Genomic DNA, 959,797 nt, shown 5'->3' with positions numbered 1-959,797 from the left:
ACACCACAGCCACAGCAACACCAGATCCGAGCAGTGTCTGCAAACTACACCACAGCTCATGACAATGTCAGATCCTTAACCCACTGAGGGAAGTTAGGGATCGAACCTGTGTCCTCATGAATGCTAGTCAGATTCATTTCTGCTGAGCTACAACAGGAACTCCTTGTTTTTAAACATAAATTTTATTGGAGTATAGTTGACTTATAAAGTTGTGGCTCAGCAGGTTAAGAACCCGACTGGTATCCATGCTGGCACCCTGATCTCAGATGCCCAGCCTCCAGAACTGTGAGAAATAAATTTCTGTTATTTACAAGCCACTCAAACTGTGGCTTATAAGCGATTTTTCGCTTATAACAACCTCATTGGAATAAGAGAGACACCAGGTTCAAGAGTTAGAACACTCAGTATTGCTAACGTGTCAGTTTCCCCCACGGATCTACGGCTTTGATGCAACCCCAGCAGGACATTTTTTTTTTTTTAACCCCAGCAGGACTTTTAAAAAGGAACTCACAAGCTATGTAAAAAAAAAAAAAAAATGTGTGCGGAAAAATAAGGGGACCTGGTAGCATCAAAATGTCATTCTGGCTACTGCACTTGGGGGCCGGGGAGGGGGAGCAAGAGAAATAGGCCAATTAGGAGGCTATTGCTAACAACTCAGAATAGAGCCTATGGGAACTGCGGCAATGACGACAGAGGAAAAGGGACAGTTTTTTTTGGTTTCTGTTTTTGTTTTTTTTTTGTCTTTTTGCCTTTTCTAGGGTCGATCCCACGGCATATGGAGGTTCCCAGGCTAGGGGTCCAATCGGAGCTGTAGCCGCCTGCCTACGCCAGAGCCACAGCAACGCGGGATCCGAGCCGCATCTGCGACCTACACCACAGCTCATGGCAACGCCGGATCCTTAACCCACTGAGCAAGGCCAGGGATCGAACCCGCAACCTCATGGTTCCTCGTCGGATTCGTTAACCACTGCGCCACCACAGGAACTCCAAGGGACAGTTTTGAGAGAGGTCTAGGAGATGCAAACTGAGAGAGTTTGGAGATTTAGCATGGAGGTGGGGGAGGGTGATCAAGAATGGCTCCCAGTTTTCTGAGCTGGAAAAAGGAGTGGATGGTGGGGGTATTTACCGTGATGAAGGACTCGAGAAAAGTAGTTCTGAGAAGGGAAATGATGACGTCCGTCGAGGGCATGATCAGTGAAAGGGTCCTTTGACATACTCCAAAGGACACATCCAGCAGGAAGCTGGAATAGGGGTGCACATTGAGGAGTTATCAGCCAAGAGATGGCAACTGAAGACAGAAGTGGATGGAAGAGCCCAGGAGGTGAGCAGCACAGGCACAGGGCATCCAAGGTCAACTGACTGCAGTGATCTAAGCATGAGGAGAATGAGCTTCATGGGGATAAAGTACTCGGAGAACCTAGCTGGGAAGTTACTGCTTGGGTCTTGCTGCTCTAGGGGGTTAAGACTAAAGCAGAAGGAGTGAAGATAGAGACGCCTGGAGCCATTCCAGTGATATTCAGGACTCCTACTCAGGTGCGGACATGGAGCAACCCTTCTTCAGATCATTACTGCAAATTCTGGACCAAACATTTCAAAAAAGCAACTACCTAAAGGCCCTGGAGAGAAACCAAAAGCAATATTGGAGGGGCATTGACACGCGAAAGAATGGAACTGCATTTGCTATTTCACATTTTTTATGGTTTCTAGCCTGAGGGAAGGTTGCAGTAACCACCATTCCAGATGGCTAAAATTCCAATAGAAAACTCATAGCTTTATTGGCTTCAAGAATCAGAGGGTGATTTGTTGACAAGCATAGCTGCTGGAAAGAAAGGAGAGAAAACCTGGAAAGGACAGAAATAGAGCTGGAGGGCTCCAAATTTTGTGTGTAAGCTGCCCAAATCTCTGGCTGACTCATAAACAATGTATGCATCGGCACCAAGCTCAGGCTAAGAGCACTGACCTGAGGTTTCAGCTGCTGCCCACTATGGGGAAGACAGAATTTGCAGACAAAACCAGCCAAGTTAAATGCTGGCTGAAAAAATCAACACTGCTCAGAGGAAGATAACAGATTCAGAGTCTCTGCAATGTATCACTCACAACTCAGTATTACCAGACATGCAAAGACCTAGGAAAATGTGACCCACTCTGAAGAGAAAAGGTAATCAATTGAGGCTGACACCAAGAAAAAAAGAGACATTAGAATTAACAGACAAGGATGCTACCACAATTATTATAACTTGTATTGGCCATCTAAAGTTGCTGTAACAAAATAGCACTGACTGAGTGGTTTAACTACTGAAATTTATTTTCTCACAATTCTATAGGCTAGAAATCCAAGATCAAGGTGCCAGTGGGGTGGATTTCTCATGAAGCTTCTCCCTTCGGCTTAGACATGGCCACTTTATCTTTGCTGTGTCCTCACAAGTCCTTTTCACAGTTCATGCACATGCCTGATGTCTCTTTCTCTTCAATTTTTTTTTTCTTTTTTCTTTTTGTCTTTTAGGGCCGCACCAGCAGCATATGCAGGTTCCCAGGCTAGGGGTCCATTTGGAGTTGGAGCCACTGGCCTTCCCCAGAGCCACAGCCATATGGGATCTGAGCTGCGTCTGCAACCCACACCACAGATCACGGCAACACCAGATCCTTAACCCACTGAGCAAGGCCAGGGATCGAACCCACGTCCTCATGGATACTAGTCAGGTTCGTTAACCGCTGAGCCACAGCGGGAACTCCCTCTTTCTCTTCTTACGAGCTCTCCAGACGTATGAGATTAGCGTCCCACCTATGCCCTCATTTAACCTTAATTACCTCTTTAAAGGTCCTATCTCTAAACACAGTCACACTGGGAGTTAGAGCTTTAACATATGAATTAGGGTGCAGTTCAGTCCCTAAAATCCTTGTTCTCGAGGATGTGTATATATCTTTACATAAAGATATACAGATAGATATAAATATATAAATACAAACACATTTAGGATATAGGATTTCTCAGGACAGAAGACACATACAGAAACAAATAAAAACAGCCAAATGGAAATTCTAGAAAAATATATTGTAATAACAAATTCATTGAATGGGCTTAGGAACAGATCTGATATTTTAGAAGAAAAAGACCCATGAACTAGAAGACAAGACAATAAAACTAACCAAAACTGAAGCTTAAAGAGAAAGCATGAAAGAAAGAGCTATGATGACTTATGGGACAAGATCCAATGATCTAACATATGGGTAATTGGAGTTCTAAAAGGAGAGGAAAGAGAATGGACAGAAATAATTTTTGAAGAAATAATGAATGAAATTTTCCTATATTTGGTGACATACTCTTACAGATTCAAGAAACTCAGAAAAACCCAAGCTAGACAAACACAGAGAAAACTATATCCAGTGGACTAAAGATTCTCATACCAAGTGAAGTAAGTCAGAAAGAGAAAGACAAATATCATATAATAGCACTTCTATGTGGAATCTCAAATATGATATAAATGAACATATCTACGAAACAGAAACAAACTCACAGACATAGAAAACAGACTTATGATTGCGAAGGGAGGAAGAGATGGGTGAGGAAAGGTTTGGGAGTTTGGGATTGGCAGGTACAGACTATTATATGTAGGATGGATAAACAAGAAGGTCCTACTGTATAGCACAGGGGACTGTATTCGGTATGCTGTGATAGGGAGTTGCCACGCTGCTGCAGTGGGTTAAGTATCTGGCATTGCCACAGCTACAGTTTGAATTCAGTCCCTGGCCCTGGAACTTCTTTTGTTTGTTTTTTAGGGTCGCATCTGTGGCATATGGAGGTTCCCAGGCTAGCGATTGAAGTGGAGCTGTGGTCACTGGTCTACACCACAGCCACAGCAACATGGGGTCTGACCTGCATCTGTGATCTACACCACAGCTCATGGCAATGCTGGATCCTTAATGCATTGAGCAAGGCCAGGGATAGAACCCACAACCTCACAGATACTAGTCAGATTCATTTCCGCTGTGCCACAATGGGTACTCTGCCCTGGAACTTCTATATGCCATGGGTGCAGTCGAAAAAAAAAAAAAAATCCTGTGATAAATCTTAATGGAAAAGAATATGAGAAAGAATGTGTATATATTTTATGTAATCATAGTGTATATATAGTATATATGTATAATGTATAAGTGTATATATTTAATTTATATATAATTATATTCTATTTAATTATAGTATATATGTTTAATGTATGAACATATGTATAACTAAATCACCTGCTGTAGAGTAGAAATTAATACTGTAAATCAACCATACTTCAATGAAGTAATTTAAAAAAATATGATCATGGAGTTCCCGTCATGGCTCAATGGTTAACAAACCCGACTGGGAACCATGAGGTTGTGGGTTCGATCCCTGGCCTTGCTCAGTGGGTTAAGGATCCAGCGTTGCCATGAGCTGTGGTGTAGGTCGAAGATGTGGCTTGGATCCCATTTTGCTGTGGCTCTGGTGTAGGCTGGCGGCTACAGCTCTGATTGGACCCCCAGCCTGGGAACCTCCATATGCTGCGGGTGTGACCCTAGAAAAGACAAAAAGACAAAAAAAAAAAATATGATCATAAAGAAAGAAAACTACATCCAGGCACTTCATAGTCAAACTGCTGCAAACCAAAGATGAAGAGACAGTCTGGAAAGCAGACAAAGAAAAGCAGCACAGTAGATGCAAGGCCACAAGGATCTGGGTGAGACTGACTTCTCATCAGAAACAATGGAGGCCAGAGCACGATGGAACAAAGCTTCACAGTTTTAAGAGGGAAAATAATCTATCAATTCCAAATCTGTATGCAGTAAAAATCTCCTTCAACATTTAAAGTGAAATAAAGACATTTTCTGATAAAACTAAGAGAATAACACACACTGGAGAGGGTGTAGAGAAAAGGGAACCCTTCTACACTGTTGGTGGGAATGTCAATTTTTGCAACCACTGAGGATGAGTATGGAGGTTCCTTAATAAACTAAATATAGGTTCCTGTCGTGGCTCAGTGGTAATGAACCTGACTAGTATCCATGAGGATGCAGGTTCGATCCCTGGCTTCGCTCTGTGGGTTAAAGATCTGGCATTTGCAGTGAGCTGTGGTGTAGGCAACAGACATGGCTTGGATCCTTTGTTGCTGTGGCTGTGGTGTAGGCCAGCAGCTATAGCTCCAATTTGACGCCTAGCCTGGGAACTTCCATATGCCGTAGGTATGGCCCTAAAAAGACAAAAAAAAAAAAAAAAAAAGAAAGAAAGAAAGAAAGAAAAAAGAAAAAACTAAATATAGAACTAAATATAGATCCAACAATCAATTCCACACCTGGGCATCTATCCAAAAGATACACGCACCCCAATATTCATTGTAGCCCTATTTACAATAGCCAAGACATAGACCTAAATGTCCACTGATAGAGGAATGAATAAAGAAGAGGCAGTACACTTATACAATGGAATATGACTCAGCCATAAAAAAGTGTGAGGTAATACCATTTATAGCAACATGGATGGACCTAGAGATTATCACACAAAATGAAGTTAGTCAGATGGAGAAAGACAAATATGATATCACTTCTAAGTAGAATCTAATAAAATGGCACAAAAGCACTTATTTATAAAACAGAAACAAACTCACAGATTTCAAAACCAAAATTACGGTTACCACAGGGGAAACTGGGGGCAGGGGAGGAATTGGGAATAATATAAACAGACTACCGTATAGAATGGATAATTAACAAGAATCTACTATAGAGCCCAGAGAAATCTACTCAATAGTTTGTAATAACCTGCATGGGAAAAAGTGAATGGACACACGTATATGCATAACGGGTTCACTTTGCTGTTCACCTGAAATGCATAGGACATTTTAAGTCAACTATTCTCCAATAAAATTTCAAATTTTTAAGCGGTCATATTTTACCCAATAAAGGAATTTGTAAAAAATAAAAAATGCATGAATTCAATACAAATTTTTACAAAAAAAATAGGACAAAATCTTATGATCTTGGATTCGTCAGAGTTCTTTTAAATGACAAAATACATAACAGAAAAAATGATCAATTGGACCTCATTAAAATGCAAAGGTTTGTTCTTCAAGAGACACTGTGAAGAAAGTAGAAAGGCAAGTGAGACATGGGGACAGAGTATTTCCAGACTACATCTCTGTTAAAGAACGCGAGTCCAGAATATGGAGGATTCTTACAACTAAATAAGAAGACAGACGGTCCCTTTAAAAACAGGAAAAAGTGGAGTTCCCTTGTGGCGTAGCAGGTGAAGGATCCATCACTGTCATTGCAGCAGCCCAGGTCACCGCTATGGCGCAAGTTCAATCCCTGGCCCAGGGACTGCCCCATGCCTCAGGTGCAGGCAAAAAAAAGAATGAGAAAAAGATTTAGTTAAATATGTCACCAAAGAAAAGCTATAACTTAAAAATGAGGACAAGAAAAAAAATGCTCAAAATAATGAATCATTAGGGAAATGCAAATTAAAGCCACAATGAGATAAAAATTCATACTCACTAGGATATCTATGGTAGAAAATAAACAAGCCCCAGACAATAACAAATGTTGACAAGGATGTAGAGAAATAGGACTCACGCGTTGCTGGTGTGAATATAAAAAGATGTAGCCACACTGGAAAAACTGTTTGGCAGTTTCCTATAAAATTAAACACATTCTTAGATATGGCAACAGAAGGATATGCAATGAGAGAGAAAAATAGATGAAATGGACTTCACCAAAATGGAAAAATTTTACGTATAAAGAACATTATCAACAGAGTGAAAGGTGGGAATTCCCGTTATAGTACAGTGGGTTAAGAACCCACCTAGTATCCTTGAGGATTCAGGTTCGATCCCTGGCCTTGCTCAGTGGGTTAAGGATCCAGTGTTGCTGTGAGCTGTGGTATAGGTCACACATGTGGCTCGGATCCCGCGTTACTGTGGCTGTGGTGTAGGCCAGCAGTCACACCTCTGATTGGGCCACTAGCCTGGGAACCTCCATATGCCTGGGTGTGCCGTAAAAGACAAAAAAAAAAAAAAAAAAGAGAGAGAGAGAGAGAAAAGAAAGAAAATCACAGGGAAAGGTGACCCAAAGACTGGGAGAAAATATGTACAAACGGTTTATCTGCTAAGTGTTTAATGTCCAGAATATATAAAGAATCCTGAAACTCAACAGCAACAAAACAAATAACCCCATAAAGAAATGAGCAAAGGATTGGAAAAGACATTTCTCAAAAGATGCTATACAAATAGCTGATAAACACATAAAAAGATGCTCGATGCTCAGTAGCACTAGAAATTGGGGACATGCAAATCGAAACCACAATGAGATACAGAATACTGCTGTGTGAAATACATGTATATATTTCACCCTAAGGGTTGTGACATGGTGTCTCATTGTGGTTACCTATCTACCTATATTTATTTATTTATATTAATTATGTTTATATACATACATACAGTCATATATATGTAGTCACATATGTGCATATACATAGTCACATACAGTCATATCTGTGCATATATAGCCATATAGATATGTTATGTACATACATACGTTTGTCTTTATATTATGTGTATTTATGTAAATATCTATATTTAGCAAGTATTGGTGAGGATTTGGAGAAGCTGAAACTCTTGGGCAGCCTTGCACGGAGGTGTGGAAAATGTGCCATCAGTGTGGAAAACGGTACAGCGTTTCCTTAAAACACTCAGCACAGAATTATCGCGTAATCCAGATTCCACTTCCGTATCCATCATACCCCAAAGAAGTCAAAGTAGAGATCAAACAGGTATTGGAACACCCACGTTCATGCCGGCTTTATTCACAGCAGCCAAAAGGTGGAGGCAACCGAAGGGTCCATCAGCAAACAGATCAGTGGATAAATCATCGAATGAGGTTGACAATTCAATGCAATATTATTCAGTCTTAAGAGGGGAGGAAATGCTGACCCGCGCTACCCACGGCTGAACCTCAATGACATTACACGAAATGCAATGAGCCAGAAGCGAAAGGACAAATACTGTAAGATTCCATTCATGTGAGTTATAGGAACATCAAATTCATAGAGAAAAGAGTCTAGTGGTTACCAGGGGCTGGGAGGAAGGGACAATGAGAGGTTAGTGTTTAATAGAGAAAGAATTTCAGTTTGGGACGATTAAAAAGTTCAGGAATGATGACGATGAAATGAAAACACTTATCGGCACACAGACTTGCATGCAAACGCTCGGCAGCCGCAAGTTGGAAACAGTTTAAAGGTCCATCAACTGGATAAAATGGGGCATATCCATCCAGTAGAATATAACTCGGCAATAAAAGGAAATGAACTGGAATTCCTGTTGTGGCTCAACGGCTTAAGAACCCGACATTGTCTCTCTGAGGAGGTGGGTTCGATCCCCGGCCCTACTCGGGGGCTAAGGATCCTATGTTGCTGCAAGCTGCAGTGTAGGTCACAGATGCAGCTCCCATCCTGCGTTGCTGTGGTTGTGGTGTATGTAGGCCAGCAGCAGTAGCAGCTCTAATTCGACCTCTAGCCTGGGAACTTCCCTATCTTGCAAGTGTGGCCTTAAAAAGAAAAAAAATGAAACAAAAAGTGGATGAGCTACAGATACATGCTATGACACCACTGAAACAAAAACACTGTGCTAAGTTAAAGAAGACAGATGCGATGTAGGGTCCAAGGGAGGGTCTCTGGACTGGGAAACACCAAACAGTAGGGCCAAGCTCTCACACTGAAAAAAGAAGGATTAAATAAAAGGTCATAACATGAATGCAGAGGTGCCTTGCAGCCTTTCCCCTCCTTGGACCCCATGACCGTGGCAGTGAGGATTAGCCACTCCAGGCAGGAACGTGGGAAAGTCTTCTCCGGGAATCCAACCAGCCCAAGGTACAGACCAAAAGATGTTCACAGCTGGGATCCTGCTTGCAATATTTCCAGCCAGATCGACAACAGCGAATGCGGCAAGGCTTAGCCCTCACCACAGCGCTGCTGCCACCTGAGAGTGGTTCGCCAAGGACAATCAGACCTTCCGGAACAAGCATCTTAGAAGTGTATCACCCCCAAAGGAAAATCAAGCAAATAAACCAATGAAAAGGAGTAAACTGGAGGGAAAATGGACCACACCAGGAGAAGGTAACATAGACTGAATAAAAAGAATGGACTGCATTTTAAAAAGATACATTCGAGGCACACAAAAAGCACCCTGGGAAACTAAAAATGTGATATCATAAAGGAATAATTTTAAATGGAAAGTGTGGGGGAGGAAAAAAGAGTGAAAAAAGAAAGGGAAGGAAGGAGAGAAGAGAAGAAATAAGGAAGGGAGGGGGAGAGAGAGAGGGAGGAAGGAAGGTAGGAAAGAAAAGAGAAAATTCAGGAAAATGAGAGGACTTGCATAGAAGGTCCAACACACAACTAATCAGAGCCCCAGAAGAGAGAAAGTGGCAGAGGGGAGATCATCTAAGAAATAATTCAAGAAACTTTCCCAGACTAGACAGATGAATTTCCAGATGAGAGGTGCCCCACCAGTGCCAAGCCCACTCCCAACACTTGAAGGGTCTGGACAGGAGGATAAATGGACATATGTCATATATCTAAATTTTTTAAAGTTCTAAATGAAGCTAACAAACAAAGTAATAAGTGAAATATGCTCTCTCCTACCTTGACAGATACACCTGCAGAACTACCTGGAAGGCCAGGTTCTGATAGAGAATCCTCGGGCTCTCTGATGCTCTGCTTCAGAATGCGGAGGCATGGGGAGTTCTGGCCCTGGTGACATCCTTTCTCTTCTTCTCCCAGCTCCTGGATCCATCCCACATCACGAGGGGCCTCACGTGCATGCCCATGGGCAGGCCAAGTTCCATCCTCACCTCCCACAAAAAGCTGCATCTTGGCAGCTCCATAAACACGGGAAAAGCAAAACAGATTCGCAGGCACCCAGTCTGGCTGGAGAAGACAGAGGCCCCTAGGGGAGACCTCTTGAAGATGAAAGTGGCTTAAAATTCTGTTTGAACATCTTGGGCGAGAGTTTACGGTTGCCTGATTGATAAGACCAAAGAAAACAAAGCCCAAACCAAACCAAACCATAAACAACTAGACAATGAATAATTTCCTGGCAAACAAAATGTTGACTCGGGGGAAAAAAAAGTAATCACAGCATCTATGTAGTTCAGAGGTTCGGACAGCGTGCTGCAAAGTCATGACAACATAAAACCCAAACAGAAAGAACGAAGGCAGGACGGGAGGGAAGGAGGAAGCAAAACCCCATAAATCTCCTTTGGGAGGATAAAGGCAGAGAAGAGATGCGTGAGTGAGCGTTGGTGTTGGAGAAGGTGGTTACTGAAATGCTTGTCTTTCACAAGAGGAAACATCTCGAAAAGCAAAGAGCAGGAGCACAAGCGTGCAGTTGAGAGATGGAGGTGAACGGTGGGGGGCCATCAGCTAAAAGCGAGGTGCGTGGGCAGGGATTGATCTTATTGATAACGAGACTTACAGAATTCCCTTGTCTTTACATTTAGGTATTCCTCGACAAAAATAAACATTTATGACCCCTAGCCTGGGAACCTCCATATGCCGTGGGTGCTGCCCTAAAAAACACACAGAAAAAAATTTTTTAACTTTAATTTCAAGAGGAAAATGTTTAGAAAATGGACACCTTTTCTCCTCCCTCCCCTCACCCTGCACGGACGGAATCAATTTCATCTCCAGCCCTACAGCGTCCTTCAGGGACTCCATCTCCAATCTGACACTTGGAGTAGCCTCTGGAGTCTGTCTCACTGTATTCACTCCAGGTCATCCTGTGCAGTGCTTCCAGAAAGATCCTTCAAACAAAAAAGAAATGAATTAAAATTAAGGGTTTAACTATATGGAAAAAGAATCTGAAAAAGAATGGAGGTATTTACATGTATATGTGATCTACTTCGCTCTACGCCTGAAAAGAACACGCTATTGTAAATCAACCGACTCCGATCGAAAATAAATATTTTGGAGCTCCTGTTGTGGCTCAGCGGGTTAAGAACCCGACTAGTATCCATGAGGACGAGGCTTTGATCCCTGGCCTTGCTCAGTGGGTTGAGGATCTGGCATCACCGCAAGCCGCAGCATAGGTCACAAATGCAGCTCAGATCCGGTGTTGCTATGACTGGTATAGGCCTGCAGCTGCAGATCTGATGTGACCCCTAGTCTGGGAACTTCCATATGTTGCAGATGTGGCCCTAAAAAGAAAAAGAAATAAAAAACAATAAAAAACAGAGTTTCCATTGTGGCTCAGCAGGTTAAGAACCTGACAAGTATCCATGAGGATTCAGGTTTGATCCCTGGCCTCACTCAGTGGGTTAAGGATCCAGCAGTGCCGTGAGCTGCGGTAAAGGCTGCAGACATGTCTTGCATCCTGAGTTGCTGTGGCTGTGGCTGTGGCCGTGGAGGGCAGCTGCAGCTCCCATTCCACCTCCAGCCTGGGAAATTCCATGTGCTGCAAGTGTGGCCCTTAAAAAAAAAAAAAAAAAAAAAAAAGCAAAAAAATGCCCCAATAAAAATAAGTAAGGGTTTAAACATCCTTCAGGTTCTTCTAGTTGCCCACCGGACAAGATCTAAAATCGGAAGCACGTGGAGTTCCCTGGTGGCTCAGTGGGATAAGAATCCGGTGTTGTAACTTCTGTTGTGGATATCTGCCTGCTGTGGGCCAAAATACAACAATAATAAAATCAAATCGGAAGCACAGAACATGAGGCCTGTCTGTCTTCCTGCATCCCTGAAACCATTCCCGGGTCTAAAAGCATCGGTCACATCAACCCGCCTGCAACCCCATCTGGCATCTCCCCAGACCTCACGCTCCTTCCCCCAATTCCTTCTGCTGCAGTGCCATTCCCCTCCCTGCCTGCCCACCTCCTCTTTGCTCTCCCTCGAAAGTCTAAGGTGGAAGCCCCAGAAAAAGCCTTCTTGAGTTTCCAGGGGGCTTGTACCCTCCTTGAACCCATCCCTGCTGTCAGGGGATGAGCTTCATCTGATGCACTTACTCAGCCTCTTCTGAGCTGAGATGGGGTGTGTGGGGGGGAACCTGCAAAGGAAAGTCGGGGAACGGTGAGCAGAGAAGAGCAAAGGAACCCACGTTCAGCCACAAAGTTCCCATCGACCCCTTCCTGGATGCCCAGCAGCCACCCATGCCCTATCTCCTTACCCACCCTCTTGCCTTGCTGACAGCTCCAAAGATGCACTCGCCAGTACAGAACCCCCTCATCCATGGTTTTATTCTTCTTGGTTCTAGTTACTCTTGGTCAACCGTGGCCTAAAAACGTGAAATGGAAAATTTCAGGAATATAGACTTCAAACGTGTTTAGAGTTCCCACTGTGGCTCAGTGGGTTATGAATCTGAGCAGTATCCATGAGGATGTGGGTTTGATCCCTGGCCTCGCTCAGTGGCTTAAGGATCCAGCGTTGCCGTGAGCTGCGGCGTAGGTCAGCAGCTGTGGCTCCATTTGACCCCTAGTCTGGGAACTTCCGTGTACCACGGGTGTGGCCCTAAAAAGCAAGAAATAAAAAACAAAAAAAAAGTAAATTGCATGTGTGCTGTCCTGTATAGCAAGATGAAATCTCGTGCTGCCCCCTCCATCCGGTCTGGGACCCAGACCATCCCTTCGTCCAGAGGGTCCTGCCCACCGTCACTCAGCAGCAGTCCTGATGGTCAGATCCGCTATTGCCGTATCCCAGTGCCTGTGTTTAAGGGACCCTTATTTTCCTCACTCAAGGCCCCAAAGTGTGAGAAGAATGATGCTGGCCATTCAGACTGACAAAGAGAGGCCAGTAAGTGCTTCCTTTAAGGGAAAAGGTGAACGATCTTGACTTAATAAGAGACCAACAACAACAAAAAAAATCATGAGCTGAGATTGCTAGGATCCATGGTAAGAACGAATCTTCTGTCCATGAAACTGTGAAGAAGGAAAAGGGACACTTGTGGCAGTTACAGCAGCAGTTATAGCCACAGTGCGCGCTAAGTGCTGAGTTAAGGGGGGAGACGCAGGCGTTCCCATCGTGGCTCGGCGATTAGCGAGCCTGACTGGCATCCACGAGGACACAGGTTCGACCTCCGGCCTCGCTCAGTGGGTTAAGGGTCCGGCATTGCCCTGACCTGTGGTGTAGGTCGCAGATGCGGCTTAGATCCCGAGTTGCTGTGGCTATGGTATAGGCTGGCGGCTACAGCTCCAATTGGACCCTACCCTGGGAACCTCCATATCAGGGCTGTAGGTGCAGCCCTAAAAAACAAAACAAAACAAAAGACAGAAGAGGCATAGATTTGTATAATAAGATGTTTTGAGAGAGAGAGAGACCACATGCACATAACTCTTATTAGAGTATATTGGGGTGTGTTTTTTTTTTCTTTTTATTTAGGGCTGTACCCATGGCATATGGAGGTTCCCTGGCTAGGGGTAGAGTCGGAGCAATAGCCCCTACCCTACGCCACAGCCACAGCAATGCCAGATTCGAGCTGCACCTTGACCTACACCACGGCTCATGGCCACGCCGGATCCTTAACCCAATGAGTGAGGCCAGGGAGCGAACCCTTGTCTTCATGGATACTAATTAATACTAATTAATGGTACTTAATCTGCTGAGCCACAACAGGAACCCTGACAGTGTCTTGTTTTAATGGTCCTCTTTTGTTATTAGTTATTGTTCATCTCTTACTGAGCCCAATTCGTAAATCAAACTTTACCGTGGGCGTGTATGTATGGGAATAACGGTGCTTACAGGGTCCAGAACTATCTGTGGTTTCAGGCGTCCACGGGGGTTTTGAATAAGGGAGGGGGCTGCTGGGTACATGAGACGCCTTTTTTCTCTCCCAACAGGGAAACGATGCAGAGTGGCGGCCTTGGCAGTTTTCTGTCCAAGACACTAGTCTCTGGGTGGCGTGCTGTCCTCTCTGCTGGGCCTGCCACACGGGTCCTTGTGGTCTGGTCGCTGCGACTGACCACATGCACAGGGTCTTTTAGAAAGAGCTCTGTAAGACCCCCCCCTCCCAAATAACTCACTTGGAGAGGGGAGACTGGGAGAGCCCAGTCCCTGGCACTGGCGCACACATGCTGATGTCCAGAACGGCAGCAAGTCCTGGCCCTGACGGCACCACAAGCCCCTGGTCGGTCGTCTGGTCTCCCCAACCCCCACTCTGGCCTGTGTTCTGTCACCCTGGTTGTGTGTCCTCCGTGGAAACGTCGGAGCTGGGTATGGGGAGAATACACCCTCACAGGCCACTTGGTACTGGCATGGAGAGGGCACAGAATACGAGGCATCACTCTCTTTTGCCAGATGTAGGGTTTTTTGGGCAACACAGACGCTGAAGGCTGAGCTCAGCCTTCTGTCTCCTTGCTTCCCGCCACTTCCACAGGCTGGGGCGACGGAGCCAGGGACCCGGTCACGTCGGGGTCCCTGGATATGAGAGGGGGCCTGAGAATTTCACTTTCCCAGCAACAGGCCTCCCAGCCAGGCCTCGGCCCCAGAAGCTGGGACATGCTGCCATCTCAGCCACCGTGCACAGCGGCCACTGCTCCACCGCTCGCAGCTGGGTTTCTGTGCTGGGAACATGAACACACTTTCAGAGGTGGTGGCACTACCTGTGCCCGCAGGCTGCACACCAGCCCCTCTTTACACAAGGAAAGAGAGGCCTTACGCAGTCCCAGGCCGAGATGGAACCATGAACCAGAGCCTGAGCTTCCTCGTCCTGTGCCTGCATCAAACACTAACGTGAAACAAGGACTAAACATGAACAAGTTCATGCATCATTTGCATAGTTTTAGAAAAGTGAATTTTTTAAAAATCATGACCACAAACAACTCATACAGCTCAAAAACAAAATAACAAATAACCCGACTGAAAAATGGGCAGAAGACCTAAACAGATATCTCTCCCAAGCAGATGCCAGTAGGCACATGAAAAAATGCTCAGCAAATGCAAATCAAAAGTACGATGAGGTACCACCTCACACCAGTCAGAAGGGCCATCAGTGATAGGTCTACAAATAACAAATGCTGGAAGGGGTGTGGAGAAAAGGGAACCCTCCTGCATTGTTGGTGGGAATGTAAGCTGGTACAACCACTATGGAAAACAGTATGGAGGTTCCTCAGAAAACTGGATATAGAACCACCATATGATCCAACAATCCCGCTCCGGAGCATATACACAGACAAAACTCTAATTCAAAAAGATCCACGCACCCCTATGTTCATTGCAGCATGACTCACAATAGCCAAGACATGGAAGCAACCTAAATGTCCATCATCAGATGAATGGATTAAGATGTGGTAAGGAGTTCCTGTCATGGCTCAGTGGTTAAGGATATACATTCTTTTTTTTTTTTTTTTTTTTTTTTTGCTATTTCTTTGGGCCGCTTCCGCGGCATATGGAGGTTCCCAGGCTAGGGGTCGAATCGGAGCTGCAGCCACCGCCTACACCAGAGCCACAGCAACGCAGGATCCGAGCCGCCTCCGAAACCTACACCACAGCTCACGGCAACGCCAGATCGTTAACCCACTGAGCAAGGGCAGGGACCGAACCCGCAACCTCATGGTTCCTAGTCGGATTCGTTAACCACTGCACCACAACGGGAACTCTGGATATACATTCTTTTTCTTAGATTAACTTAACTTCCTGGCCTCGCCCAGTGGGCTAAGAATCCGGCATTGCTGTGAGCTGCAGTGTAGGTCGCAGACGTGGCTCGGATCTGGCGTTGCTGTGGCTCTGGTGTAGGCCGGCAGCAACAGCTCCGATTAGACCCCTAGCCTGGGAACTTCCATATGCCATGGGTGTGGCCCTAAAAAGACAAAAAAAAAAAATGTGGTACATATATACAATGGAATACCACTTAGCCATAAAAAGAACAATAATGCCATTTGCAGCAGCATGGATTCAACTAGAGATTCTCATACTAAGTGAAGTAAGCCAGAAAGAGAAAGACAAATACATATGATATCACTTGTATCCGCAATCTAAAATAGGGCACAAATGAACCTACCTACAAAACAGAAACAGACTCACAGACATGGGGAGCAGATTTGTAGTTGCCAAGGGGGAGGGGGAGGGAGTGGGATGGACCGGGAGTTTGGGGTTGGTAGATGCAAACTATTCCATTTAGAATGGATAAGCAATGGGGTTCTACTGTACAGCATAGGGGACTATACCCCATCTTGAAGGAAAATAATATAAAAAAAGAATGTATATATATATATATATATCTATTATGAATGGGTCACTTGGCTGTACAGCAGAGATTGGCACATCATTGTAAATCAACTATACACTAATTAAAAAAATGATGTAAAAAAATCATTAAAAAGACTCAGTGACCAAAGGAACAATTGTTTCTTTATTTTTCTCTCTCTCTCTCTCTCTCTCTTTTTTTTTTTTTGCTTTTTTTAGGGCCACACCTGTGGCATATGGAGGTTCCCAGGCTAGGGATCTAATTGGAGCTACAGCTTGCAGCCTACACCACAGCCACAGAAACACCGGATCGGAGCCATGTCTGTGACCTACACCATAGCTCACGGCAACAAAAAAACAAAACAAAACAAAAAACCAAAACAGATAAGCAGTGAGGTCCTGCTGTATAGCCCAGGGAACTATACCCAATCACTTGCAATGGAACATGATAGAAGATAATGTGAGAAAAAGAACGTATATCTATGTATAACTGGGTCAATTTGCTGTACAGCGGGAATTGACAGAACACTGTAAATCAACTATAATAGAAAAAAATTTTTTTAATAAAAAGATAAAACCTACTGAACATCATCAGCTTTAACGAAGGCCCCGGGAGTCGCCCGGGCGTCCCGGGAGATGAGACGCCAGGGTAGGGTGGGCCCTGTGGAGCCACCACTGGGACTCTGGCAGGTCCCGTGGAACCACGGGTGGGAGCCCAGGGGACAGGGCTTTCTCCCATCCGATGCCGAGAGCAGATGGCCAGATGAGACAACACACAATGGAGACCACAGGCACAGGGATGCTGAGCTGTGAACTAACACACTGGCAACACAATCCTGCTGACATGTACTTGGTGCCATGCGTCACCCTGGTTGGGTAACACGCCGTATGGCATTCCTGGCAAGCGTGTGTAATTGGCAATATTGCATGGCCAACTGGGGGGTGGGGGGGCAGGAATCTGAGAGGAGTCTCCGAAGTCCCATGGCTACAAGCCAGCGTGCCTCAGGCCTCAGCATGCCCACGCCCTGCAGGGAATGCCCACAAACCAGGGGATCCCGAAGCCACGTGCTGACAGTTGGGCCTGGCTCCCTGGGCTGGGATGGGCACCGGGTGGCAGCTGAGGTCCAGGCTGCATTAGGGTCGGGGCGAGGCAGCAACCCCCAACGTAGGGGAGCCCTCTGCCCATTGCTGACTTACATGTGATCAGGGTGGCAGGGGTACTTCAACGACATCCCCCCACACCCCCTTCCCCATGGGGCCGAAGGATCTAATCCCCTCACTGCTGGAAACGCTCTGGGAATGCCCTTGACTGAGGAGACTTGTCTCATCCAAGATCCCGTGTCCCTGCTGGGGGTCCGCATCCCAGCTGATGGACGCAAGGGCCGAAGGCTCGGTGCTCACCCCAACCCCACCTGCAGGGCCACCCGCCTCCCCCACTGACCCCTCCTGCACCCTCGCTCCCCCAACAGGAGCAGCCCTGAGAAACCGCCCATGTGCTCACCTCCCTCTCAGAGCCGGCTGCCCAGGAAGGCAGCCTCCAACAGCAGCCCTGGGATTAGTATCCTGGGATTAGTATCCCGGGGCTGCTGTGACAAATTTCCCCAGACTGAGTGGCTTAAAACAACAGAAATTGACTCTCATAATCTGGAGGCCAGAAGTCTAAAATCTCAGTGCTGCAGGGCTGTGCTCCCTCCAGAGGCTAATGGGGAGGGTCCTTCCTGCCTCTCAGCTTCTGGTGGCTCCAGGTGTCCCTTGGCTTGAGGCCACATCACCCCACCTCCACCTGCAGCATCACGACTTCACCCAGCCATCCCCTTGTGTGTCTCAAATCTCCTTTCCTTTCTTGTTGGTTGGGTTCACAGCCAATCATCCAGCACAATAGCACCTCAAGATATTTGCCTCCGGGACACTTGCGGGGATCCTTACGCTCTGAGATGCTGGGTGGGCATATCTTTGGGGGGGCCCCAGGGGAGCCCACTGTGAGCAGCCAGGCTTCCATTCTATGACAACAGTAAGAGCAAACTCCCGGGAAGGCAGTGGTCTCTGCTGTTTGTCTCTGGGGCTCTAGGGGCCCTTCAGAAGGGGGACACCATGATCTGATCTGTCACTGCTCTGTAAAGGTGGCCGTGGGGGACACAGACCCACCCCCCTGCCAGCACCCCGGCAGCTGCAGCCACTGGGAGAGTGGCCCTCACCTGCCGCTAGCACTTCCCCGAGGTGACCCTGGGGATGCCAGCCGCAGTCAGAGAAGAAGAAGCCATAGGACAGTCTGGGGCATCTTTCAAAACCTCCCACTGAGGATACGGAATAATCATCTTCCTGGCACCCTTTCCTGGTGGAAGCTCAAAATGCTTCCAGGACCAAGTGGTCCTCAGGGACCCTCCCAGGGAACGTGGCCCTGAGGTTTCCAGCTGAGACCCGGTGCCAGGCCACCCTGGGCTCTGTGCCAATCCCACCACCTCTCACAAAGCAGGGAACATGATTTTAAAGGAATGGTCAGGCTCATCCGTCGCAGTCTTCTTCCTTGTCAACCTGCGTCCTGACATCCCAGAACTGGGCCTCCTCTGGGCCAGTATTTGGGTTCTGGTTATTCAGCTCTGCTCCAGGGACCCCAAGATGCTCTGAGGGCCAAGAGCCACAGTGGGAATCAACCCAGGGACCTCTGACCCTGCTCCCTCCAGGGAAGCCAGACAATCTACACAGAAAAAGACACTGCAATTCTATTAAAAAAAAAAATCTTAGTATGTTACACAATCCAATATCAGACAGGCTGCTTTAAGAGACCGCACTACCAGAAATAAGAAAATCATAGGTCAGAAGGCTACTGGACAGGAGCTGTGGAGGAATTTAAGCACTGAATGGATAAACAGAGTCAGATCTTATGTTACGCATCCAGCCACACTGAACACAGTCTGAGGTCACACATTTGAAAATATCAGCTTCCAGAATCTCACACGTTCAAATTCTGGTATTTTGAAAAGTCTCGTGTGGCCCAGGACTCTGGCCACTGGAAGTGAGACACTAGGATCTCAAAAGGTGGTAACTGAGGGGGAGAAGCCCTCATCGAGGACGCAGGGTGACTGCCGAGCCCGAGGTGTGATCTGGCCCGTGGGGCACAGGGACACTAACAGTGGCTCCTCAGGGAACCTTCGTCCTTGGAGGTGCGGGGACGTGAGGTCGGCTGCATGCTGCTCTCCCCTCCCCCATGATGCTGCGGGAACAGGGTGGGGGGCGGGAGACTCATGGGCTGAGTCTGAGCCCCAGTCTGGGACTTGCGACGCCTCTCCTGTGGGGCGAGGCCACTCTTGCCACGACCTCCCAGGGTGGGTCTCGAGTCCAGGTGAGGAGATGCAGATGGGTGGGGGGAACCCAGGCAGGGCTGGGTGGCTCATTCTGGGGCTTTGCGGCCCACCAGCAGGTGACTTGGGGTCAGGTGGGTTCCCTGTGCATTAGAGGAGCTTCTTAGACAGCGGCGGCGGCGGCGGGACCTTGACCGTGACTGTGGACAGCAGGTAGCCCAGTGCTGGCTCCCAGTGTAGCCACATGCAAATCCCCCTCCCTGAGGCGCTGGCACCGAGGGAAAAGACGTGAACTGCCTTCATGTCCTGGTGTGGGTGGCCAAGGGTGGCTGCAAGGTGCCCGGTGGAGGGGGGGGCTTCACCATCACCTCACTGCATTTATGTTTTACTCACTTTGAGGCACACGGGGGTTAGTAAGTTGCTTAAGACCAGTCCCAGCTAAAGCCACCAGTCCTGTCTGCTCAAGGTTCTAAATAAGGGCTCAGTCACATCTGCTGCACGTGACTCATGCCACAGAGAAGCTCTTAAAACGCTATTTACCTGGTCTGGGGCTTCCACCCAGCCCTGCACAGATGCGCGGGCTGATCCATCTTGGAGACGAATGGTGAGCGCTTGGTGGCACATGGCAGCCGACCCGGGGTTCCGACGTCTCCCTCCTTTACGGCGGCACAAGCCTCAGCACCCCACGGCCGGGCTGGAGCACGGCTTTGCAGGGTTAGGGTGGGAGCTGAGCTGCACTCTTTCTTATTGCAGGGGGGCAGGGTGGAGGCGGCGTTGTAGACAGGGGTTAGTCACCCCGAGACTTGACCTCTCTGTAGGAGGTGGAGCTGGGACCAGGGTCGGGAACTTGTGTGTCCCCAGGCGCCCTCTCCAGCTCCCTGGAGGCCTCCACTTTCCCTCACGTCCTTCTGTGCCTTTTGCCACTTTTCGCCAGCGTCCCCACCCCCACATCCAGCCATGAACTTCGAAGGGTGACTTTGTCCCCTCAGGACGGTGCCAACGAGCGCGCAGGTAAACCATGACACAATGCTCTCCCACAGGTGGCAGCAGGCTCTGCCCACTTGGCTGGTGACAGGATCCCTAGAAGGTAGATGTTTCCGAGCAAATACACACGCCCGGCCATCGGCCATTGGGAGGGAGGTGAGGTCTGACATGGGCCGACCCCGATTTCTCCCGACCCGCAGAAGTTCTTGCTTTGCCCCCAGACAGGGCCCCAGCTGCTTCCCTCAGGGTCCGGACTCTGCAGGAGTCGGACCTCAGAGGCAAACTGAAGGCCAAGCGGATGGGCCCCCAGGAGCCCGTGATAGACAGCAGGCCAGCCCCATAAATGAGACACCCCCGCGGCCAGGAGCACGTCGCCAAATGCGCGCAGTGGGGCCACAGCCCTGCGTGGGGATGATGAACTCCGACAGCTGTTGCCTCCGAGGGCTGACCATATGCAGAGGCTGGGCCCAGCACTTGTTACATCATCCGCCTTAAGCGGGCCTGGGAAGTCAAGGCTGGTCCATAGTTCCCATGTCACAAACAGTCACAAAAGCTTGGAGACAACCTCAAGGGCAGGCCAAGCCGTCACAGAAGTCAGAGCATCGGGTCCGCTCACGACAGAGGCAGGTCCCTGGGACATGGATTCCTTGTAATGTCAACCAGCCCTTAATTGAAGAGCCGGGAGTGACCGAACAAGTTCTATCACATACCATCCCGCAGCGCCCCGGGCTCTGGGAGACAAGCATCTCCTGCTGCCAATGGGGGCAGGAAGAGGAAGAGAGAGCCTCTGAACCTATGTCCTAGCCCGCCGTGCCGAACACCGAGGTCCCCAGGGTGGCCCCTCCAGGCCTTAAGTCAGCTCTGACTCAGCTGGCACACTGCTGGGCAGCCTCTGTACCTGTGTCTGTGCCTGAGTCTGGGTGGGCTCCCTGGACACAAACTCCCTGCCCCAGTGGGTCAATCTTAGCCTCGGACCTAGGCTGGGCCCACGGCTGGACTCAGGCATTTTTTGGAAATGGAAGTTTGAGCTGATGGGTCTGATCCCCCCAGAAGCTAGCTGCAAAGGCCAAGAAATTCCCTTGGCAGCATGGCACCAGAGGAAAGACTCAGGCTTTGGAGAGCTGGGTTCTAACCCCATTCTTGCCACTTCCTAGAGTGGGACATGGGGAAAGTTCATGAAAGACTCTGAACGTGGAAGGGGAGCCATGATGCCATGGGGGTGGTTTTAATATATCTGCTGGAGTTCCCTAGTGGCTCAGTGGGTTGAGGATGTGGCATTATCATTGCAGTGGCTTGGGTCACTGCTGTGGCACGGGTTCAATATCTGGCCCTGGGAAATTTCACATGTCATGGGTGCAGCCAAAAAAAAAAAAAAAAAAAGGTCTGCAAATACCTTGCTATTCTTCCCTTTAGGATGTGGGGTCTAGTTCCCTCCCCTCGAGTGTGGGCTGGACTAAGTGACTGGCTTCTCATGAATAAAATGAAGCAGGAGTGCCGGGGTGGGACCTCAGAGACCAGGTCATGAAAGGCACTGTGGCTTCCTGTCCCCTCTCGCTCTAGGGGAAGCCAGCTGTCATGTCATGAAGAAAGGTCAAGGTGAAGGACTGGGGTGTCCGTGCGACAGCTGTGTGAGGGCGCCATCTGTGAAGAGGACCTTCCAGACCCCGTCCAGCCTTCCGATGGTCCTGGCCGACAGCTCGACCCCAGCCTCACGAGACACCCTGAGCCAGAACCACCTAGTGCCGCTGCTCCTGAATCCCTGACTCAAGCAAGTGGTGAGATAATCCCCATTTGATGCCTTCAGTCGGTACATTGGGGATATTTTGTTACACAGCAAGAGATAACAGATATATTCACTCATCTGCAGTATCTGTCAGCATTCACTGGGATAACACACGCAAAGAGCAGAGGCTCAGTCTGTTTAGATCCTTTCCACTTGGACATCTCAGCAGCCCCCTCCCCTTGGGGCTAAGGTTTGGACCATGGGTTATGCCCACTCAGGGGCCAGCCCTCCAGCAGCTTCCTAGCTTCCTCTCTGTTCTCCCTGGCATGCCTCCTAACCATGCCCACCAGGGACACTGTCACTCTGGGGAGAGGAAGCAGCTCTCTCTTTTCTACCAAGGATTAAAGAAATTGGTTGGCATCCAGTTTAATCCAAACCCTGTGTCCATACTATGTACCAGCTTCACTTCTCAGATTCGCCTTCTGCAAGCAGCACAGCTGGCTATTCAAACTGCACATCAGCTCACACCACTTCTTGCTTAAAACCTCTGGTGGCTTCCCTTTACACTGAGAGTAAAAAAATCCCAACCCATTACCATGGCTACAAGACTCCTGGGATAGGCCCCACCCACACTGTAGGATCTATGACTGTGCTCCAGGCACCCGTCTGCCAAAAGACCCTCAGACATGCCAAACCTCCGCTTGCAGAACAGCCTTCTGCCAGACCTTCACAAGGCTGCCCTCTCCCTATTATTTTGAGCCGCACCTCACCCCAGGCCATCTCCACCATGTTATCTTATTTCATCCTTTTTATCACCAGCTAAAGTAGCCAGTTGCCTTGTCTATTGCCTGAAGCCCATGTGCTTCCGGAGAGCAGAGCTGTGCTCTGATTATTCCAGGGGCTGAAATGATCCAAGAGACACTCAGTGGATGTTTGTGGGCCAAGTGGCGGCTTGAACATCAATCAACTTCCCTTTTGAAAGTTTCAGAGCCATCTTTCTTCAGGAGGAACCCTCTGAGAAATCCTTCCACAAAGGGACTGAATCACCTACAGACTTTCTAACAGTAGGTCAAACCTGCAGCAGCAGCAACGTCCTAATCTGGGAAGGTTCTTGTTAGGGATTTTGAAATGCCAGTGTTCTGTCGGAGAGGAGGAAATCCTCTGATTTGGAGGAAGATTTGTTTCCCCCTTTTCTGGGTTTTCATGTGGGTCTGCCCAGCCAGCTGTCCCTTCCCAACAAGCAGAGGTCCAAGGACCACGTAGCTCTGGGACACACACCACTTCCCTGTTCCCCTGGAGGACAGGGACCACGCGAGGGGCCACCTGAAGAAGCCAGAATATTCTGAGGTTCTGGTCGAAGGGAGGAACCAGCGAGGGGCTGAGTGGGGCCAGGCTCAGGGAGAAGGGCCAATACAGGGCCATCCTCAGCAGGTGAGATGGCGATGGCCTCCAGAGCCAACCCACAGAGGACTCCACTTGATCTTGCTTTGGGGACAGGGGAGGGGTGAGTCACAGAAGGTCTTGACACCAACTGGTCTCCTTGCTCCTCTCTCTCTCTCTTTTTTAGGGCCACACCTGTGGCATATGGAGGTTCCCAGGCCAGGGGTGGAATCGGAACTGTGGCCGCCAGTCTACGCCACAGCCACAGCAACACCAGATCTGAGCCGCGTCTGCCACCTACACCACAGCTCATGGCCACACTGGATCCTTAACCCACTGGGCGAGGCCAGGGATCAAACCCTTGCCCTCATGGATGATAGTTGGGTTCATTAACCACTGAGCCACGACGGGAACTACTCCTTGCTTCTCTTGGCACCAACCATGAACAGAATCATCTTTCCAAATCAGATCACATCACTCACCTGCTTGAAGCTCTCACCTTGTTCCCAAGACATAGACACACCTCCACGCTGCGTCTCCATTCACCACCTCCAGCCTCTACCTCCACCACCCTTGTTCTGTTCCCAACATCGCCATCTCTGTTCCCTGAGCCGCAAGGCTGTTCCCACCATGGCATGTCCCATCATGTCCCGAAAGAGACAATGCAGGCCCTCTGCCCAGTCCAATCCCTGCCCGCTTCACCATCTCCCCCTCCTGTCCATTGGGGGGCACAGCCCTGCCAGGCCCTCAGCTCTGATGTGTGGCTTGATTACTGCAGCGAGGGTGCTGCCTATTCTCCTTGGCCCTGCACTTGAGGGAAGGTCGCCCAGGCTGTGCACTGCTGCACTGACGGGACCTTTTCCACATGGACACATCCTTCTGTGGCTCACCTTTGAGCACTTATCTTAAAGTGCATGGACGAGATCCGTGTCTCTGTAACACTGCTGGCATCACCATGAACCAACATAGCAGATGCTCGGACCACACTAAGTGAAAGAAAAAAACAGGAAGCTCTAAGAGCCAGGCCACCATCATCTCAGAAATGTGATGAAAATGACAGTTGGGGCTAGAGAGCTGTTCAGGCTGTGTCTCTTGGCAGGTGGATGAGCACAGAGAGATGCAGATGGAATGGGGTGTGGTCAGGTGTGTCCTGCTGGCCAACGTCTGAGGAAGCCACATCCTCATCCTCCCTTCACCCAGACAGCATGCAGTGGGGGCCAGGGGAAGGACACTCTAGGCCTGGAAGGAGAGAAGGTCCCCATGTGGTCTGGGGATCATGGCACTCTGGTGTCCCCAGCTTAGCCCATGGGAGAAGACGAGCTGGGGAGAATGGAGGGGACGAAGGGGTCAGTAGGAAACGCTGTGAGCCATCATGCACCGAACACAGCCAGACGCACGGCTAAGCACAGGGTACCCTGTGTGTCTCTGCTTCTGGGTGTGGAGCCAGGTGGGGCCACAGCTTCAGCTAAGAGGCACGAGGTCACCACTGCTGCAGGGGGAGCTCTGGGGTCAGTCCAAGGAATCAGGACACTTGGGGCTAGCACATGGGTACCCAAGGGGACAGGTGGGCAGGACCACCCTCAGAAGGGACCTGGTTGCTGCAGGGGAACAGGGTTCTGAAGACTCCTTGGCCAGGTGTCCCCTTTACTGGCTGTTTGTAGGGAGGTCCAGGAGCCCCCAGGAGGGGATGGGGTGGCCAGGAGGCCATGGAAACATCCCAATTTTAATGCCTGGACTGGCTTTGCTAGAACATGCCAGCTGCAGCCAGACCCCACCCCTGCAGGTCAGGCCTGGCTCTTAACTGGCCACACATCTTCTCCATGTCCAGCCATGTGGGCACTCCATCAATCCATGGAAGACACTACGTTCCAGGGCCTTTGGCTCCCGGTCCCTGCTCTCCCTAGAAGTTCCATGATCCTGAGAAGCCCTCCTTATCCTTCCAAGGTCAGCTCAGCCATCCCATCCTCAGGCCTTCGCCAACCCTGAGGCTGGCCCAGGTCCCTTGGTCTCCACTGGACACTCATCCTTTCTGGACCCTGACTGTGCCGACACAGACCTTGGTTCTAAATTCCACAGGGATGAGCTTCCCACTGAACTTGGCCCAGAGGCTCAAGACCAGTACTGCTACTCACTATTCTCTCATCAATGCTGCACTCAATATGCACTGAATGGGAGTTCCTGCTGTGCCACAGTGGATTAAGGATCTAGCATTGCTGCAGTTGTGGCACAGGTTGCAGCTTCAGCTTAGATTCAATCCCTGGCCCGGGAACTTCCGTATGCTGTGGGTGAGGCCAAAAAACAAATTCGTTGACTAGATGAGCAAATGATTGAGTGAACTAAAAATGACCCCCCTCTTGTGGATCCCATCACCTCCTTCCTTGGCTATGTATTTAGGTAGTGGGTACCACTTGTGTGTTCAGGAAAACATGGCTTCTTTGAGGATGCTGGGATATTAGGGGTCCCCTCCCACTGGAGCAAAGATAGCCCATGTGGGCTGGCTGTGAGGTACACAAGATCCTGGCAGAGAATATGGGAGGCAAATTTGCAACTCTTAGGAGCCAGACCTTTGAAGTCCTGACAGAGTACAGTGGAAGGTTGTCCAGGCTGTGCACTGCTGCACTGGTGGGACCTTTTCTACACGGACACCTCCTCCCACAGCTCACGTTTGAGCACCTGTACGTGGATGAGACCCGCGTCTCTGTAATGCTACTGGCATTGCCATGGACCAAACAACCCACTATGTGGTTTCCTTCTCCATTCTGTTTGACGGTTCTACCAGGAATTTTCCCCCTCTAGAAATATTTAATCTTTCCCAACTGGCTGGAAAGGTGGTAAACAAACAAAAAGACTGATAAACAGGGATTTAATTAAAGGCACGGGCTAAATCAAAAAGCAGTGATGTTTCATCTTTCCCTGGCACCACACTGAGCAAGAGGGTGAGAGACAAGAGGGCTTCTCGTATTCGGCTCTTCTAGGAAAGTTGAGGGGAGCTATTTCCCAGGATGTACGCTCCCACTCCCGGGACCCGGCAGCACCTCTGCTTGGGGCAGAAGCACACGGGCTGCTGTTCCCTCCCCTGGACAGTCGCAATGGGTGATCCTCACCTGCCACAAACAGCCCTGGCCAGAGCCACCAGGTCCGCCTGCTGCCATCATCACACAGGAAGTCAGCCTGCTGGCTGACCCCTGCATATATATGCCTGGGGAGCAGCGCCAGAGCCCAGAGTGGAGAGGGCTGGGAGGAAGCTGGCTCCAAGAACTAGGAGAACCTGTTCTGCGGTGGGAGCAGCCATGTGGGGCAGGGAACCCTGCTCAGAGGAGAGAGTGGAGGAGGAGCCTCTGGCGGAGGATACAGATGGTCTTGGCTCCCCTGGTCCCATGACTCTCTGGCAGGGAGAATGATAAATCCATTTTATGTTAATTGGGAAACGGAGTGAGAGATGAGGTCAGTGACTCTAAGTGTTAAAGCACCACCTGTGAAAACTGCCCCTTAGTGGACAAGCTGAGAGACGATTCCAACAAGGATGGAATTCAGTGTTTGCCACTCGGAAACCTCTTTCCTTCTGCAGGATGAGCTCAGTGGGTACCCCTCCATCTGGGTGGACAAGGGTGACACAGGGAAGCTGAAAGAAGCAGAAACGGAAGGAAAGACAAAAGGGAGCTCTTCCAGAGGTCACCTGTCATCAGGGAAGGCAACTCAAAGCCACAGAGAGATCTCACGTCACACCCATGAGGGCGATCACAATAAAAGACACGGGTAATAAATGCTGGGGAGTATGTGGAGATACTGGAATCCTCATGTACTCCTGGCGGGAACGTAAAATGGTGCAGCTGTCTTGGGAAACAGTCTGGCAGTTTCTCAAAAGATGGAACATCAAGTCACCCTATGCCCCAGCAATTCCCTTCCTAGGATACACTCAAGAGAAACGAACACTTGCAGCTACACAAAAGCTTGTACAGAAATGGGCACAGCAGCCCTGGTCATAACAGTCTGTTGCAGAAACAACTCAGATGTCCACAGGCTGGAGAATGGATAAAGCCAAGGTGGTCTAACTACACAGTGGAATATTATTCAGCCATAAAAAGGAATGAAGCATGGACACAGGCTGCAACATGAAAGAATCTTGAAAACATGATGCTCAGTGAAAGATGCCAGATGTAAAGGACCACATATCGTAGGGCTCCATTCATTGCGAAACGTCCAGAACGTGCAAACCTTGGAAACAGAAAGTAGATTAGCAGCTGCCTAGAGCTGGGATTGGGGAGAGGGAGGATTAGGGAAATGGTGTTTTAAGAGGTGTGGAGTTCCTGTCGTGGCGCAGTGGTTAACAAATCCGACTAGGAACCATGAGGTTGTGGGTTCGATCCCTGCCCTTGCTCAGTGGGTTAAGGATCCGGTGTTGCCATGAGCTGTGGTGTAGGTTGCAGACGCCACTCGGATCCTGTGTTGCTGTGTCTCTGGCATAGGCTGGCAGCTACAGCTCCGACTAGACCCCTAGCCTGGGAACCTCCATATGCCGTGGGAGTGGCCCAAGAAATGGCAAAACGACAAAAAAAAAAAAAAAAAAAAAGCACTAATTATCTTTCAGAGTTCCCGTCGTGGTGCAGTGGTTAACGAATCTGACTAGGAACCATGAGGTTGCGGGTTCAGTCCCTGCGCTTGCTCAGTGGGTTAACGATCCGGCGTTGCCGTGAGCTGTGGTGTAGGCTGCAGACATGGCTCGGATCCCGCGTTGCTGTGGCTCTGGCGTAGGCTGGTGGCTACAGCTCTGATTGGACCCCTAGCCTGGGAACCTCCATATGCCGCGGGAGCGGCCCAAGAAATAGCAAAAAGACAAAAAAAAAAAAAAAAAAAGAGGTGTGGAGTTTCTTTGGGGGCTGGCGAAAGTGTCCTAAAGATGACTGCCCAACTCTGAATACACCAAAAGCCACTGAGCTGCACACATAAATGGGTGAATAGGACAGAATGGGAATATGTTGATAAGGCCGTTTAAAGGGAAAGGATTTGAGTGGCCGAGGGAGTTTCCTGACAGCCTGTGCTCGGGGGATCTCCTGTAATTCTCACCATCACCACTGGGTATGTGAAATGATGGACCTAGCGTGAACAATGAAAAACTTTCCTACTGTGATAAATGCATGAGACAAGGCTACTGATTCCACCCGGAGTTCCCCATAGAACGGGAGGATTAGAAAAGAAAATCACACCTGCAAGTTCAGAAAGAGCAAGAATCAACACACAGCGAGTGGGCAATGACCTGCAGTAACGTGAGAGAGCACTGGTTTTCCCACAAGGCTCTGTCCAGAAGGCTGCATCTTCCCTGCAGCCCCTCCAGCTTCCCTGTGTGCCCAGTAGAGCATCTCTGCACGTCCTACTTTCTGGCTCATGAGTAAAGCTAAGCCAAGCTCCTTGAGGACAGAAGTCTCTTATTTTTCTCTGAAGACTTGATGTCTCTAAAACAGTAACTTACCTAAGAAGGCACACAATAAATATTTGCTTTAAAAAACAAAAGTGAGGTGGGAACTTCTACTTCCAATAATGACGCTGTAGGTAACTGGTACCAATCTGCCCAATGGAAACAACTTGGAAGGCTGGACAGAATGTGGAAAACGGTGAAGAGCAAGCAAGGTTGTGAGAACCACTGGGCCAACATCCAGGAAGGCCAGCGATCTAGAGAGGCAAGCCCGGCATCGTGGCTGCTTTCATCCAGGGGCTGCTTGCTGATCTGAAGAGACGGCCGAAAAGTTCAGCTGTTGAGTTTTACAAGTTCATGGGGCTGTGGAGACAAAGCCAGAAACCAGGGCCTGTCACCAGTGGAGGCCGTGGGAAAACAGCCCCTGGTTCGGGTTGGTTTCAAAGAGCAACGTGTTAGGAGAGAGGGTAGCTTAGAGGTAGCACAGGTGCTGCAACCTGTAGCTCAATGGCAAGTCACAAGGAAGTGCAGACACGGAGGTCCCACAGGATGATGTCCCTGGGCACCCAGAAAAAAAAGAAAGACAGTCTCTCTGGAGTAAGACAGCATCATCCCAGGCCCCAGATTATCCAACACATAATTTTTCAAATACAAAATCCAGCACAAAGATAATCAGACTCACAAGGTGACTTCACAGTAGGAGCAAGAAATAGTGGGAACCACAGACCACAGACACAGCCTCATAGGGCTCCCAAGTATTAAAATCAGATACAGACTCTGAATACAACTCTGGAAGTTCTTATGGTGGCTCAGTGGTAACAAATCCAACCAGTATCCATGAGGACATGGGTTCGATCCCTGACCTTGCTCAGTGGGTTAAGGATCTGGCATTGCCGTGAGCTGTGGAGTAGGCTGCAGACACAGCTCACATCTGCTGTTGCTGCGGCTGTGGTGGAGGCCGGCAGCTGTAGCTCCGATTCAACCCCTAGCCTGGGAACTTCCATATGTCATGGGTGCAGCCCTAAAAAGACCACTACCACCGCCACCAAAAAAAAAAAAACCCCTCTGCTTGCTGTATTCAAGAAGATATAAAAAGACAGCTTGAAAATGTTGGCAGGAAGGTGGAAATTATATTTTAAAATCTATGAGAATTTCTGAAAAAGAATCAAATAGAAGTCTCAGGAGTTCCCATCTTGGTGCATCAGAAACAAATCTAACTAGGAACCATGAGGTTGTGGGTTTGATCCCTGGCCTTGCTCAGTGCGTTAAGGATCCAGCATTGCCGTGAGCTGTGGTGTAGGTCACAGATGCGGCTTGGATCTGGTGTTGCTGTGGCTCTGGCGTAGGCCAGCAGCACCAACTCCAGTTAGACCCCTAGCCTGGGAACCTCCATATGCTGTGAGTGCAGCCCTAAAAAGACAAAAAAAAAAATAGTTTTATAACTAAAAGAATATATCATGGTCAGAATTAAAAATTCAGTTGACAGATTTAACAAAAAATTAGACACAGCTAAAGAGAGAATTAACAGAATGAAAGTTCTGTGTGCTGTGTGTGATTAATATAAGAATTTATGAAGGATGTCTCATTTTCTCCCCAAAGTGAACCTCTTTTATAGTGTATTCGCCTGAGTCTGTTATAGTGTAAACATTTTGTTATTTAAAAAAACATAAATATGTTTATGTGAAATGTGTTTTTGAATATGATGCTCTTGAGACAACTTTTTTAAAAAGAAAAATATGTTGGAGTTCCCGTTGTGGCTCAGTGGTTAACAGACCCGACTAGGAACCATGAGGTTGTGGGTTCAATCCCTGGCCTTGCTCAGTGGGTTAAGGATCCGGTGTTGCCGTGAGCTGAGGTGTAGGTCGCAGATGTGGCTCGGATCTGGTGTGGCTGTGCCTGTGGTGTAGGCCAGGGGCTGCAGCTCTGATTTGACCCCTAGCCTGGGAACCTCCATATGCCATGGGAGCAGCCCTAGAAAAGGCAAAAAGACAAAAAGAAAAAAGAAAAATATGTTTACATGAAGAGAAATTAATGTTAAAAATGGTTGGCACTGGCAAAAGCCTAAGGAGGCAAAAAAAAAAAAAAAATCTATGCTAGTAATCCTAGTTAATACAACCTCTAACGTCCCATTAGAAATTTTAAAATAAAACCTCAGTTCAGGAGTTCCTGTCATGGTTCAGCAGTAACAAACCCAACTAGTATCCATGAAGATGCAGGTTTGATCCCTGGCCTGGCTCAGTAGGTTAAAGGATCTGGTGTTGCCATGAGCTGCAGTGTAGGTCGCAGACATGGCTCAGTTCCCAGGTTGCTGTGACTGTGGTGTAGGCTGGCAGCTACAGCTCCAATTCAACCCCTAGTATGTGAACTTCCATATGCTGCAGGTGTGGCCCAGAAACAAACAAACAAACAAACAAACAAAAAACCTCATTTCAGTCTAATGCTGCTGGGAACTGAACAATGATTTCCTTGCATCTCTCTGAGGATGAACTGGTTTGGTTTTTTTTTTTTTTTTTGCAGGTCATAACATGCAGACCATGTGGAGACCCAAACTCATGGCTGCAGGAAGGCAGTATTACTAGCAGAGGTCACTGATGCACCAGTTAAGAGTCAGTACTGGCTGAAGGAGGAAACTGAGTGATTCAGATACGGTTGTGTATTCCTGCCTGTTACCATCTCCCTCCCCACTGACTTACTTCCTGCTTAGGCGAAGGGGTGTGTGTGATCAGCGACTCCTCTCGGTACAGAGTGAGTTTGAGTTCTTATGATAAACCTTGAGTTAATACTTAGACTAAAACAATCGAGAGTACAACATAAAGAGACAAAAGAAAATACAAGAGAATAGCAAAGACATCCATTATATGGAAAGACTATCTAATGCAAATAAGTTTTATTGGCGTTTTAGGAAGAGAGGGGAGGAAGAATGAAGCAATAGTTGAGTAAAAGAAGCTAATAATTTTCCAAAATTGATGAAATATATCAATCTACAAATTCGAGGATCCAAATAAACGTTAAGCAAGATAAATAAAAAGAAATTCACACCTAGTACAGAAACCCCCGAACAAGGAATTTTTAAAATTAATTAAATAATTATTTTTCCTTTTTTGGCTACACCAACAGCATATGGAAGTTCTTGGGCCAGGGATCAAATGCAAGTCACTTTTGCGGTCTACACCACAGTACAGTAATGCTGGATCATTAACTCACTGCACCAGGAGGGGGATCAAACTGGCAACACCACAGAGACAATTCAGATCATTAACCCACTGTGCCACAGGGGGAACTCCCAAAGAATTTAAAAGTAACAACAACAACAAAAAGATGACTTTTGCAACTTTTGCTGACTTTACAGCAACAGGAGAAGCCAGAAATACTTGAATTATATTGTTGATGTGTTGGAATGTTGGAAGGAAAATTAACAACATGATAATAGCACACTGGCCAACCCAGATTTCTACCTGTGAAAAAAATCTTTCAGTAAAGGAAATTCTAGGGTATTCTCCAGGTAGAAGAAAAAATTGTCTCAGAGGGGAGGTTGGGGATAGAAGAAGGAATAAAAAGTCAAATGTGAGGGGTAAGTCCTAATGAACATTGACTTTATATGACAATATCTTGTTGGGCTGAGGACATAGAATGAAAATTCAAAATGATAAAAGCATCTAGCTTAATATAAAAAAAGACACCAGTAAAAAAATGAGTAGAATCTCAATAGACATTTCTCCAAAGAAGACATACAAATGGCCAAGAGGCACATGAAAAAATGCTCGACACTGCTAATTATTAGAGAAATGGAAATCAAACCCATAAAGTATCACTGCACATCTGTCAGAATGGCCATCATCAAAAAGCCTGCAAATAACAAATGCTAGAGAGGGTACGGAGAAAAGGGAACCCTCCTACACTGTTGGTGGGAATGCCAATTGGTACAACCACTATGGAGAACAGTGTGGAGGTTCCTTAAAAAACTAAAACTAGAGTTACCGTGTGAACCAGCAATCCCACTCCTGGACAGATATCTAGAAAAGAGGAACACTCTAACTCAAAAGGATACATGCACCCCGATGTTCATCGTGGCCTGTTTATAATGGCCAAGACATGGAAGCCACCTAAATGTCCAACAACACACGAATGGATAAAGAAGATGTGGTGTATGCATATACACGCATATACACACATAATGGAATATTACGCAGCCATAAAAACAAAATAATGCCATTTGCATCAACATAGAGGGACCTAGAGATCATCGTACGAGCGAAGTCAAAGACAAGTATCCTATGATGCTACTCATATATGGAATCTAAAAAAATGATACAAATGAGTTTATTTACAAAACAGAAATAGACTCGTAGACATATAAAACAAACTTACTAAAGGGGAAAGGGGGCAGGGAAAAACTAGAAGCTTGAGATGAACAGATGTAACTACATGTATAAAATAAGTAAACAACAAGGAGCTACAGTATGGCACAGGGAATTATATTCAAGAATTACAATAATTTTTAATGGAAAAGAATCTGAAATATAATTTGAATATATATATCTGAATCACTTTGCTGTACACCTGAAACCATCACAACACTGTAAATCAACTATACAGCTATAATTCCAATAAAAAGCTGTTTGTTTTGAAAAAATAAAAATAAAGCATCTAACATGGGAGAAGGGTATGTGTTCTACATGCTTTGAATTTTCTAGGAGGGAGGTAAAAGCAGTGATTCCTACCAGGTGATAAGTCAGGGTTGCATATTATAATTTCTAAAATAATCACTAAGAAGAATGGTAAAGGCCTGAGTAAATATTAAACCAACAATGGAACAAAATGAAATTTTAAAAAGTCAACCAGATTAAACCAAGGTGAGAAAAGATCAGGGAACAAAGAGCAGAAAGCCCATCCACAGTAAGACAGTAACGACATTACATTAAGAGTAAGAGGCTCAGGAGTCCCCGTCGTGGTGCAGTGGTTGATGAATCCGACTAGGAACCATGAGCTTGTGGGTTCGATCCCTGGCCTTGTTCAGTGGGTTAAGGATCCAGCGTTGCCATGAGCTGTGGTGTAGGTTGCAGATGCGGCTCCGATCCTGCGTTGCTGTGGCTCTGGTGTAGGCCGGCAGCTATAGCTCCGATTAGACCCCTAGCCTGGGAACCTCCATATGCCGAGGAAGCGGCCCTAGAAAAGGCAAAAAGACCAAAAAAAAAAAAAAAAAAAAAAAAAAAAGTAAGAGGCTCAACTACTCCAGCTAAAAGACAAAGATTATCACATTGGATACAAACAAAATCCTATATAAATAAGTACAAGAGACACATCTAGGAGTTCCCGTCATGGCTCAGGGGTTAACAAACCCAACTAGTATCCAGGAGAATGAGGGTTTGATCCCTCGCCTCACTCAGGGGGTTAAGGATCTGGCATTGCTGTGAGCTGTGGTGTAGGTGTGCTCTAATTCGACCCCTAGCCTGGGATCTTCCACGTGCTGCCGGCACAGCCCTAGAAAGACAGAAAAAAAAAGAGAGAGAGAGAGAGAGAGAGACACACACACACACACACACATCTAAAACAGAGGGGTCATGAAAAACTGCAAAGAAATGATAAAAAAAATCAACCATCACTGAAACACTTTGAGGATGGCTGGTGTCACAATCCTGATATCAAACAAATACACTTTATGGTAAAAAGCATCACAGGAATTAAAGAGGGTCACGCCACATTAAATTATTCTAAAATTGTATGAACTTCATAAAATGATGTATAGAGTAAATGGAGACAGAATTATTTGGAGAACCAGACAAGTCAATATTCACGGTGAAAAGTCATGAAAAACTTCTTTCAGCAAGTAGTGGAATAAGCAGTCAAGAAGTCAGTAACATTGCAGAAGATGCGTAAAAACATGATTAATAAACTTGACTTTGCAAACATATGTACCCCCAACAGCGACACATCCTTTTTAAGAAGATATCCATTTTAAAGTTTAACTATATGCTGAGCCAAAATGCACATTTCAGCAAATTTCAAAGGATTGAAATAAAACAGATAGTGTTCCCTAACCACACTGTAAATAGGTTTAAGGATCAGTATCGGAAATGTAATTGGAAAATCCCTGTGTCTTTGAAAACTATGCTTTTGAGTAATACTTTCCAAAATACACTTTCAAATAATGCATGATCTCTGAAAAAATAAAAATGGAAATAAGAAATTATTTTGAACTTGCATGCAATTAAAAAAAAAACACAACAAAATTTGTGAATAAAGATAAAGCAGGGCTTGGAGGGAAATTTATAGCCTTATTTGCATATTTTAGGGAAGAAAAAAGGCTAAAGTATAATAAGTGCTCATTTCAAGAGATTAGAAAAAGAAACCCAAAATAAATCCAGCAAAAGTAGATTAGAGGCCAATTTAAAAGTAGAAATAAATGCAAAAGAAAACACACAACAAAGAGAAGCAAAACAAAGCCAAAACTGAAAAGACTAATGAAATTGAAAACCTCACACTGAGAATGATGGAGAAGAGAGGGCACACAGAGCAAGGTAAGAAATGAAAAAAGAGGCGTTCCCTTCGTGGTGCGAATGGTCAACGAATCCGACTAGGAACCATGAGGTTGAGGGTTCGACCCCTGGCCATGCTCAGTGGGTTAAGGATCTGGCATTACCATGAACTGTGGTGTAGGCTGCAGATGTGGCTCAGATCCTGCGTTGCTGTGGCTCTGGCGTAGGCTACAGCTCTGATTTGACCCCTAACCTGGGAACCTCCATATGCCACAGGAGCGGCCCTAGAAAAGGCAAAGACAAAAAAAAAAAAAAAAAAAAAAAAAAAAAAGAAAGAAAGAAAGAAAGAAATTGAAAGAGAGACTTCACTGAAAAAAAACAACAACAGGATATGGGAGTACCCGTAGTGGTGCAGCAGAAACAAATCCAGCTAGGAACCATGAGGTTGCGGGTCCGATCCCTGGCCTTGCTCAGTCGGTTAACGATCCGGCGTTGCCGTGAGCTGTGGTGGAGGTTGCAGACTCGGCTCAGATCCCGCATTACTGTGGCTCTGGTGTAGGCCAGTGGCTACAGCTCCAATTTGACCTCTAGCCTGGGAACTTCCATATGCCGTGGGAGCGGCCCAAGAAATGGCAAAAAGACAATAAAACAAAAAAACAAAAAAACAAAAAACAAAAACAAAAAAACCCAGGATATTATAAACAAGCCTCTGCCAAAGACTTGAACATTTAGGTGAAATGCACAGGTTCACAGAAAAATACAACCTTATGCACACAAAAAGAAATGGAAACTCTTAGTCTTAAAATGATTAAAGGAATTAAATCTGTAATTTTAAAACACCTGATGATGAAAATTTAACACCCAAATGTCTTCACTGGGGAATCCTACCAAACACTGAAGAAAGAAAAAAAAAATGCTTACTTATGTACCTCTTTCAGAAAGTAGAAAAACGATTCAGCAACTAATTTTGGGGGCTAGTATAAATTCCATACTAACACCCAACAGGAACAATACAGTACCCCCCCTTATCTGCCGGGTAGATATTTCTAGACCCTCCGTGGATGCCTTAAACCAAACTACATATACACCATGTTTTTTCTAGACATACACACCTATGATCAAGTTTGATTTATAAATTAGACATAGTAAGAGACCAACAATAACTAATAACACAGTAGGACAATGAAAACAACATACTGTAATACAGTGAGGTGCATATGCTCGCTCTCTCAAAACGTCTTATTGTGCAAATGTCATGCCTCTTCCACCTCAACTCAGCACTTACAGGCACAGCGGCTGTAGCTTCTGCCGTTTGAGGAGCAACAGCAAAACTAGCACAAATTTTCTTTTCCTTCTTCATAATTTCACGGACTGACGATTCATTGTTACCATAGATCTGAGCAAACTCAGTATATGACTTTTTCCCCCTCTCTTATTAAATCATGAACTGTCACCTTTTTCCTTTAAGGAAGCAGTTTCCTGGCTTCTCTTTGGGGTATCTGAATGGGCAGCGCCATTCCTCTTATGCTTTGGGGCCATCGTGAGTAAGATAAGGGTCACTTGAACACAAGTGCCATAGAGTGGCGGTAGTGGATCTGACAATCAAGACGGTTGCTAAGCGACCAGTGGGCGGGATCCCCTGGACAAAGGGATGACTCACCGCCCAGGTGGTACCAAACCCGACTGCCCGAGATTTCCTCACGCTACGCCGAATGGCGTGTAATTTAAAACTTATGAATTGGGTTTTTTTTTTGGAGTTTCCCACTTAATATTTTCAGACTGTGGTTGACCATGGTTAACTGAAGCACTGGAGAGTGAAACTGCAGATAAGGGCAGACTGCTGCACCAGGCAGAGAAGATACGGGTCAATCTCACTCAGGAGTACAGGTGCTCAAATCCTAAACAAAGTAGAACAAATCGAATCAAGCAATGCAGAAAAAAGATAATCCATCCTGAGCAAACTGGATTTATCCTAGGAATGCATATTGATTTAACATTAGGAAATCAATTACTAGAATGCACCACATCAACCGATTAAAAGAGAAAATGCATCATTTTAAATCTTGCAGGAAAAGTGATAAAACTTGACACCCATATACGATAACAACTCATAGGAAAGAATAAAACTTCCTGAATCTGAGGAAGGACACCAGTTAAAAAAACCTGTCAAACTTGGTAAAAAGTTGAAAACTTCCTGCTTGGGGTTGTGTGAAAACTCATACCATCATTTCTTTGTCTCTTTTCTCTTTTCTTTTCTTTTTTTTTTTTTTTTTTTTTTGGCTGCCCTGCAGCATATGGAGTTCCCTGATCAGGGATCAGATACCAGGTATAGTTGCAACCTACGCTGCAGCTGTGGCAGCACCAGATCCTTTTAACCTACTATTAAGCCAGAGATTGAACCTGTGTCCTGGAGCTGCAAAGATGCCCCCTGATCCCACTGGGCTATGGCAGGAACGCCCATCAATTCTTTTTTATCTATCTATCTATCTATCTATCTATCTATTTTTTATGGTTGCACCTGTGGCATATGGAAGTTTCTGGGCCAGGGATGGAATCCCAGCCACAGCTGCAACCTACACCATAGCTGTGGTGACACCGGATCCTTAACCCACTCCACCACAGCAGGAAATCCATCACTACCACCACTACTATTCAGCATCTGCTGGAGGCCGTAGCCAGTGCATCAGGCAAAAAAATATATATATATACAAGTTTTACGGGTTAGAAAGAGAAAAACACCTAAGACAATCATTCGCAGCTAAGGGGTCTATATGAAGAAAATCCAAAAGAATCTACTGATAAATATTAGAATCAGTAAGAGTTTAGTAGGGTTACTGGATATAGAGTCAGTACGTAAAAACTAAGAATCGCTCCATAGGAAACAAAAATAACTTAAAAAAACCATCTATAGGGAGCTCCCTGGTGGGATCTGGTGTTATCACTGCAGTGGCTCAGGTCACTGCTGTGGCAAGGGTTTGATCCCTGGGCTGGAAACGTCCACAAAAAAAAGACACCATCTGCAATAGCTTACAAACATACACGGCTAAAAATAAAACTAAAAAAAGATATGCAGGGAGTTTTTGTTGTGGCTCGGTGGTAACACACCGTACTAGCTAGTATCCATGAGGACATGGGTTCAGTCCCAGGCCTTTCTCATTGGGTTAAGGATCCAGCATTGCCATGAGCTGTGATGGAGGTCACAGATGTGGCTCAGATCCTGGGTTGCCAAGAGCTGTGGTGTAGGCCCGCTGCTGCAGCTCCAATTCAGCCCCTAGCCTGGGAACTCCCATATGCATGGGTGTGGCCCAAAATAGCAAAAAAAAAAAAAGAAAGAAAGAAAAAGAAAGAAAGAAAAAAAGATACACAAAGAACTCTAAATATAAAACTAAATTTTTATATTTATATATATAAATAAATAAATATAAAAAATAAATTTACTGCAAGAAATTTTTTAAGGAGTTCCCGTCATGGCGCAGTGGTTAACGAATCCGACTAGGAACCATGAGGTTGCGGGTTCGATCCCTGCCCTTGCTCAGTGGGTTAAGGATCCGGCGTTGCCGTGAGCTGTGGTGTAGGCTGCAGACACGGCTCGGATCCTGCGTTGCTCTGGCTCTGGCGTAGGCTGGCAGCTACAGCTCCGATTGGACCCCTAGCCTGGGAACCTCCATATGTCGAGGGAGCAGCCCAAGAAAAGGCAAAAAGGCAAAAAAAAAAAAAAAAAAAAAAAAAATTTAAAACCGAAATAAATACATTCATGGATTAGAAGCCTGTTGAGAATGTTGAGTACATCAATGCTCTCTAGCTGCAAGGCAATCTTAATCAAAATCTCACAGGTTTTTAAAAAACAGAACTTGAAAAAGTGAAAACGATTAAAAGTCTGCCAACCGTAGAATGGACACATAAGTTGTGAAATAGCCAAAGGATGGAAGTGAAAAAGAAGTAATAACGTGCAACAACAGGAATGACTCTCGAGAAGAAGTGCGTGCACATGCGCGTACACACACACGCGTGCATCCCCCCACCCCCCAGCGACAGGATTTAAGACTGCATGTTTTGGTGGGAAATCATGCGTAAACACAAAGACGTGATTACATAAAAGTTAGTGTTGGGGGCTGGGGGAGAAGATGTGCCACAGAAAGGGTGCTCAGGGGGTGCCGGAGCGCTGCCGGGTTCGGGATCCCAATTCGGACGGTGGTTGCAGGACATCCTCTCTGCGATTAACTGTCGGTGCACTGCTGGGCTCTGTGCACTTTTCTGCGTGGGTGTCATTTTCCCCAGTGGTTTCGGAAAGATACAGGAAATCTGTTTTCCACACGTCAAGGTGTCTTCTGTCTCCATCCGGGAGACGCAATGAAAGCAAATGTAAAAGCACCGGTTGTTTATGGAACTGGACCGTGACCGAGGCTCTAGGGCATCGGCCTGGACCAAGCCTAGGATTGCCGAGGGCTAAGAATTTGCTGTTGCTTCTTGGGCACCGGCAATGGCAGAGGGACACGGTGACGCGCACAGGATCACCGGCCAGTACCTTAACCTTCCACCCAGGCCCGGACAAAAGCAACGCGGCGCCCGCCCCCCCCCCCCCCCCCCCCCCCCGCACCCGCTCTGCCTCCGAGCATGCTCAGAAGCCCTCCCACAACTGATGCGGTTTCTTGAGTATTCAGAGACCGAAACAGAGATCGGGTTCCTTGAATAAGAGGCGTGAATATGTAGATTTCAGGAAAGGCAGACTTCCATTACAAAGTAATAAGATGAAACCCCAATTTATTTTTTCCTTTCTTTTTTTTTTTTTTTTTTGTGGCATATGGAAGTTCCTGGGGTCAAATTGGAACTGCAGCAACCGGCCTACACCACAGCCACAGCAAGGTGGGATCCAAGCCTCCTCTGTGACCTATGCCGCAGTTTGCAACAACACCAGATCCTTAACCCACTGAGCAAGGCCAAGGATGGAACCCCCACCCTCACAGACACTGTATCATGTTCTTAACCAGCTGAGCCACAGTGGGAACTCCTGAGATGACACCCCCCCCAATTAATTGTTTCATCTCTATGGGCTTGTATAGTGCGATACAATTTCCTAGGAATTTAACACCATTGGGTGGTCTAATAAAACTGAGTTCTTCAGTCTGCCTAGCAGAAGCTCAGATCTTGGGCCCAGCTTTATCCATCAGATGTACACACTAAGTGACCCGACTGAACACTTAGCCAGGGTATTTTATCTCATCTCATCAACACTGGCTGGTTATCACACAAGGCACACCTGGGACTAGAGCTCCACTGGGGAGAACCTCAGAAATCACCTCCGTGGGCAGGACTTGCCCAGCACTCACATTTACTCAAGGAGGCAGCAGGCTCTGCAATAAATGCATTATTAAAAAAATAAACTACATGCAAGTTCCCTGTGACACAGTAGGTTAAGAACCTGACTGGTATCCATGAGGATGTGGGTTTGATCCCTGGACTTGATCAGTGGGTTAAGGATCCAGTGTTGCCATGAGTTCTGGTGTAGGTCGCAGACACGGCTTGGATCTGGTGTTGGCTGTGGCTGTGGTGTAGGCTGGCAGCTGCAGGTCTCATTAGACCCCCTGGCCTGGAAACCTCCATATGGCGCGGGAATGGCTCTAAAAAAAGACAAAAAAAATGACAGCAAATAGTATCTAGCAATAGAGTCAAAGGATCATGACTGCGTAGGGTTTATCCTAGGAATATAACGGTAAGTCAACATTTGAAAATCAGTCAATGTAATCCACTGCAAAAGAATAAAAGATAAAAATCGTAAGACCATCTCAATAAAGGCAGAGAAAGCATTTGATAAAATCCTTCAATCATTCATGAGAAAAACTCAGCAAACTAATAGAAGAGTTATCTGTGAACCACCTACAATGAACATCAAACTCAGTAGTGAAAAGCTGAGTCCTTTCCTTCCTATCACAGGGACAAGGACAAGGATGTTTGCTTTCACTATTTCTTCTTCTTCTTTTTTTTCTAGGGCCGCACCCGCAGCATATGGAGGTTCCCAGGCTAGGGGTCCAATCGGAACTACAGCTGCCAGCCTACACCACAGCCACAGCAACGCCAGATCCAAGCCGCATCTGTGACCTACACCACAGCTCATGACAACACCAGATCCTTAACCCCCTTAGCGAGGCCAGAGATCGAACCTGAAATCTCATTCCTAGTTGGGTTGTTTCCACTGCACCACGACAGGAACTCCACTTTCACTACTTCTAATCAGCACTGTACGAGAGGCTCTGGACACTACAATAAGGTATGAAAAAGCAATAAAAGGATTCAGGTTGGAAAGGAAGAAAGTTGCCAAGCGAATACAGGGTGGTCCCGGCTACCCTTTAACCAGTCCCCTCCCCCAATGGTTATATCTTTAAATGATTTTTGCTTTTCCCATTATTGCTGGTTCACAGGGTTTTGTCAGTTTTCTCCCAAACAGCAAGGTGACCAAATCACACATACATATATACATACATTCTTTTTCTCACATGATCAGGCTCCATCATAAGTGACTAGATCTCATTGCTCGTCCATTCCAAAGGCAAGAGTCTGCATCTATTAACCCCAGATTCCCAGTCCATCCCCCTCCCTCCCCTCCCCCATGGTTACATCTTACATAACATATCAAAACCAGGAAATTGACGCTAGTAAATTGAACAAAGGTACAAGGTATGCTAGACAGAGGTACCGTGACAATTCAAGGAGGACATAATCTTTTTAACAAATGGTGCTGGGTCAACTGGTTATCAGTACGGGAAGAAGGAACTTGACACAACGATTAATTCAAAATGGATCAGGGACCTAAACATAAAAGCGAAATCAGTAAAACTTCTAGGAGAAGATCCTTCATACTGTCAGGGTTAACAAAGATTTCTTAGGACCCAAAAAGCACTCAACATAAAAGAAAAAAAATAAAAGAGACCTAAAATTTAAATTTTCTGCTCTTCAAAAGATATCATTAAGAAAATGAAAATGATTAATTAAGAAGATGGTGGAATTCTTTCAGGATATGTATGTTTATCAAATCACCATGACATATACTTCAAACATCTTACTAGTCTATGTCGGTTATACCTAAAGAAGCCTGGGAAAAAAGAAAATGAAAATAAAAAAACAAGCGATCAACTAGGAGAAAATATTCCCAATATATATATCTGACAGAGGAACAGTATCTAGAATAAAAACTCCTCATATTCCCAATAAGAGAAGATAAACAGTCCAATCAGTAAATGAACCAAAGTTACTAGGTTTGGGTTTCTTTGGGAGTGATGGAATTATTGTTTGGGAATGTTTTGGAATTAGTGGTAATCATTATATGTGACAGTGAATAGACTAAAAACCACTGAAGGATACACTTTGTCTTTTTTTTTTTTTTTTTTTTTTTTTTGCTATTTCTTGGGCCGCTCCTGCGGCACATGGAGGTTCCCAGGCCAGGGGTCTAATCGGAGCTGTGGCCGCCGGCCTACGCCAGAGCCACAGCAACGCAGGACCCGAGCCGCGTCTGCAACCTACACCACAGCTCACAGCAACGCCGGATCGTCAACCCACTGAGCAAGGGCAGGGACCGAACCCGCAACCTCACGGTTCCTAGTCGGATTCGCCAACCACTGCGCCACGATGGGAACTCCAGGATACACTTTAAAATGGTGAATTTTGTTACGTGAGGTCAACCTTTTCTTCTTTCTTTTTTATGGCTACACCTGAGGCTTATGGAAGTGCCCAGGCTAGGGGTTCGAATCAGAGCAGCTCGAATAAGAGCAGCTGCCAGCCTACACCACAGCAACACGGGATCCGAGCCGTGTCTGCGACCTGCACCATAGCTCACGGTGATACCAGATCCTTAACCCACCGCATGAGGCCAGGGTCTGAACCCACGTTGTCATGGACACTATGTCAGATTCTTAACCTGCTGAGCCACAAAGGGAACTCCAAAAAAGCCTTCTATTGCTTCAATATATGTGTAAATTATACCTCAGAGCACTTGATTTAACAAGTGAAAAAGGGCATGAAATCTGGAAACAAAGGACCTGGGCTTGCGTCTTTCGTTCTGCCTCCACAGTTAAAAAGCCGTGTGACCTTAGACAGGTTACACAGCCTTTCTAAGCCTCAGTCTCATCTGGAGAATGGGATACTCCTTGAGGCAGGTGAGGGAGTGTGGTAGGCAGGTGTCATGTGTTATTAAGAATGGCTCTAGGCTGAGCTGTCTGCACAAGAGGGCAACAGACTGGACAGGAAGAAACGTGCACTTTTTTTCCCTTTTTTTGTCTTTTTGCCATTTCTTGGGCCGCTCCCTCGACATATGGAGGTTCCCAGGCTGGGGGTCGAATCAGAGCTGTAGCCGCCAGCCTACACCAGAGCCACAGCAACGCGGGATCTGAGCCGTGTTTGTGACCCACACCACAGCTCGCGGCAACGCCGGATCCTTAACCCACTGAGCGAGGCCAGGAATCAAACCTGCAACCTCACGGTTCCTAGTCAGATTCGTTAACCACTGCGCCACGACGTGAACTCCGCACATTTCTTTCTGAGAACTTCCACTTGCCATGGTCACAGCCAAAAAGAAAAAACATTTTTCATTTCAAGAAATAAATAAATAGGAGTTATGTTGTGACTCAGTGGGTTAACAACCCAATGCTGTGTCCATGAAGATGCAGGTTCAAGCCCTGGCCTCTCTCAGTGGGTTAAGGATCCAGTGTTGCAACAAGCTGCATCATAGGTCTTGGATGTGGCTCAGATCCAGTGCGGCTCTGGCCGTGGTGTAGGCCGGCAGCTGCAGCTCCAATGTGACCCCAAGCCTGGGAACTTCCCTATGCCACAGGGGTGGCCATAAAATGAATGACTGAATAAATAAATAAGTAAATAAAAAAGTCTCTGAACTAGACCACACTGCCCCCTCACCTAGGAACAGTCTTACCCCACAGGGTTGTTGGGAAGAGGGCATGGGCCACCACTATTAAAATGGGATTTACTAGATTAGGCCACGCCTGTGCCACAGAACAAACAACAGCTGTTGAAATGATAGGGTACTTATCTCCAAATAAGTACCCTTCTTTTTTTTCTTTTCACTGAAGCACCTGCAGCATATGGAGGTTCTTAAGCTAGGGGCTGAATCAGAGCTACAACTGCTGGCCTACACCACAGCCACAGCCACAGCCACGTGGGATCTGAGCTGCATCTGCGACCTACACCACAGCTTGCGGCAACACCGGATCCTTAACCCACCCAGTGAGGCCAGGGATTGAACCTGCATCCTCACGGACATTGTATTGGGTTCTTAACCTGCTGAGCCACAACAGGAACTCCCTCCAAATAGGTTTTGAAAGATGATAGAGCAGATGTGCCTGCCTTCATAGAAAGAAGCAGCTCCGTGGTACTCAACTGAATGAACAGAGCAAATTCCAATGTGTTATCATCGAGCCTCAAACTCTCCCAAGCCAGAATCACAGTGGATTCTCACTGAATTGTTCTGGAGCAAGGCCCAGGCACTGGTATTTAAAAACAAACTGAAAGCAAACAAAGAAATAAAGGGTTTTTTTCTCATATGCAGCGCAAGGCAGAGAACTGCTGATAATTACGAGGGCTGTTTTGCCCCGACTCTAGCAGGCACTGATCTAAGCCCTGTGTGTGTATTAACTCACCGAATCCTCACAGCCACCCCATTTTAAAGGCGAGAAAAGTGAGGCACAGAGAGGTTAAGAAGCTTGCTCATGATCACACAGCTAGTGGATGGGGGATGTAGGATGTGAACCCAAGCAGAGTGGTTCCAAAAATCGAGCAGAACTCCACACAGTGGGGCAGGAAGGAGAACAGAACTGAGGAATTTTCACTTTGAGTCTGCAAGGGAGGGACCCAGGAATTATCAGCCAGGTTTTGGGAACCTAGAGTAGCGGGTTCCCACCTCCCAGATAAAAATGCCCAGGGGATGCTTTAACGCAGAGATTCCTGAACTATCTTCCCTGGAGATTCTGATTCCTGGGTCTGGGCGGGGCCAAGAATCCATATGTGTCACCACAGGGCGTGGCCCTGTGCAGCCACAGGGGACCAAGGTGGCCCACAGCTCTGCTGTCCACAGCCTGAGATTCTGCCGAACGTTCCGGGGACTCCGGGTTTTTTTTTTGTTTGTTTGTTTGTTTTGTCTTTTTGCCATTTCTAGGGCCGCTCCCACGGGTATGGAGGTTCCCAGGCTAGGGGTCGAATCAGAGCTGTAGCCACCAGCCTACACCACAGCCACCCAGCAACGCTGGATCCGAGCCTCGTCTGGGACCAACACCGAAGCTCACGGCAACACTGGATCCTTAACCCACTGAGCAAGGCCAGGGATCGAACGCACCACCTCATGGTTCATAGTCGGATTCGTTAACCACTGAGCCACGACCGGAACTCCTGTATTTTGAAAGGTGGACACTGCAAAGGGTTCTGGGAGCTCAGAGCCCCGCAGACCTGTGATTTCACCTCCCCCACCCGCTCCTCACTGCGCAGCCATCTCTCCCACCAGCCCCCCAGGCCCTAGGGCCCCTCCCAGGACGCTGCCGCGCTGTGCCCTCACCCTCCAGCCCTGATTCTGCTCCTGGCTCCGACGGTACAAAGGCAGGTTGGTGCTTCCCAGTCTGTACCCTCCCCGCCAACGTCCAGGGTGACGGGAAGGCCCCGGAAGGGAGGCCACCAGATACCAAGTGTAGGCCTTCTAGGGGAAGTTAGCTCAAAGAGGGGACATCGTGGAGGAGGGCAGTAAATGGGGGTGGGCACAAGAAGCAGTTGAGGGGGAGGGGGGTGACCACGGGAGCTGAGGCCATGATCTTAGTTACACAACAGAATCAGCCCCAGAAAAACCGTAAAACACTGATGCCCCCCCCCCTCGTTCGGTTGGCCTGGGATGGGGCCCAGATACTTGTCCTGTAAGACGTTCCCCAGTGAGTCCAACCACCTACCAAGGTCAAGGCCTGCAGGAGCTGCAAGAGCGTTTCCGTGGATGGTTTAGGGCCTGAGGGTACTCTGTGCACTTGGACTGGGACATTCGGAGCTGGAAGCCCCCTGGCTGTTCTCAGGGCCACTCCCTCCTGTCTTCTGCACAGGAAGAAACAGGTGCCGGAGGACGGAGGCAGGACGAGGACCTTGCCCGGTCTCTGCCCCAGGCGCTGCGCTCCAAAAATCCCGAAATCCCTGCCGGACGCCGTAGAGGCGGGGCGAGCGCAGGGCCGACTCGAAACCCCAGGCGTTCCGGCTGTTTTACTTTGTCAGGGATCTGGGGCGCAGGTGCTCCGGGTTGTGGACCGTGGGGCTGAGCCCCGCCGGGAGCGGCCGGCGCCGAGCGCGGCCAACGCTAGGTGGCGCCGGAGGGCCGGACCCGCCACGCTCCCGGGAGTCCTGGGGACCCTTGGGGATTTCGGGCCGGGGTCCCACGGCGCGGTGGGGTCCCACTGCGCATCGGCCCTTGTGTGGTCCAGCCCCTCGCCTCTTTGGCAGGATGTCGGGAGGATTACGCGTAAGAACTTCTCAGAACCTAGCACTTGCCCGGCCCCTGGAGAAAAGGTGTGACACGCTACCCCACTTCCGTCTTGCCTTCCCTCCCCGGGGGGCCCTGCTGTTTCTTGGATGAGCTGCTCATCTCTGCTGGCAATCTGGAAGATTCTTCAAAGTCTTCCTGCGCAATGCGTGCCACGGAGGATTGTCGATTAGCCATCCGTCAATCAAATATCACCTTTTCAAAGAAAGGAAGATTTAGCTGAACAAAGTCAAACGCTTTTGTGCGCTGAAGCGGTGGGAGAGGACCATCACAACGAGGACCCTGAGACACTGTAAAATCCCGACTCCAAAAGGATTCTGGGAGTCCCCGCCGTGGCTCAGTGGTTGACGAATCCCTCTAGGAACCATGAAGTTGCGTGTTCGATGCCTGGCCTCACTCAGTGGGTTAAGGATCCGGTGTTGCCGTGAGCTGTGGTGTAGGTTGCAGACGCGGCTCGGATCCTGCATTGCTGTGGCTCTGGCGTAAGCTGGGGGCTACAGCTCCGATTCGACGCCTAGCCTGGGAACCTCCATATGCTACAGGAGCAGCCCTAGAAATGGCAAAAAAGCAGAGAGAGAGAGAAAAAAAAAAAGGATTCCGTTTTGTTCAGAGTTGTTTTCATGTCGAGTGCTTTATACATTGTATAGCAATTTTAGAACCAGGGACCCACTGCTGAGGTTGCTCTTAACAGTCACCCTCCCCAACGTAGAACATCCCAGAAAACTCAACAGCCAAACACATTTGAAAAAAGCTGCTGTCCTGCAGTTCTGAATACTTAAAACATTTCTTTTTGAGAAACTCGAGTTAGCTTTTGAAAAACTGTCTTTCCCATGGTACCAGTTGTTTCTTTGTCTCCCTCCCCATTTCATTTTAGAAATTTCTTCAGCTAACACTTATTTGCCAGTCTGAGTTCCCTTTGTGGCGCAGCGGTTAACCAACCGGACTAGGATCCATGAGGATGAGGGTTGGATCCTTGGCCTCACTCAGTGGGTTAAGGATCTGGCATTGCTGTGGCTGAGGTGTAGGCCGGCAGCTGTAGCTCCGATTTGACCCCTAGCCTGGGAACCTCCATATGCCTCAGGTGTGGCCCTAAAAAGCAAAATAAACAAACAAACAAAAAATACTTGTTTGCCAGTCTGTCAGACCATGAAACATGCAAACAAAAAATAATAAACAGTAGGGAAACGCCCCCACTCCTAGCCATCCTCCAAACTCACCACTCACCATCTAATGGGGAGAAAAACGTTTTGTAAATAACATCAGCGCCATATGCTCAGGGATTTTATGGATGTGTGTGTGTTTAGGGACAGGATAACGGGGCAGTTCATTCATGTTTAAACTTTGTATTATGAAAAACTTCAGAAACACAGTAGAAGGAATATTATAATGAAGCTTCTCTATCTGCCACCCAATTTACAGAATTATCAACATAGCACCAATCGTGTTTTGTCTGTGCCTCACCAACCTGATTTTTTTTACTGTGTATTATGTATAATTATATACCATGAAATCCACCCACTCTGAACCAATCTCACCGATGTTTAGTAAATTAATAATTGGGCGCCCATCACCACAATGAAATTTTAGAGCATCTCCCCTGTCCCCCAGATTTGCTTGGGATTGTTTGCAGTGAACACTTGTTCTCCTCCCTGGTCCTCACCAACCACTCACCTTTCTATTTGCCTTTGGTGGACATTTCATATTAGAGGCAGTCTGTGTGGTCTTTTGTGTCTGGCTTCTATCACTGAGCATGGTGTCTTCAAGGTTCCCCTATGTTGTAACAGTGTCAGCACTCCATTCCTCTTCCTGGCTGAATAATATTCCATCACATGGATGGGCCACATTTTACTTACCCATTATTAGCTGATGACACAAATGGGTTAGTTTCAGTTTTTAGCTTTTTTGAATAATGCAGCTATGAAGAGTCACATTCGAATCACTGTGTGGACAGATGTTTTCCTGTCTCTTTGCTAAGTATCTAGGGGTAGAATTACTGAATATTATGGTATGTTTATGCTTACTATTTTTAAAAACTCCCAAACTTCTTTTCCCAAAATGGCTGTACCATTTAATTTAATTTAATCAATTCATTTTATGACATATGGAAGCTCCTCCGCCAGGGATGGAATCCGAGCTGCAGCTGTGACAACGCTGGATCCTTAACCCACTGCTTGGGGCTGGGGGATTGAACCTGCACTGCCATAGAGACAACTCCAGATCCATTACTTGCTGCATCGTATTGGGAACTCTGGCTCTACCATTTTAAATTTCTATTAGCAATGTATAACAATTCCAGTTTCTCCACACCCTTGCCAACACTTGTAATTTCTTTTGATTATAGCCATTTTAGAGGATGTGAAGTGCTAGTTGTAGTTTTAATTTACATTTCCCTAATGAATGATAATGTTGAGCATCTTTTTATGTGCTTATTGGCCATTCGCAAATTTTTTTTTTTTAACAAAACATCTTTATTTATTTATTTATTTTTTTGTCTTTTGTTGTTGTTGTTGCTATTTCTTGGGCCGCTCCCGTGGCATATGGAGGTTCCCAGGCTAAGGGTTGAATCGGAGCTGTAGCCACCGGCCTACGCCAGAGCCACAGCAACGCGGGATCCAAGCCGCGTCTGCAACCTACACCACAGCTCACGGCAACGCCGGATCGTTAACCCACTGAGCAAGGGCAGGGACCGAACCCGCAACCTCATGGTTCCTAGTCGGATTCGTTAACCACTGCGCCACGACGGGAACTCCATTCGCAAATTTTTATTAAAATGGACATTCGGAGTTACTGCCCATTTTATTTTATTTTTTTTTCTTGTCTTTTTAGGGCTGCACCTGCAGCATATGGAGGTTCCCAGGCTAGGGGTCCAATTGGAGCTGCAGCCGCCAGCCAACACCACAGCCACAGCAACGTGGGATTGGAGCCATGTCTGCAACCTATACCACAGCTCATGGCAAGGCTGGATCCTTAACCCGCTGAGTGAGGTCAGAGATTGAACCCGAATCCTCGTGGATGCCAGTTGGGTTCGTTAACTGCTGAGCCACGATGGGAACTCCCCGTCCATTTAAAAAAAAATAAACCTTTGGAGTTCCCATGTGGCTCAGTGGGTTAAGAACCTAACATAGCGTCCATGAGGATTTGGGTTCTATCCCTGGCCTTGCTCAGTGGGTGAAGGATCTGGCCTTGCCATCAGCGGTGGCAGAGGTTGCTGCTGCGGTTCTGATTTGACCCCTAGCTTGGGAACGTCCATATGCTACAGGTATGGCCCTAAACAATAAAGTAAACTTTTAAATTTATTATAGTTTCAGACGTACAGAAAAAATGTGAAGAGAGTGCAGACTGTCCACATCCTTCACTAAGTTTCCCATTACTAACATCTGGTGTCGGTGTGGCACTCTCTCAATCAACTAACGTCCACACTTTGTACATCCTTAGTTTTTGCCCAAGGCCCTTTTTCTGTCCCAGGGTCCCATCAGATCACCACATGACCTTTAGCCGTCGTGTCTCTGCAGGCTCCCCTTGGCCGAGACAGTGTCTTAAGCTTTTCTTTTTTGTCTTTTTGCCATTTCTTGGGCCGCACCCGCAGCATATGGAGGTTCCCAGGCTAGGAGTCTAATCGGAGCTATAGCTGCTGGCCTACACCACAGCCACAGCAAGGCGGGATCCGAGCCGAGTCTGCAATCCACAGCACAGCTCATGGCAACACCGGATCCTTAACCCACTGAGAAAGGACAGGGATGGAACCCGCAACCTCATGGTTCCTAGTCGGATTCGTTAACCACTGAGCCACGACAGGAACGCCTCAGGCTTTTTTTTAACCCTGGCTTTGATAACCTTAGCAGGTTTGAGGCAGACTGGTATTTCTCAGCATGTCCCTGAACTGGGATTTGTCCAGTGTGTTTCTCATTCGATGGGGGTTATGGGTTTCTGAGTGGAAGGCCTCCAGGGTAGCGTGCCTGCTTAGTCTGTTCTGGCTGCCGTCACAAACACCAAGGCGGCCTCAACAACAGAAATGTCTGTTCTGGAGGCTGAAAGTTCAAGCTTAAGGGTCAGCAGGTGTGGTTTCTCCTGAGGTGTGCAGGGGGCCGTCCTCTCCCCATGTCCTCACACCGGTGTCTTGTGTGCCTCTCTCTATTCCCGTCTCCTCCAGTAAGGACACCCATCATACGGAGTGAGGGTCCATCACAATGACCTCATTTGACCTTTGTCCCCTCCTTCAAAGCCTGTCTCCAAATACCGTCCCATCCTGAGGTGCCGGGAGTAGGATGTCAACATCTGCGTTTGGAGGGCGGGGGACACAACTCAGCTCGTAAGGGAGCCCTTCTCATCCTATGGAGTGTCTGTGCCATTAACACAACTTACCACTGGGGACCGTCCCCTCCGCTGCCTGGCCAAGGCATGGGGTCAGGTTTCTCCTCTGTGAGTTCATTCCGTTCTTTCCTTTTCCCAAACTCGTGCTCTCTGAAGAGAAGTCACACCCACATTTAAGGAGTAGGGATTATGTTCTATAAAACTCTCAGAAGAGATACGGGGTACATCTTCATGACGTCAATTTTGTTTTTTTGTTTGTTTTCTGATTTTTTTTTCAGGGCTGTACCCACGGTACATGGAGGTTCCCAGGCTAGGGGTCCAATCGGAGCTACAGCTGCCGGCTACACCACAGCCACAGCAACCTGGGATCTGAGCCACATCTGCGACCTACACCACAGCTCTCAGTAACCCCAGATCCTGAACCACTGAGCGAGGCCAGGGATCGAACCCACAACCTCATGATTCCTAGTCAGATTCGTTTCCTCTATGCCACACTGGGAACTCTATGACTTCTTGGCAAGAGAATCTTAGCTAGGACAATAGAAGCACAAGCGACAGAAGAAAAACGCAGATATACTGGACTTCATCAAAATGAAAATCTTCTGTCTAGCAGTGGATATTATCAAGGTGAAAGGGCGACCTGTAGCGTGGGAGAAAATGTTTGCAAATTAACTATCTGGTAGGGGTCTAGTATCCAGAACATATAAGAACAGAAGATGGGCTTAAGATGGTGGAATAGAAGGACTGGAGCTCAACTTCTCTCATTAAAAACAGCAAAATTACAACCAAATGCTGAACAACCTTCAACCAAATGGACCGAAAACTTTCAAAAAGATATCCTATTCCAGAAGACAAAGAGGAGGCCATATCAAGAGGTAGGAGGGGCGATTATGTGATATAAGCAACCCTACACCTCCCGGGTGGGAAGCCCACAGACTGGAAAGTAACTGCATCACAGAGACTCACCTGCAGGAGTGAGAGTTGTGAGCCCCACATCAAATCCCCACGCCTGGGGATCCGGCACTGGGAGCAAGAGTCCCCGGAGCATCTGGCAATGAAGGCCAGTGGGGCTTGTGCACAGGAGCGCCACAGGATTGGGGGAAACGGAGACCCCATTCTTAAAAGGCACGCACAGACTTTCATGTGCACTGGGTCCCAGGCAAAGCAAAGGCTCCATGGGAATCTGGGTGGGAACTGACTTGGAGGATCTCCTGGGAAAACAGGGGGTGACTGTGGCGTCTTGTGGGGGAAGGACATTGGAGGCAAAGCTCTCAGGAATATTCAGCAGCTTCCTTTTTCTGGAGGTGGTCATTTTGGGAAAATCTGGCCCAACCCATCAGCACTGAGAAGCCCCAGGGCAAACAACAAGCCAGGTGGGATCACAGCCCCTGCCTAAAGACCCCCCCCAGGCACACAGCTTCCTCTAATCTACCCAGAGACAAAGCCCCATCCACCAGAGAGATAGGCATCAGCCCCACCCACCAGTGGGCAGGCACCAGCCCCTCCCATCAGGAAGCCTACACCAAGCCCCGAACCACCTTCAGTCACAAGGGGGGCAGACACCAGAAGCAAGAGAGGCTACAACCCTATTGTCTACAAAGAGGTCACCACACCAAAAACCTATAAAAATGAAAAGGCAGAGAACTCTAACTCTGATAAGGGAGAAAGAAAAAAAGCCAAAAAAACAGCTAAGTGATCTGGAGATTCTCAGCCTCCAGGAAAAAGACTTTAGACTGTTGATGCTGAAGATGATGCAAGTCATTGGAAATAAACTGGGGGAAAAGATGAATAACTTACAGGAAACACTGAGCAAAGAGATACAAGATATAAAACAAACAAGAAGAGATGCAAAATACAATAACTGAAATAAAACATTCACTAGAAGTGGCTAACAGCGGAATGCAGGAGGCAGAAGAAGGAGTAAGCAAGGTGGAGGACAGACTAGTGGAAATCACGGATGCAGAACAGAAAAGAGAAAAAAGATTGAAAAGAAATGAAGAGAGTCTCAGAGAACTCTGGGACAACGTGAAACGCACCAACATCCATATTATAGGGGTGCCAGAAGGAGAAGGGAGAGAGAAAGGGACAAAAAAAAAATATTCAAAGAGATAACAGCCAAAAACTTCCCTGACATGGGAGAGGAACCACTCACTCAAATCCAGGAAGCTCAATGAGTACCATATAAAATAAACCCAAGGAAGAATACACCGAGACACCTATTAATCAACTGACCAAAATTAAAGTCAAAGAGAAAACATTGAAAGCAGCTAGGGAAAGGAAGCAAATAACATACAAGGGAAACTTGATAAGGTTATCAGCAGATTTTTCCATAGAAACTGCAGGTCAGAAGGGAGTGGCATGATATACTTAATTCGATGAAAGGAAAAAACCTCCAACCAAGATTACCCAGCAAGACTCTCATTCAGATTTGAAGGAGAAATGAAAAGCTGTACAGAGAAGCAATAGTTAAGAGAATTCAGCACCACTAAACTAGCTTTACAGCAAATACTCAAGGAACTTTTCTAGGCAGAATATATAAGAACATAAGCACAAAAAGACAGGACTCTAGCTTTTACAAAGAAATACTGCAAAGAAGAACCCTGGCACAAGACATTTTATGTGTTTGAGCAGGTCTGAAGAATAAATTCCCCAAAGGGTGTGTGCTTTTCTAGTTTTGACTGCAATTGCCAAATTGCCATCCACTGAGGGTGAACCAGCTTAGATGCCCACTGGGATTTATTTCCAAACCTACCCTGAGATATGCCAGCACTGGCAAGAATGCTCAGTGCAGGGTTATTCATCAGCGCTCCAAACTGGAAACAGCCTGGACACTCTTAGCGGGAGGGTGGAAGAATAAACCCTAGTTTCCTCACACACCGGAATATTACAAAGCCATGAAAAAGGACAGAGTTCCTCTGCTATGCACGAGGTAGAGGATTCTCACAGGTGCGTCAGTACCTGGAAAAAAAAAAAAAAAACAGACACAAAGCAGTGTTTCCTGAGGGAGTCCAGCGAGATTAATCCACTGGGACACTGAAAGGAAGAAGCAATCTTCAATGACCGGTCAAAACAGTGGTTGGCTTTGGATGGTGGAGGTTTTGCACAGGCACAAGATTGTCCTTCAGCTGCTCAACATGCCCTCTCCCTTGAATAACTATGTAAAACTCACTGAGTCATGTGTGTTTCACTGAGGTTAAGGCTCGATAACAAGAAAAAAGCTTAAAAAAAAAAAAAGCTGGAGTTTCTATTGTGGCTCAGCAGGTTAAGAACCCAACTAGTATCCATAAGGATGCTTCCTTCCCTGGCCTCACTCAGTGGGTTAAGGATCCGGTGTTGAGGTGAACTGTTGCATAGGTCGCAGATGCTGCTCAGTGATCCGGTGTGGCTGTGGCGTAGGCCGGCAGCTACAGCTCCGATTCCACTCCTAGCCTGGGAACCTCCATATGCTGCAGGTGCGGCCCTAAAGAGACAAAATAGATTAAAAAAAAAAAAAAGCCAACACCAATGTGCCAACAGCATGGCCACACTGCAGGGAATCTCCTTGGAAAGAGGGGTCCAGCGGCAGACCCCGTCTCTGCATCCCATCCTGACTGGCTGTCGGTTCCAGGTGTCGGGAGGGGAGGCTGCTGTCCAGGGTCCTCTGGCAGCTCAGGGGTGCTGGGGTGGGGGTGGGGCTGCTGTCTCACCCACAGGCCCTTCCCCACCCTCCCCTGCCCAACCTTCTCTGCTCCAGCTGTGGAACAGCTGCCTGGTTATTTATAGCCTTGGGCTCCTTCCTCCTGCCTTCAGTTCTGCTCCTGAGCGGCTCTCCCCCCTCCCACCACAAGCTTTAACGTTTCTAGAACATTCCAGGTCCCACTGCTGGGTTAGGTGTTGCTCTCCCCTGCAGAGCTGATTCCTGCCTCACCTCTCCTAAGTGGCCTCAGCTCCAAGGGCTTTGGGACGCGGTGGGAGAGCTTATTTCTCACCAGACGCAGACCAGGCCTGGGTCTCAGGCACTCAGCTGCCAGGCCGTCTCTGGGTAAAGGAACATCCATGGGAGGCCAAGGGGGGTCTGGCCTGTTCCAGGGAAGCCCCACCATGGCCCCGGCCTCTCCTCGTCAGGATTTCCTGGGCCTCCAGACCAAAGAGGCTGCTGGCCTGTCCACCGCGCTGCTCCTGAGCCTGGGGCTCCCTTCCCCACATAGAGGGAGTTCCCGGCTGGCTCCAGGGCGGCCTAGGTAGGGGCTAGACCCTCACCACCCGCTCAGTCCTCTCCCCATGGGTGGTGGTGTCCTTCAGGGACCTCGATCTGTTCTCCAAGCCGTGTTAGGCCCAAGGGAGACTTGTTTCTTTTCTCAGAACACGTGGATGCCCCCACCCCACCCCAAAGCCCAAGGATGCTCAGTGGGCGCCTGCCAGCTGCGGGGGTGGGGCGGGGGACAAACCAACCACCCCTGCTGCCCTCCCCTCCCCCGAGGGAACCACTCCCCCTACAAAAGGGGTGACACTCCAGCTGTTCTGTGTCACCAGAGGCAGGACAGTTACTGCAGGAGACATGATCTAGAAATGGAATTTTAAAATCAAGCCCGCTTGAAAAGCTGCAGAAGCGGCGGCCAGCCTTCTGCTCTCTCCCCCTTTTCTCTTTTCTTTCTCCACCCCACCCCGTCTCTCTCTCCTTCCTTCCTTTTCTCCTTCCTCCCTCTTCCTCTCTTAGGAAAGCCAGGGGTCCCCTCTAGCTGGGGAGCAGGTGGGGAGGCCCCTGGGCTCTGGGTGGGGGGAGCTGAGTTGCCCCCCACCCCAGGCGGTGGGATCGCCGTAAGCTGAGCCGTGGGCCCAGGAGAGGAGAGTGTGCTCGGAGCAGAGGCAGCTCACCTTCTCTGCGGAGGGTTTTCGGCGGCCCACGAGCCGCTGATGACGGGATCCCCCCTCCACCGGCCTGTGCAGGGTGGGTGAAAGCCAAGGAACTGTTGGCAGAAACTCAAGAGCAAAATTAGCTTTCGTCCTTCCAGCCTGTGGCTGCCTGCCAACGTCTCCTTTCATTCTGGACGTTTGTGTCCAGTTTATTGCAAACCAAAGGGTGAGTAGACAGAAACAAAATGAGCGGGGAGCGGGGAGGCGTGTGTGGGAATCTGCTGTCAAGAGCACATAGGTGTGTGTGTGCCTTTCTCAGGGGTTCGAACCCAAGCTGGAGGCGGCCTTATTTTACCACCAGCCTTGGGTCCCCCGGTGGGCACGTGTCCTTGGGGGCGTGATGCGTGGGCATATGGCCACTCTGTGGCGAGGACCATCTTAAGCCACCACTGGGAACATGTGCAAGACAGGTGGGCACTAGATCCACAAGATAAGGGAGGACCCTAGTGAATTTCATGGGCATCACATTTTCATGTTTCTGTAAACTTACAAAGCCGTGAAATGAAATGGACTGCCTGACAACAGACCAGAGTGCGTAATTGAAAGGAAAAAAAAAAAAAAGTCCTCCAGAAAAAGGAATTGATGAATCGAAACTGTATCCTTTTAAAAATTGAGACCGACATCCTTCCTTGTTAACCTTTTGCTCCCAGATCCCCTGCGGTGTGAGAGTTCCTAATACAAGATACCTGTTTTCCAGAACATGACTTTTGGGGCCTTGGCCTCAGCAGTGCCAGCTGGGTTATCTGAAGCATCTCTGCAGGAGGTGATGGAGGAGGAAAGCCCACCTCTGACCCCAGGGGAAGGTTGAGAGGCCACCTGGGTGACACGCAGTGTCCGGAAGGTGGCAGATTCCAGGGCATGTAAAGAGATGCTACTTGGAGGGACGAGTTCTTATTTTCACACCAGCTGGATAAATGGAAAAAAGACATGAAGGATGCTTCTTCCATGGACCAAACAATGTAGCCACCTTGGCACTTGTTACTCTGCCCATCTGAACGCCTTTCTCCTGCCTCCCCTGCACACGGCTATGCCCCTGGGAAAGTATGACTCTTCTCTTTCGAAACAGGTCACCTGAATTTCAGAACGAAAAGAGCCTGGTCCCCTCCCAGGAGGAGCGCGGCTTCTCTTCGTACTGTGCTTGTGAACCAGCTCCGCACACCTGTTCATCCAGCTAAAAAAGTCCAGCTCAGAGTGAAGAGCTGCAGAGGTAACCCTCTGTGAAGGAAACTGACTCAAGTGGGAGGGAGATGATTGTTCCATGATCCCCCCCCCCATCACCCCCTCCACTGCCAGGCACCTCGGCTTGTGGGCTCCTTGTCTGGATATTCTTCCAACCCAGGGAACTGGCCGTCATGCTACCAAGTGCAAAGACGGGAAACTGGGCCAGCGAATAAACGCTTATTTTGGATCTGTACTATTGATCAAAGAAAAACCAACTCCAAAACACTGGAAAAAGTGAGCCCTTGTCTTCTCTTTTGGCTCAAAACAGTCCAAAGAAAACAAGGTTGGATTCCCTGCTGTCCGTGAGCTCAGCTCAGCGTTGAACAAACTCCATCGAAATCACAGAGAAAGCTCAGCCCGGCTGTGCCTCCCACCCGTGTTTCTCACCCTGAGGCCTCACTGTCCCTCTGGGCATCAGGAGGGACCCCGGGGCGAGGGCGCTTCCTTGCCCTCTTCCTCTACTGGCCTGACTGCACACATTCGCTGGAGGAGGGAGGCTACGGAACGTCCCTCCCAAGAGCGGCGTCCGAGGTCCGGAAGGCAGGTGGCCCTCTGTGTTCTGGACACTTTCACTCCAGCTAAGGGGAGCTGACAGTGGCCTGGTGGGAGGCAGGCTGGACACAGGCTGGAGCATCTTCCCCCCAGATGCCTGCATCTGGATTAAAATGTATCGACCGGCCTGGACGGCACGGTGAGCCCACACACCGTGAGCTCTGTGAATTGGCACTGCCTTCCAAAGAGGCTTCAGGGGTCTTGCAGATAAATGCACTTGCTGGGGGGTAACTTAGAGTAAGGACATTTTATAAATGAAATTGTGTCACGCCCACAAAAAATAAACAACAACATTTGAGTTAATGATACTGTATTTCGAATGATTTTCCCAGCTTTTCTCAATCTATAGGGTGACGTTTTCTCTGATACAGTAAAACAGCTTAATGTCCAATAGGTTACAAGGTCTGCAGTGATGGATGAAAGATGATGTGTTTTTATCTACATACAGATACAGCTTAACAGTTCACAGATACAATTCTTCCTGCTTTTTGGTTGTTGGCAGAACATACGCAGTTTCTTATATAATGTAATAAATTGACAATTAGGCTCCTTCCTTTCATCTGGAAGGAAAACGAGTTCCCCTCTCAGCACTGCTTTTACCTTCTGGAAAAGAGAGGACTGGAAAGTGTAGATGAGGAGATGGGTGGAAGGCAGAAAAGGGAGACCCACAAGCAGTTTCTAGAAAACAGGAGGATTAAAGAGAAAACTAGGAGTTCCCACTGTGGGGCAACAGGATCGCCAGTGTCTCTGGAGTGTTGGGATATAGGTTTGATTCCGGGCCCAGGAAAATGGGTTAAGGATCTGATCCCTGGCCCGGGAACTCCATTTGCCACAGGTGGCCAAAAAAATAAAATAAAATAAAATAAAGAAAGAAAAAGAAAAAGACGGAAAACTATCCATGCTTCTGGAACAGAAAAAGGATTTACACTCCTCTGTGCCTTCCTTCTTCCTGACACCACAAGCAAAGTGCAACGTGAAAGAATTGTGGTTCTAGGATGGTGCATGCACACCCCACAGCTTGGCCCAACAAAACGCGGCAGGAGCACATCACTGTTGCCCCTTCGGGGTGACTCAACAGTGTCAGCAAGGAAAATGCACTCTGGGGACCTGTTGGGACCAAGCTGTTGGGATGGATGGGGCGCTGCTGCTGGGTTCAGCTACAGCGCAGCTCAGGAGCCTCGCAGAACTGGGTTTGGTGTGGGAAGTGCATGGCGGAGACGGTGCACGCGAACTGGATCATCTCGGGGACGGCCGCATCCTACAGGGCTAGCTGTACTAAGTCTTGACATCAACACAGGGTTTCCTCGAGGATGTTAAGGCTTTGGGTTTTTCACTGGTGCTCATCGGGGTGTTGTTGGTGCTTAGGTTGAATGCAGGAGCATGAAGAGGGTGTGCCTGGAGGCCCCGCCTGGCACACCCCGCCCAATGGCTTATGGCACGGTGGCACCGGAGGGGCTGGGCCCTGCTGCATTGGGTCACTGAACGCTGGAGACCCCACTTGACCAACACCCACTTTTCGGGGGGGGGGGGCTTCCAGCTAGTCCTCTGCTCTCCTGACCTCCCCCAAGTCCAAGGACAGCGTTGGGGACCCCAGGACAGTTGGGACTGGCGGGGTCTTGGGTTGAGTTCCATGCTGGTCTGTGCGTCTGGCTCGCTGCGGCCTGGACCAGCCAGATGAGGATGCTCTTTGTCAGCCTGCATCAGGCCCGACGTCCCAGCTTGTCACTCTGGCAGCTTCTTGGGGGGTAACACCGGAAAGGACTTGCAGATGATTTTCTAAAGTGTGGTGGGTGCCACAGGCTTGCCCAGAACCTGGTGGTAGGTTATGGTGAGAGGTTTGGGGCACCTCAAGCTGGGCCAGTGCATGAGGCACAGGCCAGAAAAAGGGTCACGAGCTGAACATGAAAGGCATCGCAGCTCACCAAGAAGCCCAAGAGGCAGTGGGAGAGCTGGCGTCCACGTCCAGCTGGGAGGCCACCTTGCCTTCCTGCATTTTAGTGAGAAGAGGAAGGCGCGTCTCCCCCGGGTCCAGACAGCTCACCTGCCAGAGGGCATCCACTGGGCTGTTGCTGTGGAAACAGATGAACACTCTTTTGGAGTCCCGGTAACACCCAGCGGCCAGTTCACAAGAACACAACGGGTTTTCTCTCAAAGCGTGCCAGTCTGAGCCTATTGTAATTCCGCCAACAAAACGGACAGTGGCAGAAGACGAGGAAATTTAGAAATGAGAGGCTGAAGGGCCTGAAAGCAGCCACTGTACTGGCTACAAAGGAAACGTGACTGAAGAATTTGGATCACTGTCCATGTGATTCATGCAATTCATTTTTTTCTCATTTGAGATGTTTTAGGCAAAAGGATGCTTTTATCCTAAATTATCTGGATAACCGCTTCGCATCTCTTCCCCCCCGCCCCCCGAATAATTTTACCATATCTATCCTCTTAGATTTGGATTTTAATTAAGTTCCTGAAAGTTCATATAAATCACCTTCTTCCATATTAAAACAATAACCCACCAACCCGATCCAAAAGCCCTCTGGGTATCACAGTGGATTTAGGAACTTCAGCCGTCTCTGCAAGTCCTTGACTGAAGTTTTTAGAAAGCACAACTTGTCATGCAATAGAACTAGGAGACCAAGACATTTAGCCATGTTCTTTGGTGCTCAATGAACACTCTAGACCCATCTGCGATGCCGTCTGAGGTCTTTACGCTCGAGGAAGAGGTGCCATCATTGGGAGACATCGAAATCACCAAAGAGAAGGTCCATGGATCCCCCCCACCCGTATTACAAGACTTGCATCTCAAAAGCGAACTACTGGCTACCTCTGTCCCTTGGAAATGTCGACAGTCGGGTTTTTGCCCAAGATCTCCAGGTTGGGGTGGAAACTGCCAATTACGTTCTATGATATTTCAAGTTAAGTGGCCAAGTAACGTTATGGGTTTTTTTTCCCCTCAAATGCGTCCCTGAAATACTGGAGATGGACAGCTACGGAAGAGCATCTTAAAAACGACCTAACATTAAACATAATAAAAAAATTGACTGTATAAGTTGGGGGAAAAGCCCCAGATCTTGGGTTAAAGGTACATGATCTAGTTCTGTTCCATGAGCAGGACGCACAGGACACCAACGTGATCTGTGTTTTATGTGGCTCTTTCTGAAGGCACCGACGCGTCCACATGTTGCCTCGATTCCCTTATGGTCTTGGTTGGCAGGTGGACACAAGTCCATATGGACACTGGAATACGTTTTAAAATGTCTCCATTCTAAGCAGACACTAGACAAGAACTTAAACATTCCACACACAATTCAAGCAGCCCGTCTTACAAAAAGGAGGGGCGGGGGAGGGGGGAAGAAGGTCACTTGCTGACCTACTAATCTCGCCACTTAAATGCACAGTGTCCCCCCCACCACCTGGATTCTTATCTTGCCAACACTTTTCCTTGTCTTTGCAACACTTTTCTTGCAAAGGAAGCGGGAGGCGGACACGAGCTGGTCTGGATGGGCAGCACGCGCCGGCTTCCGGCTGCATGGCTGGGACTCCCCGGACATGACCAGCTGAAGGGGGTTGAGCTGCTCAGCCTCCCTGAACAGGAGCTTTCAAATCTGTTGTACAGAAGAAACACCTCTGCCTCCAGAGAGGCAGCGTGAGGACAGGAGGGGCGGGGGTGTTTTGAATTCCCTGGCAGAGAAAGATCCTGTAACAAGGGGCTGCTTTACGTGTAGAGCATGTGTGCACATCCATCGGTGTCTGCTCACCTTGTTGCTGAGGGTTTCTCTGTACTCCTGGAGTGTGGGAGTGAGTTGGGAGGTCAGAGGTCACAGGGAGGTGGGGGTGGGGGCCGCAGGTAGAGGGAGGGAGGTATGAGGGTCCCTGGAGAGGATCCCAGGGCTGGAGACATCAGGCCCAGGAGAATTGGAGGCAGTGGCCCTCGGGAGGGAGGGCCAGGAGAGCCGCTGACCTTGGCCTTGGGCACGAGGGGTTGATGCCCTGGGCCTCCTGCCGCTCCCACTCCGCTCCTCTCCCCAGAAGCACAAGAACAAGTCCGAATGACTCCTTTCTGGTGCCATTCCTCGCCTTCGCAACCTAGAACGGAAGGACGTTGTTTGCAGAGATCAAGAAGGTCGGAGGGAGACAGAGGAAGAGCAGCTCCAAGGAGGCCACGCGGAGGGAGGTGGGCTCGGCGGCGGCTCCAGCCTCCGAGCAGCAGCAAGTCTCCGGGGCTGTCACTCTTGAACGGCTCCCCGTGGCCAGACCAGACCAAGCCAGGGCCTCATTCTGCTTGTTCACAGCAGAGACCCTCGTGCTGGGACCCCAGTCACCATCAGAAGAGGGTTACTGTAAGAATAAAATGTCTGACCACGAGCAGTGGCCCCTCTGTCACTGCAGGACCCACACGGCATTGGTGCAGCTGTTCTTTGGAAGGTCCTCGTCTGCTGCTCTTTCTTGAGACACTGAATGCTCCATAAAACCATGAAGACAAACATAATCTCTAATGGGTGAGAGAGGACACCAAGGAGCTCCTGCTTCCTGCCAATAAGGAGAGGGATGCCTGGAAACTCTCGCTTTCCGGGCGGGATTCTTAACAGTAGAGCCCTCGTGGAACACGGTGTCTCATCACAGCTGCTGCTCAGATATCCCCAAGTGTCACGGCACTGTGACCACTAGGGGCAGGGGCTTTGGCATATAGTAGGTTCTCAGTAAATACTGTCAGAATGCCTTGTCCGTTGGAGAGAATCTAACTTTGTCTTTACACTGAAAGGTTCTTTGGCTCTTCAGGTGTACATGGGTAACTGAGACACTCAACTTTGACATACAGCTGGGTTGGAAATGCATATATCAACCAGCAGCAGTAACCTGTTTCATCAGCTTTCCAAAGCAGAGTCCAGAAATGCTTGGAAACCGCCTTTGCAGAGCGTTAAAGTGAAAAAAATCACTATTCCTCTCACGGCAGACTACCGTAGGTATGCGATTTGGATCCAGAAAACACTGGGTTTATTTTTCTGTGCATTTTTTTTTTTTCTGGAGAAAGGAGCCACAGTTTTTGTCAAATTATCAAAGGCTTGGTGAGCCCCCAAAAGGTTAAGAATCTGCTGTTGATGACTGAGCTTTCAGGAGGCACTCGGATTGCTCAACACATGATTGCATAATTCCTTTCTGCTTCCGACTTTCAGGCCCAGCAGGAAGAGGAGAATTCCCCAGGCTTACGTTATTCTAACCTACTCTAACAACTCTTCGGAGTCCTGTTATTTAAAAACAATGTTTACAAGGGAACAGTGTAACAATGGAAGCTGTGAGTTTGTACACATGGTGTATAAGCAGGTGCTCTTCCTTCTTCACCCCTCCCTCATCTCCTGGCCCATTCTCTTCCTCGTCCTGGCTCTTGGGATATGTCCCTGGTGGCCACCACGACAGAGCTTGTTCCACAGCAGAGAAAAGCAACCACGGGTGAGAGACTTTACGTGAAAGAGAAACCATGACTGCTAAGTCCTGAGGCTTATTGCAGAACTTTCTGGACCGTCTGAGAAATGCTCTGAAATCCCTGAGGTGTCCTTCCTATTAGAGAGCCTTCATCGCAATGAAATTGGCCGTGCCCTAACTTCCCCAAGGTTGCTAAGGATGCCCGCAGTGCAGACTCAAGCAAAGAGCGCCTCCCTCACCCACGGGCAGTGTCCTCACTGGCAGGTCTCAGCGGAGGGTCGCCTAGAGGCTGGATCCTACCAAGCTGAGAAGCAAGGCCCGGGGCCCTAGCTGTAGCCCCCTTTTTCGGAGTCTGCGAGGGTCCTATGCTCTGAAGGTACTGAACTTGCCGGGAAAACCCTGGTGGGAAGGTTCCCACCTCCAGCAGAGCCAGAGTGTGGCTCCAGATGTGGAAGCGCTGTGTGCCCCTAGGACTTGTCCAAGTGGACTCTGTCTGGGGAGACGCCCTGGGACTTTAAGCGGATTCTGAAATGGGGACATGACTTCCCTGGGCATCCCAGGAGCTCTGTAAGGGACAGGCTCTGTGGGCTCATCTTTTTGGAAGTCCTACTTCATTTTCTCAGGCAATTCCATCTTTTCAGATATTGCGGGCAGAACTATTAGGAAGATCGAATCAAATGGGGATACGGTCAGAAGCAAAATTTCCCCTGTGACTTGCTTTTATTAAAGGTTCCATGTAAAAATAAATACTTCTCAACTAAAGCTAACTGTGAGCAAACATGTCCATTAAAACACACACACACACACAGGGACACACAAGAGGCTTTTTAGTTGCCTTGATGTCACGATGTAAAGGACATACAATCTCCCTGTTCCAGCCACAAATGGCGAGAACAAGGAGCGCCCTGATCTTGTCAGTGAGGAAATACCAGGCATCAAATACTTAGATTTTGGATTATTTTAATGTCCATTTCTTCAGTGGATGCATTTTGAAATTATTAGGATGAACAACTTAAGGAATAAAGATGGAGAACGCAGACAACTGGTTCTTGCTCATTTAAGCTCAGATTCTAGGCATGATGTGATTTTCTGAAACCACCACCAAAAAGAGCTTACCTCAAAAATCCAGAAATGCAAACGCAGACAGATCTTTGGAAATTACAAATCACTACAGCCCAGGTAATGGGAAGCATGCGGTCCTTTGGCTCTCGACTGTCAAGTGCAAATGTGCAGGTGTCTCCAGGGTGAAGTCAGGGTGATGGAGCCGCACCATCTGTGTGGCCCCCAAAGCTCCTTAAGGGCTTCATAACTGATGCTCTGCATTTGTCTGTATTGGATACAATTTTGTGTGCTTGTTTATATATATATATATAATCTGATCTGACCTGAGGCCAAGAAGAAAGGAGCAATTGCAACTCAAAGCAACTATTTACACACATTCAATTCTGAAGTATTGCTTCCTGCCCTAAGTTCACAGGAGGTATTGCCTCTCTGAAGACTGTCTCCTCTGAGTCGGGAGCGCCTGAACCCGCCGCTCAGAAGCCCGACTGTCTTCAGCAACCACCTGCTCGACGCCGACAGAGTTGGGGGGCCCGGCCGCCGCCCGCTGCAGAGCCCCCAGTGGCGCTGTGCTGAGGTATGCTTCTGCGCAGAAACTGGGAAGGGCCAGGCCCCTGGTGGCCCAGAGGGAACCTCGGTACTGGCTGCTTAGGAAGGCTTGGGGTGTTCTGAGAAGACCACGCACGCCATCTCTCAGAGGCTCCGGTTTGTCCAGTGCCGACCCGGACCAGCAGATGCCACCTCCCTCGCCCCACGCCTGCAGCTCCCGGGCCGCGGGTGGGCAACCCCACGCCTTCGGAGGAGGGGAAGGAAAGACGAGCTGGACGGGGAAGAAGCGTGTGCAGAGATGAACTTCCCGGAGCCCGTGCTGAGCGGCACAGCAGACACCCGGGGATTAGGGAGCAACCTCCCAGCCCCTGAGCTGCCGCCAAAGCCTGGAGCTGGACGGCGGGGGGCAGGGGCCACGCCCCAACACCCCCCCAAATACTGAAGTGCCCACAACCACTCCGGACAAGCAGAGCTACAATCAGGTAGTGTTTCTAGGAAAAAAATAAACATAAAAATTCTGCGGTATTTTATAAGAATACATTCTTTAGAAGCAAGAGGTATTGCCACGATCATCCTCTCGCGGGCACTGGAAGACCCACAATCTGACAGTGAAACCTGAAGGCGAATCTCCCGGGACTGGACGGGGGCATCCCGGCCAGGGCTGCCCTGCAGGCTGGCCACTCACGCACATCCCCAGGGAGCTGGCTGGTCAGAATCAATACTTCATGGTGCCTGAAAGGGCGGATTCTGTACATATTTGGCAAGAAGTGATAACGGGCCTTGATGTAGAGGTGAGCGTTCTCTGGGGATTCACCCGTGAGAAGACAATGCTCGGGGCGCGGCGGTGAAGCCCTCACACCCAAGAGCGGATCCTCAAGTCAGCCCATGAGCTGCAGCCACCATGAGAACGAGGCATCACACGACTACGACAGGGCCCCTCTGGCCTGAGTTCAGTACCACGTGAACCTCAGACTCAACACTGCAAAACGTCACTGCACGAGGCGCAACAAAGGGCACAGAAGTGATGTCCTCAGGTTTTCCGTCCTTCCCCAGGTTCCGCACCTCGCCTGCCTCCGGATGCTTCCGTCCCGTCCCACAGTGTAAGAACTCCATCTAAATAAAGAGGGCTGGGATCCACTCGCCGGGATCAACCCTGCCACAGGCAGGCTGAGAACAGGAGATGCTTCCTGCACGTGTGCCCGCCGGGCCCACCCCTGCAGCAGGCAGACCCCGAGGGCACAGGACCGGAGCAGAGCAGGCCAGGCCCACTCGGGTCTGGCTCAGCCCTTTTGCGGGGCAGGGGGAGGCGGCTGAGGCACATCTGTCTGCCCTTCCCTTCGCCAGAACCACCCTCAACCCTCCCGAAACACATTTATTTCCTGGCAAATAAATAAATAAATAAGCGCACCCCTGGCATGTTTGCTTTGCGTCTCTCTCTCTCGAGTCAGCTGCAAGGTCGGCCCCTCCACCCCAGCTGGAAGACCCCCCGGCCCGGGGCAGGAGCAGAATGAAAGGGGCTTCTAGAAACCTGAGACCTGGAGTCCACAAGCTGTGCTGCCGGCCAGCAGAGGAGGAAGCCCTAAAGCCGCTGGGTGGGAGGCCCGGCTGCCCTGGATGGCACGGGTGGGGAGGGGCCGAGCGTCCTGGGGCCCCACTGCCTGCATCCCCGCTCAGGGAGCTACTGGCACTTGATCTCAGAGTCATGGACGCTAGTATGTGTGCGTGTCTGTGTTTACGGAGAAAGGTCAGGTCACTGGAAAAACACTAGTATGTATACAGAAAAGAAACCTCAAAACAATGTATTAGCAAAAAAAAAAAAAAAAAAAAAAAAAAAAAGTGTCTCGTGAGAAAAAGCAATGAAAGTAATATTTTAACCACAGCTTTTGTTTTCACGTCCAACCCCAACCAGCGCCACGCCCTCGCCGCGCCTCCCCGGACTCCCGAGGCCTTGCCAGCCCCTGAAGGCACTTGTTCTCCACGCTGCCGATGGCCACACCACGGGGGAGAAAGAGGAAAGAAACGCACGAACACGAACCCTGAAGACCTGTGGTCCACACAGAGGTTAGGGCTGCAATGACCACGTGACACCACAGCCCGGGCCGGGGCTGGGGCGCCCGGGGTGCACGACAGCCACGCGCGGAGATTGCTGCTGGCGAGCAGAGCACCGCGGGCGCGGGCGGCGCTGGGGCTGCGTCACGCCCTCCTGCAGACGCTGAGCTTGGTGAGTTCATCGGTGTCCTCCGCCCCCGATTCTTCACAGTCGCTTTTCTCTATGGCTTTGCCGAACCGACACCGCTCCTCGGCTTTGCCGGGCTCCCTCCAGGGTCTCTTGGCCGACGGGGGGGCATCCCTGGCTGGCGTGTTATCGGAGGCCGGCGAGGCCTGGTCCGAGGTCTGTACAGAAGGCACCAGGTTGGCGATCTCGTCCGTGGGGGAGCGCCCGATGCTGCCGTCCACCTGGACTCGGATGTCGGGGGAGATGGACAGCTGGTGCTGCGGCACGAGGCCGTGGTCCGAGCACCTGGGGTACAGGTAGGTCTTCATCTGGCCCTTGCCCTTGACGTTCACCGTGCCCCTGTAGTCGAAGTCGTAGCCCATCTTGCTCAGGACGCGGTAGCTCTCCTCGCTCACCTGGATGCGGCACTCCACCCCCGTGGTGTCCATGCGGCTGGCGATGTTGACCGTGTCCCCCCAGATGTCGTACAGCAGCTTGGTGGTGCCGATGACGCCGGCCGTCAGGGGCCCATGGTTGAAGCCCACCCTGAGCTTGAAGTTGAACCAGAGCATGTTGTTGTTGAAGTCGTCCACCACGCGCATCATCTCCCTGGCGAACTCGAAGAGCACCTGCAGGTGCTCCTGCGGGTGGCTGCTGTCGCGGCCCTGCGTGGCGTTCAGCCCCGACGCGGCCATGTACGTGGCGCCAATGGTCTTGATCTTCTCGATGCTGCTGTAGTCCGGCTTGCTCAGCAGCTCGTCGAAGTCCCCGATGAGCTCGTTGAGGACGCGGTAGCACTCCTTGCCGCCCTCATAGTTCTCCTCGTAGAACTCGCCGAAGTTGACGATGCTGGCGAAGATGACGCCCCCGCTGTCGTGGTTCTTGGAGTAGGTCTGGGAGACCTTCAGCTGCTCGGCCACATGGTAGGGGATGATGTTTCTCAGCAGCCAGTCGGCCTGGTCCCTCATGCTCTGGATCTTGGTGCGGTGCAGGTCCGCCTCCACGTCCCCGTGGTAGTGCAGGCGGTAGCTGACCTCGAACTCTCGGTTCAGGAACCAGACCAGCAGGAGCAGGAGAAAGAAGACCAGAACCACCTCCTGGCCGATCAGGCGGGCCGGGCTCCTGCTGTCTGGCGGCAGCGAGGCGTTGCAGGGCTTCCCCGCGGAGCTGGAGAGGAAGAGAGGAGAAAGGGCGTCCTTACTCACCCTGGAGGGAAAGGGGACCGCCCACGGCTTCCAGGTTCTGAAACAGCCCAGCCACAGGCATCCTGCACAAGGGTTTGTGCAGCTCAAACCTTCAACCACCTGCAGTGGCAGAGTGACCCATTTCTGTTCAGAAACGTGAGGCAAGATAAAGTCACTCTGAACGATTTCTTTACTAAGTGTTTTGTAATTGCTTTGGTTGCCAGGAGTCTTTAGCTCCTTGATTTTTTGCCTTTGTAGGGTCACACCAGTGGCACATGGAGGTTCCCAGGCCAGGGGTCCAAATGGAGCTGTAGCCGCCGGCCTACGCCACAGCCACAGCAACGTGGGATCTGAGCCTCGTCTGCGGTCTACACCACAGCTCACAGCAATGCTGGATCCTTAACCCACTGAGCAAGGCCAGGGATCGAACCCAAGTCCTCGCGGAAGCTAGTCAGGTTCATTAACCATTGAGCCACGACAGGAACTCTGCTCCTTGATTTTTAAAAGCTTTTCTTTTCCCCCAACTTTTCATTTGGAAAAAATCTCTACCTTACAAAAAAGGTAAGAGATTAACAAAACAAATATTTGTACACCCTTCTCCTGGATGCGACAATTGTTAACGCTGTGCTGCTGGGCTTTTTCCTTCTGTCAACACACACCGCGCACACACACACTCACACACGCACACTTTGCTGACCATTGGGAAAGTAAGCTGCAGACAATCCTGCAGAGCTCAGGCCGTGTCTCCTGGGAATAAGGATGTCTCCCTGTGGAATCACACCGCCCCTCTCAGAGCCCAGAACATAACACTCTCTGACAGAATCCCCTGCACCAGCCTTCCCACTCCCCGGGGTTAGTTCTGTTTTGTCGAAGTCATTTAAGACAAGTTTCACATTTTTTAAAAGAATGTAAAATGTATACTTTTTTTTGGGCGGGGGGCACACCTGTGGCATATAGCAGTTCCTAGGCTGGGGATCAAACCTGTGCCACAGCAGGGGCCCTAGCACCAGACCTTAACCCAGTAGGCCACCAGGGAACTCCAAAATGTATACATCATCTTAGAACCAGGCACTGCCGAGCGTGGAGCCACAGTGGTGGTGTGTCTCTGGTTTCCCAGTTGTGCTGGGACCAGAGCCAGTGGCATGGCCTGGCCTGACGGGCGTAGGCTGGCCCCCTCCGGACGGAGCAGGGGACCACGAAGTGGGGGGGGGGGGGAAGGGAAGCAACTGCACTGTTAGCTTTTACCTTTGCTTAAAAGGAAGGGTCCCGGTGCACAAACCGGCAGGCGGTGCCCAAGAAGAGCTCTGCGACAAGCAGGTGAGAGAACCATCTCCAGCCTATAACCCGATTTCTTATTCTACTGCAGGAGGAACGAGGGAGGCAATGGTTCAACGCCTTTGCTCCAACAGTAAGGCTCAGTCCAAAAGGACGGATTTTATGTGACTAACGCACCATGTGACCTCACAGGTGGACCAGTGGGAGGGAGCATAAAATAAAGCGGAATTCATTCTCGTGGAAAAGAGGACTCAGAGACAGAGAAAAACAGTGAAGAAAGACTTCTTGAGGTCCTAACCCGCTACATAGACATGGCATCTGATCATGGTTTGCTGTATCTCAATGCCCAGATCTCTGCCTAAGATAGGGGCAGGCGCACCAGTTAGGGGCATGAGGGAAAGGCCGGCTGCAGGTAAACGTACTATTTCCTGGTCTGGATGGCGGCTAAACGGGCGTGTGCACGTGTGAACGTTCACTGACCTGTTCTTATCATCTGCGGACTCTTCTGTACATATGCTATAGGTCGATAAAAAGCTAACTTAAAAAAAGATGCGAGGTGTTTTGGTTTGCAGTCCTGAAACAGTCCATCACACACAGAGACATCTGTGACCTGCACTTGTTCCCCTGTCACTTCCCTCCTTCCTTTCTCCCACCCTCCCTCCCTCCTTCCCTTCCTTCCTTTCAACTTTTAAGGCCGCATCTGAGGCAACTGGAAGTTCCTAGGCCAGGGACAGAATCTGAGTCACAGCTGTGACCTATGGCAGCTCAGGATCCTTGAACCCACAGTGCAGGTTGGGAATCCAAGCACTGCAGTCGGATTCTTGACCCACTGTGCCACGGTGGGAACGCCTCCACAGTCACTTTAATTCTATGTCTCAACAGCTAACGTGTCAACAGATATTTCATTTTTTAATTGTAGAAATGGAGAAAATACCTCATTAGATCCTAAGTATGACATCTTACTTTTTTTCACATGTAATGAAATGCCCAGCTGGAGAGACAAGACATGTGCAGTACCACATACGAAATGAAAAATGAAAACCATAAATGCTTTCCATTTCAACAGTTGCAATATTTGGGTACATACGTCAGAATTAATTTCTTTTTTTATTAACAACTGAAGTTGCTGATGAACTTTCAATATTATCAATCACTGTGATCAATAGTTGGTGCACCCGCATGTTCACTGCAGCTCTGTTCACAATAGCCAAGAGCTGGAAACAACCCAAATGTCCATCGACAGATGATTGGATTAGGAAGATGTGGTATATATCCACAATGGAATACTACTCAGCCATAAAAAAGAACCACATAATGCTATTTGCAGCAACACGGAACTAGAGACTCTCATACTGGGTGAAGTAAATCAGAAAGAGGAAGACAAATACCATATGATATCACTTATAACTGGAATCTAATATACAGCATAAGTGAACGTTTCCACAGAAAAGAAAATCATAGACTTGTGGCTGCCCAAGGGAGAAGGAGGGAGTGGGAGGGAGCGGGAGCTTGGGGTTATCAGATGCAAACTATTGCTCTTGGAATGGATTTACAGTGAGATCCTGCTGTGTAGCATTGAGAACTATGTCTAGATACTTACATCGCAACACAAACAATGGGAGGAAAAAGTATGTATACATGTATGTGTAACTTGGTCCCCATGCTGTACAGTGGAAAATAAATAAATTAAAAAAAAATAGCTGGGGCATGCAGCCTTTATCAAATGCTAAATTACTTCCTCAGCAGATAGGCAAAAACAGAACTATTAGGTTACAGGTGATAAACATTTTTATGATTATTTCCTAAGATGGTTCAATTACATTTCAAAACTATTGTAACCTTCTAAAAAGTGATGAGGCGTGGCAGAAAAAGCATGGCCTGGTAGTGAGGGAGGCCAGGGTTTAAACACTGCCAGTGACTAGCTGTGTGTCTATGGGCAGGTTCCTTAACTTCTCTGAGCTTCAGTTTCCTCACCTGGAAAATGAGGACAAAGTCACCTAATGTGTCAGGTTACTATGTGGATTAAATAAACCCATGTTACACATCATCCATTTTTAAATGTGCTTGCACCCTGGCCTGCACTGGTTATTCACATGATGACATTTTGAAGGTATAGTTTAGGAGAGCAAAGGGATTTTGCGGTTATTTAATTGTGCACTGCCCTGAGGAGTAACCTGTGTATCTTCTGCTACATTCCCTCTCGTGTGAAGGTTTTGTCTTTTACCTACGCAGGTCTTAATGACCTCTTTATATAACAGTCTCACAAATATCTCAGTCTGCTTTTACCACCCCCTCAGTCCGTCTTAATTTTTTGTGCACATGGGTTCTATTTATTTCCAGTAAGAACGGAAAGTTATCTCTGCCGCAGAGGCTTGAGAGCTACTTAATTTTATTTTTTTCTACATGTTGATATAGTTTGATATAATTTGAAAAATGTTTAGAAGTTCCCACTGTGATGCAATGGGATGTGCGACATCATGGGAGCTCTGGGACGCAGGTTCGATCCCCAGCCTGGTACAGTGGGTTAAGGGTCCGGGGTTGCCCCAGCTGTGGCTTAGGTTGCAACTGTGGCTTGGCTATGATCCTTGGCCCTGGAGCGCCACATACCATGGGGCGGCCAAAAGAGAAAAAAAAAACAATTTTTAAGGCTTTTAGAATCTATTCTTTGTTCACACATTTCTGTCGGCAAACCAGCAGATAAGGTTGGTGTAAGTAAAATCCAAGGACATAAACAAGCAGGGACAGCAAAGGGCATGCAGTGTAATTAAAGGGTTTTTGACTTTGATTTATTTAGAATTAATTTTGTGTTTATAGTAGAGCAAGGGTCCAATATTTAATTTTTCAAATTTCTCATCAGTTATTTCAAAAGATTTTAGGGAATAAAAGCAGTACTTTTCTTCGATTTGTGAGACTTCCTTTGGAACATGTTCATCGTTAAAACAAAATTAAACCAAATCTAATACAGGAACCTCTCCCTGGCTGAAAGTTCACGTTTTACTGCTTTGCTGTGACCAAAGACCTACCTACATTATACATTAGTACCTGCCGTTGCGAATGCAAGAAATCTGCAGAGGATGTTTGCTTTTAGACAGAAAGGCGCAAAGCCAAAAGGCCGTCCAGCCGCGAGTGTCGCAGAGGCAGCTCGCACCCTGAGCAGCGGAGCGGCCCTGCCACGTTCCTCTGGGAACCGTGCAGCGCCCGGTCCAGGTGCCACTGCTCTGATCTGGGTCTGTGAGCACCTGCGCTTGACCTTGACATCGTCCGTCAGTGAGCGGCGTCCCAAGGTAACTGCTTCTCCGCTTTCTGGCTTGGGAAAGGTTTCCAGGGATGCTCCACCTTTAGGGAGCAGGAGAAACTGGCAGACGTGCTAACGATCATTTCCAGGAGGACAGGACAAGGAGGACCTCATACGTCAGCAAATAGCCATTTCCCGCTTACGCGTAAGAACCCACATGATCTTTTCATGCACAGACACAACCACGTTCAGGAAGCGCAGAGATGAAGGGCAGTCCTAGAGTCACTCTCACTTATCCAGATACAGGAACAATGTTAAAAGCTTACCTGAAATTCTGTACTGCATCAAGGTGTGAAATAACTATGGAACTGAAATTAAAACACAGAAAACTATTATTATAACAAGCAAAAAAGGCATTATCCAAAGCAATCTGAGTAGAGTTTAAACAAACAGCATTCCTTTTTCTGTTCTTTTCTTTTTTTTTTTTTTTTTTTTTTCTGTATCTTTAGGGCTGCACCCGCAGCATATGGAGGTTCCCAAGCTAGGGGTTAAATCGGAGCTGTAGCTGCTGGCCTATACCACAGCCATAGCAATGCAAGATCTGAGCCACGTCTGCAACCTACACCACAGCTCACAGCAATGCCAGATCCTTAACCCACTGGGCAAGGTCAGGGATCGAACCTGGGTCCTCATGGATGCTATTCAGATTTGTTTCTGCTGAGCCAGGACAGAAACTCCACAACTTTCTTTTTTTAAGTGGAGATCAAGGTAGACAGTTAAGTATAGCAAATTTTAATTACAATCTGACACCATGGCTTATGACAAATAACAAAATGATAAAGACAGTGATGGAAGAGCCTGTGTTTCAGTTTTAGAAAACAGGCACACCCACCAAAGAGCAAAACCAACAAAGCATATCCAGGGCATTCATTTCGCTGTTAAGGATTTACTCATGGTGTCTGAACAGGCTAGAAACTAGTCATGTTCCAACAGTGAGGTCTACTGGCAAAGGATCAATTTCAACAGGCCCTACTGGGCGCGCTGGCAGCTTACACAGCGGAGAAGCCGGACTTTGCTCCTGGTGGTGCCCGAAGCAATCCAATCCCAATTCTAGAGCATGGAGACCAGGCGTGACTGAAGAACTCTCTGGGTGCTGGGGAGGGACCCAGGACACACAGCCCCCCACCCTCTTCACAGCCTGCACGGTGTCCTCTGGGGTCACGATACAGCCAGCGTCACTCAGGCCCACTAGGCCCTGACGCTTCGTCCTCCAGCCCCCCAGCCTCGCTCCTGGCAAAGGGGACACAGCAGGGCACCTGAGAGCAGCTCTCCCGGGTGGCAGTGGCTTGTGAAGACAGGAGGTGTTAGGTGACTTCACAGAAAAGGAAAGAAAAGCAAGAGCTACAGGCAGAATGCACATTCAAAGGCTTTATGTCCTCTGCCCACCCTGTCCAGGTGTGACGGGGACACTGCCGTAACCTCTGTGTCCGTGTCCCTCCAAAGCCAGAGGGGCCTACCCTCCCCTTCCTGGGAGTTGAGTTTGCATTTTGTCCCCCCTCCCCGTCAGGCTTAGCAGGGATGGTGGGTGCCAGGAAGGGTGCTCAGGAGCAGGGGACTGGGTCGAGCAGAGATTTGACCGCCAGCCCCGCCTCAAGATCTCCCATTTGAATTCTGGGCGAAAAGGCACTGGATGGGTGTCCCATGGCTGTGGCTCTCAGGATGTGGGTGGGAAAGGGCCTGCCCCGAGAGAGGCAAAGGGCACCGAGAATGGCTGACAAGGTATTTGTGGTGGTTCTAGGCTAAAAGGCAGACTGCTGAATTTCGTGCTCTTGGGAAAACAGATTTATTTATTTGTTTATTTTTATTTTTATTTTTTTTTTATCTTTTTAGGGTGGTACCCACCACCTATGGAGGTTCCCAGGCTAGGGGTGGAATTGGAGCTACAGCAGCCGGCCTACACCACAGCCACAGCCCCGTGGGATCCGAGCTGTGTCTGTGACCTACACCATAGCTCACGGCAACGCCAGATCCTTAACCCACTGAGTGAGGCCAGGGATGGAACACATATCCTCATGGATACTAGTCGGGTTTGCCACCGCTCAGCCACAATAGGAACTCCAGGAAAAGAGCTTTATAATGACAATAATCCCAGATGGCCACACCTCAGAAAGGAAAAGAGATGCTCTGTTTTGCTTAACGTAATTTAACCATTCATTAAAGTCTCCTTTCAAATGCCAAATGAGTTCCACTTCAAACTCCTCTTTGATCTCAATTCACAGAGAACTGGAGTATCTTTCATGTTATTACTTTGTTAAGTAAATGGAGAAGGATACGGACTCTGTCCGCTCCTGGCTACTGCTTTGGTGATGCCCAAAGTGCACCGTGCAATTGCATCTGATGTTGAGACAAACTGGACCATTTTCTACTGTTGAATTTACCAAGGCAATGCTTCCTGGCAACAGTAAGATGATGCCTGGGGGCATTTTGGAAACTCTGGGGGTCTCTCTGGTTGTCATATTAATTGGGGGAGCCAGGAATGTTAGATTGTCCTGCAAAGCACAACGAAGAAATGTCCCGTGGAACTCTGAAACAGCCTGTGACCTTAAACCCGCTGTAATTATAAATAAGTGCTTCTTTAATGTGTGCTCACAGGAAACGTTTTTACAGGCAGTTACACAAAGAAGTCCAATATTTAAGAGAAATCTGTTACAGAAACAGAAGCTTAACGGCTTTAAGACACTACAGTGAGATTTCTGAGTAAATTACTGTGAGCATTTTGCTATCCAAGGTATTACTGTGCTTCTAACTACTTATTTCATTGAAAAGGTTAAATAAAAGCCACAAAACCAGTTACAAATGTGCAACAGGTCATTTCAAACTCATCTTAACAACTAAGAACCAAACTCGATTTCACTAGGAGAACCCATGCAGGACACAGGTCTTACTGGATTTCATTAACAAAGGATGTCTTAAATACATACACATCATTGCCATCCTATATAGTTTCATTTTTAATTTTTTTGTAGCACAGCAGTAAGAACGGATTCCGTCCCAGGGGTCTTTACGATGCTCTTGCTTTTGTCCCCACCATCAGGGGTCCGGCTTTGAAGGCCATTGGAGTACCGGGGACGGAATGTGTTCTTTGAGATGTGGCAGGATTCCAAGATAGAAGGTGTGTTTCCAGTGATTCGTCACTGCCCTCACAGCCCATGTCAAAACGGTATTTAGGAATGAGGCTCAGGTCACTGGCAGGACCATCAGACTTGTTCATTTCCCCACGTCAACAGCCTGCGGTCTGTCTCAGCACACGAGCCCAACTTCAAAAAGGCTAGACTCAGCTTCCTCTTTTCATTTTTGTGTCACCGCCACCTCCATTATTTCATTTCAGTCTTGTATGAAATGGCTTTTGGTCCTACCTTCTTTCTTTTTTCCTTGAGGGTCACACCTGCAGCACGTGGAAGTCCCTGGTCCAAGGGTGGAATCGGAGCTGCAGCTGCCGGCCCCAGCCACGGCCACAGCCACCCCAGATCCAAGCCACGTCTGCAACCTGCACCACGGCTTGCAGTGATGCTGGATCCTTCACCTACTGAGCAAGGCCAGGTACTGAACCTGCGTCCTCATGGACATTACGTCAGGTTCTCAGCCCGTTGAGCCACAACAGGCACTCTGGTTCTACTTTCTGAAATTCAAATTTCTTCATTATATATAGCCACAGGTTCTGCATCTGTGAATTCAATCCATCTCAGATTGAAAATACTAAAGAAAAAATGTCCAGAAAGTTTCAAGAAAGTAAGCTTAAATTTGTCACATGCTGACAACTATTTACAAAGCATTCGCACGGTATCAGGTATTATAAGTAATCCAGAGACGATTTAAAGAATACAGGAGGGGGTGTGTAGGTTATATACCAATACTATGCCATTTATGTAACCTGACCATCTTCAGATTTTGGTACCCAGTGGTAGGGGGGAGCGGGGGTTGTCCTAGAACCAAATCCCCGTGGACAGTGAGGGTGACTGGGAGTTCGAAGCAGGTGATTCCCGCAGGCTGTCTTCTGGGATGGGCACCCCAGCATGTCTCCAGGCAAATACATATCACACCGTTAAAAATTATTTTCTTTTTCTTTCCTTTCCTTTCCTTTCTGTGTTACTCTTTGGGCACTGACTTAACATGTGCCGACAGGTATTTCGTGCTGTGACCGTAACTATCTGTTAGGACGGAGGGCATCGGTGCCGAAGGAAAGCGCAGGGACAGACGCACCTCGAAGGCAAAAAAACGGTAATCCGACGAAAAACTGGGCAGAGGATCCACACAGACATTTTCCCAAAGTAGACAAAGAGATGGCCGACAGGTACGTGGGAAGATGCTCAAGGCCCCTATAACCATTAGGGACATTCAAATCAAAACCACGATAAAACGCCACCTCCCACCTGTGAAGACAGGTGTTATAAAAAAGACAAGAAAAATCCAGGACCATTAAAGGCGTGGAGAAAAGAAAACCCTTGTGCACTGTTGGTGGAGCTGTCAACTGACTCAGCCGCTGGAGGAAACAGTCTGAACGCGCCTCAAAAAACGCAAAGGAGACCTGTCACAGGACCCAGCAATTCTGCTCCTGGGGATCCATCCCAAGGAAATAAAACAGTAACTTTTCAGACATCCACACCCCCATGCTCACTATTTCCACCTGCCAAGACACGCAAGCATCCAGGTGTCCATCCATGGATGAATGCAGAAAGAGACATGACGTATCTACAACAGAGTATTATTCAGCCAGAAAAAGGAAATCCTGCCATTTGTGACGACACGGACAGACCCTGGAGGCATTCTGTTTAGTGAAATAAGCCAGACAAAGACAAATGCCCTGTGATCTCATTTATATGCAGAATCTAAAAACAAATAAGCAAAACCCCCACAAAGTCGCAGGTACAGAGAACAGACCCGTGGTTGCCAGAGGCGGGGTGGGGGCGGTGGGAGAAACGGGTGCAGGTGGTAAAAGCTACAGGTTTCCATTTATAAAGTAAGTCACAGTGACTCCAGTTAATAATACCATAATACCGTATTTGTGGAGTTCCCGTTGTGGCGCAGCAGAAACAAATCCGACTGGCATCCATGAGGAGGTGGGTCTGATCCCTGGCCTCACTCGGTGGGTTAAGGATCTGGCCTTGCCGTGAGTTGTGGTGTAGGTAGAAGATGCGGCTCAGATCTGGCAATGCTGCGCTGTGGCTGTGGCGTAGGCTGGCGGCTTTAGCTCCGATTTGACCCCAAGCCTGGGAACCTCCATATGCTGTGAGTGTGGCCCTAAAAAGCAGAAAGAAATAAATAAGTAATAAAATAATAACACCGTATATTTGAAAGTTGCTGCAAGAGTAACTCTTAAGAGTTCTCGTCACAAGAAAGCAAACATTTCTGCGGTGACAGGGGTTAACTGGACTTAGTGTGGTCATCACTTCAGAACGTACACAGTATTAACCCAGTAGGTAGTGCGACCGAAACGAGCGTGTTCTCTGCCCACTACGCCTCAATGAAAACGAAAAGAAACGGTGTGGAGGGAGGAGACGCAACAGCATGGGCAAGGTGGTCCTGTGTGGAGGGTGCGGCCGCGTGCACGTACCTGTCGGGGCAGAGGGAGGCGTAGAGCAGGAGCAGGGGCCCGGCCCCAACGACCGTGGCCAGGGAGGACCTCATCCAGGAGCTGAGCTGGCAGAAGTTGCAGTAGTGCACCACGGCGATCAGGACGGCCGAGCCCGTGAACACGGTGGACTGCAACAGGGGCGGCCCGGGTCAGCAGCCCAGCCCCTTCCTCGCCACGCCGACCCACCTGCCCCCCCGCCCCCCGGGGCCCCGAAAGCAGACGCAAGGCCCAATGACCTGTCCTCCTGTTCAACAAAACACACAGCAATTTCCAGGACAGACGGTCAGTTGTGAGACCAATGACCCAGGGCTCTCGGCGACAAGCCTCACTGGTACTAAAATGCCTCTCTCAACGTGTGCAAGTTGCACACGTCACCTTGGGGGCGGGGGGGGGGAGGCAGACGGCCCTGGGTGAGAACGGCCACCGTGTCATCAGTTACCTCCCCAAGGTCTGTCCTTCAGGCACCCTGCTGCGTGTCAGGTGCGTGTAAGTTAAAGCGTCAAATGCGGTCAGCCTACCCAGTAACTCATGCTTCACTCTTTGGTACCAAACGTGCCATCTTTCCCATCAGCCTGAAATCACTCTTTATGAGGTTTAACTTGGCAGCTCCTTTCCTAATCAACAGCAGCCGATCCAGGAGCAAGTCGACTGGGCCAGTTCTGCAGACGAACTTATCATCATTTTTTTTTCCTCTTTAAAAAAAAATTATGTACAGCTGCAGACGAACTTATCATCATTTTTTTTCCTCTTTAAAAAAAAATTATGTACAGCTGATGCACAGCAGCTACCGCCCTGAAGCATCTGGAGATGCGGGACACGCCGCCTCGTCGAACGTGGAAGGAAGGAACGGACGTGGGACTTCGGGAACACGGGGGGAGGCTGGAGGGACACAGGCTCTGGGGACTCTCCCCAGGGCGTCGCAGGGGGTCCCTGGGCTGCCCCTCTCCCCCACCTGTCTGTTCCTCTGTCCTGTGAGCTCAGAGAACCGACAAAGAGCACGCACCTCTGTAAGGGCTGTGTTTAAACAGCTGACCTGAGCCGAAAGGCTTCTTTAAAAAAGACAGTGATGAGGGACCCAGAGGGGCGCAGACAGCAAGTCCCCAGGCCTTTACTTACGTGTATGTCCGTCTCAAATTTGGAGGTGACGTGTGAGTAGACGGCGAGGGCGGGGAGGGACACCAGGATGGCCCCGATGCAGTGGCGCGGGAGCCAGCCAGCGATCCACTCCAGCAGGCGCTTGGTACAAGCCATCACGTCCTCCAGGAAGAACGCCATCCTGTGTGCGTGGGGGAAGCGGGGCGCCTGTGAGGGCTGAGCCCACCGGGGAGACATGGGCGCCAGCCCGGGGGGCAGGCAGAGCCCCCGCTTCGGTCACTGCTGGGGGGGCAAGGACAGTGGACTCTCTCAGCCCATCACCCCTTAGTTTAAGGTCACCTGCTGGGTCCTGATAAGACGTGCTCTAGCAGAGGCCTCTGTGGGCCTGAAAGGCATGTAAGAGCCAGGCCGGCAACACTCTCAGGCCCTGGAAATGTCGGTCCCCTGCTGCCTGCCTCCGGGGCAGGAGGTCTCGAGTGGGTGGCTCAGGAGGTGTGTGGAATTTGGGGGGCTTTTTGTTGCCTTGGTGGTCGAGGGTGCCATGGCCTCCAGCAGGCAGGACTAGGGGTGGGCACTGTCCTGTGATGGACCATGAGCCTCTGCCCTGCGCCCCACACGTCACCGCCCTCCAGACACAGAAAACCTGCTGAACTGACCTCTACCTAGAGCCTAATTGCCTTTCGTTTGCAAACAAAACAGGAACATACAGAATTTTCCAGGAGCGCAGCGAATGGCTAAACCAGACAAGCTTTATCTGGGACATCACCAAGGGTTGCTCAGCCTCTCAGAAGTCCTGTCACAGGCTCCTGGGGCTCGTACCACCAGACACACTGTACCAGGAGCTGTCACCTTCTCTGCGCATGAGGGCAAACAGCTGACGCCTGTGGTGTGGCCCCCAGGTGGCGGAGGCCAGCGCACTGGAGGGGAAGCGTTACCTACATGATTCTAAGCGGCTTTCTTGCCGTTTTGCCTTCACGTGGAGAGGTGGCCTTCCACTGACTGCCTTTGAAATTGTGGGTCCAGGTGGGCTACACCTGCAGGCAGTGAGGCGGCACTGCAGACTGTTTCTCCCAAGAAGGGGGAGCTGAGCGCGTGGGACTGAGAAACCCTGCTCTGCAGGAGGAATTCCTGGGTCGGAAGCAGCGGGAGGTGGAGGGGAGGGCGCTGGGGGTCCGCCCTGGGAGGGAGACCCACCACAGGCCCTCCCCAGAGCTGGCCCTCGGTGGAGAATGGAGCTGAGAGAGGTCCGCCATGCTCATCTCAAAGGCACAAAGCCCGCCAAGGCCTCTCGCACGCACCCAGGGTCCAAGCCTTTGGTTCCACAGGTAGGTCCTGGGATCCCCGACCCGCCCTCTGCAGAGCAAGAGGAACCTGCAGGCACAGCTGGGCCCGGGGTCCTCATGGCCCACGGGCCTCTGCGGACTCCAAGCTGACTTGGCCCAGATTCTTTCCAACTGGGTCTGAAGAACAGGGGACAACCTTGAAAACAATTCTCAGAACAGGTATGGAGACACCCTTGCCTCAGAGGAATGGAGCTCCCCACCCAGTTGGGACAGAGACCCAGGGCAGGGAGGGCAGTGACTGCACGTGGGTCCCGGGTACCTTGGCAGGGGCACGGAGCCAAGGCCCAGAGGGCAGGCAGGCCCAGGGCAGGGCTGTGCTGTGGGGTCACCTGCCCTGGGCAGTGCAGCTCCAAGCCAGTGGAGAGTCCGGGGAGATGGGGGGATGTGCTTTAGAGGTCTCTCCGCCTGGGGGAGGTGGGGGGGGGCGTGGGGCCTCTGGCCGTCAGGGACAGCCCTGGGCAAAGAGCTGAAGGGGATTGGGGGGGCAGTCGGGAAAGGAGGGGGCACGTGTCCAGCTTGACCACTTCAAAGGGAGGGATCTTGCATCAGGAAGCCTCAGGGGCAGACCCAGAGCTGTGGTTCCCTGTCCTGGGATGTCGGGAAGGGGCAGAAGCTCAAGGCCAGGGCCGGTCTCCCCACTTCTCTCTGCTCCCTCGTGTGGGCTGTCCTGCTGAGAGCCGCAGGGCTGGAGGGGTGGGCCCAGTGCAAGGACCCAGGCCGTGGCACGAGAGGCGCTGTGATGTCTGTGTTCACGTGAGCGGGGGCCTGGGTATCTGTATCCAGCAGCAACGCTGTGAGCTTCCTGGGGGGCCACACTGAACCCTGAAGGCAGGCTGGGCAGGTCCTGAGGGCCCAGCTTCCCAGAGGGGCCCAGCTGTCTATTCTGACCCACAATCCACTTTCAAACGGGTGCTTCCCTTGTTATCACTGAGCCAATGCTCTAGATATCAGCTCAGAGACCACTGCCTGAGAGAGCAGACGAAGACCCAGGCCTGTGCTTTCCTCTCCAGTCTGGTCTCACCGCTGGGCCCAGGAGGGCTGTCTACACACCCACCCCTTCTCTGCCCTGCTTCCTGTCCCCTATCTTCCCACCTTCTCTTTTTAAGTGTCTGATTTGGGAGCTCCAGGGACTAGCTGGTGGTATTGAGGCCACAGAGGACAAAGAGGCGCTGTGCTGAGGGCCAGGGCCTGGGGGAGGGAAGGGGACAGGCTCCTGGGACCGGCTGGCCGTCCTGCCAGCAGGGGGAGCTAGAGGCTAAGGGCTGGGCGGCCGCCCTGCGGTTGGGCCCTTACCTGACGGAGACCCCGAGGGACAGCACCTCCAGCAGCAGCGCTGCCGCAAAGACGGCCAGGGCTGCCGGCTGGGGTGGCGTGGCATTGGCCCCATACTTCAGGAAGCAGGTGATGGAGAGAATCAGAAACACTGTCGTGGACAGAAACACATCCAGGAGGGAGCTGAAGGTGGCACTGGCGAAGGTCTTCACTGGGGAGCTCTTTACGACCTGCGCAGAGGGGCGGGTGGGCGGCGTAAGCAGAGCAGGTCCTGGCCCAGGGGAGCGAGAGCGGACGCTTCGGAGCGCTTGCCTCCCCGAGACCAGGTACCGGGTGAGAGCTGCTTCGGGGGGTGCCTCCCTCCTGTTACCCCACCCAACACTGAAGAAACTAAGGCCCAGAGAAGCAAAGACACTTGTCCAAGGTCACACAGCGACTGATTGCAAATGAGCTCTCACAGGCAGAGGACACACCGCGCCTGAGGTACGCACAGGCAGGGACGCTGCATCGGCAGAGGCGGTCGCACGAAAGCACGTGCTAGAAGCTTCCACTGCACGCTGGGTCCAGGCTCAGGGTGTGTGAAAGCTAGCTTCAGGACAGAAGGAGCGGGCGGGGCTGCGGGGGGGTTGGAGCAGCAGCGGGTCATTGGTACCAGCGGCAGCAGCAGGCGCCTGCTCTGGGCCTGGCTCGGCGTGGGCCGCGGGGGCAGGCAACGCCCCTGGGGGGCCCACGGCCTAACGGCGGGGACAGACAGCAGTCGTGTGGAGAGTGTAACAAGGTGACCGGGGGTCGGGTTAGGGCATCAGGGGACGGAGGGAGAAAAGGGTCCCAGACAGGCTGGTTCCAGGCACCACACGGATGCTTTAGGGCACGACCTCGGTCAAGGTCCCCTCAGCCCTGGGGGAGCAAATGCTCCAAATCTCGGGGCACAGAGTGGGAGGCTGAAGCGAGGTGGCCACCAAGGGTCACACAGCCAATGAGGAGCTGGCCAGGGCTGTGGCATCCTGATCTCATCACCTAACGTCGCTGTGCCTCTGTCTCCCTACTTGGAACGGGGACAATATGGGTACCTGCACCTTGCGGGTGGTGGTGATGCTCAGACAGGAACCCACTGCGCCTGGCGGGCCAAAGGTGGGGCTGGCTTAGAGCCCCCTGCCCTCCCTGGTCCTCTCCCCGCCTCTGAGCTGGGCCAGGCCTCACAGCATCACGCCTGCTTCCCTGCTCTACACCTCAGCCAGGGGACCTTCACACGGCACAGTCTGACGTGCCACGTCCTGTTCCAGATCCTTCACGGCTACACCGGCCTCGGGAAGCTGTAACCCGGCTCTTGCCCACTGGCACCACCACCCACCTGCCAGACGAAGTGCCTGCAGCTCCCTGGATGCTCCAGGCTGTCTTGGCTCTGGGATGTTCCTTCCCTGGGTAACGGCTAGACCTCCCACGAATACGAGCTCAGGAGCTACCTCCCCCAGCCTCGACCCAGGGTCACTCAGCCTTCCCTGGCCTTGGCTTTCTTTTGATAAAATGGGGACAATTGTAAGTTTCTTTTAAGGGTCGCTGCCAGGACTAAATGAGAGGATGTTTTGCTTCACAGGCACCCACCCACCACCTCCTGAGTGCCCTGTAGGAGCTGTGCCAGGGATGCTGGCAGGTATGGTGCCCTAGGAGGCCGAGGGAACACGGCCCCACAGGCATGGACTGGTCTGTCTGGTTCACCAGGTCTCCTGGGCCGAGGTCGGAGCCTGCACCCAAGAGACTGAGGGAGGATCTGCTGCATGAACGAATGCAGTTGAAGGAGAGAACCCCTTGGCTCCGGGGTTGGAAGCATGTATGATTCTGACACTGGAACACTAAACAGGTCAGATGTGGGCCCCGTGGGAAGAATACAGGAACCGGGGCTGCTTAGAACTCAAACCAGGCTCTAGATTCTCATATTTATTCCTCATGTCCACCATGTCCTGCTGAGCATGTCCACGTGTGGGCCCCGAAGCCGGGCAGAGCAGGGAGAAAGAGACTGGCCCCTGCCTTCCAGAGCCGGGTACCCAGGGAGGGGGGCTTAGGGCTCAATAATTCCACAAGGAGAGATTACAACACAGCACGCGCACTGTGAAGGCAAAGCATAACGGGGAGCTAAGGTCCGGTCTGGGGCCAGGGAAAGCTTCCTGCAGGAAGCGAGGTTTGGGCTGAGTCTAGGAAGAGGAGGAGTTGTCACGGAGGGGAGGGCGGTGCAAGAGGGCAGGGAGGCGGAGAAGGGGGAAGGCCCCCCGAGTACGTGTCCCAAGGGAAGAAAGCCCACGCAGAAAGGGGAGCAGTCCTGCTGGAGAAGAGGGGACAGCTGGGGGCCCAGGTCGCGCCTGCTGCAGCGGACAGGGACAGGAAGAGACAAGCTCGGGCGGTTGCAGAAAGCCCTGGGGTTTTCTCCCCTTGTGGAGATAAATTCACAGGCAGATGCAGTTCAGGGCTTAGAGATTGTGGGGAATCAGTACAGCCTTCAATTTCCTGTCACTTAGGGAAACAAAAAGAGCTGCCAAAGCACAAGACCGATCGTGAGCCACCCGGCGAAAACGACACACAAACGAGCAACATGACAAGGAGACACGCACCTCCTCTTGATAGCTGGTCCTGTAGGCTCGCTCGAGCTCCTGATCCAGGAAGTTCAGGCTGAACTGATTAATGGGTGGCTTAAAAAAATAATCTTTCATCAGGCTAGAAGAGACAATCAATGCAACCCATCAGTGTGCAGCAAATCACTGTATGTATCAGAGGATCGCAATTAGCTACCGAAACGTCACTAGCGACGCGTATGACAAAAGCTGCATCTAAAAGTCACTCTAGAAGAGATACTGCTCAACCGTCCCCTTTAGAACACGTCTCTGGGAGTTCCCGTCGTGGCGCAGTGGTTAACGAATCCGACGAGGAACCATGAGGTTGCGGGTTCGATTCCCCGGCCTTGCTCAGTGTGTTAAGGATCCGGCGTTGCCGTGAGCTGTGGTGTAGGCTGCAGACGCGGCTCGGATCCTGCGTTGCTATGGCTCTGATTCGACCCCTGGCCTGGGAACCTCCACATGCCGCGGGAGCGGCCCAAGAAATGGCAAAAAGACAAAAAAAAAAAAAAAAAAAAAAGAACTTGTCTCTGAAAAGTCCTTTATGCTTCTAAACATAATCCCACTTTAGGTTTCACCTCCACTAAAGAATGCCCATTCACCAAAAATATAACACCCGTTGTTAGAATCATGCTTTTGAAAACACTTTCCTAGCATCCAGAGTGAGAAGAAGGTGGCGGATTTTTTGTTCTGTGAAACACTCCCTTCTGAAGGGCCAGCACTAAGAGTCCTTGTGCTGATCTGGAAGCTTCCTCGCAAACATAATTCAGAACCGGCTGTCCTGTCACTCAGAGTACTGACAGTAATTACCACTGTCAATGCTAACAGGTTGTTATCACAAAATTGTGTTTATAGTTAGTCTAATTTTGGTGCTATTGTCACACAGGCAGATTGTGTGTGAAACCTGAAAAATGATAATGCTCAATGATTTTAATAGCAGGGAAATCAAACCTGCTTTGCATGACTTTCATTCGTGTACGGACTATTAGCAAATAGTCGTATCCCTCTTATCCTGCAGAAAATTACTGATAAATTTAAGGGAATGTTAACAATTTTGGAAATCAAATACAGCTGTGGGACGTTCTCTCTCCCCCTCCCACAGTAAGTGCTAGAATTAAACCAGATGAGCTATGTAAAGTGCCTACCATGTGCCGGGCACACAGTAGGGTTCACTATGTGTGCTTCCCGCTTCCCCAGCAGCAGATGGACTCTCTTTTCCTAGTGATCGTGCAACACCTCACTGGGCTCTCACACTCAGAAAAGAGAAAATTCTATCCCCTAAAGGTGACCCCTAGCCTCCCTTCTACTTGGAAATGTGGACAGAGGGGAAAACAACAAAACAGCTGTAAGGAGGAAACGTGAGGGCTTCATTTCTGCAATCAAGTGGCAGGATCTACACGATAAACCGTACTGCTCAAGTGACATTAATTGGGGGAGGTTCCACTTGTGGGAAGGGAGATGAGCTCCTGCTGGAGCAACCCTCAGCTAACAGGTATCAACTCTGGACAACACATAAAAACAACTCTTGGAGTTTCCAGTGTAGCTTGGTGGTAAGGAACCTGAATAGCATCCATGAGGATGTGGGTTCCATCCCTGGCCTCACTCAGTGGGTTAAAGAATCTGGCGTTGCGGTGAGCTGTGGTGTAGGTTGCAGACACGGCTCGGATCTGGCACTGCTGTGGCTGTGGTGTAGGCTGGCAGCTGCAGTTCTGGTTCAATCCTTAGCCTGGGAGACTCCATATGCCATAGGTGTGCCCCCCAAAAAAACCAATCAAAAAACCCAACAAAAATAAACCACTCCTGAAAGGCACCAGCCATTGGCCAAGGCAGTAAGAAAATGAAGTGCTATACTTGCAAAAAGTTGAATTTCTCATGTTTCTTTCTTTCTCTTTTGCTTGAAGAGAGCCATTAGTCAGTACCAGGTGTAGGATGGCTAAAGCTCAGATTGAAAAGCTATCGTCCTAATGGCTTGGAAAACCAGAAAATAGAGTTTAGCAGGCCCACAGATGGCAAACGACACTAGATGTCCCAGAGGGAGAGGACCAGGGAAGGTGGAGCCCCAAATTCTGCAGAGAGGCTCTGCTGGAATCTCTGGCTGGCCCCAGAAATTGCATGTGTGTGGCAGACTCCAAGCAGCCTAATTAAGGCTGAAAGAATGGCTCCCCTCGGGGGAGACAGAGTTTGGTGTTTAGGTTCAGATCAGCTAACTATCTTCTCAAAAAAACAAAACATTGATACTCTCCAAAGGAATATAACAGCATCGAGAATTTCTAAGCCTTGTACACAGTGTGCACAAGACAATCCAAAATTACCACACATACTAGGAAACAGGAAAACACCATCCACCCTCAACAAAAAAGCAATCAACAGACACCAAGCTGAGATTCCTGAGCGTCTGGAATTAGGGGTTTATAATGTACACAGATGTCACGCATGTGATAGCAGAAGGACTGAGAAGAGAGTCATGGACTACACAGCTCCAGGGTTTCTCCACTTAAAGTGAGATGATGCAACATTAACCCTAAGGACGCTGCAAAAACACAGGGATGCCGAGGGCAACCACTAAAAGAAAAAGAATGCAAAGAGGTATGGCTGAAAAGCCAATAAACAGATTAAAATATAACAAAAGCCCGAGATTACTGGAGTAATTTTAAATGTTAAGATTCACAAGAGATGTACTGCGCTATGCAGACTCGGGCTGGAATTTCTGAAATGGAAGATGACCGAGCACGCCAACAGTCAGACTGCAAGCATCAGAGTGACTATGTTACTATCAGACAAAGCAGTTTTCAGGACTGAGTCTGACTAGGAACAAAGAGGGACCCTTCAAAACAATAAAAGGATGAATTCCCAGGAATACATAGCATCCATCAATGCGTGTGTTCCTAAAAGAGAGCTTTGAAAGGCCGGACACCAAAACTGTCAGGACTGGAGTTCCCCTTGTGGTTCAGCAGTAATGAACCCAATCAGTATCCACGAGGTTGTGGGTTCAACCCCTGGCCTCACTCAGTGGGTTAAGGATCCGGCGTTGCTGTGAGCCGCAGTGTAGGTCACTGACACGGCTTGGATCTGGCATTGCTGTGGCTGTGGTGTAGGCCGGCAGCTGTACCTCCAATTTGACCCCTAGCCTGTGGGGTCAAATGTGCTGCATGTGTGGCTCCAAAGGGTTAAAAAAAAAGGTCAGGCCTGTAGAGAGAGAGATGCAGATAATCCCACAATCCCAGCTGGAGATTTTAACAGGTCCATCTCAGTAATCAACAGAATAATAAGCAAAAATGTGAAGAGACACAGTCTACACACTACTGGCGGCCACCTGGACCTAGCGGAGGTCTGGGGACCACAGCATCCTGAGAAGGCAGCACGTTCTTCTCAAGTGCACGTGGCATGTCCACCAAAACAGACCACTCGTGAGGCCACAAAGTAAGTTTCAACAGGGATGAAAAGACTGAAATGACGCAGTGACGTTTGTGATGAAAATGACGTGAACTCAGACGTTAATAGTGAACATATCTAAATACCGTTCTTCCCTAAAGGAGCGAGAGCTCTTTGAGGAAACGGCTGATTGCTGAGCTGGGGCAGGGAAGATGCAAGCGGAGCCTGCAACATCCCACTGTGCCGGAAAGTGAGAAATCACTCAAAACAGGGGAAGGAGTCGCATCAAGAGGACACAGGAGCCAGCCTGAGCCAGCGGGGCTCGGGTGTCGCAGTGGCCAGATTCGGGACAACCAGAGCATCTGACTCACGAGGAAGTGACAGGTTAGACCCTGTGCGGTGAGACAGGAGTCCCTGCGGGTGGGAGCAGATGTGTTGGTGCCCGCCAATGGGCAGACCAAGTAACAACGGGAGGCTCGTGCTCAGGGCAGAGTGCCAGGCACCAAAGGACAGATGCACCATCCGGACCCAAGCGGGAGGCCGCCACGCTGACCAACACAGGAGAGACCGTTTCAGGCAGGACGCGTCCCGAGAGGGTGAGTCTAGGAAGGGCAGTGGGAATGGGGTATCTACACCACCTCAGAGGAGCCCCCTGCAGACCGTTTCTCAGTCACAGCGAGAGCGCAGTGAGCGCTGGGGGAGGAGCCAGCGACACCCCAGCGTGACCGAAGTCACGGCCCACGACGAAGGTCACACGGGCACCATGTGTCTCTGGACCTAGTGCCTGGAAAGACACGTCACTTCCGCGGGGTCTGGACACACGCGGCCTGTACGGACTCGGGAGGAAACATCCCGCACATCCAGCTCCAGGGAAGAAGTGCTGCCAGGCTCAGGGGGACCAACAGTCAAAACAGGAATGGACTGCAGACGGGCTCAAACAGCCCATCCCCGTCCGAGTTCCGGAACCTGGGAACCATGACTGTATGAGCACACCCTGGTTTCCAGGAAATAGTTTTTTTGGGGGGGAGCATGACATACCCAACTTACCATCAAATGCTTTAGAAAAAACACATTTCACAGGGAGAGAGGGGAAAATAAACCGCCAGAGGTGAGTACACTTGGCAAAGGGGATACAGGGACTCCTTTGTGTTATTCATGCACCTTTGCCCTAAGCTCAAATTACCTCAAAATAAAGTGAGGCACTGATGGGGGGGGGACACGTGGGAGAGGTGGGGTGACTCAGAAGAGGGGAGGTCTCTACCCGCGAATCTCTGCTTCAATGCAAGCAGCTGGAGCTCACCTGTCTTCCTTGATGACATCCACAAAGTGGGCGTCTGTTTTCTCGCGGATGTTCTTGAACCGCAGCGGAAGGAGAGCCGACTGGTCCAAGCTCACACCTGCCCAGCGCCCTTTCTCCTGTAAGATCTCGCACAGCGAGGTGTGACTGTTGCTGAGCTTCTCCTCAGGTGGGGGGCTCAGCAGTCCGTTTTGGGCTTTGGAACCGGCTCCTCCAGACGCCTGCGTCAAGGTGGGGGAGCAGATGGAGGCTGATGTGGGGGCTGCAGCAGCACCCGGCCACCTGCCCCATCACATGGCTGGCCCCCGGGCTTTGCGGTGCACACCTGCGCCTTCGAGACTGTTCGAATCCGGGGCTCAGCCTCTCTGCCCGCCTGCTTCTCCCCACTCCCCAGCTCCTCAAAACGCACCTCCGGGCACCCAGGTGACCAGGCCACTGGCGTCGTGGGAAGAGCCAGTAAGGAGGTGGGGAGAAAGCACGGGGGCGGGGCTCAAGGGACGGGCAAGGGTGGGTCCAGGGAGAGGGGCCCAGAGCCCAAGGGCCACGGCTTTAAGCAGAGCACTGGCCTTGAGCAGGCAGAGGACCGGAGCCAGGCGGGGAGGGGGTGTTGACAGATCTGGGCCCCCCCGGAGACTCGGCCTTCAGAAGCTTGCCTGAAGGCTCCTGGGACTGGTCTTTATCCGGGTGTCCATGTACCGCCCTTGCTGTCGGCCCCAATCCTGGCCCCCCCTCCTCGTCGCTCCCCTCCACGTCCACATTCCACCCCCGCCCCCGCCGAGTCCAGCCTCCAGCCCCACAGCCCCTTCGTCCCCGCTCGGCCCCACGGCTCTGAGCCTCCCTGCCCCTTAGGGCGTCAGCATCCATCCTGCTCTTTGTCGGTCTGCTGGAAGCTCGGAGGACTGCGGCAGGGAGGGGTGTCACCTTCAGAACCGCGATGCCGACCACACAGGAGGCCGGCTTCGGTGGGTGCGCGAGGAGAGGCGCCGACGGGGACCCAGCGGGGGCTGGTACCTTGGTGCCGTTCTTGGGCTCCTCCTGACAGCCGTTCTGCACCGCTCCGCCTTCTGCGCCCGCTTCCCACTTGGGAGCAAAGGTGATTCCGCAGGACGGGCAGGTCTGCAAGAAACATCCAGACCATCACATCTGGCTCGAGAAACACCACCTCACCGTGTGAGTCACACGGCTCCACCGTTGTGGCCGTTCATTGCCCCAGGGAGCAGCGCAGCCAATGGAAGGCTTCCTGAGCCTTTGGGGACGAGCTAGAAATGAGGGAGCAGCGTGAAAGTGGAAACCCTTCCCGACGCGGGGAAGGTGAATGCGCCCTGACAGCCCATCAGCAGAAGCGGCTCGGTGTCCATCCGCGGACGGACGGGTCAACACACGGCGGTCCATCCAGAGAAAGAAATGTTACTCGGTCCCCCAAGGAACCAAGCGCTGACGCAACCCCAACACGGGTGAACCCCGCCCGCGCGCTCAGTGGCAGAGGCCAGACACGAAAGGCTGCGCGCTGCAGGGTGCCGTCTGCAAAAAATGCCAGAACAGGCAAATCCCCAGAGATGGGAAGAAGGCCAGTGGTTGCCAGGCGTGAGGGAGAAGCGGGTGGGAGTGCCTCAGGGATGTGGGGGCTTCTGGTGGGGCAATGACCATGTCCTGAGATGGACCACGGTGACGGCCACACCACCTTCTGAACACATAAAAAACCCATGGAATCACCCAATCTAAAAGGGGAGCATTTTAAGATATGTGACCTAATCTCGGAGTTCCCGTCATGGCGCAGTGGTTAACGAATCCGACTAGGAACCATGAGGTTGTGGGTTCAGTCCCTGCCCTTGCTCAGTGGGTTAACGATCCGGCGTTGCCGTGAGCTGTGGTGTAGGTTGCAGACACTGCTCGGATCCCGTGTGGCTGTGGCTCTGGCGTAGGCCAGTGGCTACAGCTCCAATTCAACCCCTAGCCTGGGAACCTCCATATGCTGCGGGAGCAGCCCAAGAAATAGCAAAAAGACAAAAAAAAAAAAAAAGAAAGAAAAAAAAAAGATATGTGATCTAATCTCAATAAAGCTGTTGTTGAACAAACTAGCTGCTAACCCTCCGGCAAACACTGAGCCAAGGTCCTTGGGGAAGGGGATGGGGAAGGCAGCCTTACAAGCTGCCCCCCAAAAGCAGGCAGGACAAGCAGACGGACGTGCTTACAGCCCCAGCCATGCTTAGGCGTTTGCAGGGACGAGCTGACCTGGAAAAGACGAGGCGACTCTACGGATGGGACAGTTCATGTGGGGACAGAGCCAGGAGTTCACGGTAACTATTAACGGACTAGCCTCTCAGGTCGCCCACCTCGGTCGTGTGCCTGTAACTTACAGTGCAGCCACTGCACGTCCACAGAAAAAGAACTGGCAGGTAGAGGAGAGAGGGCGAGGCTTTCGTGTCTCTCAAACCAGGGTTCAAAGCCCTTCTGGATCCGACTCATTTGGAGACCCCTATTCAAGACCCTCCCCTCAGCTCTCTCCTGTGTGCAACGAGAGTGGGGACACTTTTCCTGAGGACGTGTCGTAAGGAGGTCAGGAACACACATGTAGGTGGCGTGGCGTCGTTCCTGGCACTCAGTGCCTCCTTCATAAATGTACTCTGATGACTCACGTGACCCAGCCAACCGGGAACTGTCACTGAGATAGCGACTGACAGCATCGGGGGAGAAGATGGTGCAGCAGGGGCACTCACGAGGCCTCACCGCCAATCTCCGAGCAGAAACAACTGCAAAGCACTGCAGTAGCTGTGGGAGGCTGGGTGTTGGCACAGAAATTTTAAATAAACGTCACTTAGCACCTTAGGGCAAGGATATAACTCAGGTCGCATCCCAGGTTCGATTTCAGGCCCACACTGTATTAAATAAAAGAAACAAAGATTCTAAAAAGTTGTGTAATTTGGGAATCTGATGCAACACACACGTTAAATCTGAAGGTTCATACGCATTCAAAAGGTGAAAATATACATACCAAAGAGCTGGCCAAATCAGGCAATAGCCTCTAAAGTTGCCCACCACTTTAGAGGCGTCCGATCAGATTTTACCTACGTAAAATCTTATCATCTTTTACCTATGTAAAAGAAAAAGCTTATGGTTCTTAAAAAATGGGCATTATTAACAAGGGCAAGATGGTCTAATTGTCAGTAAAAATTATTATAAAGCACCCCTTGGCACTGACTCAGTTGAACTTCAAAACATGTTGCCAGTGGGGCTAATGATCTTCTCAAATGGGAAAAAAAACAAACAAACAAACCAATGCCATGTACATGGAGTGACCCCTGCTCCCGCCTCCAGAGAAGAGTGTGTGTGGCCACGTGTCAGGCCAGTAAGATTTCCAGGGTCCTCCCTAGCTGTAGGGGGCTTGGGGTGGGGGTGGGGGGGCGTAAATGGCTTTGGTGGTGGCAGTGGTGGGAACTTGCTCCTCTAGGGAAACACAGCCTGTAGCCTTTTTAGAGGCCAACTGGTGGCCCAGGAATGGAATGGATACAGTGTGGGGTGTTGGGCTGGTTTGAGAGGCTCTGAGTCAAACCCTTAGGGTTCAGGGCCTCTCTGATACCAGTCTTGTAAAGACCAGATGGAATCCTGAACAGAATCGCTCACTACTTTTTAAACATTAACTCTAGAGAAGTGTAACAGTGACTAAAGGTGATTGCTTTGAGAAGATACATAGACGGTCAACAGGCACATGAAAAGATGCTCAACATAACCAATTATTAGAGAAATGCAATATGACACATATATTACATTATATGTTACATATTACATTACATATATATATAATGAAATACTATTTGGCCAGAAGGAGAAAGATAAATACCATATAATATCACTTCGCTGTAGAATCTAACCTATGACACAAATGAGCTTCTCCATGAAACAGAAACAGGCTCACAGACCTAGAGAACAGACCTGTGGGTCTCCCCAGGGGGGAGACAGGGTGGGAAAGGGATGGACCGGGAGTCCAGGGTGAGCAGGATGGGTAAACAAAGTCCGACTGCAGAGCTCAGGGAACTGTATTCGATGTTCCGTGTTAAACCATAAGGGAAAGGAGTCTGAGAAAGAATATGCATATGTGTATATGTGTAACTCACTCATTTTGCTGCACGGTGGAAATTAACACAACATTGTAAATCGACTACCATGAATACATATATATTTTTAAATAAAGGCACTGGCTTTGAAATCAGACTGTCCTGGACTGAATCCTGGTTCCGCCACTTAGTATGCGAATCACTCTGAGCCTCAGTTTCCTCCTTTGTAAAACAGGATTACAGCTCCCTGGAAAAATCATCCTAAGCGCAGAAAGAGGACATGCACGCAAAGCCTGCCAGAGGCATTTCAGGTCAGCTCTAACCCCCTGGCACTGGCCTCCTCAAAGGTGGAATTGAGAAGGGTGATGAGGCCACGTTCTGGCCTGGGGGAGGGGAGCGTGGGGACTGGTGACATCCACCTCGGGAGAGGGCTGGCACGAGTGAGTGTGCACGGACCAAGCTTGGCTCCGCACACGCCTGATGTGTTGGCAAGTGCTCCGTAAACGCTGGTCCTGAAACTTCCGGTCACTGTTCTCTCTGGTTCTGAAACTGCTGCCTCTGGTCATTCGAAGTCCTTGGTCACAGCCACTGCAAGTCCACTCTTGCCCAGCCGCTTATTTTTAGGTATCTCTCTCTCTTTTTTTTCTTTTTAAGCGCTGCACCTGTGGCATATGGAAGTTCCCAGGCTAGGGGTCAAATCCCAGGGTAGGGGCCAGCCTACGCCACAGCCACAGCCACAGCAACCCTGGATCCTTTCACTACTGAGCGAGGCCAGGGATCGAACCCACATTCTCATGGATACTAGTCAGGTTCTTAACCCTCTGAGACATGACTCCCAAAGTCACTGTTCTAATGACAGCAGCTGCTGTGGCTTGGAAGCGCCTTGGAGCTGAGGACATGTCAACAAAGAACATCAGGTCCTTACTCACGCGATGTCCGCAGCCTCGCAGGCCTGCTCTCCATAAATCCCCGAATGGAAACTGCGAGGCAGGAGTGACCATCGATGGCAGGGGTCGACTTCTGGCCTGGCCACCAGGCAGCCTCTCTGGCCTCGTTTCTGGGCACGGTAGGGCCTGGGAATAAGCCTGGCGCTTTGGTCTCCTCTGCCTTGTTCCCGTGAAGGGACCCCGGCAGTGATGACCCCTCCAGCTTCCTTTAAGTGGCACCAGTGGATCCTGGAACCAAGGGAAGCTTCACCAACACCAGCTCTGGCTCCTAAGACAGAGGACTCTTGGAGCCAAGGCGTGTGCTGGCCGCTGCCTGGGAGCCCAGCATCCCCCGGAGCAGCCCCAGAGCCGGTGCCGTGTCCTCCAGGAACGGCACGGGCTCTGCCGAAGATCACGGCTGTTTCTCCAACACACTTGGGAGCGCCTGCATTTGCTTTTAACACCTTCCAACACACGTACCCTACATTCTGTTTGGCATACATGGCACAGAGCTCTCAAACAGTTCTTTCTTCCAGGCTATTTCTCTTGACAAGAGAAATCATTTCTAAGCCAACAGCTGTCCTTTCTCATAACTGTCAAGGGAGGGAGCAGGGAAATCTCTTTTCCGAGAAAAGAGGCGGAAACAACATCAGAAAAGTTCTGCTTTGCCTGTTCGATCTGCGGAACAAGACTGCTTAGCGAGCTGTCCCAGGACCAGGGGAGGCAGACCCTGCTTCCCAAACTCAGAACCCAGGTTGAAACCCGCGGATGGGGCAACAGTGGCAAATACGACTTCCTGAGGTCCCTTCTGGCTTCCAAGCTCTTTCCTGCTTTACTCTGTGTGCTCCTCAAAAGCACCTGGGAAGCAGCGTGATCAGCCCACTTAACACAAGAGGGAACGGAGGCCGAGAGAGAAGGCGCTAGCGAATGGCAGAGGGATGCTGGAGCCCGAGCAGCACCCCTGCCCTGGACCCCACCTTCACACGTGACTCTCCAAGGAACAGGAGCCACCCAGGCCGCGACCTGCCCCGGGTGAGCCAGGCATGCCCCCTGGGCTAGTGGATCAGGCACAGGCATGCATACTCCTAAACAGATGATTTCTGCTAACAAAAGCCTACAAAAAGTAGAAGCCAAGTATTAGAGGAAAAGAGAGGCAGTAATTATTACAGAGCAAGAAAGGCATCCAGAAGCTGTAAGAACAGAAGGCAGACAGCCCGAGAATGCTAGAGACAGAACAACAAACAAAGCACACGTCTGCAAGACGCCGGCACAAAGTCACCAGGTCACGGAGTGCAGAGCAGGGGACCACGGCTCCGGCTCCTGAGCCCTCAACGACAGCCGAGGTTAATGACCGAGGCTGATGGGCAAGGACAGTGTCCCCACGCTGCCGTGCCGTCTCATCAGAAAGTCAAAGTCAGGAAATATTTGGTACTGGGGGAAATTTCTTTTTTCTTTTTTCCTTTTTGTCTTTTTAAGGTCGCACCTGTGGCCCATGGCGGTTCCCAGGCTGGGGGTTGAATTGGAGCTGCAGCTGCCAGCCTCCACCACAGCCACAGCAATTCAGGATCCCAGCCGAGTCTGTGATCCACACCACAGCTTGTGGCAATGCTGGATCCTTAACCAAGTGAGCAAGGCCAGGGATCCAACCATCATCCTCATGGATCCTCATCGCGTTCTTAACCTGCTGAGCCACAGTGGAAACTTCTGGGAAGATGTTTTTTATGTGCAACACTGCACTACCTGATGCCAATCACCTGAGCTGTCCCTCCCTTTCCAAGTCACGTGTCACACAGAATGTAACCATAACAAGTATATTTATATCACATCACAAATGTATAGAAACAAACCAAAATTTTTATACACACATATTAAAAGGTTTTATTTTGAAACAATTTTGGACTTAGAGTGGGAAAGACAGTTCAGAGAGTACCCCGCACAGCCACCTCCAGCCTCCCCACCCCTGACACGGCCACCCCCGGCCTCCCTCTCCAACACGCCCCCCCACGGCCCCCACCAGTCTCGCCTCATGTTAGCCTCTTATACTAACTGTGGTCAGTTATGAAAACGAAGGAGCGAACCTGGACTCCGTGCTACGAACCACACCGGGCCCCTCCCAGACGTCCCCTTTCTGTCCTGGGAGCTCACGTGCTTGGAGCGCTGTGTCCCCTTCGTCTCCTCCTGTCTGGGACAAGGCCTGAGCCTTCCCTTGTCTTTGGCGGCCCTGTCACTTTTGAAGTGTCCTGGTCAGGCATTCTGTAAACTGTCCTTGAATTTGGATATGTCTCTTTTCTCACGAGTGGACTGTGCTTTAGGATGAGGGAAGGACCCCACAGAGGTGACAGGCCCTTCTCTGCATATCACATGGGGTGTGGGGGCAGGAGGCCAGTCTTATTACTCCTGCTGCTAACCGCAGTCATCGGGTGACAGGAGGCCCTGCTGGATCTTCCACTGTCCAGCAACGGTTCTCCCTTTACAGTGAATGAATCTGGGGGGCGGGGGGGTTACTTGGAGGCTGTGCAAGTGCCCTGTTTGTCCTTAAACTTTCACCCACTGATTTCATTTTTTTTTTTGCTTTTTAGAGCCATACCTGAGGCATATGGAGGTTCCCAGGCTCGGTGTTGAATCGGAGCTACAGCTGCCTGCCTACACCACACCAAAGCAATGCAGGATCCGACCACAGCTCACGGCAGCGCTGCATCCTTAACCCACTGAGCGAGGCCAGGGATGGAACCCGCCACCTCATGGTTACTAGTCGGATTTGTTTCTGCTGCACCACAACAGGAACTCCAACCCATTAATTTTAGAATTCACCCATGGATCCTGCCTATAGCAGTTACCACGGCGACGCTCTAATGGTGATTTTCGCTCCCTACTGCTTCCTGCACCTCTAAGCTGGAACTCCTCTCTAAAGAAGAGTTGTCGGGAGTTCCCGTCGTGGCACAGTGGTTAATGAATCCGACTAGGGACCATGAGGTTGCGGGTTCAGTCCCTGCCCTTGCTCAGTGGGTTAAGGATCCGGTGTTGCCGTGAGCTGTGGTGTAGGTTGCAGACACAGCTCGGATCCCGCGTTGCTGTGGTTCTGGTGTAGGCCGGTGGCTACAGCTCTGATTCAACCCCTAACCTGGGAACCTCCATATGCCACAGGAGCGGCCCAAGAAATGGAAAAAAAAAAAAAAAAAGAAGAGTTGTCAATTTATAGGTTGTGTGCTTTCTCCTAATTGAAGGAAACACATACATGACTAAAAATACAGATGGAACTTGAAAAGTCCTTTTTCTCTCTTTCTCCCTCCCTTGCTCTCTCTCTCTTTCTTTCGTCTTTTAGGGGCCACATGGTTGGCATATGGAGGTTCCCAGGCTAGGGGTTGAAATGGAGCTGTAGCCACCAGCCTACACCACAGCCACAGCGACGCCAGATCTGAACCGCATCTGCGACCTACACCACAGCCCACGGCAATGCCATCTTAACCCACTGAGCGAGGCCAGGGACTGAACCCGCATCCTCATGGATGCCAGTCAGATGCGTTCCTGCTGACCCATGAATGGGAACTCCAAAGAGTCCTTTTTTAAAAAACTTACTTTACATTCACATTTCAGAGCCAGCATTCAGATTACCTTTTACTTTTTTTTTGTCTTTTGTCTTTCTGGGGCCGCACCTGCCTCAGCATATGGAGGTTCCCAGGGGTCGAATTGGAGCTGTAGCCAATAGCCTACACCACAGCCACAGCAATGCCAGATCCGAACCACATCTGCGACCCACACCACAGCTCACAGCAATGCTGGATCCTTAATCCACTGAGCTGAGAGAGGCCAGGGATCGAACCCGCGCCCTCATGGGTACTAGTCGGGTTTGTTAACCACTGAGCCACGACGGGAACTCCATTACTCTTCACTTAACTGGAGAGCAACTCTATGTAACTACACTTCACATACCATATAATTCACCATCTAAAGGGTACAATGTAATAATTTTTAACATAGTCACAGAATTGTACAACTATCAGCACTACCAATTCAGACCACTATGTAGCATAAACGTTTAATGTCTAAACTACACACACACACACAATTACCCTTCCCACCTATAATGATCTAAAAGGGCCTCACTTCTCCATACTGAGCTGATTGAGCCTACGCATGATGATTTTACATACAAATAACAAGGAGCTAAAAGAAGTGCTCCTTTTCTCAGAGTCCCTTAACAAGCCACAGTGACTGTCAGAGAAGGGTGGTCCTGAAGCTAGTGACCTCAAAGGGAAAGGGTAATAACCCCTGTGATGCAAGCCAGGTCCTCTGAATCTCCTGCCCGCGGGCAAATCCCATCATTAGCCTCATTACCAACTGCAGGCTGGGGGAGCACTCCGCAAGCACACCGTCTGGGTTGTGGATAAGAGTCTGGGCAAACTCATGGGGCAGGTGCACCCGGGGAGGGCTTTCAGAGACCACAGGAGAGAGGAGCGCTCATGGCCCACCGACCAGGACGAGTGTGATAAAGCACCATCCACACCCCCGTTCTTGGCGAAGATGTCAGCCTGGCTATGCCATTGTTTTTTCTCTCTCTCTTTTTTTTTTTTTTATAAAAGTAATGATGCTTTTTATTTTTCCAGAAATAACACAGAAAGGTCAAATTGGTTAAAAAAAAAAGAGCCAGGTGGGTCATGAGGACACTCCCCAAATTACTTTTGCTATTGTCGTCCACTCTTGAGTGTTTCCACCTTGCAGGGTTCACATCGCCCCCCGAGCAGCAAGCCTGCGGACCCGCGGCTGAGTCTAGAGGAAGCAGCCTTCTGCTGTGCCCTTCGGCATCAGAGAACGGCTTGGCCACCGCTAAGGGCAGGGCTAGCTTTGGGGTGACCCCTCACGGCACAAGAGGACTCTGCCAAGGGGGCCAAAGCTTGGCTATTCTGACGGGCACGTGCGGTCTCCATCTCCATCCTTCGGTCACGATAACTGGGCAGCAGACACCAGGCAGGGCTGAGGCTGCACGTGTGCCGAGGTTACAGCCCCTGCAGCTGAGGACACCCCCTCAGCTCAGAACAAGCAGAGACCTTCTCAAGAGGGTCAGGGACTCCCTGTGGGCAAATGGAAGCAGGGCCTCTGCCTCTCCAGCTGTCCCTCCTCCTACCGCGGGTGGCATCCATCGCTCCACGCAGAGGGCACAACTGCGTGTTCCAGGGTCAGCTGAGCTTCCACCAACCCAGGGCTCGTGGGCACAGCTTCAGTCAATCCTCACGACTGCCCTGGAGAGTGCCCTGTCATCGCCTCTCCCAGAGGCTGAGACGGATCCAGCCCTTTCCAAAGCCACCCTCCTCGACTCCTGTCTCTCTTCCCTGGATCCCTTCTTGATGCCTCACCCCAAACCCTGGGGTCCCTTGGCCAGCTCAGCCCAGAGAGCTGTGAGCCACCATCCTGCTGGGACCCCCTCCTCCCCGCATCATCCAGCCCCAGGGCCTTCCTGAGGAGCAACGTGCAGACCCGTCACTCAAGAAGCCAGGGCTTGGGTGGGATGGGCTCCCTCGGACCCTTGGCCTCAGGCCAGAGCCCTTGTCCTCTGACGTCACTACCATTTCCTGGTGGGTCCTCACAGCTCTCTGAGTATCCTGTGAAATATCAGGTGGCACGTCTCCAGCTGGGAGCTGGGAGAGAATGCGCAGATACACGGGTAGGCCGGGAGTGAAACGAGTGCCTGGCGGCTGTCACCCTGGTTCTGTTTCGTTCCACCCAGGCTTCCGGCTCAGCTCTCCGTCCAGCTCTGCAGAGCCACACGTCTCTGGGCATCATTAAAAAATTAAAGACCTAAGCCAAAAAAAAGCTGTAATTCTCTACCACACGCCAGGCACCTGCTGGACTCTTGGGGAAGACTGAAATTATGTAACACACGGGCCCTGCACTGAGGAAGGTGCCTGAGAACGAAAGCAAAATTTAAGTCTGCGTGTGTCACGACCAAGGGGTACAGACTGAATGAACTAAGACCTGAGGGATGGGGAGACGGCATTACCCGAGGAGTCTCGGAAACGGTAAGGAAGCCGTGCACTTTAAGGAGGAGGGGAGCCCACAGGGACGCTCAGGGCACCGCAGGTGAGAAGAGCAAAGGACCAAGAGGCCGTGGATTCACTGGATGAGAGTTTACAGAACACCTTGGCTCTAATTCTCTAGCCTCCACCTTGTGCGAACTGGACACTCATGATCCAGTCGGAAGACTGAGAGTGCTGCTGTGGACGCCGCCGATGATGTGGGAAAACCGCAGGTGTGGACGCCACGGTCACAACACAGACGCAGCTGTTTCTCTGAGGCAAGATGAGCGACAGACCCTGAGCCAGGGACCACCTGGCCAGAGAACCATAAACCAGAGTCATCCAGACTCCAGAAACTACAATTTTCTTTTTTTTTTTTGGTCTTTTTGTCTTTTCTAGAGCCACACCCATGGCATATGGAGGTTCCCAGGCCAGGGGTTGAATCGGAGCTGTAGCCTTCAGCCTACGCCACAGCCACAGCAACGCGGGATCCGAGCCACGTCTACAACCTACACCAGAGCTCACAGCAACGCTGGATCCTTAACCCGCTGAGCAAGGCCAGGGATCGATCCCGCAACCTCAAGGTTCCTAGTCGGATTCCTTAACCACTGAGCCATGATGGGAACTCCCAGAAACTACAATTTTAGAAAAGTCATGGAAATGTCACAACACGATTAATCTCAGCTTCCCTGTTCCTTCCCTTTTACCTCCAAGACCAAGCCAGAGTGGGGCCGAGGCCTGTCTCCCACTCCCGTGCCTGGCACCTTGCTCTGCTGCTCACGGGCGCCCCGGTCAGAGTCTGGCTTTCTGCAACGCGGGCACAGAGCCCTCTTGCGCATTTACAAAAGCCCTTCCACGAGCCAAGCACATCCCCCAAAAGTGCAGCCTGAAAAAGGAAATCTGTGGTCCAAGAGGCCAGAGAGTGCTGCATACCACTGCCCTCCGGAGACCTAGCCCTGTGTGTCAGCACGCTAAAAGCTCTGAGAAGGCCTGCAAGAAAGAAACCCTTTCAGTGGGGTTCACCCCATACTGACTTGACCACCGAACCCTTTTTCCGTACCTGACGCCTATTTCTATCCTGAGGAACTGCTGCTCGAGAGAACCTACTTGGAGAACCACTTTGGCTGGGCAGTTTCCAGTCTGGGTGGGGTGGGGTGGGGGAGTCGTGGGGACAGAGGTCCCATGGGAGCTGGCTCTCACCGGATGGGGCAGCAGCAGCAACAGAGGGAGAGATGTCTGTTGACATCAAGAGTCAGCAGATCCTGGGAAAGCATGAGGGGGAACCAACCGGTCTGTGACTCCAGTGAGGGAGAAATGCACATCGGGATGCAGACAATGCACAGCAACAAACCCACAGCACACGTGAGGCACCGACTCGGCCATGGGATGGATCCACCCCAAGAGCCTGGGCAGGGCCTGGCACTTCACTTTTGCACCGTCCAGAAGCGCGTCCTTGAGGGAAGGCCTGATCCTGGCAGGTCACTATCTGTATCACCTTTGAGGCAGGCAGACCTCGGTTTTCTGCCTTTCTGGTTGAGAGCGAGAGTTTGCAGCAGGGCACTCAGGCACCCATGCTTCTGCCTCAGATGCCTGCCCTGCTAATCCTCACCCAGGACCCAGGGCTGAGGGCAGGGCTGTGAGGAGGGTCCCCCCCAGGGGTAGAGCCTGGCGTGGGGGCCTGCCATCCCCTCACGCTGCTTCCACCCCAAACACAAACCACTGTGACTCTACCCTTCTGGGGCAGCGGCACGGGGGCTCGTTTCAGATGTCTCAGTACCCCCCCGAAACACCACCCAAACACCCCGGAAGTCATACTTCAAGGTCCAACTCACCTTTCCCTCTGAGAAGGGGCACAGGGAGCCTTTTTTTCTCAAATTCCTTTTGGTAAATAAACATGGTCAATTAAGATATCCAAAGATTATTTAGAAAATTTATTCATGCCAACAGAATATGCTACCTAGTTTTTGCCCAACTGGATCAAAAGTAAATAACCATACAGACAGACTTCTAACTGGAACAAGAAATGTTCTTCTGGGGGGAGGGAAACCCTTCTTAAGGAAGATTAGCACAGAACCGCGGTCACTAACACTGCAGGTGCATGAGACGGGGGTCGGCAAGGGCACACGCCCTGAGGGACAGAAACCCCCACACATCCTCTCAAGCGGCAGACAAACGCCGCTTTTGGCGTTGAGCTCTATTTCTCTACTTAAATACAGCTCAGGTGGAAGCCCGAGGAAACCGTTTCTCCCTAAGCAATAATAAGGCCACATTTGGAAGCCACATCTCTCTTCCCCTCCCCACCCAGCTCTTCCCGGCCACGCTCGGTGGCAGCCTGCGAGCTGGGGGCTCCTCTTTCAACTCCGTAGGTCCAGTGACGAGGCTTCCTGCTAAGGTCAGACATCCAGGAAAGCTCAGCGGCATCCGCTGCTACAGCCTCAACGGGGGTGACCTTGCCCTCCCCACCAGGGGGGCCCTGGGCTGTGTCTGGAGACCTTGGCTGTCACCGGGGGAGGAGGGGGCACTGTGGCACACGGTGGGTGGAGGCCAAGGATGCTGCTCAACACCCACAGCGCACAGGATGCCCCGCCACAAAGCGTCACCGGCCCCTGCGAGAGCCTACACGAAACAAACCGCTCGCGGCACCTGGACAAGAGGTCCCTCGGCGCCTGACACACTGCAGGCACCTGGACGCTCCAGCCCAGCGCCACATCGTGACACCTTAGGCTGAAGCACCAGGAGCGCTAGCTTTTAGGTCTGCTAATGAACGTGGATAGTCAGGAACATGCTGGATCACAGCCACGCCAACAGGCCATCGTCCTGACCAAATAAATACCATCATATTATCTGAGAGCACAAAGGAGTGAAGTGCAACTGTTTTAACTGTTCTCTCTTAAAATAAAAACAAAAAAAGAAATGACAACTATTTCAACTGTAAAAACAAACAAGAAGTACCCAGTAGGGGAGCAAAGGAGCTAAATCAGATGTGAAAACTTAGGAAATACTCATAAACTGGAGTGAGGTCCATCATGCTGGACCTTGGCAGTTTGTTAGGTCAGAAACGGGTACCGCTCGACAGCCACCAGGAGCTGTCTGGTCCCACAGTGAAATATTACAACGTGCTTGGCAAGCCCGCACTTTCCCAATGAGCTACACCACAAGATTCAGCCACACCAACATTTAAAATAATCATACAACACTGGATTTCAAGAGAAGCAGGAGTACTTGAGAATGTGGTCTCTGAAATAAGATACAAACTAACCCTCCAAACAAGATGTTGGGAGAATCACCTTTGCTGTTACCATTTATCATTAGCTGTCAGAGATCCCCAAAGGCATGACCACAGGTGGCAGAAAAAGAAAACAATAACTCAAGTGAGAAGCAACTTTATGCAGTGTAAAAAGAAAACGGAGGTGCATGCTATGTCCAAAAAAGCGAAGATATTAAAAATGCAAAATGCTGCTAACTTTATACTAGACTTAAAAATCGTAAAAACCAAATGGAAGGGCATTCCGAGTCCTCTGCCGAGACTCGAAGGCCATTTCTTACTTTACATGTTCTACTGCAGAATTAATATCAAGCTTTAGAAGTAGGAAAAAAAAAAAAAAAACTAACCTTAAGGTTATCAAAGGTTTTGACAGTCTGCGCCAAGTCACTGACACTCCCTGGCGACGCTGTCCCCTGTCCCCTAGGGCCTGAGGACACCCGTGAGCCGTCAATGACCTCAAAGCCAGAAAGCAAGGCCTCTGAACAGCTGCAATGAGACTCCTTCGCTCTCTGACCCGCTATCAGGTATGTCTTCAAACCTATGGATAAAAATTACAGTCAGCACAGGTGGACACCAGCGGTGGGCGAAACGCAGCTCGGTCTTGCTCTCTCTACGCAGGACGCGCTCCTGGAAAGTTGAGAGTAAAGTGAAAATGTGAACAGGCCATCTCTGACCTCTGACCCGCGACCTTTCCAGAGACATGCGCACCGCCTTGGGGAGAACTCTGTCTCCACCACACACCACGCGTGCACCTTATGCTTCCTCTGAGTGGCGGGTGCCCGGTTTCATCTCCTGAGGCTGAAATGAGTGTTAAAACGTTCCTCCTTGGAAGGAAGGGTCTCCTGGCCTCTTTCTGAGGGAGCAGAGCTGACAGGCCGTGGACCCCACTCATTTCCTGGGCTTGTTGCTATGTGTAAACACCAGACCACCTCACCCATGTCCGGGATCGCTGACTGCCATGTAAAGCGAGACTGCAGTGTGTACCCACAGGGGTGACTGAGCCCTCCCTCGAGTCAGAGTTTTCAAGTATCTTTTTTTTTTTTCTTTTTAGGGTTGTACCTGCAAGCATACGGAAGTTCCCAGGCTAGGGGCTGAATCGGAGCTGCAGCTGCCAGCCTACACCACAGCCACAGCAACGCCAGATCCGAGCTGTGTCTGCAACCTACACCACAGCTCACGGCAACGCCGGATCCTTAACCCACGGAGCGAGGCCAGGGGTCGAACCCGCAACCTCATGGATACTAGTTGGGTTCTTAACCTACTGAGCCATAAAAGGAACTCCAAGTATCTATTTTCTGTTGGATCCAGACAGTGACAGTGGAACACTCAACTTGTGTCGAGCTGTAGTCTACGTGAATTTTACACTCATAAACTCCCCATTGAAAAAAAAAAAGCTGAATGTATATATACGCATGACTGGGTCACTTTGCTGTACGGCAGAAATTGACACACCACTGGAAATCAACTCTAATAAAAATTTTAAAAAAATAAAGTTGGTTAAACAGACATTTATCCGCAACTCTACAGTCCCCCCTAAAGGCTGAAATGACCGTGTGTGCTACACTGGTCAGCAGCTACACCCGGCGGCTCGGGCCCTGCTCCAGGAGTGCACGGGAACGGTCTGCTGGGAAAGTAACTGGAGGACTTGCTGAAAGAGAAGCAAACCTTATTTATAGAAGTCCAAAGTTAGTCCTCACTGGAATTTAACCGAACTGCAAATTTATGAAATGGAGTGACAGTGTGATGTGCTCAATAAACCTTTGTTTCAGGCCTGCTGCGTGCTGTACACAGAGAATAAAATCAGAACAAAGCAGGGTTCCTGCTTTAAAGAGTTTAAGCTGCAGTAGAAGGTGGTAAAGAAAAGCCGTCATGAAGAGAATCGAGGGGTGATGTGTCCCTGCGCTGCTGAACCCACGTAGTTTCCTGCCCTCGGTGGATATTTAATAAATGCTCTACAATGAATTAATCAAATAACCTTGGGGCTGCTTAATCAGTGACCGTTAATCATTTTATAATTAAACCACCATTATATCACTTTAGCTCTCTTCCTCTCCCTCCTTCCTCATAAAAATACTCTGTGCTGATGTTTGTAAGTCAATCCTTCTCTGAATTTTCTGAGAGCTCGAGGACACCTGGAGACCCGCCAGGGCAGTCCGATGTCGCCGCGGGGACCGGTAGAGCGGGGGGAGACTTAGATGAGTAATTTCAGATGCTAACCGGCCCCACAGGACGCTGTTAAATGTTCCCTCTTGACAAAGGTCCTAACAGAAATATACATCCCGATGTATACACAGGCTCAGTCCGAGTTGTGACTAACTACACGAATAAACCTGAAAGGGAAACAGGAACTAGAACACAACCTTTGCATGAATTTCTCAGACTCTGCTGCAGATAATGCTGATTCTGTCGTTTCGCTTTGAGGGGCCAGGACACCGCGGGCCAAGGCTAAGGGGAGAAGAGCCCTATTTCTGACCTGTCCCGGCATCTTGGCGCCGTGCGGGCTCATTCCCAGAAAGGCCTGGTCCCTGGGGCTGCTGTACCAGCCTCTCGCCAGCTGCGAGCGTGGTGGGTAAGTCACCTGGCAGCAGGTGAGGAGGGGCCCCGTGAGGAGTGGCTGCCTGGGACCGAAAGGAAGAAGCACTTTTTTTCTGATCGCACAGTGAGGAGCTGCATCCAAAGGGGAGGCTCTCCGCGTGTCTGTAGCTGGCCCTGACCCAGAAGCTCCTGGCCCAAGGCTCTGCGCCTCTGGGCCCTGATCCCACGCCAGAGTGGTCCTTGGTCAGGGAACTGCCTGTCCCCTCTGTGTCTAGCTCCACGGGCAAGAGCAGGTGAGGCTAAAGCAGAGACAAGGCTGAGCCTGCAGGCCTGCGAGGCAGCAGCTGGTCCTGGCAGGAGGGCATCCTCTGCCCTGCACGAGCGCTGACACCTGCCTCGGCCGGCACATCCCTGTGATCTGTCACTGCTGCTTTGAACTGTGACTTCTGAGTTGCCACTCACTGGTCAGACATGTATGAAGTGCCTCTTGTTTACCAAGCACTGTGCTGGGTGCAAGGGACAAGTGTGAACAAGCCAGCTCCAGAAGAGCATCTGGGCAGCGGGTGGTGTGCCAACACAGCGCCAGGACCAGGACGCACAGGAGGCGCATTATGCAAGGCCTCTGGGGTGAGGGACCCTCCGTGCTGAGATGAAGAGGCCAGCCCAGAGAAAGCCAACAGGACCAGGGGCTGCAGTGGCTGTCATCAGGCCCTGGGTGTTGCAGAACAATCCGTGGGGAGACCTCTGGAGGCAGAGCTGAGATGGAAGCGAGTTTCCTGTGGCTGGAATGGAGAATGTTGGCGGGGGGGGGCGGACAGAGAGGAGCTGGGGTGCACACAGGACACCGGACAGACCAGCCTGCACGTGGGGGCAGTCGGGGTGGGGAGAGGAGGGGGCAGGCAGGAGGCTGAGGAAAGGCCAGGGAGCCCTGGAAATGCCAGCCACTGGTGGGAGCTGAGGGAGTCAAGGGACGTGGGAGCTAGTGGTGGGGACAGAAACCTACTCCCCCCTAAGTGTAAGGCAACCAGCAACGCTCCCTCAGCAAGCACAGGTGTGATGGGTAAGGAGCCCGCAGTTTCAGGCTCTGGCCCCGCAAGTGTGACCGAGGGAGATCTTCATTGCTCTGCATCTCCAAGAACAGGACCTGCCCGCAGGGTTGATGTGACGATTAAATGATGACTACGCATGAAACCTTCACAGGACCGCCTGGCACTCAGTAAAAACTGGGGATTATTAGCTGTTATCAACATGGGAGTTTGACCTGCTTCTTGCTGGGAGTCTTTTTCATACTCCTTCTATGTACAAAAGCATTCGCAGAACTGTGAAAGCACCAGCTGCTCCGAATTTGTTCCCAACGTGAATTGTTCTTTGGGGAGCCCTACTGACCACAGCAATGCCAGTGTGCCAAAGGGCAAACACACGGATGTGTCCACGGCAAGCAAACCCGGGGAACACATTAAGCAACTCATAAGTTATACTTCAACGTGGCACGTTAAGTTTAAAGTGAAACCTTTCACCAAAACGGGAGTGATACGGGTGTGATAAAGTCAGGCGGCACTTCACTGTGGGACGTGAAACACCCCGGGGAATGCACCAGGCCCAGGGAACTGGGGTCCAGCCCCTTTCAAGTCTTCAGTCAATGAGTAACCACACACGTGGAGCCCGGGGTCCAAGTTCATTACAACAGCTCTTCAGAGCACAAGGTCAAAATAAGAGAGCCAAACTATTTTGTTAAGTGTAGTGCCAACAAGAGAACAATTAATAAGACTTCTTATACTCTTTCCTGGTCACTGACTTCAAAGCTCACTGGCAGGAATGCCTTATATCGGCTTAATTTTATAGTGTCTGGAGACGTGGAGGAGACGGTTCCCACCAGCTCCTGCCTGTGGCTGCGGGTGCCGGGGAGGCTGACATGGTTAGAAAGTCTTTTTATTTTGGTGGTGCCTGCGACATGTAGAAGCTCCCGGGCCAGGGATGGAACCCACACCACAGCAGCAACGACCAGAGCCACAGCAGAAGCCGTGCTGGCCCCTTAACCCGCTAAGGGACAAGAGAACTCCAAAAAATGTGAAGTATTCTTAGGCACATCCTCGTCGGTCTTTGAGGACAAAAACTGAGCCTCACACACAACTCGGGTTTCGTTTTCGTGAATGGAGCATGATGAGGTGAGTGCCAAGGTCCAGGCTGGCCTCCTTCTCAGGCTTGTTCTGCAGGCCCCTTGCTTTGGAGGTTAATAGCCTCAATCCACTGTACAACACAGGAGAAAGGGACAGAACACTGTAAACCAACCATAATGGAAAAAATCAAAACCATTAGAAAAAAAAATCCTCAATCAGAGAACCAAGGACCTGACTGTCAGGACAACAGAAAGAGGAGGATACTCAGGAAGGAAGGAATGTTCGGAGGCGCGACCTTGGGAGTTGGCAGCATGACACAGCAAACGCCACCCCCGGGGAAGCTTGCCTCACAAACAAGAGTTCAAACAATAAACATAAGGGAGGCAGTGGGTTTGGGCTGCGTCACAAATGCCCCAAAAGTTTCCTTCACTTTGTAATGGATTCTGCCCCATCACTCGGTCTGTGATGTCTGAGCAGCCTGAGGATTCTTTAAACTGAAATGCAGTCAGTCAACACAGAAAATGACAAGTAAAAGAACTCGGTGTTGGAGTTCCCGTCGTGGCGCAGTGGTTAACGAATCTGACTAGGAACCATGAGGTTGTGTGTTCAATCCCTGACCTCGCTCAGTGGGTTAAGGATCCAGCATTGCCGTGAGCTGTGGTGTAGGTTGCAGACGCGGCTTGGATCCTGTGTTGCTGTGGCTCTGGCATAGATCAGCAGCTGCAGCTCCGATTCGACCCCTGGCCTGGGAACCTCCATATGCTGTGGGAGTGGCCCAAGAAATGGCCAAAAGACAAAAAAAAAAAAAAAAAAAGAGCTTGGTTTTAATCCACCAAATAGCCAGGGCCTATAAAACTAGACATATGATATTTCATAACTGTCTATAGCTTCTGCTTAAGAAGACAAAATGTTTGGTGAACAAAAAAAAATATTTTCCAACTTCTTCATATCAAAACACTCTGGATGGGCCTAAGTCCTTTCTACTCCCACATGAAGCAATCGTCAGGAGGTGATTCGTCCGCTTGTCACAACACTTGACAATAACTCACAAGTTCTGAGAGCAAAAGGCTCTTGGTGAAACTTAAAACACTCTTTTTAAAAAGTGAAATCTGGAGTTCCCGTCGTGGCGCAATGGTTAACGAATCCGGCTAGGAACCATGAGGTTGCGGGTTCGGTCCCTGCCCTTGCTCAGTGGGCTAACGATCCGGAGTGAGCTGTGGTGTAGGTTGCAGACGCAGCTCGGATCCCGCGTTGCTGTGGCTCTGGCGTAGGCCGGTGGCTACAGCTCCGATTCAACCCCTAGCCTGGGAACCTCCATATGCAGAGGGAGCGGCCCAAGAAATAGCAACAACAACAACAACAAAAAAGACAAAAGACAAAAAAAAAAAAAAAAAAAAAAGTGAAACCTCAGGAGTTCTCACTGTGGCACAGTGGGTTAAGAATCCAACTGCAGCAGCTCTGGTTGCTGCAGAGGTACGGGTTCGATCCCAGGCCTTGCTCAGTGGGTTAAGGATCTGGCATTGCTACAGCTGCAGCTCAAATTCAACCCCTGGCCGGGGAACTTCCATCTGCAGTGGGTGCGGCACAAAATAAAATACAAGTGAAGTCCCAAACAGTACAATACGAGATGGATTTACCCAAGCAGGTGAAAGAAATGAAGGGTGGGCATGATGTCCGCCTAGCGTGACCTTGACCCAAACTGTAGCCTAATCCGTGAACTCTCACAAGAACACGCACACGTGCACGCCTGCCCCACGCCCTGCGCCCTGCACACCAGCTCCCGTCTCTGCAGGGCTGGGTGAACGTGCTGCCATCATGAGGGACCGGACAGCCACGGGTAACCACCTTCTCGTGAGCTGTCTTCTTCGGAACGTTCCTCCTTGGCTTAATAAATACCACCCTGATGGAGCTGGAGATTCCTACCGAGCGAAGTAAGTCAGAAAGGCAGATACCGTAGGATATCGCCTATATGTGGCATCTCAAATATGACACAAATGAACTTATCTACAAAACAGAAACTCACAAGCCCAGAGAACAGGCTCGTGGTTGCCCAGGATAGGGGTAGTGGGGGAAAGAAGGTTTTGGAGTCTGAGATCAGCAGATGCAGACTTTATACATAGGATGGATAAACAAGGTCCTGCAGCGCACAGGCAATGATATCCAAGATGCGGTGATAAAACCTAATGGAAAGGAACATGGAAAAGAATGCACATACGTGTATTACTGAATCACTTTGCTCTACAGCAGAAAGGAACACAACTTTGTAAATCAACTAGACTTCAAAAAAAAAATTTTTTTTAAGTGCTACCCTATTCAACGTTGTGTTGCTGAGAACTAGTATTGGGAGAGTCCAGTGTAAGCACCTTCAAAGATCCCCTCCTCCCATCTCTAAAAAACTCCCAAATCAGCGTTAATACCATGGGCCTTCAAAACCCCACAAAATGAATTCTTTGAAAGGCAGCATCCGGCTGCTTATAGAAACAGCCCGCCAGGTACAAACTAACTCATTCACTCATTGGCTCATTCACACACACACTTACTCGGCAAATGGAACATGTACTGAGTACTTACCAAAGGTCAGGACCTGGGCTGAGTGATGAAAGGCAGGGAGAGGAAACAGAAACGCTACTGAGCACAGACGAAAACTGTGACCTAAAGTGGAAACACCAGGAGTTCCCATTATGGCTCCGTGGTTAACGAACCCGACGAGTATCCACGAGGATGAGGGTTTAATCCCTGGCCTTGCTCATCGGGTTAAGGATCCAACGCTGCTGTGGCTGTGGCACAGGCGGGTAGGTGCAGCTGTGATCTGACCCCAAGCTGGCGAACTTCCATATGCCGCAGGCGCAGCCCTAAAAAATAAATAAATTGATTAAATAAATGGAAAGAGCAGTCATGGAACAATGATGCCACTCCACAGGCTGCTGTGAGGATGAAGTGCGTTGTGCTCTTCACTCGTGAAGCTTCAGGAGCACTCGGTGGCTCCGAGGAAACTGAGGAAGGACGTCAAGTGATGCTCAGACAAACTGAAGTCCGATGGGGAGGACGGTGGGAGGTGAGGACACTGAGTGAGTGGTGGCACTTTCTCAAGAAGAAAGAACTACATCAAGTCAAGTCTGCGTGCTGACGCAACGCTCAGAAGCCACAAAAGGCATTTTTACAGTGAGTTTTAGAAAAAAAGGAAAACAAAGGTCTGTGACAACGCTCTCGGAAAACCGCATACGACAGAGTTTAAACAAGCGGAGGAGAGCCAGCAGGAAAGATGCTGGGAACGGAGACAGACTAACAAGGAACAAACAGTTATGTACCAAATGGAACCAGAGTGACACAGGAGAGGAGGTGGAATTACACCTGGGGCAGCTACGGAGGCGCCACTATTCTTTTTACAGGCAAACTGAGAAACAGTAGCTAATTTTAAGGTTTTTAACTTAAACAGTTTAAAGTTAATAATTAATTTTAAAAGCTGAAGATGTACATACAGGGACACAGGCAATGGAAAACAGATTCCAGAAAGAAGACAAATGGAGGATGCAATTTAAAACCTGGGAATATGGGAGTTCCCGTTGTGCTCAGTGGTAACAAACCAACTAGTATCTATGAGCATGGGGGTTCGATCCCTGGCCTTGCTCAGTGGGTTAAAGGATCCAGGGTTGCCGTGGTGTAGGCTGGCAGCTGCAGCTCCAATTCAACCTCTACCCTGAGACCTTCCATATGCCCTAAAAAGCAAAAAATAAAATAAAATCTAGGAACAGGTAGCAGCTAGATAATTGAAAAATAAAACAAAAAATAAATAAATAAAAAGGGAGTGAGGGGAAGGGGAATACATTGAAAACAGAAATAAAGCTACAGGATGCTGAGTGAAAGAAGCCAGTCACAGAAGGTCATTTACTATATAATTCCACTGATGTGAAATGTTCAGAAGAGGCGCATCCACAGAGACAGAAAGAAGACCAGCAGCTGGCAGCGGTTTGGGGGCTGAGGGATGGAGAGCAACTGTTAATGGCACCGGGTTCCTTTGGGGGTGATGAAAATGTTCTAAACTTAGACTGGTGTGATGGTCGCACAACTGTGACTAATCTAAACCACTGACTTGTATACTTTTACCCTCCAGGGTAAACGGTACAGTATGTTAATTACGCCTCAATATGGCTGTTTGTAAGAAGTAAAACAAAATACAACTATGCAAATGTCAAGATGCAACAGTTCTGAGATTCCGAGGAGAAATGAAGCCAGTTAGAAATACACATTCCCTGGGAATCCAAGGGAAAGCGTGGGCAGTGGCAGCATAGAGAAAACTATTGGAAACAAAGGCTGGACACAGATAACGCGGCAGAGCCAGGACAGAAAAACATATACACAAGAAAGAGGGCTAACTAACCTTGAAGAACTAAAAATTCAACATGGCCAGGGTTCAGAAGTCTGGGAGAGATTAAACAAAACAAAACAAGAGTGTGACCTTCACGAACTATCTCCAAGAATCATCAGATTTGCAAACCTCACTGCTGCAGGCTGGTCCAGCAGAGCTGGGCTGACACCCAGGCTGTCCTCCTAGATGGCCAACTCCGTTCCTGCGTCAACAGGTGACAATCACTGCACGGCACCGGCACTGGCAGGGCTGCCCGAGCCCGCCCCCAGAGCCGACAGCGGGGCTCCCCCCTGCTGCTCCCCTCTCACCTCCCAGGACCTCCCTGCGCAAAGGCAGAGAGGCACTGCCACCTGCGTGGCACTTCCTGGGAGCCTTTTCAGCCGGGAGGAAAGGCAACCTGACAGCCTCACCTTGCCTCACCTGGAAACTGCGTATTTTGCAAACACACACACGTACACAGTTCTCACCACTCCTGATGGGCCGTTCCCAGGAGGAACCGCGCGGGGCCCTCGCCACCTGCTCCCTCGTGGGAACGTCCGTCCAGGCTCTGGCGCGCTCCCAAAGCACATCTCCAGCAGAGTCGCATGCTTGCTGCAAGTTTCCTCTCTTTCCTAGTCGACCAGTTTTCAGGTCACAGGACCGTCTTCTCTCTCGCTGAGTATTCTGCATACTGGCTGGAACACTGACAGAAACCGTTTCCCAAACTGCACTTTCTTGTTCCCACACACAGACTTGCTCGGGCCAGATAACCAGAAACTCCTTTCTGATCAAGAAGCAGCGCCTCCCTAGCGACCTCCAGTTTCTCTACTTTCACTTCAGCACTAGAGGTGGTCTTTCCTCTCTGGACCTTTTTCAGGAGAATCAAAGCTGCGTCTGTGAGGTAAGTTTTTCGTGACCTTAAAAGCGCGGCGGCCCATCCTGCCACGGCTGGGCCATGAGCTCTCCCAGGCCTCATGCTGTGCATAATTCCTGCCTCCGGAAAATCACAACTACTACAATGATGGTGTCGACAACGCGTTGCATAAGCCACACTGCAAGTGAAAGCAAGGCAGCGAGGAGTGAGCGCCCACATGCGGGAGTGGGTGGAGGGATGGCGCCAGGGGCACGGCAGCATGCAGGCTGCACCCCGGAGCTGCAGTCCACGTTCAACCGGGGGGGGGGGGTGCAAGAGTCTTGAGAAGTCCCCTTGTCTTAGGGTGGCAGGTAGGGCTCCACTGCAGATCCCAAAGGAGAGGGAGACTCCGGCAGAGGGCCAGGGACTCAGATGCCTGGAGAAGGGCCGGTCCAGACAATCCAGCAAGCAGGTCTCTGCCCTGTGGAGGTGCTGGCCCCAAACCACATGGCTGAGAACTTGGAGAAGAGGACTCATGAAGAGCAGCTAGTAGAGCAGGAAAGAAACAAAGTCCTATCTGATTAACAACAGACTACATTAAAGTACAGAGGAGTTCCCTGGTGGGCTGGTGGATTAAGGACCTGGCATTGTCACTGCTGTGGTGTGAGGTTGATCCCTGGCCCGGGGATTTTCATATGCCACAGTTGTGCCAAAATAAATAAACTAATTAATTAATTAAAAACGCAGTAATACAGTCTGAGGATCTAATGTAAAATGGGACAAAAGTGGGTAACACTAATATATGAAATTTGCTAAGAGAATGGACCTTAAATGTTCTTGTATGCACAAAAAAAGATAAATATTTGAGGTGATGAATGTGGTAACTAGATGGGGGAATCCTTTCACAATGTATACATATATAGAATCTCAATATACCCTTTAAATATCTACAATTTTATTTATCAATTATATCTCAATTAAACTAAAAGGAAATTAAGGAAAAAACCCATAGAAATACACCAAAATAATATCAGGACAATGGGATTATGGAAAACATTTTCTATATTGGATTTTTTTTTCTTATTTACTTTATGTTTAAAACAAGCATGATTTTTTGGATGTATTACAAAATATCTTAGACATAGAAACACATAAGGAAAAATATGCTAGGAGTTCCTGTTGTGGTGCAGTGGAAACAAATCCGACTAGGAACCTTGCGGTTTCGGCTTCGATCCCTGGCCTTGCTCAGTGGATTAAGGACCTGGCATTGCCTTGAGCTGTAGTGTAGGTCACAGACACATCTCGGATCCTGCGTTGCTGTGGCTGTGATGTAGGCCGGCAGCTGCAGCTCCGATTGGACCCCTAGCCTGGGAACTTCCACACGCCGCAGGTTTGGCCATCCCCCCAAAAAAATATGCTAAAGACTCAGAATCTGCCCAGTCAAAGAAACCAAAGGTCACCAGCACCACCCAGGTTCCCTGTGCCCTTCCCCAGCACACACCTCCCCCAACACACAACCGCCCTGATCGCCAGGGCCTCGCCGCTCCCTCCCACACGATTCTTTAGTTTTTACTGCATAGACACGTTAATGCAAACAATATACAGCAGTAATGAGTTTTTTTACATTTACACAAATGACATTATTTTACAAGTATTCTTCTGAAAGTTGATTTTTTTTGGTCCAGCAATATGTCTGAGACTCGTCCATACAGATACCTGTGATCCACATTCATTCATTTTCAATACTGTGAAACGTCCCACTGAATAAATACACTGTGATTCAAAAAAGAAAACCTCAAAGTATTACATTCACACCAAAGATAAACTCTGTGTTCCGTTAAAAATAAGAAAGAAACAGGAGTTCCCGTTGTGGCTTAGCAGTAACGAACCTGACTCGTGTCTGTGAGGAGGTGGGTTTGATCCCTGGTCTTTCTCAGTGAGTTGGGCATCCAGAGTTGCCGTGAGCTGTGGCGTAGGTCACAGATGCGGCTCAGATCCCACGTTGCTGTGGCTGTGGTGGAGGCTGGCAGCTGCAGCTCCGATTGGACCCCTAGCCTGGGAACCTCCATATGCCACAGGTGTGGCCCTACAAAGAAAGGCGAAAAGAAAAAAGCATAACAAAGAATCATGATACATAAATAGGGTAAAGACATACTGAATGCAAAAATGCCACTGATTCAAAAGACATCATAAACACACATTTAAGAAAGAAATGGAACTTGTGGAAACTAGTGAAAAAAATCAGGAAAGGCACTCAAGGAGGGAAGACAAGCTGCTGCAGAAAAGGTTAGGAAATCAAACTCAGGGAAAACGGCCGGCCAGGCACCACAGGATCACAGCGACGTGGAAGAAACCAAGTTGGAAAAAGCAAGGAACACACAGCTCCCCAGACTGTAAGTTAACGAGGCTCCCCTCCACTGCCTGAGAAAACCCTCAGGACTGCTGTGGAGGCAGCGCCCATGCCTGCCACGTTTTGAAATGAAGAAATGGACAGAGGCCCTAGAAGGTAAGCACGGACCAAGCTGTCCTGTTGCCATCGTGTCAGGGGCTCAGCAACATGGCTCCACCCCGACGTTTCATCAATACATGGCTGGGCTGGGAGAAACCAGAGGAGAAGTTTCCAGACGGTTCCACAAAACTGAAGAGGCTTTCAGGGGATGGATGAGATAACACAGGAAGTGGGCTACTGGGGCATGTAAAGCATCTGGACCTGGGCTGTCCCGAGAAGTGTCCTTGATGACGGAAATGGCGTGCGGCTGTCAGGTCGGCGGCCCTCGAAAGGCAGCTCATACAAGTGGAAAACCAAACCAAGGCCTCAGTATAACTTAAATTTACTCAGCTACGCGTGGCTCACTGCTACCACAGTGAACAGTAAAGATCTATATTCTTGCTTTTTTTTTTTTTTTTAAGAGCCGTATATGCAGCATAGGGAAGATCCTGGGCCAGGGGAGGGATCGGAGCTGCAGGCCTACACCACATCCACAGGAACATGGGATCCCAGCCTCATCTGTGACCTATACTGCGCCTTGCAGCAACGCCAGCTCCTTAACCCACTGAGCAAGGCCAGGATTGAACCGCATCCTCATGAATACTGGTCAGATTCTTAACCCACTCAGCCACAACAGGAACTCCTGGTTCCTTCCTTACTGGAGAAGAGGAATGAACTGGTAAGAGAGCTCCTTCTTATCTTTATTAACTCGAGAAGAGATATAAGAACTGATTAAAAAAAAAAAAAAGAATGGGTGGAACAAAGAGGAAAACTAAATGTGAAACCAAGAGCTATTAACTCTTGCTTCTCACAGATGACATCTAGCAGCAAGTACGAGAAGCAAAGGGAAAGGGCCCTGAGCACTCAGAGCAGGAGCGGCCGCTCGGGAAATGGGGCAGAAAGAGATACTTCAGCAAACAAGACGGTAAACCATCGCCAAGAACAAGAAAACGGGGGGTGGGGGGGTGGGAAAGAATGAGCATTTAAAAAAAAAAAACCACTTTAAAATGCTTTGGTTTGAAAATTCGGTTCAAAGATCTAATTCAGAGCTCATCCATATATAGCTCAACCTTGCATGACCTGTATTATTTCTAAAAATATGTTTAATACGAGTATTTATAAGATAGCTGTATTTCCCACTTTGCATACACTTTAAATTTTACTGCCTGATTTCTAAAAGCAGTTTGTAAAACGAACACTAGGCTCCTTGATCTTTCACATCCATCACAAGCAACACATGTAGTAAACCACACCACTGAACAAACCACCATTTTCGTGGGGGGTGCTCCGACTCCACCAGGCCTGAATGTTGAACTAGGCACGCGGCCACAATGCTAATGAATTTGGCACCAAGGCCAATGCCGGGCGGGAGGAGGTGGTTCACGTGGGATCACTGGACCGTCCCTCCTGTTGAGGCCTCGGCCCAGGCAGATGCGTGAGGCAGGTGACCTGACTCTGGTCCTCTCTCTCTGCCCCTCCCGGGTCTCCTGTCCCGCCACCTGGACGCGCACCCACAGTCCTTGCGATCAGGGTCCTGGGGCGCTATGGGATGAGAAGGAGCACCCAGGGACCACGCTCCTGCCACTGCTTCCACAAGCACCCGCCGTGGTCAAGGACCTCACCCCAGCAGCTGACGCAGATGCAGTGATGACATCGGGTCCCCGGGAACAGCCCAGAAATTCCTGACACCCATGTCCAGTGGTGGTTTCTGCTGGGCACTGCACGAGGCGGCCTCCATGCCGAGGGCAGGTCCCAGTGTAAAGCCAGGCCTCATCAGGGATCACTACGAACCGCGGCATTGCTGTCGGATTCTACGAAATACTTTAAATTCTTTGGGGACCCATAACAACACCGTCTGGAAACCAGATGGTGAACCACAGGTTCTCAACCAGATCAGAGCCCCTCGTGACCCCACTTTTACTACATGTTTCATTTGCAGCGTCCTCTTTATTACCTTCCTGAATAAAATTAAATTCACGGACAACATATAACCCTTTATCACTGAGGCTGCCAAAAACACCTGTACCCACCTCCCATGGCGCAGCCTTCTGTCAAGCCACCTCAGGACACAGCGGGGGTGCTCGAGAAAGCGAGGGCTGGGCAGTAGCAGAGCCCCTTGCCCTGCAAGGCCGGAAGTGCCCTAGTTCTAGTCCCACCCTCCCCACCACCACCAAAAGAGAACCAGCTTAGAAGGATATTTGGGAGTTCCTGTCGTGGCGCAGTGGTTAACGAATCCGACTAGGAACCATGAGGTTGCGGGTTCCATCCCTGCCCTTGCTCAGGGGGTTAAGGACCCGGCGTTGCCGTGAGCTGTGGTGTAGGTCACAGACGCGGCTCAGATCCCACGTTGCTGTGGTTCTGGCGTTGGCTGGCGGCTACAGCTCCAATTAGATCCCTAGCCTGGGAACCTCCATATACCGCGGGATTGGCCCTAGAAAAGGCAAAAAGACAAAAAAAAAAAAAAAAAAAAAGAAGAAGGATATTTGAAAGACTGAAAATTCAGCCAACAACCCAATAGAAAAATGGGCAAAAGACCTGAATAGACATTTCAACAAAGAAGATATACAGATGGCCAACAAGCACATGAAAAAATGCTCAACATTAATGATTATTAGAGAAATGCAAATCAAAACTACCATGAGGTACCACCTCACACCAGTCAGAATGGCCATCATGAATAAGTCCACAAATAACAAATGCTGGAAGGGGTGTGGAGAAAAGGGAACCCTCCTGCACTGTTGATGGGAATGTAAGCTGGTACAGCCACGCTGGAGAACAGTATGGAGGAACCTTAGAAAAACTATGTATACCATTATCATATAACCCAGCAATCCCACTCTTGGGCATTTAAGAAAACTTTCCTTGAAAAAGACACATGCGCCCATATGGTCACTGCAGCACTATTCACAATAGCCAAGACACGGAAACAACCTAAATGTCCATCAACAGATGAATGGATTAAGAAGATGTGGTACATATACACGACGGAACACTACTCAGCCATAAAAAAGAACAAAATAATGCCATCTGCAGCAACAGGGATGGAATTAGAGACTCTCATACTAAGTGAAGTTAGTCAGAAAGAGAAAGACAGGAGTTCCTGTCGTGGCGCAGTGGTTAACGAATCTGACTAGGAACCATGAGGTTGCGGGTTCGGTCCCTGCCCTTGCTCAGTGGGTTAACGATCCGGCGTTGCCGTGAGCTGTGGTGTAGGTTGCAGACGTGGCTTGGATCCCACGTTGCTGTGGCTCTGGCATAGGCCGGTGGCTACAGCTCCGAGTCGACCCCTAGCCTGGGAACTTCCATATGCCGCGGGAGCGGCCCAAAGAAATAGCAAAAAGACAAAAAAAAAAAAAGAAAGAGAAAGACAAGGAGTTCCCGTTGTGGCTCAGTGGTTAATGAGTCCAACTAGGAACCATGAGGTTGCAGGTTCAATCCCTGGCCTCGCTCAGTGGGTTAAGGATCCGGCATTGCTGTGAGCTGTGGTGTAGCTTGCAGATGTGGCTTGGATCCCAAGTTATTGTGGCTCTGGCGTAGGCCGGCAGCTACAGCTCTGATTAGACCCCTAGGCTGGGCTGGGAACCTCCATATGCCGTGGGATCGGCCCTAGGAAAGGCAAAAAGACCAAAAAAATAAAAGAAAGAGAAAGACAAATACCATATGATATCACTTCTATTTGGAATCTAATATATAGCACAAATGAACCTTTCCACAGAAAAGAAAATCATGGACTTGGAGAACAGACTTGTGGTTGCCAAGGGGGAGGAGGAGGGAGTGGGAGGGACTGGGAATTTGGGATTAATAGATGCAAACTATTGCCTTTGGAATGGATAAGCAACGAGATCCTGCTGAGTAGCACTGGGAACTATATCTAGTCACTTATGATGGAGCCTGATCATGTGAGAAAAAGAATGTATATATGTATGTGTGACTGGGTCATCTTGCTGTACAGTAGAAAATTGACAGAACACTGGAAACCAGCTATGATGGAAAAAATAAAAATCATTTAAAAAAAGAAAGACTAAAAATTCTACAACACTGTATGTGTATCTATTATATAACTGTACATATAATATGTGAGTGTGAGTGTGTGTCTGCAGCAATTTAAAAAGGAAAGATTTCAGAACTTGGCCCATTCATTCTTTCAGCAAATAATGAGCTTCTGAAATCTGCCAGCAATGAGGCCAGGCTCATTATAAATGCTGATAAAACGTGTGTTGCCTCCGTCTCACTAATCTGAGTACCCACAGTACAGGGCTGAAAGCCAGCACACGGGGCTCTGGAACGCGTAAGGAACTGATCACGTCTCTGTAGCAGCCATCCACCTGCACAGCATGACCCCCGAGCAAGGGCAGAACAAAGACCTGCACGTACTGTACCCTCTCTGGAGACTGAACCTACAGTAAGCTCTCCCTGCACAGTAAGGAACGAGGAGTGACTCGTCTATTGATGCTATCTGAGCGGTCCCTATACAAAAGGCAAAGACTAATAACCAACCTGGGAGCATGACAGACAATTGTCCCTGACTCCTGGAACCAGAGTAGGGAGAATAAACAGCAGTCCTCCCTGCACTGAAGCAAAGGGAAGAGGCAGTGAGGCATCGCTGAGGCTGGAGCGTCTGCCGGGCAGGGCTGGAGTTTTCAGGAGCGGCCTGAGTGGGCACTGGGCCCAAGGAAGGCCTCGGCGGAGTTTTAAGGATGAGTGCAAGCAATCCAATTTTCTACCTCTTTTTAACTTTTAAAAAAGCTTTTTAGTTGGAAGTAATTTTAGACAGACGGAAGAGTTACAAATCAGAGGAGTCCCTATGTTCCTCACCCACTTCTCCTAGGGCACTTTCTCACTGTGCTCTGTCAAACACAACAATCAGGAACAGGAAATTAACACGGTACCATATTATTAACTAGACCACAGACTTTATTCAAACGTCACCAATTTTTGGTCTTATTTCTGTTCCCAGATCCTGCTTAGATGGCGGCTGGCTTTTTTAAGAACCATGCGGCTGGAGGCGGCCCACGGCTGGACACGTCCTGAGGCTGCTGCTGTAATCCAGCCAGAGGGGATGTGTGATCGGGCCTGGGGGGCTGTGGGCAGATTCACCATGTGATGTCCAGGCAGAACTGACAGGATGTGCCTACAGACTGGACGTGGGGGGTGATGAAGGGGAACAGGGCTGACTCCCCGGGTTCTGCTTTACCTATTGCTGAGTAAGACCAGGGCAGGTAAAGGTTTCGGGGGCAAGGTCAGAAGCTCAGGTTTGGACTGTTTAATAATAAGATGCCTATAGATACCCATGAAGATGTCAAGAAGGCAGTCACATTGTCCCACTCAGAGGGGACATCCAGGCGAAAGATAGATGTCACTACCACCACCCATGGAGAGGCTGGCAGGCGAGGAAGGGACCAGAAAGCACGCCCAAGGACGGCCTCCGAGGCCAAGACACGTGGGGGAGGCAGATCCAGCCAAGAGGTCCAAGGAGGACAGTCCAACCAACGGGGTTCTGAGGAGCCAGGGGAGGAGAGCATCTCAAGAAGAAGGAGTGGGCCATGACGCCGAATGCGGCTGCGAGCTGAGTGCCCTGCGGTCAGAAGTGGTCCTGGTTTGGCAGGATGAAGACTGCCCATGCCTAGTAGAGATGATCCTGAGTGGCCAGTCTGGGTGGCCGAGTGGAGAGGGAAGAGCACGGGCATCAATCCTCGGGAGAATTCTGGTCATGAAGTGGGGCAGGAAAATGGGGTGCTGTGCATCCTGGGGCGGGGATGCTAGAGAATGCTGTGGACTGACGGAATGGCCCAGGAGAGGTGAGAAGCAAAGATGCAGGAAAAGAGTGGCAGCTAAAGGAGCACAGGTGCTGAAAAGTGGGGAGAAGAGAGAACCTGTAACTCAAGGGAAGGGACTGGGCATCATGAGAAGGAGGCAAACTTCCTCTGTAAAAGAAAGAAGGAAAACAGACACAACCATTGGGAGACTTTTGGGGAAGGGAGTGTATCTGGTTTGGTGGGAGCTGTGGCAGCAAGGCGGGGCTCCTGAGGCTTGACACTGGCAAGGGCACAAGTGAGGCATTTACACATCTGCTGAATAGATTCCAGGTGAATGAGTGAACGGATGAGCTGATGTTCTAATCAATCAACTCACAAACGAAAGCCGACTAGGCAGGAGGGGGAAAGAAGAGAGTGCAGTAACATGACACCTGCTGGAGAGGGGGACACCTGGAGACAGAGGATGCAGAGAACGCTCACAGTGAACCAGGAAACCACAAGTAACCCTATATATATATATATATATATATATATATATTTTTTTTTTTTTTTTTGTCTTTTTAGGGCTGCACCCATGGCATGTGGAGGTTCCCAGGCTAGGGGTCTAATTGGAGCTGTAGCCGCCGGCCTACGCTGCAGCCACACCACCAGATCCGAGCCGCGTCTGTGACCTACACCACAGCTCATGGCAACGCCGGATCCTTAACCCCCTGAGCAAGGCCAGGGATCTAACCTGAAACCTCATGGTTCCTAGTCAGATTTCGTTTCCACTGAGCCACAATGGGAGCTCCAACCCTATTTTTTTTTTTTTTTTAAGGCAAAGGGTCTGAATAGACATTTCTCCAAAAAAGACATACAGATGACCAACAAAACACATGAAAATATACTCAACCTCACGAGCCATCAGGGAAATGCAAATCCAAACCACCATGAAATATCACTCCACACCCATCAGGAGGCTATAATTAAAAAGACAGACAATCGCAAGTGGTGGCAGGGATGAAGAGAAACTGCAGTCTCTAGATGCTGCTGGTGGGAAAGTAAGGTAGGACAGCTGTTGTAGAAAACACTCTGGAGGTTCTTCAAAATGCCAAACACACAGCAACTACCATATGAGTTCCCCGTGAATATGCCCCTAGGAACATGCCCAAGAGAAATGAAAGCACATATCCATATAAGAACCTGCATACTGGTATCACAGCAGCATTATTTATAATAGCCACAAAGCAGAAATAACCCAAAGGTCCATCAAGTGATGATCAATACATACAATAAAATATTATTCAGCCGTAAAAAGGAATGGCGTTTTGATCCATGCTATGCCATGGATGAACCTTGAATCTTATGCTAAGCAAAAGAAGACAGTCATAAAAGATCACATATTATCCAATTCCATTTCTATGAAATGTCCTAAAGAAAACAAGGGGGAAGGCTTGTTTTACAGGCACCAAACAGGTCTTCCAAAGCTATAGCGGTAGAGTAGCAACACAAGGGCAGACAAACAGATGAAACAGTACCATGTTCAGAAACAGACTGTCACACACATGGGCACAATTCATTACAAATGTGACACTACAGAGCATGGGAAAAGGATGGCCTTTTCAAAAATAACGCTCAGCTCAGAGTGGATATCGGTTGCTTCCTTTACAGCCACCCCCAACGTTCTGGGCTGGTAAATATGCACTAAAAAAGATACTCAACATCATTAGCCACGTAGGAAATGCACAGTAAAACCATGAGATACGATGAGAGAGTCATACGCCTATTAACATGACTGAAATGAAATATACTGACAGGAGTTCCCCTTGTGGCTCAGTAGGTTAAGGACTCAACGTTGTCTCTGTGAAGATGGGGGTTCGATCCCTGGCCTCACTCAGTGGGTTAAGGTCTGATGCTGCCACAAGCTGCAGCGTAGGTTGCAGCTGGGGCTCGGATCTAGTGTTGCCATAGCTGTGGCATAAGCCCCAACTGCAGCTCCCCTTCAACTCCTTGCCTGGGACCTTCCACATGCCGAAGGTACAGTCATAAAAAGAAAAAAAGAAGGAAAGGAGATAAAGGGAGGGAAGGAAGAAGGAAGGAAGATACTGACAATATCAAGGGCTGATAAGGATGAGGAGCAACAGGAATGCTCACACATTGCTGGTGGCAATCCAAAATGTGTGACTGCTCTGAGAAAACCTTCGGGTGTTACTTAGAAAGCCAAATATACACTGACCAGATGCCTCAGCAGTTCCAATCCTGAATTTTTACCCTAGAGAAATTAAACCTATATTCACAGGAAATGCTACATAAAATGGTTATAGCAACCCTACTCATAACTGCTAAAACCTGGAAACAACCTAAGCGTCCTTCAGTGGGTGAATGGACAGACACACAGTAGTACATCCACAGGATGGAAGACTGTTTCGTATTATAAGGAATGAACCACACATACATGCAACAACTGGTACTAAGTGAAGGAAGTCAGTTTTAAAAGTGTATATACTGTACGGTTCCATTTTAATGACAAGCTCCCAAAGGCAAACGACAGGGATGGATAAGAGATTAGCTGCCTCCAGGGGCAAGTGGAAGGTGAAGGAGGGAGGTGGGTCTATCAAGGCTCAACTCAAGGAAAAGGTTGGCGGGGGGGGGGGGGGGGGGGCAGGTAGGTGAGTCTCTCTTGTATCCTGGTTGCATCGGTGGTGATAAAATCCATACATGTGTTAAAATTCACAGAATTCACTGTTCACCAAAACTAAAAATTTACAAATGACAGTTTGAAAAATAAAATTATACAAGAAGAAATCACCACACGACATTGCAATCCAAGCCTCTAGTCACGAGAAATGAAAACATCGATCCACACGCAGACCTGTACACAAACGTCCAGGGCAGCTCAGTCCTCGGTGGCCACGGTGTGGAAACAAGCCACATGTGCACCAGCAGGGGCAGAGACACCCCGTGGCCCAGCCTCCAACGGAGCTTGACGCAGCAGGAAGGGGCTGCGCGCTGACCTTCCTGCAGCATGGCTGACCCTCAAAGACAGCAGACGAAAGACCAGAGAGACAAGCCAGATGCAAAAGACCACAAATTGTAAGGCTGTGGTTATAGCCAAGGTCTCGAGGGGGCAAATCTCCAGAGACAGAAAGCAAATTCCCAGGTGTTGGGCTGGGAGCAGGTCTACCAGCAAATAAGTTGAGGGGTGACAGAAATGTTCTCAAGCCAGATTTTGGTGATACTTAGACAATGCTGTAAATTTTCTAAAAATGAGTAAACTGTATCCTGCTAAGAGGTGATTCTGTAATATGTAAATTATGCCTTAATGAAACTGTGCTCAATTACATATCCACAACACTTTTTTTTTTAAATCTTTTTGCCTTTCCTAGGGCCGCTCTTGCGGCATATGGACGTTCCCAGGCCAGGGGTCTAATCAGAGCTGTAGCTGCCGGCCTACGCCAGAACCACAGCAACTCGGGATCCAAGCCACGTCTGCGACCTACACCACAGCTCACGTCAACACCAGATCCTTAACCCGCTGAGCAAAGCCAGGGATCAAACCCACAACCTCATGGTTCCCAGTCGGATTCGTTACCACTGAGCCACAACGGGAACTCCTTTTTGTCTTTTTTGGGGGCTGCATCCACAGCATATGCAAGTTCCCCGGCTAGGGATCAAATCAGAGCTACTAGCTGCCGGCCTACACCACAGCCACGGCAATGTGGGATCTGAGCCACATCTGCAACCTACACCGCAGCTCACAGCAACACGGATCCTTAACCCACTGAGCAAGGTCAGGGATAGAACTCGCATGCTCATGGATACTAGTCGTGTTTACCACTGAACCATGACAGGAACTCCAGATAACCCATGTTTTTTAATGAACATGTGACCCCTACCTCACAGAATCCACAAAAAAATTATCTCCATGTGGATTTTAAACATAAATCTAAAAGTCAAAACAACAGCGTATCTGGGAAACAACACAGACGCATAACTTCATGCCCTCAGAGGTAGAAGGTTTCCCCAATAGAACACCAAAAGCGTTCACCTGACAAAGAAAAACACCAAGAAAACTCATACCAGGTTGAACCACAAGAAATTGCCAATATTTGATCATTCTGATCTCCAAAAATGGTAATTTCATAGCAAAAAGGCAAGACTGTGATGAGAGAAGGCATCTGTTTTACATCAAACTGACAAAGGGCCAGCAGCCTGAATATAAAGAGCTCCTAAGAATCAATAAGAAAACCAAACCAACCCAGACCAGACCAGACCACTCTGTGGAAAACGTGCAAGATACTCAGACAGACACTTCACAACAGAACAAAACCAGATGGCTAGCCGACGTAAGAAAAGGCACCCGAGCCAGGAAGCACAAACCAAATCAGGGAATCACAAATGAGAAGTTCCCAACAGAAACTCACCCACCAGAGCAGCTAAAATCAGACGGACTGAGAGTGCCTGGGAGGACGTGGAGCAGCAAAGAGCTGCAGGAGGGAGGAAAAGTCAGTAAATGTGGCAACAGTTTGGTATTCATGTGCGTATTCCAGGTGAAGAAACTCATACGCTAGGACCCAAGATTCCCAGTCCGGGACACCTGTTTACCCATCGGAAGTGCATGCAAGTGTCACCGGGATACGGTACAGACACGTTCACACGGAGTCCGCAGGAGCCACGATGGGGACCAGACACACGTCCATCAACAGGGGGACAGAGACAGCTGGCAATACAGACAGAGCACCCACCTTAAGCAGTGAAAACGAGCAAACGGCAACTTCCAGGGATCAACACCACAAGCACAATACTGAGTGACGGGAGCAGGCCCAAACGAGTGCACACTGCAGATCCCACTCATATGACACCCAAACAGGCGAAACAAATGCATGGGCCCCAAGTCCGGAGGTGGTTACCTGCAGGAGGGGGAGCAGGTAATACTGAGGGGTGCACCAGGGGGGCTTCCGGGTTCCTGGCAACTTTCCACTCCGGGTGCTGGATGTGTGGATGCGTCTGTCCATTTTGTGATAATTCTTCAAATATACACTTAGCGCGCATGCACGTCCACTTATGCATATCATACGTGAACGCAGGAGTCTAATTTAAAAAACGGGCATCCAAACGCTTCCAAAACGCCAATATCTTTAGAGACAGAGAAGGATAGGGAACAGCTCTAGATCAAAGGAGATACGGAGATGCAGCAAGTACCTGACAAACAACCAGATCCCTGACTGGAGTCTGGACGGAAGTAAGAAAAGCTCTAAAAGGCCCTGGACAAAAAGCTGGGGACGTGTGAGTATGAACCGTGCACCTGCTGAGCACTGTGCTAACGTGACATTTCCTGATGGGATAACCGTGTCTCTGCAGGAGAATGTCCTCGTCCTTGGGAGAGACACGCTCCAGAAGTGAAGGGGGCAGGGCCATTCCACTGCCACTTACCTCCTAGTGGTTCCCTGGCTCAGGCAAGAAGACAGGGGAGACACACACACTCACACAGACACACAGACATGCATATAAGGGCATGTATGTGGACACACATATAAAGGACACACACACATGCATAGATACATACATACATTTACAGAGAGAGAAAGAAAACACATTCGGTACAATGGCCACAATTGGTGCATCCCAGGGAAGGGCATATCGGTGTCCATCACACTACACTTTCGACTTTCCTGTAGGTCTGAAAGTTTTCAAAATAAAAAACTGGGACAGAAGCAAGAGTGAGCCCCAAATCTGGCAAAACCAAACAAGGCGTTCAAGGAGGCACGCCTGGGTAATAAAACCACAAGGTAGAGAAGCGATCCCAGGCAAGGGCAGGACCGTGGTCACCTCTGGCAGGGAGGGCACAGGACTTGGCAGTGTTCTCTTTTTCAACCTGGCTGGTAGGGGATTTACTTTAATCAAGCCGTAGTTTTACTCTATGTAGTCTTCTGTATCTGTACTGTTTCACGATATTTTTAAAAGTGTGGTTTTGGAGTTCCCTGGTAGCTCGGTGGGTTAAGGATCTGGCATCGTCACTGCTACAGCTCTGGTTACTGCTGTGGCATGGGTTCAATCTCTGGCCTGGGAACTTCTGCATGCTGTAAGTGTTGCAAAACAAAACAAAACAAAACAAAAACATTGTGGTTTTAAAGAGAACATAGACTGAGCAGAGTAGAGCTGTAATGTAAACGAGGCAGTTAAAACGGAGCTGGAGCAAGAGAGAGCAGCTCAGCCACTCAGCTCCTGCTGCCATGGGTCCTGCCACCACACTGCGCAGGCCTCACTGTGTACCTTCAGGAGTGGCAGCTTCTGGCCTGGTGATGCGATCGTAACAGCATTACTGCCTCTGAGCTGTCAAATGTTCTCAGAATTTGGTTGCTATGAAAACACGCCTCACTCATACTGAAGAGTGACTTATTAAAGGTGTTGCAAGACAGTTTTTTAATTTTTATCATTTGTTTGGCTCTGCCCACAGGATGTGGAAGTTCCTGGACCAGGGGTCGAAAGCATACCTCAGCAGTGACAACGTCAGACCTCCAACCCACTAAGCCACCAGGGAACTCCTGCAAGACGGCTTTTTTTTTTTTTTTTTTAACAAAACTGTTTCTCAGGAAGTCATTTTCCCATAAATCACAAAAAAAAATAGCAAAAAAAAAAAATTAAACTCCCATAGGATTGGTCCTTAATTCTCTTCTCCCGATACTGCAGCAAGATAACGGAAACAAAATATTTATAGTTTCCAGCTGCTTGGAGGTTGATTCCAAATGAGCGGTCAGGGGACTCCTCTGCTGCAGCGCCCAACCTTCCAGAGTCCACGTTGTGGACACGTCCTCTCCGCGCACAACACGGAGGAGCCCACAGTGGTTTCTCACTGAAGTCACTCTTGACAGGTGACAATAAGATCTGCGCTCCATTTCAGCTCCCAAACTCCAGCCCCGAGCTCCTTGGGTTCAGACCCCAATTCCTCTACATACAGCCTGCGGAGTCTTAATAAGCAAACGATTTAACCTCTTTGTGCCTCAGCGACTTCGTCTGAGAGGACATGATAACATCACCTACTGGACAGGCTTGTTCTGAGTAAATACACACAATGTGCCCTGAGGTCTGCAGGGCATAGTCAAGAGTTAGTTGAAAGTCCATCTCCGTATCAATGAGGGGAGTGGCGGGGCAGGGACCTAAGCGGGCCAAACAACTCCACCCAGAGAACTGGGGCGAGAGGATCAAAGTCGAGAAGGAACGGGGCTCTGGAATTTACGAACAAGGGTTCTAGCGTCAGGCTGTCTGGCTTTAGGGATGAATTGTGCCACCTTAAAGCTACCTGGGATGTAAGCATCTCTGTACTGCAGTTTTCTCCTCTGTAAAACTGGAGCAATACAAGCTCCTAGCCCACAGGACTGCTGTGAGGATGAAACGGCGTGTGGGAAATGCCTGGCGCCCAGGAAGCACACAGCACGGTGGCCACCATCGCAGCATGTCTGTGCCTGGCCTCCCTGCACAGGAAACGGTGCCGTGGGCCGGATCCCGGCCTCTTCAGAGGTTACAGTGACACTTGGTCTAGCTTGGCTGAAGACACACAAAAGCCATTTATCACAAACACGGACAAGAGGAGCAACCCAAAATGCATGGTGTTGGAGGAGCTGCCCGGACCTGCCAACCAGGGAGGCCAGTGGGTCAGGACCACCGGCTCGGGCGGTGGTCACCCCATGCCCTGCACTGACATTCCCAATGGGAAAAGCACGGCTGCTGCTTCGCTTCTGCCTTCCAGACTTTGTGCAAATTGTCTCCTGTGGCCCAAGCTGCACAGAGAGATCCAGTGTAGCCAAGCTGAATCCACAACCCGCCCCACCCCCATTCCCGGTCAACGTGGCCCCCATACACCATCATTTTCTTTCTCTTTTTCACCAGATGAAGTCAACGGTAAAACCAGGCTTCCACCTGATACAAAGCAGCCATCCCTCTTACGGCCAATGCCGTGCTCACCCTCTCTCCAAAAGGGGATCCGAGGCCCTTCACGCTCATTTCTCCTCTGGCCGAGTCCTTTTCCCCCTGACCCCCTGAGGAAGAGAGAGGAAGGTCACTGTCCTGACACTGGCTGCAGAGCGGACAGAGCCCTGCGGACCAGCCTGAAGGTACACAGCTGACCCTGCCAGGTACAGAGGAGAAAAGCACTCCCCAGCACGGCGGAGGCAGGAAACACGCGGAGCTGTTCTGGAAACAAAAGCACATCTGGCCCCACAGCTAGTGCTGCAGCCACTGCCTAGTTATGGGAGCCGCCGTGGCTCTCCAAGACCCACACATCTTCCATCTTCCGCGTCCTTGACCGTGACACTAACCTCTGCCTTCCTTCCAGGAACATGACCCTGCTCTTGGTTTACTTCTGTGACAGGTGGCGACAGTTCTCGTGGCTTCCACGTGGCCTTTCCTGCCACTGGAGCCCTCCCTCCAGGGAACCGGCATCGGAACTCTGCCAGCGGCCGAGCGTGTCTGTTTCAGTTACTGTTTCAGAGCAGGACAAAGAGCCACAGGATAGGTTATCACATCCTAACAATGACTTAGGACATAACGTCAGGAACACGTGGGGATGAAGTATTCCGTATCAGTAATCACTCAGAAATTGGTGAGGTGGGTTGAGACGCGGGTCGCTGACACGCTGGGTGACTGAGCTCAGGGGGGTCATCATGCACCCGTTACCTGGAAAGCCGGCCACACGCACGAGAGAGGACAAGAAGGGGGGCAGCTCCTCCCTTCTTCGCTCCACCCCAGGAGACCCCCCCGCTTCGCCGGGCTTTCTTCTGACTGCCCTTTGCGACTGCGCTGCCAAACCTCCCACTTCCCAGGTCTTGGGCCTTAGAGGTTCCCAGGGGCCCCGGCCCCTTCTTCGTCACTGAATGTCAGCCAGCCGCTCACAGCCCTGCTGGCAGGATTAGAGCCCCGACCTTCTCCTGATGCAGGATGAGCACCGTGTTTCCTCCCTGTCTCCCAGGGGGTGGGTTTTCCACTCAGACGGACAGAGACCCTGGGACACACCCAGGAGATAGCACTTCTCATGCCGCCCCAGTAAACTCTGGGCCTCTCAGTGTCTGGACGGACTCACATACACGCCTCACGTCCAGATGGGCTGTGTGCAGGGTGCTCCTGGCTGACCCAGCCGCATCTCTGGGCGTCCTTGGGCAGAAAGCCGCCCTCCAGAGGATCAGACAGCATGGCAGGGAAGGATGAACTGCAACGCGCTCAGGATGGCACACGAGGCTACCCGGTGGCACTAGAAAGGCTCTAGGGCTCTTCCTCACTCCTGAAACCTGCACTGCACCACCTCTGCAGTGTGACGTCTCCACGGAATCATCGGGAAAGGGGGAACAGGAGAGTTAGGTCTTATTCCCACAAGGCTGCTTTTCTCCTCTGGCCTCTGGGCATCACCATTCCCTGCACCACGTGAACGACAGGTTTCTGAGGAGCTCAGGTCTCTGCTCTCCCTCAACCACCAAGCCCTGCCCAGTGCCCTGCCGAGGCTGCCAGCTCGCTCCTCTCCCACTGCTCTTGCGCACTGGCGGCCGCCTTCCTGACCGGTCTCCTGTCTTCCAGGCTCTCCTCTTCTGATTAATTCCCTACACAATCGCCCCACACAGCTTGCTCTCAAACTCCACCTCGGTGTCCTCTTATAAAAGTAGTAACAGTAATAACTAACACTCCGAGAACACTGCCTTTCAAACACTGGGCGTTAATACATGCATTACTGTCCCACTTAACCCATACCAGCCCTAGGAACTAGGCTCTATTACAAATTACGAGCAGCAGGATGGAGCATTCACTCCCACGTGGCAGACAAAGCTGGTCACTATATGTCCCCCAGCCCCGCCTCCCCGGTCCACTGTCTCCACCTCTTCCCCTTCCTCACACACTTGCTGTGCAATTTCCCAAACACCCCACACCCTGTCACATTTACACACCCTCAGGCTGTCTCCTGGCCTTGCTGGTATTCCACTAATGTTTCAATTTCTCTGTTTTTTTAAGTGTTCCAATTAGGCTTAAAAATTGCTTTGAGCACATGATTTCATACTGGAAACTTAAAATTTCACTGTTATTAGAAGGAATAATTGAGCGTAGCATGCCCTTTTATACAAATAACTCCAATGATGGCTTTAATCCAGTCTAAAAATTTACTAATACTGGTCTTTTATGTTGCAAGATAAATCATCAAAACTCCTCAATCTGAAAGTGTTTGCAGAATATAGGTTTAGGACATCAGGCTGTGCGATTAGCCCAAACTATGGCGGTGTGTTGTCCTGCAGTTGAGGTTTTCCTTCTTTTCTCATTCTTTCTTAACCAAGACACCCTCTGAAGGCGCAGTGAAGTTGCCAAGTGATAGTCTCCCAACTCCTCTGCACCCTGGGTACCAGTGCTTTTCAGACAAGCACTGGGTGGAGCTGCTCGGCACTATCACATTCCTAGTTTCTTCCTTCCTCAAAAAGGAATTGCTCATTAAAATGACAAGCCATTAAGCAAACACTGAAGGCGTGTCTAATGAGGGCACGATATTGATTCCAGGTTAAATAAAGTATTAAAACAAGCCTTTTACCTGCTGATTATTAACTATCTTTAATAACTCTCCTTGTGTAGTGCCTGTTATTTCCATGACCTCATTTGATTTTCCCATGAGACAGGTGAAATAATCCTGCCTCCGGCGGGACGGGCACAGGGAAGTGGGGGGGGGGCAGCACTTCCCCACAGGGGTCCAGTTTAAGCTGGAGGTAAATAGCCATCCAAAATGTCAGGATGGAAAGGATCACGTGAGGCAGAAAATAAAAGCTCAGAGAGAAAAATCATACATGGAGCATGAAAGACCAGCAGTGTCCTAACACTTAGAGGAACAATGCCGGGCAGTGGTTCACCCTCAGTAAGACGGGAGCTGACCCCACTCGTTATGCTCTGTGTTTCTATCCTGACTTTCTCCTTCTAAAAAGCCAGACTCAGAGTTCCCGTTGTGGCTCAGTGGTTAACAGACCCGACTAGGAACCATGAGGTTGCGGGTTCGGTCCCTGCCCTTGATCAGTGGGTTAAGGATCCGGTGTTGCTGTGAGCTATGGTGTAGGTTGCAGACTCGGCTTGGATCTGGCGTTGCTGTGGCTCTGGCGTAGGCCGGCAGCTACAGCTCCAATTCGACCCCTAGCCTGGGAACCTTCATATGCCGAGGGAGCAGCCCAAGAAGTGGCAAAAAGACAAAAAATAAATAAATAAATAAATAAATAAAAAGCCAGACTCTTCTAAATTTTTAAATTTATTGCTAAACTCAAGGAACACTTTAACTGCAACAGCATATCACTAAAATGCAAATTAAGGACTAGCAAATTCCATCTTTGTAGTCTAACATTTTACTGCCATGCTAATACCAATACAATGAAATAAAATAAAATGATGTGTAAAGAAAAAGTTGATAATTCATGAGTTTAAAGTTGCTTTTTGTTTTTATACGTCTGAATTCACTTTTTAAAAAAATAGAAAAAAGAAAAAATATAGGCCCCTCATTATTTTTTATTCCCTTTTTTTTCTTTTTACACATGTACCTACAGAATGTGGAAGTTTCTGGGCCAGGGGGTGAATCGGAGCTGCAGCTGCCAGCCGGTGCCACAGCCACAGCAACCCTGAATCCGAGCCGCATCTGTGACCTAGGCTGCAGTTTGTGTCAACACTGAACCCTTAACCCACTGAGCGAGGCTAGAGATTGAACCCGCATGTGAACTATGTCAGGTTCCTAACCCACTGAGCCACAACAGGAATTCCAGGACCCTCATTATTATTTGATTATTTTATAATCTTATACACAGACATAAAGCATCATTATAAGAAAAGGAATGTACCAACAGAACAAAATCAGAATCTGATTCCCTTACTTTCTAATAACTTGGGGTCTTTGATTCTTTTTTTTTTTTTGGTCTTTTGTCTTTTCTAGGGCCTCTCCCGTCGCATATGGAGGTTCCTAGGCCAGGGGTCGAATCGGAGCTGTAGCTGCGGGCCTACGCCAGAGCCACAGCAACGTGGGATCCGAGCCGCATCTTCAACCTACACCTCAGCTCACAGCAACACCAGATTCTTAACCCACTGAGCAAGGCCAGGGATCAAACCTGCAACCTCACGGTTCCTAGTCGGATTTGTTAGCCACTGAGCCACGACAGGAACTCCAGGGGTCTTTGATTCCTTGCCTAGAAGCTCTGTTCACTGCAAGGAGCATATTAACAGTGTTGCTAAAACCCTTTGTGACCTTGGTCAGGGCACAGCACCCCCATGGCACGTGGTTTCTCCCATTTAAAAAATAAGACAGTTTAACTAGAATTATCTAAACTCCAAAGTGCCTTCTATTGATTATAAAATACAGGATTTAGAAAAATAAATAAAATTCTATAGCTTGATGGGGCCACTTTTGTCCAAGTTTTTGTCTATAATTTGATGGAGCCACTTTTGCAACATCTGGCAAAGGAAATCTTAAAAAGGGCCCCTGGGAGTTCTTGTCCTGGCACAGCAGAAACAGATCCGACTAGGAGCCACGAGGTCACAGGTTGGATCCCTGGCCTCGCTCAGTGGGTTAAGGATCTGGCGTCGCCATGAACTGTGGTGTAGGTCACAGATGTAGCTCGGATCCTGCATTGCTGTGCCTGTGGTATATAGCCTGGCAGCTGTAGCTTCGATTTGACCCCTAGCCTGGGAACTTCCCTATGTCACAAGTGTGGACCTAAAAAGCAAAAAAATAAAATAACTAAATAAAAAGGGCCCCTGAAGAGTAAGATGTATGTTAGAGACTTGGACTGCTCTGTCACAAACCTACGGAATCAGACTGTTGACAATCTAGCCACCAGCGACAGCACAGCTCAATATCAACAAACATATTGCATTTAACCCTGAAAACACAGGTATACAGCTATTTTCCATGCAAATCAGCTTTGTCTCTGGCTATTCATAAACCCACACATTGGGAAGCCTGAAACACAGCACCAGAGTGTTACTTTCAAACCTCAATGCATTTCAATAAGGTCTAGATTGGGAGCGTGCATCTAAATCTTCCAGCTTTCCAGGACCTGGCTTGCAGGCTGCTCCAGCACTCTGCACAGGCGTGTGAGCACCACGCCTTGCGTCTGTCACTTAGAAAAATCCATCTCTCAGGCACCACAGTGACCGGCTGCTGGCTCTCCTAACCGAGTCTGAATCCTATGACACTGTGCGGGCTCTGCATTGCTCAGGAAGCAGGCACGCAATAGACATTTGCTAAACTCCTACAATATAGTCTTCTTAATTTATGAGCATAAATACAAATTACAAAATCACCAGAAGTGACTCCAGACAAAGCCCTGAATTGAAAGGCTCAGTTCCATTGTTTAAACCCTTTGGCGATATTGGAGGGGACGCTGAGGACAAAAAAAAAAAAAAAAGACTAAAATAGAATGACTAAGAAGAAACCAAAGCCTATGTGAAAATGACCAGTTTGAGCTCTTTTAATTAAGAAGGAGCCACGTAATTTTGCTTCCCAATTTTCTTGATGCATGGGGGAGAGGAAAAAGACCTCAGATAACAACCAGCTTTGAAAATTCTTACGAATTTGCAGTTCGTGTTAATGGTAACACGGGGCTAAGCTTTTAAGGAATTGTCCGAGGTCACCTAGGTAGCAAGAGGCAGGGCTCAGCCTGAACCATGCCCGCCTTTTCTTAGTTTCCCACGTTTAGAGTAATCCACACACTCCGCACAGATTCATGGGGAAGCACACCTACATTTCTAATAGTAGCTTTGTAAATAAGGAGGAAACTCTTATCAGCCAGGAAACTTTGTTGCTTGTGTGTGTGTGTGTGTGTGCACACAGGCATGTGTATTTCAAGCACCAATCTCATAAAGGAAGAGACCACAATGCTGCCGCTCATCCAGAAGGAACTGCTTCTCAACGGTCAGGCAGTGGTCATTCCCAAGGCCGCCGTACAGCTATACTTCACGGAAGAGGACTGGGGTCAACGGTTCTAGCGCCCTTCCATTGAAAGCTGGGATGCATGTCTCTCTAGTAGACCTCCAAAAAAAATAAGGTTATCTAAAAATGCTGGGCGAGTCATTAATACAGATAATATTTTTGTTGTTGTTGTCTTTTTTGCCTTTTCTAGGGCTGCACCCATGGCATGTGGAGGTTCCCAGGCTAGGGGTCGAATTGGAGCTGTAGCTGCCGGCCTACGCCGCAGCCACAGCAACGTGGGATCCAAGCTGTATCTGCGACCTACACCACAGCTCACGGCAACACCGGATCCTTAACCCACGGAGCAAGGCCAGGGATCAAACCCGCAACCTCATGGTTCCTAGCTGGATTCGTTAACCACTGAGCCATGACGGGAACCCCAATACAGATAATCTTAAACCAAGACTCTTTACTAGTCTCCCTTATTAAGGTAATATCTCTCTCCAGTTAATGACTTGGGGGTGTACAGATCTGCTACAAAGTCATTGTGTAAAAAAGTCTTAAGTTCTTTAAAGGGGGAGCAATTGGATTGACAAAAAGGCTTCCTTTGCAACCAATGTACGTCAGTGTGGACCCTGAGACTCATACTGATGTTCACTCAGGATGGAAAGTGGTGGATGTGACGTGTGTGACACAGGGGGCCTATAATGACAGTCCTTAAAGCACTGCCTGCAGGTATAACCAAGAAGGTGCTTTGGACTGATGCATTTCCCTGCAAAAGCAGCTAGATGATCAGAGTTCTACGCCCTCCAACACACACTTCTTCACAAATAAATAGCATTTGGGCATCTTTCATTCCTTGCTTCCAATACTGCACACACCAAGGTTCAAGGACAGGCAGACAGCCTCTCTTCCTGAACAGTAGAGTGGAAGATGCGTCCAAGGCTACGCACAGACTTTGCCCCACAGTGTCTCAAAACCTCAACGTGTACTTCGAGAAGACAGGAGAAACAGAGCGTGGTTTGGGGATGAGCTCGCGTCCCCCTGAAGGTTCACCTTTGTTGAAACTGCAGGTGTCCCCTAACTTCCCCTGAACCTCTTACTCGGGCAGAGACGAGGCCTCTTGGTGGCAGTGGCTCCCAAGCCGCACTTGTCCTCCCCAGGGACCCACCCTGACCCACTTGGACTGGTGATGCCATCCTCCGTGCAGCCCCACGAGAGGAACCAGCTCTCCGCCGCACTTACCCTGGATGGAAAGAGGTTTGAGGCTGGGCAGGGTGCCAAGCAGAGAACTTGTCATTGGTTGCTGTCCCCTGTCATTTAGCAGGGAAAAGGAAACACCCAATAATCAGAAACTGTCAGGCCAAGGTAAAAGAGATTTAATTAATCATAAATACTGCTTTAAAGATGTATTTGCACTGCCATTTTAAAAGCAGAAAACGCTATTAACATTAGAATGACATCTCTGTTAAAAGAAAGTGACTACACATTGTTCAAATGTCAATTACTTCTTTGTTCTACACGGAGAAACCATCCTCAATGAGTCACACACACTTACTGAGAACACACTGCTTCATCCCTCGGTCACGTTCTCGCCCTTCTGTAACCACAAAACTTCTTGTGGTTCAACAAATGGCACTTGTCACAATGGAGTTTATTACAAAAATGGATCATTAAGACCTACCTAAGAGGAACACAGGCTACAGCTCTGTGATGGGAAATGGAGCATGGGAGACAGAACTGCTGGCACCACCTGTGAGAGCCATTCAGGCTGGCACCTCATGGCTCCTCCAGAGGAAGACCAAGCCAGCAACGACGGAGCACAGCCATGGGCCACACATCTCCACCCTTTCTAGAAGATGGGGACCCTAGATTCCCCACTCAGGATCCATCACTCTTCTTCCTCAGGGCGCAACTAGGGTCCTTCACGGACAAGAGGTCAGTGACACTGGTCTCCCAATGTGACGGTTTCCACTGACAGCCGGGCCCTCCAGTCTCCAGGTCACTCGTGACCCTGGGGCTCTCAAGGAGCCACCTGGGCACGGCCTCTGGGCACTCACTGGAGAAAACCTAATCATGTCTCCACCAAAAGAAACCCCTGGTCTCCAGCTCAAGACTCGAAACCTGAGCGAGTGACGAGAAGCTCCCTGGGGCCATCAGGACTTGAAATGACCCAGGGTCCCACATCAGTTATGACTCCAATAAGACAACAGTAAGCCCAGATCCAAAAGGTTTTACGTACACGGAAGCAGGGGCCAGGGAAGCAGAGGTCAGGAATCTCAGTACTCAGCAGAAGGGTTTACAAGCGGGAGCTCCCAGGAGAGCCTCCCAAGCTCATGGGAAAGCTGCGGGGGACTTCCGGTGCGCCACCTGCCGCATGTCTGCTTCAACCACCGTGGATGACTCAGCAACTTCCCGCCTCCACAGCCCAGCACGACCTAACCTGGGGCCGGGAAAGGGCCAGGGAAGCATGGCTGCAGGCTTTCCTGCCACAAGCATACACCATGGGAGGGCAAGCCCCCAGCTGGCCACCCAGGTAGGCACAAACCCCCGCAGGCGCGGAGCATCACCCACAGCACTCTTGACCCCACCAGACCCAAGCTCAGTCCAAAGACATGGGCTAACAAGACACTGAGCACTCTCTGCCAGATTATCTGCCAAACAGACACTGGAATCTCTGCAGCGACTCTCAAGTCACTTCTGAGCTGAAACTGAGTACAGACAGAATTTTCTGGTGAGGCTCCAGTAAACCCAGCACACTTCACTCCCACTCTGCCAGGGCCCTGCCGCCTCAATGGGCCCCTCACCCACAGCACCAGCTGATTCTTCCACGTGTCCTATCTTTTAGCTCGACTGCGACACAGATACCGATCATGACGACTTTCTTGAGACTAACTGGCTATGTCCTTCTGTTAAGGCCACCACTATAAAGAACTATCCCAAGATTGACGGGACACCGTTTTGAGGCAACAGCATAGACTTGAAAGTACCCATATTGCTCGTTGGCACCGGCTCGTGGAGTCTACCCAGCACGGGGGGGCGCAGGCAGGGACGGGGACCCTCCTGGGGCTGGGGAGTAAGTGCCAAGGCTGAGACAACCCTGAGAAGATGGGTTATAGACAAGGGGATTGATGCAATAAATGTACTAGAGGTGACAGGAGAGGAGCGGTACGACCGGGGAGGGAAGCACAGGTAAACCACGGGATCATGGCCTTACAGCTACAGGCAGAGCGAGAACTCTAAAGGTAGGTGTGCGCTCACGCAGCCATGTACGTGCCGGTGTGCTAGTGTGGAGGGAGCACAGACACATGAGCATCCTATCCATGTCCACTGAAAAGGCTCAGGAGCCATCATGTCCTGGCAGCAATGGACACACAGCACTCAGAACGTGGCTTCTAAAAACTATTCTCCACTCAAAGGAACCAGATTTTATTGGAGAAATGACCAATTCCAGGGCTGGGGAGAGAAGGATCGAGGTAAGCCTGAATGTATTGTGCCTAAAAAGGAAGTGGAGTTCCCATTGTAGCTCAGTGGGTTAAGAACCCAACATAGTATCCATGAGGATGTGAGTTCGATCTCTGTCCTCACTCAGTGGATTGGGGATCCGGCGTTGCCGTGAGCTGTGGTGCAGGTTGCAGACGCAGCTCGGATCTGGCATTGTTGTGGCTCTTGGTGTAGGCCAGCAGCTGCAGCTCCAATTCAACCCCTTGCCTGGGAACTTCCATATGTTGTGGATGCAGACCTAAGAAAGAAAGAAAGAAAAGAAAAAACAAACTTTTGTAAGGAAGTGCTCAAAGAATGAGGCAGACATGTCAAAAGTTCATAATGGCTCCCCCTGGCCAAATCCGGGACAATCTGAGCATCGAAGTGGATGAGAATAAATAACTCAAGGAATAAAGTAAGATCCCTGAGTCTACTGCTAGGAAGGGAGGGAGCAAAGACGGAAGAAAGCTCTACCTTCTAGGGGGACACCAACTAGTAAGTGCGAAATACATGATGTGACTACAAAACTACCATTGGGCAGCTATCATGCTAACTGCTTGAGTGTGTGAATCACCCAAGGATGCTAAAACTAGTGTGGAGAAGTTTAGGGAGAAACAGGATGGGCGCATGGCCTCAAAACTCGTCCCTCAAAATAGTTATCCGATAATCACAAAATGCTAATTAACTAACTTTACAGTGAAGAAACCTAGTAGACCCCTTGTCAACCAATGAAAAGTCTTAACTGACATCTCGGGAAACGGGACAAAGCAAAACTGTGCACCTTCCTTCTGTGACACACCTGGAAGGACGCAGCCCCATTCCTGCAGTCCTGCCAAAAACACATAACCCAAGTCTAATCATGAGGGAGCAGCAGACAAACCCAAACGGAGGGACATTCTACAAAGCAACTGGCCTGCTCTCTTCGAAAATGTCAAGGTCATGGAACACCAAGATGAGCCAACTGTTCCAGAGCAAAGCATCTAAAAAGCCATGACAAGCAATGCAACGTGTGAGCCTGCGTTAGCTCCAGGGCCTAGAAAGGACATTTTTAGGGCAAGTGGCAGAACGTGAAGGGGGTCTATGGATTAGGAGGCGTCTGGTGACAGGGTTAATCTCCTAATTTGGATGGGTATATGGTTATGGTGACTACACAGCAGAGTATCCTTGCCTTTTTTTTTTTGCCTTTTCTAGGGCCACTCCTGCGGAATATGGAGGTTCACAGGCTAGGGGTTCAACCGGAGCTGCAGCCGCCAGCCTCTACCAGAGCCACAGCAACGCAGGATCTGAGCTGCATCTGCAACTTACACCTCAGTTCCCGGCAATGCCAGATCCTTAACCCACTGAGGAAGGCCAGGGATCAAACCCGCAACCTCGTGGTTCCTAGTCAGATTCGTTAACCACTGAGCCACGTCAGGAACTCCCCAAAGTGGCCTTGCTTTTAGGAAACATAAAGGGAAGTATTTAGAGACACTGTCTGCAATCTGTTCTCAAATGCGTCAGAAAAAAGAGAGGGGGTAGAGAGAGATAAATGTGGTAGAACACCTAGGAAATCTGGGTGAAGGGCTGGCACAGGACTGGTGGGAACCCCTGACAGTTCTGGTCACAGCCATGGGTGCAGCTCTTTAGACGATCCACTTGGGCCGGACACCTAGACAGAAAGGAGTGTCAGTGATGCCTCTCTTCCTGTAGATGCCAAGTGACGTGTGACCATCCGTGCCAAGAGTGGCGACCAGGACACCACCAATTCCTGAGGGAAAGGCTATGTCATTTACCTCTGAACCCTGCACCCATGCCACACTGGGGCCTTGCAAGTGCTCAGACTGTGAGCACTCAACCAACATGTGTTGAATGCCAGCTACTTGTACTGGGCTGAACGGTGCCCCCAAAGTTCACGTTCCCTAGACTCTCAGAATGTGCCCTTATGTGGAAACAGGGTATTTGCAGATGTGACTGGTTAAGGTTCAAGACAAAATCGCACTGGACTAGGGTGAGCCCTAACTCTGGAGCATCCTTGTAAGAGATAGAACAAGACTCAGGGAGGCACAGAGAAAGCTACATGAGGGTGGAGGCACCGACCGGAATGCTGCGGCTCTATCTACAAGCCAGGGGACAGCCAGATTACCAGCAGCCCCTTGACACTGTGAGAGCCTGAGGTGGGTCCTTCCTGATCTTCCAGAAGGCAGCAGTCCAGCCATACTTTGGGTTTGGACTTCTGGCCTCCAGAACTTTGAGAGAAGAGGTTCTTGTTGTTTGAAATCACCCAGTGTGTGGTACTTTACTACGGCAGTCCTAGAAGATGGGCACACTCTTAAAAGAAGACTTACAATGGCTTTTACAGGAGTTTCCATTGCGGTTCAGTGGTAACGAATCTGACTAGCATCCATGAGGATGCGGGTTCGATCCCTGGGCCCGCTCAGTGGGTTAAGGATTCGGCATTGCCATGACCTGTGGTGTAGGCTGCAGAGACAGCTTAGACCCTACCTTGCTGTGGCTGTGGTGGGGGCTGGCAGCTACAGCTCGGATTCGACCCCTAGCTGAGGGTGTGGCTCTAAAAAGACAAAAAAAAATAAAAATAAATAAAAGGAGGCCAGGTGAAATTTTAAAATGCTGACAAGTGGGCCATCAGGTCGTCATTACTAAAGAAGCGTAAGATCTGTCTACAGGTAAGGGTAAAGTGAGAAAACACATCAGGATGAGAGAACTGGAAATGGTTAAATTACTCAGAGCTTCTACCGAAAACACAGTTGCAGTTTTTTCAGTTTAGTCGGTGAAACACAAAATAACTTCGATGTCTGAGAAGGGCTTTCAATGGGCACAGCAGCTCACCCTGCAAGCTCATCCTACAGCGGCTGGCGCACGGCCTGTAATGGCCCATTGTCCTGGGCAGCTGTGTGCGGAGTGAGCAGGAGCCACGGGCAGCCCGCACGTCGACGGTTCCCTTTTCTAGATTTAAAATAACATGTGAAAAACTGCCCACCGGCAAGGTCACACAGTATTTCTGGATGGCCTGGGAATGACTGTGAAGTCGGGGCCCCTAGAGATGGGGGGCCTAGGATGCGGCCAGCAAGCCCAAGTGCACAACATGCCGCCAAAGCCAAGTTCACCAGCCATTGGCCTGCAGAGCCCCCAGCCTGCTCCCTCCGGGTCCTGAAGCTGCCTTTCCACGTGTGCGGAGGTCTCCTGGACAGGGAACCCCGAGGGAACGAGGGTTTCCGTGCCGGCCCTGTTTCCCCTTATGACCAACCACCTCCAGGCCTCACCCTGCCCTCACCCCCGGGTCCCCAAAGCCCGGCCCTTCCCAGCTGAATCTTCTCAAAGCGCTGCCACTGACACAGTACATATTGTTCTAAGATATGTGTTCGTGTTGCAACGCCCCCCTTCTGCACGTAGGGTCCACAAAAGCAGGGATGGAAGAGCGTGTCTGTTTTCTCCACCGATGTGGGTACAGGGCCGAGGCTTGGCCGGGGCCGCAATGCTCAGCGAGTGTGCACTTGCAGAGCTTCCCAGCTTAGGCAGCAGAGACACCGGCTTCAGCAAGCACATGGGAATCCTGATGAGCAGGGTTACGTTCCATACTTCTCCCCACCACGAAGACTCGGGTCTTGTTCACACGTTCTCAGCATGCAAAAACAGAACCGGACCTTCTAAAATCCTGAGTTCCTGACACGGTGGGGCAAGGCCAGGACTAATTCCTCACGGGGCTCAATTCTGAAGTAAAATTCATTCAAATCATCTCTGAAACTCTTTTTTTTTTTTCTTTTTGGCCTCATGGGTAGCACACTGAAGTTCCCAGGCCAGGGATCGAACCCACACGGCAGCAGTGACAATACCGAAGCCTTAATCTGCGGTGCCACCAGGGAGCTCTGTATCTCTGCAACTCCTAAGATCACGGCTCGTCCACCTGGCAAAGCTTCTTGCTAGAGATGGTGGGCACAGGAAGCACCTGTGCTAATGAAAAGTGCAGCCCTAGTGCAATGAGTGTTAAAATCCACCGTGTTAGGCAACAGGATACTGTCTTGTATGCAACAAACAACTCTTAAGATTTTAGTCTTTTTCAAGGTTTTACCTCGGTATGTCATGAAAATCTTATCATTTAGGTAAATAAAATTCAACTGACCACTCAGAAATTCTGCAAGGTGAGAAAGAGGCAGAGACCAGGGCCCTGGTGGAAGGGGTGGGGCCCGGGGCAGACGGAGGTGGCAGAGCAAGTGGGGACAAGGTGGGGGTGTCCTGGGGAGCCTGCCGAGCCTTTCTTCCACACTGTGAAGGGACAGCCACGCTCAGAAAGCTAGTTCTTCCCAGCAAGTCACAGGTCAGCAGGCATTTAGAACTGCTCTTTGAGGAAACTGCACTAGAATAGAGCTGCGGCTTCCTAAATGTGAGTGACTCCTTATCAAAGATGCCTGCGGAGCAACAAAGCCCCTGCAGGAGCAGCAAGAGGAGCGGCTTACTGAGGACCTCTGGCAAATGGCTTTGAAGCCACTTCTGAACCCTCCCTGGGGAGAAGGGTTTGAAACACCTAGGCAGGGAGCTCTCGGCCAGGGCTGGGGAATATGAAAGTCAGCGACAAAGAGGAAGCAGGTCAAGGGCCCCCACAGACCCTTCCCTTCTCCCCCGAGGTGTCTTCAGAAAAATGAGTAACATCCTGAGTTTTCAAATAATCTCCTCAACATCAGAGCTCCAAACTCTTACAGAACATCTGCCTCATGCACAGCTGTCTTCCTACCTGCACAAAAATTCTGTGGCTCCAAAGCAAATTTAAAAGGGGCTTAGTCCTCCCAGGAGTCAGAACCAGCCCCCACCGTAAAACCACAATTCTGACCTCAAAACTGGTCTCTCGGGAACACCAGGAGGCAGCGTCTGATCTGTGAGGCCCGACAGACAGACACCTCCTTCATCTCCGGATCGGCGGTACTTAGCGCCTCCCCTGCACGTGGTGGGTCCTCTGGGAACACGGTCCATCATTATATTCCAACGCAATGGAGGCCCGAGATGTGCAGAGCTTTGCAAACTGGGCCCTTTTATTATCAGCCCCCAATGACAAGCACACACCCACCCTGCCCCGTCCCCACCCCTGTGATTTCTGAAGGTGCCTCCCCCCTTGACCACCCTGCACTTCAGGTCCTGAGCTGAAGTGGGCACCTGCAGCTGAAGAGCCCCTGCAGGGGCCGCACCCAGGGCTGGGGCAGGGCCAGCTGCTGCAGAGCTCTGCCTAAGACCTCGGTTCTTTCAGGTCACCCGTGAGGATGAAACCCACCTCAGTCTTATTCTGCTATGATTTTATGTCTACCATAGGTTTTGGCACATAAAGTAACATGTTTAACTGATGTTTGTTTTCTCATTTTAAAGGCAATAATTTTTTTTTTTTGCTGGAAATATCTAATAAAGAGAAAAGCATAGCGTAATGAAAAAATAAAGATGATCAGCAACCCCAGCCCCAGAGCTCAACCACTCTTAACTTCTTTCCTTCCTCTCCACTGTTTCATGATAACAGCTTTGTCGACATAAAATTCACATACCGTTCAATGTACCCATTTAAAATACAGATGTGGGCGATTTTCAGTGTATTCACAGAATACTGTGCCACCATGGGCACAGGCAATTGAGAACATCTCTGTCAGCCAAGAACAACCCCTGCTCCCTGCAGCAGGCACTCCGTGGCCTCCACGTGCGTTCTTCGGTGTCCGCGCGCCCACCATCCTGTCCTGCTGGCTTCCCGCTGCCTGCCTTGCTTCTCAACCTGCCACCTCGCAGCGAGTGCCACTCACTCCCCACACCCCACAGGACAATCTTGACTCCACTCAGGGCCTATCTAATCCCAAAACTTCTGCAAGCACTTAAGGGGCCCCACTTAAAATAGTCTCTCCTGTCTGAAATGTCACTGTTAAGGGGTAATTCCTTGTTAGTAACAGGGCACAGCCTCCTCACAGCCCGCCCCCCCCGCCCCGTACAGCAAGGACCGTTCCCAGCCTCACTAGAGAAATGGGAAAAGCAGGCCCAGTAAAAACCAAGGTCACAAAGGCTTTGAAGAAGGAGAGCTGGGGTTTGAACCCCAGGCAGCGTGATGCCAGAGTCCAGAGGCACTTAGCCCTGCTCCTCTCTGCCCCTTCCCCGGGAGATTCTCTCCGATGCAGTCACGGCAGAGTGATATCACAGGGGCAAGGACCCATCAGGCACGTTCCCAGAGAACCTGGGAAGGGATGAGTGCTCAGTAGGCTAAAGGGCCGGGGCGGGGGCGTCCGGGGTGGGGGTGGGGGGGCTAGCGCTGTGAAAGGTGCAGGCAGAACCAAGTTTGCGTCAAATACATCAATGGTACCAGTCTCAGAATTCTATCCTTGCCAGGGGAGGGGCCCTAGCCTCCTTTTAGTCAAACTAATTGTTGCTAATTAAATTTATCTCCTTGAATCCAGGAGCTAAAAGAAGTCCCTCAATTAAAAACCACTGTGACGAAGGGTAAGGGAACTGGGGGGTGAGGGATACAACCCAAAACACCGTGATTACGGTCAGGCTTTAGTCTGGAAAGCAATTCACTAACCCATGAGCAATGGCTGTCTCTACAGGATGGGAACAGTGAACACTTTGCATTTCCACTGTAGACATTTCATACGGCTGTATTTTTATAAGAAATGTATACCCCTCAGGATGTTGAAAATAAAGATATAAAAAGGTAGCTTGCAGGGATGGGACAAAACTTCTGGAAGAGGGAGTGACAAGCTTGGCAAAACAACTCAAAAAGTAATGAAAAAAACGGGATGCATTTGTCAAAAGCAACCATTTCAAGAATGGAAATCAATTGAAAGCATATAACAAACTGAGAAGTATTCATTCAGAAAGACCTACAGAACCTCACATTAGAACAGTGGCGGCCTGTGGCATGTTAGCCTGGGGTTCTACCATGCTCACCCCATCACGGACCATGGCACTGGATCCAGGGAAGAACAAGCTGTGAAACGGGGAGCTCCACTCCTGGAGGGGATGACTGGATGTGGGGTAGAGCATGTGCCCACGGGTGTTGTCATCGACCACAGCGATCACGGAAAAGCACACAAGGTCAACACCTCCACTAGCCCCAGGGTGCAATACGGATGGGGTAAGAGACAGACCAGCAGACCAGCCCAAAATACATTAGGCAGGTGCAAAAAATAAGCACATCACAGTGGGCAAGGATAGGCTCCCACATGTCCCTGGTGTCCTGAAAGGGTGCATACAGCAGGAGAGACTGCAGAAGGCTCTAGTTATCTACCCATTCCTGGCTGAAGTGAGGACAGGCACATGCACAGAGAAGGCGGCAGGCCTGGCAGAAAGTAAACCAAAGCAGAGACCCACAAAGGGCCTGAACCTGGAATGTGCTCCTCCATCGCACACAGATCCACTGCCAAATGATGACGCTCGGCTGGCTTGAGATGTTTAAACACAACACTGAACAATCACTGGCTGACCATTAAGCTATGCTGATCCAAGGGCAATGCTTAGGAGGCCAGGCTTAAACATAAAAACAAGTTAAAAAAAAAAAAAACGAACAGGATCAGCAGCAGCTGCACACTGCTAAGACAGGCTCTAGAGAATTCATCCAGGCAAGTTGCAAATAAAAAGCAACACTGACAAACCTGGATTTTGTCAAGGGTGATCTGAACCCAGAGTTGCTACATTATATAAACTATCAATTTTAAAAAATCAGAGGCAAAGAAACATAAATGGATTGTAAACTAGGAGTTCCCCGGTAGCCTACTGGTTAAGGATCTGGCACTGTCACTGCTGTGGTGCAGATTTGATCCCTGGCCCAGAAACTTCCACGCGCTATGAGCGCGGCCAAAAAAAAAAAAAAAAAAAAGAAAGGTATTAAGGCATTATGAACTATACTCAGGGAAAAGAGTCATCAATAGAAACTCTAAGAGGACCCAGATGTTGAACTTAACAAAATTCAAAGTAACTATTATAAATATGGTCAAGGAAATGAAAGAATCTGTGTTTAAAGAAAAAAGGAAAGTGTGGCTACAATGACTCATCAAATAGAGAATAGCAAGAAAGGAACCAAATGGAAATTTTAGAGTTCAAAAGTACAGTAAATGTAGTGGAAAATTCATTAGAGAGGCTAAACCTCAGATGTGAATTGGCAGAAGAAAAAAAAAATGAGCGAAACTGAAATTATCCAATCTGATGAAGAAATAAAAAAAAAAAGAATGAAGAAAAATGCACAGGAGTTCCTGCTGTGGCTCAGTGGAAATGAATCTGACTAGCATCCATGAGGATGCAGGTTCGATCCCTGGCCTTGCTCAGTGGGTTGAGGATCCTGCATTGCTGTGGTGTACGCCAGCAGTTACAGCTCTAGTTCGACCCCTAGCCTGGGAACCTCCATATGCCACTGGTGTGGTCCTAAAAAAAAAAAATGCACAGAATCTCAGAGACATGAGGGATACCATCAAAAATATCGACACACACACACACACACACACACACAGGAAGGTCCAAACGGAGAAGACAGAAAAGAACAGGAAAAATAATCAAAAAACGAAAGGCCAAAACTCCCCACATTCAATTTAAAAAAATTAATCTTCACATTCAACCAACTCAAAGTAATTTTAACAAACCCCAAGAAAGATAAACACTAAGAGATCCGTTAGATGCTAAAAGCCAAACACAAAAGGGAAAAATCTTGAGCACAACAAGAGAAAAAAAGAGGCATCATACAAAGCAGACCCATGAAAAGATGAACAGCTGACTTCACATTAGAAATGATGGGAACCACAGCAGAAATACAAAAAACCATAAGAGAATACTATGAACAACTGTATGGCAACAAGTTTGACAATCTGGAAGAAATGGACAATTTTCTAGAATCTTACGGCCTGCCAAAACTGAATCAAGCAGAAACAGACCAACTGAACAGACCAATCACTAGAAATGAAATTGAAGAGGTCATAAAATCACTCCCTACAAATAAAAGTCCAGGACCAGATGGCTTCACAGGTGAATTTTATCAAACATATAAAGAGGAATTGGTGCCCATCCTCCTTAAACTCTTTCAAAAGGTTGAAGAAGAAGGAATACTCCCAAAGACATTCTATGAGGCCACCATCACCCTCATTCCAAAACCAGACAGAGATACCACCAAAAAAGAAAACTATCGGCCAATATCATTGATGAATATAGATGCAAAAATTCTCAACAAAATCTTAGCCAACCGAATCCAACAACATATCAAAAAAATTATACACCATGACCAGGTTGGGTTCATCCCAGGTTCACAAGGATGGTTCAACATACGCAAATCAATCAGCATCATACACCACATTAACAAAAAAAAAGTCAAAAATCATATGATCATCTCAATAGATGCAGAAAAAGCATTTGACAAAGTTCAACATCCATTCATGATCAAGACCTTCGCCAAAGTGGGTACAGAGGGAACATTCCTGAATATAATCAAAGCCATTTATGATAAACCCACAGCAAATATAATCCTCAATGGGGAAAAACTGAAAGCCTTCTCACTCAAATCTGGAACAAGACAGGGATGCCCACTCTCACCACTGCTCTTCAACATCGTTTTGGAAGTCTTAGCCACAGCAATTAGACAAACAAAAGAAATAAAAGGCATCCATATAGGAAGAGAAGAGATCAAACTGTCACTGTATGCAGATGACATGATACTATACCTAGAAAACCCTAAGGACTCAACCCCAAAACTCCTTGAACTGATTAATAAATTCAGCAAAGTGGCAGGATATAAGATTAACATTCAGAAGTCAGTTGCATTTCTGTATACCAACAATGAAACATTAGAAAAGGAATACAAAAATACGATACCTTTTAAAATTGTACCTCACAAAATCAAATACCTCGGAATACACCTGACCAAGGAGGTAAAGGACCTATATGCCGAGAACTATAAAACTTTAATCAAAGAAATCAAAGAAGATGTAAAGAAATGGAAAGATATTCCATGTTCCTGGATTGGGAAAATCAATATTGTTAAAATGGCCATACTACGCAAAGCAATCTACAGATTCAATGCAATCCCTATCAAATTACCCACGACATTTTTCACAGAACTAGAACAAACAATCCAAACATTTATATGGAACCACAAAAGACCCAGAATCGCCAAAGCAATCCTGAGAAACAAAAACCAAGCAGGAGGCATAACTCTCCCAGACTTCAAGAAATACTACAAAGCCACAGTCATCAAAACAGTGTGGTATTGGTACCAAAACAGACAGACAGACCAATGGAACAGAATAGAGAATCCAGAAATAAACCCTGACACCTATGGTCAACTAATCTTTGACAAGGGAGGCAAGAACATAAAATGGGAAAAAGAAAGTCTATTCAGCAAGCATTGCTGGGAAACCTGGACAGCTGCATACAAAGCAATGCACAAAAATAAACTCAAAATGGCTGAAAGACTTAAATATACGACAGGACACCATCAAACTCCTAGAAGAAAACATAGGCAAAACACTCTCTGACATCAACATTATGAATATTTTCTCAGGTTAGTCTCCCAAAGCAATAGAAATTAGAGCAAAAATAAACCCATGGGACCTCATCAAACTGAAAAGCTTTTGCACAGCAAAGGAAACCCAAAAGAAAACAAAAAGACAACTTACAGAATGGGAGAAAATAGTTTCAAATGATGCAACTGACAAGGGCTTAATCTCTAGAATATATAAGCAACTTATACAACTCAACAGCAAAAAAACCAATCAATCAATGGAAAAATGGGCAAAAGACCTGAATAGACATTTCTCCAAAGAAGATATACAGATGGCCAACAAACACATGAAAAAATGCTCAACATCGCTGATTATAAGAGAAATGCAAATCAAAACTACCATGAGATACCACCTCACACCAGTCAGAATGGCCCTCATTAATAAATCCACAAATAACAAGTGCTGGAGGGGCTGTGGAGAAAAGGGAACCCTCCTGCACTGCTGGTGGGAATGTAAACTGGTACAGCCACTATAGAGAACAGTTTGGAGATACCTTAGAAATCTATACATAGAACTTCCATATGACCCCGCAATCCCACTCTTGGGCATCTATCCAGACAAAACTCTCCTTGAACAAGACACATGCACCCGCATGTTCATTGCAGCACTATTCACAATAGCCAGGACATGGAAACAAACAATCCAAATGTCCATCGACAGATGATTGGATTCGGAAGACGTGGTATATATACACAATGGAATACTACTCAGTCATAAAAAAGGATGACATAATGCCATTTGTAGCAACATGGATGGAACTAGAGAATCTCATCCTGAGTGAAATGAGCCAGAAAGACAAAGACAAATACCATATGATATCACTTATAACTGGAATCTAATATCCAGCACAAATGAACATCTCCTCAGAAAAGAAAATCATGGACTTGGAGAAGAGACTTGTGGTTGCCTGATGGGAGGGGGAGGGAGTGGGAGGGACTGGGAGCTTGGGCTTATCAGACACAACTTAGAATAGATTTACAAGGAGATCCTGCTGAATAGCATTGAGAACTATGTCTAGATACTCATGTTGCAACAGAAGAAAGGGTGGGGGAAAAACTATAATTGTAATGTATACATGTAAGGATAACCTGACCCTCTTGCTGTACAGTGGGAAAATAAAAAAGAAAGAAAGAAAGAAAGAAAGAAAGAAAGAAAGAAAGAAAGAAAGAAATGATGGGAACCAAATGGCAGTGACAGGACATGATCAAAATGCTAAAAGTAAAACCAAGAATTCTGGAGTTCCCACTGTGGCTCAGCGGGTTAAGAACCTGACCAGTATCCATGAGGACACAGGTTTGATTCCTGGCCTCGCTCAGGGCTTAAGGATCCAGTGTTGCCATGAGCTGCAGTGCATGTCACACACATGGCTCACCTCTGGCGTTGCTGTGGCTATGGTGTAGGCCAGCAACTGTAGCTCCCATTCAAATTCTAGCCTAGGAACTTCTAAATGCTACTACAGCTATGGCCCTAAAAAGAAAAGAAAAAAAAAAAAAAAAGAAAGAAAGAAAGAAAGAAAAAGACCAAGAATTCTACATCCAACAAAACTATACATCAAAAATGAGGCAGAAATAAAGACATTCCTGGATAAATAGACACTGAGAGAGTCTGTTGCTGGCAGACCTGCCTTACTAGACTAAAGGAAGTCCTTCAGCCTGAAGGTCAACGCCAGATGGTAATCTGAATCTCTACAAAGATATAAAGAGCACTAGTAACGGTCATTACCTAGGTAAATATAAAAGAGAGTTATAAATATCTTCTTGTTTTTTTTATAAGTAACTGATTTTAAAGACATGTACATAAAACAGTAACTATAGACTTTTTTTATGGCCACACCCGTGGCATACAGAAATTCCTGGGCCAGAGATTGAATCCAAGCTGTACCTGCAATACGCGCCACAGCTGCCACACACCACCATATCCTTTAACCCACTGTGCCGGGCCGGGGATCAAACCCAAGCCTCCATAGCAACGCATACTGCTGCAGTCAGATTTTTAACCCATTACACCACAGTGGAAACTCCTAGACTTTTATTATAGGGTACATAGTCCAATTACATAAAGAGGTAATACACATGACAATAATATCTCAAAGGAGGGACACAAAGGTGGGAAGAGGACAGATTTAATGCAGCAGTTTCTATATCTTATTGGAAGCAAATTAGTATTAATCCAGAGCAGATCATGATAAGATGCACATGGTAGCTTCTAACCACTAAAAATACAACTCAAGAAAAAGCTTTAATAAAAACTCTACAAATGTATTAAAATAGAACCCTAGAAAATGCATCTATTTAACACAAAAGACAACAGTAAGGAACATAAGAGGAACAAAAAACATGACAGAAAACAAAGCAAAATGGTGGATATAATCCAACCATGTCAATAAATACACTGAATTCAAGCAGATTAAACACTCCAACAAAAGGCAAAGACTGTCAGGGAGTTCCCACTGTGGCAAGTGGGTTAAGGACTGGTGCTGTCTCTTGGCAGTGAGGGTTTGATCCCCAGCTCAACACAGTGGGCTATAGATCCAGCATTGCCGCAGCTGTGGCTAGGATTTGATCCCTGGCCCAGAAACGTCTAGATGCCATGGGTGTGGAAAAAAAAAAAAAAAAAAGGGCAAGGCAAAGACCGTCAAATTGGATAAAGAGTTAAAGCAATGCAACAAGGTTTTACTGCATAGTGCAATAAATTATATCCACTATGTTATAATAACCTATAATGGAATGTAATCTGTGGGAAAAAACGAATTGCTATGCTATAACCTGAAACTAATGCAGTATTATAAACCAACTATACTTCAATTTAAAAAAAAAAACTAAAATTTTAAGTAAAAATAGAATCAAAATCCAAACATACGTTGGCTCAAGAGACATAAACAGGTTGAAAGTAAAAAGATGGAAAAAAAATACAATGCGAACCAAACCGTAAGAAAACTATAGTAGTTGTATTTATATAAGACAAATCAACTTTTTGTTGTTAGACAAAAAAAGAAAATTTTTATAATGATAAAAAGGTCAATTCATTAGGAAAATATAACAATTACGTACTCATAAACACTTAAAAACAGAACCCCAAAATACATGCAGCAGAAACTGACAAAACTGAAGGGAGAAACAGACAACTCAAAATAGCATTAGCAACTAAACAGAAAATTAGCAAAGATATACAAGGCTTGAACAATCAACTGACCCTACAGGACACTGTCAGCAACAACAGTATCAGCAACAACAAAAGCACATTTGTTCTTTTCAAGTATACATGTAACATTCTCTGGGGTAGACAAGAGGCCAGGCCAAACAAACAAGTGCCAGTGTGTTTTCAAAGGATTAACATCAGGTACAATATGTTGTCCACCACAATCTAATTAAATTTGGAATCAAGAACAGAAAGAAATTTGGGGGAACATCAACTTTTTGGAAATTAGAAAACATATCTAAATAATTTAAGACTCAAAGAAAAAATCTCTTCAAAAGAAAAGCTCAGCAGTTCAAAATTATGGGATACAGCGATGGAAAATACTGAGGGGGAAATGTGTAACTTTGATTTAAAAATCCGTAGGAAAAAAAAGAAAAGTCTCATGTCAATAACCTAAGCTATCCCCTTAAGAAACCAGAAAAAGAATGGAATTCCCATTGTGGCTTAGCAGGTTAAGAACCCGACTAGTATCCATGAGAATGTGGGTTTAACCTCTGGCCTCATTCAGTGGGTTAAAGGATGCAGCCCTGCTGAGAGCTGCGGTGCAGGCTGTGGCATAGGCTGGCAGCTGCAGCACTGATTCGACCCCTAGCCCAGGAACTTCTACCTGCCGCCCTAAAAAAAAAAAGAAACCAGAAAAAGAAAAACAAATTAAACCCAAAAGAAGCAGAAGGAAGGCAATAATAAATATTAGAGTAGAAGTCAATTAATTAGCAAAAAGAGAAAAATCAATGAAACCGTAAGTTTGTTATCTGATCGAGAACAAGGCAAAGCCGTCCATTCTCAGCACTCCCCAGCCAACACAGTACTGGAGGTTCTAGGCAGTGCAATATGGCAGGTCAAGAGAATTTTAAATATAAAAATTGGGAGGGAAGAGGTTAAACTAGTCTTATTCACATAAGACATAAACCTATATAAAGAAAATCCTGGGAGTTCCCGTCGTGGCGCAGTGGTTAACGAATCCGACTAGGAACCATGAGGTTGCGGGTTCGGTCCCTGCCCTTGCTCAGTGGGTTAACGATCCGGCGTTGCCATGAGCTGTGGTGTAGGTTGCAGACGTGGCTCGGATCCCGAGTTGCTGTGGCTCTGGCGTAGGCCGGTGGCTACAGCTCTGATTCAACCCCTAGCCTGGGAACCTCCATAGGCCGCAGGAGCGGCCCAAGAAATAGCAACAACAACAACAAAAGACAAAAAAAAAAAAAAAAAAAAAGAAAAAGAAAAAAGAAAATCCTAAGGCATGTACAAAAAAAAAAAATCTACTAGAATATGTGAGTTTTAGCAAGCTCACAAGATACAAGATCAATATCTGAAAATCACCTGTATTTCTATATAACGGCAGTGAACAATCAAGAAACAATTAAGAAAATTTCATTTACAACAGGATTAAATTAATAAATATTTAGGAATAGATTTAATAAAAGAAGTACAAAAATTGCTAAACAGTGAAAAATACAGACTATTGTTGAGAAATTAAACAACATCTAAAGAAGTGGAAGGAGATAGATACTATTTTCTTAGATTGGAGGACTCGATGTCGTTAAGAAGGTATTTCTCCTCAAATAGAGAGAGCTACAGATTTCAGCACAATCTGCTAAGGTTTTTAGTAGAAATTGACAAGCATGGTCATGAGTAGATAACCATTTGAAGCGGTGTTATGGGTAGGACTGTTCCTTACGCTGCTGTCTTTACCTTTGTATGTTTGAAATGATCCATAATACAGTGTATTTTTTGTTTGTTAAAAAAAAATTTAACAGGAATTCCTGTTGTGGCTCAGCTGGTTATGAACCCAATTAGTATCCATGAGGACTCGGGTTCGATCCCTGGCCTCAATCAGTGGGTTAAGGATCCAGCGTTGCCGTGAGTTGTGGTGTAGATCGCAGATTCGGCTCAGATCCCAAGTTGCTGTGGCTGTGGTGTAGGCCAGCAGCTGCAGCTCCGATTAGACCCCTAACCTAGGAACTTTGATATGCCATGGGTGTGGCCCTAAGAAGCAAAAAAAAAAAAAAAAAAAAAAAAAAAAAAAAAAAAAAATTACAGAGCTCCTGTTTACAGGATGCTGCCCATTTCATCAATCATTGAATAAAGGTAATAATGCCTTAAAATTTAAAAAATTAGCAACGAATCCAAAGGCTGCCTTACTACTCCTCACTCTTCACCCTGTGCTTACATCTCTCACCTTAGAGGGTGGTCCTTACTCCGAGTCCACTCTTAGCACACACGGCTAGTGGAAGAGTAGGGGGGACAAGTAAGAGCACAATAAAGTGACAAAGGAAAAATAAGGGGAAAATAATCAATATTAGCTGTTCCTCTAGTCTAGTCCATCACCAGGCTTGAATTTCTGGCAGCTTAGAGCTGCTCCACAACTGCACGTGTCAATCTCTAATGACCCACGTGGGGGACTGGAAGCTACCAGAGTCTGTTACAAAACGCCCCTCTATTGTTATGTCAATTGCACCATAATTTACTTGGATCTGAGCTAAGTACAAATTAGTGGTGCTCTAAGATCAAAGCATCCAGGGCTTTGGAGCCGCCATCCTCACCGCCCTGCCCCATCCTGTCTGGCACACCTGCACATTCCTTTCACTTTCTATTCCCAAGTGCACACTGTAAAAAGTCCTGGCTGAAAGAAAGTAAGCTGTGGTTCAGTTTCCTCCCAAATATTTGGTGCTTTCCAATTTTCCTTCTTCCCTAACGGAATACTATTTTAATATTTCTAACACGTTCTTCACCTCCTCTCAAGATCCTTACAACAGCACCACAACATGGAGAGGGCAGGTGTCAAATCTGAAATAATGGAAGACCAATGTCACATAGCAGCATCCAGCCTCGTGTCCAGACCCATGGTTCTAGCAAGTGGGATGTGTCTTCCAATTCCTGATGCTGCCTTCCAAGGCACGGGGGTGCTTCCTAGCAACAGATAAGGGGGTCTGTCCTAGGGAGGGGTAAGAATTTGCTACCACAAACGTCCCTCTGCTCCTTGGCTATATTTTTATTTTAGCTCTTCACTCCCTAGTCTAGAGCAATAGTTTTGCTTTTTAATGAGGGAGATCACAGGTCCACTAATGTTTCCATAAGACCTATGAAGAAGGAGAATACCACTCTGACAATTCACATCAAAAAATTTAGCTTTAAATGGGAGCAATTTCAAAAATGCCCAAATATAACCTTGTCCATCCCAACTTTCTCACTGACATACAATTCAAAAAAAAGATGTTTTTCCATAAATTTCCACTTTCTTCATATACAGGAAAGAGTCTTCATTACATCAAAGCAAATGCAGCTTTACTATTCAATTTCCTTATCTGTTATACAATTAAACTGAAAATCATCATCTGAGACAGAATTCAAAAAACCTGCTGCTGAAGCCTAGCGCTTATGAAGAAGTTTTAAGAAACTAACAACTTTTTTAAAAAATGAGAATAAGGGGGGAGGGTGGGTAAGGGGATGAGAAAAAGTGCATCCCAAGTTAGAAACGTGAACTCCTGCTCAAAGGGCAGGGGGTTTTTTACAAAACAGACTGAAACAGTATTTATAATGAACATTACTTTGCAAGCATAGGACGATGCTAGTTTTTTAAATTCTTCCTGCACGATGGCTGTTTTTGTATTGGCCATGCAAGTCACTTCCTCGCCCCAGGCTCCTCAAAATGAACATAATGTGACAGCATCATACACACAACTCCACTGCAGACCAAGCCCAAGGCTTACAGTTCAAATCTCGACAGTTATCAAATTAAGATAGTTCTGGCTCCACTAGTCATCCTGCACAGGCAGCTGCATCAAGGTCAAGGCTAAATGCCTGCTCGGGGTAACGCTGCACATCCTAGGCGGCTGTCCTTAGGGTCTGTCCTAAACAAAACTGGATCCTCCGAGGAGTTCTGAAACCACCACAGCCTCCAGGTGACCCAAGCCAGGGCCCAGGCTGACCAAGAAGATAGGACCTCTGTCACCAGCAGTGAGATGTCACCTCCCTAGACATACTCTCCTGCTATGAGCTAATGTATGCAGATAGTCACCTTGTGAATTTGTGTATCTTCACTATGTGAGCAGAACCAAATCTCTGAACCTGGTGTTGTGACTGAACTAACTCTACAGTTACACCTTTGGTGAAAACTGATTCCATCTTTAATGAAAAAGTCTAGGGGGAAAAAGATAGCAGCAACTCTGTTTTTCCTCTTTCACTTCTGAAATTTGAAGGTCTTCAAATACGAATTTCTCCATTTATGGGGAAAACAAAATCTTTGAATATTATGATTTATAACTCAAGCAGCTTAAGAAATAAACAATGTATAGAATGGAACAGCTTTGCACCAAGACAAGTTCACGTCTGATGCACACCTAGTTTTCAGCCAGCGTTGACGCTGAATTACTTTTCCTCACCGACACCTTCAACATGCCTTTCTGCCAGTTAGGACAACTCATGCAATTTCTTTAAAAATGTGGAGTCCCCGCTGTGGCTCAGCTGGCTAAGGACCCAACTAGTATCCATGAGGATTCGGGTTCCATCCCAGGCCTCACTCAGTGGGTGAAGGATCCACCATTGCCACAAGTGGTGGTGTAGTCGCAGATGCAGATCGGATCTGGTGCGGCTGTGGCTGTGGTGTAGGCCCACATCTGCAGCTCCGATTCGACCCCTAACCTGGGAACTTCCATATGCTTTAAGGTGTGGCCCTAAAAAGAAAAAAAAAAAAAAGGAATAGTTTTTTGGCCAATAAAAGTAACACATCTGTGGTAGGAAAAAAAAACAAAAGGAGAGTTCCCTGGTAGTGTAGCAGTTAGGGCTCAGTGCCTTCACTGCTACAGCCTGAGTTCAATCCCTGGTCTGGGAACTGGTATCAAGCTGCTACAGATACCAGCAGCGGGCAGCGGGGGCGGGGGGGGGGGAGAAAAACATCATGAAAAATAAAATAGTGGTTCCTCTAGTCCACCCTAATGACAGCCACTATGTACAGATTTAGGTATATCCCTTAACGCCTATCCTCATCCCTGCGCACACATACTCTCGAACACATCTAGTTGTGGACAAGAGGGTCATCTTTCACAGACAGTACGGTCACGTGCTTTTTCCAGTTAACTGACGACATGAATGTCGCCCATGCTGGCGCACACACATCCACCACTTTCCTATAAATGCTGACAAGCACTGCACTCTGTGGAGAGACCGACTGTAATTTACACTTGATAGAAACGCACATCATTTCCAGTAAGACAGTAACCAGGATCCTCCCAATCACATTTTTTGCACACTCACACAAATATTTCCATATGGTAAATTCATAAGAGTAGAATGGCATGGCCAGACGGTAAGATGTGGAAAGTTGTCGCCACATGCCTTCCAGATAGTTCTTCTCAGTTGGTACGCCCAAACACCAATAATGTTTCAGAGCACCTGGTTTTCCAGCCCTCTCACCAACAGCTATAACCAATCTCTTTTTTTTAATTCTATGTTATGGTTGCGCCCTCAGCCACATGTGGCATATGGGAGCTCCCAGGCGGGGAATCAAATCTGAGCCAGAGCCACAGCCTATGCCACAGCTACGGCAATGCCGGATCCTTCAACCCACAATGCCCGGCGGCGGGCTGAACCCTTGCTTCCGCAGCAACCCAAGCAGCCACAGTCGGATTCTCAACCCACTGTGCTATGGCGGGAACTCCGACAGCCAGTGTCTTACATCTTACATCAAAGGAAAGGGTTTAAACATTTCTTGCCCTGCTCATTTCCACCGGTGCTTCTGATCACCAGGGAGGCTGTGCCTCAGTCCTCCTCCACGTTCCCAGCCCTGGGACCCCGGCAGGTCACCAACCTCTCCAGCCTTCGCCTGCTGGCGTGTAAACCCGGGATGATGTCTACCTCCTGCGGGTGTGGCCAAGAGCTAAAAATGCCCAGGACACTTAGCAGCAGCGCATGGCAGGAATTGGACGAAAGCTGCCGAGCCCTGAATGAGCACCGCACCGCCAGCAACGCTACCCGTTTCCTCAGCAGTCCCCGCTGCCGGCGGTGGGAGTGCTGCTCAACCTCTGCTGGTGTTAACTGCACTGCTATCTTTGAGGAAACTGCACTTTTGTTCCTTTAGAACCATTTGCTAAGGCTCTTCTCCCAAGACCTATAGTGTTAGAGGTCTTGCTTCTGTTCGTTGGAAGAAGTGAACTAAAAACAACCCATCAGGTGTTATGATTTTTTTATCTGATTTAAGACGTAAATAATGGTGCTTTGAAGCACTCTTACTTGTACTCTTTAAATTGCTAACAAGGATATATATTTTCATATTGTTCACTATTCAGAGTCTGGAAAAGACGTTTTATCAGTTGTAATTTTCTTTCTTTCTTTCTTTTTTTTTGCCATTTCTTGGGCCGCACCCATGGCATATAGAGGTTCCCAGGCTAGGGGTCTAATTGGAGCTGTAGCTGCCGGCCTACGTCACAGCCACAGCCACGTGGGATCCGAGCCACGTCTGCAACCTACACCACAGCTCACGGCAACGCCGGATCCTTAACCCACTGAGCAAGGCCAGGGATCGAACCTGCAACCTCATGGTTCCTAGTCAGATTTGTTAACCACTGCGCCACGACAGGAACTCCTCAGTTGTAATTTTCATGTACATATGTTTCTCCAAATTATGACCGGAAAAAAAACATCTTTTACAAATGGTAACTGAAAATTGCATATCATATATGTATAAACACATACACAATCATATTTCTTATAGTTCTTTAACCAGTCAAAATAAGACATAATAAAAATTTTTAACATTATCTTATAAAGCTTAATTATAACTATATTAAAAATGTAATTTCCAAGCTCAACTTAATTTCTGTAAAATAATCAAAAAGAAGGTGTTTTTAGAAAGCTAGAAAGAATATCATCCCACCTTAATAAAAATTAAACCCAAGATGAGCTACAAAGTCACAACTTTTCTTGAATCTAACAAAGCAGTAAGGCCACGAGGCAACTACGTAGCCCAAAGTCCTAGGTCCCTCTCACGCATGGAGAGAAAGGAGAGGTGGCTCGTCCCAATGGTGGCAGAAGCCAAGAGAAAGATATACAATGGGGTCTAGTGGGAACAGGGGACAACATGCACGAACAGACTGAAAATCAGAGCAGAGAGATGGAAAAATGAGAAAGAATCAAATGGAAATGATAGAAATAAAAAGCACAGTATCAGAGGAAGTTTTCTTGTGGCGCAGTGGATTAAGGATCCGGCACTGTCAGTCAACACCTTGGGTCACTGCTGTGGCCCAGATTCGATTCCTGGCCCAAGACCTTTCACATGCCAAGGTCAAAGCAAAAAAAAAAGAAAAAAGCACAGTATCAGAGATTGTATCAGAGATACGCCCACCACAGCTAAGTGAGAATTAGTGAAGCTGAGAGGTCAGAGAAACAGATACAACAGGATCCCAGGAGAAAGAAAGAATAGAATGAAATATCTAAAGTCATAAGAGACAGGAATTTGTCCAATACAATAAAAGACATCAAACCACAGATCCAAGAAGCAGAGAGGACCCCAGGCAAGATAAATACTAAAATCACATCACATCCAAATGACTAAAAACTAAAAATAAGGACAAAAATCTTAAAAGCTTCCAAGGCCGGGGTGGGAACTGCAGAGACACGCTACATTCAGAAGAACAAAAGAGACGAATAACAGCATACTTCTCATCAAAAACCATGCAAACTGGAAGACAACGGTGTCACACCTTTAAAGTATTGAAAGAAAAAGATTCAACTCAAATCCTACACCTCGCAAAAAAAAATTTTTTTTAATTTATGTGAAATAAACACTTTTCAGACAAACAAAAGCTGAGAGGATGCATCCCCAGAAGACTTGAGCCATATGAAATGTGAAAGGAAGTTCTTCAGTCAGTCTACACAAGAAACTAAGAGTTCCTGAACCATTAGTTTCTTCCCCAAAAGAAGAAAGTTGGACAAAATAAATTAAAATAAAATTTAAAATTCAGTTCGTCAGGCACAACTAGCCACTGTCCAAGTACTCAGTGGTCACATATGGCTGGTGGCTACCATCCTGAACACTGCAGACATAAATATTTCTGTTACTGCACTGGAAAACACTGCTCTTGAAGGTAATTTACTGACTAAAGCAAAAATAACAAGAATGAATTATGGGGTTTGCAACATATATAAAATACAGTCTGATAACAATAACAGCATTAAATGTTCTTATAAGGCTCTTGGACAGCGGATCAAGCAGTATGACCTCTGAAGGTAGACTGTGATGCAGTAAGGTGTTTACTGTAAACTTTAGACAGCACTAAAATAGGTCAGAGAAAGAGATACAACTAATAAATTAATAGAGGAGACGAAAATGGAGTCAGAAAAAAATATGCAAACCAAAAAGACAGAGGATAAAAAAAAAAAACAAAGAAGCAGGCATAATGTTACCAACAGCCATATGAGATAACGCCAAAGGCTAAATTTTAGGAGTTCTCTTGTGGCGTAAAGGGGTAAGGATCCGGCGTTGTCACTGTTGTGGCTCAGAGAGCTGGGGTGGTAGGGGTTCAATCCCTGGCCCAGGAACTTCTACAGGCCAAAGGCATGGCCCAAAAAAAGGACTAAATTTTAGTGTATGCAAATTATGTCTCACTACACCTGACCTACCTTTCTTTTTTCCTTTTTTTTGGCCACACCCATGGCATGTGGAGGTTCCCCAGGCCGGGGTAGAACCCCCACCACAGCAATGTCAATACTGTATCCTTAACCTGCTGCACTACCAGGGAAATCCTTGACTTTTCTTTCATTATATTTACAGTTGTACAACCATCATTACAGCCTAATTTTAGAACATTTTCATCCCAAACCCCCAGTCCACTGACCTTTTACTTTCAATGAGAGAAAAAAAAATACCCAAGGAGTCTTTGTCTTGATTAATTAATTTTGGCCCCACAACAGAGGTTTAAGACTTAATATTTATTTCACTATATATTCAGAATCATTTTATATTTGAAAAGTTCTGGGTACCTCACTGACTGCAAAATTCCTAAGAAATGTGCAAATACAGGAATCCCCTGCTGGTGACCCCATAGCCTATAAAGCAGTAAAGCTAGGATTCCACTGAAGCTCAGATTCGTCTAACCCAAAAGTCCAATCCTTTTGGTCACTACGCTAAATCCAACAGGATTCTGAATTTGAAGAGCTTATGAATTGAGTCACAAATGCACTCAAGAACCAGCTCTTGCTAAAACAGGGCAGGAGTCTAACATGACTCTCTGCCCCAAAATTAGCATTTAGGGTGCCTGTGTGATTAGCACTCAGCCAAATATAATGCTCCTGGTGCCCAGCTGTCAGCTGAACAAACAAGACGTGGGATTGGGAAGAGACCGGTTAACGCAGGCACCGTGGGTAACTGCTGTCGCATGTTCCTTGGTTGCTGGACAACTGTCTCCCAAACGTGAGGGAGGCATCCTCCCCACCAGGAGTGGGTGCAGGCCCCAGCCTCTTATCCAAGGAGGTGAGAGGAAAACATACCAGCAGATTGTCTACAGAGAGGAGGTTAAAAAATGATAGAGGAAAAGAGAAGTCATACTTCTTTGTATGGAAAATTCAAAAGGTTCTTTTTTCTTTTTCTTTTTTTCTTTTTAGGGACACACCCACAGCATATGGAAGTTCCCAGGTTAGGGGTCAAATTGAAGCTACAGCTGTGGGCCTACACCGAAGCCACAGCAATGCAGGATCCCAGCCAAGTCTTCAAACTACACCACAGCTCACAGATCCTTAACCCACTGAGTGAGGCCAGGGATCACATCCGAGGCCTCACGGATAGTAGTCAGGTCGCGTCCACTGCACCACAACGGGAACTCCCGAAAGGTGATTTTGAAACTAACAAAAACTCAAGTAAGGAGTTCCTGTCGTGGCTCAGTGGTTAACGAACCCAACTAGTATCCATGAGGATGCAGGTTCAATTCCTGGCCTTGCTCAGTGGGTTAAGGATCTGGTGTTGCTGTGGTGTAGATTGCAGATGTGGCTCAGATCTGGCATTGCTGTGGCTGTGGTGTTAAGCCAGCAGCTGTAGCTCTGATTGGACCCCTAGCCTGGGAACCTCCATATGCCATGGGTGCAACCCTAAAAAGGCAAAAAAAGAAAAAAAAAAACCCTCAAGTAAAACCACTAAACGTTAAGAAACAACTTTATGTAGCACATCAACAAAGTGAACCACGAGCTTGCACTGCCCACCTCAAGAAGTGTGCAAAAGAGGTACTTGTTTTTATCATTTATGCAGCTTAAAAAAAAAAACCATACAGAATGATATTTTGAGGACTGTTAATGCTTGATTTCAACCTCTTGTTTTAATCCCTATCTTAACATTTTAAACCCCAGAGGATTATTACTTTACAGTAGAAGTGGATATATTTACACGAAACGTACCTTGCTAAAAGCACGCACTCCATGAGCACATGAGAAGCACTGAGTGCCCGCTGTGTTCCACACACTGGATGTACAAAAACACTAAACTGCGTCCGCAGCAACCCATGGTCCAGTGAAGGGAAGAGACAACTCCAATCACTGGTCAGAGCAACAGAAACAAAATGCAGGTCCAGAATGCATCCTGTGCAAACGTACACGGGAGTCCTATACTCTGCCTGGGGCTTAGGAAAGACCTCACAGTGGAGACGCTATCAGAGCTGGATCTTAGAAGGTGAGCAGGGGCTCCAGAGGCACAGATACTTGGCTAATGAGGGAGCCTGGCCTATTCAGGGGAAGGGCAGACAGGATTTTTGGAGAAAGGGACCGATTCTAAACCTGGAAAGTTGGTTACAGTCCCATCATCTTGAAATGAATCAGGGCTATTTCTTTAAGTGACAGATACCCAGTGAATGAGGAGAAAAGGACTAAGTGATGACCAAACAAAAGCAGGAAAGCACGAGAGCCCAGGCCCTCAGCAGACGCTTTGTTGTTCGTCTGTGACGTCTCTGCTAGAAGAGGTACTTGTTTTTATCATTTAAGCTAATCAGAGTTAAAAAGTTCCAAAGTCAAAAACCCATGATTTATGGTGGTAATTCTATAAACCCTTCCACTGAGAAATTCAACAGAAGGAGAGGTGAAGATTTTGCACCCTTCTGCCCAAATGATAAGAGTGCTACTTTTCTACCGCCCATTCTGTCGCTTCACGCAATCCACCAAGTCACAGAGGGATGAGGGAGGCACCCTGCAGATGAGAAAGATGTGCGCTTCCGCCTCTGTGGTCTAAGTGGCTCTTAGGGTGACGAGCAACAGGTGAGGCTCCCTGGGGACTGAGGAAGAAAATACCTGAAATGGTTCCACAGGAGGGGGAAGGGCCCTCCACCCACATGACATAAGACGGTGGACAAATGGGGGAAACTCCTATCAGGAACTCCCTCAAGAGGGCTGAAGGACAGTGACCACGCACAGTCTCCTTTCTGCGTGGGCTTCCCACGGCTGGCAGGTGGACGGCTGCATCAGCTGCCTGGCTGAGAAGGTACAACATGAGGCCCAAATTCAGGGACTTATTCGGGGGAATTGCCGTTTTGTTCAAAAGTCACTCACGGGGGACATGGCCTTATGGTGCCTGGATGGAGTAGCTCGGCCTCATTCTGTCCTTGAAAAACAGCAGGAGGACAGTTGCTGGTGCCACTCAAACTCACGGGACAGAGCGCTCGGGGGCAGTTCTGCTCCTGGTCTGCGGAGGCGTTCTTTTTGGCTGTGGCAGAGCAAACACCCTTCCCCAGAGTCCTTTAGAAGTGTAATGGCCAGTTTGGCGGCAATAGCTCTACGAAATAGGTCAGCATTTCCTTTATTATGATTATTTCGTGGACTTTCCATCGCTCTTTCTCTTCTTAAGGAGAGAACACACACATAACAGAGTCATATGTTATTGTGACTCCAGGCAGAAAAGAGGCATGTGTGGGGCCTTCATGCGTCAGTTCAGTAAAAAGAAACGAGAAAGAATAAAACGACTAAAAAGATTTTAAATATATATGACTTTCCTACAAAGGAAATCTCAGACTGATTTTTTTTTTAATCAGAACAAATAAGCATCCAATTAAGTGGCCAGCTACACAGAAAATATAACTCAGCTTTACAGTTTCATATGAAGTTTCATATGAACTGTGTGTTTACACAACTACCATACCTCCTAGCAACTTAACTCCTGTGTACTTAACCAAGAGAAATGGAATTAAGTGTCCACAACAGACCTATGAATGTTCATGGAAGCTTTACTCATCACAGCCAAGAACTGGAAACAACCCCAACATCCATCAACTGATAAGTGAGGCTTTTTTAACTGTGGTATATCCATCCATACAAGGAATACCATTCAGCAATAAAAACGAACAAGCTACAAATTCATGCAACAACATGGATGAACCTCAAAAGCATTATTCTAGGTGAAAGAAACTGGTCACCAAGGGCCATGTACTGTGACTCCACTTCTACAGCATTTTGCCAAAGCAAAACTATAGTGACAGAAAATAAATCAGTGGTCCCCTGACCTGGACGGACTGACTGCAGAGGGGAGGAGGGGACCTCTGGGGGTGACAGAAATGCACCACACAGGGTTAAAATTCATCGAACTGCCCACTTAAAGTGGATGGGTTTTATTGTTATGCACGTTATAAAAATTGGTGCCTTTCCTATAAACCAACAGTAACTAGCTAGGAAACATAATGGAAAAAGATCCTAGGCACAGTAGCAATGAGAAAGAGTAAAGCAAGAATAAATTTAGGAAATACGTAAAAGCTCGTGAAAAGCTACAAAATTTTCCTGAGCAACTTAAAAGGGACTTGTATAAACAGAGAGACAGCCTGTGTGCCAGCTGGCTGGAGGAGAAGACCCATGGCGTGAAGAAGTTAAATTAATCTTCGCTTGAGTCAAAACGCCAAAGGGAGTCTGTGAGGAAGCAGCAAATCTAACTCTGACCTGGAAGAACAAACGCATAAAAACAGAAAAACAAAAAGACCTACAAGAACAGACTCACATACAAGTCAGAATCCTACACAGTCATGAATCGTATGTGTCATTGTAGGTTTTCCTACTCATAAACCACACGCGCCAATAAACTGTATAAAGTAACCACCGAGCCACCGGAACCACCCTCACCCCACACTTGAATAAATGTCAGATGGTTTCAAGAGATCAGCATAGAAAAAGAAAAACATTAAAAACATCAAGATAAAGTTTAGGCTGATATTGCACATAATTCTGGAGTGGGGAAGGCTTTTCTAGTCATGTCAAGGGCAGAAACCATGAAAGATAAGAATGATGGACACGCCTGTATAAAAATTTAAATTTGCACATGTCAAATAATATAATGATTGAAAGGTTATAAACCGGGGAAAATTTTGCAACATACATGGAAGACAAAAATCTAAGATAGTTATATAAATAATGGGATTTTTTTTTCCAATTAATAAGGAAAAAACAAATACCTCAATTCACAGGCAACCCATTAAAGAAGAAATAACAAGAGAGCAACTCACATATGAAAAAAGGGTTTGGACTCAGCAGTAATTCATGTGGGCAAAGACAATGGCCCATAAGGATGTCTGTCACATTATTATAATTTATAACGCCATATTTCATCAAATTGAAGATGCGTCATTACATTCTGTTGTGTTATGAAAGAAAAGACAGGACTGCCAATTAAACTATGACACACATTAAAATCTGTGATGCATCCTGATTTGAACATGCACATCGTAGCGTCATGAAATATAGTGATACAAAACTGGAAACAACCTAAATTTCCAACAAGGGAGATTTCTTGAATAAGTTATAGTACATCCCTATGACAAAAGTTTACAGTCATTTAAAATGATGATATGGGAGTTCCCATCATGGCTCAGTGGTTAACAAACCCAGCTAGTATCCATGACACCAAGGGTTCGATCCCTGGCCTCACTCAGTGGGGTAAGGATTTGGCATTGCCGTGAGCTGTGGTGTAGGTCGCAGACGCGGCTTGGATCCCACGTTGCTGTGGCTCCGGCGTAGACCGGCAGCTACAGCTCCGATTGGACCCCTAGCCTGGGAACCTCCACATGCCGTGGGTGCAGCCCTAAAAAGACAAAAAAAGACAAATAAATTAATTAACTAAATAAAAGGATGATACGGATGTACACAGAGATCAGCGGTGGAAAGACCATCATGATCTACGAGGCGAACAAGGAGGTTACAGAGCAGTGTGTTTACCTCGACACCACTCTGTTCAAAGACAACTGCTGGGGTATGGTCTGCATTAAAAGGGTATAAACACCTTACTTCAGAAGGTTCAGAGTGGCCATCTCTGGGCAATTATCCTTCCTATCTCTTCCGAAGAGTTACACCACGAACATGCTTCATTTTTATTGTTAAAAATATATTAAATGGGAGTTCCTGTTGTGGCGCAGCCAAAACGAACCTGACGAGCAACCATGAGGGCACGGATTTGATCCCTGGCCTCGCTCAGTGGGTTAAGGATCCGGCGTTGTTGTGAACTGTGGTGTAGGGTGCAGACACTGCTTGGATCTGGCATTGCTGTGGCTGTGGTGGAGGCCAGCAGCTGCAGCTCCAATTTGACCCCTAGCCTGGGAATTTCTATATGCCGCAGGTGCAGCCCTAAAAAAAAAAAAAAAAAGGCAAAAAAATATGTGTGTATAATGGAGTTTCTCTGTCATAGAGCCAGTAAGGATCCAGTGCTGTCACTGCAGCGGCTTGGGTCACTGCTATAGAATGGGTTTGATCCCTGGCCGGGGAACTTTCACATGTCATGAACATGGCCAAAAAAAAAAAAAAAAAAAAATCATAAAATAAAAATTAAAAATACATAAAAGTAAGGTATCCACCTACCTGGGCATCTATCTAAATGCAAGCCTTCAAAAGTCACAAAATTCCTTAAAAAGGCAATATTTACAGGGGGGGAAGAAAAAAATTGAAACAAATCTAAAACCTCAGGCAGGACATGGTTAAACAAACTATGGTCATTCATTCCAAGGAATGTTGTGTCTTCCTTACAAATAAGAATATGTGAATTCAACAGATGCTCAGGAAATCAACATAAAATAGCAACAGAAGATGAAAACGCAAATTGGTTGACATCAGCTTTAACTGAGTAAAAATTAACGGTTTGTACCTAAGGATGCGAAGCAGTTAGTCTTACAAAGAGAGGTCAGTTAAGGTAAGAGATGGTATATAAATCTTTGTTTTGACCTTTTCATTCCTTTTTCATGTAAAATTAGCTTAACGAAGGGAAAAAAACAAACAAGACTTTCCAGAACCAAACATCACTCTCTAGGCCCCTAACATTATGCTCCAAAAACATCCCCGTAGAAACAAACAGCCAACAGACAGCACTCTTTCCGTGTCTTCCTTAAATGCCTTAGTTCACGGTTTTGCTTTTTTTATAACCTGTCCAACCGGAGAGCAAATCTCACGTAGAAACGCCTGTGCTGCAGGGAAATGTAGCAAGAAATTTCCTTCATCTCTGTGTGTGCTTTTTTTTCTATTTTCTGGTTAAGGAAAACATTTTCAAGTTCATAAAAACAAGGAACTAAAATTAGATAGACGCGAACTGAACCTTGCCTCACGGTAGGGAAAACGTTATTTTTAAACTGAGAAATATTTATAGGCCTGTGCTCTATGGATGAGGAAGACAGGCACGCAAATGTGTGTCGACGGGACAGCCCGGGGCAGGGACAGGAGCCTCAGAAAAAGAAGACACTTTAACTGCGTGTTTATATCCCAGGAACCGCTGGCACATCCCGTATTTTTTCTCACGGGGTACGAATCAGGACCAATGATTACAGAGTATTTGAGAATGCCATTCACTGAATGTTTAAGGAAACTCGGTAAACAGTTCAGAGCACACCGGGAAACCATCTCCGCCTCCTCCGACCACCATCCTTAGGACGGAGAGAGCCCCCAACTCTGCGAGGGCTCCCCAACACTGGAAGAGCTGGCTTTGCTCTAGATGCTTCATCATCCCCGCAGGACAACCAATACTTTTCAGAGCTCCCGATGAAAGGTTAAGAAATGTGTTTGTTATTTAAAAAGACAGAGAGGTGAAATCTAAGATGCTTAGCGAGTGACTATCCGGGAATAAATCTCCTACACATTAAAACCACATTCACCTTCACACTCAGAACTCGGCTTCAAAACCTTCCGGAGTGTTTCACCTCCCAGCACATCGGGTCAGAAGGTCTTCTTTTCATTCATTTGCACCCACGGGTCAACCTCAGAACACCTGCAAAAATGACCCTCCCCAACTGTCCAGGTCCAGGGGGGGGAGCGGGGGGCAGGAGAGCAGGGGGAGGAGGCGAGGGGGGACAGGACTGCCGAGAGGCCTGCTCTTTGAGAAAGCTCAACCCGTGGATGTACAGGCTCGAGGCAGAAAGAAGAGTCGTGCCAGGTCTAAGGGACTGGATCCATCTTGGGGAAATGAAGAAGAGAAATGCCAGGTCTGAGTTGTTGTATGATCCAGCTTCTTTTAAGAACAAGCAACTAAATTTTCATTTCAAAAACACTGCATGGGAGCTCCATGGTGCTCAGTAGGTTGGTTGAGGGTCCAGCCTTGGCGCTGCTGTGGCTCTGGTTACTACAGTGGCTCGAGTTCAATCCCTGGTCCAGGAATACACTGGAGGCCAAAAAAAAACACAAACAAAACAAAACTGCATGTTCTCACTAAAATCACAGCCTCAGTGTTTTGCACCCCAAAGAGCCACTTTCTTTCTTCATGCCCCCACCTGCAACCTTCCTTGACATCGGAAGCCTGATTCTCCTCAGGACCTCTCCCTTCTGCTTGCCCTGTTAAGAAAGCCCACCTCCCAGCTGGCCGCAGCTGATGGGGGAAGCTAAGTCCAGGCCAGTGGGGCCTCACTCCCCTGGCCACTGACTGCTGACAGCACGGACCTGGTCTGCCCTGGACAAAGGGACCTGAGGGAGGTCTGCTCGGGGTGGTCTAGGGATAGACTCACTGCTGATAAAACAAGACATGCAGGTGAGCCTGTCATCGCATCACCTGCAATGTCTGCAGCCACCCTGTGCGGTGAGAAAAGACCTCTCCCCCATAACAAGGACGGCAGAGAGCAAATACAGACAGCACCTGGGTCCTTGAAAATGTCATCAAAGCTCTGACTTAACCAACCCCGGGCCTGCCAGACTTGTGGTTGGGTGAGACAAGAAATGCCTTTCTCTTTAGCTCCTTTTGCTTGGGGCTTCATTACCCTGAGCAGTGTTCACTGGAAACCATCTTGGCTTTATTTATTTGCATTTCTACGTATGTTTGCATGTGAAGCAGGAAGTTTCCTATTTTACGGGGAAGTTTCGTTTGGGACATCTCTTCTCTAGGAAAGCACAAGCTGAGGGCTCTGGCGATGGTCTACACCGTTCAGAGGAGCACCTGATGGGGTGGGTGGTACCTGCTCCAGGCCCCGGGAAGCTGTACTCACGATCATCTCCCCCTGGCTAAATGAAGTAGCACAAGCTTTAAGATCCCTCACACGGCACCACACTCCTCAGCAATCTTGTTCCTGTTCATCAGGCCCCCCACCTATCTTGACTCCACGGAAAAAAACGCCCTGGGCAGTAGATGTGACTATTTCAGCCCCCGGAGACACACACCGCATTCCCCAATGTAAACCAATACACTGGCACCTGGCGGACCCGTCTCCTGATTAGCATGGACCAGTCCTTCTGAACTTGTACCTTCCTGCACACGGACGGAAGCGAAGATCCTGAAGGTCTGAAACGGTGAACCAGTCCCCGGGCCTCGCTGCTTTCCCCAAGAACACCTGCCTCTCCCCAGAGGCTGCAACAGCATCGTCCGCCTCGCGCCCCTCTGCTCTGCAGAGATGAACAGCAAAACCTCAGCCTGCGAGCGCGCTGCCTTGTGCTACGATCCAGTCTACCTACCTGTCCATGCTGGCGAGTGTCAGTCTGGGGGGCTTGTTTCCTGCAACAGCTTTTCTGAGATACGCTTCACACGCCCAACAACTCATTTATCTGTAGTGTGCGAGTCAGTGATTTTCAGTACATTCACAGAGTTGCACAACCATCACCACAATCTGTCCAAACACTTTTCACTGCCTCAAAAAGAAAGCCTGGATCCAGTGGCGGTCACTCTCCACTTCCCTCACTTCCCCCGGCCCGAGGCAACCGCTGGTTCCGTTTCTATGGAGCTGCCTGTTCGGAACACTTGAAATCACTTAACACGGGGCCTTTCCTGTCTGGCTTCCCTCACTGAGCGTGATGTTTGCAACATTTGTCCACTCCGTAGCTTCGCTGCTTGTGACGGCTGAAGAATATTCCATCCACTGGACAGACCACATTTCGCTTATCTGTCCGGCGCAGGATGGCCATGGGGCTTGTTTCCACCCCGAGGTGGGCACGAATCACCCTGTCCATCTTCTGGGAGCACAGCAGGGATAGGACTGCAGGATCACATGGCATCATGGCTCGACCTTCTGAGGAGCCGCCAGGCCACCTCCCACCTCCACGCCCGCAGCGCGATGGGCACCGTCTGGCAGGTCTGGAGATGAGGACCACATGCATTCACCCCCACAGCCTCAATCCCTACAGGAACTTGAAAACCGTGTAACGAATGGCTGTGAGCAAACGTGGCTTAAAAAACAGAAAGCCAGGAGTTCCCGTCGTGGCGCAGTGGTTAACGAATCCGACTAGGAACCCTGAGGTTGCGGGTTCAATCCCTGCCCTTGCTCAGTGGGTTAAGGACCCAGCGTTGCCGTGAGCTGTGGTGTGGGTTGCAGACGCCGCCCAAGACATGGCAAAAAGACAAAAAAAAAAAAAAAAAAAAAAAAAAACAGAGAGAGAGAAAAAGTCAGAGGCAGCCCGACCGCCGAGCAACAGGGCGCTTTCAGGACGCCGCTTCCCTGATGGGCCTCGACTCGGCTGTGCTCCCTCCGGAAGCGCCCCCCTTCCTGGCAGGTCTGGCCCACGCGCGCGCCCTCAGGCCTGAAAAACACCCTGCCGCCGGCAGAGGCCGGGACTGCGCGGGCCCGGGGGGCGCCTCACGGTGTTGAGGGGTCATCCATTCGTAGGCATGGGACTCTAGCTGCCCTACTGGGCGTTCCAAGCTACCCGCAAGGGCACCTTCTCAGAGGCACCCAGAACCACCCCATGGGGGGGGCGACCCCACTGCCCAGAGTGCGGGCCCTCGGCGCCTGGGGACACGCTGCCCAGCCCACCTCCTCGGCAAATAGCAGGCTGGAGCCTGCCCGACCCCCAGCCTCAGCCTCGTGGCCACGGAGGGACCCTGCCTCTCCCTTCGCCCCAGAGGAGGAGGAGGGGCTTTCGGAGGAGAAACGGAGCATCCCTCTTCCACTCTGCACAGTGCTGACATGCGGTGATCAGGCGAGTTCACAGACTCGTGTTTTACCTACATAGACACAAACAGAAAGGAACTGTGAACCAGTGGCCATGTCTGGGAGCGGAGCTCTTTGGGTAGCCTGTGTTTTTTTAGAAAAAACCTTTTCCATGAAGGCTGTGCTGTGGGAACCCTGCTGGCCGTGGCCGGGAGCCCACGGCTCCGCTCCGAGTACAGCACCAGGCGGAGGGGTCCGGGCGGCTCGGGAGGCCCGCGACGCACTCGACCCCACGGAAAGCGGAGGGGAAGGGGAAATTTACCACACTGGGTTTAGACAGTTGGAATTCACTGGAACAAGAAAGTTCCTAGAGCTGTTTGGGGCTTTTTTTTTCTTCCAGTCAATATTTAAAGAGCACTTTTTTAAAGCTTGCCCTAGATACCAACTGTTTACTTAACACACAATTCCAAAGCTGCCAAGTCCAATGCCAGCCCCGGGGGAACGGGCAAAACCTATGTGTGTATCAAAAAGAAAAGGTCTCTGAACATGTTATATCTACGCGATAGTTTCTTCCCTAGAAACAACACCATTCTAACTTACACCAAGCAAAGCCCTCATTTCAATCAGGACACGGCATCCCAACCACCTATTACCAGCTTGGCTCTCAACCTGGAGGATGTTTGTTGAAACATCTGACTGCCAGATGTGACTTATAACAAGGTCCTTCTTACAAGTTTCTCATTTTAAAAAGTCGCAGAGGTTTGTCCAAAAGTTAAACATAGAGTTACTCTATGACCCAGCAATTCCACTCCTAGGCACAGACTCAAAAGAACTCAAAACATGTACTCAAAAATAGAAAAAAAAGAAGGAATTAAAAAAAAAAAAAAAAAGGCTCACAGCACCATTATTCACAATAGTCAAAAGGTGGAACTCGCCCAAATGTCCATCGGCAGATGGATGGATAAATCAAATGAGGCCCATTCATACAGGGGAGTGCTATTCAGCTATAAAAAGGACTGAAGTGCTAATACAGGCGACGACACGGGTGAACCTCGAAAACATTATGCTCCAACTCAAAAGGTCACACGTGATTCACTAACACGAACGATGAGGCAAAGGCACAGAAAGGAGCTCAGGAGATTAGCGGCTGTCAGGTTCTGGGAAGAGGGAAGAATGGGGTGGGGGGTGGCTGCCTAATAAATAAGGGATTTTCATTTGGAGGCCATGATAACGTTCTGGAATTAGAGGTGATGGTTATACAATATTGTGAATGTCACTGGGGTGTTAACTTTGAAATGGTGCATTTTGTGTTATGTGAATTTCATATCGACTTTTTAAAAAGTGACTAGCACATCAGGAACCTGCGGGATTGCCATGGGGGGGTGGGAAGGGCAGCAAAGAGCTGTTAGAAAGGTCTCCGTGTGGTACAAGAAGACTGACAGCAGATTATAAAAGAAAACAGGACAGCACCACCACAGTTTAGACCAGGAGGCCAGTCAGGGTTAGATAAATCCCAAGGCCCTACCCGAGGATTTTTCATGGCAGTCTTACAAAGACTAGCCTAAGAAATGCCGGCCCCCTGAGCCCAGGCCCTGAGCAAGCGGCTCATCAAGCCCCTGGAGAAGGATGAACTGAGTCCTTGACACGTGGAAATACACATTTCTCTATCTGTAAAAGGTGGGAAGTGGAATTCAAGCACCGTGGTCACGGGCTTAGATGAGCCATCCTATTCATTAACATAATACTCAGAAAGGTTCACGCACCTTCTGCCCACCAGACGCAAAATCACTAACATCAGAGACTTTGTTTTCACTCTGCTCCGTTCTTCTGCAGTTGACCATTGCTTCGAAACACTGTGCCCAGATTCTTGTGTATCTGTTTTTCAGTCTCCCTTCCTGCCATCCCCATCCCCAGGCTGAGATCAGGGCTCCAGGAAGCACCTGCCAAGGGCAGGTGAGCACAGAGAGGAAAGGGGAGCTCCATCTGGACATGAGGGAGCCTGCGTGTGCCTCCCTCGCTGAATCACAGTGGGGATGTCTGCTCTTAGAGCTCCCGCCTTGCCTCCCCACAGCAGCTGGGGGCTGGGTACCTTGAGGGCAAGGAGCTCAATGCTGATGAAACAGGTTTGGGGGGGAGGGGAGCAGGGTGAAAACCAACATGTGCTAAACACCTACCATGTGCCAAGCACTCATTTGATTCTAGCCAGAACCTCCTCAGGTTAGGCAACACCCCTCCCAAAGAGAAAACGGACACACAGGGTTTACCGAGGAACTACGTCTTGACTACTGGGAGATTTAAGATGGTGACAACTCACACTCCTGAAAATGGAAGCTACCTTAATTTTTAATTTTAATTAAATTAATTTTTTTTTCTTTTTTTGCTTCTGAGGGCCACACCTGCAGCATGTGGAAGTTCCCAGGCTAGGGGTCGAATCAGAGCTACAGCCACCGGCCTATGCCACGGCCACAGCCACGCGGGATCCAAGCCACGTCTGTAACCTACACCATATCACATGGCAATGCCGGGTCCTTAACCCACTGAGCAAGGCCAGGGATCACACACTCATCCTCACGGATCCTAGCTGGGTATGTTAACCACTGAGCCATAAGGGGAACTCCTTTAATTTTTTATCTACCTTAATTTTTTATTTTATTTGTTTTATCAATTTATTTTTGTTTATTAATTTTATTAATTTTTAAATTTTAATCTCAGAGAACAGCCTTACGAAACGAGAGGGCCGATACCTCCAAAGACTTGGCAGACACAGGGACTTAACCACAGTGCGAGGAGCGGAGCGCAGCACAGATCAGCAACTTCGGAGTCACCTGGCTGCACTGGGTACCTGGCACCTGGCACCAGGCCAAGCCCTTCAGGAAGAACAGGCCTTCCTAAAACAAACAACAAACCACCACCACAGACTAGCACCATACCAAAGGCCCAACTACCAAACTTGGGAGATGCAAATCCCTGCACACCTTCCGCTGAAACCAAAGAGGATGAAACAAAGCCTGTGCTTCCTCGGCAGCATCTTAAGACAACGCTCGCCACATGCAATATCTATACAAGCCCATGTTTCATGGGCAAGTCTTTCCCAAAGTAAGTACCTTCCCAAAATTCTGGTACATTTCAACGACAAGCAGTACTTCCCTAATTTAACATTCATGTTCAGCTTTATAATATAACCAGTCATAGAATGCATTATTAATGAACTCGGAGTCATCATTAGTTACAGAATCTAATCTATAATTCCCATTCCCATTTCTACACACTCAAAAGAAGCCTACTTTGGTCTCGTGGAAAACACGCTCCGTTTACTAAGACACGGATTTGATTCAAATTTCCCTTTCTCCTCCCCTTTAAAAATATACTAAAAATAACTGTCATAACATCTTACTCATCCTGAACTCAGTACCTAGCAACTTATTCAGAATACAGCTGACAACCAAAAAACTGCACAAAGATGGAACTCTTAGTTCTTTTAATCAAACTATGTCCATAGGTCATAATGAGCTTGGTTATTTGGGGGTTTTATGGAATAAAGTGAAAACCAGGGGCAAAGCTGTCATGAGAAAGCATAGTGATAGCTAACCAAGCTGACAGCAAAAGAGCAAGTAGAAAAAGTATTTAAAAACATAAGAACCGGAAAAACAGAGCCATCTTGGTCTATTTAAAGTAAAGCAGAAATTCCTATTTTTATAGGCAAATTGCTATATCAATAAAAGCCAAATAACAGGCAATAAAAGTAACTGAGTCAACAAGAAAATTAAATTTTATTTGGCATATTTCCTTTTTATGAAGGTTAAAAAAGTGTTTCATACATTTCAGAAACATAAAACCAAATGTTTAAACCAGTTAAACCAGGAAAACATATGACTGCCCAAAGCAGAAAATCTTTTGCTCTTCAGAAAACTAGATGAATCCAGATAGACTCAATACCGTTGATCTTTTTTCTAACAGCATATCAAATAATGCTGGTTTCAAAGTCAACCATGTGCTACTCCCAAAGCTGTCTATCAGGCAACTAGCTGAGAGAAAGGATCAGCGAATTTAATATTTAATCAACCTGGATCAAGCTTAGAAAAGAGGATAGCTGTTTTCAAAAACCCTAAACTGATTATGTGAAACATCTATATTAAATTACAATTCAGTTATTAAATCTCATTTAATAATGTCTTCCAGGAAAACTTCTGAACACTAGAAAATGAAATACCTAAATTTTAGTCAAGTCCTATTATTAAATGAAATACCTAAATTTTAGTCAAGTCCTATTATTAAATGAAATACCTAAACTTTAGTCAAGTCATATTATTAAATAATAAAAGATTCTTTACCATTTCAATTTATTCTCAATCAATCAGTTTGTTGATTATAAAAAAAAAGAATCATTTTCCCATCTTTTTTTTTTTTTTTTTTTTTTGTCTTTTGCCTTTTGCCTTTTCTAGAGCCGCTCCCACAGCATATGCAGGTTCCCAGGCCAGCAGTCGAATCGGAGCTGTAGCTGCCGGCCTACAACACAGCCACAGCAACATGGAATCTGAGCCGCGTCTGCAACCTACACCACAGCTCACGGCAATGCCAGATCCTTAACCCATGGAGGAAGGCCACGGATCAAACCCACAACCTCATGGTTCCTAGTCGGATTCGTTAACCACTGAGCCACAACGGGAACTCCTCCCATCAATTGATGAATGTATAAACAAAATATGGTCTAGACACACAATAGAATATTACACGACCAGATAAAGGGATGAAGTACTGACACACAGTAGGGCAGAGATGAACCTTGAAAACAGTATCTCAAGTCAAAGACGTCAGGCACAAATGGCTGCATGCTGCATGAGTCCATGTGTATGAAAATGTCCAGAAAAGGCAAATCCACAGAGACAGAAGGTAGATGAGTAGTTGCCAGGGGCCAGGAGGTTCAGGGTAGGAAATGAGGAGTGAGTGCTAATGGGTATAGAGGCTCATTGTGAGGTGATTAAAATGTTCTAAGATTAAAATGATCTACCTGGAGGTACCACCGCACACCGGCCAGAATGGCCGTCATTAAAAAGACTACAAATAACAAATGCTGGAGAGGGTGTGGAAAAAAGGAAACCCTTCTACACTGTTGGTGGAGATGTTAAGTTGGTACAACCACGATGGAAAACAGTAGAGAGGTTCCTCAGAAAACTAAAAATAGACTTGACATATGATCTAGCAATCCTACTCCTGGACATATATCCAAACAAAACTATAATTTAAAAAGATACATGCACCTCCAGGTTCACTGTGGCACTATTCACAATAGCCAAGACATGGAAACAACCAAAATGTCCATCGACAGATGAATGGAGAAAGATGTGGTACATACACACAATGGAATACTACTCAGCCATCAAAAAGAACACAATAATGCCATTCACAGCAACACGGACGCAACTAGAGATTACCACACAAAACGAAGTAAGTAGGAAAGAGAAAGTACCATATGATAACACTTATATATGGAATCTAAAATATGACACAGGAGTTCCCATCATGGCTCAGCCGTTAACAAATCCGACTAGGAGCCATGAGGTTACAGGTTCGATCCCTGGCCTTGCTCAGTGGGTTAAGGATCCAGCGTTACCGTGAGCTGTGGTGTAGGTTGCAGACGTGGCTCGGATCCTGCGTTGCTGTGGCTGTGTTGTAGGCCGGCAGCTACAGCTCCAATTGGACCCCTAGCCTGGGAACCTCCATACGCTGTGAGTACGGCCCAATAAAGCAAAAATAAATAAACAAAATATGACACAAATGAACTATCTACAAAACAGGAACACATCCATGGACAAAGAGAACAGGTTTGTGCTGGCCAAGGGGGAGAGAGTTGGGAGAGGAATGGAGTGGGAGGTTGGGGTTAGCAGATGTAAGCTATTATACATAGAGCGGACAAACAACAGGGTCCTACTGAAAGACCTCTATGCAGTGTCCTACAATAAACCATAATGGAAAAGAATATTTTAAAAGGGATGCATATATATATATATATATGTATGTATGTACAACTGAACCACCTTGCTGTGCGGGAGAAACCAACACACCATTGTAAATCGACTACACTTGAATGTTTAAAAAAACACTGATTGTGGTGATGGTGGCACATATCTATGCATATGCTAAAAATCACTTAAAATCATCCACTCCAAAGAGAACCTTGTTCATATTCTTTGTTCAAGAAAGTTCCACACACCACGAGCAATGTTGTCGAAAGAAACAGAAACCTTAGTGCAAACTGGAACCCCTCCAGAGGAGTGTATGGAATTGGAAATTTAATAGCTACTAAATAAAGTAACATCATGACTAGAGCTATGAAAGCAAACATTTCCATTTGAACTTCAAATGGCAGAGGGACAAAGTGGCTATCTTAGAATCACCAGCTCTGAACGTGTTCATAAATCACAATTTCTTTCGGGAGCCAGAAAGAACAGAGAGTTAATTAAGTGATTCCAGCTGAGAAAGGCACCATGGAATGTGTATTAGAGGCCATACAAGTCCTTTGAAATGTTTTGTTTGCATGGTAGTTCTAAAAGTTTTTAACCTCCTGCAATTACTGACACACTGAGTCAGTCGCTTTAGCTGGTAGAAAACATATGACTCCACAGGCTGTGAATAACAGTTTCTCTAAGGGAAGCTACAGTTTCACAAGCTGGGCCTTTGTTGAGGTGAAACTCTCTCCGGGGTCGGATGACAAACGTACCCAGTGTCAACACCGTCTTTCAGGACAAAGTGGAGTGTTTGTCCTGCTGACTTTGCTTCGCCAGTCATGCAAATCACAGAAAATGTTATATTACTTTCCATGAGCCCCTTTGCTATTTATAAGAGAGGATAAGAAAACCATTCAAACCTCATAAATCCTTTATAATTAAATCCTGGGTTTCCATTTATCATTGGTGACTTCTAGTTTCTAATGAGGAGGTCAAAGGCAGACGCTTTCCACTGTCTACCTTAATTTGGGGGCTACGAAAGTCACACTAACTCTACAGAAAATACACAGGACCCTGGCTCACTAACCAGGCAGCCGGCAGCTCCAGGAACACACTTCCAGGAGCAAGTGAGTCTTTTGTTAATGGAATAAGCGCTAAGAACATTATTAATCCGGTGTTTGTTCTGTTCTACTCGTGAAAAACTTGCCAACACAAGTGAAATTCATTCTCTTAGAAACTAACCTTCCAATCGCTCTCCAAAATAATGTTCAAACGGGAACTGAAGCACATTTTTAAAAAACGTAATCACTTCACATTTTTCTCCAACCCTTTCGAAAGAATTTCTCGAACTTTCAAAATCAAATGGGGTTCCTCTAATGATACCCTGGCTTGATACAACAAATGTGGTCCCAAAAAACCGTGTGTAAATTATACTTCTGTAACCCAGTCTTATTTACTCATATTTAAAGGAAGTAAAGAATCCCTTAAAACCTTAAGAATCTCACCATGCCCTGCAATTTAGCGGTTCTGTAAATCTGAGTTTCCATATGCTAAATTTATCTAAATGAGGGTTCACCGTTTAAACAAGGGATGAGGAAGAAACCAGTCCTTCGTATGAAGAACGTGGCCGACGTTCCAGTCACCGAAACTCGGCTATTCTGAGAGGATGGTGGGGAAGCGAGAGCACATCTCCTTCAAACTTTATGTTTTACAAACAGGAGGAAACTGAGGACCCTAGAGATTAAAACAGTGTCCCCAAAGTGCCTAATTAGTGAGTGGAAAAAACATCTTAAAATGAAAAGCTAATCTATCCAACAAATTTCCTTTTGCAAATAAGATGGTTCTAATAAAAGCACTCTTCTTTCAGAAACATCCCCCTCCCCTGGTTTTAGACAGCTCACTCATAAAACAAAAATTAACATTAATGAACCTAAGAAGCACTTTCTTGTGGGGAAAAGAACTCATTTATGCAGCTACAGAATGCAATGCAATCCACACTTGGAATGTTAACACTTAATAAAGGGCAAAACGAATGAAATCCATGTGCAATAGCCTCCTTCACTTAAAATGCTGAAGCCTTAATGGGACAGTGCATGTTGAAACCCATAAACAAGACAATAAACCACCTGCATGCAGGTTTTCTTCCAGTCTACAAACTATGTGGTAAAAAAAAAAAAAAAAAAACCAAAGTTATTATTTCCTACACAATTCAAACACAGATATAAATGGACCAAAAGCTGCTTTCAATAGCATATTTTTCTTTGAAAGGAAAAAAAAAAAAAAAAGAAGAAGAAGAAGTGAACAGAATTTAAGAGCATTACATAAAAATCCTGGAAATTATGCACAAGGAGTTATGCTGGAGCTTTGCCCAAAAAAGGGTATGCTGGTTTTCCATGTGTATAAATGATAACTGAATAAGAACTGTAAGGAGCTGCAGTATTATTAAAGATAAACAGACTTCTTGAAATGCCCGTTTCAAAAAACTTAGACATGATGGCCTAAACCAAGCCATTCAATCCCACATTTCCTGGGCCCTAAATAAACACGTGGGTTTTCAATCCTGAGTCCCTGTCCGGCAGCCTTTCCCACAGGCCCCAAGGAGCCCAGAGCCTCAGGCTGCCCACTGTCCCACACCCATGGGCCCAGGTCACATCCCCAGGCACCACCCCCTTCCCCAGGTCCTTTGAAGACCCCAGCGGTGGTCTCTCCCTCGTCAACCCCACAACTACTCCTGAAGAACGAGTCGCCGCCATCCCTGGACCCACCAAACAAACCGGCTTCGCTGCATGTAGACGTCTGGGGCGCAGTTTTGCAGAGGTGCGGAACCCGAGTAGTTAGAATCTTCATTCATTCACTCATTCATTCGTGTCACAAACATGGAGCACCAGCTACAAGCCAGGCTATGCTTCTGGCACTAAGAACACAGCAGTGGAGAGAGCGTGTCAACATTCCCGCTCCCCAGACACATTCCAGTTGGGGTGGAGACAGGTCCTGAACGAAGAAAGTCAGAGGTGTGTTGGGCAAGATGGAAAGGAGCGAGGCAGGGGAGGCATTCCAGGAACCACCTTCCAGAACAAGGCTCCTCCGAAGGGGACTCCTGGAGGTGGGCTGTCTGGGAGCTTCCACAGCTCCCCTGGGGGATGGGGCTAGATGGGCTGGGGGCTCGACACGACCTTCTGGTCTAGGATTTCTTTCCTCTCAATGTTCTTTATCTTATTTACCGAGGTTCACAGGCACCTGTCCCTTCACGAGCGCTTAGTGGGAAGACATAGCGACAGAAGTGCTGCGTTGCTCTATAATTGTCAATTGTCAGAATGTAAATTAAAGCTTCCGAAGAGCCTGAAGCAGCAAGAAGCATTTGTTCAGCAGAGCTATTGCTTCATATAAACATGCGTATACTATTAATTTTCTCTTCAAAAAAAAGGAGAGGGTAAACCTTAGCTTGGTCCCTCTGAACAAACATACCAGACAAACAGAATTAAGGAGATTTTCAAACCTATCATTTCTCTACTCCTTAAAAACATTACTAGATGAGTATGAGAGCTATAAACACTGACGGCTTGGATAAAAAGGCCTGGGGGGACAACGTGAAAGGGCTCCCCACGGTCCGAGACAGAACAATTTGAGCATCAAAAAAAAAAAAAAAAATGGTGTCTGTATTGGAGTAAAGTATACCAAATAAGCTAAAACCCAAGAGTTTGCACTGAAAAAAGTCACTGGTCACCTTCAGAGGATGTCAAGAAACCAACTCAGCCTGAAAACTGGTAGACGATGGGACAGAATCAAGCAACTACACTTCTAAACATACACCGTTCCCAAGATGCTATGATTTCACCATGGTTGAGATAATAATGTGCCTGAAAACACTTTGAGCACAGGAACGAACTAAAGAGAGAAAGGTATAGCTGTTTTGTGTTGTTGCGGCGGCGAAGAAAACCGTCCCGCGTTCAGTAGCACTAGCTAGCGAATCTCATCTCTATTGAGAGCGACTCTGCGCCAAGGAGTTTTCTAAGTACTTAATGCTACTTTCCCCTTCAATCCTTCCAACGATTCTACGAAGCAGGTACTGGTGTGTTCTAATACGGCCCTTCGGGATTAAACGCTGGTTCCACCACCGAGTCGCTTCTAACCGGGTGGCCACCGCAAGTCAGGGAACCTCTCTGTGCTTCGGCTGTCTCGCCTCTCACATGGAGGTGATGTGTCTCCACCTCCCAGCCCCATTTGCAATAAGATCAGTAAGTCTAGAGCGAATTTGTTCAGGTTTTTGTGTTTTTTTGGTTTGGGGGGGCTTTTTTGCTTTTTAGGGTCACACCCGTGGCATATGGAGGTTCCCAGGCTAGAGGTCGAATCGGAGCTACGGCTGCTGGCCTACGCCACAGCCACAGCTACTCAGGATCCAAGCCACGTCTGGAACCTACACCACAGCTCATGGCAACGCCAGATCCCCGACCCACTGAGCGAGGCCAGGGATCGAACCCACAACCTCATGGTTCCTAGTCGGATTCATTTCCGCTGCGCCACGCCGGGCACGCCCAGGTGATTATTCAACATCCACATGCCCCTCAAGGCGGTCGGCTCCATGAGGGCTCAGCACTCTCTTTCCAGAACCCAGTCCAGGCCTACCAAGTAGGAAAAACTCACGTGATATTTATTAAATAAATAAAAGAATTTACAGTGAAATGTAGTAGAGCTAAACAACTGCTCTAGTTCAAATCTCCTCCAATATCTCCAGAGTCTCAAAGCTAAAGATTTTCCCATAACTTCTCAACTATCAAGGGTCATATCATCTTAAGCGCCCTAAGCTCTGGAGGCCCGATGCAGCCCAAGAACACTCCCTAGAGTTTCAGGAAAGAAGCTGTAACTTGGCAGCTACAGTTCCACTAGGGCAAGTTATCAGTGCTTTGTATTTTGGACACTTGCCCTTTTTCATTCGAGAAACTGACTCAATCACATGTCCCGGGCATGTTCTGGGTTTCAGTCCTAAACTATACAAGACATGCACCAAATAGAGGGCAGGAAAAAAGAAACGCCATCCCACGCAGCACAAAGCAGAACGACGCACCCAGGCAAAAGAGTCGGTTATCATTCATGGAAAGCCTGTTGCTTTCCATGAATCACAGGGCTAATAAGTGCTTTACTTGAGTAGCTTCTCCTCTGAGTTTCCCACTAGCCCTCAGAGAGCGTGCCCAGGGTCCCGCGGTTCAGAAGTAAGAACCGCCTCCAAAGGCACGGGAAGCCAAACATGCATGTCACCACTGTACCACTCTGCCCAAGGGGGGAGCCCTGCAAAAATAAATTAAAAACAAAGTGGACGGTCTCCGGCCTGACCCCTAAACACCAGCAGCAGAGATGTGGCAGAATCACAAAGGGGTTTTTTTGAGAAAAAGGAAATGTATGAAGTCAAGTCACTTGCTGCGTCCGCGATACATGTCACACGTCTATTCTAATCCCAGCTTGCGCTGTCCCCACCTCTGTGAGAATGTGTTTTTGGGTGGCAGGCACAGGACTCTCACGCTTCCGGTCTCTCCACTTAGGGGAGCAGTTCTCCCAGGGCGGTGCACAGACTCCCAGGGGCCCCGAAGGCTTCCTCAGGGCATCTGTGAGGTCAAAACTATTTTCCCACTAACACTAACTATTTTCCCACTCCCAGGGGCCCCGAAGGCTTCCTCAGGGCATCTGTGAGGTCAAAACTATTTTCCCACTAACACTTTCTCAGCAGTAACAATGGCCTGGATGGTACCAAAGCAAGCGTGGGTGAAACTGCAGGTCCCTGACTTTGAACTGGGGCGGCAGCACCCAGTGGTGCTGGTGACCGATGAGCTCTGCAGCCCCACACACTCGCAGAAGGAAAGTCATTTTCCCTTAAGCATGTCCTCAGAGGAAGCCGCACCGTCGAATGACTGAGTTAAATCCTGAGGGTTCTGAGGGATGGGGGGGTGCCCGCAGAACCACCCCTCACATTGCCGGAAACGGTTGTCACCAAGAGCATCTGGGCCCCTGTTTGGGCTGCAAGCTGCACGAGCTGCTGTTTGGATGGAACCTCGTTTACACCTGACCCACAGACAAACCACGGTCACACCGACTCAAGCATCCGGCAGACGGTTCCTGGAAAACACACGAGATGTGTCTGCCGCTTCAGGAAGATAACCGAGAGGATTTGCTGCCAGTGAGGAAATTCAAGTTTTCAAGTGAAAACCAGAATTTTGGAAAGCTTTTACCCACCACTGTGAAGCTGACATCTTCTCAATATTTAAAGACTTCGCTTATGGCAACATCTGGAAGCGCCACACAACTCAAGACACCACACTGTTCCAAAGGACCCAAGTCTGATGACACAAAAACTCACACCTGAGTAAAGGCTGGTTCAAAAAGCCAACACGGTTTTGCTAGCAGACAAAAAACGGCTTCGTGGGGTTTCAGATTCCATGCTGCAACTAACCCTGAAGAAACTACCCCTTCTAGGGTGCTGGTGCAGGAGCAAAGAAAAACATCCCCAGCTATCTAAACAGGCTATTAAAATGCTCCTCCGTTTTCCAACTACACACCTCTGTGGAGCCGGATTTTCTACACACTCTCTAATACACTGCAGCAAACGGAATGCTCAAGCGGTTAAGAAAATCCAGCTGACAGGCTTAAAAGTGGTTAACATGGTAAATTTTTGTTAAGTGTATTTTACCACAATTTTTAAATGCCCAGCAGCTTTTGATTCATCCAGACATAAAAGAGATTTGCAGAAATAGAAAACACTGCCATTCTTCTCTCCAAATTTGTCTACTGAAAGTTTTTTTGAAAATGTAGTTCTTTCCATAAAATTATGTTATTTACCTTAATATGCCAGGGGCACAGAGATTTACTATTATTCTGAAATGAATTAAGGAAAGATTTACTTAAATGTCTCAACTTCAACTGCTAATATGGTCCATATCAATAGATAACAGCATGGGCCATATCAATAGATAAGGGGCATGAACCAGAGCTCTTTGCCTCCCTCAATCATTTCAAGGGAGGAACAGGGGTCCTGAGACCAGGAAGTCTGAGAACCGCTGCCTTGTGAGAAGGCTCAGAAGCCAGGGCGCAGCTGTTCCTGACCAGCCCAGGCCCAAAATTCCACCCTTTCCCAAGTCTGTTCTCATCCCCGACTCCTCCCCTCTGGGTTCAGCTACTGCCACCACCACCACCAGCCTCTGGAGCCTTGACCTTCCAGACTATTCTAAGGGAATGAGTCTCTCCCCTGACTTGGGCAGAGGTTTCTGGGCACTTCCTTACAAGCACAATGCCAGCAAATATCAGGGGAAACAGCAAACACCTGAGGTACAAGAGCGAGCCTGTCTTACAAAGTACAGTTTCCTCTGCCCACACTGACCTGAGTCTGGCCACCAACTGGCTTGGCGGGGGCCGTTTACCAGGAATGTGAGCAAGCCTGCCCCAGCTTCTCCAGCCTTCCTAGGGCAAGGCTACCCCTGCGCATGGCCCACTCCGCTGCCTACAGTAGCCCCGGGCAGCCTGCTGAAAACACACTCGCCTCTGTACAAAGTTCCCTCCGCGGAAGCTGGTTCATCCTGAGAAAGATCCTCAAGGGGCTCAGACACAAATGATGCCGGGAGTCACAGGGATGGGGAGCCACTCCAGGAGGCTCTTCCGGTATCAGCAGCTTCCTGCCACTTCCAGGAGGGCGGACCTGCAGGACCTGAGGACTCATGGCCACGCTCACACGACACGGAAATCCCAACAGGAATCCCAGCCTGGAAATCACCAACCCACAGGGAGGTAAAAATTCAGGGACATCCACCCCACGAGACAAGGTGAACTGTGTTCTTTTTTCCACAGCAGAGTATACAGGTGACACCAGCCAGCAAGTAGAAAGACAATTATGATTTGAACCAGGCTGGTCAGAGGAAGAGAAGCCCGAAATTCCTCTACCTATTCTATCTGCTTCTTGGTAAGTTTTCCCTTTCTTAGTTATTCTACCTGAAAAAATGACCTGCTTCCCCCTTCATTCCACAGGCAATTCTGCCAACAATATCCTTAACTTTCTCAGCCGAAGGCTAAATCTACTCAAAAGCTGGTCTTCAGGCTTTATAGCTATGTGCTCCTTCTGGAAGCCGTATGATTTTGAGTGAAGGAGCCTGAAAAAACTGTCAACAGGGGCTGCCTGAGCACTGACCACAGCGGTCTTTCATCTCTGAGCCCAGATGTCAAGCCAAATTTTCTGCTTCCTCTTATCGCTGCCCCTTGGTACCCGAGAGGCTGTTCCGACCTGCACAAGAGAGTCCACTCAAGGATGCAGGGGAGCATGGAGTTTCTCCTCAACATGACTTAAGAGGGGACACTGAGCGGTCAGCTATGGGCAGGCACTGCGGTGGTACATCATAAGCTTAGCTGGAGACAAGCGATCCAAGCTACCAAGTGAAGCCAGGGGTGCACCTGAACAAGCAAACTGCACCCCAAACTAGTACACAGCCAGGGCTCTGCGCTGTAGCTGACAGGGAACCGGGAAGCCAGACTTCTCGTTTGGGACAGCTGATGGCAAAGCCTGAAGTGCCTTGAGTGCCTCTGCCCACTGTTGAGGAGTGGCCCCAGACAGGGGCTAGCCTAAAGAGGGACTCCCCCCGGTGCCACCTATTGGCACACGGTGACGGTCTCAGTCACTGAGGTGGCCACTGGGCGACCGTCTCTCCCAGGGCACACTGGCAGGCCTCCCCGTGAGCTGCGGCACAAGCCTAAAAGCTTGGTTTGGGGGGAAGCCTCATTTCTGCATCTAACAAAGCCACAGCCCCCATCACCCTTCTACCAACACACAAGTGCTGGTGAGAATTCCAGTGACTGGCGCCTTGCTTTTTCCGTCCTAAGATGCAAGAGGGGAAAGATGTCTATCGGTATTTTCCGACAGTGTGACTCCCTCTGTGACTCTCTCCAAAAGGAAAAGCCAGCAGTTCTAGACAATATTCCGCACCCCTACTGCCTGAGGCCCAAGGCAGAACACAACAGCCCGGACCCTCTCGGGCTGGGTGGGTGACACCAAACGGTGTGGAAGGGCCCTTCCTTCTTCCCATCTCTCAAAGCAGACAATTTCCCCTCTTTTTTTTTTTGTTCTTTTCTGGGGGCTGCGACTGCTGCATGTGGACGTTCCCAGGCCAGGGACGGAACCCACACCACAGGTGAAGCAATGCCAGAGCCTTAGCCCCCTGCCCCACACGGGAACTCCCATCTCTCCCTAATCTTTAACCATAACTACCCATCACGGTCTGGATCATCTCCAAAATCTTAGTTCTACGCTGAAAATTCTTCCAACCTTCTTTCTCTGAGATTGGCCACCCTATCTAAAATTTCAGACACACACACACACACACACACACACGCCACATCCTCCCTCCTGCTTCATGTTGTCCCTTAGAACCTAACACAAACCTTGTGTTTTACTTGTTTACTGTCCATCTGCCCTCTGAGACGGGAAGAACGAGGAGGGCGGAGGACGTTTTTGTTTGGTTTGGTCTCCGCGGTACCCCCAGCACCTAGAAATGCGCCCACCACTAAATCAATTCTTTGCTATATAAACGAATGAACACATTCACGGCCTATTTGATCCTGCATTTCCCATTCACAGCACAGAAACCTGAATGGCCTCTCACCCACCCCTAATGCCCAACTGTCCCCAGGTCAACTCCAAAAACCTGAAAAGCCATCGTCAAACAATCAAGCCCTCGCCGCCTCGAGTCACCTGTTTCCATCTGGCTCTAAGTCCAATCAAGCTGATCTCACCTCTGCTCACATCTGTCCCATCATCGCCATGGCCACTGTGGTGACCTGCGTCCAGGTCACCGTCACCCCACCTGGGATTTACTCAAACAGCTCATTCATCTCCAGCCTCAGCCCTTCCAAACCCACATGCCCTAGAACGGAAAGAGCAAACGTTCTCACACTGCAAATCAGATCACCTAAGCTTCCTGCTAAAAGCCCACCAGCGGCTTCCATTCCCAGGTCCCTCCTGTGTGATCACAGCCTTCCTCGGCCTGAGGCACGACTTAAACGGTCCAGCCCAGCAAGAACCCTAACTCCCAGCCTTTGCCCACGCTTCCCCCACTGCCCCAGAAGTGCTCTTACCCCCCGGGACAGCCCCTGCCACCTCAAGATCCGCCTCAGGGATGTGCCCCTCTCCGCAGCCTTCCTGACTCCACGGTCTCTACGACCGAGAGCTGGAACCACAGTGCCAGACGCTGTAAGAGCACAGGAGAGGCGTCTGAAGGGTGAGTGGATGTGCAGAAACAATCGAAGGCCACTCCCACAGAGCCCGCCACAGAGGAGCCGCTTCCCATCCCGCTGCCAGGCCAGCGCTGGAGTCCCCAGCTTCCTCTAAAGCCGCTCATTTCTATAGAGTCCTCCACGGAGGAAAGGGGACAGAGGAAAAGCTACTGCCCAAAGAAACCATCTGCCACAAACCCAAAGATGGGCTAAAAGGAATCCAACGAATAAAACCTTCACCCACTGGCTGGAAAGGATCTTCTGCAAACTATGCTCTTAGCTCAGTGCAGCAGATTTGCACCCGGTCAGGAGAACTGAACCGTGCAGTGTCAAAAAATGGTCAGGAAGTTGTGGAGACAGCCTCTAGCACTGGAGTCCCATCCAGAGGTTTTCAAAATGAGCTGAATAAAGCAAAAATCCCGGTCTCGGGGCAAATGCTAAAAGAGAGAAGACCATATAAAACTCACCCGTGTAGCTCTGCCTTCTGTATTTCCCTATCTCCCACCCACTGCTAACACTTTGCCTTGTAAATATACAGTGTCCACAAATGTGAGGAAAAAGTTAATTTGTACCAAATTTACACCATGTGTGTGAATCTTTTTAAGAGAGTCAACAAACGCATTCTGGCATGTCTTCTGGTCAGGGTCTATGAGAGCCCTGCTCTGTATGTTGAAAATAACATTACACGTAAACTAACCAAAAACAGGTCTCACCAAAGAGTCACAGACTTGGCAATTTCCAGACCTACCAAATGATTACATCTGTTCTGACGTGTGACATGCAAAGTACCACTTACAAAATTGCTGTCCCTGTCGTCCTTCTTCTAATGTAGCACAGCGCAGCTCCATTCTCTGGAATGTGTCCCACGACCCCTGAGGACAGAGCCTGCAACGCTCCGATCCTAAAGATGCCAAAACGTTGAGCAGGGATCACCCCCACAGCCCGCTCCACTGGCCCCCTCAGATCCGGAGCGCCCCCTCCTACAGAGAAAGATACTTGTCCTGGCAGCATCTCTCAAGTGAATCACAAAGTGTCATCTGACCTCAGCAGGGTAGCACTGAAAGCTGTCTGGGCAGAGAGATATCAGCAAGGGAAAATATTTTTCTACTCTACCCACAAATCCTTCAACTGCTAGCAAAATTAATTTAAAAAAAAGAAAGAAAGAAAGAACAGGAGAGGGATAGAGCACCCTCCCCAGATAGCAAATAATAAAGGACAGGGGGAACCCCCATCGCAAGCAGAGAAAGGAAGAATCAGCTGAACACAGAGGGCTGTGTGAAGGCTGACAACCCAGCCCAGCCCCCAAACTTAACCACTTACCGTGGCTGATTTACACCTCACTTCTCTGGTCTCTGATTTAAGCTGCTACTCCTCCCCCCAGGATTCCCTTTCCTGGGGCTTTTCACTGTGTAATCATGCAGCGTGGGGCCCCACAAGACACAATACAGCCTTCCCAACGGTAGCTTTTCTCTACGTACTTCCAAAACAGATGTTCCCCTCAGGCCGGAAGAGTTTAGTCAAATATAAGATGGTTTTTCAAAAGGAAGGGAGAGAACGTTAGTTACTTAGGATTCTTACTTTGGGTCCCACTTACTTTTGGTCACTTCCCAGACCTCAAAGGTTTTTGTCCGAGGTGAAAATAAGAAACAGAAAAGCAAAGGCTCAGTGAGGACATCAAGAATAGCAGCAAGGAGCTTAAGGCAGGGACAAGCAACCCACCGCACATCAGAGGAGCTGGGAGAAGGGGGGTCTAAGCGTGCTCTGGGTACGCGTCTCACTTTTGAGTCACCCGGTGGTTTAGGAAGGTCAACATGCTAAAACGCTGCAGCCTATAAGACAAATACCTTGATAGGAAAGCATCGTTAAACAAATGAAAGCTGAAAATGCAAGCTTTTTTTCAAAAAAAAAAAAAGACCCAGGCAAGAGGCAGTATACACTCAGGGGTACACACTAATTCCATCTAATTCTCAAGAGTCCTCCAGGGCTGAGCCAACTTCCTCATCCCAGCAAAGTGAGGCCTAGAGAGGAGAAACGTTTTATCCTTCCTTTTTGGGAAAAAGTCACAGAAAAAAACATTTTGATGGGGCTTAAGGGCAACCAAATGGATCGTAGAGGCAATTTCTTATGGGGCTTCAACGTTTTGACGGCTGAAGGGCTCTGATCCCCTTACACTCATCAGCCCTGCCCCAAGATTCTCAGAAACATTAACAGCCGACTGGAAGAATATGCCGTTTCGAAATTCTCCTTCCTTCTAAAGGTCTCAACCAGGGCAGCACGGTCACGGTGGGAACAGGTCTGTGATACATGCCTCGCTGGAGGAAATGGCCCGTGGGCCCTGGGGTGTCCCCGTGGTAAGATGTCCCGAGACCACTGATCTGCCTCCAGATACTGACCCTGGAAAGAAACTGCGTTGTTTCTCCAACACAAACGGGATGGGGGAGGGCGATGAAGAGGCAAAGAAAAGCACATACCTTTCAACTGGTCGGCAACGACACTCTGGCCGAGGCGTTCGTTGACTCTCCCATCTTCCATCTCGTACCGATCATCTAGGTATTTGGCAGTGGCCTCAGAGATGTGAACCTTGCCGGCCACTCCCAGCTGCTCCATGAGATTGGCCAGGTTCACATCGTTGGACCACACGTCGAACTTGAACCTCCTCATGCCCAGGATGCCACACAGGACGGTCCCTGTGTGAACCCCGACACGCATGTTCACCATCTCCTTCTTCTCTTGGCAGAACTGCTCGATGGCTCTTATCATGCCCAGGCCCATTTCGATGCAGCAGTAGGCATGGTCGGCCCGAGGCTCGGGACACCCGGCCACGCAGTAGTAACAGTCTCCCAGGGTGCTGATTTTCTCACACTTGGTCTCCTCACACAACCGGTCGAAGCGACCGAACAGATCGTTAAGGAGACCCACCAGCGCGTGGGCAGACTTGTTGGCACTCATCTTGGTGAAGCCCACGATATCTGCAAATAAAATACTGACTTCTTCGATCTGCTGCATCTTAAAGGGGCGGAATGCGATAGGGGCTTTCTGGATGGAAGACTTTTTCTTCCTGTTCTTGGGGCTGGAGGTGGCGTGCCTCTTGACAGAATTCTCGCTCTCCTCATCCCCCTGTTTCATCAAGTCATCAGCTATGATTCTTGGCATCACGGAATGAATCATCCTCTCTTTCAGGGCTTTTTCCACTTCCAGATCCTTTCCGTGCATGATTGACTGTCCCACCTTAAGGAAGGTGCTCCTGGATCTCACCTGGGACATGATGAACAGGTGGATCCCGATGGCGTGGATGCAGACGTGGAGCAGGGCTCGACTGAGCAGCTCCCACTGCAGGGCCCCTGCTCCAGGCAACGGGAAGCAGGCTTCATCTCGGAAATGATAGCCAAAGGTCTCAAAAAGAACAGAATAGGCCACTCCCAAAATCAAGCTCAAGTACAAAGGTAAGTGCATGACGGTGTAGAGCAAAAAGAGCACTTCGATGCACATGGAAAAGCCCCCGATCTGAGATAAGCAAGTGTCTGTGGGCCTGGCTGCCCGAGTCTGATTGGAGCTGTCCACTCGTCCTGAGAGAGGCGTCGAAACCTGAAACTGGGCAGCCAGGGTCAGGGCGAACACCAGGAGGGTGAGAACCAGCGAGGTCCACACGTAGTGCCGGGCGTACAGCTTCGTGAAGGTAAACAGAAAAAAGCCCACGCACACCCCGAGGAAGCACAGAGCAGGGGCTGCCATGACAAGCAGTCTGGAGCTCATGTGGACCCCAAAATAGATGCTCCAGAGAAGGCAGGCGAAGCCGATGTAGAAGAGCGCGTACCGGAAGCGGCGCTGAGTCTGGGGGAAGCAGCGCTCCATGCAGGCCTCCTCCAGGTTCACCGAGTCGAACTTGGGGTCCCACCAGCGGCTGGAGGCCCTCTCGAACAGCTGGGGCAGCTTCTTCCGCCTGCGCAGGCGGCCTCTGGCGCCCATTCTCCGGGGGACCCCTCCCGAGTCCCCCGAGCTGCTACAGCTGGAGGAGATGCTGTACTTGCAGTGTTTGGGGTGGCTGTTGGAGGACAGCTGCTTGGGGTTGATTTTGACCCTCACGCTGTTGCTGTCTCCGCTCGAGTCACAACTCACCTCGGTGCTGTGGTGCTGCAGCAACTGCTGGTGGGGCGGGGAAGCCATGCTGCCGAGCGCTCGGAACCCTCCCGGCCGGGTCACCGGGACCTGTCGGCGAGACAACCAGAGTTACCCCGGGACCTGCTCCCGCGCAGGTACACCCACCTGAAGGCCGCGAGCCCTGCCGGCTCCCTGGGCGGGCGCCCCGGCGGTCGACCGGGAACGGCGCCATATGCTCCCGACAGCGGGGCAGGGTCGGAGCGGCGCTCCCCGGGCCGCCTAGAGGCCGACCGCAGCCCCTGGGGCCCGACCTGGAACACCCGGGGGTCCCGGGCGGCGGCGGCCGCCCCCGCGCCCGGCCAGCGCCGCCCGAGCCCGAGGTGCGTCTCCTCCGCGCGCACTCGCCTGCTCCGCCGCCGGCTCCGTAGGGAAGTCCAGCCGAGCCCTCTCACGCCGCGGGCCGCTCTGGCAAACGCAGCTCTCCCGGCGGCGGCCGCGGGCCCCTCATGCTGCGCAGAGAGCGGCGCCTCCGCCGCGGGAAGGCCGGCGGCCGACCCCCGCCCCCGCCCCGGCCCCGCGCCCTCGCCGGCCCCGCGGGCGGCGGCGGCGGCGGGCGGACGGCGAGGCCCGGCGCCCGCGCGACTTTGCGGAGCCCGCGGCGCAGCGGCCGCCCCCGTCGGCGCGGCCCGTCTAGCGGGGCCTGACCCGGTCGTGCCGCCCCTCCCGGCCCCCGGGGCCGACCCAACGGGCGGGGATGCCCCGGAGCCCGGAGCCGCTGGGCGCCGAGCGCAGGGCGCGGCGGGCGCGGGCCCCTCAGCCGGCGGCCCGTGCGCGGCACTGCCGCAGAGCCCGCTCCCGCGACGCCGACTCGGGACGCCCGCCCGCCCGCCGCCCACGCCCGGGGCGGCCTCCCGAACTAGAGCTGCAGCCGCGGCCGCGGCCGCCGCCGAGCCCCGCGCTGCCGCTGTCTCATGTCGGAAGAGCCGCCGCCGCCGCCGCCACCATCTCCGGCCCCCTCCCCCTCCCGCTGTCACTGACAGACTCGCGCCCGCGCCGCCCCTCGCCCTGCCGCAGCGCGCACGCGCGACCCGCGCACGCCGCCGCCAGGGGCCCGGGCACGCGCACGGTGCGCGCGCCGGACGGCGGGGCTGCGGGACGGGGGCGGGCCGCGCGCTGAGGCCCCGCCCTCCGCCCTCCGCCCGGGGCCGCGCCGCGCCCAGGCCCGGGGCTGCAGGCAGTGCTGGGCTGCGGGGCTGCGGGACTGAGGGGACTGCGAGCTTCGCGGGGCCTGGGAGACCATCATTCCTCGCGGCTCGATCCCCGGAATCGGGTCGGGGAAACCTAAGGGCATCTGCTAGTTAGGGAGTATCTGGGATGCGACGTTTGGGATATGAAACTGTTTGCCCTACCCCTCGGGACACCTTGTTTATAAATGGAAGTGTGCAAATATTGCATTTGCCTAAAGGGAGGCTCCCCTTTCTTCATAAACAATGATCAAGGGTCACCCCGGGCACTTGCCCCTCCCTGAGCGTGTTCGGGGGACCACCGCAGTGCAGTCCAAGCCCCAGCCTTTGCTGGCCCCGCGGGGGCAGGCCTCCAGGGGGCCGTGTTTGGCCCTAGAAGCTGCTGCCACTGAGAACCAGATCTTCAGCGCCAGGGAGAGTTTCCCTTCCCCTCCTTCGGTCGTCCCCCCTCCTCCTGAACGACTCTTTTTCCCTTTCCGCAAATGAAGTTTTCAAGAGTACAAAGTCCTAAGGCAGCCCGGCGGTGACTCCTAAGCCTGTCTGCAACGTTTAAGGACAATCCCCTGCTTCGCCGGATACCGGTCCTGACCCTTCTCCACAAGGCTCCCAGGACCTCCTGCCAGTCACTAGGCTCTGGCTTCCGCCTTCCCTCACCAGCTTGCACTGCTGACTTAGAAAATAAAGACAAATGTGGCCTCTCCACTTCTTGGAATATTATTCAGCCATAAAAAGGAGTGACATGCTGATTCATGCGGCAACCCCGGGGGTGAACCTTGAAAATAGAATGCTAAGTGAAAAAAAAAGCCAGTCAGGAAAGACTGCTTATTGTACGATTCTATTTACATGAAATTTCCAGAATAGGCAAAGTCCTAGAGACAGAAAGCAGGTTAGTGATTTGCTGGGGGCAGGGGGTGGTGGGAATGAGAAGCGAGTGCTGATGGGTGAGGGGTTTCTTTTGGGGGTGACGGAAATGTTCCCCCACTAGATGGAGGTGGTGGTCCCACAACCCTGTGAACATACCGAATGCCACTGGATTGTACACTTTACAAAGATTTCAAGGGTAAATTTTATGTTATGTGGACTTTACCAAAGAAAGGAGAAAGGAAAAAAAAAAGCTACACATTATCTTTGCTGCAGTATTTCAGCAGAAAGTGCATAACCTCAGTCTAATCATGAGAAAACCCCAGACAGACCCAGATTGAGAAATGTTTTTTCCAAGTCATTGACCAGTATTCATCCAAAGTGTCAAGATGATGAAAGACAAAAAAAAAAGACTGAGAAGCTGTCACAAATCGCAAGAAACCGAGGGTCAGAACAACTAAATGGAACATGGCATCCTGATTTGATTTGGGATCCTAGAACAGAAAAGACTATTTCTCGGGAATACTTGAATGAGGTCTGCAGTTTAGTTAATGGCGTGGCCTTGTGAAAGGTTGATTTCCTGGTCTTGATGGTTTTACTATGATTAGGTACAGTGTTAACGTGAGGGGAACCTTGGCTGTAGCGTATACGGGAACTCACGAGTGTTTTTTGCAACTTTAAAATTGTTTCAAAATAAAAATCAGAAAAAAAGTTAAAAACAAAAATAAACCTTGGGAGTTTCCTAGTGGCCTAGCAGGTTAAGGATCTAGCATCGTCAGTGCTGTAGCATGCGTTCAATCCTTGGCCCGGGAAGTTCAACATGCCGCAGGTATGGCCAAAAACAAAACAAAACGAAAAAAAGAAATAAATAAAAATCAGCCTTTACTGAGCTTCGACTATGTGCCAGGCACCCCCACATATTCCATTTTTACAGATGAAGAAATTGAGGTTCAGAACAATAAGATGCAGCACACAAGCCAGTCCTCGAGCTAAGAGTGGGAAATTTACATTGACCGAATGTGTCAGAAGAACCAGAAACCGCTGGACGCTTTCACTTGTGACCTTTTTGGTCCTTACCACAACCCTCTGAGGTGTTATTGTCCCTATTTTAGAGATGTGAAACTGGGGGCGGGAGAGTGACATGCCCAAAGTCAGACAATGAGCTAGGGACAGAGTTCCGAATCAAAACTAGATGGGACTCCTGTGGCCACGAATCTGTCAACGGCAGGGACCACCCTCGGTGGGCTTCCAGGTAGCCCTTTTATCTCCCAGAAGCCTTCTGTCAACCAACCAAGCTGGACAGGAAGCCCTTGGAGACGGCGCTCTCCGCGCACATGGACCGTCCATTTAATGCGACCCCGAGCTCCCCATTCTTGCCATCCTCCAATAAACTGAAAGACGGCCTATCTGTGCTTTCCCTCCTCCCCACGAACCATTTCAGTCCACCCTTTAATGGGGACTTTGACGCTGTAAATTCATGAGGCGTGTCAGATTTTTAGACACTGGGGATGAGCATTCCCACTCCTGTTGGGCAAGTCTTCTGGGAGCAGCTGGCCGGCATTCCCTGCTGTGAAACCTACAAACTGCCAGAGCGCCCTCAGCCTCCAGGTTGGGGCATGAATCATCCCACAAACCCTCGGGACTCGGGACGAGGCGCCTGGCACCATGCACTGGGTCCCGGGTATATGATGACACACCATCCCTGTCTTCGAGGGGCTTAGAGTAGCTGGGAAAGATGCCGAGGGACGGCGATGGGTTAAAAAAACGGAACCGAGCCCTCCCCTGGTGACCCAGTGACTAAGGCTCTAGTGTTGTCATGGCTGTGGCTTGGGTTTGATCCCTGGCCCAGGAATTTCTACCTGCCACAGGCATGGGCAAAAAAAAAAAAAAAAAAAAAAAGTGAAATCACATGAGGCTGGTGTATTGTATCGTATTGTATTGTGATTAGTTGAAGTACCTCTTGTCTCTCTCTTTTATTAATTACTGAGGTAACAAGATTCTTTTCTTTTTTGGTCTTTTTTTTTTTTTTTTTTTTTTTTTTTTTTTTAGGGCCATTTGGAGGTTCCCAGGCTAGCGGTCGAATCAGAGCTGCAGCTGCCGGCCTTCACCACAGCCACAGCCACGCCACATCCAAGCCACATCTGCAACCTACACCACAGCTCACAGCAACACGGGATCCTTAACCCACTGAGCGAGGCCAGGGTGAAACCCGAGTCTGCATGGATGCCAGTCAGATTCATTTCTGCTGAGCCAGGACAGGAACTCCCAAGGTAACAAGACCTTGATTCAAACCCATCAACTTTCTAAGATTTTATGAGACAACCAGGGAGACTTGAACAGTGTATTTGATGATTACTAATAAAATTTTGTTTTAATGGTTTGTAAAAAGAAGAAAAAGACAATGAAAGTAATTAGCTTGGGGGCTGAGGTCACGTGAGGGAGAGCTCTACCAAGGAGGGTGACAGCATTCGCCTGAGGCCAAGACCTGGAGGGAAGTGGCTGGAGGGTCCTCGGTCCCTTCCTCTCAACCCCCCAGGAAAGATACAGGTGTCTGATCCCCAGCAGACCCGGAAAGGATTCTCCAACCTTGCGACCTGGGTTGTCGCCAGACCTGCCCAGGTTCCCTCTCCGTCTGTGAGGTTATGTAGAACCGTCCCCCGGGCACAGCGTGAATCAGAAGGTGTCCAGACAAACCCATGAAAGCCTTGCCAGCCTCATCCTGTCATTCTCACCCGCCCTCACACGCCTGATCACCTGATCGGTAGGGGCCTCGGGTCGGAGCTGTCAGGCGTCACCAGGGTGACATCGGTGCCAGGCTTTGACAACTATGACCGGCTCCGTGTGGGTGGAGTGCTGCATTATTGTGGGGTATCCAGCAGGCAACCCTCTTTGAGAACCACCCACCGGCAGAGGGATTCCCCGCTCTTATCTGCTTGTGGGTCCCAAGCTTTGACGACAAGTTTGAGTCCTTTTCTTCTGTCACCTGATGAGGGGGAGTTTATAGGACCCTGCCCACCACCAACGTCCTCCATCCCATTGGCTGGTCGCAAGTCTCAGGCAGCTGCCCTCGTGCTGGCAGAGGATCAGACACGTCGGGGCAAAAGCAAAAGCAGATGGATTGGAGAAGATGACCAAAATCCCTCGCAGCCGCTTCTGCAATCCAGGAGTCTGCAACCTCGCCATTTACATCAACTCTAAGCCCTGCTGTGCCAGGTCCATCCCTGTGGAATGAGTGCCTGTGGGAATTAAAGGGGATACGATGGATGTGAAGTCGCTGAGCTCTCCATTACGTTTAATAAGCAGAATAAGGAATATTTTAACCTGATGCTAATGGGTTTATGCCTCTTTCTGCCTGCATTTGCAGGAGAGGCTCTGGCGTGAACCTGAAGCTAACATACGTGGTGGGCATTATTTATGATTCCGTGGGGCGGGGAGGACCAGTCCTGGGGGCAACCGCATTTTGGAGTCAGAGGCTGGTTGGCTGACTCAGCAAGAATTTGGTTGAGAAAAAGGACAGGGTTGCGGGGGTGGTTCTGAATGAAGCATAGCATCTGTCACCAGATTTGTACCTGGCCCAGTTCCTACAAGACTGGTGCCCCTGTCCCATCCTATGAGTAACGGTGAGGAACTTTGGAGTAAGGAAAACTGCAGGTGGAGTTCCCGTCATGGCTCAGTGGTTAATGAATCCGACTAGGAACCATGAGGTTGCGGGTTCAATCCCTGGCCTTGCTCAGTGGGTTAAGGATCCGGCGTTGCTGTGAGCTGTGGTACAGGTCACAGACGCAGCTAAGATCCCGCGCGTTGCTGTGGCTCTGGCGTAGGCCAGTGGCTGTGGCTCTGATTGGACCCCTAGCCTGGAAACCTCCATATGCCGCAGGAAGCGGTCCTAGAAAAGGCAAAAAAGAAAAAAAAGAAAGAAAAACTGCAGGAAACACTGTAAACCAGCTATAATGGGAAAAATTAAATTAAAGAAAAAAAAACTGTGAGAGCTGTGTAGTGGATTGAAGCATGTGCCCCCCAAATTCCTGTCCATCTGAACCTCAGAATGTGACCTTATTTGGAAATGAGGTTTTAGCAGAGGTTAAGTAGTTAGGAGGAGGCCATGCAGGATTAGAAGGGGCCCTAAATCCAGTGACCAGTATCTTGATAAGAAGCAGCAAAGTCTGGGGTTCCTGTCATGGCTCAGCAGAGACGAATCTGACTAGCATCCATGAAAACGCAGGTTCGATCCCTGGCCTCCTCAGTGAGTTAAGGCTCTGGGGTGGCCGTGAGCTGTGGTGTAGGTCGTAGATGCAGCTCGGCTTCCAAGGGGCTGTGGCTGTGGTGTAGGCCAGCGGCTATTGCTCCAATTCGACCCCTAGCCTGGGAACCTCCACATCCCGTGGGAGCGGCCCTAAAAGACAAATGAAAATAAGAAGAGGCCAGGACTCAGACCCACAGAGAGGAGAGTCCCTGGAAGCTATACAGAGTCTGGACAGATGCCTCTACACACTAGGGAAGGCCAAGCACGGCCGGGAGCCACCAGAAGCTGGAAGAGGCAGGAAGGACCATCCCCTGGAGCCTCCAGAGGGAGCCCTGGCCCTGCCATCCACCTTGATTTATGACTTCTGGCCCCCAGCCTGGGAAAGAAGAAATTTCTCTTGTTTGAAGCCACCAAGTTTGTGATCATTTGTTACAGCGGCCTCAGAAAACTCACATAAACAGTTTAATCATAAAGCAAACTTTGTTTTATTTATTTATTTTTGGGGGCCACACTCATGGCACATGGAAGTTCCCAGGCCAGGGATCAAATCCAAGCTGCAGCTGCAACCCACACCAGATCCTTAACCCATTGCACCAGGCTGGGGACTGAACCCATGCCACCCCAGAGACAATGCAAAATCCTTAACCCACTGTGCCACAGCAGGGAACTCCAGCAAACGTTGACTGAGAGCTGAGTGCTGCCAGAGAACCCCCAAAACCCCTGAAGGAGAATGGAAAGTGATGCGAATGAGTGTGGGTAAGAGAGAGGAGGAAATGGGTCGCTTTTGTTTAGAAAATGCTCTAGAGGGAACCTTGTTGAGTTATCTCGTGATAAACCACAGTGGAACAGAATGTGTATGTATACGTGTGTGTGTGTGTGTGTGTCTGTATCATGCTGCTGTACAGCAGAACTTAACCCAACATTGTAAATCAACCAGACTTCAATAAAATACATTTAAAAAAAATAAAATCATAAATAAAAAAGTGCTTGAGAGAGGCCTGAGGAAAACCTGGGCCTATGCGTCATATGCCCATTTTACAGACGAGGCACTTGAGCCAGGAGAAATAAAGCCCGCTGCCAACCGCTGCAGAGTTGCCGAAGCGCCTGATGGCTCCCAGCGTGGGCACCACTCCGACTCCCAGTCCTCCGTGTGAAACCTGCTATCTCTGGCCCCTCTCCACCTGGAGGTTCACATTGTCATTTCTGGGAGATTTTCTGGAATTGTTTCTTTGATGATTTCTTTCTTCTGTTTTCCCCGAGCTCTTTCTGAAACGCCTATTACTCAGATGCCAGACCTCCCAAACGGTGCCTCTCATTTTCTTGTCTCTATTTTCCAGCTCCGCATCTTTCTTTTTTCTCTTTAACTTTTTTGCTCAGCCTTCGGGGAGATTTCCTCAACTTTACTTTTTCATCTTTTGTTGAGATTTTACTTTCTATCCTTTTGTCTCTTCAAAAACTTTCCACAACAATGATAATGCTGTTATGTTTTAATATCCAAGGATTTTTCTGTCTTCTGAATTTTTTTTTAATTAAAAAAAAATTTTTTTTAAAACCTCCGGGCTCTGAGCCTTTATTTCTGTGGGTTTGTTTTTGTTTGTTTTTGTCTTTTCCAGGGCCAAACCCACGGCATATGGAGGTTCCCGGGCTAGGGGTCGAATCGGAGCTGTAGCTGCCGGCCTACACCAGAGCCCAGCAACGCGGGATCTGAGCTGCGTCTGCAATCTACACCACAGCTCAGGGCAACGCTGGATCCTTAACCCACTGAGCAGGGCCAGGGATCCAACCCACAACCTCATGGTTCCTAGTCAGATTCGTTAACCACTGAGCCACGGCGGGAACTCCAGTCTTCTGAATTTTTAAATCTCATCCTTTCCTCATTTTATCAATGTAATAACTTCTCACCTTTCTGAGGATGCTGAAGATATTTATTTGTTTATTTATCTGTTTAGGGCCACACCCGTGGCATATGGAGATTCCCAGGCTAGGGGTAGAATCTAAGCTGCAGCCGCCGGCCTACACCACAGCCACAGCAACGCAGGATCCGAGCCGCATCTGCAACCTACACCACAGCTCACGGCAATGCTGGATCCTTAACCCACTGAGTGAGGCCAGGGATGGAATCCACATCCTCATGGATACTAGTCGGGTTCCTTACTGCTGAGCCGTGACAGGAACTGCAGTGTTTTCGTTTTTTTTTTTTTTTTTTAATGTCTTTTTGCATCATGTCTATTTTTTCAGGTTGTTCTGGCCTTTTTCAATTCAGAGGCTCTCCTTACATGTCCTGTCAGCCCTGGCTGTCCACTGACAGTTCAGAGGGGTCGCTAAAAAGCTGGGGCTTGTGAAGCACAGGCTTCCCTTACACAAGGGTTCTCAGCCCCGACCACAGGCCTCGGTCCCTCAGGAAGCTCGCAGACACTCACGACCCACCCGCACCTCGGAACTGCGGAGGTGACTGTCTGGGACGGGAAGGGGCACAGGAGGGCATTTCAAACCTCCCCAGGGGATTCTTATGCACATGTGTGGCTGAAGAAGGTTCTGGCCAGGTTGTTTGGTAGGGGATGCCCTTCCATATATTTCCGGGTGTTTTTCATTAGGTCAGTCAGATTTCCCGTCGTGGCTCAGCTGAGAAGGGAAGAGGATGGATATCTCAACATCCAGCATCCAACCTTCACGTGACAAACCGTGACTGGGGACAGTGTCCACCCTGCGGGGGTGCCTCTGACTTTCACCCTGGCGCCCTCCTGGGACAGACACTCGCATGATGAATCTGCCTCCATCCGTCTCCACCGCGGGAGGACCCTGTACATTTGTTATGTGACGTGGGTAGCGTTAGGCACATGATGGCACTGAATTATGAACACCGCTGAGACAGAAAGGGTGTGAGCCAGATGAATATGACTGCACTGCCAATAAACAATATTTTGCTTCAAACATAGAAAAACCCCAGGAGAAAGCCTCCAGCGCCACCCACGATACACCCCGAGAAGCTCTAAGCTGTTGCATCCAGGCTGCATACAAGCAACAGAGTTTTTCCTGGATCCCCCCACGGCTTCTCTTTGTTCACCGTGTTCCATTGCTCCCTGACGAGGTCCTTATACAAGCTGTGACAAGAACTCGCCAGTCAACACAAATGAACGCATCTACAAAACAGACAGACGCACAGACATAGAGAATGGATTTGTGGTTGCCGAGAGGGATGGTGGGGTAGGAGAGGGATGGACTGGGGCTTTGGGCTTAGTAGATGCACACTACTGTATACAGAATGGATAACCAAGGTCCTACTGTAGAGCCCAGGGAACTGTATTCAGTATCCTGGGATAAACCATAAGGGGAAAGAATATGAAAAAAATGTATTATGCGCATAACTGCGTCCCCATGCTGTATGGCAGAAATGAACACAACACTGTAAATCAACCACGTTAAATTAAAATTTTTCAATTTTAAAAATTAAAAAAAGAATTCAGCGGCAGGAGTTCCCGTCGTGGCTCAGAGGTTAACGAACCCGACGAGCATTCATGAGGACATGGGTTCGATCCCTGCCTCGCTCAGTGGGTTAAGGATCTGGCATTGCCGTGAGCTGTGGTGTAGGTCGCAGGCGCAGCTCAGATGGTGCATTGCTGTGGCTGTGGTGTAGGCCGGTGACTATGGCTCTGATTCAACCCCTAGCCTGGGAAATTCCAAATGCCTCCAGTGCAGCCCTAAAGAGACAAAAAGACAAAAAAAAAAGAACTCAGCGGCAGAGACCCGTTGTCTGCCTGCTTGCATCTCTCACAAGCATCCTATCTTGGTAAATCTATTTCATGCTTTAAATTCCAGCGCTACGTTGGGGCTGTTTGAGTGAGACAAGCGTTCTCACGTGCAGGGTGCAACAGAGCCCGTGGAGACGCCAAGATTTTTCCAGGTGGTGCTCAAGGCAGTTTTCGGTGCTAAGGGTCTTCTTGCTCGTGGTGGTCATGTAGTTACAGTTTTCTAGGAACAGTGGCATAATTTGAGGCGATACCCACACACAGCTTTTCTGAAAGGAGAAGCCTGTCGGTTTGGATGCCCTGTTTTCTGTCCGGACCCTCACACTCTTTTTTAGGGCCGTACCCGGAGCATATGAAAGTTCTCAGGCTGTGCGTCCAATCAGAGCTGCAGCTGCCAGCCTACACCATAGTCACAGCCACGCCAGATCCAAGCCGCATCTGAGATCTACACTGCAGCGCACGGCAATGCCAGATCTGGATCCCTAACCCACTGCGTGAGGCCAGGGACCTAACCTGCGTCCTCATGGATGCTGGTCAGACTCGTTACTGCTGAGCCATAACGGGAACTCCTAGACCCTCCCACCCACAGCAGTGGGGAGTTATGGGTCTTTCAAGCAGTCTGTGGTGTTCCAGGCTGAATTCCGTGCGCCACCCCCACCCCAACATTCTTATGTGGCCGTCCTAACCCCCAGAAGCTTGGAACGTGACTGCTTTTGGAGTTCACTTCTTGAAGGGGGTGATGACACTGAAATGGGCTCATTGGGGGTGGGGGGGGTCCTTGTGTCCTTAGAAGAAGAAGACATTTAGACACTCACAACTACCGAGGAAGATGACATGGAGAACCATGGGGAGAAGACAGCCGTCTACAAGCCAAGGAGCGCGGCCACAGAAGAAAGCCACCCCGCCAACACCTGGATCCTGGATTTCTGGCTTCCAGAATTTTGAGAAAACAAATTCCTGTTTTTTGAGCATCCAGTCCTCGGTACTTCGCTATGGCAGCCCTGGCAAACTAATACCGGTGGTAAATTTTTTATGCGTATTTTACCATAATTAATAATAATGATTCCGGAATTCTCTTTGTGGCCCAGTGGGTTAAGAACCCGACTAATATCCATGAGGGGTTCGATTCCTGGCCTCGCTCAGTGGGTTAAAGGATCTGGCATTGCTGCGAGCTGCTGTATAAGTTGCAGATGCAGTTCAGATCTGGCGTTGCTGTGGCTGTGGTGTAGGCCGGCAGCTGTAGCTCTGATTGGACCCCTAGCCTGGGAACCCCCATATGCTGCAGGTGTGGCCCTAAAAAGATAATAATTACAATAATAATAATAATAATTCTCATTATTGTAGCGTAAGCTTATAAATATGCAAGTGAAAGAAAAACAGACACCGAACCTAGTTAAAATTTTCCGCCTCCTCTGACTGGTCCTTTTTCTGGCTCCTTCCCCCCCGCCCTGTGCAGCTGCCCCTCTTGGACTTCTCCAGACAAGAATATTGAGGGACAGCAATGCGGAGGCCCTGAGATGGGATTCTCGGTGGGAATGGTCCCAAAGAAAGCTGGCAACTTTCATCCGCCTCCCCACGGCTGAGAAGTTGATCCCCTATATTTTCCCTTAGTGGTTTTGGACTGCTTCTGTTACTATCCCTGATGCAAATTACAATTAGGAGTGGGGCTGGGTCCTCTACGGCTCCCAACACCTGGAAAGCAGAGATCAGGGCAGGTACTGAAGCAGCCGCGCTATCCAGCCTGGGGCCTTCCGTCTGGACGGTCCCCTGTCCCACGCCCGCTGCTAGAAGCCAGCTGTGATCACAAGGGGACAGAGGGGAGAGGAACCCAGCTGCAGACTCCAGGGCCGCCGAACGGGGAACGTGCGTCTGCAGTTTGCTTCTGCCTGTTTGAAAGCCAAGGTGCTTTAAGCACATTTTAAATACTGGAAATATTTAAAGCTTGGAAACCACCTCTTCCCCTCTTCCTGAGTCACACGAAGGCACATGCAAAGATACAAGGTACAAACGCAACAGGACACGCACAAACACCGTGTCAATCACGATACAGGCATCTCGGGTTGGCAAGAGGCTGGTACCTATACGCCTTCCTCTTTGATTCTCACAACGGTGCCACATGATGGGGGACAGGACAGAGGCAGGCACGAGACAGGGGCCGATCCTGCAGGTCCCAGAGCCATTCCAGTGCCCAGGAGGGTCTTGAGTCCCAGGCGTCCTAGCTCACTCTTCTCTCTGCTCCACCCTAACAGTGACAAGCACTTTTACTATCACCTGCTCTGGGTCTGGCATTTTCCATGGATTACCTCACTCAAGTCCCACCCATACTTTGAAGAAGAAAAGTTGAACCAACAAATACTCCAGGAAGGATCTGAACTCAGGTGAGTCCCTGACGGCCACCTTCTAAGTCGGTGGCATTTAGGAAGTTCCCATCATGGCTCAGGGGTCACGAGCCGGACTAGTATCCATGAGGACTTGGGTTCAATCCCTGGCCTCACTCAGTGGGTCAAGGATCCAGTGTTGCCACAAGCTGTGGTGTAGGTCGTAGCCGTGGCTCAGATCCCAGAGCGTTGCTGTGGCTGTGGTGGAGGCCCGCAGCTGCAGCTCCAATTGGACCCCCAGCCTGGGAACCTCCATGTGCCACAGGCGTGGCCCTAATAAATAAATAAGTAAATAAATAAAAGTCGGTGGCATTCAATTTACTCCAGTTCCGTCTGCTAGTTTCTACTGGGCCCTGGGACGTCCAGGCATCAGAGTCGAGCTCCAAGGCCAGGCAGGAGCAGCCTTGCTCCCCGGGCCCCGCACACATGACCAAGGACTGCTGGAACAGAATACCACCAATTCGGGAGTTTACAACAATAGAGATTTCATCCTCTCATGGCTCTGGAGGGACGGTTCCAAGATCGAGGTGTCAGCAGGCTGTGCAGACTCTGGAGGCGGTTCCTTCCTCGTCTCTCCAGCTCCTGGGACTCCTGATGTTCCTTGGGGTGGGGGCTGCAGGGGTCCAATCTCTGCCTCCATCCTCTGGCCCCTCTTCCTCTTTTTTTTTTTTTTTTTTTTTTTTAGGGCCATATCCATGGCATATGGAGGTTCCCGGGCTAGGGGTGGAATCCAAGCTGCAGCTGCCGGCCTCCACCACAGCCACAGCGACACCAGATCCTAAACCCATTGAGCAAGGCCAGGAATCAAACCCATGTCCTCAGGGATACTAGTTGGGTTCTTAACCTGCTGGGCCACAATGGGAGCTCCCTGCCTCACCCTCACAAGGACACCTGTCACTGAAGTTAGGGCCTACCCAGGCAATTCAAGAAGAGCTCACCATCTCAAGCTAATGACATCTACAAAGACCAAAAAAGGTCTTGTTTTCCAAAGACGTTCCCAGGGGTCAGGAGCTAGGGGGACACTACTGAACCCACTACGGAAGGAGGCAGGTTTAGGCTGTCACTGTCACCCTGTTCTTCAGTGGGGACAGGGGTGCAGCGGCAGCTGCTGCAGCCACAAGCCTTGGTCAGGACAGCCAAGAACCAGGGAACAGGGCCAGCAAGCTGGTATCCAGGGCAGCGCACAAACCCAGGGCAGTGCCGGGCAGGGCAGAGATCAGGGAGGCTGGGGGAAGAATGCTGATGCCACAGGCCCCAGCTGCATTGCCAGGACAGCGTAAAACCTCCTTCCTGGGCTGCTTAAGTATCCCGAGAAGGCGGAAGTTTGTGTTAACTGCCTGAGCTGCCGCCAGGCCGCAGGGCCCTGCGGGAGGGACCTCGTTTGACTCAGCGGTCCAGAGCTGGTCTTCCTCCTGCAGCCTTATCAGCTGTGCCTGTGCCCACAGTGCCATCTGCAAGACTGTGGTCCCGCCAGGGCCCAGCCAGGGATGGTGGCCATGGGGGAGGGCCCTGGCTGCCAGGACAGGGACACGGCAGAGAGCTGGCAGCTCTCCTTCCTCCCTGACTCAAAGCGGAGTCAGAGAGGTCTGACCGCAGGCAATTCTGGGCTGCAGTCACATTCAACCCACTGCCACCTGCCCCCAGCAGGGAGGGGAGAGACAGCATGGGCAGAGAAGGGAAATGGCTTGAGACCTGCAAGTCCCAGCAGGGCTCAGGGAAGGGGGTGGGGGCTCTTGGGGATTCTGGAAGAGTCGGCAGGCCCGTGTGAGGCTAAGGCAGTGGGCTCTGCCATGGAACTGCCTGGCTTCAAACCCCAGCTCCACAGCTTGCTGTGCAACCTTAGGCTAGCTACTTAACCTCTCTCGAACGAAGATCTCGTCTCTCTAAACTCAAGCTCAAAACAGGACCTACAACATACAGCTGTTATGAGGACGACATCAAACAAGCCAAGGAAAGCACGTGACACAGGACATGGTACGTGAGCCAGGGCACACCAGCCACACTGGAGGTGAGCCTCACACAAGAGAGGGCAGATGCCCAGCCATCTGCTCAAACATCAGTCTGGATGTTGCTCTGCGGGTAATTTGGAGACGTGCTTCACATGTGAATCGACGGCCTCAGAGTCAAGCCGATCACCCTCCCTGGGGTGGGTGGGCCTCGTCCGATCAGTCGAAGGCCCTCAGAGACAAGGCTGAGGTTCCCCCCTCCCCGACCCAAGGAGGAAGGAATTCTGCCTTCACCCGACAGACTTTCCAGCCTGCTGGCCTCCTCGCCTGTGGATTTCTGACCTTCCAGTCCCCACAACCCCCTCTGTAAATACACATCTGTAAATACACATTCTCGGGAGACTCCGACTGACACACCAGCACTGAGGCACCCAACCCCTGGGCACAGCTGGGAGCGGGGCTCCCTGGCAGGGAGGGCAGGGGAGGGAGGAGAGAAAAGGATGCCGAGCCAGGGAGGCATCCACCCTGCAGGCGCTTCACAGGGACGAGAGTTGGGACGTCACCACCTCAGAGTGGGGCCCAAGGCGCAGAGCAGAAGGACCTCGTTCTGGGTCACCAGCTAGGAACAGAGTCTCTGGACTTGAACCTGGATCTGCCTGACTCACAAACCCAGGGCTTCTCCCATCCATTCAATGAACCCCATGGGGAGGGCAGGGGAAGGAATGTACCCGTCAGGGAAGGGGGTTGGGAGTGTGTGCGGAGAACAGAGAGAGGGTTAGAGAAGCCACAGGAACCCAAGCCAGGCAGATGGGGAGGGGAGGCCCGGCACTGCTTAAAGGGTTGACTGCACTTAAAGATGCCCTGTTTGGCCTCAATGTCAACTCTCCCTGGGTCTCCAGCCTGCCACCTGCTCCGAAGACCTCAGACTTCCCAGCCCTCATAATCATGTGGGCCAATGCCTTAAACTAAATCTCTCTGTGGGCGGGTTGATGGATGGATGGGTGGGTGGGTGGATCTAAATATATAGACGAGTAGAGAAAGATCCAGAGCTACTGGCTTCCATCCTCCATCTGCCCTCCCATCTATGCATCCGTCTACTGTACACGCACCTGCTGGTTCTGTCTCCCTGGGGTCTAACGGAAGGGACAGTGTCCCAGGAGTCACAAGGACAAACATCCCAGAGAGAGACCCAAGCGGGTGGGCTGTGCCGGGAAGAGTGAGCAGACCAGCTGGGTACAGGGCAGAGGGGATGTGAGCCCATTAAGCAGGACAGGCCAGGTGGGGCTGTGTGGAGAGGAAGCTCAGAAGCCTTTGGAAGATTCGAAAGGCCTAGGGGTGCTGGAGCCACCCTGGAGGAGCAGCCCTGCATAGAACCCACCAGCAGATGCCCCCACCTCTATCTGCTTCCACCAGGGGAACCAGGGCGGCTGCAGAAATGTGCTTAGAAGGAAAAAGGAACATATCTCCACCGGGGTCCAGAGATGTCATGCGCAGATGCAGACACATCCCTGCCTGGGGGCACCACCACCACGGCTCACATCCAGGAGGAGGCGAGTCTTCGAAGCTCCCTTTGGAATCTGGGTGCGGCTGCCCTACTGGGGAGCTGGAATGTGCCCGCTGGGAAGCGACTTCCTGCACACTTTTGAGGCTGGGGGATTCAGAGGGTGGAGGCTAGCAGGAGAGAATCGCCTCCTGCAGACAAGACTCCAAAAGCAGGGTCGCAGAAGCTAGTTTCACCCGGAGGCCTGCTCACAGCCCGGGGCCAGTGACATGGTCCCACCAGATGCTGACCTTGCTCACACAGGGCAGCTGAGCCAACCTCACTGCCAGGTCGAAAGGTGCTGTCAATGAGCTCCAGAGGCTTCTCTCTGCCTTATTAACAGGCTTCTCCCTGGGCAGGGATCTTATACCTGCCCCTTCTAATGGTTGGTCGCTCTAATATCAGATGTTTGCACCCGTTCTTTCTTCCAACTACATAAATGCCAAGATAGGACAAGGACAGAGCTGAAGTCACCACGCTTGACATACGAGAATGTCAGGGCCAGCATTCCATTCCTACATGGAGGCCCAGCTACACTGAAGAAAAATCCCCTTGCTCCAAAACTCCTAAACAGAATGATATGTTTTTCATTCCTGTAAAAGAAACACAACCTAAACAACCTAAAATTTAGCATTCTAACCACTGTCAAGTGTACAGTTTGGTGAGTCTAAGCACACTCATAGGATTGTGCAACCATTATCACCATCCTCTCCAGAACTGGCTCCTCTTCCCAGGTTGAAACTCTGTCCCCATAAAACACAAACTCCCAATGTCCTCCCTGTCCCCAGATCTCTATTCTCCTTTCTTTGCTTTTCTTTCTTTTTTCTTTTTTTCTTTTTTTTGGCTACACCCACAGCATGCAGAAGTTCCCAGGCCAAGGATCAAACCCAAGCCACTGCCGTGACAACACCGAACCCTTAACCTGCTGTGCCACAAAGGAAACTCCTATTCTACTTTTTGTCCCCGTGAATGTGACTGTTCTAGGCACCCCCATGTAAGAAGAATCACGCAATATTTTTCCTTTTCTGTCTGGCTTATTTCCCTCAGTATAATGTCTTCAAGGTACATCCATGTTGTAGCATGTGTCAGAATCTCATTCCTTTTCAGGGCTGAATACTATTCCACTGGTCTCACATTCACTGTACATCTGGATTGTTTCACTATTATGAAAAACGCCTCTATGAATGTTGGTGTACAAGTATCTATTTCAAGTCTTTGCTTTTTCTTGACATAGTTTTAGTGATTTTTTTTCCTAGAAATTTTTTTCTGAGCATGAAAATTATTGATATAAGGTTTTTCATCATCTCTTATTAGCTTTGTAAACTCTGTTGCATGTATGGTTTTATCACCTTTCTATATCTTGTGGGGGTTTTTTGGCTTTTTAGGGCCGCACCTGCAGCATGTGGAGGTTTTCCAGGCTAGGGGTCTAATCAGAGCGGTAGCCACTGGCCTACACCCCAGCCACAGCCATGCGGGATCTGAGCCACGTCTGCGACCTACACCGCAACTCACGGCAACACTGGATTCTTAACCCACGGAGTGAGGCCAGGGATGGAACCTGCAACCTCGTGGTTACTAGTCGGATTCGTTAACCACAGTGCCACGACGGGAACGCCCTATCTTTAATATTCTTTAGTAATAGCTTAGCCCGATTACTAAGGCTGACCCTTCTGGGATCTCTATAAACATCCCATGAACTCTCTACTCTAGCTGCTTGGAACTCAGATATTTCCCAGGCCTACGTGAACTCTAGGAATTGTTCAGTTTCTAGTTCTCCAGCGGTCCTCTGACCAGCCTCATGGAATTTTACCCTGTGTACATGTGGCTTAGTATTGAGCAACAGTCTCCTGATTTTTGAAACTCCCTGCCTAGGAGCCTCCTCTCTGGGACTCTGCTCTGCAAATTCCAATTGCTTCAGCTGCTCCAAACGTCTAGAGGTTGTCTCCTCAACTCGGTGAGATGGCCACCCTCTGCCTGCACTCCCCCAATCGTCAGCTTGGGTATTCCAGAAATGCAAGGTTGATTTAATAACAGAAAATACATTAATGTAATGAGCCACATTAACATATTAAATGGAAGACTCAGGATTTCTCAGGCAGATGAAGAAAAATCATTCAATAAAATTCAACATATTTTTTAAACTTTCAGCCAACTAGGAATAGAAAGAAACTTCCTTAACCTAATTTAAAAAGTACCTACCAAAAAAAAAAAATTGTATCCCCAAAATTAAATACCTAGGAATAAAGGAGACCAAGGAGGTGAAAGACTTATATGCCAAGAACTATAAGACATCAGTCAGGAGCGCCCATTGTGGTGCAGCAGAAAAAAGTCCAACTAGGAACCATGAGATTGCAAGTTCAATCCCTGGCCTCGTTCAGTGGAATAAGAATCCGGCATTGCCGTGAGCTGTGGTATAGATCGCAGACGTGGCTTGGATCCCATGTTGCTGTGGCTGCAGCTCCGATTCGACCCCTAGCCTGGGAACTTCCATGTGCTGAGAGAACGGCCCTAAAATGCAAAAACAAAAAAACAAAAAAACAAAAAAAAAAAGAAAGAAAGAGAAAAAGAAAAAGAAACCAAAGGGACCTAAACAAACTTATAAGCTTTTGCAGAGCAAAGGAAACCACGCACACACAAAAAGGCAACCTATGGAATGGGAACAAATAGTTGCAAACAAGGCAACTGACAATGGCTTAATCTCTGAGATATGCAAACAACTCACACAACTCAACAGCAAAACCAAACAACACTTGGAGCTCCCGCTGTGGTACAACAGGATCAGCAATAATTTGGGAGTGCTGGGACGTGGGTTCAATCCCCAGCCCCGCACAGTGGGTTAAGGATCCTGTGTTGCCACAGCTGCAGCTTAGTTCGCAGCTTGGCTCAGATCTGATCCCGGGCCCAGGATCTCCACAAGCTGCTGGGCAGTCAAAAACAAAAACAAAAACAAAACAAAAAACAAAAAAAACAAAAAAAACCCAATTGAAAAATGGTCAGGAGTTCCCATCATGGCTCAGTGGTTAACGAATCCGACTAGGAACCATGAGGTTGCAGGTTCGATCCCTAGCCTTGCTCAGCGGGTTAAGGATCCGGCGTTGCTGTGAGCTGTGGTGTAGGTTGTGGATGTGGCTCGGATCCCGAGTTGCTGTGGCTCTCGCGTAGGCCAGTGGCTACAGCTCCGATTCGACCCCTAGCCTGGGAACCTCCATATGCTGCGGGAGCGGCCCTAGAAAAGGCAAAAAAAAAAAGACAAAAAAAAAAAAAAAAGAAAAATGGTCAGAACATCTAACTAGACATTTCTCCAAAGCAGACATATGGATAGCCAGTAGGTATATGAAAAAATGCTCAACATCACTAATTATCATAGAAATGCAAATCAAAACTACCATGAGGTACCACCTCACACAGGTCAGAATGGCCATCATTAATAGGCCTACAGATAACAAATGCTGGAGGGGGTGTGGAGAAAAGGGAACCCTCCTGCCCTGTTGGTGAGAATGTAAGTTGGTACGACCACTATGGAGAACAGTATGGAGGCACCTCAGAAGACTATATTTAGAGCTATCATATGATCCAGCAGTCCCACTTCTGGGCATCTATCCAGACAAAACTACAGTTCAAAAAGGTCCATGCACCCCTGTGGTTCATTGCAGCCTATTCACAACAGGCAAGACATGGAAACAACTTAAATGTCCACCAACGGATTAATGGATTAAGAAGATGTGGTACATATACACAGTGGAAGACGAATAATGCCATCGGTGGCAACATGGATGCAACAGAGATTCCCATCTCAGTGGAGTGAGTCAGAAAGAGAAGGACAAAGACCACATGATATCGCTTATATGCGGAATAGAAAATATGGCACAAATGAGCCTATCTGCAGAAAAGAAATAAACTCATGGATATGGAGAACAGACTTGGGGGTCCCAAAGGAGAGGGGGAGTTTGGGGTTTGTAGATGCAAACTATTGCATTTGGAGTGGATAAGCAATGAGATCCTGATGTGTAGCACAGGGAGGAGCAATCTGGTCACTTGTAAGGGAATATGACGGAAGATAATACGAGAAAAAGAAGGAGACCTATATATATAGATATATATACACACACATACATACACACATATGCATATAAATATATATATATATATATTAAAAACTGGGTCACTTTCCTGTAAGCAGAAATTGATAGAACATTATAAATCAGCTATAATTTTTTAAAAATGAAAGTCAATAGGTACCAAAAAAAAAAAAAAAACTATAGGAAACCTAATGCAAAATGGTAAAATGTTAAAAGGCCCTTGAAGAGTTCCCACTGTGGTGCAGCAGGTGAAGGACCCCGAGTGGTCTCTGGTGCCTCAGGTTTAATCCCCGACCCAGCACCGTGGGTTAAGGATCCCGGGTTGCCCCAGCTGCGGTGTAGGTCGCAAGCCGTCGGTGTAGCTTGGATTATATACCTGGCCTGGGAAATTCCGTATGCTCTAAGTACAGGGAAAAAAAAAAGAAGAAGTAGTACCCTTGAAAATCCAGAGGAACAAAAATAGCAGCTTTCTCTATTTCTGTTCAGCATTATTCAGGATGTTCTAGCCAGTGTAACGATACAATTAGAAAAATAAAAGGCATTGGACTGAAAAGGAAGAAACAGGCTCGTCAGTCACTCATTCACAAAAGTATACTCAGCACCTGCTCTGTGCTGGGTGCTGGGATAGACACTGGTGATACAGAAGCAGGAAAAAAAGAGATCAAACTCCTGCCCACATGGATCTTACATTCAAGCCTCAGGGGAGGAAAAGTCAGACAACGAACGGAAAAAATAATAAACACTGTGTCGTTTTCTGAAGGTGGTAACAAGTGCTATGGAGAAAAATAAAACCAGTCGAGAAACAGCAGGGCTACGAGTTAGACAAACTCAGGGAACACCCCTCACTTCCCAGTTTGTGTCAACGGCAATGTGCGATTATACAGAAGGAGGGCTGGTGGAGGGACTACAGGATGGCTGCCAGTTTTTGTTTTGTTTTGTTTTGTTTTTAGGGCAGAACCTGCGGCCTATGGAGGTTCCCAGTCGAGGAGTCAAATGAGAAGCGCAGCTGCAGGCCTATGCCAAGCCACCGCATCGCCAGATCTGAGCCACATCTGCAACCTACGCTGCAGCTCGTGGCAACACTGAATCCTTACCCCACTGAGCCAGGCCAGAGACCGAACCCGCGTCCTCACGGACATCATGTCAGGTTCTTAATCCGCTGAGCCACAACGGGAACTCTTGCTACAATTTTTAAACAGGGCAAACAGAGTGGGTCTCACGGAGAAGGAAATGTTTGGGCAAAGACTGGAAGGCTGGGAGTGAATCGTGCGGCCGTCTGGGGAGCCATGTCCTGGGCAGAGGGAAGAATCAGGGCGGTAGGAATGGCTAAGAGTGGGGAGTCTGCGTGATGGGTTCCAGGAAAAAGGCAGCGAGTGTGGCCTCCGTGGAGTAAGCCAGGGAGACAGTCACAGGAGATGCACTCAGAGAGGCTGTGGGGATTGTAAGCCACCCCAAGGACCGGAGGTGGTACTGTGGGCAGGACGGGGATCTGATGCATTTTGAAAAGAATTGACAGGAACTGTGTGACCTGCCTTACATTTTCTAAAAAGGATCCTTCTGCTCACTGTGTTGGGCGTAGATTTTCAGAAAGTAAGGGCAAGAGTTCCCACAGTGGTGCAAAGGGGTCAGTGGCATCGCAGAAGCCTTGGGACACAAGTTCAACCCCTGGGTTAAGGATCCAGCACTGCTGCAGCTACAGCTGCAGCGTAGGTTTCCGCCCTGGCTCAGATCTGATCCCCGGCTGCTTCACTGGTGCGGGTGTGCAATGGCAGGAGCTTGCCCCAGCACGGTCGGTACCAGTGGAGGGAATTAACAGTGATGAGATTACACACAGATTCTCAACACAGCGACGGGACATGCTCATGGATCTGAGGAGGAATGTGAAAGAAAGAAAAGACGGCACAAAGCTTATTATAGCCTGAGCAGCCGACGGGAGGATGCGGGACATCCCTGAAAGGGGGCTGAACCCCGCTTGCTTCCACTGTTCCCCTGAAAGCGAGTGACTGTGAACACTCAAAACCTCAAGGTCGCAACTCACACCCAGCAGTGAGCAGCCAGACACGCTGCATCGTGTGTCCACGTGGCTAACTCCCTGGGCAGCCTCTTGACTTGCGCTGATCAGAAGCAGACCAGGAACCAGCAGGCAGCCTGCTCACTAAGGTCAGCAGCGAACCTGACATTTTCACATTTCCGACCACTGGGAAGACTGCGGAAGAAGACGCCACCACACGAGGTTTCCTTGACGAAAGCAGATGTAAATTCGGGCTTTCCCGCCCAGAAGTCTGTGACACTACTTTGCTGGTAAGATCACTAAACAATGAGCACACAGGATGCTTTTCAATTGCTTGTCTGGGTGTGGTGCCAAAAGTCCGATGAGGGAGTTAGTTCCCTTCTTGGCTCAGTGGTTAACGATCCCAACGAGGATCCATGGGGTTGTGGGTTCGATCCCTGGCCTCGCTCTGTGGGTTAGGGATCCAGATGAGCTGTGGCATAGGTCGCAGACGAGGATCGGATCTGGCGTTGCTGTGGCGCTGGCATAGGCTGGCATCTGTAGCTTCAATTAGCCTGGGAACCTCCATATGCCGCGAGTACAGTCCTAAAAAGCAAAAACAAACAAGAACAACAACAAAAAGTCCATCGAGCAGTTCCTCAAGTCAACTCGACTCTCGGAGCTGTGCAGCGAAGGTTTTATTGAGCGCCTATTGTGTGCCTCAATATTATGAACCAAGTTAAGGCAGGTGGAGAATTCACCACAATACCAATCTGCTCACTGCGGGGTTACCAGCATCTTCTACTCAACACAACATCACAATATCACATGAACATAATTAAATGATTACACTTGTACACAGATGCTGCTGTCCGTTGCCCTCAACTAGTCCCCACAGTCAGAACCTCACGTCTGCCAAGCTATAACCCACTTAGGGATTCTTCTAGAAGACCCACGATCCAGGCACTGAGCTTGCAGCCCATGATCCACATTTGCCATGATACCCAGAGATTTTTTCTTTCCTGCTTTTTAGGGTCACACCCTCGGCATATGGAGGTTCCCAGGCTACGAGTCAAATGAGAACTGCAGCTGCCGGCCTCCACCACAGCCACAGCCACATGGGCTCTGAGCAGCCTACACCACAGTTCACCGAAACACTGGATCCTTAACCCACTGAGCGAGGCCAGGGATCCTGCATCTTCATGGATCCTAGTCAGGTTCCTTACTGCTGAGCCACAAACGGAACTCCCCCCGCAGACCTTTTGTTGTTGTTGTTGTTTTTCCTCTTCTTAGAGCCACACCCACAGCACAGCAACTCAGGATCTGAGCCCGGAGTGCAACCCACACCACAGTTCAGGGCAATGCCAGATCCCCAATCCACTGAGCGAGACAGGAACTCCAAATTTTTTAATTTAAGTGTAGTTGATTTACAATAGTGTATTAGTTTCAGGTTTTCAGCAGTGATTCCGTTATATATATTCTTTTTCCAGATTCTTTTCCACTAATCTACTTTCTGGTTTGTGATATTTTATAATTTTTATGTTACAAGCCTTATACTTTGGTTATATTTATTTACTTCTAAAGGAAGCATTTGCCAAAGGCTCTTTTCCAGTGACAATAGTTTGATAAGCTTCATTGTTTTGTACCAATGTTTTAAAACAATAAAACAATGTTACATTGTTTTTATAACACTACACTTACCTCAAATTACTCATAGTTCTCATGATTAACGTTTTCATCCAATGTTCACATTTTATTTATTTTTATTTTTTGCTTTTGTCTTTTTAGGACTGCACCTATGGCACATGAAGGTTCCCAGGCTAGGGGTCACATTGGAGCTACAGCCGCTGACCTACACCACAGCCACAGCAACACGAGATCCAAGCCACGCCTGCAGCCTACACCACAGCTCACGGCTATGCCGGATCCGTTTCCCACTGAGCAAGGCCAGGGATGGAACCCACATCCTCATGGATAATAGTCAGATTCATTTCCACTGCGCCACAACAGGAACTCTGTCCAAACTTTAATTTCAATTCAGCAGTCTTGTCCAACACAATAAAAGTCATGTGCCTGCCATATCTTGTAGCTGTGTTCTCTAGGAATGAGAGTTAACATACATTAAGACAGTGTATTGGAGTTCCCATCATGGCTCAGTGGTTAACAAACCTGACTAGCATCCATGAGGACACAGGTTCGATCCCTGGCCTTGCTCAGTAGGTTAAGGATCTGGCGTTGCTGTGAGCTGTAGTGTAGGTCACAGATGAGGCTCAGATCCCGTGTTGCTGTGGCTGTGGTGTAGGCCAGCATCTACAGCTGGGATTGGACCCCTAGGCTGGGAACCTCCATATGCTGTGGGCGTGGCCTAAAAAGACAAAAAGAAAGACAAAGACAGTGTATTACTTTGGAATGTATATGGATGTAAGCAACAGAAAACCGTACTTCAGATTCTGATGCTAACAAAGAATTGTTTTTTTCCCACGTAGCAAAAAGTTCATGGGGAGACACTCCTGGGCTGGTATTAATGATCACCACAAACCCAGGCTCCTTCCATTTTTCTGGTTTTCTATCCTCAGTATAGACCTTCATTCTCAAGGTTCATGTCTCATGGTTGCAAGATGGCTGCTGCACCTCCAGCCCTCACACCTAGTTCTAGGCAAGAAGAAGGAAGGAAAAAGAGTGAAAAGCTGAAGAGCTTTTCCTTGGCAATTTACCTTCATATTTAAGAGAAGGAACCCCCCCCCCCAGCGCTTGAGAAAGCCAACCAATAGTTTGCTTTATATTAACTATCTCATTTGATCCCTATTTTAGTTTTGTTTTTTATTTTTAATTAAAGTATAGCTGATGTACAATGTTGTGCCAATTTCTGCTGCACAGCAAAGTGACCCAGTCATTCATATATATATGCACATATATACACATATATACGTTCCCCTTTTTTTTTTTTTTTTTTTGTCTTTTTGTCTTTTTGCCATTTCTTGGGCCGCTCCCACGGGATATGGAGATTCCCAGGCTAGGGGTCCAATCAGAGCTGCGGCTGCCAGCCTACACCGGAGCCACAGCAATGCAGGATCCGAGCCACGTCTGCAACCTACACCACAGCTCACAGCAACGCCGGATCGTTAACCCACTGAGCAAGGGCAGGGATTGAACCCGCAACCTCATGGTTCCTAGTCAGATTCGTTAACCACTACGCCACGATGGGAACTCCTTTTTTTTTTTTTTAATATATGTTCCCTTTCTTATGTTATCTTCCATCATGGTCTATCCCAAGAGACTGGACATAGTTGCCTGTGCCGTACAGCCAGAACTCATTGCTTATCCATTCCAAATGTAACATTTGCACCTACCAACCCCAAACTCCCTGTCCATCCCTCTCCCTCCCGCCTCCACCTTGGCAACCGCAAGTCTGCTCTCCACGTCTGTGAGTCTGTTTCTGTTTTGTAGATAGGGTCATGTGTGCCCTATTTTAGATTCCATGTAGAAGTGCTGTCATATGGTATCTGTCTTTCTGACTTAGTTCACTTAGTATGAGACTCTCTAGTTGCATCCCCGTTGCTGCAGATGGCATTATTTCCATCTTTTTTATGGCTGGGTAGTAGTCATTGTGTGTATATACATCTTCTTAATCCATTCATCTGTCAGTGGACATTTGGGTTGTTTCCATGTCTTGACTATTGCGAATAGGGCTGCAATGAACCATAGGGGTGCATGTACCCTTTTGAATTGTAGTTTTGTCTGGATAGATGGCCAGGAGTGGGACTGCGGGATCATAGGATAGTTCTATACATAGTCTTCTGAGGCATCTCTCCACACTGTTTCTCCACAGTGGTTGTACAAATCCCTATTTTAATCATCTGAAGTAGGTCGTCTTTTTTCTGCTTTACAGATGAGGAGACTTAGACTTAAAGAACTTGTGGAACTTGCCCAAGGTGACAGAGTCAGCCAAAGAGCGGAGACTGACAATAATTACACATTGTATTTTCCCAGCCTGTTTTCATCGCTGCGTACAAAGCATTTTCTCATTCGGCTTTTCACGTGGGTCTCAAAATTCTGCGAGATGGGCAAGGTGGGGATTAGAACATCCTCATTTTATTGAGAGGAATTTGAGACCGAGAGATATAAATCAGGACGCACCCAAAGGCCCATTCAGCCCCCTTCAGGGCTGGGGGTTCATCTCAGCCTGGCGTCCTGCCTTACGGAGCCTGCTGGCCAAGCGTGGGCGAGGAGCAGGCCACTCACTGAGGGAGACAGACACGCAGAAAGAAAAGCTGCGACTTCACGTGCATCAGTTTTGCACAGGCCGAGCTTTCAGGGGGCTCTTCCCACCCCTCTCCCCCCAGGGTTGGGAGGGTACATCTGGGACTCCAAGGCGATGAGCCAACAGCCATCTTGGAATAAACCGCACACAGAGGCGGGCTGCCTGGCTTCTCCCTACCAACTGGTTTCTCTCCTTTTCTGTGCGTTTTTCCGGTCTCACTTCCAGACAGGTGCCAGCGGCCTGAATGGGAGTTTTCTAGACTGAAAGGTCAGACTTGCTCTCAGTATCACCTTCCTCTCCTTGAACATAGGGAGCAGAGGATGGATGTTTCTTGGCAACTCAGATGGTAAAAGACAAGGAATCCCAGGTTCAAGTGAGTTTTCTATTGGACTTGACAGAATTAAATATAGATAAAACAAAACAGAAAAACCCAAACTCATTTATTTTGTCAAAGTCTGTGGATAGGCGTTCCGTTGCGGCTCGGTGGTAATGAACCCAACTAGTATCTGTGAGGACATGGGTTTGATCCTCGGCCTCACTCAGTGGGTTAAGGATCCAGTATGGCCCTGACCTGTGGTATAGGTTGCAATCATGGCTCAGATCCCGCATTGCTGTGCTGTGGCAGTGGTAGCTCCTGTTCTACCCCTAGCTTGGCAACTTCTACAGGCTGTGAGTGCGGCCCTAAAAAGCTAAAAAAAAATTTTTTTTAATTTTTTTTAAATTTTTTAAGTAGTTAGTGATTGCCAAACCAGGGATTGGGAAGGGGTGGAAATTTAATGCTAAGGAATATTTGAGGGTTCTCTTTGGGGTGATGAAAATGTTCTGGAATTAGAAAGGAGAGATAGTTTTACAATTTTGTGAATATGCCAACAACCAATAAATTGTCCACTTTATGAGAGTGAGTTTCACAGAATGTGAATTCTATCTCCATAACAAAAGAGTGAAGAGGAAAAAATAAAAATGTAAATGGCCCAACTAGATCATCAGAGCTTTTTACAAACTTCCATATAAGTCCAATAAATCGACCTCTTAGCCTAAAGACACATCCAAGGAAATTTCCACTGACGGTAACCTGAAAATGTGGTCATGGCTCCTCCTCTTTGGTGGCATTCCAGGCATCTTCCCTTGTCTCTCCCTATGTTGACATGGCTCATAAAGCAATAAAAAAAAAAAAGGCTTTTTTTTTTTTTATATATCCACATAGCTTGTGATACCAAAGTAGATAAAAAGGCATAGATCCCGCCATGGATTTGCTGTGCTAGTCCCCTCTGATTCCATACCTGTGACAAAGGCTCAGCCCTGAGAGTAATAATATGGTCTGCTGCCTATACTCATAACTGAAGGCAATGCTACATATCCATAAGAGTTAATAAAAATAAAAAGGTGACAAAACAAAACAAAACAAAAAAAGTAGGAGTTCCCATTGTGGCGCAGTGGTTAAGGAACCCGACTAGGAACCATGAGGTTGCGGGTTCAATCCCTGGCCTTGCTCAGTGGGTTAAGGAGCTGGCATTGCCATGAGCTGTGGTGTAGGTTGCAGATGAGACTCGGATCCCCTGTTGCTGTGGCTCTGGTGTAGGCCGGCAGTTATAGCTTTGATTAGACCTCTAGCCTAGGAATCTCCATATGCCATAGGTGCAGCCCTAAAAAGCAAAAAATAAAAATAAAACAAAGCTCAAAAAGGACAGAAAACATGGTGGGCAATTCCTGGCATACAGTAGGTGCTCAGTAAGGGTTAGCTCTCATCGTTATCAGGGACTGCCAGTGAATGCGTGTAGAATTCCAAAGCTCTCCATCATTCTTCCTGCGTGGACTTCCTCTCCCTCCTCCCAAGGTCCCGATGTTGGGCCCCCTCTCCTCAGCCCTCCCACAGTCCCAGCAGACGACTGTGCCAGGTCTGGGAAACTGCTTCAAGCTGGGGTCTCGTGGCCGATAGAGCCCCTGGAGTCCCTCCCCGCCCTCCCTCCACTTCCGTGCTCCGGCTCTGTCACACCTAAGTCGTCCAGACTCACCACCCGTGCTGCTGTTCGATGCACCGTCTTTCATTGGTGAAAATGATCCTACTGCCTCCCAAACCACTGCTCCAGGAAGAAGGAGAGATGGGCCTGGGCGAAGGCAGGGCAGTCGCCATGGCAACAGAGCACACCGGCTCAGCCAAGGGACTGGACTCCTGACCTGAACTCCCACACAGGAAGCAAGGGAAGCATCAGCTTGAGGCTCTCAGAGCCCCAACACCCACTGGCGCTGACACCCCAGGCTCCACCCAGATCCTCCACCCTGGGTCCCACACTCCCAGACGGACCCTGACAAAGAGGCTGGGCTGGGGAGACCTAGGGCGCCAGGCACACCCAGGATGTGCTCACCACTCCCCAGAGTCAAAACACCCTGGCTGAGAAACAGAGAAATGAAACCCATAAATAACCAGGGCCGGTCTCCAGGCTCCAGAGCCCCGCCCCCGCCCTGACCCGTGTGCCGTGTATGTGTGTAGAGGACACAGGGACAGGGATCGGTAGATGTCAGAGACAAGCACGACCCAGGCCAAGCTCGGCAAGACCCTCTACACACATTTTTTTTTTTCTTTTGAGGGCTGCACCCGCGGCATATGGAGGTTCCCAGGCTAGGGGTTGAATCAGAGCTGCAGCTGCTGGTCTACACCACAGCCACAGCAATGCAGGATCTGAGCCGTATCTGCAACCTACACCACAGCTCACAGCAACGCTGGGTACTTAACCCACTGAGCGAGGCCAGGGATTGAACCCACAACCTCAAGGGTCCTAGTCAGATTCATTTCTGCTGCACCACAATGGGAAGTCGCACATTTTCTCATTTAATCCTGTCAACCTGGGCAGAGGTATTTTATTGATGAGAAAACAGATTTACAGAGGCATTTTTCTGGCCATGCCTACGGCACGCACGAGCTCCCAGGCCAGGGACTGAACCCGTGCCATAGCAGCAACCTGAGCCACAGCACTGACGACACCAGATCCTTAACCCACTGTGCCACCAGGGACCTCCCCTGTTTTACTTTATCTTATTTTTTTGTCTTTTTAGGCTGCACCCTCGGCATATGGAGGTTCCCAGGCTAGGGGTCAAATCAGAGCTATAGCCGCCGACCTACACTACAGCCACAGGAATGCCCGATCCGAGCCACGTCTGCAACCTACACCACAGCTCACGGCAACGCTGGATCCTTAACCCACTGAGCGGGGCCAGGGATCAAACCCACATCCTCATGGACCCTAGTCAGGTTTGTTAATGCTGAGCCATGATGGGAACTCCAGGATCTCCACAGTTTTAATCACATTTCAGTGCACAGCAGCGCTACCACCACCACCACCATCCATCGCTAGGACTCTTGTCTTCTCCAACTGAAGCTGTACGCCCTCAACAGCACCCCGCCTCCCCCCACCCCAGCCCCCGGCAACCACCATTCTACTTTCTGTCTCGATGGATTTGACTGTTACGGGTCATACCTCATATGAGTACCCGGAATCACACCATCTGTGTCCTTTTGCGTCTGGTTCATTTCACTGAACATCATGACCTTGACCTCACATGTGTCCCAACCATATAATTTTTAAAAAGACACTCACTGGATGACTGAAAAACATGGATAACTCTTGTAAGTCAGAGCCCGTTCTCAATGCTCCAGGTCATCTCCTCTGAAGGTTAATCCCCGAGAAAGGGCCGGGCGATGCCTGGGTGGGGGCTGGGCACCGAGACCTCTGCTCCAGAGGTTAGTCCCCGGGCTGGGGGGGCGGGGCAGAGCGGAAAATGCTTGGGAGGTCTAGAAACCATTTGACGGGGCAGAGACTGCCTGGGAGACTAGAAAACAAAGCTGTCGCAGAGGAAGGGAGCAATACTCTAGGAGTGGGGAAGTGGAAAGCCGCATCAGAGGGAAACTGGGAGAAGAGCCTGGTCTGCGCCCGTGCTGGGGAGGGGAGAGAAGAAGGAGTGGGTCCCCACAGAATACCCCCCACGCCACAGCAAGCTTACAGGCCCGCTAGCTAGCTGAAAGCTGTGCTTCCCAGTGCATCCCCTCCCCCCACCCCCACCACCCCCTACGCTCTCACGGACCTGGGGCTGCCTGCCATCCAGGAGGGCTGGCCTCAACAATTGCCTGAAGCCTACCACCGAAGGGGCTGTCCCTGCACAGGCCTGCTTGCCCTTTGGAGGGGCTACACTTCTGCAGAGCAGCACCGAACACCACCAGCCCCCGAGAAAAGGCCTGCAGCCCAGAAAAGCTAGAACAAGCTTAGCCAGGCTGTGAATAGATCAGCCTAATTCTCGGATGGTTTTTCTGAGTCGGGTTGCCCCGGGGAGGAGCCTCTTGGGTTTCCAACAGCCCTGCTACCCGCCCAAGCCCCCAGGGGATGCTCTAGTGGATCAGCTGCATAGGACTGCCAGCTCCAGGCAGGACCCCCTGCAGCCCAGAAAAGCTGCAACAAGCCTGGCCGAGTCAGGAAAAGATCTCAGACTCTCTGACGGTTTTTCTGAGTCGGGCTGCCCTGGGGAGGAGCCTCTTGGGTCTCCAACAGCCCTGCTACCCGCCCAAGCCCCCAGGGGGTGCCCCACTCCCGTGAAATAACTGCTCAGCACCACCAGCCCCCTGGAAGAGCCCCTGCAGCCCAGAAAAGCTGCAACAAGCTCGGCCAGACTGTGAAAAGATCCGCCTACATTCTCAGGCTGTCCTTCTGAGTTGGGCTGCCCTAGGGAAGAGCCTCTTAGGTTCTCAGTGACCCAGATAGCTGCTCCAGCCCCCAGGGGGTGCTGCACTCCTGAGGAGCAGCTGCCCAACACCGCCAACCCCCTGCAAGAACCCCACAGCCTAAAAACACCAGAGCAAGCTCTGCATGACCAAGTGAAATCTGCTACCATCGTGGTGTGGACCTCCCAGTCCTGTCTGCCCTCAGGAAGTCCTCCTTTGCTTCAAAGAAACACTGTTAGCCCCATCAACACTCCAGAAAAGCCACACTGCCTCAAGAAAGATTGACCAACAATGCCAGCCCTCAGGAAATATTCCACGGCAGTGACAAGGCAAACACTGCCCGATAACAGAGAGTACAACTCCCTCAGGAGAAAGAAAACAACAAGCAAGATGAAGAAGCTGAGAAACCACCCCCAGTCAAACCAACAGGAGAACTCACCTAAAACAGTCAACAATGAAACAGATCTTTGCAGTCAGACAGACCTGGAGTTCAAAAGAGAAATAGTGAAAATACTGAAGGAATTAAGAGAAGATATGAACAGTAATGCAGATACCCTCAGAAAGGAACTAGAAAATATAAGGAGGAGCCAAGAAAAACTAGAACATTCATTTGCAGAGATGCAAACTGAACTAGGGGCAGTAAAAACCAGAATGAATAATGCAGAAGAATGAATCAGTGATATGGAAGATAGAATAATGGAAATCACTCAATCTGGTCAACAGACAGAAAACCGAATCAAAAAACTGGAAAGCAATATAAGAGACCTATGGGATAATATAAAGCGGGCCAATCTACGTATAATAGGAATTCCAGAAGGAGTAGAAAAAGATAAGGGAATGGAAAATATATTTGAAGAAATTATTGATGGAAACTTCCCAAATCTAAAGGATACTGGGTTCAAGATACAAGAAGCACAGAGGGCCCCAAACAAACTGAACCCAAACAGACCCACACCAAGACACATCATAATAAAAATGGCAAAAGTTAGTGATAAAGAGAGGATCCTAAAGGCAGCAAGAGAAAAACAGAATGATACCTACAAGGGAACCCCCATAAGAATATCAGCTGATTTCTCTACAGAAACACTATGGGCCAGGAGGGAATGGCAAGAGATATTTAAAGTGCTAAAAGGAAAAAATATGCAACCTAGAATACTCTATCCAGCAAGAATATCATTTAAAATAGAAGGGGAAATAAAAATTTTTCCCATCAATGCTCCAGGTCAAAAAAGGCAAATGACAGAGTCTCTGCTCCAAGGTGGCAACCAACGAAATTCCTTTTTGAAAGGGTCCATGTGCTGCTGCAGGTGGACAGGTGACACGGCTTCCTCTCCACCCTTGAAAACGGCCGTCTACACTCCAGCTGTAGACCGCAGACTACTTCCCAGGGGAATCTACTGATTCCAGAAGGCAATTTAAAAATGGAAATGACGGGGAGGTCCCGTCGTGGCGCAGTGGTTAACGAATCCAACTAGGAACCATGAGGTTGTGGGTTCGATCCCTGTTCTCACTCAGTGGGTTAAGGATCTGGCATTGCTGTGAGCTGGGGTGTAGGTCACAGACGCAGCTCGGATCTGGTATTGCTGTGGCTGTGGTGTAGACCAGGAGCTGTAGTTCCATTTTATTCCATAGCCTGGAAACTGCCATATGCCGAGGGTGTGGCCCTAAAACAACAACAACAAAATATGGAAATGGCTAAGGGGAGGAATTTCAGGCCACATTAGGGTGGTGAGGCACAAGGAACAAATGGAGTCCGGTACCCACGCCTCAGGTCATGCTCGGGAACAGCCTCAAGCGGCCACTTACTCTGTCTGCGGATCTCTCTGCAAGGGCACCAGATGCCCCATCCAGTAGGGTGTTCCTGCAGGACCCTAACCAGCCCAAGCCTGCTGAGTGGCCACAAGAGGGCCCGGATGGAATGAGGACCAGAGTTCTGGGACGTGATGGGAAGTAGAGGGAGGAAGGTGGCACTTACTGAGCTTCTGCTCAAAGCCAGGACCACACCAGACGCATCCACACACAGCATCCCCCTGAGCAATCCCAACCACCAAGTACGAACAGTGCCGTCACCCCATGTTTGTAACAGCAGTGGCTGAAGCTCAGAGGAGTGGATATACTCCCCAAGGTCACACAGCTGGCAAGTCCAAACTCAGAGCTCTTTTGTTCAGCCCACGATGCCTCTCGGCCCTCGGGGCGGCGGGGGTGGGCAGCGATATGTCCCTCACTTCTCCCCCCACCCTCCCCTGGACAGGCACCTCGGGAAGGCACTTTAAGGGGGGGATCCTCGGAAAGCACAAGGAAAGGGTGTTATCCTCTACCTCCCCAGAGACCATGATGGGGGCTGGGGGTCCCTCCGAAGAGGACCTTCAAGGTCACGTCCCCCAGGAGAGCCTAAATGAGAAAGGGGCGCATGCCTACTGCCTGCACCGGCAGCTCGTGCACAGGCAGGGCTTCCGGATGAGGTGAAGGGCACCCAGGCAGCCTTCGAATTAATGAAGTTTGAGTCCTAAGGAGAAAGAGAAGCTGGCTCCAAGCTGATGCTGAGTGCACGGTGCCCTCTGTGAAGCTCCCGAGTAGGCGTCTCTGGCAGCCACGTCCCCCTCTCGCTCTTCCAGCCCTGATGCCACACCTTCTGGCACTTTCTCGCTGATGGAGGCTGCAAAGAAGCAGGAGGCCCAGCTCAAAAGGTCTGGGAGAGCTCACCGTGGCCAAACAAATGACTGGGGAGGATGCTGATGGCGAAGTCTCTCCCACCCGGCAGAGTGGATCCCGGCAGGTCTTGCGGATCAGCTGGGGTACAATCTGAGGGGCAACAGCAAGTCCCCAGCCAGAAACACCGCTCTACCTAAGTGTCGCTGCTCCTGATTCCACCTTTGAAAATGACTTTCCTGGGGTTTCTTTCCCCAGGAGAAGCCTTCCTGGGAGCTGAACGTTCACTGAGTCCCCATCGGGTGTTGGGCACAGAGTCAAGGGGATCTCGAGGGTCACGGGATCCTTCCCGGTGCAGGAATCTTGGACAGCATCCGCTTGTATAGACCATGGACACGGAATTCAGAGGCGTGGATGTACAGCTCCTATCAAGGTCTTTACATGAAGCCAAAACATTTTCCTATAGCTTCTTCCCCTCCCCCGCCATCACTTGGAACAGACGTGCTTCTGCAGGGCAGTCTTGCAGGTACCTCTCCTGAGAACCTCAGTTTGCCCAGCTCTTCCCTGTGGCATGTTTTTCAGGGGACCCTCCCCCCCGCCGCCCCCATCCAGGAGGCCACCAACAGCCCCATTTCAAAACAGCAATAAGACCTCCTCCTACTTGTGGCACAACAGCAGAGACAAAGTGTGCGGTCACAGTTATGTATCTACACAAGCAGATAAGCGTACACATGAGGGCTCGCTCGCACGCTCACACACACACACACACAACCAGGGGAAAAGCAAAAGGCTCCAAACAGAGGTAGCCCAAGAGACCCAAGGAAAGCATCCGAGGAGTTAGTCACTCCTGGATGCAAGCTGCAGCAATTTCTTCAAGTCAGTTCCTGTAACCAGGCAGGCAATACTGTAGGATACTTGTAGGAATAAGGAACAGAGAAACCTTAGCTACGGAGCCAGCCCTCACAGGACCCTTGGAAAAAGCAAACACCTGAGCCTCGTGGGAAGGGCGGGAATCCCAGGAGAGCAAGGCCAGCCAGGCACTGAGACGCCAGGGCGGGAAACTGGCCATCTGGCAGACCCCCAGGCGTCAGGCATTCCCGAGCCTTATCCTGGGCTCTGCCTTCAGCCTTTCAGCTCCTCACTCACATTCTGCTTCTTCTCATCCATCACTTTGTTCTCCTCTTTTACCAAGACTGTGGTCGACCCTGCCTCATTTCCCAGGTCACTAAGGCATGGCTCTCCAGGCCCCTGCAGAGATCACTGGCCCCTGCTGCTCAGGAAAGGGCAGAGGAGGCTCATCAGGAAGGGGGACAGTAAACAGGACCAGCCTGACCATCATGGTTCTCCTGGCGTCCAGAAGGCAAGCCTAAGAAGGCGTTCATTTCAGTGGACACAGGGGATAAGCAAACACAGACGTAACTTCTTGGTTATCATGTCCCCAGGCAGAGAAGCAGCTTGATTCTGATATCCAGATGGAGGGGATGGGTAAGACTCACCCTGTGTAACCAGCTGTTCATTGGTGGTGACCACTGGGGCTCTGAATATTTCCCAACCCCATCACCTGTCCATCTAGCACTTTACTTTCTGCCCTCTGTAGCTTCTAGTTTCCTCCATTAAAATAAAAATGCTCCTTAGGAATAAATTAATGAACACTGTGCGAGGCTTCTATACTGAAGACTTCCCAAAATAAAGTTTTGTGGGCTCCACAGCAACTTGGGATCCGAGCCGCATCTTCGACCTACACCACGGCTCAGGGCAACGCCGGATCCTCAACCCACTGAGCAAAGCCAGGGATTGAACACGCATCCTCATGGATACTAGTCGGGTTCATTAATCACTGAGCCGTGATGGGGACGCCCCAAAAACTTATTCAGAGAAATAAAAGAAGACCTAAATGAATAAAGATATGTACCATATTCATGGATTGGATGACTCAATATTGCTAAGATGTCAATTCACCCCATATTGATCTATCAAGTCCATGTAAACCCAATCAAAATTCCAGATGACGTTTTTCTAGAAATTGACAAGCAGATTCTAAAATTCAAGTGGAAATAAAAAAGGATCTAGGAGTTCCCATCGTGGCTTATTGGTTAACTAACCTGACTAGTATCCATGAGGACCCAGGTTCAATCCCCGGGCTCACCCGGTGGGTTAAGGATCCAGTACTGCCGTGAGCTGTGGTGTAGGTCACAGATGAGGCTCGGACCCAGCATTGCTGTGGTTAGGGTGTAGGCCGGCAGCTACAGCTCCGATTCGACCCCTAGCCTGGGAACCTCCATATGCCATGGGTGTGGCCCTCACAAGACAAAAGACAAAAAAAAAAAAAAAAAAAAGAACCTAGAGTAGGCAAAGTAATCTTAATAAGGAACAAAGGTGGAGGGATTCCAGTAGCTGATTTTAAGATTTACTACAAATAACCGTAATCAAGATAGTTGCCGTTAGCATTAGGACACACAAACAAGTCAATGGAAAAGAAAACAGAGCCCAGAAATAGACGTACACATATATGGCCAGTCCATTTTAAGAAGAAGTACCAAGATAATTCAATGGGAAAAGAAAAAAAATCTTTTCAACGAATGGGCTGAAATAACAGCCTATCCAAACAGGAGGGAAAATGAACCACAACTCCTCAGGTTACACCACAAAATTAAGTTGAGATAAATCCTAGACCAAAATGAAGAACTAAAAGCACATGGCGTCTAAAAGAAAACGCAGGAGAATATGTTCCTGACCTTGAAGTAGCCACGTGTTTCTTTGGCAAAACACGAAAAGCACTAAGCATAAAAAAATTAGTCCGCTGGCATTCCTAAAAAATGGTACATTTCCAACACACCAACCCAAATGGCTACAGGTAAACAGAACGACAGCACCGAATGTCAGCGAAGGTGTGACGCCACCAAAACTCTCATATGTTGTTGACGGGAGTGTCAAAGGGTCAAAACCATTTTGGAAGAAAGTCTTTCAACTTCCTATCCAATGAAAAACAAAACTGTCGACTCGGCCACGGCATTTCTAGGTATCTACCTAAGAAAAAGGTAAGCATGTGTCCATAAGAAGGTTTTTATAACAATATTCATAGCCGTTTCATCCATAATGCTCAACATGGAAAGGTCCCAGTTGTCCATCTAGAAGAAACTACAATAAAGTCATACAGCTCAGCAAAAAAAAAAAAAAAAAAAAAAAGCACAAACTACAGTCACACAACATGGGCAAATCTCAACAATCCTATGGTGAGCAAATGAGATGAGTACCCAATATACGATTCCAATTGTACAAAGTTCTAGAACAGACAATAATCTCCGTTGTAAAAAAATACAGCGGCGGGGCCAGTGTAGGAAGCGGCCAGGGAGTGGCACAAAGTATTGAGATACATTTCATAAGCCATAAAGTTTACCTCTTTAAGTGTGCAATGCAGTGGTTTTCAGTATATTCACAGAGTTGTGCAACTGCCACAATCAATTCCAGAAGAAACCTGATACCCATGAGCACACGCAGCCCCACTCCCAGCTAATTCAGCCCCACCCCTGCTAATTCATCTATTTTCTGTCTTCATGGATTTGCCTATTCTGGGCATTTCATATAAAGGACTCAAACAGGAGTTCCCCGTCGTGGCTCAGTGGTTAAGGAATCCAACTAGGAACCATGAGGTTGCAGGTTCGATCCCTGCCCTTGCTCAGTGGGTTAAGGATCTGGCGCTGCCGTGAGCTGTGGTGTAGACATATGACTGGGTCACTTTGCTGTACAGCAGAAATTGGCACAACATTGTAAATCAACTAGATTTTAATGAAAGAATTTTAAAAAAAGAACATTCGTCCATGTGGCAGCATCACTCAGGACACGCTTCCTCCTCACGACGGGGCATTCACACGAGGGGCAGAAGGACCACACCGCGTTCATCCACGCACTGATCACTCAGGCAGTGAACATCTGGGGACAGATTCAACTGGAAAAGGCACCAGGGAACCTTCCGGGGTGATGGGTGACTGACCTGGAACCCACGTGAGGGTATACATTTGTCAAAATTTATTGAACTGTGTACTTAAAATATGTGCATTTTACTGTAAATCAACTGTAATTCCAAAAAAAAACAGGCTACAGGAAGCAAAGACGAAGGAAGGCGGAAAAAGAATACAGGGAAGAGGAAGGAGGCAGGACAGTGGCGGGGAGGGAGGGAGGAAAGAGCAAATGTCTCTGGGAGGTGCCCCCTCCCTGCTCCAGGCACCAGGGATCTGAAGGGTGGGGACTCGATGAAAAGGCTCCCCGCTGGGCTGCAGCAACGCAGGCTGAGTGGGGATCCAGCTGCACCGAGGATCATACTCCAGTGCCTCCTCCCACCCCGATCCTGTGGGGTCTGAGTGCTCCCTGAGACTTCACAGGGCTCATTCTGTGGCAGAGAAAACCCACCTTTGCTGACTTGTGGGGTCTCTGCACAGGCCCTCATGTCCCAGCTCACTCCCTCTTGAGATTATCTGAGCTCCCCCTGCTCACCAGGCAACTTTGCGAAGGCCAGCTGTCCTCAGGGGAGAGCTTCCTGCTGGCAGCTCTGACTCTAGTGTTAATAAATTGACATGAGTTTGACTTTATTTAAATTTTTTTTTTTAAGATTTTTTTTTTTTTTTTTTTTTTTGGTCATTTCTTTGGGCCGCTCTCGCGGCATATGGAGGTTCCCAGGCTAGGGGTCAAATTGGAACTGTAGCCACTGGCCTATGCCAGAGCCACAGCAATGCGGGATCCGAGCCGCATCTGCAACCTACACCACAGCTCACGGCAACGCCGGATCGTTAACCCACTGAGCAAGGGCAGGGACCAAACCCGCAACCTCATGGTTCCTAGTCGGATTCATTAACCACTGCGCCACGATGGGAACTCCTAAATATTTTTTTTAATGCCTGAAAGAACACCCAGCAGGAAGGGAGGCGCCTGAGGATTCAGACACCCTGGGCAACAAATACGCAGTCTCCTAGTCCAAGCACAAACAGGGCTGTGCTGGTTAAAAACAGCCAAATGGTGGCTTTTTCTCTGCTCAACCTCTAGAGTATCTGGAGGTTGGAAGATCCTGAGTGCAGGGCAGACACCTCGTCCTCATTGTGTTTGGAGGTGCAGGGGTGGGTGGTTGGGTGTGTGCAGGAAAAAACAACTAATAACATGAATCCAAGACATTCCTGAGGTGGCTCAGCAGTTCACGAACCCAACCAGTACCCGTGAGGACACGGGTTCAATCCCCGGCCTTGCTCAACGGGTTAAGGATCCAGTGTTGCCGTGAGCTGTGGTGTAGGTCACAGATGTGCTTGGATCTGGTGTCATTCTGGCTGGGGTGGAGGCTGGCAGTTGCAGCTCCGATAGGACCCCTAGCCTGGAATGTGCCACAGGAGCGGCCCTAAAGAGAAAAAGAAAAAAGATGAATCCAAGATCTGTACCAGCGCATGGAGTTCAAGCAGCAGAGGCCGCTTCATACCGTCCGTCCACATGGGCTCCGATTAATCAGGTGCAGCCCCACCTCCAAGGAGCTCCCTCTAGGGGAGTCTAGGGGTCCAGACTCCCTGGTAAACAGAGCTGGGGTGCACTGTGGGAGTCATTACCATCGGCCATTTGGGCTTCTGCCTGAGAAGTGGGGGGACCTTGGTGCAAGGCCTGCTGGGTCGAAGGGAGGACACCCCAGAGAAAGAAGGCTTTCCAGGTAAAGGCGCAGATGCAGGAGGCATGGCTTCCCAGGGTTATGCCCTGCATCCGGCTGTCTCCAGGAGTGAAACAGAGAGGAGACTCCCACCCTGGAATAGCGTGGCTCAGCGAGCTGGTTTCTGGCCTGAGCCATCCATTCTCTGATGGGTGACATCACAAATGACGATGCATGAGGCGACCACACTGTCACATCCACATGCGAAAAGCAGCCCTGTCACTGATACAGCACTACACACACACACACACACACACACACACACACACACACACACGGTAACAGATGACATTTGGCCCCAGGGTGAGAAAGTCTAGAGATGAAAAGACGATGAAGACGAGAGGAAGAGAAAGAGCCAGACAGAGGAGAAGAGACAGGGAAAGAGGGAGCTGGAGAGGAGGAGGAGGAGTGAGGCCAGGCACGGAGTAGCCCTTCCTGGCTTGGGGGACGGACCCCTTTCGGCCACGGACAGTGACGCACATCAGAGGAGGAGAGCCTGAAGCACCCGAGGCAACACCACGGCGGCGATTTGAGCAAGAACTGCTTCCGATTGATCGGCACCACTGAGGAGCGAGGGCTCTCAAGTCCGAGGAGCCACACTGCATTCTCCCTGAGCCGTCGGAAACAAATGAAAGGGGAGCGCCCTGTACTTGCTGCTCTGGGCCCACGCACGCCTGGCAAAGTCCGGCGGCAGTGGCAGGAGTGGGTCAAGGGCTGGGATCCTCCGTGGAGGTGCAGACCCAGATGGTGCAGCCCCGGGGACGGAGCGGCAGCAGCAGCGGCGAAAGAGCACACCCGGCCAGGAGCCCCATCCGATCCGGGGAGACCAGCGGGCAGCACGTGCGGAGGGCAGCGTCTGCTGCGGGGGACAGAGGCCGTCTGCAGAGGCTGCTCTGGGCAAGGGAGCAGGGGCTCCAGCTCTGCCGCGAACTGCCAGGAAGCATCACTGGGTGGAAGAGGGGCTTGAACACCATCGACCCCAAACTCTACCAAATGGGGTTGGGAGCACCTCCCCGCCTCCACCATGGGCCATTTCCCTCTAGCTTGCTTGCTTCTTTTTTTTTTTTTTTTTTTTTAGGGCCATTCCCGCAGCATACAGAGGTTCCCAGGCTAGGGGTTGAATCGGAGCTACAGCTGCCAGCCTACACCACAGCCAGAACAACACAGGATCCGGGCCGCGTCTGCGACCTACACCCCAGCTCACCGCAAGGCCAGATCCTTAACCCACTGAGCGAGGCCAGGGATCGAACCCAAGTCTCATGGATACTAGTGGGGTCCATTACCAATAAGCCAAAATGAGAACTCTGGAACCTTTTTTTTTCTTTTATGGTTGCATGGACAGCATATGGACGTTCCTGGGCCAGGGATTGAATCTGAGCTGCAGCTGCAGCAATGCCGGATCCTTTAACCCACTGCACCAGGCTGGGGGTTGAACCCGTGCCCCCACAGCAACCTGAGCCGCTGCAGCTGGATTCTTAACCCGCTGCACCACATGAACTACCAGGGAGGACACTTTTCCAGGGCCCATGTGACAGAGCCAAGGCATCTGTTTACCCGGTTCCTGAGGAGACACGCAACCACTACATCGTCGAGGGGTGCGGGAGAGGCCCGGAGACACCCCAGGCTGGCTGACTTGGCCCTAAAGTTCTCTTTCTGCCAAATACACAGGCTTGCTTGCCCTGCAGCTGACAGGAAGGAGCGTCCTGGGCTAGAAGGACCTAAGGAAGACTCACGAGACAGAATCAGACTGAAGGAAGAGGAATTGATTTCAGAAAGAGGAGGGAGGAGGACGGTGAGTGCAACCCTGGCTGGGACATACATTCACCCCAAAGGGGGAGCATTCAGTCCCCTCGACAGGGCTGACTAATGAAGTGGCCACATTTGCTATTATCACTGTTACTGCTTTAGTTCTGCTTTTAAAAGGCGGCATCTTAGAAACAGCTTTATTGAGCTGTGCTATCTATGTACGCAGGAGAGTCACCCATACAAGTTGCATGATTCCTTGGTTTGTTTAGTAAGTTCACAGCAAGTTGTGAAACCATTACCACTATCTAATTTTAGAAACTTTCATCACCCAAAAAAGAAACCCCAGACTCCTTAGCCGGCCACTCCCCACTCTGCCCCTCCCTACCTCCTAGCTGCAGGCAACCACAAATCTACTTTCCGTCTCGGCAGATTTAAAAGATTGCATTTTGCCCCATGAGGGACTTTTCCTACAGTTCAGATATGACATACGACAGATGACAGTGATGTCTAAAGCAAGATCTCATGACATGTAAAAATGGCGAACAAAGGAAAGATGCTTAATATCCCTGATCATTCAGGAAAAGCGAATCAGCACCACGATGAGCTCACCCCCCCAATCAGGATGGCTACTATCAAAAAACCTCAGAAAATAACAAGTGTTGATGAGGAGGCAGAGACACAGGAACCCTCTTACACTGTCGATGGGAATGTAAAATGGTGCAGTCACTATGGCAAATGGTTCCTAGGAAACTCAAAACTAAAATGACCCTATGATGCAGAAATATCACTTTGGGGTATATACTCAAAAACTGAAAGTAGGGCCTTGGAGAGATATTTGCATGCCTGTGTTGATAGCAACATCATTCACAACAGCCAAAAGTAGAGGCCACACAAGTGTCCATTGACAGATGAATGGATAAGCAAAGTGAGGTATATACACACAATGGAATAGTATGCAGCCCTAAAAAGGAAGGAAATTCCCGAGTTCTCATTAGGGTTCAGCAGATGCCCAACTAGTATCCATGAGGATGCAGATTTAATCCCTGGCCTCGCTCAGTGGGTTAGGATCAGGCATTGCCGTGAGCTGTGGTGTAAGTCGCAGATGCATCTCGGATCTGGCATTGCTGTGGCTGTGGTGTAGGCTGGCAGCTATAGCTCCCAAAAGACTAGCCTGGGAACCTACACATGCCACAGATGCAGCCCTAAAAAGACAAAACACAGGGAAAAAAAAAAAAGGATCTGGGAGTTCCCGTCATGGCTCAGTGGTTAACGAACCCACTAGCATCCATGAGGACGTGGGTTCAATCCCTGGCCTCGCCCAGTGGGTTAAGCATCTGGCTTTGCCGTGAGCTGTGGTGTAGGTTGCAGACACAGCTTGGATCCCGAGTTGCTATGGCTGTGGTGTAGGCCAGGGGCTACCACTCTGTTTAGACCCCTGGGAACCTCCATATGCCATGGGTTCGGCCCTAAAAAGACAAAAAAAAAAAAAAAAAAAAAAAAAGGAAACATGGAAACATCTCATCAGTTAGGGGCCTATTTAAACAAATCTACTGAAAAAACCTTTTTCTTAGTAATTCTCTACCAAGAGCTTACCAATTACTTTCCAAAAATAATTTCTTAAAAGACTGCATCCCTTACAACAAAAACATTCTATTGCATAGCACAGAGAACTATATTCCATGTCCTCTGATCAGCCATAGTGAAAAAGAATGTTAAAAAAAATAAAATTAACCTTGATAGATGAAAGTGAAAAAAAAAAAAAAACTTTCAAAGTGTTCCGTCAAGCACTCGTTTTTAACAGAACATAGGTTGGGCACAGACGCACATGGTGTCTTAGCTCAGTCCTGCATCCTTCAAGGCCTCTCCTGGAAATCTGGGCGGCCCACGGAGAGCTGGGGACCAAAAACAAGCCAGATTCCGTTCTTTTACGTAGCTCCTCCCGTCACGCAAAGCATCGTCTCTGCACCACGTCTCTCGTTCACTGTGAAACGTGAAAATCATTCCTGTAACAGTGAGATGCTACTCACCTGTCTGACGTGGCAGGAGGGACACGTTGAGGAAGCCCCTCAGGATGAAATCGGCTGGACCCTCGGGCCAGGCTTCCTTCCAGCAGCTGGGGTTTGTGTCTCTGGTCCGGACTCAGGGCAGTGTTCCAGGGTATGTGGGGAACGGGGACGCGCAGACCCCCACTGAGTCCTGAGTGAGGACGCCTGAGTGGCGGGATTCTAACCGAGCACTTCGAGATGGCCCTTTTCTGCCTCCTACATGGACTGGAAGACAGCCTACCTGCCCCACACACCTCCAAGCAGGCACCCCAAGACACCGCCCCACTCCCTGATGGGCAGCCAGCTCCCAGGTCAAGTGCCCTCCTGAGACCCCAACTATGCCTGGCCTTGGATCTCAGGCTACCTCTCCAAATCTTTCCAATAAATTCTACTCTGCCTAAAACTAATTGCCGCAGATGTCTGTGCAGGTCATGACAGAAGCCTCCCTAGCGCCATGGCGGACCCATTTCCTCGCGGTCTGTGGCATCACCAGACTTGGTTCTTCCCCCTGTGGGCAGATTCACAGAAGAGAAGGGGACCCCCAGCCCAGAGAGGAAAGCTCTGCCCACCAGGAGGACCCAAAGCAAGCCCCGTCTTCCGCGTCCCTCCAGAAAACGTGCAATCGTATGAAACAGAGTCAAGGTGACCAGAGAGAGGTCAGGGGACGTTCAGCTACACAAGGACATTGAAGTGTCTTCAACGTGAACGGCGTGGGGCTTGGTGAAAATGAAAACGAAGCAAGTCACATCCCTTTGCTTTTTTAGGGCTGCCCTGGCGGCATAGGGAGGTTCCCAAGCCAGGGGTCGAACTGGAGCTACAGCTGCCAGCCTGCACCACAGCCACAGCAACATGGGATCTGAGCCTTGTCTGCAACCTACACCGCAGCTCATGGCAACGCTGGATCCCACTGAGCGAGGCCAGGGATGGAACCCACGTTCTCATGGCTATCCATATGTCTGCTTTGGAGAAATGTCTAGTTAGGTCTTCTGACCAATGAGCCACAATGCGGACTCCAAAACAGGAGTTTTTAAAGCAGACAGTGAGGGCAGGGCCGACAGAAGGACACTGCTTGGGAGGCAGGAGGGAAACTGAAGGGAAAGAGCATCCTGCAGACCTGCCACTGAGGCTGGGCAGACGCAAGGGTCCCCATTCAAGCCTCCGCACACCTGGAGCAGGAGAGGAAGCTAAAGACTCCTGAGTCCTCATTAAAGAGAAGGAAGAAGACGCAGTCATTCTCCAGACCAAGGCGGCACCACCTCCCCGTGCAGACCCAAGCGCTCACAGCCCGTAAAGACGCCAGGCTTGCTGAGACCTGCGTGTCTGTGCTCGGCCCTCCCCCCCCAGCGGCCTTCCCTTCTCCTGTCTGCTGAATCCACCCAGAGTCAGCCTTTAAGGCCTGGTGGAAGCCACACACCCCCCCCACCTGCCCCGTCAGCCCTTCCAGAAGCCCCTCTCCACCAAAGCCCCAGAGCACAGAACCACAGCTGGAACAGCCCACAGACAAAACTCCCAACTTGGTCATCCATTCCATTAAAGTTCTTTTATTTTATTTTATTTTATTTTATTTTATTTTATTTTACTTTTTGTCTTTTTAGGGTTGCACCCGTGGCACATGGAGGTTTCCAGGCTAGGGGTCCAATCACAGCTGTAGCTGCCGGCCTACACCACAGTCATAGCAATGCAGGATCCAAGCCGCATCGGCGACCTACACCACAGCTCACAGCAACGCCAGATCCTTAACCCACTGAGTGAAGCCAGGGATCAAACCCACGCCCTCATGGATGCTGGTTGGGTTTGTTAACTGACGAGCCACAATGGGAACTCCCCATTAAAGTTCTTAATTACAACCATTTCTTGGAGTGTGCCCGTAGTCTTCCCAAACAGGGCGAGGACAAAGCCCCAGAGAAGTTCCATCCTGCTCTGAGTGGCAGAGTCCCCGTGGCACAGAGAAAGCAAGGTGATGAGTCAACTCAGAAGCGCTGACCCACTCTTCCCCCGGTGCTCCAGGCCGCCTGCACAGAGAGGGGTCTTTCTGTTAGAGAAGCCGCACCGTTGCTGTCAAAGCGCCTTTGCGATCCTCGCCCACTGGAAGCCCCGGAAGAACGGGGACAAATATGAGTTACGACGGGTCTAATTCATCACGAATGGTCCGGAGGAGAGCCAGGGGCAGGCGCTGTGCTAGAACCCCTATCCGAGCACCAGCTTCACAGCGGGACCCGCCTGGGTGATCTCTGCGTCAGAGTCCATGAGTCAAGCCAGGGTCCACACCGAGGCTGCCCGACGTGCAGCAAAGAAGGGTTCACAGGTGGTGGGGAGCCCTTCCCCTCCTCTCCCTCCCCCGCTCGAACCTAGCACCTGCAGGCTTCTCGGCTCTTCTTAGGCCTTAAAGCAGTCACCAGGCATGGGGACAGGTGGCCCTGCCCTTTCCTTGCTGAGAGAAGCAGCTTCTATGAAGCTAAGAGGTATGGGTGAACCCAGCCTGGGGATCCTGAACATTCGAAATCCACACAGAAATCAGCGTCTTTCCTCCATGCCACCGAGTTAGCCCCTGGGCGAGTTCCTGTGAATGATGCCACCATCCCTCTCCCTTCCCCAGACTCGTCTTAGAGTCTTCTCTCTCCTTCGCCCCGCAGCACATCAGACACCAAGAGCTTTGCCCTTTATCTCCCCTGAGTTACCCGGCTCCACCTTCCCAAGACGGCGGAGTGGAAAAAGGAGGCTTTGCCATTAGATGGTGCTGCCATTTCGTAGCTATGCCTTTTTTTTTTTTTCTTCTCTTAGCTTCAGTGTTCCCACTAATAGAATGATAATAATGATAACAACACCTACATTCTCACTGTGATATGAGGCCGGGGATGACATTTGTGAAAAATGTTTGCTGAGTACCAAGTTCTTGCCACACCTTAGCTTCCTTCCTCTCTTCGAACCCTACGGCCTGGGGTCAGCCTCTCATCCTAACATAGCTGTGGTCAGCAAGATCTTAGATCCCTCCAAGAGTTCCCACACGAGTCCTCGGGACGGTGATTACATTAGTACGGGGCAACGGGAATTCTGCAGGTGTAATTAAGGTTACTAATCAGTCGACTTCAAGATAATCCAAGGGAGACTGTCCAGGTAGGCCTGACCTAAGCACATGTGTCCTTTAGAAGCAGAGGGTTCTCTCCAGCTGGCGAAGGAAGAGGACGTCACGATTCCAAACACCAGGGGGTGAGGCCCTGCTGCTAGACTGAGGTTGGGTGCAGTTGGGGATGGTGGAGGCGGGGTGGGGACAGGGGAGGAGCAGAGACGCTGGCCTCTAGAAGCTGCAAGCATGCCCCAGCTGACAGCCAGAGCATCCTGCCAGTCTGTGGGGTAATGACGGTTTCAAGGGGCTACCTTTGTAGTTGTTGGAAACAGAAAGCTACGATCGCCTCCTAGCTGGGGCCAGAAAAGGACAGGAGACATCTGCAGGGGGAAGAGATGAGAATCAGGGACTGACTGTGTCCTCCTCATGTATTTCCACTTCCTCCCAAGCCTTTGAGGGTCCCTGCTCTGCCCCCACTGCCGTGCCAGGACTGTCCACCACTCCTCTGCCCGGGCACTCCCTGCCCGCCAGCGGGAAGCCTCTGTTCCTCTTCTCAGCTCCAGGCCGCCCAACCCTGGAGCCACAACCCAGCCTTCCTCGTAGCCCCAGCACAGGGCCGGGCACACAGCACACACTCACACATATGTTTGGATGAGGCCATTCTCTTTCAGCTCTAGGGACCCGTGAGGTCGATGAAGGGACTTCAAACCTCGCTGGCCCCAGACACCCAGGGCCCCTCCCACACAACTCTGACCTCACAGCCTCCTGGGATCAACAAAGCGCCAAGGTGGGGACGCCAGCCTCTGAACTCTGAAGCCAGACCTTTCATTAACCCTGGCCAGTCACGTCTCCAGCCACGAGTCAGGCCACCATGTCTTGGAATCGTGGTCTGTTGTTTGGGTTTGGTTTGGTTTTTAAGTGTTTATCTACACCTGGAATTTGCAAACACAAAAGAAGTGAGAACACAGACGATAAGAGATCTCAAAACGCACCACCTGAATTTTGTTTCCCCACAGATCGATTCTGGTTGCCCACCACGTCCAGGCACCAGGGTTAGACCCTGGAGACAGTGAAGCAAATCAGAATGGCCTCAACCCTTGAAATCGAATCCCCATCTCCCCTGAGTACAGACGTCATGGCAGAGTCTTTGCCAGTTTGGCAGCCAGGAGACTGAATTTCTTCAGATCATTTAAATGAGTGACAACAGGCTCAGGTCGTCCCCAGGCGGGCACCGGGCGGGGTCCCCTACCCCTGAGACTCTGGGCCACCTTCCACGCCCCACCCTGCACTCCCATTACAGGTGCATGATGTCACTGTCTAAATGGGCCACCGTCTTGGCAAAGTTCATCCAGGGCCCTCCAGCCCGGATTAAAAAGTAAATCCACAGCATCTGAACAGACCTTTCCAAGGCACTGTAACGCCCACTGTCTCGTCTGACCCTCCCTGGAGCCCCAGGAAGTGGGTGCGGTGAAGACAATTATCTCCCTTTTACAGACGAGGAAACTGAGGCTCAGGGAGTTCAAAGGAGGTGCCCAAGGTCATCTGGTGGAGAAGCCAAAAAACCATGTCCGCCCTCCCTGCCACCGGGGGTCCGGTCTTGGGACCTAGATGGGAACTCAGATGGAGACTCCCTTTTCCCAGCTAGCCTTAGTGCCTGGGGATTTGAATTGTGTTACAGAAGGAATGAAAGAGAAGGAAAGATCAGAAGTAAGAGAAAAATACAAGGATGCTTCATATCCCAGTAACACTTTAGACGCTGCAAAGAACTCCTATATTTCTCATCTGCTTTGGTTCCAAGAGGTTAATACAGCAACTATACTGGCTCAGAGTTAGTCACCGACTCTTCTGATTCTAAGACTCTCTCCACAAGCTAAGGGAGAACCATCTTTTTTTTTTTTTTGCTTTTTAAGGACAGAACCCATGGCATATGAGGTTCCCAGGCTAGGGGTTGAATCAGAGCTGTAGTCACTGGCCTATGCCACAGCCACAGTCATGCAAGATCCGAGCCACATCTGCGACCTACACCCCAGCTCATGGCAACGCTGGATCCTTTACCCACTGAGCGAGGCCAGGGATCAAACCTGCATCCTCACGGATGCTAGTCAGATTCGTTTCTGCTGCGCCACAACGGGAACTCCAAGGAGGCCCATCTTGACTCTCTTACCCTATTTTCAGCCCCGGGGTGCTGAAGGTCAAGACCAAGAGCCGGCTGGATACCCTTCTCCCTCGTGTCCACACAAGTCCAACGGACCACACCCTTCCATCTGACTGCTCCTCTACCAGAAGTTGGCCGCAGAAAGCAGGCACCTCCCCCTTCTGGTTTTAGTATTACTTTTGCTTTGTTTTTATGGCCACACCTGCAGTATATGGAAGTTCCTAGGCTAGGGGTCACAGCCACAGCCACGGCAATGCTGGATCCAAGCCGCATCTGCAAGTAACACAGCAATTTGCAACGACACTGGATCCTTAACCCACTGAGAGGCCAAGGATCGAACCCACATCCTCATAGATATAGTTGGGTTCTTAACCCACTGAGCCACAAGGGGAACTCCTAGAATTACTTTTTTTGTGTGTCTTTTTTTTTTTTTTTCCAGGGCCGCACCCATGGCATATGGAGGTTCCCAGGCTGTTGCCGCCGGCCTACACCACAGCCACAGCAATACAGGATCTGAGCCACATCTGTGACCTATACCACACCTCACAGCAATGCCAGATCTTTAACCCACTGAGCGAGGCCAGGAATCAAACTCACAACCTCATGGTTCCTAGTCAGATTTGTTTCTGCTGCACCACAATGGGAACTCCAAATTTATTTTATTTTATTTTATTTTGGCTTTTTGTCTCTCTTTTTTTTTTTAGAGCTGCACCCACAGCTTATGGAGGTTCCGAGGCTAGGGATCCAATCAGAGCTGTAGCTGCCGGCCTGCACCAGAGCCGCAGCAACGCAGGATGTGAGCTGCATCTGTGAATTACAGCACAGCTCACGGCAACACCAGATCCTTAACCCACCGAGCAAGGCCAGAGATCAAACCCATGTCCTCACCAATACGAGTCAGGTTCGTTAACCACTGAGCCACAGTGGAAACTCCTCCTAGAATTACTTTTACAAAACTGACTTCATATCACTGATATACCAGGGAGAATATTTCTGTCAAACTACTGCTCATCCACTTAACAGACATTTCTGAGCAGAGTACCACTCCCGGCTAGTCCCTGGGAGGTAGAGAAACAAATCAGACAAAGTCCCTGCTAACGAGACGCTCACAAGCCAGCGAGATGGATGAAAACACAAATACAGGAGAGACGTGACTTTCACAAATGCGTCATGAGATGGGATAAACGCCCCAGCAGAGTTATGAGACCAGGACTCTGGAGGATCCGCAACAAATCCAACGGGTGGAAGGAAAGGGCCTTCGTGCAAAAAGACGAAGGCCCTTTGGGCTGGGCCTCGAAGAGCCGGTGGAGAATCTGGACGAGCAGAGAGGTGCTGGCTGAGGAAATGGCGTGAACATTTAGGACACAAGGACGGAGCCCTGGACGAGAGCAGCGTCAAGGCCATTTGGCCCCGCACCCTGAGGCTGGTCGGGATCCTGCTTAGGCTTTCAGCTAGATCTAGGCTGGATCCTGCCCCACAACTGAGGGAACCCAAGAGACCAGACCATCTGCTTCTTCCTTGCGCAGGTTCTATGGGCCCTGCAGCACGTCCCACCCAAGCTTAACTGCCGTCTTTTTTTAATTGAAGTGTGGTTGATTTATCATGTATCAGGTGTAGGAGTTTCCGTCGTGGCTCCGTGGAAACGAATCCAACTAGGAACCATGAGATTGCGGGTTCGATCCTTGGCCTCACTCGGTGGGTGAAGGATCCGGCGTTGCCGTGAGCTGAGGTGTAGGTCACAGACATGGCTCGGATCTGGTGTTGCTGGGGCTGTGGTGTAGGCTGGCAGCTGTAGCTCCGATTCGACCCCTAGCCTGGGAACCTCCCTATGCCATAGGTGGGGCTCTAAAAAGCAAAAAATAAAATAAAATAAAAATAAAATATAATGTATCAGGAGTGTAGCAAAGACATTCCGTTTTGTAGATACAGATGCAAAGATACAAATTCTTTTTCAGATTCGTTTTCATTGTAGGTGATTACAAGATATCGAGTATGGTTTTCTAGTCTATACAGCAGGTCCTTGTTATCTATTTTATATACAGTAGTTGTGGATCTGTTAATCCCAAATCCCCAATTCCTCCTTCTCCGCCTTGACTGCCCTCCTGACCGCTCGCCTGTTCTGCTCTCTAGTTGGTTCTCTATGTGTGTTTTGCTCTCCCAACTAGACTAAAATACCAGCTTCCTGATTCCTTGAGAACACAGCTGGGAGCATCCTGTATCCTATCCCAGCCAGTGGGAGGTGGGCACACATCAGGCACCAAACTTTTTTTTTTTTTTTTTGGTCTTTTTAGGGCCGCACCTGAGGCATGTGGAGGTTCCCAGGCTAGGGGTCAAATCGGAGCTGTAGCTGCCGGCCTACACCACAGCCACAGCAACACCATATCCGAGCCACGTCTGTGACCTACACCACAGCTCCTGGCAACACTGGATCCTTAAGCCACTGAGTGAGGCCAGAGATTGAACCTGTGTCCTCATGGTTGCTGGTCAGATTCGTTTCCGCTGTGCCACGATGGGAACTCCCCAGAAACCTCTTTGTTGACAGGTTACTGAGGTCTATGGGCCCAAGAATCACGAGATGACAGTTTCACAGACCAGGAGAGCAGGAACAGGCAGCAGTGTGACCCTGGCCTGGGATAACAGTGGCGGGACTAGGGAGAGACACGAACTTCAGGTTTTAGGATTACATTTGATAGACCTAAATCACGGGGCTCAAATTCGCTGGGTCACTCTGTGGGACTGCCCTGTATTTCACCTTCTGCTCTTTCTTCGACTAAGGTCCCTTTAATCCATTTTTCTAGTTCCTGCTTATCCACCTCTTCCAGTGGGATGGGCCATCTCAATCCTTCCTCTCGCAAAGAGCCAGGACGGCAGAGTCGCCGTTGCCAGCCTGGAGCCCCATGGTCCAAGGCCAGAGTCAGGGCCGGATGGGGGTGGGAAGGACCCCAAGGCAGGGTAGCGCCTTCCACCAGTCCAGTCTCATCGGAAGTGCTGGGCGGACAAAACCAACAAACAGGGACACTGGATAAGGTCAAAATCCACACAGGTCATAGCCCCATGCACCCCAGGGGCTGGAGACGGGGAAGGACTGGCAAACAACCCAGGGGACCGACTAGGAGCAGGGGGGGAGGGGCAGGTGCACCCAGGACCAGAAGCCAGATGAGTTCAGAGCAGAGAACTTCCGCTGGGGATTATCGCGTCTAACCCTCCTCACCAACCCCACAGCTGAGGTCCCAAACCGCCCTCCTGTGACCGTGTGACCCACTCCTGCCCAGGGTCTCTCTTCATCTTTGACGCATCCGATCCATCCTCCACGCTCCTGGCAGAGGGGTCTTTCTGCCACAGTCGGCTCTAGTCGCCCCTTCACCTTTGGGACAAGGTCCCCAGTTCACACGACTTAAGAAGGCCCTTCCCACCTAATCTCCTGTCTTTATCTCCCACCTCTCCACCTGCCCTGACCTCATTCCACTGACAAAAGGCTGCACACACTTCTCCAAAGATGCAACAGAGTGACTCCCATCAAATTCCAAGGTCCAGCTCAAGTGTCACCTCTTCAGGTAAGTGTCCCCTCCTTTCCTCTAGGAAGGACGAGTTTGCTTCTCTTCTGTGCTCCCAGAACACCCGTGTCCAGCGTTTCTGACCCTGATCTGTACTGATTTACAGACTGAGACCATCAGGGTAGGGACGGGTTTTGACTTCTCACAGCCCTCAGTTCATGCAGTGGGAGGTGGTGGGGAAGCAAGACGTCTGTCTGCTCATGAAAAATGAGCCTCTTTCCTTGACACACACACACAGTGAGCTCCTGGCAGAGCCCGGTTCACCTCTGGGCTGCCTGATGCCCAGGCCAGGGCTCTCCTTCCGTGGCTGCCTCTTCTGCGGTTGTCCACGCCCATCCAGCTGGAGGGCCCCTCACTGATCTGGACCGTGAAACTCGGGGGCAGCGACAGACCTTTGAGAAGCAGGAACCCAAGCCGCCATCTGCATGGGGCGCCCTCCGGGCCTCTCCCGGGGAACTGTTCCGATGCCTAAAGGCTCTGAACCCACATGTAGGTGGGAAGAGCGCAGATGAGTCATCCCAGCCCCACTCGTTCTCAGTCAAGGGCCCCAGCATCTGTCTGTCTTGAGTGATACGGAAAATGGGTGCTCTGAGCCCCCTGTGGTCCCAGGGAGGGCGGGCTGCCATTGCGGCCAAGGTCTCCCCCACGCCCCGGCGGGGGGGCGAAGGCCTCTATCTATCGGTGCAAACATAAAGGGTCCCAGAGGGCAGGGGATGGGCTCAGGACAGCTGCAGCCCATGATAAAGGTCAAGAGGTCAGCTCTCCATTCTTCGGGCCCCATCTGGAGAGGCAGATGTGTAGGACCTTCCACTGGCTGTTGTCCACTGGCTGCTCTCATCAGCGTCTCCATTTCCCCAAATTCAAAGCTCCCGGAGAAAACAAGGCAGCCTCCACCCTCCCAGCACCCAGGCTCACCCAGGACCGTGATCACACAGCCGATTCTTGTTTGAAGCCAAGTAAGCATGTATAGTTGAGGGATGGACCGTCACTTTACGAACGCTTCTCAGCCCCCCAGATGCCTTCATTCACTGGTGGCTCACTGTGCGTGAGGTCGGGTTACAAACTGGACAGATGCATATCCGATGGCAATAGAACCCCTGCCCCCGGCAAAGAAGATACACTGCATATCCCAATTTACGGTGCACACAGGAGAGAATGTGACCAACGCTCTAGGGAAGAAGGCTCACCAAGGCGAGGCTGGGACACTGGAGGTGAATGGCTTTGGAGGAAGTGGCATATGAGGTGGGCTTTAGAGAGCAGGGGGGCGGGCAGTGCCATTCACCACTCGACGCAATGGATGGATGGAGCTAAAGACTCTCCCACTAAGCGAAGTACATCAGAAAGAGAAAGACAGATACCATATGATACCACTTATACCTGGAATCTAATATACGGCACAAATGAACCTTCCCACAGAAAAGAAACTCATGGACTTGGAGAACAGACTTGTGGTTGCCAAGGGGGAGGAGGAGGGAGTGGGAGGGACTGGGAATTTGGGATTAATAGATGCAAACTATTGCCTTTGGAATGGATAAGCAACGAGATCCTGCTGTGTAGCACTGGAAACTGTGTCTGGTCACTTGCGATGGAGCATGATAATGGGAGAAAAACGAAGGTGTACATGTAGGTGTGACTGGGTCACCTCGCTGTACAGTAGAAAATTGTCAGAGCACCGTAAACCAGCCATAATAGAAAAAATAAAAATCATCATAAAATTAAAAAAAAAAAAAGCACTAGATCCAGTGGGAGTTTCTTGTGGTGCAGTGGGCTAAGGATCCAGTGCTGTCACTGTTGTGGCTTTTGGGCTGCTGTTGTGACGTGGGTTTCATTCCTGGCCGGGGAACTTCCACGTGCCGTGAACAGCCAAAAAACAGTACTGGGTGGAATGCTCCCCTGCCTCCATGGGGGCACCATCAGCAGCAGGGGACTCGAGGGGGACACACAGACTGTGGGTGGCATCCAGTGCGAGGCAGATCCTTCACGCGGAAACCCACCAGCGTGGGCTGCAACAGTGCACTCAGTGTGCCGGACCCCAGGGACGCAGGCAGTGGCGCAAGGAAAAGGCTTGTCGCCAACGTACTCGATGAAGGCAAATCCCGCAGCACCGGGGCTTATCCTGGCTGGGCAGTGAGCCAGGCTGAGCCTGTGAATTAGACCAGCGCTCCAATGCCAGCTCTGCCCTTCAGAGCTGTGTGATCTTGGCCAAGGTACCTGACCAGCGTCTTGGTTTTCTGCACGGTCCCTACCTACAACTTTCCGCCAGGTAGAGAAAGAAACGAGATAACATCCGGCAGCTTCAGATACACAGCAGGGGATCAACAGATTAGGCTGACGTGCTGGGAGGATGAAAGGCCCTGGGGGACCCTCCCAGAAGGAAGAGGCCAAGAGAGAGGATTCTGAAGGGAGGGGTGGTGGAGGAGGTGGAGAAAAGAGCCCAGCGCCTCTGAGCTGAGGTTTCCGCTCCCCCGCAGGCCATCTTGGGGGGGCTGGTAAACGCTCCCAGCCACAGGGGTGGCTGGTTCATCCCCAAAGACAGAGGAACGCTGTGTTCCAGGAGCAGCAGCAGCAGCGCACCCAGCAGAACCCAGCTTGTGGGTGGAGCAACTGTGGGAGTTGAGCAGGGAAGAGGCAGCACCTGGGCTCCTGCCCAGACTGGGGGGCGCGGGGGCGGGGGGACCAGAACTCAGGGGGTGGCTGAGGATGGCTGCGGAAGGAGACATGTTTTTCACTCCAAAGCTGTCCTGTACTAGGAAAGGCGAAAAGTCCAAGGTTTTTCTCAGATCCATATACCTCCTGCTTTCACCTGCATTACAAGCCAGTAGGTGAGACACCCACCTGCAGGGGACTCACCTGTACAGAGGGCCTCCAGCCCCTCAGGTCCCACGAGGAAGCGGCACAGCTTAGGGCTCTTCAGACAAGTCTCATTGCATTCGGCCTCCGTTGGGCTCCTCTTTTGTTCATTCATCCCGCAAACGTCCACAGAGGAACTGCCACACCCAAGATAAGATCCCGGAGCCACAGATGTCGGCTTAGTTGTCTGTACCTCCATCCCTCAGGTTGTTTCAGTGTCTTTAGCTGTCGAATGGGCGAGCAAGGTTTACGGGACGATGCGGTGAGATAACGGACCTACCTGGCATAGGACAAGTGGGAGAAGCAAGCGCGGATGTTGCGCTGGTGGTCTTTCACGTGCCCCTCCCCCCAGGTCCATTCTGCATCCTTTTCCACCGTGAGCAGCGCCCTAGAACGGTCCTGTAAGGACTAAGCCACACTCCCTTCCCCCCGACTTCCCACTGGGTTTGGTCCACAGGGAGCTAGATCAGCAGGAGGGAGAAATTGAAGACAAGGCTTTTATTCCCGCCAACTCCCTTCCTGAACCCCCGACCCAGAGTCCCAGCTCTGGGACGATGAGCTTCCACACAGCCTCCAGGCGCAGAGGTGGTAAGATCCCACCCTGATGAGCCCCAGAATAATCCACTCTCCCTACCCCGTCCCTCAAATTAGCCCACTGAAATGTGCTGTCTGTTTTCTGCTGGCCCCTGGCACACCTGCCAGAGGAGCCCGGGAACAGGTCTGGGGATCGGGGGACCTGGATTTGAGTCCCATTTCTCCTCCTCGCCGGCTCTGTGGCCCTGAGCCAACCTCTCCTTTCCTGGGTCTCAGCTTCCTTGTGGGTAAAGAGACCACGTGGCTGTCTTGGGCTGCAGTTCCCAGATGCTCCTGGGTGTTCTGTGATGTTAAGCCCAGGAAAAGGATGCGTCATAAAGGAGCAGAGCTTCCTCAGGCAGAGGGTGGGAGAGGCAGCTAAATCCACACCGAGGCCATCACACAACTCCTTTCCAAGGATTTCCCTTTCCTCTCAAGCCACCAGGGTATCAGAGGCCCGCATGCTCTCCACCCCAAAGCAACAGCCAAGAAAATCTAGGAAATTAAAAGAAATCCCCCTCTTTTTTTTTTAATTAATGACCGCATCCCCAGCACATGAAAGTTCCTCAGCCAGGGATTGAATGTGAGCCTCAGCTGAGGCAAGCGGGTATCCTTTAATCCACTGCACCTGGGGATCGAACCTCGCCTCCACACTGACCCAAGCCACCAGAGACACCGCCAGATCCTTAACCCACAGCACCACAGCAGGAACTCCCCCTTTACTTTCAGTAACCAGCTGGCCATCCTTGTTGAGCCACAGAGGGTCCTTCCCAGGTTCTCGTGTGCCCAGGGGTCTAAGCGGGAAATGAGGGACACACCTGATGCCCACAGAGCTGCAAGAAAGAAGCGGTGTCTCACAGCAGGGGTCCAGAGCAGAGGGAGGAAACTAAACCAGCATCCTGTCCCAAGACCCCCACTGGACAGGTTTCAAATAGAGCAGAGGGAGGAAACTAAACCAGCATCCTGTCCCAAGACCCTGTCACTGGACAGGTTTCAAAGAGAAGCTAACAACTACTTGATGTGATATTACAGAATCTCTGAAGTCCTTGTTGGCTCCAGAGATTAGTGATTCTGGGAAACCCAGGAGCCACAAAAAAAGATATTCTAATAATATCACCTTCCCTGGTCCCCGTATCTGAAGTTTCATCTGCCCTAAGTGCTTTTCCGCCTGCGGTCACCCAGAAGTAGGAGTGAGTGAGCAAGATGAGGCTGGATTTCTGTCCTAAAGGACCAGGAGGAGAGGGCAGGGTTCCAGCTTTTCCAGCTTCTCCGAATTTCTGGCGAGGGAAGGGAGGTGCGATAACCCCCTAAAATTATCAGTTCCTGTTTTACCTGAGGGCTGACCGCAGGTGAAAACCACAACACTGTAGCTGCCAGCACCCATCTGTCGTGGACGTTCTTCACGTCCCCCAAATGCCTCCAGAAATCTGTGGCTTCACCCCACAGCTCTGACCAAGTTCAAGGCCTTTCTGGGCCCCAAAGGAAAACCATGGAGACCCTGCAGGCTTCCAGCGGGCGGAGGGCGGGCCGAGCGGGCTGGGGCGGCGAGCCTGCCCCGCGGCCCGGCCTGGGGGCGGAGGCCGTGGCCCCCGCGGGTGGGAACCCAGCCGCCTGCCCGCCCCCGGCGCTGAGTCACCGAAGCCGCGGCCCCGCCGAGCCCGCGTGCCCAGGAAGCGCAGGCGCGCGCCTGCGCATGCGCGACCCCGGGCGCGTTCTCGGGAGCGGGCGGCGGCGGCGGCGGCGGCGGCGGCGGCGGCGGCGGCGGCGGCGGCGGCGGCGGCGGCGGCGGCGGCGGCGGCGGCGGCGGCGCAGGCTCCCGCAGGCGAGGCTCGGCGGGGTCTGGGCTCCGCGGCCGTGCGCCGGGAGGCCTCGGGGTCGCGGTGACGAGCCCCTCAGAACATCTGTTTGTGCGTCCAGAAGGCGGGCTTGAGGGTCGAGGCCAGGTTCTGCCAGGCGCTCGCCTTCCCGATCCCGGGTCCAGGACTGCCCTGCTCGGGGCCTCGTTTTCCGCTGCTGGTGGCGCGGTGCCCCGGCGAAGGCTGAGGCCCCCCCAGCCGCGACGCTGACCCGAGACCGGACCTGGCCACGGTGAGGCCTCTGGCCGCAGCCCGGGAGGTCCCCACACTTAGAGATGGGTCTCCGCGCAGGAAGCTGCCCCTGCCCCCAACCGGGAGCCCGTCTCGCTGGGTGATCTGAGAACCGCGGCCGCGGGCTAGGAGCAGCCTGTGTCCTTGTCCAGCCCCGGCCACACAGACTTGCGTGGCCTCTTGTCCGCTGGCCCTGGTCACCAGGGCTGGAGTAATCGACATATCACGGGGATCTAGAGAAGGGACATGGATTTGGGTCTGCCCAGGGCTGGTAGGGGTCCAGGGCCCAACAGGGGCTCCTAAGTAGGGCCAGACTGAAGGGGTGGGGCCTCTTTCCGCCGCCTCCCTACTGAGCTCCAGCAAACAGGGAGGACGGAGATCAGTACCCCCCACCCAGCAGGCCGGCAACCGCTGGTCCTGGGGGCACCATCGGAGGCACTGCTCTCACCTCTCCAACAGTTCTGCTGCGGCAGGAACTTCTCTGCTGCTTCACTGCTCTCTCTGTTCAGAATTTTGGAGTGGCCTCAAACCCAAGTTCCTTGGGTTTCCACTACCAGGCAGGTTTCCGCTAACTCACCTCTTCTCACCTTGATTCCTCGCCGGCTACAGAGATGCCTTCCTTTCTCTGATCCATCCCCCCACCCCCACCCTGCGTGGGCACCACCCCAACCCGAACTGGCCTCTGACCTTCCAAACCCACTCATCCCTCAAAGTGTAGCAAGAATCCCTCTCCCTTCCCAAGTGCCGTAACCCGGCTCTCTCAGTATTTGCCAGAGAGTCCTGATATTACATAAGTGGATTTTCACCAAGGGAAACATATTTAAATGCTTAAATAAATATATATATATATATATATGCATTGGTCAGGCTTTTCAAATAATTACATTTGCCAATGAGAAAAAAATCCTCTGCTGGGCGGTGTATCCTCACACATGATTCAGAAAGTGTGCTTGCTTCATCTGGGAGGACTTCCCTTGTCCCTGGGTCTCCATGCACTCCATCCCCAACGGGATTGTTAGCTCCCCTAGGACAGAGACTGTGCCTAAATAAACACATCGAAATTCCAAGGCTTTTGAAGTTGTGGGAAAGAAATCCAGAAGTTTGGAGAAAATGGAAACATAACCAAAAAAAATATTTTTGCACTCTTCACAAATGCAAAATCACATTTTATTTTATTTTATGAGTTTGGCTGCACCCAAAGCATGGAAAAGTTCCCGAGTCAGAGGTCAAACCCAAGCCACTAATGTGACAACCCCAAATCCTTAACCCGCCATGCCACCAAACTCCAAAATCCCTCTTTTTAGTGTGTCAGAAAAATGTACTACCGTAATTTGGCCTAGGTTCCAAACTAAGTCATGGGACAGATTATCACAGAAAGAAGAGCAGGATATGTAGGAAATGAATTTTTGCCAGTTTGTGAAGAGGAGGGGAGAGGCCTTGGGATCAGAAAGAACAGGGTCCCCAGATGTGACCCTGGGCAAGTAACCTAGCATGACCTGAAGGATGAGTCAGGCTTCGGGTAGAATTCTGGCCCTCCCAAATACATGTGCCATCATCTCAGCCACTCTGATCATCAGTCTCCTCATCAGTAAAGCCTGATGAATAACAGTAATAACATTTACTGAATGTTTTCTGTGGGCTCTGTACTATTGCAAGCATGTGGCATTATTAAGTCACCGCCACCCCAGGAGAGTATCTCCATTTTATGACTGAGGACACTGAAACACAGAGAAGTTAAGTCACTGGCCTAGGACTGCCCAGCTAGTAAGTGGTGGGGCCCAGGACGAATCCCAAGCAATCCGACTCCAGAGCCTGCGTTCTTGTCTGTGCCGGCGGCTCCTTCCCTGTGGGCTTGTTTCGGGAATTAAAGGAGAGAGAGCGCATGCAACACGTGGCCTGGCACGCAGCTCTCCAATTACCACATTATAACAAGGCCGAAGCCTGCTGAGGTCTGTAGCCCAGTGTCTGGCACAAAGGAGTGCTCTGCAAGTTGCTTCCCTTCCCCACTGACACGAGGGGAAACAGAGCATGTTCCCAAGTGCAAGCAGACACAAAACCAGCTCATCCCTGTGTGCACGTTTTTTTATCCTCACTTTAAGAGGATGGCGCAGGGGACGCCTCAGAACCTGTAGAATACACCTCCGTGCACTGCGCTCCTCTAATTTTTCTGCTTTTCTTATGCTTTTTTATTGCATTTATGGTCTAAGGAAAAATTCACAGTTCCCTGGATTATGAAAACCTTGAGCCTAAAGTCCTGGAAAGAGGAATTGGCTTCAAGGGTTGTCCGAAGGCTCAGACATCAGGGTACAAGTGCAAAGCCCGGGGACCCCTGAGATGTCCCAGGGCTGCACCTTCCTGGGACTCCACCCCGAGGGCATGGCACACGCACACCTGCCTGCACACGAGCTCCCATGATCTGCAATCCACCCAGTGTTCATAGAATTACTCAAAGCCACGCCCCCACACAGACGCCAGACACACCCACTCCCCCCGGACCTTCTCCACACAACACAGGAGGCACAGCATCTCGGCTCCCCCCAGACCCACTCACCTCTGCATCTGCTGCCCGCCACGCACCCCACAGAGACCCTTCTACACGCCCCTTATACACACAGCCCCATGGGACCCCCAAGTATTTAGGGGACACATACACATAGCTGTACAGACGCCCCCTCCTTTCACGACCCCCTCATCTCAGCCGGCTGTTTCGCACGGTCTCTGATTTGGCACCCTGCATCTCGCCCTTCGGTTCCCTCGTCCTGAGGACAGACTTAATCAAAAGGGGGGAAGAGGAGGCTTGTGAAACAGCACGATTTTGAACACGCCAGCGGGGTCTGGGGTGTTAGATTCCTCTTCAGAACAGACCTCACCTCCCTTCCATTTTCCAGGGAAAAGCGCCATATTATCCCAGTTATGGGGCCGGGGGCACTGACCTTGGGGGAGGGGGGTGCAGTCAGGTGAGGGCGGCTTGCTCAGCTCATCAGTCCGCAGACTGTGGGTCCCTCATCGGGAGGAGGGCAGGGGAGAGGGAGGCAAAGAGCTGCGTCCCCCAGCTTAGGAGCAGCCAGAACAGGTGGCCTTGTGCTGATGGCAGCATCCTCTCTGTGTGAGCCCCCCCTGCACCCCCACCCCCAAGCGCTGGCATGTGTAACTCTCACACCCCTACTTGCTTATTCCCAACCTCCCAGCAAACCCCAGGGCCCAGTTCTTCTCCTTTTGGAAACTGGCTCACGCACGGACAATAAAATGGGATGGGAAGGGCACAGGCTCAGGGCGGAGCGGTGCGGGGGGTGGGATGTCAAGGACCAGTTTGGTCTTCAAAGACGAGCACAAGATGGGGGCACAGGGAGAGGGCACTGCCTTGTGCAAAAGCCAAGGGGAGGCCCGATCCTTAACTTCAGGGCCAGCCTTGGGCTCCTCCACCTGAGCTTTCAGGTGCCAGGCGGGCAGCTGCATGGTTGAGGGCGTGGACCCCATGCTGGGGCTGCCTGGGCCATCTGTGGCAGCTCTGGGGACAGAAGCTTCAATACTTCCTATGAATGGGCTATGGCCACGGAGGCCAGGGAAAATGAGAAATTCAAAGTGCTGAGGACACGTTCTGATCATACAACCGGAAGCTTTAGTTTCAGGGCCGGCTGAAGGAACGGGTCCCCTTTGACACTGGTTGGAAGCAGGAGGCGCTTCTGAAGAAGGGGCTGGGAGGGCATCTGCATCCAGGGTAGGAAGTTTACAAAGTTTCAACTTAGACATCAGTACAGGTGCCCAGAGGAGACAGGAGGATCAAACAGGAGGAGCCCAGAGGACTTCAGGGGCGGTGGGACTCTGTGGGACACCACAGAGAAGGATCCACTGTACCTTTGGCCAAACCCAGAGAATCCTAATGTCAACCCTGGACTCGGATGGCTACGACGTGTCAACGCAGGTTTGTCAGCTGTGGCAAATGTGCCATCTGGTGGGTTGAAAATGGGGGAGGCTGGGCGTGGAGGCGGGGGGACCATGCGGAAAATCTCTGGCTTCCACTCGACTTTGCTGTGAACCAAACACCACCCTTAAATAAGTTAAGTCTTAGAGTTCCCGTCGTGGCGCAGTAGTTAACAAATCCGACTAGGAACCATGAGGTTGCGGGTTCGATACCTGGCCTTTCTCAGTGGGTTAACGATCCGGCGTTGCTGTGAGCTGTGGTGTAGGTTGCAGATGCGGCTCGGATCCCATGTTGCTGTGGCTCTGGTGTAGGCCGGTGGCTACAGCTCTGATTGGAACCCTAGCCTAGGAATCTCCATATGCCGCGAGAGCGGCCCTAGAAAAGGCAAAAAAAGACAAAAAAAAAAAAGTTAAATCTTGGAGTTCCCATCATGGCACAGCAGAAACAAATCTGACTGGGAACCACGAGGTTGCAGGTTCGATCCCTGGTCTCCCTCAGTGGGTTGAGGGTCCAGTGTTGCCGTGAGCCGCGGTGTAGGTTGCAGTTGCAGCAGGGATCCTGTAGTTCTGATTTGACCCCTCGCCTGGGAACCTCTATAGGCCGCGAGAGCAGCCCCAAAAAGCAAAAAATAAAAAAGTTAAGTCTTGGAGTTCCCTGGTGGGTTAAGGATCCAGTGTGGTCACTACAGCTGCTCAGGTCACAGCTGCGGCATGGGTTTCATCCCTAACCGGGGAATTTCCTCTTGCTGCGGATGCAGCCAAAAAGCTAAAAATTAAGTCTTAATAAAAATCGGTATGCTCAAGCTAGACAAAAGGAAGAAGAAGGGGTTACACGGGTTGAAGACAGCCAGAGAGCTCGAGACGTGAAAGAGACACTGGAACTTTATTGAAACTTTCTCCCTGATGAACTCAGAATGGAAAGAGCGCTGGAAAGGTTCCGCTTTGGAGAGAAACAGCAGGTGCTCAGGCACAAACATTTACAGATACTCCTCCGGGGGGGACCTCCGGAACCTGGATCTCCCCCAGTTCCCCACTCCCCCCACCCACAGAGTCAGAATTCTGCTCAAAATCCACCTCCACAGCGCGGGGCACCAAACGGCGCTTAAAGCCCAAGCTGGTTGACAAGAAAAGGGAAGTCAGGGAGCGAAGAGAGGAACAGGAGTCAGAAAAGGAAGCTGGATGGAGAAAAGAGAAGGGGGGAAGAAGGCTGATGATGTCCCCCCCCCATAAAAATATGTGTTAGTCTCATGCCAGGCGCCTCCCCCGAAGCAGCGGTGACCCCCACCGCTGACGATGCCCAGGGCTGCGCTTTCCTTTCCTCTTCTGCACTGGGAAAAACAGACAAGCCAAGAGCAGCCGAGGGCCTGCAGGGTTGAGGAGCCAAGTGGGAGAGCAGAGGCTCCAGGGTGCACAGGATGGAGGCGAGGCCGAGGTTGGTTCTGAAACAGAAGGAAACAGCTTCCGGGCGCTGGTCACCAGCTGACGTGGAGGCCCTGGCAGACTTTTCTTCCTGGGCTGCCTCTGTGCTTAGAAACAATGTCCTGGAAGCTCTGAGGCCTCTGGTCTTCCCGGGGAAGGTTCTGGGTGCTCCGAAAAGCCAAAGAAGGCAGCAGCCTGTGATGCAGCGTGCGGAGTGTCACTAAGCCTGAGAAACGGGATTCGGGGCCGGCGGCTCTGCACGTGGACCTCTCGCCTGATCTCCAGTTTGCTTCCAGAGCCTAATCCTCAGGGCGCCCCTCGCCCTGCCTTCGTCCTCCTCCCCTTCTGGTCCAGGTGACTCCCTGGCGCCAGTGGGGGATACGGGGAGTCCTCAAGATCAAGTGCCCCCAGGCAGTTCACTCCCAGGAGGGGCCGGCTTGCTCGCCGCGGGGCAGATGGGCAGCCTGGCCAGGTCTCCTGGACGCACCCGGACTCCTCGCCCGCCCACTTTCCGTCCAAAGGCTTCTCCCCTCTGGGCTCTTCCCTCTGTCCCTGCCCTCGCCCTCCGTGCCCTCCAAGGGGGCACACTGGGCAGGCATGGCTGGCTCTTGCTCTGCGCCCTCCACCATCGGTCATCACCCTAATCTCTCTTGGACAACGTAATACACACACATTCACCCCCGTCGGTAACTGAAGGCCAGGCTCCCCTGCGGTGCGATCAGTGGGCATCAAGTTCAGGTGGAAAACTGAAGCTTGGGCCTGGGTTGCCGCGGACACCGAGGGACTGGCGCTGGTTCTGACTCCTGGGAGGTTCCTCGGAGTTTCAGTGTTGGCGCCTCAGGGAATGGAGAAGAAGGGGGAGGAAAAGCCATGTGATGAAAACCAGGACGGCGCGACCCTCCTGCCAAGCGTCTCCGCGGGGCACTGTGCCAACAGCAAGGAGCAAGCTCTCCACTGTCCCTTCTGAAACCCAAAGCCTTTGGGGTCTGAGTTATCCAAGACATGCAATAGACAAAGACACACTGCAAACCGATTAACCCTCTGAGCCCTGCCAGGACCTTCACGGTGGTGGCTTCCAAGACGTAAATTACCTGAATGCACGGGACCGAGCAAGGGCCCGAGCTTGCCGGCTGGCTTGGAAGCTGGCTTAGAAGATGCCGCCAGAGCAACGAATGGCCTGGGGGCGGCAGCGCCTTCCGTGGCTCCTAGTGAACCGTCCCCGCCCCCTGGAGAAGCAGGAGGAGGGCGGGGGGGGGGGGTGCGCTCAGCACCCAGCTTGATTCAGGCCCCAGAGATGGCCTCTGGTTCAAGCCAACCCAAGCCGGGAGGCAGCCAAGGGCTGGGGGCACACAGAAGGCAGCAAGAGGAAGGCAGCCGCATGGACGCAGCGGGCAGCCCTGCGGGACTCAAGTCGTCTTTATTACTCCGGCTTAGCAGGGAAAAGGGCTCTTTTTAGCTTACTGACGCTCATTCACTCAGTTTACACTAGGGTGTAGCTGCTCTCTGTGCCTTGGAGACGGGACCCAGGAAAAGCAGGTGCGGCCCGACCGTCTCCACCAGGCCCCTAACTGAAGCGATGACAAGACAGCTCGCCGGGATTCACAGTTCCCACGCTCCCCCCCCCACCCCACCCCCACTGGCCTCCAGGAACTCCCGAATCCAACGCGCAGCGGTTCTCGCCAGTGTGGCTCAAAGGGTTAATACACCAGGACTTCTCAACCGGCAGGACACAAGCTCATTCACCACCGCGAGCCGGAGAACGGCTCCGTGGCCACCTAGGGTCTCCGGTAGCGGTTCTTTGGGGCTTCGCCACAGCCTGTCTTGTCACAGTTGAGCGCGCCCGGGTTCTTCCCCAGCCCCAGGCTTCCCAGGAGGCCGGGGAGGTCCTGGGTGATGGCCCGCTCGATCTTCTCCAGGAAGCAGCCCCCCATGTAGGAGCACTGCTGGGACAGGAGCTTGAAGCCCGAGATGGGGTTGATGCCGAAGAAGTCCTTGTAGGCCTCGCGGTTGGGAAGGTCGAACTTGCTGACGTTGGTCTTGGCCAGGATGGTCTTGAAGATGTAGAACTTGTCGGGGTCCTCCACGATGTCCTTGAAGACCAGCTCCCCGTCGCTGAAGAAGGTCATTTTGTCCTTGTACGTCTGCAGGTAGCGGTCGACCAGGAGGGCGTGGATGCGCACGCGGATGGCGTGCTGGCGGATGAAGGCGATCTTGTTCTCCAGCCTGTTCTCGATCACCTGGTTCAGGTCTTCCAGGAGGGAGATCTCTTCGCGGAGAAACAGGTCCCGGTGGGTGTCGGGCTTGTAGTCGTAGGGCCAGAAGGAGCTGACGTAAACCCTCGGGGGCTCCGTGACGTTGATGAGCGGGGCCAGGCTCCAGAAGAGGGCGCCATACACCCGCATGAGCATCTGCGTGGCCAGGTTGTCGGCCTTGTTCAGGATGATCCGGATCTGGGACTCGCGCCCCTTCAGCTGGCGGAAGAGCATCTCCAGCTCCAGACCCACGTCCAGTTTGGTGGGGTCGAAGACGACAAAGATGAGGTCCGCTCGGTCGATGAACCACTGGCACACGTCGTTGAAGGGGTAACCTTGGGGAGAGGGAGCGAGACGTCAGGCTGTGGGGCCCTGAGCCCCGAGCCCCGAGCCCCGAGCCCCGAGCCCCGAGCCCCTCCTTCCAGAACCAGGCCCTTCCTGATTGAAGGGAGCAACGGCCTCGGGGATTTGCTGGGTTTCTGAAGACTTTTAACGCATGAAGGATGTGTCTCCTGCCCGGGGCGGACCCTCCGCCCAGGATGGCCTGCTGCTTGTTTGAACCCCCAGGGGAGTCCGAGGCTCCAGCAAAACAAGATGCTGTTTCCAAAGGGAGGTTGTGCCACTGCCTGTAAAGATCCGAAGCAGCGGCGACCACCTGGAAGGCACGCGGTCAGGGAATCAGGGGGAAGGAAAGAGAGGGCGCGTTCCTGGGGGAAGAAATGTGGACCTTCCATCGAGACCTGGCCTGGAATCTGGGCTCTGCCACCGCCCAGCGGACTAGTAAATGCTTCTAAGGCTTAGCGTCTTGGCTACAAAACGACAAGAAGAACAATAACATCTAAGTTGAAATCAAGATTACACTGTCGCTGTCAGCACGGGAAAGCAGGGAACTAGCACCGCCAGCAGAGGTCCCCAGTGGGGGCTGGATACGTTCCAATTCCTTCGACTTCTTTCCAAAGCGATAGGACTAGGAATCCCTGTCTGAACATGTTTCTAGAATGACCATCCAATAATCCGTAAAATTATCTGATGCATTAGAGGAGTGCAATAAAAGTTCACTTATTAGTATTAGTGACAATATTATTACCAGCAATAAAACAGGGTCTGGTTCTAACCAAAATGAGAGTTATAACCATAGACTGTGATCCACCATCTGGTCCTATGTTCCTATAAGTGCCCCATTCTGATTCATCTCTACAGATGACCCTGTGTCACGGTGCTACTCCGGGGCCCACGTCCCAGCCCCGTGCCCGCTGGGCCGCAGTGGCACTTCCCCGCCACCCGAAGGCAAGCAGGGCTTTGGAAAGTTGAAGCAGGCCTCGTAAAGCAGACACTGGGCCCAGGAAGAGTGGAAGGTCAGGTTTAACCCAGAGCCAGGTTGCCCAGAGGTCAAGTACCCCTGGACTGGGATCCAGTCAGTCTGGGCCCCAGCTCAGACCTCAGGGCCCCACCGACAGAGAAGGCTGGCCCTCTGCTTAGGAAAGTAAGACCAGATCGGTCCCTGGGGAGATAAAAGGCTGAGGTACCCCCCACCTAAGAGGCACCATGGTGACAAGAAAGGGCTGGAAGCAAAGGACACACCCCTCCGCCCCTTAGACAATGCTGGCCTCTCCCCCGTCTGCCCACCATCCGCTGTCTGAAACAGTTTCCTAAGACGACGGTTAAATTACCTCTTTCCTGCTGCTTGCGGTTCTCAATGATGCCTGGCGTGTCCACAAACGTGACCCGCTCCAGCAGTTTGTGGGGAACCTCGATGCCAATCAGCTTCTCCAGGAAATTCTGGCCAAACTTCTCAAGGGGCGAGAAGGACCGGGCGCTGTCGGCGGCCATGACAATACCCTCGATGGTCTTCAGCTTGGGCCCGTGCATGAGCACCGTGAACTCGGAGGTGGTGGGCTCGGCGCCTGCACACGGCACAGGGTTGGAAGGAACACGGTCACCTCTGGGGGACGGACCCGCCGCCAAGGACGCGGGTGAGCACGGTGGTTCAGGGAGGGCTTGCCACAAGCACTGGATCCCCTGCTTGCTAAGCTAGTGCCTTCTTTTTTTCAATCGTGATGAAATATACATAACGTAAAACTGACCATTTTCACCATATTTAAGCATACAGTTGAGTGGGACTTCCCATCGTGGCTCAGTGGTTAACGAATCCGACTAGGAACCATGAGGTTGCGGGTTCGATCCCTGGCCTCGCTCCGTGGGTTAAGGATCCGGCGTTGCCGTGAGCTGTGCTGGAGGTCGCAGATGCAGCTCAGATTTGACGTGGCTGTGGCTGAGGTGCAGGCCAGTGGTTATAGCTCCAATTTGACCCCTAGCCTGGGAACCTCCATATGCCGCAGTGCAGCTCTAAAAAGACAAAAGACAAAAAAAAAAAAAAAAATACAGTTGAGTAAGAGAGTATTCCCATGTTGTGCAGCCATCACCACCATCAGGCTCCAGAACTTTTTCATCTTCCCCAGTGGACTCTGTCCCCATTAAACGGATTTCTAATCCCGCTCCCCAGCCTCTCGTAGTCTCTTCCACACTTTCCATCTCTGTAAATTGGACTCTGCTAGAGACCTCACATAAGTGAAATCATACAACACCTGTCCTTTGGTGTCTAGCTTATTCCACTTAGCATGATGTCTTCAAGCCTTATACAGGAGTTCCTGCGGTGGCACAGTGGCTTAAGGATCTGATATTGCTGCAGCTGCAACCTACAGCACAGCTGCAGCTCCAAGTTGATCCCTGGCCTGGGAACTTACATATGCCTCAGAGTAGCCAAAAAAGAAAAAAAGAAAGTTCACCCATGGCACGGTTGTATCAGAAACTCATTCCTTTTCAGGGCTGAATAATACTCCATTGTATGGACAGAACACACTTTGTTTACCCATTCATCTTTTGACAGATGTTTGGATGTTTCTGCCTCTTGGCCACTCTGAACACCACTGCTGTGAACATAGCTATAACTGTTGGTTTCAGGCATGTGATTTTCATCATTCTATTGAAGGAATATATGAATATTTTGATTTTCATTTCTTCTTTTTCTAATCCATCAGATTCTGTTTATTTCTCCAATTAAAATATAAATGACTTACAATATTACGTTAGACTCAAGGTAGTGATTCAATCTCTTTCCTGCATTACATGATTTCCACGATGAGTCTAGTTAGAGTTCCCTCTGTGGCCCAGAGGGATTGGTGGCCTCTCTGGAGCACCCAGAGATCCAGGTTTGATCCCCAGCCTGGCAGAGTGGGTCAAGGATCTGACGTTGACACAGCTGTGGCTTAGGTCGCAACTGCAGCTTGAGTCCAAGTCCTGGCCCGGGAACTCCACGTGCCGTGGGGCAGCCAGGCACCATCTGTCACCATGCAGTCGTCACACGTTGTGGACTGCGGTCCCGATGCGGTTCGTTACACCCTGATTGTTTTCATTTTCCCAAATGCTTGGTTACTTCTGATACCGAAAGGACGACAACCCCACCGCGGTCCCCCGTTACCTGTATAGAGCTGGTAGCGAGTGTTTTCCAGCCCCAGGAGGTAGTTTATCATGGTGGACTTGCCAACGCTCCACGGCCCCAGGAAGAGCACCATGGGCTTGGAGGTGATTTCACCATCTGTGGGCAGCAGGGATTAGACACGGAAGTGAACCCCCAAGATCCTCACTGCAGAAGACGCCTCCTTCCCGCGGTGCCCCACCATGCCCCTCACGAGCTGTGCGATTCTGCCCCGGACCAGAGCATGCCCGGCGCTCAGGGGCACATCTCACGCCAACAAGGTGCCATGAGCTGAGCTGGAAGGCGGCACCGGGGCCGCGCCCAGACCCTCGCACCAGAGACAGAGGCATCAACTGAAGTCAACTCAGGGCGACTCGGAGCTCCCTGGGGCGAGGCCTCCTGGTTTAGATCCGGGAGAAGCGTTAATAAGGGGGGAAGCTGCCAAGCGGGGAGAGGCTAAACCCCGCTACCTGGTTAGTAACAGCAAAGCCTCCAGAGAGGCTTATATTCTCTGGGATGGTCTGTAGCCTGCCTCCCTCCCAACACCCCACCTCAGACTCAGCCCAAGCCTGGCTCTGGGCCACCTCGGATATTGGCCGCCAGAGTCCATGACGCATTTGCCAGCCTCCCAGACCAGGTACAGACTCGGTTCTCGGGCTCTTGCCCCACGCTGGGGAGAATGCCTGCATGGGCCACTCTGGTTGAGGTCCCTGAGAAGAAAAAGCAGAATTCTCCCAGCGCTTTCAAAACCCAGAGACGGTGTGGAGAGAGGGGACTTGGCACATGGGATGTGGTTCCCTCCTGCTGCGTGCCGTCCTGGAGCCAGGCACACAGGGCCAGCCCTGCACAATGCAGCACTGGCAGTTCTCCAGACGTCTTTGCCTCCAGGAGCCTGGCAGACAGGCCTCAACGCACGAGGAGGCACGGGTTTTTTGGTTTGTTTTTTTTTTAAAGTTAATTGATTGACTCTCTTGGTTCAAAAATCAGAAGTATAGGAGTTCCCATCGTGGGTCAGCAGTAATGAACCCAACTGGTGTCCATGTGGATGCGGGTTCAATCCCTGGCCTCACTCAGTGGGTTAAGGATCTGGTGTTGCAGTAAGCTGAGATGTAGGTCGCAGAGGCAGCTCAGGTCTGGCATTGCTGTGGCTGTGGTGTAGGCTGGCAGCTGCTCCTCCGATTTGACCCCTACCCTGGAAACTCCCATATGCCGCAGGAGCAGCCTTAGAAGAAGACAAAAAAAAAAAAAAATCAGAAGTATAAAAACATATATCATGGGGAGTTCCCTGGTGGTTCAGTGGGTTAAGGATCTGGTGTTGCCGCTGCTGTTGCTTGGGTTGCTGCTGTGGTGCAGGTTGGATCCCTGGCCTGGGAATTGCCACATGCCACAGGTGCTGCCAAAAAAAGAAAAAAGGTACATAGCAAAAATCTCCCTTTCCTGTCCCCAGCATGCTTAGGCCATAACACCCCCTGCATGTCCTTTCAGATATTTTAATGCGCAGATAAGCAAAGTCAGAGACACCACATTCTCCGTCTCTTTTAGCCAGAGGAGTACAGCTTCCTCTTTGTCTGACATAGTTTCTAGCTTCTCCATGAGCTGGCTTTCTTTCTCTAAGGGGGAACCAAGTCCTGGACGGCCAAGATGTTGTCTCGTGAGGGGAGGGCACGACTATATCACCTGAAACTGGGACCAGGCCTGCCCCTTCCTCCCTGCCTGTGAAGACCTATGAGTCCTTTGCATGGCTGGGCGTCATCCCTGGCTCAAGACAGGGAGGGACAGGCAGGCGGGGGGGGGGGGGGCAGGAGTCCCCAGTTATGGCCACAGGGATCCTACAAGAAGTCTCTTTTACCCTGGCTCAGGTCACAGCAAGAGAAGCAGATCTGCAGCTCTCCCTCGAGACCACCCCAGCAGACTTTCCCAGCTGCTGTTCCTGCTCCCTACAGCAGGGGGCGTCGCTGGCATATGCAGGAGGCTGTAGGGGCGGCACGGAGGAGGAAGGTCACCGCAGGAGGCTGCCAAGGGGCACAGAGGAGCCTTGGTGCACGCGAGAGAGGAGGGGGAGGCACTTGATTCCCCTGGAAAGTGAATCAGGACCCGGGATGCCTCCCTGTAGAGCGCAGTCCCCGGGGCCTGCCGCCTCCTGGGCCTGCACATTCCGAGAAGGCGAAGAAGCTGCGGGGGTATTGTGAGGAGAAGGAGAAAGAGGAGGGCACTGGGGCTCCTAATTCCAGGGTTGCCCGGGGTTCCCTCCTGGCAAGCAGGAACGACATCCGCCCTACAGCACCCCTATCCTCTGCACAGCCGTGGAGAGCGGCCCAGGACACAGCAATGGCGACTGACCCAGCAAGAGACGTGCACTGCCACCACTGCCACTCTGCGTGCAAACTGCAACGCCACTGTCGACAGGTTTCCAAGACAAGGGACACTAAAATAGCCTGGCTGTGGGGCAACAAGAACTCTATCCTGTTGTTGTGGGCTCAAGACCTAAAGCAAGAGGGCAACAAGCAGCAAAATGTTGAATTCCAGCATTCCTTGAAAAAAACTATCCTGCAAACACACTGGCGTGAAATACCTAACAATTACGGGAGGGTTTGTCAGACTTTTTACAACAGAACATGGCAAACACCCTGTGGTCCATGAGCAGGTGTGTTATCTAGGGTGGTGGGTTCACAAGGACCAGAAAGAGCAGTTGTGGGGTGTGGTCCCATCTTCGTAAAACAAAGAGAGAGACACCCTTGTGCATCTCATGCATGCACAGGAACGTCGGGGAGTCTTCTGAGAAACCTCAGCGGTGCATGTCACTGGGAAGGGAGTTAGAGAGGCTGGAAATCAAGAAAGGGGATTTTACTTTTCAATTTATACTATTTTGCACAGAATTGGGGTGGGGACAAGTATATCTTTTTTTTTATGACTTTGAAAATCAAGTTTTCAAAGAATGCAGACCCAGAGTTCCCACTGTGGCACAATGGGATCGGCATCTTGGGCGCGCTGGGACGCAGGATCGATCCCCCCGCACAATGAGTTAAGTATCCAGCCGCAGTTTGGGTCAAAACTGTGGCTCAGCGGGGATCCGATCTCTGGCCTGGAAACTAACTCCGGGTGCCGCAGGGTGGGGAGGAGTGAAGGACTCCAAGCCCTTCAGGGATGGAAGGCACCAGCTGGAATCGCCCTGGGGGCTCCTGAGCACAGCAGGGATGGAATCCCACCCCCACCTCACCCTGCGAGCAAATGAAGGGGCACATCTGCAGGGAAAGTTCAGTTCTCACTATGAGGTCTCCGCCCTGTCCCCTCCTGGGCTCCGGGGAGGAGTCAGAGGTACAGGATGACCTCCGGACACAAGCGTACCTGTGATCTCGTGCTGCCGAAGCTCGTTGTATTTGTAGGACTGCTCCAGGGGCTTGATGGACGAGTGGTAGATCTTCCGAAGCCGCTGCAGCACCACTGGGGGCAGAAAAGGGTGAAGGCACCACATCAGGAGGGGTGTTCAGGGCGGCTGCCCCGCTGGGGACCCATCTCCGACCCCAGGCAGCTCTGCCCGCCCCCCGATCCGAGGCAGGTGCCGGCTGCAGCCCAGGCGGCGCTGTACATCGCGTTCCTGGCGGGAGCTGGTGCCCATCCCAGCAGGCAGAAATCTTTAAACCTGAAGGCATTCCCAGAGCTTTCCGGGAACCTACCCCTCTCCCCCTTCCCCTCAGTGCTGGGGAGGGGGGCACTGCCCCGGCCTGCCCCTAACTGAAGGCCCCTCCTAGGGCAGATGGGAACCCCAACTCTTTCCCTCTGCCTCTACCTGCCTTAGGTTCAGAGGGCAAGGAGGCGTGGCCGCCCCAGCCTCCCGCCCATCACGGCATCCCCAGCACCCTGGGAGGATTCAGACACCCCAAGTGTCTTCTCGGGAAGAGCATGGTTCCAGCAAGAAGGGGCTTGTGGGGTGAGGCACAAGGAGGGAGGAAAATGGGGCTGCAGAGAGTCCGCCTGTGTGCCGGAGCAAATCCCTGCCCTGCCCTGAGCTTTTACTAGCTCCTGCATGAAGAGGCGACGATAAGCCCTGCTGAAAACTTCGGGCTATTTTAGGAGGAAATGAAATACCAGACATGAAAAATCAACCCCAGTGTGATGAACAGCCCTCCGGCCCTGACCTGGAGGCAGACCCCATCCCTAGGTGGCAGCTCAGCGAGCTCCCCTCCACCCTTTCGCTGGCCCCTCTGCTCGGTCGGCCTCTCTTCCTCCCCACCAACCCAGAGCCTCCGCCCTCCCCCGGACGCTGCTCATGGAGCCTCCTCCAGGAAGCCCCCCAGGTCCAGGGCTCTCCTCCAGGGCTGCAGCGCCCCCGCCCCAGGCTCGGCGTGGCCGCTGGCCAGGGGCTCTCCCCAACCCATCCTGCCCCGCCTGCCCGGCTCCTGCCTCCGATTACCAGAGAAATCATCGGATGGCTTGTCCTCATTCAGCATCAGCGTTTTCTCGATGTGGGAGCGGTCCCGCAGCGGAGCTTCCTCACTCACATCCTCCGCCTCTTCTGAGAAGAGAAGCGGAGAGCAGGGTTAGCGCAGAGCTAGGAGCCAGCTCCAGGCTCCCTCCAGTGGGGCGCGGGGTGGGGGGGGGGGCGAGCAAATGCTGAATGAATGAATGAAGGCTTGCCGGGCCCAACTGCCCGGAGCTCTGTCTCTAGGAGGGACTTTGCAAATCCAAGCTCTACTTCTGTTAGGCTCCACGACCCATTTTAGGTATTGAACACATGTGGACTGAGCACCTACTATACACGCCAAGCAGAGAACCTTGCGCGGAGTACCACGGTGCCCCAAACCAGCCCAGTGCGGCCCTGGGAGTTTTCTAGTTGGGTGGAGAGAGGGGGAGCAAGAACCTAAAAAGTCATGTAATTACAACAGCGGTTGGCCTCGGAAGGAAAGATTTCAGAAGCTTGAAGGGCCTGAGAAGTGTGCCTACGAGGTCTTGGCAGGAGAAAGTCTCAGCAGGGGAGTCAGAAAACTTCCCAGGGGCCACCCTGAGCTGCGGTCCAGGACAGGAGACAGGAACGGTTTATAGGAATCTGCATTTCGGGTTCTAAGAAATCTCTGGCCCAGTCAAGGGAGCGTTTTATCAGGAAGAGCTGCTATTGAGATTCTGGGGGTGCGGTGGGGGGGGGGCACTGCTGCTTCTGACTCAGCAGGAGATGCCCGTGACCACCTGAGGCTCCCAGGGAGGGTTGCTCACATTCTCGAGCCTCTAATATCTGAGCCGTTTCTACCTGGGCTGATTGCACAAAGGATTTCGGGTGATGGGGGGGCATGGACTTGGGAGATCTGTTCTACCAGGGGTGGGAAGCAGAGAAAATCGGTGGGCTTGAGTGGGTGGCACCTTGGGGGTGAGTCTTTGTGAGATCAGACCCAAAAGGACAAGAAAAGGGGCAGGGCTTGCTGCCTGAAGCCCCTCCCCTCCGGAGGGGACAAGCGGGTACTTAGCGGGGACATTATGTTCTGCAAGGAAACCTGCTGGAAAGTGAACACTGACCCCAGAGCCTTCATCCTACAAGCCAGCTCTTGGTCCAGGCCAGCGGATTGGGTGGATGAGGTCACGGCAGGCGCTGACCATCCCAAGGGTGCCACATACCTCCAATGCCACCCAGTACCTCTGGCCTGCCTCCTCTCCCTCCCTGTCCCCCAGCCCTGAGAGCCGGGCAGCTCCAGATGGACATTTGAGGGACATTAGTGTCCAGCCAGCCTGAGGTTTCTTATTGCAATCCTGACCCTGGTCCCAGTTCATCCTTCCTGACCTGGCCTAGTCTTCTAGAGGAGACCCCAAGTGCTAGCCCACCAACGTGGTTCCCCCAGTCCGCACCAGACTACCCACCCTTCAAGCTGCCTTGGGCCTCAAATCCTGCCGCTATGTCCCTCGTCCTTTGGGTTAAGGCACTGGTCCCTGCGAACATGCATTAAGGGACCCTAATGGATAGGTTTCTGGCGCCCTCAGAAGCCCCCCTCCAGGGCACGGCCTCTCGGGGGGGTCCCTCCAAACTGGTGTAAGTGGCTCATAAGCAGCCCGGGGTGGCTGGGGCTCCCCCCGCCCTGCGGGTCCCTGCCTGTCCCCCTACACGCAAGACTCCCGGGAAGACTGCAGCCGCAGAAGTGCCCGCGGGCGCCCAGGGTCCCCTACCCTGAGTCCCCTCCCCCTCGGGGCCCGCGTGCGGCTCTTCGGGGCTCGGCGGGGCCCCTTCCTCCTCGCCGCTCGCGCTTCCCGCTGCTCCCTGGGCTTCCTCCGCCGCCGCCGCCTCCTCCTCCTCCTCCTCTTCCGAGGCGCTGTCCGCTTCTTCCGAACTAGCCCCGTCGCCGCTGTCCTCTTCGGATTCTTCTTGGGATGGAACTCCTCCTTCCTCCTCGCCGCTGCGGTCTTCGCCCCCCTCTTCTTCAGAGGAGGCGGCGTCGGGTTGCTCCTCCGGCGGCCCCTCAGGGGCGCCGTCCTCCTGGGCGCCCCCCACATCCGCGCCCACGTCTGAGGCCGGGCTGGGGCTGGGCTCCCCTGGGTCCTTCCCCCGGTCCCCAGCTTCTGCGTCCGCGTCCGCGGGTCCATCTGGCACTTCTGGCTCCTGATCCGGCCCTGGGCTGCCCTCCCCTCCGCTCTCCATCTCCGTGCTGGGAGATGCCCCTGCGTCTTCAGGCTCTGGGGTCCCTGCTGCTGCCCCCTCTGCGGGGCGGTCCTCTAGGGCGTCCTCGGGGACCTCGCCGCTCCCAGCCTGTTTTTCTGCCTCCTGTCCTGAGCCCTCTCCGGAGCTGAGCTCCGGCCTTCCTTCCTCCCCCGGCTCCTCCTCCCCTCCTGGAGGGAGGGCGCCTGCTCCTGGCGGGCCAGCATCTTCCTCCCCAGGCCCCGCAGGTTCCCCTGGGGGCGCGGGCTCCGAGGCTGAGGCATTGGAGAGGCCGGCTTCGGGATCGGAGCCCAGGCCGTGGGCGGCGGGACCCCCAGGGGCCGTCTTCTCCGAACTCCCAGCCTCCCCGCCATCTGGGGGGTGAAGGAGCTGGTTCGTCTCTCGCGGGGCCGCCTCTGCCTGAAGCGCCCTTTCCTTCTCCTCTATACTTGCGTCTCCAGCAGAGAAATGATTCTCCAACAAATTGCCAACATCTTCTGTGCCACCCGAAGCGGAAACTTGCAGTTCTAGATGATTAGAACACGATTGGTCAGTGTCAACGGGCTCGCACTGGCTTTGCTTCTCAAAAGACTAACTCAGCCTATCACCTGTCTCTGGAAGGGCCCGAGTGGACCTGCCTGCAGTGGGGCACCTCCCTCCCTGGTCTTCACAGCCCTGATCGGCAGCGCAGCGGGCGTAATATCCTCCCTCCCTCCCGATGGCCGGGGGGCTGGGAGCCAGCATCGGACCCACCCAGAGCCCTGCCCCTGCCTCTCCAGGCTCCCCGTAGGGGTGGATGTTGGACCAGCCCTTGCAGCCCTTCCTCAGCCTTGCCCGCAGGCACGTGCAGCCTGGCTTGCCAGGAGATCTTTCCAAGATAGGCCAGATGCGTGTCCACACCACCCCTCGTCAGTCCTCGAGTCATTAACCAGCATGCTTTTTATGTTGCTATCAGCAAAGGAGTGAAAACAGGTGTGTGGGGGCCGGATCCTCTTAGGTTACGGGGCAAAGCACTTAGAGGATTACTTGTGGCTCTCAACCTTGTGAAGTCACACATCCAACTCTGTTCTCTTAAGGGTAGGCATTTGCTGGCCTCTCTATCTTAGATAAGACGGGATGTGGCCCGAGGAGAAAGAGATGCCCCAGACAGGCAGGCCTGAGTTTCCTTGTGGTCGTAGCCAACCACTTCCGAGGGGATCCCCTTCCGAAGGCCAGTAGCTTTAGCAGGAGAGCCAAGGGCACTGGGAGAGCCAAGTGGAGGGCAGGCATGTGGCCAGTCTGTGTCAGACACCTCTGTCAAGGGACAAGTGTGATTTACTTGGACAGTGGGGTCAGAAAAGCAGGTTGGGCCTAACCCGCCTACCCCTCCCACCCAGGCTGGGATCCGTTTAAGGAAGAGACGGCAGAGGGGACATTGCAGGGGGTGAGGGGGTAAGGGGGTGAGGGGACCATGGGTGCCCTGCCTTGGGACAGCTGAGACATCCCAGGATCTCCCTGGACTCACAGCACTCCTTCTGAGGACACAGCATGTCACCTCCCTGCTGGGTAAGATGCCCCCCTCTCAGGCCCAGCTCTGCCTCCCATAAAGAAAAGCCACTTCTTGGGATGCCCACTCCCTTGTTCCCTGAAAGCTGGAGAAGCCACGGGGCCAGGAACAAATCTTGGCTCATTATTGGCCACAGAGGCAACCTGCTATTGAACTCAGAAGGATGGGCAGTCCGGGTGCCTTTTATTATAAAGGAGCCCATGTGTTGATAAAACACCTCCTCCAACAACCTTCACACTTGGGGCTGCATTCACCGCCCTTGTGACCATCAGCCAGACTTCAGGGCTGAAGGTCTAGAGAGAGTCTCTCATTTGCCCAAGACATCAGGGGCCGTGAGTGGACCCAGAAGCATGCGCTCCATGTCCAGGCCTTCCTGGCCACCCTGTGTTGAGGGAGCACAGGGGAACCCCTGCCCTCTGGTACGTCACCCCTCCCTGCATGTACCTCCTCTGGCTCCGGGATTGCAGGAACCAAGGCTTGATCCTCCCCGTGTTCCCAGGGCTGGGGCCCTGCCTGACCCCCAAAAAGTGCTATGAAGAAGTCCAGGGGGGGGGGATTAGGGCACAAGAGGAATTCCTGGTCCCTTAGTGGGGAAGATGGAGGTGACAGCAAAATTTTCTTTCATTACCACCTGAATACCTATAAGTCCTGATGCCTCTGCCTGCATCTCTCTCTGCCCCCACAACCTCTGGAGAAAACTCAGTGGCAGAAGCTTAATTCAACCCAGAGAGACTGACAAGCCTCTGAGCAGCAAGCTACATGTATAGCTAAATCTTATGTAAGATACACTTGCACAGTTATTCAGTGTGCCAGGCAATGCTTGAGTGCTTTGCATATAAAACATAAACTCACTTGACCCTACTCAAATCACTTGCTTCTGTAAAACAAGTCTTACTCATCCCCATTTTACAGATGAGAGAACTGGAAGCAGAGGCATGAATGCCCTGCCCAGCATCACACAGCTGGCGACTGGCTGAGCCCATTTAAGTCCAGAGCTACAAAGGAGCGTGTGCCCAGGCACCTGCAGGTCGGCATCACATGGGAGCCTGGCAGAGGTGCAGGCTCTCAGACCCCAGTGCAGGACCACTGAGTTCGAATCTGCACTTGAACCGTTCATTTGCTGCACGTTGCAGTTTGAGAAGCACTAGTCTACAGGAAGTCATAAAACCACCTCTAGGAGTTCCTGCCGTGGTGCAGTGGGTTAAGAACCCAACTGCAGGAGTTCCTGTCGTGGCGCAGTGGTTAACGAATCCGACTAGGAACCATGAGGTTTCGGGTTCGGTCCCTGCCTTTGCTCAGTGGGTTAAGGATCCGGTGTTGCCGTGAGCTGCGGTGTAGGTTGCAGACGCGGGTCGGATCCCGCGTTGCTGTGGCTCTGGCGTAGGCCAGTGGCTACAGCTCCGATTTGACCCCTAGCCTGGGAACTTCCATATGCCGTGGGAGCAGCCCAAGAAATAGCAAAAAGACAAAAAAAAAAAAAAAAAAAAAACCAACTGCAGCGGCTTGGTTGCTGCAGAGGCAAGGGTTCAATCCCTGGCCTAGGAACCTCCATTTAAAAAAAAAAAAAAAAAAAAGGAGTTCCCATCATGGCGCAGCGGAAATGAATCTGACTAGGAACCATGAGGTTGCAGGTTCGATCCTGGACTCGCTCAGTGGGTTAAGACGGCTTTGCTGTGAGCTGTGGTGTAGGCCGAAGATGCGGCTTGGACCTGGTGTTGCTGTGGCTGTGGTACTGTCCAGCAGCTACAGCTCTGATCCGGCCCCTAGGAACCTCCATATGCTGCTGGTGTGGCCCTAAAAAAAAAAAAGACTGCCTCTAAACTGGCAGTCTCAACACTGTCTGTATATTGGAAGCCCCTGGTTCCTGATCCAACTCCTCTCCCCTCTGCAGAGGTTCTGACTGAATTGGTCCAGGGCGTAGCCCCAGCATTAGGACTTAAACAAACAAAATCTCCAGAGATTCTAATATGCAAGCAAAGCTGCAAACCTCTGCTCAGCAAAATAATCCTGACCCCAAGGCTTTTGTTCCTGGCCCCTCCCCACTTGTGTGCCCAGTGGAGCTCCCAAATTGGATGGGTCACCAGGGCGTGGCATTTGACCTTGGAATGGCAATGGTCAAGGCTTCTCTGGGGAATTCAGCCCTTCCCTGCAGACCCCTGTCACCCTCCACTCTTAATATTATTGTTGAAGATGGTGGTGGGGATGGTGGTGACCGGCGGGGACGGTAATGGTGGTGGTGGAGGTGGTGATGATACGATGGTGATGACGTGGGGGGATGGTGTGGGGGTGGGGAGTGATGGTGTGGGGGGCTGATGTGGGGGGATGGTGTGGGGGGGACGGTGGGGATGGGGATGATGTGGGGGAATGGTGTGATGGGGATGATGTGGGGGGGATGGTGGGGGGATGATGGGGGGAATGGGATGATGGGGACGATACCTGGCTGAAGAGACTCCGGGTCTGACTGCCTGCAGCATTTCTGACATTCTCAAAAAACGCCCTGTCCTGAGGAGGGTGAGAGGGCTGCACCTCGCTGAGGGAGACCAGCGCCAGACTTCGGGGTGTGCCGTGGTCGTCACGGTGCTGGGCATTTCCACGCCTGCATCCACGCTTACACCCACTCTGCCCTGCTCCCCGTGACTGAGCGCCAAGCTGCCCCTGCCCTTCAGCTGAGCGGTGTGGCGTGAAAAAGACCGAGGGTGATGACTTCATGCCCTGTGACCTTCCTTCCCAGGCTAAAAATAACTTCTTTGACAGAAGGTCTCTCAATGAAACAAGCCGTGGATCCCCAGAGCTCAATCCCCAGGAAGCAGCTGTGCCATCGAGCCTGACCTCTGCTCCGGGCGGCAGGCAGAGGCTTCAAGAGCCTCCAGCTAAACGCAGTTCAATTCTGTGAAATCAAACCCAGTGTCATTCTTCCTAGCATCTTGCTAAAGCCACCTAGCAGCCCTGGGTGGCGGGGGCTGCGCAGAGGACCCAGGACACCTGGACAGGTAGGGAGCCTGCTGAGACAAGCCTTGGTCTATCACAGGACACATAGTACCACACTGTATGTGCTGCTGCCAAGGCAGCCACCGGCCCTGGACAGGCCAGGGTGCTTACATCAGGGTACACGAATAGCAAGCCCCCGGCTCAGCCCCAAGATCACGAGAAGGCCCCTGAGCCAGACAGAGCACGGCAGAGGCGGCTCTGCTTTCTCTCCTGACACCCCCTGCCATCAGGCTCTCCCTGGGGGTCAGCCTTTCAGCTGCTGCCCCCACCCTCAGCCTCAGCGGGAGCTGCAGGCTCACCTCCTCTCTCAGCTCTCCATCCCCGAGCCCTGGATTCTTATCCCAGAGCTTAACTCTCCCAAGCACTTTCTCCAACAGACTCAGAAAATGTGGAGTTGCAGGGGGCGAGGGGGTGTGTGTGATTCCAACTGCAGAGGAGGAGGCTCTGGCCTGGGAGCTTTGGAGACTTGCCCAAGGTCAGGGGTAGGCTTGGGACAGAGCCCAAGTTCACGGCCCTCAGTCTACAGTTCTTTCTGCTCCCAGGTAGTTGGCAAACCGTATCCCATGAGGCACAGAGCCTGGGAATGGGGGAAATGAAGGAGCTGGGGTTCAGCACCCCTCTTGGTACTTCCTGCCCCTTGGGTCTGTCTGTCCTACCGCCTAAGGGCAGGGGCAGGGGGGTTGACAACCACTTTCCTGTCTCCCCTGCCTTTTCCCTAACCATTCCTCCTCTTGATCATTTTCTCCAGCAGCCCAAGGAGCCCCTCACAGCATCTTTGCTCGTTGCTGATCACAGTGTGCCCGGCACAGAGCGAGAGGGAGTCCGACCCTTCACGCTGCCCAAAGCAGCCCCGTGTCCTGCCCCGGCCCTGCGGCAGGCAGGCCGGAAAGCAAGGATTGTTACCTTCTCTTGAAATGAGGACGCAGCCTCGGCAAAGTCGAGTGTCGCTGCTTGCCATCCAGGGATGGACAGGCACTCAGGCCGAGCAGCAAAGCAGAGCTCCTGGCCCACCTTGGCGGGGGGGCGGGGCGGGGGGGAGACTCCGAGCCTGGTAGGGCTTTCCTGGCACAGACGCCCCATCTCCAGGGCTGGGTCAGTGTGAATGCAGGTGTTTCACAAGGGGCTTGTAATGAACACAAGGATCTGAGAACCACTGCTCTGAGCCACCCTCAGGACCCGTGTCAGGGGGAGGGTGTCCTAGGTTGGACTCGGGAGCTCAAAAGAAGACAGGTCATATCCACGATCTTTTGTCTGTCGCCTGCTGTGGCCGACCTCTTCACGGACTGTCAACTTGGGTCCAACCGTCCAAGTCTCCTTAGCGCGGGTGGCTAAACACCTGCCCCAGTGATTCTCCCACACGGCGCCCCCTCCATTTGAACGGCACCCGCGGCGTCCGGAGTCACACACAGGCAGAGCACACCATGACGCGTGCACACTTACACGGATGAGTCACCAGCCAAAAAAGTCCCTGGGGCACGACGGCTTTCCGCTCTGGGCATCCAGGGAGTCCCCCGTCTTTCACCAGGCTGTCCTCTGCCCAGACGCTTGGGCATTTCGTGGGCAGTGCCTCAAGGGCAGCGGAGAGCAGGTCCGAGTCCGAGTTCCCGCGGCCGTGGTGGCAGAAGGAGCCCTCCGTGTTCTAGATCCTGCCTCCAAATGCTCCTGGGCTGGGCCAGGGGCCGGGGCCCCTTCCTGGGTCACATGTTTTTCTTGATCTTATTACAGAGTCAAAGTTCACAGCTCAGGGCCCCTCGTTCCTTCGCTTCTTGGATGAGCCTCCATACAGCTTTGCAGAGGCTGACGCTGAAAAGGAACTTAGGAGGGAAGTGCCCACCTCCCCCCAGAATCCTGAGACCCTCTCCCTCGCCGTCTGTGGGCCCCTCCCTCTCCCCCCCACCACACAAGGGGTCCAGGTGACACGAACGAGGCAGCCCTTCTTAGAAGGTTCTTTGGCCTCCTGGCCAAACTCTTAAAGTCAAGGCTAATCCCAAGAAGACAGCTTTGTCCCTGGCTGTCCCAAAATGATCCACCCAAGGGCTAGGACGGGATGACAAGGGCAGCAGTGGGTGGGAGCCATGGGATTGAGCATCAAAGGGACCTCCTTACAGGCCCACTGGTTTGATTTCACTGATCAGGAGCCTAAAAATCTGGTAAGTGATCACCCCAAGACCACAGGGCTAGTGAGGCTACTTAGCAGCCGGCTGGTTCTGGAGCGAATTGCAAGTCTTACAAGCTGTTCCAAACCTGAACGCCCTGCCCTTGAAATGAGAGGGGGTGAGTTGGCCTCAGACAGATGGAGAATTCTCAGCCCACCCTCTTCTTCCTCTAGAGACTTCAAGACAACTATTTTTAACCCCCTTCCCACCCCCCGCAACTCTGCACGGCAAAACCTCAAGCCCTAAGCCCCTGGCTTTCCCGGAGATCAGCCCTGCCTGAAGTGAGCACAGATTCTGGCGGGACTACTGGCAATACTTCCTCCATTCGGAGGGGCTGAGCAGGGCAGGAGCGGAACGTTAGGAGGGAGAGAGGCAGGCTGGGTTCTGAGACAGGCTGAAGCAGGTGGCTGGCTTCCCCCACCTCCACCCCCAAAGAACAGCCTCCCAGGGAGCTGAGAGGAGGGCTGACTCTGGGGCAGCAGGCAGGGATCGACCCCCGGGGGGCCAAAGGAGCGTCCTTGAGGTCCCGGTTGGAAGGCCGCCTTGGGTTCAGCTCAGAGCCGTCACAGGCTTGGCGGGTGCTCAGAGCAAAGACACAGACCCACCCCCGCCCCAAGCTAGGGCAGTGGGAGGAAGTCAGCCTGATTCTCAAGCTCAAAACCGGATCTAACACCTCCTTGGGCCAGGCTGGAGCCAGACCGGCCTCCCTGGAGGCCACTGACATCAGGAGAGCTGGGCTCTGCTCCTTGACGCCTTCCTCACCAGCCACGCAGGTTCCTGTTTGGGCCACTCCTCACCACCTGCACCCAGCCCCATTCACCCATAAAACGCAGAGAAAGACACCTGCTCTGATACACCCCCTCAGTATATCTTCAACTGGTGATGTCTGAAAGCCGTCCACGAATATCAGGTAGAGCAATAATTTCCCAGAAGAGCGAAGACACCAGCAAAGCCCACGTTCACTGACTGGACCAAAACAGAACCAGCTTCAGACGAGCCATGTGGCTCACCAGGCCTGGGGGCCAGTCAGTGGGCCAGCAGCAGTCTTTCTGCCCCAGGGCCCTCTCCCCTTCCTCCAGCCAGAAGCCGCTCAGACCAGGAGCTGTGGGTGCTGGGGGCGGGGGGGCCATGCTCTCCATGGTCCTGCTGGCCTGGGACAGGAACAGGCCTGAGACCTGAGCTGCCAGCTCTCCTGGGCCCAGATCTCATCCTGCTGAGCCCCAGGTCACTCCCGCAGTCACCAACTCCCACTTCCAGGCAGCCCTGACTCCTGGAGAAGCTTTCCCAGCTACCTCCCCAGCCCTGCCCATCCACGTGGAAGGGAGGTGACCCCACACTTCACCCCAGTACAGAGCCACATCAGGGGGTCGTCTAAACACACTCATGGGGCCATGTCTGCATGAGAACAGGTGAGGGCCCTTCCTGGCTCTCAGAAATGGCAGCACAATAGGAGACAGGCCATTTGCAGTGCCCATGAGGCCTTGCCACCGTCCTTATGACCAGTGAGCAAAGGGACAAGCCCTTCAAGAACAACACAGGCCTCGCGAATGCAGCTTTGGCTGCACCAGAGGTGAGGGACAGTGGCTTTGCTTGTCCTGAAATCAGAGCTGATGTTTCCATGCCTCTGAAGGGCCTTGCCCACCAGCCTATACCCCGACCAGGCAGCCCCTTGGCCTTGGCATCACCTGCAGCCCTGCCCATTCAACAGCAACACCACCCCCATGCCTATTCAGTGGTGAGGCCTCATCCTTAGCAGATCTCAGCCCCCAGAGCCCCCATTCCCAGGTCAGCTCAGAGGAGGTGACTGAGGAAGGTCAAGCCAAGGGGAGAGGCTGGGGCACAATAACAGGAATATTCTACCCTGTGTGCCCAGCTCATGGGCCCTTCCAGAAAAACTACCACCCAGACACCAAGATGCCAGACCTTTCCGAAGGCCTCACTCCCAAAGGGCTTCCCCCAAATCCAAGGCCGATGGTTCTTAGGTTCATGGCCCCCAACCTTGTCTTGCTGTTCAGCCCTCGGGTGATTTTTGGACAACTGGAAGGAAACTGAGAAATTCACTAGCCAAGCTCTTTCATTTCATGGAGGAGGAGACTGAGACCCAGACATGGAAAAGACCCTGCCGGAAGTGGCCCATCCCACTGGGGCAAAGCCAGACGTAAACACAAAGGCCCCAGACTCCTGGCCCTGGCCTTCCACACGGGTTCCCAACTGCCCAAGCTTCCTTCGCACCCTGCTATTTCCAACACTTTACACCCATGTCTCTCCCCATCCCAGGGACCCGGCACTTCTGGAACCTCCCATCCGTTTCCCTACTTGTTCCTATAAAGTGTAGCCGCCCTTGAGGGCCACGGAGGGCTCTGACGTCAAGCTGGGTCCCTGAGCACAGCTCTGCACGGAGATTTGGGGAAGGACTAGGGGGAGGCTTAAGCTTCCGGGGTCAGAGGTCACCCGCACCTGGCCCAGCCCTGCATTCGCCATTAGTCTGCGGATCTCCCTCCATCACTGCGTCATCAGGAGAGGCATGCAGCCTGGGGCTCGCCATCCTCATCCCCAGGAGAAAAAGGACCACTGGTTCTGCTCTGAGCGCTGAGCTCAGGATGGCAGAGGCCACAGGACTGGGCCAGAAGAGCCTTCCAGCGTCTGGGGCACAGAGAAAGGGCAGAAGACCACCGCGCACCTGAACAGGACAAACTCCCAAAGCCCGGAGCAACACCATCTGGAACCTTCAGGTGTGATTTGGACGAAGACTCTAAAACACGCCGATTGCTCTCTGGTGGGATGTTCTAAGAATCTTCTACCGCCTCTGGAAGCTGACTCGTTTCCAGTTTGGAGCAGCGAGCGGCCTAGACCTCTGAACCCAGCCACGTGGGCCACACCTCCCTGGGGAGCCGGGGCTCCGTCTGTCCCCCCTGCAGGCCAGGCCTCTCTTGGAACAGCCCCACGCCCAGGGAGCAATCACTACGGCACCGAAGCCCGAGAGCAGCTCCCTTCCCCAGGGACGCGGGGTCACCGGGGGCCTGAGTCCTCTCTCCTGCCTCTTCGAATACTGAAACCAGATGAGGCTCTGGCCCCGCAGGAGCCTCCTCTTCCTTAGGCAGCCCGGTGGCCGTGCGGAAGGCCGGGGCGGCCGTCTCCTCCTCTGTCCTCATGGGGCTGCCCAGGGGAGAGGAAGGTTACAGCCAAGGGCAGGACGGAGGGCGGGGCACGAGAGAGCGTACATGCCGCACACACTGTCCCCAGGGTGACCCCACACAGCCCCCACCAGGCTGCACCAGAGGCTCCAGCAGGCCACCTGCGCAAAGGGCCCCCCGCCCCCACCAGACGAGGGCCCCAAATCCCTGCACCCAAGCTAGAGCCGGGCCCTGCGATTGTTCCCCGAACCTGCTGCAACAAAGCACCACAACCCCCCAGCTTAGAGCAATAAAGACGTTTTTTCTCACGGTTCTGGGGCCAGAAGTCCAACATCGAGGGGTCGCACAAGGTGTTTGCCTGAAGGCCCCTCCAGGGCACGTGTCCCCCTGTCTCCGCCAGCTCTGCGCTCCTGGCAACCCTCGGCTTGTCCCCAGGCTTTGCCTCTGTCCTGCGTGGCCTCCTCCCGGGGTCTGTTCTCCTTTCCCTCTGAGGACACCCGTCAGACTAACCTCCTCTGCAACCACCCTATTTCCAAAAAAGGTCACCTTCTGAGATGCCGAGGTTGGGACGTCAGCACGTTTTGGGGAGACAATCCCGCCTGTGAAGGGTCTGCCAAGGGCCACAGCACCGCAGATCCGGCCACACCCTGTCCCTCTCCCCAGCTCTCTCCCACTTCCCCAGGCCACCTGGGTCCCCACTCACCCACCTGACCTCAGCTGGCTCAGTGTCCATGGCTGTCCACACAGAGCCAAGCGACAGAGTCCCCGCCCCGTGTGGCTGTGACCTGTGTGTGTTGGGTCCCACCTTTCCTTCTAGGTTGGCATCTTTTCCGGGGTGAGAAGTAGGCCCATTACCTCTTTACGCCCCGAGGGGCCTGGGAAAGTGCTGAGCATCCTGACAAGAGACACCTGCTGAGCGCTTTAAGAAACCCAGCCCAGTCATGAAATTCCCATCAGCCTCCCTGAGTGCCAACCCCCCACCACCCCCAGACCTGGCTAATTCCAGCTCCCACTTCTGATCTCGGCTTTGAGGCCAACCCCCCCAGGAGGCCTCCCTGGATCCTGGGTGCTTCTGCTCTGTGTTCCCACAGCACCTGCCACCCTACGTGACAGCCTTTTTATTAACCTGTGTCCCTGCGGATGTTAGTGCCTGTGGCTTGTCCCCCTCGGGATGGCAAGTGTGCAGCAGGCACACAGGGTCATGGCAGATACACTGCACAGTGGCCTCTGCTGGGTGCCCGAGGGCACCCAACAGGAAGGTGCCTCCTCCCCCAGGTCAGCCCTTCCCAAGGTGGCTCAAGGTCATTTGCAAAAGAATCAGGAGGAGCTTGGTTCAAGGTTCCATTCCTGGCCCCTTCCTTCCTCAGCCCTTTGTGTCCTGTTCAGGGTCGGGGTGCTCAGGACTCTACCTTCAACGAGCACCCAAGCCACTCTCACACTTGCTAGAACCTGAGAACCACTGTCCTCAGGTCTTGACCTTGGGAGTCAGCCTATGCCGACCTTGCCAGGGACCTACTGGTGGCAGAGGACGGAACCTGCCTGCAGGAAGCTGTACCAGGCCTGCCCCTGGCTCCCCAGCACAGGCTACTGCCCATCTCTGAGGCCACAGGTAGCGGGCAGGGCTGGTGCCCGTGAGCGCCAGGAACACTGTGGGTCTAAGTGGCGCTGCCACCCTGCCAGGCCACATTCCCGCCCGAGAGGAGAGCACAAAAGGGCAGGAGCAGCCGGTGGTGGGAGGCCCTGGCAGAACGTGCACCTGGGAGGGACCCTGGGGGTCAGGCAGAGCTGCCTGGCCTGGGGAGCAGACCTGGGCACCCGGTGACTCCAGGAAGGACAAGGAAGAAAGAAGTTCAGAGTCGAAGGCCTGAATTTGCTCCCTTCATCAGCAGTGGGGACTTGAGCAAGTATTTTGACTTTTCCATGCCTGTTTCATCAGTAAAACAGAGAAGAAAAATACGCACCCCGCCCACCTCCAGGATCACTAAGGCTTCATTCCACTCCTGTTGCTAGAGAACCTACTATGTAGCTAGCAGATGGGCGTCTCCAAGGACTTGACGTAATTCTGAAAGCCAAGTACCACCAGAAAAGCAGAGGGCATTTCCAACGTTAGGATAAAATCCACCCAAACATAGCTCCACACAAGAATTTGTACACTGATGCTCACAGCAGCCCTGTTTTTTTTGTTTGTTTTGGGTTTTTTTTTGTTGTTGTTGTTGTTGTTTTAGGGCTACACCTGCAGCATATGGAAGTTCCCAGGCTAGGGCTTGAATCGGAGTTGTAGCTGCCTGCCTACACCACAGCCACAGCATCCCAGGATCCAAGCCGCATCTGTGACCTACACCACAGCTCACGGCAACGCCGGATCCTTAACCCACTAAGTGAGGCCAGGGATCGATCTGCAACCTCATGGATACTAGTCAGGAACTCCCTCACGGCAGCACTGTTGGTGACAATGCGAAGGTGGAAGCAACCCAAACGTCCATCCATGGGGGGATGTAAACAAAGCAAGGTCCCTCCACACAGTGGACTCCTGCCAGCCGTCAAAAGAAACGAGGCAAACTTAACAACAACAACAACAAAAGACAAAAAAAAAAAAAAAAAAAAAAAATGGAGTTCCCGTCGTGGCGCAGTGGTTAACGAATCCGACTAGGAACCATGAGGTTGCGGGTTCGATCCCTGCCCTTGCTCAGTGGGTTAACGATCCGGCGTTGCCGTGAGCTGTGGTGTAGGTTGCAGACGCGGCTCGGATCCCAAGTTGCTGTGGCTCTGGTGTAGGCCGGTGGCTACAGCTCCAATTCAACCCCTGGCCTGGGAACCTCCATATGCCGCGGGAGCGGCCCAAGAAATAGCAACAACAACAACAAAAGACAAAAAAAAAAAAAAAAAAAAAAAAGAAACGAGGCAGACACAGCTACGAGGAGGATAGCGCTGGAGACACGCTGCTCAGGGAGTGAAGCCAGTCACAAAACACGACGTACCGCGTGAGCCCATTTCTATGACATGTCTGGAGCAGGGACATCCCCAGAGACAGAAAGATCAGAGGTGGCCAGGGGACGGGAGGAGGGGTGGGGGAGGGAGGGGGGGAGGAAGGGGTTTCTCTTGGAGTTGATGAAAATATTCTAAAAATGACGATGCTCATGGCTGCATGTTTGTAGGTTGTTGTTTTGTTTTTTGTTTTTGTTTTTTTAGTAGACTGGAAAGGATTAAATTGTACATTTAAATTTTTTTTTTAATTTTTGGCTTTTTAGGGCCACACCCACAGCATATGGAAGTTCCCAGGCTAGGGGTTGAATCAGAGCCATAGCTGTTGGCCTACACCACAGCCACAGCAATGCGGGATCTATCCTTAACCCACCGAGTGAGGCCAGGGATCAGACCCGCATCCTCCCAGATACTAGTTGGGTTTGTTTCTGCTGCACCACAACAGGAGGCCTGAATTGTACATTTTAAATTGGCAAATTGTACAGGTTATGAATTATATCTCAGCAAAGCTTTTTTAAAAATTAAAGTGTCTTCGGAGTTCCCACCATGGTGCAGTGGGCTAAAGCAATGTACATTGAAGGTAAGGCTCAGATTCCATCCCTGGCCCAAGAACGTCCATAAGCTGTGGGCGTGGCTGAGAAAGAAAAAAAACAGTGTCTCAATTCTTTTCTTCCTCCAAAACCTTAGCTGAACCTGTTGTTCACCTTCAAAATCTATCCTCGATCTAACCATCTCTACCCTCCTGCCAGCCCTGGCCCAGGCGCTGTCATCTCTCACCGGACAGTGGCACAGCCCCTCCCTGACCCCCACCCCCTGCGCACACCCCTTAAGCCCCCCACCCCCACCCCAGTCTCGTGGCCTTGATGTGCTCGAGCTTGATGTGCTTTCTGCTGGGAACACTCTCTCCCTTCCTCCCGAGTCTTGGCTCCTGTCACCTTCTCTGTGATGCCTCCTTGGCCACCCTGGTGAGGCTGTCCCCCACCCCATCTTCCCCTCTTTCCACCCTCATCTCTTTCCTCCATTGCACCTATAAATGTCTAATATACTAGATGACTGACTTATCTGATCTCCTGTCTATCAGAGATTTTATATCCCAGCCCCTAGAACAGCCACTGGATAGACGGCTGAGGGGATGGATTGATGAGGATGGATGGGTGGATAGATGGATGAGGGATGAATGGGTGGATGGATGGATGAGGAATAGATGGATAGATGGATGGATGGATGGATGAAGGATGAGTGGGTGGATGGATGGATGAGAGATAGATGGATGGATGGATGGATGGATGGATGAGGATGGATGGGTGGATGGATGGATGAGGGATAGATGGATAGATGAGTGGATGGATGGATGAGGATGGATGGGTGGATGGATGAATGAGGGATGGATGGGTGGACGGATGGATGGATAAGGAGTGGGCAGGTGGTGGCCAAGCAAAAGGCCTTCCTTTCCTCAACTTAGTAGGAGAAAGTTCAAAGTTCCAGAAGAGAGGAGATTCAGGAGCAGGATTCAGAACCAGAGAAGCACCATGGGCAGAGTCCCTTAACCCGCCCAAGTCATTATTTTGTGGTCAAAGAAAGAGCTGCCCTACCAGCTCAGAAGGTTGCTGTGACAACCGCAATCCAATTTCTGAATGTAAAGACACAGCTTCTAAGTGGAGGGGGCGGCGGGCAGGCATGGAGAAAGTCTCAGTGCCAAGCAGGGATGTGGACCCCAGGGGCTTGTTGAAGGAGCTCCTAGAAGTGGGGAGTAGGGCATCTGGGGTCGGACCGCAAGAGCCAAGCCAAGTGTGTGGGGAACAGAGGCCGCGGTCAGGAGGGCGGGACAAGCCATACAGAGAACAGACTGGATTCCCTGGTGAGCCTTCTGGAAAAGGGGGACCCTGGAGACATGCTCCACCCCTGCTCTCCTCCAGAACTAGGACAAACCACAGAGAGCGCCACAGAGCCACAGCCACCAACTTCCAGAGCTGGCCGACACCCCAGCCTCTGGGTGGGGGACCCCTAGTCCGCCATGAGGACACCCAGATACCTTCCAGCTGGGGCTCTGGCTGGCGAGGGGAGCACAGGAAGGCAGAGGCTGAGATGCCAACCCCTCACTGGTGGCAGAGGGTCACCTAGAAGTGCCTTCTCCAAGTGGCTTCTGCAGAGTTACTGACATCCTGCTCACTCTCCCACTGGGCCTGCAGGGAACTAGGCGCGGGCGCTCAGGCGGGAGAGCTGGGCCAGCAGACGCCTGAGCTTCCGGGTTCTCAGTCTACTGCTCTCTCCGTCACCTGGCCAGCCGGCTCTGCACCTGGACACACCCAACAGGAGCTGGAAAATTCTCAAAACCATCCTCCCCAGCACCCCTAGGCTAGGTGCCGCTCCCGGAACTCCCTGCCCCCGGCCAGCTGTCCGTCCATTCATTCCATGCATGTGCCCTGGGTGTGTTGGCAGAGCTCCGGGTTAGCCGCTAGGACAGTAGTGGCCGCAGGGTCCAAGAGAGGACCAGAGAACCAGGTGCATGACCACCTGGGAAAGAGATAAGAGCTACCTGTTCAGAGTCAGTAGCTGCGCTGCTCGGCAATCTGGGTCCAGGGCTAAGAGCGTCCACCTAGAACCTCAGGATGTGACATTCTTTGGAAACAGGGTCTGTGCAGAGGTAATGGGTTAAGATGAGGGCCTACTGGATGGGGACGACCATTCCCAGGTCCAGTGACTGGTGACCTTATGAGGAGACACAGAGACAGGCCACGCGAGGCCAGAGGCAGGGACTAGAGAGATGCGCCTACCCACCAAAGGAGGCCAAGACCTCCCAGACCCGCCAGAAGCTGGAAGAGGCAGGAAGGACCCTCCCCTGGAGCCTCCAGGGGAGCACAGCCCTGCTGGCACCTTGATTTCGGACATCCTGCCTCCAGACTTGGAGAGAGTGCATTTCTGTCGCTTGATGGCACCCCGTCTGTGGTCACTTGTCATGGCAGCCCCGGGAAAATGCAGGAAACAACACCTAAACCAGGCCCTCCAACAGCTTCCCGGCCCCTCTCAGGCTAAGCCAGTCGTGCTCACTCACCCAGGCCGTCCCTGTCCGGCTCCCCTTTCTCTGCAAGCTCTAGCTGTTTATTTTTAGCCCCTGATTACATCTGCCTTATACGGCTCCCTACTCCTATCGGGAGCGGAGCAGGGACAGCCTCCCCTCCTGGCTTGTAAGCTCTTTGAGGACAGAAAATCCGAGGATATTAACAGTGCTGAGAAGGGGCAGATGTGTCGATGGATTCCGAGTTGTTCGAGTTTTGTGATATTTGAGGAAACCGGTGGCAGATGTCAAGCTACAGGAATGCTATCCGCAGCGAGAGCCTATGATCAATGTCATGGTCCTTCTAACCTTAAAAAGTATCTGAGATCGAAAAACATTCTAAGCATCCGATAGCCGCTTTCTTATTTTAGTTGCATAACCACCCCCGGCTGTAAATAGGGCCAGTATTATTATCCTGTGTTATGGGCGAGCAAACAGGTGCAGAGATGGTAAGGGGCTTGGTGGGGAATCGTGACAACACCAGGGCTTGTTCTGTCCTCGAGTCCTGGACTGTGAGCTGCGCCCTGCCCCGGGCTGGCTGCTCGGCTCCCTATGTGGGCAGCCTCAGGGCAGGGGGGTCTGGGTGGAGAGGCCGCCAGCCTGACAACTTGGGAAGGAAACCGAGGCAGGAAAAGATAGGAGAAAGGGGTGGATTTGCCACCAGACTGCTATTCCTGTCCTGACTGGGACCCAGACTCCTTCTGCTGGGAGCCTGAGGCCAGGATGGGCTCCCCCAGGCCATGGCGAGGGCTGTGACCACTCTCCAACTTTCCCAGCCTCCTTCCCAGGTCCCAGGGAGCATTTCTGGTGTCTTCACCTCCTGGGATTCGCTAGAGAACTAGACCTCCCACGACCTGGCCCTTGGAATAGAGGGAAGGAGGAAATTCTGGGGAAACCAAGGAACCAGCAGTGACTGGAAGCCCCTCCTGTGAGTGCAGGGATTCAGGGCAGGCAGCAGATGCCCAGCAGAAACCTAGCGATCAAGGCAACGGCTTGTCCAGTCCTTACCTATTGCCATCTAGGGAAAATTCTATGGGAGGCAGCAGGGCTGGCCGAGTTCCTAAGAGAACGGCCGCTTGGAGAAAAACCAGAGGCTGCAGTGTGGGCAGTGACCTGGTGGGGGAGGGTGGGGGGAGGGGGCTCCCAAGCTCAGGGCTCTCTCCTGGCCTGGTTCTGGGCTGAGCTCCCAGTGCAACCACTTCCTATGGGCCCAGAACTCCAGGCCACACTTTGCCTGCACCTGTTGGAGCTCAGAATGCAGTCCCTGCTCTAGAAGGATCCAAAAATATCTGAGAGGGAGGAGAAGGGGAGGGGCTGGCTGGCAGTGGGGCAGGCTAGAGTATGCGGAGGGCTATGGGGAAGCCAGGGGAGCCGTCTGGCTGGGCATTTGAGGCCCTTCCCAGTGGGTTCCAACCTGTCAGGGTGGTCTCATCTCCCCCAAATGGGAGCCCCACATTCTAGCCAGGGCCGGTCTCATCCCGTGCCTGCCAGCACCACGCTCCGAGCTTCCCCACTCCTGGCCTTGATCACCGCCTTCAGGTGCTCATCCATCTATGCGCGCGCACATCGTCTCGTTCGTTGCACATCATTAGATCCCTGGAAGAGCCCAGCGCTGGGCTGAGTGCTGGTGACAGGGCAGTGAGCAAATTAAATGAACGCACAGCCCTGTCCTCTTGGAGCTGACAGTCCAGGGATCGTCGCCTTCTTCCCAGTGCAGCTGAAACCTGGCCCCTCCATGAGACCAACCTTCCAGCCCTCCTCTGAACGCCAACCAGAGCTGCCCTGGGTGTTAGTTACATTTTTTTTTTTCAGTGTGTGTCATCTCCCCAAATAGAAGCCAGGTCCTGGGGGCAGGGGCATAGCCCGGTCCTGCCTGCACCACGTGCCAGCCCAGATCTCCCAATGGGCACACCCTGGCCTCTCGGGGCTGGAGGGCTGGGCCTTTCAGAGAGGGACCCACATCAGCCTCATTTTTTTTTTTTTTTTTTTTTTTTTGTCTTTTTGTCTTTCCTATGGCCGCATCTGCAGTACACGGAGATTCCCAGGCTAGGGGCCCAATCAGAGCTGTAGCCGCCAGCCTACGCCAGAACCACAGCAACGTGGAATCCGAGCCGTGTCTGCAACCCACACCACAGCTCACAGCAACGCCAGATCCTCAACCCACTGAGCAACCTGCAACCTCATGGTTCCTAGTCGGATTCGTTAACCACTGAGCTATGACGGGAACTCCAGCCTCATTTTCTTATTTTATTTTAGTCTGTTTTAGGGCTGCACCCAAGCCACATGCTAAGGGTTGAATGAGAGCTGCAGCGGCCAGCCTACACCACGGCCACAGCAATGCCAGATTCAAACCACGTCTGTGACCACAACACAGCTCACAACAATTCTTACCCCACTGAGTGAGGCCAGAGATCGAACCCACGTCCTCATGGATACTGGTCGGATTTGTTACGGGTGAGCCTTGCCGGGAACTCCAGGCCTCATCCTTCCTGCCCCCCTCATGGCGACCAGGCTGTGTGGTGAACAGGCCCTGCCCTCCTCTCCCCAGCTCCCACAGCGACTGAATCCACCTTGCGCCCTCATATCTCTGGCTGATCATATCCTACCTGTCGCCCAGAATCATGAGTCCACCCTGGTTCCTGACCCGGGGGGCTCCCCAGGGGCAGCCGCGTCACATGTTTCTGTGTTGAGCCCTCCTCCTTCCAGGGCTGGCTGCAGGGCTGCACTCATGCTGTGCTCTTTAGGACAGAGAACTAGAGATCAAGCACTCTCAAGGCTGTGCGGGACAAGGACCCCGGGGGGAATGTCCACCCAAGGCTCGGAGGAGAAAAGCCTCGTCCCATCACTTAGCCCCCGTGCAATGCACCTGGATGGCCTGCCCCAGCTGGGCCAGTGTCACACCTGAAATCCTTCTGGGTCCCAGAATTTGGAGCTGGACAGAGCCACGGTGACTGTGCCTTCCTGTGGTCCCAGTGACATGATCCCAAGAAAGACAGGCTCCTGGGATGGTGCCAGGTAGGAGCCACCCGCCAGGCCTGCGGTCTTCAGAATCAGGCCTCTAGGCAGCCTCCCCTCCACACCAGCTAGGGGAGAGCTGGCGGGCAGGAGAGGGGGCCGCTGCAAGCCATGTGGGGTGTGAGCTGCTGACGTACCAGCTGGGGCATTTTAAGAGGCAAGGACAAATTCTGCGGCCCAAGCCCCCGACCTGAAGCTGGGCAGCTCAAGAAAGGTTGATCTGAGGTTCTCTGAGAGGGAGAACAGGAAATGACGAGTCCCCGGGGCAGAGGGCTGCCTGGGCCCTTGACTCTGTGCAACTCCTCCTTTAGGGCTGGGGAAGGATGAGGCTGAAACCAAATGGGACAGGATGTCCCTGAGCCCAGAGAAAGACACAGAACAGGTGACACAGACCAGGAAACGCCCATCTCCAGATACTCAGCTAAATGTCACCCATCCCATTTGCAGAATTCTGCCACCCCCTGCCGAGGACACCAAGGCTGGGGCTGAGCAGAGGGGCTGGGGCCTCTTGGGCACTGAGCAAGTTCTACAGCCATGGCCACCATGGCTCCAGTCCATTGCCTCCCTCCCTCCTTCGGGGCCAGGCAGAGAAAGTCCTACATACAGCTCAGCCCTCGGTGTGAGAATCTATGGGCCAGCTATTGCCTCAATGCTGAGACTAGAGACTTTGGTTGAGGCCTTGCCCACCAAAGCAATGAGAAATTCCACATGAGAGATGCATTTCTTGAGCTAAAATCTTGACTCCTTTAAAACAAAAAGTGCTTTGGGAAATTGATAGTCTAAGTATGGAGCCATTGGCCCTCGTTGGAATGAATTTCAGGACATGTCTCTTGGGGGGGTGAGGGGGGCATAGCAGGGCCAGTGTTGGGGCAAGAAAGGGACCCAAGAAGGAGAAAAGGAAGCCAACAGGACAGATGCGGGTGTCTGAGCCTGCAAGGCCCCTGCCAGGGCAGGTAGGCAGGTGAGCCGTCTTGGAGGGGCCTGGCCTCCCAGAGCAGATCGTGAGAGCACACCAGCCCCTCAGCCCAAAATAAGTCCGCAGGGCGAGGAGCGAGGCCTCGTAGCTGCCGGGAAAACACCCTAGAGGAAACCTGAGCCTGGGCCGACTCCAGGCTGTGTGCCCCGCCAGCTTCCACTGTGGTAACCGATACCCCGCCCGGAGCCCGAACACCGAGCGCTTCCAGGGCAGGCCCGGCGCTCATCTGCTGAATGAACGCCTTGCTGGGGGTCGCATTCGGCCCCCTTCACTGCAGCATCTGGCTGGAGGGGCTGGTTCACCAACAGGGAGAGACCAGCGTTCACTGTGATGAAAAAGCCAATCCACTGGCCATCTCCTGGCCCATCTCGGCCTGGACTGGAGACCAGCCTCTGGTCTGGGCCGAGCCATCGGACCACATCTCAGGACAGCCCGCCTCCCGCTCCTTCTTGGACAGACAACCTGGTTCCTCCCCCTCCGTGGCCCTCACCCCAGTCTGTAGCAACCCCCCAGGAACCCCCTCCCGAGTTGGGCTCCCGGGCAGGCACCGGGCTGCTGAGAGGGCCTCGAATGTGCGGTGTCCCTCTGAGGTCTCCGCAATGCCATGGCACGTGTCCCCTCAGTCCCACTTGGTCACCCCTCCCCGTGGCGTGTGCCAGTCTTTCCTGCTCCACCGCATCCTCCGCATCGGCCCAGGACTCGGAATCTTCTCTCTCCCTCCCCAAACCGCCTGCTTCCTGTCCCGCATCCCTTGCAGACTTAACGTGACAAGTCTCACTGTGTGGAGGTACCGCCTCCGAGTCCTCGCTGAACACCTGAGCCGGGTGTGACTGTCCATGGCCTCCTGGTGTCCCAGCCCATGCCTCACCGTCCTCGGCTTCTCGTGGGACGGAATCCTCTCTGGAAGGCACCCTTCCCGTCGGCTGCCAGGTGACGCCTCCTCCTGGACCTCTTCCTGAAACCCATCCTCCTCCTCCTGCTCCTCCTGCTCCCATCCCCAGGAACCGGACCTTGAAGCTCACCTTTTCCTCCCCCTGCAACAGCTTCCTTGGCCACCTGGCAGCCTCGGCCTCATCTTTACACAAACAGATCTCACTTTTGCATCCCCAGACCTGGCTTTCCTCCTAAGCCAACTACCTCCATCCGGGTGCCCCCCAAATTCATAATGACCCCATGTGAACTTTTTTTTTTTTTCTGCTGTTTACAGCCGCACCCATGACATATGGAGGTTCCCAGGCTAGGGGTCCAGTCAGAGCTGCAGCTGCCGGCCTACACCCCAGCCACAGCAACGCTGGGTCTTCCACCCACTGAGCAAGGCCAGGGATCAAACCCGCAACCTCATGGCTCCTAGTCGGACTGGTTTCCACTGTGCCACGACAGTAACTCCCCCCAGGTGAACTTCTAAAATCAGTTCTTTTATGATCCTGCTCTTTTTTTTTTTTCTTCTTCTGGCAAGATCAAGCCTGCCATGACCTACACGGTGTGGGCGAGGGCTCCTCCTGCCAGCAGAGCCCCCAGCACCACGGCTGCCCTCCTCTCCGGCGTGCTCTCCCTCGCCCAAGTTCATGCCCTGGCCTACTCCTCCCTACGAACAACTGCCAAATGGATTTTTCCAAAGCCCTCCACGCTGATCCCCCCCACACACACACACAGAGCAAAGCTCCCTCCTCAGCCCAACCCTCTGGGCACCTCACACTCTGCCCCAACCCGGCCTTCCAGATGCCCCGCAACCCCCACCTCCCTCGGCTCCAGTGTGCTCCCCGGGTCTCCCCACAGCTCCCAGCTTCCGACCGCGTGCGTGTGCTCAGCCGCTCCCCTCACAGGCAGTTCTCTTTCTGAATCCTTCTCTCAAGTAGTCCCTCGCCTGCAAAACATTTCCTGACCCCCTGAGTTAAACAAACGTCCTCACTCCCCTCTGGCGCACGCACTTGACCCGTCCCTCCCTCCGGACAGGTGTGCGTCTTGTGTGCATGTGTCCGGCCCAGGGTGGATGCTGTCCCAGGTCCCCCTGGACCGAAAGCGTGCAAAGAGAAAACACCTTTCTGAGTTCCCTCGGCACCGCACCTACAAAGCAGTAGGGACGCCGGAGATCGGGATGGATTGATGAATGACGGCAGCTGTCTGAGGGACCGCCCAGCAGGATTTAAACAGAAGGGGCTGCGGGTCTGGATTTAGGTGGATTTGGAGTGGGGTTTAGCACCCCGGCGTCCCGCAGGGGCCAGCAGCACCCATTCCCCTCCTCCAGCGTCCACCTTCCTTCCAGGTCCGGAGGCACGAGATACCATCCCCACGCCCTGGCCCCGGCCCCTCGACCAGGTCAGGGAGGAACAGCCCTCTTCCTCCCGGTCCCCGCGGTCCGGCTCCTACCCCGCCCACCACACCGAAGTGAGCACCAACGGGCCAGCTGGACGCCCCCGGCCTCGTCTGCACCTGCTCCTGGGGGTGGGATAAGGAGGACTGAATTCCAGCTCTAGCCCTGGCACTGCTGTTTGCGCCTCACTGTCACACCCAGGCAGGAGGCGAGGGCAGCATTTCCCAAACCGTGGTTCCACAGGCCACCGGGCTGCATCCATCGAGCAAATCCCGATCAGCACCTCACGCCCTCGAGGTGGTAGGGCAGCCTACATGCCCCCTACGGCTTGTCCACTGGCAGTGAGCCAGGAGTCACAGCTTGCAGGGGGCTGGGAAGGCTTCCGGGGTCTGCTCTCCCCAGGACCCTTGAGCTCATGACCTTCTCTGAGCCCGCCCCACAATGGCCACGGCAGGAGGAAATGCAGAAGCCACCTCCTGCTGGGTGTTTTGATTTTTTGGTTGGTTGATTGGTTGGGTTTGGGGTTTTTGGTTTTTTTTTTTTTTTTTTTTTTTTGCGTTTTAGGGCCGCACCTACAGCATAGGGATGTTCCCAGGCTAGGGGTTGAATCAGAGCTACAGCCTCTGGCCTACACCACGGCCACAGCAACCCAGGATCCGAGGCATGTCTGTGACCTACACCACAGCTCACGGCAACAGCAGATCCTTAACCCACTGAACAAGGCCAGGGATCGAACCTACAACCTCATGGTCACTAGTCCAATTCGTTTATACTGCACCATGACAGGAACTCCTGCCTTCTTGTGGAAATAACCACCTGGGGGGAGAGGGAGGAGGGGTCATTTAGAGGGTCCTGAGAGATTCTCCTCTCGCACGAAGGGGCAAATGGGCCCCAGGGTACACCAGCCTCTGGGCATTGGGATGGCAGGTGGGGCCAGAGCAGGCAAGTCTGCAGCCCAGGGCTAGAATGGAGGAAGCGGATGAACAGACTGAGAAGTCCTGTCATCCCCCCACTCCCCTCCCCACCCCCTCTCTGCCTTGAGCAGCAACAGGAAGCAAAGATGTCCTGGATTCAGCCTAACACACACCAGCAGCTTACGCTCAAAGGAAAGTTCCCTCAGCAGCCCCGTCCCAACCCACATGCTCTCTGAGACGAGATGTCCAAGGATCAGAGGTGTAAGTCCCGCCCTGAATCCCCAGGGAAGCGAGACGAGCCCCCCAGGCTGAGGGGCTGGCCTTCAGGGAGGCCAGCAGAGAGAGGGGAGGGGAGGACAGGAAGCCCCAGGTGGGCGAGTGACCTTGAACGTGGCTCTCTTTCCTCTGGGCTTTGGACCCCTCACCTGGACAAGGAGGAGACTGAGTAAACCAGGGCTGTTTTCCCCCGTCCTGTCCCCAGGCCAGGTCCCCGAGATGAAGCGAAGGACCCCAGTGGTTACAAAGGACTGGGGTGGATGGGGGGGCTGTGGAACGCATCACACCCCCACTCCCACCCCCGTCCAGAGGGCCGTGGCCCGGGAAGCAGGAAGCGGACTGGAGAGAGAAGGCTGTCTGCTGCTTGGGGGCGGGGATGGAAGTAGAAACGAGAAGCAGTGGGGTGGGAAGTCCAGGACCAAAGCTGCTGCCTGGAGACACAGTGGCATCACTGGTGGCACATTCTAGGGGAAAACCAACCAATAGGAAGGACTGTGATTATGGGGGTGGAGGCAAGTCGCAATTACGGCTGGAACCCTGGGAGGCGCAGGAGGAGGCTGTCTGCACTGGAGGGGCTATACGACCTACCCCCGACCCACCCCCAGGGAAGAAGCCACCTGCGTGAGCAGGGGCGAGAAGGGCAGGAGCCTTGCACACCAGTGGACAGCCCGTCCCCGGAAGCCAGGCCAGGGGCACACAGGGTCCAGGAGGGAAAGCGCCTGCAGAGAGAGGAGCTTTGCACCAAGCACCCGCCTGCCTCCTTTCCCAACAGCAAGATCCCCCAGGGAGGCCTGTAGAACCTTCCAGAAGTCCAGTTCCCTTGCTGGGAGGAAAGATAAAGGATGCCCCTAAAAGGCTAAAAGTTCCTGGAGCTGCCTGGAAGCCAAGGAGGTGGCAGCTGGGGCTGGGCGGAGCAGGGGAGGGGTGGCCAGGGGGAGAGGGTGGCAGTGGCCCCTGGGCTCAGGATCCAATTACGTGGCTGTTTCCATACTTAGCCACCTGACAGCCGCTTGGAATCCTCGCAGCCCCGGCTGCTGCAGCCCCACGGAGCCCAAATTAACTCAAGGGCAGACAAGGGCAGGGCCCAGCGGCACATGCGAGGCCGGAGCCCCCTGCCTGGGTATCTGACCCCTGAGGGCACGGCTTCTGCTCCTGCCAGACCTCCTGGCTGAGTCTGGGACCTCAAGAAACAGAACCTCAAAAGCCCCATGATCCCCCATGCAAATGAAGCCTGCAGTCATGGAAAGGCAAAGTGGGGGTCCCAGGTTTCCGGGGATCCCCAGAGCACCCCTGAAGCACCCCTAAGGGGAACTCAGCCCCAGAAGTCTCAGAAACAGAGGTGGCAAAGCGCTCCGGTACCCCCTCCACACCTATAAATAACCCCCACGCTGTAACCAGAGCCACCTCCGCTGCACAAAGTGCTGAGACGTCAAGGAAAAGCCTCAGCCTGCAGACCCCGGCCCTTTCCAGCGAAGCCCCCAGCCTAGCACAGCTGCCCTGCAGGACTGGCACCCAGCCCTCCCCGGCAGGGAGTCCAAGTCGGGCTCCAGCCCGATCCCCAGCGCTTCTTTCCCACCTTGTCCCAAACTGACCCCCATGCTGTCCTAGTGCTCCTGAGCCATGGCCCCCTCCCCACTCATGTAAAGCCAGGCCCCAGCCCGCTCTCCACCAGGTGGGAGGGTCACCTCAACAGCCTCCAGGGGCCACTCCACCTCCGAGATCGGGGTCATCTGTCCAGCCAGGAGGCTCCGGTCTTGACTTTCAGGGTCCTCTTCCACAACATCCAGTAGCCAGCCCTTCTCCCCGACCCCTGGCTGCACCTCTTGGCTCACTGGCTTCAACCCGTCTGGCCTCCCCACGAGCCCCTGACGGCTCTCAGGCCCCTCTGCACCCAGGGCTTCCTGGGTGAGACCAGCTGGGAGCAAGGTCTGCTGTCTGCCCCAGGAGTCACGGAGGGTCACCCTCCAGCTCACGCCCAACCCCCTGCCCCCCGCCCCACGGTAAACGTAAAACCTCAGGGCACGCGGGGGTCGCCGTCTGGCCCGGCTGACGGGGTGAGAGTCGTACCTGCTTGTCCTGGGAGCAGGAGCGAGGCCATGAAGCAGCAGAGCAGGACCAGCGCCCTCATGGTGACTGCCAAGAGAGCCCAGCTGCTCCTCGCCTCTATTTATAGGGCGGGTGGCAGCGCGGGGGTGGGGGTGGTGTGGAGAAGGGTCACACAGTCACTAGGGCAACTGGGCGGACGTGGGATGGCGAAGCAGCGCAGACCCCGGCAGGCTCGCCCTGCCAGGGCGGCGCCAGCTGCCACCCCCGAAGGCAGGGCCCCCCCGGCAGGATTCTCTCCCCCAGCAGCCCCGGGGTCATGTGACAGGGGTCACAGGGCGCGGAGCAGCGGAGAAGAAGCGGGGCGTCCTTTGGCCCAGGTCTCAGAGTCAGGAACTGAATCTTCCCAGGATCTGCAGTAACTTGATCCGAAGACTGGGCCATCGGCAACCTTCACACGCCTCAGTTCTGTGAACCAAGGGCCCACCTGCCAGCCACCGGCACCGTGGTAGCCCCTCCCCAAGGGTCAGGAGGTCAGGAGGGTAGAGCCCGCCCCGCATGACCTCTGAGGTCAATGGCAAGGAGCATCACCTTCCCGGGCCTCGGAGAGGGGAAATGAGAGCGAGGAGGGACATGCGAGGAGGGACATGCGACGGGGCGAGTTAAGCCAGCGAGCGCAGGACGAGCTCCTTCCCGAGGTGCCTGTGCAAGGGGCTCTTTGATGCAATTTTTCTGGAGGGCACGTGACACCCCCGAAAGCCAGCTCTCCAGGCGGGGCGGCCGAGCGAGCTCTGGCTGATCTGGCTGGAGAGGGTGTCCCTGGAGGGTGGTAGTCGGCCTCGGAGGGCAGGGCGAAAGGCAGAGAGGCGTCTTCCGTGTGCTTTACCTTGAAAACAGTTTAATGACTCCAGCAAACAGCCCATTCAAAGTGTAAAACTCCATGAGCGGGTTAAGGATCCAGGGTCCTCACTGCTGCGGCTCAGGTCCCTGCTGTGGCGCAGGTTGGATCCCTGGCCTGGGACTTTCACAGAAGTGGCCAAAAAAAAAAAAAAAAAAAAAGGTGGAGTTCCCGTCGTGGCGCAGTGGTTAACGAATCAGACTAGGAACAATGAGGTTTGTGGGTTCAGTCCCTGCCCTTGCTCAGTGGGTTAACAATCCGGCATTGCCGTGAGCTGTGGTGTAGGTTGCAGACATGGCTCAGATCCCACGTTGCTGTGGCTCTGGTGTAGGCTGGGGGCTACAGCTCCGATTCGACCCCTAGCCTGGGAACCTCCATATGCCGAGGGAGCAGCCCAAGAAATGGCAAAAAGACAAAAAAAAAAAAAAAAAAAAAAGTGACCGCCTCGATACATGTTGACGTGCAGATCTACACAACCACAATCAAGACAGATGCCTCACTCCCCAGCATTCCCCTCATCCCTTCCCACCTACACCTACACCTGCCGTGGCAACCAAACAGCTGCTGTCACTACACATTAGTCGGCATTTCCTAGATTTCGATAAAAATGGAATCATACCATGTGGGTTTTGTTTTTTTTTTATGTGGCTTCAAACCAGTTGTTCCCTGAACAACCTTAGGCTAGCTACTTAACCTCTCTCGAACGAAGAGCTCATCTCTCTAAACTCAAGTTGAAAACAGGACCTACGACATACAAGTGTTAGGAGGACGACATCAAACAAGCCAAGGAAAGCACGTGACACCGGACCTGGTACGTGAGCCAGGGCACACCAGCCACACTGGAGGTGAGCCTCACACGAGAGAGGACGTGGAGGTTAACTGTGTCACCTTGATGAGATCATGGTGCCCAGCCGTCTGCTCAAACATCAGTCTGGATGTTGCTCTGCGGGTAATTTTGGCCATATATGACAAACCCAGAGCGAACATCATTCTCCATGTGAAAAGCTGAAAGAATTCTCGCTGAGAATAGGAACGAGACCAGGATGTCCACTCTGCCACTACTCTTCAACATAGTTTTGGAAGTCCTAGCCACAGCAATCAGAGAAGGTAAAGAAATAAAAGGAATCCAAACCGGAAAGGAAGAATTAAAACTCTCACTATTTGAAGATGACATGATACTATACCTCAAGAATCCTAAAGACTCTACCAGAAAACTCTTATAGCTCATCAATGAATTTGGCAAAGTCGCAGGATACAAAATTAATACACTGAAATCAACTGCATTTCTATACACTAACAATGGAAGATCAGAAAGAGAAATTAGGGAAGCAATGCCATTTACCTTTGCAGCAAAAAAAAAAAAAAAAAAAAAATACTCAGGAGAGTTGCTGTGGCACAGTGGTTAACAAATCTGACTAGGAACCATGAGGTTGCGGGTTCAATCCCTGGCCTTGCTCAGTGGGTTAAGGATCTGGCATTGCCATGAGCTGTGGTGTAGGTCACCAGACATGGCTCGGATCCCACGTTGCTGTGGCTCTGGCGTAGGCTGGCAGCTACAGCTCCGATTGGACCCCTAGCCTGGGAACCTCCATATGCCGTGGGAAGTGGCCCTAGAAAAGGCAAAAAGACAAAAAAAAAAAAAAAAAAGGAAATACTCAGGAATAAACCTACCTAAAGAGACAAAAGACCTGTACTCCGAAAACTATAAGACACTGATGAAAGAAATCAAAGATGACACAAACAGATGGAAAGACATACCAAGCTCTTGAATTGGAAGAATCAATATTATCAAAATGACTATACTACCCAAGGCAATCTACAGATTCAATGCAATCCCTATCAAATTACCAAGGACATTTTTCACAGAACTTGAACAAAATATTTTAAAGTTTGTCTGGAAGCACAGAAGACCCAGAATAGCCAAAGACATCCTGAAAAAGAAAAATGGAGCTGGAGGAATCAGGGTCCCTGACTTCAAACTATACTACAAAGCAACAGTCATCAAAACCATATGTTACTGGCACAAAGAAATATAGATCAGTGGAATAGGACAGAAAGCCCAGAATTAAACCCACACACCTACAATCAACTAATCTATGATGAAGGAGGCAAGAATATGCAATGGAGAAAAGACAGCCTGTTCAATAAGTGGTGCTGGGAAAATTGGACAGCCACATGGAAAAGAATGAAATTAGAACACTCCCTAACACCATACACAAAAATAAACTCAAAATGGATTAAAGACCTAGATAGAAGACCAGATACTATAAAACCCTTATAGGAAAACACAGGCCAAACACTCTCTGACATAAACGACAGCAACATCTTCTCAGATCCATCTCCTAGAGTAACAACAATAAAAACAAAAATAAACGAATGGGACTTAACTAAACTTAAAACTTTCTGCACAGCAAAGGAAACCCTAAACAAAATGAAAAGAAAACCCCCGAGGAGAGAAAATCTTTGCAAATGAAGCGACTGACAAAGGATTAATCTCCAAAATTTATAAACACCTTCTGCAGCTCCATACCAAAACAACAAACAACCCCATCAAAAAATGGGCAGAAGGAGTTCCCGTCGTGGCGCAGTGGTTAACGAATCCGACTAGGAACCATGAGGTCGCGGGTTCGGTCCCTGCCCTTGCTCAGTGGGTTAACGATCCGGCGTTGCTGTGAGCTGTGGTGTAGGTTGCAGACTCGGCTCGGATCCCACGTTGCTGTGGCTCTGGCGTAGGCCGGTGGCTACAGCTCCAATTCAACCCCTAGTCTGGGAACCTCCATATGCCGCGGGAGCGGCCCAAGAAATAGCAACAACAACAACAACAAAAGACAAAAAGACAAAAAAAAAAAAAAAAAAAGGGCAGATCTAAACAGACGTTTCTCCAAAGAAGACATACAGATTGCCAAGAAATACATGACAAGATGTTCAACATCACTCATGATTAGAGAAATGCAAATCAAAACCACTATGAGGGGAATTCCGTCATGGCTCAGTGGTTAACGAATCTGACTAGGAACCATGAGGTTGCGGGTTCAATCCCTGGCCTTGCTCAGTGGGTTAAGGATCTGGCATTGCTGTGAGCTGTGGTGTAGGTTGCAGACCTGGCTGAGACCCCATGTTGCTGTGGCTGTGGTGTAGGCCGGCAGCTGTAGCTCCAATTAGACCCCTAGCCTGGGAACCTCCATATGCCGCAGGAGCAGCTCCAGAAAAGGCAAAAAGACAAAAAAAAAAAAAAAAAAAAAAACAGCATGGTGAGGTACCACCTTACACCGGCCAGAATGGCCATCATCAAAAAGTCTACAAACAATAAGTGCTGGAGAGGGTGTGGAGAAAAAAGAACCCTATTACACTGTTGGTGGGAATGTAAACTGGTGCAACCACTGTGGAAAGCAGTATGGAGATGCCTCAGAAAACTAAAAATAGAACTACCATTTGATCCAGCAATCTCACTCCTGGGCATCTATCCAGAGAAAACCATGACTCGCAAAGACACATGTACTCCAATGTTCACTGCAGCGCTATTTGCAACAGCCAAGACATGGAAACAACCTAAATGCCCATCGACAGAGGAGTGGATCAAGAAGAGGTGGTACATAAACACAATGGAATATTACTCAGCCATTAAAAGGAAAGAAACAACAGCATTTGCAGCAACATGGATGGACCTAGAAATTATCATGCTGAAGGAAGTCAGTCAGACAATGACACACCGACATCAAATGCTCTCACTGACACGTGGAATCTAAAAAAAGGACAGAATAAACTTCTTCACAGAATAGATACTGACTCACAGACTTCGAAAAACTTATGGTTTCCAAAGGAGACAGGTGGGGGCTGGGGGGACGCTCTGAGGGTTTGGGATGGACGTGCTCTAAAATTTGGTCGTGATGATTGTTGCACAACCATAAACGTAACAAAATTCATTGAGTAATTTTTAAAAAATGATGGTAGTAACGGTCACACAACGTCCTGAGTATACTTAATGCTACTGAACAGTACAGTGAAAATGGTCATTCTACATTAAGTACATACGTTTATCACAACTTTCAAAAAATCGAAGAATAAAAAAAAAAAACACTCCGTATGGAAAATAAGAGAGATTAAAAAGGAAGGTGGACTCAGTTGAAGATAAACCCTCAGGTCCTACATTCCCACAGGCCTCACTGAGCCCTGGGAAATCTCCGCGCTGGTCTCACCCCCCATCCCCCAGGGCACTGCCATCCCCTCTCCTCCGCTCAGACTATTGCAAAAAGCTTATGACTCACCAAAGGCTCAGAGGCTAGCATTTTGAAGCAACAAAATAGTTTTATTTATTTATTTATTTTTGTCTTTTTGCCTTTTCTAGGGCTGCTCCCACGGCATATGGAGGTTCCCAGGCTAGGGGTCCAATCGGAGCTGTAGCCACCGGCCTACACTAGAGCCACAGCAACTCAGGATCCGAGCCACGTCTGTGATCTACACCACAGCTCACAGCAACACCGGATCCTTAAGCCACTGAGCAAGGGCAGGGATCGAACCTGCAACCTTATGGCTCCTAGTGGGAGTCGTTAACCACTGCACCACGACAGGAACTCCAAAATATTTTTAATTAAGGTGTGTACAAAAAAAGAAAAGAAAATACAAGGAAAAAAAAAAAGGGGGTGTTCCCGTTGTGGCGCAGTGGTTAACGAATCCGTCTAGGAACCATGAGGTCACGGGTTCGATCCCTGGCCTTGCTCAGTGGGTTAACGATCCAGCGTTGCCGTGAGCTGTGGTGTAGGTTGCAGTCACGGCTCGATCCTGCGTTGCTGTGGCTCTGGCGTAGGCTGGCGGCTACAGCTCCGATTGGACCCCTAGCCTGGAAACCTCCATGTGCTACGGTAGTGGCCCAAGAAATGGCAAAAAGACAAAAAAAAAAAGAAAAGAAAATATACCTTGGAGTTCCCTGGTGGCACAGTGGGTTAAGAATCCGATGCTGTCACTACTTGGGTCACTGCGGTGGCAAAGGTTCTAGCCCTAGTCCGGGAACTGCATGCCTCAGATGCAGCCAAAATAACCCCAAAGTATATACATTGCTTTTTAGGCATAACACTAACACACGTAATAGACTTCAGCAGAGCATAAGGGTCCTTGCCCTCCCACAGTCTGGGGCCTCTTTGGCAAATGACCTGCTAGATCAATCCCTATGTCAAACAGTTCCTCGAGGAGTTCCCGACGTGGCTCAGCGGAAACGAATCCGACGAGGAACCATGAGGTTGCAGGTTCAATCCCTGGCCTCGCGCAGTGGGTTAAGGATCCGGCATTGCCGTGAGCTGTGGTGTAGGTCACAGACACGGCTTGAATCTGGCATGGCTGTGGCATAGGCCAGTGACTACAGCTCCGATTCGACCCCCAGCCTGGGAACCTCCATGTGCCATGAGTGCAGCCCTAAAAAAGTTCCTTGAGGGGCTGGGAAGGCCAAAACCCTGACAACGCAGGCCCCTGCGTCTGGATCTGCTCTGTACTCGACACTAACACAGGGCAGCAAGCAGCCCTCCCAGAGAGGACCTTCCCTTTATCTCAGCCATTAGAAGCCGTCTTCCTTACAAGGACCTAAATCCCCACCCATGCAGGAATCCCTCCCACATTAGCTGACAGGGATCTGTTTGAACACCTCCAGTGACAGGGAACTCACTACCAGTGAACACTAACTGCTGTGTGAACGCCACATGAGGCCCAGAACCAGCCACATGATTCCGGATCTCCGCCCCACTGGCCACTCCATCTTCCCACAGGAAGCCAGGGACACACACCTCGAGGTTCCCCTGAGTATGGAGACTGCCTCGCCCCGTGATTGCAAACAAGCAGCCCCCCACTAACCCCCAGCGCCCATCCATCCCAGGCAATCCCTCGTTCTGGCAAGGGAACTGATTTTCATCAGTTCTCTTTCAGATTTTCAGAGCATCCTCTTTGTCTCCCCACAGGCCAGGAGGCCATGTGAGACAGAACTGAATCTGGAATGTGTGCGGCTCCCACAGCCTTCTCGAATCACTGCACCGCTGTTTCCTCTTTAACTTGATCCTGAGGCTGCCACGGAAACAGGCCGCACCCAGGGAAACCTGGACCTAGGCCCCCTAATTCAGGCAACTTAGCAGCTGTCACCCCAGCTCCTTTTCAACACCAGGGGTGTGGTGGGGGGAGAGACCGTTTGGGGAGCTCATTCCTTCCTACAGCTGCCAGATTCAGGGCCCTTCCTGCCCCACAGCCCCCAGTCCTACCCCCTCCTCTTGGGCACCACACGCTCGTGTCAATCAATGCAAGAACCTGCAACTCAGCAGGGCAAGAGGAGAGAAGGGACCGAGGCAGGGAATGGCACTAACCCCAGCCCCTGCTCAGGACTCGCAGGGCGAGGGAGGACAAGCAGAACTCCAGAGAGAGGGGGGGAGACAAACGTGCCAAGGACAGCAGCATCCAGCAAAGTACAGAGAAGCAGCTGGATAAAGAAGGGATGGAGGCGTGGGCTCGGGTGGGATGGGGAGAGCCAGAGACAGCAAACTCTGAGGAGAAGGACGGCATGGCCAGCCAGCTCCAAGAGGTGGCTGGAGGATTTGCATGTGCTTTACCTACTGGGCTGAGGCCAGTTCACCAACCGCCAAGGAGGCCAAGGTCACAGGAAGGTCCTCCTTTCCGCTAGACAGCCCTTCGAACGTGTCACAGAGCCAGGCGACTGCTCTGCTGCCAGGGACGCCCCCAAATCGGGGCACAAGCAGCACTGATTGCTCACGACCCACCCTGTGCCGGAAAAGCATAAAGATGGCTCCCAAATAGTCATCAAGCGCACGCAGAAAACAAGAACTGGAAGCCACAGGAGAAGCAAACCACACAAAGGCAGGCACACGAAATGGAGCCACGGGCCAGGCTGACACAAAAGCACACCACCGCACTACATTCCTAAGGCCTCACATGTGTGTAACTTGATCACGTGCCAATTCAGGGTCCTTAAAATAAGAACAAACCAACTGTTCGCGAGAAGTGAAATTGTGTCTGCTACTGAAACGCGACAGGAATTTCTTCTAAGGATCTTCGCAGAGAGGACACAGTATGATGATCCCAGAGATCAGAGCGGACTTACGTTTCCCGGGAGGTTTAAGCCCTAAAATAGACCTTAAAACAGGGAGCAGGAGGCCACCGGGAACCAAGAACGCCTAGCCCCTCCCGGAAGAACCCACCCCCAAAGAGGGTCAGCGGCACGTGCTTAGAATGTCCCTCCATGGCCACTCTGCCACAGCACACAGTGGTGACAGAATCAATAGCCTGGCACCATCTATTTGGGGCACAGTATCTACTAAAATAACCCAAACGTCCATTGTTAGGTAACTGGCTAAACAAACTGTGGTATATTCATGTAATGCAATGTTCTTAGCTATAAAAATGAATTGATGGCTGATATACACAAAACCATACATGAATTTCTAAGAATTATATTAAGAGAAGCCACATGTGAAGTTCCCATCATGGCTCAGCGGTTCGAGAGCCTGACTAGCATCCCTGAGGACTCAGGTTCATAGCCTCGCTCAGTGGGTTAAGGATCGGCGTTGCCTGAGCTGTGGTGTAGGTCGCAGATGCGGATTTGGATCCTGAATTGCTGTGGCTGCTGCTCCGATGGGACACCTAGCCTGGGACCCTTCATGTGCCACGGGTGCGGCCCTAAAAGACAAAAAGACAAAAAAGAAGCCAGACAAAAAGATCATATATCCCGTATGATTTGAATGAACACCTAAAATAAGCAAAACTAATCTACAGTGATGGAAACTAAAACCATGGTGAGATTCCATCCTACACCTACCCGACTGGTTGGAAAAAAAAAAAAAAATTGAAAAATAAAATGACCTGACAATATCAAGTACTGGTGAGGATGCTTCTCAACTCCAGCTCTCAAACATCACTGTTGCGGAGCTCCCTGGTAGCTCACAGGTTAAGGATCCGGCATGGTCACTTCCAAGGCTCAAGTCACTGTGGCAGCATAGGTCCCATCCTTGGCTTGAGAACTTCCATATTCCCCGAGTGCGGCTAAAAAAGACCAAAAAAAAAAAAAAAATCACTGTGGCAAAACGGTACAGAGCAACTGTACACACACATACGCAGGTGAGCGCATGTGAAACTGGTAAATTTTGAATAAGCTGGCAGCGACAGCAACTACCTGGTTTCCACCTTCTTCATCTGTTGGCTGTTAGCCCTGGGGCAGGCTGGGTGAAGGGTGGGGCCTTCCTGTACATTTCTACAACTACTTCCAAAATTAGAAAAAAAAAGTTTTAAAAATAAATCACTTGAGGGCCTGGTGCATGCTGGCTGCTGGGTGTCTATTCAGTTTGTGACAATTCAAGGAGCTAAAGCCTTCAGCGATGAGCCCTTTTCTGAGCATATGTTTATCCAGGACTTCCATAAAAACTTGGTTTTCAGGATTTCCTGTGGTGGTTCAGCAGTAATGAACCCGACGAGGATCCAAGAGGATGCGGTTCGATTCCCTAGGCTTGCTCAGTGGGTTAAGGAGGCGGGGTTGCCTTGAGCTGTGGTGTGGGTCACAGACGCATCGTTGCTGTGGCTGAGGCGTAGGCTGGCAGCTGCAGCCCGGATTGGGCCCCTAGCCTGGGTAACCTGGTTAGCCTGGGAACTCCAATGTGCCGCCTGTGAGGCCCTAAAAAGATTTAAAAAAAAAAAAAAAAAAGTTTTTTTTAACTTCGCATTGACCGTCTCTCCTAGACACCCCCCCTCACCAAAAAAGAAAGCCCAAGCTTCCCAGTGTGACTTGGCAGCCCTCTGTGATCCGGGTTCCGACGTCTTCTCCAATGCCTCCTCCCAGGGCACTGTCCGCACTCTCCATCGTGCCCTTTCCGAACCCCAGGCCTGGCGCCCACGCGCCCACAAAGCCTTGATCCGCGCCACCCCACGCGGGGCTGCTGAGGCCGGACCCGCGGCCGTGCCCACCAAGGTGAGGTCAGAGCAAAAGGCACACAGAGCTCCCAGACTCGTCAGGAAGACAAGAACGCTATATTTCCTGCGCGTTTTCTTCATCACCTGTGCCGAAATGTCAACGTTCCAGACACTGTGGATTACCACTACAAGTGTTATTAAAATTAATGGCACTGCTCCCTTTTTGACCACCGCCTCCAGGCCATCGTAAGTCACGTGTGCTACGCGCCGGACTTCCGCCGGGTAGCGCGAGCGCCCCCACCCGGGACCGCAGAGCGCGTCCCAGGGCCCAGCAGACGCAAGAGAAAGTCGGCGGGCGCCTCTGTGCGGGCGACAAGCGGAAGCCGCACGATGGCGGCGTCTGCGTGCGGAGCGTGCGTGGGAACGCGCGGGGCGGGGCAGGGGCGAGGCCAAAGGAGCGTGTGCTGTCGGGTGCGCGCGAGATGGCCTGAGATACCAAGGAGCATGCGCACCGAGGGGTGGGGCGGGACAAGTCCGGGAAGGGGCGGGGCCGCGGCCGCGCCCCTGACTTCCGCCTCAGCCCACCGTCGAAGGGCGCGCCACCACAGGTCGGGGGGAGGGGGAGGGTATTCCCATGGCCCCGCCCCCGAGCCCCCGCCTCTGGCCTATAGGAACTGAGCAGTCCCGCGGACACCGGAAGGGGGCGGAGCCTCTGTCCTTGCCGGGCTAGACCTCCTGGTTCCACAGCGCCCTCTATTGACCCTCTTAGCTGCGTGGAACCTGTGGGATGCACCTTGAATCTGGCCAAGATGGGTCGCTCAAATCTCCCACTCAGATATTAGATAAGCGCTTCCTCTTAAACACATTTAATTTATGTAAATTTAGATACAACCCCAAAGAAAATTACAGTAATAAAGATAAGTGGGAGTTCCCGTCGTGGCGCAGTGGTTAACGAATCCGACTAGGAACCATGAGGTTGTGGGTTCGGTCCCTGCCCTTGCTCAGTGGGTTAACGATCCGGCGTTGCCGTGAGCTGTGGTGTAGGTTGCAGACGCGGCTCGGATCCTGCGTTGCTGTGCCTCTGGCGTAGGCCGGTGGCTACAGCTCCGATTCAACCCCTAGCCTGGGAACCTCCATATGCCGCGGAAGCGGCCCAAGAAATAGCAACAACACAACAACAACAACAAAAGACAAAAAGACAAAAGACAAAAAAAAAAAAAAAAAAAAAGATAAGTGGAAGAAGCCAGATTCAGTTCCCTGGTGGCTCAGCAGAGGACCCAGCATTGTCACTGATGTGTTGTGGTCGGCTGCTGTGTCCAGGTTTGATTCACATGCCCCAGAGGCAGCCAAAAAAAAAAAGCCAGACTCAAAAAGCTAAATATGAAAAAAAATGCTAAATATGTAATGTCATATATTGTAAATGAATATACTTATATAACATTTTAGAAAAGGCAAAACCATAAGAACCATAGGGCCAAGGGCTGGGTGGACCACAAAGGAACATAGAACACGGGGACAAAGAAACTAATTTATATCTTGACTGTGGTGATGGTTACACAACTATATACATTTGTCAAAACTCTGACAAAAAAAAAAAAAGGAGTTCCCGTCGTGGCTCAGTGGTTAACAAATCCGACTAGGAACCATGAGGTTGCAGGTTCGGTCCCCGCCCTTATTCAGTGGGTTAAGGATCCGGCATTGCCCTGAGCTGTGGTGTGAGTCGCAGACGCGGCTCGGATCCCCTGTTGCCATGGCTCTGGTGTAGGCTGGCGGCTACAGCTCCGATTTGACCCCTAGCCTGGGAACCTCCATATGCCTCGGGATCGGCCCTAGAAAAGGCAAAAAGGCAAAAAAAAAACCCAAAAACAAAAACCTCCCATAATCAAAAACTAAAAAGCATGAATTTTTGCCAAAGGTAAATTACACTGTCATTTCTTTATATACAAAAAAAAAAAAAAAAAAAGATTAGTGGTTGTCAGGGGCTCAGAGGAACAGGAACAGGGACAAACTGATTAATGGGTAAGGGGTTCATTTTGGAGTGATAAAAATGTTTTGGAACTAACTAGTTAGAAGTGATGATTGTACAACATAGCCATGTAGCAAATGCTACTGAAAACTTCCGGGGTTTGTAGGTTCCGGCCCATGTACCCGAGGACAAGCAGGTCAAGAGGGACACATTATAAAGCAGTATCTGGTCATGGAGGATTAAGATGCAATGCCCTTGGGTCATTACGAGTCCCAGCTTTCACAAGAGAAAACTGAGTCTCAAAGACCAAGTGGTTTGCCCCAGGTGGAACTGACTCCCAGGAGACCAACTGGAAGACCTGAGCTCTTAAACACCACACCATAAGGGAATACTCCCTTTCCTTCTATAGAAGAGGGTACTGAGGTTCAGAGAGGTTCCACAAGCCAAGGAAGCTGCAAAGCCTAGGGATCAGTCAGGACCTGTGAATATCCCTTCTGCAGGGGGGAGGGGCAAGGGCCCTCCCAGAACAAAGGGAAGCCAACTTGCAACACCAGCATCTGTGAGCAGGCATGCGCAGTTCTATAACCATGTAACATAACCTGTATCCATGGGCGCTGGTGTAGCTATAACTCAGAAATTACAGAATGTATGTTACCGTATAAGGGAGACAAAGGGGCTTAGATGTACTGGGAAACCTAACGGGGGGGGTATATAAGGCGACGCCCCACGGCGTTATGGGTTCAGCCTTTGGATATTAATCCGCTGAGCCAGTGCCCGCACGAATAAACTAAACGCTGCTTCTTGGCAAAAGGCCTCGGGTGTCTCCTTTCGCTGTACCTAAGTCCTGCAACACTTTCTCTAGCAGAAGGAACCTGCTGCTGACTTGTTCGTTCTCTCCTTGCCTCCCACCGCCAACACCATCTCCCATCTTTGCAGAACACCCAGAGTAATCGCAGGGAATCCGAGGACCCCGGTTTCTCATCATAACGCCACGGACAAGTGAGGGGAGTCACGCTCCCCGCGCCCCTGCTCCACTCCAGGAAGCCCTCGCCAGCTCCGCAGGACGGCACACAACCAGGAGACACAGAAGCTAAAAAACAAAGTACAAACTTTATTTTGTTTCTTTATAAAGGCACGGTGGCCTCTTGGGTTTTTTCCCCCCACTTTCTTAACAAAATATAATAGCTTCTCCTTGAACACAAAGACCTCAAAATTGTAAAAAAAAAAAAAAAAAAAAAAAAAAAACACAAAACCAAAAACAAAACCAAAACCAAAAAAAAAGAACCAATGACAAACAAAACAAAAAGAGAGAGATAAAGACATTTTTAGGGTGGAAGATAGGAAACCTGGAGAGAGAGGTGGGGGCCGTGGCGGTGGCGAGTGGCGATTCCTAGTGCTGAGACAAGTCGGGGAGGAGAGGGGCGAAGGGCAGCAGCAAACCCCAACCGAGAAGCAACAGAGACCCCCGGACCCCCAACCCGGCCTGACCCCCAACCCATGTAAGTGCTTAAAGCGGAAAAGACACCAAAAAGAGAGGGAGGGGGAGTGAAAAACCGACAGTCGCAGGGCTGCTTCTGCGGGGGGCAGACATACCTTGGGGTTTTGTTTGATTTTTCCCTGTTCTTAAAAACATGTTTCAGTGAAAAAAATGCGTTGGTGGCGGAGAGAGGCCAGGCACCTCCGCAGCCGCTTCCCCAGCCTCCGGGGCGAGGCCCAGCCCCAGGAGCCCCGGTGCTCCCCCGCGCGCCTGCCACCCCAGCCCCGGACCTCGGGTTCGGTGGCTTCACGCCAAGGTCGATTTACAGTATTGAAGAGGAGGTCATAAAAGAGACCCAAATGACGCCGTAATTTTGTAAAAATTCCTCTCAGTGGCCCTCGGCTCTCCCGTGGCTGCCCCGCCCCCTCCAGCCCCCAGACGGGAGAGGAGGGCTGGGGGGTGGTCAGGGAAGCCCCCCGTGCCCTGCGGGCTCCTCCCGGCCCTGGTCCATGGCATCGCTGTCCGAGGCCTCTGAGTCGGAGGCGGTGTCGGAGGCGTGCGCCTCCGGGCAGCTGCGCACCGGCTTAACAATGACCGCTCGCCGCTGCTCCTCCTCCTGCTCCTGCCTGTCCTGGGTGCCCTCGATGTGCTGGATCGCCTGCGGAAGAGGCTGCCGTGAGCATGGCAGGGCCACGTGGACGGCCACCGCCACACACATACACCCACAAAGGTCCAGAAGTGAGCCTAGAGGCAGCGGCAGCGAGCCACAGCCAGGGAAAAAAACTTCGGAAGCCCTCAGCCTAGCTGCAAACTGCTCAGAGGAGAGACACCGACCCGCTCTGGGAAAGTCACAAGCATCTCTCGCTCACATGTGCCTTTCAGAGCCTATCTGTTCACTTAGGGAAGGTCTCTGTTATTGAATTGGGGGGAGGGGGCTGCACCAGGGGCATATGGAAGTTCCCAGACTAGAGCTGCAGCTGCCAGCCACAACCACAGCCACCCCAGATCCCAGCCGCATCTGTGACCTACATCACAGCTCCAATGCTGGATCCTTAACCCACTGAGCGAGGCCAGGAATCGAACCTGCATCCTACTAGTGGGGTTCATCACCGCTGAGCCACAATAAGAACGCCTCCGTTATTCATTTGATTATTCAATTTGTCAGATTTACGTGAACCTCAAGTCCTGGGGGTTGATGGGCCTTTTTTCTGTCTGGGCGTTTGGGGTTCTGTTGTTTCTTTCTCTGTGCTATTGTCGAGCTTCCCAAGGGGACTCTGCCCGAGCCTGGGCCCAGCAGTGATGCAGGCTCGACCCTCAGAGCTGATCATCTAGTTTCTTGCCCTTGCATAGGAAGCTTCACTGTCACCCACCCAGCCAATGCCATCTCCACCTCCATCCCAGGTCCTGGACGAGCCCAAAAGCTTAATGCAGGAACTGTGCGGGGGGGGGGGGGGGTGCTCCAGGAACAAAGGACCCCCTCAGCAAACACCATATGGGGGGAAGGAATGAGGTCTTCCGGGCCATCCTGCGTCCCCACCCCATGCCGCCCCTCACCCCAGATGCAGAAAAGGAGACCCATCTGGCTTCCAGACCTCCTCCCTGCAATGCCCAAGACTCATGTGCATTCCCTCCAATCCCCCACTTTCGAACCTCCTGTCAAAGGGCCAATCCCAGAGGATGACCCTCAGGCACTGCCGCCTCCCCAAGCCCAGGTACCTGCACGATGGTGTCCAGATTTTGCCGGGACGTGGAAACAGAGTTGATGACGGAGGAAGGGCCCATGGTGACGACGTTGATGTGGTGGGAGGGAGGGGGCGCGGGCGCCGGCACGATCACCGTGGGGTGGTGCGTGGGGGCCGGCGTGGGTAGGAGCTGCAGAGGGGCACAGGCCCTCAGTCTCCCTCCAAAAGTTCTGGGAGCGGCCCCTTCCTGCTCTCTAAAACCATCTCCCCCCACCTCCTTCTCTCGGCCCAGTGTGCGGCCCCTCCCGCCCCTCTTATTTTAAGAACCGAAGAAGAGGCGGCCTGGAGCCGGGCTTCAGGTGGTCTCAGACTGCATGGCCCTTCCCTCCCCAGAGCCAAGCCAGCACTTCACACCTCGTAAATGCAGCGGTGGTGGTCGGGAATTTAGACTGAACTGAGATGGCCAGGGTTCAAATCCCTGCCCCAAATCACAGAGGATCGTGGGCGTTGTTACTGGACCTTTCTGCGCCTGCATTGCCTCATCAGAGAAACAGGACTAATAACAGCTCAGGCCCCAAGGGCTGCTACGAAAATCCCCCGTACACAAGACGCCGGGAAGCCAGGAACCGCCAGCCGGGCGGGCGCATCCCTACGATTTAGGCCCTGGGTCCCCTACACGTTTAGGCCTCTGGGACACCCAGAAGCACTGACCAGCTCCAGCCACACAGTCCCTCCTGCTCACCTGGGTCCTCAGGTGCTGCTGTTCCCGCTCCAGCTTCTCCTGGTGCAGCAGCCGCACCTGCTCCTGCTGCTGCTGCAGCTGCACCTGCTGCGCGATCACCTTGAGCTTTTCCGGGTACATGTGGGCCTCCAGCGAGCGCACCTGGCAGGGGAATGCAGGCTCAGGGGCAGGGCCCGGGCCACACCCTGGCGCCTCACGCTCCGACCGAGGTCGGCCTGCTCGCTCCTCCTGACTCCTGCTGCAAAACCCATCAAGCAGCCTGCCATCCTCACCACCCTCGGGGTGGAGGACAAAGTCCTCCAAAGTCCCGCCAGGCCCGCCCCATGCCATGCGCCCTCTCTGTCCCCTCCAGCCCCAGGCCTTTGCCCAGGCTGTTCCCTCTGCTTGGGCAGCTTTGAGACTCCCCCTCCCACTCTCAGCTCAGGTCACTTCCGGAGACGCTGTGGGGCAGCCCCTCTCGAAGCAGCCCGGATGCCCACCAATCCGGTGTGGCCTTGATCACAGCTGCAGGGGCATCCTCTGCCTAATCTCCCCCAAAGCAGACAGGCCTGTCGGCTCTGCTCCCCACCGGACACCCCGCTCCGAGGCGTGGCACAAAGCAGGCGCTCCTGGAAATAACTGCTCAAAGGGAGGGCAGGCCAGAGCCAGCCAGCACCCCCAGGAGGCCCGCCCACCTCACCTGCTCCTCCAGCATCATGCGCACCGAGCGCTCCTTGTCCAGCTGCTGCCGCAGCTCGATCATCTCCCGCCGCAGATCCTCCGCCTTCTCGTCCTCCCAGATGTCCGGGGAGCCAATGCCCTCATCCTTGTCCTCTGCCCGCCGCCGCTTGGGGGACGAGCCGCTCAGCTCCTGGGGACCCCAAGGGGGTGGGTGAGTGTGCCGTGGCAGCACATCCACCACCACCACCACCACCACCACCAGGATGGGACAGGAGCTCCACGGCAGCCCCCCAAATCTGTCACACCCAGCTAGAGAGCCCCTTTTTGCAAATCCAACAGACAAAGGCCAGAAAAGGAGGCAGAATGGACTTGCTTCCTAGAAGTCAGGGGTTCCGTCCAGAGTCTACTCTGCTGCACCGGATGATGGCTAAACTAGGGCCCAGGCCGAGGCAAGGGCTGGAAGCAGGCAGGTCAGCAGAAAGAAGGGCCCTGTAGCCACATCCCCGTCCCAAGCCAGGGGTTGGGCCCAGACACACACATGCCAGGCGAAGGGCGCCGGGAGCAGGGCAGGGCCCTACCTGGATAAAGCGCTTGAGCTGTGTGTTCTGCTGCAGGAGCCGGGTCTTCTCCTGCTCCAGGGAGAAGATGTATTCCGCAGTCTGCTGGAGAATAGCTGCCTGAGGGCAAGAGGGACAAATCAGGAACCCCGGCGGACAGGGTCTCCTGAATCTCCCTGCTCCAGCCCCCCACCTCCTCCAGGAAGTCCTTCTGGGCCTCGCCCACCTTGCTGAGCTTCTCTCCATCTGTGTGGGGGATGAGGGTCTTGAGGGACTGGAAGCCCGCGTTGATGCTCTGCATGCGCCTCCGCTCGTTGCTGTTGGCGATCTCCCGCCGAATCCGCCGCTCCTGGTCCCGCTGAGTCTCAGGGGTCAATGGAATGTTGGCAAGGCTGCAGGAACAGAGACAGACTCAGGCTCGGTGCCCAACCACCCCGTGCCCTGGCTCCAGTGCGCCCCAAGTATAACCTGCAACCCTCCCGCTGCAAGATATCAGCTGTCTGATGCCTACACCCGCAGCAGATCCAGGGGTGATGAAGTGTGTGCTCTGGGATGCCTGGGTGTGAAAAATGGATGCCTGGATGCCAGACCCTGGGGTCTGGACAGCAAGGATTTATTTATTTATTTATTTATTTATTTATTTATTTATTTATTTATTTATTTTGGCTTTTTAGGGCTACACCCAAGGCATATGGAAGTTCCCAGGCTAGGGGTCAAATCAGAGTTGTAGTCACTGGCCTACGCCACGGCCACAGCCACGCCAGATCCAAGCCGCAACTGTAACCTACACCACAGCTCACAGCAACGCCGAATTCTTAACCCTCTGAGTGAGGCCAGGGATCGAACCTGCATCCTCACGGTTGCCAGTCAGATTCGTTTCCACTGAGCCACCACGGTAACCCCCTGGCCAGCAGGTGTGTGTGGAGCCCAGAAACCTGCGTGGCTAAGAATCCCTGTGATTCCGATGCAGGTGGCCCGACCATAATCAGAGACACCTGCTCCTGGGCCACCCCCAAACTCCTTGCTCTACACCTGGACCCCTCCTTCAGGGTCGCAGGCTTGAGGACTGAGGCAGCTGTCCTTCCCCTCTCAGCCTCACAGCCACAAATTCCCAGAAGCCCCCAGCCCGGCCCCAGATAGTTCTCCCCCAAGCCCACCCACCCCAAGATGCAGGCCCACCCTGTGCCCGAGAAGCGAGGCTCCCAGCACGCAGAAGGCAACATTTTGCATATGATGCGGCCGCATCTTGCCGGAGCAGTGGCCAGTGGGGTGAGAGAGAAGGCAGCCAGCAGAAGGCGGCGAGGCTGCCGGCCCGAGGGGCGCTGGCGGGAGGCAGAGACGGGCCCAACGCCACTGCTCCCCAGGGGTGGGCCTGTGTGTGGCCCGGAGGAGGCAGGCCCCCCCTTCCAGGCCCTCTCCTGTAACTCCCCCGCCCCGGCCTGATGGCTTCCAGATGCTGGGCTCCCAGAAGAGGCCACCGGCCCCACCCAAAGCCACAACCCTGGCTTCTTCCTGAGGGGCCCTCCTGGGGTGACCTGGACCAGGCCTGAGCCAGCATGGCTCACACCCCTGGGTCTGGGGGACCAGCGAGAGGATCCTGGGCAGCCTTGTTCCATTGATGGAGGAGCCTGGGCTCAAAGAGGCCCAACTCCAGGGGAAAAGGAGCTCGCTGGGAAACGTAGGAGGGGCGCACATCTGCAACAGCCAGAGAACTTTCCTGGCCCCCTGGCCCACCCCGTCTGTCCTACCTAAGCTCCCTGAGGGATCCCGGACTGGTCCTGGCCTCTTCCTGGGTCTCAGAGAGGGTGGTCAGCTGGGGATGGGCTGGCAGCAGACTGGGGACATCGGCCACCACTGGGGGTCCAGAGCAAGCCCACTCCTCCACAGCACCTCCAGACTTTCCCTGAGACCGCCCCCCGAGACACAGCTCCCTCTCAGCATCGGAAAGGGGGCCCATGACCCCCCTTTATAAATGGGACTTAGAGCTCAGGGCAAGAGGGACATAGTTTTCAGGTCAGACAGCTGGGCATCTGGCTCCCCTTCTTCTGGGCCAGGGGTACGTCACTTCTCCCAGTTTCCCTGCCCCTATGGGGGGCAGGGTGTGTGACAGGATGGCAGATGGAGGAGAGGGGGACAGAGGTCAGGCACCTGACATCCAGCGTCTTGCCTGCCTTCTGCAGGGAAGGAATGAGCATCAGAACTGAGCCCAGGCTCCCAGGCCTGGCAGTCGGTGGATTAAAGAAGAGAAGAGAGGAGTTCCCATCATGGCGCAGCGGAAACAAATCCGAATAGGAACCATGAGGTTGCGGGTTCGATCCCTGGCCTCGCTCAGTGGGTTGAGGATCCAGCGTTGCTGTGAGCTGTGGTGTAGGTCGCAGACACGGCTCGGATCCTGCGTTGCCATGACTCTGGGGTAGGCTGGCAACTCTAGCTCCAATTTGACCCCTAGTCTGGGAACCTCCATACACCTTGCGTGCGGCCCTAAAATGCAAAAAAAAAAAAAAAGAAGAAGAAGAAGAAGAAGCAGAGGGAGCTCCTGCTATGGCACAGTGGGTTAAGAATGTGACTGCAGCAGCTTGGGTCAGTATGAGGCTCAGGTTTGATCCAGTGGGTTAAAGGATCCGATGTTGCCACAACTGGGACCTAGATTGGATTCAACCCCTGGCTGGGGAATTTCCACATGCCATGGAAGCAGCCATAAAATTTTTTAAAAAAGAAGAGACAGAGAGAAGGAGTTCTCTTGTGGCACAGCGCGTTAAGGATCCAGCATTGTCGCTGCAGCCATGCCAGTTGCTGCTGTGGTGCAGGTTTGATCCCTGGCCCAGGAACTTCCTCATGCCATGGGGCACAGCCAAAAAGGCCAAAAAAAAAAAGAAGAAGAAGAAGAGATGTCCCCATGAAGCCAAGCCACAGATCCATCTGGGGGAGATCTGGGGAGACCTCCCAAATCAGCCAGTACCTGGATCCCTCCTGGTGATGCCCAAAGGCCAGAGCTGACCCTAGGGTAAGGGGTCAGAAAGGAGCCCCACCTCCACCCCGGGCCATCCTGAGTGCTGACCCTTCCAGAAGGGCCACCTGAAGAGCGCAGCACCAGTTATTGTTTGTAAATGTCTTGCGTTTTTAATACATATGCTAAGGACTCACTCTGTTGGAATTTCCTCACTGAACTGTCTCAGCCTTCCTCTGAGTTTAGTGGCTCATGGGATGAAGACATAGAGACTTGGGAAGGGTGCTGGGCTGGGACTTGAACCCTGATCCCAGAGCCCTGCTCTCAGCCACAGAGCAGAGGGAGCCCTGCACCATCCCACAGAGCCAGACACCCTGACAGACAGGCGGCAGCTACCATTATGTCAACTCATCAGTCACTGAAATTTTTATATTTTTCCCTGTCTGACTCCCACGGACACCCAGTTGGGTGGTGGTGTGGCAATGAGGAATCCAGGGTTCTGGAAGGCAGCCACACCAGTGTGTCACAGGCACCTGCAGAGGCCAGAACACACCCTCTCCCCCTGCACCTGCTGGTGGCAGCCTCTGCTGACACGCACACAGCCCACTGCTTCCCAGAGCCCTATGCGGGGACTCAAGAGGGAGAGCTCTGACCCTCCTGACAAATGGTGGGACAGGACCAGGCCCAGAAGTGAAGTGACTTAGCCAAAGTCACACCACGAAAGCCAGGCAGAGCAGGGTACAACTGCAACACACCTCCTGAACTTCCCAGCCCCCACTACCTCCGGCCAAGTCCCACCAACTCCCCAGGCTGAAGCCAGAAACCACCCCACCCTCGCTCCAAGCCAGCTCTTCTGCCCTAGAAACCCCAGTCCTGGGAAGCGAACCCTCAGCCCCTCCCTTCTCGCCAGGATGCTCATGAGCATGAGCAAGGGCCTGTTCATCCTGGCTCTTCCAAATGCTCCATCCTGGAGTTTCTGTCGTGGCACGGCGGAAACAAATCCGACTAGGAACCATGAGGTTGCGGGTTCAATCCCTGGCCTCGCTCAGCGGGTTAAGGATCCAGGTGTAGGTCAAAGACGCAGCTCAGATCTGGCATAGCTGTGGCTGTGGGGGAGGCTGTAGATCTGATTTGATCTGGCATAGCTGTGGCTGTGGGGGGTGGCTGTAGATCTGATTTGACCCCTAGCCTGGGAACCCCCATAAGCCGAGGGTGCGGCCCTAAAAAGCAAAAAAAAAAAAGAGAGAGAGAGAAAAATTGCTCCATCCTATCCCCTTTACCACCAAGTCCACCAGCCCAGCCTCCTGGCTCAGGAGCCAGCTGCTGGTTAATCTAGTGCAGACTTAAATCCCAGAAAACAGACCTCACCCTGAAGCCACAGTTCCTCACAGGGACTTGGGCTGCCATCAAGACCAACGCACCTAAGTAGCCCTGGAAGTTTCTTTAATAGAATGAAAACGAACCAGGGGTCGACGGGTGGAATCATGGCTAACCAGGGGTCCCGCCTGGTGGAGGGCTGACCAATCAGGAGTTTCCATAAAAGACGGCTAATTAGCATTTTCCCAAACTCCGGTACGAGATAAAGTGGACTTCTCTTACATTTCCGTCTCAGTTTTGCAGAAGAAAGCATGATTTCCAGTAACCGTCAGATCCTCCGCATCCTCCACATCAGCTTCCACTCCCCCTGCACCCCGGCAGGTGAGCAGTAAGGACTGGTCCGAGGACACTGTGTCACTTCTCTCACTTTCTGACAGCTCTCCTGAGGCTGGGCAGCCTCTGGCCAAGGAACAGTTTGCAGAAGGGCCTCCGGTGCCGAGACCAGAGCTGCCACTCCCCGTGTACCCCCAAGAGGCTGGCATAAAGCCAGCACCCCAAGCAGAGGCCCAGGAGCAGGAAGCACACGCTTCGAGTGAAGGTCCCAACCTGGACCTGTCCCTCCTGCCCAGCCCAAGGGCAAGTGGGTATCCCCTCGTTCCCACGGCTCCCCTGCGTGGCTCCAGCTTTAAGTGAGCCACTGAGATGGCTCATTCGGCAGGGCCCTAAGGCACTCACACACCCACCCTTCAACGTCTACACAGTCAGAGGTGGGAAAGGCCACACAGGGCTTATCCCATACCCCAAGAAGAGGACAGGAGGGAGGAAGACGACAACCCCTCACCAAGGATGCCCAAGGGCCCCCTGCTCTCTGCAGCAGGTACTGGAGCAGCCCAGGGCCCTCGCCCGCCCCACTGCTATCCATGCCCCTCACACCGACCAGCCTGACACCCTGCCCTCCATCCCCAAACAAGCCAGGTCCAGGCTCTTCCCATCAGAAACTCCCCTTCCCCACAGCTTCTCCAGCCTCAGAAGGGCCCACGCACTGGTTCGAGGAGAAACTCCAGTCCTGCCACTTAGTAGCTATGGAACCCCAAGCTTGGCCACTTCCTCACTCGAAGCCTCAGTTTCCTCATCTATAAAATGGGGGACTATGCCTCACTTCATAGGGCCAAGGTGAAGTTTAAAAGAGATAGAGGAGGGGGAAAAAAAGGAGAGGGATTGAGGATAATGGGATGCCTTGTTTTTCCAGTTTGTACCCCGGATTCCAGGAGACACCATGGATCTAAGGGAACTGACAAGACCTTTTAGCGCCATGAGACTCCAGGCTCTTAGGGGAGTTCCTGTCGTGGCGCAGCAGAAACGAATCCGACTAGGAACCGTGAGGTTGCGGGTTCGATCCCTGGCCTCGCTCAGTGGGTTAAGGATCCCGTGTTGCCGTGAGCTGTGGTGTAGGTCCCAGACACGGCTCCGATCTGGCGTGGCTATGGCTGTGGTGTAGGCCAGCAGCTGTAGCTCCAATTAGACCCCCAGCCTGGGAACCTCCATATGCCCCAGGTGTGGCCCTAAAAAGACGAGACCAAAAAACAAACCAAAAAAAAAAAAAAAAAGCGACTCCAGGCTCTTAGAACGAGGGCAGGTTTTAGTTCCTTGTGGTGTCCTCAATCCCAGCACAAAGTACCTTGTAAAAACCAGATCATAAACCCAGCACACTCCAAAGCCTCTAAGTATTCTCTACCGCCTTCTGAAGAGGGCTGGTCTCTCCCTGACCCTGCCCTGCCCCTCTGCCATGGACAGTAAGACCACCACGATCCTGCTTCTGCGAATTTGGTGCTATTTTATCAGCTACCAGGCACTCTCCATACACACAGTCAAACTTCACCGGAGCCCCATTTTACAGAGGCTAAGAGCAGTTAAGCAACAGGTCCAAAACCACACAGCTTGTGCGGGCGCCCCTGTGGGCATGGCCCCCACTGTACTGTACAGTCCTCGCTGGCAGGTCTGGGCGACAGAGGCATGGAGCCCTGCTGGTCACCGAGGGATGGAGCAAAGTCCACCTGCCTGAGAAGCCAGTATATCCGGCCAGAAGGTCCCACCCAACTCACACCCGATCCGTGACAAGCTTCCTACCTCACCCAGCAGCTCCCAGAAAATGAACAAACCCAGAGGCCCCAGCCCCACACCCAACGCATGGGCTGACAACAATCTCACAGCTGGGCAGGCCCAACTCTGGAGACCCCTATGGGTCTGCTGGACTCCTCCAAGGGGGGCATGGAACAGAAACAGAGCCAAGCCAGAGTTCTAGGGGGCCCAGGGAGGACACGGCCAAGGCCCAGACCAGGCAGCCTATGGTCCTCTGGTGCCAAGCCTGCCTGGGATCAGTCTCCGCATGTCCTCTGCAGCATTTGAGGCAGCTCAACCCATCTCCTCATTGGCCAACCCTCCTCTGAGCAACCAGCAGCTCTGGGACCAAGGTTCAAGTTCCAGCCCCAGCACCTGCCTTATCTCTTCCTTTCCAGACCTGTGTCCTCATCCCGCACAGGAAGCCATAAAGCCACTTCACTCGGGGGAAGATGCTAAGGACTCAGAAAAATCTCCCCAAAGGAGTCTCTACAGCATATTAATAGCTCCCGAATTTTTTCTTCTTTTCCCTTATTACAGCTAAGCTCTCCAGCTGGACCTTGGAGAAGGGCCAACACTCAGAGCCCCTCTGCTGAGCGTAGTTAAGGTGGGAGCCCTGGGACGGGGGCGGCGGTGTGCAGCAACCTTCCCGCAGACAGGTTTTGACGGGCCCTGGTGTCCACCAGCCTGGGCCACACCGCCCTGAGCTCCTCCTCTCTCAATCCCCGCCTTGCCCGCCCCGGGGCGGCAGAGCACGTGGCTCCAGCCCTGGGGAGCCATTTCGCTACTAGAGCAGGAAAGGGGGCCACAGGTCCCAAAGTTGGACACGCAGAGAACACCCCCATGCAGCGCCGCCATCCTGCCGGTTGTGTTCAACCTGCAGATGTTCGGGCCCTTCTAGAGATCGGAATTGCGGGCATGTGAATTTTAACAAGTGTCCGCTAACCCATCACTCTCCGGGGAAGGGGAGATCCAGAGGATCCCGGGCAAAACTTAGAAGGTGGCTCCTGAGGAGGGCGACGGACCTCGGACCACCCACCCAACTGGGTAGCGGGCTGGGCAACCAGATGCTTTCGGTTTATGGCTGGGGGAGGGGCGTGAGACAGGAAAGTTTGCAGTGGGGACCCACGTGCTGCAGGCAGCGGCTTGGTGAGGCTAAAAGCGGACTCTGCTGCCCCCTCTCCGGAGAGCCCCCCGACCGGACCTGCCTCCAACAGCCCGCCCGCGGGGTCCAAGCTTTGTGCGGGGAAAGCGTGGCCCTGGCGCGCCTACAACTCCCACAATGCCGTAGGGACGCGGAGCCCAGAACTACAGCTCCCGCCTGGCGGCGCGCGGAGGTCCGCCTACTCCAAGAGGGCTGCAGAGTCACGTCCAGGCCTCGCTAGTAAACAGCGCCCGGGCGCGGGCGGCGAGCGAGCTGGCGGCCGCCAACGTGCCAGGGTCCACAGCGCTCCCGGCGGGCGGCGCCGGCCCCTCGGGTTCCGCACCCCCCTCACACCCTCGAACTCCAGCACGCCCCCAGACCCCGCTGCAGCCCAGCTCCCTGCAAACACTCACACCACCGGCTCCCCGCCCCCCCGCGCCCAGAGCCGCGGCGTGGCTGCATTGTAGCCGCCAGCGCCGCGGCCCCACGCGCGCCCCAGGCCCCCCCCAGAACCCCTTGGAGGGGGGCGCCCAGAGAGAGTGATGAAGGAGGGAGAGGAAGGAAGCCACCGCGGGAGGGGGGAGGAGGAAGCGCGGGGGGGAAAGCCACCAGCACCAAGCATGGCCGGGACTGCTGCAGAACCACGTGGGTCTGTTTGCAATTTACAAACGTCGCGACTCGCCCGCCTGCAGCGGACAAAAGTGACCGGGGCCGTTCGGGGCCCCCACGTTCCGAGAGAGGAGGGTCCCTGGGAGGCCCGAGCCCGGCGCGCGGGACTGCAGCCGCCCCGGCGGCTAAGAAAGGCGAGAGGGTCCGCGGCGCGGGCCATGCGTGCGCACACGCGCGCCCGCCGGAGCGGGCTGGCCAGGGGCTGCAATCATAGGAAGAGGGTGAGGGGGAGGAGGAGTACACACCTACAGAGCCCTCCTATCACTTCTTTCTCTGTTTTCCTGAAATGTTGCAAAGAGGGCACCTTCTGAGTGGGCACCATGAAATACTCCATAGCGATCGGCCCCCCTCCTCTGCACGAGCCAGGTCCCGCGGTCCGCCGGAGAATGCAAGATGGAAATCCGAATCAAAGGGCAGCGCCGGACGGAGGTGCAGAATCGGCCGGTCCCAGATGCTGGCTGCGGCGGCGGCGAGGGGAGGGAGGCGGGCGGGAGGGGCGGGAGGGAGGTCTCTCCGGCCTGCCTCCCCGGGCGTGTGTATGTGCGTGTGTGTGTGTGTGTGTGTGTGTGTGTGTGTGTGTTTGCAGCTGATCAGATGTCTGTTTCAAGGCGGGAAACAGCTGGTGAAAACTCAGCACTCCCCCGGCCTCCTTCCGCGGAGTAAGGAATTGCATGTAAACAAAGGACTATTTGCAGCGCCCCCAGGGCGGCGCGAGGCTGGGGCAAGAGGGGCGCTGGCCCCCAGGGCCGAGTGGCGGTCGGGGTCTGAGGGCCTTACCCCCCAGCTGGGGGTGCGGGGGCCGCCGGTCCTCCTGGGGGACGCAGCGTGAATGGAGCGAGCTGCGGCCGAGCTACATGCGCCACTATGGGTGATGAGGTCCATCAGCTGACAGGTTGGCAAGCGTAGCAAAAAAAAAAAAAAAAAAAAAAAAAAAAAGACCAGCCACTGCGAGGGAGCCCAGCCTGTACGCCTGGGGTCCGGCGGGGACCGCCGGGTGCAGACCCTGCGCGCTTGGCCGCCCTCGGGGTGCGGGGGCTCGCAGCTGGGCCCGGCAAAGGCGAAGGTGGCCTGCGGTGCTGCTCTGGGCTTTTTTCACGGTTGCAACTGCACGGAGAGGAGCCGCTCTGGCGCGCTCCCTCCGAGCCCAGGGCCCCCTGGAAACTTGCGTCACAGCTACCGCTTCCCACATGTAACTTGGGGCCGACTTCAGAGGCCGGCCAGCCCCCTCCCTCACTCCCTCCCTGCCCAGCTGCCCGCTGCTGGCCGTCTGGCCTGGGCTCCGGAGCTTGGGAATCCCGGAGCCAAGGAAGGGAGGGCAAAGGGGGGCGCGCCGGGCGCCTGGGATCCTGGGGCTGCCTTAGGAAGCAGGGGCCCTGGCGGGGAGGGAAGGGAGGCGGGCCAGGACGGCAGCGGCCCCGGAGGCAGGCTGCCAGCGCGGCCGGGAGGTCCGGTGGCTGCTGCGGGGTCTCCACCTCTCACCCCTCTGCGGGGAGGCTGGACGGCCCGAGCCTCGCCCCAGCTTGGCCGCGGTAGGCGGAAGGCTGCAGCTTCCCATTCGTGGCGAAGCCCGTGCGGGACCTGCTCCTCCGCCAGGGTGCGCTCTCTACTAGGGGTGAAGGCCTGGGGGTGGGGAACACCGTGGCGGCTGGCTTCCGCCCCCCCCTCCTTCCTGCGTCCCCTCCCCAGGCTCCTGGAGGTTGGCCCCTGGCTCAGGAAGACCGCGCCTGCCTTGGAATGTCCTCCCTCCTGCCCACCGCCTTCCTCAAACCTATTCGCCTTCCAGGTTCCGCCCAAATCGCGCCTTCTAATTGAAATACTCCTACTCAAGACAAGGATTTCTGGTTTTAGTAGGAACCGTTATTGTTCTTAGATATTCCGAGTACCTTGCAGATGCCTAGCCCTTTTACGGGTATAGTTTCCAATCCTTCAAAGTCAGCTGCTGGGCTGTTTCTGTAAGTACAGATCCTGGACCATGTAACACCACAGTCCCCGGGGGGCTTCCCTGTGTGGACAGGAAGGATGGCATGTGGGGACAACATAGGATACAGAGCCACCCAACTGTATGCCCTGATCACTGTCCACAGTGCCTGAGTGAATGAATGATGAGAGCTGGGACAAGTCTGCCTGGCCCCTGCTCTTTCTTCTCCTACAGAACTGCCTTGACCCAGCCTGAGCACACTGTCACTCAAACTGGCCTCCCCATTTCTGCGCCATGCCATCTGGAGCCCTCTGCTGTCTCAGATGTCCCCACCCCACGTTGGCTCAGCTGCTCCTGCCCCAAGGCCTGAAATACCATCACTGCCCCCAGGCCAGCTCTCTCTGGTCAATGCCCTGCTTCAGCAGCACAAGAAGTCACCAAACTCCAGCTGTTTTCCTTTCCCAGGAGGCTCCATACACCACTTAGTCCAACCCCTTCTCCCTACCCCCCCCCCAACTCCTAAACTGTTCTCTGTGCCCTTGGAGCCCTCTGAGAGTGCTCAGCAAAACCCCTCTGGTCCTAGGCCCCTGACTTTCCCCCTCATCTTTTTGCTCTAAATTAGGCCTCAGCAAACTGCCTGGAAGGGACATAAAAGTTATTTCTATTAGCTTCCTATTGCTACTGTAACAAATTACCGCAAACTAAGTGGCTTAAAACAACACACATTTATTATCAGGAGGTCAGAAGTCCAAATGGGTTATATCTGGCTAAAATCCAGTTGTCAGTAGGGCTGCATTCCTTCAGAAGGTTCTGGGGGGAACCCATTTCCTCACCTTTCCCAGGTTCTAGAGGCTGCCTGTACCCCCTGGCTCCTGGTCCCTCCCGCCTCTCCAAAGCACAGCACTGCAGCTTCTGCTCCTGCCATCACAGCTCCTCTGACCCTGACCTCCCATCTCCCTTGAACGATGACCTTGGGCCCAAGCAGATAATGCAGAATAATTTCTTCATCTCAAGATCCTTGACTTGGTTATATCCTCAAAGCCCCTTTGGCCCTGGAAGGTAACCGATTCACGGGTTCTGGGGATTAGCACATGCACGTCTTGGGGGCCATTTTTCTGTCTACCATGCTATTCTTTTTTTTTTTTTTTTTTAATCTTGTCTTTTTAGGGCCGTACCTGCAGCATATGGAGGTCCCCAGGCTAGGGGATGAATCGGAGCTGTAGCCGCCAGCCTACACCACAGCCACAGCAACACCGGATCCTTAACCCACTAAGTGAGGCCAGGGATCGAACTCGAGTCGTCATGGATACTAGTCGGATTCGTTACCGCTGAGCCACTTCAGGAACTCCCTACCATGCCATTCTTAGTTCACTGGCCCACGCAAAACCTGGCAGAGGTTACCATATGCCCCCTCACTTCCACTCCTAGTTACATATCCAGAAGAGTGAAAACAGAGACGGAGACAAATAATTGTATGCTATTACTCACAGCAACGTTATTCTCAATAGCCAGAAGGTGAAAACTGGAGCTTCTGCCGTGACACCACAGGATCGGCAGTGTCTCTGAAGCGCTGGCAACTCCTTAAGTTGTAAGGTGTCCTATAGCATGCGTGAACCTTGAAAACGCGATGCTAGGTGAGAGAAGCCAGATACAAAAAGTCACATGTTGTCTGATTCCACTTACATGAAACGTCTAGAACAGGCAAGTACATCGAGGCAGAAAGTAGAGTAGAGAGTCTACCAGAGGCTGGCGGGAGGGCAAATGTGGCAGGTTATTGCTCAATGGATATGGAGTTCCTGTTTAAGTTGATGGAAATGTTTGGAAATAGTGGTGATGGTTGCACAACATTGGGAATGTAATTAACACGATTGAATTGTACACTGGAAAATGGCACATTTGGGGAGTTCCCGTTGTGGCTCAGTGGTAACCAACCTGACTAGCATCCATGAGGATGAGGGTTCAGTCCCTGGCCTTGCTCACTGGGTTAAGGATTCAGTGTGGCCGGGAGCTGTGATGTAGGTCACAGAAGAAGCTTAGATCCCACATTGCTGTGGCTGTGGTGTAGGCCGGCAGCTGCAGCTCTGATTCAACCCCTACTCTGGGAATGTCCATATGCCAAGGATGCGAGCCTAAAAAAACAAAAAAATAAATAAATTTAAAAATGGCTTTTCTGACCCTAAAGATGTCCAGAAATCACAGGACCACCGACAGAGGGTTACAGAGCTCCTCTCTGCAGCCAAAGTGGGATGTGGCTGCTCTGAAAACGCCATCAGGACAGCCCTTCTCAGACATACACATGGCCTCATTCAAGGCTCGTTGGAAACTCAGGTGAGAGGCAGGAAACCTAAGAACATGGATTTAAACTACAGTCTGGTGGAGGCCGCTGTGGGTTGGGGAGGAGGGATGGGTTTTTCTTGTTTTTAAACTTTTCTCCTACATGTGTGTCTAGCATACTGTTCTCTTTAGATAGACAATGTTTTCTTTGCTTTGGGCGGGGGGGTTGTGTTTTTAGGGCTGCACCTGCATATGGAGGTTCCCACGTTAGGGGTCGAATCAGAGCTGCAGCTGCCAGCCTACACCACAGCCACAGCAATGCGGGATCCGAGCCACATCTGCGACCTAAACACCACAGCTCACAGAAACGCTGGATCCTTAACCCACTGAGCGAGGCCAGGGATTGAACCCGCAGCCTCATAGATACTAGTCGGATTTCTTACCGCTGCGCCATGATGGGAACTCCTGGATAGGCAGTGTTGATGGTCATTTCCCGTTGCTGCAAAACAAATGTCCACAAACTTACTGGCTTGAAACCGCACCATGTATCCATCTCATGCGCAGTTCAGGCCTCAGAAGGCCAGGCGTGGTGTGCCTGGGCTCGGGGCGCACAGTCCCACAGGGTGAGATCAATACAGTCTCATTAGGGGCTTCCAGCCTCTCCCAACCTCCCCGGGTCTCAGCAGGATTCAGTTCCTTGCGGCAGCAGGACTGAGGGCCCGTTGTCTTGCTGGCTGTTGGCTGGGGTCCGTTCTCAGCTCCGAAAGGCCATCCTCAGGTCCTTGTCCTAGGGCACCTCCATCTGAGTGTCCCACACATGGCCTCCCCCTCTCGCTCTGAATCTCTTCCCGCCTTTTCCGCAGCAGCAGCAGAAAGCTCTGCCTTTCCGGGGCCTGTGTGAGTAGATCAGGGCCGCCTGGACAACCTCTCGAAAGGGCAGCTGCACCAAGTAAGAACATCATCACAGGAACGACATATTTATTCAGATGCCACCCACCCTCTTTCGTCTTTTCTTTTTTTTTAGGGCCACACCCGTGGCATATGGAGGTTCCCAGGCTAGGGGGCCAGTTGGAGCTGTAGCTGCCGACCTACACCACAGCCACAGCAATGCCGGATCCTTAACCCACTGAGCGAGGCCAGGGATTGAACCCATGTCCTCGTGGATACTAGTCAGGTATCCAGATTCTGCCCACTATCAATGAGAGGGAGTCCACGAGGGCAAAGGTCACTGGGGGGGGGTCATAGGAGAATTCTGCTCCCACAGATGGGGGAACCTGAAGGAGGTGAGAGAAAGCTAATGAACTTCCCCAAGGACGTACAGAGAATTGGAGATGGGGCCTGAAAAGAAGTCTAGGGCCTCAAACTTAATTTGAGGACTTTTCCTCTACGCAAATATGCCAGGAGCGGGGGATGGACGAACCTGATGGCCTTTTCAGCCCTGGTTGGTCTTTGAGGTCCCAGCCTGCTTGGGGGCAGTGGGGGTGGGGGTAGGGGTGGTGTGTATCCCAGCTGTTGGAGCAGAGAGGAGACTCCAGAGAACCAAAAAGCCTCTGCCCAGGAGAGTATCCTGAATGCTCCTAGAAAGGCAGAATGGGGGTCAGACGCCTCTGATGGGTTTGGAGCAAACCTCATTATCTGGCAATGCCCTGGTCCCTTTTCCTACCCTAGTCTCAAGGAGACCTCTGGCCACCAAGGCTGGGATCCCCAACCACTAGGGGGCGCCCGACACACGCCATGTTTTTGTGCAAGCTGAGCCTGAACAGGATTGGGGAACCCAAGGCAGGTATTGGGGTAGAAGGCTGATGGCACACCTCCCCACAGCCCCACAGCCCTGCAGATCCCAAGGCACCAGGCTTGTCTGGTTGCCCACATACCCTGACCCCCCCAACAGATGCCCACTTCCTTGTAATAACTGAGTCTGGTTCACTTTGCTCACAAGCAAGTCCTTCGAAAGGGGAAGGGAGTCCCCCTGTGACATGTCTCCTTTCCCCCCGACTTTGTTCCCACACCCCCAGGTTTCCAGGCCTGAGGCTGAAGCCCACAGGGAGGGCTCCTGCCCTTCCCTCCCCTCCACCAGCTCACCCTGTCCTGGGCCCCCCAAGGAAACGTCCCTCTGCTTTTCAACACCAGGTCATCGGCTTCGACTGGGTGCACCCCCTTTATAAAAACTCAGCAAATGGCCACCTAGCTGGACTGTTTTGGTTTTAGACAGAAATGGCTGTCTGACCACTTCCTCTGTTCAATGTAAGCAGACGGGGCGGCTATAGCAACCCCACCAGGCAGACTAGGACCCTGGGACTGCAGAGCAGTAAAGGGGGGACCTGACGTCCAGCCTGGGCCCTTCCCACCAGGAGCGCAGGGGGAGCCCTGAGGCCCCGATCCCTATCAGGGGAGTCAGTCGGCCAAGCCACCAAGGGGGTGTGGCCGGAGAGGCTGAAGGCTCAGCATCTGGGGTTCGGGAGGGAGTAGGAAGAGGACAACTGGGGTGCTGCTGAGCCTGGAAAGGCTGTCCAGTGTCCCCTGGGCAGCTGGCTCCCCGCCCCCCAGGGGAGTGGACAGGGTCGGGGAGAGAAGGCAGGATGTGCACTCCCAGCTAAGGATGGAACAGGTGGGCTGGCCCAGCCAGGCCAGCACATGGGCAGAGGCCCCCTCTGATGGGAAAGCAGAACTGGGGGGACCGCAAGGTGCGGGGGGGGAGTTGCTCTTCCTGGGGAGGGGGCTCCAAGCCCCAGCGTGTCAGGAGGCACATGTGTATGGGTTCGAGAGCTCTGGGCCACCATGTGCCAGATGCTACTCTGGCAACGTTTCCTGCATTCCCCGTTTTCATTCTCAAAACAGGCCCCTAAGTCTTCGTATACCCCAGGGACTTGCCAAGGTCATGTGGCCAGTCTGTGCCAGTGCTTGTCTCCCTTCGAGCTCTTCAATGGCCTGTCCTGCTGCCCCCAGAACAGCTTCCAGGCTGAGAACTCACCTGGCCCTGGAGGCCCAGCCCTGCCCAGGTAAGGCCAGGTGCACGAGGGGAGCTGAGGGATGTGGAGGGGGAAAAAGGACAAGGTCAGCTTCACGATGGTATGGAACCCAGGCTCTGAGGTTGACTGTTGGTGCCCAGACCGCCCAGGGAAGGAACAAGACCTGGGAGTCTGGGAAAGCTTTGGCTTCAAGTTTGGGCGGACGGGCTGGGGCGGGGGCCAGGGCGGGGGGGGGGAGTGTGTGGAAAGAGGGGAACTGGGCTGCAGCAAAGGCCAGTTTCAGCATGGCTTGCTCCTCCCTCAACACCCCTGGACCCCGAGACCACTTGCGGCCGAGCTGCTCCCGCCAGCACACGGGGGGTTAACATCTGTCTGGAGCAGTGACCACAGCAGCAGCAGCCTGCGATGCCAGTAACTCAGAAGCTGAAATGTGAGAAGCAAGAGGAGAGGGGCAGGGCTGGGAAAGGCTGAGCAGCAGGAGAGAGAGTTTCCCTGGCAGCAGCCTGCAGCCGGGCTCCAGCAGCCAGAGCAGTCCCTCCCATCCTTGGCCCACGTCCCCTCCTGCCTCCGGCTGTGGCTGTGGCACCCACGCAGGGTGGCCCACGGTCACGACCAGCATCCAAACCCTCGGGCCACGGTGCAGCAGGTCGGGGCTGCAGTTCTGGGGAAGGGGTGAAGGGCGTGCCCAGGCGGCCAGCAGAGAAGCGTGGGGCCCTGCCCGGCTCTGCCGGAAGCGCTGGGTGGGGAGCCGGCAGAGGGCAGAGCGGGGAGGAGGACGGGAGGTCCCTTGGGGCCCCGACCTCAGAGGCCTGGCCTTGACTTCCCCCTCCTTGGGCAGAACTGAGTCATGGGAGCCTCCAGCTGCTCCAGAGGCAGGGAGACAAAGCTCCCTGGCCCCTCCCCGGGCTACGCAGCCTGCCTGTGCGCTGAGGACCGCGGCTTCCAGTGCCTGGGAGTGTGTGTGAGGCGCTGGGCACCACGGGAGCCCCTCACCACTCCCCGCCCTTCATCAGCACCCCCCAACACCGTACCTCAGAGCATCTGCAGGTATCACTGTGACCCCCACACAGATGAGCAAACACAAGCTCAGAGAGATTCAGAAATTTGTCCGAAGTCACACAGCCCGAGAGGCAAAGCTGATGTGACCTCCGGGCTTGTTTGACAGCAATTAACCCGCCGTGCCTCGCGCCGGGCCGGCGAGAGGAGCAAAGTCCGCCGGCAGGTGACCCAGGGCTGTGTGCCAAGTCCAAGAAGGCAAGAGATGAAAGGTGGCCCGGGAGCCCCAGGAAAGATGCTGCAGGTGAGGTTTGGGGCTCAGGAACCCGAGAGGTGGTACAGGCTGGGAGCAGCATCCAGAGGGAGCCAGAGAAGGTCTGGTCCTGCACTGCTCGTGGAGGAGGACTCGATGGCAGGCAGGAGGGACCTCCCGTAACCCCTTAAGATGCATCCCCTGGAGCCACAGTGTCACCCCCGAGCAGGTGACCCACTCACCTTGACAGATCAAGGGCACTTCTGGGGCGTGATGTTTGCACAGCCCTCGTTTGAAGAGGCAGCAACTTTACTGCAGGATGGCATCGGCCAGGGCTCTGCTAAAAATGTACAGAAGCACTGGAGCAGGTTCCACTGGAGCCTACTGGCCAGGGGACAGGAGGGTCCCAGCTCCATAGTTACCAGTGTGACACAGATTCACCTCTCTGAGCCTTGGTTTCCTCACCTGCAGAAAGGAGAACTTGCCAGCACCAACACGCAAGGCTTCTGTGAGCATGAAATGAGGTGTTGGCCAAAAAGCACTTAGAAGCCTTCCTCCTTCCTCAAAAACTTGTCCCCGCATGTTCATAGCAGCATTATTCACAAAAAGTAGAGCCAACCCAAATGTCCTCTGACGGATGAATGGATAAATACGTGCAGATCTAGCCAGACAAATGGAATATTATTCAGCAATGAAAAGGAATGAGAGTTCCTGTCGTGGCTCAGTGGAAACAAATCTGACTAATATCCACAGGACGCAGGTTCGATCCCTGGTCTCGCTCAGTGGCTTAAGGATCTGGTGTTGCTGTGAGCTGTGGTGTGGGTTGAAGATGCAGCTCGGATCTGGCATGGCTGTGGCTGTGGTGTAGGCCAGCGGCTACAGCTCCGATTTGACCCCTGGCCTGGGAACCTCCATATGCTGCAGGTGTGGCCCTAAAAACCAAAAAACTAAAAAATAAAAATAAATTAAAAAAAAATGAATGAAGCACTGACACACGTGACAATGGGGATGAACCTTGAAAACAGAATGTTCCGTGAAAGAAGGCAGACACAAAGGACCACATACTGTGGGACTCCATATATATGAAATGTCCAGAACAGGCAAAATCTGTGGTCAGGAAGCAGACTACTCGTTGCCAGTGGCTGGGATAGAGAGCCATGGAGGAATGGGGAGTGGCTGACAATGGGTTCAGGGTTTTTGTTTGCTTTTGTTTTTGTTTTTGTTTTTTGTTTTTGTCTTTTCCAGGCCCACACCCTCGGCATATGGAGGTTCCCAGGCTAGAGGTCTAATCAGAGCTATAGCTGCTGGCCTACGCCACAGCCACAGCAATGCCAGATCCGAGCCGTGTCTGCCACCTGCAACACCGGATCCTTAACCCACTGGGCAAGGCCAGGGATCGAACCCACAACCTCATGGTTCCTAGTCGGATTCGTTAACCACTGACCCACAACAGGAACTCCTGTTTTTGTTTTTAATCAATGTTTTAAGCGGTTTTAAGTTCAAGGCAATATTGAGCAAACGTACAGAGAGTGTGCATACCCCTCCCACCCCATGTGTGTACAGCCCCGTGATCAAATCCTCCACGTGAATGGCACATTTGTTACAAGTGATGACTACACTAGGGCTCCTTCAAGGGGATGATAAAAATGTTCTGGAGTCAGATAGTGGAGATGGACGCAAAATTCTGTGAATATACTAAAACCCACTGGGCTGTACACTTTCTGTTTGTTTGTTTTTTAGGGCCACACTCACAGCATATGGAGGTTCCCAGGCTAGGGGTCAAATCGGAGCTACAGCTGCCGGACTACACCACAGCTCACAGCAATGCCGGATCCTTAACCCACTGAGCGAGGCCAAGTATCGAACCCGCATCCTCATGGATCCTAGTTGGGTTTGTTAAGTGCTGAGCCACGAAGGGCACTCATGGGTTGTACACTTTAAAAGGGATGAATTTGGAGTTTCCAAATTCACAGGAGTGCAGCCAAAAAAAAAAAAAAAAAAGATGAATTTGGAGTTCCCGCCATGGTACAGTGGGTTAAGAATGGGACTAGTACGCGTGAGGATGCAGTTTTGATCTCTGGCCTCACTCAGTGGATTAAGGATCCAGCATTGCAGTAAGCTGCCGAGAAGTTCACAGAGGCAGCTTGGATCCGGTGTTGCTGTGGCTGTGGCATAGTCTCCAGCTATAGCCCTGATTCGACCCCTAGCCCAGGAACTTCCATCTACTGCAGGTGTGACCATAAAATTAACTTTTTTTAAAAAAAAGGTGAATTTTATGGCATGTGAATTGTATCTCAATTTTTAAAAAGCGCTTATTTAGTAAGAGCTCAGAAAACGTGGTTCTCATTACTATATGCTTCGGCTTCGGAGACTCTGTCATATAACAGAAGAGACTAGATCAACACATTGAAAAATATTTGATACCCGGAAGAAAGCGGGGTAGCCTGGTCTTGGCAGCCTGGGATGACTGTCACAGAGCCACGGTCAGGGCGCGCAGGACAGGACCGAGTGACCCATGCAGCAGCCCTGATTGCCGCATCTGTGGTTCTGCACACAGGTACTGAACCCACCTCGCCCAGAGGAGAATAACCATGTGTGTGGGGGGAATCCTGGGAGGTGGCTTTGGAGGGCTGGGCGGTTTGCTGGCGGTTTGCAGGCACCTCGGAAGCACCCAGAGGGATGTCAGCCATCAGGGCTGGCAGGAGCAGAGGGCGCTGAACTGGGGGACACTCCTTCCCAAGCAGAGTCTGGGGGGTCCCTCACTTCCGGCTCACGGTTCACACACACAGCTGCAGAAAGCCTGCAGGAGGCTGGTCCTCCACCCTTCCAGAAACCCCAGCTTTCTCCTGAGGCATCCAAGACAATGGGACCTCTCTGAGCACCAGGCTTCCTCTTCTGAGAAGCCCCAGGCCTGGCTTCCCCTACTGACCCACTCCAGGCTCTGGGGTTGCAGGAGGGAGAACACAGGCGACCCCCACCCCCATGTCGAATGACCAGACAGGCTTGTGCTGCGCGCGTGGGAGGGACTGAGGCAGCCTCTCTGTGGAGGGAGCAGAGCCTGGGCCCCTCCTGCAGCCCCAGGGGGAGCTGAGGGCACAGGGAGGGACTCCCCGGGGGCAAGCCTGAGCCTGCAGGCCCACAGGTGAGGCCCACCCGCTTCCCTGTCCCTCCTGCCTTCACCCTTTGTCCGCTGTTGTCCCCAAACCTCTCCAGGGAGAAGCCCAACAATACAAAACTCCGTGGAGAAGAGAATAGGGCCTGCAGGCTCACACACGCATGCATGAGTGCACACACACATACATGCGCACACACACGTGCACGCATCCTTTCAGCACCTAAATACAGGGAAGAGAGAAAGGGAATTAGGCTAGTTAGCATCATGCCACCTGGGGGCCAGGCAGGTGCCAAGGGATTTGCAAGCATTGCCTCAGTCAATCCTGAAAAGAATCCTGTAAGATTGCTTTCCTTTTCTTTTCTTTTTTTTTTTTTGGTCTTTTTAGGACTACACCCATGGCATATGGAAGTTCCCAGGTTAGGGGTCAAATAGGAGCTGTAGCCACCAGCCTACACCACAGCCATAGCCACGCCAGATCAGAACCTTGCCTGCGACCTACACCACAGCTCACTGAAACACCAGATCCTTAAACCACTGAGCGAGGCCAGGGATCAAACCTAGTCCTCATGGATACCAGTTGGATTCATTTCTGCTGAGCTGCGAGGGGAACTCTGTCCTGTGAGATTTCACAGATGAAGAAAATGAGCTTCTGAGAGTTTAAGGAATTTAGCCAGTGGGACACCCCGGTAGGTAAGAGCCATAAAGCCTAGCACAGTGTCCCTCGTACAAGCCCCAGAAGCTAGTCCTGTTGGGGGCAGCTCAGTAGGGTGGGCGTGTCTGCTGTTTCTACCCAGAACCTGGCATTGGCTCCTTCGGGGGACCCCCCCCCCACTCCCACGTTCTCCATGTGGCTCTAGGGGTGTTGGCTCTGCGCTGGGGTGAGCTCCTGACCCAGAGCTGTTCTACTGTGTCCAGGATGAGCTGGGCTCCAGTGGGGCCAATGAGAAGCAAGCCTAGGGCCTTTTTTTTTTTTTTTTTTTTGTCTTTTGTCTTTTGTCTTTTTAGGGCAGCACCCTCGGCGGCAAATGGAGGTTCCCAGGCTGGGGGTCTAATTGGAGCTGTTGCAGTTTCCGAGCTGGGCCTGTGACACCACAGCTCACTGCAATGCCAGATCTTTAACCCACTGAGCAAGGCCAGGGATCGAACCCACAACCTCATGGATGCTAGCTGGATTTATTTCCACCACGCCACAAAACTCCCAAGCCTAGGGTCTTGTTGGAGCCCCAGGGAGAGGCACGCTGGGAGTTCAAGGGCCTTGGGGAGCAATGGCTGGAGGGGAAAGCCACACAGAGGACACTGGGCAAGGAGATGCAAGCCAGTGTCCCGGGGCCACGGCAGACACTGGACCAGCTCAGCCTCTGGCCTTGGCACTTAGCACCAGCTGTTAACCAACTGGTCTTTGAAGGTCTGTCTGCAGAGCTCAGTCTGCCTCCCCGACACTGTCCCCTCAGGGGCTGGGACAAGGCTGGGGAAGGGGGCACTCCTCTCCCAGAATCCTGGGGGGCGGTGCGCGACCCTTTCAGCCTCCTCCTCCTCAGCTCCGTCGCTCAGTTCGACCTTCCAAGTTGGCATCTGCGTGCAAGGATCTGTCTCTCTCCTCCTGGAATTCGGCCTCCAGATGTCGGATCCAAGGCAGCAGCGGTGGCTGCGTGGCTCCCCCCAGAGTGAATCAGCCACATTCCAAAGGTGCAAACACAGCCACCGCACCCTCGGCAGCCTGGGGCTGCAGACTTCCTCCCCAGGCCCGCCGGCCCCCACTCCCACTCGGCGCCCCTCCCCGCTCGCCTCCTCCCAGCCAGACCAGGCTTTGGGCTTCCTTTCCAGAGGCATTCTCCTGGAACTGGAACAGAGGAAAAGAAAGCCACTGGGGCCGGGAGACACCCTGATCCACCCTGCCGGCTCTCTCCCTGCAGCGAGCGCAGACCCCGGCCAGTCGCCCCCAGTTGTGATGTGGCCCATTTGCACAGCAGGTATTTACAGAGCACCTACTATATGGCAAACAAGACAGAGACAAGCCCCCCCGACCTCATGGAACTTGGCCCAGCACGAGAATGAGACAAAAATCAGGTCCACGGACAGAATACAATTCCAAGTGTGGGAACAGCTCTAAAGGAAGGAAAGAAGGGGCTGACACCGAGGACAAGTGACACAGGAAGGGTCGTGGGGGTGGGGCCTCTCCGAGGGGTTAACTGACGGATGAAGGAAGACCTTATCTACAGAATCACTTCTCAGCCATCATGAGAACCACAGCAAAGTGACCCCAAAGAATGTCCCATCACTCAGCCAGTTTCTGAATCCTTGGGCTTCAGAAATACATATACATATATTTTGTCTTTCTAGGGCTGTACCTGTGGCATATGGAGGTTCCCAGGCGAGGGGTCCAATTGGAGCTGTAGCCGCTGGCCTACTAATATTTTTTTTGTCTTTTTGCCATTTCTTGGGCCGCTCCCACGGCATATGGAGGTTCCCAGGCTAGCGATCTAATCGGAGCTGTAGCTGCCAGCCTACGCCAGAGCCACAGCAACGCAGGATCCGAGCCAAGTCTGCAGCCTACACCTCAGCTCACGGCAACGCCAGATCGTTAACCCACTGAGCAAGGGCAGGGACTGAACCCGCAACCTCATGGTTCCTAGTCGGATTTGTTAACCACTGCGCCACAACGGGAACGCCCTAATACTTTTTAATAAAAGTTTTATTCAGATATAATTCACACAGTATACAATTTTCCTTTTTTCTTTTCTTTTTTGGCCGCCCCTTGGCATATGGAGTTCCCAGGCCAGGGATCAGATCTGACCTATGCCACAGCTTGGGGAACTCTGGACCCTTAACTCACTGTGCTGGGCTGGGGATGGAACCTGCATCCTGATGCTGCGGAGATGCCACTGATTCTGTTGCTCCACGGCAGGAACTCCTACAATGTACCATTTTAAAGTATACAATTTGGAGTTCCCTGATGGCTAAGCAGATGAAGGATCCAGTGTTGCCACTGCTTGCTATGGCTCAGTCACTGATGTGTTGTGGGTTCGAGCCCTGGCCCAGGAACTTTTGCATGCCGCGGGTGTGGCCAAAGAAAAAAGAAAAAAAAATGCATTTCCCATTGTGGCTCAGAGGTAACGAACCGGACTGGTATCCATGAGGACTCGGGTTCAATCCCTTCCTTCACTCAGTAGGTTAAGGATCCGACATTGCCATCAGCTGCAGTGTAGGTCGCAGACTCAGCTCAGATCTGGCGTTGCTGTGGCTGTGGCACGTAGGCTGGCAGGTAGAGCTCTGATTCAACCCCTGGCCTGGGAACTTCCATATGCCGTGGGTGTGACCCAAAAAAGACCAAAAAGAAAGAAAGAAGGAAGGAAGGAAGGAAGGAGGGAGGGAGGGAGGGAGGGAGGGAGGGAGGGAGGGAAAGAAAGAAAGAAAGAAAGAAAGAAAGAAAGAAAGAAAGAAAGAAAGAAAGAAAGAAAGAAAGAAAGAAAGAAAGAATATACAATTCAAAGGTTTTCAGTATTTCAATGTAGTGCAACCATCACCACCATCAATTTCAGAATATTTTTATCACCCCAAAAGAAACCCTGCACTGCTTCCCAGTTTTCCCTCAAACCCCCACCTCCAGTCCCTGGCAACCAGTCATCTACTTTGTCTATAGATCTGCCTATTCTGAACATTTTATAGAAGTGGAACCATGCAATACGTGGCCTTTTGTGTCTGGCTTCTTTCAATGAGCACCATGTCTGCAAAATGTATCCACGTTGTGGCCACGTCAGGACTTCATTCCTTTTCATGGCTGAGTAATATTTCATGGTGTGGACAGACCACCGTTTGTTTATCCACTCATTTGCTGATGGACATTTTGGTTGTTTCTCTCTTTTGACTGTTAGGAATAATGCTGCTGTGAACGTCTGAGGATGAGTTTTTGCATGGACATGTTTTATTTGCTTGTTGTTTTTTTGGCTGCTCTGTGGCATATGGAGTTCCCGGGCCAGGGAGCAGACCTGAGCCATAGTTGTGACCTACGCCAGAGCTGCCCAGATCCTTAACGTACTGGGCCAGGCCAGGGATCGAACCTGTACTCTGGAGACACTGCCAATCCCATTGTGCCACAGCAGGACTCCACATGTGGATGTGTTTTCCTTTCCCTTGGGTGCATACCTAGGAGTGGAATCGCCAGGGCACATGGTGACCCCGTGCTGAAGGACTGCCAGCACCATCTGACATGCCCACCAGCAGTGGGAGGGGCTCCCATTCCTCCCCCCCCAGACACTTGTCACTGCCCCTCTTTTTTGGGACAGCCATCTGCTGGGGATGAAGTGGTGCCTGGCTGGGGTACCCGGCTGCACCCCATTCCTTTCATGCCTGCACTGCCCCCACCCCCCCGAGGATCCCGATGCCCACAGCGGTCCTGCTGTGACCTGCTTCCTCTTTCACATCCACTGCAGCACCCCACAGGCCTTTAGGTTCAAGGAGCAGTGGGGAAGCCAGATGGGGAGGGGCTGGCCTGGCCTGAGCCCCCAGGGCAGACAGCAGTTGCCCACAGGAGATCCTGTACATCTCCACAGACAGGGCAGGGCCTCATCTGCCACCACCGCGGCCCCAGAAAGCAGGCGCACCATAGACAGTGGCCGAATGAGTGAACAGGACACGAAGAAAGAGGACCCAGAAGGGAAGAGCGGTGAGAAGCTTAGGCTCTGGAGTGAACTGGTGTGCACTTGAACCTCGCCTCTGCTGCCTTATAGCTGTGTGCCCTGGGGCCAATGACTTGACTTCTCTGAGCCTCCCTGGTTTCATCTACAAAATGGGCTGGACAGTGACTTTCTACCTGACAGGGTGGTTTTCAGGACTAAACGGGACAAGACAGCTCAAGCAGTCTTCTGGGCAAGGACTTCTAGAGATGAGGGCACCTGACATCGGTTCTCATGAGAACTCTGTAAGATTGGACTGTTGTCACCAGCTTTGACATGAGGGCGAAACCAGGGTCTGAAGCATGACTCCAGGCGGGAACACTGGCCCAAGGCCAGGTGGCCCCGGACATAGATGGCGGCAAGCCGGGCCGTCTCTGAGCAGGTGACAGACAGGCTGGCCCCGAGCGGGATCTGCCCTTTCAGCTGATGCCCATGGGCTCCGCGTCTGTCTCTCAGAAAGTGGGCGGGCCCTTCACGACGGAAGGATGGAGGACAGACGGACAGCAGAGATGATGCCGGAAGTGAATGTGCCTGGGGGGAGCCGGGTGGAAGAAAAGAGAAAAAGGTGCAAAGAAATACTGAGGCTGCACGGCTGGGGCCCTAGGACAGATATTGGGGGCAGGGGGGCTCGGAGGTCAGGGGTCAGGGACATGAGGCAGTACTAGAGTTTCATCAGGGAAAGCGAGGCTACTGAGAGGGGTTCCCTTAGGATGGCAGGTGCCATCCTCTCCCAGGGGGTGTCACCTGGAAGGAGCCTCACAGAAGCCACAGCGGCTGGACCACCCTGGGTAACAGGTGTGGCCAGTTGTCCTCAAGTCGGAGCCTGTCTAGAAGCATTCCAGTGGCCTAGCCGAGGGCAGAGGTCAAACGAGCATCTGAAATGTGGGCCTAGTGCACCCTGGGGGCTGGGTATAAATCTGGGGACTCCCCTGAATAGAGCTAGGACTCCCCTCACTTTTGCCTCAACGGAGGAAAGGCATCAGCAGAGAAGAGCCAGGGGTGGAACCCCAGGAAACACCTGGTTTCAGGGGGCCATAGCCTGGAGGGCTTCAGAGAGGAAGTCTCCATGAGAAGCCCTGGTTGAGGGGAGGGAAGCTCGGGACAGAGCCCAGCAGTGAGCAGGGGGTCCAGGGTAGCCTGCTCTTTGGAGAACCTTGGCAGGGGAGGGATGGGGTAGGGCTGGGGCCTGAGACTCCATCATCATTTTTTTTTTTTTGCTTTTTAGGGCCACACCCACAGCATATGGAAGTTCCCAGGCTAGGGGTTGAATCAGAGCTGTAGTGGCTCGCCTATGCCACAGCCATAGCCACGCCAGATCTGAACTGCATCTGTGATCTTTTACCACGGCTCACAGCAACACGGATCCTTAACCCACTGAGCGAGGCCAGGGATGGAACCCGCAACCTCATGGTTCCTAGTTGGATTTGTTTCCACTGAGCCACGACGGGAACTCCTCCATCATTTATTTTCAGCAGGGGAGGAGTTCACCTGATGATAGCGCCCCTGCGGAGCGAGGAATGCATTTAGATCAGCCATGGAAAGCGATGGCACACACCAGGCTCTGATCTGCTAGAAGGCTCCAGAACTTTCTCTCTCAGTTGCCTACCTGGGAGGTCCAGAAAGTGGCTTTCCAGGTTTAGTCAGAGTACCAGGTACATCATAACCTCTTGGGAGCTTGTTAAAAATGCACATCCCTGGGAGTTCCCATTGTGGCACAGTGTAATGAACCTGGCTAGTACCCATGAGGTTGCTGGTTCGATCCCTGGCCTCGCTCAGTGGGTTAAGGATCTGGCATTGCTGTGGCTGTGGTGCAGGCCAGCAGCTGCAGCTCTGATTCAACCCGTAGCCTGGGAACTTCCATATGCCTCGGGTTGGGCCCTCAAAAACAAAACCAAAAACAAACAAACAAAAAAAAGCAGATCCCCGGGCCCCACCCTGGACTTACTGGTTCAGTAAATCTCCCAGTTTGAGAACCCACTGGGCCTGTAAGGCTCAGAATATGGCCAGGGAGGCGAGGAGTCTTGAGAGAACGAGGGGCCAGTGGAGGCAACAATGGGAGGACAGACTCCAGGGGACCAGCACTCACCTCTTTCCGGCATTCTGTCCACAGGCCAGATCTCTCCCCCTCCACCCAGGCACTCCCACATTCTCCGCCACCCGGTCTGTGGCCAGAGCTCCAGCTGCCCCCTTAGTTCAAGGCCAAAGTACACAGAAAGTCCCAGGTGCCCAGGTAGAGTCAGAGTCACCCCCCAAACTTCATGAGGAGGAAGCGCCCTGCTGGATGCCCCCTAAGGTGCCTCTGACCGCCCCCCCCCACCCCCGACCCCAAACCAGTCTCACTGTAAGAAGAGACTGACTGATTTGGCCCAGACACAAAGGCCTGGGAACAAGACCTGGCTAAGAAGAAAGAAGAGCAGAAAGTGTCCCTTGGGTCAGCTTCTCCCCGTCACACCCGCAACCCCACAGAGTAGGTGGCACAGGGTCTCTGAGCCAAACACAAAGTACATCCCTCTCCTGGGGTGAATCAGCTCCCCAAGGGGCAGGGCTTGAGCGCTGGAGTCAAACGGTTTGGACTAGGACCTCCTCTCTGTTTCTTTCTTTCTTTAATTTTTTGTCTTTTCAGGGCCACCCTGGAGGCATATGGAGGTTCCCGGGTTGGGGGTCTAATCGGAACTGTAGCTGCCAGCCTATGCCACAGCCACAGCAACGCCAGATCCGAGTCGAGTCCAGCTCATGGCAATGCCAGATCCTTAACCCACTGAGCAAGGCCAGGGATCAAACCCACATCCTCATGGATGCTAGTCGGATTCATTAACCATTGAGCCACGATGGGAACTCCTGCTTGCTTGCTTGCTTTTTAGGGCTGTACCCACGGCACATGGAGGTTCCCAGGTTAAGGATCGAATCAGAGCTGTACCCACTTGTCTACACCACAGCTACAGCAACGCCGGATCCTTAACCCACTGAGCGAGGCCAGGGATCAAATCTGCGTCCTCATGGATGCTAGTCAGATTTGTTTCTGCTGAGCCATGACAGGAACTCCCATCTCTACTAGTTTAAAGCTGTGCACTCAGGCAAACCACTTAACCCTTCAGAGCATCTACCAGATAGGCCTGACGGCAAGTTCCGCTGTGGCCCTGTACTGCCAGGACCTCTGAGTGACTGGTGACTTGAGGCTCCAACGCACAGGGCTGGGTCACACTCCTAACCCTTCGAGGGCCACATGTCACACCACAGCTCAAAGGCCAAGGCTGAAGGCTGTGCCAGGCTGGGGAAGGGGCAAGCCACAGAAGAGTCGCCATCCTTTCCCCATCAGAAGCTCATGGTCTTTCTGGGGCTCACAGGCACAAACACAAAAACATCCCCCACTTCCCACAGCAGAGAAGGGCCAGCAAGGCCAGCAGAGCCCAGATTGGTAGCCCTGAGGCCCTTCCTTTGGGCAGTGGTCAGAGAATCCAGTACCAGTGCGGACATGAGTGTGTGTGTGTGTGTGTGTGTGTGTGTGTCTCCAGGCTCACAGGGATCTTTGGGTAATTCTGCTTGTTCTGTAGTTGCTGGCCGGCACACATGGCCTGCTTGGCTGACTCGGCCTCTATTACTGCTCCAGAGCATTTAGTGGTCACTGCCCCCCCCAGCTCCAGAAGCAGCCTCTTCCAGGCTCTGGGCCTTTTGTCTTCCCTCCCCAAAGCCACTTTTACCTGCTCCAGAGCCTGGAGGCATGACAGGTGCTTCCCAGAACAACAAAAGCCTCTCCTGAGAGAACGGACATCCTCGAAGGCTCCTGCTACATCCTTGGTCTGGGCACTGATTTCAAGCTGGGTTTCAGGGCCCCAGTTGCTGGGTATGAATTACAGCAAGCCGGCTTTGGGGCACACTGTCAGCAAACGGGCGCTGCTGGCCCCTCCTTCACTCCCAGAGGTCAGTCACACCCCCTCTCTCTAGCATTTTGGGAGGAAACAGAGGCGCAGCACAGAGGACCTGATTTGGTCAAGGTCACCCTACCTCGGGTCTCCTGGGTGTGTTTCAGGCAAGGACACGGTCTCCTTGGGCTCCAACGCTGTGTGACATTGGGCCAGTTATTTAGCCTGCCTGAGCCTGATTTCCTCTCGGATAAAGGTAGTGCCCAGGAAATAAGGCGCATAGAGCACCCAGCACGCGGCCTGGCACTGCTCAACACCGAGCCATCATCAAAGGATTCGTCTGCTCCAGCCACTCTGGCCTTCATGCCCCGCTGCCCCCAACACCCCCAGGCACTGGCTTGTTGCCTCACGTTCTGAGTCTTGACTGAAAAATCACCTTCTCAGCAACCCTCCTAGCCGTCTGCTTGAGGCCCGTCCCCGCTTTTGTCCTCACTCATCCGACATGCTGCACATTCTACTGATTCACTCGCGGGCCTCTCTTGGCCAGGAGCACAAGCCCTACGGGCTCAGGGCTTTTGCAGCCCTCTCCACCCCGGGTGGCCCCGGGAGTGAATGAAGGGTTCCTATCGCGTCTCCCCGGCCGCAGCCACGCTGAAAGCTTGGCCCAGGGGACGAGTGGTACCCGGGGGCCGACAGGCCTGGCTGGAGCAAGCAGAGCAGGGGGCGCTGGGGCTGCCGGCGGGACCCGGAGCTCTGGGAGGCGGCGCCGGGGACAAAGGGCGGCCCTACCTGCTCGAGGGGTGCGGGCTCCTCCCCCAGGGCGGCTCCGGCGCGCGCCCGCGAGGTCACGTCCGGGGCGTGCCGGCCGGAAGGAGGCCCTGCGAGGGGCGGGAGGGGCGGGGAGGCTGCGGCCAGGCCACGCCCCTCCGGCCGTGGACCCGAGGCGGGGGCGGAGCCATCCGGGTCGGCACCGCCTCGCACTTTCGCTCGCCCGGGCCGGCTCATTCATATTCATTAGGCTCGGAGGGGCGGGGCCCGGGTTCCCCGCGGCGCCCTGCCCGCCCCCCCTCCCCAGGCTGTGGATCCCGCCTCGGCGGAGGCTCCGGCCCCAAGTGGGGCGCCCCCAACTTCCGCCTCGGGGAGGGAGTTTCCACTTGGTCACGACTCAAAAATGTGTCGCTCCCGCTCCTCCGCCCCCTCGTCCCTGCCCTGGGGGAGGGGGTCTCCTCCCTGGGAAGGCAGGAGGGGCGGGGCCGCGGGGGACGGCTCCTCCTTCCTGGGGCAGGTCCGTAGGGATAGGGCTGACCCTTCCCTCCCTTGCTGCCTCCCTCCAAGTTAGCGCTTGTAATAATCCTCATTTTAAAAACATAACAATAGTTCTAGTTTATTGCGCGCTTACTCTGCCAGGCCTCGTGCGTGTTATATGAACTACATCTTTTAGTTCTCCCAACAGTCCAACTCAGCTAAGTACGTACGCCGTTGTCAGACTCAGAAGATCAGACAGTAGAGTGATTTAACAACCACCACAATGCCAACCTTGGGCTTTTCCGGAAAAGGCTTGTACCCTGAGCCTGGAGGAGCAGGTGCTTGCCCCCGACGACCTTTCAGGAAATGGGCTTACCTAAGGCGCTCCTGGCTGGCTGGGCATGGCTGTGAGGTGGATCTGAATGCCTCATTCAGGGGAGAAGGTACAGGCGGGGCCAGAAACCAAAGCAGGAGGGCAGAACAGGCCGCACAGTTTGCCATACCCAATGCAAAATGAAAATGCACGGGGTCAGTTCTGAACACTGTGTTAAAACATGATTCAGAATCTCCAGATGGTGATGGCAGAACATTCGGTGAAGCATAAGCCCTGCTAAGTGTCAGGCTTGTGCAACTGCACAGGTGGATGTCCATGAGGCTGGCCCTGATGGAGCCAGGGCTCTCCCAGGGGCTGAGAAGCCAGCATGGACACCCCCACCTCCAATATTCCCCACCCCCACCCCCAGCCCAGGAGCCGCACCTCCTGGCTGGCCTCCAGAACTCAGCCTCCAGGATTCCAGAAGCTGAGCACTTCAGGCCCTCTAGGGGTCAGGTGAGCTCCCACCAGGAGGGTGTGTCTCAAACCCAAATGACCCTGCTGGCCCTTGGGGCTGCACCTCCCTGGACATTCTCAGCCCGGGGCCCTTCTGGCAGGTGGGTTGGGACATACATGCTGGGCCCAGCAAGCTCTCCGTTCTGACTCAAAGTCCTTCTTTCCTGCTGGAGCAGAGCGTGAGGAACAGCCAGGGCTGATTCCCAGAATAAACACCCCACCCACAGTCAGTCCCAGCCCTGCAGCCATGGCAGGCCAGCGCCAACGGGAGAGAGGCTCCCCAGGCCGCCTGCTCAAGGTTAATAAGTCACCCTGATCTCACTCCATCCCTGTGCCTGGGCCCCCACTCACAGTGCACTGCAGGCTTCATTAATAGCACTAATAGCTACCATTTGCTGCATGCTTTCCCCTCTCCAGGCATTGATGGGAGCCCTTTGAGTGTCCTTTCTCCTGAGCCTTGCCGAGAATCGCCCTTTCACAGACAGGGAAACTAAGGCTCAGAGAAATCCAATGGCTTGCCTAAGGTCAAGGGTTAGAGTTTGGGGTTTGCCGCCACTCATCCATCCTGGTTCCGATGGTCGTGGTCCCAACGCGAGTTGGAAAAAGGATGTGCAGACTCATAGCGAGGTGAAGAGAAAGAAGAGTTTATTGTGATAAGAAACGCTGCTAATGCAGTGGGACGACTTCCTGATGATCGGGGAGAGCTGACCCCAAAGGAAGTTGGCTGCTTCTTTTTATAGCCAGAGGCTAAGGGAAAAGGTGGAGGGCTTTGCTGGGGTCTGACGCTTTCCTCACCCCTGATAAGAGCCTACTTGGGTAAGCCATCTCTTCACCGAGGGAAAGAGAGCTTGCTGGGTAGGCTACTTCCTTCTCCTAAGAGAGCCGGGCCTGTCACTAAGTCAACTCCAGGTTTTGTCCATCGGCTGCAGATTTTGTGTTTGAGTTGATATGCTCTGGCTCGGGTGCCACGTGGATCATCTCTCCTGCCTCTGGAATGTAGGCCTTCAGGCTCATTTCTCTCTGCTGCCTTGGATTTTTCACCTCCAGTCCCTCAAATAGATGAGAGGCTCTGGAAAGACGGGAACCACTGAACTTACCCAGCTGAGTTTCTTGCATTTTGTGTTCACTGAAGAGGCTTTACTAAGCACTCATGTTGTCCAGGGCACTCTCCTTGCAGTGGGCAGGGACGCAGGTGTGAATGAGTGAGCCATGGCCCTTCTGGGCTCTGACAGGTGAGGAGTCCCCATCAGACTCAGATATTCTTGAAGACCTGGATGGGTTTGCTAGCCCAGCACACAGTAAACCCCCAATAAACATTGTTGAGGAGTGCCCTGGTAGCTCAGGGGGTTAAGGATTCCCTTAACTTGTCACTGCTGTGGCTCATAGTTTGATCCCTGGTCTAGGAACTTCTGCAGGCCGTGGGCACAGCCCAAAAAAATGTTGTTGGGGAATTCCTGTCATGGCTTAACGGAAAAGAATCTGACTAGCATCTAGGAGGACACAGATTCAATCCCTGGCCTCGCTCAGTGGGTTAAGGCTCCGGCCTTGCCGTGAGCTGTGGTGTAGGTCACACATGCAGCTCAGATCTCACGTTGCTGTGGCTATGGCGTAGACCAGTGGCTACAGCTCCAGTTCGATCCCTAGCCTGGGAACCTCCATATGCCATGAGTGCAGCCCTAAAAGACAAAAAACAACAAACAAACAAAAATGTTATCGAATGAACATATGACATGAGTTTAATAAACATCTGTTGAATGAATGGGAACCTAGGGGATGTTCAATAAATTCTTTTTTTTTTTTTTTTTTTTTTACATGGCCGCACCTGCAGCATATGGAAGTTCCTGGACTGAGGATCGTATCAGAGTTGCAGCTGAGGTCTGTGCCACAGCCGTGGCAACACTGACTCCATCTGCAACCTATGCCACAGCTTGCGGCAACGACAGCTCCTTGACCCACTGAGTGAGGCCAGGGATCAAACCAGCACCCTTACAGTAACAAAGTCCGGTCCTTAACCCACTGAGCCACAATAGGAACTCCCTCAATAAATGTTTACAGATGTAGGATTAGGAGACCAGATTTGGCCCCAAATATATTAGCAATTATCTTAGTTCAGGCTGCTATAACAAAATACCATAAGTTCCCTGGTGGCTCAGCAAGTTAAGGATCTGGCACTTGCTGTGGCTCGGGTTTGATCCCTGGTCTAGCAATTTCCACATGCTGCAGGCATGTCCCTCCAAAATACTGTGGACTAGGTGGCTTAAAAATAACACATTTCTCACAGTTCTGAAGGTTGGAAGTCTAGGTGCAAAGTGCTGAGAGATCCAGTTTCTGGTGAGGCCTCTTTTTCTTGCCTGCAGACAGCCACCTTCTGGCTGTGTCCTCACATGGGAGACGGAGCGGTCCAACCTCTCTTCCTCTCCTTCTAAGGGTACCCATCCCACCATGGGGAGCCTATCCTCAAGATCTCATTTAAACTTAATTACCTCCCAAGGCCCTCTAGGCAAATATTATTATACTGGTGGGGGAGATGTGTTAGAACACTAATACATGAGTTTCAGGGAGGCCAAGGGCATGCAGTCTAGAAAAGCAATATTTATGAAGCATTTACTATATGCCAGGCCCTGGGCAGGACCCTGCAGGGACACTGACACAACAGATCATGCCCCTGTCCTACTCCTTGGGGAACATATGCTCTATTAGGGGAGACGGTCCATTATGCATGAGGGGAGCGGCTAGCAAAGGTTGGGTAATCAGAAAAAGGACTCATGGACTTCCCATCACGGCTCGGTGGTTAACAAACTCGACTAGTGTCCATGAGGATGCGGGTTTGATCCCTGGCCTTGCTCAGTGGATCAAGGATCTGGGGTTGGCATGAGCTGTGGTGTAGGTTGCAGGTGCAGCTCGGATCCCGCATTGCCGTGGCTGTGGTGTAGGTCAGCAGCTAGCTCCGATTTGAACCCTAGCCTGGGAACTTCCATATGCCACGGGTGCTGCCCTAAAAAGATAAGAAATAAAGAAACAAAAAAACCAACCTCCCAGGGACTGGCCCTCTGAGATGTCCTGTACCCCTACCCTGCCACTTACCTGATGCCCCAGGGAGGTATAATTGAAGCTTTGAAGCTTTGGAATCAGATGGACTGAGACTACAATCTTGTCTATGCGTCCTAGTAGTTTCTAAAACCTTGGCCAAGTCACTTAATCACGCTGTGCCTCAAGACGGCAATGAGGTGCCACCTCGTCCCACCTCAGAATGTGTCATTAATAAGTCTACAAATAACAAATGCTGGAGAGGGTGTAGCAAAAATGGAACCCTCCTCCACTGTTGGTGCACGTGTAAATTGCTACAACTATGGAAAACAGCATGGAGTTTCCTTGGGAGACCAAATATAGGAGTTCCCAATATGGCTCAGTGGGTTAAGAACCTGACTAGTATCCATGAGGATGCGGGTTCAATCCCTGGCCTCCCTCAGTGGATTAAGGATCCAGTGTTGTGGCCAGCTGCAGCATAGGTTGCAGATGTAGCTTGGATCTGGCATGGCTATGGCTGTGGCTGTGGCTGGCAGCTGTAGCTCCGACTTGACCTCTCGCCTGGGAAAAACTTCCATATGCGGTGGGTGTGGCTCTGAAAAGACAAAAAAAAAGAAAAGAAAATTAAATATAGAACTACCAACAATCTCACTCCTGGGCATATATACAGACAAAACTACAATTCAAAAAGACACATGCACCCCTATGTTCATGGCAGTACTTTCCACAAGAGCTAAGACGTAGAGACAACCTAAATGTCCACTGATAGACGAATGGATTATGAAGATGTGGTACATATTTACAATGGAATACTACTTAGTCATACAAAAGCATGAAACAATGCCATTTCCAGCAACATGGGTGCAACTACAGAGTCTCATACTAAGTGAGGCAAGTCAGAAAGAGAAAGACAAATACCATATGATATCACTTATGTATGAAATCTAAAATATGGCACAAATGAACCCATCTACAAAACAGAAACAGACTCACAGATATGGAGAACAGACTTGTGGTTGCCGTGGGGGAGTGGGGAGGGTGTGGGATGGATGCCGAGTTTGGGGTTGATAGGTGCAAACTATTACATTTAGAAAGGATAAGCAATGAGGTTCCACTGTACAGCACAGGGAAATATATCCAGTCTCTTGGGATAGGACATGATAGAAGATAATATAAGAAATGGAATAGAGGAGTTCCCATTGTGGTAGAGCACAAACAAATCCAACTAGGAACCATGAGGTTGCAGCTTCGATCCCTGGCCCCGCTCAGTGGGTTAAGGATCTGGAGTCGCCGTGAGCTACGGTGTAGGTTGCAGATGCAGCTCGGATCTGGTGTCGCTGTGGCTCTGGCATAGGCTGGTGGCTGCAGCTCTGATTCGACCCCTAGCCTGGGAACTTCCATAGGCTGCAAGTGCGGCCCTAAAAAGCAAAACAAAAAAAAGAGGAATATCTATGTGTGTGTGTATGACTGGGTCACTTTGCTGAACAGCAGAAATTGGCACAACCTTGTAAATCAGCTATACTTTAAATATGCAATGAAAATAAAATAATCTCTCTGTGCCTCAATTTCTTCCTCTGCAAAATGGTAATGACAATGGGACCCACTCTCAGGGTTCTTGTGAGTATGATGAAAGCAAAGCAGCTCGTACAGCAAAAGAACAGATCTAGCTGAGAACCGGGGGTTTCTGGTTGGGTCAACTCCATCAAGATCATAGAGTTCCTCATTCGTGTTGGATTTTCAGGAGCCAAATTTTGGGTGTTTTTGTTTTTGCAGCTAAGGAGACACCAGCTGGGTCCTGGAACTGAAAAGCCCTGGGTCAGGGTTGATACCTGATAATGTATCTCATTTAATCTTCACAACAAACTCAGAAAGGAGATACTGGGAGTTCTCATCATGGCTCAGGGGTTAACGAATCTGACTAGCATCCATGAGGATGCAGATTCGATCTCTGGCCTTGCTCAGTGGGTTCAGTATCCGGCGTTGCTGTGAGCTGTGGTGTAGGTCGCAGACGAGGCTCAGATCCTGTGTTGCTGTGGCTGTGGCGCAGGCCGGCAGGTGTAGCTCCGATTTGACCCCTAGACTGGGAACCTCCATATGCCACAGGTGCAGCCCTGAAAAGCAAAAAAGCAAAAAACCCCAAAAAACAAAAAACAAAACGAAAAAAGAAAGGAGATACTACTATTTACCATCCAAATGTGGGAATCCCAAGTCAGAGTTCTCACTGGGAGCAACGTGCTTGTCCATGAAAACAAATGTAAGCGGAACAACAAATGAGAAAAGTCCTCGCAGGTTAAGGTTTCTTACCGTTGGGTCCCCTCGTGGTGCAGACGCCTTTGGATTTCACTTGAATCAGTGGTAAGACCCATACGGACAAGACTGGCTAGTTCGATCTGCCCCCACTGACTCGCAGGGGCTTCATCTCTGTCGCCACCACCGCAGTGCTTGGCATCCTGTGTGCATTCCATAAGCATTTTGGATGCTAGTCAGATTCATTTCCGCTGAGCCACAACGGGAACTCCCGTCAGCATTTTCTTTTTTTTTTTTGGTCTTTTTCGAGGACGCACCGGCAGGCAGCGTATGGAGATTTCCAGGATAGGGGTCAAATCAGAGAAACAGAGCTGTAGCTGCTGGCCTTCGTCACAGCTCGCTGAGCCACGACGGGAACTCCCCATAAGCATATAAAACTAGCCCCTTGTGTACCTTTTTTCCATACACCTGTATTCCCCCTGGGCCGGAGTCAGGTGACTCCAAGGTGGGACCAAGTGAGGCCACAGGCTGCTGGGTGGCAATGGAAGCTGAATCACTGCAATCCCAGACGCCGGAAGGGGGCGCTCTGCAGCCCTCAGCCTCTGCCTCTCCCCACACCCTGGCTGGTGTTGGGACCCAGAGAGTCGGTCCTTAAGAGCCCCCTCCTAGAAGGTGCTAGGTCCCATGGCTGGCCTTCCCCCCATGGACCATCTGCCGGCTAATGTTTAACCCGGCCTCACTCCACATTATCCACAGGAGGGAAACTAGGGTGCGGTGAGGGCAGGGAAGGTCACCTCCAAATAGCTGCCTTTCAGGACTACTGGCCTTTCATGTATCACCCAACAGCTCAGGAGCACCTGCTCTATCTATTCAGGCAACAGTCATGAGTACCTAGTAAGTGTCCATTCATACAACTCCCCTATGTATCCATTTGCCCGCAAATTAACTAGCATCTACTGTGTCCATGTAACAGCTCATGAGCACCTAGTATGTGTTCATTCAAGCAGCAGTCATGAGCACTACTATGCATATGTGCCTTGAGATGTACTGAGCACCTACTCTGTGTCCATTCGCAAAGTATGTACTGCAGGAGCACCTACTGTGTGCCAAAAGCTCTGTGCCAGGCACTGAGGCTGCAGTGTGATCAAGACCCAGGTGCTTCAGGCTCTGGCGGGGGACGGGCATCATCAACAACATGACTGAAGGCAGAATTACACCCGCAGTCCTATGTCTCACCTACAGAGGATGCTTTTTGTCTCCTGGACTCCTCGAGGCCAACTGGGAGGCGGCAAAGTTGCCTAACAGCAGGAGGGCTGTTTTTGAACCAAGATTTGCCACCAGACAGCAGAGCGGCAAGAAGATGAGAGGGCGGGGGCTCCGGGTTGGCCCAAACAAAAACACACTCAAGGTCGTTAGTCTGGGGTTCAGCCTCAGTAGGTAGAAATCACCTTCGTCCGGTGCGGGTGCTGGCCTTTCTCACTCGCGTGTATCCGCTCATTCCACTTCCTAATCGCCAGCACCGGAGGGTCAGTCCCGGCGCGATCAAGGACCCCCGCCGCTCTCGGGGTGACGATGTAGGCCGTCCGAATGGCGGGGCCTCAGACTGGGGCGGGGCCTCCTCCTCATTCCCCGGGAAGGAAACTGAGGCGGAGGGCAAGGCGGGCAACAGCCCGACGTCGGACGGGAAGGAGGGGCTGAGGCTGGCCTCGAACCCTGGCTTGCGCCTCCCCAAATCCGGAGCCGGGGGCTTCTGCCCGCCGGGCGCTGCCCGCGCGTTCCTGGAACTGGGCTGGGCGGAGAAATCAGGGCCTGCAGAGAGACATTCCTGCCTCCTCCCCGCCGCCCGGGGCCGCGGGGGGCCTGGCCAAGGTGACCCCGCGGGAGGGAGGCGAGGGGCCTCCGCCCCCTCTGCCGCCGCGACCTCCTCCATCTCCCCGGTCTCCGGGGCTTTTCCTCTGGGCCCGCACGCCCTCCCTCCGGTCCTCCTCCGCGCGCCGCCCCTCTCCGGGCTTCCCCGAGGGCGGGACGTCCCGCCCCACCGCCACCCCCAGGCCACCTCCTAGGCCGTGTCCTAGCGCTGCCCTCGGGCCGGGGGCGGGGCCGCGCGGGGGCGGGGGGGCGACACCCGAGGATGGGGCCGAGGAGGACTCGAGCAGTTCGGCCGCGGCCGGGCGCCCCTCCCTCCCGGTGCCCGCTCCCCTGGCCGCGCCACCCTCCCTTCCTCCCCTCCCCCGGCCCAGCGCCGGCTCCCGGCTGCCCCCTCCCCCGACGCGCACACCCCGCCTGGCAGCTGGCGCCCCGGGCCTGGGGCCGCGGCGGCGAGAGGGGTTTGCTGGGAGGGCGGGAGGGAGGGAAGCAGCGGGGGAGGGAGGCGGGAGGGAGGCCGCCCCCCGCGCCCCTCCTCCTCCCCCCTCCTCCGCGGGCCGCCGGTCCCTCCTCCCGCCGCCTCCCTCCTCCCTCCTCCCTCCCTCTCTAAGACATCCCCGCACGGCCCGGCTGCCGCGGCCACCTTCCCTGCCCGAGCTGCAGATGTGGCGGAGCGGCCGGGCGCCGGGCGGCCGTGCCAGGGGAGCCCGCGCCCGGTGAGCCTCGCGCCCTGGCCCCCGCCCGCCCGGCCCCTTCCCCCGCTCGCTCCCCCGCCGCCCCCAGACCGCCGGAGCCCGGAGCCGGGAGCCCAACCGCCCCCGCCGCCGAGGTAGGAAGCCCCCGGGTGTCGCGCCGTGGGGACGGGGATCGTCGGCGGGGCGGGGGGGGGCTGGCCTGTCGCTCGGGGGCTGCAGGACCGGAGGGTCGCCTCCGCCTCCCGCGTCCGCGCCTCACCGCGGGCCATTGTGAGCCCTCGCCCGGGCCCCTGCGCTCGCTCCCTCGCTCGCTGGCTCGCGCGCTCCCTCCCTCGCCGGCTCCCCGGCCCCGTCCCTCCGTTTCTCTGTCTTTCTCCTCCCTCCTTCCCTCCCTCCGTCCGGAGGCCGGCTGAGCCGCGGCCGGGCCCCGGGCCGGAGCAAACTTCGGCGGGGAAGTTGGGCGGCCGTGGTCTGGGCGCGCTGCGGGGCGAGAGGCCCTCCCACCCCGGGAGCCTGGGCACGAAGTTGTCTGGGGCAGCCGGGCAGCCACCTCTTCCCACGGCGGCTGTTTCTAGGAAGAGGGTGGAAAGGTGTCTCCTCCCTGGTCCAGGAAAGTCTTCTCCTGCTGCCCCTGGTTAGCGGCGGCCTTCCTGGGGCCAGGGGAAGGGAGGCCTCTGGGGGCCAGGGCCAGGAGCCGGCGTCCTGTCCAGCACTTGTTCCTCCCCTGCTGTCTGGGTGCTAGCAGAAGGGCCGGGCCGAGTGGTGAAGGCAGGGTTGGCCAACCCGCCTGAGGGAGGGTCTGGAGGGAGCGGGAGGAGGGGGCAAGGCAGGTGCATCCCGGAGGAGGAGATGCCTGCGCCTGCTTCCCCGCAGGCCCCCTGGGATGGAGCTGGAATCCAGGCTGGCACCTGGAGGTCCTGGCACACTGCCCTGGCCAGCCGGGTACTCAGGCCACAGCAGGGCAGCATGCCGCTTTTCTGCCTGTCCAGGAGGGCCCGCCTGGCCGGCCACCCTGGGCAGTGATGGTTGCAAGGAGCTGCCCAGCCCTGCCTTGGGGCCTGGGAAGCGGGAAGGGATCCTGGGAGGAGCCCTGGGCCCCCAGCCATCACAGCCCAGGATCTTGGCTCTGAAGGGAACGCTTGACACTGAGGGGGCAGCCAGGCCAGCTGGGGACCTGGCCAAGGCCTGGGCTCCCGTGGTTCTTGGCCTGGGCCAGGTTCAGGGCCTCAGCTGTGGTCCTTGCAGGCGGCCATCTGAAGGACCTACATGCCTGGTCGTGGCATCCTGGAGGGAAGGTGAGGCTTAGCCAGCAGCTGCGGAAGACAGGGAGACAGTCTGCTCTGCAGAGCCTTCCTCAGCTCCCAGGCTCAGGGAAAGGGAAACTGGCCCCTTCGCTGTGCCCACCCGTCCAGCCCTCCCCAATCCCCGCACCAGTGCCATGGTGCCACAGCTGTTCCAGCCCAGCTCACAGGAGCCTCCCCTCTGCTCCTCCTTCTCCCCTCTGGGCCCAGCCTGGGCCTCCCAGCCGGCCCTGGCCGGCACCGGGCGAGGGGCTGCACCTGGGGGCCCCTCCCAGGACACCCCTTTCTGTGCTCTAGCCCAGCCCATTTCACGGGCCAGCCTGGCTTGGCCCTGTCTGCAGCCAGGCAAGCAGGAGGCAGTGCCAGGGGTTTGGGCACCTTTTATAGGGGCTGAGGACCCTGTGGAAGCAGCCCTGTTTTCCTTCTAGCCCCTTGCCCTCCCCCTCCTTTCCGGAGCTGCCATTAGCGGTGACCCTCTGACCCCCAGGCCAGCCCGCCCTTCCCTGTCTGTGACCTTTGACCTTTGATGTTAAATCCCTCCAGCTGGGGCTCTTTGGCCCCTGAGTGACCCTGGTACAGGACCCTGGGGGGGCCTCTCCCTGCTCCTGGCTCTCCACCCAGGGACACCTGCCAGTCCCTCCCTCACTGATGGGGAGGAGGTGCCCCAGAAAGCCAGACAGTGAGTCACCCCACTTCCAGGCACCACTGCTTTTGGGGTCAGTGGCTTTGGGGGATTCGCTGGAGCTGGGCCATGGCTTGGAGGGTGAGTGGGAAAAGCCCCTGGCCTGGGAGTCTGATGTCCTGGATTCAACTTCTGGCTGCACCACCAACTCCCAAGGGTCCTTGGGCCAGGCGCCTCCCCTTTCTGGATCTCAGTTTCCTCCTCTGTGAAACCAAGGGGTCAGACTTGGGGAGCTTCCTGAACTGCAGAGTCCATGGGAGTCCACGGAAGACAGGCGGGGGTGGGGGTGGGGTGCTGAGAGGGGGTTGAGGCCAACAAAAGCCAACTCTCAATTATCCGTGGGTGGAGCCAGTATGAATAACTGGATGCCACAGACATCCAGAAACCTCATTTTAAACAATCGTGTGAACTGCGTCCCCCCAAAGCTTTTGTTGTTTCTGAAAAGCCCAGCTGCAAATGGGGCAGCCCCAGCGATGCCTTCTGCCTGGGCTCCCCTCCTTGCTGGGAGTGCCCGCAGACGCGACAGGGCTGATGGGGCCACCTGGTCCCAGGGGAAGACAGGGCTCTGCCAGGGCCCCTCCCTGGGCTTGTCGGAGGGCCTGGACCCCTGGCTCCACCGTGCAGCTCCCCCTCCCGCCGCTCCCTTCTCCCCTCTTTTCCTGGCCTGGCCTCGGGCGGTCCAGGCAGTGGGAGTGTCGTCTGCCACCTACCCCTCTGGGGCCGGGCTTCGGTACAGAAGGAGGAAGGTTCTCCTGACAACCTCCACCCCTGTGCATTTCCATCTACCCTCATTCGCCTGGAATCCGAATTTCCCACTTGGGCGAGGGGGCGGGGCAGCGTTTGGGGCAATCCCAGGATGAGGGAGGGTGGCGACAGCTGTGGCCGGGGGACCAGATGTGGGACTGGGGTGTGCAGCTGAGCTCTTTGGGAGGCATTTGGGGTGGGGCCTCTGGCGCTGAGAGGCCCGGGGGGGGGGGGGGGGGGGGGCGGCGGTGGCAGCTCCGGGCTCTGTCCTCTGTGCAGGGTTCCCCCCCAGGTTTCCGTGCCCCAGGGCAGCCGAAGAGGCCCCTCAAATGTGGGCTGCCGTGGCGGGGCCCCGAGCTGGGTGGAGTGGGGCGGTGGGGGTGCTCTGCTCTTTTCCAGGCTCTGGAGAAGCGTCTCTCGATCCAGGGTTCTTGTCATTTTACATTTCACGCAGATGACTGAGGGGTGACCCCCACAAGGTCCTGGGTGGTCCCCCCTTCACCTAGATACACACCCTTCTCAGAGATGGGGCATCCCTGGCTGGTGAGGGGGTCTCTGGGGCCAGCCAAAAATGGGGATCTCCCCCCAACCCACACTGCACTCCCTCCCAGGGCCTGGGAAAGGGTCCTAGACAAGAGTCTGGGGGTTCACCTTTCTGAGGGTGCCAGGGCCAGGCAGGGAGGGGATATCCAGCCTTGCCCCAGCCTGCTGCCAGCCCTGGGTGTGCAACCAGAGCTTTTGCAAGGCCCTTGGGACATATCTGTCCCCTTGGATTCCAAGGTGGCTGCTTCAGCCCCACCCTGGGGGGCAGGGACTGACACTCCAACCAGGACGTCTAGTGCTTTGCTGATCAGCCAGTGTTGGGGTGACCCTGACCCCTGCAGAGGAAAGGACTTGCTGTGGGGTGGGGACCGGGGGGTGTCTTCTGCAGGGGCCAAGTCTGGAGTAGACCCACATTTCTTTCCAGGCCCGAGCTTAGCCATGTAAACCCCTGCTGTCCCTGCAACCATGAAAATGCCCGCCTAGGTGAGGCAGTCAGGGGGTCCCTGAGAAAACCAACAGGGTACCTTCCAGTGACTGTCACTGGAAGAGCCTGTAAGAGAGTCTCATCAATCCCTATTTGACAAAGGAAGAAGCAGGCTCAGGATGGAAAAGGGCTCGTGGGCATCCGGGCCCAGTTCCTGGGTCTGCTATGGGGAGGGAAGGTGGGCTGGGCTCTGGCGGCCAGCTCCCCTGCCTGGCACGAGAGGGGAGCCTGCTCCTGAGGGGCCCTGAGCCTCCATCCCTGCCCTGGCGCTGCTCCCCCGGCCTCAGCTCCTGACTTCGCTGCTGCATCCCTGGCCCGCTCTCCCGGTCCAGCTCTGGGGCTGTGGTACCCTTCAGGGGAGCTCTGGGAGCCGCCACATGCTGGCCCCCGGGGTGCCCCGGTGGGGCTGACCTGCCTCCTGCCAGGACGTGTCTCTTCAAGCTTCCTCAGGCTGCGCAGGGGAGAGGCCCTGGCTCTGGGCATCTTGAAGGGCAGGGAGCTCTGGCTGCTGTCCGCCCTCCCTGTCCCCCTCTCAGATGGTATGGCGGGTCTGGTTAACTGGTAGCCAGGCAGGGAGGGCCCGGGGGCACAGAGATGGGAGGCCACTCCACTGGGGAAGAGGACTTCCCATCTGCTCCAGAGGCGTCTGGTGGGGGTGGGCAGCGGGGACGGGAATCTTCCAGTCCATACCTGGGGGGTGGCTGGGGCTTCCTCCAGACCTTTGGCTTCCTACGGAGAGGCCAGGTAGTAGCCTCCACAGGGAGGGCCTCATAGGTGACACGCCTGTGCACACGTATTCCCACAGTGGCAGATGGCCGTCTGGGGAAGGACGCAGGCCCGGCCCTGGCCCCCTCCTCCAGTCATGGCCAAGGGCGGGTGGGGGCCCGCTGAGGCCCAGGAGGCTGTTGAGCTGTCTGGGTCGGCCCTGCGAGGCTCCAGGCAGACAGGGGTCTTCTTTGCTTAGCATCCCCCTGGGACCCTGGCAGGAAGGAGGTGGGGGAAACGGGCTCAGAGTTGTGAGGGCTTGGCCCAGGGTCACTTGGGGTCAGGGAGGGTCAGAAGGGAATCGGAGCTGGGGCTGTCTGGCCCCGTCCACTGCAAGGGCACCTGTGGGGCAGCTGTGTTCGGAGGAAGCCTCCCTCCCTGCCCCCCATCGTCCACCTGGGTCTGGCTGGCAAGTCCCAGCCTGCCGGTGCCATTTCTCCCCGGGGCCACTCCTTCCTGCATCCAGACCCCCCTTCAACCCCCATCACCACACTTCCCAGGCTGACTGACCTACAGCTGCGATGCCCCCCCACTCCCCGCCAAAGCTGTGGGGCCCTCCACTGTCCTGCCTGTTCTAAGGTGCCCCCCACCCACTGCTGCTGGCTGTCAGCCTGCCAGCCCCACCCTCCCCCAGGCCAGGCCCCCAACACCCCCTTCAGGACACCTTGTGGCCACCCTGTGTGGTCCCGTGGGCCCTGGGCCCCAAAGGCGTGGAACAGGCCGGGCCTGGCACGACCCTACCCAGTGTTTCCTTTGGGTTGAGAGACTGCCCCTGGCTCCCAGCCTGGCTTTGATGCCTAGAATGGGAGCAGGGGAGGGGCATGGGCCGGGAAGCCGGCGTGGGGGTGGAGTTTGGGGTTTTGCTGGAGCCCCTGCTGGGCCTGGTCTTGACCGGCTGTTCTGGGGTGGCTCTGGGACAGGGCCGGGTGGGAGTGGCAGGAGACAGAGCTGGGGGAACTGGGCCCTTCCGGTCACCCCAACTGACCAGGCTGATGCTGGCCACGTTACCCTCACATCCGGGTCTGTGCCTGGGTCCCTGGTCCCAGATGGGGAGGAGGAGGCATCTGTGTCAGGGCTCAGGCCCGGCCTCGTGGATAAGCCACTTCCCTCTTGGGGTCTTAAGCCTCCCACACCGCTGCTGGCTGGGGGTACCGGCAACAGATTCATTCACTCAACAAACATTCAGCAAGTAACCAAGTGTTCGGGGAAAGGGGAGGCTGCGCTTGATGGCGCTGTTAGGGGAGTGGTTTGCATGTTCAGTCTCTGGTCCTACTCCAGGCTGGCCCCCACTTTTCACAGATGGGGAAACTGAGGCCCAGAGCCTTGCCCACATCAAATCGCACCAGGCCTGGTTGTCTGGCTCTGAGGCCCTAGCACTTCCCACTGCTGCCCAGCTCACTCTGGTGGAAGCGGTGGGCTCAGTGTGGGGCCATGGGAAACGGTGCAGCAGCCTGCTCGGCGAGGCCCTCTCCCTTTCAGCGCCCCCAGAGGTGCCCTGCCTGCTCTGAGACCCTCTTGGAAAGAGGCTCTGAATGCCAGGTGCAGGGGTGGTGCAGGTGACACGATGTGCACAGCGTGGAGCCCTCAAGGCATGCTCAAGAAAGAGCTGGTGACTTGGTGGCGTGAGGGATGCCTTAGCAAGGACTTGGACCCAGGGTGCACGTGGCAGGCAGCAGGGGGCCATGGCTGGGCTATGGATGCCGCCCTCAGCGGTGTGGGGACAGAGGCAGGTCCTCAGCTCAGCCCTCTGGCACCTGGAAGAACAGCCCCTGTTTGAGTACAGGAGGCAAAGGCCAGCGAGGGTGACTTGCTGGAGACCGGAATGGGTGGCAGCTGGAGGAGCACAAGGAGGTGTGGAAGGTGTGAGGCAAGAGCTGGCACCCAAGAGGGGAGCCTCAGGCAGGCAGCAGGCTGGGAATGCCAGGAAAGGAGGCGCCGAAGGGGAGAGCCTGGGACGGGAGATGGGCTGAAAGGAAGATGGCACTGTCCCCCCACAGGGAGCACCCCACAGGTCCTGGTCCAGCCTCTCTCTTGGGCTTTCTCCTCTGCTGAATGACAGGCAGGTTTGTGTGTGGGTCGCTTGGGGCCACACCTCCAGGCTTCTGCAGTGTTGGGCTCAGAGAGAATGTGGGCTTCGGAGCCTGGAGGTGAATCCCAGCTCTGCTTTTTTTTTTTTTTTTTTTTTGTCTTTTTGCTATTTCTTGGGCCGCTCCCGCGGCATATGGAGTTTCCCAGGCTAGGGGTCTAATCGGAGCTGTAGCTGCCAGCCTATGCCAGAGCCACAGCAACTCGGGATCCGAGCCGCGTCTGCAACCTACACCCCAGCTCACGGCAACGCTGGATCGTTAACCCACTGAGCAAGGGCAGGGATCGAACCCGCAACCTCATGGTTCCTAGTCGGATTCGTTAACCACTGCGCCACGACGGGAACTCCTGCTTTTGTTTTTTTTTTTTTTTTTTTTGCTGTACCGGCGGCACATGGAAGCTCCCAGGCCAGGGATCGAACTGGTGCCACAGCAGTGATAATGCCAGATCCTTAACCTCCAGGCCACCAGGGAGCTCCCCCAGCTGTGCCATTTATAAGCTCTGTCACCTTAGCAGGTGACTGAAGCACTCAGAGCCTAGGTTCTCGCCACCTGGAAAGCGGGCAGATTACACCTAATTCACAGGGCCGTGAGGATGAATGGAGAAGGAGGCGTGCCGGCCATTCCTGGCCCCCTGAACTTACTGTGAGGACCTGACCTCCTCCTGCCCCAGCACTTCACCCCATGTCCATGTGGCCACCTGGGCTCAGGAGCAGCCCCCTGCCCACAGGAGCAGCCCACTCCTCACACTGTTCACCTCTGTGAGGTCTGGGCGCCCTCCCTTCTCATTCATCTGTGGGCCCCCCAGAACCCAGCGGAGGCCCTGGTGCTGGAATGCATAACTGAGTGGTTGGTGAGTGAGGCCGAGGGAAGGCCAAAGTCCAGAGCCCGCCCACCGCCTCCTGCTCTCTGAGTTGGCGGGTGCTGTTTGCAGTGGGCCTGGTCCCTGTCCCAGGGCAGTGTGTGTGTGTCAGGGGTGAGCCCTGAGTAGGGTACTCCTGGTACCTGGTGTCGTCCCATAGCCAGACTCCACATGGGCACCACAGTGCTTCCTTTTCTGCGGGCACTGGGCCTCATCCCCACTCCCACCAGTAAGCCGAGACTCCTGGGTCCAGGACCCTGAGGCTGGTTACCTGCCATGTCATGTGTGTACACAGGTGTGGCATGCGTGTGTGCCTATGTGTCTGGTGGTGCCATGGGTGCCCATCCATGTCCTGTGGGACACTGGGCAACGCCTCTGTGGGCCCTAGAGAGCCCTGGCAGAGTGCCTGGCCCTGCCTGCCCACGTGAGTAGCCTAACTGCCTGGCAGGGCCTGTGCCTAAGCCCTGCTGGGTGTGTGTCCCTGTTTGGCTCCCCTGGCGCTGGCCCCTCCCAGGGGCTTGGGCAGCCGGCCCCAGCCCTTCCCTCCCCGCCTGCCCCCTGGGCGTGGGGGCTGCTTGGCGGGGCTTGCCTCTGGCTGAGGCCCAGGTGCAGGCAGTGCTCACAGCCCCACGCACCACCTCCCCCCAAGCTGGGCAGACAGGAAAATACCAGACATAGTTGTGCAAAGGTGGCTGCAGGCGGGCAGGCAGCAGGGGGTGGGGGCCCGCCTTGATGGGCCTGGAGCCACCAGGCCAGGGGAGGCCTCTGTGCCAGGCTGGCCCCTGCTGCTGGACGTGTGTGTGTGTGTGCGTGTGCGCGCGCACACATGTGTAGGCCAGCCCAAGTGTGAGCTGCTCCCCCCGCCCTAGCCAGGGGTCTTCCTGCTGGCACTGGGGAAGGAGATGGAGCTCCTGGGAAGCTGGAGCTGGTAAGGGGCGTGGAGGAGCCAGCTGCTTGTCCTCCAGCAGCTGTGCTGCTTCAACTATCTGGGTGACCTTGGCCTGCCAAGTTAATGTGTGGGCACCCAGGGGCAGAATTGGGAACAAGAATCCTCAAGGCTACCAGTTGCTGACACCTCCTGTGTGCCAGGTGCCAGGCGAGCTCACCCTGTGGGATGCCCCGAATCTCCACGCGGCCCCATGAGCTGACACCTCATCCATTAATATTGTGCTATGTTACTGATGAAGAAACCAAGTCTCAGAGCCGTGACAGGAGACTGGGAGCTGGTAGCCTGCCTCTGGGAAGCACTCTCTAAATGTGCCCAAGTGGGGGTTCCTGGCACGCGCCCCCGCTCAGGTGCTGCCCAGCTGGGAGCTTTCCCAAGGCCCCCATGTCTGGGAGTGGAGAGCTCAGCCCTGGTTGTGTCGCAGGGGGCGGGGGAGGGGGGCTGGCATGCTCACTTTGGCAGGGTCTGCCCTCGAGGAGATCTGGGAGGGCCGCTGCCCACTGCTGGAGTGGGAGCGCATCTTGGAGTGGGAGAGGGGTGTGCTTGCTGAACAGGAGGGCCCAGGAAAGGGGAAGCCAGGCTCTTCCAGGAAGTGCTGCCTGCCCTGGCCCCTCTCCTGGGACCTGCTTGGGCTCAGGCCTCAGGCTAAGCCCCTCCCCTGGGTCCCCGGGGAAGGCCTGCTCCTCCCAGGGCTGCTCAGAGCGTCGCCGGCCTCCCAGAGCTCTTTCTTTGGCGCAGGCTCTGGAAGGTGGCTTGGGTCAGCTGTGGCCTCTCCACGGGGTAGCGGAGGCCCACGGCTCTCTGAGGGGCACAAGCTTGAACAATTACACACTCAACTGAAGGACAGGTGCTCCCAGTTGAAGGTGAGACTGGATGTCTGGTGTGGGGGGGCCAGTCCCTGCTCAGCCGTCCTCACAGCCTAAAGCTGCTCAAAGTCTGGGGGACAGTTCATTCACGAGTTTGATTAAGTACCTACTATGCACCCAGCACTGTTCCAGGTGCTGAATGCTCCCTACTGAGGAGAAAGACTGAGTCATCCCTGGATGTGCATTCCCGTATGGATTTCTCCCCCAAATCCAGTGGGGGGGACATCTTATTACTATCATCCTCTTTCATAGATGAGGCCCAGGAGTCCCAGACTGAGAGGTCACTTGCCCTAAGTCACATGGGCAGGAAGTGGCAGAGCCAAGCTGGAGACCCATACTGGAGCCCCGTTCTGCTGCCTGGTCAGGAGGGGGGCCTGAGCAGATGAGCCCCTGTGGCTGGGCCTGGGCGGCTGGGGAGGGTGGAGCTCTTGGCCAGGGCAGGGAGCCGCAGCGGTTCCCAGGAATGCGGGGCTGTGGGGCCGTTTGCTTTGGCAGCATATCTGCCCTCAGCTCTCAAAGCCTCCCTGTGGGCCCCCCAACAGTCAGCCCTTCCAGCACCCATTCACTGCTGGCTGCCCCTCCTGGGCTCTGCACCTCGCTCCCACAAACCCCTGTGCAATGAGGAGGTGGGATCCAGAGTCCCTTTGCCTGCCCCTCCCCACATCCATGGGCACAGGAGGGGCTAATGGAGAACAAAGCTTCTGGGCTCACCTGGGCTTGAAACCCAGCTCTGCCACGGACAAGCTGTGTGATCCTGGACAGATCACTGAACATCTCTGAGTTTTGGCTTTTGCATCTGTGAAATGGGGATGAAGCAGCACCTGTCTTATAGGTGCTGCTACGCTGCCCAACTACTAGCTGTCCCCTGGTACTGTCGTGGTGGTATTCATCCATGGCTTCCAGTTTTGGGCTTGCCACCCACTTGTGCAACCCGGGCTGGCAGCCTCCCCTTCCAGCCCTGTTACCTCCCCATCTGTAAGACTAGTGTGCTGACAACAATGGCCCTGGAACCAGACGCATGGGCACCCTCCACGCAGGTGGGAGCTGACGGGCACAGGGGAGGCCGGGGCCTTGGTTCTGCTTTCCATTTGATGGCAAGAAAGCTGCGTGAGCTTTTGAGAGGTGCCTTCTGGGTCCCTGTCCCCAAGTCCTAGGCTGGATGGGCAGGGGAATAAAGAGTGTGCCGCTTGTTGCCCCGATGTCCCTGCTACACTGGGGGTCACCCACCTGGCCCCATGCTGCTGCGGGTGGGCAGGAAGGGCCCCCATCTTACAGCGGGAGACCCCGGGTGCTTCGCACGAGGGTGTGCCGAGCCCACCGCCTCCACCCACGGCCGCACCTCTCCGGGCTCAGGGCCAGCCAGCGGCCCGCTCCCCAGCAGAGGAGGAGCTCTCTCCAGGGCAGATTCGCGCCGGCTCCCATTACCCTGCTGACCTGGAGCCTCAGTTTCCTCATCTGTGCCGCAGGGAAACCAACAGCGTCCACTCACAATGGCGGCTTTAGAGGGTTCAGAGAACTCGTGCACAGACGGTGCCTGGCACACGGTAGGTGTTCCACGGATCCTGACCCCTGCCCTTTCGGGTGTGCTTCCCACCCCACCCCCCGCCGGCCGCCCGCCCGCCCGCCCGCCTCGGTTTCCCTGCGAGGCGACTCTGCCCCGCCCCGCGCTCGCTCCGCCCCCGCCGGGGGCGGACCGGGCCGCCAGGTAGGGCCCGGCGGGCGCGGCGGGCGCTGCAGCTGGGGGCCGTCTGCGCGCGGCCGGCGGGCGCACAATAGCGGCCATTGTCTCGACGCGGCCGGCGGGCGGGCGCGGCGCGGCGGGGCGGGGGCCGGGCCCCGAGGGCCAGCGCGGCCCACCCTCCGGGTGACCCCGCCCCGCCCCCGCCGCCCCGGTGGTCCCCGCGCCGCGCCGCCCCCGCCCGCGCTCGCGCCGCTTCCTCCCGCTCCCCCAGCCCTAATTAGTTCCTTTCGCAGCTGGAGCAGCGGCGCGGCCGCCTCGGCGCCGCCTCTCCGCCCGCCCCCCGCGCTCGGGACCGCACGACCCAGCGCCAGCTGGGCGCTTGTCGCGTCACCTCGACGGAGGGAAACTGAGGCGGGGGCTCCGCAGCCAGGCTCCGTGCGGCACCCAGTGGGCACCCGCCCACTGCGGGCTTCGCGCTGCTTAAGAAACTTGCCCGTCCTCTCAGCAAGGCGGATCACCCACCCTCCAGAAAACAGACGGGTGTCTGCCTCCCCACCCCCTGGTTGTCGGGAGCGTTAAATCAGTCGGGTGATGGGCGGCTGGCCCTCGGAGGTGATCACCGCGCCAGTCCCAGGGTTCCAGGTCCACCCGCGTCCCCCCCCCCGCCCCGCCCCAGCCCCAACCGACGCCGCGGGGCCTCAAAGGCCCAGGAGAATGTGACCCTGGCTCTGGCCTGCCTCTCTTCACCCAGCCCGGGAACAAAGAGCAGCGCCGGAGCCCAGAACTGGCCACTGCTGGCTGTGGGTGGGGGTTGGAAAGGGACGCTTGGAGGTTGGGCACGGCCAGAGCAGGAGTGGGTCCTGGGAGCTGTGGGCTTTGGGGATGGGTACCTTTCTTCTTCCCCAGGCGTAGGGAGGCTGGGCTCTGGCTTCTATTAGAATGAACCCCTGTTCCCAAGGCAGAACCCAGCGGCAGGAAGTGGGGGTGGGTCTCTGGAGACTGGACTGCTGGCTAGGGGGGTACTGGAGGCCCCCTGCTCCCTCCACCTTGGGCACTGAGCCCAGCTCCACCCTGGTTCTGGGCTGAGGCAAGTGTCTCCTGCAAGTCTTCAAAACAAGGTGACCTGAGGCTCCTCCCTGGTCTCCCTCTGGCCTAGGGGGAGGGCAGTGGGCAGGTGCTAAAGAATGTTACTTGGGCAGGGTTGCCAATGACAGCCAAGAGTCAGTCTGAATTCCCACTTCCCAGACCATCCTGCCCTTGTGGTCCCCATCTCCAGAAGGGCCGGTAGCGGGTGGGGGACAGAGGCTGGGGGGAGGCCTGTGGCCCTAGGCCAGCTGAAGGACCAGGCCACCAGCCCTTCCTGGCTCCTGAATTCTTAATCAGCATAAATATTTACTTCCTTCCTCCCCTTCCAGGCTCCCAGTACAGAGGAGCTTCAGGGAGGTTGGACTGAGCCTGTGTCTAAAAATAAACAGGTGGAGGGACAGGCAGACACACAGACAGACAGATATAACTGGGGGGCCGGGGGGTCAGGCAGAGGGCAGCTCCCTGCCCAGCCAGACAAGAGTGGAGGGGGCCCTAGGTCCATCTGTCACTGCCCCCCCCCCCACCTGCCTGCCTGTCCCTTAGGAGCACCTGGGTCTGGTGCTCCTAAGGGACAGGGTGGCAGTCTCGTCCCAACTCCCCTGCATCATTGGGAGCCCCTGGCCCATGCATGGCCTGTGGGCAAATCCAAACAGATCTGCCAGCTCCCACTTGATGGAGTTTAACAGGGACAAGTAAAGTCACAGGCCTGGGTCCTGCGGCCACCTGTGCTCTGATAACACAGCCCCCTCCTTGGGCTCAGAGACCCCGACATTATCCATGGGGTGAGTGCCCAGAAGTAGAGGGTCCTAAGTGAGCGTAGGGACAGCTTTGTTCCCTGTGTGCTCAGAAGGTCTTGCCAGAAGTGAGCTTGTTGGGGAGATGGGTGGCCCAGGGCTTGGAGCTGGGGCAAGATGGGGTAGGGTTGCCGAAGGGCTCAGCCTGGGAAGAAGCACGCGGACGACACTGACCCCCAGGGAGACACACACACACACTGGTGACATCCATGAAGTCTTTTACCTTGTGGTTTCGGGGATGTTCTGCACTAAATTGTGAACATCTGGATCCAGTGAGGGACAGTGTGGGCTTGTTTGGCAGGTAGATTTCCAAGGTGTGATCGTCTCAGTTAGCAAACAAAAGGAAGCATCATTCCCCAGCACGTGCTCTAAAAAATGAAGTGTGAGTTTGCAATGAAGACATGATCTTGCTCTTCGGTCACTTATATGTAAAGAAAATTATTACACCATTGAGAAATTCTAAGAAAGTGGTGAAAACTCACCACTCAAAATAAAAGAATGTTATTACCAGTTCAAAAAATTACGCACACATGTGTTTTACTAACCAAGAGAGAGCTGATCCGGTCCCCCTACCCTGGCTGGGCTGGGCCACAGTCCTCAGCTGCCCCCTGGTGGCTGGCCAGAGCACTCGGGCTCTCCGTGCCCAAGGGGCCCACTCCTCCGACTGCCCCTGGGAGGTAAGGCCACCTGACTACCAGCACCAGGTCTTGCACGACCTGCCTGGGCCAGGCTCTCAGCCTCATTCCCTTGGAGGTGGCCACAGCTGCCCAGAGGGCCTGGACTAGTGGGTGCTCAGCAGTCAGCAGCCAGGACCTCTGAGGGCCACCGGGGAGGACACTCATTGCTCTTCTGGCCTGGCTCTGGGTCTTGCTGCTCAAACCAGACATGTGTCCCAGACATGACTCCCCACTTGGTCAGAAATGACCTCTGGGACTTGCCTGGCCAGTTCCAGGAAGATGATCTGGCTTTGAATTGGATGGCTCTGCTATGTCCTAGCTCTGTGACCTGAGGCAGTGTCTCTGAAACTCCATTCATGGCCGGATGGGCTCTGTGAGCTCTGTGTCCCAGAAAAGTCTCGTGGGAAGTGGACAGGTTAGGTCTGGGCCAGTAGTTGGCTCCATGATACCAGGGCCACTCACGGGGGCTCTACCCACACCCACAACCTCTCTGCTCCTGTGAGCTATTATGGGTACAGCCTACGGAGGCGTCTGGGGTCACAGTGTCACCGCATGGCTCCTATGTTCTCCCAGGTTCCTGCCTGAATACCAGCTCGGGAGCCCCCCGCTGCCTGCTGCCACCCCCCGCCCCCACCACCATGCACTCCTTGGACGAGCCGCTCGACCTGAAGCTGAGCATCACCAAGCTCCGGGCGGCGAGAGAGAAGCGGGAGAGGACGCTGAGCGCGGTCCGGCACCGAGCTCTGCACAGGGAGCTGGGCCTGGTGGACGACAGCCCCACTCCGGGCTCCCCGGGCTCCCCGCCTTCAGGTACCGCACCCCAGGGCAGGGCAGCGGGATCTGAGCTGTGACGGAGCCCAGGCCATGGAAAAAATGTCCCAGGCGTGTCCACTGCTTAGAGTTCCCCCCGCACTGTCCGTCCATCCTCCCAGCAGTTTCTCTTTGGAGGGGACACTGTCCCTGGGAGGAGGGGACAGACTGACCCAGCCCATGAAGCTGGCACAGCAGAGCCAGGATTCAGACTGAGGCCTCTGGGAGGATTTGGGGGAGCTGGTAAGGGACAGCGGGAATCAGACAGTAACGAAAGGCCCTGTGGCCCAGCTTCTGGGCTCTGAAGTGGTGTGGCTGGCCGGCCAGGCCAAAGGACCCTGGGGACTGAGCCCAGCAAATGCTTCTCAGGGGACGCTTGGGGCTCGGGCCTTCTGCTCTGTCTCCAGTGGACCCTGAAAGTCAGATTCAACTCATCTGAGCTGGAAGGCTCTGAAAGCAACCCAGCCCAAACCTCGCATGTTACAGAAGGGAGCGCTGAGGAGAAAGGGGCCCGGGCAGTTAGAAAGGACCCTTCCTGACAGTGTAACAGGGAGCCAGGGGCCCTGGGTTCAAGTTCTTATTCAGTTACCCTGTGTGCCAGCCCATTACCATCTGTAAAAATGAGTACTTCTCACCTCACATCTTAATTGGGGGCCGAGTGCTGTCTATGGCAAAGGTCCCATTTGCCAGCTGCACAGGCTGCTGCTCAGATTCCTGGGTCCAGGGTGCTCAGGGGTGGGGTGGGGTGTGTGTGGCATGGCTGATGTCTGCTTCCAGAGTCACAGACAGGACTCCTGGCTCCAGCTTCCTTGAATCACACCTTCCTTCCAGGCTTCCTGCTGAACCCCAAGTTCCCCGAGAAGGTAGAAGGACGCTTTTCGGCAGCCCCCCTGGTGGACCTCAGCTTGTCACCGCCATCTGGGCTGGACTCCCCCAATGGCAGCAGCTCACTGTCCCCGGAGCGCCAGGGCAACGGGGACCTGTCTGCAGTACCCACTGGCCCAGTAAGGAGGGGTTGTGTGTTCTAGAGAAGGTGTATTGGTTTCCTGGGGTCCCAGGAACAAAGGACCTCAAACTGGGTGGCTTAAAACAACAGAAATGTATTATTCTGGAAGCTACAGTCCAAAAGCAAGGTGCTCAGAGAGTTCCCATTGTGGCACAGTGGAAATGAATCTGACTAGGAACAATGAGGTTGCGGGTTTGAATCCTGGCCTCGCTTAGTAGGTTAAGGATCCAGCATTGCTGTGAGCTGTGGTGTAGGTTGCAGATATGGCTTGGATCTAGTGTTGCTGCGGCTGTGGTGTGGGCTGGCAGCTGTAGCTCTGATTAGACCCCTAGCCTGGGAACCTCCACATGCTGTGGGTGCAGCCCTAAAAAGACAAAAGACCAGAAGACCAAAAAAAAAAAAAAAAAAAAAAAAATCAGCATGTTCAGGGCCAGGCTCCCTCAAAGGCTCTAGGGGCATCTTGCCTGGCCCTCGGCCAGCTTCTGGTTCCCTGGTCTGTCTCCATGGTCACATGGCCTCATCCCCTCTTCCTCTTGCAGAAACACCAGTCACTGGGTTTAGGGTCCCCCGTGCAGTCTGACCTCCTGTTAACTTAATTACATCTGCAAAGACTCTGTTTCCATACAAGGTCGGGTGCACAGGTACCAGGGGTTGGGGCTGGGACGGGTCCCCGAGAAGGTCCTGACCAGCGCCCCCCACCACCAGGACCTCCAGCCGCTGCGCTATCTGGACGGCGTCCCCAGTTCCTTCCAGTTCCTCCTGCCCCTGGGCTCCGGGGGGGCCCTGCACCTGCCTGCCTCCTCCTTCCTCCCCCCGCCCAAGGACAAGTGCCTCTCGCCAGAGCTGCCCCTGCCCAAGCAGCTGGTGTGTCGCTGGGCCAAGGTGAGCGGGGCAGGGAAGAACAGGGCCAGGGTCTGGGTCGGGTGGCTCCAGGTGGGTTCAGCATCCTCCCGGCCCCCACCCTACAGTGTAACCAGCCCTTTGAGCTCCTGCAAGACCTTGTGGACCACGTCAACGACTACCACGTCAAGCCCGAGAAGGATGCAGGCTACTGCTGCCACTGGGAGGGCTGCGCCCGCCATGGCCGTGGCTTCAATGCCAGGTGAGGGAGGGCGAGAGGGGACGGGCGGGAGGGGCTCGGAGATGTGTGCAGCAGGCTGAGCCATGCTCCCCCATCCCCCTGGAGCAGGTACAAGATGCTCATTCACATCCGCACGCACACCAACGAGAAGCCGCACCGCTGCCCCACCTGCAGCAAGAGCTTCTCCCGCCTGGAGAACCTGAAGATCCACAACCGGTCGCACACAGGTGAGACTGGGCTGGCAGGCAGGTGACGGCCAAGCCCATGGCCTGAGACAAGGCATGCACCCCATGGTCCCATGGTCCCTTTCCGAGGGCACAGTCTCCTCTTGCAGTGTCACGTGCCACATTGTGCCACCTGAGACGGCAGACAGCTTGTCTGCGTGCTTCTCAGGAGCCCCAGGGCACAGCAGGGTCAGCACTGGCCTGCAGAGCCGCACACCTAATTTTAAATTTCCTAATCTCTGGCACTGAAAAAAGTAGAGGGAGTTTCCTGACGGCTCAGTGGGTTAAGGACTTGGTGTTGTCACAGCTGTGGCACAATGGTGATCCCTGGCCTGGGGAATTCCTCATACCGTGGGCGCAGCCCCACCCCATCCCACCCCCCAAAAAGAAAGGGAACAAAGTACAAAGAAATACACGGTGAGATGAATTATGTGTATGTTCTTTATCCCATTATGTTCAGAATGTTATTTCAAGGTTAATAACATTTAATGTTGAGACACAAATCCTTGGCCTCACTGAGGCTGTGGACTCTGGTGTGCTATATGTATATATATTTTGGTCTTTTGTCCTTTTTAGAGCCGTGCCCGCAGCATATGGAGGTTTCCAGGCTAGGGGTCAAATCGGAGCTGTAGCCACTGGCCTACGTCACAGCCACAGCCACGCCAGATCCGAGCCGCGTCTGCAACCTACACGACAGCTCACAGGCAACGCCAGATCCTTAACCCACTGAGCATGGCCAGGGATCGAACCCGCAACCTCATGGCTCCTAGTCGGATTCATTTCTGCTGCACCACGACAGGAACTCCTGGTGTGCATTTCACATTCATGGGGAGTCTCAAAGGCCCACGGCCTCACATGGTCAGCAGGGCTAGCCCTCGGTAAATCTGGAGCCATTTTGCCAAGTCAGAGCCAAGGGCATTCTGGCAGTGCTCCCTGTGGGCCGTGCCCTAGCCGGGTCTCGATGTGATTATCTCTGGAAGTGGTCATTGTCATCGCAGTCTGACGCACAGGCCCGAGGTCAGGGGCGCACACACGGCGAGGCCACAGGCTGGCTTCTCTGCAGCCTCGCCCAGCGTCCCCACCTGCAGTCAGAGCTCTCGCTTGGTGCTGGGGACACCGCCCCCCCACCGAAATCAAACAGCTCACGCCCTCAGGGAGGTCTCGGTGTGTGGGTGGGGGACAGGAAGCTGGGCCGGGCGTGGGAGACCCTCACTGCCACTGCCCTGCAGGCGAGAAGCCCTATGTGTGCCCCTATGAGGGCTGCAACAAGCGCTACTCCAACTCGAGCGACCGCTTCAAGCACACGCGCACCCACTACGTGGACAAGCCCTACTACTGCAAGATGCCTGGCTGCCACAAGCGCTACACGGACCCCAGCTCGCTGCGCAAGCACATCAAGGCCCACGGCCACTTCGTGTCACACGAGCAGCAAGAGCTCCTGCAACTTCGCCCGCCCCCCAAACCACCACTGCCGGCCCCCGACGGCAGCCCCTACGTCAGTGGAGCCCAGATCATCATCCCCAACCCCGCTGCCCTCTTCGGAGGCCCCGGCCTGCCCGGCCTGCCGCTGCCCCTGGCCCCAGGCCCCCTCGACCTCAGTGCCCTGGCCTGTGGCAACGGCGGGGGTGGTGGGGGCGCGGGGGGCATGGGCCCCGGGCTGCCTGGCCCCGTCCTGCCCCTCAATTTGGCCAAGAGCCCGCTGCTGCCCTCGCCTTTCGGGGCTGGCGGGCTGGGTCTGCCCGTAGTCTCCCTCCTCGCCGGCTCCGCTGGCGGCAAGGCCGAGGGGGAGAAAGGGCGCGGGGCGATGCCGGCCAGGGCCCTGGGCATGGAGGGCCGCAAGACCCCCCTGGAAAGGACTGAGAGCAGCCGCTCCCGGCCAAGTCCCGACGGACTCCCCCTGCTGCCAGGCACGGTGCTGGACCTGTCCACGGGCGTCAACTCGGCGGCCAGCAGCCCAGAGGCGCTCGCTCCTGGCTGGGTGGTCATCCCACCGGGCTCCGTGCTGCTCAAACCGGCTGTGGTGAACTGAATCTGCCTGGTGGCCAGCGGCTCGCAGCCCTGCCCCCGACGAACGGAAACTCTTCTGCGAAATAGCAATAATGTCCTCCTGTCCCGGGGCCCTGCTGGCCGCGTCCTGGGCAGACCCAGCTCCAGACAAGCTGGGCAGCAGGATGGTGCTAGAAGGCACTGCTGGCGTCCCAGGTGCTGGAGGCAGGAATTGGGCCTGCCAGCCAGAGAGCTGTGCTCCTGGGTGCTGAGGCCTGGCCCCCCACTCTGGTGCCTCCCTCATCCAGTGGCCCACTGGGCAGGTCACCTGCCTGCCTTGCCCACCTGCCAGCCATGTCCAAGCGGCAGGGGTGGGGGTGGCCTCTGCCCTGCCCGCCGGCCCAGGCTCCCTGCCCACCCCGTCCAGTGGTCAGCCCCGTCCTGCCTAGCCTCACTGGGCCCCTGCTCTGGGGGCTCCTGACCCCTTTCCCTCTGGCCCACCCTCCAGAGGGAGAGCAAGACAGACGCAGGCACCAGCAGCGCCACAGGAAGAAACCACCTTACCCCCATGACAAGGTGCCTCCAGCTAGGAGAGGGAGGCCCGCTCTGCCAGCTGCCCCCTGCTCACCATCTGGAGCAGCCAGCACACTGCCTGAGGGTCAGACCCTGCTCCAAACTGAGGGGCTAGCCGACCACGCACCCACCCTTCACCACTGGGTCTCCTCCCTCTACTTCCAGGGAGCCCTGAGTCGGGAGAGGGGGTGCCAGGACCTGGGGCCCGCCCAGCTCAGGAACAGGGTGGGTGGGCAGTGCAGACCTGCAGGGTGTAGGAGGGGAGGCTGGCGGGGGACAACCCCAAGCTGGGATACGCCTCTGGTTCTAGGGGCGCCAAGTCACAGGCAGCACAGGTGAGGGAGGGCTCAAGGCCAGTGCCAGACACAGGGGATCCCCAGGGGCCATGGGCTCAAGGACGGGAAAGGGGACAGCGAGGCAGCCCAGCATGGGAAGCAGAAGCCAGAGGACCGAGCCTGGACTGGTAATAGGGCTGTCCCCTTTGGCTTTTCCGGGCTGAGCCCATCCTAGGTGTCCCCCTTGCTCCCCACCCCCATGGCAGGGGCCGGAGTCAGCTTAGGGTGCTGGCGTGCCACACACCACATAGCCGGCACCACTGCCTGGTCCCAGGGAACTGGGCTCTCCCACAGGCCCTGGTGACGCCCTGAGCCCTGGCCACTCCCTCTCCGCTGGGGGCCTGGTGTGGGTCTGCGAGGTGCTGGCCGCAGTCAGAGGCCTGGCCCCCAGGCCTGCCCTGCCCTTGGGCGCGCTGACCATGTCCTCCCCTCCCTGGCTGCAGAACAAGGGAGCTGCAGGACGCAGCGGGGTTCTCAGCAGCCCCATGGTTCTGGGGTCCTCCTGCTGTTCCTCTGAGCAGCTCTGCTGACCCCGCCCTTTCCTGGACCGCCCCTCTATCCCAGAGGGGTCACCCTGACCCGGCCCGCTGACGGCCTGGCAGCGCTGGCTCTGCCCCTACAAGGGGCTGCAAGCGAGGCAGGAGGGAGCTGGTCTCCTTCCTTCGCGCCCCACCCAGGACCCGGCACCCCCACCTGCACTAGGGCCCCAGGCCTTAAGTCCCCATTGGGGTGAGGGGGTTTGAGACGCAAGCCCAGGGAGCAGAGGAGCAGGGCACTGGAAGGTGACATTAGCTCAGCATGTGACTCGGTGACAGACCAGGTCCCCAGGGGCCGGTGTACGTGTTGTTGTTGTTGGTTTGTTGTTGCACATTCCAGGATGTCAGTATTTTAACAGGTTCTAAGTGCCTTTTTCTATCGTAGCTTACGTTTTCCTCCTCTTGGCTCCATTGCTGTTAGCATAGAGTTTAAAAAAAAAAAAAAAAAGAGATAAGCTAATGACTATAACAATATATTCCTCCATGTGAGAGGAAGTTTATAAAGAAACAATAAAAGTGAGTTACAAACACGATTTATCTTGGATGTGCCAGGAGCCAGGCCACAGGAGCCTCCCTGGGACCACCCGTGCCTGGCTCTGGGGTCACTCACCCAGACTGCAAGCACTGAGGCCCTGCTCTGGGGCTTCCTCCTGACCCCGTGGGCGCCACAACCTCTCACTCTGCCCAGGGGAGCTGGAAGGGAAGGGTGGGAGGGGCGGGGCTGAGATGGAAGGTTCTGGACCACCTGCCACACACCAGCCCGGACTCTGGTGAGTGCTCAGCTCTGGGAGGCCCACTGCCCGACCTGGGTGCAACAGAGGCTGGCAAAGCCTTCCCCGGCGCCCTGGAGCGGCCCCCGGGTCACCAAGATGCTAGAGCCCAGCCCACCTCAGGGCAAGGCAGCCTGCGGCCGGCTCAGGGGCCTGGGGCTCTGCCACCAGTGGGACAGCCGCCGATGCGGAGGGAGGCCTGCCACTGGCACTGGGGCAGCAGGACTGGCTGCGTCTGGTACGTGACCAGCTCTCCTTGGACAAATGGGGCCCTGGCCCCACTGGGTGTCAGAGTCTGTAACAGGCAGGCGGACGCCACTGCCCCGCATCATCCCCTGTACGTGCAGCCCGGGACTGACAGAAGAGCAGCCTGCCTTCTGGAATCTGGACGTGCACACTCAAGAAACACAGAGAAGACATTTATTACCGAGCTATAAATTAGAGGTGGCGGGCAGGGTGGGGCGGGCCGAGCCGTGGGGTCACGTTCCGGGCGTCTGCTGGCGCTCTCTGTCCTCCTGGGCCTGGATGCGGAGTTCCTCCTCAAGCCGCTCCTTCGCGCGGACCACCTGGGGGGGGTCGCACAGTGAGGCAGGACGGCCTCTTCCCATCAGATTTTCCCCAAGAGCCGTGGGCAGGTCAGAGGTGACAGCGCAAGTGGGCTGGGGGCCTCCTCCCGGGGAGTGAGCAGCCCAGGCGCACACAAATGCGCGGGAGCTCAGGGCTGGTTCCGGCACTCCGCCAGCTGGCAGTCCTGGTCCTTAAAACCACAGCTGCCCAGAGGGCCCCTGCCGAGGGTTACACTGGGCCGCGTGGAGCAGCAGCCAAGGGACTACTCAGGGCCCCTTTCTCCCCACCAAGTTCTGAACTGCCTGGAAAGGGGGGCGTGCAGGGAGAGAGGCCTCGTGGCCCCCCTCCTCCCAGCACTCACCTTTGACTGCAGGTAGAAGGAGCCACCCACGGATTTGTCATTCACTTTGAAGAGGTGTTCGTAGTTCTGCAGAGGAGGGGAGACGGTGAGGGGGTGTGCGGTCCCCGGGTTACAGAGGCGGGGGGAGCTAGGAGGTGACAAAGAAGGAAAGCGAAAGGGCTCACCCCTCCACCCCCGCAACCCAGAAGCCGCCGTGACGCCAAGGGGCAGGACAGCGGGCAGGTGCTGCGTCTCTGCCACTGCAGCCCTGGGCCTAAACACCAAGAGGTGACGATGGCTCCACCAGTGACTCCAGCGGGCTGCAGTCAGAGCCCCCACTACCGCCCCTTTCTGCCCACCTCCCTCCCCTGACCCCCCAGTTCTGGTCTGCTTGTCTCGGAGATGGCCTGGTGGCCTTACCTTCTGGATCTCCTCGGGGCTCAGCTTGGAGACATTGAGAATCTGCTGGGCCTCCTGGAGGCTGAGGCCAGAGAGGTTGGAGGCGGCTGCAGACTGGTGTCCGGCACGTCCCCGTGCATCAGCTGCTGCCCGGCTGGCTGTGTGGACACATGGGTGAGTACCCAGCAGCCCGGAGCTCCCCAGGGCCTCCCAAGTGGGCAGCTCACCGCCGCCAGGTGGCATGGGAGGGTCACACAGGGCCAGAGGGCATCTCTTCTCCTCAGGGGTTAGGGGGTGGAGGGTGGGAGCAGCAAAGTGTCTCCCACAGGGGGAGACAGGGGCAGGGGCTGGTCAAACCTGGCCTCGGGGCCCCAACCTAGACCACAAAGTGACTCTGTCTCTCCTCTCCCCTGCCCTCCCACCCCGGTGCACAGCCATTTAGGGAGTAGGGGGAGGCTTCCCCATGTCACCCAGGTCGCCAAGGCAGGCCGCTTGGGTGACCTCTTCCCTTTCAGTAACTCTAGACTCAGGAGCCAGGGCACTTTCCTTACGGGTCAGAGAATAAACATTTTAGGTTCTGCAGGCCAAATAGTCCATGTTGCAATCACTGGATCCCGCCTGGAAAGCAGCGAGAGGCAGAAAGCTCGAGCAACTAGAAAGCAGTGCTCCAAAAATACTTTACTTACGAAACCAGGTGGCCAGGAGGGCCAGAGCCTGACTGCTGGCTGGATGCTATGCCTGCCAGGTCTCTTTTTTATGGGAATGCCCCAAAGTCCAGCCCTGCCCCCATGGGAGGTGCCTGAGGCCACCTGAGCTGCCAGAACCCCAGCTCACAGAGGGTCCCTACTTTCACAACTGGCCCAGTGTGAGGGGCCCACGGCTGTGGGGAAAATCTGACCCAGGCGGAAGTGCCCTCCCAGCCCAGGGGGACAGGGGCCCAAGCCTACCTGCAAACTCCTGGCGCAGGGCGCGGGCAAAGGCCCTACCCACCACCTGCACGCCCATCACGATGATCTGGGCCAGGTACTTGGCCTACGGGCAAAGCAGGCACCTGTTAGCAGGTGGCATGCTCAGGGCCCCGAAAGACGGACCCTGGGGGTGGCGGCTGGGTGGCAAAGCTCCTGGAGGGCTGAGGGAAGGAAGCGCAGAGCAGAAGCCACGGACCACTTCCTCCAAAGCACCCTGATAAAAACTTCTGCTCGGGATGCTCAGGGGACGGAAGGCCAGGACTCTCCCTTGGTCTGCAGAAGAGGAGGACAGGAGCCAAGGCAAAGTGGCCTGGGAGCCAGAACTCAGGGCCCGTCCCAGACGCACCCCTCACCTTGCCACCACCGCCACCGCCAAGGCCGCTTCCTGTGCATCTGAGCCCGGCTGGACCAACCTTCGTCCCACTGGTGGGAAAACACAGGGCCATTCTAATTCTCGTCGATCCATTTGACCCAGCAGGAGAACAAAACACCCTCCGCCCTCCAGAGACAAAGCCCACTAGGCGGGCATGTAGACAATACAGCGGGGACGGAGGGCCGGCTGGGCCCTGCTCCTCCACAGCTCGCGCCTCCACTCAAGCGGCACCGGGGCCACAGCGGTACACAGGACCGGGCCGGGCTTGGCAGGAAAGCCCCTCCAGCGGAGCAGGCAGTGGTCTTCTACCCAACGACCGCAAGGCGGAGATGAGGGGGGTGTCCTACCAAGGGTGACCAGAGGCGTGGAGAGGTGACGGGCACCTGAGGAAAGGCTGGGGACTCTAGGAGGCCATGGCACTTCCAGGGCAGGTAGAATCCTGATGGGAATAGAAAGGCTTTCTGGGCAGAGAGTCCAGGGGAGCCCAACACGGGGGAGAGTGTAAGGGGTGCCTGCGAGCAGCCCAGAGCCCAGGGGACATGGAAAATGTGAGGAGGTAAGATGGGGAAAGGGCCCAGACAGGAAACACAGAGACCAGAGATTACAAACAGTGCGTGAGTGTTATAAGCATGGTACAAACCCGAGCGCTCGGAGGACGTGGGGAGAGCGCTCAGTGCCCGTGCCCCCCCCCCCACCCCCCGCACTGGCCCGTCCAAGGGCTTTCCGACAAGTGCAGGCTCCTCCAGGGCAGCCAGCACTGTGCCAAACACATTCTATTTACTGGGCCTTTTTCTTTTCTTTTTTTTTTTTTTGGTCTTTTTGCCTTTTCTAGGGCCCCTCCCTCAGCATATGGAGGTTCCCAGGCTAGGGGTCTAATCGGAGCTGCAGCTGCCGGCCTGCGCCAGAGCCACAGGAATGCGGGATCCGAGCCGCATCTGCAACCTACACCACAGCTCACGGCAACGCCAGATCCTCAACCCACTGAGCGAGGCCAGGGATCAAACCCGCAACCTCATGGCTCCTAGTCGGATTCGTGAACCACTGAGCCACAAGGGAACTCCCTTTACTGGGCCATTTAATCCTGACAATGCAAGACACTGGAACAGAGGGGTTTAGTGACCACCCTGAAGACACACAGCTAGTACCTGGGGGAAGGTGGGCAGAAAACCCACAGCCAGTGCCATTGGCCACAGCATCCCCAGGCTGCCCACCTCACCCAGGACCCCAGGGTCTGCAGGGAGGGTGACTCCACACATGAAAGGATAAGGACTCCACAGAGGCCGAAGAGGGGCTGGCAGATTCCAGTGGAATCCAGACTCCAGAACCGGCCTTGGTGGCCTCCCTAACGGGTGGGGTGGGATATGGTTCTGGACCATTAGAAGGAGTTAATAAATGGGAAGTGGCTTCGGATTTCACAAGTGGGTGGAAATTTCACAAAGCCCATATTTCACACCAGAGAGCAAAGCTCAGGGAACACCCTCCAGTGATCAGAGGGTGGGGCTGCGCTGTTGTGCAGAGGAGGCCGCTGGGAAGGCTCACCTGGCTCCCCCCACCCCCAGCCTAAAGCCTCTCCCAAGGGGGACAGGAGGCTCTGAGATGGACAGCTGGTCCTGACTAAGGGACAGAGAGGCTGACAGGAGGCAGCTGACTCCAACAGTTCCCTCAACTTGGAGGGAGCTCCCGCCAGGCCTCAGAGCACCGCTGCGCGGCCTCGCACTCAGGTGTTCCCTTCTCTGCCCAGGGCGGCTGACTGTCACTAAAAAGCAAAGCTTAAGAGCTGAGCCTGTGACTGGGCAGCTCCCCCGACCCCCTGCACGGGGGCCCATGGTTCCTGCTGCTAGAGCTCCATGGCCACGGGGCAGGCTGCCCCATCCTGCAAAGGTTCAGAGGCTACCCTGCTGCCCAAGGGAGCTGCCTGGTCCACCCACTGCAGTCGCCGAGGTTCCTACGGGAGGCATCTCCCAGGGGAGGCAGTGAAGCAGAGGTTACACAGACAAGCTTTGGGCTCACCCGTGTGCAAATCCCAGCTGCGTTGCCCTGGACAAGCTCCCAGTGTCCTAGAGCCTCAGTTTCCTCTCTAGGAAAACGTGGCCAACATTTAATCCCCTATGGCTGCCACTGGGATTAAATGAGATAATGCTTGTAAAGTCACAGAGCCGGATGATGGGGTAGGTGCTCAGTAAGTGCTGTTTTCATTTATTGCTACTCTTTGTTTCACAAAACCTGACCCTGGCCAGGCACTGAGGAGTAACAAAACTGCTGCCAACACAGCAGCTGGCCTGACAGACCCTCTGATGCCTCAGGGGAGAAGGCTGCAAAAAACAAGGCTGTGTTCCCTAGAAGCAGCGGGGAAGAGGAGTGAGAAGGCTGGATCCCAGCTTTGCCTCTTGCCAGCTGTGTGGCCCTGGGTAAATCACTCCACCTCTCGGAACCTGTTTTCTTTTCTTTTTCTTTCTCTCTCTCTCTCTTTTTTTTTTTTTTTTTTTTTTTTTTTGCTTTTTAGGGCCACACCTTCGACATATGGAAGGAAGTTCCCAGGCTATGGGTCAAATTGGAGCTACAGCTGCAGGCTTACAGCAACACGGGATCCATGTCTACAACCTACACCGCAGCTCACAGCAATGCTGAATCCTTAACCCACTGAGTGAGGACAGGGATTGAATCCACGTCCTTATGGACACTAGCTGGGTTTGCAACCCAGGAACTCCCTGAACCTCAGCTTTCTTATCTGCAAAACAGGGAGAATAATACCTTCTTTATAGGATGCTCTAAGGCCCTCAGGAGGCAAGGCACTAAAACCAAGCAGAGGGTCCCACAGTGGCAGGTCCAGAGAAGCTCAGCAGCTGCCTCTGCTTCCATACCAGATCCTGCCTGCAGCCAAGCCTCTCACCCACTTCCTCAACACCCAGACACCTGTGGTGAGCCAGCTGTGGGGCAGCTATGCTCAGAGCTGAGGATGCACGGGGAGCACAGAACTGCCAGCTGCAGCTACCACAGGAGATGAAGACAGCCGCTGGCTAAGGCCTCTCCCAGAAAAGCCCAAAACACCCCAGAGTCCACTGACTGACACGTGGGCCTGGAGACCCTGGGCAAGAGCAAGTGGCTGACCCAGCATTCAACTCAGGCTAAGCTGAGAGTCGAGGAGCAGGGCTCAGCGCCACAGGACCCCGTGCTTGGGACTCTGCGGACAGCATGTTACGCTCTCCCACCTGGGGAGCCCTGTGGCCCGATGCACAACCAAAGCCCTGCAGATGGGGCGAAGCACACAGGCGCCGGGGGGCGGGGAGCGCGCAGGAATGCAGTTTACCCCACTTCAGGTGCCCTAGGAAGGGGGCCTGGCTGAGGACGCTGACTGCAATGCTGCCCTCAAGGCACAGCTCCTCAGGCTGGTGGGCAGAGACTGCCACAGACTTGCCCCTTTCTCAAGAACACAGGAAGGGGGCTCTCCTCCCCGAGGGCCCCTGCAAGGAGCTGCTGGCATCACAACAGGAGGGAAGTCGGGACCACAACGGTCATGTGTGCCCTGACATGCCTGGGGCCTGGGCTGAGGCTGGCACAGCAGGTGCCCCATACACACAGGAATGAATAGGACATGTGACAGGGTTTCCAAAAGCCTCTCACTCCCTCTGGCCATGCCCCTGCAACACACACACAATTCTCCACGACCGCCACAGCCAACTGCCGGCCAGTTCAGTCCACCTTGCAGCTCGGCAGCCCCGGTTCGTCCGGCTACAAATGACGTCTCTAGTTCACTCTCCAGTGCACGTGCTGCGGGCACGCTATCTCTGCAGGACTGGCTCTCCTGCTTTATCCCGGGTCTCCGCAGCTCTGAATTCACACACCACCCAACTTCCTCGTCTCAAGTGCAGTTGGGAGCTTTCTAGGATTTACACACAGCTATGTGACCATCCCTAGTTCCAGAACATTTTAATTATCTCCCCCACCGCCCCGCCAAACTCCATACCCATTAACCCTGATACCCTCCCTCCTACTCTGATACTGCGTCAAAACCTGGAGTCCTTTAAGACTCAGACAGTCCTGTCGGGGCTCAGCAGGTGAAGAACCTGACTAGCATCCATAAGGACTCGGTTGGATCCCTGGCCTCACTCAGTGGGTTAAGGATCTGGCATTGCTGCAAGCTGCGGCGTAGGTTGCAGATGAGGCCTGGATCCAGTGTGGCTGTGGCTGTGGCTGTGGCTGTGGCTGGCAGCTGCATCTTCCATTAGACTTCTAGCCTGGGAACTTACATATGCCAAGGGTGCAGCCCTTAAGAGACAAAAAAAAAAAAACAAAAACAAAACCCACCTTAGCTCATGTCACCCCCATTCTTTTTTTTTTTTTTTTTTTTTTTTTTGCTTTTTAGGGCCACACCTGTGGCATGTGGAAGTTCCCAGGCTAGGGGTCAAATCAGAGCTGCAGCTGCCAGTCTACACCGCAACCACAGCAACGCGGGATCCAAGCTGTGTCTGCAACCTTCACCTCAGCGCACCGCAATGCCGGATCCTTAACCCACCGAGCAAGGCCAGGGATCAAACCCATATCCTCGTGGATACTAGTCGGGCTCATGATGTCTTATCCCTGAGCCGCAAAGGGGAACTTCCCATCCCCATTCTGAGTGATCTTCCTAGGCTCCTCCCATTGCCCTTTCTTCTCCCATGAGCACACTGTCATATTGTCCTATTATACAGACTTGCCAGCTCTCTCCTTTAAGGTAACCAACTCCTCCAGAGCCACATTCCACCAGACCCCTCTAGGGGGACTCTGAGTTACACACAGGAATGTGTGTGAAAGACCCAGCTCAGGAGTTCCCATCGTGGCTCAGCAGAAACAAGTCCAACTAATAACCACGAGGTTGTGGGTTCGATCCCCGGCCTTGCATGGTGGGTGGGCTGGGGATCCAGTGTTGCCATAAACTGTGGTGTGGGTCGCAGACTAGCCTTGGATCTGATGTTGATGTTGCTGTGGCTGTGGCGTAGGCTGGCAGCTGCCACTCCTATGTGACCCCTAGCCTGGGAACCTCCCTGTGCTGCAGGGTGTGGCCCTAAAAAGCAGAACAGACAAACAAACAAACAAAGACCCAGTTCAGGGGAGGGTCCTCAGAACACCGCAGTGACTACTACAAGGCAGGAACAACGTGGTGCTATGTGTGGAGTCTCAGGATACAGAAGGAGCTGGGCTCAAAACTGGGATGAGTGACCCTGGAGGACTTAGATGCTCTGAGCTTCAGGTTCCTTATCTGTAGAAGTGGGGACAGGGACAGGGCCGACTTCCTAAGACTTAAACGGGAAGCTAAGCCTCGGCTTGGGGCAGGCACTCGTAAGCTCTCATCACTGTCAGTCAAGAAGTGGCTCCCCAAAACGGCTGCCTCAATCCCTTGGGGACCTTATGTTTACAGACCTTCCCGGGATAGAGCTCAGAACCCTGCACTTTTAAAGGTTACCAATTAAGTGACGGATGTAGCTAGGGTGGCCCAGATCTTCCGGCTGGCTCTGGGTGCCAAAGGACCACTGTTTTCGCTATCCCAGCGCCTGGTTCAAGTCCCAGTTCTGCCACCTCCTTGTGGAAGTCCCGAAACCAGTTTTACCAGCTTTCAAATGAGGACAATAATAGGGGGACAACATCAACTGGCCCCGTGACAGAGGGTCGCGGGCCGGACGAGTCTCGACTTTGGGCTGCTAGCACGTGGCTGGCGCACAGGGCGACCGCATCTGCTGGGTATTCCCCGGCCCGCCAGGCCCCCTCTGCCTTGCAGCCGGACGGCTCTCCCAGCCCCCGAGGTCCCCAGCGCCCGCCTCGGTTCCCCCAGCTGCGACACCCCCGGTCCCCGCTTCCCTCCGTACACGCTTCCCGCAGCCCGGCTGGAACTCCCCGCTCCGGCCCCGGCCCCGAACGGCCAACCCTCCGCCCCCCTCCCCGGGCCTCACCATGGCGGCCGCTCTGCTTCAAGGGCCCGGGCTCCGGCTTCCTGGCCCCGCGACCCGGGCTCAAGGGCGGCCGGCGGGTCAGAGGTCAAGGGAGGCTGAGAAGAGCGCGTGCGCTGGGCATGCGCATTGCTTCAAACTGGAAGGGCGGGGTTAGGGCGGGGGCTCCTGGGCGGGGTTAGGGCGGGGCCTCCCTCAGCCTCCCGCGCTCCGGAGGGAGACCACGGAGGCTGCTGATGGGTAGTCTGAGGAGCCTCTGGCTCTCCTGCTCATCCCCGAGGCGCTAGGAGCAATGGAATAACACCGGTCAAATGTGGGGCTATTTCTTCCCTTCATTTTGCCAAAATATTTGGGACTAAAAGATATGCGATAAAGATACAACACCGCACAAACATGAGTAAGATGCCACATTCCCACAAATATTTAAGAAAACAGTAAACTTCAAAATAGGTTTCATTCCAGGTTCCTTCTGGCTGGGAAAGAGGGCTCTCTCCCTCCTCCTTCAAGTCTTTGTTCAAACCTCACCTTCTCAGCGAGGCCCACCCTGACCCCCTGCCATCATTGCGATTTGTCCTTGTTCCTTTGCTTTTCTTTTTCTTCCTTTTTTTCTCCCCCCCCCTTTTTTTAATTTTTTAAAATTATTTATCTATTTTAAGGCCTCACCCACGGACGTTCCTGAGTCAGGGACTGAAACCAAGCTGCAGCTGCCACCGGAGCCACAGCTATGGTAATGCTGGATCCTCAGTCCCTGTGCTGGGCTGGGGATGGAACCTAAACCTCTGCAGTGACCTGAGCTGCTGTAGTCAGATTCTTACCCCACTGTGCCATGGCAGGAACTCCACTTTTTTCTTTTTTTCCTTTTTTTTTTTTTTTTTTTGGCTGTGCCTGTGGCATCCAGAAGTTCCTTAACCTGAGCCACAGCAGTGACAATGCAGAATCCTTAATCCACTGAGCTACCAGGGAACTCCTCCTTTTCCTTAATTTTTTCTTTTTGTCTTTTTAGGGCCACACTTGTGGCATAGGGAAGTTTCCAGGCTAGGGGTCGAATCGGAACTGCAGCTGCCAGCCTACACCATAGCCAGAGCAACGTGGGATCTGAGAAGCATCTTTGACCTATGCTGCAGCATAGGCTGGATCCTGAACCCACTGAGTAAAGCCAGGGATCGAATGACTGTCCTCATGGACACTAGTCAGGTTCTTAACCTGCTGAGCCACAACAGGAACTTTTTTTTCTTTTGTTTTTTTAGGGCTGTACCCTAGGCATATGGAGGTTCTCAGCCTAGGGGCTGAATTGGAGCTGTAGCGACTGGTCTACACCACAGCCACAGCAACGCCAGATTCAAGGCATATCTGTGACCTATACCACATCTGACAGGAAGGTGGGATCCTTAATCCACTGAGGCCAGGAATAGAACCTGTGTCCTCATGTATACTAGTCAGATTTGTTTCTGCCAAGCCCTCATGGGAACTCCACTCTCTGCTTTTTTTTTTTTTTTTTTTTTAAAAAAGTATACATCAGTTTATTTAGAACAAATGCTTTGCACTAGTGAGTAGAGCTGAACTGCTCCCAGTGGAAATCCCATTTTCCCTTTTATAAGTGACAAGAATCCAGTTCCATTTGGGCTCTGGAATTATAGGCAGAAAACGAAATTAAGAAAATGGATGATGAAGTTCCCGTCACGGCTCAGTGGTTAATGAACCCAACTAGTATCCGTGAGGATGAGGGTGCGATCCCTGGCCTTGCTCAGTGGGTCGAGGATCCAGCATTGCCATGAGCTGTGGCATAGGTCACAGATGGGTCTTGGAGCCACGCCGCTGCTGTGGTTGCTGCTGTGGTGTAGGACAGTGGCTACAGCCCAGATCCGACCCCTAGCCTGGGAACCTCCATGTGCCTTGATGCGGCCCTAAAAAGACCAAAGACAAAAAAAAAAAAAAAAGAAAAAAAGAAAAAAAATGGATGACATTTGAATTCATTGATCAAAACATGGGACCAATTCCTGAAAAGTTTCACTCTCTGCTTTTTTGTTTGTTTGTTAGGGCTGCACCTGCGGCACATGGATGTTCCCAGGCTAGGGGTCGAATCGGAGCTGTAGCTGCTGGCCTACACCACAGCCACAGCAACGCCAGATCCGAGCCATGTCTGTGACCTACATCACAGCTCACGGCAATGCCGGATCCTTGACCCACTGAGTGAGGCCAGGGATCGAACCCACAACCTCATGGTTCCTAGTCAGATTCGTTTCCACTATGCCACAAAGGGAAAACTCCTCCCTGCTTTTTTAATACTAGCTTTATTGAGAAAGAATTCACACACCATACAATTCACCCTTTTTTTTTTTTAGGGCTGCACCGGCAGCATATGGACGTTCCCAGCCTAGGGGTCTAATCAGAGCTACAGATGCTGGGTCTAATCAGAGCTACAGCCACAGCAACACAGGATCCAAGCCACATCTGTGGCCTACACCACAGCTCACGGTAACGCCAGATCCTTTAACTCACTGAGCGAGGCCAGGAATGGAATCTGCATCCTCACAGATCCTAGTCAGCTTCCTTACCGCTGAGCCAAGATGGGAACTGCCCATTTCACTCTTTTGAAATGCACCAGTGAGTGTTTTTTAGTACCTTCACAAGGCTCTGCAACAATTACCATTAATTCTAGAACATAGTCATGCCCGCCCCCCAAAAAAAACCACCGCACCCGTTAGCAGTCTCTGCCCATCTCCCCCTCCCCCGCCCCCTGGGGAGCACTAACCTGCCTTCCGTCTCAGGGACCTGGGTGTTCTGGGTTTCACAAACACTGAATCATCCTTTTGTGCCTGATTTAAACCTCCATTCATGACCCCCTTTTTTTGCCCCTGATGCTCTTATCACATTCTACCACACTGTTTTGGTTTTTGCTTTTTAGGGCAGCACCCGCTGCACATGGAGATTCCCAGGCTAGGGGTCAAATGGAAGCTGCAGCTTCCTGCCTACGCCACGGCCACAGCCACAGCCACACCAGATCCAAGCCACGTCTGGGACCTACACCACAGCTCACGGCAATGCCAGATCCCCAACCCACTGAGCGAGGCCAGGGATCGAACCCACGTCCTCATGGATACTAGTCGGATTCAAATCTTTTTTTTTTTTTTTTGTCTTTTGTCTTTTTTTGTTGTTGTTGTTGTTATTGTTGCTATTTCTTGGGCCGCTCCCGCGGCATATGGAGGTTCCCAGGCTAGGGGTTGAATCAGAGCTGTAGCCACTGGCCTACGCCAGAGCCACAGCAACGCGGGATCCGAGCCGCGTCTGCAACCTACACCACAGCTCACGGCAACGCCGGATGGTTAACCCACTGAGCAAGAGCAAGGACCGAACCCGCAACCTCATGGTTCTTAGTCGGATTCGTTAACCACTGCGCCACAACGGGAACTCCCCGGATTCAATTCTTTTGAGCCATGATGGGAACTCCTGTATCACTTATCTGTGTGTTTATTATCCATTCCCTGGCGCTAGAAGGAGGATTCCTGGTGGGCAGGACCTTGACCTCTTTCTTCCTCTCCTGGAAGGGCAGCTGGCGCATGGAAGGCACTCAACAAACATCTGTTGAATGAATCAAAGTCGGGCTGCCTGGTACATAGACTACATCCGGGAGCACTGCCCCTCCTCCCTTTCCTCCAACTCTCCCAATTCCTCTTCCCTCGGCGCCCGGGCCGCTCCTTCTTTTGTCTGAACGTGCTGCTCAGGGCTCTTTCCATGGCTTCGGGACCTTCAGATCTTAGTTCTGGGCTTAAACGTCCCTTCTCAGAGCATCCACACCGCGTCCCCCACATCCCACGTGCTCCCTTTCATGCCGTTTATCAACTTTACAGCCTCCGCACAAGACTGGCTTTCCCGCCCTCAACTGGCTCCCCTGCGAGGAAAGACGATACCCAGGGCCATGAGGAGCCCGGTGCCCCTGTGCATTACAGGCGCTGCCATCTGGAGCCCTGCCAGGTACCAGGGCTGGATGAACGAATGAACTCGCAGCAGGAGCAGGAGAGGCCTGGGACAGGGGCCAAGCCGCCCTTACCCACCCTCCCGTCCCCTGCCCCTTCCAGCCATCCCAGAGACCACAGCGACACGAGGGGTGACGGCTTAGAAAAGTTTAATGGCTGAAAACACCCAGGGCAGGTGCAGGCCAGTTCCTGCGGGCTCGCGCCCCCTTCAGCTGGGCGATCAGCTCTGTGATGCTCAGCCTTCCTGGTTCCAAGCTTGGGCAGAAGGGTGACTGGTCCTAGGTGCCCCTGGGCTGGTGCTGCTCCCAATGGCCTGGCGGGGGACCAGCCCCCTAGGCTCTTGGCCGGAACTGGAGCAGCAGGCAAGATGGGGCACCATGTCACACCTGAAGGGGCTGGGTACAGCCAGCCAAGCCGGGACCAGCCCAGGTCAGTGCAGGGGACAAGAAGCCCAGTGCTGTGCCCCCAGCCCTCCCCACCCCCACACCCCGGGCTCCACGTGCTGGCGGGCAGCTGAGGAGGAGCAGCCGGGCCCAGAAAAAGCAGAGGTGTGGACAATCCATGGAAATGCAGCAGGGCCCAGAGGCCATGGAAGCGCCAAAGAGCGGAGGGCAGCCCGAACTTCTGGGAGGAGGTGAGCCGGGCTGTCTTCTAGGCTGAGGGCGAGACATGAGGTGGTGCGGGCACGAGGTGGCTCTCGGAGGTGGCAGAGGCACGTGAGGCTAGAGGTGGCTGGTGGCCAGGCTAGTCCTGGGGAAATAAAGCCGGCGTGGCAGGCGGGTGAGCGGGCCTGGCAAGGGGGTGGCGCTTGCTGCGGGGGGCATGGGGGAGGCCTGGCAGGCAGGCCGGGCCCACTCGTCCACTCACCCACTCGTCCTCGTCCACCCCTTCGAAGGAGTCCTGTGGGAGAGGGTCCTCGCGGTTCCCCAGCTTCGCCACCATGGCGCTCAGCAGCTGGGAGAGGGGATGGGGAGAAGGGGGAAGGGAGGGATAATGTCAGATCCCAGCTCGAACCCCAAGGTTCAAGGTCATGGAAGAGTCGTTTTCATTACAGGGCTGATGATTTTCACTGAAAAAGACACTTCGGCAGAGACAGGGGAGCCAGACAGGCAGCTGGGGCATGGAGCTGCAGAGTCACAGACTAGTGGCCTCAGAAACTCAAACCTGCACCAGGGTCCCAAGCAGGGTCCCATGCATCGGGTTGGACTGGGACTGGCCGGACAGGGCCTCTCTCTGCCCCTCCCTGGCTTCCCCAGCCCCGTGGCCTGGGGGCAGCAGTGGTCAGCTTCAGCCAGCAAGCTGGCCAATTGAGAGGTGGGTGACCCTGGCTCCTGGCCCCATCTGGGTGGGACCAGAGAGCTAAAGGGCAACCTGCCGGTGTAGCCAGGACCCCGTGCCCCCCTTGGCCAGCCTCTCCCATGCCTACCTCTTCCTTCTTCTGCTGGTCCGACTTCTCTTCCAGGTAGAGTGCTGAAGGTGGGGCCCGCCGGGCAGGGGCTTCCCGGGGGGCCTGGCTCACTGGGGCAGGACAGCAACAAGCATCAGGCATCAGAGAGTCCACTAGGAGGAGGCTCCTGGCCCAACCCTTTGGTACCAGCCCCCTGGGGAATATGTGGCAGAGACCCCAGAGGTGGCATTAACAGCTACTCAGCCCTCAGTTCACAAGGCCTGCCCTGGGCACCAAGCTATGCACAGGTGCCTGTGCTGGGGGTGGGGCCTGAGATGGAAACCCAGGCCCTGGGCCCCACCCTCAGGGGCTCAGAGACCAAGCCCCGAGAGCAACCACCCCTCCCGTGGGCACTCTAGAGGCTTCTGCATGCCAGCAGGGATGCGGGGGTCAGACGTGGGCCTCCGCCCCTTTCTCCAACCCTCACCCACTCACCCACTTCCCTCCTGCCCCCCCAGTCCCTGATCCTACCTGGGGTCATGCCGAGGGGCTGCAGGCTGAGAAGCCGGGGCTGCCCGTTAGCACCTCCCAGCCAGGCCTCGGCACTGAGCACCGGCTCCCAGCTCACAGCGGTGTCTGGAAACACATCATCTTGGAAGAATTCTTTCTGCGGGGAATGGGGAAGGGGATGTCCTGAGGCACAGACCAGAGGCAGAGGGCACACAGGCGTGCACTGCGGCGGGGGCAGGCCCAGGGTCCCCATGTGGAGTTTCAGGGTGTTAGCAGAGAAAGGGGGACAAGTGCCCCAAAGAGGAGTGAGCGCAGCAGTTTGGTGACAAGAGCAGTCAGGCCCCAAAGTGACTGAAAGGGATCAGGAAGAGGGCACTGGGCACTGGCATGCTGAGCCCCCAAGCTCACCCTGACTCGGGGCAGCCGGAAGGCGACGGGCTCCAGGGAGGTCTGGCGAAGTCGCAGGCAGCGGGCGAACTCCACCTCCCGAACCTCACACTCCGTCTTGGGCAGGAGAACGAAGCCCTGGGGCGGCAGGGGAAGCCGGAGCTCACGGGGGCGCCCCTGGGCCCCCAGGGTGCAGCACCCCTCACTCAGGACCGCCAGGGCCAGGGCTTATCCCTGGACAGAGGTGGGATGTTTAACAGCTGGCTCTCTGGAGGAAGAATGCCTCGGCCCATCGTGTCTGCCTATCTCCGTGGTGTGAAAACTCCCACCGCGGCCAATGTCACACCATCAACCTGAGCAGGTGAATGCAGACTTGGGAAGAGAGCATTGCTATATTTCTGCTGGATGAGGCCCACTGATGTGAATAACCTCAAGAGCACGAACAACAGTAAAATCAAGTAATACAACCAGAAGGTGAGACATAAAGTATCTTTCGCCTTGGCCTTTAATGTCACTTATTTGTGGGTTCATAAAGCTTAAACTTAATAGTGTTGCTTTTTGGTTTTTTTTTGTCTTTTTAGGGCCCCACCGATGGCATATGGAAGTTCCCAGGCTGGGGGTCGTAGCAGAGCTGTAGCTGCCAGCCTACACCACAGCCACAGCCACAGCCACGTGGGATCCGAGCCATGTATGTGACCTACACCACAGCTCGCGGCAACGCTGGAGCCTGAGCCCACTGAGCAAGGCCAGGGATCTGACCTGCGTCCTCATCGAGAGTGGGATACGTTTTTCCTGGAAGGGAACTCCATGGTTTAATTTGTAATAATGGCTGAGGTTCATCGCCAGTTCCCTGAGCTGCCGGCCTCGCCATGGCCCAGTGACCCGCTGACCCCACAGGCCCCTGCACTTCCCCACGTGGCCACGAGAGGGCGTGGAGCCTGTGGTCCCGCCGAGGGAAGGAGGACCAGGGAGGGTGTGCTTGGCTCACCTTGTGGGGGTCGGGCGATGTGAAGCTGTTGCACTCCAGAAAGAAGGGGGCCTCGGGGAGCAGCTCATACAGGAACACGCGGGTATCGCCCTGCGGAATGGCCACAGTGAGGTGGCCAGCTTTAGCTGCCCTCCCTCACCTCCTCCCACCTGCCTAGCCACCCACCCCCCCGCCGCCCTGAGCACCCCAGCCCACCTTGCCCGTGAGCAGCACCAGGCTGGTATCTGGGTCGTAGCTGGGCAGCAGTGTTGAGGGAGCCACATCCAGCCCCAGCACTGCCAAGGGGCCACTGGCCAAGGCCTCGGCCGAGAACAGGAGCAGCTGGCGCTCACTTCGGCTACAGGGCAGGGGTGGGGGGCAGGAACAGGTCCTCAGAGCTGAAGGGACCTGGGGCAGGGCCGGGACCCCAGCAAGGGCTGATCTTGGGGGACTGGGGGCCTGCAGGCCTCGGGGTGAGAGGACAGGCCTCTGCCTAACCTTCCAGACCCAGCCTCGGAGCCACCAGCCTGACCTAAGGCAACGGCATCCCAACCATGCCTGGTCCCCAGCCTCTGCCCTTTTGGACTTGCTCGGCGCACTCCTGGCCCTGGTGCCTGTCCTGTGGCCACCGTGGCTACTAGGTCTGGACCCTTCTCCACACATTCTGCTCCATGTCTCCTGCTCCAGCCAGGCCGGTCACCTTCTGGGCCAGTTCCCCCACCCCCCCACCGAGTTGACGGCCCTTCTCTTTGGGTCTCTGGTTACCAGCCCCTCTGTGACCCAGTTCACATGACACCTCTCTTAGGAGGCCCTCCCTGAACCTTCCTCCGGAGCGGGAAATGCCCACACCTGGGCCTCTCCAGGAGGCTTGGTTCTGTTTTGTGGGCTTCGTCAGCTTCCCACCAGGCATGGATTTTTTGCAGCCAGGGAGGGCTCTCAGCCCTCTGAGCCTGCAATTGCCTCACGCCTCCATCCATCCTGCCATCCCCCCTCCCTCCAGCCATCAATCCACCCCTCCTTCCATCCTGCCATCCCCCCCATCCACCCCTCCCTCCTTCCATCCTGCCATCCCCCCTCCCTCCCTCCATCCATCCCCCCCTCCTTCCATCCATCCTTCCACCCCTCCCTCCTTCCATCCCTCCATCCACCCCTCCCTCCCTCCAGCCATCCTTCCCTCCCTCTCTCCCTCCCTCCACCCACCCCTCCCTCCTTCATCTGCCCATTCAGTAAGTGAAGTTCTCCACGCCTGGCAGGTATGTGTATCTGGGGGAGGGGGACACAGGTGGCCGCTGAGGTCTGGGGAACGGTGGTCCCAGAGTCCTCACCTGTCAAAGCCCGACACCAGAAGGCAGTGACCATCACACACCCAGACAACGCGGGCTCCACGGGCCCCCTCAGGCCCTGGGCCTTCCTGTTGGGATACAGCACATGAGGCTCAGCCAGGACTCCTGCCAGGTCTGAGGGCCGCTCCCAGCCCAGCTTGCTCACCTGCAAGGGCTCAGGGCTACTTCGGGGCTCGTAGACCCGCAGGCGCCCGTCTTTGCAGACCGTGGCCAGCTGCTGCCCATTGGGACTCCAGGCCAGGCCAAAGATCTGGGGGCAGGAGCGCATGTGAGAAGCAGCCTCTCACCCCGTGGCTGGGCACCGGCCCCCAAAGCTGTGCTACCTGATCCCGGTGGCCCTGCAGCCTCAGACGCTCAACTCCGGCCTGAAGGTCCCAGATCCGAATGGTAAGGTCATAGGAAGAGGAGGCCAGCACATCAGCCGCCAGCGGGTGGAAGCGCAGAGAATAGATCTTCTCCGTGTGGCCTGGGGGTGGAGGGTGGGGGTGATGCTGGGTCCCTCAGGAGCCACTGTCCACCCCCCACCCCCAGCTGGGCCCGCCTGACCTGTGAGCACGGCCTCGGGCGTGGTGAGCACCTCTTCCAGGCCCTCTGGGGGCACCCGCCACAGCCGGATCCTGGCGTCCTCACCAGCTGTGGAGAGCACGGGCTCAGCACTGCGGGGCCCCAGGCGTCCAAGCTTCCCCTGGCCCTTTTCAGGACCCCGGCCCCCTCTCTCAAGCCTAGAGCCCGGCCCCCTTACCCACAGCGAGGCGGTGGAGGTCGAAGGGGTCCCAGGCCAGATCAGTCACGGCTGCCCCATTCTGCAGCGTGGGCAGCGCTGTGTCAGGCAGACGGCCAGGCTTCCTCAGCTGTGGGGGGTGCCCCGCCCAGAGGCCCATCAGCAACGGGCACAGCAGCCCGGTCCCCAGGGGCTGCGGGGCAAGCAGCATGCCCGGGCCCACCGCTCTGCAGCCAATGACCCATCAGTGGGTGGCCCAAGCTCTCTGCCTCAGGCACCTCGTGCTCTGAGCCCCAAGTGCCAACCGTGAGGCCCTGAGATCTGAAGTGAGGGGGCAGCGTGGAGTGGTGGAAAGAGCTCAGGATTGGGGTTCAGGTGACCTGGGTTCGATGCCCAGCTCCACCACTTACACAGCGTGTGACCCTGCACGTCACTGAGCCTCTCTGTACTTCACGGCTCTCATCTGTAAAATGGGGGTAAGAATGGCACCCCCGCCTGGGACGCTGGGCAGGTGCCTGGCACACGGTTTGCACTTAGAGAACATGAGTTGGTGTGTGCCCTCAGCATCCCGCAGAGATGTGGGTCAGCGCACACCAGGGTGGGGTCCCTCACCTCGAGCACAGCCACCTGCCCCCCACTGCTGAGCAGGGGCACGGCCACACGCAGCCGGTTGGCACAGAAGCCGTCGCTCTCGCCGGGTGTGGTGAGGTTGAGCCCCTTGAGGTTGGTGATGTGGCTGTCACGATGCAGGACGGTGCCCTGAGTGTGCCGGAACTTGGAACTGGGGCCTGGTGGGCAGCAGGAACGGGGAGCCATGGGATGGGGGGCGGCTCTGCCTGGCCCTCCCCGAGTCCCGGCTGCCTGCTCCCCCAGTGAAGGGCCGTGCGGGCTTGAGCACGGAACGGTGCCCGGGAACGGGACGGGAGGCTGCCATCTTCCAGACAAGGCTCCCTCTGCCCCACAAGGAAGCGCCTCCGCTTGGGGGGCCGGGGGGCAGGCAGGAGGGCAGCAGAGGAGGTGTGGCCTGCCGCACTGACCTAGCAGGCTCTGCAGGGACCTCTGGCTGGGGCTGGTGCCGATGCCGCTGGTGCTGGAGAGTGAGGGCCCCAGGCTGGACGGCGTGGAGGGTGAAGTCAGTGAGCTGGGAGGGGAGGAGAAGCCGTCCTGGGGGAGAAGCACCGGGTCAGCTGGCAGCCCCTGCAGAGAGGCTGACCAGAGAGAGAGGGGAGGCTGACATCGTCACGCTGGGATGCTGGGCTGGGATGCTGGGCTGGGCAGGAAGCCCCTGCCGTGGGACACGGGGTGGGGATGCAATGGCAGGGGCTGCCAGGGGCTGGGGTGACATAGGGGTATGCAGAGCGTTACACGTGGGGCAGCAGGTAACAGCCACTGGCTCCTGGCTTGGCAGGAGGGTGGGCGCAGAGGGATCCAAATCTTTCAAGGGAAACTAGAAATCTAGATTTTCTGTGCAAGTCTTTCTATGTGTTCGCCCAGTTCAGAGAACACTGTGGGGCTTCACTGAAGCTTCCTGCATTTCTGAGACTGTGGGGCAGACCCATGCGCTCCGGGCCTGGCTCGGGGAGGGCCGGGCGGGCCACAGGGTCACTCACGCTGGGGTCCGCATCGCCTGCAGGCGTCTTTGCAGGCTGGGCCGCATCAGGGCTGGGCTGCGCAGGGGACACCAGGCGGGACGTGAAGCTGGGGAGGGGCCGGCGGGCGGGGTGGAGGCTGACCCGCTGCACCTGTGGGGACAGGCCGGGGTGGAGGTGGGGGTGAGGCTGGGGGACACACCGCTGCACCGCGGGCCATGGCTGGAGGCCTGGGATGGTCCGCCGGGCCTCGGCCCTACCTGCTGGTTGCTCCCGGCCCACCAGGCCTGGGCGTCAGAGGCGGGCGTGCTGCCTGCAGCGTCTGGGAACAGGTCCTCATGGAACTCGGCAGCCTGGCAGCAGAGAGGCACCTGGCCAGTGAGATCGGGTCCCCGGGCCCCTCCCGACCCCTCGCCCAGGACCCCTCACCTTGCGAGGCACGTGGTAGCTGATGGGCACGATGGCTGAGTCGCTCAGCTGCAGGACGCGGAGCACCTCGCAGCCCAGCACGGCCAGTGCCCGCCTCGGCACCAGGGCCGCGCCCCGCAGTGCACTTTCCAAGAGGCACTGGGTCACTGTTGGGGACAGGGGGGAGGACAGTCAGGGTGGGGGTGGGGCGGGGAGGGCGGACAGGGCAGGGGACAGGGCTTACCTGGGCTCAGCACTGGCTGCTGGGGGGCCACCTCGTAGCAGCTCAGCTGACTCTCGCCCTGAAACGAGTCATACCCAAGTGGCGCTTGCTGACCGTGCTGGGGGCCTAGGCCACCCGGCTCCAGCGCCGGCCGCTCCCCGCCCCAAAGCCCAAGTTGGGGCCATAGCGGATGCCTACTGGGCACCGACGTGCACAGGCCACTGAGCCCTGGGCAGGCTTTTCGTCGCCTCTTCATCACCATGCACAAAGTGAGTGCCAGGGGTATACATTCATTATCACCAAGGGCCTACTGTGTGCTAACTCTGCTCTATCCTTGGCCTTCTTCTCATGAAGCTGGCGTTCTAGGGGGCTGTCCCCACTGCATGGATGGGGACTTGGAGGCCTGCACGGGGGAGCCCCCAGCAGGTGGTAGAGCCCAGGCGGCACTGTTCTAGCTTCTCCTTTCTGGGATGGTCAGCATCCTGCACCCCTTGCTCTCCCAGCTGGCTGACCAGGTCAAAGGTCGGGTATAGGCTTGGCAAATGAGGGCGCTGGCCCTGGGGGCAGACATGGGCGGGGGCTCCAGCTTCTCACCTTCCCTGCCAGGACCAGGAGCCCGGAGTCTGGGTCCAGCAGGGGCATCAGAGACCTGGGGGAGAGAAGCACAGTCACAGGGATGCGGCCAGCTGTCGTGGCCAACAGGCAGCAGAAGGGCCGTGAGCCTGTGACCCCAGATAAGGGCTGACACGGAGTGACCAGGACTGATGTGCTCCCTCCAGCTACATCCAGCCTGGTGCCCTGGGACCCTCCCTCTCCTCTCCCTGTGCTACCGACAGCTTGGGCACGTGCCCACGTCCCAGGACTAGCCTTTCTTTCCCAGGGTCCTCCATCTGCCCACCTGCTTCACACTAGGATGGTGCCAGGCCCTGGGCCCAGGGGAGCCACCGCCTCTTTCTGTACCTCAGCCCTGACCTCTCCATCCAGGCTCAGCAGCTCCAGAAAGCCCCCCACATCCATTCTGTCCCTGGTCCCATCCTGGCCAGCCTAGACACTGGGCCCAGGAGGGCGAGGGGCTCCTGACACCGGGGGCTCCCTCCATCCCCACCTGGTGTGGCTGCCCAGGGCTCCAGTGAGGTTCCTGCCCTGGCTCCGCCCTGCCCAGTTCTCCATCCTCCTGCCCCTGAGGTAGGGCAGAGGCTGGGAATGGAGAGGCCAGGCTGGAAGCCCCCACTGCTGCTCGGTGCCATCTGTCTTGGCCACAACCTGCCACTGCCCAGGGACCCACTACTCCCCTTCCCCTCTGAGGCCCCGGAGGGCCCCTCGCAGCCCCCAGCCCTGTGAGTGCTGCCTTCCAGGGAGCAGAGCGCCCAGGAGGACTCTGACAGGTGCCTCATCTGTTTCTGTTTCCCGTTCCTGGTCTTCAGTTTTGGCATCACATGCCTGGGGACCGATGGGTCTGGACCCCTGCCCGGACACTGATGCCTTCAAACAGAACCTTGTCCTCATGGGGGTCCCAGTGGTCAGAGGTCGTCCAGCTGTGGCAGCTGCCTCCACCCCTCACCCGGGCAACAGAGGGCCCAGCTCACCCCACCCCTGCCCGGCCAGCTGCCCACCTCCCCACGCTCCCCTGCGGAAAGGGAGCCACAGAGTGGACCAGGAAGCTGGGTGGGGCCGTGTGTGTCTCCACAGCTTCCTGCAGCGTCCTGGGCCGGCCACCTGTGAGTGACACAGCCTCTAATTACCTTGGGCTGGCAGGCTGTGCGGGGCTGAGAACTGCCCTCCTCGACCTGGTCTGACCACTGCCTTCTGTAGGGAAGGGAGGTGGGCAGGGGGAGGGGGTAAGGCGGTCACGTGACCCCCACTCTGCTGCTGGCCTGGGTGGGGCCAGACGCAGGTCCCTTCAGCAGCTCTGAAAGGGCTCTCACTCACTCATTCACAATCACTCACTCCCTCGGAGAGCTGGTCTGTGCTCACCCCCACTGGGCCTGAGGGTGCGACCAAGGTGAGCACAACAGACCCGATCCCTGTCCTCAAAGGCTCAGGGCGTGGGGGAGCGGCAGACACAATCCCATACACAAACACAAGAAGGAAAAGTTCTCTGGAGACACACAGCACAGGGCAGAAGGGCCTGGCTTTGGCTGGCCACGGGAGGGGGTGTTTCCTAGGACACAAAGGTTAAGGAGAAATCAACCCTGCCAAGGGGGGAGAGTTCCAGGCAGAAGAAGCAGCATGTGCAGAGGCCCTGCGGCAGGAGGTGGCACGGCTTGTTTAAGGAACAAGGAATAGGACATCGCTGGTGGCCTGGGCAGTAAGGGTGAGGGGCGGAGGCTTAGGATGGAGTCCAGAACCTCAGGAGGGGAGTTCTGCCTCCCTTCACTGGATGAGCAATGAACAAGCAAATGGTACATCTTAAGTGAAGAGGGAGAGGATTAGATTTGCGCCGGGCAGAGGTCATCATGTGGAGACACGCAGAAGAAATGAAAACAAGAGTCTGGGAGCAAGTGGGCTGGGCGGGACTGCCATCACCCAGCTGCTGCCTTGGTGGGAAGTGGGGTGTTGGCCTGCGGGTTCCACCACGGCATCGATGGCTCACCTATGCTCTCAAGCAAGCTCTGTGAGAGGCCTGACCTGGCGTCCTGGCCCCACCGCCCCATCAACCCCAGCGGCTTGGCCCACTGACTCAGGTGCTGGGGGTGCGGGGGCAGGAAGTCATGGAGGGCAGGGCTGGCTTCTCCAACAGGTCAGGCCAGTCTTCCTCGCCTCGGGCAGAGCCGCCTGAGCAGCTCCACCAGATGGGAGCATCCTGGCCGTCATGGCACAGGCCAGAAAATGGGGTCACGGCACCCAGCCCCAAGGGTTGGCCAACAGCTGGCACGGGCCTGACCCCAGGGATTGTAAAGAGAGCCAAGCCAGGTCTGGGTCTGGAATGCCGGACCCAGGCCCTGCCTGGCATAGGGCCAGAGCTGGTGAGAACGGGCACAGGCATCTCTCCTGCTGCCGTGGCACTAGGAGAAGGCTGGAACCTGGGCTTGCCACTGGGAAGGGCTCTGACCCAGGTCTAGGGTCTGCTCCAGACTCAAAGCCATAGAAGGGCTAGAGCCCAGGCCTCAGAAGACACAGAACAGTGGTGGCATCAAGTGGGTCACAAAGGGGAGGGTCAGCCCCTGGTGATCCTTTCAGCCCTCCCCACATTGCTGCCATTGCACCAGTGTCTCCATGCGCCTGCTAGGAAAGGCGGCTTCAAGAGCCCACCTCTCCCCCTCGGACCCACCACCTAGGTGTTCTGGCAATGGCACTGGTCCAAAGCAGTCCAGATGCCCTGGATCCATTCTTGTCACTCAGGCAGGGCAGTGGCCACCGTGGCACAAGCCAGGAAATGGGGTCATGGCACCCAGCCTCAAGGGTTGGCCAACAGCTGGCACAGGCCTTGGACCAAACCCTGTCCCCTACTCCCTTAGAATTAGGTTCTTTTTTTGGGGGGGGGGGGCTGCCCGTGCACCATATCTAAGTTCCCAGGCTAGGGGTTGAATCGGAGTTGCAGCTGTCGGTCACAGCCATAGCAACACCAGATCTGAGCTGCATCTGCAATCTATGCCGCAGCTCATGGCAACACCGGATCCTTAACCCACGGATCAAGTCTAGGGATCAAGCCTGCATCTTCATGGATACTGGTCAGGTTCCTAACCCATTGAACCACAATGGGAACTCTATAACCAGGTTCTAAGTGGGGGTGGTTCCTTAAAGTCAAACGAGGAACGGATGGACTAACTGGGGAGGGAGCTCTCCTGGAAGTTGCCCTTGAACCTCTGGGTGGATAGGAACATGGCCTGTGTGAGTCCAGGCTCAGGAGAGGGGCGGGGGGTGGACCCTTTAGGCAGGTGGGATTGACCAGCCCCAGAGGTGAGAAGCTCTGGGATCTGTTAGGAATTCCTGTTCCTTGAGGAGAGTCGGGCTAGTCTCCTGAGGTCCCCAGGGGGACACAGGGCCCAGGGGCAGAGGCATAGGGCAGTCTGCCAGAGCCACCCAGTACTGAGCGTAAACTCAAACTCTTCAGGAAACGGAGAGAGTGAACCAGGCTGGTGTGAGACTGGGAGAAGTGGAGACTGGAGCGGGCTCTGAGTCTGGGCCTTGGTCAGGGGGGCAGCCACCACTCAGCCCAGTTGAGAGTTTCTGTTCAAGGCAAGCCGGGAAGTCCCATTTTCATGTGAAACCACTGAGTTTTTCAATGTTGGCAATGGCTTCGAGGTTTTAAAAAGCCCCATGTAGGCCAAATGCAACATACCTAACGGCCAGCACCGGCCGGGAGCAGACACTCAGAGGTGTGCAAGGTTTGCCCCACATCCACACATAACAAAAACAGCACAGGGTACAGAGCCCAGCCATCCTGGAAGGAGGCCCAGTGCGGGAGAGGTACCAAGGAGGCCAAGAGCTGAGAGGCAGAGGCTGGGGAGTCACTTCTGGAGCCAGACCCTGCTAAGCCCCGTCAGAGACTGGATACGGAGGGCATCCTGCCTTCTGCAGGGGATTGAGATGTTTAAAAACCACGCAACCCTCCAGCTGGTGTGGCCTGGCCTGCTGGGATCAGCCATTTCCCCCCCCCAACCCCCCGAGATTTGAGCTGGCCCAGCTGAAAGCTCTGGCTGCAGGCAGGGCTGGAGGGGGTGGCGGGTGTCCTGGGGCAGGCTGGAAGTCGGGATTGAGCCGGGGCTCAGAAGGCTCTGAGGCTTGACTCTGACCACAAGCGCAGAGGGGGAGGAGGGCAGAGCATTTTCCTGGAATCCTCCAAGGCAGGGGATTTTTCTGGACTAGTCCAGCCCCTGGCACCAGCCCCTTCTGCCCCATCGAGAGCCACTGTCAGCAGAGCCCAGGCCCCGCCTACTGACGGTGGCCCAACCTCCCACTTTAGCCCAGCATCTCTCAGCACACTTTGGCCTTGAAGTTGCCGTAACTGGATAGTTGGTTGCCCCTTCAGTGCCTTCATCTGAGATGTGGTAAAGGGGATCCAGAGATGCTCACAGCCCTTTAAAAGGACCCCAAGACTCAGACTTGGCATTAGAGGCTGTATTTAGGAGGCTCTCAGAAGGGCTCTCTCTGTGTGGCCCACCCAGGAGCGCTGGAAATCAGCATTGGCGAGCGACAACACACTAAGATTTCACCTAAAAAAAAATCCCGATACCCATTTTCTCCTGAAATATCCAAGGCTCTGACCAACTGGTACAGGTCCGAAGAGCTGAGCCTTACACCAGCCTCCCCTCCCGAGGCCTCCACTGGGTCTGGGGTCTGTTCCTCCGATTTACATCACCTGCCTGGTGTATCAGGGGCACCCAGCTTGCTCTAACTCAATCTTCGCTCCCTTTTCCACGAATCACAGGGATCCGCCCAGAGTCATACTGCAAACTACTCGCAGACCAGACTGGGCCGAGGGGCTCCTGACTCCCCACGGGGCTGAGCAAGGCCTCTCCCGCCCGCCTGGCTGGGAGCTGTTGGGGTGAAAACCAGGCTGCCCCCGCCGAGTGACCCTTTCCGCGGAGAGGGGAGGCGGGGCTCCGCGGCCCCGCCCCGGCCAATAGGAAGCAGCCCCGCCCCCGCCCGTGGCCGACCCGCCTCCCCGGCCCTTAAGGCGCGACCCGCCTCCCGCGAGTCGACTCCGCAGCCCGAGCCCGGGGCGGGGAGACAGGGACGCGGCTACCTCGGGACCCAGAAGCTCTGCGGCCGCTCGGCCGGGAAGCATTGAGGCCGCGGCCCGCCCCGCCCGGCTCCCGCCGCCGCCGCCCGGTGAGTGTCTGCCTGGCTAGGGGGCTGCGGACGCGGACGGGGGAGGCCACCGGGAGGGGTGTGCACACGCTCCGATCACGCGCGCGGACCCCCCACCCCGCGCCTCCTCCACCACAAGCACAGGCACTCAGGGCGGGCAGGCGGCCCCCAGACCCGCAGGATCACCTAGGCTAGCCCGGGGGTGCACGACAGTCAGGCCCCGTGCGCCCCCTCCTCAGGCAGTCCTCCGGCAACGACAGCCCCACGGCCGGGGTGCGCGCTCCCGCGCGCGCATGTATGCAGCTCACCGGCCTGCGGGGCTGCGAGTAGACAAAATAAACACCCCCTCCCTCGCTTCCTCCTCCCGCGGCTGGGCCCTCCGGCATGACCAGTTTTATGAATTAAACCTCTTAGAGGGGATGGCCAAACCATAGTCTTGGGTTACTTTTACCTCCTGGAGTGACACAGCCTGGTTCTGGGTATGGATAACCCCCGCTCCCCATCACTGCCCCCGTCCCCCTGTGCAGATCGATGGCCTGGGGTCCTGAGGGCCCCTGTCACTCAGGGCGGAGCAAGGGGGTCGCAGGCATGCAGCCCTGGGGAGGAGGGTAGGAACTCTGGCTGGCTGAATCATACTCCAGGTAACAAGGTGCCCCATTTCTGCCTCTGCCAGGGAAGGGGCTTTGCTCAGGCTGTGAACCCAATGGCCTGGAGCCAGCCTAGTCTTTTGTGTCCCAGGGTTGGCAGCACTGGGGCCTGAGGGCTGCCCAGGTCCCCTGTGGTCACTGGCTGGCCAGCTGATTGGTGCCAACCATTCTGTCTCACCCCCATTCGTTAACGATTACCACACCAGGGCTGCTGACTGCCTCTCCCGCGGGGGCTGAGGGGTTGTGTCTGAAAGATGGGAAGGAGAAAGGGGCCCTGAGGGTCCCTCTGCTTGCCTTGAGCACCACCGGCATGTGAGGCTCTGGAGAGAGCCACCAGGATCCAGAGCCCCCAGGATCCAGAGCCCCCTGCCCAGGCCAAGAGGGGGGCTTCCAGTGACAGAGAACTGGACTAAATCTCAAAGGTCTCTTCCCACGAGGCTGGACCTTGGGCGTTGGGGGCACAGAGGGGTGGCTGGGCAGGTGACCTCTGAGTGGTGTCGGCGGGCCCAGTGGGCCATGACTTCCAGTAGGGGTCCAGCTGTTGGCAGGGCCTGACAGGGCTCAGGCAGGCGGGCTGGGGGGATGGGAGAGCAGTCCCCAGAGTTTGCTGTCTTCTCCCAGGGGAATCAGCCCCCAGAGCTTCTGTAAACAGAGTGTCAGAGGCAGGAAGAGGGCTCTGGTAATGAGCAGCCCAGCTGGATTCTCTCCAGACCATTATCTGGCCTCTCCCCAGCCCAGGGGACAGGGGGAGGATGAGTACACGCGTGCCAGGCTGGGGGCCTGGGCACTGCCTGTCCCGCCCTCCCCCGACCTCATGTGGCTGCAGACTGAAACACCTAATCTGGGACCTACGGGTCCAGAGGGTCAGATGGGCGAATGGGGCTGGTGTCCCAGGGCACTGGCTGGAAGGGCACCACTCTCCAGGCTCTGGACATGGGTGAGGAAGGCTTCAACCTGAGAAGCCCCTCAGTGCCCAGATCTGGGCTCTCCTGGGCAGCCCTGGGACCAGGGAGATGCCCTGTGCAGGAGATGTTCCTGGCTCCCATTCCTGACACCTCCACTGCAGCCCTGGGGGAGGTGGGACACGTCCCAGGGAAGAAGAATTGGGTCCTGGTGGGGACTTTTAAGTAGCCCCTGCCCCTGGACTGGGCAGCTCCTGGGATCAGGATAGCAGGGTCTCAGCTAGGCCCAGGAGGCAGCTCCCACCTTGGCCGGCTGGCCTGCCAGTTCCCCGGTGACCAGAGAGGAGACTGGGTGCGCCTGTGCCCACAGAAGCATCCCTGACCGTGGCAGGCCTTGAGCTCATGGGAAGGACAGCAGTGCCACCTAACAGGGTGAGTGATCCCTCCCGGAGCCCCCCTCAGAGGTCCCTCCCTGGGCCAGGGAGCCCAAGACTCTGCACTGCCAAGAAAACCAGCTCCCCTCACCGCTGTGGAATTTGAGAGTTCTTGGGGAAGGGGGAGGGGGCGTGCGTCTCAGCACAGCCCAGTGGGTGTGTGCCTGGCGTGGGCATGTGTCTGCGCGCGCGTGACTAGAGCAGGGCTGTGTTTGGGGGCGGGCAGGGGTGCACTGAGGGTTGGGGGGGCGCTCAGCCTTCTTCCTTTTATCGGTTTCCACATTCCAGAGTCAGCCAGACTGCTTTCCCTCCGCTGGCCGGCCGGCCCGGCCTGCGGGCCTCCCCCGCTTTTCCTCATTCCAGCCTCCCTGGGTATGAGGAGGCCAGAGCACCCTCCCCTGGGCCACCACGTTTGCGGGCTGGGGGCAGGCGAGGGGCCAGTTCCTCTCTCTGAGGCCAGGGATGGGCCCCAGCCAGCCTCCTCCTGGGGAATGCAATAAGGCGCTGACATTCCTCGGAGGCTGCCTGAGAGATTTAATTAAGGAGGAAGGAGGGAGCTGGCTTGCACTGAGGAGTGCTGGTGCTGGGGCGGCCCCTGGGGCCCCACTGGCCCTGGGCTTGGCCAGACCGCAGTGAGAGGTGAGAGATAGCGTGGCCCCACCCCCCCATCAATCCCACCGGCCCACAGATCGGCTCATGGAGCCCAGGGAGGGCCTCTTCCCCTGCAGGTGACCGGGAGCCTGGGCACCATGAGAATGACAAGAGCCAGGCCCACTCTGGGGCCACCGCCTTCTCAGACCCCGTCTGGCCCCAGACTGGGGGACCAGGTGGCTCGGGGCTGGCGGCCTCCCTTGGTGACTAAGGTCTTCCTCTGGCAAATTCAGGGTTAATTGCAGGGTTTGGGCCTTCCTTGATGGATCTTGGCCCTGGGTGGGGACAGGGCAGTGAGAAGGCCGCACGTCTGAGCCCAGCCCCAGTGGCATCACACCTGCACATGCCGACGGTGGCATCTAAACCAGCCCGTTTCAGGTTGGGCTGCAGCCACCATGTAGCTCCCGGGGGAGCAGTGGCACCTCTGCGGACAAGAAGGCACGTCCCGCCACCCTAACGGCTCACTCGAGCCCAGGACTGGACTTTAGTCACTGGTCTCCCTGCCCTGGGCTGACAGGTCTGGTGGCTGCCAGGTCACCCACAGTGCCACAGAAGCACCCACCTGGGGCCAAGCAGCTCCTGCCATGGTGGTGGGGGAGGCCCAGCTCCTGCTCTTCCAGTGCTGCCAGCTGGCCCTCCTGCCCGGGTCCCGACTCCTCCCTGGACATGGAGACAGGCTGCTGTACAGACTGTCCACTTTGCAACCCTCTGCCCCAGGGTCTGAGGCCTGGCTACTCGGGAGACCCACTCAAGGAGCTTCTCTGAAACATAGTCCTGCCTGGGTCTCACCCCAGAAATTCATACTTAATTGGTGGTGGGGGCAGGGGGGACTGGCATCTGGACCTTTCCAAAACTTCCTGGTGATTCTGACGTCAAGCTGGGGTTGAAAAGCCCCCGAGGTGGGAGATGGAAGGGACCCCGAGGAAGCTGTGAAGGGGAGGCTCAGAGCCGGCTGGGGGTGGTGATGGGGTAAGTGAGGCCGAGACGCCAGGACTGCTGGGGACCCTGGCTTAACCACAGGGCAGGGCTAGGACCCCCCACCCCCACCCCCGCCACACACAGACGGCATCTCAGAGGGACCCAGGCTTAGGACCCTCTGCCCCTTCTATGAGGGCCCAGGACAGAGCCCCCCACCTGCTGGGCCAGGGGCTGCCGCTAATCTGGGATGGGGAGGCCGGTGGACCAGGCCCGGGCCCAGAGCCTCCTCAGACACGTCAGCGAAACCAGAGCCAGCCGTCCTGGCCATCGGCATGGTCCCGCCTGCCTGGGGGGTTGGCAGACTCCTGGGCTGGGCTGCTGCCAGGCCTGGCCGGCAGCGCTTGGCCCTGGCGGGTCGGCGCTGGGAGCCTGAGGCCTAGAGTCTCGGGGTCCGATCGGCAGCACCAGGCCCCGCACCAGCTCCACAGGGTCACAGGGTATGGGAAGGGGGTGTGCTTGCCTCAGCTGGTATCTACCCCCACCAGCCAGGCAGGCCAGACGCTCCAGCCTGAGGTGTCGTGGTCACCCCAAGGCCTGGGCCCCACCCACTCGCCAGTCCCTGCCTGACCCAGGGTGCCTCCAGGTGCGACCCACACTTGCAGTTGGTGGGGACGCTCTGGGCTCCCCCCCCTCTCCCTCCAGCGGAGATGACGAGGTCCTCACTCACAGAGCCCCGCCTTCCGCCCTCCCCCCGCCTCGTCATGCGGAAGGTGTCGGCCAGAGGACAGCTCACTCCCCAGCTCCTTCCAGAACCAGACCCCACCCCCGCCACCGCACCCCACCCCCAGTCAGGCTGCCCTCCCCACCCGGCCGGCTCCTCCCGCCCTTCCACGCCAGAGGGTGGAGGGCAGCCTCTGCACGGAGGCCTCGCCCTGGGCCCAGGGGGCCTCCCGTCTGTGCTGAAACCTGCGTGAAGCCCCTCTCACAGCTTGGCATCCTCACCCTATGCACGCAGAGGGCAAGACTCGGGTTTTATGGGGTGACACCCTCAGTAGCTGATGTTCCCTGACCACTTAGAATGTGCTCCAAATACAAACTGAACAGCCTGAGACTCCGGCATCACACTCAGCCCCCAGCCCTCCTCCACAGTTGGGAACTGAGGTGAGGGCTGTGGCCGGGCTGTCACGCAAAGCCCCATCCCAGCATTGTCCCCTGTGCTGGGCCAGGTCGGGGAGGGGGGGGATGGTGCCCTGGACACTTTGCCCTCCTGCCCCACCCCACCCCCTCAGATCCCAAGGCCACTGTGCACCCTCTGCAGAGGGTGGGGTTCCACCTCCCTGCCTTGGAGTTAGCAGATCAGATATCAAAGCCCGGCCCCAGGTCCTTCAGAGCTGCTGAAACTGCAGGGGCCAGGGCAGCCGTGACCCCAGCAAGACCCCACCCACCCCCAATGCACACACACACCAGCACGCGCCCAGACAGGCGGAATTGCTCCCAGATCGCGTTAAGAGAACTTCCCCATTTAAAACAAACAGAACACCACAGAGCCGCAACCTGGGTGCTGAGAACAACTCCGGAGAGTGAAGCCGGGCTGGTGAGAAACAAGCCCACAGTTGACAAGGGATCTAGGAAGCTACTTAGGGGCAGAGCTTGTCTCCTGCTGCCCCTTCATGGTCGGTCTGTGCCTTCTGGGTGCCCCTCTGATCCGCCCTTCGTGGCAGAGCCCCCAGCTCATTTTCCCCAGCCCTGTGCCACCCCTCGCTGGCGGGGCGGAGCCACGCATTCCTGCATCCTAGCGGGTGGGAAGCAGGGCAGGGGCCTCCCAGGCCCAGAATGCCGGCTGCTCTTGTTCTGACCCAGGCCCCGCTCTGCACTGGCGCAGCCAGATTGCCTCTGTGGCCAGACACACCCTCAGTGTCCCTGCCTCCCTCCCCCTCGATGCCTTCACTGGTAAAGGGCTGGCCGCCTATGAGCCAGCCCAGAGCCATGCTGGTCCCCGCTCAGCCCCCGCACACATCCCAGGCCCCCCAGGGCCATGCCTGGCTGCTCAGTGCCAGGTGCCAAGGCTCCCAGCCCTGGGAGGTGTCGATTCTGAAACGCCCAAGTGGACAGACGAGGAAACTGAGGTGCTGAGAAAACTGCTGCCTGTGCCCTCAAAGCGCAGGTGCCCCTGCCCAGGGCTACCTGAGTGGAGCTTTTCACCGTGACTTTACGTAAGACCCAGGGGAGCTGAAGCTGCAGGGGTGGCCAGGCTGACCACATGTAGGGTCCCCTCCCACCCCAGGGCCCTGGCTGTTCCCTTCCTGACCCTGCCTGGGGGGCTGATTCAGGGGGAGGCGGCTCACCCCCCACGTGGATGCGGGGGTGGGGGTCGCTCCCAGCCCACATCTGGAGGCCAGGCCACACCCGCTGCCTTCTGAGTCAGTGAGGATGGAACAGGTCCACGCGGGGGAGGAGGCCGGGTGCGGCACATGGAGCCCCCTGGGGACGCGCCAGCAGGGCCGAGGCGCACGCAGCCTCCTGGGTTCTGCCTGAGCTTCCTCTGAGGCTGAGCGGGAGACCCTGCCTCGCCATCTACTCAGCAAAGACGACACGCTTTGGATGCACGGGAGCAGAGACAGACGGGGCCTCCGCCCAGAGAGGGCACAGTACTGTCTAGAGAGCAGCGGAGGGGCACTGGCTGGGGGTCAGGGAAGGTCTCTGAAGGGTGGGCATCCGCGTTCACTAGCGAGGGGCAGAGGGGACCCTGCGAGCGGCCCAGGCGGATCCAACGGATGATGGGCTTTTACCCAGAGCTGGCCCAACACCACAGTGGCCTCCAGGGGACCACTGCCCCTCCTCTCCCCCATGTCCCTCATTACCCCTGGGGAGGGGCAGCCTGGCAGACGGCAGTGAGCAGGTCGCAGGGTGGCTGGGGGCCACACTACCTGCTGCAGCCGGAAGGCTGGCCAGTGTGGGGGAAGGGGAGGCCGAGCCCCAGCACAAAAGGCCCTTGTGTGAGCAGAGGCACCTGGAGGGGAGGGGTGCCGGCCTCTCAGGGACTCCAGGGGCCCAGAGTGTGGGGACTGCTGCTGCTGGGGCGGCCTCAGAATCCTGTCTTGGACAGTTGCAGCTATGTGTGGGCGCCTGGGGCGGCCGGGGTGGGGGGGCTACTCCGACCTGGGCAGGACCAGGCCCTACGCAGGGGGGCAGGCCCGGCTGTACACGGCCCTGGTTCAGGGCCCGGCTCTGGCTCAGATTTCCCAGCAGTGGGATGGCAGCAAGTCCCTGCACGTCCAGGACCCCCGTTCTCCTCCCATCTGGGAGTGAGAGCGGCTTCCGCCTGGAGGGGCTGCTGGGAGGACTCGGCGAGGTGAGGAAACGCTCAGGGCCGCTGGCACGAGGGAAGGGCTGCAGCGGCTCTTGCCCCATGTCTGGCCCAGCGCGGATCCTGAGAAATGGTACAGGATTCAGTCTGAGGGCCGTTTCCAGGCTGGGCAACTGTCTCTGGGGCCACCACACAGCCGCATCCCCCAACCCGAGCCCTTGTCAGCCCAGGGAGGCCAGGACCCCTCACCTCTGGTTCTGTCATCATGGCTCAGAGGTGGTGGATCTGAAACCCAAGGCCCCTGCCTGCCCCTCCTCACAGGGGGACACTTGCCAATGGCTCCAGGCCTCCTCTGCCTCTCCCCAGGCCACATCCTGGCGGGCCCACGGCTCCCGTCCTGGGCAGATCTGACTTCATAAGTGGAAAAACACCGATCCCATAGTTTCCACGTGAAGTCTCCCCGCTGTGGTCTCTCCTCACTTGGAAGGCGCGGAGCGTGGCGGCAGCGGCCGGCAGCCCAGGGCAGCCGGCTTCTCTGCTTACGCGCTCGGCCGCCTGCCCGTCCTGTCTCTCCCAGATGCTGCAGGAGGGGCTGCCCCCCCGCCCCGAACCCGCCGTTCTCCCTCCTTCCCCGTCCACCTCCGCAGAGATTCCGGTGGGGGGCTGTTTCGGGGAAAGGCAGAGTCGGATACTTTTGGACCGACATGTGCTGCAGAGAAGCGACGGGCTGGGGCTGAGGATAAGGGGCTTGTTCACGGTCGTCAAGTGTTCGAGGCCGGGCCCTGCTCTGTGCGCCTCAGCCCACCCGGCCCTGATGACGGCGCAGGAAGGAGCAACTGATACCGTAACGAGGTCATGTGATGGCTCCAAGTCACATAGCCAAGGAGTGACGGGGCTGGGGCAGGAACTCCGCTGGGCACTGGGGGCCTGACTCATAACTACTGTGTGCCATGGGGGTTCAGGCAGGGAGTGGAGAAGGGGGCTGGGGGTTCCTTCCTCGGTCCTTCCTGGAGCGGCGGTCCCTCACTCACCGTCTCCCGCCCCTCCTCTCTGCTCCCAGGGACCAGAAGATGCCCCCCACGATCTCCCCGCCCCTGCTGCTGCCGCTGCTGCTGCTGCTGCTGCTGGCCCTGGAGCCCAGGGTGCAGGGCTGCCCTTCGGGCTGTCAGTGCAACCAGCCGCAGACGGTCTTCTGCACAGCCCGCCAGGGAACCACCGTGCCTCTCGACGTGCCGCCCGACACGGTGGGCCTGTACATCTTCGAGAACGGCATCACCACGATCGACACGGGCAGTTTTGCCGGCCTGCCAGGCCTGCAGCTCCTGGACCTGTCGCAGAACCAGATCACCAGTCTGCCTGGCGGGGTCTTCCAGCCACTGGCCAACCTCAGCAACCTGGACCTGACGGCCAACAGGCTTCGGGAAATCACCAACGAGACCTTCCGCGGCCTGCGGCGCCTGGAGCGCCTCTATCTGGGCAAGAACCGCATCCGCCACATCCAGCCTGGCGCGTTCGATGCACTCGAACACCTCCTGGAGCTCAAGCTGCAGGACAACGAGCTGCGGGCGCTGCCCCCTCTTCGCCTGCCACGCCTGCTGCTGCTTGACCTCAGCCACAACAGCCTCCCGGCCCTGGAGCCCGGAGTCCTGGACACCGCCAATGTGGAGGCACTGCGGCTGGCTGGCCTGGGGCTGCAGCAGCTGGACGAGGGGCTCTTGGGCCGCCTGCGCAACCTCCACGACCTGGACGTGGCCGACAACCAGCTGGAGCGCGTGCCACCTGCCATCCGGGGACTGCGGGGGCTGACGCGCCTGCGGCTGGCCGGCAACACCCGCATCGCCCAGCTGCGGCCTGAGGACCTGGCCGGCCTGGCAGCCCTGCAGGAGCTGGACCTGAGCAACCTGAGCCTGCAGGTCCTGCCGCACGAGCTCTCCATCCTCTTTCCCCGCCTGCGACTCCTGGCGGCCGCCCGCAATCCCTTCAACTGCGTGTGCCCCCTGAGCTGGTTTGGCCCCTGGGTGCGGGAGAGTCGCGTGGCGCTGACCAGCCCCGAGGAGACGCGCTGCCACTTCCCGCCCAAGAACGCAGGCCGGCTGCTGCTGGACCTTGACTATGCCGACTTTGGCTGCCCGGCCACCACCACCACAGCCACGGTACCTGCCACGAGGCCCACAGTGGGGGAACCCACGTTCCCACCTTCCAGCCCGGCTCCCACCTGGCTCAGCCCCACAGAGCCTGCCACCGTGGCCCCCAGCCTGCCACCCCCTGCCCCACCCACGGAGGGGCCCGCCCCCCAGCCGCAGGACTGCCCGGCATCCATCTGCCTCAACGGGGGCACCTGCCACCTGGAGGCACGGGGTCATCTGGAGTGCCTGTGCCCTGAGGGCTTCACGGGTCTGTATTGCGAGAGCCGGGTGAGGCAGGGACCAAGGCCCAGCTCCGCCCCCGCCACGCTGCAGCCACCCCGGCCCCTGCCCCTCAGCATCGAGCCCGTGAGCCCCACCTCCCTGCGGGTGGGGCTACAGCGTTACCTGCAGGGCAGCCCCCTGCAGCTCAGGAGCCTCCGCCTCACCTACCGCAACCTGTCGGGTCCCGACAAACGGCCAGTGACGCTGCGGCTGCCTGCCTCGCTCGCGGAGTACACGGTCACCCAGCTGCGGCCCAACGCCACCTACTCCATCTGCGTCAGGCCCCTGGGGGCCGGGAGGATGCCCGAGGGCGAGGAGGCCTGTGGGGAGGCCCGCACCCCCCCAGCTGTCCGCTCCAACCACGCCCCGGTCACCCAGGCCCGCGAGGGCAACCTGCCACTCCTCATCGCGCCCACCCTGGCCGCCGTGCTCCTGGCCGTGCTGGCCGCTGTGGGGGCGGCCTTCTGCGTGCGCCGGGGGCGGGCTGCGGCGGCTGTGGCTCAGGGCAAAGGGCAGGTGGGCCCCGGGGCTGGGCCCCTGGAGCTGGAGGGGGTGAAGGCCCCCCTGGAGCCAGGCCCCAAGGGGACTGAGGGCGGTGGGGAGGCCCCGCCTGGCGGGCCTGAGTGTGAGGTGCCGCTCATGGGCTACTCGGGGCCCGGCCCCCAGGGACCCCTCCCCACCAAGCCCTACATCTAGGCCTGGGAGCGACGGACCACCAAGGGCCCTCCGCTGCCAGATCAAGGAAGTTCTCAGATCCCTACGAGGAGGACATGCCAGGACTGGGGTTGTGTGACCTTAGCAAGTCCCTGCCCCTCTCCGGACCTTGGGCTCCTCATCTGTAAGATGCTGGGACCCCGGTGAGACCTCTAAGGTCCCCCTCAGGCCAAGGGCCTGGAGCATGGCTCGGCGCCATCCTCTGCAACATGCCAGCCTAGGGTGGGGCAGGCCTGCCGTGTGCTGGTAACACAGGCCCGAGGCTGCTAAGCCCCGACCCCAAGGAGACTCTGGGCGCCAGTGAAGGAAGCCCCCAGAGAAGACAGCAGAGGGAGTAGCGGGACCGGGGACAGGGCGTGTGGCCCTGGCTCGGCCCCAGGGAGCGAAGGAACAAAAGAAACTGGAAAGAAAGATGATTTAGGAACAAGTTTTGCTTTTGTTTTTTAAAATATATTTATAAAAGATCCTTTCCCATTTATTCTGGGAAAATGTTTTTCAAACTCAGAGACAAGGACTTCGGTTTTTGTAAGACAAACGATGATATGAAGGTCTTTTTTTAAGAAAAATAAAAGATGAAAGAAATCAGTGTGTTTCTGGGGCAGCCCCCGGGGTACCTGGGCTGGGTGCAAGGGGTGGGGGCTGGCGGGGTGGGCCTCAAGAGACGGCCCTCTCTGTGGGGAAGCTGGGGGGCACGACCCCTCTCCCCAGGGGGCACCAGGCCCTGGTCAGCATCCCCCGGGTTGTCCTGCCCTAGACTGGGTCTGCTTAGTCCACCTGACAGAGATGCCCGGTCTAGCCCCGCAGGGAGAAGAGGGGCAGAGGTGGGGCAGAGGAGTGGTTACGGCAGCCTTACCCGGGACCAGTCTTCTGCCAGCAGCCTCCCAGGAGAGGCTGGGAGATGCCTGTGGCAGACGCAGGCCAAGAGGACCCCCAAAGGCCCCTCCCCAGGGGTGGGCCTGAGGAGCAGCTCCCTGCCCGCCTTCCTCTGGGGAGGGCATGTCTTGAACCACATCCTGCCAGGCCCTCGAGGGTGGTCATGGACCAGGTGGCACGTGTGGCCCAGCCCTGCCTGTAGCCCTGCCCCTCTGCCTGGGCTCGGGCTGGGGGACCTTGCTTCCAGCCCCCCGCCCTCGCTGCAGACCAGGGGCCTGGCCAGGGCCTGGAGGAGCAGGTGGCCCAGGGACAGGACCAAAGGTCTGAGGCCAGCTTGCAGAGGCCTGCTCGCCCTGTGATGCCCCTTTACTCTCTGCACTTGGGATGTACCCAGGCTTTCCAGAAACCCCGGAAGCGAGAGTGTTTTCCAGGAAGCCACAGGCCGAGGTGGGGGCAGGGCCAGGGGTGCCGCACACAGCCCTGGTCCGGATGAGGAGCTGAGAACTTGGGGCAGTGGCAGATACACGGCAACTTTTCCTATTACCCTCCGGTAGGAGGGGTGCCCCTGGGCCCACAGCAAGGCCCTCCCTGCAAAGGCTACGACGCACCTCCCTAAGGCTCCATGCCCACGTTCCCCCACGGGTCACGGCCCCTGGCCTCCAGCCTCACCCTGGCGGGAAGGAGGCAGCCCAGCAAGGCCTGGGGAGCGGGGCCCTACAGCTGCGGGCGCCGATGCGAGCACAGACTTGGGCCTGGTCCCCGAGAGGCTCTGGATTCAGTGACCTGCTGCTGAGAGTTCTGGCGTGAGACGGGAGGAGGCTGGGGGCAGCTCATGGTGGGCGAGGGTGGTGGCAGTGGGCCTGGTGGGGCCCTTTCTTCCCGTGGTGGCAGCAGCAGCCCAGGTGGATTTCCTGAGGGCCTGGGTCCCATTAGGGGAACGGCCCTGGTAAGGCCTGCCCTCCCCTTCAGCGGCCCCGTCAAAGGGGCCATTGTGGGCCTGTGGGCTGCTGCTAAACACAGCGGCTGCTGAATGAATGTTTTTGCTGCAAAGCTAAACCTGGCTGGTGGGACAGCAGGGGCGGGGCAGGTGGCACGGCCCCAAGGAAGGGGGCTGGGCACTCTCGCCAGCCCTCCCAGAAAAGGTGTTTGGGCATCGCATCAGATGAGGGGCCGGGGGATGAAGGGAGGGCCACGGGCCGCGTGGGGACCAAGCCGAGAAACAGCCACTCCCCAGGGGCATCCTGACGTGGGGAAATGCCAGCCCCCACCTGCCGGGTCCTCCCTGCCACAGGCCCTGTGCCACACAGGCTACCTATGCCCCCATTTCGGGCACCACGATCAATCCCTCTGTAAAAGAGAACGGCAGGCCAGGCAATCTCGGTGAGACAGCGGCGGGCTCAAGGCAGGCAAGGATGGATCCGGACGCCTGCTCCCTAGCCCAGGAGGCGGTTGCCAGCTTTTAGGGGGAGGGCTTGGGGCTCCAGGAGAGGGGAGGAGCCACTGCAAGCAGCAGAAACTAGCTGGGGAGTTGCGGGGGGGGCGGAAACGGGGCTGTGCCTCCGACCAAGGGCGGACACCACAGGGTGAAGAAGCAGACAGAACCCCAGCCTCCATGCTGCACATTTGCTCAACAGAGGCTCAGCTTCTCGGGCTTTAGCCACATCTCTGGTAACATGTGAGAAAGACCCCCACCTGCTTTCGGCCCTGGACCAATACTGCTAAGCATTCACCCAGCCCAGGAACAGGGCACCCGAGTCAGGTGGTGTTTCTGTGTCTCCTGGACCAGAGCACGAGCAGCTCCACCAGCCCAGGCACTGCCGGCAAACCCCGCCTCCACCTCGCACAGGGCCTGGCTCACAGGAAGCCCAAGGTGGCCCCGTGCAGACCTGCCACCAGAGCCCAGCCTTACAGACGGGACCCAACGCCCTGCTCTTCCCAACATGGCCCATCTCCTCCTGGGGGGGGGGTGCACCCTGCAAACCACAGGGATGGGGGACACAGGTGGGAGCAGAGACAGAGGCCCCTGGGCAGGAGAGGAAGGGGAGGGCGTGTGCCTGACCCCTGGCCCCCTGGGGCTCTTCTAAGGGCTCACACTGTTCTGTCCAAATTGAGATGCAAACTGTAAACTGGAGAAGAAACGGGTGTGGAGGAGACCACGCAGGGCCCGAAGCCGACACCCTGCACTTTCCACCTTCAACCCAGCTCACTCTGCATCCCCTGACGCTCCAGGGGAGCTCCTGAGGGGTTCTGGCTTATGGTGGGGGGAGCCTGGGGGCAGGGGACTCGCCACTTCGCCGGCCTGGAGGCTGGCACGCATCCCTGGCATCCACCAGCTTTGCAGAGGGTTGGAGAGTCCCGACACCCCTGCCAAGGGCGTGGGCCCAGCGGGCAGCGGCCAGGACTGGGGGACGAAGGGGGCGGGACACCGGCCTGGCCGCCCATCTGGGAGTGATTTGAGAAATTCCAGGCCTCACTGGCCCTGCGAAGCTATTCTTAACTGCTGTAATTACAGGGTCAGCCTTGGCCAGTGGCACCATGGGGTCTGGGCATCATTACCGCCCCCGGGGGCCACGCTGGGGGCCGCTCCTCAGGGGCGGAGCCTGCAGGGCAGGAAATTGGGTGGGGGAGAGAAGCAGTTGATGGCCGGTGCCTGGTCCCTTTCCAAACTGAGCCAGCTCCCCCCTCTGTCAGGCCCAGCCGCCCTGGAAGGAAGGGGCCATCTGGCCTGGGGAGGCCTGGAGGACAAGAGATACCAGCGCAGCCTCAGGGCTGAGAGGGCTGCTGAATAGGAAACCAGGAGGCCCGGGTACCCTGACTCCTCCAGCCAGGGGGTCCTGTAACAGCTCCTGAATCCCCAGGGCCAAGAGCTGGAAGAGGCCCCCGGTGTCCCGTGTGCTTTTCAGGAAGGTGTGGGACCTCACTTAGCCTCGCCTCCCTCATCCACAAAAGGGGTCCTTCCAGCTCCCCAGCCTCTCCTGAGTTGGGAGAGAGGTGGGAACAGAGGGTCACTGCCACCCTGATGGTGACCCCTTCTCGGGGGCACTCAGCTGGCCGTGCACAGACACAGCCCTCCCTGCTCCTGGAGCCTGGACGGGTCACTGTGCCCGCCAGCATGCAGTGTCCCTGGCTGTAAAACAGAAGAGGAAGGAGCTGGACGGATATTCAAAGACGAAGGCCCCATCCCGGCTCTGGCCTCTGCAGGTCCCTGCCTGGGTGAGAGGTTCAGCCCGCCGCCCTGAGAGCCACTGCTGAGCGGTGACCAGGTTCCACCACCTCCCACCCCAGCCAGGCTGGTCCCCAGCCTCCTGCACCTCATCGCCTCAGCAGCCTCCCGGTGCCTGGGCTGTCCTGGCACAGACCCCGTGGGCACCGCCAGCAGGAGGGTAGAGGAGGAGGTGCACTTGTACCTCAGGCTGTCCGCACCCGCCCCCCAACCCGCCCAGGACCACCAGGGACAAGCAAGGGACCAGAGCCCAGGAGGTCCACAGAGCCTGCGGGTCCAAAGCCTGCCTCTGTCTGCTACTGGAGCCACCAGACGCACCAGCCCACATGTCCCCGCCTCACCCCGTGGCCACCCCACAACGCTGCATCCGTCTTCGCGGTCCTCAGCTTCACCAGGATACGCAGAGCCAAACAGGTGCCCCCCAGCCCCCCACCGTCCCCACACGTGCCCCGTCACAGTCCTCTCCCCAAACGCCAGAACACCCCAGGGTGAGACATGGGTGGATGCCGGCCCTGTGGCCCCGGGCGCACAATGACAGACAGCATCTGGGCCCTCAGACCCCCGCCCCTGCTGTCCCAACACCCCAGCCGCTCGTACCTGGGGGACGCGTCCAGGGTGAGGGAGGCTAGGGCCCCGGAGAAGAGACGGATGTCCCAGAGCTTGACTTCACGCTCACGCATCTGCAGGGAAGGGACAGAGAGGGACTTGGGGAGCCATCCCTCAGCCCCAGGGCTCCCCAGGAACCCAGGGACTAAGGACACAGCCCAGCCCAGGGGCACCTGCCCCAGAGCAGAGCTTGGAGGGCAGCCGGGGTGGGGGTGCATTGTGCCAGGGACGGAGAGTTTGGGTTTTCATGTCCTGCCCCTTTAAGAACCCTTAGGTGACATGGGACAAGGGGCGGTTCCCTCCATGGACTCTGGCCCCTGGGGGGGCCCACCACGGTTCCCAGGGTCAGGCTTAGCTATTGCAAATGGAATCTGCCAGTTTCCAGCAGCCACTCGTCCCCTGGGGCTGAGACCCGGCCGCACGCAGGGCCGTATATGGATAGGCCTGGAGCCGGCGCAGCCCTGCCTCCCGGGGGCCTCGTCCTGCCCTCTCGTGAGGGTGCCCCGCTCCTCCGGGAGGACCCTACCTGGTTGAAGCCGGTGGACACAAGGTGCTCCCGGGTGCCCGTCCACACCAGCCGGCCATCCCTGCTGTTCTCGTGGGCCTGCGTGCTCTGGAGGGAAGAGATGGTGCTGAGCCCCGGGGGCCTACTCGGGGGGTACCCACCTGAGAGCTCCTTAGAGACCAGGAGGGGCCAGGGCGGTGCCCCCCAGAGGCCAGCTGGGCGCAGCTGTGCACCCAGTGTGGACCTGGTCACTGACTTTGGGCTTGGTCTCCTTCCTCCTAAGCGGCCTGTTGGGCTGCTCTGCTCTCCGACAGGCCCCTCTTGACCCTCCGGGGGCTCGGGAGGGTGGCGTTTGGCTGCCGGTCACCGTCCTTGGGCTCTGGGGACCCCAACGCCCTCTGGGAACTTCGTCTTCCCTCCTCGTGGCCCGGGCTGCCTGCTTCCCAGGGCTGTCGGGAGGATCAGCTGAGGCCACATGCGACAGGGACAGGCCTGCCACAAAGCGCCGTGCAAATCGAGGGATTATGAGCATTACTGCCGCCTCCTGACGCTGCCAGGGGCCGGGAGAGGGCCTGGTGCCAAGCTCAGGGAACAGTCCCCAGCGAAGGTGGAGAAGCGGCCTGCTTCGCCCTCCCAGGGCGCCGGAGCTGCCAGCAGGAAGGCTTCCTGGTCCCTGGAGAGGAGTGGCGAGTTCCCACCCGGGAGGCCCTGTCCCCCGGGCCCAGGCACGGGGGATCTGGCGGGCGTGGGGGGGCAGAGGAGGAAATGCAAACAGCTCCCTCCCAGTCACCCCGGCCCCTGGAGCCTGAGACTAAAGACCCTGTTACTAAAAATAGCTCACCCCAAACTGGGGCCAGCTTCCTCCCGGCTTCCCACGATCTCCTTGGGAATGAATGAGGGAGGGAGGGAGGTGCCTTGAGGAGCTGGCCCGGCGCCCCCTCCCCAGCCCGCAGAGACCGACCCCGGCGTGGGAGACTGTCGGAAATGGCTCCGTGTCGTTCAAGGGCTTTTCTCACTGCTCCCTTTCCACCCGGCTGCCGTCGGCACCGGAAGTCAGAGCTGGAGCCTGAGACTGGGGCCGACATCCCTGCTTCATCAGCAGGGGCAGGGCGAGGGGCAGCTCTGCCCCTGACACCCCCGAGTCGGTGAGAAGTGTCCCGTGGACTCTCACCCTCTCACCAGGGTGAGCAGCACCAGGCGGCTGGCACCACACTCGCACACCATTCGTCCCTCCACGGCCGTGCAGGGTCATGGCCTGGGTGCAGCAGGGCTGCTGGTCCATCTGTTCTTCTGTGATATGATGGCTGGCGCCAGGGACAGGGTCAGCGAAACAGAAATGGTCCCTGAAGCCGCAGAACGCGCAGGTTGAGAGGCAGATGGGAACCCGATGGCAGTAACTCAGCAGGCTGCTGGAGGGGGCGGCTAAGGGTGCAAGCTTTGGAGTCAGGCTGCCTGGGTGAACGAACGCCCTGCCACTGGCAGCCCCCGTGCCGCTGTTTCCTGCCCTGAATGAAGAGACCGGAACAGACCTGCTGTGGGGGGTAAGCGCTCAGGGCTGTGTCTGGCACGAGTCAATGCACTTTCATGCTTTCTTTTTTGGTCGCCCCTTGGCATATGGAGTTCCTGGGCCACGGATCAGATCTGAGCCGAAATTGCAACCTACACCGCAGCTGCAACAACACCGGATCCTTAACCCACTGTGCTGGGCTGGGGATTGAAACTGCGACCTGGCACCACAGAGACACTGCTGATCCAGCTGCGCCACAGCAGAAACTCCAATGTGCATTTCTTAAAGCATGGTAACAGGGTACAACAGAGCACAATTGAGAGAAGTGAATTTAAGGTAACATCTGAGTGGAAGATCAGCAGACGTGAGCTCGAGGCAAAACCAGCAACTATGAAGAGCTGGGCCTCAGAGAGCGAAGAGGCTGGCACAGCCACAGGGTCAGGGGAGGGGAGGCGGCTGTGCAAGGCCTGCAGGGCCTGTGGGCAGCGAGCAGACGTTTTCCCGCCAGAGGCACAGGTTAGGGATGGGACATTCCTTGGCCTGTGTTTCCCACCTTTCTCTTTCACACACGGAGAAACCAGAGGCCCGACAGAGGAAGCCCCCTGCCCAAGCCACCAGCAGGAAGGACGGCCACCTGCCAGGCGTCTGTTATCTGCCGAGGAGGAGCTGAGGCAGGGACAGGTGAGGAGAGGGGCACAGCGGAAGGCCGCAGAGCCCAGGCCAGGAGGAGCCCAAGATGCAGGCACGTAGGCTCTCCAGCGATCATCCCTGGACGAACTCACCCAGGGAACCAGGCTGTTGGGCCCAGGCAGAGCTGGAGGGGCAGTGTGGGCTGACGAGTCAGCCCGCCCCACAGCACTCCACCCTGGCTTTGGTCTTAGAGGGCACAGCATGGCACCAAGGAAGTGAAGACAGGGTCAGAGCTGGAGCTGAGCCTGGCGCGGCCTGCATCTGCCACGGGCACAGCCAGCTCCGTCCGCCCAGGGGCCAGAGGAAGCCCCATCAATGGGGGAGGGCGGCCAAGGACCAACCCCCACCCCCCAGACCTCTAGCCTCAGACCACAGGAATGAGCTCCATTTTCAAAACTGCCAAGTTCTTGGCTGACCTGGGTGGGACTGGGGAGGAGGCGCCCTCTCTCCAGGTCCCAGGAGTCTCATCCTCCAGGGGCTGAGTGGCTGGGACCCCCACCCCCCGGCCCCCGCAAGGTCCCAGCCACGTCCCAGGAAGCAGCGGGGCAGCTGGGTGTTCTGCTCAGGGAGAAGCGGCTCCCCAGTCCCCCACGTCTCCCCTACACCTGGCCCCCCGAAGAGAGAAGAGGGGGGTGGAGGCCAGGCAGCGCCTGCCCAGCACAGGGGCGCCAAGAGCAGGCGCATACCCGGCATTCCAGCTGCAGTGCAGCCAAATCCCCCTCTCTGTCGCCACGGCAACACTTCCTGTGTGGGGCAGGGCGGCTGGAAGAGCAGCCCTGGGCTCCTGCCTCAATGAGAGGACCTTCTACCACCACCCACCCACACCCCTCCTGGGCCAGGCTCAGCTCTGGGCTCCAGATCCTGGCCGGTCAGGCCCTCCTGACAAGGGGGTTGGTTGGAAGGCACGGTTCCTCCAGCCCCCTCCTGCCCCAGACAAACATGCCAAGGCCTCACCACCCCTGGGTACCCCCTCAGCCACAGGTGCTGCTTCCCTGGCACAGCCATGACTTCAGGACCTCGGCCACCCGCGGCCATACCCTCCGGGGCTCTGGCCCAGTGAAGGGGCAGCAGAGAGGCCCAGGACTCCAGGGTCAGATGGGCCAAACCTGCCTCTGGCACCCGCTATGAGACCCTGGGGCAAAAATGACCAAAAGACAACTTTATTGGACGGTTATGAGGCTGGAAGGAGGTCATGCGAGCCTAGGGCCTGGGATATAATAACCCGTCATAAATGCAACCTGAAAGCAAAGCAGCGGGTGTGAACTGGCGGGAGCCACCCAAGCAGCCCCTGCTCGGAGCTCCAGTCACCAGAGGCAGGGACCGAAAAAGACGGAGGAGGAGGAGTCCCCAGGCCTCCCTGCCCAGGCTCCAGTCGGCGGGGCGAGCCACTGGGGCAGGGAGGGCAGAGGCTGGGGGAGGGCAGTGCCTACCCCCTGCCCCCCCATGCCCTCCTCTAGCGGGGAAGGAGGATCTCGGGAGAAGGCACTCCTGAAGGCCTCTCCCCGTGAGCTGGCCCCTCGGCTCACGCCGGCCCTGGCCGCCAGCAGCGGTTTTCATAATAGAAGCCAGGTGTGGGCCAGATGCCCTGGCGGAAGTGGGGGCAGGGCCAGGCGGAGGGCGGCATTCCAGGCCCCACCGCTGCCCCCGCAACTGCAACAGCGGGCCAGGCGAGCAGAGGCACCGTCCCAGGAGCTGGGAGGGGGTGAGAGCCACCCACGCTCTTCCCAGGTTTCCTCGGCCCCGAAACCCCCTTCAGGGGGGCTCCCCCCAGAACCAGATCGCCTCCCTCTCTCTGCTCTGAACTTGGAGCCCTTGGACGGCGGCCACAGACGCTCTACCTCCGCACCATCGCCAGCCCCCGCTGCAGGAGGAGGAGGAGGGGAGAAGGGAGGAGAGAGCAGAGGTGCCGGGCACCCTGCCCTGGACCCTGGGCAGGAGAGAAAGTGACCTGAGAAAGCCCGGGGAAGAAGGCCTCAGCCTCCCTCCTCCAGCTGCGCCCCGGCCCCCATCCGAAGGCTGGAGGTCAGCTGCGGAAACCACACTCCGCCCACGCCCACACTGCCCCAGGGCTCCAACAGCTCCCCACCCAGCACAGGGCGAGGGGACCAAGAGCCAGCCTTGCCGGAAGCATGGCCAGAGTGGGGCTAAAGCCACTTCCGCTGCGCTTGGTTCACCTGTCAGGACACGGCCTCCTCCTGGTCTTTGGCCAGTAGAGGCGGAACTGACTGTCCTGTCTTGGGCAGTAAGGTGCACTTGGCGGTTGAAGGGGTTCCTGTGTGTGTGCGTGCGTGTGCGTGTGTGCACAAGAGGGAACGCAGCCCCCTGGCTCACTGGCCGGGTTTAGCATGGAGGATTGCCCTTGGCTTCGGGTGGGGAACAAGTCCTAGAAATGCAGATGGGGGCCTCTGTGCTGGGCCGGGGGCCTCACTGAGGAGCGCGTCCCTGGAGCGTGTCCCTTCACCTTCCTCAGGAAAGACGGCTCCTCGGTTTCTAGAAAAATCTTTTTAGAATGTAAATCTGGGTGCTCCCACCCTGGTGCAGTGGAAACAACCCAACTAGGAACCATGAGGCTGCAAGTTCGATCCCTAGCCTTGCTCAGTGGGTTAAGGATCCAGCGTTGCCATGAGCTGTGGTGTAGGTCACAGATGCGGCTCGGATCCCGTGCTGCTACGGCTGTGGTGTAGGCCGGCAGCTGTAGCTCCAAATGGACCCCTAGCCTGGGAACCCCCACATGCCATGGGTGTGGCCCTTAAAAAAAAGAGGCAAAATAAATAAAAATTTTAAAATAAAATAAAATGTAAATCTGCTCATGTCACCGTTTGCTTGTTAACTCTAACGGCTTCCCACAGACAGGCACCAGGCCCCTTGCTCAGGCTCCTGGGACAAACTCACGGCACTCCAGGTGGTCTGCCGTGTCACTCAGGCCTCAGCACCGAGCCAGCTCCTCAAGGAAGCACTAAACACTGAAGCAAGAGAAGCCCCCCAGCCATCACCCCATGTCTGTCTCATTCATCACAGGACACCCTGTGCCCAGCAACAAGCTTCTCTCAAGTTCCCAGTGGATCAAGACCTGTGGCATGAACCCAAGGCCTGCCCATGAACCCAGAACGCCAAGGGCTACATGCACCCTGTACACAGCCACAGACAAACCAACCATGCTCTGTGGAAGACTTGGGGCCCAGGGCTCTGGCAGCACCCCTGCCCCTGCCCCCAGCACCAGCTGTGAGACTGGAGGGGTGCAGAGGGCAGGGGCTGTGTCTTTTTGGCTCCTCCATGGCTGGCCCCAGCTGACCACACCAGGAAGGGCGGGTGGGACGAAGGTCTCAAAGGAGGAGAGGAAGCTGGGTCTCAAATTAGCTTCCTGAAGCCACAGGATGCCTCCACCGAAGGTATGTGGGCAGTCTGGCTGTGCCCCACCCTGAGATCAAAGCTGGACCCTCTCAGGACCCAGAACATGCTTCCCAGAAAGAGCTTCTAGCAGCAACAGCCACCTCCCAGGTGACCCCACGAACCCGCCAGGCCTTGGCCAGGGGCACCGGGTGTGGCAGAATCTGTGTGCCAGACGCTGAGCTGCCCCCGCCGGCGCCTGCTGGAGCCACCAGGGCCTCATCCCAGCCCCGCTGCCCACACAACTCACCTGGGAGGCCTCGGGCTTTGCTCTGGGGTCAAAGATCCGCAGCTGCTTGTCCTGGAGAGGCCAAGGGGCAAAACAGAGAGCACAATTAGGGCAGGGGAGCTCTCTGGGGTCAGCCTGTCTTCCTCACCCCCATCACACACCAGGTGACCCATCCCCAGCCTGGCTCCTCCTTCACATCGGGAACCAGGCCCCCTTTCCTGCCCCAGTCACCCACAACAGAGAACTCGACGACAAGAGTTCCCATTTCCTGAGCACCTACTATGTGCCAAGCACGTGACACGCATGATGGCTCCCCATCTTCCCAACCCCCTTACGAAGCGGCGCCATTACCATGACCCCTTCGAGATGGAGAGACTGAGGCCCAGACCAGAGCCTAGGGTAGGTGAGTGTCCACCCTACGCTCAGCCCAGCCCAGAGGGACTCGGGAGACAACGCCACGTCTAGACCCAACCTGAGGTCTAAACGGGCAGCAAGTGCACGCTCCTCCATCTCTCCACTCACAGTTCCGGGACAGAACGCCCGAGGGCGGGGATGGGAACACACCAAAGGAGAAAGAAACAGCCATAACAAAATAAAATCCCATACCTCACACAGCAGCTTTATTTCTGTGGAGGAATTGCTGTGTGTGTGTGTGAGGGGGTAAGAGTGCACACAAACACACGTGCAAAAAGAACCTGGGGACAGGCAGCGTATCCTGTATCCACTGACTACGCACAGGCTTGGCCATGAGGACTTGCTTAGAGCGGAGAGGACGATGGGAAAGAACACGGCCTGGTGTGGCTGTGCTGTGGGAAAAATAAGCAAAAAGCCCCATGTGTCCGACCACATTCCCGCAGGATCTGCAAGTCTGCTGAACAAGGAGAGAGGTCTGGACCAGGACCGGCTGCGAGTCCGTGCCGGGGCCCAGGGCTGAGGCCAGGGAAGGGTGACCCAGCTTTTCCCTCCCACATCTCAGCACAGCCCCCATCGGGTTCAAGCAGCACGGATGCCTGCTTTCACATTTTGAAAATCAAGGTGCCAGCGATGAGCAAGCGTACTTAGAAATGAAAACCACCGTGCCATTTATGTCCGCACCCGCACACCTGAAATGCTGAGCTGTAAATCTACCTGCATATGCGCGAGACCTACACAAGGAACACGGCAAAGCCCTGATGAAGGAAATCAAAGCACACAACAAATGAAGAGCGCATCCATGTGCCCTGTCCTAGCAAGATGGCAGGTCGTCCCAACGTGCTCTCTAGGTCCAGCACGATCCCAGCGAAGACCCCCGCAAGTCATCCGGTGGGTATCAACAGATGGAGAGGCTGACGCCAACAGGCGAGACTCAGAATGGCCCACACGGTATGAACAGAGAGCAAAGCTGGAGGGTTGGTGCTACCTCCCTGGGCTCTAAAGGGACAGGAATCGGGGTGGTGTGGACCGGCCCAGAGAGCAACACTCCCCCCCACCCACCCCCCGCTGCCGAACTAGTCTCATCTTCGACAAAGAGGCAAAGGCAACATGACGGAGCAAAGACAGTCTTTTCAACAAGTGGGGCTGGACCCAGGGGACGACCACACACAAAGACGTGAATCTAGGCCCAGACTTTACATCCACCACAAGAATCACAGACCTAAACACAAAATGCAAACATTTATTATAAAACCTCCACGGAGTTCTCGTCATGGCTTGGTGGTTAATGAATATGACTTGGAATCACGAGATTGCGGGTTTGATCCCTGGCCTCGCTCAGTGGGTTAAGGATCCAGTGTTGCCACGAGCTGTGGTTTAGGTTCCGCGGTGCGGATCTGCCATGGTTGTGGCTATGGTGTAGGCCAGCAGCTGCAGCTGAGGTTTCACCCCTAGCCTGGGAACTTCCATATGACTCAAGTATGGCCTTAAAAAAAAAAAAAAAAAAAAAGAGAGAGAGACAGAGAGAGAGAAATTAGAGGAAAAAAAAAAAAAAAAACCTCCAGAAGATGGCACAGGAGAAAACCTAAGTGACCTTGGGTTTGGAAATAACTTTTTTTTTTTTTGGATCCATGGCACATGGAAGATCCTGGGCTAGGAGTCCAATGGGAGCTGCAGCTGCCGCCCTACACCACAGCCACAGCAACGCACGATCTGAGACACATCTGTGACCCACACCGCAGCTCACGGCAACACCAGATCCTTTAACCCACTGAGCAAGGCCAGGGATCGAACCCACATCCTCGTGGATACCAGCTGGATTCTTAGCCCACTGAACCACAAGGGGAACTCCCAGGAAGTTATTTATAAAACAGAAACAGGAGTTCTCACAGGCCCAGGATCTTCCATATGCCACAGGTGCGGCCCTCAAAAAAAAAAAAAAAAAAAAAAAAAGAGAGAGAGAGAGAGAAAGAAAGAAAAAGAAAACAAATCACAGATTTTAAAACCACAATCTTATGGGTGCTACAAGGAAACCATTGAGGGGTGGGAAGAACTGGGGGGGTGGGAAGAACATACACACATTACCCTATAAAACAGATGAGAACCTGCTGTAGAGCACAAGAAAACCTACTCAATGGTTTGCAATAACCTATACGGGAAAAAAGAACGGACATAGTTATGTGTATAACTGACTCACGTGCTGTACACGTGAAACTAACAGAACATTGTCAGTCAGCTATATTTCAATAAAACAAAACTTAAAGGGAGGTCCCGCTATGGCGCAGAGGGTTAAGGACGCAGTGTTGTCTCTGCAGCAGCCATGGTTGGATCCCTGGCCCGGTGCAGTGGGTTAAAGGGCAGGCAGCTGTGGCTTGGATTTGAACCCTGGCCCAGAAACTCCCACATGCCACAGGGGCAGCCAAAAAAAAAAAAAAAAAAAAAGGAAATGTAAATTCAGTTAGAACAGTAAACTACACATCTATTAGAAAAGGGCTAAATTTAAAAAAAAACTGACAGCACCAAATGCTGATGAGAATGTGGAGCAACAGGAACTGTCGTTCATTTCTGGTGGGAATACAAAATGATAAGGCCGCTTTGGAAAACAGGTTGGCAGTTTCTCACAAAGCTTAAAAAGAAACCTCGGAGTTCCCGTCGTGGCGCAGTGGTTAACGAATCCGACTAGGAACCATGAGGTTGCGGGTTCGATCCCTGCCCTTGCTCAGTGGGTTAACGATCCGGCGTAGCCGCGAGCTGTGGTGTAGGTTGCAGACGCGGCTCGGATCCTGCGTTGCTGTGGCTCTGGTGTAGGCCGGTGGCTACAGCTTCGATTCAACCCCTAGCCTGGGAACCTCCATATGCCGCAGGAGCGGCCCAAGAAATAGCAACAACAACAACAACAACAACAAAGACCAAAAAGACCAAAAAAGACAAAAAAAAAAAAAAATTAAAAAAAAAATAAATAAATAAAAAGAAACCTCTTACTGCTCCTATTCTATGAACCAGCGACTGTGCTAAGTGTTTACCCAAGTGAGTTAAAAACTTACATCCACATAAACATTTACTGTAGTTTTATTATAGTTTCAAGAAACTTGAAGCAAAAAAAAAAAAAAAAAAAAATCCAAGCAGCAGTTCCCTGGTGGCCTAGAGGTTAAGGCTCTAGCATTGTCACTGCTGTGGTTCCGGCATTGTCACTGCTGCGGTTAAGGTCACTGCTGTGGCAGTTTCAGGCCCTGGCCTGGGAAGTTCAAATGCCACCAGCATGGCCAAAAACAAAACAAAACAAAAAACTGGAAGGAGCCAAGAAGTTCCTTAATAGGTGAATGAATAAACAGACTGTGGTTCACTCACACAGTGGAATATTGTTATGTGATAAAAAACAAAGAGCTCAGACCCCAAGCCATAAAACTCCTAGAAGAAAACATAGGGGAAAAAGTTCAGGACATGGAGTTTGGTCATGATTACAACATCAAAAGCACAGAGAACAAAAGCAAAAATAGAACAAAAGCAAAAAATAAAAACTGGAAAATTTAACATCAAAGGACATAATCAACAGAGTAAAAAGACAACCTACAGCATGCGAGAAGATACTGTGGTTTTTGTTCTCTTTTCTTGGCCACCCCTCAGCATATGGAGTTCCTGGGCCAAGGATCTGACCTGAGCCGGAGGTGTGACCTGCACCACAGTGGCAGCACCACCAGCTCCTTCAACCCACTACACTGGGCCGGGCCAGGGATCAAACCTGTGTCCTCGTGCTGCAGAGACAGAGATGCCCCGGATCCCACAGAGCCACGGCGGGAACTCCCGGAATGGGAGCAAATATTTTCACATCATCTACCTTATAAAGGATAAGTATCTAGAACATACAAAGAACTCGCACCACACAACAACAGCAACAAATCAAATAACCCAATTACAAGGGAACAAAGGACTTGAACAGGCGTTTCTCCAGAGACATACAAATGGCCAACGAGCCGTGAAAAGATGTTCGAGGTCACTCATCACCAGATAATCGCGAACCAAAATCATAGTAAGATAGACCCTCACACCCGAGAAGACGGCTACTATTAAAGAAACCCAGAAAATAACAAGTGGTAGGAGGATGCGGAAAGTGACAACCCTTGTGTAGTGTCGGTGGGAATATAAATGGTCCAGAAGTGCCTCAAAAAATTAAAAATAGAAACTACCATATGATCCAGAAATTCCACTTCTGGGGATAAACCCAAAAGAATCTAAAACAACGTCACAAAGAAATATTTGCACCACCCCCGTCCAAAGCAGCATGATTCACAATGGCCCAGAGGTAGAGGCCACCCAAGTGTCCACTTGACAGACGAACGGTTGAAAAAAAACATGGTAGACACACATCCTCCGAAATACTACTCAGTCTGGAAAAGGAACTCCTGTCACATGCCACGACATGGACGCACCTTGAGGACATCACGCTAAATGAGATGAGCCAGTTGCAGAATTACATGAGCAGTCACGTTCATGAATACAGAAAGCAAAATGATTACCAGGGGCTGGAGGAGGCGGCGAAGGGAAGCTGCTGTTTAACAGGTGTAGAGTTTTAGTTCTGGAAATGTTTCAAAACATGTCAACATATTTAGTATTTAAATGGCACGCTTTCAAATGGTTGAGATGGCACATTTTACAATACGTTTTTTTAATACTACAATTTAAAAAAATTAGTTCTCAGTCCACAAAGACACAGGGAAGACCTGGAATTCCCATCGTGGCTCAATGGTTAAGGAAGCTGACTAGCATCAATGGGGACAAGGGTTCGATCCCTGGCCTCGCTCAGCGGGTTAAGGATCCGGTGTTGCCGTGAGCTGTGGTGTAGGTCACGCGGCTCAGATCTGGCGTTGCTGCGGCTGTGGCACAGCTCGAAGTCACCCCCAGCTCGGGAACCTCCATATGCTACGCGGCCCTAAGAGACAAAAAAAAAAAAAGACAGAGAAGCCCTGTAAGTGCATCTCACTAAATGAAAAAAGCCTATCAGAAAAGGCCACATATGGTATGAGTCTAACTACACGATATTCCGCATTTGGGAAAAGGCAAATGATACAGAAAGAGCAAAAAGATAAGGGGTTGCCAGGGCTTCAGGAAGAGGGAGGGAGGAAGGGGCGACACAGGGCAGTGAAACGATCCTGCCTGATGCTGTCGTGATGGATACGTGACGTCATGCACTTGGAACCCAGAGAACAGACCTCGAGAGGGAACCCTGAGGTCAACCGTGGGCTTTAGTTAATGTAGCTACACTGGTTTCGCTGTAACAAACGCGCCAAGGCAAGGCGGGCTCTCAGCTCCCTCTGCTCGGTGCTTCTGCCAGGCCCGCCTGGGTGCTTGGGGGGCAGACCCAGCAACCCCCCCTGCTGAGTGTGGTCAGAGGCAACCCTGGGGAGGAACCTGGACCTGACTGGAACCCAGAAGAGCAAGCGCAGCTTGCGCTGGGGAGGGAAAGGCATCTGAAGGAGAAGGAAGAGCATCGACCAAGACGTGCAGATAGGTGCCGGCCAGCAGGGGACAAGGTCATGTGAGGAGAGCAAGCGGCAGGAACGGGGGGCAGTGGGCAAGTGCACAACTGGACAAGGGAGGCCTCGGAAGCCGGGCCTCCCTTCACGGGCCGGGCCCGGGCTTCTCGGGTCACTCCCAGCAAAGCCTGCCAGCCACATGGTACTGGCACTTAGCAAGTGCTCAGTACCAGGTGGGCACGGTCCAGGGATAAGCTCTGAACACGCAACAGCCTCAGGCGTGACAGAGATCAGACAGAGGAGGACGGTGAGAGGCACAGGACAGGGACAGGCAGTGGGAAGAGTGAGAGACAGAGAGAGGATGGGGAAACACAGAGACGGACAAAGAGAGAGAGAGACACGGGGGAGACAAAGACAACTACAGACACCGAAAAGACAACAAGTGACAGAGAAAGAACAACTAGAGCTGAGGACAGACAGGGCAGGATGAGCAGTGGGAGCCGGATCGGAGGAGAGGCCTGGCAGCAATGGACCAGCCGCCAGGTCCGGACGCCAGTCCACCACAGCGCGCTTCGTGAGCCGGGCAAGCAAGCCCCTGAGCACTGCTCACAGGTCGAGGCACAGCCTTGACCCCTGGATGCCTCCCTAAAGGGAGCTGGGCCACCTAGCACAGAACTTCAACATCAGGTCCAGACTGGTGGGGGCCGGAAGGGCCGCACAACAGGGGTGGCACTGGGATGCCCAGGCTCGTCCTTGCTGGGCTCATTGGCACAACCCACCACGTGGAGTGAGAGCCCAGTGGGCCAAGCCCAGCCATCTGTGAGGCCGACGCGCCCCCTAGTGGCCACCTGCCCCTTCCCCAGACAACAGGAGCGGGGAAGGAAGCAGGAAGGGGCTTCGGTGGGCTGTGCCCGGCCCCTCACCTGGCTGGGGCATTGGGGGTCCTGGAGGCAGAACTGCTCCAAGGCAGGATGGGAGGTGCAACCAGACGGCCAGGGAGCGTCTCCGTGTGTGGGTGGGGGATGGGACATGAAGAGAGTGTCCTCCCCGCCCCAAATCAGGCAGCACTGTCTGCAAACCCAGAGCCAGGCCTGCCCACCCCGGCCAAGAGGGGCTCAGGAGCTCTCCTGCTGAGGGTGGGCCCACTCACGGGCTCCCCCACACTCAGGACAGAGCCCTGGGCACCTCCACCTGACCAGCGTTACGGGGGCAGTCCCTCTCTGGTACCACTCCAGGAGTTATTGGCTTTCAACACACTCAGGCAGGATCCCAAGGCTCCCCCTTCACGACAAAGAGGGGGCAGCAGATGCAGGACTGTGCTGACGCCCAGCCCTCACTGTCAGGTGACACTGTTGGAGGACAGCGCCCTCCCCCAGGACGCCGCACCCAGATCAACAGCATCGCAAGGTGCTGTGTCCCCACAGGCACAGCAACCCAGCCTGGGACCTGGGGTGGAGGTGAGGGCCTCCACTCGGCGCCCCTCCAGCAACCCACCGGGTGACCCTGCAATTAGCTCTCTGTGTGGAGAGGGCACAGCCCACAGCTGGACACTAATTCCTCCTCCCAAGATGCCAGAAGGCGGGAAGGTGAGCCGCCCTGCGGGAGGTGGCAGGATACGGTGGACACCGCGTGCTCTGTGACCAGGGAGCTCTTCATTCTCCACCCCCTCCTGAGCCCAGTTTCGATGGTAAACGGGGTTCAGACCCCTGGGGAGAAAGGGCTGGACCCCCACACCAGAGAAGTCCCATGAGTGACCAGCTGGGGGCTGGTCCAAAGTTCAAGAGCCCAGCGTGGGTGGTGGGCAGGGAGAGGATGAGACCAGAATCCTGGGGGCCTCCCCCAGCTTCCTCTTCTAAGTTGCCATCCAGGTCCTGGGAAAGCTGTCCCCAGGGGTGGCACCTCAGGGTCGGCAATGGCTGCAGGGTTTGTGGTGAGGCCCTCTGTCCCTGGGTGCTGAAGGATCCTGGCTTTGCTGCCCACGGCCACACACATGCCCAGGGACTGGTCAGCGTGAGGACAGCCCAGTCCCCTTGCCTCAGCAGGGACGGCTCCCACGCACGCCCCCCGACCCTCTGCACGCAGTCCCGGGACCGACGCCCTCCCCCCTGTCCCCAGGGTTCTCCGGGTCCTCCCGTGTCCCACCAGGCCCCACAGACCGTCCCTCCTCCCTGCCCACGCCCCGTCGCCGGGCCCACGCCGCCCTCTCTCCCGGAGGCCGACGGCTCCTCACGGTCCCCCCAGCACCCCCGGCGCCTCTCAGCGTGCCCCGCACCTGGTGTCCGCTGCCTTCGGAACAGAACCCTCAGCCCACCCCGCGCTGCCCTCACCCATGGTGCTCACCCAGCTGCCTCTGAACTTGGCAGGACCCCCAGGGGATGGTTCAAGGCCTTCGCAGCCTCGCCAAAACCAGCCTTGACTACACTGGAGGCTCTGGTTCACGCTAACCCCCAGCAGGGCCGCCAGCTCCAGGGAGGGGTGGTGTCTCTGGAAATGACCCATGTCAAGGCCCTAAGAGCTGCTCCCCAGAGAGCCTGCCGGGGGCTGGGGAGGGACTGGAGCCAAGGGGACATGGGGCACAGGCTACAGGCTGGACCGGCCTTGTGGGCTGCAATCCCAAGTGAAGGGCCATCCCGACGGCGGTACCGCAGGCCTGGGCGGGCTCGCACAGAAGGGGCACCGCTTGTCCTGGGCACACAGCTTCCTCCCTCCCTCTTCAGGGCTGGGCCCCCGGGCAGGCTGGTTTGCACGGCGGCTGCTGAAGCCAGTCCTCACTCAGAATACTCACCTGTCTGCTCAGGGAAACCAAGGCACCCTCCTGCCACCCTCCCGTCACACCACACGCTGCATCTCTGATCCCTTCGGGCACCTGCTGGAGCTGTGAGGCGGCCCAGAGCCAGGGCCCTGTTCAGGGTCCACTTCCTCGTGGGCTCACCACCACGGGACAGGGGCAGTCAACCTGCTCTGTCCGTTCTCCAGGCTCAAAGGACCACTGCTCACCCACAGACACCCGTCTCCTCCCAAGGCCCAAGCTGGAGCCATGCTGCCCCAGGGCAGCCTCCTCAGCAAGGCACCTGGCTAAAATGCATCAGCCACCCTAAAAAACTTCACAGCCTACAGCCAGCACCAGCCCTGGTAGGAATCTAAGTCCGGTGGGCAAGCTGTAAGGCCCGCGGGCCACATCCAACCAGAGGCCTGGTTCTACAAACTCAGTTTGATTTTGTTTTTGTCTTTTTAGAGCTGCACCTGCAGAATGTGGAAGTTCCCAGGCTACGCATCGCATGAGAGCTGCACCTGCCGGCCTGCACCACAGCCACAGCAACCCAGGATCCAAGCAGCACCCTCGACCAACATCGCAGCTGAAGGCAACGCGGGGTCCGTAACCTGCTGAGAGCAAGGCCGGGGATCGACTCCCCATCCTCACGGATACAGTCAGGTTCATCACTGCGGAGCCACAGCAGGAACTCCTACAAATGCAGTTTTGCTGGAACACTGCCGCGCCCCTCTTTTACGGACTCTGTCCATAGCTGCTGCTCTGTTGCCAGGTGGCACCGATAGAGACAGCCTGGCCCGCAAAACGCAAAGTGTGTGACCTTCACAGAAAATGCCCAACCTTCTCTAAGGCTAAGGGAGTCCCAGAGAAGGCAGAGAAAGACCCTGTACACAAGCGCATTCACATGTTATAGCATCTAACTCAGCCACATAAAGTGGAAGAAACCAACGCTTCCGGGATGAGCGGCTCCACTGAGCACACGGCCCATCTTTGTCCTAAGACACTTCCTCTGCTGTTGCTAAATGTTTGACGAATTGCAGAAAATCTTTATTCTGTGGAACAAAAAAAGTACAGGACAGAGTAACGTAGAGTGGGATGTCAACGTGTACAGAAGAAAGAGTGACAAGATGTCAAGAGGGTGACAGGCCCTGACCTGGGTGGGAGGGTTACAGGTGACTCTTTTTTTGCTGCTTTACTTCTTCGCTGCCTCCAAAATGTACAAAACAAGCACAGACTGCTCTACTTGGGTGATCAAAAGAAAATACATCCGGGAACAATCCCCTTCCAGCTCCCTCCTCCCTCCCTGTCTCATTCTGTGTGGCTCTCTGGAGTGTGCGCGCGCGCGTGTGCACCACACACAAACACACACAGACACACACACACGCATGCACGCGCGTGGAAAAGCAGAGCAGAGAGGGTCTCTCCCTGGAGGGAGGGCTCACAGCCCAAACGCAGGACTCTGGTTCCTCTGCCTGGGACGCGTGTCCCCCCTCGGTGACCTCACTGTCCCGGGAAAGCTGTGCTCGAGCAGGCGAACTACATCACATGGCACCTCTGCTTCCAGCAGCGGCTCCTTAGGGACTTAGGGAGTCTGTCCCCCATCTTATGCACCTCCCGACTCCCAGAGCTCAGGCCATGCCTGGAACCCGCTGTTTGATCAATTGAACAAGGGTTAAAAGGGGAGCAAGACCAGGACATGGGGCTTCCAAGCAGGCAGAGGAAGGAGGGTGGAGAGAGGACCCTCCCGTGCAGGCAGACCCCGCGTTTCCTCCTTCAGAAGAGCCTAGACCCCTGCCCCTGCCAGAAGCTCCCTCACAGGCTCCTTCCTCTCTTCCCCCTTCCTCCACTTGCCCCTTCAGGCAGCAGCACACCCCCAGCGCCCCAAAGGTCACCCATGACCCCACATGCATGGCTGCGTGCCTCGCCTTCCGTCAGGCCTCCCCGGGAGGGGGTGGTGGTGTCCCCTCCCCCATATCTCCAGCAGCTTCTGACCCTTCCACAGGCTCCCTCTGTCACCTCCTCACCCTTCCCTCCCACACAGGGCACTCCCATCCCTCTGCAGGCACCACACACACATGCACGCACGCACGCACGCACGCACACAGATACTGTCCATGCTCCCCCCTCCCAGCTCAGATGGCTGCCCAGAGCCCAGTCCACGGACTCAACCAACATCTCTGCCCGGCCGTCCCATGTGCCCCCAACCACCTTAACCCATTGGGGAGTGCTCCGTCTCAGTGGCAGCCCTTCCTCCAGCCCAGGAGCCAGCCTCATCACCCCCCCAGCCCACCCCCAGAGGCCCCTCTCTCCCTTGAGGGGTGCTTAACTTGTGGATACCCGCCCCACCCCCGACTCAATGCTCTGTCCACAATGCTGCTGGGGAGCCGCAAATGCAGACCCCCCACTCCACCCCCCCCCACCCCCCGCCTTTAAACGCTCCAGTCGCTTCCACAGCAACAAGCGCCACCTTGCACAGTGGCGCTGCTTTCCACCCAGCACCCTCTCCAGGAAAAGCACCTCGCGTCCCTCTTTCGTCGCCCGGGTCACAATTATCCTTTCATGTATACGATCCCTGCACCTGTGTCGGCCACCCGTGCCAGCATGGGACCTGGCAGGCCAAGGACCTGGCAGGGAGATGCTGAGGCCCGCTGACCAGGCACGGGGCAGCCCTCGCGGACAGACACCGGGCAAGGCTGGCTGAGGGCCGGTGTGGATGTGTTTTAGTGGGGCAGGGGCTTCAAGAGGCACAAGGTGTGAGTGTAGCTGAGGGGATGGGGCTCGTGAAAGCCCACCCTGGCCTCCATTCTCTGCTGCCCCACAACTACTGCCAAGCCTGACAGGTGCAGCCCAGGACCTGCGCTCAGCTACACGACAGCCCTGGATCTGGGTGCGCCTTAAGCCACCTGGAGGCTTTTAACTCGCCGTCTCACCCTTACCTTGCATGTCGTGCCCACCAGGGCTCCGTCCTGGCTCCAGATGGCACTCTGCACCAGGTCCCCGTGGGCCGCCAGCTCTGCGGAGAAGCAGCCAAGATCAGGTGTGGGCCAGGGTCCCCCACCCCGTCCCAGGCAACAAGGGCGTCAGGGAAGCGGGTGCAGGCAGCCTGGCTGGGGTTAACTTAGGGGAAGGGGCAGCGGCTCCTCCTGCTGTGCCACACAGCCCTTCCCTCCCGGCCACGACTCCAACGTCCTTCTGAGGCGCCAGGCTCCTGGGCTCCGATCCTGAGCCTCACAGGCTTGGTCACCAACAACCCCCACCCCCACCGCCCCGAAGTGAGCCATGCAGCTCATGGACAGCCACACGCACCCCGGCCCTGCACTCCTGCTTGGGCCATCCCCACTCCTGCCCAGCCGGTGTGACAGTTTCAAAGTACGTCCATGAATTTTGGGACACTCCTCCTGTTCTGCGCTGAACTGTGCCCCCTACAAGGACATGTCCCAGTCCTAACCCTGGACACCCGTGAATGTGACTTTATCTGGAAAGAGGGTCTTCGCAAACCATCAAGTTAACAAGCTCATGTGGTTAAGAGGGACCCTAACGCAATAATTGTGTCCTGTGAAAGGGGAAATCAGACGGACAAACATGCAGAGGAAAAAAGGACGTGAAGAGGGGCAGGACGGCCACCTACAAGCCAAGGAGCACCTGGAGCCGCCAGAGCTGGGGGCTCTTGGGGCAGAGCCCCCCACCCTCCCCCGCAGACTCAGAAGGGATCGACCTTGGCAACACTCTGATCAGGGTTTCTGGACCTCAGAATCATGAGATAGTAAATTTCTATTATCTTTTTTTTGTTTGTTTTTTTCTCTTTTGTCTTTTTAGGGCCACCCCCGCGACACATGGAGGTTCCCAGGCTAGGGGTCTAATTGGAGCTACAAATGCCAGCCTACACCATAGTCACAGCAATGCCAGATCCAAGACGCATCCGCAACCTACACCACAGTTCACGCCAACACCAGATCCTTAACCCACTGAGAGAGGCCAAGGATCGAACCCGCAACCTCATGGTTCCTAGTTGGATCTGTTTCTGCTGTACCATGACGGGAACTCCAAATTTCTATTACCTTAGGCCACTCAGTTTGTGGTACTTCATTTTGGCAGCCCTAAGAAGCTGACACGCCCTCCTTTCAAAAGGGGCAGCCCAACTCCTTGCCCCTTGAGTGTGAGCAGGACCCAGCGACTCGCTTCTAACAGACCGCACATGACATCCAAAGCTAGAGCCTAAGAGGCACTGTGGCCTCCTCCCTGCTCCCCTCCTGGGGCTGTTCACCAGGGGAAGCAGCTGCCACGTAAGGAGGGGACTCAGGCAGGAGCACCAGGGCACCTCCCACAGCCGGCACCACCCAGCGAACCACTGTGGAAGCGGATCCTTCGGCCCCAGCTGACATCTCAACCTGCAACCTCATGAGAAACCCTGAGCCAGAACCACCCAGCCAAGCTGCTCCCTGACCCCCGACATGCACAACCTGTGAGATAACATTTCCACTTGTTTTAAGCCTCTAGGTCTTGCAGCAGCAGGTTAACTCTAGTGCCAGCCTGTCGCCTTGGTCAAAGTATTTATTAACCTCACCCGTAAGGGGAGGATGGCGACACTCCCTGACGTGAGGACCTCAGCACACTGCTGGGCAGAAAGAAGGGCTGGAGAGGTGGCAGTTACAGCTGGGGTGTCTCCCTGATGACACGCTGCCTGGGGGCCCTCGCCTCTGCTTCCAAGGTGAGGCTGGTCTCCTGTCTGCCCTGGGAGCACTTTAGGGGCCAGGCCTGCATTTTGAACTTCACATGCCCCATGGGCATGAGACGGCTCCACGGCAGGCACCTGCTGACTTCTCAGCAACTGCTGCAGTCAGGAGGGGATTATGCCGCTGGCCCTGTCTCAAGCCCGGACACGTGCCTGGCCCAGCCCGGACTCTGCACAGCCCTGTGGGGCAGGTCCGTCCTTCAATTCTCCATAAGGGAATGAGCACATCCAGGAGGACTCTGCGGAAAGGATCTGGTGACGCCGCCTCAGAAAACACCAGGGATCCACCCTGGGTCACACTGCAGGGTCACAGCCACTCACACACTGAGGAGTCTGACCCGAAGTTGTCACCGTCTACGTGTGGTCTGAATGTTGTGGCCCCCTATTCACACACTGGAACCTAACTCCCACTGGGGTGGAACCCGGGGGCGGGGCCTTAGGGAGGCCATCAGGTCATGAGGATGCAGCGCCCGGATAAAAGACGCCCCCAAAGAGCTCCTCACCCGTCCCCACGCGAGGACACAGAGGAGACAGCCGTCTGGGAGCAGGGAGAGACGCGGAACCTGCTGGGGCTCTGATCTCAGACTGCCAGCCTCCAGAACTCTGAGAGCTCAAGGTCTGCTGTTTAGAAGCCGCCCAGCCGGTGGGACTGCGTTAGAGCAGCCCAAGGGACAAGGACAACCTGCGCCGGGAGAGTAAGAGACGCGGCACGGCCAGCAGGGGCGGTGAAGAGAGCAAAACCCGCCATCTGTCGGGGGTCAGCAGTTTGTGGGCAAAACCGAAATGACACACAAACCAAGAACTAACAGTGCAAGGAAGCTCCTCAGACACAGAGGAAAAGGCAGAGACAACAGCTAAGCGAGATGAGAACAGACGCCTATGGCAGGGGGGGAGGGGGGGGGTCTTCAGAACCAGCCTTTTGGAATCATTCACACACACACACACACACACACACACACACACACATACAGAAACACATACACGTACATACAGGTACATGTCACAAACGTGTGCAACTTTGATGATGTGTCTTAAAACTCCTGTTACCAAAAGCAGCAACACATCAACCAAAGGCCGTCCAGCCGGGCTGCCCTGGGAGAACCAGGGCGGCCGTACCTGTGAGGGGCTGCTGCCTGGCTGCGTCCCAGACCTTCAGGGCCTTGCCCGCTGCGCTCAGCAGGACGCCGTCCGCCGAGGGGTGGAACTGCAGCACCTCCACCGGGACGTCCTCAGGGCCCAGCACCAGGCCAGGCCCTGATGGCAGCGCCTGGCCAGGGGCCGGCAGGCGCCACAGCTTCACCTGCAGGCAAGAGCACAGCGCATCTGTGGGCCCCCGGCTGGGAGGCTTCAGCCTGCCTTGCTGGCTGCCCCGACCCCAGGGGAAGGGGCGGCGGGGGGACTCAGGGCCGCAGGGAGTTGGGGAAGCCAGGCCCCTCTGTCCCATCTCCTCCAGGCCACCACCACCCAACCCTGCCGTGCTCAGGCAGCAGAGCAGCAGAACACAGGGCACGGCCACGGCTCAGGGCCAGCGCCCGGGAGCCAGCCTGGGGTAGGGAACTTAGTGGGGGGGGGGGGGGCTGGACTGGGAACCAGCAGGAGCACAGAAGGCTCCAAATGGGGGTGGAGGGGCCTGGAGCCGCTCTTCCAGTGGCTCCACTCACCGTCCTGTCTGCTGAGGCTGTGGCCAGGAGGAAATCGTCAAACGGAGAGAAGTCCAAGTCCGTGACCAAGTCTGTGGGAGAGAAACGGCTGCCACGGACGGCTGCCAGACAAGAACCCGCCGGAGCGTCCTGTCTCCTGCCCTCCGCTCCCGTGGCCGGAACCAAAGCCCAGGGCCTCCAAGCTGACCCTCTGCCCACACACTGAAGGCTGGAAGACTCTGGAGCCCGCAGGCAAATGCCACAGGCCCCGAGAACCCTGCAGCCCAGGGCAGCCAAGGGCCCAGCCCGGGAGGCGGGCAAGACAATGGGCTGGAAGCGCCTCAGATCACCAGGCACCTGCACCGGCCCCAAGTCCAGAACCCAGCTCAGGTGAGGAACACAGGCCCCGGCCCCCACGCCGGGCCCACGAGGGAGTCACGAAGACGACAGACCAGCGGCCGCCCAGCCCTCACGGACCCTCGTCACCTCTGCGGGACGCATACTTTTCTGCAAATGCAGCGAGGCGGGCTATGCTCGCAGGGGCCCCCGGGTCAGGGGTCAGGGGCCAGGGGGGGCTTCCTGGATGGGGCACAGAGGGCCCTGGAGGACACGGAGGGTGGCATGGGTTAGGACTTCAGGGAGCCAGGGGCCTGGGGTGACATGCCTGACCTAGGAGTTCTCCCCCATGAGCCAGGGCTGGCCCAACTGCAGGAGGGTACCTGACCCAGCCCGGGAGGCCAGCTTCCCTCTGAAGCCGAAGAAAGCAGGACTGAGAAGGCGTAGTGACAGGGCACCTTAGGGACTGGCCGGGGTGGAGGGCAGCCAGCTGGGAGGGAGCATCCGCTCTGGAGTCAGGCCCCTCCCAGGCCTGTGCGTCCAGCTGTTCCCTCAGCTCTGGACGCTTCCCAAGTCTCCCACTAAATCCCTTTTTGGTGCAAGTGGACCGGAGTGGGTCTCAGCTCTTGGCAACCAAAGAACTGAACTGCACCGCTTGGGGGCAGGGGGAGGAGGCAGGAGGGGAGGCAAGCCAGAACCCAGGGGGAAACGAGACTAGGGGGTTCAGAGAGCAGGGAAGAGGCCCAGGGCTCTGGCTGGCAGGGGATGCAAGGATGGCCTGGCCCGAGTCACCAGAGCAAGGAGCACAGGGACTACCCCTTTGGCCAGCCGCCTCGGGGGAGCCGGGCAGGGACACTTTCCTCTCCTCCCAGTCCAGAGCCAGATCATGAGCATCCCCCAGAGGAGACCAGGAGAAAAAGGGACAGATGGGGACAGGTACTCCTTGGGATACCCCAGCCCAGGTTGTGGCCACAGAACCCCTGCCACCCCGCCCTATGGGCTCGTTGATAGACAGGGCGGGGTCCAGGCTGGGTGCAAAGCCCACCCTGCCCAAGGCAATGAGAAGTGGTGATGCGGCCCATCACGCATTGTCTCACCAAATCCTCACAAGGACCCACCAGGATGGCAGTGAAGCAACATCCCCAGCTGCAGAGGAGGACCCAAGGACAGAGGGGTTAAGTAGCTTGGCCAGAGCTGCACAGTTAAGCAAGGGCAAGGCTGAGGGATCAGCCAGGCAGTCTGGCTTCAGAACCTACATCCTCTGCACAACATGCAGCCTCTCCCTAATCAGAGCTGGCCCCCAGCCACCACCCACAGCCCAGAGCGCAGAAACGCTCTTGAGATGCTTCTCAGCCCTCTGCTTCCCTAGACCAAAGGGCCCTGAGCCGAGAGACAGAGGCATCCCCAAAGGCAGGATGCCCAAGTCAGGGCAGAAGCCAGAACCCAGGCCACAGAGCCTCCCCACCCCAACACCTAAGAGGGCAGGATCAGCCTGGTGCCCCGAGGGCAGGCTCTGAGGCGCTGGAGCTCAGCCACCCCAGAGCAACCTCCGCGTAAGGGAGGGCCTGCGGGGAGAGGCCCTGGAGAGCTGGAGCTGCAGTGAGGCTACAATCCACCAACAGAAGCCTGGTCCAGCTTCCGCTTGAAGCCCCCTCGTAACAGAGAGCTCACCACCCTGCAGACACCACCAATGGGGGTTAGCTTCCCCAAAGGAAAAAGTATGAAAAAGCAAATAGCACAGTGCCTAAAAACACCTGGGTTCCAATTCTGGCTCTGCCAGCAGCAGCACCAGTATTGCTAAGCTCATAACCTCTTTGAGCCTCAGTTTTCTTAGCTGAAAATGGGTTGTTTAAAAACCTACTTCAGGGGGCTTCCCATTATGGGGCAGCAGGAACAAATCTGACTAGCATCCATGAGGATTCGGGTTTGATTCCTGGCCTTGCTCAGTGGGTTAAGGACCTGGCATTGCCGCAAGCGGCAGTCTACGTTGCGGATGGGGCTCAGATCTGGTGTTGCTGTGCCTGTGGTGTAGCCCTCAGCTACAGACCCAATTTCACCCCTAGCTGGGAACTTCCATATGCCTGTGGTGTGGCTGTAAAAGAAAAAAAAAAAAAATGGATGGAGTTCTCGTTGTGGCGCTGTGGGTTAATGGTCTGGTTTGTCTCCACAGAGGCACTGGTTCAATCCTAGCCCGGCACAGTGGGTTAAAGTATCCGGTGTTGCCACACCAAAATCACAGCTGCAGCTCAGATTCGATCCCTGGCCCATGAACTTCCATGTGCCATGGTGCAGTCAAAAAAAAAAAAAAGGATGAGAAAAAAACGGATGCAGAGATGCAAAGTTCTCATCACGGCTCAGGGGTAACAAACCTGTCTAGTATCCATGAGGACTCAGGGTTGATCCCTGGCCTTGTTCAGTGGGTTAAGGATCTGGTGTTGCCGTGAGCTGTGGTGCAGGTCACAGATGTGGCTCGGATCCTGCATGGCTGTGGCTGTGGTAGAGGCTGTCACTTATAGCTCTAATTCAACCCCTAGCCTGGGAACTTCCACATGCTGCAGGTGTGGCCCTGAAAAGACAGAAAGAAAAAAAAAAGTGAACTTCATCTACATCCTCCAGTATAGATGGGCTGTGAAAACATTATGGCAAATGAAAGGGAGCAGATTCTACAGACCATGTATGGTGTGAGTCCATTGATGCAAAGCATCCAGAAAAAGCCAGTCTGTGGAGTAGAAACCAGCAAACGTTCTCCTGTTCAGGGGGAGATAGGAGACGTTTTAGGCTTTGATGGACATACGGTCTCTGTCTCAACTCCACGGTTGTTGGAAAAAGCAGCCCCAGACAGTAAGGCAGTGAAGAGGCGTGGCTGTGTTCCAACAAAACTATTTACAAAGGCAGGCAGCAGGCCAGCTCCGGCCACACAGTAGCCTGCGGCCCCCGCTGCAGAGGCAGAAAGCTCGACGGATGCCTGAGGCTGCAGCACCCGAGGCACAGAGAGTTAACACATTAACTGCAAAGGGGGAACGAGGAAACGTTGGAAAGCTGGACGCAGCCCTGTAGCTTTAATAAAAGCCATCAAATTCTTCACCTAAAACAAGTAGTGTTTATAGTAGTTACATGATACCTCCGTAAAGTTGTTTCAAGTTTTCGAAAAGGATTAGATGAGAAAAGGCAGATAACACACTTAGCCCCAGGGAGTGCTCCACCCATCTTCGCTACTGTCACTTTATTAACTGCCACCACTGTCATTAGGACCCTTCAAGTCAGCTGCACCCCCAGGCCAGGGACCAAGGATTAGCGTCCTCCCCTCACCCAAAGCTGCCCAACAGGACGCAGGCCAGAGGGTCTGGGCCCATGGCCACCGCAGCTGGACAGGGAAGGAGGAGGCAGCCCGGCCGGCGCTGCTAGAGCCCAAGGGGAGCGAAGTGTTCCCTCAAAGCCGGCGGGCTGCCAGGTGGCTGCTGGGCGCCCCCAGAAGCAGCTGCAGCGGTGGACAAAAGCTCTCTGTGTGAGGGCCCATCTCTGGCACTGCAGCTCTGCCACCCACCCCCGGAGGGCCCCTGGCAGCCTGGCTGAGGAGGATGCCTGGTGGTGAGAGCTGGTCTCCTGGGCTCCAGGCGAGGACACAGAGCTAAGAACTTCAGAGCGCCGAGTCGTCTGCAGTGACAGGGAGCCAGCAGCAGCCTGCAGCCTGGCACTGGCCGAGGCACAGCCCCCTCCTCTGGCTTGACCACCTGGAGCACCCAGCCTCCCTCCCCTCCGCCCAGGAGCCAGCTTTCCAATCTAGACCCGGTCCGTCAGAAAGTGCAGTGAGGGTAATGGGGGGGGGACCTGGCAAGCCCCAGGGCCATGGGACCAGGTGAGCATGAAGCCCTGGCCCCAGGGAGGGAGGGTCAAGTTCCAGGCTTCCTGGGTCCAGTCCCCACTCACCTGAATGGCAGCCCAGGTGGGTCACGTGTCTCTTGTCCTCTCCCTGGCCTTCAAGAGGCACGATGCCCAGGACACCTATTGAACAAACACAGAGGCTCTGACTTCAGGCCTAATGGGGATTTACTGCCCAGGGCTCCCACAGGACACAGGACTCAAAGCTCAGCCTCGGACCTTCACGGAGCCACCACTAAGCTAGGACACATCCTCTTGGACAGAGTGATTGGACCAGGGTTAGGTTCCTGCCCCGTGCTAGGGCCTCCTGTGACACTGACTGCGCAAAGACACTTGGGGAAAAAGTTGTCTCTTTATGTCACTGTGGGCCGTTAGCAGTCAGCTTGAGGCCACCAGTTGCCACCCTTCCCAGCTGCACTTGAGAGAGAAGCCACGACCCAAGGGCAGCAGAGCTGAGCGGCAAGGAGAGAGGTCAGGATACAGCTCCATACAGCTCTGCCTGAAGCCCCTGGATCGTTGGTTGTAGAAACCAAAAAGGAATCCATTTTCTGCTTAAGTTAATTTGAGGTCTGAGTTATCACAAGTAACCAAGAGTCCCAACTAACACTGGGAGCTCCTGTGTTCCTACTGATTCCCGCTGCCCGCAGACGAGGAGGGGGTCACATACGGGGACAACTGGAAGTAACATCGACAGCCCCTCCCGGCCAGTCTTGAAGATCACAGCCAACACGGTTTACACAACGTGTGCACTAATCAAAGTCCATCCGCCTACTGCACACTGACCAGTTCCGCAGGTCTGAGCCCCAAAAGGCCCCCTTCTGAGCCTCTGGCCTACAATGAGCCTGCCAGAAGAGAGGTGACCTAGTCACCTCTACTAGGGCAACAAGGTCGGGATCTCCACAACCTTGGGCATCTCCCTACCTGGGCGGTCAGAGATGAATGCAATCAAGCTGCAACTGGATTTGATGTGGTTCCCACACGAGGGGGCAGTTCCCGCTCGGATGTCACTGATCCAGGCCTGAAAATAAAGGACAAAAAAATGCACTGACCAGGGCTCTACCTGAAGCAGGGAGGAGAGCACAGGGCATAATCCAGGGAACTCGGCTTTAAAGCTACACCATTAGAAATGCATTCCTTTGGCTTGAACCCTAGCCCTGCTCACCCAATCACTGAGAAAATACAAAATGTCCTTGAAGCAATAACCTGTCATAAAGGGTTTGACTTTGCTTATTAAGCAAGTTCTATAATAAGGGGGAGGGAGCTGTCAGAGGAAGTTCAGGCTGAAGGAAATCAAGAAGCTAATTGGGCAGTGCGGGTATTGGGAGGGGGAGGGGGATTCTGCAAAAGTGAGAGAGAAGCCAAGAAAGGAGAAGTGAGCACCTAAGAAGACAGACTTGATTTCCTCCGCTGCATGTTGAAGGCCCCCGCCAGGGACGGAGTCTCCTCCCAGCCCCAGGAGAGAATGCCCAAGCTCAGAGGGAAAATAAAGGCCTTTCCATGAAGTCCCACAGACGGGTGAACGATGCACCCCCATGAAAAGGCAATAATGTTAACTACGCACCACGTGCAGGAGCAGAGGGACCCTTTCTCCTAATGCTTTCTGTTGGTATCTGAGCAGCACCCGGCCCTGCCACTCCGAATCGAGCACCCGCTTTTCCCAGCCCGCCCACCTACAGAGTCCCAGAAACCACCCCCAGCCCCCAAGTCTCTATTTCAACGTTCACCTGCCGCGTTAGTCTTCCCTCCCGCTTCGTGTTTACTGTACAAACAGAGGCAAAGGAAATCTCTTTGAAAAGAAGAACAGATCACCTGCTCTCCCAGCTCCCTGACATTGAAACTATTTTAAGCTCTCCCTGTAATCCTTAGTTCCATGCCTGTCCGTTTACCTTGCTGGACTGAGGCCCACCCGGGAGCAAGCCCCAGGGCCAGACCTCTGCAAGCAGAACTTAGCTGCCTCAGAGAGGCGGGCTTAAAGCAAACGCCAGAACCTCTCCACCACCCCCCACTTCAAGCTTTCAATGACTTCCCATCGCACTCAGAATAAACCCCAGCTTCCTGTGGCCCTCCGGCTCTGCAGGACCACGACCGCTATGGACTCAGCGGACGCCATCCACCCTGGCCCACTCTCCTTCCTCCACCAGGCTCTTTCTCACCATTCCTCCCATGGCTGGCTTCTTCTCACCCTTCCTGCCTTAGCTTAAATGTCACTTCCTTCCAGGAGCCTTCGTGAACCACCGGATGGACGTTAACCCCACCTCTAGGTTCATCTCCATTTTCAGGCTAGCCTCATGTGTGTTCTTCAGCGCAATTTTTATTTTATTTTATTTTATTTTTTTGGTGGTTGCACCCATGGGACGCAGAAGTTCACAGGCCAGGGATCAAATCTATGCCACAGCTGTAATCAGAACCACAGCAGTGACAATGCTGGATCCTTAACCCGCTGAGCCACCAGGGAACTCCCCCAATGCACTTATTAAAAGCTGCATCGCCCTTGCATGTCTGTCTGCTTGCTGGCTGTCTCCCTCATGAAACTGTAAGCACCACAGAGGAAGGGAAATGCTGCTGTGTTCACCACTGCGGTTTCAGCAGCTGGACACTGCACATGGGACGCGCCCAGGAAATACTGCCCAGAGAATAAAAGCCAGACTTCTGCTGCAGGCTACTTTGATGTGCGATGGCCCCAGAGGGGGTCCCCAGAGGTCAGTTCCTTGGCCATTTATTGGAAGACCTTTCTTCCCAGTCCTTTCAAATAATGTTTCACTGCAGACTAGGGCTGGTATCATCTCTGAAGCAAGTCCTTCATCAGGCTTGCTGCCCTTCTAGGGATTCGAGGTGCCCACCACCACCTGGTTCAGCTCTTCCTCTGGGCTCCACCTGCTGGGGTTTCCCCAGGCCCCACCCAGCCCTTGGCAGCATCACCCCTAGTAAGGGAAGAGCTCTGGCCAGCCACGAGAGGAAGCGCCGAGGAAGCGCCGGCGGAAACCCGAGGGAGGGGCGCGCCTCTGGCCGAGGAGCTCCCCTTCTCCAGCAGACACACCCAGACTAGCCGAGGCCAAGGCAGAAAAGGGCATCTCTCTCACACCCAGGCCCAGGGCACGGGCGATCTGGGCGTCAGGAAGGAGGAGCCGTGGCTTCGGGTCGAGGCCGACCGGAAGCCGGGAAAGCAGGCTGCCTCGTAGGCCTCAGGCCTCAGCCCCGCCAGGCGGGCTGCACCGCCTCGGGGGTCCCTGGGGCAAGGCATCCGGGCCAGCAGACCGCGAGGCTCATTCAGAATGTAGAGTGTCCCAAGAACGCCAGGCTCTGACTGCCGGGCGGCAACCGGACGGCCCAGACGCTGGCCCGGGCCTGAAGGGGGCGCCCCGGGTCAGGCAGGCTCCGGGGGTCCCTTGCAGGGCCAGGGGAGGGGGAGCCGCCAGGCAAGGGGCGACAGCATCCAGGCTCACCTCCCGGCGGGGCGGCCGAGCTTCCGTGTGCCGAAACTTGGACACCTTGAAGCGGTTCATGGCTGCTAGGACCGCGGCGGGCGCAGCTTCGAGGACTCGGGCGTAGGCTCTCAGGTGCACTGCAAGCAGCCGCGACTCCCGCCGCCTCCGGCCCCACCCGCAGCCAGACGCTCGCGGCCACGCCCGGACGAGCCCCAGGCCAATCGCAGCCCACTCCGGCCCGCCGGACCACGCCCCCAGCCTCTCTCCCTCCGCGCGCAGGCCGAAGGCCCCGCCCATCTACCAATCGCCGCTCGGCTGCCTCCCGCGGCCACGCCCCAGTACCCAAAGACTTGCGGCGCGGGCGGGGAGGTCACGTGCGGCGCGCTGTCCGCCCCCGGCCCAGCAGGGCGTACCGGAATGGGGGCTGCAGCTGTGAGTTTGTGTGCAGCGATTTGCACCGGGAGGCTTTCGAGTGTGTGTGCGGGGCATGCCCTTCCCAGGGAGGAGAGGGCAAAAATGAATTAGCTACATTTCAGAGAAGGCTTTTAGGGAGAGAGGCACCGTTGGCCCAGGTCACACTTGAACGTGGCAGCGAAGGGGAGCCCAGGTCTGATGCACATCCTTGTCTGTGGGGCCTAGTCTAAAGGCTCCGCATACCACCCACTCTTAGATCAGGCGGTCTCGGTGAGAGCGGGGATGGGGCCTTCAGCGTCCCCTTATTAGGGCAAGTCTTTGCTGCAGGCCTTGGGCTTGATGGGGCTAGCCTCCTCGCAGGAAATCAGTCAATTACAGATAAGCAGAAAGAGCGAAAGATAAGGGCTGTGGAGAATCTCTTAAATAGCAGATATGCCCAACCGGCGCTGCTTGCTTTGTCCCTGGACAAATCTGAAGAGAAGACAGCAAGTTCATTCCACCTGGGGCCATTTGTTCCACAATCATTTCTCATCACTTTGAAAACTGACTCTGTGACTCCAGAATGTGCTTTCTGCTGAGAACAGACAGAAAACACCTGCTCGGGCGTGTCTGGAAAAGGGACTTTGATCCGAGGAATGCAAATGATTGGTCTCAATGGCCAGCTGCTGTGAAAATTCACCTTCTTCAGCTTGCTGCAGAAAACAGCCTCAACCCAGGCAGTGTACCTAGAGGGCAATTCTGAAGGTTTGGCCTGGTGGTGAGCGCGAATGGGCCCCAAAATGCAAGGTCTTTTCTCCAGGTAAACTGGGACGACACAGAGGCCACTTATTTGAGTGAAGAGCGACTTTGATCTCTGTAAGTTTAAAAAGAGATGTCAGCAGAGGTGACTGAGGCCTGTGATTTGGAATTGTAAGCAGTCTGGCAGCCACTGAGTGCAGCATCCTCTTCAGACTGGAACTCCAGCAGCTTTGGAAAAGGCACCATCAGTGTGGTCTTGAGGTGGTTATGGTGTTCAATTACTGCAGATAATGCTTTTGGTCTGTTTGTTTGTTTGTTTTCCTAATTGTGGCCAAAAAAAAAAAAACCATAAAATTATTTTAACTTTTTTTTTTTTCTTTTTTAATGGCTGCACCTGCAGCATATGGAAGTTCCTGGGCCAGGGATCAAATCCAAGCCACAGCTGCAACCTACAGGGATCCTGCAATGTTAGATCCTTAACCCACTGCTCTGGGCCTAGGACTGAACTGGTGCCTTCACAGAGACAAGCCAGGTCATTAACCCACTCTGCCACAGTGCAGAGATGCTGATGATCCTGTTGTGCCACAGCAGAAACTCCTACAGATATGTTTTAAAAATTGGAAAGCTTTGGAGTTCCCACTGTGGCTCAGTGGGTTAAGAACCTGACTGGTATCCATGAGGATGTGGGTTGGATCTCTGGCCTTGCTCAGCTGGTTAAGGATCCAGCATTGCCATGAGCTGTAGCATAGTTTGTACGTGCAGCTTGGATCAGGCCTTGCTGTGGCTGTGGTATAGGCCATCAGCTGCAGCTCTGATTCAACCCTTTTGCTGGGAACTTCCACTTCTACAGCTGCAGCCTTAAAAAGAAAAAAATTATTTTTTTTAATTGGGAAGCTTCGGAGTCCCATCGTGGTACGGCGGAAACAAATCCAACTAAGAACCATGAGGTTGCAGGTTCGATCCCTGGCCTTGCTCAGTGGGTTAAGGATCCAGTGTTGCCATGAGCTGTGGTGTAGGTCGCAGGTGTGGCTTGGATCTGGCGTTGCTGTGGCTGTGGCATAGACCGGCAGCTGTAGCTCCGATTAAACCCCCAGCCTGGGAACCTCCATATGCTGTGGGTGAGGCCCTAAAAAGAAAAAAGAAAAAAAAATGGGAAGCTCCCCTTCACGGCTCAGCAGTTAACAAGCCCGGATAATATTCATGAAGATGCAGGTTCAATCCCTGGCCTTGCTCAGTGGGTTAAGGATCTGGCATGTGGTGAACTGTGGTGTAGGTCGCAGATGCGGCTCGGATCCTGTGTTGCTGTGGCTGTGGCGTAGGCTGGCAGCTGTAGCTCTGATACAACCCCTAGCCTGGGAACTGCATATGCCACAGATGCAGCCCTAAAAAAGCAAACAAAAATAAAAATGAAAAACTGGGAAGCTTCAAGGAAGTTTGGATTTCAACATCTCTTGCAAAATGGAAGGATGCAGCAACACTACATCTCCACATAGCTCACAGGGGCTGGCGGAGTTCCCTGGTGGCTGGCAGTTATTCAGCATTGTCACTTCTGCGCTGTTCGTTCAATCCCTGGCCTGGAAAGTTCCGCATGCCAAGGGCATGGCCAAAAAAAAAAAAGATGACACTTCTCTACTCTGAAAGTCAGATCAAAATGTGGATCAAATTTCAGTAAAGGGAGTGTCTTGTTAGTTTGGTGCCTGGAGGGATGATTTCGATTTCTCAGGTCCTATTTCCAAGGGTAATTAATAATGAACAAGAGGAGTTCCCTAGTGGCTCAGTGGGTTAAGGATCCTGCAGTCTTACTGACTTGGCTCAGGTCAGTGCTGTGGCCCCTGCTTGAGCCCTGGACCCAGAACTTCTGCATGCTTCAGGTGTGGCCAAAATAGTTAAAATTAGGAGTTCCCATCATGGCGCAGCAGAAATGAATCCGACTAGGAACCATGAGGTCACGGGTTCGATCCCTGGCCTCGCTCAGTGGGTCTAGGATTCGGTATTGCCGCGAGCTGTGGTATAGGTCACAGACGTGGCTCAGATCTGGCATTCCTGTGGCTGTGGTGCGGAGTGGCACTACAGCTCCAATTGGACCCCTAGCCGGGGAACCTCCATCTGCTGCAGGTATAGCCCTAAAGAGACAAACAAACAAACAAAAAAAAATTTTTAAATAGCATAATAGCAAATAAGAATTTGGGAGTCCAATATAGTGAAGTCCTCATTCAAGAAAACTCGAAACACTTCCTGTAACTTAAGGAAGGGACATCAGCAGAAAGAAAAACGAGCAAGAAGAAAGCAAAAAATCCACACCTGAAAAAACTGAAGAGCCTTAGGATGATGTGTCTTTATTTTAACTGTGATGCCAAAGAAAAGAAGTTTCCAGGAGTTCCCATCATGGCTCAGCGGAAATGAATCTGACTAACATCCATGAGGACGCAGGTGCAATCCCTGGCCTCTCTCAGTGGGTTAAGGATCCAGCGTTGCCATAAGCTGTGGTGTAGGTTATAGACGCGGCTTGGATCTGGCGTTTCTGTGGCTGTGGTGTAGGCTGGTAGCTACAGCTCCGATTCGACCCCTAGCCTGGGAACCTCCATATGCTGCAGGTGTGCCCCTAAAAAGACAAAAATTAAAGAAAGAAGGAAGAGAAGTTTCCAGAGTTCCCTCATGGCTCAGTGGGTTAAGGATCTGGTGTTTTCACAGCTGTGGCTCTGGTTACAGCTGTGGCATGGGATTGATCCCTGGCCTGGGAACTTCTGCATGCCTCGGGCAAGGCTAAAAACAACAACAACAAAAAGTTTCCAACATGATGTTCACTTAATCTTTCGTCAGGTCAGTTGTTTCCATTAATGAGAATTTTTACAAGCTGGACCCAGCTTCACTGCCGACAACAAATTTAGATCTAGTTATCTGCCCCTGAAATGGTTGTTTATTAAAACACACATTGAAAACATTTTTAGGGAGTCCCCGTCATGGTGCAGCGGAAACGAATGCGACTGGGAACCATGAGGTTGTGGGTTCGATCCCTGCCCTTGTTCAGTGGGTTAACGATCCGGTGTTGCCGTGAGCTATGGTGTAGGTTGCAGACGCGGCTCGGATCCTGTGTTGCTGTGGCTCTGGCGTAGGCTGGCGGCTACAGCTCCGATTGGACCCCTAGCCTGGGAACCTCCATATGCTGCAGGAGCGGCCCAAGAAAAGGCAAAAAAAAAAAAAGAACCCAACTAGTATCCATGAGGATGTGTGTTCAATCCCTGGCCTCACTCTATGGGTTAAGGATCTGGCTTTGCCATGAACTGCATTGTGGGCCTCAGCTGCAGCTCCATTTCCACCCCTAGCCTGGGAACTTCCCTATGCTGCAGGTGTGATAGAAAAAAAACATTTTTAGGGAGTTTCCTTGTGGTGCAGAGGGTTGAGGATCTGGTGCTGTCACTGCAGCAGCTCAGGTTGCTGTCCTAGCACCACAGGTTTGATCCCTGGCCTGGGAACTTCTGCATGCCATGTGTGTGGCCAAAAAATATATATATATACATAATTTTTTTGTGTATTTATATATAAGCCCTGCCTTGTTTATTTCAGGAGATGGTACGGAAGGGCAAGTGTAGTTATCTCAGCACAGGAGCAATTAAACAACAAAATACATTTCAAAAATTGGGAAAAACATGACAGTTCACTTTGTGTTATTTTGTTGTTTATGGGGGCGGACATGTGTATTCTGGGGCTCTTAAGTTTTACTACATCCAGTCCTTTATTTTGAATTTTCCAATTAACTGGCAAAATCTTTTAAAAGAAGCACAAAATTTTGAGTTCTCTTGTGATGCAGCGGGTTAAGAATTCTGTGCTGTCACTGTAGCAGCCTGTGTCACTGCTGTGGCACAGGTTCCATCCCTGACCCAGGAATTTTTATATGCTGCAGGTGCAGCCAGAAAAAAAAAAGGATATTTATTGTCCCCAGACCACCATCAACTCAAGATGATTCAGGAGGCACAGACCAAGAATCACTACTGTGATGTCCCAAGTTTGTAATTACAATTACTAAATTGTTTTACTAAATTGTTTTTCTGTGGTGACAGCAGTGAGAGAAACACACACAGGCCAAAGCCACTCTCACTAGGGAGTCTTGCCAGAAGCTTCATGTGTTCTGTCCAGGGCAGTTTTCTCCTCTTTTTTTGTCTTTTTGTCTTTTTAGGGCTGCACCTGTGGCATATGGAGGTTCCCAGGCTAGGAGTTGAATCGGAGCTACAGCTGCTGGCCTACACCACAGCCATAGCAACAAGGGATCTGAGCTATGTCTGCGACCTACACACAGGTCACGGCAAGGCTGGATACTTAACCCACTGAGCGCAACCAGGGATTGAAATCAAAATTTCATCATTCCTGGTTGGATTCGTTTTTGCTGTGCCACAACGGGAACTCCGGTTTTCCCCTCCTTTAATAGCGACGCTGACTCACTCCATTCCCTCAGGACTCTCTGCTTCATAGGAGGAAATAGGGGCCCCCCAGCAATTGGCCTTCCTGCTACCCCCTAAAACAAGAACAATCTCCTATTCAATGTGGAGGATCTTGACTCTTAATCACTGTGGGGAAATAGATGGGGGACTAAAATGCCAACAAATGAGGAAGTTACCAAGCTGAGCTGAGCAAGTTTTCATATTAGTGAGCGCTCCTGTAGTTCCTAACTGACTCTGAGATGTAAATGGCCGTCCCTTGGGCTCTGTTTTCAGCTTTATTCCTGAAAGCTCCTACGTCTCAACCAGCATCCTCCTCCCCTTAGATTCTTAGCTCCCTGTGGGCAAGTAGGTGTCTGAGTTATGCTTGGCATTCCCAGTGCTTAATACAGAGGCCGGCACATAAGACTAACCTACTAGGTGCCAAGTACAGTAAGGTTTTTTTTTTTTTTTTTTTTTTTTGTCTTTTTGCCATTCTCTTGGGAGGTTCCCAGGCTAGGGGTCTAATCAGAGCTGTAGCCACCAGCCTACGCCAGAGCCTCACGAATATGGGATCATGGCAACGCAGGATCCTTAACCCATTGAACAAGGCCAGGGATTGAACCTGCAACCTCATGGTTCCTAGTCGGATTCGTTAACCACTGAGCCACGACGGGAACTCCTACAGTAAGGCTTTACATGGATTATCACACTCTCTCCTTTTTTTTTTTGGCTGCACCCGTGGCATGTGCAAGTTCCTGGACCAGGGAACAAACCCTTGCCGCAGCAGCAAACTGAGCCTCTGCAGGTGCAGTGAAGATGCTGGATCCTTAACCTGCTGCATCACAAGAGAACTCCAGAATTCTCTTCTTAGATGATCCTTTGAGGTGGTTACTGTTATGTTCCCCATTTTAGAGAAAGGAAACTGTGGCACAGAGATGTAGAATAAGTTGCCCAAGTATACACAGCAGGTAAGTGGCAGAGCTGAGATTCAGTCTCAGGCAGTCTGACCCCAGAGCTCCTACTCTTATTCACTATGCTGGGGACATTTAAATATTTGTTGAATATGTTAAACAAACTTTTTTTTTTTTTCATTTTTGGTCACCGTGTGGCAGCCATGTGGAGTTCCCAGGCCAGGGAGCAGATCCAAGCTGCAGTTGCATACTACACTGTAGCTAAGGCAACTCTCAACCCTTAACCCACTGTGCTGGGCTGGCAATGAAACCTGTCTGATCCACTGAGCCACAGCAGGAACTCCTAAACTCTGTGCATATGAGTGTGTATTTTGGGGGCTGCACCTGCGGCATATGGAGATTCCCAGGCTAGGGGTTGAACTGGAGCTGCAGTGGCCGGCCTACACCACAGCCACAGCAAGGCCAGATCCAAACCTTGTCTGTGACCTACACCACAGCTCACAGCAATGCCGGATCCTCAACCCACTGAGCAAGGACAGGGATCGAACCTGTGTCCTCATGGATACTAGTCAGATTCGTTTCCACTGAGCCACAACAGGAACTTCCTCCTAAACAAACTCTTTTCCCCACTTCCAACCCCATGGCTTTTCCCATTTTGCCTAGAATGTCCCTTGCTCACTTCCGTCCTCTCCATTCCATAACCCAAACTCTCAACATTCCTTGCAGTTTACAACAGCCTTGTAACTAGACTTGTGACTGTACTGGTCACTGGACTAGTGGTTTTTTAACCTTCTTTCAATCTCAGAGCCTGAGGAGAGTTAGATTGATGTCAGCTATGGTTCTTTCCCCAGACCAACATCGACATACACAAAAATTTCAGGTTTGATGATGGCAGGAGCAAGGAGAACAGATCGTCTTAAACCCTTCCAGGAGACCTCAGGTTCCCTTCCTTTTTTTTTTTTTTTTTGCCTTTTATAGGGCCACACCCACGGCATATGGAGGTTCCCAGGCTAGGGTCGAATCGGAGCTGTAGCTGCCGGCCTACATCAGAGCCACAGCAACTCGGGATCAGAGCCGCGTCTGCAACCTACACCACAACTCACGGCAATGCTGGATCCTTAACCCACTGAGCGAGGCCAGGGACCAAATCCACAACTTCATGGTTCCTAGTTGGATTTGTTTCTGCTTCGGCATGACGGGAACTCCCCGGATTCGTTTCTGATGAGGCACTATGGGAATGCCCTTCAGACATCTGCTTTTAAATACTTTTTTAAATTAAATATGTTTGATTTAGAGAATCTGCTTTTGAAGTTCTTGCTACTTGGAATCCTCTGCCCCTCCGTCTTTACCTGATGCTCTTTTCACCAAAGTCCAACTCCAATGTTACCTCTCAGATGCCTTCCCTGACACCCCAATGCCCCCGACTTGTTTGAGAAACTCCCTCACCTGGGTGCCTATAACACTGTTTATACTTTTGATATTATTACTTTCCTTCTTTCTTTTTTTTTTTTTTTGGCTATCACAGCCGCAGCATATGGAAGTTCCCACACTCGGGGTCGAATCAGAGCTACAGCTGCCTGCCTATGCCACAGCCACAGCAAAGTGGGATCCGAGAAGCAGCGTCTGCAACCTACACCACAGCTCACTCGCAATGCCTGATTCTTAACCCACTGAGCGAGGCCAGGGATGGAACCTGTGTCCTCATGGATACTAGTCCGGTTCATTTCGCTGCACCACAAGGGGAACTCCCTACTGTCCTTTTTTGGCTGCACCCATGACTTATGGAAGTTCCCAGGCCAGCAATCCAAACTGAGCCGCAGCTGCAATTCCCCACAGCTACGACAACTTAACCCACCGCGCTAGACCGGGGATGGAATCCGCTGCCACAGAGACAACACAGGAGCCTTGACTTGCCGTGCCACAGCAGGAACTCCCTATACCTTCCATATTATTGATCATGTACTCTTATTTGTTAAGGAGCCTGTCCCTCTATTCATCTTGTGCGCCTCCAAAGCAGGGATGGTGTGTCGTTCATCATTTTATCCCTAACATTTTAGAACGTGCGTGACACTAAGGGATCAGAACGTTTTAAAATTCGTTTTTGTGTAGCTTGGCTCTCATTCCGCAATCCGCAAGGTCTCTACAGGTTTGGAGAGATTACGCGCTTGGCAGAGAGTTGGGCGATCAAAGATCTGCTCCCGGGGAATCAGCCAGAGGAAAAGTGAGCGCGAAGCCTGGCTTTGGGAGTAAGGCAGAGACTCCAGCAGCTCATGCGAACTCCGGGTGATTAAGGGCCCGGCAAGCTGAACTAAGTCTCAGGGTCAAGAAGAAAGAAGCCGAGCATTGCATGATGGGATCTCCAGGACTGACGGTCCTTTGCGCGCCGGGATTTGTAGTCCCGCCCCTTGCGGGAACCCTCAGACCAGTTACATTCGGCTACACTCAACCACGTCCTTAAACAGAAAAGGTGCAGCCTTGATCGTCCAGTACAGAATGACGAGGCTCTTCGAGACAAGTTACCTAACAGCACTTTTTATACACATTTCGGCGTCGGCTACGGAAACAATGCATGGGTTTCGGACGCGCACGCGCAACACTTGTATTCCTTCTTGCGAGCGCAGCGGGCCCCGCCCCCGGAAGCACCGGCGCTGCGCGCGTGCGTCGTCCTGGCGCTGCAGCCAGGAGCCGGGCGGCGCAGGCGCAGTGTCCCCGGGCCAAGATGGCGGCGCGGTGCTCCCCACGCTTGTTGCTGGTGGCTGTGGGGACCCCGTGGCTGCCGACTGCAGCGAGGAGAGGGGCCCGGCCGCCCTTGGGGGGTGCGGTGGGGGCGTCGCTCGGGCGGAATCTGAGCGTCACCGCTTTCGCGTCTTCGCTCGGAGCTCGCGGTGCCCGGGCGCTGCTGACATTGAGACCCGGTGTCAGCCTCACAGGTGAGGGCAGGCTCTAGCGACCGAGCGAGGGGCTCCAAGACCTTCGAGGGGCTCCAAGTCCTTCGCTTCGCTCCGGCCATGGAGATAGCTGTGTGGAGCATGTCTTCCGAACTACCTGCGGAGTCGCTTGGGGAGATGGGCACGTAGGAGGGAAGGAGGCCCAAATGGTTACCCAGCTGCGTGGAGTCTCCGGCGGCGGAGATGAAACGTCCCGTAGCGGTGAACCTTCACCTCTCTGTCAACATTTCTGGAGGCGGCTTTCCAGCTTGCCGCTTGTCTTCTGCCCAGTTCCGTTCCCATCCCTCCATCTTTTAGCCCGGAGCGGAAGGGAAGAGGTAACTGCTTACTCGGTGAGCACCTGCTCTGGGGCTAGCTGGGTCTCACGTGATGGTAATAACAATTCTGCAAGAGGTGGGGATCCTCATCCCCATTTTAAACAACGGGAAACCGAGGTTCTAGCGGAGGAGTTGACCCGCCCAAGGTCATAAAGGTAGTTAAGGAAAGTTGTCCCAAACCCAGCGTTGTTCTTTCATACATAGCTTACACGCTTTCTACCACATGGTGTAAATCGAAGGGCACACTTAGTGTTTTTTTAGAAGACCATATGTTGGTTATTGTGATAAAAATGCAAACTAATATTTATCGAGCACTTACTATTTATCAGACACGGATCATTTCCATCTGATAGACACTGTGATTATTTTTTTTTTAATTTTTTTTAATAATTTTTTTTTTATTTTCCCACTGTATAGCAAGGGGGTCAGGTTATCCTTACATGTATACATTACAATTACATTTTTTCCCCCACCATTTGTTCTGTTGCAACATGAGTATCTAGACAAAGTTCTCAATGCTATTCAGCAGGATCTCCTTGTAAATTTATTCTAAGTTGTGTCTGATAAGCCCAAGCTCCCGATCCCTCCTATTCTATTTTATAAATAAAGAAATTGAGGCTTAGATGTTAACTCATAGAATGTCATAAAGCTATAAAGTGGTTGAGCCTTGGAGTTCCCGTCGTGGCTCAGTGGTTAATGAATCCGACTAAGAACCATTGCGGGTTCGGTCCCTGGCCTCGCTCAGTGAATTAAGGATCCTGCGTTGCCGTGAGCTGTGGTATAGGTTGCAGACGCGGCTCGGATGCCGCGTTGCTGTGGCTCTGGCGTAGGCTGGTGGCTACAGCTTCGATTTGACCCCTAGCCTGGGAACCTCCATATGCCACATTTGCGGCCGAAAAAAAGACATGAAGACAAAAAAAAAAAAAAAAAAAAAAAAAAAAGTGGTTGAGTCTTGTTTCAAAACCTGCTGCTTTCTTAGTTGCTGTAGGTGACGTAGAATGAATACATAGTAAGCCTTTTTTTTTTTTATTTTGACTGTCGCCGCAGCATGTGGAAGTTCCCGGGCCAGGGATGGAACTCATACCCCGGCAGCAGATATGATCCTTAACCCACTAGCCCGTCAGGGGACTCCTACATTAAGCTTTTTAAGTACTTATCCTTGAGAGTTTCTTGCTGAGGGTGTTGGGTGACTTCCTTTCAGTGAGATAAGGAAGGAAGGAGAAAACATTTAACAACCAAATATGTGCCTGAATTGTGCTAGATGTTTGTGTCCCCTAGAATTTAAACTATCTGTAAGCGTACGAAGATGATTATTTAAAGAGCCCTGACAAGGTTTTTAATGAAGATCCAATTTTGTAATGCTTACGTAATAGGCAATCATTAAAGTATCAGTAATGTGATTACCTTCTAAGGTGAACACTACTCAAAAGTACTCAAGTTGTGTGTGTGTGTGTGTGAGTGAGAGAGCACGCGTGTGTGTGTGTGTGTGCAAGAAAGACTGAAAGACTGACCTGGGTGAATTAATCCTTTTGGGGCCAGACACACACACACGTGAATTTTTTTAATCCTTTGGTGCCTCTCATTTCTTATTTGAAAAATTTTTACTTGCAGGTATTTATTGAGGACTTGTTGTGTGCTGGGTACTGTTCTAGGTACTGGGGATACAGCAGAGAACAAAGAGATTGGATGTGGTTTTGGTCAAGCGATCCCATTTTTTAATTCTGTTCCTGTCACCAATAGTTCCCCATGGATGGAGCAATATAATCTGCACGGGTGACCTCAGGATTATCTGGTTTGATGTCATGTTGTATTTCTCAATAGGAGTGAAAGTAGACCTTTTTAGGTTTTGCTGACTTTTTTTTTTTTTTTTTTGTCTTTTTGCTATTTCTTGGGCTGCTCCCGCAGCATATGGAGGTTCCCAGGCTAGGGGTTGAATCGGAGCTGTAGCCGCCAGCCTACTGGTGATTTCTGCTCTTTCTCCTGTCACTTTAGCCTTTATCTTGCTCCCTTTCTGGATATGCTCAACATTCCTGCTTGTCTTTTGTGCCCACTTAAATTTTAAGTAGTCTCCCAATCCTTTTTTTTTTTTTTTGCCTTTTCTTGGGCCGCTCCTGTGGCATATGGAGGTTCCCAGGCCAGGGGTCGAATCGGAGCTGTAGCCACCAGCCTACGCCAGAGCCACAGCAACGCAGGATCCGAGCCGCGTCTACAACCTACACCCCAGCTCACGGCAACGCCGGATTGTTAACCCACTGAACAAGGGCAGGGACCGAACCCGCAACCTCTTGGTTCCTAGTCGGATTCGTTAACCACTGTGCCACAACAGGAACTCCACCACGGAGTCTTTAGTTATGTCATTGTACCTGCAGTTCCTAAATGTGTAAGGACTTTGTCCCTCCAAACCAAAGATAATCGTATGATGTAGCGACCAAACCGGGTGCTTGTGAAAGCAGAAGAGGGGACCGTAAGATGAAATCTGTGCGGATTCAAGCCCTCCTTAGCCTCGCTGATTTCTCCAGCTTAAGAGCAGGTGCCTGAGAAGATGTGCCCGAACATCTGAGAGTAGGTTTACTCGTTCTCTGCTGGGGGTGATTTTATCCTTCAGGGATGTCTGCCAGCGTCTGATGTTTTTAGTGGCCAGTTTGGGGTTGGGGCTGCTATTGGTAGCTCGTTGGCCAAGAATGCTGCTAAAACATCCTACAGTAAGTACACAGATATATTAGAATATAAATAAATACATAGGGCTGCCATAGCAGAGTGCCACAGTTTAAGTGGCTTAAAAAATAGAAAATTATTTTTTTCGCAGTTCTGGAGGCTATAAAAGTCTAAGATCAATGTTTTTGGCAGGGTTGTCTGTAAAGGCCCCCATCTCCACGTACAGTCATATTCTAAGGTGCAGGGCCAGGGGAGGGTAGGGCTTCAGCATCTGAGTTTGCGAGGGGGGACACAGTCCAGCCCATAACAGCCCACCCCACACCTGCCCCTCTCGAGAGGAGCCGAGTCCCAGCATGAAGAGTGATGAGAACTTCACGCAATGGCTTGAGAGACCTGGTTCGGTGACCCTCTTGTGTGTTCTCACTTTGCGTGACCCTGTCTCCCACACTCCCCTGCTGAGCTCTAAGCTCCCTGAGGGCCCAGGCTTGGATGCTTCGTCTAGAATCCTCAGTGCCTAGAACAGTGTTAAGATCTGGAACAAATGTGGGCTCCCAGGGGGCGGTTCCTTTGAGTGGTTTGCTGCTGTGTCCCTGGTGAGAAGTCCAGTGTCTGGCAGGCGTAGCGCTGAAGTGGGTGTTTGCTGGATGAAAGGGGTGAATCCAGAAGCTCCTCCTTGGCCGGTGAACCGTCCACTTAAAAACCTGGAGCTGCCTCATGACCCTCATTCTCCCCCTTGGCCCTGCTCTCCCTTCTGCCCTCACTGGGCTCCTTCAGCCCCTGCCCTGCCCTCCCCATCTTCACTTGTCGCAAGGTGCAGGTTGTCGAGCAGCTGCCCCCCTTCCTGTGGTGCCAGGCCCGTCCAGCTAGCTGTCTGCTCCGTGCAGGGTCTGTCAGCCTTTCCTCCGAGCTGCTGGTGCAAGAGGTTTGAAGGGAGGGCAGGGTTTTGGGGCGGGGGCTGCCACGTGCTTTGATCTCTTTGGGGGTTACCCTGGGGTGAGCAGGTTCTGGAACAGAGCCGTTTAATTTTTTGTGTCTCTCTCTATATGTGCGCGTTGTTTTTTGTCGGATCCTCAGAGAGATGTGACTTTGACGACCAGCGGTTTCTCTAGCGTGGTGGTTCTCTGTGTGGTGGAACTGCCACCTGGAGGGCTCGAGGCACAGCCTGCTGGGCCCCACCCCTCAGAGGTTCCAATTCAGGTTTGGATGGGGTCTGAGGATAACATTTCCAACAAGCTAATGCTGCTGCTGGTTCAGGCACTACACTCTGAACCACCCCGGAAGCAGGCATCCAGTGGTGCCCGGTGGAGGGAGGACCTATGAGTTGTGAGGCATCGAGGTGCAGCACGAGGCGTGCTGGGTGGGCAGGGAAACAGGATCCCTTGGGTCATGCCCAGGTGCAGCCCTTCTGGGTGCGGTTCCTCCTGAGGCACCGCGAGGCTCCGGCCCTAGTGTGATCCTACGGAATCGGCCGCCCGGCGCTCTGACGGCGCTTTCTGTGCTCTCCCTATGCAGCGGCCTTAGCTGTGGTGGGAGTGCAGTGAGTTTGGTGTCCAGTGGGCCTGGGGGAGAACAAGCCCTAAAGCTGTGACCTTTACGGGTATAGCCTGGCTGGTTGTTTGCCCATAATTTCCTTTCATTGAGTCACTCCCAGCGTGATTTTTTTTTTTCTTTTTTTCTTTTTTAGGAGTAAAAAGTTCCCCTTCTGTTTGTACTGCCTTCTTTCACACGAGCGCCACTTTGTCCAAAGAGGATTATTACCAGATATTAGGAGTACCCCGAAGTGCCAGCCAGAAGGAGATCAAGAAGGCCTATTACCAGGTCTGTATGGAAGCCAGATTTTAGAGGCAAGATTTCAGAAGGTACACTTTCAGTCTAGTCCGATCCTGAGCAGTGCAAGGCGTATGCCCGTAAATGTAGGTTGCGTGCAGCTGACAGTGTGGAAGCAGATGATAAAAATGGGCTTTGCTGGGCTGTGTTCCTCGAGCGCGGGAAGCCATGCTGGTTAATGCTTCAGAACCAGAGAGTTTAAAAAATCTTTTTCCAGGGCTGCTGTTTTTGTTTTGTTTTGTTGTCTTTTTGCCTTTTCTAGGGTCACTTCCGAGGCATATGGAGGTTCCCAGGCTAGGGGTCTAATCAGAGCTATAGCTGCTGGCCTGCACCAGAGTCACAGCAACTCGGGATCTGAGCCATGTCTGCAAGCTACACCACAGCTCACAGCAACACCGGATCCTTAACCCACTGAGCAAGGCCAGGGATCGAACTTGCAACCTCATGGTTCCTAGTCAGATTCGTTAACCACTGTGCCACGACGGGAACTCCCAGGGCTGCTTTTGTACTTAAATTTATTCTGCATCTTCTGAAACTGTGGTGTGGTGGTCCAAGTCTTATTTTGGGTAGTCATTCTTTGCATTCAGATAAAAGTTCATGGATTTAGAATTTTTTCTTAACCTAGAAAATGTGAAATTCCCATCGTCATATCCCAGAATGTATTGGGCTGATTGGTACAGTGGCATGTGACTTATCTAGATCTGTGGGTTCCAGACTTTTGCTCTGATCAATAAAGTAAAAGTTAAAGACTGTGAGCTCTGACGTAGGAATGCTAGCTTTCGTATTTTGCCTACTGTGGATGTTAAAAATGATCACATTTAATCTGTTAATGTCATGTGATGAAAGAAAGAGCACCTTAACACTATAGAAAGAGGAAAGATGTGTTCTTCTCTGACTCAGTGGATTAGGGATCTGGCATCATCACTTCATTGGCTTGCAGTTGCTGCTGTGGCACAGGTTCTGTCTCTGGCCCCAGAATTTGGGCATGCGACAGATGCGCCCCTGCTCCCCCCAAAAGGGGAAGCTATAATAGAATAAAGATGATTAAAATTTAATAAAAATTAATAAAATTTGAATTTAAAAATTATGTTTATGGAAAATTTGCTCTAAGAATCCTGATTTTTTCCCCCCTTTTTTTGGCCACACCTCAGGCACGTGGAAGTTCTTGGGCCAGGCAGGGATTGAACCCCTGCCACAGTGGTGACCTGCGCCACAGCTGCGATGCCAGATCCTTAACCTGCTGTGCCACACTGGAACATCCTTTTTTTCCTTTTTTAAAAAAGTTTTTGTGGACAAGGAAAAACTTTGTCTAAGCCTAATATTAGTGAATCAAATACTGATCATGACCAGACCTAACAACAGCTTAAAGTTTGGATAGCTATTCCCTCTTCTTAGTTTTTCTTTTAAACCTGGAATTCACTGGGTTTTACTACATCAGCAGGGTTGTATGACCATCCCTACAATCGATTTTAGACCATTTCAACAGCTCAGAAAGAAACTCCACACCATAAGCCCCTATTCCTCATTTTCCTCTTTCCTGTCCCCTTGAAATTGCTAACCTACTTTCTTTATCTATGGATGTGTCCAGTCTGGACTTTTCATAGAAATAAAATCATGCGGTGTCCCCATTGTGGCTCAGTGGGTTCAGAACCCGACATAGTATCTGTGAGGTTGCGGGCTCAATCCCTGGCCTTACTCAGTGGGTTAAGAATCTGGCAAGCTGTGGTGTAGGTCATAGATGTGGCTCGGATCTGGAGTGGCTGTGGCGTAGACGCAGCTCCAATTTGACGCCTAGCCCAAGAACTTCCATATGCACAGGTACAGCCGTAAAAAAGAAAGAAAAAAATGAAATCATGCTATATGTGGATTTTTATGACTGGTTTCTTTTATGTCTTATAACATGTAGCAGTACTTCATTCCCTTTTTTGTTTGTTTTTGTTGTTACTGGGTTTTGGCAGCACCTGCGACGTGTGGAAGTTCTTGGACTAGGGATCGAACCTGTGCCACAGCAGTGACCCATGTCACAACAATAAAGCTGGATCCTTAACCCACTGAGCCACCAGGAAACTCCCATTCCTTTTTTTTTTTTTTTGTCTTTTTGCCTTTTTTCTAGGGCTGCTTCCCGCGGCATATGGAGGTTCCCAGGCTAGGAGTCTAATCAGAGCTGTAGCCACCTGCCTACGCCAGAGCCACAGCAACGCAAGATCCGAGCCGCGTCTGCAACCTACACCACAGCTCACGGCAACGCCGGATCCCTAACCCACTGAGTGAGGCCAGGGACCGAACCTGCAACCTCATGGTTCCTAGTCGGATTCGTTAACCACTGAGCCACGACGGGAACTCCCCATTCCTTTTTGTTGTCAAATAATATTCCATTGCATGGCTATGCTGGATTTTATTTATCTCTCCATCAGTTAGTAGGTAGTTGGATTGATTCCACCTTTTCACTATTATGAGTAGTGCTTCTGTGAACAACCATGTGTAAGTTTTGTGCAGACCTGTGTTTTCATTTCTCTGGGACGTATACCTAGGAGTGGACTTGCACCATTTTAGATCTTCACTGGCAGCGTGAGAGGATCCCGATTTCTCCACATCCTCCGCAGCACTCCCCACACATACCTTTTGCTTCAAGCCACCTTAGCAGGTGTGAAGTGGTATCTGGCTGTGGTGTTTTTTTGTTTTTGTGTTTTGTTTTGTTTTGTTTTTTTAGGGCCACACCTGCAGCATGTGGAAGTTCCCAGGCTAAGGGTCTAATTGGAACTATAGCGACTGGCCTACGCCACAGCCATAGCCACGCTGGATCCAAGCCTGCGTCTGCGACCTACACCACAGTTCACGGCAACACCGGATCCTTAATCCACTGAGTGGGGCCAGGGCTCAAACCCACGTCCCCATGCATCCTAGTCAGGTTGGCTAACCGCAGAGCCACGATTGGAACTCCCTGGCTGTGGTTTTGATTTGCTTTTCTTTGGAGGCCAGTGGTGTTGAGCACCTTTTCATGTGCTTAGGGCCAGGTGTTGTCTATGTTCAGATCCTTCGTTCCCCTCCCCCTTTTTTTGTCTTTTTAGGGCTTACTTGTGGCATATGGAAGTTCCCAAGCTAGGGTCAAACCAGAGCTGCAGCTGCTGGCCTACACCACAGCCACAGCAAGGCCAGATCCAAGCCGGATCTGTGACCTACAGCGAAGCTTATGGTAACACTGGATCCTTATTCCACTGAATGACTCCAGCGCTCAAACCTGCATCCTCGCAGATACTAGTTCATTACCACGGAGCCACCATGGGAACTCCCCTTTGCCCATTTTTAAATCGATCATCTTTTTTTTTTTTTTTGTTATTTCTTGGGTCACTCCTTCGGCATATGGAGGTTCCCAGGCTAGGGGTCGAATCGGAGCTGTAGCCACCGGCCTACGCCAGAGCCACAGCAACTCGGGATCCGAGCCGCGTCTGCAACCTACACCACAGCTCACGGCAACGCCGGATTGTTAACCCACTGAGCAAGGGCAGGGACCGAACCCGCAACCTCATGGTTCCTAGTCGGATTCGTTAACCACTGCGCCACGACGGGAACTCCTCGATCATTTTTTTACTGCTGGATTGTAAGGGAATGAGGCAAGACTTGGAGGTAGGAAGCAGAGAGCCTGGCTCGGGTTAGCAAATAGCCTGTCTCTTCTTTTGAGCTGGAGGGTGAGATACCTGATACAGGAGCCAGAGAAGACTGGAAGATGGCCATCTTAGTGGGGCATGTGATGCCCTTAGCAAGTACTAGGGATTTAACTTAAGCAAGAGGAGGAAGGAACAATATCCAAAAAAGCTGCATTATTTAAAACTGGAAATTTAAAAAGTAGGCTTTGTTGGAGTTCCCTTGTAGCTCAGAGGGTTAATAAGTATCTGGAATTGTCACTGCTGTGGCACTGTTACAGCTGTGGCACAGGTTCAACCCCTGGCCTGGGAACTTCCACATGCTGAGGGCAGGGCCAAAAAAAAAAAAAAAAAGTTGGTAGTTCCCATGTGGCTCAGCAGTAATGAACCCAGTTAGTATCCATGAGGATGCGGGTTCATTCTCTGGCCTTGCTCAGTGGTTAAGGATCTCACGTTGCTGTGGCTGTGGTGTAGGCCGGCAGCTGTAGCTCCAGTTAGACTCCTAGCCTGGGAACCTCCATATGCCACAGGTACAGCCTTAAAAAAAAAAAAAAAAAAAAAAAAAGGTAGGCTTTATCGAGCAATTACTGGGGGTCAGACCTTGATAAAAGCTTTTTCTGTGTTTCATCATTTAATCCTCATGGCATAAGGCTCGGTAAGGTTATGATATGCAGGCAAGGCCACACAGTCCATAAGGGGGACACCTGAGAGTAAATATAGGTCTTTCCGACTGAAAAAGGCCTTTCCTTGTGCTGGTCTCATGCGCATGTCAGCATATCCTGCCACGGCCTGGGAACCAGCCTTGTCGCCCACCGTGATCTACCGCCTGTGCTCTGAGGCTTGGTAGGCTGCCTCTGATGTACTTCCATGTGTTGGTGTGAGAACCAGCGTCTCCAGGAGCGGAGAGAGAAGCCAGTGCTGGTGGTCTTGAGCCACATGTCTCCCGAGTCCCTTTCAGCTTAAGATCCTGTGTTCTGTAGTTCTCTTTGTGGCTCAGCAGTTAACGAATCCGATTAGTAACCATGAGGTTGTGGGTTTGATCCCTGGCCTCACTCAGCAGGTTAAGGACCTGGTGCTGCCAGGAGCTGTGGTGTCCTATGTTGCTGTGGCTGTGGTGTAGGCCGGCAGCTACAGCTCTGATTCTACCCCTATCCTGGGAACCTCCATATGCCCAGGGTGCAGCCCTAAAAAGCAAAAAGAAAAGATCCTGTGTCCTCCTTGCACTTGCTTGGGGGTAACCCAGACTTGGAGGGCAGCAGATGCAGCGAATGCCTGCAAGGCACACAGCACTGCTCAGCTCGCCTGTGTGCTCTGCACAGCCGAGTGAGATCCTGTTTTGTTCTTTAATATTTAAATCTAGGGGAGTTTTTTGCTTTTTTTTTTTTTAGGGCCACACTTGGTGCACATGGGGGTTCCCAGGCTAGGGGCCCAATTGGAGCTACAGCTGCCAGCCTACACCACAGCCACAGCAACACCAGATCCAAGCCGCGTCTGTGATCTACACCACAGCTCATGGCAACGCCAGATCCTTAACCCACTGATTGAAGCCAGGGATTGAACCCACGTCCTCATGGGTCCCAGTTGGATTTGTTTCCACTGTGCCATGACAGGAACTCCTGAAATCTAGTTTTCGAATGGGTAGTTTATTCTCCGTGTTCAGAGTTCAAAACCTCCAAAGGAGTGTACAGTGAAAAAGCGTTCCTTCTTCCCATTCCTCCACATCCCTCCTGGAACAGTGAGCGTTTCCAGCTTATTGTATATCCTTCTGAAATTAACTTGTACAGCAGATAATCTATTCAGCAATCCAGTGATTTTCCTCTCTTTTTAATGAGTGATAGTATACCAGGTTCACTCTTTCGCATCTTTCACAAAGGCGCCCAAGTTCTAAAGAATTAGTTGTTATTTTGTTACAGATATGTTCTGGTTGAAAAATGTTTGCACACCTCAGATTTGAACAAGTGGTTTTTTAAATTTTTTTTTTTTTTTTTTTTTTTTTTTTTTTGGTCTTTTGTTGTTGTTGCTATTTCTTGGGCCGCTCCCACGGCATATGGAGGTTCCCAGGCTAGGGGTTGAATTGGAGCTGTAGCCACCGGCCTATGCCAGAGCCACAGCAACTCGGGATCCGAGCCGCGTCTGCAACCTACACCACAGCTCATGGCAACGCCGGATCGTTAACCCACTGAGCAAGGGCAGGGACCGAACCCGCAACCTCATGGTTCCTAGTCGGATTCGTTAACCACTGCGCCACGACGGGAACTCCTGGTTTTTTAAATTTTTTATTTCCATTTCTCAAAACTCAGTTTGTCATTTTGTAATAAAGTTGTGTGTGTGTGTGCGTGTGTGTGTGTGTGTGTGTGTGTGTCTTTTTAGGGCCACACCTGAGGCATATGGAGGTTCCCAGGCTAGGGGTCTAATTGGAGCTACAGCTTCCAGTCTATAGCACAACAACTCGGGATCCGAGCTGAGTCTGTGACCTACACCACAACACAGGGCAGCGCAGATCCTTAACCGACTGAGCGAGGCCAGGGATTGAACTCTCATCCTCATGGATGCTAGTTGGGTTTGTTAACCACTGAGCCACGAGGGGCACTCCTGGAGTGTATATTCTTAGACTGTGTGTTTTGCTTTTAGTTTTGCTGTTTGCTTTTTTTTTTTTTTTTTTTATGGCCACGCCTGTGGCAAATGGATATTCCTGAGCCAGGGATTGAATCTGAGCCAGAGTTGTGGCAATTCTTTAACCCATTGTGCCAGGCTGGGGATTGAACTTAAGCTGCTGCACTTGGGTTCTGAACCCACTATGCCACAGCAGGAACTCCAAGATGGTTTCACATCTTAAACCTTGTTTTAAGAATTGCGGGTGGCTCAACAGGTTAAGGATCTGGCATTACCTGTTGTGGCTTGGATCATGCTATGGTGAGGGTCACTGCTATGGTGCAGTTTTGATTTTTTTTTTTTTTTTTTTGTCTTTTATCCTTTTTAGGGCTGCACCCTTGGCATATGGAGGTTCCCAGACTAGGGGTCGAATCGGAGCTGTTGCTTCCGGCCTACACCACAGCCACAGGAACTTGGGACCCGAGCTGCATCTGTGACCTACACCACAGCTCACGGCAACACCAGATCCTTAACCCACTGAGTGAGGCCAGGGATTGAACCCGCAACCTCATGGTTCCTAGTCGGATTCATTTCCGCTGCGCCATGACAGGACCTCCCATGGTGTGGTACTGATCCCCGGCATTGGATAGTCTCAGATAACCGCTGCAAAGGAGGTGAGATGTGCCTGGAGCCTGGGTTTGGTTCTAGTAACCATCTTAAGTAATTTCCCATTTTCTCCCTTAGCTTGCCAAGAAGTATCACCCAGACACGAATAAGGATGACCCCAAAGCCAAGGAGAAGTTCTCCCAGCTGGCCGAGGCCTACGAGGTAATGCAGCCCACTGGCGTGGGCAGTCCCCGTCCTTCCTCCTGGTGCAGGTGTCCGAGTGCGCTGCGCTGGGAAATCTCTGCCTCTCAGGCTGCCTTTAACCTGGAATCTCAGCAAAGAGCAGGAACCAATAGTCTGTATACCAGAGCTCCCCAGGTCACGTGCACTTGTTTCCGGGTCTGGGGCCCCCTGTCTGATTAAACAGTTCTCTGCTCCTTTGATGACACCCCTCCTACTTAGGGCATTGCTCTGTGGTGGGGATGGTGGGTGTCGTACAGGTAGAAGACCACCCTACTGTGATCAGAGGGACAAAGCGGATTCACTGGTTAGCTGCTGAGCAACTGCAGGCTTAAGTGAAAGTGGACCTCCTTCCCAGACTCTGGGGTGGGTGTGTGGGTGTGTGTGTGTCGCAGGTGTGCATTGCCCCCCAACTGTTTGAGAGTAAGTTGCAGACGTGGTGTCTCTGGTCCTGAGTACGTCTGTGTGTATTCTCTCCGAGCAAGAGCATCCTTTTCCATGACCTCAGTGCTGTTGTCATGGTCAGACATTTAATGTTGGTACAGTACCACAGTCAGACCTGGTTTCCACATCCCTGGGCCTCTGGAGACGCAGAGCACCTGACTGCTGTGTCTTTCGTGGTAGGTCCTGAGTGACGAAGTGAAGAGGAAGCAGTATGACACGTACGGCTCTGCCGGCTTCGATGCCGGGGCGGGCGGCTCGGGACAGGGCTACTGGAAGGGAGGCCCCACCGTGGACCCAGAGGAGCTCTTCAGGAAGATCTTCGGGGAGTTCTCCTCCTCCCCTTTTGGAGATTTCCAGGGTGTGTTCAATCAGCCTCAGGAGGTGAGCATCTCTTATTTTTTATTTTTATTTTTTTGTCTTTTTGCCTTTTCTAGGGCTGCTCCCACGGCACATGGAGCCTCCCTTCCCAGGCCAGGGGTCCAATCAGAGCTGTGGCCGTCGGCCTACGCCACAGCTCATGGCAACGCCAGATCCTTAACCCACTGAGTGAGGCCAGGGATTGAACCTGCAACCTCATGGTTCCTAGTCGGATTCGTTAACCACTGAGCCATGACGGGAACTCCAGTAAGCATCTCATTTTGAAGAGTCATTCAAATTTTAGCTGCCATATGTGATGCAAACAGATTTTACCCATTTCTTTTTCTCAAAAAAGGCAAGACGACTTAAACGTGATGATCTGGAGGCCGCCGTCTTGGGAGGAAATACTTGAAAATCATATAAAAATGTGTACATCCGTTTGCCTGTATTCTTACCAGTTGCTTAGGCAGCAGCACTTGATGCTCCCAGAGTCTGTGGTTAGAGGGAATGTTCTCTCCAGAGCCTGCCTCGTTTCCCAGGCCAGCTCAGCCCAGGAGGGGGAGCTGCCAGTCCCTCCTCTTCATGTTTGCGTCTTAGTTGAGGCCTTATCAGGGCTGAAGAGGAAGGGGATGCTCTATGATGTCAGTTAGGATGGCGGGTAATTGGACTCTCGGTAAGGGCCACGTGCAGGTATTGTCCGTGAACATTTTCAGTTTATTGAAAAGCACATTTTCTTTTTTACTTCTTTCGTTTTTTTTTTTTTTGCCTTTTGCCATTTCTTGGGCAACACTGGATCGTTAACCCATTGAGCAAGTGCAGGGACCAAACCCGAAACCTCATGGTTCCTAGTCGGATTCGTTAACCACTGCACCATGACGGGAACTCCTCATTTTTTTTTTTTTTTTTTTTTTGTTGTTGTTGTCTCTTTAGGGCTGCATCCGCGGCATATGGAGGTTCCCAGGCTAGGGATCGATGGGAGCTGTAGCTGCCAGCCTGCGCCACAGCCACAGCACTTTGGGATCTGAGCCGTGGCTGTGACCTACACCGCAGCTCACGGCAATGCTGGATCCTTATCCCACCGAGAGAGGCCAGGGATCAAACATGTGACCTCGTGGATTCTCGTCAGATTCATTTCCGCTGAGCCACAACAGGAACTCTGAAAAGTACATTTTCACTTAAATACTGTCTCTTAAAGATGCTGAGAAGTGGAGCAGAATCCATTAAGTGAATCCCATCTATTTTTACTTTTGGCGGGGGCGCTGTGCCCGAGACATGCAAAAGTTCCCAGGTCAGGGATCAGCCCGCACGCCAGCAGTGACCTGAGCCACACCAGGGACCACACTGGGTCCTTAACCCGCTGAGGTGCGGGGGAGCTTGGCATCTGCTCTTACTTGACAGTAAAGTCAGCAAGTAACGTCACAAGGGGAACAGGTGAATTGGTGGAGCATAGGCTTTGTAGGGCAGTGAAAATACTTTGCCTGATATTGTAATGCGTTCATCATACATCTGTTCAGACCCATAGATATTTATGGCTCCAGGAGTGACCCTGATGTCACCTCTGGGCTTGGGATGATTCTGATGTGTCAGTGTAGGTTCATCCTTGAAAAAGAATGTGCCATTCTGGTGAGTGACGTTGCGGCTCTGCGTGTGGGCACGGGGGGGAGGGGTACGTAGGACCTCACCAGACCCTCCCTCTCCGTTTGGTCAACCCTAAACTGCCTTAAAAAAATAAAGACTTTAAGGAGTGCCTCTGTGGCTCAATGGGTTAGATCCCGTGTTGCCACTGCTGTGGCTCTGGTTGCTGTTGCGGTGCGGGTTTAGTCCCTGGCCCAGGAGCTTCCACATGCCTGTGGACAAGGTGAAAAAGAAGAGAGAGACTTAAAGAGTAACTGTGGACAGCTGGCCAGCGTGGCCTTGCATAGAGGTAACCTGCTGTCTCTTGACGCATTTAGTACATCATGGAGCTGACCTTCAATCAAGCCGCCAAGGGCGTCAACAAGGAGTTCACGGTGAACATGACTGACACCTGTGAGCGGTGCGATGGCAAAGGCAACGAGCCCGGCACAAAGCTGCAGCACTGCCACTACTGTGGCGGCTCCGGCATGGTGAGCGCGGTCGGTGCCCCGGCCAGGCCTTCCCTGGGGCTCCCACCTCTGGCCCCCTTCCTGCTTCTGCTCTCCCCACGCTTCCTCTTCTATGTGCTTCGAGGGTATCGATTCAGCAGTACCTAAGAGGTGACCGCTAGGTTCCTCTAGAACCGTCTTCATTTCCCCCACAGTGCTTGGTGCTGGTCAGCCGTAATAGAAGGAGCAAGGACAGTCTCCTGTCTTCTCTGAAAATGCCTTTTTTTTTTTTTTTTTTTTTGTCTTTTTGCCATTTTCTTGGGCTGCTCCTGCGGCATATGAAGGTTCCCAGGCTTGGGGTTGAATTGGAGCTGTAGCCACCAGCCTACGCCAGAGCCACAGCAACATGGAATCTGAGCTGAGTCTGCAACCTACAACACAGCTCACGGCAACCCCGGATCCTTAACCCACTGAGCAAGGCCAGGGATCGAACCTGAAACCTCGTGGTTCCTAGTCGGATTCATTAACCACTGAGCCACGACAGGAACTCTTGAAAATGCCTTTTGAGGTGTTTGGAATTTGAAACTGGGGTGGGGGAGGAGGACTTAAATTTTGCCTGAAGTCTAATCATTTTTTTTTCTTTTGGTACTTTGTAGATCTAATTCACATTTGTAGCATAAGGAACACTCCCTTACTCCTTTTTCCCAGCTTCACCAACCGTTAGCATCTTGTCCCATTTGCTTTGTCATTCATGGGTGTGTTTTCTAAGAGCAAGAACACTCTTTTACATAACCACAGTAAGTTGTCAAAAATCAGGAGATTTAACATCAGTGCAGTAGCATTATCCGTACTAACTCTGATTTTTTCAGTTGTCCTTATAATGTTCTTTTTTTCCTGGGTATAGGATCTAATCTAGGATCTTGCATAGTATTTGGTTGTCATATCTTTTGTCTCCTTTAATCTGGAAGATTTCTCAGTCTTTGTTTTATGACCCTGACATTTTCAGGATTACAGACTGCTTTGTAGAAAAGTCTCTCTTTCGGGTCATCTGATATTTTCTCCTGGTAAGATCCAGAGCAGGCGTTTTTGGCCGGAACACCACAGAGAGGTAGTGCCATTTTCATGGATCATGTCAGGAGTCACGAGTATCCATTTGTCCCGTCAGTGATGATGTTACATTTCATCCCAGTCAGTTATGGTAGTTCCTGCCACGTTTCTTCACTGTTAAGTTAGTATTTTTCCTTCTCAAACTAATAAAGAAGCTGTGAGGTACCTTGTCACTATATAAATATTCTGTTCCTCATCAAACTTTTTTTTTGGCTGTGCCTGCAGCATGCAGAAGTTCTGGGGCCAGGGATGGAACCCAGAGCCACAGCAGTGATAACGCCCGGTCCTTAACCCATTGAGCCCCTAGAGAACGCCCTCATCAAACTTAAAGTTAGAGCATCTATTGATCGGTCTTGCCGAAACCCATTACTACTGTGACCATTGCATGATGGTGATTTTTCTGATTTCAGCATCCCTTCTGTGTTTCTTAATTGACATTCTACTGAAAGGAGGAGCTTTCTCTTCTCCATTTTTTCATTCATTCATATCAGTATAAACTCATGGATTCTAATTTTATTCACTGAGCTGTCACCAGTATTACTTGGTTTGATGCTCAAACTGTCCCCGACTTGGCCTGTGGAAGTCTCTCTGGCAGGCTCCTTTACCCTTTTGATGTGTTCCCTCATTCTTTCAGCACTTCCTTCCTTTTTTTTGTCTTTTTTGGGGCTGCACCTGGGACATATGAAAGTTCCCAGGCTAGGAGCTGAATCAGAGCTGTAGCTGCCAGCCTATACCACAGCCACAGAAACATAGGATCCAAGCCTCATCTGTGGCCTACACCGCAGCTCACAATGCCGGATGCTTAACCCGCCGAGTGAGGCCAGGGTTCAAACCCGTGTCCTCATAGGTGCTAGTCAGGTTCATTACTGCTGAGCCACAATGGGAACTCTAGTACTTCCTTACTTTCTGTCACAACAGAATGTTCTAGATGACTTGTACTTTCCGTGCCAAACCCTGGAACCAGCCATTTCTCCAAGGAGTCCTGGTTCCTTTTAGGAACGTAGTGGGATTTAGAAACCAAGGTGTGCTCGCTGCACCTGGGATGTCACTGCTTCCGCGTTCTTGCAGCCGACTGAGCCAGGAAGAAGTGTGTGTGAGCAAGCACAGGTGCATGTGCACATGCAGATTTGGTTCCATGTCTGTGTGTCTTCCCATGTTGTTCATATGATAGATATGTACACACATAAGTACACGCCAGTCCAGCCACCCATCCATCCATCCACCATGCATCCAACAAACCATGCGTTCAACCTGCTAGTTCTGGTAGTTCTGCTTCAACACCACAAGGTGTATCTAGTCTTCTGCCTGTCCATATCCAAAACTGTTTTCTAGTAAGGAGAAATCTGGCCCTGATTATCTTCAGTGCAATCACACTGATTGATTTGTGGATATCGAAGAACCCTTTCATCCCTGGGATAAATCCCCCTTGATCATGATGTACAATCCTTTTAATGTATTGTTGGATGCGGTTTGCTAGTATTTTGTTGAGGATTTAGTATCGATGTTCATCAGTGAAATTGGCCTGTGGTTTTCTTTTTTTTGTGGTACCTTTGTCTGGTTTTGGTATCAGGGTGATGGTGGCCTCATAGAATGAGTTTGGAAGTATCCCTTCCTCTGCAATTTTTTTTTTTTTTTGGTCTTTTTGTCATTTCTTGGGCCGCTCCCACGGCATATATAGGTTCCCAGGCTAGGGGTTGAATTGGAGCTGTAGCCACCAGCCTACGCCAGAGCCACAGCAACGCAGGATCCAAGCCTCATCTGCAACCTACACCACAGCTCACGGCAACACCAGATTCTTAACCCACTTAGCAAGGCCAGGGATCGAACCCACAACCTCATGGTTCCTAGTTGGGTCTGTTAACCACTGCACCACTACAGGAACTCCTATTGGAAGTTTTTTAATCACAGTTTCAATTTCAGTTCTTGTGATTGGTCCATTCATCTTTTCTATTTCATCTTGGTTTAGTCTTGGAAGATTGTACTTTTCTAAGCATCTGTCCATTTCTTCTAGGTTTTCCGTTTTATTGGCATGTAGTTGCATATAGTAGTCTCTTATGATCCTTTGTATTTCTGTGATGTCCGTTGTTACTTCTCCTTTTTCATTTCTAATTTTATTGATTTGAGTCCTCTCTCTTTTTTGCTTGATAAGTCTGGCTAAGGGTTTATCAATTTTGTTGATCTTTACAAAGAACCAGCTTCTCGTTAGTTGATTTACAGTGTTGTGTTAATTTCTGCTGTACAGCAAAGTGACTCAGTTATACAAATATATTTTGTCTTTCATATTCATTTCTGTTGTGGTTTATCACAGGATACTGAATATGGTTCCCTGTGCTCTACAGTAGGATCTTCTTGTTTATCCGTCCTATGTATAATTGTTTGCGTCTGCTGGTCACAAACGTCAATCCTTCCTTCCTCCCACTATTTGCCTTTAAAATCGGATTATTGGAGTTCCCATCATGGGTCAGTGGAAGTGAATCTGACTAGTATCCGTGAGGGTGGAGGTTTGATCCCTGGCCTCGCTCAGTGGGTTAGCAATCTGGCTTTACCATGAGCTGTGGTGTAGGGCACAGACGCAGCTTGGATCCCGTGTTGCTCTGGCTTTGGTGTAGGCTGGCAGCTGTAGCTCTGATTTGACCCCTAGCCTGGGAACTTCCATATGTTGCAGATGCAGCCCTCCACAAAAAAAAAGCAGAAAAAAAATCAAATTATTGTTCCTAGTACGTGTATTTATGGAGGGCATAGAAGTCGTCTTCGAGTGCAGAAAAACGTAAGAAAAGGAGAAAAAAAGTCCTTGACAGTCCCACCACTGTGAGTATTTTGGTGTGTTTCCTGCCAATTGTTGATGAGAAATGACATTTTTGGTTTATGTTGGCTAGTTTTTGAATAGGTCGTATAATGCAAATCATTGAAAGTTCAGTGGATGCAAATTGAAAGCTGCGTAAGATGAGTCTCCTCTCATCTTGACTTTTAGTCATTGAGTTCCGCTGCCCAGAAGCGTCCTTTATTCCTCTTAGATGCGAGCCTGTGTGTGTGTGCCTTTTTTCATACCGAAGGTAGAATACAGCTGCCAGCACTGTTTGTACCTTGGTGTTTTGTTTTGTTTCTTCTTCTCAGTGTGTTTAGGACATACTCTGCCTACATAGCTGCCTCAGTTTTTTTTTTTTTTTTTTTTTTTTTGGCTTTTTGCTATTTCTTGGGCTGCTCCCGGGGCATATGGAGGTTCCCAGGCTAGGGGTCTAATCAGAGCTGTAGCCACCGGCCTACACCAGAGCCACAGCAACGTGGGATCCGAGCCGCGTCTGCAACCTACACCACAGCTCACGGCAACACCGGATCCTTAACCCACTGAGCAAGGGCAGGGACTGAACCCGCAACCTCATGGTTCCTAGTCGGATTCGTTAACCACTGCGCCACGACGGGAACTCCTGCCTCAGTTTTTTTATGGCCACGATATTCCTTCAGGCAGACATGTCACTGTTTAGCCAGGCCCCTGTTGCTGGATGCCTAGGAAGTTCTCGTCTTTTCCTATTATAGACGGACAATGAATACCTTTGAATATTGTCATTTCTCATGTTCATTTTTTGAATGTGCAGGTATCACATGTGATGTGACATCTAACATTTGAGAGCCATTGTTTTATTTTGCATCTATTCTATCCTATCTGTTGAGTAATTCGTCTTTTTATTTGTGGAAGCCCTTTATAAATTCATTGCATTAGTCCTTTGCCAGTGATTTCAGTTTTATTTGCCTTTTGACTTCGAATATGTTTTTGCCTATTTGTATATAATTTTCAACAGTTGAGAATCATATGTGCAATTTTCTTCTTTTTAATTTATTATAATGAAAGCATTTTCCCACATCTTTGATTTTTTTTTCCCCTCCCCACATTTGTGGCATATGGAAGTTCCTGGACCAGGGATTGAATCCGGAGCTGAAACCGTGACCTGTGCCACAGCTGTGGCAGTGCCAGATCCTTAACCACTGTGCAGGGCTGGGGATCAGACCAATGCCTCAGCAGCAACTGGAGCTGCTACAGAGACTACACCACATCTTTAACCCACTACGTCACAGCAGGAGCTCCATGTCTTTGAATATTTTTTAAATATTCTTTTTGATGGCTGAATAATAGTCCTCTGATGGGTGTGCTCGTGTTCCCTGTAAATACTCCTGATGAAAGGACTGCTTGCAGTTAGTCTGAGAAAGTGAAGTTGTGCTTGTGTTCCTCCAGAGGGCGCTCTTGGAGACGATGAGGCTTCCTGTGGCTACAATTTTGTGAGCCAAGTTGCAGCCCCTTGTTATAGATACTTTATTGATCCCAAGTTCCTCTCACTTCTAAGGTTCTTTCTCCAAGGCCCATGAATTGTTGTGATTTTCTTTTTTCACATTTCTTAGGGGAACGCTAAGATGACGTTGTAAAGTTGAAATGTATTTCTCTCAAAATGTAATGCCTGAGATTGGAAAAATTATTTTCAACGCACTTGCTAAAGGATTAGTATTCCTAGTTTGTAAAGGGTTCCTTCAGAATAGTGAGAAAAAGACTAACAAACAGCTTATGAGAGAAACAGGTCAATGTGAGAAGAGGAAATGCAAGTGGCCAGCAGACGATCCTGGCCGGCAGTCAAGGGAAGGTGCAGGCGGCGATGGTGAGGCTCCCCCTCCAGCGCGTGGGCGCGCACTGCAGAGCCGCTTCAGTCCCTGGGCACAGGCCTCCGGACCTGGCCTTCGTGCGCCCATGGTGGCAGTGGGAGAGTAGTTGTTTTTTGGTTTTTTGTTTTTTTGTCTTTTTGTCTTTTTTAGGGTCGCACCTGTGGCATACGGAGGTTCCCAGGCTAGGGGGCGAATCGGAGCTGTAGCCGCTGGCCTGTGCCAAAGCCACAGCAATGTGGGATCCGAGTTGAGTCTGCAACCCACACCACAGCTCACAGCAATTCGGGATCCTCAACCCACTGAGCAAGGCCAGGGACCGAACCCACAACCTCATGGATCCTAGTCGGATTCGTTAACCACTGAGCCGCGATGGGAACTCCAATAGCTGTTGAGCTTTATGTGTGCCCCTCTCTGTGGGGATGTAGCCTGCAGATCACACTTGGAGAGTGGCACACGCACAGGGCGTCCCTTGGAGCCTGTGTGTAACAGTAAAGGACGGGAGGCTCAGTGACCCCAGGAGCGAGTGGACTCAAAACTCCACTGACGAGGAATGCTCTCAACAGAGCAAAAGCGTGAAAGACCTGCCTTAGTACCTGTATTTGTTGACCAAAAGAAATGCAAAGAGGATTTTTGCTTTTATGGAAAAAGGCGAAAAGTAAAAACAGAGTTGCGCCTGGGTTTTGCAGGAACCGTTACAGAGGCAGCACACACCCCGGGCAGCAAGAGTGGCACCACCAAGCTTCCTCCCTGGGGACCCACACTCAGTATCTCGGCATCAGACCACTGTAGCTTTGAGCTCTGCTGACGAGGACCTACGCTTTACCTCGATTTATTCTCATGTCCGTTAGCAAGACGTGTCCTCTGACAATGGCTTGGTCACTCTGTGCCACTTGGCTTACAAAGGGTGTCATAGGAAGGCTGCACTAGAGGGTAGCGGGGGTGTGTGTGTGGGGGAAACCTGTGTATCAAAATCTTAAGAGTGATGGTCTGAATATTGAAGCTATGGATCATTAGGGACTTTCTTCTTTGTAGCTTACCATGTTTTCTAAATTATCTATAATGCATATGAACCTATTCATCACATGAAAATATTCTTAATAAAAGCCCAAGTGTTTTTGTTCTTAAAAAAAAAAAAATACACCCTCAAAATAGCAGAAGCCGGAGTTCCTGTTGCGGCTCAGCAGTGATGAACCCAAGTAGTATCCATGAGGATGCAGGTTTGCTCCTGGCCTCGCTCAGTGGGTTTAGGATCTGGTCTTGTCACGAGCTGTGGTGTAGGTCACAGACGTGGCTTGTATCTGACGTTGCTGTGGCTGCAGTGTACCCTGGCAGCTTTGGCTCCTGTTCCACCCTAGCCTGGGAACTTCCATCTGCTGCGGGTGCCCATGTGCCGTGGGTGTGGCCTTTAAAAAAAAATAAATAAAAAAGCAAGGCTGTAGGAACATGTGCCCAGTATGCTACCCAGGCCTTTTGAAAACTAAGGGTGACACATGGATGGCTTGAAACTGTGGGTAAAAGTAGGGCACTTGGAGTGGTTAGGGTGAGGCAAATGCTTAACTTTTCACCCTACCTCCATTTTTACTTCAGAGTTTTGTGCCATGCACACGCAGCACCTTTTCAAATGACTAACACATAATTTAAAAAAATTTCTTATGGCCATACCTGTGGGACTGAATCCAAGCACATCTGCGGTGATGCTGGATCCTTTAACCCACTGCTCTGGGCCAGGGAACTTGCACTTGCCGCCCCAGGGGGAACTCCTAACACATACAGTTTTTCATTTAATAATTATTTGTTCCAGCAAGTTCACCCTTGGGATCTGTTGTTCAGAAAGTAAAGACATCAGGACAGAAGGATCTATGTGCAGAGATTTTTTTCTGCAGCATTGGAACAAAAATAAATGGAAATATACTCTTACTACAAAATTTTCACTTAAAAACTTTTTTATGGAGAGGGAGCATGGGTGAGTTGTGGGAAGAACACCTCAGACTGAGCTACTAAGAGACAGTTACCTTGGGAGTCAGGGTGTGGAGATAGTAATTTTCTTATTTATTTCTCTAGCCTTCAATTTGCTACAACATACCTGATAATTTACCCCTCCCCCCCAGAAAAAAACTAATGATGTTAGGTTAAATAAAAAGGTAACCCATTTCCAGTGCCCAGTGAGGAGCTGGTGGGAGTGGCCACAAATTGTAACTCCCATCCTGTCCCCTGGCCCCCACACTGGGGTGCAGGGAGGCTCCCGGATGGGGAAGAATACCCCCCCCCAGGGGAGGAGCATGAGCAGCACCAGTGCCTCCTTGCTTCTGGGGTACCTGTGATCGGAGTGGGGACGGTGTGGGGCCCTGGGGGGTAGTTGTTCCCCCGGGGACAGGCTGCTGCAGCCCCTCCCTTAGAATGGGCAGGGGCGGCTCTGGGTGGGGTGTGCACCCACCCGTCACTCTCTTCTTTCACTCCTCGCTTTTGTAAGGGGGGGTGAGGAGAACAGTGTTGCTTTCTCTCAGCATACTTCCCCCTGGTTTCAGGAACTTCTCTAGGGAGGCAGCCTCTCATCTACAGTCTCATGTAATCAGCTTTGTAGGTTGGAATTCTAGGGCAGCTTAGCAGTTTGGGCCCCTGTGCCTGTGTCTTCAGGCGGTATGTTTGTTTGTTTGGCTTTGCCATGGCATGTGAAAGTTCCCAGGCCAAGGATTGAACCTGCGCTGCAGCGGCGACCTGAGCCGCTGCAGTGACAGTGCCAGATCCTTAACCCGCTGCGGCACAAGGGACCTCCCTCAGGCAGTATGTTTTAGTGCCAGTGCTCACAGATCGTGAGTCTTGAATGAAGTGTTTCTCTCGTGCACACTGTGGTCCCAGGACCTCAGCTGTCAGGGTTTACTGGTGTCGTGTCTTCTTCTTCTCATCAGGAAACCATAAACACGGGCCCTTTTGTGATGCGCTCCACGTGTCGGAGGTGCGGGGGCCGCGGCTCCATCATCACATCCCCCTGCGTGGTGTGCAGGGGCACAGGACAAGCCAAGCAGAAAAAGAAAGTGATGATCCCTGTGCCTGCCGGTAGGTCTGGGGCTCCCCCATGCACAGGGGCTGGCAGCCGAGGCCACCATGTCTTGGAGTCTGGAGCCCGAACTGGAGGAGGACCTGCGGTCTTCCTGCGTTTGCCTCCTTGCCCAAGTCATCCTTAAGACCTGCCCTCGGGCATCCCGTGGGGAGATGGGACCTGCCGTGCCCGCTCTGCTCTGCAGGAAGGAGCTCCTCCATCTCCACCTCCCGTCTCACGGCCCAGCCTCCAGCCCTGGCTCCTGGCCTCCTGCCCTCAGAGCTAGCCCGTGGCTGCTCCCCCAGCTGCCTCTCGTTCCCGGGGGAGGGGGGGGGTGTCTTTCCACAGGGTGGTCTGATCGAGGCGCTCATCCTGTTGAAACCCCTGTGGCCACTCGGAGGCCAAGAAATGGCCTCATCTTTTGGCCCCTGCTGGTCCCTCCTGTCCACCTCCCTTTCGGCGGGTTTACTCTGTTCTCCTGCAGCTCCCAGCCCAAGTGTCACCTCCCTGGGGAAGCCTTCTGGAGCCCTGTCTGTTCCTTAGGAGTCCCTCAGTCTGGAGGGGTGGTCTTGCCCTTTGGAGCACATGTCCCTGTTGATAGTGATACGTTTCTTAGTGTTGTCCGGCAACTGGCGTCTCCCCTACTGGACTCTAAACTCACTGAGCTACTGCGTGGACCTGGCAGTAGAGCTAAGCGAAGAGGAGTGGTTTTGATTGATTGTCAGTTAGTGTATGTTGCACCTTTGAGAAGTTACACCTGTCGCCATGCTGGATAATCATGTTGTTCCTTGTTAACAAGAAACAGGAATTAGTAAGGAAGTCAGTGGGGTGCGTGGATCCAACATAGACGGTACCTTGAGGGGTCCCCTCATAACCGCTTTTGTTTTGATTTGTAGGAGTCGAGGATGGCCAGACTGTGAGGATGCCTGTAGGAAAAAGAGAAATTTTCATCACATTCAGGGTAGGTGCTCTGCTGGCACAGCTTCTGTCGGGCCCTTGTGCTCCTGGAGAGGACACGGCCAGGGCTTCTCATGCAGCCTCACCCAGCACGTCCTGCCATCTCTTTGCCAGGCGAGCGGTGGCCAGCCTGGCAGGATGGTTACACATGGGTCTCGTCAAGCTTTGTGCCGAGAACAGGGTTTCTTCAAGGTCGTTTATAGGCTGGAAACATAAGACTGATAAAAAAGACATGTTCTGTGTTTTCCTTTATGTATCACATTGCTCGTAGACACGTGTGCCAAAGCTACCGTCCCACATACGACATGCAGGGCAAACCTGGTTTTCTGAGGGGAGGGAAACATCTGGGGAGGCGGCCCCTTGTGTGGCGATTCCACCTGCTGGGTGCCCAACAGCCCCGCAGGTGCAGCACCTGGAGGCGTGTCAGACAGAGGCAGGGTGCGTGACAGCCTCGCTCATGGTGGCAGGACGCCAACGCCAGCCTGCTGTCCTTGGGGAAGAGGATGAGGCGGGTGCTGCACTGTGGGGACAGGGCACTGAGCTGCGTGCGTCAGTGAGACACCCTGGGGCTTCTTGGTTCCAGCCGAGGGAGAGCGCAGGTTGCAGGAGGCGCAGGGAAGGCGGTCCCCCGGGGAGCGTTTTAGACCACGGGGAGTGGGGTGTGTTGTTCAGGGGCATGTAAATATGTGGAGGGAGCAAAAAGATGCTTGTAGGATGAGAAATCCTAAATTCTGCAAGGCATCACTCTGGAGGGATGATCCAAAGGCGAGGAGACGTCTCCTGTTCTGTTACCTAAGCCAGGTTGTGGGTATGCCACATGGGTTATTTTATTTACTTTGCTGGTTTACATGTATGTGGAGTATTTCATGATTTAAAACAAGGACACCCATGTTCCCTTGTGATGCAGCAGGTTAAGGCTCCAGTGTTACCTCACTTGTGGGTGCAGATTCGATCCCGGGCCTGGGGACTTTCACATGCTGAAGATGTGGCCAAGATAAATAACTAAATAAAGCAAAACCAGAAACTGCTGTAAAGGATGAGTCTTGCAGACTGAGCCAGCAAGGACAGAGGCAACAGGCTGGAAGCCCATCTGTTAGGAAGGCCTGGTAGAGAACTCAGATTGTTCCCAGCTGATAATAGAAAAAAAAAGGGAAAGACCCCACTGAAGGCAAAGAATGCCTTTGAGACCCAACTAATAGTGCTTATAAAATCAGAATCCCTCCAGGGGTGCCAGTCTGACTCGAGGGTCGTTTGTGGAAAATGACCATTTGGAAAGTAAAGCATTTTCTGCTGTCACAGACTGTATTGGTCTGTGTCTCCTCATACTTTCCAATCAAGTAAGATTTCAATTCTTTTTTTTTTTTTGTCTTTGTCTTTTGTTGTTGTTGTTGCTATTTCTTGGGCCGCTCCCGCGGCATATGGAGGTTCCCAGGCCAGGGGTTGAATCGGAGCTGTAGCCACCGGTCTACGCCAGAGCCACAGCAACACGGGATCCGAGCCGCGTCTGCAACCTACACCACAGCTCATGGCAACGCCGGATCGTTAACCCACTGAGCAAGGGCAGGGACCGAACCCGCAACCTCATGGTTCCTAGTCGGATTCGTTAACCACTGCGCCACGACGGGAACTCCAGATTTCAATTCTTAGTGTTCAAAAGCCAATTTTACTTTCTTCCCTTGAAAATTGAATGGCTTGATCTGAGACCCACAGTCTTGTATGCAGTAAAGGGAGCTCTCAGCTGTGGCTCCCGGAGCCCGGGGTGGTGGTCCCTTGGCCGAAAGCACCTTCTCTCCCCTGATGCTGCGCTCAGCTGTGAGACGCGGCCCTTGTCCCCTCTCCAGAAGGACGTGTCTGTGCTTGGCCCCAGGTGCAGAAAAGCCCCGTGTTCCGGAGGGACGGCGCCGACATCCACTCCGACCTCTTTATCTCCATAGCACAGGCGCTTCTCGGGGGCACGGCCAGGGCCCAGGGCCTGTACGAGACAATCAACGTGACGGTAAGAGCGCACGGCCTTGCCACCCTTGTGCGTCATTGCTTTTCTTTCTCTGAAACGGGAAGTGGCCGAGAAGTGCCGGAGCTGTGAACACCCCACTCTGCAGGGTTCTGGGCGACGAGGTCTGGGCAAGGCAGGAGGCATGCCCCAGTTGGCGCAGCCCACTCCCAGGTCTCGCTCTCCTCACTGCCGCTCTGGGCTCAGCTTCCCGAGGCCCCCGCCCTCCTCCAAGTCTTCTGCTCAGGAGCCCAGCTCAGCCAGGGGTGGGCAGGTGAGCTCAGAAGCCTGCATGGATTCTTTTGAGGGACCAAGATGGTCTTCGCGTCATGCAGTGTTTCCACTTGGGTGACTGGAGACCAAGGGAAACGAGGGGTTCCTTTCGATTTTAGATCCCCGCTGGGATTCAGACAGACCAGAAGATTCGGTTGAGTGGGAAAGGCATCCCCCGGATCAACAGCTATGGCTATGGCGACCACTACATTCACGTCAAGATCCGAGTTCCCAGGTGAGTGTTTCTCCGCTGCCGCCAGGCCCGCCTGCTCTCTGCAGCTCTGCCCGCTGAGTGGGGCCGGACGAGGGCCTTCCACCCGCCGAGCGGTGTCTCCCGCCCAAGTGCCCCTTCTGTAAAGTGGACATAATAAAAAAGTTTACCTTCATCGAGTTAGTGAAAGATTAAACATAGGACTGCTTAGCTGTTGCTGCTGCTGTTAATCGTGTTATTATTGCTGTCAGGATGCTCACCCTCTGGTAAGAGAGAGAAATCTTTTTTTTTCTTTTTTGCTCTTTAGGGTCACACCCATGGCATATGGAGGTTCCCACGCTAGGGTCCCACGTAGGGCTGGCCTACGCCACAGCCACAGCAACATGGGATCCGAGCCTCATCTGGGATCCGAGCCACAACTCATGGCAACACTGGATCCTTAACCCGCTGAGCAAGGCCTGGGGTTGAACCTGTGACCTCCTGGATGCTAGTCAGACCCGTTTCCTCTGAGCCATGATGGGAACTCTCAGAGAGCTGAATCTATAACCAGATCTGCGTGTGATGTCCGCGTCCTCTGGGAGAAAAGCTTGAGCAGGGAGCTGTGGGCAGCCAGAGCAGGGCCTTTCCACCTTGCTTGGGTGGACCGGGTTTCTGGCACCCTTTTTTCTGTTGTTGTTGTTTTGCTTTTTAGGGCCGCACCCATGGCATATGGAAGTTTCCAGGCTAGGGGTCAAATCCGAGCTGTAGCTGCCGGCCTACACCAGAGTCACAGCAACACCAGATCTTAGCCGCATCCGTGATATATACCACAGCTCATGGCAATGCCACTTCCTTAACCCACTGAGCAAGGCCATGGATCGAACCCACGTCCTCATGGATACCAGTTGGATTTGTTTCCACTGCCCCACAATGGGAACTCCTCCAGCACCCTTTTTAATGGGATCATTTCCTACACACATTTCTAACAGCTTTCTGTTGCGCCTGTAAACTATTTAGCATAGCCACAGTGGCAGTTTTTTTATTATTTTTTTTAGGGCTCCATGCGTGGCATATGAAGTTCCCAGGCTAAGGGTCGAATCGGAGTTGTAGCCACCAGCCTGAAGCACAGCAATGCCACATCCAAGCCAGGTCTGCGTGCAACCCACACCACATCTCATGGCAACGCCAGGTCCTTAACCCTCTGATCGAGGCCAGTGATCAAATCGGCGTCCTCATAGATCCTAGTTGGGTTCCTTAACTGCTGAGCTACACAGGAGCTCCAACAGTGACAGTTGTTTGAAAAAAACTTAGAGGAGTTCCTGTCGTGGCTCAGTGGTTAATGAACAAACCCAACTAGCATTCATGAGGACGCGGGTTCAATCCTTGGCCTCACTCAGTGGGTTAAGAATTTGGTGTTGCCGTGAGCTGTGGTGTAGGTTGCAGACCTGGCTTGGATCCTTTGTTGCTGTTGACTGTGGTTTAGACTGTTGGCTACAGCTCCAATTTGACCCCTAGCCTGGGAACCTCCATATGCCATGAGTGCGGCCCTAAAAAGACAAAAAAAAAAAAAAAAAAAAAAGAGGTCCCTCCCAAAAATAAAAAAATCTTTAGACTGTTTAGGAGGCTGACCTTATGGAAGCTTTGAGAGCATGGGCTCTTAGTTCAGGGGTGTCTTGTGCCTGGGTTTCGGGTCCCACGTTTCCCCCATGCTGCGTCCACATGCCTTAAAGAGCAGCCCAGAGGAAACACTCAGACACTGTGCTGGGTCCACAGGAGACTGACGAGCCGGCAGCAGAGCCTGATCCTGAGCTATGCCGAGGACGAGACCGACGTGGAGGGAACGGTGAACGGCGTCACGAACACGAGCACTGGTGAGGCGGCTGGAGGGCGGGCGGCTGGGAAGCACGGAGGGGTCTCCACTCAGGCATCTTTATGGAGCCTCCAGAGAGCGCGGTGGAAAGGGGGCCGAGGGCTAGGAACGTGCAGGGCAGCCGCTCCCTCCTGGGCGCGCTGGTCAGGTTAGCGAGTTCCACGCGCTTCCTGCCAGGTGGCAGCTGTGCGTCAGAGGGCAGCTCTCCTGAGTTCTATCCTTGGTTCTGCCACTTGCCTTGTGACCTTGGGCACATCCCTACATGGGAGCATCTTGCAGGCGCTGAAGGAGGAGGTGGATTGGAAGGCTTGGTGCATTTCTAACCCAGAAAGCTTCCCCAGGATTTCAGAGTGTTCTGTAAACAGCAGCTCCCACAGTGGTGGAAAAACACAGAAACAAAAACGTAGTCACGTGATGCCAAATGTGCCTGTTCACAGCAGTCTGACGCTGCATTCCGAGGGCTGTGAACCTTGCTTACCCTGAGCTCAAACATGATGCGTCTTCTGTGGAGAGCCGTTAAATAAGACTGACTTGATACCAAAATGCCTGAAAGCAGAGTTCTCACCATAGGATGGCTGCTTCTGACGGTGGGGCCTCCTGCTGGGGCCAGGACGGGCTGTGCTGGGGGTGAACTGGCTTGGGCTGCCCATCGTGTTGCCTCCTTGTTGCATCATTTTGTTTTTGTCAGTGTCCTGGATTTGCCTCTCGCCCTCTCAGAACTTGAATGGTATTAGATTCGTTGTGTAGTCATTCAGAGCAGGTGGCCGGAGCCAGGGGCGGAGAGCTTGGACTTGCAGCTCCAGGGCACGGGTGCATTCCAGTGGCAGCAGCAGCAGCAGCCGCCGCCTCCTTTGCATGGACGTGGCCAAGCTCCTGTCAAGTCCAGAGGGCCAAGTTCTCTGTGAAAAAGTAGCCATCGCAAATCCTGTCCGTGGCCGACTTATTTTAGTGGTTTGGTTCACAGACTTTTCTTGTATTTTCTCGTTAACATCTCTTGAACTAAACGGAAGTGGGGATCGTTGTTCCACATGACTCAATGTAGCACGTGAGGTTTGTTCTGCAGACGGCGCTCGGCCCTCTTTCCCACCCACTGGGGTAGTGAGGTCTGCTGAAGCTGAGCCCGGGTCAGGACCTCGGCCTCCTTCACTATATTTGAAGGCTGGGAACTTGGAGTCACCAGTTGTTGTTTTGATCCCCTTTCCGAGAGCCTAGATTGGGGGCCTATTGTAGTGTCAGCCTACGGGTGTTGTTAGAACCCTCGTGGCTTCCACTGCTCCTTGTTCTCTTAGCTCACTCCCTCCCTTGCTTGGCCGGGACTTATTGGGAGGCTCCTGTGTGCCGGACACTGGACCAGATCTTGCTTTCAGATTTCCCGTTGGCATAATTTTGCTGAGTCTTAACCTTAATATATGCATTGCACACATTTCTGAAAAGTCGTTTATAAAGTGAAATCGGTAGGCCAAGTTGTTTTTTTCCTATTCACTTCCATTGGCATTTCAGGATTGTATTCCAGTGAGAAATTTGGCTCCCAGACAGAATTTTTTAAATTGCATTTTAGAATCTTAGCATTGGCTTTGAAGGATGCATCATCTGTCATCCTGCTGCCTGGATGTGTTGGGCCTCATGTTCACACCGTGAAGGGTGCCTTTGGAGTCTGCATGTGAAAACACACCAGTGCTTGTAATTCCCTGCTCCTGACAGCTCCTCTGAGAGTGGGCCCCCTTGTATTTAAGTAGAGCCTGAGTCTTGGTTGTACTGGAAGCAGCTGAATTCAGTCGTCAGTGGTTCTTGGGCTACAGTGTCACCTTTTTTTTTTTTTTTTTTTGGCTGCACCTGCGGCATGTGGATCAAACTCATGCCATAGCAGGGACCCAGGCCCCTGCAGTGGCAACGCCAGATCCTTAACCTGCTGCATCACAAGGGAACTCCCAGTGTCATTTCTTTAGAGCCTCTAAGTGCCACTGCACGAACACATTCATTCCTGAGTGTCTTTGCTTTCATTCCGGGAAAGGGTACCAAGAGGGCATTTGGAGTAGTTTCAGTCACGTAGGAAACGGACCTAAAGTGTTCAGTGGGTTTGATGTTGTTTATTTCCATTCGCTAAAGCAGCTGCTGAAAACCTTAATGGCTGACCCTGGCTTCGTTCCCAGTCTATGAAGCAGAAGGATGCTTGGGGCCCTTAGTGCTCTCAGGGGACTGGGCACTCTGAGGTTACCACGTGACCTTTTGGGTTAGAGACAGCGTGGCTGATTGTTTCATCATTAGTTCCTGGACCAGCCCCCGCCCTTCTGTTGAGCTGTAGTGTAGGAACCTGATCCAGAGCCTCTTGGGGTGTGCATCTCCCTCGTGCGTTCTCGGACCAGCTGACAGTATTCCCTATCGAGGATCCCCTTTGTGGAGGCAGATCGGAGGCAAGAAGAGGATGAGGGGAGAGACATTTCCTTAGAGCGAGAGGCGCGCTGCTGGCCCCGTCTGTGCCTGCAGACGGCCCAGGGAGCCAGGCTGCGAGTAGAGACCCACACCTACACCTGTGGGCCCGGTCCAGTCCTCCTGGAGTCCTCCTGGCTTCGGATTCTTCACACAGATGGTCCTTGAGCATTTGCCGTGGGCTGAGAAGTGATGCGCAGAGAGACGGTCCTGGCCCTCGTCCACTTACAGTGTAGGGGCGCAGCACCGGCCGAGCGCTGAACCCCCAAATAAGAGCTAGGCCTTGCTTATTACGTGAGGAGTTTGTAACTGGAGGAGGTATTTTGGCCCAGGTGTTCCCTTTGGCCCAGGTGCAGCAGGTTAAGGATCCAGCGTTGTCACTGCAGCGGCTTGGGTGACTGCTATGGTGCGGGTTTGAGCCTTGGCCCGGGAACGTCCACGTGCCGTGGTGAGCAGCCATCCCAAACTCCTCCCTGGGAGGCCCCGCTTGTGGTAAACCGGACAGTCCTCTCTGAACCCCCTGCATGGGCACAGCGCCCGCCGGCTGGGTTTACTTGTATTCGTTTTCTCTCTGAGGGAGGGAGCCGTGACCCCTGCGTGGGAAAGCCGGGTCTGGTTGAGAGAGCAGTCCTGGCCCGGGTCCGTCTGCAGTGGGCTGCATGGCCACCCTGCCGCGATCACCTCCTGGAGGTGCAGACTGGAAACACCCGCCCGTGTGGCTGGTGGGACCTCCCTGTTGACCGCAGGGGCGCGAATGCTGTACCAGCCGCCTTCACTTCGGAAAGAAGGCACTCGTGCATGTGTCCTGCAGCGAGACCAGCAGGCAGCCGTGTGCCCGGGACGTCCTGTGTCCCTCCTCCCTGCCAGAGATGCCATGTTGGGGTTGACCTTGTCATCCACAGGCAGAGAGAGGCTCCCAGGTTATCCCTGACTTTAGGTTCAGGATCTTAAATTCAGTGCTGAAGTTCTTTGACGTGGCTGTCAGTAGGCCTGGCTCCTGAGGGAGCCCGAGTTTCATGCAGAGAGAGGGCGCTAAGCCGGTGTCCGTCTCCAGGCCTGTCTGTGTTTTGCTGTGAGTCATTAACCTGCTAACTAGGTGCCTACTCTGGCTCTCCCAGGTTGTGGCCCCGGGGCATAACTGCTTCCTGCCCCCGAGGTGACGGGGACAGCAGTGTCGGGGGGAGGAGGGCGATGACGGTCCCTGAGGGTTTCTGTCCCCGTCGTGATGAGTAATGAAGAGCTTGGTTCTGCTCTCAGATGATCCAGGTCCCAGCTCTGCAGTTTTTAGTGTAGCCTCAGGCAGGTTTCTTCTCTTCTCTGAGCCTCAGTTTCCTCATCTGTAAGTTGGGGAGCAGAGTAGCTTCTACTTCACAAGGCTCTCATGTGATTAAATGAGATCACTGGGTAAAGCACTTGGGGCCTCACCTGGGGAGTCCTGGACATTGGGGTCTCCTGGCCACCCAGGCTTTTGTGACCGCTCAGACCTCTCTTAGCCACTGCTGTCTCTGAGGACATTTCTGAGCTGGGAGAGCTCGCCAGACATACTGAGCACAGTCTAGTCCAGCCTCGTGGTTGGTGGGCCTTTAAAATGATGCATTTGGGGAGTTCCTGTTGTGGCACAGCGGAAACAATCCAACTAGTATCCATGGGGACATGGGTTCAATCCCTGGCCTTGCTCAGTTGGTTCAGGATCTGATGTTGCCATGAGCTGTGGTGTAGGTCACAGAGGCAGCTTGGATCTGGTGTTGCTGTGGTGGAGGCCGGCAGCTGCAGCTCCGATTTGACCCCTAGCCTGGGAACCTCCATATGCTGCACCTTCAGCCTTAAAAAGCCAAAAAAAAAAAAAAAAAGGATGCATTTGTGCCATGAGTTGCTCTCAGTGGATCCTCTGGACGCCTCAGAGCATCTTCCCTTTATCTGTAGCATGTGGGTTAGATGCCTGCTTGTGACACACTGGGGCCTCAGCTGCAATTGTCACACGTGAGAAGTGCACGTGTCCTGGATCCTAGAGACAGTTTGTGTGCACAGACGGGGTGTGGAAGCTGGTTGGTTGGTCTTGGGTGTATTCTTTGCCTTCTCTGAGCCAGTGGGTGAGAGCCTGGGCTCTGGTGTCCTATGCTGGGGTCTGAACCCAGGCCTCCTGGCCACTTAGCGGCTCTGTGACCGGCACGCCACCTCGCCCCTTGGTGCCTCTGTTTTGGTTTTCCCATCTGTGGAATTCACCTGTAAGGTTCTGCGAAGGATTGAGAGTGCTAATGTGGGTGTGTGTGGCCTGGAAGGCATGGGGCCCGGGGCTCTGTTTCTGTTAGGCCTCCCGAGATAGACAGACGGTTGTCCCTTTCTGCTCTTGTCCCTTGCGAGGGCCAGTAGCTTGAACCATCGGGATGCACTGGAGGGCTAGGTCTCTGACAGGCCAGGCGACCCCTGCCGACCTGGGCAAGGCCCGGTCTCCTTGCAGGGTGGCCAGCGGGGCTGGGATGGGATGCGTGGCAGTGTGCGCCCTTGACCCCAGTTCTCTCTGCTGTTTGTGCCCAGGTGGCAGCACCATGGATAGCTCCGCAGGAGGCAAGGCTAGGCCCCAGGCTGGGGAGGACAAGGAGGGATTCCTTTCCAAACTTAAGAAAATGTTTACCTCCTGATATCCCAGCCGAGGTAGGACAATCCCCGAGGCTCCTCCCCTCGATTCTCTCTGTGGACTAACCCGTTTCCCCCACTTTAACCAGCACTGTCCCCCCGTCCCCAGAGTGGAGGAGGTGCTGTCTCAGGCCTGGGGTGTCTGCTCCCTCAGAGCCTGCCTCCCAGCCCTGGGAGTCAGCTGGTAGCGCAGGCCCGAACCACACCACCGCGCTGGCCTCTGCGGGGGCCGCTTCCCAGCCACCTCCAGGGGCCGTACATCCCGCAGTGCTGGGAACTGGGTGTCCCTCGGTCACACAGGGCAAATCGCAGCAGAGCGGGGCCTAGGACTCCGGCCGCCGCACCCCGCCTGGGCTGTAGTGTCCTGTCCTGCCTGGGAGGCCCGGGGCGCTCAGCGGGGTGGGGTGGGAGGTGAGGGGCACTGCCTGTGGTGTCTCGGGACTCGCTCTTCCTTGTGCGGGTCCCTGGGGCCGGGGCTCCTGGCGCAGCTCCTTCCCAGGGGTGACGGACGCTCACCAACAGGCACCTTCTTCCTGCCATGCCAGTGAAACGTAACTGCTTGTGTCTTGGCTCAGGAAAACGGTCCACTGGAAACTAGGCCACAGGCAGCAGCCCCTCCTCGTGGCCAGGGCACCTCGGAGGATCCCACACAGCAGCACGGGGCCCGCCTGCAGAGGCCTCCGGACAGCCTGGCAACAGCCAAACCATGTGACAACTCACGTCTCCACGGAAGGCCCTGTGGACGGCCCCTGGGCAGTCGGCACTGCGTGCCTAAGGGCCGGTGGTTTCCTGTCCACGGGTAGGTACACATGGCCTTGCCTGGCTCAGGCAGAGTCGGACAGCTGGACCCTCCTTGCAGAGCTAAGACTCTCATTGAATCGAATGTGGTGGAGATCTTAGTTAACGAATTAAAGGCCATGCTTACAGCTTAAAAACGAAGCCTTAAGCTGCACTGACTTGTGAAGTGATTGATTTCTCTCTCAGCAAAGCTCCGGGAGGTTCCAGAGTGAGTCTTTCCTGATCAGGTGTCTTTTCCAGGAACCTGGGGCCTGCACGCCCCGCTGGTGTCGTCCCCCCTCAGCAGGGGTGTCCCCTGGCCCTTCTTGGAGTCTGTTTTGATTCCCAAAGGTACCAAGTGGCCGGAACCTGGGGGCCTTGGGGGCCCGAGTGACATGGATGAAGAGGGTCCCTGGCTATGGCCCTCTTGACCACGTGGGCCGCGATCCCTGGATCCCTGTCAGGCCGCTTGCCCCTGACGTTGAGGTCTGTTCTAAGCCGGGCGTGAGCAGCGCTCCGGCCCCTCTGCTGGACCACAGGCGGCCGTGGCCGGGGGCCGACTAACGGCCTTTGCTCCAAGCCCTGCCCGCTGCCTGCCGGGGCCTGGGTCTCCCCCCTCACACTATTGACCTCTGTTTTCAGAAGTGTGTTTAAATTATTCAGTGCTAAGAATCATAGTCTTTTCCTTTATAAATGTTCGTTCAGAAAAGGAAAGCAGCAGCCCTCCAGCCAGAGCGACCCTGCTCCCCAGCCTCTGCCTGTAGGCAGGGTGGGTCCCATTGTGTTTCCAGACACCCCGCTGTGCTGAGACAGGTTACTGGAGAGCCAGTCTGGATAGCTTCCTTCTTGTTTTCCTTCATAATTTACTACAATAAAGCATCTACTAGCATCTAATCTAAGAATGTAAAATGATTCTGTATCAATGTAAATAAGATTATCTATTGCAGAAATATATTTAAAACCTAAAGTCTGGTCATATCTTCTTTGAAAGTGTTCCGACCGCTTTCTGCCGGTGGCCCAGCAGGGGGTTATAGGCTGGCCTCCCCGGGGGGAGACCAGAGGCGGCCGTCCAGTCCTGGGGGTCAGGGCCCCCAAGAGCACACACTCGCCGGGGGAGGCGGCGGCGCTCTGACAGGCACTGAGCCTCGGCCAGACCCCGGAGCAGGAGGCTGCCATGTGATGACGCGCTGCTCTGAACCCGTGTTCCAGGGCTCGCATGCCGCTTTTCCTTTTCACACCCTCGCACCGTGACAGACGTGTGGCGTGGCCTCCTGACTGCCGACCAGTCACCGCCTCTCTCACTGGATTATTTTTTTTCCTTCCCTATTTTCATAGGAATGTTAGGTCCTTTTTTTGTGCTAAAATTTTAGTCCCAGCAGAGACTCTCATAAAAGCCCCGGTGCTGTCGTGGCCGGAATGGGCCCTGAGCACAGAGCTGTGTTCCACCCAGGGTTCTGGGCTCCACAGGCTGGGCTATGAAGGCACTTGCTGGGTTGCAGGACAAGGTTGGAAAGACCTGCTGGGCAGGAAAGGGGCTCCGGAATATTCGCCTTCCTGGAACAGAAGCGTGTTGGGCCCCTGCAGCAGACTCAGTGTGGGCCCAGTAGGACCCGAGACCCGGGGGTGTGGCGCTGCGAGCTAGATGCCGGCTCGTCCCGCTGAGGTTTTCCTCCTGAGGTCAGCCTAGGTCCCACCCCAGCCTGCCTTGAATGTAGGCGTCTAGAGGGAGACTCTGAAAGAGGAAAGCGGTCTCTCACCGCCGTGCCCAGGCCTCCTTCCCGCCTGGGTGGTCAGCAGGTGGAGGACGACACCCGCAGACCCAGCCCCACCCCGGGCCTGCCTGGGTCTGGTTATCGCCCCCTGCCCCCCGCCCCTGGCTCCTGAGGCGCTTGTCCCCAGACAGCTCTGCAGCCTCTGAGTGGGGCTGGAGCATGAGATGAGGCATTTAAAAGTACAAAAAAGTGGAGTTCCCTTGTGGCGCAGTGGGTTATGGACCTGTGTGGTCACTGCAGTGGCTGTGGTGCGGCTTTGATCCCTGGCCTGGGGACTTCTGTGTGCTGAGTGGAGGGCACAGCTGAAGGGAGAAAAAAGTTCCGGGGATGGATGGTGGTGATGGCCGCACAACCTGTGTTTACTGAGTGCCACTCAACTATACTCTGAAAAATAGCTAACCTGGGGAGTTCCCGTTATGGCTCAGCGGTTAACGAATCTGACTAGGAACCATGAGGTTTCAGGTTCGATCCCTGGCCTTGCTCACGGGTTAAGGATCCGGTATTGCTGTGAGCTGTCACACAGGCCAGCGGCTATAGCTCTTGTTCGACTCCTAGCCTGGGACCCTCCATATGCCGAGGGTGCAGCCCTAAAAAGGCAAAAAAAAAAAAAAAGTTGGCAGCTAACTAATGTATTTCAAGGACCAGGTTTCAGAAGACCAGGGACATATGGTGTCCAGCCACTTGGGACCGGTGCTGAGAACCGGCAGTAGGGCTGTGTGGGGCTGGACCAGACAGCCCAGCAGGTCGGGCGGTACATCCACGCCTGCCTTCTTCCTGTGGTGTAGCGCGGGCAGGGCAGGTAGGGCACCTGATCCAGCATCCAGGTACAGGAAGGGCCTTATGAGCTGCCAGTTTGGTTGTCGCCAAGAGACAAGGGAAGCAGGTGGTCACAAATGTCTATCATAGGTCAAGTGGTTTAAGATACTAGGGTCGTTTGTTGTTTTTTTAGGGCCGCATCTGCAGCATATGGAAGTTCTCAGGCCAGGGAATGAACTGGAGCTGCAGCTGCCAGCCTACATCACAGCACAGCAACACGGGATCCGTAACCCACTGAGCAGGGCCAGGGATGGAACCTGCATCCTCATAGATACTAGTTGGGTTCGTCACTGTTCAGCTATGACGGGAACTCTTTTCTGTTTGTTTTTTTAGGGTTACTAGTGTTGTTTTTTAATGGATTTTATTTTTCGGAGCAGTTTCTAGGTTCATTACAGCACTGAGAGGGAGGTATAGAGCGTTCCCACCTGCCCTCTCCCCCACCACGTGCACAGCCTCTCCATCATCAACACCCACCAGTGACCCACATCCATGAAGTCCATGTTTTATTTATTTATTTATTTTTGTATTTATTGTCTTTTTAGGGCTGCACCTGCGGCATATGGAGGTTCCCAGGCTGGGGGTTGAATTGGAGCTACAGCTGCCGGCCTACACCACAGCCATAGCAACGCAGGATCCGAGCCACGTCTGGGACCTACCCTCCCAGCTCATGGCAACACTGGATCCTTAACCCACTGAGCGAGGCCAAGGATCGAACCCTCGACCTTATGGATCGTAGTTGGGTTATTCACCACTGAGCCATGACAGGAATTCCCATGAAGTCCATCCTTTACATTATAGGGCTCCCTCTCGGTGCTATGCATCCTGTGGGTTGGACAGGAGTGTAAGGAGAGGTATCCACCGTCACGGTAGCATAGAGTTGTTTCGCTGCCTAGGGCTGGTCTTCGTGTGCAGGTGGCTGGGTCACAGCACATGGAGCATCCTGAGCTGCGCGCACCATTCTACCCATTTCATTGGAATTGGGACATGAGCTGTTCCCACCAGGGTTCGGCTGCTTTCGCCACATGTGGGAGGGGCACTGGAAGTGAGCAGGTTTGACCGTGTGTGGCAGAGAGGAGGAAGAGGGTGGCCCAGGGTTGTGAGATACCTCTTTGCATCGATGACCTCATGAGGCCCTCAGAACAGCCCGGCCAGGTGGCACCAGGTGAGCAAGAGACCTGAGAGGCTCCAAGACACGCCCAGGTCCTGCTGCTTGTGGAGGAGGAGCTGGAGCCTGGCATTTGTCCCTGTGGTTTACCCTGGACCTGGCACAGCAGGCTCTCCCCAGGCTTGGCACTGACCGAAGGCCACACCAGGATCTTGGCACATTGAGTCATGGCCCTGGGCAGTTAAGTTACCTGTCCCGGGTCCTGGGCGGCACAGGCCGGACACGTGACCTCTTAACATTCTCCTGCCGGCACGGATGGGCCTAAATCTGTGTGGTCACGTCCCTTCCCTCCCACCCTGCCTGGGAGGCTGTTCCTGCTGCAGCGGCCGCCCCAGTATGTCACGTGCCTCTGCTCTGTGGCCCTTACAGGCCCGGGTCATCCTGCATCTTCATTCTGGCTTTTCCGCCAAACCAAGCTTGAGGCAGGGTGCGTGACTCTTTTGGTTAAGCGCTGCTGAGTTGTCAGAGAAGTGCTTTTTCAATGAATCGGGCTACCACCCTTTGCAGTGGCTTTGCGGGGCCAAGGCCAAGCTTGGTAGTGGAGACGTGGTAGTGGAGGTCACACAAGCCCATGGAGACACCAGTAAGCCTGCCCAGCTGGGTCCTCGGGGCCTTTATTCCTCTGAAGTGAGCAGGAGATGGAAGCCATACCAGTGCCCGGGACTCGCCCACCAGCAGGATTGGGCCGTCACTTCCCTGCTTTCCCTGCCCAGCCTTTGCTGCAGGCAGCGTCCAGTTCTCGAGACCTGGCGTCCACAGCCTGGCCGCGTTCCTTCAGCTTTCTTTCCAGCCTGTTTGGAGATTGCCCGCATCTGCGCCCTGGGAGGCAGAAGGGCTGGGCTTCCGGCCCTAAAACCAAAGAGGAAACACGCAGGTGGCCGCAGTCACTTTCTGGAGACGAAGGGTATGTGTGCAGGGAAGTTAAAAATTGTCGCTCTTGGCTGGCAGGGTGGGGTGGTCCCCTCGGCCCCCACCCCTGGGCACTTCCTGTTGGAATTTTCATGTTCTTGGTGCTCCAGCAGCTGCCACCCCAACCCCGGTCCATGAAACAAAGCGCTTTTCTTGGGCAGCCATCTGTGAGAACAACGGCCTTTATTTAAAAAATAAACTTCTGGATCACACAAGAAAGGATCCCTGTGACTGCACCTCCCCCCCCCCAGACGGGCTTGAGAGGTGGCAGGGTCACAGGCTGGCAAAGTCCCCTTTGTGCTGCTCCAGCCACTGCTCCAGCGTCCTGGCCTTGGGGTTGAGCCTCAGGGTCAGTTCAATGTCGCGGTCGGGTTTCAGGGTATAGAAACGGAACATGTTGGCCAGGTCTTGGGCACCGGGGAAGCCAAGCTTCTCGAAGTCCTCGGGGGTGGTCTGGAAGCAGAGGGGAGTCCTTAGGGTTGGTTGGCAACGCAGCACGCGGAGTGCACTGTCAGCACCTCAGTCCCCACCCTGGTCCTCACTAATTCACCTGAAAACTACTCTACTGAAAAGATAAACTTCAAAAACCACTGTTCTAGGGCAATTTACACGTGATCTTAGCCAAAAGGCTGAGAAGCGATCTAGAGCAATTTAAATCCTGTTTTTCCAGGATCATGCCCTGGAAACTTCTCAGTCCCCTCCTGCACTTTTTTTGCTCAGAATCAAAGCTGTTCCCCTTTCCTGACCAAACTGAGTCTGAACTCCTCAGCCCCCAAATCCACCAGGGCTGCCTCAGGCTTTCTGTTTCCATAGGAAGCCCCGCCCTCCAGTGCACTCACGGTGCCATGGGAGCCTGTGTCATTCAACCCTCAGAGCCGCCCGAGGCCGGGGACTCCACACACCCTCTTCACAGATGGGGGAACTGAGCAGAGGGGTCAGGGGCCGGGCCCTGGTCACACACTGGTGGGTGTCAAGGGCTGGGAGCAGGACCGCAGGCTGGGGTCTGACCTGCCTGACACGTGTCCTGCCATGACCTCCCCCCATCACTGCTCTGCTTGGGTCTGGGGGCTCCATGGGTGGTTTTTGTCACTGAAGGACCTGGAGTGCCCCAGATTTTCTTTAATGATATGAAACAAGGCACCCAAGACCGGACAGGAAGCCCGAGGGTCTCCTGCCCACCTGGCCGGGGTGGGGCAGTGCTACTCTGGCCTCCCTCCCCTTCCACAGAGAAGCCCAGGTCGCCCTACGGTTTTGCTCCTTGCTTTGGCCCCTACTGTCCCCTCTTCCTGGAAAACTTCCTCGACGCTCTGTCAACTGCCGAAGCCAGAAATGTCCCTCGGTGGCCACGCTTGGCTCTCAAGAAGAGCACAGCATAAACGTTAAGTGGTGACGAATTTGGATTTACGTGGCACAGAGCACGAGGGCAACTGTGACACTCTGTCCGGGGCTGTCGAGTGCCCTGGTGGGAGCTGGGACACCACCCACCTTGGCATCACGCACAGTCTTCCTGGTGTGCCTGGAGAGCAGGGCGGCGTACTCCCCCACCGTGTGCCTGCAGGTACTGAGCCCGATGTTCTGGCCCACGTATTCTTCTGGCATCTTCAGCAGGCTGAGCACCACGGGGCCCAGGTCGGTCACCGACATGCCGTCCATGGGCACATCACCCATGGGCAAGCCTGGGAGTGGGAGAGGGACCTAGTGACACATGTCTACAAGGGAGTGGTTCTCACTGGCCAGCACCTGGCACGACTTGGACACCCTGCTGCCAGCAGCAGAACACAGTCAGGAAACGATGCCATCGAGCTCTGCCACCTGGCACGCCATTCAAACCCTTGGAGCCCGGCTGCTTCCACCCTGGTGTGAAGAGAACGTGGAACCTGCCACCCCTCTCAGTGCAGAGGCAGGAACAAGGCGAAGGAGAAGCAGGGGCTTTGAAAGGCGTCCGGGAGAATGGGCGCCCCCGAGGAGCAGGCCCCAGAGCACTCTGTCAAGCACCATTCCTGACATGGATGCTTGTGTGGGGGTGCAAAGCTTCACCCACGGGTGCTTGGTTAGCTGAGGCCAGACTGAGCCCAGAGCAGGGAGCGTGACAGGTGCTCAGTAAACCACTTGTGCTTTCACCTACTGAGGTGTAGTTTGGGGGGTGGAGGAGCAGATCTGTGTCTAGATCTGACACCTGGGGCGTCCAGGTCCTGCCCTATAAAATTCCTTCACCTATAAAAAGGGATCACAGACTTCCCCCGTAGGGCATCGGATTAAGGATCCAGGTTGTCACTGCAGCTGTGGCGCGGCTTTGATCCCTGCCCCAGGAACTTAGGCCTGCTACAGGCACAGCCAAAAAAAAAAAAAAAAGGACGGGGGCCACTGTGGCTGCCTGTCTATCCTGTGGGGTGGAGCTCCAACTCAGAGACAGAACATGAGCGAATCCCTGACCAGAGCTTCGCAAACTGGAGAGGGTGGTGCCAGTGCACCAACGCCAGAAGCAGACGGCTCCCCCGACGGGCACGACCCAAGCAGGGGCGAGCAGTGTTCACGCAGGGGTAAGGAGCCGGGGGCACCGACCCCTCCCTCCCACTCTACCTGCTGAGCCCCCTGAGCTGACCCACTGCCCCGCCCAGCAGGTCAGAGGTTGTATACAGTTCCCGCCAAACGGATTCCAGACCCGCAAACGGGCATTGAGGAGCAAGTGCTTTCCTCCTCTGGGAAATGTGCAGCTGCACCTCGCCTTCCGAGGCCTCTCCTGCGCGACGGATGACAGTGAGCACACGCATCTCCCGGAAGCCCCGAGCCAGCAACGCGCGGCGTCCCCACGGCCGCGCCTCCCGGTCGCTGCCTCGCAAGTCCGCGCATGCTCATCTCACGCACGGGGGGCCGAGGCCCAATGTGCCCAATGCGAGAGCCGGGACTCGGACCCGGGACCCCCTGAGGACAAGCCCACGTGGCGCCACCGCAGCTCTGCACGGTGACAGCAGGCGCCAGAGGAAGCGGGGAGGGCACTCACTCAGCAAGTAGCTCTTTCCGTCCGGGGCCTTCTGGGGCAGGAAGGCCGAGAGGAGGTTCTCGAAATAGCAGGGCAGCCGCACGCTGGTCATGGGAACACCGATGTCCCGGAAATACTCCTCCACCTCCCCTTTGCCGTCAAAGTGGCCCGCCGCCAGCCTCCCCGCCGTCAGCTTCTTCACGTTCTCCAGGCCGCTGTAGACCACGTAGCGGAGGCCCAGGCGCTTGGCCAGGTCGGCCAGCAGCTTCCCCTGCGGGCGGGGAAGGAGAAACCACAAAGCTCAGAGGAAGGATATGTGCCCCGTCACGCACAGCGCTGGCTCTCCTGCCGGAGTGGCCACCGTGCCTGGTCACTTGCCCCTCTGCCATGCGTGGCTCACCCATGGCGCCCCATCCTCCATGGGATGACAAGCCTCCTGCCACCCTCACAGCCCCAGCCCACTTCTCTCCATCATCCGAGCTGCTCCAAGCTTCCCATCCCCACCTTCCCATTCTGTCCCCATGCTGAGGGGTCTTCCTTGGAGAAGAGAGCCCCAGCAGTTCCCTCCGGAAGTGCCACAGCTCAGCGGTTAAGCACACAACAGGCCACCTGGGTTCCAGACTGGCTCTGCCGTGCACAGCTGTGCCATCCAGGACAAGAGGTCTAACCATCCTGGCCTCGTCATCGTTGAACTGGGACAGCCACGTGCCCTCCTCCCCGCCCTCACCTGCTTGACCTCCTGCTCCTGGCTGCAGTTCTCCCAGTAGTTGGTCACGATGAAGGCGGCGTGTGCCCCGGTCAAGGCCCCCTCCATGCTGGCCTCGTCATCCTGGTCTCCCTGCACTACTTCTGCACCTTGCAGCCTCAGCTCCTTCGCCGCCCTCTGCCTAGGGTTCCGGGTCACCACTCGGACCCTGAACGTCCCATCTTCCAGAAGCGTCTGGGCCACTGAGCCTCCCTGGGCACCTGCGGAGAATCAGAAAAACCTGCAGGGTGGGAGCTGCCTGGGAGGCCTGTCAAGGTGAAGCCCCACAGGAATGTGCCACCACAGCGAGACCCCCGACACTTTGCACCTGCAGTTCCCACTGTCCTGCCCTACACCACCTCTCAACTAACAGCTCCACTGAGACAGAATTCATTTACCGTAATATCAAAACGTACAGTGCCATGGCTTTTCGTATATTCAGAGTGAAATGTGCAACCATCATTGCAGTCAACTTTAGAGTATTTTCATTGCCCCCAAAAGAAAACCCATACCCATCCACAGTCACCTCATTTTCCCCTCCCCCTCAGCCCCTGGCAACCACTGATCTATTGTCTGTCTCTGTGGATTTGCCTGTTGTAGACAGTTCATATAAATGGAATTACATAATATGCAGGGTTCAACATCTCACTTCTTTCACTAGGCACAATTTTTCAAGGTTCACACACCGTTTACAAAAATTTTAAAATGTATTATGAAATAGTTAGCACATACAAAAAGGGATGTCAAGGAAGCTCCTGTGTGGTGCGGCAGGTTATGGGTCTGGCTTTGCTGCAGCTGTGGCTCAGGTCCCAACTTTGGTGTGAGTTTGATTCCTGGCCTGGGAAGTTCCACATGCATGGCCGAAAAAAAGGATACCAACACCCATGAGCCCACTGCTTAACTTAAGAAATAAAATATCACCTCTTTCTTAAAAAAAAAAAAAAGACTGGGAACATTAAAAAATTTAAAATCATCAAAAGGAAAATAAACCATAAATATATGTATGAGAATATTGGCTATGGGAGTTCTCCTATGGCACAGCAGTTTAAGGATCAGGTGTTGTCACTGCAGCAGTTCAGGTTTGACTCCTGGCCTGGGAACTTCCACATGCCATGTGCCATGGCCAAAAAAAAAAAAAAAAAGGCTGCATATTATTATCAATAGTGAAAATTTACAATCTGCATGTTTTTTGCTAAGAACCTGATTAAATACATGATAAATCCATCCAAAGGTGATTAAAATTAATGTGACAGATTTGTATGTCTTTTTTTTTTTTTTTTTTTTTTTTTTTGTCTTTTTGACATTTCTTGGGCCGTTCCTGTGGCATATGGAGGTTCCCAGGCTAGAGGTCTAATCAGAGCTGTAGCTGCCAGCCTACGCCAGAGCCAGAGCAACGCAGGATCTGAGCCTCGTCTGCAACCTACACTACAGCTCACGGCAACGCCAGATCCTTAACCCACTGAGCAAGGCCAGGGATCAAACCCACAACCTCCTAGTCGGATTCATTAACCACTGCACCATGAAGGGAACTCCAGATCTGTGTGTCTTAAGACAGGTGACCACAACATGTCCTGGAGTGGAAAAGGCAAATTGCAGAACTGCAACTACCCTCAGTGTTGGTGGGAATATAAAATAATACAATCACTTTGAAAAAGTTGCAGTTCCTCAAAGAGCCGAACACAGCTACCATGTGATCTAGCAATTCTGTTCCTAGGTGTAGTCCCAAGAAAATTATACAATGACATGAACGACCTGTTCAGGAAGGTTCACAGCAGCATTATTCATAAAAGCCAAAATGTGGAAACAAATGTCCATCAATGGGTGACGGATGAACACAACGTGGTTTATACTTATAATGGAATACCATTCAGCCGTAAAAAGGAATGAAGTACAGATTCACGCCACAATGTGGATGAACCTGGAAAATATGATGCTCAGTGAAAGAAGGCAGATCTGGAGTTCCCCTCGTGGTTCAAATCTGACTAGCATCCATAAGGTTTGACCCCTGGCCTTGCTCAGTGGGTTAAGGATCTGGCGTTGCCATGAGCTGTGGTGTAGGTGGAAGACGTGGCTTAGATCCCACGTTGCTGTGCCTGGGAACTTCCATATGCTGCGGGTGCGGCCCTAAAAGGACAGAGACCAAAAAAAAAAAAAAAAAAAAAAAAAAAGAAAGAAAGCAAGCAGAACCAAAAAGCCATGTATTGTTCGATTTCATTTATATGAAGTGTCCAGAATGGGCAAATCTGTAGACAGAAAGTAGACTGGCAGGTTTCCAAGGGCTGGGGAAAGGTGGGAAATGGGGAGTGACTGCTCATGGGTGTGGGGTTTCTTTTCTGGGTTGCTGAATGTTACACAACTGTGGCGATGGCTACAGAGCTCTGTGAATATACTAGAAACCAGTGACCTGCACAGTTTAAATGGGTGGATTGTATGGTATGTGATTTATATCTGAGTAAAGCTGTTATAGTTTATTTATTTATGATCTTTTTAGGGCTGCACCTGTGGCATGTGGCAGTTCCTGGGTTAGGGGTCTAATCCAAGCTGCAGCTGCCAGCTTACACCACAGCCACAGCAACTCCAGATCTAAACTACATCTGCGACCTACACCAGGGCTCACGGGAAACACTGGATCCTTAACCCATTGATCGGGGCCAGGGATGGAACTCAAGTCCTCATAGATACTAGTCTGGTTCGTTACCACTGAGCCACCATTGAACTCCAGAGTATCTTTATATATATCTAAATATCAGGCACGACTCAAGAAACCTGGTAATGGAGTTCCTGTCGTGGCGCAGTGGTTAACAAATCCAACTAGGAACAATGAGGTTGTGGGTTTGATCCCTGGTCTTGCTCAGTTGATTATGGATCCGGTGTTGCTGTGATCTGTGGTGTAGGTTGCAGACGCGGCTCCGATCCGCATGGCTGTGGCTCTGGCATAGGCCGGTGGCTACAGCTTGGATTCGACCCCTAGCCTGGGAACCTCCACGTGCCTCGGGAGCGGCCCTAGAAAAGGCAAAAAGACAAAAACAAAAAAAAAAGAGAGAGAAAGAAACCTGGTAAAGGCAATGGGTGGGGTTTCTAGGGCAAAGGTAGGAGGGAGATTTAATTCTGATGTTACGTGCAATCACTAGTAGTTCAAAGTTAAGAAATTAATTTTTGAAAAACTACAAGAGGAATCAGCGTTCAGGTCCTGCTCCATGGCCCCACCCTGGGTCAGGGGTCCGAGCCATCTCACATCTCCCTCCAGGACCCGGGGTACATCTCCTGGCGCTGAGAGTGGGCCCTGGCTCTGTGGGGCTGGGCCGGCCGGACCCCTGGGCTGGCTTGGCGAGGGGTCCTGCGTCTCGCGGCCTCCTTTTGGGGTGTCCCTTACCAGTGGCTCCAAACACGACCACCAGTTTCCTTTCCGCCATGCGACCGGGAACGGGAAACGCGGTCGGGAGAGGTCTGAGCGCTGTGAGAGGCGCAGAGTCGGCGACGAGGCCGGGCATCCCCGCCCGGAACGACCCCGCGCGCGCCGCGTAGGACCGAGGGGGCGGTCCGGCCGGGAGAGGTCGGTACCCCGCCACCCCCACCCCCTCGGACCGGACATGGCCTCCCAGCCCGACCCCCGGTTCCCCCAGGTCGCGTGTACCTCCTTGCCACCGCCTAGGTGGGAAATCGTCGGGGAAAGGGAGGGGGGCCTCCGCTTTTGCAGCCGAGTCCACCCCCGCCCGAAGCTCCAGTCGCACCCTGGCAAAGCCACCTTTTTTCGGCCACCTTGTGTGACAGAACCGCAGTGTGGGCTGCTTCCGAGCCCCCGCCGTCCTGGTCGTGACTCTGAACGGAGCTGACCCACCACCCCCTCCGCGGGCACAGATGGTTCGTCCCGGGCCCAGTGTACTCAGATCAGGTCAGCATCCGTCAGCGCCAGGCCTTCGTAACACCGAATTTGCGTAAATCGGATCTGACCTAAACAGACACGCAGAGGGCTGCTTAGCTGGATGCTGGGGATGAAGACTGCGCAAAGCATAAACAAACAAAATAATTAAATTTTTTCAATCTTTTTTTTCTTTTTTGGCCAGCCAATGGCGTATGGAGTTCGCTGGCCGGTGATCTGATCCAAGCTGCAGTTTCGACCTACCTGTGGCTGGATCTTTTAATCCACTGTGCCGGTCGGGTGATTGAACCTGGGTGCTGGCACTGCAGAGACTGCTACAATGCCGATTCACCACAGCAGGAACTTCAAAAATTTTAAATCTTGCATGAAGCTCTGCACTATAGGGTGTCACTCAAAGATAAGTAAATCTATACCCAGGAGTTAACACCCGAGGCTCTTGAGTTGCTGTATGGCTGACATTTGAGGTTGCCACGACTTGCCTGGGTTTGAATTCTTTTAGGAGAAAAGAGATTTCTTTGTATTCTTCTAAAAGTCAGAAATGATTCTCTTCTCTCCTCTTCTAAAAATGTACTGCTGACTAGATAAGAGCATTCATTTTTTTTTTTCCCTTCTTCATTTGTTCCAAAGTGTGTACAGACCCCTCTGGGAATGTTAGCTTCATAACAGTAGGCACTGATGAATTTCCAGTGCCTAAAATAGTACCTGGCACAAAGTAGGTGCTTAATAAATATTTGCTGATTGATTGCCTAAACATCTACTAGACACTGCAGTTACTGGGAAATCAAACTAAAACTGATGGTTTTCCTGAATCTGGTAGTAGCGATAACCCACAAGAGATAACCCACAAGGCCATGTGTTTTTGGTTTTGGGTTTTGTTTTTTTTTTCCTTTTTAGAGGCATATGGAAGTTCCCAGGCTAGAGGTCGAATCCGAGCTGTAGCTGCTGGCCTACACCACAGCAACTCAGGATCTGAGCTGAGTCTGTGACCAACACCACAGCTCACAGCAATGTGGGGGTCCCTAATCCACTAAGCAAGGCCAGGGATCCAACTCGCATCCTCATGGATATGAGTTGGGTTCGTAGCCTACTGAGCCACAACAGGAACTCCGGTCATGTGTATTTTATGTATGTAAAATATTGGTGTCTAGGTATTATAAGATACATGTATTTATTTATTTATCTATTTTTTGGCCTCACCTGTGGCATGTGGAAGTTACCAGGCCAGGGATCAAACCCATGCCACAGCAGCGACAAATGCTGGCTCTTTTTTTTCTTTTTTTTTGTCTTTTCTAGGGCCTCACCCACAGCATATGGAGGTTCCCAGGCTAGGGGCCGAATCAGAGCTGCAGCCGCTGGCCTACGCCACAGCCACAGCCACAGCAACGCGGACCCGAGCCGCGTCTGCAACCTACATCACAGCCAACAGTAACACAGGATCCTCAACCCAGTGAGCGAGGCCAGGGGTCAAATCTGCAACCTCATGGCTCCTAGTTGGATTTGTTAACCACATTCCAGGTGTTCGCCTGGAATACCTTCCTCCCACCACCTTATAGGGCCAACTCCTACTCATTCCCTAACACTCCACATAATCATCACTTCCTCCAGGAGGCCCTCCCTGACCTCTAGGCTACAGTGACTATTATTTCACTCCCATCTCTATTCCACTGGCAAAATTATCTATATCATATCGACTGAGGGCTTCCTGAGAGTTGGTCCCATGTCTTTTTTTGTCTCTTTCTGCTGGCACAGTGCCCAGCACTTGGTAGGAACTCAATAAAAACTTATTAAATGGAACCCAAGTGCATATTATTCTGATAAAAGATAAGGTTTTCCCTTCCACTGCATGGCTTAAACCACAAAACTCAATGGTCTGAGGCCTCTACTATAAAGAAATAAATCCAAACAAGAAGATCCCCGGTGGAACCAGTTGCAATAACAAGGCCCAGTGCAAAAAGAAAATGCAGGGCTCCTTATTTTATTGATTGATTTTTTTTTTTTTTCTTTTTCAGCCATCTGGAAGCATATGGAGTTCCCAGGCCAGGGACTGGATCAGATCTGAGCTATAGCTGCGACTTAAGCTGCAGCTGCTGCAACGCTGGATCCTTAACTCACTATTCCAGGCACCAGGGATGGAACTTGCGTCCCAGTGCTCCAAGATGCGTGGATCGCATTGCATCATAGCAAGAACTCCCAGGGCTCCTTATTTTAAAATATTAGCAAGAATTTCAAGCCCAAGGCCCAGGGTTTGGGACCCAGTATGACTGCTCTGATCACAAACCCATGAAGCTGACTGTCCTTGGCCTCCAGGTTTAATTGGGAGTAGCATCCCAGGGCCACACTGGGACCAGAGTGACTCCAGTGCCCTTTGGCCTTGCTAAACGTTAAGACTGGAAATCAGTGCAGGCCGTGAGTGACAAGGAACAGATATCTTCCCCAGGCTTCTGGTCAGTGATGCTGGTGCCAGGGAGCTGTCCCAAAGTGGGCAGGCAGATGGGCAGCCTGGGTGAAGTTCTTGTTTCTTGAAGCCCCAGCAAACTGATGGTCCCCAAAAGCCTGAGGGAAGCGATTTGGCTACGGACTGGCATATGCTCAGCCGTGACTCAGCATTTCTTGTGGGATTTTATATCTGACAAGGACTTGCTGCAAAACACTTGTTACCCAGCCCAGTGACATGTACAAGTGATGATAACAGTGGGAAGCCTTTCCTGGGCTCCTCCTATGTGTCAGGCACAGACTTAGCCCCACATTATCTCATTTGACCTCTTGAGGCAACCCCTCCTTCAATCAGTGTCACTTGGTTTAAACCAATTTGATGTGTGTGTTGGGGGCAAGGTGCAGTACAGTGTGTAAAAAAAAAAAAGAAATTCATTCTTTTACATTTGATTTTGATAGCCAAATAATGCGTGACTCATTTATTCATTCTTATAAAAAATTTAAATTGTACAGATATAGCACAAGTGACCCCGACATCCCTCTATCATTCTAGTGTGTAAAATTTCCCTTTTGGATGCATTTACGTGCCTAAATATATGTATGGAAAGATTACATTGTGAGGAGTTCCCACTGTGGCACAGTAGGTTAAGAAACCGACTATAGGAGTTCCCATTGTGGCTCAGCAACCTGTGCCACAAGCTGCAGCAATAGCCGGCCAGTTGCGCCACAAGGGAACTTCTCACCCTTCCTTTTGACTGGCACAACTTTATTGAAAGGATGTGCCTCTGTCAACTCCATCCCATCCCCTTTTGATGGTCAGATATTTAGGTTGTTTGAAGGTTGTCATTGAAATGGTGTTGCAATGAACGTCCTTGTTGGTGTCTCTTTGGCTTCTAGTGCTTGTCTAGAACAGCTACCCCTAAGTGGAAGCACTGGATCAAAGAGAATACCTATTCCAAGTTTTAACACATCTTTCCAGACAGTTTCCCCCTTCCACAATAATTCCAAGAATTACTGTTCGTTCCCCACACCTTTGCCAATACCGGACAAAACCAGTCTTTCAAGCTGCAGCCAGGTGGATGGTTACGGAAATGACTGGAAACCAGTGTGGCTCGAACAGAAGGGGCAGGTGGAGCCCAACGCGATGAGCCTGAAGCGGTGGCGACACGGAGCAAGAAAAGCGCTAAGCACAGAGCGTCCTCATAAACACCCCTCCTACCAAGCCGAGTTTTCACTCCCCGGCGGTCGGACTTCCGTAGCGGGGCGGAGCGCGGAGGGGCCGGGGAGCGCAGCCCCGCGCCCGCCGCAGGGGCGTGTCCTCCGCAGGTCCCGCCTCCGCGCGTGCGCACGTCGGGCCGCGCGCTCCGCTGCGGCGCCCGAGGGAGTCGCCGACCGACGCGCGGACGCGGTGCAGGCTGACTGCGAGGCGGCCCCGCGGCCGGTGAGTGTCTGCGGTCTGCGCGGTCTTCCTTCCGACTCCTCGGAGGGCCTGGCAGGCCTGGGCCCTCGGGAGCTGGGCAGGGCCGGCCACGTCCCGCCGCCCACCTGAGGGAGCAAGGGCAGGCCGGGAACGGGGCGGGGGGGACCCCGCTTCCCAGACATGGTTGCGGAGGCCCGGGGAGGCCTGAACCGCCCGTTCGCGCTGGTCCCCGTTGAGCCCACCCCCCGCCGGCGTCACAAGTGCCCCGGGGGAGCTGACCCCCGGGTCGCGGGCGGACTTGGCGTCCCCAGCGGGGCTCGCAGCCGGTATCTGCCAGCCGGCACGTCCGTCCACCTTGGTCGGGCGAGGACCCGGACCTGGGCCGGCGTCGAGCTGTTGGGCCCGGGCTCTGCCCTTACTCCTCCTGACTCACCTCGTTCCGAGGGCCCTTTGAGTCCCTGTCACGACTTCCCGAGGGACCTGCGGCCGCCAGATAGCGAGAGACCAACGTCAGGGGCAGCCGGTGGGTTGGTCTGGCAGGAAGTCTACCTGTCGCCTCATAATCGCAGTGCCTAGGTGTGTACTGATTGCCACGTAAAAGCTGCCAGGGTCGCCTTGCTCAGTCTTTGCACAAGGCCTGTCCTTGTCATGCCGTTGAAATTGATTCCGAGGAACGGTGGCTGGGGCTGTTCGTGCTTATTGTGTTGTATTCGTGGCTCTTAGAAGCACCCACAGCGGAGCGTGACTGAGAAAGGGTACACATCGTCTAGTGCGCTCGGGTTCAGGAAGTCCTCTCCCTCAGCCCCTCACAAAGCCCTGTGAGTTGATGATTTTCCCACTTGTAACGTGGGGTTAATGACGAGTCTCAGGTTGACAGCCTCGAGCTGCATTTCCCAACCAAGAAGATGGCACAGATGGTTTGTACCTGGTCATCTGTCCCCAGATCCCATGCTCTTTCCTAAGTAGAGTTGTAGAGATTGGAAATGGATTAAATTGTCTTCCCCTCCTGCTACACTGTCCTCCCAAGTAGTAGGAAACAGGAGCTTACTGCTTTTATATTTTTGAGTTTCTGTTATGGCATTAACCGGGGTGGGTTTTTTTTTTTTTTTTAATTTTAACTGCCCTATTAAAATTTTTAGTTTTTCTGAGATGTATAAAGAATATAAATGAGTAAATCTGTGCTTTATTCATTAGTTTTTTGTTTTTGTTTTTTAAAGAAACATCACAGGACAAAACATCATATACTTAGCAGGAGCTCACAGTTCAGTTGGGCATTTACAAGTTTACTGGGTGAACTTGGAAAAAGTTTTTGAATACAGTATCTAAGGCCAGTCACTGGTGAGGGTATGAGAATTGGAGGGACCTTGGAAACATACTCATTGAGTGACCTCATTTGCCTGGGGATGAGAAGAGGAAAAACGTGTGTCTTCCCCATTGTCTGACTTGATTTCCGTTTTTCCTTTGCCTGGACCAGTAAGGTGAGATCCTGTCAGTCACCAGAGTCAGGAGTATGAACTGCTTTAGAAAATGACAGTGCCGAGGAGAAGATGAGTTACAGAAAGTAAAATATTCATTGCTTTTGGCTCACCCGTTGTTGAGTCTGTTGAAAAGCAAAACTGGACAGACATCTGCGGCCTTTGGGCTACCTTGATTTTTTTTGTTTCATTTTATTTATCATTATTATTTTTTTGTCTTTTGTCGTTTTTAGGGCGGCATCCGTGGCATGTGGAAGTTCCTAGGCTAGGGGTTGAATTTGAGTTACAGTTGCTGGCCTACACCACAGCCACAGCAACTTGGGACCTGAGCTGCGTCTGCGACCTACACCACAGCTCATGGCAAGGCTGGATCCTTAGCCCACTGAGTGAGGCCAGGATCGAACCCATGTCCTCATGGGTACTAGTCAGGTTTGTTAACTGCTGAGCCACAATGGGAACTCCTGGTTTCATTTTAAAATACTGACTCTCTTCATAGGACAGTTGAGCTCTGTGTCAGATTTGCACCAAAGACTGAAGTATCACTGCTCTAGGAGAAAGATATTTTTGAAAATTGGGATTGTATATTTCAGTGTAAAATTTAGAATTTAACTTGTAACTCTTTGGAGAGAAAAATAAAAAATTGGAACAATGAATTACTTCCTTGTGTGTTATTGGCCATAGTTAACTAAAAAGTTATAAATAGACGTTTAATGCAATCTCTTTTTCTCATAGCACTTAAGGGGAGAATTAAGAAATCTGGGTCACGTCTCCTTTTGTGTTGAACACAGTGAAGGTTATTTGCTTTTTAATTTATTATATTTGTCATGTTTGTTTGTGTGAAAATCGTCAGATGAAAGCTCTGTCTTTTCTGGTAATCTGAATAATCCCTTAGGATATTTTGGCCCTGCTGAGCAGCAGTGCCATTACCAATTAACTCTTGCCAGCAAGTGGTGGTGGTGGGGCTGTCTTTAATTGGAACAGTTAATATAATTACCTATTTATACTGGGGGGGGAGTCTTCCCATTTTTTTTTCTTATATGGAAGATATTTCACTCTGGTGACCACTGAGGTGGTCTGTGATATTGTTCATTCTGTGGTTTACTTTTCCATATTGACTTCATGTATTTGCCATGCAGTCCATAAGATGTCCCCCATTATATTACACTTTTTTTTTTTTTTTTGGTCTCTCCCACAGCATGCAGAAATTCCCTGGGCCAGGGAGCAAACCCTCCCCACAGCTGTAACCAGAGCCATGGCAGTGACAACACTGCATCCTTAATCTCCTGAGCCACGAGGGAACTCCCATATTACACATTTTAAAGTCAGCTAATGTGGGCAGCTGGCTTTACATTCTTTTTTTTTTTTTTTTTTTTGCTTTTTAGGGCTGTGCCTGCGCATATGGAGATTCCCAGGTTAGGGGATCAAGGGGTTGAATTGGAGCTACAGCTGCCCACCTACACCACTGCCATAGCAATGCCAGATCTTTAACCCACTGAGCGAGGCCAGAGATTGAACCCGCAACCTCATGGTTCGTAGTCAGATTTGTTTCCACTGTGCCACAATGGGAACTCCGTGGCTTTACATTCTTTTAAAATTTCTGATAAGTTTGACACACAGTATTGAAATACAGCAGCTCACAACAAATAGTCTATTCTAGCAGTATTACACATACTTACAAAGTATGCAGTTATAATTATTCATAAATCCTTTCTGTGTGACCGGTCTTTTTATTTAAGAAAAACAATGATGGGGAGTTCCCTTCATGGATCAGTGGTTAAGGAACCTGACTAGGATCCATGAAGATGCGGGTTCGATTCCTGGCTGTGCTCACTGGCTTAAGGATCCAGCTTTGCCTTGAGCTGTAGTGTAGGTCACAGACTCGGCTCAGGTCCTGAGTTGCAGGCCGGCAGCTACACCTCCGATTCATCCCCTAGCCTGGGAACCTCCATATGCCACAGGTGCGATCCTAAAAAGCAAAAAAAAAAAAAAAAAAAAAAAAAACGATGATGGAGTTCCCTGGTAGCTCAGTGGGTTAAGTACCTGGTGTAGTTTCTGCCTTGGCTAGAATCACTGCTGTGGTCCAGGTTCGATCGCTGGCCCTTGAACTTTTACATGCTGCAGGCGTGTCTGGAAAAGCAAAAAAGAGTAATGATGTTTTTTGGAGTTGATTACAGATAATTTAGAGGTGCATAGCTGTTGTAAAGGGAATGTATTTATGATCAGCCCGTGAGGGGATTGTGTTTACATTGCAGTCGTGGCTGGCTGAAATGGAGCCAGGAACTCTTTCTGGGTCGTCATATCAACCACATCCTATATTCAGACCTTAACAAGGTAATATTCTGAAGCCTTAACTAGGCATTTCAAAACAGCAGTTAAATTTATGAAGCTCTTCTCATTGAGCGGGCTTTAATGTTGCTTTGATGTAGTTTTAAAAGGCTTTTAGCAAACATGCATTTCTCTATGTGATGTATTTCTTTTAAGCAAATATTTTAATAATCAAGGGCTGTTTGGTCTGCTTATGGAGTAGGAATTGTGTTGGAATGCATGTCTTCTTGCTATTCAGTGATGTGATGTTGAGGAGGGTTCTTTTTTCAAATGTGTTCTTGTATCTCTCTCTATGAAAGTACCTCTCTGTGAAAGTCTGCAGATCAACTGATTTTTTTTTTTTTTTTTTGGCTGCATATGTGGCACAGAGAAGTTCCAGGGGCCACAGCAGAGACAACACTAGATCCTTAATCGCTAGGCCACCAGGGAACTGCTACACTGACTTTGTGTTTGTACTTTTAAAAGGATTGAATTAAGGAGAAAATTGAGCTAATTAATCAATTTGTAACCATTATTTTCACTCACAGATAGCTGTTCAGCACTATCATTTTCATGCAGGTGTCTGTATCCAAATACATACGTATTAATTTATATTAGAAAAAAGTGGTTTGTTTCTCCCAAAAAAGGAAGCTATTTTTCTTTCTTCTTCTTTTTTTTTTTTAATGGCTGCATCCATGGCATGTGGAAGTTCCCTGGGTCAGGGATTGAATCCCAGCCGCAGCTGTGTCAATGCCAATCCTTACCCCACTGAGTGAGGCTAGGGGTCAAACCTGAATCCTTAGAAACTATACTGGGTTCTTAACCCACTGAGCCACACTGGGAACTCCAAGAGAAAAACATTTAAACCCCATGCCTGAAAAATGAGGTTAATACCTGATAAGCTTTCGAGACTTTGGAGCCTTGATTGCTGCTTTTTCACCTATGACAGGGGTTTCCAAACCTTTCTGTTCACTGAGTTAGGGATGGAGTCTGGGAACCTGTGTTTTTAAAGTTTCCCGTGTGATTCTTGTTTCCTCGCCCCCGCCTTTTCTTTGCCGGTGCCCCGGGCATGGGGCATGTGGCAGTTCCCCGGCCAGGGACCCAAACTGCGCCACAGCTGGACAGGCTGGATAAAAGAGGGAGTAAACTGGCAAGAAGGCAGAAGTAGGTGACAGGTACATGAGGAAGACAGCAGAGAGGATAGGAGGGGGTGCTTGTTGAACACAGTGACTGCTGTCAGCGTTTATGCCAGAGGCCCAGCAAGTGGATATTCTCTTCTCTCTGCTTAGGGGAAAAATTAATTTTTGTCACACGAATAGATTTGTTTCCTTCCTAGGAGTATCACAGGCCTAATGATTGTCATAGTTCTCAGGAACTTTAAAAGGGCTTTGGGAAAGAATGGCATCAAGAGACAAGTGTCTTGCGTCCAGCCTGACTTTTTCTAAATACTCCCATCTTCCCTGGGAGCTCTAGTGAGCTCTCCCAGTCTCAGAAGACTCAAGTTTCACTGTCTTGTCTTGTATTCAACCCCACACTTACCTGAGGGTTGTAGGAAGGTGCTGACATGATTAAAACAATCTGCCATCATGCTTTTAGCTAATCTAGTTGACTGGCCTGCCTTATCAGTCGGTGTGGTGATCGTATTTATTATGCCAAATACTGGGATCCATAGTCTGAGCTTACAGGTATCCCGAAGGGGTTGGTGAGACAGGATGTTTGAGTCAGAGCTGTCCTGGAAAATCTGGAACACACGGCTCTATCTTTAGCACTGTTGTCTTTACGGCATAATTAGTATTTATACTATAGTACACCTGCTATGTTATTTATCTTTCTATTTCTCCATCTCCCTCCCCCTCCCTCCTTCTCTCTCCCTCCCTCTCTCCTTTTCTCTCTCTGTTGACAGCTCCTTGAAGTCCCAAGCAAAATCTTAGACCTCATGAGCATTATAAATATTTGTTGATGATAACATGACATGTCACATGCCCAAGTGTAGTCATCTCTTTCTTAATACTGGATCTGCCGTATTCTCTGGCAAGGCCACTAGGGCTCTGCAGAGGAACTGTTGTCACCTGGAGCTATTTATAGGGCAGTTTGGAGGAGGGGAGGTAGACGAAGGGAGGAATTGGTGAGCAGAATTGAGCATGGGTTGAGAGAGGGCTCTAGGTAGTAGTATTTGAAGGCAGATGAGAAAAGCAGACGTAGTGAAGTGGCATTAAACCTTATTTTCTTGATTTTTCTACAGGAGGACGAGGGGAGGGTCGGGTCTTCTTTCGTTTGGTAATGGCAGATAGTCCACTAATTAGAAAATAATTTAAAATACTCTGTTCTTTTACTACACACTTAGTTTTTTTTCAGCCTAAGTAAAATTTCTAAGTGTTCGTGCTCAGTGTCAGTGTTTGTCTTGCTTTATAACACTTTTTGTGTTTGCAAAAAGTTACACTGATGGCCCCTGGAGGAAGGCAGTCGGGCGACTGACTGTTGTAGGTTATGGTTCCTTGCCTTTGCATGTGGCTTTTCTTGGCTTTTGCATGTGGCATATGCCCAGGTTTTAAAGTCGAAACATTGAAATGCAAATGCCTGCAGGTCAAAGGACAAAGAAACAGTGCTATCTGTCCATTTGGCAAGCCTGTGTTACCTTTATTGTGTGCAGAGTATTGGCACCGAGGAGGTGTGCAAAACAACAGCAGACCCAGCAGTTTGTTCACTCGGAGTTGGCAGTCACCTTGGGGACGTGTGAAACAGTGAATTGACTCTGTACAGTTTATGATTGTCGTTTTGACACTCAGCATTCTGGGAGGTCAGGGAAGTGAAGAGCTGAGAAATGGACAAGGCAGTAACTTGAACTGAACCTACTGGCTTAGGTAAAAGAGTAGGGAAGAGAAGAGAGGAAGGAAGCCTCTCTTTAATGAAGCACTCAGGGGTCTTACTGAAAACATACTACCCACAAAAAGAATATCTCTTAACATGACTCCTCTAGAATAGGGATTCTTAACCTGAGTGCTGGGTCATCAGATGAACTTTAGGGGCCTGTGCTTGCTCTGGAATGGCGTAGGCTACATTTTTAAAAATACGTAATTGACCTGGAGAGTCTGAAGCCTTCATCTGATTCTCAAAGGGATTTGCAACCCAAAAAAGCTCATAATTATTATATCCTGACAAATACCTTTGCTGTCCATCTTCAGAAGTGCACGTCTCTGAATGTGTATCTTCCAGTGAAGAGGTATTTGGGTGAAGAGGTATTTGGGTGGAAGATTAAAGACAGAAACCCTAGAATTCCTTGTAAACAAACAGCCTTCTATCAAACACTGCGTGTCATGGGACATGCATTAGTGCTCATGCAAAGGACAGCGTGTTCTCACGTACACTGTGATCTAATCTGGTTCCCAGGAGGGGGGCAGTTAAAGTGCCCTAACTGACTAGTGTGGGTGAGGCTCCAGGTCTGCCCTCAGGGAGGAGTCAAACAGAATGTGTACCTGCTCCCGAGACAGAGTTAGAGCCAAGTAGGAGTGTTGGGGGTGGGGTGAGTTGACCGAGAAATCACATGCTTTTTGGAAGGTCAGGACATTTTTTGGAAACTGCTGGGCTATTGAAAACAAGGTATGAAAGAGCAGAGGGAGCCCTGGGCAGGTCTAGGAAGAGTGGCTGATGCAGGACCAGCTCCCCTCTGCTGCTTTGGACATACAGACCTAAAAGACTGTCCTAGAGCTCACACAGCACTCGCAGTGGGCAATGGAGCTCCCCTAGACCACAGCCACCACCCGAGGCCCGGCTCAGGGTTCCTAAGGGCTCGGGAGGAGCTGAGCTCCTGAGTCTCGGCCGCCTCCCCACCCTCTGCCCCACTGCTTTAACTGGACGCTCCACTGTCCTTGCTTCATGTATTGGCCTTCTGTGTTGGGTTTGACTGGAAAAGGGTAAACTTCTCAGTGCCCTGGAGCACATGAGTCTCTGCCTTTCTTGGACAGTTCCTCTGCTTTATCTACCTTTTTCCCCCTAGTTATTCATACAATATTGCCTAATGCCTAATCAGGTCCTTAGTCAACAGATGTTCTGGGCCATTTGAATTCCTGTTCGGTAATGATTAATGATGACAATGTTGGGCTGGTTCTGGAGACCTCTTGGTAATTATAGGCACCCACTTCATGTATCTTCTTTTGTTGTTGTTGTCTTTTTGCCTTTTCTAGGGCCGATCCCACGGCATATGGAGATTCCCGGGCTAGGGGTCCAATTGGAGCTGTAGCCGCCAGCCTGTGCCGCAGCCACAGCAATGCCAGACCCAAGCCATGCCTGCAGCCTACGTCACGGCTCACGGCAATGCTGGATCCTTAACCCACTGAGGAAGGCCCGCATCCCCATGAATACTAGTCAGGTTTGTTTTCACTGCACCACAACAGGAACTCCCTTCATGTATCTTTAATTTATGTATTTTATGTGGACTGCCTCATGGAACAGGAAGTTATTCAGTTTCACAGTGACAAATTGCTGTTTGTTTTTTATTTTCTTTTTGATAAATTGGGATCACTGTAGCATTTTGCTTTTTCCTCTTGAAATACTGATAACCTAATGCCTTGGTGTTTTTCCTACAAAATGTCCTTAACAATAGGATGTGGGTTTGTTAAGAGATGGTTGACTCCCTTCCTTAGAGTAACAAACACAAAGCGAATACTGCTATGAAATCCCTTCTCTAAAGCCAGCTGGGAGAATAAAGGGTTTTCACAAAGATGGACAGCAGGAAGGGTCAGTGGTAATGCTTGGTTGGGGTGGAGGAGTGCTGGCAAGATTTGTTACCTGGACTGTTAAAATTCTGCCTATCCATTTCTTTTTTTTAAAAATAAAGGTAAGGCAGTGTTCTGCTCTTAATGAAGCTTTCAAAGTCCTTAACATTTAGAAGGTGCGTTCTCAGTAGCTCTATCTCAGGAATGTAAGGAAGCCAGTCTATAACCAATGCAATGCATCATTGCTCTTTCAGATATGAAATAGTGAGTTATTTGAGTGCAAAGCATTATGTACTTGGGACCCTCAGGAGGCCCATGTCAGCCCCCTACCCCCATCAGTAGAAATTTCTACAGTAATAATGCTGCTCAAAGATGCCTACTCACCAGCCAGCCATTTTTCTCGTCTTTGTGATTCACTTTTTTTTTTTTTTTCTCCTGGGAGTGCTCACAGCATATGGAAGTTCCCAGGCCAGGGATTGAACCCAAACCACAGCAGCAGCCCAAGCCACTGCAGGAACAATGCTGGGTCCTTAACCTGCTGCACCACAAGGGAACTCCTCTGGGATTAACTTTTAAATGTCCTCTTTCTCGTCTGCTCTTGGAGGTTTTTTTTTTTGCTTTTTAGGGCCGCACCTGTGGCATTTGGAAGTTCCCAGACTAGGGGTTGAATTGGAGCTACAACTGCTGTCCTACACCAGAGCCACAGCAGCTCAGGATCCCAGCCATGTCTGTGACCTATACCACAGCTCATAGCAACACCGAATCCTTAATCCACTGATCGAGGCCAGGGATGGAACCTCATGGATGCTAGTTGGGTTCATTAACCTCTGAGGTACGAAGGGAACTCCATGTTTGAGAATATCTTGATTGTGAGACTACCTCACATTCTGGAAATCATTCATTCATTCATTCAACAAACCCTGATGAGGTGGTACCCTCTGTCAGGCAATAGGAGGCAAAGATAAATGAGCCATAACCTGGGAAAAGACATGCGTACAAATGAGTACTATAACAGGATACAAGTGCCATAGCGGATCGTGAAAGGCTTGCTTAGGTAGCTCTTCATGTAAATCAGGCCTCCAAGATCATCCAGCTCATTATTATCTAGACCTTATATTTAGAAGCAGCACAACTCCATTTTTGGAGGAAGGATAACAAGGAATAGGGGAGCTGCTCTGTGTGAAATGGGTGGGGAAGCCCACAGTCTTTCCGGCCCTGCCTCCTGTTGTGTCATCCTCCCCACTGAGGATGTACCTCTTACTTTATAAATGAGGGTGTTGGCGTTCCCGGGCATGTGATGTAGCCAGCTAGTGCAGACATGGCAGTAGGACTTCTTTCTCCTCATTCTTAGCCTCCGTGTCAGTCAGACATGAGACTGATAAATGACAGTTACAATTTTTCCTAGTTTTATGTTCCATCCCTCAGAAGAACTGTCGGTAAACACATTTCTGTCATGGGCTTCACCTCTGCCTGGCTTTGTTACTGAGCCTGCTTTTAAGCTTTTGCCTCCTAGTGACCCAGATGCTAATCAGTTCTATTCCCAGGGAGGTATGTGACCCTTTTCATTGTCATCTCTGGACAGTGCCAAGTTGCCCCATCGACGAGCAGCCTCTTCTGTGTTCTGGTGGAAATTCGGTTTCCGCAGGAATCGCTGTAAAGGATGTTTGATGAAGGTGTGATGGGTGATGTGGAGCTTAGTGCGAGAACAAACCTCATCTTGTCTCTTTGTAAACTGATGAAGGGATGAGAAGAGTCTTAGACTCTTGTCCGTTTCAAAAAATTTTGGGGGGGAGCCATGCATACAGCATGTAGAAGATCAAACCCGTCAGAGATCAAACCCACACCACAGCAGCAACCCAGACTGCTGCAGTGACAACGCTGGATCCTTAACCCCCTGTGCCACAAGGGAACGCCAAGTAAATTTTTATTAAAAAAATTTTTTTTAAATAATTGTTATTTTTTCTTTTTAAGGGCACCTGCAGCATGTGAAGTTCTCAGCCTGGGGATCAAATTGAAGGTGGAGCTACCAGCCTACACCACAGCCACAGCCATGCCGGATCCGAGCCATTTATGCCACCTATGCTGTAGCTTGTGGCAATGCTGGATCCTTAACCCACTCAGTGAGGCTAGGGATTGAACCTGCATCCTCAGGGCACATCTTTATGGATACTGGTTGGGTTCTTAACCTACTGAGCCACAATGGGAACTCCCAAATTTTTATTAAAAATTTTTTTTCTGGAGTTCCCGTTATGGTGCAGCAGAAATGAATCTGACTGGGAACCAGGAGGTTGTAGGTTCGATCCTTGGCCTCGTTCAGTGGGTTAAGGATCTGGTGTGGCTGTGGCTGTGGCATAGGTAGACTCAGCTTGGATCCTGCATTGCTGTGGCTGTGGTGTAGTCCGACAGCTGTAGCTCTGATTAGACCCTTAGCCTGGGAACCTCCATTTGCCATGGGTACAGCCCTAAAAAAAAAAATGCAAAAGAAAAAAATTTTTTTCTTTCTCTTTTTTAAATTATAGTTTACTCATAATGATGTGCTCCAAGTAAAATTTTCATTTATATAAACTTTTATTGATAGCGATGAGCTGCTCTAAAGAAAAAACAGTAATATGTCCTTTCTCCAGTTCTGACCCTCTGTAGCATGGAGGTCCCTTCACCTAACTCAGAGTCTCCTTAAAAGAATTTGGACTCCGGTGATCACCTTCCTTTAGGTCCTTTCCACAGTTCATTTTGCTGGAAAGTCCAAAGTTTTTTTGTTTTGCTTTGTTTTTGTTTTTTCCCTTGGTGTCTTGTGTCATCAGAATGGAAGTGGGGGAGTTCCCGTCGTGGCGCAGTGGCTAATGAATCCGACTAGGAACCATGAGGTTGTGGGTTTGATCCCTGGCTTTGCTCAGTGGGTTAACGATCCGGCGTTGCCGTGAGCTGTGGTGTAGGTTGCAGATGCGGCTCGGATCCTGCGCTGCTGTGGCTCTGACGTAGGCCGGTGGCTACAGCTCCGATTCGACCCCTAGCTTGGGAACCTCCATATGCCGCGAGAGCGGCCCAAGAAATGGCAAAAAGACCAAAAAAAAAAAAAAAAGAATGGAAGGGGGTTCTTCATTGTGAGCGTTCAGTTCAGTCTGTGACCCAGTGTAGATGTGATGCTGTCTGTAGAGCCTTTCAGAGGGACAGGGGTGTTTCCATTTCTTGACAAAAAGTTTACAGGAACAGGGAGTTCCCATCATGGCTCAACAGAAACAAATATGACTAGTCTCCATGAGAATGCAGGTTTGATCCCTGGCCTTGCTCAGTGGGTTAAGGATTGAGCTGCACCATGAGCTGTGGTGTAGGTCACAGACGTGGCTTGGATCTAGCGTGGCTATGGCTGTGGTATAGGCCGGCAGCTACAGCTCCAATTTGACCCCTAGCCTGGGAACCTCCTTGTGCTGTGGGTGCAGCCCTAAAAAAAAAAAAAAAAAAAAGAGAAGTATTCAGGAACATTTGTTAACTTTAGACACTTTATTAATCAGTACCATATGATATAGTAGTTTTATAAGTAAATTATCTCATTTAATCTTGATACCTACGTTGCAGAGTTGTTATTCTGGATGAAGAAACTGAGATTGAGAGGTGAAATAGCTGGTCCAAGGCCACCCAGCTAGTGCAGCAGAACCAGGTGGCTGTCTGTCGTGCCTGACTAGAGCCTGTGCCTTAACCACATCCCTGTGCTGTCTCTCGGCCTGTGTGTGGCAGTGGATTCTCTCGTGGCTGGCTTAGTTCAGGTGAGGTTTGTTGGGTGCCTATCGTAGGATGCAGCTTAGTCATTGCCTCACTCCTTGGGTGTCCTGACATTAGCACTATGCTGAGCAGATAGGGCTTCTTGTGCATGTGGCTGCCCTTAGACTTGTGAAGCCCATCTTCTAGAACTTTTTAGATGGAGGGATTCAGCTTCCATGTCATAGGAGGTATACTGAAATACAAATACTTAGATTTGTACCTAAATTAGACACTGAGTTACTGCCATTGACTACTGCATGGGGAGGCTGTGTCCTGAGGATTTCATACTAGTGAAGAAACTGAAGCCTATGGCTGGAGTTCCGGCTCTGGTGCAGTGGGTCAAGGATCCTACTGCAGTGGCTTGGGTGGCTGTGGAGGCGTAAGTTTGATCCCCGGCCGGTGCAGTGGTTTAAGGATCCAGCAATGGAGTTCCAGTCATGGCTCAGCGGAAAGGAATCTGACTAGTGTCCATGAGGATGCAGGTTCGATCCCTGGCCTTGCTCAGTGGTTAAGGACCCGGCGTTGCCATGAGCTGTGGTGTAGGTTGCAAACGTGGCTTGAATCTGGTGTTGCTGTGGTTGTGGCGTAGGCCGGAGGCTGCAACTCCGATTAGACCCCTAGCCCGGGAACCTCCATATGCCACAGGTGTGGCCAAAGAAAAAATGGAATAAAGTGCATGACTGGAAATTTGATGCATAGACCAGGCAGAGTGATGTGTGATGATCGGATCTCTTACCCTGGCTCCTAGAAGGCTTCGGTGAAGAGCTAGAGTATTTAGAGAGAGTTTAAGGGCATTTTATGAAGTAATCACTGTGCCACCGGGATTTGTTTGCCTTTCAAGCATGATTTTGAGGGGGTTGTAAGTAACTTGTTACTAGTGAAGTTTGTGAATGTTTTGTCTTTAAAAAAAATTGGTTTTATTGAGTTGAAGATTATCCCTCTAAGTCAACTCTCATTCCGAGAGGCTTGTTAGAATGGAAGAGAAGGCTGCTGTTACAGTTAACTGCTGAAGATGTCGCATCACCTACAATATAGTTTCTCTACCCTCCATCTCCTGGCTACTCCTAAGGGACATTGTCATTCATGTACAAATCAGGCCAGGTAGCCTGAGGGAGGAAAACCTTTGTGAACCCCCCTTCCTAGGAGCAGTTGCCTCATTCATTAATACAGGGAAGGAGAGAGGAGATGGCAGCAGGACGCCTGCTCTGTGCCCCTGACCTCTGCACCAGCAGAGGCAGGGCCTGCTGCTAAACGCTGGAGAAGCTCAGCCTTTTACTCTAAGAAAGCCCAAGAGCTGTTGCTGCTGGTCCCCTGCCACCATAGACCCAAGCCTCTAAGGATAGGGCCAGCCTCATGGAGTTACCAGTTTTCTTTCTTTTCTTTTTTTTTTTTTTTTTTTTTTTGCTTTTTAGGGCCGCACCCATAGCTAATGGAGGTTCCCAGGCTAGGGGTTGAAATGGAGCTGTAGTTGCCAACCGATATACCACAGCCACAGCCACACCAGATCCAAGCCGCATCTGTGACCTATGCCACAGCTCACGGCAACACTGGACACTTAACCCACTGAGCGAGGCCAGGGATCGAACTGTAACCTCACGGTTCCTAGTCGGATTTGTTTCTGCTCCGCTACAACGGGAACTTCAGAGTTGCCAGTTCTTGGTGGGGGCTTCTCCTCTGCTTGACCCACCCTTCCCCCTGCCGCCAGAGTCTAGGCAGTCGTGGAAAAGCCTGGGAGTAATCCCTAACTCTGTGGGGCTGTGGAAACATGTTAAGATCCCACAGGTCCATAGTGAGGTATGGGAGCCACCTTATTTGATTGACCAATGCCTTCGTCTATGGAGTTGCTGGTCTTGTAAGAGGTTTATGCTGATACATTTCTTCCATCACACTGCTGTTTCCAAGGCAGGATATATTTTCAGAAGACTGAAGGCTAGGACTGAATAGATTGTAAACACTCAACATATGGAGGACACGCTTTCAGATTCTTGAAACCAGATCTTGCCTTTCTCTATAGTTACTATGGTAATAGGTGCTATAGAAATGTGCAGATGCTGTTGTGACCTCCCTTTGGAGAAAGGATGCCCCAGATCCTTTGGCTTCACTGTCTACCAAGACCTGGCAATTCTGGCTGCTTCCCTCCAGGCGCCGCGTGGTGGTGGGGGCCCCATCTTCCCCTTTGGGTTCAATCATCTTCAGCCTTGGCTTGCCCTACTTGTCACCAAAAGCGAGGCTCACAGGGGAGCCGTCTTCTCGGGGTGCCATGTAATCTGAGCGCGCCAAGGTGAGTGTTATGGGAATGGGCAGCAGCAGTTTCTGAGTCTTCAAAGAGGAGCCTGAGCATTTACTTGTCAGAAATCATAGGATTGAGCTCCCCTTTCATACTGAAGAAACAAATGGCGCTCAGTGGTTTAGAAACCCCTCCAGTGTGAGCTCAACTGCGGTGTAGCATGACCTCTTTCCATGCTGCTGGTAGTCTGCTGTGACTCCATACTGATTTTACGTTCATGTACCACTGAGGGTTAGCTGGGGACATGGGAAGAATTGCCTTGCATTCAGGACGCAGGTTTGGTCCCAGCTTGACTGTTTACTCTGAGTGACTTTGGCCATTTACTTAATTCTCTTGAGCTTAGTTCCTTCGTAGTCATGGGACCCTGCTCAAAGGGGACTGAGCCTGGTGTGTCCACATCTGTTAGACTTCAGTCTGGGGCTCTTCTTGTGTACCACCCTCAGCGGCTGAACTTGAGGGCCTGCAGTCCCTGCAGGGATGCTCCTTAGGTTCCATCAAGCTGTCTGTAGAGAGGAGAGTACCTGGGAGCCGGCAGCACTTCTAGGTTTTCCAAAATGGAAATTCCACAGGAGCCTCCGCGTCCCCCACTCTCTGCCTCCACCCCCAAACACTATTTTGTAGCCGTCCTTTACAAGTGATGCTAAAGCCACAGGTGACAGTAGTTCCACCCACAGTTGACAGTTGTTGTTTCCCCTAGTGAAAGGAGATGTGACCAATCACTCAGTCCACAGCACATGTGCTTTCAGGATTGTTCCAAAGTTGGAATGATTTTTGCGTGATGGTACCTAGTGGTGACCCACGGTCTCATCAGCATTTACTCTGTTACACCAGCCCTGTGGATGCCTGGTGCCTAGGCTCTGTTCTTAGAAGATCCCAGCCTAACCATTTTAGAATTTAGCCAGAAAATCACCCCCCGCCCGGGCCCCCTGCCCCCAGGTTCTCATGGGAGTAAAGAGTCTTGTCTTCTCCGCCCTGAGACCTGGCGGCACTCGGGGAACAGGGCGGGTGTTATGTTTATTTCTTTTGTAAAGGAAGTGGCGTCTTTGGCACCAGCACTGTAGACTTGTGGTCCCTTCTCTGCTCTTTTCAGTGTTTGAGGTGTTGTCTCAGTATCTGCTTTGAGTGCTTGCTCAGTGGTGTTTGAACGTGCTAGCGATAAACACCCTCCTCCTTAGAGACAAAAGCCTGCCAGAGAGGTCTCGACTACCAGAATCGTGGCCGCCTTTTGAGGTTGCTAAGAGGCTAGTGTGCTTAGGTGCTTTCTGGTTGCTTGTTGCCCAAAGGTGCAGGTATGTGTTGAGTAAGTGTGATGCAAGAGCTTTGTGTCCCTGGACTCCTACTTTTCCAGGATTCCTTGTCTGAACTTGCTCTTTATCAAGAAGTTAATAGTCATCCATTCAATGAGCTGTGGGATTGAATTCACCCAGTGATCAAAATAAAAGGGGCAAAGCCTGGGTATAAGTTTTCCTGAGGTGTGGCAGCACCAGAGTTCAGAGACCTCAGGCCATTTATTCTATAAACTCAGAAGCTCTTGACTTAGATGGAATGGTTTTCTCAGGGTTTTGGGAGGCCCCACTTATCAGTTGCCTTGTAGGGCCAGAGCTGTTCACTCCTATGCCCCGCTCCCAACATCTGGCTTGGCTGCAGTGGTCACAGGGCTCACCTCAGGAGGCACAGGCGTTCCCACTTCCTGACCCTGCCTGAGAATGAGGGCTGAGGCAGAGGTTCCCAGGTGTGACCTTCTCAGAACAGTCTGTGTGGATTCACCGAATATGACTTTTTCCTCAGTGTTTCAGAATCACCTGGCTGCTCATTTTCGCCAACAGCTTCCTTAAGAGATCATCAGCACTGGAGCAGCATTACATTTCATGAGGCCCTTGTACTCGCATGAGCTCATTTAGGCCTCACAGCACGCTTGACATTGTAGAGCAAAGGGAGTTGTATTACCCAGTTTTATAGACGAGGAAACTCAGCCTTCGAAAGGTTATGGCCTACCTCTAGCCACAGGGCTACTAAGCATTGGAACCTCAGGTCTCAAGCCCAGATCTTTCTAGCTCTAAAGACCATGCCCTTTGTACAGGGTCCAGCTGCCTTTCCATTCCTGAAGGAATAGCGATAACCAGCGGTGAGTGGGAGCCTGGAAGTGGCCCCTATAAGCACAGGTCCACTGAGCTCCTCCCTCCCCCACAACATTCCAGCCTCCGTGAGGTCTGGGAGCAGGGCAGAGCTAGTCAAGTGGCTGTTGACTTCTGAAAACAGGTTGCACCTCTTCTGCATGTCCATTTGCCAGATGGGATGCAAAACTGGCCCTTGGTGCGGGGTTTATAAATTCTGGATTTGAAACAGTGCTAAGGAGAGTAAGTTTATCTCCATGTCGCATCTGGGAACGGGGCTTCTTCCCCCTGTTGAGTTTCCTGGTGTCGTAGCAAGGTCAGAAGAAAGCTCATGGTAGAGCCTGCTATGGTGGATAACTTCCTATGGTGGATAACTACGGCTTACAGCTAGTAAACTGTTCTGAGTTCACGCTCAATTCCTTTTGTAACATTTGTGTAACCTAATGTTTGTTATAAAGTGGTTTCATGGTCATTATCTTATTTGATCCTAGTAAGAGCCTTGTATTGAGTGCTGGGTGGGTGTTCATTCCACTGTACAGGTGCAAAGTGGAGAGAGCCAGAGAGACTTGGAGGCTCTCAGAGCCTCACCTTCCTGCCCCTGGCTTCCTCCCTCCTGGTCCTGCTCCCTCGGAAGTAGCACCAAGGGTTGTTTGTACCCCGAGTCATATGTGAGGTTGTAAGTAGGATGTTAGGATTTGTACTTTTTATGTAGACAGATACTTAGAAAAGAACTTGTGTGATGGCTAAACAACCTGTTTCTCTCTGCTGAGGCCTGCCTGGTAGGAGTGTACGGCACCACTAAGAACCGAGTTGGCCTGAACGTGGGGTTGTTCAACAGCAAGGAGCAAGTATTCTCACTTAAAGGCAAAAAGCCTTTAGGGGATGTAGAGAAGGAACAAACCTGGTGGTCTAGGAAAGGCTCTGTCTTGGACTCTTGGACTCGGTGTTTATCATTTAAGAACATTTACGCGGCATATATGGTATATGGTTTCTGTGAGAGGTGATGCATCATTTTTGAACTATGACCCTTCTGAAGGTCACAGTATAAGTGGGTGGAGTGAGATCGTAGACAAAGACATACACAACTGAAAGCTATTTGTTCATCCAGAAGAGTGGAAGACAGACAGACAGACAGACACACACACACATACACACACACATCCGTGGGCTGTGGGAAGAAAGCTGTCAAAGACCAGAGGCAGGCCTTGGGACAGAAGAAACCAGAGGCCTCATTACCTGTCCTGGCTAAGAAAAGGAGCCAGAGCCTGATGGCGCACCTGCCCTCACAGGCAGCGGGGATGTGGGACTGGGCCTGTATCAGCAGTCAGAGGGCCCGGGCAGTGCCCAGCTCTGAGGTGGGGAGAGCAGCAGGGGGCAGGCACTGCAAGGGAGACGCTGGGCTGCTGGGGCCCCAGGAGGGAAGCAGTGGACGCTGGGGAGCAGCAGAACAACCACAATACTGGCCAGTAAATGAAGGCGCCAACCTGGCTGGGCCCTGTGGGGTGAGAACGGCCAGCTGCAGGGTGCAGAAATGATAAACGAGTCATTAGTTAGAAAACCCAGACCACTAGGAAGAAGGGTGGAGGCAGGGAGAAGGAGGGAGGGAGGGGGGAGTCAGATCTGAAGAAAAATAAAAGTGGGTTTCATGCTATTTAATTCAGAGACATAATACCACTAAAGTTTTTTATTATTTTACTCCGTATTTGAGAATTTAATCAGTGTTTTTTGGTCTCCTTCATTGAGCTAGCTTCCTCAGGAGGCATTTCATTGGTGCATCTGCACCGGTTCCAGCTCAGGTTGGAGGCTCCCCAGGGTGCTGTAGGTGATCTGGAACATGGCATTGGACTCTGGGAAACTCAGCATCTGCGGGAGTCTTGGTCTGTCTTCTAGGGGAGCTTCTAGTATAATCGGCGGCGGGGGGGGGGGGGGCAGGACCACACACTAGTGGAAGCTGAAGAATTATCACCCCTTAAAGTGACACCAGTTCTAGACTGGAGTGAACTCTGCTGAGCCACCAGCAGGCTTTCTGCTGACGCCGAGCAGGAAGCCATCCAGCAGGGAGGGTGCAGGAGTCTAAGCCGCCACTCGCCTTGCTTCTGGCTCTTTCATCCTCGGATGAGTTGCGGTAGCTGTTGGCCGGTCACTGTCAGTTACGTAGGGGGAGAACTGTCCTGGTTTCAGGACTTTCAGCACTTTCTCTAGTGCTGGCCAAGCTCAGCAGCCTGTCACCCTCCCTCAGTTGTGGTGTTCTGAGGCAAAGAGAAAGAAGGGGAATGAAAAGGATTGCCAGGGATGCCTTTGGGACCACTGGGAGAGCAGGAGTGATGACGTGGCCTGACGTGATGTTTCCATCTGGCAGCAGCGCACCGGGCTAACCGACCTGAGATTTGCGGAGGTGAGTCTCTGTGGAGGAGGGCTTGACGTCTTTGAACGCGGCTGGTCTTTCGGAAGCCCCAGAGCCTTGAGCCTGTCATTTACCAAGGCAGAGGCTTTGAAACCAGTGTTCTAGACCTGCTGGGCAGGCCCCCACGAGGGAACACTCGTGATGGGATGTGTCACTTCTCTCAGAGCAGGCAGGAGTGCACACCAGTAGTGATCATGTTCGGGAGTTGTGGAAGTAGAGTTATACGCAGAGGGTCACAGTTCCGGGAGCAGAAGAGAGAGGACAGACACCGTTCTGTAAAAGCAAAGTCAGGGGCCCAGGGGACTTCCTGTTGATGTTGACCCTGTAGTACAGGGTCTTAGCTGGTTTGCTTGGTCTAATTCCTCCCTCTCTCTGTCCCTCCCGCCCCTTCTGCCTGCCTTTCCCTCTCCCTTTTCAAGAGAATTGAGCCTCTTTATATAAAAGAAAGAGCAGTTGGCTAAAAAGTCCAACAAGTAACATGCATTGATAGTTTTCCAGATGCCCTTCCTGTCATCACTAGCATACTTATACATAGCCGTACCCTTCCTGTCGTCATTAGTATACATAGCTGGAGTCAGTGTTGGAGTCCTTTTTGAACAAGAAAGTTTATGGGAGTTCCTGCTGTGGCTCAGCGGTAACAAACCCGACTAGTATCCACAAATAAGTTGATGTAGGCTTTCCTGTGCCTGGGTACAGCCCATCACCTCGTCACACTGGTGCCAGGAGTCCATTGTTTACTGTTTTTTTTGTTTGTTTGTTTGTTTGTTTTTTTGTCTTTTTGCTATTTCTTTGGGCTGCTCCCGCGGCATATGGAAGTTCTCAGGCTAGGGGTCGAATCAGAGCTGTAGCCACTGGCCTACGCCAAAGCCACAGCAACTCGGGATCCGAGCCACATCGGCGACCTACATCACAGCTCACGGCAACGCTGGATTGTTAACCCACTGAGCAAGGGCAGGGACCGAACCCGCAACCTCATGGTTCCTAGTCGGATTCATTAACCACTGTGCCACGACGGGAACTCCTGTTTACTGTTGTTTGAGGAGCTCTGCCCTGTATTGTTAGGCAGTGTGACTTTTCTCAAATATCATAGTATGGCTGTTAATCATTTTGGCACAGACTACCATGAATTACTTCTTTTTTTTTTTTTTAGGGCCACACCAGCAGCATATGGAGGTTCCCAGGCTAGAGGTCAAACTGGAGCTATAGCTGCCAGCCTACACCACAGCACCGCCAGCTCAGAGCCGCGTCTGCGACCCACACCACAGCTCACGGCAACACCAGATCCTTAACCCAGTGAGTGAGGGCAGGGATCGAACTTGCACCCTCACGGTTCCTAGGTGGATTCTTTTGTGCTGCGGCACAACGGGAACTCCTGTTTTGTTTGTCTTGAGGGGTGGGAAAGCTTCCTGTTAGGGAGCAGAGGTTGAAGTCTAGAAAGGCTCCACATTTATGGGTTGGCCTCTGATTTTCCAGGGATTCCAGTGGTTCCTGCAGAGCAGAAAAGGATTCGAGGGTAGAGGTCACCCTGACCAAATGCGGCCAAGTAGCTGTTCAGAGAATGCCGTACAAGGTCTTTCCTGAAAGCTGCCCTGCAGGCGACTCCCTTGAGGAGCCGTATCCAGGCCTCGGGTGGACGTGGGCCCGCTTCCTCACACCCAGACTCTGTGGGTTGAATGTACTAACTGAGCCTTCCCAAGAATGTTCTTCCCTGCCAGATGGAGCTTTCAGCCCACATTAAGGACTCACTGTCTTGCTGCTGGGGTGGGATGAGCTGGTGTCTGTCTTTCCTTCAAAGCAAACTCCTTAAATGCTGTTTGAGTTTGGAGCCTGTTGGAGTGGTGGCCTGCAGCTGGCTCTTGCTGTCCGCGGTGCATGGCGTGGGCAGCATGCTCTACACCGGCCCCCGCCCGCCGTCTTTCCTTCAGATTGTTGTTCAGCAAGTGTTTCTGGAGAGCCTGTTATTTTCTGGGCCCTGGAGCTTAAGCAGTGAAGCCGACTGCTGTGGTCCTGCCCCTGGAGCCGGAGTTGGGCCTCCTGTGGGCTGGAAGGAGGGAATTAGGGGCTCTTGGACAGGACAAGGTCGATGAGGGGGGCGGAGGGGGTACCTGTGGGGAGACTGGCACAAATAAAGTGCTGCTGAGAAAAAAATGCCAGGGTGGGCACTGGTGGAAGCTGGCTTTCCCTTCATTGTCTCTTTATAAGAGAAACAGAAGCCTTGTTGCTTGGAGTTCCCGTCGTGGCGCAGTGGTTAACGAATCCGACTAGGAACCATGAGGTTGTGGGTTTGGTCCCTGCCCTTGCTCAGTGGGTTAAGGATCCAGCGTTGCCGTGAGCTGTGGTGTAGGTTGCAGACGTGGCTCGGATCCCGTGTTGCTGTGGCTCTGGTGTAGGCTGGCAGCTACAGCTCCGATTGGACCCCTAGCCTGGGAACCTCCATATGCCACGGGAGCCGCCCAAGAAATGGCAAAAAGACAAAAAAAAAAAAAAAAAAAAGAAGAAGAAGCCTTGTTGCTTAAGTGACAGTACCCCTCCCCCCAATGTGTAGTTATCATCCAGTAAAACAGTTAATGGTCAGATTTGATCATTCACCCCACCTATTTACTTTTTTTTGATGAGAACACTTAGGAACTCTTCTCTTAGCAAATTTCAGTTATGCAACACGGTATGATCAGCTAGTGTCACCATGCTGTACATCTGATCCTCAGACCTTATTCATATTGTAACTGAAAATGTGAACCCTTTTACCAGCCATCCCCCATTGCCCCCACTCCCAGGCACTCCCCATTCAGCTCTTGTTTCTGTGAGTTGAAACCCCCCCTTTTGAAAATATTCCACACATAAGTGATATCATGCTTTGTCTTACTGTACTTCAGCTCTTTTCGAAGTGTTCTTGGACATCAGTGAGCCTCAGCCAAAGCATATGTACGTGGCATTATTTCTCATGTTTGCTGGGTGCTTTACACGGGGCAGGTGCTGTGCTAAAAGCTCCTGTCCTGTCCTTAATCGCATCGTATGAACGCTAAATCTAAAGGTAAGGGAAGGTTCAGAGAGATCCTTTTGAGCAAACCAGGCCTTATAATATCCCGAAAGATAACAAGATGTGCCGACATGCTGAGAGAAAACTCAGGATTTGCAGCAGCATGTTAACAGTGTTATGTCTGTGGGCTGAGATAGGCTGTTTTTAATTATCTTCTTTATGTCCTTCAAGGGCCATTTCTTTTGTCTTGTTAGGGCCGCACGCGTGGCACATGGAGGTTCCCAGGCTAAAGGTCGAATTGGAGCTGTAGCCCTGGCCTACGCCACAGCTGCAGCATCTCAGGATCCGAGCTGAGTCTGCGACCTACACCACAGCTCATGGCAACACCAGATCCTTAACCCACTGAGCGAGGCCAGGGATGGAACATGCGTCCTCATGGATGAAGGTCAGATTCATTTCCGCTGCGCCACGATGGGAACTCTCCAAAGGACCATTTCTTACACTTCTTTGTCCTGACCGTTGACACTCATTTTTCAGCGGAGCTTGGTAGTACCCAGTAAACAGGTGCTGGGTGTGGTATAAAGTTAAGGCCTCTTCTTTCCTTGACTCCATTTGGCCCCCATGTTGGTAGCTCTGGTTCTGTGTGACTTTGTTAGTTGTTGGTACAGCTGTGCTGCTGTTCATCTGGAAAGTTCCCGGTTGGGCTCCACCCCTTTGCACTGCCAGGGTGGAGGGCGAGCTTGTCTTCTGGGACCTTAGCTCCCTGACTGACGAAGGCTCGGCCGTGGCAGCAGGCAGGGGCACTGATTGGCTAACTCGTGTTTACTCCTTGAGCCTGGTGGAGTCTGGAGTGGGCTGGGCACAGTCTGCTCGCCTGGTGACTCAGTGTGGCTCATGGGGCTGGCGGGTGCCTTTGGAGCTGCTCTGGACGACGTGGCGTAAGGGTCCGGTTTGTGTGCTGCTCTCTGCACCAGGCCGTCTGCCTCTAACAGGTAGGTCAGGCTGGCCTCAGGGGTGCTTGCTGCCAAACGGAGAGCGGCTGCACTGCAGTATTTTTTAAATGATTGTTTTTCTTTGTTATTTTATGTTTTAGGTAACTTTTAATTTTGATACAATTTCAAACATACAGAAAAAGTGGCAGGAATGGTCCAGTGAACTCTTGTGTACCTTTTATCCAGATTGCTTGTCACTCAGCATCTGACCCCATGAGCTTTCCTTGCGTGCCCCCCATGTATGCGCATGTACACGCTCTCCCTCTGAACCATTTGGCAGTAAGTTGCAGGTAATACGCCTCTTGACTTTTGAATACCTCAGTATATATTTCTTACAACAAAGACATTCTCCTAAATACCCACAGTGCAGGTAGAAAAACAGCAAGTTCAGCATCAAGACATTTTGCTTTTACCACCATCCATATTGACGTTTTGTCCCTATGCAGATATGGTCCCAGTAATGGCAGAGCTTTATTTTTAATAAAAACAGTCCTGAGGCACATGGGTGACTCCTGGGTTACGTTGGCTCCGAGAAGAGCAGAACCAGCAGGTGTCTGGGGGAAGCAACTGTCGTGGGCAGCACATCATCTGCTCCTCATCTCCACAGGCCCAGAGGGGTGAGAGCTGCGAGAACCACACTTGGCAGCGATGTCAGTGGAACTGGAGACCTCAGAGGGGGTGGATGAGCCGGAGGAAAAGAGCTCTGGGGCCCCAGAGAAAGAAAACCACACCAGGTGAGTGATGGGCTGGCCGAGGGGAGTCAGGTGGGCCCAGGGTCTGCCATGCCCAGCATACCCGGGTCCGTGTACGGTCAGGGGTGGTGGTGCTGTGGATCCCAGGATGCTCAGTGCCCTCCTGCTCCTTCTCACCCATCTCATGCTTGGAGGCAGGATGACACTGGGAGGAGTGCTGCATGGGGAAATTTGACGGCGTTCCTGGTCCTTTTTTCTTCTTAAAGTCCTAAGCGTTTTGTCATCAGGGGTAAGAAAGTGTGACCAGAGGCAAAGCTAGCATCTTTTCCCGTGTCTCCCATCCCTTTGAATGTGTGAGCAACTCTAACTTCAGGGCTTTTCTTACTGGGGAGGGCCAGTTCAGGCAAAGCCTCAGGTTCCCATCGTTCCTAGCCTCGCCTTGGCAAAGAAGTTGGTTTTATTGTTTGCTCACTTTGTTTTTTTTCAATGGCCATGCTTAGGCCAGGGATTGGACCCATGCCAAAATAGTGACCCGAGCCGCTGCAGTGACAGTGCTATATCCTTAACCTGTTGTGCCACAAGGGTTTTTTTAATGTCTTTTTTTTTATATCTTGAAATAATTGCTAATACTAGACTATTTTCAGCACATGGGTGGTGATGCAAGCCAATCTCTTAAAGAAGCCAGCAGAGGCTGGGCTGCGAGAGGCCAAGTTGTTCTCGCTCTCATGGACAACTGCCTGTTCACCTGCTCAGCGTGTTCTCTGCCTTGACTGGAACCAGCTGCTGGCATCTGTCGGCCCTGCTCCACCCTGCCCAATTTTGTTAAGCAGAACAAACCTAGGTCCAGCTCCAGTCTCCGCGGCCTTGATGTCAACCTCCTGCGCCTGAGTCCAGCCACATGTAATCCTGAGGAGGCCTTGGGTCCAAGGTGGGAGGGAGGCAGCAGGGCCACCCCAGCAGGTGCGCAGTCAGTCCGCAGTGGTGTGGATTCTGGGAGATACCTGCCCAAAGGGCCTCTCTTCCCCAAAGCCGGCAAATGCTGTGGGCAGATTAGAGGCCTGTGTTTCTCTGGGCATGAGGTGGCCACCAAAGCCAAGCATTTGAGTGGCTCACAGACACGGACATGGTTGAGGCAGCGGTCGCAGTCATCCAGGTGTCGCCCATGTCCTTGGCGCAGACCCACGTCTGCCTGTCCCGTGTTCCTTGGTAACAGGCTGGAATCACATTTCTGAGCAGCCTCTGCTCAGCAGCCAGTCAGCCTGGGCTGGGAAGGGCGAACTCACACACGCGTGCCCTCTCCACAGGATGGCGGACCTCTCCGAGCTCCTGAAAGAGGGGACCAAGGAAGCACATGACCGGGCAGAAAGCACACAGTTCGTCAAGGACTTCTTGAAAGGCAACATCAGGAAGGAGCTGTTCAAGGTTCGTGCCCTTGGTCATGGGCTGGGCTGGGCTGGGGGCCTTAGTTCCAGGAGGAAGCCCCACTCCCGCCCCTGGAGCTGCTGAGGGGGAAGCTGGGTCTTTTTCCACACCAGGCTGTGGGTTCATGTCCTAAACGGAATAACACAGTCATGTAAAGGGAGTGATCCTTACACCAGAGAATTCACCAGGTCCTTCCTTTAAGAAGCAAAAGCTCCCTGCACCCACGAATAATTCACTGTGTAGAAGCGGGCCTTTGGGGAGTGGAGGGGGTGCCACTGGCGCCTTTGTCTACAGCTGCTCAGACGTGTGGGCAGTGGGCTCGGGAGTGGCCGGCCCAGGCCCCGGCCCTGTCCCACGGTCTCCCCTTCGCCCTCGGCAGCTGGCCACTACCGCGCTGTACTTCACCTATTCGGCGCTGGAGGAGGAGATGGACCGCAACAAGGACCACCCAGCCTTCGCCCCCCTGTACTTCCCCACCGAGCTGCACCGCAAGGAGGCGCTGGTCAAGGACATGGAGTATTTCTACGGTGGGGACTGGGAGGAGCAGGCGCAGTGCTCTGAGGCCACCCGCAAGTATGTGGAGCGGATCCACTACGTGGGGCAGAATGAGCCAGAGCTGCTGGTGGCCCACGCCTACACCCGCTACATGGGGGACCTCTCGGGGGGCCAGGTGCTGAAGAAGGTGGCCCAGCGGGCCCTGAAACTCCCCAGCACAGGGGAAGGGACCCAGTTCTACCTGTTTGAGAACGTGGACAACGCGCAGCAGTTCAAGCAGTTCTATCGGGCCAGGATGAACGCCCTGGACCTGAACCTGGAGACCAAAGAGAAGATCGTGGAGGAGGCCAACAAGGCCTTCGAGTACAACATGCAGGTACTGCCGGGGCCCAGAGCTGCCCAGACGGGCCTCAGTGCACTGGGACACATGAGCGCAGCCTGCCCCAGGTCAAGTCCAGGGAGCGCGTCGACCAGAGGGCATGAGCGTGTTTGGGGACAGCGAGGCCCCAGCACGTGGAGGCGCTGGGGAGGAGGGAGCTGTCCGCTCCCTGTTCTGGTCATGAGGAGTGGAGTTCCCCCTTCTTAGCACGGGCTGCTGTGAACAGTCCTCCCTGATAAGTTCAGGGAGAGAACCAAGGAGAGAGAGGAGAACGCCGCCGTTTGCAGGCAGCTGTTAGACGGGCCCAGGCCTGGGGAGATGCTTCTGTGTGGCGCCAGCCCCAGCCTCACAGCAGGAAGGCAGCCACAGGAGGTCTCTGTGAAGCCCTCCAGTCGGCTGTCAGCCCTGCCTGGGCCTCATTCTCCCACATTCCTCTTTTTGTTTCTTGCTAAAAATACCCAGCGCCTGGAAATGGAGAAGTACCCGTGCTCCCCGGGGTCTGGGGGCAGCAGTTTTGCTTTCTCCTCATGTCTGTCTCCCGGTAGTTTCAGCTGTGGGCTGTCAGCCCCAGCAGCACTGGTGCGGCCACACTTCCCAGAGCTCTGTCCGGGCGAGGTGCCACCCCCACACTTCTGGGCATGCCTGGCCTGCCCCGGCCCCCTTTGTGGGGGGGGGAGCTTTTTCTCTAGAAGCAGTGTACACAGTCCAGTGATGGCTGCTGATCCCCGGCACCTGCAGGTATTTAATGAACTGGACCAGGCTGGCTCCTTGCTGGCCAAAGAGACGCTGGCCGACGGGCTCCCCGTGCACGATGGGAAAGGAGATGTGCGCAAGTGCCCCTACTACTCTGGCGAACAAGACAAAGGTAGGTCTCATGTGTCCTGCACTCCTCCCCCAAACCCTGGGCTGGGAGTGTCCGTACCCCCGCTGATGCCGTGTCTGTTGGTGCTGCCGTGCAGGTGCCCTGGAGGGCAGCAGCTGCCCCTTCCAAACAGCCCTGGCTGTGCTGAGCAAGCCCAGCCTCCAGTTCCTTCTGGCGGCCAGCGTGGCCCTGGCTGCCAGCCTCTTGGCCTGGTACTACATGTGAAGGACCTCCCCCAGCACGCTGGCGCTCCTCCTGACCAATGGCCCACCCCCACTTCCACCCACAACCGAACTACCACCTCAGGTGACTTTTTTTTAATGCTGGGCTTGAGAAAACAAGCACCCAATAAAAGCCAGATGCTAAAGCCTGCCTGTCAGCATCTTGTCTGCGGGCCAGATGCTGAGCTGGGTGCGGGCCCGCCCCGCTGCAGCCCCTAGTCCACAGCAGTGGGAGTAGCCAGCGCAGCTCAGCAGGCCAGCCAGGCCTCTGGAACCAGCTCTGCTTCTGGGGCGCCTACTCCTCTGACCCTAAGGCTCATTCCCTCTGCTCTTCCTCTTGTGTCGGCATTTAGGTGGGGGGGGGTCTTTCCCCTGCTGGGAATGGAGCAGCCAGCAGGTCCAGGCTCCCCAGATGTGGCTGCTCTTCTGCAGGACCCTCCTAGGGGCAAGGGCCACCGGGGGGTAGAAGCCAGGCTCACAGCCTCCCTCAGAGACCCTGCCTGAGTGGGGTCTATTCAACGGTGGCCTGTCTCCCCCTCGAGCTGTGTAAACGCTACCACGTGCTAATAAAGTGGACTCTTGACAGCTGCCTCCCTCCTTCCTGGTGTGGTGTCATCCTTCTCGCTGGTGCCGGCAGCCCCTTCACCTGCTCCCAGTACTGTGGTCGCTTTCCAGTGGCCCTCTTTTCCAGGGCGGGTGCTGGGACCATCTCACGAAGACCCTTAAGGCCATCTGGGCCTGTGGTTTTCTACCTCTCAGAAAGCTCTGGAGGGCTTTTTTTTTTTTTGGAAAAAAAATTTTTATAAATAGGGATAAAAAAGGCATGTACTTGTATTATGTAATAATTCATTATCTAAAATAGAAATGTGAACTTAAATATTTAATAGTTTATTACCTATTTTATGTATTTAGGACCTGCAGAAGTTTTGCTCAAAAAATGGGGTTGGAGTTCCTGTTGTGGCGCAGTGGTTAACGAATCCGACTAGGAACCATGAGGTTGCAGGTTCGGTCCCTGCCCTTGCTCAGTGGATTAATGATCCGGCGTTGCTGTGAGCTGTGGTGTAGGTCGCAGACACGGCTCGGATCCCGCGCTGCTGTGGCTCTGGCGTAGGCCAGTGGCTACAGCTCCGATTGGACCCCTAGCCTGGGAACCTCCATATGCCGCGGGAGCGGCCCAAAGAAATAGCAAAAAGACAAAAAAAAAAAAAAAAAAAAAAAAAATGGTGGGGTTATTTTTTCAACACCTGACCAAAGCCCACCTGCCTTCACAAGTCAGATGAGGGGCAGGGGCAGAGCTGGCCAGAATCCGGGGCCCAGGCTGCCTGCCCACCCTTGGTAGCCTTCAGAACAGAAGCCTCAGCCCAGTGGCTCTCCTGCCTAAAGGGCATGAGGGTAACCCTGCAAGGCGACGAGCTAGCCGGAGCTCTGGCTGGGGGTTTCCAGCGTGCGGACCCCAGGGGCGGATGTGCGGTGTGGAGGTGAGCGGCACATTATCAGGAAGGGCCTGATGGCAAAATGGAGCCCACTCTTCTTGGCGCAGTCACAGCTGGACTCGGAGCCCTCCACGCTGGGCTCTGGTGTGGTTTAGCCGGAGACTGAAATGTCAGCGTCGTCCTGGGGCAGCGGGTTCAACATAAGCACCGAGACCCTGAAGACTCGACCCCTTCCCCTCAGACCACCTGCAGCCCCACCCTCTCTCCCTCGCAAAAGAAGGAAGCCAGGCAAGAGAGCAGAGGCCCAGGGCGGGGGAGTGAAGGGCCAATTTAATGAGAAACTACAAACCGAGACCGGCCACGATTCACAGTGACAGGAGGCCATGCAGTGGCAGTGCGAGACCAGGAGTGGGGCGGCAGCAGGATACAGCGGTCCAGGGGAACAAGTTCATGGACAACCCATTCAGGAAGTAAAGACAGTGTTGACTCAGGCCCAGGGCAGGGCTGGTGTCCCTCAGGGCACTTCTGCCACTTGAGGCTGCTCCTTTCTCATCCCAGCCTGTCCCCAGTCCAGCACTGCAGCTGCTCTCACTGCAGTGCCTGCTGCTGGGGCAAACACCCTGGCAGGAGTCAGCCAGGGGCGAAGGGCCCAGCGTTACTGGGGAGAGGACCGTGGAGAGGGCACTGCAAATCTTGAGTGTGCACGAAAGGAGGCCCTCCTGTCTGTCATCTATGGTTCCAGCTGGGACACACCAGCTACCAGGCAGAAGTGGTGCCCACACGCAGCAAGGACATGGTGCAGACAGATGGGCTAGATTCCAGGGTGACCCTCACGGCCCTGGGGTTTGCAGTGATGTGGCTGGAAGGGGAGCTGGGCAGGGCCAGAGGAGAGTCCCTTCTCAGCGAGCTAGGGCCCAGTCCCTTAACCCATGGCCTGGAGGGGAGTCGACGTCACTACCTTACCCCAGGTGGCTCCTGGGCACTGCTCAGCGTTCCTGAGAATTCTGAGCGACAGAGTCTTTGCTTCTGATGGTCACACCTGCCTCTAGCGCTCCAGAAACACACAAAGGCCTGATGCCGCTGTCCTGCTTGGGTCCTCCCCCCACTCAGCCCGGCAGGTCAGAAATGACCCCACTGCAGGCCCCAGGTCTGCGGAACCAGCCATTGCTCTGGCTGCTCTGGCCCCGGGGAGACTCGGGACCAAACCTGTACCTGGTACAGAAATGAAGGAAGAAACCCCGGCAAAGAGACCGTGTGAAGAGACCACTCCCTGCTTATCTTCGGATCATAAACACCAAGCAAACCAGCAACACACAAGCTCAGCGCCATCCCCCTGCCGCTTGCTGACCCTTGGCCTTAAATCTGACAGAGTTTCTGTCAGGAGAGTCAGATGCTCAGGGAAGGGCGAGGCGAAGGGGACAAGACTTCCAAGGGACGGATGGTGGAACGGCCTCCACCCCCAGGTGGGAGCGGGGAAGCGAGCCACTCAGCGCGGGGAGCAAAGCACAAGGGGCCAGACTGACAGCGGGGAGTCCAGTCACAGCTCCGTTAGCATAGGCGCTTGTACGTGTAGATGTAGGCTTTGCAGCTGGGGCACGTGTGCGTCACATCCTTGAAGTCGTTGATGAGGCAGGGGATCAAGCAACAGCCCAGATCACACCTGCATCAGAGACGGGAGAGAGGGAGGCCTGAAGAGAAGGCACCGCGGGCCCGGCCTCCTCCAGCCCCACCAGTGCCTGCACCACCTACCCCATGAAGCAGCAGAAGAAGCCCAGCACGAAGTTCATCAGGCCGATCTCATAGGAGATCTTGGTGGTGATGGCCTGCTGGCAGTGGGGACACACCGTCTGCACGGGTGCACCCTCGAAGATCTCTCCCTGCAGCACTGTCACCGTGGTGGCAGCACCTGAAGGGACTAGGACCGTGGCCGTGTGGCCCCCAGGGCCAGGGTAAGGCCCCGGCGGGTAGGGCCCTGGCGGGTAGTAACCCATGGGCGGGTGGGGGCCTGGAGGAGGGTAGAAACCTGGAATGACACAGAAGAGGGAACAGAGACAGGTCACTGGCTTGCCACCTGCCCCAGGTGAGGCGAGCACAAAGCCTCAGGGCCCCCAGCACCCACAGACATAGGGCGAGGCCTCGTGAACCAAGACAGAGATGCTGCTTGGTCCAGCCAGGTGCGGCAGAGGCTGGGAACAAGGCCCAGTCTCTCCTGGTCTTAGCTTGACGCGTTGGCTCCCTTGCCTCTGACACGCAGTGGACTGGGCTGTGTTCCAGGATGGTGACCACAGGAGGGAGAGCCATGCCATTCGCTGCCTCTCTGCCCCCCACTAGTGCAGTCTTGCTCTGGAGTGCCAGGGACCAGCCCGCCCGATCAGGGCCCTTCTCTGAAGAGCTGCTGGGTGAGCAGGACCCCAGGCCTCCTCCGCAGTCTCAGGCCCACAGCACCTGCACAGCAGTACCTCGTTCCAGGGCACCTTCCCATGTCCACTGTCCAGACCCACAACTGGCCCTGTCTTTACACACAGACGGCGAAGGCTGGTCAGCACCTGGATGACGCGGTGGGTGGACTCCTTTCCAGCTTACCTGGAGGCATGTAGGTGCCCTCCGCATTCACATGTGGGGGGATGAAGCCGGGCTGGGGCACTGGGTAACCTGGTGGCTCATAGGGTGGGGGGCCAATGTCTGCAGGGGGCATCGACATGCCTGGTGGGGGCTGCATCACTGCTGGGGACGTGCGGCCTGGACAGAGAGGGACAGGGAAAGGAAGCTCAGGGCTCCAGGCCTCTAGCAGGGCCGAGGGCTAGGGACAGCTGAACCCTACCTGGCGTGGGTGGAGCACCACTTTTCTCCTCCAGAAGCGGGGCTGTGGGGCCTCCGGGGTAAGGGGGGGGCGGCTCATTCGACATCCTCACTGCTTCTCCTGGACCTGGAGGAAGAACCCAGAGGCCATCTCCCCTCCCAGCCCTGCTCTCCCCGCCAGTCAGGCAAGTGGTGTGTCCTCAGAGCCACTCCCTCAGGTGTCCCTGCCCTTGGGGCTCAGGCCACCTTTCACTCCTCTCCGAGTAAATCTGCATGCTGGTGAGGGGCTGGGGCGGACTCCTCCTCTAGGAGAGCCAACTGGGCTCCCTCTAGGCCCCAGAGATGCCCCACCCCTGCCAGTTACTCAGCCCAGAGCCACCCTCCTCCCACCTCTGTGGTCATCTGCACTTCCTGTGTGAGCTTGGGGGCCCTGTGAAGCGGACAGAACCCAGCAGCACAGGAACCTAGTCTAGGGCTCCCCCAAGGCAGTCTGGCTCCCTGCAGACTTAGCGAGTAGGAGCCCCTGCACCAGGACACCATGGCCGGCTGGTGGGAGAGGGTCTGGGACTTTACCTCAATTCCTGGGTACTCAGAGGAGACAGGCAGGTGAGGCTGGGTAGACACACAGGGCCCTGGGAGCTGTTTCAGAGGAGAAGAGGCAGCACTCAGCGCTGGGGCTGGGCTGGGCCTGGGTACCTGGCCCCATGCAGGCACCCTCCCCTGTGCAGGCACCATTATGTCTGGTCCTCCATCCCCTCCCATTCCAGCCCCGCCTCCCCTTCCCACAGCCTCCCCTTCCCACAGCCGCTCTCCCCAGGGCCATGGCTGATCCTCTGTCCTCTCCTCACCAGGCCAGGCCCAGAGCACCCTCACACACACCCACATGCCCTGGGGGATGGAATCAGAAGCAAGGGCTGCTCCCCACGGCAGCAGCTCTTTGTTTATGTTGGGAGTGAATGGGGTGAGAAGGAAGGGGATAGTGTCAAGTTGCAGGGGAGCCCTGCCCCTACATTCTGTCTCCTTTAGTAAGGCACTTCCTTCAGCTCTATTCAGCAGTATAAAATGCTAAAAATTAGTAGCTTTTCTTTTTAGGGCTGCATCTGCAGCATATGGAAGTTCCCAGGCTAGGGGTCCAATCAGAGCTGCAGCTGCCAGCCTACACCACAGCCACAGCAACGTCAGATCTGAATTGCATCTGTGACCTATGCTGCAGCTTGTGGCAACGTTGTATCCTTAACCCACTTAGCAAGGCCAGGAACTGAACCCGTATCCTCATGGATACTAGTCAGGTTCTTAACCTGCTGAGCCTCAATGGGAACTCCTAAAAATTAGCAGCATTTTTCAGTAAGACTTTTTTTTTTAAAACTGAAATAATATGGACTAGGAAAAAAAAAAAAGCTAAACAGTACAAAATTATATACAGCGAAAGCATGTTTTTAGCGCAGCTCTTGCTAGGGCCCACCAGTGTTAAGTTCAGCACTCTAAGGGGATGGAAGGCCCCGTGTAATCCTGCCAAGGGAGAGGGAGCATGGGTCAGTAAGTTTAAATATTAAATTTTACAAATCAGTGGCAGGTCCAGAGGGACTGAGTCCAAGCAACAAAAGAGAAAAAAGATAATCAATTTCATCAAAATAAAAAATTTGTGCTTCTAAGGACACCATCAAGAAAGTGGGAAGATGACCTAGAGAATGGAGGAGAAATTTTTACAAATCATGTATCTTATAAGAGACCTGTACCTTTTAGAATATTAGGAAGGACTTTTTTTTTTTGTCTTTTTGCCTTTTTCTAGGGCCGCACCCACAGCATATGGAGGTTCCCAGGCTAGGGGTCTAATCAGAGCTACAGCTGCCAGCCTACACGACAGCCACAGCAACGTGGGCTCCAAGCCATGTCTGTGATCTACACCACAGCTCATGGCAATGCCGGATCCTTAGCCCACTGAACAAGGCTAGGGATCGAACCCGCAACCTCCTGGTTCCTAGTCGGATTCGTTAACCACTGCACCATGATAGGAACTCCTGGAGTCCCTTTGGCAATGATAAAAATGCTGTCAAACTGACTGTTATGACAGTTGCACTGCTCCGTGAACATACTCAAAGCCACCGGGGAAATGGTATGGTGTGTGGATTACTATATGTCAGTAAAACTTACTAACCTGAAAGAGAACAAAGTTGCCCAAGCTCATCCCCCTAACGCAGCCACTCTGCGTGTCCCTGCCAGTCTGTAAGCACATCTATGTTTTTAAATAGTTGTTGATGTGACAGTTTTAAATCCTTTTAACTTTGTGTCACATGTATTTCCTCCATCTTGCAAGACTCTCTGGCCATCAAGTTTAATAATTTTAGACACTGGCTCACCACTGCTTACCTGGCCAACCTCTATGTAAGCCCTTAGAACGCTCCCTGCGCCTTTCCTAAATATCTGCCACACCTGTGGCCAATGGGCTGTCCCTGTCTGAATTATTTCCTTGGGCTAAATTTACCAGAAGTGAGGTTACTAGGTCCAAGGGTATGGACCTTTTATGCCTTTTGTGAAGGATGATGCCCATTTATAGTATAAAATTTGAAAACTGCTGTTATCACTGATGTAGAGTGTAAGAAGATGTGTGGTTACATTTATTTCTTTGATCCCTAGGAGGGAAAACATCTTTCCAAGTTTATAAATTATATGCCAGGCTCTTGCGAGTTGCTGCTTAGAATTATTCTTTGAAGATGTGGATGGAGGCCAAGAAAAGAAGGGCCTGGCTGGGGTTCCGCAGCTCATCAGAAGCAGAGCCGAGCCAAGGACCTTGGCGTGACTCTTCTACCCCCAAGTGCAGGTGCCTTCCCACAGCCCAGGGTCAAGAAGAGCACACAGCAAAGCCTCTAGAGGACATCACAGAAGGTCCTTGTCCAGGTGGCACTAGCTGCGCATGCTGAGCCTGAGGCCTTTGCCCAGGCCGCTGCTGGTCAGCCACAGCCATCCGACTGGGAGAAAAAGGCTTGACTCAAGTCTGTGGAAAACTCTGTGACATGCTGCGTCTGTTAGAACACAGGCCAGCACCTGCCATCAAATCTCATCACACCACCAGGCATGCCTCTGGGGTGGCTCACCAGGGAACTGGAGGCCCTGGGATGTGCTGAGTGAGCAGGCTGGGAGGAAAAGCTGCACTGCACTGCATTCGCGAGGTACTTGAGCACTGTTGGGTTCTGGGATCGAGGAACCAGCCTGGGTCCTCTGGGTCTCTCTTTGGGGAGCATGGGTACAGACACATACCACTGAGGATGCAGGTGTGGCCTGTCTTTTCATCAGAATCACTGGATCTAGGAGTTCCCACTGAGGTGCAGCAGATTAAGGATCCAGCATTGTCTCTGAAGCAGCCTGGGTTCGATCCCCAGCAATGGCGCAGTGGGTTAACGGTTCTGGTGTTGCTGCAGGTGCAGCCTGGATTTAGTCCCTGGCCTGGGGACTTCCATATGCCGTGGGTGCGGCCCAAAACAAAGTTGGCAGATCTAATCTGCAGTCTCCTAGAAGGCAAGAATTCAGCATCTGGAATCCCACCATCATAATGATGGTATGAGCCCTGCACACAGGGCGGAGCCTTCGCTGGTGTCCACCCTACCCTGAACAGGCCGCCCACAGGCCGCCCGGACTCCCAGGAGGTGCACAGGGAGGCTTCCCTTCCAGACCCTGACTACACACAGCCCTGTGCCCCGTCCCCTCCACACAGCCCTGCAGCTGCCTGCCTGAACGGGGGCAGAGACAGGGGGAGGCCCTTCTATCATCAAAGAGAGGTGTCTTGAGAAATGGCTCTCACAGATCTCAAGATCTTAAACCCCAGTTCCCTCAGTGCTTCCCGTTATGAAACCAAGTGTGTGTTCCCACACTGTGTTGTCTAAGATGTAATAAAGACCTCAAGTCCAAGAGCAAAAGAGTTTTCCAGTAAGAAATGTATACCACTCAAGATAAGCTACAAGTGCAAACGCGGAACCTGAGCTCATAGCCCAGGCAACTGCATTGCCGGGCAGGTGCTGGAGCATCCGTACAAGAGGCTGGGGCAGGGGCTGAAAGACCCTTAGGTGTGCAGTTCCCAAAAGAGAGAGGCCTGGGGTCCCAGGAGCTCAATGAAGCCAGCCCTTCAATGAGGCCTCAGCTCTTGTAGCTGCAGACTGTGAAGAAACTGCTGTCTGAAAGCCCAGTGTAAGCCGAACAGGAGCTCCTGGGGGGCCCGAGGATGTGCCACGGCACACCCCTTTGTTTTCTCTGCATTTCATGGATCATAATGATCATAAAATACCAGCTCTCTGAGGACAGAGCTGAGCGCTCGGCAGCTGGCCAGCCTGTGAGGCGCTGACCCCAGCAGCACGCAGGCGTGAGGGTGGGAGACACAGCCAGGCGAGAGCCTGCCCACTGTGAGGGTGGAAATGACCTTGAGACACGTACTGTTGGGTTCCAGCAAAACTGTCTCACTGCTCCCCTGCCAACTCCGGCCCCACCAACCCTAGGCCCTGTCCGTGTCCAACACAGCACTCCAAGCAGCCTGAGGAACGTGGCAGCTCCGAGGAAAGGACCAGTCTTCCACTGTAGGCTCAGGACAGCAAGAAACCAAGAACACCCCGTTCACAGAGGGACAAGGATGTGCCCCATGTTAGTGGCCAGTTAATGGGTAAACAGGGCGAGCGGGGAAAAGTGTGGCGATCTGGAGTCAGCCCTGGCCTTGAGTCCTGAGCCGCTCCTCCTGTGGAGCCGGGACTGGAACCCCCACCTCCCAGCCAGGCTGCATGCAGAGCAGTAACGATGGCAACGCAAGCCTGGCACCTGGAAGGCTCACTGTGTGGGGGACAGGCCACTTTAGTCAAAACTCTCGTCCAAGGGATGAAAATGCTCTTGAACCAGTGGTGACAGCTGTACAACCCTGTGAACCACTGAACTGTGTGTTCAAGGGTGGATTGCAGGGCATGTGAATCCTATCACAAAAAGACAGAGCTGGGTACCTCCCAGGTGGCACAGCAGGTTAAGGATCCAGCATTGTTACTGCTGTGCCACGGATTCAGTCACTGGCCTGGGTAGGTATTTTTGCAGGCTGCAGGCACAGCCAAAACAAAAAACAAAAAAACCCAAGAAACAAACAAAAAACCCAAAGCCCACCCAGGTCTAGATATTCCTGTCTGTGTGTGCACAGATATAAATAAAAGGGATGGAGAAGGAACACCCCGGACCCAGATCATCCCTCCAAGACTTAAGCTTGGCGGCCACCGTCCAGAAAGAAAGGCTCTTCCTTCCTTAGGTTCTGTTTTTGTTGTTGATTTTTTTTAAATAAGGTATTTGTGCATTATTTGCATAACTAAAAATAAAATTTTGAAAATATCATTTTAGAACAGGTCAGTGACGGGCAGCTTCGATTCCCAGTGGCAGAGGGAGGAGGGACGGGGTCTCTGTCTCCTGAGTGCTGATTTCAGCTGCTTTCCTCCAGGTCGCTCAGTCCCTCAGAGGAGGTAAAAGCACCAGACCACCAGGCCCTGGGAATTCCGCGCGTTCCACTCTGCTCCCAGCTACTCCTCCTCCTCCTTTACTGCTCAGCGTGCAGCTGCTGATCCAGGGCCAGAGTCCTGCCAACTCACAGCTGCCAGGGGGTGCCCCGGGGCGGGGGGGGGCTCCTGTGGGAGCTGGGAGGGCCTCGCTCCTCCCGGGCTCCAGCCACTGCTTCGTTCTGTGGTCTAAGCTGCCCTGCCCCACTGCGGGGTGCCAACCCTGCCCCAGACAGGACCTGCCTTGGAAAGACACCAGCACCGCCTCCTGGAGGATGGCCAGGAGCGCAAGGGTACAGTGTGCGGGTTCCTGGAGGGCGAGACAGACGAAGAAGAAGGCACCCAGAGGGAGGCTTTGGGACGGTTCCCCAGGCTCTGCTAGAGCAGCGGTTCTCAAACTTTGGGGCTCAGGATTCTTTTACACTCGATGACTGAGGACTCCAAAAAGATTTTGGTTTTGTGGGTTATATCTATCAATATTCACCTTACTAGAAATCAAAAATGAGGAATTTTTAAAAGCATTCACTAATTCATGTAAAAATTAACTCATTACATGATACCATAAATGAAAATTTTAAAACTACTTTCTAAAACAAACTTAATGAGAAGACTGGCATTATTTTACATTTTTGCAAACCCTTTAAAAGTCTGGCTTAAGAGAAGACAGCTCATGTCTGCTCCACCACCCAAGCTACGAGGCTGTCTCGGTTGAAGCGAGAAGAAAACCTGGTGTCCCACAGTGAATAGGTGGGAAAGGGAGAGGCATCTGAATGGTCTTTTCGGCGAACTGCGGATATTCTTTGGTACTGCACCCAAACATGACAGGTGGCAAAAGCTTCCGAAAGGTTACAATATGGAATCTGAATCTTCAGCAACAATTTTCCATTACATCAAAAACCATTGGGCTACTCTGTATTTGGAATGGATCTTTTACACATGACCAGTTTTTTTGGTGGTTTTTTTTTTTGTTGTTTGTTTTTTTTTTTTTTTGCTTTTTAGGGCAGCACCTGCAGCACATGGAGGTTCCCAGACTAGGGGTTGAATTGGGGCTGCAGCCGCAGGCCTACGCTAACAGCCACAGCAACACCAGATCCAAACCTTGTCTGTGACCTACACCACAGCTCACGGCAACACCCGATCCTTAACCCACTGAGCGAGGCCAGGGATCAAACCGGCAACCTCGTGGTTCCTAGTCGGATCTGTTAACTGCTGCGCCACGATGGGAACTCCTACACCTGACCAGTTTTGTACAAGCACCATTCAGGAAACGCTGGTCCACAATTATGAGCCCAGATGGTGCAGGTCTAGCAGCGTTAACACACCTCATCATACGCTACACACTGTGCTCCCATGCATGGTATCACCACCATTCCCATCAGAAAAATCTTTAACTGGCCTGCCTGCTGTGGCACAGTGGGTTAAGAATCCTACCATGGCCAAGGTCGCAGCTGTGGCTTGAATTCAGTCCCTGGCCCAGGAACTTTCACATGTTGCAGGTGTGGCCATAAACAAACAAACAAACAAACAAACAAACCCTTAAACTATGAAGCTCACAGTGGCAGATACAAGTTTTATAAACTTCTAACATTTTCATTTGAAAGCTCAAATTTTACCATCGGCAACAAACAGAATAACACACTTATCATTAGCAACATATACAAAAAACCAAAAGGTCAGTTGTTTCCCTTGAATTAGCAGGCTCACTTTATTCATTTTCAAGAAAATGTCTCCCAAATCCCCAAGTCTCAAGAACCAAAGTTCGTGTGTCAGTCGTTATTTTAAGAAATACGATTTCCCTGGTGGCACGGTGCGTTAAGGATCTGGTGGTGTCACTGCGGTGGCGTGGGTCACTGCTGTGGCATGGGTTCGATCCCTGACCAGGGAGCTTGTGCATGCTGTGAGTGTGGGGAAAGAAAAAGGAAGATGGAGCTCCACAAAAAAGCTAGTTCAGCTCACACACACGCTTTTTCCCTTGAGGCATCTGTCATACTTGGTACATGTCCTCTCTTTTTATCACATAAAACATTAAAAAGATGTGTACTCGAGAGTCCAGATGAGTTCATTTTCACTACCTTTTCTTAAGTGAAACTGGCGTGGACACAACCACAACAGCGACTGGCACAGCTGGGTGCGGAGCCTTGAGCAGAGCTAATCCTACTGCAGCTGTACCACCAACGCAAACGCTGCCACCATGAAAACAGTCAATATGACGATAACATCTTGGTGCTGTTATAAACACAGCTCTGACCTTCAGCCGCTGGAAGGTCCCAGGGAGCCGCCAGGAGACCGCACATCACCTTTCAAGAGCTACTGGGCTAGAGGAACGCCCAAGCCGTGAGAGGGTACCTGCGGGCAGAGAAGGGCCAGGAGCATGGACTGCCCCGTGAGTCTCTGAGCTGGCTGTTGTCACACTAGGCCCCCTTCCCAGGGACATGCCTGCTGCACCGTTCGGGGCTTTAAAGGAAGCATCAGGCGAGCGCAGAGCCAGCTTCGCCGCTCTCCAGCTCTGTGTCCTACGGGGCCTGACTCCTCTTCTGTAAACAGGGTAGTCACACCTGCCTCTCAGGGCTGGGCCTGTTTTACAGTAGAGAGGATGCAAACTGCCCGGAGCAGTAGCCTGAGGCCCAGCCCACAGAACACTGGATAAACCGCCCCTGCTATTGTGCTCATGTATTATGAACAGCTTCCAACAGGAAGGAAAGCAAAACAGGAAGGAAACCACTTCTGCTCCCACATGAGGGGGTCCTGGCTTGCACTCCCCAGGGACTCCGGCCTGAGCGGCGCAGCCCATCAGTTCACTGCGGGCCAGCCAAGTTGAAGCCAATGGCTCTGTGGGGCCGCTGAGACGACTTCTAGAAAGGAAGGGGTACCAGCAGCCCTCCTAAAGGGCCACCTCTCCTTCCAGGCACTGCCCCAGAGCTCCATGGACTGCGACACCCTGTGAAGGGCACTCTGCCCAGACCCTGGGTGCAGCAGCTGCAGAGCCTGGTTTCCTGGGGCCTGGCTGGGCTGGCCTGGCCTGCCCAGAGGAGCTCACCATCCCCTGCCCCCCATCTCAGCAGCCATGGCACCAGGATGCCAACTGGCCTCAGAGGGGCTCCTCTGTCCCCTAGGAAGCAGGTTCTAGGCATCTGGCCAGGAGAAGGGCTTGGGGGTTTGCTGGGGGAACCGAAAGGCAGCTGTGTGCCTTGCCCAGAGCCTCCCATCTGCTGAGCCAAGGAGGTGCCCCTACTCTGAGAGGGGTGGAGACTCAGGGTGAAAGCCAAGCACCCTGCTGGGTCCCCTGGGGCCAATCAGAGGATGGGGTTGGGGGGAAGGCCTGGCCCCCACACCATCCACACCCTGCCCACCCACCGTGGAGGCTTCATGAGAAGTGAGACACAGCCTGTGGACAAGCCATGGAAGGACCAGGCAGCATGAAGTGTCCTCACAACTGGGGGCCTGTGCACCAGGGATGACCATTGACTCCCCGGGCAATGCCACGTACCGTCCTTGTCCTCTTCTCCCAATCCCCAGGGACAGGAAGTCTGTGTGGGAGTTCCTGTCGTGGCTCAGCAGAAACAAAACTAATATCCATGAGGACGCAGGTTTGATCCCTGGCCTCACTCAGTGGGTTAAGGATCCAGCGTTGCTGTGAGTTGTGGTATATAGGTCACGGGTACGGCTCGGATCTGGCATCACCATGGCTGTGGTGTAGGCTGGCAGGTACAGCTCTGATTAGACCCCTTGCCTGGGAACCTCCATGTGGCGCGGGTGTGGCCCTAAAAAGACAAAAAAAAAAAAAAAAAAAAAAAAAAAAAAAGGAGTCTGTGTGGTGGCCCCTTACCAGTGGCCCTTGGAGGGACCATGCTTCCTCTGGGAACAACCAGTGTCCTTGCTGACCGTCGAGGAGCATCTACTTTGTGCTGGGCACGGGCTGCCAGGTGGCAGGGCATGAGAAGCTCGGTCCCTGCCTTCCAGAAGCTGACCACCGAGTTCAGGAGACAGGCATCAAACACAAACCTAATTACACAGTGAGACCAGTGGTGTCTGAGAAAGTACACTGTGAAAATACAGGAAGATGAGACCCGCTCTGGGTCTGGCAGCATCTCTCTAAGCAAGTCAGGGGGCAGGAGGTGGGGGTCAACGAAACCAGCAGGCAAAGGAGAAAATGGGGCAGCAGCGGGATGGTGAGTCACAAGGCCTCAGGAGGGAGACCGCCTGCTGTGGGTGGCTGGTCAGCAGTCTGGGGCCATGCAAGCCTCCAGGCTGCCACAGGGGGACAGGGTGCAGCACTGCTCTGAACCACGCAGACCTCAGATCCCCAGGGGGGACTGGGGCCAGTAGGCAGGACGAGGACCCCCAGAGCAGCACCCCAGCCCTTCCCCTCCGAGCAGGGCACCCCCCCCCATGAAGCATCCCCCCCCCCAGCCTTCCTTTCTGGACCAGCGGTCAAGTTTGGAGAGGCCCCGATGGACAGTATGACCCTGCGTAAGCGCCAGACCTCCGTTTCCCCACGTAGAACTGATTCAAGGCAGCGGAGTCTTTGCCAAACTGTTCTCAGGGCCTCTTACAGGCGCGTTACCACATGACTAAGTTCTGGCCAGTGAGTCCTAAGCAGAGTGATGCACCTTCTTGCTGAAAGGTGTAAAAGGAAGCCGCCTCTGCAGGGAGACGGACCCTGTGTCCTCCCTCAGGGCCTCCTGCCTGCTGCAGGGAGTATGGATGCGACAGCCCCAGCTGCCATGCTTGACCACAAGGTGACCTTGGGGACGGAAGGCCTGCTTAAAGACAACAGAAGGTGCCCGGGCCCTGGATGGCCATGGAGATTCTATTCTAGCATTGAACTGACAACCTCTGTATTTTCTTTTTTTTTTTTTTTGGCCGTGCCCATGACCACTTCAGTTACCTGCGCTGCTACAGTGATAATGCTGGATTCTCAACCTGCCGTACCTCCTGCATCTCGTGGTGAGAGAGAAACTAGTTTTAGTGTGTTACTTTGGGTTTCCCTAGTAAATGCAGCCAGACCTAATCTCGGTAGCAAAGAGAAACAGAAGAGCTAGTTTTCTAGCAATTCTCAAGTGCACTGTAGCCAGAATCTCCCTGTGACTGCTCAATCTCCAGTTACTTATTAACAAGGAAGTTAATAAAGAAGTACTATTACAAATAAATGGTGCTTCTTGGGCCTGAAGATATGTAAACAAGTGGCCGGTAGCTGAAAAGCTCCTTTACCACTTCCCACTCCTGGGCTTCCTCCGGCTCACACAGCCTCCGCCTCCGCCACCTCCCCAAGGCCGAGGCCGCAGCTCACTGAGCAGCCCCCCTTGGTGCCAAATGTAGCACTCGCGGGACGGGAACCCGGAGCTCAGCCCCTTTTCCACTGGCCCTACTGATGGGAGGCAGGACCAGAGCCTCTCCCTCCCTCACACAGCGTCACTGGTGGCTTCGAACTACTTCCTTTTTATACGCAAATGCAGGTGAATTCTACACACTCCAAAACAAGCCCGACGCAGAGAGGACCAGAAAGCAGATCTGGTTTCCCATCTGTCTGCTCTCCTCCCCTCAGCCCTGCACGCTCCTCCCGGGTGAGTATCACGGCTCAATGGAGCCAATACGTCAGCCTCAGCCAATGGCCCCAAATGCTGCGGCCACAGTCCTCCATGGGAGGCCTGAGCTCCATTGTCACAGGTCAAGCTGGACAGGCAGAAACCTCACCTGCCGGTGCCCAGGCCCCAGGTCCCACCCAGCCGGCCACCTAACGTTTCAGCCTCAGGTTTCTCATCTGTGAAAGGGCAGCTGCCGCCCTGACACTGAGTCGTGACGGGGCCTAAGTGAGGTCATGGATAGAGCATGCAGCTCAGAGCCTGTCACAGTGTTCACTAAACACGCACAAGTGTTTGCACAAATACAACTACTTGCATTCATAGCTACGCAAGCAGAGCATGGGAAAGGAGGCACACAATAAAGCAGCAGAGAAAAGGCTGATTGCTCTTAATCGGACATGAAATCAAAAGGCAGACAGGGAGTTCCCATCATGGCTCAGTGGTAACGAACCTGACTAGCATCCATGAGGACGTGGTTCGATCCTTGGCCTCACCCAATGGATTAAGGATCAGGCGTTGCCGTGGAGCTGGGGTGTGGGTTGCAGACGTGGCTGGCATCTGGCGTGGCTGTGCCTGTGGCGTAGGCGGGCAGCTGCAGCTCTGATTCGACCCCCAGCCTGGGAAACTCCATATGCCATGGATGAGGCCCTAAATAAAAGACAAAAAATAAAAATAAAAAAGGCAGACAGGACTGACACAATGGTTCTAAGCGAAAAAGCAGTAAGACTTCTAGGACCTGGGATGATGGCGACAATACTTTACATCACACGGAATTCCTGCCAAGCAAACACCTGGACTCCCTGTGAACAGTGTCGGCAGCAAGTGGGTCACAGCGGAGTGGCCTCACACAACTCCTCTGGAGGCCCATCTCACTACCCGGGTCATCTTTTTAACACATTAATTCCATTTGGAGGCATGTGTCCTAGAAATAAACGAACACATTAGCAACAATTCACATGTAAAAATGTTTCTATATATCAATGGCTTTTTTTTTTTTTTTTTGGCTGAGCCTGTGGCATGCAGAAGTTCCCGAGCCAGGGATCAAACTGGCACCACAGCAGCGACCTGAGCCATAGCAGTGATAACACCAGGTCCTTAACCCGCTGGGCCACACAGGGACTCCTGCATATATCAATGTCTTGATGCTCAACCCAAGGCACTAGTTACCCCCATGGTTAACCTATACAAGGTAACTATATTCATGCCTCCACAAATGACATAGACCTGCTTTTACTGACAGGGAAAGATGGACTTAACACAGCACCGAGTGAAGAAGGCATGCAGCTGCCCCGCATACATGTAACTCCTGGCCGGGAGATGTGTCTATTTACACAGTGCTTACACGACAAATGTTAAGAATGGTGTTTTTTCTGGAGAGTGAGATTTCAGATGATTTGGTTACATATAAACACACACACACACATAAAGTTTTTATTTCTGTGCAGCTTCTAGTTTTGCTACGGTGGGCAGCTCCTTCCTCAAATGCTCACTCTGTGTTAAACTTAGGTGTATTCTTCCTTGGTGCAGAAAAGGTGCCTCTGATGTAATCTCAGGAAAGAAGCGCTTCAAGGAGCAAACTCAAGGACTGGGCTTTCCTCTCACTTCAGTTTTGTAGGAATCTGGTAACACAGATCAGTGCTCTGGGACAAGCCACCTCTCAGAGCTCCAGTGAAACTGAGGGTCTAGCCTGTGACGCTGGAACATAAAGGCCATCCAAGTTAGTTCCAGCCTCAGAGACCCTGCCTGGAGAGCCAGAAGGGGACGAAATCCCAAAAGACACAGGACAACGCTGGGACTGATGGTGTCTCAGAGGCCACGAGCCGGCGCTCAGAGCACAGACCCCATCCTGCCCTCGAGCCACCTCCCAGGCAGGCGGAACAGGGCGCAGGGCCTTGGCTCCTGCTACTCTACAGCTGGCACAGAAGAGGGAAGTAGACAGGAGGGGGATGAGGAGCAAAGGGCAGAAAACAGATGCAGCTGTAACCACGAGTGAATAAACAAGTTGTCTGCACCTGACGGACAGGCAGGGCTTGGAAACCAAGAGGCTGACTAATTTTAGAAATGCGACAAGGCTAAAGAACCATCACGTAGGCAAAGTGGAGCCCGGAGAAGAAAAGCTCCTTGTCACGGTCTTCGGTGAGCTGACACACAACGGACAGTCTGTGGACTGACTCTATTGCAATCAGTCACCTGAGATCAAGACATACCATCCTAATGCAGGAAAAAGTGCTGGGCCCTTAAGTGTAGCCAAGCCACGTGGCCACTACAAGGTCCCCATCCAGCTGTAGGAGTCTTACTGGAGACAAATCCTGCTGGCCTCGCTGGTCCAGAGGGGGAGCTCAGCCTACAGCCAGGCCCTACCCAAGTCCCCCCATTCTGTTGGGGGCGGGGGGCAGGGACCTCCACGCTTCCAAGGGCATGGCTTGGCCTTTCTGCCTTCACGTGCTCCGAGTTCCCGGACGTACCCCTCGTTCCCGAGAACCGTGTGGTAGTGTCTGCATCAGTCAAGCTCCTCCAAGTACAGGCAGCTCTCGATTCTTGTACACTAAGCGCCATGGGATGAAGAACACCAGCTGCGGGCAGTCCGGCAGGGGACACTCCTAGAGGTCACTGGGGTGGAGTCAGGGATGAGAAGAAAAACCCAAACCAGCAGACATGTGGCAGACTAGTGATTATTCCTGGTGGGAGCCCTCACAATTGCAATGGTTAGATGTTGCTGTAAACACCCTCTTTGAAGGGCACATGTAAGAAGTTCTATCACAGGACCGATTAAAAAAACAAAAACAAAAACCACGGGATTTCCTGGCCGTGGTACAGCAGAAACGAATCTGACTAGGAACCATGAGGTTGCAGGTTCAATCCCTGACCTTACTCAGTGGGTTAAGGATCTGGTGTTGCCATGAGCTGTGGTGTAGATCACAGACGCGGCTTGGATCTGGTGTTGCTGTGGCTGTGGTGTAGGCCAGCAGCTACAGCTCCGATTCGACCCCTAGCCCAGGAACCTCCATGTGCCACAGGTGCACCCCTAAAAAGCAACCCCCCCAAAAAAAAACACAGAACAGTCCAGGGATACACACTCCAGTGGAAGAGTCCCTGGAGCAAGGGGTGCTCAAATGACCGGCACCCGAGAGTCTTGAGGGGCTGGGGTCCATGACGAGGACACGACATCCACAAAGGTGAAAGGAAGAGCGGGAAAAGTGCTCTGGGAAACGTGGGGAGCAATCTAATCGGCTTCTGAAATTACATTCAATGACACAGAACTCGAAAGTTTAACTCAATTCTTATCACTCCAAATGGACATCTGATCCGAAGAGTGAACTCATGCCACTTGGGACAGTTTGGGATCTTCTCTTGGAGGAGATAGGAGGGACGGGGACACAGCAAAGAGACAAAGTGGGATTAAACAGATGACTGTAAGTGAAGGAAGCAGTGAGGGAGATCCTTGTAGGGTAACGATCTCTCCAGAAAGCAGGCTTGCTCAGCAACAAAACTGCGCAACAGAAGCATGAGACAGGCCCCCAAACAATGAAACAACAGCGAGACCCACGTCCTGCCCAGTGAGGTCGCTAAGTTAATGATTCCTAGGACAGGCTTCTCTGCACACACTAAAAACAAAACCACAGGGACGCTACCATCATGCCGAACCCTGAGATGATTTACCACTTTCAATGTACATTACCGCCTTTTTGCTCATTTACACTGCACCGGGACAGTCAGTCTGACCAGGTGGGGCCAGGGAAATGCCTCTGTTGGACATGGAGGAAGAGCTGATGATAGAAGCCCGACGTCTACTCAAGAATAAGGAAGAATGGAGTTCCCATCGTGGTTCAGCAGTTAACGAACCCAACTAGCACCCATGAGGACACGGGTTCAATCCCTGGTCTCGCTCAGTGGGTTAAGGATCCGGCATTGCTGTGAGCTGTGGTGCAGGTCGCAGACACAGCCTGGATCTGGCGTTGTGGCTGTGGTGTAGGCCAGCAGATGCAGCTCTGATTAGACCCCTAGCCTGGGAACCTCCACATGCCGCGGGTGCGGCGCCAAAAAACATCAAAAACGAATTGAGGAAGAAGGGGGTCTTCTCCCCTCCCCACCCTTCCTTTGATTGTGAAACTGGAGCCCACTAAGTTCTCGGCACGGCCCTCCCTGGCCCACCCACTTGTGTTTCTCACAAGCATCCTACACTAATAACCTCTCCCCTCACCTGTCGTTCTGCCTCTCACTGAGTTCCCTCTGCGCTGAGACAGAAGATCCTACACTTTACTCAGTCCCAAGGGGCGTTCTGCCGGTTTCAGGAGCTCACGTCGCATCTGGGCTTGCCTTTCTTTTGGCCCATGTGTGTTTCTCTATGACTCGCACATCTGGAGGCCACTGTTTAGGGCGGAGGTGTCTTGGGGGATCACAGAGTCCAAGGGCTCAGCTGACACAGGCATTTGGTCTCCAGACATTACTAAGCACCCACAAAGGCGGTGCCCCCACCCTCATCCCCGCCAGCCCTCCTTCACTGCACCCAGCTCGGCCCTGTCTCTTAGCTCACACATCTTCCAAAATTTTGCCTGAGCAGGATCTCAAACACTCAATCCAGGGCCTCGCACAGTGGAAGTCCACTGTATGAGTTTACACGGATTTCAGTGCACCCACAAGCACAAGGGAGAGGCCAGTGAGCTGGCCAGCCCCTGCCTCTCCCCCTGAGGGCAGGGCTGGGGGGGCGTACCTGCTGAAGCCCTCACAGGGCACCAGGACCACGAGCTGGCTGGGGAACTCAACTCCCCTGACGACCAAGCCCAGGCAGATCATGGAGCCCAGGCAGACCACAGTCCCGAAGCCTCGGGGCTTCACCAGCCATGAGTGTGAAGGGACGGCTAAGGGGCAGACACCTGGCAGGCCTTCTGCCTCAGGCACTTTCCTAGGCCCTGAAGATGGGAAGCAGCTATGCTCCCGGCGGCATGATTTAGGGGAGAGGGGCAGGGGCAGCAGGTGGGCAGGTGCATCGCCTGCCAGTGAGGAAGGGGAGCAGAGAGGGAGGGATGCTCTGAGAAGCCAACACTCAGGCAGACAGGACGGAGTGAGGAGAGAGCCTGTCCAAGGCCATGGAAAGGTCCCACCAGGGGGAGGTGGCAGGTGGCGAGGGAAGAGGGGCCAGGGCCAGTTTGTTGGCCAGTCTGCTGAGCACAGAAAGGGGTCACAGTGCGGGCTCGGGGCAAAGCAGATGCACAGCCAGAGCCTGACATGCAGACAGACACTGAGGCCTGAGCCTTGGGCCCGAGCGGACAAGTCACGGGAGCAACAGAGCTTCTAGTGCTAGGATTAGCCGATTTAATTCAGCAGAGCCATCTCTACCCAAGTTTGTATACTTATTCTTTCTTTCCAGTGACCACCTATTTGAAAAGACTGAAGATTCTCGAGTCTAATCCAGCCAACATTTCAGGGGCCCCTTTAGGACGTCACTCAGCACCCTGGTCCTGCCTTCGGGGAGCTGTAGATCCAGCTGGGAGGCCAGCTCACACTAGAAAGACTTACAAGACACTCAGCAGAACCCACAAGAGAATCCGGGCGGCAGGTGCTCCAGGTGAGAGAAGGGGCGGTCTGTGGGTGGGGGCAGTGGGGAGGCTTTGGGGAGCAGTGGGCCCTAGGCAGGCCCTGAGAGAAGGCAAGCAGGGGTTCTAGGACTGGAGCAACAGTCACTGAGAGCAAGGGGTCAAGGGCTCCCAAGCCAGAGCGGCAGCCCCAGGAGGGCAGGGATGGCATTGGGGCTCATCTTTCCACAGCACCAGGCAGCATCGAGTATCACTGGACCAGGTGGACAATATACAGCCCGGCTGATAACCGGGGTGGGGGCTCTGTGTCCCCCGCCTGCAGGCCTGCTGCAGTCCCAGTCCCCAAGAGAGGTGCTGCAGACTTGTCTCTGCCCCTTGAACCCTGCCCTGTCAACAAGCCCTGCTAACGCCATGGTTCAAAAAGCTCTCAGATCCACTATCTCACCTACGGGTCAAGGTTTAGGGGGCAGAGTTTGGACTTGGCCTGTGTTCCAGATCTCTCTACCCTGCTACACTCCAGCCACCCCAGACTATAACTCGCCCTTTGCCAAACAAACCAACCCCCACTCCCACCAGAGACCCTGCCCTCCGCCTCCAAACCTTTCCAGCAAACTCAAGCTTTTCCTGGAGCTCCTGGCAGGGAAATCCTTTGTCCCTCACTGTCATCTCCCCACCAGAGGACACTGAGACTCTACTGTCCCCAAGGCCTGGCTCAGTCCTGGCCCAGGTGTGTTGAATAAGCAGGTCCCTGAGGGAAGGCTTCCTGTGCTGTCCCCAACCCAAAGGCCCACCGCCCACTGCCCTGGGCCTGACCACGCCTCCGCCGAGTGGGGGTGTGCACTGGCTTCCTGTTGAGAGCGCCCCAAACCCAGACAGGCAAAAAACCCTTTCAGGAGTCACGGTCAACTCCATGGATCAGTTTTCACAAGGCGGACAGCGGAGCCCCCATGTCCGCAGCCCCTGCTGTCTCAGGAGGGCTGGGTTCAGGGCCCCGCTTATCTGGCAACTCCGGGCAAGTGACCTGGCGTCCTGGCTGCCTCCTCAGCCAAGAGACACAGAGGTGCTGGGCGATCTGTGCGGAGCCGGCCCGCACGCAAGCAGAGATGCAGGGAGAGCTCGGCCGGGTGGGAACGAAGCACTGCAATGACACTCCACTCCCGCCGGGCCCCCGACGCGCGAGGCTGGTGCTCTTAATGTTATTAGAACCGTGACAACCACTTCACGTCTTCCTGAAGGCAGGAAGGGTTAGAGATCTCCTCAAACCCCACTCAAGAAGACCCCCCCATCTTTCCCTACCTCCTCCCACATTCCCTGGCCTCTGCTTCCTCCCAGAAGGAAAGACACAGACACTGGGACAGATCTCAGCTCAGACTGGATCCACACTACTGCGTTCCCAGCAGGCTCGCCATCCCGACCGGCCTCTGAGGACACCTCCTTGCGCTAAGAATCGACAGTCTGCATCAGCCAGTGGACAGACCCCACAGGAGCTCGCGGCGCCCACAGATCTCATCAAAAAGGTGATGAGCAATGTCTTCTGGAAAAATGTCCCAGTGTTACCCAAGACACATCACACCCGCTTTCGTGGAAAGAATCAGCCTGGCCCTGCACGTCCGCAGCCCACGCTGCACAGCTTCGTCCACCTTTGCTCCGATGTTCGAGGCCCTGGGCTTTTCGGTGCTTCCAGCTCTTCGTCTGGCCGGGGTGCTGCTCTTCTCCTATCGCAGAGGGAGCGAGTGAGGTTCTGGGAGGGCAAATGCCTAGCACAGCTTGGGAGTGACAGAAAGGCTTCCAGTGTGGTCTGCGGCATCTAGGCAGTACGGGTCCCAGGACCCCAGCATTGTCACCAGAGCCTGATGACTTAGAGTAGGAGAGGCCATGGGTCCACAGGCTCAGGGGCCGACCAGACCCGCATCTCCCTGTGTGGGGACCCTCTCAGGGGGACAGGCTCTGCCGGCCACAGGTCCCAGGCCAGGCGTCCCCATCCTCTGCAGCTCTAAGTTGCACTGCAGCCTTGACCGCCTCCAGGGGAGATGCGTCTGGAGGACTCCAGACTGTGCGAGGCCTTCGTGGGATCCTAGAAACTGGCGCGTTTCCATTCCGTGCACTCACTTCCAAGTCCCTTTGTGGGGATACACTAAGTCTCATGCCACCACTACCAGCCCAGCTCTCCTCCCCACTAAGAGCTCCTGCTGCATGCTGCCTTCTCACTGGCACAAGTGCCATCCTCCCTGTCAGGGCAGAGACATTGGTATAAGACGCCACGACTTTAACGACCACGCTCCCCTTTGTGCCATGTGAGTAAAAATACATCCACGCCCTTTGAAGAGTGTTTCTGAAAGAGAAGACAAATTTTCCCAGGACCTGTCTCTTTTCTCTCTCAAGACCACAAACAGGGTTAGGGGCTGGCGTCTGCGGCTACAGAGCAAAGGACCTGGGCCAAAGGACTCAGAGCTTGTGAACTGGGCTACGCAGCCCTGCACCCCAGGAGCTTTAGAAAACACATCGAACCAGCAGGTTCAAACCCGGCGAGCTTAACAGCATAAAGGGCAGAAACGGCACGCAGGCTGATCACTGACGTCGATTCTGCCACGGTGACCTGTGGGGCCACCTGGCCTCTGGGACACATTCCCTTCGCTCCCCCCAAAATAGTTTTGTTCTCTGAGGTATTATTCTATGTCACACAATCCACGTTTCTGCTTTTAAGGTTAAGAGCCTAAGAGCCTGCTGTTTTCAAATCTTTGTAAGAGGACATGTAACTCTCTTTCCTGGTTCCAGAGGCCCAGCCTATGGAAAAATCTCCAAACTTCCAAGCTCCTCAGGGATGGGAGAGAGAAAGACTTTCAAATACCCAAGGCTTCTGTTAGTGGAAAAAAAAAAACAAAAAAACCAAGAATTCTAAGACTCAACTTAGAAGTAAACGCACGTTTAACTGTTTGGGAGGGCGACAGACATATCTGCGACTTACTTTGACACATAAACAGAAACGCAGGATGGACTGCTGGATGGTTAAGATTGCTGATGAAGGAGTTCCCATCATGGCGCAGTGGTTAACGAATCCGACTAGGAACCATGAGGTTTCGGGTTCGGTCCCTGCCCCTGCTCAGTGGGTTAATGATCCGGCATTGCCGTGAGCTGTAGTGTAGGTTGCAGATGCGGCTCGGATCCTGCGTTGCTGTGGCTCTGGCGTAGGCCGGCCGCTACAGCTCCGATTCGACCCCTAGCCTGGGAACCTCCATATGCCATGGAAGCGGTCCAAGAAATAGCAAAAAAAAAAAAAAAAAAAAAAAAGATTGCTGATGAAGTACAGTAACTGTTGGGCATTCTAGGTGGTGGTCTATGGGCATTTGCTCTAATACTTCTTCAACTTTCCCGTATGTTTGAAAGTTTTCATAATTCAGCGTCAAGCAGGGGGCAAGGCCAAGCTGGCATGCCTCTCCCCATCAGCTCTTAGGTGAGCCCTGAGGGAAGAAACAAAGCACCAAGGGGAGAGGTCACACATGCCAGACACTGCCCTGCCAGCAGCCCACAGGATACAGACAGAACAGGTACGCTAGGCCCCAGGCCCTCCAACCTCCTCATTCCAACACAAAGGTTCTCAAGCCCTAATGTGCCTGAGAATTGTCTGGGGAACTTATTAAATAGAGCCTGGGGCACATCCTGTAACCACTACATCTGAACCTCTGGGAGTGGGTGTCCTTTTAACAAAGGCCCCAGTGACTGATGCAGATCTTGGGCCCGCAGTGGAGAAACAGAGGCTTGCTCCTTACCTGACACCTGTTGAGGGGCCTCCTGGGAACATGTAGAGGGAAAACAGAAACACGCATCCCCTTACACAAACCAAATGCCCCAACCCCGGCTCGCATGACGCCGAGAGTTCAGCCACACCAAGGTCCTCGAGGGCATGAGGCTGGGCCCAAAGCTAGGCCAGGTCACTGCCTCCATCCCTGACGCCGCCGGCGTGTGAGGCCGAGAGTGCAGAATTTGACAGATGTAGCCAAGCCGGCGCGGGCGGGGGAGGGAGAGCCACGCGGGGCCCCTCGGGCCTGCCAAGGTCACCATGGAGCTTCTCTGTCGCCGGGACCCTCCTCCCAAGGCCCTCTCCTCGAGGAAACAGCCCCCTTGGAAAACCAAAAATGGTGTTTGCCCAATCTTTTGTGCAGAGGATGTGGGAGGTGTGATAAGCAGGACCGCCGGAGGAGCCGGCCAGCAGCCTCTGGGACACCGATCCCGGCGCCCGCCCGGGCCTGGCTAAGCTGTCACCGCAGCCCCGCGTATGGTCAACCCAGCGACAGTACGACGTCAAAACCCTATGGCCGCTATGGATCGCATCGGAGTCCTGGGAGGAGGTGACCTGCCCGCTGCGCCGCCCCCGGATCCCTTTACCTCGAGAGGCCGGGAGCCCCGGACCAAGAGAACGCCGACAGAGACGCGGTACAGGAGCTCGGAGGACGAGACCCTCAGCCTCGCAGGGCTTTGCGCGCACGCCGACCCCCGCCCGCCCAAAGGCCTCTGGGAGATGTAGTCCCTCCCGGAGCCCGAGACTCGTTCTACGGGCCAAGTGGACCACAGGGCCCGGCGTGCACCGCGCGGGCGCCGCGGGCGGGGGCGGGGAGGGCCCCCCCCACCCAACGGTCCTACGTCGACCCCCCCCTCGCCGCGAGGACCGCGAGCACCCGTCTCTCCCTCCCGTGGGCTCCGCGAGAAGCCGTCTAGAACGGCGGCGGCGACTCACCGTCTTCGTGGCACCGTGGCCGCGGCACCAGCAGCAAGAACGGCCTCCGCAGTTGGCGGTTGCGCGTCTGTCAGATGGAGGCGGGTAGGCTTTGGAGAAGGGCCGAGGCCGGTGTCGTCATGGCGAGGGGCCGGGCGGTGAGGTATGCGAAGGGGCGGAGCCTCGAGGCGGCACGTGAGTAGCTCTGGTGACGTCAGGGAGCAGAAGCGCTTCGAGTCCGGCGAGGCACGTGGGAGGGCCTGGGGTCTTCTGTTCGCGTGCGGGAGTGACGGGAAGATAAGGGGGGCGGCCCTCTGGCACCCGGCACATCGGAGCAAGGCGCACTTTCCTTCCACGCGTATTTGCTCATTTATTCCACCAGTATTTACTGGGTTTTAGGCGCCGTGAGTTATGTGGACATGGCCAGATGGGAAGGGTTTTAGTTGCCTGCGGTGGAGAGTCCAAGCTGAGCTTAAATAAGATAACACTCTGCCTTCGCTTTCCAGCTCTCATACTGTTAGCGAGTGAGGAGGTATTTTTAGTGCCATGCTTTTCGTATTTTTGTGCTTTTGGTTGGTTTTGCTGTTTCATATGGCCCTCAAACATGGCACTGAAGCTCTGGTCCGTGTTCCTGAGGGCAAGAAGGCCGTGATGTGCTTTACACAGAAAATACCTGTGTTGGATAAACTGTTCAGGCACGAGTTATAGTGCTCTGGGCCTTGAGTTCTATGTTACTGAAGAAATAAGGTATATGAGATAGGGTGTTTTTAAACAGAAACACTCAAAACATGGATATATGTTAATGAGCTGATGCAAATGTGATCACTGGGTGGCAGGAACCTTACCCTGCACTTCGCCTGGGAGCAGTGGTTCAGTATTCACTAATTCAGTGTTTGCAGCGATTTCTTTTTAAAAGTTGAAGTATAGGAGTTCCCGTCGTGGCGCAGTGGTTAACGAATCCACTAGGAACCATGAGGTTTCGGGTTCGGTCCCTGCCCTTGCTCAGTGGGTTAAGGATCCGGCATTGCCGTGAGCTGTGGTGTAGGTTGCAGACGCGGCTCGCATCCTGCGTTGCTGTGGCTCTGGCGTAGGCCGGGGCCTGCGGCTCCGATTCGACCCCTAGCCTGGGAACCTCCATATGCCGTGGGGGCAGCCCAAAGAAATAGCAAAAAGACAAAAAAAAAAAAAAAAAAAAAAATTGAAGTATAGTTGATTTACAGTGGTTGTGTTAGTTTTTGGTGTAGGGCAGAGTGATTCAGATATATGTATTTTTTCTTTTTATATTCTTTTCCATTGTGGTTTATTATAGGATATTGAATCTCGTTCCCTGTGCTATACAGTAGGACTTTGTTGTTTATCTTTTTTATATATAGTAGTTTGTAACTGCTAATCTCAAACTTCTAGTTTACCTCCCCTATCCCTTTTCCCCTTTGGTAACCATGAATCTGTGAGTTTTCTGTCTGTAAGTCTGTTTCTGTTTTGTAAATAAATTCATTTGTATAATTTTAAGTCATAGCATATAGTATTGGTCTTTCTGGCTTACTTCACATATGATAATCTCTAGGTTATTCATATTGTTGCAGTGGCATTATTTCATTCTTTTTTATGGCTGAGAAGTTGCAGCGATTTTATAGACCATAACTACCACTAATAATGAAACACAACTGTATATGATTCATTTGACATTTAATAAGTTTAAAAAAATTTTTTTTTTGTTCCACCCATGGCATATGGAAGTTCCTGGGCCAGGGATCAGATTAAAGCCACAGCTGTGACCTGCGCAACACTGGATCCTTAATGCACTGTACCACAGGGGAACTCCTCATTTGACATTTTAAAGAATCTTTTTTTTTTTCCCCACACCCAAGGAATGTGGAAGTTCCCAGGTCAGGGCTCAAACACATGTCACCGCAGCGATCTGAGCCACTGCAGTGATAATGCTGGATCCTTAACCTACTATACCACAAGAGAACTCCTTAAGGAATCATTCTGATTGCTGTGTGGAGTGTGCTTAAATCAAGAGAAGCAATTAGGAAGCTGGGAGACCAGCATATATGTAATTTTGAAAGTTTCTGTTGGAGTTCCTGTTGTGGTGTAGTGGAAATGATTCTGACTAGTATCCATGAGGATGTGGGTTTGCTCAGTGGGTTAAAAATCCGGCTTTGCCATAAGCTGTGGTATAGGTTACAGATGCAGCTCAGATCCCATGTTGCTGTGGCTGTGGTGTAGGCTGGCAGCCACAGCTCCGATTTGACCCCTAGCCTGGGCACTTCCATATGCTGCAGGTGTGGACCTAAAAAAACAAAAAAACGAAACAAAACAAAAAAGCAAAAAAAATTTTCTACTAAGCACATTAAAAAGGTAAAAATAAACAAGTGATATTAATTTCACTAACTTAACCCAATATATGCAAAATATTATTGTTTCAATATTTAATCTCTATGAAAGATTATCACTGAGATACGCTACGTTCTTATTTTTCCTGCACCAAGTCTTTGAAATCCAGTGTGAGTTTTATACTTACAGAGCATCTCAGTTTGAGCCAGTTACATCTCACAGGCTTAATAGCCACAGACAGCTGTAACACTGTATTGGACAGTGAAGATATGGAACATTTATTCATTTACTCATTCAACCAAGCAATATCTTGTTCTAGGCCTGGAAATATACAGAATGGTATAAAGCCCAATCTCTGTTCTCTAAGTGCACACAGTCCAGCAAAGGAGATTAATATAACAGCTTGTGTTGAAGACTGCACAACAAAGTGCTTTGAAAGGCCAGGAAGGAAGCACCCAGACCATGGGGTGGGGGCATGGAAGAGGAGCTAGACATTGGCTTGGGACTTGAAGGTTGTGTAGGAGGTCCCCAGGTGGCAGAAGTAGGGAAAGGCATTCCAAGCAGTGAGAACTGCTTATGCAAAGTCCCAGAGAAAGAATGCAGCGTGTCTCAGGGAAGTGCACGCAGTGGTTTATGGCTGGAGTGTGGGGTATGAAATGGGAGGGGGGTGGGCCAGGAAAGACGAGGGTCTCACAGACCAGTCTATGGAATGTAGAACTTATCCTGTTCAGGAGTTGCGGGAAACAGAGAGAAAGCTGAGCGAGGTGACCAGATCTGCGCTTTAGCTAGATCATCCTGGCAGTGTGGGAGGGGTAGAAATTGGAGGCAGAAAGACCCGTTAGGAAGGGAAGGGGCCCTAGGGTGGATCCAGAGGAAAGAGCCACAGAGACCGAGAAGGGGCAAAGAGGAGGGAGGGCAAAGGGTGGTGCCAAGTGTCCCGTGGAGTAGGACAGGACATGCAGACCTTAGCATGCCAGAGGCTGGTGCAGGTTTGCTGACCCTCCAGAGTCCACCAAATGGCAGAGGGTTTGAGCACCAGCGAGAGCCTAATATTTGGTAAAGTGGAACCGGGTGTGGGTTTTGGGGCTGAACCACTACGTGGCCTTGTTCAAAAGACTTAATATTTCTAACTGCAAAAATGGGATTAAATGTAAGACCAGCTTTATGGAGATGGACAGGCTTACTGTAGCTGGGCCACTCTGTGTGGTGCTTGGCACATCCTGGCCCTCAGTACACATGGTAGCAGTCATGTTTGCTATGCTTTGAGTGCCCTGGGCCTCAGTCCTCACAAAAATGTGATTGCCACCTCCCACTTGCTGCTACTCAAGGAACAGATGAGATGATTGAATTCCATTTGCACTTCTGACTAAAGGCAAATGTGATCAAAAGATTAAACACAGCAATTCGAGGCTTAGGAATATGCCCAAGAGAAATGAAAGCATATGTCCACACAAAAACTTGTGCACAGAAGTTCCTGCTGTAGCTCAGTGATAAACAAACCTGGCTAGTACCCATAAGGACTCAGATCCCTGGCCTTGCTCAGTGGGTTAAGACAGTTGCTGTGAGCTGTGGCGTAGGTCGTAGGTGCGGCTCAGATCCCACATTGCTGTGGCTGTGGTGTAGGCCAGCAGCTACAGCTCCGATTGAACCCCTAGTCTGGGAACCTCCATATGGTGCAGGTGCGGCCCTAAAAAGACAAAAAAACTCCAAAAAACCTTGTACACAAATATCCATGACATTTGTTCATATTCATGGCTTGAAAGTTCATATTCACTGTAGCCAAAAAAGTGGAAGCAATCTATTAACTAATAAATAGATCAACAGAATGTGGTCTGTCCACGCAATAGAATGTTATTCAGTCATAAAAAGGAATGAAATTCTGACAGAGATTGCAGCATGGATGAGCCTGGAAGACATCCTCGAAAGACATCAGCCATGCAAGACCGTGTATTGTATGTTTCCATTTATGTGAGATAAGTGTTCAGAATAGGCAGATCTGTAGAGGTGGAAAGATTAGTGATTGCCTCCGGCTGGGAGAGCTCAGGAAGGTGGAGGTGACTGCTAGTGGGTATGAGTTTTATTTTGGAGAGAGAGGCATGTTCTCAAGTTGTTTGTCATGATGATTGCACAACTCTGTGTGTACCAAATGCTGTTGAATTGTACATTTAAATGGCTGGATGTGGAATTCCCATCGTGGCTCAGTGGTTAACGAATCCGACTGGGAACCATGAGGTTGTGGGTTTGATCCCTGGCCTTGCTCAGTGGGTTAAGGATCTGGCGTTGCCATGAGCTGTGGTGTAGGTTGCAGACACGGCTCGGATCCCGCATTGCTATGGCTCTGGCATAGGCCAGCGGCTATGGCTCCAATTCGACCCCCTAGTCCGGGAACCTCCATCTGCTGTGGGAGCTGCCCAAGAAACGGCAAAAAAAAAAAAAAAAAGACTGAATGTGAATTAGATCTTACAGCACTTGCCAAAAGAAAAAAGAAAAAGAGAGACTATACCCAAGCGACTCAGAAGAAATGAGACAGACACATAACGGAACAAAAAAGTAAAGCCAAGCCCCCACCCCTTCTGTGCAGAGAGAGGATGATGTTACCCGTGTTATTTGCTGTCGAATCATCTGGGCATTTCTGCCACCAGGGTCCCAGGACTGTCCCAGGAGGTGACAGGAGCTGTCATTGGCGGCCCGGCAGCCTAACTGCTTAATCTCATCTTTTCTGGGGGAGCATTCACTTTCTGCAGATATCCCCCTCCTCATGAATGAATGCGCTCATGTTGCTCTGTCCACATCACCTGCCTTCTCCGCCCTCTGCCCTCCGCCCTCTGTTCTGCAAGGCCAGCCGCCCTTTTGTTTCTAGTCCAGATTTGACTATAACTGGGGGCAGCTGGAACACCTCAGGCCCTGGCCTTCGGGGACAGGCGCCTTTGGGCCCCTGGCGCTGGATCATCTTCCTTCTGCTGGATGAACAGCTGTTGGCCTTCAAGAAGGCCGCCCCACAGGGTTCCTGAGAACTTTCTTCCCAGCTTTGCCTCCCCAGTTGTGCAGAAAACTGCCCAGAGTGGGAAAAGCCGGAGCTGCTGCATCCTCTCTAAACCAGTGCCATCTGCTGGCAAAACGATGGTGCACGTGAGGCGGTGGTTTCCCCTGCTGGCCTCTCCTTCTGGACTCGGAGCCTGCATTACAGAACACCGAGCCAGCGTGATAATCAGCCTTTGTAGTTCGGTTCTCTTCATCCAAAGCTAAAATTAGGGCTGATTCTTTTTTTTTTTTTTTTTGGTCTTTTTTAGGGCCACACTCTCGGCGTATGGAGGTTCCCAGGCTAGGGGTCTAAACAGAGCTGCAGCAGCTGGCCTACACCACAGCCACAGTAACACCAGATCTGAGCCATGCCTGCAACCTACATCACAGCTCACGGCAATGCTGGATCCTTCACCCACTAAGCAGGGCCAGGGATCAAACCTGTGTCCTCATGGATGCTAGTCAGATTTGTTTCCGCTGTGCCACAATGGGAACTCCAGGGCTGATTCTTATATTGAGACCCAGAGGAGAGGACCTTGAGGAGTGAATTGGATGCATTTTGAGAAATTCATGCACCAGGTCAAGACACAGTGGGACCTCCTTTCCCCAGCATCCTCCTCTGTGCCCTCTTCCACTCACTATCTTCCCACGAGGAAGACACTAGCCGGACTTCTATGAATAGGTTTGTTTTGCCTGGTTTTGTATCTTCTCTTAGAAGTTGGAGCCAGTTGAAGCGTATCAGGTACAGTTGTGTAATGCAGCACTCCCGGTAATAGAGGGTTCTGCCCGTTGGAGCAAAGCCCAAGCCTCTATCTCCTCCCACAGTTCTCTGCGTCCTCCTTATTCCCCTACCACCACCTACCAGGCTGGTGCATCACCAGCTCAGTATCCTCAAACACAGTCATGTGACCATTTTGAGAGCTGCAACTAATGTCACCGAGCATTTACTTTGTACCAGGTACCGTGTTAAGCTCTTTCCATTCCCACAAGGAGCCTATGTGCATTTACGTGAAGCTAAGCCAGGGGGTAACATGATTAGAGTTGCAGAGCTGGTGGCTGGCAGACCTGAGCTCTGTGGCCCTAGACTGATTCCTCACCTCCCAGGCTTTTCTCCAGCAACAGTACAAGCCAGCATGAACAAGGTGAGAGAGGAAGCTGTCAGACTCAGGCCCACTTTTTGCAAAATTCTATCATGTCATCCAGCATAGGACAGAAAGGGAGCCCGCTGCCCCTGCGGAATCCACATTATTAGGTGATTGAATTTGTTTGCTGTTGTCACAGGATTCCCAGACCTTTGACACAGAAGAGAGCTTTGTATTAGAAGCGCAGGAGTTCCCATCGTGGCTCAGCGGTTAACGAACCTGACTGGCATCCATGAGGATACATGAGGATACAGTTCGATCCCTGGCCTTGTTCATTGGGTTAAGGATCCGGCGTTGCCGTGAGCTGTGGTTATAGGTCGCAGACGTTGCTCAGATCCCACGTTGCTGTGGCCCTGGCGTAGGCTGGCAGCTACAGCTCCGATTCAACCCCCAGCCTGGGAACCTCCATATGCCATGGGCGCGGCCCTAAAGAGAGAGAAAGAAAAAAAAAAAAAAGGAAAAAGAAAAGAACAGAAGTGTGTGTAGAGTTCCCTGGCAGCATAGCGGTTAAGGACTTGGTGGTGTCACTGCTGTGGCTCAAGTTCGATCCCTGACCTGGGAGCTTCCACATACTGCAGGTGCAGTCAAAAAAAGCATATGGCACAGTGCATTGTCACAAACTGAACACACTGATGTATCTACCTCCCAGCAACCTGCCTCACACTCCCTTCCAGGCATGAGGTCACTGCAGGGTCATCCTCCTCCTGATTTCTAGCAGCAAGCATTAGTTTTCTCCCTTTTTGTAATTGTTATAGAAATGGGTTCATATAGTATGAGCTCTTTTGTATTTGGCTTCTTTGGCTCTGTTGTATACCTATGAAAGACTTCCGTGTTGTTGGATGTAGCTGTCAGTGTTTATTCTCATTGTCATATGATAGCCCATTGTTTGAATAGACACAGTCTGTCTGCTTTGCTGTTCATGGGTATCTGAGTAATTCCCAGGGGAGAATTTTTGGCTAATTTCTGATATTACCGTCACAGACTTTCAAGTGCATGGCATGAGTATATTTCTGTCAGATGCCCCATGAGAGCTGAGACCTTAGATTCAAATCCTGGCCCTGCCACTTCTTAGCTTCTTCGTGACCTCCAGTAAATTATTTAAGTTTTCTTTTCTTTTCTTTTTCTTTTCTGACTGCCCCATGGCATATGGAGTTCCTAGGCTAGGGATCAGATCTGAGCTGCAGTTGTGACCTGTGCTACAGCTGTGGCAATGCTGGATCCTCTAACATACTGTGCTGGGCCAGGGATCAAAGCTGTGTGTTGGTGTGGCAGAGATGCTGTTGATCCCATAGCACCACAATGGGAACTCCAGATCATATGTTTTCTTTCTTTTTTTTTGTTTTTTTTTGTTTTGTTTTGTTTTTTTCTTTTTAGGGCCACACTTGCAGCATATGGAGATTCCCAGGCTAGGCGTCCAGTCAGAGCTGTAGCTGCCAGCCTTTGCCACGGCCACAGCAACGTGGGATCTGAGCTGCATCTGCAACCCACACCACAGCTCATGGCAATGCTGGATCCTTAACCCACTGAGCAAGGCCAGGGATCAAACCCGCAACCTCATGGTTCCTAGTAGGATTTGTTACCCACTGAGCCACGACGGGAACTGCTTGAAGCTAGATTGATAGAGATTATTCAGTCTGAAAGGTAGAAAATAAAATGAAGAAAATTGAACAGAGCCTCAGAGAAATGTGCACCAACATGTGTAATAGGAGTAGCATAAGGAAAGGAGAGAAGAGGAGCAGAAAAAATAGTCAAAGAAACAATGCCTTAAAAGTCCCCAAATGTACTTAAAAAAAATTAATCTACACATCCAACAATCTCAAAAAGCACCTAGTAGGACAAATGCAAGGATCCATACCCACGCTCGTCATGGTTAAAAGACGAAACAAAGGTGTTCCCTGTGGCTCAGCAGGTTAAGGATGCAGCATTGTCACTGCTGTGGCTCTGGCTACTGCAGTGGCACAGGTTCAGTCTTTGGCCCATGAACTTCCACATGCCATGGGTGTGCCCCCCCCCGTCCCCTGTCCCCCAAAAAAGGAAACAGCCTTGAAAAGAGCAAGAGGAGAGCGGCATCATCTACTAGAGAAGACAAATGAGATTAACAGCTGACTTATCATCAGAAACAGTATACTGTGGTAGTATTGTTTGAATTAAAGACACTGTAAATTCAGCGTCTGATCACAGTGGTTCTCGGAACACATTGTTAAAGTGCATAGTTTGAAGCTTCGCGTTTTCTTCAAGTTGTTTTGTGGTACTTGTTCTACCCTACGTGAGTCAACAAGGACGGTTCAGTGTGGTTAGGGCAGCCTTCCTGTACTCACCTGGAAGCTTGTCAAAAGAAACAGATGTCTCCATCTGTGGCCCTTCCGAGGAAAAAGGCTCTCTGCAAGTGACTGTTTTGTTCATCCAGTCAGTTGGTATTTAATGAGCACCTACTGTGTACTTGGTAGAAGCCATGTCTTACTGGATTGTATCTGTCTCTGGGAACTCACAGGGTCATGGGGGAGAATGGCAGTAATCAGGCACACAGATGTCAATGACAAGTGTGTGAAAAAATAAAGATAGGAAAAGTGCTAAGATTCCAGAGGAGGGGACACTTACTATATCAAGGAGGTGGGGAAAGCTTCCCTTAGAAAGTGATGCATGAGGAGTTCACGTTGTGGCTCAGCAGAAACCAACCCAACTAGGATCCGTGAGGATTCAGGTTCAGTGCCTGGCCTCGCACAGTGGGTTAAGGATCCGGCATTGCCATGAGTGGTGGTGTAGGCCGCACATGTGGCTCAGATCCCTGTTGCTGTGGCTGTGGTGTAGGCCGGCAACTACAGCTCTGATTTGACACCCCTAGCCTGGGAACTTCCATATGCTGCAGGTGTGGCCCTAAAAAGCACACACACATGCACAAAAAAGTGATGGATGAGCTGAAGTCTGAAGGATAAGTAGAAGTTTCCTTTCCCAGATGAAGATGGGAAGGAAAAGTGTTTCAGGCAGAGAGACTACATGTGCGAAGGGCCTGGGGCAGGAAGAATTAGGATAAGGAAGGGAACTAAAAAAGTTAACTTGAAAATTTTAGGGAGTTCTCGTTGTGGCTCAGTGGTAATGAACCCAACTAGTATCCATGAGGATGCAGTTTTGATCCCTGGCCACCCTCAGTGGGTTAAGGATCCAGTGTTGCCGTGAGCTGTGTACACTACAGCAGTTGCAGACAAGGCTTTGATCCCCTGTTGCTGTGGCTGTGGTGTAGGCCCGCAGTTGCAGGTCTGATTTGACCCCTAGCCTGGAAACTTCATATGCTGCAGGTGCAGCCCTAAAAAGACAAAAAAAGAAAAAGAGAGGAGTTCCCGTCGTGGCTCAGTGGTTAACGAATCCGACTAGGAACCATGAGGTTGCGGGTTCAATCCCTGGCCTTGCTCAGTGGGTTAAGGATCTGGCGTTGCCGTGGAGCTGTGGTGTGGGTTGCAAATGTGGCTCGGATCCCGCGTTGCTGTGGCTGTGGTGTAGGCTGGCGGCTACAGCTCCTAGCCTGGGAACCTCCATATGCCGCGGGAGGGGCCCTGGAAAAGGCAAAAAGACAAAAAAAAAAAAAAGAAAAAAGAAAAAAAGAAAGAAAATCATATGTGTGATAAGTGGTTAATATCTAGAATATATAACTCAACAACAAAAACCCCCACAAGTGACCTGATTGAAAAACGAGCAAAAGGGAGTTCCCATTATGCTCATGGAAATGAATCCAACTAGGAACCATGAGGTTGCGGGTTTGATCCCTGGCCTTGCTCAGTGGGTTAAGGATCTGGCGTTGCCGTGAGCTGTCGTGTAGGCTGACAGCAATAGCTCCAATTTGACCCTTAGCCTGGGAACCTCCATATGCTGTGGGTGCGGCCCTAAAAAAAGACAAAAGACCAAAAAAAAAAAAAAGAGCAAAGGACTTGAATAAATGTTTCTCCAGGAGTTCCCGTCGTGGCTCAGTGGTTAATGAATCATATCAGGAACCATGAGGTTGCAGGTTCAATCCCTGGCCTCGCTCAGTGGGTTAAGGATCCTGTGTTGCTGTGCCTGTGGTGTAGGCTGGCAGTTACAGCTCTGATTAGACCCCTAGCCTGGGAACCTCCATATGCCGCGGGAGCAGCCCTAGGAAAAAAAAAAATGTTTCTCCAAAGAAGATATACGAATGGCCAATAAGCACATGAAAAGCTGTTCAGCATTCCTAATCATTAAAGAAATACAAGTCAAAACCACAATGTGATAACCACTGATTAGTATTAGAATTATTATAATCAGAAAAACAGAAAAAAAGCAAGTTCTTTTTTTTTTTTAGGGCCGCACCCATGGCACATGGAGGTTCCCAGGCTAGGGGTCGAATTGGAGCTGCAGCTGCCGGCCTACACCACAGCCATGGTAACTCAGGATACGAGCCATGTCTGCAACCTACACCGCAGCTCACGGCAATGCTGGATCCTTAACCCACTGAGTGAGGCCAGGGATCAAATCCATGTCCTTGTGGATACTAGTCAAGTTCCTTAACCACTGAGCCACAACAGGAACTCTGAAAATAGCACCTTTTGATGAGATACAGAAACATTGGCATCTTTATGAGTGGCTGGTGGGAATGTAAAACAATGCAGCCACCATGGAAAACAGTATGGCAGTCCATCAAAAAATTATCCATGCAATTACCATATGATTCAGCAGTTCCCTTTCTGGGTATACACCCAAGAGGGTTGAAAGCAGAGACTTCACCAGGCATTTCAAATACACCCATGTTCACAGCAACATTATAATAGCTGAGGTATGGAAGCAGCTCAAGTGTCCATCATCCATCAGTGAATGAATGGATAAGCCAAGGGTGTCATACACATACAATGAAATATTATTCAACCTTCAGAAGGAGGGAAATTCGCACACACACTGCAGCATGGATGAACCTTGAGGACATTATGCTCAGTAAAAAAAGCCAGGAACCAAAGACAAATTCTGTGTGACTTCGCTTACACGAGGCACCTCGCTTCGTCACACTCACAGGGACAGAAGTGAAAGGACGGTGGGGAGTTACTGTGCTGTGGGTGCAGAGGTCGCTGGGGAGGATGAGAAAAATGCAGAGATGGGTGATGAGGATTGCACAACAACGCGCACGTACTTGACGCCACTAAACTGCCCATTTACAATGATTAGAATGGTGAATTTCACATAAGGTGTATTTTAACACAATCAAAAAAGGAAAGAAAGTCCATGTGCTGTAGCCAGAAAGCAAAGAGCGCTGCTATGAGTGGAAGCCAAAGAAGCGAGAGGGTATCCAGCCGTGCGCCCTGTGGACCATGTCCGGTGGTGGTGGTTGTCCTGAGCACAGGACGGCAGGGCTGCCCGTGGACCAGGAGGAGAGTAGCTGCAACAGGGACATATTTGGAGGAAGAGTCAGTAGGGACCGATGAAGGATGTGACGTGGGTGGCTCCAGGCAGGAAGGATCTGGAAGATCCCAGGGCATCTCCCCTGAGTCCCTGGAAACCTCTGGTCTGAGATCTCATTCAGGGAGCTGGACTGCGCCTTGCCCAGGTCCCAGGGCAAATGTAAACTAAAATTTTAATCTCCACCAAGGAGAAATGTGGGCCTTTCAGCCCCTCCTGCCACCTGGACATACCCTCCTGAGTGGTGGGCATCAGGGCACCCAGTGAGTACAGGCTCTGATGGGCTGTAGCCGCCTCCGGACACTAGCTGCCCTTCACTGCTGAGTTCCGTTTGTGTTTTCCTCAAGTTTTGCCAGCCTCACAAATGACCACTTCAGTTGGAGGTTCTTGGCTTCAAGCAACAGAAACTGACTCTGGCTACCTGAGCAGAAAATGACTTGACCGGAAGGTCACGGTTGCTTACAGAATTATGGTCTTGGCTGGGGAGCCCAGCTCAGGTGGGAACTGGAAAGCTGAGCCTGGCCAAGATGCGTGCCACTCCCCCTGGACCTTCAGCTTCAGTGCCCTTCATCCTAGTGAGGTAAGGGCCATTAGCCCCATTTTAGAGGTGAGAAAGCTGAGGCTCAGGGAGGTAAGTGGCCTGCCTGGATCAGGTATCTCGCCTCACATGGTAAGTGATTGAGCCACTGCAGTTCCACCTACCACACCCAGACTGATGCTGACCCCATGCCGGATCAGTCCAGAGTCAATCTGCATTGAAAGAAGTTTTTTAAAATATTGGCTCTGAAATTCAGAATAGGGCCAGCAGTTGCCCTGTAGATTTTTCACCTCTAACCACAAACGAGACCTTAATGAGTAAGGTAGGATTTAATTGGACCTTCAGCCTCTGAGCGGGTGCAGGTCACCTGTGCCAGTCGTGAGATTCCCCCACCTCCACCCCCACCCCAAATAAGCAGAATATCCAGACACCAGGCAGCCAGAAAGTACAGGCATTCACCACGAGCTCTCATCCTCCACCAGCAGCCAAGCCTTCCTCCTCAGTTCTTCCTGGAATGAGAGAGGAGAGGCTGCCTGTAGCATTCTCAGCTATTTATTGAGCATGAAATATGGTTTGTTGGGATGAAGCAGAACAGCACTTTACAGAACTGATTTAATCATCGACCTCAATTTATTTGGGAGGGAAAAAAAGTGCTACTGCTTGTTTTCAATCATGTTAATTGGCTTCTGGCTCCAACCACCATTCAGAGAATGTCCCAGCGACAAGTTTGTCCTGAAATTGTCTGAATGAGCATTCTGCCATCAGAACCAAGTGGTGCTAGCTCCCAGCGGCCATCTGCTGACCTCATGGCAGGGTCCCTCCCCGGAGACAGCAGACCCTCCAGGAAGCTGGGAATACCCAGTGAGGTGATCTCTTGAACACAAGCAGCCAGATCTTCAGGTTTTTTGTCTTTGTAATAGATGTTTTATTTTCAGATGCAAAATAACACAATTTAAAAAGTTTATTGACCCTTTCAGGTCTAATGCATTGACTTTTCTTTTTTTTGGCATTTTCATCATAAATGTTTCAATTCAGCACCATCTGATCTCCTGCCAGTACAGGCAACTTCCCACGTCTTGCCGCTCTGTGACATGGAATGAGCAAATGCCTGTGTGTACAGGATGTAGGCTGGTAGGACCGGGACCACGTTCACTGGTACAGTGTTGGGGGAGCACCACAGGGGCGTGAATCCAGGGGCCGTCTTCAGGGTGTGTGTTGGAGGAGGGCGAGATGGTCTTGTCGGAATAATTTCACAGGCTGGCGGGAACTGAAGCCCTTCAGGCTGAGGATGGGCGGCTGAGGATGGGCGGAGTGTGGCCGGTCAGGCTTGTGGGAGAACTAGCGGGGTGGGGTCCCTCCCTGCCCGCTGGGGGCCCATCCGACAGGAACAGAGGAAGCCAAGGGAGCCTGTGAGACCCAAAGATGTCAGGGCAGCACCTGAAATTTTAGTCTAACAACTTGGTAGGGAGCCAGGGCATCTCACAGAGGGTTAAGGTGGAGGACTTGTTCTAGGATCTGGCCCTTGTTTGTTTGTTTGTTTGTTTTTAGGTCCGCACCCATGGCATATGGAGGTTCCTAGGCTAGGGGTTGAATCGGAGCTGTAGCTGCCAGACTACACCACAGCCACAGCAATGCAGGATCCGAGCCGTTCTGCAGCCTACACCACAGCTCATAGCAATGCTGGATCCTTAACCCACTGAGTGAGGCCAGAGGTGGAACCCACAACCTCATGGTTCCTAGTCGGATTCGTTTCTGCTACACCACGACGGGAACTCCCTAGGATCTGGCCCGTCTTAGGCGACGAGGAGGAATGAATTGAAGCTAACTGTCCAGCTGGTCAAGAAGCAACAGTCACTTAGCCCGAACAGCGGCCATGTGGTCATGTTTGTGGTTTGGAGAGTGTCCTGTTCTGGTCTGAGCTCAGCCATGATCACGGCCAGTCTCATCTGGTCTGGAGCCTGTCACAGGGCAGAGTGGCCCTGTGATCAGGGTTCAGTGAGGTTACATTCACAGGAGTGGACCAAGCACCCCAACCCGTCTAGCCAGACCATTCCCACTCCACGCGGCTCTTTCTCTTCCTCCATGGCCCCTTCTAGTGGGGTTGGGAGGGGGGATGGAACCGGCCCTCGGGACGAACATCTCGGTATCCAGAGCGCCGCCGCCGCCCATGGGTGGCGGGACTGGGCTTAGACTCCCTGCTTTTGTGCCCACGAGCCATCCGGTTCTCTCAGGCGCAGTTGCTGCCCTTAAGGCTGTGGACAGCAGGCATCCGTGGGCACAGCACGGGCAGTTACACAAACAAAACTGGCTGACACCAGATCCTAAAGACAAGGGCCTCGATTGCCAAGCCCCAGGCCATGAAAACTGCCCCGGAGTTGGGCTGGTCTTTCCCTAGGGACCCTGCTGGCTTTTCTGGAGGTCGGTTATGAACCGTCTGCCCGACCGTGGCATTTATGCAGTGTGTATACAGAGGCCACAAGAAGGGTCTGATGAGAACTGAATCCCCATCGGTTAGATGAGAGGTTCAAGGCTGCGTGATCCGCGAGTGCGTTGACATTCACCTGGTTCGTTGCACTGCCAGAGCGATTACTCGGGTTTCCTAACCCCACAAATTCCGTCTTCTGGTTGTATTGGCTTCCGAGGAGTAAGCTGCCTCTCTGTCACCTCCCCTGCCGCTCTTCAGAAAGGGTCATTGGTCTGATGTAACCAAAGGGCTGGAATTAAAAGGCGGCCCATTGGTCTGTTGGAATAGTCCTTATCCGTTAGCTGAGCAGCTCCCCTGCCCACCCCAGGCGCTTGGAAGCTCACCCGCTTGCCCATGTTCTCTGGTGTCCTAGCAACTGGAACTCATCTGCGCTCTGGCCAGGACAGAGGCCATTCTCTCCCTGACTGCTGTGACTTGCAGGCTCTCCAGGGCCCTGAGGACCTGAAAGGTCCACTCCCAGGTGTACTGAAAGCCCTCACTTTTCCCCATGGACTCCCAGAACGCCAGCCCAGCCGACCCCAATCTCAGCAGAATGAGCTTCTCGCTCACGTTCTCGGAGCTGGTCAACATCGCCCTCCCGCAGTGTGGGGTGCTGAACTTCAAGGCCCTGCACCTCCTGCTGCAGGGTATCCTGGAGCACATCCACATGGCCGAGCTCAAGAAGGTCCTCCCAGGGGACGAGGACTTCCTCCAGACCCCGCAGGCCGTGTCCACGCCCCGGGAGGGAGACGTCCAGCCCATCCTCAACCCCATGCAGGGGCTTGGCAGCGTCTTCGACCAGGTGGTGAGCCGCGTGGACAGGATGGAGAGCCAGCTGGCCCTGCTGCAGGATCTGCCCTCTACCTCCCAGCTACTGGAGGGCAGCAAGGGCACCGGCCAGCCCGCCCAGGACCTGTGGCAACAGATAAAGCTCCGCAAGATGGTGGAGGGCAATGAGGAAGCTGTGGCCAAGGTAAGCCTCCCGGCCTCCCGCAGCTTCCGGCCCCGTGGCTCTCCTGCCAGACCTTTCACCCTACCTTGTGCCCCTTATGAGGGGCCCTTCCCGTAAATGGGGGAGAGGAGTTCAGCTTCGGACTCAGGACCGAAGCCCAAGCTGGCCTCCTTCCTCAGTGTTGAGGGAAGAGGGCCACACATCGTGGGAAGTGTCTGGAGTGGGCACATTCGGGCAGGCAGATAGTAGTGGGTGGCTGCCAGAGGCTGGAGGGAGGGGCATGGGGGATGGCTTAGTGGTCATAGGGTTACCGTCTGGAGTGATGACAAGGTTTGGGGACTGGAGAGAGCAGGTGGTTGCTCGGCATCGTGAATGCACTAAATGCCACGGAACTGTACACTTTCACATGGTTTGTTCCGTGAATCTTGGCTCAGTGAAAAGAAAAACAGTTGAGGATCTGTAGGTGAGGAAACGGACACTCAGAAGTGTTCCTTGATTTGCTGGGCGCGGCCGCCAGTGAGAGTGGAACAGGAGTTGAGCTGAGGCCTCAGACTCAGACCCACCTGCACCCATGCTCCCCTGCCTCCCCGCCACAGCCTTGGGGAAGAGTTGGACCTTGGGAAATAAATATCCCAGCCTCTCTCTCCATCCTTCCATGCTCCCGTTGGCCAAACGGGAGTGCCTGGAGTTGGAGCACAGAGCCTGTGGGTAGGCCTCCGAGGGCACGGGCAGGCGAGGAGGATGAACAGCCGTCACACGGAGGAGTCTCTCCAGGATCTCTTGGGTTAACACACTTCCTTTTTATTTTTATTTTTATTATTTGCTTTTTAGGGTCACACCCGCAGCATGTGGAGGTCCCCAGGCTAGGGGTCTAATCGGAGCTACAGCTGCCGGCCTACGCCACAGCCCCAGCAACACAGGATCTGAGCCGAGTCTGCGACCTACACCATAGCTCATGGCAGTGCCAGATCCTCAACCCACTGAGCGAGGCCAGGGATCGAACCCACAACCTCACAGTTCCTAGTCGGATTTGTTTCCACTGTGCCATGATGGGAACTCCACTCTTCCTTTTTAAATTGAGATGAGGAGTTCCTATTGTGGTTCAGTGGGTTAAGAACCCAACCAGTATCCATGAGGATGCAGGTTTGATCCCTGGCCTCACTCAGGGGGCTGAGGGACCGGCATTGCCACAAGTAGATGTGGCTCGCATCCTGCATTGCTGTGGCTGTGGCTGTGGCTGTGGTGTAGGCTGGTGGCTGCAGCTCTGTTTCAGCCCCTAGCCTGGGAACTTCCATATGCTGCAGGCACGGCCCAAAGAAATAAATAAATTGAGGTGAAAGTCACGTAACATAAAATTAGGCATGTTGAGGTGAGGAGCTGGGTGACCTTTGGCACCTCGATGATGGAGAACCGGCCGCAGCCCCTCTCCTTCTGAACCACATCCATGGCTTGCAAGGAGAGGCGCGTCCTCACTGCTCCCTTTCCCTGCTCCCTACCACAGCAGCGTGGATCTCCTTTTTGGCTCTAAAGAATTACAGCTCTGGACCATTTGTATAAACAGAATCACAAAGTACACGGCCCTTTGTGTCTGGTTCTCTCACTGAGCGCCACTTTTCCCAGGCACATCCGCGATGTGTCCTGTGTCTGTGCTTCATTCCTTTTTATGGCAGAACAGTATTCTGTTGTATGGACAGACCACACTGGGTTTAACCATTCACGTGTTGATGGGCGTTTGAGTTGAGATTCTCTTTAAACAGAGGCAGCATGTTATTTGAAGGACACAGGTTTCTTTCTTTTTTTCTTTCTTCGTTTTTTTAGGGCCACACCTGTGACATATGGAAGTTTCCAGGCTAGGGGTCTAATCCGAGCTGTAGCTGCAGCCTGTACCACAGCCACAGCAACGTGGGATCTGAGCCACATCTGTGACCTCTGCCGCAGTTTGTGGCAGTGCCAGATCCTTACCCTGCTAAGCGAGGCCAGGGATCAAACCTGCATCCTCATGGATACTAGTCAGGTTCTTAGCCTGCTGAGCCACAACGGGAACTCCAGCCCTGGGGCTTCTTACTGGTACAAGGAAGATGTGATGGGCAGGACTCACAGGGTGGAAACATTCCTAAATCCTCCTTCATCTCGAAGACAACACCTGTCTCAGCTTCCACCTGCAAATCTCTGGGTCTTCTGCTTATGATTCTTGGGCAAGACAATGGGATGGAGCATCTGGGGTCAGGTGTCCATTCCTGACCAGGTTGGCAGGGTCATGCCTAAGAATTAAGAGTTCCTGGGGGCCTGCTCCACTGCCTGGACTGGCAGGCACCCCAAAAGGCATCAGTACACAGGGGCCACTGGGCTTCACTTCTGAGCCAGGGGCTGGAAAAGGTGGGAACCCTGGTGCAGGTGTTTATAGAAATGATGGAAGTTTTAGACAATGCAAGCTCCCTTCCTAGAAATCAGACTCTAGGCCACAAGAAACACAGGCCTGAATCCGGCAGCCTGACTTTCCTGGACTTTGTGGCCCCGTGTCCGCACTGTCCCCTCTCCCCTCGCTCTTCCTGGGGCCCCCTCCCTGGGGGAGTGGTCTCACCATGAGGCACGTGGTGAACAAGTGCTCACTCTGTGCCTCACCCTGTGCCAGGTGGGCTGGTGGCGAGCTGGCTGTCCGGTGGCTCCTTTAATCTGCTTAGCAACTCTCTGAGGCAGGTGCTGATATTATCCCGAGCTTACAGATGGGGAAATTGAGGCACAGACGCCAAGCAGCTCACTTGGGCTCACAGTGTTAGAAAATGTCGAGTCAGTGCCAAACCAGGGCCAAGTGGGTAGATGGAAGGCCCAGGAATGGGGGTGTGAGACGCCCTGCCACTTACCCCCCGGAAGGGATGGGGATGGCCATTGCTTCCTCCTCTCAGGTTTATTGCAGCAATTAAAAGTAAACAAGGAGAGGGGTTCCCGTCGTGGCGCAGTGGCTAGCGAATCCGACTGGGAACCATGAGGTTGCGGGTTCGATCCCTGGCCTTGCTCAGTGGGTTAAGGATCAGGCGTTGCCGTGAGGTGTGGTGTAGGTCTCAGACGCGGCTCGGATCCCACACTGCTGTGGCTCTGGTGTAGGCCGGCGGCTACAGCTCCGATTCGACCCCTAGCCTGGGAATCTCCATGTGCCGCAGGAGCGGCCCTAGAAAAGACAAAAAGACAAAAAAAAAAAAAAAAGAAGGAAAATGTTCTGGAACTAGATGATGGTGATAGATGCACAGCCTGTGAATGTAACAAATGCCACTGAATTGCTCACCTTAGTATTTGTTGTGTTCCACACACACACACACACACAGAGCAGAAATTCTCAGAATCAGTTAAAAGGAGAAAACCATCATCTAACTACGTGCTGTCTCCAAGAGACACACGCTGAGTCAGAGACAGATAGGCTGGAAGTAAAAGGATAGAAGATAGCCCAGGAGTTCCCTGGGGGCCTAAGAGTTAAAGATTCGGCATTGTCACTGTTGAGGCTTGGATTCCATCCCTGGCCCAGGAACTTCCATATGCCCTGGGCGTGGCCAAAAAGGAAAAAAAGAAAAAAGATATTCCACACCAGCAGTAGCCAGAAGAGAGCTGGAGTGACTGTCCCAACATCAGACAGAAGAGACTTTAAGACAAGAGTTGGTACAGAGACACAGATGGTTGTGTGTGTGGCAAAGGGCAGGTTGTGCAGGGCCTTAGAGCCCGAGAGGTAGACACGGTGCCCTCTGGGGCAGCCTGCCCCCAGCCTGCCGTGATGGTTGAAGGCTTCTACCATGCACAAGTACCCAGAGCGACCCAACCAGCTCCCAGAGGGGGCTGGTAGACAGGTTCGGACCTGGTTGTGCTGCCCTCAGGGGACTGTTTGTGCACCTACCAGTGTCCCCGCCCCCATTAGAGAGTGTTGCCAAGTCCCAGCCTGGCTGAGGTTGCCTGGGTTACCACGGTGACCCATTGCTGGGGTTGCCATGGTAGCTGGTTCTAGGGCAGCACAAGCTGCTTAGTTAAGAGCCTGCGGCCCACCCCCACTCCCCTCGCCCCCCGCCCACCTCAGCCATGCCTGCAGACCAAATGCCACCCTTTGTGGGGAAAGGCAAGTCTGCGGGCCCCAGCACCCACCCAAGCCTGGGTGAATGGTGCAGGGAAGCTAGGGCAGGCACCAAGGGGGCTTCTGGAGAGAGGGTTTGGGAGGACTCACACGCATGAGTCAGCCCTCAGGGGCTTGGGGACTCGGGGGACTTGGGGAGGATGGCAGGTCCTCACTGAGCAGGCTTAGATTGCAGTTTCTTGGCATGATGGACACTTGGGGCCAAATAACTCTCTGTGGTTATTGAGACTTGTCCTGTGCACTGAGGGATCCTGAGCAACATCTTGGCCTCTACTCACGAGGTGCCAGGAGGGCCCCGTAGTCACGATAACCAGAAATGTCTCCAGAAGTTGCCAAATGCATGCTGGGGCCCAGATCACCCCATTGAAAACTGCTGAGTTAGAAAACCTGGGCTCGAGTTCCCTGGTGACCTAGCAGTTAGGGATCCAGCATTGCCACTGCTATGGTATGGGTTTGATCCCTGGCTGGGGAACTTACACAGCAAAAAATAAAAAATAAATTAAAAAAATAAAAAAGAAAAAGAAACCCTGTGCTCACTGTTTGCTGTGCCTCGTCTTGTAACCTGGGGGGCAGTGGAGGAGGGCACTGACCCAGGATCCCCAGCCTGCCCCCCCCACCCCCGAGAGCTGCAGGTTCCCAGGCCCTGCCCCCATCTCCCTGGTATCCTTTAAAGCTGTGCAGGAGCCCCTGGCAGCCTCCTCGAGGCCTCGGTTGTCTCATCTGTGATAACCCTGGCAGCTGGCCTCACAAGAGAAACCGAGAGGCCACGTCCGCTGTTTATTATTAAGATTGCTCTGGTTGGCCTTGTTTCCATAAATAAACTTGTGGGTCCCGTTAGGGCATTATAACAACCCAAGCCGTTGCTGCTTATTTGAAATTTCAAAACTCCCTCCCCATTTTATTTCTCCAGCCAAAACCTCCTGCTGCACATCCCACAGTTAAAATGATTTTAAATTTAAATTGGTTTTTGAGAATTTCAGAAAGCTTAAGGGCACAGAAGACACTTTGGGGGTTTAGAGAATCAGGGCGCAAGTCCCTGCAGTGATAGTGATGAACTTCCCCTCCCAGGGTGCATTCCTCTTTCCCTGGGAAGGAAGTGGCGTTAGCGTTCCCATTTCCCAGAGCTCTGGCGCTGGGGCCTTGTGGACCAGTCTAGCTGGTTGTCCCAGGGGGGTGTTTGCCTTGGACCCCTTATCAGCCCCTGAAGGCTTCTGTAAGCACTTGGCCCCCCAGGCAGAGCCTACATTCTCAAAGCCCTTTTCAGAGTAAGAGAATTATCAGCTTTTAGGAAGGGCAGCTTTCTAGAACTCTGCACCATCCCAGCCCTGATTGTGGCCTGAGGGGCCAAGTTACTCTCTTGTGGTTATTCTCCCAGCTTCTGGCCTGGCTTCTGAGAGGCAGGCTTCATGTCTAGGGCAGCCGCAGGAGAAGTCTTCCTCCTCTCCTGAGCAGCTCTAATCCATGGAGCAGCCCCCTGGCCATCTTTCTGGCGTTTGCCCTGTGCTTACCAATGGAGGAGGCAGGGGATGATTCCTACTTCAGGTTATCTGGTCCCTTGAGAGACAAGAGCGTGGGGAAGCACCCAGGCATAGGTGAGGATTTGGACTTGGGGAGATTTCTCTGAAATGCGCTTTTTCCATCCATAGCAGGTAAGGATTTGTAAAACTGTTCTCTGAATACCACTGTCACTCCCAGCAAAATTTACAGTAACCCATGAATATCATCCAATAGAAATTTCCACCAGTCAAAGCAAAAATGCTATTTCTTTTCTTTTCTTTTCTTTTCTTTTGGGGGTGGGGCATACCTGAGGCGTGTGGAAGTTCCCGGGTCAGGGATCGAACTCGAGCCACTGCAGCAACCCAGGCCACTGCAGTGACAGTGCTGGATCCTTAACCCACTGCACCACGACGGGAACTCAAAAAGTTTCTGCTAGAGTTCCCGTCGTGGCTCAGTGGTTAACGAATCCGACTAGGAACCATGAGGTTGTGGGTTCGATCCCTGGCCTTGCTCAGTGGGTTAAGGATCCGGCATTGCCGTGAGCTGTGGTGTAGGTCGCAGACGTGGCTCGGATCTGGTGTGGCTGTGCCTGTGGTGTAGGCCGGCAGCTACAGCTCTAATTCGACCCCTAGCCTGGGAACCTCCATATGCTGCGGGAGTGACCCTAGAAAAAGGCAAAAAGACAAAAAAAAAAAAAAAGTTTCTGCTGTCTTCTGAAGCTTTATTGAGATATAGTCCATAGACCAGAAAGTTTGACTTTACTGTATTCACTATTGTGCAGCTATCACGGTCCATTTTAAACAGCCCAGAGAGAACCCCCTTAACCATTAGCTGTCATTCTCCATTCCTGCCCCTCCTCGAGCCCCGCTTTTTCATTTACCATCATGTTTTCAGGATTATCTGTCGCATGTATCAGTATCTTTTTTTTCTGCCAAATAATATTCCATTGTATGGGTCAACCAAACTTTGTTTCTCAGTTGATAATTATTTGGGTTGTTTCCACTCTGGGGCTGTTGACTTCAGGGTCACTTTCTGAATGTGTTCCAGCCTGTGCCTTGGAAGAGCCAAAGGACCTCTTAAAGCCTGGCCTCACCAGAGAGCTGCTGCTCTTGGTTTGCCTTTCCCCCGCTACGCCCGACTTGACGTGTTCCTTTCCTCTCTCCTCCTCAGTCCATGAAGACCCTGCAGGATTTGCTCACTGATATTTATGCACTCAAGGTCACCATCGAAACCCTTAAGAAGGATGTGGCCATGCTGAAGGTCATCGTTGGCAAGGTAGACCCTCCCCAGCATCCTGCACACTGGCCACGCTGCTTGGACCTCTGGCGGTTAGGGTGACAGGGTAAATCCAGGAAAATGGTTCTTAGTCAAAGGACACAGCTATGGGAGCAAGAGAAGGGGACCGACAAGGCCCAGCCACTTGGCCCATCTCACTGAACTCTCTGCAGCTTCCACCGTGATCCTCACCCTGCACCGAGTTAAGACATCTTTTTGTGTTTGTGTCTTTTAGGGCCACCCCTGCAGCATATGGAGGATCCCAGGCTAGGGGTCCAATCAGAGTTGTAGCCACGGGCCTATGTCAGAGTGACAGCAACGTGGGGTCTGAGCCGTGTCTACGACCTACACCACAGCTCACCAGATCCTTAACCCCCTGAGTGAGGCCAGGGATGGTAGTTGGGTTCGTTAACCACTGAGCCACAACAGGAACTCTAAGACATCATTTGTAAGTGACAGAAATCTACTTCATCCTGGCTTAGGCAAAATAAGAGAATTTATTGTCTCATTTACTGAAAAGTCCAGGGATGCCTTCAGGCACAGCCAGATCAAGGTGCTTCATACCACATCAACATCTCTCCCTTAGTGATGCTTTCCTCCAGGTTGGTTTCATTCTCAGGCAGGTACTCCCTAAGTGCTGGCAACTCCAGGTTATAGTCCATCAACTCAGAGAATACTTTTTCCTCATCTAGAAAACTCTGTTCACATTGAAAAGGAGAGCAAACTACCCTGGGCATACATTCTGTCTTGCTCTGTAGCCACAAGAATATCAACTCCTTATCATGATATAGAAGAACATAGAATCCCCGAAGTGTATGGTCACAGCTAATGAGTCAGAGCTGGGTTCAGAAGCCAGGCCTCCACACCCCTAGGCTGGTGTTGTGGCTGAGGTTTTGTGACTTGCCCCCAAATAACACGATTTAATGTATTTTCCCTAATGCACAGGTCAGTATACACATGCGATCATCATGGCAGCCGTGCGACCTTCAGTCTTGGGCTGGGTATCTCCCATCTGAGCAAGAAATGGCACTGTCAGGAAACTATATCAAGAAATTTAAAAAGGACCTGTGGCCAAATCTGTATGGGAACCAGTGCCTTCTCAGGCCACGTCTTGGAGAGTCTTAATGTGCTTTAGCCCATTAAAAGCTCTGAGGAGTCCTACAGTACAGAAGCCCCTTGAATGCTTTTTGAGCCTATTATTTCCCAGACTTACTTGCCCGGGGAACCCTTTCCCACTCACTTGGAAACACTTGTTTTAGGATCTGTTCTTCCTTCTCTCCCAGTCACCTAGAGCTGATGCCTTTCATTTGAGCTGGGCCCTGGCTTACAGGCTCGGCTCGTTTGACAGATACGTCCTGAAAGAATAGACACTTTCTCTGAAGATTTGAAAGGGCAGAACAGGAAGATGAGTGTGCTGCAGGAGGAAGTGGTGAGGGCCTGGGACCCATCCACCGACCTCAGCGCCCTGTCCGCCAGGCTTGGGTGCCGGGGGAAGGGAGGGTGGGAAGAGAACAGTCTGTAAAGGCCCATTTGTTTGCAAGCGTGGAGGGCAGCATGGAGGAGGGAGCCCCTAGGCTCACAACTCTCCTTCCCCACCTCCTCCCCGCCCCCAGATTTCCCTGCAGAGCAGGATCGTCACCATCCCCAAGCCTGAGGACGTGGTGCTCTGGAGCAGCCTCCACGAGGCCATGTTCACCCCGGTGAGTGACGGCGGAGGAGGCGCGGCCACTGTGGAGGTCAGGGGAGGTGGCAGAGGGAGTGGGCCGGGTGACGGGCCAGCTGGTCTGGAGCAGCCCTGCCAGCCCAGCCCCCTTCGCCACAGGGAACGGCTCCCGCGATGGTGGATGATGCCGACCTGTGGCAGATTGCAGGACACGTCCCAGAAATGGACCTCCGGACGCCCGAGCGCTACAAGGCAGCGAGTCGCAGCCAGGTCTCTGAGGCCATCCGGCACCCCCGGCTCCTGGAGAGCGCCTGGCATTACCAGGTCCCGGGGCAGCTACCGGAGGAAGAGTCTCCCCAAGAAGTTCCACTCAGCAAGGCCCAGGAGCGGGAACAGCCCCAGACGCTCGACCCTGGGCCCAGGCCTGGACCTGGGCCTGCACTGGGTCCTCAGCCCACACCAGCAGGATCCTGGCCTGTACCACCACGTGGCTGGCCTCCTCCCAGAGACTTGCCGGGGACCAGCACTGGGCCTTTCTGGGGCTTAGGTTACTTTCAGCCTGGCCTGGGCCCGCCAGGCTCCCTGCCTGCCCAGCTCCGGGGCTCTGGGGCCCCACCCCCAGCCGTGGAGCTGGGTTCTGCTTGGCCTCGCTCACTGTGGTCACGGTATCGCCAGGCAGAGACTCCCAGGCTCTCGTCTGTCTCAGAAAAGATGGAAGAGCGTGACTCTGCGGAAGTAGGTGTCCCTCAGGACGGAGCCCCGAGGGCTGGGACCCCCAAGGAGGCCCTCTCTGAGGGACCCCAGTCTGACCTTCAGCGGCTCAAATCCAGTGCTGCTACTGCAGCTGCCGCGGCCGCCACCTATGCAGCTGCAGCGACATCAGCAGCCCAGGCAGCTAAGGCTGCTGCCAGGCTGATCAGGGACACCCCTACCACCAAATTGCCCACCATAGCAACATCCACGGCCACATCCGGGCCCTCAGGGGTCCCGGGAGACATCCAGGGCACAGGGTCCCCCCGCGGGGCCTCCAGCTCTGTGGCCTTCACCGATGACGGTGAGCCGGAAGACCTGCGAGAGATGGACTATGAGGAAATCCTCTCCCCTTCGTTGTCTCCACCCGGCATGGCCCTGTCCCAGGCCATGCTGGCTGCCAAACAGGCCACAACCCCCGAAGACAAGAAGAAGGCCGTCAGGTCCTCCATGAACCACATGGCCTGGATGCCCGTTAGACACGACTCCCTGAAAGGAGAGCTTGCCCAGCTGTCAGCCAGCCTAGAGCAGCGCATGACTTACCTAGGTAGGCCTGGCCTGGCTCCCGGAAGGGTGACAAGGGCTCAGGGCCCTCCCCGTGGCCTTTGAGAAGCATCTCCTCTCCTTGGTTTACCTTTCCCAACGAAGTGTCCAGTTAACCTTTAGCCATTCATTCCTTTGGCTTAAGCATTAAACTCTTACTAGTGTGTCCTTTTACAGTGAGTGTACAGCGAGGTCCTAGAGAAGAGGGTGGTCAGGGTCTAAGGTCGGTGCTTAAGGCAGAAAATCTGAAGTCAGAATTACCCTTGGAAATTCCCTTTCAGCAGCCCATAAAACAGTATTTCTGCACAGTGTTTCAGTAAGTCCAGAACCAGCAGAATGTCTAGCAGCACTGAACAGACTCCAGAGGAAGGGGTCAGGCTGGGACGAGGAACAGCTGGGCAAACATGTCCTTAAAGACCACAGTGGTGTTTGAGGGCAGTAGGACCATTTCATGCCCCTCACGGGCATTTGTTCACTGTGGGGAGTGGAAAGAGGCATGGCTCTCTCCCGTGGTTCTCCGCATGTATCCCTCAGGGCTTGGTAAGGCACAGGTGGCTGGGCCCAGCCCTGCAGTTTTTGAACTGTTGATCTGGGTGGGGCACCAGAGTTTCCCTTCCTCATCGTTTCCAGAGGATGCTGCTTGGCTGCTTTTGGCTCAGGGAAACCACTTTGAGACCCACTGTCCTCCTCTCTTTGAACCTTTATCTTGCTTTTTGCTTTCTGCCAAGTATAACAGTTGAATTACGCTAAGTCAAGTCCATATGTGATGCCGCCTCTGATGGGCAGTGCCCTTCCACAAATCTTGAAAAAGTGAAACTTTGAGCAGCTAAAAAGATCCACACTGGTGCTCCCTCGTGGCTAAGGTTAAGGATCCAGTGTTGTCACTGCAGCGGCTTGGGTCACTACTGTTGCTATGGCTCAGGTTCAGTCCCTGGCCTGGGAACTTCCCTGTGCCATGGGTATGGCCAAAAAAAGAGAAAGATCCATCTTAATATCAGTGAATACTGTGGCACAGTTAAGGTTCTGATCATCATTCATTTAAATATGAAACGTGGAGTTCTCCTTGTGGCTTAGCAGATTAAAAACCCAACGAGTATCCAAGAGGATCAGATTCTATCCCTGGGCTCACTCGGTGGGCTCAGGATGTGGTATTGCTGCAAGCTTCAGTGTAGGTCGCAGATGCAGCTCAGATTTGGTGTTTGGATCTGGAACTTCCATATGCTGCAGATGCGGCCCTAAAAAAAGAAAACAAAGAAATATAAAACTCAAAGCCACAGAAGTTCCCATTGTGGCTTAGCAGTAATGACCCTAACTAGTATCAATGAGGGTGCGGCTTCCATCCCTGTCCTTGCTCAGTGGGTTAAGGATCCAGCCTTGATGTCAGCTGCAGTGTAGGTGGCAGATGCAACTTGGATCTGGCATTGCTGTGGTTACGGCGCAGGCGGGCAGCTGCAGTTCCAATTCCATCCCTAACCTGGGGAACTTCCATATGCCGCAGGTGCGGCCATAGAAAGAAAAAAAAAACTGTGGCCACTGGAAAATTTTAGATGATCTTAAAGACCTCCAGTACTGCCTGAGGTATCCCATACAGGAAGCAGGTAGAGCTCTAGACGAAGCATCTTCTGCATCCCTGCCACCCACCCCCTTCTTTGCTTTCAGCTAATATGGGAGCCTCTTCCAAGCTTGGGACAACAGTAGACGTACTGCAGGAGAAGATTGGCATCCTCCAGAAATCCAGGATGAGGGTCAGTGTCCTGGGCAGAAAAGGCATTTGAGAAGGTGATGGCTTTAGGTGATGTAGACTTCGTGCCCAGAGCCAGGTAGAGGTCCTGCCCTCCCGGACAAGGCATCAGTCTTGGAGCTGAAAGGAGGCCTGGGGAGGGAGTGGGGCTCAGAAGGCAGCTGCCACCCTGGGGAGGCAGATCTGCTCTGGCTGGTGCTGGGGTGCCAGTGGTGGGCGGCTGCCTGGTCTTAGGTAGCTGTTGGCTGGCAGGCTGGGAACACACCCTCTGGTCCCTTCAAGTCCCTTCCCAGCCATGGGGACCTCAGACCTTGGATGTCTGTTTCCCTTTGTAGGAGGAAGAACTTGAGAGGATTTGGGGCCACCAAATCGAAATGATCAAGGACCACCACGTGGTGCTGGACAGGGCAGTGGACAAGCTCCAGACCCACCTGGATGAGTTAAAGGTTCGGGGGTTGGGGAGACCAGGACGGGCAGCTGGGAGGAGGGAGGACTCCTCAGCAGGACAGTCACTCTCTCCAGACGTTTCACAGACGCCCCGAAGGAGGGCAGCCAGGGACACGGTGCTGGTATTTTACTGTGCATAAACTATGCTTCCGTAAAAAATGAGCAAATCCCCACCCGCACCCCCGCATAAACCCGACGGCCTGACCAGGATCTGCCTTGCTTGGGTCACCCACCCCAGAAGAGCGCCTGTGTAAAGTGAAGGCTCAAAATGTGCGGACTGAGTCAGTGCAGGAATAAGAGGATTTCTTGTGCCAACTGTCACGGGCATGGCTTTTCCCTGAAGCAGCTCGTTTCTGAGGTCTTAGTCAGCGGGGCCTTGTGGGGGCAGCAGAGACTAGAAACACGAGGACGGCTGCACAGCACCTCCCAGGGCTTCCTGTACCGGACACTGCCTCCCGTGGGCTCACAGCCCCGGCCCCGTAACCCTGGCCTGACCACCCCAGGACATCCCAGACCTTTGCAGAAAGGGTCAGTAGGAGGAGATGACTTTTCCCCCAGGTTTTAAAGAGACAAAATTCCAAACAGACCCACCTGAGGGGGTCCCATGGGGGGCTTCAGATTCCAAGCTGGGGGCTATTGGCGGAGTGGGCTAGATGTGGGAAGCGAAAGGGGAGGGCAGCGCTCCCCCTCCTGAGGTCACACAGGGTCATCAGGCTTGTGCCTGCAGGGCAACTTGGATGGAGAAGAGCTTGTCAGAGGGGCACCGCTTCCCAGCTGCAGTGGGGAGGCCTGGGAGCATCTGGGCGGCGGGAGTGCAGGACGCCCTGTCCTGGGCAGACCTGTGTGAGTACCAGCATCAGGAACTGCAGCGCCTCCTGCTAACTCCCAGCCCTTGTGGAGCTGCCGTGTCCCAGGGACCTACTGGTGTCCTTCCTGGATGGAGACCGGAGCCCATTTGTTCAGCACGTCTGCTGAGCGTCCAGCCCCATGTCCCGCCCTGCCTGGGGGGACACAGGATCTGCCTCCAAGGAGCTGTCACTCGCTCAGAGAAACTCAAGAGGAGTTTGGCCCAAGAGGCCAAATGGATCAAGTCAGCCTTTGTCCAGACTTCCTTCCTCCCCCGTGTGCCAGCGAGCACAAATGCCTTGTAGGAGTGAACCCTGGAAGGATCTGGAATGGGGCTTTATCTTCCACATGTTGCCTTGGATGGTTCTCAAACGAACCCAGGCTGCAGGAGACCAGCAGCCCTGAGGAGCCCTTCCAGTGGAGGAAGGAGAGAGGGCAGGTGCCTCTGCTCTGGTTCTGTCACAGCATCGGGGCCGGTGGGGAAGCGCCGCTGCCCCTGCTTTACCTGGATGCCAGGAAAGAATGTCCTGGGCCTGACAGGTGGCCAGAGAAATCCCCATTCATTCCCTGAGCCATTCAGCCAGTGTTGTGGAGCCTTCACTGCCCCAGGCACCCTTCCAGGGCCCGAGGAAACAGCAGTCAACAAGACGGACGCCGCCTGGGCCCTTCTGTTTTTTGCAGGGGAGTGCAGGGAGTGTTTGTTGGGTTTTAATCAAAGAATAAATGACACTCAGGAAAATGCCGAGGCCTGAAGCATCAGAGCTCGATTCATTTTCGCCTCTTTGTACAGCCACGTCAGCACCACCCAGTCAGGATGGAAACATTTCCGTCCTCTTAGAGCACTTCTCCCGGGGTGTTTCCCACGACGAACACACAGGAGAGTGAGGACAGAGCTCTTTCTTAGTGACTCAGATGAGGTGAAAGCATTATTTTCCCTTTGCAAATGGACAGGTGTCTTTGATAAGCCAGAGGCAAAGCCGTTCTTGGCACAGACTGTTGTGTCCCGGGCTCTGGCTCGGTGCAGGAGAGGACTGAGATAGCTGATGTGTATCCAGTGCCTGCTCTTCCAGGAAGACGTCGGGTCCAGGCCCCTCTTCATCCTTGGACAGGAGTGGGATTACTGCCATTTGAACAAGGAGGAGACGGACTTGGGCAGAGGCATCAGCCTGCTGTGGTTACATAGGCCTGGGTCTCAATCCCGATTCTGCGACTTACTGGGTGCGCCAGTTTCCTGTGGCCACTGTAACAGATGACCGCAGAGGCTCAAGACTGGAGCCTTGTACTCTCTCACAGTTCTGCAGGCTCAGTGCCCCCAGTCAAGGTGCTGGCAGGGCCTGGTCTGTCTGAAGGCTCTGGGAGAGGGCCCTTCCTGCCTCTTCCAGCTTCTGGGAGCTGCGCTGTCCTTGGCTTGTAGATGCCTCGCTCCGGTCTCTGCCTCTGTCGTCACACCACCTCCTCTCTGTATATCTGTGTCTTCACATGGCCTCCTTATCCTTGTGGCCCCCTCCAATCCAGTATGATCTCACTGAACTGATTACACCCGAAAGATCTGTTTCCAAATAAGGCCACGTTCCCAGGTTCTGGCAGGCGTGACTTTGGGGGAAGAAGTAACTCAACCCAGTACACAGGTAACCTGGCAGGGGAAGTTAGAGGGTCCTGGCTAATCCCTTTTTTTTTTTTTTTTTTTTTTTTTTTTTTGTCTTTTTGTCTTTTTTGTTGTTGTTGTTGTTGTTGTTGTTGCTATTTCTTGGGCCGCTCCCGCGGCATATGGAGATTCCCAGGCTAGGGGTTGAATCGGAGCTGTAGCCACCGGCCTACGCCAGAGCCACAGCAACGCGGGATCCGAGCCGCGTCTGCAACCTACACCACAGCTCACGGCAACGCCGGATCGTTAAACCACTGAGCAAGGGCAGGGATCGAACCCGCAACCTCATGGTTCCTAGTCAGATTCGTTAACCACTGCGCCACAACGGGAACTCCTTTTTTTTTTTTTTTTTTGGTCTTTTTAAGGCCATACCTGCAGCATATGGAAGTTCCAAGGCCAGGGGTCGAATTGGAACTGCAGCTGCTGGCCTCTCCCACAGCCCCAGCAATGCCTGATCCAAGCCATGTCTGTGACCCACACCACAGCTCATGGCAACGCCAGACCCTGTAAACCACTGATCGAGGCCAGGGATCGAACCCATGTCCCCATGGACACTAGTCAGGTTCGCTAACCACCAAGCCACAACAGCAACTCCCTAAACCCTCCTTTTTATTTGTAGATTTTAACTAGGAAGAGCAAAGTGGGGATCTGAGTATTAATGTTGGGCCTAATGACTCTGAAAGGTCTGAGTGCCCTTTTGATGTGGGCTTGGAGGAAGCAGCCTGACACGAAGCCCAAGCAGGAGCTCCCTTTCCTCCCTCCACTGCCCATATTAGACCTTGGAGCCCACCTGGGGCAAGGTGGAAGTGCAGGAACTTTGCATTAATTAGAATTAGGGAGTTCCCTTCGTGGCTCAGCAATTAACAAACCCAACTAGCATCCATGAGGAAATGGGTTTGATCCCTGGCCTCGCTCAGTGGGTTAAGGATCTGGCGTTGCCATGAGCTATGGTGTAGGTCACAGACGAGGCTCGGATCTGGCATTACTGTGGCTGTGGCCTGGGCCAGCAGCTGCAGCTCCGATTCGACCCTTAGCCTAGGAACCTCTGTGTGCAGCCCTAAAAAGACAAAAAAACAAAAAGGGGGATTGGCGTTCCCTTTGTGGCCCAGCAGGTTAAGAACCTGACTAGTATACATAAGGATGCAGCTTCCATCCCTGGCCTTGCTCAGTGGGTTAAGGATCTGACCTTGCTGCAAGCTATGGCGTAAGTTGCAGATGAGCCTCGGATTCAGTGTTGCTGTGGCTGTGGCGTAGGCTGCCAGCTGCAGCTCCAGTTCAACCCCTAGCCTGGGTACTTCCATATGCCACAGGTATGTCCCTAAAAAGAAAAAGGAAAAAAAAATATTAGGTTCATCTTTGAAAAACATAGAACCCCAAATTACTGACTTAACTAGGCATAAGTGTATTTCTCTTTTATATTCAAGAAACTCAGCTGGTACAGAAATCCATGGTGTATGACTTCCATTCACAAGTTTACCTCATGGACCAGGATGGCTGCTGGTGCTCCAGTCATTAACTCTGCATTCAAGCCAGCAGTGAAGAGGACACTTACCCACTTCCATTCAGTGGTCCCATCTAGCTATAAGGGAGGCTGTGAAATATAATCATGATTTTGGGCTGCCAGATGCCAGCTAAAAGTTGAGAGTTCTGTTTCTGAGGGTGGAAAAGAGACCAGATTTGAAATGAGAAGTATAAGCCTACTTCCACTTTGGAGGAAATGTAACCCTCCTTTCTGAGGACGTGGCCCAGGGTGTGAGGCTCTTTCCAATCAGGTTAGCTGGTGGCTGCTGTCGTAGGGAGGGTCCACCAAGTAGAGAGAGGGCAGAATTAATGCAAGGGGTTGGTTCTTTATTGAGTCACAGGATTGCAAAACAAGGGTTTTCCCCTCACACTGGTGCACAGAGTGTGTGAAAGACATACAAGTGCTTGGTTGATGGATAGTGTGCTGTTCTCATGGGGACCCTGTGCCAGGTCGGAAGAGGTGAACTTACCTTAAACGGACGTCAAGGAACCCAGAGCCTCAGCATGGGCTTGTGTTTTCCTTCCCAGAGTCTTCCTTCCTCCCCTGTGTAGCAAAGAATCTATGATGCCACCTCCACGGCGACAGCTTGTTTCAGGCCTCGAGTTCCTTCACTTCTAATCTGGGCACCTGGAGCCCAAGCCTTCGAATTTGCCACCCCTCCTGCTGTCCACCCGGCCCCATGGTCCCTTGCTAGCACACGGCAAGGTGGACGTGGGAGGTCCATGCCATCCTTAGCATCCAGGAGTGTCTGACATACGCTCTGCTTCTGTCCTTAGGTCGTCCATTCTCAAATTAAAAACCTAGAAATGTACAAGGCAGATAAAACTGTGATGGAGCAGGAGCTAAAAGAGGTGAGTGAGTGGCTATCCCCTCCCCTCCCACTCTGAGCCCGGCTCTCCCACCCAGGGACATGGAATCATCCAGGCAGACAGACTTCTGGAGTTTCCTTCCACCTTTATGTTATGGAAAGGTTGGGGGAGGTTCTCAAAAAAGTTGTCCCATCAGAGTTCTCGTTATGGCTCAGTGGGTTAAGAACCCAGCTAGTACCCATGAGGATGTGGGTTCAATCCTGGCCTCGCTTAGTGGGTTAAGGATCCAGCATTGCAGCAAGTTTTGGTGTAGGTCTCAGATGCGGCTTGGATCTGGCGTTGCTGTGGCTGTGGCGTAGGCCAGCAGCTGCAGCTCCAATTCAACCCCTGGCCCAGGAACTTCAATATGCCACAGGGGCAGCCCTAAAAAGAAGAAAAAAAAAGTTGTCCCATCAACTTCTATTTTTAGCAATTCAGGATTAGTAACAACTTGTTATGTGAACTTAAAAACCATGCACCATGGAGTTCCCTTCTTGGCGCAGTGGTTAACGAATCCGACTAGGAACCATGAGGTTGCGGGTTTGATCCCTGGCCTTGCTCAGTGGGTTAAGGATCCGACATTGCCGTGACCTGTGGTGTAGGTTGGAGACTCAGCTCGGATCCCGCACTGCTGTGGCTCTGGCTTAGGCCGGCAGCTACTGCTCCGGTTAGACCCCTAGCCTGGGAACCTCCATATGCCACAGGAGTGGCCCTAGAAAAGGCAGAAAGACAAACAAAAACAAAAAAACAAACCATGCCCCAACTTATCCTTCACAGGAAAACCCTGGCTTAGATTTCATGGTTGCACTTGAGCCGACACAGATCCCAAAGTTGAATTTAAGCCAAGCCTAGGTGTCCAGGTTCCCAAATTAGAAAGATTGACCAAGGTGATCTGATCTCCCCCAGCCTCCTCCTGCTCCCACCCCTGCATCCCTGCCTCGTTGAGTCTCATCTCTCTCTAGAAAGCTGACAGGAGCACCCTGGCAAGCAAGGCGAGCCGGGCTGACCTGGACACAATGGCAATGGAGCTGAACGAGATGATTCAGGGGATGCTGTTCCGGGTCATGGCCAATGAGGATGACTGGAAGAAAGCTGTGGCTCAGCTGGGCAAGGACCTACGCACCAAAGTGAGTAGCCCTGGAATTCCCGTTGTGCCTCAGTGGTAAACAAATCCAACTAGGAACCACGAGGTTTCAGGTTCAATCCCCGACCTCACCCAGTGGGTTAAGAATCCAGCGTTGCCATGAACTGTGGTGTAGGTTGCAGATGCGCCTCGGATCCCATGTTGCTGTGGCTGTGGCATAGACTGACGGCTACAGCTCCGATTAGACCCCTAGTCTGGGAACCTCCATATTGCTGTGGGTGTGGCCCTAGAAAAGACAAAAAGACCAAAAAAAAAAAAAAAGAGAAAGTGAGTAGCCCTGTATTAGCCACCACTTGCTGTGAAACAAACTACCCTGAAATTTAGTCCCTTCAGGCCACAAATGTTCATGGTTGGTTCCTGGGGGTCTAGAACTTGGGAGCAGCTCAGCTGGCTGGCTGGCTGGCTCTCCCCTGGGGCTGCAGTTCAGATGGCCAGGACTGCAGTCATCTGAGGGCTTGACTGGGGCTGGAGGAGCCACTTCCAAGATGGCGCCCTCCCATGGCTGTGGGCCAGGTGCCTCACTTCCTGTCACATGGACACCGCCTTGGGGCTGCTTGAGGGGCTTTCCAACTTGGCAGCAAGTAGTCCCTCCCCGCCAGGACTTAGCCCCAGAAGTCACACTCCATCACTTCTGTAACATCCTGCGGGTTCCACAGGTCAGCCCTGTTCAGCGCGAGTGAATGGACCACGTGGGGCTGTGAATACCAAGAAGTGTAGTTGAGGAGCGTCTGGGAGGTGGACAGCCATCACGCTGCTGTCTGGGCAGGCAGAGGGACAGGCAGCAGGGTGGCGGGGGTGTCCTGCTGGTCCCCCTCTTACTCATTTGTTGTTTACTGACAGTGTTGATAAGGGGTCCGAGCCTTCATTTGTGCCATGCAATAGAGAGACAGGAAGTGGGGCCAGCCATTTCAGCGCCGTGTGGTTCCTGCAGCTGGGGTGGCTGGTATGAGCAAAAGAGCTTGGGTTTAGAATCCAGCAGCTTCAGGTTTGAGTCGCAGCCCCACCATGTGCAGCAGTACCCTGAGTTATAGGACCTCTCCACACCTCGGTTTCCACATCTATAAAATGAGGACTTATTCACCTGTCATCTCCATATCGGGTGCCTCCAACGCTGGTCCCTGAGGATATGAGGATAAGCAAAACGGATGTGGGACACATTTGTCCTCAAAATCTTATAAATTGATACAGAATTACAGCTGGAGTACCTCCGTCATCTACAGAACAGCTGACCTGTTTTATTTTTTCAATAATTCAATGGCAGAGTGAAGGAAAGTGGGGCAGAGGCTGTTCTAGATTACAACTCTCAAGAGACAAAACAACCAGATGCAACACATGAGGAGACTTTCTTGTTTCCTGGTTCAGTTGCTCCAGCTCTAAAAATGGGCTAGGACTTAGATTGAAGCTGGGAAGGATTGCTCACTGCATTAGATGGATTAACGCTATTGTGGTTATGTAAGAAAATTACTGAAATATTTATGAGTGAAATGTCATGATTTCTGTAACTTAAAAAAAAACCACTGCATCAAGAAAATAAGACAGATATGGCAACATGTTAATAATTATTAAATCTAGATGGTGGATATATCAGGGTTAATAATCCTAGTCTTTTCACCTCTGTGTTTGAATTTTTTTCCTGATTGAAAGCTTTTTTGTTGTTGTTTTTTTTTTAACTGATCTCCTGCTCGTTGCCTTTCTTTTCTTTGTGTACTTTTTTTGTTGGCTGTGCCTACAGCATACGGAAGTTCCCAGGCCAGGGATCAAACAGGGACCCAGGCCACAGCAGTGACCCCACCAGATCCTTAACCTGCTGGGCCACCAGGCGGCCATTAACCTAACCATTTTAAAGTGACTAATGCTGTGGCTTTAGTACATTCACAGTGTTGCGCAACTGCTCCCTCCATCTGGATCCAGAACATTTCCATCTCCCAAAGGAAACCCTAGACCCATTAAGCAGTCGGTCCCTGCTCCCCTGGCCTCTGGCAGCCACTCATCTACTCTCTGTCTCTGTGATTGGACTGTTTTGATCATTTCATGTAAAGGGAATCACACAGTATGTGACCTTTTGTGTCTTGCTTCTTGGACTTAGCACCATGTTTTCAAAGGTTATCTATGTCGTAGCATTAATCAGAACTTCATTCCCCCTTTTTTTTTTTTAGGGCCGCACCCACAGCATATGGAGGATCCCAGGCTAGGGGGTCCAATCAGAGCTGTAGCCACCGGCCTACGCCAGAGCCACAGCAATGCCAGATCTGAGCCGCATCTGCGACCTACACCACAGCTCACGGCAATGCCGGATCCTTAACCCACTGAGTAAGGCCAGGGATCGAACCGGCAACCTCATGGTTCCTAGTTGGATTCATTAACCACTGCGCCACAACAGGAACTCCAAAACGTCATTTTTTTTTTTTTTTTACGGCTGAATAATATTTCGTCAAATAGATAGGCCACTTTTTTTTTTTTTTTTTTTTTTTTTGTTCATCTGTTGAAGGACACTTGAGTTATTTCCACCTTTTGACTAATGTGAATCATGCTGCTGTGAACAATCATGTACGAGGCTTTGTTTGAACACCTCTTTTCAGTTCTTTTGCGTGGATCTCCAAGAGTGGAATTGGTGCGTCCTATGATAATTCTGCGTTTAACTTTTTAAAGGGGTGATGTAGCATGATGTCTGCGATTAACTCTCAAGTGGTTCAGAAAATAAATACACATACATATGTGTAGATAAAGAGGACATGGCAAAATGCTAAAAATGGGTGAACTTAAGTGAATATCAGAGTGCTCTTTGGATATTCCTGCAAACTTTCTTTTCTCTTTTTGGGCCACACCTGCAGCATATGGAAGATCCCAGGCTAGGGGTCACATTGGAGCTGCAGCCTCCAGCCTACACCACAGCCACAGCCATGCAGGATCTGAGCCACGTCTGTGACCTACACCACAGCTCACAGCAACCCCAGATCCTTAACCCACTGAGCAAGGCCAGGGATTGAACCAGCATCCTCGTGGATACTAGTTGGATGCATTACCACAGAGCCACAGCAGGAATTGCTCCTGCAGCTTTTCTGTAAGTTTAAAAGGTTTTAAAATAGCAAGTTGGGGAAAAAAATTTCTGGGTATGCTCTGCACTTCCTGTAGAGTTTGGTGAGCAGTCAGGTCCTGCCGGCAGGTGGTCCCTCAGTGGTGAAGCGAAGCTTCCTCAGGGCACAGCAGTGCTGACGCCACCAGTGTAGACCTATATTCTCCCCTTAGAAGAAGCGAATGACTTGAGCATGACTCTTTGGCCCCCTGGGAATGGCCGTTGCCTCATGGGCCATTCTCCCAGTAGTTTCCTCCTAAATCGAGGGTTGTTGCCTGAACCAGTTACCTCATTAAGTGTTACACAATGGAAATCCTTCTACTCCTGGAGCTTTGCTTCTGTATCAGCTGCAAGTTGTAAAGAAGAGCTCTCCTTCATCAACTTGAGCTGATTACCCTGAAATATGGTTCTTGCAGGAAAGACAGGAACAATGATGAATTATTTCCTTTCATTCATTTAGTTTTCATGGTTCAGTATATGGTAGGAGATGAGGGCTTCTGTTTTTTTTCTGTTGTTGTTTTTTTTCCTTCTTTTTCATGGATGTCACTGTGTCCTTTTTTTTTTTTTTTTTTTCTATCTTTTCTAGGGCCGCACCTGCGGCACTTGGAGGTTCCCAGGCTGGGGGTCCAATCCGAGCTGTAGCTGCTGGCCTACACCACAGCCACAGCAATACCAGATCTGCCGCGTCTGCGACCTATACCACAGCTCAAGGCAATGCCAGATCCTTAACCCACTGAGTAAGGCCAGGGATTGAACCCACAACCTCATGGTTCCTAATCAGATTTGCTAACCACTGAGCCACAATGGGAACTCCATGGATGTCACTATGAATCATGGATTTTAAAATATTTATTGTGTTCATTTAATTAAGTTACTCCTTTGTCACCTATACGGTCTCATCCTAGTCCTGCAAGCTGGCCCCTGAGCCCTTAGACGGTGACCCTCTGTCTTGGATAGCTATCTTCCTTTCTTCAGTGACAAGACGTTCCAGCTTCATCCTCAGTATTCCCTTCCTCACATCTGACTCAGACATTTCTTGGAGTAGTGTTGGTGGTTTCTTTTGGGGAAATGGTGTTTAAAGACTAAAATGTGGGCACTGGAAGAAACACTTTAGAAATTCAATCCTGAAGTTCCTGTCGTGGCGCAGGGGAAATGAATCTGACCAGGAACCATGAGGTTGCAGGTTCTATCCCTGGCCCCGCACAGTGGATAGGGGATCTGGCATTGCCGTGAGCTGTGGTGTAGGTCGCAGATGTGGCTTGGATCTGGCGTTGCTGTGACTGTGGCGTAGGCCAGCAGCTGTAGCTCTGATTCGACCCCTAGCCTGGGAACCCCATATGCCGTGAGTGCAGCCCTAAAAAGACAAAAGAAAAAAAAATTCAATCCTGTTGTATAGCATAGGGAAGTCTATCTAGTCACTTATGATGGGGCATGATAATGTAAGAGAAAAGAATATATACATGTGTGTGTAACTGGATCACCTTGCTGTGCAGTAGAAAATTGACAGAACACTGTAAACCACCCGTAATAGAAAAAATAAAAATCATTATCCAAAGAAAAAAAAAGAACCTGACATAGGGAGTTCCCGTCGTGGTGCAATGGAAACAAATCTGACTAGGAACCATGAGGTTTTGGGTTTGATCCCTGGCTTCACTTAGTGGCCTCGCTCCGCTCCAGTAGACACCTAGACTGGAAACCTCCATATGCTACAGGTGCAGCCCTAAAAAGACAAAAAACAAAGAAAAAAGAAGAACCTGACTTAGTGTGTGGCCCTAAAGAAATAATAATCAACAGGAACCTGCTGGATAGCACAGGGAACTCTACTCTGTGTTCTGGGATAACCTATATGGGAAAGGAATCTGGAAAGGAATGGGTGTATATATACCCAGTTTGATTCCCTTTGCTGTATACCTGAAACCAGCACAACATTATAAATCAATTATATTCCAGTAAATAAACAAATATCAGCTAGTAATAAATATTCAAAAGTCCCACTGTGGAAAACAGTCTGAATCTGGGCACACATGCAGAGTCACCATACAACCCAGCACAGCGATGACAACGCTGAATCCGAGTCCTTAACTGTTAGGCCACCAGGGAACTCCTTGCTTTTCTTGACGCGTGTTGTTGCATTCTTGGTAACTTTGCAGGTTGCTGCAAATCCTTTTCTGGAATGAGGCAGGGTGTGAACTCATTGACCAAACGTGCTTTTCTTCCCTTTGGCTGCTCACAGCTGGTTCACAGTGATTTGCATGATCTGAAGAAAGACATAGATGAGGTCTGGAAGATAGTCAGGAAGCTGCTGATTGAAGGCCTCCGCTTTGACCCCGATAGCGCTGCCGGCTTCAGGAAGTGAGCCCCTCCCGGTTAGGGGTGCAGCTCCCAGAGGCTGGGCATCCTTCTCTGCAGGGGGGCTTCCCAGCTGGTGGGGAGAGGGGGTGAGGCTGAGAGCACCCAGGGGCTCAGAGGTGGGCAGCTGTGGCCTTGGCTGCAGAGGGACCCCCGGTGCATACCTGTTCTACAGACAGGAAACCAAGGCTCAGAGAGGGAGGGGCCCTGTGAGGCCACACGGGGAGCCTGGGCAGATCTAGGAGTAGAGCCGCCTCTGCCCTCCGGACAGAGGGACTTGATGTTCATGGGGGCTCCTGTCCTCAGATCACCCCTCTCACTCCCAAATGCCTACCGTGAAGGGTGGCTTTCCCTGGTTTGTGTTTGGGTGAGAAGATAAACTACTCACATTTTATCACACACTGCTGCCCAGTGGTGGCAGGTACGGGTCAGTGGGGGCCAGTAGAGCTGAGTGGGAGCAGCATGTGGGGGAAGCCCTGGCCCTGAGGCTCAGGTGGACCTGGGGCCTCCCCGAGCACGGCAGGGGGCAGGGGTGACCTTGCAGGGTCTGGCCGCTGCGGCAGCTGACGGAGCTAGGTGTCCTCCAGGAAGCTGTTCGAGCGGGTGAAATGCATCTCCTGCAACCGGCCTGTGGAGATGATGACCAGCCCGTGAGTGCCCCTCCCGTCCCATCCCCCCCACATCCCTAACCTGGTGCCCTCGAGGTTCCACTGACATTCACACGCATGTCCGTGTACCCTGTTCTGTGCAGGTGGTTGTGCTAGCTCCCGCCCTGAGCCAGGGGCTGGTGTCCCTTCCCCTCCCCAGCCCTGTCTGGTGCCCCCTGCATCCAGAGGCAGGGCTGACTCCCAGAGGGAAAGGGTAGAAGGAAACCCCACGGGAAAGCTGAACTTTGCCCCACTTTTTTTTTTTTTTTTTGTCTTTTTAGGGCCACACCTGCAGCATATGGGGGCTCCCAGGCTAGGAGTCTAACAAGGGCTATAGCCGCTGGCCTACACCACAGCTCACAGCAACGCCAGATCCTTAACCCACTGAGCAAGGCCAGGGATCGAACCCCCAACCTCATGGTTCCTAGTCGGATTCACTAACCACTGAGCCACACTGGGAACTTTTGTGGCACTTGCTTGCATGGGTTTTTATAGTCTAACACTTCTGTTTATGTATTGAGGTGAAATTCACATAACATAAAACCAACCCCCCCCCTTTTTTTTTTTTGCCATGCCCTCAGCATGTGGAGGTTCCTCGGCCAGGGATCCAACCCATGCAGCGGCCGCAGCCCAAGTCACTGCAGTGACGACACTGGATCCTTAACCCGCCTCCCCACAAGATAACTCTTAAAATCAGCCTTTTTTAAAGTGACCAATTCAGTCTGATTTAGTGCACATTCACCTCGTATCAAAATGCTTTCGTCTCCCCAAAGGAAACCCAGAGCCATCAGCCTGCCCTCTTTCCCCTCCCCACCCCCGACCAGGACCTCTCGTGTCAGCAGCATCATACAGGGCTCGGCCTTCTGTGTCCTGCTTCTCTCAGTGAGCTTCGTGTTTTCGGGCTCCACGCGTGCTGTAGCCGTGTGTCAGTGCGTCTTTCCATTTTATGGCTGAATAGCATCCCCTGTGTGGACAGATCGAATTTGTTGACCCATCAGCATGTTGCTGGACATTTGGTTTGTTCCCACTGCTAAGCGTTGGGATGGTGCTGCTGCTGACATGTATTTGGACCCTTGTTTTCACAACGAATCTGGGGGTGGAAGTGCTGAGTCATGTCGAAGCTCCATGGTTAACTTTTTGAGGAACCACCAGACAGACAGCACTCTCACGTGGTTTAAGATCAAGTATCTTGTCACTGCAGGTTAAGGATCCAGCATTGTCACTGCAGCGGCTTGGGTCCCTGAGCCCAAAGCAGTCACCACCACCCCGGCCCCCTCCACCAAGCCCCTGGCAAACTCCAACCTGGGTCCCATTTCTAGAATTGACCTGTTCTGTTTTTTTTTTTTTTTTTTTTTTTTTTTTTTTTTTTTTTTTTTTTTTTTTGCTATTTCTTGGGCCGCTCCCGCGGCATATGGAGGTTCCCAGGCTAGGGGTCCAATCGGAGCCATAGCCACCAGCCTACGCCAGAGCCACAGCAACGCGGGATCCGAGCCGCGTCTGCAACCTACACCACAGCTCACGGCAACGCCGGATCGTCAACCCACTGAGCAAGGGCAGGGACCGAACCCGCAACCTCATGGTTCCTAGTCGGATTCGTTAACCACTGCGCCACGACGGGAACTCCCTGTTCTGTTTTTTAACTTTTATTATCAGAACAGTTGTTCTTGGGAGTTCCTGTCGTGGCTCAGTGGTCAGTGAACCCAACTAGCATCCGTGAGCATGTGGGTTTGATCCCTGGCCTCGCTCAGTGGGTTAAGGATCTAGTGTTGCGATGAGCTGTGGTGTAGGGCGCAGACATGGCTCGGATCTGGCATTGTGGTGGCTGTGGTGTAGGTCGGTGGCTATAGCTCCGATTTGACCCCCAGCCTGGGAACCTCCATGTGCTGTGAATGGAGCCCTAAAAATACAAAAAAAAAAAAAAAAAAAAAAAAAAAGAACAAGTATTCTTTACAACATACCAGAAGCATGGGGGCCCGGTGCTGTGGATCTTTGTGGAGGGTAGGTGGGCTTCCTGGAGGAGGTGGAAGCTGGGTCCTCTGTCTCCCACTTGGCTCTTGTCCTTCACAGGCCACTTGTCACCGTCCGCAATGCCCACCTGCTGTCGCGGCTGCGGCCAGCCAGCGCCAACAGCTATGAGTACCTGCAGCGGCAACAGATGAGGTGAGTGGGGGGGCGCCCCACAGAGGACACCTGGGAGCCCAGGTGCCTGCAGAGACGTGAACTCCAGTTCCAGGATGCAAAGACTGTGCCGGGGCACCGCCAGCCACCTGAGAGGGAGACGTCCCCGGGCAGTAATGATCACGGGGAGAGGAACGGACGTGTTTCTTGGGTGTCTGTAACGGGCCAAGGACTGGTAGGGGGAGGCTCCCCCGTAGACTCAGGTTCACGTGCCTGCTACCTGCTAGAAGAAGCGAGCCCTGACCCCGGCCCGTGGGGCTTGCAGTGGCCAGGCAGGTAGTGGGCTAAGTGCTTTGACAGGCCTGACCTCCTTGCATGCTTACGCCTCCCCGTTGAGGTCGTTCTGCCCTCAGCCCTTTTCACGGCTGAAGGAGAGGTCGCAGCCCACCCCGCATCTGGCCAGGTGGGGGTGTGATGGCTGAGCAGCGACCACAGCCACCCGAAGGGGAGGGGAGGGACGTGGGGGCCCGTGCCCGATGCCCTGCCTTCCCTTGCCCGGCTCCTTTTTTTTTTTTTTTAATGAATCTTATTGGCGTATAGGGGACTTCAATAAGTGAGTTGCCGGTGTGGCAGAGTGAATCAGCCCTCCGTAGATACCCATTCCTGTTCCGATTCCTTCCTCAGGGAGCCATCACAGACTGTGGAGTGGATTTCCCAGAACTTTCTTTAAAGCAGGTCCTTGTTAGCAGTCGGTTTTGTATATAGTGGCGCGTGTGCCAACCCAGGCTCCCGGTCCGTCCCGCCCCGCAGCGTCTCCCCTTCAGTCAGCCCGGCTCCTTCTTGAGATGAAAGGTTAAGAGCCCGTGCTGGGCCAGCCAGATCAGGGCTTCAGGTCTGGGAAACACAGGTTTCAGCTTTTGCCCCTGCCCCACAGTGCTTGTCTGTATTCACCCAGCAGGCCCCAGGCCCACCCAGCTGCATCGTCCCGACTCCAGCTGGAAGAAACGCCAGTCTTCCCTCCCTCCTGGCTCCTCTGAGAGGAGGGGTCTCCAGGTGGCTGTTGACCCCACTGCTTCTCCCCAGGGAACAGCAGCGGCTGCAGAAGCTGCAGAGCCTTGGAGCCCAGGAGAGGAGTCTGGACTTGCTGGGCTCCCAGCAGGACTGGGGTGATGGCCCCAGAAACGATGCCAACCTGAAGTTCAAGTCATGCAACCTGTCGACGCTCTACCCCTACGGGGACCCTGAGTTGTTGAACTATGACACCGTGAGTCAGGCCACAGCCCCCAGTGGCGGGTGACCCTGGGGAGGCCAGACCCTGTGGCCTCTGTGTACAAAAGAGGCTGGAGGACACTCCCTGACCCAGGGCCTGGGCTGTCCAACAGGCCGAGGTGGACATCCTGGGAGTGGACGGGATCCTGTACAAGGGTCGAATGAGCAACAAAGACCGGCCGCGGCTAGTGACTGGGGCCGAGAAGGAGCTGGCAGGTGAGTGGCCTCAGGCCTTCCTGGGCACCCCTGCCTGGGTGTCCTGCCTTTGCTGGGCAGCGTGAAGTCCCGTGTGATGCAGGTGGGGCCCAGAGCCGGCAGAATCCATGACTAGAGGGGGGTTCTCACACAGCTCTTGCGCACCTGGGGTCCTCCTGTAGGCCAGGTGCTGCTTGGGGACAGCTGTGACAAAGGAGGCTGGGGGGGGGCGTCTGGAGGGCCTCCCCAAAGAAGGAATGCTGGGCAGTGATGGGAGAGTTATGACAAGGGACACTGGTCCAAGGAGGAGGTCCTGAATTTCTGAGAGCCCGAGGAGGCTTAGCTGGATGGAGGGTCAAGTGGAAAGAGAGCCATCCAGGGGGCTGTGGTAGAAGGAAGGCAGGCACAGTTGGGAGCAGGTAAGTCTACCTGGAGTGGGGAGACAGGGCTGGGCTTGGGCATGATAACCCTGGAGGCCTGTGTCCTAATTGTCTGAGGTGGGGGCAGGTGGGGCCAGGGGTAGACTGTGAAATGAGTAGCTCTAGTTGCTGCAGCATCAAGGCCCCAGTGACAGCTGGCTTCTCATGGGGACCCCAAGTCTCAGCTCTGTTCCTGGGCCCGCAGTATCCTAAAAGGTACCTTCTCTGCTCGCCCCTTGAGATTTTCCCTCTGGGATGAGGGGTTCCACACACTGCCCTGAGGGGGCTGGTCTTGGAGCTGCAAGGTGGCCAGAGGGTTAAGTCCAGCCTGAAGTATCCTTCCTCAGCCCACTTTGCCCCCACTGACTTGAGAACTAGCCACCAGACACCCAAGCAAAGGAAAGGGGTTCTTATTAGATGCACTGGACAAAGAAGACGGAGCCCTGCTTTAGAGCCCTGAGGCCGCAGCAGGTGCCCCGACAGGCGGCTTAGGACGACTGAGGCGAACGCTCCCGCTTCAGGTCCCATATCCCACATCCAGGCATGAGCAGGGCCGCGCTCCCTCCGAAGGCGGCGTTCCTGGGCTGGTGGCCGCATTACCCCATCTCCGCCTCCGTTCTACGTGCTGCCTCCCTGAATCCTCTCCTCTTCTGCCTCTTACTGGGTTTAGGGCCCAGCTTAATTCAGATGCCATCGTCTCAAGACCTTTCACTTAGTTCTATCTGCAGGGACCTTTTCTTTGAATAAGGTCACACTCACAGGGTCCGGGAGGAACGTGTCCTTTTGGAGACTGCTGTTCAGCCCTGTCCAGGCCCCTGCCCTGGTCCAGGAGCAGGACTTCATCTCAAACCCCCGATTCCTAGGGCACGGATGTGGCCCTTGCAGTGTTAACAGCTCCTGGGTGAGGCTTGGCCACTCCAGGCCCCCAGCATGGATGCTGTCGGGAGGAGACTCAGGCTGGGCTTCTGGGATCACCAGGCGGGGTAACCACGATGGTGACGAATAGATAACGAGCCCAGCTGCTTGCCAGGCCCCGCACTGCCTTCTTTCACCCTGCGGCACTGCCTTCTTTCACCCTGCGGCACTGCCTTCTTTCACCCTGCGGCAGCCGGCGAGGCATTCCACACAAATGGGCTGTGAGCGCAGCCTTGGCAGGGGGGCCAGGACGATCTACTCACCTGACCCTCGTCCGTCAGAGAGCGCCCTCTGCACCCACCTCACCCAGGGCTGGCACCCAGAGCTAGGGCTTTTCTCCCAGAGCTCTTTCATTCTCCAGATCCACAAACCAGGACTGAATCCGGACGGCTCAATTGCTTTAACCTGCTTGGGGTCCACAGTCTAACTAGCAATTGGAATCAATTTGAAACCCATCTGTGGCTGGATCTTTTGACAGCTTTGTATTATTGCTCATTCATTTACTCAAAAGTACATTCTAGGAGTTCCCATGTGGCACAGTTGGTTAAGAACCCAACTGCAGCAGCTCGTGTTACAACAGAGGTGCGGGTTTGATCCCCAGCCCAGCATACTGGGTTAAAGAATCTGGCATAGGTTGCAGCTGAGTCTTTCTTTCTTTTCTTTTTTTTTTCTTTTTTGCTTTTTGGGCCGCACCCCTACAGCTTATGAAAGTTCCCAGGCTAGGGGTCGAACCTGCATTTGCCAGGCTACACCACAGCAATGTGGAATCTGAGCCACATCTGCGACCTACACCACAGTTCATGGCAACACCGGATCCGTGACCCACTGAGTGAGGCCAGGGATCGAATGGGCATCCTCATGGGTACCAGTCGGATTCGTTTACTCTGCACCACAACAAGAACTCCAGAGTCTTGGATTCCATCTGTGGCCTGGGAACTTCCCTATACTGTGGGTATGGCCATTTAAAAAAAGTTCTAATCAAAACAGACTCAGCGTCTAGGGAGTTCCCTTCATGGCTCAGTGGTTAACGAATCTGGCTAGGATTCAGGAGGACGTGGGTTCGATCCCTAGCCTCGCTCAGTGGGTCAATGATCTGGCATTGCTGTGAGCTGTGGTGTAGGCTAGCAGCTGTAGCTCCGATTCAACCCCTCGCCTGGGAACTTCCATGTGCTTTTTAGAGCAGGTATGACCCTACAAAGCAAAAAAAAAAAAAAAAAAAAAAAAAAAAGAACAATAAGGAAACTGGTCTCAGTATCTAAACCTAAACAAGCTTAGGTCTAGCCTTGTCCCAGATGTGCGCATCCATCCTTTGCCCACAGGGTCCCTGAGGGCATCCAGCCTGCCTGTGCCCTCCTGATGCCTGTGCTGTGGTCAGGCCGGGCAGAGGAACGCCTGTTGCTCCCTGGTGAGCCGTGCTCCCAGAGGCAGGCCGGACTTCTGGAGACGTCTCAGTGGAAGGAGGGCTGAGTCCAGGTGGGGCTCAGGGAGGCAGAGGTGCAGGAGGAGGAGATGTGTTACCAGCCTCGCCGTCCTCACCAGCCCTGGGTGAATGGCCTAAAAGCTGCTCCTGGCCGGCTCTGCCCTAGCTCAGAGCCTGTAGGATGAGTGTCCTATGGCTGCTGTAGCAGGTTACCACCAACCGAGTGGCTTGGAACAACCCGCATTTATTTTGTTTTGGTTCTGGAGGTCAAATCCAAAAGGAGTCCTGTGAGGCTAAAATCGAGGTGTCGGCAGGGCTGGCTCCTCCCGAGGCTCAAGGGGCGACGTTTCCTCACGGTCTTCTCCCCGAGGCCTGCCTCATTCCGTGGCTCGTGGCCCCTTCTGCATCTTCACGGGGCGTCATTCTGGCCGCAGCTTCCGTCCTCGGGTCTCCTCCTCTGACTCTGACCATCTGGCCTCCCCTCCCCAGGACCTGGCCATTGTATCGGGCCCACCCAGATGTCCCCGCATCGTTTTCCCATCTCAAGACCCTTAACCTGATGGTGTCTATAAAGTCCCCTCTGCCGCACAGGGTGATGTAGTCACAGGTTCTGGGGGTTGGGACAGGGACATCTTGGGAGCATTGTCCCTAGAGTCGAGAGTCCTTGGCTGATCTCTAGGACATCTGTTCCCCCCACACGGCCTCCCAGAGCTGCTCACTCTAAGGCTGCAGGCTGCCCCCACCTCTGGGGTCAGCATGTGCCGGGCGCCCTGCCTGGAATCCACTGAGAACCTTTCTCATCCACCGGAACTCAGGGGTCCCGTCCCGTTGGGAGTCTCCCGGTTACTCAGCTTCTGGCTTTTGCAAAGACAGGAAAGCCGTAGAGGGGAGCCTAGGAGCAGGTGTTGGGGTCAGGGGTGAGTTCGGGTCTGGACCTGTGCACCCAGGGCATCTACAGGCCTGCGAGGGGAGCACTGGCTTAGAGCTGGGCTCTCAGGCCTCACCGGGTCTCAGTTTTGAACTTGTTCCCCAGCCCCACATCCCTCCCCTTGGAGGGAAGCGGTGTGGCAGTCCGGGTGGTTAGCTGGTAGGCAGGTCCTGCCTCTGACCGGTGGAGGGATCCACGTGGCAACTGGTGATCAGAGCTGGAGCTGGGGAGTGACCCTCAACTGGGCATTTGCTCTTAGGCCAAACCCACGAAGCACATGGGACTCCGTTCAAGGGACATGACCCAAGCTGTGCGTACCCCAAAGGCTAACGGGACTTACAGTGTCCCCGAGTCGGTCAGGGCCTCCAGGGCGCAGACCTGAGACGGGGTTAGGAATTCAAGAGACTTGGGCTGGGGAGGTGTTCACAGAGGGGAGGGGGGAAGGGGGCAGGCAGAGAGCCCCGCAGATGCTGTGCGGACGGGACAAGGCCAGGCCAGCCCAGTGAGGGCCTTTCAGGCAAACTGCCCAGTGGACAGCCGGGCCCTGTGCTGCCACATTGGCCAGAGGTGTCAGCTCCCTGCGGTCCCCTCCTGCTTCCGCAGGGCCCTGGCCACTCAGCCGGTCATTCCTGAGCCCTCCTTGGCGCCGGGCATGTTTTAGATGCCGCTGGTGAGGGGTGGTGAAGTCTAAGTTTCGCGAGTGAATGGGCAGAAGCAGGGAAGTTGGGGAGAGGATGCCCCGCAGGCATCCCTGTGGGGTGGGCGCTCAGAAGGACTCTCTGGAAAGGGACGTAGACAGGAGACAGCCAGGGAAGGACGCAGCCATCTGAGCGGAAGGGACAGTCGGGGCCCTGCGTGGGAAGGAGCTTCGTGCTCCCGGACCCCCTCTCTCCCGTGGCCTGGCCCGGCACCTTAGACCCCATGCCCTGTTCGGTTGTCACCCTCACGGCCTCTGGTCCCACCTCGTGGGTGGGTCAGCCTTTGGTCTGGAGGCCGGGGAGAAAGGGACACCGGAGATTCAGAAGTGAAGAATGGAGCCAGACCCCAAAGGCCGCAGAGTGTGTGACCCTTCCTGTGCCCCCCGACATGTCCGGAACAGGCAGATTTGGGAGACAGGATGCAGATGAGCAGTTGCCAGGGGCTCGGGGAGGGAGAGTGGGGTTGAGGGCCTCATGGGTATGGGTGTCTTTTGGGGGTGATGAAATGTTCTGGAAGCAGACGGAGATGGTGGTTGCACAACCTTGTGAGTGAACTTAATGCTACTGAATCGTTGCCTCGTAATGGTTAATTTCGTGGGAATTTTTCCTCAGAAGCTGTGCACACACAAGTGGAAGGACAGGAAGGTGGGGCACCGTGGGGTCTGGTCCTTCTGGGAAGAGCTGAAGAGCTGCCAGACTGGCCAGCGTGTCACCCACATCTTTTTGCGCTAAAATCACATCCCTCTCCTCCCCAGCCTCGAGGTCCGTTCCGAAAGCCTTTGTCCCGTGTCTCAGGCTGGGGGAGCTCTAGAGTGGGGTGGGAAGAAGGGTCCTGCACACAGGACTGGGTTGGCCTGTGGAGAGGTGCGCGAGGGGGAGCGGGCAGCGGGGTGGGCTCCAGCCAAGCGAACAGGCCTTTGCAGGGGCCAGAGGACAGGACGTGGACCCCAGGGTGGGGCAGGACCTGGAGGAGCCCCACCAGCTCCTCTCTCTCTTCTCTTCTCTTTTTCCGCTAAGCCGTGAAAGCTCCACATCCCCCGGCTCAAAACCCGAGCGAGGGTGTGCGCCCGGGAGACTTGCTCGGAGCCGTCTACCCCTGTGAGTACCTGTTCCCACCTCCCGGAGAGTCTGGCGGGTGTCTGGTGAGCCCCAGCCTGGCTCTCTCCTGCCCCACCTCCTCCATCTCTCACCTGCTCTGCCCGGGCCTGGGCTGGAACAGGTCCCTTGAGGGGCCCCCACCCAGCACTCGGTACCCAGCGCCCTGGCCAGGGCTTCCAGGCATCCTGGGATCTAGCTTCACCCTTCAGCCAGTGCACCCTTCGGCTGGACCAGGCACCTGTCCCCAGGTGTCTAGCCGGCTGCAGGGGTGGGACAAGGGGGCCCCGTTCATTCCCTTGGGTGTCTGTGCTGGGGACCCATGAGCCAGGTTGGGGATAAGTGAGCCCCGCCTCCCCGGCTTGACATTACCGTGCGCCAGGCAGCTGCGAGTGCGTTCCAGCACACAAGGCACCTCCTCCCCTCTTATCTCGCCCAGTCCTTGCCCCGCTTGCCCATTTTAAAGCAAGGAGGGAGTTCCCTGGGGGCCTAGCAGTTAAGGATCTGGCATTGTCACTGCTGCAGTGCAGGTTCCATCCCTGGCCCAGGAACTTCTGCATGCCATGGGCTGAGGCACAGCGACTTGGAGCTGGGGAGTCAGAGCTGGGCTGGAGCCGAGGTCCTGGACCCCAAACCAAACCCTGCGTCCTCTCTGGTCCCTGTGTTAGGCCCCACCTCTCTGGTTTCACTTCTCCTGGGCAGACACCACCACCTCCCCCCACAGCCAAGGTGTAAGTGCAGGGAGCCTGGGACTGGAGATGGAGTACCTCCAGGCTTGGGGTGACCCTGGGGAGCCAGCCTCCCTCCCTATTGTTTTTTTTTTTTTTTTTGTCTTTTCTATGGCTGCACACATGGCATGTGGAGGTTCCCAGGCTGGGGGTCTAATCGGAGCTGTTGTCACTGGCCTGCGCCAGAGCCACCGCAATGCAGGATCCAAGCCACGTCTGCAACCTACACCACAGCTCATGGCAACGCCGGATCCTTAACCCACTGAGTGAGGCCAGGGATCGAACCCAAAACCTCACGGTTCCTAGTCGGATTCGTTAACCACTGAGCCACGATGGGAACTCCTCCTTCCCGGCTGTTCTTAGACACATCCTGGGCCTCTCTGCCCCTCCCAGCACTGCACCCCCAAGCCAGCATGGATTCGCCTGCGTTGGACCACCAGCCAACAGCAATGATGCAAGCTTGGCCTCTGTCTCTGCTGCCCTCGCCACAGCTGCCCCTGCTGCTGCCGTCCCCACAGGATCCCCAGCCTGCCCCAGGGCCTGCCAGGCACCCGAGGCCTCTGCGCCTGGAGTCTAGAGCTGGCATGCAGCCCACCAAGGAGCCCACCAACCTGTGAGCCCTGTGCCCACACGCCAACGGCTGCCCGCATCCCCTCCCCACCCATCCCCCGGTGGTGGGGACTGTGCCGAGCCTGACCTGGGATTTAGGGGGCGGACTCGTCTTGATCCTGTGGCCATATAAATACACACATCCCAGTGCTGCTTGTGCTGCATCTCGTGGAGAACACAGCTTTCTGGCTTGAATTTTCCACTAAGCCAAGTGAATTCCTGAGCAGTTTTCAATACAACACAGTTAAAATGGTTTTAAAAACAATCACTTTCCTTTTAATTTTGCTGAAATGACTTCATCAGAATCAGTTCCAATTACAGCTAATGCTGCTGTCCTTTTGCCTTGGGGACTGTAATTTCTATCAGGACCAGTTTTCGCACGGGAACCAGCCTTCCTCCGTGCTTGCTTACATATTTTGTGCTGATTGTTTCCACGAGTGACGGCTGCTGTGAACTGGGTATTTAAAGAACCTGATTGTTTGTATTTACTTCTGGCTAGTCCACGGGCACTTGGAGCAACAGCCTGGGAGCCCTCCAGGACGGCTCCGTCCCCAGAGGACAGGCCCTGCTCCCCCGTTTGGCGTCTCTCTGGCCCTTTCGTTCCTGCACTCACTGCCTGTGCACGGGTGGAACAGAGAGGGAAGTGGGAGTCAGGGCGCCCTGATGTGGAGTTGGGGCCCGGCAGAGTCAGGGCCACAGCCTGGTGTGTTTCTGCCCCTCGGATGGTTTTTGGTCCTTGCATCTCCCTCTCAGTCCTGCTCTTTCTCCCTCTCCGCCCCCTCACTTGTCCAGTCGCACCCTCGACCCTTTGAGTGTTTCTGACACGTCTGTCACACTCCACGGAGACCAAACAAGAGTTCTCTCTACATGGTTTTGGGGCTCAGCACCCCTAGCATCCATCCTGGGGTGGTGGAGTCAGGGGGTGGGGTGACCCCCTCCCCGGGGGTCCACCCGGGGTGGGGGGCCGGGTGCTGGCTTGGAGGAGGACCTTGGACCTGACGGAGCCTGTCCCCCGCCCCTCGCAGCCACTCCTGGCTCTGACCTCTCATTCTTTTCTCCAAGGACTGTGTCCAAGTGAGGCCAAGCTCTTCATGACCCCAGCGACCTACGCTGCCTCGGGGGACACTGGCAGTGCAGCCGTGGCCCCATTCCCCTATCGCAGATGAGTATTTTTGTCAGCTTACCCCCCGAATAAAATATTTCACTTTTCTCCCTGGGGATTAGGGTGACTGGTCCCATGTCCTCTGCACGGGGTGGCCTTGCCTGTGCCACGTGGTGGGCGGACCTGCCGGCCCTTCCTTGGGCCACCACCCCTGAGTCAGAGTCTCTGCAGAGAATTGCAGCAGGCCTCCCCTCCTCGTCACACGTCCCGCCGTGGCAGAGGGCCCTGTGCTGCCCTGGTCCTACGGGGCGGGCAGGTCAGGAGCTGGGGGCAGGGGCAGTCGTGTGACTTGCCCAGGGTCACACAGTGAGGTCTCAGCTCTCTGGCCACCTGCCCAGGAAGCAGGTGCTGCCCACAGGCATGTCATCTCTCCCATGGCAGGAAAGGGAGGTGCTGCCTGGGCTCGGCAGTCAGAGGCAGGGGATCCTGTGCCAGGTGTGGCCAGGCTTGTCTCCTGAAGCCTTGACATGTGTGGGACCACAGGCACCCAGGCCCTGCCCTCAGCCCCTCGGAGCTGCCTTTCAGCCCATTGCCTAGGTCCACCCGCGGAATCAGTGGTGAGTGGGTTCCTGCAGCCCAGGGAGCGAGGCGTGAACCCAGGTGGGTCACTGACCATCTGCATCCTGACAGGCCTCCGGGGCACTCGGGAAGGGGGGTGATCGCAAACCCAGCTACAGCCGGGGGCAATCTTAAGATGGCAGTTCTGTCCCCCGTAAGGTGGGTGGGGAAGCCAGTCTTTGGCCTGGTCCCAGGTGGGAGTTCCACACAGACTTTGCCAGGGACACAGGCAGAACACCCCCTTCCCGATTCCAGGCGGAGGGGCTCCTGGCCCTGGTAGCTGGCAGGGAGGTACTGCACCTGCTCCTGGGCTGCTGCCTCTGGAGGGTGACCCACCCCACCGTCCCCAGCAGGACAGAACTAGGGATGGGGCCAGTAGGAGTGGGAACTGGGGGAAGCCCTGGCCCACCCTCCTCCTCTGCTGCGGGGGGGCCACAGCTCTTCCTGGCCTGGGACGCGGCAGCAGGGCCAGGCTGGACAGGGAATAGGGTGACCAGCTGTCCTGTCCCGTCTCAGAGTGAAGGGGAATCCCTGGAACTTTCCATCTTAAGATCGAGATGCATTGGTCGTGTGGAGAGAGGGGCACATGGGCTGGCCAGATACGAGGGGACCGCATGAATGAGATGCCTCCTGCCAACCAGAGGGTCCTGCCTCCAGGTGCTGCTGGGATAGAGATGCTGTGTAGTGACTGCACCCCCAAACCCAGCCCCACAACCCGCTGATGCAAATGTAAGGGTTACTGAATATTTTTTCCTCTCAAAGACCACAAACTCCTTAACCCTAAAGTATAAACTACTGATGAAAGCGTTCCAAACAGATGCTCTGCCTTGGCGAAAGGCAGCACCCGTACTCGTGACAGTGGACGCACTAAAGGAAGGGTCTTCTGTGCAGGGACTTCTTAGGGACACTAGGTCCTCCTGTCACCACCTTGGCTGGCTTGCCCCTGCCTTCCATGGATTTGGGAGCTCCAGACAGAAGCCCTCCAGACACACACAACCTCCAGAGAAGGGCTTCTCTTCTCTCTCCCCTTCTTCCTCTTGCTCGTGGCTTCCCCAGGAGCTGCAGAAAAGGAGTCCCCCAATATTTGCAGCTCTTAGGCTCCAGGAAGTGAGAAATGGTCCCAGAAAGCAGAGCAGAACTCTGCCCACAGGCCCCCAGCACCTCGGGCGTCCAGGAGGTGGGCCCTTCCCCACTCTTCCCAGAAGGACCCGGGCCCCCACACCCCTAAAAGAGCTTTGTTCTTGTGAGACTTACTCGAAATACATACATTCCCAAACATGAGCTGTGGCTAAGCAACTGGAGACCTTCCCAAAGGCAGGAATTGGAACCAGCCTTGCCTCAAAAGCTCTCCTCTTGGCCATCGCAGGCGGCCTGCCAGAAGCCGACGCCGGCACTAACCGGAGTCAAAGCCCTGGTCTGTCCTCAGGTCAGTCCTGCTCTGAAAAGCCCTGGGAGACCTCCAGGGCCACTGCGGCCGCCGCCCACCACTGGGCCTGCGGGCCAGGCTCGGGGACAGCATGGTCTGCAGCTGGCCAGGGTGTTCTCAGAGACCCCAGGGGACTCTCAGCAGGCCCGGGACCATCCACCTTCGACCAAGGGAATCTCAGAACAAGCCCTTCTCTTTGACGCCCTGAAGGAGGAGCCCTGCCTGCCCACAGAAAGCATTTCAGAGCCCCGTTTCACCCCGAGCCCTCCTCCACTCCATGTGGCAAGGCGTTTCCTTCCAGAGCAGAGCAGACCCCTTCAGAGATGGCAACCGACTCCCGAGATGGGAGCTGGACACATACGTGTCCGCGGTGGTTGGCAGGGTGGCTGCCGGTCAGGGACAGGCTGGGCTGTGTCCCCTCTCGGGTGGTCAGCTTCAGTCACTTGCGGCCTTAAGGGAACTTGGCCAAGGTGAGCCAGAGGGAGGCTTTTCATGTACACTCCCGATTTTAAAATGCTGGCAGATAAGACAAAAAACAGTGTAAGCCCAGCCACGTATATCCAGGACCTGTGAGTCTGCAAGCCCCCGAGGGGCCACACCGATCCTTCGGCAGCAGCCCTGAAGGGCCACCCCCACTCCAGGAGGCCAGGCCCCGTTCCCAGGAGCTGCCACTTTCCCCTTCAGAAAGGAGCAGTGCACAACCCTGGTCACATTCTTTCCAGCCGCCTCATGGATCATGGATGCAAATGGTGTTTTTTAGAGTGGAATTTTGGAAACAAAGTCATCTGGAGCTCAGGTCTGGCGGTCAGGTAACAGGAGAGGAAGCCCAGGGAAGCTGGACTGAGGGGACGAGGCTCTGGATCCTGCTGAGGCAGCTCCCAGGAGGTGCCTGAGGAAGACAGCTGAGGACGGCTGTAAACGTGGGTCTGTGCCATATGGATGTCGGCACCTTTGCTTTTTAGCCAGTTTATACCTGAACGTGCAGTGGGTGCTTCCTGCCTCCTTCAGTCTTGCTTCCAAACCTCCAGGCTCGGGGAGTTGAGGAAGTTCCAGGGTCTGTGTTCTGGGGCACGTGGCATCCAGCTGGGCCACCTCTGGCTCCTCTTGAGTTTTCCACCCCCTTTCGCCGCCCTCTGCTTGCCTGGGAGATGCTCAGACTTGGGGGGTGGGAAAGCTCCAGCCCTGCCTTCTGCCCCTTCCTGCTCTGGTTCCCACGGTGCCTTGGGGCACTTAGTTAAAATCAGATTCCTGGTCCCTCCTCTGGAAAAGCTGCCTCAAGCACCGCCGGGACCCTTGTGCACTGCAGGCTCGAGGGTCAGGAATCTGGTGGCTCCCAGCTGCCATGAGGGGCTTGTGCTGAGCAGCTCCATCCAACTCTCCCACCCCCCCCCCCCGCCAGGAGCTATCTTAATAGCAACTATGACCAAAGGGACACACTGCAGTTTGTCCTTTGTATGATCGAGTGGTTCGAGTGTATTCACAAGTTGATCACCAGTATTCTGGGGAATGTTTGAAATTATGTCAGGGCCTCTCCCCAGAGGTTCTGATGCCAAGGGGCCTAGGAGCTCCCAGGGGGTTCTGTCTGCTCTGCAGGCAGCTAGGGAACCATGGGGCAGGGCGGGGCCTCTGCACTGGAGAGACTTTGCCCCCAGAGGACATTTCACCACGTCTGTAGTCATTTTTGGCTGTCACACTGGGGGTGCTACTCCCATCTACTAGCGAGAAGGGGCCCGGACACGGGCCATCATCCCACAGTACACAGGACAATCCAGACCCGGATGTCAGAGTGCCCAAGCTGCACCTGCAGGAACCTCGAGTCTCTTCCAGCTTCCGTGAGTCAACCCAGGATCTCCAGGTCCAGCCCACAGTGGCCCAGATGCCAGGTTGGGATATTCTCAAACTTGAATGTCCCCTGGGTAAGTGAGAATCCTGTCAGATTCTTATCTAGGGGTCTGGGCTGGGACCTGAAGTCTTGCATCTAATAGGCTCCCAGATGCTGCTGCTGCTGGTCCGTGGACCACTCTCTGAATAGCAAGGGTGTGGTTCACCTACAGACCATCCAGGGGCCTGCCTGCGACTTCTCCAGCCTGCAAGCCCTGGACCTTGCACCTGTCTCGTGTGGCTCCACCATGGACGGCCACCTCAGTGTCCTGCCCCAGTGGAGCTCAGGCACGCTCACCCCTGAGAGGCAGATGACCCAGAAACAGCTGCCTCTGCAATTTTCCTCCACTCGGAGGGGGGTGTCGCAGCTTCCTGAGAATTTCCTTCCATCCAAAAGGGTTAAGAAACTATAGTGAAAACTCTGAAGGCCCAGGATAGCCTCACCCTTCTAATCCTGCCCCGTTGCACAGCCCCTCCCCCGCGTCCCCCAGACGGACACACCCCTCCAGACTCCAGAAGGCAAAAGGGTGGGCTTCAAGGTGAGGACACACTTCCAGGTGCCACAGCTGGTCTTCAGCGGTGCGCAGGGAGCAGACAGTGGTCCAGAGCCTGTCCGGGTTCCAACAGGGCGGAGGTGAGGCTGAATGGCAGTGTGGGGCCCCCAGGGCACAAGTGCAGGACAGTGGATGGCATGTGCTGAGATGCCAGGCAAGCAGACCTCCAAACCAGAACTCTCCAACCCAGGCTCCATGCAGAGGCCTGGGAGCTGAGGAGGCTCAGGCCTCCTTCCTTCCTCTGGTCCCACTCTTCAGAGGGGTGCAGGCCTGAAAGATGCCCTGCCCTGGAACAGGCTGTCCAGGGCAGAGTGGCCATCCCTGGCTTTCCCCACAGCAAGAGCAGGTGCCTGCCCCAACTGGGCCTGGGAGCAGCCAGGGATTCTGTCTGTTGCCCCTGGGTGGCTCATTTCCATAGTAACCAAAGGTTTAGCTGCAGGTTGGACTCTGACCAACCTCGTTAGTCCCTGCTGCCAGCTCCTGGGGGCTGCACATCCAAGCCTGCTATCTGAATCCGGGTGCCCTGGCCTGTGCCTCCTCAAGGGAGGGGGCCCTGCCCCACCCGGCATGTTTGCTGGAGATTAGGCGGTTTCCAGCCTGCAGCCAGTCACTGGGGCCCTGAGACAGGAAGAAAGGTTCCTTAAGTGAAACCCAGGCAGACCGGAAGGCAGCTGTTAGCCCTGAAGTTTGGGATCCCTGTCCAGCTGGGCAGGGGGAAGGGTGAGCAGACAGAGGCTGGGGTTCTGGGAACATGGGCCAGGAACTAACTTCATGGGAAGGGCCTGGGGTGGGTAGGAAGATTCCAGAGCATGTTGTGGTTGAAAAGACAGCGACAGACAGGAGCAGCGTGGAGCCAGGCAGGACTGGGGGGTGGGCCTCTGCTCTGGGCTCTGTTGGCACCCTCCCCCACCACATGGAGCCAGCTGGCAGCAAAGCTTAGGATTCGAGGCAAGACCACAGAGCCTGGCGGTGGTTTGGAACTCTTTCTTCTCCTTTGTTAAAAGGGGGAAAGGAACTGGGGACGGGGTCCCCCTGGGCTCTGGGGGGAGGCATGCAGGCAGCCCCAGCAGGCAGGTGCTGGGGGATGGGTGGGAAGAGTCCTGGAGTTTCCCACAATCCTTTTCTCCACAGGGAACACCAAGGCTGGCTGCCCAGGGGGCCGGGGAGAGGGGCAGGGCCCTGGAGAGAGGGGCGGCGGCAGGCGAGGGGAAAGGGGGTTCACTCTAACATGCAAAGTCCAGCTGCCCCATAAACTAGGTTGCTTCTTGAAGAGCGACATACATATAAATACACAGACACAGCTACACGCACACATGCGGAGAAGGCTCTGCATTCCCGAGGGTGGGGATCTCGCCCGCCGGCCGAGGCGCCTCCAAGGCAGGAGCCGGCCAAGTCTTCGCCTCAGATCCTCCGCAGCCCCCTGGGGCGGGGCGCGTCCTCTGCGAAGGCTGCTTGTTCTTGGAAGTTCTGTTCCCCAGCACCCAGACTCTAGAGCAGATCTGTGAAAGCTGGGTGCCGCAGGCCTGTGCTGCCGGGCACGGGGGTGGGCAGCCTGTGTGCTGGCGCCAGGGCCCGATCTCTCCCCTCCAGGGCTCCGGGGAATGGGGGTGCAGACGGGGTGAAGGGGGCCCGCAGAGACGTCCTCTCCCCCGCCCCAGGGGGCCTGGCCTCCGGGAGGGGGGAGGGGCCTCCCTTATCTCTCGGCCTCCATGGCAGGGTGGGCCCTGGGGTCCGAGGCGGCCTGTTGGGGCACCAGGGGCGGCCAGTCTGACGCCGGGGAAGCGGGTGCCGGAGTCCACAGGGGCGGCTGCTGCAGCGGGTGGTGCTGTGGGCCCCCTGGGGGCGAGGCTGCCGTTGGCCAGCCGGGCGCCGAGAAGCTGCCGGTGGCGGCGTGCGGGAAGTGCGGCGGGGGCGAGGTGGCCGTGGCGGCCATGGGGCTGCCGCTGCCTCCGCTGTGAAAGCTCTCGGAGGCCTTGAGACGGGAGAACATGGTGAGGGCATCGGGGAAGTTGGGGGGCGTGGCGGGGGTGTTGGCGGGAGTGCACATCTGTGGGGGAAAGAGGAACAAAGAGGGAGGGGTGAGCACCCCTTTCTGAAGCCCCCCCCCGCCCCGCCTGCCTGCTGTAGGGGGCGGGGACCCAGGCCCCCTCCCGGAATGCAGCCCCGCCCCCAGGCGGCCAGGCGGCCCGAGCCCAGAAGAAGGGTGCGCTGCCCGGGCCGGGCTGACCCCCTGTGCCTGCTGATCAGCCCCACGGAGTCCCGTCCCAGCAGCTCCTCATGGCCCAGAGCCCCTGGACCTTCCTAGGGTATGGGCGGCCTCCCCCTGCCCCCGACTGGGAGACTCCTGCGCTGCTGTCCCTGGTCCATGGGGACACTTACCATCTGATGATGGTGGTGGCTGTAGGGGATGTTGGTCTCCTGGAAAAAGGCGCTGAGGGCTGTCTGCAGGAAGAAAGGCCCACGCTTACCCTCAGGACCCTGGAGGCCCTGGCCTGGCAAGTTAAGGCAGAGTATCTGTCATTCCCGACCCTCGGCCTCTGCCCGGAGGTGCCATCGACCCCTGGGCAGGTCTGGTTGGCAGGGAAGGCCCTCCCCTGGCTGCCAGGTGCTTCTAGCTCACCCCTACCTGGTATCATCACTATAACGTGGGGGTTTGTCTCCTGAGGAAAGGCGCCCGGAGCTCCTAGCGCTACTGTCACCAACTCCATGGGTGGCGAGTCCCTATGCCTCCCTGAACCTCAATTTTCTTGTCTATGAGCCAGGAGATGGTGAAGGCCCCCAGGTGTTGAGCGTCGTGACCTGCCCGCTCCTCTCAACCAAGGGACGCTGCCCCAGGGCTGGGTTTCTCCATGTGCACCACAGGGAGACTGGAGGTGGCCTGCAGTTTCCCCTCCCTGGCAGCAGTGACCTCCTCAGACCCATGGTTCCGCTGCGAGAGCCAGAATTAAGTAGGAAGGTCTGGTTTCGCTCTCCCCTCCAGTCCTCGAGACTTCCTTGCGGGATGTTCTCCAGGTGGTAGAGCAGGAGGAAAGGGGAGATGGGCTTTGCACCCAGGACCATGAGAAGGAGGTGGGAAAGAGGCTGGCAGCCAGCCCCGGCTAGAGCAGCTCATCTAGTGGCTCTGGGGGGCTGGGGCCCCAGGGCAGCCTCCACTGGCACTGTTGTGTCCTGGTTTAGCCCCTGCAGGAGAGGCATCCAGGAAAATAAGGGAACCAAGTGCTCTTGTGAAAGTGCTGGGTGAGGGAGCCCGTCCAGTGTGTGAAGGGTCTGTGGGCAGCTCTGCCCTCCATGGCTGCCCCCTCGGACACGCCCCCAGCCCTGTCTAACCCCCTCCCCGACTCCCAACACACCCAGAAACCCAGCCTAGTTCTCGGGGCTTACCCCAGGAGCTTGATTATTGAAGGAGATTCTGATGACTTTGGGAATTTCCTGCTGGAGATGCCCTACCCCAGTATCCCCAAACACGGGGGTGGGAGCTGGGGGGAGGGCCCTGGGCTCTAAGCACCTCCTTGAGACACCCCCTCTCCCCGCAGAAGCCCCAAGGAACACACCATTCCTCCTCCAACAGCAGCTCCAAAGGCAGTAGTAGTTGTGTGTGAGGATTCCAGGAGAAATGGCTGCCCTTGTCCTGCCTTCCTAAAGCCCCTCCAGAGTTGAAAGCACTCAGGTTCCCCTGCCCCCAGCAGCCTTCCGTCCCCATTAACACCTGAATCACAGAGAATGTGACCCAAAAACAGGGCATCCAGCTGGGCCAGCCAAGGGTGGAAGGCACAGAGGGGAGTTACCCACTCACTCCCAGAAGACCTAGGACTGGACTTCACACCCCATTTTCACCACAGGTGAGCCTCCCCCCTCCCCCCGCATCTCCCTTTTACATGCTGTGAAACAGCGCCCAGGGTGCAGCGCTCCTCTCCTGGGGGATGCCAGAGTCCGCAGGCTGCTCCCGCCCCTCCTAAGATCAGCTTTCCCCCGCCAGGTATCTCCATCTTCAAAGCTACATTTTCAATTCCTGTGACCAAGTGACAGCAACCTGGGCTGGTGCCAGGCTCTGTGGGCTTAAATTGAGAGAGACAGGTAGGGCCACTTCCCACTGGACACCCGCCTGCCCAGCCCCAGGAAGGGGGGGAGCCATGTATGCAGATGTGGGACTCAAGCAAACTGCCATGAATGTGGTTTTGCAAGTTTTGCCACATCCAGCTCTTGAGACAAATGGGCTGATTAGGGAGCTTCCTGCAGGGTGGGGCTGCTAGGGTTGGGGGTAGGGGGTACTGGCCTTTCACTCCTTAGAGGTCAACTCACACCGCCCCAGACACAGCGGAGGAAACTCAGGCCAGAGGCTGGGACGTGTGCAGAGATAGGGCAGCCTTCCATCTTGGGATGAGAGGACCATGCAGGGGTCAGCCGTCCCCCTGAGCTCTCTGGTAGGAAAGTGAGCAAGACTCCTCTGGGTGGACAGGCCGCTAACTCCACAGAGTGTCCCAACCTTCAGGCTAGAATCCTGATCCCCATCCCGGGCCCAGAAAGCTGAACTCCAGAGTCCTCTGGCTTCCTGTCCCTCCTCCCGCCCAAATACCTTCTCTGAGCTGGGTCCCCATCTAGAGCCTGGGCTCCTAAGCCTGGACTGGGCACAAGACTCTACAGGGTGGCTGGGGCTTTGACCTTACACCTGTGAGGGGCGGAGCTCAAGGGGCTCTGGCCTCATCCCTAGATACCGTCCTGAGTTATTTCTGGGCCGGCTGACTTAGGGAAGGCCAGGTGGCCTCCTGGCAACACAAGCCCTGGGCACTAGTGTTCTGTGGGTCCAAGAGGCCTGGGGAGGTGGGGGCCAAGCTGGGGCAGCCCCACCTCCTGCCCAGCTGGCTGAAAACTACTGAACCGTGTACACGATGCCATGGTAGAGTCACTAGCCAGCACAGAGAAGGGAACCTGGACAAGCCTCTGAAGCAGGGCACACAAATGCCGTCCCGTAGCTGTAGTGTGCGCTCCGACACACCACCTGTACACTCGTGTGCACATGCGTAAGCACCGTTTGCAAAACGGCGACCAGTGTGTACACGGAACACACCCTCCCCCCCCACCCGCACCCGTGCCCCGGGTGGACTGCGTGTTTACACGTGCCCACACGTAGCGTGGCGCGTGCGTAAATACAAATGCACATGTACGTGGACACGCGGCACCGGGCTGCCCATCCAACACACAGACCGTCAGACCCACACACGGCGGGCAGCTGCGCCCGCGGGCTCGGGGCTCCCATATCCAAGGTGGGGGCGGCGAGGGCCCGGCTCAGGCCAGTGCTGGGGCGTCCTTCTTCCTGCCGCCCGCCCAACTGTCCGTCGGGGCCTCGGCGCCGCCTCGCCTTGGCCATTACCAGAACAAAACGCGGGGCGGGGGGATCCCCGTAACCCGGCCGCCGGGGAATGGGGGGGCGGGGATTAGGAGCCAGGCTGCCCCTCCCGCCCACCCGGAGCGGGCTGCGTTTCCGGGGGCCGCGTAGACACGGCCGCGCAGCCGGGCCTGACCCACACGCCGCGTGTGCGCGCTGGGGCCCGGACGCCGGGGCGCGCGACCGCCGGAACACCGGGCCGAGTGCGCGGGCCCGGCCCCGGCACAGCCGCACGTGTCCACACCGGCCCGCACACACCCCGCAGCACGCGCCGCCACGGGGGACGGACACCCGCGCCCCGGCCCGGCCGCGCACCTCAAACTGCCAGTGGGCCGCCTGCAGCAGCTGCTTCGCCTGGTCGGCTGCGCAGCCCGCCGTCAGCACGAACTGGTTGATCATGACCTGGTGCTTGAGCTCGTCCATGTTCACGGACATGGCGCCGCCGCCGCCGCCGCCTGCCCGCTCCGGCCTCCAGCCGCCGCGCGCTCCTCCGCCTCACGCGTCCACCATTAGCGAGCCGGCTCCGGCTAATACAAATATTTACTGTGCGGCTCTGACTCACCGAGCCTCGCCTCACTCCGGGCCGCGGGGGGCATGCTGGGAGATGTAGTCCCGCGCCGCTTCCGCCTCGCCCGGACGGGAGCTGCAGGCCGGGCCGGCCCGAGGGTGTGTCTGAACATTGGGCGCCTTTTGCGTACAGGACCAGGACGAGCACGCAGCTCTGGGGGCCCCGCGCCCCATCCCCGACACTGAGGAGGGGTCCGGAGGCGAGGACTCCAGACTGCATGGGCGCAAACGCGGGTCGCAGGATATTGGCTAGGACCCGAGGATCCCGACCCCCAGGGTGGTTGGCAGCCCTCTGTGTCGAGCGGGCGCACTATTGGGCAGTGGGGTGGGGGGAGAAGTTGGGATTTTGGTACAAATCGGCAGCACTAGGGCCGTAAGACCCAGAAGGCCTGGCACACAGTGGGCGCTTATATAAATACCCGTTCAGTGACTGAATGAATCTGCCCTTCAGAGTTCTGCCTAAAGTCACAGCCTCCAGAAAGCCTTCCGAGTCTCCCCAGCACAGAGTCCAAGCTCGCCTCGCCCACTCGCGACGCGGGTCCCTCCCCGGCCTGGCGCTCAACCAGGCTCACAGTAGGCTCGATGTACGGCTGAGGAAGGGAGGGCGGCCTAGGGGTACTCTCCGCTCAAGGTTCCCACTTTCCCACGCAAAATCTCGTGCGCTTTGCCGGAAATCTCGGCTTTCAGACTGCGGGCGCCAGGACCGCGCGGAGCCAGTTCCGGGATGGCCCTGAACTCCAATTCCCAGAATGCCTCGGTTTATTTGCATCTTCAGTCCTGAGTGACGTCAAGTGAGTGAGGCCGCACCTTAGCCAATGGGCGGTCGCGCGGTGTTAGGACCTGGCCATATAAGGTAAACAAAGCTGGCCGCCCAATGAGGCAGCGGCGGGGGCGGGCGGGGGCACGTCACGTGGATGGCGGGGGCGGGGTTGAAGAGCGCTCGGGGGTGGGGTGTTGCGGGCTGTGTTTACAGCTCCGCACGCTCGTCTTCCGGTTGACGTCTCAGATCTGGTGTGCGGGGTGCCTGGCGGATTCGGAACTGGCGGGAGGGGTGGAAGGCTCAGTCACCTCCGCCCAGAATGACCTTATCCAGATTCCTCCCGCTCCCTGGCCCCAGTTTCATTAGACGAGAAGCTATTTATTGGGTCCTTACTCTGTGCCTGGTCCCAGGTACAGAGAACAAACTCTAAAAAAGGGTGGGCTGGGGGCAGGGGTGGGGGCATGCGTCAAAATTCCCAGGGACAGGTGTTCTCTTGTGGTGCAGCGGGTTAAGGAGCTGGCGTTATCACCACTGTGGCTCGTATTACTGCTGTGGCAGGGGATCCCCCTAGTCCAGGAACTTCCACTCGCTGTGGGCTTGGCCAAAAAAAAAAAAAAAAAAAAAATTCCAAGGGCAGATGTAGAAAGCTTGGGCGGTGCCCTCAGGAAGGAAACCGGCACAGGCCCTGGAGGTGGTGGGTTAAAGGCCAGCCATAGAGGGCCTTCAATAGATCTGATCCAGTGTCCGCATTAGGGTCACTGTGTCTGAACATTGTGGAGACCAGATGTGGGGGGGAGGTCCATTCCAGTTCAGGTGATGTCCTGGGTGTGTCTGGTTCCAGGGCAGTCCGTCTCTGCTCAGGGCCTTGTTGCAGAATTGGATTGAACAAAAGCACTGTCCCACCCGGGGGCAGGTGCATGGAAGGAGGACTTGCAGTGCTCTCTGAAGAGCGCTTCGTGGGTCCCTGAACTCTTCCAGGGAGGGTTATCTTTGGCTGGTGGGAGGGCCATTGTGGGGGACTAGTGGACTAGACCTGAAATATCCCAAGTTATGGGGGCTTGGGCACTGGTATGGGGGGGTGTGAGGGGGGGCTGGAGCCCACCTCTTTGTTCAGTGGATTAAGGATCTGGTGTTGCTGTGAGCTGTGGTGTAGGCCGACAGCTGCAGCTCTGATTGGACCCCTAGCCTGGGAACCGCCATATGCCACAGGTGCAGCCCTAAAAAGACAAAAGACAAAAAAAAAAAAAAAAAGAATGGCCTTTCACCTTTACAAAACATCATACATGACTTAATGCAGCCAAAGCACTTGGCACAGCACGGGGGTAGGCGGCTCTGAATGTAGTTACTGCTACATCCTTACCACTGGGACAGTAAGGCATGGTGGAAGGTGAGCAGGCTCTGGAGCCAGACAGACCTAAGTGTCAGTCTCGACTCTGCCACTTAATGATTCTGATGTTAGGACATGGTCCTCCGGCTCTAAGCTTCAGTTTCCTCATTTGTGAAACCCAAGGTAAGAGCTCAGAGCTCTCCCAGGACTGCTCTGGCAGATTAATGCCAGTGAGGTGCTTGGCATGGGCTTGGTGCTCGGAGCACCATTTCTTTGCCTCCACCCGGACTGCTCTAGGGGACCCAAGCCCCATTTTACAGATGAGGAAACCGAGGTTGGAATCCAAACCTCTTTACACTCTTGACAGTGTTCAGAGCCCGTGGAGGAGAGCAGGCGCCCAGTGAGCAGCAGGTGTGTTTCTGGCAAAGGAGGATGGGCACTGCCCTGGCAGGACCCACTGGGGGCTTTTCTTGCTTAGCGAGAGAGGGAGTACCTTCGCTCAGGTGCCTGCCTAGACCTGCCCAGCCCAGAAGGAGCTCTTCCAGGCCAGCCAGCTGCCTGGGGTGGGGCAGTGGGGTAGTAGGAGCGAAGGTCCGCCCTCTCGCCCCTACGGCCCCCCAGCCAGCTTGTTTTTCCAAGGGCAGCAGGGAATGAAAAACAAGCTTGTTTGCAGCCAGGATCAGCCTGGCTAGAGGGTGGACTTTGGATTTCTTAACAGGCTTGGATGGGGCCTGACAGTCGGGGTCAGTAGATGGGGGAAGGGAGGGATAAAAGGCATTTGGGGCAGTGCCTTCATCTTATCTGAAGTCCAGGGAGATTGAGGACCTTGCCAGAGTTGGAGGGCCCAGAGCCCTGCATTCCTTCAGTCACTCCACGGATGTGTTTATCAGGCATCCACTGGGTCTGGGAAGACAGGAATGCATCAGCAGCAATCCTGCTCCCTCAGGAGGCTCGTGAAGTCTAGACTTGAAGGACTCCTAACTAGGAAGCCATGAAGTGGGTCTGTCTTTATGACTCCAAGGACCAGATGCTGGCTGACGGAGGGGCCTTGAGGTCTGGGCCCTTACTCCTGACCTTACTCCTCACCTCTGCACCCCAACCCTCCTGCCTCCTTGACTCTAGCCACACTGGGCTTTGAGCTCATGGATCTCACTCAGCTCCGCAGGGCCTTTGCACATGCTGTTCTCCCTGCCTGGAACCTAGGCTGACCTACTCCTTCAGAGTTTGCCTGGTTGGTTCTTACTTGTACTTCAAGTCTGGGCTTACATATCACCTCCTCCGAGAAACCTTCCCTGACTCCCTTATCAATGGTACGCCGGTCCTGGTGTTTCATGGCACCTTAGTCCATTCCCCTATAACACCTTTTTTTTTTTTTTCTTTTTGCCTTTTCTAGGGCCGCTCTCATGGCAGATGGAGATTCCCAGGCTAGGGGTCTAATCAGAGCTGTAGCCACTGGCCTACGCCACAGCCACAGCAACGAGGGATCCAAGCCACGTCTGCGACCTACCCCACAGCTCACGGCAACGCTGGATCCTTAACCCACTGAGCAAGGCCAGGGATTGGACCTGCAACCTCACGGTTCCCAGTCAGATTTTTTAACCACTGCGCCACGATGGGAACTCCCTACAGCACCCATATTTTGTATTTTTATACACTTGTTCTCCTTTCATGTCTGTTTCTCACTAAACGTTCCATATCTGTGGGTTTTACCATTTAATCTCTATGCCTGGCTCATTGCTTTTTACATAGTAGCGTGATAAATATTTGTTGAATAAAAAAATGAATCAGCCAAGATGTTGATAATAGAACCAGGATCAAATCAGAAAGGTCCTATCTCCAAATAGTGGGTGGAGAAGCACAGAACCATACACTTCAAGTCCAAAGCTCTTTTGAGAGGAGTATGTAATTAATCAGACATCCAGCCCATGGAAACGGCTGCCCTGGCCCACGATCCATAGGGAGGACGTGCTCTTAGGGTTGTTTTTCAGCCAGAACATCTGGGCCCTTAGTATCCTCCTCCCCTCCCCTCCAAACAGGGAGCCTGGTAAATTGGATGCCGTGTTGGTATATCTATTTATGTATATATGATTCAACAGTGTTATGTGATTCAACAGAAAGCCTTTTAAAGGAAGAGAAGAAAGGTCACATGGGATGGGGGTGTCTTCAGGCCCATCTGGGGGCAAGAGACAAGAAATCTGGCACTTGAGGGTACCTGTCTCGGGTGGGGGTGGGTAGGGGTGGCAGGAGAGCGTGGCATTAAAAGGAGTGGCCTGGGTCAAATTCCAGCTGTATTACCACTTATCTACTATGCAAGCTGAGTGGGATACTCCACGTTGCCTAGCCTCTTTCCCCTTCAGTAAATTGGGAATGAAAATAGAACCTACGACAGAGAATTAAAAGAGAGGATATGGAGTTCCTGCTGTGGCACAGTGGGTTAAGAACCTGATTGCAATGCCTCTGGTTGCTTCGGAGGCGCAGGTTCACTCTTGGCCAGGTGCAGTGGCTTAAAGGACCTGTAGGTTACAGCTGTGACTTGGATTTAGTCCCTGGCCCAGAAACGTCCATATGCTGCAGGTGTGGCCTTTAAAAATAAAGAGGAGATGTGTGTTTAGCCCTCAACACCAATGTCTAGCACATAGTAGGGGTGCAGTAAATGGGGATCTTGGGTGCAGGGCAGAAAGTTTAAACCGAGCTTCCCCAAGACCTGGATTCTCCCTCATAATCACACAAATCCCTCACCTCCGTTTTTATTTTTGGCTTTCCAAGTCTCCTGAAAATAGGAAGGTTATATTCTGGATGGGTTCTGGCCTCTAGGAAGCTGTAGGGCTCACTTTAATGCCAACTGTGGTGAATTTACCATCTGAGACTCTTAGCCAGCCTCTGCCCTCCCAACACCTATCTTGGGGAAAGTCCTTTCTTAGAATCGCCTTTTCGCAACTGAAAAGTAGGTGAAAACAGATTCTCATTTGGTCTGCTTAGAGTTTTGTGTGAATCAAAACCAAGAAAGTACATTGCAACCTGACAGGAGGCTTAATCTCTAACCTGAATCTTATAAACTTGTCTTCAGCGCCATTCCGGGTGGCCCTCCCTCATTTGTGCCTTAGTTCCCCTCTCTGTATAGTGCGGAGAGGTCTACTGCCTCTGCGGGGAGCTTTAAAATTATGTCTTCAAAGTAACTGTTCTGGACGTGGAGCTGGAGAGATGCCTAGAGTTTTGGGGAAGGTGCCTCGTTTCTCCTGTGAGCACCGCTCTGGGTGATTGGGGTTCCGTCCCAACTCTTTGCAGGTGGCAGGTAAGGGTCTGCCCTCTGCTGGCCGGGCCAGGAGATTAAATCCCGGGAAGTGGGGAGATCCATGGTAGTGCAGAGAGATTTTTTTCAGAAAGGAGTAAATGGAAGGCGTTGGTTCCTAGAAGAGACTATGTATGAAAATAAAATTATTAATAGAAGGCTAAAGAACTACGACGTTAGTCTTGTGCTTGGAATGCAGAGGGAGGGATAATTTGCACTGCAGTTGATGGGGTCCTCCCCTCTGGACTCCGGTCCATTTGGTTTGTCCCGAAGCATTTGTCAACAACTTCAGCGAGCCTGGGCGAGAAGCTTCCTGGGAAATGTAGTTCCTAGGTGGGCCTCCCGCGCGGCCGCCGGGCAGCGTCGGCGCGGAGGGGACTCCATTTCCCGAGGTGCCTCAGCGCCGGGGGGGCGGAGGGCCGCCGTGGCGTCGGGCCCGAGGCCGAGCCGGGGGTGGGGGCTCGGAGGCCGAGCGCCCGCGGCTGTGGGCGAGTGTCCGTGCGGCCTGGTCCGGGCCATGACTGTGTGAGGCCGCCGCAGCTGCCCCTGTCCCAGCCTCGGCCCAGCCCGCCTCGCACCATGGGCTCCATCCTGAGCCGCCGCATCGCGGGCGTGGAGGACATTGACATCCAGGCGAACTCGGCCTATCGCTACCCACCGAAGTCCGGTGAGGTGCTGTCCCGGCCCCGGCCCTGGGCGCAGACAGCGAGGCGCGGGCTGGGGCGCGGGCCTCTCCGCGGAGGGTGGATTAGGAGCTCTGGTCGGCCCGCGGGCCCCTCTGCAGCAGCCCTACCCGGGGCTCCGCGCGCTCCGCCACCAGGACCCCGGGGCGTGGGTCGGGCCCGGGGCTGACTGCCTGGTCCCGGCTAGGTGACCTTGGGTCAGTCAGTTCGCCCCTGCGTGCCTCCGCTCCCTCGGCTGCACAGGGCGAGACACTCAATAGGAAACCCCCAGGGTGGGGGGGTGAGGTTCAGGGGCGCGACGCTGGTGAGGGCTTAGCACGGTGCCCGGCGCTTCGCTTGTGCTGATAAAGTGGTCATTGTCCAAAGGATTGACATCACTTCTTCGCCAGTTTTCGCTTCCTTTGGGGGTTCCCTTCTTCGCTTCCTGCGAAGACCCAGCCAGTGGTTCTGGACACTCTCCGTGTCTTCTGGACAGGGGCTTGGCTGTCCTGTGTCCTGGCAGGTGTGCGTGGTGTGTGGTGGATGGTGGGTGGGCCCAAGGAGGCCCTGCCGCCATGGATGGGAGAGCAGCTGGGAATCCTTAGTGGAGAACCTGAGAATGATTGGAGGAGATTTGCCAGGCTCGCCTGTGTCCTGTTTTGTGGCTGAGAGACCTGAGCCTCCAGGGAGGAAGTGACTTTGGAAGAAGTGACTTTCTCAAGGTCTCAGGGCTGGATGGAAGTGCATCTGGGAGCAGGACCTGGACTTGGACTCTCAGACGGTTGTACCCACCCCACTGTTCTGTTTCTGATGATGAGTGTGGCCTAACCTGGAACTTTAGTTGGGCTTTCTCACTCTTGCCGTCTCCTCATCCCTTCATTTGCCCAGAGAGGAGAGAAGGAGGAGGATGGGGAGGGAGGACCAAGGAGAAGCCTTTGATCTGAGGTCGTGGTCTTCCAGGCCTCACAGCTGGCCTGCGGGCAACCTCCCGGCCAGGTTTCCTTTGAGTGTCCTCCAGAACCACCTGTGGGGAAGCTTGTTTAACGTGCATTTCCCAGGCCCCACGTCAGACTTGCTGCCCCTGCCACTGTGGCCTAGGAACCTGCATTTAAACACCTCAAAAAATGTTAGCTGCTGTAATGGCTTGAAAAGAAAATTAGAAAATTCTAACTGCATTTAGACTCTGAGGTGACCAAGTCAGAGTCTAATTGCAGTTAGCAGTGACTTGGCAGAGATAGCAAAAAGTTTAAGCTGGGGGAGTTCCCGTCGTGGTGCAGTGGAAACGAATCCGACTAGGAACCATGAAGTTGCGGGTTCAATCCTTGGCCTCACTCGGTGGATTAAGGATCCTGCGTTGCTGTGGCTGTGGCGTAGGCCAGCAGCCACAGCTCCGATCGACCCCTAGCCTGGGAACCTCCATGTGCTGTGGGTGCAGCCCTAAAAAGATAAAAGACAAACAAAGGTTTAAGGTGGCACCTGCTGTTCTCTGGGATCAGAGCAAACTTGATATTTTTTCCTTTGGGCGTTTGGACAAAATCACAAAAGGCACTTAGAGCACCACTTTTGGATCCTACGTGGCAGATTTTGTTAATCAGTTGGGCCACTCTTGGCTACAGTCAGCCACGTCTCATCGATTGGGGCTGGCATCTGGGTGCCATGGGCCACCTCAGCTCTGCTGCCAGTGATAGCAAGACTCTCTTGGGCCTGTCCTTTCTGCTTCCTTGTCCCTCTGGCCACCTTGTTCCAGGAGGCAGCTGGGGACCTACGCAGTGCTTTAGTATGTTTCCTCAAGGGTGGGCTGGGGATGGGAGGGGGGGCTTTGAGATGATTTTAGGGACCCATGGGCCATAGTCCATTTATGAGAAAGTTGATCTCTTTTCAAGTCTGGGCCAGTTTTGTTGATCGTATTGAATCGTTGAGTGCTGGTAGTTTTTTCTTACAGCTCTGTAACACTGTCCATTTTTCCCCCCAGCTTTATTGAGACATAATTGGCATATAACATTATGTAAGTTTAAGGTTGTACACATATTGATTTGATATGTATATTTATCGGAGAATGATTATCACAGTAAGATCAATTAACATACCTGTCACAGAGAGGGAAGGGGGAGGGCTTCTAAAATCTCTCGTCAGGGAGTTCCCTCTGGTGCAGCAGGTTAAGGACCTGGCACTGTTGCTGCTAGGACGTGGGTTCAGTCCCTGACTGGCTGCAGTATGTTAAGGATCCTGTGTTGCTGCAGCTGAGGCTCAGATCCCCGGCTTGAGAACTTCCACATGTTGAGGGTGTGGCCCCCCCAAAAAATAAACTTAAAAAATGAGTGCAATAAATAATAAAGTGGAAATGAACCCAACTAGTATCCTGAGGATGTGGGTTGGATCCCTGGCCTAACGTGGTGGTGGGTTAAGGATCTGGCATTGCCGTGGCTGTGGTGTAGGCTGGCATCTGTAGTTCCGATTTGACCCCTAGCCTGGGAACTTCCATATGCCACACCTGCGGCCCTAAAAAAAAAAAAAACTCCTGTCTGATTTTCTTTTCTTTTTTTCTTTTTTTGGCCACACCTAAGGCATATGGAAGTTCCCAGTCTAGGGGTCAAATCGGAGCTACAGCTGCTGGCTTGTGTCACAGCAGCGCGGGATCCGAGCTGCGTCTGTGACCTGCACCACAGCTCACGGCCACGCCGGATCCTTAGCCCACTGAGCAAGGCCAGGGATTGAACCGCATCCTCAGGGGTGCCAGTCGGGTTCGTTAACCGCTGAGCCAGACGGGAACGCCCCTGAAGGCTTTTTCGCCTTGTGCCTGTTTGCAGGTGGCCTATGCCGTCACCCCCATCCCCCCGCATCGCTGACCTGCTGCCAGTCTCTCCGTTTTGCCCTTTCTGCACATTTCATGTAGATGGGGTCACACAGCAGGCCTGGTGGCTTCTCTCGCTTAACATGATGATCTTGAGATTGAGGCCTGTTGAGCTTCGGTGTTTGGTTGTAGTACATTTTCTTTATCGCTTCGCCCGTAAGCGCACCTTTGGCTGGTGTCCCCCTGTTCCAGAAGCTATCAGGAGTAACGCCGCCGTCGGCGCTGTTAGCACTGGTGTGGTGTGTTCTTTGATAAACACCTAGGAGCAGCATTACCGGGTCACGTGCTAACTCTGTGTGCAAGCCTTTGAGGAGCTGCTAGACTTTTCCATGATGCCGGCTGCTCCATGTGATGTGTCTTCCCGCCAGCAGTGTGCGAGCCTTCCAAACCCTCCACGTCCTTGTCCACACTTACTGCCCACCCTGGTAATTATAGTTGTGCTGGTGGGTGTGAGGCGGTAGCTCATTGTGGTTTGGATTTGCAGTTCCCTTGTGACTGATGGTGTTGGGCGTCTTTTCATGTGCTTCGTGACTGTTTTGTGTGCGTGTGTGTGTAGGGGGTTGGCTCTTTCCGTCTTGCTCACTGTAAAGGTTGGAGTGTCTTCTGATGGAGTTGTAAGTGTATTCCAGGGGTTCTGGACACTATGTTACCGTTCATTTCTCTGATCTGCCATTGGCAAATGTTGTCTACAGTCTGTAGTTTGTCTTTCTTTCTTTTTTTTTTTTTTTGGAGGGGGTGGGGATGCCTGTGGAACTTCTCTGGGCCAGCGTTGAACCCTCTTTTTAAAATTTTTATGGCTGCACCCACGACGTATGGAAAGTCCTGGCCAGGGATTAAATCCGAGCCTCAGCTGCAGCAACACTGGATCCTTTAACCCGTTACACCTGGCCAGGGATGGAACCTACATCCAGGCACTGCAGAGACGCCATCCATCCTGTTGCGCCACAGAGGGAACTCCTGACGGTGTCTTTTTTTTTTTTTTTTCTTTCATCTTTTTAGGGCCACATATTCATGGCATATGGAGGTTCTCGAGCTAGGGGTCGAATCAGAGCCGCAGCTGCCACGTAGCACCACAGCCACAGCAATGCGGGATCTGAGCCGCATCTGTGACCTACACCCCAGCTCACAGCAACACTGGATCCCTGACGCACTGATCGAGGCGAGGGGTAGAACCCGCATCCTCATGGATCCCAGTTGGGTTCATTAGCCGCTGAGCCATGCGGGGAACACCCTCCTAATGGTGTCTTTTGAGAAGCAAAAGTTAAGTTTTGGTGAAGTTCAGTTTGTCAGGTTTTTTAAATGGTTAATGTATTTTGGAGTTACATCTGAAAGATTTTTGCCTAGCTCAAGGTCACAATTTTCTCCTTTTTTTTTTTTTTTTTGATTTTAGTTTTACCTTAGACATTTAGATTTTTGATCCATTTCGAGTTTTTTTTTTTTTTTTCATGTGTGGTTTGAGATAAAGATCCGAGTTTTTGTTTTTGCGTATGGCTATTCAGTTATTTCAACATCATTTGTTGAAAAGGCTCTTCTTTCCCCATCAAATTGCCATTACACCTTGGTCAGGAATCGCTTGACTGTAAAGGCCCGGGTCTGTTTCCGCATGTCCTCACCCTCGGTCCCCAGCCGAGGCTCAGAGCAGGCGTGAGGGCGCCAGGGCCGAGGGAAGCCTGGAACTCAGTGGGTTGTCACAGGAGTGTGGCTGTGGGTTATCCCTCCTCCGGCATCACCATTGCTACTTGTGTGTCTCACAGCAATGTGGGCTGCCCTGCCCTGGTGTCCGAGGGAGGTCATGGTGGGGACAAGTCACCCAGCAGAAGTGTCGGGAGGGCCAGTCAACCTTGCGAGCCGCCAGCCGTAAACCTTTTGTACATCAGGTACCTGTATTTTCAGAGCCTGTTCAGCCCCTTTGTCTCCCTGGAGCTTTGCCTTGTCCTTGTGACACTACGCTTTGGTCCTTTTTGGCAGAGGAACTACAAATCAGACTGAGTCCTTTTTCTCCCAGCACCTGGGCCTGCACACAGCAGGTGTTTAATAAATACTTGCACAGCAAGCCTCTCTCCCCAGGGTACAAGCTGCTCATACTGGGCTGCATCGTATCCCCTGGGGTGTCAGGCGGGGGTCTGAGGACCGCTGGGCCCGCCCCTAGCGATGAGGGGCCTGAGGCGTGTGTCAGGAGGCTGTGGGCGTGTGCTGCTATGTTGCTGGTGGTCTAGAAACCTCTGCTTGTCAGCAGTGCCACCTGTGTCGGGTTTCTTTGTAGAGTGGGGGCCTGGCCACTTCTAGTTTATTTGGAGCCTGAAAGAGATACCCAAGGCAGGTGTTCTCGACAAGGGGTGACTTTCTGTGTCACCCAGGACAACCTCTGGCACTGGGACATTCTGGGTCCCTGGGCCCCATCACTGTCTGGCGGCAGTGAGCTTGTGCGCCCAGGCCCGTGGTCAGTGGTGCTGGGGTGGGGGTGGGGAAGGGGCCCCACCTGCACACAGGGCTCCCCCTCCTGCTCAGAGCGCTACACCTGCATGGCTGGCAGCACGCCGCCTGTGCTGTTCGCGTAGGCGAACTGGTTCTCTGCTTCTGCTCAGCGCACCTCGGTTTGGGCTTTATCATTGTAAGAGCTGTATAAATTGGCTGTATTTTTCAAGCTTCCATTGTTATGTTTAGGTCAAAACAACAACAAAGCAATAGAAACAAAGCCTCTTTAAGTTGTCCATGGGGGCGGGTGTCTGAGGACCTGTTTCCCTAAAGGAGAAGCCGTAGGTTGCTCGGGGTTGGAAGCCTGCTGTGGGCACTTGGGCCCTGAGGCTGCTGGGGCTGGGGTTTGTCACGTTGCCTGGAGGTCCCGCATCCTTCTCGCGGCTCCTGGGCTGTTCTGCACCCTTCCACCAGTTTGTCTCGTTGCCTTTCAGCCTGTGCCGGACGCTGGTCGTGGCACGGAGGCCCTGCCTGCGCGAGACCAGAGGGGTGCTTGTGTTTTCTTCCTCACAGTCAGGTGGCCCTCTCTGTGCTCATAGCACACTCTTCCAGAAACGGGGTGGCCACAGTCGGAGCTCAGCTGAGCAGCGGGAGCGAGCCCGCTGCCGCCTGAGTCCTGTGCCCCCACCTGCTATAGAGCCCTGGCTGGAGGAGCGCGGGATCCTGAGTCCAGAGGCCCCGTGCTTGCTCTCGGGCCCATTTCCCGACTCCCTGGGGTTACAGTAACCTCTGGTCCCCTTGCACTTCTGCCTGTGAGTCCCCGGGAGCTGGGGGTGTGGACCCGGTCCAGGCCCTGCCCAGCCTGTGTTTCTCAGTGGCCTGGAAGCTTCCTGGGCAGGTCCTGTGCTTCCTGGATGACCACTGCTGCCTGCCTCACCTCCCCAGCCCGGCGCTGGCAGCCAGACATCCAGGGCCATTTCCCGTGGGTGTTTGCACGTGGTCGGGGGCAGCCGTGGCCTCCCGTTTCTGTGTCATCCTGCAGCGTTGGCCTCGGGCTCAGTGAAGAACGGGGTGATTGTCCAGCTTTGCCAACTTCCTGAGCTGGGGGAGCCAGCCCCGGCCCCCGCCTGGCCGTGCCTCACTCTGCCCAGAAGCCGGCGGTGTGGGGCAGCGTGGCGGGGTGGGGTCACTCGCTGTCTGGAAATCGGCGGCGGCACCGTCCAAGCTGGGAAGGAGGCTTGGGAATGACCGACGTGGGAACATCTGCCCACCCCGTGTCTGCGGCGGTTGGAAAGAACCCATTTTCTCACCCTTGCATCCCACTGGGTGTTGACTTGGTTTTGGGTACTTGACACCCACAGAGCCGGCCTTCCAAGGGGGTACTGGCTGCCCCCGGTCAGCCCGGCGTCCGCTGTTCCAATAACTGCCGCCTTGTGCTCCCCGCATCTCCCGCCCCTGTGGCAGCCCCGAGTGACCAGCCTCCTGCAGTGCCTTTAAGGGGGATCAAGAGAAGGAATCATACTCACTTCAGTGCTTCAGAAAATGTGTGGGCTACACACGTACGTGTGTTTACAACCGAAGAATAGCAGAACTGAGAAGTTCCTGGGCCAGGGATGGAATCTGAGCTGCTGCTGCTGTTGTAGCTCCGGATCCTTTAACCCACTGTGCTGGGCCGGGGGTTGAACCTGTGCCACCACAGCTACCCGAGATTCTGTGTGTGTGTGTGTGTGTGTGTTCTGTTCCATTTTGTTGCTTTTCTTCCCCTGCCCCCCCCCCGGAAGAAAAATTAAAATTGCGCCTTTATTTAAAGCCACAATTCGGAGTTCCCGTTGTGGCATAGCGGGAGCAAATCAGACTAGGAACCGTGAGGTTGTGGGTTCGATCCCTGGTCTTGCTCAGTGGGTTAAGGATCTGGCATTGCCGTGAGCTGTGGTGTAGGTTGCAGACGTGGCTCGGATCCCGCGTTGCTGTGGCTGTGGTGTAGGCTGGCAGCTAGAGCTCTGATTAGACCCCTAGCCTGGGAACCTCCATATGCCGCAGGAGCGGCCCTAGAAAAGACAAAACAAAAAAGTCACAATTCGTGGCAGCACACTGGATTTGCACATTGCACTCTGGTGTCTGACTGCTGGCTGAGGTTGCTCGTCTTAGCTCAAACTTTGACTTTGAGTGTCTCTCTGAGAAAAAGCTGGGAAAACACTTTGGTCAACAAATGCTTGGTTCAAGCAAAGGGCTTATTTAGATCAGCCGCCATCTCAAGTTTACTCTCATCACCTCTTCAGCTGAGAACCTGTCTCGGATCTTTACGGAAAACAGGAGAGGCAACCCAAGCAAGGCAGTAGTGCTGCGGCAGGCAGCAGAAGCAGAGGCAACTTTGCTGCCCAGAGGTGGCTCAGCTGCTGTTGCTTTTCTCTTCAGCATTAGCATGGATGTCAGGGGGTAGTTATAATTTCCTTTTCCCTGATGACCCTGAGGCTGGGCTCCTTTTTGTATGTAGATTGCCATTCATTTCTTTTCCTCTTTTCTGTGAGGTCTTTTGCATATTTTTGATTTTTGTCTCGGGTTGTCTCTGTCTGGCTTGTTAGCAGGGGTGCTTTTAATGACATTTTGAATTCTTTGGAGATTGATAGTCCGTGGCATTTACGCCAACTCACTCAGGCAGGAATGGCGTGCCCTGGCAGCCTGGGGGGTGGGGTCTCTGGAGCCCAGGGTGGGGAACCACGCCCACTGGGGAAGCCAGGGGAAGCTGAAGCAGGGCCCGCATCCCCTCTGGCCTCAGTGTGTGCTGCCGGGGCAGGCTTAAAGCCGACTTTGTCCACTGGGGGCCCTCAGGGACCAAGTCCTGGGTCCAGTTCCCTGGGGGGAGGAAAGGGGGGAGCTCTGGGGATGGCCCAGCCCCCGTCCACTGCAGCCATCCGGCTATGTCCAGGGGCTGGGAGCTGCATGCTCTAGTGGCAGCCAGGGCTCAGCCCTGTGGGTGGTGGAGACTGTGGAGACTGTGTCCAGAAGAGGTGTATAAGGTGGGGAGGCCCCCTCCCCACCAAAGAAGCAGCACCTTCCAGAGGCTTTGCTTGGTCAAAGCCGTCCTCAGCTCACGGGTCTTCCCTCCACGCTGGGGGCCCTGAGCTTTGTATTTGCTGTGTCCGCTGTGATGTGGCTTTCGCACAGCAGGGACCGTCTTGTCACCTGTGCGAAGTTCCTTTTATCCTTAAGGCATCCCCAGCGGCCCTCTGCAGTTTGCAGCTGGTGTTGCCTCGGGCAGCGGGTGTTACCCACCAAGGCCTTATTACAGGCGGGGACCCTGAGGCCTGGCTGGGTGGGCTGCCCTAGACCAGCCTGAGTGTGGGGGGGCAGAGAAGCGCCTCCCTGTACACACGTGACCTCGACCCTGGGGAGTCTCCGAGCAGCCTGGTCACAGGTGCTCTGACCAAGGGCAGGCCCGGGGGCCTGGAGATGCTCTCTGAGATCTGCACCGTCTGGAGACAGTGTCTGATCTGTCAGTCAGGCCAGCTGTGGCCGTGGATGTCAGGGAGCTGGTCCCTGTGGGCAGGTGTCCTGTGACAGAATGAGAAGAGTTTTCAGGCAGTGGAGTCAGTGAACTCTTCTTGGCCTCTTGCCTTTCCCGCTCCCCCTGCATCCAAGCGGGGGGGACCACTGGGCAGCTGAGCGAGGTCCACACCCGCTGTCCCAGGTTCCAGGGCCAGCTGTGTTTCTTAGGAGGGCCCAAGCCATCTTTGTTCATGTCACGGTGTGTGGTTTGTAGGAAGAAATACATACGTGTTTGGTTTTCATCTGTTTGGGACACAGAATTCCTCACACCCTTGGAATCTCCTGAGTGACCATTGATAAGGTGAAATGGGTGTGTTTTGATGTTCTGAACAGACCCGTTTCAGCAGCCACGGCTGAGTTTATATTAACAGGTGACTTTGGGAAACACCTGGGGTTGGGGGCGGGTTGCCGGTAGAGCCAGCCATGCGCTTCGAGGGCTGAGGATTGAGACGGTGACCGGGTTCCATGAGTGAATCGGTCTGGCCTAGGTGGTGAGGCCTCCACCGAGACACGGGCGCCAGGTTTGGAGAGTTGGACTGGTGAACACAGGGAGATGCAGGGAGGGTGGTGCCTCGAGAGAGTGTGGAAGCTGCACGGCCTTGCCCTGTGCCTCTCCCACCTGGCCCTTCCTGAATTGCATCCTTTTAGAATAAACTGGTTACCTTGGAGTTCCTGTGGTGACTCAGCGGGTTAAGAACCCGACTAGGGAGTTCCCGTGGTGGTGCAGCAGAAATGAACCTGACTAGGAACCATGAGGTTGCAGGTTCGATCCCTGGCCTCGCTCAGTGGGTTAAGGATCTGGCGTTGCCGTGAGCTGTGGTGTAGGTCGCAGATGTGGCTCGGATCCCAAGGTGCTGTGGCTGTGGCGTAGGCAGGTGGCTGTGGCTCCGATCAGACCCCTAGCCTGGGAACCTCCATATGCCGCAGGTGCGGCTCTAAACTAAATAAACTAAATAAATAAACTGGTAACCTAGGAAGTGAACTCTTTTCCTGGGCTCTGTGAGCCACGCTAGTGAATTAATTGAGCCCGGAAAGGATGTCCTGGGAACCTTGGATCTGTAGCTGGCGGGTCAGAGGCACAGGCGACCCTTAGCCTGGCGTCGGCGCCTGCAGTGGGGGCAGTGGCGTGCGGCCGAGCCCTTATCCTGCGGGCTCCGACGCTGTCTCCAGGTGGGCCGCACCAGGATGGGGTGAAATCCGTAGGCCGCCCGGCAGTGTCCATGGCGCGTTGGAGGGTTGCCCGCGGTGTTGCGAACACAGCCGGGGCAGGCGAGGTGGAGGACGTGGCTGGGTGGCAGGTCTCCCTGTGGACGTCACCGCGCGCTGGCGGTGTGGCTCGAGCACTTGCCTGACCTCTCTGCGCCTCAGGTTCCTTGACGGTCACGTGGGAATACCAGTGTCCTCACCTTCCTTTGGCTCCTCCCGTGTCCAGGCCTGGGTGGTAGTCGCTGGGGGTGTCGGATGGTGAACAAACACATGCTCTGTGGTCCCGGCAGCGGAGGACAGGGCGTCCATCAGCCAACAGAGAAAAGTGGATCTGCGGGTGCAGAGGGTTGGGCAGGAGGACTTGCTGGCGTGTGGACAGAGGTCACGGGAGGCCCCAGGGAGTCGTGGGGCAGGAGCAGCCCGTTGGGCTGGAGGGGTTGGAGGAATCCCTGGGGTCCCAGGACATGCGGGTAGGGTGGGCAGTGCAGAGCGGGATCTGAAGAACGGGTGCCTGGCCCTCGGTCCTCGGCCTAGCAGCCTTTGTCTGTCAGGGTAACTAACGCCAGCACCCCTGGTCTGGAGTGTCTGGAGTGCGAGGGGGAGCCTGGGTTACCTAGACCCGCTGTGGGAAGGGCGTTGAGTCCTGCGTTCCCCAGGCAGGTGTCCTTTGGGCGCCTCGAGGCCCCGGTGACGTGGGCATCGCGCCTCCAAGATGCACAGTCCTGGCTTGGGGTGGGGGTGGGAAGGTCATCTGTGTGCGGTCCCTCCGAGTTCCCCGTGCTGGGGGCAGGGCGAAGGCCTCGCTGAGCACACAGAGGTCTGAGTGGGGCAGGGTGAGCCAAGGGCGGGTGGGTCTGAAAGTGGGCGGGGGGGTCAGCCCCCCAGAGGCCTGGAGGCCAGGGGCACAGCCAGGAGGGGGGGGGGGAGGAGGCAGGAGGGAGAAGGGAGGACGGCCAGTGCTGAGAGTAGAGGTGGGACCTGCAGGCCTAGGAGCCCTGAGGAGTCAGGGTGCGGGCAGGGCTCTGAATCGGTCCTCGGGTTGAGGGCCGACTCCCATTTGCGTGGTGTTCCCGTCCTCCAGGGCCGCGGTGCTTGGGCGCCACCAGGGGTTGCTGAGGCCCCGGAGCTGCCCCATGGCCCTGGCTGAGACCGCCCCCCGGGAGGCTGGGTGGCATCTGGCCTGCCCCCTATTTAGAGGTTGCTGGGTTGGGGTACACCTGCTTCTCAAGGACTCAAGTCTGGGCCCTGTGACCCAGCAGCTCCAAGGCCACTGTGGCTGGGGCTGCCGTGATGGGTCCCCGCACGCCGGGGCACGCAAGCTGCAGGTGTGTTTTCTCACAGTTCTGGGGGCCGGGGAGTCCAGATCAGTGCGCCGGCAGATTCCGTGTCTGGCGAGGACACTCTCCGGCTGCACGGGCGGCCGTCCTCGGCATCCTCACGTGGCGGAAGGGCTGAGGGGACTCTGGGTGACCGCCGAGCTCCGTCTCCCACCTGGAAAGTGGGGGCAGGATCTGTCCCCCCCCGGTGGGCCCGAGGGAGTCCGGGCTGGGTCACCGACTCCAGGGCCCGGAAGAAGAGGCCGGTGGCTGTGGGAGTGGGTTCTCGTCCCTTTGCATCTCGTGTCTTCCTTCCTGCTTCTGCCCTCGGGTGTGTTGTTTTGCTCTTGGCCTCCCTCCCCTTCCTGGCTCTGCCCGCTCCTCCTGGTCCCACAGTTCACACGCACAGATGCCCCGCCAAGGCCGCCCAACAGTCGGACCTCACTGCCAGTCTGAGCAGTCGCCAGGCCTCCTTGCCCCTGCACATGTGCTGCTGTGGCCCCGACCCGGCTCGGGGCCTAGTGCGCGTGCCTGTCCCTGTCGCCGTGCCACACGTGCTGTTATAATGGCCTAACTTCCTTCTCCGCCGACCCGGTGGCTCTGAGCTGCCAGCTGAGGCCCCGACAGCCCCCAGCTGAGGCCCCTCTCACCTTCCCTCTGATTCGGGCTGGAGGTTGGGTGGGCCAAGGGCCAACCAAGTCTGAAGCCAGGGTCCAGACTCAGGTCCAGAGGCCCCCTCTGCCCCCAGCCTCTGGTGTTGTGTTCCCCACGGGCCGGTGGGGGAGCTTCCTCTTCGAAGTCCTTGCGCAGTAAAATGCACTGGTGCTCCCCGTGCAGCAGCTGAGACCGAACTCGCATCCCAGGTGGTTGCGAAGCCTTTCTGTTGTGCTAAGAGCAGCGCAATGGTTCATGTGCAGTGAAAAGACCTGACACGAAGCATAGCCTCTGGGCTCTTCCCTGCTGCTTCCGCTGCCGCCGGACTTTGCAGCAGAGTTTCAGGTGTGTCCTTTTGACCACCCTGTGTGTAATATAGCTGGGTTCTGCATGTACAAGTGTGCACGTGCCTCCCAGGGGGTTTTGGGATATGCACCTGACATGTGTTCTGTGACCACCTTTCTGTGTCATGTCCAGGTCTGGGTGACACTCTAGCAGCTATTCTGTGGTGTCCGTAAAGTCAGGGGTCTTATATTTATTTAACTAGTTCTGCTTTATTCTCCTCTCCATGTGGTTGGCGCGGTCTGGTCCCTGGTCCACATGTGGGCAGGGGTTGCACCCGGGCCTGAAATTTCTCAGCTGTGTTCCCTGCACGCCCACCACGCTGGGCTCCTGTCCTCCTTCTGGGCCTCCTGGGCTAGGCAGCCAATGGCTGGGTCCCTGGGAACCAGGGCTGCAGTTCTCAGGAAGGGCACCATCCCATCCCAGGAAGGGCACTGAATTTACGGGGACCTATGGTCACCTGGCCTTACTTTGGGGGCCGGCGGGCAAGTGTCAGATCAGGAAGCTCGGGCGACGCAGTACTGTGGTGTTTCCTCGGCGAGGCTGTGAGCGCGCTCCTTTGAAGCCGACCCACCTCTTATGCCTTATGTCCATCTGTTTTTACAAGATGTGTCTTTAGGAGAAGTGTGCCAGGGACGTAGCCTCGGTCCTCACGGTGGAGTCAGGTTGAAATGAGATAAGTTGGATCCGTATAGTTTTAAACTGTGGCCAAAAAAAAAAAGTCTGTGAGTTCATGGGTTCGATCTCTGGACCCCTCAGTGGGTTAAGGATCCGGCGTTGCTGTGGCTGTGGGGTAGGCTGGCAGCTGCAGCTCTGGTTCGATCCCCAGCCTGGGAAATTTGTTATGCTGTGGATGTGGCCCTAAAAAAAAAAAAAAAAAAAAAAGAGAGAGAGAGAGAGTTCCCATCATGGTGCAGTGGTTAACGAATCCGACTAAGAGCCATGAGGTTGCGGGTTCGATCCCTGCCCTTGCTCAGTGGGTTAACGATCCGGCGTTGCCGTGAGCTGTGGTGTAGGTCGCAGACACGGCTTCATCTGGGAAGGAAGAGAAAGTGTCCTCATTTCCCACAGCTGCTGTAAAAAAGGACCACAAACTGGGTGATCTTAAACAGAGTTCATTCTCACGGTTCTGGAGGCCAGAAGCCCCAAATCAAGGTGTTGAAGGGGTGGTTCCTTCTGAAGCTTCTCCGGGAGGCAGCATCCTGCCCTGTGGCTTCGTCACCCCAGTCCCTGCCTCTTGTCATCATCCTGCCTTCCTCCCTCTGCGTGTCTGTCCAGGTCTCCTGTTAGGCAGACACTGGGGGCTGGATTAGGAGCCCCCGTTGAGTTGGACCTCCCTTTAACTTGATTATAGCTGCAAAGACTCTAAATAAAGGCACGGGTACTGCGGTTAGGACTGGGCCGTGTCCTCCTAGGGGACACAGTTCCGCTGCTGCAGGAGGAAGCGGGGATGGAGCGGGGACTGCGTGCATCCCTGAGGAGGGCGGGTGGCAGGCGGCGCCCAGGGGCCGAGGAGATGCTCCCATGGGGCCAGGGGGCCGAGGCGAGCCTGGAAATCTACAGCTGTGTCTCCTTTTTTTAACCAGGAAACTACTTTGCCTCGCACTTTTTCATGGGAGGTGAGAAATTTGACACCCCCCACCCTGAAGGGTACCTCTTTGGAGAGAACATGGATCTGAACTTCCTGGGCAACCGCCCGGTCCAGGTGGGTCTCGGTGGGGCTGGGCCACCCCGGACGGGGTATGCGGGAGCTGGGTCACCCCGGATGGGGAGGAGGTGCCAGCTGGCCGTGTCCTGCTGCTGCCCCCCTGGAGTCCGGACAGCCTGGTGGGGGCGGGGGCTCCCTGGGGACAGAGCAGCAGCTGTGGGACCCGGTGTGTCCAGGCTGGGGCCTTCATCCCAGCCTCTGGCACGACTGCTTAGAAAGAGAAACGAACGTTCCATTCCACAGAACCGTGGGCTAGAGACGTGCCCCAAGGCGGAAGCCCAGACGGCCAGGACCATTTTACCCTCAGCCCACCTCCCTAGTCACGGAGAAGTGGCCCGCGTGTGTGCACTGCTGTCTGGTCAGTCAGTGTGCACTGGGTACCTGCTGTGTGCCTCGGGCTCTTCCGGGAGCTGGAGGCAAGGACAGACCCTGCCCCACTTGGGGTGGTACAGACAGCGGAGGGAGTGTTTGGTGGATGGCGACTAAAGAGGTGGAGGGGTGAGGGAGGCCCATCGGGGGTTGCTGAGCCAGAACTGGGTTCTTTTTTTTTTTTTTCTTGGCCACACCTGCAGCATATGGACGGACCTGGGCCAGGGCTCGACTCGAAGCTGCAGCTGCTGGCCACAGCCATAACAACACCGGGTCCAAGCCGTATGTGTGACCTGTGCCAGATCCTAACCCACTGAGCAGGGCCAGGGATCCAACCCGCATCCTCACAGAGGCAACATTGGGTCCTTAACCGGCTGGGCCACCGTGGGAACTCAGCGGGTTCTTACTTGAGAAGATGGTCCCTGGAGGGGCAGGGCGGGAGGCCCTCTCCCTCACAAGACCCTGGACTCTGTCCCCTAAGGAGGCTTGGTGGGGGGTGTCCTGGCCTGGGGGTCTGCAGGCTGTCTTGGCCGTGGAGCAGCTGGTCGACATGAAGTCTTGGTTTTCATGCCCTCGGAGGCACGGGGCTGGGCCCCAGCGTGCTGCCCCACCCCCCGGGGCTAGGGGGGCCTCAGTCATGCTGAGCCGTCCACTCTGCCTTCCACATGTTCACAGCCGTGGCTCCAAACCAAGGGCCTGGCCCTACAGGCCGCCTGTAAATCTGTTGCCTTGTGTAACTTGTACCTTGAGGCCATCATAATGTCGCCTGCAGGAGTGGTGCAGAGACTCAGGCACCCTTTACCTGGCTCCCTGCTGATTGTGTCTCTTGAGACGGGGTGAGTCGTCACTAGCAGGGGCCTGACCGTGCGCCCACCCCCACCAGATGCCGCTGGTTTTACAGTGCGCATGGGCATGTGCGCCGGCGCCCCTTCCGGAGTCTGTGTTGACCGTCGTCCTCATGTGGAGAGCCTGCCTTGTTCGGGGTAGCAGTGCGGTGGCGGATCCCACCTCCAGGGGCGTGGCCTGAGAGCCCCGGCTCCAGCCACGGCCCCGGGGACCCTCCTGGCCTTGGGGACTGAGGCCAGCATCCTTCGGGCGGTTCTCGTCCCGGCTCTCCCACGTGCTGGCCCTGCGACTGGGGTGTGCTCTGATGTGGACGAGGATGGGGCTGTCCTGCGGTCAGTGTGAGGGCCCGGAGGACCAGGCAGAGCGGTGACCTGGGGTCGATTTTCCCTCCTAGTTTCCTTATGTCACCCCCGCCCCCCACGAGCCAGTGAAGACGCTGAGGAGCCTGGTGAACATCCGCAAAGACTCTCTCCGGCTTGTGAGGTAAGCCCGCACCCGCTCTCCGCATCGCCTGAGCTGGGGTGAGGGCCTTAGCCTCCACCCAGTGTCTGGGACCAGGACTTGGTGCCCAGAGCTGCCCAGGGTGAGGGTGCCTTTAAACCGGGGTCTCAGCCGGGTGACCATGCCCAGGAACAGTCATGGTTGTCCCAGCGGGGGGGCGCCCTGCGTCTGGAATCTGAGCAGCACCCCACTGTGCACAGGACACTGCTTCAGCCTGCGCGGTCCAGGCCCTAGTGTCCATGCGCTGAGCTTTAGACCTGGGAGGCTGGTGGCGTCTGGGCGTCTCCAAACAAGGGTGCACGTCCCCCTTCTGTGGGCAGGACGCCCCTGCGTTGTCGGGCCTCTGTCCCACGGGGGCTGGCTGCCTCCATGCTCCTAGGAAGGTGGGAAGCCAGGTACCTGACCCTGGGGGTGCGTGCTGTACAGGGTGGGGGCGCTTTCCCAGGCCTGGCCCCTGACCTGCCCCGGTCCCTCTGCCTCCTGGGCAGGTACAAAGATGGTGCCGACAGCCCCACCGAGGATAGCGAGAAGCCCCGGGTCCTCTACAGCCTGGAGTTCACCTTCGATGCTGATGCCCGGGTGGCCATCACCATCTACTGCCAGGCGGTGGAGGAGTTCCTGAATGGCACGGCCACGTGAGTCCTGTGGTGCCGGGCAGGCCCAGGATGGCAGGGGCCCCCAGCAGTTCTGCTTCTGTCTGTGCTGTGTGTTCGAGCTTTCAGAGGTTTTATTTGAAATAAGGGCCCTCTTGGCTCCTCAGGGTTGAACTCTGCCACTTGAGCACAGCTGCGGCAGGGCTGCCTCCAGGTGGCAAGTTCACCTGCAGAAACACACCACTCCATCTGCCTGGTGAGAGGAAACCCCTCGGGGGCCAGCTTCTGTTGGAGGTGGGTGGTGGCTGAGAGCTTGGGCTCTGATCCCTTGTTCCTGTAAGAGCAGCCTTGCCCCCAGGGCCATTCTCAGGCCAGGGGTGCCAAGGCCCTTGAGACTGTCCTTTGTGCTAGAGACTGAGTGAGGCCCTGGGGATGGCAGGAGGGGCCCGTGTTGGAGTCTTGCCTAGGGAGATGCTAGGGAATCAGTGTTGAAAATGCATGTGCTGGGCATTCCCCTTGTGGCAGAAATGAATTCGACTAGTAACCATGAGGCTGTGGGTTCGATCCCTGGCCTCGCTCAGTGGGTTAAGTATCTGGTGTTGCTGTGAGCTGTGTAGGTCAAAGACGAAGCTCAGATGCCCTGTTGCTGTGGCTGTGGCATAGGCTGGCAGCTTTAGCTCTGATTTGACCCCTAGCCTGGGAACTTTCACATGCTGCGGGTGCGGCCCTAAAAAGAAAGAAGAAAGAAAACACGCATGCTGCTTGACGCAGCCACTCCTGTCCTAGGAATTTATCTTGGGCACGTGCTTGCACGTGGGGTTAAGGTGTGTGTGGAAGAGGGTCCCGGAAGCTTCATTGGATCAGCAAGATGTTGGGGACCTCCTGCTGACCCACCAGCGGGGGCCGGGCTGAATTGGGGTAAAGCCGTGATGGAGCCCATGCGGCTGCTGTCGTGTGGCTGACGCGATGAGGCGGGCCAGCGCCAGGCACAGGGCTGGTAGGAGCCGTGTGTGGGTGGACTAAGGAAGCAGCTGCACGTGCAGGTGTGCTTGTGCCTGGCCTGCCCGGGATGTGCCCGCGATGTAGACGAAGCAGAGATGCGCGTGGCTGGGAGTGAGTGTGGGGGCGAGGGCTGGGGGTCACGTGGCACTGTGTGCATCTTTGTGCCGTGTTCATTCGAAAAAGTCAACAAACCATGAAGAACAAATGGAAAGGTATGGGCCGCCTGGGAATGTAGCAGTGCCCGGGCGGGCGGGGCTCTGGGAGACCCCCCGGGTCAGAGCCGGCGGGGGCCGTCTCATGGTTTTCTTGTGCGGCCCCTGCAGGTACAGCCCCAAGAGCCCAGCCCTGCAGTCTGAGACCGTCCACTACAAGCGCGGGGTGAGCCAGCAGTTCTCCCTGCCCTCCTTCAAGATCGACTTCTCCGAGTGGAAGGACGACGAGGTAACCGGCCCCCGCCCCGGCCCCGGCCCCTCCCAGGCTCCTTCCCCTGGGGGTCAGCACTGCGGGCCCCGCTGCCTCCGTCCCTCTCGTGGTTGATGAGCGTCACGAGGGGCTGCACACTAAGCTCTGTGGGCTCCGTCACGTGTGCGTGGATCGTGGCGTGTGGTTCTGTCCAAGCGTTGGCCGGACTGGTGATCGCGGCCGGACAAAGCAGCAGCACTCAGAGGCTCCGTCCGTACCGGCTCCGTGTGGTTCTCGGGGCCACAGGGATGAGTGCAGCGGGATGCCCCCCACCTCCCGTAACCGAGGTCGTGGAGGATGTTCAGTGCGGCTCTGTCGGGAGCAGTAAAATTGGAAACAGCATGGGGCGTGGGGGTTGGGTGCTTGGGGCACTGGCGCAGAGGGAGCCACCTGCACAGGTCGCGGGGGCACCACACCTCCTTCGGTTGTGGGTGCCAGCAGCCTCAGAGCAGCTGACGGAGCTTGTGTTTGCTGTACGACGCGCTGGCGTGGAGAGCAGCCTGTTGCATCCTGTGACCTCGCGCATGTGACGGCCCCAGACTGCAGGAGAGCGTTTCTGCAGCCCGCGAGCGTGTGCGTATGTGGTCCTTGAGGGAGAGACAGATTCCCAGCAAGCCGAGGACAGTGGGTGTTTTGCAGAGGGTCTTGGTGTAAGGAGGAGACTCAGACACTCACCGTATGTACAGAGCGTGACTCTCAGTACTGCGTACACCTCAGAATGGTTCTCTTTTCACTATTACTTTTCTTTTATGGCCACACCCATGGCCTATATATAGACGTTCTGGGGCCAGGGATTGGATCCCAGTCACAGCTGTGGCAAAGCCAGATCTTTTTCTTTTTTTGGGGGGGGCCATATGGACGGCATGTGGAATCTCTCAGGCTGGGGGTCCAATTGGAGCTGCAGCTACCAGCCCATGCCACAGCCACGTGGGATCCAAGCCACATCTGTGACCTAAACCACACCTCACAGCAACTCCAGATCCTCACCCACTGAGCAAGGCTAGGGCTTGAACCAGCGTTCCTGTGAGTACTAGTCAAGTTCGTTACCACTGAACCACTAAGGGAACTCTTGTAGTCAGATTCTTAACCCACTGCTCCACAGTGGGAACTCCTATTTTTTAATTTTTAGAATTTTTTATTTTTTAAAAATTTGGATCACATATAGTTAATCTATATGGCTGTGGTCATTTCTGCTGTACAGCAAAGTGACCCAGTCATGCATATACACGTATCCATTCTGTCTTGGATTCTTTTCCCACGTAGGTTATCACAGCATACCGGGTAGAGTTCTCTGTGCTCCACAGCAGCTTCTCACTGGACAGTCGTGTCAGGTGTCACAGTGTGCATCTGCTAGTCCCAGACCCCCAATTCCTCCCTCCCCACCACCTGTCCCCTTTAGTAACCATATGTTTTGCAAAGTCTGTGTAGGATCTGTTGAGATTTCTCCTTTTTCATTTGGGTTTCTTTTCTCTCCTCTTCTTGGTGAGTCTGGCCAGAGATTTGTCAATTTTTTTTACCCTTTCAAAGAACCAGCCCTTGGTTGTATCGATTTTTTTTCCTGTTGTTTTTTTGAATCTCTATGTTATTGATTTCTTCTCTGCTATTTATGATTTCCTTCCTTCTGCTGACTTTAGGTTTTGTTTGTTCTTTATCTAATTCGTTCAGGTGGTGGGTTGTCAATTTGAGATTTTACTTCTTTTTTGAGGAAGCCTTGTATCTCTGTGAACCTCCCGCTAAGCACTGCTTTTGTGGCATCCCATAGATTTTGAATGGTTGTGTCTTTGTTTTTTTTCTTCTGTCTTTTGTCTTTTTAGGGCTGCACCCGTGGTATATGGAGGTTCCCAGGCTAGGGGTTGAATCGAAGCTGTTGCTGCCAGCCTACACCAGAGCCACAGTAACTCCAGATCCGAGCCGCATCTGCTACCTACACCACAGCTCATGGCAACTCCAGATCCTTAAGCTACTGATCGAGGCCTGGGATCAAACCTGCAACCACATGGTTCCTAATCAGATTCATTTCCAGTGTGCCATGATGGGAACTCCGGTTGTGCCTTAATTATCATTTGTCTCAAGGGTTTTTTTTTTTGTTTTTTTTGTTTTTTTTTAGTGCTGCACCCTCGCATATGTAGATTCCCAGGCTAGGGGTCCAATTGGAGCTATAGCCACCAGCCTACACCAGAGCCACGGTAACAGGATCTGAGCCACGTCTGCAACCTACAGCACAGCTCACAGCAATGCTGGATCCTTAACCCAGTGAACAAGGCCAGGGATTGAACCTGCGTCCTCATGGGTACTAGTCAGATTTGTTTCCAGTGAGCCACAATGGGAACTCCTGATTTTAGTTTTCTAAAATTTATTGAGGCTTAGTTTGTGGCCCAGAACGTGATCTATCCTAGAGAGTGTTCCATGTGCATTGAGAAGAATGTGTATTCTGCTGCTTTTGGATGGAATGCTCTGTAAATGTCTATTATGTCCATCTGGTCTAATGCATCATTTAAGGCCTGTGTTTCCTTATTGATTTCCTGTGTGGATGATCTGTCCATTGCTGTAAGTGGGGCGCTAAAGTCCCCCACTATTATTGTGTTATTGTCAATTTATCCTTTTAAGGCTCTTAGCAGGTGCCTCGTATATTGAGGTGATCCTGTATTGGGTGTGTATATAGTTAAAATTGTTGTATCTTCTTCTTAGATTAATCCTTTGATTATTATGTCCATCTTTGTCTTTTGTAGTATTCTCTACCTTAAGATCTATTTTGCCTGATATGAGTATTGCTACTTTAGCTTTCTTTTGATCTCTGTTTGCGTGGAATATTTTCTTCTATTCTCTGTCCCCTTGCTTTAAATTTGTATGTGTCCCTAGAACTGAAGTGGGTCTCTTGAAGATAGTGTGTACATGGGTCTTGTTTCTGCATCCATTCAGCCAGTCTGTGTCTTTTGGTTGGGGCATTTAGTCCATTTACATGTAAGGTAATGATTGAGATGCATGTTCTTATTGCTGTTTTATTAACTGTTTGGATTTGTTTTTGTTGGTCTTTTTTCTTCTTTTGTTCTCTTCTTTTGTGGTTTGATGACTGTCTTTAGTGTTGTGTTTGGATTGCTTTTTCTTACTTGTGTGTGACTCTACTGTAGATTTTTGGTTGGCAGTTACCCTGAAATTTTGATATAGGAGTCCTATATGTACAAGATTTTTTTTTCTTTAGGGCCGCACCTGTGGCATATGGAGGTTCCCAGGCGAGGGGTCAAATTGGAGCTGTAGCTGCTGGCCTACAGCACAGCCACAGCAACACAGGATCTGAGCCATGTCCGCACCTGTACCACATCTCAGGGCAACACCAGATCCTTAACCCACTGAGTAAGGCCACGGATGGAACCTGCATCCTCATGGATGCTAGTCAGATTTGTTTTCACTGAGCCACCATGGGAACTCCTACAAGATTGGTTTTTGGTTTTTTGTTTTTTTTTGTTTTTTTTTTTTTGTCTTTTTGCTATTTCTTGGGCCGCTCCTGCGGCATATGGAGGTTCCCAGGCTAGGGGTCCAATCGGAGCTGTAGCCACCGGCCTGCACCAGAGCCACAGCAACACGGGATCCGAGCCGCGTCTGCAACCTACACTACAGCTCACGGCAACGCCGGATCGTTAACCCACTGAGCAAGTGCAGGGACCGAACCTGCAACCTCCTGGTTCCTAGTCGGATTCGTTAACCACTGCGCCACGACGGGAACTCCACAAGATTGTTTTAAGTTGTTGGTGTCTTAATTGCAAGTGCACCTCCAGTGTCCTGCATTTGTACCCTCCTCTTCTCACGATTTCTGGTTTTGGTGGCATGTTTGTGTGTGGGTGATTTCCCACCTTTACTGTATGTGTGCCTTCACCCGTGAGCCTTGTCATTTGTAATATTTTTTGTTTCTAGTTGTGGCCTTTTCTTTTCCACCTAGAGAAGTTCCTTTAGTATTTGTTGTAGAGCTGGTTTAGTGGTGCTGAGTTCTCTTAGCTTTGCTTGTCTGTAAAGCTTTTGATTTCTCCTTCAAATGTGAATGAGAGCCTTGCTGGCTATAAAACTCACCCATTTTAAATGTTCGGATTTTAACTAAATCTGTGATCACAGCCATCACCACAAATATCACGTATTAGGATGATTCTCTCCACCCGATAGGATCCCTCCTGCCCATGTGCAGCTAATCCCTGTTCCTTCACCCAGCCCCTGATGCTAGTCTGCTTTTTGTCTCCCTGAATGTGCCTGTTCTGGACACTCCATACAGTGTGTGACCTTTTGTGTCTGGCTTCTTTCACTTAGCTGAATTCTCTAGTTTATCTAATAGAGGGTTGCCACATACTATGTTGCTGAAATCTGAGAGGGGAAGGATTGGAGGGAGCAGGGTGTGGTGAGGTGTGGGAGTTGCCAGCAAGGTTCTAGATCACGGGTGTGTCAGACCATGAAGCCTGGTCAGACCATGGGCTGGCTGGTCGGGGGTTTCGATGTCAGGCAGCAGAAGCTACCTCTCTGTTACAACATGAGCAAGACGGGTCTGCTGGAAGAAGCGTGGGCTTTGACGTCAAAGGCAGGGCTGATCAGCAGTCCCCGGGGGCCTGCACATAGCCCCACATGTCAGGCTGTGCACGTGCCTACCTCAGGTGCCCAGCAGGTGCATCTGGCCCTGCCCACCCTCCTGTGAGTGGGGAGGGGAAGCTCCCCAAGGTTGGGGGGCTGGGAGGGAGGTAAGGGGGTGCGCCCACCCATGGTGACTTGAGGGTGGCTGGGCTGGGGCCACACCTCAGCCTGGTGACCTCTGTCTTAGTCTGATCTCTTAGCGTTTTGGCCCTGAAATGGGTCCCCTTTGTGTTTGCAGATGTACAGACCCAGGCCGCCAGTTTGGGTCACTGGTCCCAGGGGCACAGCCGACTCGTAAGCCCGTCTTGACTGCTGCGTAAGGGCACTCCCTTTCCTCCCCCTGTGCATCGGGGAGCCCGAGTCCCCAAACTGTCAGTGTCTGGCATGGTGGGCCCAGTGGCAGCCACTCAGCCTGTGGTGCACTGTTATCCCAGGACCCCATCCTCCTCTCTCCCTTCTCATGATCACCTCAGCTAGTATGCTCTTGAAATTGGGTCCATTTCTCTTCAGTGTATTTTTATGGTTGGGGAATGCATGCTCCCTAAACTGACATCAGTGATAGTGCATTCACGGCGTGTGACTGCTGGTCAGTTTCAGAACATTCTTATCACCCAGAGGGAAGTCCTGCACCTCTTAAGTAGCCACTCCCATTCCTCCCTCTATTACTTTTTGGGTTTTTTTTTGTTTTTTGTTTTTTTTGCTTTTTAAGCCGGTACCCGTGGCATATGGAGGTTCCCAGGCTAGGGGTTGGATCGGAGCTACATCTGCGAGCCTAACCACAGCCACAGCAACGCCAGATCCAAGCTGCTCCTGTGACCTGCACCGCAGCTCATGGCAACACCAGATCCTTAACCCAGCAAACAGGGCCAGGGATCGAACCTGCATCCTCACGGGTACTAATTGAGTTCGTTTCTGATGAGTCACAGTGGGAACGCCCCTCTGTTACTTTTTAAGTGGGAACTTCATCAGTTATTCTTGTAGCTGGGAAACTCACTCGAGGTTCATCCGGGTTCTGGAAGTGAAGCCGTTCAGAGAAGAGAGTCGTGCTGTTACGTCCCGACGTGACTTCCTCACCTGCCGAGGGCGTTGCAGGCGGTGTTGGCAGGTGGTGGAGATGTGACACACTGTGCAACCAAACTCAGGTTTCTCAGCCTCGGAGCTGTTGACGTTTGGGTCCTGGTCATTCTGTGACAGGGACTGTCCCGTGCACTGTGGGAGGCTGAGCAGCAGCCCTGGCCCCCACCTGCTGCGTGTTGGGAGTACCCTCTCCTGCAGCCGTGCCAACCAAACGTGTCTCCAGACACGGCTAGGTGTCCCCCCGGCTGCCGGCATCATCCTTCGGAGGCCTGGCCATCTTTCCTTCTTTAGCCATTTTCCTCGAATTTGCACGTTTAAAGATTATAACAGTGATAGATGCTTCTAGTGAAATGGGCAAGTTAGAGAGTCGGTAAAACAGAAATGCCCCCCGTTGAGTTTTCTTCTCTCGAGGCCACCACTCCTGACCATTTCTCCTGTACTTTCTAGACTTCTTTTTCCTGCGTGCATTTTGTTTTTTACAAAAATGCAGTCATCTGTACAAATGCCATTTTGTAGCTTTTTTTTCTAATACCTTTCGGTGATATCATTTGCACACCACACAGCTCCCTGTCGCACGGGGTATGTACCGTGTTCACACAGTCATGCAGCCGTCACTGCTGTCTGGTTCCAGAACATTTTTGTCACCCCTAAGAGAAACCCTCTACTCGTTAGCAGGCCTGTTCCTCCCACCCCAGTCCATGGCAACCACCTGCCCATCAACCTTCTCTCTTCTTTTTCTTTTTTGGCCACCTCATGGCCTGTGGAGTTCCTGAGCCAGGGATTGCATCTGAGCCATAGCTCAGAGCTACGCTGCAGCTGCGACCACACCAGATCCTTAACCCCAGGGCAGGCCGGGGATCACGTCTGTGTCCGGGGGCTGCAGAGATGCCACCAGTCCTGTTGGGCCACAGTGGGAACTCCTGCTCTCGGTCTCTTTGGATTTGCCCGTCTGGGCGTTTCACACAAACGGAGTCATGCCCCCTGTGACCTCTCGTGTGTGGCTCTTTTCCCTCAGCATCATGTCCCCCGTAGCGCGTGTTGCCACTTTGTCCCTTTTCATGGCTGGATGACGGGCCGTTGGGTGGGTGGCCCTGCTTCATTAGCTAATGGACATTTGGGTTGTTTCCGCCTTTTTTGGCTGTTGGGAACAATGCTTCTTGGAACACTTGTGTGCAAGTTGTTGCGTGGATGTGAGTTTTCATTTCTCTTGGCTGCACTTTGTTTTTATTAACTGAATTTTAAGACTTTTTTTAGAGTAATTTTAGGTTCAGTGCAAAATGAGGAGGAAGGCATAGAGACGGGCTCCGTGCTGCCTGCCCCACGCACCTGTCACTGGATTTCCGACTCCACCGCCCTGTGGAGTCTTTGCAGCTCAGGACCTACAGTCTCCTTGTGGCTGGCGGGGCTTCTTTGCAGTTTTCCCACCATGCCCTCAGCAAAGCCATGTCACCCCCTAGCCGCTCGCCTTTCCCTCTGGCCTGACTTTTGCAAAGACCCTCGTCTGACAGCAGGCGAGGATGCCTTGGAGTGTGAACCGGGGGCCGGGGCGAGACTCGCTGTCGAGAGCTTCCGCTCTCCCCTGACCTGGCAGCTGTCTCCCTAAGAAAGTCTCCCCTGCATTGAAAAGAAGCCCCACCCCCACCCCCCGCCCACAGCCTCTCTGGGTGGGTGCAGGTCTCCCCTCCCAGCATGTTTAGCTCTGGTGCGTGACATGTGTGCCGAGGTCTGGAGAGCAGGAGTTTGGGAGAGGTGGCCCTTGCTCCTTGGATCCCCCACACTCCCTGGGTCCCCCCACCCCGGCCCTGGTGTCTGGGGAGAGCTGGGATCACGGAGCCCCACTGTCTCTGCCTCTGTCCCCTCCGCAGCACGGGGTTGGCCACGGCCGTCTTCCGTTGGGTTTGTGGAGTCAGTGGAACGAATGCCACGGGTCGGGTGCCCCCCCAGGACGACATGTAATCCACACTGAATGTTTGTGGGACGTGCCGGGGGGGCTGCTACAGCCGAGCCCTCGCAGCAGTGTCTGTGTCAGGACTCTTGGTTGCAAGTGACAGAAACACCTCAGTCTGACTTAAGGAATTTATTGGCATAGATGCTGAAAAAGCTGAATGGCTATGCTTCCCTGCAGGGCCCATGCATCAGGACAGTGAGTCGGCCTTGCCCTCTGCTGGTGCCTGCAGACCAGTGGGGTGATGTGGTCCCCGCCTGGGTCCCAGAACCCTCGGGAGGCACAGTCGTAGGCTGCGTGCCCCCCTTCGCCCCTGCTTGAGGCAGGCCCATATCATCCTCTGGCCAGGCCTCCCAGATCCAGGGTCAGAGAGAAGTTGTTCCCCAGTTTCCTCAAGGACAGTTGGGGTGCTGCCACCTGAAAAGGGCATCTGGATGTTGGGCAGATAGATGCAGCCATTTGCACGTTTCTGGTTGGGTTTGGATACGTCTGGACAGGAGGCCCCTGGTGAGCTGGGTCGATAATGCAGAGTCTTCAGAACAGAAGTCCCGGCGTGTCTGGGCAGCACTGGTGGCCTTTCCCAGGAGCGAGGAGGACACGGGTGGGCGAGGTCTGGGGCAGGCCTGGCTCTGTCCTTCTCTCCAGAGCATCAGCAAGTTTTATGCCACTTCTGCGGGCCTTGCTTTCCCACCCTCAGCCGGAGGCAGAAGCAGCACCCCCCCAGGGTGGCCGTCAGGGCTCTGTGCAGTCGGCATGCAGAGTGCTTCCTTTGCACCGGCTGCTGGTGGGACAGGAGGAGAGAAGGGCTGTGCTCACCTGCCCAGAGCCGTGTCTGTCGTTGCACCTGTCAGCTGGCCCTGAGGCAGCTCTCGGCAGTTCCTCGGAGCCCCGAGTCCCCCACGTCGGCACTGATGGCTGTACTCCAGTGCCTGGCGACCGGCCGCAAGTGCGGAGGTGGTCCTGCACAGGGCTCTGCTCCCCACCAGGCTCTATCACCTGACCAGCCTCCTCCTGGGCTTAATCGCATTCTCTAGAGGGCAGCGCCTCTGCATCCTCCAGCCTCACCATTGTCACCAGGGTGACTTTGGGATGGTCGTTGGCAGGATGGCTCCCTGTTCCCTGACTCAGGTGGGGCGGGCAGGAACAGGCGTGCAGGTCCCATCCCGGGGAGAGCTGGAGATGCCGTGCAGCTCCTGTCTGTGGCCGTCACGCCCCCCGCCCTCCACCCTTGGGTCCCCCAAGAGCAAGGCAGGAGCATGGAGAGTGGGTCCCTCCCTTTCCCAAGTCCAGGCGTTTGCGGCACGGCCCTGCCGCCCTGAGGTCGTGGGTCCTGGGTGGGCCTGGGCACGCCCCACACCTCCCCGAGCGCAGCCGTGGGTGCACGTTCCCGACAAGCCTGCGCCCTAGAGCCCCTGTGCTGTGCGGTCCTCCCAGGCCACCTCCCTCCTTGCTCCCGCCACCCAGACACACGCAGTTTCAGTGGCTGGAGCTCACCATGCCCTGCCGGCCACTGCACTCAGAACCTTGCCTTAGGTGTGGCTTTTACCCTCTTTTCCGTGGATTGGGAAACCGAACCCAGGTTGGAGAGGCAGACCCTGCCACCCTGCCCCTCCGACACCCGGGACCGCCTGGCACCCTCCCCGTGGCTGGGGTGTTCGGCTGAGCACTTCTGTGTGACACCCCTCGCCCCCAGCCACTGAGGCCCCTGCATCTGAGCGGACACGTCGGGGGGAGCGTGGCCCACAGCTGGAGGGATTTAAGTCAGAGGGGAAGGAAGAGTGGGAGGAGGTTTCTCCGGGAGCCCAGCCCCGTGGTCTCCTTCACTCTACCTCCTTCCTTCTCTTTTTGGCCAGACGGTGCACCTGCCGTCACGGTTGAACTCGGCGTCTCTGCGCCATGTGTGCTCAGACAGAGGCGGCACCTGGAGCACAGCCGGAGGGCCCGGCTTCTGTGAGCCGGTGACGGCCGGCAGTGGGCTCTGACTCGGCCGGGCTGCCCCTGGGCCTGGAGGTGACTGTGCCCGTGGCGTGACCGTGCGGGAAGGGGGGAGCCAGATGCGAGACAGATGCCGCGTGGCTCTCTGGCTGCGGTGCCCGGGGCAGGCCATGCACCCGGGATGTGGAGAAGAGGTTCCGGGGCTGGACGGGGACAAGGAGCACCTGCTGAGGACGAGGACGTTCTGAGAAGGTGGTGCCGAGGGTCACGTGACCTGACGGATGTGCTTAATGGCCCTGAGTCACACACTCAGGACACACGTGTGCCCTTTTTTATCTGTCACCACAAGAAGGAAAGGGCGCCTGTCTTTCCTTAGCCGCCTGTCGCTTTGAGGCCTGCTGCTCACCGCGTCTGCTCCCTCCGTCCCAAGCTGACTCTTCTCGCCTCCTTTTCTCCGCAGCTGAACTTCGACCTGGACCGGGGTGTGTTCCCAGTGGTCATCCAGGCTGTGGTAGATGAGGGGGACGGTGAGTGGCCTTTCCTTTCCTCCTCGCCCATCAGCCGATCAGCCCATCAGTGGGCTTGGGGCCGTGGGGCCTCCTGTGGGCCGTGCTGTCCCCACGCCCCCTAGGGTCCTCCTCCTGCCCAGCCTGCCCCGTGCCCTGTGGCGGAGCCTGGCTCTTGCTGCTCCAACAACGTCTGGACGGGCCTCTGGTTCTGATGTCCACGCAGGGAGGTGACAAGGCAGTTGGCAGGGCGCAGGCAGCCCTGAGCTTTGCCGTCTCAGCCCCTCACGGCCCTTGATCCTCCTGCCAGTCCTGCTGGCCTCTCCCTGGCCACTGCTCTGGGCTGCAGGGTCCCAGGCCAGGGTGAGGTGCTGGAGCCTGGCCAGGCCTCAGCTTGTCCCTGGGCTCCTCGGTGCTGCCGAGAGTCCCTCCATGTGCCGAGTGTGACGGGAGCAGAGCCAGCCATGGGTGGTCAGCGGTGGCGGCTTTTGGGGGTGCAAGGGAGCTGCAGGGCCCCTGGAAGAGGAGGGCGAGGCGAGGGCAGGACCCCCAGCAGATCTGGGCTCTGCCCACAGGCTGAGAGCTGGGGAGGAGAACCCGGGCGGGGGCAGGGGTGGGGTGGAGGCTGGCTCTGACCTCTGACCTCTCTCCTGGGCAGTCGTGGAAGTGACCGGCCACGCCCACGTGCTATTGGCTGCCTTTGAAAAGGTAAGTGCCGTCCTGCCCCTTACTGTCCTGGTGATCTCTCACGTGTCATCGCATCCTGCACGCAGTAGGTGCCCAGTGAATGCTGTGGGTGGACGAGGGTCTTCCACCTGCCTGGCGTGGCCCTGGATGTGCAGGCACTCCTGGGGTCCCTGAGGAGAGGGTGCCCCGCATACAAAGAGGCCATCTCCGCGGACGGATTTGCTCACATCTGCCTTCAGCGTTACGTGTGTTTGAGCTCAGGCTTTGCCCTTTTCCCCACACAGACCTGAGTCCTTGGGCTCCTGGCTGTGTGTTTTGTGGCTGTGTTTACAGTGTGCTGGGGGTGTTGGTTTGTGGTGAGGACAGTCCACCGCACCGCTGACTTGGCCCTGGGGCTTCTCAGTTTCCAGGGATGGTTCTCTCTCTCTTTTTTTTGTCTTTTTAGGCCCACACCTGCAGCATATGGAAGTTTCCAGGCTAGGAGTTGAATCAGAGCTGTGGCTGCCAGCCTATAGGACAGCCACAGCCTCACAGGATCCCAGCTGCAGCTGTGACCTACACCACAGCTCACGGCAAGACCGGATCCTTAGCCCACTGAGCGAGGCCAGGGATGGAACCTGTCACCTCATGGTTCCTAGTTGGTTTCGTTTCTGTTGAGCCACGACAGGAACCCCATCAGGGATGGTCCTTTGTCGGCCCTGTTCGTTGGGCCAGGCAGTTCTGTGTATCTGTCCACGCAGCAAGTGAGGGCAAGGCTGTTTTGGGACAGGGTCCCCGCTACCCGAGGGCCCTGAATAAGTAGTAGGGCGTGTGCCCTATTTGAAGAGGCCCGGGCTCACCCCCACTCGGCAGTGCCCCTTGACATTGGCTGGCGCTCAGCAGCTGTGCAGGGTTTTCTGCACCGTCCTAGGCCAGGCAGATGGTCCTCCTGCAGGGACCCCATGAAGAACCCAGATGCAGACCACTTGTTCCACACGCCCTGCCGACCCCTGGCTGCCCCATCCCAGTGTGTGTCTGCAGCCCCGAGCCCAGCTCCTCCCCGTGATCTGGGTCTTTCCAGATGCCCCAGGGAGTCAGTACAGCCAGCCGGGCCCCAGCTCTCCCTGGCCCCCCGGGGTGTGGTGACACTAGTGCCCTGGCAGAGATGGCCGTCTCCGTCCTGGGCCGGCCGTGTCAGCGGAGATGGTGACTGCTGGGCTGCCTCTGTCCTCTGGCGAGGCGCTGGCCTATGCTGTGCCTCTGGTGTGGAGCCCAGTGATTAACTGCGTGGATTCGGACCCGGACGCCTCCCCAGGTCACACCAGGCGATGTGGCTCTGTCCTCTTCTCTCAGTTCTTGGGGCCTTGGGATTCCCCGTTGTGGGCGCAGGTGCATGGCGTCCTTTGCAGCTTTTGCCATTAGACCAAACCCGAACCACTTGTCTTAGTTCTTGCCGTCCGGGTGCTGCTTCTTGCCACTGGGGAGGTGCCTGTCCATCTTCAGAACTTGGCGGATGGTGGTGAACTTGAGTGCATTTGACAGCTACTCCTGGCAAGCTGGGCTTTGTAGGTCAGGGTGGGACCCAGCAGGCGACATTGTTAAAAGACTCTCTGGATAGTTTCGAAGCCAGATCAGAGGACCACATTGTGAGAAACCCTGGCCTTGCGAGTGGCCCTCCTTTCTCAGCCGTGGACGCAGGTTGGCCGAGGCAGGGCCTTTGGTGCGGCTGAGTTAACCTGTCTTTCTCCCCGCAGCACGTCGACGGCAGCTTCTCCGTGAAGCCTTTGAAGCAGAAGCAGATTGTAAGTCCTCCAGAGGAATTGCTGGGAGCCTTCTGATTTAAAAGACACGTGTGCACACATGACTAGAGGTCTCTGGGTTATTCTCCCTGGGCCACCATGGCTGCTGCGGAAGTGGCCAGTCACATCATCGCTGAGGGCCTGGGCTCCCGGAGTCAGGGTCACGGGTGTGTGCACGGGTACTGCCCCCCCACCCCCTGCCCCCTCGTACCTGCATTGACTGGCGTAGCCCAGAGTCTTGTCCAGCTTGAACTCAGCATGTAGTGTGGTTTGCTGAATGAATGGATGGATGGATGGACAGAGAGGGGGCGGGCGGGCGGGAGGGAATAGACGCCGCAGCCTCCCCTTCTCCTCCTTACATTACACATTACTAAAAATATCTCCATGTTGGGCAAAGGCTTTGATCGACTCAATCTGTGTTTGAGAGAGGGGTGGAATGTTCTGGAACCAGGGGGAGCTGGAGACCAGTACAGCCTTTCTTGGCGGTAATTCCACATCCAACACCAGAAAGAGTTATCCCTGGTGGCCTCCCATTTGGGTACGTACTGTGAGGATTTAGACAGTGGGGCCCCCAGAACTGCTCATGGAGACTGATTTTTTTTTTTTTTTTTTTTTTTTGGGCTGCACCTGCCACATGTGGAAGTTCCCAGGCTAAGGGTTCAGTTGGAGCTGCAGCTGCCAGCCTACACCACAGCTCACTGCCATGTCGGATCCTCAACACACCGAGCATGGCCAGGGATTTAACCCGCGTCCTCATAGATGCTAGTGGATTTGTTACCTCTGAGCCACGATGGGAACTCCAGAGACTGATTTAATCGTGACCGTGGCGGATCTGTTTCTGAAGCCATGATTATCAGGTTATCCTTGTATGCAGCTACTCAGGTGTGTCAGCTGTAACCCAGGATTGGAGTTGTTTTCTAAAAGAAAGGAGAAGATAACGGTGGCAGGTCTAGCCGCTGGAGGTGGCAGGAGGGCTGGAGACCCCAGTGATGGTCAGGGCACGTGTTGTGGGAGGGCTGACCAGCTGTGCTGGGGCTGTGGTGGGTGATCCCTGGGAACTGTGGGAAAGGCCCCTGTGAGCATGCTCAACTCGAGGCCTGACGCTGACCACTCGTGGGGCTGGTGACGAGGCCTCCAAGGTGGTTTTCTTCCGGGACTGGGTCTGGTGAGGTGGGGGGTTGCCGGGCCCGTGGAGAGCTTGGCTCCATGCCCTCTGCGGTGAGCACAGCCTTGGCCAGCCCAGCGCCCAAGCTGCTGGTGGGCTGGGCAGGTGGCCGTTCTCCCTGCCTGACTCCAGTAGTGCCCCCGCCATGCCAGTGGCGCCAGACAGAGTTAGCAACCACACTTGGCACCTGGGAGGGGGTGTTGGGAGGCGGGTGCAGAGGAACCCTTGAGTGGGGTGGGAGGGGCAGATGATCAGACGCCTCTCTGCCCTCCAGGTGGACCGGGTGAGCTACTTGCTCCAGGAGATCTACGGCATCGAGAACAAGAACAACCAGGAGACCAAGGTACGTGCCTGTGGTGCTGCCGGGTGCCGGGCCAGCCTCGCTCCCACATGTTCCTCCCACCTGCACGATGCATACCCAGGGTGACCTGCCTGGGGCCCCGGGTCCTGGCCCTGCAGGTTGGTGGCAGGTGAGGCACTTCTCTGCCATGCCTTCCCCCAGGGGCCCCAGAACCCCAGACTCCATCATTTCCCCTCATTTTGAAAGAGTTAGCAGAGTCCGTGGGGCGTCTTGTCCTTTTCAGCAAACGCCCTGGGGCTTGTTACCATCACTGGGCATCAGGGCAGCCTGAGGACACGCGCCCTCCCCCCCCCCCCCCCCCCGGTGCCTCTGGCCTTGGCCACTGTGGCCTCGGCCTTTCCCATCTCAAGACCTGCTGGCCGGCCTGCCTTCTGTTGCCTGTGGCAGGAGCCCAGTGGCCCACAGAGCTGTGTCCAGCTCAGCCTGTGCCTTCGGCATTGTCTTAAGGCTCCAATGAAACTGCCGCTTCTTTTTAAAAAATATCTGGCGGAGTTCCCTTGTGGCTCAGTGAGTTAAGGACCTGGCGTTATCACTGCTATGGTGCGGGTTTGATCCCTGGCCTGGGAACTTCCACATGCCATGGGCACAGCCAAAAGTGAAAGCTCTGAAGTCTCACGCCAGCTTCCATGGCAGCTGGAACTTGGAGGCTGTGTTCTCTGCCCGGGTCACAGGCTCTGCCCCAGAGGTGGGCTGACTCTCCCGTCGGCCTGCTCGTTAATGTCTTCCACCCTCGGGCCCAGTCTGTCCTTCGGTGCTGGCTTCACGCAGAGGCCACCATGGACTAGGGTGACACGGGGTACTAGCTCGTTCCAGTAAGGCTGTTTCGAAACAGGTGGCAGGCTGGACTTGGCCGATCCCTGTCTCTTCATCCAGAAACGAATTTTGTTTTCCAGAAGCTGCTGCTACTTAAGGAAAACATTTCAACGTGTTAGCCTTGCCTGACTTTTCTGTTTGTTTTAACCAAGTGAATGGGCAGCCTCGGAAGCCACGTTCTGTCAGGTCTCCTCTCTCCGCATTTCCTCCCTGGATCTGAGGAACGGGAGACCTGAGTTCTCATCCTCTGCCCCCGGGGCCTTCCCTGCGCCCCCGCAGCCCCCAGACGAAATGGGACGGGAAGGCTCCAACCCCACCCTCACCCCTGGCCTCCGGCCTCGGGAGCCACCAACCTGGGCCCCTGGGTGTCCCTGCAGCCCTCGGACGAGGAGAACAGCGACAACAGCAACGAGTGTGTGGTGTGCCTGTCGGACCTGCGGGACACACTGATCCTGCCCTGCCGCCACCTGTGCCTCTGCAACTCGTGTGCGGACACACTGCGCTACCAGGCCAGCAACTGCCCCATCTGCCGGCTGCGTGAGTGGGGCCACGTGGGGAGAGGGGCTGGTGGTTGACACAGCAGGTGACAGCCGTGACGACGGCGGTGGCGTAGTCTGTCCCTGGGGACGTGAGGCTCGGGACGATCGGCCAGGAGGGGCTGCAGGGCCGTGTGTGTGGTGACCTGCACGGAAGTTTATCAGTCAAATCTGGATTTCAAAGAATTACGGGAGGAGTTCCCAACGTGGCTCAGTGGGTTAGGAACCCAACTAGTATCAATGAGATGTGGGTTCCATCCCTGGCCTCACTCAGTGGGTTAAGGATCTGGTGTTGCCATGAGCTGTGGTGTAGGTCGCAGACGTGGCTCAGATCTGGAGTTGCTGTGGCTGTGGTGTAGGCCGGCAGCTGTAGCTCCGACTTGATCCCTAGCCTGGGAACCTCCATATGCCGCAGGTGTGGCCCTAAAAGATGAAAGACCCCCCAAAAAAAAATAATAATAATAAAAAGAATTGGGAGTTCCCTGGTGGCACAGTGGGTTAAGGATTGGCGTTGTCACTGCTGTGATGTGGATTCAGTCCTTGGCCCTGGAACTTCACCTGCTGTGGATGTGCCCCCCTGCCCCTGCAAAAAAGTCTGTGGGAAATATTTGGATTAAAAATTACAGTGAAATGAAAAAGGTGCTGAGGAGTTCCTCTCGTGGCTCAGCAGAAAGCAATCCCGACAAGGATCCATTAGGACGCAGGTTTGATCCCTGGCCTCGCTCAGTAGGTTAAGGATCTGGTGTTGCCGTGAGCTGTGGTGTAGGTTACAGACGTGGCTCAAATCCTGCATTGCTGTGGCTGTGGTGTAGGCTGGCGGCTACAGCTCTGATTCAACCCCTAGCCTGGGAACCTCTGTATGCTGTGGGCGTAGCCCTAAAAAGACAGAAAAAAAAGGAAAAAGAAAAATGTGCTGAGTGTAAACGATCAAGGGTTAAATTCAGTTTCTTTGAGCATCCAGCCTTTCTTGGTCAAAGGTTGTCACACTGGGCCTAATTCTAAATGAAATCTCTGTCCTCTGATAGAATAAACATTCTTAGGGAGTTCCCGTCATGGCTCAGTGGAGATGAATCTGACCAGTATCCATGAGGATGCAGGTTTGATCCCTGGCCTCGCTCAGTGGGTTAAGGATCCGGTGTTGCCGTAAGCTGTGGTGTGGGTCGAAGATGCGGCTCAGATCTGGCGTTGCTTTGGCTCTGGTATAGGCCGGCAGCTGCAGTTCCGATTGGATACCTAGCCTGGGAATCTACATATGCCGAGGGTGCGGTCCTAAAAAAGAAAAAAAAAAAAAAAAAAGAATCAATGTTCTGAGGCTGTAGGTCCTGCTGGTGGGTGCACATCCTGGCCTGGTTCCTGCTGGGTCCACGAGGGACCAGGTGTGGTGGTGAGAGCACCCTCCTGTGGGAGCTGCGGGGCCTGCTCTCTGAGTAGGCGAATGACAGCTTGTTTTGGTTTTAGCATCAAGACTATCGGATGGATGTATTTCTAGCTTCTGTTTTCTGTTGGAGGATAGTTGACGTACAGTGTTGTGTCAGTTTCGGGTGTACAGCAGAGCGACTGAGTTACACATACACGGGTGTGTCTCCGTTCTTGTCCGATTCCTTTCCCGTGTAGTTTATTAGGGTATCGAGTAGAGTTCCCTGTGCGTACGGTACGTCCTTGTTGGTTGTCTGTTTTCCGTACAGTAGTGTGTGTGTGTTAATTCCAAACTCCTCATTTACCCTCCCGACAGCCATCAGATGTGTTAAGTCACTTTCGGAAGTGATGTGTTGGTAGATGTGAAACTCCAGGGCATAGAGATAGCTCTTTCTTGCTAACATTTAGGTCTTAAGTTCATGACTGTTCATTATAAAACTTTTCCATTGAATCGTTCACAGCTATATTAAAATTATACTTCAAAGCAATTAATCACTATGGCCTTGAGAAACCCTAGGGGCCTAAAAAGGTTTGGTTTTTGTTTTTTTAGGGCCGCACCTGAGGCAGCCTGGAGGTTCCCAGGCTAGGGGTCTAATCGGAGCTATAGCTGCTGGCCTACACCACATCCACAGCAACATGGGATCCAAGCTGCGTCTGTGACCTACGCCACAGCTCGAGGCAATGCTGGATCCTTAACCCACTGAGCAAGGCCAGGAATTGAACTTGAGTCCTCATGGATACTAGTCGGGCTCATCACCTCTAAGCTGCAACATTAACTCCCAGTTTTCAGTAACAAATTAATATACTCTTTTTAATATCTCATGGAATATCACTTCATGACCAACTTAATTTTCACAAAACAAATGCTTCATGTATGAAAACTAAAATAAAATTGTGGTTATCACAGTTTTATCAGCTATATTTGGTTTGGTTTGGTTTTTAGGGCCATGCTTGCGGCATATGGAGATTCCCAGGCTAGGGGTCAAATCAGAGCTACAGCTGCCGGTCTACACCACAGCCACAGCAACGCCAGGTCCAAGCTGCATCTGCGACCTACACCACAGCTCATGGCAACGCTGGATCCTTAACCTACTGAGCGAGGCCCGGGACCAAACCCAAAACCTCATGGTTCCTAGTCAGATTCATTTGCTCTGCACCACAACAGGAACTCCTCATCAGCTATATTTGAATAAAATTCCTTGTATCTGAGGATTACTGTCTTCCGGAAGTCATTTGTACTTTTTCAATCTCCGAAAGCAGCATGCTTCCTTTGAGCTTCTGGGAAGGAATCTATTCAAATTCTTTCATTTATTTATTTTTGGCCGCATGAACACTATTCAGAAGTTCCAGGGCAGAGGATTGAACCCTTGCCGCAGCAGCACCCTGAACTACAGCAGTGACAATGCTGGATGCTTAATCTGCTGCACCACCAGGGAACCTCCTATTTTGTTAAATTCCATATATAAGTGAAATCATACAGTATTTGTTTTTATCTGGCTTATTTCATTTAGCATAATGTCCATCCATGTTGTCATTAGTGGCAGGATTTTATTCTTTTTTATGGCTAATAGTCCGTTGTATACACACCACATCTTTTTTATCCATTTGTATTGATGGGCTTCTGTATCTGGGGTATTATGAATAATGCAGTGAACATAGGGGTGCATGTATCTTTTCTGATTAGTGGGATTTTCTCCTTCGGCAAAATATCCAGGAGTGGAATCGTTAGATCGTGTGATAGTTCTTTATTTTATTTTTGGCTTTTCAGGGCTACTCCTGCATATATGGAGGTTCCCAGGCTAGGGATCCAGTTAGAGCTACGGCGCCGGCCTACAGCACATCCACAGCAACGCAGGATCTGAGCCACGTCTGCGACCCACACCACAGCTCACGGCAATGCTGGATCCTTGACCCACTGAGCAAGGCCAGGGATTGAACCTGCGTCCTCGTGGATGCCAGTCAGATCCATTTCCATTGCATCACGACAGAAGCTCCCCTTTCTTTTCATTTTCTGCGGACCCTCCATGCTGTTTCCCATAGTGGCTGCACTAGCTCGCATTCCCGCCACCCGTGCACGAGGCTTCCCTCTGCTCCACTCTGCTCCCTGTCCTCCCCGGCCCTTATGTGTTGTCTTTTTGTGAAGAGTTGTTCTGACAGGTGCGGGGTGTGGTTCAGAGTTGTGTTTCTCTGGCTCGTAAAGTTGGGCATTTTCTCATGTGCCTGTTGGCTAGCTGTGTGTCTTTTCTGGAAAAAACAAAATCTGTTCTGATCCTCTGCCCATTTTATAAGTTGAGTTGCTTGTTTTTACGGTGAACAGTGTGACCGGTTTGTACACAGATACTTATGTGTGGATTTTAACCTCTTTTCAGATGCGTTCTTTGCAGATACCTTTCCCGTTCCGTCAGTGCCCTTCTCGTTTTGTTGTCGTCTCCTTTGCTGTACAGAAGCTCTTAGGTTTGAGGTGGCCCTCTGTGTTTATTTTTGCTTTTGTTTCTCTTGCCTGAGGAGACTCCCCCCCCCCAATATTACTGAGAGTGGCATCAAAGAGAATCCTGCCTTTGACCAGCCGCGTGGCTTGTCCTGGGACTGTGGCAGGGTGGCTGGGCGGCCAGTGTCCCCGAACCTTGGAGGGTCTCCGTGGTGCTGCCTCCTGCCTGACCTGAACCCCTTCCTTCTGCCGCAGCTTTCCGGGCCCTGCTGCAGATCCGGGCAGTGAGGAAGAAGCCAGGGGCCCTGTCCCCCATCTCCTTCAGCCCCGTTTTGGCCCAGAGCATGGACCATGAGGAGCATTCTGTAAGTGCCTCTTCCTGCCCCGGAGGGCGTGGGGTGGAGTGGGGGAGCCTGGAGGACACCCCCGCCCCGTGTGCGGGGTGCACCTTCGGGTGAGGCCAGTGTCCAGCTCCCAGTGGGCCCGGCCGTGAAGGAGGCCCTGAAGGGGTGGCCAGAAGGAGGTGCCCAGGCTCTGCCCTCTGGGCAGCTCCAGGCTGGGCCCCAGACTGTCGGGCCAGCAGCCCTGCCTGCCACCCCTCCGGCCTCTGACTCATCGGCCCAGTGGGCCAGGGGTGGTCCTGCTGGGCAGCTCTGAGGACGAGTAGGGTGACCAGGCCGGGCCCGGCGAGCGCCAGCTGCCAGAGTGTCGCTACTTCTGCCAATAGCAGGTGCCTGCAGTGTGGGTCACCCTGCATGGCGTCTGAGCTGCGGTGTCCGTTCCCCTTGCTCCACGGAGCCGGAAGGCCAGGGTCACCCTGTTCCTGCCCGAGGGCGGCTGTGACACATCCTCACTCCTGCCCGCCTGTCCCCTGCCTGGACACGCAGGACAGCACTCAGCTGCCGTCCACCTCGCTTGCTCCCCGAGAACTATGGGTCAGACCTTGGTGCAGCGGGCGAGAGTGAGATGGGCAGGACAGAGACAGGGAGGGAGAGACGCAGGTGGGGATGGGGGCCGAAGGGGGGCCTCCGAGCTGGACAGGTGGGGCCGAAGGATGGAGCATGGACGTGGGGCAGGCTGGGCTCTCCAGCTCCTGGGTCCTGGCTGGCTCCGAGGGTTGTCAGCCAGTGAGCCTGTGTTCTTGCTTCTTGACTGAGGTGGTTTGGATCCAGTGAGCCTTAGAGGCCCTGCCATGTCTCTAAAAAGGAAATAGGGAGAGTCCCCGTTGGGCTCAGCAGGTTAAAGAACCTGACCAGTATCCATGAGGATGCAGGTTCGATCCCTGGCCTGACTCAGTGGGTAAAGGATCCGGCATTAGCCGCAAGCTTTGCTGTAGGTCTCAGACGTGGCTTGGATCTGGCATGGCTGTGGCTGTGGTGTAGGCCAGCAGCTGCAGCTCCAGTTCAACCCCTAGCCTGGAAGCTTCCATATGCTGAGGGTGTGGCTGTAGAAAGAAGAAAGGAAAAGAAAAGAATGAATAAATAAGTAAATAAATGAAAAGGAAAACGCCCTGGATTGGCCTGCCCACAGCACAGGGCCAGCAGGTGTGTATTTTCTGCCCAGTGTCTCTGAAAATTGGGCCAATGTTTAGATGTCTGGGAATTTTCCTTAAGACTCAGGTTTCTTGCTTTGTTTTTGAAATCTGAGGGTGTGGTCTCGCCACTAAATCAGGGGTAAGGCTGCCCCTGCGGGTGGGGTGCCCGTCACCCCACTTCTTCTGGGCCAGCCGCACTGTTTTGCCTGCCGGGCGCCCGTCAGCACCAGGGCTCCAGGCTCCAAAACAGGCCCTCTGACCATTGAAGAATGGACTTGATATCGGAATAGCACCCTTTCTCCCATACCATGATTTTGGTGGAGAGAGCAGGTCACTGGCCGCCCTGCGGCATGTGGAGTTCCTGGGCCAGGGATCAGAGCCAAGCTGCATTTGCCACCTATGCTGCAGCTGCTGCAACGCCAAATCCCTACCCCACTGTGCCGGACTGGGGAGTCATCCTGCATCCCAACACTCCCAAGATCTGCGTGATCCTGTTGCGCCATGGTGGGAATTCCAGGGGTGGGTTGTCATTGTCACCCCTCTGTTTCTGTCCTGGTGTCTGAGGGTCAGGCAGGACCCTCCTGTGTGTCCCTTTTGTCTTGGAGCTGAGGTGCCCCCACTGTGCAGGGCAGCCTGGGCCTGGGCCAGTGGCCTCGCAGGTTCCAGAGCGCCTTCCTCTCTGGAGGTTCCGTCCCAAGGAAGTGGCCCTTGTTGTCTGTCCCATTCCCTGTGTGGCCGTTGCCACATATCACTGGAGAGCCCAACTGCTGCGCTTTCTCCCGTGAGTCAGTTTGGATCCCTGCAGAGCAGGGGTGATCGGTGCCTGTAACTCCACCTTTAGGGCTGAGACTTGGTGATAAGATGATGAGGCCATGCTGGTCCTTGAAGATGTTGCTGGGCTTTGGGGTCCCCTCCCCAAGCCCAGCTGGGCCCACGTGTGGGGAGCCCCCAGGCACTCTTATGCCTGCCCCCGTCAGGACCTGCTGCTCAGAGGAACCCCCCCGAGAGAGGCCGCTGGGCACAGGGTTGGGCTCTTCCAGAGCCATGCAGATGGGCAGGCCTGCCCCGCCGGGCGCTGCGGTGCCTGTGCGCGTGGAGTTTGTGAAGCGCAGGCTCCTGGCACACTGAGGCCAGCACCAGGGAGAGCCCTTGCAGCCAGCCCCGGCACTGCATGGGGTGGCAGCGGTACAACCTATGATTTTTATCTTGACAGTGTCCCTTTAAAAAATCAAAGTCGCACCCCGCCTCACTGGCCAGCAAGAAACCTAAAAGGGAAACAGTAAGTGTGTTTGGCCCTGTGGCTGTGTCTTTGCCCCATGCCCCAAGTGCCGCACGTGACTCGTACAGGAAGTCACTGTCGCCCCCGCTAACGTGTTCGGTTAGTTAATCTGTCACGTCCACTCTCCCCGTCCCAGCATCACCACCCAGGAGGGGAGTTTTGTGGAACAAGCAAAGCTCAAGGTCTGTTGGCGCAAAGCCGGTCTCGCGGTCCCGCCGGGCAGCAGCGCCAGCCCCAGGCGCCCCTTCTCGCCAGCTCTGCCTCCACCCGGCCTCCTGAATGCCCTGGTTTCCCTTTTTTTTCTTGCTGGCAGTGGAATGGCGTTGGAGGTGGAACTAAGGCTTCTGCTCTTGTTGCAAATGTCCCTCGTGCTTGCTCGTCCTGCATCCCTGCTCTGCGGGCCGACACTTGGATTCCTCGCATTTTCCCTGCATCTCGGGCAGCAGGCTGGGGACCAGGCAGCGGGTGGCGATCGCTGGGCTGGGCCTCAGCCTGGAGCCTCTGCTGAGCCCCACGCCCCCCATAGAGTCGGGGTCACGGAGGGTCAGCCCAGCGCGAGGATTTCCTCCTGTTTCGAGGGGCGAAGGGGTTCAGAGTAATTATTTGCCTTTAAACTGAGGGTGGGATGGGAGCAAATGCCGGCCCTGTGGTCGCAGGGGACTCGGGTGGGCCTTGCTGAGGGCGGGAAGCCCCACCCGGCTCCCATGCCTCCCCCGGGTCCCCCTCACCTCCCTGCAGGGCAGCGGCCCTTCCCGCCGCAAGTCAGCCGGGCAGGCGGCGTTCCAGGTGGAGAGCGCTGCCCTTCGCCTTGTCAAGGAGGGTGATGGCGGGTCGCTGCCGTGTCCGTACCTGGCACCTGCCCTCCCTTTGCCTTGAATCCTCAAGCGAGACTCAGCCTGTTGATTTGATCCACTCCCAGGGAGGGCGAAACTCGTTCTGAGCAGGGTGCCCCTCAGACTCCCCAGCCCGAGTCGGCCCTGCGGCTGCTCATCCGCCCTGTGGCCGGCTGGTCGCCCCAGGCCTGCGGAGGCTCTTGGCGGTGCCAGGCGGGGCCTCCCTGGGCTAGACCACCGGCTCCCACCGGTTTCTCCCGCCTCTGCTCTGGCTTTGCTCCCCTCCTGCGCCTGCCCCTCCTCCCACTAACCCCTCTCTCACTCTCCGCCGCCACCAGGCAGGAGCGGGAAGCCAGGTAGGGGCTGGCTGAGGATGGGGCGGGGGTGGCCTTCCCCGGTGCCCTCTCGTCCTCTGTCCTGGGCACTGACAGGGGCACGTGGGCGGCCAGGGCTGCATGCTGCAGCTGACGGCCGAGGGTGCCTGGGGCAGGGTGCTGATGAGGGGGCGTGTGTCCCTCGGAGGCAGAGGGGACAGGAGGTGGTCAGACCATCTGGCCGCCCTGGGCACGAGGCCCTCACCCACCCTTGTCCCCGCAGAGCTCCGACAGCATCCCGCCCGGCTACGAGCCCATCTCCCTGCTTGAGGCGCTCAACGGCCTCCGGGCCGTGTCCCCGGCCGTCCCCTCGGCCCCCCTTTATGAAGAGATCACCTACGCGGGCGTCTCAGACGGCCTCTCCCAGGCCACCTGTCCGCTTGCTGCGATGGATCGGATCATGGAAAGCGGCCACCACAAGGGCAAGCCCCGGAGCAAGTCCCCCGACAGGTGAGGTGGCCCCCACCGTGGAAGGTGCAGGGCCTGCCAGGCGCACGTGGTCCCCCTTGTTTGTGCCCCACAAGCCGGTCCCCCAGCCTTGCTCGGCAGTGACGGGGCGTCGCTGATGTTGAAAGGGACCTTCGATAGAGGGCTCAGGCCAGAGTCAGCCGAGGTCCCTTGGACGCTTGGAGGGGCCAGCAGCCAGCCCGGCTGTGTTTAGTCTTTCCTCAGCGGTGCTGCTCGTCTCGAGTATAAAGAAGGCACAGGTTCTAGAAAACCACCTTGCTCCTCATCCATGTGACAGAATGACTCCCAACTCACGAAAAGCAGCGGGGGAGTGGAACCAACTTAGAGCTTGTTCAGCTTATTGGATGTGCAGATGCATTTTTTTGATCAAATTTGAGCTATTTTTTTTCCTTTTTTTTTTTTTGGTTGCACTCATGGCATATGGAAGTTCCTGGGCCCAGGGATCAAATCTGAGCCACTGCTGTGGCAACACTGGATCCTCTTACCTGCTGTAGCACAGTGGGAACTCCCAGGTTTGACTTTTTTTTTTTTGGTTTTGGTTTTTTTGTCTTTTTAGGGCCGCACCTGCAGCATACGGAGGTTCCCAGGCTAGAGGTCAAATCAGAACTGCAGCCACCGGCCTCTACCACAGCCACGGCCGTGCGGGATCTGAGCCGTGTCTGCGACCTACACCACAGCTCATGGCAACACCGAACCCTTAAGCCACGGAGTGAGGCCAGGGCTCAAGCCTGTGTCCTCATGGATGCTAGTCAGATTCATTTCTGCCGAGCCATGATGGGAACCCCTGTTTTTAAACATTGCTCTTTGAATCATTTGCTATTCTTCAAAGAGTTTTCTTCATAAAAATTGACCAGGTCAGCGGTACAACCAGCCTCTCCACCAGGCTTTCGGACAACGGGCATCAGGGGTTTTGTTTGTTTTTTCAATGGGAAATGCATGGACATGCCCAGTGTCACTGATTTCAGATGGAATCATGTCCGTACCTAACGCCTCTCTTTCCCTCACCCCTGCCACGCCTTGGTGACAGCGCTTATGCACGCGTCCATCTGTCTGTCTGTCCACCTCTCTCGCCTTCCACGCAGAGGCCACAGAGCACCCGTGCAGAGGGACACTTTGCCTTTCCAGGAGCAGCAGTGCTTTCTGTCCCTGGTGGAGGGGCTTTGCATTCTTTGGAGCATTATTTGTTTGCATGAACCAGAACCTTTTCAAGAAATAACAGGTAGTGCGTAATTCTCTTCTTTCTCTTGATGTGGCCTCCTCGTTGTCTTCTGGGGTAGGATATCTTCTTGAAGGTTTCTGGTCCATTTGGTTGTGGACCAGAAACCAGCCTTTAGTTGTGAATTTTGTTGTTTTTAGGAGAGAAGTTGAGCTCCAGTCCTTCTATTCCGCCATCTTAATCCCATCTTTAAACGTTTTTTTTCTAGAGTTCCTGTTGTGGCTGAGTGGGTTAAGAACCCAACTAGCATCCATGAGGATACGAGTTTCATCCCCCCGCCCCCGTCCCCCGCTCAGTGGGTTAAGGATCCAGCATTGCCCTGAGCTACGGTGTAGGCTCGGATCTCTCGTTGCTGTGGCTGTGGTGTAGGCTGGCAGCTGCAGCTCTGATTCAACTCCTAGCCTGGGAACCTCCACATGCCACAGGTGCAGCTGTAAAAAGATTAAAAAAAAAAAAAAAAAAAAAAAGCCAGTGTGGGTCTCTCCTGCTGCCCCCTCACCCCGCAAGGCCGGGCCATCGAGATCCCTTCTCTGGAAACAGTGCACAGGCCTGTGGCAGCAGCGGGGGGACCCCTGCCACTGTGCACCTTCATGGGGGCGTTGGCTTGGGTGGGGCTGGCGTTGCTGAAACACTGCCCTCTGCCCACTCTGTCCCCAGCACCATGCGGTCCCCCTCGTCGCCCATCCATGAAGAGGACGACTCGGAGGCTCTGCCCCCGCTGAGCAGAGCGGGGCTGGCGCTGAGCAGCTCCCCCGAGGTGAGGCCCCCTCCTGCCATCCTCAGTGCTGCCCTGTGTCCTGCTGTCCCCACCGCCCATCTGTAGGCCTCCCAGAGCCCTGGTCCCATCCCGCCACTTTATCACTCGATGACCTTGGCCTCTGTGACTCCCCCGAGCCTCAGTTTCCTCACCCGAGGGGTGGGTGCTCTCCCACAGACAGAGCCCTGTGAAGCTGTGGGGGGCGAAGTACCCAGTAGGCACTGTGGGTCCCAGACTGGCCTCGCCCGGGGTCCTCTCCCTGCGGCCTGGTGCTGGGCTGTCATCCCCAGGAGTCAGGCGCATTTTGCTCTGTTTTCTAGAGCTTCCTAACGGAGGAGGTTGATGAGACTGTGTCACTAAAGCAAGGTAAGCCCCCCCGCCCAAGACTCTGATGCCCCTGGCTGTGCTGGGGTCCCAGGACCTCCCAGAGGGACAGCGCTCAGCGACTCCTGGTTCTCCCTGTCTAGCCAACCATTTCAAATAGCAGCCATCCGACTTCCTGTTTGCATGGAATAATATTTCCTTCTATGCTCTCACTTTCACTTGGCATGTGTCCCTAGAACTGAAGTGGGTCTCTTGGAGAGAGTGTGTACACGGGTCTTGTTTCTGGATCCATTCAGCCAGTCTGTGTCTTTTGATTGGGGCGTGTAGTCCAGTTACATGGACTGTCATGATTGATATGTATGTTCTTACTGCCACTTTATTAACGGCTGGGATTTGCTTTTGTTGGTCTTTTTTCTTCTCTTCTTCTATTCTCTTCTCTTGTGGTTTGATGACTATCTTTAGTGTTGTGTTTGGATTGCTTTTTCTTATTTGTGTGGGATCCTATTGTAGGTTTTTGGTTGGCAGTTACCATGAAATTTTGATAGAGGAGTCTATATACAGACGAGATTGTTTTAAGTTGTTGGTGTCTTAATTGCAAGTGCACCTCCAGTGTCCTGCATTTGCACCCTCCTCTTCTCACGATTTCTGGTTTTGGTGGCATGTTTGTGTGTGGGTGATTTCCCACCTTTACTGTATGTGTGACTTTACCCGTGAGCCTCGTCATTTGTAATATTTTTTTAAATTAATTAATTAATTTATTTTTTTCATTTGTAATATTTTTGTTTCTAGTTGTGGCCTTTTCTTTTCCACCTAGAGAAGTTCCTTGTATTTGTTGTAGAGCTGGTTTAGTGGTGCTGAGTTCTCCTAGCTTTGCTTGTCTGTAAAGCTTTTGATTTCTCCTTCAAATCTAAATGAAGGCCTTGCTGGGTAGAGTCATCGTGGTTGGAAGTTTTTTCCTTTCATTGCTTTTTTTTTTTTTTTTTTTTGCCATTTTCTTGGGCCACTCTCGCAGCATATGGAGGTTCCCAGGCTAGGGGTCGAATTGGAGCTATAGCTGCCAGCCTACGCCAGAGCCACAGCAACGCGGGATCCGAGCCGCGTCTGCAACCTACACCACGGCTCACTGCAACGCCGGATCCTTAACCCACTGAGCAAGGGCAGGGATCGAACCTGCAACCTCATGGTTCCTAGTCGGATTCGTTAACCACTGCGCCACGACGGGAACTCCATCCTTTCATTGCTTTTAAGTATATCACGTCACTCCCTTCAGGCCTGCAGAGTTTCTGCTGAAAAATCAGCCAGTAGCCTTATTGGGGTTCTCTTGTATGTTAATTTGTATCTTTTCCCTAGCTGCTTTCAGTATTTTCTCTTTGTCTTTAATTTTGGTGAGTTTGATTGCTATGTGTCTCGGGGTGTTCCTCCTTGGGTGTATTTTATATGGGACTCGTGGACTTCCTGTAGTGGCGCAGTGGTTAACGAATCCGACTAGGAACCATGAGGTTGCGGGTTCAGTCCCTGCCCTTGCTCAGTGGGTTAACGATCTGGCGTTGCCGTGAGCTGTGGTGTAGGTTGCAGACACGGCTCGGATCCCGCGTTGCTGTGGCTCTGGCGTAGGCGGGTGGCTACAGCTCCGATTGGACCCCTAGCCTGAGAACCTCCATATGCAGCGGGAGCGGCCCAAAGAAATAGCAAAAATAAATAAACAAATAAATATATGGGACTCGTGCTTCCCGGGTTTGCGTGAGTGGTTCCTTTCCCATGTGAGGCAAGTTTTCAGGCATTATCTCTTCAAATATTTTCTCTACCCCCTTTTCTCTCTCCTCTCCTGGGTATCCCTATAATACAGATGTTTTAGCATTTAATGTTGTCCCAGAGTTCTCTTAGACTGTCTTCATTTCTTTTCTTTTTTCTTTTTTGTCTTTTTAGGGCTGAAGCTGCCACATATGGAGGTTCCCAGGCTATGGGTCTAATCAGACAGAGTTGTAGCCACCGGCTTACACCACAGCTATGCCAGATCTGTGCCGAATCTGCAACCTTATACCACAGCTCATGGCAACGCTGGATCCTTAACCCACTGAGCGAGGCTGGGGATTGAACCCACAACCTCATGGTTCCTAGTCGGATTTGTTTCCGCTGCGCCATGACAGGAACTCCTCTTCATTTTTTTTCAATCATTTTTCTCTTTTCTGTTCCTTGTTAGTGATTTCCACTAGTCTGTCTTCCACCTCACTTATTTGTTCTTTTGCCTCCTGTAATTTGCTGTTGGTTGCTTCTAATGAATTTTTTATTTCAGTTACTGTATTTTGCATCTCTGCTTGCTTAATCCTTAAATCTTCTCTTTCTTTGCTCAGTGTTTCCTGTAATTTATCAATTTTTGCCTTCACTTTATTTCCAAGATCCTGAATCATCTTTACTGTCATCAGCCTAAAGTCTTTTTCATGGAGACTGGCAATCTCCAGATCTCTTAGCCGTTTTTCTGAGGTTTTTTATTGCTCCCTTATCTGAGTCATAATTCTCTGCCTGTTCATTTTGTGTGGATTTTTGGTGTGGTCTCCTTTTTGCAGACAATAGAGTTGTAGCCTCTCTTGTTTCTGGTATCTGCCCCCCTTGTGGCTGAAGTTGGTACCGGGGGCTTGCTGCAGGCTTCCTGATGGGAGGCACTGGTACCTGCTGACTGGTGGGTGGACCTGATTCTTATCCCTCTGGTGGCTGGGGCTTTGTTTGGGTGAGATTAGAAGAGGCTCTGTCCCTGGAGGGTCTTTAGGCAGTTTGTTTGCTGTAGGCTGTGTTGCCACCTGGTTTGTTGTTTGGCCTGGGGCTTCTCAGCCCTAAGTGGCTGGGGCTGGAGTTTTCCAAATTGGCCACCTCGAGAGGAGCTCAGGCTGATGATTGTTCCTGAGACCTTTGTCTCCAATGTCCTTCCCCCATGGTGGGCCTCAGTCACCCCGTTTTCCCAGGAGACATTCTAAGAACCTCAGGCAGGTCTGACCCAGATTCCTCTAGAGTCTCTATTTTGCCCTGTTGCCCCCAGTCCCGTGGCGCTCCTGCACATAAGCCCCACTGGCCCTCAATGCCAAATGCCCCAGGGGCTCCTCCTCCCAAGGCCAGTTCCCCAGGCCTGGGGACCTGGTGTGGGGCTCAGGACGCTCACTCTTGTGGATGAGTCTCTGCAGTGTACTTCCTTTCCAGTCTATGGGCTGCCCACCCAGCAGGTACAGGGTTGTGATCTAATGTGGTAGGTGTGGCCTCCTCTGTCTCGCGGAGTAGGGTATCTTTCTGGATAGTTTGCAGTCTGTAGGTTGAAGGTTGTTCAGCAGTTGGTTGTAATTTTGTTGCTGTTATGAGAGGCGAGCTCCAGGTCTTCTCCTCCGCCATGGTAATTCTGTCTCCCCTGAATTCTTTTTCTTCCTGCTTGGATAGTTCTGCCCGTTGTCTGTGTTCCATGCTCTGTGCCTGTCCTCTTGGCCGGGCCACCTGGCCTGGCCTTGGGCCATGCCCATCCCTCCAGAGTGGGGGTCCTCAGGGTCTCTGGAGCCTCAAGCCTGGCATAGCCAATGACTGGTGTGCAGTGCACAGCTTAGCCAGGTGCCCCCCCAGCCCCACCCCCAGTGTGCCCTGTGAAGGAGCCTCAGCCCTTGGCACTTGGTGGCCCCCACCTGCCCCCAGGCTCCAGTCCCACCACTTGTGTGCACTGGTGCTGAGTGAGGACCCCACCCAAGCACACGGGGCCGTGGGTGGCGGTGAGGAGGAGGAGCCTCTGGAGCTTTCCTCTGCCAGCTGGGAACCCTGTGCCTCCTCCAGTCATCCCTCTCCCTGTCAGATGAGGAGACCGAGGCTCAGGGTTGCTGTCAGGGGAGGCCTGGGGCCCCGTAGTTGAGAGTGACAGAGCCAGGAGGTGGCCATGGTGTGGTCAAGGCCCCCAGAGCAAACCGCAGCCCTTCTGTCCCCGTGACCCACGTGTGCCTGCAGTCCGCTGGACGGGGCCTCAGGCCGGGGCATGAGGCAGGGTGCCCAGGTTGGGTGTCTGCCATGTGGGCCCAGTGCCCTCACTTCCTGCCCAGAGTGCAGAGCATGTCCCTCTGCTTCTCAGGCCTCGGTGCCCCCACCTCCCTCGCAGCAGCTCCTTGCTGCCTGTACAGAGCACAAGCCAGACTGGGGCCCTCCTGGCACCCGTCCCAGGCTCCAGACCCCTCTTCTGCCAAGGGGACACCCCCACAAGCCCGGTGAGCATCCTGGGCTGAGAGCTCATGTGTGAGCTCCTGGTGCAGGCGTGGGGCCAGAGGGCTGTGCGCCCCACCCGCTCATCCAGGAAGATGGGAGACAGTTAAATCCGCTACCATTCCATGTTGTCTCTTAAACATGGGTGTGTGACTTCTTATAATAAAAACAAAACAAAGCTCTGTGCTGGGGGCAGGAGAGAAGGAAAGAGGGAGAAAATAGACCGTCTGCTTCTGGGTCCCAGGAGAACAGAGGGGAGTTGGGGTGGGGTCTGGGCCCCAGGGGGATGGCTGGACCCACCTCCTGCCTGCGGGTCCCCAACATGTGCCCTCCTGCAGGGAGTCGAGTGCCGTCCATCGAGAACGTCCTGCAGGATGGCAGCCCTGAGCCTCGTGGCCGCGGCCAGTCCAGCGCCCCTGCTGACATCTACCTGCCAGGTAACAGCGCTCAGCGGATGGGCCTTCTGGGCCTGGGGAGGGGCCGTGCTGTGCCTCTGGAGCTGGCGCTGTTCTGTCTGCTCCTCCTCCTTCCAGAGACCCCCAGAACATAGCCAGGCTGCGTCCTGTCACCCTGCAGCCCCTGGCTCTTTGGCTCTTTCCCGCCCCGGAGCCAGTTCAGCCTTGGAAAGGTGGGAAAGGCTTCTCGTTGACGGCCAGACGGGCAGGTCCAGTCCCACTGGCACCGCTGTCATCCTTCCTCCGTGGGCCGGGGGCTGCTCAGCAGCAGGACCTCTGCCCCCGGGCTGACAGGCTCTCTGGTCCTGGGTGAAGCAGCAGGTCCGGGCCAGGGCACGGGACACGGGCAGGGCACCAGGTACCAGCGAGGCCTGGGGGCAGGGGCCGGGTCTTGCTTTTCCTCTCACCTCTTCCGTGGCCTCTGGGCCCTGCTCCACTGTGTCAGGATCCTCAGATTTGAGTCCTGGGCTCCAAAGGCGGGGGATGGGAGTTGGGGGCTCGCAGGCTAGTGCCTGGGCTGCTGGGACACTAGCCGAGGCCCTGGCGTCAAGGCAGCCGCTGCGTGGCCCTCAGACCTGGTCCTGCCTCATGGCGGGACGTCTCTTCTCCTTGCCCCACCTGGCCTGGGAGCCCCCACGGCCTGGTCCTCTGGCCCGGGGACGGGTGGGAGTGGGGCTGGGACCTGCTTTGGTCTGAATGGGCCTCTTGTCTGTGTGCCTCAGCGCAAGCAGCAGCCTCTGCAGACGGTGTGAGGGAGGGGGCAACACTGGCTCACTCGCCAAAGGGGCCAAGTGTGAAAGCTTGTCAGGAGCTTAGAGTAACAAAGTTCCAGTGAGTTCTTTCAGAGGACTCGGTAATTCATGATGGTGAAGACCTGCTTGGGGGCCGGGGGGCAGGAGAGGGCCTTGGTGCCCTGGAGCCACAAGTGTGTGTCCTGAACCTGCAGGGCGGCCCCTGGCCCCCTTGGGGTGACCACCTTTGGCCTCCGAGGTGCCACCCCTCACTTGTCGCCCCTCCAGTGGCACACAGAACGTTCAGGTGTCTGCAGGGCAGGGCAGGCCACGGCCCACAGGGAGGCCCCCGGTGAGACAGGACCTCTGGCTCTCTGGCACAGGCGAGTGTTCATGGCCTTTATGTCCACACGGCGGTGGAGGAGAGAGGAGAGACCACCGCGGCCAAAGGCTGGTGGCCGGGCCCCCTTGTAGCTCCTGGGCTAGGCCGCCGGCTCTGCGCACTGCGGGGCCTGGATGGGGCTGGCTCTGGATGCGGGAGCAGAGCAGGCTGTGTCCACGCCCCGCGAGCACAGGGGTGGCGGGCACGCAAAGCGCTGTGAGTCGCACACGTCGGCGCCCTCCTTCCTCCCAGATCTTCTGCTTGGTGCAGACCCCGAACCCCTCCCACTTGGGCGTGTGTTTTTAAGAACGCAGCACGCGCGGGGCTCCACTCCTGTTACCCACCGCGCGGCGGCGAAGTTAGGGACTCTGAGAGCGCCCCCGGCCCCAGTGGATGGGAAAGGGAGGGGGGCGGAAAGGCCGCGGTCGGACGCCAGCTGTCCCCGCCCCCGAGGGTGGGGCGCTTCCGGGCTCCGCCCCAACTGGCCCCGCCCCCTTCCCCGCGAGGTCCCTGGGCCGAGTGCCTGCGCGTCAGTCTCCGCTGTGTCAGCACAGGCTTGTGTGGGCGTCTGTTTGCATCATACGCTGTCCGCTCCGCCCGCCCGGGCATCTCGCCTGCAGCGGTGCCTCTGCCCCGGGGAGCACTGTTCCCTCCGAGCGCTTTGCTAACCGAGCTTCCATCTCTCTCCTCCTCCGCGCAGCCCTGGGGCCCGGCTCCTGCTCCGGTGCTTTAGAGGAGTAAGCTGGTACGTGACGCCTTCGCACGCGGGGCGGGGGGCTCTGCACGCGGCCTTGGCGGGGAGCCCGAGAGAGGACCCCGTTGCCCTCCTCTCCTGCCCCGCCAGGGGTCCTTCCCGTCCGGGGGCTTCTGCCCGTCTGGGGTCTTCCACATCTGTGTCTTCTCCGGGCCCGGGCTTCTGAGTCCAGGGGCCTGCCTCTGGCTTCCCGAGCCGGAGGCCTTCCCGTCTGGACCCGGTGGCCCGGGCAGGCCGCGGCTGACGTCCGACTTGTCCCCCCACCCGCCGGGGAACCTCCCGGCGCACTCTGAGGGCGGCCGGTGCGGGGCCCCGTGAGATTGTCTTGCCCCCTCCAAGGAGGCGCCTTCTCCCCGGGCGGCTGTACAGAAGGCAGATCCCCAGGGTGCCCCCACAACAGGCAGGCGCCTGCGGACCCCCGCCCTGCTGGGACGCAGGGGGGTGGAGGACCTGGGGGTGGAGGTTTCCGGTGTCCTGTCCGCTGCCCGAGCCAGGCCCGCGTCTGCCCTCCCTGCGACCCGCTCTGTCCGTTCCCGTCTTCCTTCAACGCTTCTCGGACTGGTCTGACCCCCTGTTGAAATAGGACCTGACACATGCATGCAGGTGGCCCCAGCCTCATGGTGGTGTCACTTAGTAAAGATCCTGGAGGTAGGAAGCGGGTCACACGCAGCCGCCCAGGGCGCTGTTCCCCTGGCAGAGCTGGCTTCCCACGTGCAGCCACAGCCTCTAAGAAAGCAGTCCCTTCCCCAAGTCACTGAGGGTCTGTCCCAGGCCGCGAGGGCTCCTTTGTTCGCCATTTGAAGCCGCCCCAGAGCCCGGGTCAGCGGGCCCTGTGAGCTGTGCTGTTCCTGTCGCACAAGCACTCCGGGGGCCTGAGCCCCTCGCAGGGTCCTGGAAGCAGCTGGGGGGCGGGGACAGCAGAGGCCCCTGAGCCAGGCCAGCTGGGGCTGCGCTGGGCCCTGCTGGGCACTCAGACCCCACTGTTCCCTCCACCTGGGTCAGCTGAGCCCCAGCCGAGCCCAGCGGGAAGGCACTGCGGGACAGCGGCCCCCAAGAGCCGGGGAAGCACAGAGAGGGCCGGGTGGGGGACCCAGGGTGGCTGCCCCAGGCACCCCATTGTCTTCTGATGCAGGGCTGCGGCTCTTTGCTGCGACAGACAGCCCCCCGGGGCCCTCTGGGTCCCCAGCCACGGACACAGGGTCAGCCGGAGAGAAGCCCGAGCCCAGCGGGTCAGGGGAGCGGGGTGTCAGGACAGTTCGGCCCAGCGTGACCCCCCTCCCTGTCCCCCTGCCCGCAGGATGGTCCACCTCCATGGAGACGCCCCGCAGCCTGCACACCACCGGGCCCCCCCGGCCTCCACTTGGTGGCCCCAGTCCTGACCCTGGGGCCGCCGAGCTGACCCCACTCTGAGAGCCTGGCCTGGCTCCCCGGACTTGGCCGAGGGCCGTGGACTCCAGCGCAACCCCTGGCCTCTCCAGTCTGCAAGTTCTGCGTGGTCACTGGCTGCGAGGAGCTGTGTGACCCTTGACCGAAGAGCACAGTTGACTGTCCCCTCTGACGACCCTTTTTCTACAGTCCATGTATTTGTAAATGGTACAAGATGAAGGACAGTGGCTTTCTGTCCCGGGCGCTGAGCTCTGGGTCCTTCCCAATGCCCCGGGGCCGGGCACCCGTGTGCAGCCTCACCCAGCCCCCGAGCCGTGGCGGCCGATGCCCGGGAACTGAGGGACACGCTGGAGAAGAGGAGTTCCTGGGCGGTGAGGTGCTGCCTTCACGGGGACGCGCGGGGCCCCTGGAAGGAGAGGAGGTGGGGTCTGAGTCTCAGGCCGGGAAGGAGACTGCCCCTGCCCTCCCCCTGCACAGCTTGGCGAGGCTCGGCCAGGTTTGGGTCTGGGCATGGGCGGTGTGGTGCCTGAGAGCCCTTCCCAGCGGCAGCTTTGCCCACGGCACCAGACCCTCTGGGCCGGGGCTCTGCTCGGCGAGCGGCACGCCATCACCTGCTCTGGAAGGCGCTGGTGGCTTCTCTGCTCCCTCTGCCGTAGATGGCACTGAGAATTTGCTTTGATTTGTTCCCGTCTGGGGCTCCTGTGGCGGGATGTCCCTGGGGACGAGGGCCCCATGTGAGGTGACCTCGCCTTCTCTTAAAGACAAACTTGCGGGCAACAGAAAGGCAGACAGCGTGCTTGGCCCTGGTGCCTCTGGATGAGAGCTGCCCCAGTGGGACCTTAGCCTGGCGGCGGCGGGTCTGCACTCCCCGTGCCAGCGCTTTCCTAGCAGGTGGGAAGGATGGTGCTGGGCAGCCGACCACACAGCCTGAGGCTCTGATGAGTGGGGTGCTCGGAATGGGCGCCTCCTTCTCTCTCCAGTTGAGCCTATGAACAGAGGCCACACTGCAGGCGCCCTGCCTCCCGTCCTGCCCGCCGTGTGCTCGTGGGTGCACAGATGCCACACACGCACATGACCGTCTCCCTCTCCTCACCCCTCTCCTCTCACTGGCCAACACCCCCCGCCTCTCACCATTGGTTTTGGGGCCAGTAACTGAAGGGCGGGGTGCAGACTGGCCTGTCTTGGACTTAACACGTGCTACCATTTGATGTACTCTGATTGGCTAGTTTTTGTTCGTTTTTACTGTATATTTATAGTAATAAAATCATGCAGCAATATCCTATTCGCTTTTCCCTCCATGCACAGCTCCACAGGACTGGGTTGTTTCTCGGGAGGCAGGACAGCTGAGTGGCAGCTCTGACACACTCAGAGCAGCGCAAGTGCCTGCTTGTGGCTGCAGCCACTGTTCCCTCATGTGTGATGTGACATAGGACTTCCGGGAGGGCGTGAGTGCTGCTGCTTGTTATTCTTGGGGTCGGCATTATGCTGATTGTCGGGTTGGAGCAAAGGGGAGGGACCCTTGGGACTTGGCTCTGTTTCCTGAGCAGGTGGAAGAGCCCAGGCCTCCAGCTATGCAATTGCTTTGGCCGTAGCCGTCGCTAGTTCCTCTTGCCGCCGTGAACTGAGTGCCTGCTGTGCCAGCAGAAAGCAGAAGGCGCCAGGCCCCTGGGAGCCTGCGTTCTAGTCAGTGAGATGCTACGCAAGTGATTCAGGTCTAACCACATGTGATTACAGTTAGGAAGGGGGTCGGTGGCTAACGAGGTGGTGCTGATTTAGCCTGTGTTTGGGGAGGGCTTCTGTGATACGTTTCAGCTGAGCCCTAAAGGATGCCAAGGAGCTGGGCCTGGAAGAGCACCCCAGGCAGCTGGCTCAGCAAGTGCAAAGGCAGGAGTGGGTCTACTGTGTCCACGGAGTGGCTGAAGTGTCAGAGCTGGGGTGTGGGGTGCAGACACTTTGTGGGGGCCCAGTTTTGCCCTAGGAGCAATTGGAGGCTGCTAAGCAAGGGAGCGACTTTCTCCAGCTGTCCTCGGGGGAAATGGATTGGAGGGCAGGTTTGGCTGCCAGGACGCTGGAGCCCAGCTGGGGCCCTCTGCTCAGCCTGAGCTCCCCTGACCAGCAAGCAGCCTCTGCATGGGGAGAGGCTGGTGCCCCAGCACGCCCACTGCAGCACTGCCCGAACCACGGCCAGCCAGCAGTGCCCTCTGACTCAGGCACTCAAGGGTGGAGCCAGCCTTCCTAGCTGGCCTGGCCCTGCCCCAGGGAAGGCCTGCCAACCTCGGGGGTCCCCGGTCTGCCACGGTCTCGGTGTGGAAAAGGCCTTTCAGTCACACAGGTTTTTGCATTGGCTGCACTGGGTCTCCCACCACGGGCCCACCTCCTTTATTAATGCCTGAGGCGAGCCTTCAAACACCTTTATTTATTAATGCCTGGGTCCTTCCCTTCAAACACCTTTAGTCTCCCTAGAGTCTGGCCTCCCACTGCCAGCTGCGGCTGCCTCCCTGCTGCGGCAGCCCCAACCCTGGCAGAGGACCACGCGGGGGGAAAATGGAGCTTGGGCTACCTGATGGAGTGAGTAGCACCACAGAACCCGGGGGAGCCTGCTGCTCTGCCGCAGCTGCTGTTTCTGATGCTCCGGAGCCGTAGTGCCTGCCTTCTCCGGTACAGACGCTGGTAAGTGACTCAGGCCCTCGTCCCCAGAAGCTGCACGGTTTTCTGCGCGGACACTGGGTAGGAGAGGTGGAATTCGAGGGTAGGATCCTGGCTCTCACAAACTGCTGGGTGCCCTCAGGCAAGTCCCGTTCATCTGAGCCCCAGGTTCCTAAAGGGGGGAGTACCTGGCCTATATGGCCCCTGACACGGGTATTTGGGCGCTGCGCTGGGAAGCTCCCTGCCCGGAATCTAAATCACTTCTGCCCCAGCAGGCTGGATTCAGGAAGTCCCCGAGTTCCTCACCGCCCACCCCCAGTTCAGGGCTGGGCTGGACTCGGGGGGTAGCTGGACTCTGCCAGGCTGTGTTTAACCGGCAGCAGAACCATGGGCTGGCATTGTGCCTCCTGGCCGCAAGGCTCGGCTGAGCCCCCTGGGGCAGGCAGGGGGCGCCCGCACGCCCAGGGACAGGCGCCAACCCGGCCTGGAGCTGACGGTGGGAAGCCGGCGCGGCTGTGCTCCCGAAGAGGCGCGGGGGAAGGCGGAGGGCAGTATAATTGCTAGGGCTTTCCCTGCCCTCTTCTAGACGCGCAGTTTGAGTCCAGACTCCACAGGCTGCACCGCCTGCAGGTAGCGCCCCAACCCCGCAGGCGCCGCGCGTCTGGGAACCCGAATCCGAATCTGCGCTCGGCTCGTGCGGGCTCGGTTGTCGCGTTGCATCTTGGGCCTTGTGGTTTTCTAGGATCGTGGGCGGTGCCGGTTCGGGGTGCGCGGCTGTTGGGTGACAGCTGGGCGCGAACCGCCTTCCCCTTTGCGCACGCCCCTCCCGCTTCGCAACGACGCCTCTGAGCGTCGCGATGGGCTCGGCCCCGGCGCGGGTCAGCGATTGGCGGAGGAGCGGGGCCCAGGGGCGCGGCTTCCCGCGGATTGGTTGGGTGCGGCGGGGCGGGCCCGCGCATGCACTTAAGGGGCGGTGTCTGGGCGGCGGTGGGTAGTGCCAAGATGTCGACCGTGGCAGTCCCGGAGCTGAAGCAGATCAGCCGGGTGGAGGCGATGCGTCTTGGGCCGGGCTGGAGCCATTCGTGCCACGCCATGCTGTACGCTGCAAACCCCGGGCAGCTCTTCGGCCGCATCCCTATGCGCTTCTCGGTGCTGGTGAGGACGCGGGCAGGCGGGCGGGGACCGGGCGCCACTCGGACTCGCGCCCGTGACCCTGACGCTCCCTTGCAGATGCAGATGCGTTTCGACGGGCTGCTGGGCTTTCCCGGGGGCTTCGTGGACCGGCGCTTCTGGTCATTGGAGGACGGACTGAACCGGGTGCTGGGCCTGGGCCTGGGCTGCCTGCGCCTCACGGAGGCAGACTACTTAAGCTCACACCTGACCGAGGGCCCGCACCGCGTCGTGGCGCACCTGTACGCGCGGCAGCTGACGCTGGAGCAGCTGCACGCCGTGGAGATCAGCGCGGTGCACTCGCGCGACCACGGCCTGGAGGTGGGGCCGCCGCCCGGGCCCCGCCCCCCGCCCCGGGGTTTGGCTCTGGCCCCGCGGAAGGCACCGATGGGTAACACGTCCCCCTGAGGGTCCCCAGGCCGGGCTGGGAGGGTGTCGCTGTCTCCAGCTCCGGGGTGGGGAGAGGGACCACGGGTCGGGGGTGGGCTGGGAGGGGAGCCGGGGCTGGGGCTCCCTCGGGGCTGTGTTCCATCTGCCTTGCTGCCTGCCATTGCCAATCCTGGGAGTGGGGAGTGGGATCGGTGGGAGGATGGGAAGGGGCGGTGCCTGCCGGGGAGGTGCGAAACCGAAGAGCCAAAAGAGGATCTTGTAGGTCTGAGTTCAAGGGCCAAGATCTCACGGTGGGGGAGTGAAGGCTCTGTTTGTGGGTGTCATAGTCTGGAAGGATTGGGAGTGACACTTGGGTGTTTGGGATTTACCAGGTGACAGAGGGAGCATGGGGTGTGGACGAGGGGCTTCCTGCCAGTGGATGGGGCCTGGGACTTGATGTGCATGGGGTGGCCTTGAAGCTCGCTTGGGGAAGAGAGGCGCTGTGCTGCTCCAAGGGAGCTGGCTGGCTTCCGCCTCACCAGACCCCGCCGGGGTGTCCCATTGTGTCCTTGGCAACCTGGCTGTCCTTCCCCTGGCCTAGCAGCTCAGGAGCGCCCCTTGCCAGGGCCATGTCATCCACATGGGGACCTGGTCCCAAACCAGGTCTCCTCTCCATGCAGGTGCTGGGACTTGTGCGTGTCCCACTGTACACCCAGAAGGACCGAGTTGGTGGCTTTCCCAACTTCCTGAGCAACGCTTTCATCAGCACAGCCAAGTACCAGCTCCTCTTTGCCCTCAAGGTGCTCAATATGATGCCGGAGGAAAAGCTGGCTGAGGCCTTGGCTGCAGCCACGGAAAAGCAGAAGAAGGCCCTGGAGAAGCTGCTCCCATCTTCCTCCTGAGGTTGCTCCTGTGCCTTGTCTGTCACCCTCCCCTAGTTCTGTGGCTGGGCCCTCAGTTTGTGTGGGAGTCTGTCTTGCAGCCTGTTTCTGAGCCCCAGGCTCACTGCATGGGGAGTGGGCATCTGTCACCTCTGCTCACCCTGAGCAGGCACTGGGTGGTGCCCTGGGTACCTGGGCTCTCCTCTGCGTGTCTCACCAGCTGGGGGAGCCCCAGGTGTCACCTGATTGGCCACTTGGGTTAAGGGAACCCACACATGGGCCCTGGAGAAGCGGGTTTGTTCTCGCCAGTCTTGTCCTTGTGGGGGCAGCTTTGGGTTGACCGGGTTCCTGCATCCTGCTCGGCGTAGCAGGCCTGGGGGAGGGAAGCCTCAGTTTACTCTTGGAGCTGCGTGCTGTTTGCTCACCTGGCTCGCGGCCAGGTGACGGTTGGCTGTTGCTCATGATGACAGTCACTTGGTAAATAAAAGGAGTTTGGGGTTTGCTTTTTTTTAAAGCCAGCCCCGGATAGGATGTTACATGTAATTTTGTTTTCAGCTTTATCTGTGGTGCGGTTTCAAGGCAGTATCACCCGCCAGGGCCTGGTCCCTGAGGACAGACAGGGCCATGGGGTCTGCTGTAGATGGAGCTGCTGGAGGCAGGACAGTCCGGCTGCTCCTTGGCTGTCCTGTCCTGTGTTCTTTGGTCTTGGCCGTAGGCCTCAGGATGGGTGCACAAGGGTATCCCTGTCCCTACCACCCAGGGACCTGGAGGGCAGGGCCAGGCCTGAGAGCAGGCTCTGGGCACCATTCAGAGTGGAGCAGGTGTAGGCATCCCATCCAGGGGGGTGCCAGCCACCTCCGTGTCCTGTGACAGTGCCAGCTGGGGACACTCTGGGCTTTGGGCTTGGTTTTGCTGCTGAGACGGACAGTGAGAGAACCTTGTCTCCCCCCCGGCCCCAAATCCTGGTGGCACCAGGGTTGAGCCTGCTGCTCCTCCCTTCTCTGTCCCCAGCACAGGCTGAAGGTGCCGCAAGGAGATGGTCTGGCAGCACTGGCTGGATGCGCAGGATGCCAACGGCAGAGCCCCCAGGGCAGGAAGGTCAGCACGGGCCGTCTCTTCGACACTGTCCAGAAAGACGCCTCAGTGACGCTGACAGTCCCCACGGCGCCAGCCTGGCCTGGTAAGGAACTCAGTGCTCCCGGCCCTGCCCAGTGCCCCACCTTAGAGCCTCAACGGGGCGGCAGACACGCGTGGGCGAGGGCACCTTGCTCTGTAAATAAAACACCTGCACCCTGCCTGTTTTCCAGGACGTGCTTTGCTCTCCGAGTAGCTTTCTGGGACCATGGGGGCTCTGACACAGGTGGCCCTCCACACAGAGGGATAAGTGGGACATCGGGGGTCGCCCGGTTGGCCCCATGCTGAGCACGGGGTTGAGGGCCCTGGCGGGGCTTCCTCTTGGTGTGGCTGAGCAGCTGGTGCTGCAGGCTGAGTGACCAGACCCGAACCCCTCACCAGCCTATCTTAAATTTTATTTTCCAGCAAATGACATATGTTGCACAGGTGCCTGGTCCTCACCCATCTGGGCGGACCTCTGTGTGGCGCCTGCGGTGTCTGGGGACATGCTCCCCCAAGCCCTGCCTGCTCTGGGCCCTATGCCCAGGTTTGGGACCAGAGGCCCTGGTCCCGCCTCGGTGTGGGCCTCGCTGCCCTTGCTCGCACCAGTCACAGCCCCGTCCTGCCTCTGTCTGCTGGCCGCTCCTGGGGCCCGGTCCTCTGGCCCTGGCCGCTGCAGCCGCTCGTTCACTGCCCTCCTGTCCTCCGGGCTCACGGCTTCAGGGTGGATCAGTCACCCCATGTCAGATTCTGAGGAGGGAAGGGAAGGTGTGAGGGAGTGCTCACTCCGCCATGCGGCGTCCCAGCGTCCTAGGCCGACACTCACCGTCCCCCCGGCTAAGGCTCCCGCCAGTTCTCCCTCCCATTCAGCACCTGCAGCTTCTCCAGACTCTGGGTCACGGAGCACAGCACTCGCCCTGCGGCCACGAACAGACAGTTAGCGCTCTGCAAGTCCGGGGGGCTGGGGGCACGGGCAGGGGCAAGGTGTGGGCTCGGACTCACCCATCTCCCGGACGCGGTCCTCGAGGGCTCCCGCCAGCTCCGCGAGGCTCAGGGCCCGCAGGGAGGCCTGCCAGCCTCTGGGGTCTGCAGGGCGGAGGGCTGGGTGGGCCTGGGGTCTGCGTGCCCAAAGGCCCCGCCCCATCTTCCCAAGTCACCCCCTTGGTCAGCGTGTTCTCCTCCTGCCTGCAGAGGACCCTGCCCCGGGGTGGCCTAGCCCGGGGCTGCACAAGTCCCTTGAGCTCTTGGACTGGCAGCCACGGCCCGGAGGCCCCCACGAGGGACAGCACAGACACGTGTGGGCTTGGGCGCGTGAGGGGACCTGGGTGTCGGTGTGTGATGACCACGCCGAGACGAGGGGAGAACCCGGCCAGGGGACGCTGCTCTCCTTACCCGCTGTGGGGAGGGCTGGGCCCGTGGCCGCCCCGAGTGGGGGCCCGTCCTGCTGCACTCGGGCTGAAAGCTCAGCTTGACAGGCTCTGCGGGACGTGAAACCCAGCACCGGTCAGGGGAGGCCTGGCGAGGGCGGACACCTCCTCCGAGGACGAGGTGGGTTCACGCCGTGAGGCCGCGCCGAGAAGGCCCTGCACAAGGCGTGCAGGTTCTCGGGCCCCTCTGCCGCCGGGTCTGCCCTACAAGGAGGAACGGCCGGAGTGAAGTGGCGGGGCAGGGGGACCCCAGGAGGCCCTGAAAACGACCCGGAGCTTGAAGAACCTGGAGCAAAGAGGGACTCGCCTGGCTCTGGCCCACGTGGGCAGCCTGGATGCTCACTCACCGCAGCTGGTCCAGGACAAGAGCGGCGTCCCGGGCGAGGGCCCGGCTCTCTTGCAGCTGCGTGTCAACGTCCTTGCGGGCGCTGTCCTGCTCAAGGAGGCAGCTTTCCACCACGGCCCGCAGCTCCTGCTCCTGCGACACCTGGCCCCGCATGGCCTCCACCTCCTCACAGCGCTGCAGCGGGAAAGGGGGCAGGCGGGGCTGGGTGAGCAGGCAGCAGGCACAGGGACACCAGGCTACAACTGCTGGGCTGGGTGCCCCAGCCCACGTTAGGTGTCCGTCCGCCTGCCACCCTCTCCTGGCCCAAGGCGGCCTGTCTCCACCTGGAGCCTCCCCTGCTCTGGGGCCTCCCTGCGAGCTGCGCTGCCACCCGCTGCCTTCACCCTCCCTCCTCTCTGTGCATGGCTGAGCCTTCGTCTGCCACCTTCCTGCCACCTCCCTGGCCGTGTCCTCTGCACACAGCCCACTCGCCATCTCCGCGCGCACTGACCTTGTGCAGCTGGATGGCGAGCTCCTGCATCTCGGCTTCCAGCCGGTCGGCATAGGCCAGCTCCAGGGCATCACTCGGGGGGCGGGCGCTGCTGTGCCAGCGGGCGATGGCAGAGGTCATCTTCCTCTTGGGCCCAAACAAGCTGCAGCAGGAATGAGGACACAGCTCAGCACACGGAGGCTCCACAGGCTGTCCTCGAGCAAGACCAACGCCTGGGAAGAGCCCAGCTTTGATGGGAGAGAAGCCCCCAGGCCCCAGGGCAGAGTATCATGAGGCATCGTAACCCCGCCCGGCTGCCTTCATGGGACAGGGAGCTGGGGCCACCAGCCCCAGGCTGTGGACACCCATCTGCCAACTTGGGACCCTTTCAAGAGTGGGTGGGAAACACCGAGGTACCCTACGCCCGGCTACATCCGCCAGGCCAGCTCGGGGCCCCGGGGGTGGAGGAGTGCTGGGCGCAGGCAGAGCGCTGTCTCTCGGTCCGGAAGCTGCTCCCGGGCCTCCTGGTCACCCCCTCCCACTCACGTGATGCCAATTTCCTTCAGGTCGCTCTCGGTGAGGGTCAGAAAGATGCGGAGGTCCACGTCCTGCTCCTCGAACACCTGCAGGTACTTCAGACAGCCGATCTGCTCCAGCAGCGCGGCCAGGTCCTGGAGGGTGAGGAGCCAAGATGTGAGCGAGGACAGGGACACGGGGACAAGACAAGACAGGCACTGAAGGGAGAGCCGCCTTACTTCCTGCTGCTGAGCAGGTGGCCGGTTCTGAGCCCTGCTGACACCAAGTGTGCAGAAATACAGGCCAGCCCCTCCGTGTCCACCAGGGACATGGGCAGCCCGCGGGGATCGCTGGACCAGCGTCTTCACTTGAGCAGGGGCAGGTGCACTGCAGGCAGGCCTGCGGCAGCGGCTTCTCTCAGCCTCTGCTGACCCAAGGCCATTGCATTTCGCCTTCACGTTGGGGGAGTTTTTGCTGGATGCTGCCCTTTTTTGGGCTATGCCTGCTGCATATACGTTTCCAGGGCCAAGGGATCAAACTGGAGCCACTGCTGTGACCTCTGCCAGCACTGCAACAATGCAGGATCCTAAACCCGCTGTGCCATGCGGGGACTTCTTGGATGTCACGTCCCTGATGGAGGTTTCGTTCGCGCCTCTGACTGTGTCATGTCGTGTCTCCTGGTCTCCGTGGTTTCTAAGGAGACACATGGTCTTAACCTCCCGGGACCCTCTTGGCTTGTTCAGAGTCGCTGGTCTCTTCTTCCAGGCGGCTTTGTTTTCTGACACTTCGTGATACGTCCAGGGGTGGCTCTGAGTTTAACCACAGTAGAGCTTTCAGCTTACTGGATGTGCAAATGCATTTTTGGATCTAATTTGAAGATACAGCTGATTTTTTCTTCTTTGGCCACACCCACAGCACATGAAAGTTCCCAGGCCAGGGATCAAATCTGAGCCACAGGTGCAGCAATACTGGATCCTTAACCCACTCCCAGATGTGACTATTTTCAAACATTTTTTATGGCGTTCCCACATGGCTCAGCAGTTTAAAAAGCCGATGAGCAGAGTTCCCGTTGTGGCTCAACGGAAACCAATCTGACTGGTATTCATGAGGATACAGGTTCAATCCCTGGCCTCACTCATTGGGTTAAGGCTCTGGTGTTGCCTCAAGCTATGGTTTAGGTCACAGACACGGCTCTGATTCCACCCTTGGCCTGGGAACTTCCATATGCCATGGATGTGGCCCTAAAAAGAAAATAACAAAACAAAAATTTTTTCTGCTTTTCTCTTCCTCTTTCCCAGGAACACCATGACATACTTGTTACATTTGCTGGTGTCTCAAAGGCATTTTCCTTCATTCTTTGTTTCTCAGACTGTAAAGCCTCAAGCTGATCTATGTTAAGTTTTCTGACTCTTTTGTGTGGTCAAATCTGCTGTTGAATCCCTCTAGCGAAATTTTCACTTCTATTATTGTATTTGCAACTCCAGAATTTCTATTTGTTTTTTGGGTTTTTTTTCATGAGTCAACTATGCATATTTCCGTCTAGCCTTTAATTTTTTCTTTCCTTTTTTCTCTTAAGGCCATACCCGCGACATACGGAAGTTCCCAGGCTTGGGGTCAAACCAGAGTTGCAGGCCTATGCCACAGCCACACCAGATGTATGCCACAGCTTCTGGCAACACCAGATCCTTAACCCACTGAGCGAGGCCAGGGATCGAACCCGCATCATCACAGACACTATGTTGAGTTCTTAACCCATCGAGCCCACAATGGGAACTCCTTTTTTTTTTTTCCCATCTTCAAATTTTTTGGCTATACCCACAGCATGTGGAAGTTCCTGGGCCAGGGACTGAACCTGTGTCACAGCAATTACCAGAGACACTGCAATGGTGACACTGGATCTTTAACCTGCTGATCCCAAAGAAACTCCTATGTGACTTATTCTTATTTCTATCACTTTGATATTCGATTTACATGTAGGATTTTTTTTTTTAAAAAAAACTCTTGGAACATATTTTATTCTTTTTGTTTTCTGTTTTTTTACAAAGCCCATGTTGAGCACTGATCAGCAGATTCTGGAAGCCAGGGAGCTGCTCTGCTATGTGCGAAACCCCAACCCAGAGGCAGGTCTTGCAGATGGTTTAGCCAGGCTCCCACCAATGTGCGTGCATGAAGGGTGAGGGGCAGCCACCTTCACAGCCACACCCCTGTCCCAACCCCTATCCCAGGACGCAGTGGGATGCACCGTGCCAGCCATGGCAGGGGCAGGTGGGGACAGCAGGGGCCCAGCTGTCCAAGGCTCCACTGCCCTGCCCATGGTCCCACCTGGGGGGACTCCGTCAAAATCCCTCACCCCACTGGTTCCTCTGCCAAGCATGTACGCTGGATCTTGGAACATGTTCTGAGAAGCTGATTTAAGGTCTCCGGTCAGCATGTGTTTGAGGCATTGAGAGGTTAGCCGTTCGTCGTGTCTGGAAACACGGAGCACAGAGGGGCTGAGAGGAGAAAGCAGCAGAAGCACAGGCTTTGGGGGCCAGAGCTGTGCCACTTACACCTCAGGGAGCTGCTGTCTCATCCCCGAGAAGGTGCTGAGCCAGAGCAGCGGAGACGAGAAATGCAAAAATCACGGCTCTCGTTAAGTCCTAAGTGCCACTGTCTCTGCCTCACATGCATCCCGTCGCTGTTGCCTGAAAGCAGCACTGGGCAACTGGTCCTGTGCTGCTGCCTGTGCTCAGGGAGGGCGAGCCGGGCGCGGAAGCCCAGGGCAGAGGGACAGCCTTCCTGTGCACAGGGACGGGGCGCAACTGCAGCCGGCCCCTCTCACTGTCAGGAATCCGTTCAGCCCCAGGAGCTGGACGGCTCATCTGGGGGAGAAACACCCCGCTTTTCTCTCAGCAACGCCTGGCCCGTCGGAAGTACAAATAAATGCCTCCAACCACAGAAAGCAGCCTCGTTTAACAGCGGTCTTACCTGGGGTCCTGAATATGGGGCCCTGTCGGTCTGGGGGACAGATCCTGGGGCACAAGAAGTCCCAGTGCTGGGAGACCACTGGCTGTCACTGCTGCTGTGACGATTCTTGGCCTTCAGGTAACTTTTAGTTTGTTTGCGAACCAAGCTTTTACGTGCATGATCCGAATCCTGTAGTGAGAGGTGTGTGTTCAAAGTAACTCTTTGGGCTCCCAGCTAACATGGCTGTGTCCCAAGTCTGTTCCCTGCCCCACCCCGGTGTCTGCATCTTGATCTGTACACCCCCCTCACCGGATGGGGAAGCTCAAACCCTTCACGAAACACCCCCGCCCCCTGCCACCTGCCACGGAGGCCCCTCCTCGGTGACCCCCATCGCAGCCCCGGTGCCACAATCCCAGCGGTGCTCCAGGCCCCAGCCAGCCGGGCGCCGCGTGGACACGCGGTCCATACTTGAACCAGCCCCGCTCACCGCCAGGGCGCTGCGTGGCATCCCCACGACACCGGGAAAGGGGGGCACGTCACCTCATTGCTCTCCAGGGAGGCCTCGCTGCTGAGTCCCGGGGCCCTGGCCAGGCCCTCACTGCTGCTGCTGCTCCTTGCGGCCCCAAGATTGGCACAGAAGGTATGTTCTTCTGACAATGGCGAGGACGGGAACGCCTGACCACAGGCCTCGCCCGTGGCGACGCCCCAGAGCCCCACACCCAAGCGCCTTCATTCACAGTACCCCAGCCCCTTAGCAGGTCCCCGTTTCCTTCCGCTTGCTGCCTGCTGCCCGGCCAAGCCTGCCCCCCGACCCCCAGCCCACCGCACGGCAGGTGTGCTCTGCTCGCTGCTAAGTGCAGCATCTAGAAGTGGGCTGGGCACACAGGGCACTCGGCAAACAACGAACGGCGTTTCCCGAGGCTCACGGCCAAGGGCTCAACCCTTGGTCTGGACTGACTCCCCCGAGCCTGTGCCAAGACGCCTCCTCTCCTGCCCCCACACCGCTCTCTGACTCTGCTCCTATGAGCCAGAACCTTCTCTAACCCACCCCCCCCCCCCGTCTTCTGACGGACGGAGCGTCACAGCCGCACGCCCCACTGGGCAGGTGTGGGGGAGCCCGCGTACCCCGGCTGCTGCTGCTGCTGCTCTCCACATCCCGGTCGTTGATGGGGGAGGTGACGTCCCTGTAGCAAAGGCCCCTCTCTCCCAGCGGGCTCTCATCACTGCTGTTGAAGGTGACGTAGCCCCGTGGAAGCACCTGCTCTGTGGACACAAGGGGGCACGTACATCCACACGCACAAGCGGCAGACAAGCTCTCCCCACACGCGGCCACCTCCTTCAGAGGAATGGCCCTGAGGGGAGCCCCCGGAAGAGGCGGGCAAGTCCTACCCAACTGGCAGGCTCCACCCGCCACCGTCATGGGGGCGCGTCCATGCAGCCTGCAAGTGAGGACAGGGCCTGAGGGCTTAGCCAGTGTCCAAGAACGGGTGACAGTGGAGCCAGGCCCAGCAGTGACCACAGCTGGTGCCCACTCCGTCACGCCACACTGTTGCTTTTCCAGTTCCATCAAGCTGCATTTACAGGTTCCTGAGCCAAAAAAACTATACCGCGAGGGCCTCCTGTAGCTGGAAATGTCTCTCGCACACACGCCTTCCCGCCCTCTGCCCCTGCCTGCACAGGATGCTCCTGCTCAGGCCAGCCCCCCAGCTGGAGACCCGGCCGAGCAGGAAGCTGAGAGCCCCTGGGCTGGAGGGAGGGGGCAGACGCGGCCCCAGGGCTGCCAGGAGCTGGGCTGCCGCTGGCTGAGCAGACAGGAGCTCATTTCCCCGACCCGGCAAGGAGAAGCCAAGAGCAGGGCGGAGCTCAGCGGGGTGAAAAGCCGAGACGGGGTGAAAAGCCAAGACCGCGTCTCTCAGGCTGAGCTCAGGGCAGAAAGGCTCCTCGAGGGGTCGAGCGCTATCCATCCCATAGCGCTGACCCCACGCTGGGGTCCACCCCGGCTAAGGGAGGGCCCTGGGTCCCATCAGGTGTGAGAAACAAGGCCGGGGACGGCTGGAGGAAAACAAAGACCCAAAGAAGTGCCCTACGGACGTGATCTGAATCTCCCCGGGCACGGCCCCCAGGCGCAGGGCACCCACGCTCCCCTGCGAGGGTGCTTTGGGCTCCTGAACTGCTTCTCGGTGTGCTCTCCCGCATCTTCTGTGCTTTTAGGTTTCATGCCTGTTTTACAGCCTGATTTCCGCACAAAGTTCCAGTTTTCCTGAGGGGATGAGGGTCAGGGCAGCTCTGCTTCTAGCCTCCAGCCCCTGGGGGTCTAGTGGCTGAGACTCCCGTTTTCACCCAGGCTGCCCAGGCTCATCTCCTGGGGCGGGAACTAAGGTCTCACTTCAAGTCATTCACGCTCACTGTCTCCCGAGATCAGGCTAAACATTAACAGCAGCAACAGCAAACACATAACCCGTGACTATACCTGCTTGCGAGAAAACAAGAGGAGGCAGAAGGCAAACCTGAGTGTGTGCTTCTAATTCTGCCCCTGCCCCAGAGACAGGACGCATATTCGCAGGAAAGAGCTGAGCTAATGGGGCTACAGGTAACTGATGAATTCTTCTTTACCTCTCTGTAGTTAGAAATTCATCATTCAAAATAGGTTTTTTTTAACTGCTGGCAAAGACCATATGTGCACCTAAAGAAAATTTAAATATCAGAAGGTACAAGAGGAAGAACAAAACCTGAAATGCCACAACCAAGAGACAGCTCCCACCGTTAGTCTGGTGAACGGTCGCCCAGCCGTCTCCAAGGAGCATGAAAAGAACTGGGTACAGACAGCGCTGGTAACCTGAAAAAATCCTTCTGTTTTTTTCTGCTTTTTAGGGTCACACTCATGGCATATGGAAGTTCCCAGGCTAGGGGTCTAATTGGAGCTGTAGCCACCAGTCTACGCCACAGACACAGCAACACAGGATCTGAGTCACATCTGTGACCTACACCACAGCTCACGGCCATGTTGGATCCTTAGCCCACTGAGTGAGGCCAGGGATCGAACCCGCATCCTCATGGATACTAGTTGGGTTCGTTCCCACTGCACCACAAGAGCAACTCTCAAGAATTCCATTTTTAAAGCCTCTGTTGTTTGGCTACACAGATTAATTCCACTTCCGGGGTAACGCCCAACTGTTCTACTCCCCAACCACATCTCAGGACACGTGGCCTGGGCTTCTCCAAAGGGACAGGCCCTGTGTCACATCCCAGGGCCTGTGATCCCAGCCACCAGACAAGACGTGGGTGCCCTCACCCAGGACGCCCAGAAAGGGGGGCCTGGAGCTCCCGGTCAGCCCCAGGACCCCTTCCAAGGTCGAAGAAGGGAATCGAGCCGTCTCACGGTCCTGACTGGGAGTGGGGTCCTCCCGCCCAGCCGCAGAGGGCTGCTCACTGGACCGGCAGCTGGGCCACTGAGGACTCAGAAACTCACACATAGGCCCAATCACTTGATCTGAACAGCAGGCGAGCATCGAGCCCAACTCACCGCAACAGCCTCGGCGCCTGGTCCCCGAGAGCAAGGCAAGCAACACTCGGGAGCTGTGGTCTCAGAACTCAGGCGGCCTGTAAACTCGGGGTTCAGGGCTCAGGCCCATGGGTACGTGTGTACCACCTGACAGCGCTCAGATCCACACGTGCAGAAAAGAGGACAGGGGCGGGGGACGCAGCAGAGATGGGGGGAGGACCCGACGGCCACATCTCCCTGCCGGGCTGACCCACCCACCTGGTAAGGGGGGTCTGAGCTCAGCCACTTTTCTGCTGCAGGGGAGAAAGCTCTCTCTGTAAGTGTAACCAGTGGACAGGAAGACCAGAGGAGGAAGCAGAACCCAAGAGCTAGCCAACGACTGATGCGTCTCCACCCCTGCACTCAGTTCTGAGCCCTGGAGCTGCTGCCCCCATGCGCTGGCCCACCTGTCAGGAGCCTGGGGGTCGCCCGTTCTCTAGGAGCATCCTAGCCCAAGTGTCAGAGCCTCGGGCAACAGAGGGTACTCACCATAGCGAGGCTGCCGCGTCCTGCCTCCGAGCCCAATGGCCGTGATCCTGGCCAAGGCTCGCGGCCCATCATGGATGCTGAGGCCCTTCTTCCGACAGGGCCTCTGCCTCTGAGGAACCGGGCAGGACTCATCCGAAGAGCTTAGATCTTCATATTTTTCTGAATCATATACCAAAACGAAGACACTTTGTTCAGTGATGGGCTAATTTACTAACCCTCATAACCAACTGGACGAAATCATAACTGGTTTTCTTAAATGAAAAAAGTTTTCTCAGGATGTCACTGTCCAGATGGGCCACAGCAGCACCTGGGGGGCAGCAAGAATGCGAAGCCTGAGGGGATCTTTTTTTTTTTTTTTTTTTGGTCTTTTTAGCTATTTCTTGGGCCGCTCCCATGGCATATGGTGGTTCCCAGGCTAGGGGTCCAATCGGAGCTGTAGCCACTGGCCTACACCAGAGCCACAGCAACGCAGGATTCGAGCCGCGTCTGCAACCTACACCACAGCTCACGGCAACGCCGGATCGTTAACCCACTGAGCAAGGCCAGGGACCAAACCCGCGACCTCATGGTTCCTAGTCGGATTCGTTAACCATTGCGCCACGATGGGAACTCCTGAGGGGATCTATCTTGTCCCTCTCCCTGAGTTTCCAGCATGTTTTTACAATAAGCATGTACAAGGTTTAAGGTCAGAAATAAATTCTAACTTGAAGTGGCAACTAAGATCCATCCATCATAAACATAAAGCAACATTAGCCACAACTCCTTAAGCAAGTCCGTTTTTTGGGTTTTTTTTTTTTTTTTTTTTTTTTTTGGCCAAACTTGTGGCATGTGGAAGCTCTTGGGCCTGGGATCAACCCGCACCATAGCAGTGACCACGCTGGGTCCTTAACCTGCCGCACCACCAGGGAACTCTGAGCGATTTTATATTCTCAACATGAACAACTTTGTGGGAAATGAGTGCCACCTGACGGCTGTGTTCAGTTTACGAAATATTTCAAACCGTCACACTTAAGAGCTCACAGTGCCCACAGCTGTTAGCGTTTTATAGCTTTTCGTCATTCCCTGAATTTCACTACACCCTCTACCGAGGTCCTGGAAAGGGAGCGGGCTCACAGCAGTGTGAACCGAAAGCTCAACCCAGTCACTGCCCGGACAGCGCGTCACGGGCCCAGTCACCCAGCCCCCGCGGCGGCCACACCCCCACCCGCCAGCGGCCAGGCAGAGGCAGGGTCCATCCGAGCCCAGGCTGAAGGACTCATCCCATGTCAATGCACAAGGAGGCGGAGCCAAGGAAAAGGCAATCCCCGAGTCTGAACCTCCTGACACGACCCCTGGGGGGTCAGAAGAGACAGGACCCCACAGACACCACAGCCCAGCACCGCCTGGAGACCCCGAAGATGCCAGCGCCCCTGGACTCCCGGGAGGAGGGGACACCCGGGCCAGCAGGGGTTTCTCGAAGCTCACTCCACTCTCTGCACAGAGACTAGAGGGTCTAGGAGAAAACCACACAGAAGAGGGGCGAGGACAAAGTCCAGGCCCAGACGGTGTCACAGGAAAATGCTTCAGAGACAACGTGGGACCAAGGCTATGTGAACTGTCCTAGAGCAGAGTAGGGAAGGGACCTTTCCAGTCCCTTTTATGAAGCAAGTATAACAGGGACACCTACACCTGGTACAGACAGAAGACAACGACAGCCCCATCTCCCTTAGGAATGAACAGCCACACAAAAATAACAACATCTTAGCAGACAGAATCCAAAACCACATAAGAGACGAGCACACCAGGAAAGTTGGTTCACTATTAGGAAATTCACTAATACAACACGCTGTATGAATGGATTTACCAAGAAAACCACCATCTCTTCAATAGGTGTTGAAAGAGCCTTTCATAAAATTCAACATTTATCCTATAAAAACTCTAAAGGGAGTTCCCGTCGTGGCTCGGGGGAAACGAATCGTAGGAGTATCCATGAGGATGAGGGTTCGATCCCTGGCCTTGCTCAGTGGGTTGGGAATCTGGTGTTGCTATGAGCTGTGGTGTAGGTTGCAGAAGCAGCTCGGATCCTGCATTGCTGTGGCTGTGGTGTAGGCCAGCAGCTGCAGCTCAGATTCGACCCCTAGCCTGGGAACCACCTTGGGCCACAGGTGTGGCCCTAGAAAGAAAAGGAAAAAACACTTTCAATAATATAGGAATTGGAGTTCCTACTGTGGCACAATGGGTCTGGCAGTGTCTCTGGAGCACTGGGACGCAGGTTAGATACCTGGCTGGGCCCAGAGAGTTAGGGATCCAGTTGTACTGTGGCTCAGATCTGATCCCTGGCCTGGAAACTCCACATGCTGGGGGGCAGCTGAAAAAGAAAGAAAGAAAAATATACATGTATGTATGTGTGAGTGTACAGGAAATTATTATTGCAGAAATTATAACAATGTACATCAAATACACTTCAATAAAATTTAAAACAAAAAAGAACATGGGACATGTTGAGGTCCTGTTGTGGCTCAACAGGTTAAGAACCCAATGCAGTCTCCATAAGGATGCGGGTTCAATCTCTGGCCTTGCTCAGTGGGTTAAGGATCCAGCACTCTGCAAGCTACAGCGTAGCTCACAGATGCAGCTCGGATCCAGCGTTGCCGTGGCTGTGGTGCAGGCCTCGGCTGCAACTTGGATTCAGTCCCAACCTGCAGATTTCCATTGCTGCAGGTGTGGCTGTAAAAGGAAACTGTGTGTGTGTGTGTGTGTGTGTGTGTGTACACACCTACATGGAATGACAAACACTTCCTCAACAGGACAGCCCATGTGCAAACCCTACTCCGCGTGCGGCATCTCTGCAGGGATCAGGGCCACAGGGAATGCCCGCTACCTCCAGCTCCTTCAGCAGCTACCAGAGGGATCCGTGACCACGACAAGAGAAGAGAAAACGGAGGTATGAAAACCCGGGAACAAATAAACCCGCGTCCATGTGCGGGTTCCATGGTGTACAGCTGGAAACCCTAGAGAATCAATAAGAAAACCAACCCAGATGAGGAAAGAGTTCAGCAAGGCGGCAGAACACAAAACCGGCACCACCACCAGCCGCCGTCCTCGGCACAGACGGGTGGTTGGGAGGCAATGACAGCAGCACCAGGGGTGACGCGTTAACAGCAGCAACGGGGCAAGTCAGACACTTGGGGACAAGCTTCAGTTACACACAAAATGCCTGTGAGGAAAACCTTAAAACCTCCTGTAAGACACAAAAGGACACCAGAACAAAACGACGCCCCTTGTTCTTAAGGGACAATCGACCAACAGAGAGGCAGTTAACAGTTCCCGTTGCGGCTCAGTGGTAGCAAACCCAACGGGCATCCATGAGGGTGTGGGTTCGATCCCTGGCCTCACTCAGTGGGTTGGGGATCCATCACTGCTGTGAGCTGTGGTGTGGGTCACAGACGCGGCTGGGATCCCACGTGACTGTGGTATAGGCTGGCAGCAGCAGCTCCAATTCAACCCCTAGCCTGGAAACTTCCACATGCTGTGTATGCAGCCCTAAAAAAAAGAGAGAGAGAGAATGTAGCGTTGTCACTGCAGTGGCTCAGGTCACTGCTGTGGTGTGGATTCGATCCCTGGCCCAGGAACTTGCGAGTGCCATGGGCACAGTCAGTAACAAAAACAACTCCGCCCACACCAGGCCATGTTAAAGGAGCCAGACAAGCTGAGGCTCAAGATCACACAGAAAAATAAGCACATGCCAGGAAACGCTGGACAAGGAAAGCTATGGGGGGTGCCCATCGGACAGTAACACATGTCGGAGGAAGCCGATCACTCACAGGGGGTCGGGGGGCGTGTAGAGCCCAGTGGAACTGATCAGGAAGCCCAGAAACAGCCCCGAACACAACAACAAACGCAGAATACATGGTAAAGACGGCCTCTCAGATCACAGGTCAAAATGGACTCGACATAAATGATGCTGGACAACGCGGTGGCCTTGGGAAAAAACCATACCTCACACCACCCGGGAAAATGCCGTGCAAATGCATCGGAGAAGGGAAACCACGCATGTACTAGAGGAAACCACGGGCACATTCTTGTGCAACCAGGGCATCACAAAGATTTGCCCACTAAAAACCCAGAGACAATGCAAGACTGATGACTCTGACAACATAAAAGTAACACATACGCACGGCCGCCGATACCAGAGCAAAGTCAAGAAACAAAACTCAGGGTGGTCCCGTGAGCGTGGTCGCCCCCCTCAGCCTGGGGCTGGCAGGGGGTTGGGGGGGGTCCCCACAAGACCCCAGGAGCCAAGGGGGTAGGGAGGATGCCAGCACAGGCCTGGCCCAGGCACCTGGGCTCCGGTAGAGGCTCTTGGGCAGAGAAGCCGAGTGAGCGTCCAGCAGCCCCACGATCTTCATGTGTCCATACTGCTTGGCTAGCATCCGGGCCGTGGCCCCACTGTGGTCTCTCGTGTCCACTTTGACTCCCTGTGAAAGTTCGTGAAAGAAGAAGAGTTAGGACTTCGCCTGCAAAGCACCCTCACCCAGACTGAAATCTCAGCAGATGCTGCAGAAATACAAAACCCCAAAGAGAATACTATGAACAATGACAGGCCAACAAATCTGACAGCTTAGAAGAAGTGGACAACTTTCTTTCTTTCTGCTTTTTAGGGCTGCCCTGCGTCCTCATGGATCCTAGTGAGATTCATTACCACGGAGCCACAATAGGAATTCCCCACTCTCACCACTGTTACTCAACACAGTATTGGAAGTCTAGCCACAGCAATCACACGAACAAAAGAAACAAAAGGTAGGTATCCAAGTTGAGAGAGAAGAGGTAAAACTGCCATTCTATGCAGATGACATGACACGATACAGAGAAAACCCTAAGGACTCCACACAGTAACTACTCAAACTGATCAAAGAATTCAGCAAAGTAGCAGGACACAAGATTAGTATACAGAAATGCAACCAATTTCTGAACGTTAACAATGAAACAGTAGACAAGGGATACAAAAATAAGATACCTTTTAAATTCTCACCCCAGGAGTTCCTATCGTGGCTCAGTATTAATGAATGTGACTAGTATCCATAAGGACACAGGTTCAATCCCTGGCCTCGCTCAGCGGATTAAGGATCTGGCATTGCTGTGAAGTGCAGTGTAGGTCACAGACTTGGCTCAGATCTGGCGTTGCTGTGGCAGCGGTGCAGGCTGACACTATAGCTCTGATGTGACCCCTGGCTTGGGAATTTCCATATGCCATGGGTAATGCCCTACAAAGACCAAAACAAAACACAACAAAACCTCACCCCAAAAATTAAATACCTAGGAAGAAATCTGACCGAGGAGGTGAAAGACTTATATGCTGAGAACAATAAAACATTAATCAAGGAAATTAAAGAGGATTCAAAGAAATGGAAAGAGGAGTTCCCATCGTGGCGCAGTGGTTAACGAATCCAACTAGGAACCATGAGGTTGCAGGTTCAATCCCTGGCCTTGCTCAGTGGGTTAAGGATCTGGCGTTGTCGTGAGCTGTGGTGTAGGTCGCAGATGCGGCTCGGATCCCGCATTGCTGTGGCTCTGGAGCAGGCCAGCAGCTACAGCTCTGATTCAACCCCCAGCCTGGGGACATCAGTATGCTGTGGGAGTGGCCCTAGAAAAGGCAAAAAGACAAAAAAAAAAAAAAAAAAGAAAGAAAGAAAAGAAATGGAAAGATATTCCATGCTCCTGGACTGGAAGAATTAATACTGTTAAGACGGACATACTACCCAAAGCAATCTACAGATTCAATGCGATCCCTATCAAATGACCCATGACATTTTTCACAGAACTAAAAGAAACAATTCAAAATTTTATATGGAGTTCCTGTTGTGGCACAGTGGTTAATGAATCCGACTAGGAACTATGAGGTTGCGGGTTCGATCCCCGGCTTTGCTCAGTGGGTTAATGATCCGGCGTTGCCGTGAGCTGTAGGTCACAGACGCAGCTCGGATCCTGCGTTGCTGTGGCTCTGGCGTCGGAGGCTGGCAGCTACAGCTCCAATTCGACCCCTAGCCTGGGAACCTCCATGTGCCGCTGGAGCGGCCCAAGAAACGGCAAAAAGTCGGGGAAAAAAAAAAAAAAGTTCAAAATTTTATATGGAACCGTAAAAGATCCAGAATTGCCAAAGCAATCCTGAGGAACAAAAACCAAGCAGGAGGCATAACTCTCCCAGACTTCAGGCAATATCACAAAGCTACCGTCATCAAGACAGTGCAGTACTGGTACCAAAAACAGAATACGGACCAATGGCACAGAACAGAGATCCCGGAAATAGACCCAGACACCTATGGTCAGTTAATCTTTGACAAAGAAGGTAAGAATATGAAACGGGAAAAAGACAGTCTCTTCAGCAAGTGGTGCAGGAAAATTGGACAGCTGCATGTAAATCAATGAAACTAGAACACACCCTCACACCATGCACAAAAATAAACTCAAAATGGCTGAAAAACTTAAACGTAAGACACGACACCATAAAACTCCTAGAAAAGAACACAGGCAAAACATTTTCTGACATCAGCTGTACAAATGTTTGCTTAGGTCAGGCTCCTAAAGCAACAGAAATAAAAACAAAAATAAAAATAAACCAATGGCACCTAATCAAACTTAAAGCTTTTTGCACAGCAGAGGAAACTATAAAAAAAAAAAACCAAACAAACAAAAAAAAACCCAACACAACCAAAAAGACATCCTATAGAATGGGAGAAAATAGTTTCATGCAACTGACAAGGGCTTATTGTCCAAAATACACAAACAAAATATACAACAACTCATACAACTGAACAACAACAAAACAAACAACCCAACTGAAAAATGGGCAGAAGACCTAAACAGACATCTCTCCAAAGACATACGGACGCCAACAGGCACATGAAAAAATGCTCAACATCAGTAATTACTAGAGAAATGCAAATCAAAACTACAATGAGGTACCACCTCACACAGGTCAGAATGGCCATCATCAATAAGTCTACAAATAACTAATGCTGGAGAGGGTGTAGAGAAAAGGGAACCCTCCTGCACTGTTGGTGGGAATGCAAATTGGCACAGCCACTATGGAGAACAGTATGGAGGTTCCTCAGAAAACTACATATAGAACCACCATATGATCCAGCAATCCCAATCCTGGGCATATATCCAGACGAAACTTGCATTCAAAAAGATATATGCACCCCTATGTTCATTGCAGCACTACTCACAATAGCCAAGACATGAAAACAGCCTAAATGCCCATTAACAGATGAATACTACTCAGCCATAAAAAGAAAAACAAAATAATGACATCTGCAGCAACATGGATGCAACCAGAGACTCACACTAAGCACAGTCACTCAGAAAGAGAAAGACAAATATCATATGATATCACTCATATCTGGAATCTAATACATGGCTCAAATGGCACTAGCTACACAACGGAAACAAACTCATGGACATGGAGAACAGACGTGTAGTTGCCAAGAAGGATGGAGAGGGAGAGGGCTGGACTGGGATTTTGGGGTTAGTAGATGCAAACCGTTACATCTGGAGTGGATAAGCCATGAGGTCCTGCTGTACAGCACAGGGAACTGTATCCAGTCACCTGTGACGAGGATGGTGGAGGACAACGTGAGAGAAAGAACGTATGTGTTGTATGACGGGGTCATGTTGCTGTACAGCAGAAACTGACAGAACACTAAATCGACTATAATATTTTTTTTTTTTTTTTTTGTCTTTTTGTCATTTCTTGGGCCGTTCCTGTGGCATTTGGAGGTTCCCAGGCTAGGGGTCTAATTGGAGCTACAGCTGCTGACCTACACCACAGCCATGCCAGATCCAAGCCACGTCTGCGACCTACACCACAGCTCATGGCAACGCCGGGTCCTTAATCCACTGGGCGGGGGTCCTTAATCCACTGAGCGAGGCCAGGGATCGAACCTGCAACCTCACGGTTCCTAGTTGGATTCGTTTCCTCTGCACCACGATGGGAACTCCTACTTACTTTTTTTTTAATGGCCACACCCAAGGCTTATGGAAGTTCCCGGACCAGGAGCTGAACCTGAGTCACAGCTTCCACCTACATTACAGGCGTGGAAACAGCAGATCCTTTAACCCTCTGCGCCAGGCCGAGGACAGAACCAGCGCCTCTACAGCAACCCAAGCTGCTGCAGTCAGATTCTTTTTTTTTTTTCCCCCTTTTATGGCTGTACCTGCAGTATATGGAAGTTTCCAGGCTAGGGGTAGAGATGGAGCTGCAGCTGAGGCCTATGTCACAGCCACAGCAACACCAGACCCTTAACCTACTCAGCCAGGCCAGGGATTGAACCTGCATCCTCATGGATACTAGCTGGGTTTGTAACTCACTGAGCCACAAAGGGAACTCCCAAGCAGTCAGATTCTTAACCCAGGGCACCACAGCCTGAAGGAACTCCAAGTGCCACTGACTTCTTAGTGATATTTTCCCACACTTCTCAAATCACAGTATTTCCAGAATTATCCCAGGAATAGGCGTTTACGGTTCCTCGCCATTGTTCCCCTAATGCCTAAGCACGGCTCAGCACTTGGCACCAACAGATGCTCAATGAAAAGGTGTTGAATAAAGTATAAAGAGCACTTATTTGTGTGTAGCAGAAAACTCTCTTGTAGTTTACACCCCAGGGAGATGACTGTTCACTTACTGTGACTAAACTATAAGCTAACAAGCGGGGTCACATACATGATTGAGAAAATACTGCACGATTATCTCATGGCCTGCAGCAGCTGCTTCCATCAGAGGAGTAAATCCATACACGGGCTCCCTGCAGGATGGAGACACGGCAGATGATCAGCGGAGATAAGCTGTGCAGGCAGAAGTGTCCCTGCTGCAGACAAACCGCCTGTCCTGGGGCCAGAGGACTCCCTCGGCCTTACGGGGAGGGACGAGCCCCGAGAGCACGTCGGCCCGTCCGCTCTCCTGGTTTCTACCCCAGCGCTCACCTCTCGGGTTCTAAAGACAAACCATCCCCCGTCTTTGCTCCTGCTTAACCATTTCCACCTGCTGTCTCCGACTCCACTTAACCCCAGCAAGGAGCAGCGGCGGCCTTTCACACTCACAGACAGCGACTCCCTCCCAGCCGCCTATCCAGACAGCCTGCCTCACGGGCTCAGCATCCTCCAGGAACCCTGCCCAAAGCTCCAGGCCTAACCATCTACCTTGCCCTTGCCATCTACCCTGCCCTTGCCACACCTGGAATCTGGTGTGCTTATTTTTCATGCTTGTTTATGGTTAAACCAGTGCTCTCTGCAGATGCCTCCCAGGCCTCACTGGTTTCACCTGGTCTAGAAGACAGGAAGCAAGCAAACTAGTGGTTTTCATCCATTCTCAGGAACACAGTTCTCACATTTCAGCACTGCTGAAGTCCGAATGTCAATAAATGAGGTGCATTTTTCTTTCTTAGCAGCATGTAAATCACTGACGCCAACCGGGGCGAGCAGTGTCTAACAGCTCTAAGCCGCAGGCATTGCTACCCTGTTTTCAGACAGAGAATCAGGAGCAGGCAGCTTAAAGGACTGCACCCGACAGATGCACGGAAAAGCCAGGGCCATCCCTGTGCCTCGGTGCCTGGGCGGGACAGTTCCCTGTGCCCCTTCGTCTTGAGCCTGTCAACCCAGGCGGGGGCTCCCTGCCCTCTGGCCTTGAGCTGCCTCGCCAGCTGCCCTACTGAGTCAGACGTGACCAACCCCACCCACGGCTACTTAAGACTGCTGATCACCTCACGTTGGCGTTGGCTCCGCTATCCAGAAGGAACTTGACCATCTGCTGGTGGCCAGCACTGGTGCAGTGGAAGAGGGCAGTCCAGCCTTGAATGTCCTTCATCTCTAACTCAGCACCTTGCTTCAAGAGAACACAGAACGCTCATCAGGGCGGCCACTCCTCTGCATGGGGCCACCTCGCTGTAAGGACCCAAACGCTCCCGGCTCTGCAGAGCGGCCCGCCCACCTGGAGAAGAAAATAGGCAATGCTCTCGTTGCCGCAGCTGGAAGCCAGCATCAGCGGGGTCTGCCCTTCCGGGGTCGGCACGTTCACACTCACGCCCGCCTCGAGCAGCAGGTGCACAATGGTGTCATGTCCGATGTAGGAGGCGTACATCAGCGGGGTCCAGCCACCACCATTCTTCTTATTCAAATCTAACTCTCTCCTAGACAAACAAGAGCCATCCCCCACCTGGGGCCGAGCAAAGCTGGTGGCGAGGCCAGGCCAAGAGAGCGGGTGGGAAATGCTGACAAGAAGCAAAGCTGTCTGCCGCCCTGGACGTCATGGAGAAGGATGGCTATGCTCGCCGTCCACCTGCCTCTGCCATGCTCCCGGGGGGGTCACCCCCTCCCTCTGCGGCAAGGGCGAGAGGGGAGAGGAGGCCAACAGGATTGAAGTGAACCTCCTGGGGAAGGCGGGTCATACGGCACTGCTCTCCATCTTTACTTCTGTTTTGTTTGAGCATTTTTGCAATCACTGAAAACCTTAAAACTACTCTGGTTAAAGTAAGCCTAAAATGAAAAGTCTCGAAGCCGATGAAATAAAATTTAAGCTGTCTTTTTCTTCCTCGGACTCCGAACGGCCTTCCTCACTGGCGCCCAGCATAAACCCTCACTGAGAGGAGCGAAGGCCACGCCAGCCACGTGCTACATGGCTAGAGCGGTGGGCAAGGCCCCGCGAGCCCCTGATGGCCTGGACCTGGTCGGGAGCTCCCAACTCCACAGGGGAGGAAGGCTGCTCGAGCTGTCTTACCGCTGCACGCATTCCTTCACCACTTCATACTGGCCGACGGAAGCGGCTGTGTGGAGGTCCAGGGGGACGGCCAGCTCCTCCCGGCTGACCTGCGCGCCCAGCCCGTGCCACATGGACAGGCTGCGGTTCAGGAGCTCCGGTTCGCTGGCTTCATCGCTGAGCTCCGACATCGCCGCAGCGGAGGTAGGGCTGGTGAGGCCTTTCCTTCCTGGCTGTTTTGGGAAGTGAGAGGGGATGGTCACACCCCTGCCCACCTTCACTGCCCTGGCCGACTGCTGCCCAATGCCCTGACTCCTGGGGCTGACCAGACAACTTCATTAACGAGCGCACGGTGTGGGCAGCTCCATCGTGCTCACACTGGTGAGCTTGCTGCTGGACAGGAAAAGAGGAGCACTATCCTGAGTCATCAGCTGTGGTGTGTATTTTCCTTCATGATGCCCTAGGCCCCACATTCTAGAAAGGGAATCCCCCAGGAACTCAAGGAGCCCAATCGCCTCTCAGATGGGCACCAGAGATAGGGTAATTGGGTCAGTGGACCAAATCAGCTCTCAGGGTCAGTGGGAGAGACCCTGGACTTGGAATTTGATCAAAAATGATCTCAGGAGTTCCCGTCGTGGGGCAGTGGTTAACGAATCCAACTAGGAACCATGAGGTTGCGGGTTCGGTCCCTGCCCTTGCTCAGTGGGTTAACGATCCGGTGTTGCCGTGAGCCGTGGTGTAGATTGCAGACGCGGCTCGGATCCCGAGTTGCTGTGGCTCTGGCGTAGGCTGGCAGCTACAGCTCCGATTCGACCCCTAGCCTGGGAACCTCCATATGCTGCGGGAGTGGCCCAAGAAATGGCAAAAAGACCAAAAAAAAAGAAAAAAAAAAAAAAAATCTCTGCCACTTAGCTCCAACTCCCAGTTTCTGTCTAAAGGGGACATACTATCTCAAAGGACTGCAGTTAAAAACACGTGGAGGAGTTCCCGTCGTGGCGCAGTGGTTAACGAATCCGACTAGGAACCATGAGGTTGCGGGTTCGGTCCCTGCCCTTGCTCAGTGGGTTAACGATCCGGCGTTGCTGCGAGCTGCGGTGTAGGTTGCAGACGCTGCTCGGATCCTGCGTTGCTGTGCCTCTGGCGTAGGCCGGTGGCTACAGCTCCGATTCAACCCCTAGCCTGGGAACCTCCATATGCCGCGGGAGCGGCCCAAGAAATAGCAACAACAACAACAAAAGACAAAAAGACAAAAGACAAAAAAAAAAAAAAAAAAAAAAACACGTGGATGGGGAATTCCCGTCGTGGCTCAGCAGTTAACGAACCCGACTAGTATTCATGAGGATGCAGGTTCAATCCCCGGCCTGGCTGAGTGGGTTCAGGATCCGGCATTGCCATGAGCTATGGTGTAGGTCACAGACCAGGCTCAGATCTGGTGTTGCTGTGGTGTAGGCTGGCGGCTTCAGCTCTGATTTGACCCCAAGCCTAGGAACTTCCATATGCTTCGGGTGCAGCCCTAAAAAAAGACAAAAAAAAAAACCAACAACAACAACAAAAACCCACATGGAACAATGGATAAACAAACAGGGGCACATCCATACAAGGGAATGCCACTCCACCACAAGCAGCAGCAGTGAACAGTTTTGATGTAAACAACACATGAACGAATTTCAAACACATTAGGCTAAGTGGATGCCAGATTCAAAACACTGCTTCCTGTAATGATCCCATTTACAGGACTTTCGAAAAGATAAAACTAAAAGGTTGGAGGACTGATCAGTGGTAATCAGGGTTAGGGGTCAGGGTGGCACATAGGGAGAGCAAGAGGGAACCTGGGGGTGGTAGACTTCTCCTACATCCTGACTGGTGAACTCATGACTACACGTTTATCAAAACTCACAGACCTCAACACCAAAATGAGTGAATTTACGGTGCATAAATTTTTAAAACAAATTTTGAAAAAAAAAAAAAAAAAGCCCCAGGACAGAAACCAGGATGGGACTGGTGTATAGGAAAGGCCAACTGACTAGGAATCCACCAGCATTCCCTTGAAACTGGGAGAGATGACGGGGACGGGCTAGACTAGTAAATGTGTGGGGTGACACCTTCCCCGAGATGGGACACCAGGATGAAGACTTCGAGGAATCCTAACTCATCAAACCCACGTCATCAGCTTCCTAGTAGAACTCTTATCCCCGGAGAGACATCTGTCTCCTTTTCTCTTCTGGGTGGAGGGAAGAACAAGGACAAAAGTGTGGAAAAGGAAGAGAAGGAAAAAAAAGAAAACCCCTTCCAGTTCAGGGGACCCGAAAGTACAGGTGCACAGGCGCCATGAGCACCTCTGTCACTACTAAAGAATGCTTCCAAGCACGAGGGGACAGCCAAGATGGCCAAATAACAAACAAGCCACCAGCTAGGGGAACAGTCCGGCAGCCCTTGGCCAGAGTATGTGTAATCAAGTTCAGAGCAAAGCCTGCTTCCTGGATCCTCCACACCACACCGGTGGGCGAGAGAGCAACCAGCTCTCTCGCTCTGCAGGTGGGAACCCCCAACCTGAACAGTCCTGGCCACAGAGCCTGGATAAGGATCCAAAGCTGAGCATCAGTTCAGTTCTCCTTTCACTGGATCCCTCAAACCTTCTTTGGGTGTGTCTCTTCTACTCTGCATACGCCTTCCAGGGTGAGACCCAGGTTTTATTGGAGACTCACCTGTCTGACACCTTTCCCATCGCTAAGAGGCAATGAGAACCAGACCCCCACTCAAGGAGCCCGAGGAGGGAGAACTGGGAGGCTAAGAGAGCATAAAGCTACTACTACTTCCTTTCTCACCCTGCCACACGCCAGCTGCTCTACAATGATGGGGTATTGGTTATGAACAAAATTATATTCAAGCATGTACCACGGTATACTTGAAGAAAATCTACACATCGCTTCCAAAACTAATTTGAAGGAAGTAGCACTGTAAATACTACATTTTAATTCTCGTTCTACCTTTGTGTCCTATCCATCCTGCAAAATGCTAAATTATGTTTGTTTGTTTGTTTTTAATTTTACGGCCGCACCTGCGGCATATGGACGTTCCCGGCCCAGTGACTGAATCCCAGACGCAGCTGTGGCAACGCGGGATCCTTCAACGCACTGCGCCACAGCGGGAACTCCAATATCCGTTACTTCTGAAATAAGCAAAAAAAATCAACAACAAAATGACGCTGGTGATAACTGTCACGCTCGCAGGGAGGAGTTCTGGAAAAGCCCGAGGGCACCCGGTCCCGCCCCGGGGCATAGGTCCTCCGCGGGGCCGGGTATCCAATCTCGTTCTCAGACCCTGGGGAAGGAACCTAGGGAATAACCGGAGCATCTACAGCACTGACATCCCTTGGCGCCTCCTCCCAGAAACCCTACTCGGCACTTGGCTTTATCCTCCCCGTTCTCCAGCTGCAAAGCGGAAGCTCAGAGTCTGAAACTCCTGCAGCGAGCCAGCCACACCGCTGGGACGCCCCGCGGGTGGGCAGCAGGTGCGGGCACCAGGCAGGGCAGGGCCGCCGCGGAACCTACCTGCTCTGGGCCTCGGGCCCTGGGCCGTCCTGGGGCTGCCGCCAACCCGCGTCCGCTCGCCGCGGCGCTTCCCCAGCTGCGCCCGCCGGAGGAACCCTCCACGCGGGCCGCCGCCACAGCCTCCAAATCCCGCCGCCCTGCTCCCGCCCCGGAAGTGGTTGCGGGAGGCGCGGAGCACGCCGGGACGCTCGCGGGTCTGCGGGGGAGTTCCAGGGGCTGTGGAGTTCGTCATTCCCGCTCCCGGACCTTCCGGTCAGCTCGCCCAGCTCATTGTGTGACGCCAGGGGCAGCCAATGATCAGGGGGGAGTAGCCTTGCCCCGCCCCCCCACTGGCCAGGAGAACCAATCTTGTTTCAGGATAGGCAGGACGCGCCAAGTCCCGGAGGAGGAGCGGGGGAGGTTGGGAAACGGTTGGCAGTCCAGTAACGTAAGACTGCTGAGCGGAGATACGAAGGCGGCGAAAGCCCCTGTAATTGCCCTGCGATCCGAGGGGGAGAATAAGACAGGAGGGCTGCGATCGAGGCTGTTTATAGCCCTGTTGCGACTGCGCTGGGAGGGGAGGCTGAGGCTTAGGTCGGTGGTGAGTGGCCTCGGGCCTACCGCAGCTGCAGAGATAAATGTTGAGAGTTGGACGGAGCGGGCGAGAAAGAGGGGCTGGGAGTCGGTGGGAGGACGCGAGAAAGGTTTTCAGGTTTCCGAGCTTTAAAATTTAAAAACTCGGAGTTCCCGTCGTGGCGCAGTGGTTAACGAATCCGACTAGGAACCATGAGGTTGCGGGTTCGATCCCTGCCCTTGCTCAGTGGGTTAACGATCTGGCGTTGCCGTGAGCTGTGGTGTAGGTCGCAGACACGGCTCGGATCCTGCGTTGCTGTGGCTCTGGCGTAGGCTGGCAGCTATAGCTCCGATTCGACCCCTAGCCTGGGAACCTCCATATGCCGCGAGAGTGGCCCACGAAATAGCACAAAGACCAAAAAAATAAAAAAAATAAAAAAAAATAAAATTTAAAAACCCGACCTAGGAGGACGTTGGCGTCTAGTTGTCATAACAACTAGCCCCAGGCAGTGGGAAGGGGTGGGGTTTGGGGCGGGGCTAACGGGCCGCCGCCAAGAAACGGACGCAGAGGCAGTCAGGATTCCCCCGGACTGGATCTGCTATTTCGCGTAGTGTTTTGACGTAATCCTTACCAGCTGGGTGAGCGGAGCTCCTCCCCCTGGCGTTCAGGACCCTTCCGATCTGGTCCGTTTGCACGTCATTTTCCAGTAACTGAAACCTTCCTCCCCCAACTTGTTGGCAATTTTCACTCCTCTGAGCTCTTACCTGCTCTTCCCGCAGGCTGCAATGCCTTTTCCTCCCCTAGTGCTTTATCCTCCTGGGGAACAGCAGTAGTAGTCACCTCTGGTAGTCCCTCTCACCCAGGTGATTTTGTTGCCCTCTGATCTGCTCCCCCAGCCAGAGAACACCCCGTGATCTATCTACCAGATGCATCCTCACTCTGCTCTTCCCAGGTCAGAGTGCACCAAGCTCCTGCCCCCGCTCCTGTGAACGCAGAAAGAGCAAGACACCCCCACTCACCTCTCCTGCTTCTTCCCTGTTGGGGGCCATTGCTGGGGCAGGAGTGTTCTTTTCCCACTGCATAGTTACAGAGGCCTCTCAGGCTGCAAGTACTCTCCAGACGCTGGCTCTGAAGAACCATCATGCCACATCTCAAAGCCCCCTTGATCCTGAGAGACTGGGCCTTCTCCTGTTAGACTCTGGGATTAAAGAAAAAGGGGGGGTTGTATAAGGAGTTAAACTGAGTGTCAACTCCCCCCCCCCAAAAAGTGTCTTGGGGACTCCAAAGTGTCTCTAGTCTGTTCCTTTGTAAGGCAGCAGTAAAGGGCGGTTGAGCTTGAAATACCCTCTGACTTGGATACAAATTCTGTTTTTAGGGCCACAGCTGCAGCATATGGAGGTTCCCAGGCTAGGTAGGGGTTGAATCAGAGATACAGCTTCTGGTTTACACCACAGCCACAACAGTGTGGGATCTGAGCTGCATCTGCGACCTATAGCTCACGGCAACACCAGATCTTTAACCGAGTGAGGTTCATGGATACTACTCAGGTTCTTAACACGCTTAGCCACAATAGGAACTCCACAAATTCTGTTTTTGCTTTTACTAATAATATAACCTCTCTGAGCCTATAAAATGTAGACAATAATAGTGTCTTTGTTATATGGGATATATATAGTTTACACATATCTATACATCATCACATGTATCATTCTGTATATCATGTCCATATATCTACATATCAAGTACATATTACATATCATTACACATCAATGCATATATCTATATATTATCACACATCATCATATACATCTGCAGGTGCCATACTACACTACACACACACATGCACTCACAAAGCATGGCAGGCACAGTGCCTGGCACTCAGCAACAGAAACCTGCAGACCAGAAAGGAGATGGGGTGGGAGGTCTGCCAACCTGTTTTCATCCCCCGAGGGGTGGCATATGCTTTGAAAAGGCAGCCCCCTGAGCTTTTGACACTTTGTCCTCTCGCCTCATTCCCTTGTCCTACGGAAGGCTCCTTGGATGACAGCGTGCTGCGAAGCATCCCATGGGCCCGGCCCCCATGGCATTCCACAACAAAGACGTGGGACCCCTATCGCCCTCCCCCTGGGATGCCATCCTGGAGGCCGTCAGGGAGCAGCTCCCGTCTCTGGACTCTGATTCATCCTTGGTAGGCAACTGCCTTCTTCCTAGGTCTTCCTAGGCCCCCACTGCACTGTCCAGGCTGACCAAGGACAGCTTTGGAGCTTGTTGGCTCAATGTCACATAAGTAAAGCCCCAGGGCTCCCTGTCGTAGGAGGGGATGGGAAGAGTCTGCTCTTTCAGTCATCCTCACTGCCCTGCTCATTCAGTGCCAGGCATAAACTAAGCAACTGTTGTCCCCTAGGTCTTAGGGGTGACAGGTATGTGCAGAACGGGGACCCCTGGGTCTCACCTCCACCAGATGGTGCTGCTGAGCCTCATCCTAAGTCAGCGGCAGGAACCAGCCAAAGCAAGGCCCTTTGGAAGAAAACTGGTCTCCCCAGCTGCAGGGCAGGGTGGTGGGGGTGCGGGGAAGCCGAGGCCCTCCTGGCTCTGTCTGCTGCGCTGCCGCTGCCATGTAATCCAAAGCCCTCTCATTTGTCCACAGTCAGACTGCGAGGAAGAGGAGCTGTTCATCTTCCAGCGAGATCAAACCACCCTGATTCCAGACTTGTCAGAGGAACTGGCTGAAGACTGTGCTGGGCCCTGGGTCACTCCCTCTGGGTTTCCTCCTGAGGTCTGTGCAATGCGGGCTCCAGGGGTCCTTGAAGCCAGGACCCTTCCAGCAGAATAGGGTGTGGGTGTCCATGATGCTCAGACAGCACTGTGGGTCTAAAGAGGTCTCGCATCTCTGCACGCCCAGGCCTTTTTCTAGGCACAGCCCAAGGAGTTCGGACACCAAGCATCTAATGACCTTGTACACAGCACACTCTCATAGGCTGGGGTGAGGCCTTGATTTCTATCCTGTTTTGCCACCTACTCTTCGCCTTGGTGGTCCCTCCATACACACAAACACACACACTCACTCACTCCTACCAGCTGTCCTAGTTTCTACCTGGGCTGTCTGACCACTGTCACAATTTGTTGGCATAAACACCTCCCTTAACCCAGCTAGCTTCAGGATCCTCCTAAGATCCTGAGCTCCCTAAATACCTGTTGATTGTATCAGGGCAACAGTGGGGATTCAGAGATGAGCAGTGTCCCTGGCTAGGGAGGTGAGATGAACTCAAGAAACAGAAAACTCTGTGCATTGTAGCTGCAGTCAGTGCCAGATGGAGTGAATTTTCCATCTTCTTGTCTCCCTATTTCCCAGGGCACCAGGTAAGACCAAGAGCTCTTATCTAAAATTAATGGCATGGGGGAGTTCCCATTGTGGCACAGCAGAAACAAATCTGACTAGGAACCATGAGTTGAGGGTTCAATCCTTGGCATCGCTCAGCGGGTTAAGGATCTGGCGTTGATGTGAGCCATGGTGTAGGCTGCAGACACAGCTTGGATCCCGAGTTGCTGGTGGCTATGGTGTAAGCCAGCAGCTGTAGCTCCAATTAGACCCCTAGCATGGGAACCTCCATATGCCGCAGGTGTGGCCCTAAAAAGCAAAAAAAAAAAAAAAAAAATTTTTAATAAAATTAATGGCATGGAGTTCCCGTCATGGCTCAGAGGAAACAAACATGACTGGTAGTCATGAGGACGCAGGTCCAATCCCTGGCCTTGCTCAATGAGTTAAGGATCCAGCATTGCCGTGAGCTGTGGTGTGGGTCGCAGACACGACTCAGATCTGGCGTTGCTGTGGCTGTGGTGTAGGCAGGTGACTACAACTCTGATTTGACCCCTAGCCTGGGAACCTCCATGTGCCGTGTGTGTGGCCCTAAAAAGACCAAAAAAAAAAAAAAAAGTAAAATTAACGGTTTGATGCTTAAAGTCACCTGCTGGCTCTATGACCAGAACCCATCAATGGCGTTTCATCACTGGCAAGCCTCTCACATGTCTGCTGGGCTCTTGATGTGTCTTGGCTCCAGAAGAAACCTAGCCCAATTATAAACATTATGACTCGTTATCACTCAGTGACTAGGGGAATGGGTTAGTTAAAGCAGTGGAAGGTGATTTTATTGGGTAACCACGGACAGCAGGGCAGAGCTGAGCTCCATCTGATGTGCAGAGGGTGACGGGGTGTTCAAAGGGAGAGTGAGGGAGGGGGCGAGGGGGGCTCCGTAGAGGCATAAAAGTGAGAAACCACAAACCGCAGGTGTCAGGGAAGAGGCGATTCCCAGGTGTGACTACTCGCTGGCAGGTGTGGAAGCTGGAGTCTATCCTCCCACAGAGAAGGGAGGCAGAGGCCCTGGTCGCTCCCGATGAGTACATTTCAAAGGCCCAGCTCTCAGGTCTGTGAGAGATGCTTCTGGGGTCTAATAGGCACATATTCAGAATTATAAGCCCTTTCTAGTAAATGGCCTAAGAAAGGGAGGTCAGGGGCTTCTCATTGGGAGTTGCCAAAAACAGAGTAAATTCTCACGGCAGCAGTGAGCCTCTCGGGCAGGCGTTTTAATGAGGGGCCTGATGCTGTCAGAGGCCACCTCGGAGCCCCATACATGCCGAGCTTCTATAGTTTCAAGTACACGTTCTGACACAGGGTCACCTTACAGAGCCAGGGCAGAACTCACCAACTCCCTCAGCCATGCCTAGAAATAGATCTGAAATAACCCCGAACAGGAGAACTGCCAGGGCTGTGTGCCTGTGCATAAAGGCCAAAAGGTGAGAAAAACCCAAGTGTCCATCAACAGACAAAATGGATCAACACAATGAGGGCCATCCATACAAAGGAATATTATGCATCCATGAAAAGGAAGGCAGTTGTGACACATGCCACAACATGGGGGGACCTTGGAAACATGAGCGGAAGGGCATGGAAGGAACAATGCTGTGTGGTTGCACTTTTATGAAATATCCAGAACAGGCAAATGCACAGAGACAAATAGTAGATGAGCGTTCACTAGGGGCCGGGAGAGGGGTGGGAGCTTCTGTTCAGCGTGAAGAAGACGCTTTGTAAGAGAGACAGGCAGTGATGAGTATCACACAAGGCTGTGAATACAGTCAATACCACTGAACTGTTCCTATAAGGATGGTTAAGGTGGGAGTTCCCGCCACAGCTCAGCGGTTAACACATCTGACTAGCATCCATAAGGATGCAGGTTCGATCCCTGGCATTGTTCAGTGGGTTAAGGATCCAGCATTGCTGTGAGCTGTAGTGTAGGTCGCAGACGTGGCTTGGACCCCCCCTGGCTGTGGCTGTGGCATAGGCCAGAAGCTACAGCTCTGACTGGACCCCTAGCCTGGGAACCTCCGTAAGCTGCGGGTGCAGTCCTGAAATAAAAGAATGGCTAAGATGGCAGATTCTACAGTCTATACACATCTTCCCACACACCAGAACTCGCCGAGGTGATTTGAGGTGCTCACCAGATTCGTCTGTTTCCCACAGCCAGCGGTGCACGTGGAGCCCACCCCAGAACCTTGGAGGGACTATAGCCCGAGGCTCCGGGAGTCGGCCTCCCTGGAAGGAAGGGCCCCCGGGGGACCTCTGCAGAGCTGTGGCCAGAGCAGCTCCCACCTCAGGATGCCCGTGGAGGCCGCCGCGTGGCAGGAAGACGAGGGGGGCAAGTCCTTCAACACCAGCGCATCCCAGAGTGGCAGCCAGGGGCCACAGGGTCAGGCCACCCTCCCCCCTGGGGAAGCAGCCCTGCAGACAGAGGGCCCGGGCGCTGCCTCAGGGGCCCCGGCAGGCTCCGACTCCACGAACCACAGGAGCCTCCGGAGGGAGAGAAGGAAGATGATCGAGAGGGACATACTCCACAAGGTCACCAGGAGCGCCCGGCACCCGGCCTGCCAGGACCCAAGTCCAGTGGAGGAAACGCCCCGTGACACTGCAGAAAAGCCACCAGAGGGGCCCCAGCGGGGACTGCCCATGCGCTCCCTCCAGGTAGGTGTCCCCCGGGCCCAGGCCTCCTGGGGCATTGGTCCTCCCCAGGCCAAGCCGAGGGCCGGCCCACTCTGCCTGCCTTGGTAGCAAAGAGGTGTAGCCTGGGGGCTTAAACAACAGCAATTCCTTTCTCACGGTCTGGAGGCTGGAAGTCACCGCTCCATTGTGTCCAGTGTCTGCTGAGAACATGCTTCCCGGTTCCTCTGGAAGGGTGTGGGAGCTCCCTGGGGTTTCCTTTCTGAGGGCACAAATCCCAAGCATGAAGCCTCCACCTTCATGGTCTAATCACCTCCAAATGCTGTCACATGGGGGCTAGGATTTCAACACACGGATTCTAGGACAGACATTCAGTCCATGACAGCGACCTTAGGCCCACGGCACCAGGCCCACCACCAGGCAGGCGGTCCTACCAATCTCGGGGTGTCATCCCAGCACCGGCAGACAGGCCTTCCTCAGGAGAGTCAGAGAGACCAAGAGAAGAGCAAGGAGACCCCAGGCTGTTGCTTCTTTTTTCTTTTTTTGGCCACACCTGTGGCGTATGGAAGTTCTCAGGCCAGAGACTGAAGCTGGGTTGCAGGTGGGGCAATGCTGCCACAAACCTGCACCTCTGCAGTGAGCGGAGCCATTGCAGTTGGGTTCTTAACACACTGTACCACAGTAGGACCCCCCCAGCCTTTTACTTATTTTTTTTGTCTTTTGTCTTTTTAGGGCCGCACCTGAGGCATATGGAGGTTCCCAGGCTAGGGGTCGAATGGGAGCTAAAGTCACCAGCCTGTGCTGCAGCCACAGCAACTCGGGATCCGAGCCGTGCCTGTGACCTACACTGCAGCTCACAGCAATGCCAGATCCTTAACCCGCTGAGCGAGGTTAGGGATCAAATCCACGTCCTCATGGATGCTAGTCGGGTTTGCTAACCACTGAGCCACGATGGGAACTCCTCCCCAGCCTCCTTAAAAAAAAGAAAGGAAAAAAAAAAAAAAACCCAAGCATGATCACCAAGACTTACGAGATAGAGAACAGGCTTTGATAAAGCGAAGTCGCAAAATGTTCACGTCCTCGTCCTCGCTCTCATACAAATGGCGAGCCCCTGTTAATGCAATTTAGCTATCAGCAAAGCCAGCAAGATGACAAAGGCGGTTCAAAGAGATGATGAGAAATGGATTTTGTAAGGTGGGGGGGGAAGGACTGCGGGGATGAAAAGTGCTGCCCTAAATGCACCTGGTCAGTCAGTGCCTCCAGGGCAGCGGAACCTGCCTCGGGGAGTTGTCTACTCCACCGGACGGAAGAGAAAAGCCTTCACGTCTCAGTTTTACAAAAGTGTACCCTAGAGATGTGGGCTCCTTCGAAGGTGCTCCCACATGACATTCAAATGTCACAATTTTCTTACCTACTTGGAGACAACCAGCATCAGGGTGCACATGAGAGTCGTTTTCACCGATTCCATTCTATCAGTTCCAGGCTGCCCTCGAACCCCTTTATTTTCACTCTTCTATGGAGCTACCGGGAGCTGCAAGGCTGTACCTAAGACACACTAATTCCTGATTAATGCCTGCCCTCGCATCACACCCATGCCCCCACCACACTCTCCCAGGCCCTCAAGTCCTGACACCTGCCTAGAACAACCCGCTTCTTTCTTTCATCTTTCTTTCCTCCTTCCTCCCTCCCTCCCTTTCTTCGCTTTTTTTACCACCACACCCCAGGCATACGGAGATGCCCAGGCTGGGGGTCGAATCGAAGCAGCAGCCACTGGCCAACACCACAACCACAGCAACACCAGATCCAAGCTGCGTCTGTACACAGCTCACAGCAACGCTGGATCCTTAACCCACTGAGTGAGGCCAGGGATGCAACCCACATCCTCACGGACACTAGTTGGGTTCTTAACCCACTGAGCCACAATGGGAACTCCAAAAACCTGTTTCTTAATCGAGCAAAACGTTTTAAATCCTAACACTCTAAACCTGTATGAACTAAGTAGTTTTCAAATCACACTGGTTTCCTCCAAGCTAAACAGTGTCTTTGTGCCAGAAACCAGTGTTGCCCAAAGGTAGTGCAGGAAGGGGGCAAGAAAGGCAGGCTGCACCCTTCACAGAGCCTCAGTCCTGGTTTCTGCCCCAGACACCCCAGGACAGCCTCCGTGGGTCAAGGCAGCTGTGAAATCCAACAGGATCCAGAAGCCTCATAATCACCACTTTGAACAATTTCAGCAACTTGAAGAGTGGGATTTGGATCAAGTCCTTCAGAGTCTGACGGGGCGAGAAGATGACCAGGGAGATGGCACTCCTGGAGCCACATGCTGGGCAGCTGACCACCTCGAGGGCCAAGGTCTGACTTTGAACCCAGGTGCATCCCCACAAACAGCTCCTTCCAGGCCTCCCAGTAAAATAGGGCTGTGGACTGGGCCCAGTCAGCCCAGCAGCTTGCCACATCTTCTCTGCTGCTTGGCTCTCACTCTCCTACAACCCAGGATGCAAGAGTCCATCCATCCATCCATCCACCCACTGACTTACTCATCCATCCACTCACCGACTCCCTCATCCATCCCTCCATCCATCCACTCACTGACTCCCTCATCCATCCCTCCATCCATCCACTCACTGACTCCCTCATCCATCCACTCACTGACTCCCTCATCCATCCATCCATCCAACCAACCATCCATCTGTCCATCCATCCACAAACCAACTCCCTCGTCCGACCATCCATTATACCCATGACTGCCAGCTAGATGCCAGGATGGACCAGGCCTTGGAGATACAGTGGAGCCCTTCAGACATGGCCCCTGCCCTCAACCCATGCCATTTCCTCCTCCTTCCCCCGCAGACCTTCTTCTCTTTATGTCTGGGAGCAGAGTCATCCTGCATTTTGTGCCCCTTCAGCCAGCTCCTAAACACAGTCCTGCTTCCTCGGCCTCCCCCTTTACCAAAGGAAACCAGGGACTTGTTTCTCATTGCGCTTGCGCCTGACTCTGGGCAGTTTTGTAAGAAAGCCCCATCCCCTCCAGGCCACTTGGGCCCACAAAGGCCAGTGGAGGCAGGTCTGAGGTGAAGGAGATGGGGGCTTTAGGCCTCCTCTGTGGCTGACAGCCCTGGTGCTGTTCTAAACAGGGTTTTGCTTATAATTTAACCCCTTAGAGCAGGATAAGGAGACTCTCACCCTCCTGACAGTGGGGCAGGGTTGGGGGACTGCAGCTGGTACCCCCATTTTTGGCATGCAATGTGGCAAAACCTGTTCTCCATTTAAAGGCGCATAAGACTTAGATCAAGCTATTCCACTTCTAAAGTGTGTCCTAAACACACCCTCACCCAGGTGGATCACGGATGTTCATCGCAGCACTGTCCAAACTTGTGAAAAAGTGCAAACAACCCACACTGGGTGTTCAGTAGGGGACAAGCTAATCAGTCAACCACATGATTCTCTGCGTGAGGTGAGGGGGTTCTGTCCGTCTGTCTGAACCTAGAAAGACACAGGATACGTGGAAAAAATCTATAAAGGATGACCCTCTTGCTTTTATCCCCACAGCCCAGGAGTCAAAGGGGGCTGTGTCCCCACTAAGCTGCCTCCCCTCCCCACAGACCACGCGGAGCCGAGCACACAGGACAGGCTCATGGAACGGCTCGTCCTCCTGTGTGCCAGGCAGTCCAGAGCTTCTCCTTCTGCCCGGAGGGCACCTGCTGACACGCCCCAGGACAAGCAGCAGGAGGCTGGAAGCAGGTGGGGCTTGCCACTAGCCACGGCCCCTGTCCCCTCTAGAAATGGCTTCTCTCAGCATTTATAGGGCCTACTATGGCTGAGGCACTGGATGTGCATTTCCTTCATCCTCAGAGTGTGATCAGTTACTAGTCCCCCCATCTTATAGATGAGGAAACTGAGGCTCAGAGAAGTTGACTTGTCTAGGACCTAAGTGGCAGAGCTGGGACTCAAGCCCCAAAGCAGCTGCTCTTTCCCCACCCCAGGAGAACCCCTTCACGGTCCACATGGCCTCCCTGGAGGAGAACCCTGCCTGTCTGGCTCCAGCTAGGCCAGCTGCGGTGAGAAAGGCTGAAGCTGGGGGTGGGGTGGGCAGAGGTGGAGTCAGGGCCCGGGGGTCCCTCAAGGCCCAGCTGCATCCCAACTCTCTCACTCTGCTAGTCCCGCCCTCTTGAGGAATCTGAGAGCCAGTAACTGCCCTTCTTGCCTGAGCTGGCTGGAATGGGCTTCTGTCCTTGACAACTCAGGTGCACGGTAGAAAGATCTAGACCTGTACTGTCTAGTCAGGGGCCACCGGCCACATGTGGCCAGTGCAGCTGAGAAACCAAATTTCTAGTTTGATTTCAATGAGCTTAAATGTAAATGTGGAGTTCCTGTCGTGGTGCAGCGGAAACGAATCCAACAAGGAACCAGGAAGTTGCAGGTTTGATCCCTGGCCTCGCTCAGTGGGTTAGGATCCAGCGTTACTGTGAGCTGTGGTGTAGGTCGCAGACACAGCTTGGATCCTGAGTTGCTGTGGCTCTGGCATAGGCTGGCAGCTACATCTCCAATTCAACCCCTGGCCTGGGAACCTCCTTATGCCGCAGGTGTGACCCTCAAAAGACAAAAAAAAAAAAAAAAAAAAAGTAAACGTAAGGAGCTACTTGTGGCCACCCCGGAAAAGGCAGACAGGAAGTTCCACCCGCCAGCCCTGGCCCACATCTTGAGGATTGTTCTCAGGACTTGCCTCTGTGTCCTGCATGGGGTGACCAGCCAATGGCAGCCAAGCCCAGCACCAGTCACACAGCAATCACTGGAAGGTGACACAGCCACCTGGCCCCTTTCACCCCAGGTGCATTTCCAGGGAGCTGGGCTTCCAGACGCTGGCCGAGAACATGCGGCTGAGGGGGCCAGCCGAGCCCCCCAGCATCTTCATTGACCTGCGGCCAACGAAGCCATCAGACCAGGGGTCACTGGACAGGTACAGGGAGCCGTGACAGCCCTACAGCAACCCGACTGCTCTGAGCTGTCATGCTGGCCTCCGGAGGGAAGGGCCCTTGGACAGACAGGTCCCGGGAGCACTGCTCACTTGAGAAGCGCTTTCTCTGGGAACTGAGCCCAGCCCACAGTCACACTGGGTTCAGCAGCAGGCGCCCCCCGCAAGGAGCGAGGAGGTGGGGGTCGGGGTGGGGGTACGTGCCCCTGGCTGCATCCCTCCACCACTTGTGGGAAGCCCAGGGGCCCTCTGGTTTCGGCGGGGGTCCAGTAAACCCACTTTTCCTCCCCTCCCAGCTCCAGCTCCAGCTCCTCCAACAGCGAGGAGGAGGAAGAGGAGGAGGCGGCAGCTCAGAGAGACCCGAAGGGCCCAATGCGGCTCAGGTAACCATGGGGGGGGGGCTCCCACCACCTGGGAGGCTGACCTCACCCAGGCCTGGCACAGTCAGCACTGGCGCTTTCCATTCTGCCTCCTGCACCCACAGGGCCAGCACAGGAGGGTGTGGGCTGGTCTGGGAGGGAAGCCCAGCATCGACTGGCCTGGCTTGCTGTCCTCCAGACACCCCCCAAGGACGCCCTGGCTCACTCTTGAGAGGGGATCACATTTTCTTTCTGAAAAATATCTCCCCGAGGTGATGTGCTCTCTGCCGGTGATCACAGGGGAAGCGGAGGGAAGAGTTGGGAGGGAACAGAGTCACGGCTGTCGGCCAGAAAAGCAGGGCTCGGGGCAACTAAGTGAAGAATCTAGCTCAGGAGAGGCCCAGGCCTGAGTGTGGAGGCCACCCCATGGTCATGGGGTGAATCTGAATCGCATGCTCTGGCCCTGTGGAACTGCGAAGCCCGCGGACCCTCCCTCTGGGGACGCTGGGGTCTGAGGCAGCTCCCGCAGTGGAATGTGACCAGGTGCCACGGGAGAGAGGGAAGACAAATTTGGGGTAGCAAGTGCCACCCAGAGCCTTTAACGTGCTGACGTGCTCTGGGGCGGAGTGAGGGCTGAGAAGCCGCACTTCTTACTCATTCAGTATCTTGAGAACCAGGGAACTCGCTCCAGAAGACTCAGCCTTTCCAGTGTTTGCGGCCGTTTCGGTGGCAAAGTATTGATGGAGCCTGCTTCTCCTGTGACGCAGGGACTGCACGGGCAAGAGTCAGCTTCTCCAGCAGCTCAGGGCATTTCAGAAGGCCACGGCTGAGCCCCAACTGCCGGCCGGCAAGGATCCCAGCAACCAGAAGGCTCAGGGCCCTGGAGACACAGCCGGATCCAGCCCTGTGGAGAAGCAACACTGCACCCTCTGGGCCGAGAGGCAGAGCACCCAGGCCAGACACCCAGAAGGAAGTCTCGGGGCCCTGGGGGACCCTCTTGGGGCAGGGCCAGCCAGGGAGGATCTGGTACCCGCTCTGGGCCAACTGTAGATGCCTCTGCTAATGGGTCTGAGGAGGTGAGTGAATGGCCTGACTTTCCATCCACACTCGAGGCCCTGGGGTCCCCTGCTCTCGCACCTCCATCTGCATGTGCCCCTGCAGCACAGGGACCCTCCTGCAGTGGTCCTGCCACCAGACCCGTTAGAACGCAGTCAGACATCTTCAGGCACTGAGAGCAAAGACGCCAGTACCAACTGCACGGAGCATGACAGCTCAAGCGGCCCCAGGCCTCTGAAAAGAGACCAGAAGGAAACACCATTCCTTTTTAAAACTAAAAAACTTACCTCAAGGTTGAAAAGGTCTTGAAGAACTTAGCTTGATCTTCTGGGTCCTGGTCCTGGATGTTTACTGCCTTGTGTTCCTCAACAAACACAACACACACACACACGGACCGAGGGACTTTTTGATAAAAAGGTAGATGGAAATTCGCTTTTTTTTTTCTCTTTAACCAAGACACAAGGGCATTTATATGTTCTAGAGTCCTTCCAAAGTACAGGTGGACTGACTTTTAAACAGAGAAAGAACGTGAACGTTCTCACACCTGAAGCCGTCCCCGTGAACAGTGGGGCGGCACCTGCCATTGTAAATACCCGGCGGGAGCTGAGGTGACAGGACGCTCTGTCACTTCCCTCGCCAGTACTTTCCCAGCGTTATCTTCCGACCCCTGATTTTCACAGTCCTTTTGCAACTGCTGTTCTCAGCCCAGCTGCTCCCAACAGGCTGAAGCTCTGATCTGTGGCCCCCCTGTTCTCTCTCAAACTTGCTTCCAAGGTCTGAGAATCTCAGCGCCCCTCTGCCCCGCCCGCACTGTGGGAGGAGCAGGGCAAGCATCTCGCCCTTCCTCCACGGGCCATGGGGACAGGGGCCCGGCAGGGTCCCTGGCATTTAGGCACATGTTGCAGCATTTAGCTGGCGTCACTGCCAGCTGCCACATGCTGAGGGTGGTCAAGGGCCTCTTCCCATCTAGCCCTGCACCAGGTAAGGCAGGCCTTGCTTGGCCTCAGCCGGCCACTGGGTGCCAAGATCAGGGCCAGAGACTCCACGTGATCTGGTCACGGGGTCCTTGCCAGCAACCCCCATTCCCGATGAAAAAGGGCATTTTCATTATGAGTCAGATATGAAAAGGCTTCCACTAAGGCTGCAGGCCTCTGGCTGGGCACCACGTGCCCCCTGAGCTGGCCCAGAAGGTAAAAACCCACCGCTCAACCAGACTGCCCCGTTCTCCAGAGTACACACAGGACAGGGCACAGACCAGAGGGACGGATCTCGTCTATTAAGGGAACAGAGACCAGATCACGCAGCCTGGAACCTGGGCTGTGTGGAAACGCAGAAACATAGCGAGTGACTGGATGAGACATTCTGGAACCTCTGGTTTCAGCGCGGCTCGCGACTTCTTCCACTAAAAACGAAAGCAAACAAGGACTCTTACTGCTCCCCTCAGCCACTCTTGAGACAATGGACGAACAGGTCAGAGAGGCACATCCCCCTCAGAAAGACAGAGGGGCAAACAGGCCGGCCTCTGCCCCAGAACACGGCCACGTGGGCCAGACCACAGGCGGCCCTGGCGCCCACCCCCGTGGGAAAGGTGGCAACACCAGACCCCCAGACTTGGGACGGGCGGGGGGAGGCCGGAAGAGGGGGCCTCGGGGAAGTACTGCTCCCAGCCACCCTACAGAGCAGTCACGATCTGCCAAGGTGACCCCCAACCACCCATCTCCCCACTGACACCAGGTGATACTGGAAAACCCCCACAGACCACTTTTTGAAAGTGCAGCGAGGCCGGGGGGTGGGGGGGTGCCCAAGCCCAGGGAAGACGTGGGTACATAATCACCTGCAGCCATCAAGGCTTCCCCCACACTGGGCTCAAGTACCCCCCAAATCCACAGCCAGAACCTCAGACGGTGGCCGTCCTGGGAAACGAGGTCTATGATGGTAGTTAAGATGGGTTGGGGGTGCCCTCAACCCCGTGACCATGTCCTCCCGCAAGGAGACAAACATGGAGAGACCACAGAAGAGCTGTGGGAGACGTGATGTGGCCCCAAGCCCAGCAACGCGGAGAACGGCCAGGAGCCAGGAGCCAGGAGCCAGGCCTGCAGATGCCCTGGTTTTAGACTCTGGCCTCCTGAACCGTGAGAGAAAGCACCCCCGCATGGGGCTCCCCGGACCCTAACGCACCTGCAGCGCCCAGCGCCCTCCTGCAGCCTGGGCCCCTCAGATGTCACGCTGCGTGTTCCCATGCGGGGTCCACGGGAGCAGACAGGTCTGGAGATGCCTGAAGACCAGGGCTTCTGGCTCCCCTGAATCGTCAGGCTTGGGCCCCGGGCGGCCCCTGGAGTCCCACCGCGCTGCCCCGGCCCTGCTCACCTCCTTGCGTGCGCTGGTGCTTGCGGAGGCCGGTGCCCCGGCGGAAGCCCCTGCCGCAGTTAAGGCATGCGTGGGGCTTCTCGCCCGTGTGTGTCCTGCGGTGCGTGCTGAAGTGCAAGCTGCTGTTGAAGCGCTTCCCGCACTGGGTGCAGGTGTAGGGCCGCTTGCCGGTGTGCATCCTGCGGTGGATGACCAGGCTAGAGCTCTGGCTGAAGTGCTTCCCGCACTTGGCGCAGGCGTAGGACTTCTCACCCGTGTGCATGCACTGGTGCGTGCTGCAGTTGGAGCGGTCCCTGAAGCGCTTCCCGCACACCTGGCACTGGTAGGGCCACTCGCCCGTCTGCGTGTGCTGGTGCTTGGTCAGGTGCGACGTCTTACCAAAGGCCTTGCCGCACTCGGGGCACGTGTGTGGCTTCTGCAGCCTGCGGGGCCCCCCTATCTCCAGGGGTCACTGGGGTCTGATGGTGGCCAGTCCCCGACGCTGACCGGGATTCGGAAGTGCTTGGCCCCACCCCGTGGTCATCAGTGCGTCCTCCCTGTGGTCCCTGCCATCCTCGAATTGCGTCCAAAGCTCTGGGACAGAGAAAGCACCATGGCCGAGGGTTTCACAGGGACGGCAGGCAAAGGGAGGCTTCAGACAAAGAGAAGACGGCGGGTGGGGGACCCTGCGCCACAGGGCCTTCAAATTCCCCTACACACCCCACGGGGAAGTGGCGGTCAGAGCCCAGCTCAAGAACTGAAACTACGGCCAGATGCTGCTACACAGCAACTCACTGAAGCCTCACAGCAACCCTGAGCTGCTGTGGCTACTGTCTGCTTACACACGAGGACACTGAGGCACACTGACCCTCAGGGAAGGGACAAGTCTGCACAGGCCCCTCCGCTGTCCCCCCCCTGACTCCACGCTTGCTCTTAGGCCAGGCCTGGGCTCAAGCTCACGGTCACCTGTCTGTGCAACTGACGATGATGGAACTGCCTCACTGGGCTTTGATGAGAGTTTTGAAAAAGGATCTGAGTCTGCCAGGTCCTTAGAAGGGCTCACACCGTTAGCACGTAACTGGGCAACTCCATCCCCAGGCAGGCCCAAGGAGTGAGTGCTGCTGGGGAGGACACCCAGGGCATCCTGAGGGGCCCTGCACCTGGCCCTGTCGCGCCCGTGGTGTGGCTCTCTCTGCTATGCTGACGGCTTTCTGCTCAAGCCCTGGATCTTTCCCCTTTTTGGCCACACCTGCATGATACAGAAGTTCCTGGGCCAGGAATTGAACCTGTGTGGCAGCAGTGACAATGCCAGGTCCTTAACCTGCTAGGCTACCAGGGAACTCCCAGACCCAAACCTTTCCTTTTTTTTTTTTTTTTTTTTTTTTTTGTCTTTTTGCTATTTCTTTGGCCGCTCCCGTGGCATATGGAGGTTCCCAGGCTAGGGGTCGAATCAGAGCTGTAGCTGCCAGCCTACACCAGAGCCGCAGCAACGTGGGATCTGAGCCGCGTCTGCAACCTACACCACAGCTCACGGCAACGCCAGATCGTTAACCCACTGAGCAAGGGCAGGGACTGAACCCGCAACCTCATGGTTCCTAGTCGGATTCGTTAACCACTGCACCACGACGGGAACTCCCCAAACCTTTCTTCAAGCCACCGGTCCCCCCTCACCTTTCCTGCAGCCAGGGACCAGCCTGTCTTGGAAAATGAAGCTTCACAGCCATTCCCACATCTATTCGTACTGTCTGTGGTTGAGCAGTTGCAATGGAGACCCTGTGATCAGTAAAACCTGAACTACCTCCTATCTGGCCTTTTAGTGTCCGGAGTTTTTTTTAGGGTTGCGCCTGCCACATATAGAAATTCCCAGGCTAGGAGTCTAACTGGAGCTGCTGGCCTACGCCACAGCCACAGCAATGCAGGATCCTAGCTGTGCCTGTGACCTACACCACAGCTTATGGCAACACCAGATCCTTAACCCACTGAGCGAGGCCAGGGATTGAACCTGCATCCTCATGGATGCTAGTGGAGTTTGTAACGCACTGAGCCACAGGCCCTTTTAGAAGAAGGTCTGCTGACCCTTGCTCTACGCCCTTGACCCCGAACTCCACAAACACAGTCGCCGAGGTCTAAGCCTGGGAGGGGGGGCATCTTTCTCCTTACGGTCCTCCTCACCTGAGCTGCCACCGCCAGAGACGTCCCTGGGCCCCAGGACCACACGAGCTGGGCCCCACAGGCCTTCCCTTTGGCCCTGCTGGGCCATGAGATGGGGCCCAGGGGCGGGGAGTCCTGCTCACGGGGAGGGAAGAGAGGGCGGGAGTGTGGCCAGGACGGAACACAAGACTGCAACAACTGCCTCGCGTGAGGGCAAAGGGGTGTCAGGAGAACCCAAGCAAACGCTAGAGGCCCCGAAAGAGGCGGGAGGCGCTCTGCTTCTGTGTGACCGTTTGCTCTGAGGCAGAGGAAGGAAGGAAATAGGACTGGGCTTGCCCTGGCTCCGAGAGGGAACCCAGACGCCCAATCACTACGGAGATGAAGGGCCGAGTTACAGCACACAGCAGAGGTCAGACACGGAACCGCGCACAGAGCAGTGGCCCAGCAACAGCGCACACAGCCAGCCAGGTTCACGGGGGTGGAAAGGTTTCATCTGTACACAATCAGTTCAGCAAAAATGAGAATGTAAAGGAAACCATGTGATAGCTAATTTTCTGTGCCAATTTAGTCAGGCTACGGTGTCGTTGTTTGGTTAAACACCAATCTAGATGTTGCAGCAGAAGTAACTTTGCAGATATGATTAACATGTAAAATCAGTTGACTCTAAAAACAGCAGGTGGGCCTCACCAAATCAGCTGACGGCCTTGAGAGAAAACGTGAGGTTTCCCAGGGAAGGAATTCTGCCTCGAGACAGCAGCCAAGAAATCCGGCCCGGGTTTCCAGCCAGCTGGCTTGCTGTATGGGTTTCAAACTCGCCAGCCTCCACAATCATGAGCCAATTCCTCAAATTAAATCTCTCCCCACACATACATCCTATTATTTGTTGTTTCTCTGAAGAACCCCAATTGACACAAAGCAGGGTCTCAATTCCTTCAAAAACATCTCAGGGAGTGAGTGGGTGCCAAGTGTGGCAGGATGAGCTGAGGCGGGGCAGCGTGGGGTGGTGAAGGGAGGCCCTGCGCTTGGGGGCTTAGGACGGCACAGAGGCTGAACCAGCAGTGGACAGTGCGTGGGTGAAGGAGCCCAGGACAGATCTGGGCATCTGCCTGGGATGTGAGCCAGCAGTCACACAGCCCCCACTGCAACTGGGCCACGGATGGGACACTAGCAACCCTGGAAGTGCCGGCTGCATGCAGGGGGCTGTCTGGCAAGCTCGCTAGGGAACGGCCAGGTCACTGAACTAGCCCCTGGGCGCAGGGCGCGTGAGTTCCTATTTTTACCAGGCTCCTTGGGCGACTCCTCAGGCCACTAATGTTTGAGAACTACTGGACCCACTCCTGAAGGGTGGGGTGGAGCCAGGGAAGGTGCTCAGCAAGTAGCTGGCCTGGGCATCGGGGCCTGGAGGCCACCACAGCCCCACAGCCAGCCCGAGGGGAGCGCCACCCTCCCTGAGACTCACCTAAGTCAGAGACACAGCACAGTGTCTGATGGACAAAGCCAGGGTCTCTCCGCACGTTACCCTCATCCTCTGGCAGGACACCGCAGCCGTGGCCCTGCCGAGCCAGGTCCAAGCATCTCCATTCCTCCTGGGTCAGGTACACGGCCATGTCCTCCAAGGTCAGCAGCACCTGCTGGAATGCAGCTCACTCGTCCCGTGCCACTGCCCCTTCGGGCTGGGCCAGCCTGGCGGGTTTACTGGTCCCCTCCTCTCGTGTGCCAAGGGCAGGTCCTGCTCATGGCCCCACACTTCTTCCCCTCCCTTTGCCGTTACCCACCCGCTCCTTCCAGGCTTGGCGCAGACACTGCTGCAGAGCTGGAGAGGTACGGACACGGGCTGGGCCGGGCAGTTGGACCCACCGAGATCTTAGCCACTGGGGTCTGCCTCAGCTCAAGCCAGCTCTGGGACCCAAACGGGGAGACCTGAGGACTTTAGGATGCCTCCAGGCCAGTGGTTCCCAGATCCGTGGCCGTATGATTAATACCCAAGCAAACAAGATCCAAAAGAGGCCAATCCACAGCGACAGAGAGATGGAGGGAGGCAGATGTGAGCGACTGCTAAGAGGTGTGGGTATTTTAGGGAGACGATGAAAACGTTCTCAATAAGGCTGTTATTGAAACAAACAAGCAAAAGAGATTCTGATGCCAGACCAGAGCTAGAGGGCAAACCTATTTTTACCCAGATCCCAGAACATACAGCTGGTTTGAACCAACAGCCCTAGCTCACCAGTGGGACCCCAGAATCCTCCAGGACACACCTGATGCCCAAGTAGCACCTGAAAGCAGGTAAGACTTCCCAGGAGGGGAAGGTCTGCCTCGCACACCCTGGGACCTGGCTGAGGGAGAGAAGGGTGTGGGGATGCAATGGGATGCTGCTGCTGGTCCAGAATCCCTGTTCACCTGGGGCCAGGCTGAAAGGAAGGTGGCCAGCACCGCCGTGTCCTGATGCCAGGAAGCCTCTGGGCCTGGGGAAGGAGCACAGAGTCACCCACCTGCAGCGTGGCAGCGAAGGCTTGTCCAGCTGCTCCCTGATGCTCACCCCGCAGGGAGCCTGCCCCCCGAGGCACACAGGCCTGACCCTCTGTCACACTCCTGCCCCGTCCCCTCCCCGGTGCAGGGCTTTTCTTTCCTCGAGAGGGGCAGCTACTCACCCTTCTTTGGCCAGAGCTGGGGGCCTCTTTTTGGTCTGTGGTTCAGCTGGGCTGCGCGCTGCTGGCAGGAGTGCTGAGCCCCTTCCTCAAGCAACAGCTACTCTGGCAGGGCCTCTGCCTGGCATTTCAAGAACCACTCCCCTGCCTTGTGGGGCAATGCATCGTCAGGGAACACCTCTGGATCCTGCAGGCAGACAGAGGTCTGCCCACCAGTTCCCAACCCCTCTGGTCTCAGTCACCCTGGCCATCCTGTCCCCAGGCTCTGCCTCCCCACTGGGCGGCCTTGTCGTGTCTGATGGCCTCTGCGGCCCTCCACACGCCTCCCTCCAGGCAGCCCCCAGGGAGGAGGCACATGATCCGGGAAGAGCTCAAGCTCCAGGCCCAAGACCCTGTGGTCTGTCCCCATCACACTGGGTCAGGGTCACTGCCACTCTCACCCTTCCTTTCTTGGTGCTCCAGAAAGACTGGGGTTAGAAGGGCCCTGAATTGGGTCTCATTTTGGAAGTTTAAGTTACTGCACTTGCTACATTTTTTGTAATTGTCTGCAGGTCCCCTGGGATTATCTATTTCCTAATTCCAGAGAAGGTGAATCCGATGAACTTGGGTCTCAGTTTACTGAGTTCTGTAACAGTACTTGGGACAGGATACACACCCCGGGAACTGTGAAATCAGCATCAGGGACCCTGTCTCAGGCTCAACATTCCACAGCTCTGAGAGGAAACAGTCCCCAGAGATTGCGGGGTGCACAGTGGCAGAGGAAAGCCAACACCAAGGAGGGAGGAACAGAGAAGGGCTCCTGGTTCTTGCTGGCCACCACAAAGGCAGGATTTGCTTACTGCACTCAACTCACCTTGTGATCAAGTTTTGGGGGTGGGGGGTGGGGTTGTCTCGCCAAATGCAAAAGAACAGCAGTGTGTGGCCAGTGAAGACAAAGGTGACCTGCAGGATTTGCCAAATATATCATCAGCAGAAATTTGTAAGAGACATTCCACTCCCCACATTTGGTTAGAAGGAGTTGGAGGCTGCTCTAGGGGGGTGCTCTCTGTAGAACTTTTTTTTTTGGCCACCCTGCAGCACATAGTGTTCCTGGACCAGGGATTAGATCCGAGCCACAGTTTCAGCCCAAGCTGCAGCTGTGACCAACACCAGATCCCTAACCCACTGCCGGGCCAGGGATCAAATCCACATCCCAGTGCTCCCAAGATACCACTGATCCCACTGCACCACAGAAGGAACTCCTCTGCAGAACTTTCTGCTAGGATGGAAGTACCCCAGATCTGGGCTGTCCTTGTCCAGCAAGTGGCTATTAGCCACAAGTGATGACGGAGCCCTTGGAATGTGGTCAGTGTAACTTAAGCATTAGACTTTATTTAATTTTAACTTGAAAAACCACACAGGGCTGGTAGCTATCATATTGAATGCCATAGCTCTGGGGAGACTGGAACACCTGGGGGCTCTAATGTGGGCACCCACCAGCCCTTGGTCTTTCTTCCCAGGGTTGCCCCTTTTTTGGGCATCTCTCCAACTCTCAAGGCCCTGCCTTGGACAGTCTTCAGCATCCCTCCCATCAAAACCTGTGACTGGCCTGTCCTGGAGTGGTGTTAATGAACCAGTCCACCCGGCTTAGAAAGGGCTTGAGGGGCTATGGTGGTGACTCAACGGGTGGAGACCCGTTGGCCAAGGCTGAGAAACACTCTGAAGTTGCCTTCTTTGATTCAGCGTCCAGCCAGCCCCAGGCCCTCCCAATGAGCAAGGCTGGCCAGAGCACCAGGGCCCAAAGAATCTACAGATGCAGAGCTCAGCAGCAGGGCCCTGTTTCCTCACCTCAGGGGCAAAATGCCCCCCACCTCACCTGCTGCCTTTGTTTCCTGGGCTCCCCCTGCAGCCCTTCCAGGAGGACCACAGCCTCCTCACCGCTCTCCGACCGCTGCTCCCGCACCCAGGCCTGGATCTCCCCCGGCAGCACGGTCAGGAACTGCTCCAGCACCAACAGCTCCAGGATCTGCTCCTTGGTGCGCAGCTCAGGCCGCAGCCAGCGGCAGCAGAGCTCCCAGAGCGCCTCAGGGCCTCCCGGGGTCCGGCCACCTTCTGGTAGCAGAAAAGCCGGAAGAGCTGGCAGAAGGTCTCTGGACTCGGGTCTTCTGTCTCCACGGACGGCTCCTCTTCCCAGCAGTAGTCCTCCTCCACCTTCAAAATCAGGATCTCATCCTGCTCCAGGGGTGGGGGTGGTGGCTGCTGGAGGCTGGGAGAGTCTGCCATTGCTCCTGCTGGGCCTTGCTCCTTCTCTGGTCTGGGGGAATCAAACCAGTCTCTACGTATATCTCTGGCCAGACACTGGGAAAGGTGTTTTCAAGGTTCTGTGGAGAAACAAGTCATGCAGAGTGCAGCACTGGGGGCTGGATAAGGGTTTGCACCCATAAGCCCATGCCCTGGCCCCAAGGCCAACTTGCCCACACTGGCATAAGGTAAGGGTTAAAGAAGATCACACTGTTTTTGCAACTAATCTTCTAATTCCCAGTAAAAGTGCTTCACCTGTCTGGACCTCGGTTCCTCATTTTAAGAGATGGTGACGCCATCTACAAACAGGTTGCTGAGAGAACTTAACAGGATGTTTGAAATTGGTTTATTTTAGCACAGTGCCTGGAACTCGGTTAAACGTGGATTCACGCTGAGTTCTCAGTATACAGATGACCGCTTTTGGATATGGTCCCTTTGGGAATACGCTGAGAACCAGGGCCTCTCCTGCCCAGGAGGACCAGATTCTGTCCAACCTGACCCCGATTTCGGGCTCAGCAAGCCTGAAGCCCCTCCGTGGACCCCACCAAATGGATGGCCACCGAGGCCCCTCCAACTCCAGGGTCTTGAGAGAGTTAGGAACCGATATCTTGACCCCTCACCTGGAGGGTGAGCGGCGACCGAGACCGAGCACAAACCAGCTCTGGCGCCGTTCGGGGAGAGAAGCTCCAGCTGGGACCCTACGCCCGCAACCACACTCACCCATAGCGCTGCGACCTGGAGGCGGCTCGGGGCGCGCCCTGCGTGGCGGGCCGGGCCAGGAGCGGGACACTGGAAGCGGAGGGCTCGGCAGACCAGAACCGAGGTCCACAACACGTAGGGCGCAGACCCAGGTCCGTCGGCGGCGACCATTGGCTGAGCCCGCGTCCCCTGCTCAGGCAAACCCCACGTGGCCGGGAAGCACTGTGGGTGATGCAGTCCTCGCACCTTGAGCCGGCCGAGGAGGGCGTGAACGAGCCTGGATAAGAGGTTCCACAGGAGGCATTGTGGGTAACATACTCCTTGTACTATTGGCTGTACCGCCTGTCAGGGCTGCGGACGAGCCCGCGAGATGCATTGTGGGTAATGTAGTTCCACCTCGACTGAACCACTACCGGGAGTAGGTAGGTGGGTCGAGGGAGGCGTCGCAGACGACCTTCAGTGAGCATGCGCGAGCGCTCTGGGGCTTCGCAGCTTCTGGACCATCCTCCCTGCTTCCTTTCCATCCACCCTCCTAGGCACCCTCCCTGGCCACGCTGGAGGGGACGCTGGAAATTTACTTTTTTTTTTAGATAGTCCTATGTATGTGGCAGACTCTATTCTAAGCGCTTTGCCATTATTAAATCAGTTCATCTTTGAAACAATCCCAGGAGGGAGGTACTATTATCCCTATTTTATAGATGAGGAAATGGAGGTGCAGGGAGGTGCAGAGAGGTTCAGTGACCCGCCCAAGGTCACACACACGCAGTAAATGCAGAGCAGGGGCACTGCTTTGTGTCCAGCCAGCAGTGTGAACAGGAGGTGAACTGGACAGTCAGTCCTTGGTGTCCCTATGGAGCCAGGGAGAGGGAGGTTTGGGCAGGCAGGGAGGTCTAAGCAGGTGGTGAGGGCTGGGTGTGTGAGTGATAAGAGTGTCATAAACAGGAGTTCCCATTGTGGCTTAGCAGGCTTCAAACTCAACCAGTATCCACGAGGATGGGGGTTCGATCCCTGGCCTCGCTCAGTGGTTTAAGGATCTGGCAGTGCTTTGGCTGTGGTGTAGGCCGAAGGCTGCAGCTCCAAGTTGACCTCTAGCATGGGAACGTCCTTCTGCCACAGGTGAAGCCCTTAAAAAAAAAGTGTCCTAAACATTGTCATTGACGTAATGACAGCCCTGGCATCCCCTGCAGCTCTGGCATCCCCAGGCCTAGTGTCTTAACTAACCCTCCCACTGGCTTTTCTTTCTTCCACATCTATTCACCATGTGCTCTCATGTTCCACTGTTGCCCCCGACATCCAATATCCAGTTTTTCTTGTGAGCACACAGGCAGAGCAAGACCCTGGGCTGCCCACCACTGATTTCAGGAGCCCACCCATCCCTGGTGGGAGGCATTTTTAAGGGGAGATGTCAGATTTGGGGACAGCCTTGTGATGGAGCTGGAGGAGAGGCAGGACCACATGTGCCTCATTTTCTCCGTACAGTCTGGGGCTGCTGGTCAGGAAGGCCAGGATCTTAGAGGAACCAAGACCCAGGGGTGGAGCCATTCAGAGCACTGGCACTCAAGCCCAGCACGAGAAGCCTGCCATTCAGTCGGCTTGAGGGGAGGGTGTGGAAAGGGATGATGTGAACAAGTCACCGGTGGGGATGTTGTGGGGGAGGAAGGAGAGAGAACAGACCAAAGCGGAAGAGGGAAAAGGAGGAAAACAGAAGAGGTCAATGGAGAATCTGAGGGAGAACCAGCAGGTTCCATAGGCCTGGACAACGATCTGGTTGCAGGACACTCTGGGCTCTATCTGGAGGAGCAGACAGGTGTGGGGACGCCAGTGTTTTCAAAGCTGCCCCACACCTGCCCATTTCTAACTGCCTCCTGGGTAGCTGTGGGGCCCTGGCCTCGTGTGTCTTGTCTTCACCTCGGAGCCAGATATATACAATTAGCAAGGCCAGATAGGGACCAAGGCCTGGCTAGTGTAGTCCTGGCCCTTTCCTCTCTGAGCCGTTCTCAGCGACTACAACCAAGAGCGATTGCAAGAATAAATTTCTACCTTGCCCCAGATCTCCCTCTTAATTCTCTTTTGAGGGGGACACAAACATGTGGCCCACAACCAGTGTACACCAGGATGAATTTGGGCCTACACTAATGTACACCCAAACCAGAGTTTCAGATCTGCCTCCACGACTCATTAACTGGGGAAGCCTTACTTCTGCCTCATCTGTAAAATGGGCATCGTTGTACCTCCAACTTCTGAGAGCTGACGGATGGGCTTTGATGAGATCAGGCTTGGAAAGGACCTATGATGACATCCAGCATGTAACAGACGCTCCATCAACATTGGCTCATGACCAGGCAACCACGCTGGGATAAAGTCTGCAGGACTCAGTCTGCGGATCTTGGGCACCCAGGGCCTGGAGTTCCTCTAAGAGGTCCACAATTCATCAAGGCACCAGGCACTGTTTATAGGCTGAATAAACAGTATTTATAGTTATGCGTTTATCCATAATCACAGATTATTATTCATACATGTAAACATAGCTTGTTTTCATAGTGTTTATGGGGTTTACAAAACCTTTCAAGTTAAAATGATGTCCTCAGGAGTTCCCACCATTGCTCAGCAGTTAACAAACCTGACCAGCATCCATGAAGACGCAGGTTCCATCCCTGGCCTCACTCAGTGGGTTAAGGATCCGGTGTTGCCGTGAGCTGTGGTGTAGGTTGCAGATGCGGCTCAGATCCCGCACATGCTGTGGCTGTGGTGTAGGCCGGCGGCTACAGCTCCGATTCGACTTCTAGCCCGGGAACCTCCGTATGCCCTGAGTACGGCCCTAAAAAGACAAAAGAACAAAAAAAATAAAAATAAAAAGTAAAATAAAATAAAATGGCATCCTCACACTCACAGAAGCTGGCAGACCACGGAGAGGCAGTTGTCTCCTCTTCTGAAGGCAGAGGGGAGGAGGGGTCTTGAGGCCGAGGCGACATGATCCAAAATCACATACTGGGCGTTGGCTCTGCTCACACCCACCCCATGACCTAACGACGGCTGCGGAAACACGGTCTGCACTCAAGAGCTTTAAAACTCTGAGTCATCTTTGGTAGAAATTCCCCAAATGACTGAGAACCAACAATTCAGTACAAGTCAAAGTGTTTAGCTCAATTATCTAGGAGTCATCAGAGAACTACGGTAATGGGTATTTTTTACACCTTTTTCTTTTCTTTTTGCTTCTTAGGGCCGAACCTGCGGCTATGGAGGTTCCCAGGCTAGGGGTCAAACTGGAACTACAGCTGCCAGCCTACACCACAGCCACAGCCACATGGGATCCAAGCTGTCTCTGCAACCTGCACCACAGCTCATGACAACGCTGGATGCCTAACCCACTGAGTGAGGCCAGGGATTAAACCCGCAACCCCATGGTCCTGGTTGGGTTTGCTTCCACTGTGCCACAGCGGGAACTCCTACACCTTTTCTAAGGACTCTGTGAACTAGAAATAAAAGCTCATGATTTAAGTACTTCTTAAGTCCATGGATCTTGTGTTTTTTATTGTCGTGTACATCTTCAGGATGACTATCATGTTGATATCATCATGACCCAGATTTTAGACACATCACCTGAGGCTCAGAGAGGTGCAGAGTCCTGCCACACAGTCAGGAAAGTGGAAGAGCCCAGACAAACTCGGGCAAGTAGACTCCAGAACCTGCTGCTTGGTCCACTTGCCCAAATGCAAACTGGACTGCCAGCCAGGTAATCAGAGCTCTGTCTTGGAGTAAATATCTGAACTGTTTCTTGGAAGTTCCCTGGTGGCGCAGTGGGCTAAGGAACTGGCACTGTCGCTGCTCCAGCTCAGGTTGCTGCTGTGGGGCATGAGTTGCATGTGTTCCATCCCTGGCCCAAGAACTTCTGCAAGCCATGAGTACACATATATATAGGAATACACACACACACATATTTTTTCTCTCCTTTAAGATGGCCAACCAGGGCTCCTCTGGTTTTCTTGACACCCTAGGCAGATTTGCTAGGCATGTAGTAGATGCTCAGAAAATATTTGCTGGAGTTCCCGTCGTGGCTCAGTGGTTAACGAATCCGACTAGGAACCATGAGGTTGCGGGTTCGATCCCTGCCCTTGCTCAGTGGGTCAAGGTTCTGGCGTTGCCGTGAGCTGTGGTGTAGGTCGCAGATGCGGCTCAGATCCTGCGTTGCTGTGGCTCTGGTGTAGGCTGGCAGCTACAGCTGTGATTCGACCCCTAGTCTGGGAACCTCCATATGCCGCAGCAGCGGCCCAAGAAATGGCAAAAAGACAAAAAAAAAGAAAATATATGCTGAATGGCTGAATAAATAAGTGGGTGAGGAGTTCCTGTCGTGGCTCAGCAGTTAACAAACCAACTAGCATCCACGAGGACGCGGGTTTGATCCCTGGCCTGGCTCAGTTAGTTAAGGATCTGGCGTTGCCGTGAGCTGTGGTATAGGTTGAAGGTGGGGTTTGGGTTCTTTGTGGCTGTGGCGTAAACCGGCAGCTGTAGCTCTGATTCAATCCCAAGCCTGGGAACCTCCATAGGCCATGCGTGTGGCCCTAAGAAGCAAAAAAACAACAACAAAAAAAATTTACTCTAGGGTGAGACAGAAGAGTGCTTGGCACACAGTCATTGCTTTGTTATTATTTTCCTTCTCGGAAAGGATGCAGGATAGCAGTGTTTGCAGTGCAATGCTCCAAAATCTCTCCTTGGAGTCAGTCTGGCCATGTGTGTTTTGTTTCCATGATTAAATTTCAGACCGACTAGAGGATCCATCCATTAACAGGGAGGCGGAGATATCCACAGTTTACACCTCAAACAACCCAGCATTTGAAACTGTCTGCCCTGTAGCCAGCAAGTTCAATGAGAAGCAGACGAGAGAAGAGGCGTGCAGAGCATGATTGGCTGAGGGAGAGGCACCCCCAGGAAGAAGGCGCCACAGGCAAAGGCGGCGTGTGGTGGAGGAAGGGGAAGCCAGGACCACCAGGTGCGCTCAGAGGCCCTCCCCCAGGGATGACAGCAGCTAAGCTCTCCTGCCCACAGGCAGCCCGGGGTTGGCTCAGCATCAGAAGATTCACGCCGCTTCTCTGGGGAAAAACACACAGCAGCACAGCCTGCGGCTGCACCAGGATCCCACAGACTGGCCGACTGGGGCTTGACCCACAGGCTTTTATTTCTCACAGTTCTGGAGGTGGGAAGTCCAAGATGAAGGAGCCAGCAGGTCTGGATCCTGGTGAGCACTCTTCCTGGCTTGTAGATGGCACCTTCTCCGCGTCCCCACTTGGTGCAAAGAGTGACCTGTCTTCCTTTAACCTTCATTACCTCCCAGAGACCCCATCTCCAGTCACACTGCGGGGTTAGGGTTTCAGTGTGAATTCTGGGGGGACGCAGTTCAGTGCAGAGCACAAGGCCTGACCCCCTAACACCACCACTCCTGGGAATGGCAAAAGATTCCCCTCAGACCACCACCCACTCCAGACCTGAGGTCACCTGCTCAAACACCCATGAGGGTCAGGGAGGAAGGCAGCTCTGGGCTATTGACACTGATGGCCTCAAAAAAAGGTGTGTCAGGAGTTCCCGCCATGGCTCAGTGGTTAACGAATCTGACTAGGAACCATGAAGTTGCGGGTTCGATCCCTGGCCTTGCTAAGTGGGTTAAGAATCTGGTGTTGCCGTGAGCTGTGGTGTAGGTTGCAGATGAGGCTTGGATCCTGCGTTGCTGTGGCTCTGGCGTAGGCTGGTGGCTACAGCTCCGATTCGACCCCTAGCCTGGGAACCTCCACATGCTGTGGGAGAGGCCCAAGAAATGGCAAAAAGACCAAAAAAAAAAGCTATGTCCCCTCTCCCACTTTTTTTTTTTGTGTGTCTTTTTGGAGCTACATCTGCAGCATACAGAAGTTCTCAGGCTAGGGGTCCAATCAGAGCTGTAGTCATGGGCCTACACCACAGCAATGCAGGAGTGAGCTCCATCTGGAACCTATGCCGTAGCTTAAGGCAAGGCCAGGTCCTTAACCCACTGAGCGAAACCAGAGATCAAACCTGTGTCCTCACGGATACTAATCGGGTTTGTGACCTCTGAGCCACAACTCCATTCCACTTTTCTTTTTTTGCTTTTTAGGACCATACCCGCAGCACATGGAAGTTCCCAGGCTAGGCGTCAAATTGGAACTGCAGCTCTCAGCTTACACCACAGCCTCAGCAACGAAGGATCTGAGCCACATTTGTGACCTACACCACAGTTCACAGCAATGCTGGATCCCTGACCCACCGAGCAAGGCTAGGGATCAAACCCGCATTCTCACCGATAGTAGTCAGGTTCTTAACCACTGAGTTACAACTGGAACTCCCTACTTTTCTGTTTGTTTGTTTTGTTTTGTCCTTTAAGGGCCGTACCTGCAGCATATGGAGTCAAAATGGGAGCTATAGCTGCCAGCCTACACCTCAGCCACAGCAACACCAGATCTGAGCCACATCTGTGATCTACACCACAGCTCACAGCAATGCCAGATCCTTAACCCACTGATTGAGGCCAGGGATGGAACCTGCATCCTCATGGATGCTAGTTGGGTTCGCTTCTGCTGAGCCATGATGGGAACCCTTTTGTGTGTGTGTCTGTGTGTGTTGTTGTTTGCCCGCTTTTCTTAAAACATGTACCCCTCTTGGTCTTTCTTCTGCATCACTGTGTGTGAGAGTGACATGAGTGAGGAACCTGTCTCTACGAGAAACAGCAGTGCCGTGTGGCAGATGGGGCAGGTGTAAGGCCTCGGGGTCAGGCTGCAGGAAGCGGTGGGGGATGCAGGCACTGTGCTGCCAGCCAATACAACCCCCGCCCCCTTAAGCCAGACATCTGGATGTTTAGGTGAAAACTCCTCATTTTGAATGTAAACCCAAAAAGGGTTTAAATCCCGTGTGAGATAAACAAAACACACTGACAGGTCTCTGAGCTGTATCTGGCATAAACAGGGAGGTACCGGCAGACCTTGTTTTATTGCACTTTATCATGCTTTGCAGATACTGCCTTTTTTACACATTGAAGGTGTGTGGCGACCTGCATTGTGCGTTGTCAGACAAGGGTTAGCAATTTTTAGCAATCAGGTATTTTTAAATTACAGTGTATAGATCTTTTAGACATAATGCTATTGCCCAGTTAATAGACTACAGTATAGTGTGAAAATAAGTCTTCTTTTTTGGTTGTGCCCACAGCATGCAGAAGTTCACAGGTCAGGGATCCAACCCATGCCACAGTGGTGACCCAAGCTGCTGCAGTGACAATGCCAGATCCTTAGCCACACCAAGGCACGCCAAAAATAACTTTTATATACACTGGCAAACCAAAATTCATGTGCCTTGTTTTACTGCAATATTGGTTTCACAGCAGTGGGTTTGGAGCCAAAGTGGCAGCATGTCCAAGGTCTGTACACAGACAAAAAGTGAACAGGTGGTGAGAGTGCTACGAAAGAAAACACACCGGGGGGGGGGATAGCAATGCTGTTGCTCTTTTAGGGAGAAAATATTTAGACAAAGGGACCATTCATTCACCTGGGCTCCGCCTCAGGAAGGGAAATCAGCACCTCCTTGGCTTCAACACTCTCTCCAAAGGCTTTCTTAGAAAGGGCAGGAGGCCAGAACTACGAGAAGAAAAATAGTCAGAGATATAATGTCCAGCCCACATCGCCCACCCAAATCTGCTGTGGGCTCAAGCCAACCACGCAAAGGAGAGCCAGCCCGTGAGAGGGACAGACAGACAGAGAGGCATAGCTGAGGAATGGGCTTCTTTAACCACTTCCGAAGAAAAAAACTGTCCATAGCCCTTGTTAGGGACCACTGCAGTGGGATTTTGCAATGGAAAGAGCTCTGGTTCAACTCCAAATACAACAAGAAAAGGAGGGAATTTATAGCCAAGGTACAAGGCTAGGGAGGGGTGGAGATAGATGGAAATTAAGAGAATGGAGTTACCATCATGGCTAAGTGGAAATGAATCCAACTAGTATCCATGAGGATGTGGGTTTGATCCCTGGCCTCGATCAGTGGGTTAAGGATCTGTCATTGTCGTGAGCTGTGGTGTAGGTCATAGACGAGGCTTGGATCTGGTGTTGCCGTGGCTGTGGTGTAGGCTGGCAGGTACAGCTCCAATTTGATCCCTTGCCTGGGAACCTCCATATCTCCATATGCTGCATGTGCATCCCACAAAAAAAAAAAAGAAAGAAAGAAAGAAAGAAAGAAAATTATTAAGAGGAAACATCAGGGCTAAAAGGAGTTTCTTGCTGAGGGCAGGCCAGGGTGACTGGACATTACCTGGGTGACACTAGAGGGTAAGAAACCCAAACAGGGAGTTCCCATCGTGGCTCAGTGGTGAATGAATCCGACTAGGAACCATGAGGTTGCAGGTTCGATCCCTGGCCTTGCTCCATGGGTTGAGGATCCCACATTGCCTTGAGCTATGGTGTAGGTTGTAGACGTGGCTCGGATCCCACGTTGCTATGGCCCTGGCATAGGCCGGTGGCTACAGCTCCGATTCAACCCCTAGCCTGGGACCCTCCATATGCATGGGAGTGGCCCAAGAAAATGGCAAAAATACAAAAAGGTAAATAAATAAATAAACCCAATCAGGGTCAGAGGTTGGGGGAGGGAGGGTTCTGGCTCCACAGGATTCTTGCTACATTTGGACAATGCAAAGATGAACAGGGAAGCCCAAATGTCTGGGTTCTAGTTGAGTTCAGAGGAACCTGAGTCTGGTCAAGAAGAAAATTTTTGCGTCCACTTCCAGGTTCGCCCAGCTCTCCATCACTGACGGAGAAGACTGCCCTAGAGAAGCAGGAAGTGCCCTTTCAGGGTCTCCTTTCCAAAGGTGCCAAGTGCCTTTGCCTATTCCCTGCCTGGGAGATAAAGGCCTCCCAGGTCAAGGCAGAGCCCTCCCTTATCAAGACCTCAACATCTTCTAATCCCAACTCCTTGTCCTGTCTGCTGCTTCTTGATAGAATAATAATAATGTCCACCAATTGGAGCACTAGGCAACTCGCATTTGCACTGTTTGTTTCCAATTTAGTAGCGCCAGAGATATTCTATCTCTACCTTACAGGTTAAAAAAATAAACAGCAAAAAACCCTAAAGCTCCTAGAGTACTGAACCCAGGGAGGGTCATACGGCTAAGAAGTCACAGCAATGGGACTGGAACACAAATTTTTTTTTTGTCTTTTTGCCATTTCTTGGGCTGCTCCCGCGGCATATGGAGGTTCCAGGCTATGGGTCGAATCGGAGCTGTAGCCACCAGCCTACGCCAGAGCCACAGCAACGCGGGATCCAAGCCGCGTCTGCGACCTACACCACAGCTCACGGCAATGCTGGATCCTTAACCCACTGAGTAAGGCCAGGGATCGAACCTGCAACCTCATGGTTCCTAGTCAGATTCGTTAACCACTGTGCCATGACGGGAACTCCGGGAACACAAATTTTTGATTACAGAACTCCACTTCCTAAATCCCAGGTTAACCCACTCAGCCCATAATAATATCGCAGACATCCTAAGGCCTAACTCAGTTGGCCACACTCGACTCTCTCTCCTTGTCTTTTCGGTTGAATTCGATCTGCGGCGCGCCAGGGACCCCATGCCAAGAGAGGCCAGAAAGAGGAGGGCCGGGTTCGAGTCCCGCCTGTCTCGGTGGCTGCCCTGACGCGCAAGTCACCTCCCCTCCGGAATTTCAACCTCCGCGCCCGGGAAGGAGCTGCAGCACCGCACAACCAAGGGGAGCAGCAGAGTTCCGCACACAGTAAGAGGACAACCGACGCCGGTTTGCAACTCGCCCGCACTCAGACCCTAAACATATCCACCTCCGACCCTCCAGCTTCTTTCCCAAATGCTCACGTGCGCCGGAAGCGGAAGTTGCGGGCGCCGGAATCTGGGACCGGCCCGGACTACATTTCCCAGAGTGCCCCGCGCCCTGTCCTCAGAGGAGTTACCATCGCGACTCCTTGGGACTGGGTGGTGCTGCCTGCCTTGAGGGTCTCCTCAGACAGCTGCGCTGTGAGGACCTGAGAAGAAAGGGCTTCAGTCTCAGGTGGGCGCGACGCTGTCGTTGCCGAGGCCACAGCCCAGGCTCTTGCGTGCTCTTAGCCTCAGTTTCCACATCTGTGAATGGGGGCCATTAACTATGTTCAAATTTCATTGTCCGTTCATACATATGTTTTTTATTTTTTTTTCTTCTTGCCATTTCTTGGGCTGCTCTCGCGGCATATGGAGGTTCTCAGGCTAGGGGTCGAATTGGAGCTGTAGCTGCCAGCCTACTCCACAGCCACAGCAACGCGGGTTCCAAGCGCGTCTGCAACCTACACCATAGCTCAGGGCAACGCCGGATCCTTAACCCACTGAGCAAGGCCAGGGATCGAACCCGCAACCTCATGGTTCCTAGTCAGATTCTTTAACCGCTGAGCCACGATGAGAACTCCTGCATCAACTTCAATTGATTTTTGCTGTACTTGAACTTTGGGCTCAGTGTAACAAACCCGACTTGTATCCATGAGGATGCAGATTCGATCCCTGGCCTCGCTCCATGGGTTAAGGAACCAGCATTGCTGTGAGCTGTGGTGTAGTTCGCAGACACAGCTTGGATCTGGCATTGCTGTGGCTGTGGCATAGGCTGGCAGCTGTAGCTCTGATTCAACCCCTAGCCTGGGAACCTCAATATGCTGCAGATGTGGCCCTAAAAAGACAAAAAAAAAAAAAAAAAGCCCACCATTGTTATTTGTGTGTGTGTGTGTGTGTGTATGTAACGTTCCCAGGCCAGGGATTGAACCCATGTGACAGCAACAACCTGAGCCACATCAATGCCAGGCCCTTAACTTGTTCAGCCACTGGGGAACTTCTAAAAATGCTCACTATTGTTAATAGTTAATAGTTCACAATACAGTGACTGTATCATTATAACCTGAACCTGCTTAGGGCACCACACAGAGGAAAACTCCCAACAGCTACAAAAGAGAACAAAACGATCAGAAAAACAACTCCTTACGGGCCCTGGGCACCTGTGGGCAGGCTCCTCTTCACACAACCCTGAGGTAGGAGGTTGGTCAGCGTCACTGCTGGTTTTCCCGAATGAGGAAGTGGATTCTGGAGCATCAGATGACTTGGCTAAAGTCCTGCGGTTAAAAGGCGGCAGAGCTGGACTTTACCAACCATGCTCACTGACCTGGGGCATCCCAGGATGTGTCAGCAGAGGCCTCTGCCCACACCCAGTTGCTTCAGGTCAGGAAGTGCAGAAGAAATCTGTACCTCCGTGACTAGTACACAACTGAGTCTGTGCCAAGCCTGGGTCACCGAAAGCATGGTAAGAGCTTCCAGAACTGGAGGTAAAGTCGTTAGAAGGGAGCAGGACCAACTGTTCCTGGAATACCCATCCCCCTAAAAAAAAAATGATGGCCCTCGGGATCAGGAGCAGGCAGGCTGTGTCAGAATGCAGTGAGAGGAGGTTCCTGGAGGCTGGTGGAGGTGCCAGTTTTGAGGGAGGGTTGAGGCAGGGTGCCCAGGAGCAGAACTAGGGAGTTAGGCCAATGGCTTTCTGTTTGTTTCTCATGGTCACCCTGGTGAGAGGAGATGCTAATTTTCAGGCAAGGGACTGACCTAAGACTTTAAACGTATTCACATTTGCTGAGTAGGGGGTTCTCGCCCCAGGTTAACAAGCCAATCAAGTAAAAAAGGCAACGGAGTGAATTGTCTCCTTCCCATTCTTTTTTTTTTTTTTTTTTGTCTGCTTTTTTAGGGCCGCACCTGTGGCATGTGGAGGTCCCCAGGCCAGGGGTCTAATCAGAGCTGTAGCCACCAGCCTAAGCCACAGCCACAGCAACGCCAGATCCGAGCCGCATCTGCGACCTACACCACAGCTCACGGCAACACTGGATCCTTAACCCACTGATCGAGGCCAGGGATCAAACCCGCAACCTCATGGTTCTTAGTCGGATTCATTAACTACTGCGCCATGACGGGAACCCCTTCTTCCCCATTCTTAACCCTCAACCTGATTGGTCAGTGGGTTTGATCTGTGGCCCAGGAATTTCTGCATGCATGGGTGTGGCCCCCCCAAAATTTAATGATCTTGGGATGGGGATAAGTATGATCCTGGATAACTGCAAGGTGCAGTCAAGAGGGCCTTTTTAGGGGCACACCCACTGCCACATATGGAAGTTCCCAGGCTAGGGGTCGAATCAGAGCTGCAGCTGATGGTCTACACCACAGCTCACAGCAACCCCAGATCCTTTAACCCACTGAGCAAGGCCAGGGATCAAACCGGCATACTCATGGATACCGCTGAGCCACAGTGGGAGCTCCATCACAAGGGTCTTTATAAGAGAAAGGCAGGGGAGTTCCCATTATGGCTCATCAGATTAAGAACCTGACTAGTGTCCATTAGGATGCAAGGTCGATCCCTGGCCTCGCTCAGTGGGTTAAGGATCCGGCATTGCTCTGAGCTGCAGTGTAGGTCACAAATGTGGCTCTGATCCCAAGTTGCTGTGGCTGTGGTGTAGGCCAGCAGCTGCAGCTCCGATTACAGCCCTAGCCTGGGAACTTCCATATGCCTTGGGTCCAGCCCTAAAAAGACAAAAAAAAAGGAGTTCCCGTCATGATGCAGTGGAAATGAATCCGACTAGGAACCATGAGGTTGTGGGTTTGATCCCTGGCCTCACCCAGTGGGTTAAGGATGTGGCATTACTGTGAGCTGTGGTATAGGTCTCAGACATGGCTCAGATCTGGCATCGCTGTGGCTGTGGCTGTGGCTGGCAGCTGTAGCTCTGATTAGACCCCTAGCCTGGGAACCTCCGTATGCCATGGGTGCGGCCCTAAAAAGCAAAAAACTAAAATAAAATGAGGAAGGCAGAAGCAATTTGACCATAGAATGAGAACGGAGGAAGGGCATAGGATACAAGGAGTGCCAGCGGCCTCTAGAAGCAGGTAAGGGCAAGGAAATGGATTCTCCCTTAGAACCTGTAGATTTTGGCTCAGTGATACTCATTTCAGACGCTGACCTCCAGAACTGTAAGGAAGCCTCCAAGTATGTGCTAATTTGTTACAGCAGCTGTAGGAACCTGATACACGTGATTTACTTTCCGGGCCACTCCTGGGGAACAGGTAGGCTGTTTCCTGTTCCTTCCTACACTGGGTACCACAGTCAGTGGTTCTCAACTGAGGCGAATGTGCCCCCCTCCCAGGCAACTTTTGTCAATGTCTAGAAACACCTTGGATTGTCACAACAGGAGGGGTGTTGCTACTGGCATCTAATGGGAGCCCAAGGATGCTGCTGGACTTTCTGCAATGCACAGAGCAGCCCCCACAACAGAGGCCGATCCAGCCCCATACCTCAGTAGTGCCAAGGTTAAGAAACCCTGGTCTATCTGTGAGATCCACTCCTAGAAGGGCAATTACTGAGCCAAAGGGTGTATGCTTTTGACATATTGTAGACGGTGCCACATTGCCCAGGGCTATCCTTAACCTTGGGAGTGTGCTCAGCGGCTCTGTAGCTACACTCCAGCTCCATGTTGGCTGTGGATGGTGTGGGTCCCCATGGGCCCTGGGGCTCCCCGGGGCCTGGAGTCAGCAGCCTTGTGAATTCATTGGGTGAGTGGCTACGGGGCTGGTGCTGCCAGATTCTGAGCACCTGCCATGTGCAGGATGAAGCTGATAGATCTCTGCTCTCACAGAGCTCCCCCTGGACAATGGGGAGACAAACCCGAAAATAAACCAGGTGCTATGTCCACAGAGGGGGCAGTGAGTACGTTGGCCTGGGGAAGTCAAGAGGGCTTCAGGGAGGAGGTGACTTTTAGCAGGTGTGACAGTTAATTTTCTATATCCACTTGCCTGGGCTAAGGGGTGCCCAGATGGCTGGTAAAACATTATTTCTGGGTGTGTCTGCGAGGATGTCTCTGAAGAGATTAGCCTTTAATTCAGTAGACTGAGTAAAAAAGATTGGCCCCCCCCCCCCGACATGTGGGCATGATACAATAAACTGAGGGCTTGAATAGAGCAAAAAGGCAGAGAAAGGGTGAGTCTACTGCCTGCTTGAGCCGAAACACCCCTCTTCTGCCCTTGGACGTTCTTGGGAGTTCAGATTCAGGCTGGGACTCAGACCACTGGTTCCAATTCTTGTCTTCAAACCTGACTGAATTATAGCACCAGCTTTCTTGGGGCTCCAGCTTGTAGAGAGATTGTGGGCCTTCTGGGTTCCATCACCTAAGGAGCTGGTTCCTGCAAAAAAAAAAAAAATCTCCGCATATGTACGTCCTGCTGCTTGCATTTCTCTGGAGAACACTAATACAGCCAGGGTCCCACTGCTACGCCCCCCTGACCCTTACCGAGTGCTCCCTGTGTGCTTGCGCCTCATAGGAGCATATGGGTGCGTTGTGTGGGCGTTGGTAAAGTCCATCTCCTTTCAAGGGTTCTAGACGGTCCCGCGAAGAGCTTGCACGCCTTGCAGGTACAGTCTCTACCCTGGACTTGTGTGGTCTCTGCTGTTCTCATCATCTCTGAGAGCTGTTTCTCCAGGCGTGGGAGGCACATTCCATGAGTCACTCTGTTTGGTCCATACAGCAATGCTATGAGAGGCATAGTATCACCCCGGTTTTGGAGTTTCCACTGTGGCTCAGCGAGTTAAGAGTCCGACTAGTATCCATGAGGATGTGGGTTTGATCCCTAGCCTTGCTCAGTGGGTTGAAGATCCGGTGTTGCTGCAAGCTACAGCGTAGGTCGAAGATGCAGCTCAGATCCAGTATTGCTGTGGCTGTGGTGTAGGCTGTGAAGTTGAGGCTCTGATTTGATCCCTAGCCTGGGAATGTCTATATGCGGCAGGTATGGCCCTAAAAAGAAAAAAAAAATATTATCCCTATTGTACAGATGAGGAAAGAGGCCCACAAAAGTAACTTGCCCAAGGTCATATCACACAAGGTCAATGGCAGGGGGCTGATTTTCACATCAGCTTTGTCAGATTCCAAAGTTGGAGCTGTTTTCCCACCATTCTGGTCTGCTGGGGCGGGCAAAGGGGAAGGCAGGAGCAGGGGGCACAGAGTTTGGGGATGATAGCAACGATGGGGAGTTTTTGTTTTTTGGGGGGGCTGCACCCAAGGCACATGGAGGTTCCCAGGCTAGGGGCTGAATCAGAACTGTAGCTGCTGGCCTAGGACACAGCCAGGTCTACAACCTACACCACAGCTCACAGCAGTGTGGGATCTAACCCACTGCGTGAGGCCAGGAATCAAACCTGCATCCTCATGGATACTAGTCGGGTTTGTTAACCACTCACTGAGCCATGACGGGAACTCCAAAGATGGGGAGTTTTTAACTGTTTATGGTGCCCCGTGCCAGGACGGAGGGGTTGGGGACAGCAGAGTGCAATTTAGAATTTGACTCTGGTTCTGGGCAGCAGGCCCGCCCAGATCTTCAAGAAGCCCAAGGGCGGGGGGTCTCACCCTGTCACTTTACAAAGAACTGTATTTTGATTTGAGAAGAGCTGAGAGAAGTCACTTACAAAACACCTTTTGCTTTCAAAGCACAGCTTTTCATAAAAAGCATTGTCCACTTTTAATACATGCTCTGGGACACAGGTGTGTGTTGGGGGACTGCCGAGGACTCGGGGAGCCCCGCGGGCCCTGGGCTGCACCCGTGCTCAGGAGTCCTCGTCTGAGTTGTCCTGGGCCCACCGGCAGACCTTCGTGAGCCCAGGGCTGGTCCGGGGGCTGGCAGGGGTGGGAGTGGGGGCAGGGGCAGGGGCCAGGTTCACCCAGCCAGGCCCACGGGGCAGTGCGTGGCTCTCGTTCAGCCTGATGACGCGGTAGTTCTCGTAGTGGACATTGTGGGTAATGTCCTTCAGGTCTTGGAGGTGGGAGCTGGGAGATGGGCAGCAGGTCAGCTGGACCGGCCATGACGTCGGCGGCACCCCCGCAGTCCCCCAGGTTTCCCACAGGCTCACCGGATGAGCAGGTCTCTTAGGAGGGGGAACTCACAGTGAGCCATGTTCTCCACTGCAAGACAGGACACAGCCCCTGGGCACAGGCTCTGCTCCCTCCCTGCCCTCGGCCAGCACTGAGTAAGCGCCTGCTGCATGCTGCAGGCCGCCCGCCCTGCCCTTCCCCTTTTCTCCCTGTGTTGGCCCACCTTCCACGTTTGCTGGTTCATTCACTCATTCATTGCCGCAGCCACTCATTCATTCATTCCTGTATCCCCGGCCCCGATACAGGCGGCTCCTACAAGGACTTTTGTAGGAGTTGAATCAGTCGGGCTTCCCTCTGTCCCCTGAGGCACCTGCTCCCACCCTCCACTGTGCTCCTCCCATCTGTCCTTGTCTTATCCGCTCTGTGGGCTCAGTGGTCTGGTTGGTCCCACTTCCACTATATCCCCCTGGGAACTACGCCTAGTGTGCCCAGCACATAGTAGGCCCACAGTAAATTCTGCCAAATGAAGAGGGCACCTCCTGGGTACTGGGTATCGTGCAAAGTGGTGGCTCTGTCCCTCTAGCACCCAGTGAGGCCGATGTTACTGTCCTGCTCGTCTGACTGAGAAAACGGAGGCCCAGAGAATTGGGTAACTTGCCAGGGGCCTCCCAGCTGCACAAAGGAACTGGATCCAAAGTCTGCCTGTTTCCTGGCTCTGGGCTTAACCAGGCCAGGCTCTGTGGCAGGGGTAAGGAGGCTGGAGGCAACCCGTTCTGCCCTGAGCCCTCCCCATACCCCTGCACTGACCTTCAATGATGCCCCACTTGGTCTTCCGGCCCAGGACACACCTCCCGTTCACCATGTGCTCTTGGTCGGCCCCAACCACAGCAAAGGGGATCCGGTCCTGCGGGGAAGGGACGAGACAGGAGGGTTGGCCCCCAGAGAGAAGACAGTGCGGTGGGAACCTGCAGGATGCTGTCTTTTGTGGGGAGAGAAAGTGGTACAAGGAGCACAGGTATCTGAAGTCAGAAGATACAATGTCTAATTAGTGCCTCAGTTTCTTCATCTGTAAAATGGGAGTCATGATAGTACTGATGCAAATAACAAGAGCTGGAGAGGATGTGGAGAAAAGGGAACCCTCCTTCTCTGCTGTGGGAATGTAAAGTGGTACAACCACTATGGAGAACAGTACGGAGGGTCCTCAGAAAAATAAAAATAGAACCGCCAAATGATCCAGCAATCCCACTCCTGGGCATATATCCAGACAAAACTACAATTCAAAAAGATGCATGGGAGTTCCTGTTGCAGTGCAGCGGAAACGAATCTGATTAGGAACCATGAGGTTGTGGGTTCGATCCCTGGCCTCGCTCGATGAGTTAATGATCCAGTGTTGCTGTGGTTGTGGTGTAGTCCAGCATCTGTAGCTCTGCTTAGACCCCTAGCCTGGGAAACTCCATATGCCTCAGGTGTGGCCCTAAAAAGCCAAAAAAAAAAAAATGTATGCATCCCTATGTTCATAGAAGCACTATTCATAATAACCAAGACATGGAAACAACCTAAATGTCTATCAACAGATAAATGGATTAAGGAGATGTGGTATGTGGTATATATACATAATGGAATACTACTCAGCCATAAAAAATAGGGAGTTCTCGTTGTGGCTCAGTGTGTTGAGAACTTGACTAGTATCCATTAGGATGGAGGTTCAATCCCTGTAGACTTGCTCAGTGGATTAAGGATCCAGCATTAGGAAAAATTAAAAAAATCATTATTTAAAAAAAAAAAGGATCCAGCATTGCCATGAGCTGTGGTGTAGGCTGGCAGCTGTAGCTCCAATTCGACCCCTAGCCTGGGAACTTCCATATGTAGCAGCTGTGGCCCTAAAAAGACGACAACAAAAAGAACAAAATAATGCCATTTGCAGCAACATGGATGCAACTAGAGATTCTCATACTCAGTGAAATAAGTCAGAAAGACAAAGGCAAATACCATATGATATCAGGTATATGTGGAATATAAAATAGGGCACAAATGAGCCTTTCTACAAAACAGAAACAGACTCTCAGACACGGAGAGCAGACTTGTGGTTGCCAAGGGGGAGGGGGCGGGAGGGGGATGGAGGGGAGTTTGGGGTTAATAGATGCAAACTATTCCATCTAGAATGGATAAGCGATGGGGTTCCACTGTACAGCACAGGGAACTATATCCAATCTCTTTGGAGACAACATGCTAGGGAAAAAGAATATGAGAAAAAGAAATGATATGAGAAATCATATCACTTCACCGTTTAGCAGAAACTAAACATAGTAAATCAACCATAGCCTTTTTTTTTTTCTTTTTGTCTTTTTAGGGCCATATCCGCGTCATGTGGAAGCTCCCAGGCTCGGTATCAAAGTGGAGCTGCAGCTGCCGGTCTACACCACAGCCACAGCAACACCAGATCAGAGCCGTGTCTGCAACCTACACCACAGCTTATGGCAACACCAGATCCTTAACCCACTGAGTGAGGCCAGGGATTGAGCCTGCATCCTCATGGATACTAGTCGGGTTCATTACCAATGAGCCACAATGGGAACTCCTCAACTATACTTTAAAAAAAAAAACCAGCACAAATAAACAAGCAAAAACCCGCAACAATAGTACCCACAGGGCTGTGTGAATCTTTGGGAAGTTCTTAGCATAATTAAGGGGTAAGCAGACACTTGGAGACCAAGTGTCCCTCAGAGCCACTGTCACCATATACCATATATAATCCTGCTCATGTCCAGCCTCTTACCTGTGAAACAGGAAAGGCGATTACCTTCGACCATTATCAAGAGAGTTAGTTTCTGTTCTGTTCTTTTTTTTTTTTAGGGCTGCACCCACGGCATATGGAAGTTACCAGGCCAGGGATCCAATCCGAGCTGCAGGTGGGGGGGGGGGGGTCTGCCCCACAGCCACAGCAACGCCAGATCTGAGCCTCGTCTGCGACCTACACCACAGCTCACAGCAAACCTGGACCCTTAACCCACTGAGAGAGGCCAGGGACTAGTCAAGATCGTTTCCGCTGGGCCACAACAGGAAGTCCACTAGTCGGGTTCTTAACCCGCTGAACCTCGATTTGAACTCCTATCAGGAAGGTGAAAAGAAAGAATTCTGTAAGGCTCCTGGGCCAAATCGGTCAAGTTCATTGGCAAACAGCCCTGAACTCTCATCCATGCTGCCTTCATGCAACTGCAGCAGAGTTGAGTTTTGCAACAGAGACTCGTAAGCCACTAAGATAAGTCCAAGATACTTATCATTATCTGGCCCTAAACAAAAACAGTTTATTAACGGGTTCCCTTATGGCGCAGTGGGTTAAAGATCCGGTTTTGTCATTGCCGAGGCTTGGGTCACTGCCATGGCATAGGCTGGGAACTTCCACATGCCATGGGAGCAGCCAACAAAACAAAACAAAACAGAACAGATTGCTAAGCCCTGTTATAAATTCTAGTTGTTTACTTGTTCGAGGCCGGAAGTGGAGATTAAACTCTCAAGTGGTGCATGTGGGTTTGTTTTTATTTCTAAGAATTAGGTTTTGATGCAGAATAAATTTTGTTGATAATAATACTACTCTGATTCACCAAGAAGAAAGGAGAAAGGATCCAAATAAACAAAGTAAGAAATGAAAAAGGAGAAATCTCAATGGACCCACTTCAGACATACAATGTAGGAGTTTGGGGATGTTTTTGTTTTTTCTTTTTTAGGGCCGAGCCTGCAGCATATGGAGGTTCCGAGGCCAGGGGTTGAATCAGAGCAGCAGCTGCCAGCTTATACCACAGCCACAGCCACTCAGGATCCTTAACCCACTGAGTGAGGCCAGGGATCAAACCCGCACGCTTATGGATACTAGTCAGGTTCATAACCTGCTGAGCCACAACGGGAACTCTCTGTGCCGGAGTTTTTAAGTCTACATGGCTTTTCATTTCTTTTGGGAGGAGATTTGTTGGGCCATGTAGTAACTTAATGTCTAACCTTTGCAGAACTGCCAGACTGTTTTCCAAAGTGGTTGCACCACTGGATGGTACCACCGGCACATCTTCACCAACACCTGTCATTGTCTGTCCTTTTGATAAAAGCCACAGTAGTGGGTGTGAAGTGGTATCTTATTGCGGTTTTGATTTGCCTTTCCTTCATGACTGACGATATTCAAAGTATTTCCTAGGCTTATGGACCATTTGCATAAATTCTTTGGGGAAATGTCTATTCAATTCCTTTGCCCATTTTTATTTATTTATTTATTTTACTTCATTTTTTTTGTCTTTTTGTCTTTTCTAGCGCCGCACCTGCAGCACATGGAGGTTCCCAGGCTAGGGGTCTAATTGGGGCTGTAGCCTCCAGCCTACACTGGAACCACAGCAACACGGGATCCGAGCGGCATCTGCCACCTACACCACAGCTCACGGCAACGCCAGACCCTTAACCCACTGAGCAAGGCCAGGGATTGAACCCGCAACCTCATGGTTCCTAGTTGGATTCGTTAACCACTGAGCCACAATGGGAACTCCCTTTGCCCATTTTTAAACTGGGTTACCTGTCTTTTTACTGTTGAAATGTTAGAGATCTTTTTTTTTTTTTTTGTCTTTTTTGCTATTTCTTTGGGCTGCTCCCGCAGCATATGGAGGTTCCCAGGCTAGGGGTCGAATCGGAGCTGTAGCTGCCAGCCTACGCCAGAGCCACAGCAACGCGGGATCCGAGCCACGTCTGCAACCTACACCACAGCTCACGGCAACACCGGATCATTAACCCACTGAGCAAGGGCAGGGACTGAACCCGCAACCTCATGGTTCCTAGTCGGATTCGTTAACCACTGCCCCACGACGGGAACTCCATGAAATGTTAGAGTTCTTTATGTATTCAGGATACAAGTCCCTTATATATCATTTGCAAACATTTTCTCCCATTCTGGGGATTGTCAATATGACCTATTTCTTTTCTTTCTTTCTTTGTTTTTTTTTAGGACCACACCTGCGGCATATGGAGGTTCCCAGGCTAGGGATCTAATCAGAGCTGTAGCTGCCAGCCTACACCACAGCCACAGCAACACAGGATCCGAGCCACCTCTGCGACCTACACCACAACTCACATCAATGCCGGATCCTTAACCCACTAAGCGAGGCCAGGGATTGAACCCGCAACCTCATGGTTCCTAGTCAGATTTGTTTCCACTGCACCATGATGGGAACTCCAATATGGCCTATTTCTTGCTCACCTTGATGGATGGGGGAAAAATGTGTACTTGCTACAAGTATATGAACTTTCCCCAAGTTGCAGAGAGAGAGAGGGAGACAACTCTTGAGATGGGAAGGATGAGTGGGGAGCAAATCACCCAGCCGCCAGCCTCCCCGCCTCCCACGGGCTCCTACCCGGATCCTGCTGTTGAGGATCCTATCGTTGATGTCCTCGTCGAAGCCCTTCTGCGGGTACACCTCGATGCCGTGAGTCTTCAGGTTGTGCTGGATCTGCAGACCATGTCCCGGTGATATCGGCCCACCCTGTACACGCTGCCAGCCCTCCCCAGCCCCGCCAACCCCAGCCTTGCCCCAGGCGCCCAGATCACCCTGCGCCTGAAGGCCTCTCGCTCCTCAATGGTCAGGCTGTCGGCCCGGGCGATCACCGGCACCACGTTCACAGTCCGGCAGAGCCGCTGTAGGAACTCAATGTCCAGGGGCCGCAGGCTGCCCAGGCAGGGCAGGGATGGCACTGAGCGTATGCCAAGGGGGTGCCAGCCCACAGCCCTTGCTGGGGGCCCCTCCTCCTCCCCATGCAGGTGGCCCTCCAGCCGCTGGCCCAGCCCCCTCACCAGTGCCCGGTGGGCGGCACAAAGTACACGCAGCAGTGCACCCGGGTGTCAGGGATGTGTCGCTGGCGAGTGATGAGGATCTCTTCCTGCAGGTACTGCTCGTACTGCTTATTGATGTAGCCCAGGATGGGGTCCCAGCTGGGGCGGGAGATGCCGACCTCAGAATCTCTTTGCAAGCCCCCGCCTCCCTTGTTTGCCGGGGATGCCGGACTGTCAGTCCCACACACCCTGAGGCCCTTGGTCCCTCGAGTATCCTCCCCCCCGACCCTAAATCATTAGGGACGCCTGCCGCTCTTGAGCTGAGGCCTCAGCTTCTCTTCCGTAAAAAGAGTACAGCGCCTGCGTTCCAGGGGAAGCATGAGCATTAACAGAGCAGCGGCTGCAGCCCTGCAGCCCGTTCAAACCACCAGGGACTCTCCCTCTGTTGTTGCAAGCGTTTCCTGGCTCCCTGGGTCCTTTTCCTCACAGGGCTACTGGCAACATCGTAGCTACAAATGATCCTTTCCAAACCAGGAGTCAGATTGCATCCTTTTTCTGCTTAGACTCCAATGGGCAAAGATTATGCCAGAGTCCTTCTGTTGCCCTGTGTGTGTGTGTTTGTGTATGTGTGTGAGACCTCACTGAGAACCCAGCACAACTCTGGGGGGGGGGAGTGCCATCACCCCCAAGATACAAAGCAGGAAGCCGAGGCTCAGAGAGCTCCCGCAGCTAGTCTGAGGATATGCAGCTGGGAGGTGGTCTAACCCAGGGGTCCTGACTCTGGAGGGTGGGCTCCTGTTACCTCCCAAGCGCATACTGTGTGCCAGGCAGGAAGCCGGGACATTTATATACTTGGCTCCCTTCACTCTTGTAGGGAGGGTTGCACACACCCATTGTAGAGATGAATAAACTGAGCCTCAAAGCAGCCAGGTTGGCCCAGGCCTGGATGTTTCCCAGAGCCCAGAGGAGGGTGGGCAGGGCCCTCACCCGCCCCCCCCAGGACCCACCACTTGTCATTGTTGATCTGGTCCCCAAAGCCGGGTGTGTCAGTCACCGTCAGCTTCAGCTTCACGCCGTTCTCCTCGATGACTGCAGTGGGGGAGCAGAGGCGGAGAGATTGGGCCTGGGGGGGTGCGGGGGGTGGGGGTGGGAGGTGCGGGGCTCACTCACCATGGGTTACCGAGTGCAGCTGCAGCGTCTGGGGAGTGGGCCCCCCCAGGCCTGGCAGGGTGGATTTCCACATCTTGGACTTGAAGAGCGTGTTCACCATGGTGGACTTGCCCAGCCCGCTCTGTCCTGCAGGTGACCATGTGGCAGCAACAGGGATGGGTGTGTGAGGCTTGCTTCTGAAACTCTTAAATTGTTGTAGAAAGTGAACTATGGAGTTCCCTGGCAGAGCAGCAGGTTAAGGACCTGGCACTGACACGGCTGTGGGGCAGGTGGTACCTGTGGCACAGGTTCGATCCCTGGCCCGAGGCCTTTCACCTGCTGTGGTCGTGGGCTCCCCCAAATTAACATTAACCATTGAAAAGGTACGCTTCAGTGGCACTGAGTACATTCACAACGTCAGGCAACCACACCCCTATTTAGCTCCAGAACAGTTTCATCACCCAAAAGAAAGTATACCCACGAGGGACTCCCTCCCCCTCCCTCGAATGCCTGGCAACCCCTCAGCTGCTTTCTATCTATGGATATGTCTATTTTGGACATTTCAGATAAATGGAATCATGTAATATTTATCCTGTGTCTGGAAGCTCCCTCTCAGCTTCATGTTTTCAAGGTTCATCCACATCATAGCGTGTACCAGGAGTTCATTCTTTTTCATGGCTAAATACTATTCCATTGGGTGGATAGACCACATGGAGTTTATTCCTCCCATCAATGGGTAGGTTGATGTATTTTTGTTTTCCTTTTTTGTTGTCCCTGTGGCATGTGGCATTCCAGGCCAGGGATCAGATCCAAGCTGCCATTCTTTTTTGTTTTCTTTTCTTTTTTGGCTTTTTAGGGCCAGACTGTGGCATATGGAAGCTCCCAGACTAGGGGTCAAATTGGATCTACAGCTGCCAGCCTACGCCACAGCCACAGCAATGCAGGATCCGAGCTGCCTCTAGGACCTACACCACAGCTCATGGCCACTGAGGATCCTTAACCCACCAAGTGAGGCCAGGAATCAAACTTGCAACCTCATGGATATGAGTCAGATTCATTTCCACTGCGCCACAGTGGGAACTCCCAAGCTGCAGTTTCTCGACCACAACTGTGGCAACACCAAATCCTTAACCCACTGTGCTGGGCTGGGAATCAAACCAGCACCCTGGTGCTCCAGAGAGGCCACCAATCCTGTGGCGCCACAGTGGGAACTCCTGGGTCGCCGTATTTTACAAAGTTAACCACGTGTGTATGCAGCTCCAAATCAGGAGACAGAACACATTTCTACCCTCAAGTCCACTCCTGCCTCAACAGAGTAACTGCTAACGCAGCCCCAGGGGCTACACTCCCCTGAGTGCATCGGCAAGGAGCAGCGCAGCCCCCCTTCCCCTGGGGATCCCACAGCACCTGCTCTTCCACTCCTGGCTTCTTTGAGTGGGTGCTGCTCCGTGAGAATCCCCCTGCTGCCCATGCCTGTAGACGGTCCATTCTCCCTGCCTCGGGGGCTTCTCAAACCCCGAGGCCCATGCCCCAGGGTAGGAAACATCCTACTTCCCAGGGCAGGGCACTCCTTTGTGCCTCTAACTGAAACTGTCTGTTGGGCTGTGCTGTCCAATACAGGAGCCACTCCTGGCTATTGCCACTGGCAGTTCGGCCATCTGCCAATCTGAACTGAGATGTTCCCTCAGTGGAAAAGGACAAACCACATTTTGAAGTTCCTGTTGTGGCTCAGCAGGTTAAGAATCCAGCTAGTATCCAGGAAGATGCAGGTTGCAAGCTGCACCACAGGTCACGGATTCAGCTTGGATCCTGTGGTGCTGTGGCTGTGGTACAGGCCAGCAGCTGCAGCTCAGAATAAACCCCTAGCCTGGGAATTTCTACATGCTGCAGGTGCGGCCCTGAAAAAAAAAAAAAAAAAAAAAAAAAAAAAAAAAAAAAAAAAAAAAAGGCAAACCATATTTTGCAGACCTGGGCTGACAAAAAGAACTGTAAACAATCTCATGAAAAATGTTTTTTATGGATTACATGTCAAGACGACAGTATTTCAGAATGCACTGGTTAAATTAAAAAAAAATGATTACAAGTAATATCCTGGGGTTCCTGCTGTGGTGCAGTGGGTTAAGGATTCAGCATTGCTGCAGCTGTGGTGTAGCTTGCAGCTACTGCTCAGATTCAATCCCTGGCCCGGGAACTTGCATATGCTGTGGGTGTAGCCATAACAAAAAAAAAAAAAATAATTTCTCCTTTTTTTTTTTTCTGCTCTACCTGTAGCATGCCGAATTTTTGGGCCAGGCATCAACCTCTGCTGCAGCAGTGACCCTTGTCACAGCAGTGATAATGCTGGATCCTTAACCTTCTGAGCCACCAGGGAACTCCTCTCTTTACTATTTTATTTTATTTTTTGTCTTTTTAGGGCTGCACCCACAGCATGTAGAGGTTCCCAGGCTAGGGGTCAAAACAGAGCTGTAGTTGCTGGCCTACACCACAGCCACAGCAAAGCAGGATCCGAGCTGAGTCAGCAACCTACACCACAGCTCATGGCAACACCGGATCCTTAACCCACTGAGCAAGGCCAGGCATCGAAACTGCATCCTCATGGATGCAAGTCAGGTTCGCTTCTGCTGAGCTGCCCTGGGCCTTCCTTCATGTTTCCCAGATTTTCAGCTACATCACTCCTGTGAGGTACAACTCCCAGGCCCATGCTACAGATGGGGAGACTGAGGCTCCGAGAGGTGACACATCCAGGCCACAGGGTGGCGTCCACTGGTCTGTCCTCCTGGGAGCCCCCAGCCCCTCCCTTACCTACCACCATGATGTTGAACTCAAACCCCATCTTCATGGCCTTGATCTTCAGTTGATCCAGCACAGCCTCGATGCCCACATATCCAAGCATCTCGCAAGGTGGGCTCTCGGGGCTGGAGGCCTGTGGCAAGCAGGGGGAGGAGGACCGCCGCAGGGGGTCCATGGGGCCAGGAACTACGGTGCCTGTCATGTGGGGTGGGGGGAGGGTGTCATTGGGGCTCTAGAGGGGGACCACCCAAGTTCTCGCGTCTGAACCCTGACTCCTGAGCCCTGCTCTCAGGCACTCCAATATTTTACACCCCCGATCCATGTATCCTGCAAGCACCCCCAGCCCCACGGGGTGTGGCAAGGGGTACATGGGGGGTACCTGAAGCCCCTTCCTGAGATGCAGCAGCCCCACAGTGCATCACGTCCTCCCCCCAGCACCCCACCAGCCCAGGCAGGTTCCCTGCCCAGATGCTCCTGCAGCTGAGTGTGGTCAGTGTGGAAGAACCCAGGGGCTGGACCCCTGGGGGACAGAGAGAGAGAGAAGCAGACTCATGTGGCACCTGGTGGCTTTGGGTTCCTGTGGCAGCTCTGTGGGGCTGCCCTGTCCTGGCAGACCCTGGTGTGTGTGGTGAGGGTGACAGTTAACTGAAGAATCTGAGTTCCACAGCTTCCTGTGACCCCCACAGAGGGCCAAGGACAGGGACAGTTAAGCTCCTCCTCCAGGTTACTATGCTGTAACCTTCACAATGACCCCAGCCTAGTTCACAGGAACCCAGGCCCCCAGGGCAGCTCCCGCAGCTGGTAAAGTTATTACCACCCCCAGTTTACAGATAAGAGAGGGTTCAGGAGTTCCCGCTGTGGCGCAGTGGGTTAATGATCAATACAGTTTGTCTCTGTGGAGGTGCCGGTTCACCGGCTCCGTGGGTTAAGGATCCAGCATTGCTGCAGCAAAGGTCACAGTTCCGGCTTGGATTCGATCCCTGGCCCAGGAACTTCCACTTGCTGTTGGTGAGGCTGAAAAAAAAAAAGAAAAAACCAAAGAGAGTCCAGTGAGTGGTTCAAGGGCACCCGAAGAGGAAGTGGCGGGGCCAGGATTGGAGTCCATGTACTTACCCTCCAAAGCCTCTTCTCTTGTCGCCGCGAACATCCAGGTTTCTGGTATATCTTCGGGATTTTAAGTCCTGGCAAATCTGGGCCCTGCTGCTACCTGACATGAGCTGCCCTCTTCGGAGGGCATGTGCTCTCCAGTTTGCCACAGTCTTCACCTCTCCCTAATGTCTCCCTGACAGGTTGTTTCTTAGACCAGGTCCGTCTCCCTCAGGTAGTCCTCTCTCACCTATTTCCTGGCACCCGCATTTGCAAGTCCTGAGCAATCCTCTGTCTCAGATGATGGCAAATGCTTTCTGTAAAAGGCCAGACAGTATCAGTTTTACGTTTGCCAATCCCAAGATCTCTGCTGTGACTACTCTTTGGCTCTGCCACTGCAGTGTGAAAACAGCCACAGGTAAAGGGACGGGAGGGCCAGTTGGACTATTTCCAAAAGCAGGCGGTGGGCTGCCACCCCGGCTCTGTCCGCTGGGACTCAGCAATGCTGCCCTGATCCACTCATCTGAACTGTCCTGAGCCCCGACAGCCTCTGTCCCTCCCAGCCCTTGCCCTTCTGTTCCCCCATCTTCTATATGTCTAAGAACAGAGGCTTCACCTTCACTTTCAAGACCTGGAGTCAGGGCCATTCCCGCTGGCTCTTGGAGAACTCAGTGTGGCTGGCCTCCTCATTAGCACAGAGAAGAACATTCTGCACAGGTGACCAAACAGCACCGGTGACAGGGGGACCCACCTTGCACAGGTGGGGATTCTGCCTCTGGGAACACTCCCTAAGGAAAGAAGCTTCGCTGCCGAGAAAACGCTTTCTCCAGGAGAAGCATCACACCTGAGTGGCGTGGGATTCTGGAAACTGGGTGGAGGGGGGAAGGGAAGCCTGAGGGGATGCCCACGGGGACTGCGGACCAGAGGGTCAGGCCCACTCAAGGCGCTCTTGGTCTTGAGGACTGGGAAAACGAAAGCCGAGGTAAAGTGATCAGAGTGGGGATGGCAGGTGAATCCCAACGTCCCCAAAGCACCAACACCAGAGGGACTTGGAGTTCCTTTCATGGCTCAGCGGTTAACAAACCTGACTAGCATCCATGAGGACCCAAGTTTGATCCCTGGCCTCGCTCAGTGGGTTAAGGATCTGCGGTTGCCGTGAGCTGTGGTGTAGGTTGCAGATGCGGCTCAGATCCCATGTTGCTGTGGCTGTGGTGTAGGCTGGCAGCTGTAGCTCTGATTTGACTTCTAGCCTGGGAACCTCTATATGCCTCGGGTGTTGCCCCCCCCCAAAGAAAAAGGACCAGAGAGACTCCCTTGCACCCATAGGTTGGGTGAGAGTAAGCCCCACCCTCCAGTGCACTCACAGTGCCACGGGAGCCTGTGTCATTCAACCCTCAGAGCCGCCCGAGGCCGGGGACTCCACACACCCTCTTCACAGATGGGGGAACTGAGCAGAGGGGTCAGGGGCCGGGCCCTGGTCACACACTGGTGGGTGTCAAGGGCTGGGAGCAGGACCGCAGGCTGGGGTCTGACCTGCCTGACACGTGTCCTGCCATGACCTCCCCCCATCACTGCTCTGCTTGGGTCTGGGGGCTCCATGTGTGGTTTTTGTCACTGAAGATGATAAGAAACAGTGGACAGAAGACTGAGGGTCGGCAGGGAGAGGAGGGGCTGAGGGTCTCCTGCCCACCTGGCCAGGCCAAGTGGCGGGTAGAGGCCACTGCTGGCAACCTCCCTCCCGGCTTTTTTTTTTTTTTTTAATTGTAATAAATTCACACAACATAAAGTGAATTTAAAGGGAGCAGATCAGTGGCGTTTAGTATATTCGCAGTGTTGCAAAACCACCACCTCTTTTAGTTTCCTGACATGTTCGCTGCCCCAAATGGAAATTCCACCACCCCCAGGCACCCCCTCCTCATTCCCCCTGCCCCCAGCCTTGGCAAACACTGACTACTTCCTGTCTCTATGGACTTACTTCTTCTGAACATTTCAAATAAATGGAATCACATACCACATCACCTTTTGTGTCTGGCTTCTTCCACTGAGCATGTGTTCAAGGTTCATCCACATTATAGCCTGTGTCAGAGCTTCATCCCTTTTTCATGGCTGAGTAATATTCAGTCACATGGGGAGATGATGTGGTATTTCTTCATTCGTCAGTTGATGGATATTTTGGGATGTTTCCATTTTTTGGCTATTATGAAAAATGCTGCTGGGAACATTTGTATATAGGTTTCTGTGTGGACATTTTTCTTTGTTTTTTAGGGCTGCACCTGAGACACATGGAGGTTCCCAGGCTAGGGATCCAGAGTTATAGCTGCTGGCCTACACCACAGCCATAGTAACAAGGGATCAAGCCGTGTCTGTAACCTACACCGCCACCAACGCTGGATCCTCGACCCACTAAGCGAGGCCAGGGATCAAACCTGCAACCTCATGGTTCCTAGTCGGCTTTGTTTCTGCTGCACTATGAACTCCCTATGTGGACATGTTTTAAATCTCTTGGGTACATATATCTAAGAGCGGAATTGATGGGTCCTACGATAACATTATGCATAACTTTTTAAGGACCTGCCAGACTCCCCCACCGTGGCTGCCCCCCCCCTTGGCAGTGGGAGTCAGAGGTCTCAGAATGGGCTGGCGGGGATGGAGGGCGTAGGATGGGGATCCAGCGTAGGCGGTGCTGTACCATGGTGGTTCAGGGCTCTGGGATTCAGTTCTGATTTCTCTGCGCACACGGGTGGTTGGCAGAATGATGGTGCCCAAAGATGTTCCCATCTGAGTCCCTGGGACCTGTGAGGATGTTACCTTATGGGGCAAAAGGGACTCTGCAGATGTGATTAAGGATTCTGATGGGGAGATTATCCTGCGGGCCAGTGTAATCACCGGGGTCCTTCTGACAGGGGGGCTTGAGGACAGATGCAGAGAAGGTGTGAGGGTGAAGGGGAGGCAGGTGGGGCGGGAAACAAGGGAGGTGGGTGGGTGGCCTCTGGAGCTGGAAACGCCCAGGAAGGGATTCTCCCCTGGGACCTTGGCGAGGAATGTGGCCCTGCCCACCCTTTAAGACTCTGACCTCCAGAACTCTGAAGCTAATAAACTTGCATTCCTTCAAGACACTATTTATTTCGCCCATCATGGCTCAGCAGAAACGAATCCATGAGGATGCAGTTTCGAGGCCTGGCCTCGCTCAGCGGGTTAAGGATCTGGCGTTGCCATGAGCTGTGGTGTAGGTCGCAGACATGGCTCCAATCCTGAGTTGTGGCTGTGGTGTAGGCCAGTGGCTACAGCTCTGATTCCGCCCCTAGCCTGGGAACCTCCATATGCCACAGGTGCAGCCCTAAAAAGCCAAAAAACAAACAAAAAACAGATGTGTGACTTGAGCTAGGCCTCAATTTTCACATCTGTAAAATGGCAATAGCAATAATACCACTTTTGCATCGTGGTGAGGACTAAATTAGGTAACGAATGTATGGGTATCCTTCAGCGATACTGTGGGTTCTGTTCCAGACAGACCACCACAATAAGCCGCACATTGCAATAAAGTGAGTCCCACAGATTTCTTTAGTTTTCCAGTGCATATAAAAATTCTGTTTACACCGACTATCGTCTATTAAGTGTACAAGGGCATCGTCAAAAAAAAAAAAAAAAAAAAAAAACAACCAACCACAACGTATTAACTTAAAAACACTTTTCTGAAAAATGCTAAAATGATTACAATAACAACAGCAAAGATCACAGACTGCCAAACAAATATAAGAACAAGGAAAAAGCTTCCAAATGCTGTTGGAAAATGGTGCTGATAGACGTGGCTCAACATAGGGTTGTCTCAAACTTTCAATTTGCCAAAAAATGCAACATCTCGGCGTTCCCGTCGTGATGCAGTGGAAACAAATCCGACTAGGAACCATGAGGTTGCGGGTTCCATCCCTGGCCTGGCTCAGTGGGTTAAGGATCCGGCGTTGCTGTGGCTATGGTGTAGGTGGGAAGCTGGAGCTCTGATTAGACCCCTAGCCTGGGAACCTCCACATGCCTCAGGTGCAGCCCTAAAAGAGCAAAATAAATAAATAAATACATACATAAATTAAAAAAAGGACAACACCACAACATCTCAAAGTGCAGTAAAGAAAGGGGGTGCCTGTACCGTGTAGGCAATGGAGCTTCACATTAGCCCACATTTTCCCAGCTAGACCATGAGCCCCACAAGCACAGGAAGCTGAGTCCACCTGTTTACAGCCAGTCCCAAGCGCCGAGAAGTCTTGGCCTCTGCTCTGAGAGAAGGGGGGCGTGACAGTGGCCTCCAGATGGTGTTGTCATCAGCTCAGCGTTCTGGGGGGAGAGCTCATTTGAGGGACCACAACCATCGCCTCACAAGGGTCACTGCGAGGACAGGAACAGGGAAGGGGACCCAGGCAAGGGCGGCGGACAGGACACAGCTTCCCCCTCCCCTCCTCTCTTCTTTTTCACCTGCCTCCCTCTCTCCCACCAACCTCCCACCATCCTGTCTTTTCTTCATTCGCCAAGTCAAGGGCGGCTCAGTGCCCACTGTGTTCCAGGCTACGTGTCTGGTCTGCTGAGAAAAAGCGAGAGCTCTCCCGAGTGAAGAGGCTTCTCCCTGGGTCCCCCAGCACCTGTCAAGGTTGGGAGGCAGGAAACACACCTGCGGGGCTGGCCCAGCCCCGCCCTCGCCTGGCTCCAGCAGCCCCCGGGGGAGTGGTGGGGTGGGGCTGGTTGCCAAGGCCTCAGGAGGTGCGGATCCGGAAGCAGGAAGTCGTCTTTGCTCCCAGGACCAGGGACTTGCCTGGCCGGGAAGCTCCAAGGCAGGTGGGGGCTCAGGGCTGGGGCTGGTGGGGGGAACGGGCTGCCCGGGCCAGGGTCAGGGTCGTTGAGACGAGAAGAGAGGCAGGGCCTGGGCTGGACTGTCGGAGGCCTGGACTCGGCAGTCCCAGAGGAGCCCAGGGTTCTGAGGCGGCCCACTGGGGGGCTGGGCAGGTGGCACCCAGGACCGTCCGGCTGAGATGGCTTTGTCAAGGGCGGGCCTGGAGCAGGAGCTGAGCGCCACAGGCCAGCAAGTGCTGGGGAAGCTGAGGAGCCACCAGCTGTTCCAGTCCCAGTGGGACACCGGGGCCTTCGTCATCTTCCTCATCTTCCTCGGTGCGTGTGGATGGGTGTCGGGCTGGGTCAGCCTCCCGGCCCAGGGTCCGAACTGGACGCAGTCTTGTCCCACCTACAGGCGTCGTGCTGCTCCTGCTGCTGCTCGTCTTCATCCACTGCTGCTGCTGCAGCTGCTGTGACCGCCACTCCTCCAGGCCTCAGAAGGTGAGCCCCCAGCACCAGGGCCCGGCTGGCACCAGGACACGGCTCTAGGGCAGAGGGGCCAGGGGGCGGAGGAGGGAAGCCACTGTCCCTTGCGTCTCTTTCAGGAACGCTCCTGGGGGGTTGATAACTTGGCCCTGGAACCTTAGCCGGAGAGCCCTGCCCCTCGTCTTTGTCTGCCGGACAGCAAGAACCATGCCTCGTTCAGCCAAAGCCGGAGTCTGGAGCGAGTTCTGAGCCTCTTGTGTGTGTGGGGGGATGGACGGACAGGGCAGCCCCCCCCTCCCCCTTCTTCTAGATGCCCCCAGGTCTCAGCCTTCAGCTGGAATGACTGTCCCCAGGAGACCTTAGGTGACCTGCTGTAGCCACTCAGTGACTGTCTGTGACCATCCCACTTGGCCCCTTGGCACCTGGGAGGCCAGGGGCTCAGTCCGCAGTCCCTGGGTACTCTGCCAGCTCCTGGCCATCACGAAGCCCTGGCCAGGTCCCCACTCAGACAGACACGAGGGCTCCAGGCAAAGTCAGATGATCTTTATTCCTCAGAGGCCCCAGCAGGGTCATGGAGTGAACACAGATAAGGGCATCACAGCTCATGGTGGGCGCCTTCTGTCCCCCTCTCCTGACACAGAGCCTAGGGCCACCACCCATGCCACGCCCTCCAGGGGCGGGGCGTGTGTGGCTCCCCTCAACGTCCTCAGCTGCCCCAGGGAGGGGAGGGAGGGAGGAGGGCCAGCCCTACCCTGAGTCCAAAGGTTCCAGCCTTCTGCGGAGGGCAGGGCTGGGACTTCGGCCACCTCACAGCCCCACCTTCCTGACCCCTCCCCCCCCATTCCAAAACAAACCGCAAGCCACTATCCCTTCGTCCCAGAGTTCAGGTCCATCCATGCAGACGTGACAGGCAGGACAGGGTGAAGAGGGAAATAAATAGCCCATGGTGCACAGCTCTGGCTCTGGCTGGCACTCTGAGGCGGTGGGGGGACAGGGGCCCCGGGCGGGGGGCCATGCCCAGGGGCCCGGGTCTTGGGCGCTCCGCTCAGAAGGGCCTGTAGCTCCAGTAGCTGGAGAACACGGAGATCTGTGGAGGGAGAAAGCGGGGCGCATGCTGGGTGGTGGGGCTGGGGGTCTGGACACCACCGCACCCTCTGTGACCCTGGCGGGATCTGAAGGTCAACTCGGGGCCATGTGTCAAGGGCCCAGCCACACCACGGCCCATTTGTCTGGCGTGTGTGGAGGGTATAACAGATCTTAAGATTAGGGGGTACTGTGGTGGTGTGACAGGAGGCCTGTCGTTTGGCTGGCCTAACCTGAGGGAGGCCCAGCCCAGGAGCCACTTGCACATCCCCCCCAACCCCATCCCTGTCCCCACCTTGTCCTTGAGCTGCTGGCAGAGCTGCAGGGAGACGGTGAAGAAGACCAGGGCGTCATTGAGCCAGGGGATCACACACTCCACCTTGTGCACGTGGCTCACCTCCAGACGCTGTGCGCCCCACTCACTGGGGGGAGGGGGGAGGGTCCTCGAGGGTGGTCCAGCCAGCCTGGACCCCATCCCCTCAGGTGCAGAGGGTTGGGGTGGCGAGGGTGCCCAGGGACCTCCCCCAGGGGCATACTTACAACATGGCCCCGGGGCTGTGGAGCACAGCGCCTCCAGCCGGGCGGAAGTTCTAGGCAAAGAGCATCACACAGGTCAGGCCCGGGGCTGAGGGGGCTGCAGGGCTGTGGGGCTGAGGGCAGGCAGGGCAGTGGGTGGCGGGGGGGTGCTCACCTTGGTGGAGTTGGGCTGCAGGGCGTGCAGCTGGTACACGGTGAGGCAGAGCTTGTTGAGGTTGATGTAGAAATTGACCAGCAGGTCTGAGGGCAGGGCGGGGGCGAACATCCGCTGCGGGAGGGCAGGCAGGTGGGATGAGGGCCAGGCAGGCCACCCCCCAACCCCCTAGGGGAAGCCCAGCCCCAGCCCAGGGGCTTCCAGACTCTTCCCAGGTGCCCCCGGTGGCTTCCTGCACCACTGGGCTGGGGAAGCACTGACCCAGACGGGGAGGCATATCAGGGGGATGCAGAATGGAAGCCAAGGACCGGACCCCACCCCAGAAAACTGTGCAGACACAGAACTGTGCCGGCAACTTGGGGCTTCCCTTGGCACCCGTGTCCCTCCCACGGGCAAGCAGGGCCCTCTGTGGGGACCAACTCTCTGGGAGCAGGCACGGGCCTTAGGCACTGACCGTGAGGCCGCTGGCAGCGATCTCAGGCAGAGTGAGGGTGGCCGGGGTGGTGAGCCGGTTTCGGGCTCTGGTCAGCTGCAGCATCACTGCGTCCATCAGCTGGGGGAAGGGGGCTGGTCATAGCTGCGGGCAGCGGGGCCTGGTCCTGATCCCAACCCCCGCCTGCCTCCCTTCCCCCAAGGCAGGAGCAACAAAGTTATGGTAGCTCCCAGCTCCTGCCCTGGGGGAGCGTCATGGTGTCAGGACCTGAACCCCTGCAGCAGGGGCCTTGCTAAAGATGCAGGTAATTTGGCTCTGGCTGGGGATGGGGGCAGGACGCCTGCACTGTTGACCACCCATCCAGAAGATTCTACTGCATGGGATCCCGGGTGTTGGTCCAGTGGGAAAATGGAAGATCCTGGAAGTCAGCCCCAGGGGCCTAGGGCTTTGCAGATTGATGTAGAAATTGGAGGAGCTTAGAAGAAGGGATCCTAATTCGGCTTGGGAGCCAGGGAAGGCTTCCTGGAGGAAGCATTGGATGGCTAAATTGAGGCCATAAGGTGGGCACTAGCCCTGTTTCCCCAGGTGAGGAAACTGAGGCTCCAAAGGGCTCAGGCCGCAGAGCCAGCCAAAGGTGGGACCACCCGGAATGCCACCCTTCCCCCTGCCATGGAGCACAGCTCTGGCTCGAACTCAGAGCCCCAGTTTTCACTGCTTCCAGCTGTTCGCCCAGCTGTTGCTGTGGGTGCTGGGGTCCCCTGGATTCTGGGAAAGGCAGAACTCCGGGGTGGAGGCATGTGGGAGGCACATTATACCCCACAGGGCGGTCACAATTCTGAGAAGGACTTTGGTCCATTTGGTTTCAAACTTTCATGTGAGGAACCAGAGGTCCAGAGAGGGCAGGTGAACCACCTGAGGACACATAGCAAGTCAGGGGCAGAGCTAAGCATGAATCCAGGGCATCTGAGCTCAGCTCGTCCCTCCACACCACGTGAATCCACTTTGTTAACTACAATGGTTTTCTACTGCTGGTTAACAGCTACTAGGGGCCACTTTACCTGCTTACTAGGAGCCACTTTACCTGCATCATCACGACCGGTAGTCACTACAGCTCATCCCCCTTTTACAGGTGGGGCTACTGAGACACAGAGTGGCTAAGTAAGTGGCTTGAGGCTGTACAGCTCATAGTAGGAGGCCTTGGATCAGAACCCAGGTCTTCTTCTGGAGCCTGGGCTGGCAGCCATTCAGCCGCGGCTGGATGGACATGTGTATACTGAGAGGGGAAGGGTCACCCACGGGTCACACCTGAGAATGTGGGGGAAGCGCTCTCCAGGGGCCTGGGCAACGGTCAGGGAACCTGGCTCTCCCACTCCTATGGGCAGCTCACCTTGAGGACCTCTGCTCCTGTCCTGAACTGGTAGTTCTCGTCCCGGTTGGCGAGAAGGTAAATGGCTTGGCTCACATGGTTTCTGGCATCTTGGATCTGAGAACAACGGCAACGGAGCGGTCAGCGGACTGGGCCTCAGTAAGAAGAGGCACCAGATTCAGGGCAGCGAGGGTCTCTGGGGCTCCAGCCCACGGGCCCCCACACGGAGCGTCTGCCTATCCTCCTAGGTGGGGCAGGGTAGGTGCCACCTGCAGGCCAGGCCCTGGCTGGGTGCTGGGCGTAGGGCAGACTGAGGCAGGCTTGGTCCTTGGCCTCATGCAGTTCCCTTTCTCAAGGAGGAGAGACAGTCACACTAGACGTACAAGATAAAAGACTGTGTGACTGTCGCAAGGAAACAAACAAGGGGATGGAGGGGGGTGAAAGGGTGGCTCCTGGGAGGTAACTTTAAGCTGACACCGTGTGATGAGAAAAGCTGGTGTGGGCAGGATAAGCACAAGCAAAGGTCCAGAGGTAGAAACACCTGGTGGCTGGTGAGAGGGAGGAGAGAGGGGACAGAAGCCAGGCCCACTCACATAGGAGCTGTGAGGGCGTTTGGACCTGGTTCCCGAGAGCCATGGGGAGGCCCTGGAGGCTCTGGGCAGGGGCTGATTTGTTCAGGGCATCCCTATGGCTCTTGCTGGGCCAGGGGCCTACACACAGGACAGGCTAGGAGACCGGGCAGTGCCCGCCCCAGCTGCACTGCTAGGAAAAACACCTTCCCAGGCTTGCTGTGGTTGAAAGTCCCCACAGGCCCAGCCTGGGAGGCCTCAGTGCCGCCAAGGGCCTGCCCCTGCCTGCCCTTGAGGCATAAGCCCTGGCCAGGGGAGGGCTGGTTACCTGCTGCAGCTTCCACTGCTTGTCCTCCCGGAAGGCGAAGTGCAGCAGCTGGTTGTTCCTGGGCATCTTCAGGTTCACGTCCTGATGGGCAAGAGCAGGATAAGCCGGGCGGAGGGACGCCCTCCTGCTTTGGGGCACTCTGAGCCCTTGAGCCAGGGGCAGAAATAGAGGGGGGGCGGTGGTCACACCCCAGTCCCTCCCTGGGGCAGAGGGTCTAACACTCTGGCCATTTGTGGGGGTGAAGAGGCCGGCCAGGAAACAGGAACTTGGGCTCAAGCGGAACCAGAAAGAAATGAAAGGGAGAAAGGGAAGGAGGCCTCGGCCGGGAGGAAGCGTGCGGTGATGGGGAAACAGGGAATATTTGTACACACCAAGGGCTGGAACGCCCACCTGCCGGGGAGAGGGACCTTCCCGGGGGGCTTGGCAACTGCCACAAGGTCAGGTGCAGCCAGGGCTCAGATGACGGCTGATTTCACCTTGATCTGGGGCCAGCCTAATCCTGCCAGTGCCCACAACGTCCCTGGGCCCAGACTCTGAGTAGAGCTGTGTGCAAAGCATGCCCCCCCACCCCCTCACTGAAGAAGCACACCAATCCCATAAGCAGGTTAAGGGGGCTGCTGTCATCTTACAAATGAGGAAACTAAGGCCCAGAGAGATCAAGGATTCTGCCCAGAGTTTCACAGCTGGTGGCAGAGCTGAGATAAGCAGGAGGCCCCCAGGCTCCCCGCCCCACTGGCTCCTGGGGCAGCATGGGAAGGGGGAGAGGGGCCAGGGGACTCACCGCCTGGCTCAGGGCATCCCCTTGCAGCGTCAGCACGCCCTTCACCTGGTCTGTGCTACAACAGGGGAGAGTCAGAGCGGCCCGCAGCTGCCCCCTCCCACCACTCAGTCCTTTCAACAGGCTGCCCCTGGCTGTCACGGGATGGTCCAGCCTGTCCCCACGCACACCCTCTGGACGTCTGGGGAGCTGAAATCAGTTTGCTGGGCAAGGCCTTGGCCATGCCTTTCGTCCTAGAGAGTATCCCAAATGACCCTCCTTCCAAGAGCCCACCCCCCACCCCGTCCCAGTTTCCACACAGTCGGGGCTCACCCACAGCTGCCCAGGATGAAGTTCTCCTGCTTCGTGGGCCCCTCCGTGCCTGAGCCCGGCAGAGTGAAGCGAAGAGAGGCCTCCTGGGGGGCAGAGGGGAGTGGGGTAAAGTTTACCCACTCAGGGCAGTGCTTCTTCCGAAAGCCCCTCCCCCACAGCCTGAGTTTCAGGTCCTACCTGAGCTGATACCTGCTCCTTCCACATTCCCTGGGTGCCTACCGTGCGCCCAACAAGGGATAAAGAACTGAGACGCCCTGCCGGCCAGGTTAAGTCGCTCAGATGGGGGGAGCCAAATCAGGGAAAGCAGTAGCCATGGTAACCTGCAATTCTGGCCTTACCAGGCACTGCCTGGACAGTTTTTGCGACTCGACTGGCTTTTTTTATCTTCACAGCAGCCCTAAGGCCGGTACTGCTATCTCCTTTTTGCAAAGGGGAGGCCCAGCCAGATCAAATGCTTGGCTGAAGTCAAAATGCTGGGTCCTTCAGAGCTGTGGTGAAAGGGCAGTTTCAAAGGAAGCTCTCCCCCTCCCGACCCTGGGGCTCAATCCAGGGCCAGGGCGCTCACACGGCTGCTTGTGGAACTGGGTAACTACCTGCTGGTGGTCCTGGCTAGACTCTAAATTCACTAAGGGCAGGGCGTACACAGTCGCGTACCCAGTCGGCGCTCGGGCGGCAGCTGCGGGAGGCGGAGGAGGGAGCCGCGCTGGGGAGGGTGGGGACAGAGACCCTCGAGGCGCGTTACCTTGAGGATGTCCTGTAGCTGCCTTAGCACGGCGTGCACCTCATCGTGCAATAACCAGCGAAACTCCTCCTCCTGCGGGGACAGGCCCGCTGTCAGTCGCCTGGGCCCACTGCCCCCCGCCCCACCTCGCCCGCGCCACTCACCAGCACCGCCCGCTCCGCCGCCGTCGCTGCCATCACGGTAGCCATCGCCGCCGCTCGCTGCCCAGCGACCGTCACCTGCCCGCGGTCTGCTTGTCGCTCGTCGCTCGGAACACCGGCGGCGCCCCAGCCCACCCCCCGCCGCCGATTGGCTGCGCGTGCTCCCGCCCCGCCCCCAGCCCCCTGCGCCGCAAGGGCCCTCAACCCGCCCGCGCCGGCTGGTCCTGGACGCCGCCGGCACCAGCGCCGAGCACTCCGGCTGCCCCGCGGCGGCCGCTGGTCCCGCCCCTTCCCGGCTCCGATAGGGCGCCCAGCTTCGCTCGCACTCACCTATTGGCCGGCGAGACGGCTTGCTCTCGCTGCTCCCGGCGATTGGCCGACAGGGAAGTCTATTCCCGCCCGGTCTCGCCACCGGCCCGCTAGTTCCGTTGGCCGGGAAGAAACCCTCGGCCCGGGCCTACACCTCTTTTCTTCACATAGCGCGGTGTCCGTATTCCGGCGCGGACCACCACCAAGATCCAGTTGTGTTATCAAGAAACGTTTTATTTTGTTTGCAGTAGCCTTTTGTTAATTGCACAAAATCATGTTTTGTTTTTGCCATTTAAACATCACACAGTCCTATTCTGAAAGACAAATGTTCATTAAAAACAAAGCAAAAAATAAAAATTCACAACCTTAATTACCTAGATTTGTCATTTAAAGGAGATTTAAAGGAAAAAAAAAGGGGTTGTGGAAGAGGGGCTTTCTTACAAGCTTTTTCACAAGTGTCACATTTTCTCCTTAAAAGGGAAGGATTTCAAAACAAAGGTGAAATAGCTTAAACAGAAATATTCATAAAAAGGAACTTTACAGAATTGTCAACAATATTAAGACAACACTAACCAGTTTCATTACAGCATCCTCCCCCACCCCCACCCCCCAGTGTCCCGCTAGGACTAGAACAGGCTTTGTGTTCAGACAGAAAATTCAAAATCCCAGTGAAATTAACAACTGTGCCAAAAACCACAGGGATCTCCCCTGCCCCCATTTTCTGAGACCCCCTAACCTGGGTTTCGATGGGCTGAAAAGGAACAAGGCTGTAAAGCAGAGGGGCCCAGACCAGCATGGCCGCCTCGTATTTATTACATATTCACTGTAAATGCTGACCCTCTAACGTGTGACTTTGGAAAACCCAACCCGTGCCGAGGGAGAAACACTGACATCCTTTCGGTGACTTCTCCTTTTTCTTATGCCACGTTCTAAGCCCCTCTGGTCCCCTATCCCAGGAGAAATGCTCGGGTCTCGAGGATGTCTTAGATCCACCTCTGAGGGTTAGTTAACTCAGGTCTGGTCAGGCCTGGTTCTCCGCTTTCCTCCCAACAGTCCCCGGGCCCCGGAAACACCGAAGACGGTGCTGCTGGCTGAAGTGAAGACAATCAGTCCCGTTTCAAGAGCTGAGCCTAAGAAATGGTCATCGTTAGTCAGGCTGGGTCTGGGCCAAAGAAGGAACAGACAGAAAGAAATACTGTTTCCATAGGAGGAAAAGGGGGAAGGGAGGAGAGCGGAGGTGAGCATGCAAGGGACCTGTGCAGGGACAGGTTGGAGAAGATGGGACTGCTGGGAGGGGACCTGGGTCAGAGTGGCTCTTTAGAACCAGGTAAAGGGGCTATGGCATAACGGAAACAGGAAGGAACCCCCCCCTCCACTCCTTAGTGGTGGCCCTCAGGACCCCTTCCCAAGGGCTGGAATGCAAATCCAAACACTACAACAGCTTGGTGTGGGGAGAGCGCCTCTACACCAGATCAAGTCTGATCCCAGCCCAGGGATCCACAGTGGCGGTGACTTCTGGGACAGGTGCTGAAGAGCAGCGAGGAGAGGAGGCTTCTCTGAGGCTCATCTAGGGGCTGGCTGTTTGCTGCTTTCCCTGGAAAGCCAGAGCCCTGTCTTTGCTTTGACTCTGCCAATCTCTCTTCAGCTCACAAAGGCATTTATGGAGAGCTGGTTGCGCACCGGTAGCTTAAACATGACAATCCTCATCAGCTGGTCACCTGAGGTTGGAGGGCCCGTGGGACTCTCTGTTTAGAGTCTGTGCTGGCTCATCTTGGCCCAGAGCCTCTCCCTCTGCGTGGGATCCAGTGGGGGACGGTGGAGAGAACCATTGCCTCTTTGCTCTGAGGGAAGCAGTAGGAAAGCTTCCAGCTCTCCCTGCTGATTCTAGTTCCTCGACTGGAAGGGGTCTGAGATAAGACAGCTTGGAAGAAGTAGAAAAAAAAAAAAAAAAAAAAAAAAAAGCCAGGCAGCAGCTTCTGGGCAGCTTCTATCCTGGGGCAAGAGCCAGTATGTGGTGTGGTGTGGTGTGTTGGGGTGTGTGTGTGTATGTGTGTGTGTGTGTGTGTGTGTGTGAGTGAACACACAGCCACCTAGTCCAGGGCCAGTGCCCAGCTCAAGAGCTTTCCCACAGGCCAATCCTGACGACACCCTCCCCTCTCCAAGACCTTCAGGAGAGGAGCGATGCTGTGTGCTGTGCTGATGGCAAGTCTCAGAGTCTGTATAAAAGGAGATGGAGACAGGTGGACTGGTCCAGAATTAAGTCCCAGGACCCCAACCCCATGTGAGGAAGAGGGGGTCAGGGGGAAGATGGGGGTGGGCTGGGGTCAAGGGCTTAGTGTATGTAGGCTCGGTACACGGCGGACATGTCGTTGTCAGACTGGTCCAGTGCCTTGGCTCTTTTGTACACCTGGAAGAGAAAGGACATGGGCTTAGTCTGACCACGGAGCTGACCTGCTGCCCAGAGGCGGTTCTAGATGCGGTTAGGTGGGTAGGTTCTGGAGTCCAGGTGGTCTGGATGGGACTCCTGGATGCCCCACTGACTGGCCTGATCTTGGACAAAGTGCCTCAGTTCCTCTGTGCCTCCACCACTGGTGCCTGATTTTGTGGAGAAGGTAAAGAGGGCTGTTGCGAGGGTTAAACGCAGCGAGGGATGTAAAGCTCTAAGAGGCAGCCTTCGGCCTCGTTAGTCATTACCATCCTGTCCCGCCCTGCTGGAGACTTGCCAGGTTACTCTCTGGGCTCAGCATGGCGGGCTCCTTCCCAATTGGCTCCCAGGCCTCTCCTGACCACCCTGTCCACAGCAGCAGCTCTACCATTTCACCCGGTCACCTCTATCCCTTTACTCTGTCCTATTCTATTCATACCTCTATTTATGCGCCTCCATCTATTAAAATGTAAGCTCCACAAGGAGAAGGGGCTGCACCCTGTGTCCCCAGAGCCTAGAATGGTGCTTGGCCTTTTAACAGCCACCCCAGAGGCACTAGGTGAAGAAGAAAGAGTGTGAGAAGAATTAAAAGGCCAGAGTTCAACGAAGGCAGAACAGCGTCTAGTCGTGCCGGAACATGCAGCTAGACACAGGTTCCTCCCACATGGCTCACTGCATTTCTTTTTGTTTTAAACACAGCCCAGGGGGTACCTTGGTGGCCTAGCAGCCAAGGATCTGTGTTATCATTGCAGTGGCCTGGTCGTTGCTTATGGCCCAGGTTTGATCCCTGGTCCAGGAACTTCCACAGGCTGCAGATGTGTGTGTGGGGGGAAAGGAGTTCCCATCTTGGCTTAGTGGTAACAAACTCGACTAGGATCCAGGAGGATGAAGATCTGATCCCTGACCTTGCTCAGTGGGTTGAGGATCTGGTGCTGCCGTGAGCTGTCGTGCAGGTTGCAGAGGTGGCTCAGATCTGCTGTGGCTGTGGCTGTGGTTGGCAGCCGTAGCTCCGATTCAAACCCCTAGCCTGGCAATTTCCATATGCCGTGGGTGCGGCCCTAAAAAGAAGAAAAAAAAAAAAAGGAAAGAAAGAAAGAAAGAAAGAAAGAAAAAAAGACCAAAACCACCCACAAACAAAGCCCAGTTGGAGCTACCATAATTACTGTCCATTACAGCTCCAGTGTAACTGGCAACTCAGAATGAAAACTGAAGAGCTTTTCAGATAAAAGAGAACTAAATCACTGACAGAAGACCTACACTCAAGAAATGCTAAATCAAGTTCTTCCAGCTGAAAGGAAAGGATACCAGAGAGAAATTCAATTCTGCAGGAAGAAATGGAAAGCACTGGAAATGGTAAATTAGAGAAATAAAAACAAATACAAAATTATTTTTTTCTCTTTTCTTTTTTTGGTCTTTTTAGGGCTGTACTCGCTGCACATGGAAATTCCCAGGCTCTGGGTTGAATTGGAGCTATAGCTGCCGGCCTACGTGGCATCCCCAACAACACCGGATCTGAGCCGCATCTGCAACCTATGATGCAGCTTCTGGCAATGCTGGATCCTTAACCCACTGAGTAAGGCCAGGGATGGACCCTGAATCCTCATGGATACCAGCTGGGTTCTTAACCCGCTGAACTATAATGGGAATTCTCTTAATTTCTTTAAAATACATATGACTACTTAAGGCAAGATATTCCAACACCAATGTGTTCAAAACAAAGGCAAATGTAGTACACAGGACATCTGTATCCTAAAGCAGGGATTCTCCACCTGGGGTCGTTTTGCCCCGGCACTCCAAGGGCATTTGGTAATGACTGGAGACACCTTCTATCAACTAAGGGGTGCAATCAGCCTCTAGCGGTAGAGGACAGGGATGCTGCTCAGCATCCTGCCATGTACTGGACAGCTCCTCCCACACGAAGTCAACAGTGCCCAGGCTGAGAAATCCTGCCTTAAAGGCCAAGGGATGGAGAGGTAACTCTATATACATTTTATATAAAGAGGTCCAATCTAGGATGTGAAGTTAAAGATGCATATAGCAATCCCTAGAGCAAAGATAAAAGAAAAATAATGCATCATTAAAAAGCCAATAGATGGGAGGTCCTGTTGTGGCACAGGGGGTTAAGACTCTGACTGCAGTGGTTTGGGTGGCTGTGGTGTAACGCAGTGGGTTAAGGATCCAGCATTGCCACAGCTGTAGCTCAAATTCAATCCTTGGTCCAGGAACTTCCACACGCCACAGGTGTGGCCACAAGAAAACAAAACAAATCAACAGATAAAGTAGAATTCCAAAAACTATTCAAATATCCCAACACAAAGGAGAAAGGAGGAACAGAGACAAAAGCCAGGGGGGATAAATGGCAATCCAAGCACACATCAACAGACTTCAGGACAAAGAAGTTAAAGGACCCGTGAACCTTCAGCTCCTGAGCTCAAACAGGGGAGAGCCTGAACCCACATGACCCAAATGTCTGTTTCTAAGCCAGTGAGTCTTGTAGGGTCAGGGCAGAGGCACGCGCGCGTGAAAACCACCTCACTGAGAAGTGGTCCCAACACAAGCCACCTTGGAACCCTTCACAAGTAACCACGGTTACAGACAAGCTCACTGACAAAAAAATTACACAGCACACGAGGAATTCCACTGCCCGGAGAGAACCTGCAGGTAAAACAGAAGGAACGAGAAACTGTGCCACAGTGAACAGTGAAATAAGTACTCTGAAACGTTCAGACCGACAAGAAAGGACAGAAAAGAATTCAGGGACAGAAGACTTGTAAATTCTGAAAAGACAGGTCTGAATGGAGCAGTGCATGTTTTCTTTGCTTCGACAGAACAAGTCACTTGAGATCTCTATTTAACTTGAATAAAAATGCATATGGCTTATACATAGAGCTTTAAAATAAATGAGTATGTCATTTATATAAAAAAAAAGCTTTTTTTGTTTTTTTTGGCTTTTGAGGGCCGCACCCACGGCATATGGAGGTTTCCAGGATAGGGGTCTAATTGGAGCTGTAGTCACCGGCCTACACCACAGCCACAGCCACGCCAGATCTGAGCCCGGTCTGCGACCTACACCACAGTTCACATCGATGCCAGATCCTTAGCCCACTGAGCGAGGCCAGGGAGCAAACCCACAACCTCATGGTTCCTAGTCGGATTCATTCCCGCTGCACCACGATACTGTGGTTTCTCTTCAGGTCGCATAAATCTTTCACCTTTTACAAAAATGGTTTTTATTGTAATTCGATGGCAAAGAGAAATATTGCTTGCTCTCTTTTTTTCTTTTTTGGTTGCACCTGCTGAATGTGGAAGTTTTCATGCCAGGGAGTGAAGCTGCGCCACACTGGTGACCTGGGTTGCTACAGTGACAACACCAGATCCTTAACCTACTGTGCCACAAGGGAACTCCAGATGCTTTTGTTTTTTTTTAAGATTATACTTCTATCAGATTGAGATAAGAAAGCTAAACTTTTTTTTTTTTTATCTTTTGTCTTTTTAGGGTCACACCCACAGCATGTGGAGGTTCCTGGGCTTGGGGTCTAACTGGAGCTATAGCTGCCAGCCTACACCACAGCCACAGCAATGCCAGATCCGAGCTGAGTCTATGACCTACACCATGGCTCACAGCAATGCCAGATCCTTAATCCACTGAGAGGCCAGGGATCAAACCCGTACCCTCATGGTTCCTAGTCGGATTCGTTTCTGCTGAGCCATGACAGGAACTCCAAGAAAGCTAAACTTCTTAAAAACTGTTTCCAAAAAGTACCTATGTAGATGCCTAATAAATATCATTCAAAACCAAACCAAACCAAAACATAACATTAATGAGGAGTTCTCATCATCACTCATTGGAAATGAATCTGACTAGGAACCATGAGGTTGCGGGTTCGATCCCTGGCCTCGCTCAGTGGGTTAAGGACCCGTTGTTGCTGTGAGCTGTAGTGTAGGTCACAGACGCGGCTCAGATCCTGCGTTGTTGCGGCTCTGGTGTAGGCTGGCAGCTATACCTCCGATCAGACCCCTAGCCTGGGAACCTCCATGTGACGCAAGTACAGCCCTAAAAACCAAAAAAAAAAAAAAAAAAAAAAAAAAAAAAGAAAGTTAACGATGAAACACTCCAATTTTGACATTGTCAGAATGAGTAAAAATGCAAGTCCTAATTACAGACTGTCTACAACAGACAAAATAAAAACACAGGTTGACAGCAAATGGATAGAAAAAGATACACCACATGCAAACACTGAGCATGAGAAGGCTATAGGAGCCATCTGAAAATCAGACAAGAGACTTCAAGACAGAGGTCTTTTTTTTTTTTTTTTTTTTTTTTTTTTGGTGGCTGCACCTGCGGCTTATGGAAGTTTCTGGGCCAAGGACTGAATCTGAGTCACAGCTGTTAACAATGCTGGTTCCTTTAAGCCACTGCACCAGGCTGGGGATCAAACCTGTGTCTTCGCAGTGACCTGAGGTGCTGCAGTCAGATGCTTAACCCACTGTGCCATAGCAGGAACTCCAAGATGGACCCTTCTTACTAACAAAACAGCAGATTCATCAGGAAGATATGACAATCACGAACAGCTAAAACCCAGTAACAGATAGTTCCAACAATGACATTAAGCAGAATGGACAGAATTCTAGGGAGAAAGAGAGAATCCCACAATCGCAGTTGAAGGTTTTTAACATCCCTGTCTCAGCAATTCCAGGAATCAGGAGTTGTTGTGTGGCTCAGCAGGCGAGGAACCCAACAAAGTCTCCTTGAGGATGTGGGTTCAATCCCTGGCCTTGCTCAGTGGGTTAAGGATCTGGCGTTGCCAAAAGCCGAGGCGCAGGCCACAGATGCAGCTGGGATAAGACGTTCCTGTGGCTGTGGCACGGGCCTCAGCCGTAGCTCTGGTTCAAACCTGGGAACTTCCATATGCCACAGGTGTGGCCATTAAAAAAAAAAAGAAAGAAAAAAGAAAAAAAGAGAATTGGAGAAAAAGGTCAATGAAGATGCTCTGAGAAAACACTACCAACCACTTCGACTGACTTGATATGCACAGAACACAGCACCCAACTGCAGGTCAAAGAAGAACTCACAGGGACGTGAGCTTGGCTCAGAGGGCAATGTCCAACTTTGTAAGAGGCAGGCCTAAAGTCAATGACCTAAGATTCCACCTTGAGAAGTCAAGACACAGAGCCAAGCCAAGCCAAAGGAGGCAGAAGGAGGAAGGCAGGGAAACAAAGGCAGCTGCTGAGACTTGCACCCCGGGCTCCAGCAGTTACCTCATTGGCTGCAGCTGCCATAGGAGTCGGATGGTTGACGGCATCACCCAGGGCAATGGCTAAGCGGAGATCCTTCTGGATGTATTTCAGGTAGAAATCAGGCTTAAAGTTTCCTTGCAGGATATCTGAGGAGGGAAAATCGTCAGAAGAATGAAAGGCTCCTGAATAAGATAGCACCTGCAGTACTGTGAGGCTCAACGCCCAGCATTTGTTTCTATTCCCTCAGGCACCCAAGAGACAAGTTCCCAACCTCTGACCAGGGGCCTGGACTGACTGGACAGGCTGACCTTTCACACACACACAACGAGCCCCTAGGGAAGATACAATGCCAAGACACAGGACACAGCCAACTTACTTTGGCACTTCTGGTCCAGGAAGATGCTGGCCAACTGTCCCTGATTGAGGATGTCTAAAAGTGTCTGCTGGGACTGGCCGGTCACTTGGGCCAGGGTGAGCCCTTCAGCGATGGTGGCCATGAAGCTGCCCTGGACCATGTTCACAATGAGCATCATCTTGGCTGCGTTGCCGACCTCACCTGCTCAGGGCCAAGAAACACGGTCACGCCTCAGGAAGCCCTGAGGAGGGACTTTCTGCCCCCCGCACCCCTGCTTGGACCCACCTCTACACCAGGGGAGGCCCCATTCACCTGCCCCCGACAGAACTGGCTCTGACCCTTCTGGCTCTTCCTCCTTCCAGGCACTGACCGTGCAAGTCAAAGGAAACCTTCCCACGGGGGCCCCAGGCAGATGGGCCGTGCGGGACTGACGCTGTCATCAGTGCGGTCTAGAGGGGATGTGGCCCACCCAGCCTCCAGGCCTGACACGGCCCGACGGGTGGGCAGGCATGTTACCTAGAAAGAAGGAGGTCTTCCCCATTGCCTGGAAGCAGCTGCTGCAGTCCTCATACAAGCCCCTGTCTCCGGCCGCTAAGATCACCAACATCCCATCATTAGAAAGCTGCTGATTCCCTGAGACCGGGGCTTCCAGAAAGCGGCCCCCCCTGGACACAATCACCTGGAAAGGAAAGTCACAGCTTCTGGAAGCCCTGCCTCTCACAAAGGTCTTGGGCAGGGAGCAAGGAACATACTGGGGCGGGAGCACTTGGCCCTCCGAGTCGAGGCCCCAAAGCTGCCACCTGTATCGAGGTGCTGGACAAATGCTGTGGGAGAGCCAGCAGGCGGTCCTCCGACAGTCGTCAGAATCACACGCGGTAAACAGAGAGAAGCTGGGGTGTCCTCATAGGCTCTCATTTACTCAGAATCTCTTTTTCTCTTTTCCGTCTTTTTTTTTTTAACTCAGAATTTCTTACAAAGACGAGACTATAACCAACATGATCACGCCCATGGCTTGGCCAACCACTCCTCCTACACACACCGCCCTTCCTCAGTTTCAGTGGCACTTAGGACACACATAGGCTGCCTGGCATCACCCCGTCACATGGGCCCAGCAGCTCGGGGAGGTGGGGCCCTGCTAGAACCGACTGCAGAAAGCTGCTTAAGCCAGATAGGCCCTGCTGGCAGCCTGGACTGCTTCTGACTGTGAGGCTGGCAGCTACAGGACCTGATGCCTGTCCCAGCCAGGAAGCAACTCTCCTCTCACAGCCACTCAGACCAGCTAGAGCTCTGAGGGTGAAGCCAGGCTAGTGGCAAGGCTACTGGCCTCTCCTCTTCTCTGCCGCTTTGGCTCTGCAGTAATCAAGCTGCCCACACTTGGGGGTGTGGCCAGCCTGGGTCTTGGGCTCCAAGTGAAAGGATGCCGGAGGGCCAACCTGAATGAGGCCGCTACCTGGGCCAACTCGGTGACCGTGTCAGCGTCCACTGTTGACATGTCCACGTAGCACTTCCCAGGGCGGATCCCTTGCAGCACACCACTGGGGCCCAGCACCAGCTGTGGGGACACAAGGGAGAAGCAATAGCCCAGGCTCCCAGCCAAGATACCCAGGAGCCCCTGAGACCTAAGGTCAGTGCCCTGTTGGTTTTGTGGCTCATTTCCCAAACAGAAGCTAAATATTAAGGCTGAAAAGGGAAGAGCATGTAAGAAAGGGAGGGAAAGAGGAGAATTTAAGGTACATTCCCACTTATCTTCAAGAAGAATATATCTTTCTTTTTATTAAAAACTTCCCATTTAAAAGATGGAACCTCAGTTATTTTTATTTTTTTATTTTTGGCTTCTTTGGATTTTCGTGGATTAGTTTGGCCACAAGTTCAGCAAGATGACTTCTGCACTTGAACTTTGAAAGCATACAAATACAGCGATAGCTAAACATAGGAACTTGGCACATGGACCGAAGGCAGTCGACCCCACAGCCTCCAGCTCAACAAGAACACCCGGGCCTATGAGGAACCATTTCAGTTGAGACAGCAGGGATCCTAGTCGGTTTGTTCTTTGTTCTGAATTAAAGGAAGTCTGTTTTCACTTCATGCAAACACCCTTCAGAATGTGAGACGTTCCCCAAATAGGAACTTCAGCCCCCACACATGCAGACACTCACTCATGTGCGCAGGGGAGAAGGGGAGGAGCCCAGCCAGCTTTCCTGGCCACGACCTGAGCCGAGGAGGGGAGGGAGGGGGTCCTTACGTCCTTCGCTGCCTTCGGATCCGACACACAGGCAAAGGTGATGTCACAAGTTGAAACGACTTCAGCGGGGGTTCTTCCTAGGCGGGCCCCCTCCTGGATGAACAAATCACACTGCAAAAGTCACAGATCCTAATGTGAGCTGCAGGCAGTGCACAACACACACACCAGCCAGGCAAGAGACGCAGAGTCCAGACCCCCTGGTTGGCCTCCCAAGGCAGGAACTGAGGCTGGGAGCTGGGGACACCAGCAGGCAGTCCGCTGCTCAAGGGAGGCAGACCAGGGCCCCTTAGAGGCAGTTTGGTGTTTTTGCACAATCGGGGCCTCGGATGGTACTTGATGTTCTACTTCAGAGCAAGCACAAAACGAGTGTCTGCTGCAGGTTTCCCGAATGGAGACCAGGACGTGAACAGTACTTGTCTACAGCTCTCTGGGGGTCAGGGCTGTGGCAAAGCCTGCCCAGTGCCCTGTGAGCACTCAACTGCTTCTGGAGGGGGCGGGGCGGTTGTAAGCACTAACTTTTCTGAAAATTAAAATCCCCCAGAACATCTCAAAACAAAACATATTGTGGTACATTTCTTTTTTCTAAAACCATTTAAAAATGTATTTAGAATAATGTGGACCTATTATTTTGTATCCAATTTAAAGTATTTTATATGACTTACATTTAGCAGTACTGTAGCTTTTCATAATTATTGTTTATAATAGATGGCTGCAAAATGTTTCGAGAGATATACCTGGATTTATCTAAGGGCTCCCCTGCACTTCAATATCTGTCTCGATTTTAATTATAATTATCCCTAACAATACATTTCTCCTCTGCGTTTTTTTTTTTTTTTTCCCTCCTCCATGTTTTGAGTGTTAGGTCTCTGTAAGCAGAATAATACAGGCTCCAAAAATGGTTTTAAAAAATACAGACAGGAGTTCCCGTCGTGGCTCAGTGGTTAACGAATCCGACCAAGAACCATGAGGTTGTGGGTTTGATCCCTGGCCTCACTCAGTGGGTTAAGGATCTGGTGTTGCCGTGAGCTGTGGTGTAGGTCGAAGATGCGGCTCAGATAAATAGATAGATATGTGTGTGTATATACATACACACACACAAATGGGAGTTTCCTGGTGGCCTAGTGGTTAAGGATCCAGCATTGTCACTGCTGGGGCTCAGGCTCGATTCCTGGCCCAAGAACTTTTGTATTCGAATGCATGCCACCACCTGCAGGCTGCCCCCGCCCCCCGCTAGACCGCCCCCCAAAAAACAAACAGTACAAATGGCTTTCCAATGGAACTGTGTCAATTTATAATAATCAAATCTCCCATACTGAGTACATCATTTAAAAACAGCAAATACCCATAAATACATTAAAATTTTGTACTACTTGATTTAACCAGCCAAAAATAGCAACTTTTTGCTTAATATATTTTGATTACCCCTGTTTACTGAACCTCTTTAATACCTTTTATTGTTTACTTTTTGTGACTTTTTTTTTTTTTTTTTTTTTAAAGGGCTGCACCTGTAGCATATGGAAGTTCCCAGGCTAGGGGTCAAATCAGAGATGCAGCTGCAGCTTGGACCTGTGGCTGTGGAGTAGGTTGGCACATGCCAGTCTACACCACAGTCACAGCAATGCCAGATCTAAGCAGCATCTGTGACCTATGCCCATAGTTCACAGCAACGCTGGATCCTTAACCCACCAAGTGAGGCCAGGGATGGAACCTGCAATCTCATGGATACTAGTTGGGTTCTTTTTTTTTTTTTGTCGGGTTCTTAACCTACTGAGCCACCAACAGGAAGTCCTCTTTTTTGTGAGCTATTTTTAAATCTTAGAATGATTAAACTATTTGTTTAACAAGAAATTACACTCCTGAATTAATACCTGATGGAAATAAAAACACTAATTCAAAGATATATGTACCCTAAATGTTCCCAGCAGCATTATTTACAGTAGCCAAAATACAGAAGCAACCCAAGTGTCCATCAACAGATGAATGGATAAAGACATGGTACACACACACACACACACACACACACACACACACTGCAGCATTACTCGACCATCAAAAAGAATGAAATTGTCATTTGCAACAATGTGGATGAACCTAGAGTGTATTATGCTTCGTGAAATAAGTTAGAGAAAGACAAATACTTAATGTGGAACCTAAAAAATAAAACACGTGAATGAATATAATAAAATAAACTCACAGATAGAAACACACTAGTGGTTACCAGTGATGAGAGGGAAGTGGGGAGGGATAAGACAGGGTAAGGGATTAAAAAATTCAAACTACTATGTGTAAAATAAATAAGCTACAAAGATATACTGTACAACACAGGAAAAGATAGCCACAATTTTACAATAACGTTTTTTTTTTTTTTTGGGCTGCATTAGTGGCGAACGGAAGTTCCCAGGCTATGGGTCAAATCAGAGCTACAGCTGCCGGCCTACACCACAGCCACGGCAATGCAGGATCCGAGCCACATCTGTGACCTACACCACTGCTCATGGCAACACTGGATCTCTGACCAACTGATCGAGACCAGGGATTAAAACCCACAACCTCATGGTTACCAGTTGGATTTGCATCCTCTCTGCCATGACAGAAACTCCTACAATGACTTTTAAGTGGCGCATGATCTATAAAAATACTGAAATACTGAATCACTCTGCTGTACACTTGAAATAATAACTTATAATGTACTATTATAAATCAACTATACTTCAATAAAAACAAAACCCAAAAAAGCACACCCAAAAACTGAGGAAAAATACATAAAAATTGTTAGGGTAAGGGATTTCAAGAAATACTTTAAAAACACAAAATTTTTAAATTCCAAAAAATAAAAAATAAACTAGCTGGCATTCCTTTCAATTTTGTTTTTTTACTTTTTAATTATAGGAAGCATTATAAAAATTATTCATCTTTTTTAGTGATTTTTATTGTTTATATGTTAATACTTGATTTTGTTTTCATCTGGTTTTTCCTTTTGGAGAAAAGAGGGTAAGCAGCAGAGCTACCTGATTCCCAAACCTCAAGTCCATATTCGCTTTACTCTAATGTCTTCCTGTGATTAATCTAGACAGAATGGTCACGTTTTATTTAACACTTAGGCTTTCCAATCAAGAAAACAGCATGACCAGGGGTATTTTTTTTTTTTTTTTTTTTTTTGCTTTTTAGGGCCGCAATCACGGCATATAGAAGTTCCCAGGCTAGGGGTCAAATCGAAGCTACCGCTTCCGGCCACAGCCACAGCCATGTGGGATCAAAGCTGTGTCAGCGACTTACAGCGCAGCTCATGATGAGACCATGTCTCTGACCCACTGATGGAGGCCAGGGATTGAATCCGCATCCTCATGGATACTAGTCGGATTCGTTCCCACTGGGCCACGACGGGAACTCCTGATCAACTTCTATCAAAAAGGTAACTTCTATCAAACTTCTATTAAAAGGTAACACACTTTATAATGCAAACCCTTGGATTCTTGTGATATTCTGCAACTAGGCATGTCCAGAGTTCCTGGTTATGCTGGACTTTTGAGTCACAACACATCCTGCTGATAGGGCCTCTAAGACCTCACTCTTGGCCTAGGTCCCACACCGCTGACCCAATGCCCGGCACTCGAGCCCACATCTCTTTGCACGGCCGTCAAGGTCCTTTCTCCCAGGGTCCCTCAACTCTCCAAGCACTTCCTTATCACTCTTGAAAATGACCGTTTCAGCAAAGTGAATTTCTTACTCTGCCTAGAACATTTTAATTCAAATCATCCTTCATTTTGGCTCTCAACTCGCTGCATGTATGGGACGCTCACCTCATCATTTCACAAACACATGCTCAGCCTCCTTGTTCAAGTGGTTGGTCGCTTCTTGGTCTCTTTCTTTGTTCCTGGCAAGCACAGTGCTTTAATTTTCTAGTACTCAGACTACAGTTCTCCATTTTTTCCTGGATGAGAATTTGATGGGAGTCATGGCCTCTCTCCTTTACTTGGAATTCCATTTCAGGGCAGGCACGGACCCCTTGGAGCTGTGGGCCACCTTAAATTAAGAACTCCTAAGGGGTTCCTGTTGTAGCTCAGCGGGTTAAGAACCCAACTAGTATTCATGAGGATGAAGGTTCTGGTCCCTGGCCTCGCTCAGCGGGTTAAGGATCCAGCACTGTGATCAGCTATGGTGTATGTCACCCGTGCGGCTTGGATCCTGGACGGCTGTGGCTGTGGCTGTGGCGTAGGCCTGGGCCTGCAGCTCCGATTCAACCCCTGGCCTAGGAACTTCCACATGCCACAGGCGTCTTGACTGTTCCATGCAGTAGCCACCATCCACAGAGGCCTGCTTAAGTGAAATAACTTTAAAATTCAATTCTTCAATCTACCGAGTCAAGCGTTCTCTACCTGCCTGAGAGCTTGGGCTTCCCCCCCACTGCCTGCATAACTCGGAGCAGAGACAGCAGGGAGGATCCCATCCCGAGCTAACCCAACTCCAAGAGTCAAGGCTCCATCCCTCCTGCCCGCCGAGCACCGCTGTGAATGCTTACTTTCTCTGCGGTCCTGTTCCAGACAGTCACTGTGTGACCCATTTTCAACAAGTTGGAGACGATGCCACTTCCCATGAGGCCAAGACCCAAAAATCCTATCCTGAAAGAGAGAGAGAGACCAATCAGTTCAAAGTCGGCGGGGGGACAGCAAATGAATGAATGAATGAAAGCCACACAGTCTCGGCCCCCTCAGAAACCTGGGGGCTGAAGCCTCACCTCAGACCACTAGGGAACACTGCTCTTGGGTGCCTGGCATGACCGCAGAGCCAGTGGTAGTACAGGCAGAGTGCACCTTTTCTTGTCACGCCTCTGTTCAAGAAGGCATTTCTAAACCCTCTACGCCACCGGAAGGTGCATGACTCATGGTTTATGAGTTTTCTAAACCATTTCCTTGTTGCTTTGACAGAGGGTCTGAGCTTACAATGCGAGAAAGCAGACATTTATCACGGCTCTTCCAATAGTTCCTGATCAGCCACCTTGAGTCCTAGGCCTTCAGATACCAATTTAAAGCACATCAGACGCAGGACAAGTAACAGCAACAGTACTGTGGAGTTGGCAGGAGTCAGGGTCCTAGAAGGACCAGCTCACCTCCCGTTCTGGCCCCACGCCCTGCATTGCCTGTGTACACTCCTTGCTGTCACCAGGGACAGGCCTTCCCTGCTTCCTCAAAGCTCTGGAATCCGTCTCTCCCGGAGTAAGGATTCTCCACCCGAACCTCTCCCTGTTACTGGTCTCCACCACCACCTTCTTTTTCTTTTGCTTTTTAGGGCTGAACCCGTGGCATACAGAGATTCCCAGGCTAGGGGTCAAATCGGAGCTACAGCTGCCGGCCTGCACCAGTCACAGCAACGCCACATCCAAGCCACATCTGCAACCTAAACCACAGCTCACAGAAATGCTGGATTCTTAACCCACTGAGTGAGGCGAGGGATTGAACCTGCAACCTCATGGTTCCTAGCTGGATTCCTTTTTGCTGCGCCACGACGGGAAGGCCTCTCCACCGCTTTCTAATGGAAGGCCCGTTATGATGCTTCTGCGACTAAAGCATTCAGGTGGACAATACATCCTGCTTACCTTTATCTTGTCCCTGCGACCCCTGGTACGTGGCGACTACTGGTTGCTAGTGCTCTGCCTACATGCTTCTACAGATGATTTCGTCTTGCCCAAACATCTTTTCTTGGTTCCTGCACTTCTCTCCTTGCGAAACAATGTCTCTTTCTTCATTTATTACCTCATGCTCCTATTTTCAGCTCATGTTTCTCGTAGCTCTAACAGCCTCTGCCGCATCTCTACTCTGACCTGTGCTATCTGAACTTTCAGCATTTTCCGTCTCCTGGGAGCCACAGCCACACTCACCTTTGCACACTGGCTCTTGCACTCAGAGGTCCCCCCTGCCACCCCTGGTGAAGAGGCACTCGCACACAATGGTCCAGCCTGCTTTGAATCATGTGACTCAAAGGCTGGAAATGGAACCCACCACTTTCCTCACCAAATGGCACCCCTGGGAATTAAGTTTCGAGGTGAGGCTTAAAAACAAGAAGGTATCTTGTCATTCATAGGTCTTTTGTCACCTGGGTAGTGCAAGTTTCCCCTATGACTCTAAATCACGACAGACGAATTCTTTCCTTTCTTTGGTGTTCCAGGTCACCCAACAGACCTGGGGATGAAGCGGAAGCGTTTTTAACATGGCACCTGACAGTCCCTCATGGTGTTCTTGAGGCAAGACAGCAAATGTCCACCAGGTGGACTGGGTACGATGTAGCAGCTCTGCTCTATAGGCAACTTGACACTCATGTTAAAAAAGGTTTTGGGGAGTTCCCGTCGTGGCGCAGTGGTTAACGAACCCGACTAGGAACCATGAGGTTGCGGGTTCGGTCCCTGCCCTTGCTCAGTGGGTTAACGAACCGGCGTTGCCGTGAGCTGTGGTGTAGGTTGCAGACGCGGCTCGGATCCCGCGTTGCTGTGGCTCTGGCGTAGGCCGGTGGCTACAGCTCCGATTCGACCCCTAGCCTGGGAACCTCCATATGCCGCGGGAGTGGCCCAAAGAAATGGCAAAAAGACAAAAAAAAAAAAAAAAAAGAAAAAAAAAAAGGTTTTGGAGTTCCCGTCGTGGCTCAGTGGTTAACGAATCTGACTAGGAACCATGAGGTTGCAGGTTCAATCCCTTGCCTTGCTCAGTGGGTTAAGGATCTGGCATTGCCATGAGCTGTGACGGAGGTTACAGATGTGGCTCGGATCCTGTGTTGCTGTGGCTGTGGTGCAAGCTGGCGGCTATAGCTTTGATTAGACTCCGAGCCTGGGAACCTCCATGTGCCGCAGGAGCGGCCCTAGAAAAGGCAAAAAGACAAAAAAAAAAAAAAAACCCCAAAAAACAAAAAAAGGTTTTGACCAGGGAGTTCCTTTCGTGGCTCAGCAGTTAATGAACCTGACTAGGATCCATGAGGATTCGGGTTGGCTCCTTGGCCTCGCTCAGTGGGTTAAGGATCTGGTGTTGCCGTGAGCTGTGGCGCAGGTTGCAGATGTGGCTTGGATGTGGCTGCGGCTGTGGTGTAGGCTGGCAGCTGTAGCTCTGATTGGATCCCTAGCCTGGGAACTTCCATATGCTGTGGGAGTGGCCCTAAAAAGCAAAACAACAACAACAATAAAAAAAGGGTTTAACTAAAGGGGGAAAATACTAGATTCTCCCCTTGCTCTGGAAATGGACTTAAGAAAAAAAATCATTACAATCTTCATTAATTTAATGGGCAACACCCATCCCCCTTTTCATTTGCACACTACATGCCTCTGTCTCCTTTACTCTACAAAGGACGTTCACCAAACGTAACTGGATGAACGAGTGATTTCAACAGCACACAATTCATGAGTAAAGTAAAAGACACACTGTTTTCAGTCTGAGAGAGAACCCTGGAGACAGTAAGGCTGGGAAAGCCACCCTTGGCCACGTTGCTTGGAGAACGCGCCTTCTTCAAGAGCCTCTGCCATCAGCATGACTGTGCACCACAGCTGGCTGTCAGGATCGAGGCAAAGATGAGTGTGGATGCGGGCTAAGGCCAGGGGACCACAGTTAGGGCTCCCCTGCCTGTCTGGGTGGGGTGGAGGGCAGCAGGCAGGTGCACAGGAAGGGCCGGGAGGCAACAGCAGGGAGAGCGGGGAAGGCAGAGTAACGGGCTTTCTTCATCTCTCAGCCCCAGCTGCCCCCACCAGGGCCAAGGTCAGGGGTTTTCATCACGGGCCTACTAAACCAGTGGTTCTCAAAGCGCGGTCTCCTGACGAGCAGCCGCAGCAGCTCCTCTGGGAATGTGTCCGCTCCAGACCTACTGACCAAGACACACTGAGGGTGGAGCCCAGCAACCGGGCCTTCCAGGTGGTTCTGAGGCACAGGCACGTCTGCCCCGCGTGTTCCCTGCCTGGAGACTCACCAGTGACGGTGAAGCCAAGCCTGCTGTATGGTTATGGGGCTGCTGCTGTCTCCACAAGTCCAATTACTCCCAGGCAAATCATTAAGAATGACAACTTTCCGCCCTCTTTCCACTTAATTCCAACAATGGCTGGGACACAACCCTTGACGATCCCCCCTGAGGTCACCTCCCAGCCCCGGCAGAACAAGGGCCACAGGAAGCCTTTTCGTCGAAGGTCCTACTTTTTGTCTGTGGGTGTGATGCTGCCATTCACAGCCGTGCTGTCTGCTGCCTGGATGGAGGTGGACCCCGTCTCCTAGGGGAAGGAAGCACAAGTCGTCAGCGCAGCCTGCCCATGCCAGGCCCTGGGAAAATAAAAGTGAGGAGGCTTGAAACCTACGTACCTCTTCACATATTTTCAACTTCTTTGTGATTGCCTGGTAACAGACAGCTGGCTAATGAAGAGGGAGTGAAAAAACCACTTATTAAACTTAACATTTAACTAGTCTTCATCACGACTTCCCTATCAAGATTAGGCCTAAAGCAAGATGTTAATGTCAAAAACTGATCTGCTGTCCGATTTTACTGAACTCTAAACGCTATGTTAAAAGTTCATACGCATCACCTCATGCAGTTCTCATGCAGCTCTGCAGGGTCCTCTGCTGCTGCTGCTGTTGAAAATCAGAGGTGTTAGGTCACGTGCCCAGAATTACAGACCTGGTCAGTGTAACTGGGCTTGGAATCCAGATCTGTCCAACTCTGAAGTGACGTGCTATCAGCTATCAGCAGATCCTCTCAGGGCTCAGCCTAATCCATGGCCTTGCAGACACCTGGGGACTCTCTCCCTCCACATCCCCCGGGCTCCACCCAGCAGTACTGGAGACCTCACAGGCGGTCAACAGCTTCTGAGGTCGGATGTCAGCTCAGGACTTTGAAGGCAACCGCCAATGCCTCAACCACACAGCCACTTAAGTTTTAAAAGCTTTTGGGGGGAGCTCATTCTTTCTTTCTTTTTTTTTTTTTTTTTTCTCTTTAGGACCCCACACACAGCACGTGGAAGTTCCCAGGGTAGGGGTCGAACTGAAGCTACAGCTGCTGGCCCACAACGCAGCCATAGCAATGTGGGATCTGAGCCATGCCTACGACCTACACCACAGCTCATGGCAACGCTGGATCCCCAACCCACTGAGTGAGGCCAGAGAGCAAACCTGCGTCTTCATGGATGCTAGTTGGATTCATTTCCACTGCACCACAATGAGAACTCCTCTTTCTTCTTTTTTTCTTGTCTTTTTGCCTTTTTCCTAGGGCTGCACCTGCAGCATATGGAGGTTCCCAGGCTAGGGGTCTAACTGGAGCTGTAGCCGCCAGCCTACGCCAGAGGCACAGCAAAGCGGGATCAGAGCCGTGTCTGTGACCTACACCATAGCTCATGGCAATCGGATCCTTAACCCACTGAGTGAGGCCAGGGATTGAACCCGAAACCTTATGGTTCCTAATTGGATTCGTTAACCACTGAGTCACGACTGGAACTCCCCCTTTTCTTTTTTTTTTTTAAATGCTGCACCTGTGGCACATGGAAGTTCCTGAGCTAGGGGTCAAATTGGAGCTGCAGCTGAGGCTATGGCAACACCAGACCCAAGCCACATCTTCGACTTACACATCTGGGACCACAGCTTATGGCAATGCAGGATCCTTAGCCCCAAGTCAGGCCAGGGATCAAACCTGCGTCCTCCCATTGACACAGTGCTGGGTCCTTAACCCACTGAGCCATCACGGGAACTCCCTGGAGGTTCATTCTTAATTTTAACAATGCTTGATCCCCTATGTGACTTTTTTTTTTCAGGGCCATACCCACAGCATATGGAAGTTGCCAGGCTATGGGTCAAATCAGAGCTACAGCTGCTGGCCTACACCAAAGCCACAGCAATGCGGGAACTGAGCTGTGTCTGTGACCTACACCACAGCTCAAGGCAACACCGGATCCTTAACCAGCTGAGTAAGACCAGGGATTGAACCTGAGTCCCCATGGATCCCAGTTGGGTTTGTTAACCGCTGAGCCATGAAGGGTACCCCTTCCAGGTAACTTCTTAATTGTAACTATTTAAGTAGCTGCTCAGGGCAGCAGTAAAAGCAGGGCCTAACTTTTAATTAATTAATTAATTAGTATATATATATTTAAAAAAAAATTTTTTTTTTTTGGCTTGTCTTTTTTTAGGCTGCACCTGCAGCATATGGAGGTTCCCAGGCTAGTGGTCTAATTGGAGCTGTAGCCACCAGCCTATGCCACAGCCACAGCAACTCAGGATCCAAGCCGCATCTGTGGCCTACACCACAGTTCACAGCAATGCTGCATCCTTAACCTGAGCGAGGCCAGGAAACAAACCCGCAACCTCATGGTTCCTAGTCGGATTCGTTAACCACTGAGCCACGACGGGAACTCCCCTATTTTTTTATTTTTAAATAAAAAAAAATTTTTTTTGGCCACCTAGCGTCATGTGGAGTTCCCAGGCCGGGGATCAGATTTGCAGACAAAACCTTAGCAACGGCTGTGGAAACACTGGATCCTTAACCCGGTGTGCCTGGCTGGGGACTGAACCTGTGTTCTAGCGCTCCCAAAACACTGCCGATCTGGTGCACCACAGTTAGATCCGGGCCTAACTTTTTAGACTAGGATGAGGTTCCAACAGAACAGCACTCTCCCCTCAGACCAACCCCTGACCAAGGACCAAGAAGCTCCAAGAACAACTCACCTTCTCGGTTTGGCTGAGCAGGAAGTGATGGAAATGAGGGTCTGCGTCTTTAACTGGCTGAAACCAGAAAAGGATAAATAAATTACCTTCCACTGAAAGTCACTCGCTTCTACCCGAGAATCAGCCTCCCCTCTGGCTGAAACATCTCTGGGAGCTGGGCTCACTCTTACAACTGTTTGCAAACTTTTCTCCCACCGCTAGTCTAAGCCTTTTATAAACAAGGCCCCTTCCAACTGGAAGCAAGCTGGCTTCAAGAGGGAAGGAATGGATGTTTCTACTAGGCTGGTATATAAATTACTCCCAAACGTTGTGGAAAAAATGTTTAAAAAACATACCATTTTTTTGGGGGGGGGGGCGCACCTGTGGCATATGGAGGGTCCCAGGCTAGGGGGCCAATTGGAGGCCTACGCCACAACCACAACAACTCGGGATCGAAGCTGCATCATAGCTTACAGCAACACCGGATCCTTAACTCAACTGAGTGAGGTCAGGGATTGAACCCGCAACCTCATGGTTCCTCCTCAGATTCATTTCTGCTGCACCACAAGGGGTACTCCAATACACTAGTATTTTTAAAGCCAGCATTCACTACTTTGGTAGACCCAGCAGACCAAGCCAAATTCTCAGGACTCTTTCAATGTCAGGGTTTTGGCCCACTTGTGCCTACTGACTGATTGGGATCGAGGTCGGTATTAACAGCAACGAGGGGCCAGCAACTGTAGGACTTTCAAGGGCTTCTCCTAAGCAGGCTCAGCAACAAGGGAATAGTGCAGCCACCAAAACCAAGGATAAGGTAGTGTACAGCCACCAAATGGCACAGCTGTATACACAGTAAAAGGGTGTGTAAGAAGTCTGTAAGAGGAGTTCCGGTCGTGGCGCAGTGGTTAACAAATCCAACTGGGAACCATGAGGTTGCAGGTTCGATCCCTGGCCTTGTTCAGTGGGTTAATGATCCGGCGTTGCCGTGAGCTGTGGTGTAGGTTGCAGATGCGGCTCGGATCCCGCGTTGCTGTGGCTCTGGCACAGGCCGGCAGCTACAGCTCCGATTCGACCCCTAGCCTGGGAACCTCCATATGCTGCGGGAGCGGCCCCAGGAAAGGCCAAAAAAAAAAGTCTGTAAGTGGAAAAATTTGCAGAATGCTCCCACTTTTGTGAAAACCAACACTACTCCCCACAGTAACACTGCACATGGGCATGCGATTATATAAACGACGGTTAAATGGATGCACCATGGGTCTGGAGTGAGTTACACCAAACTTAAGAGAGAGCACCCCGAGAATGGAAACCTGTGCTTTTTCTTTTTCACCTCATACACTTTTTTTTGAGGTTGTTTGTTTGTTTTTTACTTTTTAGGGTCACACTTGCAGCATATGCACGTTCCCAGGCTAGGGGTTGAATCCAAGCCACAGCCACAGCAAAGCCAGATCCGAGCTGTGTCTGCAACCTACACTGCAGCTTGTGGCAACAAAGGATCCTTAACCCACTAAGCGAGGTCAGGGATCAAACCTGCATCCTCGTGGATACTAGTTGGGTTCTTAACCCACTGAGCCACAATGGGAACTCACTCACCTCATAAATTTTGTACCGTTTTGAGGTTAAAAAGAAAGTATCATACGCAAGACAAGGGGAGGAAGGAAAAGCACACCACACAGGCTGAGAGACCAGCTGGAGGCTGAGCTCGTCCCGGCCCAAAGGAGGGCACATTACCTCGCTGACGGTCGGCTGCCATTTGAATGCAGCCATGGGTCCGGCCATCACCCCCTTCACAGTACTAGACTCAGGGATGGTGAGATCCTGCGGAAGGAAAGGCAGAGCGTCACAACGCTGGGGCACCTCAGGCGCGGATGGCTTCCTGCCTAGGTCAGGGAGCACCTCTTCACTGCTCTGCTTCCTCTAGTCATTCTCTGCCCCGAACCAGCCCTCGCCGCTCCATGGTCTCCCCAGGCACGGCTCTGATGACTGTCCCCTGGGAGAAACAGGGTACGTCCTTGTCAACACGGTGAGCCTTTTTCTGCTCTGCTCTTGAAATAACAAATGTCTTCCTGTGTTAAACAAAATATCACAGGGATGGAGGTAACTGGAAAACTGGACTATGGTCTGTAGTGTGGTCAGCAGGGCACAGAGAAAATGCCTCTGGGGAATAAAGAACACCATGAAGACATACTGGCTCCGGAAGGAATCCACCACATCTCAAAAAAACTAAGAAAGCCACATGGCAGGATGAGGAGATCTGTCCAACATTTTATAGCTGCTAAGTAACAAAGCCAGAATTAGAACCCGGGGCGGTCAGCAGCCAAAAGCCTGCTCTCTCCCCAGAGAGAAGGAGTGGTGCGGGTGGGGGAGTCAAGAGCTTGGGTGGGGGTACATATTGAGCTCTCCCTTTGGACGGCCAAGTGGAAATGTCGGGAGGGCCACCGCAGCTGGAGGGCAGCAACTGGCAAGAGGGACATGAGGTCACATCTGTGGCAGAGGGCAAGAGCGGACCAGCTGCAGGGCTTTGTCTCTGGACACCTGGCCTACGGTGAAGATGCTTTATAAAAAAGAGGCCCGATGCAGTACTGTCCCCAAGAAGTTTCTGTCACAAAAGACATGTTCTATATCTGCTCTGTCTAGTACAAGAGCCACTAGTCACATGTCACTATGGAGAACCTGCTGTGTGGCTAGTGTGACTGAAAACTGGGTTTGGAATTGGGTTTAATGTAAACTATTTTTAAAAAAATTTTCTATTTGTTTTAGTTGGGAATAATAGTGCAAGTTAATTTAAATGGAAATGGTCACCACCCCAGGGACTTGTCTAAGGCCACGACCACGGAATCAGTCAGGCGAGAGCACAGCTCTCCGTCCAGCACTAACCAAAAGCCTCAACTCCTGAATCCTTGCTCTCTGCACGAGTCTGGATTGTGGGAGAGCCAAGGGGCAGGTCTGTCCTGTCCCAGTGACTGGTGCCCAGAGCTGCAGTCCTCAGAGTAAGAGCCCCAGAGAGCGGGCGAGTGTGTACCCCTCAGCACGGCTCCCACATGGAATCTACACACGGCCCGCCTTGGCCTGCCCATGGACGTAACTAGCATCCCTGCCATCGAGGTCAGCCTGTTCTGTTACCCCTCAGGGGACAGAGGATTACAACCCAGAAAGGCAAGCACCCGGGGCCACGCCCAGGTATCAGCTAGCATCCTGCGCCCTGTTTCTGAGAGGAGCTCACTGGCCAAATGACAATTACTACAGCAACACACACTCTTGTACAACGAGTCCCTACCAGCCAGCCTGGCAGTGGCCCCTGGGGTGGCACTGAAACCACCATCTTCTCCCTGCCCAACAGGCTACTGTCAAAAAAAATAAACGTACAAATGCTCCTCCAACATGTGGCATCACAGGCACAGTCCTAAGTGCTCTGCTTGTGCTTTTCAGTTAATTCTTAAAACAAACCTAAGAGGCAGGTATTGTTATTCCCCTGGGATCAGACAAGGAAACTGAGGCAAATGTAGTTGGCCAAGGTTGCACAGCTGTAGCAAGTCGTGGAGTCACAATTCAAAGTCAAGACCCTCCTCCTAACCTCTCCTTTATACTTCCCTTTATCCAAAAAGAAGGCGCTTTTCCCCAGGGCGCGCACAGCAGTTGGCGAGATCCACGGCTTAAGACACCAGACAACACTTATTTGGAGAAGAGAAAACCTGACAGCCCAGATTCCTTTGGGCCCCCAGGATATCAATTCGACCGGATCAACTCAGAGCAATTCCCCTGAAAAGTTCTTCACACACTGCACCCAGCAGTTTCTGAACTTTCTCCACCTTTGGCTGGAGGCTCCCTGAGCTCAAGGTCACCTGGGCTGTCCCCACCGCTACATCTACTCTCTGTCTTAGGTCATTTAGCAGCAGAAGGACCTTCTCTAACGCAGAGGTTGCACAGTGGCAGCTGAGAGGCTGAATCTAGTCCAGAGAGATGCTCCTTTGGACCTAAAAGTGTTTCAAAAATTTGAATTAGCTTCTAACATTTAAAATTGGAACATTTCACTAAAAAAAAAAAAAAAAAAATCTGTATTTCCAGCTTCTCTTGAAAAAAACCAGACGATCTGGCAAAAGTTGGCTGGAACGGGGGGTGGGATGGGGTGGGGTGGGGTGGGGGGGAGCGTGGCCTGCCTTCCCAGCCAGCCAGCCGCAGGCACTCCTATGGCCCTTAGCTCAACCTCCTGGAGCCTGCTCTCCCCTGCCCCGCCTAGTCTTGCTCGTGTCTCCATGTGCACGTCTTGATCTGACCTCTCGGGTTTCATCACGGCCTCGCCATGCCGCTGCCTGGGCCAGCCATCCGGCTTCCAAGCCCTTCCTGCTCTTACAATTTTCCCGTGTTTTGACAGGTGAACCTCCTTGTCTCAAATGTTCCTCCCATGGCTTCTAAGGCTCGCCGCATGTCTTTTGGGGAAGGGGAGCGGTATGGAACTCCTGCTTGACTTCACTGTGCCGGCTCTGTCCACTTCCTCCAGCCCCCAGCACGGCCGGTGGCTCTGAGAAGTCAACATCTGCCCTTCCCCTTCTCTCTCCCTGCCTGCCCGGAAGACAACTCCATGTGCTCTCATGGATCCAACGTCCTCGCTAATATCTGGCTCCCCACACCTACATTTCCATTCTGATGTTACTAGAAGCTGCGCTGGTGGTCTAGACATCACACCAAACGCATCACCCACAGAGCAGAACCGGTCCTCCTCCCCTGGAGGATGGCGTGAGGCGATCCCTGTTGCCCAGGCACAAACCCGAAGTCACACCCCTGCTCCTTTTCTCACGCATTCCCGAGCGGTAACCAGTTCCCATATCTGACACCCTTGTCCTCTGAAGTGCCACCCACATGGGTCCTGCCGGCATTTGCTATCCCCTCAAGGGGAGCTCACACCTGAGCTCACCCTCCTCGCTGGCTTGAGCCTTTCTTCTCTGCCCGCCACGATCCCTGACACACAAGTCAGTGCAGCTGCCACCTGCACATCCAGCTCAAACACCTGCATGGCCCCCTATTGGCCCCCCAATAGTATAACTCTACTTACCAACAGCTCAAGGCTCTCCACGAGCTCGTGACAACAGATCTTCCCCTGTCCGCGGCCCTTCCTGACCTCTACCAGCGCTGAGACCACACACCGACAGCAAGCCCACGTGGGCTGTGCCCAGTGGCAACGGAAGGCTGCCCTTCTTTCTCGCTCAGCCCCTTCTGGTGCCAGCCCCTGTACGTGGGCTCAGGTGGGCCCTTCTCGTCCAGTTGAACACTCGAGCCCCGTGTTCCTACGTCACGCCTGTGTACCCAGGCTGCTCAGGTTCCTACGTCACACCTGTGTATCCAGGCTGTGGCCCACCCTCGGCCTGCAGAAGCCTTCAGGGCGGCACAGGGCACAGGCCTGCACGTCCGTCCGGTCAGGGAGCTGAAGCAGATCACAGCCCTCAGCTCTGCCATTTACCAAAGACGGCCACTCAGCCCAGAAGCTACAGAGATGAAACAAACCTTCTCATCCTTTGGGGGCCGACCCCGCTTCCGGGGACTCTGCTCTTGGGCTCTTTTCAGAGGGGACTTGGAGCCTCTCTCTGAGGAGCCTGAAGACACCCTCTTCTTTCCTTCTCCCATGTTCTTCTTCACCTTCCCTTCAGACAGGCTAAGCTTGCGCTTCTCATCACCTGAGTTGGGCCTACTTCTCTCCTCACTGGAATTACGCCGATTCTTGTCATCAGCAGAATTGTGGGATGATGTCTGAAAGTTTAATAATAATAAAGATAACCACCGCAACAGCCGCCACCATGACTACTGTTATGTACACGAGCCGCGCCCTGTGGTAAGTGCTTTTCATGCGTTATCCACACAACAACCCTACCCAGGAGGCTCTGCTGTCATCTCCACTTACATTTACGGGAGTGGAATTAAAAAAAAAAAAATTCAAGTCCCTTGCCCAGAGTCCCCAAACTGGACTTAGACCCAGAGGCCGTGCTCCTCGTCTCCACGCTATAAAAGGGAGAAGGCCTGAGCTGTATTCAAAAGCTGAGATACTTCTCCTGGGCCCAAGCGATGTTCCTAAGAGCCACAATCTACTCCAGAAAGGTCAGCCACATGCATGCAGTTTCAAGTTGATCAGCAAAACGCTGATACCTTAGAATTGAAGTAGCTCGTTCTCCACTGGCATTTCGTAAGAATAGAGTTTCGGGTTCGGGTGACATTTCACCTGTTAGTTACTAGGCAAAAATAACCACTCTGGAGTCGCCATCCAGTGAGGACGGTGGTCTCTCACCTGGTCTTTCCCTTTGGCTCTCCTGAGGAACTCCTCTACGGCGTCCACGGCTTGCTGGAATCGTTTTCCCTTGTTAATCTTGATCATCTCCTCCTTATGGGCATGATACGGCTTTAGCTGTTCCACTTTGATCCAGGCACTGGCAGCAAACACACGGAGAAAGGACATGATCCCCAGTGCCTATGCCAACCGGTACCAAAGACCTCACCCCAGCAGAAAGCGGAGATCCGTTTGGTTTAACTGGACTTTGAAACAGGCTTGCCATTTTTCCAAAACATGCCACTAAACACCCCAAACTCTTTTTTGAGCCTAAAAGTATGTTTTCTCAAAACAAGTCAAACAGCCACCACCCCAATCAGCATCTTTCCCCCAACCCCCCCAAAAAAAATCACTCGATAGGAGCTTATCTCCACTCTCATTCGCCAGCCTTCCATGTTGAACCACACACACCCTGCCACTGCTCAAGGCAGAGGAAACCTGAAGATGCTCCCCCACTCTCATCACAGCACAGCTGGCCCCACGTGGATCCCAGGGGACAGGTCAGGGCACCTGGAAGCATGGTCAACCACAGCAGCATCACTGCCCATCAACAACCTGAGCCAGACCGATGACTTGTCAATTCACTGAGAATCTGGGATGCTAAAGAAAGGGCCAGGAGTGCCCGTCCTGGAGCAGCGGTTAACGGACCCAAGTCGTACCCATGAGAACGCAGGTTCCATCCCTGGCCTCACTCAGGGAGTTAAGGATCCAGTGTTGCCATGAGCCGTGGTGTAGGTCACAGATGCGGCTCAGATCCCAAGTTGCTGTGACTGTGGTGTAGGCCAGCGGCTACAGCTCCAAAGGGACCCCTAGCCCGGGAATCTCCACATGCTGCGGGTGCCACCCCTCCCCAAAAAAAGAAAGGGCCAAAGAAAGACAACATCTTCAAAAATCTGCTGCTCTTACAAATCTGCAGTTCATAAATAATTGTATCCACGGCTACATTTGTTCATAAATGATTGTAGCCATGGCTACCCAACGGCGCAAAACATGTGACACATGGTTTGGAACAAGGGCAACAGTCATCAAAGGAGGCTTTTAAAATAAGATTCTGCTTGCAGCTGAAGGTAGAGGAGCGTGCTCTTCTGACTGTAATTCCTATCATCAATGCATGGCACGTGAAAACGAAAAAAAGCCATCAGGTGTCAACTCTGGAGCAACTGGCCTCCATCTGTGCTTCAAGGGGTTGTGCTAATGGGTCTGTATAAACACAGCCTCTGGAACCAGCAGTCTGCAAATCTGTCTGCAAACCAGGACCAGGCATATTATCTGCAGGTAAAGAAGACCAGAGAGGGGGCAACAGCGAACAGGAACTCAGATGCTAGTCTCCTGCATAAAGCTCCAAAGAGATGAGGTAAGCAGGTACCTTGCTAGTGAAGTTTCAAAGTTTTCTAGTGGAGTCTGAAGTCTGACACAACAGACTCAATGGGTCCTATCTATAGAGAGGAAAAATGAAATTAAATTCTGACCCCAGGAGTTCCCATTGTGGTGCACAGGAAACGTATCCGACTAGGAACCATGAGGTTTCAGGTTCAATCCCTGGCCTTCCTCAGTGGGTTAAAGATCTGGCATTGCCGAGAGCTGTGATGTAGGCCGCAGCCGAGGCTCAGATCTGGCGTTGCTGTGGTGTAGGCTGGTGGCTACAGCTCCACTTTGACCCCGAGCCTGGGAACTTCCATATGCTGCGGGTGCAGCCTTAAAAAGCAAAATAAATAACATAAAATTCTGACCCCATATCAGAGGACTTGTTTCTGAGACAGATCATCAGAGCAATCAGATGAAACCAGATGAAAAGCCAGACACCCTGAAGAGCAAGCCAAACTCGGAGATTAACTGGTAGCTCTGAGGTGACACCAGTGTCAGGGATGAAGCTCAAAGACCCCCAGTCCTCAGGAGAGGCCGCCTCTTTCTCTGAACGTCAGGTCAGAAGCTGAGACCCACACACATTCCTGGCATCAGACGAATGGGACAAGAGGTGCCAAGAATCCCAACCTCTGCCTCCCTCCTCCTCCCTCACACTGACAGCTGGTTTAGAGCGAGGAGAAAGGAGAGGACTCCTGTGGAAGAAGCACCAATCAAGTCCATGCCTACGTTTCTGCGGAAGAACTCTAAGCGGATGATTGATTTCTGCCAGGAGAACGGGAATGTCAAAATTCACCCATCCTAAATACACACTGGCAGTGGAGAGACCACATGGAGACTGTCCTCTCTTACGACCATGAGTGAGAAGCAACAATAGTTGGTGAAAAGGACTGACAGTATAAACATGACTTCAAGAGAATAAATACAAGAAACATCAAGAATTTCTTGCTAATTTCTTGTGACGTTTAATGCTAAGTTGATTTCTACTTAAGAAATCAACCTAGGAGTTCCCGTCATGGCTCAGTGGTTAACAAAACCGACGAGGAACCATGAGGTTGCGGGTTCGATCCCTGGCCCTGCTCAGTGGCTTAAGGTTCCAGTGTTGCCATGAACTGTGGTGTAGGTTGCAGACGTGGCTCAGATCCCACGTTGCGGTGGCTGTGTTGTAGGCCGGAGGCTACAGCTCCGATTTGACCCCTAGCCTGGGAACCTCCATATGCCGCAAGAGTGGCCCAAGAAATGGCAAAAAGACAAAAAAGACAAAAAAAAAAAAAAAAAAAAGAAATCAACCTATTGTTGGCGACACATCCTGCCACATCAGAAGAACAGTAAATAAAAAGTCAGCCCACCTGAGCTCAAGGACAATTACCTCCTGAAAGCAAAACAAATTGAAATTCACTTCGGCCGTCTCAACAATTTTTTCTCCAGGAGTTCCTTTGTGGCACAGCAGCTTAAAGATCTGGTATTGTCACTACCGCGGCTTGGGTCTGATCCCTGGCCTGGGAAATGCTGCATGCCATGGTCATGGCAAAAAAAAAAAAAAAAAAAAAAAAGGAGTTCCCATCATGATGCAGCAGAAACAAATCCAACTAGGCAAAGAAAAAAAAAAAAAAGAAAAGATACCTTGGGTGGGGGCAGGGGGCAGATTGCTGGCCTTTGGGTTAAACACTGAATGGCTGCAGTGGCTTTTTGTTGCTGCTGCTTGTACGTTTTGATTTTTGTTTCTGTCTTTTCTAGGGCTGCTCCCACAGCATATGGAGGTTCCCAGGCTAGGGATCTAATCAGAGCTGTTGCCACTGGCCTATGCCAGAGTCACAACAACGCCAGATCCAGATCCAAGCCACGTCTGCAACCTACACCACAGGTCACGACAATGCCGGATCTTTGACCCACTGATTGAGGCCAGGGATCGAACCCACAACCTCATGGTTCCTAGTCAGATTCGTTAACCACTGAGCCACGACGGGAACTCCGCTTGTATGTATGGTTTTTAAATTTTTTCATATATATATATATATAGGCCGCCCAGTGGCATATAGAGTTCCTAAGTCAGGGATCAGATATGAGCCACAGTTTTGACCTAGGCTGCAGCTGTGGCAATGCTGAATTCTTAAGCCTCTGTGCTGGGCCAGGGAGGGAACCTGCATCCCAATCACTCTAGAAAGGCCACCAATCCCAAATGCATGTTTTTAAAGTGACCATTCTGTTTCTTTCCTTGAAATAAGCTTTAATTTGTAATTTCCCTCTTAAAGGGGATGGAGCTGTGCTTTTCCCAACCAATTTGCTGTGGGCTGGGAAGTCACAAAAATCAGGCTTAGTGAAGTTGTGTCTAACGAACTGCCTTTGCTTCTATATACAAGGAAGTTAATTACACATTGTTTGTAGAAGTAAATGCCTGAAAACAAGCTAACCGGCAATCAGTGAGGTCATCACAGAGAATGAAATGGAGGGTCTCAAGATACTTGGCTGAGTTGAAAACAGCAAGATACAGAGCAGCGTGTAGTATCCCAGCACTGTGTAAAGACAGGCAAAAGAAACGTGCAGCTTCCTGATCATTCATACCGTATCTCTGGAAGGACATGCCAGAAGAAAATTTTTTTTGTCTTTTTAAGGCCACACTCACAGCATGTGGAGGTTCCCTGGCTAGGGGTTGAGTCGGAGCTGTAGTCACTGGCCTACGCCACAGCCACAGCCACAGCCACAGCCACAATCACGCCGGATCCGAGCTGCATCTGCGACCCACACCACAGCTCACGGCAATGCTGGATCCTTAAACCCACGGAGTGAGGCCAGGGATAGAACCTGTGTCCTCATGGATGCTAATCAGATTCGTTCCTGCTGAGCCACGACAGGAACTCTGGACGTGCCAGAAGAAACCAGTGTAATTGAATGTCTTGGGCCAAAAACCGGGTGGCTGAGGGATGAGGATGAATGGAACTGTTTCAATGGTTTACAGCTTGATGGGAGTGGTGGGGGAAGACCATAAACATTTATAATTCTTAAAAGACAACAAATCAACAATAAAAGCCTCTGCTGTAGCACATGGGCTTGTCTGACTGCCCAGAGCATTCCCCCATGACTTCCTTGCAGAGGTTTGCTCAGGTGGTGGCTGCTGTGTGGCTGCCAGCGTGAACTGCAGCTGTACGGCAGCCAGAAGTGGCAAACTTAACCCGGGCAGTGATATACCTCCCATGTGTGGTTGTCATTTGGAAACAGAAAACTTCCCCTAACTTCCCTTCCCAGAGGTACCCTCTGATGACATGCTCAAAATGAATTAAAAAAACCACACATTTTCAAGCATTTCCTTAATTCTGACTCGCTTTCCCTTTAAATTAAAATCAGATCATGTAGACATTAAAGAAGCCAGTCTTTGGAACATCCAGAACACCCTAACATGTGACTTTGCACAGACCCCATGACCTGGGCAGGCAGGAGAGAGTACACCCATGCAAGCACAGGTCACAGGTGAGAACGAGGATGGCTCAGAAGATGTGGCTCTGCCTCTCCATCAAGATTCGATGGGTAGTATTTAGTAAATCATTTCTAGGCTTCCCCACCCCCTTAAACCAATGAAACAGGCTGAGGATGACTGAGGTGTTACAGGTTTACATCTAAGCTATTCAGGAATCAAGACACTGGGGGCGGGGGCAGCAAATCAACACACAAACCAACCCAAAAAAAAGCCACAAGACACGAACAATTTCAAGCAGCCATTATCAAACAGACATCAACAAAGACTTGCAGGTAAGACAGATATGGAAAATTTGTTTCCAAAACTTGTAAACATTCCCAAATGCTGGATGAGGCTCTCAAGCTGCACTGCCAACGTCAACATGGCCAGCCACTTCTTTTTATGCCAGTTTCTATGATTCCGGCGCATGACACCTGTTCCTAGATCCACTGCCTCTGCCAGGAAGGGAGTCACCTGGAGGACGGGCTGCTCAGCGCTCTGCTCTCGAGGATCGCTCCTGGCCAGCTCAAGGAGAGGGACACTGCTGGCTCTGTCCAACACTGGAGCAGTGGCCCTCACTAGCCCACTTGGCTCAATTCTCCAACCATTACATGGTGCCAGATGCAGGATAAGTAGGTCAACCAGGTGCCAGGTGAAAAGAGAAAGAGATGCAGAGATGCTGTGCTTCTAATCACGAGCCACAGACTTTTCTAGGTTACTTGAGTACATAGACACCTTGCATCTGAGCAGCCCTTTCTCTTTTCACCTGGCACCTGGTCGCATTTTCTGTGTAAACTAGCTCTTCAACAGGTCTTGCCTAGTATACTCCTTATATATGTTCTAAACCCCAGCACACATTTATTCTACTCACAGTGCCCCTTGTCGAAACATCTGAGGATCTATGGCCAAGTCAGTGTTTATCTCTTTAAGGTCACTTTTTATTTCATCAATTCTGATCGTGTTCTTTTTTCAGTCTTTCTCTTTCATAGTAAAGAGGCCCATGCTTTCACCTTCGTCCCTGTTTCCATTCCTGACAGGTTCCACCAGATCCTACTGGGAAGACAGACTATGCAGCACACCATGCTTCTGGCCAGGCACAGTGCACAGTGCAGTTTTTACATAAAGATGGAACAATGTAAAAATAAGAAAAAAAGAAAATAATTAAAAAACCAAGTAAAACCAATCCAACAAAAAAAGTGGACTAATGTAATGTTTTGTGTTCAAAGTCTTTTAGGTCAAAAGAGCGGACCTGGCTGCCATCCTCAGGGATCTTGGACTCTTTTCAAGGGCCTGCCCCACCCCACCCCACCCAGCACAGGGTCTGTCTCTCCCATTTTCTGACTTAAAGCCGCCTGCCTCTTAACCAGTTTCACTTCCTTTTTTAACATATCTATACCCTGACCTGATGTCTGCTGAATACCTGCTCGATGCCAACCAACACAACCCATTAAGTGAAGCTCCTTCTTCATAACCACCAGGTAAGGAGTGTTATCCCCACATGTGGATGAGGACACAGAGGCTTAGAAAAGTCCAAGAGTTCAAATCACAGGACAAGTGACACGGATATCTGAACGCCCACCACGCTGGTAACAAATCCAGAGCTCCTTCACCAAAGTTTATCGAACAATCTGGAGATTTCGCCCTCAGATAATAAACAGATTCTAAATAAAGTCTGAACACCGATCTCTAAGAACCCTTCTCCCTTTGGAGAAGTGCTGCACATCCTTATCCTCTGTTTCCTCTCACTAAGGCAACTGCTTAGCAACAAAAAGTTCACACGTCAGTCCTATGGTGACTTCATTTTTAAATGTTTTTTTTTTTTTAAATATGGAACTCTATCAAGGAGATTTAAAGGCTAAAGATATTGCCTAGAAGTTGCCGTGTATCCACTTGCTCACAGATCTCCTCGAAGAACTTCAGTTAGAAATCACATCACCACCACCACCACCGCATGTTTCGTGTGTTCAGTGGGTACATCCTTTTCACCAGCTCCACCGGTTTGCCTGGTTGAGTGCCTGAGTGCTGAGATTCACTCAGATCCAACTCTGGGTCCTACTCACACGCAGTATTTCTCATACATACACCGGGACTAAGGCTTATCCCTCTAGCCTTCCAGCATTTAAAAAATTATCATGAAGACATCACGGCTTTCCAGCCTCCTGTAACCTAACTGCCTGCTTTCTGTGGGTTCTCCTTTGTGTTTCAGACTTTGGCCCCCCAAGCCAGGCTGACTATGTCGCCTCTGTTCACCCCAAGCACAAGTTCTTTACCTCAGGCAGGAAGGCGCTCTGTCCACACACGCAACTGAACTGCCAGCAGCTCACAGTGGCCCCACTGCCTGGAAAGCCCTTACTACTCCTGCCTATCCAAACTCTATCCATCCTCTAGTCTGATGCAAATCCCATCTCTTCCATCGGCCTTCTCTGACCTAGCTGTTCTCCACTCATCTCTCATTCTAGAAGCCTTTATTCCATGCATCACTCATTCTGCACTCAATCCCAGCTGGAAGGTTTATGTCTTGCCCCTTGAGTTCCTAGAAGATGAGGACCATGACATTTGCTTTTCTGGAAGCTCCCTTCTATGCCGAGCAATGCGCAGTGTGGTTGCAAAATTAGTATTTGTTTTATGCATCCAGGCAATCTTCCTGTGAAATCCATAGCATTGCCAGAACCTTCTCTCTTCTAGACTGTTTCTGGCTCTCCCAGCTCCAGGCCAGCGACTCCCTTGAAATATTGCCACCAAAATGCAGCTAAATTGGTTTGTGACAAGAACTGGGGCTGCGTATGTTGGTGTACGTACATGCTGAAGGGACATGCCATGCAAACTCTAAATAGGATGAGCCCTCTGATGCATAAACTTGCCAGCAAAGAAGACCGTAAGAGATTTTCCCACAGAATGTTATATATCGCTTTCTAGAATGTGTATTTTAACCATCAGTGTTGGATTTATCAGAAAAGCCACAGATATTTTTCAAACCCAAAACAACATTTTCCTATAAAAATCATAAACAGAAACAGGAGTTCCCTTGTGGAGCAGAAGAAATGAATCAGACTAGGATCCATGAGGATGCTTCCCTGCCCTCACTCAGTGGGTGAAGGATCCAGTGTTGCCGTGAGTTGTGGTGTAGGTCACAGACAAGGTTCAGATCCCACGCTGCTGTAGCTGTGGCCAGCAGCTGTATCTCCTACTGAACCTCTAGCCTGGGAACTTCCATGCACCATGGTATGGCCCTAAAAAGAAGAAAAAAAAACCCATAAATAGAAAACTAACTACTTAAAGAAATCAAACCATCTAGGTAATCAGCTTGACGGAATTAAGATGAGAGCTAAACAAATCACTGGAAACTCAATTACATTTTCTTCCCTTCACAGTGATTTCTTTCTTTTTTTCTTTTTGTCTTTTTAGGGCCGTCCCCACGGCATATAGAGGTTCCCGGGCTAGGGGTCAAATCGGAGCTGTAGCTGCTGGCCCACATCACTGCCACACCGGATCCCAGCCACTGTCTTCGACCTACACCACAGCTCACAGCAATGCCGGATCCTTAACGCAATGAGCAAGGCCAGGGATGGAACCTGCATCCTCATGGATGCTAGTCAGATTTTCCACTGAGCCACAACCGGGAACCCCCACAGTGATTTCTTATATGGCCTATCAAAGAATCTCAAATCAATACTTCTGATTTCAAATATGAGACAAATCTGATTAAAAAGCTTTACTGTTAGAATGCTAAATCAAGTCATCTAGTTTCACGAAAACAAGACCAAACAATTACTTTTATAATTATAATTCATTACCTTATGCCTAAACCACAATGATAATCAGCCATTAAAAAAGAACCAAACACCCTCATAATGGAACTGTCTGTGGAGTTCCGAGTTCGGGTAAAACAAGCGTGAGAAATGATCTCAATGAGATTATCATATTTAAAAGGTGGCAAACCCTACTTCCCACCTGACTGCCATTGTTACCGGCCTCAGGATAGCTGCTCAAGAGAATTTCTCGGGGATAAGAACAGCACCTTTTATTTAGGTATGAAGCCAGAATGATGGCCATTCTGTGGACTACAATGAGACTAAACAAGGATCCCGAGAATCAACCAGCTTCAACCTGGGGCAAAGCCCAAACAGCAAAGGGAAAGCGAAATTCTTGGTGAGCACTACTCACTGATCTTCTGTTCCAAAAAACTTTACAAAGAAGCATTTCTTTCCACGTGGTTTCTTTAAGTCCTTGGGTGGGTTAACAATCTAGGGAATAAAAGGGGGAAAAACAAATTTTTTTTCCCACAGTTATAAGTTGGTAAGGGAAAGAAAAAACAAAACACAAAAGAAATACATCTTAAAAAAACAAAACCAAACACAGGGCCTATTTTATGTCCAAATCTGGCACTCTTCTACTGAGACGTGGAAATGTGCAAATATTCTAGAAGTTCCCTGTGTCTGTCATGTAACACAGTGTTCAGTAGATACAATATCCCTTTTACTAAAACGGCCCTGTTTTAAAAGCAGACCAACATCATTACCTCCTGTAATGTGACCCTGTCATTATGGAAGAAACGCAGAAAACACTCTTAAAAATACCTCTGTGCAGGAAGAGTTCAGACAGGTCAACAGTGACAATGAAGTAACAGTGACAACACCGAGACACTGAAAATGCCATACTGCAAAGAGTCTGAAGACATTTCCTAGGCTCCAAACAAGAATATAAAAACAGATCGGTTGGAAAGCTATGAAGGATCACTTCGTGCAAAACGTGGAATGCCAGCTTCTGCAATGCACTGGAGCAGCACATATGGTAAAATGCAAAGAAGATTTAAACTCAGTGGGACAAAAATACTTTGACTTTTCACTAGCCTACATTTAGATTTTTCTTACTGGAAAATTTGTTTTCTTCTCCATTTATTAGATTTATGTGCAAAGCTAAATTCAAGTTAGAAAGGATTTTCAGGATGAAAAGACTTTTCCACAAACCACCTCTGATTCAAGAAACAATAACATACTGTAGATTTAATGACGTGGTTTAAATTACACTGCCTTTTCTAAAAAAACTGACAGTGGAGGAAAAAAAAATTCTCCAATGTTATTTAAATAGGCCCAGTTAAACTCAATGTTAGGAATTCAAGGGACTGCATCTTATACTCTCCACCTCCTCAAACTCAACTTCAGATGTCCGCCAGTCACTCACCTTTCCCGGCCAAGGAGGATACCGGCCGAGTTTCCCCCTAGAGAAAACACAAAGAGTCAGCATTTGCCCTGGAAAGGCCAGTCCGTCTCCTTCAACCCACTCAACATGCAATTTATTTTCCTAAATCTCCCCTTCGACGCTCAAGTGCCAGAATAGAAAAAGCTGGGAACCAGAAGTTCTTATTGTGGCATCCACAGCTGGGCCCAAGAGGCCCAAACCCCTCAGAAATGCAATGCAAAACTGTAAACTTGTGTGCATTCTTCCGGTGACAAGGGATACAGAAAAACAAAACTACCAAGAGTCGTTTGTCCAGAACCTCCCCGGGACGTGACGAGGGTGGCGGGACGGTCTGCTGTGTAAACACAGACTTCCCCTTACAAAGTCTGGTTTCATCCCCCAACCCGGCTTTGACAAATGCTAATGGAAATCCTTCCTCTAGACTGAGAAATGAGCTACGCAGCTCAGCTGGAGGGAGGCGGCGACAGTAAGTCTTGGTTCGGGCGGTTGTCTGGGACACAGAAGCAGACCAGGGGAAGCACCCAAGGAGAAACTGGTCCCTGCCAAACCTCCAGTTGTAAAGGAGAAGTCCCCACTCTGTTTCTTCACAGGACAGTGCCAGCAGCCCGGTTTCGACACTCCCGGCTGAGCCGCCCGCACCGGTCGGTGCCATCGCAAGGCGGGTTTCGACGGGCAGGCTGGGACGCGATGGCTCCGCAGGCTCCCCGGCTCTCCCGCTTTCCCGGGAGCCCCAACCAGACCCCGAGGCGAGGACCGGGCGTCCGCGGGAGCCGCGCGGCGCTGGGCACTCCCCAAACGGTGGCCGCTGGAGTCCGGGTCCTGTGCGCAGCCCTCTCCACAGCTCAAAGCCGGGTCCGCCGCGGCCACCCTCGGCCTCAGTCCCCCCGGGCCAGGCTGCCCCTTCCGCCCGGCGTCGCTCCCAGCGCCCGCACCCCGCCTCGCCCACTCTCCGCCACCTGAAGCGAAGAGAAAGGCAGCCCCGGGGCGGGCTGCGAACCCCACGCACAGGGAGGCAACTCCCCAGCGCACATCACTCGGCCCGGGCCGCCTGGACTCACCACACCAAATCGCCGAGCCGCAGACTCACAGTCGCCATCTTACCACCCAACCACCGCCGGCGCACGGGCAGCCGGGAACATCAGGTCGTCCCGGTGCCGCCCATTGGAGTGAGCCCGGTCACGTGACGGGGGCTGACCGTAACCGGACACGCCGCTGCTCTGACGTCACCGCGCCCGCCCAGGCTCATAGGCCGGCCTAGCGGCACGTGACCCGGGCGCCGCGGTCTCCGCGCGCCGGAGCCCGGAGACTCCCGGCTTCTTCCCCCTCCCTCCGGCTCGTGACAACGTAGCGCAGCGGTCTGAGGCGGCGGCGACGGTGCGGCCGGCGGAGCGAGCGAGTCCCCGAGCTAGGGAGCAGGTCCTGCGGCCCGCTCCGCCCCAGGGCCCTGGCCTTCAGCCCCCTCCCCCTCGGCGCTTCCGTTACGGCCGTTAGTCCTGCGCGGGCCCGGGGCCGCCCGCGTCTCCGAGCCGGCAGCTGCCCTGACGGACTTCGGCGCGGCCTGGAAGCCAGCCTCCGCCCGCGCCCGGGGCCTCGCGCCCGACGGGCTCTTCGCGGCCGCGCCCGGAGGGCGGACAGGTCCTTCGGAGGGTGGACAGGTCCTTTGGAGCGCTCTTTCTAACGGCCGGCGTCCAGGGAGAGGCTCCGATCCTGCGTCCGCGTCGCACGTTCTCCTGGGGCGCAGTGCTGCCCGTCCCGAAGTCCCAAGTTGCCCGGCCGACGTGGAGCCGGCGTCTCTCTGCTTCCTCCTGGGCCGGCGCGTCGGCACGGCCGGCGAGGCCCCCCCGGGCGCGCGGGGACCGGGCCATGGGCCGTGGCGCGGGCCGGCCGACCGCCGGGAGGCATGGCTCGGTGGCCGGCCGCTAGCAGCGCGGCAGCCCGGGCTCCCGGGCCGGCATGAGGACGGCCACGGGGGAACGAGTGCGGCCCGCGGGGCCGTAGCCTGCGTCGCGCCGGGGACAAAGGTACGTGTCTTTGTGGGAACTGGGCTCTCACGTAAGCTTTGTTGTGGTTTGACACTTTTAGGGAAGTTGGAAACAGGCTGTTTTGACAACAGGAAGGCAGACGCTAAGCGTAGTTTCAGTATGTTCAAACTAAACCATTGAATGGGGAATCTTGAATAACAAGCAGTTTAGCACAGCGTCTGCCTAAATATCACCATCGCAGATAGAATGTAAAACATTTTAAAAAGGTTCCAATCTCAGTTTGAGAACCCAGGGAGTCTAAGTCAAGTGTTAACTTACCCGGGACTTTTCTTGAGTCACCGCCTGCATGAAAGAGTGGCAGGTCCACGGGCATCTCTCATAGGTGTCGTGTTATACAGAGACTGGGTGTAAACGGGAAGTTTTTAGCGAACTGACTTGTCCGAAGCCTGGTTTCTCTTTGGAATTCAGTTTCGCTGAAGTACCATCAGCTAGTTTCAGGAAGTGTCATTTACTGGTAACTATTTTGTGTTGTTTTAAATACAAATCTATGATTTAAAGCGTATTTAAGTTTCCAAGAGGGAACACTAAAATTCAACACACCTTCCTAACTTAATTTTTGAGGAATCGAAGGGTACGTTAATGACTTCATAAAATACACAGATCTTAAATCAACATCACATTGGACCTAGAGACATTCCCATTACAGTCAGGAACATGGCAAAGAATATATTGTCTAACATTCTGGCAGTTCTAGCCAATGCAACAAGACATGAAACAAAAATAAAACGTATTTTTTCGGAAAGTAGGAGACAAAATTTTTCTTCTGTGAATGTTACTCGACAGCCTATTTTGAAAAGTGCAAGGGAAATCCATTAAGTAAGAGTTCATTGAAGAGACTAATTACAAAGTCAGCATGCAAAATTCAGTTAGTTTTTCTACATTTTTACCAATAATCAGTTTGAAAATATTAAGAGGGTATATAACAACAAAAAAATACTCCTGAGTATAACCTGAGGTACAGAACGAAGTTGTTATTTTGGGGTTAGCATCTGTTGAGGTTTTTTAAGAGGGGTGGTTTTGTTTGTAGAATACTGTGCTTTTATTTAGAATAATGTTCAACTCATTAAAATGCTCAGCTCATTGCAATTGAGTATCCAGGAGTTCCTACTCTGGTGCAGTGGATTAAGACTCCGACTGCAGCCGCTCTGGTTGCTTCAGAGGCCAGATGCAGTGGGTTGAAGAATCCCTAGTTGCTGCATATGTGGCATAGATCACAGCTGTGGCTCAGATTCATTCCCTAGCCTGGGAGCTTCCATATGCCATGAGTGCAGCCATTTTAAAAGAAAAAAAAATTGAGTATCTTAAGTGCTTAGCTTTTAAAAGCCTTTTAATCTTTGTTGACAATTTTATTTTTACAGATCTAAAAATGCTTATGTAAAAATATATTTGATTTTTGACAAATTTTCAATTAAGGCACCAGTTTAACAAATTGAATACCCCCAGTGAACTCTTTTTAAAAATTAAATTCTGGAGTTCCCGTCATGGCACAGCGGAAACAAATCCAGCCAGCAATCATGAGGTTTTCGGGTTAGATCCCTGGCCTCACTCAGTGGGTTAAGGATCTGGCGTGGCCGTGAACTGTGGTGTAGGTCGAAGACTCGGCTCAGATCTGGAGTTGCTGTGTCTCTGGCGTGGGCCGGAGGCAACAGCTCCCAATTGGACCCCTAGCCTGGGAAGCTCCATATGCCGCGGGTGTGGCCCTCAAAAGACAAAAAAAATAAATAAATAAACTCCCTCAGATGTTCTAACCTGAATTCAAAGTTTTATATGGTTGTTCTTTCTCTCAGATACATCACACTTCTAAAGCGTGAGCTTACAAACCTAAAAGTAAAATCTTTTCAAGGTCTTAACTCTTAGGCGTCTAATACTCATGTAAATGTAAGTCAGGTGTTTTGAAAGCATACTTTCAATTTAGTTACATTTCCTTAAGCATTTCAAGTTAAAGTTGTAACTAATAATCATGAATGTGTCTCATTCTCTTAAATGTTTCACATGAATTACTACAATGACTTAGAACTTAATCTAAAATGTAAGTGTTGATATGCTATTGTTTGATTTATTTTATTTTCTAATCTTATTTATGTAATTTCTTAGGCCTGCAAAATCACTTACCCAAGCAGTAGAAGCATTTTTATCATCTAGGGGATTGAAGTTACACTATCTAAAATTTGGGCCTAGATGAGGTTACATTTTTATTTATTTATTCATTTAATTTTGTTTTGTTTTGTTTTTGTGTTTTTAAGGCCGCACTTGTGGCATATGGAGGTTCCCAGGCTAGGGGTTGAATCAGAGCTACAGCTGCTACTAAGACTACAGAGCCTACTAAGGCTCTGTCAGCATGGTTTCTCTAATTTCAAGAACTTAGTGAAGATACGTAGAAGAAAGACTGCAAGGAAGCATACTAAACAGTGATTATCTCTGAATGATGTGAAATGGCATGTCTTTTATATGTACATGAAAACTTATGTGTATATACATATATACATATTTGTTTTTCTAAGGCCGCACCTGCAGCATATGGAGGTTCCCAGGTCTGATTGGAGTTATAGCTGCCAGCCTACACCAGAGCCACAGCAACACCAGATCCGAGCCATGTCTTCGACCTACACCACAGCTCATGGCAACGCCGGATCCTTAACCCACTGAGTGAGGCCAGGGTTCGAACGCACAACCTCACGGTTCCTAGTCAGATTCGTTTCTGCTGTGCCACGTTGGGAACTCCAAAAATTTTTATATTTAAGGTAAATAGTAGGTAAGCAGAAAACAGTAAGTGGTAATTAAGATGAATTTAACAGTGCTGTTTCTTAACAGTGAAAGGTTTTTTTGTTTTTTTAATTGAAATCTCTATAACTGAACAGGCGAGATCATCATTTTTATCATCTTGGTTTGTTTACAGAAGCCATGCAGTGACACCTACTAAGACTTGTTGGTAGCCATGTCGGAGCCCCACAGGGTCCAGTTCACCTCTCTCCCGGGTCCTCTGAATCCTGCGTTTTTGAAGAAATCCCGGAAAGAGGAGGTTGGGGGAGTAGAACAGCATCAGGACTCTGAGCCGGCTGCAGCAGCTGTTCGGATTACACTCACCCTCTTTGAGCCAGATCACAAGCGATGCCCAGAGTTCTTCTACCCAGAGCTGGTGAAAAACTTGCGAGGGAAGGTGAAAGGACTTCAGCCGGCAGACAAGGTACACCCCCACGGCCCAGGCTCACTGCACATCTCATGCCCAGGGTTGCAGAGGGTGGAGGCAGCGCTAAAGAAGCTTTGACCCCCTCACAAAGCAAGCACAAGGTTTGCTGGTTTTGCTTCTGGTAGGAAGGAATAGAATTCTTTCTAGAACCATTCCCTGATTTGCGTTAGAGAAAATGTATGGCAGATCCAAGGCTAATTTGAATTATGGTTAATAATATGAAGAAACAACAGATTTTTTCATGGAAAGGCTATAAATGTTACATGTAAATATGACCAGTCCCTTGGAGTTCCTGTCGTCATGTAAATATGACCAGTCCCTTGGAGTTCCTGTCGTGGTGGAATGGAAACAAATCTAACTAGGAACCATGAGGTTGCAGATTTGATCCCTGGCCTTGCTCAGTGGGTTAAGGATCCGGTGTTGCCATGAGCTGTGGTGTAGGCCGGTAGCTGTAGCTCTGATTCCACCCCTAGCCTGGGAACATCCGTATGCTGTGGGTGTGGCCCTAAAAAAAAAAGTAAAAAATATGACCAGTCCCTGGCTTTTCTAGTGCTGGAATTTCATGCTGGGCATTTCTCTTTTCCAAGGCACTCTCACACTGCCTAATAGGAAGGCAAGCAAGAAAAGACGCACACTGCTCATCTCTTCTGAATGCAATGATATTCTGGGAGTTCCCGCTGTAGTGCAGTGGGGTAATGATCCAGCTGGTCTCTGTGGTATTACCAGTTCAATCCCCTGTGAATGGGGTTATGGATCCAGCGTTGCTCTAGCTGTGGGATAGGTCACAAATGCGGCTCAGATTTGATCCCTGGCCCATGAATTTTTAAATGCTGTGGATGTGGCAGAAAAAGAGAAAAAAAACATGGTAATGTTCTGAATAGTTTCTTTACCTGTATGGATAGAAACTTTTTTTTTTTTTTTTTTTGCTTTTTAGGGCTGCACCCTCAGCATATGGAGATTCCCAGGCTAGGTGTCCAATTGGAGCTATAGCTGCCGGCCTACACCACAGCCACAGCAACGCAGGATTCGAGCCACGTCTGCAACCTACACCACAGCTCACGGCAACACCGGATCTTTAACCCACTGATCGAGGCCAGGGATTGAACCCGCAACCTCATGGTTCCTAGTCGGATTCGTTAACCACTGCGCCACGACGGGAACTCCCCTGATTTCTCAAATATTCTTAAAATGATTTTTTTTTCTGATAGATTTGTTTTACTTTTTTAGTATGGAACTTTTCAAATATGTGCAGTAGAGAGAGAATAGTATAAGACCCTATGTACCCATTATCCAGCTTCAGTTCTTATCCTTTGGAATTCATTAACTCTGTAAAAACTCTTTTTTTTTTTTTTTTTTTTTTTTTTTTGGTCTTTTTAGGGCCGCACCCGCGGCATATGGAGGTTCCCAGGCTAGGGGTCTAATTGGAGCTGTAGCTGCTGGCCTACACCACAGCCATAGCAACGCCAGATCTGAGCCACATCTGCGACCTGCATCACAGCTCATGGCAATACTGGATTCTTAATCCATTGAGTGAGGCCAGGGATCAAACCCGCAACCTCATGGTTCCTAGTTGGATTTGTTTCCTCTGTGCCATGACAGGAACTCATAAAAACTTTTTATATTGGATTATGTACATAAGAAAAGTACAGGGAGTTCCCATTGTGGCTCAGTGGAAACAGATCTGACTAGTATCCATGAGGACGCAGGTTCGATCCCTGGCCTCACTCAGTGGATCGGGAATCCGGTGTTGCTGTGGCTCCGATTCAGCCCCTAGTCTGGGAACTTCCATATGCCTCGAGTGTGGCCCCCAAAAGACAAAAACAGACAAACGCACTAGGCTATCCTCTGAGGGAAAGGATGGTAGGATCCTGCATTTGGCAGCATTTGGATCTCTAGAGTGGCTCCTAGTGAAGTGAAGATTAGGTTGGTACCTGTCTCACAGCATGTCTGAGGTAGATGAGATCATGCAGCTGTAGTTTCTAGCAAATGGCTTCAGTGGCCAGTGCTCCTTCAGTCTAATCCATGGTTGTGCTATTTGGGGTGAATGCTTTTGAATAGGAGGATTCGCCACTTTTCTTTATTCCAAATAAAAATGTTTCCTTGATAAAGATCTGATTGGAAATTCCTAGTGTGGCTCAGTGGATTAGGAACCCAACTTAGTATCCATGAGGATGTGGGTACAATCCCTGGCCTTGCTCAGAGGGTTAAGGATCCAGGGTTACCACAAGCTGCTGCGCAGGTTGCAAATCTGGTGTTGCTGTGCTATAAGCCGGCAGCTGTAGCTCCAATTTGACCCCCAGCTACACCATGTGCAGCTGTAAAAAGAAAAAATAATTGGCTGAATGGAAGCCACTTGAGCCTGTGCCAAGAGTCATTCTGTTGTATGAAGGCCAGTGGACAGGATGAGAAAAAGTAATTTTAAATTCGTCCATGAACTCTTTTCCAAAGTAGGAGTAGTTTCCTCTTCCTTGAGAGGAAGACAAAGCAGTAGGCATTGGTTAAAGTATTTATGGACTCAAACCAAATCAGTAGGTCAATGGAAATTAGAACTCCATGCTCTGATTTTACCCTTTTTGGGTTCAGATGCCCTTCTCACTTGCAGAAAAATGTATGGGTGGCATACATAGAAAACTTTGAATTCCATTTCAGGGGTTCACTCCTGGCCTTCAGATTCAGAACTCCTGAATTGTCATGTCTGCTCTGCAGTGTTGAAAGCACAGTGTATTCTGACGTGTTCATGGATTAACTCATTCAGCCTGTATTCTTACAGTGAGAAGGCACTGTGCTAGACGCTGTGGACTATGTAAAGGTGGAGAAGTTGCTGTACCAGCCTCAAAGGGACTTGGCAGTCTGATGTTTTAGGAAGATTATATCAACATAGGTGACAGGAGTCACAATGTGGTAATTGTTTAAGTCTGGTACAAATAGAGGCCCTGCAGAACTTGGATAGAGAAGAGCTTATATTCCAGATGCTGTGTTTAGACAGAGCTGCACCGTCATACGTTCAGGAAATTGTGGATGACTACTATTTACAGGGTATTAAGCAATACACATTAAATCCAACACCACTCCAGGTTGGTGGGATTTCTTAGAATTATTTGAACGATTTAGGTTATATCTCATCATTGTGGAAAAGCTAGAAGGTTCAGACAAGCTGTTTTGAAGACCATCCATTTTTGTGTGTACAATGTATGTATGCTGTTTAACATACTGGTATAGGTGTATTCTAAATCATTTAGCTGATCCTTTGTGAGTGAGAGGGATTTCAGTGGGAAGAGATGGGAGAGTGAGATAGAATTTTGTTTTTTGAACAAGCATCCAATCTCTAGTGTTTTTGGAATACTCTGGAGTCTTAAGTGTATTTGGTACTGGAATCTTTTATTTTTAACTCAAGTGAATTTTATATTTATAATTGTACAACCATCATCACAACCCAATTTTACAACATTTCCATCCCAAACCCCCAGCCCACCCCTCCCCTTCCCCACAACCTGTCTCCTTTGGTAACCATAAGTTTTTCAAAGTCTGAATCGCTTTTTGTTCTGCCAAGAAATTCATTGTACACTTTTTCTAGATTGCACATAAAAGTGATAGCATATGGCATTTGTGTCTCACTGTCTAACTTAGCATAATTTTTAGGTCTATCCATGTTGCTGCAAATGCCATTATTTCATTCCTTTTTATGGCTGAGTAATATTCCATTGTGTATATGTACCACATCTTCTTTATCCACTCCTCTGTTAATGGACATGTAGGTTGCTTCCATGTCTTGGCTATTGTATATAGTGCTGCAATGAATATTGGAGTACGTATATTTTTTTGAATCATGGTTTTTTCTGGGTAGATGCCCAGGAGTGGGATTGATGGATCAAATGATAATTCTGTTTAGTTTTCTGAGGACTCTCCATACTGTTTTCCATAGTGATTGCATCAATTTACATTCCCACCAACGGTGTAATGGAGTTCCTTCCCTTTTCTGCACACCCTCTCTGGCATTTATTGTTTGTAGACTTTTTGGTGATGGCCATTTGGCTGGTATAAGGCGGTACCTCATAGTGGTTTTGATTTGCGTTTCTCTAATAATTAGTGATGCTGAACATCTTTTCTTGTGTTTTTTGGCCGTCTGTATGTGGTCCTTGGAGGATTTTCTTTCTTTTTTTTTTTTTTTGTCTTTTTGCTATTTCTTTGGGCCGCTCCCGCGGCATATGGAGGTTCCCAGGCTAGGGGTCTAATCGGAGCTGTAGCCACTGGCCTACGCCAGAGCCACAGCAACGCAGTATCCGAGCCGCGTCTGCAACCTACACCACAGCTCACGGCAACGCCGGATCGTTAACCCACTGAGCAAGGGCAGGGACCGAACCCGCAACCTCATGGTTCCTAGTCGGATTCGTTAACCACTGCGCCACGATGGGAACTCCAGGATTTTCTGTTTAGGTCTTCCACCCATTTTTTGATGGGGTTGTTTGTTTTTTTTTTGGTATTGAGCTGCAGGAGGTGTTTGTATATTTTGGAGATTAATCCTTTTGTCGATTGTTTCATTTTTCTCCCATTCTGTGGGTTGTCTTTTCATTTTGTTTAGGGTTTCCTTTGCTGTACAAAAACTTTTAAATTTAATTAGGTCCCCATTGTTTATTTTTGTTTTCATTGTCATTACTCTAGGAGGTGGATCTGAGAAGATTGCTGTGGTTTATGTCAGAGAGTGTTCAGCCTATGTTTTCCTCTAAGAGTTTTGTAGTTTCTGGTCTTATATTTAGATCTTGAATCTCTTTTGAGTTTATTTTTGTGTATGGTGTTAGGAAGTGTTATAGTTTTATTTTTTTACATGTAGCTGTCCAGTTTTCACAGCACATCTTATGAAGGGACTGTATTTTCTCCATTGTATATTCTTGCCCCCTTTGTCATAGTAGTTAACCATAGGTGCGTGGGTTTCATCCTGGGCTTTCTGTCCTGTTCCACTGATCTGTATTTCTGTTTTTGTGCCAGTACCATACTGTTTTGATGACTAACTTTGTAATATTGCCTGAATCCATTCAGCCGGATTCCTCCAGCTCCATTTTTCTTTCTCAGGTTGGCGTTGGCTGTTGTGGGTCTTTTGTTTGTTTTGCTTTTTAGGGCCTCACCTGCAGCACATGGAGGTTCCCAGGCTAAGGGTCCAGTCAGAGCTACAGCTGCTGGTCTGCACCACAGCCACAGCAACATCAGATCCAAGCCACATCTGTGACCCACACCATAGCCAATGGCAATGCCAGATCCTTAACCCACTGAGTGAGGCCAGAGATCAAACCTGTGTCAGATTTGTTTCAGCTGAGCCACAGCAGCCTCATCAGCATCTTAGAGTTTTCAGGATATAGGTCTTTTGTCTCTTTAGGTAGGTTTATTCCTAGGTATTTTATTTATTTATTTAAATTTTTTTTTATTTTTTGTATTTCTTTTTGTCTCTTTAGGGCTGCACCCACGGCATATGGAGATTCCCAGGCTAGGGGTCGAATCAGAGCAGTAGCCATTGGCCTACGCCAGAGCCACAGCAATGTACCATCTGAGCTGTGTCTTCGACCTACATCGCAGCTCACGACAATGCCGGAGCCTTTACCCCACTGAGTGAAACCAGGGATCGAACTTGCATCCTCATGGATGCTAGTCAGGTTTGTTAACCTCTGAGCCATGATGGGAACTCCGGAATTTTATTTTTTTGATGCAATGGTAAATGAGATGGTTTCCCTAATTTCTGTTTCTGGTCTTTCATTGTAGTATATAGAAATGCAGGAGACTTCTGTGTATTATTAATTTTGTATCCTGCAAGTTTACCAAATTTGTGGCCCAGAATGTTATCTATCCTAAAGAATTTTTCATGTGCACTTGAGATGAATGTGTATTCTGCTGCTTTTGGATGGAATGCTCTATAAGTGTCTATTATGTCCATCTGGTCTAATGCATCATTTAAGGCTTGTGTTTCCTTTGTTGATTTTCTGTCTGGATGATCTGTCCATTGCTGTAAGTGGGGTGTTAAAGTCCCCCACTATCATTGTGTTACTGTCAATTTATCCTTTTAAGGTTCTTAGCAGGTGCCTTATATATTGAGGTGATCTTATGTTGAGTGTATATATGTTTACAATTGTTATATTCTTGGATTACTCCTTTGATCATTATGTAATGTCCTTCTTTAATCTCTTAAAATATTCTTTATTTTAAGGTCTATTTTGTCTGATAGTACTGCTATTGCAGCTTTCTTTTGATTTCAGTTTGCATGGAATATTTTCTTCCATCCTCTCACTTTCAGTTTGGGAGTCTATATGTAAATATGTACAAGATTGTTTTAAGTTATTGGTGTCTTAATTGCAAGTGCATCTCCAGTGTTCTGCATTTGTACCCTCTGCTTCTCACGATTTCTGGTTTTGGTGGCGTATTTGTGTGTGGATGATTTCCTACCTTTACCATATGTATACCTTTATCAGTGAGCCTTGTCGTTGGTACTATTTTTGTTTCTAGTTGTGATCTTTTCTTTTCCACCTTTCGTATTTGTTGTAAATACTAAATTTACAACAAATTTGAAGTTCTTTAGTATTTGTTGTAAAGCTGATTTAGTGGTACTGAATTCTGTTAGCTTTTGCTTTCTGTAAAGCCTTTGATTTCTCCTTCAAATCTAAGTGAATGCCTTGCTGGGTAGAGTAATCGTGGTTGGAGGTTTTTTCCTTTCATCACTTTCAGTATATTGTGCCACTCGCTTCAGGCCTGCAGAGTTTCTGCTGAAAAATCAGCCAATAACCTTATCAGGGTTCCCTTGTATGTTACTTGTCTCTTTTCCCTAGCTGCTTTCAATATTTTTTCTGTCTTTAATTTTGGTCATTTTGATTAATATGTGTCTTGGGTGTTCCTACTTTGGTTTATTATATGTGATGCTCGTCGTGCTTCCTGGGTTTGCATGAGTGATTGATTTCCCATGTGAGGGAAGTTTTCGGATATTATCTCTTCAAATATTTTTTTCCTGGCCTTTTCTCTCTCCTTCTGGCACCCCTGTAATACAGATGTTGGTGCATTTAACTTAACATTGTCCCAGAGTTCTCTTAGACTGTCTTCATTTCTTTTCAGTCTTTTTTCTCTTTTCTGTTCCTTGTCAGTGATTTCCTCTAGTCTGTCTGCCTCCTCATGTATTTGTTTTTCTGCCTTCTGTATTCTGCTGTTGGTTGCTTGTAGTGAAGTTTTTATTTCAGTTATTGTATTTTGTATCTCTGCTTGCTTAATCCTTAAATCTTCTGTTTTCTTTGTTCAGTGTTTCTTGTAATTTGTCAATCTTTACCTACACTTTATTTCCAAGATCTTAAATCATCTTTACTATCATTAGTCTAAAGTCTTTTTCAGGAGTTCCTATCATGGCTCAGCTGAAACAAATCTGACTAGCATCCATGAGGACTCACGTTCGATCCCTGGCCCTGCTCAGTGGGTTAAGGATCTGGTGTTGCCATGAGCTGTAGTATGGGTCACAGATACATCTCGGATCTGGCATTGCTGTGGCTGTGGCATAGGCCAGCAGCTACAGCTCCAATTGGACCCCTAGCCTGGGAACCTCTGTATGTCATGAGTGTGGCCAAAAGAAAAAAGAAAGTTTTTTTTCATGGAGATTGGCAATCCTCAGATCTCTTAGTGTTTTTTCTGGGTTTTTTTTTTTATTGCTCCCTTATCTGAGTCATAATTCTCTGCCTGTTCATTTTGTGTGGATTTTTGGTGTGATCTCCTTTTTGCAGACAATGGAGTTGTAGTGTCTCTTGTTTCTGATATCTGCCCCCCTTGTGGCTGAAGTTGGTACCTGGGGCTTGCTGCAGGCTTCCTGATGGGAGGCACTGGTACCTGCTGACTGGTGGGTGGACCTGATTCTTATCCCTTTGGTGGCTGGGGCTTTGTTTGGGTGAGATTAGAAGAGGCTCTGTCCCTGGAGGGTCTTTAGGCAGCCTGTTTGCTGTGGGCTGTGTTCCCACCTGGTTTGTTGTTTGGCCTGGGGCTTCTCAGCCCTAAGTGGCTAGGACTAGAGTTTTCCAAATTGGCCACCTCGAGAGGAGTTCAGGCTGATGATTGTTCCTGAGACCTTTGTCTCCAATGTCCTTCCCCCATGGTGGGCCTCAGTCGCCCCATTTTCCCAGGAGACATTCTAAGAACCTCAGGCAGGTCTGACGCAGATTCCTCTGGAGTTTCTTCTTTGCTCTGAGACCCATTGCACAGGAAAGCCTGTGAGCACCTTTCAAAAATGGGATCTCCATTTCCCTCAGACCCAAGGAGCTCCTGCACACAAGCCCCGCTGGCCCTCAATGCCAAATGCCCCAGGGGCTCCTCCTCCCAAGACCGTGTTCCCCAGGTGTGGGAACCTGATGTGGAGCTCAGAACTCTCATTCTTTTTTTTTTTTTTCCCCCCCGCACGGAATGTGGCATGGGGTTTAGTGGGGGGTGGGGGCGGGCGCTGCTGCCTCAGCTCGTCAGTACATTCATCACACTGGTGGGACCCCCGCCACCCCCAGGTGCAGCCAGGACCGCTGGTCCTGGGTGCTGGAGGGAGCTGGGCGTGCCCACTCCGGGGAGGTTACCACGGGCGTGTGCGCACAGGGACCAGGCTGGTTATTGGGTGAGCGTGATGGGAGAACTCTCATTCTTGTGGGTGAGCTTCTGGGATATAGTTCCTTTCCAGTCTTTAGGCCGCCCATCCCCCTGGAGGGTATGGGGTTTCTTATATTTGCTTGTATCATGTAATTGCCCCGCCTGTCGTCTCAACCTCTTTGTCTTTGTCTTCTGGAATAGGATATCTTTTCTGATAGTTTGCATTCTATTTTGTTGAAGGTTGTTCAGCAGTTGATTGTAATTTCATTGCTTTTATGAGAGATGGTGAACCCCAGTCCTTCTCCTCTACCATCTTAAGCCCTTTTATTAAAATTAAGATTCCTTGCCAAAGTAGCTTTAAGGTCCAACTCTGGAAAATTCTCGTAAAGAAAATGCAAGAGTAAGTTTATGGAGTGTAAATAAACTTTGGAAAATCACATGAAAATATCTGGAGTGAGTATTGAGATTGGGAGGGAAGGGCAATTATTGATCCTTCAAGATAGGCTTCCAAGGGAAGGTTAATGCCATGCACTTGAGTTTGACCTTCAGTGGCACTGCAAAGTGCAGGTTCACCCCACTCTTCCAACCCGTAAGGCAGAATAGCTCTCAAGTACTTGGTTCATGGTTTCTGAACCTTTCTGAGCCATTGTCTTCTTTGGAAGTTGGTGAAACCTGTGGACCCCCTTCTTTGAATGATGTATAAAATAATGTTTAGGGTTACGAAGCAAACCACCCTATTGGAACAGTTCTATATGGGTTGTGAATTCCTGATGAAAGCCCCTTTGTCATGCCTGGAGCTTAAAGGACCTGCTGTGTGGTGTGTGATTATAGGCATTTAACCAAGTTCTGTTGAATCTCACGAATGGAAATTTTCCTTTCTTAAGTAAACATGGATGGGAAGGTAGCAGGTATTCTACCATGTCTTTTCTGAAAAGCAGTTTTTATTGTGCAGTTTATAGGTGTTGAGTAGTCACTGAAGGTACTGTGCATAGCATCGTGGGAATTTATTGACTTATTTTGTGGAATGCTCTCTTTACAGAAGAAAGATATCTTGGATCCTTTCAATGATGAAGACAAAGAAAGGCATAAAGTGGAGGCCCTTGCTCGGAAATTTGAAGAAAAATATGTAAGATTTCTCTCTTGGCAACAAAACAACCATGTTCAGTAGGAGAGACTCTCAGACATTTTCATCCTTTAGTGGCTTAACATCTAATCAACACTGATATGGAAACAAGTGTAGGGAGAGAACAGACTGCAATTATTAAAAAATGTGTTAAGGTACAGAAAATGCACGTGGCAAGAACTCACTTGAAGGACTAAATGGATGAATAAACAGGAGGGGCTTTTACCCTTAGGCCATCCTGAGAATTAGTGTTTTGATACAGAGCACATGAAGCTATTAGTTCTTTTGTTTTAGACCACTTTGTGCATTTGCAAATCTATTTTAAAAGTAAGTCTTCAGGGAGAGTTCCTGTTGTGGCTCAGCAGGTTAAGAATCTGACTAGTATACCTAAAGATGTGGGTTCAACCTCTGGCCTCACTCAGTGGGTTAAAGGACCCATTGTTGCTGCAATCCGCAGTATAGGTTGCGGGTGTAGCTCTGATCTGGCATTGCTGTGGCTTTGGTGTAGGCTGACAGCTACGGCTCTGATTTGACTCCTGGCCTGGGAACTTCCGTATGTCACGAGTATGGCCCTAAAAAGACAAAGAATTTTAAAAACATAAAAAAAGGGCTTCAGGGAAGGAAATTTTTGTGTGTGTGAGATTTAGTGCTTTCCAGCCTTTAGTCACCAGCTGATGGAATTCAAGGCACCAATTCTGTGTATTAAAAAAAAAAAGCCGGTGACCTCAGACCTAGAAATTTATTAAAAGGATAGATCTCATGTTATGTATTCTTAACACTATTACCCAAAACATATTATCTATTCTAAATTTTAGGGTGGAAAGAAACGTAGAAAAGACCGAATACAGGACTTGATTGATATGGGTTATGGTTATGATGAATCTGATTCCTTCATCGATAACTCTGAGGCGGTAAGTTTTTAAAATGTGCCTGCTGCCAGCGCCCAGAGTCTGGGGGTGGAGTCATTGGATTTGCCCTCGGCTCAAGGAAAGAGCTGCATTGACACCTTGAGGAAGTGACACCCTGATCTGGGCCTTGGTTCTTCTCTGAAAGTGGTGCTCAGATGTGTCTAAAACACCGTCTCACTCAGACATTTATGATTGACCATAGACATATTTTGGCATGCCGTCTGAAATGGGACAGATAAACATGGTCACATATGCTCTGGCAAGACACACTCTGCACCTTTGGACCATAGTCCCAGAACTTGAGCTGACCGTTCATTTTCCCCCCTTCAGTATGATGAGCTCGTTCCTGCTTCTTTGACTACAAAGTACGGAGGATTTTACATTAACTCGGGAACCTTGCAGTTTAGACAAGCATCAGAATCTGAGGATGACTTCATTAAAGAAAAGAAGAAGAAATCGCCAAAGGTTAGAACGTTGCTCGCTTTTGGCTTTCAGAAGTGCTTTTTTATGTGACCTTGTGAGATGAGTAGGTGACTTGCCAGAATTTGTGCTGATTTAGGCTGGCTCAGGAGATTGTGCCGAGGTGGACAGTGCCCTTCGCACGCGTGTGCCGAGTCGAGGTGCCCTGAACTTGGAGGTCTTGGTCGTTGTATTCATGCCTGCGTCGCAGCAGGGATTCTTTCTTGAGGTGGTCCCGGGGGGCCGAGGGCAGTGAAGGGTGTGGAGTGAGGGGAGTTTGCACCAGCCTTGCTGTGTCTCTTCTGTGGACATGTAGAGGACTTCAGTTCCCAGGGCTGTCACCCCAACAAAAAAGAAGTTAGCCTTAAGATAAGTTTGTTTTGAAATCTATCTGCCACTGCCTGTGTGTTTAAAACTTGAGGTGGGCCAACACACAGCTAGATCATTTTGAACCAGAAAGAGTTGAGGCTGCAGAATGGCCTTTGTGGCCTCAGGCCAGGTCTCCCAGGAGCCGCTGTCAGTGGGAGTGCTGTACTGACCTGTGGGTCCCTAGTCCAAGGACCAATCCACAAGCTCTTTTTCATGAAGGAAGTAAGACAGCTCTCAGGCTGTACCCCGGGCAGAGCAAGGCCAGTGCTGTGTAGTGCACTTGCTCCCGGAGTCAGGGAGCCGTGTAACTGTGCCTTGTCTTTAATTCTCAGAAGCGGAAGTTGAAGGAAGGTGGTGAGAAGATAAAGAAGAAGAAAAAAGATGACACTTATGACAAGGAGAAGAAATCGAAAAAGTCCAAGTTTTCCAAAGCCGGGTGAGAGGCAGCAGCTTCTTTGCTAGGATGCAATCTGAACTGTTAGGGCAGGACACCTGGGAGCTGACTGGCCCTCCTCCTCACAGCTTCAGAAGAGGCCGCAGGGCCTGGCCTTGCGTCCCCCTCACGCCTCCCACAGTGCCGTGTGCGCACAGTCAGTACTCTTGCTTCTCTGTGTGTCAGACCTCAGAGTGCTCTCTGTCCACTGTCAGTGTTGGCAGCTATTTCTGTTGCTGTGCGATTGCTGATGTTTCTTGTTCTCTCGGGCACCCCTCCTGCCCTGGTTCTCTGTCTGCCTTCCCCTTTGTCTTCTCTGGTCCTGCTTCCTTTGCCTTACTCGGTCTCACCCCAGCCGCCCTCCAAGTTGCTGCTGCTCTCTGCTGCTCCTGCTTTCTCCCCTTAAATACCTTTTTTTGCCCCCCCCCCCTTTTGCAATCTTTTATTTCAGCCTGGCAGTCGTTTTTAAAAACCCATCGGATATGTAGCATTTTTGGACACTGTTTTGCTAACGTATATTAAATCTCAAGCTTTGGTCCCAGCAAGAAGGAGCTCCATATGCCAAGAGGCGGGAGGAGGAGTGACAGGGTGGACTTGTGACTGAGGTTCCTGGAGACCCTTGCACTGGGAGCAGGGCTGAAGTCCCTCTGTGACTTTTCCTTCTGACGCATATTGCAGCCTTCATAACTAGCTTCCCCCTTGCTTGCAGCTTCACAGCCCTCAATGCCAGTAAGGAGAAGAAGAAGAAGAAGTACTCTGGGGCTTTGAGCGTTAAAGAGATGCTGAAGAAATTTCAGAAGGAGAAAGAGGCTCAGAGAAAGAGGGATGAAGAGCATAAGCCTGCCTCGGTCCCGGTGGTGGCTGCTCAGGGCCTGCGGGAGCTGGAGGGCGCCCCTGACCCTTTACTCTCACTCTTCGGCTCTGCTTCCGACAATGACTTGCTGCAGGCGGCCACTGCCATGGACTCACTGACTGATCTGGACTTGGAGCAGCTGCTCAGTGAGTCTCCGGAAGGAAGCCCCTTCGGTGATATGGATGATGAGAGCGATTCCCTTGGGGTGGGACTGGACCCGGAATTCAGGCAGCCCTCTTCCCTTCCCGAAGGCCTGCCCACACCCCTGGAGAAGCGCGTTAAGGAGCTGGCTCAGGTATGGTGACATGTGGCCGGGCTCTCCTGCAGGCGGTTTGGGCAGATCGATGCTGGTCCCGAACCACTCGAGCTCACAGCCCACAGCACCCTTAGCGAGGGGGTGGTTCCAGTGTCAGCTCTTGCAGGCTCTCTGCTCCTCCCAAGTGAGGGAGCAGCGACATTCTGCAGTCAGCCGTCACTTCCTGGCCTCTCCTGATCCCTTCACTCCTGGAAAATTTACGTCTTCTGGAGAGATTTTTCTCTTTCTCTGCTTTCTGCCTGCTGTCTTTCCTTTTGTATGAGGACTGATGCTAATGTTGGCAGCAGGCGGCTGAGGCAGAGGTCTGTCTGTTTAGTAATCTTTGGAAAGTTTTGAAAATTCACAAAAACTTGCAGACATGTTAGACATAGGGCATGTGCTTAGCTGCCACTGGGGTCATTGCTCTGTGAACTTGCGTATCACTGCTGTCAGATGATGAGTACAGAAATCCTGAATTGTGAGAAGCAGAAGGAGCTGAACCTCTAATGCAGTCCATGCCCCATTAAAACCAGTAACAGCCTTCAGGACATAGCAGACATGGCTCCTGTTCCCTCCTAGTGATTGGGAACTGATTCCTGGCGCGCTGAGGACTGTCAATTCAGTGATACATAACTAGTGGCTGTAAACCAAGCACAGGTCATTAGCTATGACGACAGTTACTCTTTAGTTAAAATAACATTTTATACCTTGGACGTCATGACTTGTTTGTGATACAACTCTGGTGGCACTTATCCTCTATAGCATAAGTTTTAAACCAGTGATTTTCATAGTGTTCAGAATCGCCGTTGTGTATAATAGCCCTTTTGTTTTAGGGCAGGGTAAAATGTTAATCACTGCCACAAATGGTTTTCTTGCTTCTCAAAAAATACTTGAGCACAACATGTGAAGTAAATCAAATGTCTTGTTCAGAGCTCTCGTTCATCTCTATGGAACGCACACCGCATTCTATTTGAATGTAACAGTATAAATGAAATATGCCACGGCAGGATTCGCAGTGCACCTTGATAGGACAATAACGAAGAGGTAGTTGAATCTGAACTTGGCACGTGTGAGTATACTGTCCTGTGCTTGCTCAGAATTTATGTTAAAGAAACATTACTCCTTGTCCTTTTCAGTCTTCCGCTTTGTGGTCAAATTGTTTTGTAGCTTCTGAAAGCTTTGTCAAATGAGCTGAGTAAGATCTATGTGGCAGTAGCCAGTCATTTCTTAGAGAAAAGTTAAAGCAGCTCTTGGCTGTGTCCCTATTCCCACCCTTGGTTGTGTCCTCATCTGATTCCTTAGACTCGTTATTTCATTTTCCTGAGAAAGATGGACAAATCTAGCGGAAACAAAGTGACTTAATGTGAAACTTCGTTGAGCGGTGATTTGAGAAAACCTCACTTTCTCGAGTCCATTGGATGGATACTTAGCAAGCTGTCCTCAGTAATTGCTAATCTTGGTTGTCTCTCGGCATGATCGGAGACAGGGTTCAGGATCCCATAGGTAAGGTAGGCTGGGGTCCTGGTGAGGTCGTGGTGATCTGGAGACCTTGCTGTACTGGTGTGAAAATATGTTCAAGTGTGGAATGGATACTTGAGTCACAGCAGCATTGAGAAACTTGGGAAATGGGATGGAAAGTGGGTTTTACCCATCCTCCTGCCAATTTGAAAGCTATTTTCAACTTACGTATTCTTTTCTAGCCTCTGTATATATATGTTTTTATGCAGTTGTAATTATAGTTGTGAATAATTGTTTCCTGCTTTTTTTCACTTAATAAATATTATTATAAAGCCCTCATTACTTTTAATGGTTGCATGAAAAAGAAGGCTTATTTTAGAAAGTTACGTAATGCCACCCAGGATGCCCAACTGCTCCATTCCCAGCAGGGCCCTGTGCTTGGGGCACTTGGCGCCTCCTGCCCGTCTACACAAGTGCTCTAGACCCAGACCCCATCAAGTCTGCTGGGAAAGGTACTCCTCCCAGGGACAAAATGCCTGTGTGTTAAAAATTGCATACAATTTCAAAAGCCATGTGTGGACATTAAGAAGCCCTGTCCTAAGTCTTGAACTGAACATTGCATTTTAGAAAGTTAAATTAAACTGGATGTATATAACTGTAACATTAACAGTGTTAATGTGTTTCTCACTTTATTTTTTCACTCTCTTTTTTTTTCTCCTTTTCCTTTATATCTGTAATAGTGGCCCTAGATGATAACATGTATCAGTTTCTACTGCTGTCTAAAAAACTGCCCCCCCCAAGGCTTGGTGGCTTCAAACAGTGACTTGTTTCTCCTGGCTCTGTGAGTTGGATGGGTGGTTTGTCTTGGTCCTGTCTGGGTTTGCTCTTGGGGCCGCATTCAGCTGGTAGGATTGCTGGGCACTGGGATAGCCAGGATGGCAGGACCTTTCCTCCGTCTTTCATCTGGGGCTTTTTCAGGGCAAGACGATCTCAAGGCAACATTTAAAGAGGGTGGAGGTGGAAAGGTGTAAGATCCTTATGAGCTTGCCTGAGAAGTAGTGTGTACCGCCAGTGCAAATCAGATGTGAGGACTGAGGAACCAGAGGCCTCCTCCCACGGGGATGCACATGCTGGGGGCCAGTCAGTGGTCCTATTGCCGTCCTCCTCTGTGCTTAAGCAGATTCTAATCTGATGTGTAGTGATCTCTCAGGGAAAAATTTTTACTGTTGGAAGCAGATATTAGATTTATCGTCTAACTAAAAATATAGGTGTGTTTAAGAGGTACTCCAGGAGGACGACCCTAGACGCCTAAGCACTGTTGACAGTTTTCTTCTTGTGTTGACTCATTTTTCACCTCCTACCCCCTTGTACTATACGTTTTTATGGGCCCCAGGGACCACAGTGGTTTGATTCGATGGCCTTACCCTGTCTGTCTTCTCTTAATATATGTTGATTGTATCTTTTGTCTTTGGTTGTTGGAAAGCTCAGGCGTGTTGCTCCTTTGAGTTACTGTCTTATAGTTTGGCAGCTGCTCAGCCTACTCCATACAGATGACCCAGGTCTGTTTTGGTTTTCTTCAGTCAAGCATAAAATGGAAATGATACTAAAAATAGAAAAGAAACAGAAACTCCATGTCACTCACCCCTCTACCTGCTCATTGCTTATTACCCTCCTATATAGTTAGAACCCCTACATCGCAAAACCAGGGGAGACATGGATCTAAGGAGAATAAGGTGGAAAAAAAAACTTGTTTGGTCTTTTTTTTTTTTTTTTTTTTTGTCTTTTTGCCATTTCTTGGGCCACTCCTGCGGCATATGGAGGTTCCCAGGCTAAGGGTCTAATCAGAGCTGTAGCCACTGGCCTACGCCAGAGCCACAGCAACTCGGGATCCGAGCCAAGATATATTGGATTATGTACATAAGAAAAGTACAGGGAGTTCCCATTGTGGCTCAGTGGAAACAAATCTGACTAGCATCCATGAGGATGCAGGTTCGATCCCTGGCCTCGCTCAATGAGTTAAGGATCCAGCATTGATGTGAGCTGTGGTGTAGGCCACAGACACAGCTCGTATCTGGTATTGCTGTGGTTGTGGTGTAGACTGGCAGCTACAGCTCTGATTTGACCCCTAGCCTGGGAACCTCCACATGACCAACTAAAATGGAAAAAGTAATAAAAATCCTTAAGAAAAAAGAAAATCATTCCAGATTTCATCCTGTTTATTAGCAAGTACAGGCATAGTATATAAGGTTCTGACCTAGGTGCAGAAAGGCTACAAGTGGTTCTTTTTATAATAAAACAACTCACTAAAAGCTATTGTTTGAGGAGTTCCCATTGTGATTCAGAGGGTTAAGAACCCGACATAGTATCCATGAGGATATGGGTTTGATCCTTGGCCTTGCTCAGTGGGTTAAGGATCCGGCATTTGCCACAAGCTTCGGCGTAGGTTGCAAATGAGGCTTGGATTCCAAGTTACTGTGGCTGTGGTGTGTAGGCTGGCAGCTGCAGCTCCAATTTGACCACTAGCCTGGGAACTTCCATATGCTGTGGGTGGAGCCCTAAAAAGAAAGAAAATAAAAAGCTGTTAGAGGAATACCCAGTAGCACAGTGGGTTAAGAATCTGACTGCAGGACATGGGTCCCTCCGGAGGTGAGGGTTCAATCCTCGGCCCAGCACAGTGGGTTAAAGGATCTGGATTCTTTGCCTGACCTGGGAGCTTTCATATGCCATGGGTGCAGCCATTGGCAGGGGGGAAGCTGTTAGAACTATTGTAAATCAACATGTTTTACGTTTGGTTTAACTTCATTCGCTAGTTAATCTAGAATTGATTGAGTCATACAGCTCCTTGGGCAGGGGTGTCTTTAGGGTTAGGAACCTCACTTCTTTCTGGAAGACTATCAAATATATATCTAATTTTTTTAATATGTTTATTTTTACAAATGCAGCACTTGACTAATTATCTTCAGTATAAAACTGGATTCTGAATTCCTGTCATGGCTCAGCAGAAGCGAATCCAACTAGGAACCATGAGGTTGCGGGTTCAGTCCCTGGCCTCGCTCAGTGGGTTAAGGATCCAGCATTGCCGTGAGCTGTGGTGTAGATCACAGACACGGCTTGGATCCCACGTTGCTGTGGCTGTAGTGCAGGCTGACAGCTGTAGCTCCAATTAGACCCCTAGCCTGGGAACCTCCACATGCTGCTAGTGGGGCCCTTAAAAAAAAAAAAAAAGGCAATAAAATAAAACCAGATTCTCAAAGATACTGGTCAGCATGATTTAAAAGGCATTGCGGGAAAAAAATTCAAAAGGCATTAAGAAAATTTCTTTAAAAAATTATATAGCCAGAAAGTTTCTGAAATGGCTTCTATCTTAAAAAAAATTTGGGGAGTTCCCGTCGTGGCGCAGTCGTTAACGAATCCGACTAGGAACCATGAGGTTGCGGGTTCAGTCCCTGCCCTTGCTCAGTGGGTTAACGAATCGGCGTTGCCGTGAGCTGTGGTGTAGCTTGCAGACGCGGCTCGGATCCCACGTTGCTGCGGCTCTGATTCGACCCCTAGCCTGGGAACCTCCATATGCCGCGGGAGCGGCCCAAGAAATAGCAAAAAGACAAAAAAATAGAAAAATAAAAAATTAAAAAAAATTTGATTGGAAACCTAAGCTGTTGATGTATCTGACAAAACAGGCATTTGAAATACATGTTAATTAGACTGAATTAACATGCAGGTGCTTTGGCATCTTATAACTAGCAGTTTATAAGCTAAAGCAAAAGAATGACTCAGTTTTCTTTTCTCTAAACTAAACTCACAATTTCAGTACATTAAAGGTGCCATGGTGGAATTCTGAATTCTCTGCCAGTGTATGAAGTGGCAGGTGAATGGGTTACAGTGACGCCCATTCTTTCTCCCTTTCCTACCCATGCATTTTACCCCCTGTCATCTCAGGCCTTTGTGCTACCCCTCTAGCTGAGAACTTGAGTTTTGCATATCCTCTGCAAGTTTTGTTTGGTACTAAGCTTTTCTTCCTCTAGTTTTCACTCTTTCAATAATACCTGTGTATTGGTTTGTTCATTCATCCTTTCACTTAGTTGACATTTACTAAGTACCTATTAAGTGATTGGCAGTTGTGGGAAATGTATTGATGAGTAAGATTCCTTGTTCTCCATGAGGTTGTTATACAAATGGATCAGTAGGCTGTTTGCAAACTGGCTGTAAGACAAAGCAGGCTGGCCATCTAGATGGTCAGGTGGACACAGACTTAAGGAGTTGAAAAAGAAGCTCTTAGGGGTACATAGGAATGGAACTGGAAGCAACGCGTTGACCAGCCTCACGGGAGAGATGGCCTTACAGTAAGGCAGGGCGCAGAGCTGCAGATGGGCCAGTTGTTGGATCACGGAATCCCTTGTATATGATGGGAAGCGGGGGCTGGAGTGGATGGCTTGGGCCAGATCCTGGAGGCCCCTAAAGGCCAGGTGGTGGAGTTTAGGTTGGATGCTAGGTTTAGGAAGAGCAGTGAGGGATTCTAAAGAAGAGTAGAAGGATAGAGTGCTGTTACTATAGGTAGAGACACAGGAGGAAGAGCAGAAACTAGTGGGTTAGGTTTTGGACAAGTCGAGTTTGCATACCAAAGGGTCATTCATTCATAGAAGTAATTGGAAATTTTGGCTCAGAGCTTTAAAAAAAAAGGGGGGGCGGTTAGGGGAGTTCCCATCTTGGCTCAGTGGAAATGAATCCGATTAGGAACCCTGAGGTTGTGGGTTTGATCCCTGGCCTTGCTCAGTGGATTAAGGATCTGGTGTTGCCCTGAGCTATGGTGTAGGTTGCAGATGTGGCTTGGATCTGACATGGCTGTGGCTGTGGCTGGCAGCTGTAGCTCTGATTAGGCCCCTAGCCTGGGAACCTCCATATGCTGCAGGTGCAGCCCTAAAAATAAGGGGGGGGGGTTAAGGTACGGGTTTAGATTTGGGAGACCTACCTGCATGTATGGTATTTTGATGCTGATGGGGAAACACTGTTGGGTGAAGAGGGTTCTGGATGGCACTCTGGATTCCACTTGTAGGTAAGGAGTTATTGCAGGAGACAGGATGGAGTCAGAGGTCAGCAGAGGACCCAGCAGATGGAGTGAGAGGCAGCCGGGGGGTTATCAGTGTGCTGTTTCAGAGGACTGAGCAGGGTTGATCGTTTTGTTTTAGACAGTCACCTTACTGTCTTTGTTTGCCATCATTATGATACGTCAAGCCTGAAATTTTATTTTGCCTAAAGCTTTGGGACCGGCAGCTTTTGGGTTTAGATCAGTAGTGGTTCTTGATCCTCTGCATGTTGGTCACCAGCTTTATTTTTAAAGAGTACTGATGCTTGGGCCTCCTTTGCAGAATATAGTGTTGTTCAGAGAGTCTGATGTGATGGATCCGGGGTGGGAAAAGCTGCCGGGTGCTTCCAGTGTGCAGCAAGCAGAGCACCACTGGCCCAGACGGGGGCGATTTGCTTTCCCCACCTGTGCATTTGCTGCCTTGGCTGCCTCCTGTGGTTGCTTCAGGAGCCTCCAAGCTTGCCATCCAGAATGGTGGTAACTGTGTGCTCATGGGAAGCAAAACACTGATTCGTAACCTGCTCTGTCTTGTGTTCATAGGTAGTCGGGTATGTTAGTCATTCCAATGGCCTGAAGAGAGTTTGTGATATATTGTTAAGTTGATTATGAATTTTCAGAGAATTACAGCTCCTAAATGCTAAAGCAGCACATCATCACCTTCATCATCATTATTTTGGTGGAAAAAGATATTGCAGGTTTGTTACAATTCCTGATTGTACTGTAGATAGATGGAAATTCCACCTCACAGTTGAGAGCATCGAGTGCCGGGCACAGTAGTTAGCTAGCTGGCTGAATCAGATACTTCATGATTCTCTCGACTCTGATCTTCTTTCATGTGACTCTTGTTTCAAGTCCTGAGAAGAAGGGACAGTCCCTTCAGCGGCATGTGAAAGGAGCTGCATATGCCACTTCTGGAGCATGTCGTGATCGTGGCCAGCTTGATCTGGGATTAGGGCGTGGTGAGGATTTTATCATCAGGCGTTCTGTAGGGACGGACTGCTTAGTGCCCGTGGGTGAGTGTGAGGGCTGTGGGGGGAAAGTGCACTAACGGATGTTACTGTCTGCTGTGAACCAGGCTGCCAGAGCTGCTGAGGGAGAGAGCAGACAGAAGTTCTTCACCCAGGATATTAATGGCATGCTCTTAGAGTGAGTATCTTTTGTTTCTTTGTATCTGCTGTTACCCCGCCTGGGTTCATCAGGCCAGGCGAAACTGGAAGTACTATTGCACTACAAATGAGATTTAAAAAAAGAATCCCTGATGAGATTTTTAAAAATTGGTTTTTATTGTTGTTCTTTTACTCAAGGTCAGGGGTGGGGAACATCAAATGTTTGTCTCTAGGAAATGCTAGGCCCTGCTAATCTTAGGCAGCAGGCATTACTAGAACACAGTACACAATAGTCACGACATGCTGCGAGAGGGTTTTGTGCTGAGTGTGAGATGATGGGAGAGAGGAGCGGTTGCTTGCCGTCTCTGAGAAAGGGCCCAGCCGGCCTGGAGCGCCCTTCCTCCTGCCTGGCCATCCTCTCACTCGCACTTGGGCTCTCAGGGCCAGTGCTCATCTCCTGTAGCCCTTCTCCCAGTGTGTGACCTCTGAGACACACTGTATGAATTGGATTAAAAAGCAAACAACCCCACGCATATGCATCCAAACGTGATTCTTTGTATCATGTTTCTTCATGTAGCAGAGGAAGCTCATTGCTCAACAGCTGAGGATTTTGCACATGTAAGAACAGTTGTCAAGACCAAAGAATATTCTAGCAGTGGACCTTGCCTGGCCAGGAAGGGATTGGCCACTTGGGTCAGGAAGCCTGGGCTGTGGGGAGCACCTGAGGGTCAGCACCAATGAGAGCTTTGTTGCCTGGAGTGTGCAGATACCAAGCACTTGCAGGACTGAGGCCGCTCTCTGCTCATCTGGATGGGCGTGCTGGGGAGAGGCAGCTTTGCCTGACCAAGCGGTCGGGGCTAGGACTTGGAACTGGAGAAAAAGGAAACTGCTGGAAAGTACTTCCTGTCAACCCCAAGCAGCTTGATTGCTTTCCAGTTTGAAAGCTCTGTTTTCTTTATGAGACTGAGAACTTCGGAGCTTGTTCTCTCGGGCTCTCTTTTCTTTTTTACCTTTTTGGCCACTCCTGCGGCATATGGAGTTCCTGGGCCAGGGGTCAGATCCACACCGCAGGTGGGGCAGCACCAGATTCTTAACCCACTGTGCTGGCCTGGGCATTGAACCTGTGTCCCCGCACTCCAGAAATGCCACTGATCCTGTCGTGCCATAGCAGGAACTCCTTTTTTGGGAGGGAGGGCAGGGCTCTGTTTTTCTTGACTACCTTTGACTTGGTCTTGTCTTTGACCTGAGAGCCTTGACCCACTTACCTGGCCAAGTTCATCAGGTTTGGTCACTGCCAGAGGTCTGTTGTGCTGGCTGCTCAGTTACCCTGTGTGATGGGCGAGATAAGGTCTGGCCTGCTCTTGGCTTCCCCCTCTCCCTTCCGTGCCAGAGCGAACTGCTGACGAGAGGAGCCACAGTGAGTAACTCTGCTCTGTTCTTCAGCATAGAGGCGCAGACCCGGGAGCTGAGCAGCCAGACCCGTTCCGGGGTGTATGCCTACCTTGCTTCCTTCCTGCCCTGCAGCAAGGATACCCTGGTCAAACGCGCACGAAAACTTCACCTCTGTGAACAGGTGGGTGGCTTTTTGCAGTGGAGCCCCTGGCTTCGAGGCCCGGCAGAGAGGGTGACGGAATCTTCATAGGTGCCACGTCTGCTGCTGCCCTGGCTCTGTGCGATTATTCCTGTAGTCTGTGCAGCGTAGGAAGTGATGCGTGAACCAGCGTATGATGTGTCCTGCTTTCCACAGGGGGGGCGTCTGAAGGAGCCTCTCCAGAAACTTAAGGAAGCCATTGGCAGGGCGATGCCAGAGCAGATGGCCAAGTACCAGGAGGAATGCCAGGCGCACACGCAAGCCAAGGTGGCTAAGTAAGTGGGTCCCATCTTCAGCCTTCTTACCTCCTTTACTCAGAAGCCCGGGGATGCAGGAGGCGGGAGGCGCTGGGCAGGAGGAAGCAGTTCCCTGAGGACCTTAGGGTCCTGCATGATTCTCTGCTCTTCAGGATGCTGGAAGAGGAGAAAGACAAGGAGCAGAGAGAACGGGTCTGTTCTGATGACGAAGAAGATGAAGAAAAGGGGGGCAGGAGGATAATGGGACCTCGGAAGAAATTCCAGTGGAATGAGGAAATCAGGTGTGCCCCAACGGGGACCTTGCCTCTGGGGAGGGTTTGTGGGGCTGCTGTCTGAGCATGTTGCCGTGTTTCTGATGAAGGTTAGAATCATTTACTTTAAGTGGGGCTGCTGAAAGCACGTGTTTGAAACCTGGAAGAAGCATTTGGAGTAGTTTAAGATTCTGACTTCTGCCCACTTCTCAGGGAGCTGCTCTGTCAGGTGGTGAAGATCAAACTGGAGAGCTCTGACCTGGAGAGGAGCAAGGCCCAGCCCTGGGAGGACCACGTGAAGGCGTTTCTGGATGCTGAGGTCAAACCCCTCTGGCCCAAAGGCTGGATGCAGGCCAGGTGAGGGCCCACGAGTAGCCGGTACGGTCAGTGTGAGCATAGAGTGGACTGTTGTCATGGTACAGAGATGTTCGCGTGCTGCTTTTGTGCCAAGCCCCAGAGCCCCTCCCTTGGGGTCACTGGCTAGTAGACTCAGTGTGATCTCACCTGAGTGACCGGGGCTTCTCCGTCTCCCTACGGGAGGGGAGTTATCTTTGGGGTTTTGACTTTGTCATTCTTTATCCTGCTTCAGCTCCAGCTTGGCTGTGTGCTTATACCACCTCAATCTGCCCTCTCCTGCTCCTACTAGAAGCTGAGAGACAGATTCATGTTGGGATTTTGGAGTGTTCTGAACAGGATTCTTTTTTGTAGGTGGCAGGGCTGACTGTTTTTTTCTTTGTTTTTTTTTTTTTTTTTTGGTCTTTTTGCCATTTCTTGGGCTGCTCCTGCGGCGTGTGGAGGTTCCCAGGCTAGGGGTCCAATCGGAGCTGTAGCCACTGGCCTACACCAGAGCCACAGCAACTCAGGATCCGAGCCGAGTCTGCAACCTACACCACAGCTCACGGCAATGCCGGATCGTTAACCCACTGAGCAAGGGCAGGGACCGAACCCGCAGCCTCATGGTTCCTAGTCGGATTCGTTAACCACTGCATCACGAACTCCAGGGCTGACTGTTTTGTGGAGTTAGGTGTCAGGCTTTTCTTATAGGCTACATTTGTGTTAAGTAGTTTCCCATTAATGGGACTACATCTACAATACACAGAGAAAGTTACCTGGGACTAGTGTTCTTAAAAAAAAAAAAAACAACTCTGTGTGTGTGTGTGTGTGTGTGTGGTAAAATACACTTAATGTAAACTTTTGCATCTAAGTGCACACTTCAGTGATACTAAATACATTCACATTGTTGTTGGGCAGCCGTCACCTCCAGCCATCTCCGTAACTCTGCACCTGTGAAACGCAGTGCCCATTAAACACGGACTCGTACTTCCCTCCCTTCAGACGTTGGCCGTCACCGTTCCACTGTCTGGTGGTTTTGACTGCTTTGAGTACTTGATAAATGTGCAGTCATACAGTGTGTTTGTCGTTGTGTCTGGTTTACTAACTGAGCATGACGTTTCAAGGTTCCTCCATGGTGTAGCGTGTATCGGAATTTATTCCATTGTATGCATGTACCGCATTTAGCTTATCTGTTCATCTCTTGATGATATTTGTGTTGCTTCCGTATTTAAGCTATTGTGACTAATGCTGCTATGAACATGGGCATACAAATATCTCTTAAAGACTCTGCTTTCAGTTCTTTTACTTACATACCCATATACCCAGAGCTGGAATTATATGGTGATTCTGTGTTTAATTTTTTTAGAAGACCCCACAGTGTTTTTCATAGCAGCTATTTTCTTTTTACATTCTCACCAGCAGTGCACAGGGTTCCGATTTCTCCACCTACTCACCAGCACTTGTTTTCTGGTGGTTTGGTTTGGTTTGGTTTGGGGTTTTTTGGGTTTTTTTTTTTTTTTTTTCTGGTAGTGGCCATCCTAATGGATATGAGGTGGTGTCTCATTGTAGTTTCAGTTTCCATTTCATTAATAATTAGTGTTGTCGAGCACCTTTTCATGTATTTAATGGCCATTTATGTATCTTTGGAGAACTGTCCTATGCTCGTTTTTTAATGGGTTTGCTGTTTTTCAGTTTTAGGAGTTCACTAAAACTTACCAGATATGTAATTTCCAAATATTTTCCCCTGTTCTGGTTCCTTAAGTTGAGAAGTTTGGTTGTTGATGTAAGACCCTCCTTTTGTTTATCCCTGCAGCATAATGGAGTTCCCAGGCCAGGGATCAGATTGGAGCCGCAGTTGCAGCCTACACCACACTTGCAGCAACACCATATCCTTTAAGCCACTGTGCCGGGCCAGGGATGGAGCCTGCATCCTAGCACTGTAGAGATGCTGCTGATCCCATTGTGCTATGTGGGAACTCCCTTTCTTGTTTCTTAATGTAAAGCATTTACTTTATTTTATTTATTTATTTATTTATGCGTGCCATTTCTTGGGCTACTCCTGTGGCATATGGAGGTTCCCAGGCTAGGGGTCTAATTGGAGCTGAAGCCACCAGCCTACGCCAGAGCCACAGCAATGCGGGATCCAAGCCACGTATGCAACCTATACCCCAGCTCACGGCAACTCTGGATCCTTAACCCACTGGGCAAGGCCAGGGACTGAACCCGCAACCTCATGGTTCCTAGTCTGATTTGTTCACCACTGAGCCACCAAGGGAACTCCAATGTAAAGCATTTATAGCTATAAATTTTCTCCCTTACCACCACTTTTCACCACAAACCATAGATTTTAGTAGGTTGTTTTTTCATTTTCATTTATCTTCTAAGTATTTTTTCTTTTCTGTTCTTTTTTTTTTTTTTTTTTTTTTTTTTTTTTGGTCTTTTTAGGGCCGTACCTGTGGCAAATGGAGGTTTCCAGGCTAGGGATCCAGTTGGAGCTACAACTGCTGGCCTGTACCACAGCCACAGCAATGCCAGATCTGAGCCACGTCTGTGACCTGCACCACAGCTCACGGCAACACTGGATTCTTAACCCACTGAGTGAGGCCAGGGATTGAACCTGTGTCCTCATGGATACTAGTCAGATTCATTTCCGCTAAGCCACGATGGGAACTCCTATCTTTTAAGTATTTTTTAATTTCCCTTGTGATTTCTTCTTTGAGCCATTATTTGTTTAAAAGTTGTTTTTATTTATTTATTTTAAACTTTTTTTTTTTTTTGCCTTTTTAGGGCCGCACCTGTGGCTGAGGGAGGTTCCCAGGCTAGGGGTCTAATCGGAGCTGCAGCCGCTGGCCTACATCACAGCCACAGCAGTGCCAGATCCTTAACCCACTGAGCAAGGCCAGGGATTGAACCCACAACTTCATGGTTCCTAGTCAGATTTATTTCCACCATGCCACAACAATGGGAACTCCTAAAAGCTGTTTTTTGCCTAGTAGATCTGACACTTGTTTTTTTTCCAACCATTTTGTTAGTTTTCCTTTTGTTATTTATTGCTAACTTCATCCCATTGTGGTCAGAAAAGATACTTTGTATTATATCTATCTTTTAAAAAATCTACCAGAGAGTTTGTTTTGGGGCTGACAAACTGTCTACTTCAAGAATGTCCCATGTGGACTTGAAAAGTGTGTTCTCTTGTTGGGTGGTATGCTCTGTATCTATCTCCTAGGTCTAGTTAGTTTACTGTGTTAAGTCCTCTATTTCTTTATTTCTGTCTGCTTGTTTGTCCAGTTTTGTGAGGGGGTAGTGAAGGCTGCGACCTTTATTATAAAACTGTTTTTTTTTCCTTTCAGTTCTATCAATTTTTGTTTCTTTCTTTTTTTTTTTTTTTTTGGCCAAGCCTGTGGCATGTGGAAGTTCCCAGGCCAGGGATAGAACCCATGCCGCAGCAGTGACAATGCCGAGTCCTTAACTGCTATGCCAGCAGGCAACTCCAACAGTTGCCTTTCTTGATTTAAAGTCTGTTTTGTCAGATATTAATATAGCCGCCTCTCCTCTCTTGGTTATTATTTGCATGGAGCATCTTTTCCCATCCTTTGACTTTCAACCTGTTCTTGTCTTTGAATCTTATAGGCAGCATATAGTTAAATCATGTGCTTTTTATCCATTTTGCTGATCTGATTGGAGTGTTGACTCATTTACATTTAAAGTAATTACTGATAAGGAGGGACTTGCTTTTGTAAGTTCATTAACACAGAAAAATTCTGCTCCCTTACAGCTCTAATAGTGTCAATAAAATACATTTTTATACATTGTGTGCCCCAAAAGATAAACCAATAATTTTTAAATGCCTCTTAAATTATGTGGAAAATAAGATTTGAAGTTAAAAACTAAAGTAATACTAACTTTTAAACTAATTTTCTTCATTTATTCATTTACTCATTTTGCTTTTTAAGGCCCAATCATGGGCATATGGAAGTTCCCAGGCTAGGGGTTGAATCTGAGCTGCAGCTGCCAGCCATAGCCACAGCCACACGGGATCTGAGCCACATAGGCAACCTACACCATAGCTCACAGCAATGCCGGATCCTTAACCCACTGACTGAGACCAGGGATCAAACCTGAATCCTTATGGATACTAGTTGGGGTCGTTACTGCTGAGCCACAACGGGAACTCCCTAATTTTCTTCTTTAAATATTTTTAGTCTCATGTAGAAAAGTGTGGTTACAAACTATTGTTATAATAACACTTTTATAAAGGTTATATATTTACCTTTTTGAGATCTTTATTTGTGTGTATGCCTTTTTTTTTTTTTTTTAAGGTCTTTATTTTTTAGGGCCATGCCACCTGTGGCATGTGGAGGTTCCCAGACTAGGGGTTGAATTGGAACTCTAGTCACCAGCCTATGCCACAGCTACAGCAATGCCAGAACCCAGCTGTGTCTGCAACCTACACCATAGTTCACAGCAATGCCAGATCCTTAACCTACTGAGCGAGGCCAGGGATCCAGTCTGCGTCGTCATGGATGCTGGTCAGATTGGTTTCCACTGAGCCATGACAGGAATTTCTGTGCATATGCCTTTGAGGTGCTGTCTGTTGTCTTTTGATTTTGTCTTCAGGACCCTTGAGCATTTCTTACAGGATAGGTTTTTTGATCACAAACTCCTTCAACTTTTATCTCTCTGGGAATGTCTTTAATTTCTCTCCTACTCTTGAAGGTCACTTTTGTCAGATAGAGGATTTTGTCTTCCTTCCCCTCTTTCCCTTCCTCCCCTCCTTCTGCTGTTCCTTGGCATATGGAAGTTCTCAGGCCAGAGTTCCAAGCCACGGCTCTAACCTATGCCACAGTTGTGGCAACACTGGATCCTTTAACTCATTGTGCCTGGCTGGGGGTTGAACCCATGCCTTCCACAGCAACCTGAGCCACTGCAGTTGGATCCTTAACCCAGCATGCCATAGCGGGTTCTCTGACATTTTACTGCTTTGAGTATATCAGATGCCCACGATCTTTGGGCCTCCAAAGTTTCTGATGAGAAATCTGCTGATAGTTTTATTGAGAATCCTTTGTGTGTGATGTTCAGCTCTCTCTCAATGCTTTCAATAATTTCTCATTGCCTCTGGCTTTTGAAAGTTTGATTATCATGTATTTTGGCATGGGTCTCTCTCTGAGTTCATCTTGGAGTTCTTTGCACTTCCTGGGTGTTCGTATTCTGTAAATTTATTATTTATTTTCACATTTGGAAAGTTTTTAGCCATTGTTTCTTCTGTTCTCTGTGCCTTTATTACTCATCCTTCTGGGAGGTCAACACTGTATGTTTGTGTGCTTGTGTGTGTGTGTGTGTGCGCGCGCGCGCACGTTCCTACTTAATGATGTCCCATAGGTCCCTTAGACTCTGTTCACTTTTCTTTAGTCTTCCTGTTCCTCAGACTGGAGGATTTTCATTGTCCTGTTTCAGGTTCACTTTGTTTTTCTACCTGCTGAAATCTACCTTTGAATCCCTCCAATGAATGTTTCACCTCAGTTGTACTTTTCAGCCCCAGATTTCTCTTTGGTTTCTTTTTAGGCTCTCTCTCTCTTCATTGATATTTCCATTTTATTCATAATAATTTTTTTTTCTTGACTTACTCCACATCTTCCTTCAGTTCTTTGAGCATCTTTAGGACAGTTGTTTTTGGAGTTCCTGCTGTGGTGCCATGGAATTGGTGGCATCTTGGGAACACTGGGATGCAGGTTTGATCCCTGGCCTGGCACAGTGGGGTTAGGGACCCTGGCGTTGCAGCACCCAAAGCTTACTTAGGTCACAACTGTGGCTCAGATCTGATCCCTGGCCCAGGGACTCCATATGCCATGGGGTGCCCTCCACCCCCAAAAAAACAGTTACTTTTGTCCAGTCTATCTGCCATTTGATCTTTTTCAGGGACAGTTTCTGTTGATTTGTTTTTTCCCTCTGAATGGGCCATACTTTACTTTTTCTTTGCGTACCTTGTGATTTATTTTTTTGAACATTGAAGTTTTGTCTGATACTCCCCATGTGTGCAGTTTTTTAAAATGTTCTAGTCCTTTTTTTGGCCATACCCATGGCATGTGGAAGTCCCTGGGCTATGGATCGAATCCAAGCCGCAGCTGTGACTCACACCACAGTGGCAGTCACTTCAGCCAGAGGGCAGGGGCTGCAGCAGTCCAGTCAGGGAGGAGCAGTAACAATGGCAGCAGTCTCTCTGCACCTCCCAGCTCTGTGATTGGCAGCATCCATCAGCCTTAGGAGCCCAGATCCTTCATCTTTGGAAGACAGGGTCCTTTCTGCCCACACTGGTTCCTACAAATTGTGCGCAGGCTGCTCCAGGAACACCTGCACAGTTGCCAGCCACTGGGTGGGCGGGTGGGCAGCTGCTACCATGCTGAGAGCTGAAATTGACAAAAATTAATCATAGTTTACTCATCTAACCCTTCCCCTGGAAGTTGTAAGCCTTGAAGCTCTGGAGTTATAGAATAGTTCCATCAGATGGATTCTGCCAGTGTAGTTGTCGTCCGGGGGAGAGACCATTCCTGAAGTCTCCTGCTTGCCCACGTTCCCAAGATCCTCCCTGTGGAGCTTGTGCTCTTGGTTGGACAGGCCTTTTCTTATTTCAGGATCCCTTTAAATAGAATTACTTTTCTCCACTGGGAACTATATTTAGTCACTTATGATGGAGCATGATAATGTGAGAAAAAAGAATGTATACATGTATGTGTGACTGGGTCACCTTGCTGTACAGTGGAAAATCGACAACACTGTAAACCAGCTATAATGAAAAAAATAACAGTAATTGTTTTTAAAAAAGACTTACTTTTCTTATCCTATAGATGAGACTCCTGAGGATAGGTAGGAAAGGCCTAGAGAAACTTCTGTTGCGTTTCTCTTGGAAAAGATGTGTCAAGGGTTCCTTTATGCTTTTACTCCTGGGGAGGATGAGAATAGGGAAAGTGCTCCTGCCTTTAGGGGAACAATCACCACGAGAGGTTTGGGGGCAGAGCCATAGCTTTTTCTAGTGACTCCTGGGTCCTTGGCTTTTGGGTGGCTGGCTCAGTTCCTTTAGGCCCTCTTACCAGCTGCTCAGGGAGTGACAGCCAGGGAGGCAGGAAGGCTCTGGAAGCAGAGTCTCCTTTCAGGGGCTCGTGCAAACAGTGTTCTCTGTTTGTTCCAGGACTCTGTTTAAGGAGAGCAGACGAGGCCATGGGCACCTGACGTCAATCTTGTGAGTGTCTCTGATTTCACTTGTCAGGACTCCTGGCATTTCTGTCTGCTTCGTGGGTCTCCTCTGAACCTTTCCTGTGTTCATTCCTTTGAACAGGGCCAAGAAGAAAGTAATGGCCTCTTCCAAAATGAAGGTGAAGGTGAGTCAGCCTGCCCAGGTCACATGCCATCTGTTCTCACCTCTGCAGCCGTGTTCCTGGCAGCTCATTCTGCTTCTCTGGTTGGGGGGCAGCTTTTCAGGATGAGGTTATACCAAGAGGCAGCCTGGTCCACAGGCAGGGCCTGAGCTTGGCAGGGCTGAGACCTGAGCTGGGCTACTGGTGCCCTCCAGCCTCAGTTCTAGGAAACAGTACCCACCTGGCCAGTTCCAGGGTTGTTGTGGGGTTAAATGAGGTCAACTCCTGAGGAGAGATGAGCCCCGGCCGATGGGAGAGTCTTGTCATAACCTCTGATGGAAGAGCACCCTCCTGGCAGAGCACAGGTGAGCCTGGAGCTGCACACAGCAGTGCTGGAGGCTTTGCCCAGTTGACTGGCAGGCATGGAGAGGAAGGCGGAGGTTGGAGACTAGAGACCATGAAATGACTTAGATGTTGCAGAGATCTCCCAATGTAGTAAAAATGGCCGTTTCGCCACAATTGTTGCCGGTTCCTGAAGCTTCGTGGTGCCCTTCACCATCCCTGAACAGTCCAAGGGAGCGAACCCTGCAGATCAGTGACTCCTAAGTGCTTCTGAGCTCCTCCAGGTCCTCCAGTGAGTTTTAGGACTCACTGCCCTATGCGCTCAGGAGGCGGTGGGATGACGGACAGACCCCTGCCCCAAGTGCTGAGCTCGGCCGAGGGCTGGCAGGTAGAGTGTCTGCTGCAGTGGTGCTGCTTCAGAAACAGCGAGTTTGCTGTGGGGTGTGTGTGCAAGCCTGGTGTGTGCAGAGGGTGGTGGAGTGGCTGTTTCCGTTCTGGGGACGCTGCTGCTTTGTCTTGTGTTCTCAGGCTTGTGTCCTTTCAGCAGGGCCGGTGTTGGCATCTTTGGTCGTTTCTAAACATCAGCCTTTCTGCTTGCCTTTAGGAATCATCTACTAAGCCTGATAGAAAAGTTTCTGGCCCATCAGGCCAGATTGGCAGCCCCCTTGCTTTGCCTTCAGATCACCTGGGCGGAGGCCTGAGCACTGGGGCCGCAAACAGGGAGCTCTCGTCCCAGGCCTCTGGCAGCCTTGCTAATCCTGCTCCTATCGACCTGGAGGACTCGCTGGATGGCGACCTGATCCGTAGTTCAGCCTCTTCGTTAGAGGCTGTGTCCAAGGAACTGGCTGCCCTGAACAGCAGAGCCAGCGGGAGCTCTGAATTCACGTCGCCTGCGCCCTTGAAAGCCTCCGCGGAGAAAGCCACAGGTGTTTTATGTACAGAAGAAAAAAGGAATTTTACGAAGCCCAGTCCTTCTGCCCCACCCCCCTCCAGCTCTCTGCAGTCACCCCTCAATTTTCTGGCTGAACAGGCTTTGGCACTGGGGCAGCCCTCTCAGGAGAAAAAGGCAGAGACTTCTGGCTACAAAGAGCTGTCCTGTCAGGCCACCCTCAGCAAGGGCCTGCCAGAAGTACACCCGTCCAAAGCAAAGCACCACAGTTTGCCACGGACATCTCACGCCCCCCAGGCAGCAGCTCCCGTGCCCGGCCCCCAGGTCAGAGTCTTTCATGCAGGCACTCAGCAGCAGAAGAGCTTCAACCCCCCAACTCCACTCGTCAGTAGGCTTCAGGGCCCAAAGCCTGCCTCCCCGCAGTGTCACCGTTCTCTCCTCCAGCTCGTCAAGACAGCTACCAAAGGCCAGAGCTTCCATCCCTCCACGCCAGCCTCTTCAGGAGGCACCCCGGCCGCCAGCAGCAGCTCTCATAAGACCCCGGCCTCATCCTCCACTGCCCTGAGCCATCCTGCAAAGCAACACTCAGCCAGCTCTTCAGGGCCCTCTTACAAGAATAGCCCCTTTGCCAGCTCTGTCTCCAAACATGGGGTTTCTTCTGGCAGCTCTTCCTCTGGAGGAACACCAGTCCAAAGCCCTCCTTCCGGGAGCCTGCTCCCTGGGGGGCAGCCTCCCTCCACAGGACCGACTGCCAGTCGACCCGTCCCGGGCTCGGCAGGGAAAAAACCGCCTGTTTCCCAGAAGCTGACCCTGGTGGCCCCACCCGGTGGTCCAAATGGAGATTCTGGTGGTGGGACCCAGGGAGTGGCGAAGTTGCTGACCTCCTCCCTGAAGCCCAGCGCAGTGAGCGGCGTCACGTCGTCTACCTCCTTGCCAGTGAGTGTCCTGACACGGAGCCCGCTTCGCGGGCCTGTGGACCCGGCCACTCTCCTGCCCTGGGCAGGGAGTGGGGTCTGACCCTGATGGTCAGGTAGGAAGAGAGCCCGGGACTCGGAAGGAGGACTTCAGTTTTTGGGTGGGGCAGGACTCCCAGGAGAGCCTGAAACTCTCCTTGGGGGGGACGAGCAGAGGCACTGGTCAGCACCATGTCCACAAGGAGCCTGGGGATCTGGGTGGCCAAGAGTGAGCCGCCTTTCACAGCCTCCTATGTATCCATCTCTCCAAGCAGGAAGGGAGCCTGATACTGTCTCTCAGATCATTCGTTGCTCATGTAGAAGTGTCCATGCCCCAGGAACGTCAGTACCTTTTTTTTTTTTTTTTTTTTTGGTCTTTTTAGGACCACACCTGCGGCATATCGAAGTTCCCAGGCTAGGGGTCAAATCGAAGCTACGCCTGCTGGCCTTACACCACAGCCACAGCAAGGCTGGACCTGAGCCATATCTGTGACCTACATACACTACAGCTCACAGCAACGCCAGATCCTTAACCCACTGAGCGAGGCAAGGGATCGAACCCACATTCTTACATATACTAGTCAGGTTCATTTATCACTGAGCCATGACAGAAACTCTCTGCCTTCTAAGAGTGATTTTCTTGATTGGGTTTGAGAAGGCTCTGCAGGTCAGACAAAGGCGACTTGACAGGATCCCATGGTTAATGAGACGTGCCTGTGGGTGATTACAGGAAGTTTGGATGCAGACTAGGGCTTTTTTCCTTCCGTTTTTCCGTGTGTAATAGACAACTGTGTGATTGCAAAGGACACAGCTATAAAAAAAGTACGTTCACAGAGCTTCACTTGCCTCTGCCCTGCTCCTGCAGTCCCTAGAACTGTGTTCCTTAGTTTCCGAGGTTTCTTTCTAAAAGCAAGGATTAATAAATACAGACGTGGGTGCGTGTGTGTATTTTAGGTATCTGAGTGTCCACACGCACATATACCGGTACACCTGAAGACGTGGGTTTCTCTGTATGATATTCTTCCCTTTCTTTCCTGCACACAGAAGGCATATTCAATACCCACTTTTTTTTTTTTTTTGTCTTTTTGCTATTTCTTGGGCCGCTTCCGCGGCATATGGAGGTTCCTAGACCAGGGGTCAAATCGGAGCTGTAGCCTCTGGCCTACCCCAGAGCCACAGCAACGCGGGATCCGAGCCGCGTCTGCAACCTACACCACAGCTCACAGCAACGCCGGATCATCAACCCACTGAGCAAGGGCAGGGACTGAGCCCGCAACCCCATGGTTCCTAGTCTGATTCGTTAACGACTGCGCCACGACGGGAACTCCAATACCTGCTTTTTAAAATGAACTCTAGGAGATCCCTGGTGGCTCAGTGGGTTAAGGTTCTGGCCCTGTCACTGTTGTGGTGTGGGTTTGCTCCCTGGCCCAAGAACTTTCACATGCCATGGACACGGCCAAAAAAAGAGTTACAGTGCACTCTGTTTTGGGAGCCATTCTGTGCCAGCTCACAGAACTGTTCTGCTTCCTTGGGGGCCGCAGTGGAGCTGAAGTACATGGGCGTGTCCCCAGGGTTCTGCCGGCTTGGTCTGTGAGTGAGCTGTGGATAGGGCCGGAGCTCTGACTCCTTTGTGTGCTTTCTCCCCAGAAAGGAACTAGTGGGGCTGTGATGCTGACCAGCTCCTCACCCTTAAACCTGCTGTCTTCATCCTACAAGACAGGAAGCCCAAAGCTGCCTGGGGCCTTGAACTCAAACACCCTGGGGATCATCTCCCAGCTTCCCCTCCACGTGATCTCCTTTAGTGCTGAGTCCTCTGCGAAAGCAGGGGTCTCCAAGGATGCCATCGTCACAGGCCCTGCCCCTGGGACGTTCCACCATGGCCTTGGCCACAGTAAGTGTGTCTCTCTCCTTCCCTCCCACCTGCGGTCAGAGGGTGCCCCAGTGTCTCTGTGTGACTGACGAGTCTCTTGTCATGTGTTGGGTTCCTGTGTCTGTCTGGTGTGTGACCCGGGGACCAAGCCGAGCCCCACCCTGGGGTTTCACCCAGAACCGGTGCCGTAGGTCTGGGGCTCTGGAGCGCTGAGGCTGCTTTTCCCCTCCCGTCTTCAATGTGTGTGCTCTGTTCTCTTCCTCCTGTTTCCTCCCAGGTCTCCTGGCTGGCTTGCACTCCAGCCCGCCCCGCGCAGCGCCTCTCCCACACGCTGCCGTGTCCACCCACATTCCGCAGAGCCTGCCAGGTAATTGCCAGGTGGTCAGAGTGCCACGTGCCCTGGGCCATTCCCCTCCTCCATCGGAGGCCTTGTCTGCTGCTGAGGATGTGTCTGCACCTCGTCGTCACCGTGTCATCTCAGTTTGTCCTCTGAGGCTCTGTGGGTACTCAGGGAGAAGGACACAGGGCCCTCCTGCCACTTTGACACTTCCTGGGTCAGCATTACCCCCTGTGATCACGGAAAAGTGGGGGCCTATGTGGGAAGGAGTTCCCAACCCTTGGCTCAGTATTTCCTCTTGATTGAAGAAAAACTAGAAGGGTGATGGTGCTGACTTCTTGAGGGGTGGTTGGGGCACCAGCTCGGTTTTAGCGAATGGGCAAGTCCAAGTGGCAGCAAAAGGTGTTGTGGCAAGGTTCCAGGAGGGACACTGCCCCGACATCCACGTGCGTCCAGGAGAGGCGTGGCTTAGCTTCAGTCCAGATATAAGCGCAAGGACTAGGGGCACAACAGGCTGAGGCAGTGCTTCCTTGCTCCTCTCCCCAGAGCAGTGGCTTTCAGAAGGGGACTGCCTCTGAGCCCTAGGTTTATAGCTGTGAGAAGCAGGCACAGATACCGTGGGCTGTGGACTAAGTGATTTCCCCACCCTGTCCTGGGACCATGGCTCTTAGGTCCAGGTAATGCAGGGCTGCTGCCAGCCTTCCTGCTGCTCTTCCTCCTCCAGACCTGCTCCAGAAACTACCAGGGGCTACATTGGTCAGGGGAGCCATGCCCCATGAAGCCGAGCCTGGGAAGCCTATTGGCCTGGTCCCCAGTAGACAAAGGCTGGGCAGCTGCCTAGCTGGGCCTGCTTGGAACTTACCACACTGAGGGTTTTGGCTCTGCACCTGCCTCCACATTTGCTGTGGGTCCCTGGCCCCGAGTGCTAAGGCTGAGGCATTTGTCATGAGTGCTAGAGGCCATCTGGGTGCACGAGTGGACTGTAAATCCCCAAGATGGAAATGTTCCTTCTTCAGAGAAAGAAAACGGGGCTTCGGCCTGTATCGGCAGTTGCTTCCTTTTCCCCTGGAGAAGCAGTCAAAGGCAGACTTACCCCACAAGCTGGTGGGGGGCACAGAGCCATCAGGCCAGACCTTGGAGCTTTCGAATGAGGTGGCACTGCTTCTGTGCTTTCAGGAACATTCTTTCAAACAGAAAATAATCAGAGCCATGGGATACATGACCGTTGATCTGTGGCATCTTTCAGCAAAAAAAGGGGAAAGCATTCCCCCCCCCCCTTTTTGGTCTTTTTAGGGCCTTACTGGCAGCATATGCAAATTCCTGGCTGGGCTAGAGGTCGAATCCTAGCTGCAGCTGCCAAGACTATGCCATAGTAACAGCAACGCCAGATCCGAGCTGCGTCTGTGACCTGTACTGCAGCTCACGGCAATGCCAGATCCTTAACACACTGAGCAAGGCCAGGGATCGAACCTGAGTCCTCATGGATACAAGTCAGGTTCATTACCGCTGAGCCACCACAGGAACTCCGAGCATTTTCTTACTGTATCATTTCCTTCCAGTCCTCTGGGTATCAAAAGGCTATCAAAAGCGTCTCGGCCAAGATGGGCTATTTGAATGTTCTCCTTTAGGCCCTTTGTGTTGTAGGATTACAGAGTGGTTGTCAGTGAACAGCTCTCTGCTCGGTTTAGCTATGATTTGTGTCTACTTGGCTTTGTTTCCTGTGCAGACTCAGGGTGATTGTGCCTTTGGGCGTGTCCGTATAGGACCTAAGGGTCTTGTGACAGTGCGGATGCCTGCTTTGCACCTCAGGCCTCTCCTTGGAGTCCAGCTCTGCCCCGGGATGGTGGCTGTAGCTGAGAACCCCCGAGTGGCCCAAGGAGGTGCCCAGCAGAGCTGAGGTTCTGGGGATGCGCTGAGCCAGCAGCTGCTCTCAGTGCCCAGCGTGTTTCTGGCTTTAGAACTCTCGCTTTCGGGGGCTTTTGCTGTTTAAGAAGTAATCCCCTTGAACTTTGGTTATTGCTACCTCTAGGGAATCAGAGGTCCTGAAAGTGCTGTTTTTGCTTACTTTTTTCCAGATGCTTCTCAGCTTCATGGGAAAGGGCCCACTGTACCACGGAAATTGTGACTTTGAGAGGAAAGGCTGGAAGTTGGAGTGGGTCTCAGAAGGCGGATGATAACTGTGCTCTTTCTGCTATTGGTTTTCTCCTGGAGAAGGCGTGAGTGCTAAGTAGAGCATCTCTTGGCACGTGTGATGTGCCTTCAGTTAGGGGAGCAGCTCCGTGCTTCTCCGGAGGCCCTGACCGGCCTGGTGCTCCGGGCCCCGAGGCTCTGTCGTGGACAGTCGTCCGGGGGGCGGCACGAGGTGGGGGGTGCTGGGTGGTGTTTGCAGCAGGTGGCACCCCCATACTTCAGATCCCCCTGCCCCTCACCCTGGTCAGAGTACCTCATGGCACCCTACTGGTCGGGGGCTCCTTCTGGCCATAGTGGGCTCCCGGGATGGTCGTGGTGTCCGTCCATCCTCAGGCTCTGTGCTCAACAGGACAAACCTGGCCACCACCACAGCTGGCAGGGTGTGCTCACCGTGGGGGTCAGTCTCCACCGAACCTGACAATGAAGCTCTTTTTAGAGACAAGACCTTTGTAGATTTAACAATTGTGGTAGGATTTTTAAAGACACTTATTTTTGGCTCACTTTTCATCCTTCCCATTAAATGCATTGGATAGAATGGACTGTTCTTCGCACGTCCCGTTGTTCCTAGAAAGACATAATTCCAGTGCCTTTATGGGGGAGCAGAATCAGACACACGTCCACTCAGCCCTCTGAGTGGATCTCAGATGAAGACCTTTTTTAAAGCTATGTCTGTATTTAAGACCTAGCCAGTTTTATTTAATGGAGTTTTTATGATTGCACATCATGATCTGGGCCGTCTTGATCTGAAGGTCATCTGGGCCCCGCAATCCCAGGTCCCTGTTTAGCCAGGGCCACCGCTTTGTTTTTTTTGCCAGAGTTCATGCAGGTGGACTGCAGAGCCCCAAAGCCCTTCTCGGTCTCTTCGAGGGCCGAGGTTGTGAGGGGTTCCAAGTCGCAGGTAGACATTCCAATTTTATTTAGAAACCATTCTCAGGCAGAGCTGCGGGATCGGGCTCTGTGAAGCATCTGCCGTGTAGAGCCAGGCCTGGAGGTCCTGGCTCTCAGGCAGCAGGGCTATGCATCGACTTAAGGGTGACGTGCCGACGAGCTTGGAGAACGCGTCATAGACGGACTGGGACACTTACCCCGAAGCTCCAGTCATCACGCTGTTCCCACTCACCCAGTGGCTGCTTCACAAGGATTTTAGGGCACTCGCCTGTCCTGTGAAGTCTGGACTGCTCCAGCTCAGTGATTGCAGATGTGTTGAGAGTCAGCTGCTTCCTCAGAATGTACGTCTGTGTGGAGACACAGGCAGTTCTTTGGGTTCCTGACTCCCAGGGGACAGTGCTCAGTAGCTCACGGTTCACATGGAGGTTGCCCGGTTTCCAGGGGAGCAAGACCTCTGCCAGCCTAGTCAGCCCGGCCTTTGCTTGAGCTTCTTTTTTTACATAAAAACCAACTCGTGTTTCACACTGGGCTTAAGCGGATTCCTTATTTCCTGATTATATATATTTTTTGCAGCTTGGGTTTCCAGTTTGTTTACAGAGTAGTCTTAGGTAGTAGCGAAAGAGCCAAAGAAGAGATTTGTATTGCTGAGCTCAGAGCCGCGCAGAGGCCGTCCGTGAACACTGAGCAGTGGGAACTCGGTGGGCGCCTGTGCCCAGGAACACCCAGGTTCCCTTCCCTGCGTTGTGCCCGCCTCCCCATAGACCACTGAGGGTGCAGCTGGAGCAGGACACCCCTCATTCCTAGGAATCTAGTGATGCCTCTTGCCTCAGGGAAATGTTTCTTTGATGGGGGTTTATGAGGTTTCTTTTCCTTGTTGATGCTTTATTTGTGGTAACGAAAGAGTGCGTGACTTCAGGAGCCAGCAGGGCAGGTCTGCGGGCAGCACGGGCTCACCCGGCCCCGGCACTGCAGGGCTTTCCTTGCCAGCGTTTCTTGGGTGTGAAAGGGCTGTGGCTTTTTTGCAGCGACTGTGTTGGTGTTGGGGGGTGGGGTGTGGAAATTGTTAATCTTGTATAAAGCAACTCAATAAATTGTTTCAAGATTTCCAAAACATCCTTTCTCATTCACTTTTTTCTTTTTTTTTTCTTTTTTTGTTTCTTTTTTAGGGCCTACCCTGCTGTAAATGGAAGTTCCCAGGCTAGGGGTCCAGTTGGAGCTGCAGCTGCCAGCCTATGCCACAGCAACATGGGATCAAAGGCACTTCTGCGACCTGCACACTGGCGCTCACGGCGATGCTGGATCCTTAACCCACTGAGCAAGGCCAGGGATCAAACGCACAACCTTATGGATACTAGTAGTGTTTGTTACCACTAGCCACAACAGGAACTCTTTTTTCATTCACTTCTGTTAATCGTGTTTGCAAATAATTCTTTCTTCCGTAGCAGCTGATATGTAGGGAACATTCATTTCAGTTGAAAGCCAAGAGGGGGTTGGGGAATAAGCCTTAGATGCAAAAAGAGGAAGAAACACACCATGAAGTTAGAATCAAGCCACCATGTGTTTATTTTCATGCTTTGAACAGAGTTCCCTAGTAATTCCCATTTTCTTAATACATGAGATACAGAGAACCTGAAATTAGTTTGGTGAAAAATCAACTGCGGAGTCTTACTATATGGCAGTGAGATAAGGAGCAGGCGTTAAGCACTGAATCTAAGGCTACCAGCAACACAGTCCACGAGGAAAGTACTTTCATTTCAGAACCATGAGACGTTCTCTGATGCATTTTCTTGGGACAGTCTGGCTTGACAGTTAAGCGTTGCTTGAGCACCTGGGCCAGAGGCTGTTCTGGCTTCTTTGTGCCTTTGCTGTCTCACAGGGAGGCCTCTGATGGCAAGTCAGCTGAGCCAGAATCCGCAAGGGGTGTGCGTGCAGATCGCAGCCCTGGGGGCCTGGTGCTTTGCTGAAGGGAGGCCCCAGCTGGGGTGTGCAGGCCGGTGCTGCACGGAGCAGGCTTGTCTGCCCCGGTCGTCGAGTGTTTTGCTGGTTTTCGGTGGCTTCTAGGTATCACACGAGGAGTCTGTTGACGGGAGTGAGTGGGAAAGGGAGAAAGAAGCAGGCGCTGTGGGTTTGAGTCAGGGACGAAGCGGGTCACTCACCAGGCTGGATGGAGGTTCGGCCGGTGCCCATCCCGCTGTGGGTGAGGAGTGCTCTGAGCAGCCTGGCGGCTGCGCTGGACCCTCTCACGGGGCTCTGCACGTGGCCAGGCAGAAGACACCGGGGAGCTTCCTGGGTGGGAGAGAGCCAGCGTCAGCTTCCAGGAAGGGGAGGGCAGGGCCGAGCCTACTTCTGCCCGGACACCAGGACGGCCAGCTCCTGGATGGACATATCCTTGTTGACGTAGCGGTCGTACTGGGCAGGGGTCAGCCTTCCGCTCTGCAGGGCCTCTTCGATGGAGAACTTCTTGCCTGACTTCCTGTCGTGGATCACGGAGGACTCCCCGTTGGGACCCTTGACGGAGATTTCCTCCCAGTCGCACTCCTGGCTCCTGAGTTTCACGAACATGTTCCAGTCGATGAGGCCGGCCCGGTGGGCTTCCTCTGGAGACAGCTCGCGGCCGGAGTCGGGGTCGATGACCACGATGGAGCGCCGCAGGTGGTTCTCCCTCTGCTCCCGCTTGACGGCCACGGAGCCCAGGCGCCTCTGCAGCTCGTCGATCTCCAGGTCCTTGTCTCTGGAGAGCCTCTTGAGCTCGTCCAGCTCCCGCTCCAGGGACCACAGCCTGGAGTCGAGCGGAGCGCCAGGGTCTGCCACCGGCACACTCCTCAGGTCCCGCGTCTCCGCCGCAGCCATCTCAATCTCCACCTGGAGCCTGCGGGCCTCGAGCTGCAGGTTCTGCCGCTCCAGCTGCAGTCTGTGGTTCTCCTCCCTCAGGAAGTCCAGCTCCTTGGACGACTTGGAGTTGCAGAACTCCAGCTCCGAGAGCTTGGCCTCCAGCCGGCTCACCTCAGCGTCCAGCTCCCTCTTGCTCCGGCTCTCCTCCTCCAGGCTGCTCTTGAGCTTCTGAATCTCCTGCTCGGTGTTGCCTCTGTCCACCTGGACGCTCTCAGAGAAGACCACCTTCTCCCGGACCTCCAGCTTCTCCAGGTGCTCCAGCTTCCTCCTCAGCGTCTCCAGCTCGCTCTCCAGGACCTGCCGCCGGTGTCGCTCCTCCTCCAGCTGCAGTGTGAGCAGGGCGTGCTCCCGGGCCTGCTGGGGGTCCTGCTGCAGCACCACCTTTTGCTTGAGGGTCACCTTCTCCCGGGCCTCCCCCTCCTCCTCCTCCAGCTGGGCCAGCCGCTGCTTCAGGCGCTGCACCTCCAGCTCGGCCTCCCTGCGTGCCTGCCTCTCGCGCTCCAGCTCCTCCAGCTGGCGCTCCAGCTCGGCCCGCCTGCGCTGCAGCCGCCGCAGCTCCCCGCGGAGGCCATCGATCTGCCGCAGCTCCGCGTCGATGCTCTCGGTGAAGGCGCTCACCTCGGCCCGCAGCCCTGGCTCCTCCTCGTACCTGACGACCTCCTGCTGCACCACCTTCTCCTTCACCCGGGAGAGCTCCTCCTCCTTCTGCTGGATTTTCTCCTCCTGGGACGCCCTCTCCCTCTCCAGATCCACTTGCTTCTTCTGTTCTTCTGCCAGCCTGGCCCTCAGAGACTCCACTTCCTCTTTGGTTTGGGGGTCCTCCTGGAACTGCAGGATCTCCTGGACCACCTCCTTGGTCTGCACCTGGGGTTTGGCCTCTTTCAGGGCCTGGATCTCCTGCTTCAGCTGGTAGATCTCCAGGTCACACCTTTCGATGAGCCTGGTCTTGTCGACGATCTCCTCCCGGAGCCTCTGCAGCTCCTTCTCCATCTCAGGATCCGTCTTGTACTTGATGACCTCCTTCGTGACTTCCTTGACTTCCACCTGGGGGCCCCGGCTCCGGAGCGCCTCCAGCTCGCTCTGGTAGCTCTTCAGCTGCTCCTCAGCCCCCCGGTACTTGCGCTCCTGCTCCACCAGCTCCAGGCGGAGGTTGGCCACCTCACTCTCCACCTTGGGGTCCGGCCGGACGATCTCTCGCACTTTCTCCTGCACGACCACTTTGGCGTTTTCCTCCTCCAGGGCCCAGATCTTCCGGAGCAGCTCCGTCTTCTCCCTCTGGTTGGTGCGAGCCTTGGCAGCCTCATCCTCGACCTGGCGTTGGAGGTCGCCCACCTCCCTCTCGGTCGCCACATCCTTTTCCACCTTGAGCACCTCCTTGACGGTGATCCTGCCCTCGGCCATGGCCCGCTCCTTCTCCAGCCTCTTCAGCTTGTCCTGCAGGAAGCTCAGCTCCTCCTCCTGCTTCTCCCTGAGCTGGCGCTCCCGCCGCTGGTCCTCCTGAAGCTGCCGGAACTCTGCCTCCAGCTGGGGGTCGTTCTGCAGTTTCACCACCTCCTTCTCGGTGACTTTCTCGCGCGCCCGGTTTTTCTCCTCCGCCAGGGCTGCGATGCGCTGCTGCAGGAGGAGCACCTCTGCTGCTCGGGTGCCCTTCTGCCGTCGCAGCTCCTCCAGCTCCTCCCGCAGCCTCAGGACCTCGTCGGCCTGGGCTTGGTCCGGCTCAATGCGCAGAACCTCCTTGACCACATACTCCTGCCCGCCGTCCCTGGCCGCCTTCTCCAGGGCACGCAGCCGCAGCTGCAGCGTTTCCAGCTCCTCTTGCAGCAGCTGGTTCTTGCGCTGCTCCTCGGCCAGTGTCCGCTGCGTCTGCTGGAAGCTCTCCTCCAGCACGGGGTCCGGCACCCGCTTGAGCACCTCCTTCCTCACCACCGCCTCCTGGGGGCTCTGGTCCTGCAGAGTCCGGATCTCCGCCCGGGTGCTCTTGACCTCACTCTCCAGCTGCTGTCTCCGCTCTGTCTCCTCATCCAGCTCCTTCTGAAGCCTCCACGCCTCCACGCCCGAGCCCAGCCTGCTCCCAGGCGGGGCCTCGGGACTCATGCCTGCCTCCGGCTGCTGGGAAGGAGAGGACAGCACAAGGTTAAGACCAGACTCTTCCCAGCCTGTCCCCACCTGGCCGCCTACAGCTAGATCAGACTGGTTGCCCTGCGGTCCCCCAGAGGACCCCCTCAGTGCCGAGTTCACTAGAGTCCTTAGGCTTCCTTTCAGCTGGACCCGGGGCCCGTGGAAGTTCTGGGCCAGGGCCCGAACCTGTGCTGCAGCCATGGCAATGCTGGATCTTTAACCCATTGGACCACAAGGGAACTTCCCTAGGTTTCCTTTTAAAATGGTAAAAAAAGGAGTTCCCGTCGTGGCTCAGTGGTTAATGAATCCAACTAGGAACCATGAGGCTGCAGGTTCGATCCCTGGCCTTGCTCAGTGGGTTAAGGATCTGGTGTTGCTGTGAGCTGTGGTGTCAGTTGCAGACGCCGCTCAGATCCCCTGTTGCTGTGGCTCTGGCGTAGGCCGGTGGCTACAGCTCCGATTGGAGCCCTAGCCTGGGAACCTCCATATGCCGTGGGAGTGGCCCAAGAAATGGCAAAAAGACACACACACAAAATAAAAATAACAAAATTTAAAAAATAAAATGGTAAAACTAGGTTAAATGCATCTGAGAAAGTATTTTAAAAGCACAAGAGAGTGTGAAGTGAAGGCTGGCTGTCACCTCTAGAGGATACCTGTTGGCTTTGAGACACACACACATACACTTCTTGGTCGTATCCATGGCCCTGAGAAGTTCCTGGGCCAGGGATCAAGCCCATGCCACAGTAGTGACAACACCAAATCCTTAACCTGCTGAGCCACCAAAGAACTCCCTTGAGACATGTGCTTTTACGTGTGACACGCATTTATTTTTTCTGCACTGGCGGTGGCCCCCTTTCTGCAGGCTGCTCTGTGCCCTTACGAGAAAATCTGCAGCAGCCCAGAGAGCGCCATGGCATCGAGTGACAGCTGTCTTTTCCATTGCGTGGACAGGCCCTGGCTTGGTCACTCATTGCCAGTGAATACTGAGCTGCTTCCAGTCTCTTGCCCTTACAGTGCTGTCATAAACATTTTGGACTTTTAAAAGTAAGTTACTTTTTACTGAGTACTCAGTAGATGTTTGCGGGATGGGACAGGTAGGTTAGACCCAGGTAACAAGTCGACCCATGGGCTGGCATCTGCACTGCGCTCCTGCCCCGTTAGCAGGGGACGTGCCCATAGGTTCACGGGCTATTTCTTGGACGTGGAGTGAGTCTTACTTTTCAGCTGTTGGGATGGTTTTGAGTAGCATGCTTCCTAAGATCTGTTACCTGTCTCAGGAGACTCAGAGCAAACTCCAGGTTCTGCAGCCTCTGTCTGTTGATGGCATTAACTTCAGTGAACTTGGCAGCGAGAGCCGCTTCCTACAGGAGAACAGACGGGAGTCAACAGGCCATGTGAGAACGGGCTGGACAGTAGGTTTGCGGAGTCCAGCCTTTGGGGAGAGAGGGCCCCCTCCCACCTGGAATTCTACTACCATCTCATCTGCTGGAGAGAAAACTGGATTTAGAGTCAGAAGTCTAAAACCCAGTGACCTTGAGCAGGTCTCTGTCTCAGAGCCTTAACGCGCTCGCACTCGTGTGGAAGGAGCTGATGACGTCAGCCCTTCAGGAATACGTACTTAGGCGGGGTGGGGGGGCAAGGGGACCACCGCCGTCCATGGCTCTGGCTCAGATGAGCCCAGCAGGCTGTCCTTCTAGACATCAACATCGCTGCCCCAGAACAAGTTCGTTACCTTCTCTTACTGAACCTGTTTGCACCCCGGAGGGCCCTCAGCACAGTTGCCTTGTTGGCTCTAGGAGCCGGCAAGCTGTGCTCCCGGGAACTCTGGGAGGGCCCGGGCTTCAGAGCTCACCTCCTCCCTCACTTTGGCGGCAGGGGACTGGAGCCTGGCCCTCTTGCTCATGTGGTTGCCCCTTCCGTTCTCCAAGTCAAGAAGAGACCTGAGTTTCTCTGCTTCTAACTCATAGTCCTAGGAGAGAGAGACATGGCAGAGGGCAGACAAGAGCAGGTGAGACCAAAGCGTTCTCAGACCCCTTCCAGCCACCTGCAAGGGTCTGTGCTCAGCTGCCCCCTGTTCTGATGGCCAGGGGCCTTTGAGAACCATCAATACAACATGCATCAACCATGCATGACCACATCCCTGAACAACATGCAGAAAGCAGGCCCACCGCCCCCTCCGCTCCCAAAGCTGCTCCCCGCAGGCCTCCCTGGCCGAGAGAAGGTGCTGCTCTGCTTTCCTCCTCTCACTCTGTGCTGTCAGCCTGTTCTCAGGTGGCCCTGCCCCATCTTCCTGCGGATCAGTTTGATGCCTTTCATCATCCACCCAGTGGCTGCTCCTCTGCTGCTGGACATTCTGGTTATTTCCAGTTTGTCTACTTTGCTGTTGTAAATACTGTTTAGCAGTGATTTTGTTTATCCTGCGTTACTTTCTCTGTATTGTTTTCCTTTAGCATAGATTCCCTCAGTTTCTGCTTCAACAGTTAGGAACCCTTTTCTGTATTCGATGCCTAATACTGTCGTGTTTCCCCAAAGGGCTGTGCCAACTGCTGGCAGTGCCTGAGGAGCCCCCCAGGCCCAGCCCCGGGACACCTCCTTCCAGCCGGGCTGCTTTGCACTCCCCGCAGGGCTATCACATCTCACCTTGACAGCTTGCTGGTACTCCTGGGAGTGGGTGGAGACTTTCTGTACTTCCTGTTCCCTTCTTGCTATCTCATCTAGCAGGTTCTGGAACACAACAGAGACTTTAAAAATAAAAAATTAGGAGTTCCTGTGCATTCAGCAGGTTAAGGATCCGGTGTGGTCGCTGCTGTGGCCAGGATTTGATCCCCGCCCCAGGAACTCTTCTGCGTACCATGGTTGTGGCCAAAAAAAAAAAATCAAAAATTTAAAAAGAAAAAACATCGATAGAGTAGGAGTCTTAGAATCTTGGAAATTTTTCCTTTTTCTTTTTAGGGCTACACCCGTGGCATAGGGAGGTTCCCAGGCTAGGGGTTGAGTTGGAGCTGCAGCTGCCGGCTTACACCACAGCCACAGCAACACCAGATCCAAGCCTTATCTGCAACCTTTGCTGCACCTCGTGGCAATGCTGGATCCTTAACCCAATGAGCGAGTGAGGCCGGGGATCAAACCCGCATCCTCATGGATACTGGTTGGGTTCATAGCCCACCAAGCCACAATGGGAACTCCTGGAGTTATTTTTCTGTGGCACAAAGTGTAACGAATGGTTCCTTGTTTACATTTGTTTGTTACAAAAGGCAGCTCCAAGTCCCTTTGAAGAAGAGCCAGGGACAGCTATCTTTGCCAGGAAAGCAGTGTTTAGTGAGTGCGTTACAATCTCAGCTACGGTTCTAGAGTCTGTCTTAGCTTCTCTCACTGAACCCCCACATCCTGGGAGGAAGCACCCTCCTCATCCCGTTTCTGGATGAGGAAACCAACAACAGTGTGGGTGAGAGCGAGATTTGAGCCTAGGTGGGTGGGTCTCTTGTCGTTCCTCTGCCCAAGGCCCTGCTTCCTCCTGGGGAGCCAGGACTCTGGGCTGTGGACATGCGTTTTTCCCCATGACGGCTCCTCTTGTGCTTCTGTGGCCATTTGCTTATTTCGCCGGCCTGCACGGAGTGTCCACTCTGAGCCAGGCCCAGTGCAGGGAGGGCACTGAGGTGAGGGAGACACCGGCTTTGTTCTCAGAGACTTGTGCTGGGAACCCACCCTGCCAGGACCTCACCTGGGCCTCATCCGCCAAGAGGCTTGCTGACCTCTGACCCCCCTGCCCGTGAACTTAGAGGCAGCTGTCTTACCTTCTGGTTGTTCAGCTTGGTCTCCATCTGGCCAAGGCTGTCCATCTCCTGGGGCTCGTAGCTGGGGATGTGGGACAGGAACTGGAGCAGATGGTCACGGCCACTGCGGAAGGCATCGTGAGCAGCCTGGGCGCTCTGCAGGCTCTGGGCCCTGTGGGGCAAAGCCGGTCAGACCTCTGCACAGAGAGCCAATGCCTACTGAGGGCTGCCTGCCGTCCCTTCTGAAAGAACTCCCCAAATGGTTTATCTGGAAATAACGTAAACGCTCACCAGGAAGGGAGGGGTCAGGTGAATTACGGAAGGTGGGGCTGGAATACTGCACGGGGCTGCCCACTGTGGATCTAGGACCTAAACAGCTCGTGGATCCAAGCAGAAATCAGAAGGGAGGTGAGGAAATCTTTTGAACTCACCAAGAATAAAGAAATCCGTGGGACGCCGTGAAAGCAGTGCTCAGTGGGAAATATGTAGTTTTAAATGCTTAGATTAGAAAAGTAAAGCTCTGAAATCAACAGTCTAAGCAGAAGCTTAGGATGAAAGACAGCAGATTGAAGCTAATGTTAAGCAGCAGGACCAAATAATAATGAGCAGATGTCAATGAAATAGGAAGTAAGAAACAACTCAGAAGGATCCCCCAAACCAAAGCTGATTCTTTGAAAAAGTCAACAGATTGATTCACGTCAGGCAGAATGGCTAGGGGAAAAAAGAAAACACAGAAAAGAAGACACGACGTCAGGAGAGAGAGGACATCCCCCAGATATGCAGACATTGAAGGATAAGAGGATATTCTGAACAATTTCGTACCACTAAAGTCCACAACTGGAGAGGGACAGTGTGTCCCTGAAAGACACATACCTCTGAAGACAACTCAAGAATTAAGTGAGTCAGATAGTTCATCATCTATTAAAGAGGTGGAATTTGTAGTTAAAAAACCTTACACAGAAAAGAATAAGCTGCGGGCCCAGATGGCAGTGACTGGTGGGTGAATTCTACCAAGCGTTTAAGACCCTGACAGCCATTCGACACGGCCTCTTCCAGAAGAGAAGCACCAGCAGGAACACTGACTCCTGAGGCTGGCAAAACAGGACAGGGAAGACAGCAAGGGACACTGGGTGGCATGTTGTCATTCAAATGATATATCTACCTGCTCCTGATCTCAAAATAGTGTTGGAAGGATAGGAACAGACTGTCAGCAGAGCTGATCTTAAGGGGAAGGTTGGCTGTACAATCACCTTGTGTTTGTCACTTTGTATATGTACTGCTTATTTTCAAAAAGAGGTATTCAGAAAACAAACCACTTTTGGAGGCATCCACAGAAATGCCACATTGGTGCCTTAAGGCAGACTAGCTAAGCCAAGGCTGTCACCCCCCTACGGCCCCGCACCTGAGCTCAACCTGCTGGCGGAGGTTGTCGAAGCGCTGGCCCAGCTTGTGCACCTCCGCCTCCTGGCGCTCCAGGTCCGGGCAGTGCTCCTGGAAGCGGCTGGCCAGCGAGCTGGAGCACTGCCTGGCTGCCTGCAGGTTCTGCTCCACCTCGCCGAGGAGGGCTTTCCGGGCCTGCAGCTCAGAGGCCAGGGCCTGTCAGGGCAGAGAGGCAGATAGTAGGTGCTGTGGCCAGAACTCCAGGGCCCAGAGCTGCCCGCTTCGCGGGTGGTAAGCCTGGGCCTTGGCAGGAGCCGGGGATTTGACTCTTCGTTCCTCCTCAAACCTGTGGTCGTTTCTGAAATTCCCTTTTTGTTACAATGGACAACACCCTAGAAAAACTAACTTCTAAAACCCTGTGGCCCGCTGTGCTTATCTGTGACGCCAGGCCGGGAACAGCCTGGGCTGAGGCTCTGCTCTCCGAGCCCACTCCTGGGTTCTGAGGTGAGGCGCTCAGCACAAAGCCAAGGGTTCGGTGAGCCGGCGTGTGAACATGAGGCTCCCACGGGCTCAGGCCCCGGAGCTCAGAGCAGCCCAGTGGCAAATGTGAAGAGGGCACAGGCTCCTCTGCTCAGCACACCTGCTTTGTGGGCCCAGGGCCAGATCTGCTCTTCGAGAGATACTGGGAATTTGGGGTTGCGCGGTACGTGGATATTTGATTTTAAGGTACCACCCGATGTCTGCAGACCCCGTGTGCGGCTGGAACTTCAAACCTGCAGAGACTTCCCTGCCCTGGGCCTCGGGCCTTCAACTGTCCGCAAGGGAGGGGTTGGGAGAGGCGGGCACCTGGAGCCCACGACCAGCTCAGATGGGTCCCCACGCTCACCGCCAGCTCCTGCCTCTTGCTGTCCAGGGCATGGCCACACTCCGGCACCGTGTCCTCTTGGGCCAGCAGGTTCTCGTACGTGGCCAGCTCCTCCCAGCCCTGCTGCAGGCTCTTCTCCAGGCGGTTGGCCGTGTCGACCCTGAGGATGCGAGTCAGGAGTTGGAGGGGGAGCCAGGCCCTTGGCCCCGCTGCCTGGCCTCCCTGCCGCCCACCGTGCTCACTTCTCCTGGGCCGCAGCCAGCAGCTGCACCAGGCGCTCGTATCTGCGCTGGGTGTCCTCCACCCGTGTCCTCAGCAGGGCTGCGCTGCTGCTGCTGGGCTGGGCCCGCACGAACGCCTCGCCCTCTGCTGTGCTGCGCACCTTCTCGGGCTCGATCCGCAGCAGCTCGTTGGTGATGTTCTGTGGGGACCAGAGCCCCTGGCGTTGGTCACAGCTGGCAGCTCCCCTCCCCCAGGACCTCCTCCCCCAGGACCCTCTCCCCGGGCAGCCTGGCTGGGGGTCTGGGGCGCCGGCCTAGGAGCTCAGATGCAGTGGCCGGGGCCTCATGGGTGGTGAAAACATCCAGCACCCACTGTTCCACTGCTTCACAGGATGATTCTCTTCCTCTTTGGGGGCAGCCCAGTGAGGGAGGGGTGATTCCAGGGAGCTTAAGGAGGGGACGCAGCGGGGCCCAGCCATGCCTCCACTCCTGGACCAGCCGTCCTCCGGCCGTGACTCGGCCCTTGCCAGCCCCCACGTGAAGCCCATCAAGGGCCACAGCCCTGCTCTGAGCCCCATCCTCCTCCATAAACTGGGCACAGCTGCACCCACCACGGAGGGCGCTGAGGACCCTGGACACCATGTGCATATGAAAGAGGTGAGCCGGGCTGGTGATCGTGTGCCTTGTCTCGTCTCCTCCCGACCCCCTGCCAGGGGCACCAGCCCAATTACAGAAGAAACAGAGGTTGGGGCTTCAACAGTGTGTGTGTGGTCAAGGCAAGCAAGCCAGCTGCTGTGGCTTCAGAGCCTGTGTGCCACCCTGCCCTCAGCTCGGGTCTGAGTGGCTCGGGCCCTTTTCTCCTGGGGATGTGTGTGGGGAGGGTGGTGCCAGGCCTCAGCCATCTCCTTAGTCCTCAGCCTAGAATAGCCACCTCCAGGACAACTTAGTGCAGGGTGCAAGCGGTCCCTATAGAGCACCAAGACTTGCCCTGGGGATAAGACCTTGAGCAGGGAGCCAGTGGGCCAGCCTGGGGTACCTTGAGGTCCTTGGCCCGCTCGGCACTGTCCTGTACGGCCCGGCCCTGCTCCAGCGGAGGCCGCAGGGTCCCTGTGATGGCCTTCTCCTGGCGGTCCAGGTCGCTGGCCACCTTGTCCAAGCCGGCCAGCAGCTGCCGCCCCTGCAGGTCAGAAGCATCTGCCAGAGGGAAGTCACAGTCAGCTGGCAGTGGGGGTCGTGAGGCCCCGGGACAGAGGCAAGGCCAGCTCAGCCTCCCCCACCCCTGCCAGCCCAGCTGCACCGCAGACCCTGGGCCCAGCCCCTCTCCCTGTCCTCCCAGAGGCACAGACCTCCAGACTTCTCTGCCTTCAGCACCTCGTGCCGCTGCTGGAGCGCCCTTCTGCTCCCGGCTGCCTTCTGCCGCAGGCTCTGGTACTGGCTGCCCAGGCTGTGACAGCGAAAATGTGCTGGGGACCTGGGGCAGCCCACCGCCCCCAGCACCCACAGGCGCAGGACCCTGGGCCCTGGCTGGGCAGACAGCCACGAGGAGTCAGGTGACTCACCAAAATAGAAAGGGTTTGCTAGACACTGGTGTTTCTTTGACCACTTTTTTTCTGCCTCTTTTTATAGCAAGTGTTGCCATCTAAAATGACTGTTTGGGCCTTTGTTTTTCCCACCAAGATGTTACCCTTGGGGGAGCAGTGCACAGTTAAGGTGCTCAATACGTATTTACTGAATGAATAAATGAAGGAATTCCTTGAATCACTCAGTAAAGACTTCTTGGGTACAGCAGAAATTGACAGAGCAATGTAAATCGACTGTAATAGGAAAAAAAGAAAAAACGAAATGAATTAAAAAAAAAAAAAAAGACTTGTACCAGATTCTGAACAAAGCTCCTGCCCAATGAGACTGACAGAGACAGAGCAGCATGAGGGGTGGGAGGAGGTGCTTGAGAACCAAGAGGCAGCAGCCCTTTTCCAGGGAGCAGCGTGGTGGACAAGGGGGCAATCAGGGAGGCTTCATGGAAGACGTGACCTCCAGGCTGGGTCTTCAAGCCAAGAGGAGTGAACCAGTGAGGCGATGGGTTGGTGTGCAGATGGTAGGAGCAGCATGTGCAAAGCAAGAGAAACCACTCCCTGGACTGTGCCCACAGTGGAATACCCATACACAAATCAGCCAACAGGATCTGCTCCTTCCCTGCTTGGACCTCCAAGGGGACAGGTATGGGGGTGTTAGTGGCACCCTGAGGTTAACTTAGGATGAACAGGGCATGAGGGGCCCAAGGGGGTGGAGCCGTTCCATGCTGGCTCCTCACTTTGCTCCCGTACCTGTCAGCCAGAGCCAGGGCCTCAGGGTCGGTGGGGGGGATCATGAAGCAGACAGCTGGGGCAGTCAGCTTGTTCCCTGCACTGTCCGTGAGGTCCCAGCTCTCCCCGTTGTTCTTCTGCAGAGTGTAGCTGTAGCCCCGAGAGATCAGGCCCTGGTTGGGATAGGCCAGTCAGAACACATGGAGAGACCCTGCCCAGTTGCCATCTCATCCCAACCACTAATTCTGGGACCTGGAGGGTTATGTCCTCAGATGCTGCCCAAGATGTCTCATCAGAGAGAGGGGCCAGCACCAAGGGGACATGTGTTGGGTCTGCTGGCCTAGCACCCACCTGGATTTCCCTTTGTGGAGGCCCCCTGCAGTCCTAGCCCATGGGACTTCATTCCCTGACTCCTTGGTGTAGACATGTGACTCAGGCCTGGCCAATGAGAGAATGGCATCTCCAGCCACAGTGATTGGTTTAGGCTGAACACATGACTCAGATTTGGCCAATGAGAACCTTCCCTGGGACTTCTGCTAGAATGACTGGGGTTGCTAAGCTGGTAGAACAGAAGGCCAGGGCAGTGGGAGGGGTTGGCAGAGAGTGACCCCAGTGACAAAGACAAACACAAGTTCCAGAAAATGTTTGAGGCCTGGCATCTAGCCACGTCACCCTTAGGGCCTTTCGGTGACGCGAGACGAGGCAGATCTGGGCCCAGCCTGCCTGGGGCATCTAGGCAGCAGCTTACCTGGTCACTCTCGAAGTCACAGAGCGCTTCCACAGGGAGGGGCTTGAGTGGCGTCTCCCGGCGGTACTTGAGGGGCACCACCTGCTGCCCTCGCTTCTGCAGGCCCCGCACCACGTGCTCGTACTTGTCCAGAGCCTTCTCCTGGTCCTGAACGCGGAGGGGCGTGCTAGGTGAGACCACTGCACCCCGAGGCGGCAGGCTGGGAGCTGGGGCAGGTGGGGGTGGGGGGCATCACTCACATCCAACTCGTGCAGCAGCAACTCAATCTGGTATCGGTCTTTGAAGTCAGGGCTATATTTCTGGTTCAGATCCGAGTCGACCTTGCGCAGCAGCTCCTGGGCATCCTTCATGTCTTTGTGGAACTAGGGGAGACCAGGCTTCTTATCACAGACAGGAAACAGCTGGGATGCCTGGAACCTATCTTGGCTGTGGCTTTAAGCCCACTGCCAGATGGGGCTGAGCCTCCCACTCACCCTGAATCCTCAGGCTCTGCTGCTTGGGGACAGCCCAACCCCCGCCCCCCAGCCCAGCTTCCTGGGAGGGGGGCCTCACAGGGAGGAGCCAGGGCCCTTCCCACCAATCCCCGCAATGCCACCTCTATGACATGTTGTTTTTATGTACATACGCCAGCAGCTTAGGGTTCTCCTCTATTCCACTCTGTGTGCTGTGGACACCCTGACTTAGGGCTATACTGTTAAGTTTCCGTACACAGAAACTTGGTTCTAGAAAACTCTTGCTCATTCTTCAGGCCAACAGCCCTGGAATCATTCACTGTCATCTGTCCCCTGGGCTGCAGTGTGAGCAGGACTTTGGGATCCCTGGGACGCTCAGCCCAGCAGGGCTAAGACACCAAACCGGGAGTTAGATACATTCGCGTCATCCTAAGAATCACGTGCATCTCTCTTGTTAAAAACACATACGCCCGAAGTTCCCGTCGTGGCACAGTGGTTACTGAATCTGACTAGGAACCATGGGGTTTCAGGTTCGATTCCTGGCCTTGCTCAATGGGTTAAGGTTCTGGCGTTGCTGTGAGCTGTGGTGTAAGTCGCAGACGTGGCTTGGACCCCGAATTGCTGTGGTTCTGGCGTAGACCAGTGGCTATAGCTCTGATTAAACCCCTAGCCTGGGAACCTCCATATGCTGCAGGAAGCGGCCCTAGAAAAGACAAAAAAAAAAAGGAGTTCCCATCATGGTGCAGTGGTTAACGAATCCGACTAGGAACCATGAGGTCGCGGATTCGATCCCTGGCCTTGCTCAGTGGGTTAACGATCCGGCGTTGCTGTGAGCTGTGGTGTAGGTTGCAGACGCGGTTCGGATCCTGTGTTGCTGTGGCTCTGGCGTAGGTCGGCGGCTACAGCTGATTCGTCCCCTAGCCTGGGAACCTCCATGTGCCGCGGGAGCGGCCCAAGAAATGGCAAAAAAGACAAAAAAAAAACCAACAAAAAAAACACATACGCCTGAGTTCCTGCCATGGCTCAGCGGTAACAAACCTGACTAGTATCCATGAGGACACAGGTTCCATTCCTGGCCTCCCTGGCCTCCCTCAGTGGGTTAAGGATCTGGTGTTGCTGTGAGCTGCAGTGTAGGTCACAGAGGCGGCTCAGATCTGGTGTTGCGGTGGCTGTGGTGTAGGCCAGCAGCTGGAGCTCCTATTCGACCCCTAGCCTGGGAACCTCCATTTGCCACAGGTGTGACCCTAAAAACTCAAAAACAAACAAAAGAAAAAGCCACGTGCATATTCTGGAGTTCCTGTCACAGTTCAGTGATAAAGACCCCAGCTATTATCCATGAGGACTCAGGTTTGATCCCTGGCCTTGCTCAGTGGGTTAAGGATCCAGCGTTGCTATGAGCTGTGACATAGATTGCAGGTGAGGCTCGGATCTGGCATCACTGTGGCTGTGGTGTAGGCCAGCAGCTACAGCTCCAATTCAGCCCCTAGCCTGGGAACTTCCATATGCCTCGGGTGCAGCTCTAAAAAAACAAAAACAAACATAAAAACCCCACATTCCTGTGGAAGCAATGCAGTATCCAGCAACAGGCGAATGGATAAACACAACGTGCTTCATATAGACAATGGAATATTATTCAGCCATTAAAAGTAATGAAGTTCAGGTTCATGCTACATGATGAACCTGGAAACATTACGTTCAGTGAAAGCCAAATACAAAAGGCTACATATCATGTGATTCCACTTCTAGGAAATACCTAGAACAGGCAAATAGATGAGAGGTTACCAGGGTCTGGAATAGGGAGTGATTGTTTACTGGGTACAGAATTCCCACTTGGGGTGATGAACAAGTTTTAGAAAGACAGCAGTGATGGCTGCACCACCCTGTGAATGTCATGAATGCCACTGGATTGATTGTGCATTCTAAAAGGGCTAAAATGCTCTGTTGGGAGACCAGCAATTTCACAAGACTGCCCTAACCATTCTGTCTCTAGACCTGCTCTCATGTCCAGATCCCGGACTTGAGCTGCAAGCGCCTCCAGCTACCCTCACTCATTTCAGACAGGCCCCCCCAGAGCCTCAATGCGGCTCTTGCCCATTGAGCCTGTTACTGTCTGTCCTGAAGGTAGTGAGTTTTTTTTTTTTGTTTTTTTTTTTTGTCTTTTGCCTTTTTGTCTTTTTTTTTGTTGTTGTCGTTGTTGTTGTTGCTATTTCTTGGGCCGCTCCCGCGGCATATAGAGGTTCCCAGGCTAGGGGTTGAATCAGAGCCGTAGCCGTCGGCCTACGCCAGAGCCACAGCAACGCGGGATCCGAGCCGCGTCTGCAATCTACACCACAGCTCACGGCAACGCCGGATCGTTAACCCACTGAGCAAGGGCAGGGACTGAACCCGCAACCTCATGGTTCCTAGTCGGATTCGTTAACCACTGCGCCACGACGGGAACTCCAGGTAGTGGTTTTTGTAAACGGACAGACTCCTTGGTTTGTCTCAAGTCTGAAGTCAAGGAGAGATTCTGTCAGCAACCAAGGACCTCAGGGTTCAGTCCCAAGCTCTTCCTCCAGTTGCAGGCCTTGTTCCTGAACTTCCGTACAAAGGTACAGTTACACCCCCTCCCACGAGATTTTGTTAGTGTATTATGCTATGTTTAACACTGCACCCTTAAAACGCTGTCTGTATGTCTTTATTTCAAGCATGGCCAGTGGCAGCACTGTTAGTGAAATTTTAAGTGTTAATAAAATAGTATAATGCCCCCCCCCAAATGGCTAAAATGGCAAATTTCATATTATATATTTTTTACTGAAATTAAAACCCCACACCCCTCTTTCTGGGCCTGTGTGTTCCTGGTGAATCAAACTGTCCAGCCCCAGCCCTCAGGGGAGGCAGACAAGGGCCCAGCAAACTTGGGGCATAGCCGTGTAGGCCGCCAGAACCGTGAGGCATGCGTGGGCACTGGGAGGCGTGGGAAGGCGGCCCTGCAATGCTCCTGGAGGAACTGGTCACGAGGGAGCCAAGCAGACACTGAGTGCTCCCACCAAGGGGCTCCGGGCCGGCAGGTACCTGGTGGTAGTCTTCCATGTACTTCAGGTGGCTCTCCTCACAGATGAGCAGGTTCAGGTACTCCTTCCAATCTGCATGCACGGCCTCCATGTGAGCCTGCCAGGAGGAAAGGGTCAGACTGATGCTGGCCACGTACCTGGGTCACCAAGGGAGGATGGCAGCATTCCAGACCAGAAGAGGGTAGAGGAGAGGGGCATCTGGCATCTGCATGGGTGTGGCTCCCAGCCAGCTCTTTCCCAGGGGTGGGAGGAAGAAAGAGGGGAATGTGTTGAGGAGACAAGCAGGGCTGCTATGTACGGGTGCTCAGGTCGTGCACTGTACAAGGGACAGGTAGTGGCTGTGTCTGCTTTTAAAAAATTCTTGGAGTTCCCCTTGTGGCTCAACGGGTTAAGAACTTGACGAGTATCCATGAAGATGCGAGTTTGATCCCTGCCCTCACTTGGTGGGTTAAAGGATCCAGCACTGCCATGAGCTGCGGTGTAGGTCGGCAGCTGTAGCTCCAATTTGACCCCTACCTGGGGAACTTCCATATGCCACAGGGGCGGCCCCCCCCCAAAAAAAAATTCTCACAAAAGCACTCCCCAAATTCATGTCTGCCAGAACTCAGAAAGTGACTTCATCTGGAAATAGGGTCTTTGCAGCTGTAATTGGTTAAGCATCTCAAGAGGAAATCATCCTGGATTTAGGGTGGGCTTGAAAGAAGATGACACACGGTGAGAAGGCCTCGTGAGGACACAGAAGCAGGTGGAGGAGAAATCCAGCTCCAGTCTAAGGAAGGCCAGGCACGGCCAGCAGCCCCCAGGAGCAAGAAGGGAGACGAGGAAGGATGCACCCCCAGAGCCTCAGAGGGTACAAGCCTGCTCACACCTTGATTTCGAACGTCTGGCCTCCAGAACCGTGAGAGAATAACATTCCATTGTTTAAAGCCACCCAAAGCCTCTGAGAGAGAATGGCTATGTGGACGTGTGTGGCTGGGCCACTTTGTTGTACAGCAGAAAAAATCACAGCCTTGGCAGTTAACTATACTTCAGTATAACTTAAAAAAAATACATAAACAAACCCATCTAGTTTGTGGTCATTTGTTACAGCAGGGATAAGAAGCTAATACAGCCCTCCCATGGGCTTCAGGAGTCTGGGAGGGCATCAAACGAATGAAAGGGGGCAGGGTCAGACAGAACAAGAGGAGACGGGAAAATGGAAAGGCAGATGGACAGGCGTACTCAGGAGGTTAGTCTCCCACCTTGAGGACTGCTCGAATGCAGGCAGCCCACAGCAGAGGCCACCCTGAGGCCAGCCTGGAAGAGGCGTCCCCTTCCAGGACTCACGCACCTCAATGGAGTTCCTCCCCGGGTGCTCGGCGGCAAGCAGCTGCTCCCCCTCGCTGTGCAGCTTGTTGATTCTCTCCTCTTTGGCTTCCAGGTTCCGGTTGATGAAATTCTGCAGCGGGGGCAGTGCAGGGGTTCAGCGCCCAGTCCGGCAGCCCGTGGTCCCTGCAGGCCCCGCGCCCCAGAACCCAGTGTCTACCTCGTACTGGCGCCGGCGGCTGGGGTAGTCAAGGTTGCGGTCACTCCAGTCATACTGCATGCGGCCCTGTGCCTGCTGGTCCAGCCAGTACAGCTCGTTGGTGCAGCGCTGCATGTAGTCCTGCAGCGAGCTCAGGTGCTGCTGCCGCGCCTGCGACGCCGCCTGCAGGCAGGGTGAGGATGGGGCTGCAGCAGGCGGGGAAGAGCCTCCCTGCTCACTCCCTGCCCAGCCCAGCCCCCCCACTAAACCCCTTCCCCCGCTCAGCAAATGTTTATTGAGCATCTACTGAGTGCTGGGCATGGCTCCGGGCACTGCAGACACTGTAGTGAGCAAAACAGATGAAACCCTTACGGAACTGGCATTTTTGAGAAGTCTCAGTTTACTCGTCTGCAAAATGGGGATAATGACAGCTCTGAGCCCACAGGGCACTAAGCTTGGCATGCAGTTGGTGCTCAATAAACATCAGCAGCTATGCCTCCACTTTTGCCTTTAACATGTCCTGACATAAGGCGGATGGTGCCAAACTCCCACAGGGCAGGGAGGCGGGGGAGGAGGAGGGATGTGTGAGTTCCACTCTGCAAACAGGAACAGCAGCGAACACGTATAGGGAGCCCGCTACGTGCCAGACTGTGCTTCTTCCGCATTAACTCACGCAGTCCTCATGCACGCTGTGAGCCAGGGACTTGAAGTAATATCGTTTTACAGAGGAGGAAACTGAGGCTCCCAGAGGCTAAGGAGGTTGCGCTCAAGGCCTCCACCAGAAGGAATGGAGGCAGCCTGGCTCCAGGGCCTCTGATGGCTACACTGTTACCGCCTCTGCATGTTCACGTCCACAGCAAGAAAGCATCTATGCGAGAGGAGATGAGACGAGTCGCTGCTGTCATGGTTTTTTAAAAAAAGGACATTCTTTAAACGTTTTGAAAGGGAAACAAAATGTTTGCTTATTAAGCACATGGCATCATACTTGGCATACAGTAGGTGCTCAATAAAGAATAAGACGCAAACGGTAACATTGTAAATCAATTATAATTTTTAAAATGCATAACAAAAACATATATAGGGAGTTCCTGTCTTGGCTCAGCACTTAACAAACCTGACTAGTATCTATGAGGACAGGGGTTCAATCCCTGGCATGGCTGGGTGGGTTAAGGATCCAGTGTTGCTGTGGCCAGCAGCTGTAGTTCCAATTTGATCCCTAGCCTGGGAACTTCTATATGCCACGGGTATGGCCCTAAAAAGACAAAAAAAAAAAAAAAAAAAAAAAAGAATGTGTATATATATATATATAAATATGTGTGTGTGTGTATGTGTGTGTGGCAGAAATGGGCACAATATTGTAAATTAACTACACTTTAATAATTTTAGAAAGCACACACAAAAAAGAAGCAAACAGTAGGATGGGGGTCCCTTGGGGTTTTGGGAGCACAAGGCGAGCAGGGGCGCCTCTCAGGTAGGGCTCGGGGTACTGTCTCTTCTGCCTTCAGCGCCCTCTGTCTGTTTGAAATGTTTACTGCACACGCTTCTGACCCCACAGCCGGGCGTCCCATCCCCTCTCATCCTGTTCCCCAGGGCATCTCACCAGTAGCTTCTGGTACTTGGCCTGCAGTTCGCTGTTCGGCTCCTGGGGACGGAGCAGGGGGCCAGGGTTAGGGTGGGGGAACGGGTGGGAGCCCCTCGTCCCAGCGGGGCCCTCCACCCCCATGCACACACCTTGCCCCCGTCCTTGGCCAGGTGGGGCCCGATGGCCTTGACCTCATTGTGGAAAATGTTATGCTGCTCCACCTGGTGGTCCACCAGCGGCAGGTCCGTCCCGAAGCTCTGGCTGCTTAGCTTGTCCTGGCCGGCGGGCAGAGAGACAGCACGGGGGTGGGGGGGGGGGGGGGAAGGTATGGGCTGGGGCTCAGGACACGCAGCCCGCCGGGGAGGGGGAGTCTCTCGCTAAGAGCCACATCAGTGGCCGAGCTTCTCCATGGTGGAGATGGGCTGGCAAGGAAACAGGAAGGGCAGCAGCCAGCCCAAAATCTGGCCCCTGGCTCCAGCCTGGCAGGACCCAAACGATCCCGGGAGGGCCCCAATCTCCACTACTTCTGCTCTGTGACCTTGGGCTAGGTGCTGCACCTCTCTGAGCCTTGCTCATGTCATGGACACAAATATTAAGAAACACTGAGAACATGACTCCCTCCCTGGCTGGACTGTGACACCGCTTAAACAGTGGGGGTCTCCTGGCCCACGCATGCCCTCCACCAGCTGAAGCCCAGGCCGTACCAGCTTTTCCTCCACCAGGGCCTCCCAGTTGACCTGCGGGTCCACCTCCTTCACCGCCAGGCTGTAGATCTGCTTGTGTTTCCCGCGGAGGTTGGTCACACGCTCCTTCAGCTGACGGATGCTGAGCAGGGAGAGCGGCCACCCAGGTTAGTGGGGCTGGTTGGTGGGGAGACTGGCCTCTCCCTGAGGTGGTACCTCCCACCCCAGCCCCCGGCCTCATCTTTCTGCGCAGTGACCTGGAAAGTCAGGGTCACGGTGGCCTTGGGCTCCGGGCAGTCACTCCCACCCTGCTTTTGTGCACTTTGCTTCATCCTGCCTTCTCCTGCCAATGTTTCCTGAGGGCCTACTGTGTGCCTAGAACCACAGAAGCTTCCAGAAGAAACAGGCAGGTTTTTGGAGCCCACCATCCAAAAGGGCCGTAGGATGGTCTGGGCTGCGACAAGGACAGTGGTTCGTCCACATCTGAGTTGAGGCGAGAGCCACGCATTTGGGAAGCCAGCTGGGCATCGGGCATGGGGAGAGTGTGTTCGCAAGCGTGGGGGTCGGGGGCTGTGGTCACACTATGACCAGAACAGGGGACACCAGCACCCTGAGCCCCAGCCTCCCTGACCGCAAAATGTCTGGTGTGTGCTAGACCCTCGACGAACCCTGACTGGGCTCCTGAATGCTGCAAGGGCTGCAGCCCCCTGCCCCGCCCTGAGCAGCACCCCCAGGACCCGAAATGGAGGGGACCTACTCCTCAGCGATCATGTCCCCCTGGGGGTGCTTCATTTGCTTGGCGATGGCCGCATCTGCCTCCAGCACGTACAGAAGCTTCTCCGAGTCCGACACCTTCTGCAAGGCCACGTCCCGGTGCTCGGGCTGCCGGCCCTCCTGCAGCCCGGCCAGATCCTGTGAGAGTCACAAGAAAGGGCTGGGGGGGGGGGACGGTGGGCGGGGACTCAGTGGGCACAGGACAGGAGGGGTGGGAGGAGGAGAGGGGCAGAGGACAGGCTCCTCTGGCTCTGTCCTGTGCCTCCTTGTGGCAGCTTGGGCTGGGAAGGCAGCAGTGCAGAGCCTTGGCCCCGCCCAGCCCAGCCCAGGGGAGACCCCCCAGGAAGGCAGGTCAACAAATGAGCCGCAGAAGGGTGACTGCAAGTTCATACAAGCTGGTGTTACCAAGGGAACGCAGCAGAGGTGGAATGTGGGAGACTTGCTCCAGGGGTCAGTGAGGCCCTTCTGAGGCAGTGACACAGCCTAAGACTAAAGGAAGACTGGGAAGAGTGTCCTAGGCAGAGGGAACAGCCTGTGCAAAGGCCCTGCGGCAGGAAAGGACCTCTGTGATTGAGGCTGGAAGGAGGCATAGGGAGAAAGTGGGAGAAGGCACAGTGCACCTCATCTATCCTTTTTTTTTTTTTTTTTTTGCTATTTTAGGGCCCCACCTGCCTTACATGGAGGTTCCCAGACTAGGAGTCCAAGCAGAGCTGCAGCTTCCAGCCTACGCCACATTGTGGCTGTAGTTCCAATTTGACGCCTAGTCTGTGAACCTCATATAACATAGGTGCGGCCTTAAAAAGCAAAAAAAAGAAAGAAAGAAAGGAAAAGAAAAAAGAAGACGGAAGGGAAGAATGGCAAAAGGAAAAAGTGGAACGGCTTCCTCTCAGAGGAAGATAAGGTGTTTAGCCTACCCCACCCAGGCCGGTAGGGGGAGGGCTGAGGGCTGGGGGCACCCAGGGCCTGGAGGGCCTTGGAGTTGAGGCCCGAGTGTCACAAGACCAGAGGCACTGGGCCATTAGTGTGCCACGGCTGGGGCTGGCCAGTTAAAAATTGATAGCAACGACAGGAAATACAACGAAACATCATGATCCTTGGCGTGGGGGAATTTTATTCGTTCCATCATCACCCGCTGATCTGAAGCTCTGCTGGTCAGTGATAGTGCCACGGATTAATTCTGCACAAGAGGGACGTCAGTTAATCATTTCCTAATTCAGAGGCGCAGGTGCTGTGGGGGGAGGCCAGCACCCCCCGATGAGGGGGAGAGAGCACGGAGCGAGCCGCGTGGAGGGGAAGCGTTCAAGAGTCCACCGTCGGGCAAGACGGATCGATGAGGACGCAGGCTGCACAGTGGTTACCTCTGGGCAGGACGGACTGGGAAGGTCCCTGGGACATTTCTGGAAACGTGCTCCACCCTCACCCCAGGAACGGTGCCGGGGCGACCTACTGGCACAGGAACGTGGGAGGGTGAACCCTTAACATCTGGATACTCTCCAGAGACCTTACATGTGTTTCACTTTAAAGTAAACAAAAATCAGGAGTTCCCTTCATGACTCTGCGGTAACAAACCCAACTAGTACCTATGAGGGCACAGGTTCGATCCCTGGCCTTGCTCAGTGGGTTAAGGATCCTGGCATTGCCATGCACTGTGGTGAGGGTCATAGACGTGGCTCGGATCCAGCGTTGCTGTGGCCGTGCAGCTGTCCCGATTCGACCCCTACACTGGGAACTTCTGTATGCCATGGGTTCGGCTCTAAAAAGAAAGAGAAAAATAATAATAATAATAATAAAGTAAAAAATATCGTAGGGACTGAATGACCCACAGGCTGATGGACAGACCTGTGATGAAGCCAGTCCAGCAGACATCGCTGGCAGAATCTGGGCGGTGGAGACATGGATGTTCTCTAATCCCTCCAACTTTAGCAGCGTTTAAAAAATAAGCTAGGGGAGTTCCCGCCGTGGCGCAGTGGTTAACGAGTCCGACTAGGAACCATGAGGTTGCGGGTTCGATTCCTGGCCTTGCTCAGTGGGTTAAGGATCCGGCGTGGCTGTGAGCTGTGGTGCAGACGTGGCTCGGATCCTGTGTTGCTGTGGCTCTGACACAGGCCGGCGGCTACAGCTCTGATTGGACCCCTAGCCTGGGAACCTCTATATGCCTCAGGAGCAGGCGAGAAAAGGCAAAAAGACCAAAAAATAAAGAATAAAAAAAATAACATAGGGAAAAAAAGCAAAAAAAAAAAAAAAAAAAAAGGCAGTTCCCATTGCGGCTCAGCAGTAACGAGGAGCCATGGGGATGCAAGTTCCATCCCTCACTCAGAGGGTTAAGGATCTGGTGTTACTGTGAGCTGCAGTATAGGTTGCAGACGCCGCTCAGTTCCCATGTTGCTATGGCTGTGGTGAAGGCTGGCAGCTGCAGCTCCAATTCGACCCCTACCCTGAGAACTTCCATATGCCATAGGTGCAGCCCTAAAAAAAAATTAAGCTAGGAGTTTCCCGGCGGCACAGCAGGTTAAGGGCCTGGTGTTTTCACTGCTGTGGCTTGGGTTGCTGCTGTGTCATGAGTTCCATCCCTGGCCTGGGAACTTCCACACACTGTGGCTGCAGCCAAAGAAACAAAAAATTAGGATAATTACAAAAAGCTGATTAGTGGTTGCCGGGGGGGGGGAAGACCGCTAATAGGCGCAGAGCTGGGATGACGAAGGGGCCTTGGAACCAGATAGAGGAGGTGGCCACACAACACTGTAAAGGTACAAGGTGCCACAAAGTTGAACTTGAAAAGGTTAATTTTATCTTATGGGCATCTCAATTTTTAAACGAAAAACAGGGAGTTCCCGTCGTAGCGCAGTGGTTAACGAATCCAACTAGGAACCATGAGGTTGCGGGTTCAGTCCCTGCCCTTGCTCAGTGGGTTAACGATCCGGCGTTGCCATGAGCTGTGTCGTAGGTTGCAGACGCGGCTCGGATCCTGCGTTGCTGTGGCTCTGGCGTAGGCCAGAGACTACAGCTCCAATTAGACCCCTAGCCTGGGAACCTCCATATGCCATGGGAGCGGCCCAAGAAATAGCAAAAAGACAAAACAAACAAACAAAAAACAAAAACAGGAAAATTCAAGAGAATTTTTGGGGAATATGATTAATAATGCTGTTTTCTTCGGAAAAAAGGAAGGAAGGAAGAGAAAAAGACAAAGATTAGCCCATGCGGTCTTCCAAGCGTGGTTCCTTTTTTCAAGTTTGTTCATTTGAAACAGAAAAAATAAAAGTTCAAAATCATCTTCCAAAAACACCCTTGTTACTTTAAGCAAATACGAGAGGACTGGACCCTACACACACAAACACACACACATGAGAAGGTCAAACATGAGAACATTCATAGATGGTAGTTCTCTCTGGAATTATGCTCCATCTTTTTTTTTCTTTTTCTTTTTCGGGGCACTCCTGCGGCATATGAAAGTTCCCAGGCTAGGGGTTGAATCAGAGCTACAGATGCCCGCTTACAGCACAGCCACAGCAATGCCAGATCCAAGCTGTGCCGCATCTGTGACCTATATCACAGCTCACAGCAATGTTGGATCCTTAACCCACTGAGCAAGGCCAGAGATTAAGCCCAAATCTTCATGGATACGACTCAGGCTCTTAACCCACTGCAGCCACAATGGGAACTCCTGTGTTCCATCTTAATTTACTTAACTTGTTCTACTTGTTTATCAGCCCTGAAATGTTTGTAATAAACATAGATTATTTTTATTAGGAGGAAAAAAGGACACATCCCCAAAAGCTGTTTTCATTTAGGAAAATACACGCCACCACAGCAGCCGCAAGAGAGGGGGCTCAAACATGACCAGAAGGGCTGGGTACCAGGGCAAGGGCACAGCCAGAGTGAAAGGAGCAGGCAGGACCAGCTGAGGCTGGAAAGGTGGGGTCAGGGAGTGCAGGGAAGGGGTGGGGGCCTGGCAGGGAACAGAGGGGGCCTTCTTGCCTTTCCCACTCCCGTTTCTCACCCCCCCACCCAGCTGTGCCATCCCCAGCCCACCCCTGTCCCTTAGGTCTCTGGGCTGCCTGTGGACTGGCCCTCAGGTGGGCGGCCACCTGGGCAGTCACAGCAAGCCTGGGGACAGCACTGGGTCTGGCTGGACCTTGACCTCCCTCATGACCTGTCTACCCTCAGCCCCCTCCTCCTCTGGACCCACCTCTGCGTCACACCTAGAATGCAGATGAAATACAGACCGGCCAGTTACATGCAAATTTCAGATAAACTCTGGCTAATTTCATAGTATAAGTATATCCCAAGAAGTACATGGAACATACTTATACTCCCCAAATTTATTCGTGTTCTAAAATTCAACTTTAACTGGATAGCCTATATTTTTATTTGCTCAATCTGGCAACCCCACCTTTGGAAAACCTCTGGGATTGACTCTATCACTGACACGCTCTTCTGGCTCTGAACCTCAGGTTCTCCAGCTACAAAAAAAGTGTAAACTCAAGAGTTCCCATCATGGTGCAGTGCAAACGAATCCGTCTAGGAACCATGAGGTTGCAGGTTCAATCCCTGGCCTCGCTCAGTGGGTTAAGGATCCAGTGTTGCTGTGAGCTGTGGTGTAGGTCCCAGACACGGCTTGGATCCTGCGTTGCTGTGGCTGTGGTGTAGGCCGGCAGCTACAGCTCTGATTTGACCCCTAGCCTGGGAACCTCCGTGTGTCAACCGCACCGGGCTGGCGGAGGGTTCAAAGAGGAGGTGGTTCTCTCAGCAGCTCACGGGTGTGAGCACGCACGACTCCAGCGCTGCCCCCAGTGCAAAATACCCAGGAGACACTTCTGTCTCAGGCTGGTTGTCATCCCCAGGTAACAGGAGAGGAAACTAAGCACAGAGAGGGAAAGCGATGGGCCCAGCCTGCATCTGAGCAGCAGCAGCGGTGGGAGAAGTCAGCGTGGGGCTGTTGATAATGACATTGAGAAGTTCCTGTTTTGGCTCAGTGGAAACAAATCCGACCATGAACCATGAGGTAGCAGGTTAAGGACCCGGCCGAGAGCTGTGGTGTAGGTTGAAGATGCGGCTCAGATCCCGCGTTGCTATGGCTATGACGGATGTAGGCCGGCAGCTAGAGCTCCAATTAGACCCCTAGCCTGGGAACCTCCATATGCCGCCAGTGCGGCTCTAAAAAGACAAAAAAAAAAAAAAAAAAGATAATGACATTGAGCTCTGCACTGCACAGCACAATCTCATCAAATCTTTACAGCAGCCCAGGACGTGGGGGTGCTCAGAGGGCATCACATGAACAGAGAGGTAAAGCGACCTGCCCAAAGTCACACAGTAAATGGTAAGGCTGGGATCCTAACAGGGGCCTGGCTCCTGAGACTGTGGGGAGACATCCTTCCAGACAAGGAGGCCCACGAGCTGCAGGACCTAGTGCCTGGGGTGGAGGAGCCGGTATTAATGCCAATACCGAGGGTGCTTGCAGCGCGTCTCTACCTGGCACTTTGGGAGCTGGATCATGCGGTGTTCTTTTCGGGTCATTCTGAGCACAGTAGGGTGAAGAGCACATCCCTGCCTCCGCCCCTGGAGGCCCACCCACCGCCCTCCCCGGGGAGGCTAAATAAGATCTCCAAGTCGCTCAGGGGCAGAACCGTGGGGTCAGCTGGCATGGGGGCACCGGGACGGGAGACAGGACTCACGCTCTGCATCTTGGCCTCCGTGTCCACGATGTTTCTCTCCACCTGGTCGGCATTCTTCTGCAGCTGCTCAATCAGCTCTGACAGCTCCTTGTTCGAGATGCTGCAGGCAGAGTTTGGGAGGTGGGCGAGGCCCAGGCCCAGTCCCCACGAGCACCCGGCCTCCCAGGCTTGGAGCGGGAGCTGGCCCAGGGAGTCTCAGATGGAGCCTGGCTGTCCCCTGCCCCCTACCTCACCCCCAGGGCAGTGTTCCTGAAGCCACAGCAACCAGGCAGCACCTGGCCCCTACTCTGGCCATCATGCTCAGGCTTCTCTTTGATCATGTAGGCAGAGCACATGTTTTGTTTTTTTTTCCCCATATTTTTTAATTTAGGCAAAACTCACCCACTTGAGTGTTTTCACAAGGTTGTATAACCGTCATTACTGCATAATTTGAGAATGGTTTTATCACCCCCAAAAGGACCCCACACCCATTAGCCCTCATTTCCCAGTATCCCTCCCCCCAGCCCCTGGCAGCCACAAATATGCTTTATGTCTCTGGATTTGCCTATTCTGGATGTTTCATGGAAATGGGATCATACAATATGAGGTCTTTCCTATTTAATTTCTTTCACTTAACACAGTATTTTTTGAGGGGAAAGCATGTTGTAACATGTGTCAGTGCTTCATTCCTTTTTATGGCTGCATAATATTCCACAGCATGGATATGCCACATTTCGTTTCTCTGGTCAACCACTGGAGGACATTTGGGTTGTTTCCACCTTTTAGCCATTACAGATCAGGCTGCTCTGAACATCTGGGTACAAGTTTTTGTGCAAGCACTCTTATTATGAAATATCTGATATTTTTCTTTCAATCTACTCACTATTTTTTGTTTGTTTGTTTGTTTTGTCTTTTTTCCTTTTCTAGGGCTGCTCCTGCGGCATATGGAGGTTCCCAGGCTAGGGGTCTAATTGGAGCTGTAGCTTCCGGCCTACATCACAGCCACAGCAACACAGGATCTGAGCCACATCTGCAACCTACACCACAGCTCTCAGCAACGCTGGATCCTTAACCCACCGAGCGAGTCCAGGGATCGAACCCGCAACCTCATGGTTCCTAGTCGGATTCGTTTCCACTGTGCCATGACGGGAACTCCCCCACTTTTTACATTTACATAAACTTACTTTAAAAAGGGAACTTGCTCTCTCCACTGTAAACATAAAACAGAAGCCTTTGCCATAAACGGAGGCAAATGCCAAAATGAATTCCATAGAGGAGTTCCCTGGTGGCTCAGCAGGTTAAGGATCTGGTGCTGTCCCTGCCCGGGAACTTTCCAAATACCTTGGGTGCGGCCAAAAGAGAAAAATCCCATGGAAATAAAAGGACAGCATTATGTTCCAGCTGCACACTTGGCGGCCTGCACACGTTGAGACCAAGCCCTGCCCTCTCCTCCTTCAAAGCAGAGCTTGGCATGCACCACAGCCAAGTTAGAGCTGTGTTGGCAGCAAGCTAAGACCCTCTCCTGGGTGTTCTCAGAGTATCCGAGACACTTGAAATCCGAATGGTTTTCTCACTCAGTATTTCTGTGTCCTCTCTTGTCACATCTGTCCTGGCCCATAAAGTCACACCAGAGACCACTCTGGCAAACACGACTGTGGGAGGGAGGACCATGGCTTTGGACTCAGATGTGGGTTCCAGCTGCATGACCTGGCCAAACTGCTGCCCCCCTCTGTGCCTTTGCTTCCCACTCTCAGATGGACAAAGGGCTGGGAACCCAGGAAGCCTCACAAAGTTTCCTAATTATAGTGGTTAAGGAGACTTACTGATCATTGTCAATCTCCCACTTTGTTGATGTTTCCTTTAAACAAAGAAAGAAACAAAGACCAGAGAGGGAAAGCAACTTGGCCAAGGTCACACAGCTAGTCAGCCAGCCAGGCAGCCAACCAGGCAGCCAGCTGCCAGTGGTGGTCAAGATGAGCACAGAGTCCCCCAGTCTCCATCAAAGACCCTTTCATGCTGACTCCACAGTGGGGCCTGAGCAGCTCAGTTCAGCTCTCAATAGTTTCATTCTGCCCACACTTATTAAGCACCTACTGTGTGCCAGGCCCAGCACCACACACAGACACAGCCTTGCCCTCTGAGAGCTCACCCCCAGACCAGGAGGAAATCAGCATTTACATAAACCGTCAAAAGACTGAGGCAGACATGACCAGGGAGCCTCCTGATCAGCTTGATGGGAATGGGGGTGGCCAACGAAGGCTTCCTGGAGGAGGTGATGGTGCCTGGGTTCTGAAGGATGAAGAGAAGCTGGGGTTTGTGGGCAGAAGGTTCCAATGAGGACAGGCCATGAAAGAGGCAGGTCCTGGGTGTGCCCCTTGGGGTGGGCCAGGGTGCGGTTCTTGACCATCCAGTAGAGGGGGCTGCCAGCTCTTTGGAGTGGAATTCCTCAAATCAAGGCCTGGGAGCCAGCCACTGAGGCATGAAACATTCAAATTCCCAGGCACTAACCAGACCCTCTGAACTTAGATCTCCAGAGCTGGACCCACGAGGCCATGTTATTATTGCTATTGCTATTATTATTGCTATCAGGGGACCCTGAAATCCTGCAGTGTGGCGGGCAGAAACAGGGACAGCAGCAGAAGCTGTGAGGCTGGCCAACCATGTCCCAAACCCTGCCTGGGGCCCACTCTGTGCCAGGAGCTAGCAGGGGAGAGGGGAGGGCCTCAGGGAACAAGATCCAGACACGCACGGCCTCTCCAAAGTCAACCAAGGAGGCAGTCTTTCCCAAAGTGGGATCCCAAGAACCTTGGACCTGGCAATCCCTCCTGGACTGAAGGCTTTATCAGTCAAGGCAGTTAGGAAACCTAACCCCTTAATAACTTCATGAGCCAGTAAAGGCTCTGAGAAGTCCTGCAAGAGAGAAAGCTGGTATCCAGTGGAGGGTCCAGGAAGGCTCAGAAGTGGGGCTGTGGATGGGAGATCTGGGTCTGGAGGAGTAAGGCTGCCGCGCTGGCTGGGCAGACCGCATGGGGAATGCAGGCTCTTCTGCCCCTCAGCCCCACCCAGCCACTGACGTGGTGAGGGTGAGTCTCAACCCAAATATTTAGTCCATGATGCTTTGGGCCACCACTGGGAACCTGTGGTGTGGGCTAAGTGGGCGCCTTCATCCTTCTTGGGTCCAGCCCGGCCCCACCTCGGGGCATGGGGCCAGCTCCCAAACCAGCCCCCTCACCATGCAGGGCAGGTTCAAGGAGAGTGCCTTCTGGGCCCCACCCTGGCCAATCCATTATTCCAGCTGAAGCCCGGCCCCAGAAGGGGACATGGATCAGGGGACAGCCAGCCCCAGAGACCTGGCACTCCTGGTGGAGAACAAACACAGTAGAGCTCAGGGGAAGCTTGTGGTCAGACCGGTGTGGGTTCCAAGTTCTGCTGGGCTACTGACGGCTTGGACCATCCCAAGCAAGCCCTTGCTCTCAAGGGGTCTCAGTCTCCATCTGCTGACTGGGGATAACCAGAGTCACCGTGGCAATGGGAGCTTACCGCACACACTTCGCCAGACATCAGACACGTTCACAGGCACTGCCTCCACAGCATCCTCACCCTAAGTCTCTGGGGGAGGTTTGTGCACCCCTTTACAGAGGAGGAAACCAAGGCTCAGAGACGTCAAGACACTTGCCCAGGGTCACACAGCTTACAAAGGAAGAAAGCAAGGCTCAGAGATGTCAAGACACTTTCCCAGGGTCACAGCGCTTGTGAATGGGAGTCAGGATGGTCTCCTCAGGCAGTCTCGCTCCAGAGGCTACATGACCAAACACCAGCTACTGCTACCCAGGGGGGTGCTGGAAAAAAATTGCATGAGCCAACACACAGCAACAACCACCATCAGTCACCATAATAATGTGAGCGCTGATGTACTGCGTACATGTCAGGCCCCTGCTACTTCTTCCTCAGTCTTCGCTGCAGCCTCAGGTAATGCTGGCCAACGTGTAATCCTATTATTCCTCCCACTCTGCTGATAGGAAAATCGAGGACCAAAGAGGTTCAGTAACTTCCCCAAAGTCAGAGTAATTCAATGTCAGAGCCAGAATTCCAACTCGGATAGGTCCCAGAGGTCAGGCTGTTAACCACTCCATGTGACAATCCTGCTGGACTCTCAGGACACCACAGGCACTCAACAGATTAGCTTAAAGGGCCCAGTGTCCCAGACCGCACTGGGACACCACTTCTCACCCATGACGGTGCCTAGAAGTCACAAGACAGAGAGAGCAACTGCCGGCAAGGATGTGGCGAAGGAGAACGCTCACGCACACCGCCAGGGGGACCGGGTGGTACAGGGCTTTGGAAACCTGTTCTGAAAGCTTCTCAGAAAGTTAAACATATTGGAGTTCCTGTCGTGGCTCAGCGGTTAATGAACCTGACTAATATCCATGAGGATGCGGATTCGATCCCTGGCCTCACTCAGGGGGTTAAGGATCCGGCGTTGCCGTGAACTGTGGTGTGAGTCGCAGATGCGGCTCTGATCTGGCGTTGCTGTGGTGTAGGCCGGTGGCTACAGGTCTGATTTGAACCCCTAGCCTGGGAACCTCCATATGCAAAGGGTGCGGCCCTAAAAAGACAAAAAAAAAAAGTTAAACATAAAGCTGCCCAGGATGCAGCAATTCTACTCCTTGATACCCACCCGAGGGAAATGAACAGAGGTCCACACAGGACCCCCGCATCCAGATGTTCACAGCAGCACTATTTACAACAGGTAAAAAGAGGCAACCACATGGGAGTTCCTGTCGTGGCTCAGTGGTTAACGAATCCGACTAGAAACCATGCAGTCGCAGGTTCGATCCCTGGCCTTGCTCAGTGGGTTAAGGATCCGGCGTTGCTGTAAGCTGTGGTGTAGGTCGCAGACACAGCTTGGATCCCACATTGCTGTGGCTCTGGTGGAGGCCGGCAGCTGTCGCTCCAATTCTACCCCTTGCCTGGGAACCTCCATATGCCGCGAGAGCAGCCCAAGAAATGGCAAAAAGACAAAAAAAAAAAAGTCACCCACAGATGTCAACAAAGGAGTGGGTGATTGAGAGGCGAACTATCCATACAGTGGAATACGGTTCAGGAGTTCCCACTGCAGCTCAGCGCATTGAGAACCCAGGGTAGTCTCCGTGAGGATGCGGGTTCCACCCCTGGCCTCATTCAGTGGGTTAAGGATCTAGCATTGCCACAAGCTGTGGCATAGGTGGCAGATGTGGCCCAGATCCCATGTTGCCGTGGCTGTAGCATAGGCCTGTCACTGCAGCTCTAATTCGACTCCTCACCTAGAACATCCATGGGCCCCAAGAGTGGCCATGAAAACCAAAAAAAATTTTTTTAATTAATTAAAAAACGATAGAATATAATTCAGCCCAAAAAAGGAATGAAGATCACACTAACGTATGGTGAGGAGTTCCCGTCGTGGCTCAGCATAACCGAGTCTGACTAGTATCCAGCAGGACGCAGGTTCGATCACTGGCCTCGCTCAGTGGGTTAAGGATCTGGCGTTACCGTGAGCTGTGGTGTAGGTCTCGGATGCAGCTCGGATCCTGCGTTGCTGTGGCTGTGGTGTAGGCCGGCAGCTGCAGTTCTAAGTCAACCCCTAGCCTGGGAACCTCCATATGCCGCGAGTGTGGCCAAAAAAAAAGATTCTTAAAGTATTGTGAAACTCTAACTCCACTATGCTAAGTGAAAGAAGCCAGACACAAAAGGGTCACATCCCGGAGTTCCCGTTGTGGCGCAGTGGTTAACGAATCCAACTAGGAACCATGAGGTTGCGGGTTCAATCCCTGGCCTTGCTCAGTGGGTTAAGGATCCAGCGTTGCCTTGAGCTGTGTTGTGGGTTGCAGACGCGGCTCAGAACCCGCGTTGCTGTGGCCGTGGTGTAGGCCGGTGGCTACAGCTCCAATTAGACCCCTAGCCTGGGAACCTCCATACACCGTGGGTGCGGCTCAAGAAAGACAAAAAAAAAAAAAAAAAAAAAAGGGTCACATCCTGTAGGATTTCATTTATGTGAAATATCTAGACTAGGCAAATTCATAGAGGCAGCACGTGGCTCAGTGGTGGTGGCCAGGGGCTGGGGTGGGGCAGAGCATGGGGCGTGAGCACTGAAGCTGTGGGTTTCTTTTGAAGGTGATGAAATTTTCTCACGTTGATTATGGGGGCAGTTGTCTACTTCTGTGAATATATTAAAAACCATTGAACTGTACACTTTTTTTTTTTTTTTTGGCTTCTCAGGGCCGCACCCATGGAATATGGAAATGCCCAGGCTAGGGGTCATATCAGAGATACAGCTGCTGGCCTACACCACAGCAACACCAGATCCCCCACCCACAGTCACTGACCAGGGATTGAACCCGCATCCTCATGGATACTAGTCGGATTAATTTCCCCTGCGCCACAACGGGAACTCCTGAATTGTACACTTCAAATGAGTGAATTATATGGTATGTGAGCTATATTTCAATAAAGCTATTACCAAAAACATGGGCAAGTGCCATTTATAAGTGATGGGGTTAGTTTCGTCTTCCCCCTCCCCCTCCAGTGGGTCCCGCCTTTTCTCCTGTTTTCCAGGGAGGCTGGGCCAGCTCCAGGTTACACCCAGCTGCCTGGAAGATGGTAGTTAAACACTCACAGAGGGCTGACCATGTGTCCGGCTGGTGCTGAGCAAATCACAGAGGGATTAGCTCATTTAATCCTACCACCCCCTGAAGTAGCTCTGTTCTCCCATTTTACAGATGGGGAAACGGAGGCTCAGAGCAATTAGATAATTTGGTTCCAGCTCACGGCCAGTAACAGGGCAGAGCTGGGATTCCAACCCAGGCCTCTGGGGCACAGTGTCGGCACTTTTGCCTTTGGGGTTTGGAGTCCTGAATAAGAGGCCCCAAAGGGTCCCGTGTTCCTCCCGCCATCCAGCTGGCCAGGGGAACAGACATGTGCCTGCCTGAGAGCCCCAGAGCCCCACGCCAGGCGGATAGGAATGTGGGTGGTTCCGGGAACCTGCAGGGAGGGGATGCAGATCCCAGGAGGGCGGGGAACTGGCTGGGCCGGTCCAGTTCTTCACCCAGCTTTTCATCTGGCTAATGAGCTGCACTAAGGCAGCCAGACGTGGCAGCTGGGGGCCATCGGCCGGACTGATGGAGGCCCAGATACAGCCCGTTCCTAGCAACCTCTTCTGAGTCTGGTCCCACCCTTGGAGATGACAATCTCCTGGCCAGCCGAGCCAAGAAAGCCGAGGTGCCCCCACCCCCACCCACCCCCACCCCATGGAAGAGAAGGGACCAAGGCAGCGGATGTGAGCGACAGGCTGAGGGAGGGACAGGCCAGCCTCCCTCCACTTACTCAGAAGTTTAACGCGGACACAGGTCCGAGGTCAGCGGCCGTCAGCGCTGGCAGGTGCATGGGATGTCACCCAGCCTCACCTGCTCATTACACAGATGAGCAAACCGAGGCCCTCAGAAGTAATGGAACCTGCCCAAGGTCACGTGGGGGGCAGCTGGTGTCCGGAGCCAGACACAGTTCAAATCCTGACTGCACCCACAACTGCTGAAACCCTGAGGGAGCTACTTTCTATTTCAGGGCCTTGGTTTTATCATCTCTAAAGTAGACAAGATACATCCTAACTAGGTGAGTGAGGTGGGCGGGGGGTGGGGGGACAGAGTCACTTTTGGAAACACCGGAATCCGGTTTCAAAGACCCCTTGTGGGTTCAACGATGGAGCTGGAGGTTCAGAGCATCCTCCGGGGCCCATAAGCAGGTTAGACATCAGGTAAGCTCACGAGTGGGCTGTCACCCGTTTCACTAGCACCTGAAACAGTGCGTGGCACACCAGAGACACTCCGCAAATATGTGTTAATCACTTAGCACATTGCAGGGGCCCCATAAATGGTGACAATGACCATTCACAAAACACTGACTCGCTGCAGGGGTTGCCATTCACAACCACATGGAGCCCTTATGTTGCTCCCTGGTCTGTGCATGGGTTTCTTTCCTTCTCTTTTTTCTTTTTCTTTTCTTTGTAGGGCTGCACCTGCAGCATATGAAAGTTCCCAAGCTAGGGGTTGACTCAGAGCTGCAGCTGCCAGCCTATGCCACAGCCACAGCAACGCCACATCTGAGCCACCTCCGATCCCTATGGATGGCAACACTCAACCCTTAACCCACTGAGCGAGGCCAGGGATCAAACCCGCATCCTTATGGATACTAGTTGGGTTCTTAACCTGCTGAGCCACAAGGGGAACTCCTGTGCATGGGTTTCCACCTGTGGACCCCCTTTCTCTTCTGGGGACCCCCACTTGCCAGCGGTGCCTGGCCCTGTAAGATAAGTGCCTTCCAAAAACAGTAACTTCAGGGAGTTCCCTGGAGGCACAGTGGTTAAGGGTTCAGCATCGTTACTGCTGTGGCTCAGGTTTGATCCCTGCTCAGGGATGCCTTGAGCATGGCAAAAAAGAAGAAGAAGAAGAAGAAGAAGAAGAAGAAGAAGAAAAAGAACAGTTACTTCAAAGCACTGAGGACAACAAATTGAACTCTGCCAGGGAGAAGGCGCATCAACACGGTGGAATCCTGATGGCACCACCATGGGGGACACAGCACTGCCACGGAATCCTCCCCAACAAGAGCCCCGTCTCACCACTGGGAGCCAGCAGACAATCGCCAACTGAGGGCCGTGCTACAAAACACCTGACCAGACCTCTCCAAAAGTGTCAAGGTCACGAAAGATCAGACTAAGGAACTGTCAGCTGGGAGGAAACGAGGGACCCAGGAGAACTAACAGCAACCCGGGGTCCTGAACAAAAAGAGGACATCGGGGAGGGGGGGACCAGGGGAACCAGAGCAAGGCCATAGTTCAGTTTTGCTTTGCTTTTCTTTCTTGGCCGATCCATGGCATATGGAGTTCCCAGGCCAGGAACCACAGGCATGACCTAAGCCGCAGCTGCGGCAATGCCAGATCCTTAATTACTGGGCCAGGCCAGGGGTCGAACCTGCATCCTGGCAATGCAGAGATGCCACTGATCCCATTGTGCCACAGCAGGAAGTCCTGCAGGTTTTTTTTTGAAAAGGTTTCTTCCAGATTTCCAGGTTTTCCAGCAAACACCCATAGGAGTAGAGGCTCGTGGGTGATGGGGTGGCCAGGGTACCTACCTGGACAGGCAGGGCAGTGGCTGCTGTGGCCCAAGACCCCGCCTGGCAAAAGCCAATGGGGACCTAGGACACAGCTGTCCCTAGGAACAGCCCTCTCAGCCCAGCCCAGGCTGTGGGCAGGGGACGAGAGTGGGTATCATGGGCCAGGGAGCGTCACACCCAGCAGACTGGGGCTCTTTCCCCAGAGAATCCACCCTTGTTTTCTTTTCCAGGCTGATGTCGCCAGAGTCTGGCGAGGGTCCAAAAGGGCCCAGGTCCCATCCGAGCCATGACAAGGGGCCCTGTTCACGTGGCCTGCTCTGCATATGAGGCTCCTGGTGCAAGAAGGGAAAATGGGGTGCAGGCCAGTGGGGGGCTGCCTGGGGCTGCCTCGGAGCCTCAAGGTTGGGTTTGAGGACACTTGGAGACAAACAACTGTTTTCTGGGTCTGAGCCCACAGGCACCAGCCTGGAACAGACGTTTCTTTGTGTCTCAGGATGTATTCCGAGCACTGGACCTGTGGGGAGACAGCCTGGGAGCCGCAAGTGGCATTGGGTAGCCTCACTCAGTCACCAGGACCTAGAAACTCAATAACCACAGCCCGACCTGCTCTGCAGGTGGCCGCTCACAGACCAGGAGGTCAGCTGCCAAGAGAGGATTTGGGGCTGGGACCCAGTGCTGTGATGCCCGGGTCAGGGGTGGCGGTGGCCCAGGACAGCAGGTGGTGGTCTGGCCAGCAGGAATGCCAACCAGAGATGTGGGGACAGAGGTGGTACCTCAGGTCACCCAGACTCTGCAGAAGCTCATTTGGGTAAAGACACACCTAAGGACCCTCATCCCCGCCCCCCACACGTCACTTCTTGGCGCTTTAGTGGGTTTTTTGCCCCCCCCCCTTTTTAGGGCCACACCCGCAGCATATGGAAGTTCCCAGGCTAGGGGTCAAATCAGAGCTGCAGCTGCTGGCCTACACCGCAGCTCACAGCAACGCCGGGTCCTACTGAGAGGCCAGGGATCGAACCCGCATCCTCATGGATACTAGTCGGGTTCCTCACCTGTTGAGCCACAACGGGAACTCCCTCGTGCTTTTGTTTCGTGTACGGAGCACCCGTGCCCTTTTCTACAACACAGCAGGGCAACCTGTGGTTAAACGCCCAGACCAAAAGCGGGCGGCTTGGCTTTGAATCCTGACTCGGTCCTTATTAAGCTGTCAATGACTTGGCCTTTCTGAGCCTCGGGTTCCCCATCTGTCACTGGGGGTCATGGCAGTCCACACCCCACATGGCTAGGGCGGTGGTTAATTGGCAGAGCGGATATAAACTGCTGCCTCGGGGGGAGCCCCAACTCTGCTTCTGCCTGGAGCTGCCGGCCAGGGATTTGGGCTCCTTTTAAGGAGCTGATAAAGGCCAGCAGCCAAGGCCCCAGGTCAGAACCCACATGCACGGAGAGGGGGATGCAGCTGAAAAAAGACCCCTGGGCCCCCCCTACCATCCACACTGACCCTCCTGCAAGCCCAGACAAACTCTGCTGCGCCTTGCGGCTGTCACCTCACCCGGCGTGGGGAACTCACAAGTAAGCTCAGTATTTGCAAAGGCCTCCTCCAGCTCCTGCAGGGAGCGGCCACATGGATACAGATGAAGCGATAATGCGGCTGCAGGGAAGAGGCGGATCCCAGGCCCAGTCTGGTCTAACCATCTGACTTCGGGCTGAGGATCGGGTCACTGGTTTGGGGATTTGAGGGCTTCCGGGTGTTTCTCCCAGGAGGTCTGCTGCTCTGAGAACTCTCCCCTGTCCGCAGCCAAACAAGCACGGAAGGAGTGGGTGGGGAAGGGCCTCTCGCCGGGGTGTTCATGCTGAACCCCAAGAACGCCTCAGATTCCTGCCTTCCCATCCCCGGGATCTGCCTGGGAACACAGCTCATCCTCCCTCTGGCCCTGAGGGCCCCACCTCTCACCTGAGCCGAAGCAAGGGCCACCCCCAAGCGTCTCCCTGCCCCCTGACTCCCGCTGCCCCCAACCAGCTTCTGCGCATTTGCCAGGAAGATCTCTCCACGAGGCAACCAGATCTACACTGTCCAGACTCAACTGCGCCACTTCAAAGAAACTATCCTTGTAAAGCACTCAGACCCTGGACAGCTGTAGCCCTGTGATAGTTCGGGAGTGCTCCCTGCCGTGTCCACAGAGCTTGTCCCAGCAAACAGTGCGTTCGTCCCTGCTGCTGACACCTGGAGGAACGACCGGCGTCATTTCACCCGCCTACCCTTAATTTCTGTCTGCACAATGAGCTTATTGCATCTGCTGACCAGGTAGCAAACAGAAAGACACATGTTGACAGGAGGAAAATATTCCCAGGGGGTGCTGGGTGCTGTCTCCTTGTTCTCAAGGCCACGCCATCCAACAGAAATAGAACGTGAGCTACATTTGCAGTTTAACTCTTCCTGGTAGCCCCGTGAAAGACAAAAAGAAACAAGGTAATTTTAAAATGTTATACTTTTTTAACCTAAGACAGGTAAAATATCCTTTGGACAGACAGTCAATAGAACTTTATTTTTATTTTTTGGCTTTTTATGGCGCATTTGCGGCATATGGAGGTTCCAAGACTAGGGGTCGAATCAGAACTGCAGTTGCCAGCCTACTCCCCAGCCACAGCCACGCCAGATCCCAGCCACATCTGCGACCTACACCACAGCTCACGGCAACACCAGATCCTTAACCCACTGAGCAAGGCCAGCAAGGCCAGGGATCGAACCGGCATCCTCATAGATACTAGTCAGATTCATTACCACTGAGCCATGATGGGAGCTCCTCAATAGAACATCATTAATGAGATAGTTCCCATTCTTTTTTTCATACTTGGCCCCTCAAAGCCGGCCATGCAGTTGACACTCGCAGCATATCCCAGTTCCTTCCAAGCACAGCTCATGTGGCTAGTGGGCGACAGACAGGGTGGAGAGTTCTGGGTGATCCCGGGGCCTCTGGACCGCTCTGTTCTGAGCCCAAGGAGGCTGCAGCCCACCACTTCTGCCACAATGAAGCTGATGGATGCTTGGAGCATCTAAGTCCCTCACTCAGTGCCTGGTACCTAGGGACACTCAATTAAAGGTCACTCCCCTTGGCTCCCTGCCACTCTCCCACCACCCCCACTCAGCTGGCCAGACACCTGCCCAAGGCCAGGCCTCGTCTATGGGTCTCTGCTGCTTGTCTTCAAAACAATCCAGGGCTCCTGGCTGTGCCCAGAAGAACTTGGGCCCAGGTGTGCAGTGCCAGGGCATCCAGGCCCCAGCCCCACACCTTTCCCAGGTTCCAGGAGCTGCTGCATCCTTGCCCATATCCACAGGGCAGAGCTGGGCCACTTGGCCTGCTCCAGCCAAACCTCCCTCCTTGCCTGGGAGAACAGCCGCTTTGGTGACCACGAGGGAGGAGAGCTGCCGTCAGCCTCCAGCCCAGCCGTCGTGGCCTGCCCAGGACTGTTCTGTCCGCCGTCCATCACAGCCCGACCTGCTCTCTCTCCGCGTGGAGAGACGGACAGGGACAAGGTATGACTGAGGGGGACAGCCCTTCCTCCCTGACCAGGGCCACCTCACCCTCCGGGCCTGAGCGATCCTCATGTTCCGGCCCTAGAGCACGTCTACACTTCCTCCCTTTTGGGGTGAATTCAGCTCTGTGGGTGCAAGGAGGAGTACCAGCCCTGGAACGCCTGGAATGCACAGAGCCCACACCTCTCCCTGGAACCAGCCTCCCCAGCCTGGCCCCTCCCAGAGCCCAGACACCGGGCCGGCCTGCTGGCCCTGATCAACCCCCATCCCACCCCCCGGGTCCTGCCTGCTCCAGGGCCAGCCAAGGCCTAAGAGGCTCCCTGGAGACCGCCAAGTTCAACTTGGGTGTGGGATGGCCCCCAGCCCCCACCTTCTTTAAATACTGAGAGAGAGCAAAGGCTGTCACTCCAGGACACCTGTCCTGTCTCTGTGACAAAGGCACATGCGGCCATTGCAGGAAATGAGTGCTGGATATGAACTACTGGACACTAAGAGGAATCACTAGGTGCCCACCAAGTGATGCCCTTTCCTGCATCACGCCCTGAAATCTCACGGCCCTGGGAGGAAGGTGCCTCATAGTCCTTGTTCCTCTCTCTCTTCCTTCCTCTTCCCTTCCCTTTCTTCCTCCTTCCTTCTTTCTTTCCTTCTTCTCCTTCTCTCCCTCCCTCCTTCCTTTCCTCCTTTTTCCTTTTTGGCCGCTCCCATGGCCTGCGAAAGCTCTCCAGCCAAGAATCGAACCCACACCACAGCTGTGACCCAAGTCACAGCAGTGAGAGTCCAGGGATCCTTAACCTGCTGTGCCACAAGGGAACGCCTGGGACACTTTTCTTAATTCTGCCTATTAAGCTATAAACTTTTGGACAATAAGGATTTACTCATCTTTGGGGAGCTTTCTGTAGCCTTTAATTCCAGGCCTTGCATAGGCTTGGGGGTCCACAAACAGGTGTTGAACTGAGCAGACATTTTATAGCATGTCAACAATTCCTATCTCCCCATTTTCCAGGACTAGATAACTGAGGCTCAGAGGGGTTAAGAAGCCTGCCCAAGGTCACACAGTTGGGAAGTGGTCATGCCACGATTTGAATAGGCCAGAGCCACCTCCTCAGAACAAGAGGGATGTCAATACTATGTCACATAAAGTGACAGAGAGACAGCGGGAGACGGGACCAAGCAGCAAGGCGTTCCCCTCCCAGGGGAGGTGTCGGGATTTCCATCTTGTTGGCATTTGCATCGGTGCAACTAATCCCAACGGTTGAGTAACAATCCGTGGCGGTAACAGAGGCTGAGTCATTCTCCGAAGATGCCAGCCCCACAGGGGGCTCCCAGCCTGTCCCGCTGAACAAGCCATTCAAGGGGAAGGAACTGGCTCAAGGGAACCCCGCCCTGGGCCACGCCCTCAGTGTCTGAGCAAGGTTGCTTTGATCCTAACTCATCATCAAAGGTGATACTCTTAGTGCTTCCAGTGCAGGTAGAGAAACTGAGCCTGGGGAGGGACGGAGACTCGCCTGAAGCCAGGTTCGTGTCTGTGCTGCTGACTGCTGCCACCCCTGCTCGTTTTCCAGACCATCAATATTTCTCGATAGTCAATAACTACTTGGAGTTCCCGTCGTGGCTCAGCGGTTAGCGAATCCGACTGGGAACCATGAGGTTGCGGGTTTGATCCCTGGCCTCGCTCAGTGGGTTGAGGATCCAGCATTGCCGTGAGCTGTGGTAGACGTCGCAGACGCAGCTCGGATCCCAAGTTGCTGTGGCTGTGGCATAGACCGACGGCTACAGCTCCGATTAGACCCCTAGTCTGGGAACCTCCATATGCCATGGAAGTGGCCCAAGAAATGGCAAAAAACAAAAACAAAAACAAAAACAAAAAACTACTGAGTAAATTTTCACCCCTAACTCCTTGTCGTCTCTCTGTCCCTCTTACAGTCCCTGGGGACAGGTCCTTCTCCATTACCAAGTCCCTGGAGACAGGCATTGTCAATGTGCTTTAAAGTGTCTGCTCAATTCAAAAGCTATTTCTGGAGCCCCGAGCTTGTGCAAGGCCTGGAATTAGGGTTACGGAAGAAGAGCCACCCAGAGACCGGTAAGTGCTTGTTGTCCAATTGTTTATGACCTAATAGGCAGGATTAAGAAAAGTACCTCAATAACTACAATTGCAAAGATTCAGATGGCCTGGGTCAGGGTACTTTCATCCACTTTGCCCCTCTCAGGCCTTGCATCCTAACTTAGTTATGAAAACACAGTTGGGGTCTATAAAACACAGGAAAAGAGCAAAAAGGAAACTGAGAAAGCAAGATAAATAAGAAATACAAAATAAGGTGGTAGGAGTAGATCCAAACATATCAGTCACTAAAATAAATATGAATGAGTTAAATTCACCTGCTAAAAGTTAAGACTCTCAGGTGAGACTAGGAAAACAAAAGACAGCTCTATGCCACTTTATAAGACATGTACGTAAAAACCAAGTGACATGGGAGGTTGAGGATAAAAGAATAGGGTACAACAGAGGCAACTGCTGTGGAAAAGGAAGACCACGGTGCATATAACTCTAGGATGAGCTGGAATAGGGTCGTTGGTGTTGACATGGGGTTCGCCTCCCTGGCTGCACATCCCAAGACCCAAGTGTGGGCCCTGCTCCGCTGATTCTGACTTAATTGGTTGGCGACCGTGCCTGGACATCACTCTTAAAGCCCAGATGATTCTAAAGTACAGGCAGGGCTGGGAACGCGGAGATGAACCAAAGCCTTGTTTTACAGGGTTGGGGGAGCAGTTGGCGGAAGACTCCCCGGATTTCTGCAACAGGAAGCAGGACCCAGAAAGCACCCAACAAATACCAGGTGGACTGGTCAACTGACTGATAGGCTCCCTACTGGAAACTTCCGTGGTAATTCAAACAAGTAAGTCTCATCAGTAAGTGGCTCCACACCCCGCTACTAATCCTGGGGAAGTGGATTCCTAAACTGAGAGGGCTGCTGGGGTAGGAGGCTCTGTTTCCTGGCCAAATCCATTTCCTCCCAGGGAAGGCCACCCCACCTCCAGGCCCCATTGTCAGGCGTGTGCTTTTACAGACACACAAAGAAGTTCAGGCCACTTCGGGTAACGCCAGGGCATGTCTTGAAGATTTCTGCAAGGTTTAAATGGGGCTTCAGCCCATCTCGACACCCCTGGTTGTTAGGACACCATTCAGGTTTGAGGCCAGTGGACAAGGAATACTGGCCTCTGTTTGTGAAGCACCTACTATGTGCTTGATGCTTTACGTACATTGTCTCAACATCTCTCCATCATCTTACACTCCTCTAGTCTGCAGATTCAAAACAGACCTCCCACCGCTGCTTACGGAGCAACCTACTACGTGCTAGGCACTGTCCTGGGGGTGTGAGAGCAATGGCACAGACTGCAAAATCCCTGCCTTCCTGAAGGGCAGAGTGGGACAGGAATGTGGCCAGTGGCACAGCTGCCGAGAGAGGCCAAGCTGGGCCTAGAAGGTGGGTCCGTGGCTCCCCAACCCAGGCTCTTTCTACTCCACCCACCAAGCCCTCTGTCCCTGCCCTTGGCCTCAGCTTCCCTCTCGGGAACAGGGGGGCCTGGCTGCCCAGTTTAGAGTCGGGGAGAGTCAAGCTCCTTCTCTGGAGCTGCAGGACCAGAGCCCTCTCTGTTCTTGGTGGTACAAACTCAGAATCCTTCCTCAGCCTTCAAAGAGAACCAAAAAGTCCCCATGCCCCGAAGGGAGAAATGAAAACCCTCAAAGCCATAGGTCTGAAGTCTGAGCCCAAGCTGTTGGGGCAGCAAAGAATTCTACACACAACTGTTTTCCTGCAGCCGCACAGCCTTCCAGGGTCAGCAAGCAGCCAGCGGGGTGCAGCTACCAGCCAGCGAGCAGCCTGGTTTGCATTTATCTTACAAACCCTCTGACCAGGGAAGAATGGGCTGGGCGGCCAGCTGGGACACCCCAGCAGCCAGCTCGCCCGCTCCCAGCTCAGAGCAGCTGAGACTGAAACTCTGAGCCTCACCTGGAAGAGAGATGCGGTCGTGTTATCTAAGAAAGACAATACAATCACAGTTTAGGGTGGGTGTTGCCCGATAGGACTCAGCCTCAGAACCTCCCACTTGATGTTAACACCATTCCCGGGTCCGTACTATTGTCCCCTCCCCCGCTTCTGAGACCCTTGGGGGTGCCTCTCCCTCCAGGACCCTTCAGCTTGGCCTGCATTCCTGCTTCCGAGGCCTTGGGCATCTTGCCCTAGTGAGACCAGCTCATCTTTCTCCCCACAACCCCCTCTCTCCCTGCTCCCTGGACTCTGAGACAGGACTGCAGGCTTCCCTCCTTGGGCTCTCACCGCTGCTGGGTTTTTTTGTTTTTTTTTTTTCTTTTTAGGGCCACACCTGAAGCATATGGAGGGAGGTTCCCTGGCTAGGGGTCGAATTGGAGCTGCAGCTGCCGGCCTACATCACGGCCACAGTAACACAGATCCGAGCCTCATCTGCAACCTACGCTGCAGCTCGTGGCCACGTCAGATCCTTTAATGCACTGAGCGAGGCCAGGGATTGAACCTGCACCCTCTTGGATATGAGCTGGATTCTTAACCCACTCCGCCCCTGCTGTTTCGGCTGCCAGCTCTCCTCGTCCAGGCCACCTCTCACTTTGAAAAACTTGAAAACTCCTGACCTAGCTCAAACATGCAGAAAAGTACAGAAAAAGAATCCTACTGGACATGGCTAATGCTCGTTCCCACATGGCCGGGGGCTTAGATTTTGTTTAAAAACAAATACAGTGTGGTTATTATTATTCACTACCCTTGAGCCCCCTCTTCTGGGGGAGGGTAATTTTGGAGTTGCTGGTTTCTTCCAAGGTCTGTTTTATTTATGTTTTTATTTTTTATTTTTTGTCTTTTCTAGGGCCGCACCCTCAGCACACGGAGCTTCCCAGGCTAGGTGTCGAATTGGAGCTACAGCTGCCGGCCTGCGCCACAGCCACAGCAAAGCAGGACCCAAGCCACGTCTGCGATCTACACCACAGCTCACGGCAATGCCAGATCCTTAACCCACTGAGCGAGGCCAGGGATTGAACCCGAAACCTCATGGTTCCTAGTTGGATTTGCCATTGTGCCACGACCGAAAGTCCCTTAAGTCTGTTTTAAACTTTCAATACATACCCACGTCTGCACCCAGAAGCCATGTGCAACTGCTTTGTAAGAATGGTTTCAAATGAGCACAAATGTGCTGTGTCCTTAGCTTGTTTTGTTCACACAACGGGATGCCCTTGCAGGCCAACATGATGCATGGGTGCACCCCTCACCCATCTCATGCCCCTGGGCTCCCTCTTCACCACCCCCTCCTGAGAAGCCCCTCTGCCTCCACTATCTCAGCACTTAACCACTGTTGCAGCCTGTTTACAAAGCGCACGGAAGATGGGGGATGGGGCAGGGGCTCTCTGCTGGCCTCGGCCTTCTCTCCACTAGACAGAAGCCCCACCCACCCCATTTCTTGGTGGGGGGAGCCTGCACCTGCAGCAGTGCGAGATATTTCAGGAGGGCTAGACTCTCAGCAGTTCCCCTGGGCTCACCCGCATTCACTGATTCACTCGTTCAGTGTGCAGCGCACGTGCCGCCCCAGCCAGTCAGACCTCCACCTCCATCAGACCACCCGACCGACACACAAAGTCAAAGCCTGGCCGCAGAGATAAGAGTGACTCAGGAGATAGATGGGCCAGTGGAGGAGGTGCATCTGCCCCAGCAGAGAGGTTAGGAAGGGCTTTCCTAAGTACCAGACGCCGATGGAGAAAGAGAACCAAGAGGAGCGGGAAGAGCACTCCAGGCAGGAGGAACAGCATGAGCAAAGGCCAAGGAGCAGGAAGCATCGTGGGGAAGAGAGGGGAACGCGTTGGTGTTGTGTGGGGTGGCAGCTCCCAGGGCCTGGGAGCTAAGAGAAGTTTGGGGCAGGATAGAGCAGCGATGGGACCACATCACATCTTGCAGAGAGCTCCCTGGCAGCCCTGGGGAGAAGGGACTGGGGTGAGGGGGTAGAAGCAGCAATGTGCACAGGTGAGGGGGCCTGGTGACCCAGCTGGGCCGCTAGGGCAGGGCTCAGCCTGCTGGAGGCACCATGGGGCGCCGGGGGCCTCCCCTCCAGGCCCAGGAGGATGTAAGAAGATCCACCAAAAGGAGAGAGAACAAACACCAGGGGCCATTTCCGTCTTCCCACTCCCGAGACAGGCTGGGGCAGGCAGCAGAGCTGGGGGTTCAGCCTTGACAAGGAGCTTGGAAATGCTCTCAAGGGCAGCCTCTCCCTGACCCCCCTGCCCCCGGGCCCTCCAGATGCCCCCACCCCCCTTAGAGTATTGCCTAAATGGTCCAAACTGAGCTAAGCATCTCCCCGCAGAGCCCCCTCTCCCCAGGTGACTGCGCTGACAACACCTGAGATGCGCCACCAGCAGCCATTGTTACAGGTCCAGGTCCATTCTGTTCTGAGTCTAATTTCCCAGGTCTCGTTTCCTCTGCCAAGGGGACTGGGCAAGTGAGGGCAACGCTGGAGAGGAGAGGCGGGAAGGGTGGCTGGGCGGAGTCAGGGATACAGAACCCAAGGACTCCACCATCTGGCCCAGGGCAGTCCCCAGAGACAGCTGCCACCAGCCCCAGGTACAGCTGGGGAGACCTGTTTCCCTCCCCAGGGGCCCTGGGCCCCCAGCATCGGCCACTCATGAGCCTAAGGGGACCACCTGTACTCCTGGCCGCAGTGCTACCCTCTGTCAGATGGGACACCACCACTTGCCTGGCAGCCATGGCGTCAGAATAAGATGCTGTCACGTCCGTGGCCGTGCTGGGCGCACAGTAGGTGTGTTAGTGGAGAAGTGGCTGGGCAGGTCACTCTGGCCCTGGTCACCCACATGGTGAGAGGTGGGCTTTGCCGACAGGGCCCCCCAAAAAAAACTGGTCACATTTTTCCAGCTGTCACTGATCAAGGCAGGTATGGGTGTTTCTCCACGTGTCTCTTTTTGTGGTCTTTTTAGGGTCAAACCCGAGGCATATGGAAGTTTCCAGGCTATGGGTTGTATCAGATGCAGCTGCAGGCCTACACCACAGGCACAGCAACTTGGGATTCCAGCCATGTCTGGGTCCCACACCACAGCTCACGACAACGCCAGATCCTTAACCCATGGAGCAAGGCCAGGGATTGAACCCGTGTCCCCATGGATACTAGGCAGGTTGGTTACTGCTGAGCCACGACTCCACCACGTGTTTTCTTAAGGGGGGGGCCATGTGAAGGCTGGGAGAGCGCATGAGAGGCAGTTCACTCGCCTCCTTGGGCTGCAGCTCCACAGCTGGAAGAGGACCAGCTGCCTGGTCAGCTCTGGTCTTAGCACCAGCCTCAGCCTTGCCAGTACCGTCTGATTACCAGCACTGCCAGCCCCGATGGATGGCGCTGGGCCCATCACTTGCATTACCTCGCTGGATCCACGAGTGACCTCACCAGCTGGGGAGTTGCTGCTTCACTCCCATTTCACAGATGAGGCAACTGAGGCTCAGAGATGCAAAGTGACCTGTCCAAAGTCACACAGCTCTGGAGAGGCAGAGCTCAGGCTTGAATTCACACCTGGATGACATCAAACTCTATGCCTTTAACCACCAAGAGGCCCAGGGTACCCTGGCTGGCTTCCAGGCAGACACACAGCCTTTTCACCAGCCTCAAAACCTTGGGCTCTGCCTCTCACACAAGGTCCCCTCATTTAGATAATTTCTTTTTTTTTTTTTTGCAAGGTTTTTAAATTTAACTTAATTTGATTTACTTTTAATGGCCATAGTTGCAGCATATGGAAGTTCCCAGGCTAGGGGTTGAATAGGAGCTACAGCTGCCAGCCTATGCCACAGCCACAGCCATGCCAGATCCAAGCCAAGACCTACTGGGCAGCTCAAGGCAACGCCAGATCCTTAACCGAATAAGCAAGGCCAGGGATTGAACCCACATTCTCATGGATACTAGTTGGATGATTAACCTACTGAGCCACAATGGGAACTCCCATTGAGGTCCTTCTTGTAGGACTTTGCCCAAGTGAGGTTGGGAAGTGGTGCCAGGCTTCTGGATGTTGACCCAGTTCTGGGTGGAGGAGCAAAATTGGTCCCATTTTACAGACAGGGAAGCTGAGGCTTCCAGTGAGACCAAACTTCTTTGCCAAAATCAAATGCAGGTAGCATTCAGTCTAACCACTCCTCCCGATGACAGCTGGACACCTCTCCAGGAAGTCCTCCCTGATAGCCTGGGTCTCCACCCTAACCTGACAGCCCTCACTTCAGACCAGTCAGGGAGCACCAGAGCTGGCAGGTTGGAAACCTCGTCTGCCCAGCTCTATGTCCCCCGGCCCTCGCCAGGCTGCCACCACCAATGGGACAGTCCTGTAGTCACACTTGTAATTAAGTAAAATTCCATCAAGAGCAAGGAGATTTACAACCTCTTCTCCACATCGACCGCCACTCCCCAGGAATGGCGCCCCTGAAATCGGGCATTGCACCCCCCGTCCAGCACGGCATCCAGCTCAGTCCCAGACACACAGCAGGTGCCTCTTCCAATTCATTCAATACTTATAATCACGAGAGCTGCCGTGGATTGAGGCTTCCTATACTTCTCCATCCTTTCTCCACGTGATTTCACTAATCCTCACACCAACAATATCATGAGGCAGGGACTATTTCTATGCCCATTCTACAGGTGAGAAAACAGAGGCTCAGAGAGGCCAAGCAGCGCTCCCCGGGCCACACAGCCGGGAAGCAGGGGCTGCACTCTCAGCCACAGAGCAGGGCAGCAGGACCAGGGCCCCTGGAGACCCTCCCTCCTGAGCTGGACACTGTTCTCGGCGGCCTGCACCATCAGGCCTGACCCTGTCATTAGCTCAGGTGTGAACACCAGCTCCTACACCTGTCATTAGGAAGCGGGGAGGCGAGAGCAGCGGGGTTCACACCCAGTTTCAGCTGCTAAAAGGCGACCAAACAGGGAGGGGTGGTTTTCTCCAAGGGGGCTCTGCAGTCACTGATTTCGGCTCACTTGTGGGGTCCAAAGCCTGTGGCTGCCTGGGTGTGAGGGGTCCTGGCTCCGGGCCCCCTTGCTGGGGGCGGGGATGCTGAACCCTCAGTCTGGGGCATTCTCTCCACTGTTCCACCTGCTCCTCCCAGCAACCCCATACAGAAGATATTAGCCCCACTGCCGCTTTGCAGTCAAGGAAATCAAGGCTCAGAGAGGTTCCGTGACCTGCACAGCAGACGCAGCAAAGCTGGGACCAGAGGCAAGGGACTCCTACCCACCTCAGTGCTGAGTCTCACTGGCAACCCCACCCTCCCCTGGACAAAGGAGGAGGCCCCCAGAAATTCAGTGTGGATGAATAACTTGGGGGGTCAGCACCCCATGACTGGTGGCCACATCTTAAGAGTTACAAGTACAGAGCTAGGCACCAGGTAGCTCAGAGGAATCTTATTGAGAGAGTTGGGCAAGAGGCTACTCCCCGCCCCTCAATCTGGTCCATGAACTTGTCCCCACCAAGGGGGAGGGGCACAGGGATATGCTGGGCTGGCAAGACCTCACAGGGAAATGCCTGGCGCTACCCAGGGCTGTGACTGTGCAAGGCCACGGGGACCCAAGAGAAGAGCTTCTCACCCCATCTTGGGGAGAGAATCAGGACTGCTTCCTGGAGTAAGAGGCCTCTAAGAGATCTGGGACCAGCCAGTCATTCAGCCAGGGGCAGAGGGTGGCTGCCTTGGGCCAGGGGTTATTGAGAAGGGCAGGACCCGTGTCCTCGTCACCCTGAGTCCCCAGAACGCTAAAGGATGGGAATTCCTTCCTTCCTGCCCTTTGCTGGGAAGGCCAGGACACTCCCAGCTTGTCTGGAGTCATTATAACCTTTTGTTGGGTCCAAGCCTCGGCCTTGGGGGACTGGGCAGATGGATGGAAGCAGGAGAAGGGGGAGCAGAGGGATGGGGCCGGCAGAGGGCAGGGTGGGGCTGGGGCATCTCCTGATGTGTGGGTGTGGGTGTGTGTGAAGAACTGGGGGGGCCCCCGTCTTGGTAGGGGGAGGACAGAACAGTCCTCCGGGGCTGGCATGGAGCATTTGATTGTGCAAGAACAGTTCAGGGACTGGACGGGACCCCAGCTGGGTTTGCGAGCCAGCTGGACCCAGACACAGAGGAACAGCGTGCAGGGCCCTGCCCAATCCCTGGGGTTGTGAAAGACCACAGAGGCTTGCGGGGGGCGGGGGGGAATCTTGGGAGGGGAGGGTAATAAATGCCCCTGAACTTGAAACAGCTTAAAGGAGAGCTGGGACCAGGGTGGGGGGAGGGGGGATGAATCACAGGACAGGGGAGTTTCTGAAAGGGTTGGAACTCAAAGAAATGGAGAACCCACCCTCCATAGGCCAGTGCCCAGGCTGCTTGCACCTGTCGGACAGGTCGGCCTGGACGGGACCACAGGGGCAGGGAGGGAGCCCAGGCCAGCGTCTCCTCACCTTCCTCTGAGGCCTGCAGAGGAGTGGGGGGTGGGGGTGGGGAAGAGGAGTCTCAGGTGAGGGCACCTTGGGGCAACTGCTGAGTTCCCCACCTGCCTGAAGGCCCTTGTCAGGAGAAGTTTGGGAAAGCTGTCTCCCAGCCGGGAGCCCCCACCCCATTTTCCTTAGAGAGGGAACAAGGTGGGGTCTTCAGTCCTGCCTCCTTCCTCAATCTCAGCATCTCCACCAGGCTCCCCTAAACCCCTTATTAAATGCATACATGAGGTTTATCAAAACGGACGTGGGCTGCTGCCTCAAAGCAAACACATCAAGACATGTCATTCCCTTTCCAGGCAACCCTGGGAACCCGCGGCTCAAAGAAGCTGCCAGTTTCGCTAGTTTCGGGGCTGGAGGGGGGGGGGCAGCCACGCCCCGGAAAAATCCCCGCAGGGAGATGGCCCAGTTGCTGCTCAGCTGCTGCGCAGACCCCGAAGGAGCGGGGAGTTGGGGGTGGACAGAGGGTGGACCCCCAGCCGGGACTCCCCCAACCCCACCCCACACCCACCCATTCCTCCGGACTAGATTGGAGAACTCAGGATGGCTCTAGAAGTAATGCTCCAGGTGGCACGTGCCCCCACCTCTCGCCTCCCCGACGCCAGAAGCACCTGCTCCTCCAAGAAGCGCTGGTGAACGCCCCCCTGCCCCAGGCTCCAGCTCAGTTTCACTGCCCTGTTGCGCCCCTAGACAGCTTCCTGGGTCCCCCGCGCTTCCCCCCAACGCCCCTGCCTTGGGTGTAGCATTCTCGGGACACGTCACCCTCCACCCTGGCCCAGGAGGACCCCCCCCCCAGCCCCCTGCGCAAGGCGGTCCCCTGTCCCTCCAGCTTAGTTCCCCGCCTCTAAGCGCCTAAGCTGGTGCTTTCTGGGCTCCTAGAACTCTCTGGTACCAAACAGCGTGTCTTCCCTCGGCGACCGCAGCCCATCCCCATCCCCATCCCCAGCTTGGCGGTGCTTCCCAGCTCAAGGATGACCCTCGAGCCCCGTGTTCCCGCGGGTCGCGCACTCCTGGCCGGGTTTCCCCCGCTCCCTGGGCCTCCCAGGACAATGCTTCCTGGGCCCCCGCCGCAGCCCTCAAGGCCCAGCCGTTCCCCCAACACGCACACACGCCCTGGGCGGTGCATCCTGGCCCAGCGCGTCCGCAGCGCGCGGCATGCGGGCGCCTGCTCACCTGCGGGTCCGAACCGTGGGGCTGTATTTGCCTTTGTTTCTCTTCCTGAAGAGCGAGTTCATGGTGGCGCTCGGGGTGCGCGGGCGGGGCGGCGGGTCGCGGCGCCGGGCTGGGCACTGGACGGCGGAGGGCCCGGCACGCACCGAGGGGCGGGCAGCGGGCGCAGGTGAGCGAGCGGCGGCGCGGGAGCCCCGAGTGCAGCGCGGCGGCGGCGGCCGGTCACTACTCGCAGGGGGCGGGGCGCCCGCAGGCCGCGGGCGCTCCCGGCCGCTCCCGAGAAGGTGGTGCTTACCTTCCCCGGGGAGGGGCACCGGGCGGGGCTTCCCGGCACGCCGGGCGCGCGCCCTCGTCCGGGCCCGGCTGGAGCGAGCGGGACGCCCGCCCTGGGCTGGGGAGGGGGGGGCCCGCCGCGCGCGCCCCGACGCCGGGACACTGGAGAGGCTGGGCAGGCCGGCGGGTGCGCACTGGCGGCTTTCGCGAGCAAGCCGGGGACCTGCTACCTCCCACCCCCGGCCTGGCGCGCCCCCTGGCTGAGGTCCCTCTCCAGGCTCTAGGCTGCTCCTCTGGGGCATCAGCGCTCACCTCTCTTTGGCTGACATCCCCTCCCCCCAACAGGTGTGGCAGAGATCGGATGGGTCCCTGTGCCCCACAGATAGTGAATTACACCCAGGTGGTGGCAGGGTAGATGGTAGTTGAGAAAAGGGAGCCCTGGAGTGCGCCCGCCTGAGTTCAAGTCCTACCCCCACAAACGGTCAGCTGACTCCTTGGCGAGGCATCTTGCCGCTTCCAGCCTCAGTTTCCTTATTTGTCAAACAGTGATAACCACAGCCCCCATCCCATAGGGTTCTGAGGAGATTCCTGGAGAGACACACAAAGCGCTTAGGGCAATGCCTAATGTGTCAAGTCAGACTTGGCGCCAGGTGAGCCCGCGGCCGGGCTGCGCTGGGTGCGGGCAGAGAAGGCTGCAGTTAGACAGTAAATTGAGTCTGGCCCGGGAACTAGACGGGACCCTGAGGGCTGGGAGGACTCGGCTCCACTTTGGAGGGCACTGGGGGTGCGGAGCCCAGCGGGAAGGAGCGGCGCAGAGTGAGTGAGTCAGAAAGCATGGAGATAAGCCGCGGCCAAAGGGCTAATTAGGGCTCAGATGGGGAGCTATGAGGTCTGCGGGGCAGGAGGCAGGGGCTGGCACGGGGCATCGAGTCATCACGCCAGTCCCTTTCCCAGCTTTTTTTTTTTTTTTTTTTTTTTTTGTCTTTTTAGGGACGCAGGAAAGGCATATGGAGGTTCCTAGGCTAGGGGTCCAATCAGAGCCACAGCTGCCGGCCTACACCACAGACACAGCAACACCAGATCCAAGCCATGTCTGAGACCTATACCACAGCTCACCGCCACACCAGATCCTTAACCTACTAGTCAGGCCAGGGATTGAACCCGAATCCTCATGGATAACAGTTGGTTTTGTTACCGATGAGCCTTGACGGGAACTCCCCCAGCTGTTTTTTATTTATAAAATAAAGCGATTGGGAGTTCCTGTTGCAGCTCAGTGGAAACCAATCTAACTAGTATGCAGGAGGACGCAGGTTTGATCCCTGGCCTTGCTCAGTAGGTTGAGGATCCGTCGTTGCCGTGAGCTGTGGTGTAGTTTGCTGATGTGGCTCAGATCCTTCGCTGCTGTGGCTGTGGTGCAGGCCAGCAGCTACAGCTCTAATTTGACCCCTAGCCTGGGAACCTCCACATGCTGCAGGTGGGGCCCTAAAAAGAACCAAAAAAATAAAATAAAATTAATAAAATGAAATAAAATAAAATAAAAACTTTTCCTGCTCCAGACCCCAAGACATCGGAGAGCTATGTCCTTATTCCTAAGGGGGAACCTGTTGGTGGGCTTAAGGGGATCTGTGGATCCTCCTACAGTTGCTTTCAAAATGTGTGTGTCTTGGAGTTCCCTTGTAGCGCAGTGGGTTAAGGATCCAGCATTGTCACTGCAGCAGCTTGGGTTGTTGCTGTGGTGCAGGTTTGGCACCTGGCCCAGGAACTTCCATATGCTGCAGGCACAGCAGAAAAAACAAACAAAAACAAAATGTGTGTGTCTCTATGTGCATTTTTCTGGGGGAGGGTCTATCGCTTTATGGCACAGGTGTTCGTGGCACCGAGTTCCTTCTGCTTCCCATGCCCTTGGAGGCTAAGCCTCCCTTAGGGGATGTTCACGGTAGCCTTGTTGCCGGGGTGGAGTCTTATCAACAACCTGATGGCCTCTGGGATCACGGTCAGGTGGTTGAATAACCCAGGGCGCAACTACACTGGGAAGACCAGGCAGCTGGCAAAGAACGAGATGGGGGACACAGGCAGGCACTGAGGCAAAGTGCACGGGAGAAGCAGAGACTCTGTATGCATAAATGCACAGAAAACGGTTACCCAAGTGTCCTCTCAGGAGAGAAATCGGAATTTTCATTGTATGGGAGTTCCCGCTGTGGCACAACAGGATCAGGGGCATCTTGGGTATGCTGGGACCCAAGTTCAATCTTTGGCCCAGCACGGTGGGTTAAGGATCTGCAGCAGCTGCGGCTTAGGTCCCAACCATGGCTGGGACCTGATCCCTGACCGGGGAACTCCATATGCCGAGGGGTGGCCAAAAAAAAAAAAAAGCATTTCCATTGTACGCTCTTTTACAGCGTTTGGGTTTCATTTTATTTTTAAAACTTCTTTTGGATATTACCATTTTTTCTTCTTTTTTTGTCTTTTGTCTTTTTTTAGGGCCGCACCCGAGGCATATGGAGGTTCCCGGGCTAGGGGTCGAATTGGAGCTGTAGCTGCCGGCCTACAACACAGCCACAGCCACAGCCACACCAGATCTGAGCCATGTTTGCGACCTACACCACAGCTCACAGCAACGCCAGATCCTTAACCCACTGAGCAAGACCAGGGATCAAACCTGCAACCTCATGGTTCCTAGTCGGATTCATTTCTGCTGCACCACGATGGAAACTCCTGGATATTATTTTTATATGTGCTTGGATTGCTTTTTCATTGGCTCTTGTTAGTTTCTTTTAACTTTTTTTTTTTTTGTCTTTTTGTCTTCTAGTGCCGCCCTGGTGGCATATGGAGGTTCTCAGGGTAGGGGTTGAATCAGAGCTGTAGCTGCTGGCCTACACCACAGCCATAGCAACGCTGGATCTGAGCCGCGTCTGTGACCTACCCCACCGCTCACAGCAACACCGGATCCTTAACCCACTGAGCGAGGCCAGGGATCGGACCTGCAACCTCATGGTTCCTAGTTGGATTCGTTTTCTGCTGCTCCATGACAGGAACTCCAGTTTCTTTTAATTTTTAAAATTGTATTTAATTAATTTATTTCTTTTTAATTTTTTGGCCATGTCTGTGACATGCAGCAGCAGCAACCCGAGCCCCTGCAGTGACAGCACCAGGTCCTTAACCCACCAGGTCCTTAACCTACTTTGTAAAAACTCATTTCAGAATGACCCAAGCCTGACATTGTCACTTCCCAGGGCCCTCCCTGCAGCCCTCTCCGCTGCCCCCTCCCCACTCCTTGCCCCTCCGTCAGCCCCCCCATACCCTATGGTGCTAACCTCCTTCCTTGTCAGACTTACCCCTGGACCGAAAGATAGGCTGGGAGTTCCCGTTGTGGCTCAGGGGTTAACAAACCTGACTCGTATCCATGAGGATGCAGGTTCGATCCCTGCCTGGCCTCGCTCAACGGGTTACGGATCCAGCGTTGCCGTGAGCTGTGGTGTAGGTTGCAGATGTGGTTCGGATCTGGTGTTGCTGTGACTGTGGTGTAGGCCAGCAGCTGCAGCTCAGATTCAACCCCTAGCCTGGGAACCTCCATATGCTGCAGGTGCAGCCCTGAAAAGACAAAAGACAAAGAAAAAAAAAAAAAAGGCTGATAAGAATTACGGAAGATGAGACATTTAGGCAATAGAACCCGTGCTGAGGAAGAAGGCTGCTCTACCTTCAAGCTGTGGATAGTCTAAGAGCAAAAACAAAGCTACGACAACTACCAAGCCAGCTGGGACGAGCCTGGGAAGAAGGGCCTTGTCAGGGCTCCAAAGATGCGGCGGAGGGGAGCAGCCTGGGGAGGGGTCCTTGCTCAGTCCCTCTCAGCGGTGTGAACAGCTTGTAGGCAGGCCATGGTCTCCTTCTGAGCCTCAGTCTCCTCATCTGGGAAATGGCACAACTAGAGCCTCGACCTCAGAGGGTGAGGTCCCCTGGGTGAAGCACTGGCCCCCCGGTCCTTAGTGAGGGCCCCACAAGTGGGGGGGGGTTACAAGCAATTACAGCAACCCCACACTGAGTCAGAACAAATCTTCCTTCTCCACATCTTCTAGAGGGGACCAAACTAGGGACCCCCAGGTTAGCAGGCTGAGTAACGGCTGTGCTGCTGATGCTATTAATGCCGTTTCTCCTTTGCCAAGGCCTGACCCCATGCCAAGCAACATGCCTCAGCTGCCTGCCTCTCCCCAGGGACCCCCCACCCCCACCCCTGCCCCTGTGAAGCAGACACCCCCCCAGTCTGGGAGGAGGCTCTCTCATCTCAAGTTCCAGGGAGGAGCGCTGATGCCCTGAGAGGCTAGTGCCCCGCTGGGCTGGTCCCTGGGTTCCCCTGCTCCAGCGCCGCGATCTCAGACCCCCACCCACCTCCACCAGGCTGGGCCGCGGGGGCCAGACTCCTGCTGACTCAGCTGGGCCGGCCCAGGCGCTTGGGGAGAGTTAGCAGATTGAGGGAGGAATTTGAGTTGAGCTTCACCATTTGTCTATCCACTCTCTAAAATCTGGGTTCCCAGCTGGTTCAACTCTGTGTGTGTGTGTGTGTGTGTGTGTGTGTGTGCACGTGTGTACACACGTGTGCGCGACACTGCGGGCAAGCCGGATGGGGTGGGAGCCGTGTCCTGGCCCCCAGCATCCTCCTCTGGGCAGATGGGATTTGTTTGGTTCCACGGGCCGTCTCCTGCCAAGTGAGTCATCTGCTCTGCCTGCGACGTGGGGCGGGGGCTTGGGGACGGTGTTTGCTTTCCGGGGCTTGACGTGACGCTTAACCCCTCGGAGATGGTAAAGATGGTACCCTCCAGTTTCCTGGCAACCAGGCCTCCTTTGGCCCCTGAACCCTGTCTTTTCTGTACGGCTGGGCCAGGCTCCCGGCTCCTGGGAGGCCACCACGTTCTGAGGGTCACCCACACCCTCCCTGTTTGCTGTCATTGTTTCCCCAGCAGCTGGAGAGGCGCTCACTCCCCTCCCTGGCTGGCTCGAGGTTTCTGTGAACCAGTTTGAAACAAGAAGAGCAGCATTCTCGGAGCCCCGAGAGAGGGGCGTGCAGGACCAGGGCGGAGGTCTGGCCTATCCTCCTTCAGACAGACAGCCATTCTCCTCTCTCCGACGGCAGGGCCTCACCCCCCACCTGGGAGGAGTTTAAAGATGCAGAGTCCTGGGTCCTTTCTCTGTGATTAGAGTTGAGTGGGTCTGGGAAGGGTCCAGGAATATGCATGCTTACACACACGTACCCCCCGGGATGCTGAAGCAGGTGGGTTTCTGAGCCGCGCTGAGAAACATAGCTGTGAACAGAAAGAGATGCAACACATGCTCAGGCCCTGGCCTACACCCGTCAGGGAAGAACCCACAGGCTGGATGCAGCTTGAGGCCAACCTGGGTTTGAATCCTGGCTCTGCCATACATCTAGCTGTGTGACCTTGGGTAGGTGGATTAACCTCTCTGAACCTGGTTTCCCCATCTGTAAAATGGAGAAGAGCCAGTGCTCTGGGATGTGTGCAGAGCACCTGGCAGAGAGGCCCTCCAGAGGGGACAGGAGGAGCTGGCCTGGCTTCACCCTGTGTTTTGTAACATGTATTTACTTTTCTTGCAGAACAATGCAGATGGAAAATCATGCTGGCCCTCCAGCCCACATGGGCTGACTCACTCTCAGCCCTGGGCTGGGGGCCTGGTGAGTTCCCCACAGCCCCCCTGGGACAGGAGGAGAGGCTGGGCCCTGGCAGCAGGACAGGAGAGGGTCTGTGGTGAGTCACCCACTCTGCCTGCCCCTGAGTCATCCCCCAAGAACGTGCCTCCCCTCCACCACCCCCGGCCCAGGCCCCTGGCAGGCTGCTGCATCCTGGCCACCTCCCCACTGCACCACCTGGCAGGCAGTCCCACCCTGCAGTCCCTAAGGGAAGGGTGACCCTCCTGTCAGCCCCCTCGCGATGTAGGTGGCACCTGTAGAGCTGTGCCTGCTGTCAAAATATTGAAACAGCCTCTGACCAGTGGTTGAAGAGTGGCTGCTCTGAGCTCCCAGTGCTCCTGGCCTTTGCCCACAGACCCTGAGGGGTTAAGCCTCTGCTCAGCAGGGGCCCTCTTGGACCCGGCCTCACCCACAGGCTGCCCTGGCAGGCATCTTGCACATTCAGGCCTCATCCCAAACCCTGGATGGCTTTTCAGCAGCACTTACTCCTCAGATGGACACCTCATTTCAAGCCCATCCCTGGGCCTCTCAGGTCAGGCTGCGAGGGCCACCCAGTGCGGAGGTCACACTGTCAGGGCAGAGAATGGAGCTGGGTGGGGCCATGAGCCAGACAGGCTCTGCCAGGCCTGGGATCCCCGCAGGACAGGCTGCCCGACCCAACCCCAAAACTCCCCTCCCCACCACCAAGCCTACTTCCTCCTGCCCCACCCGCCAGGGCTCACGCTGCCCAGACCGGTGGGGCTACATTTCTCTGGGGCCAATGCGTGCCGGCCCCTGGGGATTGCCCAGGTCAGGAGGTCAGGACCCCGTTTCCCTCCTGAGCCTGGGGGCCTGAGTGATGGCCAGGCCAGGCCACATGGGACAGAACACAAATCAAATCAGGTTTTCTGCTTGAAGCCTACCTGGGTTTGCATCCTGGCTCTGCCATGCACTCAGCTGTGTGATCTTAGGCAGGTGGCTTAACCTCTCTGGACCTCAATTTCTCCATCTGTAAAATGGGAAAGAGCAGTGAGCTAAGAAGTCAAATCCCTGCTCCTCCATCTCCCAGCTGTGTGACCCTGGGAAACTGGATTCAACCCTCTGAACCTCAGTTTCTCCATCTGCAAAATGAGGACACCCTGGGACCAGCTCCATAGGGTCTTTTTTTTTTTTTTTTTTTTGGTCTTTTTGCCATTTCTAGGGCCACTCCTGCGGCATATGGAGGTTCCCAGGCTAAGGGTCAAATCAGAGCTGTAACCGCCAGTCTCCACCAGAGCCACAGCAACGTGGGATCCAAGCCGTGTCTGCAACCTACACCCCAGCTCACGGCAACACCGGATCCTTAACCCACTGAGCAAGGCCAGGAATCGAACCCGCAACCTCATGGTTCCTAGTCAGATTCATTAACCACTGCGCCATGAAGGGAAGTCCTCCATAGAGTCTTTTTTTTTTTTTTTGTCTTTTTTTTTGTTTGTTTGTTTGTTGTTGTTGTTGCTGTTGTTGCTATTTCTTGGGCCGCTCCCGCGGCATATGGAGGTTCCCAGGCTAGGGGTTGACTCGGAGCTGTAGCCACCGGCCTACGCCAGAGCCACAGCAACGTGGGATCCGAGCCGCGTCTGCAACCTACACCACAGCTCACGGCAACGCCGGATCGTTAACCCACTGAGCAAGGGCAGGGACCGAACCCGCAACCTCATGGTTCCTAGTCGGATTCGTTAACCACTGCGCCACGACGGGAACTCCATCCATAGAGTCTTGAAAGGATTCAGTGAAGTAAGACATGTGACAATGACAGACAATAAGTTTTGTTGAGTGTTTACTATATGTCAGGCCCTGTGCTAAGTCCTTGCCTTGTGGGGTTGGCACTGTGTTTTCTGGATTCACTGAGGTGTGAATGCATATACACACATATATATATATTTTTAATATATATAGAAAAATATATATATATATATTTTTTGGCCATGCCTGAGCCATGTGGAAGTTCCGAGGGTCAGAGATCCAACCCATGCCACAGCAGTGACCCAAGCCACACCAGAGGCAACGCCAGATACTTCACCCGCTGCCCCATGAAGGAACTCCCAGGAGGCACATAATAAAAATGTACCATTTGGGAGTCCCCTTGTGGGTTCAGCAGTAACGAACCTGACTAGTATCCATGAGGATGCAGGTTCAATCCCTGGCCCCAATCAGTGGGTTAAGGATCCGGTGTTGTCACAAGCTATGGTGTAGGTCGAAGATGTGGCTCAGATCCCATGTGGCTGTGGCTGTGGCTGTGGGATAGGCTGGCGGCTGTAGCTCCGATTCATCCCCTGGCCTCAGAACTTCCATATGCCATGGGTGCAGCCCTAAAAAGCAAAAAAAAAAAAAAAAAAAGACACCCAGTGCCTACTCAAGGCGATCAGGAGGGGCCCCGGGATTTATAACCTGCGGTCTGAGCCAGTGCTCCGTGTCCCCTCCACCAGCACCATTCAGAAGCCGGGAGGCACCGAGCAGGCACCCACAGAGCATTCATTGTGTTGAATGAATGAGCAAATGAATGAATGAACAAGAGGGTCCCTGCGCCATGGCCCCAGGGAAGCCCCCAGAGGAGGATCATCAAGGGTTCGGAGGTCCTGAGTCAGAACCGTGGTGGCAGAGAAGGGAGCCCTTCGCTCATTCCCCCGACAGTTACCCGGCACCTACGCTGTCGCAGCCCAGGTCTGACACTCAGGGTACAAGCTGAGTCCAAGGGACACAGGTTCCTGCCCTCGGGGAGCTGGCGGCGGAGGACTGGGACGGGGAAGGGGGACCATGTAAATATGAGGTCCCCTTGTGTGGATGATGGCACTTTTCCCACATCCCCAACGATGGAGCAACCCAGGCAAAGGCACAGACCGGGTGCCTGGGGACACTGATGGGAGGCACAGGACCCCAGGCTGAGGGCGGCCGAAGGCCTGGTGGGGAAGCCAAGGGAGCCCCTCACTGGCAGGGACCCCGGTTCCCTCCACCTCCTCCCTCCTCCCTCCCAGCACCCACATGTCCAAGGAATCGGGCTTCCCCAATCCAGCCTCGGGGTGGGGAGGGTGTGGGGGATCCTGACCTCTTGCCTCCACAGTGCCTCCCACATGATGTCACCCATCCATTTATGGAGCACCTACTGTATGCCCTGCCCTGGAGGAAGCAGCTAACAGGATGCGGCCTGCGCGTCCCATCTGGGCAGGGAACGGGATAGAAAAGCAAGCAAGCAAGGGTATTTAAAAGAAAAATGAAGTGACCTTGGAGTTCCTGCCATGGTGCAGCGGAAACCAATCCAACTAGGAAACATGAGGTTGCGGGTTCGATCCCTGGCCTCGCTGAGTGGGTTCAGGATCCGGTGTTGCCATGAGCTGTGGTGTAGGTCGCAGGCTGGGCTCGGATCCTGCGTTGCTGTGGTTGTGGCGTAGGCTGGCAGGAGTAGCTCTGATTCGGCCTGGGAACATCCATATGCCGCGGGTGCGGCCCTAAAAACCGAAATCAATTAATCAATCGATCAATCAATGAAGTGACCTCAATGCCCAGTTGTGGAGCAGGGGCTGATGAAGAGTGGAGCTGCCAGGCTCTGGAAAGGAGGGGGGGTGGTCAGGAGGAAGGGCCTACAGGCCTCCCCGGGAAGCGGACCCAGGCTGTGCTCAGAGAACCAGCAGGTGCTGGGTTTTTGCCATTTGTGCTTTAAACCAGGGCTGCCCCATCTCAGCCACGTTGCCCTTCTGCCTGTCCACCCGGGTCTGGACCTGCCCGGGCCCTTTGTCCGCCCTCTCTGCTGAAGCCAAACATTCCTGCCCTGGACCCAGGAAGCCAGGCCACTGCGGGCCATTCTCTGGTCACCGGCTCAGGCTTAATCCCTCACCGGGGCCCAGGCCTCGGAAATGATGAGTCAACACGAGTCGGTTCCGGACAAACACCCCCTCCTCCCGGCCCTGGGGTCCCTGCTCCGCCCCCACCCAGTTCATCCTGTTCCCAACAAGGGCCCAGCCTCTGCTGGTCCTGGATGACTCGGAACAGCCTGTCTGATGGCCTGCCTGCAACCATGGACACACTCTCATTTTAAGGCCAGCACGAGCCACACACGCTACTGAGCTCGTGAAAAGTGACTCATGCACTCAGATGTTCAATTTTGCTGGTTAGAGTCTATTTACTTATTTATATAGATATATGACACCTTCATATCCATTTAATTAATTTAAACAGCTGCCTGTGGCTGGTGGCTATCACACTGGGATGGGGGGGCGCTCCAGGCAGGCAGAGAGGTGGACGGCCTGGAACCCTGGCCTCTCCCCAAGGTAAGGCCAGCTTGGAGGGGCTGGCCAGGTAGCTGGGGCCTCAGGGACTGACGTGGGAGGGACCCTTGGGGGCCCACTGAAGAGGCCAAGCTTAGCTCTCAGTGCCCGTGGCTGTCTCCCTACACCTGCCCAGCTGCTTGGTCTCACCCCAGCCTGGTGGACAGAATCATAACCTGGCCTGACCTCTCTTTTTTTTTTTTTTTTTGTCTTATTTAGGGCTGCACCCGCAGCATATGGATGCTCCCAGGCTAGGGGTCGACTTGGAGCTGCCGCTGCTGGCCTTCACCACAGCCACATTAACGTGGGATCTGAGCTGCATCTGTGACCAGCAGTGCCAGATCCTTAACCCACTGAGCGAGGCCAGGGGATTTAACCTGTGTCCTCATGGATGCTCGTCAGATTCGTTTCCACTGAGCCACAACGGGAACTCCCTGGGCTGACCGCTTAATGCTGCAGTGCCAGCCTTGTGGTCCAGCCTCCTTCATCTCCCCCCAGACCTCTGGCTGCTGGCCAGCATCACGACCCCCCCTCCCCCGCCCCGCGCTGTTCTGACTCTGAATGCGGACACCCGCCTCACATCTGATTGCCCAGGGAGACTGATTTTCGGTTCCAGAATGGTCAGAGAATAGATTCGTGTTGCTGTTTAAGCCACGGAGTGTGTGCTACTCCATTGCAGTAGCAGCATTAGTGGGAAATTCAGGCTTGAGGGTCCCTCTCCCTTGCCCCACAGGGGGCTTTGCCTGCAACCGTCAAGGTGACTTGGGACCAAAGAAAGGTTGGGGTGGAGGTGGGACAGTGGGGGCTGGGGAGTGGGCGTCTCCTTCCCACTCTGCCCCCTCCCCTCCCAGCCCCCGGGGAGCCGCCCAGCAGGTCCACCCTGGACACCTTCCCAAGGGTAGGGCAGTGTGTGGGTGACCCCCCCAAGGCCAGCGAGATGATCCACCCCGGGGGAGAGCCTTACACAACACTCCCTGATGCTGTGTTTGTGGGGTGAGCATTCACCCCAAGGAGTTAGTGTCAGACCCGAGTTGAATCCTAGGACCCATGCCGTGTCAGAAGCGTCATGAATACAAAGAGTTTAGCCATAAAAAAGGAAGGAAGCACTGAAATTTGCTACATGAATGAACCTTGAAAACGCAATGCGCAGTGGAAGAAGCCAGACCCCAAAGGCCACGTGGTGCAGGATGTCACTCATAGGAAAAGTCCAGAACAGGTAAATCTATAGAGACAGCAAGTAAACGAGGAGTTTCCGTCATGGTGCAGCAGAAACGAATCTGACTAGCATCCTTGAGGTTGAGGGTTCAATCCGTGGCCTCCCTCAGTGGCTTAAGGACCTGGCGTTGCCTTGAGCTGTGGTGTAAGCCAGCGGCTGTAGCTCCAATTAGACCCCTAGCCTGGGAACCTCCATATGCTGCAGGTGCGGCCCTAGAAAGGAAGGAAGGAAGGAAGGAAGGAAGGAGGGAGGGAGGAGAATGGTTGCCGGGGTCGGGGGTGGGGGGGGTGAGAAATGACTTGCAGAGGCTGTGGGGCTTCCTTGGGGGCTGATGATGTCTAAGTGGCGGTGGTTGTAGGTGGCGCCCTCCGCAAACCGGTGGGCTGTGTGGTGCGACGGTTGTTTCAGTAGCGCAGAGTTATGACTTCCCGACACGGCACCATCTCAAAGCCACCCTCTCAGCAGAGTTCCCTGGGGGACCGACCCTCTCTCTGGGCTGGTGCTAGTTACCACTATTTTGTTTTAGACTTTTTCAATGTGATGTTTTTGTTATTGTGATCAAATATATAAAACAGAACTTCCAGAGTTCCCATTGTGGCTCAGTGGAAACGAATCCGACTAGGAACCATGAGGTTGCAGGTTTGATCCCTGGCCTCGTTCAGCGGGTTAAGGATCCGGCGTTGCCGAGAGCTGTGGTGTAGGTTGCAGATGAGGCTCGGATCCCGCGTGGCTGTGGCTGGCAGCTGTAGTTCTGATTCAAACCCTAGACTGGGAACTGCCATGTGACGCAGGTGTGGCCCTAAAAAGTAAAAAAAACAAACAAACAAAAAAAAAAAACCACCAAAAAACAAAAAACAAAAGAGCAGAACTTCCGAGTGCATCCATTCCGCAGGGCACAGGTCAGCAGCACTAAGTACACTCACGCTGTTGTGCAACCATCACCGCCATCCCTCCCCGCAACTTTCTCAGTTTGCAAAACTGAAACTCTGCACCCATTAAACATTAACTCCCTGCTTCCTCTCCCCCTGCCCGGCAACCAGTCTTCCACCGTCTGTCTCAGGGACCCGACCACTTGAGGCACCGCACGTAATTGAGCTCCTGCAATATTTGTCCTTTTCTGCCTGGCCTCTTTCCCGGAGCATACGGTCTTCAAGGTTCAGCCATGAACTTTTCCTTACTTTTTTTTTCTGACTGCACCTGAAGCATGTGGAAGTTCTTGGGCCAGGAATGGAATCTGAGCCTTAGCTGCACAGCTGCAGCAATGCCAGATCCCTAACCTGCTGCGCCACAGCAGGAACTCCTCCTTATCTTTTTTTTTTTTTTTTTTTTGACTGCACTCTAGGCATATAGAAGTCCCTGGGCCAGGGATCAAACCTGAGCCTTAGGTGCATAGCTGCAGCAACACCAGGTCCTTAACCTACTGCGCCACAGCAGGAACCCCTGCTTACTTTTTTTTTTTTTTTTTTGCTTTTTAGTGCTTCACTTGCGGCACATGGAGGTTCCTAGGCTAGGGGATGAACTGGAGCTGCAGCTGCCGGCCCACACCACAGCCACAGCAACACCAGATCCGAGCTTCTCTGTGACCTATATCACAGTTCACGGCAACACCAGATCCTTAACCCACTGAGCAAGGCCAGGGATTGAACCCACAACTTCATGGTTCCTAGTTGGATTTGTTTCTTTTTTGTCTTTTTGCTATTTCTTGGGCTGCTCCAGCGGCATATGGAGGTTCCCAGGCTAGGGGTCAAATCGGAGCTGTAGCTGCCAGCCTACGCCAGAGCCACAGGCACGCGGGATCCGAGCCACGTCTGCAACCTACACCACAGCTCACGGCAATGCCGGATTGCTAACCCACTGAGCAAGGGCAGGGATTGAACCCGCAATCTCATGGTTCCTAGTTGGATTCGTTAACCACTGCGCCACGACAGGAACTCCTCCTCCTTACTTTTTAAAGGCTGAATAATCTCCACGCTATCCTCATTTATTATTATTATCATTATTACTATTTTTGTCTTTTTGTCATTTCTAGGGCCTCTCCCACAGCATATGGAGGTTCCCAGGCTAGGAGTCTAATCGGAGCTGTAGCTGCCAGGCTACACCACAGCCACAACAATATAGGATCTGAGCCACGTCTGCAACCTACACCACAGCTCACGGCAACGCCGGATTGTTAACCCACTGAGCAAGGGCAGGGATTGAACCCGAAACCTCAGAGTTCCTAGTCGGATTCATTAACCACTGTGCCACGATGGAAACTCCCATATTTATCCTCATTTTAAAGGAGGGACCCTGCAAGGTGACAGGGCCAGAACCCCCCTGCAGGCCCACCTGGCTCCAGCATCCACCACTCACCACATTACCATTCAGCCCCTCCCTAGCGCCCTGCTTACCCCCCTGGGGGCGTCCTACCTTTGCTCTTGCTCCCTCCCCTCCTCCCTGAGAGCTCCTGGGACTCAAGGCTTTTACTCACCTTAGAACCCTGACTGCACATGCAGTGTCTGGTGGAGTCCCAAAGCATGTGTGGAGGTGACCGGACTTGGGGGTGGGCTGGGGGTTGAGTTGAGTGGGGCCTGGCTGTGTCGTTCTCTGCATTTTTTTGTTTTTTTTTTTTTACTCTTTCTAGGGCCGCACCCACGGCATATGGAGGTTCCAAGTCTGGGGATCCAATCAGAGCTGTACTTGCCAGCCTACACCACAGCTCACAGCCACACAGGATCGAAGCCACATCTGCGATCTACACCACAGCTCGCAGCAATGCCGGATCCTTAATCCACTGAGCGAGGCCAGGGATCGAACCTGCATCCTCACGGATGCCAGTCAGATTCGTTTCCGCTGAGCCACGACGGGAGCTCCTGTGCAGCCCTCTCGGTCAGGCTTCCCCAGATCAGTCTCTACTCAGTCTAAGCTGCCCAGTGACCAGGACACCTACAACCTGCTCACTTGTACCTGGCCACCCTGCCAATGATCCTGAGGTTCCCAAATCTAGGAGGTCTCTGAATTATATGCTCTTAGGAGAGCAAAGAAGGAACACGATTGTACACAACCCCCGGGACAAAGGAGACACAAAGGAGACGAGATGCAGGAACCAGGGTGGGGGAAGGAAGGAGAGGTGACTGGTTGATGGGTCCTAGTTTTCTTTTCTTTTTTTTTTCCTTTTTAAGGTTCCACCCATGGCATATGGAAGTTCCCAGACTAGGGGTCGAATCAGGCTACGGCACAGCCACAGCAATATCAGATCTGACCCCCGCTGTGACCTACACCACAGCTTGTAGCAACGCCAGATCCTTAACCCACAGAGTGAGGCCACGGATTGAACATGCATCCTTGCAGACACTAGTTGGGTTCTTAACCTGCTGAGCCACAGCAGGAATTCGGGGTACCAGTTTTCTTTTGGGGCGATGAAAATGTTCTAGAACGAGATAGCAGTGGTGGATGACCAATCTTGTGAATGTACTAAAAGCCACTGAGTTTTATGTTTGAGAATGATTAAAACTGGTAACTTCTATAGGATGTGTATCATGTCACAGCAAGACAGCACCCCCCTCTCCACAGCTTCAGCACCCCTCCAGGCCCTTTATATATTCCAGGGCCCAAGTCAAGGGCCCTAGTATCACAGTGAGCTTTCCAACTGAGGGCATGTCCCTGCACAATGCTTTCTGGGGGCCTCTGTGTTTGGACTGGGTGCAGCGTTTTACTCAAAGAAATGCATTACTAATAGTTGAATTTCCTGTGGCAGGGGTTGAACTGCGGGGAGATAGTCAAAGATGTGCGGTGATTGCTGGAGTCTTCAAAACCCACCCTACCAAAACACAGCTTTGGCTCAGTTCCTGTAGGGCAAGTAGGCAGCAGCAGATAGAGACCGAAGGTCCTGCCTCTGACCTTTATGACCCCAGCGTTCCGTCAAATCAGACCACCCTTTTGGAACCTCCTCAATCCTGAGCCAGGATGCCTGGCTATCTTTGCAGTTCAGGCTGCAAAATCCCATCATCCAGGTCCTTCAGCTAGAGCCCTGGGAGAAGAAGCCCTGGGTTTGAGTTCCTTATTAGCTGTGCGACCTAGGGCAAGTTGCTCAACCTCTCTGTGCCTTAGTTTCCTTATCTTTAATCTGAAGGGTAACAAGTTTTTGCCTTAAAAGTTTTTTTTTTGGTTAGTTTTAATTCAAGCCTAGTTATATAACATAAAATAAACCATTTTCATGTGTGCTGTTCGGTGGCATTTAGTGCATTCAGTGTTGTGCAACCGCCACCTCTTGGCGTGCCAAAACATTTCATCACTGCAGGAGTCATTTTGGAGGATTAGATGTGTGAAGGTGTGTAAAGCCTTAGAACTATGCAACAGGTGCTAAATAAGTGCTCAATAAATGGTAGGGTGATTGATAGGAGAACTCGCAAGAGGAAGCAGGTGGAAGGTGGTGTGATTACTAATTCGCTTCCATTGGCTGGAGGAGGAGGGAGCTAGGCTCTCACTTCCCTCTGGACCTCTACCCACGCAGCTGGCCACCCCCGAACTCCCCACCTCCCACCACCCCCTCCCCTCATGTACTCACCAGATGGTGACGGAGGCGGAGCGGCGCTGAGAGTAGCCTGGAGACCTGGAGCCTCCCCGCAATCTCCTATGCTGCTTGTGGCTTTTCTTGACTCCCCTGCTCCCTGCATCTCCCACCCCGCCTCCTACTCCCACGAGCTGTCACCTTCGGGGGCAAAAGACACACGCGTGGGGGCGGCCGGGAAGATTCTGCCCGGGTGGAAGAGAGTAACGGGGGCGGGGGCCACGCCCACATGTAGGAGGAGCTCTCGGGAGCGACCTCCCCCTCCGGAGCGCACCTCCGAGCATCCTCGGTTCCCTAAGGAATCCCCGGGAGTGCCCTCCAAGATCTGCTAGCCAGCACGGCCAGACGCGTCTGTTTAAAAGAACCACGTGAGGAGCTGGCGAACAAGCACGTGCCCAGGCTCTTCTCAAATGGTGCCCGAGAAAACAGATTGCCCCTCCCGATCCTTTCAGGTGTAAACATTCCGCTCTGATTATCTTGGGTCAACTCAAGCCTCTCGTGTTGTCACAACCGCCAACAGTGTGAACGAGCACTTGGTGCCCTGCACGGACGTCGGGGAGGAGCCTGGGAATTTCTCTGATGAACCTACAGTAGAGCGGATCTTCCCTCTACTCCTACCTTGCCCAGCAATTTCCCCTTCTAGAAGACCCAAGGAGCCGTGGACGGGCTTTTGCTGCTACCGTGTGGCGAAGATGGGGGCCGTGCACTCTATTTTTAGCCTTACCCAAGAAGGAGCCATTGACAGTCTTTTGCTGCCACCTTGTGGCAAGGATGGGAATCGTGCGCTCCATTTCCAGCTTTGATAACCTTAACCAAGAAGGAGCCATTGACGGTCTTTTGCTGCCACCTTGTGGCAATGATAGGAATCGCGTGCTCCATTTCTACCCTGGACAACCTTTAGCCAAGAAAACGCACTGAGCATCTACGGCTGCCAGATCCCCAGGAAGACCCTGCTGCCGTGGGGCAAATGAATAAGACAGACAAGACACAGTCTCTGCTCTCGCGGAGCTCACGCTCTCCTTGGACAGACCTACAAATAAATGAATGGATGAATAAAGGAGGTGATTGCAGAGTGTGACACAATGCTAGGAAGGAAGAAAAAGGATTGGTTGTCACAAGTGTAATGATATATCTGTCTCCCTGTACACACTCTCCCTGCCGTATCAACCCGCTGAGCGAGGCCAGGGATCGAACCCGCATCCTTATGGGTACTAGCCCAGTTCATTTCCGCTGAGCCACAACAGGACCTCCTTCACTCCTTGAATCCCTTCCCTGTTTATTTTTTTCACCTTGGCATTTTCCCCCATCTCACATAATGCTATATATTTGGCTCACTTATCGAATGTCTGTCTCCCCCACTGGAATGTAAACTCCACAAAACTCTACCTGTTTTGTTCACTGATGACTCTTCAGCACTTGATAAGTCCTAACACTTAAGCGATGTGTAAACAACTGCAAAGTGAATGAAAGATACCAGATACCGACAGGCCTGCTACTCGGGGCAGAACCGAGAGGGTTCTGGGGCGTGGCCAGTGGAGGGACCGGACTCAGAGTCCAGGAGGAGAGAGGGTTGGCCCGAGTTAGGGAACTGTACTGGGATAGAGGGGCGGGACAAGCAAGGGTTCGCCTGGAGGCAGAGCTAGATTAGAGCCGCAGCCTGGGGGCGGGGTCTTCCTGGGGCTGGGCCACGCGCGAGGCGAGTGCTTTAGGGGCGGGACCTATGGAGGCGGGGCCTGCGTGAGGCGGGGCCATACGGGAGGAAGGGCGGGGCGGGGCGTGGTCAAACAAGGAAGTGTAGAATAAAAGGCGGGACTAAGACTGGGATGGGGCCAGTCCAAGGCGGGGCCAGGCTGGGGCGGGGCCTGCCCAGGGCGGGGTAAATCTGGGCGGGGCCATGGCTGAGCCGGGGGCGGAGGAAAGGGGTTGGCTGGGGGGACGAGGGCGGAGCCAGTCCAAGATCTCCGCTGTCCTGGGTCCTGGAGCGCTCCCGCCCCGGCAGGGCTAGCTCCCGTCCCTTAAGTCCCTCCCTGACCCGCCCGGCCGCAGGGTGTGCAGGATCAGACGCCCCCAGCTCAGCGACCGCAGCTGCACCCAGTCCCAGGCTCTGAGCTTCGGGCCAGGCGGCCGCAGGGGACCCTGGAGGGCTCAGCTCCGCACTGCCCTGGGGCTGTGTCCCAGGAGACTCCGAGGGCGACGGTGAGCAGGGCTGGGGGTGGGGGGGGATGTGCGTGTGTGCGTGTACATCGGTGTGTGTGCATGTGTGTGAACGTCTGTGCGCATCAGGAGAATTATATGAGAGCCTGGAGTTGGGTAGGTGCGTGCTCCGGGGAGCTGGGTGTGTGTGCAAAGTTGAGTGCGTTTGCAAGGGCAGCCCCGTGTGGGAGGGCAGTCGTACATGTGTGTGCGTGTGAAATTTGGTGAGGACTGAATGTTAATGTGTCTTGGAGGAAAATGGGAGGGCAGGTGCAATGAATCTTGGGGGGACTGTGTGTTCCGGATGTCGGTGGCAGGCTGTGGGCTGCGTGGGTGAAGGAATTGTGGGAGTGTGAGAACTGCGAATGTATGTGTTTCCATTTGGACTTACTGGGTTTTCCATGACCCTCAGCATGAAGGGGTGGGGCCCAAACGTTGTGTGTACCGATTAATCCTGAGGAGGGAGAGTGGTCGGGGGCCAAGGGTAACGGACAGAACAGGGGTTTGGGGACTGGCCCAAAGTAATCTGGGGATCCCTGGCCCCCTTGACTTGAGGAGATGTGTGGGTGGCGCCAAGGGTGGGCCTGCCCCTGGCTAGGGAGCAGTGGGCAGGGCTCCTGCTTCACAGGGTGGGCGCTGCCGCCTCACCAGTCGCCCTCACTCAGGCTCCGTGCCCACTTCCTGCCTGGGTGGCTCTCGCTGGTCGTCCTGCAAGAACATGGTGCAGAAGTACCAGTCTCCTGTCCGCGTCTACAAGTACCCGTTCGAGCTGGTCATGGCGGTGAGTGACCCCCGACCCTGAGGTCCCTTGTGTGACGGGTGGAGGGATACCAGAGGTCAGCTCTGATGGTAAGAAGAGGGAGACCCCCTTGAACCCCCCGATCAGAAGGAATTAATGAGCTACTCCACTGACTGGGTGGGTCCAGCCTCTAACCAGGACCCTTCGCCTGGCCGTCCCACCTTTCATCACAACTTCCGGAACCCTTGCCCACTGACCAAAACACAAGGTCTTTCCCTCCTTTCCTTGTTGAAGCTTATCTGTCCTCTTATCTCGGTCCCCTTCAATAGAAAACAAGCATGTCAGGGGCCAAACCACTGCTGTCATTTTGTGTAATAATAATAGTTATTATTATATATATACTAATGATGATGACAGCAGCCATTCACTGAGGGTCTGTGGCGTTAAGTCTTTACAGATGTTATTTCGTGTAATTTCCAGCAGCTCTTCTCATTCTCATTTTACCTCCACTAAAGTGAAGCTTGGACAGGTGAAAGGACGGCTTTAAGTTCTGGGGCCAGGAAGAGGGAAAGCCAGGCCTGGATCCACAAGGGGGTGTGGACAGTGGCTCCAGAACCTAGAGTTTAGCCACAACACCCCCAGTGTCCTCCCTCTGCTCCCACCCCTCCCCTCTGCTCCCCTTCCTTCTCTTCCAAGAAAGCTAAGACCAGGAAAGGGGGGGATGCCAGTGGGCAGGGAGGGCCTGGGAGCAGCTGTTTTCAGGGTTCAGACTAACTAGGTGGCACAGAATTGGCTCCTGAGCCCTCAGCCTCCTGGCTCAGTGGTCTGCACACTGTGGGGCAGGAGCTGGAGACAGGTAGATGAGGGGTTCCTTCTTGGGGCCACCACTCTGCCTCTCAGAGCCTCCCTCCCTGGTAAGATACGGCAATGCTGTGGGGTTGTGGTGCAAAGTCAATGAAACAGTGTCCGGTGCCTCTGGCTCAGTGCCTGGCACACACTAAGTGCTCACAAAATGCGGCTGATCCTTCTATTACACCACAGAGTGTTGTAAGTGATTATATTGAAAGTGCAAGAAACACCAGAATCTACCCCCATCCTCCTCACCCCGCCCCTGGCTTCTTAATCCCAGCCTTCTATCCAAGGTCTTTCAGAGCACTTGATGGCTCTGTGTGTGTCCTGCCTCATCTATTCTCTGAATCTACCTACACATGTTTACAGTCAAATAAAGGATTAAAAGGCATCATTAGTGTTCTCCATACATGTTGTGCTATTAGATTTGGATGGTTCCAGGTCAGGAAAGCAGCAGGAGCAGGCTGGGTTTGTATGGACAAGCTGGGTGACCCTGAGCAAGTTACTTAACCTCTCTGAGCCTACACTTTCCATATCTAAAGTGAGGATGACATGGTTTCCAAACCTGGGCATCTGCTGTAGATTAAATGAGTCAATACATGTAAAGCTCTCAGGACAGGGTCCAGCACAGACCAAATGCTATTACTGTTGTTGTTACTGTTATTGTTGTGGCTGTGTAACTCTCCCGGACACCTAGGGATGATGAAGGGACCTGGGGATGTGCAGGCGGAAGCGCTGGGCCTCTGCTGTCGCTTGGCTGTGCTCTGGCTGCGTGTCTTTGGAAGCTCACTGAATTTCTCTGAACTTTTGTTTCTTCCTTTGTGAACGGGACTGGTTATATGTGCCTCATGAGGTTGTTATTAGGATTGAAGGCGATTATGGGGTGTGTGTGGCAGATGCCTAGTACAGGGCCTGGTCTATACTTAACAGACAATACATGCCAGCTAAATACAAATAAATATCTAAGGCTCCAGGCAGCGCACATATTCTAAGGCCTTAGGACACCGTTCATCCATCCATTCATTCCTTCATTCACTCAACAGAAGAGAGACACTGTGCCCACCTGTCTGGGACAACCCATAGCCTAGAAAACCATGAAGTCATAAAACTGGGACAAAGAGCTATGGAATGGAAAACTAATAAAACTTTTTGGCCATGCTCAAGGCATGTGGAAGTTCCCGGGCCAGGGACTGAACCCAAGCTGCTGCCGTGAAAACAATGGATCCTTAACCCCCTGTGCCACATGGGAATGCCTGGAAAACGAATACTTTTTAAACTATTGCCTGGGCTTAATAAATGTAAATTTAATTTAGCATGTTTAGGATTCTCAAAAAATATTTACAACCATTGTACTTTAAAACAGAACATGCCAGAGTTCCCATTGTGGCACAGCAGAAACGAATCTGCCTAGGAACCATGAGGTTGTGGGTTCGATCCCTGGCCTCGCTCAGTGGGTTGAGGACCGGCATTGCTGTGAGTTGTGGTGTAGGTCGCAGACGCAGCTCGGATCTGGCGTTGCTGTGGCTCTAGCGTAGGCCAGTAGCAACAGCTCCAATTAGACCCCTAGCCTGGGAACCTCCATATGCCTCAGGTGCGGCCCTAAAAATACAAAAAAATTTTAAAAAATAAAAATAAATAAAAATAGAACATGTCGGGAGTTCCTGCTGTGGCTCAGCAGAAATGAATCTGACAGGTATCCATAAGAATGTGGGTTCGATTCCTGGCCTCGCTAAGTGGGTTAAGGATCTGGCATTGCCATGGGCTGTGGCGTGGGTTGAAGATGCGGCTTGGATCCTGTGTTGCTGTGGCTGAGGTATAGGCCTGTGGCTGCGGCTCCCGTTTGACCCCTAGCCTGGGAGCTTCCATGTGCTGTGGGTGCGGCCCTAAAAAGCAAAATTTAAATAAATAAATAAATAAAATAAAATCAAACGTGCCGAAGTTCCCATTGTGGTTCGATGGGTTAAGAACCCAAACAGCATCCATGTGGACGCAGGTTTGATCCCTGGCCTCGTTCAGTGGGTTAAGGATCCGGCATTGCTGTGGCTGTGGCATAGGCGGGCAGCTGTAGCTCCAATTCAACCCCTAGCCTGGAACTTCCAGAGACCGTGGTTGTGGCCAAAAGAGGAAAAATAAAAATAAAAATAGATATAAAAGGTAAAATAAATAAAATAGAACATGCCTGCTAATGTAGCACTTACATGTAGGTGGTATTAACAGGACTGCTAGAATATAAGAAGCGTATTTCGTGAGCTTCACGCTCCATAACTGAGGGCAGGAGGGCTCAGTTACTCCCCCGGCTATTAACATTCTCTGTGGATGGAAGACAGGCCTGTGGGTACAGCAGGAAACAAAGGTTCCAGATATTTACTATCTGTATTGTGCTCATTGGTCATTTGTATGTTTCAAATTCTCTGTCACCTCATCTCCATACAGTCCTTGCTGGTGAAAGGGCCCTAACTGTTCCAGCAGCACCCACAAAGCCACTCTGCCGACTGTTTACAAAACATTACTGTCCCCAGAATAGCGGCATAACTCAACACAACTTGCTTGCAGGGTGGACACAAAAGGGGTTTTCTGCACTTAATATCGGTCTTTGTTTCTCAGCGAAACACTTGCCCTCAGTTTGGGTCAGATGCCAGGGACGTTTCAGATGAACTCAGCTATTCTGACCACATCCGAGGCAGCAGACACGCCAGCCTTCTGGGTTTTCTGTTTAACGAAACTGACTTGAGAATGAAAACAGTCTCTTCGCTTCTTCAGAAATCCAGCCGGCACTGAGGTCCACAAACCACTGACCCTGGGTTCGTGGGATTGGTTATCAAATAGCACGAAGGCAACCTTCCTAGGTCCAGCTTAAAATTTTCAAGAAAATGGTCTTTCCTTTCAAAAATGCAACGAATCCAGTGGATGGGTGTCTCTCTCCTTGTGCCGCATTCCTTGATGCGAATGCCGTTTCTGAAGGATGGAATTCGGTCTCTAGTGACCTCGGCTTTCATCCTCTCTTGATAGCGTTCTGTATTACTGGGTTCACGACAATGAGTTTGCATTATCTTGGTCAACAGAGGAAAACAATGCAGACAATGGAGGCGGCTGTGTGTCCGGGTTCTGAAAGGATCCCTGGTCCCTTTGCATGTGGAGGTCCCAGAAGGTGAAGGGTCTTGGTGGAGAAGACAGGATGCAGGACACAAAGGCATTTGAGCCCTGAGGGCCACGCTCTGGTCAGCCTCCGGCCCCTTGGGAGTGATTTCCAGCTCATCTGGGCTGTTCCCCTGCATGAGTGGACGTGGCCAGCCAGAGCCATCAGGCTGGGTCCCCGTTCCAGCCTCTCACCTGTGAGCCAGAGAAAATAAAAGGCCCCTGCTCCTGGAGAGTCAAAGTGAAGGGACCTGGGTACCTGGACAGTGCCTGGCAGGATGTTTTCTGCTTGTAAAACATCCCTCAGGTTTATTATTATCATTATTTATGGTGGTAACAGCTTTTTTTTGAGCTATAACTCACCTACCATACGATTCACCCATTTAAAGGGTCCGGGTCAGTGGGCCTTCAGTATAGTCAGAGAATTGTGGGACCATCACCTCTGTCAGTTCTAGAATATTTTCATCACCCCCAAAAGAAACCCCATAGCTTTAACCGTCATCTCCTAAACTCACCCCATCCAGCCTGGCCCTAGACGACAACCACTAATCTACCCTCTGTCTATGGATGTGCATATTTTAGACATTTCATATAAATGAGATCAGACACCAGGTAGCCTTTTGTGATTGGCTTCTCTCACTGAGCATCATATTTTTAAGGTTCATTCCGGTTGTAGAATCGATCAGAGCCTCACCCCCCCCCTTTTTTAAGGCCTCACTCATGGCATATGGAAGGTCCCAGGCTAGGGACTGGAGCTGCAGCTGCCAGTCTGCACCACAGCCACAGCAGCACTGAATCCGAACCACATCTGTGACCTATGCTGCAGCCTGCGGCAATGCCAGATCCTTAACCCACTGAGCGAGGCCAGGGATTGAACCGCATCCTCATGGATACCGTGTCCAGTTCCCGCTGAGCTGTAACAGGAACTCCGGTAGATTCTATTTTAAATTTTACTTAACAAACACATACACAGCACCTACGAGGCCCCAGGCTCTGTTCAGAGTCCATTCAGATGTGAAGTCATGTGCTTCATGAGCGGGAGGCCCGCCTCTACAGATGAGGAGCCTGAGGCCCGGGAACGATGAACGCATTACCCAGGGCCACGAAGCAGACACATGGCAGCTGGGGACACTCACATTCCCACACATGAGCGCTGCCTCTTCTCAGGGCTGAGGCTCTGAAGTTACTGGGGTGGCTTCTGGGCTGAGGAAGTGGCCCCGCTGGGGGAGTTACCATCAGGACTGCAGTTGGAATGGCTGCACCCCATCAGGACCCCACAACGGGGAGCAGAGCCAAACCCTTGGGCCAGCTCAGAGGCAGGTATTTTATAGCAGCCTCCGCTGCCACACAAGAGGAAGCAGGCTTGGAAGGTCGAGAAGACTGTTCCTGAGCCCAGGCATTTGCTTGCTAGGGCTGCGTCACAAAACAGCACAACTGGGTGGCCTAGACCCACCAAAATGCATCGCTTCCCAGTCCTTGAGGCCAGATATCTGAGATCCAGGTGTGGACAAGGTCTGGCTCCCTCGAAGGTGCTCAGGAAGGATCTGTCCCAGGCCTGTCTCCTGGCATCCCTGGCTTGTGGCAGCAAAACGCCGACCGTCCCATGGCCCATCCCCTGGGCGTGTGCACCTGCGTCCAAATTTCCCCCCTTTACAAGGACACCCTAGTGATGTCATTCTCAATTGATCACCTGTCTAATGGCCATGCCCCAGTGCGGTCCCATCCTGAGGCCGCCAGGGTTAGGTCGCCAACCCGGCTTTGTCTGCGGGGGAAACACAAGTTCAGCCCACACATCTCAGTGAATGACCTCATCAGCAAGCGGCAGAGACTGGAATTAAGGGAGTCAAACTCCACAGCCTGGGTGCACACCCAGACATTCTAGATTCTGGTTCTAATGATCGGGAGACATCAGGGCGCCCGTGGCCAAGGCAGCTTCAGGAATGACCTTCCAGGAGTTCCCATTGTGGCTCAGTGGTCATGAGCCCAACTTGTATGCGTGAGGAATGACCTGCCACCTCTTAGCGGCCACTGTCCATAGGTCCCTGTGGGGCTCCAAGCCCTGTGGCTTCAGGTTATCAGTTTCTGTGAACCTGGAGAAGGAAGATGGCCGAGGATAGAATTTCATCAGCATAGGCTGTCTGCATGGAGGGGGGTGTATAGAGGTGACGGCTGTCAGTGGCAATTAAGTGTTAAAATATTTAAAGACCTGGAGTTTTGTATCAATAAACAGTTCATCACTTAGCAAATGGGTTATTAACGAAGAGCAGCCTCTGAAGGTGAATCCTCACAGCCCAGGCCCTGGGCAGTTACTACGCTGCTAGAATCGTTGTTATGGATGTAGTTTTAATAAAGCAGCAGGGGCCTTATTTAAATGCGATTGAGTGAGCTCCCTGGAGCCTGTCATCTGATCCGGTTGCTAACAGACTAAGGCAAGCAACATTTTCCACCCGGGGCTCTGATTTGGGCTGGGAGGTCATCCACTGCTCAGCAAAGTCATCTTCTGATTTCAGAGTAAACTTCAGCCCCCCCCACCCCCGTTCCTAAGGTCAATGCGTTAACTTATGCACACAGGTATTCCCCAAACACTTACTGTTTCTACTCTTTGTGCCAAGCACTGTGCCAGGGGCAGGAGCTACAAAAGAGGTGATTCTTAGCACTTTCAGAAGGTGTCATTACTCTGTGAGTTGGCTTGCCTGCTTGTTTCTATGAGATTTGCTTGTCGTATGGGTCTTTGTCATTAGATTAAGCTTTGGAAAGGTGGAGCCCATGTCTGTCTTGTTCTTGTTTAGTCTTGACCTGGTTCTCCTGGCATGATCCCTGCCTGCAGTGTGTGGGGGGGCGGGGGAGAGACAGAGACAGAGACAGAGAGTCCAGGCGAAGCCATGAGCATAACCCGGGGAAGAAAGAAGGAACACACAGTCGAGCCCGTTGGTCAGTAGCCAGAGGCGTTTTGGGTCAGCCAGGCTGAGCCCTGCTGGAGGGGGGACGCCCGCCCCAGCCGCCCCCTAGGCAGAGGCCCGCGAGGCAGAACTTGTCTCTCTGAAGAAATGGATGTGGCTTTGTTGGGCCCCTGTGAGTTAGAAAGTGGCTGGAGGGGTCAGTGTGCTTCCTCGAGGATTCGGGGAGCTTTGGAAGGTGTCGAGCAGGGCAGGGGCAAGATCAGAGCTGCACATGGAAAGTGGATTGGAGGTGTCATTCCGCTGTCATTCCATTTCTCCCTCCCTCCGTCCCTTCCTTCCTTCCTTCTCTCCACCTCCCCTCCTCTCCCCTCCCCTCCTCCTCTCCTGCCCTCCCTCCCTCCTTCAGCAAACACTGGCTGGGCGTCTACAGCGTCCCAGGGGTGGAACAAGGACACCAGGGAATCCAGCGGGGGAAGAAAGCAGACCTAGCGATGGAGGCGTTGCCTACCAACAAATAAACACAGACACGACACCCTCTTCCAAGCCACAGCCTGGTAGGGCTATAAACCACCTTTTTAAAAAACCGTGCTAAAATACACATAACACAAAGGTCACCTTGTCACGCCTTTTTAGGGGCACAGGGCAGTGGCATTAGTGTGTTTACACTGCTGTGCAGCGGTCACTATCACCCATCACCACAACTTATTCCTCCTCCCCACTGAAACTCGGCCCCGTTTACACACTAACTCCTTATCCTCCCCTCCCCCCCCCGGCCCCTAGCAACCATGACACCAGGTTCTATGTTGATGATTTGCCGACTCTAAGGCCCTCATGTCAGTGGAATCATACAGCATGTGTCCTTTTGTGTCTGGCTTCTTTCACTGAGCATCATGTTTTCGAGGTTCATCCAGCCACGTTCAACGCGTCCTTCCTTTTCATGGCTCCATAATATTCCACTGTATGGCCGGACCAGATTTTGTTTACCATTTGTCAGTGGACATTCAGGTTGTTTCCACTTTTTGGCTTTTGCGAATAATGCTGCTGTGAGCACAGATGTATGGATGCCCACTGAAGCCCCTGTTGGTTTACTCTTGTCCATTAAAAAAGAAAAAAACAAAAAACTAGGAGTTCCCGTCATGGCTCAGCGGTTAATAAACCCAGCTAGCGTCCATGAGGATGTGGGTTCAATTCCTGGCCTTGCTCAGTGGGTTAAGGATCCGACGTTGCTATGAGCTGTGGTGTAGGTCACAGATGTGGCTTGGATCCTGTGTTGCTGTGGCTGTGGTATAGGCCGGCAGCTACAGCTCCAATTGGACTCCTAGTCTGGGAACCTCCATATGCCTCAGGTGCAGCCTTAAAAAGACAGAAAAAAAAAAAAAAAAAAGACAAAAAACCAATCTGCTATGGGAGTTCCCTGGTGGCTCATGAAGTTAAGGATCTGGCATTGTCATTGCATGGCACAGGTTCGATCCCTAGCCTGGAAACTTCCATATGCCATGGGTGAGGCCAAAACAACAACAAAAAATAATCTACTACGTGGTGTCTGGCACTGTGCTAAATGCCTTACTCATCTTATCTCCTTTCAATCTTTTTTTTTTTTTAGGGCTGCACCTGTGGCATATGGAAGTTCCCAGGCTAGGGGGTCCAATTGGAACTGCAGCTGCCAGCTTACGCCACAGTCCCAGCAATGTTGAGATCTGAGCTGCATCTGTGAGCCACACTGCAGCTTGCAGCAATGCCAGATCCTTAACCCACGGAGCAAGGCCAGGGATCAAACCTGAATCCTCATGGTTACTAGTTGGCTCTTTAATCCGCTGAGCAACAATGGGAACTCCTCTCCCTTTAATCTTTTTTTTTTCTTTCTCTTTTTTTAGGGTTGTACCCTCGGCATATGGAGGTTCCCAGGCTAGGGGTCAAATCAGAGCTACAGCTGCTGACCTACACCACAGCTCACGGCAATGCCAGATCCTTAACCCATCGAACGAGGCCAGGGATCGAACCCGCAACCTCATGGTTCCTGGTGGGATTCGTTTCCGCCGCGCCACGACAGGAACTCCACTCTCCTTTTAATCTTTACAGCCAGCCCTTACAGAGTCAGCATCGTCATCGTTATCCTCTTTTCCTGAGGAAACTGAGTTTCAGAGAGGTGAAGCTGGGGTCAGCCGACTGGCAAGTGGCAGAGGAGCATCTAAAGCCCATGCTTTGTCTCTGCCCTGCTCCCATACCCTGGCCCTGCCCCCTGGCCGCGTCCGGGTGCCCTGGCTGCAGGGTGCTTCTGATGCTTTGTCTCCATCTTCTGGGTCCCCTGAGCTGGCTTTGACGAGAATAGCAGCAGGTGTTTCAGCTACAGGGCCATCTGGATACAGCTGCTTCCTTCCATAGACAAAACAGTAGTCATTTCAAAAGGTTCCAGGACACGTGGCTCTGAGCCTCCCACACCTGCGTCCCTTCATCAGCTGGGACAACACTGTTGCCATTGGGTGTCTGATGCTCCTTCACCAGGTCTGAGCAACTCTGCCAAGAGGTGGGGGAGCCACACAGTGGAATATTATTCGGCCACAAAAGGACAGAAGCATGGACATATGCGACAACGTGGCAGAACCTCAAAAACATGGCCCAGCGAAAGATGCCAGACACAAAAATGACATGACTCCATGTGTATGAAATATCCAGAAAAGGAAAATCCCGAGGGACAGAGAGGGGATTAACGGTAGCCTAGGGCTGGAGCAGGGGGGATGGTAGTGACTCTGATGGGCATGCGGTTCCTTTTGGGAGGGTGATGAGGCATCTGGGATTAGATAATGGTAACAACTTTGTGGATGGTCTACAGCCCACCGAACTGCGCACTGCAACAGGGTGCATCTAACGACGTGAGAATTAGGTCTCAGCTTAAAAAAAAAAAAAAAAAGAGCTGAGGCAGCTGAGAAGACTGATGGTCTGTCCTGGGGTCCCCCGGGGCTTGCAGGGGAGGCTGGGGGGTTCAGGACGGCTCCTGAGGAGAGGGACAGGGAGGGGGGCACCTTTGTGCGACGGTCACACTGAAGTGAGTGCCGCAGTCCAGCCTGCAGCGCAGAGGGGGAAGGTGACGTCTTGGCTTAGATAAGACACCGGTGCGATTTGGAAGGCTGGGCTGTTCCTTCCCCACTTTGGGTGGAAGGTGTGGGGCGAGCAGCACACCTGTATCCTCTGAACGCTCGACATACACATATATATGTACGTGAGCAAGAGCAGGAAGGAAGGAGGGAGGGGCAGGGAGGGCGGCTGTCAAGTGATTAGCAGAAATAGCTTTTCTGAGCTGTACTCTCCCTCTTTCAAATCTGCATGCATTCAGCACAAGCTTATGTAGAAGGTACCCTGGGCCAGGCAGCGCTCTCAGAGCTTCACCTTAATTCCCACCCAGCCAGCCCCCAAACTCAGGAGCGTAGCAGGCTTTTCTTATTTTCCCTTTTTAAAAATGTTTCTAAAACTTCTTATTCTCTTTCTAACAAATGAAGGAAGGAAGGCTCTCTGAGCTTGAAGACTTCTCCAAGGCCAGAGAGCTGGGGCCGAGCGGAGCAGGGATCCCACCCCGACCCCAGGACCCACGCCCTTGCCAGCTGTGCTGCCCTGTCATCCACGCTTTTGTTCTGTAGTATCCGCGTGGGGCATTTCGACAAGCACTGGGGATGCTGGGCTGATGGCTTTTCGCTTCAGCAGTTGTGACACAGGAAGGAACCTGAGCATTCGATAGGAGGTCCCCTTTACCAATGCGCCTCAGGGAGAGGAAGTGCTGAGTTCAAGGTTACCCCGCCTGGAGGTGGGCAAGTCTGGCTAGGAATCCAGCCTCTCTCTCTATGTGCAGAGTGCGTCGGTATGGATTTTTGCAGGCCGGGTAGCCCATGGAGGCCTTCAAGGGTAGTTTCCATTGGCTTCTGCCTGCCCTGCCTGGCCGTGTCTGGGGCCTTGGATCAGCTCCCTATCTGAGCTGGCAGGCGTGGGTGCCCCTCTCCAGCCACCGGGCAGCAGGGCTGAAACGGAATCCTTCTGCTACCTCGTGAAACTGAGGAGGCCACACCATGTGTTTGTCCGGCAGGGAGACGCTCGGGCCTGATGTGCGGGGATGGCATCAGTGTCTGAGGCTGCCAGGCGGGGAGAACGCTGGCCGTGTGAGCCGGTCTCCAGCACAGGCAGGGGCTCATGAACAGCCTGATCCTATAAGACCCTCTGAACTGCCCAAGGCAAGGGGTCCCCAACCTCCGGGTGTCAGGCCAGCAGGACTCAGGATGTCCAAGCCACTGACACCTGTGATGGAGCCAATGCCCCTGGAGAGACAGGACAGGGTGGTTCAGGATCGGGGTCTGAGGCAGACGGGCCTGCGCTCCAACCCCGATGTTAGTGGAAAAATGACCGAATCCGCCCACCTTAGCCGGGCAGGACAATAGCCCCTTGCAGGAGTTGTTGCACAGCAGGAGCCCAGTCAGGACCGCGGTGCTGCCCTGAAGACGGACCAGGAGGATGTGGGGGGGCCGGTAGGAGGCAGGAGCCTTCCAGCCTCCCAGGATCCTTGGCACTGAAATCCATCTTGGCTGAGAGATGCCCGCACCACCAAGAAGGACCCTGAGCCAGACCACATGGGGGCCGAGGAAGACGACGGGCCAGAGACAACCCGGCAACTAACCCTATTCCCGTCAAACCAGAGACGGCGAGTCACACGGCAGAGTAGTTCCCCGGGGTTCCCTCATCCTGCTGCTCTCCACCCCCGGCCACATCCCAACACAGTCCCTTGCTTTGTCAGCACGTGTGTCTCCTCGGACAGTTCATTTCCGAGTGTGAGACAAGAGCCCACGCTCAGGCCCTGGAAGGGGTCCCCCTTCCTGCGACGCCGCCACTTACTGGCTCTGTTAGGAGCCTCAGTTGGCTCATCTGTAAAATGGGGAACCCTAGTTTCTATCCCAACAGGAGGTCCTAGGGACAAAATGGTGCAGTCAGCCCTTGCACACACCGCCCTGACAGTGACATCCAACACCTGCCCTCACGACCACAGGGACTCCCCAGCTGACAGCCTGCTGACCCTGGAGAGCTGGCACTGGGGCAGAGCCCTTAGGTGGGGGCCCTGAGCGCTGGGGATCCCCGGCGCCTGGCTCCACCATTAGAGCTGCCACTGTTTGCTTGAGGAGGCAGTGCCTTCCGCTGAGAGTCAGGGAGACCAGGGCCCATTACCTGTCTGCTGCCCACCAGCCCACCCTTATCTGGAGGCTCCAAACCAGGCTCTAGGGAGGAGAGCCGGTTACAGGAAGTCGTCTGTCTACAAGCACTGAGCTCACGGCCTGTCATTCCCCTCCCTGGGCCCATGTCCTGGGGCTGTTTGGGCCACTGGCAAGTTTGCATTCTTTTTTTCTTTTCTTTCTTTCTTTCTTTTTTTTTTTTTTTTTTTTTTTTTTGCTTTTTAGGGCCACACTTGCAGCAGATGGAGGTTCCCAGGCTAGGGGTCCAATCGGAGCTGTAGCTGCCAGCCTGCACCACAGCCACAGCAACACAGAATCCAAGCCGTGTCTGCAACCCACACCACCGCTCACAGCAATGCCAGATTCTTAACCCACTGAGCGAGGCCAGGGATCGAAGCTGCAACCTCGTGGTTCCAACTCGGGTTCATTAACCACTGAACCCTGATGGGAACTCCTGCATTCTTTCTTTGTCCACTGGCTTTTGTTAGGCCTCATGTGTGTCAAGAACTGAGATGGGTGTGGGTTTGAGGCCAGTGCCACCAAAAAGCACATAGCCCAGGCCTTGGGCACGTCTTGGGCAAGCACGTATGTGGTTAGAAGTTGCCTTAGGTGCACAGAAAATGAACAGGACAGAGAACTGGGGAGGAGGCAGCCTTGCAGGGAGACAGTACGGGAGGGTGTCCCAGGAAGGGGGACCCGCACGGACAAGCCCTGATCCAGGTCCCCTCCACTGCAGAAGCCGCCGAGACTCAGGCCTCCCCACCCCTTCACTGCCAAGTGGATCGATCAGTGTTCCCAGCAGAGGAAGCAGCCGGTGGAAGGGCCTGTGCAGGAACAAGCTTGGGGTGTAGATGTGTCTCCTGTGGCTGCCGTGACAAAGGACCATGAACTGGGTGGCTTAACAGCAGAGGCTTTTTACCTCACAGTCCTGGAGGCTGGAAGGTAATCAAGGTGGTGGCCGAGATGGTCCCCGGTGAGGGATTCTGCTTGAGGCCTCTCTCCCGGCTTCCGGCGTGGCTGGTAATCCTTAGTTTTCCTCATCCCACTTGGTGCCTTCATCTTCGCCTGGCGTTCTCCCTGTGTGTGTATCTGAGTCCAAATTCCCCCTTTAAAAAAAAATAAAAGACAGGAGTTCCCACTGTGGCTCAGTGAGTTAAGAACCTGACACAGTGTCCACGAGGATGGGGGTTTGATCCCTGGCCTCACTCAGTGGGTTAAGGATCCTGTGTTGCTACAAGCTGCAGCACAGGCCACAGATGCGGCTGGGATCCCCCGTTGCTGTGGCTGTGGTGTAGGCCGGCAGCTGCAGCTTCCATTCAACCCCAGCTGGGGAACTTCCATGTGCTACAGGTGTGGTCCTAAAAAGCCAAAAAAAGGGGGGGGGGACAGAAGTTATCCTGTGGCACAGCATGTTAATGATCCGGCGTTGTCACTGCAGTACCTCAGGTCACTGCTATGGCACAGGTTCAATCCCAGGCCCGGGAACTTTCACATGCCTTGGGCACAGCGCCCCCCCCAAAAAAAAGGACACCAGTCATATTGGTTAGGGGCCTCCCCCCACTCCAGTATGACTCCATCTTAATTAACTACATCCCAACAAACCTATTTCCAAATAAGGTCACATTCTGAGGTCCTGGGGGTTAGGAATTCAGCGTATGAGTTTTGCCACGGGGTGGATGACACGCAATTCAACCTGTACCAGTGTGTTTCACACACAGCAGGAGTGAAGGAGGCTGGGTGGGAGGTGGGCTGGAGGGACAGAGCAAGGCGTGTGGGGCTCGTTCTGCGCAGCCAGGCCTGTTCAGAGTATGTCGTTTCATTTGGGGGACAAGAGAGAGACTGTGGAACAGAGAGAATGGAGTGGCTTGGGGCAGGGGCCACTGCCTGGCAGGAGCTGAAGGATTGAAGGAGAAGAAAGGAGAAATCATGACCCCTGGAACTGTTTCCAAAGCTGCTGAGCAAGGGCTTCCTGAGGGATTGGGGGCTGAGCCGCTCTGGGATTCAAATTCAGGTTCACCATTTTGCACTGTGTGACCTCACATAAGTTACTTAGCCTCTTGGGCTCCAGTTTCCTCATTTGTCAAATGAGGATGCCATTCGGAGGAGTAAAGGGAAGAAAATGCACAGCTGGAGGAATGGAGTCAAAGCTCACCATGTGTCAACTGCTCAGAGACATGATCTGGTGACATCCTTACCTCCAGCCCATTGTATAGATGAGGAGATGGAGGCTCAGAGAGGGCAAGTGACTTGCCCAAGGTCACCCAGTGAGAAGCAGCAGAGACTCGAACTAAGCCTGACCAATTCTGAAACATGCACCCCTTTCCATCCATACATTTTCAAAAACTGTCAGCATCCCTCTGCCCATCGTGGAGGTGGCCTGAGCCCAGTTCCTTTGGCTCCCTCCACTCAGAAGGGGCTGGAACAGAGCTGTCTCAGGTTCTTGCAAAGCTGTGCTGTGCCACCACTTGAGTCCTGCTGCTCAGGGAATGGAAATCGTGGGCGCTTAACTGGCACCAGGCTCTGCGTGAGATACTCGCCCTGGCACATACCCATTTTCCAGATGATGAAAACGGCTTGGAAAGAAAAAGGAACTTGCCTCTCCTTTGGGAGGAGGTGGAGCTCGGCTTCAAAACACCCAGGCTCCTCTCACTTTGCTGTGCAGCTCCTTCCTCAGTGGAGGAAATAGCTTCCTTTTTTTTTTTTTTTTTTGCTTTTTAGGGCCACACCTGAGGCATATGGAGGTTCCCACACTAGGGGTCGAATCGGAGCTACATCTGCCAGCCACAGCCACAGCGACAGCCAAAGTGAGATCCGAGCCACATCTGCGACCTACACCACAGCTCACGGCAGATCCTTAACCCACTGAGCAAGGCCAGGGATCAAACCTGCATCCTCTTGGATACTAGTTGGATTTATTTCTGCTGTGCCACAAAGGGAACTCCCAAGAAATACTTTACTTTGTCTTTTTTTTTTTTTTTTTGCTATTTCTTGGGCCGTGGAGGTTCCCAGGCTAGGGGTCTAATCGGAGCTGTAGCCACCGGCCTACGCCAGAGCCACAGGCACGCGGGATCCGAGCCGCGTCTGCAACCTACACCACAGCTCATGGCAACGCCGGATCGTTAACCCACTGAGCAAGGGCAGGGACCGAACCCGCAACCTCATGGTTCCTAGTCGGATTCGTTAACCACTGTGCCACGACGGGAACTCCAGAAATACCTTACTTTGAAAGAGGGTTTGAGGCGGCCTGAGATGTGTAGGGGGACACAGTTCCTAGGGGGCCTCCCTTGCCAGTACTCTGAGTGCAGACTCCCGGGGGCCCCACGGCATATTCTCCCCTGGGGAGAGTATTCTAACCCTGGGTGTTTGTACAAAGCAACCAGCTTCTACATGTGGAGGCAGCCCTGTCCTCCTGATCCTGGAGGAGGACATGCTAGGCTGGCCTTGGGGGACCTGGGGTGACACCAAGGACACCAAGCATTTCTTCCTTCCCCCTCCCCCACCTCTAAGCTGGGTGGTGTCGGCTCTCTGCCAGGCGCCAGGAGCAGGGAGCCATGGGGAGGAGGTGTGTGTCCTCAGATGCCAGCACTATTTTGGGAGCTCACTTTGATCCTGATTCCAGGACACGTGGGCTGTGACAGGCACTGGAGCAAACCCTGCTGAATACTGTCAGCCACAGATGCCAGATGCTGGCACGCCCCCCAGCGGGCTGACCCGGGGAACTCGTGGAATGGGGCTCTCCAATCTGGATCTTCCAATCTGGATGTCCTTTTTTTTTCCTTTCATTTGCCTAATTGCCCTGCCTAGAACCACCAGGACAATATTGAATGGAAGCAGCCAGAGCAGACATTCTTGCCTCATTCCTGATCTTAGTGGGAAAGCATCAGTCTTTCACCAAGGATTATGATGGTAGCTGGGGTTTTTGCAGGTGCCCTTTATCAGCTGGAGAAGTTCCCTTCTATTCCTAGTTTGTTGAGTGTTGCTGGGTTTGTTTTGTTTTGTTTCGAAATCATGAAGGGCTGTTGGTTTGGTCAAACTTTTTCCCTGAAAGATGCCTTCTTTTAAGATGCCCCCAAGCTAGCCCACGTTTCCCAGGGCAAAAACTCAAACGTGGAGGCAAAAAGTGATTTGCCAAGTCATGGCTCAGGCGCTCCTGTGTCACTGCTCTAAAACAGGTGTTAGGAAGTTGGTCTTGGTAACAGCAGTTTCATGGAGGGGGACGCAAACGAGACAACAGCCCAGCAAGGGCGGGCGGGAGAGGGATGTGTGTACTCTGGCGGCCCCAGCCCCCCTGGAGCTCACTCGCGCTCGGTCCCCAGGCCTACGAGAAGCGCTTCCCCACCTGCCCCCAGATCCCGGTCTTCCTGGGCAGTGAGGTCCTGCATGAGTCCCGGAGCGCCGATGGGGCGGTGCACGTGGTGGAGCGGAGCTGCCGGCTGCGCGTGGAGGCCCCGCGGCTGCTGCGGAAGGTGGGTGCGGGGCAGGGGGCTCCTGGAGAACCAGGAACCCCGGAGGAAGGGGTCAGACGGGTGGTGGGGACGGCGGGCGGGCGGGTCCAGGCCGAGGGTGGGATGGAGTGGGGTGGTTGTGTGTGTGTGTGTGTGTGTGTGTGTGTGTGTGTGTGCGTGCGCGTGCGCGCGCTCGCGCGCGCCTGGAGGAAAGTTCTGGGATGGGGATGAGAGCCTGGAGGCTAGGCTGAGAGTGAGGTTGTGGGGGGCAGGAGGGGGTAGGACTAAGGCCAAGAAGGGCTCCAGAGTTGGGAGGCTGGGGGAAAGGGGAATGGAGGCGGGGCTCCGGGCTCCAGCTCTTGGGCCGGTTCCGGGCAGGAGGCCGGAGATTGAGGAATCTGGGGGTCAGGGGTTCTGGGATCCGACGATCCAGACTGGGCTGGTGGGCAGGTGCAGAGAGGGGCATGAGAGGTCCTGGGGTCTGGGGGAGGGGACAGGCCAGCCTTCGGGGGTTCCCGCCCCCAGCCCTCCTACTCACGTCCTGTCCCTGCAGATCGCTGGAGTCGAGCACGTGGTGTTCGTGCAGAGAAACGTCCTGAACTGGAAGGAGCGGACGCTCCTCATCGAGGCGCACAACGAGACCCTCGCCAGCCGCGTGGTGGTCAAGGAGAACTGCAGCTACACGGTGAGCATCCTCCCGGCCACCGCCACCCTCCCAGGGCGCTGTCACGTAGGATGCGGGCGCTCCGTGAATCTGCAGTTCACAGACACAGTCGATAATGGTATACGTACACCGTAGTTTAAGCAGCCTTAAAAACTGCTTTCAACATACTCCGAAAACATTATCCCTGCTTATCTGAAATTCAAGTACGACTGCGCCTCTTGCATTTTAGTGGCTGAACCTGGCAACCCTGACGCCTCCCTCCCTTGCCTCTCCTTCCTTCATGAAACTGTGCCTCCCTTTCTTCATCTGTAAAATGGGGTTAATGATGGCCCCTGTCACATAGATGATGGTGAGGAGGAAATGAAATATCTAAACCCTTTAGAGTAGTGCCTGGCACATACTAAGGACTGGATGTACTTAGTATGTTACAGGTTAACTTTAAAAAAAAAATTTAATTGGAGTGTAGTTGACTTGGAAAGTTGTGTTAGTTTCCGGTGTACAGCAAAGTAAATCAGTTATACACAGTCATACATCTGTTCCTTTTCAGATTCTTGTCCCATACAGGTTATTACACAGTACTGAGTAGATTTCCCTGAGCTATGCAGTAGGTCCTTGTTAACCTACATGTTAACTTTTTTGTGTGTGTGTCTTTTTAGGGCTCCACTGGTGGCATAGGGAAGTTCCCAGGCCAGGGGTGGAATTGGAGCTGTAGCCGCCGGCCTACACCAGAGCCACAGCAACGCCAGATCCGAGCCGCGTCTGTGACCTGCACCATAGCTCACGGCAACGCCAGATCCTTAACCCACTGAACAAGGCCAGGGATCAAACCCACGTCCTCATGGATACTAGTCAGATTCGTTTCCAGTGAGCCACAATAGGGACTCCCCCTACTTTTAATATAGTTAATAATTATTATCTTCCAGTACATACTGATTGAGCACCTACTATGTGCCAGGTTTCCTAACAAGTCTTGGGCACATAGTAGTGCTTCAGTCTGCCTGATCTTGGCCCTCACGGAACTTCCACTGCAGTGGGAGCCCACAGATGAGGAAAAAAAGTCAACACGTACTTAAAACTTTGTCACAGGTGCTAAGAAAGGATCTAGCAGAGAGGTCCTGCCTTGGCTCAGCGGGTTAAGAACCTGACTAGCATCCATAAGACTGCAGGTTTGATTCCTGGCCTTGCTCAGTGGGTTAAGGATCTGGCATTGCCGTGAGCTGTGGTGTAGGTCACAGACGTGGCTTGGATCCCTAGTTGCTGTGGCTGTGGTGTAGGCCAGCAGTTGTAGCTGATTAACCCCTAGCCTAGGAACTTCCATATGCCGTGGGTGTGGCCCTAAAAAGCAAAAAAAAAGGGGGGGGAGATCTAGCAGATGGAACTACAGAAAATAAGAGGAGGTAACAGTGTCTTAGTGTCCCCCAGGCTTCTCTGAGGAGGTGCCATTGAAGCTGTCATTGAAGGGCCGGGAAGAGAGTTTGGGAGGAGGGAACAGCATGTGTGAAGACCCTGAGGTGGAGGGGTGAGGTCTGAGAATGGGGACTGCAGGGGCCCGGTCCTGCTGGCCTCGGGGGGCTGCAGTGAGGAGTCTGGAGGCATTTGCTGGGATGGAACCCAGCTCCGCCCCTCTCCTGCTGAGTGACACTTCCCCACCCGGGACCACCTTTCTGTATCTGTAAAATGCGGATGTGAGCAGAATCTGCCTCACTGGGTGCTGGGAGGAACAAATGAAATAATGCAGGTAAACCCCTAGTTCATCCCAAAGGGTGGCGTTCATGGCGGCAACCGAGGGTGGAACTACGGCGCATTCCAGGTATTTCTGATGCGGCTTTGCCCAGCTCCCACCCCCCAGGGGACCTTGCCCCAACCATCTGTCTGATCCCCAGGCACTTATATACAGCAGGCATCCAGTAAATGCTCAGCACTCCTCTCACACCTCCAACTCCTCTTGGGGTTTCCTGGAAACGGAGTGTTTACCTCCGGGAGGTGTTGGTGGGCATTTTTTGCTTTGTTTTGCCTTTTTTAGGGCCATACCCATGGCATATGGAGGTTCCCAGGCTAGTGGTCTAATTGGAGCTGTAGCTGCCAGCTTACACCACAGTCGCAGCAACGCAGGACCCGAGCTGCATCTGCAACCTACCCCACAGCTCATGGCAATGCCAGATCCTTAACCCACTGAGCGAGGTCAGGGATCGAACCCACAACCTCATGGTTCCTAGTCGGATTCGTTTCTGATGTGCCGCAATGGGAACTCCCTGGTGGTCAGAATTTATAAGTCACTTTTAGTGTAGTGTTTTGTTGAGTAAGGTCTACCAACAGCTGTGATTGGCATTACCAAAGTTGCTTGTAAATACAGATTCTAAGGCCCCGCCTCGGACCTGTTCGGCCCAGGCATCTGCATATTTAACCCCTGTGTCTGCCCATGGACATTGGAGAGGCGCTAAGCCTGGGTCTGCCTAGTAGCTCTGTCAGTGAAATTTATCTTTGCTTACATATATATGCATATTTGTTTGTAATTAAATATATGAAAATGCAGCATACATAATAATTTTTATTCTTTTTTGTCTGCCACCTGGCATATGGACTTCCCAGGCCAGGGATCAGATCCAAGCTGCCGCTGTGACCTACACTGAGGCCGTGGTGATGCTGATCCTTAACTCATTGTGCCAGGCCGGCAATCAAACCAGCTTGCTGGCATTGCAGAGATGCCACTGATCCTGCTGTGCCTCAGTGGGATCTCCAATGAACATTTTAATAATATGAAATATACTATGTATTATAATTTATTTATAATGAAATATTAAACATGTTATTTAAATGGATCATTATGTACGTATAACTTTTAAGAGCCAGGAATGTCAGACCCACTCTCTTCTGCACCTTCCTGAGAAGGCTCTCTGTTCTCTAGGCAGGGCCCCTTGGTACCGCTGCTGCCCTTGGGTGTTGCAGGCTGTGATGTGCTGCCCACTGCAAGCTCTGGCTGGGTCCAGGTCCCCAGGAGAGCCCCCCCACACTAAGGCTGTGTCACCACCCCTGCTTGGCTTTCAGGTCCACCCTGAGAACGAAGAGTGGACGTGCTTTGAGCAATCCGCCTCGCTCGACATCCGGTCCTTCTTTGGTTTCGAAAGCGCCTTGGAGAAGATCGCCATGAAGCAGTACACGGCCAACATCAAGAGGGTAAGAGGCCGGCTCCTTCTGTCACAGGGAGGAAGGTGTGCAGACCTTGGAGCCTGCAGACTCTGGATCTGCCACCCCGAGACCCTTAACCTTCCTTGGCCTTGGTCTCCTCATCTGTAGAATGAGTTTTCTAATCAAGGTCACATCACATGAGATAATGGATGGAAAGCACCAGAGTCATGGTCTAATGCTCCCAGGCTTGTACACTGAGCTCCCTGGACAGAGGGACACTTTGTGCTGTTTGGTTTAGAGACCTCAGGCCCGTCCCTGAGTAGAGGCCTCTTGCAGTGAAACGGGTGAATTTCATTTTAATAATATATTTTATCCACGTATTTCTTTCTTTCTCTTTCTTTTTTGTCTTTAGGGCCACACCCACGGCGGCATACGGAAGTTCCCAGGCTAGGGGTCAAATCCGAGCTGAAGCTGCTGGCCTATGGCACAGCCACAGCAACCTGGGATCTGCGATCTATACCACAACTCACGGCAACGCCGGATCCTTAACCCACTGAGCGAGGCCAGGGATTGAACCCTCATCCTCATGGATGTTAGTTGGGTTTGTTAGGCTGAGCCACAACGGGAACTCCTCCACATGTTTCAATGTAAAACTGACTCGGGGGCTATTTGATGTTCCTCGTTTGGTACTTGGTCTTGGACATCAGTGCGTCTTTGACTTTCCCAGCACGTTGCCACTTGGGCCGGCTGAATTTCAACCTCTCATAGCCTCATCAGGCTTTGGCCAGAGGGGGTGGGGCTGACCCCCAGGCTGTCCTCCATCGTCTCACGTGTCTGTCTCTCCCGCTTCCAGGGCAAAGAGGTGATCGAGCATTACCTGAAGGAGCTCATCTCCCAGGGCACCTCTCACATTCCCCGGTGGACGCCAGCCCCCGTCCCACAGGAGGACGCCCACCCTCAGGGTGGGCTGAGGGATCCTGGCTCCCTGGAGGTCTGCAGGCCTGGCAGCGCTGGGGGGCCCAGCACAGAGACAGTTGGTACTGAGGGTAGGTCACAGCAGCCCCCACTCTGGGCTGCAGAGGGCTTGCTCAGTCCCAGGGCAGGGGGTGGGGAAGTGGGGAGAGTGGCCGAGGATCCCCCTGGGGTCAGGACTCAGTGTCCTCGCTCTCCTGGCTGCTTTGCCTTCTCTGTGTTCTCAGCCAGAACTGACTTATTTCTAGATCCAGAATTGACTGATCTGGTGCCTCATGGCTGCCCTTTTCTCTGGTTTTATTACGGTGGTAAATTACGTGAGCAATGCATGATTGTGGGAGGAGAAAAATTCACACTGATCAGAAGAGGCAGGAAATAGGAAGTACTGCTTTTCCTTCCCTGGAGCTTACACCAGTTTTCCTGAAATGATCTAGGAGTAAATACATCCATAACATGCACACACGTGCATACATACATATGTAATCCACGCTGGATAACTGAGAGCGTATACACATTCCATTTGATATTTTTCTTTTTTTTTTTCTTTTCTTTTAATGGCCATACCCGAGGCATATGGAGGTTCCCAGGCTAAGGGTCAAATTGGAGCTACAGCTGCTGGCCTACACCACAGCCACCCCGATCCAAGCCACACCTGTGACCTACACCTCAGCTTGCAGCAACGATGAGTCCTTAACCCACTGAGTGAGGCTAGGGATCAACCAGCATTCTCACAGAGACTATGTCAAGTTCTTAACCTGCTAAGCCACAATGAGAACTCTTTTTTTTTTTTTTTTTTTGCCACCCCTGGCATGTGGAACTTCCCAGGCCAGAGACTGAACACAGACCACAGCAGTAACCAGAGCCACAGCAGTGACAATGACAAATCCTTAACCCACTGAGCACCGGAGAACTCTTTGTTGTTGTTGTTGCTATTTTAGGGCCTCACTCTTGGTGTATGGAGGTTTCCAGGCTACCGGTCAAATCGGAGCTGTAGCCACCAGCCACAGCCACAGCAACCCCAGATCCGAGCCAGGTCTGCAACCCACAACACAGCTCACGGCCACACCAGATCCTTAACCCACTGAGTGAGTTCAGGGATCAAACCCGCATCCTCATGGATCCTAATCAGGTTCGTTAACTGCTGAGCCACAAAGAGAACTCCCAGGGATTTCTTATTTTGCTTTTTTTTTCACTTACTAATGTTGCTTAAACAGCTTTTTGTCTCAGTGCATGTGTCTCAGCACTTGGCAGTATTTTGTGGTGTGGTTGCACCGTAACTTATTTCTTAATAAACATTTATTGGAGTTCCTGCTGTGGTGCAGAAGGTTAAGGATCCAGTGCTGTGTCTGTGGCGGCTCAGGTTGCTGGTGAGGCACAGGTTTGATCTCCTGCCAGGCACAGCGGGTTAAGAATCCAGTGCTGCCGCAGCTGTGGCACAGATTCGATCCCTGGCCTGGGAACTTCCATATGCTTCAGGGGCGGCCGGAAAAAGGAAAGAAAGAAAGAAAATGTTCAGAACATAACCTTAAAGGAAAAAACCTTGGATACAAAACTGCACACACCCCATGATTCCAGTTTTAACCACGTGCACTCATGCTCATGATCAATCTTTTCTCTTTGGGGCCGTGGAGTATAAGGGCTTGCCTGATGCAGACAGGCCACGCGACCAAAAAGACATCCGGGGCTGTGTTTCAGGAGAACAGAATTTGTTTGTTCAGCAAATATTCATGCTGCACCCACTGTGTGCACTAGCTGGCTGTCGTTGTATGTATGCTTTTAAACTATTCAAAAAAAATTTTTATTTTACAACCCTGCACTTCTCCTCCCCTTCTGTGCACACACTCAGCAGGTCGTGCCCCGGATCATCCCTATTTTATACCAGGCCTCCCCTTCCTTCTCCATCCGCACTGTCCACCAGCAGAGCGGTACTCAGGCTGGCTGGCAGGAGGCAGGGTCATGCCCCTGCCGGCCTGCTCTGAATCACTGAGCCTTTGTGCTGAGAAGGAGAAAGGGCCTCACATCTGCCTGGAGGCCGGAAGGAAGCTGGCATCTCCTGCTTCCCTTGTGTTTCCTCCCTCATCCCTCATTGCCCCTCCCCGTCTCCAGCATCGCTGCTCCTGACCACTCTGAGGTGTTTCGGGGGTCACAGCATCGGTCCTGCCTCTGCTGACCCCAGTGCCTAGTGACGCAGCTGGCATGACCACCAGCCCTTGGAGGGAGGCACCAGTCCTGCTGCTGGATGTTCAGACACTGTTTTCTTATGATGCCTTCTGCACACAAAGAATGGGCTATGCCCATAGGGGCTGCTCTCTGTGGACCATCTCCACCCACGGCCAAGATGCTGAAATGCTGAGACGCTGCACCATGTCAGCATCCGCCACCCCAGGAGTTAAGAGTGGGCAGCAGCAATTCAGCTTGGAGCCCCGCCTCTAAATGCCGGCACATGCTGGTCTCCAACTAACCAATTGTGGAGACGAGACTGAATGGTGGGAATGATCCATGCAGCTCCTGGGCTGTATTTTGGGGTCAGGGCTTTGTCTACCGAAAGCCTCATAACCCTCAAGGGGGCTGGGAGGTGGGAAGGCAAAAGGAACTGGTATTTATCCACTGCCAGCTTTATGCTGGGCACATGACATGCATTTACCCTTTGAAGTTAACAGAACTTCTCTTGGCCTCCGCTTTGTTGTCTCTAACGTGGGAACAACAGAGACACCCTCCTCCCCAGGGCTGTTGGGAGAACTTGCGAGATGATGCAAGTCAGCAGATATGAACTCGTATTGGTCTTGATCTTCAGAGGGTGGGAATTATCTTGATTCCTGAGGGTCAAAGGGACATACCAGTCACCACAGTGAGGTCCAGGCTTGCTTGAGTTTTGAGAACCGCCACAGAAATGGCTTGCAAACACTAGAAGCTTTGAAGACCAGTGGTTGTTTGGTGAAAGGGCCACCGTGCACTTTGAACTACGTTTCAGAATCGAGGTGACCAGTGAGGCCAGGGTGCCAGAAGGGGCAGACCATGCAGCATCTCCCTCTTGCCCTGAACCCCCTCTTCTCTTCCAGGAGACAAGCTGGACACAGATTACATTGAGAGGTGCCTGGGCCATCTCACACCCATGCAGGAGAGCTGTCTGATCCAGCTGCGGCACTGGTTGCAGGAGACCCACAAAGGCAAGGTGGGTCAGCGCCCGGGCTGCAGCTCCTGGGCCTCAGGCATGGCCCCAGGGGGATGAGGGGGATGAGGAGGTCTGTGTAACTAGCAAGGCTGGACACTTCTATTTTGCCTTCTTTTTAGTGTGTCCTGTCTCATGCATTCTTTTTTTTTGTCTTTGCCATTTCTTGGGCCGCTCCCGCGGCATTTGGAGGTTCCCAGGCTAGTGGCCCAATTGGAGCTGTAGCCACCGGCCTACGCCAGAGCCACAGCAATGCAGGATCCAAGCCGCGTCTGCAACCTACACCACAGCTCACGGCAACGCCGGATTGTTAACCCACTGAGCAAGGCCAGGGATCGAACCCGCAACCTCATGGTTCCCAGTCGGATTCGTTAACCACTGCGCCATGACGGGAGCTCCTCTCACGCATTCTCTTCGTACCACAGACAGCAGGGTTTCCATCCTCGGTGCTGCTGACATTTGAGGCTGGATGGTTCTTTCTTTTTTTTTATTTTTTGAGCTGTTATTATTATTTTTTTTCTTTTGGTGGCTCCCAAGGCGTGTGGAAATTTCCAGGCCAGGGATCAAACCCATGCCACAGCAGCAGCCCATAGCAGTGACAATGCCAGGTCCTTAAGGTGTTGTGCCGCTTGGGAACTCCCCAGAGGGTTCTTTACCGCGGGGTGTCCTGTGCTCTGTGGGGCGTTGAGCAGCCTCCCTTAGAGGCCAAGAGCTCTTCTTCCCCAGCTGTGACAACCAAAAATGGCTCCAGACATCATCAGTGTCCCCAGGGGAGCACTGTCACCTGAGCACAGACATAGCTCTGTGGCCCCACGTTCACAAAACCAGGCATAGAGTTCTTTTCTAAGAGATTTAAGGACTTCCAAGGGTAGACTGTTGAGTGCATGTGGACTCTGAAATCAAGGTGTCAGTGGGGGTGGTTCCCTCTGGAGGCTCCAAGGGGGAGTCTGTGCACCCCGCCTCGGCTTCTGATCGCCACCAGCAGTCCTTGGCTTGTGGCTGCATCACTCCAGTCTCTGCCTCCGCATTCACGTGGCATCTCCCCTCTTCATGTTCCGTGTCCCTGTCCAAATGTCCCTCTTAAAATAAGGACAAGAGGCATGGACGAGGGCGCCCCTAATCCAGAATGACCTCATCTTAACCAGTTATTTCTGCAAAGACCCTATTTCCAAATGGGTCACATCCAGAGGTTCTGGGTGGATGTAATTTGGAGGGGCCCCATGCAGCCCAGCACAGGGGACATTCACCCTGTCTCAGGGGGTGTCCCAAACAAGGCCTTAAATTCAGGACCTCTTGATTTGTCCTTTCTTTCTTTTTGTCTTTTTAAGGCCACACCAGCAGCATATGGAGGTTCCCAGGCTAGGGGTCGAATCAGAGCTGCAGTTGCCAGACTATACCACAACCACAGAAATGCAGGATCTGAGCCACATCTGCAACCTACACCATAGCTCATGGCAACGCCGGATCCTTAATCCAATGAGCAAGGCCAGGGATTGAACTGACATCCTCATGGAACTAGTTACCAGTTTGTAACCCACTGGGCCACATCGGGAACTCCTCCCTTGGTTCTTGTATCTGTTTATTTCTGCTTCGTTCCCTCAGACACACTTCCCTGCTGAGCTCGGATCTTGGCCGCCCATGGCCTTCAGTGCCACCTCTGCCTCTGTAGAAAAAGGGATTCATGCAGCTTTCTTTTTTTTTTTTTTTTTTTTTTTTTTTTTTTTTGTCTTTTTGCCTTTTCTAGGGCCGCTTCCCTCGGTATATGGAGGTTCCCAGGCTAGGGGTCAAATGGGAGCTGTAGCTGCCAGCCTACACCAGAGCCACAGCAACACAGGATCCGAGCTACGTCTGCGATCTACACCACAGCTCGAGGCAACGCCAGATCCTTAACCCACTGAGCAAGGCCAGGGATCAAACCCTCAACCTCATGGTTTCTAGTCGGATTCGTTAACCACTGCACCATGGGGGAACTACCACGCAGCTTTCTTCAGATTTAAAATTGTCTACATCCTGATTGGTCTGGCCTGGACTGTGTCCACCTGAGGCTATGGAAGTGGGGTCCTGCGATCAGCTATTCCAACTAAAGCCCTGGTTGGTGTTGGGGAGCAGCTCCCCAAGAGAAAGAGGTGCACCCCCAGCACAGGAGGAGGACAGTTGGCCCCCCAAGCTCACATGTTCACTGTAGTCCAGCCCTGACTGTGCTGTGGTTGAGTTTAAGGTCCTTTTCCCATCTGAGGGTTTTGCAGATAAGACAAGAGACCCACTTCCAGTCTTTGCTCCTGGGCTGGGGAATCCTGTGCAAAGGACTTTCTCCTCCTTCTCCCCGCAGATCCCTAAAGATGAGCACATCCTTCGGTTCCTGCGGGCTCGGGACTTCCACCTGGAGAGGGCCTGGGAGATGCTGTGCCAGTCGCTGAGCTGGCGAAAGCAGCACCAGGTGGACCTCCTCCTGCAGACGTGGCGGCCCCCTGCCCTCCTGCAGGAGTTCTACGCGGGGGGCTGGCACTACCAGGACATAGGTGCGACCCTCACCCACATGACATGAGTGCATCCTTGGGTCCCTGCCGAATGTGCTTTGAATGCCTCTTTTCATTTTAGGTTCTGATTTTTCCTTTTGGCTCTTCTGGGCATCTGGGGATGCCTTGGAGTGACAACCCAGCCGTGAAGGCAGAGCTGGGATAGATGTCTGGGCTTGAGACGAGATGTTTTTCCCAGGGATTGGGTCAACTCATCATTGCTTTCTGGCTGCAGGAACACTTCATTAATGTCTTGGGGCTACCGCAGCAAATGACCGCAAACTGAGCGGCTTAAAGCAACAGAAATTTAATCTCTGGTTGTTCTTGAGGCTAGAGGTCCCAAATCAAAAGGTCGGCAAGGCAGTGATCCCTCCCTCTGAAGGCTCTGGAGGAAAATCCTTCCTGCCTCTTCCAGCTTCCAGTGGCCCCAGGCATTCCTTGGCTTGTGGCCACATCACAGTCTCTGCCTCTGTCCTCCCATGGCCTTCCCCCTGTATTTGTGTGTCCTCTCTTCTTCTTATAAAGACCCCAGGTCACTGGATTTAGGACCAGCCCTGATCCAGCATGATTTCATTTTGAGATCTCTGACTAATCCCACCTGCAGAGAGCCTATTTCCAAATAAGGTCACATTCTTATTTGGACATGAATTGGGGGGCCCTTTTTAACCCACTACAGATATCATCCTTAGATTTTTTTTTTTTTTTTTTTTTTTTTTTGTCTGCACCCAAGGCGTGCATGCGTTCCCAGGCCAGGGACTGAACCCACACCACAGCAGCGACAACGTTGGATCCTTAACTGTTAGGCTACCTGAGAACTTCCCATCTCTGGATTTTTTTTTTTTTTTAATGAAACTGCCATTGAAGCCAGCGCCTGTTTTGCTTTTCAATGTCCTTTAGTTAAAAATTCATGTATATTATTAGGGCGACTGCTTGACTCTCCTGAAGAACTGGTTGAAACACTTGCTTTCAATATACAGTCGATCTTTGCTATTCATGGATTCCGCATTTGTGAATTGGCCTACTCACTGAAATTAACTTGTAACCCCCAAATCAATATTGGGCACTTTCACAGTCCTTCATGGATGTGTGCAGAGTGATGAAAACCTGAGTCACCCAAATGAACACGGCCCTCTGCAGCTGAGGTTGAGTAAGTGTCCTTTTGCCTCCCTGCTTCAGCTCCTACTGTAAACATGTGTCCTTTCTGCAGCCTATTTAGTGATGCTTTTTTTTTTTTTCCCCACTTTTGGATTGCTCTTGCCCGGTGCAGAAGCACCACGTTGCCAAGTACAGGAAGGCTGTGATGCACCTTATGAAGAAGACAAGCTAAGCGCCATTCAGGCATGGGTTACAGTGTTGCTGGCCTCCTTCAGTGTCAGTGAATCAACAACATACATTAAATAAGGTGTCCTTAAGTAGAAACACATGCAAAACAAAGTTACCATTCATTGGTGACAAGAATGTCCTGACCGGAGGCTGGCAGGAACTTAACCTCTTACTCCCCCTAGAAACAGTGATTCTGTGCTCCCTAACTCAGTGGTATGACCTTAGAGAACATAACTACTGCAGATACGGCCCTAAAAAAACCATACATACAAACATACATACATACATACATCAAAATAAAAGTATGTAACTCTGTTTCCCTTCTGTCCCCACCTCGCTCGACCCCACCCCGAAGACGGCCGCCCGCTGTACATCCTGCGTCTGGGCCACATGGACACCAAGGGTTTGATGAAGGCTGTGGGGGAGGAGGTGTTGCTACAGCACGTGAGTTGGGGTCCCCAGAGCCTCCGGGCTGCCTGTGGCTGGAGCAGCCAAGTCCACGTTCGCCAGCACCTTCTCTGCCTTCCAGGTTCTTTCCGTCAACGAGGAAGGACAGAAGCGCTGTGAAGGGAACACGAAGCAGTTTGGCCGACCCATCAGGCAAGAACCCCGACGGGGGCAGCTCCACCCCCACCCCAACAGTAACAGCAGCCAAGGTTTACTGGGCACAGGTGCCATGCCAGGCAGCCTGCTAGACACTTTTCAGAGGTGCCCTCACCTGATTCTTAAAACAACCCTACGAGGCAGGGGCTCTTAGTATCCGTGTTCTTTGTGGACGAGGCTTGGAGTGGTGAGGTCATTCAAGGCTGCTGGCGGGGAAGGGGCAGAGTTGGCAAGTGAACCTGTTCCCGTCTGGCTGGGATTCAGGGACTTTCTCCCCATGCCATGCTGCCTCCCAGACTTGGCTTTTGGAGACCCACTCTCCCACCTGAGATCCACCTTGGCTGTCTCCCAGGCAGGTGGACCTTGAAGGTGCCACGGCACATCCAGGGACCCACTGCCCGTCTCTGGCTGCCCCAAACTTCTTTTCTTTTTTTCTTTTTTTTTTTTCGTCTTTTCTAGGGCCACTCCCACGGCATATGGAGATTCCCAGGCTAGGGGTTTAATCAGAGCTGTAGCCACCGGCCTACGTCAGAGCCACAGCAACAAGGGATCCGAGCCTCGTCTGCAACCTACACCACAGCTCATGGCAATGCCAGATCCTTAACCCAGTGAGAAAGGCCAGGGATCAAACCTGCAACTTCATGGTTCCTAGTTGGATTTGTTAACCACTGCGCCACGACGGGAACTCCCAAACTTCTATTCTTGCACTGCGTTTCCCATACCAATACTTAGAGTGTCACCGCCCCCAAAGGCACTAAGGCTTTCTGAGCTGTGGCTTCCTCTTCTCTAAACCCTTCCTAGGGCTTCTTTACAATTTCTCCAAAACAGTGACTTAAGAGGTGATGCAGACACGCACCCACAAAGCACTTCCTGTGCAGCAGGAACTCTCCCAAGCTCCTTGGTTCACGTCACCCTAAGCAATCTCGAAGGGAGGGACAGGCAGGACCTGGTACTGATGCTTTTCATCCCCAAATAGCCTGATCTTTGAGAGAATTAAGTTACTCTGCTATCTGGAGCTTTCCTAAAGGGGCAGCCAGTGGGTTTGGGGCAGGGAATCTATCAATCAGGGTCCTGGCCAGAAGCAGAATGCTCCCATATGGCTCAGGTGACAGGATGTCACAAAGGGGTCCTTGGAGCCGGTGGGCAAGGTGAAGTGAATGAAGCTGGATGGACAGGTTCCCAAGGACCAGCGGCTGCAGCAAAACGGTCATTTTCCCAATGAATTAGTTCTAATGACATGGAGGCACAGAGAGGTTAAAGTAGCCTAGCCACGGCCACACAGCACATGGCAGAGCTGGGACTGGAACCCAGACCATCTGGCAGTGGAGTGTGTGCTCTTAGCGCTTACGCTCTATTTAGCCACCAGCATCTTTTCAGCAATTAGCAGTAACAGCTGGCTTTGATGGAGCGCGTGCTCTGTGCCTGTCCTTGCAGAGAGCTTTCCACAGACCATCTCATTTAATCCTAACTATTGACGAGATGGGGACGGTGATTATCACAGGCCGTGTCTCATGGCTCAGGCAGGTGAATTTGGGTGCTCTGAACCTCTGAGCCATGTGGCCTCCCCATGGCGGCAGGATCCACAAGTGTGTCCTGCGGCCCCTGCCTCCTCCCCGGCTCCCAGTGCTGCTTTACTGAGCCTCCTTGTCCATCCCTGTCTGTGGGCCCCCTGGGCCCTCGAGGATGCTGCCGGGACCCTAGGATGCGGCTGGGCGAGGTGGAGTGAGGGGGCGTCTCTGCCGCAGCTCTTGGACCTGTCTGGTGGACCTGGAGGGGCTGAGCCTGCGGCACCTGTGGCGGCCGGGGGTGAAGGCGCTGCTGCGCATGATCGAGGTGGTGGAGGACAACTACCCCGAGACCCTGGGCCGGCTGCTCATCGTGCGAGCCCCCCGTGTCTTCCCCGTGCTCTGGACGCTGGTAAGAAAGAGCAGGAGCCCGGGATGGGAGGGGGTCCCATCGGTGATCGGCCCCACCCGCTTGTCATGTGCTGTTTCTTCTCAATGACGGCTTTTTTGAGATATGTCATAGCCCATAAAGTTCACCCTTGTCAAATGTAGAATTCAGTGGCTTTTTTTTTTGCATTTTAGGACCACACCTGCGGCATATGGAGGTTCCCAGGCTAGGAGTCTAATTGGAGCTACGGCTGCCAGCCTACACCACCGCCACAGCAACACAGGATCCAAGTCACACAACCTACACCACAGCTTATGGCCACACCAGATCCTTAACCCACTGAGCAAAGCCAGGGATCGAACCCACAACCTCATGGTTTCTAGTCAGATTTGTTTCTGTTGCGCCATGACGGGAACTCCATCAGTGGCTTTTAATGTAGTCACAGAGCTGTGCAACCACTACCCACATTTTCATCACCCCAACAAGGAAGCCCCGTCCCCATTAGCAGCCCCTACCCACTCCTCCCCCCAGCCCCTTGCAACCATGCCTCTTCTTTCTGTAGGGATTTGCCTGGTCTAGACATTTTTTTCTTTCTTTCCTTTTCTTTTCTTTTCTTTTTTTCTTTTCTTTTTTTTTTTTGGCCTTTTCTAGGGCCGCTTCCTGCGGCATATGGAGGTTCCCGGGCTAGGGGTCTAATTGGAGCTGTAGCCACCGGCCTACACCAGAGCAACAGCAACGCGGGATCCAAGCCGCGCCTGCAACCTACACCACAGCTCACGGTAACGCTGGATCCTTAACCCACTGAGCAAGGCCAGGGATCGAACCCGCAACCTCATGGTTCCTAGTCGAACTCTGCGTTAACCACTGCGCCACAAAGGGAACTCCTAGATATTTCATGTATGTGGAATCCTGTGGGGCTTTTTGAGTCTGATTTCTCTTACTTAGCATAATTTCAGGTTCACTCCTGTTGTACAATCAGTACTTCATTCCTTTTTATATGTGAATAATATTCCATCATGTGGATGGACCCCATGTTATATATTCACTGTTCAGCTTTGTAGACCCAAAAGCCATGCTTAGGATTCCACAGTGTTCCTGGGACTCCTGTGACCTGATTCTGAGGAGTGTTGGGATCCTGTGCTATAGGGATGTGAAAACTTTTTGCCCACAATTTATACTAAAAAACATACTTTAGGGAGTTCCTGTTGTGGCTCAGTGGGTCAAGAATCTGACTGGTATCCATGAGGATGAGGGTTTGATCCCTGGCCTTGCTCAGCACATCAAGAATCCAGTGTTGCCGTGAGCTGTGGTGTAGGTCTCAGACACTGCTCCGATCCTGCGTGGCTGTGGCTGTGACACAGGCCAGCAGCTACGGCTCCGATTCAGCCCCTGGCCTGGGAATTTCCACATCCTGCAGGTGTGGCCCAAAAAGAAAAAAAAAAAAAAAGAAAAGAAATACACTTTATGTTGCAACCTGGTCTCCTCGTGTGTGCACATGGCCTGGGTGTACACACATGTATGCATACACACACACACACACACACACACACACACACACACCCTGAAACAACAGATTTTCAAGTGATGGTTCTCGCTAACCATTTACAACATGCTTTGCTGTTCTCTTCTAGTTTATTCCAAACAGGCTACTCACAGCACCAAGGTGATTTCACAGCCACCACCAGGTTGTCGCTGGCAGTTGAAAAGCTCTGTCCTGAGGCCTTGCAGGCCAGGGCAGGGTGCCAGGCCCCCTCTGTCCTCCAGACTTGGGGTCAGCATCTTACCAGCCCTGGGGATTCGGTGCCTGGAAGCCTGAGAATCCCTGCTGTACTGAGAGGCTCAATCAGGAGGGAGATTTGAGCGTTGAGAGTTAAACGGGCTCTGTTTTAAAGCACCTACTGTGTGCCGGGCACCTGTCCCAGCTGCGGGGATGTAGTGTGTCTCCCCCTGTTTCCAGGGGGGTATGTTGGGAGAGAAACTCGATAGCACCACCCAAGAAACTGCTTCACAAAGCCCTGTAACAAGGGCAGGGGGCGTCCAGGATTATTGGGGAAGGAAGCCGGGCGGGGACAAGTGGGGGATAACTTAGACTGGGGAGCCGAGGGAGGTCCTGGCTGAGACCTGGGGAAGGAGCAGGAGGAAGGGTGTGGCGGGCAACCCACACAGCAAGGACAAAGGTCCAGAGGCAGGACCCAGCCGGGTGCTTCAGAGGGACTGAAAAACCCTGCAAGGTGGCCAGATGCTCAGGGGACAGTGCCTGCGAAGCCCAAGGTGGGACCTTGTCCTGGGGCAGCAGGGAGCCAAGGCAGGGCTGTGGGAGGAGAGGACGTGAGTAGACCTCTGGGACGGAAAGCTCCCTGGCTCCTGGGGCTGCCTCAAGGCTCTGACAGGGCTGGATTGGGGGGCAGGCGCTGCAGGAAGGACAGGCAGGACTTGCTACTGAGACGTTTTATCTCCAAGTGGCCTGATCTTTTTTTTTTTTTTTTTAGGCCCGCAGTTCTGGCATATGGAAGTTCCCAGGCTAGGGGTCAAATTGGAGCTACACCTGCTGGCCTACACCACAGCCATGCCAGATCTCCAACCCAGGGATCAAACCCGCATCTTCATGGATACTAGTCAGATTCATTTCCATTGCACCACAATGGGAACTCCTCCAAGTAGCCTGATCTTTGTGAAAATTAAATTTCTTTGCTGTTTGGAGATTTCCTAAGAAGATGCATGTTGGGTGGGGTGGGAGCCAGTCAGTCAGGGTCCTGGCTGGAAGCAGGATTCACCCACAGGGCTCCACTGGGTGGAGGGGTGACACAAAGGAACTCCTCACAGGGGTGTGGGCAGGATGGAGAGCCGCTGCCGTGAGCCCTGCCCACCCCAGGGCCACAGGGACAAGAGGCATGTCCTTGTTCTCAGAGCCCCAGGGGAGCTGGGACAGGTGAGGGTGGGGGCTGCTAGGGGCACTGGAGCAGGGAGGGACCAGGGGAAGAAGGTTCCCCTCCCATCTCCTGGTGCCATGTCCTCCTTGGCCACAGCAGATGGAAGCCAGCACAGGAAGCCAGGTTGCTGAGCCCACAGGGACCACCTCCTGGTGTGTAGGGTGGGGGCTGAAGGCGTGAGATCCACATAGGTAGGGTTTCTAGTTCCCAATCCATCTTTTGCTGGTGGCATCCCTTGCTGAGCTGGTTGGTGCTCTGCCACTCTAAGTGCCTGGCTATTGCCTGCCTCCCTTCACCAGCTACTTCCTGCATCAGATACCACCCCAGCATTAGGACACCGTGAAAAACCAGATTGACATGCAGCTTAGAGCTAGGTGTTGAAATCCTTTCCATCTGGAAATAAATAAAACATGGTCATCCACATGATGGAATATTATTCAGCCATGAAAAAGGAGTTCTGACTTGGGCTACCACATGGATGAACCCTGAAAACATGACCCTCAGTCAAAGGAGCCAGTCAAGAAAGGGCTCATACGCGTGATTCCTTTTTTTTTTTTTTTTAGGGCCACACATGCAGCATATGGAAGTTCCCAGGCTAGGGATCTAATCGGAGCTGTAGCTGCCAGCCTATGCCGCAGCCACAGCAATGCAGGATCCGAGCTGAAACTGTGACCCACACCACAGCTCATGGCAACGCCAGATCCTTAACCCACTGAGCAAGGCCAGGGATCAAACCCGCATCCTTGTGGATACTAGTCGGGTTCTTAACCCACTGAGCCACAACAGGAACTCCTGTGTGATTCCTTTTCTATGAAATCTCCAGAATAGGAATCATAGAGACAGAAAACCCCAGAGAGCCAGCCTGGCGGTTTCCAGGAGCTGTGGGGAAAGGAGAGGGGACCGAATGCTAATGGGTCTGGGGTTTCCTTCTGAAGTGACAACAGTGCCTTGGAATTAGAGGTGATGGTTGCCCAAGAGAATGAACTCAAAGTCATCAAATTGCTCACTTTAAAATGGTTAATTCTATGTTCTGTGAATTAGACCTCAATTAAAAAAAACCAACTTTGCATCTTGCCCCATCTCCCCCACATCAGATCAGCCCCTTCATCAACGAGAACACCAGGCAGAAGTTCCTCATCTACAGTGGCAGTAACTACCAGGGCCCCGGGGGCCTCGTGGACTACCTGGACAAAGACGTCATCCCCGACTTCCTGGGGGGCGAGTGCCTGGTGAGGCCCTGGTGCTCCTGGAGGGGCTGGGCTGCAGGGTGGAGGGAGGCTGGAGAAGAGCGGGCCGCTTTGTGCATGCTCTTACCTCGGCAGGGCCACGCTGGCTCTCTGGGGCAGAGCTAGTTTTAGAAGCTGCCCCAAAGAGAGGTAACTGCTCCCCAAAGAAGGGGCCTTCCTTTCAAACATAGTGAGTGAAGCAGAAGTTTCCTGGAAGCTCAGAAACCAAGCCAGTCAAAGGCTTACCCTTCTGTATCCCCATCCAGGACGTTGCTAGGCAGCAGTCAGAGTTTACCTGCTGGCTTTGCACCCTCTGCTGCAGGGGGAGGTGACGCAAATGTCCCAGTGGCCTGGACCCTGGAGCTGGTACCCAAAGGGCTTTATCGCCAACCGCTGCCACATGGCAGGGGACAACCAAGCAGCTGCTTCCAGGGGAGGGGGCCCCAGGCCCCTTTTATTGCCTCCCAGCTTCCATTGCCTCCTTATCTCATCTGAGTGCAGAAGGGCCGCCCCTATTCCTTCTCTAACGGAAATATCAAACAGCCAGCTCGTATGATTTCAACATTTCCTAGGAATTTTGCCAAGCTTGCCAGGTCTCTGCGGTTGTCAGGATATGTATGCATGTTCTAAGTACGACTCCAGGGGTCCCTGAGCACCTTTCCGTGGGTCAGCCAGGCCTAGCTGGGCCCCGACCTGTCCCTTATGTCTTTGTCCCCCAGTGTAACATCCCTGAAGGAGGGCTGGTCCCCAAGTCCCTCTATATGACAGAAGAGGACCAGGAGCACGAAGACCAGCTGCGGCAGTGGACAGAGACCTACCAGTCGGCCAGCGTGCTCCGCGGGTCCCCCCACGAGGTGCGGGGTCCCGGCCTGGGAGGGCCCGCTGGGCTGGGTGTCATCCTACATCAGGGATCCTGTAGCCGAGCTGGCAATGAGGGTTCCTGGGCCAGGGATTGGTAGAGGGTGTGTGCTCAGGAGAGATCTGTGAGGAGGCTGGGGGAGGATGAGCCTGCGGCAGGAGCTAAGCCACGAGGCGATTTTAGCCTTGGTCTGGCCCACCTGTGGGGGCTGACCTCTTTTTTGGGGGTGAGGGTCTTTTTAGGGCTGAACCCATGGCATGTGGAAGCTTCTAGGCTAAGGGTTGAACTGGAGCTGCAGCTGCTGGCCCACACCATGGCCACAGCAACACAGGACCCGAGCCCCGTGTGCGCCCTACGTACACCACAGCTCACAGCAACACTGGATGCCCAACCCACTAAGTAAAGCCAGGGACTGAACCTGCACCCTCACGGACACTAGCTGGGTTCCACTGAGCCACGACGGGGACTCCCTGAAGGGGGCTGCCCTTTTGTACCCTAACATTAGCCAGTCCTTGGCTCTGGGTCCTCCTGCAGTGGGGTGGAACCTCCAGAGGCGGGTTTGTCTGTTCAGAGCGATTCTTGGACTAGAGGCGGCTGGGAGCCCACACCCCCTGCAGCTGACCTCTCTGCCCCAGCCCCTTCCAGGCCGGGCGACCAGACCTCACCTGGCCCCTGTCACCTGTCCCCATGCAGGTTGTCGTGGAGATTGTGGAGAGAGAGTCAGTCATCACCTGGGACTTTGATATCTTGCGAGGGGACGTGCTGTTCAGTCTGTACCACGCCAAGCAGGCGCCCACGCTGGGCCCCCAGGAACCCGGGGCCAGGGCCGGCGGGCAGCAGACGGATAAAGGCCGGGCGCTGGGCGGAGACTACAGCCGGGTGGAGGCCCCCCTTGTCTGCCGGGAAGGAGACAGCATCCAGGTTCCAGTGCTTAGTTCATTATTCATTCATCACACGGACTGCGTGTCTGCTGTGTGCCAGGGTTCTGGGGACACAGCAGTGCACAGACCAGACCTGGTCCCTGCCCTGAGGGACCCTGTGGACTGTCGGGGGAAGGGACAGATTCTGGCAGGTCTACGGCCTGGGGCCCCAGGACCCCATCCTTAGAATCCCGAGATTTAGAATCAAAGATGCAGGTTGCCAGGCCCCTGTGGGCGTGGGGCCTGGCGCCCCCATCCCTCAGTCTCCGCCTGGTTTCTGATGCACAGTCTAGTTTCAGAACCGACACAGCAGAGAAACTGTGAGTCTGGGAACAGCCCTCAGACGTGTCACCAGAACAGGAGCCACCCTTGCTGAACCCTCATTCTCCACGAGGCTGGTGCTTGCAGGTCAAACATCACAGCACCCAAACTCACACACACACACACACACACACACACACACACACACACACACACACACACACACACACACACACACACGCGAGCACTGCAGATCTTACTGAAGGTTTCATAGGGGAATTGAGCAGACAGCAGTCACATCACACACCAGCACCCCTGCCCCCGGGTCCCACCAAACATCCAAAGTCACTCTTTTTATGACAACTAACACCCGCCTTTCTTGCTGTCCCCTGGCCCTCAACAAACTCCAGGCACCTTCAAGCTCTGACCCAAATCCCTCCCCAGGGAGGGAGGCGTCAATTTGCAGATCCCACTCAGTAGGACAGAAGCCCAACAAAATCCAGGCTTCTAATCAAATCCCACCTCTGTTGGCCTGCAGCCGCACCCCCAGACCTCACTGCCCCCAGTGAAGAGGGAGGCACTCAGCTGCCAGGGATGTGGGGTAACAGCAGAGAGGGGCAAGGATGGCTTTGGGGCACCCCAAAAGGAAGGGTTTGCTGGGGGACTGGTGCAGAAGGGGGCTCCAGTCCTCAGGCAGACCAGGGCCTCAGGCGTGGCTGCTGTGTTTCAGGGCTCCCACGTGACCCGGTGGCCTGGCGTCTACCTGCTCCAGTGGCAAATGCACAGCGCCCCCGGCCACGGGGCCTGCAGCCTCCCGGGCGTGGAGGACGTCCTGACGGCCCTGCAGAGCCCCGGCCCCAGGTGCAGACTCCTCTACTACTACGAGGTGCTGGCGTCCGAGGACTTCAGGTACCAGGGGCCGGGACTCCCCTCCAGGTCAGGCCCCCAGCATGCCCGAGGGCCCTTCCCTCCCAGCTGGGGCCGCTGGATTCACCTCCCAGACCTGCCCTTGAGCTTCCCACGGTGGGTGGCGTTAAACTTTCCAGGGGCTCAGCACCTTCTCGTGAGCAATCAGGCTGAATGCGAGGTCTGCCTCAGCCTCAGCTATAGAACTTTCTCTTCAAATGAGACCCCGACAGAAGCCCAATATACCAGATTGATGGGTTGGGAGTGAAGGGGAGCCCCCTTATTTGTAGCCTCCCTCCCCTAGAATTCCATGCACTAGGGTTTGGACTGCTCTAGAACATTCTCGAATAATGCCCCATAGACAACTCTCCCCAAGTGTTGCTGTCAGAGAGACAGAAATGCAATGGTTAAGACCTCCTACAGAGTTCCTGCCGTGGCTCAGCGGAAACAAATCCGACTAGGAACCATGAGGTTGCAGATTCGATCCTTGGCCTTGCTCAGGGGTTAAGGATCCGGCGTTGCCGTCAGCTGTGGTGTAGGTGTCAGACACAGCTTGGATCTGGCATTGCTGTGGCTGTGGTATAGACCGGCAGCTACAGCTCCAATTAGACCCCTAGCCTGGGAACCTCCATATGCCTCGGGTGTGGCCCTAGAAAAAGGACAAAAGACCAAAAAAACAAACCTCCTACAGAGTTTCCATCGTGGCTTAGTGCTAACGAACCCAACTAGTGTCCATGAGGACACAGGTTCAATCCCTGGCCTTACTCAGTGGATTAAGGATCCAACGTTGCCATGAGCTATAGCGTAGGTTGCAGACATGATTGAGGCTCCCATGTGGCTGTAAGCTGTGGTGCAGGCCAGAAGCTACAGCTCCAATTTGACCCCTAGCCTGGGAACTTCCATATGCCGTGGGTGTGGTCCTAAAAACACACACACACACACACACACACACAAAAGACAAAAGACAAAAAAAAAAAAAAAAAGACCTCCAGCACTTCCTGATTGCTGTGTGACCTCAGGCAAGTCACTTTACCTCTCTAAGTCCCAAATGGTAAATGGGGACCTGGGGAGCCCCTACGTCATGGGATTGTCCTGAGGATGAGATGGTTGGGGGGGGGGGAGCCTGTGCTTCATCTGGGCATACAGTAAACATTTAATAGTGGTGTATTCCAGGCACTGTGTTTTATCTTTTAAAAACAAATGGGATGTTGCATCCTGCTTTTTTAATGTATCTGTGTTAGTTTCCTTCTAAAAATGACACTTTAAATTCTTCACCATAGAGTAAAATTTAGGCTCCAAGAGGGTGTTGCTTGTGGACCCCCGTCCCGCAGCCAGTGGAGAAAAGCTGGGCCAGCTTCTCTACTTCGTTTTTATTATTTTTATTTTTTGTCTTTTTCAGGGCTACACTGGCAGCATTTGGAAGTTCCTGGGCTGGGGGTAGAATTGGAGCTGCAGCTGCTGGCCTACACCACAGCCACAGCAGCGAGGAATCCGAGCCACACCTGCGACCTACACCACAGCTCACAGCAATGCCAGATCTTAACCCACTGAGGGAGGCCAGGGATGGAGCCCATGTCCTCATGGATCCTAGTCGAGTTTGTAACCAGCTAAGCCACAATGGGAACGCCTTGCTTCTCTACCTCAAAGAGAGACGCTGCCAGGTGTCACAGGGTGCAATGGTGCAATGTTCTCTTTGGGAAGGGGCCTTTTTTTTTTTTTTTTTTTTTGCCTCGGCCTACAGTGACTTGATGTGGGATCTCAAACCCCAGACCAGGGATTAAACCAGACTGCAGTGGTGAAAGTGCCACGTCAGAGCCACCAGACCACCAGGGAACTCCCAGAAGCAGCCTGTTTTGGCCAATGGGCCTCCGTGCAGGGGACAGAGACTGAGGCCCAGAGGGACACATGCATGTAGATGCTACTTGCCAGCCTGTCTGGTCTGGTCAGTTTGGGGAGACCCTTGACCACATCCTCAACAGAGAACCAGCTCAAGGCTATTTTGCTCAATGGGCAGGCTCTGGGCTGGCCCTGGGGGGATCAGACAGACAGGGTCTGCCATCACGGAGCAGGAGACCACGTGACCACACCCGGGCAGAGATGGATGCCAGGATTTATTCCAGCCTGGGGTCCTTGCCCAAGGTCACACTCCAGGAGGTGCCCAGAGGCCTTAACATGTGGTGCTATTAGAGCCCAGAACCAGGCCTGGCATAGGGTGAGCGGGGCTGTGGGTGAGGTGTCTGGGAAGTGACACTGGAGTTGAGTTCTAGGTGGTGTGCACACGGTCACCTGGGGGGGCTTTCAAAATGCAGACTCTGATTGTGCAGCTCTGGGGCGAGCCCGAGGAGTCTGCAGCTCTAATCAGCTCCAGGACATGCTGGTGCTGCTAGTCCCTGGACCACACTCTGAGTAGCTGGGCCCTGAGGCCTCACTGTCCAACTTGGGAGCTACTAGCCAAAGAGAGCAATTTAAACACAGCCATTAGAGTTCAGTAAAATTAAAAATTCAGTTCTTGGGTCACACTGGCCACATCCCGAGCGCCCAGAAGCCCCACCTGGTGACAGTCACGCTGGATGGTGGATATGAAACGTGTGCATCACTGCGGAAGTGTGAGCTCCTGAACAGCTCTGATCTGGAGTGAGTGCACTAGACTAGGCAGGCAGGAGAGAGAGGCTTTTGGCAGCAGGCACAGACATACAACCCCCAAGACAGGGAGGTGGGTGTCAGAGGAGCTGAAAGGAGGAAGGGGGTGAGGCTGGAGATGATGGGGTGTCCCCGGGCCATGCTGGGTCCTTGGGTCAGTGAAGCCCTGGGCCCTGCTTGGGGGGCAAAGGGGTGCAGGGAAATGGGCGTGGCTTCATTTCTCACCACACCTTCCCTCGCGTTTCCCTCTGCACCTGCCCTCTGTGCCTGGGGTGGTTACCAGCCTGTGGAAACAGCCCTGGGGCCTCATTTGCAGCATCACCAGCTTTCATACTACTGCCCGTGGCCCCAGGGCTGTGTCCCCACCAGGAGGCAACGTGTGTGCCCTTCCTCCCCAGGGGCTCCATGTCCAGCCTGGAATCCTGCACCAGCCGCTTCTCCCAGCTCAGCGCCGCCACCTCCTCCTCCTCCTCCGGCCACTCCCACAGCAGCTCCCTGGTCTCCAGATAGCCAGGCCTGAGCCGTGCGGGGAAGCTGGCTCCCCTCCCACATCCGCAAGCGTCCATGAGGCCTTGGGACCATGTGGGATGCAGCCGTGGGTCTGGACACTGCCAAAGTCGGGGTGTCTGGAGTTCCATGGGCTCTTCAGGTTGTGAGGACAGAAGCATCTACAGGCTCCGTGTAGGAAAAGCCAAGTGGTGGGTTGACCATGTTTGGGCCTGGGGGCTTGGGGATGTCATCAGGCTCAGTGCCCCCTCCATCTCTGGCTCTGCTCCCTGGGGTGGCCTCCTTCTCAGGGGCCTTCACTATGTAGGGGACCCCATCGCCAGGAGGCTTCCTCCCTCCCTCCCTCCCCCAGCTCAGCTGCAGAAGAGCATCTGTCTCCTGGCAAAGTCTCATCCAACCTCCCAGAATTGAGCCTCACCATTTGCTTGGGTCCCAGGCTGGCCCCTGAACCAACCACAGTTGCCAGGGGATGGAGAACATGGATTGGCCTGCAGGGCCTGTGTCCAACCTGGACCAATCACTGTGCAGAGAGGGCCTGGATCACAGGCGTGTCCCTGGAGCCAAACATCTGGTCTGAAAAGCACAAGGGTGGGGTGCTTCTGAGACTACTTGGGATACCCCCATGAGAAGCAGAAATGATGGGGTTCACCATAGCATCTAATCCCACAGCCATGCCCTGGGACCCAAAATATGCCCGTGAACAGTTATATGAGTCACAGGCTCCACGTTCTATGTGGAGCCACCCACTCTGGACTTGAAATTCATTTATCCCGGGAAGGCCTAACCCTGACCACCCCTGACTGGAAGAGGGTGGGAAGGCCTAGGGTCTCTGTTGAGTTCTAGGCAGTGATGAGGCAGCTTTATACTCTCTGGAGGTCCCTTTCTCTCCTGGGAATCTGTTTAATTATGACTGTTCTGGTTGTAAGTCACCTCCCAGTGGCTTGAACAAAAAAGGATGACCAGTTATGGGTGCTGTCTAGGAGGTCTTGCTTCAGGCAAGGCTGGATCCAGGCTCTCAGCATGGCATCAGGACTCCTCTGTGGGATAGGGGTTATGACTTTGCTGCAGCTGCTCTGGGGCAAATCTGACCCTCAGAACCAGCTCCAATACTGAAAGACGTGCCCCAAGTTCCTACATTGGAGGGACGCGGGTCTCCCTGGAGCCTGAGGACATTTCTCCTTTCATTTCCTGGGCCTCCAAAAAAAAAAACAGGTCAGAGGTCACCACTGGCAGCCTGCAGTGTAATCTGGCCTGCTTTTAGTGTTTTCGTTTTTTGCATCAACAAAAGGTTTTTTTTTTTTTTTTTTTTTTTGGTCTTTTGTCTTTTTTTGTTGTTGTTGCTATTTCTTGGGCCGCTCCCGCGGCATATGGAGGTTCCCAGGCTAGGGGTTGAATCGGAGCTGTAGCCACAGGCCTACGCCAGAGCCACAGCAACGCAAGATCCGAGCTGCGTCTGCAACCTACACCACAGCTCACGGCAACGCCGGATCGTTAACCCACTGAGCAAGGGCAGGGACCGAACCCGCAACCTCATGGTTCCTAGTCGGATTCGTTAACCACTGCACCACGACGGGAACTCCAACAAAAGGTTTAAAAACTGGGGGATTCCTCAATTCCAGTTCTCTTGTGGCACAGGAGGTAGGGGATCTGGCATTGTCACTGCAGCGGCTAGGGTCGTTGCCGTGGCATGGGTTCGATCCTTGGCCCAGGAACTTCTGTATGCTGCAGGCATAGCCAAAAAGGGGGGGAGGGGCTTCCACACAGAAATCAGGATTTCTGGCTTCCCTAAGGCATAAAGGAGTGCTGGCAAAAACAGAGCCATCACTGCTGTGTGAAGGGAACAGAGCTGTGCCCCTGGATGGGGGCACCCCAGCCCCCACCCTTCTCTATCGACCTACTCCCGCCCCCTCCGGGCCACCTTATCTTGCCTTATCTGCCTGGCAGGGACCTCACTGACATTGCCCCGCAGTCCGGGATCGAGAGGCTCAGGCTTACTCTTCTCTCGCAGCTTTGTTTATGGCTGGGGTCACCCCTGGCTGACACCCAGAATCCCTGGACCTCGCCCGGGGGTGGGTTCACAACCACAGGGATTGTCACCTCCATGCGGCTTGGCACGATGGGGCAAGAACCTATTTCCATGCCGCCCCCAACCCAAACCTAGAGCAGAGGGAGGGCGCTGTCCTCTGAGACACCCTCTTCCCCGCGGGGAGGGAGCCTCGCCCACCGCCCACCGCAGTGGTGTCTGGTCTGCATCTCAGGTATAGGAACAAAACCCCCAACTCTGCATCAAGGTGTGCATGTTCTCGAGGGAGGGAGAGAGGGAGGAAGGCTGGAGATAGCCTCAAAACCAACGGCTCCCGTGTCACTGACACTTACTGCCGAGAGCACCTCGCAATATTTTCAACCACCTTAGGTCAATTTCTGTCTTGTCTCTACAAACTAGAAGTGTTCTGGTGTAGGCTGCCCTGGCACGCCCTGCACACTTAGTGCCCAGGACCAGCACTCCCTGAAGGATGGAGAAGCCTTCCCTTGGCTTGGGCTTATACATGGCTTGTGACAACCGGATCCTGGATCTGCTGGTTGCAGGGACCAGGGTCTGCCCTCAGCAGCCCAGACTTAATGGCAGCTGTGAGGAGCCCCAGGCCTCTACTTGAGAGCGCTTGCTCCCTATCTCCCTAGGGAAAACCCCAGTGCAAACAGGCTTAAGCAACAAAGAGAACCCCCGGCTCCTGGAACTGGGAAGGCTGAAGGTGGGGCTTGCTCCAGGTATGGCTGCATCCAGGAGTCCAGGGTTTTCAGGCTCCTGTGCTCATCCTTAACCTCACTCAGGCCTCTTGGCTCTATGTCATCTTGTGCGCTGGCCTTGTCCCCTCCTCCATCTGGAAGGAAGGTGGCTGAGGGCAGCCCCTAACCTACAACCACAGGGTTCTCAGTCTCTAAGGCAGAAAAGAGACCCTTTCCATCTCAAATCCCAGGGAAAGCTCTGCGCAGTCACGCGCTCACTCCTGTGGCTCACTCCATACTGGCGAAGGGGCCAGGGCCCTGTGATCGACATTTCCTCTAGAATTAACCGTGGGGTCGGGGAGGGCCAGCCACCCAGTGGCCAAGGGGAACTGGGCCCCAGGAGCATCAGACGGTCACAGAGGAGTCCGCTATGGTCCTCCTCCTGGGGGCCCGGGAGCCCACGTTGGCGCATCATTATCAACAGCCCTTCTTCCTACCTTTGGGAGGCGTGGGATTAAAAGCCTGCCAAGCCATGGCTTCTAAACTGGCCCAGACCCAAGGGCTGGGAGCTTCTCGGCTTGGCTTCTTTCTCCATCTTGTTCATTAACCTAGTGTGGACCGGACAGAAACGGTCCACTAGCAATAAGGACCTGCCCAGACACTGGGTTTAGAAGCCTGGGTCTTAAAATTTAGTCAAGGTGGGGGTCAAACCCTAGCTGTGTGACCTCCAGCAGGTGACTTAACCTCTCTGTGCCTCAACATCCTCATCACCCTTAGGGGATAGCAGTGCCTACCTCATTCACTGGGTTGTAGTGGGACCGCCTGAGAGTGGCCGTAAAGTCCCCAGCCCAGCGCCCAGCACATGGAAGGTGCTCAGTAGGAGTTATTGGTTATTCTGATTGTCTCGCTTCTCATCCAAAGACTCAGAGGCCTTCCCAATAGGAGGCTCAGCACCACGGGCATCTGGGTAGCAGCAGGGGTCAGGATCCTATCTCCCTCCCACTTGCCCTTTGTAGCCACTCTTGCTCTCTGGGCACATCTACCCGTCGGAAGAGCATCATTCCAAATGCTGTTCCCCATGACTGGCTACAGAATATCCTTCCTACGGGTTGAAATAAAGGGCGTTTGAGACTTTTCCCCCTATGCTGCCTCTGGAATCTGCCCCCCTGTGAGATGAACGGATCACATGATTTCAGCCAGGAAATCATGACATGTCTTGTTCACCTGTTTGTTCCACCTGAAGCATTAAACGTTTTAGATTTGGATCGACCTCTTTCTGTTGTCACCCTTGAGATCTCCCTGGGTGTGTTCAAGAATTACTCGGCTGTGGTTTAAAAGACTCAAGAGCATGTTCAACAGCAGTGACGTCATTCTCAACGGGTTGCAGATTGGTTCTTAGGGCTGGGGAGGAGAGGTACAAAAATCACTTTTTTTTTTTTGCTTTTTTAGGGCTGCATCTGCCATGACATATGGAGGTTCCCAGGCTAGGGGTCCAATCGGAGCTACAGCTGCCAGCCTACA

General features: G+C 53.3%; 26 protein-coding genes and 6 long non-coding RNA genes across 235 annotated transcripts; 11 read left to right on the top strand and 21 right to left on the bottom strand.

The window, feature by feature from the left end:
- Positions 1-7,784: 7,784 nt before the first annotated feature.
- On the bottom strand, positions 7,785-26,769 carry LOC110259939 (uncharacterized). Of its 2 annotated transcripts, XR_002342439.2 has the most exons (5): positions 26,665-26,769; positions 24,451-24,546; positions 12,169-12,272; positions 12,004-12,044; positions 7,785-10,809 (listed from the first exon to the last, which is right to left on the bottom strand). It is a non-coding gene; the product is annotated as an uncharacterized LOC110259939 (long non-coding RNA). The 2 variants fall into 2 exon arrangements; XR_014840960.1 differs by lacking the exon at positions 12,004-12,044.
- A 37,521-nt stretch (positions 26,770-64,290) lies between these two features.
- On the bottom strand, positions 64,291-249,358 carry ADCY9 (adenylate cyclase 9). 7 transcript variants are annotated; one of them, XM_085017775.1, is made up of 12 exons: positions 249,074-249,358; positions 247,169-247,448; positions 190,806-192,540; positions 104,080-104,270; positions 90,490-90,594; positions 89,482-89,699; positions 84,810-84,912; positions 82,228-82,436; positions 79,613-79,772; positions 78,476-78,624; positions 73,191-73,232; positions 64,291-68,337 (listed from the first exon to the last, which is right to left on the bottom strand). In XM_085017775.1, exons 3-12 carry the CDS (start codon positions 192,496-192,498, stop codon positions 67,149-67,151), a joined length of 4,059 nt encoding a protein of 1,352 aa, XP_084873901.1. In that variant the 5' UTR covers positions 192,499-192,540; positions 247,169-247,448; positions 249,074-249,358; the 3' UTR covers positions 64,291-67,148. The 7 variants fall into 7 exon arrangements, with proteins under 7 accessions (XP_084873901.1, XP_084873902.1, XP_084873900.1 ...); XM_085017776.1 differs by having other exon boundaries at positions 247,169-247,393; positions 249,074-249,219; XM_085017774.1 differs by lacking the exon at positions 249,074-249,358 and adding an exon at positions 110,956-111,036 and having other exon boundaries at positions 247,169-247,307.
- Positions 174,774-188,181, bottom strand: LOC146404579 (uncharacterized). The gene is made up of 2 exons (XR_014840941.1): positions 177,874-188,181; positions 174,774-176,648 (listed from the first exon to the last, which is right to left on the bottom strand). It is a non-coding gene; the product is annotated as an uncharacterized LOC146404579 (long non-coding RNA).
- Positions 249,359-254,613: 5,255 nt separating the features above from the next.
- On the bottom strand, positions 254,614-293,002 carry SRL (sarcalumenin). Of its 6 annotated transcripts, none has more exon segments than NM_001435219.1 (7): positions 254,614-257,755; positions 259,091-259,324; positions 260,899-261,015; positions 264,241-264,336; positions 265,307-265,408; positions 267,043-268,035; positions 292,929-293,002. In NM_001435219.1, coding segments are annotated over 7 exon segments (2,415 nt in total). In that variant the 5' UTR covers positions 292,990-293,002; the 3' UTR covers positions 254,614-256,943.
- A 12,746-nt stretch (positions 293,003-305,748) lies between these two features.
- On the bottom strand, positions 305,749-338,845 carry TFAP4 (transcription factor AP-4). Of its 3 annotated transcripts, XM_085017780.1 has the most exons (13): positions 338,818-338,845; positions 326,623-326,720; positions 325,034-325,185; positions 323,583-323,739; positions 322,831-323,102; positions 322,606-322,661; positions 321,377-321,518; positions 310,002-310,167; positions 309,797-309,895; positions 309,238-309,408; positions 308,559-308,699; positions 307,851-308,006; positions 305,749-306,792 (listed from the first exon to the last, which is right to left on the bottom strand). In XM_085017780.1, the coding sequence occupies exons 8-13, from the start codon at positions 310,074-310,076 to the stop codon at positions 306,598-306,600; spliced, it is 837 nt and encodes a 278-aa protein (XP_084873906.1). In that variant the 5' UTR covers positions 310,077-310,167; positions 321,377-321,518; positions 322,606-322,661; positions 322,831-323,102; positions 323,583-323,739; positions 325,034-325,185; positions 326,623-326,720; positions 338,818-338,845; the 3' UTR covers positions 305,749-306,597. The 3 variants fall into 3 exon arrangements, with proteins under 3 accessions (XP_084873906.1, XP_020942360.1, XP_020942359.1); XM_021086701.2 differs by lacking the exons at positions 322,831-323,102; positions 323,583-323,739; positions 325,034-325,185; positions 326,623-326,720; XM_021086700.2 differs by lacking the exons at positions 321,377-321,518; positions 322,606-322,661; positions 322,831-323,102; ... (2 more) ...; positions 326,623-326,720; positions 338,818-338,845 and adding an exon at positions 318,216-318,432.
- Positions 338,846-340,730: 1,885 nt separating this feature from the next.
- LOC146404578 (uncharacterized) lies at positions 340,731-358,997 on the bottom strand. Its single transcript, XM_085020105.1, has 4 exons — positions 358,442-358,997; positions 356,803-356,894; positions 354,211-354,289; positions 340,731-348,191 (listed from the first exon to the last, which is right to left on the bottom strand). Exons 1-4 carry the CDS (start codon positions 358,995-358,997, stop codon positions 347,179-347,181), a joined length of 1,740 nt encoding a protein of 579 aa, XP_084876231.1. The 3' UTR covers positions 340,731-347,178.
- Positions 347,853-368,533, top strand: GLIS2 (GLIS family zinc finger 2). 4 transcript variants are annotated; one of them, XM_005662180.4, is made up of 8 exons: positions 347,853-348,071; positions 358,681-358,758; positions 362,026-362,262; positions 363,094-363,266; positions 363,974-364,150; positions 364,237-364,370; positions 364,458-364,576; positions 365,803-368,533. In XM_005662180.4, exons 3-8 carry the CDS (start codon positions 362,091-362,093, stop codon positions 366,600-366,602), a joined length of 1,575 nt encoding a protein of 524 aa, XP_005662237.1. In that variant the 5' UTR covers positions 347,853-348,071; positions 358,681-358,758; positions 362,026-362,090; the 3' UTR covers positions 366,603-368,533. The 4 variants fall into 4 exon arrangements, with proteins under 4 accessions (XP_005662237.1, XP_005662236.1, XP_084873898.1 ...); XM_005662179.4 differs by lacking the exon at positions 358,681-358,758; XM_085017772.1 differs by lacking the exon at positions 347,853-348,071 and having other exon boundaries at positions 358,721-358,758; positions 363,040-363,266.
- Positions 360,977-366,024, bottom strand: LOC146404577 (uncharacterized). The gene is made up of 2 exons (XR_014840940.1): positions 362,898-366,024; positions 360,977-361,143 (listed from the first exon to the last, which is right to left on the bottom strand). It is a non-coding gene; the product is annotated as an uncharacterized LOC146404577 (long non-coding RNA).
- Positions 368,273-380,900, bottom strand: PAM16 (presequence translocase associated motor 16). The gene is made up of 8 exons (XM_085020104.1): positions 380,859-380,900; positions 377,345-377,439; positions 371,401-371,470; positions 371,027-371,111; positions 370,101-370,237; positions 369,702-369,767; positions 369,201-369,339; positions 368,273-368,417 (listed from the first exon to the last, which is right to left on the bottom strand). Exons 1-7 carry the CDS (start codon positions 380,898-380,900, stop codon positions 369,253-369,255), a joined length of 582 nt encoding a protein of 193 aa, XP_084876230.1. The 3' UTR covers positions 368,273-368,417; positions 369,201-369,252.
- Positions 380,901-381,447: 547 nt separating this feature from the next.
- CORO7 (coronin 7) lies at positions 381,448-438,425 on the bottom strand. 3 transcript variants are annotated; one of them, XR_014840939.1, is made up of 28 exons: positions 438,288-438,425; positions 435,766-435,862; positions 434,893-434,967; positions 430,651-430,721; positions 430,106-430,289; positions 427,194-427,270; positions 415,627-415,677; positions 409,814-409,900; positions 409,279-409,361; positions 389,445-389,499; positions 388,872-388,929; positions 388,649-388,794; positions 388,480-388,572; positions 388,241-388,372; positions 387,668-387,794; positions 387,243-387,418; positions 386,652-387,093; positions 386,456-386,542; positions 386,233-386,375; positions 386,055-386,159; positions 385,892-385,977; positions 384,783-384,924; positions 384,588-384,677; positions 383,621-383,737; positions 383,234-383,369; positions 382,742-382,833; positions 382,183-382,269; positions 381,448-382,065 (listed from the first exon to the last, which is right to left on the bottom strand). XR_014840939.1 is itself a non-coding variant. In XM_005662176.4 (28 exons), exons 1-28 carry the CDS (start codon positions 438,345-438,347, stop codon positions 382,060-382,062), a joined length of 2,772 nt encoding a protein of 923 aa, XP_005662233.1. In that variant the 5' UTR covers positions 438,348-438,425; the 3' UTR covers positions 381,448-382,059. The 3 variants fall into 3 exon arrangements, 2 of the variants coding, with proteins under 2 accessions (XP_005662233.1, XP_005662232.1); XM_005662176.4 differs by having other exon boundaries at positions 386,652-386,760; XM_005662175.4 differs by having other exon boundaries at positions 381,448-381,665; positions 386,652-386,760.
- Positions 394,494-405,167, top strand: VASN (vasorin). 2 transcript variants are annotated; one of them, XM_005662173.4, is made up of 2 exons: positions 394,494-394,625; positions 402,524-405,167. In XM_005662173.4, exon 2 carries the CDS (start codon positions 402,534-402,536, stop codon positions 404,565-404,567), a length of 2,034 nt encoding a protein of 677 aa, XP_005662230.1. In that variant the 5' UTR covers positions 394,494-394,625; positions 402,524-402,533; the 3' UTR covers positions 404,568-405,167. The 2 variants fall into 2 exon arrangements, with proteins under 2 accessions (XP_005662230.1, XP_005662231.1); XM_005662174.4 differs by lacking the exon at positions 394,494-394,625 and adding an exon at positions 396,475-396,585.
- Positions 438,426-447,454: 9,029 nt separating the features above from the next.
- On the top strand, positions 447,455-483,313 carry DNAJA3 (DnaJ heat shock protein family (Hsp40) member A3). 10 transcript variants are annotated; one of them, XM_003354627.5, is made up of 12 exons: positions 447,455-447,677; positions 452,352-452,485; positions 459,472-459,555; positions 460,198-460,398; positions 462,327-462,479; positions 471,098-471,245; positions 472,125-472,189; positions 474,053-474,181; positions 474,568-474,683; positions 476,412-476,509; positions 481,471-481,587; positions 482,145-483,313. In XM_003354627.5, the coding sequence occupies exons 1-11, from the start codon at positions 447,467-447,469 to the stop codon at positions 481,572-481,574; spliced, it is 1,443 nt and encodes a 480-aa protein (XP_003354675.1). In that variant the 5' UTR covers positions 447,455-447,466; the 3' UTR covers positions 481,575-481,587; positions 482,145-483,313. The 10 variants fall into 10 exon arrangements, 9 of the variants coding, with proteins under 9 accessions (XP_003354675.1, XP_084873880.1, XP_084873885.1 ...); XM_085017754.1 differs by having other exon boundaries at positions 447,455-448,423; positions 450,179-452,485; XM_085017759.1 differs by lacking the exon at positions 481,471-481,587 and adding an exon at positions 450,288-450,860 and having other exon boundaries at positions 447,455-448,727; positions 451,607-452,485.
- Positions 448,316-456,503, bottom strand: LOC146404575 (uncharacterized). Of its 4 annotated transcripts, XR_014840937.1 has the most exons (4): positions 456,456-456,489; positions 454,788-455,212; positions 450,283-452,935; positions 448,316-448,718 (listed from the first exon to the last, which is right to left on the bottom strand). It is a non-coding gene; the product is annotated as an uncharacterized LOC146404575 (long non-coding RNA). The 4 variants fall into 4 exon arrangements; XR_014840938.1 differs by lacking the exon at positions 454,788-455,212 and having other exon boundaries at positions 450,283-452,965; positions 456,048-456,503; XR_014840935.1 differs by lacking the exon at positions 454,788-455,212 and having other exon boundaries at positions 450,283-452,815; positions 455,898-456,489.
- Positions 483,314-487,174: 3,861 nt separating the features above from the next.
- NMRAL1 (NmrA like redox sensor 1) lies at positions 487,175-494,332 on the bottom strand. Its single transcript, XM_013995690.3, has 5 exons — positions 494,107-494,332; positions 490,716-490,954; positions 490,010-490,259; positions 488,494-488,684; positions 487,175-487,461 (listed from the first exon to the last, which is right to left on the bottom strand). Exons 1-5 carry the CDS (start codon positions 494,222-494,224, stop codon positions 487,282-487,284), a joined length of 978 nt encoding a protein of 325 aa, XP_013851144.1. The 5' UTR covers positions 494,225-494,332; the 3' UTR covers positions 487,175-487,281.
- Positions 494,333-498,403: 4,071 nt separating this feature from the next.
- On the top strand, positions 498,404-535,139 carry HMOX2 (heme oxygenase 2). Of its 3 annotated transcripts, none has more exons than XM_013995673.3 (6): positions 498,404-498,487; positions 522,095-522,221; positions 523,484-523,601; positions 523,981-524,472; positions 525,214-525,340; positions 532,425-535,139. In XM_013995673.3, exons 2-6 carry the CDS (start codon positions 522,136-522,138, stop codon positions 532,484-532,486), a joined length of 885 nt encoding a protein of 294 aa, XP_013851127.1. In that variant the 5' UTR covers positions 498,404-498,487; positions 522,095-522,135; the 3' UTR covers positions 532,487-535,139. The 3 variants fall into 3 exon arrangements, with proteins under 3 accessions (XP_013851127.1, XP_084871949.1, NP_001231341.1); XM_085015823.1 differs by lacking the exon at positions 532,425-535,139 and adding an exon at positions 525,435-526,155 and having other exon boundaries at positions 522,824-523,601; NM_001244412.1 differs by lacking the exon at positions 532,425-535,139 and adding an exon at positions 525,435-526,156 and having other exon boundaries at positions 498,416-498,487.
- Positions 527,282-551,217, bottom strand: CDIP1 (cell death inducing p53 target 1). Of its 6 annotated transcripts, none has more exons than XM_021085650.2 (8): positions 551,146-551,217; positions 539,124-539,299; positions 537,546-537,643; positions 530,364-530,429; positions 529,813-529,917; positions 529,575-529,730; positions 528,741-529,014; positions 527,301-528,651 (listed from the first exon to the last, which is right to left on the bottom strand). In XM_021085650.2, exons 5-8 carry the CDS (start codon positions 529,895-529,897, stop codon positions 528,540-528,542), a joined length of 627 nt encoding a protein of 208 aa, XP_020941309.1. In that variant the 5' UTR covers positions 529,898-529,917; positions 530,364-530,429; positions 537,546-537,643; positions 539,124-539,299; positions 551,146-551,217; the 3' UTR covers positions 527,301-528,539. The 6 variants fall into 6 exon arrangements, with proteins under 6 accessions (NP_001231028.1, XP_020941309.1, XP_020941308.1 ...); XM_021085649.2 differs by lacking the exon at positions 551,146-551,217 and adding an exon at positions 550,797-550,903; XM_085015550.1 differs by lacking the exon at positions 537,546-537,643.
- C3H16orf96 (chromosome 3 C16orf96 homolog) lies at positions 532,425-602,685 on the top strand. 24 transcript variants are annotated; one of them, XR_014840885.1, is made up of 18 exons: positions 532,425-534,835; positions 540,182-540,244; positions 540,754-540,861; positions 546,248-546,445; positions 566,667-566,993; positions 573,751-573,855; positions 575,469-575,555; positions 575,678-576,815; positions 578,471-578,556; positions 578,888-578,998; positions 583,789-583,863; positions 584,823-584,987; positions 593,141-593,233; positions 594,275-594,455; positions 594,574-594,676; positions 600,053-600,133; positions 601,252-601,471; positions 602,530-602,685. XR_014840885.1 is itself a non-coding variant. In XM_085017679.1 (17 exons), the coding sequence occupies exons 1-17, from the start codon at positions 566,529-566,531 to the stop codon at positions 602,543-602,545; spliced, it is 3,147 nt and encodes a 1,048-aa protein (XP_084873805.1). In that variant the 5' UTR covers positions 563,046-566,528; the 3' UTR covers positions 602,546-602,685. The 24 variants fall into 24 exon arrangements, 8 of the variants coding, with proteins under 8 accessions (XP_084873803.1, XP_084873805.1, XP_084873807.1 ...); XM_085017679.1 differs by lacking the exons at positions 532,425-534,835; positions 540,182-540,244; positions 540,754-540,861; positions 546,248-546,445 and adding exons at positions 575,204-575,284; positions 590,311-590,429; positions 591,014-591,076 and having other exon boundaries at positions 563,046-566,993; positions 575,720-576,815; XM_085017681.1 differs by lacking the exons at positions 532,425-534,835; positions 540,182-540,244; positions 540,754-540,861; positions 546,248-546,445 and adding exons at positions 575,204-575,284; positions 590,311-590,429; positions 591,014-591,076 and having other exon boundaries at positions 563,046-566,993; positions 601,350-601,471.
- Positions 602,686-607,690: 5,005 nt separating this feature from the next.
- MGRN1 (mahogunin ring finger 1) lies at positions 607,691-672,090 on the top strand. 24 transcript variants are annotated; one of them, XM_085017733.1, is made up of 19 exons: positions 607,691-607,768; positions 610,786-610,887; positions 632,953-633,071; positions 634,684-634,772; positions 635,279-635,425; positions 636,709-636,826; positions 646,873-646,939; positions 647,577-647,626; positions 649,339-649,386; positions 650,823-650,891; positions 652,100-652,259; positions 656,358-656,467; positions 658,850-658,915; positions 660,346-660,572; positions 662,464-662,563; positions 662,884-662,929; positions 667,444-667,542; positions 669,374-669,418; positions 670,725-672,090. In XM_085017733.1, exons 3-18 carry the CDS (start codon positions 632,979-632,981, stop codon positions 669,412-669,414), a joined length of 1,530 nt encoding a protein of 509 aa, XP_084873859.1. In that variant the 5' UTR covers positions 607,691-607,768; positions 610,786-610,887; positions 632,953-632,978; the 3' UTR covers positions 669,415-669,418; positions 670,725-672,090. The 24 variants fall into 24 exon arrangements, 20 of the variants coding, with proteins under 20 accessions (XP_084873859.1, XP_084873862.1, XP_084873852.1 ...); XM_085017732.1 differs by lacking the exon at positions 607,691-607,768 and adding an exon at positions 608,809-609,039; XM_085017736.1 differs by lacking the exon at positions 658,850-658,915.
- Positions 608,018-612,965, bottom strand: UBALD1 (UBA like domain containing 1). The gene is made up of 3 exons (XM_021086690.2): positions 612,747-612,965; positions 609,428-609,490; positions 608,018-609,095 (listed from the first exon to the last, which is right to left on the bottom strand). The coding sequence occupies exons 1-3, from the start codon at positions 612,864-612,866 to the stop codon at positions 608,742-608,744; spliced, it is 537 nt and encodes a 178-aa protein (XP_020942349.1). The 5' UTR covers positions 612,867-612,965; the 3' UTR covers positions 608,018-608,741.
- A 28-nt stretch (positions 672,091-672,118) lies between the features above and the next one.
- Positions 672,119-682,691, top strand: NUDT16L1 (nudix hydrolase 16 like 1). 8 transcript variants are annotated; one of them, XM_085017763.1, is made up of 7 exons: positions 672,119-672,258; positions 672,361-672,525; positions 673,268-673,483; positions 674,455-674,614; positions 674,690-674,950; positions 675,799-675,901; positions 676,891-677,174. In XM_085017763.1, exons 3-6 carry the CDS (start codon positions 673,440-673,442, stop codon positions 675,898-675,900), a joined length of 567 nt encoding a protein of 188 aa, XP_084873889.1. In that variant the 5' UTR covers positions 672,119-672,258; positions 672,361-672,525; positions 673,268-673,439; the 3' UTR covers position 675,901; positions 676,891-677,174. The 8 variants fall into 8 exon arrangements, 6 of the variants coding, with proteins under 6 accessions (XP_084873889.1, XP_084873888.1, XP_084873887.1 ...); XM_085017762.1 differs by having other exon boundaries at positions 672,361-673,483; positions 675,679-675,901; positions 676,891-682,691; XR_002342436.2 differs by lacking the exons at positions 672,119-672,258; positions 672,361-672,525; positions 673,268-673,483 and having other exon boundaries at positions 674,350-674,614; positions 674,690-675,020; positions 675,679-675,901; positions 676,896-681,761.
- ANKS3 (ankyrin repeat and sterile alpha motif domain containing 3) lies at positions 677,392-716,703 on the bottom strand. Of its 50 annotated transcripts, XM_085017703.1 has the most exons (24): positions 713,531-713,650; positions 712,269-712,461; positions 708,960-709,093; positions 708,579-708,659; positions 705,840-706,004; positions 705,525-705,624; positions 702,579-702,757; positions 700,514-700,624; positions 697,477-697,688; positions 696,691-696,889; positions 696,464-696,585; positions 695,428-695,509; positions 691,048-691,183; positions 686,727-686,885; positions 683,822-683,959; positions 683,237-683,346; positions 682,718-682,885; positions 679,781-679,905; positions 679,256-679,397; positions 678,767-678,939; positions 678,385-678,470; positions 677,995-678,078; positions 677,866-677,909; positions 677,392-677,742 (listed from the first exon to the last, which is right to left on the bottom strand). In XM_085017703.1, the coding sequence occupies exons 8-24, from the start codon at positions 700,520-700,522 to the stop codon at positions 677,722-677,724; spliced, it is 2,010 nt and encodes a 669-aa protein (XP_084873829.1). In that variant the 5' UTR covers positions 700,523-700,624; positions 702,579-702,757; positions 705,525-705,624; positions 705,840-706,004; positions 708,579-708,659; positions 708,960-709,093; positions 712,269-712,461; positions 713,531-713,650; the 3' UTR covers positions 677,392-677,721. The 50 variants fall into 50 exon arrangements, 33 of the variants coding, with proteins under 33 accessions (XP_084873829.1, XP_084873821.1, XP_084873820.1 ...); XM_085017695.1 differs by lacking the exons at positions 705,525-705,624; positions 705,840-706,004; positions 712,269-712,461 and adding exons at positions 714,220-715,334; positions 716,300-716,703 and having other exon boundaries at positions 677,819-677,909; positions 713,531-713,780; XM_085017694.1 differs by lacking the exon at positions 705,840-706,004 and having other exon boundaries at positions 677,819-677,909.
- DNAAF8 (dynein axonemal assembly factor 8) lies at positions 701,399-714,360 on the top strand. Of its 27 annotated transcripts, none has more exons than XM_085017744.1 (10): positions 701,399-701,475; positions 703,591-703,747; positions 704,207-704,335; positions 707,075-707,572; positions 709,780-709,897; positions 711,148-711,286; positions 711,529-711,603; positions 712,374-712,502; positions 712,814-712,900; positions 713,644-714,360. In XM_085017744.1, the coding sequence occupies exons 2-10, from the start codon at positions 703,625-703,627 to the stop codon at positions 713,924-713,926; spliced, it is 1,581 nt and encodes a 526-aa protein (XP_084873870.1). In that variant the 5' UTR covers positions 701,399-701,475; positions 703,591-703,624; the 3' UTR covers positions 713,927-714,360. The 27 variants fall into 27 exon arrangements, 21 of the variants coding, with proteins under 21 accessions (XP_084873870.1, XP_013851138.1, XP_084873868.1 ...); XM_013995684.3 differs by having other exon boundaries at positions 709,780-709,915; XM_085017742.1 differs by having other exon boundaries at positions 701,399-701,579.
- Positions 716,241-724,174, bottom strand: ZNF500 (zinc finger protein 500). The gene is given in 8 exon segments (XM_085017770.1): positions 716,241-716,872; positions 718,451-718,564; positions 719,949-720,060; positions 720,827-720,891; positions 721,078-721,261; positions 722,930-723,132; positions 723,135-723,434; positions 724,075-724,174. Coding segments are annotated over 7 exon segments (1,512 nt in total). The 5' UTR covers positions 723,337-723,434; positions 724,075-724,174.
- Positions 724,175-726,284: 2,110 nt separating this feature from the next.
- LOC146404574 (uncharacterized) lies at positions 726,285-733,941 on the bottom strand. Of its 2 annotated transcripts, XR_014840933.1 has the most exons (4): positions 733,916-733,941; positions 732,010-732,224; positions 731,593-731,681; positions 726,285-726,510 (listed from the first exon to the last, which is right to left on the bottom strand). It is a non-coding gene; the product is annotated as an uncharacterized LOC146404574 (long non-coding RNA). The 2 variants fall into 2 exon arrangements; XR_014840932.1 differs by lacking the exons at positions 726,285-726,510; positions 733,916-733,941 and adding an exon at positions 731,391-731,466 and having other exon boundaries at positions 732,010-732,148.
- A 5,626-nt stretch (positions 733,942-739,567) lies between these two features.
- SEPTIN12 (septin 12) lies at positions 739,568-750,351 on the bottom strand. 3 transcript variants are annotated; one of them, NM_001278761.1, is given in 10 exon segments: positions 739,698-739,917; positions 740,001-740,052; positions 740,770-740,866; positions 745,347-745,442; positions 745,541-745,658; positions 745,784-745,921; positions 746,770-746,851; positions 746,933-747,058; positions 749,714-749,896; positions 750,262-750,272. In NM_001278761.1, coding segments are annotated over 9 exon segments (1,092 nt in total). In that variant the 5' UTR covers positions 749,877-749,896; positions 750,262-750,272.
- A 5,218-nt stretch (positions 750,352-755,569) lies between these two features.
- SMIM22 (small integral membrane protein 22) lies at positions 755,570-757,041 on the top strand. Of its 2 annotated transcripts, XM_021086669.2 has the most exons (3): positions 755,570-755,938; positions 756,018-756,103; positions 756,208-757,041. In XM_021086669.2, the coding sequence occupies exons 1-3, from the start codon at positions 755,803-755,805 to the stop codon at positions 756,247-756,249; spliced, it is 264 nt and encodes an 87-aa protein (XP_020942328.1). In that variant the 5' UTR covers positions 755,570-755,802; the 3' UTR covers positions 756,250-757,041. The 2 variants fall into 2 exon arrangements, with proteins under 2 accessions (XP_020942328.1, XP_084873895.1); XM_085017769.1 differs by having other exon boundaries at positions 756,018-756,313.
- On the bottom strand, positions 756,611-762,628 carry ROGDI (rogdi atypical leucine zipper). 11 transcript variants are annotated; one of them, XM_085017765.1, is made up of 11 exons: positions 762,534-762,628; positions 761,826-762,462; positions 761,649-761,731; positions 761,340-761,394; positions 760,559-760,639; positions 759,683-759,778; positions 758,317-758,415; positions 757,863-757,976; positions 757,712-757,761; positions 757,467-757,593; positions 756,611-757,175 (listed from the first exon to the last, which is right to left on the bottom strand). In XM_085017765.1, exons 2-11 carry the CDS (start codon positions 761,850-761,852, stop codon positions 757,134-757,136), a joined length of 774 nt encoding a protein of 257 aa, XP_084873891.1. In that variant the 5' UTR covers positions 761,853-762,462; positions 762,534-762,628; the 3' UTR covers positions 756,611-757,133. The 11 variants fall into 11 exon arrangements, 10 of the variants coding, with proteins under 10 accessions (XP_084873891.1, XP_084873893.1, XP_020942327.1 ...); XM_085017767.1 differs by having other exon boundaries at positions 761,340-761,389; XM_021086668.2 differs by having other exon boundaries at positions 761,340-761,389; positions 761,653-761,731.
- A 427-nt stretch (positions 762,629-763,055) lies between these two features.
- GLYR1 (glyoxylate reductase 1 homolog) lies at positions 763,056-801,177 on the bottom strand. 17 transcript variants are annotated; one of them, XM_085017718.1, is made up of 17 exons: positions 801,126-801,177; positions 800,050-800,086; positions 799,033-799,112; positions 795,740-798,098; positions 790,017-790,155; positions 789,242-789,484; positions 785,474-785,560; positions 783,767-783,823; positions 781,421-781,471; positions 781,259-781,332; positions 777,619-777,718; positions 773,100-773,210; positions 772,308-772,409; positions 771,374-771,536; positions 770,879-771,058; positions 770,524-770,648; positions 763,056-765,246 (listed from the first exon to the last, which is right to left on the bottom strand). In XM_085017718.1, the coding sequence occupies exons 4-17, from the start codon at positions 795,757-795,759 to the stop codon at positions 765,172-765,174; spliced, it is 1,527 nt and encodes a 508-aa protein (XP_084873844.1). In that variant the 5' UTR covers positions 795,760-798,098; positions 799,033-799,112; positions 800,050-800,086; positions 801,126-801,177; the 3' UTR covers positions 763,056-765,171. The 17 variants fall into 17 exon arrangements, 12 of the variants coding, with proteins under 12 accessions (XP_084873844.1, XP_084873840.1, XP_084873841.1 ...); XR_014840908.1 differs by lacking the exon at positions 795,740-798,098 and having other exon boundaries at positions 771,170-771,536; XR_014840909.1 differs by lacking the exon at positions 795,740-798,098 and having other exon boundaries at positions 771,170-771,536; positions 773,100-773,192.
- Positions 801,178-801,378: 201 nt separating this feature from the next.
- On the top strand, positions 801,379-844,321 carry UBN1 (ubinuclein 1). Of its 2 annotated transcripts, XM_003124638.7 has the most exons (18): positions 801,379-802,088; positions 805,006-805,293; positions 814,916-815,002; positions 815,815-815,910; positions 816,238-816,372; positions 817,068-817,171; positions 817,878-818,316; positions 825,930-826,000; positions 827,404-827,533; positions 827,708-827,826; positions 827,961-828,089; positions 828,273-828,416; positions 835,576-835,626; positions 835,723-835,765; positions 836,688-837,908; positions 839,573-839,816; positions 840,073-840,162; positions 842,208-844,321. In XM_003124638.7, the coding sequence occupies exons 2-18, from the start codon at positions 805,045-805,047 to the stop codon at positions 842,255-842,257; spliced, it is 3,402 nt and encodes a 1,133-aa protein (XP_003124686.5). In that variant the 5' UTR covers positions 801,379-802,088; positions 805,006-805,044; the 3' UTR covers positions 842,258-844,321. The 2 variants fall into 2 exon arrangements, with proteins under 2 accessions (XP_003124686.5, XP_005662211.2); XM_005662154.4 differs by lacking the exon at positions 840,073-840,162.
- Positions 844,322-844,749: 428 nt separating this feature from the next.
- PPL (periplakin) lies at positions 844,750-895,793 on the bottom strand. Of its 5 annotated transcripts, none has more exons than XM_085017674.1 (22): positions 895,566-895,793; positions 871,231-871,330; positions 865,542-865,696; positions 864,806-864,926; positions 864,251-864,376; positions 864,120-864,161; positions 862,541-862,702; positions 862,346-862,453; positions 861,017-861,112; positions 857,750-857,872; positions 857,511-857,657; positions 856,784-856,935; positions 855,806-855,903; positions 855,496-855,653; positions 854,481-854,659; positions 854,260-854,398; positions 852,285-853,589; positions 852,015-852,165; positions 850,861-850,944; positions 850,073-850,189; positions 849,489-849,581; positions 844,750-848,211 (listed from the first exon to the last, which is right to left on the bottom strand). In XM_085017674.1, exons 18-22 carry the CDS (start codon positions 852,057-852,059, stop codon positions 845,551-845,553), a joined length of 3,000 nt encoding a protein of 999 aa, XP_084873800.1. In that variant the 5' UTR covers positions 852,060-852,165; positions 852,285-853,589; positions 854,260-854,398; positions 854,481-854,659; positions 855,496-855,653; positions 855,806-855,903; positions 856,784-856,935; positions 857,511-857,657; positions 857,750-857,872; positions 861,017-861,112; positions 862,346-862,453; positions 862,541-862,702; positions 864,120-864,161; positions 864,251-864,376; positions 864,806-864,926; positions 865,542-865,696; positions 871,231-871,330; positions 895,566-895,793; the 3' UTR covers positions 844,750-845,550. The 5 variants fall into 5 exon arrangements, with proteins under 5 accessions (XP_084873800.1, XP_003124688.5, XP_013851124.2 ...); XM_003124640.5 differs by having other exon boundaries at positions 853,396-853,589; XM_013995670.2 differs by having other exon boundaries at positions 844,750-848,208; positions 853,396-853,589.
- Positions 895,794-900,423: 4,630 nt separating this feature from the next.
- Positions 900,424-912,213, bottom strand: LOC146404573 (uncharacterized). 2 transcript variants are annotated; one of them, XR_014840931.1, is made up of 4 exons: positions 911,570-912,213; positions 902,433-902,518; positions 902,017-902,098; positions 900,424-901,129 (listed from the first exon to the last, which is right to left on the bottom strand). It is a non-coding gene; the product is annotated as an uncharacterized LOC146404573 (long non-coding RNA). The 2 variants fall into 2 exon arrangements; XR_014840930.1 differs by lacking the exon at positions 902,017-902,098 and having other exon boundaries at positions 901,002-901,129.
- Positions 912,214-913,509: 1,296 nt separating this feature from the next.
- Positions 913,510-959,541, top strand: SEC14L5 (SEC14 like lipid binding 5). Its single transcript, XM_003124623.5, has 16 exons — positions 913,510-913,768; positions 914,431-914,546; positions 930,909-931,058; positions 931,591-931,722; positions 934,747-934,875; positions 935,681-935,873; positions 938,859-938,971; positions 941,298-941,487; positions 943,163-943,251; positions 943,337-943,407; positions 945,156-945,327; positions 949,328-949,462; positions 950,179-950,313; positions 951,012-951,239; positions 952,230-952,408; positions 955,444-959,541. Exons 2-16 carry the CDS (start codon positions 914,484-914,486, stop codon positions 955,553-955,555), a joined length of 2,091 nt encoding a protein of 696 aa, XP_003124671.1. The 5' UTR covers positions 913,510-913,768; positions 914,431-914,483; the 3' UTR covers positions 955,556-959,541.
- The last annotated feature ends 256 nt before the right edge of the window (positions 959,542-959,797 follow it).

This window comes from Sus scrofa, chromosome 3 (genome assembly GCF_054392235.1).
Source record: "Sus scrofa isolate SSC_HxYL_T2T_F1_AM1 chromosome 3, Sscrofa_HxYL_maternal_Yorkshire_Landrace_v2.0, whole genome shotgun sequence".
Classification (NCBI taxonomy): Eukaryota; Metazoa; Chordata; class Mammalia; order Artiodactyla; family Suidae; genus Sus; species Sus scrofa.
Note: the sequence above shows the minus strand (reverse complement) of the source record. Positions and strands in the feature narration are given on the sequence as shown.

What these genes read in the sequence shown, in the direction of transcription:
- C3H16orf96 (XM_085017676.1), top strand. Translation starts at nt 566,529, where the DNA reads ATGGACTCCCAGAACGCCAGCCCAGCCGACCCCAATCTCAGCAGAATG. An exon ending in ATGAGGAAGCTGTGGCCAAG is followed by an intron (nt 566,994 to 573,750) that starts GTAAGCCTCCCG and finishes TCTCCTCCTCAG; the next exon opens with TCCATGAAGACCCTGCAGGA. An exon ending in AGTTGTTGAACTATGACACC is followed by an intron (nt 594,456 to 594,573) that starts GTGAGTCAGGCC and finishes GCTGTCCAACAG; the next exon opens with GCCGAGGTGGACATCCTGGG.
- GLIS2 (XM_085017771.1), top strand. Translation starts at nt 362,091, where the DNA reads ATGCACTCCTTGGACGAGCCGCTCGACCTGAAGCTGAGCATCACCAAG. An exon ending in CTGCAGTACCCACTGGCCCA is followed by an intron (nt 363,267 to 363,973) that starts GTAAGGAGGGGT and finishes CCCCACCACCAG; the next exon opens with GACCTCCAGCCGCTGCGCTA. An exon ending in CCACAACCGGTCGCACACAG is followed by an intron (nt 364,577 to 365,802) that starts GTGAGACTGGGC and finishes ACTGCCCTGCAG; the next exon opens with GCGAGAAGCCCTATGTGTGC.
- NUDT16L1 (XM_085017761.1), top strand. Translation starts at nt 674,417, where the DNA reads ATGCACTTAAGGGGCGGTGTCTGGGCGGCGGTGGGTAGTGCCAAGATG. An exon ending in CTATGCGCTTCTCGGTGCTG is followed by an intron (nt 674,615 to 674,689) that starts GTGAGGACGCGG and finishes GCTCCCTTGCAG; the next exon opens with ATGCAGATGCGTTTCGACGG. An exon ending in CGCGCGACCACGGCCTGGAG is followed by an intron (nt 674,951 to 676,890) that starts GTGGGGCCGCCG and finishes CTCTGTCCCCAG; the next exon opens with CACAGGCTGAAGGTGCCGCA.
- ROGDI (XM_021086663.2), bottom strand. Translation starts at nt 762,578, where the DNA reads ATGGCTACCGTGATGGCAGCGACGGCGGCGGAGCGGGCGGTGCTG. An exon ending in TCGCTGCCAGCGGCCTCACG is followed by an intron (nt 757,977 to 758,316) that starts GTCAGTGCCTAA and finishes GCCCTCCCGCAG; the next exon opens with CGGATGTTCGCCCCCGCCCT. An exon ending in TGCAGCCCAACTCCACCAAG is followed by an intron (nt 757,762 to 757,862) that starts GTGAGCACCCCC and finishes CTCTTTGCCTAG; the next exon opens with AACTTCCGCCCGGCTGGAGG.
- MGRN1 (XM_021086674.2), top strand. Translation starts at nt 618,954, where the DNA reads ATGGGCTCCATCCTGAGCCGCCGCATCGCGGGCGTGGAGGACATTGAC. An exon ending in TGTGGTAGATGAGGGGGACG is followed by an intron (nt 646,940 to 647,576) that starts GTGAGTGGCCTT and finishes TCTCCTGGGCAG; the next exon opens with TCGTGGAAGTGACCGGCCAC. An exon ending in TATTGGCTGCCTTTGAAAAG is followed by an intron (nt 647,627 to 649,338) that starts GTAAGTGCCGTC and finishes TTCTCCCCGCAG; the next exon opens with CACGTCGACGGCAGCTTCTC.
- PPL (XM_003124640.5), bottom strand. Translation starts at nt 895,627, where the DNA reads ATGAACTCGCTCTTCAGGAAGAGAAACAAAGGCAAATACAGCCCCACG. An exon ending in ACATGGAAGACTACCACCAG is followed by an intron (nt 857,873 to 861,016) that starts GTACCTGCCGGC and finishes GGTCTCCCCTAG; the next exon opens with TTCCACAAAGACATGAAGGA. An exon ending in CGCCAGCAGGTTGAGCTCAG is followed by an intron (nt 852,166 to 853,395) that starts GTGCGGGGCCGT and finishes TTTGCCCCACAG; the next exon opens with GGCCCAGAGCCTGCAGAGCG.
- SEPTIN12 (XM_085015727.1), bottom strand. Translation starts at nt 749,903, where the DNA reads ATGACAGGCACCGTAGTTCCTGGCCCCATGGACCCCCTGCGGCGGTCC. An exon ending in GTGCCGCCCACCGGGCACTG is followed by an intron (nt 745,659 to 745,783) that starts GTGAGGGGGCTG and finishes CTGCCTGGGCAG; the next exon opens with CCTGCGGCCCCTGGACATTG. An exon ending in CAAGTGGGGCATCATTGAAG is followed by an intron (nt 740,053 to 740,769) that starts GTCAGTGCAGGG and finishes CCTGTCTTGCAG; the next exon opens with TGGAGAACATGGCTCACTGT.
- SEC14L5 (XM_003124623.5), top strand. Translation starts at nt 914,484, where the DNA reads ATGGTGCAGAAGTACCAGTCTCCTGTCCGCGTCTACAAGTACCCGTTC. An exon ending in AGGAGGTGTTGCTACAGCAC is followed by an intron (nt 943,252 to 943,336) that starts GTGAGTTGGGGT and finishes TCTGCCTTCCAG; the next exon opens with GTTCTTTCCGTCAACGAGGA. An exon ending in GGGAAGGAGACAGCATCCAG is followed by an intron (nt 951,240 to 952,229) that starts GTTCCAGTGCTT and finishes GCTGTGTTTCAG; the next exon opens with GGCTCCCACGTGACCCGGTG.
- ADCY9 (XM_085017774.1), bottom strand. Translation starts at nt 192,498, where the DNA reads ATGGCTTCCCCGCCCCACCAGCAGTTGCTGCAGCACCACAGCACCGAG. An exon ending in GATGTCATCAAGGAAGACAG is followed by an intron (nt 84,913 to 89,481) that starts GTGAGCTCCAGC and finishes TGTCTCTTCTAG; the next exon opens with CCTGATGAAAGATTATTTTT. An exon ending in AATTTGAGACGGACATACAC is followed by an intron (nt 78,625 to 79,612) that starts GTAAGTAAAGGC and finishes CCCCTGTTGCAG; the next exon opens with TCCACCGTGTTCACGGGCTC.
- CDIP1 (XM_021085650.2), bottom strand. Translation starts at nt 529,897, where the DNA reads ATGTCGAATGAGCCGCCCCCCCCTTACCCCGGAGGCCCCACAGCCCCG. An exon ending in TGGTGCTCCACCCACGCCAG is followed by an intron (nt 529,731 to 529,812) that starts GTAGGGTTCAGC and finishes CTCTCTGTCCAG; the next exon opens with GCCGCACGTCCCCAGCAGTG. An exon ending in GGGCACCTACATGCCTCCAG is followed by an intron (nt 529,015 to 529,574) that starts GTAAGCTGGAAA and finishes GTGTCATTCCAG; the next exon opens with GTTTCTACCCTCCTCCAGGC.
- UBN1 (XM_003124638.7), top strand. Translation starts at nt 805,045, where the DNA reads ATGTCGGAGCCCCACAGGGTCCAGTTCACCTCTCTCCCGGGTCCTCTG. An exon ending in GGGCACCTGACGTCAATCTT is followed by an intron (nt 835,627 to 835,722) that starts GTGAGTGTCTCT and finishes TCCTTTGAACAG; the next exon opens with GGCCAAGAAGAAAGTAATGG. An exon ending in CATTCCGCAGAGCCTGCCAG is followed by an intron (nt 840,163 to 842,207) that starts GTAATTGCCAGG and finishes ACTTTTTTCCAG; the next exon opens with ATGCTTCTCAGCTTCATGGG.
- TFAP4 (XM_021086700.2), bottom strand. Translation starts at nt 318,304, where the DNA reads ATGGAGTATTTCATGGTGCCCACTCAGAAGGTGCCCTCTTTGCAACAT. An exon ending in ATGGAGAGAAGCTCAGCAAG is followed by an intron (nt 309,896 to 310,001) that starts GTGGGCGAGGCC and finishes TCTTGCCCTCAG; the next exon opens with GCAGCTATTCTCCAGCAGAC. An exon ending in GCATGATGCTGGAGGAGCAG is followed by an intron (nt 308,700 to 309,237) that starts GTGAGGTGGGCG and finishes TTCCCCTGCCAG; the next exon opens with GTGCGCTCGCTGGAGGCCCA.
- CORO7 (XM_005662175.4), bottom strand. Translation starts at nt 438,347, where the DNA reads ATGAACCGCTTCAAGGTGTCCAAGTTTCGGCACACGGAAGCTCGGCCG. An exon ending in TGTCCACCGGCTTCAACCAG is followed by an intron (nt 409,362 to 409,813) that starts GTAGGGTCCTCC and finishes CCTTCCCTGCAG; the next exon opens with ATGCGTGAGCGTGAAGTCAA. An exon ending in TCCTGGTCCTGGCAGGGAAG is followed by an intron (nt 388,930 to 389,444) that starts GTGAGAAGCTGG and finishes GACTCGTTTCAG; the next exon opens with GGCGAGAGTCAGCTGAGCTG.
- DNAAF8 (XM_021086681.2), top strand. Translation starts at nt 703,982, where the DNA reads ATGTGCAGAACGGGGACCCCTGGGTCTCACCTCCACCAGATGGTGCTG. An exon ending in AGGTCTGACTTTGAACCCAG is followed by an intron (nt 709,916 to 711,147) that starts GTGCATCCCCAC and finishes CCCTCCCCACAG; the next exon opens with ACCACGCGGAGCCGAGCACA. An exon ending in AAGGGCCCAATGCGGCTCAG is followed by an intron (nt 712,901 to 713,643) that starts GTAACCATGGGG and finishes CCTGTGACGCAG; the next exon opens with GGACTGCACGGGCAAGAGTC.
- SRL (XM_085015582.1), bottom strand. Translation starts at nt 266,818, where the DNA reads ATGTTCGCAGGGACCAGTGCCTTAACCCAAAGGACGAGGGACATAGCG. An exon ending in GCCATCCGATGATTTCTCTG is followed by an intron (nt 264,337 to 265,306) that starts GTAATCGGAGGC and finishes TTCTGCCCCCAG; the next exon opens with TGGTGCTGCAGCGGCTTCGG. An exon ending in TCGGCAGCACGAGATCACAG is followed by an intron (nt 261,016 to 264,240) that starts GTACGCTTGTGT and finishes TGCTGCCCACAG; the next exon opens with ATGGTGAAATCACCTCCAAG.
- HMOX2 (NM_001244412.1), top strand. Translation starts at nt 522,136, where the DNA reads ATGTCAGTGGAACTGGAGACCTCAGAGGGGGTGGATGAGCCGGAGGAA. An exon ending in GAGAAAGAAAACCACACCAG is followed by an intron (nt 522,222 to 523,483) that starts GTGAGTGATGGG and finishes CCCTCTCCACAG; the next exon opens with GATGGCGGACCTCTCCGAGC. An exon ending in CCTTCGAGTACAACATGCAG is followed by an intron (nt 524,473 to 525,213) that starts GTACTGCCGGGG and finishes CGGCACCTGCAG; the next exon opens with GTATTTAATGAACTGGACCA.
- SMIM22 (XM_085017769.1), top strand. Translation starts at nt 755,803, where the DNA reads ATGGCTTTGTCAAGGGCGGGCCTGGAGCAGGAGCTGAGCGCCACAGGC. An exon ending in CATCTTCCTCATCTTCCTCG is followed by an intron (nt 755,939 to 756,017) that starts GTGCGTGTGGAT and finishes TCCCACCTACAG; the next exon opens with GCGTCGTGCTGCTCCTGCTG.
- DNAJA3 (XM_003354627.5), top strand. Translation starts at nt 447,467, where the DNA reads ATGGCGGCGCGGTGCTCCCCACGCTTGTTGCTGGTGGCTGTGGGGACC. An exon ending in ACCCGGTGTCAGCCTCACAG is followed by an intron (nt 447,678 to 452,351) that starts GTGAGGGCAGGC and finishes TTTCTTTTTTAG; the next exon opens with GAGTAAAAAGTTCCCCTTCT. An exon ending in AAATTTTCATCACATTCAGG is followed by an intron (nt 472,190 to 474,052) that starts GTAGGTGCTCTG and finishes GCTTGGCCCCAG; the next exon opens with GTGCAGAAAAGCCCCGTGTT.
- LOC146404578 (XM_085020105.1), bottom strand. Translation starts at nt 358,997, where the DNA reads ATGGCCGCTATTGTGCGCCCGCCGGCCGCGCGCAGACGGCCCCCAGCT. An exon ending in CCGCAGCAGCATGGGGCCAG is followed by an intron (nt 356,895 to 358,441) that starts GTGGGTGACCCC and finishes CCTCCTGTTCAG; the next exon opens with CAAGCACACCCCTCTCCCAC. An exon ending in CGAGGGCAGACCCTGCCAAA is followed by an intron (nt 354,290 to 356,802) that starts GTGAGCATGCCA and finishes GTGCTCCTCCAG; the next exon opens with CTGCCACCCATTCCGGTCTC.
- PAM16 (XM_085020104.1), bottom strand. Translation starts at nt 380,900, where the DNA reads ATGCGCCAGCTGCCCTTCCAGGAGAGGAAGAAAGAGGTCAAG. An exon ending in CCTGCGCCAGGAGTTTGCAG is followed by an intron (nt 370,238 to 371,026) that starts GTAGGCTTGGGC and finishes GTGTCCACACAG; the next exon opens with CCAGCCGGGCAGCAGCTGAT. An exon ending in GCCCCGAGGAGATCCAGAAG is followed by an intron (nt 369,768 to 370,100) that starts GTAAGGCCACCA and finishes CCTCCTCTGCAG; the next exon opens with AACTACGAACACCTCTTCAA.
- NMRAL1 (XM_013995690.3), bottom strand. Translation starts at nt 494,224, where the DNA reads ATGCCCGGCCTCGTCGCCGACTCTGCGCCTCTCACAGCGCTCAGACCT. An exon ending in AGGAGCAGGAGGTCAAGCAG is followed by an intron (nt 490,260 to 490,715) that starts GTGAGGGCGGGG and finishes CCCCGCCCGCAG; the next exon opens with GGGAAGCTGCTGGCCGACCT. An exon ending in CGGAAAGAGCTACTTGCTGA is followed by an intron (nt 488,685 to 490,009) that starts GTGAGTGCCCTC and finishes TCCCACTCCCAG; the next exon opens with GCTTGCCCATGGGTGATGTG.
- GLYR1 (XM_085017714.1), bottom strand. Translation starts at nt 800,719, where the DNA reads ATGGCACCGACCGGTGCGGGCGGCTCAGCCGGGAGTGTCGAAACCGGG. An exon ending in GGAACAGGACCGCAGAGAAA is followed by an intron (nt 773,211 to 777,618) that starts GTAAGCATTCAC and finishes TGACTTTTGCAG; the next exon opens with TGTGATTTGTTCATCCAGGA. An exon ending in CGGTCACCGAGTTGGCCCAG is followed by an intron (nt 771,537 to 772,307) that starts GTAGCGGCCTCA and finishes TTTCCTTTCCAG; the next exon opens with GTGATTGTGTCCAGGGGGGG.
- UBALD1 (XM_021086690.2), bottom strand. Translation starts at nt 612,866, where the DNA reads ATGTCCGTGAACATGGACGAGCTCAAGCACCAGGTCATGATCAACCAG. An exon ending in CGGCCCACTGGCAGTTTGAG is followed by an intron (nt 609,491 to 612,746) that starts GTGCGCGGCCGG and finishes TTCTTCCTGCAG; the next exon opens with ACAGCCCTCAGCGCCTTTTT. An exon ending in GCCACCACCATCATCAGATG is followed by an intron (nt 609,096 to 609,427) that starts GTAAGTGTCCCC and finishes TTTCCCCCACAG; the next exon opens with ATGTGCACTCCCGCCAACAC.
- VASN (XM_005662173.4), top strand. Translation starts at nt 402,534, where the DNA reads ATGCCCCCCACGATCTCCCCGCCCCTGCTGCTGCCGCTGCTGCTGCTG.
- ANKS3 (XM_085017686.1), bottom strand. Translation starts at nt 702,641, where the DNA reads ATGCAGTGGGAAAAGAACACTCCTGCCCCAGCAATGGCCCCCAACAGG. An exon ending in GGAGCCAACGCCAACGTGAG is followed by an intron (nt 695,510 to 696,463) that starts GTGATCAGCAGT and finishes TCCATCCTGCAG; the next exon opens with GGAGCCCGTGTATGGATTTA. An exon ending in GAGCCTCTACCGGAGCCCAG is followed by an intron (nt 686,886 to 691,047) that starts GTGCCTGGGCCA and finishes TATATGATTCAG; the next exon opens with AAAAATATGAAGATCTAAGC.